Here is a 1110762-nt window from a genome sequence, read left to right as displayed (position 1 = left end):
TTTCTTGCATTTGAAATATAGAAAAAGTATTGTAATCACCATTAAAAAAAAAAAAATCGAACTCGAAATTTTGGTGAATCTTTGTTTTGGACCTTGAGCTCGAAAAACACATTTTTGGAATTATGCCTATCTGTTTATGAGCACGATAATTCCAAAAAGCTTTTAATTAAGCGGATGAAATTCAGAATTGGATTTTAAATCGAATTTGAGGGTTTTAATTAAACTTTAAACGAAACTCATTCGAGTAGTCACCCTGAGCAGATGCGAATGCTGCCGAGAGGCGAAGGATCTACAACCAGCATCTTTTCAAGGCAACAATCCCCGATGTAAACTGCCCTAGAAACCTTTCCTCTACAATAGCTAGGCTACGTACTGGACATTTTAAAGGCATGAAGATCTCACAAACCAATATAAAATCCTATCCCACCTGGAAGTACTGTCCCCATTCGCAACTAACTCCAGATCATGTTTTTGACTGCCAGGCCATTATCTGTTCCCTCTTTCAACTTGGAGCACCCCCAATCGAAATCCTCCATAGCCATCGGGCTCCAGAACTTGCAGATCTTGTCACCAAGGCTTTTGGAGGACTCTAATATTTTGCACTAGCACTGTATGCATAGACACGACAACAACAACAACAACGAAACTCATTCAGAGGAAATCTGTCTGTCTGGCTGTCCGAGTACAAGCGAATTCGACAACTATAAAACTTAAAGAGCTAGATAGATAAAATTTGATATACAGCTTTATCATTTAAAATGTTAATTTTTATCAAATTTATATCAAATCTATCAAAGGGCCGAGCGTCTATCTGTATTTTCAGATGTATATAAATGCAATAACTCAATAACTTAAATCAGTGAAATTCAGTATGTCATCCTTTGGCTACAACTGCAGTTCCGTGTCAAATTTTGATTACAGTTGGCCAAAAAAAAAAAAAAAACATTAGTTCAAAATACATATTTTCACTGCAGATTCAGTAAAAACTTTAGATGCAAGCCGGGAATCTATATTTCATAATTATTGTTCTCCAATCCCATGCAAGACAATGGGGCCTTACCCAAGGTTTACAATTTTATGTAGGCAATGAGGATAGGAGGATGATAAGACCTTGATTCGAAAATAAGCGATAAAGTTCGAAGAGATCACTGCAGCTGTTTTTATTAGATACATTGCTTCTGAAAAAAATTCGTAAAAGCATTGATCGAAATACTTTAAGCAAATAAGAATTTTAATTATGTTTATAAAATATTCATATTTTGCAGCTACATTTTTATTAATGTTTAATCATTTTTTCTATGATATTAATTCTGACTTCATTTCTTTATAATGTTATTTGTAGCATTTGAAACATCTATGATTCTGTCTTAACATTCTTATTAAAAAAACTCCCCTTTTCATTGCTAATGTATATTTTATTTATTTTTATATATTATCTAACATATAGAAACAATACATTATATTATTTAAAATATTTTCTTATTTTCTATTTTTTTTCTAATAAAATACATTTAGAAAAGCCTTCTTATTCTTTTTATTTTTTAAAAAATATTTCTTTTAATTTCTTTTTTTTTATTTATCTTCATTTTTGTATAAGTATAATAAAAAAGCTATATACGCATATGACGGAATACAAATTGAATTAAAAGTAATCCATTAATTGAAAATTGAGTTCTATGAACATAAAAAAATGTTTTAACACCTGAACACGTTATTGTACAAAATTTTAGAATTTTCGAATTCTTATTAAGAAAGGAATAGAAAATCGATTGTTAAATTCCATTTTTGCAAACATAAGCAATTCTAAATAAATGAAAGTATTCAAAAGGCGTTTGCGTATCTACTATAATTTTGAAGCAATTTAGAAAATTTTTATTATAATGTTTTGTATTTCTTGTGAAGTAATTTCATCGCTAAAAACGTTATTCTATGTTTTTTAGACCACATTTGAAGAAGGAAATTATCTTGTAACAGGTTTAAAACTGTGAAACCAGAACGAGCGTTATGAAAGACGGAACCAAAAAAAGACACTTCTAAATGGTTACATCCTGTGATAACAACGTCTGTTTATTATACACAAATATAAAACTACGGCGTAGAGGAAGTTGAATCTTGGTTTATTTTACTTGCGAAATATTGTTGGAATATTAAAAAAAAACAACATTCGGAAGCTACTGTTTTGAAAATATTTTTTTTAATCTTTTAACTTAAATCTTGAAACTTATTCTCACACTATCTAGGCGATGTTTTATAATTTAGCTATATTTTTTAATTAGAATAAATATTTTTAATATGAATTTTTAAATCTGAATACTTTTTCTTTTTCTTCATTAAATCTTATTTTTATGATTTGATTTTTTTTATATGCGATGGTACATAAAAGTATAATTTAAATTATATTGATATCTTCGTAATAATGTGACTCTTTTTTTTTTTTTTTTTTGTAGTTGAAGGTATTCAAAAAACACGAAGAGCGCATTTCCAATAACAAGCAATTGATATCAACTAAAGGCAGAAATTAAAAGTCTTTGATTATTAATTAAATTAATTAAGTTGTTTTAACTAATTAAAAATATTTTTACCTGTTTCTTGGATTTATTCTGAATCAAAACGTATCTAATGATTCAAAAAATAAATTTGAAAATATTGATGTTAAAATAATTCGATAAGTACAAATTGCACAAAACTTTTGCAAATGTAACTTTCAAAAATTGTGTTTCTATTGAAAAATGTGAATTAATTTGTGAATTTTAATGTTTTTTTGAATGTGATTTTTTTTATAAATGTGATTTTATATATTTATGCATTTTTGGGAATGTTATGAAACATTGTCAAAGAAAATAAAACTAAATTCTATTTCCATAATTATTTAACAACTTAGCATAGGTCGCTGTTGTCATAATTCTTTTTTTCAAGCCGCATTTAAATTCTGGTATAGTTATAAGAATTGCAAATAATAATAATAATAATAATTGAGTTATTATATATACATATAAGTAAACTGCAAGGTTTTGTTAAATGTGTATAAAATTATAGATAGTTTTAAAGAAGTTTTATTTTTTCAAACTTCCCAATGTTATTTTAAGTCAAGAGTTTTTAAACTATAAGTTAGAACGAGAACAATTCTATTGGAAAAACAGGAATTTCTAATGTGCTTCTTTCAGATTCTTGAACATTTATATGGAAAAAAGATTATTGAAATTTGCTTATATATATAAAAAACTACTTTAAATTATTTTTTTATTTATCGTCGATTAGTTCTTCTTTACTTTAACTTTTTGAAACCTCATAAATTTTTCCTGCCTAGTAAGAATCTGAAAACCGTAATCATAACCAATCTAACCGTAAACCTCATATAAATATTGAAAACATAATGCCGCTTTTCAGGCAAAATCTCCCTTCCACCCATTTCAAAAAAAAAAAAAAAAAAAAAAAAAGGATACACAAACATACGTGCACATTGCATTTTTATGCTCGCCGAGGTTATAAAACAATCGTACATTTATGAAGCATTTGATGTATTATAGAATCGAATTATTTTTAATAATATTATATTGCATTACATAGAACAAAAATATTGCAAACTTGTAAAAGCATATAAAGACTTTACATATACTTTTGGAAATATTTGACATATTTCACTTTCGTATTTCCGCAATATAACAGACAAATAATAATCCTTTAATTCATAAGAAAATAATATTATGTGAATTAAAAATGAAATAATTACCATATTTGCTATTTGTCCAAAATTGGTTGCATGAGAGAAATTTCTACATAGTTAAATCCTTTTGTAGTACATCAACTTCTTTTAGTGAAATTAAAAAAATAAAAATGATAACTTTATAAAAATTTTCTAATAATTTGAATATTTTGAAATATCCATGTATCTTATATTAATATGGCAAATGGCTGATTGAATTTTAATCAAATACTAGTTAGTATTGTATATTCATGATTTTATTGCCAATTTAAGCTCTCAACATCTGCCTATGTATTTGAAAAGAATTAGGTATATAAGGATGGTATTTGTTTTTTTTTGGGGGGGGGGCTATTACAGCTATAGAACATGAATAATTTTACTAATTGCACTGATGAAAAACTAGATAGATGTACAAAAACCGACCTAATGAATTCCGTATCTTCTTTAAAGTTAGAGAAAAAAACTATTGGAATCAGAAGTAGATTCCCTCTTTCATACTATTGAGTATCAGAGAGGAAATGCCGAAATGTTTTTTTGAGAAATAAGAAATTTTTCATAATATAATACAATTTGATTAATCGCTATTACTGTAACTAGAAACATAAGGACGAGACTCTTTAAAACTTCATTATGAGGTGGATAATAAATAACAGACGAGTTTCAGGAACAGTTATTTAATTATTTTCTAAGTTTCACATTTCACAACACGAACACGAAAATACACGACACTCTCTAGAATACAATCTAACAATGATCCCCAAGAAGGATCATTAGAAATATATCTTGATGTTAATAAGGTGACGGATGTAGCAGTTACATTAACTCTACTACCTTCTGTTTTGATACAACAAATGGCATTACCTTATTAACAAAGTACATTTCCAATGATCCTCTTGGGGGTCATTATTATATTGTATTCTAGTGAGTGTCGTGTATTTTCGTGTTCATGTTTATTTTGTCTTGTGAAATGTGGAGCTTAGAAAATAATGAAATAACTGTTCCTGAAACCTCATCAATTATTTTCATATACCTCATAATAAAATTATATAGAGTCCCGTCCCTGTACAAGTTCTAACAAATATATTAAATAGCTTTTCCGATGGCAACCGAAAATGCCTGGTCACAGAATGGGAGTGCACATTAAGCTGGCCCTCCATTCTTTTTTTCTTATTTTGGTGGATTGTGGTGCAATTGAAAAAAGTGCAAAGTAAATGGACATAACTGAATCTTCTATTAAAACTAGTATATTTTTCAAATGTGTGCATGAAATATTGAGTATTTATGTTACAATGTGTATAGTTTTTATTACTTAGAAAGCGTAAATACGCTTAAATCAAGTGAATAATGAAAAGTATGTTACATTTTAAAACTTTTTCAGCCATCAGTCAATATTGCGCCCACGTAAATATTTGCATCGTTTACTATTTTGAAATATTCTTTGCAAGAAACAGCAAATATATTAATGCAACTCTTTATCTTTTGGATTACTTAGATTTTTGAGACCGACTACAAGTGATTTTTAAGCTCAGTAAAAATAAATATCGCACTATCAACTTTTAAATATGTTTCTCAGACTCATTTATTAATTAACACAATTAATAGTGTTATGAATTAGTAATGTTGCCTCCAAGCACAGTAAATCTCCTGGTAAAGTAGACAGTTATATAGAAAGATCTGAGAGTAAAAGGTTCCAAACGGATGCTGGATCAATGATTTAGGCAACGAATTCAGCGACAAAATAGAAAATTCCAGAGTCTACAGGAATTTTGGTTGTAGGTTCATTCGGATATGAGTTATGAGAATCTTTCTAAAACCTTCTTTTCCTATCAAGGAAACTATAAAAAAACCGAGTGACAGAGTTGAAGTCAGTCAAGTATTGAGGCAGCATTGAGTCATGTACTGAGTAATCAATCAATGTCGAGTAGAGCATAGCATTGAGTCGTATGTTGAGTAATCAATCAGTGTTGAGTAGAACACTGCGTTAGTAGAGAGTAGGCAGTCAAATTCAACTCAAGCGCATAGACAGTGGAGATTAACATACACTGAAGTTGTAAGAAATAGTTGCGGAGATCTCTCTGAGCGCTTGTGGATTTAGATTGTTTACTACCGGTTTGCTTCTATTTATTGTAAGTACTGTTTTTTGTTTCGGCTTGTTACTTTGGCCGTGTTTTGTTGTTGGTGCATTTGCATCTTCGTAAATAAAACATCATTCTTTGTTATTGAGCCTATTATTTCACCGTACATTTACTACATAGGATCCTCGAATTTCCGGATTGAATTTTCCGTAACAGTAGAAACTGAAGTTTAGAAAAATTTTGTATTAAATGACTTCTTAATTATATAAGTGTGACTGTGAAATTTATTTATCTTAAATACTTAAAATAATACATCACTTTTGATTCCATTTGACTTTAGCTGCTATTATTCCTTTGTTTTGTTAAACTATATTTTTATCATAGATCGAGTCTACATCCAAAACTCCTTATTTCATTGTTAGTTTAAATTGGGCAGAAATACAATTATTTCTATTATCAGTTTGATAATGGAATGCAATAATACCTTTGGAAAACACTTCTTAGTTATTTATTTTTTAAAGAAGTACCTGTTTTCTAGAAAAGATTACAGAAAAGAATATTCAAATGTTCTACTTTTCTTAAGTTACTTATTGAATGTTAAGGCATCTGATATGCAACGTTTTGAAATTTTTTTAATTTTGCATAAAAATCAACAAAAAATTAGGTACATATAGTTTAGAAAATATGTATCCGTGTAGTGTTCATTAAGGAATATTTCAACTGCGTTTTATTTTATTTTAATGGCCCTTCAAAGTGCAACACTTTTGTCGATTGGAAATCAAAAATAAAACAGAAAGTTTAAATTCAACATAGTCATAAGTATTGAATTTAAGCCCCCCCCCCCCCCAACAAAAAAGTACGAATGTTATCGAGACGAAAAAGATAACTCATCCTACACATTTTTTTTACATGTCTATGAAGTTTTGAAATGCTAAATATACGCGTATATATGTGATAGTCGATTTTTTTTCCTTCCTAAAGGTACATAAAATTGTAAGTATTTGTCCTGTAATGATTCAGCTTCTTCCCTGCTTGACTATGGTGATGTTTCTTTTCCCACGCTCCATAATTAGCATCCAGGCAGCAGTATCAGCAATGACGACGCCCTACCGCAGTGTAAGTGCTTCCAGAAGTGCCAGGTGGTCAGCCCCTTTAAAGTAAGGATATCTGGGCAATTAGTGCGAGTCCAGATAAGGGACCCCACCTGCATTGTATTTGAAACAGATGTAAACCTGCATTCTTTACATTGTGGAGGGTGGCTCCCCAACGGATTCCCACTGTCGACGGTAGACAGGTGAAGTTGTTGCTAAACGACTATTGGATAACCGGGAAAATGGTCCGATGTGAATGAGGGTGGGAACAGGATAAAAGTGCGAGGGGATTGGAAGAGAGAGGAGAATTGTGGAGAAGGAGGCAGAGAGCGGATTGTCCGACGAGAATTCCACCCGAGAAGATTCAGTGGATCCCTGGAGCTACGGCCTGTTTGCGAGAACGCTAAAAAGTCGGCTAGCGGTTTCCTAGGGAGGTTTCTCTGAAAGAATTCGAGGAACTATCCTTGTTGTGTCGAATAAGAATCATTTAACCTAGAACTCATTTAACCTAGATGATGAACTGTAATTTTATGTAAATAAAGAATTTGATCATAACGCTACCTTTTATTGGATCGAGACTTTACAGTCCCACCGCTAATAACTAATAGTGACGTATTTAAAATAGGCATATTATCAGCCTTTCAAAGTGCACTAACAAATTTTTCTGAAAAAAAGCGTGGGATAAGTTATCGCACCGCCTCGATATCTTTTGTATTTCTAGAAGAATTACATTGAACATTTATAACTGTGTTGAATTTAAATTTTCGGTATATATTTTTTATTTTCTACTTTGTTTTATTTTCTTTTAATAATTCTTGAAGTAATGGATATTCCTTTACAAACACCCTGTGTATCCCTAAAAGAGGCTTTTTCCTAATTGCATAACTACATCTAATTAAAAACTATATTTGCTTAGATACTAAATTGTCTTTAAAGAAAATAAATCATATATATTTTAATTATTTATCGTCGCTCTGATGTCTATGTTTGAGATAGATGTTTGCTTTTCAGCCATTTTATATCGAATAATAGAAACCCGGTAAAAATAAAAGAGAATATAGAATTGTGGTAGTGAAGTTATGTTTGTCTCTACCAAATAAGTAAGTAAGTTTAATAATAATTTAGTAATCACAATCACAAATTGTTTACCCCGACTCGCCAGAAGGCACACGGAAAGACTTGAATGATCTGACCGCTGCAACAGCAACACTGGCGGGAACTGTGGTTAAGTCCTAAGGGCCATCACCGACCACGGTACAATCCATCCCTAAGGAAGTACGTCCCGTCATCGATGGGTTGAGCCAGACCTTTTCGTGTACCCACAAAGGTGGCGAGAACCAACCATCAAGTCGGAAGTTTCTCATCCTCAATTTCGAGCCCCCCCCCCCCACCCACCAGTGGGACTAATACGTTAAAAAGTAAATAATAATAATAATATGTAAGTTTTAAGTATTTCAATATAAAATTTCATATTTAGGGCAAGACAAATGGATGTAGTGTTTTGCAATAGTAGTAGAACAGACATAAGGAAGGATCTTCCTTCATGCCGTTCTTATATGTCCTTTGATTTTATTATAACCTGCTTTTGACAATGATGAGTAAGAATAGAGACACAAATCTTTAAAACAAAAAGTTTATTAAATTTTCTTACAAAAACAGCGTTAATACACAAAAAGTTATTGCTCATTTTGGGTTTAGTGACTCTATTGTAAACATAGTTTAAAATAAACAATTTGAAACGACTTTGAAAAATAAAAATAATGTACTCAGCACCTCTTACAGATCATAAGAACCAAAGCCATAATGACTAGAAAAGAAAGAAACGGTATGAAGAATAAAATATATAACTTTTATAGAGGAGGCCCAGCCATTCTGGAAAAAAAAAAAAAAAAAAAAAGTCAAAGGGAAGTCTTGAGCAAAGACAATATGGAACGTTTAAGAAAATTTAAAACGAAAATTCTTTGCACAAAATTGAGTAACAGGTTTAAAGAATTCATATATACTTTACATTAAAATAAATGGATTCTTATTTAAGATTATTCAATCAGTCTTCTTGAGTTCCATTGATATATTAAATTCAAATACAAATTTAAAAATTATTTGCTTGACTGTTCTCATAAGATGGTTTTATTCAATAAAATTATTTTTCGAAATTCATGATAAGTTTATTTTTGGAAAGATAAATATAGTCAAAAGAATTTGTTAAGCAATTATACAATATAAATTAACACAAAAATCTAAGGAAAAAAAAATTGGTTTATAAAAAAAGTATCGATTATTTCGAAAGTATTGGGAGAGAGCAGAAATATAACTGATTTTTAACTAAAGAATTATATCCATAACATGTTAAGCTGCAGGCATTTAATATTGAAAAACAAAGCATTAAATTTCTAAGTGAGCTACTTTGGGACATATAGTTTTGTAGGTTTATGATTAAAAATATTGCCTCGTACAAAAATAAACTCATTTTTGAAATGTGAGCACTTTCCATTTCTCTCGGCAATCTATTAAAAAATTATATATTTGCACAGCTAAGGAAATCCCGTGATGTTTTGAAACAGTCTCGAGAATACACCTGCAATTCCAACACAATGACGCACATGATTTTTTTGCTACGTGACTACTATTTATAAATAATACATTTTAAACATGCTTAAATGTCACGTTATTTAATATTGGCAGTGTCTGGAAATAAATTGCACTTATTAACGAAAGGAAATCGATACAAGAAATTTAACGTAAATATAAAAAAGAATGTAAATAAAATGGCAGTTTTAAGCTAATTAAAATTGAAGTCCATTACTTCTCACAATGTAATATACAAAGCTCAGGATTTTTGTTTTTTTAATTCGAGGAAAACTAATTAAATTTATTCAAAATTCTTTTCAGTTGAAACTATTATATTTAGACAAATAAAACAAAAACAATACAAAAGTTCCTGTTTCTTCTCGCAAAAATTATTGATGAACAGAATGTTAAAAACAAAATAAAAATAAATACAAAAATGCGAATGCAGAATGGATATAAAAACATTTTTGAATTATTAATTATATTTCTAGAATAAATATATGGATCTAAGAAATTTATTTAATTTATAATAATATTAAATAACGTTTGGGAAAAAGTTCTAACTAGCATTTTTAATAAAATTATCTTATTGCTTAGCTTATTTAAATTTAAATATCATTAATTTTCATGGAAATTTATATGAATCTATCAAAACATTTTTCATGAGATTTTTTAGCTTTGAAAATCACATTAAACGTGAAATTAATTAGATACCTGTCATTCATTTTGTAAACAGTGGATTTTTTAAAAAATAATTTTATACAATTTCTTAACTTATAAATAGTAAAAAAGGAGACCCCCCACCTTAATAAATACAAATTTCTCGTAAGTTTCATAATATACCATTTTAAAATATATTAAAACTTTTTCATTTAAAAATAGGGTATTATATACTAGAATCAGGTACCCCACTAAAATAATAGGTAAATTATTACCTATAGAATTGAGTAGATTTAACATGGTCAAAATTATTTAATATTTACTGATTTTATTTTAAGAATAACATGGGTAATCATTGAAAAAAATTACTGATGCTCATTAGACAGTCGACTCTAATTACTGAAGGGTAAGTAAAATTCAAACGAAACCAACAACCAGTAATCAATTCTAAAACGGTAAAAAATAAAAAATAAAAAAAAGACTGCAAGTAAAGCAATTTATGATGAAATTATGTTCATCAAAAGGAGCTGAAACTATTGAACATAAAGTTGTTTCAAATGTTTCTTGAAGAACTATGCATTACAATCAAAATAACAAACTGTATTAGTCAGCACAACCTGCACCATGTAGTCGTCCAACTTTGTATAACTTAGATAAAGAATACTTAATTGAACTCCCACACTTTTTATACCTTCCTATGCTATGACTAAACTGTCGATAAGATTCGTTGCATAGTAATATTGTTTTCATATTTTATTAAACATCCGAATGTTGCTTACGAAATTGTTAACGTACAGTTCAGAACACATAATAAACATTCAGAATACAACCAGAAATATACAAACAAGTTCGTTCTTTCAGTTAAAGAATAAATGGTGGTAAGAATCATTGTCTTTTTTCGCACTGAAGTTTCTTCCTGAGAATAATATTCTTTCATTGTCAACCGTACAACGAATGCTATCAAGAGAATATATAGTATAATGCCACTGTGCCAGCTGTGCTGTATGGAATTATTTTTAAAAGTTATAAATTGTATGATTTGTTGATAAATATGGTATCAAATAGTTATCGCCTGAACTTTAAATGCCTAATAATACGTAAAGCCATCTCTTTACTTAAAATATATTTTAGTTAAAATTATTTAGATTGCTCATAAACTGAGTTAAGAAATAATTTATCATTCAAAAATGCTTTAAGTTTTCATGCACAACTTTCTGAACTTTTTTCTGAGGAGCGTAAGAAAAATAAATTAATTGTTTAAAATAAAACATCTGAAATTTTTTCAACTGACATGCAAACATACATTTTCAAAAAATAAATATACAAGTTCGGCGATTAATTTTAAATTGTTAAATTAAAAAAAATATTGTTTAGAACTTTTCAAATTTTAATACATAATGATAGCTGTATTGCACAACTCATTTCAAAATTACATGAAAAAAGAAAAGATTTGTTTATCAAACATAAAAACAAATCGTATAAAAATATTGTACAGTAATTACATTTTAAAAATAAAAATTCTAAAATAGATTTGGACGAATTTTTCAAGGAAAAGATGTGATAAAAATTAATATTGTTCGATAAAAGTAGTGATGTGTTTTCAAATCGGAACTAATTTTTGATTGAAAAAATAGGTTCTCGCCTTGAAAGTGAATTCGTAAAAAATTTAACTTCTTGCATTTAATAACATTAAAAAACAATTTATACATAAGTGTTTTAGAAATTTAAGGTAATAAAAACATACAGTATATAACATAAAAAAATAAATAGTAAGAGAAAGAAGCAACAGCTGGCACTACTAAAACTTTAACCAGTGTTATTTTACAAGCTGTTATTTTCTTTCGAAGCATTAAATCGACAAATCGATCCTATGCAATGTGTTAGAAGTCTATATGTCATTTCGCTCATCTTTTCCAGTCCGCAACATCGGTTTCTGTAACAGATTTAATTTCTTCCCTCTCGCCAATACTAGAGGTTCTATCAATTGCTCTCACAATTGGAGAATCAATTATGACCTCAGAACGAGAAAATCTTCCCTTTTGGCGAAGTTCATGAACGACATTGTCCATTCGCCGTTCGGTGATCGATGAAACTTCTGTAGAAGATTGCCTTAAATCAGGCAAAGAGAGGGTTGGAACATCTTCGAAATATTCAGTCGAAGAACGTTCCAAGAATCGGGGTCTTGAAGGTTTCTGCGGACTGGTAATTGGTTGAAGGGGATCTCGCTGCAAGTAATCACCTTCACCAAACTCTCTGCTTGTCGAGTCTCTATGGTAAGAATCTTGTGATCGAACAAATTCAGCTGCTGATTGTTCTACGTAGTAGTGAGATTGTTGATGAACGCCTCTATATTGCGTGGGGCGTTCAGCTACAATGGTTGGCACATCTTCCAGGAACTCTGAAGTGGATCGTTCAGCAAGGCTTCTCGCAGTTTTGTATGTGTATCCCGTATCAACGCTCCAAAGAGATTCTCGATCAGCGTGAGCGAAGTCGACATCAACTTCCGTCATTGATCTGAGATCATAGTCTGGCATTGAACCAGATCTTGAAGTTCTCCTCGATCGAACGCTACCACTAATGGATGGAGGGGCGTCACGAGACAGAGAGAATTCTGTCACTGGAGGTAACGAGCTTCGCCGATTTCGGGGAGGTTCAACATCGTTCTTTTTCTTGTAACGTGGATTTCGGACATCTGGAGGTGGCTCCATTTGGGCTGGGGGATACCTGTCGTCAGGGGTGCTTAGCGCTCGAATAATGACGTTCCACGTTCGCGTATCGAACATTTTTTCGTATCGGGAATCTTTTGTTATTCGGATATATTCTTCAACAGTTGTAGCCTCTTGAACAAGATATCGGAATGTTTCATCTGTGGTAATGACAGTACGCCATTTCTCTTTAATTTCTTGAGTTAGCTGTTCTACTCCCTCTACTGGTGGTGGTTCTAAGACTTTGTAAATAATGCTGGTATATGTAGGGTGCGGAATAGTTTTTGTAACTCTATGTACGGTATTGTAAGGTGAACCTGAATATTTAGGAGTAGAGGCGGTGGAATGTTCGGATGGATGGCGGGGTCTGCGCTGAGCAGGTATTTCTGTTGTCGTACTCTCTGCATCACGGAATTTTTCACTGACTTCTGAATATGCATCCCATCTACGTTCCAAATATTTATCATCTGTCTCAAAGGTATCTGTTGGAGGCTGGTTTGGATAATGTCTGATTGTGACATCCCAATTTGATGGCGGAGTTCCTGTGGAAGATGGTGGTTCTGTTGACTGCGGAGGAGATTTTACGTGCTGCAGTATGGTATCTTTAGTTTTCTTTGTTACTGTTTCAGTTGCATGAACTTCTGTTGTAGTTGTCAGGAAAACATCATCAATATTTTGGACAATAATTTTCGGCTTCCTAGGAACTAAAGCCTTTGACACATATGTTTCGGATACTTCTGGCTCTGAATCATAAACAGGGGAAAGTGGTGGCGTTTTCGGTTTGTGCTGCAGTGTAGTAGTTTTCTTCAAATGCCTTATATCGTCTTCAATATCTGTTGTTTTTTGAGAACTCAAATAGTAATCGGTTACAGTTGCAGTTTCCCGTTTTGGTTTCCTTACGTAAGGCATTACAGCTACTTCACTTTCCAGTTCTGAATGCGACCAGATATCATTATCAGGGATGCTTCCTTTTAGAGATGGCGCGTATGACGAAGGCGGTTTATGCATTGCAACAGGGATATCTTCAAGGAATTCAGCCTGAGAGCGATTGTCATTGTCTGGAATGCTGCCGTACAGAGAAGGTGCATACGAAGATGGCGGCTTGGGAGGAGCTTCTCTTATGTATGTTTGAGTATAGTTTACTGGCGGATTGAGTTGGTGTGGAATGGAGCTAACTGCAGCATAGGATCTCTGCATAGCTTCTCGTTGCAGCATGGCATCTTCTCTTTCGGATATAGTAGTTAATACTTGTTCTCTGGCTACTTTTGTCTTCAATTTTTTCTTCGGTGGCTCAGGAGGTTTCATTATTTGAGTAACAGGAATGGATGAGACACTAGCAGCTTTCTCTTGGTCTTCTGGATATCCAGATACTATACTACTTGTCTCATCTGGAATGAAAGCTGTATTCTCGTATTTAAAGTGATCGCTTCTCATTGTAGATAAGTCATTTATCATCATTCTTCTTCCGCCTTCTATTTCTTCAACATCAGAATTCACTGAAGAAGGTGATTCGCTTGGATAATCTGATGGTATTGTATCGCTGTGATCTCCAGATCCGTTCTGAGAAGACAGAGAAGTAAGAAGAGCAGCTTCAGAACCTGATGTAGACTGAGCAATGGCTCTAGGTATGCGTATGGGATCAAACATAGAAAGTGTCCCCATAGTGGAGCCGCTGAGTTTCGTGATTTCAGAGCCAGGGCTCGAAGATATAGCTTTTTTCTTCTTAATAACTTTAATATTTCGCTTTTTGAGACAGTAGTAAGCAATTCCGATACCCAGTAGCAATAAAGTAAGAAACAGCAAAGCACATATTATGAGAAGAAGTTCGACTTCAGAAAGTTTAGGTGGTACAATAACTGGTACAGCAGCTGTCGGAGGAGGCCTGAAAAGTAAAGATAATTATTTTAATATATACAAGTATAATTAATAACAAGATTTCAAAAAACATGGTAATGTTCAAAAAGCAATTTAAAAATATTTGATTATTAAAAAGAAAAAAAACCCCTGCAAATTTTGAAATGAACTTTCATTATCTAATTTCTGACGAGTAAAATAAATCGTATTTCATATTTTATCATTCAAAATTAGTATATTAAAATGGGCATGTCTGTATAAAGAAATGAGACATAAATTGGAAGATTCAATTTATGATATAACTAGAAAAATGTGAGATGATTAACTAGGAAGATATGAAACATCAATAAGAAGAAAATATATTTAAAAATATCAGTTAGAACATTAAATTTGATTTACGAGATAATTTTATTAAAGATATGTAAACACTTTTTAAATCATAAAATTACAGAATTTTTATATACTGTATGTCCATTACAATTGTGATCTAATAGCTAATATTTAAATCAATAAAGAAACACAAACTTGTGCATGAGAACACGTTCTAAATGATATAAAGGATTGTATTTTATGTTGTTTGAATCAATAAATGAAATTCTGCAAAAATTACACAAACTAAATATTTATGCTGACCATGTTTTTTACAAGTGGCATTTGGCATAAAATATTCACGGCATAATAACATTTATAAAAAAAAATCACTTTTCTGCGGTGATTGATGCCTGTATTATGAAGCTTTTAATACAATCAGTTTAGGCCAATCAAAGGTCACCTTGAGAAAATTCCGTGCACTAATTTGTGGATCTTCATCGAAGTATCATTGAAATAGTTTAAAATTATCTAAAATATTAATATTCGCAGTTTCCTAATTCATCCAGTTTTGGTAACGGAAAAAGTGGAAGTTTTTTTTAAATGTTAACTTGTCAAGAATTTATTACTATTTATGATTATAAGCGGTGGTGGAGGTGCATATAAAAATTTAGATTTTTTAAATTCTTTCAGCAGTACACTCATTGAGTCATAAAACACGTAGAGAAGACATTACAAGAAAAACCCAATTAGAAGTAAATGACTGTCTCTAATGGCTTAGAAATTAGATATTGGCCATGATTAGAGATACTTTGTAAGCAGTAAAATTATTTCATGTGAATTTGTACTCTACATAAATACAATTAACTATTTCATTTTTTTAATAAGTTTAAGAGAATTTTTTGAATAGAAAATAATTATTGGTATAATATCTTGACAAACTGATTATAAATTTATATTACTAAAAATTATTAATTATTTTTCTAAAGTTCGTGGAAACATGTTAGTTTAATATGATATACATGATTTCCACTCTTATTATTGTCCAATGTCTAAAAATAGGCATATACGTTCAGACAGAAAATTGCTCAAAATGACATAAGAAATTATATTTTATACTGTTTGAATCAATGAATGTATTGCTGAAATAATTACGAAGTCTTTTTATGCAGTTACTCTGTTTTATTTGTAATATTTATCAAAATGTTCTTGAAGTATAAATATTGTTCGACCAAATTATGAAGCTTTGAATTTCGTTACTTTTGGCCAATCAGGGATTTTAATTAAATTATTACCATTAGGATGCGCTGCGTTTTGATTGGCGAATATCTTCGAAGAATTGGTGGATATTTTTCGAAGTTAATTAAAAGCGCTTAAAATGGTTATATGCAAAATTTCATAATTCAGGCAGTTTCAATAACAGAGGGTTTAATTTTTCTGTTTAAGATATATAAAGATAGATAATAAAATATTTTATTAAATTATGTTATTTTAATTTATTAAATATTATTTTACCTAATTAAATATTTATATTATTATTTATGACTAATAGGACAGAAGAATGTATGAATTGTAATTTTTTCAGCTGTGTATTTATTGTTCCAAACAACATATATAATTCTTTATTTCACTTAGTGCCTTTTTCCAAATTTGAAGCATGTGCTTGGTCTTCGCATTCAGTATTTTTTAACTTTAATTTATGAACAATCTATATATTGAATTTAATATGGATTGAATTGAATTGAATTGATTTATATTGAATTGGAATATAGATTGATATTATATACATTGATATTCTTCTATATCAGGCTGAATACTTACAGAACAATTGGTACTTGAGTCGGAGCCAATGGCGGAGGATAACGGCAAATAATGGTCTTTATTTCATCTTCTTCAAGTTCCAAGGAACGATGGAAGCGGACAATTATGTTATTGATAAATACTCGAGGTGCTTCCTGGAATAAGAAATTAATTTATTTAAAGTCCACAAAGGCATGAATTTTACTAGAATATTTTAAAAGGTTGAAATCAGCAAAATTAGTCATTTTATCCCATAATTATTTCCGTTGTGAAAATTATATGTGACAAAATAAGAAATCTTTTTCGCGGTTACAGGTGTAGAAAAGGCAAGCAAAACTGTTAAATTACTTGATTGATGATAAATACAAACAATTTTTTGTTCAGTGCATGTTTATTCGTAAAAGAAAATATTAAATTCTTCGAAATAAGATATAGAATTATATCTAAATTTTTTTTCCTTTTTTTGAAGAATTTGAAAGCAGCTTTCACGCCAATACCCCTATATATGAGTTATACCCCTATATTAAAGTTGATTATTGTTTAAATAATGATCCATTAACTATTATTAAGAGTTTAATGAAAATAATGAAACAATTTTTAAGAAAATCTTTTCAGTTAAAGAAACTGTATTGAAAAAATACATATAAAATGTTAAAAAAATGCTAAATCTTTATTAAAAACTTCAATATTTTTCAGATTTTAATTTGTTTTTATGACAAGGAAGAAGGGAAAAAACATATTTAATAAAGGAAGCAAAAAGGAACATAAAATAATTTGATTCGCGAAAAGTAATTTTAGAGTTGTTATAATGTAAATATTTTTTCTTTTTCATCTTCTAAAAAAATAACTTGCCATTATTTAATAAAAGAATATAAATTTGTCCATTCTTTAAATAGTGATGCATCAACTATCTATTAGAAGTTTAATAAAAAAATAATCTAAAAATCACTAGGAAAATCTTTTAAGTTTAAGAAACTGTCTTAAAAAATGCGTATAAAATGTTTAAAGTTTTTTTTTTTTTTTTAAAATTTCTACACGAAATCTTATTTTATTATAAAAAGTATCTATGAAAATACTAAGAAAAAATCTGTTTATGAAGATAAAAACTTCAGCTAGATTTCAAATGAATGTTTATTTCATAGAAGCGTTTCTTTATTGATCCATGCATTTTGAGACCTTCTTAATAAGGAAACGCTGCCAGGAATAAGGCACACCTAATTGAAAACGAAACCGATTAGATCTGCAACTCGATTCTCTTTTGAAAAAGATTATTTAATAGATAGATGAAAGGAACTTCCATCCTATGTGGATGCGCACACTAACAGAAGGAATTTGAAGATGCGAAGCTCGCATCAAAACAACACAAAGATGACATGCGTTCAATTTCATCAGTGAAAAGAGTGAAGGCGTTGGTTCTCGCGCTTTGACCTTGTTATTCAGCTGTTGAACCCGATCAGAGTTAAAAGGCGGAACCGGTTCAAAACCGGCGTGGGCGTCCAGTAACCGGCTCCACCTCCGTTGAAGCCACTCTTTCTTAAAAGGTATAAATTAGTAAGATGGTACAGAGAGGGAGGGAATGAAGGGTAAAATGAACTTGAAAGGTGGCTGATTTTTCTTAAAATTCCGGGCTATAGGACCACACGTGGGCTCAAACAGATGGGTGAGTGGCACTTAAACTTTTCAGTGCTACTGTTAAAGGCGATAAGACGTTTGGGTCTTCTTTTGGAGAAGGTGAGCAAAAAAGTGAGGAAGGGGGGGGGGAGAAGATATTTGGATGTCTAAGAGTAAATGAGCTGCGAATATCTTCCAAGCGAATGTGTTTTCAAGAGCGATGATGGATGACAGCTGGTCTTCAGGTGCTCTTGAAGTATGATAATGCGTAAACTTACTGTAAATCACCTGATGTCAAAAAAGAATTCGACCAAAAAGTCCTTAGAATTGGGGAGTGAGATTCTTTGAACTAGTCATCTGAGGAATTCTGCATCAAGTTTCTTCCGGTGTGGCCACATAACACCTATAAATCGTTTGCACTGATTTAGCCATTAGTTAGTTGTCAGAGTTTTTCGGTTTATTTATTTTTTTGTAAATGTTAGAGATCTAACTTTACAGATAAATTTTTACTGTACCTCAATGATTTTTGTAAATTTTGTTCCCTTCAATAAATTTACAGTTTTAAACAGTATCAGTCAAAATAAAGTATGTCCCAAAATTAATGAAAAATTTGAATGTGACACCATTTGTTCAGTAAAGTATTGGTAACCCTATTAAAAAATCGGACAGATGATAGTTTAGAGTTAGTAAAAATGGAGAGTTATACGATAGAAAACATGTTTATGCAAGATTTGAATTAAATGAGAAACTTAGTTTTTTTCTTTAATTTGTTATATTTTTATTGAATCGTAAAGTACATAGGATAGTTATGTATGGAGTAACACATAGGGCGAATAGCCTCCATGGGTTTGATGGCACATATACACTCTTTTGTCGAAATTTTACATGACCATTTTGCATAAATGTGACTGAATTTCGTTGATGAAATGTTTAATTTCCTCCTTTAAGGAACGCGTGTTTGTGGGCTTGTTGGCATAGACCTTTGACTTTAAATATCACCATAAAAAGAAATCCAATGATGTTAAATCATACAATCTAGGGAACTTGTTCTCGAATTTTCCAACTGTAGCCACCAGACTTCTATTATTTTTGAAATATTGTTCAACAATGAGAACACATTGTTCTATCGGCAATGCTCCATTTTTAGTAACTCTAAACTATAAGCTATCAAATGATTTTTAATAGGGTTGCCAACACTTTACTGCACGAATGGTGGTAAATTCAAATCTTGCGTTAATTTTGGGACACTCTTTTATCTATAACGTTGTTCGCATATATTCGTCATTTTAAGATTGGAAATTTGTATTGGTTTCTCTAAAAGAATGTGACTTTTCTGATTTTGGTTAAAATAATAAATGTCATTTATTGCTTGTTTTCGCCTCATTTATTGTTATTTTTCGCATCATTGGAGACATACTCATCGTTGTAAATCAATGTCCTATCCAATATTTTTATGCAAAAATTCTGTATATTCCAAAGCAAGCTATTACATAATAAATTATTTAAATATAAAAATACCACTTACTTGTTTAGTTCCACACCCTTTGAGAGGGATGCGAAGTTCATAATATCGACTTCCATCCCCATAAAATTTGCAGGGACTGGAGCGATCGTAATCTGTATAAGTGACTCCTCGAAAAGGTTCCGAGAAATTCAGTTTGATGACCATTTCACCAGAAGCACAGGAAAGGTATGCTATCAGAAATACATTGAATTATAATGATATATTCATTTTAATGTACAGTTTTAATTTAACACGTTTGATGATCACTTCACCAGAAGCACAAGAAAGGTATGCTGTCAAAAACATATTGAATTATAATGATAAAGTCATATTAATAAACAGTTTTGATTTAAAACATTTCAATAACCTATATATAATGATTTTTATTAGTAGTAAGCATTTGAATTATATCCAGAGAAAAGGAAATAAGTTATTGATTGAGAATGAACACCAGTTGAAAAAAAAAATTTCACTGATGTAAAAAAAATTAAATCCATGAGCTTATTAAAAAAAAAAAAAACCATTTCTAAATACAGAAAAACCAAGAAAAAACTTTCTGTATTTGAAGGCATCTATAGATAAAACTAACAAACGGAATAAAATCGAATTTCGCATAAATTGAAAAAGGCATATGGAGAGAAATTTTTCAATAAATAAATAAAATAAAATAATAAATAAATAAAATAAAATAATAAATAAATAAACAAATGAATAAAACAAAATAAAAAATAAACAAATAAAATAAAAATGAATAATAAATGAAATAAAAATAAATAAATAAATAAACCAAAACAAAAATAAATAAATAAACCAAAATAAAAAATAAATACATAAATAAACATAAATAAAAAGCAACAAAGGTGGGCATGATTCTGGCGATGTTGGAACACAATCGGCTTTACTAATTATATTGACCGTACAGAAAATGGATTATGTAGACATTCATTAATATTCAAGTAATAAAATAAAGCTCTAATAACATGAAACTCACAGAAAATAGTCTTTTATTTATCAGCATTTGGGTCCTCTGGCGAGCGCGCGCGTGCATTTTCAGTGTTCTAACTTTCCTTACCAACATAATACTACATCGGCACATTTGGGAATTTTTTATATTTGTAGAAATAATTTCCTATTGTTTTCCGCAGTTTATTCTATTCCTTTTATTAGTTTGAATTTCAGACGCCTTCACACAGGCAAGTTATTTTACAGCTCCATATAATATTTCAAACTCTATGTATATGTATACTACCCTTTTCAAATTAGCCTTTGATTACAAAAAGTTAAAATATGATAAAATAAAAACTAACCTATTTGTCTGAAAGCTTTAAAAAGTTCTTTTTTAATTGTAATATAATTTATGATTTCAAACCATCAAATTATACCTAGTGCCTCATAATCTATTTTTTCTCTCCTCATAAAAATAACATAAGATCCAGAAGTTAATATATTGAGATTAACAAAATCACATCTGTTAAACAAACTAGTTTCTTTTGGAAGCGAAATTAACTGGTGGCTATTTTTTTTCAAGAGACAAAATCAGGTTTTCCTAGCAATGTAATTATTACTATGCAATGTTTCTTAGTTTCTTTTGGAATTATAATTATATAAACATTATATTGAGTCGTTATACTAATGGAAAAAGTTATATTACTAATAGTTACTATTATAAAATGACATTTAACTGATGGATAACTTTTGATTAACTGATGGATTTGTATCCTTATTAAGTGTACACGATTTTGTACGATGTCAACAGAATATTGTTCGATAATGTTGGCTAATATCGTGAAAATTATATTGTATTTTCAAATTATGGTAACAATAATGTTGGACAATTTGTGTTAATTGGGATATTTCAGACCAAGTTATTAGAATATTTTTTGGTATTACTTAAAAAACTTTGCAGTAAAAAGTAAGCAAACATAAAACATTCTTTTTGAGAACATGCTTTTCTTTTCCATTTTTTAAAAAAGTGAATTATATAAGAAATTTTCATTTTCTTTTGACCTGAAAAGTATTAAAAAACATTTTTTATTTAAAACGTGAGAAACGTAAAGAATTTCATTGACTATTTTATCCATTGAATCTGGATAAAAATTGAATTTGCTTTGCTAGGACAATAAACATTGAACCACCCTGTTGTAAATTTGGTTGAATCAAATTTTCCAATAAAATTATTGCGTGAGTTAAATCAGGAGATTTAGTTATTTTCATAGACAGCAATTAAAGAAAATAATCAATATTATAAAATATTCATATCATACGATCAAAAAAAAAAAAAAAAAAAAAAACCCGAAAAGCATGAGAGAATATTCTTTTGTCAGTGAACGCATCATCAGATCCATATCTAAATATTTTCTTTTCTCATATATTTACTTACGAAATATTCGAAGTATATATGATTTATGATAAAAATTATGTGGAACAACGGTTGATGAAATTAAAAATATTATTTTGCATTTATAATATAAAATTAAATTTTGTAATTTCAACAGTTTTTTTAGAAATGAGATGAATTGTAAAGAATTACCAAGAATTTCGGATCGAAATGGTAATCCATGCAAGGATGATATATTTGTTATAGTTTGTTAGAAGTTATGAAATAAGATAAAAACATATTTTAGGGTGAATCATTATACTATTGATAGTTTGTGTAGAAACCAGTATTTTTTTTAAACAAATCATATTTAAAGGGTTTTGAGCTTTTTTGTTTTGTCTTGTATTTCGTCTTGACTTTGTCTAATGCTTACAAGTGATGCAAAATCAATTAGTTTTTAAGTATATATTTCTCACAATAAAAGAACAATTTAATTACTTTCTCTTATTTTATTTGTTGAACATGTCGAAATGCCAAACCTCGTTATTTGTGAAGGACGTCTGAAGAATTTTGTTTTAGTATCCCACGCAATTCTAGGTTTGACAACTTAGGAGTTAACTCCAAGGTTCTTGTTTTACCGCGACCTCATTTGTCCTGCAGGTATACAAAGGTGTTTCGCAAGTGTTTTTGATTACTCGCATTCTGGAGATTACTTCTGATTAAAAATCTTTCGCAGACAAAAAAAAAAGAAGTTTAGGGTTGTAACTTAGGCAGTTGTGCTTATATCACTCTGGATTGAAGACACTGTGATTATAGACCTTCTACGGAAAATAAGATTTTAATCATATATTAGGTGCTTGCTTGTATTTTAATCATTTTTTTTACTTTGAAAAGGCATTTATTGAGAAAATTTCACAATATATATATATATATCAATAAAATATTTTCCATAGTTTTCTATAACTTTTTCCCATTTTGTTCAATAAGATTTGCAATTTCTTGTCTTCGAATTTTTTTGGTCCTCCAGGCCGTTCTTTGTCATTGAAATCGAAATCTCCACTCTTAAATCGTTGGAACCAAAATCGACGGTTGGAATATGACAGAGCAGTTAGCAACATAAGTTTCTAAAAGTGTTTCATGGGCTTCGGCAGCAGATTTCTTCAAAATCAAACAAAAAAGCAATGAATGTCAAAAATGCATTTCGGAGCGTTTCATGATTGGGGTCTTTATACACTGAATAACTCAATAATAATAAATGGAAAACTTTCAAAATGATAACAATAAAGTAATAGTAAACAGGCAAAACTCAAAACCATTATCATTTATATAAATACTTCGCATGTTTATCAATAGATGTCGCTAATTAAAATACATGCAAGCACTTAATATAATAATTTTATTGAAATATGAAAACCTGCCAGTAATTTTCCAGTGTTATTTCTTAAGACTAATTTTACCATTTGTATTAAATATACGTGGATTCATAAGTAGACATTAGAAAAAAAAACTCCTGTGGTAAACCATATTTTTGGGCTATATAATAGGAAAAGTTTAATATCTCACCTCTTGTTCTGTTGGTAAGAATTTCACTGCTGAATTCATCTGCAACAGCTTGTCGAACCACATTTTCAACATGAGTATCGTCTCTCTTACCTTCCTGAGCAACAACATACCTCAGAAACTAAAAGGAAAAGTGGAAAATATTTATTAACGAAAAGAAATTATTACTGTCTACATAAAATCATCTAGCTCAGAACGAATTTTTTTCAGTAAAATCATGCTTATGTATAATATATACAGTACACTCCCGGGAATCCGGCATTATGTGGTCGAAGGACTGGCCAGATAACAAAAAAGCCGGATAGGACTGAGTTTTAAAAATTCATTTCTTTGCCCACAATACCAGAAGACAAAGTTTTTATACCAAAACTCACTGTTATATTACGTATTTTCTTTCTTCTTGTTGAGTACCAAGTCCTCCATTTATCTCAATGTGAACGCAGCTGCAGCCCGGTGAATCAAAGAAGTAGTTGTCGGTAGCGTGCCGAGTTAAAACAGAAAACTGTACTGGTAGTTTATATATGCTTATTTTCTGCACTGCATTAATTAGAGAAAAAGAGAGGTGATAAATCAGAGAAAAAGAAAGTTAAAGGATATAAACTGTTCACATTTTAACATAAATTCTGTAATGTCCAACTTAAATGCAGGAAACACAAACAAAACATTAACATAAATCGTAGGCCTGATTTTTAAGAAAATTGGCTCAAACTAATTTTATTTTTCACTGATAAATGATTACACAGATATGAAAAGGTAGCCCTAAGATAAAAGTCACAACTTACATTTTTTAGGTTTTGAAAAAGTCTTTAATAAATGACTTAATAGACGCATTGCCTTCCTCATTTAATTACGATAAAAGAAAATTAGGCCGGATACTACGCAAGCCGGATAGTCGCGAACAGGGTACTCGGAAGTGTACTGTATATCAAATACGGTTTCAGGACAACTAAAAGAATGGTAAAGATGATATTACATTCCCCAAAAAAGGCAATGTGTTCTTAAAAGACGTGCATGGTTATATTTGTCCTGCGACTATGACATCACATAAATCGACTTTATAAAATAAATTTTAAAAAACTCAGACATCATATAAAATCATTAAAAGCAATTCTTTTTTTATTATAAATAGAGTACCTATTTCATAAACATAATTTTTAATTTAATTTATTTATAGTTTAAAAAATCTTTACTGGTTTTTTAATCTATAAAGGAACGTCGAAGCATGAAATTTTACAACACATATAAAAAATGAATTTAATATTATCATAACACTCGCGTGTATAAATGCAGTAACTAAAACAATGAAAAGTATTGCAAAATATACTTAATATTAAAAAAATTTATTAAAATAGAAATTGAACAAAAATAAAGTTACAATTATGACATCACATGAGTTACATTCCCCAAAAAAGGCAATACTTTTCATTGTTTCAAAAAAGGCAAAACTAATTTTTTGAAGATAAAATGATTAATTTTGATTAATTTTTAATTAAAAATTTAGTAACAATTTCTGAAACACCTGTATAAGAAAAGGCTGTTCAATAGAGTGTTTGGAATAATTTTTGTGTTATGAATGTAAAATTATGTAATTTAGATACAGTACCGAGCCTATAAAACATTATGACTCTTTTATTATTTTGTAGTATTAATTAAGGCAGACCATTTCTATTAATTTATATATTGTGATTTATATTTTTACCAAATCCTAAGTCTCCACCCCTCTTTTCTACAGTGTGTTAAGAAATCTAGGAAAAAAAAAGAACTGTGAAACTGTAAGTCAAATAAAATTGATCTTTCATTGCATTAACAATAAACTTTGTTCTGTAACTTTTTATTTCATATAAACATAGGATACAAAATATATGAAGTATCAACCTTTAAAACTTTCAAAAATTGTAGGCTTGTATCTAGTTTATTAAACAAATTGTGGATAGATTTATTTATTTTTAAAAGTTAAAAATGAATTTCAGCTATCTGTATAATTTTTCATAAATATAGAACATTCATTGTATCACAATCATACCTGATGAATAGAACTTTTAAGTAGTGCATATTACAAAAAAAACTGAAATAACAATTAAAATTTAAAGGTCTTCACAATTTTTTGAAATAAAACTTATTTAGGCTATTCGAAAGTATTTTGCTTTTTTTTTCACATGTCAAAGTACAATATAGGCACGTGTATAATACAGTGACTAGAATACATAGTATCCTTGTTTTTAAACATTAAAAACTACTTTTCTGATTTCCTTTTCTCTAAAAAATACCAATTCTTCTACTCGTTTTTCATTTCCCTTTTATTTTAAATTTCTACATGAAGATTATTTGTTATTTTTTCGGAAAATTTATCTTTTCTAGACTGTAACAGGCGAGAGATATATTAAAAATATAAAATTCTAGAAAAATTGTAGAATATATTCTTTTTTTTTCAAAAACTATTTCACATTTTTCAATACATAAAAAGAAGCAAATTTTAAATCTAATTTACTTATTTTTCAAAAAGTAAATACTACAATACGGTGTCATTTGAGTTCAGTAAATGCATATTTTTTAAACATTTATTAAAATAAATGTTTCTTTTCTAAGTTAAAAATGTAATAAGTTGCAAGAATCGCTGCATGTTACAATGTAAACATTTATTAACATATGAATATAAAATATAAATAGCACAAATTTAAAAATACGCCATAAAGAATGATTTCACAATGAAAGAAAAATAAAACAGTTCATAACAATGGCTTAAGAATAAAATAAAGCTTTACAGCAAATAAGCATAACACTTTAATGCGTTATAGTTTTAGAACTTTACTTCAACTCGTAAAAGATTGAAGTGACACTGAAAAATAATGTTTAATAAGTCTAACTTACACAAAAAAAGTAAACAAGTAAAACCTGAAATGATAGCAAAAATCATCATAGAATTAAGAATAATTTTTCTATATATAAATTTTAAGAAGCGTTTTATACATATCATAATTTAAAATTCGTGATTCCAGAATTTTTAACCGGTTTCAGACAAAAAAATAAGTATCAAAAACAGCAGTAATATATAAACATGTAGTATATTTAACTTCAGTTCAATGTATTACTAAACCATTTCCAAATATCAATCTAAATTTTTTTTTGATGTATTGTTTATTATTTCCACACTTTATAAAATTTTAACTGTTAAAAATTTTTAATAAATAATTTGCAGTGAATTGGATGAATTTATCTTATATTGCAAAATATCTTTTGTTACCCATTATTATGTTGTAAATATGTATATACTATACACAATATGTACAAGTATATATAACGATTATTATTATGTGTATGCAATCAGGCAATATAAATGGAATTTAGCATACTCCAACTATTTTTGTAATCGTATTTTTTTTTTCTTCTTTTGCTTGTTAATTCTTTAAAAAGTCATTTTTTTACCAAACAAATTTTTGAGATCTATTCAAGAAAAAAAATTCTTTCAACTTACGAATTTTTTAAAATTGATTTATAAATTCAAAATGTGTTTTTAAAATTATTTTGAATTATAAAAATTAATTAACAGCTCAAGACGCTTATGAAACATTTAAATTTTTCTTCATTATAAAATTAAGCGATAATTTATGCCAATTATTTTTTTAAATGTTATGTATTCTCATAATACAATCGCAAAATGATATTTAATTGATAATTAATTATAAGCACATTTATTAATTATCTGAAATTATTAAGATACGGAACAGGGGTAGGCAGAATTTTCTAGGGTAGGGATACTTTTAATTTTTTCTAGGTGCTCTTCTCCATTCAGTGACATAAGTGAGATGAGATAAAGAAAAAGCTCTTCTATATTTATTATAACTTAATAATAAATGATGAAGTTATGTCCTTACCTACAAACATAATAATAATATCAAATGATGCATTTAATATCAAGCAATTCAAAAAATAAATCATTTTCATTTAAAGTTAGTTAGTTATAGCTAGAAAAAGACTTAGTCTGAATACTGCCTGTCAATATTGAATATCTCGGTATATAATTACTAACTGCTAATCTAGCACTGGATTCTAAGTGGTCGTTGTCTTAATTATATACATGACAACTAAGAGTTGACATGAGACAACTAAGTGTTGTCTTAATTATATACATCGTTGAAAATGCAGATTCACACAGGTAGGTACAGCCAAAGAACAATGTTAAATGATGCGCAACTTTTTTAAATTTAAGATACTTGACATCGTCCATTCGATTCCAAAAGTTATTCTTAGGTTCTGAACAACGTGCTTTTAAAATTATATTCTTTTGAAGAAGAAAAACTTCGTTTTCTTCAGGAGACAAAGAGAAAATACGTTTTATATTTTTCTGTTATTTCTTCCAAATCAACATTGACAAATGGGTAACACATGAATGTAACTATTGATTTCTTTTAGTATACGCGTCCTAGTAAAGGTGGTCAACCCAAAATTTCTTAGTGGTCCATCGGTCAAATTAACCCTTTAAAGGGCCATTTTTTTCTAGTCATATTATGTTAAAATATTTTTAGGCTTGAAATTAGAATAAGAAAAGGAATTCATTTAGCTTATTAGATAAATTTAATTTGAATACTTAATTAATTTGGTTAATTAATAATTAAGTGACAAACCAAGGCACATCATTTTGCTTGAGATAAAGAACTGAAGAAACTAAGTTTATGTTTTTCTAAAAAAATTGTGAGAAATTATGCCAACCTACATAATTTCATACAAAGATTGATAAATTTAGTAGGAAGCATACTTCCCATGGCCTTAGAAAGGGTTAATGCTCAATCCTGATATAGAAACTTTAATCAGTGTTATTAAAACGGCTTAAAAGAAATATTCTGATAAGCATGTTTCCCACGGCATTAGAAAGAGTTAGTTAAAATGATTTCAGTATACTTTAATAAGGAACATTCATCTAAAAAACACAGCAGTTACTAAAAATAATTCTGAAATACATCAAATTATATGATTTTTTTTGAAGCAATATTAATCACACCCATTTTCCGAATGAAAAGACCTTTCATTTTTACTGGAATGTTTCATTTTGTCGCATACTTTCTATCTATGCAATTCAAAGCACTAAATATTTGATGACGACGTACTGAAACATATAGCCCATGAGAAAAGGACGAAGAGAAGTGAAACCCACCCAGTCACGATCACTTTAATGCTCCCGGAAAAGCAAAAATTCTTCAGGAAATCACAAAAGCAAAAAGACCATAATATGAAGGGCGTGAAACCGCAGATGTTTCACTCAAGGCATTTCCTCTTTTCTAAAGTAGAAAAGGAAGCAATTCTGAAAGTGATCAGAAAAAAAAAGAAAAAAAAAAATCTGCAAAAGAAAGTTTTTAGTATTTTTTTTTCAGTCCGAAGCAATTTTTAAATCGAGTAGAAAAGTAGTATATTATGGCAACCTGTTATCATAGGCTACAGAATTTGTAACCGTACCGTTAAAATTCGTTAGGAATATAAAAAGATCTTTTTACTTTCTCGTATACGCAGTAAAGAGAAAGTATAGAAATCGTCAAAAAATTCGAACTTGAGAATCTCCTAGTTTTAGACTTTCCTGAGTTTGAAAAACATATTTTTAGAAAATGTCCATCCGTCTGTCTGTGACAAAGATAACTCAAAAACGCTTTGAGGTTGCAATTCGGTATACGGTCTTTATACCAAATTTGCAGTTTAGTTTAGTTATGTTAACGTCCCGTTGTAAAGCAACACTAGGGCTATTTTGGGACGGACCTCGTAATTTTGAACAGCGGTCAGATGACGAGGACGACACCTGAGCTGGCACCCCCTTCTCCACGCCACACCAGCGGGAGGACGTTTGGCATGACAGATTTAACATGCAACAGATCCCCTTATACGACGGTTCTTCAGTGGAATCGGGTCTCGAACCTGAAACCCTACGGCTCACAAGCTAAGACCTTACCACCAGGCTACCGCGGCCCCACCAAATTTGCAGATTTCTATCATATTTTAAATAAAAACTGATTAGAGGAAGTCTGTCTATCCAGCTATTCAAATATATAATATTCGATATCTACAACGTAGTGAGATAGATAGATAACATTTGGCACACAGATTTAATATCTATATTGTAGACGCCTAACAAATTTTGAGCCAAATCCAACAAGGAATTGACCATCTGTCAATCTGTACTTTCAGAGGCATGTAAACATGATAACTCAAAAACGTGATGATTTAAAATGTGTCAAATTTGGTACAGGATTTTGTGACTACAAGTGCAGTTTTGTGTCAAATTTTGGTTTCAATCGGCTGAGAAAAACGCGTCGAAAACGCAAATTTTGTTTTTGAATACTATTAACCGCATGTCAGGGATTAATCGCCAAAAAACCTCGCCAAGGATGACATGATAGATTCTGTCAAAATGCTAAGTTGACGCCAAAAGTTAATATTTCGTAACTATTGTCCTCCACTGTCATGTAAGGAGTTCTCAGAGATAAAATTTTTATGAAAGAGTATGCGGGAAAGTTTTGAGGTGATAAATTCCTTTTGTTGATGTAATTATTATTTTGTGAATGATTTATTAAAAGGGGGTTAAAGAGCTTTTACAAAATAAATTTACTATGCATCATTCATTTCGATTTCTAGAAAATAAAACTCGTTAAAATATTAACATAAAATTCAATGCTGGAATATTATAATTGAGGATAAAACCCTTTTTTTCTGTCGGTAACCTAACAGTATGAAAAATTCTATATCTCAGTTACATGTCATCGCAAGTTAGGAGCATAATTCTTATTAAAATAAGTCATTTTATTAAAAAAGAATGTTCTTAAAGCAAGAATTATTTACAGTATTTTGTTGTTTAAGAGATAATAAATTTTGGTACTTTTCCGTTAGCTGGGGGCAAACGAAAGATCGCCAAATAATGCAGAATTCTGCCAAATTTCTTACGCCAAATTCGCGTTTGGTCACGACCCCCGTTAGACAAGGCCGGAAAACTTACGTCACAGAAAGTAATGACGTCGCTCCGAGAGGTTACACGAGTGGGTGCGAATTGGGGGACCGAGGGAGGAATTTCACCCTCTTCAAGTTTACTGATAAGAAACGAACTCTTTTACTCCCACGCCATGTTTTAGCCAGTGGCCCTCCTGTGTTTGAGTAGACAGGAAGCGCCATTTCTTATTTGCAAGAAAAATCATTTGGATTACTAAAAATAAGGAATAGAAATGCCTTTGATCTGTTGTGTTCCAAACTGTAATGGAAATTACAGGAATGGCCCAAGAGTTAGTGTTTTTGCCTTTCCTAAAAATGAAGAGCTTAAAAAGAAATGGTTAAGTGCCATACATCGTGAAGGATTTTATCCGACGCAGCATAGTAGGGTAAGCTTATTTAATTATTTTAAACTAATGCTTAATGTTTCTAAATGAAAAATCATTTATTCTCACATTAGAAATTTAACAGCTCAGTAATATCCATTATTCGTGATTTTAATCAAGTGCATTATGAAAAGAATTATTTTATAAAATACTGTAATACAGGTAATAATGTTTGTAATTATTGTCAATAATAATTATAATATTTGCCGTAATTATGTTTACATGCTTTATTTACTATTATATCTATAATTACGTTTATATAGGTAAATTTTATTATATAACATAACGATAAAAGCATGAGAGTAAACAATAATAATTATATATTGTTTTATGTTGCATATTTGTTACTGTATTTAAATTAAACATTAAAGGAAGTCAATATTTACGAATAATTTCTTTTACTGTAGGTCTGTGAATTACATTTAAAAGAATGACATTGAAAGAGAAACTAGTCTATTTGATTCGAAGTCAGGAAAATTATTAAGCGCCCCTCTTAAATATCCGAGACTAGTGATTGGAGCAATTCCATATATTTATCATGTAATAACCTTTCATTTCGTGGAAACCATGAAAATAATAGAAAATTCTTATAATAGAAATTTTTGTATGTTTAATCGAATAATTCAGTAAATACAAACTGTGCTAATAAATCATATAAACAGAATTAAAAATTCGAGAATTAGAATTGGGCATCATTTAGCACTGCGATCAAATGAACAAAATATTCCTGCATTATGAAATGAAATCCTTAGCAAAATTAAAGTCTATTCAAAATCATCCAAGTACAGCAGTAACCAAATGGAATATAATCTTGATTTTTCCCCATTAAGAACAAACGCACTTCAGTCATTATTAGGTATGAAAATATTGAAGAGAAAAGATTAAATATAAACGCGTCGTTTATAGGGGTTATTAAAGTAATCATTGTGACTGGAGAAGGATTAGCAAAACCTCTGTTGAAAAGATTAAGTGAGCTGGATTTAAATATTATGAATTGTAGAGGATAGGCGTAAGGCAAAGATAGCAACACGAAACGGAAGTACAAAGTTTTGCAATTTAGAATAGTTGCTCTAAATCCACATGCAATTTATATGTCTTGCACATCATACTTTTTAAATTTATTAATTTGTGATACCATTCCCAGCAGTATATATTGTAATTTTTTTTTTTTTTTTTTTGGATATTACAACTTCTATATGCTTTTTTATATCCTTTTGGAAGCCAGAATGGATTCAGTTAAAGCAATGTATACACAGTTTGAAAAAATTTGTAATGTCCTAGAAGAATTTATTGAGGTAAATAGAGATAGTACAGAGGTATGCGAGGTAAAAATATTGGAATCAATAAAAGAAATGCCATTTATTTTATACTTAATAGTATAGTTTTCAATATTGCCCAAAATTAACACTACCAATGAGCTATTTCAACTAAAAACAGTTGTTTTTTATTCGGCTTTTAAATTGATCAGTAAAATTAAAACTGAAGTTCAAAATTTAAGTACAAAATTCAACACATTTTTAGATGAATCAAAAGTGATAGAATGCAATTTGAATAATTCAGAAAAATTTTCTTAAAACACGAATTTGAAAAAGAAAAAGATCATATTCCGAAATAAAAGAAGATGAAGTTAAAGAATTTGGGTATTAAAAATATCACAGCAATTGATACTGTTATTGTACAGAGAGAAGGTAGATTTAATAATGTGTCAATTTAATCACTAATATAAAAAATTTCAAATTAAATTCTGCAAATTAAAAGTAAGGAAGAAGTGCAGTTGGTCAAGGCGTGAAGAAGCTTACAAGAATTTGCTATACAAATCATCGAAAAAAAATGGTGATTTTTCTGAAGTAATTAAAAGCAAAAACAAATTCATTTAACAAATATACACGCAATAGCATTATATATAATGTTTGTAATTTTTTTTTTTTTTTTACTTTAAAAAAAATTGCGGCTCCAAATGGTTTCTTGCACCCAATCTCTTTTATATTTAAGGCCGGCTCTGATTATAATTCAGAACTTCTGTACCTTATGTGAATAAGAAATTTTGAAATTTTCTAATCAAAAATATTTCGCAACAGATATAATTTTTAATGATGTAGTGAATGAAGAAGAAGTACATCATTATGGCAAAGGCATTTCAGGACATAAACTGGAAAATGTTTATAGATTGGCAATCTGGTCTGCAGTCAATGCATTATTGAATAATTACATGATAGTTTGAAAAGCTCTTCTAAAACCGTAAAGGAAAGAAAATTTGATAAATTTAGTAAAGATATTTCTAACAAAGTAATGATAAAATATATAGTTAAATAAGAAAGCTCTTCTAATGTTTCAAAGATTTATTGGATATTTTTTTGAATAGAATACTGTTTCGTGAAATATTGTTTTTATTGCTTTCTTGGAGTTGACGCCACGGCAAATATTCATAAAACCATTATTGTATGGAATTGTTTTGAAATTAATCAACAAAAGCATTGCAAATGTATTTTTTATATTATAATTTAAAAATTTATGTACCATATATGAAGAAGAAATTTTGAAATTTTCTAATCAAAAATATTTTGCAACAGATATAATTTTTAATGATGTAGTGAATGAAGAAAATAGTTTTAAATCTAAGGGAGATACACCTACTGGGAAACCTGCCCTGCACTTAATGCAAAAAAGGTAATGCATACCAAGCACCGTACCTCCAGGGTGATGTGGAAAGCGGCTGCATTTTAATTATTAATGAATTCTACAATATATGTGTGTTGAATTGCATGATATGGAAGTATATGAAATGATATTAACAAGTGAAAAGTAATTTCTCTTCACTCTCTAGCGCACAGAGACTTGACGTTAAGGGAATGGAGTGTGCCGTCTCGTCGTGACGTCACGGAAACCCGCAGAGGCCTTGTCTATCGGGGGTTGTGGTTTGGTTCACAATTTGTTAGCTGGGCGCAAGCGAAAAATGGCCAAATAATGTAGAATTCCGCCAAATTTCTTACGCCAAATTCGCGTTTGGTTCACAATTCGCGGCATTTGCGCCCTGCTAACGGAAAAGTGCCTAACTTTTTATTAACATAGAATAACTGTTCATTTCAGTTGCACGAAATTTTGTTTAAAAAAACAACTTAAATCAGCGGGCGTGGTTTCCCCAGAAGTTTCTCGCATACTTTTTAATAAAGGTGTTATCCCAGAGCATATCTTGCACAGCACTGGTGTGCAATACTAACGTTTGGCGTGAATTTAGCATTTTTAATGAATCTATTGTGCAATTCTTGGCGATTAATCATTGACATGCGGTAAATAATATCTGAAAATCGAATTTGTGTTTGAGACAAATTTTTTCCAACTGATTGAAGCCAAACTTTGATGCAAAACTATACTTAAACTATACTATACTCACAAAATCCCATATCAAATTTGATCAATTTAAGTCACTGCGTTTTTGAGTTATCGTTTTTACATGTTTCTGAACGTACAGAGCGACAGACGATCAACCCCTTGTTGGATTTGGTTCAAAATATGACAGACGCCTACACTATAGATGTCTGTCAGCTATAGCTCTCTTTGTTTTGTAGTTATTATATTAACTTGTATTCGAACAGTCTGACAGACAGACTTCTTCTAAACGGATTTAATTCAAAATTTGATAGAGATATGTAAATTTGATTTAAAGACCATAAGTTATCTTTGTCACAGACAGACAGACGGACATCTTTCAAAAATATATTTTTCGAACTCCGAGAGGTCTAAAATGTGGAAATTCGTTGAAATCTCGAGTTCGATTTTTTTTTGACGATTACTAAACTTTCTCAATACTATGTTTACTAGAAAGTAAAAATGACACTAAAATCTAGAAATAGTGTTATAGTATATGAGTGTTAATTTTTAGAAAACACTGTGGAGATAATATTTTGCCCCTAATGTTTTAATTTATGACAAATTGCTTACATTTGCGTACTTAGAAAACTATTAAGAAAAATGATTTATGTTTCATTTTGAAGTCAGTTACTGTCATCCACAGAGCTAAAAGCCGTATTTTAAAATTCCATTTCTATGAAGTCCATTAGTGCGCAAGTATTCAAATCGCCAACGGGTGCCAAGTTTTCCAATGGCTGCAAAAAGAAACAATGCAATATCACAGTTAAAGATTGTTTTCTTAAAATTTAAACGAATTTCCATTTTTACCAACGAATTCAAGAATTCCCCCTCCCCCCTTCAAAATTTTATCTCGTTTAATCCATTTACCAAAGCATATATTTTAGCAGCTAATTTACTAGATGGCAGTGGCGATTTGGCGTCCGTTGGCGACATAAAGAGGTACTGCTTAGATTTCACAAGAATGAAATTTTAGGTATGATTTTTTTGCATTGCACAAAAAAATATGAATGTATTAAAGGGAAAAAAATGTCTGAAGATTGTCATTTTCTGATGATTTTAAATTGACCAAACGAAGAATTAAATCTATCTTATAAGATTAACAGAGCCATATAAGTTTTAGATTAAGAGATTTTTTTTTTTGTTTTTATACCTCTCCAATTTATTCTATTTCCTTTCGATCTAAATTTTTTTTAAAAATTTCTTTTCGATTTTTTTTGAAAAAAAAAATCGATATTTAAAAATTGCATGAAATTTCCCTATTACATATTTGATTACTTGTATAAAACAGAATTAGCTCAGATTTATTGCAATATTTATAAATTCTCGAAAAGCAATAATACAAATTATATATATTTTTAAAAAAACCTATATCACTTGTACCAAAGAGGAGTTGCAATACCAAGTAATTTCAAAGCAGCATGTTATAATAGAGATAATTTTATATAATGCACTAATCTTTATTTCAAGTCACTTTTAAAAAAACTATTTTTATAAGGGAGGAAAAGAAAAATAGATACCAATCAAAATTGTATAAAAAGTTATCATCGATAGATTCAAAGAAACACAGAAAGCGAATTCCATGCGAAAAAACGGTAATTACTCAAAGACACTATTGCGAAATATTTCTCAAAATAAAGTTAAAATCTTTCACAGCAGAGTCATTCAGCTCAGAAACTTCTCAACCCGATTACGGGTCATTGATTGAAGCCTAAAACACCAGGAAGCTACTGTGAACAAATTTGAGAAATTTGCAGATCGGCCAATGTCCTGACACCACTATAATTAAAAAAAAAACGTTAGTTCAAAAGATTCAACGAAACACATTCATTGTTTGTTCAGAAGGTGTGAAAAGATCAAAGTAAATACATAGCCAATGCTTTTTTTTGTGTTTTTTTTGCGTTTATTCGACCTTTTCATTGCGCTTCCTTGTTATTCATTCTATAATTTATCTCAGTTTTTTTTTCTCGACGAAAAGTTTTCAACAAAACTCGGAATCAACGGAATGATTCCTCGAATGTTTACCTTCTCCGGAATTGAAAAATTGGTTTTTATAATTGCATTCAATTAAAATTTCATTGAAAAAACGTGTATTTATTTTCAGAAGAACTTGCTAGCAGCTTCGAAAAATTCTACTTATTCGCAACAGTAGAATTTTTTCGAATTCGATGTTTTGAATTTTACAAAAATGTGGTTAGTTAAAAAAATATTCTTAAAGATAAACTTTCGATTTGAACGAACACTAGATAAGTTGCAGCCGCACAGAAACTAAAAATAGTACTTGTTATTCTTAGGTGTAGTTTTACGCAGTATATGCTTAATAAACCCAATAAATTTGGCATCAAATGCATGGCTTTGGCTTGCATCAGATGTCAACAGCAAATATATTTTGAATGGTTTTCATTATTTGTTGAAAGATGCACAACGACCATCGTCAACGCTTCTGAGTGAATACGTTGTTCTTACACTTGTCCAGCCATCTAAAGGATGTGGAAGAAATATTACGGCCGATAACTTTGTTTACTAGCATTCAGCTAGCGACAAAATTATTGGCTAAAAAACAATTCTAGTTAGAACTATTTGAGGAAACAAAAAGGAGCTATCAAAAGCAAACAAACAAAAGAAGGCTAACATGCCTTGTTTTTCAATTCTTTTATATAAATAAAAGAATTGTGTTCTTACAATATATAAAAGTAAACCAAATAAAAGAGTGGCTGTTCTAAGCTCAAAGCACAAATTTATGAAAATTGATAAAAGTAATAAACTTTTACCAGAATCTATCAAATTTTATAATAACTCAAAATGTTTAGTTGATATGGTGGAACAAATGGCCAGAAAATATACAGTAAAAACCAGTTCTCGCAGATGGCCCCCTACCAATATTTTTCAATGTTTTAGATTTGACTGTTATAAATGCTTAGATCCTTTACAAAGAAATGACAAAAATAAAAATACAATGAAAAGTGTTCTTGTTTAAATTAGCAGAACAGCTTTCCATCGAATATATAAATGCAAGACAGAAGATTTCACCAGACCCTGAAGATCACAAAGGTCAGCTACAGCATCATCAAATGCAAACCATCCTAACAGAAGCAGAATTTGTCAAGTACGACTTTGTCACAATAACAAATTAAAAAATATTTGTGAAAAATGTAAAAAGTGTGTGTGTGAAAAATGTATGCATGAAAGAATTTCCATTTTAATTTGTAAAAAATGTACGAATAATAATGCATAAAGCCCTTTTTTCTTGTTTTTCAAGTGCAGTAAATTTTCTTTATTATTTTTATTTAATAATAACATATCATATAACTTTAAATAATATAAAAAATAAATTTTAAATAATATATTTTACTCATTAGTTATTCTTTCACAAAGCAATCATTTTGACTGCTTTTGGGTAATGTATATTCTAACTTTCAGTGTTTCTAAATTGGTGTTAAGAAATCGGAGAATATATATTTTAAAGCAAGATATTGAGAATGTTTTCACTCCATTTAAAAGATTTAAGAGAAACTGCTTGTGTCATTTTATAAAAAAAAATAAAGCTCCATTATATTATTTAATTAGGCGCCGTTGCGTCGTCATCTGCTCAATCAGGAATATTGTGTGTATTCAATCTAAATCTCTTATGCATAATTATGACAATATTATGTGATTAGGTAAAATAAATATGATTACTTATTTTTTTAAAGTGATTTTACTATATACAAGCAATTTTGTTTCAAAAAATAATCAACTTTGAAGAATAGCAGATTCTCCCTAAGTTCAATGCTTTTTCAAGTAAAGAAATCATTCTAAATTTGAGAATAAATTGAGGTAATAAATCGACCGAATTTACTTTACAAGACATTTCAAGGGCTCAGAAACTATATTACGACATTAGATTACGCCCATAAGCTACTTTGAAAGATATTATCTAAAATAGAGTAAATCAGATTCGTAGTGTACACATTTGTCATCCATCTTGTGATTTAACTGAAGGAAACAAGAATGAATCATATGTAAAGAGGAAGCCAACCTGAACAAACTGTCCTTTCTCCTAAGGCCTTTACTGAGTAATACTTACTCTTTTATATTGTGATTTTGGCGAAACTAAATTTCTCAACACAAAGAGACACAAATAACTTTATTTATTGCTCTTACTTTCTGTAATATGATGTCTATATGCATACTGATTTAAAATGTCAGAAAGATTTAGAAATTTCTTGTTTCGTAAGATATTTGATAATAGATATTATTTACATGAATAGTATTAATCTTATTGACGTGTCAGATGTTGTTTAATCATTCAGATGACCATGAATATCTGTATCGGGGAAATAATATTTATTAATAGTAAAGTTTACAATTAAATTCACCAGGTGATTCTTCAGTTGATATAACAATGTGCTACTTAATACAAAACAGTAGTAAAAAAATGGCTTAATAATGCTCAATATGCTGTAGGATAGAGTAATTGGATAGTAGGATATAGTAATAATAGGAATGCTCAATACGGCTTAATAATGCTCAATATGTTGTAGGATATAGTAATTGGATAGTAGGATATAGTAATAAGAGTAATGCTCAATACGGTTTAATAATGATCAATATGCTGAAGGATACAGTAAATGGGAGGTAGGATATAGTAATAATAGTAATGCTCAATATGGCTTAATAATGTTCTATAGGAATTATTTAATAGAAAAGTAAAATTTATTAATAGCAAAGTTTACAGTTTAAATCACCAGATGATTCATTAGTTGGTACAGCAATGCGTTACTTAATACAAAACGATAGTTAAGAAATGGCTTAATAATATTTAGTACGCTATCCTTCATTGAAGAACATAGTTATTAGACAGCATACTTCTCTCAACATTAGGTTATATTTATAATCAGTGAAAGAGTTTTGACCCAGCAGAATAAGTAGCTACCTAGACCAACCGATCTGATGGAGGAAGAGAAGGCGGGCGCAGACAGGCGATTAAAAATTATTAGCCTATTTATCAAGTAAATATAAATGAATTATGTTAACACTTTGGAGAGTGTATATATGGATAATATTAACATTTTTGCCAAGTATAATTAGTCATGTTTCCATCTGTTTCACTATATTCCCTTATTTGTTACGTCTTTTAAAGGCTTAATCCCTGTTTGCGTGCAAACCAGAATGCCCCTCTATTCTGAGTCACAACATAAACAGAAAAAAAAAAATCAAAAAGTTAACAGTGTAAAGTAATTGAAATAAAATAAAATATTAACATGTTGATTAAAGTTTAAAATGTACTGAAATTTTAATTTACAATCTTACAGAAAAAGGACATCATAATTTTCTTTGTCTCTGACCGCAAAATGCCTAAACCACCACAGTTTGTAATTGTACGATAGGACATACTGAACAGGAATATTGAAAAACACGAAAGTTCAATTTCAAAAAAAGTTCTTATGCCGTGTAAGATTTGAGTTACGTTATTGTGTATAAAAAATCATCTATATTACTTACTTTCTTAAATAAAAAGTACATAGGAAACCAAGCTTCACTCGGCAGGATTATTTATTTATTTATTTTAGAAAATATTTAGGTAAAATCACATACTGATTACATATGAATATTTTTTCAATCTTAACTATTTATGAACTGGTCATTTAAATAAAAAAAAATCATGAACACACTTAGTTTAACATGTCATTCGAAACATCTACTTTATGCATTATTGCTATTGGATGTAAGTCATATCACTGACTCTCCGACCCGCCCGAAGGCACACGGATAAAGAATACTGAATGACCGGACCGCCGCAACAACAACATTGGCGGGAACTGTGGTTGGGTCCTAAGGGCCATCACCGGCCATGGTACAACTCTTTCCGAAGGAAGTATGTTCCACTATCAATGAGAGGAGCCAGATCTCCCACCTTTTATGTACCCACCAGGGTGGTGAGATCCAACCACCATGCCGGAAGCATCTCATCCTCATTTCGAGGTGCCCCCCCCGGGGGGTTTGCTATTGGATGTAAGCCGAACATAATCGTATTTGGATAATGTCATATAACGTCGTCTCACATCATTTTGAGGTATCAGTAGGTTATCATCCAATGGCAACAATGCAAGTACCACAAACATTTACGAGATGGCGCTATATGACGTCAATACGAGAGCAAATAAAAAAAGCTCTAATAGTTTTTTTTTTTTTTTTTTTTTTTTTTTTTTTTTTTTGTGCGTGTGTGTGTAAAATCGCGTTTCTTCCGGAAAAACTTAAATATAGATAAATTTAAAAAGCAAACCCTTATCAAAATATAAAATTTAATCCAAATCGCTAGAGTTGTTTCCGAGATACATGAAATATATTTATATATATACGAGATCTGCTAGTTTAAATTTAGAAGAAGTGGCATCTGCATAAAACATTGTTAAAATTATGATTATAGTAAAATTTATCTAATCTAAAAAGCTAATTGGCCATTAGATTGCATAAAATTCAATACAGTGATAATAGATTCATACTTTTACAGAATTTTATACCAGAATTGAAATATATTTTCCTTAGGATCACTGAAAAACATACCGAGAGTGAAGTAAAAAAAAAGCACTAATATAAAGAATACGCTATTTTCACTTTCAATTCCACACTTTAAATTACTTTAGCTGAGCATTAGAAATAGTAGTTCAATAAAAGGAACCATTAAATATAAAAACCACATAAAAGAGATAATGCATTATTATTGCGTTTGAAGCTAAATGTTTTGGACATTGACTCATGTTTCCTTTCAGCTGCAAGGCCAGTGTAGGCAAACAAAGGTGGGTGAACCGCACTATTCGGAAACGTAGGCAGCGCAGAGAAAATACTTTCGCTCTTCTGAACTTTTATGAACTTTCACGTCCCAGACTCGAAAGCTGTTACGACCCACAGCTAGCTGCCCACATAACGTTAGGGTTGGTCCCGGAAAGGAAGGGTACTTTCGGTTTCGAAATTCAAGTTAGTACACCTCCATTTTTACCGAGGGAAATCTTGTCTTGCCAAACATTTGGCGAATGTTACAAGATTTGCTTGAGAATCATACGACATACAGCTGATGAAATCGCAGAAATGTTTTTGTATCTTTCTTAATCTTTAGTATCGAAATTGAAATCAAAAGATCTCTATCTTATAAAACACCTTTTCTGCCGAAATCAGTAGAATATTATAAAAATATGATCAAAAACTAATTCGTTTATGAAGTATAATAATAAAAACGCATTTGAAATTTTCGTTGATTCTATCTTAGTTTTATTTAAGATGTAAACCATATTTTGAGAAAAGAATCATGTTTTATAATGCCTAATTTGACATATAATTCAAATTTTGACATGCAGTTCATGACTTCTTATTATTAGTGCCGAAGTTAAAATTTCATCTACATTTTTTACGTCAAAATTCATACTTTAAAAAGTCTAACCAGCCTGAAAAAACATTAAAGTTTATTATGAGAGAACAATTAAAGAGAAATCTATGGAATGATTCTACTTTATTCGATTTTGAAATTTAAGTCAGCATACTACAATTTTTTCTGAGGAAAGAATCTGATCCAAGGACATCGAAAGCTTAATCTAGATTTATAATTATTGGCATAGAATTATAAGATCAAAATGATTTTTATTACTTTAATCATTACAGTTCCAAATCAAGTAAGTATAACAATTTAGTATAGGTCAAGTCAGTAATATTCTTAATTCAGAAAATTTGAAAAATTTGAAAGACTGTTAATTTGCATTACGAGCTAAAAGATTAAAAAAATGGAATTGCCTCAGTCACTTTCTTACTTTTAATTTTGAAATTTTACCTCTAAAATTTATCATTTCTCTCCCCCCCCCCATCTTTTTTAAAAGAAGAGTCCTTCTGCTCTGAGAATGTGGATTCGTGTTTTTATGGAACTAAATGACAAGGGAGAGTTTGAATATTAATCAACTAGCATTTGGGTTAGCTTAAACCATTCAATCATCATTGGCAAATTGCCTCAGGATGATTGAGCTGTTTTTGGATTCCATGCGATTGCTGTATCAAATTAAAAGCTGATTAATGTTTTAATTTTGCGTATCAGACCAGAAATACTATAATTTGATTTGAGGGAAATATGAAACCCGAGCAAAACAAATGATGGGTTAAGATTTTTTTTTTAGATAAAAATTCTTCATTTATATTTTTTCGTAGATGAAATATACGAAAAGAAAGTATTGTAATGGTAAAAAAATTGGAACTCAAGATTTTGACGAATTTTAAAATTTCACCCCCCCCCCCTCCCCGGGCAGAAAACACATTTTGGAATTATATCTATCGATGAACATGAGAACTTAACGCTTTGAACAAGGTGGGTGAATTGGTATATGGTCTCTACTTCCAATTTATCGATTTCTACCAATTCAATTAGAGAATGTGCGTCTGTCCACCTGTCCGAATTTAAGTTAACACAAGAGTTAGAAAACGAAGAGAGTAAGATGAATAAAATTTGGAATACAGATTTATTATCTAAAATGCAGATCCTTAACAAATTTGGAACAAAATACGTCTGAGGGTTGACCATCTGTCTATCTGTTTTTACACATGTAAACGCAATAACTCAGGAAAGGCCATGATTAAATTATATAACATTTTTTACATGATTTTGCGATTACAATTGTATTTCTCTGTCAAATTTTGGTTTTAATCAGTCGGAAAAAATTTGCAAAATACAAATCCCCACAAAAATCTTTTTAAATTTTTAAAAGAAATTGGTTTTTATCATATTATTTAACATTTTATTATGTTACCACTTTTTATATCTTGTTTACTATGTTAAGATATATTGCCATGTAATTTTATCTATCAGTTTCTACTTTTACATAATTTTACATAAAAACACGGTCTTTATACTTTAATCGTATTTCTGGCGCAGAATGTCAGGTTTGGCTTTTGCGCCACTAAACCTCACAATCCGGTTTTCTGTATCTATCCATTATGCGTATTCCAATGATTAATGGTAAAAAAATTTAAAGCTGCACTCCAACAGGCACTTTCGTATCTATTATATGCCAATAACATACGATTAATAACATATAAATACAATTATTAGAGAATATGCAAGAAAGTTTCGAGGACACCACTGCTTCTGGTTTAGTTAAGAATTCTCTTATAAAATTTCGTTCGAATGTTTATTAAGAGATTTATATAAACATTTTATGGGATACAAGATCATACAAATGTTCTGTTCTATTTACTAAAAGCTTTCTATGTTAAGCAAATTGTCTTAAGATATTTTAAAATATGATTCAACAGTGCTATTATATTATTCATAGAAATACTTAAACATGTGGTCGATGACGAAGAAACATTTGATATATTTTATCTAGCAAAGTAGTTTTTATTTGGAAAAGTTCAAACTTTTAAAATATTTTCTATGAAAATTCTTATTTAAGAGAGATGGCATTAAAACAGATTTAAGTGAAAGAGTTTAGGATTTTAAAAATAAAAAAGAGAATTTAGAACGATGAACTGTTTTTAGACGCAATATAATCAATCAAATCTTTTAGTTATGATTTTGTTTCAAAAAGCGAGAACAAAATATTTTAGAAAAGATGAAAATTTCTCTTCCTTGTATAGAAAAGCCGTCATTTTTACTGTCAAATGTTTATTCTGAAACTATAATTTGAATCAAACCGATAAATTTCAATCGTACACATTGTATCTTAGCTTGAGAAAGAAAAGTTCAAAATAAGATGAATGATCCAGCAAAAGAGATTAGATAAATATTTAAGAAACTTGTATGTAATAAATAATAATTGCGAAAGACAAGCAGTTTAGTATGGGTTACTTCAAAGAGCAGCTAGCGATGAGTTAGAGCAATACAAAACAAGTTTAAACATTTTTTTTTTATTGACTCACTGGCAGTTTACAGTAAAAAAAGAAATTATTTTCTAAAATACATTTAAAATAGCCCAGAAAAACATTTTCATTTGAATTGAACGTATTATTAACAAAACGAATTTTTCAAATGTAAATATCTAAAAAATATATATTTATGTAAAACAAAATCAATTAAACATTATCAAAGTATGTTTATAAGAAAAATTAAAACATTATTTTTAGAAAAATGAAAAAAAATATATATATATATACTTTTAAAGATCTTTAGAAAAAGAAGGATTCCTACTTCTTTTTTTATATTTGATTTATATTTTTACAATGCTTATTTTATGCACATTTAAATGAAAAATTAATATAAAACGTTTCTAAAAATTCATTGTTTTATGTATTAAGAATAAGTTAAATAAAGAAATTGATTAAACAGCAATTTATATCGATTCAGAATGGTACATTAAGACATTTGTTTTGGGAAAAAAAACCTTTATTTATGGTAGATAAAACAAGAAAAAAAGAGGGGAAATAAATTTATTTTAATATATTGTCTGGTAATATATAAGAAGAAAGGTAAGGTTTGGTAAGAAAATATCTTTTTGTATTAAAATTTTTCAATTTATTTTAATTAATTTACCTTTTTATAATTGGCATTAATATTAAATATCGAGCAAACTATTTTTGGAAAGCATGGTTAAATATTAAATATTTTAAACTGCTATTTTTTAAGATTTATAAAGATTTTTTTTTAGTATATCGGATATTAAATACTTTTCATGAGGCTTGATTCGGAAACATTGTTTCGTACAATTTTGTAGTCAGAATTCTGAAAATGCCATGAAGCATATTCGTAACTAGAAAATTCAAACATTTCTAATTCTTTTAACTCAATTTTGCATTTACTTTGAAAGAAACAGTTTTCTTTTATATAAATATGATGTGCAACAAACAAACCTAAGACTAAATAAAGAAAAAGTATAGCGTATTCAATAATTTTTTAAAGAAAAGATAGAATAGTTTCATTTTTTTTTTTTAGAATTCATTTTTGCAAAACAAGAATTAACATTGATCTGTTTCATAGTAAAAAATATTTCTATATTTGAAAGCTAAATTTCAAAAAAGATACTTTAAATAAAAACGATGCCTTTGTTATTTATATAGTATATATATTTCCGTTGTAAAAAATTAGCAGATTAAATTTTGTTTTGCAAGTAAAATTACTTAAAAGTAATAATATACTATGTATATTTGTAAAGATAATACCCAAATGAAAATTATACATAGTACATGATGTAAGGGGTCTTACAAAATGCAATGTTTTTTTTCCCTAAAAAAGTATATTATAATTTTATTTCATTTTTTTAACGTTAATTATTTTTGGTAATTATTTTAGAAAATAAATTTCATTTTTGCAAATGAAAATTCAATGTTACTACACATAGGATTTTCCTTTGCATTTCGGTAATGCTAAGTGTTGAACAAAAAGAGATTTTGATTTAATAATCAAAATTAAAAAAAAAAGATTTGTTATGAAACAGGTTCAACTATACTTAAAAATATTAATAACTTGATAAATATTGGTTGTTATAACCATTTAAGAAACAATTATGTTTAATACTTACGGCTTCAGAGATGAATAACAATATTGGTAGCACCTTCATGGTCCACCTACATTAAAAAAAGAATATAAATAAGAATCGGTATAAATGGATAAATTTGGATATTTTTTTTCAAAAAATTATTAAAAGCTAGAAATAGAGACTAAAAGTTAATTATTTATAACTTATAAATATCAGTGAACTAAAATTCATTGCAACTAGGGCAGACTTTAAGCACATTCAGCATCTAATTATTAATCTTTTATACTAAGATTTTTCACTTTTTGTAGCAATCAGAGTTGTTTCATTATACAAGAAATTTTGAATCTTAACAACTTATTCTTTGCAACTATTAAAAAAAGGTACATGACAAGAAACAAAACTAATAAAATATAAATAATTATCATTCTAACTATTCAATGGAATTAATTTCTCTCTTCGTTTATTATAGGGTGCCTAATTTTACTTTCCTTTCCTATTATATTGGCCCAAGTGACATGTGACGCTAATCAATTGTCATGTGATCAATTGTCTTGTGTGATCATGTGACGCTAATTCAAGGGGCTGCGAATGAGACATGGAGCTTTGTTTGAGAATAATTTTTTTAAATAAAAGAAACTGCCTCTTCTGAAACTATGAAGCGTCGATTTCAACGTCAAATTCTTCATTAATACAAGTTATTGAATACACATGTTTGTAAAAAATGGAATTCCGACATCTATTTTTCATTCACTTTTTCGAGTGCAAGTTTTGGAATGTTGCACACATGGTATGCTCTCGGTAAGCTAATTTAATATTTTCAGCAACTTAATTATCAGGGATTGGATCAATTTAATAAGATTTTTGATACCATGCAAGTGACGCCAAAAATTGATTTCAAAATAAAAAGAATATAATAATAAAAAAATTATAGTTTTCCACACTAATATATAACGCAATGATATAACATTTCAACTGTTTTCACAGAAAACATGATACTTCATATAATTTCTTATCTAGACTCAAATTTCCTATCTAGACTATCAAGTATGAAACCTTTTTTTTTAAATTGAAGTTTAAAGAGAAGCTAAGATTTTATTTATTTTGAAAAAATTGCACATTCATTAAAAGATATAAATCTTCTAAATGTAAATATTTTTTTCTATAGGATTGAATAGTTGAAACGATTTAACGTTTGAACTCTTTTCGCAGAAAAACATGATAATTTCCATAATTTTCTATCTAGATTATCAAGTTTGAAACTTTTTAAAAAAATTAAAGTTTAAATTGAAGCTAAGATTTCATTTACTTCGAAAAAACAGTACATACATTGAAAAATATAAATCTTCCAAGGGTAAATAACTTTTATATATATAGCATTGAATAGTTGCAAATGATATAACGTCTGAACACTTTTCATAGAAAACATGACGCTTCAAATAATTTCCTATCTAGAATATCAAGTTTGAAACTTTATTTAAAAAATATGTTAAAGTTTAAATTAAAGCTAAGATTTTATTTACTTTATAAAACTTGAACATTCATTGAAAGATATAAATCTTCTAAGGGTAAATAATTTTTTTTCTCTATAGCATTGAATAGTTGCAAATGATATAACTTTTGAACTCTTTTCACAGAAAACATGACACTTCATATAATTTCCTATCTAGATTCCTTTGTTCGTAATAAGAGATCCTAAAAGAAGAATCATATTCAAAGAGGTTCCTGAATTATGGGCCGGACATTTTATATATTGCATTTATCATGATTACTCGACCCTAAAGGTTAAAGTCTCAGTTTGGAGCTTCTCCTAAACATTTTCTTGCTTTTTTGATCGTGGTCTTCAAACAAAGAGGTCTGTGACTTATTTATGAGGAATAAGAGTGAAAGTTATATTCTCATGGTGCAACCGGAAGAAAGTAAAAGGCATCTTTATGTGAGCGTGCATTCTTCGTCGTATCGTTTAAGAGAGAGTATCGTGGAAAATGTTCCAACATATATTTTCGTTAAGTGCTAACAATTGTGTCATGTTATTACTGATAAACAGTTCATTTTCCTGCACTTAAATTGCGTTTTTCTTTCAAAAATTTCATTATTGTAATTTAAAAAAGTATTAAGTATTATTTATTAAGTGTTTCATTTTTGTTTTTGAGTTAATTGATTTCATTTAAAAGTATCCTTTAAAATTTTCTAAAACGGCATTCTGGAATTTCAAAACTTGAAACGTTCTGAAGGAGATTTTATTAAAAAGAAATATTAAGTATTAAATTTCATTTTCGTTTTTGAATTCATTAACTTCATTTAAAAGTTATACTTTAAAATTTTAATAAAGAGATTTCATTAAGAGTAAAATGTATCGTTAATAAGAGTCGTTATATGAAATTTCAAAGAAAGTATTGATTAAACTAAATAAAATATCTATGACAAAAAATGGAACTAGATATAGGAAAGATTTTTGTTTCTTCAGTATTTACTTTTCTAATGTCCAGTATTTTAAACCAAAATGGCAAATTTTCTAGAAAATTTTTCACAAAGATACTCTACATTGTTTGATATTTATACCAAAATGGCAAATTTTCTAGAAAATATTTCACAAAGATTTTCCACATTTCTGATATGCTTACTAACTTTTCCATTTATTATAATTCGTTTATTCTTTTAATTGTTAAACAAATAATAAATAATTCGTTATTCATTTACGCTCGAATCATATTACTATCTGAGCCTATCAAACCTTCTCTAGTCCAAATTAGAACAGAAAAGCATAGAAAAGCATCTGTTCCCTTAATGCAAATGACATCACAAATCCGGAAAGTATCTTAAAATTTCTAAAATTGTGGATGGTAAAAGTTTTATGATAAAACTATCTTAGATTTAATACTTACTAGTTATTGCTCAGCTATTCAAAAGGCCTGCTAATAAATATTAAGGCATTTTCAGAATCCTCCAGCTTGTTTCTGTAACTAAAAAAGATTGAAATAAATTTATGTGTGGCATCTACAAATTCTCTTGTTTTAAAACTTGTACAAAAGCATAACATTGAAAATCGGGTAGCAATCTCAAAGATACATTTTTTTAAAAAAATTTCAGCAAAACTGATTGTAAAGATTGCTGATAATTCAAAAAGAATTAAGAATGTCTGTTTCATTTTTTATCTAAAGTTTAAATGCTAAACAAACAAACAAAATATCAGTACAAAGGTAACCATAGACTGACTACTCTGCTCCGCCCAAAGGCACACTGAAAAACTTGAATAACCGGACCTCCGCAACAGCAACACTGGAGGGAACTGGTTAAATCCTAAGGGTTATCACCGGCCACGGTACAACCCTTCCCTATGGAAATACGTCCTGTTATCGATGAGAGGTAGCCTACCGTCCCACCCTTTCGTATACCCACAAGGGGTACAAAAACCAACCATCATACCGGAAGCTTCTCATCCTCAATAACGAGGTGCCATCTTCCCCAAGGTGGAACTCAGTACACAGGGAAAAAAATGTTTATTCTGGAATTTAACTCATTTGACAGATTGCGTATTAATACCGTCTTCGTATTCTGTTTTAAATACAAAAACTTAACAAGAGAAACATTAATAAGGATAATTTATAGTTTAAAATATAATTTTTTAAATTTCATTTAGCTCAAAATTTTAGAATTTCTTTCTCAGTACATTTTTATATATTTTTATTTATTTTTTGCATAATTATATTTATTGGATCAATATAATTTCAATCTGTGTGATCATATAATGAAAAAAAAATATATGTAATATATATGACCATAATGTAAAATAATTCGCATATATTAGAATGTAAATTTCCTTGGCAATGATGTTTGATGATCTTTAATTATTGCAATTAATTGCATTTTGAAAACCGATACAGTTTTAGAATAAATCGGGTTCCACCTTATTCTCTTTGATATTTTATGTATCACTTATGAATGACTTTATCAATAATCTTCTGAAAAAGTTTAAATTATATTATTTTGATAATTTAAAATGCAAGTTAATTTAATGGATTTTTGTAGCTTCTGATTTTTGAAGACTTTTCAAACAGGATTATGTACAGTTACTGAATACACCTCTAACGGTACAAATGGATTATTTTGGTTTAAAACAAGGCTTTCTTTGTACCCAAACAATTTTCACATCAATTTTTTGTTTGAAAAAAATGTAATATTTTCCCAAAATAGGAAATAAAAGAAAAATCGAATCCATCCATTATTATTAAATGATTAAAAAAAACCTTGAGCCATTCAAGTTTTCGTGATTTTACTTAGATTTATGATCAATAGTTTTTAAGAGATCATGGCTTAAAGAAAGATTAAAAAGTTACTACAATTAAAGAAGAATAGAATTATAGCTCCTATCAACAATGATTTTTCTTTTATGCCATTTAATAGGTACAGTAAATTATGCAAATGGCAAATTTTAATTACTGGAGCACAGGTGTCAAAAAATGTGGTGGAACAGAATTCAGAGGAGGCACTGGCTCACCCTGGAGTGTCTAGACAAATATGATCATGATGATGAATTTATGCCAATCATACAAAAATATTTTAGGGATAATTACGAATTTTATTTTACTATAAATATAAAGTGCTTTTGAATTCTAATTCTCGTGTAATTGTTATATAACGCTGGAAGATTAATCAAATTCAGATTAATTAAGTTTAATCATAAAACTAAAACGTTAAGGTATGTGACTACGTTAGGGATGAAGTCTTTTCAAAAACGTCCGAAAGTAACTATATTTTTTAATATTTTCGTAAAAAAGAAAGAAAAAACATCTATAGAACCAAAATATACCAGTTAAGTGGTAAAAGTTTTTTAAAATTTGGAAAAAGAGCTTTTACGGTAAAAAGATGTATAAAGCAAAAATCATCTAGTTTAGAAGTTTATCAAATGAATTGCTTAAAATTTTGCAGATAGCTTAAAAATATATTATCTAGTTTCTGAACTAAAAAAAAGAAGCAGTATTTCTATTCATTCTTTTAATATTGGCGTCCGACTGATAAATAATAAGGAATTTTCGATTTTTTTTCCACATCTCAAAGCATTAAAATAAGCATAAAATATTTCTTAATGGATATATTACTTATTCTCTAATTCAGGAACTGCAGAACATATTGATAAATTATTACACCAAATTTAAACAAAAAAATATGCATTAGATTTTAATTTATGAGGCTTTTCGTAAGAAAATTCTCTCATATTTTAGATTTGAGAAAACAGCATCAAAAATGTAAAATAGCATTAAAAAGTATGTAAATACAAATATAAAAATCAACGTAACTTCACAAAAAATAGACTTAGAAACGAAATTCTAATGGTCTGATAAAGAAACCTGATCAAATATTTTATATATATATATATATATATATATATATATATATATATATATATATATATATATATATTACCTACCTTAATGACACTTTTTTCAGAAAATAAGAAGAATACGACTGGTGATAATAGAGAAATAAGCATATTAACGACTTAGCTCGTTAAAAAAATATCATTCATTAACTGGACAGAGTTTCGATTTGTTAAAAAGTTACCAAAACACTCCGACATACCAATTTTCTTTCACGTTTTGGCATAGCATCATTTTCTTGCTAAATTTAACTATCCTTTCATTTTACAATTTTACATATTTTATTATACTTATAAAATATATAAGTTGGTATTTCAATTTCATTGCCCTATCCTCATATTACCAAGAAACGTAATTCGATTTAAAAAGAAGTTTTGCAAAGATTCCTCGAAGACAATGACCGATATCGTTACGTATTTCTTCAATACGATTTAACAGGATTGTCAAGAACAATACGCATTGATTCACTAAAAGACTGCGGTGCAAATTTCATAGAAAAATGAGGACAGATAATAAGGATCTGAGCATTCCTGTCATGAAAACGCAAGTGAAAGTTCGCCTTTGAGCCACGATTGTAGTTGGGAAAGGTTGGGGACTATTTAATATCTCATTCCATTATACTTTCTGAGGATTATTGAAGTTTCACGCAATGTCCTTTTGTTTTGCTTATAGCTTTCCTTTTCGTGAACCTCATCAGCACTGCCCCTAACGGTATGGCGTGTAATGAGAGAGAAAAAAAAATGTAACTGTGCTGGTCCTTTCCCCTCATTTCGTTTCTCGGCGAAAAACGTGAGGACTAACTTTCTTTCTTTTATTGAGCTGACGGTCACAAGTGCAAAGGTCAAGAATCGTAAATTTTTTGCATTTAGTTTATTACATACCACCCGCAGAACTTCAGTTATACAGTAATGCAGTATTAAGAACTTGTGAAGAAAGTTCTGGTTGCTTCCAAGAATGAAATTCTCAGTGTGTAGTGGAATAAAAATCTTAAAAGATTTGACGAGTTTTTGAGTCTACAAGTAACATAATATTTCGCCAGAAATGGTACTATATTCTTAAAGTGTTAAGGTAATTTTATAATTAATTCTTGTATAATCACTTTCCACTCTAATCAAAACTATGCATACCATCTAACTGCATCTAAGTTTTTGCATTTAGTTTATTACAAACCACCCGCAGAACTTCAGTTATACAGTAATGCAGTATTAAGAATTTGTGAAGAATATTTTGTTTGTTTCCAAGAATGGAATTCTCAGTGTGTAGTAAAATAAAAATCTTGGTTTAAGTAGTTTTGCCAAGTTTTTGAGACTACAAGTAATATAATATGTGCGAGAAATGTTGCTTTATTCTTAAAGTGTTGCTGGAGCTATAGAATAATACTTAATTAATATTAATATTAATAAAGCCACTTTCCACGACAATCCAAATTATGCATATAACTGCATGTTATTTTACATTATAATATGATATGATAACTTCTTTTTTCTCTTGTAAAATGGAAAGTGTTTCTATTAATGCGATATATTTAGTTCGGTTCTTTGTAATATTTCACTTGAACGTGAATTTATTTTATTGCTAGCCGCATTTGACAACCGGCTGGTCGTTAAAACTTTCAATTAAATATTTTATATAATTTGATGTTAATGACTTCTTCAGCAAAGTATTTTTAAGCTTCAATTTTTGATTGATATATAATTTATATTATTTTAGAAACCTCACGCCGTTCTGTTTATTTTGCTATGCTTCTTTCTAATTTCCTTTCAACTTACCTAAAATTAATAATTTACCAATATTTAAAAAAAAAAAAAAAAAAAAAAAAACATGTGCAACTTTAATAGTAACTTTTATCTATAAATTTTAAGTTCTTGAAAAATTCTTATGCTTTTATATTATCGTTGGTGCTATGTTTCATATTCCTTTAGAATTCTTACGTATCTTTGCAATCTTGGAATATATGCTTCGATTTTTTTCAAAAAAGATCATTAAATATACGGCAAAAAAAATTAGTATCAATAAAATGATAATGTTTTGAATTTTTGAAATGATGTAAAAATCATATTTCTTTATTATGACATTTTCGGAAGTTATCGCGTTAAAACTCAAAATGTCGCCCAATTTTAATTTTAAATTAAATTCTAACTAAAACTTCAAAAAGAATCTCTCTAAGTAAGTAACTTTATTTCTCTTTCAAAGTATATATATACTTTAGTAGCGCTACATCAAACGGTCTAGCCAGCAGAGCACCAACACATGCGCGTATCTTTATTATAAGTAAAGATTAAGATTGTTTTAAAATATAGGATCTCCGAAACTGAGAAAGTTCGCTGATTTGAATATTAGTCCTCCCTCCAAATTCCCGAGATTTAATTTTTATCACCTTGAAAGGTTTAACCAAACGATTTTTTTCTCGAATGCGGATTATTTACAAATCTTTACTTTTATCCGTATTAACAAAATTGCAATTAAATATCCGCAATAACCAGTTGTGATACAATTGCAATTAAATATCTGCAATAACCAGTTGTGATACAATTGTAATTAAATATCTGCAATAATCAGTTGTGATACAATTGCAATTAAATATCTGCAGTAACCAGTTTTAACATATTTGCAATTAAACGTCTGCAATAATCAGTTATAAAATAATTACAACTGCAATTGCAATGAAATATTTGCTTTTATCAGTATGAACAAAATTGTAATGAAATATTTTCCCATTACCAAACTGACTTAAATGTTTCAAAGAGCACTAACTCGCCAATTATTCAAATTACTAAAACGGTTTTAGGGCATATCAGAACAAAATCAGACACATTTGGCATGATTGTGTAACGTTTCAAGCAAAAATATAAATTGCCGCAATTTTAATTTGAAACAAATACAGTCCACAAATACATCAGATCTAACAAATTCGATTTTTCTTCCTTTGCAAATTTTTGGGTCATATTTAAATAACAGCAGAAACATTCGCTTGAATATTAAAATATACATTCTATTATACGAACTAAATTTATGTCCAATTTGATTGAAAGTTTACCACGACATTTCATTTTAGAATTTTTGGCACATTTAGATTTTAAAAGATTCAGTTGTGAACAAATTTCAGATAAGAAAATAAAAAATCATTAAAATGAGTTTATAGGTTTTCCAATTAGTATGATGATGGTAATGATGGTTTGCAATTAGTAGGTTTTCCAATTCTCTTTACCATCAATTTGCTTGAGATGTTGGGAGATAAATCTTAAGTCCAATCAATACTAAATTTATGTGCTGGAATTGCAGGGCATCTGGATGCGACTTCTGTGCTACTAAATTACACGGCCTACGCGGAACCTTTTCTAAAGCAAAAATCAATTTAGTAAAGAAGACAAAATGATGACCAACAGTGGAAAAACATGACTATAATATGTCATCTGAATACTAATCAATTTCGGAAAAAGACAAGAAAATCATAATGACCACTTGAAAATGGTCCATCCTTCTCTATTATCTATTAAAGAGGTGTATTCTAGTGTAGGAATGCGTTGTTTTTTTTTTTTAACATATGAAGGAATTTATGACATTAATCATTTCAGATGACCATGACTACCATGGAATTTTCGCATCGAATTGTAATGTCACTGAATAATTGAATACAACGCATAAATATAACATTTATCAGTTTACATATACTGCAGTTCGATGCAGGTGTGACGCATATTAAATATGCTAAGTATTAACTTCGTATAGATTTTAATATTAGCGAATACTGAATTGGTATAGATAGTTATACGTAATTCTAACATAATTAGATTTTATCAATTTATTACTATCTAGAAATTCTTCATGCTTCAAAAATACAGACTAATAAAGTCAGATTATAATAGATTTGCATAAAAAAATAACATTTTATGCATACGTTATTTCGAAAACATATGCATATAGAATCCACCATTTGAAAATTGCATTTGTTGGCACGTGAGTTATCAAGTGAATTTGAATTATTTTAAGGTTATTATTAGAATCAAGAGATTTCCATTATTTTACATTGAAATAAGATATAAAGAAAACAAATATTAAATAAATAGTTATGGAAATTACTTATTTAAAAAGTGAGTTGAATTTTTTTTACATTTAAAAACTATGCAATAATACGCTACAATTTTCTTTCCTTGAATCTTTCATTAAATTCTTTTACTTATCTTTTATTTGCAGATCAAGCATGTCAAACTCATCGGCGTCCATAACAAATATTTTTGCAGTCCAGTTAACATAAAAAAGGTGTAACAAAATTTTTAATACAAATTTCCTAGCTTATTTTTTTAAAATTTCTAATTATATATAAATATTAATAATGAACCAAAAATTCGCTAGCAAATCGAACAAAAAGTTTCGAAAGTAAGAGTTTGAGAACATTTGCAATGACATGAATAAAATAGTAATTTTACAAGGGTGCCTATTCTTTTTAAATTTTAATGCATTCGAAATAAAACTACGTTTAAATAAAAATTTTAATTCTTTTTATTGGCTACATAAATTTAATTGTTTATTTTTTCTGTTGTATATAGCCTTTGGGTTCACCATGCATATCTTAAATATTCATCCGTCTTCCATCCAATGTCTCAAATTACGAGGTTTGACCCAAAATACACCCCCCCCCACCCCTGCTGCTTAAAAATGGGATGTTAGTATAATATCAATAAGCAAAACTAAACAAAGCTTACATATTAATCACGATCTTTGGTATTGAAAACTTTAAAAGTACACAAACGTCTCCCCATTCATTGCAAAATTCAATTGTATTTCAGACACATTTATGCGTAACACGTAAAAAAAAATAATCTAAAAATACTCGCAGAAGTAACGGGATACAATTTCTTCCCATTTTTTTTTCTAAAACATTCCGTTCCACAACTTTGACTTTACAGAAGGCTATTTCTGAGATTTTCCGCCGGATCAAATGATTGGTTTATTTCATTTAAGTTAACTTATTGGAAGAACAGTTTTCATCGAGGTATTTTTTTTTTGATGAACAGCAAACGTAAGGAGAAAAAAACGATTCGATGATTGCAAAGTGGGGGAAAAAAGCCATCAGTTAAAAAAGAAGCGAATGTAAATAAGTTAACTGAAGTTGGGAATTAATCAGAGCTCTAAGTAAGCGTCCAGAAAAAGAAAATATTTGAAGTGCATAAAAATAGCGAAAATAAATTATCTGAAACTTTGCAAACAAATTGGCAATATATGGTTGATGTATTACCAGTTGCTAAGAAAAAATAGACCTCAATTTTAAAAAGATAAAACTTGTTAAACTGGAAAATAATTATTTGTAAATATTAAATTATATTTAATATTAATTTAGTTATTATTTCTCATTTTGAAACATTCAATAGTAGAATTGTCAGATTGTAGTAAAATAGAAAGATTTATTATCTTCGAAAAACATAACATTTTTCAAAAATTGTTGAAATTCAAATGTTACGATAGTTATAAAAATAATATTATTTAGATTTTTGATAGATATTGTGTTAATAAATTAGCAAATTAAAGTTTAATTTTAATCAAATATAAATTTATGTTTCGATATAACAGAAATTTTTAGTTTATATTTATTATTATCTACAAAACAGGAAGCAAGTATGCATTTTTTGATTCAGTATTCAAGGAAACCGCAAATTTTAATAGCATTTCAATTATTGACCCTTAATTAATTACATGACAGTTAAACAAACAAACAGCAACAAAAAAAACCCAGGGTTTTTTTTTTGTTTAATCTCATACGATTTCTTAATTTTCTTATATAAAATTTTCTTATTTTTAATTATTATTATTATGCATTTCTTGCAAATATGCTTAAGTCGTTCGTTTCATGATGAAACAATTGTCAATTACATGCGACTGAATTATAATCTTTTTTAGCAAACCGTATGGATTAATATAAAAACATTAACAAATTCCGAAAGAATAACAAGTAATAAACTGAATTTGCAATAAGATAGAAAATATTGAAAATGATACAGATGCATTTCCTTCTTTTTTTTCCTTACATGTAGAAATTGCAGATTAATGATTAAAAATAAGACAGAAGAATTTTGTTTCCACCAACCTTTTAATCAATTGATTCGATTTCTTGCATCTCTGTACAGGCAGCAATATTTAAGTGATGACTTCTGAAAAAGAATTCAAAAATTTAATAGGTGAATTTTTTTAATGAAATTTATAAAAAAATAACAAAGGTTAAAGACAAAGTTTCCTTAGAATTTCTTTTATTTATACAGATTTTAATTTTTGATCAAACTTCTTTTCTATGCTCTTGTACATCATTCATCATATTATAGTGACTTAATTATTGAATCTGAACTATCACATGGAGTCTACTGTTTTTGTCTTAGTTAATTTGATTTATTATCTGTTAAAATTTAATCAATACAATTACTAACCTTCTACTCCCATTTAAAAAAAATAAATAAAAAGAAATTTTATCGATTCGTAATTTTATAATGGTTTTTAGCTTATTATAGTTTCGATCTAAATTTGCTACTACAAAATTTATTACATTTATTAGAAAAAATAATTCACGATTTTTTTTAAATAATGCTATTATAAACATGCAAAAAATATTATACATAATTTTAGAGTAAAAAAACTCATTTACTATTTTTCATATTCTGTTGTTGTTTTTTTTGCAACATTTTTCGATCATCAAAAAAAAAAAAAAAAAAAAAAATCTTATATATGATTTTAGACTAAAAAGATTCTTTTACTTTTTTTTTTATCAATAATATTAAAAGTGCAACTAATTGGTTAAACATATCTTTCCTTTAACGAATGTGAAGAGAACTGAAAAGATAACTTTTGAGATCGAAAATATCCATTAAAAATATAACAGTAAAAATCGCAACTGAAAAATAATGCAACTCAGAAACGTGATACATGATAAAACATAGAAACAGTAGAACTTATAAATTTTGGATGAAATGATAAAAATATTACCGATATTTATTTTGTAGTCTTATTTAAAACTGATTATTTTGGTTTTAATTTCATTTAAAGACAATTAGCATCTAATAATTAATAGTTAAAAATTAAAAAAATAATTAATTAACTCAGACCAATTTTGTAGATAGCTTATCTGCTAAAATCCGAGACCAAACTACGGGGAGTATCTATCTTGTTTGTTAACAGTTGAGCAATCTAAGAAAATATTCTGAATTTAAAAATGCTAACTGTATGCATTGCATCTCGAATAGCTTTATATGCTTAAAATAGATTATGTATAAAAATATAAATATGGGTATTTTTATCTTCTATTTTTAAAATTCTGTTTCAAAATTTCTCTTTGTTATAAACACAGGGAATCTATAACGTTCGATGCATACCACTGATAATACAATATCGATAGTACAAAAAGTTATCGATATTTTTATAAATATTTAATCAGCGCATGTCGGAAATCCATTTCAAATGCTGAATTTTGTGGCAAAAATGTCTTCAAAATATGCAAAATACGATCATAAAAAGGAAAACATGTAAGATATGTGACATTCAGTTATTAGCCCATCCAGGCTCTTTCCATTAAATAAGTATTAACTAATACATAGAAAAAATTACATTCTACTACAAATGTAAGTTCTACTAACTACTACTACTACTAAGTTCTACTAACTTAAGGCACGCCATGTGATCAATTTTTTATGTTCTTATAAGCATAAATTTTTTAGATAATAATGGAAATCCCTTCAGATATGCTATAGACATGTATTTGTATTTTTCTTTTATTAAATAAAATATATTTTATAATAGTAATAATTTAACAATAATTAAGATTATATTTAAAACAAATTTTTAATACAATAATTGATTTTAAAAAAAAGAGAAGGAGCGTAATCTTTCATTTCAAAAATAATAAATCATTTTTCGTTAAAGGTATATTTTTATTTAATGAATATATCTCACACATTATAAGAAAAATCTATGCAATTCTTTTACTTAAATTCTAATTAATTTTAAATATTTATTTAATAAATAATAATAGAATAATTTCATATATAAGATCAAGAAAAAAAAATTTGATATACTATTCTGTTTTGCGTTTCAAAAAAACGATGAACTTTTTTTTTGTGGATCAAACAAATTTTATTACAAATGTTGTAAAAACCATATTGGGCCGGGGATATCTAGATTAAAATTATAAGAATCGCATAAATTAGTGTTTTTTTTTTATACATTTAAAAAATTACAAAAAATTTCTTTTTATTTTTACAAAAGGAAATTTTTAGTTAAAAAAAGTTGTAATTGAATCATCAGAAATAAGTTTTTCTTACATTGAAAGATTGTTTAGAATGGTTCAGAAATGACGAATAATCTCTGGTAAGCATTTACAGCGATGTACATTTCACGACTTGTTGATTCTGGAGTAATTTTCCTAAATGTGGCTTTTGCATCCATTATAAATGGAAAGAAAGAAAAGCAACAAGAACATTTGTACTTGTGTAATTGTGTGATCTTTTGATATTCAATTTAAATCTACCGAAGTGGAAAATTTCCACGCTTTTTGATTTAACTGAAACCGTTACAATCACGGCAAGAATTTTTAAAACAATTTTAAATGATTTAAAATTATTCTGTTTGCAGTTACTCTACAAAAAGACAAAACACACCGTAGATGAATTACGATGAAATATCCAACGTTTCCATAGTTTTTCAAATTACACTAAATTGAAATTCTTTCAAGTATGTCATTAGATGTAAATAAGGAAAATTAGTACCAAATAATTTTTTAAAAATCAATCTTCAAAAAGCTTTTTTTTTGTGTTCTGTTTCAAAACAATTGAAACGAGTTTTTACAATAGTTCTGCTCGTTAATCAATGAAATTGATACAAAGAAAAAACCCGCAATGTTCTTTCGTTTTAAACTATTTCACCCGTTGCTGGATTCCTAATTTTTTAAAATTTTATTCTTAAAACTCTTATATCCTTGTGATTAAAATTGATAAATTTCAGTTTTTACCTCCATCTTACATTTTATTTAAATTTAGCAGAAAAATGGAAATTTGTAACTTTTTTTTACTGAATACGAATTTTAAACTTATTTCTTTATTAATTCTGTTCTTTATTAGCTCTTTATTAATTTATCATTAATTGTGTTCTTGATTAGTTCTTTAATAATTCTTTATCAATTCTGTTCTTTATTAGTTCTTTAATAATTCTTTATCAATTCTGATCTTTATTAGTTTTTTAATAATTCTTTATCAATTCTGTTCTTTATTAATTCTTTATCAATTCTGTTCTTTATTAATTCTATTATTAATTATGTTCTTTATTAATTCAGTTCTTAATTAATTCTTTATTAATTATGTTCTTTATTATTCTTAATTATTGTTATTTCAATACATATCTTTTTTTATATTGCTGATGTTTTTATATTAAGATGTTGTTTTAATTGAAGATTCTACTTATATATAAAAAATAATGAAATAACGACGCGAAATTTAAGAAAAGAGCAACAACTAGCACACATTAAAACTTATTGCAATTATGATTTAAGAAAGCAGCTTACAAAAGCGCATTTCCAAAGTAATAACAAAAAAAACTTATAGAAAAAAAATCACCTTTTCACTATTACTAATGCATTATAAGTCTATTGAGTCTTATGGTGTACGGATCGAAACGTAGTAAGTTCAACTATGCGTGACATGCTATGCACATTCAGATGCAACTGTGTTAGGAAAATCGAAATCTATAAAATAACGTTTATGTTCCGATCGCAGGATTTCCAATAACATAATCAATTCATTCTCAGCCAACAAGTAAATTTTCTAAAGATCTTTTCAATTTTTATGTGGCAAATTATCAATAATATTGAGGAAATCAATAACGAAAACTCTTATTAAAGCGACTACAAAACAAAAATAAAGATCTGACAAAAAATTATCAGTCATTCATAATATAATTCATCTTTATTATAGAATACGGAAGTAAAACAACAGTATCACACCCAAGTTATCCGAACAAAAAAGGCGGCAAAAGAACGGAAAAAACTACAGTACTTAACAGATCGTTTTTTACATTCTTTCCAGCAAATAATTCTGGTCTGAAACAACAACACGCGCTAGCTTTTAAGATACGGCATCGGTTCTGCTTACAACAGAGAGTTTAAATTGCTACTTGAGGATGATGTATGCTCAGATGCAGATCTGATAAGAGTAAAGCTTGAAAGTTAAACCTGGTCATTCCTTGATGGGCATAAGAGATGCTGTTGGTCAAAGTCATGGTTGAAAGATTTTAGCTGTCACGTCAGAGTTTATGGGGTTAGCCCTTTTCTTTACTAGAGATTTTGCTGCAGTTCTTATTAATTATTTACCATTGAATCTATCTTTTTTATTTGTAAATAATAAATATTTTTCTTATATGTGAAATATTGTATTCAGCTAATAATAAAATTATTTGCTATTACTACTATAATCGTCTAATTATTAAGAAGGTGAATACTTTTATAAGAAAAAAAGATTTCACAATATATAAATTGATTCAAACCCCTGAATTTTTACTATCCGGAAGAATATTTTTAAAGTTTTTATGAAGTTATTTTTTTTAATATCTCAAGAAAATATTTTAAAAATTGTAAATTTTTTCTTAAGTCTATGTGTATAAAAATAAACTTAACTAGTTGAAGTGGGGTGGAGTCATTAAATAAAAGTGGATAGCATAAAAAAAAATCTGTAGGAAAAGTTTCAAAATCTAGCTTTTTTTGATTTGGACAGGGTTAAATCCCAAATACATTTTTATTCCTAAATATTTTCTTTAAATAAATTAGTACACAATGTATACATTTAATACATTGTGTACTAATTATAAAATTATAAATTAATAAAAAAATCGTGTAATACAGAAAAGTGGGATGATCAATATGAATGTTTTCTCATATTTTTTTTTAACTGAAGGCTACATTTTAAGACCACAAGAATATATCTTGATTTAGTTTAGTTTTCTTTAATTTAACGAACATTATAAATATTATATAAAAAAATATTAAAACTCTCAATTTTCAAAAGTAAAAATAAATTAAAATTTATAAAAAATATACTGATAACAAAGACAAGGAAAAAATACTCCTTAAAATTGAATCGAATAATTTGCTTTAACTTCTTATTATTCATCATTCACACATATCAGAGACTTTTGAATACAAATTTTCTATTGCTTTATTTTTCTGTAGCAAATCTATTGTTCTATTGAAATGAAAGATTTTCAATAGAACAATATATTCAATGGAACAGATCGCCAAAGTATAGATGAGATTTCAACTGAGAATTTCATATAAATTTATTTATTAAACAGACAAGGATAATTCTAACAATAATTATTTCATTCAAAACAACTCTGCTGAAGAAACGAACATGATATATGATCTTATTTCTACATTATATGTGACAATTTACAAAGAGAAGCTTATCAGCTGATTTTAGATTTTTTTTCCATAAATGTTTAATAATCATTTATTTCAGGTTTACAACTCAACATTTTCTTTTTAATTAGAAAAAATCGAATTCTGCTATTCATATTAAGTTTAAGTAGGAAATTAAAAAATGAATTATTTTAAAGTTATATAAGATGACTAATAAACTATATATTAACTTGAAAGATCTTTTAATTTATTGTAATATCTTTATATTTTGCTTGAAATTTGTTAATTAAGATGAATAAATTAACTCAATATGTAGTTGCTTTGACAAAATTTGCTTTGTTGCCTGATAATATATTATTTATAATTCGGAAGCACAAATACTAAACATTTTACAGGTCTAATTTTTAAATTCAACCATATTGCATTATATTTCTGTTCAGGAATTATTTGCAAAATCACTTCTGTATGATTGATATTGCATTCCAATTTTTCAAAATTAAGAAAACATTTGAATTTAATAATATAACTGATGTCTCATATGAAATACAATTTATTTTTATACTTCATGAGAGTTAAAAATAATATATGTTATATATGCTATTGAATATATATAATGTTATTGAAATAAAAATGTTAGATGTTTATGGATAATTAACATTTTATTTCAAAGTACAACTTTTCAATTATTTTATTTTTACATACAGAAATCACAGTGATAATTTAAATTCTCTGATAAAATTTCGAGAACAAAAATGCCTTTCATTCATAAGATCAGATAAAAATCGTGATTTACACATCAATGAGTAAAATATATCATGATGACAGCGTAACACTAGATGCATGCAACCTCAATCATGAACCACAAAAAGAAAAAGTTCAAACCACAGGTACCGAAGGAAAAAAAAAATGAGTTTCAAAAAACTTATTGATGCGAAAACAAAAACAAAACACCGAGGAAAAACAAAGACTTCAACAAAGCCGAAAACGTCCATAGGTTCGGTCAATAATTAGGTCTACAACAATTCGATCTTTAATGATTTCTTCTATCCTTCATTTTCATCCATTTTGCTTGCATTCTTTCATATTTATCGGTTAATCTTCCGATACGAACATGATTTTTAATACCAAAAATCCTTTCACAGGTCATATTCGATAGCGTCACCTTTCAGTTTCCACCTGCCTTCATGCGAGAATCACAGCGTAATCTGTATTCAATGTTCAGGTCACTCGCTTATCTGATATGAGTGATGTTTTTTTTAGGTTGTTGTTTTAATATGAAGCTCCAAGCGTCTGAAATGCCTGGTGAAAGTATGAATTCGAGTAGCTTTCTCTTTGAAGCCTCGGGTCAAAAATCTTCCGTTAATGGACAGAGTGGATTTTATTATAAGCTGGATGCGAAGAAGGTTATGTAAATATGTGATATAATGTAAAATATTCCTTCTGAATCGTAGAGTTTGTCTTTGTTTAAGATTACTTTCGTCACTTTCGAAAAAGATAATTAAAATGAAAATACTGAAAGAAAAAAACAGCGCGGTAGTATTACAAATTTGAAAAAATTTGAATCGAAAGTTTATTTTTATAGGTATTCGAAACATACAATTTTAAAGCAATTTGGAATATTTGTTTATTTTCGTAAATCTCTTTTATTCGCATCAAATACTTCAACACATATCATTTAAAACTTCAAAGAAGGTAAATAACTTTAACACTGAAGGTGAGATTGAAGAATAAAAAAGAAAATAATAATATGGAATAAAAATACACAGAAAGATAAAATTGTTATAAAAAGTATATAAATTTAAAAAAAATCTAATTTGGATTTTGTTTTTAAGCTTTTAAATATCGTTTTCTTTATGAATAAATGTGGCTAATTAGTTACTTATATATACAGATTTTGTTTATTTAGAGTATTTAATTGTAAAAAAATAAAATTCACAAAATAATATTCATTTTTTACATTAAATGTTCATTTATTTACAATATTTTAAAATTAAGATCATTAATATTCATTATTATATGGATTTGACGAAAAAGAGGCAACTCATCGTCCGACAATATCTGAAGATGGTACATACTGATCCATAAATTATTAGTATGGAATACTAATAATATAATATATATAAAAAAGACCCGGATTGATCTAGTTCTTAACTTTTTTACCATCGGTATTTCTAATCATTTTGTAATTATGTATTACGAAATGTTCCATTTTATTTAATTTTTGCATTTGTAAGTAAATTAAAGGGGTAAACTGATGAAAAAATTATAACAAGGATCAAATTTTGAATAAATTTAGATATTAGATTTAAAACAAAAATTCATGCGATGAAGTTTCCGGATAGTTTTATAGAAGTTCATGATATATTTAGTAATATATATATATATACACATGAAAAATGTATACCGGTGAATTTTTAAAAACAACAGAAAAAAAACCTACATCAGATTTATGTACAGATCTGCAAAGTCTATTCTTTTTTTCTCTCTCGTCAGTATATGATGTTGAGAAAGATGCTTTTTATGCAGAATAATATGTCTGTGAAAATAACATTATCAAGCCACAGATCTATAAACACACATCATCAACAAAAACATGCAGACTCAAGGAAACAAATGCGAGAACATTTCGTCATTTTTATTCGAGATTCAAAAACAAATTATAAATATTCGGTGTTTTGAATTAGGCTACTGAACAATGAGTTCTGCATCCAATAATTTGTTGTTCTAAATGTCATCCATCTTTAACTTAAATACCAAAGTGCTATATAGTCCCTATTATGTTAGAATGTTTTATGTCACATATGCCAAAATATTTTATTGATTTAAAGCCCTCATACAACTTAGCTATGTTTGATCTCAAGATCTTTTAAATGATATGCAAATTTCGTATGTTGTATGTTACTAATAAAAACGTTTGTTGTTAATAAAAAAACTGTATTTTGATATAATGGCAATGATAATTATTTCAAATGTGCATCACGTAACAAATCCAAAATCACTTACAAAATCTATTATATCGAAACACGACGTTTATATCGAAAAATTCTAATTATATGTTTAGCTCATAATGCGTTAATATACAGTGAACCTCAGTTTCCTCCTCGCTAACCTCCTCCCAACCCCTGAAGGATTGTATAGCAATCTCCAAGCAAACGTTCATTTCGGTCTCTACAATGCGAATCTATCAGCAATCTCGTAGTAAAGTTATCATTAAATACAATTATGACTGAGTTTAATTCATTTTCTTCAAATTCAAATCAGAATTAAATAAATTATTTCGGCATTGAAAAAGATATTTTCTTGATTTTTGCCACCCGTTAGAAGGTGAATGAAATTACTGAAGAAAATTATGAAAGTGCAAAATAAAGGAGATAAGGATCTCAAGATTATTTAAAAATAACCTTAAAAATTTTCTTAGATTTAACAATAAGGAAATTGTTGCGTAATACCTTAGTACAATTATAAAAAAGACAATTTTGTGCATTAATAAAATTCCTAAATTGATTTCCTTTTGATATCTTCACCTTCATCAATACAGAATTAAAAAAAAAAAACTTAGCCTTGAAAAGAACTGTTTTTATTTAATGAAAGCATTATGGAGACAAATTCAATAGACAATTGGAATTGTCCAAGAAAATTACTAAAGTGTCAGAAAAGTGCATAGCTAATTTCCAGTGTAAGAACTTGCTTGCAGTTTCGCAAATGATCAGTACATTGGTTTCTTATAATTCTCTAAAATAGCTGATAAACATTTAAAAAATAGTAAAGTCATAGGTCAAAATATAAACTATATACTGAGCTATCTCACAAGGGTATGAGATAGCTCAGGTCGGAGAGTCTTTTTTTTTCTTTGGTCGGAAAATCCACTGTAAAATTTTCAAATCATCTGGCTCTAGACAAACCATATAAAGTTAGTCAAGTGCAAAACAGGCTTGTTTAACACTAAACACACTTTATCAAAGGTCTAACCTTGAAATTTATTTATGGTAATCGAAAATGCCAAGTGTACCAAGGATTGTTTCTTTTTAAATCTAAAAATCATATTATTTTCTGATGGGATGGGTGGTATTCTGATAATCAGGAATGTTTCTTTTGTACACGATTCTATCATTTCTGCTACAACAATGTTATGCTTTATATCCGCATAGTGTTGGTTTTACTGAAGTCAAATATATAAAGCCCTCCATATCCAAAATATGACTTAGTTTTGTTATATAAAGGTGAAATTTGGTGGTATATTTGACCATGAATTTTGAAGCAACAAGATCCGATTGGAATATTTATATTTATTTGCATAGATGCGAAGCCTAATACAGCATTGTATTTGCAAATATGTAGGATGGATTCAATTTAATGGATTCAGACGTTTCGAAATATCAGGACAGTCCAATAATGCCAGCAAACATATCGTGTAGTCATGGCAATATTTAGTATATTTATTTCATATTTACAAAATTAGACTCACAAAACTCATTAATTTCTGTTATTGTTCTAATAAAAATATCTTCAACACTAACACTCTGACTATCCATATATATGCAGGCATGCTGAATCTATTTGCCCTTTCTTCCTGAATGCCTTTCAAAACTTTCTTCTACTATTATTTTGCACGTTGAAAAAGTCCTTTTATTTCATTGTTTTGATAATATTCTATAATATGGCTGAGAATCATTTTTAAATAGTAAACAGTCAAAATAATGTCTAAATTGAAATGCAAATAACAGCAACAAAGAAATTCAATTCAGATGATTAAAAAGATCTGCAGATGAAATGGAAACCGAAAAGATTTCTAAAAAATAGTTAGTTTATTTTTTGAATAAACAGCTTTTGCATTCCAAAACAATTTTATTTCTCCAAAAAGAATTCTGAACTGAACTACAATTCTATCAGAATATATTTACATTTTTAAAATAATCGTTTGCGTTATGATAAGAAAAAATACACTAGGAAATAATACTTTTTTGGGAGTGGCATTAGAGAATTATTTACATAGATTATGGAAATAATTAAAAAAGATTTTGACTTTATCATAATTTTTCACTAATGATAAACAAAATAAAATTTTTATTAAAACACCTCACAAAGGGATTTAACATTCACACACACACACACACACAAAAAAAAACAAACAAAAAAAACGTCTAATAACTTATTTTTAACCTATCTCATATTATGATAGTCGATTCACTACTGTAATGATAAACGCTCTTTAAAGAACAAGTATTATTTTACCAATAAAATCAGAGTTCTTTTTTTTACTCTGAAAATAAATAATTGGGGTTGAGTTTTTGCCAGGCCTAGAACACATTTTCTCTTGAAATAAGAATGAAAGGCAAATAAATAATGAAAGGAATAAAAATGAAATGCACAAGTCCCTATCATACATTTTTTTCCCATGACTGCCAGTAGGAGGTTCTTCTTTACCAGTTTTTTTCACAATAATTTATTTGATAATACAGTTGCGGGTTGTTATTTTTTATTGTTTTTTTAATGTTCCCTTCTGTAGGGTCTTCTCTTGATCAAGCAAGGTTAATTATGTGGCAAATGGAATGCCACTATGAAATAACAATAAACTTTAAAATAACGCGTGCAACAGAAAAAACTTCGACGATACAAGTATAAAGAACGAAAAAGGATTTGATGTTCACGATGCTTAACGCCATACTGAGAAAAGAATTACAAATAATCAGAAGATACTGCAAAAACAGCGTATAATAATCAAAACAAAACGAAAAAGGGGAACATAACAGGGCTTGCTAAGTTGGCATTACTAGCTATACCCTAGAGGGGCGCCCGTTATTAACGATGTTTAGGCTTACATAAAAAAATCAAATGAAAGAAGGTGAGCTATAATAATAGCGTGTGTGCTACAATGCTATTAACTGAAGAGATGGCGGTGATTCAAGAAAAGAAAAGAAATGCAGAGGTTTTTGGGTTCATGTGAGCTAATACACGCTTCTGGAACTTTCTGATTGATAGTGAATTAAGTCAAAACATGGAATCTTTTCGTGGAATATAAAAATCTTGAAATAACAAGTAGACACCATTTTAGATTTCGAAGTATTTTTTTTAAAATTTTATAATATAGGTGGAAAGTATAACTTTTCTAAACTACTACTAATGATTGTTCATCATGTAAATATAGGTCTGGAAAATATATGGAAACTCCTGGAAATCTTATAAATATAAGCCATTACTAACAAGGAATCGCACAATTGTTAAGAGTCGATTACAAAATATAATTGCTTGCATATAATATATAACTCTCACTGCTGATGGGATTTGAAGATTCGATGTTTAGAGAGGACACCAACTCAGGTGTGATTACTTCATCAGATCATGGCTATAGTAGAATAGCTTTAGCATTGATTCAAGATTTGGAAGCTAATCTAAACATCCAACACACGTTTTTGTTCCTGATGTTTAATTTTTAGATTAACTTAATTTTAGCTTCTGATCAGCCATCCATAAAAGTTTAGACAAATAATATTATTATTAACAATTTATCGATTATACTTGTCATAGCCATGTATTGCTTGCTGCTGATATTTTTTGTAGGTCAAATTTAAAATGCGATTAATTAAATAATTGATGCATGAATAACCTTTAAAAGCTCCAAATTCAAAATCCTTTTTTAAGTAGCACACACAGTTATTTTTAAAAAATCAATGTTTTTTTTTTGTTGGAGTTTTTAATTTCAAATAAAGAGAAAAATATTGCAGAAACAATATTTTATTCTCTTCATAGTTAATAAATTCTTTTTCTCAGAAAAAGAATTTATTATTCATCAAAGCTTAAATAAATCTGTGGCAATAAGTATATTAAATTTAAATTAATTCAGGGTAATCATTAGTAAAATATCGATTAAAAGTTCTCATAAGTAGAAGAAAATTTTATTATGTCCGCGACTTAAGCCATTTTCTCTTTCACTGATTTGGGAAGGCTTGTTTATGTTTACAGATATAAAATCCAAAAAGGGAAGTTGATTTCTTAGAATTTCTGCATACATGCATATGCATACTGTTGTAAACAATGTTTTTAAAAACCTATTGCTTATTGTTTATGTCAACCATTTTTCGATGATTATTGCTGCAAGTTTTGACGAAATGCACTGCAATATCTTCCTACAAACTGATATAAAGAAAAAAAGTTTAGCAAAAAAATGATAAGAAATATAAATTTAGAATAATCTAAAAAATATAACTGTTGATTTGAAAATAGTGCCGATGTAACAGAAGATTTAACTCTTTTAAACTATGTTCTAGACATCGCCCCCAAAATATTAATAGAAGTTTGTAGAATTGTTTGAAAAATAGTAAATATATATTGTTTATTATGATTATGGCAATTGTTTTTATTCCATTTTAAATAATTTTGACTGACCAAATTATTTTTAAGGCACAAATCTAAATTTAAATGAAATAAGACTTCTTCAAATTTCTGTCAATTAATTCAGAATCCATGGGCTTTCATTGTTTGATCTGGATATTGGATTTATTGAAGAAACACTGTGACAGAAGTTTAAATAAAAAAAAAAAAGATCGCATTCTATATATAAATACATCCAAAAAAATTCTTCAGATAGCGAGCGACAATCAGGATGCGGTCGCGCCACTTTAGGACATAAATGGAGTCAATTCACGCCACAATCAAATGACAAATAAAATTCCGCATGTCGTTTAGCATTTAAAAGTACCTTTTCTTTTTTTTTTGTTACATTTAGTCACGTCTGTTTTTCTACCTAAAATTACGTAATGGATTCGAAAATAAAACTGGCTAGACGCATTTGACGCATCACTTGATAATGCCTTGAATCCATTTAAAAATGATATACGTTTTTAAAACTTAGTCATTAATGAAGAAATAAAAAAATACATTAATTGTATTAAGAATAGTGGATCATTATTGAAAATTAACAAATATATATAACACAAAAGTAAATTAAAATTAATTATTTAAAATTCCAATATTCATTGAAGAATGCATACAGGAGAGTGGATTCGTCAAAGCAGGAAGAAAGATGCCTGATACCTGATACTGAAATTTCGTTTCGAAATAATAAAAATTAGTTATTTACTTTTATAAACCGAATAAAACCTCAAAAATAAATCAATTTTCATTGCCAGATTATTCATTATTTTTTGCATTTTTTTTATTTTTTTCTTGAATATAATTGCGCATGTTTTGAAATACTCTCATGATCTTATATATATATATATATAAAGAGTCAATAAAATTTAAAAATACTTTACAAACTAAAAAAACAAAAATAAAAAAAGCAAATCGATCATCCAAAATGTAAGAAAAAAGTAGACCAAGTCATTCAAAATTATAATCAATAAACTTTTGTAAAGTTAATTCACAAAACAGTTATTCCATTTATAGTTTTTTTTACTTACGAATTTATTACATATCCTGGAAACCTAAAATACAATAGAATAATTCATTTGAATATCAGTGGTTTAAATCTAACTTTCAAATGTAATACCATCAATAAAAATGAAAAAAAATCCATACAGCAATTTATAACCTCAGACAGCTATTTAAAAATATTTTTTTTTAATTTTTGATTTTAAAAGTAGAGATAAACTGTACCGGAACCGTTTCTAGCCGAAAGTAATCGTTCTCTTTTAACTGTCAGTTAAATAAAGATGAGTTATAATGGTGAAGAACATGAAAACGATTACGCTATTTGGCAAGTCGTCGCATGAACTTGAATTCCAAATTGCTCTGTGATTAAACAAAGAAATCGCCATTACACATCGACAGGAGAAACAAAATACTCCACCATTTGCATACCAGTGTCTCGCAATTAGATATTTAAATAAAACCAATTTAGAAAGGAGCCAAGAAAGAAAAAAATAACAAAATCCCCTCGTAACAAATTACGAGGTATGAAATAACTCTGGAGAGTGCAGCAGCAGATAAAAAGGAAAAGGATCCAAGAAAGAGGACCTAACATTTTCGCTTCTTTTTCTGTAGCTTTCTCTAGTTGCTTTCGAAAGACGTTGGACCTGTTTTGATGCATGCAATTAGGTCTGCGAACATAACTCTCAAGGACATTCGTCGTCGGCTACCTGTTAAAGGGAGAGTGTTTTCTGTGTCAAAAAATTCTTGAGTCACTTATTTGGTTGAAATGGGTCAGCAAAGGATGTGGTTTTTAACAGGTGTGTAATAAAATTGTAACCATATACGGAAACAGCCACAAGTTTCGCGTTGAATAAAGAAGATTCGTAAAAAGGTAAATACGAAGTTGTAATGAAATGTGAAATAACAGGTAGACTACAAAATTATATAGAATTTTATCAGCAAATGGGAAACAGTATTTATTGTAAAATGAATCAGAAGTTATCTAATTAATTTTAACATTATTAATAATATTAAAACAAATTAAAATAATGTTAATATAAATTATTATTATTATTATTAATGTCAATATTAATAGTTTTAATACTTTTAATTTTAACATTAACAGAATTATTTTAATACAAAATAACATTAAGAAAAGTGGATAAAAGCAATACAAATCAAAAGTTTATATTGATGACTTTTATCGTAAATTCCATCGTCTTTTATCATAAGGGAGGGAAAAAACGAAACTGGTCTATTCTGCAATTGCTATACAGTGAGAATCGTTATATCAAGATTGTATGAAAGAGATTAATAAACAGTTGTAATAGCATGATTATATTACAGGATTTAATATACATATATTTATTGGGTTTAAAATATAATATTAAAAATTGATAAAGTAATTTAATAGATTAAATATATTTAATAAGATAAATATATTTATAAAGTTTAAGATTTTTAACAGAGAAAGAAAAGCAGGAAAAAATAATTTTGTGTAGTCCGAATTTTTATAGAGGTGTTTTTATTGACAAATATACTGTATTAATCGTAAATAAGTAAATTGCACATGCTGGTTTTTTTTCTATTTATCGTAAACAATAATTTGATGCCCGAATTGCTCCAAAATTAGCTGGCATGAGTACTTAAATTTGATATCAGTATTGATATGAGTGCTCTATTTTCTAAAGTTGATGAAAAAATACTTTAAATGAGTGCTCCATTTTCTAAAGTTGATGAAAAAATACTTTAAATGAGTGCTCCATTTTCTAAAGTTGATGAAAAAATACTTTAAATGAGTGCTCTATTTTCTAAAGTTGATGAAAAAATACTTTAAGTTGAATACAAGAATCATAGCAGGCTAAATTACAGATTACAATACAGAAGTCTGAAAATGCTTTTTAAAAGCATTTCTATTTATTGCAAACATGAGTGCCTTGAAAGATGTCACCCTGTTCTCAGCAGAAATATTGAAAAATTAAAAAGAAATTATCGGTCTTATGGTAGCTAGAAATAGACAATAAATATTTTAAACTGACGCTAATATGGAAAAAATAGTGATTAAAATGTTCTCAAAATATCCATTTATATGTCTATTTTTGTTAGTTTTAAAGCATTATAAGTCTAAGTATTAAAGTCTATTATTAAAGACGAAATCATTGACTCGTATCTTCCAATTTTGAATTGTAACATAGAATAAGTTTTCTAAATGATCAATCTGCTAAAATCATAATGCAAAAAGTCAGGTGAATCATTTGATAAATACTAATGAAAATGAAATAAACACTGATTTAACACAGTTCATGTCAACATGTTATAGAGCATTAATATGTTCTGCAACATTTTACAGTTTGAAAGACATATTCTGTAATACTAATAGTTCTTTCTATAATTCTGTAATAATAATAATCGTTCTTATTTATGTTTTCCAAATTCCCATAATTTTAAATAGAAAACGATACAATTAAGAAATAAAAAAAGATAAATGCATAAAAAAAGTTTTTAATTTCTCTAGTACTTCATACATTGTAACTCCAGTCAGTGTAACTACTACAACTTTATTTAATTTTTAAGAAAGCTTCTTTAAATTATTTGTCTTAAAAAACTATCCGACATTTTTTTGACGAATAAGAGTTTATTAAAATTAGCATTTTAGCATCCTCTTTTGTGCTTGTAAATATATTACTATGTTTCTCGTCTTTGTCTGGCTTGAAAGTAGAAAGTCTAGTATTAGGTTTCAAAGGGGTTAATTTATTGCCGGTTCTTTTATTCGAAGTAGCATTCGATTTCTTATATTGTTAGTAACCGTATGCTAACAAAATGTTTACACAAATATCGAAAATATAAAAAATGAAAATGGGCAAAAAGTTTAACCTGCATATTCTCTAATAAAAGTGTTAAACTCCCTTCCCCTGTTTAAAATTGTAGATCTTCGGTAAGTCCGAGAATGCCTTAAATGACATTGGCGACAAACAACTACAAAATATTGATTTTTGGCATGAATTTAGCAATTTTACTGAATCTATCGTGTTATCCTTGGCGATTTTTTGGTCGATTAACTCCTGGCATACGATTAATAGTAATTGAAAATCGATTTGTGCTTTAGGCATGTTGTTTCCAATCGATTTAAATCAAAACTTGAAGCAGAATGACAACTGTAATCACAAAATTGCATACTAAATTTCACATATTTAAGTTTTGAGTTACTTTTTTTGAGTTATCGCATTTATATGCTTGTGAAAGTAAAGACTATAAAAAGTCAGTACTTTGACGGATTTCGTTCCAAATCTGATCTGCCCTTGAGATGTTAAATCTGTATACCAAATTTGACTCATCTAGCTCTCTTCATTTATCGTGCTAATTTATATAAAGACAGCCGGGCACATAGATTTCCTCCGAATGGATTTTGCTCAAACTCTGACAGAAATCTACAGATTTGGTATTATAACCATATACCAAATTTCACCATGTGCTCAAAGCATTTTTGAGTTATCTTTGCCACCTATAGACGGATGGATAGACAGTCATAATGTCAAAAATGGGTTTATCGAACTCAAGGCTGTTTGAAATGTGAAAATTCGTCTAAATCTTAAAAACGAATTTTTTTGGACTATTACAATAATTTCTCTATATTCCTTATAAGAAAAAATAGTAAGAAAGTGAGCTTACAATACTGAGAAATTTATAAGGCAGATGAACCTTATATTTATGTTTTGAATAACGCTATAATTTTGTTATAATCTTCATTAGGAAGATTTATTTACATACTGAACAAAACATATATAAGTAAATTTAAAAAATAAGGCTTTAATGTCAGATAATTTGATGGAATCATGGGCATGAAGCTATATCCAAATGTTATAATTAAAATAAGATATAACTAATATCCCTGGAGAACCATATGGTCGTCAAAGGTGACTAGGTATTTAATAAAAGATTTAATTGAGGAAGAAGTCGACAATAGTACATTCGATTGCTATTGAAACTTCTAAAATCTCATTTTGTTTAAATACAGAAATAACTTCCAGTCGTTCAATGTGATAATTTGAAATTCTCATCTTGCGTTTATATTTCAGACATTAATTGAACAAAATATTGGTAATTAAAACAAGCAAATATTAGTCACTAAATAAAAAAGAAGAGCGAGAGATAGATAGATAGAGAGACAGAGAGAGAGAGAAAAGTCGTTCGTTACGTCTCTACTAATAAATCAAGTAAACACCTCGGAATACGAAATATTACATTAAAATGTCACCTTTTTCCCATTAGTAGTTTCTAGTTCATAGAACTGTAGAATTTACTGGATAAGTGCCAGAGATGTTTAATTGCAACAAGACATGCTGTGTATGTCAATTTATCACTTACTAAGTGTGTACTGAATAATAAGTTTTACTGCTTTTATGAATAAATAATAAGAATCACGTGTAAATTTCCATATTTCAATGAAATGAGTAAAATAATGTTAGGGCCATTATTTTCAGCATCTAATGTATTGCATTATTTTCAGCATCTAAGTCTATTTAAATGTATTGCATTTAAATAGACTTCTGAGATACTTTAAAATATATGAATTTATAAAACATTTGTTTTATTTCATTTATCGGTCGCAGTTTGCATAAATCGTGTAATTAATACTGACATCGATACTAAATAATTTTAAAAAAAACAATAATCACTTTTGTTTATTATATGGAACATTCCTTATGTCAGTAGGTTGAATGTTGACTATCTACGGCATTAAAAGTAAAACTAACTAACTACTAAATGGATGAACAGTAAATTTGTTAGATGCGGCTAGTGGTGGACGAGATATTTCGCAGTATTGACGAAATCTTTTCGTTAATTCATTTATAATCTTTAGAATTTATGCTTATTCATAGTATGCGATGTTAAAATGCAAGAAAAGAATTAAAGCAGTAACCTGTTCTACTAAATTTAATTTATTGTTTTAGTCTAATAATCTATTCATTTTTTAAAAATTTGAATAAGTTTTATGCAAAAGATAATTAACTTTCTATAAAGAATGTAATCCTTGAATTAAAAACACAAATCAAGCGAAAAGAAATAGGTTTAATGGCTAATTTGTTTGCCGACTGTTAAATTATCAAATGTAAATGGATTAGAAAAGAGTGATGTACATTGTTTAGATTAGAAATGATTTATTACTAGAATTTACTGATTATAAAGGACAGAATTTCATTTCTACATTAAAAAATAAATCTTTTTCTTATTGAGTTTTTAAATTAATCTACTTGCAATTTTATACTGCATTCATTCTAATCTGCATATCTTGTATTTGTTCTACATAATATATGACGAGTACAAAGAGAAAGCACTGTAATCGTCTACAAAATTCGACCTCGAAATCTTTTATAGTTTAGATTTTTACAATCCAGAATTTGTGCAGTTTAGATTTCTTTGCAAACGAATGCCATTTTTGTATTAAGTCTGTCCATCTGCCTGTCTGCGAAGAAAGTTTATGATAAACTGGTTAATAAACGTTAAGGGCAAGGCAGGTGAAATTTAATATATAGTTTTTAACATCAAATTCTGGGTTTGCAACAAAATTTAGACAAAATCTGGTAAGTTTTTTTTTGTTTAGTGTCCATAAGAATGCATCTTTACTTGACGGTTAACAAACGTAACAAGGGAAACAGATAAATGTTTCCAGATGATTGTATAACAGGAATTGTAGATTAATGTCAAATTCTGGACCAAATACATTGACTTTTTTTGTCATCTATGTATATGCGTCGGAGCGCGGCGACATAAAAACGCAGCAAACAGAAAAATAAAATTTGATGTTTGGATTTAAAGATAAATTTGTAAATCTATACCAAACATTGGATCCAATAGATCGAAAAGAACATTGGAACCAAACATTGGATCCCAAATACATACTTGATTTCTTCAGTATAAAATTTAAACCAAACACAAAATGTCCCATATAATAGAAGCATATGAGAAAGTGAATACTTCCTCTGGCTCTTCATGTCTTTGTCATTTTCATTCTACTAATTCACTTTCCCTTAAAGAAGGTTTGCTTAAGGCTCCAAGTAATAAATTCATGCTTATTATCTTAGTTTATTTTTCGCTGGTAATATTTTGGGAAATTTCCTTCCATGAATTCTCATTCCGCGTAGGAAACGAGATTTATTACTATTTAATGTAACGACTTCTGTAAAGAATAAAAATTTCGTAACAAATTTGTTGCATTTTCTATTCAAAAAGAATACACAGAATTACGTGTGTTATACTTCATTCGATACAGGTCTAGATTTCGCTTCCTAGTAGAGGCTTCTTTTAGTGAAAGTTCGTGTTATCCAAAATTAGGGCAGAGCGATTCTAGAATTTCAGACTTCTCCGGGAAGGAAAGATCTTTACCCTGAAGCACAGAGTTTCGTTATGTTCGGAAAGGTAAGTGCGGTCGTAAAAGGCGAAAGTTCCCCATGACAAGGAACATGAGTGGAAGATGAAAGATTTTATTCTTTCACTTAATAAAAGATTTGACACCTTTCTGTTTCTTTGGGATTGTTTAAAATAATTTATTTCACGAAGTCTCGAGAGAAAATCAAATTTTAACGTGAAAAGAATCTTGGTCTTTGCTTAATCTAAGCAAACCTTTTGTAGGTAAGGCGAATCGTTCATTTTTTCGATTTATTACATGTTTCATATATGGGCTTATTTCCTGCATATGGTAAAATGCCCAAACTTAAAGAATATTCTACTTAACTAATTTAGCGACATTTTACAGAAATGATTTTCAATCTATGCCATGTGGTTTTTTAGCGGGACGTGGAATAAATTAGTGGAAGTATTCGCTCTTTCTTATATATTAACACAGTATGGTGTTGTTTGCTTCAGATTCGTGGCACAGGCATGTATCCTAGAAGCATTTGCGCCTTTTCCATTAACCGATTTTATTCTAAAGTTGGAACAATTTTACAATTCTGATATCAAACCGAAATACCAAATCTTATTCATCTAGTTCATTGCTCATTTGAGTTATCGTGCTCATACACACTAGAAAAGACTGATTGACAGACAATGGTTTCTCAAGCGGATTTGGCTTGAAATTTGACAACAATTCTTTTTCAAAATATTACATTAAATCGTATTCATCTAATTCATTACGTTTTGAGGATTCTACTTACTAACCAAAAAACAGATTGAACATAGTTCCAATTTTTTTTTTTTTTCACTCAGAGGGGGCTAAAATTAGAAAATTTATCAGATCTCGAGATCCATTTTTTTTTTTTTTTTACGATGTATATTTCCTATAGAAGGAAGTTAAAAAGTATTGAGAAAATATATTGTTTTACTCTGAATTAAAAAAAACTTAGATTAAAAAATTCAAATTAAAAAAAAATTTAAAGACTATTTAGAAATGAATAAGTGTTTTTGATTAAGAACACTAAAAATTCAGAAAAATCGTTAAATTAAAAGCGTAAGACTTACTAATGAATTTTTTTTTAATTTGGGATTTTTAATAAATAAATTTATAGAATTAGAATAATTTTTTTTACACAACCTAGAATATTCATTTTATTTTTTTGTGAATAATATGATTAAAAGAATTATTCTGTTTGTTTCCTTTCGCTTGAGAAAAACCATTTTTCGCTTATGATTGTGTTATATTTAGCTTGAATTACATTTCTCAATGGGAAATTTAATTTTTTTTCGATGACTATGTAGAATAACTTTTATTTTATAAACATTAATAGAATAGCCGTGTTATAGAATTCCTCTACATTATACTATATGAATTATCTTCTTTAAAATATGATAATAAATTACTGTTATCGTTTAGCTGGAGGATAAATATTCTAAATATAAAACCAATAATATCTTTTGGAGCTACTTAGAAAAAATATTTAATTCATTCTAAATGCATTTATTATTTTACTTCTATTTATGTTTTCACATTTGATAACCCAGAAAAAACGCATTGAATTGATTGCAATAATAATTGAAAATGTTTTCGCCAAATGCTAAAACGGATCAAAATATTTTCGAATACTTTAAATAAAGGAATATATATTAAAATGACCTTTGCATTCAAAGAACTTCATTGTGTCAATTTATTTCATAAATAAAATTATGGGCTGAAATAAATGTTTTTTAAATTAAATACCTGTTAGACAATGGTAAATGAATAATTTATGTTATTTGTGATTTCTTATCCATAGATCAAAACCACGAGCATTTTGTTAACGAATTTCTAAATGATGAATTTAAAATGTGAAAAGGTTTTATTGTAAAAGAAAATGATTATGCAAAAAATCCAAGAATTACATTGCTTTTAAAATATAAAATAAATGCAAGAAAGTTATTGTCATGATAATTATTATAATCATATTGATTATTAAACGATTTGACTTTCTGAACTTTTGTTAACCTGATACTTTCTAAATATCAACAAAATTGAAAAAAAAAATCAATCAATTAAAAATGACATTGTATGCGTTTAAACTGCAATAATTATATCAATTGTAAACAATTTTTTATTTTACATTTTTCAAGAAATATGATTTTTTTATGTTAATTAATTAACACTTTAAACAAATTTCATACAAAGTTTAAAATAAACAAAATATTAAAATGAGCAATATATATGTAATAAATATTATTTAATACATTTTCATAATGTATGAGAATGATTACTCAATTTTTTTTTTATATATTAGATTTATTTTGCTCAGCAAGTCCTTTTGATGCAATGCTTTTAAAAACGATAAAATATCAATAATTTTTTTTAATCTGATCTACTATCTCTATATATTTTTTCGTTTTAATCATTTGTTATCTTAAAATTGCGAAAATCAGGGGGAAAAAAATGTTGATTCATTTGAAATTTTAAGATAAGGACAATTTAGGTTATCTTTTTTATCAAATTGGCGTTTATCTTATGATACAATGAAATCAAGTTTAAAATTAAATAAGTTTGAAAAAAAAATTTCAATAAATACAAAACGAAAGGTAAAAGGAGCATTAAAGTAACATTAAAATATTTCATGGAAAATAATAAATAAAATCGCACAATTTAAACCTTTTCTTTTAAACTGATATAAAAGAATAAAAAAAATTTAAATATAAGGTACATAAAAAATTATATTTTAATCTTAAATTTTTTTCTACTTTTCAATTATTATTTTTTTAAATAAATTCATTAAAAAATTATGAATATATTGGAAGTTGATTTATTTTAAATAATTAAAAAGATTTAAATTTAAATAATTATAAATAAAAGCAAATCAAATAATTTTCAGTGTTTAAAAAAATCAATGATGAAGTATACTTTTATTCAAAATTATTTGTATACACAAACAAAAAAAAAAGATTAATTTTACAACTATAAATTAAATTTTAAAAAATCAGCATAAAACATACCTTTTCAAAATAGAATTACAATTTGCGAAGTTCCATTTTAATTTTTTTTTTCCTTTTGAATTATTAGAATTAAATCCAAATGAGAAGTTTCATTCACTTACAGGTGTTGAGTAAAGCCTTCACTCGCGACAATGTTTGTTTGACCGGTTTCGTGGCTTTCACTGTGACCGAAACCTGTGGTCGCTCGCTCTCGACTACTGAAGTGAAAATAACTGAAGGAAAGTACCATCTGGTTTCGATCATGACGTCACACAGGTTGGAAGAACAAGTAAAAAGAAGCGTGGTCCCGAATAAGAAAATGAAATTTCAACTGGAAGGCGGGCATTTGCCACTTTCAGTTCATATGGCTTGTTTTCTTTAAGTGCCACCTTTTATTCTTTTAGCACTTCTTTTCATTCATTCTATTATAAAAGGAAGCAGGAATTTTGTGGCTAGCTGTTAAGATTTTAAATTGGATAAAAACTGATACAAAAATATACCGAATAGGAAAATGAAATTTCAGCTGGAAGGCAGCAATTTACCACTTTTAAATCGTATGGCTTATTTCTCTCAAGTGCCACTTTTCATTCTTTTGATACTTCTTTCCATTCATTTTTAAAATAAAACAAGATGAAAATATTTTTGATTTTCTACAAAAGAGTTAAAATTGGAAGAAAATTGATATAACCTTTTCCGGAAAAAGAAAATGGAATTTCATCTACAAGACTGGAATTTGCCGATTATTTTCCTTTATTCATTTAGAAAAGTTTTCATTCGCACTGCCATGCTTATATAAAAAGTAGCAAGCAATTTTTGATTTATTGTTCAGAATTAAAAATACCTGAAAATGCATACAAATATCAGAAGTAAGAAGAGAATAAAGTAATTTTATGAGTTATCAAATTATAGCTGAAGAACAAATTTATTTTTCAGCCAAGATCTTTATTTTGAAATTAACGTTTGGGAATTTTTCTGTTGTTTGATTTACTGAAAATAAAAGAAGTCGGTTTTATCAGTGAAAATATCAATTATAACAGAAAGCTAAGTTATGTGACGATTGAAAAAAAAAATAAATTCTTATCTGCTTTTTAAAAATATCACTCGAAAAAAAAATGATTTTCGTTTTAACCAAAATTGAGATATACACGGTTATATGAATCAAATATTTTAAAATGGAAATTTTGCAATTAAAGACAAAATTTTACTATACAAATACCGTCTCAAAACCAAATGAACTCATATTTCTCAGGATCCGGCGATCCAGCATCAATGTACGCGTGCAGTTTATTACCTAACAACAGAAAGAATTTTGAGGAAATTTAGTTAAAGAAGTAAAGTTTAGTAAAGTTAGAAATTTTAAAGTATACATGTAGCACAGTTCATTAATTATCTATAAAAGAAATTATTATAAAGTTACAATAGCTACACAGTTAAGGTTGATACTCTAAGAATGTACAGAAATGTAATGTCACTACGAATGATAGTGTTGTAAACTTGCTTGTAAAATATGTCTCCAATTAGGAAACACTATATTCCTTACAAACTTCTCTTATTTACCCAAACTCCCCTTCTTTACCTAAATTGCCTGTCCCACCAAGAGGCATCTAATATAAGAGAATAAAAAGCTTCCTGTGTGGTGGTTGGTTCCCACATCTTGATGTGTATAATACTAGTGTGAGTTTGACTATCCGTTGTCTATGACAGGGCATGTCTCCCACGGGAGGTACTGTATAGTGATAGGTGATGGCTCTTAAGCCGCGGTCCAACGGCCGGATGATCTTCACAGATGTGGTCATAAAACTGTCATCCTTCCTTCGTGGTGCCACCCCCGTCTGTGGCAGCAGACCCACGACCGGAGAAATCTTCAGACGGCACGCGTTCCCCTTTCGACCGCTCAAAACCCTCAGTTTCTTTGACCCCTCCCCCCCCATAGCGCAAACAAATTTTACGGCTTATTAGAACCGGAAAATTTGTTTGGGCTATGGGGGGGGGAAGGGAGTCAAAGAAACTGAGGGTTTTGAGCGGTCGAAAGGGGAACGCGTGCCGTCTGAAGATTTCTCCGGTCGTGGGTCTGCTGCCACAGACGGGGGTGGCACCACGAAGGAAGGGTGACAGTTTTATGACCACATCTGTGAAGATCCTCCGGTCGTGGGACCGCGGCTTTAGGATTCTATCATAGTTTTCACCAATATTGTCATGGCTTTCTGATCCTTCAGTTTTTCCATATGTCTTTGGGCGGGATGAGAGTAGCTAATTTGAGGTTAAACTGTCTCGCAACCCTCTCTTTTATTAGTTAATGAGTTGAAACTTGATATCTATATAATTGGTGTGTAGTCAGCTGGGATTATTGAACAATGCTAATGACATTGATAGACAGTTTTGAAGTTTTCGTTAGGTGTTTTGAACAGTTTATATATCAATTTAAACTATGTCAGTTCTAATAAATAAGAATCTGCTTAGTAACAATTTAATCTCTGAACATATTTTCAATAATTTGAAAGGTAATAATGCTAATATGAATTAATTTTATTTTAGATTACCAAATGTCCTGCTAATATATTATCGGAGCACTGCTGAAAGTGATCAAATCTATAGAAAAAGAAAAACCGATTAATGTGTTCTTGTCTTAAAATATAATCTTTGAGATAGAAAAAAAAATTGTGCACATCAATATATGATCAGTATATATTGTACGATACATTGATATATGTGAATTTTTATTATAGTGATAATATTTTTAAATAGCAAGAACTGTTCCTTTTTTAAAACGTTTTTCACTTTTAGTAATATACTGACTATACTTTATCGAGTAGATAGAAGCGCAAGTCTCTTTAGAGCGATTATATTAGATTAATCATATAAGAGATCAATCTATCAAGTGCCGAAAATGACATTAAGCTGAGTTATCATAGCGTTTAATAAGCAATTAGATGCAAATAATTATTAAATTGTAACAAAAAAAAATTCGAATTCAACCAAGACACAAAGCTCTGAAATTCGGATGAAGACGATTTTGAATTAACAAGCCCTAACAAAAAACCTTTTTCAGATTTTCAATTTCTTCTTCTTTTTTTTCTTGCTTTCCTATAAAGGGTTATTACACTATTTCTGTATAGTACTACATAATAATGATGGAAAAATTGGAAACGATTAGTAATTTTCAGAATACAGAGCAATTCATCAATCTGGGGAAAATTTTATTCAAATAAAACTACTGCATACGAAATTTAAAGGTACTATAAAATAAAACAAGACATCGCAATATTTTCTGGCACTGTCCTTAGTTATTCCGTGTGCAACAGCTGGAGTTCCTAAGCAAGATTTATCATCTATTGTGAGTATATAAATAAATGCCAAATTGCTGAAGATTCCTCCTTAGAAAGGTTTGTTGCTGAGTTATTTTCCTGTTTTCCACTGACGAAATTTTCACACGATTACGAGTTATTCCCAATTTGAGGTTGACATGAAATGCGTAGTATGTGACGTAAATATGAAATGACAAATAAGTAGCTGTGATTAGTTTTCCTAAAATTTCATGTTGTACGAATAGAAAGAAGTATAATTCATTTTTTACGAGCACAGAGTTTTGTAATAAAGTTGTAATAAATATAACCTATCTAAATTTTAATTTCAGACATTGTTGATGTTTTATTAATGGATTTGAAGATCCAAGTTTAATAATACGTCGCTTGCAGTTTATATCAGCTTGTGATGCTGTTAAGGTTTGATGCGACTTGAAAATATTAACAAATCGCGGAGTTTTTTCACGTATTACAATGTTATATTAATCCGCGTCTTGATAAATATTTGGTCTTAATCATAAAAACAATATCTTCAATAAGTTAATTTTAAAAGACAATTTACCCTGAGTTAAGTTAACAGAAACAACTTCAACATATTCATACTTAATTTAAGTCATGTAATTAAATAATATTCTCTGCCATTGAAATTTAGCTGAAGATACTTCTGAAATTCAGCTGAAGATTTCGCACCTGTATATCCTTGAATTTGTATGTTTAGTTCCGTGTTATATTGTAAATAATAGCTATTTTGAACCATTATGACAGTTGGCATATAGTAAATAAAATAGTAAACCTAAATTACAAAAGCTTTTTGAACCATTATGACAGTTGGCATATAGTAAATTAAATAATAAACCTAAATTAATGAAGTTTAATAGCTTTTTGAACCATTATGACAGTTGGCATATAGTAAATTAAATAGAAAAACTAAATTAACAAAGTTTTATAGTTCAAAGCTTACTACTTGGTTCAAACTGAAAAATCTGAAACATATTTAAAAAATATAATTGCAGAAGTTAGTAATTATCTCATCCTACAGAAGCTTGAATTCTGTAGGATGAGATAATTCAAATTTCAAAGAATTTTCCTTTATCAAAGGCGATTAGTCAATAATTTTTATCATCAAATAGAGAATATACCATATTAATTATTTGGAAATTGCGCCATATTAATTATTCTGTTTAAGGTGAACTCGTGTCATTTTTCAAGATACTTATTTTTGCTTATAATCAAATTAAGCAAAAGTGTTTTTTTTTTTTTTTTTTTTTAACTAAGCAGATATAAGAAGATTGTTATAATCTTCATGGTCAAAGAAGGAAGGTTCGTCCTTCATTTTCCTTCGAAAAGTTTCTAAAATATATATAAAAACAGTATTCATTTATCATATCACAGCTGTAAGTTAATGAAAAATGGGAGCTAAAAAATTAATTGCATATTGCTGCGAGTTCAGCAACCAAAACTGCATCTAGCCACAACCAAATTCCAGAAGCAAGGTATTATTAGTCTGTGGTTTAAGCTTTCAACTAAGACTTTCATGTAATAAATCAAACCGTTTCTTGGGATTTCGATTATTTCTGTCACTAAACAGACATTAATCTAACAAAACGAATCATTTCTTGAAATTTTAAATATTTTTAACTCGAAACCAATAAGGGAGTGAATTGCGTATTGAAAACAGCTGTCATCAATGTGTGTGATTCCGTGCATAAGAAAGCAAATCTCTTCCAAGGAAAATAGATTTAGCTCATGGAATTGATGAAAGTGTTTACTAAGTAGTTGCTTACATGTAATTTTCATCAATCTGCAGGGATACAGGAAACAAAAAACAACTTTTTAATCTACATGCTGTCTCCTGACTGACCTCAAACAACCCGCGGTTCAGTTATTTCACCTAACCCTCCCCCCACCGTGAATAAATAGAAATTCATCTTGAGCACCCCTGAAGTTCAGTAATATAGCATGCCTAATCAGACCTTCAGTGGCACCACCAACTGCGGGAAGAGACAACGGGATGTCTGAAACGCATAGGTTGGAATGCATGTCTGAAGATGTTCCTGTGTACGGTAAAAAAAAATTGCTGTCAACCGTCTATGTTAACAAGCGAATAAACGAATAAGGAAATGCGTTTTATCCAGTTCATGCGTTCGAGGTCAGCCAATTAATAACAGAATTGGATTAAACAAGTGACTGGTAATACATAAATTAAACACGGCGAGTCATAAGTTTTTAATGGATTTAATTAAAATCCGGGTGATTTTATAGACGTTTTAAACGTCATTTAAAGGATTATTGTGTTTATTACATTTACAGGTAGCATTTGAAAAATTTCTGCAAATCAGGTGATAAGTTCAAAACATTTCCTTTTTGACAATAATCAGTAAACATCAAATTAAATGCCCCGAACCTTAAGTTTTTAATGGATTTGATGAAAATCTGGGTGATTTTACAGAAGTTTTAAGCGTCATTTAGAGGATTGTTGTGTTTATTAATTTTTTTTTACAGGTAGTATTTGAAAAATTTCTGCAAATTAAGTGATAAGTTCAAAACATTTTCCTTTTGACGTTAATCAGTAAACAACATTGCCTTTTATAGTTTTAAATTTAGCTTTCATCCATTGGTTACTTTATTCTACTTACGCTAAAATAAAGAAAATTTGCAACAGTTTACAAAATATGTTCATAAACTAAAATTGCCGAAGGAAAAAAAAAAAAGCTTCCAAAATCATCACATTGAAAAAGAAAGTTGTTAAAATGAATTATACCATATCAATTTTCAATAAAATAAAATGTAAAAATAATTAAAAGATGATTATAAAACTTATTTGATGTAATAAAAAAGGAAACAAATTTCTAATGTTATAATTTAAAATCTAATTTATAATTTTGTATAATAATATAAAAAAAAACATCCGTTTACAACACATGACATTTAAAATTTTTCCTTTATCAGAAAATTTTATAAATCTTAAGTTTGTATGATATTATCGATTCCAATTTTTAAAATCATAAAAATGTTCGAAGAAAAATTTAAATTTCAAACAATAAACTAAAGTTGGAGGGGAATAAGTATTATAATTCGAAATCTTTTAGAATTAAATGACTGTAAATCATTAAATTTTTATTTTAAAATCTTTCTAAGGCAATAGCAATTTGTAGCTAGTGATTGTTTTGAGTGCAAGAAATTTTATTAAATACTCAATCATGATTTGAAATTGTTTCTTTTTGTTTAAATAGAAAGTTAATTGTTATCAAGATTATGAACCTGATACGAATCCAATTATTAGTATTTATCCATAGTAAAAAAAAAAAATCTATAAATAAAAGGTAAAAATTCATTTGCACCACCTATCCAGCATCTAAAACTGAGTTATAGATAAAATTAAAATTATTGGATTCTTGGTTTTAAAATAGTGACAAATGCCAATCTTTCAATGTAGAAGTTGTAATCCTTTACTTACAAAGAAAATAATTTTTACTTCTCTAATGATAAAAAAGAGTTTCTGACAAAAGAAAGTGATCTTAGTTTTTATCTTACTTCAATCTAATATACTTATTCGATCTATATTCTTACTTTTATCTAATATAATTCGAAGAACATATTAGATTTTATTTTTTTAATTCATATATTGTTTTGGAAACTTCTGAAAGGATCTGGAAAACTCCAGTTATTCGATAAGATAAAAAATGTTCTGAGAGATAAGTGTCGCTAATCGAGGACTATTAAAATTAATTTCAAAGCAGTCTTGATAAGAAAATATTCTTGAAATTCGGAAAGCAATTGGTAGATATTGCTAATTTTCGTATATTCACAAAATAACTAAATTAAATTTTTTAAATATAAAAAAAAATCTACAAATTTACTGACTGTTTGAAGAAAATAAAGAAATTAAAAATTAAGAATTTTCTTCGCACAGTTAGAGTTCCATATATCCATAATTCTGATAAAAAATACAAAAACTATTTTATGGAAAGAACTTTTTTTTAATTTCTGGAAATCATATCGCTTTAAACAATTACAGAAGTTTAATATAGGACTTTAGAACTTTACTAAAGACACTGTATAACGAATCCGTGTTAAAAAATCATTGTTTACGATTTCAGTTCAAGTAAACTTTGAGTGCCAAATGTATTAATAGCATAAGAAATCAATACATTCATGTTAATTCATTTATAATTCTAGAGATACATTAAAAAAAAGTGTTTGATGAGGTTGATTTATTTTTAAACCGCAAAAATGTGTTTATTGATTACTATTTTATGCAAAAGTGACAGCTGCTTGAAATATAACCTATTGTTTTTCTATCATAACAACTTTGTTATTGGAATATTTAGCTTCAAGTACATGAAATTTCAAAGAAAATAGCGAATATTGCGTTAAAAAAATAATGAATAAAAATTATTTATCTCAATTGTCAAATGTCGAAATATTGTTTTACTTATGTCGTAATGTAAAAGTTGAAATAAATCGAACATTTAATTATAAACACATCGCAGATAATTTAAATTTCCATTTATTTGAGCTGTTTTACATTTAAAAAGAGAACAAAGAGATCCAATAAATAGAATTCTAAACGATGCCATATTTAAAGTCAATCGGTAAAAACATTTTAGATAAAATTACGAGAAAAGTTTAATTTTCATCTTACATAATTTTCTGTATAATTGTGCACTATAAAAATATCTATAAAACGCATTTACTTTCAAAATCGTTGAAATTTTATGTTAAAAATAATTTAAATAAAATCAGTTATTTTGATTTTAAGTGTGGGTTTTGAATTTGAAAATGAAAGTCGTTTGAGTTTTAGTTGTATGTTTTTGAATTATTAAATTTTTTTTTCTTCCAGAAAAAGTAAAATAAATAAATTAGTTAACTTATTAAGTATTAGTTTATTTAATATAAACTTAAAAGCAAGACAAAAATGTAATCGATAGAAATTTTCAGCATTAAGCGGAGTAACGTTATTAAACTCTAAATTGTTCTTGTATGTGCTTAATTAATCCACTAGTATACAAAAAAATAACATTTTTCTTTTCATTCGCTTTAATTTTATGCATTAATGGGATATTCTTATTTTACTAAAGATTAGGATTATTAAATTTTAGTATTTCTGGATTATCTTCACTATACTAAAATATAATTTTTATTAAAATTTTCAGCTAACATGGTGTTAATTCAGAAGTTATTATTTTTCTAATTTTCTAAAATGAAATTTTTGTAACATCGTTGAATAAGAATACTGACTTGTTTTTATGTTAAATTAATTACAATTAACACGAAAATAATCCTCATATTTCCCCATAATCTGATAAACTAACCTTAAAATTTAAATATTCTAAATTCATTTGAATAATTTTAGATAAATTTATAAATAACATGCAATAAACAAGTGCAAAAACTTTCATTTTGCCATTCTTGGAATTTTCGAATTACCTTAGTGGTTTCGACAAGTAATAATAATAATAATAATGTATATATAATATATACAGAGATAAACATAAATTACTTAAATTAAATAAACAATTATTGTTGCTAAAATTATTTATTCTTTAATTATAATTTTGGCGTGATACATGGATAACATGAATGCGAAGAAATTTCTGTTGAATTTGCTGCTAAGTAAATAAGCATTTTTTAGTGCCCGAAAACGACAATGACTCAATTAAAAATCTATTTTTAAACTCTTAAATACAAATCAAATTTATAAAAAGAGTGAAGTAAAGAGTCATGCGTCATTAGCTAAAAAATTTGGCATCACTTCTCAGTGTCTGTCATGCAACAAATTGTTAGTCTTGGTACGTGACCTTCCGAATTTATTCGTTCCTCATCCCTATAACTGCGTAACAAAACACTTCACTCTCACCTCCTTACCGAAACCAAGGACGTTTACCGCCCTTTCTCAAAAAAATGCCAGAAATACAAAAAGCAAGAAAATATAAATACAAATATATATATATATATATATGTTTTGAAGTAACCGACTTGGAGTGTAAGCAACTTTCAGCGCAAAAGAAAACGGTTCCACTCATTCTTCAAGGACAATCACACCGGCCAACTCGCTGTAACCAAATTCCCACACAAAACGCCTCTTCCGTTATTGGAAATCTTACTTGCCCAACCCTTTTGCGGCCCACTCTTTCAAGTAGGTGGCTGTTTCTAGACAGACAATTGCCTTGTGTTGGTAGATGTTATTACTGAGTATGATCGGTAGTTGGACAGGTATAAAGAAGCAATGCTTGATCCCCAAAGTAATAACTAGTTCTAGATATGCAACGAGACCCATTCATAAAGAAATCAGTTTTAGTTTCTAATGCACTTTGAAATATAATTAAATAAAGAGTGTCCCAAAATTAACGCAAGATTTGAATTTGCCACCAATCGTGCAGTAAAATGTTGGCAACCCTATTAAAAAACATCTGACAGCTGTTAGTTTAGGGTTAGTAAAAACGGAGCGTTATACGATATGTTAACGCAAGATTTGAATAAAAAAAACAGTTTTTTTTTCTTTAAAATGTTTTAGTTTTATGGAATCGTAAAGTACATAGGATTAGGTTATATATGGAATAACACATAAGGCAATTGGCCTACATGGCTTTGCAGTACATACGCACCATTTGCCGAAATTTTCCATGACCGTTTAGCATAAATGTGGCTGAATTTCGTTGATTCAGAGTTGAATTTCTTAATTCATTCACGCGTTCTTATGATCTTGTTGGAATAGACCTTTGACTTCAAATAACCGAATTAAAAGAAATCCAGTGGTGTTCAATCGCACGCTCTAGGCGACCAATTTTCAAATTTTCGAACTGTAGCTGCCAAACTTTCATTATTTTTGAAATATTGTTCAACAATGAAAACACTTTGTTTTATCATGTAATGCTTCAATCTTACTAACCCTAAATTATCATCTGTCAAATGTTTTCTTTTCTTTTCTTTTTTTTCTTTTTTTTTTTTTGCCAAAATTTTACTGCACGAATGGAAGCAAATTCAAATCTTGCGTTAATTTTGGGACACCCTTTATATATTTGATCAAATAGACCAAAGAATCTAAAAGTGTTTAAAAATTCATCTATCGATCATACCACCGATTTTTATTTGTCACCCCATGCACATGTCAATTGATATTGGAAGTACAGGATTTTTCACAGTCCCATCCCCCAAAAAAATATCAAAATGTTCAAAATTCCTTCAAATGTTTCAAAATGTTCAAAATTCGAAAATGGTCTCGAATTAATTAATTGCCAACAATAATACGTTTTTTTGTTTTTTATTTAAGAATTAATTACTATTTTAACTTCTGTGAATGGGGGTATCAAAGAAGCACTCGAAACGATGAATAGATTAGAATGGTGAAAATTTAAATGAATATTTTCATGCTCTTATTTCATTAGTTGTAAAGATCTATTTGATAAATGAGTTTCACATGCGCCATTATTGCCTGACTACCACACTTTTCCAATTCTTTGAATTTCTAAGGCCTTTACACTTGTAAAAGAATGCTGGGGTTTCGATTTTTTTGAACTATATATGGTTCATTTTAAAATCAGTGAGGAAATTTTAAGAATAGGTCGGGCAAACAAAAGCATGTGAATTTTACAATAAAATATAAGGTAACAAATGCAACGACAAACAGCTACTTGGGTCCTTTGATAATGATTTAAGAACAAGAAATATATACAATATATTACGTTGCAACGTTTAAGGAAGTTCAGGTACACACAATTACAAAAATAACATCATTATAATGCTTCCTCAACTGACTGCGGATAAAGTGACTATTAGAATGCAATGACAGCAACAAACCTTTAGAGAACTTAAAATAAGTGCCCGAAATTAGCATGCATTGAATGTTCTTACTGATTCTTTTCAGTTTTATTGAAATTTTACATTTCGTTAAATATGTGTTGTGCATTTTATCTGGAGTGTCCTTTTCTTTTGCTTGCTTCATTTACAAACTACCCTTCTTTACGTTTGAGCTTCAATCTTTTATTATAAAAATGAATTGTATATGACTTATTTTTAAAATTTGCTCTATGATTTTAGAATTACTCTGTATTGTCTCCGAGATCTTGAATAAGGTACACACCAAATATGAAAATGAGAAATTTTCGGTTTGGTGATTGGTTCTCGTTTCACTGTTGAATAAAATAAGGAATAGAAATGAGTTCACGTCCTCTCTGATAGCGGGATAAACCACAGTTCTCGCCTCAGAGCTGTCATGATGATTATTACTAAATACCCAGTTGCTATGATAGGGCATGGGTGGCTTGCTTCTGCAATATTATCTCCTAAGTATAAATAATCTACAAATTCTATACACAATGCAGTCTTCAAATGCCATAGATAAATGAATTTAGCCTAATTTAATTCCAGATATTAATAGTTTTAGCGCTATTTGAGATTGGTATGATTTCCTTTTGTTGCACTTATCATATTATAATTAATTAGGATAAATATATTAAGAATGTAAAAAAAAAATGTCAATATTGCGTTCCTTGCAATATTGACAAATTTACCATGTAAAACATAAGTTAGAAACTATAAGTTTTAACCTTAAATAAATCATGGAATAATGTGCAGAATTTTCAAGATCTTCGATTAAACTATACACAACGAAAGAATAAACTTCACTTCATCTTTTGAAACATTTTGCCTCACCATATGCAGTTTATGTTGTAAAATGGAATACCGTTTTCGATAATATTTTTTTATCTATCGACGAATAAATAAATGTGTGGAGGATTTTTATGTCAATTAAAAAATAACACTTTTAAACGAAAATATAAATGCAAACATGTTTTTAACAGTTTTACAGTACTTGTACAATCTATGTTGTATAACGGAAATTCACTACCCAAATTTCTTTTCTTTTATCAGGTTATGAATTAATGTATCAAAATCCAAAACAAATGCAAAAAAGTATTTATTTGTTGAAAAAGGTTTAAACTTCCATAGCAGTTTTAAAGTCCCGAAAAAAAATATTTGTGGAAGCCATATTGTAAGATAGAAATTCCTTTACAAGTACATTTTTTTTATTACATGATGAATAAATGGATCTAAAGTCTGTAAACAATTGCAAAAAAGCATTTATTTATTGAAAGATATTTAAACTTTCTTAGTAGTTTTACAGACCCGAGGAAAAATATTTGTATAACCCATATTCTATGATAGAAATTCCTTTACAAGTACATTTTTTTTATTATATGATGAATAAATGGATCTAAAGTCTGTAAACAATTGCAAAAATAGCATTTTTTGTTTAAGAAAATTACATTTAAGCAAACAGTAGTTTTAAGGTCGAGAAGATTATATATATATATATATATATATATATATATATATATATATATATATATATATATATATATATATATATATATATATATATATATATATATATATATATATATATATATACATTGTATAAGTTTTCAAGGAAATTTTTTCAAGGCCAGCTGTTTTTTAATTACAAGATATATAAATAAATCGAAAATCTATAAAAAAAATGCAAAAACAGCATTTTTGAAAATGCCGAAAAAGGAAATTTAAACATGTTCTTAGAATTTCTATAGTCGTCAAGAGAAAGCATTTGTATTTTTGTTATAGGCTGTGATTATCTTGAAATTTCTCGTAAAATAAAGATAAGATTTTTATATACTCACTTTAAAATAATTTTAAAAAAAATTATGAATAGTTTTTGGAAATGTGTATATATATTTTTAATACTTTATTTATAGTTTAGAATAATTAACATATTTTGATAAATTTAATCGATTTCAGAAAATTTAAATATGTTATTTAGTAGATAACATAAAAAAATAATATAAACAAGAAAGCTATTAAATTAGAGAAAAACTTTTTATGACAGTAATATGAAAAACAAGAATACCTTCAAAACTTTTTATGATAGTAATATGAAAAACAAGAATACCTTCAAAACTTTTTATGATAGTAATATGAAAAATATATTAAAAGATATATTTATAATTATTAATGACTTCTTTAAAGTTTGCATTCTAAAAATCCTTATTAATTTACATTTTTCTCTCTGATAAACCAGAAATAAACATTTTATTGTTACTTTACTTAAAGTTTAATAATATGTTTATCAAATCAATTCGTTCCCAATTCTTTTTACCCTGTGTTTATTTCTTTTCTCCAATAATGTAAAATCTGCAATTCTGAACAAGGCATTTTTACATAAATAAGCGTTTTTACAGACTTAACATAAGTGTATTGTAAGTTAACACGTAAACATATACACATAAGGTACCATATATTACGCTTTAAAAGAAAAATTAAAGCAACTCAGACACCACAGATACCCAACTCCATTACAAATTTTACCTATATAAAGTACCTAACTTAAATTCACTTCTACTAAATTAACTAAATAATCCCAAGTAATAAGTAAATTATTCATATGGAGGGAAGTTAATGTTTAAAAGTTTTTCATGGTTCTTACTTATTGGTTTAGTTTTATTTACTTTCAAACTCCTTATGCAAAGCATTTAATCATGTTTATCATCTGGATGATTTTTTCAAATCTATTTTAAAAATTAATTTAAATATTTCTTTCTAATGTTGTAATCTCTTTTGACGTTACAGTTATTTTAACAATGCCAAACATTAAAATAATTCATAAAATTTTTAGTTCTATAGTACACCTGAATTGGTAAAAATTCCGTGAAAATTTTGCCACGTATATTCCAATCAAAAGAATATATTCATTATTAATATTAAATATTAGATCTATTATGCCATTTTAATCAATGAACCTTCCTTATGGGAATATTTCAGAATAATATTCATTTAAATGCTTTATTTAATTCTTTTGATTTAATTATTTCAAATTCAGGCGATGCGATAAAAGCAAATATTCTCAAACATTCTAAATATTACAAAAAAAAAAAAAAATCTTTCTGCATACGATTCTTTTGCACTATAAAAAAAAATTTGAAATCTTGTAATTTTAAAATTTAATTTTGTTTAAATCCTCTAATAAGATTTAAATATTTCAAAGTAATTCTATTCTATCGTATTCATTCACTGACAATTTTTTTGGATGTAAAGAAAATTCTTATTTCAAAGAACCTTCTCACATTCTACTGATTTTTTGTCTAATTTTTAATTTAATTTTGATATTATTTTAAAAATAAAAAAGGATGCGAAAATACATTGCTTCTTCCGAAAGTCGTTTATAAATTTCTTCTAGTTAATTTTTCTTAAATATTTTAGCCATGTTTTTCTTCTTTGGAATCTGCTCAATATGTATTGGGAGGTAATCGTGACTATAAAGAAAAAAAACGAAAGAATGGGTTAAATTGAGGTCGAACAAATTCCTTCAGAAAACTAGTTAATTCAAGAAAAAAAAAGAAGGGAATCCCACGAATATGCAGATTTTTAGCATGCTACTAACGAGGTCAAACTTTCGAAATTCTTGGTCATTTTTTAATAATTAATATTAAATATTTTTAATCAATATGATGATAATTGATTATAAAGTTAAATTATAATTCTGTGCAAAGCTTAATAATAAATTTCAGATTTACTTTTTAGACAGAGATTCATAAGAAAGTGAGAATATATTCACATTATTGGAATATCTTTGAGTAACAAAATGGTATAGTAAAAAATGAAGTACTGAGTTATAATAAAACCATCTGCTGCAAAGAAGCAGATCATGCAAATTAATGATATCAGATACGTGTTTATAAATTAATCTAGAAAATTTCAAACAGCAAGAATATAAACAAAAACTATGCTTGCTTATCATTAATTTGTACAATCACAGTAAAATAGCCAAAATTTATGAGAATTTTACCAAGGTATATATTGAAACAAATTATATATATATTTTAACTGTTTCATTTATTATTTTATATAGTGATAAGATGATATCATTAATTTCATTGATTTATGTCGAAAAGTTAAGTGAGGAATTCACAATTTATGAAAATCAGAATTACGAAGCAAATTTAAAATTAACTTTCCAAAAAAATAATTCAAATAAATAGTGTCGTAACATAAAAAAAAACAACAAAAAAATATCTAAAATCACGTCTTTCAATATAAATGATCAAATAAACAATCAAAAATTGATTTTGAAAATCTTTTTGCTTTTAGTTCTAATGTTGATAAATATCACCCCACCAATTGTAAACCTTGAAAACATTTCAACACTTAGATAAAAAAATTTTATCGATAGAGATAACCATTGTATCGACAAACTTGTTATATCAACCTCTTCATACTTTTATGTTTGTTTTGAAAGATATAAGCTCTAAGTTACGCAAAATAAATGCGAAATAACAACAAACCATGAAAAAAAAAGTGTTATAGACGATAATGCTTTTTTCAGTTCCTAACTCTTTCATGTGATTGAATATCTATGGCCGGAAAAATTGAACTTTGAACGGCGTGAATTGCTTATCAGTGTTGATATGCTTACATCACTTTTAAATTCAGATACAACATTTATTGTTATATTTTGTTATTCTTCCTCTAACAAATATATTGATTTGAAACAATTACAATTGAATAGAACAAATAAACTTTGACGCGTTTTGCAAAATTTTTAAAGATAAACAACAACTGCATTTATTTTGTTATAATCTCCATATCTATTAGCAAAAATAAAAGTGAATGTTTGTACGCTTGCGAACTATACGGCAGACTATCGACCACAGTTATAAGATTTGCCACAAATATAATTTGGGCAATGAAAATACGATCCTAGGAAAGATTTTTTTCGAAACTCGAATTAAAAAGTTAAGCTAATTAAAAATGAAACAAAATTCAGTATTTTTTATGATAAATTTTAAAAATATCTAGACCATTTTAAAATCTAATTTTTTTTTTCATTGATACCAGTTTATTGTCGTCACTTATTTCCATCACTTATTTATGTCGTATTCACTTATTTCCGTTATTCACTTCACTTTATTTCTTAATTTTAACCTTAAAAAATATTTGTCATGCAGTATTTGCAACATTACTTTTTGTAGTTAAAATTTGTTTAGTTAGTGTTTGTTGTTTAGTTTTGTTAGTTTTGTTTGTTTAATTTTGTTAATAGTTAAAAATAGTTTTGTAGTAATAAAATTCTAACAAATATTTAATATTTCATTAGATAATTTATTAAATATTCATTACAAATATTTAACCCCTTATTTTTGGAAATTAAAAGCTGGAGTATCTGTTCATAAATTTCTTATATCCTTCGTTAATGTCCTCATAATCTTTTACCTTTTAATTTATTGAACCTTTTTTTTTTTTTTTTTTTTTTTTTTTTTGTGGAATCTAATAACAAAGTTGTATAAGATATTAAGTAATGTATAGGACAGGCTACAAAATTTTAATTGGCTATATTAAAACTAAACTTAAATCTTCTTACTATGTTTTTGATTTTTCGTATAATATAACAATGACGTGCTATATAATTATAACTATAAAATCATTAAGTTTTATGAAACAGAATAAGTGAAACAGTTAAGTGAAAACAGAATAATCAAAGTTTACGAATAAAAATGAAGTTACTGCGTGAGACAACATGTGATTGGTTGTTAAATGATGCAAATAATTGTGTTTGAACGCAATTTTAATGATGTAGCTTAACTCCAATAGATTGTTTTTTAGAGAGACTACATTAGATTTCTTCACAATAAACAGAAAAAGTAAATCCATGGTTTAAATATCAGTCACAATTCGAGGCTATGCTGAAAGGTCGATTTTTTTTGTCAAAATTATCGAATATATATTTTTTATTCATTCCTAATTTTTGAACAGTGCTTTTTTAAAGAAAGTAAGAATTGTATCAATATGATTCTTTGTTCTCAACACTTCGGTTTTATATTTGCATAATTTGCTTTTTAATGTAACTTTACATTATTAAATGTTAAAGTTAATTTTTATTCAAGTTAAAACTAAAATTAAATATAATCAATATTCTTGGCAGTTAAAATGTCGCCAAAATCGGGCATCTAATCTACAAACATTCGGGAGTTGATTAATGATACAAAGAATAATATTGTGATTCAAGTCTTCAGCTGCAATTTTTTTAACATGTGTAAGGACATGTTTTGAGAGTTCACCGATATATTTAAAATAAATAAATAAAATAATAAATATAAATAAATTGAAAGATTCCATATTAGTTAGCTGTAATTGGAATATTTGAATATAAAAGTCGAATTAAGTTTTTCAATAATAGATTTAAAGATTTCAGAAAATTGGCTATATTACCATTAACCTTACTTAACCTTACAACTAGTTTAACTCAAAGAATCCTAACTAGGTTACTGAATTAAATTAATTCATCAACTGAAATTAATAAAATAATCTCCATTTCTCTATCGGAAAAATCTCTTTTCCAATTACGATTATTAAAGATAACTACTTCCCGATTATGTAAAGGAATGAATCACAAGATTCATCATTTTTTATAAAAAAAGAATCTTTAAGATTGGCCATCCAAGAAGATTAAATTTGATTATATTAAAAGATTGAGTTCAACTGATCGGTTTAAACTGTGAAGATTTGAAAACACTCTTTTTGATATGCATGTATTCCTTACATGGATAAATGAGTTATCAACTATTAAAAATGCCATGATGTTTAAGGAAATTAAAAAGGATATTTATCTTTCAAGATTCTATCATTTACTTTAATCCTTACACTTGAAGGCGATAAATATAATATATTTTGAAAATTTGTGATTAAAAAGAGGGTTATGCACAATCGTTTTTCATTATTAATGGTCACATAAAAAAAACTAATTTACATCATTAAAATTATTCTTGATTGACTTTTAAATAACTATAATTTGCTATTTTGCCAAAAAAATATTTACTGATAAAATTTTAATAAATTAAGCGATTAATTTGACAAATTTGGGACTAGGTATGAAATGAAGTAACAATTTCAATTATTTTGTGAAAGTTCGATTAAAATTTGCTTAATCATTTTGAGTCTAGCGATGCCCTATAATTGTTACTTCTCTGCTGCTGCTTTAAATAATGAACAAAGACCATCTGTTGCAATAATACTGAACAGACGTGTTTCTAAAAGACAACATAATCTAGTAACATTGAATAATGAAAGAATAACTTTAATTGATTAATCTGGATGGAATTAATTAATTATAATTTCAAACACGAAGTGTTTTAATCTGTTTTCAACATTTAAGTTTTTTTACTAACAATTCCTAATTTGGGTTGTAAAGAGTAAAGCTAATACTTGTTCCTGAAAAAGCTTTTAAATAAGTTAATGGCAAAATTATAGTTCATCTTCAGGTTTTTTTCCCCCCTAAATTGTTTATGTTATTTTTAAGATCGAATATTTTATATGGAAAAAAATTAACTGCATTTTCTTTTCAAAAAAGGATGGGTCTCTATAGAATTTTGCAATCTATTTCTACAACTCGATGCATGTAATAAAATTATTCAGGTTTGCAAAATAATTTCAAAACTAGAGCACACGCCATGTCGCAATTACTTTGATTATTTTGTATAAGCTCTTAGTATCTTTGGTTTCGCCAATAACCAATATCAGATAGGTATTTTTTACCAATATCTAAATTGTCTCGAGTGATTGTCTTCAGAAATTTCGGTCATTTTGGTTAATGCCAGTAAGTCGCGTAAAACCATAGAAAAATTCATAAATATTCTTCGCAAAAATTTTCCTCTATAGAATCCTCTCTATAGAAAAATATCCTCTAAAGAACTTCGACCTTTTAATTATTTTTATTTTTGTATCTTGAATAGGAATAAATGCAAATAAAAAACTATTGTTGAAAATTTAGAATTTTCTAAAAGAGAATAGTACTAACTTAATTAATTAATATTAATTTTTAATTTCCTATTAGTTCAAAATATTACAAGATACGAAATATATGTTTTAAGGCCAATTTTTAATTTAATAATTTGAAAAATACTTTATGTTTCTTAATTTTCCATTAAATTCTCCATCATTTTAGAATTACACCTTTTTGGATTGTTAAAATGAACAATGCAGAAAATATAGAGCAAAATATAATAAATAAACAATGCAGCATTCTTAAATTTAATGATATTCTTAAGGAAAGGCTATAAAAATAAACTACCTAATTATTATTTATATTGTTGTCATGACGACAGGGAATGATTCTGCTTCCGTAAAATCAAAATGACACATTTTCTGTTAATTTTAATTACCAAGAATGATTGCGTTATAATCTACGAGGTTGTCATTAGTATCTATGAGAATCAAATCTCTGTTTTTCCCTCACTGTGCATATGATTAAACAGTTTACAAAGAAATATATGCCGATGGCTAAAGACATTTTCAAAATTACTAGTAGTGCACTAGTTTATATAGAAATAAAAACACTTAGAAGATGTAATTTTGAAATCCAGGGATTTTAAGCTTCTAATAGTATAAATTGTAAAAAAGAATAATTAAAGAAGGGAAAGGTTTTTATTTATTCAAAAATTGAAATGTATTACGAGTGACCCTATATGAACTTCCATACATACACATACATGCACAAAATGACAAAAATTGTCTGACTATAAATCACAAACTTTAGCATGACATGCATAATGACTTTCATTTTGGAAGTAAAATTGATTGGTTTTCCTTTTTTCCTTTGAAAATAACAAAATAACAATAAAGAAAATAGTTTCGTACGAAATTGAAACATTTACATCACAAAATAATCATTCTAATTTCATTTCACCACAAAAGAATTTTATTTGTGGTTTTTCTTGCAGGACTGTTAAAACTGACGAAGGAATTACCATGGTCGGATATAAATAGGTAGTTAACAGTGGTATAACCAGTTCGTTGCGATAAAATAGTTTATTCGAACACTTGGTCATTAAGGGCTTGTCAGTTAAGTTAGGATTACCAGAGATTTAAAGAGAGCATCTATCAATATTTTTTGTGCTTTTTTGAAACCTTAAATGAGATTATTTTGTTTATCAGCTATGTTTGCCAGTTATTTATGGGATGTCTTTATGGTAATTACGGTAGAAAAATTGCTTGATTTAAATATTTGTTTTGAAGGGAAAGGAAACAATTTAATTTTGATTACCGATAGATGTTGAATTTACATAACTAAAAAAATTAATAAAAAAATGAAAGAAATTCTGTCTGATATAATAATTTAATACTTTATTATAAATACATTTTATAGTTACCAAATTTATTAATTGTATATATATCTTTAGTATAAATCTCTGTTCTTCTCTGTCCATAACTGATTTTGAACAATAAATACATGATGAAAGTATATGTTGATATTTCATATTATACAAACATTTTATCATACTTTTTATTAATTTACAAATGAGATCCATCTTATAAATTGTTTTGTGCTATTTTTCTGAACTCATGAAATCTTCAGTAACTTACGGATCTTAGATCCTACACTGAACCAGTTTTTCAGCTGAAGCAGTGCAAGGATTGCAAGAAATATAACTCAAAAATTTAAATTAAAACTAATTAAAAATTATAATTTTTGTTTTATAAAATTTATTTATTCAAGTATAAATGTAATAGAGAATTATTAATCAGATAATAATTAAATTTTTTAATGATGATTGAGAAAAACAAAAAATTGTAGAAATGCATATCATATACAATTTTAATAATATTCGAATACTATACGGTTTAATATTCGAAACTAGATCTCTTAAGATTTTTTCATCATCATAAAACTATGAGCTGGCTTTCTATATTATAATAATAAGATGGAATTTCCAAAGAATAATTTATTTAAAATAAATTTTGCATCTTCTATTGTGCTATTAGTAATAAATAAATATTGTGCTATTAGTAATTAAAGAAAACAAAAGCTTCCTAGCTTTATTTGATGTATATGTTAAATTATTTTTAAGATAAATGTAGTTCTTAATCTATACTTCTAATCGATTCTTATCAGCTATTTTCTGCCAAAATAATTCATTTCATGATTTCAATTATTAATAAATAAAATAAACATAAATAAGTGTTTTAAAATATTTCTCATTTTGTTAACTAACAAATCTGCCACTGAGTTATTAAATAAAAATTGTGATAAATTTCTCCTTTTCGCTCTTTTAGATTACGGCTTTGAATTGGATAAGATTTAGTTTATTTACGGTAACTTCTTGTTTTGAGCATGCAAGAGTTAAAATAGGATTCGTAGTTTTGAACTGTTTATAGATGATGATGAGGATATCTAGGTCGGCATTTTTTCGTCAAATTTGCGCATTTCACCAGCTTGAATATGTTTAATTGTCAACAGACTTAGCATGCACTAAACGCAGATAGCAAGCACTAGATTCTAGATTCCACGGAGGTTCTTCTGCGGAATTAGATTTTGAATCCATGACCTTTTGATCATGAAATCGAGTCTCTACAACAAAGTAGTAGACATTGGGGGACGAATTTATGATTGTTGGTGGAATAAAGTTTTCAAATTATGATATTTTTAGAGAAATCTCAATCTTTCTTTCTCATATGGTTGGAATATATCGGTTTCATTATATAACTGAATAAGCTCATCTGAAAAAAGATGAGTATAAAATGATCTCTCTCAAGTTCAAACAGTTGGCAAATTAAGCTGAGAAATGTATTTAAATTCCATTATTCCAGACAAAGATGGTCGTTTGAGTATTTACAAAAGTAATATTTTCTGGATAGAAAAATTAACATTTAATTGATTACACGACTTCAATATTTTTATTATTTTTTAATACCGCTTAATGACAATTTTATTATTACAACATATCAAATTCTTAGGGGAATTTGAGTCTTCTGTGTTGAATTCGGCTATAATAATAATGAAGCTTTATTATTACTGCAGCCGACAACAACAACAAAAAATCAAAAATTCGAAAGGAAATTCAAAATTACTTCAATTACTTCTAGTAAACAGTCTTAACCACAAATTAGTCTACCACTCCCCATAGTAAAGGTATTCTCGATAAAGCTATCATGCACTTTCATCGAAATACTTTTCATCAATGCCCATAAGAAAATAGTCTCTACTTAAACAACACTGAAAAATATAAATAATTGCTCGTGTGGAAATAAAAAATTATTATGTTTCCAAGTTTAAAAGAATTATAGTGCCTGAGGAACGTCCTTGAATCTTATGTCTGCAGCGATAACTACTTACTTATATTATTAATTTTTGATTGATTTTTCTTGCATACACAGTATACTTAGCATAAACTTTGTAATCGTCGAAAAGTTAACACAATATTTTAAGGAATATCGACGTTTCCGAATTTACTGTTTTAAGAAAAAAGTGAATTATTTATCTTTGTTTATCCAAGTTTTGTCTATCTTTTTGAATGTGGTTTTGTTTACTTAATAATTGCATAGCGAAAGAAACTAAAGAAATAAAATAGATCAAACTTCATCCCTCAAGCTTGTTTATTTTTCATTTATAGACCTTGAAATCAGAAGTGTAAAAAAAAAAAATATTTTTTCCAATGCTTTATGTTGATTTCCTAATTTTTCGATTATCTGATTATAGGAATATTATAGGAAATTTTATCCAAAGGAAACAGTTTTTACGACATATAAAAATTTATAAACTATCTATTTAATGATATCGATTTTATTGTCATGCTTTTTTCTAATTTCAACAGTCCTTCAAAGCATTTTTAATTATCGCCAAATGGCAGATATATTAATGAATACATTAACATTTTCAATGGACAACGTGTTAATAAGTATGCAAATATATATATATATATAAAAACCCAAAAGTTATGAGATATTTTCAAAGAAAATGATAGCGTGAATGTTAAAAATATCTTTGGAATTATTACTTTTAATCGCGCGGTTTTACGAAATAATAAAGAAAATCAGTAAAATGTATGGAAGAGCGTATAATTGGATCGAAATTTAGTATGGAGATTTCAATCATCTAATTCATTACATTACCAAATTACTTTCTCTACGCGTAGTTAGTTGAGAAAAAAAAAAAAAAAAAAAAAAAGTCGACTAAATGCTTGAAATGTATTATTTCAGAAATGAATGTTTATATCACGTTACGTTTATTATTTTCTGATTATATAAACTGAGAAATCAACCACTAGATGGCAGCACGAGCGCACATATTTGTGCCCTTTCTGCTTAAAAAGATGATACGAAGTATACAAACAAGGACAAGAAAAATTAAAACTAAAATTCATTAAAATATTAAAATAATAAAATTTATTAAGTAAATAAAAATCATTACAATATCATAAGAAAAAAGCTATAAAATTAAAAAAAAAAACAAAAAAAATATTATTCTCTTTTTGCAAAAGGAAGATGATCTGTCATCTTCATTTTCTTTCTTGTAGGTTCTTTTCTTTAAGATAAAATAAATGCAAAAAAAAAAAAAAAAAAGAAAAAAAATTGATTTTAAAAGTTACAAAATGAGGTTCCAAAAGCCAAAAATAAATCGATTATACTTAGTAATCAATACATCTGAAATTTTTCCGTTACGATTCTTTTTGTAAAAAATAATTAATGAAAATAAATCTTAGAATTTAAACAAATTCTTTCTAGCCAAAGATCTAAATATAAAATACATAAAAGCAAAACTTAAAACTTTGTCATTCTAATATTTTGAAAAAAGAAGTTATTATTGAGAAATAATCAATGGTCCAGAAGTAAAAGATTATCTATTTATTATGTAAAGTTTTTTTAAAAATGTAAAAACGTTTTATTCGCTTTGTGTTTGGTAGATAGCGAGTTACCTGACCCATAACATTTGAGATTTGTTTTGCCAATATTGTTTGAAATATTTAATGAAAATTATTATTATGTCATAACAGTTATTTATATTGCAGTTGGCGATGAAATGGTGATAAAAAAAAGGAAAAGTAAAGCTTTAATTATCATCAAAACAATAGCAAATTAGTTTAAAACAATTATATTTGTTAATTCTACTTTTGAACACATCGTTTGTGAAAAACTAATGACTAACTTTCAGGTTTTTTTACATTTCCGAGTAACGGAAATTTTCCGTCTCTCTGCTAGCAATAGTCTGAATACCTAAGCAATATAGGAATTAATTCTGCATTGTTATTTAAAATAGTAATGGGGCGTCCAACAATATCAGACGAAGAAAGAAAAATTTGAAAAATGAACGAGCGAGATTCCGGTAATTTGAAAAGAAAAACCGATCGTGAAGCTACTATTTTTTTTCATTGAAACATTTATAATACTCCCGTGCACCACAAAGTATCACACGGGGCTTACAGAAGTAAGTATGTAACACATTACAAAAAGAAAAAGAAGAAAATTTAGCAGTTATGAAGGATTACAGATTTCAACAATAAATTTACAGAAATTTTTAAAAGCACTTGTGGTGGGAATAAGTTGGTGCAAATCTGGAGACCAATTTATATTAATGCCCTTGAGAACCAGTCTTAGGATCTATCTTTCTTTGACAAATTTGGAACATAGAAGGAGCACATGTTCAACATTTTCCTCGCCATCAATATTACAATGGCAGGAAGATGACAGAAACAAATTAAATTTGTACAAATAACTTTTAAAGTTACCATGACCAGTGAGAAATTGGGTTACAAAGTTGGCGGCAAAATGTGAAAAATTGATTCAATATTTAGATACTGCAGATGTAAGCAAATAATGTTCTCATTGTAGGGCTTTGAGTTTTGAATCAGAAGTACAACAATAGGAAAATGTAACAAATAACAATAGGAATTGTTAATTTGTCTTGAATTGAATTCTGATATCAATTTTGAAGGAAACCCCCAAAAGTTATTTTATAAAATGTTTATTAAATGCTTCTGTGAGTGCAATGCTCCATTAGCAGTTCTGTCTCAAAGATCGAGAAGAGATAAAAGACAAAACAGTGAATATGTATTCTTAATTAAAACCTACAGGTAAAAAATATGCGTTCTTTATCAACCATTTGGAAATTTTCTTTATGTTTTCATCATTTTATTGAAGATTCAAATCCAACAGCAGTTAAAATATGAAGTGAAATGTTGATGTTTACTCCAGACACATGAAATTATATTGTTTTGTTCAAAAGGAAGATGAAGCAGAGTTATGCCTCATGTGGCAAATATCAAGACGTCTTATGTGGTAAGAGGAAATAATTTCTCTTTTGAATTTGTATTAAAGTTGATTAATGTAATGATGTAAACAAAATTAAATTTCCACAAGGTACATAAAATAACAATTTTCCGAAAAGTTTATAAGAGAAAAAAAAATCTCAAGAAGAAGGAAAAAAAAAAAAAAAAAAAAAGATACCGTAATGGATTCAAATTACGGTTGATTAGCGATCTCTTAAGCAAAAAGAAAGAAAGAAGACGGGAAAAAAAAAAGCTCTGCATCATATTATATCTTTTAAAGTTCTTGGGCATTAACAAATAAATACGTGCTAAGAATTTTGTACTAAATAGGCAGACAAATTAACTTGGACACTAGAACGATAAATTATCATTTCTGCCTTTAAACTGAGTATTTATATTAGTAGGCGGGGAATAATATGGCCAGACATATAATCATTTAAACAGTTCTTGCCATATTTAAAAAATAATGTATACATCTCCATTATACAAATTTTATTTCTTTTAGAAATAGTATTTAGTAAATAGTAAAATGATTATTTTAAAATATAAATAAATGAACAGAATAATTATAAACGAATATCCTTTGTATTTCCTTATCAATAATGTACACACATGCTCTTTCAATAATTTATCTTTGTTGCAATTTCAAGTATGAATGAATATTAAGAAAATAATTACTTTTCACATTTAATGAAATATTCTAGAACCTCTTAAAGTCTGTTATGGGCAATTAAGTTTTGATAATGACCAACCAGAATTCAAACTTAATTATCTAACATGATTTGAAAAATTGAATAATAAAATACAACGACAGAACTGCCTTGAGAAAAAGAAAACCAAAACCGGCATAAGAGAAACTCGTCCAGTTTGCTTGTTATATCCCTTTTTGTGTTATAGCTGACCAATAAAATTTGAGACCACAATTCCACCTTTGAAATCGAGGACAAGGATAGTAAGAAATCTTTGTGTTTTATAACGTCTGGTTCATGCAAAACGGTTTGTTTCATGTTGAAATCAGTTTTCATCCAGGAAAAGAACCGTTCTTAAAAAAAGTTTGTTAATATTTCCGTTCGAAATCTGAACAAGAAAACTAACTTCAGCCTTTTGAATTTAAATTCAAGGTTTGTTAGTTCCGCTTATACATTTCTGTTGAACACTTAGATATAAGAAGAAAAGTGTTTTGAATTAAGAATGAGTGAAAAATATTATTCTTTAACTGCTGATAAAAAATTAATTATAAATTAAAAATTTTCATAATTGTTTTTTTGCTACCGCTATTTCTCATTCTTTTCTAAAGTATTATTAAAATCGTTTTATTTATAACTAAATCTCGAGGAAAATCGCATTAGTATTACAGCATTTTGTATTATGATTAAAAAAATGAAATAAATGAACATATTCGTTACTATACGAATAATTTTTCAAGCATTATAAAATATGAAAATAATGCTCTTAAAAGAAAAATGCGCATACTAAAATTAAACAGATCAAAAGAATTTCAACATTGAATGTTAATTCAGTGTTCTTTTAGCTTTATTAAATGAATGATTTTCTAATGCTTTGTATATGCTTTTAAAATGCAAAAGAAAAAAAAAATGACTTTATGAAATACGTTTTTGTAAACAATAGTGCTTCAAGACAATAGATAAAGATAAGCAGTATTGGAGTTATGAAACATAATGTTAATTTCTAAAAATATAAAAATTTCTAAACATAATAGTTGATAAACTAACAATATAAAATATGATTTCATTACTTTTATTAAACTAAAAAGGTGGAAAATGAAATTAAATAAATAAAAACCGTAAAAATGAATTTAAAAAAATTTAGCACTTCAATGAACTGGAAGCTACATTTTAAACAAAATTTTTTAGATCAAAAGTCAAAAAATTAATACTATTTAAATAAAATATAAAGGAAAATAAAGCGGGAAAAAAAATGTATTTTTTCATTTATATGAAAAAAGAATCAAATAATTTTTACATTCAAATGCATATAACATCTTAGCATATGAAAGGAACTATAAATTTTAGAAATGCTTTTACGTAATTGAAGATATTTTAGTGCAAATTATTCGAAACTTAAATACGCTTCGGGATTAAAAACACAGAAAGCAGCAAAGATAATTAAATTCTTTAAATAAAAAAAAATGAAAATCAAAATAGTGAGAATAATTTAAAAAAACTCATTGAAAGTAATTCTTCTATATCTTTTCTAATGAAAGTGACAATAGGAGCTTTAATACAGTTAAATATATTCCATGATTACGAATTGTATATCATATACGATTAAAAGAAATTTTTTTATGTAGTATTTAGCAGTCACATGTCATGTAAATAACATTAGTACATATCCATCATTGTTTAATGTACCGTATTACATTAAAAGATCAGATTATGTTTAGTCAAAACTGACGCAGGGAGTTGAATAATTTTACATTTTAAGTACTTCACAATTAAGTCTGGAACGAGACAAGGAAAAAAAAACTTTAAATCTTATCAAGTGTGAAACAAATAATAAACACGAGTAATATTAAAGTAGATTTTGTATGATTATACCAAAAAATTTTTTTCTCAGACATTCATAATCAATGAAAAAGAAAGAAAAAAAATTAAAAGAAAGAAAGAAACAAAACGTCAAGTATTGTAATGAGAAAAAAAATAATAAAAATAGGTTTTGGGCAGAAATATATTGATAACAACAAACGATAATGCATGAAATGTATTTAAAATTCTTTCTTAGAATTTCCTTGTAAGATGATTTGATAATTTTTATGTAAGGTAAAATTAATTTATTCTATTTGACAAAGCAAAATAAAAGGGAAAAAATTCTATTTTACTATAAATATCAATAACGGTTTAACGCTAAGATTGATCAAAATGGCACATCGGGAATGTTATTATTCTTTAATAAAATTTTATGAAAAAATACATATAAATATTTTTGATCGAAGGATATTTTCTCGATGCAATCCAAGAACTGACTCCCCCCCCCGAACCAAAAATCTCAATCAAAATAAAATTCAAAAACTGAAAAAGTTTTCACAACTGAGAAAGTTAGCACTTACCTTAGATGGTGTTCTTCCTCTGCACACCGTCAAATAACCTTTTAGAGCCTAACATCAGAGCATCTTTTTTCAAGGTTAAGAGCTCTGTCCTCATACTTAAAACCACGTGACAAGGATGTGGGGAGGGGAGAAGTGAAAAAGAGGGAAGGAACCCACAACTAACTGTATGCATAACTTACAGATCTGTCAACATTGCCAAAGGGCGTGTCCATTGAAAACAAAACCACCTCTGCTTACGGAAGCGATAAGCCTTTAATGAAGTTAACCAATTTAACGGGACCCACAAGAGAAAATAGAAAACGGGAACGGGACAAAACCCCCGCTGAATTTTTATTTTAATGCTAAGGATCTTTTTGTAAAGTTCGATTTTGACCTACTTATAGCTTCTTTTCAACCTCAATTTTAATGCGTGGGTGGTACAAACGAGTTAAACTGAGTTTGAAAACGAGTTAAAGTTACCTCATTTAATTGCAAATGAAAATAGATTTGATAAAGGATTTGAAAATAAGTGATGGTAGGAATAAGAATTGCTTAGAATTGCACAAACAATTACTGAGGAACAAATCTGCTGCATTTTAATGAAAAGCAAAAAATTAAGGTTTTATGACATTTTCTTTCTTTCCAAATAGCAATTTCATGTAAAAGCAATCTGGTCTGCTCAAAACAATAGAAGAGATTCTAATATTGATACGAATATTTCGAATCAATATTGATATATTGATACGAATTTCTGAGTAATCAAGAAATTATTACATTTATTATGGCAAATTGATTCTTTTTTTTTACTATCACCTGTCAAATCAAAGATTATACAAAAAAGAACAAATACGAATTGAAATAAAAGTATATTTATTTTCTTGCTTTTTATTTTGAACAACTATTTTTAAAGCAATGATGATACATTTCTGCTACTGGCGGTGTAAATGATTTTATTTCAAAATATAATCTTAAATATTAAATTACCTAAACATTTAATCGCATCATTGAATAATGCGAGATTTTAAATGATTCGCAAAAGTGTAATTAAATTTTTAAATAATAATCTTTATAACAATACATTCGACAAGAAGAATAAGAATTATATTCCTCATTGAATAATAAAAATTAAAATGTATTCTGATTGCTGGAATGCGATAAATATATTCAAGACAAAGATAAAATAGAATTATGCGAAATTTTTTGTTTTTAAAAACATACCAAACACATAAATGTACTAATTTTATAATTAAAATTTATCATTAAAATTTGTCGCTATTCATATTTAATTAATTTTTTCTCGGTTACCTGAAAAGTTAAAATATTAATTTAAGAAGAGATGGAAAAAAAAAAAAAAACTTATTTTCACTAGTGAAATGATTTTGCCATTGATCGAATTTTAAGTGTTTTCTCAAATTCTTTTTCAATTTTATTAAAAATATATCAAATTAAATCATCTTTATATGAGAAACAACTGTCGCAGCATCATTATTATTTTTAATCACTCTTGGTAAATTATATTTTCACATCATTTATCTTCTCTCCCTCCTTCCTGTATTCTTCATGTAAAAACAATTACGACTTTTTTTGACAGGAAAAATTAATACTTTGCATGCATAAGGTCGGAAATCCACTGAAAAATCACCGATAATGGGTTTCCGGGATAAAAATCAATATCTTGCATGCAAAAACGCTGGAAATCCCTCCAAATTTATCGATTCGTGAAATTCACAATTTGTTGGCAACAATTTCGTGCTGTCTGAGCAGATGATTCCGAATTAGTTCTTGACCGTCGCGCATGCTCTAAAACATTCACGAACTTCATATTACCCACCTGTTAATCGTGATTTACTTGCAAAGAGGTTAAGTGCCCCATTTAGTTTTAGGGTTTAATGATCTTTTCAGTAAAGAGAGGATATACGAATTCCTGTGTATGTTTAAAGTGCCAGCCATGAAAGAAAGATTATTCTAAATTCGATATCATCAAAGTAACTAGTATGGCACCTTCACAACAGCTCATGCTTGATATCATCAAACAGGAAATGAAGAGAGCTCACAGAAGATAAGCAATATATGATATGTAATGAATGGTGGAAGAAGAGAATAGATGAAATTTCATGATATTTTTTATTCATGCCATATTGTGCTACAAACTAACACAAATTTAATAAATCTTACGTCAAAAAGTTTATTTCTCTCTACAAATCTCTGCATTATATTTTTCGTGTTTTGAGAAAGAAACATTTTATGCTAAAGATTTCTAAAGATGCTACAGAATTACTTTCTATTTCAAAGCTATTCAAATTAGCTAGTATTAAAAAGTATTCTGATTATATACAGTTTAAAAATTCAAAAATATATTTTTATATGTATCTTACATTTTTTAAAGAAATTATTAATTATTATACTAGTACGAACTTTTATGAGTTTATTTACCTTTTGTGAGATGTCTTATTGAAAACGTAAATTTAAGCATTTAATTATAGAAATTAAATTTTTCTCCTTTCCAAAAATTTAATAATTGATTTCACAAACAACTACAAATACAGGGTGTTTATAAAGTCCCAGACCCATTTTGATGTTTAATAACTCATAAAATAATGAAGATATAAACAAACTTATGGCATTTATTGATGGAATAACTCATATATTTTCCTTTTCAGGTTTGAATATTTTTACTTTTGTAAATATCGTCTGCGTGTGTGGTTAACTTCAGATAATTTCATTTTCCAGTCTAAATATCTGTACTTTTCTAAATTTCGTCTGCTTATTAATTGCATTTTTCTCTCTTTTGTTTTTGGCAACTATTGCAATGTTATGTTTACTTTTGATGTGTTTGTTCTATGTAGTACTTTTGTATGTGATGTTTTATTCGAGCGGATATTAAGGAGAATGCATAGACCATTTTCCAGGAAAATGGATTGGGCGAGGAGGTCCAATTCCTTGGCCACCCAGATCACCTGACATAACGCCGCTGGACTTTTTCCTTTGGGGGTTTGTAAAAGACAACGTTTTCAGTAGGAGACTGTCGAACATTGATGACCTAAAAGCCAGAATTACAACCGCAATAGGCTCTGTGGATGCCGACATGTTTGCCACTACCTGGCGTGAAATTGACTATCGACTTGATATTCTCCGTGCGACGAAGGGGGCACACGTGGAAGTTCATTGACAAGGGTCATGAAACTTTTTGAGTCTATTTAACCATTTATGTTATTAATTTAAATCTATCTTTATTATTTTATGAGTTATTAAACATCAAAATGGGTCCGGGACTAAATAAACACCCTGTATATTAGACTTGAAAAGAAGTTAGAAGTTATTTTAAACTGAAAGGAAAGATGGATGATTTTCAACATTACTGTCACAATTATGTTACTAATTATGCAACTGCTTAGTAAATTTTCAAATGAACAATTATTAATTTAGATGTAAAGATGGCAAATTACTAGACTTTAAATTTTTAAATTTAAATATTAATATTTTTATATCAATATTATTTTGATAAAACCATGTACCACAAAACACATAAACAGATCTCATTATAAAGCTATTAGGGAACCTATTTTTATATCTGTAACATTTTCTAAGAAATGAAAATTAATAAAAGAATTATATCGTTTGGCCTTTTTATAATTAAAAAAAATGTAAAGAATTAAAGTTTATACAGTATATAAAAGATATTGAAGTAATTTTTAAGCAACACCAATTCCTTCGCTTTCTACCATATTTATATAGCATTCTAAAAATATTTCCTAATACTTGTAATTAACAGCAACAATAATATATCTTAGATAAAAGCCTTAATACTAAATAAAAATTTTCAAATTCAGTATTTATTTATTTTAGTTTAAGTTCTTTAAAGAAAATCTCTTACTTTATTCATAGCCTCATTTTCATCACATTCTTTTATAATACTGACAGCTTCAGAACTATTCCAATACTCCTGAAATAAAAGTAAAAAAATTGCCGTTAAGAATTTCAGAATAAGCCAGATTGTATTTTAAAGATAACAGAGATATTACAAGCAGAATGTTTCTTTAAATATGGCGTTTATAATGACAAGCTTTATTACAAAAAAATTATTTTTTCCAATTCGTCGTACCGATTAAAAGATTTCATTTCACTTTAAATAAAAACAAGCCAATTAAACATTTTCCATTCTCAAAACAATGCTATTGTACAAATGGTATTTACTTCCATTATTTCGAATGTCACATTTTTTTTGTTGAAAATTTTAATATTGCAATAAAAGAAATGAATACCAGAGAAATTTATAATCCGATGCAATAATCATACATAAATCAAACCGTTTCAAATCATCTATGAATTAATGAGACTGCATTATTTTGATTTTCTTTTAACTGTAACTGTCATTGATTTCTTAATGTTGATCATAACAAATTGGAGACTACTGTTATACAGGAAACGGAAGAACAGGCGAAAATATGAAGAATGATGTCACCAAACCATCTGCTCAATTAGTTCCACCTGCTTGGTTATTTGCATTATTGCTTTTGACGGTAAGTTTGAGAAGAAGAAAAATATAACCATTGGTTGTTTGCAAATTGTCTAATTGAAAAGGTATTCAGAATTCATACAAATGAAGGAAAAAAAAATGTTAGCATGGAAGAGAAAAAGAGCGTGATATGGAATGTTAATTAAAATATTTTAATAAATACAGAGGAAATAAATCAAAAGGCTTATTAGTTGACATATATTAGACCAAGAAATGTAATTACATTAAATGAATTGAATTGGTTATCGAGCAAGTTTATTATTTTTAAATATTTTAATCAAAACTATTCAAATCAAAATTATTTAATCAAAACTATTTAATCAACTAATTCAAAACTATTCGATTGTTTACAAAATATTACATACATTAATTATTACGATATATTTATTAGTGAAATAATATATACGTTATGTGGCTGATTACGAAAAATTAACTTATGTTATTAAGTTATGCATACGCAATGCATCTTATTATTTCCTATTTTTGTACTAAAATTAATCAAAATTTTGCATTTTGAAATTTTATCCGTCGTCTTTTGTATCTTATGTAAACAATAGTGCTTACAATGTATCTACAAAAATTTATTTATCTCATCCTGATAAAACATCCGAGTATAGCATTTATATAAATAATATAAATATAGTATTTGTAATTAAATATTTGCTTTCAGGTATTTTTCAGTTATATTCGTCATAATATGTCACTGCTGTTAGTACATTAAATAGCAATTTGGAATGGGGGTAGTTTTATCAAATGGGTAATTATATACTGTTATGCCTTTAACACTTATCACTGCATATTAAAAGGTCATGTTATTTATTTTATAAGTTTTAACTAATAAATAGAAATGCTTTCTGATGATTTGATGCTGATAGTTGAACATTCGTTTAGAAAATATCCATTAAAGCAACTAAGTTTTGCTAATCTTTAAATGTAAATCTAATCTTAGAGATGTTTTAATTCGATTTGTCGACTCTAACAATAAAAGTTATAAAAAGTAGAGGCTGGCAAATACAAATAATTTACTGATAATAGCTGAATAATTGAATAGATTGAAATAATAGCTGATAGTTGAACATAAGTTTATAAAATATCCATTAAAGCAACTGTTTTGCTAATCTTTGAATGTAAATCTAATCTTAGAGATGTTTTAATTCGATTTGTCGACTCTAACATTAAAAGTTATAAAAAGTAGAGGCCTTCAAATACAAATAATTTACTGCATTTTATAATATCGTTAAATGCGCTCTTCCATATTAACAAATTTTTCACGATTTCCTCCTGAAATATCTTTTTAGAATACAATTACTTACATTATTACATCATCATAAAGAATATTCCCAATTAAAATAATCTTCAGTTCTTATGTAGGCGTTATTATAAAGTCTTTCTTTGTTAGGATTCAAATATACATTACATCATCAACGAAAATTTAAGCATGAATAATACCAAATAGTTGAAGTGTACCACTGAGAATAATTTTCTAAGTAGAAAACCAATGCAAACAAAAACGTGATTTTACATTTTAAAAAAAAATAAAATTAAAAAAAAACGATTTTGAAAGTGAGGTGCACGATTTTCTGAAATTTTCACTAATCAGATTTGGCAGAAATCTGGCATAAAGAATAACAAGAAAAATAATAATAAAAAAATAAATGAATAATAAGCAAAGTATTTCTAAGGAAAATTTGGTGAGTAATTTAAAAATTTTATAATCTAAAACTTTTAAATCTTCAACATCTTGATATAATAATAAGAAATAAAAAAATAAAACTGCTTTATTCAACATGTATTACATCATCATAACGATTAAAACTTTAAGCCGAATTTTCATTTCATCAAAAACGAAGTTTACTAAAATAGATATGTATTAATGCCGTTTTGTGTGCCATGCATTTTAGCTATTAAAATTCAGTCGTTTTTATTTTGAAGACGAAAATTTTTTTGAAAAAAGACATAAATATGCGTTAATGAAAGTATCAAGCACAATTAAGACTTATTAAAATTCTTGAATAAGCTTTTTTCTAAAGTTTCCTTTGAGATAAATTACTTTAAATAGAATAAACAACCAAACAGAAAACAGCTGAATTAATTAAATGTTTAGATTATTGATATTCCTAAGAGGAAACAAAAATGTAATACATTTTTAAAAATTTGATATGAAAACTAATTACCGTGCGAAAAAAATGAAAATTAAGAATACATTAAAAAAATAGAACAAAGAGAAAAAAAAAACTGGAAAAATAATTGGTCGACCTTTATTATTTAAACGTAATTATTTATTGCATTATTAAAATTGTTTATATAAATTTCTACAATCATTATTCGTTTTCACCAAAAAATGATAACTTTGATATTTGAATATATCGATAATCATATCACAAAATAATAAACTCAGTTTTCCCTAAATTGAATTCAAAATATTTATAAAAAAATTTTGTACAAATTACCGTTGGCAAATTACAATGCAAAATTACCATTTTCACTAACTTGTTATGTCGTATTAAATATTTTTAAACATCTTAATTGAAAATTATAATAAGTGAAGTAGCATATATAGGAACATAAAAATTCATTTTAAAATTAATTGTATATAAAATAAAATAATTTCCAAAAGAGCTTTAAAAAGTCTTTTATTCTCTAATAATAAATTTATATATATATATATATATATATATATATATATATATATATATATATATATATATATATATATATATATATATATATATATATATATATATATATATATATATATTATTTTATACAAAATTTGTATATATATTTTATACAAATACTTATATACATATTTCAAGAGCATAAAATACCTACAACTATTGTTTAAATATCTGAAAAATGGTTTTTTATTTAGTTTATTCTTCAAGTCAGAAGGAAATGAACAGATGATGCCTATATTAATTTTCGGTAGATAAAAATACTAAAATCTACGTTCTCGAAATATGCAAAGTGAAAAGCAGCACTACAGAAACCGTTCCCATTACCATTACAATTCAGCTCACTCACGGATGAACTTTAGTTTGTATCTACCAAAGAAATGCAAACACGGAAAGTAAAATTGTTCCGCGCTTTTAAAAGGAACCGAGCTTTAATTTCCTACTAAAATGTTCTAAAGAGCTGCACACTAAGCAACGTGAATTTGAATAGAATAAACGTTTGCGCAAATTATCGTGAGAAGTGCGTGCGGTATTTAAAGGAATATGGAATCGTGAAAGCGAAGGAGAGAACTCGATGATTAGGGGAGGTTGCTGACCCCATGAAGACGCTTTTTCGCCTGTCACGCACCAGATGGGGTCAAATAGGATGCTGCACTACCAGGGAAGATGCGCGCTTACCGCCTGCTTTTGTAATTTGATTTGGTTCGGAAAGCTAGCATCTGTGAATTGGGTTATAATTCTAATCTTCCTGTTTTAGAACATACCTTAGTGTTTCATATTTTAAAAATTACATTGGATTTATGTGGCTATTATTTTAGAATTAAGTTATTCGAAAACTTGTATTCTTTAATTGTTTGGTTAGAATTGGGATTAAAGAAGTTAAGCTGCAATCAACCATTTGTTTAAGAATACATCCTATTGTCTCGCATTTTTAAAATTTCTGTCTTATAAATGAATGTAAGCAAGCTAACTCAGAAATTATTAGATATTCGCAAATCGATTGTTTGAGATATTTATATAATAAATTTTATAACCAAGGTATAATTTATAGAGGAGATTTGTGTAATTTGATTTGGTTTGAAATCATTTAAAATTGTAGAAAACAACTGTATTCACAATATTCGATATCTTATGCTAGTTTCATAACGTATCTCATTATCAGTAATTTGAAAAAAAAGTCATTTTATTCACGGAAACTGAGTGACCATTTTTAAATTTATTGACGAAATTATATGATTATTTACACAATTTTTATAAAATACATAATTAAATTTAAAATCTCTAAAGCTAAGTTTCATTCTTAGAATCTATGAATAAGTTATAAATCAAACTTTCTTGTTTAAAAAAATGTACAATATTTTCGAATGTTTTAAATTTTTTATAAAGTTTACTTTCTTGTGAATTTTGTCATTTTTCAATCTGTCAATTTAGTGAATTCCTGTTTTTATAGATTTATTCTATAAATATGCTGGAATGTGAATAATCGAAACTAATTATATTAAGACTACTTATATTTCTAATTATTTTAAAAATGCATTCTTCTATCCTATAGCTTTAAAAGCATACGACTCATGCAGAAGTCGTGAGTTTTAATTTTAAAATAAATTTATTGGTCGAAATCATGAAATGATCGAATAGTATAAGTAGTTTGAATTATTCCAGATTTACTGACATTAAACCATACACTCAGCATTAGCTGATGTACTTAATAAACTACTTATTTATAATTATGATTAATTCTAATAAAATAACATAAATTTTCTATTCAATTAGTAGAAAGAATTTTTTTTTAAATTTTTGAAATATACAGGAGCAAATACTTTTAAATAATCAACAATGAAAGGTAGAATTTATTTAATTGAAAAAAAACATCCCACTTTTTTTAATCTTAAATAAGAAATAAAAATTCTAGGATTTTTATTTCTTTATTACTGCTATCCATTTATCATTAAGAAGCCAAAACTGGCATAACAATTTAAGAATTATTTCAAGAATTAATATTTAATGAATAAGAATTTGAAAGATTAGAATTAAGTAAAATAAATAAAAATAACGAACATAGCAGCTGTCTTAACTAACATATGCAGAGGAAAGAAATTCCAGCTTTGTTTACAATTCCTTGAATAAAAAATCGTTTTCAAAAATGTAAATAAAAAAAATGTATTAAAAAATTTTTCCAGTGTTTTGATGTCTTTGATAAGTAGACATTTTTAAAAATAAGGTGATAAGCCAAAGAAAGAATATTAAAACAAGTATTTATTTAAGTAAGGTGCAAAGCGAATGAATCCAGAATGAAAGATATTCGATTATGAAGGCCTATTCAAAACCAATCATTACAAACTCTGTGGTTAAAAGATATTGATTATGTATTTACAAAATTGATAAATCGATTATATACTTTATAATCGTTGAATTATAATGGTTAACAATTCTCTTTCGTTTGACGTTTGATAACGATTGACAAGACTTTTATCACCGTTATGGTCTGCGAATTTCGGATAATAACTATTATTAGTGTCAATGAAAAGACAATAACATTAATTTCTTTAGATTTGTTAGCAGTTTAACTATTTGAAACATATATTTCTCAATTTAGTTGATACTTTTAATTTGTCAATCAATTTGTTTCTGAGAAGTATTTCTATCACTGAAATTTAAATTAATATATTTAAAAGTGATAACGGATTCATAATATCCAAATAATTTTGTTAACTTTTCTATATATGTAAGAAGTGATTCTCTATTTTATGGCTTTTAAGTTAGCCAGTTTTTTAATTTATTCCCGAAGTTCTACTCATTTGATCATAAAAAAATTTATGAAGAGTAAAAAGAATTAAAAAATTCTTTTCCTTAATTTTCAGAATAGAGAAAAATGTTGAAAGATATTCATCAGGTGTAAAAATACCATATTTATTATTTTATATTTCAATAAAAATTGAAAATTTTTCCAATTTAAGGTGCAGTTTATACCTTTTTCATTGGCATACATCACTTTAATCTCTTCATCTAGTGTGAATACCTGTATCAAACCTATACCCTTCTTTCAGGCACTTCAAACTCCTTCCCCCCTCCCAACACCACCATTCATTTGCATTCATCGAGCGTTCATTTCAATTACTGTGCTGAAATGGAATCATCTAAATAAAGATGGGCTGAATATCCCATCGTTTATTCTATGCCACGCCAATTTTGAGAGGTTTTCACATTATTGATTTGGGTTTGAAACGATCATAAAATACCGACTTATCATTAAGAAAGTACCACATTATACGGATAATCATTATGCATTTATTAGTATTGTTGAAGACAATAAGTGCAAAATTCTGTTGGTTTCAAAATGAAAAATTTGTTAAAAATTTCCGGATTTATTAAATTTATGGCTATGTAAAAGAGGCATTAAAAAGTTGTGAATTAATGGATCTTTAATTATTCAAATCATTGACAAAAAGTAATTAGATCAGAGATGTGATAATTTACATAAAGCAAATTAAAATTGAAATTGGCACATTGAAATAACCATGATTAAATTTCACTTGAAACTGAGAAGGAAAAGATAAGGTGTGGTTTCGAGAAATCTTAGCTACATAACCTTGGTTCACAATAGATTCCTTATTCCTTTTTGTTGCTGGAAGTGGGAGGTTGACAATCATTTCTGCTTCACGTAGTCGTCACCTTCAACTTGTAATTACACCTTTCATTTCCTACTCATTATAACAAAAGAAGTTTCGAAATCTTCAACCGCTTGAAAACATGAAAATGAATTGAGTTAACGGATATAGCTGAGAAAAAAAAATTCATTCTATGTAGTAGGCATATGCTATTTTTTTTTATTTAAAGAACTACAGTGTTTTTTTTGTAACAGGTGATTAATATAATTACTGTTCTAGCTCATGATAATTCGTAACTTATTATTAAGAAAACTTTGTACATGTATTTTAGAACGCTTCAAACGGGATTATTATCAGCTATCATATAAGAAGAATTCCTAAGATCTCTTTGATGCTTAAAATGAACGAGAATGCATTATGTTGTTTCTATTGTCATTTTATGCAGGTAGTTTTGAATTTCGATATACCAACTATACCACGGTATTAAATACACAGGAAATGCTCAGAGCAGGTGGTATTGATTTAATATGTGCCAAAAGGAGATTTGGATGCATCATTTTGCTTATCTTTTTATTGATTGTGTCTCTACGGGATATTTGCATTTATATGGGAAGTAAATGAGATTCCAAAAATCGTAGTTAATAAATTAAGTCCAAATAAATCCTGTGTGATATTTTTTAATTAGATTAATAGACTTAAGATAAGGGGTGTCCCAAAATTAACGCAAGATTTTCCATCATTCGGGCAGTAAGTAATGCAATTTGACAGCTGATAGTTTAAGGTTAGTAAAAATGGAGAGTTACACTACAGAATAACGTATTTTCATTGTTGAACAATATATTAAAACACAGTTCGGAAGTGTGGCTGCACACAGTTGGAAAATTTGAGAAATGGCTCCGTAGATCGTGTGATTTAATACCATTGGAATTTTTTCAATGAGATTATTTGAAGTGAAAGGTCTATGCCAACAAACCTATAAGCACGCGTGCATTGAAGGAGCAAATTCAACTCTACATCAACGAAATTGAGCCACATTATGCAAAATGTTCATACAAAACTTCGACAAAAGAGTGCGTATATGCCAGCAAAGACGTGGAGGCCATTTGCCCTGTGTGTTATTCCATACATAATCCTATCCTGTATACTTTACGATTCAATAAAATATAACAATTTAAAGAATTTTTTTTTATTTAATCCAAATCTTGTATCAACAAGTTGTTCTATCGTGTAACGCTCGGTTTTTACTAATCCTAAACTATCTGCTATTAAATGGTTTTATTAAATAGGGTTGGCAACACTTTACTGTACAAATGGTGGCAAATTCAAATCTTGCATTAATTTTGGGACACCCTTTAGAATCAACAGTTTTGCAGTCATTTTGATTTCTGATAACAAAACTTTAAAAAAATAAACCTGCCTGTGTATATTTAATTCTTCAAGAGAGAGTCTAACTGCCCATGGTATGAACATAATAACCAGAAAACGCAAGGAGTTAAACAGATGAAATATGACTGTGGTTTTAGCTTTAAACTAAACTGTGACTTGGAATGAGATTTTGGATCAAATCCGGCAAATGCAAAAGGTCCTCTCTGTCCGTATATAATCGTATAGGAACAAGGTAAATTAATGATCAAAATGTAAAGTTTACAATAAAATTCAAGTTTTAATCTGATATTTTGACATGAAGAAGTATTTTTTAATAAAATATGCATTCAAACCTGCTTTTGTGTTGTAGATACGGACATCATAAAACAAATCATAAAAAATATCCGAAAATTTCATAAATATAAACACAAATAATTTTTTTACAACATATTAAAGAATAATATTTATATGCGGTGTAGAGGAGTCGTATTTAAAAAGACTCACTTAGAAAATCTGTAGATTTTCGAAATAATGATAAAAGCTTCTCAAACAAAATAATTAATTAAATTACACATGGAAATATTTTTTTTAAAATTAATTTCTAATTTTCAGCATGGAGAAATTTTTAAAATGGGCATAATTGAATACTAATCGTCGTAATCGCGCCTCTTTTTGTGATGAACGGGTTCAAAATTACTTTCATTATTGGAAGATATAAGAGTTCATTTATTTTTGGAATATATTATTAATTTTAATTAGGGACATTGGAATTAATTGACGTGATATGTACATACATTGCATACCATATACATACATTAATGTACATATGTACACTATTAGAAAACATTGTTGGAATTCATATACCACAGAAAAAAATCAGGTTTAACTGTACTGCATTTAATTTCACTGTACTGCGAAATTAAATACAAAGAGCACGATATTTGCAATACTTTTTAACATGCTCATTTTCATAGCGTACAAGGGAAGTCATAGAGGAATTTACATACTCAAGTTCTTGTGACAAAATTTCAATTGAATATTTTTTAATATTGTGAAAATTAGAAAAAACAACAACAACAGCATGGCGATCACATTAATTGAATAAAAAAATCTTGAATAAAGCAATTTTAATTTTCTCATGATTGTGCTACATACTGGTGACGGTAGTAATCAAATTTACGAAATAAAAAAAATAAAAATTGCAGATTGATATTGCAAAAGGTAATTCGGATGATATTAGAATATTTTTATAAATTTTAATAGAATTTTTATAATTAAATTAAATTAATTTAATAGAAACGAAGCGCGATTGAAAGAGAAAATTGAAAAAAAAAATTAATACGAAAAATGTTTTTTTCTGAAAAATAATAAATAAAACAAATAAATGTTTTTTTTAAAGTTTTTATTTTACTTGTTTATTGCTTCTTTAATTAAACTTTTAAACGAGATTTGTTACAGATAGCAATGAGAGTTTGTATCTGAACACAATTTTTGTGCACGTTGTATGTGTTTTGATTTGTTGATGCCCATTTTCTTCTTCAATTTACGGATTCAATTACTTTTGATTTTTGATCATACATGCGATTTTCTTCCTTGGGAAATATACGATAGCATCAAGAGGAACATTCACAATTTCTTTAAGTTAATATCTATTTGAATCCTTTAAATATTTGTTTTACTCTACAAAATATTGATTGCTCATTTCATTTTCTCACAATTACAAAGAAAAAAAATATCTTTCAGTGTTTAAAGATTACTAACAAAAACTGAATTTGAAATTCACATGAAATGGAGTAAATTTTGATTTGAAATCAAAGTTTTCCAAACCCTCTCAAAAACGTCAAGTGAAATTATTAAAAAGAAAAAGATTATTAATGGTTTTAAAAACTCACAACACATTTAGAAACCAGGATATATCTCCTATTTTATCGTTGAAGACTTCCGGCCCGTTGAAAAAAATTGTTAAAAAAATCCAGATCTTCAGAATTTTTTCCTTCAAACACCCTTTCCTTTAAAAATCGTTATTTATGTTTTGGGTACAGAGGCACTAGGTTACGAGCATTACACACTTTTCTGATACACGGTACTTTGAAATACAAACTTTGAAGTCAAATAATGTGTTTGTTTCCTTTGAAACATGCAATTTTAACTTTTTGGATAGTTATAAACACAATACGTTTCATGTGGCCTGTACGTAATTTTGTACCTCGAGGTACTTACTGACTGAGGATTATTATACGGCAATAAATCGCAGGGCATTTATTTCTCACCGTATGTATGTATAATTTTCTGAAGTGAAAAAAAAAAGGGAAAGTGCATATAAAAGTGCATAAAAAAAGAGTACATAAAAAAGTGGCACATGCATATCATTAGGGCACTATGTATAAGTTGTGAAAAAAAAAAAAAGAAATAAGGAAACCACCGGATGTCTCGAAGCTTTTTTTTTTTTTATTTTTTTTTTTTTAACAAAGATGAAAAAATAATGATTGTTCCCTTGTCAAATAACGGGTTAGAAATCTTGTTCCGTCTCAGATTTCTAGAATTTTAAGCATCGGTGATCTTCTTTCAGCTTTAAAAAAAAACAAAAAAACCCCGATTTTTAAGAAATTTTTATGCCCACCGTATTCGTAAAAAATAACTTGTATTTCATCAAAAAAGGTATAAGGCCTGAATTAAGTACGGAAGCATAATTCTAATTTTAATAAGCTGAGAATTCTGCAAAAAATCAATTTTATTCATTTTTATATTAAATTTATAAATATTTTCTTACAATTTAAATTTATGCGCAGTGTTATTTGCCGGTAAGGGAAGGATTTAATGAAGTATGTCTCATATTTGCTTTTAGTGGAAAGATTTAATCGAAGATGAATATTCATTACAAAACTTCCTGTATTATTATTTATAATTATTTCTTAAATTTCAAAGAATTCAACACTTTCCTTCATGGAATACATCTTTAATGTAAATCGCTGTTTGACAGCAATACTTTTTTATGCATATTTCCTTGTGACACTTTTGTCACAAGGAAATATACAAAAAAAAAAAAAAAAAACAAGATGGCGATTTAGATGAATATTCTAATATTTTCAAGTAACTACTCTAAATTTTTACTAACTTACTAACTACTTTTATTACTTTTACTAACTACTTTAAATACCAAACTCCGGCTACAGTTAAAAAAAATGAAAAGATATTTCAATGTTTTATCTATTCTTTCAACCTATATTAAATTAAATAATTAAATCAAAAACTGTGTGTTATTTTGTGGCACACATTTCATTGTTGAAGTTTGATCGACGAATGAATAAAATATTTGAATAATTAACTACGATAGAAGAAATAAAAACTTTCAAAAGGATAATAATGTAAACATTTACAGGTTTTTCTGCCTTTGAAACTTTATTTTTAAGGCATGGATTTATATTTAAGTAATTTCTATTTAAATAAAGAAGAAACTTAAAAAGATTAGAAATTTAAAATTTTTTTTCCTTATAAAATATTTTTTTTTCTTCATAATTTTTTTTGGAACAATTAGTTATAGAAATTATATAAGAAAAATATAAAATAAATGGCAACTAAACAGTTAGTGTGTTGAAGTCTGCCAATCATAATTAAGTAGCATATATTGTATATCCTGATTCATGCCAAATAATAGGATGATTCAAAATATAATTCCATTTTTCGCCATCAAAATTGTAAAAGACTAAATTTAAGACCAGAAATAATTAACTGAAGATTTGAACGTTTAAAATGGTACCTCCATCAGGTCAATTCCTTTGCTTCTTTTAAAATTTAGGTTTTATTTTCTCATCACAGAGCTTTAAAGCAAATTTTTTCGCCAATAGGTGAGTGTTTGCTCTAAGTTAATAACATGTTAGTAAGCAGATTACGTAAATTCATGAAATTTAAACAAAAGGGTTTTGTAAAAGGATCACAGACTGAAGTTTATTTTTTCCTTTTGTTAAATATTTACACTAAAACTATGACAAAACAAAGCAAATATTTGTTTTGTACTTCCGCATTTAAAAAAAATTGCAAAACTCTAACCTGACGGATAACAATACCTTTCCAGAACTAAGCGAACTCTTAAATTACTAATTTTGCACAAAACCCTAGACTTTTGCTTTCTGATTTATATTGGTCTGCGCTCAAACTGAATACTTCCCAATCCTCTTCCGGAACAAAAGTAAAATATGAGATTATTAGCATAAACCTTTCACACAATCTTTGTTCTACCACATTCCAAGTCTTATCTGTTCAAAAGCACAGCGGGAGATATTTCTGTGGAGTATTGCATTTTCTGACCTAACCCCTTTTTTGCACGAGTTCAACAAAGGGAAGTTTAGAAATGGATCTGCTGGGGAAGGGATGGACTGCAAGGTTAATGGACCCATTTTCTTTTCGAAAGCATTATTTTTTTTTTTCATATAGGGATCGAGGGTGGAGAGAAAAAAGACCATTAAAAATGGATGATGAACATTACCCTTTTATGCCAAGGTGTGAAGTCATTGAGTTTGCACAAGCGTAACCAGACGAAAGTACACAGCGGCATCGTAATCACCATCAACAGCTGTGAAAGGGTCTGTGTACAATCTTAAGCTAGTTTGTGATAGCATATAGAACAACAACAACAGCCGTAAGTTCAGGGCCGTTTTAAAAATTTGTACACCCTGGGTTAGAAAAAACTCAGGCACACAAAAACACAACTATGAATTATTTCAATGCCCATGGTCCCATGAAAATACATATTTAACAAAATAATTAAGACCATTCTCAAAAAAAAACCCACCTGTTTTCTGATTAACGTCTTGCAATTAAGTAAACAAGCTCATGTCCAAAATATAATAAAATAGTCAGCCTCGACAATCCCTGATCGTATATGATTGATATTAATGATTATATTATAAAAAAGTATTTTTTTATTTCACTCTATATATATATTTAATAAAAGAATTCTATAATGTATTCAATATTTAAATTAATGTAATAAAACATATATAAATCTTTGAGTTTTATTTAATATTTTTAAATATTTAAATGAAAAAAATTCAAAAATTCAAATAAATAATTTAAAAATAAAATAACTTTTAAACGCCCTTGAACTAGCCCAGTGCATAAGACGGTTCTATTTCTGTAAGAAAATTAATTTTTATTCTTGTAAATTCTTGTAAATTAAAGAACGATATACCTTATTATTTGCCATAACAGCAGACGATCGGCTACTTACATAGAAAATCATTTTTTATCATCTGAATACGAGATTTTCTTTGCATGATTATGCTGTATGAGTAAGTATAAAAGTAATAGAGCAAATAGTGTGCCTCAAATTTAAATTTTTGTATCCAAATCTTGGTATTTTTTATGCTTTGAATCCAATTTTCTAAAAACCAATTTTCTGAAAAAAAATTTGGCAATTCTATTTAATTTTTTAAAATCTACTTCATAATAATAAATGAAGCATTTCAGCATTGACTTAAGCCATTAAAAAGACTAAAAAATAGAAATATTATTCACTAAAATTTCAAGCTAAAAAATCAAGTAATGTGTTATAGAGAAACATCTTATTGCAAACTAAGCATGATTACCACCATGAATTTTTTATTGCAAACTAAACATGATTACCACCATGAATTTTTTATTGCAAACTAAGCATGATTACCACCATGAAATTTTTATTGCAAACTAAGCATGATTACCACCATGAATTTAAATATAACAAATAAAGCTACTTTCAGTTGTCTTGTTTGATGCACTAGTAAACATTTTGTATAGATTATCAGACAATATAGATTCCTTTCTCATCAAAATCTGTTAATTTTAAAAATGCAACTCTTCTCTCAAAAATTGCATACACTTCTAATAAAATATGAAAACAATGAAGCTAGCCATTGTAATTTACATTTTATTCATTAGTCTGTACATTTTATTCATTGTAATTTACATTTAATAATTTTAAAGGGAAGTTTCAAATTGCTATCAGTTCTTTTGCTAAAATTTCTATTTATTTTCTATTTTTTAATTATATCACAGAACAAATCCTTAATCTTATTAATAATGAAAAAACTTAGGTGATTTATGAAAAAAAAAACCTACTCGAAGTTTGTTATACATAATATCAATAGAATAAATGAAATATTGTGCTGTGTTTAATGAAGGGTTTCTATAAGAAATTACGTTGTATGTTATGTTTGAATTGACATGATTTTTCTTATACTTTTTTTTCATGTCATATCTATGTTCCATATATTTATAAGATAAATTTTCTCTCACCAAAGTGCTTAAGGCTTAAATAAAGTGCACTTACTATTCCTTTTTGGATTTGCAAGCATGAAATATGTTGTTGAAATAAGCATAAGTTGTCTAATATGGAGTTTGAAAGCCAACAATTAAAATTTGCATTTCTAAACCAAATTTTATTTTCTGGTTTTAAAATGTTAAATAATATTAATGTAACCAAGATGATTTGTATCTCTTCAATTGCAAAATTGTCATCTTTATATATACGCGCACTTGAACATTTCCCATAAAAAAATTTTAGGTTATTTTATTCACGAATTTAGATTATGTAACTGTATTTCTCTCACCAAAATAATTATAAATTTCATTGATGTACACAAGGTTTTGCATAATTCTCTTTCTTACACAAAAAATATTAAGAAAAAAGGCCAAATATATTTCATATTGACATTTATTATTTTGTTGATTAGAAACCGTGATAAAGATATTATTTAGTGAGTTCAATTCTTTAAATTTTTAAATTGCATTTTTTATTTTTAAAATTATAATCTTTCAAATACTTGCTTTAAACTTACAGTTCGTCAATAACTATTAAGTCGCCTGCTGATAAAGAAATAATAGTACCAAAATCACTGCAAGCTATTAAAAAAAACTATTTACAATTCAATTGAAATTCTTGATATAAATATTTTAACAAATTTACAGTTGTAGTTGACAAAACACTAAATCAATATACATTGTTTCAAATTCATAACAAGCTATGATTCAATGAATCAACAACAACAACAAAGAAAGACCATCAAATTCAACAACAACAAAGAAAAACCCATCAGAATTCATAACTTCACCAATTCATCCAAAGTCAGAGAAACAAATATCTTTATTTATGATAACGATAACTAAAATACATGATTACATGTCAATATAAATATAGATTTACAAACGATGCAAAGATAGTACTTTCATCCAAAATCACCAATTCATTCCATTAAGACAATGATGCTCCGATATAGAATCTATTATACATAGGTTAAACATAGAACACAGATGATTGATACGTTGGTTGTGGGAGATCTAGCAATGCGGAAACAATCGAATGTTACTCGCCTACGATGGTACTACTTTTGAAGAGAATTTGACGATCTCACCATAATATTAAGCTTTGTTTAGTATGAAAAGATCATTTATAGATGCCCTTTATAGATACATTCTTTTTCTTCTTCTGAGATGTTAACGGTAGATAAGCAAAAACAATTATTATAGATATGGTGACTGAAATTGAATGGCCGTCTCACATCGGTAAATCGTTTTGTTTTTATTTTTAACTTGAGATGGATCGTTTGGTTTTGTTTGAAGAGTGGAAAGGTGGTTGAAAAAGTGTTAAAAAGGTTGTTTGTTATGAAAGATAGAACTCAAAAGCTTTTCAACAATATTCTGATTTTTAAACAGATTGTCATGAAATGTTACACTTATAATCTTTTATTCCACAGTTAAAACCATTGCAGTAATTTTATTCTATAGTAATTTCCACCAGAAAACTAATATGAATCAGAAGGTGTAATTTATCAAAACGAAATTCTTAGATTGCCAAAATACTTTATTGTAATATGAGGAAAAATAATTACTTATCTATCCAGCGAAAGCTTTAAAACAATTTAAAGTATTGCACTTTTCTGTGACGTCAATATAACATCTGCAACAAAATAAGATCAACATTGGGTGTAGAAAGTATTTAGTGGATGCGCATATCTGATGTGTCTTGATTATTTCAAGTCACGGCATATAATTATCATGATAAATGGAACTATTTATGGCATTTGACGCTCAATTGCGAGTTGGTAAAAGCGTGGTGCTAACATTCTGCAAAACGTGATATTGTTTCAATATTAAAATAGAGCAGGGTAATTCGGGTGGCATCACAGAAGCGTGAATTGATACCATTAATTATAGAATTTGAAATTATCATTTCGTCTATTCATACGAACAAAAAATTGAAACTTCAAGATGCTATACAGATTTAATGAACATATAGCAATTACATAAATAAATGCCGGCTCCCTGGCATAGGGATAACGCGTCTTCCCCGTGATCTCGGCGTCCTGGGTTCGAGCCTCGTTTCGGGCATGGTTGTTCTTCATCTGTTCTATTTGTGAGATGCATGAATGTGCCCCTCTGTAAAAAGTGGTTGTGCAAGTGAATGTGATGCGTGAGTAGCTAAGACGTACTCTTGGCCCTAGTTGGCACTACTAAATCAAAAGACGCTCCCTTGGCTTAAAATCGCTGACTTCGTCAGCCATTAGAAACAACAATAACAATTAATAAGTGGACAAAGTATATTAATATATGATCTAAAGAAATGCAAAGTCACTTTCCAAAACATTTGCATATAAATATTATTAATTTAAGTATATTGAAATAAATTCGATAAATATATTTTTTCTTTATTGGTTTCGTTTTGAAAATATATTTAATATAAATTATTAGATAAAAATAACAGTTAAGAACGCTTAATGTGAACATAGTTTATATTATCATTCACTTTATATTCGAAATCCTTCAGTCCCTAGCTGACGTATTTAAATGTACATAAAAATAATATTCGTTTAGTGTGATCACTGCAGTTTAATATTATCAGATTTGAAATAAAAAATTGACCAATCCTTCATTTTTAACCAGCACTAACGATTGACATTCGAGAAATTTTTCGGTCCACTTGTAATTACGCATCTAGGAGTCATTTCTATTATGTTATAGGATTCACATTCGTTTTGTCTGAATTAGAACGACTTGGATTGGTTTAAAAAGACAGCTACGTTATCAAGTGTAGCTTAATATCTGTAGAATAACCATATACCACTATCAATTGCGATTAAATTACGAAAGCAAAATGGATAAAAAAAAGAGCTTATATGAGTCTAAAAGACAAAATTAAAATTCTTAACATATATAAAAGTTTACTTTATTGAGTAAACGCAACGCTGGGGGTGCAGTAGAAAATTTCACAACCTCTTCCGTGTACAATTTTGGAAAAACCTTTAGTTCTTTGGGAGCGAGACCAAGCAATAAAGGCTGGTGATTATGAAGGGGACAAAGGTTTTGAAGAAAACTCTCCAATGAATGCCGAAATGAGTCAAGTCTTCGATATCCAGAATCGCGGTATATAAATCATTCAACAAACTTTAACAAGCACGAACTGTTTAATGAATAATTCTCGACAAAAAATAATTAATAAATTTTTTAATTGTTATTATAGGTAATGCTGAGACAAATGTTTGTAATCCTTTCTATTGATGTATTAAATATATGGTTGATTTTACCCAATTCGGTTATTAATATTAATCGATTAATGTTATCAAAATTCGGTTCACCGAAGTAATCATACTAAGAGGCATCATACTAAGGTATTTTAAATTTTTAAAAATAGATCTAAAAAGCGTTATTTTATTATTTTACATTCTCTTGTATTCGACATTCTCTTATATTTAATTCAACAGTACAGAACAATCAAAAATGTGTATTTTTAAAGTATCAAAATTATTTCGAATAAAAATCGCATTTTTAAAAAATAATTCTGTTATGAAATAATACAGAAAAAAAAGCTGAAAGTTGTTTTCAATAATAATTTAATAGAGAATAAATGCGAAAAACAACATTCTTATAGAAATGAAAACTAGGAATTTGATTCAAAATAAAGAATAAATGAAATGTCTTCATTGCAAACGATTTAAACGAATTTATGAATCATTTTTAAATTTTATTGAAAACAATTCAAGCAAAAATAAAGAGTTAGGAACTTTCATTCGTTTCTTTAGAAGAAAATAATTCTTAAGCTGCTTTAATAATATGCATAAAGAAAAGAAAATCTCTTCTATTAAAGTTAAAGAAGAAACATTACTCATCTCAAATTGTAACAATAATGCGTTACTACTTATGTATGGTAGTTACTTATTATTTTTCTTTCGTATTAATCATTTTAATGGCTTCACAAGAACTCTGATTCAACATATATAAAAGTTAAAAGCGTTTAAGGGTTTACTTTCCATTCTTTAACACTGACAGATAGCTACTTTTTCCATGCCATTAAAGATTGCATTCATAAAAACGATTCTTTTAACTCTTTGTTCTATCGATTTTCAGGAAAAATGTGTGTATGGTTGGTGAAAGCAGAGGAAAGTCGTCAACAACAACATTGGTCACGTGAACACTATGATTGGAAGACGGGGATTAACCTTTTACATCCGGGACAAACTCCGTCAACTGAAGAGATTGCAAACTAAGTGTGGAAGATTCGACAAGGATTGACAACTACTGTGCATTTTTATCTAATTTGTTCCTCATAGAATGCGTGATTTGAAAATGAAGATGAAAAGATTTATTTATCTATTTGAAATTAATAATAGAGAACAGGAAATAAAGCTACTGTGTAGTAGAATTTTAGAATTCAGGATATATTTAAAATACACCACTGATTTTCAGAAATTTCTTGAAAAGATTGTGAAAATAGTTAATGATTTTTTAATGATAATCATATGAAAAAAATATCAGATAAAAACATCAGTATAAAATTGTGAACACAGAAAATTCATTATTATTTACAGATAGGGTATAGTTCATTAATACTATTAAAGAAAAAATTATATGGCGTATCTATCCATAACTATTTCACGAAGAATTGTTTATTAAATTAGAAACATATTATCTATCACATAGAAAAAAACTCCCGAATATTTTGCAGATTTTCTTGAGAATATATATTCATTTGATTATTTAAAAAATTAAAGATGATTTAAATATAAAGTTAAGTTCATTCAGAGAAAGGTTTAATGAAATAAGCCTGTTTGAAATATTACATACGAAAAAGTGTGTAACAAAACACTCTAAAAATAGGAGGGGAAACATTTTTAAAAAAATTCACTTACGTATTTCCTTATTCTCAATATTGCAGGTGAAAGAACTTATAGTATAAACAATATATATTAATGATACATAATAATTTTCACTGTTGATTTTTAATTGTAGAGTATTATTTATAAATAAAATGCTATATTTAAAATAAAAACATTTTTTTAAGTGGTTTGAATTATTTAGATTATAACAAGTTACATATTTTCAACATTTCTGAATTATAATTTTTTTCAATAACTTTTTCTTAATAATTACATATTAGTGAAATTAACAGTGGAATTTATGAACTTTTCAACTAACATTATACTTTTTTTTATTAAAGTGGTCAAATTTTTTAGTGATTATTAGGTCTTGTGAGAACTATTTCGGCAGGAATATCATAAGTTTGAACAGTTGGTATATGATTATTGTCTTAACCACAATCAAAGCTGTAATCACATTCTCTAAATCTGTGCATCACACAAGTACAGACTTAAGGAATGTCAAACCGAAAATCTTTTATATATATGGAATATTTTCGATTTGATTAGTTTTATTAACTCTTTGCACTCGGATGGTTCCTCTCAGGCACCATTCAAGACAATGCATCATTTTGATCATTTTTTAAAAATTATTTTTAAAATTTTGACTGTTAATAATACTTACAGAGTGGTAAGATGATTTAGATTAATTTTTTGGTGAAATTCACCAAGAAGCAATTATATATATTTATTTTTCGGGATAACAAACAAGTCCATGTATAATTATGCAATGAATTACATTTCCAAATGCAAAAGTTTAACGTCTATTTTGGATGTAACACAATACTATTTTGGGACAGATCTCGTGACTTTGAACCAAGGTCAAATGACGAGAACAATACCTGAGGTGGAAGATTTTCAGAGGAAACTTATCATATTCCAATCCGAAGCTAAACAAGAAGATATGAATGATTAATAAGATACAATTATTCGAATACATTTCTCACAGAATAAATTTTTTGCGCATAATATTTGAATATTAATTAATTATTTTTCGTAATAATAACCCGCATATCCGCTGTGGGTTGGCCAAGTTTCTTTATGTTTAGAAGCTTTCGTAATACAATCCGGAGCAATTTTTATAAGGAAATCATCGCATTTCAAAAGAAAAATCGCACAATGGATGCAAAAATAGGAAAGTCCTCATGGAGCTGCCAGCTTTCCGGATTATTTTGTCCTTCAATAATTTAGCCGATGCTCATAATTCACAAGATGAGAAATGTTTCAGTATTTTTGTAATCACTGAGTAATTTCATAATACATATGATTATGTCATCAGAAATATGATTATGTTTACCATATAATTTTCTGCATGAGAGAATATATATTTTTAACAAATGTGGAACATTAGAAATTTGCATGTGTAAATAAAATGTATAATATTATGATTGCATATATAATAAAATATTTGTAAACAGAAAATTGTAGAATATGAAGTGAATAAATTTTTCTCTAATGCTGCAATTGATACGTACTATTTTATGATAAAATAACAGAGTTAAGAATTGTTGTTACTTTCTTTAAAAAAGATTTAATTTTCACTAAAATAAATATAGATATCTGTACTTCAAAAATCTACATCAATATTTTTCATAAAAAATTTCAAAGTTGAAGCATTAAAGTTCTTCTATTGATGCAAAATTGTGTTTAAATGAACTAAGACATAACGAGTTAAATATATATAGGTTAAAACTTATATATATTTAAATTAAGGGTATTTGTTTAAGATAAAAGCTAAGTTTGGGTTAATAGTTAAAATAACCGCAGAATAATTTGGAGAATTTTGTTTTAGGAGATTTTTGATCAGTAAACATTGGAATTTCAAAATAGTTTCGTTAAAAACGACCGAATCTTACTTTAAATTTAACAATCGTTTGTTTACAAATAAAATTTATGCTTACTTAAGATGCAAACATGCACCTTAAGAGCAAAACTATTTAGTTGATGAAGTGAAAATGAGTTATTATTTATTAATAAACACGATAGAAAATTGCTCATAAATTTTATTTCAATCCATATATTATTTTTAAAAAAATCATTGATTTCTGGATAAGCATCTGAATATAATAATAATATTAAAAACTGAATCAAAAATACTTACAGACTTAATATTTAAGCAAATGTCAAATTTTACACCATGTAATATAATAACTGAAAAAAAAACTTTTAATATTCACATATTAAATTTGTTGATATTTTTTATTGCTTTAATTAAGAGTTTGAAAAATTTTCAGAAATGGAAACTTTTTTTTATGTATTTCTAAACATTTAACACGTTTGGCATCACAATGAAATTTCAAAAATAATAAGAAATCTCGTTATAAGTCAAAAGCAATAATTAATAAGGAAATGATAAATTAAGATAATATTAACTATTATTCTTTGAATGATTTGAAAGAATCTCTATAATATGTTAATAAAATTCATTATAAAATGATTAGCCCATTTTATAGATTTCACCCTTTATCAACCTAATACTTTTTTGTATATAGTATTTTTTTTACTATTTCGCTTTAACTATTCAATACTATTTAAATAGGGCACATTTACTATTATGATAAAACACGTCAAATCAATAGCCTTTCTGGAATAGAGTTGAATTTATTGGTACAGAATAGCTATGCAGATATTTAGCACATTTTTTTTCTCTTTCAGCTTAGAAGTTTCTACAACTGCTGTATTTCTAAGATATCAGAACACTATTTACATGCTTAGCTAATCAGTGCGGTTTCTTAATGAACCGGTAGGGAGATTCAATTTCATCTTCCATTGCACAGACCCATGTGTGAACACTAGTTTTGCAGTTACTAAGAGAAAAAAGGAATAGGAAACTTTAAAGTTGATTCGAAAAGGAAAGATTTTATCTTCAAACGTCTTAAACAAAAGGAAAATTACTTTCCTTTTTTTTATCGTTTTATCGTAGCATCTGAGATACAGACTTAGATTGTAATGTAGTTGATAATATATATAAAATTCAGTTATGTTCCATTAACATGGTGTCAATAGTCTAAAAGCTAAAATATTGCCGCACATCTTAAATATTATGCAAAACATTGCCGATAACGTAATATATTTAATTAAATGTAATAGACAAATATTGGTGAAAAACAGTGAGTTAATGCTGGTTTCAAGCAAAAATTATGAAGTCTAATGTCACACTTACGGAAAAATACCGAAAGTTATATATATATTTGATTTATGTATATAAATTAATATTGTGTTGTGACTTATGGCACTTAACAAGCCCGCTGACAGTTATCTGCCAGCGATTTAAGCCGAGTGAGCATCTCTTGTTTTTTCAGTAGCGTCAACTAGGGCCAAGAGTACGGCTTAGCTACTTCATGCGTAACATTCTCTTGCACAACCCCGTTTTACAGGGGGGCACATTCACACACCTCACAGATAGAACACCGAAGAAGAACAACCATCCCCGAACCGGAACTAGAACCCGGGACGCCCAGATCACGGGGAAGACGCGCTACCCCTATGTCAAGACACCGCCATGTATATAAATTAAAGCGGTATTACTTCTGAAAGAAGGGGTGGTATCCTAAACCGCCAATATATAAAATAACTAAAGGGAAATTTTTTTTTAAAGAATAAACACATAAAGAATAAGACACATAAACATATAAAGACACATAAAACACATAAAGAATAAGATATTCACACAATATAATACGAAATTCAAATGTACTATAACAAATGAACTAACAATAAAACATGCTCATTTTTAACAAAAACGGCGATAGTTCAACGGCGAGACACTTAAGAAAAACACGAAAGGAAATTATAGAAAAGGAAAGAAAGCGAAAAAAGTGATAATGTTCATCGTTTGTCACACGTTTGCGGTTTTGCTTTTAACTGTTCACATTCCAGCTTATTATCAGGATGTAGTTTCAACAGGAATTGGAAAGTGCAAGTTTGTAAGGGTCGTGGACCTGTTCATCAAAACACTAAGACGGATTCAGGAACTAGCTTTCAAAATACAATTTGCGCTCTCTCTCGTTAATGCTCTTCTATAAATAATGGCTATTTTCTGTCTCGATTATTGCCTAAAGCCGCTTTATTCATCGGCCTTTTATTTTAGAGCCATTTAGTTAATCAATTTTACGGAAGTATGCTAAACTTGTAAAATGCGCTTTATTGCAGTCTCAGTGGAGAAATGGAGATTTCGATGCAGGAAAACATCTTTTATAAAAATATGTTAAGGCAAATGTATCTTATATACTAAACTAATTGAGGTTAGTAAAAGATTTAAATTACAATTTTCATAATATTTGTGTATATAAGACAAAATCATTTTAATATCAATTATTTAAAATTTTAAGATACATTAAAAGTAGATAAAATATACATCAATAGAATAGTAATGCCACAAAAAGTGAAATTTTATTCATTGGCTAATTGGTGTGTGTGGGGGGGGGATAAGACTCCTCCCCACAAAATATGTTACAAGAAAAGTTTGCATAAATTTAGTCAGTCATCAGTCGTTTTTCAACAATTCCACTTTCATCTTTCATAGTTTTAAGTTATTACTTGGTTCCAAAGAGTATCTGTAAAGCTCTTGAAAATGCCCAACCTTATTATTTATTATCAGTTAAATTCCAAATTAAGAGTATGTCTTTTTTCAAAATGATAAAAAGGTTTTGTCTGTGATTTAATGATCTCTTTCTATGATCTATTCATCGTTATTGCGCACAACTTTGCACCCGAAATTCTCAAAGTGATCATAAAAATATTGAATTTAATACTTTTGAATGCTTAAATATCACACGAAGATTACAGTGAAATATTTAATAATAAAAGGAAAAGAACGTTAACATTTGTTACATCCATATGGACATCCAAGTGGAAGACAGTTACTGTCATACTTACCTGAAAAATTGTAATGCAACGCCAGTACCAGAAGGGAAATCCATTCACAAATAGATATATCGAATACATTTACGGAGAGAAATGAAATATTAGTGCAAAATATTGAATCAACAAAACCATACGAAGGAAATTAACCCATACGTATGCAAGTGTTAACTTGCGAAATGGAAACCTTGCAAATCTTTACCGTAGAAGGACTTTAACCTTCAGTTGCGGTAACACCATTTGCGCAAGATCAGATTATGACTACTACAGGAATTCGAATTAACTTTCATAACCATGGAACAGTGTTATGGAAGAAAAAAAAGGGCGGGGTTGCCGAAAAATTAGATGAGAATCACCAAACAAGACTTGGAGAAAGATAACTTCTGTGTAGACAAATATCGAAGTATTCAACAAGATCTTTATCGTTCTTCGGTTGAGTACTTAGTATAGCAAAATCCGGTTACACTTTGGATTCGTGAGAGTGCCTGATGATTATAATTAAAAGCTGCAAAGTTAGTCATTGTCAACTTAAGAGGAAACGTGACTCGATTAAACGCGTCGTTAATTCGTTAAGCATTCAATCTCCTATAGTGAAGCAATTTACAGTTCCTTTATTGCAGGCATTGTTCGTCGCTTTTTAAGATCTAAGTAGTGAAACGTGATAATCGAAGATGAAAACAAGTTGCTATCTTGAAAGGGTTATTATTCAAATGCAAGCTGATGGCTCTTAAATATCAAGACTTGTTTGGAGACCTAAACAATATAGTTTTTAAACGGTGTATAAATAACGTGAACAAATAAAGGTAAGTCGTAATAAATCGGAAAAGTTTGATTGTTCGTACTGTAATGAACAAATAATTAAATGTACTGAAGGAGATAACTCTGATCTACAATGTAAACATTCAGCAAATATTCAGGTATATTAAAGAAGATAAGCTTGATTGATGCAAGTAGACTATTGGGGGTGTCAGCTGCGTTAGGCCTGTATGGCGAGAGGAATTAAATTTTGTTTCATTTATTACAGACAGTACTTCAAATCCCATAATATTTCAGCTTTCTCATTTAAACTATGTTAAAAGCAAAGAGATATTCAATCAACACTATTTAGATGTTTCGCTATTTTCAGCAAAGAATAATATAAAAGACACGATACTCGGATTTGTTTCGCAGTTTTTTTCTTAAAATAGAACTTGAGAATATAAAATTCGAAGGCCAAATTCAAAATAATATACACATTTCCCTTTTCTCGTGTTACAGAAAAATAACAATTTGTAATCCCAAAATTGATGTGACCGTTATTTTCATGTAATATAAGTCACTGATTACGGGAACAGGTGTATTGAGAGGCGGATCAGGTTCACTTTGTTGTTATTTGAAGAGTAGGTGAATTAGATATTTTTCTTTTGTATCCCAAGATAGCAAATATCACGTCAGGACACGCTTCGGTGAGTGAATAGCGCAATTCTATTTAATTCCTGATTTTCGTTTTTGCTCTCGTTCGCGGGTAATCAGAATTCAAGGGAGAGACCACAAATTTAGATGCTTCTCACTTCTGTGAACTACTTTCACTAGGCTTGAGGGAAAATAAGAGAATAAAAAACAAATAAATAATTTTTTTACTTTTTATTTTTATTTTGTTAAAGCATTAAAATGAGTAATAATAATAATAATTAAAAAAAAAAGAGAAAAACTTTTACTTGCGGAAAATGGCGAAAATGATTTTGTTATTTATGAATATATGCCGATATTGCCATTCTTACATAAATTATTATACTAAAAAAAGGAAAAAAGGCAACTTGAATTCTAATCATTATCTTGCTAATATCATTTAAGTATTAAAGTGAAATTTTAAGCTTATTCATAAAATTAATAAATATAACTTGGTTATTGCTTTTTAGCCACATAAAGCCATCAACTTCTTTGTTCATAAAGCTAACAACTTCTTTGCTCATAAAACCAACAACTACATGACTGAGAATATTTGCAGTCGGATCGCATTATCAATTAAAAATTTACAGAATTATATTTTGAGTAATTCTTCATAAGATAAGATGTTGGACCCTTAAGAACAAGAAAATACCGATAAATCTTTCCTTTGCCTTAACTCAACGTTGTAATGAGATAAATTGTTATTTAATTGCTCTTAGAAAAAATAATTAATTTTAAAAAATAATTTTATCAACACACAATTCAATTTAAAAATTCTGCATAGAACTTTAAAAATTAGATTGCAAAATGCTAATAATTTGAGCAAAAGGTTATGGTTGCCGCATAAGTTATCTGCATTTTAAAAAAAGGCAGCATGACATGAGAAGTTGCCTTACCAGTATGGTGAGATATATTTTATTCTCTTTTTTAAGTCCCATTTCTCTGATAAATCGAATGTAAAAGAAGAGAATCACATACAAGGTTTATCGCCAAATCAGAAGTCTAGTTAACCTTCCATTGGGTGCAACTAATCTGTGAGATGAAGTCACATTAATTGAGTACTCATATATACTCAAATACTCATACTAAATATACTCAAATGTAAGTGAAAAGTTCTGTTTAATATGTTTTTTTAACATACATTCAAAAATTGCATTAATTGAGTACATTAATCTCTTAGATGAATTGCGCCCGATCGTGTTAGGATTTGCATTGCGCCCGACGGAAGGTTAAAGCTATCAAAACTAGCCAAATTATCTAATATAATAAAACAAATTAACACATATGGCGATTCATGGTCTTTAAAAACTTATAAATAGACATCATTTCGTCACCATATACTCAATTCTCCTGTATGACTAATCGATGTTATTACTGTTTTTGCAAATACATCATTCAACTACAATTTATTGTTGCTATACTGTAATAGTCTTAGAACAAGCCATTTTATACATCTTTGTATTAGGTTTTTTTATATTATTTAATCTTTTTATTAATTATGACTATACATTTCAATGTGAATTACAAAAGGTCCGTGAGTAACATGTAAGTCATATATATATGTAAACATTATTTTAGCTAACAGCTTTCTCTGCTTCTAATGTGCAAATGTATCTTGAGCGTCTTTCTTTCCGATCAATTGAAATCAAGATTTCACACCAAATTACATTTGAAATCACACGATCAAATAACGAATTTTATTGATTTAAATTATTGGGTTTAAAAGTTTTCGTATTAAATGAATGCCAAAGTTCAGATGCTACAGACGGTTCACTCTTTGAAACATACGATTAAAAACATGATAAAAAATCATCCAATTTTATTTAAAAAGCTCACATTGTTTTGAAGTTACAGAATTAACGTATTCGAATGGCCAGATAGTTTTCTTTTGTAAGAATTTCGTTCAAAATTTGATAGAAATCGATGAATTTGATCTAAAGTTCACATACAAAATTTCATCCGTTAAGACTCAAAGCATTTTTGAGTTACCATGCTCATAGGCAGATAGACAGATAGACACATAATTAAAAAAATGTGTTGTTCAGTCACAGAGAGATCTGAAGCGTAGAGATCAGTGAAAATTTCAGTCGAAAATTTTTAAAAGTTACAATAATTTCTTTATGCTTTACATATGACAAAGTAAAAAGTTGACTATGAAATATCTTAAGAATGAAGGTAAGATCAGAACATTAACCAATTAACTCTAATACTGATTAATAAAAGAATAATTTTTTGTGAGTTTTATATTTCAAGCCATTTATTTTTATATATGCGTTTATTTATTATTCGAAAATTAATTTCTAAAATCACTTTTTGTGAATTCGCTTAATTATTGATTGAAGAATTTGTTGGTGAATTTTTTACTATTGATTATTGGTGAATTTGTTGTAATCAATGGTTTACTGTTTTTGTTAAAAATTTTTTATCGCAATTTTTATGAATTTTTTTTTTATTTCATCTCTCCAAACCTTTGGCATTCAATATATGAAATTTCGTTTTATTCCGTACTTTAGGTTTAGCCGCAGATGCCTTTAAACACTGAAAATTATTTTATGTCCACCCTATACTAAAATATTTTATTATCAATTTCAAAATAAATAAGAGTACTATAGATAATGTTTGAAAATTTTTAAAAGATCCCCTATGTCTGTTTATAAAGCGATTTTAGGGAAAGAAAATATTTTGCGTTTATAAAAGCACTTTCACAGTTACAATTTTTGTCCGGTTGTGTGATCTCAAATACACTTTCATTTCAAATAAAGAAAGCTAAGAAGATAAATTTTGAATTGCTTTTCTTACTCGAGTTCTGTAAAAGCATGCGCAGTTTTCAAACTCTATAATGACTTCCGGTTAAGCAGTTGAAAGGGTGGTCAATGCTTACTTCGTTCCGCACGAAAGATTATTTTATAGGAAATTACAGTTGGGTGCGACCGCATAACGGCAAACATATATTTTTTTCTCGTTTCTGTTTTTCTTTTTCTGCTAGCCATTCTCCAGTTCTATCTCAGCGAAAGTTTTGGTTTCTGTTTCGAGAAGGCTTTTTGCAGTAGAAGTAAAGAAATTAAGTAAACTTATCAAGATAAGTAAATAGTTAGCTTATTTAAAAATAAATTGTTTTTTAATTTGTAAACTTCATAAGATTATAATTTATTTAAAATTGAACTTTAATAAAGCGGAAATCTTCTTGAATATAAATTCATATGGAAACCATAGTTTAAACGAATTGGTTTTGGATTTAAGAGCAATATTTAGAAATACCACCATAATTACAATACATGATAAAAACCTAGTAATGGCTTAGTTCCTCCCAAATGATTATTTAAAAAAATTAAAAACGTTTGATATATATAATAGTAGCGAGCCTTTTTCTCATCTATTCTCAAAATTAGCAGTACTTTTTTCCGTCAGATATAAGCTTGTTCAAGGTATAAAGCAATTCCTTAACGTTATTAAATATAGTATGTAGCTAACACAAATTTATTGAATTTAAAATTTAATTGTTATTTTAATTATATCATAAATTAATCAATAAATTTCTTAATGGAAATGAAAGTTCCATGATTTTATTCCTACGAAGAAAGTGTTTATTCATAAATCAGATTAATATATTTGTAATAATCTAAAATAATTATAATAATGAAACACAGGAAATTGGTAAATGCTAACTATGGTTCAAACAAAAGAATACTTTACACGAAACTTACAACTGGGTGAAATTGCATAATGACAAAAATGATTTCTCCTTTTCAGTATGAATGTTATACTATTATTTTTAGACAAGTGTATATCTTACAGAATAGAGTAATAAATCAAAATTTATAATTAGAGTGATTGATTTTTAATTAATAAGTAGGCAGTTATTTAATCTGAAAACTTTTTCGGATTCATTTATTTAAATAATTCATCTTTCATTAAAAAAATTCTTTGCTTAATCAATCCTTGTTTCTCAATTATATGCAGAATGATACTATTTGAATTAATGGAATAAATGGTTTGAATTTATAAATAATGTATATTTAAAAATACATTGTAACCTGAAATATTTCAGCGAATATATGACCAGCAAATGTTCACTTATAATTAATTACCTTACCGATTGATTGTTCTTTCTTCTCTTATTTGCTTATTTTACTATTGGTTGATTTCAGACAAAAACTTTATTTTCATGGATTAATTAACTTTATGACTTAATAGTTAGTAAAAACTAAATAAATTAAATAAGAACAAAACACATCAAAAAGATTGTAGCATTAAATTCAGAAAATTTCGAATGTTTTTACTATGCGCTTAATGTATGTGAATATAAATGCATATAAAGAGTGTGATTTAGTGCAAAGGATTTTGTTGTCTTAGTTCATAAAAATGTTTATATTCTATAAAACATACAATATAAATCTTAATTAAAAATGTGAGGTTAGAAACAATTGTTTCATTTAAATGTTAAAAAGATAATCAGCTTGTTGTGAAAATAACTTGAAAAGTCGTTTGGCAGAAAATTTGCTTCAGTATTACTCATCCTGCATGCTAAACTTTTTAAAAAATTTAAATACTCTTTGTATTTCCGCTTGATAAATAATGAAATTAATTCGAGCATATTCATCTATATTTTCATCTGGTGATGTTGAAAGTCATTATACGCAACATTCATGTCAAACACCCAACTATCTTACGGAGTTCACTTGCTTATTGAAATTCACAGATGCATCTATTTTATGTTCTTGGAGAAACTTTAAACATTTCATTAACAAATATCAGCTTCTTTAAATATTACTTTCCCATTATAATGTTATTTCAAATAGTCCTTAATGTAAAAAAAAAAAATCTTAATTTTATCAACGTGTCGCCAGAAGTAAATTGGATGGAAAATATGGCAGTTGCTCTTCTTATATTAAATAAAATGAAAACAATATCTAAAATGTAATTGACCAAAAGAAACATGAAAATTATGCTTCCGAAAAATAAAAATAAGAATAAAATAAAAATTAAAATTGCATTAAGAACAGAAACTACAGTTAAGGCCAAATATTTCAAAGTACTTGGTGTTAGACTTGATCTGGATAATAGAATTTCGGAATTGTAGGGCGACTGAAAGATGAAATTTGCTTATAACATATTAATTTACTGATTATAAAAACGATATTTATATTTTATATAGGAGGGACCTTTTTTTACAAAGGCCATAAAAAGTCAAGAGTAGGGAGCAAAACGAATTCATTATCAAAAATTAGGTATAAACATGACTATTTTTCGACGTAATGACCATGAAAATGTAAGGAAGAGATGGATCGTATTGATAGCCTAAGTTTTCGATCTTCTCTTCGAAGAATGTTGCCACCAGTAATGTAGGATGGTCTAAATGCTTCTTCGAGCTTCGCCTTAGTCAGGCTGTTTTTTCAGTTTTCTTTTAAAAAAAGAACATGGAACAAAAAAGTCTAAATATTCTACAATATTTAAACATTTACCCACAGCTGTAATTTTGACACGATGGTCAATACTGTATAAGAACGTTTGTTGCAATAAACTTGTAACCTTGCATCCTTTCATCAAGAATAGAATTTAAAGCCTAATGATTTACATATATCTATTTAAAACGAAGCAACATGTACGCAAGCGCGCACACTTATTCGCATGCCTACATATTGAAGTAGATAAACCAATTTTGTTTTCATAGTAAATGATAACCAATTTTAATGATAATAAGGAAATTATATAGAAAAAAATGGTATAAAAATGAATAGTTACCAAAATTTGAAAGATTTTAAAAAATGCTGTTTTGAAAGGAGTAAAAAAAAAGTGTTTCCCGTTCACGGCGTAAATGAAATTTGAGAATAAATAAAATAGCTATTAGTATTACAATGGAGTTTTGATGTACTTCCAATACCTTCATGTTACTCAACTAACCATGAAGGTAATACCACGTTACATTTTCCCCATTTTTCTATATTTGCATTTTGCTTTTATTTGCAGTTAGGCTTACGGAAAGGAAAAAAACTTTAAAAAAAAACTGTTAGCAATCATGGATTTGATTTAGAAATGAATTACAGGAGGGGTATTTTGATGATTATTTTAAATGGAATTAATTAAATTCAAGATCACAGAATTTTTGTAAAAAAAATGTGAAGAAAACTAATCACACATCTACGTAATTTTGTAAAAGTTACATTTATAAAATTTAAACGTTTGTAAAGTTTATGCACGCATTTTGTAAACGTTAAATATTATAAAGTTTTTATAAAATAAATCTAAAAACTACAAAAAAAGAAAAAAATTTACAACGTTCTATTGAAACTGAAGAACGATAAATTATTTGAAGTTACTTTATAGTAACATTTGAGCATTCAAACCGAATTAGTTTCTAAATACGAAATTTATAGTAAATATATTCTCCATGCGCTGTGACTTAATTTGAAATAAATTGTGCTTCAAATCTCTTTCAACAATTATTGATTTTTGTGTAAAATTAAAATTAAATTCTGAACTCAGTGACTGTCATTTCCTGAAAAAAAAATATATGTTTGTTGAAGAGCCATCACTCAATGAATTCATCCATATTCTGCAAATATTGCATAAAATTCATAATATCTAAAGACAGAAATCTACATCATTGAAATTTTTTCATGACAACAAATTGCTTACTCTGGAACCGATGTTTATGCTTTCTTAAAAGAGGAAATGGATAATAACAATAACAAAAAAGGTGCACACGTTCCATCAATGCTAAAAAGGTAAACTATCAGGCTTGTTTACAGTTTTGAGGTGTGTTTCAAATCTCAATATTTACTCGTGGGCTACGAAAGAAATCAATCGCAGCCTTAATCTCCCTAAAACATTACATTTACAAGAGTAATTAAATAAAAAAAATGCCAGAATAACAACAATAAAAAAATATTTAGAAATCCTACAAAAAAATTTTAATGTGATTTTTTTGTTGGAGTGGAAAATATCTAATACAATCCACGGACAATATAATATACATTTATTTAAAAACGATGTAAAAATAACTGCTACATATTCTTAATCACAGAAATAACGTTCATATTTTGAGTTCATTAACAAATATATTAGCTGTACGCAAGTGCAACTGGACTCAACTGGAACTACCTCAAGTTCAACAGGATATGGGTATTAAAAATAAGCAAGCGAAACGACAATGCCAAAAAGCTCTAGCTAAATTGACAAACTTTTATCTTTTGCCAATGCTAGCATGAAACAATTTTTCAGAATAACACATACAGTCTTACTCACAGATATCACGTTCATATTTCGGGAACATTAACAAATATATATTAACTATATTGAAGTGCATATTCAACTGGAACTGCTTCAAGTTCTACAAGGAAAAGGGAATTAAAAATAAGCAAGCGAAACGGCAATGCCAAAAAGTGAAAGCTAAATTAACAAACTTATCTGTTGGCACTACTTTCATAAAACCATTTTTCAGAATAATATTAATAGTCATATTGATATTCAATTTATAGTTGAAAAGATAATCAAATAATCCTAATCGATCAAGTTTTCATCGACTCAAAAGCATTCGAGACGGAACCTGAACTGTCGGCTCGAAAGCAAATTTCTTCATCCATGTAAAGATAAACAGACGTTTTTTTTTAATCAACCAAGCATTATAAGCTTTTCCTACATAGTTAAGGCTGAATAATTTGGGAGATGCTCATTTTACTTTCTTTTACTTGCATTATCTTATTGTTATATTTTTCAAATAATCATAAAATTCAAAATAGTGAACATTCAGTTTCCTTCAAAAATATATTCGTAGAAATTTAAGAAATATTTTATTTATTTAGAAATATTTAAACTTAGAAATTAATTTCTTAATATATTCCTTTGTTAGGTCATAAAGAAAATCGAATTAGTAGTGCTAATCTTTTGTTTTTTGGAAGAGAGAAAACTTTCGATACCAAACCAAATATTCGAAAGGAATTTTGGTTGCCAAGATTATATAAAGGTTTTAGGAAATTTTTTTATTTAATTCCGTGCAAGATTTCATGTCATGGCACAATAAAATGACCCGAATTAAAAGTATCCAAAGTTTTAAGAGTAATAAAAATATCTTGATGATAACGACATTTGTATGAATTCAATCAATCTTTATGAGAATATTTATCTCATGTTTTGCCCAGCCGTTTGATAAAACTAATCTTGATTTTAAACAAAACGCCGTTAAAAGAATAATTGAACTATAAATTCCACCAAACTCTCTTTCATAAACAAATGAATTTAAATATCCTTTTAAATTAATGATAAGGAAATGTACTGTTTTAAAGGGATATGCGTCCTTTGAAATTAACGATAACGATGCAAACAATAATGAAATGCAATGTTTTTATATTACAAAATCTGTTACATGTTTAAAAAAACTCTTTGATTAATGAATTTTATTAGATAATGCCCGAGGAACCTTTTGAAATCATTAAATTATAGGGTGTCGTTTCTAGAAAATTTACGTAATTACATGCAAAGTTCATACTTAACTCCGAATTCCATATGGTCAAGTAATCAGCATGAAAATATATTGTTACTAATGAATAATTTTCTGTTTATAATTATAAATAATTTTTTTATTTGTTCACTCCTTAAAGATTTACAATAACTTAATAATGTCTTTTGATTCCTACGTAACAAAAAATGTAAACAAGTTAATTCTAATTAGCATGCATAATAGGCCTTGTCTTTTATGCACTGCTCAAAGCCTTCAAAATAAATTGGCTCGCACTCACACTCATTAACCTTTTGATTTTTTCTTTGTGGTAAATATCCTCGCCTTTTAATTATTCACGAATGTCTGCTTCCGCCTTAGGGATAACGATTATACATCTCACGTTCATCGATGATCACTGCCACTAAAATCGTTTTTGGCGCTAACGTGGTTCCTGTTCGTTCTTGGTGAATTGTTGACGAAGTACTACAAGAAGACGCCATGGAGCGTGGTGAGGATTCGTTTCGCCAAGCTGATTTAAACGGACACGATTCATTGCATCGACGATTCCATCTGCCGACATTGATTCGTTGTTCCTCTTCTGAACTTTATCACTCTCTTGGAGAGGTTGGCAACAGTAATCAGGCAGTTTTGTACTGTGATTGATTTTTGATGCTGAAAATGTTTTCTTAGAACTAATAATGGCAGTTGCAATTTTTAAATAGCTAAGGGAGAAAAAACGAGGTGAAATGAAGTAAATTGTAATTCACATACTGTAAACCAATATGGAAACCAGAAATAAAAAAAATAGTTTATTTCTTTCTTAATGGCTTAATTTCAAGATCATCTATTTATTATGTTATTTGAAGCTAAAAATACACTTTCACTGCCTTGAAAGTCCACGGAATATGAATAGACATACTAAAATAATATTGCATTAGGTTATTTATTGATTATTAGAAATACATTAATCATTTACACAAAAATTTAATTAATAAAATTTCCGAAATCAATTATCCAAATATTTATGAACTTTAATACGTGAAAAATGCAAAGTGTAATATTTCATGTATTTTATAATATATGAAACGTCACACATAAAATTTTCACTTGTATATCAAAATGTCGTATTTCAAAATCTAAAAACAGCAAAACATAAGAAACTTTAATGTAACAGCCTGAACCACTCGGGATACATGGCATTTTATAACAACGATATAATCAAATATCACTTATAACAATTTTAGAAAAGCTAAGCTTGTAGCTAACCTATACAAGAGTTTTACATCCATAAAATGTTTTAGTAAATTATGATATTTTGATATAATAGTGACAATATGTATAATCATTTAGAATGCAGTGCCAGATATGTATATGCTATATGCTAGATAGGTGTATGACTTACGACTTTTTTTTATATTTTGATTAGCAAAATTAGAAATATTAGACTTTTTTATTTAGTCATTTTGCTTATATTTAATATATCAAATTAAGTTTTGCATTTATCTGGTTTGATAAATATGAAAAGAATAAAATAAAGAACTTTAACTGAAATATTAATAAATATTAAACTAAAACTATGAGACTGCAAAATTATTTTAATTCTAAGTAAAAACTTTTAGAAAATATAAAAGATATTTATTACATCTACACATTTAGTTAAAAGAAAAAAATGTAGGCATACGATTTAAGAAGATTTTATAGCTCATTTTAAATGTACTAACATTCAAAAAACAATGTAAACATTCCCTGAATTTAATATTTTGATTATTTCGAGTTTATCATTCGAAAATATAAAGAATAAAAAAAGAGAACAAAAACCTGGCATTCAAAAGAAAATGCCAATTTTTTCCCAAACGATTTGCTTTCTAATTTGCCATCTGCTCAGAAGGAGAAAAATAATGTACGATATTTACTTTGCTTCTTGTATTGACTTTTGCATTTTCTTTTTTCCAAAGAATAATATTAATCTACAAAATATCATCATCTGAAATTTTATTATTAATTCTGATCATTAAATATTTTAATCTAGATAATAATAACATTTTTATTATTTATTCCATACCGAATTATATAAGAATTTTTTCATTAATTTTCTCTATTTTGTACTTTGTTGTTTATTAAAGATCTTGAAAGTCAAAAGATAATAAAACTAAAATCTCTTTTCTATAACATACCGTGGTTTATGACCCAAAAATTTCAGAGACACTGACCTACAAAGATTTGATTGGGCAACGACGAGTTTTTCTTCTCTCTTAAACAAAGGGTAATGGCCTGTTTTCTTCAGTGGTTTAAGACACAAAAATTCCAAGGTCAGCGTAGCAAAGTTTGAATAATATTTCTCGGAATTCCAACTTGCTTTTGGTCTTTTTATAAACAAAAAAAAATTAAATGATAAATTTCATATTTGATTAGAAAGATTATAAGAAAAAGATCCCGTAATCCCGTATTATTTATTAAAAAAATGCATTTCGTTTTTGGAATTATGATGAACTAATTAAACATTTCATTTTCTTTCCCTTATTTATAGCATATTTTTTTTCTCTTGGATTCATTTGGAATAATTAAAATTACTGAAAGGAATGATTTATAATTTTAATTAAAATGTTTAGAAAATTCTTTACATGTAATCAAAAATTTATGAGAAAAATTTAGATAAGGTTATGTAGAATACGTGTTTGTAGTGTAGAAAAAATAACATATTCTTCAAAGACTTTTATGTGACAAAAGCGAGTCATTTTGTATGTAAAGGAAAATAATTTTTCAGTAAATTCAGGATTTTAGACTATAAACTTTTTCATATCTTTCAAAAAGTTTCATACAAAATACATTGAAACTCATGCATTTTCATTGTTTGATTCAAAATAGGCCGTAAATCATAATCCCAATGACAAAAACTTTAAATTCCAACAAATTTTTTTTTTATCTTGCTTTATTTACACATTAGGTGTTTTCCTTCTTTTACTTTCTCGCCAAAATTCTAGTTAAATCTTACATATTTAAGGATTTGAAAGGAAACGCCATATTTAAGGATTTGATGAAGGGAAAATTTTATTAGCCCTTTCTTAGTAAATTCTTTGCAAAGGAAAGATTGAAATTCATTCCATGTCACAAGACAAAGAATTGGTTTTAATATTCTTTTGAATGAGTTAATAAAGTGTCCGATGTTTTAATTGCCTTTATAGTATTTTGTGATACATGAAAATTGGTGTAATATTTAATAATATGTATTCATTAAAATTATATGAATTGAATTAGATATGATATAACATTTAAATTAAAGTAATAAGTGCTGAATTAAGTTTAGTTTTTTTAAATGAAAAATAGTACTTGAAAATGTCGTACATAGAATAAAATATTTTAATAAATTAAAAAATAAAAATTAAAAAAAGATTCTCGCTGAAAAGTATTTTTATATCCAAAAACAAAATGGCGAGATACAAATTTTCAGTATCTTAATCAATCAATAAATAAATCCCGAAAGTTATCGCCATATTAAATCAATCAATTTGCCTCGTATTTTGTATTTTCATTTGTAATTGGCCCAAAAATAATATTTATTATTAGATTTTAAAAAATATAGTTTAATTATGATGAGTTGGCAGATGGAACTTAAGAATTGAGTGATATCAAATGAATCTATATTGATTAGTGAGAAATTAAAGTTTCCAATCGAGAAATTAAAGTATGGTTATGTTTGTATCCTTTAGAATAAGCGATTAAAGACATAGCAATAGCAGAAATAGGAAAAAAAAAATGTATCAAGTTCAACACAATCATATTTAATTTATAATTTTCCCAAGGACAACTCACTTATTCCATTTCAAATTTTGCACAGGTCGAAGGTTATTCGACAATTCGTCAGAATCATGATTCTCTCTCTCTTTTTTACTATTCAAATGTATCAAAAATTTTATGACTGAAAATTCAAAACTATATTTTGTATATATGGTGATATAAGATATAGATAAGAAAGAAAATATGTTTATCAAACTAATATTTTATCTCGACAAACAGTAGAACAGAAATATATTAAGAAATGTTGATGAAACGAAACAGAAACATATGAAGAAAATGCTACAATGTAATTAAATGCATCCTAAAGAATTTGTTCATGCACTTTATTTCCCTTTGCTTCCGCGACAAGAGCCCAGAGAATTTACAAATGAAAATAAATACAAAATTCAAATAAAAACAAAATGAAACTACACAATAGATGGCAAACGATATTTTTTTCTGATCATAAGCGAAAAATAACTTAGAATAAAAGAGTTTGTGGATACGACAGTGATGGATAAATATATTTTTTAGCTTATTTAATTTTTCTTTGCTTTTTATAGGCTGTCTATTTATAAACCGAAATAGTTAACTTTAAATTCTTAATATTACTGAGGATTACTTTTAAGCATAAGACAGCTTAACAATAAAAATTACTTCATTTTCATTGATAAGCAGTTTCTTGACAATGAGTGAGTTAAGTTGATAAACCGTGTGGTCAGCTTAAACAATCATTATGCAAACTATGTGAATATTTTAAATCATAGAATTATGATTAAAAGAAAGATAACCGGAACACGAAGCAGTTGTTGAGGAGCTCACGGATGCGATTTTTTATAGATAAAATTAATCTGTTTTTAAAAGGATTAGGTAAAAGCACCAAACTAATTACGTCGATAGAACTGAATAACGAATTAGTTTCTTGCAAATAGCTATTTAACTTACAAGCGATGATATCCTAAGATAAAAATTATAGTTACAAGACATTAATTATCGTAATGTATACATTAAGGAAGTAGGTATTTTTCAACTAAATCATCAATCAAATAATCATTATTTATTAAAAATTAACATAATCCAATTACTTGCATTTTTACCATTAACATAATCCATTACTTGCATCTTCAGTCAAATTTATTGATCACATATTACTCGTAAAGAACATTTTATAAAAATCGTCTGTGTTTTTTAAATACTAAATATTTTTCAAAAATGAGGAGAAATACAATTTTTTCAAATATTTAGTTCCATGTGCTGAGCTAATTACAAGCTGTTATTATGTGAATGCAAAAATCAATAGGAATAAATTAATTTCACACACCTTGCACGCGCGATTTTAAGCTTTCATTTTTTAATTACATATACATAATGATGAATATTTGTTTTTATATCTTATACAAATCAAAAGTTTTGTCTAATTTAAAAGAAATTTTTATCATGCGTGTTCTTCAAAACACAAGATGGCCACTGTCAACTTTTCAAAATTCGGAAATTAATAAAAAATAAAACTTAATTAAAAAGTAAGAGGAAATTTGGTATTTTTCAGTCACATTTTCTGAAATTACTATTTCACAAAAATTATCTTGACGTTATTTCAAATCTTAATAATTTGCCAATTTAATGATATAAATTTCATTTCCACATAAAGTTTTCACAAATTTTAATACATTTTTGAAATTTTATTTGATATGGCATCTTTAACAATCTTTTTATTGTTATATTGAAATTCAAGCCAATTTCATTTTTCTAACAAACCATTCAATCACATTCTTTTCCGAATGTTAAAATCAAAATAAAAAAATACTTTCTTTGTGCTTTAAAATAAAAAAATAGATTTTCTCTTCTGTTTTTATCTCGGAGTATATGCACTTTTTAACTAACAATAATAAGGTGACAGTTTAAATAAATGCATCCTATATTCATAAACAGCCAAGAAAGCTAATATTTGCAGTGAAAAAAAACTAGTAATCAAAGGTGGCAGGTAAAGTAAAAAAAAAAAAAAAAATCTTAATGAATTTAGCCTAATGTTATTTCATTTCATACAAAATGCTTTAATTATCAGTTAAAATGTGCTATTAATGATTTATTTTATGAATGATGTGGAGTCTATATTTTATTTTTATTAAGATTAGCCGCCTTTAGCGACCAGCCGGTTCGCCAATCTTAATGCTCGTTAAAACTTTCATAATTAAATATTTTATGTAAGTCCTATTTTAATAGCTTCTTCATCAAAATATTTTAAAGCTTCAAATTTTGAGTCATATAATTCATTCATAATATTATAAAGGCCTTCAGCCGCAATGTAATATGTATTTCTCTTATTTTCTGTTAGCTTCCGTAGAATTTATGCTTTAAATTAAAGTGGAAATGGTTAAATTTCAATTAATATGATAGCATTTTTTACTGAAACGAAGCATTTTTTCTAATATGAGTACTGAAAACAGAGTCGCTGAGGATTTAAACCTTATGGGCACTAAAGAATATCTTTCTTAATTTATGTAATATCTAATATCTCAAGAAGTTTTCTACAAAATTTTCTCACATTCATTATGAACAAATCAATTATCTAACAATGTTTATTTTTAAATGAATCAAACTCTAAGAAAATAAACTGAATCGTTTGAAATAATCGGCCAAAAATATTTTAAGCCTATCCTCGTTAGCGTGGGAAAAAAACCGAAGCCTTACTCATTTGGCGGTGGGGAAATGAAAACATTTTTTTTGGCGGGAGAAAAAGTTTTTAATTAATAATTAAAGTTCTAATTAAAAATTCAAAAAAGGGACCCCAGGTGCACATTCCCGATCTCCAACGTATGCATGTGCCAAATTTGGTAGCTGTAGGTCGAATGATCTGGCCTGTAGAGCGCCAACACACACATACACACACAAATTGAGCTTTATGTAAGTATAGATTAGTTGTTAGAGATCCACTGGAAATAACAATGTTGGATAAAAAAAACAAGCATTTTCAGAAACTGGATTTATATATTTTTAAATAACTATCCGTAAATACTACTTTCAATATAAAAAAAGAAAACGTCTTTAAATGATAAACATTTTAGCTAGTTCAATTACTTTACTGGAGTTTTTATGATAATTTGTTTTAAAATATGGACTGAGGAATTAGAAATTAGGTATGTTTTATTACATATAAGAATATTCATTATGTTCAAATAACAATTTCGTTTATTTAAGTCGACAAGAGAAAAACATTAATTTTATGACTTTGCTACGTGCAGTCATTTTCATTTTTGTGTCTGGAAAATATGTTGTTAATGGCATTTTCAAAATATATACTTAATACTTTTTCAAAGCATTTCCGACAAAAAGAAAAAATATCACTTCAGAATTTTTAGAAGAAAAAGTAATCTGAATAAGTTTCTAATCAGTAGTTGCAATATTTTATTACATTTAATCTCGCAATAAATAATTACATGCTGCATCTTACGTAGCAATTTATGTACAATTTACATTTATAAATACAATAAAAAATAACTATAACTACACATACATATATATGAATGACAATGTTTAAATTCCAATTTTAATAATGAAATTAAAAGCATTTAATCCTGGGTTTGCAATACATTCGTATAGCGAGATTTCGATTAGGCATTCTTGAAGAAAATCAGTAGAATTTCCATTTACTTGGTACTAGAATATTTCAATTAAACACAATTAAATTAATATACACATGAAAGAGTAAGAAAATTTTAAAATTTTGCTGACTTGAAAACATGGCATTGTTTTCTTTTAATAATTTCTTTTCATGAAAAATTCTTGAACATAATTACATTAATTAATTTGTTGCAAATGGGCCGTAAATAAACGAGAGTTAAAAGATATAAGCTAAGCGATCGTGTAACTATCTACTTTTTATGGATACAACCACTGATTATTTTTAATAGGTACGCTTCTGAATAATTCTAAACACATTTACAATGAAAAGAATTACTAGTTAGATGGAATTTTATTATAGCATCTCTTACCAAATTGTATAAAATTGTATTTTTGTTGCCTCATATAAGTGGGCTAAAATAAGATAAAATTTGGAATTGAAATAATAATAGTTTTATAGACTAGAGGAGATGAAATAACGTGGAACTCAAATTTTTAGTATTTATTTGATCAAAAGAAGTAGGTGAAAATATTGAAAGAAGTTGAAAATAGGGAATGCAATTATGCAGTAAGGTTATAAACCAATGAAAAAGGAACAAAAATGTTTCCTCCCATTACTATTTATTTTTCTGAATATATCAAACAGATAATTTTGTTTAATATGGTAAATAAAAATAATCCATATTTACTTATTTAAAAATATAATTGTTTATATGGATTTATTAAATTAATAACATATTTAATGTAAAAATGGCAACTTCAAGAGCCCATGTACCGAAATCCAGGTTAATAAAATTTATGCACACAGATCTTATCCTTTTTCTTTGTGTTTCCTTCAACAAACTAAGAATTTTTTTTTAATTGCATTCATTTTGCCTAAGTATTGTTATGCATACCAAGTATAATCTAAGGATATGACAAGTTATAGTTTAATCAGACATGATGTTGCCAAATGTCATGAGATTTTATCATAACAATGCTACATGAGAATTATATTGTTTGATAACACTTTCCAAGTATGCATTGCGATGCACGCAATCTGTTTAAAAATGTAAAGAGATGTATGAGCATCATATATATAGAAAAGAATATGCATTGTAATCTTGTCTAATAATTATCTGTTTTTAAACAATAATTAAGGTTATTATCTGATTAAAAAATGTTCTGAATATAGATAATTTAGCGAAGTAGATATATATTACTTTCCACAAACCTTAATATAATTCTCAAGAAGGATTTTTTTTATTCTTATTCATTATAATAAGTCTTGATATGCGTATCAAGCATAAGATAAGGTTATGACAGTTTAGTCTAATCAAATATGATGCTTCCATATGTTGTGAGTTTAATTACAGCATTGTTATATTGTTTGATGGCAATTCTCATTTAATAATAGAGATGTAAATAACTGTATAAAAATATAAGGAATGCAAAAGTTCACATGTCTTTAAGGAAAGAAATATGCGTTGCATCATCTGTTAAAATTATCTGTTCTGGGAACATAATTTAGATTATTATCTGATTAAATAATGTTCTGAATGTAGACATTTTGTAGATACCATCATTTTCTCGATTTAACTTCTGGCTAAGATTAAGAAAGTCATTTAGATGAAATTTATGCTGCGGCGCGGAAACGTAACGCTTTTCAAATAAAATGTTTACTTTATTTGATAGTAGTTACATTTAAAAATATAAATTAAAATAAGTAAAACTAGAAATAGAATGCAGTCAAGTTTAGAATTGTAATAAAACTCAGCGATAGGTTTGAATGTTTGAGAACTGTCTCAATGCTAAAATTCTAACAATAGTCAGAACATTAAGTCAGACTTGTCTCGATTCAATACTCTTACTAATAGACTGAGAGACATTTGTCATTTGCTTCAATTAAAAAAATAAATAAATAAAAGCTTTGATTTGCATTTTTAAAATTTAAAAAATTGCTGTATTAAAAATTATTAAAAAAAAGAATAATTTTATTTAATTAAAAAAACATTATTTTTTAAAAAATCCACTTTCTTGACTTCATTAAGCAATGGATATACAAAATCTTTCGAGCGAACAATCAAAACTGTATATTAGAGTTCCTTAAATATTATTAGTAATTAGTTATTGAATTCATGCATTCAAATAAATCATGCCATTTGAGTAAATTATAAAAAATTATAAAGTGAAATCATTTTAGTTTTGTTATACAAAAGCCACGTTTGTTAGACCATGAGGTCTATTTGGGGACGCACCCCGTGGTTTTAAGAATGACAGTCAAAGAAGAAATTTATCCTCAAAAGTATTTCAGAAAAGAAATATATATATTATATTATATATATTCCCTTCGAATGAAAAGTGCAATTTCTTTATTTTATTTTAAAATTATCAGAATTATAAATTTTATCCCAGTGAATTTAAAATAATTATATACCGAGATATAATAGAAACTATATAATACTATTTTCCATCATTTTGCAATTTTCGATTCGTTGATGCAAAAATATCAATAGCCTATACATAAAACAGTCCATGGGAAATATCTACAGATAGCTTATTTTCAATATCAGCATGTTGTCTAGTTGCTGAAAACAGAAATCACAAATTATACTGATGTTGCGTAGTCATCAAAAGTCGTGCTGACTAAAAATATTTTGATAATTTTTCTTTCTATCAGAAACTTTAATAACATGAACGAAATAACATTTCCAGGGGATCTAAAGTTAACAACCTCCCATTCTGATGCTGGTAGATAAGAATATAATGCTTTCTAATTGTTGAATCACGAAACAGAAAACGAATTCCAAGTATGCAAATTTCGAGACTACCGCACATAAAAATCGACTTACAGGTTCAGAAGTATTAACTTATTAGTGAAGTGTTAATGTGAGAATGGGCAGTTTGGCACAAAGGAGGGGTTCTTCACGAAGTTTTCAAGGTCATCAGGTCAACAAGTCTTTCTTTCTGACTGGGAATGGGGGTTATTAAACTTCCCTGATTTTTAAAAGTAATCAACAAAATTCAAGGTGAAGCCAGAATCTTGCTACACTTCTAACTATTGCAGATGCATTCAAATTCCTCTCTCAGTTTTCCTTTTGTGCAATTAACATGTTGCTATGTATTTTAAGTTCTTATACGTCAAACGTTTTATAATACATATATATATATATATATTGCAAATGTCAGTTGATAATTGTATCATATAATATACAATTTATTTTAGTTAAATTATATTTATATCTTATTTCGAAACGAAATTAGGATTATTTTGAGAAGGATATATTATCATTTTAAGCTGTGGTTGAAAGACAAAGACAGAACCTGAATTGTTATACTTTTCAAAACATCCAAGCCAAATTAGAGGGATGATATTTGGATTTAGGTGCACCAATCTCTTTATACAAAGATTCTTTAATGAAATCGGATTTCGAACTGGCAACTCACCAGTCTCGCTATATAACAAACCAAAAATTATAAAAAGAATATTTCAATCGATAATAGTACAAATTATATCATGACATGGAAGATTTCCTGAATACTTCTACAGATTCGGAAGGATACAAGACAATAAATGTATATGTGGGGAAATAGACTCAGAACAGAATGTGTCAAACTCAAAGAAATTAGAGGAAGATTCATTATGAATAGTTATATTAACACAATATTACAATAACCTGAAAATTTAAAAATTAAAAAAAAGTGATGGAAAATATTTCTAGACTTTTACCAACAGTTTGCAGAATTCTTTGAACTTTTATTGACCTTTGTTTTCTTATGCAAAACTTTGGATAGTCAATGAGCATAACAGCCAGTCACAATAATCCCTGTGTATACGGCTTTGTTCTGTAGTAATAGGGTGACTGGCTGTAATTAAAAAAAAAAGGAAAATACTGAAAGACAACAAGAGTCAGCTGCATAATAAAGGTAAACAATGCTCGAGAAAAACAGCTTAATTCGCTCCTAGATGTTTGGTTTAAAAAAAAGACATTAATGCACAAAATATTTTGTAAAGGCACATTCTCCAAAATTTGTCTCAAGGGCATCGATAGGCCTCTTCACTTCTACCGCTCTATTCCTATACATTTTTTTTTTAAATCTCCACCTGGTGTTGAGGATTATAAGAAAACAAAAAGTTTTTCTAAGTACCTGAAATTTCAATTTTTTTCTCCTTATCTGTGAAATTGAATTTCTTTTTAAATCATGGTTTATAATCCTAATAACTTTATAATTGGTTATTGTAATTACATTATTCAAACATTCTCAGCATATCCTTGCCAAAGCATCTTTTGCTGTTAGATCTTTTTAAATGCCTCAACTTCATCTGCATTTGTTGAGTATCTTGTTCAGATTATTATGCATTATGCCAAAGATTGATCCTTTTCTTGCATATTACATTTTTAAAAATTGCAAGAAACAGGCTGCGTAATCAACAACTAGCCTCATCTTCTGGCTATATCATTGTGAAGCCATTCCCCAGGGTTTCGCAGGTAATGTAAATCTCGTAAATGCTAAGTCTATTTATTAAATTGTTATTTGGAAACTAATTACGTAAATTATATGATATACAAAACCTAAGGTTAATTAAGTAGGGTTAATTAAGCCTTATTAAGTCACATCTGCAATAAAATATAATTAAGGTTACTTTTGCTTTGCATTATGTTTTAGTCTTTAATGAAGGTTGATCCTTTAATTTATGCGATAGAAAGAGAAATAACTTAATTGATATATAGTATAACTATTCGCCTTTGCTGACCATTTGGTTCGTCAGGCACAATAGACTAATTTCAGTTAAATATAATAGATATACCTTCATATTTACGATTTTTGCAGATTATCAGACATTAAAGCCATGTTACTTTAATTATCTTATATATGTTCTGTTAATTGGTTATATCCCACATCCATGACATCATAGCGCCATAAAAAATGCCCGGTTCATCTATCTTCTAAATTTCTTGATATTGTAACTTCACTTTTTAATTCATCTTGTTTACTGTACAAATGTAAAATAAAATCCTACTTCCTTTGCTTTGAATAATGAAAAAAAAAACCCACACGATTAAATATTTAATGAAACAATGAAAACTATTTGAATTTGAATAACTTATTGGGCAAAAAATATTTTGACAGTTAGGCAAAAAATACTTTTAAAAATTGTTGAAAACCCTGGGAAAATTTTTTTATAATTATTAAATTGATATAATAAAAAAGGAGGCTTTTTTTATTTTAAGGTAGTGTAAAATTCATTCTTGAACAATATTTTTTGAGGAAGTTATAGAGGAAAGCCCTAATATTTAGTTTAATTCTTAATTAGGCAAAATTCTAATTAAAATCGCTCCGAGAAACATAGTTCCATCCTACGCACACGCATACACACCTTTATTATTAATAGAGATTATTATAGAGACATAATATTTTTATAGATTTATTTTAGTAATACATAATTGAAATATTTTAATAAATTTAAATTGTTACTATATTTGAAAATTTTAATTGGGTTAAATTGCCATTATGACATTGGAATGAAAGAGGTTTAAATTGGCGTCATAGTGTAAGAATGCTTTAGGGAGGCTTAAAATGGCATTTTATCATTAGAATAATCCCAATAATTTGAATAACCATTAAATAGGATTAAATGGGCATAATGGGCATAACTAAAGAAAGTAATAAATCACATTAATTAGCGAAATATATATTTAACGTAAAGCATCTATCCTCTTAAAATATGCACTATCTTCAATGGATTACATTCCAAAACCGCTCAAATTATTCGGAATGATGAAATTATATTTCATAATAATAATCATTGGAGCCATCGCTCTAGTTCAAAAAATGATAATAAACTTTCATCAATAGTATCCAATTTATTTCGAACTTGACAACCTACTCACTGCTTTTAAAGAGTAGGTCAAAGTTACTCTATGACTGTTAAAAAGCACGACAAAAAGACACTTTCAGACAGGCTGTAGGTATAAGATGGTCATTAAAAACTGATGATAGCTCTTAACAATGCATCCATATGCTCATGCAAGCCTGCAACCAGGGACAAATGCTCACCTGTTTCGCATTGAGATGAAATGTAGACTCGTCAGAAGTAGGACACAACCTCCCGACCTGGCAGGTCCGTTAAAAACTATCGAGGACAGCGAGTTTTTATTTAGTTTATTTGTTTTGGTTTCTTCACTAGCTGAGATACTACTGAACGAAGGATGTCCTACTTTTCCTTAAGAGCGAAATGAGTTTTGCTTCAGTTTCATTATTGGCGTTTTTATTTTTTTGTTCCAGAGGAATCTTTGATTTTTATCTGTGTCTGTAGGAGAGTTTCCCAGATTATTTTGATAACGAAGTCGAGTGTGAAAAATGAATTTTTTTTTGTGTGAAGTAGCAGCTTCATTGAAACTAGGCTTTTGGAATGTTAACAAATTTCATGGATGAGGGATGTTTGTTTCTATTTCTTCTTCTCCCATTCTCTTGTCGGTCAGTGAGTGGTTTGATGAAGGTTTGGGAGCGAAGAAGAGCTTTTCTAATTCTGGAAAGTAGGTTTTTCGGTTGCTATCAGGGTGGTAGGTGGTCAAACCCGCCCTTGATCATTTGTTATTGAATAGTTTTAACAAAAAGGCATCGATTGCTTAAAATAAGGACGATGAACTTCTAGAAGAGTAAGAAAAATTTAAGAAACAGCAGCATTAGAGCTGCAATTTAAGGATAAAATTTGCAACACAATGAAGTTGAACAAGCAATAAGCTCTTTAAATCACAAAATAAGGTTGTCCCATTTCTTTAGTTTTTAAAGTTGATGCGTAAAGTTTAGTTAGATTAAAGTCGCGTTTTAAAGCTAGATTATATCTATTTTAGGATAGAAAGAAGTTTTGAACCGTTTATAAATGTTGAAGTTAATATTTGAGCAAGCATACATCCACCACACTTCTACACCATACAGTCAATTCTTACCATTCTATACCAAATACACATATGCCACAATTTTATACCATATACCACATCTAGGTACTCTTTCTGTGGGTACTATCTGAATCTAGAAATGAGGGAAAAAACTTGAATTCGCCCCTTTTTAAGCATTGTTGCATTTTCTTCTAAAATAATTGGATGCATACAGATACTGATAGGAAATTATAGAATTACAAAATAACATTCATAATAAACAATAAATAATATAAGTTTTAGGTTTATAAAATTTTGAAGATTAAAATATTTTTATTCAGGATACCCTTAAGAGAAAAATGCACAAGATATTTAACTGAAATCTTTCCTAACTATTAATCTCGACGAACTATTAATACCTAAATTTCACAGATATTAAAAAAACCCTGTTAAAATTTAATAATCTCATTACAAAAAGTCCATATTTAAAAAATAAATTATTTGATGAAAAAGCTGATAATATATTTAAAATCAAAATTCATGAAATAAAGTAACAATATAATAAAATCAAAATGTATGAAATAAAGATTAATATGAAACAACGAATATCTTATAGGACTATGTTTTACTAGAAAGAGTGATAAATATAAATGAAAAAAATAATTTTCACTATTTTGACAGTTATTACAACATGCTAGCTACAGTTTAGTATTTATATGTATAATAATGTTCATAGACTAATATGCGCTGTGTAAATTGCGCTGTATGAGATACTTGTTCAAAATTTTCTGCAGGATAGGTGTTATACAGCCACCAAATTTGCAGAAGCTCACTAGAACCGGATTTTCAAAATTTATTGTATTTTTAATTAATTAATCGATTAATAAATTAATCGAAATTAGATAGTTTCCTGTTAATAATTTCAGATTTCCTTATTATCACAAAAATCTTTTTAACTAACTTTAAAATTCAAAAAATTAACTTTTCGAAAGATATCAGTTTTATTTTCTAGAAAGCTTCTCACAATTTTAATGGAATTTATAAAATTAGTTTTACCACAACTTTGTAGAATCACTTTATCTTTATACGATCATATGCAACAGAAAAGAAAGATTTTGATTAATTAAAGTGAATATTTTTATAGCTCTCAAAAGAAATAAGTATAAGATTTCCCTTTTTATTTATATTTCCTTTTTATTTATATTTATATTTCTTAATATAACTCCAAATATTGAAATTTTTCTTAAAACAACAATGCTTTTAAAGTGTCAGTTTTTCTATAAATTATGTGATGCAAAAATTATTACTGATATGATTTTGCAAACACAGATGAATTAATCCTAAAATAATATTATGCTCAGATATTTCAGATCAGAAGTTTTAATTTCTCTTTTTTATATTTTATATTGGAGTTAAATGAAAATGCGATTTTGAAATTTTCAACATTTCTATTAATAAATACAAAAGATATTTAATGCAAATTTCAGAAAATTTTCTTCAAATATTTTTTTATATAAATTCTTTTTTTACGAATATTTATACATTTCTGAATGTATTAAAGAAATAAGAGTAGCCAAGCATAAACAATTTATACCTTGTCCAATACTGTAATTTTCATAAAAATATACCAAAAACTGTCAGTAATAAAATTCAATATTAAACATTTTTTATATCTGTATATTTATCACAGCCAATGACACCAGGAAACAAATTAATAATGAAGACACTTTCTCACGTTACTTAATAGGCAAGAATGAAAAACTACACCTGAGTGATAAAAAATGGCTGTCTGCGGGCTAGAAAGAACTTATTAAGTGTCCAGTAATATCAGAGAAAATTAAGAAATCATTTTCTTTTTGATGATGGAAACACATAGAGAAGTTATTCCCCCCTGTTATTAAATACTGCACATTCCTTTCAAATGGCTTCAAGTAATTAAAGTGAAAAAACCTGTCGAATGTCTCAGAAGCTATTTGATGGAGATGGCAGTGTGAAAGGAGCCGCCTTAACTTTAAATGAAAGGCGAATTCAGTGCAGTTGAATAAAGAAGTCAGTATTTTTGATTCGTTATTATTGAAAATGATGTTTTGAGTTAAATGATGTTTACTTAGTGCCATGAAGCGTGCAATTATGTTGATATTAAGTAGCATTTCAAAAGTGATTCATCATTATTATTTGCGGACAATGAAGCAAACGATAAGTTTATTTAAACATCTGCGAAATATAAAAAACATCGCATGCATAGAAATAATTGCACAAAATTTTTACCAAAATATGTCAGAAAAATAATTTTAGTTTAAATTTTGGAAATACAAGCAGTATTTTGCTATTTGCAACTCGAATATAATTGCAGTATTTGCCATTAAATTTCGCATTTTTACCAATGTTAGATAATTTTGTTCCTAAATATAAATTTTATTTAAATATTATTTCATTTTAAGTATTTATTTAAATTTTAGAATTGATTGAATAAAATTAATAAAAAATTACTTTTGATTTTGAGCTAAATAAAGTTTAATTGAAAATAAACATATTATATTTTTAGAGCATTTTATTTAAATACATTTTAATATATTCATTATTTTTAGTATGATTTACTTAGATGTATATCCATAAAGGAAATACATTTAATTTTCCTATATTAAAGTTAATATGTTATATGTCCCATTGGAACTTCAGTGCAAAGGGGTATGGCAAAGTGAGAAGACCTAAAGATGTTTTTAAACCTTGTCATTAGGTAACCATATTACTGAAATACGTAAAACTATGTTATTAGAAAGTCGTTAGATTTTTAGAACATTCAATCTTATTATATTGAAATTTTAATTTTTTGCATTCTGTTGTATGAAATAAATCTATATTAATAAATATAGAATTTTTATGTATAAAAAAACTTATGGTGTTATACAGAAATTCCTATACTATTTAATAGATGTCTTTTATGGAATTTTTATGTATATGAAAAACATATGACGTTATATGAAAATTCCTATTTTTAAAAAGTATTGTATGGGAACTGAATTGTTAAAATTATTTATTGTATGTAAGTTACTTCAGTGTTTGTGTTGTGCTAACAGATTTATGTTTCGTACAAAAATTGATTGTATATATCCTTATATTTCTGAACTTTAAACTACAATATTTTACCAAAAAATTTGGATTTTCTCATAAATGATTTACGATCCTCTATGCACAGATTTTAATTTTTTTGTGTACTTGTAAAATATTCACACATACTTGTTTATATCACCCTGATAAGGAGAAAAAGAAAAATTGCTGTCACATTATTCATACCAACTTTCGTAAACACCAGATGTCTTAAATCACAAAGCATAGCATTCTATTGAAAGATTATGCAGAGCCAACTTTCTTCTCTCATTGTTTGCTGATCTCATAAACAAGAGAAAAACATGAAAGTGGAAGCTGGCTACAAGTTATTGACACAAATAAATTCGCTGACAGTTGATGAGTCTCATCTTTCTCTGTACTTGCCTCGGGACGTTCTTTGTTGTTCTTTTAGCTGCTAACGCAGCAAGGAAGACTTTATGATGTAATCCCCTGCCTTTGTGAATCAACAAGTAGTAGAGAAAGGAATCGAAAAAGGAGGTTAAAATCTGCTTTAGCTAAGCCACTTCCGACACAGAAGAAAAGGATTAATTTTTGCCTGAGTATTAAAAGAGTAGTAATGCAAATGAATGGGGCTATATAAAATGATTAAGTATTAAATAGAATATACAAGTATTTTATTTTTTAGAAGGTTTCTGTTTTTCTTTTTATCACTTTTTTAAGAAAAGCAAGAGACAAAAAAATCATAGACACAATCTTTTTATATTAACCGTCATTTAAATTCATATTCAATTATTTAAATTATATACTGATAATTATAAAATATTCATAAAGACGATTATACATTATATGCATTTAATATTATATATAGATGTCTATATTAGATGATATATAGACGTCTACGGAGTTTGCTAGTAGCAAAGAAATAAAATGTGTAGTTTTCTTTTTTCTCCAATTTTGTATACTCAATTTTGGCTGTAATGTGATGACATAACAGCTATTTAATATCAAAATAACACAAGTACAATTATATCTGAATTTAAATATTTAAAGAATCACCATGCTGTTGTGCGCAGTAATTGGTGCATACTGTTAATGTTTATAAAAACTTATTTCAACAATTTATGAATATCAATTTCAGCAGGTGAATGAGTTATTTCATAAAGAAAACTGACTGAAATTGATATCTACGATTTCAATTTTAAAACCAGTTTATAGTCATATATCATAAAGTTCTGAAGAATACAACAGTATTACATTAAAAATGGAAAACTGAAAAGAACGGTTCTAATCATATACAGACAGAAAGCTCAATATAATAGAAAACCGATTTCAGTTTATCTTTTTATATAAAGAGTGCATATGGTTTGAAATATTATTTATTTACTGGCATAAATAAATTGAATTCATTTAGACAAATGAGCATTTGTTAATTAACATGAAACAGTGTAACTACGAATTATTTATTACGGTACAACATGAGGGAGGTAAAACGAAGAGGAATTTGCAACTTAGAAATTTTCTTTTTAGTATAAAATTTGTTTATATTTTAAAAAGTACTACTTTTAGTATTATTTAAATCTCATATATTCAATAGTACTAAATTGCTCCACAATGAATTCTGATTTATTTATTCGTTAATTGCTTTCCTTTTAATTTAGCAACAAGAAAATACTATATTCTTAAACATAAATTAAAATTAATTACAAAATAATAATATATCTGAAGCGTTTTCTATTTATTTTAGTAGATTAAAAATAGTAAACTAGATTTTACAGCATCAGAAATACATAAATAAATATACTCTCATATAAGAAAAGAATTTAGAAAAAAATTCAAAAATTTGTGAAATAAAACAGAAAAGTATATTTAAGAAATCATATAACTTTCCTGTTCTTAAAACTATTTAAATAACTGGAAAAGTTCTATTCAGAAACCTGTTATGTCAGAATAAATGACAAAGAAAAATCTCCTTTTTTGATTGTGTTCAATTCAAACTTTATTCAAATGATTAATTTTTATTTACACGTCCCATTTCCTTCAGATTCTGACGGGAGATTAACAGCTATAAAAATTTTAATTAATCGTTCTTGTTCTCTCTTATTTGTTCTAAAGTTAATTCGCTTCAAAAAATTTGTCTAGTCATTGCACAACTTGTTGAGTCAACAATAGTTCCAAAAGTATCACGGCCGGAAAGCCGAATGATAAACATCCTGCTTGCAAGTTTGCTTAAAAAGAGTTTCAATTGTGCATTTGCAAGATCCGTACCAGTGTTAAGCCTGGCCTTGTTTTAATTGAAGAAAAAGAAAACGAAAAGAAACAGCTTTGTTCTAGTTTCTTGCAGGCAACTTTTGAATTTAACTTAAATTGTGAAAGTACTGAAACTGATTTCAATCTCTTATAGAACCATATGGTACAAGTGATAAAGAAATAAAAAGAGTTAGGAATAGGTGAGTTTTGCATAATGTAGATTTAGAATGTTTTGAATGGGCAAGGAAATTAAGGAAATTCGAAAATGCTATTCCAGTCAATTTTATAGCAAGAAATTGTTTCAAAAACATTGATCCTTTTTTCTCTTTCTGTGCACTTTTTCTACTAGTAAAAAGCAGGGATTTTTTACATTTTCTTCAATACTTTTTGTTAATAAATAAAAAAAATTAAATAGGTTATATTAGAAATAGGCGAATTTGTCATATTAGGAATTGAATTTTTTTAGGAATAGGCGAGTTTTGCACGATGTAGATTTAGAATGTTTTGAATGAACAAGGCAATTAAGGAAATTCGAAAATACAATTCCAGTTAATTTTATAGCAAGAAATTGCAAAATCATTGAACCTTTTTCCTCTTTCTGTGTATATTTTCAACTAGTAAAAAGGCGGGGTTTTAATAAATAAAATAAAATACTTAAGTAAGAATATTTCTAATCTTTCCTATATCTTTTAAGAATTTTTATTCCAATAATTGCTAGGAATATGATTTGGAAAATTCAGTATCAAAAGAAAGGTTACGAGTTTTAAAAAGCCTAAATAATTTAATCGATTAACATTTTTTAGAGTAAAAATTCTAACCATCTAAATATGTAAGGTATTTTTTTTCTATATTTTATTTTATTGCATGCTTTTCTTTATATTCAAACGAAACAAACTGTCTTCAAAAAGTATTTTGAAAATCTGTGAAGGCTGAAAAAGTAGAGATGGAAAACAAAACCAGAAACTTTTATACGAAATGAAGGTCACATATTTCAGTCGCATCCAGTGACAGGTGATAAAGTATTTTTATGTTCTAATAAATTCATCTGCTCGGTGAATTTCATTGTCCTGGTCTGTTCTCAAAGTCATGCAATTCCTGAGTTACCTTCGGTTCATTGAATTGTTTCAAAATATGCTGCAAATATAAAAACCTTCTTTTTACTACTGTCAGTATTATTAATTTTAGAAAGTATAACATATTTACATGCAGTGTATAAATCGCAATCAAAATAAACATCGCTGAAATTAATAAAACTTATCAATGAAAGATTCACTCAACCAAAATAAGTTTCCGCGACACACCAATTTTATGAGAACGTTTGGTAATAAGCTAGATCATTTATTGTTAATGAATCATAAAACCTAGGAGAGCTCATTAAAAGCAATAAAGCAATAATAAACTTTAATTCATTAAAGTAATAATATCTTTACGATCATTTATTAAACTGCTAATGGATCTTATATAATTATTCAAGATAATTCTAGTAATATCCATAATTCAAAATGATATCGCTAAGGCTCGAACATGTCATAATTTAGCTATGCTCTGAAAGACAAATTTCAACATGCAATGCTCGGTAGAATATATGTTTTTCACAGCAGAAAAAATCAGACAAAACTGACAGACACCATAATATAAGTTAAAGATTTCTTTTAAATTACATTGACAGACATCATAAATTAAGTTTTTTAAGGATTTCTTTTAATCTTTGGGAAAAGCATTATAGTACCGAAGTCCAAGTTTCAAATTTTTGCCTAATGGTACTATTTTTGCCTATGTAACATTTCAGCATTTAGTTCCATGTTTCATTTGGTTCATCGATTTAACTTCTTCTGAAACAGTAAGAAAAAAAAATCATTTTTTTTAAGAACAGTAATAACTTTAAATTTAAGAAGTTTCAAATCGCTTGAAGTTTTTCTACCATACACAAGTTCCAGTATAAAAAAAAAAAATGAAAGAATAAGATTAAGTAGATTATCAAATGTAAAAATTCTATTTAAAATAAGTAGGTTCAAAAATATTATTTAAAATGTTATATTATTAAATGTAAAACAAACAAACTCTTATAAATAAGAATTTTATTGAAAATAAATATATTATAATATATTATTTAGAATTTTAGAAGAGTTAGATTATTAGGTGTAAGAATATGTAAAAAAAAAATCAAACTTAAAAAATCACATTTAATATATTCTATGAAATATTAATTTTATTTTTAAATATTTAGAATTATAAGAATAAAATCAGATTTACAACTTAAGCTTTCAAATATAATTAAAATAGAGAACAAATGAATTAGAATTAATTTGGATATTAAAAAAGAAATAAGAATATTGAGCAGAAAGAAAATCGAACAAAGTCAAACTTTTGAAAGCCAAATCGAAGAAATGGAAGGAAACTTCTCGAATTTTCATCTAAAAATTAAAATCTTTGTTTTTGTTGTCGAATTTCTATCTGAGAAAAAAAATCAATATTTCGAAAGAAATTTTAATAATAGAATCGATAATCGAAAGACATTTTACCTGAAACAGATCTATTCATTAGACATAAAGGCAGATATTTCATACATAATCTGAAAGTCAATGACAGAAAAATAAAGCTGCTCCGGTAGGGAAAAAATACACAGTGAGGGCTAAAAAGGATATTATTTGGAATGTGTTCTTTTATTACTATTCTAATTTATATGTTACATGCCAGGTAATGCCTAGGCTTTCTATCCTGCATTCGATAGAAAGCCTAGGCATTACATATAACACTTAAAACTAGCCAGAAATGTATGAAATGATTCAGATTTTACACATTTCCTAGGCATTCTATAGAATACCAAATGAGAAACTGGCAAAGGACGAAAACCATCTCCGATTCGTTTCAAATATCACGTGGCTAAGCATCTGAGGTTTAATGCGCGCCTCAGGCTCATAATTTATCAGTTGCACTTTGCAATTTGTTCGGGAGTGTCAAAATGCCTAATTAAATTTAAATTTGTTCAATAAAAAATTAACTTTTTATTGTAATGCTTGAAAATGAAGGAGCAAGCTATATTGTTGGAGAAGGAATCATGGTCTATGGACATGGAACAATGATTCGACGATGAATTGTCCAAAATTCGAGGTAATGCTACAAAAGAATAATTTTTTTTCTTAATCTAAAATATTTATAAAAATGAGTAAATGATTAAAAAATGCCAAAATGACTATTCAGAAGGCACTCGGGGATTATTGTTTGCTGAATCGCTATGATGTGATGAATATGGAAAGCAAAAGCGAACTCATTTATCCTGTTAAAGAAGGCGTCAGTACTATACAGTATTACGTCCCGGACTCCGAGTTATTTCATGTACTTCACGGAGCTCATTTGGCTATTGGACACGGAGGACGTGATAGAATGTTGAAAAAACTTTCAACCAAATACAAAAACGTTACATGTCATGATATGAACTGTACATCCACCTTTGTGCCATCTTACCAGAATAAACAGAAAGCTATTAAAAAGGTTATTGTTGTGACACCCGCGATTTTTCCGAATTTAATTCCGGTTGTCAGGTAGATCTTATTGACTTTCAGTCTCAGTCAGACAGAGAATATAAATTTACTATAGTGTACCGCACCACAGGGGCATCTTGCAATTTAAGAATGAGAAGCTTCCGGCATGGTGGTTGGTTCCCGCTATCTCTGTGGGTATACGAAAAAGAGGGAGTCTGGCTCCCTCCCATCGATGACGGTACGTACTTCCTTAGGGAAGGTTTGTACCGCTGAGGGTGATGACTTTTAGGACTCAACTCAGGTCCGCCAATGTTGCAGTCGCGGCATTCCGGTCATTCAAGTTTTTTCATGTACTTTCGGGCGTGTCGTAGTTTTCAGTCTATGACTTTCTATGGTGTACCAAGATCATCTTACAAAATTTGTGATTCCCTAGTCTCTAATGTCAAAATAAGTTTTTGAGGAATGCACGTCATTTATATAATAGACTACTAAAAATTGTTTCAGGAGTCATCGTAACCAAAGGACCGTTTTCATACTTTGCCTATATAACATTTACTTTCTATTGATTGCCCAAGTATTATAATAAAATACCCAGGGAAAGTATGTAATAATTGTCATATTTCATAGTTTGCCTAAAAACGTTCGACATTATATGCAATGCTTAGGCATTCTATAGAATATCGACGTTTCATACTATGCCGGTAACATATACATCGTAAATGATTTTGTTATTTAAAATATATATCGTTTATGAAGGTCACGCTAAGAATTGTTTCAGGAGTCATCGTAACCAAAGATCGGTAATGGCACCTTATTAGAACTCACGGAAAATACTACGCATGTTGAGTATATAGATTTTTCGTGTGTACAAAACAAAAGCACAAAAATAATAAGTGCCTTTGGATCTGGCATCTGCTCTTGTCTTGCTCCTACCTGTCGCTGCTCTACACGCAATGCGCTGATTGAATCACTCGCCCAAAACGCGTGTCCGTGGCTGATGAAAGCACAAAAGAGTTCTTTGTAGAGCAAGCAAAGGGGCTTTAAGAAATCCGCGTGCAAAATCGACCAGACCACTCGACTTAGTAGAGCGAAGCGGTCACCAAGGCTTCTGATGCTTACAAAAGCCCATTTCCTAGACACGAAACATTGCATTTAGTGTATCAAGGATTTGGACTCACCCCGCCAGAATCTAAATGAAGTCGGGAACAACGCTTCCATAATAAGTAATTTTTTTTTAAACCGCAAAAAGTTTTCAATTTTTTTTTATTCATTCAAAGACATAAAAAATAACTAGAAAGAATATCATGAATTAAAGGAAGGGCACAAAATCAAATAATAAAGGGTCTGTTTGTTATTGCACTTTAAATAAAACTTAAATTATATGCTTATTTGTGACCAGCAACCAACCATTATTTTATGGATTTCATCCTTGCAGCTGCAATCCTTCTTACAACATTATTGATAAATTGCATAAACTTATATCGTAATAACCTTTTTGGTAAAAAAAAATGCAGCATTTATATTCTTCTGTAATGCTTCGTAAAAATGTGTTGTTTGAAGGTGATACCGAATTAAATAACTACGCTCAATTATAAAGCCGAGTCAAGACAAAGAACTTGATATTGCATCGTATAACATTTAGAAGCGTATAAAAATAGTAAACAATGGTTAATAATTGTGAGAATGGCGAAAAAAAAAAACCTTTACTCTTAATAAAGATGAATGTGCGTTTGTGCGTGTGCGTGTGTGTGTCTTCGCTCTACAGGTGAAACCGGTTGATTTAGAGCAACCAAACTCGACAGATATATACTTTGGAAATAAGCGTCTTAAAAGGGATGTTTTTAAAATTTTGTGTAGAATTTTAATTATTTAGAAACTAAGTGAAATGTTGCCATTTTTCAGTGATACCATCTCAAAATATTATAGTCAAAAATATTATCATTTAACAATTAAATTAAATCAAAAATCACTTTAAAATTCAAAACAAAATTACCTTTTTAATTATATCATTATTTAACACACGATATAAGTTTCAATTTTTAATAAATTAAAAAAACAACATTTTTAGCAATCTTTTCAATAGTTTATTTGACAAAATGAAAATAAAATTTAGTTTGCACTAGGGCGTTAAGTGTGCGTGGGAAAAGTAACTTTTATTAACGTGTTGCCATCACGTTCATAGAAGCTCAAATTAAGCGATTAAATTAACTTGTATTGCAAACAAAAAAAGAAAAGTATAATTTTCATTTAATGAAATATGAAATAAACATTAATTTTTCTAGAAAGATAAAGGCAACAATAAATTTCTAAATTTCTTTTAAAACTTTAAAAACAGCTATATTATTGATTCAATAATGTAGCATTTAAGACAAATATACATATATACGAGATATCTACTCTAATTGGATGAATTTAAAAATAAATATAATAATTCTAATAAAAGATATTAATATATGATGAATACGATAGCAAATGATAAAACAAATTTTGGATTCAGACAATATATTTTGATTGCAACATTTTCAAATTTCTCTTAAGGTAATGTAAAGGATATAAATACGATTAGGTAAGTGATTTTAAAGCATTCGTAGGAATATATTATTAGAAATTCTTCATAACATAAAGCAAAATTTAATATTTTTGTTCGTAAATGTCAGCGAAAATCAATTTCTTAGCATACATATAAAATTTTCTAAGTTGAAGCAACAACATAGCCTGAAACAAAATATTTTGAAATTTGCTTACCTAAAATATATCCCTATGAAATTTCCAATTATATTATTATTAACTCTTCAATTCAAACTTTGTTAAGTTAAAATTTTTTTTTAATAATTGGGAACTCGCACATGTGTCGAAATTCATTGTTTTGGATATTTGAAGCATCTAGTTATATTAATAATACAAGCTTATTTTTAAATACGTCAACTGACAGCTACGATAGAATTAGTTGCAATTAAAGTTCTTCAAAAAACCTTTGACAGTCAATAAGCAAAATTTAGAATAAAACGACTTCTTTAAGAATTTATTATATCTTTAAAATGAATCTGACACACCCTGTATTTAATACACAAAAGAAAACTTATTAGATTACTATTGAATAAAATTTCAAAATTTTAGGAAAAATTCTCAAGTAACGTAGATGACGAAATCCTTTTTTTCTAATTCATAATACGGTCCAACTATCTTAATTGTTTCAGCTAATTCTTATTCTTGAAATTCAAAATAGAATAACTTACGACAGCATACAATGCTTCATAGGCAAAGAAATCTATGCGAATGGAATTCTGATTTAAAAGTAATCTATCCTTATCAATATTCACTTGTTTTTCAAAAACAAAAACGATTCTTTTTGATAAGACTCAACAATGAAATATCGTTAACCTGAATAACAACGTCTTTGGGTAAAATTCGGAAATAAAGATCTATGAACACAGAATTGAAATTAGACAGACTAATAATAATACAGCATCATTGCATTCAATTCTCTGTAGAAAAAAAAAATATGGCACTCTGTTCATTGAAAAGAAATGCCGGCATTGTACGGGAAGTGAAGGCAGACAAAAGAATTCACGTGACTTTGTTCTTTAATGAGTAGTTTCAATGGGCGTTTCTGGGACAAGTGTTTAAAGTGTTACTCCAAATGCAAATGTTTAGTTTTGATCATCGAACCGAATCTACTGTTTTCACCGACCGAAAACATCGCTGCAGAGGTTTGTGTGATATTGTCGTTTTTGCCCGAAACGTTACCCATAAGAAAGAAACTTCAGGCCAAATTTTTGTGCCTTAAAAGAATGGACAAAACAGTTAAAAATTATACAACAGCTTAGAGTATTTTTCTAAAGGCTAAATTATATGAATCCGAATTCGATGAGAGTTTATTCTGAATGTTGACTGCATTTCATGCTATATTAGTTTTTCAGGTAAAGGTGAATTGGAAAAGATTTATCTGTCCTCATCGTATGTTACCAGCTATATTTGCCGTAAGGAAGAAAGAAAACTTCAGAGCATAGTAAAATATGTGCAAAGCAACACAGGTTTACATGAATTTTATCTAATAAGAAAATAGATCTTGCCTGAGTTCGACTTGAGTTAATCTTGAAAGTCACCTGCATTAGGTTACATTCATTTTAAAGGTGATATAAGTTGAAATTCACCTGACGATGCTATTTTTACCAGGAATAATTAACATAAATAACTAAGGGCAAACTGTTCTTACATCAAGTGGGCAGTTAAAAGAGTTAAGGATTACTTGAATATCTACATAGGAAAACAGTTGTTATCTAAGATTCTATTAAAGTTCATTTTGTACGTAAATTGCATTAAAAATATTTTGAAAATGATGGAATATTTATTTTTTCAGAGATTTTACATGCAGAAAAATACATAAAAATGAACTGATTTTTTTAATGTGACAGGATGCTATCTGAATTTGATTTGAGTTGATCTTGTTTATTACTTTATTGTATGATGCATTATTTCTAAGTCAAACTTGTTTTTTTTACATTATTTTTTAAACATAACGGAGTCGAATTTTGTGTGAATTAGTTATTTCTTTTACTTTCTTGGTTATTTTTAAATAAAAGCATTAAGTTTATTAAAATAATTAAAAGTTAGATCATTACTTTATAGAATAAATGATTAATTTTTAATCAGTTCCACATGATTCATATTAAATAATCTCAGAATCATATCAAAAAAAGATTTTGAAAGGAATACCACAAATCACTGCATTATATTCTACAAATGAAATATTAAAATATTGATTATAAAGGTCAAGTTTTTTTATAAGCAGCAATTTAATAACAGATTTGTAAAACCCATAAAGCAACATTTAGGAATAAATAGAAGACATATCCAATAAAAACTATATTTATCTCCTTTTTTTTCCAAAAGGCTGTAAACTTTCAATTGGTTTTTCGTTTAAAAATTTCAGCTTTGTTTATTGGATAGTTAAAACGTTATTGTAAGGAAGTAAACGACGTTTTTCAACTTTTGTGTTATTTTAGAAATTTTTTTATGTGATATAGCAGTGGCTCTTAACCTTTTTAAGCCGCTACCCAAATTTGAGAAATATGTTCATGTCGCGACCCAAAAAAAGTCAAAATTTTTTCATTGCTTTATTTTAGATCGTATTTTTAAAAAATCTTCAATCCTACGATGATGATTTTTTTTAACTTACAAATTTTTTATTTATTTTTTTAATAATAAAGATAAACAAAAGTACTTTTCGATCCAAGGAAAACTTAATTAATAATCAAGTGTTTTTAATAATTTTTATTGACCAAATTAAAATATATTTATAACTTTTTGAAAATAATTGACATTTTAACTTATTCCTAAAAAAAAGAAATATCAATGCATATGTTAAGTCTTTTAAATTTTAAATGCAAGTCATACAGTTTTAATGAGAACCTTGTACTTGAATACATTTTCAAAGATCTACAAACGTAGTTGAATGCTTGTCAAGGAGCACCTTATATCTATTTCAGGATTTAACTTGTTCCAGTAATTGTTTTTGATTACACTCAGAGCCGAAAAACCAGCCTCACACATATATGTTGTTGCAAAGGGCAATAATACTTTTAGGGCTTCTTTAACAATTATTGGCTTTTCGATTTTTAATTTTAACCAGAAAGCACTTTGTATTTCTATTAATTGTTCTTGAAATTGATTAATATTAACACATTCCTCATGCAAATCACTTACATCAAAATTAAATGGCATTCAAATATTTGGAGCGCTTCTCTTGTACGCCCTCGCCAGCTTTGTTCCATTTAGTTCTCACCGTTATTATCATCACACGTACTTTTTTTGCTCTCGCTTTTTTAATCAGCTGATATTTTTTGATCTTGTTAATCATATTCATTTTCGATTGTTGATATTTATTCAAGTCGTCATTTCTAAAATGTCTGAAATTTGGTGTATTACTAACTTTTTTGGTTTGACTCAGCGCGACCCAAGAAATATGCTTCGCGACCCATAGGTTAAGAACCGCTGTGATATAGTGATAAAATCTAGCACTTACAGAATATCGTAAAAAAAATACTTTTAAAATGGTCAAATAACAGAGATAAAAAAATAAAGTGCCTTATAAAATGTTTTAAAAGTAAATTTGATGCTTTGCTGTGATTCATATAAAATCAAGAATCAAATATCCATTTTGATTAAAATATTTTAATAAAATATTTCTGTTAAATTATTTTAGACTCTCTAAATACATCTTATTCTTGACAGTTAATTATCTTTCATCAAGATGATATTTACATATTTAATTTGTATACATGCTATTTAATCAATTTTTGAATTAAATTCCTTTACCAGAATAAGACATGCGTATAACTATTATGGTTATATTTCGCTACAAACCTAATTTGAAAAATAAAAACAGAATAATCAATCTTTGTTAAAAATATCCTATATTGGTATGATTAAAAAAAAACTGTAACTTTTCAGTTCAAATTTGAACACAGAAAAATAATTTAGAACGTTGTAGATATGTTTACATATCTATACTTTCTATCCAATTCCAGATGCCTGAAAATAACATCTAACGGCGTAGTTTAGATTCTCGAAGTACATTTTACTTTTGAAAAACTAAGAGAGATCTTACATCAAGATAATATTAGAATACCTAATTTAAATGCCAATTAATTTTCTAATTAAATTCTTTAACCAGAACAAAATATGCTCCTAACTATTATGGTTATATTTTGCATACAAATATAATTTGAAGAATGAAAAATAGAACAATCAAGCTTTGTTGTAAATATCTCATGCTGGTATGATTCCAGCAAACTATAGCTTCTCAGTACAAACTTGATCACATAAAAAACAATTCAGAGGAACACTATCTAGTGACATACATATCTATACTTTCATTCAATGACAGATGCCTGAAAATAACGTCTAATGGCACCGTTTAGATTTTCTAAATACATTTTACTTTTGAAAAATTAAGAGATATCTTGCACCAAGGTGATATTTGAATAGATAATTTTAATTTCCACTAATTTCCCGATTAAATTCTTTAACCATAACAAAACATGTTCCTAATTATTATATTTTGCATGCAAACCTAACTTGATGAATGAAAAATAGAACAATCAAGCTTTGTTGTAAATATCCCTAAACTATAGCTTTTCAGTACAAACCTCAACACAGAAAAAACAATTTAGAAGAACACTACCTAATCGCATACATATCAACATTTCCACTCAATGCCAGATGCCTGAAAATAACATCTAATAGCACATTTTAGATTATCTAAGTACATTTTACACTTGGATTGTCAATTACTTTTGAAAAATTAGAAGAGATTTTGCACCAAGATAATATTTGAATATACAGTTTAAATGCCGACTAATTTCTTAGTTAAATTCTTTAAGCAGAACAAAATATGCTCATAATTATTATAGTTATATTTCGCATAAAATATAACTTGACGAATGAAAAAAAAATAGAACAATCAAGCTTTGTTGAAAAATCCCATGCTGGTATGATTCCAGCAAACTATAGCTTTCCAGTACAAACCTGATCACAGAAAAAACAATTTGGAAGAACGCTATCTGGTCGCATACATATCTATACTTTTATTCAATGCCAGATGGCTAAAAATAACATCTAACGGAGCATATTCTATTATCATTGTGCATTTTCTTTTTCGCTGAAAGCATCGTGAATGAAAGGGTAAAGTGCATGGTAACGGAATTTCTATTCTCCACCCTGTTATTTGACACAACCTAACCACAGAGCTCCAGTCCATTTCGAGGATGTGCCAAGAAAAGATGATTATCTTAAACAAATGATTAGATCTTGCCGATTATGAATTGCAAGGGTGAACGCACTCATTTGTTACTGGATTCGAGCTGACCACTCTCTTCCTATTTCGCGCGCTGCTGGAATTAATAATTGAATTCGGATGTTTACAGGTAGATGAAAAGTGTAAGTTCTTAAATAGCAATATCATATAAATTTATGCTTTTGGAAATAACTAACAAATTCTCTTTTTTCTCACTTCCTTTTTTCAATTCAATTTTAAATCAAGTACCATTTATGATTCATTTTAGTAATAAGTATGGTTTCATGGTTTTTGGTTTTTGTATTACAAACAATATCCAATAAATTTATTCCACTTTTTACTTTTAAAAGACATATTTAGTTAAATATACTATTAATCACATATTATAATGAGAGATATAAAAAATATGCACCATTACTTCGATTTTCTTATATATTTTCAAATAAAAATATCTTTTAAATTGCTTAATCAAAAATAATTGCTCCTGTAAATAATACAATTTAATTTTTGCCATAGAATTCATAAAAGTCTTCTAAAAGCACATAAAACTGCCTCTTCCCAATGATAGATTTTTACAGCCTGTTGATGATTCTGTAATTTAATGTTTTTTGAAGTAACATTGGAACCTGTAACCAGAAATTAAAAATTCTTACACTATATTATGATTTAAAAAAATATGTCAATTCAATTATGTCAGTTGATATCAGAGTCAATTTTTGTATGATTTTCAAGAATTTTTAAAATTTATTTTTAATTATAGACATGGTAAAAGGTTTATAGACACTTACATTTTACATTTTTTATAACTGCAAGATGCAACGAGTTTTTAAACGATTTTTTTTTAACATATTCGAAATATTTTCGTTTAAAGCAAATGGCAATATTCATTTTAAAAAAAGGACCATATTTTATGGTCATTACTTGCACTTTTATCGTAAGAAGTGAAAAATTAAAAAAGAATATTTTCTGTTCGTTGAAGTTGGTAAGCAATTTGATAAAATTCTATAAGTTAGGTATAAGAATCACATATCAAATTTGATCTAATTAAATCATTTCGAGCTCTCTTGTCCAAATATATACCCATAGACGGGGAAATAATATAATTCCTTTTTTTTTAACTCTCGAAAGTTCAAAACGTGGAAAATCATTCAAATGTGGATATCAAAATTGACAATTCTTTCTCTATACATTTTACAGAATTTAGAAAATAAAAAGATCGATAAATATGATCATGCTTCCTTACTACTATATTTATTTTCTGCATAATTGTTTATATTTTCAAATTAAAAACTAGTTAAGTTCTACTTTTACAAATAGTTCTCAAATGCCGATCAACAAGAACTGAAACTTTTTGTTCTTGCTAATTTAGGGCTTTCTATGTTTTTGTTCTATCAATGTTTATCGGATTGATTGTTTTTTATAGATAAGCCAGAAAGTTAGTTCTGAAATTGGCACTCTTTCTAAAACAAAATTGCCTGTTTTTATTTATTCAGCTAATAATGTACTTTGATGCAGTTTTAAAAAGAAAAACAATTATTTGTATTCCCAGCACAATTTAAGACTCGTTTTAGCAATAATATTGGTTTTCTATTGCTATTGAAAATAATATCCAATAAACTTATAATTTCGTTCTTATTCCACTTCTTCTACAATTCATAAAATTGAAGACTAGATACCATCATTTTGTTTATTGCAATTAAATATTTCTGTGCTAAATATAAAAAGTATTGTGGATTTTATTTATAAATTATTCTAATTCTCTTAACTATCCCGTATGATAATACGGATATAATATATCGGTTCTCGAAATGATAATTTTATTTGAGAGAATCAATGATATATCTAGAAAGCATTAATAAACAACAATCAGCAATGGCTTTTGAAAAATACCGCTGTTTTTGAAATATTAAATCTAAAATTATATAATTTTAAATATTATATTTTCATTTGGAATGGTAATCATTATTTATTAGTAGAGTATAAAAACACAATGATTCATTTGAAATAAAATAATGATAATTATTATAATCATACGAACCATATTTATTACAATTATTCTTTAGAAAGATGGAAAAAATTGTATATCAATTTACATACAGTCTTAATTCTAAGTATCCTGTAATTATATTTAAATTTGATTATATAAAGCAATTTTGCGATTAGATAGGCACAAGTTATTACTGAAAATCGCAAAAAAGTTGGATATATATTGGATATATAATAAAAAATATATTTATATTTTTCCGGATTAATGACAAAAAAAATCTCCAAGTATACATATTCAGATAAATTAGAAATGATAATTCATAAATTTAGCATGTTATAGTAGTTAAAGAAGCTGTAATCCTGTGTATTCTGTGTAGTTGTCAAATCTCATATTCAGTCTGTAGACATTAAGAATTCTACAAGCGTCTACAAAATTACATATTTGATATCGTTATAGAAGTAACATCAAAGTGGATATTTATAGCTTGCAATATAAAAATATATAATTTATTTCACTTAGTAAATTATCTCGAAATATTTAGATTAAACATATTTTTTCCCACAGTAACAAAAATATTTATAGGATAATTTCAGAATAAAATTGAATAATGAAAACCTTGAGGTTACAAAAGGATCCCAGCGATGTAGAAGAAATTTATACTCTCCCCCTCTCAGGTATCTTCATATAAGTCTAAAGGCTGCTCCAGTAATTTGTCTGAACTTTATAAGTTATGTGTCAATAACTTTAAGATTATTGATGCAAATATTTTATGAAAATGTACTTGAACTTCAGAATTCTAATAGTTTCAGGAAATGCTAAAACCTTGCAACAATTCATGGAATATTGCAGATTCATAAATTTTAAACAGATTATTCCAATTCACATTAGTCTTACTTTATTATTTCCCTAAATATATAAGTGGTGTAACCTAACGGGTGATGAAAGATTTTTTTTCTTACTCATAGATCCACACGCACACTGAATGATAATGCATTTGTGCATCATTGTTTTTAGTCTTGGTTCATATCTTTTTTGAAATTTTCCTTCAAGCTTTAAAAAAATCGACGGACAATTTAAGAATATGTCACGTAAGCGATGTTAAAATGTAACCTCAGTTAATTTATTCGACTAATGCTCAACAAAAATGATAATGCAGAAATTGCTTGCTGGAAATAGCTTTCATGTAAGGCTACTGCTCGGTCAAGTAGCATACGAAAGATTTAATACGATAATGTCATTCGATTGCCTAAAGATAAATTTTCGGAACCGTTGAGTAACAAAACATTTCTTAGGAAATTGCAAAATCATTGTTATTCTACGAAAATCATGAATAATTTTGCAGTTTTTTAAAATTTAAATCCTGTTTTAAATAATCTTATCATTAACTGATGAACACGCTTAAAATACTTAGAGATAAGGCATTTATTTATGGACTAGGATAAGATTTGACTAACTTTTGAGGTGAAATACCTAATTCTAGCTATTCATAAATATTTAAAATAGAAAGTTCTAATTTATGTTTTTTTAAAATATTGAACCTTTTAAAAATATGATCACAAATAATAATATTAATTTATACAATGTTTGATAATTTTTTATTTTTTAAAACAAACAATACTAATTTAATTATTTTAGATCTTATTTCTCATTGAGATTTTAACTCAAAGTGGGCAAAATTGATGAGACTAAAATATTGCTTTGATTGGTTCTGCAGACAAAGATTCCACGAGAAAGTTATATATCTATCTTGTTAAAATCGTAATAATATTTAAAACGTCGTCCCGAAGTTCGCCTTAATAATGTGGATTTAATTCAAAAGCCAAATTACTAATGCATTTAGTAAAACTTATAACAGCTAGCGATTGCCTACATCAATATGAAGCCTTACAATACTTAAAACTTAAGACAAAATGATTTGAAATTTTTCAGAAAGCTAATAATAATTTTTTAAAAGGGACAACATTACATTTCATTAAAAAAATTTTAATTTAATTTCCGCACTAATTCATTTTATATTTAAATCATTCTTTTAAAAATATTATTTAACTATTAAAAACGAGATTTTTTAAACTATACTAGATATGTTTTAAAACTATACCAGGTTTCTTAAAATTATGATACGAAATTTTTTGAAAATGCATATTAAATTAAGAGAAAATTAAATTAATTTAGAAATAGACCATTTAAGGCTTAACTATTTTTAAAAGTTACTGCTAAATAAGAACCTTAATTCTTACATTTTCGCAAAAGTCAGCAATTGATCAGAAATCAAGATTTTTTTAAAAGTCAGAAACTTATCAGAGATCACTGTTCGAATGAACCATAAATATATTTTCGTAAATTGTGCTTTTAATAAATTAATCTTTTAGATATGAAAATAAATAAATAAAATCTATTATTTAAATATTACAAAAACAATAGATATGATAGCATTACAAAATATTTTCCGCTTCCAATTCTGCTAAATACGAACATTTAACAAGGTAAACATCTTTCTACATAATAGTTTAATGCCAGAGGAAAAGCAATTAGGAGATATCCAATCTTGTTAAATCTCAATGAAATTAATGTAAATGAACAAACTTTTCTTTGTGTTCAGTTTCCGTCTAATTAAAGACATTTGCTTTTATTTCTTACTGCCGAAGCAATTATTTAACATATGTTGAAATAAAATTTAATTGTATTGTATTTTTTGACGTGTAATTGCAGTGGAAATTAAATTTTCATTCCTTGAAGATAAATGCTTTGGGTTAAATTGAATATAAATGTATTAAAAAAAACGTAAGTGGAATTTTATGTCGATAAAAATATTTTCATTTCGTTCAAATCATTGTAGATATGAAATTTCAAAATGCAATTTGGATAATTTAATTTTTTGCTTTTCTGATGGAATATCTAATGTCAGAGAGTCACTGTTTAATTTTAATATTTCAAATTAATATTAACTGTACTTTATTTAAGATCAATACATACTATTTTTTATATTGAATAAATAATTTATTTATTCCTTTATTCAATATTATAGATAAAATAATTACGAAATTACTAATATATCGAATTACTTATACCTTGTTATATCATGGAATTATTTGCCGAATATTTTAAAAGACCATTTCGAAATAAATTAATAGTTCTAAGTAAAATAAACTTGATTAGATTTTTGTTGAGTTGCCAAAATCATAAGAAACTTCCAATTCAATGACTTTCTGATTATTTTCGATCACTTTAGCTATTTTGTTGACATTAGAAGAACTATGACATTTATATGATATGAATAGCATGCGAGGGTAAACATGTAATAAAAATATCTACAAGAAGATTTAATTATTCTGAGAATAGATTAAGTCAATAAAACTATAGAGAAATCAATTAAATTACAAATAAATGGATTGCATATTTGTACTGATAAATTATGAAATATATAAAAATTCTAATAAATTCTACAATGCCTAACTTTATATAGAATTCAATCGGCATAGCTTAATGGTGAAATTTCAATATTGAATAACAATTTCTGGAATATAGAGAATCAGTAGTAAAAAAGCCAAGTCAGCAGTCAATCAGCCAAATCCAACAAAGGATTGACCGTCTACCCGTCAGCACTTTCAGAAACATGTAAACATGATAACTCAAAGTCATAATGACTTAAATATATCAAATATATCGATATAACTACGATAAATATATTAAATATATCGATTTTATAACTACAAGTTTTGTTTTATATCAAACTTTTATATATTGGGTTGAGACAAACGCATTTAAAACACAAATTCAATTTTCGGATACTATTAATCGTATGCTAAGAATTAATCGCCAAATAACTTGCCAAGAATAACACGATAAGTGCAGTAAAAATGCTGAATTTACGTCGAAGGTTAATATTTCGTTACCATGTACGCCATTGCCATGCAAGGTTATCTCTGGTATAATACCTTTATTAGAGAGTATGCGAGAAAGTTTTGGGAAGACTATTCTCGATAGTTTAATTCAGTAAATCAAATAAATGAAAACTTTCAAACTGCATTGAAGCGATAATGAATAAGTGTAAGTCATTATTTATTCAGATAAATTTTATCGCTGGATTAATTTCTACTTTTCACAGAATTTGTTTATTTTTTCCAGCAAGGAAATCAAGTGATAGATAAATAAAGGCAGATGTTGAAAAAGATCGGGCGGAACCACACTTTAGTAGCTGAAGCGTGCACGAACAAGTTCAACAAATCCCCGACTGAGACATGATCGGCAGAGTATGGAAAAAACTTAGACAGAAACAGAAGGATTTATTTTCTCGCACGTAGAAAGAACCAGCGAACCTTAAAAACTTATTCTTTCAAAACTTACGAGTAAGCAATCGTAAATACGCGCAATAATTCTTAATGTTGTCATTAGGCCTAACTAAAATATTGCTGAATTCTGTGAATGTCCAGAAAAAGAAATAAACTCAGTAATACTAAGTTGTATAAGTGATGAATTAATTTATGTATAATTTTGTTGCAGATGATATAATGATTGATATAATTGTTGATTTAATTTTGTTTCAGAAATTAATTTTATAATTTATTTAGGATTTAAGGAGTAAAAAAAAATAAATTAATTAATAAAAGTTCTTAAAAATATTCAACTTGAAGTACAAGAAGAATTAGTTCCCTTTTTATAAATTTTCTCAATTATAAAAAGCAACTTGTTCCATGATAGAAAAAAAAACTATTCGAACTATGCTAAAAACCGTTTATTCCATTAGCAATAAAAATAAATTGCAGAAGTTTACAAATTTCTACATTAAAAGAAAGTAAAGTTTTCCTTGTTTCAAGGCAGATTTTCTATTGTTTAGGCAATTATTCTATTTGCGCCATTTGCTGTATGGCATATTGCTTCAGTTGTCCTTGATGTATCAGAGTTTTTAAGGTTTGATTTTAGCAAAATTTCAATGAAACTTTGTCAGGTTAAATTTAATAATAGCAATCTACAATGTGCTCTCCCCTTTTTATAATTTATAATTCACGATTATTTTTCAGATTTTTAAACATTAAATCTGCAAATCGCAAGATATTAGTATCGAATGAACATGATTAAAACAATAGAAATATATTTTAAATTATAATAAGGAAATTATATTGATTTAATATATGATATTGTGAGATTTAATGCAACATAACATTTATTAAAGCAAGATATTTGGTCAATGAAGTAAAAGGTTTGCATTTCCAAATATTTGAAAAATAATGAAGTGCCTTAAATAATAAATTAGACTGGTCATAGCAAAAATGCCTTTACCATGTCTTTTCAAAAATATATAAAAATTATTGCTTTATTTCCTGAAGTTTAACAAAAGATTTGTAGCGTGGAACTTGTGCAGTTTTTTGTAAAAGAATTCTTCTGAACATGTCAGAAATAAATGCAGTTGTTTGTTCAAGAAAAACAAAAAACTAAATAGCTTTTCTAATACAAAATAACAATATTAACAACATCACAAGAAATAAGAAATTATGTTTTAAATATGGTAAAGGCACACATTTTGATTTAAACACAAAAATATGAAACATAAAATTTGATTTTCACTGATAAAGTTAGGAATATTAGTTAAATGCGAATCTAAATGAAAATGATATCTTTTTCTAATTATAAAATATACAAAATTGTACTGGTGATCGAATTGATTTCTTTTATAATAATATTTTTTAAAAATTCGGTAAAAATTTTAGAAAGAATTTTAACCGGTAATAAGAAGAATTTTAAATATATTTTCAAAATATTCTTTTTTAATATTTTTACGGTAGTACAATTCTTTAGAGATGCTAAAATATATTTAGTGATTCAGTAATTAATATATTTATTAAAACCACATTTATTACAAAATAGGAGGAAGGAAATATCAACTGTAATTGACAAGCCGTCCTATTAGGCTCCTCAAGCGGTTACAGAGGAAATGCCTTTATGAATTGAGAAATGCATTGTAGGATTAGAGTAATTGTAGAATGAGGAATTCCGAAAAATTGCTTTTCTAATAACTTTTTACAGATATTTGCAACAATTATTAATAAGTATAAGAGATATACAATAATTATCAATAGGTATAAGAGATATATTAATAGGTATAAGAGAGGAAAATTAATTTTAAAGAGTTAAATTTGCAGGAATGGACAATTCAAATTCTTTGTTCTTTGTTTCTTTCACTAAAAACTGATATTAACTAAAATCACCATTTATGTAAATTTTTCGAATATAAAAACAGGTGAAATTACTTTTCACATCGAAAATCCCAAGTTGTATACTAAAAATACTCAATATCGATATATAAATTTGTGTATTCTCCCAATTCACAAATAATTTAGGCATTTTTTCAAACAGGCGATTTATCAACTGATCCTCAGGAATTAGGAATAATAAATAAACCTATATGAATTATATTTATTTGTTATAAAAGCAAACAATGCTATAAAAAGATAATATTAATTTTCATTTTCAATAACACACACTCATATATATAACATGATGAACCAACGACTTAATTATTAATTTTATTAAGTTTGATATACCTCTGGAATTAGCTTTATCAATAGAAAGGAGGAATTTCTATTAATAATTTCAATATACTTAAATTAACAAAACAAAATGTTCACTCAGATATATAAAACTGTAATTTATCAAGAAATTAAACATACCTTAAACAGCATCAGATTTTAATCCATTTTCGACTTGGCTTTTAAATCCAGTGCATTGACCAAAACTCCAGATTTTTCCAACAAAAAAGCCTGCAAAATCTCTGAAAAAATCCCAAATGTTTACCAAGTATCTTTCTTTTAATAAAGTCCACAATGTTTATAGCACGAATTCACAAACAGGCCACAAACAAAAACAACTTATCCAGAGAGACGGTTCACGATCTACCCCTTCCCACGCATTGAGAAGTGACTGAAAACCGAAGATCGAAGCAACAATCCCGCTTTCACCTGCTTCCGCGCATGCGCTGATAACTAGAGTATCGAAGAATAGGGATGGACACATGCGCGGGTTAAAGCGCGTTTTTTCAACCCTGGAGCACTAGAAGAAAGTTCTCGGGTATTTTCCCTTTCATCTCAACCGCTAATTGTTTTTTATGCAAAACAAGAAAACATTACACACTGGGCGCTCTACATTACAAAAGAGTTGAAAGAAATTCGAATGTTCTTCTCCAGAGAGCCGAGTGGGTCAGCTATAAATGTTTTTCATGAACTCACTCAATGTTCTATTAAGATGCGGTTCTTCATTGGTGTAATGGTACTTTCCCTTCAAAATTTTTCTTTGTTTGAGCATATGCAGTATTATAGAGTTAGTAGAGTAGAATTATAATAATAAAAAAAAATTGAGAACTAGTTCTTTCATTTTTAACAAGTTCCTTTTTCAAGTGTATTTCCTCTAATGACAGCGCATTTCTCATCGTAGAAAGTAATCTTATCGAAAAAAAAAAAAAAAAAAAAAAACAAATAAATAATAAATACATAAATGAAAATGAACAAAATATATAGAAAAGTTTTTTTTAAAAATGTCTGAAAACAGACACTCTCATTTTTTTAATTTTATTTACAGGCAGTCACCCCATTACCACAAAACTAAGTCGTATAAACAGGGATTAGTGTGACTGGCTGTTATGCTCAATTACTTTCCAAATTTTTGCATAAGAACACAACGACCAACAAAAGTTCAAAGAATCTTCAAACTGTTGGTAAAATGCTAGAAATCTCTTCCATCATTTCTTTTAATATTTTCAAATTTTCCTGGTATTGTGTTATTGTTTTAAAATTACTATCCATTACGAGTATTCCTCTAATTTCTATGAGTTCGACATGTTTTGTTATGTAATTCTAGACTGAGTCTATTTCCCCACGTATACATGTCTTGTCTTGCACCCTTACGATTCTGCAGAAGTATTCAGGAAATTTTCCCTTTCCCGATATAATTTGCACTATCAGCTGCTGAAATATTCTTTTTATAATTTTTGATTCCGGTATGAATTCATATGTTATGCGTCCTTTGCACGACATTATCCACCTATCCTGCCACTTCATAGTCATCACTCTTCTAATTTCGTTCTTTAGCATTTAGAATGATTTTGAGACTACAATATCTGTTTGGTCTTTGTTTGTAGCCATTTTGCATATTCATCTGCTTTCTCGTTTCTGCATATTCCGATGTGAGCCTTAATCTAAATTAGTCTAATTCATTTGAACTATTTCTCAAGTTTTCTTTAATTTTCCAGATTTTTTTTTTATTTTTGGTGTTTGCTGATTGTATTGCCTGAAGGACTGATATACAATCTGAGTATGCATGACACTCTAATTATATGGTTTTATTATATCATGGTGTAAAAGTAATAACAATCCTAACAACATGATTTCCATTTCACTTAATTCTACTTGGCAGAAAAAATGGGAACAACAAATTCGCAATAAATTGCATTCCCTAAAACTTTCCCTTGATGTCTGGTCTGCTCTTCTTATATGATAGCTAGGTATCAAATTGACTCGACTCCGTAAAAGGACATAAAGGTTTCATCCATAAGCATATCGTTTTTGGGGGAAGGGTCTCCCAATTGCCCCATGTGTCATATTGATTTTACTGTAAACCGCATTTTAATCGAGTGTCCTGATTCTATATCTAATCGTGTGCAATTTTTTAAATCATCGTCTCTAACCATGTAAGACTTGGTGGGTGAAAAATACTACCCAAATAATTTCACTTTCGTTAAAGTTATTCTTTTCTTCTCTTGTATCTGATTTTAGATTCTTATTATTTGCAATTCTTCTTTTTGTCATTTTTTAAAGCATTTATGAAAATTTACCTATTTTATTTTCCTTTTACTTATAAAAGTTACAGAGCTTTAACCATTTGTATACCTCTTCTTATACTCTTAACCGTAGCCATGACGTAGTTTAGTCAAGAATGATTCTTGCGCCAAATACACCATCCGTTTTCATATCCTGATAGACGGTCAAACCTTTGATGGATTCGGTACAAACTTTGATACAGACATATGTTTAAGATGCTAAAATGGTGTACCAAATTTCATCGATTTACTTCATTACATTTTGTAGTTTTCATGTTCGCTTTTATTCGTACAGCCAGACAAATGAGTTCCTGTGAATGAATTTCGTTCAATATTTGACAAAAATCAACAAACTTGGTGTAAAGACCACACACTAGATTTCATCCGTCTTTCTCAGAGTGCTTTTGTGCAATAGGCAGACATGTGTTTTCAGACTGAGGAAGATTTGAAAATTGGAGATTCATCAAATTCTTGAGATCGGATTTTCAATGACTTGTCTTTTTACTAGTGGCATATTTAAGCATTTTGCTGCCCTAGGCAGTACCCTCTCCTTTTTAATAAACTGTACAATTTATCTTTATATTTCAAAACATTTTTAATCTAATATTAAGCTAATAATTTATGTTAGGCATTTTTTTTTTATTTTAATAGTTTTGTAAAGGGAACCTGCTTGTAATTATTTATTATGACTGATGGATTGCGTTGTATTCACGTATGTACACAATATTATTTAAGAAAGCACCTGTTATTTATAAATAATTAAATAAATATAATGAAACTAATTGAATAGTAAACATAATTTAGCCACCCCGATTCAGTCGAAGATATATGTTTAATATTAATGATCGGAACATCGCGATAGCGTAAGCGGGAACTATGGTTGAATCCTAATGGCCATTACCAGTCACGATACAACTTCTTCTATAGGAAGCACGTCATTTGACCCATACCGTTACTACACTTTCCCGGATAGTGTGAACCAACCACCATAACGAGAACCTTCCATCTGTACTTTTTTTGGACCATCCGACGAGATCCAATAAGTATAGTATAGTATTGACAACTTTATCAAATACAGTTAGTCATATCCTTATGTTTATAAAATTTATAAATGTAAGGATAATATTAATTAATATTATTAATAATAATATAAAGTCTAATTTTATTATTAAGATAAATAAAAGGATAATATTAATTAATATACTAAAGAATATATTAATTAATTTTATTAATTAATAAAATTTATATTTTTATATATTTATTTCATAACAAAATTAACATCTTTGGAATCGAACTCCTTGTTTCCCTAGGCAGCTGCCTAGTTAGAGATCCGTCTCTGTTTTGTACACATAAGTACACGAGAAAATAAAAAGGTTTGAATGCACAAAATTAAGAGAAAGATGGCAAGTACCAACTTTAATAAGTTATACTTTGAGGAAATTGAAGGAAGGTGAGTTTAGATTTTCAGTTCATATAATATAAAATCTGATGTAATATGAATTATACGTCTAAGTAGTGTCAAAGAATGTCACAATATGAGTCATTAGTCTACAGCAAAGACTTTTCTCTGCTTTCCTTCTTAAAATGCCATTATTCTGTATCGTAATGGAGTTTTTTATAAATTTTTCAAAAATTGAATTTAGCTTCATTAAGTTGAAACCAGAAAAATAAGATCAGAAAATCTTGAAATAGGAATTTTTCATCGAATGGAATATCATAGAAATATTCCAGTATGAGTTCATGAATTATAAAAATTAATGTAATATGAAATACCCATCTCAGTAGTGTCATACAAATGTTACAGTATGAGTCGCGGTAGCTAGACAGCAAGTTTTTTTTAACTCACTTTCTTAAGATATCTTTCTTCTTTGGCAAAGTTTTTATGATTTTTTTAAAAATCCTAATTTAATTTTATTTTGTTGAATTAAGAAGAATAAGGTAAGAAGACCGTGTAATAGAACTTTTTCATAGAATGTCATAGTATAAATTGTAATGCTTCTAATAACATCAACTTCTTTTTTTCGAGTACTCTTAATTAAAATATCGTTCTTTTTTGTTGAAATAGTACTTTCATTGATTGTTGTATTCTCGTGTACAAAATATAGAAAAAGAATTGCAGTTATCAAGGAATTTCTTTAACGAATATTTACATTTCAGACCTACCTGAGTCCGAAACAACAACAACAAAATTGACTAGATAAATAAAATTCAATGCTTTTACTTTAGACTAAATTTGAAGATTTATATCAAACTTTGAAAGAAATCCATTCTGAGGAAGCCTGTCTGTTAGGCTAACCAAATATAATTTAAGACGATTATTATATAACATTATAATTATTATAAGACAGCCATATTTGGAAAATTTGGTGCACATACTTATCTGCTAACATATTTATATCAAGTATGAAATAAAATCCGTCAAGAGACTGACCGTTTATTTGTCTGTATTTTCATAAGCATGTAAACGTATAATGATTAAAATATGTTAAATTTGGTATGTGATTTTCTGACTACAAATGTAGCTCTGCTTCAAAATTTGGTGTCAATAGGCCTGCTATAAGGCATTCAAATTACATATTCGACAATAGATTCAGTAAAAATTCTAAATTCATCCCATAAGATCAATATTTCTTAAATTTGTTCGCAACGCCGTGAAAAGTAATCAAGCGTCGCGAATATTTTGCATGGCGGGTATGTAATTTTATGCAGAGGGGAAGGAAAGAACTTCATGGGAGTACAAACTAGAAAGTTTTGGGGAAAATACTCCCATTGCTTTTATTTAATTTTGGTTGCAGTTTGTTAGAACCAAAGTGGTATGATTTGAAAACTGTGGAATAAATATTTTTTTAAAAGCAACAACAATATGAATATACACAATGGAAAAACTATTATAATGAATAAATAAGCAGAAAAAAAGTATGCAATACAATAATTTGAAAAAAAAAATACAAATAAAATGTTACATTAAAATTACAAATATTAACTTCAATGATTTAGAAATTTGAAAATTTTTCGAAAACTGGGATAGGAGTTATACTTTGTACAGTGCTAGATGTCCAGAACTTTGTAATAGCCTCATCTAGATAAGTATTAAAACAACTTGATAAATCTAGTGTTTTATTTTGTTTCAGAAATTTTATTTTTAGAAATTAAACAAAAACAATTTATTTTTGAGATATATTCTTTGACTATGGCTTCACTGTATTTAACCGAATTAAAATCTAAAGGTTAAATACACTCTACAAGAAGGAATTAGGAAATTAATGTGCTAAGCATTTCATTTACAATTAAATGTTTTATAAATATTTTTTTTGATAAGGTTTAAATCGCTTTATATTATTACATTGCAAAGTTCCCAGGCAAAATTTTTCAAGAAAATGGTAAACGTGCTTTCGATAGGATACTAAGAGGAATACATAAGTATTTTGAATTTGGTTGATAAAATCAATAATGTGAATTTTCAGAACAAAATGACATTCTGATTAAAAATGTGAAAATTGTTACAGCCGCTTTATAATACGATGTTAAAGCATATTTTTTCACATATAATTATTTGAACAATGTTGATATTTCATCTCACATTCCATATTTTCGTACACCCTGAGTTGAATGCTCAGATTATGAAGAAAGTATTTCACTTTGATATAATTCTTTAAAAAAATGTGTGTGTGTGTGTTTTTAAATTTGGATCAAATTTAAAGCTGTGCATTTTTGGTCTGTCAAAGCTATCCGTTTGAAAATTTGCTTTCATTTTTAAATTGATTATTTTTCTCTTAAAAAGGGCGTAATATTGTTTCTTTATACTCTTACAAGTGCCCAAGGATCTCTAGGTGTGAATAGTACCAGGGATAAAAAAGTTAATTAAAAAAAACGAAATGTTTATTTTACAACTTTCTTAATAACTAAATACAACAATAATGATTATTGGCATTACTATTAGAAGTTTTGTCATTTAAAGAACCAGAAAAATATATATATATTTTTTTTTCCTGAAAAAAATTATTTAAAAAATGCCAGTAAAAAAAAGGAATAAATAAGAAAAGAGGAAATATAAAGAAAAGCGTTTAAAAATATAAATAAGCTGCATTTAGCTGATGTGTTTTAAAATCAATATCATTTCATACAATTTGATACATATTTTGAGATACAACAATTTGTTTGCCCCAATCGTATGTAATAACACTCTTTGAGATTGACTGCACAATAGTATTAACTTTATGTTTATATAAAACATATTTCAAAGTTAAAATTCACAAATTTACGTTAAACACAAACATTAATGAAAATATAAAAATTACGGCGATGATGATGGCACAATATTTATTTTTATTCAAAATATTTATTTAAAATCACGGCAAAATAATTTATTTATAACATAAAATTTACTGAATTGCTATCTAGTGGTTATATTAACAAACGCAAAATGGCAGTTGGTCTCGTAATGCACTAAATAATAGAAGAACGCAGTTCATGTCTAAGTACATTAGGAAGCTATGACTTACCAAAATTTTCACACTGCCTTAAGAGCTTCAAAAACTAAAACATTTTAAATTTGATCTTTATAAATGAAAATCAACATTTTTTTAAATAACTATTCCTCCATTTTTTATAATTGTTGATTAGACTTAAGTTTGCTCTAAAAATTCATCGCCAATCATGTCAAACTTTCGACAAATGTTCACCAAACGTTTGCTATCTTAGAAGTTTAACTTGGGAAGTATTCAATTTCCATTTTAAAGGATTAAAATTAAAATTTTTATTGCAGATCTCTCCAAAAAAGAAAGTTATTTTATGCCACATTGTATCTTACTAATAAGAAATTTTATTTCTCTTTCTTTGGATTTAAATTGCATAGCAATTTGTTTATAATTGCATTTCAATTTCTAGCATTATGTTCAGATTTTTATCCTTTTTGAAACAAGTATTTTAACTAAAAGAAAATTAGTATGAAATGTTCGCCTTGCATAGATTGTGATATGTTTTTACAATATTCACAAATTGTAAGACAATTTCCCTTCATATTTTTTCAAATTAATTTCATTTTGATTTTCTAGCAAGCTTCTGCAAATATTTAGTACCTATACATGGATATTTAAAAAAAAAAAAAATGCAATTATATGTTTTACGCTCGCTAAATTCCATTGTCTATTTAAAAGAATATGACGAAGAATTCATATAATAAGAAATTCATACAGAACACATCATATAAAAAGAAATTCGGATAGAATACATTTTATATTAAGAAATTCGGATAGAATACATTTTATATTAAGAAATTCGGATAGAATACATTTTATATTAAGAAATTCACATAGAATACATCATATAATAAAAAATTCATATAGAATAATTCATATAATTTTTTAATTAATAAGAAAAAATTAAACGTTGAACTGCTAACTAATATAGAATAATTCATATACTTTCTTAATTAAGAAGAAAAAATTAAAGCACTGAATTGCTAACTAAATAAATTTAATAGAAGCAAAAATCATATAATAAGAACAGTATAATATAATTATTTCAAAATAATCTTGAAAAAGAATTTAAACATATGAGATTTTTTATTCTTAAAAGAGAATAAAGGATCCGTTCGCCTATCTGAACTGAACAAGAATGAATTTCTATGAGCTCTAAGCCTATAGGTCATGAAGCTAGACAACGAAGTTCATGAGCTTAGATTCCAAAGCCGCGAAATTCGGCAAGCAAATGGAAAAAATTGCAGGGAGGAAACTTAGTGTTAACATTGCGCTCAAAAGCATAGTTTAATGAATTAAGTTAATTTTAGTCAACTGCATATATTAAACTGAGACAGATATGTATCCAATCCGCCGAACCAAGTCAAAGCGCTCATTTTTTTTTTTTTTTTTACTGATAACTATCACGAATTTAATTCTTTAAAAAATGACATTTCATTAAAATTAAACAATATTTTTTATTGAAATTTCTTAATTATGTAAAGTAATCACAACTCTAATCAAAATTTCAAAATGATGAAACCTGTAAATAGACTGAAAAGTTTTAAGAAAGAAATGTTAAAAACTTTTAGCACAAGAAAAGAAAATTTAACCCTTTTTTTGTAGTGTGACTATTTTAGGCCAAATTTTTGAGTAGTAGCTTCTGAGGGTAAAGACCCCTGAGCACCCGAGTGCAGAAGTCTGACTTCTAGCTCAAATGAAGATAGTACACACACACTCGCTTGCACAACCCCTTTTTTCAGGGGGGGTGTCATTCACGCACCTCACAGAGGGAACACAAGGAAGAGAACAACCATGCCCGAATCAGGACTCGAACCCGGAATGCCTAGATCACGGGGAAGACGCGCTACCCCTAGGACAGGACGCCGGCAAATTTAACCCTTTTCACTCGGAAAAGTAATTCGATGCATAATAATTCACATAATACAAATATTACTTCGAAGAATAAATATATATAATTGTTTTAAGTTGAATTAATTAATTTGCATGTTCTTACTACTCTTAAGGCATTTTTAACAATCAAAATTGAATAAATAAATAAATAAAACGTCAAAATGATGCACCGTCTTGAATGGTGAGTAATAATCACAATCCGAATGTAAAGAGTTAGATGTTTTAAACTGAATAATTTTTCATAAAAGTAAAAACTTTGATCTGCTTACAAAATAAAGTCAAGAAAGTTCTTCTTGTAAAGATATTTAAATAATTCAGCTGTTAAAATATGTATATTACCTAAATTCTTTTATACACACGTATATCTCTAAAATTGATCCTAATTCTAAAAACAACTATATAACGGTTAAGACATCATCTTCTTTCACTAGAAAATTTCTCCGTTACGGTCCGTCGGAAGAGTTTCCATTAGCACAAAGGACATTAAAAAAGGCATGAAGTGTAAAGTGGAAAAACAAACACTTCCTTTTTGGTAGAATAGAACAAAAACTCACATATTAGGAGAAGAAATAAAAAGAAAAAAATTAGAAAAGAAACTATTCTTTTTTTTCCTCTCAAAGAAAAAAAAAATCCAGAAACGGGTGAGATACTGATGTAATTTGTTAGTCTTTTTTTAGAAAAACATTAAAGGCCGAGAAATCGAATTGTGGTAGAAATGGCAAGCAATGAAAATTAGTTTCTTTAGTAAAGCTTTATAAATAATTGGATACAGCTTGATGCTTAGATAAACAGTTAATTAGATGGTTTATTCCATTTGTCGATTTAAATAAAAGTTTTCCCCATTTTTCAAATTTTTTTATTCATTTATAAAGCGCAATAAAACTTTTCTTAAAAAATACTCGAAAAAAATTCCTTTTCAATTATTCAGATTTTGAAGAAGAAAAATAAGGTTATACTATCACAGAGTTTAAAACTAAGTATAAAATAATTGATTTCTGATTCACAGTATAAAACTTTGGATGTAAAAGTTTACATTATCAAATTTTATTCTGAATCATTTTCACGATTTTTATTACAGAAAGAAGTAATTATTTGAAAGAAATCAAATGTTGTTATAATGGAAAAAAGTATAACAAAGTAGTTCCTTATTTCCTTTCTGGGTTAAAATGTTTATAGTTCTTTGTTAAAAATAGCAATAGTACTATTTTTAAGTTTTTAATATGTTTATAGTTCTTTATTAAAAAATAGCAATAGTACTATTTTTAAGTTTTTAATATGTTTATAGTTCTTTATTAAAAAAGCGTAGTCCTATTTTTAAGTTTCGTTTCACCGAATAAAAATTTGTTTTTATAATCAACTACAAAACCTTAGTTTTTATTGGTACTCATAAAAGTTGTGATGATTAGAAAAAGTTTTGGCTTGTGCTAGTTTGCATTACACAAATGTTTAATCACAGATAAAATGTATGTTATTCCAATCTGTGCAAAGCAAGTATTGAGTTTATTGGTCATTAAACTGGTTATTGCAGTTACTACAAGCAACTAGAAACCGTGAGACAAAGAATAAAAATAAGTTTGAAAAGGAAGTTTGGAAGAAAATGAGACAAGTACTGATATGCATATGCTTCAGATTGGCTGGTAGGTTTATAAATATAATTAAATACATAAAATTGAGGAATTACGGTTACAGTTTACCAAGAATTATTATAGCTACTAAAGTTATGAAAACTACTACTTTCTTCATCTAATAAAAATCGTTTAGCAAACACTTTTTAAATAAGGGAATTACGAAAATAGATTTTGAGAAACGTTTATACCCAGTGCATTAAAGCCAATAAACATTGAAAATATCTTTACATTATTTATTTTCTTTATCTTTGCATTCTTTTTATATTATATAAACTACATGCGTTTATTGTTTATTTTACTAATATTCATCTTGCGTTTTTTTTTTTTTTTTTCATTTTTAGACTTAAATTAGGTAATGGATGGTTTCAAGGAAATTTATAATATAACTCGTTAAAATGCATGTATTATAATTCTAAAATTATAGCCTTGTATTGTATCAGTTATTGCCCTGTTAGCGTATGAGTAAATCTCAGAATTATCGAACAGTAAATAGATGATTTCTCAAAAATTCTAAATGTTCCAAGAACACTATTTTTTTCTGTTTCGATTGACAGTGCAGACATAATAGCAATCCTGGTGAAAACCGTAAATACATACAAAGAAAGCTAGCAAAATGAAGGATCTATTTACTACATCATTAGGACAGCATCTGCACCTCATTTCACGGCTATTTTTGTGTCTAGCTAGAAAGCATTGTAATCTACAAATGGAAAACTGAAAAAAACCTGTTTCTTTACCATTAGTTGTAAAAGTAAAGAGTTAAGACAACCGCCAGTCACTCTTTCTGCATTCTAAAACCGTTACCTTTTTCTCATTATAAATATCTTTGCTATTTTTACTGAAAGTAGAAAGTAGCATTAACTCTAGTAGCACTGTTTCGCAGTTAACGGTGAGGCCGTGGTAATTGTAGCCCAGAAAAGCTATTATTTGTATTCCCATAAGTTTGACAATGGAAGGAAATAATTTTACTGGCTCAAATTTAACTGTTGATTGTGGACAGGATATTGTTACAGGATATTGTTTTTTCTAACAGAAGAGTTACATTTGCACTCGTCACTAAAGTAATGCCTTCAAAGAGAACGAACAGTTTGTGATTCCGTGAATACAGTACACTGCCGAGTACTCCGGCCTAATGTGACGGAAGGACTGACCGGATAACATAAAAGCCGGATAGGCCGGAGCTCTAAGAATTCCTTTCTTTGCTCACCAGAAGACAAAGTTTTTATACCAAAAACTCACTGTTATAATGCGTATTTTCCCACTTCTTAATGAGTATTTAGCCCTCCATTTATTTCACTGTTAACGTATCCGTGGCCCGGTAAATCATAGAAGCAGTTACCGGTAACGTGTAAAATAGAGTAGTTTTGAATCTAGATCTTGTTATTTCTATCTTTGCCTGACAAGTATGAGCTATTTTTGTGTACGTCTTCTGATTTATGACTATTGGATTTAAAGTTGAAATAATTCAGTGTATCTAAATATAAATTAAATAGTTGAATGCCATAAAATTGACAGTGATATGTTAATATGATTTTTTTTATAAATTATTCTTTCATGCGTCATCCTTAATATTAATTGGACGAATGTATTCTAAATTTTACATTTGCTAATGAATCCTTTAATAGATTGTTATCTGGAATAACTTTTCCATCCCTCTTTTTTTGGCAGTTTATCTGTTCCATAAATTATACAACTGTGAACAATATCTCTACAATGATGAAAGCCTGAAACATCAGGAAGATATTCAATTAAAACATAAATATAAATCAGTATTCTTAAGTTTTAATTGGATAGCAATAAGGAGAATAATTATTATGATGTATAAAAGAAAGATAGCGTTCTATTCCAAGCTTTCTATTCTAGCTTTCTATTTTCTATTCTATTTCTTTCAATTCTATTCTTTCTATTCTAGATTTCTATTCTATTTCATTCTAGCTTACTATTTTTTAAAATTAAAATGGCTGCAGTTTCACCGTTAGAAGAAGTAAAGGTTTAAAAAGTAAAATTAATTCTGTTCGAGGAATAATTTATAATTAATGTATTTATTAAGTTCATGTACAATTTAAAATTGTAACTTTATGAATATATGGGATAGAAAAAATCTGTATAAAGGATTAAAAAGCTAAATGTATCTATATTTATTATATCTTCAGAAATTTATTTATATAATTTCATATGAAAGCTTTTTCTTTTTCCAGAATCAATGCTAAACCACGGCTTTTCTAGAATTGAATGCACATATTGCATTTACTTTTTAAAAATATTTTTATTTATGCAAAAACATATTTCTTTCTTTTTTTTAACATTTTTTTTTCTATATTGATTGGTTTTATCCTTTATATTTTTAAAAAATTACATGGAATTTTTGTGTGGTACATCTGTTTTGTTCTGGGCTTTTCTTTAAATAAATAATTATCTTCTAAGGATTTTGTTCCTCCCTGCTACAAGGAATTTATTGTATCTTTCCTTCTAATAAATTTATAAATCAGAAATCCATTGAAAATAAACAATTTTAAAATTTTAAAAGATAAATATAGAGAGTAAGGAAAAACTATATTGACTAAGCTTTCTATTAATTTGTAGGAAGCCTTTCTATTCCATTTATATAGACAGCAGCAGCATTTTCATGGGATTTGAGAACTCTTGTATGTATGCAATAAGTTATAACTATACGCATTAATTAATTTTTTTATTCTTTCTTATTCTATTAATTCTTAATTAATTGATAACTTTTCATTTATTAAATTCAAAGATATAACAATTTTATACTACCTAAGAATCGGGCAGGCTTCTTGTTTTATCTCCACGGCAACTGAAATTTCTTAATTGTCAACCAATTGCTATACAGCATCTACAGTCTAGAACAATTCAGTGGTCTTTTTCAGGGATATTCCATTCCTGAAATATAAATGCTCTAAACCGCGTTATCCATAATCTTTTTCTTTGATCTTCGTAGCGTTTCCTAAGTATTGGATTGAATATCCTCAAATATATCTGAGATATCCTAATTTACATTAATTTTTCTTTCATTAAATACAGATGCGAAAACTCCAGAAATAAAATTTTTGGGATAATTATCTAAATGGCAACAAATCCTTCAAAATGCTTTTACACTTCTAGTATCGTTTCCTATGCTATTTATATGATAGTGAAAAAATTTTTAACGCCTTTTAATTTAGAAAGATATTTTTCGCTGTTAACAATAAAAAATATTTTTCTGCCTACAGATAATAAATAGTATCAGTCAAATGAATTTAGTTTAATTAAAAATAAATGCATAATAAGGAAATTTTCAATAAAATGCTTCATCTATTTTAGAAAAAAAAATGAATCAAAAAGCAGCTGAATTTTCGAAAACACATGTAAATATACTTCCAATTTATTTCCATTAATAGATCAAACAGTAAAGATCTGAAAACTTATCGTTTGATAAACAAAATCAATTTTTTTATTCAATTGCTAAGGTAGATATATAATTCTACCTACCGATATTTCTTTTTATTGTAAACGAAACGGAGAATCTAACGAAAGTAATCATTTACAAAAAAAAAAAAAAAAAAAAAAATTATGAATGATGAAATAAAAAGCACTGTTTTTATTTGAAATGATCGAAAAACCGAGTGGATAGATATTTTTAATTTTCTTTATCATTATTATTATATATATTTGAAACAAATTAAATTTAAAACTATCTAAAACGAAATCGATAGTTGATGTTTATACGAAATGATAGTCTAGCGATTATTACTAACAATGACTCAGTTATTACTGAATTTCTTTGTTGTCCAGAACTTATGGCTCAAAGCTATTCTCTCGAGCTAAGTAAATGATGTTTTGTTTTGTTACGCTTACGTTGATAAAATTCATTCAGTAAGTTAGATTATTCAAATCAATTCAGTCGGAAATATAATGCAGTTTATTCAGTTGCGAAAAGGTGGTAAGTGAACATGTATTCATAACATAGAAGATCTCCGAAAGGTAAAGTTACCTGTGCATGAAGCATGTCTGATGATACTAATCATTAATATTAAACACTCATATTCTCCGAATTGCCGACAGGAATTTATTTTTGTTTGGATATATTTATTTTATTTTTGGAAACTTCCGTATATCAAGGATTATAATCAAAGCATAACATAAAAGGATTAATGGTAACATTTAAATAGTGCTGTAAAAATTCATATACATTCGAATTCAGATGTTTTATTTTTAACAATCATTATTAGACTCAAGCTACTGCTCTACAAAGCAATTTTAAGACCAGTTTTAATGTATGGGTCTCAAATAGGGACGGGGGCACTTCAACTCAAGTCATTAAGAAGTTGCAAGTTTTCCAAAATAAATGTCTGATGAAGTTAATTGTTAATGCATCCTGATACATTAACCTTTTTTTGCATGATGATGGAAATTTTCATCATAATATTTAGTGAACAAAAAATTGTACTCAAAACAGGTGTACTGCAAATTTGTTGTTATTGACCATTTTTTTCACGACTATTGCATAGTAAAAAACGAGGCTGTCAAAAAAAAAAAAAAAATCAAAAGTCACAATCATTATAGCAGGTTTGAACTTGTCATTCCGCTATTTGTTGTGGTTGGAAGAAACGTACGATTTCTTGAATGTTTTTATAATTAATTTGAGATTTTATTCGCTAATAAAAGCGATAATGAGTGGTACAAAGGTTTGTTTTTTGTATTACTGTTATTTTCTGTGCAATTTATATCGTATACCCCAAATAATCTTCCCAAAACCATGTGAAAGAAATTCTAATGTATGAGGAAAATAATTTTTACTATATGTTTATTTTATGTTATTTTTTGGAGTGAAATTTAGAAGAGAGATGCATTGAAGATAGGACAAAAATAGATGGGTGACTCCGATGCAAATAACTTAAATGCAAAGGGAATTCTACAATCTCATGCATTAAATATGGAATTAATTTGTATCTAAATAAGAATAATAATTGTTTTTTAACTGTCACTTTGAATAAAAACGATACAAAGATATTTTTTATTTATATATTTTGTTCTTAGTTTAACATGTCAATTTGCATGATGATGTATATTTCCATCGTACTGTTTTTTTAAAATTATTTTATATTATATATTTATACTAGGATTTTTTAAAATATTTTTCCTTTAATCTAATTATATCACTCTGATTTCTTTCACAAAGAAATCATACAAAGAAAGTTTAGAAGGAGATTACTTCATAATGACCTCCAAATCGAACCTGCCTCGGAATTTATTGAAAAAACATCAATTAAGTTCTTCGAAAAATTACCCCAGATTGGCAACGAGTTACTACTACTGCCAGCATATGATTCAACTCTGCCCAGCTCTAGGAAAAGGCATAGAGCAACAATCTATAATATTTACTCAAACTTCCAGTCTGTAAAAAGACCTAGAATTTTTAACTTCGTTGCCAATCTGGAGGATTAAGTTTTTTTTCAAAATTATTTCTATTTTGGCTTTAGATAGCTACAATGAACTACACGTGTAAAATTTTTCTGGATTTTTTTTTAAAAATAATTAACCAAAATAGTTAATTAAATCAATCCTTATAGTAAGGCATGTGAAATATAAAGCGCCCCTCCATAAATAAACAAAATATTATTTCTTTTTTAATAATTCTATCATAACAGTTAAATAAATAATTATACCAAATTTCATGATATTAGAGCTTTATGCGCTCGTCTAAGCTAGTTAAATTAATTTTAATCCCTCTCTTAAACTTGCAAATTATAATTATTAGGCCAAATTCTGATGTGGAGGGGCTCGTGATCACTTTGTCACAACATGGAACTCCTAAGCATCACGACGTTGCCGTTTTAACAATAATTCCTTAAAGAAAATCTCATAATAATTATTTCTTGTGTATTAATTTGTAAAAATTTATATTATGAAATTGATGTTAGGAACGGAAAGCAAGATGGCCAAAGTCCGTTGTTAGATTTATGGCTATAAACCTTATATTAGACAGACAACTTGACATATAGAAAAAAATGCTACTAAATGATAGACTAAAACTTACATACTCTTGCATGTAATTTTAAAGATTGATTGAATAATCCAATTTCATCAGAGAAAACGGAACAATAGATTAAAATAAACATTTATTAAAAAGAATACATTTTCAGAACATATTTTCAGTCACAACATTTTCACCTTAGAGAGTAGACATTCGTTCTACTACGTCTATAGTAATAGAATCATATACAGTAATAGCAATCACATACAGTCTAGGAATACATAGTAATTAAAAACATATATTCTTTGCTAACATTCAATAAATTTACATATCAGCTTCGGTTGTTAAGTAGATAAAGTCATAAGAATCCTATTAAGTAAATTGGAATTTCGATGCCAAGTGATTATAGCTCTTAGCCGTGAATGCTAAACCTTACGCAAAAAATATTTCAACTCTTTTAGTAAAAAGTACGAGTGTGAGTCAGTATAAATTTAGAAATGAATGCAAGATATTTCATGACTTAAATGCAGAATTGCCTAATACAAAAGAATTCGTCGCCACAACTTCGATCAATCTTCGTTTTAGATTTCCCTGAGTTAGAAAAAGAACTATTTTTGAAGTTTTATCTTTTTCCCCCGATTAGCTGTGAAGGTGAAGATTCAAAAATACAATTAGGTAAAACCCTGAAGCTTTGTTCAGGGTTTTTACATGAAAACGAGAGATTTCTATCAAATTTTGAACGAAATACATCAGAGGAAATTCTGTTTGTTTGTTCATTTTAATGCTTATGACCACAATAACTCAAAAAAGCAACGAGCCATGGATAAAACATAACATACAGATTTATCACTAGGATAGTAGAAGACCCGAGGATTCCTTATCTGCGATATGTATTGTATGCATATTGTTACAAAGAAATGGAAATTTTAATTTCAACTCTTTCCACAACCTTCGATTTGCATGTCCTTTAAAAGAAATAGAAAAAAGAGAAATTTCAGGAAGTCAGAATTTTCTAAAAGAATACTTACTGTTATTGTGCAATGTACTTTCTGTAAGAGCAAAAAATAGTGTTCGAAACATACAATCAAAATTTGTCAATAGAAAAACTAGTAGCATGTTCTTCTGTAAATTCTAATTCCATCTATATTAGTAGCTGTTCATAAAAATATAATATATAATTAAAACGTGTTTTGTTTGGTCAGATGACTAAACAAAAGTGCGGCGGATTTCAAATCTGATGTGATCACAAGCCACGATGGTCAAGAAACAAGATCTAAGATTTAGTATTGGATCGTTCCAGATTCGAAATCGAAAATATATCAGAGAGATGAAATTAAATTAAACAGTGACCGCAAATGCGGTGCGATGCTACCCTGCATTGCTTAAGTGTTGCTTGTGTTATCATACAACAGTATATTACTAGGTGATAGCAAACTAATCTTTGTATTCCTTCAGAAAAATAAAAGACGTTAATATAATTAAATAAATTTGAAATTACTTTAATTCCAGGCAAATATAATGACATCTCTTAGTCTAATTTAAACCCTAATTAATTTCGTAATTTTTATCTCAATTTAGCCCATATTAACTTCATTATTTCCTGATCAAATTCCCACTTTTTATTTAATTAAATCTACAGGAGCTTTATAAAGATGGTGGTTTCAGCATTTTCTTATCATCCGAGTGAAGGAACTAAAATCTTTAATGTTCATAATATTCTTTTAAAGATATCTAAGATTCTCTTTCCTAAATCGACACCTTGCAAAGAAATCTCTAGCAAAATATCATATTAAAATCACTAAAGGTAATATTTCTGCCTCTTTTACACCTGTGTGACGATGTAGATTGACGCATTATTGAAAATTATGGTAAAATAAATCGAGGTTTTAAAATTTCAAAATTTTTTTCTTCTCTGCCAAGCAAGCACGCACGCATACACAAATATATATATATATATATATATATATATATATATATATATATATATATATATATATATAATGTCAGATCCATTTGCATTTCTTTCTTCTTATAAATGCGATTAAAAACATATCAATGTGAAACTCAAAAAATGCGTCGAAGGCAACCCAATCATGTTTAATACAACCCTATTTTTTTCCAAGAACCGCTTTCTGTTTTATAATAGAAAGTATAATAATAAATATAATTTTTCTCCATTAAGAAAATGACGTCACTTGTCTGAAGTAGGAAATTAGCGACTAATTTATCAGATGTGCACCCTTAATTACTATTGCAGATAAACCATAATAGAAATAAAAGAGATGCTATAAAAATTCAATGCAATAAAAAAAATAACAAAGTGAAATATGAAACCGAACTTAATTATGAGAAGTAAAGAGTACCTGTAAGGTAAAAGTATCTCCTATCACAGATATAACCATCAAATGTTCACCTTAATATTCACAAATTAAGGGTTGGATTCAGTATAATCTCTCGCTAATCTGAATTATGAGTCTGAGTGCCGGTTTTTCTCAGTATTATTTTCACAACTAATCTGAATTATAATTCGATAAGCATCGAAGAGGACGATTTGAGAGCTGTCACATCATAATCAATCATCTGTTTGAATCATGTTGACTTATCATAGGAATAATGAGATCGCGGTTTTGATTTCTCTTCTTTCAAGAGCCGACCTTTCCTTGGACGATTGGCAGTCACGGTTAAAGCAACGAGGAAATGTGATAAATTATTCTTTAGTTTTTAATCGAACTTAAAAATGAGATAAGGTAGAGAATAATTTTGTCAACATAACTCTGAAATTTCAGATTTTAAAATTCGAAATCTATTTACTCGTATATAATTAATAATTTTTAATTGTTGCTTTTAAACATTTTTCTTTTCCACTCCAACCGCCTTTGGGGACCAGTGGGCTCACCAGGAATTTTGGTTGTACCTACTTTCAATTAAATTTTTTATATATAATTTAATATTTATTATTTTCTTAAGAAAATATTCGTAAGTAGAACATTATGACAGAAATTTAATCCGTGTATCTTAATTAACTAACACCTATTCTGCTCAATGTATACACGAACCATACTAATAGAATGAATTCCCATGACATTATAAAACCTAAAAATGTTATTGTGCGGTTTATATATTTTCTAATTTTCAAGAGTACAGTAACTTCAGTTAAATTACATAGATATAAAATAAACAACTTCTTTAAATTTCAGCAACGGTAGCAATTCTCGCAATTTAATATTTTGTAACACAATGAAAAAATTTTGAATTTCAGAGCAGCAATATATTCTATCCAAAATTCTTGAAAGTTTATTCTTCTATATTGTAAATTCAAAATTAGACAAAACAATTCTTCTTAATTATCAAAATTAAGAAAAAAATGCACGATTATTAAATTGATCTTATTAAAAAATAATATTTTTTGATTTTTAGGATAATATGAAAATTATTTTCCTGCAGTAATATTTTTGGGAGTTATTGGGATAAAAGATTAAAATATCCCTTACTTTTAATTAATTAAATTATAATTATAATTTTGAAAAAATCGCTCTGAGGTGCCTATTATCAATCCCGAAAGAAAAATATCAGCAAAATGTGGTCACTCAAGGTCTAAATATCTGTTCTGTGAAGCACCAACACATATACAGACACTCATAGACATACATATACATTTTCCTTTACTAGTATTAGAAATTATTAATTTCTATTAGTTTATTACCAAGTAATCAAAATTTGTATAGTAAAAAATTAACTCGCGTATTTATTTGACTATTTAATTGTCAATTTATGCTATGCAAATTATCCGGCATATTCCAAATCTTTCTGCTTATATCAAGCGTTATAATTTGTTTTAATATGCTATTAATTTGATGTAATGTGAAGTTTCAGTTAAAAATATTAAAAATTCGAATTTTAAGTTAAAAGTAATGATAAATGCAGCTTTTTAATAACTTATCTAAATTTTGAGATTCTTATTTGTTCCTAAAGCTAATAAGATTTTTGACACATAGAGAGAAATCAAAATAAACCATTTCCTATGGTGTTAAGATTAAAGTATTATTTTTAAATTAATAATGTCAAGATAATTTTCATATAACTTCAAAAAGGGCTTTAATCGAATTAATAAATACAGTATATTGTTTCACAATATACTGATGATGAATTACTTATGAAAATAAATTCGAAAGTCCATTCGTACTTTAAAAATATCTGAATCTCACTTTCCCAAGTAAATTACATATAATTTAAACTATAACATATTATTTAAGAAACGAGCTATATGGCAACATTATTTTACAAAAAATATGATTGATGTTTTTGAAAAATATCACTCGTTTATTTCATATTTTTTCACATGGTTAGTTTCGCAAATTGAAATTCCTTTAAAAACTGGGAATGCTTTTAAAATCTATAATTTATGCTAATTTCATTCAATGATTGAGTGGTTTAAAATATGAACATGTTTTTAGAATGATAAAATATATATCTTTAAATAATGTAGAATTATTCTACTCATTAGAATAGAATAATTCTGGAATAGCAGAATTATTCTACTCATTAGATAAGAATAATTCTGGAATATTCGAGCTAATATTTCATGCTTAGATTGAGCACACGTGTGTTTTAGTGAATGCAAAATTTTTTAATATTCAACTTTATTAATGCTTAAGCATCAACAATATCAATTGCTGTGTAAATTTCTTTTGTTTGTATTATTTTTATGAATAATGTTTTAAAAGGGATGTAAATGTAAACAAGTCTGCATTTCTAACATTTATGCTTTTGTAGAGATGTGAAGAAAATCAATCCTTTCCATCATAGGGTTTGAAAAGCTTAAGATCGCATGTCAGAGTCTCAACATCGAGATCAGAGAGTCAGAGGTTCGAGTCCTAACGCCATTAACCATCGGATCAAGATGCTGCTATGATTGGTCTTTGTGATCTGGCAATGATTCAAAATGACGGGATCCCTCACCAAATAGCCTTTATAAGAATTTATATATTTCTTTTTTGCACAAGAGCTAATTTTGACTAAATTGTATAGAAAAAAAAATGAAATTCGAATACCATGGAAATAAATTGATATACTGAAATCTTTGGAATAAGTAAAACTTGATAACAAGAGATTCAAACAAAACTCTTCATTTAAATAAAAATAGCACAATAAAAAAATCAACTTAAAATAATTACATATATTTTAATAAAAAAATTAGTATTTAACTTAAGAAAATTAAATTTATTTAAAGTCAAAATTAAAGAATTTACGAATGCATTTGTTAATATGTTCCATCCATCACGTTTTGAAAAAGTAGAAACGATGGATTTAAAAACTTATCATGATGAAAATTAAAAGAAAGGAATTCTATCGAATAAAAATAAAATCAATGTGACACGTAGAACACATTGATGACAGTTAGCGAAAATAAATGCAATAAAGTGAGAATGTCAAATGAATGAATCTATGAAGTGAAAATGTCAAATGAATGAATCTATGAAGTGAGAATGTCAAATGAATGAATCTATGAAGTGATAATGCCAAAAGGGGCGTAAAATTGAAACTAGCCGGAACGTTCTAAACAATGATTTATAAAACTTGTAACTGTTAAATATAAAAATAAAATCTTCAAATTTATGCTTGTAACATAATTTAAAAACAAACCGAGCGTTTCAAACAAGAATAGGACTTTTAACATTAAATTACAGATTCACAAAACTGTACTCCTTTTTATACTTTTTTTAAACCTAAGCATCTTACATTTATTTATGTTGATGTTACTCTTTTATCTTTTTGTAAAAGCTGGTACTTGAACTTCAACAAGAACCCGACACTTGAAATAAGAGACGAAGCTTCTCTTTAGCATATTTATCGACGGAAATAAATATTTGTCAGAGAAATGTCTAATAAAATTTGTTAAGCCCACGCAGGTGGCTGCTTGAGGTAGTTGGCCTTGAGCATGGTGGACCTTGAAGCAGATATTTGCTCTCGCTGTTACCGAAACGAAACTAAAAATGAAAGAAAACGTCCTGGGTAGGCGTCAAGGCTAATCATTATCAACAATCAGCATTCTTATACTTTTAGAACACACCTTTTTTTATTAATTGCGAGAACTCGGTGAGACGATAGTCTTTCGCTTGAGTTGAGGATTGAAAGGGAAATAAATCAGTCCCATGATTCATCTTATACAGATTTGCATAGTTAGAACATGAAGATTCATTTGCTTGAGTTTAATTATGTGAACACCGATGACTTAATTTTTCTCTTAATCTTAATTTCATATGGATTTGAGAAAAAAAATTGCATAAATTATTATAAATAAATAGAAGCTTTAGAGTCATTAATATATGAGAAAGGAATTTTTAGCTTTAAAGATTCTTAATAATCTAAACTTGAAACATAAATTTGATAATTAAAATTGTAAAAAGTTTTTGATTTTGATGGTTTAAATTATTGCACAACTTTAGACTAAAATTAAGATTATAAAATATTTAGTTGATTGGACATCAAATTTCTATTTCCTGAAAAAAGTTTTTGTTTATTCCAATGAAAATGTTCATGTGGTTTGAAATTTTTTGTTGGCAGTTTTGTCCTTTGAATTTTCTGAAAGACTAAATTCTTATCTAAAGAGTTTAGCTTGCATTCAATCTATGAATTCAAAGTCCGGAGCCTTTTACAAACAAAGCGAATAAAACTTCAATCATTTTAAATTAATAAAATAAATGTATCTAAAAATGTTTTAAGTCTATTTTAATTAAAATTTTTTTAAAAAAATCGAAGAGCGTTTAATCTTGTTGTCGAGTTCTTTTAACGTTTTATCCATTTTATAGAATGTTCCTTAGTTTTTGTGAACTCTCCACAATAATTTTTTTTACATCGACAAATTATAAAACTCTCCATTATTTTTATAAACAACTTATTAAAAAAATTAAAGGAAAATATAAAGACTGTAGTAAAACAAATCAGTACTTTTTGAAAGTCTAACCTAAAAAATAAAAAAAGGGGAATTTATAAATTTGATGAATGTGGAAACAAATATGCAGAAACAGTTGATAGTAATTTTATTCGCAAATAATAGATGAAATAAATGTCAAACTTTATACAAAAACATACATACATGATTAAATAAAGATTATGTGCAATTTCTAACAACTGTATTTTAACAAGTACATCGGAATAAAAGCATCTAATAAAAATTTCATAAGCTTAAGTATACCTGTCTCCATATCTTTTTAAAAACTAAATAATTAACAACATTTTTATAATGTCTAACAATTTGATACGTAAATTTTTATGAAAATTTAAAGAAGTCGTGGGAAGATTAAAGAAGCGCTTTCAGAAGAGCAAAATTGTCAACAATTCTTCATATAAGTATAAAACCATTTGTAGAATTCTGCCCTTCAGGTTGGGATGTCAGTATTAATTTAATTTTTATCGTTTAGTTTTAGGAAACATTAGAAGATATTTGATGACAATACAAATACAAAGTGGAAACTATAAAGAAAGGTTTCTATAATGACTTTGTGAAATTTTACAAGTCAAGAAATTTTGAGTTTTTTTTAACTTTAATACTTTTCAAATCGTTATCTTGCTCAGTATTTTGGAAGATTTATTGGAATTATTTGGAATATTATAGACATAGAATGAGAGACACAAAAATATCTATTGAATTAAAGATAATTTTATTAATTCTACTTTCTTGATTTCAAACGATTTTTCTTAATATATTTTAAAATCATTTTTTTCTGCTTATATATAATAATTTCACAGAATATATTACGCATTCTCAAATTGCAAAATAGTTCCAGAAATCCTTAAATTCTTTCCAATCATTAAAAAATATAATAATTCTTAGTACTATGAAGTAACTTCAAGACTTTCAACTACGTGAAACAGAAAAAAGGCGTTTCAGTATGACAAAAAATTGGTGAACTGAAACCGCAAACTAATATAATTAATTCATTATGAAGGATAGAATTCTAAAAAGTAAAATTTGATACAAAATTCAAAAGAATTGGTCTTCTAATACATCACAAAATAATATTAATTTTATTGTCAGAACAAATATTTGAATGAATGTATCAAATTTGGACGAATATGAAGAGTCAAATAAAAATTCCCAAACTTGTAGATTTAAAGCGCTAACTTACTAAATAACTTTTAATTATCTGTTTAGATACAAAATACTTAAAAGTGCATTATGTTAATTTTGAATCAATTTCTGGTGACTTAATGCATTTTGTAATGTAATAAGGAAAATAAACTGCAGATTAAATAAATTTAACTCAGCATTTTCAGAGCATGCAGTATATATAAATTTTTTATAATGATAATAAATATTATATGGATCCAAGGTTTGCATTTTGAAAAAGTTAAACGCATTGTTATATTAATTACATACAGATAACTTTTTAATCACCTTAAAACTTAAATTCAAATACCTATTTGAAATCTCTACTACTAATAAAAGTGAATGTCTATGTGTGTGAAAGACTGTTTGTGTGTATTTGCATTGATGTTTTACTGTAAAGACTATTTGTTTCACAGTACGAAATTTGGACATATATACCATTGAGAGTGAGAATGCGCACCATGGGCTATTGTGTTGAAATTTAAAGTAGAATTTCAATTAAGTAAAAATTAAGTTGAATTTTAGCGTTTCCCTTGCATTTCCGAAATTATTATGATACAAAAATGAGTTTTTAACAATTTGAAAACTTTAAAAAAGTGTATTTTTTAATTTTAATTTTATTATTATTAATTTTTTAATTATAATAATTTAAAAGACTGTTCACGCTTGTGTGTTGACACTTTACAATCTAAACTGTCCTATAGTTCAAAATTTGGACACATATATCTTGGAAAGTGGGAATATGCTATTGTTTCAAAATTTTAATTAATCTCTTTTAAAATTTCACAACTTTAATGTTTGTCAATTCGATAGCATCATGCACAGGAAGTTATATCTAAACAATTTAATCCAACCAATATCCTCGGCGAATTCAGCTCCAAAGAGGCCTAGTAATGTAAATTATTTTCTTAGAGCTCGAATGTTTCAAATGTTATGAAAAATGTTTTGGTGGTATTATGAAGTATAACTGATCATAAAAGATTTATTTACTAAGTTTTGAACATTAACTTTCCGTAAGATGAATAGTAACTTTTTACAACATTATATTAATTGCAGAAAAGAAATACAAGATAAAAAAATTTATATCTATGCTTTCATATCCATTGTTTCGTAAGGGAAAATAAGAAGGATTAAAGCAGATATCTACATATTTTTGTATAAAAAACTGATTGAATATTTTCTCCAAAATTTCATAGTTCTTCATTTTAATCTCTAGATTTATGATAATAAATAATGAAAAAAATAAATCCTTTCGATAAAAATTACCATAAAGCTTGAAATATTCTTTTACTATTTCTATTGCAGAAATAACATATTCTTATCATTTGATTGCATCAAACACCCCGGAATGATTATAGACCGAAACAAAAGATAAATATTTTACGATGACATTGCTCTTTTAAATCCAACTTTACTAATGCATGTTTAGAAACTACCCAGGAAATACAAATCCATATACAATGTCCAATAATACCAGAAATAAATAAACTAAAATTTCGTCACACTGGGGATTTTTGCTTATTAATATACTAATAAATAAGCTTGAACATGGATTCATCGGAAATGCTCTCATGCAAATGTCGTCTGCTGTATTCGTGCTTGTGAATTTATTCAGACAAGAAACAACATACGTAAGTGCTGTACTTCTAAACATATTAAGCAGTTTTTTCAATAATGAGGGGCAGTGACCGTTAGCTTTATTTAGCAGCTTCGATTGGGAGCAGGGTTGCCATATAAGAATGGAAAAACATTGCCAAACTTCTGTAGGAATAAGGCTTAAAGCTGAGATAAATTTTCTTATCGATTCCTTCGTATAAAGCATAAGAATATAAAGTATGTTGAAAATTATAGCACATGTAACACTAATGTTACATTATATTTTATGGTATAATTTCCACACAAAATATTTAAATGAATGTTAAAGGGCGTCCGTTTTAACATATTGTTTTAATCGTTATAGTATAGCTTTTAGAATTATACATTAGGAAAAATAAGTAAGAGAAGAGTTATTATTAAATAATTGTTTTCACTCTCCACGTAACTAAGCAAAAAGATTTTTCATCAGATTTTGAAATCTTTATTTTTTCAAACTATGGATAGTATTAGACCAAAATATTCAGCAAAGTAAGAAAGAAAATTTCAAAAGGAGAATAAATAAAAATTATACTACTTTTAATATTTTTAATAAATAAAATTATTTTTTTATAAATAAAAATTTATTAGAAAGAATTCAGAGCTTATATAATTTCAAATGAAACGAAAGTTTCATGGTTTCGAAGTTTGAATTAGTTATACTCTTTCATTTAGACAGTATTAATCATTCAGAGGTTTATTTTATTTAAATAATATCCATATAAGAAGTCAAATTAGAAAGGAAGAAAAATATTATCTACTTATATTACACTTATATTTTTTACAGTGAATAAACTACAATACATGTCTAGATAATTTACATCTGTTCGAAAATGGAATGAATCACATATTTACAATTTTGATGGATGATCAATGTGCCAATTGTAAATGACAAATTTATTATTTTATTGCATACCAATGTGCCGATTATAAATCTCAGATTGTAAACCAAAATTGTAAATCAGAGATATTTACAACTTTGGTATAAGATTAATGTGTCAGAATTCATTAATTACATTTAAAATTATTTGCCCTCAAACACAGAGACTGTATATACACAAAACAATATCTTGAATTTCATTAAAAAAAAAATGAAATCCCATCTCTTCTAACAGATGAATTGTATTTACAAATACAGAGAAAAATTTAAATCAATGAAGGACATACGAAGAAACATTTTGCATGAATATAATTCGATTATAATCGTACAACAATTTCAGTAATAATCGTGTTGTAAATTAGAATGGACAGAGTGTAAATGTGAATTAAAAATAAACTAGAATGTACCGAAGTGAAATATGAGCTTTCAATTATCATTAACATAGAGACGTTACTTTTATATGTGTATATTAAGAGGAATAAAGAGTTTTAGAATAAAATAAGAGGTCATTTTTAAAAGATGATTTATTTATTTATTTTTGCGTTATTACCCTATGTATATTTTCGAACTTGGAGTTTCCTATGGGCATTGTTTAAATCTCAAAGATTTGAACAAGTCACCTTAATATTAATTTAATTACATTATATATAGAATTGCAGAGCTGCTGAACAATTAAAAAATAAATAAATAAAACCAATAGAATTGATTTAGAGAAATGTTCTAAATACTAGCAATCAAAATAAAAGCAAAAGGTCTAAATATAAATTTTGTTCAAAGAAAAATGTTAAAGCTTTTGAAAGAAATAAAATAAAATGAAAATAGAATCAAAATTTGGCCTTAAAAGAGCCAATATGGCAACCCTGAATCGGATTTCTAATTCGATTTACGAAAATTGAAGGTCAGATATAGTAAGTATTCGTTACAAATAGAAGAGATTTCGTGCCAAACAATAGATGATGCTCTACGTTTGTGTCGTATTTTTCACAAATTGGTCTAATTTTATGGAAATAAGTAACGTTGACGGGCGTGGGTTAACAATAAAACCGTTGTAGGCCTAACGAGTAACCACATTAAATGATACGAGTATGGTTCTTCCTGCTTCTATTCTCTTCAGTAACGAGATTTTTATTGTCCATCACTGCAGAAGCGTAAGTGATTTGATCAATCAATAAGAGACCAACAGCGCTTCCGGCTTTTAATATAATCGTTTCATCTTAGATGATACTTTCTGAAAAATGATTTTAATCGTAAATGGTAGGAATTTAACTATTGGTATCTGGTTATTCGATTGTTTTGAAGTATCGATACATGAGGTTCCTGATTGAAGTACTAGGAGTTGCTTGATCGCAGATGTTTGTCTAATCTTTCAAGATGCATTTTTCCTTGAGAACAGCATATGTGTTGAGGAATATAATTGTATGTAAATTTCTATCTGAAGAAGAGAGCCAAGCTGCAAGTAAGAAGGGAATTGAAAAGTAAAGGAAGTCAGTTATTTTATGCTTAACAAATGCATATTATCCATTAATCAATGATTTCCTGTCAGTCCTTTATCTATAAATCATATTATAACTTCTGATAAGACTACTTTAAAGTGGAATAAAAGATGAAAATTTCATGCTAAAATTTGAAACTTTGTATAAAGGCTATTTTTTGTGTGAAATTTAATTCTTCTTATTTAAAATTAAGAAATATAAATTTAATAGCAACATTCGATTATCTACTTTTCTCTAGAAATATTGACCATCCTCATTAGCGAATAATTAAAATGGAATGCATTTATTTAAAATTTCACTATAATTAGATAATATTGGACAATATGAATTTAATGGAGTAATATAATATAAATTACTGCATATGCGAACAAAAAAGTGTAAAAATTACGAGATAATAGCGAAAGTCTTGTTTTGGAGTTAAAGTCTAACGAAATAATTTTAATATCTTAATTTTTACATTACCAAATGCAAACAAACAAGTGGTTTGATAAGGCAATGAAATTAGTTTGAATTTCATCATTGCAATAATAACAAAAAACAATGTATAAAATAAATTTTTTTAAAAATTTTAAGTTTGCGAAAATGAAATTGGAATGAAAGGTACTTTTTCGAGTTCTTATCGCTGTATCAAAGTATTTTTTATGAGGTAATACTTCCGGGAACTATTACTAAAAAACACATAAGTCTTGCTTAACTTTTAAGTAAAGTTTGGTCTTTGAAAAGCTATAAGATAACCCTCTTAATTTAAAAAATAAACATGCCGAATTTTCCCAAGATACACAAAAAAATATAGATTTGTATAAAAGGTATACAAGGAAACATTCATTCTATACCTTTGAAATTTAATTTCAAATAACATTGAAATTTAATTTTAAATAACATTAAAATTTAATTTCAAATAACATTTTTAAATTAAATTTCAATCTTAATTTAGTTTATATTTACTTCATTCTAAAATGGTCCCTTATTTTCTGATCCAATTTCCACTTTTTATTTAATTGATTCAACACGCGCTCTATAAAACTGCTTACTTTAGCATTTCTCACCCTCCAAGTAAAGGAATAAAAATCTTTAATGTTTACAACAATCTTGTAAAGATACCTGAATTATCCTTTCCTAAATCTATACTTGTCAAACAAATTCCTATAAAAATCTCATAATAAAATCACAGAAGACAAATGTTTTGGTCTTTTTTTGCTTTTCTGTTCTTGTATCTCCATGTAAACGGACGTCAGTTTCACCATAGCTTTTTGTACATAATATGCTGCCTGGATGAAATAAACAAAAGTTTTTAAATTCTGAAAAGTTTCTTTTGTTCGGCCACACAACTGCTAATATATATATATATATATATATATATATATATATATATATATATATATATATATATATATATATGTATGTATAATCTTTCAAGTCGTCTTCTTCACAACTCAACTCAGGAGCGCTATTTTCTTTTTTTATTGCAGTTTTCTTTACTTTAGCCTCTCTCTCTGTATATATATGTATATGTGTTTGTGTGTCTTAAAGATATCTTTATCTAACTTATGAAATCTTAACGAATTTCCTAATTTTTCTCTTAAATTAGCCATGTTACTTCATTCCAAAATGTTTTTTCTATTTCCTAATCGAAATCACACTTTTTCAATTTAACTGTTTCTAACACGCACTCGGGAAAACTAATGATTATTGGAATTCCTCACTTTCCGAGAGAAGGAATAAAAATTCCTAACACCTATACATGCTTTTCAAAGATACCTAAGATTGTCTTTCCTAAATCCAGACATTTCAAAGAAATCCCAATCAGAATCTTTCAGTAAAATCACTTCTTTCACTTTGCCCTTGTGTCGCGATGCAAACTTATGCTTCTCTTTATATTCCTTATGAACAAAATATACCTCCCGTGATGAAATAAACTGACATTTCTTTCAAAAGTTTCTTCTTTTTGACCACGCATCTGAAAAATTATGTTTACATATATATTTGAAAATTTTCATTTCATGCCAATTAAATTTTAAAGAAAACTTGAGAAATTACTTTTGCAAGGACTTACAATAAAAGCAGAAAACAGCACCTTCTAGTCTTTAATTTATTATAAAGTTTTATGTTCCTTAATATCGTCTTTTCACTTCCTTTTATATTTTTTTGAAAATACGCTTGTTATTTAAACTTAAATTAGTGGTAGAACTATTGAATAATACTCAAAAATTGATGATTTATTTGCAAGATGGAAATCACCATATATAATATTTATTCTTTTATTTTCTCCGTGCTCTATATATGCAAAGAGAAATGATTATAATAGTCAAAATATTCGACATGAAAATTGGTCAGGGTCCCGAGGATTCTCTTTACACTGTCCTTCTCATCAGCGCTGCTTACTTTGAGTCATGGCATTTAACTTACCCATCCTGCAGGATAAAGTTTCCTGCATTGCTATGCTATATAAAGATGGACAGTTTAATCCCAAACACAGAAAATGAAATCCTCATTAGCTATTTTTCAATTAATCACGAACAATTATTCCATGCCGTGTAAATCCGATCGTTTAACGCCACACTGCCATGACTGGAAGAAGATAGTGTGTTTATATTATCTTCAAATTTCGCAATTGGAAATGGATTATCAATGAATTTGAGGGGTGGGCAACCTTGGATTGTTTGAAAGAACGGTTGTGGCCCACTCTTGAAAGATAGGATAATCTTTAACAAGCACTATAGTGTTTGTTAATGACAGTCACTATAGTGCTCTGACATATAGTTAATGACAATTTCTATAATGACTATAAGCTATGCTGGCCATTAACAAATACTGTATTGTACTATGTAGTACTATAGTATGTATAGATGAATATTAGTGCTTGTGTGCTTGTTAAAGACCAGCTTAATTGGGTAGGTTAAAATTTGCATTGATATTAGGATATCATGCCAATGGGGTGGAGCGGTATGATAGCAAATAAAAATTTATTTTGCGCTTGAACCCCTAACAGAGAAAGAAAGAATTCTTCTACTACAGCATTGCACTGCACTTATGAACAGAATCATTTTTTTTTTTTTTTCATCTATCATCTAGCATACAAACATGCTCAATAAGCAAAAGAAATATTAAAGTTTTTTTTTATTTAGCACAATTAATTGGCAAAATCTTAAGATTTTCTTTTATTTGAATATATTTATAAAATTATTTTTGTAGATTTTTTTTTTTATTTATAAAATTATTTTGTTAGTTGAAACAATCTGATTAGCCGGCGTCCTGGCATAGGGGTAGCGAGTCCAGTACCGGTTCGGACATGTTATTTTTCTTCTGTGTTCTGTCTGTGAGGTGTGTGAATGTATCCTCCTGTAAAAAGGGGCTGTGCAAATGAATGTGACGCATGGAATAGCTAAGGCGTACTCTTGGCCCTAGTTGGAGCTACTGAAAAAACAAGAGACGTTCACTCGGCTTAAGTCACCGACAGATAACTGTCTGAGGGCTTGTAAAGTGTCATAAGTCACAACAAAATCGAAAACAATTGCCGAAGTTATTAAGAACCGCAACTCCGCTACACGATACCATTCAGGTAGAACGGAATCCATGACCAATGGATTAACGAAGTTGGATTTTGTTCTTAAAAGAAATCAGACATTTAATTAAATTATCTCTGGGGTTTTTTTTTTTGTTTAAATTCACTCAAACTTAACGAAATAGCACGTGACATTCGAGTATATTTTCTTTACATCTAAATACATTGTGAAATTTTCGTATATATATTAACTTCCTTTTGTTAAACACTTCAATGCACAGAATGGCGTTTCTTCAGAGTCTGCAGAACTTCATCACACAAAAAGAAAATCTACAGTGCGTAATAACCTGGTCCATAGAACCATTCATCCAACAGATCTAAATCCCGTCTAAACTCCCCCCCCCCTTCTCGAATGCAGGAAGACGACGTAATCTGTCAAAAAGTCAGTCAGACGTTCGGTCAGTGTGTTCTTCCAACATAGGAGGAAACAGAAAATCTTTCCGAGATTCAACGAGACAGGGAAATCCCTGCCTCCCCCCTCCTACTCTTTGTTTTTTCCTACCCCCACCCCCGCCTTGATGGGTTTTATCGTTCATCTTTACGCCGCGTTATCCTTAGCAGAGCGTGGACACCCCTTGATCCGTCTTGCAATATCCTTTAATAGTGGTTGACGCTGCCTCTTTGAAATAACACACGGAATTCAACGCAGTTTTGTCATTTTAAATGGTAACCCGAGAGCTGCATGCTAATGTGGTGAATTTGGATAGAAGGACATATATGATGTATGCAGCAATGCGTGTTTTATTTTCTATATCAGATTGAAACTTTATGAAAGCATGACCTTCTTGTTGCTAAGGGTCCTTAATGGGGAAATCGAAATTATTAGTAGAATTGTAAAGTTTTTGTTTATTGGACAGTGTTTTCGCAGAATTAATTTCAAACTTTTGTAAAATTTCCTTTAGTAATGAAAATAAGTGGAAGAAAATTGTTATCTTTTAAAAATAAGAGTGAGGTTAAAATTGTTATCTTTTAAAAATAAGAGTGAGGTTAAAATTGAGAATGAGGCTGCTGTTACTATAGCTTAATAACTTTAGGCGGAATTTTCTACTCATGGTTATTAGCCAATTTTTGAAATCCGTTATGCAAATTTAAAAAAATGGCACAAAAATACAATGTTTTTTTACAAAAAGCATGAGATATTAACAAAAATGATTCGATAATATATTATTCATATTTTGTTAAATGGCTTTAGCCGAATTAAAGTTTTGTATATCTACGATGGCAAGAAAAAAAGTTCAATTTTGTACAGTTATTATAGTTTATTCAATTGTGTTAAAAAATTGCTAAATATGTCTCTATCAGGGTTTCACGAACATGCACCACTAAAGGTATATCATAACATTTTTAATATAATGGAAATCATAACATTTTTGGTATAATTTTTACAAAAATAAAAAGATTTAAATGAATGCTCACAACGAATGAAAAATGGTGCATCAGTCATCATTCTTAAAAATATTTACAATAAATCAAGTGCATTCGACGCAATAATTCTCATTAGTATTAATATTTGTTATCAAGTTATATTATCAATTATTTACTAAAATACATGATCTTTTTGTGTTTTATAGTAATATATGAGTTTCACTTATGAATACAATTTAATAATTTAAATTAAAAAACTCCTTTTGTATTATGAATATTCCATTTAAGATATATTATTTTCCATTCTGAAATTGCTTTTATAATGGCACATTTTTTAAAGATTATTTTTTTGTGAAATTTAAAAAGGTTGAGAAATCCTTTGCTATGCGCAATGAATGGTAACTATTAAATATTCAAAAAGGGCCTTCTTGAGATTGATAGTGCTGATTGAAATCTGACTATCCAACGTACGAAATAAAAGGTTTCAAAGCTCGCACGTGAAAAACAAAATTTTAAGATACATAATTTATATTTTTTTTTTCACAAATCTTAACTGGATTAAAAAGCCAGTTTGTCTACTGTTCTTTAATAGCAGAAGACCTTGGTTAAGAATAAGTTACTACTGGAAACAACTAACAATAAATACACATAAATTTCTGTCACTTTGTGTCAATTATTTAAACAGTGCGTGGAAGACAAATGTGATCTTCCTTGAAAAATCCTTTTAACAGCGGTGACTCGACCCTGAGTAAGGACTTTTGTTATTTTAAATAGGCGTCCATTGGAATTGCATATGAATGCGATCAATTTAAAATGGCAGGATTAAAAGATATGAATCGCATGTTGTTATATAAATCAGTTATGTTACGATAACTAGATAGCTTTTTTCTTTTATATAGACGATTCTCTAGATTATTTTAGGAAGCACATTTGATCATTTAAGGCTTGGAATAGATATTCATTTAAAATAATGATATCGCTTCTTTTGCGTTTGAAAAGATTGACATTTATGGCGGAGAAATTGTCAACTGATAATGATTAAAAGTCTGATGTATAAAAATGGGTAGTGATAAAAATATGTGTAGCATGCTTATATATGTACTTTAGAAGATGAACGCATTTGTTTAAAAATATCTTATCGCAGCTGTCTGCAAACATAGCAATAGGACAGAATATTAATGCGCTGGTTCTGAATTGAATAAAAAAAAGAACAAGTAAAAAAAAGCATATGATTAAAAGGCCATACCAAAATGAAAACAAAAAGTGGAATATATCATTGCTTAAATCCTTATCACGATGCTTAATATTACAATATTTAACATTGATTTTTGATTTATAACCAGAGAGATTTGTCTCCTTAAAACTTTCTCGCATTCTATCTAATAGAGCTCATTATGTCAGAGAACGCCTTGTATGGCACTGACATACAATAATGACAAAATATTAACTTTTGGTGTGAATTTAGCATTTTTACCGAACCTGTCATGTCATTCTTGTCGAATTATTTGGCGATTCATCCCTGGAATGTGTTAATAGCATACCAAAATCGAATTTGTGTTTTAGACATGTTTTTCTCAATATATAAAAGCAATAATTAGACACAAAACCTCTTGTAGTAAAAAAAAGATTTCTGTTTCAATACAATGTTTATGAAGTGTTGAATATACCATATAAATCTGCAGATCTGTATTTGCAAAAAGGATAAATTTTATTACAAGCTCTCTAGATTCTGTGCTGATGTACATAACATTTCTTTTTCTCCTCCCAAATATTAAAGGCGAAAACGAGTATTGATTGATTCATACATAAATTCAAATGATTCATAAATAATAATCCGATACTTATTTAATTCAAAGCATTTTTTTCTCATTGACGTTATCTGTACGAATTCGTACTTTATTAACGAATCTTTAACGTTCTCTGTATATTATTAAAATGATTCTTTAGATTTCATTTTTGTAAGCGAGGATGAGTTTTGATGGCGAGGATGAGGATTAGATTATTTTTATAAATAAGTGTCAATTTGTATTGATAGAATGATTTAAAATTCAAGAATTTTAAATCATTCATCTACATAATGCCCTTATTTCTACTAACTATATGAATATAACAAATAGTGAAATAACTGTTTCTCATAAATATCACAAAAAATTCTTTAATTTTCTTTTTGTCATTTACTTTATTTCCTTATTTATGTAATTTCGAATACTATTTTCAGTAACTTTACTCGACTTTGCTATTAATATAATTGATGGTGAAATAAATTATCTAATTTGGAGACATTTATCTACTTTCACTTTTCAAATATGCGAAGAAATTTTAATATTAGACGATGGTTAAGATATCAGGAATTTTCACAATTCTAAGAAAATGATATTTTAATTTAAAAACCTTTGAAAGATTTCTGTCTTTCTTTAAAAAGCAAAAATTCACTTTATTTTTAATGAATCAATATTCTTAATAACAAATTAAATTAATGAAAATTTTATTCTCTTCAGAGATTGCTAAACCAATTTTGCCCATGCAATAATAATTTATAAACCTGAAAAAAAAATAACAGTCCTTTCATTTCCTAATCTTTATATTTCCTGTCAAAATTAATGTTTGAAGAAGACGAATATTAGAAAAAAAAAGAAGAGGAAAAAGAACTCAAAATCCTCACACAGAGCGACGATTCAGATACTTCTTAACTAGAATTAGTTCCTCTTTCGGAACGCTACTGGAACACAAGACCAGTCATGTTTATAGTCCAGTGACTTCTCGATACCGATGGCTTCACCTGGTTGGCTGCATTTCGGTGATGTAACACTCAGCGGTCCCTTTTGATCTTGTGCAATTCATGGTTTAACTAGAGACAACAAAAATATCTTTTTCCAAACAGAATTAAATGTTTCCAATAATTCGTTCTTTTTGGTTTTAATAACGCAATCGTCTGGTACTTTTAAGGGCAGCTGACTCAGATGAAATTATACTTATTCATTTGCATACATGTGGTTAAAAAAGATATTTACACACAAAAAAAATTCAGTTGTTATTTAAATATAAAGTATAGTCTGTATTTTATAATGAAATAAATAAATGATGTATTTCAACTTCCGGTATATAATGAACTAAATGATAAGCCTGCATTGTGCTCAGTTGTTAGAAAGTTAAAGATCCTATTGCTTTCACTTGTAAAATATATATATATATATATATATACGTAATAGAAAAACAATTATTGATTGTTACTAGTTTTTTTTTTTTTTTTTTTTTTTTTTATTGTAGAGTTTATTTGAGACCGAACTGAACAAGTATTGTTCCAGTTGGATGTTTGAAATTTGATGAAGCTTATTGTGTAAATAAAATAATCGTTTGTTCAAATAAAATAATCGTTTGGTTAAAAAAAACAACTGAAAACTGCAACAAATTAGAGATATTTCATATTTAAAAATATTAATTTATTCCAGAATAATTAATTTAATCCATAGTAGTTAAATAAAATTATTCATGCATTATTCATTTGTGTCTAGATCATGTTGCCATTTAAGCCTTATTAAATCCTATCGAACAAATTTAACGTAGAAATGCGAACAAAATAATTATATATTTAACATAATTGTACCTCTAATATCAAATAGAATTACTGGCAAGAAAGAATTAAGAGCCATAAGTTTTTAAATACTAAGATTTATCTGTCGATTTCTCTGGAATTAATATTTAAAATATTTAAAAGGAATTTCAAGTAATCGTCTGTATTGTATTTTTATATTGCTTAAATCTTAATTTTGTATTAAGATTTAAAAAAGTATAGTCGATTATTTTGTTACTATGCCATTAACTCACTAATGAATATAATTCTAATATAAATTAATTTCAGATTGAGAAAAGAAATAATAATGCTCTACATAAAGAAATTTTACCCTATAATAAATGATTTGCTTAGTTAAAAAAATACGTGTAAATCTGCATATATAAATATAAACAATGCATTTTAAAATATTTTCGTAATTAATCTTTGAATTAAAAAAAATAAAATTGTTTATTTGATTAAAATTTCTTTATTAAAAATATTCCTTTCTTGAAATTAAAAATATATTAAGGACATAATTTAGTTTTTTTAACTTTAAATTAATTTTAAATCACAGAATTTTTAAATTAAATACAGTACAGTTTATTTTAACCCTCAGAAATGGAATCTCACCAATAAAGAGGGAATAAGAAATAGATGTTTCGAAGCTCTTTTCAAGAACTTCTATCGTCATGTTTTGCTATGTCATTTTTAAAAATTACAGCAAACCAATTTCTTGATCATGCTTTTCGATCGATTTAAACAATTAAAGAAAACAATATCCATAATCAAGCGATTATAGAGCATTAAAACCCAAATAAAAAAATGACTTATCTCACAATGAGCAGCTTATCTATGAGAGTTTAAGACTATTAAATAATGTAATATTTTAGTAAAATAAAAATAGTGATCATACTAGTCGCCTTTGTCTATTAACTTATTCGTAAGTTTATTGCTTAGGCTTAAATTTAATTAAAACTTCAATAAAATGCATAGATATATTTTCATGATTTCCTCAACAAAGTTTTTTAAATCATGAAATTGTGATAGAACTCTAAAGCCTTTGTACCTTTTCTGTCTATTATTTATATGAACTTTCCTGGTGGAGTCAAGTCCTATGTCGTCATAATGCTATTAAATGCTTAAAAGTTCAGTTATTTTCTAATTTCAAATTGTCCTTCGTGATACTATAATAAAAATCGGAATCTCGCACTGCCAATTCATTCAGGGAAAAGTGAATGCTCACGCCGATACGATAGCATAGTCAGCCATTGAGATGAACGCAAAATGGCTCCTATTACGATATAGCTCACGCGAAAACCACCTATGAAGAGGTACTACTCGGCATCTATATGAAGGTAATTCAATCCTATACTATTATTATTCTCACCGGGGAAGCAAGAACCTGCTTACTTATAAGGCAAATTTTCATCTCCATATCTAACAAAATTTTGGATTAAAGCATCTTTATTTTTTTATTCCTTAAGTAAATGCGTAGATAATAAATAGAATCTGTCTTGCTCACTTTTTAAGAATGGAACAAAATCACACAATTAAAATCGGTTTGAAGTTCATAACAACAATGAAATATATTGTTGAAAATTATGTAAAAAAATTTATCAAATGCTTGAAAATTAAATCGTATTATTAAAAAATAATAATTTTGCAATTTTAAAATCGAGTAAAAATATTTTTTATGGAACGATATTTTATGAAATTATTGTGAAAAAAACTTCTATTCATTTAAAATTAAGATAATTTAAAAGATGGCTCTGAAGGGCATATTCTTCCTTTGAAATTTACTGATTTTGGTAGCTCTAAATCAAAATAGATAGAAACTATTGTGCGTATACATATTCATCTCCATTATTAGTTCTTAATAAATATTCAGTTCTTCTTCCTTAATATAAAGATAAGTCGAGTTGAAAATTTCTTAATTTTTGATGTGAAGACATATAATTTTGACTATATGTTTACTTTCAAGTTTGTTAGTCGGAATTTTAAAAATTCAATTTTTATTCATTGAAATTACATAGACGAAAAATATACGCGAGCATCGATTAATATTGTTCGGTGAATCTTTTGAAAGTCCGCAATATTTTGTCAGTTTCCTTTCATGTAACATTCTTGATAACTGTATCACCTATCATTATTCTCACTCGGAATATTTTCTTTTCTTTTACTGATCAGATTCGATTATTCGGTTGTTATCTGGGAAACGTGACATGCAGGATAGAATTGCCTATATCCCAGTTCGCATCCCCTTTTCACATAATCTTAATTATTCTATTACTCAACAGACAATGAACAAGCAAAATATATATATTTTCATTTTATCTTTCTAAGGTAATCTTTGAAAGAAGTATTATTTTGAATTTGCCATTTAATTATGCTGTTTACAAGAGATTATACTGTACGCTTTTAATGTATTAATCTCATAGACAATGTTTGCTTTTTTTTATTTGCTACATTATTTATTTAATCTGGGTCATACATAAAAGAAGATGAACAATTGCAACTAAATTATACTAAATATCTTGAAAATAATGACCGTTTTAACTTTCCGTTTATATTCTAAGATATTTACAATAACTCAGAATATTACGGTATGAAATTTACAGTTCATTTATACAACACATTTTCAATGCTACTTATCATGTGAGAACATGATACTGTTTTGGTTATGAGGTTTTGAAGCTCGGAATCACGTAGGCAATGAATACTGAAGCTCGGAATCACGTAGGCAATGAATACTGAAGCTCGGAATCACGTAGGCAATGAAAAAAAAGCATAAATGACAATTTTCATCCTAATCTTTTAATCGTCTATACATTTTACCTGCTTTTACCAGTATTGCTTTATTATTAAGTATACTTTTTTTTGACAGCAAATGCTTTTTTAAAAGGAGATAGAGATAGAGATAGAGAGAGATAGAGATAGAGATAGAGATAGAGATAGAGATAGAGATAGAGATAGAGATAGAGATAGAGAGATAGAGAGAGAGATAGAGAGAGAGATAGAGAGAGAGATAGAGAGAGAGATAGAGAGAGAGATAGAGAGAGAGATAGAGAGAGAGATAGAGAGAGAGAGAGATAGAGAGAGAGAGAGAGAGATCTCGTGACTGTTTCAAACCGGTTAAAGACTTAAATTTATTAAGACAAATAAGGATTTAAAAATGTTCTAATGTTGTCACACAATAATGTTCTCACATGATAACTTGAACTTTGCAATCGTAGATTTCATTTCATTTTCTCTTTTCTTAAATATATATTTAAATTTTTATCCAGAAAATTATTTTTTTCGAAAGTGTTTACTAAGGACTTAATTCTTGAAGAGTATTCATTTTAATTTCCGTTATTGACGAGGAGATTCAAACAGAAAAACGATGATTCATAGAAAGTTAAGAATTCTTGTAAAATAAACAGATAATATTTTAACAATATTTAAAATATAACCCTATAGTTATGTTAACGATAAAGCTCAAAATGTTATTTTATTGAAAAGAATCACTCCTACTAATAAGAATGGATGTGTGTATGTTCTATGCAGGTTGCTGCTCTATAAATTATTTGACCCAGAACAACCAAACTTAGCAAATATATGTTTTAAAGAATGGGAAATTTCATATCTGAGCGATTGCTTGGAAATTTTAATAAGAAGTATTTTAATTAATTGAAATTAAACGATATCGTGTCTTTCTACGATAACTATCAAACATTTATAGCACGAAATAAATTTTTACATCTTCTTAAAATTCAGAAAAAAATTCGAGCATATCAATTTTTGCCATTTTTAAAAACAGTGTTGCTTTTTATTGTTATATAATTAGATATATAAAAATACAAAAGAATGTACGAAATGGAGAAGAGCTTCAGCTGCATGGCTATCAAATTTTGAAGTTAAAAATTCTTTAAAAATTTTAAAGATTATTAATTCTGGCGAACCAACTAACCTTAAATATATATAAAAAAACTGAATATGAATTATCTTTCTAATTTCAATCGTAAAGAAGTTATGAAGAAATGATATTTCCATTCCTATATTGTTTCCTTTTCCTTTAAATTGGACACCCATTTATGAATTGGGATGAGATTCTACCCCTCAGTATAGTACATTACTCGCCAAATCAAATCGAATCAAAATTACTCTAGCAATTGTGATCCAAGATAATGGGGATGGGTACAAATTATTCGAAAAGGTTCTCAAGTATTCACACTGAATTCTGATAAAATATTCTACGATGATTTAAGTTTGTCTAGTTGTGTTCTTACATTCTTAAAGCAAATACTAGAATTTTTGAGACATTCTGTCTTTATTCTAAAAAATTGAGAAAAATAATTAATGTACATTTTATATATCTGAAAAATCTAGACTTTTAAATGAAAAAGAATTTAAAATTTCAATTATATCCTAAACGCAATTATCTCTGAATAACATAGCAAAAATTCTTGATAGTAGTATTATACTTAGATAGTTAAATTAGAAATGAACTCTGAATTAGTAGATTATTTTTATTTTCATATTTTAAATGGTAAGAATATTAAAACCAGCACAATTAATTTTTTTGGACTAAAAAGTCAAATGAATCTGGAAAATTTACCTCTATAAAACCGACTACAGTAGAATAATAAAATCAAGCTAAAATAAAAAAAAAAAATAAAAACTTTTCCATTAGTTAAAAAAACTGTTGATTAAATTTCATACATCATTTCTTGACAATAGAACTCTATCATGATATTTCCATTTCAACTTAATGACAGCCTTACAAGCAGAAAAAAAAAAAAATAATTTTCAAGAAAAGTGTTGAAGCGGAATTAATTTCTGACAAGCTAATGTCAAACTGTCTCATTCTTACAGGGTAATGAGTAACGCTAGAAAAATAATAACAAGTGTAAAACAATTAACAATACAGCGCCATCTATCCAGAAAAAACACATTTAAAATTTTAGTTTTCAAGTAATGTGCATTTCTGATGTCACTATCGTTCTTTGTAATTATAAAGACTTCATAAAAAGGACAATACAAGCTTTATTTATTAGAACAAGATATTCAGCGATATCCCCAAGATGCTGTTTGTTGTTGTGAATGCCATACAATATTGTGAAGATGTAACAAAATTATAGGACATTTAATGCAATTAAAGTTGTTTCGATTTTTAGAATTTTTAAGCTGAAATTGTTTTTTAAAAAAATTCATGTGTCTAAATACTCATTACTCTTCTAAATTATTATTCAGTAATTTCTTTAAATACATTTTGTTTCAAGAGATTGCGAAAGTGAGAGAGAGAATGTACAAATAAAATTAATATTAGATTAATAATTTATAGTAGTATTGAGCTTCTCTGCCTTTTTTTTTTCTAAATTGGTAGAATACTTCAATTACACCGGTAAGAATTTAACATTTTAGATTTTTTAAGTTATCAAATTTTGAGAATATACGGGTTTCGTATAAATAATTTTTAATATAAATTTAAAAATTTACTTCAACTATTTTTATAATCTTATTCGAACAATTTGTCTTTAAAATATATAAGAGGGTAATTTTTTAAATGTATACCTAGTATTTTTTACAAGAAATAATTGAAACATACTTCAGTTCTTATTTATTAAGATAAAATATTTATTTCATAAAATTATTAAATGGCTATTTTTAAAAATGCAAAGTCAACAAGTCCAAAAAAGAAGTTTGCACATCAAAAGTGAATAAATGACATTTAAATTTTTAAAAATCTAAAAAATGAACTAATAGAAGTACTAAAAAATACTTCTTCTACTAAAGAAAAATTATTTCTTTAGCTTTTTTTTCTTTGTTGGAAATCACTTTTAAAACATGTACTATGAAATTGTGCTATTCTGAAAAAAAATTAAGATATTTTCGTAATATTTTAGAGAATTTAATTTTAGTGTTTTAAAATAACGAATTTATCAACATAGTTTGGATATTTAAATATTAAATATTAAAATTCCTTCAATAGCTTGACATTCCTATAAGTATATAATTTCATTTATGTTACTTGCATCGCATTACAAACTCAATTTTTATAATATAATAAAAATAAGTGTTGTTTAAGATTGATGATAAAAATAAGTGTATTTTTTATCATCTATCCTTAAAAAAAATTGTAGATTTAATATTCATGAATTTACAATTCGTGCGTTTCACTTTTATTTTTTACAGTGGCGAACCCACGCCATAAAAAGTAGAATAAAAATATTAAACATTTTAAAGCTACTTAAATTGCAATAAATAAATAAAAATGCATTTATTTCTTTTGTGTGGCGTCTAATAATTTATATTCCGAGCTAATCAACATGCCAGTATTTACTTTAATGATTAGCTCGTTTTATCATACTGTTATATTTATAATGTTTTTTGAATATGTGTCTATCCGATTGTCTCTTTTGAAATAGAATTTTTAAATTCAATTATTTAAGCATTCCTAAGTACCTAAATATTATCAATTTCGTCTCAATAATTCAAATAAATTGATAATTCATAAACCGGAATGCGTTCCAGCTTATAGAAGACAAATGATCATTTTACCTTTATATCTAACATTGTTTTTACGATTTTATCTTTAAAAAAATCCAATAATATTTAAAACAATTAATACCAAATATTTATCATTAATTGAAATAAAATAACGGTTTTCTAAAGCGAATAAAAGATGGAAAACATAACTTGAAGTTTATGAACTGAAGTAATGTCTGGTCTTGTTTTATTACTAAGCATTAATGAAACTGCATAACTATGTAACGACAATTAAGAGCACAATTTTGATTATTTTCTATAGTTTACTTAATTTTGAATCTGTTTGGAAAAGTCAAAAATTATATAATAAGAAGTTTATAAATAATTTCAATTCGAGCACATCAGTATGATTCTATATCGTGAAAGGTTTTTATGGAAAATGTAATTTTTAAATAATGCATTAAAAAGAAATATAGATTTTACAGCATTTTCATTTGACGACATGCTTTATTCTTTAAAATCATCTGTCTCGACTAATAATAAAGATGAATACATGAGAGCCATAAGTTAAATGGTTTTCCAACACTGAATTAATATGTTCTAAATTAATTTAATCTGAATTAAGCTTTTCTAATAAAGAACTTCATGATACAAAATCAATACCTAAATTTTTATTTTTCTGGCTACCGAATATCTCTTGTAATAAGTTTCTTAATCAGAAAAATGAAATAGTATTAAAGAGAACAATAATAGAATTTTAGTCACTAAAAAAAAAAAAAAAATTATATCTTATAAACATGCAGCTCTACATCAGTAACTGATTTCCAATGCTTTTTTAAAAAATATTTCTATCAATTAAAAATATTAAAAACTTGAAAGATTCCTGATAGTCACTTAAATTTCAAAATTATAAAAATGACGGATTACATTTGAAAACGTTTGAACGTTGAAACATTACATTTGAAACGTTGAAAATTGTTCATAATAATATCTTTTCATTCAATGCATATATTAATTCATAACAAATTTCAGATTTTTTAAAATTTATAATTAAATACTTTTTGATTATATTTAAAAATACGAAATAACACATTTCTGCATTTGTATTGAGCAAATGCAGAAATGAATTTAAAATACTACTAATTTATCACAGGATCAAAAGAAGCAGAGCATATAAATAATGATTATAATAAAAAAAAATCTAGCAATTTCAATTGAAGGAAAGGTTTCTATTTAATATTTTTATATAAAAACAGATGTAATCATTTTTTTGGATTATCTAAACTTGATTAAAACTTTTACTACTAGATGGCAGCCCATGCAATAAAAAAATTCAACTAAGTCATAAAAATTTTAAACATAACCTACAACTGTCTTTTAAACTAAAAATGCATAAAATTTTTTTTTTTTTGTATTAGCTTTTAAAGGAAAAAAAATCCTCTATCTTTCTTTAAAAAAAAAAAAAAAATTGAAAAATTAAGTTTAGTTACAATTACTACCACTGGAGGCCAGCACGTACCTTAGTGATTACAGCAGCACCTTGCTACACTAAACTATTTACGGTACAGAGTAAACGAACAATAATTACAAATGCTTTGGAATGAATAAGTTGAAATCATCGCATCATTCGATTTCCTTCGCTGATACTTTTCTAAGAACCCTTCGCTTTCAGATGCATAATTAATTATGCGCAAATATTAATTGGCCGCAGATAAATATTTTAAAAGAATCGTATGATTATTTTTGTTCCAGAAGAAAATGAAAACTTTCAAAATCGCTTGTAAACACAATTTTCGTTTCCTGCTAACACGAGATGTGTCACACTTTTGTAATAATATTCTCATAGTATCGTTTTACCTAGAGAAGTTTGGACAACTTTTAGAGATGATATCATTTGCTAAGAAGCTTGAGTTCAGTATCAAACATTGCGAAAATCTGAAATTCATTATACAACGAGGAAAATCCAAGTCCATTCTTGAAAGATTTCAATTTTCTTCATAGTTAAAAAAATTTAAAGATTAATCAATCATTTTTGAAAAGAATTTATATTTCTTGTAGAGGCTGAATAACAATCTTATTCGCAATTATTAATCACTTTCAAAATATTTCTTTCTCCGACTGCTCCGTGGCATTGATTGCCTCTTTCCTAAATTTTATGCCAAAAATATTGTTTTCTCCCATAAACAGTTATATTATTTAACAAAATCTAGAACAAGATTTTTAAATAACCTTGAAAAAAATTGGTATTTTTTACTGAAAAAACATTTAAAATAAAAGAAAACTCCAATTTAGTTTTTGAAAATCATTTCGATGTAGCTTTTTTTATTCTCATTAAAAAAACGATATTCGTTTATCCATAAAATAGTCATCAATATAGATATCGATCTTTCATTTAAGGAGTATTCTGTTGGACACTGATTGGACACTTTTAAAGTGAAAGCTTATTTCATCCTCTCCGATTGTAGGATATAAATGATTTTTGATCAAAGCTTTATATTTTTATGAAATTCATAGAAATTTTTACAAAAAATTCTTTTGCTACTTCTTACTAATTATAATAAATATTTTAATTTTATTGTGGAATTAAAATATTGCATTATTTTAAGTATATTTTTTCTTTCCATCTCCAACCTAATATTTGTAAGTAGAAATATTAGATTGGAGAGATTCTCCATCTCTAATATTTGTAAATTAGGATGGTATTCATACATTCTAACTTACAAATATTGAAATATATCGAATATACATTTTCATTATCATTATTATTTCAATCAACTAAATTTAATATACAAATAAAATTCATAGATCGCTTTACAAGCAAATTTACTTGCATCATTTTTGAAAATTTTAGGGAAAGAATTGGTTAAACATTCTGCGAAAAATTCCTTTAGATTTTTTTTAATTAAACAAAGCTGCATGCGCATATCAGATATGAAGAAGAATCAGAATTATTTGTTATTCATTGAGAAAAATTTCTTCTGTAAAAAATTTCAAGTTTGTCATAATAGTATTACTTGTCAAGCAACAATACAGCGAGTGGATTCAAATACGCATAATAAATGCCGAGTTTTCCAATTTCATTATTAATTGTTTCTAATATCTATTAGAAAAAGACGTTCTACGATATCTTCTAGGTGTTAATCGATTATTTGTATAGCGGACAATATCGCGAGGATATCGTAACAATGTTGGACATTTTGTTATCAGGGATATTATTTATGTGCATTATTTCTCAAGTAAATTTATAAACATATCTGAATTAAGCGTGATTAATAGAAATTTGTATGGTGGGAGGGGAGAAAAGAAACTGCAAGAAAGTTTCCTATTGTTTATTATATATAATATTTCATTAAAGACTTAAGTGCAATATTTTTTTCTTTAATCAAAGCTTTATATTAAAACAAAATTTACGATTTATTATTAAGTAAAGGTTCATAAAATTATTAAAATAATTCCTGCAATTCTGACTTTCTTTCGACTGGAACGTTTTTTTTTTTTTTTTTTTTTTTTTGCTTTCTTTCTCCCCTATCAATGAAATTATAAACAAATATTTTAATATTTGAATATATTTAACTTTTAAATATATTCAGAATAGAAATACCGGCGTATTGCCACATTGTAAGGAATGCAAACCTGATTGTGTGAAATTTATGTTCCATTATTCCAGCATAGATCAAAATGCATTTCGCACGATAACAATGATTTCTAAAGGAGAAAGTAACAACGGAAAATTACAAAAAATATCAAGGTCATATGGATAATAAGTCATAGTACTTCAAGGACACGATAGCAAAATGCACGCGAACATCTATTAGTTACAAAACGCCACAACTCCACAAATTATAAAACGAAATAGAACAGCGATCGTTTGGCATTTATTATTCACACCCTAATAATAGAAATCATATTCAACTAAAAAAGAATAAAACCCAACAAGTTCATACATTTATAAATAAGTTTAACATTTGTGTAAGACATTTCATAAGCAAAAACAAAATAAGAAATTAATCGTATTTTTTGCCGTTTTCTTGTGCTAAAATCTATTAAGAAATAGTTGTTTGACAGCGGCAAACGCAAAATAATTAATGCAAAATAACGATCCGAAGTTATAAATAATATTCTTTCAATTTATTAAAAGATTCTTAATTATTGTTCCATTAAAAAGATGCTATTTAAAGTCCACCAAACATATAATCTATGTATAGTGATCTTAAAAGTAATTCTGCATGGTGGTTGATGAAGAAAACACCCAAGATGGTACTCGTTTCTCCCAACTTCAACCAATGGCAAAAAATTTTTTTCTATTGATTTAACATACATTTTTCTATTTGCATAGCTGATCTTCAGAGATGTCGAGTCTAAAAACCAATAAGTACAGATTCGGCTTCTAAAGTAAACATTTGGAAAGAATTCCGTTTACCATGTCATTATTATATATTTACTGACCCCCCCCCCCCTAAAAAATGATGAAATAGTTTCGAAAAAATTCAAACAATACTTAAATATCCAATTCCTGCTTTGATTATAATTTTTACCACTATTACTATGCTTAGAGCCATCCAATCTAGCACTGATATCCTTTGGAAGATATGTACTTAGTACAAATTCTTTAAAAATTCTAACTAGAAATTTGATAAAAATTAAGGAAATTTTTGGCGTTTTTCTACAGAGATTCCGAAATCGGCACAAAAGCGATTTTTCACCAGCTGAAATTCCAAAAAATATTTTCGAGTGATGCCATGCAAAGATTTGATTCTCATAAAGATTTAAAAATTAGATGCGATTCTTTTCAGCATATGCTGCAAGATTTTCCTTGCGTACGATGAAAATTATTTGAGTTGCATTGCAAACATATTGCTCGAATTGCTGATCAAAATATGAAGATTTGGCTTATTTTCCGATAACTAGTTTATTTAATTTAAAGTACCATTTTAATTCGACTTACTATTGTACTTCGTAATTAGATGACACATCCTGTTGGGATATTATTTTAATTCCTATAACCAATATCCGAAATATCCTTGATATCCTTTTACCGATTGTCGCATTTTATACTACGTTTATTTAACAGAATCGAAACTCAGTAATTCGATGCACGTGTTAGATGCGTCATTGCATGTGAAAGATTTAATAATTTATTTTTAAATTTCGAAGTAATTGCCTTTTTAATAGTTTACTTCAGAAATAAGGTACGATGGAACATTTTCAACGTTCATCCATTTCGAAACACTTTTTTCCTACAATATTAGTTATATAAAATGCGTTGTCATTAAGCACGAAATTTCGATTTGCACTGAATTCCCTACTGAATCATAATTTTTAAAATATTCATTGTGGATATTAAACAAGTTGAGAAATATTTATAATAGACGAAATCTCAACACTCCGACTTTCGATCCTTTTAAAATTTTTGGACATGCTTCAAATCAAATAGACTTTATCAGCAAAGGCTATTGTACGATATCTCCAAGATGTTATTCCATATTCTGAATGCTGATCAATTTTTTCAAAGATATCGAAACGAAGTTATTGGGCTTTTTGTACTAATAAGGGAAAGTTAACGGTTTAGTTGCGATTTTAAAAGGGAAGAGACTTGTTCAAATTTTTAAGTGAAATGACAATAAGGAAGTACATAACATGAACATGATTATGTAATCTCCAAAATACTAGTTGGTTTATCAAAATTTGAATTTAAAAAATTTCTTGGGACGTTACGATTCTATAAATTTTCATTTACGTTGTTTTAACAATGAGACTGCTTTCTAAGTTGGATCTCCGCCATGCGGCCTTGATTACAAGAAATATTAATTTCACTTGGTTTTCGATACAAAAAGGAAAGACATAATCCCAGAAGGTTCTTATTTGTTTATTTTAATTGTAATGTTTATTTTAAATTTTAATTGAATTTCTTATTGGGGAATGAATACTATAATTCATTAGAACTCCTAGGAATCTATTTTATTACCCAATGAATCTTATTGATTTAAACAAATTTTCGAGATTAGAAAACATTTCAAATATTCACTTCTACTGTATCAATGTTTTTATTGGCTCGTATCGTAATCAATATCCAATATTCTGATATTTTATAAGTTACGTACTATGTTTCCAACAGAAAAATTTCCAAACTTTTTCGACACGAGGAATTTCGTGGAAATAAGGAGCCTTCCTCCCTTTCAAAATATTTGAAAGACGTCCATTACCCATATCCGTCTTATACAATAATGCTACATTTACTTTCAGCATATATGATGCAATAGAACAGAAAAGATCCCCCCACCGTACCTTGATATCTTACATTAGCAGCACACAGATCGTTAAACTACTTGGGTGCGATACTACAGTTATTATCCTATAAGAAAAATTAAATCTGTTTTTGCATCTGTACTTCCACGAAGGAAAAAGCTGAATAGTGAAAAATATTGCGTCTACCTTGTAAGTGCTAGTATAAATAAGGAACATTAAAAAATTAAAATACAACTAAGTTGCAAAATACAAGGAGATTTATTTACATGTTTGTTATACAGAGCTTAAAGTATGGTTCACAAGTTCATAATATCTTAAATAACAGACGATTGAAGCCTTACATTTCTATAAAAAATGGCAAAATGCATTTTGACAGTTTTACTTAAGAGTAACGTTCAAGAATTTCATAAAATAAATCAATCGCCTAAAACTGTTGGGAATTATTTAGTATTTGACAGATAATTTAATATTAAGTCATTCCTATAATTTAATGGCTCAGGCGTTTAAAAAGAAATGACTTAAGAAAACAAATTTTTAACAATTCAATAAAACACTTTTCTAGGAAAGCCTTTCTACAAATTCTAAACTTTAAGAAAAGCAACTAAGAAAAAATAAATTCAGTGTCATACTGGAAATGTAACAAAAACGAGAAATATCTTACATTTACACTATTAATAATTTGCTGTATCCATTTTCTGCATGAAATAAAATATCGACAACTTAATCATTAAAAAGGTTATTCGTATGCAATTTTTCCCGAAATTTTACTAGTGTAAATACATCACGTTTCTTTCCGATGCATACAGATCACCATGGTGATCAGGCATGGCGATCATATGCATTTGTTTTGCATTTCAAAAGGACTCCTGCTTGGCTGGGCGCCTCAGCCAACATTCATCCTTTACTGGAAATTAAGTTCAGAAAAGACTTTTTCCATTTTACGGCGTTAATTTCTTAAAACTAGAAATATTACTGAAAATTTATGACAAATTAAAGTATTTTGAGATAAAAAGTTTTTAAATGCAAGGGGTTTATCAAGGGATACAGCAAATATGGAAAGTTATTTATGCTGACTATCAGTAAAATGACTGAAAATTTTGAAATTAGAATTAATAAAATCACTTAAAATTATTTGAGGGAATAAATAAAATCGTATTAAACTGCAGATAAAAGCAGAACATAGTTAAAATTATTCTATTCTTTTGAGCTCAATTTTATCCAATTTTTAGAATTAACCACCATTTACTAAAATACCCATTATGATAGCTATTCAAGAGCAAAATTCACTTATTTTAAAAGAAACGTTAAATTTTAGAGAGAAGCTATTTAATGCATTTATATCACAAAAATGCAGGATATTTACAAGATTAAACATCATTAAAAATTTTAAAATGTAAATTTTTGATTAAAGCTTCGCAAACACCTTAATTTCATATAATTTCACTAATTGATAATCAAAATTACTTTCATTTTTTACAACAAATATTTGAAAAATAAATACATCAGTTTCATGCTTTTCTTAACAGCGAGTACATCTTTATACATAAAAACATCGTTTCCTGAACACTCATGAAACAAACAAGAATTAAACTTCATTTTATATATCTGAATTATAATCTAAATCTATATTGCAAATTTATCTTTCCAGAACTGGACTAGTAGAAACAATTCAGTCCAAAGCTGAGATTTTTAAGGCATAAAATGGGAAATCAAGGACCTTTCACTTACAATCTTAGTAATTAAAAGTGAAATTAGAACAAAATGGAACTATTATTTGACAGAAATGCACACCAATCATGAAATGCAGATATGAAGATTAATAAAGTAATGCAAAGCTTAGTTACCATTTTGTATTGATTGAATATTTAAGCCAATGATAAATTTTATATAAAATAGATTAAACTAAACAGATAAACGGATAATTGCAATCAATTACTTAAAATAACTGACAAATCACTTTCAGGATAAATACATTTCTTTTTATACTTTTCTCCTTATATTTTATAAGGAAATAAAAATATGGCAGATACAAGAACAAGTTCATGTTTTTTGCGTCTGTTAGAATTGGCAATTCTTGCTATCAGTTGGTTATTGGCAATCTGTTATAATTGCAATTTGATAAATTAGCTACTAGTAAGAAATTTAATATAATCATTCGTCATACTTTATAAAAACTGTGACTAAAGGTTAAATTGCTAATTTATTTTACTTAAAGTAGCGATGTCACTAAAAAGTATTCTTGGGAATTTCAGTTGAAGGTATAGACGAAAACTGGTAATTATCAGAATTTAAGATTGCCATTGAAGCCGTTTCAGTCGGATTTGAAAAATAATTTGTTAAATATTTAAATAGTATTTTGTTTCACTGAAAGTAAATTATATTTTTAACAAAAAAATATTTTAGGGTTTTTTAAATAGCATATTGATTTGGACGTACCAAACGCACCGTCAATACACGACAGGCAAAATATCCATTAGCTCACAAAACAAGCAATGTTACATTTCAATAAAAATTTTGTAATACTCTAAAAGTAAGGAATTTTACATTGAAAATATCAAATCTTTGAAAATACATACTACAAAACATTCTAAGTATATTTCAATGTGGAACTACAGTAAAAATGTTAACTTATTGACATAAGACATTTATACGGTATATAGAGAGATTTCTAACTATCGATTAATACTTAAACTAACAGCTTTATAACATATGATGCATATTCATTGATGTTAAAATTTCAGTCAACTTTTGATGGACGATTTTCATTAGTAATGTAAATGTCAGAAATTCACTCACCCTTCCAACAGCGGATTTTGCACTTCGGAAACCGAATATACATCAATAGAGCATCGTCATGATACGATAGGAAGAACTGCCATTGACGCAGACAATGTTTCAAAAGTCGATAAAATGACCACGATGAGAGTCGAAGTGGAAAGCAGTGTAATAAGCACTTGGGGAGTTGGTCACAACTGCATTGCGGAATACACGAGTCACCTCTTGGATTTTTTTTTTTTTATTCCACGTTGTCATAAGGGATTTTGGAAATCCAGTATCAAATGAAGAACTTGAACTCTGAACGTAAAAGTAGATGCACAATATCGGAATACGCTTTTCTCCAGCTGTATAACGGTGGCAATAATGAGTTCTTCGAGGAAAAAGAGTACTTTAGATTTCCTTGTGGGATGTAATTTGAGCATTCAGTGACGGCGTAGAAATTGTTGCATGATTGTTCGTGGCAGAGGGAACGTTCTTCTCGAAATCTTTTCCGTCGGAGGTGATATGGTTCTATATGATAATACGTGGTTCCAAGAAGTTCCATGATTAAACCTTCCAAGAAATGCTGGGCGATTTTGAAATCATTTCAGACTGCTTCGAATAAATTGGCCTCCTTCTAAACATTACATCTCCATTGAGCAATTAGAATCTGAAAGCAATTAGAAATAACTGAATTAATGATTTAAACACTGTAAACAGAAGATGAAAATATGATTATTGGTAATGCTGTTAAATTAACACTTTCATAAGCAAAAATAGCTTTTGCGCTTTAAGGGTGATGGAAATTAATGTAAAAATTTAGTATTCAATAAGGTCAAATCAGTAGGTAAATTAAGTTCAACGACTTTCGAAACTGAATTTCTTCATAATGAAATTCCTAAAATTTAGAATTAAATAATATTTCTAAATATGTTGATATCTCAACAAGTTCTCCCCAGAAACTTTTGTTGAAACATTAGTTTAGTTCTGAAAACGAATTTGAAGTTATTAAATGCGATAGATTTTTAAAAATTTTGAAGTGTGAAATGGCAATACAATTTTATTTACAAATGCATTTGTTATATTCTTTTCATTTCATACTGCTATCGAAATTTAGCAACTTATCAAGGTCTAATACTAGCAATTCAATTAATCTCAGAAGGCCATATGAACCGACCCAGGAGGCCTTGGAATGAAGATAGCACTCACCCCATCACATAATTCCCTCATATAATACATCAGAATGGACCGAGAGAACAGTTTCATCTTCGCAGAAATCTGCCATAATATCAGGAACTGAAAATGAATTAGAATATTTTTTAACGTAATGTTCAACTTCAAAAAGTTACTGGAATATAATCATTTCTACTTCATTTTAAAAATGAGACAACTTACCTGGCAAAGTTTCATGAAATTTGAACCATCACTAGTCTGTTGGATTACATTATATCAGGATTTTAATATAATCTTGAGTGAATGGAAAAGCACTCTATTTTGCACACCATTTCCAATGTTCACAATAATATCAGAAGTCAACTTTAACGGTTGAAGATAAAAGTCCATAATTAACCTCGGATATTCAAGTAGATGAAGTTTCCATAAAAGGTAAAATTAACTTTGAAAACTATACCAAATGCTACTATTATTACAATAGCCATTGTAATTTGAGTTTGAAGATTCGAGATTTTAATGTAGATTGTTATGCAATTTGATCAGCAAAATCTTGTTCCCGCAATTTTGAATACTCTCTTAAGATTTTTTATTAAAACGATTGCTTTCATTTATTCCCAAATCTAATTCAAGACAAATTTCCTAGATTCTCATTTCATCCTCAACATCTTGATTACTTCAAAAGATTTCACTTCAAAAATATAATACAGGATTTTACTGTCCATAGGAGTTAAATATTTAGCATGCAACTTGAAGTAAAGTTTAATTTTGAAGATGCAGTCTTTCTACGGATTAACATTTTACTTTTCATTACTCTTCTGTATGAATTGTTCGATTCCCGAATTTTGCTTTCTATCCGTTTAGAAAATAAGACAACGATTTTGGGAATAACTCCTATGAGGTTCTTGCAGTTAAAATTACAATCACAAAACTGAAAGTGGTGAAGATATGTTACGTCTGAAGAAAGTGGGAATTACTCAGTGAATAATCATCTAAAAGACTAAATCTGAAAGATTAATAATTGAATACATCTTTCATTGTAGAATCAATATACGGATGTGACAGTTAATGCAATGCATGGAACATACACATTTATATGTGAACAAGTCTTTCAATGCTAATCTCTTACATGCGAATGTAAGGTCATGATTGAGGAAGATATTACTTTTCAAAAGATTTTCCCATCAGCATCAAAAGAGTAGGTTCAGAAAAGGCAGAATATTTCGTAAAAATTACAGCTCAAGTAATTTATCTTCCAATTCCACAACAAATCAAACATGAACATACAATTAGAATTTTTTCAAAATTCATAACTTCTTCGACCTTCTTGCTCCGTCTTCGACGATGGCTCCGAGACGAATTTGTGGATGACCACTCCTCAATGTCATTGGAACATCAAGCACGACTTCATTTTGGAATCACGATACTCGGAATCGATTCTACGGAACTTAAGATACAACTTTTCCCGTCATTAAAATTAATCTAGAATAACCACGATTATAATCATTCTCAAGTCCTTTCTACATATTTGATATACTTTTACAGGTGAAAACCATGCTAATTTTCGAATGTGACGAATAATAAAATTCAATAGAAAAGTTTTAAAATGGATAAAAATCTGCTTAAATCTTATTCCTCACTACAAAATTTCAAAAATTTAAGGAGTCTAATTTGAAAACTGCTGTTAAATGATTTTATTGTACGTTTCTTATAGCTGTACTTATTGCTAACAATTTTAAAATTATTAGTGCACTAATGCTTTCATCCCTTTACAAAAGTTCTGATGTTTTTGCAGTTGGACATGCTTTTTACTTCTGCTTTTTATAGATCATTTTACACTTAAAAGAAAAACTAATTTAAATCTTTATATCCAATCCGAAATTTGTATTCGGTGAACATAGCAATCGCTTAAGCTAAATTAAGTTTAATATATATCTACATTAATCCTAAACTGAGAATAAATTATCCACTCCATTTTTTCAATAAAGCTATTAAGTAAGCAATTTCATAAATAATTCTTTAATGATTAAAATTAGGACTATTTTTGACTGAATATTAAACGGTATGTAGAACTTAGGAGGGCAGTGGATGCAATAATTATGACGCTAGGGAAATTTAAATATAACAATCATGACTGAAAGACGAAGCCAATTTCAAACTAATTTCCACATTCTAAATTGTAGAACAGATAATGAAAGAGCTCTAATTACTGCTAGATTCTTCAAAACAGTAAACATTAACAATATTTCATAAAAATTCTCAACAAGCAGAAATTTCAGGGCATAACAGAAATAAGGGCAAAAGGATTTAAAAACTCATTTCGAGACATTGTTGGAGAATTAACATTTAAAGTCAAATATGCAATTCGTTCATTTTTAAATTTTTTAACATCGCTATTGGTTCTGGATTGGAAATTTAGTAATTAGCAAAGAAATAATTCGAATTTTCCTAGTAGGTTAGAAAAGTTAAATTCGATACGTCCTGCAAAGCTAGACGAGACTTGACACAAAGACAAATTTCTGACAATTTTGATAAGTAATTAAGAACTTGAATTTTAAAAGCTGGTAAAAATACGGAAAATTTTAAGAACGTGCCATTTTTGATAATTTATATACATTATACTGTAAATTTGGAATATATTCAGATTTCTACAAAAATGACAATAATTTTTCCAATTTATATCATTTAGCCTTTCATTCGTAGTGATGGAATAGAGTATATCGATCCTAGTTGAAAATCTTCAAATATTAATTCCATTTTCTTTTTGAACGTTTCTTTTCGTGCGTGATAAACAGGTTGTGCATAGGAATAGGAAAAGAGTTATTCTTTATGCTCTGTAAATTTGAGAGGAAAGTCAATTTTTTTTAAAGACAATTCCTTAACATCTGTAAATTAAATCCTTAGATATTCGTTAATACAGTTTTTAATATATTCATTGTAATTTTGGCCTAAACCAACTATAATTTACTACATTTAAAGTTAAATATTTACTGCATCAGATAGTAAAGTTTACATTGTATTTTCTTTACATCATTTTCATTACCCTACAATTACTTAGATAAGATATTTATGAACTGAAAATCGAATTCCGAAACAATATGAATTTCCTGAAAGACTGATTCTGAAAGAAAATCATATGAAGTAATAAGAACAGAGTTATTCTACATTTTATATTAAGATTTTACATCTAGACTTTTGAATCGAAGAATTTCTAAACGAGATTTCTTTGATATGCAGTCTTTCGCAATTATAAGTCAAAGGATTTCTATATCTTAAAGTATTTCATAAAAGAAACAGGGTATCAATTAGGAAACGAATGGAGACGTCTTTAAGAGAATAAAAGTAGACCCTACAGTGAGATGCTTTACCTGCATAAATCTCGCGAGATCTTATTCCACTAAAACGATTACACTCTGAAATTATACGAGGTACAAAAACAAAACGGTACAAGTAATATTGCTTAGAGAATAGTTTCGCTCGTGATAAAATTTCTTTCCTTTAGTACCATTTGATTTTTACTCAGCAAGATTATCAGTTGTTTCACTATAACACAAATGCCACACTCCACACACATTCCGTCCAAACTCCAATGCCACACTCCACACACATTCCGTCCAAACTCCAATGCCACACTCCACACACATTCCGTCCAAACTCCAATGCCACACTCCACACACATTCCGTCCAAACTCCAATGCCACACTCCACACACATTCCGTCCAAACTCCAATGCCACACTCCACACACATTCCGTCCAAACTCCAATGCCACACTCCACACACATTCCGTCCAAACTCCAATGCCACACTCCACACACATTCCGTCCAAACTCCAATGCCACACTCCACACACATTCCGTCCAAACTCCAATGCCTAACCATTAATACGAAAAACACTAAAATTCGCACACGTCCACTCATTACCCATTCCAGCAAACCGACAGCCCGCACACGTCCACTCATTACCCATTCCGCCAAACCGACAGCCCGCACACGTCCACTCATTACCCATTCCGCCAAACCGACAGCCCGCACACGTCCACTCATTACCCATTCCGCCAAACCGACAGCCCGCACACGTCCACTCATTACCCATTCCGCCAAACCGACAGCCCGCACACGTCCACTCATTACCCATTCCGCCAAACCGACAGCCCGCACACGTCCACTCATTACCCATTCCGCCAAACCGACAGCCCGCACACGTCCACTCATTACCCATTCCGCCAAACCGACAGCCCGCACACGTCCACTCATTACCCATTCCGCCAAACCGACAGCCCGTACACCTCCACTCATTACCGATTCCGGTAAACCTATTAATTACAATATACTGCCAAGACTCAATTTTCCAACTGTACACTGGATAATTTCTTAGCACCATATTTTCAATAGTAAAACAATTCACTCCATGAATTGCCAACTAATCTAGCAGCAGTTTATCAGATTCACATTGCTACAAACTAAAATTAGTTTATATTGCCTATAGTAGTGCTATTTTCCCCCCTCAACCCATCCTTCATCTTTGACCCATATATAGCAATCAAGTTTGGGTTCAAGTTGGACAGTGCCAAAAGTGTTAATTAAGTATGGTACATTATACGGCGTAGACCAATATCCTAATAAGAATCAAAGTAAACAGAGATCCTTATTTTGAATATTGCAACCTTCTGTATCAACTTTCCATATTTTCGTGCAAAATGTTTGCTATAAATTTTGTAGTTCGATTTGAACAGTTAAAAAATTCTTTAACGCGAAGCGTATTAAATTTTCAAAAACCGCTAATAACTCGTTTTATTTCAATACATATTTTGCTTTGAAATTTTATTAGATACTTATAACATCAAAAATCGTATCGCAGCCTTATGGCCAAAGGAGATTTTGTATTAAGTATTTAGTTTTCATAACAAATGGTTGGAAAAAGTTAAGATCACCTCTGTCACTTTGAGTTCTAAAATAAATATAGCAAATCGCTGTCTGAACACCCAAGATGCACATATGACATTAAGATTGAAAATGATAGAATGAATATATCGCTGAGTTTGTTTCATAGATCTTAATGCAGGATTTAATTAAAATTTGGGATAAAGGCGAATTTTAAAGAGATTATGCTAAACTTCCGTCAATGTGCAACATTTATCATTGATTAAATGAAACGTCGAGATCTTAATCCAATTCACTTTGGAAAATTTTCCACTTGGAACAATTTAGTATATCTTGGAGATCAATGCAAATGAATTGAGTTTGATTTTTATGGCACAAAAGCCATCTTTGGCAAAGCTACGCCACATTCGTGAAATTAAAATATTTGTATCAATTTGTAATAAAACCAATGTCTATAAAATACAAAATGTTCAAAAGCGTAAAAATGTGAATCTATGCAAATGAAAGGGCTAGCTGATAGAAACGAGATAAATTATATCTATTTTTATAGAAATGTGATTCAACTTGCAACTTTTGACACTTCGAAGTTAATCAGTTTTAATCATCAACGGCGTAGTTCTTAAAATTTCCGAAATATTTACCAAACCCCCAAACTTAAAACTTTTTTCTGCAGGATTCTGTAAAGGAATCAATCTACCAGCGATGTAACGGGAAAATGGGCGATACGGTTAAGAAAGGATTTCTTGATATAGCAAGATATTCCAGCGAAGAATTTGGGTTCTCTTTCTTAAGTCGGGTGATAGAAGAACAAGTAAATTATATTTATACTAAGATGATATCTACAAACATTTACTATTATTTACGGGAAACTGGTATAGTTCTGGTATCTAAGAAATTATAGATTGATTTTTAAAGGAAATGCAGTAACAGAAAAGAAATTTCTTAGAAGCTCACTATTCTTTTAAACCTTTATTTCCACTTTAAGAACAAAAATTAACCTCTTCAGGTCGGGTTAGACTGCACAATTATTCCTATAATATCTACCGTTTCTGCATACCATACAAGATATAGTTTGACACAGCTCAACTTAATTATTGAAAAGATTAGTTTTAGATTTGATATTTAACTGCAGTTCAATGGAAAACAGACGCAAGTAGGTAAACCTGTCAAGAATAAATTGAAGCGCATCCATTTAATTTTTTCTATTGTGTTTATCATACCCGCTTAATACTCTTATATGTAAATGAAGCATTAACAATACATTTATTTAAATTCTATTACTTTTAAATTGGTATAGTTATATGATTTAACAAAAGCAAAGATAAAAAGCCAATTTTTTGCTGCTGCACGAACATCAGCTGTTGTATTCGGGATGAAACCATTTTTGGTTAAAATAAAACGATTAAACATAACGAACATCATTTTTAAAGGACATATTTAGTATTAACTTTATCAGTTTAAAAAATGATTTGCGATGATTACAAAAACAATTAAAAAGTATATTAACTTATCTGCAGTTTTCAAATCATTTTACCAAAATCTTAGAATAAATTTTGAATAAACTACAGCTTCAATCAATGGAGTTAACTTCTTCGATAGATATTTTTTAATCTAATACTGTTATCAAAATTCCTTTCCCCAAGTTAATCTTTCTTTCATTTTCCAAAAACTTGAAATCATTGGCGGTTTCCAAATTCATTGGGGTTTTATGATAGTCCAATTTAGAATGAAAATACCAATGTTTCGAAAAGCCGGCTCCGAGTATCGGAATTTCCAAAATGTCGCAGTTTACCTGATGTATCCATATGATTGAGTACTGACAGGATACTGAGAATGTCCTCGACATTGCTAATAAATGGTTAATGTAACAAGATCTGGCGAAGATGTAGATGTTTCACTTCATATAGTAAGATTTCAAATATGGAACCTGAAAAGGAAAAAATCTGATTGTTACTCCAAAGAAAACAAGCTTATTTTGAATATTCAGTTTCTTTTTAAATAAGTTATGAAATTCTACAAAACACTAATATAGCAAAGGATAATTAATTGTTGGTCGCTGCTAATTAATAGCCATAAAATGTATAGTAGTTATTTGAATTTAAGATATGTAGAAATTTAGAATTTATCATTTTTTCTGCTTAGAAGTTAGACGATGCATATACTATTTAATAAATCTACAAGACATTTTATGCTTATACGAATATCATTTTTGCAAAAATTCGCAATTGATAGATTTTTACAATTTCCAAGGCGTAATTTAGAGAATTTTTATTTATTGCTGCTGAGCTTTTTGCAGCTTTATCAACTTTCTCATGAAAAACATTCCATTTCCTTATTAAATAAAGAAAATTCTATATTCAGCACTAAAAGAGGGCCTGATGGAGAAACATTCTCAAGTGCTTCGATAGCATTTTGTAAACTTGTATATAACATTTCATAATTTAACCAAAGTTCTTTTAATCAAAGCCTGGCGTTAACTTCAGACATACCCACAGTATAATTAGTTTTGGATCTGTCAGTAAAAATAGGTTCAAAGTCCAAAAACTCGACTTTGAACACATAAGAATTGAAACAAAATTTAATGATGTTGACTTACTGCATTTTCCAGAAGTATCAATAAAATTTATAATTATAGTTTTCTATGAAGGGGATTCACGAGACTTATTAAGGATTGAAAAATAGATTATTTGCATCTAAGTTTGCGGATCCAAAAGTGGGAAGAATGATGGTTTCAATGATAATTCATAAACAGGGTTCACGGTTTTAATACAATAGATGGGAAACAACACATTTCAAAAACAAATTGAGTGTTAGTTTTTCTCAGCTAATTCCCAAAGGATAAAATAGGCTTAAAACCAGGAAGATTGAAATGCTCTAATTGAATACCATAGGTCCCTATTATGTGCTGAATCACAAGTCGCAACAGATTTCGCCGAAGACGTATAGCACTAACGTTATCTTGAGCATTATTATATTATGGCAATAACATTATCATATCGGATAAATTTTGCGTCTTGCTGCTTTCTTCCCTATTCAATGATCTAGAAAGTATTATTACGTTCAAGGAAAGCACACATTTTTAGATAATTTATGTGCGACTTGATGACAAACGGTTGAAGTTAAGATTAGTGTGCCCCCAAAGTTTGTCGCCAATATTGCTACCCAACGGAACGCTCTTCTAGCAACCCTAATACTGTTCTGTTTACTACTTTTTACAATGGTTGAGTTGTACATGAACTACAACTATTTATGAGAAATGTTAAAATAAATATCGATTAAAGATTTTAATTTTGTTCTTTATTATAAAAGTTTTTTACAATTAATAAGACACTCCAATTTTATTTTTAATGCGAATACGAACAGAAAATATTCTTTTGCAATTTTTAATTATCAGTATGCGCTTAAAAAAAATCGTCTGAATTCTTACTTCGCGAAATCGTTTGCATTCTTATTTTAAAAGTCAGCTGCAATGGAATTCGTCCGTTCTCGTAATTCTTTTGGTGCTCTAACGGTTGGTTCCCTTGATAATTTGTTATGTCGGCAATTGTGCAAGAATGGATGTCGGTAAATGGGATGGAAGATAGTATTTCGAACCTACAGAATGGACGAAGGGTGAGTGAAATTATGTATATATTTTAAGAGCTGATGAAGTTAGGAAAGGATGTTTTGTTTGTGTGTACTGTTCGTGTTACACACACAGTCCTAATGTTCAATGTGCTAGTGAAGCTACTAGGTTCAATCTAGGTTAGGAAGCTGCTTAGTTCAATAAGCGATTTCTTAAGAATATTATTTCCAAAAATTTATAGAAATGAACTTATGATATATGGTTTATTAATTGTAATGTTAGGGCATTGCTTCTTCATTTAGATGCATCTAAATTCTAATTGCATCTAGATTGAATTTAATGAAATAGCTTTTGCCTTTAGGAACTTGCTAAACTTGCTCTCATATCCCGACAGCTTTAAATGTTTTCTTTAATCCCTTACAGGGATGTTATTGTAAAATTCTTATTACCTCACGTTTTCTGACGTAATTCAAATAAATAAATCTTCAATCCATAAAATAAATGATTTAACGATAATCTCGTGTGAGGTTTTACGCTTATAGCTTACTCTTGTTTTGTAGGGTTCAATTTTTATATTTTAATTACATGGGAGTTTTATGGTATTTCAAAATGTATGAATTTTTAGCCAATTGGGTATATTAATGCGATTTTCTATTTACCTACAACTGAATTGTATCCCTCGCATATTATTAATATACAGATAGGAATGAACAAAATTGGATTCACATAAATTAAACATGAAATTTTTGTAAATGTTTGTAATAAATCTAGGGCTATTGATATTCACAGCGAAAAATTAATAAGTCTAATATATTTATATCCATTCGCCTTAATATTTATGTGCGTCTCTCTCGCTCAAATTGAATGAAATAACCGAGACGTGTTTGTCAATCCACAGACAGACTAATTATAATAATTAATACTTTTATAGGCAATATAATACAAACAAATAATTTGACAACCTTTACATTTTCTAAATCAATTGAAGTTTCCATAAACAAAACGTTTTTCCACCCGTAGTAACCCTAGTCTTATATTAAATAAAAATACCATTTTCATAACTGGAACTTCAATTTCAAGGAGACATAATACGAGTAATTAAGAAATCATTTATGTTTAATGGATCCTAGTTTAAAAAACTTTTCAGAATAGAGTAAATAAAAGCGAATTCATTATGCAAATTATCATAAAACTTACGACAACAAAACAAATAAGACAGCTTACCTCGTTTTTATCCGAAAGAAAGTATTTAGTATCAAAATAACATAAGACACTCGCCATAGAAACGTAGATAAAACTATCTTCAAATTTCTTTACTGAAATTAACAAACGTAAACTATTTTGAAATTGTTTTGCTTATTCTCATGCTGTATGAAACTTAAAAAAGATACCTAACTCAAGCAAAGAGTTTTTAAATAAAAACTAAAGGTTTCAGACTGTGCAGAGACATATCGAAGTATAGTCTTCTTCTTCTAAGTTTTTGAAATAGGAATCCCCCCCCCCCAGGCGGCACGAGAAAAAAAAAAGAGATAGTAATGTGATTAGATATTTGGGTTCAAATCTAGAAAATAAGTATGCTTAAATAATCATTATCAAGCATACACCTTTGTATATCTGTACAGAACTTGTAATTCATCACTTCTGCTTCCAATTTAATGATTTGTTAATGGATTCCTCCAACTTTTAGGTTCTTAATTTGAATTTGATAATGAGTATTCAATCTTTTATCGATTACTCATTTGAGGATATTTTACAGATACCGAATATGATATATCTAATGTTTTATTCTTCAAAATGACTGTCAGAATAATTTTATTTATCATTCATTTTGAAGGAATGTAATCTAAGAATTATTAGTTAAATTTCTTTTAGTTTAAATCTGAGTCACATTTTGCTAATTTTAATTAATTCCTTAAATAATCTGATAGATAAAAAATAAAAGCAATAAAGGGGGGGGGATATGACTATCATTTTGTATAGGAGAAAGATGCAGTTTGAACTCGGCTTTCAGAACAGTACATTGAGGTATTTGTCAATAGCGCCGGCGTTCTGGCATAGGGGTAGCGCGTCTTCCCCGTAATCTGGGCGTCCCGGGTTCGAGTCCCGGTTTGAGCATGATTGTTCTTTCTGTTCTATCTGTGAGATGTGGGAATGTGTCCTCCTGTAAAAAGGGGTTGTGCAAGCGAATGAGTGATGCGTGAGTAGGCAAGTCGTACTCTTGGCCCTAGTGTGCTCTACAATAAAAACAAGAGGTGCTCCCCCTTAGGCTAAAATCGGCTGTCTGACTTCGAACAGCGGGTTTGTTCGCGGCAAGTGCCATAAGTAACAACAACAATTTTTCAATAGCTTAAATCAGAGAGTTACTTTCTTATAAATTCGACTCGTTGTCAGTGCACAAATTAGAAAGATTTTAGAAGATAGTATGCCAAGAGATAATAAAAAAGGAATCATCCAGTTAGGTAGATTCTGTACCATTTGTGAAGCACGTACATGTCATGCTGCAGTAAGAGTGTTAATGTTTACTATAGCCAGAGACATGACAGATTTTTAGTGAAATTGGATCTCAGATCCATGATCCTTGGTTCCTGAATGTGAAGTTTTATAAAGGGACTTATCATACTTTAGATATAGAACTTAATCATAGAGAAGGCATCTGTTTTCTATCAACACTGACAAATACGAGAATTCATTTATTTTAACGAAAAGAAAAATGTAGATTTTGAAACCCAAGACATCTAAAACGCCATTGATACATTCATCACCACAAACGATTTATCCCATCTTAAATTTTTTACATGCTATTGTTATACATGAATATTTTTTACATTTGTTTCAAGCTAGAATTTGAACTTGCATACGAATTTGAATAAATTGGAGGCATTCTTAGATGCCTCCAGAATGTATTCCTTCTTTTTATATTTATCTTATAACTTTAAACTAGCAAATCTGGTATATATATAAATATATTTCGTGTATCTCGGAAGCGGCTCTAACGATTTGGATGAAATTTGATATTTAGATAAGGTTTTGCTTTTTAAGTTCATCTATAGAGGTGTCTTTCCTGAGAAAACACGATTTCACGCATAAAAACATTTTTATATGACTAAATATTGACATGTGGCTATATAAGAGCTGCATAAGCATATCAGAGATGGAACAGTAATTAGGGCTTCGGACTTTCATGCGTTTTTCTCTTGTTTGTTCCCGTGTTTGCAGTTCAATTAGATTTCGCTTATAACTTTAAACGAGCTATAGGGCAGGATTTTATTTTACATAAAAACAAAAATAAATTCCAAAAATAAGTTCCAAAAGTAGCTATTCGTCGCTTTCGGGCTTGAATATAATTCATATGTTATAAGCGATATAATAAAATAGCTAATTAAACATTGCAGATGAAAATGTAATGCCTGAAATATATATCAATAAATGGATGGAAACATTGATAAAGAAGTCAAAGGAAATTATTCAGGAAAATTGTCGCACAAAAGAAAATAGATGATTTCTATTCACATCGAGTATAAACTTCAAATAAAACTTCTTACAAATTCACAGTTTTCTGTAGGTAGAGAATTAATATCATAGTTGTTCGTACAGTAATTAAATTACGTAGAAATAGACATTTCCAAAATCAATGAAATTATACGAAGTGCTGCATTAGTGTATAAACAAATAACATCATGGTTTCATTGATGCGTGATTGTTACTGACTGAAATATTACGTGACTTGTATCCATCAAGATGAGAATGTTTGTGTTTGTTAGATGAGAATGTTTGTTTTACAGTCATTTAAGAAACGAGCCCAAACACACGCCATTGCGAGACTTAAGACAGTCAATGGAAGAATTTTTATTAAGATTATGTTCTAGAAAATTCGAATGAAAATGGTACAGGAAAAAGTTAAAAGAGCATATTCCTGCATAGATTTATTTGAAAAATAATTATTTGTTATAAGATACAAAAAGTTAGTAATGCAATTTTTTGGATTGAATTGTTATAAAACGTCTAATTTTGAAGCTACATGAGTGATGATCAAGGATATAAGAATTGCCAGATTATTAAAACAATGCACAGTTAGAAATCCCATCCTCAAGATGACAGTCCAGTCTCCAAATACTTTGCTTCATCAGGGAGTTGATGTTTGACCCAAAGTAATGGATTTGATATGCAACCAGCCTTAATATACAAAAATCATTGGACAGTATCGTGATCATTTTAATACCTTATTTGTTCCAGGCTGTGTAACGTATGGGCATCGAGTTAATGCTTTTTAAGCTTATTAGCTGAAATTAAATCATTCAAAAACGCTTCAATTCAATTTTAAAGAAACGTCCATAAATCAAGTATTTTATGGATTCTTAATTGAGGCAATAAGACAACACATTCTCAAAATGGAAAAAGTCATCTAATTAGATCAAAAAAGAAACAAAACAGTTAATAGCTTAGCTGTTAGATAGCTAACATAGGAAAAGCTGTTTTTGGTAATATCATAGGAAAAAAGTTATAAAATGCGTAAATGTATATTTTAAATAAATATTTTTCATACATAAAATTTATGGTACTTATAAAATTTTCGTGTTATTTTTATATTTGTCAGGAAAATATTTAAAGTACACGAATATCCTGTTCATACAATACTACAAAAATGCTTCAAACTAAAACTCAATAATTTTTGTTGCCATGCAAAGTAATTTCATCCTTTAGAGAAGAATGAGAACTTTGTATTCGTAATAATATAAATTTGTTATGTACCAATTTTTAACTATGTTTTATTTTGAAACACTATCCACTTTAAAATAAAGGTCCATAAGCCATATGGAGATACTATGCACAAATTCAGTGTAAATTTATATTTAAAGTAGATTATTTTTTCTGTTTTAACTATTATAATGCTTTGAAGTTATGTGCGCCATCTTTATGCATATTTTTTTAACTTCAATTCCTGAATTTTTCACATTAGCTTGATTTAAATGCATTTTTGTTTTCTAAATTCCGATGAAGAATTCTAAATCATATTATTTTACAATATTTTTTTGAAAAATCGACATTTCAAGTATTTGATCTTTTAAATAAAAGGTATAAACTATCAATCTATTAGCATTTTCACGTTAGTTTTTGTCGGATATTTGTATGTTTTTTTAATTTTCTTCTTTATCGACAATTTGCTACAAATTTCACATTTAAAATTTTTGTTCTTGTCTATATAATTTTAAATTTGCTATGTGTTTTGTACTAGTCAGTATTCAATTATTCATATTGAAATTTTATTTCATTTAGTAATACACAGTTCTCTTTCTTACAAAAAAGAAAAAGTAAATTACCATTACTTTAATATTAAAAAATTCATGAATATAAAATTGTTTTTCTCATTATTATTATTATTATTTTACAACTAATAAGTCTTCATTTTTTTTTATTCAATTTTATCCTCACTTCTAATTATTAATCTTTCTCCACAAGGACAATCACATATATACTTATCAATTATTAATTCATTTCTATACATATATATATATACCATTGTCTTTCTTCATGAATTTTTTTTATTAGCATGTTTATTTCTGTAAAATGTTGATCTTGAAATATTGGCTTATAATCATTGGTGCAACTCTGTAATTAGAAATATAAATTCATTTTTGTATTCATGTGTGTATGCTTATTTATGAATATGTTTTTAATTGCATATATATATATATATATATATATATATATATATATATATATATATATATATATAATATTAATCTGTATTTTGCTGTTTTTCATACATCTCTTTAATTATTTCTTTCTTTATCTTATATATATATATACAAATCATTAATCTGTATTTTACTGTTTTTCATTTGTCCCTTTAAATATTTCTTTGTCTTTTTAATATATAATTTAATTTATATTAAATTATTTAAATTATATTACATTTTAATTTTAAATTTGGTAAATTTACTTTTATCAGATACGTGTTGTACATGTGTGATATGCTAAAGTAGTTAATGTAGTAATATTAAATTTGTTTGTTATTACTATTATAATACTGATGATGAAGCCTTGCATAAAATTTTAGAATGTTGGCAAGTTTTATGTCATTATATGTATGTAACACACCAAAATTATATTGGCTCTAGTTCTATAAAAAAAACCGTTTTCTGCTCGATTAAAAAAAATAACTTCAAAGTCAGCTTTTAGGTGCAATTTGGATATATATGGGAGGTGAGGAAGAGCTGAATATAGATGTTCCCATATAATCATAAAATACGCCATTTATAAATGAGTTCATTTCACTTCCTGAAACAACATAAAATAAAACTACCATTATTACCATTTATTTTTGTTACGTTACTATTAAGGCACAACGCGATACTCTAAAATTGCATGAAAAAGCAAAATACAGAAATTAAAATAGGGGGAATTTTTTATAAGGGTCTACCTACGACAATTTTACTTCCATTAGAATATGTATGCTTGTTTAATGGGGCATTATTTGATTGTTGTTGTTGTTTTTGGCTCATGTTTTAGACAAGCCCGCAGACGAAGTCAGCGATTGTAAGCCGACTTTTAGCGTATCTTGTTTCAGTAGCGCCATCTAGAGTCAAGACTACGTATTATTTTGCGTTTTTAATTTGTTTGTATATATTTCTACAAGCATCATTTTCTGAAGGAAAAATATTTCATGTTTCGTTAGATTTTGCTTTTGTCATGCTTAATACTTTTCGTATGATAAAAGCTTTGCTATTAAATGATGTAATTCAGTTTAGCCTGAAAAGATGAATTGAAACATGTTTCAAAATATTAAAATAAAAATGCGACATTCAAATAAAAATTTTATTAACATCCAAGCTCAAAATGAATAAACATACAAAGGTTTAAAAGAAACACCATGTATATACAGCGAACATAGGTTCGAGAAAAAGCTAAAAATTGTAAGAAACATCATGCATTGCTCAATATTTTCAAAATCACATTAAAGAACAATATAAACACCTTTTTTTTGATATTGAAAACTTTCAACTATATTCAAATAATATATATTTTATTAAAAGAATGATTTATAAATAAATATGATATTCATTATGTATTTTCAACGTTTTTAAAATGATAACGAATAATACAAATATCTCCCTTTCAACATAATTATTTCGATAATCCTTAATGTAGAAAAAACACAATGATAATTACCAATAATAATACGCTTTCACTAAAGCAATATTTCATAAAAATTAGGAAACTAAAATGTACATGATATGAAAATGCTTAGGAAACAGACAATACATCGAAACAAGTTTTCAAAGTTAATAATGAAAAAAAAGGGGAAATTAAAAAAAAAAAAAAAAAAAAAAAAAAAAAAAAAAAAAAAAAAAGAAGGGAAAAAAAAAACTATTGGCTTCACAATTTTTTTTATCAACTAATTCAATATGTTTTCAGAACTAAATCTGTTAAAAGATTTATTTCATATAGCCTATTTACGGAATTTATATAATGATATAAGCAGAAAATAAATGATACAGAAGAACTACTTGAAAAAAATGTTTCGTCTTATATATGATAATTGATCGAAATCACATTTAATACTGATTGTAAATATGTTCATGCATTTAAAAATATTCCTCACTTTATCATTAATACTGTCACATTTTCTACCATCTAACATTTGAGAATTCTTTTTTCTAATTGTTTTAAACATTAACATGATTTATAAAATATATATAACTGTTAAAAGATAAGTTTGTTTTTTGTAAACATTTTTACTCTATTCTACCACTTTGAATTTAATCAATCAAAGCAACTGTATACTTAACAAATATTAAGAATGATTTTCCACGAAGAGTTATAGTCATATGTATATAGTGAGTTTCACACAGTTAAATTTACGAAAAGAACTGAAGCCTATAATTCAGCATTAAACATCCCTAGATGTCTTTCTCACTATGAATGTAATATCATAAAAATGTTAAAAATTCAAATCTGAGTTTTATAAAGATGTACAAAGTTGTAATATTTGCTCGCAAAGTTAAGTCAAGTCAATATATTTTAAGTTTCCTTTTTTTTTTGTGATCCAAATCTAATTTGTTTTCTTAAAGATTAGAGAGATATTAATTAATGATAAACAATGCTGAATTTTAAGAGTTTAATTATGGCGTTAATGTGTTTCTTTTAGATCGTGTTGATAGAATGGATAGAATCTTGGTTGGTAGAATCTTGTGTAAAAAAAATTATGTATTTAAATAATATGAACCTGTATAAAAATTTATAAAAAAATTAATGCAAATAATAAAGCTCATTTTTTTTCGTTTTCAATTTTAAGAAATATGGAAAATTAATAACCACAAATATTTGATTATAAAATAATTTCTTTCAGATTATTGCATTGATAATTATATACTAAAAATATCATGTTTCGTTCCTGAAAGAAAATATTTAAAATTGTAATAAAATGAAAATTTCATAACATCAGCGAAATGTAGATATCCAATTATCAAAGAAGCAAAACATATTTTGGTGTTTTAAAAAAATGAAAGAATCTAAGTACATTTTAAATTTAGAAAAAAAAAGTTAATAAAACTAAACATAATAAACATTGAACATATTTGAACTTGTTTAAAATAATATCTCCTCATTCAATGCATGTTTTAAATTCATAAAAAATACCCATTTTAATCTATAATTAAATACTTTTTGATTTAAAAATATGAAATAACACATTTGTATTGAGCAAATGTAAAAATTAATTTCAAATTTCACTAATTTATCACAGGATCATAAGAAGCAGAGCAAATAAATAATGATTATGATAAAAATAGTCTGTTAAATTTAATTGGAGGAAAAGTATCGTTTTAAGCATTATTTTTATAAAAAATACAGATGTTTAATCATTTTTGGATTATCTAAACTTGATTAAAATTTTTAATACTAATGCCAACACATACAATAAACATTTCAACTAAGTCGTAAAAACTTTAAACATAACTCAAAACTGCCTTTTAAATTAAAAATGCCTGAATTGTTTTTTTTTTGTATTGGTTTTTAATCCTTTATCTTTCTCTTAAAAATAAAAGAAAAATTGAACTGGAATTTAGTTAGAACTACTACCACTGGAGGCCAGCACGTACCTTAGTGATTACCGTAAATAGTTTACTACCCTAAACTATTTACGGTAGAAAGTAAATGAACAATATAATTACGAAGCTTTGGAATGAGTAAGTTGAAATCATCGCATCATTCGATTTCCTTTACTGATACTTTTCTAAGAAAATGCTTTCAGATGCATAATTTTCAATTTTATAAAGCTTTGTAATGCATTTGAGCACAGGAAATTGCAATTTTTTTGCCCAAGAAAATTTTTGACCAATGCTAATAATGATTTGAGGAACAAATGATGAGCACATCAGTGGAATTCCTTATTTATATTTCTTATTAATAATTCGCAAATATTAACTGGCCTTTGAAAAAATCTCTTAATTTTAAAAGAATAGACCGATTATTTTTGTTCAAGAAGAAAATCGAAAAATTTCAAAATCACTTGCAAACACAATCTTCGATTTTTACTAAGACGAGATACGCTACAATTTTATAATAGTATTCTCATAATATTGTATAGCCTAAAGAATATTGAATAACTTCGAGGAAAATTCAAGTCCGTTCTTGAAAGGTTTAACTTTTTAACTATGCAACAATTTAAAACATTGATTTATTCATTTTTTGAAAATAATTTACACTTCTTAAAGGTACTGAATTACAATCTTACTCCTAATTATTAATCACTTTTGTACCAGTTAATCTCAATGCATTTTTCACTGACTGCTTCCTGGCAACAATTGTTCCTCTTCCGAAATATTTAAGGCAAAAAAAAAAAAAAAAAAAAAAAAAAAAAATCCGCTCCTCATAAACCCCCAGTATAATAAAATATTCCATAACAAGACTGTTCAAATAATTTTCAAGTTTTTAATATGCTTTACTTAAAGTATTTGATAGAAAAGTATGCCCCAATTTCATTTTTGAAAACCATTTCGATGTAGCTTTCATTTGTATTCTACGGTTTAATATCGTTATCAATATAGATATCTTTCATTAAAGTAGCATTTTGTTGGCCATTGATTGGCCTTTTAAAGCGAAATTTTCTCATTGTTTCCGATTGTAGAAGAGAAATAATTTTTTATCTTTATGAAATTCATTAAAACTTTTGTCCGGAATTCTTGTTTTTTCTTTATTATAAAAAGAATTTTCTATAATTTTATTGCGGAACTAAAAATTCCCTATTTGAATTATATTCTCATTCAGAATCTTCATTCCAACTTATGGCATTCAATCATTCTAATTTACAAATATTGGAAGACATCGAAAATTTATATTTCCATTATCAATATTATCATCAATGAACCAAATTTAATAAAGTTCATAAATCGCTTAAAAACATTAGTTATCGAAAAGAATCGTCTAAATATTATATTTTGCAAAAAAATCATTCAGACTTTCTTCGCATCTGATACAACAAACCCGAATGCTCATGACAGATGTGAAAAGAAATCAAATATTAGTTATTGATTGAGAAAAATTCGTTTTTCTTTAATAAAATTAACAAATTTGTCGTAAGTAGAGTTGCTTGCTAAGCAACGATATAGCAATTTCATTCAAATATACATAATAAATGCCGAGTTTTTCTAATTAATTTCATTAATTGTTTCTAATACCTACTAGCACAAGATATTCTACGGTATCTCTTCGTTATTAGCCGGTTTTCTAAATACTGGACAATATCGTAAAGATAAAAAATGTTAGGCATTTTGTGCTACTAGAAATATTTATGTGTATTATTTCACAAGTAAATTTTATAAATATATCTGAATTGAGAGAGATTGGTAGAAATTTGTATGTTGGAAGGGAAGAGGAAATTGATAAGAAAAGCTCCCGTTAGCTATTATATATATAGTATTTTATTAAAGACTTAAGAGTAATATTTTCTTTCACCAAGATATGAAACATGTTACACTGAAACTAATTTAAGAATTAAGTAAAGGCTCATAAAATGATTAAAATAACTTCTGCAATTTTGACTTCCTTTCAATTGGAACGTTTTTTCTTCTCTACATCAATGAAATTATAAAAATATTTGAATCAATTTGGCTTTTAAATACATTCAGAATAGAAATTCAGCGTGTTGCTGTACCGTAAGGAAAGCAAACTTAATTGTGTGAAAATAATTTATTTTCCATTATTCAAGAATAGACCAAAGTGCATTTTGTACGGCAACAATGTCTGAACTTATGCCAACCTGCATAACTTATACAAGGTTTGATGAATGATGGGAAGCATTTTCCCATGGCCCTAGAAGGGGTTAATTTCTGTAACAAACTCTTCAATATCCCAAATTCTCCTTACCCGATTTTTGCATTTTATACTATTTTTACTTAATAGCTGAAACTCAAAAATTCTATGCACGTGTCAGACACATTGATGTGAAAGGTGTAGTAAAGTTTATTTTTAAATTTCTACGCAATTGCCTTTAAGGCTTTACTTCAGAAGTAAGGAACGATGAAAACATTTGTATCCTTTTTTTAAGTACTTCTATCCTACAACTTTAAATACATAAAATACGTTATTCTTTAAGCATGAAGCTTTGGTTGAAACTGAATTTCCTACTGAATGATAATATTTAAAATAATCCTCACAAATGCAACGCAAGCTGAGAAGTATCTATAATAAACAAAATTTCAACAATGCTTCTTTCGATCCTTTTAAAATTTTCGGGCATACTTTAAGTTAGTCGGAAAGTTATCGGATTGGTTTTAGCTTTGGTATGAAACTAGAAGAGACCGATGCTCAAATTTTAAGGTAAATGACCATAGGGAGGTACATAACATGAATATGATCGTTTCAAGTTTTCAAAATAATACAAGTTATTTTTAAAATTCAAATTTTGATCGACTATTTCTTAATCAATTAAGACTAAATTATATATAGAAAATCCAGTTGCAATTTCTCGCATTATAACAACAAAGTAAAGATCCAGTGGAACTTTGATAATATGGAAAGCTTGTTTTTCACTGATGTTTTACAAATTGTTCCCCAATAAGGCCTGTTGATGAAATTGGCCTTATGATTCTGTAAGCATTTTCATTTAAGTTGCTTTAACAAAGATTCCTTACATAAAAGTTTTTATGCCATGCGGTCTTGATTTTCCGATTTCAAACGTAACGAAATAACATTGATGTTAGAAGGTTCAATGTATTTAAATGCAATTTTTAAATTTAAATTACTTCACATTTTTAACGTGTGCTTCAAATGTTATTCAAATTTCTTGCTGGGGCACTAAATACTGCACTAGAACTAACAGGAATTTCATTAATTTAAACAAAAAATTTCGAGATATTAAAAAAAATATTCATTTCAAATATTCGCTTCTCTAAACGTTTTACGATTTGTTTCGCTAAAATCAATCATTAAAAATATCAGAAGAATATTAGACAAGTTATATCGTATAAAAGATGCAGAATTTCCAACCGCTTTCGAGACGAATTTTGAAAAAATAAAAGGCAGGAAGATGCTTTTCAAAATATTTAAAAGACAGTACCCCTATTCATGACTATTTAAACAATGCTACATCCATTTTCAGAATATATGATGCAACATAGAAAAGGAGTCCCCTACATTGATCTCCTAAATTAGCAGCACACGGACAGTTAAACTATTTAGTTGCTACTATATTACAGCTACTATCCCATAGAGAAAATAAAATCTGCCTCTGCATCCGTACATCCTGCAAGGAAAAGGTTGAATAATCAGAAAATTATGCGCTTTATACATTGCAGTTGCTAGTATAAATAAGGAACATTGATTAAAAAATTAAATGCAATGAAATTGCGGAATACAACATTTATTTGCATGTTCGTTATACAGAGTTTCAAAGATGATATACAAGTTCATGGCATCTTATAAAGTAACATGTTTTTGAAACATAACATTTCTATAAAGAGATAACAGACTAAACAAAATTCATTTTTGATGTTTTACATCATAAGAGTATGTTCAATAAGTTCATAAAATATATCAACCATCTTAAACAATAAGAAAAATCTTATTAAATACCAATAGTAAAACTAATTTTAAAATATTCCAATAATTTAATAGTACAAGGTTTTGAAAAGAAATTGCTTAAGAAAGCAGAAAATTAAGAATTCGTTCAACTGTTACAAAACTAAGAAAACTAGGGATTTTGTTAAACTAGGAAAACTTTTCTACAAAACTCCTCTTTTTTTAAATTAGCAACCAATGAAAAAATAAAGCTTCGTTTCATACTGGTAATAAAACGTTAATAAATTGAAATATTTTGCATCTAACGCATTTAATCATTTGCTGCATCCATGTTTTTGCACGAAATGAAATATTGACAACTTAATCATTAAAAAGGCCATTCGTATGCTTTTATTATTGTGAATACATCACGATTCTTTGATGCATATTGATCACCATGGTGATCAGGCATGGCGATCCTATACATTTATTTCATTTCAAAAGGACTCCTGCTTGGCTGGGCGCCTCAGCCAACATTCATCCTTTACTGAAAATTAAAGGATAAAAGTTTCCGGTTTTTTTTTGTCGTTAATTGTCTATAGCCGAACAAATTACACGATTAATGTTACATATCAAAAATAATTTAATTGAATTACAAACCAGGTTTATCCAACAAGAGATTTATAAATGGATGCAGTAAATAAAGGAAAAATGCTGAGTATATACAAGATAAATTGAGAAATTTTTGAAATTAAAATTAAGAAAATGATTTAATTTGAGGGAATAAAATGTTATTAAACTACATTGTTCAAATTATTCATTCTTTCCCTTTGAGCCTAAACTATCCAATTTTTAAAATTAACCATTTACTAAAATATCATTAAGATAGTTATTAAATAGCCAAGTGCATTCATTTTAGAAAGAATAAAGTTTTAGAGAAATGAAATAAATTTTTAATGCATTTATATCAACACTGCAAAATAATTTCTATATTATTTAAAATCACAAAAACGTTAAAATATAAAATTTCAGATTAAATTTTCGTTACAGTTTAATTTTAAAATTCTGCAAACAGATTATGATATTACTTTCATTTTGTTAAATGAAAATTTCATTTTGATAAATACTAGTGCATCCTTATGCATTATATATATATATATACAAAAACACCATTCTTTGAATAATTATGAAATAAGCACATAAATAAAATTAAACATTATAATCCAAACTTTTAAAATGTTAGCAGAAAAATTATCTTTCCCAAACTCGATTAGCTAATAGAAGCAAACAATTTGATCCAAAGTCGAGTTTAAGGCATAAAATCAAGGACCTTTCGCATACTGTTTTAGTTGTGAAAAGTGGAAAGATAACTTGATGGAAATACTGTTTGACAGAAGTGCACATCAATCAGAGCCGGATACCGAGATTAACAAGACAATGCACAGCTTAGTTTATTTTGTATTGAATGAATATTTAAGGATTTTATATCATATTTCTTAAATTAATCGGATGGCAGAAAAATAATTAAATTATACAATGGTAGTCAACTACTTAAAATAACTACGACAAATCACTTTTACAGAAAAGAGTATTAAACTTCTATTACAAGTACTTCTATTACAACAATGAATGATAATGAAGCTGTTTCACACTTTGATTTTAAAAGCAATTTTTTTAAATATTTAAACAACTATTCGGTTTCCATTGAAAATAAATGGTAATTTTACTCCAAAATATTTTAGTATTTTTAATGTACATTGATTCAGACGTATCAAATGCATCATCAATACCAGCAATCAAAATATCCATATTATCAATATATTCATAACGGTATGTTTTAAACGGTACGGCATAACCAAGCATACATTTTAATAAAAACTTAGCATCCTAAAACATTTTTAAAGAATTGTGCATTGAGAACATCTAAGAAAGTTTAGTCTCGGAAATTCTTAAAACTGTATGCAACAAAACCTTTGAATTACATTTCAATATGGAAACATAGTAAAAATGCTCCCTTCATGTATTTTGTTATATATAGCTTTATGGCTATCAAAGGATATTTAAACCAACAGTTTTATGGAAATAGATATCACAATGCATGTTCACTGATAAAAATTCATATTTTTTAAAAAATTGATATATTAATTGCATCAGTAATGTAAACGTCAGGATATCATTCAGCTTACCAAAAGAACTGAATATACATTAGGTTATAGGAGGAATTGCCATTGACGCAGACAATGTTTCAAAAGTCGTTAAAAGTCCATATTGAAAATCTAAGCAGAAAACAATCGTATGTCCACTGGGAGAATAAGTCGTCGCTTGAAGACATGAATTTTCTTTAATCCAAGTAATTGTCATAAGAATTTTGGAAATTCTTTATCAAATGAATATCCTGAAGTCTGACCATACCAATGTACACAGTATTAGAATATATTTTTCTACAGACGCATAATACCGAATTCCTCAGGAAAGATCGAGGACTTGGAACTTTCTTGTGCGATGTAATTCAAGCATTAAGTAACGGCATAGAAATATTTGCAAGGTGTTCGTGGTCAAAGGAGTGTTCTTCTCGAAACCTTTTCTGTCCGAGGAGATATGATTTTTACATAATACATAGTTCCATGATTAAACCCTCCAAGAAATACTTGGCGATTTAAAAAATTTCGGATTGTTTCATATACGTAGACCTCCATATAAATATTACGTCTCTATTGAGCAAGATCTGAAAGTAATGAGAAACAACTAAATTAAGGATTTATCCACAGTAAACTAATAAAATTATTGGTAATGCTGTAAAAATGACTTACGAATAATTAAAAATAACATTTGCAATTTAATAGTGATGGAAGAAACTGAAGAAAATTAATGTAAAAATTTAGTATTCAATAAGGTCAAATCAATAGGTAAATTAAGTCATCGAATTTCAAAATTGAATTTCTTTACAGTAAAAATTTAGATGTGCTATTAAATAACATTTCTAAACAAGTTGGGACATCCAAGTTTTCTTCATAAAGTTTTGCTGAATCATTAGTTCTTTTGTTCTGAAAACGAATTTGAAGTTATTAGATGCAATAGATTTTAAAACTGATATTTTGAAGTGTAGAATAGCAACACAATTTATACATACATTTGTTATATTCATTTCCTTCTAGATTATTATCGAAATTTAGGAACTTACCAAGGTCTAATACTAGCAATTCAATTAATCTTAGAAGGCAATATGAAAGGATAGCTCGTTCTGTTACAGGAGGCTTCGGAATGAAGTTGGCATTTACTTCAAATAATGTCATCGCATCAGAATGGATTCTAAGGGACAGCCATTTCCTCGTCGTTGCATTGTGCTAAAATGTCTGCAAATGAAAATGAATCAGCATACTTCTTGAATGTAATGTTCGTTAAAAAAACTACAAGAATACAATTGCTTCATTAAAAAAAAAAAAAAAAATGAAAAACTTACATGGCAAGTTTCTTGAGAAAATTTCTACCTTGCAGTAATCTATTGGATTATATTATCAATTCATTATCAGTTAAGAAAGAATCGAATTCTACTTTGTTGTATTCTACAAAGTGGCTGAATTCTACTTTCGTCGCTATTTCTGACGTTCACAATGATAATAGCATCTGAAGTCAATTTAACAATTGAAGATAAAATCCAAAGTTGATCTAGGGTATCCAAGTGCATGAAGGTTCCATTAGAGGTCTTCATTTTTAATGCAATCCCTGCAATTTAAATTTGACGATACCAGATTTTAATACATATTATTCATTTTGATCAGCAAGATCTTATTCCCGCATTTTGAATATTGTCTAGAGTTTTCGTATAATTAAAATTTTCCTTAATTCCCAAATCTAATTTAAGACACATTTCCTAGATTCTCATTTCACCCACAACATCTTGATTACTTCAATAATGTGATATCAGAATTTTTATTTTCCATTGGAGTATTAGGAATATTTAGCTTGTAACGTGAAATATTCCATTTTGCTGATGCATTATTTTTTTTTTCTGCGGATTAACATTACACTTTTCATTACTCTTCCATTTGAATTCTATTAGACTGAATTTGGTTCCTGTATAGTTAGAAAATGGGAATTCCCAATATCGTTGTCTTATGAAGTTCATTAATTCAGTTTTGCAATGGTAATTTTAACTGCAAGTGGAGAAGCTACTTCAGTTAGAAGAAAATGGGACCTACGTAATAAATAGTTAACTCAAACTAAATCCGAAAGATTGATAGTTTAAAATATATTTTTCATTGCAGAATCAATATACGAAGATGACAGTTAATGTAATGCGTGACACATTCATATATGAACAGTCTTTCAATGCAAACGAATATCTTTTCACACCTGAAATTCCTTTAGTTCTTGAATGAAAAAAAGTATTTTAAAAAAAATTTACATAATCAGAAGAATTAAGTTCAGAGTAGACGTAATATTTAGTAAAAACTGCAGTTCAAGGCATTTATCTTCCGATTCCATACGTTCAGCAATCAAACGTGATGGGTTCATTACGACTAGAATTTGTTAAATTTTTAACTTTCATTCTTCTTGCTCTGTCTTTGAAGATGGCTCTGGAAAAACTTGTGGATGACCTCTCCTCAATGTCATCGGAACATCAAGCACGACCTCACCATTTTGGAATAATGATACTCGGAATCCTTTCTACGAAATACAAGATACAACGTTTTCCTTCACCATTAAAATTAATATCCATTTACCGCAATTCTAACCATTCAGGTCCTTCCTATATGTTTAATACGCTTTGACAGATGAAATTATTTTCTAATATCACGAATAACAAAACTCAGTAGAAAAGTTAGTTTAAAGAAAATCTGCTTAATTCTTATTCCGAATTTCAAAATTTATTAACATTTTTCAAGAAAGGGGTCTAATTTGAAAACTAATGTTAAGTAATTTAATGGAGTATTTCTTATGGTTGTATTTAATTCAAACGGTTTTTTAAAAAAATTGGTAGCGCGAAATTGCTTTCATTCCTTTACAAAAGCTCAAATGTCTTTGCAGTTGGACATGATTTTTACTTCTGCTTTTGCTAGATAATTTTACACACTTATTTAAAAAGAAATTTAAATGCTTATATCCAATCTGAGTTTATTTTATAATATGTTTATATTAATACAACACAGAATAAGCTATTAACTTCGTTCTTTCAATAAAGCAATTAAGTAATCAAACTAATAATTCTTTAACGATTAAAATTAGGACTATGTTAAACCGAATATTTAATGGTATGCAGAAGATAGGAAGGTAGTGGATACAGAAAGTAAGACGCAAAGGAACTGTAAAAGAACTATGACTGAAGGAATGAAGCCAACTTCAAACTAATTCCCGCATTCGAAACTGAAGAAAAGGTTATGAAAGATTTCCAATTAATGCTAGACTCTAAAAAAGTAAAAAAAATGATAAAATTTCATTAAAATACCAGATGACTCAACAGAAACAAATACTAGTTAAAAACTCATTACAAGACATTGTCGGAAAATCAACATTTAAAGTCAAATATGTATTTCTTTCACTTTTAAATTTAATACCACTACCGGTCTGGATTGGAAATTTAACATTTAAAAAAATAATATTTGAGTTTTCCTAGTAGATTAGAAATTAAAACCGATACGTCTGGGAAAGCTTTACTGGATTTCACACAAATTATAAAACAATTCTGATAAGAAATTCAGAAGTTAAAAATTTTTAAGCTGATAAATTTTTAACTTAAAATTAATTAATTTAAATTTTAAAAATGCAATTTTTTGATAATTTATATATATTATGCTCAAATTAAATTCGGAATAAATTAATTCAGATTTCTATAAAAATGGCTAATTTATCTCATTTATATAATTTAAGCTTTTCATTCGTAGTGATCAACGAGAGCATATCGAGTTGATTCCAGATGAAAATCTTTGAAAATAAAATAGTATTAAGGCTTGCACGTTTCGTTTTATGTGATAAAGAGGCTCTGTATTGGAGTAGGAAAAAATTATTGATGCATTCAACATTTTACAGAAGGGTAAATTTTTAACTTCCGTAAGATCTATGAAGCAAATCCATAGGTATTCATTGCTACATTTTAGTATAAACCGCGCTATAGCAATTTTGGTGTAAACTCTGCAACTATGGTATGTTGTATTTAAAATTCAATATTTATTGTATCGTATTGTTTACAAATTATAGATGGAAGTTTGCATTGCATTAGATATTTCTTGATTAGATGCTTAGATATTTCGTTTAAGGTTTTCTAGAAAAAATACTTATGAATTGAAATACGTATTTCAAAATCGTAATTTCTTGAATGACTGACTCTGGAGAAAAATCACTTATGAAGTATTGAGAACCGAGTTATTCTACATTGCTTATTAAGCTTTCACTTCTGCTTTCACTTTAGAATTTCTTAATACACGGTGCTTTCGAAAATATTAGTATTATAAGTCAGGATTTCTACATTTTAATTAAATTTCATAAAAGAAACTAAATGTCAATTAGGAAAAGAAATGGAACCGTTTTAAAGAGAATAAAAGTAGATCCTACAGCGAATTGCTTTGCATGCAGGCATAAATCTCTTGAGATCATTTTCTCCTAAAATGATTACCATCTAAAATTATATGAAATACATAAACGAAACGGTTCGGATCCAGTATTGCCTAAAGAATAGTTGCTCTCGTGACAGAATATACTTGAATATATACATTTCTGAATAATACACAAGAAAGCGTATCAATTAGCGAAATATTTCATTACCAATATTATCCCAACGGCCCATTATCGGCCTCAATATTTATCAAATTCGTCATAACCATTTTAACTAATTGGAATTCTTAAAATATTACTAACAATTATTTCGATCGACTGTAAGCTGCTGGAGCACTTTTACCCTTAAATACTTCAAAACATGGAAAACGCATCCACACACATCCGAGATGAATCACATCGATGTAAATAGAATTAATACTTTTACACAATTTCGTTCGGTACCAATTTATTTTGAATATGCACGATCATCAGTTCTTCCATTTCTTGTACTACAACACAAATTACATACACTCCACACACCCATTCAGTCCAAACCCCAATGCCACACACACATTCAGTCAAAACCCCAATGACCAACCATTTATATGAAAAGCACCAAGATTCGCACACCTCCACGCATTACCCATACCGGCCAACCGACAGCCCGCACACCAACACACATTACCCATACCGGCCAACCGACAGCCCGCACACCAACACGCATTACCCATACCGGCCAACCGACAGCCCGCACACCAACACGCATTACCCATACCGGCCAACCGACAGCCCGCACACCAACACGCATTACCCATACCGGCCAACCGACAGCCCGCACACCAACACGCATTACCCATACCGGCCAACCGACAGCCCGCACACCAAAACACGCATTACCCATACTGGCCAACCGACAGCCCGCACACCAAAACACGCATTACCCATACTGGCCAACCGACAGCCCGCACACCAAAACACGCATTACCCATACTGGCCAACCGACAGCCCGCACACCAAAACACGCATTACCCATACTGGCCAACCGACAGCCCGCACACCAAAACACGCATTACCCATACTGGCCAACCGACAGCCCGCACACCAACACGCATTACCCATACTGGCCAACTAACACGCATTACCCATTCCGGCAAACCCATTAATTTCAATATATTGCTAAGACTCAATTCTCCAACTGCACACTGGATCATTGCTTATAGTCCCATTTTTTCATTGGTTCACTCCGTGAATTGTCAACTGATCTAGCAGCAGTTTATCAGACTGCCCATTGCTGCAAACCAAAATTCGCTCATATTGCCTATACTGCTATTTTTCTCACTTCATCCTTCATCTTTGACCCCATATATAGCAATCAAGATTGAATTCAAGTTATACAACGCATACCAAAAATATTTGTTAAGTCTGGTAAAAAAATAAGTATGGCGTAAACCAATATCCTATCCTTTAACAAGAAGCATATTTAGTTTTTGAAAACTACTAATAACTCTTCTTTTGTCGTATTTTAATATACTTGGCTTTGCAACTTATTAAATGTTTATAATATCAAAAATCTTATATTTTTCTTATGGAAAAAGATTTTGCATTAAGTATTTAGTTTTCATAAGAAATGGCTGGGAAAAGTTAAGATCACCTCTGTTACATTTTGAGTTCTAAATTATAACGAATTGCTGTGAGCATCTAGGATCCGTATATAAGATTAAGATTGATGAGAAGATATATCGCTGGGTTTGTATCATAGATATTAAGGAAGGGTTTAATTCAAATTTGAGATATGGATTTAATTAAAATTTGGAGATACAGATTTGAGATAAAAGTGAATTTAAAAGAGATTCTACTGAACTCCCGCCAATGTAAAACATTTATCATAGATTAAATGAACGCATAAAGATCTTAATCCAATTCACTTTCAAAAGTTTTCCTCCTATAACAATTTCGTACTTCTTATCGATCAATGCAAATGAAAGGGCTAACTGATGCAAACGAGATAAATAGCCATTTTTGTAGAAATGCGATTAAACTGACAACGTTTGACACTTCGAAGTTAATCAATTTTAATCATGTTTCGGTTTAACTATCAACAGCGTATTCTTGCAATTTCGAAAATTTTTGCCTACCTTACAAACTACTTCTAAAATCTTTCTGCAGTATTAAAATCGGTAGTCTACTAGAGATAAAAAAAGGGGGCGATTTGGTTATGAAAGGATTTCTTGATAAAGCGAGATATTCCAATGTTTAAGAATTTTAGTTCTCACTTTTTCTTGTCGATTGTTAGAAGATCATGTAAATGTGGTTTATACTTAGGTTATGCATACAAACATTTATTTGTAGTTATAGAAAATAAACCGGTTCAGCTGTAAGAAACAGTTGAAGATTGATTTAAGAAAATGCAATTAAAACATTCCTTATAAGCTCACCACTATTAAGTTTTTTAAACCTTAAACATTTTCTCTTCTAAAACGAAAATTAACCCTCTGAAGTCATATTAATTCATTCAACTATCCCTAATATCCCTGTTGTCATAAAACATTCTACAAACTAAACAAGATGTAGTTTGACAACCCCAATTATTGAAATTTTTTTTATGGATTTGATATTTAATTGCTTTTTTCAAAGAAAGAGGGACTCAAGTAGGTAAACCTATCAAAAGAATAAATTAAAGCTTATACAATTTATTTTCTATTACATTTATCATGTCCACTTATACTGAAATGCATTTGTTTAAATTAAATTAATATTAGCTTAGTGCATGACCTAACAAAAGCAGAACTAAAAAGCGAAAGTTTTTGCAGCTGCACGAACATTAGCCGTTGTATTCGGGATGAAATCATGTTTTGTCTAAAAACAATTAAGCATAACGAACATCATTTTTTAAAGGAAATATTTAGTATTAACATATCAGTTTAAAAAATGATTTACGATGATTACAAAAACATGTAAAAAGTACATTAACTTATCTGTAGTTTTCAAATCATTTTTACCCAAAACCTTAAAAATTTTGAAGTAAACAGGAGTTTAATAAGTTTTCATCTAATACTGTCTTCAATATTTCTTTCTTAGAATTAATCTTGCTTTCTTTTTCTAAAAATTTGAAGCTATTGGAGATTTTCTAAACTTAATGGAATTTTACAGTAGTCCAATTTAGTATGAAAAAATACCGATATTTCCAAAAGCAGGCTCCGAGTTTCAGATTCCAAAATGACGCAATTTTACCTGATGTATCCAAATGATTGAGTATAAACCAGAAACTAAGCATGTCTTTGACTTTGCTAAGAATGATTTTTCTAACAAGACTTCCAATTGCGAAGAAGATGCAAACATTTTTCACTCCATATAGTAAGATTGTTTCAGATATGGAATCTAGAAAGGAAAGAAAATCGGTTAGTTACTTCAAAGATTAAACATAACAGCTTATTTTGAGTATCCAGTTCGTTTTGTAATAAGTTGTAAAATTCTACAAAATACAATATTGCAATGTAGCAAAATATAATTGTTTACCGTTGCTAATTAATAGCCATAAAATGTATAATAATTTAAAACTAATTTTAAACTAGCGATATGCTGAAATTTTAAATGTGTAGTGCTTTCTGCTAACCATTTAATGGAATAATTAAATAATTAGGCGACATTACTATTCAATAAATCTATAGGATAGATTATGTTTATGCAATTCATATAATTTTTTTAAAACTTCATAATGGCTGTAGATGATTCGGTCTTTATTTTTACAGTTTGCCAAGCCTTATTTAGAAACAGTTTTTAGATATTGCTACCGAAATTTCTGTAGCTTTATCGACTTCCATAAATAAAAATTTCTTGGGCACTCGGTTTTTTTATTAAAGAAAATTCTATACGCTTCAACACTAAAGGGTGGCTTAATGGGGAAACTTTTACTGATATTTTTTTTTATCAAGGCCTGGCAACTAATATTTTTATAGGTAATACAATAGAAATCAAAAAATTTCATAATCTTTCCTTTTCTAGAACAAATAAAATTTCTGTAGAAAAGATTTTCTTCCAAAATAATCATAGTATGATACCAACGAAAAAAGTCATTCTTATAACTGGAGTTTCAATCTTAAAGGGACATAATATGAGCAATTAAGAAATGATGCATACTTAATGAATCCTAGCTTGAAAACCTTTTCAGAGTTATGGAATAAATAAAAGCGAATTCATTATGGAAATTATCATAAAATTTACGAGAAAATCACAAGTAATATGACTCAACTCGTTTTTATCTAAAATAAAATATTTAGACTCGAAATAACATTAGACACTCACCATAGTAACAGAGACAAAACTATCTTCAAATTTCCATACTGAAATTAACAAATGTAAACTATTTCGGAAATCGGTAATTTAATCTCAAGTTCTGTGAAAATTCAAAAAATATCTAACTCGACCAAAGAGTTATCAAATTAAAACTAATGGCTTCAAAATGTGGAAAAACATATCAAAGTAATCTATCGTCGCCTTCTTTTAAGTTTTTGAAGAAGGAAACCCCCAGACGGCATGAAAAATAATAATAATAAAAAAAAGAGATAGTAATGTGATTAGATATCCGGGTTCAAATTTAAAAAATGTGTATGTCTATATACTCATTACTGAGTATATGTATTTGTTTATCTATATCAAACTTGCACCTCACATTTCTGTTCGTGATTTAATGATTTGTTAATGATCGCCTTCAAATTTTCATCTCCTAATTTGAATTCGATAATGAGTATTCGGTTTTTTTTATCGATTGCTCATTTGAGGGAATTGTACATATACCGAATGTAATATATTTAATGCTTTATTCTTCAGAATGACTGTCAGAATAATTTTATTTGTCATTCTTTTTTAATGAAATATAATACAGAAATTATCGGTTCAATTTACTTTATGTAAAGCGAATTAAAATAATCTGATTCACAGTCTGCTTATTTTTATATAATCCTTTAAAGAATCTGATAAACCAAAAATATTTGTCTTGAAAAGGGTGAGGAGATATGGCTCATTTTGTACAGAAGTGAGATCCAGCTTTAACTTGGCTCACAGAACAGTACACTGATGGATTTGTCAATAGCTTGAATCGGCGTTACAATCTTATAAATTCGAATCGTTGTTAGTACATAAATTAGAAAGCTTTTAGATGATTAGTCAAGAGAAGACTTAGCAAAGAAAGAATTCATCTAGTTAAATAGATGGCTCGGTAGAATTATATAGTAGTTGTGAGGCATAGGCATATGAAATTGCTGTAACCGTATTTATGTGTACTATAGTTAGAAATATCATAGATCTTCAGTAAAATTGGATCTCGGATCTATGATCTCTGATTTCCGAAGGCGAAAATTTATAACCGAACTTTGAATACTTCTGATGTAGAATTTAATCACAGAGAAGGCATCAGTTTTCTACTAACACTAACAAATAAGAGAAGTAAATTTACTTCAAAGAAAAAAAAAGTGAATTTTCAAACCCAAGACATCTATGGCATCGTTGACACATTCATCACCATAAACGATATATCCCATTCTACAAGAATATTTGTTAGAAGCTAGAATGACTTGCATACCACTTTGAATAAATTGGATATGTATAGATGCCTCCAGAATGCCTCCCTTTCTTTGTATTTTTATTATTTAGAGTGAGCACAGAATTTATTTGTCTTTTGGAGCTTTATATAATTCATATATTACAGACAATATGATAAAGTAATTAAATAAGCACTATGGAAGAAAATATAATATATAAAATATATAACAATGTATGTATTGAAACATTGATTAAAGAAATAAAAAGAAGTTATACAGGAAATGCGTTGGATACAAGAAAATAAGTAATTTCCGTTTACATCAAATATAAACTTCAAATAAAGCTTCTGACAAATGCATAGTTTCTATAGGGTGAGAATTAACCACTTAATTGTTTTATTTTCTTTACTATCTAATAAGGTGACATTTTCCATTTCGGGAATATTTTCTTATTTTGATTCAAATGGAAATCCATTGAATACTTGACTTATCTATGAATTCGAAGTAATTTTAATATTGAATTATAATCGTTATGAATGGCTTATTTTTTGCTTACAACTATCAAAATTCGATAAATCGATGCACGTATGGCACTCGGGCAAAACAGTTAAGCGGTTAATATCATAATTGCTCGTACAGTAATTAAATTACGTAGAAATAGACATTTCCAAAATCAATGAAATTATGCGAAGCGCTGCATTAGTGTATTAACAAATAATATCATGTTTTCATTGTTGCGTGACTGTTACTGAGTGAAATATTGCGTAAGGGATGATGAGAATGTTTGTGTTTGTTAGATGAGAATATTTGTTTTACAGTCATTTAAGAAACGAGCCCAAACACACGCCATTGCGAGACTTAAGACAGTAAATGGAAGAATTTCTATCAAGATTATGTTCGAAAAAATTAGAATAAAAATGGTACAGGAAAAAATTTAAAAAGAAACATTTTTGCATGGATTTACTTGAAGAATAATTATTGATTACAAAATACAAATATTTGCTATAAAACTTTGGGGATTAATTTGTTAGGTAAACATCTACTTTTGTAGCTAAAAGAAGAAACTATATGAGTGAAGATCAAGGATCTAAGAATTTCATCATGAGACGATAAAAACAAAGAACAGTCAGATATTCGATCTGGAGAGTCTTAAAAGGGGATATTTTTGCATGAATTTACGTGAAGAATAGTTACTTGTTATAAGATGCAAAAAAAAAAAAAAATGCGACGTATATTGAAAGACAATGGCATATATACATATCAATTATTAATTCATATACACTCATGTCCAAAATTAAGGTCATAAACATAAAATCTGAGAAAAATGAAAAACTATTCACTGTGTTGCCACGAAATTTGGCACAGAGGTACATTACAATGGAAGAAACAATATAGACACATAACAACGTGGAAAATATTTTAATTGGGATTTAAGAACAAGATATATTAAAAAGTTGTTACATTATGAATCAGAGATAGAGCATTTATCTCGGGAAAAGTCTATCTAATATGGAGTATGACCACCGTGCATTGCTATACAAGCTTCACAATGAGCTTTCATACTGTTTATGAGGGTGTCCATAAATGCTTGGGGCAACAAAGCCCATTCTTCCAAAAACGCGGCTTTTAACTATTAGAGGGTATTAGGAGGAGGGTTACGCTGTGCAATGGCTCTTCCGAGACCATCCCAAACATGTTCAATAGGATTAAGATCCGGAGACCTCGAGGGCCAGTCCATAAGTCGAATATCCTCTTCCTCAAGAAAATCATCAACGATCTGGGCTTTGTGTGGACGCGCGTTTTCGTCCATAAATATGAAGTCTGGGCCAAAAGCACCCGGGAACAACCTTACATAGGCTTCAAGGATTTCATCCCTATAGCGATGTGCATTGACAGTACCCGCATCGAAGACGTGCAGTGGCGTACGTCTGCCCAACATTAAGCCACCCCAGACAAGGATTCCTCTGCCATCAAATCTGTCGATTTCTTTTACGTAGGAGGGATGATAGCGAGCTCCTTGCTCTCTCCAGATGAAGATTCGACGAGTGTCACTCTGTGTGATAAATTTCGACTCATCATTGAAAAGAACACGCCCCCATTCTTGCTGTGCCCAAGACTGCTGTGTTAGGCACCACAAGAACCGGGCTTTTCTCTTGGATGCAGTCAAAGGAACGCACTCAACTGGTCGCCGGGCATAAAGGGCACTCTCTGCTAGACATCTGTATACTGTTTGTCTGGAAATTCTTATTCCAGACGCAGCAGCAAGGCCAAGAGCAAGTTGAGGAGCCATTGTCAGCCTATGTCGTCGTGCGCTTAATGCCAAATAGGGATCCTGTGCAGGCGTCTTTGTTCTGTGACGGCCTTAGTCGGCCTTTCTGGTTACAGTACCACTTGTTTGGAATTGATTCCACAACCTGGATACCACTTTCGGTGCCACTTGTAATCATTGACGCACCTCCGCTTGAGACTGCCCAGCTTCAAGCCTGCCAACGGCTCTCCATCTCAATTAATCGTCTAAAGTTTTAATTCAATATTCACAAAATTGCAGACAAAAATCCCATATGCTTAAACGGTCTAATTTCAGTAATTCCTCAAAATCTAATGCTAAACAACATTTTTTCCCACAACAAAGGTTAATATCATGTTGCCGGTCCTTCACAATATATAAAATATTATTTGTTTAAATTTTACTGGTAGCTATTTAGAATTACTTTGAAAAACACTTTTGTGACCTTAATTTTGGACATGAGTGCATATATATATATATATATATATATATATATATATATATATATATATATATATATATATATATATATATATATATATATATATCTGTAAAACTTTGATTTTGAAATTTTGGCTTATAATCATTGGTGGAACTCTATAATTAGAAATATAAGTGCATTTTTGTATTCATGTGTGTACGCGTATTTATGTATATGTTTTTAATTGCATACTTGTCTGCATGTATATACATATACATAATATTAATCTGCATTTTGCTGTTTTTCATTTATCCCTTTAATTATTTCTTTCTTTATCTTTTTAATGAACCATTTAATTTACAATAAATTATTTATAAAAAATTATATTATTAAATTTTAATTTTAAATTTGGTAAATTTACTTTTGTCGGATAAGTGTTGTACATGTGTGATATGCTAAAGTAGTAAAATTATATTTGTTTGTTATTTCTAGTTATAATACTTATGATGAGACCTTGCACAAAATTTTAGAATTTTGGCAAATTTTATGTCTTTATATGGATAAAACATATTACAATTATATTGACTCTAGTTCTATAAAATTCCAATCCTCATTCATTCAAACGAATGCATCATAAACATTTTTATAAATTGTTTACAATTCTTTGTGCTCCATAAAAAAATTCTTCAAAATCAGCTTTAAGGTGCAATTTGCATATATATGGGAGGTGAGGAAGAGCAGAATATAGATGCTCCCACATAATCATGAAATACGCCAAGAAGATAAATTTATAAATGAGTTGATTTCACTTCCTGAAACAACATAAAATAAAACTTCCATTATTACTATTTATTTTTGCTACGTTACGCTTAAGGTGCTCCACAATACTCTAAAATTGCATAATTAAAGCAAAATACAGAAGTTAAAATAGAGGGAACTTTTTGATAAGGATCTAAATATAACAGTTTTACTTCAACTGGAATATGTATGTTTGTTTAATGGGGTATTATTTGTTTGTTGTTTTTGTTTACGGTACATGTTGTAGACAAGCCCGCAGACGAAGTCAGCGATTTTAAGCCGAGTTTTAGCCTCTCTAGATCCTGTAGCACCACCTAGAGTCAAGAGTACGTATTATTTGATTATAAAGGTAAAACGAGATTTTTTTTTATCTATCATAATATTATTGACGTTTTTAATTTGTTCTCATATATTTCTACAAGCATCATTTTCTGAAAGAAATATATTCAGTGTTTCGTTAAATTTTACTCCTATCATTCTTAATACTTTTCGCATTATAAAAAATTTGCTATTGAATGATGCAATTCAGTTTTGGCCAAAAATATGAAATGAAACATGTTTCAAAATATTAAAATAAAAATGCGTCATTCAAATAAAAATTTTATTAACATCCAAGCTCAAAATGAATAAACATACAAAGGTTTAAAAGAAACACCATGTGTATACAGCCAACATAATTTCGAGAAAAAGCCAAAAATTTATATAATTGTAAGAAACATCATGCATTATTCAATATTTTCAAAATCACATTAAAGAACACCTTTTCTGATATTGAAAACATTCAACTATATTCAAATAATATATATTTTATTAAAAGAATGATTTATAAATAAATATGAAATTAATTATATACTTGTATTTTTCAATGCTTTTAAAATGATAACGAATAATATATAAACATCTCTCTTCAACATTAAAATTATTTCGCTAATCAGTAATGTAGTAAAACACAATTATAATAGCCAATAATAATACGCTTTCACTAAAGCAATAATTCATAAAAATTAGGAAACTAAAATGTACAACATGATATAAAAATGAAAATGCATTGGAAACAGACAATACATCGAAGCAAGTTTTCAAGCAGAAGTTAATAAGTTAAAAAAACTATTGGCTTCACAATTTTTCCCCCAACTAATTCAATACGTTTTCACAACTAAATCAGTAAATTAATTTATTTCATATAATATTTTTAAGGAATTTATATAATTATTTAATAAGAAAATAAATTATAGAGAAGAAATACTTGAAAAAATGCATCGTCTTATATATGATATTTGATCGAAATCACATTTAATACTGATTGTAAATATGTACATGCATTTAAAAATATTTCTCACTTTATCATTAATACTGTCATATTTTCTACCATCTAATATTTGAGAAATCTAATTATTTTAAACATTAACATGATTTATAAAATATATGTAACTGTTAAAATATAAGTTTATTTTTTGTAAACAGTTTTTCACTATTCTACCACTTTGAATTAAATTAATCAAAGCAACTATATACCTAACAAATATTAAGAATGATTTTCCACGAAGAGTTATAGTCATATGTATATAGTGAGTTTCACACAGTTAAATTTACGAAAAGAACTGAAGCCTATAATTCAGCATTAAACATCCCTAGATGTCTTTCTCACTATGAATGTAATATTATAAAAATGTTAAAAATTCAAACCTGAGTTTTATAAAGATGTAGAAAGTTGTAATATTTGCTCGCAAAGTGAAGTCAATATATCTTAAATTTCCTTTTTTTGTATGTGTGTGTGATTCAAATCTGTTTTCTTAAAGACTATACAAATATTAAATAATGATAAACAATGTTGAATTTTAAGAGTTCAATTATTTCAGTAATGTGTTTTTTTTTATCGTGTTGATAGAATGGAATGAATTAACATTAATTCGCACAAGTTTAATTGAATAATTTTTCATAATAAGCAAATCTACTTTTTAATTTTTATCTTGCGTAAAAATATGTATTTTTATATATGAACCTGTATGAAAATTTATTACAAAATTTAAAATTATTTTCTGTTGAAGATTTTGTACAATTTTGGTATTAAAATGAAATAATTTTTATATCGTAATGCAAATAATTAAGCTCAATTTTTTTAAATTTTATTTTTCGATTTTAAAAATTTTGGAAAATTATAAATAATTTTTCTGCTTATTGCATTTGCGAAATTTAGAAAAAAAAAAAATGTTAATAAAACTAATAATACACATTGAAAATATTTGAACTTGTTTAAAATAATATCTCCTCAATCAATGCATATTTTAAATTCATAAAAATACCTGTATTTAATCTGTAATTAAATACTTTTGATTATATTAAAAAAGTACAAAATAAAACATTTGAATTGAGCAAATGTAAAAATGAATTTCAAATATTACTAATTTATTACAGGATCATAAGAAGCAGAGCATATAAATGATGATTATAATAAAAATAGTTTATTAAAGTTGATTGGAGGAAAGGTATCGTTTTAAGCATTATTTTTATAAAAAATACAGATGTCTAATCATTTTTGGATTATCTAAACTTGATTAAAATTTTTAATACTAATGGCAAAACATACAATAAAAATTTCAACTAAGTCGTAAAAATTTTAAACATAACCTAAAACTATGTTTTAAACTAAAAATGCTTAAATTATTTTTTTGTATTGGCCTTTTAAAGAAAAAAATCCTTTATCTTTTTCTTAAAAAAAAAAAAAAAAAATGAAAACTTAAGTTTAGTTACAATTACTACCACTGGAGGCCAGCACGTACCTTAGTGATTAAAGCAGGACCTTGCTGCCCTAAACTATTTACGGTAGAAAGTAAATGAACAATAATTACACGTTTTGGAATGAATAAGTTGAAATCATCGCATCATTCGATTTCCTTTACTGATACTTTTCTAAGAACCCTTCGCTTTCAGATACATAAATTTCAATTTTATAAAGTTTTGTAATGCAATGCAGGAAATTGCAATTTTTTTACCCAAGAAATTTTTTGACCGATGTTAAAAGGATTCGAAGAACAATTGATTACATCAGTGGAATTCCTTATTTATATTTCTTATTAATATTTCGCAAATATTAATTGGCCTTTGAGAAATCTCTTAATTTTAAAAGAATAGACTGATTATTTTTGTTCAAGAAAAAAAAAAAAAAAAAAATCGACAAATTTCAAAATCGCTTGTAAACACAATCTTCGCTTTTTACTAACACGCAATGCGCTACAATTTTCTAATAATATTCTGATAATATTGTATAGCCTAGAGAATATTGAATAATTTTTTGAAGATATCTTTTGTTAAGAAGCTTGAGTGCAGAATCAAAACTTTTGCAAGTCTGAAATTCATTATACAACGAGGAAAATTGAAGTCCTTTCTTGAAAGTTTAAACTTTTTAACTATGCAACAATTTAAAACATCGATTTATTAATTTTTTGAAAAGAATTTACACTTCTTGAAGGTACTGAATTACAATCTTACACCTAATTATTAATCAGTTTTGCACCAGTTAATCTCAATGTATTTTTTTTTCACTGTCTGCTTCTTGTCAGTAATTTTACTTCTTCCGAAACATTTAAGCTAAAAAAATTTTTCCTCTCCCCATAAAACCCAAGTATAATAAAATATTCTATTGCAAGATTCTTAAAATAATTTTCAAGTTTTTAATATGTTTTACTGGAAGTATTTGAAAGAAAAGTATGCCACAATTTCATTTTTGAAAACCATTTCGATGTAGCTTTCATTTGTTTTCTACGGTTTAATATCGTTATAATAATTAATAAATATCGTTATCAATATAGATATCTTTCATTAAAGTAGTATTTTGTTGGCCATTGATTGGCCTTTTAAAGCAAAATTTTATCTCATCGTTTCCGATTGTAGAAGAGAAATAATTTTTTATCTCTATGAAATTCCTTAAAACTTTTGTCCGGAATTCTTGTTTTTTCTTTATTATAAAAAGGATTTTTTTTATAATTTTATTGCGGAACTAAAAATTACTATTTGAATTATATTTTCATTCAGAACTTTCATTCCAATTTATGGCATTCAATCATTCTAATTTACAAATATTGGAAAACATCGGAAATTTATATTTTCATTATCACTATTATCATCAATGAACCAAATTTAATAAACAAATAAAGTTTATACACCGCTTAAAAAACATTAGTTATGGCATTTTTGCAAATTTTCGAAAAGAATTGACTAAATGTTGTATTTTGCAAAAATTCATTTAGTCTTTCTTAGCATCTAATACAACATAAAACCGTATGCTCATAACAGATGTGAAAAGAAATCAAATATTAGTTATTGATTGAGAAAAATTCGTTTTTCTTTTGTAAAAATTTCCAAATTTGTGGTAGGTAGAGTTGCTTGCTAAGCAATGATATAGTAACTGCATTCAAATATGCATAATAAATGCCGAGTTTTTCAATTAATTTCATTAATTGTTTCTAATACCTAATAGCACAAGATATTCTACGGTATCTCTTTGTTATTAGTCGATTTTCTGAATACTGGACAGTATCGTAAATATATAAAAAAATGTTGGGCATTTTGTGCTATTAGAAATATTTATGTGTATTATTTCAGAAGTAAATTTTATAAATATATCTGAATTAAGAGTGATTGGTAGAAATTTATTTGTTGGGAGGGGATAGGAAATTGCAAAGAAAAGCTCCCATTAGCTATTATATGTATTATTTTTTTAAAGACTTAACTCAAATGTAATATTTTCTTTCAACAAGATAGGAAACATGTTATAGTAAAACTAATTTAAGAATTAAATAGAGGCTCATAAAATTAAAATAATTTCTGTAATGCTGACTTCCTTTCGATTGGAAGGTTTTTTTTTTTTTTTTTTTTTGCTTTCTTTCTCCCCTATTAATGGAATTATCAACAAATATTTTTATATTTGAATATATTTGGCTTTTAAATATATACAGAATAGAAATTCAGGCGTATTGCTATATTGTAAGGAAAGCAAACCCGATTGTGTGAATGAGTTTTTTTCCCCCATTATTCCAACGTAGATCAAAATGCATTTCGCACGATAGCAATGATTTCTAAAGAAGTAACAACGGAAAATTACACAAAAAATATCAAGGTCGTATGGATAATAACGTCACACCAACACAATAGCAAAATGCATGCGTACATCTACTTGTTACAAAACGTTACAGCTCTACAAATTATAACAAGATATGGAACAGTGATCATTTGGCATTTATTATTCACTCAAATTTTTGTAATGGAAATTTTTAATCATATCCAGCCAAAAAAGAATAAAATCCAATAAGTTCATATTTTCATATATATGTAAATATGTTTAACATCTGTGCAAGACATTTATTACATATAAAAGGGAAAAGAATCTAATAATTTAGTTTTCTTGCACTAAATTCTCTAATAATGAATAACTGATAACGCAAAGTAATTGATGCAAATAGCATTTTGAATTTATATAAAATATTGTTTCAATTTCCTGATAGAAAATTCTTAACTGCTGTTTGATTAAAAAGATAATATTTCAAGTCCACCAAAAGTATAATGTAAATATAGTGATCTTAAAAAATAGCTGCACTGTGGTTGATGAAGACGACATACGAGACAGAACTCGCAACACCAAATCAATGGCACAGCATTTCTTCTTTTCTGATGTAACACACACTGCCCTACTTGTATAGCTGATCATCAGCGATATCGGGTCTAGATCACAATAACTGTAAATTCGGTTCTTAAAGAAAACTTTTGGGGAGAATCCCATTTGCCATGTCATTATCATAAATTGACTGACCCTCCAAAAGAATGACGAAATATTTTCGAAAAGTTCGTAAACAATGCTTAGAAAATATCAAATCCCTGCTTTGATTGTAATTTTTACTTCTATTAATAAAAGGGAATCATATGCTTAGAGCTATCCAATCCGGCACCAATATACTTTGAAGGATGTGCATTTGGACAAATTTAAAAATTATCTAGAAATTAAATTAAAAATTGAGGAAAATTTGTTTTTTTTTTCTACACAGCTTCCGAAATTTACAAAACGATTTTTTTCCAGCTTTGATTGCAAAAAGTTAGTTTCTAGTTATATCACGAACTAATTCGAATTCCACCAAAATTTAAATTAGATGGCCTTTTTTCAGTATAATATGCAAAATCTTATCGCAATGAAATTCAAATTATTTTCATCGAATTCAAACATTCTTCTTGAATTTCTGATAATCAAAATATGAAGATTTGACTTATTTCCACATAATAGGCTTAGTTATGAGTATAATTTTACCCCTTAACCAATGAATTTACCACTCTAAATAATAGAAATACAAAGAAAGGGATGCATTCTACAGGCATCCCTCTCTATATATATATCCAATTTATTCAAAGTGGTATGCAAGTCCTTCTAGCTTGTAACAAATGTTCTTGTAGAATGGGATTTATCGTTTATGGTGATGAATGTGTCAATAATGCCATAGATGTCTTGGGTTTCAAAATTCACATTCTCTTTTTCTTTGAAGTAAATTACTTTCTCTTATTTGTTAGTGTTGGTAGAAAACATATGTCTTCTCTGTGATTAAATTCTACATCTGAAGTATTCAAAGTTCGGTTATAAATTTTCGCCTTCAGAAGTCAAGGATCATGGGTCCGAGATCCAATTTTACTGAAGAACTATCATGTTTCTAGTTATAGTACACATATGTATGCACGCACTTCACATGCATGTGCATGCCAAATACTATATAATTCTACCGAGCCATCTATTTAACTAGATGAATCCTTTCTTTGCTAAAGCTTTTCTTGACTAATCATCTAAAGGCTTTCTAATTTGTGTACAAACAACGATTCGAATTTATAAGATCGTAACGCCGATTCAAGCTATTGACAAATCCTCCTGTGTACTGTTTTGAGAGCCAAGTTCAAACTGGGTCTCCCTCCTATACAAAATGAGCCATATCTCCTAACCCTTTTTAAGACTAATATTTTTATTCTATCAGATTCTTTAAGGGATTATCTACAAATAAGCAGAATGTAAAGCAGATTATTTTAATTCGCTTAATAATAAAATAAACTAATAATTTCTGGATTTTATTTCATTAAAAAAGAATGATAAATAAAATTATTCCGACAGTCATTCTCAAGAATAAAGCATTAGATATATTATATTCAGTATATGTACAATACCCTCAAATGAGCAATCAATGATAAAAAAAAACCGAATACTCATTATCGAATTCAAATTAGGAGATGAAAATTTGAAGGCGATCATTAACAAATCATTAAATCACGAACAGAAATGTGAGGTGCAAGTTTGATATAGATAAACAAATATGTATACTCAGTAATGAGTATATAGACATACTCATTTTTTAAATTTGAACCCGGATATCTAATCGCATTACTATCTCTCTTTTTTTTTTTTTATTCTTCATGCCGTCTGGGGGTTTCCTACTTCAAAAACTAAGAAGAAGACGACGATAGATTACTTCGATATGTCTTTCCACATTTTGAAGCCATTAGTTTTAATTTGATATCTAGCTCAAGCAAAGAGTTTGAATGAGATATTTTTGAATTTTCACAGAACTTGAGATTAAATTACCGATTTTCGAAATAGTTTACATTTGTTAATTTCAGTATGAAAATTTGGAGATAGTTTTGTCTCTGTTACTATGGTGAGTGTCTAATGTTATATTCTAAATATTTATTTTAGATAAAAACGAGGTAAGCTATCTTGCTTGTTTTTTTTCCCTAAATTTTATAATTTCTATAATGAATTCGCTTTTATTTATTCCATAACTCTGAAATGGTTTCAAACTAGAATTCATTAAGTATGCATCATTTCTTAATTGCTTGTATTATGTCCTTTTAAGACAAACTCCAGCTATAAGAATGGCGTTTTCCTTTGATATCGTGCTATGATTATTTTGGAAGAAAAGTGTTCCTATAGAAATTTTTATTACTTTAGAAAATGTAAAGTTTATCAAATGTTTTGATTGTATTATATTACCTATAAAAATATGAGTTGCCAGGTCTTGATAAATAACTGCAGAGAAAGTTTATAAAAAATTTTAATTAGATTTAAAAAAACGCTATCGAAGCATTTGGGAATGTTTCCCCATTAAGCCACCCTTTTGTGCTGAAGCGTATAGAATTTTCTTTAATAAAGAAGAAAAACTGAGTATCCAAGAAATTTTTATTTATGAAAGTCGATAAAGATACGTGAATTTCAGTAGCAATAACTGAAGACTGTTTCCAAGTAAGGCTTGGCGAACTGTAAAAAAAGATCGTATCATCTACATCTATTATGAATTTTTACAAATATATGTATTGTATAAACATAATCTATCCTATAGATTTATTAAACAGTAATGTTTTCTAATTATTTAATTCAATTAGATGGTTAGCAGAAAGAACTATACATTCAAAATTTCAGCATAGCGGTAGTTTAAAATAAGTTTAGTTTTAAATAACTACTATCAATTTTATGGCTATTAATTAGCAACGGTAAACAACTATATTTTGCTACATTGCAATATTGTATTTTGTAGAATTTTACAACTTATTTAAAAATGAACTGAATACTCAAAATAAGTGCTTATGTGTAATCTTTGGAGTAACTAACCGATTTTCTTTTCTAGATTCCGTATCTGAAACAATCCTACTATATTGAGTGAAAAACGTTTCCATTTTCGCCGGAATTGGAAGTCTTGTTAGAAAAATCATTCTTAACAAAGTCAAAAACGTCCTCAATTTCTGGTCTATACTCAATTTGGATACATCAGGTAAAACGGAGTCATTTTGGAATCTGATACTCGGAGCCTACTTTTGGAAGTACTGGTATTTTTTCAAACTAAATTGGAACTATTGTAAAATCCCAATAAATCTTAAAATCTCCAATAGTTTCAAATTTTTAGAAAAAGAAAGCAAGATTAATTCTAAGAAAGAAATATTGAAGACAGTATTAGATGAAAACTTGTTAAGCTCGAGTTAACTTCAAAATTTATTCTAAGGTTTTGGGTAAAATGATTTGAAAACTGCAGATTAGTTAATATATTTTTTACTTGATTTTGTAATCATCGTAAATCAGTTTTCTAAACTGATATGTTAATACTAAATATGTTCTTTAAAAATGATGTTCGTTATGCTTAATCGTTTAGACAAAACATGATTTCATCTCGAAAACAGCTGATGTTAGTGCAGCTGCAAAAACCATTGGCTTTTTAGATTTGCATTTGTTAGGTCATGTACTAATACAAAAATAAAGTTAATTTAAATATATTTGATAAGGGCTCATTCCCATTTCGGTATACTATAAGTGGATAGGATAATTGTACTAGAAAAAATTAAACTAATTATAAGCTTTAATTTATTCTTTTGATAGGTTTACCCGAGTCCCTCTTTCTTTGAACAAAGCAATTAAATATCAAATCCATAAACAAACTTTTTCAATAATTAATTGGGTTGTCAAACTACATCTTGTATAGTTTGTAGAATATGTTATGACAACAGGGATATTAATGATAGTTGAACGAATTAATCTGATTTCAGGGGGTAAATTTTCGTTTTTAAAGAGAATAAAAGTTTTAGGTTCAACTTAATAATGGTGAGCTTATAAGGAATGTTTTAATTGCATTTTCTTAAATCAATCTAGAACCGTTTCTTACAGCTGAACCGGTTTATTTCGTATAACTACTAGTAAATGTTTGTATACATAACCTAAGTATTAACCGGTGATGGTCTTCTAACAATCGACAAGAAAAAGCGAGAACTAAAATTCTTAAACACTGGAATATCTCGCTTTATCAAGAAATCCTTTCATAAACATACCGCCCATTTTTTTTAATCTCTTTCTAACAGATTTTAATTCTGCAGAAAGATTTTAGAAGTGAAGTTTATGGGGTTGGTAAAAATTTTCGAAATTTCAAGAATACGCTGTTGTTGATAGTTAAACGTAAATATGATTACAATTGATTGCTTACTTCGAAGTGCCAAACGTTGTCAGTTTAATCACATTTCTACAAAAAAAGCTATTTATTTCGTTTGCATCGGTTAACCCTTTCATTTGCATTGATCGACAAGAGGTACGAAATTGTTCTCGGTGAAAAATTTTTGAAAGTGAATTGGATTAAGAACTTCATGCGTTCATTTAATATATAATAAATGTTATACATTGGCGAGAGTTCAGCAGAATCTCTTTAAAATTCACCTTTATCTCAAATCCATCTCAAATTTTAATTAAATCCATATCTCAAATTTTAATTAAATCCATATCTCAAATTTTAATTAAATCCATATCTCAAATTTTAATTAAATCCATATCTCAAATTTTAATTAAATCCATATCTCAAATTTTAATTAAATCCATATCTCAAATTTTAATTAAATCCATATCTCAAATTTTAATTAAATCCATATCTCAAATTTTAATTAAATCCATATCTCAAATTTTAATTAAATCCATATCTCAAATTTTAATTAAATCCATATCTCAAATTTTAATTATATCCATATCTCAAATTTTAATTATATCCATATCTCAAATTTTAATTATATCCATATCTCAAATTTTAATTATATCCATATCTCAAATTTTAATTATATCCATATCTCAAATTTTAATTATATCCATATCTCAAATTTTAATTATATCCATATCTCAAATTTTAATTATATCCATATCTCAAATTTTAATTATATCCATATCTCAAATTTTAATTATATCCATATCTCAAATTTTAATTATATCCATATCTCAAATTTTAATTATATCCATATCTCAAATTTTAATTATATCCATATCTCAAATTTTAATTATATCCATATCTCAAATTTTAATTAAACCCTGCCTTAATATCTATGAAACTAACTCAGCGATATTCATCTTGTCATCTTCAAACTTAATTAATCTCATACACGGAATGCTCACAGCAATTTGTTATATTTTATAACTCAAAATGTGACAGAGGGTATCTTAACTTTTCCCAGCCATTTCTTATGAAAACTAAATACTTAATGCAAAATCTTTCCCCATAAGATAGAGATAAAATTTTTGGTATAAAATTTAGTAAGTTGCAAAATAAAGTAGATTGAAATACAACACGAGTTATTAGTAGTTTTCGAAAATTTAATATGCTTCGTGTTAAAAGATAAGATATTGGTTTACGCCTTACTTATTGGTTTACCATGCTTAACAAATATTTTTGGCATGCGCTGTGTAACTTGAATTCAATCTTGATTGCTGTATATGGGGTCAAAGATGAAGGATGAAGCGAGAAAAATAGCAGAATAGGCAATATGAGCGAATTTTGGTTTGCAGTAATGGGTAGTCAATAAACTGTCGCTAGATCAGTTCAATTCATAGTGAACCAATGAAAAATGGGGCTATAAGAAATGAGCCAGTGTTCAGTTGGAAAATTGAGTCTTGGCAATATATTGAAATTAATGAGGTGGCCGGAATGGGTAATGCATGGAGGTGTGTGAACTGTCGGGTGGCCGGAATGGGTAATGCATGGAGGTGTGTGAACTGTCGGGTGGCCGGAATGGGTAATGCATGGAGGTGTGTGGACTGTCGGGTGGCCGGAATGGGTAATGCGTGGAGGTGTGTGGACTGTCGGGTGGCCGGAATGGGTAATGCGTGGAGGTGTGTGGACTGTCGGGTGGCCGGAATGGGTAATGCGTGGAGGTGTGTGGACTGTCGGGTGGCCGGAATGGGTAATGCGTGTTAGTTTGCGGTTGTCCGTGGAGTTTGGACGGAATGTGTGTGGAGTGTGGCATTGGGGTTTGGACGGAATGTGTGTGGAGTGTGGCATTGGGGTTTGGACGGAATGTGTGTGGAGTGTGGCATTGGGGTTTGGACGGAATGTGTGTGGAGTGTGGCATTGGGGTTTGGACGGAATGTGTGTGGAGTGTGGCATTGGGGTTTGGACGGAATGTGTGTGGAGTGTGGCATTGGGGTTTGGACGGAATGTGTGTGGAGTGTGGCATTGGGGTTTGGACGGAATGTGTGTGGAGTGTGGCATTGGGGTTTGGACGGAATGTGTGTGGAGTGTGGCATTGGGGTTTGGACGGAATGTGTGTGGAGTGTGGCATTGGGGTTTGGACGGAATGTGTGTGGAGTGTGGCATTGGGGTTTGGACGGAATGTGTGTGGAGTGTGGCATTGGGGTTTGGACGGAATGTGTGTGGAGTGTGGCATTGGGGTTTGGACGGAATGTGTGTGGAGTGTGTGTAATTTGTGTTGTAGTGCAAGAAATGATAATCATGCAGAGTGAAAATCAAGTGGTACCGAAGGAAAGTAAAGTGCTCAGGCAGCTTACAGTCGATCAAAATTTTTCCTACAACTTAAAGAATTCCAAATAGTTGAAATGGTTATGACGAATATGATAAATATTGATGCAGATAATGGGCAGTTGGGATGACATTGGTAATTTTGCTAATTGAGAAGCTTTCTTGATTGTATTCGGAAATGTGTATATTCAGGTGTATTCTATCACAAGAACTATTTTTTTTTTAGGCTATACTGCACCTGAACAGTTTTGCTTTGGTATTTAATATAATTTTCGATTGTAATCATTTCAGTAGAATGATCAAGAGATTTATGTATGTAAAGAAACGCACTGTAGGATCACTTTTCTCTTAAAGAGGGTTCTATTTCGTGTCCTAATTGACACCTATTCTTTTATGAAATTTAATTAAGATATAGAAATCCTTTAACTTGTTATAATTGTATTTTCTAAAGCACCGTTAATTAAAGAAATTTTAATTTTTAGGAATTCTTCGATTCAGAAGTAGATGTGTAAGCTTAATATACAATGGGGAATAACTCGGTTCTTAATGCTTCACAAGTGATTTTTCTCGAGTCAGTCAAGAAATTACGATTTTGAAATTCGTATTTCAATTCAAAAATGTTTATTTCTAAAAAAACCTTAAACGAAATGCATCTAAATGTCAAGAAAAATGCAATGCAATGCAAACTTGTATGTATAATTTGTAAATATTCCGATATAATAAATATTGAATTATAAATACACCATATCAGTAGCAGAGTTTACGCTAAAATTACTATAACTACGATTTATACTAAAATGTAGTAAAGAATACCTAATGGATTTGCTTCAGATTTTAAGGAATTTATTTAAAAATTTATCTTTTAAATGTTTAATGCATAAAGAATAATTTTCCCTATTAAAATACAGAGCCTCTTTATCACATAAAACGAAACGTTCAAACATTAATTCCATTTTGTTTTCGAAGATTTTTTATCTGGAATCAACTCGATATGCTCTCGTTGATTACTACGAATGAAAGGCCTAAATGATATAAATGGGATAAATTAGTCATTTTTATAGAAATCTGAATTAATTTATTCCGAATTTAATTTGAGCATAATATATATAAATTATCAAAAAATTGCATTTTTAAAATTTAAATTAATTTTAAGTTAAAAATTTATCAGCTTAAAAATTTTTAACTTCTGAATTTCTTATCAGAATTGTTTTATAATTTGTGTGAAATCCAGTAAAGCTTTCCCAGACGTATCGGTTTTAATTTCTAATCTACTAGGAAAACTCAAATATTATTTTTTTAAATGTTAAATTTCCAATCCAGACCGGTAGTGGTATTAAATTTAAAAGTGAAAGAAATACATATTTGACATTAAATGTTGATTTTCCGACAATGTCTTGTAATGAGTTTTTAACTAGTATTTGTTTCTGTTAAGTCATAGAATTTCTACTTATTTGAAATTCTAATGATTTTTTTTACTGTTTTGAAGAGTCTAGCAGTAATTAGGTCTTTCATAATCTGTTCTTCAGTTTAGAATAGAATGCGGAAATTAGTTTGAAGTTTAACTTCATTCTTTCAGTCATGATTGTTATTTTACGATTCCTTAATTTCTGCATGCACTGCCCTTCTAGGTTCTGCATACCGTTTAATATTCAGTTAGAAATAGTCCTAAATTGAATCATTGAAGAATTATTTAGTTTGCTTACTTAATTGCTTTATTGAAAGAATGAAGTGAATAACTTATTCTACGCTTAAGATTAAGACATATATTAAACTTAATTTAGCTTAAGCGTTGCTACGTTCGCCGAATACAAAAATCGGATTGTATATAAGCATTTAAATTAGTTTTTTAAGTATGTAAAATGATCTATCAAAAGCAGAAATAAAAAGCATATCCAACTGCAAAAACATTTGAGCTTTTGTAAAAGAATGAAAGCAATAGAGCATTACCAATTTTAAAACAAACCCTTTTGTGATAAATAAAACAATAAGAAATACACTATTAAATTAACAGCAGTTTTCAAATTAATTCTATCCCTTTCTTGAAAAATGTTTTTAATAAATTTTGTAATTAGGAATAAGAACTAAGCGGATTTTCTTTGAAACCAACTTTTCTACTGAGTTTTGTTATTCGTGATATTCGAAAATATAATTTCATCTGTCAAAGTATATTAAACATATAGGAAGGACCTGAATGGTTAGAATTGCGGTTAATAGATATTAATTTTAATGGTGAAGGAAAACGTTGTATCTTGTATTTCGTAGAAAGGATTCCGAGTATCGTTATTCCAAAAGGGGCGAGGTCGTGCTTGATGTTCCAATGACATTGAGGAGGGGTCATCCACAAGTTTTTCCAGAGCCATCTTCGAAGACGGAGCAAGAATGAAAATTATAAATTTATAACAAATTTTAGTCGTAACTAAGCCATCACGTTTGATTGCTGAATGTATGGAATCGGAAGATAAATGAATTGAACTGCAGTTTTTACTAAATATTACGTCTACTCTGAACTTAATTCTTCTGATGATGGAAATTTTTTTTAAAATACTTTTTTTCATTCAAGAACTAAAGGAATTTCAGGTGTGAAAAGATATTCGTTTGCATTGAAAGACTGTTCATATATGAATATGTGTCACGCATTACATTAACTGTCGTCTTCGTATATTGATTCTGCAATGAAAAATATATTTTAAACTATCAATCTTTCGGATTTAGTTTGAGTTAACTATTTATTACGTAGGTCCCATTTTCTTCTAACTGAAGTAGCTTCTCCACTTGCAGTTGAAATTACCATTACAAAACTGAATTAATGAACTTCATAAGACAACGATATTAGGAATTCCCATTTTCTAACTATACAGGAACCACATTCAGTCTAATAGAATTCAAATGGAAGAGGAATGAAAAGTGCAATGTTAATCCGCAGAAAAAAATGATGCATCTGCAAAATGGAATATTATTTCAAGTTGCAAGCTAAAGATTCATAATACTCCAATAGACAATAAAATTCTATGATATCACATTATTGAAGTAATCATGATGTTGTGGATGAAATCAGAATCTGGGAAATGTGTCTTCAGTTAGATTTTGAAATAAGGAAAGTTAACTTTATACGAAAACTCTGGACAATATTCAAAATGCGGGAATAAGACCTTGCTGAACAAAATGAATAGCATATATTTAAATCTCGAATCGTCAAATTTAAATTGCAGGGATTGCATTCAAAATTCCTTCATGCACTTGGATACTCTAGATCAACTTTGAATTTTATCTTCAATTGTTAAAGAATTGACTTCAGATGCCATCATCATTGTGAACTTTAGAAATAGCGCCCAAAGTAGAATTTAGCCGCTTTTTAGAATGCAGCAAAGTAGAATTCTATTCTTAATTCATAATGAATTGTTGATAATATAATCCAATAGATTACTGCAAGGTAGAAATTTCCTGAAGAAACTTGCCAGGTAAGTTTTTTGAAAATGTAGTAAAAATTATTGTATTCTTTTTTTTTTTTTTTTTTTTTTTTTTTTTTTTTTTTTTTTTAAAAAGGAACATTTCGTTAAAAAAATGTTGATTTATTTTCAGTTTCTTAGTAGAATGCTACGAAGAGGAAATGGCTGTCCCTCAGAATCCATTCTGATGCGATGACATTATTTTAAGTGAATGCCATCTTCATTCCAAAGCCTCCTGTAACAGAAGCAGCTATCCTAAGGTCATATTGCTTTCTGGAATTGAATTGTTAGTATTAGACCTTGGTAAGTTCTTAAATTTCGATAGTAATCTGGAAGGAAATGAAGATAACAAATACATGAAGAATTGCAACGCAATTTAATTTATACGTCACAATGTTTTAAAATCTATTGCATCTAATAACTTCAAATTCGTTTTCAGAACCAAAGAACTAAAGATTCTGCAAAAATTTGAAAACTTGGATGTACCAACTTGTTTAGAAATGTTATTTTATAGTACATTTTAAATTTTTAATGAGGAAGCTCAATTTTGAAAGTCGTTGTATTGAATTTAAATATTGATTTGACTTAATTTAGTATTCAATATTTACATTAATTTTCTTCAGTTTCTTCCATCACTAATAAAACGCAAATGTTATTTTTAATTATTCGTAAGTCATTTTTACAGCATTATCAATAATTTTATTTTTCTTTATTGTGGATAAATCATTAATTCAATTATTTCGCATTGCTTTCAGATCTTGCTCAATTGAGACGTAATATTTAGATGAAGGTCTACCTGTATGAAACAACTCGATATTTTTTTTAAATCGCCAAGCATTTTTTGGAGGGTTTAATCGTGGAACTATGTATTATGTAAAAATCATATCTCCTCTGACAAAAAAGGTTTCGAGAAGAACACTCCTTTGACCACGAACACCTTGCAAATATTTGTATGCCGTTACTTAATGCTTGAATTACATCGCACAAGAAAGTTCCAAGTCCTCGATCCTTCCTGAGGAATTCGGTATTATGCAGCTGTAGAAAAATGTATTCTAATACTGTACATCTATTGGTATGGTCAGACTTCAGAATATTCATTTGATAAAGAATTTCCAAAATTCTTATGACTTGGATTAAAGAAAATTCATGTCTACAAGCGGCGACTTATTCTCCCAGTGGACATACGATTGTTTTCTGCTTAGATTTTCAATATGGCCTCTTAAAATATTGTCTGCGTCAATGGCCATTCCTCCTATGCTGATGTATATTCAGTTCTTTTAGTAAGTTGAATAATATCCTGACATTTAAATTACTGATGAAATTAATTTATCAATTTTTTTAAAAATATGAATGAAATTTTAATATCGGTGAATATACACCATGATATATATTTCCATAAAACTGTTGGTTTAAATATCCTTTGACAGCCAGAAAGCTATATATAACAAAATACATGAAGGGAGCATTTTTACTATGTTTCCATATTGAAATATGCTTCGAAGGTTTTGTTGCATACAGTTTTAAGAATTTCCGAGACTAAACTTTCTCGGATGTTCTCAATGCTAAATTCTTTAAAAATGTTTTAGGATACTAAGTTTTTATTAAAATGTATGCTTGGTTATGCCGTACCGTATAAAACATACCGTTATGAATATATTGATAATATGGATATTTTGATTGCTGGTATTGATGATGTATTTGATACGTCTGAATCAATGTACATTAAAAATACTAAAATATTTTTGGAGTAAAATTACCATTTTCAATGGAAACAGAATAGTTGTTTAAATATTTAAAAAAATTGCTTTTAAAATCAAAGTGTGAAACAGCTTCATTATCATTCATTGTTGTAATAGAAGTACTTGTAATAGAAGTTTAATACTCTTTTCTGTAAAAGTGATTTGTCGTAGTTATTTTAAGTAGATGACTACCATTGTATAATTATTTTTCTGCCATCTGATTAATTTAAGAAATATGATATAAAATCCTTAAATATTCATTCAATACAAAATAGAAACTAAGCTGTGCATTGTCTTGTTAATCTCGGTATCCGGCTCTGATTGATGTGCACTTCTGTCAAACAGTATTTCCATCAAGTTATCTTTCCACTTTTCACAACTAAAACAGTATGCGAAAGGTCCTTGATTTTATGCCTTAAACTCGGCTTTGGATCAAATTGTTTGCTTCTATTAGCTAATCGAGTTTGGGAAAGATGAATGTTCTGTTAACTTTATTTTAAAAGTTTAGATTATGTTTATTTTTATTTCTGTGCTTATTTCATTATTCAAAGAATGGTGCTTTTGTATATAAAATGCATAAGGATGCACTAGTATTAATCAAAGTACGAAATTTTGATGTAACAAAATGAAAGTAATCGGATAATTTGTTTGTAGAATTTTGAAAAATTAGCTGGTTACGAAAATTTAATCTGAAATTTTATCTTAACTTTTTTGATTAAAATAATATAGTAAATATTTTGCAGTGTTAATATAAATGCATTAAAAACTTGTTTCATTTCTCTAAAACATTCTTCCTAAAATGAGTGCACTTGGCTATTTAATAAGTAACTTAATGATATTTTAATAAGTGGTTAATTTTAAAAATTAGATAGTTTGTTCAAATTATTCACTCTTTCCTTTTGAGCCTAATGTTCCTTTTTATCTGTAGTTTAATAACATTTTATTCCCTCAAATTATTTTCTTAATATTCAGAAAATTGAAATTAAAATTATCTTGGATATGCTCAGCATAAATTTTTCCCTATTTGCTGCATCTATTTATAAATCTCTTGAATTAAAAACCAGATTTATCCAACAATTAAATTATTTTTGATATGTAACCTTTAACTTCGTGTAAATATTTGTTCGGCTATAAACAATTAAAGACGAAAAATAAACGAAAGCTTTTATCCCTTAATTTCCAGTAAAGGATGAATGTTGGCTGAGGCGCCCAGCCTAGCAGGAGTCCTTTTGAAATGCGAAATAAATGTATATGATCGCCATGCCTAATCACCATGGTGATCAATATACATCAGAAGGAAACGTGATGTATTCAAACTAAAAAAAATCGGAAAAAAATGTATACGAATGGCCTTTTTAATGATTAAGTTGTCAATATTTCATTTCGTGCAGAAACATAGATGCAGCAAATGATTAATTGCGTTAGATGCAAAATATTTTAATTTATTAACGTTTTATTACCAGTATGAAACGAAGCTTTATTTTTCCATTGGTTGCTAATTTTAAAAAAGAGGAGTTTTGTAGAAAAGTTTTAATAGTTTAACAAAGCCCTTAGTTTTGTAACAGTTGAACGAATTCTTAATTTTCTGCTTTCTTAAGCAATTTCTTTTCAAAACCTTGTACTATTAAATTATTGGAATAACTTAAAATTAGTTTTAGTATTGGTATTAATAAGATTTTCTTTATTGTTAAAGACGGTGGATATATTTTATGAACTTATTGAACATTACTCTATGTAAAGCATCAAAAATGCATTGTTTAGTCTGCTATTTCTTTATAGAAATGTTTCAAATGCATTATAAGATGCCATGAACTTGTATATCAGCCTTGAAACTCTGTATAACGAACATGTAAATAAATGTTGTATTCCGCAATTTCGTTGCATTTAATTTTTTAATCAGTGTTCCTTATTTATACTATCATTTGCAATGTATAAACGCATAATTTTCATAATTCAACCTTTTCCTTGAAGGAAGTACGGATGCAAAAGCAGATTTTAATTTCCCTATGGGATAGTAGTTGTAATATAATAACAACTAAATAGTTTAACTGTCGGCGTGCTGCTAACTTAGGAGATCAATGTAGGTGACTCCTTTTCTATGTTGTTGCATCATATATTCTGAAAATAGATGTAGCATTATTGTATAAATAGTCATGAATAAGGGTAGCGTCTTTCAAATATTTTGAAAGGAAGGAAGATGCTTTTTATTTCTTCAAAATTCTTCGTCTCGAAAGAAGTTAGAAATTCTGAATCTTTATACGATATAACTTGTCTAATATTTTTGATATTTTTTAATGATTGATTTTAACGAAACAAATCGTAAAACTTTAGAAAAGCGAATATTTGAAATGAATATTTTTTTAATATGTCGAATTTTTTTGTTTTAAATTAATAAATCATTAAATAAAATTCCTGTTAGTTCTAGTGCAGCATTTAGTGCCCCAGAAAGGAATTTGAATAAAATTTTAAGCACACATTAAAAATGTGAAGTAATTTAAATTTAAAAATTGCATTTAAATACATTGAACCTTCTAACATCAATGTTATTTCGTTACGTTTGAAATCGGAAAATCAAGACCGCATGGCATAAATGCTTTTATGTAAGGAATCTTTGTTAAAGCAGCTTAAGTGAAAATATTTAGTCATAAGGCCAATTTTATCAATGGGCCTTATTGGGGAACAATTTGTAAAGCATCAATGAAAAACAAGCTTTCCATATTATCAAAGTTCCACAGGATCTTTACTTTGTTGTTATAATGCGAGAAATTGCAACTGGATTTTTTATATATAATTTAATCTTAATTGCCTAAGAAATAGTCTATCAAAATTTGAATTTTAAGAATAACTTGTATTATTTTGAAAACTTTAACGATATTCATGTTATGTACCTCCCTATGGTTATTTACCTTAAAATTTGGGCATCAGTCTGTTCTAGTTTCAAATCAAAGCTAAAACCAATCCGATAACGTTCCGACTAACTTAAAGCATGCCCGAAAATTTTAAAAGGATCGAAAGTAGCATTGTTGAAATTTTGTTTATTATAGATACTTCTGAAAAGCATTGCATTTAGGATTATTTTAAATAGTTTCATTCAGTAGAGAATTCAGTTTCAACCAAAGCTTCATGCTTAAAAAATGACAACGCATTTTATGTATCTAATTTTGTAGAATAGAGGTGCTTAAAAAAGAATGAACTTTAAGATTTTTTTCATCGTTCCTCATTTCTGAATTAAACCTTAAAGTCAATTTCTTGGAAATTTAAAAATAAACTATACTTTACCTTTCACATGCAATGTGTCTCACACGTGCATCGAATTTTTGAGTTTTAACTATTAAGTAAACATGAGATGCAAAAATCAATTAAGGGAAATTTGGGATATTGAGTTTGCTATAGGAATTAACCCCTTCTAGGGCCATGGGGAATATGGTTCCCACCATTCATCAATCTTTATGTAAGTTATGCAGGTTGGCATAAATTCAAAAAATTCTAAATAAAACAAATTTAGAGGCTTCAGCTCTTTTTCGCGCACAAAATGTACCTTGATTTATTACTTAATCAATTAACTTGATTAATTAATAAAGTAAATTTATCTAATAAACAATCTTTTCTTGAGCCAATTGCAATTACAAAAATATTTTAATATACCATGACTAGAAATAAAGGACCCTTTGAAGGTTTAAAATAGAAATATTTCAAACGGGTTGTCGTTTAATTATGAGACTAAGTAAAATCATTGGTTAAGGGGTTAAAATTATAATCATAACTAAACCTATTATGTGGAAATAAATCAAATCTTCATATTTTGATTATCAGCAATTCAAGAAGAATGTTTGAATTCGATGAAAATAATTTGAATTTCATTGCGATAAGATTTTGCATTTTATACTGAAAAAAGGCCAGCTAATTTAAATTTTGGTGGAATTCGAATCATTTCGTGATATAACGAGAAACTTTTTGCAATCAAAGCTGGAAAAAAATCGTTTTGTAAATTTCGAAAGCTGTGTAGAAAAAAAAAAAAAACAAATTTTCCTCGATTTTTAATTTAATTTCTAGATAATTTTTAAATTTGTCCAAATGCACATCCTTCAAAGTATATTGGTGCCGGATTGGATTGCTCTAAGCATATGATCCATTTTATTAATAGAAGTAAAAATTACAATCAAAGCAGGAATTTGATATTTTCTAAGCACTGTTTACAGACTTTTCGAAAATATTTCGTCATCCTTTTGGAGGGTCAGTCAATTTATGATAATGACATGGCAAACGGGATTCTCCCCAAAAGTTTTCTTTAAGAACCGAATTTACAGTTATTGTGATCTAGACCCGATATCGCTGATGATCAGCTATACAAGTAGGGCAGTGTGTGTTACATGAGAAAAGAAGAAATGCTGTGCCATTGATTTGGTGTTGCGAGTTCTGTCTCGTATGTCGTCTTCATCAACCACAGTGCAGCTATTTTTTAAGATCACTATATTTACATTATACTTTTGGTGGACTTGAAATAACATCTTTTTAATGAAACAGCAGTTAAGAATTTTCTATCGGCAAATTGAAACAGAAGATTTTAGAAGAAACTAGATTTTTTTAAAAATTTTAACTTCAAAAATCCAGTTTTTTCACAATAGCTCATTTAAACTTATTTCAGTGAGAAAAAAACCATATTACACTAATTATTAATTAATTAAATATTTAATGAGCTGATTAGCATATTTTTAACATGATATCTTAAATTCTAATTTGTATAGACACACAATTATAGTTGGAAATTATGCCTAATATTAGTCTTCATGTTGTCTGCCTCAATCAAGTTATAAAATATATAGTTTTTTAACAATTTTTTCATTAACAATGAATATCAAAAGCTAGATTTTTTCTGTAATTTTAACATTTAAATAGCTGTTAAAAACTTATTTCTATAAATATAACTTTGATTGAGCCACAAAACATCCGCGGTTTCATACAGATTATTTGGATATATAAATAAATGTATTTGGTTAATTTCTTGTTGAGTTTTGATTGTTTAAATGAAGCAACATAGTGGAGAGATATCATTCTTCATACAATGAGTTTTTAAAAAACCACAATTAGTTCTTAATGAAAGCACCTCAAGAAAAATAATTATAACTCGAGAAATATTTCGAATATTGACAACATATTGGTATATTTTTAAAGCTAAAGGACCAGAGAACATTATTAATAAAAAAAATATTCGATATTGTGAACGATTTTCGAAGTTTCAAGTGTGTACATACACCTTAAGAAATAAAAAGAAGCTATACAAGAAATTGGTTCGATGCAAGAAAATAGGTGATTTCCGTTCATATCAAATACAAACTTCAAATAAAGCTTCTGAAAAATGCATAGTTTCTATAGGTTGAGAATTAACTACTTAATTGTTTTATTTTCTTTATCTAATAAGGTGACGCCTTCAATTTTTGGAATATTTTCTTATTTTGATTAAAATTCAAATCCATTGAATACTTGACTTATCTATGAATTGGAAGTAATTTTAATATTGAATTATAATCGCTATGAATGGTTTATTTTTTGCTTACAACTATCAAAATTCGATAAATCGATGCACATATGGCACTCGGGCAACACAGTTAAGCGGTCAATATCATAATTGCTCGTACAGTAATTAAATTATGTAGAAATAGACATTTCCAAAATCAATGAAATTATATGAAGCGCCTCATTAGTGTATAAACAAATAATATCATGGTTTCATTGATGCGTGACTATTACTGAATGAAATATTATGTGACTTGTATCCATCCAGAGAATGTTTGTGTTTGTTACAATCATTTAAGAAACGAGCCTAAACACACGCCATTGCGAGATTTAAGACAGTCAATGGAAGAATATCTATCAAGATTATGTTCTACAAAATTCGAATGAAATTAGTACAGGAATAAACTTTAAAAGGGACATTTTTGCATGGATCTACTTGAAGAATAATTATTTATTATAAAATGCAAATATTAGCTATGTAACTTTGGGGATTGATTTGTTAGGTAAACATCTACTTTTGTAGCTACAAGAAGCTATATGAGTGAAGATCAGGGATTTAAGAATTTCATCACGAGACGATGAAAACAAAACAGTCAGAAATTCTATCTGGAGAGTCTTAAAAGGGGATATTTTTGCATGAATTTAAGTGAAGAATAACTACTTGTTATAAGATGCAAAAAAAAAAAAAAAATAATGCGACGTATATTGAAAGACAATGGCATATATACATATCAATTATTAATTCATAAATATATATGCCATAGTCTTTATTCATAATTTTTTTTTTCTTTATAAGCATGTTTATTTCTGTAAAACTTTGATTTTGAAATTTTGGCATATAATCATTGGTGGAACTCTATAATTAGAAATGTAAGTGCATTTTTGCATTCATGTGTGTACGCGTATTTATGTATGTTTTTAATTGCATATATGTTTGCATGTATATACATAATATTAATCTGCATTTCGCTGTTTTTTATTTATCCTTTTAATTATTTCTTTCTTTGTCTTTTTAATGAATCATTTAATTTACAATAAATTATTTGTAAAAATTATATTATTAAATTTTAATTTTAAATTTGGTAAATTTACTTTTGTCGGATAAGTGTTGTACATGTGTGATATGCTAAAGTAGTTAATGTAGTAAAATTAAATTTGTTTGTTATTTCTAGTTATAATACTGATGATGAGACCTTGCATAAAATTTTAGAATTTTGGCAAATTTTATGTCTTTATATGGATAAAACATATTACAATTATATTGACTCTAGTTCTATAAAATTCCAATCTTCATTCATTTAAACGAATGCATCATAAACATTTTTCTAAATGGTTTACAATTTTTTGTGCTGCATAAAAAAATTCTTCAAATCAGCTTTAAGTTGCAATTTGCATATATATGGGAATTGAGGAAGAGCAGAATATAGATGTTCCTACATAATCATGAAATACGCCAGGAAGACAAATTTATAAATGAGTTGATTTCCCTTTCTGAAACAACATAAAATAAAACTACCATTATAACCATTTATTTTTACTACGTTACAATTAAGGTGCTCCACGATACTCTAAAATTGTATAAAAAAAATACAGAAGTTAAAATAGGGAGAACTTTTCCATAAGGATCTACATATGACAGTTTTACTTTCACTGGAATATGTATGTTTGTTTAATAAGGTATAATTTGATTGTTGTTGTTTATGGCACATGTTATAGACAAGCTCTCAGACGAAGTCAGCGATTTTAAGCCGAGTTTTAGCGTCTCTTGTTTCAGTTGCGCCATCTAGAGTCAAGAGTACGTATTATTTGATTATAAAGGTAAAACGAGATTTTTTTATCTATCATAATATTATTGACGTTTTTAATTTGTTCGCATATATTTCTACAAGTATCATTTTCTGAAGGAAATAAATTCAGCGTTTCTTTAGATTTTGCTTATATCTTAATACTTTTCGTATTATAAAAACTTTGCTATTAAATATTATAATTCAGTTAAGGCCGAAAAGATGAATTGAAACATGTTTCAAAATATTAAAATAAAAATGCGACATTCAAATAAAAATTTTATTAACATCCAAGCTCAAAATGAATAAACATACAAAGGTTTAAAAGAAACATCGTGTGTATACAGCGAACATGGGTTCGAGAAAAAGCCAAAAATTGTAAGAAACATCATGCATTGTTCAATATTTTCAAAATCGCATTAAAGAACAATATAAACACCTTTTTTCTGATATTGAAAACTTTCAACTATATTCAAATAATATATATTTTATTAAAAGAATGATTTATAAATAAGTATGAAATTAATTATATACTTGTATTTTTCAGTGCTTTTAAAATGATAACGAATAATATAAACATCTCTCTTTAAATTATTTGCTAGTCATTAATGTAGTAAAACATGATGATAACTACCAATAACAATGCGCTTTCACTAAAGCAATAATTCATAAAAAATAGGAAACTAAAATGTACAACATCATATAAAAATGAAAATGTATTGGAAACAGACAATACATCAAAACAGAAGTTAATAATGAGTTAAAAATGAAAGAAAAATCTATTGGTTTCACAATTTTTTTTCCAACTAATTCAATATGTTTTCACAACTAAATCAGTAAAAATAATTTCTTTCATATAACTTTTTAACGAATTTATAAAATAATATACACAGAAAATAAATTATACAGAAGAACTACTTGAAAAAAAAATGCTTCGTCTTATATATGATAATTGATCGAAATCACATTTAATACTGATTGTAAATATGTACATGCATTTAAAAATATTTCTCACTTTATCATTAATACTGTCACATTTTCTACCATCTAACATTTGAGAATTCTTCTTTCTAATTATTTTAAACATTAACATGATTTATAAAATATCTGCAACTGTTAAAAGATAATTTTATTTTTTGTAAACAGGTTTACACTATTCTACCACTTTGAATTTAATCAATCAAAGCAACTGTATACTTAACAAATATTAAGAATGATTTTTACGAAGAGTTATAGTCATATATATGTATAGAGTTTCACACAGTTAAATTTACGAAAAGCAACTGAAGCCTCTAATTCAGCATTAAACATCCCTAGATGTCTTTCTCACTATGAGTGTAATATCATAAAAATGTTAAAAATTGAAACCTGAGTTTTACAAAGATGTAAAAAATTGTAATATTTGTTCGCAAAGTTAAGTCAATATTTTTTTTTTTTTTTAGTGTGTGATCCAAATCTAATTGGTTCACTTAAAAGTAACCAAATATTAAACAGTGAAAAACTGTCTTCAATTTTAAGAGTTCAATTATTTTGATAATTTGATTTTTATAGATTGTGTTAATAGAATGGAATGAATTCAAATTAAGTCGCACAGATATAACGAAAGTATTTTTTATAATAAGCAAAACGTCTTATTAATTTTTCATCTTGATCTCATATAAAAGATTATGTATTTAAATAATATAAACATGTATGAAAATTTATTAAAATATTGAATATCATTTTCCGTTGAAGAAGATTTTGTACAATTTTTGTATTAAAATGAAATGATTTTCATAATGCAATTGCAAATAATTAAGCTCAGCTTTAAAATTTTTGATTTTTAAAATTATGGAATATTAATAATCACAAATATTTGAATCTAAAATATTTCTGTCAGGTTATTGTATCTGACAGTAAATTATATATTTAATTGTATATATACTGAATTGTAATTATATACTTAATTGTAAATTATATACTTAAAATATCCTGTGTCTTTTCCGATAGAAATAAAATATTTAAAATTGTAATAAAATGAAAATTTCAAATATCAGCGAAATGCAGATATCAGCGAAACAAAAGATAATTTGGCGTTTTATAAAAACAAAAGAATGCAAGCATAGGTAAAAATTTAGAAAAAATTAATAAAACTGAAATTTTTTAAAATAATTATCTCAAATTGATAAAATTTATATAAATGCCAACAAATGATATATAAAATACACCATAAATTATATTTGCCAGATATATCATAAATATACCATAAATTATGTCAGAAAAATATAGAAAATAAACATATATATTAAAAATTTTTTCGCGAATATTAAAAATTTTGAACTAAAATATTACAAGAAATTTTATAACTATTAAAACAAAACAAACAAACAAAAAAAAATGTGAAAAAAATGGTTATTAACATATAGGATAATTCTTGAGAGAATTTTGTAAAAATAATCAAAGTAAAATTGTCGATGAATATGAGTATGGAATATATAAAATACATGTAAATCAAATATACATATAAAAGTTTTTGAAAATATAACGAATAACACGAATTCCTAAATATTTTTGCTACTTAAAGAATAAATAATGATTATTTAATAAATTTATGTTGTTCATTCTATGTAAATAGCTGTTTTAGGGATTTGTAGATTGCTCAACAATCTACAGTTACAATAAACAAATGATGCCTTGATAAAGACAAGCTGTCCTTTGAAATAATTATAATATATATAAATTTTAATGTCTTATTTTTTTGATTAAAATGCAGTTCTTGTAAATATTTCCTTGGTTATATCGGGAAAAAAATAATTTTCAACAGGCCAAACTTATTAAAATGCTAAGTTTCTAAAAATATTCTGTAGGTTAACATCTTTTTTTAATTACGAAATAAATCAAATAAAGTTGTTTTTTACTTTTTAATAAGCATTATTTTATTCCATTGTTAGAATTAATGTATTCTCACTTTCTATATTTCTTTTCTAGAGCTTTTATTAAACATATGCTTTGATTCTTTTCAATGAATTATTTAGTATGAAGAATTGCTGCACTATGTGTTTTTGAATAACAAAACAGACAAATATTTGTTTGCTAGAATTTTAAGTTTTTAAAAATGAAAATAAATACCTCATAATAATATTAAAATGAAAAATATGAATATACGAAAATAATCTATCTTAAAACATTTCCTTCAGTTGTTATTATTGGCTTTCATATTAAATTGTAATTAATTAAAGCAGAAATGTTTAGAAAACGTCCTAAAATTAAGAATTTTAATGCCAAAACTGTCATTTAAAATTTATCATTGGCAAAAAAGAAACGAATCTTAATAAAATTCCACTCAACTTTTGAAGAAAACAATTCCATTAAACAGTTAAGATGCATTTGAAGCTACCAAATTTTGTTTTTCACTTAAATGTATTTATATAAAAAAATCGACTGACTTTTCCGATGACTGCAAAATGTTTTCACGTATTTCTAAAAGGTAATTTTGAAATCTCAGAGTCAATCATGTAAATACAGGTTTCTGTTCTTCATTCTTCGTTACGGAGAATATGCTTATGAAAAACTTTATCTTATTGAGAATATTTAGTTTCAGACGATGGAGTAAATATTGGGTCCCTGGAAACAACTGGGGGAGGGGGGGGGCGCATGCTAATCATTTACTTATCAAAAAAGCGAAATCAAACCACAATAAATTAAACTGCAGAAAACTGCAGTTTCTAACATTTGATCAGTTTGATTAACTTTTTGGCTTTCAATTTAGTGATACCTCTTCAACTATAATTCCGCCCCTGTTCTTGTTTTTATTTGATTTTATTAATAGAAACTATTTTATAAAAGAACGCAACTTTGATATTAATTTTATGTAGGCCTTATTTTTTAATAAGCTAATATATATTTTATTTGTTTGATGAATTTCCAGTTGCGTCTAGTTTGATTAATATTGAATTTTTACTATAATTATGATTATGAATAATTTTAGGCGGATTATCAAAACTGCCAGTCCTTCACTTATTTATCCGAACAATAAAAGCATGCAGCACCAATTTATGAAATATTGAATCTTGTTAAGGGAAGTTGTGATGAATAAACGCCGATCAGAATCAAATGAAATATTAGCTGAGCTTGTGCGACACTTAGGCTAACGGAAAGAAACGAGGGTTTTAGTCGGATGCGGCCTGCAGCCTGGATGGCAGGAACTGGCTGAGGAAATCTATGGGCAGGGGGAAAATAATGGTCGAATTCTTCTCCGCCGAGATGGTGTTCAAGGTCTGGAGATAACGCAGCTGAAGAGCAGCTGGGGACTGGGCAATCACTTCAGCAGCTTCTTTCAAGGCTCGAGAAGCTTTCTGCTCACCTTCTGCGGCAATAACCTGCGGAAGAAATGATTTATTAGTATTTTTTCCACGTCTATGATATAAATGCAATAAGGCTTTTGCTTTCTTTTATTAGTTCAGTCGAATGATTGTTAAAACCCTTTCAGGTCGTGAGGCCTCTATCCTAGAAGCATTCACGGGATGGAGCATACGCGATAGGAATCTTTCCCACAAGAAGGGGGTTTTGCGTTGCTAAGCCTAATTTTGTAAAAAAATCACAAAAATAAAGTTTAAACGCTAACGTTGTTATTTTTGCTACTTTTTTTGATTATTAATTCATTCATAATACGAGTACATTCTTCCTCTGACAAGTAGCGTTTTCTTGCCGTAATAAACCGAAAACAAAGCTTTCCATAATAAAAAGAGAAGTCCATAAAATTCCGGAATAAAAAGAGAATGTATTTGAAAGTTACGCAAAATATAACAAAACTGACGGTAAAATCCAAAAAGACTCAGTAATAACAAAAAAAAAAAAAAAAAAAAAAAAAAAAAAGGATGGAGACTAGAAACACGAATGATTCTATCAGGTGGTGGAAAGTTACACAGACCAGCTCTGTTTATTTGCATTACTTTCACCCCTCCCGCAACAGCTGATGAGAAAAATACCAAACACAGGCTGAATATGAGCAAACTGAAAGTCAGGTTACCAAAACAATATTTATTTCAAAAGTAATAGACACAGGGAGCCATCTAGTGGTATTTAAAAATTGTTCCAGCTTAAAATGCACATATGAATCGTCCTACCATGAGTTCCATTTCCAGAAATGCACGGATGGTACGCCCGGCTGTGAGAGACGTTCGTAAGTGATACATATATGACACACCCGTCGTGAAAGGGTTAAAAGTATCAAAATGTTGAAAAAATACAGGAAAAATATTAAATATTTTTTTTAATTCGTTGGACTGGAAATTTAAAACATGCCATTTTATCACACAGCCGGATATCGAACTACATAAGAGAATTAGCATGAGTGGTCTCCCTAAAACTTTTTCGCATTTCTCTAATACACTTGTCAAGCCAGAGAACGCCTTGCATGACATTGGTGTACAATAATTACGAAATATGATGTTAACTTTGGAATGAATTTAGCATTTTTACTAAATCTATCATGTCATCCTTGGTGAGTTTTTTGTTTTGGCCATTAATCCCTGATAAGCAGTTAATAGTATTCTAAAGTCGAATTTGTGTATTATACACTTTTTTTTTTCAAGCGATTGAAACAAAAATTTGAGACTGAAATCGATTGAAACAAAAAAAGAGGGATTTTGTCAGTTATCACAAAATCTCATACCTAATTTTTAACTCATTGCGTTTTTTTGAGTTTGCCCCCATCCGTATATCGAGTTTTTAGATGTTTCTGAAAGTTCAGACCGACAGACAATCAACCCGTTGTTGGTTTTGGCACATACCTTGACAGGTATTTACACTATAGATGTTAAATTTGTGTACAGAATCTTATCAATTAAACTTTCCTCGTTTTGCACTTATTGTGTTAACTTATATTCAAACAGCTGGATAGACGGACTTCCTCAGAAGGAAAACACAAAATTTGACAAAAAAAAACTGCAAATTTGGTGTAATGACCGTATATCAAATTTCGACCATTTCTCTCAAAGAGTTTCTGAGTTATCTTTGTCACAGACAGATAGACATTTTTCAAAAATGTTTTTCGAATTCAGAAAGGTCAAAAAAGAAAAAAATCGAAAAAATTTCGAGTTCGAATTTTTTTTACGGTTACTATATTTTCTCTATACTATGTGTACGAGAAAGTAAAAATGGGAAGGAAAGGTAATACGCCAGGTTTTTATATTTAGATAAGGAAATACTAAATTGAGAAGGAAAGTTCAAATAAAAATATTATAAGTATAAAAAAAACCCTACAAAATAATTCATTAAAAATTAAGATAGCTTAATTAAATTTTAAAAAAATATTAAATTACAAAAACTTTTATTTAAAAAAATCAGAGGAATTTTTGAAATTTTATTTAATAAATGCTATTCAAGACATAATATTAGATAAAAATCTATATTATTTTTCGAAAAATTTGAGATTGTGGGGGAAAAAGTCGTCGTAAAATGCCCAAAGATTTTTTTTTCTGTTTGTTTGAATTTCTGGAGCGAAAACATCCTATTCTAGAAATGTTGTTCTACAATTTCAAACGGTTGTCATGCTGCCTTTAATTGAAAAAAAAGTGGAGAAAATTGAACTTGAAGTTAACATTTTCCTTAATCATTATGCCTGAAAGCGTTTTCCACTCATACATCGAAAAAGATATCATATAATTGAGAAAAAAATGTTAATAACATTTATATACGCTACTCTTAACTGCTCTTCTATCTGGTTGCGTGATATAATGACATGTTTTTTGAAGGTAAACACAAGAGCTCAAAGCAATAGAAAAAAATTATGTAGTTTTTCCAAGTAAAAATAAAATTCGACTGGATTATATACGTGAATTACTTGTTACCATCATAAAATGCAATCTCGGGACTTTGGAAAAATGTCTGTATTTTATTTCTCTGCAAATATTTTTTTAGAGTTAATGATATCTTTCTGAAAACACTCTAAAGCAGGACAATTTTGAATTTGATTTTAGGGCATTTTGGCGCAAGAACCATTCTTAGCTAAAAGGCACCATGCATGTAGTTAAAAGTAAATTTGTGATGTTAATAGAAAGCTTAAAGCTCAATAAAATCTGTTGAAGCAAGTAAAATTGCAAATTAAAAAAAAAACTGTTAAGTTAGCAAAAAAAAAAAAAAAAAATGCTGAAATAAAGCAACAAAAACTAAATGAAACAAACGGAGAAAGGTAAAATACCACGGATAATGAGAAAAACTCTTAAGAAATTGAAAAGATTTAGGTGAAGATTGATAGGTGAAAATTTTTTTATACTTCACCTATCACATCTAACAAGGTAATAGATCAGGAATTCTGATTATTAATTCTGATATTAATAAAAATATTAATATTCATCAACAAGCAAGTAAAATTACAAATAAAAAAAACTTTGATAAGTTGGCAAAAAAAAAAAAAATACTAATAGGAAGGAAATAAGAAGGAAAATAATCTTAAAACAAAATGAGAAACGTCAACAAAAGGAGGAAAGCGAAAAACTCTTATTGAAAAGATTTAGATGGTATATTTCACCTATCATATTTTGCAAGGTAATAGATCAGGAATTAAAAATTTTCTGATGATAGGAATTAAGAGATGTATATTCCATCAGAATGTGATTAACTGTAAAATTAGTATGACAAGTGAGATATATGGGTGCAAATTCTCCAAAGATAAGATGCTATAAGTAAAATGCGCATGTCTTATAGGAAGGTAAGTCAATTTGACATTGAACTGGGCCACAAACCAGTGGAAAGTTTGACAAAATGAAATTTATTGTTTATACAGATCCCATATCTCCTCCCAAGTCGAAAAACAAAGGTGGCTAATTAATTGCTTCATTCTAATAAGGATGTACTGAAGACCTAGGGACAAAGAGAAGAAACGGATTTTGCAGCATAGTCGTCCGTTTCATTATCGCAAATTCAAGAACAAAACAAAGAACAAATATTAAACTCATTATTCTGAAAAAAGGGCTTTCTGGATGCATTTGATTGAAATAATGGAATAGTATATCCAAAATTCTCAGTTTGCAATAAAATGGCACTGAAGGAAGGCGAAATTTCTTGAAAATAAGAAAAAGACACAATTTTACGAAGAACATGACAAAGCTAAACCTTTCAATGCATTTATTTAAGTTTTTAAAGTCTGTAAAGACAGCTAAAAGAGGTCTCTATGTCGTTTTAATTTGGATAATTTTAATAACAGATTTTACAGCATAGTAGTGGGGTTCATTATCGCAAATTCTCTAGCAAAACAAAGCCGGCGTCCTGGCCTAGGGGTATAGCGTCTTCTCCGTGTTCTAGGCGTCAACGGTTCGAATCTTGGTTCGGGCATGATTGTTCTCTACTCTATGTTCTATCTGTGAGGTGCGTGAATGACACCCCCCCCCCAGCTCCTGTGAAAAGGGGTTGTGCAAGCGAGTGTGTGCGTGTTTCTTCTTCATACGAACTAGAAATCAGATTTCCACCCTCGGGTGCTCAGAGTCTTTACCCACAGAAAGCTACTGCGCAAAAACTTGGTTTAAAATAGTCACACGACAAAAAAAAAAAAAAAAAAAAGCAGAGAAGAAATATTAAATTGATTTTTCTGAAAAGAGCATTCTGGATGCATTTGATTGCCATAATGGAATAACAATTCTAAAGTACTCACTGTGCAATAAAACAGCACTGAAGGAAGGTTACATTTCTCGAAACTAAGAAAAAGACACAATTTTACGAAGAACATGACAAAGCTAACCTTTCAATGCATTTATTTAATTTTTTTAAGTCTGCAAAGACAACTAAAAGAGGTCTCAATGTCGTTTTCATTCGTAAGCCACTAGATCTGAAACATTTGAAAGCATGCTCATAATAGCGAGTTTGATTCTGTAAGGGTGCTGCGCTTTAACATCTTATAAACTCGAGAAATGTTATAGGGATTTATAGTTCTATTTGGACAAAAACATGTCACTAGTTGTGACATTGTTACATATCTGAACAGAACTTTTAAAAAGTCATGATCAAAAAGATGATTCTGTCACAAAAAAAAAAAAAAAAACAAAAACGGACGGTAAAAGATGGAGAGTTAAATTATTATTTTTTGAATATATATGTGCTGTTTTAAAAGAAAATTACTTTTTTATTATTTTCTAGTATATGCAATATGAAGTGTAGTAATCATCAAAACATTCGAACTCGAGATTTTGACGAATCTCCTCGTTTCAGATTACCCTGAGTTCAAAAAAAGAAGGGGAAAAAAAAAAAACATTTTTGGAAAATGCCCATTTGTCTGTCTGTGGGAAAGACAACTCAAAAATACTTTGAGCTAGACGGTTGAAATTTGGTATGCGATCTTTACACCAAGTTTATAGATTTCTATCAATTTTTGAGTAAAATCCGTTCCCCGAAATTATACCCGTTCGGTTGTTCGAATATAATTTAATGCAATAGCTACAAAAGGAAGAGATCAAGATGAATAAAATTCTGTACATATATTTAACACCTAAAGCGCAGACATTTATCGAATTCGGAGCCAAATTTGTCAGCCTGTCGAACTAAACTACACTTTCAAAATATGTAAATGCAATAATTCAAAAGTGCAATGGCTTAAATGTATCAAATTTAATGTGGTATTTTGTGGCTAAAAGTGTCATTTCGTGTCATTTTTTTCAATCGGTGGGAAAAACGCATCTGAAGGACATCTGATACTATTAATGCTTGCCAGAGATTAATCACCAAAAAAATAACTCGCCAAGGATCACTCGATATATTCTCTAAAAATGCTAAATTCATGCCAAAAGTTAATATTTCGCAACTTTTGTACGCCAAGACCATGTAAGGCGTTCTTTGGCACAACCAGTTTATTATAGAGTATGCGACAAAGTTTTAGGGATATTACTCCTGTTGGCGTGTGTATACTATTTTAGTTTTTATATTTTGTAAATAAGATATAAAAAAGTGCTACTTGAAAATATACCTTTGCTCTAGCCTCTCGAGCTGCTTCTGCTTCTGCTGCCATTGCTCGTTGCAACTGAACGGGCAGGCGAACGTCTTTGCTGGAATTTTCAAAATTTGTTATAAATTGTATGCATATGAAAATGATTTAAAAGTTCCTTATATGAAATTGGCAATAGAAAGAGAAAATATTATAAAATTACATCAATTTATATAAACAAAGATAAAATGATGAATCACAAATTAAAAATATTTTGGCAAAAGTTGTTAATTTCTGATTTTCAGAATTATAGAGATAACTCCTAAATTATTAAAAAATGTAATTAGAGTTGTTTTCATTTTTTTTTTAAATTTCATTTCACTTTTTATTCTGAAAATTCAATATATTTTTTTAAATATTTTTTTCTCAATATTTTTTATTGGTTTAACTATTGGACATATAGACACAATACTGAATTCATAATTTTTGTGTTCAGGATTTTTTTGAGATATAATCAAGAATATATTTTTAAATATAATATTAAATTAGGCAAATTAAGCTTAAAACATTAATTATCATGTTATGATGTTTCGGATGAGATATTCAAATTCTCTTCAAATATTCCTTTATTGAAATTTATTATTATTCTCATAGTTGTTTGAAGTTCTAGACACATTTTAAGAAATTCTAATTATAAATTTCTACATTATATATTCATATTCATAACATTTTATTTATTAATATTAATTTATTATTTTTAGTACAATCCTTATAAAAGTTAATTCGATATGAAGGAAACTTACATTTCAACTCGTTCCACTTTAATCCCCCAGCGGTCTGTAGCTTCATCTAAACAATTCTGAAATAAACGAAAAATATGAAAATATAATTTTTATATTTGCATTCGTTTTTCTGTAAATTAGTTGTAGTCTTCATGAAAACTAATGATAATTTCATGTTAAAGTACTAATTCATTGAAGTTATGAATAATTGTGATTAAGATAATGGCTCTTTCTGCATAAATAATGTCACATTTCCAAACCCATTAATATGCATGGTTGCATTCAATTAACTTGAATATAGTTCGCAAATGTCATGGAATTTTCATACTAACATATCATTTTTCATAATTTAGCACAAACCGTAAAGATGTTTAGTGCATTCCGTCATAAAATCTTATGATTATATAGTTTTTCAGCATAAGTGATAGAAATAAAAAAAAATCTAAATATTTATCTTAAAATTGTTTCCATTTGATAAAAGTTAAAAAAAAAGGATAATTTTATAAATATAATCTAAAAATTGTTTTTCTTTCCTTTCTTTGTAGTCAGAAAAATGTAAATTTTGTAAGATATTTTTAGTGCTAACAGTTAGTATATTTATATATAATAAAATTATTGGACAACATTTTTAAATATACTAAGATAAATTTTAAATGTGGCGCGAAATGACAAAAAAAAAAAAAAAAAAAAATTGGCTAATGTGAATGAAAAATATTTTTTTTCGGGAAATATTAATACTTCTTTAAACACATTCAATTTGAAAATTAGCTTCTACCTTACTAAATCAGATGCGCTGATCGTCGTAAATATTTCAGGTTAAATGCTCCAGTTTAAACATAAATCCCCTCCTGTATATTTATATTATATATTCCGTATAAATTTGTGGGAAAAGTAATTAGCATTAGCTAGTACTATTTTTTTTATTAAGTTAATTTCCTTATCGTATAATGCATTTAATCAGAGATCAGCGAAAGTAGTTTGACTATTTTTAATTGAAAGACAGCAAAGTAGACCTTAAAAAAAATTTAAATTGGGATTTATTTTGTCTTTCTTGCTTCTTTCAGTGATAATGTGATGATGTTTTTTTTTAAAACTCTCTAAAGTAAAGTTTAATTGAAAGAAATCAAGATATATTTATTTCAAAATTTGAAACAAACAAACAGAATAATATTCTTAAGGAGAAATTTTGCTAAAAAGTTATCTGCTTTTTAACTAAAAAAAGAATTTTTTTTAAAAAATTCAAAAATGTTTGACATTAAAAAAATTAAATTCAAAGTTTCTCTAACTTTTTAATTTGTTCTATATAACAATGAATGAAAAATATAAGTAATGCCATGAAAATAATTTGAGGTTAAAAATCAATCCCTCTTAAATGAAATATTTATAATCAAGGAATAAAATGTATTAAAATTTACATTATTCAGTTATATTCATAAATTAAATTTTAGTTTTATAATAATAATAATTATATATATATATATATATATATATATATATATATATATATATATATATATATATATATATATATATATATATATATATATATATATATATATATATATATATATATGTATATATATATATATAATTTGTAATATCTCTAAATGATGGATAATAATACACAATACAAAAAATTAAGAATCATTATTGATGAGAAATAATACTTCATTGCTAATTCATTTTCTTTAAGCTCAAGAATTATATTATATTCATTTTAATAATTCATTTATTATTTTATGAAAAAAATTGCACCAGTCAAAATAATTACCATGTACCATTAATGGTACTTACGCTATAAATAAAGTAGTCTTGTAATAAACATTTTAAGTATGCGGAAATAGTTTAATTAAAAGTTGAAAATAAAATTATTTTCATAAATTAGAGCAGAATTTGTAAAAAAGAATATAGGAATTAATTACAATGATTTCATAAGCTTTAAACTTTTAAGAAAAAGAGTCAAATTAACAAAAATTTTAAATTCACAGAATTTTGTATTGTCTCACGATCATTTGTTTTGAATTGTGTTGCTATGATATAATTCAAAGTTTGTTCGATTTTATTAGTTGTACATCAATGTTTGAGCCCAAACAAATAGACCAAATTGACCTTGAAGCATGATATGATATCCGCATTTCTGTTAATTTCTTCATTTTTTTATTGATAATTGAAGTTGAAAACATTGATTTAGAATCTTTCCGATGATTTTTACTTCTATTCGCATTTTTTAATGGTTTTTTCAGTAAATATTTCTTGTTTATGGAAATTCGGTGGCTTTATATTCAAAATCAAATATTCTGCAATAATTTTCCTACTAGGCATTAAGGCAAACATTAGGCAATTCCTCTCATTTGTTTGAATTTAGCAAGAAAAATAGAAATTTACCATAACGTTTTTGAATCTCTAATTCTTTGCCTTTGCAACGTTAAAATTGGGAATTCTTGGCATTAAGATGAAGTTAAAAAACAAATTGATTTAAATTTACTCTTTAATATTAATTTAAATTTCAACAAGCATGGTTTGAGGAAAAATATGCTTCCCTATAACACTGATGCCATCTAATGGGGGATACAATGCATCCACCATAATATTATATATTATCAAATAAAATATATTATATTATCAATATTATCAAATAAAATATATTATATTATCAATATTATCAAATATTATAGATTATCAATCAAATAATCTAATAAAATATTATCAAAAGGAAGTTGCTCTTGGATGTTATTAGATAGTTAGAAATTGCTTTTAATTATATATTGTTTACTGTTTTATAAAAAAATTCATGAACTATCTGATGATAAAATGTAGTAAAATTTCTGTTTATCCCCTCTTTTAAATAAAAAACATGCACTTATGAATTGAATCTCTCGCTGAACTTTTCTGGCTACTATAAGGAGCTAAAATATAAATCCTCTTTTTCATATGTTGGTATGTGGCAATTATGGGTTTATTATTACCACTACTTATAAAAATGAACATGCATGTATGTGTATCTGCTTGTATTATATGTGAGTTTAAGGAGATTTTTCTGGCCTTGTTGTCGGATCTAGAGAGCTTTTCTTGCAAAATGGAACATCAGTGATATTGAAGCTCAATTGTGTTTGAAACGTCATGTATATAATTTGTTCAAACATGTGTTTATCAATGAGAAAGCTTTTCTTCGTTTTTTTAAGTGTTCATTTTAGGTGAAACAAAAGCCTTAATACTAAAGTAAATAAAATTCAGAAAAAAGAATATTTATTTTTTATATATTATATATATTTTTATTAATATTTTAATTTTTTCATAAATAAGAATATTTTCCGATATTTCATTAAAGCTGTTGGGTACAATAATAATGTAATAATTCATATAAAATTTTACGATGTAAGTAAGTTACATTTAATTTACAAATAAACCAAGATAATTTATTCTCTTGAGATGGTTAAATGTATTTTCACTTTTGAATTAAGAATGAATTTATTATATGTTGTTAAATTTATAATCTATCTTCATATTAAAAAAAAATTAACAAGTTTTTTGAAGATATTAATACTTTTAATATGTTCTTTTATCCTTACAAGATTAAGAGTTCTAAAATTTAAAATGTTTAGATGTATTTTTATTAAGATTTATTACTTTTAGATTTACCTTATGTCTTCTGGTAATTTAAATTTAATAGAAGTAAATTGATGGCCATTTTTTTTGTCTTGGAACTCTTTAATTTCTGCAAAGTACATTTTATTTAAATAAATATGTAAACATATCAGTAGAATTTTAAGTTAGTTACCACAATGCCACATATGATTGATAATTATGATTTTTTATGTAAAAATTCTATAAGGATATATATATATATATATATAAACTACATGCAAAAAAATGCCTATACCCATTTAATGATACGTTTCAACAAAAAACGTTATTTTAAAAATCTATCTAATTTTACTTATCAAATTCAATTGAATTACCAACCTTAGATACAATTTTATTTAAAAATCCTTTAATGAATCCTTATCAGGAAAAAAAAATTAGAATAAAAGATATGAAAGTTATTTGCTAAAGATGCTACTGCCTATTAAAATATTGACATTTCAGACCATTTAGATCGCCGTATTTAAAACCCCTCACCTGCATTGTATTGGAAATAGTTTCCCTGTCAGCGAGGATCTCGTGCAGATTATGAGTTCCGAGCATGTTGCGCAGAGTGGTTTGGGCCAGCAGTCGAGTACTGTGATGCGCATTCTCCACATTAGCAACTGATACAGTGGCGTTGTGAACGCGATAGTACACAACAGCATCCACTGACACTGTCACAGAATCTTTAGTAAGAACCTATGAAACAGGAAATTAAAATATTTAGGATTTTAAAGAAATAGTTTTAAAATATGTTAAAAATATCAATAGCCTTATGATAAAGCTGAAAATAAGGTTTCATAAGTATTTGTCTTTTCTTCGTGTTCAATTAATGAATTAATAAATTAGAAATAACAAAATGAAAAGAACAATTAAATTTAAGTTTGTCCAATGATTTTAATGATATATAAAGACAATTTATTTGCAAGAAATATTACAAGATTATGAGATTCTACCTAATCTGACAGCGATAGGATAAAGTTTGATTTTAATAAAAAAAAAATTCTTAGAATAAATTTTACAATATTTTGATTTTTTTAATTTGTTTGCTCATTATTACCGTAAATAAAAAAAGCGTCCTTGTCACTTCTGTCGGACTTTAAGTTTTTTTAATTAAAAAAAAATAATATTCGGAATAAAGTTTATTTTTTTCAAACAATCAATAAGTTTTTTTCAAGCAAATATTTAGTTAAACTTTTGCAGATCATTTATATTTAATAAAAGATTAATTTTAACCGAATAGTGACAGATTATTAATGAAGTAAATGTATATCATAATTTTCCAATAAAAGTTAAATGTCTTTTGACAAGATGTATTAAAGAATTAAAAAGATTATGGCTTTTAAAAATATTTAAATGTCATTGAATATTTGATATTGTAATAAATGGAAATAGCAGAATATTTTCTTTTCTTTTCTTTCTTTCTTTCTTTCTTTCATTTTTTTTAATATTTCGAAACAAAATTGTTTTCACAATCGAAATGTTATGAATCGATTTAAAATTTTTGTACTATTGTAAAGGGTTCTTGAAAGCAAAGTTAAACCACTTTTTCAATTTCAGTGAAATAGAAAGAGAAAAACAAATTTCTTACCTCTTGTGGAGGCACATCAAATGTTAAAGTTCTGAGATCAACTTTAGTATAATTCTCAATGCATGGCAAGATGAAAAAGATTCCTGTAAATTGGGAAAAATTATTGCAAATTAGTTTTAAAAAGTAGGGAGAAAATTCAAATTGTAACTGTTTCAACTTATTTTTATAATTTTATATATTAGAAAACATTTTCACGTTCCTTTTATTTCAAGTATTGATTTGTATTTCTGGCTTTTGACTTTTAACTGAAATATTTTAGTTTCATATGCATTTTTATCAATCTGTTTCATAAGTCATTGCTTGCATTTTTTCATGAGATTTCATTATGAAGTAGACCAGACAAAAAGACTTTGGAAATTATAAGATATATCATGTTTACGTGATTTTTGAACAAATTTGAAACCAGTAAAAATGAGCAATATTTTTCCAATAGAAAACGAATTCGATTAGATTAAATTTTGGCAATATTATAATGGTTTGTATATATTTAGTGTGTCAGGCAACTTAAATGGCTGAGCAAAGGTGGTGAACAAAAGATATTGAACATACTCGTGATAAGTCCAGAATTTTTTTAAGAAATTCAGCAAATAAAGATTCTTAATCACATGGATTCTGTTGTAGCAGTTAAAAACAGTTTGGAATTATTTTTTTGGCAGGAAGCACATATTATATTATAAACCTGTTTCAAAGTAATATTTGTGCTAATTCCTTTTTTATTTGTCTTAAATAATCATCGATTGCACATGACATTGCTGCTTATGTGACCTCTATGCAAAATATTTAATATGAATATCTGGCCTTTTTTTACGAATTTTCAAATTATGTGCTTATAAAATCAGTCCATTTTATTTTACTTTTTTATTTTTATTTTTAAGCAAGTTTATCTTTTAATATTATATCTAATCTTTAATGAGGTTTTTAAAAAGTCTTTTTTATCTTTTAATATATTAATATTAAAGCTATAGTTTTTAATATCATATATCTTAATATTAATCATAATTATTTTTAAATGAAATTTTGAAAGCAACTAGGTGATATTATTGTAAAATACGAAAACATTATATTGAAAACATAAATTTAAAAGACAGAAATATATTTATAAACATAACAAATCTCCTAAGTGATTGAATAAAAAATATCTCGGTCATTATTAATTTTAAATTTAATTATTAGCTCGATTAATATTAAATTTTATTGAGTTCTTTGTTAAATATCAAACAAAATTAGCTATTAATTAGTAAAAAATTACAAATTTAAAAATTTTAAATTTATGTAATATTTCTTAAATTATTTTTATACTGAAGAAATAATTTTAAATAAGTCTTCGATCCTATGTGCAAAAAGTTAAAATTAAAATTTAAAATTCTTCCTTTATTTTATTTGTTAAAAATGAAGAATTTAAGCAGACAAATTTAATTTGACTTATAAAATTCTGGAAGCGAATAATTAGGAAACATTTACCTGGTCCTTTAGACCCTCCATGTAACAAACGACCAAGACGGAATATAACAGCTCTTTCATATTCCTGGACGACCTAGAATTTAAAACCGTATTTAAGATGAAACTGATGCATGTAAGCTTTAAGAACTGAAACTTGAGAACAAAAGAAACTGACTCAAAATTTTATGACAATTAACAAATCACGTACAAATTTTCTATTGTTCGAAATTACCACTGTATATCATACCACTAAGATGAAAACGTTTTATTTTCTTTTGTATCATAATGTTGTCTGGAAATTTGGTCCCTGCGATCTAATTGATTTCTCGTCTGAATAAATAGGGGATGTCTTTGCAAGATTTAATCCTTCAAAAAAAGCAGAAAGTTTATCATTAAATAGCATTTTTTCAAAGATATGCGTAATTCGATCGGACTCTCCACTGTTTGTATCAGATCTCTCAGATACACTAATTTGTACTTTTGAAACAAGACAACTATGTATGTACGAATCAACATCTCCCATTTGCTATACCTTGGATATCCTAGGTTAGTTGCAAACCTTGATCTGCCTTTACTGAATCAAATAGAAATCTTTGCTGTAATAGTTTTTTCTCAAAGATACCAATGAACATTACTTAAATAAAATATTTAGATTTTTGATATTATGTTTTATTTCTGTTGTTTCTGTAACGTTTATTTACTTTTATCAATGAAATGTATCCGTTATATTCTTAGTTGTATTGCACACAGTTGTTTTGAATTATTTTTCAAAAGTGTAAAACAACGGCTACATGTAACACAGCAAACGAGAGTATTCGAAAGTAAATTTTATGCATTATAAATGATATATATATATATATATATATATATATATATATATATATATATATATATCATTGTGTAATTGCCAGCAATGATTGTTGTCACTTAAATAAAAAAAACGAATTTTACTTCCCTTCTTTTTTTATATTAATTTTACTGTTTGAAAAAAATGAAGGTATTTTGGGTTTATTACGTATCTGTTCAGTTATAGGATATTCGTATTCTTAGAGTACTTCTTAATTCTCATTAAATCAATATCCTAATGATATCTCACCTGTTCTGTATGCCAGTTTTTGTTTTTATAAACTAAACAACATACAAATCTTTTCGGCAATAAAGCAATGCAATTGAGAACCTCTAATCTTTTTACACATTTTTTTGTTTGTTGTTGTCAAACATGACTCTTGCTTTATAATATGTTATGAGTCTTCTCCCTACGACATCATCAATCCCTCTATCAAATTTGATTCATGGTGGCTGTTAGATCGGACGACACGTGGTACAAACGAAGATTCGTACAATTTCAGTACTTCTTTCTACATTTAAGTCAGCACACGTGTGTTGCTTTCACAATGATAATTTGATGCAGTGTTTTTTAATGTGCATGTTATCGATGGCCGGGTGGGAGGATCCCCTACTTTATTAAAGAAAACTTATTCATGCAGTAGTGTAATGATGGGGTGCAAAAGATTTTTATGGCAGTCTTGTAACTTGTTATTACACGTGGGTGTTATTTGTCTTGGCACTGTGTTATTGCAAGAAATTGTTGAGATGTTTGTTTACCTTTTAAAATCTATATTGGTGATGGAGAGAAAAACTGATGTCCTAGATGACATTTATTTTTGTTGCGTTTCTGTTGTCATGGGAAATCGAGGTGATTTATTAATAGCCCTTTTCATGTTTACATCATGTATTATCTTGAATATTTTGAAAGACAATTAGAAATGACACCATGAGTTACAGATACCATTAAGTTGATGTAAATAGTTCTTGGTATAATCCTGTGTCATTTTAAGAAATAGACGATACAGTAAATTTGAGAATATTAATGCATATAACAGAGATTTTTGCAATAGAAAATAAAAAGCTTACAGATATATGTCGATATGGACAGAAGAAGGCGTTCCGGCCTAGGGGTAGAGCGTCTTCCCCCCTGATCTGGGGGAAGACGCTCGACTCGAACCGGGTTCGAGTCATGGTTCGGGCATGGTTGTTCTTCACTTTGTGTTCTATCTGTGTGAAGGAGCCCCCTCCCTCCATGTAAAAAGGGGATATGCAAGGCAGTGTGTGAGTGTCATGTTCATATGAGATAGAAATCAAACTTCTGATCTCGGGTGCTGAGGGATCTTTACTCTCAGAAGCACCTGTACCCCCCTTTCCGTGGTAACTTGGACACATCACCATCATCATCATCATCGACAGAAGAAATAAACTAAATTAATATTTTTCAAAATACTTTTTCGTTGAATGTTGTTTGAATATAAAACATCCATAAAAATCACATGAAACGGCACTTTCCGATTTTTGTGTTAAAAATGTTTCGATCATTTAAATCACAGTATCAATAACTTCCTTTCATTCATTACTTTAATTTGAAATTAAGTTAAATTATTAACAATTAATATATCTTTTAGTTCTTATACTTTTGCTGGCACAAATCCGTGAATAAATTATTTTTGCAAATTTTATAAAAAGCTAAAAAAATTTTTTTTGTGATAATCAATAGCTCTGACTTTGATTTTTATATTTATTTTCCATATTTAAAAAAAATACAGGACACACTGTTTGATATTTACGTATATGGTACGAGTTTATGCATAAATAATTATGTGAGTTCATTTGCTTAATATTTTAAATTTGAAGATGCTTTATTGCTATTCTTGATCAGACTTTATCAAGAACGCCAAATCAAGCCCCGTATAAAGTACTAGCATGTGGAGCCCTTAAATATTCAATAGCCTCTCATCCTCTTATTTCTAAGCCAGCTAACCTTAAACCAAGATTTTGGAATTTTTCTTTCCTTTCGGAGAGTTAAGGCGTTATAATGGTATCAGAAAACGAAAAAGGCTCTTAATCTGGCATTTTTTTTTAGATTTACAAGACACGATTTTGGGATAATATTTGATTTTTAAAGACTTAGCATGCGCTAAGTCCTCGTTATAATCAAACTGGCGAAATTGTATCTCAACAGGGATCGAAATCAGGTAGGCCAGTTAACTGTTGGCGACCAAGTCAGCAAATAAATCTGAAAAATATTCATTTAATGACTGAAGTTATATTAAAATCCAATGGCAGTGGTCTCCTGAAATCCTTCTTGCATACTCTTTAATAAACTTATCATGGCAGAGAACGCTTGCTTGGAAATGGCTTACGATAATTCGAATTATTAACTTTTGGACGTGAATTAGTGTTTTATACTGAATCTCTCATATTACCTTGGCGAGTTATTTGGCGATTAAACCCTGTCATGCATTAATAATATTCAAAAATAGAATTTATATTTTAGACACGTTTGTCTCAACCAATTGAAAGAAAGAATTGACACAAAATTGCACTCGTTGTCATAAAATTCCATATCAAATTTGATATATTTAAGTTATTGCTTACTTTCAATTATCGTGTTTACATGTTTCTAAAAGAACAGACAAATTAGTCAGTCAACCCATAGTTGGATTTGGCTCAAATTTTGACAGGTGTCTGTACTATAGATGTTAAATCTGTGTACCGAATTTAATCCATCTATCTTGCTTTATTTTATAATTAATGTGTTATATTTGAACAGCCGGACAAATGAATTTCCTCTAAGCTGATTTTACTCAAAATTTATTATCTGCAAATTCGATGGAAAACCATATGCCAAATTTAACGCGATTTTGAGTTATCTTTGTCGAAGACAGACAGATGAACTTATTTTTAAAAAAAACATTTATTTTTCGAATACAGGTAGGTATAAAACGTGAAGATTTGTTAAAATCTCGAGTTCGAATTTTTTTTGACGATTACTATACTTCTTCTATGCTACGTTTACGAGAAAATAAAATGGATATGGTCTAGCCACCAGCAAAGAAGACGGAAGACTGAAAATATAACCCAACAATAATTCTCATCCTTAGATAGTATAATTTTTCTATTTAACAGTAATTCCATCGAATTAGTTCTAGAATAAGTTCAGACTGTGTCATTTCATTCAGTCCACTGCTTAGATTATGTAAATTGTTTTAAGATAAATGTTTAAAAATATTTGTCACGAAGGTTTACAAAATCTCATTTCCAACGCCATAAATATTATAATGTTAACGATCTGTGTCAACGTGATGCAAGAGGCGTGCTTCCTGCTTTCAACTTCATACAAAAAGGCATCAATTACCAAAGGAATAATGCCTCCTTTTCTTGTTTACTAACCAATAGCATTAAGGAATCGATTCGTTCCGTGTCTGCAGACTTAATTGTGTTTAGAGGTGCAATTCGTAGGAACTGCACAAAATCGATCAAAATCACCTAAACAAAAGGTCGTTCTGTTGTTATGAGTTCGGGCAATTTCTGTGAGTTTATATATCGCGTATGTACCTTTTAACTGGCAAATGCTGGAGAAGATGTCAAAATTTCCCTGGTTAGAATTTATTTTTTATTGATGAGATAATATGATATATTGTTTCGTTGAAGAATTTTTAAATTTAGAACAACGGTTTTCCGATAAATGGTCAGAATTTTTATAATTTTCTTAGATATACAAATCCACTCGATTTTGATAAGGCAGTGATACAAAGCATTGCAATAAGAAGTGAAATGCTGAGTCAATTTTAGTAAAATAGGTAATTTTATTACATTGTGATTTATTTTTTGATACTTTTAGTGGAGAAAAGAAAATCTTCTAAATCATAAATCGATTTTCAGGACACTTTAATTTTGGATAAGCGTCGTTATTTGCTGATCTTAGATAATTTTATTTAAAAAAATCTAGTTCTGTAAAGATATCAAGAATAGGACCTCTTTCGTGAAAATATGATTTTTTTGTAATAAACCACAGTTATTTTCAACTGTTATCTTCTCTTATTTTAATTCTTTTATATTTTCTTTCATTTTATACTTAACGTTTATAAAGCAAACAAGTAAATATAGAAAAAGTACAAATAGTTGTAAACAAATAGTCAATGGCTAATTTACCATGCGTATCAATAGTTGACACATATATATAGTGATTCATAATGTGAATAATTTAAAGACTTTATCCAAATGTATAATATTTGTCTAGCTTTAATATTTTTCAGAATGAAAATTTCTTTTCAGCAATGTGTTTAAACATTCAATTCCGAGTAGCTATAAATCAATGTAAACAATTATTCAAAAGTTTCATCAAAATCGATTTCTACTTCACCATTTAATCTTTCGATGAGGATTAAAATTTTGTGATTATTACTTCCACTGTTAAATCACTTTTACTTTGGAATATCCGAATGAGGGACAGGTTTAAAATTATTTGAATTAATACCTGTTTTTAATTAAAGAACTGACATTATAAACTGAGATTCTTAATTCCAACGTTCAACGTTTCAACGTCGTGTAAAATTCACAGTTAAATCTATTCTTTTAAATTACAATCTCTTCTTGTTAATATGTGAAAATTCGTTATTGAAATTGTCTAGTATTAAGAGAGCTCCAACAGTTTTCCTATTTTGAGAGGGTTAAAAGAGTTGATATTTTTTTTAATTTAACGATTTGGTTTGATGGCTACTACAAATCAACCATTATTATCGGCTACAAGCAATAAAAATTTCACTGAGAAAAAGTTTCTTCTGTGACAGAGTATCCTAAACATTAAATAAGATAAACATTACCAAAAATATATTTCATGAAATTATGCAATTCATAAAGAAATCATCTCGTTTTGGATGATTGAATATACGAATAACAATATGAATACTACTGTCAACTACAAAATAGCTTCCATTAACCCATACGCTTTCATTACTGATTATTTTACCATCACTTCTGCATCTTTTGTGTGTTTTCTCATTCATGTAATTGTTGTGGTCGAATAAAAATGAACATATAATTAGAACATAACATATAAATTATTGATATTTTTAACTGTCTTATATGTTCTAATTCATTGGTTAGATTGTCAATGAAAGTTGGCGATTTCTTGGAAGAGTGTGAAATTTTGGCATCCTTGCCATATCCTTACATTAAAAAATCGAATATATCTATTTGGTATTTGGTTGTTTCAATAATTTCAAATTCTTGGCTCAATTTCCTGATACAGAGGGCAAGGGTTACTTTCAGGTGATTGGTAAACTATGCATGAAGTCTTGATAATCCTAGTAGCAAAGATATATTGTATAATATTGTATGTTATTAAACAATATTTACAATATTTTATAATATTGTTGAGTATTAAATATAATATAATATCACATAATATTGTATAATATTGCGCAATCAGATGTACTAGCTGAGAATGGCATAAATTATGGAAAGTGTTGCCAATACAATGGGTAAATCAGCAAACCGCTTTATTTCTGCTAATTATTCTCTTTAGAAATAATAGGATATGGAATAACCCCGCATTTCAATTTTAAAATATTCGCTTTGATTCTAATTGTTTTAATTATATCAATTAAATAAAAATAATAAAATTTAAGTTAATTTACATACCTTAATGCAGAAGAAGATTGATAAAGGAAATGTTGCAACTGCTATCACCATAGACAAAGCAGTGAGAATCCAACCACATATCCCGATCCCAGTGTCAGAGGAATCAGCTAAAACGAAAGTATTTTAATAAAAATCACATGATTTAACTATGACTAATCGTATTGAGCATCTTTGAATTGTAAAATTAAGAGTGATTTTTATTAAAATAACATTTATATAAAATGCCTTTGATACTTAAGAAGTAAACATTTTGCTGACTTAACATTATCCAACATGTTCATTAGCCACCACCTTTGGATATAAATATAAAAAAAAATCCTTGTTCAACCCTCTTAGATATTTCTTTTCTTAATATTTAGTTGAAAAGTTGATAATTCATATTCACTTGCAGATTTTAAAAAAAATAGACCAATATTATATTAATTAAAGGGATTATGTTTCCTTATTTATAAAGTAAATATCTAATTTAAGAACTTATTCCTCCATTTCTGCATCTGACATGATAAAATTCACAATATTCATATGATATTTATGAGTCAATCGAATGCCCTAAACATTAAAGCTATGTCAATAAAATATCTGTTAGCCAAATTGACGTGTGGATTATGTTTCATATAATTTTACAAACATCATGCTGTGTTATATCTTGGTGAAATATTTTCTGGTGTTGACTGTCTGGTACACTATGCCAGGAAAAATGACGGTCTTTTATCTTTTATTACGTTACTCCAAATGAAAAAAAAAAAAAAATCCACATTCTCACAGTTTAAAAATAACATATTCGTTTATTTTATTCACATACGAAATGAATATGACAAACAAAATGGAGGGAAGATACGTTAAGACACAGATTATTTTCGTTTTTTTTTTTTGTTTAAATGTTAAATTTGTTAAAAATGTTAAATTTCCAGAAAAAGCATTTTAATAATAAAAGAAAACGTATGAGTGCATGTTGTGCTGTTGTACATTATTTGAAAGACAGTTTCATCTATGGCGACCAAATTTGACACATATATATTATGAAAAATGGGAATGTATGTCTCGCAGCTATTTTTTTAAAAACTTAAGCGATGTATTTTAGCTTTCCTTCGCAATAATTTCGAAAATATTATTGAACAAACTTAGCATTTAAAAAAATCTATTTTTACTGATTCCAATTTAGTTGTTGGACAAAGCTTTCCTGAATTTAAAAAAAAAAAAAAAAAAAAAAAAAAAAGCAAGCTTTTTTCTGCATTATATTTATCAATAGATTTTATCTTTTCAATAAAAGTTCTACTGCTTTCATAGTTTCATGAAACATTTAATCACGTGATTTTCTTCTGATGTTAAAAGTTTGTGGTACTGTAACCAAAAGTTACAGTGCCACAAATTTATTTCTTAACAAATAGGACAATTCGAATCAATGGGACACTTATTTTGAATATGAGAAACAACCCAGAAATTAACTATAATCAGTAACGGTTCTTATAAATCGCATGTGGAGCTAGGCAAAGTAGGAAGAAAAAAAAAAAAGAAAATTAAAGCAAGATATCGAATGTTCGTTCAAAAAGAGCAAAAACTAACGCTGCCAGGTTTTGCATCATATGTGACGAAACAAAGGAAAATGAAGGATATAAAATATCATATTTGGACAAATACAGTATTTGCTTTGTGAATTCGAGTATAATTTGCTTTAAACTGGTGCTGAATTCGCGAAAATAGTTTTCTTAATAATATTGCTGCCATTTCTTTGCACTTTTTTTTTTTTACTTTAAAGCTTATTTTTTAAAATGTAAATATAAAAAAGTTCAATATTTTTTTAATTACTCTCCTTCACTATACATTAAAAAAACTATTGTATTCTCAAATTCAAAAACCTACTTATGTTATTGAAAAGAATAAGAACGAGAGGAGAATTTTATATGTTAGTAGATGGTTGTATTGAAATATTATTTTAAACGTGAAATAATTTAGGAAAAATATTTCGATTGATTTAACATTAAAAAAATACATTTATACATACTATGTTTTATTTTTGAATTAATAAAGAAACAGAAGATAAGCAGTCAGTTTACATTTCAGTTTCTTTTTTTTTTTCTTTTTTTGCTTCGTCAAAACAAACAAAAGAAAGATTTAAATTTCATAAATAATGAATGGTAAGAATAGAATATTATAAGAGAGCATAAGGGGCGGGGTAGCATGGCTGGCAGGGCGTTGGATTCGCATCCCTTGGATTGTGAGCTCGAACTCCGCCTGTCGAAGATTCACGGTGTGTGTGGTGGCTGGTGCACGCATACATCTGTCTTGGCCACAAAATCCTCCAAACCGAGACAATACCACTGGGGGCACTTTATCAGAGGTGATCGTTCTCTGATTCAGGTCTAGATTACGATCTGTGGATGAGTGAATTAGACGTATGAATGAACTCCGCCCCGTAAAAAGGGTTGTGACGCGTGAGTAGCTAAATCACACTTTTGGCTCTAGATGGCGCTGATGATACAAGAGACGCTCTCCCGACTTCGTCAGTGGGCTTGTCTACGACAAGTCCCATAAGAATTATATACTGAAGATTTCAGAAAAAGTTGGCTGTGTGAATTTACATGTAAAAGATTCAAGATTTAACTTCTTTGTGCTATGCGACAGGCTATATCATATCTAAAATGGCAAGAAAATGTTCTCCAGATATAGCATCGCTCTCTTATATTTCTCAAAAAAAAAGTGCAACAACTGCCAATTTTAAACAGGTCTTAAATGGAATTTCATCTCTTACAAAACTATTTTTGGTTATAGAAAATTATAACATATGCCTGTAATGCTTTATTTTCAGTAATATTAAAAATTTTAATCATCAATTTATCAATATTTAAAATAGTAGCATTTCTTTAATATCAGTTTGCAAATTCAAATTTCATATTAATTGCCTATTATATATTTTACTACGATTATACTATTGAGAAATTAATGTAATAATTAAAATATAAATGTTTGAAGAAACCAAAAAGTTCCTAGAAATAAGAATGTTTCTTATATTTAAATTTTGGTGTTTTTCTATATCAGAACTTATCTACCCTCATATCCGATATGGATTGGTCGTATTTCCTTATCTTGGATTTCAGAACTTATTAATGCACTTATTAATAACTAAGGAAATTTATGTACAATCTCTGAAACGTAAAATATAACTGTTTCTTTCATTTTAAACTTTTTAATTTCAGAAAAGAAGTTGATGATTATATAACTAAATGAGGGTTAATATAAAAATAAAAGAACTTTAACTACTTTATACATATTCATTTATATATAATTTGCTCATTCCAATTATTTCTTAATAGCATTTCTAAACCATTAGCAACAGACATATATTTCCAATTTGAGAAATACTTTAAATAGCATTAAAAAATATTTTATGTTGCTTCAATGCCTAAATATATATTGTACGCAAAGAAGAATCATATTTAAGGCTTCAATTCAAGAAAATGTTGTTGATTTTTTTATATTTTTATGCTAGCCTCCGTGCTATATATTGTAATATTTTTCTATATATTGCTATATATTGTAATATTTTTCTATATATTGCTATATATTTTCTGTGCTTTATATTGTAATATATAGCACAATATTCTTAGCACAGTAACATTTTAAACAAAAAGTCCCCTTCTTTTGCGTCAAATCTGACCAATAGATAATAATAAAATTTTGAATTTCATTATTTTAGACCAATCAACGGTTATATCGAGGAAATGGAATCCATTGATCGAATCCTCTTTCTTTACATAGTCTTTAAAATGGACTAAAATCATATTAAACAGCGATATTCAGAGCAGTCAATTTAATTCTTAAAAAGTAATTTTTTAGTTTAAAATGTTAACGCCCTTAATATGATTAATAGAATGGCAAATTGCATAATTTAAAAATGTATTGTATAAAAATTCAATAAAAATTTCAATAATGAATCCATTAATTGAAAAATCATGAAATATTTATTCATGGCACTTAAGAAATTAGAACTAACATTTATCTCCAATGTTCAGAAATTATCTACTGAATTAGAATGGACAGTAAAAAAAAATTAATTTAATATACTTCTGTATATTTTAACATATTAAAACAAAATTTCTTGCACAAAAGCAAATGCTTTGGCGATTAAAAAATATATATATATGTGCCCGACCATATGTGCATGTCTAATTAACTCCGTTCATGTCGAGTGTTGAAATCTCTTTAATCAAATCACCACGACAGACATTAAACATTAACAGCATATTCCATTATTTCTTAATAGAACGCGAATTCATTATTTATTAAAACGAAGCGAATTTATTGAAGTGTCAAGCTTCAGAGATAATTTTATCGCTGTAAATGTTAATGTAGATTCTTTTTATGCGTAAAAGTGCTTTTATAGCCATTTGAAAGAAGCACTTTCGAAGAGTTTGGGCTTCATTATGAAAATTTATTATCGAAGTTTTCACATTTTATGGTCTTTTGATATTTATGTTCGAAAATATAAATTGAATGCATTCTCTATTTTTTTTCATTTCATAGAACCAAGGCTGCTTGCTCAATGATGTGATCACTTTTTTCACTTCATAAGAAATTTGCTATTAAAGTTCAACTATTTCAATGATTGTTTAGGAACTTTGATATAAAGTAGTTTAACTCGACTTCAAAATATTTTTCTAGATATCTCGGGAAAGTAAATTTTTCAATATGAATCCTTGATAACAAACAATTTCGTAACTGAATTATCTTCCTTTAAAAGGTATATTTTTATGATTATATATGGATTACATTGCTTTTTTAATCTAATATTTTAATTTCTTCCCTTTTATTCCAAACAAAATAGAATTTAAGCACATTCTATCATTTTCAAATGTTATTGTAAAGGTATTCTAGTTCAGCTTCAAAATATTTTTTTATATAATATGATATGGCAAATTTTTCAACGATAATCTTTGATGGCAAATAGTTTGGTAATTAAATTATCTTCGTTTAAAACACATAGGTTTTCTTTTATTATATATAAATAATTCTGCCTACTTTATCCACTTTTCTCCGATTTATTTCTCACAAATAGAGAGTCTAAGCACATTGTGTCATTTCCAAAATGCAAGTGGAAAAGCAGTTTATTAATTTTTAAAATATTTTTCTATGTAATGCGACATTGTAAATTCTTCAATAATAATATTTGGTAACAAATAACTTTGTAAATGAATTATCTTTTTTTAAAGAACATGGGTTTTATAACTATATGGATAGTCCTTAAATTTATTCAAAAAAAAGAGCAAAATCTAAATAATGAAGGATTCAGAATAAGCTAACCATCATAAATTTCAAAAATTACTAAAGTATTTTTCATTTTTTATACATATATGAGCTCGTTATTTATTGATCATTCTATCATAATATATTTCACAAGATATTTTTCAGTCATTAAAATTCTTACTAAAGATTCAAAATGAGCTCTTGAGATATAAATTCAAATACCTCATTTCTTCTTGAGTTAATACTCTTTTATCCTCTTGAAAAGTTATTCAGAATAATTTATTGCTTTCAACATCAAATATGCTTTGGAGAGTAGGATTATGCACGCAGGAACTATTATTTTGAAATTTTAATTAATTAAAAAATAAAAAATACTTGACTTTTTTCCACTACATTTTTGAAAATATTATAGCATAAAAATGATATTTACACCATTTTAAAATCCAAACAAAACTATCTTTTCAATGATAATAATTCAGTTGCAATTTTTTTTATCTATTTTAATGATAGTTTAAAGAAAGTTTCATAACATTACATTTCATTGTTGTAAAAAACTTCAATTGTTTTTACTGTTACTATATCAATTTGGAATTTTCTAACTTTGTTTTTAACCAAATCAGAAGATTAAATCCATTTTTTTTTGTATATTTTTTTGTATATTTCTGTATCGCATTTTTTGTACATTTTATTCATTATAGCTTAATCTTAAAGTAGGCCACTAATAAAATTTATGTAATTTTTTTTTGTCTTCATCATGTTTGTAGATTTGACAGAAAATTAAAAAAAGACATATAACAGGATGAACAGAATGGTATAAACTTTTTAATGGTCTATAATTTTTAATGCCTCTAATAAAATTTATCATATTCTTTTATCTTCATCATGATAGTAGATTTGACTGAAAATTAAAAATGACGTATAACTCGATGAACAGAATGATATAAATTTTTTAATGGCTTGAGTTGCATGCATTAAAACTTGAAATACAAAAATTCTTTGTTGAAGGAACTATTAAGAATAATTTACGTTTAAAGATTTTTTCAAATTTTTAGCAATTATTAACCAAATAAAGCCAGCTGGTTGCGAGAGACAGCTAGAATAAAAGAATAATTGTAAAAAATAAATGATATTTCGTATATAATTGATTGACATCGACTTACCTTTTGCATACATTTATACAATCATGCATCACACTCGAAAGTGCCCAGTAACGATTTTCACTTCATGTTCCCCTTTCCTTCCTTCCACTTTGAGTTCATGGAGGCAATGGACAATTTTGTTTGTAATAAGTAAATAACTTCGAAAAGTGATATTGACAACGATCCATCCTCACGTGATCAGTAACCATGGCAACCGTTCTAGGCTCCGCCTGTGCAACAGTGTTTATGCCATCATGTCCCTTTTAACATGTCATTTCGGTTCTAATGAGGTATGCTTGTATTAAATGTTTGCCTTGCAATTCGAATGTCCCTTTTTCTTTCTTTCTTTTTCTTCCTTAAGATTCACTACCCATCTCGCGACCAAATTGTCGCAGAAAGAAAATAAAAGGTCAATCGCAAAACGTTTTTCCGACTTATGTAACTTATGAAATATAGCAAAAGTTACTTAGGAAATGGGAAAGCTATTTTCTTTGAAAGGCAGTTTCAGCTGTAATTTACGAAGATGTTTTTTTAGATATTGTGAAGTTAATTAGTAGTTCATAAAAATACTACTGTACTATGTTCTAATATCCTAGTTATTAAGCTAGCTAGCCTAGCGACTGTAGCATAACTACTGGATATTCATTTAATTTCTTTAAGAGAACATGATTTGAAAAAATTTGGAATATCTCACTCAGACATAATAGTAATTTTTTTAATGAAATCATGCTTTCTATTTCATTGGTAATTTTAAGATATATAACTTTTCCTTAATTTAATAGTTATTTAAATATATATTAATATATTTTTATTTAAAAGTTCATTTGATGACTTTATATTCTTTAAATGCTTGCCATTTAACGATGTACTTCTATAAAATATTACTTAATTTTTTTCACATTTATTTTTATAAAGGAAATATCTATTATTTTAGACCAATGCAGTTCATAGTTATAGTTTCTTATGTACTTGCATGGTTGGCTTCAATTCAGTTCTATTAAAATTCTATTTTGAAAAAACACAAAAAAATATTTTAAGGCAGATTTCATAGTAAAATGCAACTATGGTTAGACGATTCTGTGCCGTAATTTCTAACTTCCACTGTACAACAGCTTGCATAAATACATAATTTAACAAAAGTTTTTGGTATAATTATCAGACTTTAAGTTTATATTTGTAAATGGAAAGTGCGCTTTTTTAGTCAAACTTTTGCTTATAAGGAAAAAAAATAAAGAAGAGGGATACGAAGAACATGCTGGCATTTATTTGTACTGAAACATTAATGCCATCTTATTGGTTGAGATTTTCAGAAATAACCAGGAATTTGAACTGAATTTTTCTGAGAAATTTATTCAACACTTTTTCAATTCTCTGAAATTAAACCGTAATTGAAAGATTATGAAGACACAGCTGAATTAATTTAGAAGGAGTCTGATATAATAATACATGACCTTCAGATAGTGTAATCTAACGTGTAAATAAAAGGTTTTACAATAACAATTGGCATGAAATATACTTATGATGCAAGTTTGATACAAATATATCACTTTTACGTATAATCACAAAATTGACTGAGATATTAATCATATTTTTTAATTATAACCAGTCACCCCATTAACATAGAATTAAACCTTATAAATAGAGTTATTGTGATTGACTGTTATGCTCATTTACTATCCCGATTTCGCATAAAAGAAGATCGGCCAACAAAAGTTCAAAGAATCTTCAAACTGTTGGAAAAAGGCTAAAAATCTATGGCTGAGTTATTAATCAAACTGCTAGAAAAACTTGCTAATCATCATATGTTAGGAATCATTTCCTCTCTCATTTAATCACTGATTGGCATTTGAGTTGACATTATATTATGAAGATTACTTTGTTTTTAACAAATGATTCTTCATTTATGGAAGAAAAATCAAAAGGCATATTAGAGCATAAGAGGATAATCATATCATCCTGTTAAATTTTGCATCAACTTTTGAGTTTGATAGCTGACATTGCCATGCAGAGTGAAGACAACATCATTCAATACGTCCTCTCGTTACATGTTCACTATGTTCATATTCTAACGATTTGAACAGTGTGTTTCATATGCAAGAATATTCTTAACTAGTCAGAAGCATATTATATTTTGCACATCAATAACAGAAGAATTTTCAATGACTCTCGATACTCCAATTGATATAATTTCTTTTAAGTTTTATGAACATTGCTAATAAGTACACTGGCACAGTAAATACTATTAGTTAATTCCCAGAGAGCGAAAAATTTACTCTCTAATAATTTGGTTCAGAACTTTACATTTAAATTTTTTACAAACCAACTTTCATACATTGATGAACACACAATAGATTTTGAGTGATAGATAGATAGGAAACTATCTAACATGAGTCTCCAACCATTATTTGACAAACGACTATCAAGGGCAAAAAATAGCTTAACAGTTATATTCCAAATAAATATTCTTAGTCTAATGTTAAAAAATGAATGCCAGAATTTTTAATAATCGATATCACAAAATCACCTAGTCTTAAAAATTTCTATTTTCATGAAATGATTGGTTTGTCCTGGGATAGCCTGGTTGGCAGGGCGTTGGATTCGCATCCCTTGGGATGTGAGTTCGAACCCGCCAGCCGAAGACTCTCCGTCTGTGGTGGTGGCTGGCGCACGTATAAATCTGTCGTGGTCGCAAAGTCCTCCATGTCGAGAGTAATTCCACTGGGGGTACTGGATCAGAGATGATCATTCTCTAGTTCAGGTCTAAATTACGATCTGTGGTTGAATGAATGAAATGCATGAATAAGGCTGCCCCGTAAAAAGTGTTGTGATGAGTGAGTAGCTAAGTCTTGTACTCTTGGACCTAGATGGCGCTACTGAAAACAAGAGATTTCGGCTTAAATTCGCTAACTTAGTCTGCTGGCTTGTCTATGACATGTGCCATCAGAAACAATAACATAATTGGTTTTCCAGCAATTCCTGTGTAATTTTCTATCGAATTTCGTACATCTATGAACATATGACAGAAACCAAACAAACTGTAAGCTCAAGATGAACAGGAGCTTTATCTTTTGACTTTATTCGTAAAACCAGCAGGAGTAGTCAGCCCAAAAATTTCTCGATAGTTATGAACTATTAATTTTTGGTATGAATTTAACATTTTTACTGAATCTATTGTGTTATCCTTGGCGAGTTATTTGATGATTAATCTCTGGCATGCATTAATTGTATCCAAAAATCAAAATTGTGTTTTATATACGATTTTCTCAACCGAATGGAACAAAATTTTGACACAAAACTGTACTTGTATTCGCAAAATCCCATATCAAATCTGATATCTTTTAGTCATTTAGTTTTTGAATGATCGATTTTACATGTTTCGGAAACAGACCGACAGATGGTGAATCCCTGGTTGGATTTTGGCTCAAAAGTTGGCAGGTGTCTACAATATAGATGTTAAATCTGTGTACCGAATTCTATCTATCTAGTTCTTTTCGTTTTGTAATTATCGTGTTAACTTATTTTCGAACAGCTGACTTCCCCTGAACAGATTTTATTCAAAATTTGATAAAAATCTGCAAATTTGGTGTAAAGACCTTATTCCAACTCTTAACCGTCTAGCTCAAAGCATTGAGTTACTTTTTACAGACAGACATTTTCTAAAAATGTTTTTTTTTCTTCTATTTAACTCAGAGAAGTCAAAACCTGAAGATTCATCAAAATCTCGAGTTCGAATTTTTTAACAATTTATTATACTTACTCTATACTATGTATATGTGAAAGTAAAAAAAACTATCAAGGACAGCGGACAACTTAGCTTTTGTGTTAGAAATTAATATTTTTGGCCAAAAATTAAAAAATAATTAATTTTAGAATTTGTAGTAATCGATATCCCAAAAATCTTTTAACTTTAAAAATTAAACTTTTATAGAAGAAAAACAATACATGATTCATAAACATTACAACAATCTATTTTATTATTTAGTGTCTGCAATGTTTGCATATTTTTTATTTCTTTCGCTCAGTTTTTTACATACATTTAAAATTTTAACCATGTAACTGTTTTTGACGAGTATACTCATAATGGAAAAAGTACAACATTTTACGTTATGACGAGTTTATTTAATGACAATTATTATATTTATATAATGATTGTTTAATAATTATATTTAAACTTAATTATGGGCCGGGATAGCCTGGTTGGTAGAGCGTTGGATTCACGCCCTATAGGTTGCGAGCTCGAACCCCGGCGGCCGAAGATTCCCTGCATACTTGGTGGCTGACGCGCGTATAAATCTGTCGTGGGCACAAAGTCCTCCATGTCGAAAGTAATACCACTAGGGGTACTGGACCTGGGCTGATCGTTCTCTAATTCGGGTCTAAATTGCGATCTGTAGATGAATGAATGTAGTCCGCCCCGTAAAAAAGTTTGTGACGTGTGTGTAGTTAAGTCGTTCTCTTGGCCCTAGATGGCGCTGCTATAAAAACCAGAGATGTCCTCCACCGGCATACAATCGTTGCCATGGACAGTGGGCTTGTCCATGGCAAGTGCCATAAGAAACAACAAAATTAATTATTTATAATATTTATATAATATATATATTTTATAATAAGATACGAGTTTTCCGAAGAAGTCGAAACAGTTAACTGATTAAAGAAAATATTTTTCGAGACTTTTTCGTTAACAGGCTCCTAAACTTCTGCGATTCACTCATTATCAGAAATTGCTTCAAGATAATAAATGATGGAATATGAAATAAAAATGCTGATGAAGAATTTCATATTCCATGGTGTATTCATTATTGTTGTGGAAACCTGGTACATACCAGTTATATGATGAGAATACTGCCCTCTTTCTCTAAGAATAATCCATCATAGCGAACAGTTTCTTTTCTTTCCCATGCCGAGATGTATTAGAATGTGCTTCAGTCTTACAAGGCACATAATATGTAATAACTTACGAAGCATCTGAAGAAATTGGGAGAAGATAGGAAAGAAAAAAGACAAAAACTAATAAATATATTCGCTCCCATGGTAATGCAATCTATTTTGATTGATTATTTATTAAGATAGTATGGTGTCACATTTAATAAAACCCGAGAATAAATTTAGGTGACTAGCTAAACTAATAATTCCAGCACATATCTAATATTCTGGTTGCCAGAAAATTCCAGAAGAATTTGTAGCACCTGAGCTGCTCCTATTAAAACATCGTGTGTTATCTTAACACTTTTTTCTTCTTCTCATAATATAAAAGTTTTGAAAGATTTAAAAAAAAAATTTATTATCTTAATGCCTTTTTTTCATAAATTTTGAAGTTGTGCCCTGCAATTAACTGTGACCAACTCAAAAAAATAGAAATGGAAGTAATCGGAAAGTAGATGCCTTCCAATTTTCTTTTCTTCTCTCACTCTCTTGAACTGTGTTGACATTCAAAGAATTGAAAACTCCTGTAACATGTATTTAGAATGAATATGAAAGTAATATAACCCTTAAGCGGAAATTTTTAAATTGGTAAAACTTTCCCTATAATAACAGACCTCTATGCTGATTTTGCGCATATTAATTAAGCTGGGTAACTTTGATGAATAACGATGTTACAATATGATATAAAATAAGAAATATTTATTTCATCTCTAGTTATTACATTCTGGTATCTGAAGTATTGAGAAGTTATTGTAATCATTCAAGAATTCGAATTCGAAACTTTGATGAACTTATGTGTTTCAAATCTCCCTGAAAAGCAACAAAACATATGTTTGACATTGTGTCTGTCTGTCTGCGAACGTGATAATTCAAAACTATTTTGAGCTAGAAGGATGAAATTTGGTATATTTAGATCAAATGTTTAGATTTCTCTCAAATTTTGAGCGAATTCCGTTTAGAAGAAGTGTCTATATAGCTGTTCGAGGGAAAATAAACTTCATAATTACAAAAGAGTTAGATAGCTGAGATTTGATAAAAAAATTTAGTCTCTATCCTTCTTAAATTTTGAAAAGAATCAGTCAAAATATCGACTATTTATCCGTTTGTACATTCACATGCATGAAGTGACTCATGAACGCAATGATTTAAATCAATGAAATTCGGGACGTTGTCTGGTAACTACAACTGTAGCTCTCTGCCAAATTTTGATTTCTATTTGTTGGAAAAAGGCGACCAAAATACATATTCGCATCATTTAATAAAAATGTTAGATACACCCCAAAGATGTATATTTCATAACTATTGTCCACCATAGCATTCATGGCTATACCCATGAATGCTTATTCATGTTTACAATTGTAATACATGGGCTACGATCCTTATTAGATAGCGAATGCATGAAAGACTTGGGGGGAACATTGATTATTGAATAAAAAAATATTGAAAAAAAAAATACCTGTTGTGTAAGCAAACTTTTTAAACGAAAATCATTAGGACTTCTTTTATCGATTTTAAAAGCAACTTTTAGAAAGTTGATTTTCCATTTGAATTTCATGCAGAGGAATAGAAAAATTTGTTTTAAGAGGTAACTACTTTCAAAAGTCGATATTTTTGCTAAAATATGATTTTTTTAATTTAATATTTTTAATGTTTGAATAGCTTGCTTTATAAAACCATTTGAATTTTGTTTCGAAACCTATTTTTTGGGAAGTTATGTTGATTTTTATATTTTCAATGATATGCGTTTTAAATGCTATTTTCTCAAATTCTAATCTTTGGTTTCTAAAGAAAAACCCCACAAACAAAACTCTAATGCATATTTTTTGTTCAGATTTTGATATAATGTTTTTCAAAGTGCTCTGCAGTTCCTGAATTATAGAATAAGCAATCTATTCAGTTAGAAATATTCAATTCTTGCTGTAATGTTTCATAATATGATAAAAAAATGTAAAAATTACAATGTTATTTTTCAGTCGGATCCCAAAATTTTTAAGGAATTTATAGGAATGCAGCTTATTTTTTAGTTTAGAAACTAATATAATATAATATATTAATATTATTTTATAATGTAATATATTTTTCAAGCCATATGCAAAATTTTAAGCTAATCATTTGATAAAACTCTGTAATAAAAGATTTTTTTGCTTTATACCTCTTTTTAGCATAAGAACAACTTTTTTTCCGATTTTTAAAAAGCCTTCAGTATTTAACTTGTATGTTTATTTTCATAAATGTTATTTTTTCAATCTTTTTAGGCAAAAATAAACGCACACACACACACACACATACACATATAAATATTTGAGAGCATTTTGCAAAACTTTCATCTCAAACGTAGTCATTTACTTTAAATTTATTCATTTACTTTGAATACCTTATGCAGATTTAATTGAAATTAAGCATTTTCGTAAAATCCTTAAATTCTATCTAATTTCACCAATCTGCGAAAAGGATTTTTTTAAATTTTTATTTTAAAAATAACAAGAATATTTAGAGTAACAGATTTTTTTTTTGAAAAGAGATAATAGAAAAATAATTTATTAAAAATGCTTCACTAGATTAAGATAAACTTTTTCTCAATTGTTTAGGTTTAATTCTTCAGAAACAAAATTTTAAAACTTTTTCATGTGAATTTTATGTATATAAGTATACAGAAGACTGTTATCAAGAAATTGTGAAAATGTCTTTTTAAAGTTCCTTTATTTACGTTAAACGCCTTATACAGATTTGATTTAAACTAATCTTTCTTATAAAAGTGATTAACGCTCTCCAGTGTCAGCAAGCATAAAAATAATTTATATCTTTCTTTTTAAAATAAAATGTTTGTAGCTAAATATACTTTTTAAAGCCATTAGAGGAAAAAAATAATTTATTATAAATGCTTCACTTGGTTCAGATAAATTTATTTTTAGTTCTTTTTGCAATGTTTTTTTTAATTTTATTTTTGTTATTTATTTTTTATAATCAGTTGTAGCAACTATATTTGTCTTCTAATAATGGCTGAAAAATAACAGAATTTTATAATTTTTTTCAAAGGATTTGCGAATGGATTTTAATAAATTAAGATTGCTTTTTTAAACGAATTAAGGTGCATTCTGATATTTTTTACAAAATTAATAATTTTATCTCAATAATACTTGTTAAAACGAAAGTAGAAAGTTTTAAATACAGCGAATATTTAATTTTTTTATTAAAAGAAACATTCGAGATTATCTAATATTTTTAAAATATTAATTCTATTTACTTTAAAATTATTTTTATCTATGAATAATTCTATTTTATTTTTAAACATGAATTTATTTTTAAAATATGAATATATTATACAAAGTTATTTTACTTTTACATTCATATTTCTATAAAATATGAATAAATATTTAATTTTCGTGAAACTATTAATATGGATTTAATTTTTCATAAACTTATAAATAATATAGTATATATGAATATGTAATTTTTCATAAGTATTTCCCTTTACATTTATTCTGCAAATTTCACAAAATTATTATTTATAAATGTTGTTGTTTTATATTCAGGAATTCAACATGAGTACTTCGGTTTTATTATAACTGCTTACAGTTATATTGAAAAACTTACAAATTCTAACAGTAGTTAAGAATTGCTCCAGATAAATGTATTATCTTAATTGACATTGTTTTTTTCTTGATAGCTTCGAATATGTAAGATATTACATTTGAATTTCGATGAAAGATTTGTTTTGAAATGACAAATAACGTATTTATTCGATTGAATGTAAGTTCATAATTCTTGAAAATTATTCCATGCAAAACTTTACTCATTTACTCGATTCAAACACAAACAAAAGTGATTAGAATGATTATTTTTTTAATAAACTTTTTTTTTTACAGGAAATTTTAAAGTTCATTCTGGCCAGTAAGGCACGTTATACGCGTTGTCTTCCTAAAGGACAAAATTAAAGAAGTTTGATCAATATTGAAATTGGTATTTAAATTTTGTTATTTTTTAAAAGTATGTGTTTTATAACTTTACTCGTGAGATTTTGTTCCCGAACTTTAAAATCTGTTTAACAACAAACAAATTTAAATTGTTAAGTAATGTACTTTTTTCTTAATTTGTTTTCAGTTTTTTTTACTGTACAGTAAAATATTTTTATATAAATTATGATTCTAATCTAATACATTTGGCAATGAACGTTATCCTAAATTTGTTTCCAGTTTTTTCACGCTACAATAGTTGCACATTGAATAATTTTAAATTATGAATCAATATTATTTATTTAATGTATTAACGTATTTTAAATTTGTATTTTGTTGCTATGGAAATCATGCTTGGATCTTTTTAAGTTGTGAGTTAAACGTGATTGTTTTTAGTGATAAATATTTCATTCTAAGCTTTTTAACCTTTTTTTCATGTTACAAAAGTCGTCACTAAATTTTTTTAGAATGTGAGTGCATTATCTCTATGAAAAGTTCTGGAAGAATGGCTCATTAAAATTGTTTAATATTTTTAATTTTTTTTTTAATTTTCAATTTGTTTTTCATAAAAAAGGCTTTTAGCACCTAGAAGTAAACAAACTCTTTGGAATAAATAAAACAACATTCAACTGTAAAAATTTCTAAAGCTTAATAATTCTTAAATTATGCCTGTGATCTGCAAGCAGTTTAGTTCGCTTAAAAATGTATGTCATTATTATTTATCTTAAATATATATAATTATAGTTTGATTATTCAATAATTATTTAATTCTTAAAATCGTTGAATAATATATAATTCCTGACATATTATACCAAAATTCTTAGAATCAAAAATCAAGATAAAAAAGACAAGAGAAGAATGAACTATTGAAATTATAAATAAATGCATATTAATACTTAATAATTCATTATTGGCCATTTTGGATAAAATTACAAAAACAAATTTTATTAAAGTGAAAGCTTACCTATAATTTTTATACCTTATTTAGCAAAAAACACAATCCCTTATAGTTTATTTGTTATAGACACTTAAATGTCCGATAATAAATACTTCATCAATAGGCTTGAATATAATTGTATATAGTTGCGAGTTGGATTCAAATCTTCTGAAACCAGCAGGTTTTTTTTAGTCTCTAAATCTAATTTCTAGTGGCTTTACATTTAAACTGAGTTTATAGTTTTGTCTAATATTTTTGTATTAATTATATCTAGAATATATTATCTCGCCAAATAGATGGAAATTCGTTACAGATGGAATCCAACTTAGGTAATAAAATTTCCTTTCTGTATAATTTGATTTCATATGCTATATATGCTTTAATAATATGTTCTTAAACTTTAAGTAAAATAATGAATACATAATTCTCTGAATAAGGGATTCTCAGAAATTTCTACTTACGTAAATATAGTGGTATTGCGTGTTAGTTTAAACCACTTACTGGGAAATATTAATTTAAATGATTTTATTACTATTACAAAATTTGGCTTTGAAATAATTTACCATTCATCTTTAATGAAAGGACTCGTCGAATTTAATGAGTTTGTGAATAGATTTGAACAGGCAGTAAATATACATCACGAAAGACTAACTCCTAAATAGATGTTGAAATAATTCAATTTGAATAATGTTTTGACGTCATAACATGCAAGACACATTTTTACAAAACTGCGTAGTACAGAGAATTGTGTTTTAATAAGTACCTGGTACTTGAGGAGCGACAATTCAAAAATAAATTGCACCATCTTCGCAGAGATTTATTTCTTTAATGTCAGAGGTCACCAAGATTTTTTGTTTGGTACCTAGAGTTGTTTTAACCATTTTTGACTATATTGAAAATTTCGAAAATAAAAACAGGTGTATTTTCTATCAATGCCACTTTTTGAAATTTATGAGGTACTTTAAAAAAAAGAAGATTACAAGTTATTAAATTAGATTAATAACTCATGTTTTTTTTTCCTTTAGTGTTTAGAATTTTTTAAGGTGTACGTACACACTAGAAGATTTTTTTTAAAAAATTTTAACTTTAAAAATCTTGTTTTTTCCCAGTAGGTCATTAATATATGTTTAAACTCATTTCAGTGAGAAAAAACCATATTACACTAATTATTAATTAATTAAATAATATTTAATGAGCTAATTAGCATATTTTTTGAAACATGATATCTTACATTCTACTTTGTACAGACACACAATTCTAGTTGGAAATTATGCCTAATAGTAGTCTTCATGTTGTCTGCCTCAATCAAGTTAAAAAAATATATAGTTTTTTTTAACAATTTTTTCATTAACAATGAATAGAAAAAGCGAGATTTTTTCAGTAATTTTGACTTTTAAATAGCTATTAAACATTTATTTCTATGAATATAACTTTGATTGAGGCACAAAACATCCGCTATTTCATACAGATTATTTGGATGTATAAATAGTTGTATTTGGTTCATTTCTTGTTGAGTTATGATTATTTCAATGGAGCAACATAGTGGGAAAATATCATTATTCATAAAATGAGTTTTAAACAAACCGTAACTAGAGTTTTTAATGAAAGTACCTCAAGAAAAATAATTCTAACTCGAGAAATATTTCGAATATTGACAACATCTTGATATCGTTTGAAAGCTAAAGGATCAGAGAACATTATTGAGCAATAAAAAAATATTCGATATTTTGAACGATTTTCGAAGTTTCAAGTGTGTACATACACCTTAACGGATTTTGTTTGATATTGCCATTTATAGTTAATGTTCAAGGTTTTTTAGTTAGCTTCAGCAGTTTTTTTTTTTTTATTACATGAAATTTTTAAGATTCTGTGTAGTTATATTATGGAACAGTTAAAATTTTAAAGATCAAGTAATTCCATGAATATATGACTCAGACAAACAAAATTAGAATATTAGCACAATAAATCATGTAACAAATGGAGGAAAAATATGATACTATTATGGTCATGGTCATATAGAAGGTAAACATTCATAAACATGAATAATAAATAGGTATGAAGAAAATGGTAAACTTTTGTTTTGGTCAACTAGGGACATACAAAATATACTTGCTTTTTATACTTATAATGTAGCAGAGCCGAACAATATCATTAGATAAGAAATGTGTGGCCAATAATAGAGAGTAATAATTATAGAAAAAATAGCTATCATTCAAGAACTTTAGTAAGACAAAATCATCTTACCTTCACTTCCCATAAATTTAAGCTAATGAAACCATTCATCAAAATTCTAAATAAAAATATATATTGTTTGCATGTATAAATCAAAACATAATCTCAAAAAAACTTCTGCAAAACAAACAAAATCTGCAATTTTTTAAGATCCACAAACTGAATAGCTCTTAAACTATCCACATTTCCTTAATCCTGTGAATAAAACACAACGAAAGCTTTGGATTATTTTTATTCTAGTGAAGAAAATATTGAGAAACAAAAATTCTGAAAACTATGTTGCACACATTAATTAACAGTTTCTGAGATTTTGATTGCAATATGAGCGCAAACGTTCATTACTTGCAAAAATTTTAGAACATTTCCCTCAAATTCTTGAAGACGTTATTGACGATCAAGTTTAAGGAGTTCATCAGAACGTAAAGAAAGTGGAGGAAAATAACAGGGCAAATGAAGTACTCACATGATAGCAGTTTATGATTGAATCTGCAAAGAAATTGTATAAGTAAATTTCGTTCGAAAATGCTGAACGAAGATTTTGGAATTGAACAAAACAACTTAATCTTTTAGTATTTTCTTATTTTTGTCACTTCTAATTTTTAGTTAAACTGTTGTAGGCATAAAAGAGTGTTGGCATATTTTTGAAGTAAATAAAATGCTTATCAAAATTCATTTAGAATTTTTTTTATTTAACATCAGATTCCTAAGTCTAATTTAATGTGCTAATTGTAAACAACGCTACTGCCATTTCTTAAAACAGAAGGCGATGAATGAAGGCTGAATCCCCGTTTGTTTTTAAGAGATGACAACTCATAAATGCAGAATATGCACTGGGAACAATTCGATGTTTTAAACAGTTCTTTCATTTTCTACTTTTGCATATAGTTCGTGGATTATTCAAATAAAATACCAGTTATAAAGTATTGAAATATATTTTAGACGCTATAGAATTATCTGAGAGCTCATTAAAAGCTTTCATATCATCTGATATATATTAGAGAATTACATATATGTAAATTTTTATAAAAAATAGTTTATTATAAAAAGCATTTTATTTCTAGCATATAAAAAATTTGACTTATAATCAGAATATATCAAACGTTGCCAAATTCTAATTACTGCTGGAATTTTCAAATTTTATTCCATGCATCAAGATAAAATAAAGGTAGTTTCGCCGATAAGAAGATATCGTTATTCAAGTGAAATATCATTAATGCTTATAGCATGTTTTATCACATGGTAGTTTGTAGGTATAATAGAAACTAATTTACACAAACTTTTTTTAAATCTGCTCCGTTTATTTAAAAAGAATTTGCGTCAGGTATCGATTTTAAACTAGTGGCACGACAGCCCATGTGAGCCAAGGCCTACAGTACGCATATCTGCTTTCTTGACCGAGGGCCCTGGGGTGCAAGGCATATGTCCCTGTTATGTGGTCAGCCTAACGTGGAACCCCTAATGTTTAGTTTCCAAGCATGCTAGATATCGATATTAATGGCACATAAATCATTTTTTGATCGTGCATTGTTTGTATTTGTACAGATTTAAAATAGTCAAGATTAACTCCAACAATACTAAAAGTCCACGAACGTTCACTTAGAAAGATTTTGGTATACGCAAAGATGCCTGGATGTCACTTCAAAATTTTTCTTTCCATTATGTTAAGTGTGATTTATTGAATGCCCAAGGCTTGTGCTTTGTTCAATAAAGAGGCTTTCCCTGGGGGGGGGGGGGCACAGGAAGGATGTCTGAGAATTCTTAATAAATTCCGAGTATACGTTTGCATAGTAATTATCGGCTAAGCGGGATAATTTTTTATATATCGATCGCTTAAAAACACAAGTGTCTACAATTTTTCAAGAAAAGTTAAGAATTTTTCTTATCTTTCAAAAAGAAATTCAGTCATTTCAATATTCTGAAGTATCTGAATTAAAATGATCTTAGAAAGTAAAGTTTAAAGAGTCAACATAGAATTTTTGTCCTTTGTACCTAATTTCTGAAGTTGAATAGATTATTAAAAGTTCATATCTGTAGTAAAAAAGCCTTTAAAATGAATGAAATAGGTTTATAGAAAATTTTCATAATTGCTTAAATTGTTGTGAACATTTTATATGAAATTAAAGCTTTCCTATAAAATGTCTTCATTTTTAGAAAACAAGTTCATTTCTATATTAGCAAATATCTGTGCTAATATTGAAACCAATTTTGAATGTTTTATTCAATTATTTTTCTTATAAATAAAACTACTTAAGACTATAGTATTAACAGCACAGGCATATTGTATAATATAGTTTAATAATAAATAATTTTATATAGTTTCATACAATATTGTGCAATAGACTGAGCTACCTGGGAGATATAACTATAGATAAATATTTCTCTAAAGAAACTATCCATGCTGTTCTCATGCAAACACTAAAAAAATATTATTTGATAAAATAATAAAACTTCATAATTGCATAGTGTGCTAGAAAGGTTTAGAGAATAAATGTATCAAAATTATGAAGCTAAGTGTTAAACATTATTTAGGAACAAATGTGCTGAAAAATGGAAGATTTTTACAGTATTTTGGGGTTAAAAAATACTGAGTTATTGTGACGAAAAACTAAATGACGATTTTGTTTTTGCATTACTGTGTTAGATTTTCCCCTCGACTAGATTTTCATTTAAAATATAATTGAATTACATTGAAGAATAACATTTTTTTTCTAGTATGATTAAACGGCGATAAATATAGGACAAAAATTATTGATACAGTGAATACTATAATTCATTTAGTTAAAAATTTGATACTATAAATAAAATAAGAATCAATAGATACTTTGCTAAAGATATTTATTTCATTCTCAAAATAATTCCTATTCAGAATTTTACCTTAGAAAAGTGTCGTAAAACGTAAAAACATTTACAAAATCTGCAAGTTTTTGCTGAAGTTATAGCAAATACTTAATGAATTTTAATTTCCATTTCCATTTGTATTCAGGATTTTTAGAAAGGGGGCAAAAAAAGGATGACATAACTTATATTTGGGGATTTCAAATTATTTGTATAATTTAAATTTAATTAGAGCTGGTATTTTTTTAATGTTTTTTCCAGAATATCATGAATGAATTTTTTTCTACTGTATAAAATATACCATAAAAATAAAAGTTATATGCTCTGAAATTAAAATGATTTCAATAACAGTCTTGCGTATTAAAATAAAAATGATCTTCTAAATAAAAGTATTATATATTAAATATTTAGCTATTAATAAATTTAAGACAAACTTAAATAATAATGAAATATTTTCACTAAAGTTTTACAATCTCTAAACTTCTTCTTTGCATTAAATTTTGATTTGAACCTCGTTAAAGTGTTTTAAATATGAAGAAAGTTTTGTAAGTTTTGTTTTTAAAAAGAAATGTGAACACTTTTTGTTAAATCCTATTTTAATTTAACAAATTAAGAGGGTAATAATGCAAGTTTTTATAAAAATTTAAGTTCCAGACAGAAAGATTTTAATACGAGCCTGAGAGAAATTTCAGGTTTAATTCAATAGTTTGTTTATTAATGAGTTAAATTCTCATTTTCTGGAAACCAATTTTAGTTATAAAAAACAAGTGCAGTACAGAAATGCAGTTGGATACAAAAGAAAAGAAAAGAACAGTGAAATATGAACAGAATATACGTTCTATTTGCTCCAAAACTGACTTTATTCTTAATTAGTGCTGTTTCACAAATGGTGCATGCTTGGAATAAAATAAGGAAATAACGTGACATTTGGTAAGAAATCAGATTAACAAATTTTCTAGGGAAGAACTTTCATTCTAGGGGTTAAAGAATTTTATACATACTCGGGACGAAGGAGATTCTCTCTGTTGAATTCCGCGTCACCATTTCTACAGGAATGCGGATACGGTCGTATTCTAATGGACAATAAATCAAAATTTAGAATAGAATTAGCTTAAATTCTAAACAAAATTCTAAATAATTTCAAATATTTTAAAGTAGAAAATTTATACTTATTAATAGTAAAAGCTTATTAAAAAAGTAGATTAATTACTTGCTGATATTATAAGCTAATATCAGCAAGTAAGTAAACTTATGAATCAAATAAAATGAAGAATAATTTTCTTATTTTCTAATTAATCTAGATTGATTCAATTTCAACTTTAACAAAAAATAAATTCTAAATTTATTTTAGGTATATTTAGTATATTTTTTTTCATAAAGTTATATTTCTTTTAAAAATATTCGTCCAAACGATATTTTATAATGTAGAAAACATACTTTGGATTTTATATCATGAAAATCGTAATTTTTTACTTAAGAGGAAATAACGTTTATTATAGCTGTGGTTTCTTTTAATACGAAACGTTCTTTTTGTAAGCGCTATTAGATTATTTATTACTGAGTTTTCATTTAGTACATTCGCTTACAAAAGTCATTTGTTAACAAAATCATTTTACAACAATTTACAGATACAACTTCCTATCTAAACAATCAGAAACGCCATTCTGTGAAACATTTAAAGAATATAGTCAAGTTTCTTTTTAATAAATATTCTATTGTTTTTAGAAAACAAAAAGAACAAGTATATTTGTAGATTATATTATAGGATGTCATTTTCCCTAGTTTGAATTTATGATTAGTCACATTTCTTTGTTTTTCTTTCATTGCAAAATTTTTTCCAATTTTTCCAGAAAAAAATTTGATTTCTAACTATTTATATTTTTAGTTTGCTTTTTTTAAAAACATTTTCTGTGTGATAATTCTACATTTTAAGGGTTATAATAGATTGCGGAGAAGAATGGGCGAAAACATGAAATTTTATTGTTCCCATTTCATTACCGAAATGTATATTTATACTTAACTAAAATAATATTATAAAATGTAATGTTCAATAAAATGAATATTTAATGGATCTATAGAAAGAAAAGTGAATTTTAATGACTTCTCAAAATGCTACTGTAATTAGCTTTAAATATATTTTAATTGTCCCAGTGTCTTAATTTTTGAAGAACTTAAATAGAATTGATAATAAAAATTTCAGTTAAACATTAAAAGAAAATAAGATATACATTTTAAGAATCGAGTGTGCATTTAAATATTTCTAAAAAAATTACCATTTAGTTTGAATTACGAAATCTTTCAAAGTTTATTTCCAAATAAATATATATTCTGTAATAAGGAAAGAATAATAGAAAAGTTTAAAAATTAAATCGCCTGGATTATTTTGAATTTTTTTTTTTTTTTAAATTAGGTACCTTTCAATTTTTAAAAAATAATATATTGTGTCTTAAAAAAATGTGTTTTTTAAAGTGACTTATTGATATTTTAATACATATGCATAAAACATTTCAGAATCCTAAGTGAATAGTTTGCAAAATTAGTCACATATAGACCACTAGTGACTAATAGTTAGAGACCACTGGCTCTTTAACCAAGTTTAAGAATAGAAGCGAAGAATTTATACTTTTTTCGAAAATGTTAGCACTTCAATAATAAATATTTCAATAATAATTTTTATTATTATTATTGTTTAAATTCATAGCTTATATTTATTTTTCTAAAAAAATATTGATATTACATGATCAAAAATAGAGTTTTAGAATTTGTTAATATTTTTCTGTTATGAAAATGAATAATTTTTTCCCCAATAATATGACATTTGTAAGTTTGTAGAAATATATATTCAATTTTTTAATGAAAAGTAATATTTTTTTGTACTGCCAAACTACAATAATTTGACACTTTTGGCAATACAAAGAACCAAAATTATGTCTTCTCATAATGGACATCTAAGTAAGCAAATAATTGCATCTTCTTAAATGACAAAAGACTTGGTGATTAAGAGATAATGCCTTTTGAAGGGTTGCAAAAATCTTTCAGAAAGAATAAAAGAAATGGCCTCAGGATACTCATAAAATGAAACTCAAGAAACCTTAATACAACTATAACCTTGCCCAAAGGAGCTATTTTATGTCTAAACATTCATTACATACACCAACATTTTAAGTGTCTGTAGTTAATAATGCAGCGAAGTTTATACTTGCAGATTTTTTCAACAGTTTCATTTAGGAAATAATGAAATTTAGTTAAATATATAATACTTTTAATGCATAAAAAAAGTCGAAAAATGATATATTCTTATTACTTTTATTTTAATTCTTAAAGACCTTAATTTATAACAGAGGGTAAGGACATGTTTAGAAATGAGAAAAAAATGTCTAAGTATTGCAGAAAATCTATACTTTAACAAATATATATATAAAAAAAGTCTTTTACTCCTTTCATCTAAGTATTGTTATTTTAAAGGTGAATATTATTTCTTTCACAATATCTTATTCTTTTCTTAGAGCTAAAAAGTGTGTGTGTTTCGAAACTTGTTCTAAAGAAATCATTTTCGAAAATTTACAAAAGCAGATCTTTGACTTAAATCAAATATTTGTATTATTTTACAGAAAATCGCAGTTATTTTTTATATTTCTTAAAGAAATAAATTGAAATATTTTCGAAATAATTAATAAAAATTATTTTTTAGAATTAATTTACAATAAGAAACAGTAATTAAATATTTGCGAGTAAAATATCTCATCTTTCTTCTAGAAAATTGTTCCCAATAAAATCGTTGTTAAAGCCTAGAAATAGGTTTCCTTACTGATCAGATATTTTTTTTAAATTTTTAGCTGATTTAATTAACCGCTTAAAAATCAAAATCATTCTACTTCAAAAGAAATTTTTCGACAAAATTTCAATTATAGGTAAGAGTAAGAATCTCTCTTAAGAGTTACAAATTTAAAAACAATTATGTTAAAGTTGAATCCAAAGCAAGAACTCTAACGAAAGGCTACATTTTTTTAGTCAGTTAAGCCTTGTATATAATTTGGTTAAAGTTAATTTATATACTAAATAAACTTCACGCTGCTTTTCAATTGATTTTTTTTAAAATTTTATTATTACTAATTAATGATCATTGATAAGCAACAGATGATATTTCAAAACAAATCCTCAGTAACTACGAAATGAGATAGAAGTTTGAATCACTTATTGTGATATTTTGAATCAGTTATCAATGAATTACTAAATATTTTAACATGAAAATTTAGAATTTAAAAAATAAGATTTTTTCAAAACACTTTATTTTCATATGAATGGACATTGATAATAAATAACTTACTGTGAAATTGAGAAGTGAAATTTCTATTCACTTTGAGTATTCTACGTAGAATAGAAATATTAACAATAAGGAGTAAAAATATGAATTTCTTTTAATTTTATAATATTTTATCCAATACTATTCACTTTTTTGATTACTGGATGTTGAAAAACCGTTTTAAAGCAATTTAAGAACTATAAATAATAATTATAAAATTTAATCTATCCCCAAAACGACCTTCTTGTTATTTCAAAACTTGAATGATGTACAGTTTCAGTAGCTATATTAGATATATCAATTTGAAACTAATTTCAGTGTTATAGAAATTTATTTCAGTTTTAGAGCTTCAGTGCTTTAATAATTCTTCTTAGAAAGTAGTTTCAGTATCTTAATATATAATTCTATTTTAAAATTACTTCAGTACATGAATGTACAATTCTATTTTAAAATTTATTCAGTACTTGAATTTGCAATTCTATTTTGAAACTAATTCAGTACTTGAATGTGCAATTCTATTTTGAAACTAATTCAGTGCTTGAATGTGCTATTATATTTTGCAAGTAATTTCAGTATTTTAAATATATGCAATTTCCATTAAAGATATACTTAATAGATTATTAAACAGAATATACTTAAACCGATATCTAGCAATATTGTTAAACATGTCTTGAAAAAACTACTATTGAATTAATAATAAAATTAGATTTTTATTTTAAATAATAAAAATTGTATGTTTAAGAATATATAAAACACCATTTACTTACAATAAAGCACTTAATTCTTCTATTTCTCAAATTAAAGTTTTTAAGAAATAATCCTTTTCAGCGAACTGAGTTTTTAAATTTATTCACAATGGTTTAGGTTTTTATGAATATTGTCCTAAATGAATATTTAGGATCTTTTATTAAATTCAAATAAAATAATTAATATTGAAATTTTTTTGCAACTTTCAAGACAAATGTTTAAAGTTTATATATTTGTAAACTTTGCGCAAAAGAACTGTGTTTTCTGAATAAATATCCAACCCTTTGATGCATTCAAGATATCATACAATAAAAAGGCTACTGAGCTACGTAGAGGATAATAGTGGATATTCTCTTAAAATTAAAAGAGATAAGTGAACCCAAAGAAAATAAAACAAGAGCAACGTGGTTTTATTTGCAACAAAAAATATTTCACTACATTCTTATAAATAAAAAGTAATTATTTCCTAAAAATAAACAAAAGTATTATTTCTTTTCAAAAACATTTTCATTTTATATTTGGAAAAAATTTTGTGCACATTTTTACATTTAACTTATATCCATTCATATATGAAATAATTATTTTATTATATTGGAATTATTTATTAAAAAAATTCCTATTTTAAAATTTCAAGATACTATGGACATTTAAACAAGAATTGCTTTATAAATTCTCAAAGGTGATAATTGTAGGAATAATTATTTTATATTATAAAGTAAATTTCAAGGAGTTAATACAATTTACATGTCAACAATTTTCTGTAAATGCGAATGACCATATAAGTAAATAAATATTTTTTCTAATATTCAATATAGAAATTCTTTTTTGTAATACTAAGCAAGAAACCCTATTGTAATTAAGGAATAAGGTCATTAAATTCAATAACTGTAATACACTAAGATATTTTGTCGATATTGGATTTGTAATTTATCAAAAACTAAACTCTGTTACACATAATGACTAAAACGGAAACTATTTGATTTCAGCTTGCTTCAAATAATATGCATTGAAATACTTAGTTTTGAATCGATGAACTGTTTCGTGCTTTGAACAGCTCATCGATTTTATAATAATTGTTTTCCTTTGACACTTCAAATAAATAATCGAAATAAAGCACAAATTCTATGTTTATCTGTAAAATCTTGACAACTTTTGACACGATTGTATAATTTTCCTAATTATTTCTAAATATCAATTTATAGCGAATTTAAAAGTTCTCTTTGAGTGTTTTAGAATTTATTACGAAAAAATGTGCAATAATAATCAATAAGTAGTGTGCAATTATTTAAATGGTGATAAACTGGCAATAATTCACATTGCTATCTATGTCTATTTCAAACAAAACCTGAGGGATAAAAATAGGATTTTGTGTATTTTACAGAATCATCGTGCTCTAATGTAATATTTGCATTAGGCAAGAAGAATCAATACTTACACATGGATGAAACTTAAATTCGTATACAAATGAATGCTAAGTGCCATCTCCTGGTGTTTTCCGGAAGGATGCGTCACGGTTGCCATGACAACTCATGATCAATGTTTCACCACCAACAATGACGTCATTTCTGGCCTTGTTGCCATTATAATTTGTTTAATGTAAGTTAATAAAAGTAATCTTGTTTGAATTTCTCATTAAATATAGTTTGCTTCATTTGATATTCATGATTAATAATTTCATTTTTTTAAAAATAAGCAATATAAATAGAAGTGACATTTCCATTTTAGCATTCTTTGAATAGCTAATAAATTCGTACATGTTTATCTTCCTTTCTATGAATAGGAAAGCGCTGTTCTATAAAATTGATTGTTTTATAAAATGAATTCATTTCTGGCGTTTTCAATTTTCTATTCGGATGACATTTTGTTATTATTTTTATACTTCAATCTGAAGCGTCTTCTAAATATATCAGATAGAATTTATAAAAAATTTCAAGATGAATGAAAACCAAATTTATGCTACAGTTTTGTAAATATTTTTTCTATTGTATTCAATAAGATTGTAAAATGTTTTTGCTTCGGAAATATGTTCGAAACAATTTAGGTTTCTGAAAAGAAAAATCTGTATTTCATCAGAAGAAACTTCATCAAAAAGCAAATATTTTTTTTTTTTTTTGTGCATTATACGTTTTTGTTTTGTTTCATTTTACAAACTTTTAGCAAAAAAAACTTAAAATATTTCTTTAGCTTTATTAGTTTTTATGACAAATAAATTTGCTTTGCTATGAAACAGAATTATTTTCAGATAAAAGATGACAAAAGATTTAATAGCATGGAATTTTCATTAAAGTAAACTTATAAATTGTATATTAAGCATTCCATATTATACTTTATCTGTTATTTGTATCTTTTTTAATTACATTTTTAAAATGTGGAACTAAGGTTTTCTGGTATTGTAAATACTTTCTGATTTAATCTGTTTAATTCAGACAAATAATTAATTAATTTTTCGAAATATATGAAAAACAAGAATTATTATTTAAAATTATTTATTCATGTTTTAAGAATTATTATTTTCAAATATATTTATTTGACTTTTTCAAAGAATATTAAAGATTATTCATCTTGGATCTATCATTAAATAATAAAATAAATGAAAAATATCTATTTGTTAAAAGTTTTTAAAAATTAGAAAAAGTGTTCAATTAGCCTTTGGAAAAAGTCTTTCAGTGATGGAATTTTAATTCGTACTAAATAATAATGAATCATTGTATATAACAAAACAATAACCTATTCAGATTCTAAAATAGGTTTCTTCAAATTTCAGTTTCATATAAAGTACATGATCATTTTAACCAGAAATATGTACATAAATAAAACTCACAGTTTATCAGAAATTCAAGAGAAACTGAAAACAGGTGATAGAAACTAACACGACTCCCAAATATATTCTACAAGTTTAAGTATTCATTTGAAAATGAATCGTCTATCAGTGAAAATGTGACATTCCACATCATCCGCTAATCACTTCGAGTTGAAATCATTTCAATAATGCAGAATTTTCATAATTTCCATTTCACTGAAGTTTACGTGAATATTTATACCTGCAAATCACGAGTGAAAGACAGTCCCATTAATTCCAAATTCTAACAATTTATTTCATGCTCAAATGGCTGAACTTGACACTTTGTGACATGAATACTTGATACATATGCTTTAAAATGGTAATAATGTATCAATGCAAGTTTAATTTAAATACCTCAACGTTCCATTTTGAAGCAATACAAGGATTATTTAGAAATGGGTTTCGTAACTTTGAACTGTAGGGAAAAGATGAGAAAAATACTTAAGTCGACATCGCGCAAGTGACCTTTGACCTTCGATGTTTCAGATATTTCGTTTTAATATACATCAGACCCAGATATTTAACAGATCTTTGAAAGAACCGGGTCTCGACCATGGAACTTTCTGGTACCAAGATGTTACACTCTATGCTTTCACGGCTTTTTTGGAACTATATAGAAATGAAAAATATATCTAAATGAATGTCATAAAAAGTTAATTTTTAAAAGTTTAACCACAATGTATAAGGTGAAATAGCTATAAATATACAATTAGAAAAGCTATAACAATTTTTATAAGTTTCAAGGTCATTACAGTTAGCAACATTAAAGTATTCGGATTAAAGAAATTGAGCACCTTCTACCTGTCGTATAAAAAGTACTTATAATGGTTAAAAAAAAAGAATGTAAACGTTCGAAATTGTGGCGGATTGATATGAGCGATTATAGAACCTGGAACCTTGCGGTTCGCACTCCAGTAACATGACCATGATACAAAGGCAATTACTCGGTTAGCATAGTTATTAACTGGCTTATAAGCTTTCACCACAAAATAAACATTGTTATCAATTTTTATAATGTTTTGTAAAATCAGTAGTATACAAAATAGGATTATAGGACACTCCTGCTCTATCATCAATATACAGTCATATTGTGAAGCAGTGTTCTCGATCTTCTACGTTTGTTAAATTTATTTACTTTAATTATCTTGGGAAGTCCATTTTTCAGCTTGTAAACTACCTCGTGTATTAATTATAGAAATACCTGAACTTTTCATTTTAGATTTTTTTTAAATGGTGTGCTTTACTGTTTGATTTTATTATTAGATTATAGATAAGTCAACCTACTGACTCGCAGACACGCCACGAAGGCACACGGATTAAAACCATAAAGCTGAATGACAGGACTGCCGCAAAAGCAACACTGGTGGGGACTGTGGTTGAGTCCTAAGGGCCATCACCGGCCACGGTACAACCCTCCCCGAAGGAAATACATCCCGTCAACTATGGGAGGAGTCAGATCCCCCCCCCTATTTGTGTACCCTCCAGGGTGGCGAGATCCAACCACCATGCCGGAAGCATCTCATCCTCATTTCGAAGTGCCCCCCGGGGGTTAGCAAGAATAGATGAAAGAAAAATGCATTATTAGTTAAAATGTTATAATTGAAATAATATTTTTCTTATATTTAATCGCAAATTAATATTATTTCCTTAATCAACAATAAACATTAAATGAAATATTGTAAAATCAATAAACATTGCAAAATACAATGCGGAGAATGCATTCAATGCAGAAAAAAAAATGTCTTCCCCGATATTTATAAAACATAATTTGATTAGGAATAATCTTCAGATTGTTAAAAATGTAAATGTCAGATGATGCTTCAAATATACACGCATGAGACTCATTTTTACATGAAATTGTTACATATATCCATATTTTAGTCTAAGCGACATTTAGCTGACAATTTTTAGACAACGTGTCTTTTTAAGTTACATGCCATTTTCACACGTACGCATATGTCGAAGTTTTTATTATTAAATAAAATTGTTTTAAAATATACGATGGTCATCCAGAAAATAAATATCGTTAGTTAGACAAAATGAAAAACACGATATTTATTTTTAAAAATTCTGTTACATACCTGAAATTTCCTTCACTTCTCTATATAATCAATTTCTACATTTAAAGATTTATTGCATCTATCATCACTTTCAAACATTTATCGTCCAGAAGTTCTTTCAGCTGAGGGAAAAGATGGAAATCGCTAGGAGCAAACTCCGGGATATGATGGATCATCAAAAATTTGTCATCCAAATTGATGCAGTAATTCTTTTGTTTGAATGCATTGACCACATGGCTTTATGAAATAATAGCAGAAAAGTATAACATGGAAATTCTGAACCTCGTGACAAAATACGACAAATGTTTAATGAAACTTTAGGGATCCAACAGGATTTGTTTCAGGTTCGTATGGCGCTTTTCATTTTGTTTGATTAAACGCTCTTTATTTTCAAAGTAACTCTCATAATTTAGTAACAACGTGAGAATCTCTTATAATAGAAGAGAAGAATGTAATGCTCATTTCTGTGAATTCTCTAAGGGACACCTGGTGGATCTGCTATAAATAAGTTTTGAAGTGTGGAGAAATGCACACAAGTACATGTTTTTGAGATTTTTATTAGAATTTTATTTAATTAAAAATTAAGAGAGATTTTGAATTTTTTCCACAAAAATAAATCCAAAATTATTTTTATACCCTTGTACTGATCTAAAGTTAGTTGTTATGCAAATTTTTTGAAATTTTGGCAATTTTTTTTGTAGAATTTTTAACATTTAGCAGTTGAAATGAAGTTAAAAACGTTTTCATTATTTTATTTAACATTTCATCCTATAATTCTTTTCCATTATTGAAAGTGAAAGTTTCTGTTTATTATCCGTTATTATTCTGTTTACTGGAAAAGAATCTGAAGAAAGTAAAGATGCAGTATTGCAAAAGTTAACGTGCAATTGCAAGATGGATTAATCTAACAATTGTGTTTTTAATGACTCTATACTATCTTTGGAATCGAACTCATTTAAAAAGGTTCATTTGCGTATTAAAAAGAGAAGGTGTGAGATTAGTAAAATAAGATAGTTTTAATGTCTCTTATAATCTCAGTATTAAAGATATTTTATGAGGCAGTTATGAACATCAGATTATATATTAGACCATTTTTTCAAATTCATGACAATCAATTCTCCCGGCGAACCAGTTGGTCACTAAAGGTAGCTAATAGTACATATCAACCGATTCATGGGGAGGGAAGTGCAGCTTCTGTGAGTCAAAAGACTGGAGCACCAGGAGGTAGAAGACTGTCTTAGCTCCTTCGCCTGCAGATTTTAGCTGGGCATAGTGGAATCGGATGGTTCCCCCTACTCATGATTGGTATAGAGCCAATAAGCCGGTACAGTCTTTAATTCTTCCTTGTGATAGAAAAACCAACACTTGCCTGTCGCGCCTTGCCAGTGGCCACCTTAAATGTCTTTTCTTTTCTCAGGGTGAAAAATTTTAACCTCTTTGCCCGAAATGCTGCCAACATCAGGCTTCTGCTGAACATATTCTAGACTGTTTAGGACTTCATTGGGGAGAAATTTATTCTTCTCCCTTTCTCGTTTTTGGCTTTCATTTTGTCAACGGATTTTTGGATTTGGTCTGACTAAGTCAGACCATGGTGATTAGCAACAACAACAACAATAGTACGTATGTCATAACTGATAGAAATCCTTACCTGAAAGGTGCTTAATACATAAATACATGAAATTGAATACGATTCAAGTTTGAAGGCTAAATCCTGAGACGGTTGAATGCCAAAATCTTACAAATATTTAATAGCCACATTTAGAAGCATTTGAAAATTTATTTCTCGATTAGACATGTTTTTTAGAAATAGTTGTTTTTGATAAAATAATCTTTTATATTTAAAAAAATATATAAAGATTTTAAGTTTTTATATAAGTTCAAAACAATTAAATAGCATCCAGCTAAACACTCATTTGATTAAGTTTCAAGTCAAGTAATTTATAGTTGAATATCATAACCAATCATATAATGAAAATTCCAAATTCTTGGTATTTTCATACTTTTTATTAAGTGGCAGGACGATTAAAGGTTCTTTTATCCTTCTAAGATTACTAATTACTTGATATCTGAAGTTTTTTTCATTCAGAATTCAAACATGAAAACTCGCACTTTACGCTCCAAAGTGCTGAATCAAGCCGATTTTTCCTCATCGGCAAATATTTATTTTTCTGCTGAGTAGAACAGCGATTAAATATTATGTCATTCCCTGTCATCCATCCGAGATTCTTAATTATTTGCAATTTGAAACACTCTTCATCTAGAGATGAAAAAAGACCATTCTACTTATGAAAATGCTGGTTCAAACTATGTTACTGTCATCTTTATACATTCCCACTTTTTGAAATTAAAAATCTGAATTTGAGCAATCTCAAGTGATGCGCAGTTAAAAATAACAAGAAGAGTTTAGTATCAAGTGCTGAATACTGAAAAATTCTATTAAAAAACTTTTTTGATATTTAAAAGTTACTAAGATTCATTTAAAATGAAATTAGGTAAGAAAATTCCATTAAAACTTTGTGATATTTGCTTATGAAAAATTGAATTATTCTTATTAGCACAAGATGTACTTTTATGACATTTAAAAGTTGCTAAGATTCATTTAAAATGAAACTAGGTCAGAAAATTCCATTAAAACTTTGTGATATTTGTTTATGAATAATTAAATTATTCCTATTAGCACAAGATGTACTTTTATGACATTTAAAAGTTACTAAGATTCATTTAAAATGAAATTAAGTAAGAAAATTCCATTAAAACTACTTTGTGATATTTGTTTATGAATAATTAAATTATTCTTATTAGCACAAGATGTACTTTTATGACATTTAAAAGTTACTAAGATTCATTTAAAATGAAATTAGGTACGAAAATTCTATTAAAACTTTGTGATATTTGTTTATGAATAATTAAATTATTCTTATTAGCACAAGATGTACTTTTATAACATTTAAAAGTTACTAAGATTCACTTAAAATGAAATTATGTCGGAGAATTCCATTAAAACTTTGTAATGTTTGTTTATGAATAATTAAATTATTCTTTTTTGCACAAGATGCATAACAATACCGATAAGAATTTGCCATGCATTATAATAAATTTAAAATGCTTCACGGCATTCTAAATATCGTATACATTCTACTGATATCGTTATAATGTGTCTTAACTATAACTGCTGTAAATATTTCAGCTGAGAAATATTCGATTTTTATAATCTAACTATTTAGTAGAAAACTTTCAAAAAGTTATTTTTATCGTATTGTTAATTCATATCCAATAAATAAATTTAACATAATTGAGAACATAAAATCTAAGTTCAGGAAATACAAAATTATGTTATTATCCTCTCTCTCTCTTTCGACTTATATAAGCCATGGGATCTTTTACGGTTCTAAGAATTTCTTACGCAAGATTTTAAACACAAAAAACTGAAGTTTATTTTTTTCTTTATTTGAAATAAAAATTTTTATGATCAATTATTTTTTTTTATTTTCAAAATAATTTGAATAACTTCAAATAGATTGTCTATCACTTGTTTTTATATTCAGGAAATCTTTTTATACATTAGTTTCGCTTGCAACCTTAACCTTTAAAAAAACAAATAAATCGATCTATTTCTCTGCAGGATAACTGTCAGCTAATGATTGGCCCCGGACGCCAAAAGGATAATTGGAGATACTTAAGGAAAAGGCGTGAACTTTTCTTTTCTTGTATAGAAGGCAATACAACAACGGATTCTATCGATTCGTTTATTGGTCAGAAAACAGAAGTATCGATTGTTTGCGAAGGTCCTTGAGTTAAATGCTTGGCAAGTAAATCCTTCCTTATTTCTTTATAAAAATAAACAAACATATTTATATTTTTAACAGACATAAAGAATAAACTTATAGTTTACTTACATTTATTCTGGGAAATTAATAATTGTATTTATAAATGTTAACTGTATTTATAAATGATGAATGTTTATTCGCTTTTTACTGTGAAATTAATAATCAATTTTCACGGTAGTTCGAGTATTCGAATTCAATTTAAAATCTTCGGGCCTTATTATTTACATGGGATTTGAATTTAAATTAACGTAAAAATTTGTAATGCAACTTATGCGTGTTTTTAAATGCATACCTCATATATGAATTGTTCTCTAGCGTAACGTTTTCGTGAGAATTACAAATAGTTCTTATAGATTCTTGAAAAATTAGAAAAAGAAACCTTGAGAAAGAAAATATTGTCAAATTCTTTTTTGTTTCTAAAAAATAACATTATAGGTTTTTTTTTTTTTTTTTTTTTGCTAGAAAATCATTAAACTTTATTTTATTAATCCATTTAATTAATATTATTTTAATTTGATCATTAAAGTTAAATAAAAAAATAAACTTTTTGCTCGCTTCTACTTTTTTTATATTTACTTTTTATTAAAACTATTATTATTATTTATTATTACTATTTATTTCGTATTTTATTAAAAGGGGAGGATTGGAAAATCAAGGTATTGAAACTGAACAGAAACTCAAGTTAATTAGGCTAATAATTTCTCTTTGAATATGTATTAAAATCTATGACATTTAAAATCTAATGAAATGAGGTATAGAAGACTTTTATAAAATTCTTGCCGTCAACTTAAAAAAGATAAAAGAAATGGATGTGAAATATATTTGATTCTCTCTTGGAAACGAATTTCGAATTTCACTGTATAATCTTAAAACAACAGAATATTTGCAAATATGAAAATATAACAGAATTCCCGTTATTCGGGGTAGCTTTAAAGGAATAAAAAGTAAGAAAGGAGTCTTCAAACAAAATTCTTCTCCGAGTGAAAACGAGTATAAGCAGCGAAAGAATAAAACCCAGTTTGAACATCGATACGTTCAAACTGTTTTTGTTTAATGAAAGTTAATCAGTTTTTTAATGCAAAAAGTTAACAACAATGTTTTGGTAATTATAAATAAATACTGCGTTTTTACATTAAGAAATTACCTTTCAATTTGTCAGTTATACAATCAATTGACATTCGATTATTCGAATTGAATTTTGTCCTATTAATATGAATATTTCAATTTCTAGAGCGTAGAACAACGTCTCATATTTATAATCATTATGACTATTGAAAAATTATCAAAGCGTCACCATTATTAAAGATTACAAAGAATACTTTTTTGCCCATTATACTGTTTAAGAAATATAAACGAAAAGAAAAATAAATATATGTATTGATGAAAGGGATTGCTCTGGTACGATACCAAAATCTAAGACTTAAATGAGAAAAGGTCATGGAATAATAGCACTGTAAAGCATGAGATTTTTTACGGATTTCCTCTAAAAAAAGAATGATTAACTTAAAAATAAGAAATTGGATATTACATTAAAGATCTAAATAAAGAAAAATTATAATGGAAGAAAAAATATAGAAAGCAATAAAAATAATTGAGGAAAAAATACATATATTTCCATTGTATAGTAGTCCTTTATTAGCATGCAAACACGATAATCATATTTCATTATTTCTCACAGTTTCAAAAGTTCTGACTAACAAAATCATATAAATAGTGAGATATAAGATTTTATAAACTACTTTATAGACTCTCTAACAGAACTGAAATAATATTGAAACCAGTTAAGAATAGAGAAATGTAGAAAAAGATGGTCGAATCTCTCAAGTGAATTTCCTTTTCATATATTGCTGCTCTCAGACGGAAGAAAACTAGAATCGGATCTTATAAGGTCCGATATTACACAGCATACATAAAGAAATATACCTCTGACCTTTCAAAATAAGACGCAAGAAAATTCCATTTCGATTTACTTCCATAAGTTCACTAGACGAACAATCTTAAAAATACATGGCATATCATTCCAAATTATTCAGCATTTTCTGTAAAGAAATAGGCCAAGACCGATCTAAACACACACACACACACACACACACACAAAAAAAAAAAAAAGAAAAGAAAAAAGAAAGGACAGGCGAAAGGGAAAACGGAAAATTTAATTTTTAATGTAATTTTTTCCCCTTTATCTTATAATTAAAATGTTATTATAAAAAGAATATAAATTTTTAAAAATATTTAATATGTGTTAACATTCCATGATAAATGTGAAGATCTATAGATTTATGGAATTTATTGAATTGCTTTTATTTCTTGAAAAAAAATTAATAGGATCTTTAGCATTTGAAATACAATTTTAGCATTCTAATTTTGCTGAAGAAGCATAATGGATCGCCAATGGTGCTGAAAAAGTATTTTAAATATTTGCTTTTATATATATTATAATAACTATTTTTTATGCAGAGTCAGTAGCATCTAAAAAACAAATAAAGAAACTATCCTAAAGAAACAAATGCTCTAGAAAAGCGGTAATCCCCTTTTATTTAATAATTTCTTAAATAAATTGATTTTTTTTTTCATTAATCTTGCTTAGTGAAGAAATTTTGTTGAAAGGAACTATTTTTTTGAAATTCATTTAGCAAACGTTTTTCCTTGAGGAAGTTTTATGTTGACAGTAGATGCTTAGTTATCAATGCTAATTTCAATTCAATCGTTTTGATTGCAACGATTGTATCTGAAGTTTCAAATTATAAATGATTTAGAAATTTATATCATGTGCGTTCAAAATAAATTCATTAAATTTATAATAAAAGTATATGTCACAAAATATTCATGAGAACATAACAATCATTTCGATTACTTGAAATTTGCTACTACCAGTTTAAAATGTTATTATTTAAATAAGAAACAGCACCTGGGAAAACTAATTTTATCGGGTTTAATTATTTTTAGAGGCTTATTCAAACGATATGAAATAGAAGAAAATGATGAAAAATATTCAAAGTGTGAATCTTTATACTTATAACAGAGAAAGACACATTCTGGTAGAGCAGAAGCAAAATATAATATTTAAAATTCGGTGTAAATATGTTAAATTATTTATACTATAAAATATAGAAAAAAAATGTTAATTATAATTCGTTCATATAAGATGCGTCAATAATAGTTTGAATGATTGCGGAATCTGATTCAATTTGCCATTATAATTACATCCATGAAGAATCATTATTGCCCATTTGGCCATGAAACATCATTATTGCTCAGAATAATGATGCTTTATTATCTATACAATAAGTATTTTATTTTTGCTGATTTCAGGTAAAAATATTTAGACAATTAACAATTCTTTCATTTATAACAGAATCATCTATTATCAGATCTTTCATTTATAACTTTTTTTTAATTTCGCGAAATAAAAAAAATTGCGTGCTAATATTGATTATCTAAAATTTATGGAATGGAGGCGAGATTAAAGTTGGTTTAGAACATTAGATTCAAAATGTAAAAGAAACTTAACGCTCTCATTTGTTGTCTTTATTTTTAGGGGAAAGGTTTTGTCAGAAAAACTTCATTTTGTTATATATCACGTACCAAAATAAGTGCTGTTCTTTTCCGCTCAATCATACGAAAATAAAACTTTTTTTTTTTTTTGCTTCTTAACACAGCTAAATAAAATATAGCTCTGAAAATGTGTATCTTCGACATTTAGTAAAAACGGATCAATACTCCACCCACATTTATTATAGAAGAAAAATAGAGAAAATTACTTTTTCAACTAATCAGAAGAAATAACGTCTGCAAATTCGATACTCATCTTGGAGAAGTTTTCAATATTTTTTTTTTCAAATCTATCTATCCATAATGTTTTTTGTTTCTTCGTTTGTTTCTACATAACTTGCGTTGATGACGGAAATGAATTCAATTTTCTAGTGAAAATCATTATAACTATATTATCAATTACCCTTTGCTCTTTATTATACTTTTAAGAACCATTATTTCCTTCTTCATTTCTCATATAATTTTCTTTTGAGAACTTTATAGAGCCTGAGCACGTGTTATTGAAATAGAAGCGGGGACAAAATTACTCATCGTGAAAATAACTGTAAAATTTAATACCCTTTGCTCTTTATAAAAATATGCGAAGCACTATTTTGAAGTTCATTGCTCATCTCATTTTCTCCTTAGAAACTTATATATTTAACAGACTACAAGTATGTCATGAAATAAGAAAACAACATGACACAATGTAATGGGAAAAATACTTGAAATGAAGCTTTAAGTGAGATTAGAAAGTACTTTATATAATCTTAAATCATAAAAATACAGGATGTTCATTAAAGTTACAACCCACATTAGTGCGAGATCGGCGACAATGTCATTTATGGATATAGTAAAATGACTTCGTGTTATACTGTGATATCAGTTCTAATGCGGCTGACGGCAAACAGTGGAGTTAGTATTCCTATTACAAAGTCGGTATATAATACGGGAGGAAAGTTAGTTACAAAATTGTAGCACTTTTTCGATTTAGTACGAATGCAGTTTGAACGAGATAATGTTAAGAGTAAAATGTATAAAACGGGCATTTGTTTGAGCGCTATTTTTCAAACTTGTGACATACAACTCACGACAACAGGTGAAAAAAATGATAAACATCGATCCGATGGTATATTCGTTTGCACTGTTATCTGATAATTAATTGTATTACTTTATTTTTCTAATGCTTTCTAGTGTAAGAGAGTTAAAATTGTGTCCAAACAAACGCACATTTCACGTGTTTTTCGCTTAGTATTATTTTATTTAAGATGTCACATTTTAAATAGATGTCACTTTATAATTTCTAAGTGGACTTCTTCGCGGACCTTGCACCACTTTCGAGATAAAAACCTTCATTCCGTTGTTTGCTTCCAGGTGGCGTAGTAACTTCACATTGTAGCTTTGCTGATCTATACACCAAGTTTGTGGTAATAGTCATTGGCGTTCTGAAGCTCATGTGGGATAGAATGATTTTAATTCAACTCTTTATATATTTCGATTTTTATATATGTAATATCTCTTTAAAATAAAAGTTCAAATGTTTTTTATTCATAATAAAAATATATTATCTTCATTCAGCGTTTGGAAACTCCTGCGTGGTAGATGTCATTATTATATTGGAGTTCAAAATTATAATAATCCGAGATGTAAGCAAAAAATATCCATTTTAAAATTTAAATCGAATTGACATGAGTTAAAGAATTGAGGCGAAATTTCTTCTTGAATTCTGTCATATATTCTATTTAAATATTCGAGTATCTAATAAAATCTAATCACTGAGAATACAATTTACATCAAAATAATGTCAGATAAAAATATTTAACGGGAATGCTAATCTTTGTAAATGTGGCGATTAGATGTGAAAATATATTTCAGATTTTAAAATCTCATTTTAAAGGGGTTATTAATAGAGAGTCTTCTCTAGACATAAAACAAAATAATATGATTTATCTCGAGTTAAAGTAGTTAATAATTGTCAAGATTTCCAAGAAGTTTTATTACAAGTGGATAATCTATTTCCGAGTCTTACATACTGTTATATATAAATGAAAAGAATTATAATGAAATAATTGAATTCTAGCTTTTGGCATCTCTTTCAAGGTATAAAAACATAAATCTAATGTAAATAGCAACTCAGTGATCTTTTCAACAATTTCGGTGGCTGTACATTGAATTCCTTGCTTTACTTTGAGAGCGAATGCAGGACTGTGCCTATTGTTCGGCACATGCGCTATGTAATATAAATTATTTAAGTATTCTTTTATGCTGGTTTAGTTTTATTTATTTTAAATAAATGAGAAACGAACTTGTCAGCTGCATTTATCAAGACTAAAGAATAAACATTAATTGTTTATTCACGTGACTTATTACATTGAATTCATCGATTACACATTTACATCGATTACACATTAACACGTTTCGCTTTATTTTCATTTCATTAAATTCCTAACTCAAAAAGATTTAATCTGAATAGATTATATTCTATAATCAAATAAAGGAATAGGGATTTGCAATAGTAAGTCTAAAATGTCATGTCCTTTTCAAATATCACTTTCGAATAGATACTAATTTAATTACTTGATTTGTTTTCTGTATCATTAATTTAGCCAATTTTATATTGGTGTTTTTAAGGAATATATAACTGTCATGTAATAGAAAGATTTTCGAAAAACATTCTGCTGGAGGTTTTTTTTTTTTTTTTTTCTTTTTGTCAAACTGAATTTTCTCATTTTAAAGAACTGACAAACAATTTTAAAATTTAAAATATTTGAAAATGTTTTAATTTTAATATAAAATTGTTATTTATAAATAAATTGAGCATTTAATCTTAAACATTTTCAAGAAACACAAAACATGGTTAATTTATAAATTAAGTGCACAAAAATCAGAGAATAAGATTTTTTTGCATATACAGCACTAGACTGCAAAGAAGAATATAAGAAGAAAAAATTACCCAGGATCCTTTGCTGCGTGTTTGTCTTTTATAATTCTATCCCAGGAACAGCAAAAGAATATTTTATATTTAAATTCTTATCTTTATATTGTAAATTTACATATAGTATAAGGTTATAAAAAGCTTTTTTATTGCTTTATTTTTAAAAGTTTTATGAATTTTTAAAAATAATTATATATATATATATATATATATATATATATATATATATATATATATATATATATATATATATATATATATATATATATATATATTGGTTATGTAAAACAAATAAAACTTGTTTCGTTTTGCATGGATATTTTCGAATAAAATCATACAAATCCTTTAAAATTTTGAATAAAATATAATTAAATGTTAACTTGATTAAATTTGTACAAAAACGTGTTAGCTATTTTACTCTTTTAGATACACATTTTATTTGAATACAACCTCGCAAAGGATTTTTAAGCGATAGTCAGAAGATCTATCCCTACATTTTACTTCTAAAACTAACCATCAGGAAGATTTAAATTTGAAATAAATATTGTTAATAAAATTAAATATTCTAAATATTTTTTTACGTCTAAGACAAAATATCTTGGAGGCATGCCAAATAAAATAATTCTCAGTGAATCCCAAAAAATAAAATTTGATTTGGACAGAAGATTGAATTGAAATTAATTACTTCATATGAAAATAATGAATTGATAAAATGATTTGACAAGTATGTTGAAACAATAAATGCTTAATTCTTTGTTTGTAAGGTATAATTTTTAATCCTTCTTTTATTCTTTTAAACAAATAACTTTCCAGATAAATATTATGATTTACTGACAAATACTGCGATGTAAAGAATTATATTAAAATTATTAATAAGAAAAATATATTTTTGCTCAAAATACTGACTAGCACATTGAATTATTGATGTCATTCATACATTTTTCATCACACTCTTGCATAAAAAAAATAATAAAATAGACGCTATTGCCTTTATTTCATAAAGAAAATATAATAAAGGAAATAGTCTCTGAAGTTTTGAATGTAATAATAATAAGATAGAAATCTAATACTAAAATTATAAAGACTATTTGTTTTAGAAATGAGCTTTTAACTAAGTGAAAAAATATAGATGGTTTCTTAGCTACAGGACATGGAAATTAACTACATAAAAACTTTCAACTGTAAATAATTAATTAATAGTAAACAGCAAAGTAGAGACAGGAGATTATATCATAATTTCAAAACAACAAGAAACAATTAGGAAATCAATAAAAATCAATATTTTTACAATTTTAAAGGGCAGATAACTAATTATTTTGGACTTTGACCATTGATTATATAATTGAATTAGTGCTAAATCCTTTTCATTATAAAGTTTATAATTTATACATTTTTATAAAATTTATTATTTATAATTTTTTCCCGCTGATTTTAACACTGAATTTATATTTTAATGTTGTTTATTTTATATCATGCAGGTATTCGTAACGAAATAATTATTTGAAATAGAATTCTGGCTACAAATAAGTTATATCTGGCTGTTAGAATAAGCTACCAAAGAAACTAGAACAGTTTCATATTTGTTTACAAAATATATAAACTATAAAATAACTAATCTTTAATAATGCTTTTGATTAATAAAGAATTGATATTTCGTAACTACTAAAGAAAATTTAGAATTTTTATTTATTCTGTTACGTTCTCAACTTTACGAATAATATGTTTAATGTAAGAAGAATATTGCAATAAAAATGAATAATATAGTAAGAAAGAATAATGTAATAAGAAAGACATATTATTATTATTCTATTTTTATCTAAACTATAGCAATGACGAAAAAGTAGTAAAAGTTATTATTTTTTATTTTAAATGAAATTCACTCATTAATGCTGTAACTGTACTTAAGTCAAGAAAATTTGAGTTCCGCTTTTAATGTAATTTCTTATAAAATTAAGTATTAAAATAATACAAATTTCCCTTTCAATAAACAACTATTTGAATTTCATATGTTATGCATTTCTCAGTTTGCATTGTTTTACATTGCAGAAATGATTCTATTTCATTAATTATATTTACTTTTTATGGTGAAAATTAATAAATTTTAAGTTTCTACTACATTAAAAAGAATTAAAAACAATTTTTTTCTTCCTAAAAATCGATAAACTTCTAATAACTCGTCTACTAAATTTTAAGTTAGCGCGAAGTTTTAAATCAATACTACATTTAGACAAGTAAAGAATCTGTACTGCAAATTTACGTATAAACGAAAACAATATTCGTCAAACAAATTATAATGATAAAATATAAAAATATTTACTTCTGGTTTGCACTCTAACAAAAAAGAAACTAAAAATTTGACATGTTTATTACAAAAATAAATATGAAACAATAAATAGTTGACTAAGTCATTAATGGCGAATAGAAAACAAAAAACTGTTATTAAATCTTTTTATATCTTTTAAACAATTGCGGTTGATTTTTCTGATTTAAATATAAATTAAACAGATGACATTTTAGAAACAATATATTTTCCTGTTAAACTTTAGATCTTTATAATTGTATAATTGATTACTTAATAGACAATAAATTATGGGATATTTACATTTTTTACACATCCAGAATTTCATCTAATAAAACAAATTATTGGGAATATAATCAAATGATTCATCTATTTTTACAAAAATTCATTTCTAAACATTTCATTATAATTTTATAAAAGTGATACAATTTTATGGAAGCACGAATTCAGTAATGAATTTATTTGTAAAGACAATTAAAAGCTTCATTTCATTTAAGGAAATATTTAAAGAAGTATATATTATATTATAAAAACCCACCTCCAAAATGCCTTAACTCATTATTAGTTGTCTTTTCCTGCGCCATACTATCTTCTTCTTCAGGCTCTGGTGAAACTTGAGTTGGCATGCAGATTGAAGATAATAAAAAATCAGGCTTATTTTGAATGTTACGGAAACGTCAGGCTTCTCTGCTTTCAAAACAATTGATTTTATTTCAAGGAAATGCGAATTCCTCCTCACGCAAACTGGGACAACTTGTATCTAATGATATATGTCAAAAACAAAATCAATCTCCTATAATTACTAAGTTATTTAGAGTTGTTTTGACATTTATAAGGACCATCAAATATGGTCCCGTGACGAGTAAAATGGTTGTGTCTTAGCTGACTAGCCCAGCATTTTCCATTGATTATATTCGGCTGTAGCTTATGTCTAAAAGATCCACCATCGTGGTCTGGGCTTGCGTTGCTGAATCCGGGTTGCCAGGAAACGGAACTTCGCCAGGCAGCGCTATTCCGGCGAATTTTAGCTTATTTCGAATCTAAAAGAAAAACGAAAAAAACGGAAAAACGTTGCTTTATAAACACTTTGAAACATTCTTGTATAACTTTAATTAGAATATCGATAACTATATTTAGCATAACCTACAGAAAACGCTTAACTTACTTTTTCAAAAACAAATCTTTATTTTTGTTTTAATTATATTTACTTCCCATTTTGAAACGACACGTGTGCTTTATTGATTTCTTATTTTGAGAGGTGGTCAAAGGATGAGGATGAAAATGTCACCTAAATTGGCATCTTTCTCTCCTAACTTTTGTTCCATTCTAATGCATTGGCCTTTCTCCCAATGGATTTAACGAGCACTAGGTTCTTACACTGCAGCTATTCTTTTAAAACTAGTGTTGGGTGAAGTACTTCGGTCGCGGAGCTGAAACTTTACTTCTAGGCCTGTCCTTTCAACAAATCTATCACCTAATAAACAGAAATTTTTTGAAATACATGAAAATTTTAAAAGTCCAATTAAATATAAATCTAGACAAATCAGCTAAATCTTTCTTTAAATTATCAAAAAAATCAAACTATTAAAATCATATTCGTTATCAAAAATTATTTACAATTGCAAAAGATAATTGTATTTTTCCAAAAGCTAAGAATGTCTTCTTATTCTTACACCTACTTAGATATTACATATATTTCAAGAAATTAATCGCGAATTTAGGCGAAAAGAATGTGACATTCATTTTTTTTTAATCTCATCATCATATTTTACTTAAAAAAATTATATAAAGGCAATAATGTTTCCATGGCCTGGCGTCCCTAAGATGAACTTCCTGCACTTTTATCCCACTGTTGTCCCTCCTCAAGTCGTCGCAATACTGAATTTCATAGCAATATTTTTTTCAAAATAAATAAATAAAAGAATATCTTCCGTGTCATCTGCAGGTGAAAATTGTATTTATGACATTATCCACATTTAACTATTGTGGATTAACAAATAATTTTTTTTTCGTTATTCAGAATGCTATAGGCTTTAAACTGCTTTAATATTTTAAATCCAGTCACATAAGAATTAGCATAAAATTATTCATTTTTATTAATAATAAAGATACACGTGTAAGCATCCATGCGTATATGTGAATTGTATAAAACTAAGAAACAAAAATTACATTTATTATCTCGGCATTTTACAAAAGGAATCAGAAAAATATATATATATTAAGCAAAAGTCATCTTCTAATTTGTAAATCGATAACATATACAAATTAGAAGTTGACTTTCGCTTTTCATGCTTGACTATGTTTTTAATAATAATAGAACTCCATTAAGGAGAGCTTTTTTTTTTTTTTGCATGAATAATAATAAAACAGAGACAAACATATGGAAATAATATTTATCAAAAATTCGATTATTTCATATAGTTAATTTATATAGAAGATATTTAATTGAAATTAAATATAATAAATACTTTTTATGGACCAGTTGGTCACCAAAAATGATTAATTAGAGATAACAATATCATCCAATAAACTGCTAATTTATTTCATACTAGCCGCCTTTGGCGACCAGCCGGATCGCCATTCTTAATGTTCGTTAAAATTTTAATAATTAAATATTTTACGCAATTCCTACTTTATTAACTTCTTCATCAAAATATTTTAAAACTTCACATTTTGATTGTCATATAATTCATTCATAATATTATAAAGACCTTCAGTTATAACGTAATATGTATCTCTCTAATTTTCTGTTAGCACCCGTAGAATTTATGCTTTAAATTAAAGTGGAAAGAATTAATCTGCAATTAATATAATAATACTTTTTACTGAAACAAAGCATTTTTTTTATAATCTGATTACTGAAAATAGAGTCACTCAGCGTTTAAACTTTATGGGCACTAAAGAATATCTTTTTTAATTTATGTAATATTTCAAGAATTTGTCAACAAAATTTTCTTAGATTCATCATGAACAGATCGATTCATTAACAATGTTTAATTTTAAATGCATCAGACACTAAGAAAATAAAACGAATCGTTTAAAATAAATGGTTGAAAACAGGTTTTAAAAAAACTACTTAAAAAACGATGTACTTAAAACTATAAGCATATACAAAAAATATGTAACTAACATAAATACATTTTAATTACAAAAGCATACAATGAACCTAAAAATAATTTAAATCCAGTCCGCATCTGTTGATAATAATTGTCAACACAATGCAGAATTCAGAACACAATGCGCATGCGTGAATTTTCAACTTCAGTTACGTAACGCAAATACGTGATTTTCTCTACGCCAGTTGGGGTAACGCTATGCGGATTAGAAATTTTTAATTTCCTTTATTCTGTTTTATTTTAATTCAAAAGTACTTCAGAATGAATCTGAAAGATCGATTAATTAACAATGTTTAATTTTAAATGCATCAAACATTAAGAAAATAAACAAAATCGTTTGAAATAATCCGCCGAAAAATATTAACCCTAGCCTCATTACTGTTGGGAGAAAAAAAAACTGAAGCCTTACTCATTTGGCGGTGGGGAAAATGGAAGATTTTTTTGGCGGGAAAGTTAGTTTTTAATTAATAATTAAAATTCTAATTAAAAATTCGAAAAAGGAACCCCAGGTGCACATTCCCAACCTCCAAGGTATACATGTACCAAATTTGGTAGCTGTAGGTCAAACGGTCTGGCCTGAAGAGCGCCAACGCACACACACATACACACAACACACACACACACACACACACACACACATGGAGCTTTATTATAAATATAGATTACAATTTTTTTCTTTCTGGTTTAACAATGAAGAAAATAGGTTACATATATTTCATCAATGCGAAATATTAACAAATTTTAAAATGAATTTATTTAGAAATGTCAGCATGAACAAATTTTTGTTATATATTATGTTTATAAAACATAAATAAATTTATGAATACTCATATATAACTATTGAGGGTAAAACCATTGAATAAAAAAAATTGTTTCTACATATCATAAATGTGTTGCCATGGAATGAATGATACGATCTGTAATGCTTTCAAACTGAAAGGTCTGACATTTTCATAATTCAATTATCGCTGAAAGGTGCAATGATTATTATTTCGCCACATAATTGAAATGCATTAGAAGCAAACAAAATAAATTAATTACTTTGTTATCTCTTTTCGTTGCGTGCTAGTTATTAATATAAATGTATTAGATCCAACAATTCCCTAAATTAATGTATACATAGAATATTAACAATTATCGAGGGCATTCATAATATTGTTTTAGGAATGAAATTGATGGCGGGCGTCAATGTAAAAGAAAATCCTTGTTGACATCTACATTCGATAAAAATAATTTTATTTGGACACCTACTCCTGCAGAATTGTTTACATATTGTCACCAGAATTTGACTTTTACATTTATATCAACATTTTCCTTAATAGTGAAAATAATGCCTCTTAATTTTGTGAATAAACATTTTGAAATAATAATATATTAGACGAAAAAAAAAAAGAATATCATTCCATGTGTCTTGCTCGTTTCTTTATTTTACCATTTTCACTATTCACTTATGCATGCGGAGAAGTCAGCGATCCTATCCACTATGCATAATCTTCTTTTCTGCCTTTTCTTTGCACCAAAAAAAAAATACTCTTATTCTTCCTAAATATATCTAGTTCTTACCACATCATAAAAGAAAAGAATCATAAATATGGTTAAATTCATAATAGATAATGAAAAACTGCTTCTATTAAAATTAGCATACCGGTCTTCTGATAATAGGTTTAATGCTGCCACTTAATTGGGTTTTTTATAGGTTCCTTAACCTTTCTACGATATACAATACACTCACTAGTATACGGTTCGCGACTATCCGGCTTTCTCACTATTCTGCCTAGTTTTCCTTTATCATAATTAAATGAGGAAGGCAAGGCGTTGCAAAAGCAGTCATCTATTAAGGGCTTTTTTTGAAAAAAAAAATGTAAGTTCTGACTCTTATCTTAGGGCTACATTTTCATATCTGTGCAATCATTTATCAGTGAAAAATAAAATCAGTTTGAGTCAATTTTCTTAAGAACCAGGCCAACGATTTACTTTAGAGTTTTGTTTATGCTTCCTACATTTAAGTTAGGCATTACAGAATTATGTTAAAATTGGAACAGTCTATATCCTTTAACTTACTTTTTTTCTAATAAATCCTTGAAACGTGCAGTGAAGTATATAAACATATATAAACTACCATTAGAGAGTCTTCTATTTTAACTCGACACCTTACCGATAACTGTTTCTAAGATTCAGCGGTCCGAAGCCGTGTTCTGATTATACAAGGCTTGAGATAAATGGAGAGCTTATTACTCAATAAGAAGTGAGAAAATATGTATTATAACAGTGAGTTTTGGTATAAAAACTCGGTTCTCTGGTATTGATGGGCAAAGAAAGGAGTTTATAGAACTCCAGCCTATCTGGCTTTTTTGTTATCCGGTCTGCCCCCCCCCCACATTAGGCCGATACTCGGGAGTGTACTGTAACAATTTTATTGAATTCCTTTCTATTAAGATTTTGAATTCTATACAACATAAAAAATCTCATTTTTACTTCCTAAAAGAGATTATACAATGCCCCTCGATTTTATTTATTAAGAATCAATTCATTCATTCAGTATTCTTTTTTTTTAATGTAGCCCAGTTTTCCTTTTCATCATTGTTTCGAATTTTTTGTACAAACATATTTTTTGCTATTTGCATATATTTATATTTTTTAATAATATTAAAAATATTATTAATTTATAATTATATAATATTTTTTTATAAAAATTTACCTACATTTACTTCTAAACGATAGAAGCCACATAAATTGTAAAGACGGTGGTGTGATATATTGTTAAGATGTTTTAGTTTATATTTCCTTAGACACGAATAGAAATGAAAAAAAAAACTCTTTTTATATCCTACGCCACTGGTTGGAACAACATTTGACACTAGTTTACAATTTCGATGTTCAAACCCCTTATTAATTAGCACTCGTACAATCTGATCCATTTTTGACATGTCTTGTTAACTTATACACTGATAAACAAATAGAAAGATAACTAGATTCTTTCTTTTTTTTTTACATTTTTAGAGTTATATTAAAAAAAAATAGACAAACAGACTAGCATAGTTCTGAAAATGTTATTTTATTTTAATCAAGAAACTCTAGTGTAAAATAATCTCGATCAATTTTTCTGTTAATTACAATGTTTGTCTAATTCGTAAATGACGAAAAATGTTGCCAAAACGCTTTTGTCTTATTTCTCCAAATAAAAAATTTGCCAAAACGCTTTTGTCTTATTTTGCCAAATATTTCCAGATGAAGTAGTCAAATAAAAATAATAATAAATAAATAAAAATAAAAAATTAACTCTTCTTGTTTGATTGAGAATGTTTGATCAAAAATTTCGTATATTACAGACTTTTTATTATTTAGAGTTTACTTCTTTGTCAATAACAAAATAGGCCTTCTTTTCTAGAAAGCAAGAAAATTAATTTGTTTCAGGGAAAAAATGAATTCTTTGAACAGATTCTTCAAACTATTAATTTAAGATGAAAGTGGCGCAGGTCAATGCACTGCGTGACTTATTGTTATTTCCACAATATCGATTTGCAATCGTTTTTGTAAGACGTTGGCAACATTACTAAAATATTCACAAAATAGCAGGTGGTTCTTTGAATCCAAAGAAGAGAAAGTAAATTGTTTTTGGTGCAGATTATGGTAATGATATTTTAAATGTTGAAATCGTTTTGTAAGAAAATAGTTTTAAAAGAATTGCTGATTTTATGGCTTTTGATATTTCTTGCTTAGCATACAAAGACAATTAAATAAAAAGTAAAAACATTTTTATAATGCTTTTTTTGAATATCTGGGAAAATAAGCGATTCATTATTCAGTTTTGAAGTGAAAAATTGATTTATTGAAAAAAAAAATTGGATTGAAGCTGAAATATTTATGTTATGAAGGTGAAAAATTTATATTCACTTGTAAATATCCAAGTCCCGGGATGGATTCATCATTTTCGAATCTCTGTCTGTAGAAATTTCAAAACCATGCCTTGATAAACATTTTCTTTTGAATTTATTTCAAAAAATCTATTATTAGTAGAAAATTTTCAGAATTTCTACGTGTGATTTCTACAATGCATATCACCTCCTTAAAAAAGACAGCATTTTTTAGATATATCTGTATATTTTGCAAGATTGCAAGATTTTGTAGATGCATTATTCGTGAATATATTAACAAAAATAACAACCGATTAACTAATATAATGTTTCCAAATTCCATTCTTCGCTATTTTGAAGAATTTTTATTTATTTCCAATCAAAAATTTTGTTATGAAACCTGCTTCCAATTACGTTTTCGAACATCTTTAATGCTCAATAAATAGTGCAGTTGCATGATTATATTTCGATATTCAGTTCATTTAGATATTTTATAAATCAGAAACAAAATACGTTAATAAATATTCATATACAACCACCATTATTTTGATGAGGATATAAAAACTAGGTACATACTGTAGATGATGGCGTATATGCTGTACTCTCTTCAAATTAGCTCGTCTTTAGACGGAACTTATTGTGCATATGCAGACTCTATATCCTATATTAATACGTTTGTGCTTCACGGAGTGTCTGTTTTATTTCAAAGTTATAAATAATCTGTGCCAAGAGAATTTTTTTAATTCTTGATTAATATGTGGCTTTTTCTCTCCATTTCTATTATGCATCGTTATATTGACAAAAAAAAATGTGAATGTTAATATGCAAAAATCCAACGTTTGAGTGTTTTAAAATGTCATTATTGGTAGGATATTAATTTCTTTTTGCATTATTATTTACATTAAGTCTCATTAGTATCCTAATATTTTAGATTATTTTAAATTCGAAATATAATTATATAGCAAGCATCAAAATGATTCAAATTAATATGATCTATGATCTATGCATTAAGTATTTTGGCATGTAATAACTGTAGCTTTTAAGTGTTGTAAATATCTGTTGAATTTTTAAATTATTTGTAAATCGAATGATCAGCCTTAGTGTGATGCGAAGTGATGATATTAAAAATATGAATAAACATCATTTTTGTAAAGCTGATTAAATATTTGTTTAATTTTTTAGCAAAAATAAACATTATTCTAATAATTGCCAGTTCCAAATTTTATTACACATATTTTATAGATTTTGGATTTCAGATTCATGTTTTTCTATTGATATTTTTATAAATTATCTAATTTTCTGCCAAACATTTATTTTGTAGAAAGTTGGTTAGAAGTACATTATAAGAAGTATATTATAAAGATTAAAATTAATAAATTACACCATAAAAATATTAATGTTATTTTATGAATTTTACTTCCTTTAGAAAAAATATTCCCAAAGATTATTTCTAATTTTTAATGAAATGGATGTATTCACTTCGTTTTACACTCCAAATGAAATGACTGGTATAATATGTGGAAGAAATAGTTAAAAATTTCACATGTATATTGAAAAAACACCATATAATCATGCCTTTTATGGCATACATATGTATAAAATTTATTTATTAACGAATGACATTTATTTTTTTATCTTAAATCATTATACATCTATAGGATGAAAATGTTTCTCCACATTCAACTAAAACATCTGGAAGGCTTTTCGGTATATTCAATTTTAGATGCCAGTATTTGGAAAGTGCCGCCAGAAATCGAGAGCTGAGAGGGCGTTTCTCAAAACATGGCAACCATGTTAGATCACCTCTCTCGTCATCTTCGTTGCCATAGCAACTGGGCTCTGTTCGGCAACTCAGAGCTCCAAATTCATCTTCTGCAAACATTTTCATCAACCTATGTTTCCCTTATGCTAATTGAAGTGAATCGCCTTGAAGCACAGCTTGTGTCGGCTTCATTTGTTTCAACTATGAACGTCGGTCCTAGCTTAGTTGATGAATGGGTTATTGCATACTATGAAAACATTGTGTTATTATTAATGATAGTGTAAATAAGGGATAAATAAGAAGCCGTTATAAAAATCCTTTTCTGTTGTAATTTTCGGTTCAGAGCAAAAAGGAACTATTTGTAATAAAATATTTGTCACTTTATAAATCATCGGTTAAAATATCATGAAATTAAAATAAATCTTAATTAAACATAGATAGTAATAAATAAAATGCGTTTGCTTTTCGATATGATATATTTATTTTTGAAAATAAAGGAGATGTAAATATATATATATATATATATATATATATATATTTCATAAAATGAAAATTTTACCTACGTACCCATAATATTTTTATTTTTAATAATAATGGTAATAGTAATAGTATTTTCAATAGTAATGAAGATAATACTTTTAAAATGTTTATTTTTCGTTGAGTTCTTAAGCACAAAAAGCGAAAGCCATATTTATAACATCAAAAAAGGAAAAATTATATGTGCATGGAATTTATTTGATATTTAGCCGTAGAAATCGACAAAAATCACCGTTGCGATACATTGTACATGCTATTTGTTTAGCTTGTAAAGGAAATTGACGTTCGAGACATCAACTCTATGCTCAATATATTTGAAGAATAAAGAGAAAAATTTGGAAACTTAATTTTTCATATTGGATAGACTGCATTTGTATTGACGATGTCTGCAAAGAAAGAATTATATTTTACTAAACAGTTTTTCAATTTACCCTTATTAATTTTCCAAGAAACAGTTTTCCCTACTGATTTATAATCCTTAAATTAAAGTTCATTTATAATTAAATATATTTTAATTTTGAAATATAATTATATTTCAACATCAAATGATTAAAACTAATATTAAACAAATGTAAAAAAGCAATATAAATTGTATCCAAAATTATATACTGTTCTTTTTTAATAGTAACAATGTTAATCTAATTTTTACTGTTGTAAATTTGTAGTAAAATTGTTAATATATTTTTAATAAAAAGGAATGCTATAAAAAAGAAAGGCAATATGAAATATCTACAAAAATAAAAAGCATGTGCTTTTATAAAATGATATAATGTGCAGATATAATAATTGACTTCAATATAGAGACAGGACTATTTATAATTTAATTTCTTTATTTTCGTTCGCAATACATTTATTTCGTAAACATAGAAAGAACTTCTTACAAAAACTAAAATAAGGAAAGAAAAATGCATTTCCATCAGTTTTAAGCTATTTTGCGATAAGATTTATAGTCTGTTTCGATAAATTCTAATGTTATTGTTTTTGATTTTTTAATTTCCTTTATTTTTAAATCATTCTAAGATAATATTTATAATCTATTTCAATTTCATGTATAGTTACTACTCTTATTTACATAGGTTATCAAAAAATGTCTCTAATCATATTTCTGGGTATACAATAAAGAAGGAAATTAAAAGTATTTGCAAGCTATTTGAAAAAAATACATACCAATTTCATGAGATAATTCTTCAACATTCGATCGTAATATTGTTGTACCAGTTCTCTTAAGAGTAAATGTATCTGCTGAAGCAATATCTTTACCACTCGTCAGGAAAAAATATGTAAATGTATGTAACTATATTAGACAAAGAGATTTTTGAATGATCAAGAATCAGTTATTAAATGTTAAAGAAAACGATAAAAAATATTAAGAAAACTTGATTTTTATTTCAGAAATTTTACGTTCTTTAGTATTTTACAATTTAAACAACTAAATGATAGAAATCATGAAATCTAGAAGACTTCAACAATCATTTTCTGAATAACGAAAATGAGTTTTGTAGATTAAAAATTTTACATTTTCTAAAAAAATTTTTTTTTTGAATCAGTGTTTTAAATATTTAAGCATATGTAATTTTATACTACGTATTGTGTTTTTTTAATATCAATCTTGGGTTTCCCGAATACATACATAATATTTTGAGTTTTATGTTTATGTAACATTTGGTGCTAGGAATAGAATTGTCTACACATTCGAACTCCTTAGCATTTAACCACCAAACTCTTCCAAAATTCCACACAGATCTCCAAATGTGGTGTCAAGAGCCACATATAATATTTCATGTATCATACATGTTGCAATTTTAGGTCATCTTATAGGAAAGGGCAGACAATAAAACATAATACAGCAGCATTCTCAGATTTTTTTTTATTTCATTTTGCTTCATATTAATAAGAATACATGCACCATCAAGTATATCAAAAGTATGTCGATATACTAAATAATCACCATATATGTACCATAAAACAAAACGTTTAAAGCCAAGGTTTTACAATCATTCGAATCTTTTACGTAAAAACTGTACCATTCAAAAAAATGCAATTTAATGTGGTTTAAAACACCATGGTCTATACATTGACAGATTTAATCCCTGGAGTAGATGGACTAAATCCATCAATTTGAAAATTCATCAATAATCCAACAATTATGGGACAAAAATAGTAAACTAAAATTGACATCTTTACTATTTTGTACTTTTGCGTTATCAAGTACACATACACTTTGATAGAACTCTGATTGTCTAACATAAATCCATTCATGAATTTGATGAAAAACTGATATCTTTTTATTTTTATACTCTAAGATGAGTTGTACAAACCAAAATAAATTTTATATTTTAATATTTATTTATTAACGATAGACTTGACGGGTCTAATTTTAAATACTGTTCGCTTTTGATATTAAATATAAACAGTAACAGCGATGATCGACTGGTTCACTGGTGTTACTGTTTATATTGTATGTTATTTAAGTAGTTTAAATATAACTTCATGTCCATAATTGTCATGCTTTCAGACATTAAAACTCTATTATTTTAATTGTCTTCCTTAACTTCTATTTATTACGTACATGAATCTAATGGAGAATAATTCCCTAATATCATTTTTGCATGCTTTCTAGAAAACTACCCGTTTTCTTAAGCTTCAAACTATAGCTTGTTGAGCATCTTAAATTCTTAAAACTAAAATAATACTCCAAGCAATTTAGAATTCCATACGCTTGTTTATTCTTTCAACTTAACAGCGTATCTTACAAACATTGCCAGATTCCAGAAGGTTTACAATTGATCATCAGCTATTATACAAAAAATAAACGAAATAATATTAACAAAATATGTTTCTCAAAGAAAAAATCGTTTGCTTTTACTTTTTAATAATATTTTAACAAAATAAAAATGGTAGCAGTTATAAAATGTCTGAAAAGGAATCGTCTGTTAAATGTCTATTAACAGATTTAGATTATGATATTTACCGAACAATCATAGTGCTATTAAAAATATAGATGTCGGGTTCATCTATTTTTTAAATTTCATGTAATATAATTTCGCCTTTTATTCGTCTTGTAAACTATGGAAATATTAAGCACAATTATTATTCTTTAGCTTTTAGCATTCGAAGATAATTGTTCAATTTAATATTTATTGAAACAATGAAAGCAGTCTGAATTTCAGGACAAAAATATAACCTAGTGTTTAAAATTAGATAAAATAATATTTTTGAAAAGTTTCAAAAATGCGTATGATTATTAAATCATCATTAAAAATATTTTTCATTAAAAAGATAAATTTTTAAATTTTGAAACGAGGTGAAATTATCTTTTGTGTTCTAATATCTTCTGAAGTTACCACAGTAACGCGCCAAAAATTAGCTAAATTTTAAATTAATTATTTTTTTAAAAAAAATTGCTTCAGTTTGCACATAGCCACTTTCCAAAACTTGTATGTGCTATATTTGGAATTTGTAGACCAAACAATCTGGCATGTAGAGTGCTAACGCAGAGACAGACACACACACATCCATTTTTATTAGTAGTAAAGACATATATTCAATAATTCATTATTCAAAACGGAATGATAAATTGATTTCACAATTACATCAAGAAACAAACCTATTTGCGGATTCAAATAACATTTGATTTGTGAAAATGAAAAGATGTAAATCGTCAAAAGTGTATTCACCTCAAAACAATTTTTTTTTTTATGTTCGAAGTTTCCCACAATATGAAAAGCATTCCACTTTTAGGATACATTATAAAGAGAGGGACACGCGCATTAGTTTCTAAAAATTTTCTCTTTCTCCTTTTGGGAGGCTGCCAGAGATGTGTCGACGACAAGATATTAAAAGGAAATCCATTAGTTTGTTCTATTTTTGGAAAACTTCTATGGGTGCAAATTTTTAAAAACACCCCATTAGAGCGCTTAACGATGGAATAAATCATCCTGTTTTCAGATTTTTTCCGAACGTGCGTTTGTCGTCTTTATTGGTTTTATTTTGCAAGAAATAGAAAATATTAATTTTAATAAACAATTTGTAGGAAAGTTTTGCTATTGCTGAAAATGCTTCAGAAGTTTTAAGCGACTCTTTTATAAGCTAATCTGTAATGTCTTTTTATTGTTTGTTTATATGAGACTTTATTGGGTTTATTTGTGGATGACTTTTTATTTATATTTGTTAGAGTATTTTTTAATGAAATTTTGGTAAATGCGATAAAAAATTCCCCATTAACGGAAAGGTGTAAAATGAAATTTAAAAATCAAACAAGGGATAGTTTTTCTCATTTTTTTTTTTTTTTTTTGTATATTTTTACAATATTGTACATTTTACCTAATCTTAATATAGTAAAGAGAATCAATTATACAATTTCAACATTTTTCTTTTGATTAATAAGTTTAAAAAACTTGATATAGACGTTTAATTTTGTTGTAAAATATATATTTGATACATATTTGAAATAATTATGAAAACCACGGAATGAGTATCCTAATCCGAATCACTCGCTCAATTCGACAATTTTTGGTTGTATATGAAAGCATATGATAACTTGTTATAAATTCAATTACCCTCTGTTCTCCACTATCCTAAATTTTTGAGAAAATCTCAAAACCATTATTTCATTATATATTCTCTACAATGAAAAAACACCATAGCACAATTCCTTGGCAATCACTGTTCCTATTTCGCTAATTTTTGTTTCATATAAAAATGCATGATCCCACATATATCCTCAAAGATAACCAGCCCTGCTTCACTCTTTCTATTTTCAAGATCTGGCGCACAATAAAACTTTATCACAACATTCTGCTTCAGCAACTAGAACGATTTCCAAATGTTTATTTGATAATTAATTTCGTCATTTTAAATGTACAGCTAACTTACCAAGATGATTCCTGTTTATTATGCTAGTGTAATTTAAGGAAGCATTTTCATGAAGTGTGTTAAATTGATTCAACCAAACTTGGTTGACATTACAAATTATCACTAAAATTGTGAAGGAAATGCTGGTCGCTAAAGGCGGCTAGATAAAATTTAAATGTGAAATTACTCAAATTAATAAGGACATTTTTCCAAATTCAAAATTTTCTATAGTGTTTGGATCTTATTATAATTACCATCTTTAACTCAGATTATGAAATGTAGTCATGTAAGGCTCATTATGTTTTCAATCTGATGTACATTTTGAAGAAGAAAAGTAAGTTCAATTTAATTCCATAGGACATGCGGGCTTATATCTATCATAGGATTATTATTCTATTATTAATGAAATGCATTTTTAAGCTTTTATACAATAGATTACGAAATCGAGGGTAATTTTAAATGTGAACATCTCTACATTCTTCTCGTCATGTTAAAATAAGAATGTTGATAAATTTATCATTAATATCATATTTTTAGGTAGATTCCTATAGAAAAATTACCTGTTGCAATGGTTCTCATGACAAGACTTCGGGAAAATGTCTTCAGTTCTTCATCGTTCATGGTCCCGACCTAAACCATCCTTCATTCAAAAATTTATATAAACTTTTCGATAACTTATAACTTATCTTGAAGCTTTCGATAACTGCAATATCTTAGAAGTTAGGGATTGAAAATTCATTTTCAAACCCTAATATTGACTTTTTCTGACATTAAAAATTTATGTCGCAGATTGTAACTTAGATGTAAAGGAATCTACCTTTGCCTTCCGGCTTGCAGAGAGGAATTTTTAAAAAGAAATGGAATAAGAAATGCTCCCTTGCATTTTCTTCTCTTTTTCTTGGAATCATTTTGAAGTTTCTTTTTTTTCTTTATTCGAAAAATACTGTATTTAAATAGTATGAAAAATATGTGCAATTCACTTTTCAATTTATGATTAAATTTAACTGAAGTACTAATTTGTAATAACTAAAAATCATCCTATTAATTAATTTAAATTTTATTTGCTCTTTTTATTATATATACTGTCTAAAAATACATACCTAACTCATTCTCATTATACCTAAATTTAATTCCCAGAAGTACAATAATGAAATTTAAAAACTGATCGAAAAACATTATAATAAACGACTATAACTTTTATAAAAATGTAAGTTTAAATCAAAATTATTTTAATTAAATCTGGATCAATATAATGTCTTTGTTTAAATTCTTAAATTAATTCTTATTATTATTCGCTTATGTCTAAAAATAACTCTTGGAATTCCTTGGAGTAGGAAAAAAACATTACATTGAAAAGAAACAAAGTAAATATTTCTGCATGGCTGCTTAAAATTAATAAGATTTCATTGTTAATTTTGACGTTGATTTGGTGGCCCCCTAGAGTATAGAAAGATTAATTGCATCCTTATTCTATTTTGATTTTATTAAAACAAAATGCTATAGAAGATATTTGAAGAGAACGGTAGCTTTCTTCATTACATTAATTGAAACAGACACCATCATTATTTCCCATTTTTACTGTACCCTTCAGTTAACTAATTAAAGCAGACGCCATCATTATTTTCCAGTTTCCCTTTAGTTAAAAAAAGGTATCATAATAACTAAGTTAATTAAAGTCTCTGATATTACTAAATTAATTTATCTTTATCTGATATGCAATAAAGAGTATTGGAGTAATATATTTTGAGTAACGAATAGTTTTATTTTTATTAAGAGAATTGCAGTAATGATACTAAATTAAATGCGTCCAAATTATCTGTTCAGTTTATAATAGAAATTAATCATTTATTTAAGATTCTTATTTTATTCTTAAGGGATTGAATTATTCTTAATTGCATTTCCATAGACAACTATTTATTAATAATGTAATAAAACATAGTAATAATTAATTGATTGGTTCATCATACAGATTATTTTACACTATATTTTGATGCTTTATAGCATGACGCACTTTTTTTCCTATCAAAAGGTGTATCAGGAATTCGAAAATTAAAGTGTTGAGAATCGACTTAGTTGAATGAAAATTCATTTTATTCGAAATGTAAATTACCTAACAAATAACAAAATGGTTTTATTCTCATGTTAAAGATAATTTTTATAGAAATAATTATAAAATAAAGCAAAAAGCAGCATATAGAATTATCAAATATCTCAGAAATTATTGACTGATGTTTAGCTTAAAGATGTTAATATTCAAACAGCATCTCATTAGCTATTAATTATTCGAATTAATTATTAATTTGTTTTGTCTGAAATATAAACTGCCTAAAAGTTATAAAATCATTTTACTCGCATGTTAAAAATAATATTTATACAACTAATAATAAAACAATGCCAAAAAAGCATAAAAATTATCAAATATCTTCGAGATCATTGACTTATATCATGATCTCTAAGATCATTGATTAATGTTTGGCTGAAGGATGTTGATATTCGAATAATATCTCATTTGTTATTATTCATTATTCGAATTAATTATTAATTCGTTTTGTTCGAAATGTAAATAGCCTAACAAGCTATTAAATGATTTTACTCACATGTTAAAGATAATCTTTATACAAATAATAAAACAATGCTTAAAGCAGCATATAAAATTAACAAATATATTGGATATCATTGACCAATGTTTGGGTGAAAGATGTTGATATTCATACAGTATCTCATTAGTTATACTGAATCTGCATTCTTTTTCTAGATAAAAATGCAATTATACAAGATGAATTTTAAAAATGATAAATCAACTGAGAAGAGCTGAAATTATATACTAAAAAAAGTAAGCTCCGCAATAGTTTTGTAGGTCTCAGATTGAAACTGCAAGTGATAGAGGGCATATAATATTAATTTTTATAATGTGATTGAAATTATAAAAGTAACACATAAGTAATAAATTCCTATTTATTAGGCCATATTTATTACAGGAAAAGCTTTATAGCTACTCTCACAATAAGTGTATAACAGCGGAGATGGAAGAATTGATGATCTATCACGAATACATTAGATTTCAGTCGTGGTCATAATTCCTCAAATGGTATTTTCTTTATATTTCGCCATAATGTTATCTTGAAGATTCAGGAGGTAAATCAAGAATACAAAAAAAACGAATAATTAATGTCTAAAAATTATTGGGTGTATAAATATGACTCCATTTTTTTTTGTTGTTGTTGTTGTTTTTTTCAAGTTAAAACTCTCTGACTGCGTAATTTTTAAAAATCACTATTTAGATGCGATGTTTGCAAATAAGTGCAAATATTTTTCAAACTTAGTGAACTGATACTATATGTTACATGATCATAATATGATGTAATAAAAATCTGTAATCGTAAAATTAAAACTCTAAGCTGCGAAAAACGCTGGATGCAATAGAAAATGGACTGATTGCTAACTCGCGGAAATCGCAGGATAAACAGCTGTTTAAAAAAAGATACTTGTTACAAATATTAAAGATAGATCTATATAAAATATTTTTCCTCGGAAAGAATATTTTCCTAACATACCAGTAATAAATTAATTCCGAGGAGAAAATAAGCTGGTTGTTTACATACAATACAATTATTAAGCAATTTTTTGATATCCATGAGAATATTACCCTTCTCCAGAAATGTAAAATTCTCTAAGGAACTAAACAAATGTAGATGTCTCTAAGGAATAAAGCAAATAGTAGTATGAAAGAGCAAAATCTGATAAATACGGCAGGTGGAACATGTCTAGCTAAAGAGATTTTAAAGTTTCTTCCCTGATTTGACAATAGTGGACATACAATGCCATGCTGGAAAATAACTTTTCATGTTTTTCACCATATTTTCAGAATGTTTCTCCCTCAATGCTTCGATCAAACTGGTCAACTTTTGCTTGTATTGTTTACCATTGATCGTTCCATCTAGCAATGTTTCCGAAGCAGCATCGTTGATTTTTTTTTTTTGTAGACTTTGTCCTGTGCATTGAAATTATTATTTTTAAATCGTCAAGACTACTCTTTGCACATTATATTCGTTGGGGCATGTTAAACATAAATGACCAACAGCAATCTATTTGTTCCTGTTGTAGTTTTCCTTGCAAAGAAATAATGCAACATAACTGTAAAACCTTTCAAATGCAACTTTTCTGTATGTATTTGCAAATAAGCAGTGCCACCAACGCCCTCTAATTAAAAATGGGTGGAATCATATTTATACGCCTAATATTTCAAACTTTATATGGTATAAGTGTACTATCGCCTCTTCACTTTTGTGCTACATTTTTTAATTAGCATTTTTTAATTTTTAATTATTTTTACCTGTTATTTCTAATATCCATGCTGCATATAAGATATTGCGAACAATTCAGCGAGTGCGAACTTTTAACACCTTATATCAAGATGCAGAATCTCTCTTTATTTTAAAACAGATACTTCCTATGAATAATTTATAAAATTTATAAACTTATATCATCAATTTATTTATAAAATAAATATTTAAGTTTATATCTTTAATATCTAATATTCATCGATTTACATTTTGAAGTAAATTAATTTCATCAATTCATTAAACTGTGTTGAATACCGTTTTACATTTGTCATTTCACCATATTATTAATATGCTTTTACATTGATATGATTTTAACCTTTTTGCTTTTGTGCTTAAACATGGTCAATTTCATAGTTCTTGTATGTGCCATAAAAACCCAAAATCAAATGAAATTTGTGAGCTGATTTTCTTTTGCAGTTAAATTTATGTATTCATTTTGTTTTAATCCTACTACATAAATGTGAATAGAGGAATGTATATATATTCGAACAGCCATACTGTGTTTCTTACATTATTTCTATTCACAGAGTAAAAAATCTAAATCTCTAGTCTAGATTAATCTAAAAGTATTCTAAGCTATTTTAAACCTAGTAGACAATAATTTTTTTGAAAGAAATTATTTACTTTTTATTATCATCAACTCATAAAAAGTTAATTGCCGCAATGAATTTAGTATTTGCCATTCTAATGTATTCATATTATATATATCCCATTTACTTCATAGAAGCTGTCTGTTGTACAAACATCTTCAGGAACACTGTCTACCGATAATAAAGATGAATGTGTATGTGTGTGTTAGTACTCTATTGGCCGGACAATTTGATCCACAACTATCACAATAACACATATAAACCTTGGAGAATGGGAATGCACACATCGGATAGAATAAAAAATATTTAATTTCAATTTTAACTCATCAGGAATTAAATTGAATGTTGTTATTTTTCCACCATAACTTCGAAAATATTATTGCACAAAAATAAATCGTGCTCCATTCCAAAGATTAAAGAATGATATTAATTAAATAGTTAAGAAAATTTTCTGAATTTTGGCAAATATTTTTTGCTTTATTTCCAACAATAGATTACATTGTAGGCATCAGATTTAAACCTTTATTATCGCTTCATCAAATATTTACTGGAGTGATTTTTTCCCCATAGTCGGAAGCTGAAGAAGAAGGATTATGTTTAATATCTCTATCATTTATAAAACGAGTAAAAAAATGAGGGTGCAATACCGTGAAATTTAAAAGATAAATAAACCAGGCTTTTATGCTTTTAATAGAGTTGTGATGTTATGGACTGATTGTAGTTAGAAGGGTTCATATATACAATATGCAAGACATATGTAAGGTGATTAAAATAAAAGTAAAATAACTTTGTCTTTGCATCTTAACTGAATCTGAAATTAAATATAACCAATATTCCCGCTGAACCAGCTGGTCGCTAAAGGCGACTAGTAATAAATAATTTATTTTTTTGCAAGCAGAACTATTGACTCCCAGCTTACAGGACGCCGAACGATTTAAACGAACATACTAAAAGAAATCAAAGTTGCCATATCCGATTGTTAATACGCATTTTATAAATTTGCTATACTTTTGTTAAATTCTAAAATAGTAATAATAATTTTAATGCATTTTTAATGGTCACGATTAATTGTGATTCTTATACAAATCTCAAACAAAACCCGTTTCATAAATACAAGAGCTCCAAGATGAAGCTTATTCAACTCGAACATTCCGATTAATTCAAAATTAGCTTTATTCGTGACAATGATAAAAAAGCTATTAAAGACATTTATCTGACAAAAAAATACAATGGCACCAAGATCTAATGCAAAATATAAAGGAAAAGATTAAACAAAAGATAAAATACAAAACAAAAGATTAAACAAAAGATAAAATACAAAACAAAAGATTAAACAAAAGATAAAATACAAAACAAAAGATTAAATATTCCTCATTTAAACATGATGATCTGATATTTCGGGAAAGCAGGTTTTCGAGTTCGAGACAATTAATATTTTTTATATAACTTGATAAGCTGCTATATGAAATAATTCGAAGCCCTCATAAAATTCAAAATTATTTGTTCAATGATATAAGTTTCCTTACCTTTTTTCTATAATGTTCATAATTCTCCTTTTTTTAAAAAATGATTTCAGTTACGATAACTTGCAAGCAAATAAGTGCATTTAATATATTCTTTAGTTAAAAAATTGACAATGCACGTAGAAATAAAGAAAATGGTTAAAAGTACATGTCATTTTTTTTAACATAAAGGACAACAGGCATAGTAAAAATATCTTTGTAAATATAACGCTTCAAATTTTTAATTTCAAAGCTCAGTGAAGGAATGGAATATGAATTTTAGAAAATGGCTTCTTGTCATTGAAGGGCATGAAAATTAAATGTACAGAGAAAAAGAAACACATAAAATATATTTATTTTGTAATTTTTGACATGTTTTTTTATAACGAACCTTTGCTGTTTAGATTAGAAAAATATAAGTGTTAGAAAAGTGCTTTTTACTTCTTTATTCGCGAAGTCAGAATTTTTTATTAGTGTACATATGTGCGTGCATGCGTGCGTGCGCGCGCATGTGTGTGAGGTCAGCAATTTTGATATTGCTTTCCTTTTGTGAGCGTGTCTGTACCTCCCCCCTCCCTTTAGCACTTTTTTTTTCTAGATTCACAAGCTTTATTTTTAAAATAAGTCTTTCATTTAGTTATAAATCCTTTATTCAAAGTGAGAGACAAACTTATCTACAGCTGTAAATTCATCGACTGCAAGCATTTTAAATAGGTTGTTTGAAATTAATCCCTTTTATTTTCTTGGGCATTAGTATGCTTTCTTAGCAAAAAGGAAAAAAAAAAAAAAAAAAAAAGACCTTAATAAATTTTCACAAGAAATTAAAGCTTTTTGCTGTATAGCACCATTGTTTTATTTGTTTTGAACCTAATTTTTTATTTCTCTTTTGGTTTCATTTTCATTAATGTCTGCGAGAGCACATAATAGATGAATAATATATTTTCCTATTTCTTTGGTGTAGAAGTTCAAATAGGTTCTAGCTCTTGTTATCTGATTATTGTTCAAGATTCATTCCAAATTAGAATTCATATGGTGTGAAACCTGATCGTTAATATAATTAGACTATAATTAATAAATAAACCATACAAAAATGAATCTGAAAAGCAAATAACTTTTTTAGAAGTTATTGAATTGTAAGACATTAGACAAAGTGGATTTTCTTAATTTAATTATTTTAAAATTGGTTTATTTTTAAATTATTTTTTCTTTGTTAACCTTCACGAAAATAATTAGTTAATGAATTTTATGAGTTCGAAAGGGAATGTGACACTTCACAAATTGTTGCGCTGTAGCTAGGGATTGCAATACCGGAACAAAAGTTCAATACCGGTATTCGGTATTTTTTAAATCTTAATACCGGGATACCGGTTTTAATACCGGTATTAGAAATTTTAGAAAAAGAAAGAAAACACAGGTGTTTCTTTGTTTTATTTGCCAGTTTTGTTAGAGAGTGTAAATATCACAAAAAATAATTTGTAACTTATAAATTATAACAGTATATAATCACAAAAAAGTAAAGAAACATCTTATTTATTTAAATCACAAAAAAGTGTAAATATCACTATTCAGTCTGGGATACTATTACAACTTTTTGAAATGTGATCTTAAAAAACATAATGCATCAATTGTACTGTCATTAAGCCTGAAAAGTAGTTTTGTGTAAAAATTACCAGCTGTCGGAAACGCTCTTTCGGCATCAACGCTAGTTTGTGGTACTGTCAGCAATGCGCGATATACGTTTTCCATGTATTTATCTCTAAATCCCTCATCTTCAAATAAATCGATTTCTCATCGGATGGTTTTGGATATGGCTGATTTTTGGTTCGTTGAAATTTTTTTATTCATCGCTAATTCTAATTTTTGTTCAAGAGACAATTCCTTTTCACTATCGACAGTAATGACATCATATCTTCGATAATTAAACCGAATTCTTCTGAATGTGGATAGGGCTGTGGGTAAAAAATTTTAAGAAATTTACTATAAACTTAATCAGATTTGAACTGGTTATTTTCTTTACTTCTTTTTCATTTTCATTTTTAAAACCATTATAATTATATAAATACCGTAAGACATTTTCTTTTTCGGTATGCCTTTCTTCTGTGCTATTTTTCAATGTAATATATAATTCTTCAGATAGTGATGTGTGCTGTTCTTTCAGTGACTGCAACATGAAATTTATTGTTGCATTAGCTGTTAATAAATTAGAATCTCTCCGACACATTGCCTCAATAGTCAGTTTTATTGGAAGTAGAGCTGATGTAATTCTGGATATTAAGTCGAATTCACTATCTGAAAAATTAATTTACAGGTTCAAGTCGATTGCTTTTTGGATTGGACTTCTCAGTTTCAAAAATCGTTCCATCATTAGGAGTAAACTATTCCAACGTCTTTTAGAATCTAATATTAACACATATTCTGTTTTATTTTCAGTCAGTATATATTTTAGTAAAATATCCTTTTTATAGGGGAACGTTTAAATATCTTAACAATTTTTCGAACTTTATAAATTATAGGAAGCAATTCTTGATAGGTTAATATTTCATCCTCATTAGCAATATCTTCTTCGACAATTACATTGTCATTATCTTCATTGTCAATATCACTCTCACTCTTACTCTTTTCAAAGTTGGAATCCGAAATTTCTATATCCACAGTATTTAGATACTACTGTTCTTTATTTTTTTGGTATAATACATCTATTACTCCTAATTGAATTCCATGTGCATAGCACAACTGCTGATTTGCACTAATCAACTTTCCAACTTTTTTCATAATTGTTGCTCCATCAGTCGTTATGGATACAATATTTTCTTTCAGGGATAATCCATGTTTCACTAATTTAGGTTTAAGCAATTAATTAAGCCATTAATTAGCTAATTAATTTCGCCCTCTAGGGAGACATAAAAACAAAAATGTATACCATATTGCTATGTTCGCGATACCTGAACATATAGTGGAGACAATTTTAAAAATTTCTAGTAAATACCGAAAAACCGGTATTTAAACTTGTGAATACCGGTATTACAAAATTGTACAAATGGCTCAAAATACCGGTATTCGGTATCCCGGTATACCGGTATTGCAATCCCTAGCTGTACCTGATAAAAAATAATTGTTTTTATTTTTTGTTGTTTTCGTCATTAACCGAACCATGTAACAGCTGAGTTGTAAATCCTACAACGGGTTCAAGGCTTTGGTGGAGCATGGTTTGAATTATTTAGATTAATTTGCATAATGAAGTAACAATTAATTATCTAAATTGAAAAAAAAGATAGTGCATACAAAACAGTCTGCTGAGCTTACGCTTCGAAAGATGAAAATTAAGCTATTTAGATATAAAGGAAACATGGAACATTATTTTTCTTATAATGTTATCAGCTCAATAGCCATTTGCGTTTTAATATAGGAAAATCGATCAAGAAACTATCTTTTAAAAAAATGTGTATGTGTGTGTGTTAAATTATCCTTGAATATTTAAAATTAATTACCTACTCAATTTAATATTAAGTTTTGCCAAAAATATATATAATGCAATAAAAAGAAATTCTATTTTTTCTATTTTTATCTTGAATTTTAAAATTTTCAATACTAAATGGGTATATTATACTTCTGGCGATTTTATGTCATTGCTTTCATGAGTATTGAAGAAATACTTTTAAAATTCCAATTTTTAAAAAACTTTTCCCAATTATGTTCTTTTTTATTTTCGGCAAAAATAAATTGTTTATTAAATGGTTATTATAAATGATTAAATATTTTACAGATTTTTACATTATATTTGATGAGAGTGAAATTTTCATCATTGGAACACGAATAAAAATTATGTGGTCGGATCCAAAATAGCTTTAGCGCTGTTTCAAAATCATACATTAATATTACTAAGCTAAATGTAAATAAAGCACTGAATTGTAAAAATCTTTGCTTTTGTTTTAAATTAAAGTTATTAATGAATCTAAAAATTCATTGGAGTGTAATTGAATAGACTTTATGCTAATATAATATTATTTATATTCTTTATATTATATTATATTATATATAAATATAAATATATATATATATATATATATATATATATATATGTATATATTATTATTATGTTTATTCATATTTTATTATTTATTTGTTATTTGCATTTTCACTGATACGCATAAATCGAATAGCTATCTTTTTTAAATAAGACTTGGATATTTATTTTTTTTCCGATAAAGTCAAAATGATTTATTATCAATTATTATTATTTTTTTTTCTTAGAACTAATACAGAAATATCGCTATTAAATCAACATAAAAGATATATATAGGGTGTTGCCGCATTCGACCGACAAATTCAGAGGGGTGATAGTAATCATCAAGAGAATAAAGAATCACCATACAACAGGGAGTCCCAAACGACGTTTAGTAGATGAAAATCGCAAAAATATATGGAGCCGGAGAACTGTTGAAAACCGTAAAAAATTAATAAAAAATTAACAAATGCTGTTTCAACTATGAATTTTTTTAAGTAAAAGCATATTCTTCACAAAAAATATTTTCATGCTGGTAACATGCGGATTTTATAATTTAGGGGATCGTAATTTACTGAAAACGAAAAAGTAATTTAGAACCCATATTTGAAAAAAATTTTAAAATTTGAAGAAAAATAAAAGTTTGAAAATGTAAGGAATTTTATATTCTATCATTTGATATAAGCGTGTAGTGTGAGAATTGAGAATTGGGGAGTTTTAAAGAATTTCAAGAAAATAAAAATGGGAACCAGAAAACATCGCTGCAACATCTGTACCGATGTTCTGAGAGAGTGTTGTCAAATTCGAAAGACAAATTCAGAGCAAGGATAAGAGGCATTAATGAGATGAAAAATTACCATAAAATATAGGGTCGCAGGTGACATTTATTTGCTGAAAATCGTAAAAACAGACATCTAGAAATCAGCGAGCCTTGTGAAGAGAAAGACTCTATAAATGCGAGGATTAGGAACAAAGTAATCGAGCAGAAGCCTTCTCGTATGTAAATTTTACATACGTTCGAGAAAAATAAAAGCAGGGAGCAAGTATTCATTTAAACCCTCTCATTTCCAGCCGGGTGGTTTGAGGCGCTTTGGAAATTTTCCTATAACCTCAAAATGGGTCGGTTTCAGGCCCCACTTGCATTTTAGGGGAGACAGGTATTAAAAGCGATTAGTGTGTTAAGCACTCCAGGAGGTCCATGTTATCTCTGACGATCATAGCCTTTTCACAGAAGATTCCCCTGTGCCTTAAGGCGGTAGGGTTGGGGAAGGATTCACAAAATACGTTGTTTGGGCATATTTTGTGTTTTGAAAGAGAAAGTTTCTATTTCCACGTATTGTTAGCTCAAAAGCTGAAAGATTTTATGGGTATTTATAAAAGAAATTTTCCACTGAAGTTCTCTGATAACGATGAATGATATATAAGGATACCGGCACATTGTTTATATTTCGGATAGGCATCAGAAGCTCGGTTCAATATTAATACTATTGTAAAGATATAAAGGCAAATTACTGCATTTACTTTGCTGCCTATTCACATTGCAATTTTCTCACAAAATGGGTAGCGACCATATGTTACTGTGGAGGGAAGTCGCTTTATGTTTCTAGCGTCTCATTCTGTTATCAAAGGATTTTTGATGCCAAGTACAAACTACGGATTTCAAATAGCATTGAATGATCCCAAAAATATTGGCAGTTTTCCTTTTTCCCTCCTTCATAGAGTGAATTAAGTTATATAAATGACGTGTTCTTTGCACGTGTGCCATTCTGCAAATTTTTCTTCAGTTGTGAATTTCTACTCTTTATTTTACTTATTTTGAATCGTTCTTCTTCTTATTATTATTATCAGAGTATTTTTTTTTATTTAAATGCTTATTATTTCTTCATTATGAGTAAAAATAAAATTGAATTCACTGATGAAGAAACTAAAACAATTTTACCTGCTACTGATGATAGCGACAGTGATCTGTCAAGCAAAGATTATGATTGGTCAAGAAGTGATATTTTAGCTGATCGTTTGAAACATTTTCTCTAATTTCATTTATTTTTCTTATTTCATTGTAAAATGAAGTTTTAAAATCATCCCGTCTATTTTCTGAATTATTTTGATGTACTGAAACATTCCCCGTTTCCCAGTACTGATAAGAGATTTACAGCCAGCTGTGTCGACGCTATTAAATACTAAACTCCTCGAGATTGGAAGATGGTGGATCTTTTCCCCTGGGTGGTCTCGCATCTGTTCATTAGCGACTGCAGTGAAAGGCTACATGTGGAATTCCTCGTCCAAGAGGTATTGATAGTACCTCCAAAGAGAAAGGGGTGTCCAAATATCTGGATTAGGGATTGCAATACCGGACCAAAATTTCAATACCGGTATTCGGTATTTGATAGATCTGAATACCGGGATACCGGTTTTAATACCGGTATTAGAAATTTTAGAAAAATAAAGAAAACACAGGTGTTTCTTTGTTTTATTTGCCAGTTTTATTAGAAAGGGTAAATATCACAACAAATAATTTGTAACTTATATATTATAACAGTATATAAAGAATTACAAAAAAAGTAAAGGAACAACTTATTTATTTAAATCACAAAAAATTGTAAATATTACTATTTAGTCTGTGGTACTAAAACAAATTTTTGAAAAGTGATCTTAAAAAACATAATGCATCAATTGTACTGTCATTAAGTCTGAAAAGTAATTTTGTGCAAAAATTACTAGCTGTCAAAAACGCTCTTTCGGCATCTACGATAGTTAGTGGTACTGTTAGCAATGCGCGATATACTTTTCCCAAGTATTTACCTCTAAATCCCTCATCTTCAAATAAATCGATTTCTTATCGGATGGTTTTGGATATAGCTGATTTCTGTATTGTATTTTGGTTCGTTGAAATTTTCTTATTTATCGCAAATTCTAATTTTTGTTCAAGAGACAATTCCTTTTCAATATCGACATTAGTGTCATCATAATCTTCGATAACTGAATCGAATTCTTTTGAATGTGGTTGGGTTTGTGGGTAAAATATTTTAAGAAAATTTACTATAAATTTAATCAGGTTTGAATTGGTTATTTTCTTTTCTTCTTTTTCATTTTTAAAATCATTGTAATTATGTAAATACCATAAGACATTTTCTATTTCGATATGCCTTTCTTCTGTGCGATTTTTCAATGCAATATATAATCTTCAGACAGTGATGTATGCTGTTCTAGTATAATGTGTGCTGTTAGGAGTAAACGGTTCCAACGTGTTTTAAAATCTAGTATTAACATATATTCTGTTTTATTTTCAGTTAGTATGTATTTTCATAATATGTCATCTTTTATAAGGGAACGTTTAAATATCTTAACAATTTTTCGAACTTTATAAATTATAGGAAGCAATTCTTGATGGGTTAATATTTCATCCTCATTAGCCATATCTTCTTCAACAAATACATTGTCATAATCTTCATTGTCAATATCACTCTCACTCTTACTCTCTTCAAAGTTGGAATCCGAAGTGTCTATATCCACAGTATTTGGATTCTTCTGTTCTTTATTTTTTTTGAATAATACATCTATTATTCCTAACTGAATTCCATGAGCATAGCACAACTGCTGATTTGCACCAATCAACTTTCCAACTTTTTTCATAACTGTTGCTCCATCAGTTGTTATGGATACAACTTCTTCTTTCAGGGATAATCCATGTTTCGCTAATTTAGATTTAAGCAATTAATTAAGCCATTAATTAGTTAATTAATTTCGCTCGTTAGGGAGACATAAAAACAAAAAAATATACTATTTTGCTATGTTGGCGATCTCTGAACATATAGTGGAGACCATTTTAAAAATTTCTAGTAAATACCGAAAAACCAGTATTTAAACTTGCGAATACCGGTATTACAAAATTGTACAAATGGCTCAAAATACCGGTATTCGGTATCCCGGTATACCGGTATTGCAATCCCTAATCTGGATGCTAGATGTTTCTCTTTGTGAAAGGACCTTCATACGACCCACTGGCTCCGCTAATAGAGCGCATATTGCTGAACCCCGATTAGCCGAAAGAGAGCTCAAATGATGAATGTAAATTAAGAGGCGGAGATTGTCGCAGAAATAAAGTGCAGAGATTTTTTTTAGAGAGAGAGAGAGAAGAAACTAATTGTAGGCAGACTGTTGGACTACGCCCAAGAGTTCGGAGTCCAACTGAGTTTCAAAACAACCCTTCGACTTTGACTGTTGTATCTCCTACTACAGGTGTTAATAACTATTTATTTAACCAAGATTAGAACAAGTTGCTCTTTGTATATATAGGGCTGTAAAATAAAGAATTATCTGGAAATTCTGCTTCGTTATTTGATCAGTCTAGATCAGGACATTACAGTACAAAAAAAATTAATCAGTAATATATGGCATATTATCTACGATTGACAAACAATTGTTTCAATAACATTTTTAAAGTTTGATAAGGATAAGATGAAAAATAAGGAATTTTTTTGAGTAGGTATTTGTTCCAACTTTTATTTCAATGATCGAAAAGCGATTTACTAAAAAGTGCAGAGCTTTTTTTAGAGAGAGAGAGAGAACAAACTAATTGTAGGCAGACTGTTGGACTACGCCCAAGAGTTCGGAGTCCAACTGAGTTTCAAAACAACCCTTCGACTTTGACTGTTGTATCTCCTACTACAGGTGTAAATAACTTTTTATTTAACCAAGATTAGAACAAGTTGCTCTTTGTATATATAGGGCTGTAAAATAAAGAATTATCTGGAAATTCTGCTTCGTTATTTGATCAGTCTAGATCAGGACATTACAGTACAAAAAAAATTAATCAGTAATATATGGCATATTATCTACGATTGACAAACAATTGTTTCAATAACATTTTTAAAGTTTGATAAGGATAAGATGAAAAATAAGGAATTTTTTTGAGTGGATATTTGTTCCAACTTTTATTTCAATGATCGAAAAGCGATTTACTAAAAATTACGCGGGGTTCGCTCATGCGTAAATTTATGGAAACTTATTATAGAACTTTCTTTTGAAAATTCATTTTATATCATTGTAATAAGATCTTGTCTTAACAATACTATAGAAAACTTAAAATAGCATTTTAAAATCAAAATTCAGCTTGAAACATTTAGCATGACCGTTTATGATAAAAAGTAATATTTATGATGAACTGAATTAAAATGTTCAGGCTGAAAATTCAAGGAATGCATTTACGAAATATATTTCGCAGAGTAATTTTTTTCTGATTTTATTGAACAATTTTTTTGTATGTCAATATTAAATGAAGTTTTAAAAGCATGTTATCTCATTTATCGAATTGTTTTGATAGATGAGATATATAACGTTTGACATAATGTAGTCTCTTGATTGAGAAATTTTTTTTAAAAGATTAGTAAAAAGGAGTTTCAAAATAAAGATTTTTTTTGGAATGTATGTATATTTATCTCACATTCTTTTTCGATGATTTAAGCAAAAACAAGAATGTGTAAGTTTTTGGAAGCAAAATGTGAAAACTTTTTAAAGAAATGTAATCAAAAGTCTAAAAAAATCTCTTTGCATTGCGATCGAAAATTCAAAATAATATTTTATATTTAAAAATTTAATGAGCATAACAGTTTATATTAAAGAAATGTAATACTTAAGATAATAAATAAAAGAATTCTTAGCTGAGTGTTAAAAGAACGTATTATTTTCAAGTCTTTCAAAAGGTGCTGTTTTCAAAATTATTTTTATTCAATGGATGTTTTTATTTCAGTATTAAATGAAGATTTAAAGCATTATCTCGTCTATTACTGAATTGTATTGACATCTATACCATGTAAAAAATATCTTAAATGCATTCATATATACACTATTTAAGTCATATATTACTAATATAAGTCATATAAAAGAAATTACATTCTAATATATGACATATTATTTAATTTTGCCAAAAAAAATTGAATTAATATTCTAAAAGCATATCGAAAATTAGATTTAAAAAAAATAAAGATGTTTTTGAAATTGATATTAATGCCTATTTTTATTTCAATTATTTAAATAGTTGGGAAATCTAAAATTAAAATTTTTAAAAAACTATATTCTAAATTATATTATAGAATAAATATCAAATATTTGGCGATGAAAAAAATTCCCCAATAGGTCAATGAACGAAACGCTTCACGATAAAAAGTGTCAATACATTAGAATGAAACTCTTCGTCCGGTAGAAAAGGCAACTCGTTATCGGAAAATCGCAAAGCAATTGCTCAAAGTAAAACGATGACAGGTTTATTACTCCCGACCCCAAGAAGTAACTGCCCCTCAGCTTGGAAAAGTCCATGTCTTTCAGAGACACGCCGAGAAAATTTTGGATGCCGCTTGAAAAGTGCTTGATTGTTAAAGAATTAATGAGCATTGCAGAATTGATGGTCGTTAAACTTCATTCGCAAACAACAAATCAGATTTCTGGAATGCAACTAAAATGTGCTGGCACTTCCTCATGCATCAACTAAATGTTCTGGCATACAATTGTCGGTGTTCCCTACTGTAAATCCGGAGGAACGTGCACGAAAAAAAAACCAAATACTTTGTGCCGCTGAGGCATTCGGGCAGAAGATACTGTCTAAATAGATGACACTGTCCAGATGTTAATATCAAATGTGTTGTACCTTTGACGAGATAGAGACGTGGGGATTTTCGAATAATTAAATATTCGCATTGTGCATGTTAAAGACACCTTTTCTTGTAAAGCACGCTTCATCTGAGAATAAAACTAGCAGAAAAGTGTGCATCTTCTTCTGTGGCATCAAGCATAAAGCTTGCGAACACCACCCATTTGCGATTTTCATTGAAAAATGTTACCTGCGAACCTATTTTTTCTGGTAATTTTTCATCTACTTAATGCCTACTATCCTTTCTCTAAATTTATATTTCGAATTTGACAATGCTCTCTGAGAACATCGGTCTGATGTTGCAGTGATGTTTTCTGGTTCCCATTTTAGCTTTTCTTAAATATCTTTAAAACTCCCCAGTTCTCACACTATACGCTTATATCAAATTATAGTATGTAAAATTCCTTACATTTTAAAGCTTTTTTTTTCCTTCAAAATTTAATATTTTTGCAAATATGGGTTCTACACTACTTATTTGTTTTCAGTAATTTATGACCCCCTAAATCATAAAATCCGCATGTTGCTAGCATGAAAATTTTTTTGTTAAGAATGTGCTTTTACTTTAAAAAATTCATAGTTGAAACAGTATTTTTAATTTTTTTAATTAATTTTTTAGACTCCAACAGTTCTCTGACTCCATATATTTTTACGATTTTCACCTACTAAACGTCGTTTGGTACCCCATGTTGTATGGTGATTCTTTATCCTCTTGTGCCTAGTATCGCTCCTCTGAATTTGTCGGTCGAATTCGGCAACACCCTGTATATATAAAGAACAGTAGTGATGAAATCCATAGCGAAATAATTTTCCCAATGTTAATTAATGTGCAGCATCTAATTTACTTTTGATTTTCTTTTGTGTTATTTCAGAGTGTAACTGAAATTGCAGCTGTTTTGGGATTATTAATGTATTTATTAACAAATAATATATCATTAATGCTATAGCCATCATTTTTGAAGAGGGATGTCAATTGATTTGTATCAACAGAGATAAATAATAAATTACTGACTTTGAAATGAAGATTTAAAAAAAAATGAATTTTTAAAGAATATTATACTCAGAAACCACATTTTCATTTAAATCATAACAGTCAACGTTTACTTTTAATTATATATATATATATATATATATATATATATATATAATTAATCTTCAAATTTTGATTGTCATACAAAACTTATACTGTTGTTTAGATCGTTTCGTTCAATTTACTATATATATTTTGCTACTTTGTTGTCATTTCCGGTAAAACTTCAACTTTAATTTAAAGTGGAAAGGCTGAAATTGTAATTAATATAAAGATATTTTTTATTGAAACCAAGCGTTTTATTTTATTTATCATTTTTGTTGTTATTTATTTATTATTATTATTATTGAATATGAGTACTGCAAACAGAATCGTTTGGTATTTAAGTCTTATGTGAACTACAAAATATTTTTCATAATTTGTGTAATATATCAAAGAATAATTCAACAAAAATTTCTCAGATTCAACATAAAATTCAGTTTTTAGTTTTGCTTTCAAATGGATTGAAATGAAATCAATAATAATATTTTGTTCCGGCCTATAAATATATTTCAAAAATTATGAAGTCTAAATTTTATGCAGTAAGGTATCATTTTCTGAGAAATATTCTGGACCTACCAAATTTTAAATAAATGAATGAATGTTTCTATTTTCCACGATTAACTAAGACTGATTTATGAAGTTTTGAATGTTAAAAATTTAGAAAAACTCAACATTTTCATAATCTTAGGCCAATGGGGTCAATTCATGTGACGTAAAAGTCACATGTCATGTACCTCTTGCGCATGGCATTTAAGTTTCCTCCGCGCCGCTCTCGTCGATCAGTCTGCCATTAACGTTCTCCGCCAAGTATGAAGCGGATTTTTTGTTTATATTTGAAGTTATAATTTTTGAGTCATTTTCTTTCCTCTTATTATGTGTTAACAGAGGAAATACTGGTGTGCTGATGGATGCATGCTTTAATGCGAAATACAAGTGACTGTCATGATAAAATGTTTTTTTTATTTTCCTTTCAACAAACCTGACTTGGGTTGATAGCTTTGGTATAGATTTTTTCAAGCCTTCGAAGTCAATGATATGCTCCGATCATTTTGAAGAATTCCTTCAGTTTGTGTCCATTTATTAAATATAGCTGTTCCAGTAATTTGTTAGAAAAACTCTTCGAAGAAAAAGAAATCGGTAAGCAATTTGCCACCAAAAACAATCAAACAAAATCATGAGTGCATTTCTAATTTACTTCAATCACATTTGATGAAATTTCTGATAATTTTGAATATGCTTAGAAGGTTTTAAAATGTTTACATGAGTATTACATTGCATTTTTTTTACAAAATCTTATCTAAATTTAATTACCGTAAGTAAACAAACTCCTATTGCAAAAATAACAACTGCTATAATGCTAAACTTAGGTGGAAGTGAATATTACTAGCTTTCTAATTACATTTGCAGATTTGTGATGGATTCAAAGTGAATTTATATCAAACATCTTTTCTATTGTTCAAAATGAAATGTCAATAGTTTATTGTATTTAAACTGAAATTCACTGTTATCATAATATCCTGTTATAACACTGTGCACCTCAGTGATTTCTGTTTTAATAAATAAAGGTCTTTTCATTGAAAATCAATTTCCATATCAGCGTTTATTATATAATTTTTATTCCCAACTTCATTGCTACATGCATGTTTCACTTTTTTTTTTTTTTTTTTTTTCTATTTCTTTAACATATCAATTTTGAATTATAAAATTCTGTGAAAGCATAAAAGTGTTTCTTTCAACTCCTCTTTATATCCTATTTAACTTCTCTCTCTATATATATGTATGTATATCATGACCTTATTGTTGTTTATTAAATTTACTCTATTATATGTTTTTGTTTTATTTTATGATATTCATTAAATTTAATTTTTATCAATGTAACTTTAGCATTTAAAAAAATTTCATAAATGTTCTGCTTTAAAAGTATACTGTTCAACATTATGTTTTTATTAGTGATAAAAAAAACTGTTCTTTAGTATCTAGGATGTTTCTGTTGAATAAAATTGATTTCATCATTTACATTGACATTCTTGTCATACTGTGTTTATATTATTTCTAAGTGTCTAGAAAAATAAATGTTGATAAATAGTTAATAGTTTGTTTTTTTTTTAGTTTTTTGTATTAGTGAGTACATTGAAACATACATTGGATCATATTTTTTCAAATAATTATCACATATATTTTATATATCTCTCTCTCTTTCTATATATATATATATATTTGTAATGTGTAAATAAAAATTATGAAAGCGTGATTTTGTTTGTTTTCCTTTAATGATTTCTACAAATTAAAATGAAATTATTTATTCATAAGTTGCATAGATTTAAAAAAAGGTATCCATACCTTTTATATTTCATAATTTGAAATTGTAAACATAATTTATTCAATATATACTAATTTGAGTTTCATGTTCTTTCTTTTAAGCAAACTGAAAACATCAAATAACTAACTCTCAATATTTATAAAAGTAATTACATAAGAAAAAAAAATACAATAATTTCATTAGTAAGCTTTAAAATATTAACTTATCTAAGAGTAATAATTATTTTTAAAAAGAACTAACTGGGGGAACTATATTCATAAAATTCATCATTGAATACTATTTAAATAATATGTAAAAAAGAACATATGTAATTTTTCAAAAACACTGCCATAGTCATTTGTCAAAATGTATCCTTCGGATGAAAAAATGGAGGTGGGGGGGATATGGGAAAGGAAAAAATAAAGCGGCACCAGACGAATTAAAAAGCGATGTTAGTTAATTTTGCATAAACAATAATTCTATTGAAAATATTAATTAAAATTTTAATATAAGAAATAAAAATATATAACTAAGAAAATTTAGAGAAAATAATTCAAAATAATATCTAAAAAAAAAAATCAGAAGGATTTAATAATTGATCGGCTAGCTTAATATTTACTAAACAATGTAAACAGTGTCAACGTTATCGGCAGACATCACGACATGCGCAGAACGGTTGAAAATTGAACAGAAGCGGTTTGTTTGGTACCTGACACGTGACCGTGAATTGACCCCATTAATCTTGAGAAACCTGAGCGCTGATTGGCGTATTCTCTTTAAAACAATCGATGGAAAATCTAAAATTATCCTTTTTTTTTTTTTTTTTTTTTTTTTTTGAATAGTGATATTTAAATTTTCATTTCAGTCAGTTTAAGGGATTGATTTAGTTGATTGGAAATTAATTCTTTATTTAAAATATCAGTGCTTCAAGAACATTTTGTTAAACGTGATTTCCACAGCAGAAGCTTTACGTAAAATCAAAAATTCGTTATATATTAGAGTATTTATTGGATCAAGTTACATACAATATAATCATTTTCCATTTAGACCATTTTAGAAGATCTGTGTCTATTACTAAATGTTTACAAATTAGCTGTGTTGCCCTGATTTGAATAGATATCCTGTTCATATTAAACAAAACTTGCCTTAAAATAAAACTGATTTATTGGATTAATAATATAGATAGTGTAAAAGATCATAAAATAATTTTTCTTGAATTTATTTTTTAGAAAAACAATAATATTTCATATTTGTTTCATTTCCTACAGACACGTGACGAAAACCCTATTTTTGCAGATTTCATTTCCAAAAAGATTTAATTTATTTTTAAATGGAGCTTTAATCAATGTGATGGCAACACTTTGAAAAAAGCTAATTTTTCCCCATGAATGCGAAACATGCTCGTGCAGCTTAAATTTTATTTTTATTTTGTACGAAAAAAATTGTTGAAAAATATAGTTAAAATATTTATTTAAAAATTAATTAAAGATAGAAATTTAATTTTAAGGTTAAAAAATTGGTATCATTTAAAAGATAAATTTTTGATCTTTAACTTGATGTAAAAATCTTTTTTGTGTGGTAATATTTTCGGAAGTTATAGCAGAAACACGCTAAAATTTCGCTTATTTTTTAAATAAATAGAATTCTAATTAAAAATTCGAAAAAATAACCCCGAGGTGCACATTCCCGTCCTCCAAGGTATACACTTGCCAAATTTCGTAGCTGTTGGTCGAACGGTCTGGCCTGTAGAGCGCCAACACACACACACACATTGAGCTTTATTATAAGTATATATATATATATATATATATATATATATATATATATATATATATATATATATATATATATATATATATATATATATATATATATATATATATATATATATATATATATATATATAAATCAAATCAAATCAAAATAGGAACACTTACTAATCGAGAAGGGGGAAGAAGAAAAAGAATAATAAAAAATGTTTGCAATAATGTATAACGATGCTTTTGAGTATATGAGAACAAAGAATGAAAACGTAAAACCGGATGTTATACCTAATTTATTGAAAAATATTATAGACGATGTGACCTATGACAGTCTTAACCAAGTTCAGGTCCTCATGGTCATCCACATAGTTCAGGTCCTCATGGTCATCCACATAGTTCAGGTCCTCATGGTCATCCACATAGTTCAGGTCCTCATGGTCATCCACATAGTTCAGGTCCCACTTGGTTTCCTTGGAAAGCTGCAGAAACCAAGATCATTTGTAAATTTCTCACTTTTCCAAATAAAAACAGAATTAAATTCTGGCAAAATTAAATTTAACTATTTTATTCATACCGTAGTAGTATACAAATATTGTACAATATTGTATGACATTGATCAATATTCACAATATTGTATAATATTGTGAAATATTGATAAATATCATATAATATCGCACAGTATTGTACAATATTGTGAAAGATGTTGTGCTTCCAGAGTAAGAAGCCCATCAACACAGTAGCATTTTAAAAGATAATATTTTGATTGTTTTTCGCAAAATATATGTTAAGTTTTTTTGTACCATTTTGGTAAATTTGAATTAAAAAATAACTACCCCACAGTCATGGTTTCTAATGCAAGAATCGTAGGAAGATGTTTGTGGGTTCTATCATTTGTCTATGTTTTTTGTCAATAATGCTAAGTTTTGTTGATGACGACAGTTTTAAGTTGTGGGTTTTTTCTGGAAAATCCATAATGAAAAGTCTCTTTACTCTCATACATCATGATTTATGTAGTCTTTTACGGTTAAGTAATAAAGTTATTTATGGTCATTTTTTAGCAAATAATGTATATTTTCTCTTTATCAGCTCCTTATTTTTGGTTCATAGATTTCGTATATATGCTTAAAGGATTAAAATACTTATAACTTAGAAGCAATATCCATTCTATATAATGGAAACGGTTAATTAACAATACATGGATTCAGATACGTAAAATTGTCTTATGTATTCGACTTTTTAAATACAACATTTTTGTTACAACTAGATAATTAATCATTTAAATATTATCTTACTTATCCAGTAGTACACAAATATTTTTTAATTGCATAATATTAGATAACATTTTAAATATCAGAGAATACCGAATACTATTCTAAAACATTGTAAAACATGTAACAATATTTCCAAGATTCTTAATTTTAAAAAATATAAAAAGTTAAGTTTATTATAAAATTATTAATTTTATTTCAAGATATCATGTAATCTGGGTATTATGATTGAAAAGTCCACCAAAACAATTATTCGCGATGATACTGAATGTTATGTCGTACTATACCATACTATCAAAACTAGATTATCAATTCTATATCTATCATCAGTCTCTGTTTATACCGATCTACATCGAGAAATGGCTGAATTATAGTATTGCCAATATTGGATTTTACTCTAAGATATACTGCTATCTATCAGTGGCATGAATTAGTAGTTCATTTTTAAAGAGATCTTTTCTTTCTGATATCGAAAAGTTTTTTCTTTTTCTTTAAATACATAGAAAAGTGAAATAATTTTTAAAAGTTGATTTTGATTTTTACAGCAGTAAAAATATTTTAAATAGAAACGTTTGCAGTGCATTGAAGGTGTTAAAAAATTGAACGCCTCAAGTCATTCTATTATTTAATTCAAAAATTGTTAAAACATTACAATTTTTTTTACGCACATATGATAAGTAATCCGTGTTTTACATATTGTGGTGAATAGCATATAAGCCAGTTAAAAACTACGCTGCACGGGCAATTGCTTTTGCATAATGGTTATGTTATTGGACTGCGAACCACAAGGTCCCAGGTTCTCTCCTCGCGCATCACATATCGCCTCAATATAACTGTTTTAACTTTTTATTAATGTTGAAATGTCGTTTATAAAAATAAATCAAATTCAAAAAACTGTATTTGGTTTCGAAAAAAAGAGTATTTTAAAGCAATTACTCCTACACGTATTTCCTTAATTTTCCCGATAGCAAATACATGGTTTCGAGCGAGAAATCTTTTTAAATTTTAAATTACATTACCATCCAGATGTTATAAAAGGATTAATTTAACTAAAACATTGCGTGCTACTTCATATGAAATAGAACTCTTTAAATGATATTCTGTTATCGTGATTCCCCAACACAATATGTTAGTCCAGTGTATATGACAACTAACAGCAATTCGATAGACACAGTTTCGAGCGCACGGTAAGTTGAGAATGATTGAAACGTCTTATTAAAATAAGAGCAGCGATTGAATTAATGCGAAATACTTACGTAAATGATCAGAGTTTAAATAGATTTTGCTTGCTCTAATAAATAAATTTTAGATTCTCAGAATTGTATAATATTATGCAATGCAACATAATATTACTTAATTATTATTTAACACTGTATAATAATATACAATGCTTCATTATTTTATTCAATAATTATAATATTATATTGTATTATATAGCATTGCTCCATATCATGAAACATATTCTGTAATGTTACAAAATTCTTACATTTTGCACTGTTTCAATATTGAAAAAATATCATATAATATTACTTTTGCAAATATTTTGATATTATATGATACTATTTTCTGCTTGGGTAAAAATCCTTTCAAAACTCTTATATTGCCTTTGCAATAATTATGTCTCTTTTGCATTGGAAAATCGTTTTAGCATTATTTTCATATTTTCATATTATTTTTTAAGTTTTTTTTAAAAAAATTCTTTTTTGCAGTTTTCAGATAGGAGGAAAGCTTTTATATTTTCGGAGCTCATTCATCACGTGATATGCATAACTATTTTTCAGCTTACTGACAGCCAATTTTGATTATATTTTGTTTTATCTAATATACTTTATACAAACATTTACCAAAATTACATGAATAATTTTGATAAAAGAGCATTAAAATACAATTTCTAGTATTTTTTAAAAAGAAAATATGTTTAATTAATAAATTAGTTTTTATTAATCGTGTTTGGCAATGACTTTGATTGACTTTACTATCCTATCATAGCGTTCCTACTGCTAGTTTTTCTGCTAGGGTGTTTCAGTTTTCATTTCTTAAAATTGTAGTAGTAATGTTTTGACTATTATTTCCTTAATTTCGTTTTATAGTATTCACGATGCCTGGATTTGTGACGTGCGGACCAAATGAAGCTTTGGTTGTATCAGGTAATTCTAATTTATGTAATTAGATGGAGAAGTTATTTGGAAATTAACTCCATGTTTTTACAAATTGATGTTTGTGTTTTACGATGTTATCGGCACATCATTCCGACATGTATACTTATTTAAAATTTTATTCTGTCAGTTAATTCAAAATAATGTATTTCCTAGAACTGTCCCTTGTTTAATCTAAAATAGTATGCAGAATTTGTTTTAAAATTCTTTTTAATATGATCAATATGTTTGAGTTTTTTGACAATTATTTTGTACCTTGCAAAATTTGAGAAAGACGTTCGATCTTATTTGATGTTTTCATCGTACATGGATAGTGAAATATATTTTCCTTTTCTTTTATTTGATGAAATGTTGCGTCATAAGTTTTTGTAGTCATAGAAATTACTTTAAAATTTTCCATATCGATATATATTAGTAAAAAATATGTTCTGGTTGTTTGCTAATATTGAATTGATTATTAAAAATTTGCACTTAAAATTTTCATTTTTCATAAAAATTGCTGTGTAAGATTGCAATGAAAAAATTTCTGTTAAAATTTGTTATTTTATTTAAGAATGTTGAATTTTGTAATTTCCCGCCTTGTTTATAAATCTTTCATATGGGTACAGAATCTAAAAAAAAAATTTCTTAGATAGCAATAAGGGCGTTAAGAGAAAGTTCGCTAAGATTTTTTTAATACCACTCTGCAATATTTTATAATTGCTGTGTATGCAGATTTATTATTGCTGGGATTGCATTAAATGTCGAAATATTACATTTCAAGGTCAGATAGCAAGGAAAAGAAAAATTTGAAAGATGAGTTGCACAGATATTTGAAATGTACTCAGTTAGGAAATTCCAGTTTCCTAGTTGTTAAATTTATTATGAGAGCAATAGAATAGCTTTGTTTCCTGTAAATTTATATTTTAAAATTTCATGAAAAAGTGAAATTTAAATTCAATTTCTTAATTGAAATTAAATTTTGTTTTATTAGAGAAGTTAGTTATTAAAAATATATATAAATTATTATGCAGTTTTTTTATAAAGATCTTACAGTAATTATTGCATCATGACTTGAAATACGCCAGGGGAAAAAAAAAAAAAAAAAAAAACTAACTAGAAATTTCATAATGTTTTGAAATTAAGATTCTTTTAATTATGCATGTAATCTTTTTATTCTTTAATATAATAATCATCTAAAGGAAAAAATGAAGACAAAGAAAGTTTAAAATAAGATTTTAAATGTATTCTTATATATTAGAATTATTTCAGATCCATGATATATTTTTTCTTTGCCTGTTAGTTTTAAAATATTATGTCAGAGCATTAATGTAAATATATTATCTGCATTCCCGTCTTGTTCTTTTACATGATTAATGTTCATAATTCAACAACTGTTCTCCTTGAGCAGAAATGAAAAGAATTATTTTAATATTGAATGTTTTGATTATGAAAAAATTCCATCATTCTTAATTATGAAAATTTTCAATTTTTTAGTTTTATGGGCCAGATGAATTTTAAATAAATGAAACACCTTTTTTAACATGATATATGCAGATAAATACAAAACATTACATTTTTATAAATGCAATTTTTTTTTAACATTCATACTATATAAATTAATTCAGCCATTACTTTTTAATTTTGAAATATAATATCTAGATTAAAAACTTATTTTTTTGTAGATATATTGCTTTCTTAGAAATAAAGGTTAATTGTAAATGAAATTGATATGGACTCTATTAAATTTAATAAGAAACTCTGAATAATCAAATTAGAGAAAGTTTTTAATTCAAGTAATGAAAAAAAAAAAAAAATGTGTACTGTTTTGTTAGCAGAACTTGCAACTTATTACTATTTCATTAGCACCAGTAGCTTTCACTAAGGTTTGGTAAGGAAAATTTTTCATTAAATTTGATAAATTTTTGTGTAGGATCTTATTTATGGAATAGAATGAAAATTCATCTGGTAGTAACACTAATAAAAATTGAAGTAAGAATTTAAAATAATTATGCTATTTGAAATTAGAATTTGAAAATTTTGAAATATAGTCTAATATTTTAGATGCTAATAATTTTATGAAATTCTTTGTTCCGAGAAAAATTTAAGAAAACAAATTTTTATTGATATTTTTTTTCTTTGTTTTTCTAACAATTTCTCAGGGTTCCTCTTTTAAGTATGCTGAAGGGGGGGGGGTGAGGGACTTGTCATATTTTCAGTGGTAAATGGTAAGCAATCCGACTTTTAGGTAGTTAAATTCAGTTTCATTTAGGAGGGGGGAAAAAAAAAAACAGGACGACTTACTACAGAATTAATAACAAATGTTTTATGTTTTTTTTGTATATTTCAAATTATTTGTAAATGTACAAAATTTGCAATTATTTTTAAATATACAATTTTTTTTGAAAAACTAAAAATATTGAACACAATAAATATCAGAAGCAAGTTTTGTATTATGCATGTTATCTTTAAACAGAAATATATATGCTTCAAAAACTCCTACTCCTGGTATAACTTCTTTTTTTTTATACATTTTGTTCAGCCTTTTATTATGCAACTATAACCTATATTATTTTTAAAAATGAACACTTTATTTTCTGATGCAAATTGTTAGTTTGGGGATACTTATTCGAATAAAAAGAGAAAAGAAAAAAAATATTTGAGGTAAAATTTGAAATTGATACATGAAGAACTTTTTGTATAGTATTAAACATAAATAATTTGGGTGGTTATAGTTGCATAAATAAAGGGCTGAACAAAATGTATAAAAAAGTTATACCAGGAGTAGGAGTTTTTGAAGAATATAAAGATAGATTTTTTTTTTCTTTTTAAAGATAAAACGCATAATACAAAAACTTGCTTCTGATAATTGTGTTTAATATTTTTAGTTTTTCAAAATTAGCCATTAAAAATAAAAATATATATGAAATTTATGTATCTTAATCTGATATGCTTTCTTACATATTTATTTAAGGATGTTGTCATACGAATCCTTTGATGGTTCCTGGTGGAAGAGTATTTGTTTGGCCATGGATACAAAGAGTACAAAGGTTTGCATAAATGTTTAATATAAATTTTTGTGGTTGAAAAGTAATTCAGGATGAACTGAAAAAATTAGAATGTGTAAGATTTACATTATAAATATAATGTTTTTAATAAATTATTTGTTTTTCAGAATTACTCTAAATACAATGACATTGACCATTGAAAGCCCCAAGGTATACACTCAGCAAGGAGTTCCCATTTCTGTTACTGGGATTGCACAGGTAATTTAAAATCATGATGATTTGTTTTGTAAAGTATTTATGAAGATTTTTAACTCTATTTTTGTTATCTAGATTCTCTTTTGTTTTGAATTCAGATTTTATGTGTATTCTTAAATAAGAATTTCTTTATTTCATCTTAAATTACTTTGTTGTAGTCATTTTAACACATCGCATTCAATGTTGAATGTATCATTTTATTGAATTAATAGTTTCCCATCTTTTTATATATAATGAATTATACATTATATATTATTATTCATTATATACATTATTTTGAAATTGATATTGAATGGAATAAGCTAATAATTTTTTTTTTTTTGTATATACATGTACATGTGTAAATACATAAGGAAGTACATGATTGCATAGTCAAAATTAAATTGATATAACAGTTGTAACAACCTTGAAGTTTAATTTAAAATGTTAGTACCAAGTTTTTCTTTAAATGAATAATTTAAAAGTAATAGTTTATGATATGAAACGTCTATTTACTTTATGCTATTCCTACTTTATTTAACAATTTGATCTACAGTTTTCTGAGGTTAAACTTCTTTAAATATAGAAAAATTTAGGATCTAAGCTATTTATTATACAGAATTGAACCATATTTTTGAAGAATATAATTTGAGTATCTGTTACGTTAAATTTATCTAACTTTAATATCTGTTTTAAAAATTCTTAATTTCTATTCTTCTCTATATTCAGAAACAAGAACTTTTAGGATCATTTGTTATATTCTATTGGTTTTTTTTTGTATTCTTTTCATTGATTTAAGCTTATACAATTTACCAAGTACATTATTAGTTATGCAATATCAATTTAAATTTCTCATACGAATAGTTTTAATCTTGGATAAATTTATAGAATGTGTAAGAGTTGCATTATAAATGAATATTTTGCAGAAAGAGGTAAATAGTTTGAGAAATGCAAGTCTATTTTGTAAACATTATAATTTTTATAGAAAATTGATCATATAAAATGTAGCAGTATTACAATTGAAATAATTCTATGATAACCAGAAAAGATTACTCAAAATTGGGATGATCTTAAAAAAAGTTTGAGTAAAAGACATATTTATAAAAATCTATAAATTTCTTATTGAAACAAAATTTATTTTTAATGTATATTAAATAGCTATTTCATTTAAAAATTATTAATCATTAAAAAGATAAATTATTAATCTTTATACAAGACAAAGTTCAACAAAAATTTGATTATTTGTTTAAACAAAACTTCAAATTATTTTTCACTATTTGATGTACAAAAATCAATGATTTTATAAATTTTTGTAATGAATTTAGTTGCAAGTGAAAACCTTTGATTTAAAAGAGTTTGGTTGGTCAAATCAGCAATTAATTTACTTTAAAGCAGTGCAGAATGAGAAAATTAAAAAAAAGAATTACTTTCCAGCACTTAATTTCTAAGCTGCAGCTGTTGAAAAAATTTTTAGTACTGAAGCTGTTCATTTAAATGCTTTAATCCAATTTTATTTTTCTATCTTCAATTTTAAGGAAGCTATAAGGAAATGAAAATTTTACTCTCCTTATAATCCCCCCCCCCTCCCCCTTTAAATTTGATGGTCCATATATAAAGTCACCCGAGTCTTTTACATTTCTTACAACATAACCTAAATTGGTTAAAATTCAATCAAAATGAATATAGTTATTATGTTAATAAGTAACATAGGCAAAGTGTTATACTTACACATACACTTTTGAACAAAGGATATTTTTGGGTTCTAGGGACTATGATTGGTGAAGATCTGTAGAAATTTCTTCAAAATTTATCTTGAGAAAGACTTGCAATAATTAATCTTCCTATAAGGAATCTATCTAAAATGTGTGAATTTACTGAACAGATCTATCCAACAATGCATAAATACTACCTGGAATGGATTTCATTCTTTCTTTGTTATTGAAACAATCAAATTTACCTATTTGTGTTCTTGATTACTAGTTCTTGAAGTATAATTTTTATCTTATATTGATGCTAATTTAAAAGCTTTTTAATTTTCTTAAATAACAATTAGAAATAGCTAGAATGAATATTTGTGTAGTTATAAACAATTGTTTTAAGTAATAAATAGCAGTATCAGTATGAACATACAAAATGAATTAGTGTGGTTTATTTAGCAATTATAAATTAATTAAAATCTTACACAGTTCAAATTGATATTTTCATCATTTTAAGAGTAAAATGTGAAAAATTATTAATAAAATTATCCAAGTAAAATTAATTAAAATGTCAACATGCATATATTTCTATTTTTATAAAACGATTTATATATACTGACTATGTAGTAAATTCTTATGAATTTCTTACTTTTCGCCTTTTGATTCTTTTTAAGTAAAATTGTTTTAGAATATTATTTCCGGAAAAAAAAATATATATATATAATTTTTTTTGATATCCATTGAAGAGAATTTATTTTTGAAGCATGTTGGGCTTTAACTAAGTTTATAATTTTGTCTCCCCCCTCCTCACAATTTGCTTTGAAATACAATTTATATTGAAATTCATGTAAGTGTATGCTTTGTATTAAAGTTGTTTCTGAATAATAGGTAAAAATACAAGGACAAAATTCTGAGATGTTACGTGCTGCTTGTGAACAATTTCTTGGGAAAAGAGAATCAGAAATTATGCATATTGCCAGAGAAACCTTAGAAGGACACCAGAGAGCTATTATGGGCACCATGTCTGTTGAGGTATAGTGAAAATATTTACTTGACTTGCATAAAAGTTTGGAAATTTGTATGTAAATAAATTATCACAAAAGAAATTCAAAATATACATGATCTTGTTTTCTCTCAATTGACTGTTGTTTTGAAAAAATTTATAAATTTTTACTTGATATTGAATTTGTATAATGTGCTACTATAATAAATAGAATTTTAATATTTTTTTCACTTGTTTATTTTAGGAAATATATAAAGACAGAAAAAAGTTTTCTAAGCAAGTATTTGAGGTGGCATCTTCTGATTTAGTTAACATGGGAATCACTGTTGTATCTTATACCATTAAAGATATTAGTGATGAAGAGGTAATTTCTTTTTACATAAATTTTAGGTATAAAACTGAAAAGATTTTACCTGTGTATTTAAATTATGCAATTGAAAATATCTTAATCAGTTTTCTCAGCTGTTTACTTGTATTATAAAACAAAAATTAAATATGAAATTGTGATCCCCCCCCCATGAATTTCAAAAATTTGTTTGCTTTGAATATTTCTTAAGATCTCATTCATAATTTGTTACTTTCCATTTGAATGTTAACAGTTATGAAAAACTCAGCTTTATGTCGAAATTTACCAAATTTTTATGCCATTTTTTAAAGGGAATTTTGAAGTTACGTGAATAATTTGTCAAAATTTAAGGTAATAGTTTATGTATGTTTTCATTGCTTTGAAGCAATGTTGGGGCTGTTCTGCTAACACTCGCCAACTCTCCAGAGGATTGTTAAGCAAATAATTAAAATGGCAAGCAAAAGAACATCAATTGCAATGTTTTTAAATAGAATTTTTAAAACAAATTATTTAAATTTATTATTGAAAAAATTGTATACCATCTTTATGTAATTATTATTTAAAACAAGACAATTACATGGATTAACAAAAATACTAAATTGATATCCTTTTGGCATCTTTAATTGATGTAGAATTAAATTTTGTTCATCTTGAAAAGCACCCTTTTTTTATAATGAAGGCTTTTTGAAGAAATATACAACAATGAAAAAATAAATAAAATAGTGAAATTAAAAATAATAATAATAATACTGAATTTAACTGCAAACTGCAAACAACATGTTTGCAGTTAACACATTCATTTGTCTGAGAATTTTGTTAACTCTACTGTTCTGTTTGAGTCACTTGACCAAATTGTTTATAATTTGCTGATGATGAATGATAGTTATTTTATAGATATTTCATGACGTTGCTAGTGACGATACAGTGTTAGTTCCACGAAAATAATTTATATTTTGTATTGTTCATGTCAATGTGACTCAATATTGTTTTCTCTTAAAATCTTGCACTATGTATTACTAATTTAACTAGAAAGGATAAAATTTATTTCCTGCAGTATATTTGCTTTGATAATCAACTTCCTGTTTGAAAATTGGGGAGGGGGAGGAAATGAAAATATTGCAGTAGATAAGAAATTAGTTCTTGTTTTGACTGGATAACAAAAGATGCCAAACGAATAATCTTATCATGTAACTGACATATTGTCTTGATATGATAGTAAAACATTTTCTTTAAAGGCATATATTTAATTTCTAAAAAAACTCAGAACAAAACTTGAAAAATTATTAAAGTATGCAAGCTGAATTATCTGTTCTATGAGCTAAAGGCATAATTGTATATGTGATAACTTGAATTGCTACAAACTGAGTCAAGTTTTCTTCATATGAAATATTTCTGTACATAGTATTAGAAGGGGAGGGGGGAAACCCAAAATTTCTTGATCACATGACAAAGCAACACCTAGCTCAAACTTTCACTTTACAAATTACATTACTATTTATTACATTCTAAATTATTCCAAAAAAAGTACAAAAGTGCCAGTCTTATGAGCACAATGTATCCTGGTAAATCAAATAATTACAGACTGTACAAAAACTTTGAATTTATATTATACAGTTCCACTAAAGGAGCCATGAATACTCTTGATTAATTTTTGAATATATTCTCTTGCAAAAGAAAAACAAAATACTTTCCTAGATTATATTTTATAATAGTATTTCTAGCAGTTTTGCCAGAGTACTAAAATAAACTGTATTAATGCGAGTATAAATTAAATTATAATTTGTAAAATAGTTATTATGTAGAAATCATTGAATGTTAAATGGATCAAAAGCAAATTAAACAAAAGGCTTTTTTTTTTTTTGTAGAATTAGGCAATCAAATTGCTATCTATATTTAGGCGAGTCAGTATTGGCTCAGTAATAGTTATGTAGTATAGTTGAAAAATTACAAGTTGAAGACAAAAAACGATTTATCAGTTTCCAGAATTTAATTTAAGATTTATTAATAAATGTGCATGATTCTGTTTATGAAACTGATAATGAAATAAATTGTGTAATAATTATAAAAAAAAATATTTACAAGCTCCATGTTGCATATTTTTGTCCAAATAGAAAATATAAATGAAAATATATATAAAGGTAATTTTTTTTTAAAGAAATATGATAAAATTTTTTTTTAGCTAAATAAGTTTTATATTTAAATATCTACTATGTTGTTTTCCAATTATATCAGATTTATTCTTTTAAAGCAATTCATATTCATTTCTAAACATTTTTCTAAAAAAAAAAGCACTACAAATAGAAATTTCTGAAGTGAATATTTAATTTTTGGGTAAAATTAATTGAAACTTAATTTATATAGTAAATGCAAACAAATCAGCTTTGCTCAATAATAAAAATGTATTAAGAATGGTTAATCCAGTCATAATTCAAATTCTAATTTGCATACTGGGCTAATTCATTAGAGCTATATTCATATTTGCTGGCTTAAGTATGCAATTATACATGCAACTGAGTATCTTAAGCAAAATAATTTCTTTTTCTTGAATTATTTTTTAGGATTTTCTTTGATTGCTTATTTTACACAATGAATTTTTTTCCATTTATTGAATAATAATTAACACATTGCTCACAAATTTCCTCATGTTTTGTGTGCCATCTGTTAAATACCACTTATGATAGTTCAAATTTTAGTTTAGTTTTAGTTTCATTTCGTAAAGTGTATTATGATCTGTTATGATTTAAATAACGATCATTTGACCCAAAAATGTGTGGTTCCCCTAGCATATGTCTTAGAGATTCCTATATGATATTCAAGATGTTAAAAGAATGGCTGAAATTCATATATAATTCATTAGTTAAAATATAAATTAAACATAACATAATAGTTAATTTGCATTTGGAAAATGAAATCATATGATTCTTGCTTATATTTCCAAATCTTGTAATTAAATATAACATTTTTCTGGCCCAAAGAAATGTTTATATATATATATATATATGCATAGCTTTGGTTTAAATTTGTTATACCAAAAATTAATTTGATGTTCTTATAACAACAAAATTTATCATAACTGCTTCTTTTAAGTTAATTGCTTAGTATTATAATAGCATATAAATTAATTGCCATGCATTTTTTTTATTTTTGTGGTATTTATTACAAGAATTTTTTATTTTTCAGGGATATTTGAAAGCTCTTGGTATGGCTAGAACTGCTGAAGTAAAACGAGATGCACGCATGGGTGAAGCAGAAGCTCGTCGTGATTCCCAAATAAAGGTTTCTTTGTGTTTTTAGTTATTTTTATAAAGTAATGATTCTCTTTAGAGATAAATTAATGTGTATGGAAAATGGGACATTTACCTAGTTCAGTTATGCCTTGTTAGTTTTATTAAATATATTTTAACTCATTTTTTTCAGTTTATTTATATGTTTTATTTAAGTTCAATTTGAAATAAAGAAAGCCCTATAACATTTTGAGATTAAAAAAAAATGATATTTTTAATAATTTATTTTTCAAATTTTTTTTCATACCTTTGCATTACAGTTCTATAGTATGTAAATTTTGTTTTCTGAATATTCTGTTTGGTATGAATGTTATCATCTTATTAAATCGGAGATAAGTGTTGATTAAGTTTTTTTACTTTTCTCATGTTTTTTTTTTTATTGTTTTGAAGTTATGGAACTAATCCTACATTTTTTTTTTTTTACCTGGGAAATAAGTATATAAAATCATTTTTATTATACCTTTCAAATTAAAACTACTTTTTTATTCTCTTCAGCCTTGTGAGCTTTCTTCTTCGAAAATGCTTATCTAACTACTATTACATATCTGCTGCATTCTAAATTATTTTTCTTTACTGAAACCTCCTATCTTTAATTTGAAACTGCTATGATTTTGCATTCACAGATAATCCATGTTGCTTCACACATAACATTTAAAGATTATTTTGAATTGGAATAATATCTAAATGTTTTTACTTAAAAACTTTTAATATACATTTTGATTCGTATCACCAAATGAAGATCATAATAAAAAAACATGTTCAAGGTTCATGCTAAAAATCTCTAAACTTATTGTATATCTTTTCTTCTTATATATATGTATTACTTAAATGCTTAACACTAACAGCTTTGTTTAAGGAAAATGCTGCCTAAGTCTTTTATCTGTTTTTTCTAAACTTAGGTAACTGAATGAAAAAAATTGATAATAGACAATATGGGATATTGTCTTTGAATTGTAATATATTTCAACAGGATAAATAGTGTAAATAAATTCTGCAAACACACTTCTACACTTCAACAAAAGAAAACAAACAATAGTTTCATTAAGATACTATTAGAAATAAAATATTATCTGGCCCTGCAAAATAAAAATTCCATAAGCTTTGAGTAATTTTTTTATACATTTTTTTTTATTTAAAGCATTAATTCATGTTTGTTAGAATTATGTAAGCAGTTTTTCTTTCTTCCTGTATTTTTGAAAATATTACTATATTTTAAAATTTTTAGGGATTAATTAACACCATTAACACCCAGCAACATTTAGGACAATTACATTTAACAATTATTACCTTATTTTATTGCTTCTTTTTTGCTTTGTCATGTAAACTAGTATCTTTTTTCAAACTGATAAACAATTTTCCATTGAACATATACAAGCCATAATCCAGATTTTTGAAATCAAAATGTTATTTTGAAACATTGAAACATAAAATTAATCCAAGAATAATTTTAATTTATTTTATATTTTAAATCTTTTAATATGTATTAATAAAAATGTTTCTTCAAATGGCATTTCACTTTGTACAAATTGTAAAAAAAATGGAACAGCAAAATTTTATTTTATGTTTGATTTTTTTTGTAATCATAATTTAAATGAAATGTATTAATACCTATATCTGAAGTAAAGTTGAACATTAATGAGCCAATTGTTTAAAAAAAAATTAATTCAGCTTTTACTTAATAGCATTTAAAATCTTACAATTTAAACAAATCTTTTACGATTAAATAATTTATTAGATCAATTACTGCAGTGCCCATAAGATATTATATTATTCTTTTCAGCATTGAAACTAGTTACATGAGGACATAGGGACATTTACACATTTTTATTGCTCATTTACTTTATTGATTTATGCATCTGCTTTAAATGAAAGAAAGGGTTTTTTTTTTAGAATTTAATTTTTAATAAAAATTATATACTTTTATAATTTTGAATATAACTTTTAATAATTTGAAAAATTTAGGCAGTAGATATGTAAAGTTAAAATTTTTTTTTCTTGTTTTAAATAGATTTATGCATTGCACTTAATTTGCAGGGATGAATTTTAATTTTCAATAGATAAAAAGAAAAGATTTATCCATTTTTTATGAATTTCTTTATTTATATAAATTGTTAACAAATACTGGAAAAGGTCGCACAGTATTGTATATTTACAATCATTGATTTTAGGAAGCTATTGCTGAAGAAGAAAAAATGGCTGCCAGATATCTTAATGATACTGAGATTGCGAAAGCCCAGAGAGATTTTGAATTAAAGAAAGCTGCTTATGACATGGAAGTGAATACAAAAGTAAGTTTACTATAAATGTTTCATAATGTTTAAAATGAAGAAATGGCTATAAAGGTAATTTTGTTCCTATTTTTGTTTAAAGAAAGCAGAATCTGATCTTGCTTACAACCTGCAAGCTGCTAAAACTCGTCAACGAATAAAAGAAGAGCAAATGCAGGTGAAAGTTATCGAACGAACGCAGGATATTCAAGTTCAAGAACAAGAAATCCTTCGAAAAGAGCGAGAATTGGAAGCTACTGTAAGGCGACCAGCTGAAGCAGAAAAATACAGACTTGAGAAATTGGCTGAAGCCAATAGGTATTTGTTTATAAATAAAATTGTTTCATATCTGTAATAAAATCTTTTCTAACTACAATTCTTTACTTTAAAAAATCTGGTAAATGTATGATTTTGACTAACAATGAAATTTAAGAAATTCTTCAGTTTTGATAAGATTTGCATTAATATAATTCATTTTCTACATTTAAGATTCTTATTTGTTAAATTAAGTAATGTAATTTTCTAATAAAAATTATGAAAGCTTACTTTCTAATCTATTGTTTTACTAATGTTAATTCATAATTAAAATTTATCTATCAAGTTTTATTTTAACTAATTTATTTTTAGTCTTCAAGTTGAGAATCCACTATTTCTTTTATTTTTAAGCAGTTAATTTTTTTTATCATACATGTTATTTACTTTTAATCATATTTATTTATTTACTAACACTATAATTTATTATGAAGTATTAATAAAATTATGTTTTATGTTAAAGCTAGTCCATTAATTCTGAGAGGTTAAATGTTAATATATTGCATTGTTCAGAATATTTCTATATTGTTTGATAGTTAAAATTAAGTAGATATTGCACTTAAGTGAACAGCTAATAAGAACAAATATAATTTTTATAAGAAGTAGGTATAAGAATAGCATGTATCTAAAACTATTTTGTGCTTGCATGTTAAGATTGAAATTTTATTATTTTAGGAATCGTGTTATCATGGAAGCTGAGGCTGAAGCTGAAGCCATTAGGGTAAATTATTGATTTTATTGGCTTAATTATCTGATAGAATTGATGTAAAGAAATTTCTTTTAGTCATGTATATTTTTAAAATTTGGTCTAAGTAATATTTTTAAAAATAAAATGACTATGAATTTTGTTGATGAAATCAGTTATCTGAAATATTTCATTATGTATATTCTATTCTCATGATCTTCAAAATCATTGTCAACTCCTTGAGTTTTATTTTGCTGTATTTTGATCCTGGAAAAGTGCTTGATTTTTCATTGGGCTTTTGAAAAATTGTTGAAATGTATACCCATTCATTTTTGGGATCAAAAAGAAAACTAATTAATGATTGGGTTTCTCATTGAATATTCCAGCAGTGGAAAGGTGTTCAGAGCTGGTCTTAAGATGAGTTGTGCCCAATTAAAGGGACTAGAAAGTTAAAAAAATTAATTTTTGTTCTAAGAATTTAAACATTTGGAACTAAAAAAAAAAAGTGTTCTTCCTTTGACTTTCTGTTTCATTTGCATGATGTAACATGCTATATGCTTTGTAGTATAGAGAAGACCACTATGTCAATTGCTCTTTTCTCTCTTTAGAAAATAAAATTTTATACAAAACTAGAACTTTGGTGACTTAAACATTACAAATTCATTTATATAAAATGTAACTTTATCTGTTATAATTTTTATATACCAATGAACAAACAAACAAACTGACTAATAATGGATTTGGTTCAAAATGTGATATAGATCAACAATTATGATAAAATCATATGCTAATTTTCATCTTTCTCAATCTTTTCATTTTTGAGTTATCATGCCTATATTCCAGACAAGCTGACAGGCAGGTTTCTTATATATAGATTTAATTTTAAATTTGATTGATTTATGCAGTTTTGGTGCTATAACTACAAAATAAATTTTGCATTTGAATTATAGTATTAGATGGATTTAATTCAAAAAAATTATCTTTTCCACATGAGGGCTAGATCTAAGGCAGGGTGATTAAATTGAATTTATTGAGTGCTGCAGTATTATTTGTGTCTTTTATATGCTACAAAAGAAGAGAAAAAAAAAAAAAAGATCTTTACAATTTTTGAAACTTTATTTTCTTTGAAAATACATGTAGGGTATTTACCTTGCTGAATCCAATAATATCACTGAACTGAGTCAACAATTTTGTGTCGGATGTGAGGTCCTATCGGAAGCAATTGATCTATTTGAGGGTTTTGATATTGGAACACTATCGGTTATTAGTGTCTCTCTGTAGTTGGAAGGGGGGGAAAGTAAGATTATCACCATAATTGTTAAAAATCTTTAACTGATACAACAACTAAAGATAATACTTTTACACCATTTCTTTTGTCTTCACAATGTTTATTTATATAACTGGAGTGATTTTTGAATTGTATGCAAGTTATTCTTGTAATTTGAAAGATTTCGAATTTTTTTCGGGAATTACTGCAAAATGGCAAAACTGTTGAAAGATTCCACTGGAGAACTTAAAGTGCTTTTACATAATTTCATATGAATATTGCTGCATACATAAAGATATTTTATGTTAATGCCTGACTGATTTTCAAGGTGCAATCTAAATTTTGATGAAATACTCAAGCCTTTGCTAACAAAACAAATGTGTTTACATATTTGATTTTGGATTAAAAACAGTGAGGTTATTAAAATCAGAATATAACTTCAACTTTCATGGATCATTAGACAACTAAAGATATTTTATGGGAATCTAATTATTCTGTAAAAAAGTAGGTTTTGAGAAAGGTTTTTATCCATTTGATGAATGGGCTATGTGTAAATTGGAAGTTTTTGACTGATTGAATGATGAAATATAAAGAATTTTCAATATTATTAATAAATATTGGTAGATGAAGTCAGCAATTTATTAAAACATGATGAAATGATATCCAGATAGGATATTGATTCTTATTTATCTATTATGTTTTATTTATTCAAATCATCTGAGTGAAAGGCAAAGGCTACAATTTTTAGAGTTTGAGAAATTTCCCTAAAATTTTTGCAAGAACCATATGTTAAAAGTGTATCGTTTGCAGAATAATCTATTAAAATGGATTTTATATGTTGAGAACATTAAAAAGAGCATATTTCCTATACAAAAGTCTAAATCATATTTATTGAAACATGGAGCAAATATCCAACCCTAACTTTTTCGCCAATTCTTTTCTTGGTTTTACAAAAAGTGTACAACCATTTTTAACATTCTAAAAGACTGTCTACTTTTGCTATTTTTTGTAAGAAAAATGATCTCTTGCTGTTTGAAAACTTTCATCAATATAAAAATATTTTTAGAGGTCTATCAATTGTAAAAACTATTTTCATGTTTGATTTTTTTTAAAGACATATATAAATAAAATTAATGGCAAAGATATTATGAAATTCATTTGGGGTAGAATGCTAGAAACAACTAGAAGATTTGAAACATGAATATCAGGACTCCTTACATTCTTTCATTTATTGAAGTTTGGATAAATCTTTGATCATATGTTGCCAGGAGTATACATTACTTTAATTCAAGAAGAATCAAAATAAGCTTATTCCTTTTATTACAAAGTGAAAATCATTCTGTTTTTTTGATTGAAAGTAACTAAGCAATAATAATAATAATTTTATTTTGTTAGAATTTTAATATTTTTGTAAAATGTTGCTTTCCAGTTTGGTAGAATTTGGGATTTAAAATATCCAAGAATCAATAGATAAATTTTTATTGGAACATTTAGAAGGTCAAAGATCATATGAAGAATTGTGGAATGTAATTAAGATTCTGATGGCACTATCTCATAGCCTGGTATTGAGATAAAGAAATTTCCTTAGTGAAAATATTGAGATTGAAATTTTTATTGAAGAACATAGAAGTCAAGAATTTGTCACTAAAAAAACTTAAGTACATGTAAAAAAATGTTCACAAATATAGCAAAACTCTTAATAACCAAATATAATATTCCCAAAATGATGAAAGGAATTGAGAAAAGGAAAATGCATCGAAAATAAAATAAATGATCTTAAATAAAACGAGTAAAACTTGAAAACAATTTTTACCCTGCAATCTGTGAACAAATTAATTGAATGAAATAATTTGTTTGAGCATTATAAAGTTTGTTGATTTATGTCTCTTACATTCTCTTTGCCTACTTTCTTTCTATCAAATGATGTTTAAAGTAAAGTTAGAAATTCTTTTGGGATTATTATTACTTAATGACTTTTTTTTTTTTTTTTTTACAGTTAAAATGTGGATGCATTGGTTAAATGAACAAACTCTGTAGTAGCTTTTGTGCAGTTTGCATCTAATAGTAGCTACACTGTTGTTAATTGTATTGTTATCCCAAAAAACTGTAAATTTTGACTAATTTATTTCTAGATGATCATAACAGATGGTTTTAGTGCTTTTTACTTTAGCTACTAGAAGCAATAAACAAGAAAATAATGGTGTATTTTGATGTTAATGGTGAAAATATTTTATTTGAATTTATCATTTGCATTTTATAATCCTTGAATTTTCTTTAAGCCTTTGACTTTTTTTAAAAAAATTGTGTGAGAATCCTTTTACTTTAAATAATGATCTGTATTATATTGGATCCTTACAAAACTCATCTTTTGAAATACCAGTTGCAGCTTAAAATATATCTTGCAAAAGAGTGATAATCCATTATTACTATTTGTTATTATGGTTTTGCTCATATTAAAATATTCTTATATTATTTAATTGAAAAAAAAAAGATTTTTGTGACTAAATTAACTACTACTTTTTCGTAAAGAAATTGTATGTTAATGTTAATTTCCTGGAGTTTTGACACTTTTTTTAAAATTTGGATACTTTGTATCATACATAAAATATTATAATATGAAGAATATTAAATATCAAGTAATTCATATATTAAAAGTGTTTGATTGCAATTTATGGTAGTAAATTAATAATTCAGATTCACAAATTGCATTCACTTGTGAATTTAGTAAAATTCACAAAGTAATTTAATAATTCTTAATAATATTTGTATTAATAAATAGTATTGTTTGCTATTAAAATTTTCATTTAGTGGTTAATTAACGATTGATTGTTGAATTTTGTTCCTTTCAGTTTTTTGTAAGGATTAATTTAGTTTCATTATCTCTATTCTAGTTTAATATATCCCACTTTTCTTTCAATTTTTAATTGATTCAGAATTTTCATCTAATTTCTAAAACAAGAGATTTTATTGTTTTAATTATTTAATGAAATACTAGTACTACCTTAAAATATCATAATTATGTTATAAATTTACTAAAATAAAAATGAACCTCTGATTTTTTTTTTTAATTTCTTAAAACTCTTTCTTACCTATTGCTTGTATGTTTAATTTGTTTCTTTTTGTTGATTGCAGCTTAAGGGAGAAGCAGAAGCATTTGCTATTGAAGCCAAAGCTAAGGCTGAAGCAGAACAAATGGCTAAAAAAGCTGATGCATTCAGAGAATATAAAGATGCTGCAATGGTTGATATGTTTTTAGAAACACTACCTAAAGTAAGAATTAGAATATTGCAGAAAACTCTGCTTTAGTTTGATTTTTAATAGTTTTTTCACTTTTAAACATTTGTAGTCCTTTAAAGCCTAATTTTTATATGATAAAGTTTATCTTTTCCAAATATTAATATTACAAACTGAGCTGTCATTCATGGTCACATTTTAATTTTAAAATAAAATCTTAACTTTTAGATCATTCTTTGAAACTGTAAGATTTTTTTTATGAAAGATATTAGTGTTAGAATTACTTGATACTTTTGACTGCAATATAAAATTATTTGATTTAAAAAATTGAATTAACTATCAGCTGAAGTCAAAATTTCCATTTTATGCTTATGTATGGAAATGTCCTTCTCTTAATAGAAATTTTAAAAGAAAAAAATTGTTACTAAACAGTATTTATATCAAATAATATAAATAAATCAAAAAGAATTCTTCAGTTTAAATTTTCTTTCCATTTATTGTATAAAAATCTTTATTCATATATTGGTTTAGTCAGTGAAACTGAATTATAAAAGAAATTCAGACCCGATCATTATCTCATTTGTACTATTTAAAAGGGAACATTCTATACTATTTCAATCCATTAAAAAAAAACGAAAAAAAACTGTTCAGTTTATCATGTGTCTGCACTTTATCTTTCAAATCAAACAGTGAGTCATACTATTGGTTATGTCAATCAAATCAAAATATATTACCAAGAACTTATTATTACTTGGTTATTACCAAGAAAATATCTAAACACTTATAGTAATGAAGAATAGATTATGGAATAGAATATAAAAATATGCTAGTAAAAAGTTTGAAAAAAAACTTTCATATTTTTATATTATGCATTTGAATTATATCTTTATAATGCAATAAAATATATTTAGATAACTGTAGAACTTAAGGTTTTTAGCTGTTGTAAACCAAGTAGGAATGAATGTGTGAATTTAGATTTATGCATCCATTTTAAAATTTCGTTTTTATATTAAATACTATGCAACTGTATAAAAATGTTGGGAATTAGATTTCACTATATCTATTTATTTAATGTTAATTTCATTATAAAACTCAAACTTTTAAATTTCAGTTGTATTAGAAAGCAGTTATTTGCATCATTTGATTTGGGTTTTTAAACTTCCTTATTGATTTTATATTTCTTAAAATAATACTGTATGATTGAAACTTAATTCTGAAATTTTATTGAAATAGTCTTTTCATTTTGTTTGTATTGGTCTGAAGGTGAACAATACAAAAATCTCAGAAATCAAAGTGACATCTTAAGAAACCGTGGTTTGCATTTTTAAGCAAGCAATTTACATTTTGACCAGCTGTGTGATTACTAAAATTAAATTTTGAATGACAAAGTATTGACTGTGTTGCAAGTTATCTCAACAGTATGCAAGAATTAAAATACATAATGAAGTGCTTCTGTTTGCTTATAGAATACTCAGCATATTTGTTATCAAGAAACAGCATGTAAGAATTAAAATAAACACCAATTCTTTTCAAGACACACTAGGTTGAAAGTCAATTCATTTAAAATATAGTTTATCCTTAAGTCTTTATCAGTAAAAATAATTTTTGGAATATTTTCAGTAATTTTTCTAAATTTTTTTTGTATTTGTATTCAAAGTTTATGTTGATTTAGTAGTATAAGTTGAAATAAATCCTGTATTTACATTTCTGACTGCTTCATCACATTTTCATTATATAACACTGGCTAATATAAATATTTCTACTATGGGGCTAAATAGAGATATGAAATGATTGTTTTTTGTGAGGCTTTTATTTAATTAATAGTAACTAGTATATTACATTGAATTTCTTAAAATGCGATGTTATTTAAACCATCCTAAAATCATAACTATTCATGCTTATATCACTCCTTAACTTAATTCTTACTTGATCTATACCCAATATCTCTCGGATCACATGACAATTGCATTAGCAATGATCATGTGAGCAACTGATCATCTACATGTATAACATTTAAAAAATGTCCCACACAAATTAAGAATAGATAATATATGTATAAAAATTTAGAAAAGCTGATAGAAAAGTTTAAATTGGCAGATAAAATAATCTGTAAGTTATAGTGTATTCATTGAAAAGAAAAGTTTAAATAGGTCGTAAAATAATCTGCAAGTTATAGTGCATTCATTGAAACTATTTTAATTAATGTCATGGTATTATATAGTTTTTGTATTAATTTTTTCAGTTAAAATTTCAAGCAAACATATTTAAAAAAACTACAAATTTCAGAATTAGATTTTTTCTGTATTCTTTAAAACTTTAAATATTTATTTGTAGGTGCTTAACATGACTTTATTTTTATTTTAGCTTGCAGCTGAAATTTCAGCACCTCTTTCTCAGTGCAAGAAGGTAACTATGGTGTCTTCTGGCAAAAATGAGATGGGAGCAAGTAAGCTGACTGGGGAAGTAATGGATATTATTTCAAAAGTACCACATGTTGTTAGCAAACTGACAGGTGTTGATATTACACATGTAAGTATATTGCCTTATTATCTATCTTGTATATTACTTATTTATGGTGATTTTGCATTGATTTTTTTTTTGTTCCTAAATCTCCCCCCCCCCCTTTTGGATGAATAAGGAAATTATTGGGATGTTAATTTATTGTAGAATAAACAGTTTGAGGGGCATTGATGTTTTGAAAAGCACATTTATAATTAATTGTATGTTTCTATTTATTGAACTGTCTTCAATGACATACCATTACTTGATTTAACAATGTTGCAAGCATTTAAAATGCTTGAAGTCTTTTGAAGATTTTTTGAAGCCTTATTCTTGTTATCTTTTCTGCTTATTCCATTTTGTTTCACTTATTTAATTCATTTCATTTTAAGCATGTTAATATTATTGTTTTATGGTTGCTTCCACTTGTGACAAAGCATTTAATAGAGATCGAGTTCTTTGTGAGAAATCTGACAATTGTATACATCTCAAGCATTGCTTCAACCTGTACTTGAAGTAAATGATGAGTATATTGTAATCTTTATTTATCAAATAATGATCTTCTGAGGAGTTGAATGATTTTCTTTTGTAATAAAATAGCATATATTCCTGTTGATGAATAGGATTTTTTATTATTTTTTTCATCTTTGATAATTTTCATTCACTGAAGAAATTTCGTGAATGATTTTTAATACATGTTTTATTATTTGAAAATGTATTTGAACTTTAAAATCTATGTGTGACATCTTAATGCAGAAAGTCATGCTAGAAATACTTTGCATGATTGGTTCCTCTTGAAAATGTAACAAATTATTGTAATGGTGAAATTTTCTGCTACTTCTGAATCAGTTAACAAAAAAGGATAGAAGGGTCATATGACCTTACTGTTTCTACAGAATTCCAAATTTCTCACTTGTTTTTTAGAATTTTAATTAATCAGGCATGAGAAAAGGTTTATTTTTTGTCATGAAATTGAAGAATCAGTCATTGAATTGTCTGTAGTATATCTTAAAAAACTTACATTAATGTAACTTTGGAATCCCATGTTCAACTTACGTTTGTCAGATTTTGGTTTTCTTTTTGGATAAAATATTTGAATATTGATTTAAGGTATTAGGCATCATTGCCTATTTATTTAAATGTTAACCATTTAGTTATACCTTTTATCTATTTAATTTAAACCTTACATTAAACTTGAAGTATTTCATAATTTTTTATAAAGTATTTAATAAAAGCATAAATGCTTAATCCAAAACTCCTATTCATTAATATTGTACCATTTATATTTTGTTTGGCTGTTTTGATGATTAAAATATTTGATTTCCTGAAGCATGTTAAAAAATTAATGTAAGGGAAATCACTCTCCTGTAAATTCCTTGATTTACTTATAACTAAACTTCATGCTCCATAATTTTTTTGATGAATCTTTAAAAAAATTTTGAAAAATAGATGATATGTATATTAGAGAAAACAAAGGATGTACATTGGGAGAGAACCGAACTTATTATTTGGCTTTACCTTAAGAATTCCATTAAGGAAGTTATTTTGATATATGGACATTATCAATCGCCAGTCTTTTCTCTCTGTTTAATTTCGAGGGAATAGCAAGACTATTATCATAACTATAAAAACTTATTCTAAAAAATTGGCTACTGTAGGTAGTTTTATTACTTCATTTGTTGTGTCTTTACAATGCTTACATAAAAAATTCAAATAGTTTTTTTTTTTTTTTGCCTGTGTAGAATTTTTTGTGCAGGCCTAACAGTTCCTAACATATTTAAATGTTTGAAAAAGAAAAACATTCAACAAACATTTGCCAATTGATTTACACATTGAATTTTGGAATTGATACTAAGCTTACTGCCAGTAGTCAAATGATCATTATCCAATGACAGTTCCCATGTATCGGTGTAATGCTGGTAAGTTCAGTATTGAAAAAACAACAACATAGAGATTGAAACTAGAAGCATAACCACAGCTTTCATGGACCATAGCTGAAGCTATTTTATGAGACCTTTATAATATTATTGAAGAATTGGATTTGAGAAAAGTTTTATCTGTTTTAAGGTGTATGTACACACTTGAAACTTCGGAAATCGTTCAAAATATCGAATATTTTTTTATTGCTTAATAATGTTCTCTGATCCTTTAGCTTTAAAAATATACCAAGATGTTGTCCATATTCGAAATATTTCTCCAGTTATAATTATTTTTCTTGGGGCGCTTTCATTATAAACTCTAGTTGTGGTTTTTTAAAAACTTATTTTATGAAGAATGATATTTTTCTTCTATGTTGATTCATTCAAACAATCATAACTCAACAAGAAATTAATCAAATACAATTATTTATATATCAAAATAATCTGTATGATATAGCGGATGTTTTGTGCCTCAATCAAAATTATATTCATAGAAATAAATTTTTAATAGCTATTTAAATTTTAAAATTACAGAAAAAATCACGCCTTTTCTATTCACCATTGATGAAAAAAATTGTTAAAAAAAAAAAAAACTATATATTTTTATAACTTGATTGAGGCAGACAACATGAAGACTAATATTAGGCATAATTTCCAACTAGAATTGTGTGTCTGTACAAATTAGAATTTAAGATATCATGTTTCAAAAAATATGCTAATTAGCTCATTAAATATAATTTAATTAATTAATAATTAGTATAATATGGTTTTTTCTCACTGAAATGAGTTTAAACATATATTAATGACCTACTGTGAAAAAACTGGATTTTTAAAGTTAAAATTAAAAAAAAAATCTTCTAGTATGTAAGTACACCTTAATGGATTATCTATTCATAAAGTAGATTTAAAAAAAAAAAAATTCAATACTGAATTTTTTTTAATTATATTACATTATTTTTAGTTATTTGGCATAATTGTTGTCTGTCTGCTGCAAACAATTCATTTAGACTTGGCAAAATAAATCCGCATGAGATTTTGATTCTTTTACTTAATTTATATTACTCATTTGAAGGTTCACTTATAAAAAAAGGGGGGGGGGGAATTATATTGAAATTTGTAGGCAGTGGGAAACTTCCCATTCCTTTTTGTAGAACCAAATGTTTAAAGAGTATATATGCTGCTAAATGAGCAATTAAAAAGTGGCACAGCTTGATGTTATATGTCAAGAATGCTGTAAAAAGCTAATTTTCTATACTAAAATCTAAATTTTCTGAATTTGTTACATACAGTTGTAAAGATTCTACCCTATCTGTCAAACTAAAGTTTGTCTTGACCACAAGTATTCAACCATTTTTAACTGTCCACTTTTGCTATTTTTAACTTAAGCAATGAAAATATTTATTGGCCGTTTGAAAATTTTCACTGTCATGAAAAACTGGTTTTGAAGGGCTGACTATTGTAAACTAGTCTGTTATGAAATAGCAGACTCTGCTTTTTCAAACATATATCTGCATGTCAATATTAAAATGAGATACTTTGAGATTTGTTAATATGAGATACTTTGGAAACAGAATGTTAAAATGCCTTACTAATCAGGGGGGAAAAAAAATCTGTTAAAACAGTTAAGCGATTTGAAACATTTGCGTAAGATTTGTGTATATATCAGGGAATTTTGAATAAATTCCCTCTATATTGTATGTTTGTTAGAAATGCAAATTTTTTTCTTCTGCTGGATACAACCAAATATGCCTGCCATAGCCATTCTGAAAGCTACTTTTTTCTATTCTGAAGAATTACAACGGACTTGCAAGAAAAAAACCCACTATATTTTAATGAAATTTTACAATGTTTTGAATAATATGGCTTGCAGTTCATCAGAATTTATAGAGTTTGAAGTATTCAATATTCATAATTATAAGTATATCAAAATATTTAAACAATCGTAAGTCTTATAAGAAATTATGGGAAGTAATTAAGATTTTGATGATACTATTTCTCATCCAGACCATAATTGAAAGGATATTTTCTTAAAATAATAATATCATGGTTGAAAACTTTGAAGTATAAATATACATTAGCTTTTTATGATTTGAAAAAAATGTGATGGAGTTGATAATTTTCAATCTGCAAAATAACATGGATTATATGTAAAAAATGTCTACTTTTAATTATGTCAGAAACATGGACAAAAAAAAAGATTACAATTTCGAAATGATAAAATATAAGAAAAAGAAGCACACTGTAGACAAACTAAATGATTTTGAATAAAAATAAAAATTGAAGAGCTGGTTTCTACATTGTAGAAATTTAATTGAAAAAGTAAAGATAAATGGATTTTTGATGCATAGGAGAATCATATAATTAGTTTTAGGATTTGAGACTTTAATAGAGGAATTTAAAATATAAATATAAAATAACTTTAAGACATTTGTTTAAATGTGAATAAGAATAGGTTTATTTGTATTGTCCTTTTCATTCTACTGAGTATTGATCAAAAGAAAAATTGGAGATTCCTAGGGACCTTTTCTTTTTTTTAAAGTGAATTTTGCTTTATTAAAGTATGATTTATTTTTAAAGTAAGCACTCAGTAGTAGTTTGTATGAAATTAGAATTATAACTGTGTGATGATAAATATTAAAAGTGCTTATGTTTTGATTTTGAAATTCACTTAGAATGATAAGATTCAGATTATTTATTGCAAGATGACCATAAGAAGAATCCTTAGTTGTCTTTATTTAAGTACCTAAAAGCAGTAAGCAAGAAAGTAATAACACATTTATTAGTGTTATTATTCATAACATTTGATTTAAATTATCACTATCATTTTTCTAATTTTTTTTTATTTTAAAAAATGTGAATCCTTGAAAAGTCTGATCCCCCCCCCCCCCAATAAGTGCAAAAAACCTGTAAAATGCTCTAATATTAATGCCATGAAATGGATTACTAGTTTTCATTTTTTAAAAAATGTATCCTTTGAAAATTTTAATGCTTGTGTTATGTAATATATTATTACACAGTTCAAAGTGTATAGATGCCTTTATTTATTATTGGAAAACTAGTTATGTATAATAGATAGTTGGGTTTTGGTTAGTATTTTGAAATTGAACACTACATTTTACAGATGTAAAAAATATTTTAAAATATTAGGTGTAGCATTGTTTTTCTTGAAAACTCCATTGTAATTATTATTGTAATAGTTTGAAGGAAATATAAACTATGAGATACTATATTACTGTTAGAAATTGAAACATTCAGTATGACTTTAAAGTTTTGGTAAAATTTAATTTGTGTATTGAAGTATTGATTTTCTACAAAAATATGGATTTGATAACTAAACTTAAATGAAATCTTTTATTGTTTCTTTTTAGTCAATGAAGCTTGCCCAGGCTGCTATGTAAATCAACTTTAATGTGATGTTTCTCTGCGATTCAACATACACATTACATTTATTTTTGCTTCTTTGTAAAACTGTGTGCAGTACATATATACAGTGTTTTTTTGTAAATAATTTTTGAAGTGTGGGTTGTAAAGCTTTTGTATCTGCAGCTAACAATCTTCTGCTGAATTGCTCAGTATCATTTTTTAAGCTGAGGAATTCTTTTTCTGAGAAATTGATTCTTTTGATTTGTGCCTTTCTCATGCTTTTTTAATGCACTCCATTCTATTTCACACTTCATATAAATACATGTTATCAGCTTTTCCATTTACACATTTTAATAAAACTCCAGAACACTTGTAAAATTTTTAATTGAATATATTTTGTAATTCTTTACTACATATATTTATACCACACATATTAAGTCACATCTTTTTAATGCATTTGTTTACCAAAGTAAAACTACTGTTGATGTTTTCGGGAATTTTCATCTATCAATTAGATTTGCATGTGACTTACTTATTTCAAACCAAAGAAAAGTACAAAAAAGTAAAATATAATTTGAATTTTTATTTGTTATTTGTTACACTTAATAAAATGTTTTATTTTTCTGTTTTATTTTTATTTTTTAAGATTTATGTTTGTAGCAGATTTTTCTGTAACAATTCTTTGATGCCATGATAAATATAATGCAATGCACATGGTGCTGATATAAACATCTCACAGAATTGATTTTTCCATTACTATCCATTTTATGTATATATTCAATCTATGAAACATGTCTTTGTATTATATTTTTATATTTAGTTGTTCATGTGTCTATTATGATGCAAATTTTTTAGAGCTCAACTGAAATTGCCAGTAGTTTTACCTTTTCATTTCTTGATATGGCCCAAATAAATGTATATAAATGAATATTTTTAAGAACTAATTGTTTTAAAAATTCTCTTAGTTCTTAGTTGACATTAAATCTAGTCTTAATCAGTATTTGTGAAGAAAAAAGACTTCTATAAAGAAATGCACTTGAACTTAAGTATTTTAAAAATACAATTTTGTTTAAATATGCATTATATTTTGTTATATTTTTATTAATATATTTTGAGATGTGATTTTTAAAAAAAATTAATATTTTAATGCTATGTTTCTTTTAATACAATTTTCTTGTGTCCTCAGTATGTCACTGAGAATGAGTAAGTCAAAATGAGAAGAAAAACAAGCTGAATGTTCTTGTTTCAAAATGTTCTTTAGTAACAATTGCAAAATCATGTATATCTATGTATATATGATTGGTGTGATCATTTTTTTTTTCTGTTTCAGAAACAGCATTTCAAAATAACAAGAACATATTAATTTCCTTTTTTCTTTTAAAATATGAGAGCATAGACTTCATTTATTTTTTAGTGATTCATTTATTTTTTGAATGAAAATGTTTGAGTCATTTTGTACAAATTTATACATTTATTGTTTATCTAAGTGATACTGTAGCTAGTTATCTTTTCAAATTGTATTCATATTCAAATATACCATTCATAGTAATGATAAGAAACATTCTAAATAAGTAAACCAAAGTTTACTGAACTTTTGGGCAGCTTTCAAAACATTTTTTTGACAAACAAATTGAGTGTTTTTGCTGATTGCTCTGTGCTTTCTGATGGTATTTTAAATTTTAAGTTGAGAAATTGTAGTGCACGTGTTAACTTCTATATGGTGCATTTGCTAACTTTAATGTGTCTACTTATTACATTTCTGATAATAGCTTTGAGATTATTGTGTGACGTACAAAGAAATGTGATTTCAAATATTTTATAAAAATAGTTTTGAAAAAGTGTATCGTAGCAATAGCATTGTATAGATAAGAAATAGATGTAGTGCCAAGCTGTTACTTTGATTTAAAAAAGTATCTTTTTGAAATAAAGGCTTACTTCTTTATTTGGTATCCTTTCTTAAATATATTGTATTTTAAATTAGTCTTTGAAATGAAATACCTATTAATGTTCATTTTAATAGGTAGAACTTTTGAAGTATAATGACATAGAATGTTTAAACCTATCATCAAATTATCCCTTAAGTGCTAAAGAAGCCTGTGAAACCTGATCAGTTAAGTACAGATTTTTAAACTATTAAGCATTTTGGTTTCAGGATCCAAGCACTGTAAGTTAGAGATCTGATTCTAATGAATATTTACTATGTTGGGTCTATTAATCTTCAATTGTAGGTCAAATATCTTGCATTGGCAGCTGAGAGAGAGATGTCTACTCAAATCCATTTTGCATACAATATTTTCTTATAATATATTTGCTATTCTTAAATTGTATCCTCCCCCTCCCCCCCAGAAAAATATGAATATAAATTTTTGTGTAATTATATACTTTTTTTTTAAAGTCTAATAGTAGATAAAAGTTAAGATTTATATTATAGGATTTCAGTTAATAGAAATAATATTTTGGAACTTTATATGTTCTATTGACTTGCTTATTGTGTTTTTCTCTGTCACATTCTATTATTGAGTTGGTGTTTTAATCATTTTTTTTTTTTTTTTTTGGCTAGTGGCTAATTTTTTACGAACTTTTATTATGTTCAGTTTTAATTAAAACTATTATGCATAACTTAAAGATTATTATTCCTTCAAAAAATTATTTTTAAGCATAAAGTTGGGACAAATGTTTAAGTTGTGTTATTTTAATAGCCTTCTACCAGTTCTATTCATTAAGTATATGAAATATTCTAATGGAATCAAGTCGTAATAATGTTGAAAACATGTGTCTGATACATTTCTTTTCTGACTTTCATGATATTTTTATAATCCCTTCTTTGACTCGTGTAAAACAGTCTTTCTTTCTTAATTGTTAATGATGAAATTAAATCCTTAAATTAAATGCTTTGAATTTCATTGCAATGATTAAATCAATTTTTAAGAAGTAGGCAAAAGTTATTAAAATTTAAAAAGAAAGTTTTGGCTAACTGTTATTAAAAAGGAAAATTTTTAAAATGATGAAAAGTTATATAAAATTTAGAATTTGCAATGTTCCAAATTGTCATTGAAAAGTGTCAGAATTTTGATTATATTCCGAGTAATTAAAATTCCTAAAAAATATCGCATTGAAATTAACATTACTTAGGAGTATGAAAATGTTCATGTCATATTTGTTTTCTCAAATTATGTCTTAAAGAGTATTAGAACACAAACTTTTTATTATTATTAAATTATGATTTGTATATTTAAAAAAAATATTTGACATTGGCCATAAATCAAAATTTGTTTTCTTATGTTCACAATTAGATCTTCAAAACTATATACATTCTTTTACTTCCTTGTCAGTTTTTTTTTTTTTAAATGAAATTTGAATCTCTAATCTATAACATCGACATATAATCTGACACATAATTATGATATTTTTAAATATGTATTTAGTATCATCACAATACCTTAATGCATAAATATTTGAATTAAAGTTATTGAAAAATATCTTATTAAAATTAACTTAGTCATTCATTTCATCAATTTTAAAATAATTAAGCAGTTCTTGATAGATATTCTCAACAGTTTGAGATAAAGGTGCTCAAGAGTTTGTAGAAAAGATCCTTTTTGAAATGCTGGAATTTGCTTTCATTTCTGTATGACAGATTGAAAATAATTCAGAATAAAAAGTGGTGAAAATGCTATTGGTGAATTTGTAATTGACTGAAATGTTATAAAACAACAATAATCATGATCTTTTTGCCATCACCTGTGGTTGTAGAGGAAGAACGTGTTTTGGAAGTGGATAAATAGCATCTTTTATATATATATATATATATTGAAATATTTCTAAACTGAATATTTTTCTTGTAAGAATTTTAAAATTTTGGGGTAAAGAGAATTTTTTTCTTTGAAAATGAGCATGCAGAATGAAAGAAATTATGACTTCTAAAAGAATATAAATATCTATTAGGATCAATGTTTGAACTACCTTAGATATATTATTCAGGAGGCAGAAGCAGCTTCTGAAAAATAAACTAATATCGCTAGTAACTCACATATATTGTGCAGTATTTTATAATATGAAACAGTATTTACAATATTATGTAATAGTGTTGAGTAATGAATAATTGTGTATTATTGTACAATAGGCTTTGTTACCCGAGCTATATATCATAATGCTATTAACATTTATGTGATTTGGATTTGTTTTAATACGTTTGAGCTATGTTTTTGTAATATAACATCCAGTTAGGTTATTAATCTTTTATATATTATTGTTACTAAAAAAATAAAGGAGCAAAGCACTATGAAGTATTATTTGTAGATATGAAAAAGGAGGAAATGCCAGGGGAACAAAAAAAGGTAAAATATGAGCTAAATGGAGTGGTTTTTATTATTTTATATATATATATTGCATTTAATATCTGAGGGAAATAAAGAATTTAATTTGAATTAATGATTTGTTACAGCAAACATTTTAATAAATTTTATGTATACTTTACATAAACATCTTCAAAAATTTATTTTGTGGTATGATTTGAGAAATATTTTTTTCATCTCTGTTTTGTTGAGTATAAATATTTTTCAATTTAACTCATAAGTAGTTTCTTAGTTTTCAATTATACTTCCATTCTGTTTTTTTAGTTTTTCCACTTGTAAAATTATAAATATATTCAACTATAAATTTTATTAGGAGCTTAACATTAGATTGGTACATTATAACTGTACCAATTCCTAAATGAGACCATGAAAATGTATTGAAAAATTGCCCATTTTAGTAGACTTAATAATATTGTATTAATACTAAATTTGCCAACTTTCAGCAACCTGCTATTCATTCATCATATTAATTGCCATCATTAATTTAATCAACCAATTTTGATAAATAGCATTTTGTTATACCAAATGCAAGTATTGTTATAAATTATATTTGCATAGTAAATATTGAGCATACTGGTTGTTGTGCACATAAAGAGACAAAATTAACTGGCGAATAAAATTGGCAACATTGATCGAACTATTGAGCTGGGACTTATATCAAATTTTATTTTGGATATTTATCATGATGTACTAATAATCTATAGATATGAGCTCTGAAATTAAATAAATACATAATTAAACATTGTTAAAATTGTTGAATTGTTGCAGAGTATGAGGCTGGGGAACTCGTCATAATTTTTTCCTTATAAAAAATTTACATTGAAATGAGCGAGAATTCTCTTTAAAATGAAACTACAATGGGGATTAGATGAATATTGATGGTATATCTTGGGTTCAAGAGCTTTCATGTAATGCAAGCACTGGTGAAATTGAATGAATGGTTTGTGCTGGGGGACTGGTTCTTTGATTTTCCTATCTATATTAAATTTATAGGTGCCCTGTTTTCACACTGAGACTAATACTTAAAATTTGCAAATAATATAATTTAGATATATTTTAGATGAGAATCTAAAGAAATGAGCAAATTACATTTTATTGTGTAATATATATTAGTCTTAAAAAAGGAATGTCTTTTACTCTGATTTGCAATTGAAGCAAAGATATTCAACTAGATGAAGTTTATTCTCACTTTTTGAAAACACAAACGATTTGTAGATTATGCATTGTTTCATGGTAATATATACATCTGATCACAAATAAATTTTTATATACACTACAGTGCCAGCACCTTCTCAAGTAATGCATATTCTTTGTCCATCATATTGTTCAAAGATTTGGAATTTTTCACCTGAAAAATAAAATGTGAAACAGTTATTAATAATTAGATATGAAAATAATTCATGCGCATTTAAATATTGCAAAACTATATATAACACATTTCATTGGACACAATTGGCGTAAAATATTTGATAGTTGGTCTAAAAGTTCATAACGTAATATCAACAAATATTTAGAATTGACAGTTTTTTTTTTTTTTTTTTTTTTTGCACAGTACTTAATTGGAAAAATAGAAGTTTAGGACATTATTTTTTTTATATGTAATAAGATATATTCTCATATATAAGATATATTCTCATCTAGGTCTTTTTTTATAAACCCTAGTAGCACACATTTATTATACAATATTTGTGATATTTCATAATATTGTATTTTATTAAAGGGTATAATACAATATTGAACAATAATGTATAATATTATGCAACATGATATGCTACCTAGTAATGCATCATAGTGAGTTTTCAACAATACAGAGCTTGTGTATATATGTTCAACGTGGAAAGAAAGAAAAGAAAAAAGAACAGTATTTATTGTACTTGGATCTAATCAAAATGTTGCTACTGAGAATGTAGTTCCTAGAATATGCATTGTCTTCTGTTGCTTATATTTTAAACAATTGAAACATACATTTGAAAGAATTTGATTTTGCAGCATTTAATTATCTACATTATTAACAAAACACAAATTACATTAGATTAGATTTAAAAATGTTTCATAAATACCTGATAAATAGAAGCATCTGTAAATAAGCTAGCTGGTTAACATATGTTTGCTGAACGTAAACGAATTAAGTTTTGCTTATTTACCACAAGCATTTCTTTTATGATAATTTTTATTTGCTGAATATGAGGAGCCGAATTAATCAAACCGCTGCTGTACCAGCTCTTGATTAACACTATATTAATTTCTGAGTGTTTTCAATAATAATAAAAAAAATGCAAGAGATTTTTAATCTTTTTAATACCTTGTAGTGAATGCCTATCATATATATCTATCATAAATCATATCAAATATCTGTAAACTACAGGCCCCGTCGAGGCTGTGAGTGACGTAATTGGCGCGCCTCGGTGAAGCTTCTAAAAAAGCTATTCTCTTCGGAACGCTCTCGCGCGTACTGCCTCGGTGAAACTCGTAGTAAAATTTAAATGTTTAATTTCTTTAGTGAAATTGTAAATAAAATTATTTTTCTAAATGTTTCAATAATTGGAGTCACAACAAATGCACACAACCCTAATTACGGCATAGTGATCTGCGGACGTTAAAAATTTTATCATCTGTCATTTTATTAAGCATACTTACGTTTGCTTATGCTTAAGAATCTGCAATGAAGATACCCCCATTTAATTATGCTCATCTGCAAATTTTTTTTTATTTATTATTATTATTATGGTTGAAGCTACATTTGAATTAGCAGTGCCAATGCCTACAACTGCAAGCAAAACCAAATTCAACTACTGTGTTGCGCATATTCCACCTGAAGCTGCATCGATAGTTCGTGACATCATAATTAACCCTGATGAAAAGAATCCTTACTAGCAATTGAAATCGGAGGTAATAAAAAGATGCGGAGAGTTGAAATCTCAAAAAATCCAAAGTCTTCTCACCGGCGAGCAATTAGGGGATCGGAAACCCAGCGAGCTACTTCGTGTTATGCAGAGGCGTGCGGAAAATCACATTTCTGATGTTCTACTATTAGAACACTTTTTTCAACAAATGCCAAGTAACGCGCAGTCTATTCTAATTGCTATCACTCCTCTCAACGCCACTAAAGCTGCAGAAATGGCTGACAGAATTTTGGAAATGACACTACCGAGGTAAGCAAACTTTCAAGTCCTGATTCTAGTGCAATTTTAATTAGAGCTAATTCTCACTCAGATTTTATTGAGGAAATTAGAGCACTTCGAAAAGAAGTTGCGTCTTTGCTCAAATCAAGAAATGTCTTGGCAACGCAATGACTTTCAAAGTTCTTCTTCGTCCAAGGACATCTGTTAGTATCATGAAAAGTTCCAAAACAACGCCAAGAAGTGTGTTAAGCCGTTCTTCTTCTAGGGAAATTTCAACAGACAGACTTAGAGGTGACGACTAACCTGCTGCCCGCTGAAACATCATAACATTCGCCTATCCATATTTGATAGAAAACAAACTTTCTTTCCTTATAGATACATGAAGTGACTATTGTATTTTCTCGGCAAATAAAAATTAAAGGAAAAGAGAACCCATTCAAATTTTTCATGCTGCAAATGGCTCACCAATAGATGTTTATGGATTGTTACCTTTAGATTTAGGACTTCCTAAAAAATTTATATTTCCATTTTATATTTGTAATGTTTCTAGAGCAATAATTGGTGCTGGTTTTTTTTATATCATCTCAACTTAAAAACTGATCTAAGAAAACGTTGTTTGTATGATAACGATACTAAATTCAAATGTAATTCTGTATGTAAAAATGCTAATGTTGTATCTGTAAAAACTATATGTGGCAATGATCAGTATACTAAGCTATTAAGTGACTTTCCTAACTTAACTAAACCGCTTTGCATGGACCAAACTGTTCAGCATAATGTAATGCATCATATACAAACATTTGGTGCACCTGTATTTGCCAAAGCTCGACGTCTGGCACCTGACAGACTCAAAATTGCCAAAATGGAATTCCAACACATGCTTAATTTAGACCACATATGCCTGTCAAGCAGTAGCTATTCATCTCCATTATATATGGTTCCGAAAAAGAAATAATTACATTGGCAACCGTTTGGCGATTATCGCTCCTTAAATGCCTAAAAGGTCAAAAATAAATATTCAATCCCATATATAGTTGATTTTACTAGTGAATTACATGGTAATAAAAATTTTTCACATATCGATGTCATAAAAGTATTTCGCCAAATTCCTATAGCTCCCGAGGATATTCATAAAACAGCAATAATTACTCCTTTCGGCCTTTTTGAAAACACAAGAATGCAATTTGGTCTATGCAATGTTTCTGCCACTTTCCATAGGTTTATAGATGAAGTAACTAGAGACTTGGAGGTTGTATATGCCTTTATTGATATTTTCATAGCTTCAAAAACTCATCAGGAGCATATGCACCATCTGAGAGTTCTTTTTACTAAATTGTCTAATTATGGATTGACAATTAATCATTCAAAATGTAAATTTGGTGCATCTAGTTTAGAATTTCTAGCATATTAAATTTCAGAAAATGGTTTAGAACTATTACCTGATCACGTTGAAGATATTTAAAAGTTTCCCAGACCTCAAACTTTAACTCAGTTGCGTGGAATTTTGGGAATGCATAATTTTTATAGAATATTTATTCCTTAAGCTGCTCAGATTTTAGACCCGTTGAATAAATTCTTAGAAGGTTACAAAAATAAAAATAAATTCTCTCGCCCTTCTAAAAAGCCAGAAAACCACTTCAATAGTCTGATGAAGTTGATAAAGTGTTTACTTTGTCCAAGCAGGCACTTGTTAATGCTACCTTACTAAAATACCCCATTCCTGGTGCTGAATTAAGTCTTTGGTCGGATGCATCAGATGTAGCAATTAGAAGTTCTTTGGTGCAATGATAAATGGGAATCGCCTTTTGTCAATGGAGCTCAATAAAAGTCAGAGAAACTGATTCACATTTGATCGGGAATTGTATGCTATTTATGCATCAATAAAAAAAAAAAAAAAAAAAAAAAAATCCGTCATATGCTTGAGGGTAGAAATTTCTCAATTTACACCGATCAGAACCCCCTAATTTTTGCATTCAAACAAAAACCTAAAAAATGTACGCCATGTCAGCTCAGACATTTAGATTACATATCAGAATTTTCAACTGATATTCGCCATATTAACGGAAGAGATAACATAATTGCTGATATCATAATTTCGCGAATAGATACAATCACAATTCCGTCAAAATTGGACTATAAAAAATTGCTCAAGAGCAATTGAATAACCCTGAGTTGCAGTAATTATTACAGTCAAAAACATCTTTAAAATTGCACAAACTTTATTTTCCCCTGGAAGATATCCATCTAATTTGTGATATGTCTCAATCCCAACTCAGTCCTTTCATTCTAAAGGCATTTCGACAAATAATTCTTTAAAATGTCCATTTGTTTATCTCATCCTGGTACATCAGTTATCTCAAATTTAATTTCCAAATGATTCATATGGGCAAAAATGGAATCAGATATCAGAGATCGAGTTCGTTCATGAGTCAAATACCAACGTGCTAAGGTGTTTCAGCATACCAAAGCTTCCCTTAGCACCTTTATCGAACCGGATGATAGATTCTCTTACATTCATTTTGATTTCATAGGACCCCTTCCCATTTCTGAAGGCTATCAGTATTGTCTCACGATTATAAATAGATTCACTAGATGATCTGAGGTGATTCCAACAATTAATATGGGAACCGAGACCACTGAACGAGCGCTTGTGCATGGTTGGATATCTAGATTTGGAACACCAATAACAATCACTACAGACCAAGGTCGAAATTTTGAATCCACATTTTTTCGTGAACTCACTAATATTTTAGGTAGCCACAAAATATATTCAGCTTCGTACCATCTACAATCAAATGGTATCATAGAAAGATTAAACAGACATTTTAAAGGTTATCTTATAGCTCACGAAAATATAAAGTGGACAGAAACTGCTTATAATTTTGCTATGTTTGCGTGCTGCTATTAAAAAAGATTTCAATGCTACTAGTTCTCAAATCGTATATGGTACTACATTTCGTCTACCATCTGATCTTTTGAGTGATGATTATATCGTGAAAATGCAACTGTAACACCCCCTTATGTGACAAATTTAGTTTCGATAATGAAAACACTAAATCCAACAAATCCTATTCTTCATGGAAATTCTAAATTTTTCGTAAATCCATCCTTAACTTCATGTAGTCACATATTCCTTAGAAACGATAGAGTTCGACCACCATTGACTCCTCTTTATTCTGGATCTCACTTCGTCAAATTTCGGACAGAAAAAAATTTTGTAATAGAAATAATTGATAAAAAGGTAACTGTCACCATAGATAGATGCAAACTTGTCTATGAAATTTCGGAAACTTCACCACAAATAGCTTTGCCAAATGGTAAATTGCAACAAAATCGTAATTTTAAAAATAGAAAAATAATCAGATATGACAGAATTGTTCGCTTTCCTAAGCGACTGAGCTAGGAAATTTAAAACATTTTCATATTTTAAAATTCTTGTTTAATATATTGTTATTCATTTTCCTATCATATTGTAATTACTTTGTTCTTATGATAGCATTCACTTTCAAGTAATTTTCGTTCCCTTCGTCACTGGGGGGATACTTTGTATTGAATGCCTGTCATAAATCATATATACCTATCATAGATCATATATGCCTATCATAAATCATATATGTATCTATCATAAATCATATCAAATATCTGTAAACTAAAGGCTCCGTCGAGGCTATGTGTGACGTAATTGTCACGCCGCTCAACATCCGGGTAGTCAACCATCTAACTCTCCGACCCGCCCGAAGGCACACGGATTTAAACCATAAAACTGAATGACCGGACCGCCGCAACAGCAACATTGGCGGGAACTGTGGTTGAGCCCTAAGGGTCGTCGCCGGCCACGGTACAACCCTCCCCGAAGGAAGTACGTCCCGTCATCGATGGTAGGAGCCAGATCCCCCACCTATTAGTGTACCCTCCAGGGTGGCGAGATCCAACTACCATGCCGGAAGCATCTCATCCTCATTTCGAGGTGCCCCCCGGGGGGGTTCAACATCCGGGTATGACGCGCGAAGCTTCTAAAAAAGCTATTCTCTCCTCCTCTTTGGAAGCTCTCGCGCGCACTACCTTGGTGAAGTTCGTAGTAAACATCAAATGTTTAATTTCTTAAGTTAAATTGTAAATAAAATTATTTTTCTAAAACGTTGCAATAATTGGAGTCACAATAAATACACGCACCCTAATTACGACAACCTTAAAGGAAATCCATGAGAAAAAGTTTGAATAACCATCTTCATATCAGTTTCAATATTTTGAGTGCCATCTGTTACAGATGATTTATTTACATCAATCAATCAATCATGTGCGTGATCATAAGCATAATCTGAATTCTGTGAATGGGTACTTTGGGTGCACAAATGCTGATGAGTGAAGGACTAATATTGCGTACCGAAATTCGATTCATCCTTCTACAAATTTAGATAAATTTTACAAGAAATTCAAAAAAAGAAAAAGAAAAGAAAACTATTTATATGTATTCGCTTGAAAAATGCTGGAATTAAGAAATAATTTTCTGGAAATGTATTAACGTTTTAATGTTGAAAAATGTAAATTTTTTATAAGATTATAGCGTTATTTATATTAATTCGAATTTGCGAATAAAAAGAGACAAAACTAGTCTTACTAGATTTAAACTTCATTACAATTTTAATTAACACTTAACGTCAATTTCTTAACCATATATTTCCAACAATTGAAATGTAAATTCTGATATTCTAATAGTGACAGAGCAATAGATATGCGGACCCAGCAAATGCGGGAATTTAAGAAAATGAGCCGCCACACTATCGCTGCTATTTAATATTATTATTTCCATTTTTGAGACTTTTAACCACGCAGTTCGATAAGGGATCCAAGAAGCTCATATAATTTTGAAGGAGTAGATAAATTCAGTCCTGCGAAATAAGATAGTTCAGATGTCTATATTTGTCTAACATGTCGAACCGTATACTCACTCCCCTAAGACTGTAGGTCCTTGAAATTTTTTCAGTTCCGTCATTCTATAGTTCCATCACTGAACGAAAATCGTTGAAGTCAAGTGATACAGTTTTTACATCATAATTTCATGGTTCTATTCCAGCAAATATTCCTCATATATTTGTGTTTGGTATGCTTTAAATCTAATCCCACCGTGAAGGAATATGGTGATTTATAGTGATCCTTATTAGCACAAGATATTGTACGACATCTCCACGATGTTGTTCGATATTTTGAGCTCTGGCCAATATCGTAAAGATATTGCAACAATATTGGTGAGTATTTTGTGCTAATAGGAGTGTTGTAGGGAATTTTGAAAAGCAGATGATGTTTCAAAATCACTTCTTCATGTCACCCTCCTCAAAATTAACTGGTTCATCTTAAAATTTCTCTCACATATTTTCAAAACAGTACATTAATCTAGCTAATCAAATCAAACTAGAATGCTATATCCACTATAGTATATAACAATACATGGGTACCTTAGTAGCACATATATATTGTAGAATATTGTATGAATATTAAATAATATTCACAATATTGTATAATATTGTAGAACATTGATTCATAATATTGTATAATATTGTAGAATATTGATTCACAATATTGTATAATATTGTAGAATATTGATTCACAATATTGTAGAATATTGTAGAATATTAAATGATAAAATATGATATCACAAAATATTGTACAATATTATGGATCAAGCTGTGCTACTTGAGTGTTGTATAAGAATAACAATCAATCAAAATGAGAATATATCTCAAAAGTCGAGAAGATAACTATTTAAATATTATTTTCTTAAATCATGCAAAATTTCATTCTTATCCTGTTAATTACATAAAACAAAATCTTACTTTTTTCGCAGAACTCACGCAGGTCTCTGTCACACTCCGCTTCTGACATCTCGTGCGTTTCCAAATAAGAAGCTGGCACCTCCCTGTTGAATATATATGTAGTTTCACTTTCGCTTTCATCACCTGAATGGCTTAAGAATGACACTCGTCAGAAAATAATTCACATACAACTACAGTAAAATTTTGTCACTCAACTTAATTCGGAGTTCTTCGTTCGTTTGAGATACGATTTGTAATTTTGAGCGAATGAAGGATGTAAAGTTGTTTAATTTCTCTGTAATGATTGCTTAATAGGAAATACTTAATTTTGCTTAAATTTTTATCTTAATGCAGAGGAATTATAATGCCATTCCACCATTTTATTCATTTCAAAATATTTAAGAATAATAAATAAATCGTATTTTATCTTCTGCAAAATTATCCAGTATTTTGCTTTTAAATTTTATTCTTTCTTTCAGTACACAGTAGACAAAAGTGAATGTGCTAGAATTCTTTATATTAACATCTTGAGGTGAAAATTTTTTCTAGTATGTTTTCTCACAAGTTGTTTTGAATATATACAGGTATGTTTAAGCTTTTAGATAGCCAATATTGTAGACTGATAGTTAGATATTAATGAAATCGTTGAGATAGAATCTATATGGGATTTCAAAGAAAATATTTTGAATGCTACAAAACTATTCAGATTAAAAAAAAAAAAAAAAATCAATATTTTTCAGCACTTGAAAACATTCGAATTTATTGTTAAAGGAAATAGCGTGTTATCGCCGTGAAATATCGGATAGAACATCATAAAAGCTGTTAAATTTATTTTTATTTTATTGCATTATCATGAATTAAAGATAAGCAAACATACGAAATAATGTATTGTATTTTTAGCTTTTAATCTTCTATAAAATTGTAATATTCTTTGCTTTCTTGGTTTGTAAGATTCATATGAATAAGAATATTTTTATTCTTTAAATGGATTTCTTTGATATGTAGCTGGAATCTAAAGCATTCTTTTCCAAAACAGCATGGATTGAAGGAAATAAAGAACCTAACGGCCAGAAGACGAGGTATCTGCACATAGGAAAAAGAATAAAGTGGGAAGTTCGATTGAGAAGATTCGAATTCTTCGAAGAGGAATCGAACGAAAGAGAGTAATAGACGAAAGTACCTACCATAAACATAATCCAATTGTACAATATTATTTTATTGTGTATAATAAATTAGGTTAATATATAAAATAAAGTAGTTTATAACATAAAAAAGCAGATGTAGTATGTTATAAAATATTTTCGTAATAATAAAATAAAAAAGTAAATATAATTTTAAATTTTATATAAATTATGGAATATAAAAGTAAAATATATAAAGTAGATTGAACGTGTATGCTATATAATATAACTACGCATTGTGGAACAATTCAATGATAAGTATGAAAGATATTAGTTAAAAATTTTAAATATGTTTAGATGCTATAGATGCAAACAATTTTCATAGAAACTCAAAAGTAAAATGCTCGAAAATAAAAATAAAAATTATTATTTATATCTAATAATTTTTTCAGGTATTTCCTTTTGTAATAATCCTCATTTTGTATTTTCCATTTTCCCGCGTTTTGAATTGCACCTTATTAACTTTAATAAGCCTATAACGACTGAGTGTTTCCTTAAAATATTCTGAATTCTAACCAAGAAATATTTATAATTCCATAGGTTATACCATAAATATATTTTACTAGTCAATAATAGTCTATATATTTATACTATCGCCAGCAAAACTAATTTATATTAACTTTATGATGGATAGGTGTCAAATATTGCTATTTGATCCTATTGTATTCAGCTTCAAGTTAAAATAGAATGCAGTTTTATTTTCCTTTTGAATGCGATAAAAGAAAAAAATAGCTGTACGTCACATCAAATAAGGAATGTTTGAGAATGTGATTTGATAAAATCATGTATTGAGCATTGTAAGCACAGTGCAAGAAATGGGGAAAGGATTCTACAAAACTTGAATATCGTAATCGAACCGGAATTTTGCTTCATAATTTGAATACTTTCTTTCTTAGAATTTAAATACCAAAACATATGGGGTCTTTATAAGATGAGCTGAAACTTCGTTTAATGTACGGGAAATATGCTTGTTAAAAAGAGCTTAGTTCGAAATCTCATTACTTTGTTCATTATTTTGGTATTTATTACATAAGCTTATTTTAAACTTTTACGAATATATCAAATGTATTGAATGGTACAGGCACCATTAACTAAGATTTTCTAATACACATAAAGCAATGCACCCAGACTGATATGGTTCAAGAAATTCGAATTAAATAGGTTTATATTTTTCAAAAAATTACCACTTAAAATTCCAATATATCTTAATATCGAAATCTTTCAAAAATATATTTTCCATCAACAAATTAATTTGATATAATGCACAAGTTAAGAAATATTTCAATTTTACATCCAGAAAGAATATTTTTAACTTTGCCTCTGGTTTAAATACAATAAAACCTTTTAAAAATGAATTCATATTTTTAAATTAAAAATTTGCTATAATTTCTTAAAATATGATGATGGTGTTCAGTAAATAATTATACTATACGAAATATTCTATTTCATATAATTGTGCTACATTATTTAAGATATAAATGATTAATTCTTTTCAAATTTTTAATATTTATTTTTAAACAATACTACCCAATTTTTAATTTTAAAGAGTCCAGAAGCATTATGGTGCAAATGGCAAGAAAATTTAAATAGCGGGAAAACATCTACTTAGGCAAAATATTTAAAATAAAGGAAGTAAAATTTCTCAAACTGACATTATGAATATTATAAGATAATTCGTTCTCATTTTTAATGTTATTAGTAATTTTTCTTTCCTGCACAGTTGGTTTCCGGGTAAAAAAGATAATATTATAGATAACTCTAACAGATGCTGAATGAATATCAAATCATTGACCCCGACCTTGGCGGCAACTTGGCGAAAAAAAAAAAAGTGAAATTCAGAATATTCGAGAATCTTGGCAATAATTTTATTAGGAATCAAATTACAACGTTTGTTCTAGATAATTTGTTGCTCAGTAACGGAAGTTATATAACCCCGAAAGGCGGAGACAATAGTAGAGAAATTGAGAAGTTAAGCGAAGTCTCCCTTGGAGTGTTGCTATCCGGCAAATTCTCTCGGAATGTTTTGCAATATTACTGCTGTTTGTTACTAAACTGTTGCTTGTGTGCTTCACTTTACTGCAATTGTTATTTTGTGTATGCTTCGCCTGTGCTTTGTTATCTGCGTTACGTGTTTTTGTATAGAACATTGCATCATTTCCCCTTATTGAGCCTGTTGAACCTTTCACTGTACACCCATCGTAATTATTTGGTCTTTTTTTATACCGATATTAATTTTAGATGAACAACCGGTGTAAATTAATTATAAATGAACTCATTCATTGTAATTCTATTCATTCATTATCTAAGAGAAGGGCAATTAAAATATTGTGTTATACATTCTTTGATTTTGTTATCTTTCATAACATGAGGGCGAATTTTCAAAGTAACTTTTGCATCTTAATAATAATTATTGAACTTAAATACTAATAAACATTTATTTTAGATGCCAAAAAAGCAGCTTCCTACTAAAATATGTATTCCAAAAAGAGAGAGAAAAAAAAAGAACTTTATTTTTGTAGCTTTCATTTTTATGCTCTATATTTAGACTATAAGGCCTGTGAGTAAGGTCTGTGTCCGAAATCTGATTCTACCGAAGAAATGTCTAGAAAGAGGTTTTGGGACATCAAGGACAAACGTCTATTATTTGGTATGACGTGGAAATTTGGAGAAAGTATGTTAGCTTAGATGCCAATCTGACATCTGATCACGGTTCAAAATTATGAGATCCATTTCAAAATAGCCTTCACGTTTCTTCTAAAAAGTATGTAAATAAAACCAAACTGTGTAATATATTTGACTTTCAAGATCATAAAAATTATCGACATTATTTTCACTTGCCCTACTAATGATATCATCGTTAGTTGAAGTGATTCTGGTTTTTTACTACCGGTACAATTTTACTTCGTTTTTTTCACTGCTGAAACAGCTTGGAGGGATGAAAATGGCGGAAAATATAACATTTCTGAAACGTGGAGATTTAAATACGTATGGACTTAAAAAAATATGAAGGGATTAAAAGAACTTGCTGTAAGATCAAGGAAATGGTAGGAAAGGGCCGAATATTAATATATTCTTATTTTTGTGCTTTTTTAAAATAGACTTTTCTCAAAATATAAATGGAGAAAATATAATATCGTAATTAATAGCCCTCGATATATGATTATTGCAATCACAATACTTTTTTTAATTGCTGTAACCAAAGATAATTTAATTTCTTTAAGTTAGATTCTATTTAAATCTACAAATTTGAATTTTTTCTAAAAAAAGATTTCCTTTTCAATAATGATTATTAAAAGTCATTGTGACAAATTAATAATTTTGGATAAATTAAACAAAAATATTTTAAAGATAATTTAAAATGTCCTTATAAAATAACCAAGTTGGAAAGCATACATTTACCTCTAAAATTTGTCATGTTAATAATTAAGTAATGCTTTTTTGTTTCGCCATAACAGAAAAAATAGTTTTAAATTTACAAATACCTAAATGACTTCTCGGAATTATCATAACATTAATTTCAAAAATATTTATGAATGATCAAATTTTAAAAATTTATTTTAAAAGAGAATATTTTATTTAAAAAAATTCCTGTTATATTTAAATCTTTACATCATACACAAAAAATAAGCAATGTATTGGAAATTTAGAAAACAAAACTGAAAGACTTCTGTTAGTGAAATACCTTTTTAACCGTATACCGCGGTAAGTCAATTTGAATCAATGATATTTGCTACAAAATATAAGATCTTTTGATCTCGGAGTTTTCAATGGTTTTCGGGTCAAAATCTATTTCATTTTCCGTTTCTCAAAACTACTAGTTCCATCAAAATCTATTTTAACGTACTGTATATCATTGAAAGGTATGGACGTAATACCAACTTGTTTGAAATGTCAATTGCAAATCGATTATGGAGCATTTTGAGCCGAAAAAAAGTAAGAGTTGGAAAAATAGTTTTCATTTTGTTGTGGCCACGATCGATTTTTATGAAACATTCGGTTATGCTAGAAAATATAAACTATGTGCCACAAGACATTTTATTTCTGAATTTTTTTATCATACGAGAACATGATGTTTTTGTTAGGGGGTTTTGAAGCTCGAAATCGTGTAGGCAATGAGTATTGAAGCTCGCGGAGGCAATGAATAAAGCATAAATGGCAATTTTCATCATCATCTTTTAATTGTATATATATTTTTTACCTGCTTTTACCAGTATTGCATTATTATTGTATGCGATTCTTTGACAGCAGATGCGTTTTCAAAAGGTTGATGTAGAATTGTGACATCATAGCTATTATTTCATCTCCAAATCTGCCGAGCTCAAAAAATTTTTTTTACCGGCTAGAAAAACTGAAAATGAAAGTTTAAAAAAATTATCATTATATATATAGAGAGAGAGGGATAAATAGTCGATAGAGAAGTATCGTGATTGTTTCAAACCGATTTAAACTAATTAATGAATTAATTAAGACAAATAATGACTCAAAATAATGATGCTCTCACTTGATAATTCGGAATTTGCGATTGTAGATTTCAATTTAATTTTTCTCCAGTTTTATTACATTTTATTTAAAAATTACTTTAAAAAATATTATGAAATGGTAATAAATATATGTGAATAAAATATCTAAATTTTGAAAAAAACAACAAAAACAAACAAACAAATTTATATAATTTGAAATTTATAAAGTTAGTTAACTATCGTGATACTAATAAGAATTATATTTGATTAAAATAAACGACAAATTTTTGTATTATATATTTAAAACCAAGCGTCAAATTGCGTCTAACAGAATCCTTAGATGTACAAAGGACAAGATTTTTATTTTTCAAAGAAAGATGTACCATGGAATACTTAAAATGGCCAAATAATCATTTATAGAAAAGATAGTACTGGTTATTTCAGGATACTACCCCTTTTGCTTGATTTTACCCCGAAACAAGGTAATATGCTGTAAGCATTTTCTTAATACTTTGTTGAGTTGTAACCTTCGTCCAACTAAATGTATTTTCTTTCAGCTGCTTTTTCCACCTGCCATCTTGAACCTCAATATTTTATTTTATTTCGAAAATTGTTTATTTATTTTCAATCGGTTATTAATTCAATAATGCGGATTTTCCGAGAATGCTACGCCACTTAATTACACTGATAATCCAGGCCTATTGTGTTTCTAAATAAAATGCAAACCCTTCTTTCATTTCATCTTTATTTGTGAAGCCAATCCTTCGGGAGCTTTTTCAAAACCTAGCGAACTTTCGTATCTGAGAATAGAGAGTAATTGGAGCAACTGAAGATATAAATTTCAGGATTTAATGTTCTTTAGGAGAAAGAAAGAATGAATGTTTTATGCAATATTGAGGAATTTGCACAAAGGACTAAATGCCATCTCGATGTGCTTAAAAGCTAAATATTGGTGCCAAAAATAAAAGTGTAAAATGAATAGATTGAACCGTGGTTGCAAATTGATCAATGTCAGTCCTCATGGAATGATAAAATGTGTATTTTTTTAAATGAAGAAATAGATAAAGCTTTTGAAGTCCAATGCAAATGTGTTTCTGTCGGATAAATTATTAAAAAATTTAAATTTATATAATATGAAAAACAAAAGTTCTTGAATCTTAAAATGAAAGCAGTTGCTACTTCAATGACTAGCCATCCATGGCGGCATTCTAATTTTTACGGAGAACCATATCTAGAACTCTTTTTCTCACAAATTTAAGATTAACAAAGTTTGTTATCATATTATAAATCTCGTTTATGTTTTAAAGTAAAATAAATAAGACAAAGGTATCAGGCTTGCTTTTAAGTAATGTAAAATGTAAAAGTAATGTAAGTAATGTAAAATAATGTTGCTTTTAAGTAATGTAAAATATAAAAAAAATCTTAATCTTATTACATTTTGAAGAATTTTGTATTCTTCCGCCATATTTTCTTCTTTTTTTAAAAATAATTTAAGATTTAAAATTTTTATTCACTCGTTCGATTGTCAGTATTTTAACTGACAATAGAAGAAAATTAATATTTATGATATTTACTTTCAATTGAATTAATTAATATTTAATTCAATTGAAAGTTAATGATTTTACTATGCATTTATTAATTTTATAGCTTTTTCAAATCATGAGTTTACTATTTTCATGGCCTAGCGATTTTTAAATCATTTAATTAATTCAAATCTAGATTATTTCATGAAATTTATTGCGTGAGAACCATACTTGTAAATGTCATTTAGCATCTAACCTAGGGTTGTTTTACGTCATGCAGTGACATCACATTCGTTTTCCTCTAAAAGAAAGTACAGTGAACACAAAGATTGAATTGACTTGTTTCACCTATCGTTTTTCTATAAGTACAAGATATTGCAATCCCCACGTCTTTATCCAACATTCTGATTGCTGGCCAACGTCATGTGGATATCGTCACAAATGCTTTTGGGCATTTTAAACTAATAGGCTGGCATTAAACCATATTTAAAAATTTTCTTCAGTTGGATATTAGTTTAAAAGTAACAAAGGAATGAGAAATCATATTTCTAAAATTGTTTGACTACTAGATAGTATTTTTCTTCCGGTTCGATCTGCTAGTATTTCTTCAATGCACTTCACATTCATGCACTTACAAACGCAAAATAGTTTTCACGATATCCAGGAGTACAGTCGAGTCATAATGAGCCTGGAAGTTCTGTCCGATTCTGAGAAACCCTATGACAGACGGAAGAAAAACGACTATCCTGTAGGAGAAGAAAGAGGCACGATTTAGGTATAATTTCGAATTATACCTGTCTTTTTTTCTATATAAATTTAACTTCAAAATTTGCTGATAAACTAACATGGCTTCCTTCTTATTGTTTGGATTAAAAGTTTGATTAGAAAAGTTTGTTTATAATGTGTAATTTGATTCCGGGTTTTGTGTGATCATAAAATATGCTAAATGATATCGGATATGAGTTAATTTAATAAATTAAATTTTATCTGATTTTATTCATATGTGTTTTCACACATGGCTTCTAAACATTATACAGGATACCATTGTATATTAATTTTTTATACAAAAAATACACATTATTAACTTTATTCTCTTGATTGAAAATTTCATTATTTATTGGTTTCAAAATGCTTAATTATTGGTTTAATTGCTATTAAATTTTTAACAAGAAGTCATTTCATATCAGTTTCTATTAACATATGAACGCTGGAAAACTTCACCAGGGAAATTTTAATGAAATTCTTCATGAGTTAACTGACCAATTAAGTAAGAGGCAGTGTTTTTGTATGAAGAGAAGTATCTACAGTCACATGGAACTCTATGATATATTGTATCCTATTGTTCATCCTTATGTTGATATAATCTATAACACATTTATTTTGCAAGTAAATAATACCTCCTTCGCCCTGTTCTTACGCAAACGCTACTTTCGCAAAGAAGAAACTATTTTACAAATGGAATGGCCCCCATACTCTCCTGCCCTTAATCCCACTCAGCATGTATAGGATGTTTCGTTCACTTACTGATTCCCAACATCCTCTCTAAATCCTACTAGGGCTTAGAACCATTTTAGATGATCAGTGGGTGCTGTTATCAATGGGACTCATTGATAATATCATGGGTAACATGAGAAATTGTTGAGATATCTCCTTGAGTGTAATTTGAGGTGATTTTCTTCACTAATGAGAAATTGCTTTCCATTTGATTTATATGCCCGAGTTCAGGACATTTTATGTTCTATTTGGCATCTTAAAAAGTAACTGCTATGTTTAACATTTGTGTTTTTAACATACGATAAATATTATTACCAAGTTTCGCCCGTTTTCTTGGATACTTTGAGTTATCATCCGTTTTTAATTTGTTATTTAACTCTTGCAAATCAAATTTATTACGATTTTATTTATTTAGTATTATTGTTCAAATAATTTTACATGCAATAATACAGAACATACAAAAATGTTTTGAATAAAAACAAATATTGTTTAAAAGTTTCAGGATCTCAACAGACTATTTTTTACAATACAATTCAATATTAAATTTTATATTTTTCATTTCGATTAAAGGCAAGTTAATTGACTGATGTGATGTGTGAAATAAAATTTATCTGATCAAATGAATTTATTAATAATTATAATATTTTGTTATATTATTAGCCTTCTTTAAAAGAATAATGCAAATATGAAATTCATTTTGACTATCTTTATTCGTTTCTTGTTATTATTCGTGATAGAAAACCGTTCCTGCAGTGATATTATTAATAATTGTTGATTTATTTTGAAATTGTTTAGGGGCTTAACTTATATTAAAAACTATTAAAATTTGGCTGGATATTATTCTGGTCATTAAATAATATTGATACGTTCTGAAACCGTATTCTATAGAATAAGTTTTAATTATATTAAGATAAAACATATGCAATATCAATTTTTTTGCTAATTTTTTACGTTTTTTTTTGAAATTTTTTTAATTTGATAAAACATATTTAAATTCTCCAAATATCTCATGGAATTGTAGCTTTGAAGCCACTTAAAGCAAATATTTAGAGCTTTTATTCACGTATCCCATATTCTTAGTTAATAAATTAATAAATAAATAATAAAATTTCCAAAGAGAAAGTGAAAAATTGACAGCAATTCTTTTATTGGTCATGGGTTAAATGAAACTAATACTTCCTTTTTTACATACCTTCAAAACTACAATAAAAACCCCTTATTTTAACTATTAACTTTTGAGAATGATTTTTGAAGTAATGAATGATATTATCGATATCACTTTGCAAAGCAAAATTTTATGACCACACTCCACTGATTTTTTTATTAGTTTGCAAATATACATGTCTAAAAAATACCTTATATTTAAGAAATACAGGGTTGTATAATTTATTGGATAAAAAACCATAGAATGCTGGCATCTTACTCACCCGTCAGAAGCCATACTTGACACTTTATAGCTGAGCCTGTGAGAGTTTCTGCTTTTGCTTGACCTTCGTTCCCTATGAGTTGGAGTACTGGTTCTAACTGCATGTACTGGGATGACACCTACAATTTGAAAGATTGATATGAATTCATCTATTAAAATTTATTAAATCTTTTAATAAAAAAGTTTGAAATTATGAATGTACATCAAAATGCTTCTTCTCTGACTCGGCTATGCAACAAAAAATCACATCTGAGATCTGTTTTTGCAGCGTTGACAAAACTAAATCTTTATAAGGATTGTGTCACATTTTGTGTATGTTAAAATGGGTTCTAATTATTGTGGAGCTTTTGACACAATTTTAATGTGAAATTGTGTTCTCAATATAATACATAGTGAGATTATATACTTTGTGCTTGCCTAATATTAACTAAAGCGAGATGTAGCATGTTACTTCCCATTCTTTTTTTTCCGAGCCTAAAACTCATTGCCTCTTCCAAGCACAAACCTGCGCTGTAATTTGTTAGTGTTATATAGAACTATTGCAAAAGGTTTTTGATATATGTTGTATTTGATTATCTCATGTAGCCTTTATCACATTTCATCTAGCTTTCTGCAGATTTATTACAAATAACATTTATCTTATGTTCAATGGTATTTTTTATATGATTTCAAGTTTTACAAGTGGATAACAAGTAATTTTGATATTTAATATTCATTCATTTTTTCAATTTAGTAATTAAATGTTTTAGCATATTTCTATAAGTTGAAAGGAAAATGTTATTTTAGAAATTCGAAAATAGAAGAGGTCACAAATTTTTCTTTTGGGCTTGGGAAGTTAAAGAAAACAGCTTTTTCTTCAAGTGTTATTGTTTATTTGTACAAAGTAACTACGGAATGGATGTATTTAGTAAAAGTAAAGAAAAAAATAGCCAGAATTCATATTTTACTTTTTTTCGCATGATAAATTTTCTTAGAAATTAATAAGCGGCTAATAATATAACCGATGTGATTAATATATGTAATATTTTTACAAATTTTTTTTTATTAAGAAATGGTAAATAATCGCAAATAAAACTCATGAAAATAAAATTTTTACGATTGGGCAAATTATTTTAAACATATGGTGAATTTATCAGAAATCTAATTATGAATCAAGAGTTCACAAACGAGTGAGTTATTTTTATATTATAAAATAATCATATACTTCATAGCAAAAACTGATATTATATTTACAAATTTCGAATGATAGTTTCGCTGTTCAGTTAATGCCATAGTGAAGAAGAGAGACTTACACATATATTACTCCAGATCAATGATCCATGATCTCGGCGAATATTTGCAACTTGACAACGGATTTAAGTTTTTGTAACAAAAAAAAATGATAGTACTGGAAAATGTTAAATGTGCTATATTTATTAGAAACTTATATTTGGATATTCTACTAGAAATATATTTGTATGTTCCTCAATATACTGTATAAATGGAGGTAACACTCTCAAGCGTCACTTTTTCTATGAAGTATTGTAGCTTTTTAACGGTTTTGTGAGTGCTCTTTAGCTGTTGCAGTTATTAAATTTTGATTTCTCCTGATATGTAATTTATTTCGCCAAATGTTGCTTTTGTAAACCGTTATGTTTTGCTACGCGTTTCATGCTTTCTGGCGTATAAAGCGTAGTTAACGATTGTTGAGTTTTTCTCCGGATGTTCAACGGGCGATTCTCTCAACAATATTGTTACGAAATTTTCGGGGTTCTTTTGGATAGGGGAAGTGATATGGTGTGGAGAACACTCAGTCAGCAGGCGACAGTAGAAAATAAAACAACGACGTTTATTTACACGAAGACACACAGGACAGCACAAAGACGACAACTATATACAGCACAGAAGACGATTTTCAGCCGAGACATGCAGCATACAACAGTATACACAGCAGCTCTACTCCGTCGCTGCACCGCTAGTCCCTGGAAGACGAGTTCTTCACCGTCGCTTCCGACTACTCTTCGACTCCACTGGTCCACGACTCAATTCACCGTCGGTCCACACCACCCCTCGGCAGCGGCAGGACTGCTTCCTTTTATAAGTCTTAGGAGGCGGGACTAGAAGCCTCTCAACCAATCAGGAACGTTCGTGACGTATCTCCTTTCCTACTGGACGGATCGGGAAAATTCTCGATGTTTCGAGTATAATCTATTTTTGCGCCAAAGTCGCCAAATTCGTCACCAAGCCGCCAAATGGTCGCCAAGTTTGTCGTTAAGCTCTGGAACCTCCTATGAAACCGATTATGCTCGGAAGCCGCCTCACAGGTTCGTAACAATATGATGGTTTCACTTAATAACGGTAGCAAAATAAAATGAGTGAAACTTCATTCCGAATTTGAAGCGTTTTTCTATTATACAGATTACATACTATAATAATTGAAATTAAAGTGAAATCTGAAAAAATGTTATTTTTAGTAATCTAAGCATACTCTCGTATCCTTAATTCAGGATTTTCAACGAAATGCCCTTTAGTGCTATAAAACAGACTATCTTAATTCCGTTACATTTTAAAGAAAAGTAACCCAATGATTTTCTTAGAAAATATGTAATTAGCGAAGGGAATAAAATTTCAGACTTTGTGGTGAATTTTCATTGAAGGAACTTTAAGAACAGTGGACTTTAAGTAAGGCAAAAGAATATTAATTTCGAAACATTTAAAAATTTAAACTGAAGGAAACGCGAAGAATAATAAAAATGTGTTGATAAGAATTAATTTACAAGGAATGAATATTATCCTTTGAAGTTTTGAAGATTAATTAATTTTTAGCAATGAAGGAAAAGGAATTTCCAAGCTTGACTCGAGAGAATGAAGTCACTAGAGGAATATTTTAAAACAAAAGGATTATTTTAATAAAGCCTGACGCAATAACTCATGTAAATAAAATTAAAACAGAGAAAATAAAAATAAGAAAACACTCTTTTCATCAGCAGTTATTTCAAAATATGGCATAGCTTTCACTTAACATCTAAATTTAAAAAGATGATATATTTAGGATAGAGAATAATTAGGATTTTTGAAAAAGCATGTGTCTTCATTTTATCATATTTAAATTGCATTTCCTGAAAAAGTATTTGAAAACGTATGTTGAAGATATTTTTGAAATTCATATTTTGAATTCTACGTTCTCAAGAGATTTAATTTAAATATTGAATTTAAATTTTGGGATTAAAGTTTTATATTTTTTATAATAAGCTAAAGTTTTAGTAAATTTTAAGGTTTTTTTTATAAGCGAATTTTTAAGATGTTTAGCAATATGGTTGACAAATGTATTTTATTGATTTCCACCAGTATGGAAAAGCTCCTAATTTATAAAAAAAATTTACATTTCATTCAATATTGTATCGTATTATGAATTTGAAATCAGTATGAACTAATATATAAATTAATATTTTGACTGCAATATAACTAAATCGACAATTCTATGAAATTAAATTCAATCTGCAATTAAAATTCAATCAAAATTAAATTCAATCTGCAATTCTATGAAACTAAATTATTGTAATAATTAATTTTTTTATCTCACTAAATATTAGAAATAATTGTATTATTTTATTTCTATTAGAAATACATATATTTATTTATATATTATAAGTAAAAAATGTAGTTGTAATAATATTACATTTTGTAGATTTTTAACATCAAAAGGGTTTTAGCAATCTGCATAAAATCTTTCGCCCGAAATCAAAATTAGTCTTTTGAGCTAAGCATTTCAATTGGTGATAGCAATCAAAATTATATGATAGAAGCCAAACCAATTTTATTTAAGTAACTTCCATACAGTTATTTAAAAAAAATTTCTAATATATTTTAATGATAAAATTACATCAAACGTTATTTTTAAGATTGATGCGATTTTATTTTGATGTTCTGCATATTTATGAATGTTATGTATATATAAAATTTTTCTAAAGATCATTTTCAATTGTAATTACATATTTCCAATAATAAAAATGGTTAAACGTATCAAATTATACAGTTAAAAATCCTTTACTTGAACACATGTTATAATGTCGATTGAAAGAAGAATTATGTCATTTATTTCAATTTGACAATTTTTTAGCTCCTTAGTTAACAAGTGTAAAGTTCGTATTCCAGCTTGATGTATCTTTATGTTCAATAGCAAGTTTTACAGTTATCATTATTGGTATCTAAATACAGTTTTATTTTGAAAACCCGAGTGTAAAATCGAAATGTGTGCATCTTGATTTCACCAGCGAATCAAGCTTAGTTAGAAATATAAAGATTAGTTAAGTGAGCCAACCTGATTTAGAAATATATAAGTACTGGTATAAAATTTGTCTTTTTTTCGGAAATCCAACTATTTTAAAAATATTGAAAAATAAAAATAGAAAAGTTATATTATATATAGTCTTTCCCGTATGCCTCAGAACATCAATGTGTGTAAGTTTCTTTTAATTTTGAAGTTTCATTTGTATTATATGATAATGTTAGTGCTTTTTTTCATCTTCAAATTTTTATAATTTTTATTTCATGAATCTTCGAAATATTTAAAATTGCTGGTTCAGTTGAATTTATTTGGATTAAATGACGACTAGTCTTACTCTTTTTTTACACTTTGGGCTTGCTGGTGTCAATACAGTTTATTTGAATTTTTATTAATATAACTGATTAATATTTGAATATCATTAATCGATGGTTGGGAAACATTTTAACGAATTCAATCGATTTAACATTCTAACAATACTTCTAACAATTCTACAATATTTTACAAGTGAGTGTTTAAAATTCAATAGACCGAGAGAGAGGGAGTTTCGGAAGTAAACAAGAGTCCAAATAATTAACTTTTATTGAAATGTAAGCAATCATTATATTCTTAGTTGGAAACTACAGTCGTACACTTTCACAATGAAAATGAAACATGATTTGAAATTTTACGTGTTAGAGTTATTATTTTTTTAAAGGTTCTTAGCATAGCTATATTTAAGTGCATATTTTTATAAATATTAGATGGATTGAAATATTTCTGGTTAAACTATTCAATCTTATTTAATTAGAATTTGTAAATTATTTAGACATTTTAAAATTATTAAAAAAACATTACTTATTCTCTAATTAAAAATTGATTAGAACTTTATTTTTATCTAGATTTTTTAATAGCTTCTAGTACTTTTGTTCTAAGATTGTCTTTTATTTGTTGTCAAAGTCGAGGCAATATAATTCCATCACTTAAATAAGTATTTATTTATTATTTTTTCTAATCTTCCAATCTTTTGTGTTGTGTTAATATTTAATCAATGGCAAGCCCATTATGTGCATTGTTTGTAGTTCAAATTTCGTGTCACTAAAATTAAGAGGATGATCTTCACAAGTCTCCGAATTTGTGAAGCATGCTTTGAATTACCCTATATACCATTAGCTATTGTAAAGATACTTAAATAATAAAATACTTTGATTTTCTTAAAAATACTAATTTTCCTTTTGATCGGAATGAAACAAATATTGACTTTTTTAATAGCTTCTAGTACTTTTGTCCTAAGATTGTCTTTTATTTGTTGTCAAAGTCGAGGTAATATAATTCCATCACTTAAATAAGTACTTATTTATTATTTTTTCTAATCTTCTAATCTTTTGTGTTGTGTTAATATTTAATCAATGGCAAGCCCATTATGTGCATTATTTGTAGTTCAAATTTCGTGTCACTAAAATTAAAAGGATGATCTTCACAAGTCTCCGAATTTGTGAAGCATGCTTTGAATTACCCTATATACCATTAGCTATTGTAAAGATACTTAAATAATAATAATAATAAAAAATACTTTGATTTTCCTAAAAATACTAGTTTTCCTTTTGATCGGAATGAAACAAATATTGACTTTTATTTATGGTATGATCAATCGTAACACCTGTATTTTTTTATTTTAGCAGCAAATACCTACTCTCATAATTCGTTTTTCGAAACATGAGTAACTATGATTATACCAACCTGTGTTTCGAAAACTGCAACTGAATGGAGCTTAAATTACCATTTGTTTACGGTACTATATGACTTCACTGCAAAAAGATTACCTTAAAGCCCCTCTGCAAAATCAATCTTACAAGAAGGCTCAGAAACTTACGTGGTGCCTGATAGATGTTTGTACTTGAATGTAGTGGCATGTTAGAATTCTCCATTATGTGGGAATATGTGTCTTCATCATCATGCTGGAAAATAAGATTTATAAATTTATGAGGCTATCACAATATTTTTAATAAAATGTCAAGTGCATATTACTTAGTATTAACTTTATAAATCAAATGAAAAAAAATTAGTAAAAAGATACGAAAATTTAAAAAAATTAATTTTTAACGTGTTTTATAAGACAAATATTTTTATAATTAAAGGCTAGCAAATTGAAAAGTGAAGTAATAAGTTTTATGGATAATATGAAAAAAGTAATATTTAAATTTATTGCTGATTAGATTCTTGATGCATGTTCGATTTGTTAAAAATATTTGAGTAATTTTTTTCATAAAATAGAATAGTTAGAAGAGTATTAAAATAGCACATTATTGTGTAAAAAAAATCTCTAAAAAAGTTTGTAAACAAAATATTGAATACAAATAAAAAAAAATTATTTACTTCTTTTTTGAAAATTTCAAAGGAAATATTTTTATTTCCTTTATAAATAAAAAGCAAAAATGTTACAAAAATGAAAGATATTTCATCTCTGTGAATTATTTTTCTCATACTTTTGATTTATTAACATAATTTTTTAGATGTATTAATTGATATAATTTATAATTAATACAACTCCTAAAAAAATACGACATCTAAAGAAATATCTCTGGATTTTTAAATATATACTGAGAATTAATCGATGAAGTAGAAAAAGATGAAGTAGAAATGTGTATGAAAGAAAAATTAAATGAACATTCAAGGGCGCTCTGAATGTTTTGATAAGCATTAATTCTTTTTACCTTGCAATTTGGAGATAGGAATATTTCAAGAAAGTAAATATTTAAAGTAGAATATAAAAAAAATTTTTTTCATTAGATTTTCGAACGATTGTTTTGAAATAGAAGATTTCAATGAATTTCAATGAGAAGGTTTATTTTTGTATTTTGTGATACATCTTCAACGAATTTTTTTAAAGACTTTCCGCTTGTACAGGCATATTGCAATATCAAGAATTATATATTTGAAATTTCTATGGTCTTTGTTGCTTGACGAGAAACAAATTCGTTTTTTTTATTAAAATATGATAAGATGTGATTAATTCATACTTCAATTTTAAAACTAAGATAAATTTCTTATTTGTATGAATAATCTAGTAATTTCTTTTAATGACAAAAATTTAGGCAACGAAATAGTTTTTACAACCAAAATATGAGAATTGTAGTATGCGAGTTTTGAAAATCTTATTTGACAGATATGAAAGAAAAGATATGGTTTAGAAAAATAAAATACCTAATCTTATTTGATTTTTAGATTTTAGACCCCTGCAAAACTTTGGAATTGTCGTTTTTATATGCAAATTTTATTTCAAATATTTGAATATTGGATTTTGTATCTTAGTCAACGAATGTTAAAAATTTCTGAAGTAATTTAATTCCATTTCTTTTAAAAAAATTATTTTCATCTATCTTGAGAAAGAAAAATATCATTAGATACTAAAATTTCAGAAATATTTCTTTCTTAAATTTATGAAATTTCTGCAATTTCTTTTAATGAGATATTTTAGCAATATGTAGATTTTTATTCTAAAAATTCTTTTATTTCTTTTAGGAATAAATATCTTATACTAAACAAGTACGAAAATGAATATATTTTTTCTCAAAATTATGGAGTCCTACTAGGAAAAATACTGACAAGAAAATATTGCTTAAAAAGAAAAAAAAGAAATCCTCAATTTCCAAAAAATGCTGCCAATAAATGGTCCATGAGATTAAATGTCAACTCAAATTTGTATTTACCTTTGAAAAAAAAATGACTAAGTCATTTTGAAAATGATGAAATAGAAGAACTTTCGGTTGGAAAATCTTTTGCAAGCCCAGTTTGTTTCTGCTTTTTATCAAGACAGAAAACAAACATATTTTAAAGAAAATGGAATTTTTATCAAAGAGCTTCAGTTTCATAAATATTATTTATACACTGGATGCTTGCATATTTAAAAATACTCTAGATTTCTATGAATTTTTAAGATGCACTTACCGTTTGCCGACGAAATTATTTTATTTTCAGATTTGTTAAGGAAACTTTGAAAGAATTTTAGTACCCTTTATTAATATTCAAAAGCATACGAAAAATCCTTTTACTTGCTTCGAATTTCATGCTTTATAAAGATTAATAATAAAACGTCTTTCACTAGAAAAATAAAACTCCAAGTTTAAAATAATATATATTAATCATAAAACAGAATAATGCTTTTAAAATATATTACAATAAAGCATTCATTCTATAAAAGTTTCATTCTTTCGTTATCCTCTGAAAAGCAAAATTCTTAGAAGATTTTTAATATCGAATTCAGGAATTCGACAAATAATTTTATGCTGAAGTGTTCTTAACTTCAATAATTTGAGAGACTGATTAATCAAAAATTTTAAAATAATTTGATTCATAAAAATTAATTTCGTTATTGAAAGATAATGTGCTTTTACACGTAATGATAAATTTTGAAAAATGAAGAAAAATATTTGAAAGATTTGTAACCTTTCATTAGACAAACTTTTTTATTATTATTACATATATCACTTTATATGGTACATAATTACGCTTTCAATTCCCTGCTGCAATAATGATGGAATTGTTTTTTTACTAAATTAAAATTACGTATTACAGTAGGATATACAATTCTAAATCGAATGTATTCGCAACATTATATTTATTTCACTCTTACAAGTTGCATGTTCAAATCACGTCCGGGTCATCAATGAGGAAATGGGGTTGGGCAGGATCCAAATCGCAATGTTGGGGTTTGTAGCCGAGTAACAAGACCACTAGACAAAAGTGTACACTTTGATCCGGAAGTTGTTATCTGGCTTATAAGCTTCACCACACAAGCATGAAAGATGAAATTGCTTGTTGAAAGAAAATCATGCGCTGTATGCTGTTTTATATCGAATATAAGAGTAGTCGATTTTAATAATGACGACCATATAATTACCATTATAAGTTGATTTTGAAAATTACCTGTCTTTTTTTACATCTTCCTTTTTTTTTAGTTGATCTACCAAGAAAATAAAACAATTTCCGTACTTTTATTCTATTTTGAATTTTTCAATCATAATTTGATCATTTGATGATTATGAAACAGCTAATTTCTATTTTGAATTTCTTATTGTATGAAAATGTTGATTTTATCACTTGCATTATTTTATTTGAATATCTCAATTCACTTTATAAAAAAAAGTTTATGTATACTTTATAAATGCATATTATTGGAATATGAAATACAATATGTTGACCATCGAGAAATATTTCTGCAAGAAAAGAGTGATATATTATGAGATTTTCCTTTGTTTGCAAACGTGACATCTAAAATTGCAGAAAAAGTTTATTGATTAGACTATTTTTCTTTTGTGCAAAAGCAGTATTTTGTCTCATTCAAATTACTTTCTGTAATGCTAGACAGCTGAATCTTTTCATTTTACGTGAATATAAATTTATGGTGGAAAATATAGGACAAAAAAATCAGGATGCAATTTATCTTTTTAAGGTAAATAATAAAAATAAAGAAATGTTTTTTAACTCTAAATTGAAATAAAAGAAGTAAATATACATTTTAACCCTGAATTGAAGTAAAAGAGGAAAAAAGATTTTTATATTCTTTCACTCAATTTCACTTCTTTCATGTTTGTGAAAATAGAATTTTCGCACCGTTTTGCCCCTATTTTCTAATTTACAAGAATTTTGAATTTTTGGGAACTTATGTGTACTTGATTACAATATGCTGTTTTGTTTAAGCAGAACTTCAAAGTTAAGTAAGCGATTAAGCAACTTACATTTTGATTCTGCACCAGTGGCATCCACTAGATGGGAATTTGTGAAAAAATTATTTAAAAATTCCGTTATGTTTTAAAAATAAAAAAAAATTAAACTCTAATAAATCTAAACAAACATAATCAAAGAGACAAGAAAAATCAAAATAAGATGCCTTATGCTTCACAAGAAAGCAAAATTGTTTTTATTAAATTCATTTCCATATCTATGGCATGCATTTATTGCTTTTTTGCCTTATTTGTCATTATTAAAGGCATGATTTGTCTTTTCGTGATGTGATGACATAAACGTTTATATTCAATCCGTGATGTGATGGCATAAAATTTTAAATTTAATCTTTCCATGCATTTTTGATCTTTAAAAAAATATAGAAAAATGGTTTTAAAAAAATCTATGACAGATTAAGTTTATTAGCAGACACTTCATGCAATTTCTCATATTTTGGAAGCATTAACCCATTTCATTCATGAATCGATTATTTGTTAAACATACGGAGTACATTTTGCTTCAATTCGTATGCAATGTTCAAGAAAATATTCTGTGAAATAAAACAGGAGACTTTGCAAAAAATTTTGCTTTAAAACTGAAAACAGAAAAAAAAAATGAATGATTTAATTATTATCTTAACATGTTAATATTTTCTATTTTTACTAACAGCACTTTTCATAATGTTTTCCAGAGAATTAAAACGATTTCTATGATATTTCATATTTTGAATGACATTATTTCAAGACTTGGAAAATTTTGGAAAGTATAATTGTATATATAATTTATTTTATTTCCGATAGTTCTTCAATATATCACATCACTTCACATAAAAATAATATTAATTATTCTTTAGCTTATTGAAAGAAACTTCGCACTTTTTTTTAGTTTGACAATTATTCTCATCGTTCTTGTAATTGCTTAATGTATGTGTTTTTTTTTTTTTTTTGGCACAAAACAGTTGATAGCATTAGAAGTGGATTCAGCTATTTCTATAATGATTTCTAGAATTTTTTACCTTTAAGCAATTCAAACTTGGATGGTGATCCAGTTTCTTCTATTTATACGTAGTTCTAGTGTTTCAGGGGGAAATTTGTGGGATTTCCCACTCTCGCATACACACACAAAATTTTTTAAAAATAAACTTTTCATGCAATTCGGATCGTTTAAATATTAATAATTGAATAAAAGTCTATATTAAATTTGCACGCACGCACGCACGCACGCACGCACGCACACACACACACACACACACACACACACACACACACACACACACACACACACACACACACACACACACACACACACACACACACACACACACACACACACACACACACACACACACACACAACCCGTGGTGGCCTCTGTGTTCCTGAATCCATGTTTTATCCCAAAACGCGACTTTCTTCTGTTTGTTTGAATTTAATTTGAAATTTGTAAAAGCTGTTTTAGAGCATCCAATGTAACGACGTTATGTACTTAGAATATCCATATAAGTATATTGGAATACAGTAAAACGCGAATGCAAATGCTTTAAAATATGAGGTGATTGGCACACTAATTAACACTAATAAGTTTAATGTGAATATGATAATATGAATGCAGCTTTGAAAATAGAAATTGCATTACGACGCATGTTATTGAACATTTCGGCCGTATATATTCATAAATTTCACAGACATGTATATAAAGGTTTATTAATTTGCGTAATAATTTTATTAGTAAATTTATCTAAGTGATTGAAATTTCATAGAGTAAAACAACTTAGATTAAAAGCTATACTAGGGCATCTAGGATAATCATAACTACATACTGACAATTGGAAATCTAATTTTACATTGTCTTATGCTGTAATGTAATATCTTTTTTCCTCCAATAAAAAGGACTAATGTAGTAGTGTATTCCGCGCAGAACGTAGGAAAATGATTTAATTTCATTAAAAATCTTTTTCTTTCGCCTCTAAATTCGGCGGGAATTCCAAAAATTGCGTTAGTGTGGCCTTCTTCTGTATCGGTATTAAATCTTTCCTAATTAGTTCTATTTACTTGCCGTTAGCTATTCAATAATTTAATAGCATTGATACATAGAATCAAAGAGAGGCAAATAATTTGTAGTTTAAAGTTTAAAACATTTTAAGATAAATATGTTGCATTTAAAGGGAATTAAACATCTAAATCTATTTACAAAATTTCGTATCAGTTCTGAATGACAAGAGTTAGAGACCAATTTGTGTATAATGGCTTTTGGAAAAGATTTTGGATCATTAAACTCTCATTCAAGCTAGAATGAAAGCAATCAAGTAAGGAATTGTCCATCGAATGGTAAGCCTTATCTAATGTTACGTACTAGCATTAGATTAGGTTAAAGACCTAAATCTAATCTAATGTTTTAAAATTGTTGGTGATAATGGATCGTATGTGAGAAAAAGCTTACAAACAAGCAACGTGACAGATGAACAATAAGATTCTAGAAAAATTCTATCAATATTCTATGCAGTGGTTTATATTTGCACTAATAAAATTTCAAGCTTCAATTAATTTTGAATTGTTTAGTAATTCACCAATAAAATTGTTTACTTTCTACAGTTTTGAATCTGAGGTAAAAGATATTGCAGTAATTTTTTTTTCTGTGAGAGTAAATACTTCCATTTAATTATTTTAAATAAAACTTATATTTAAATAGTTTTTAAAAATAAATTTTCTTCTATTGCATTTTCTGTATAAATTTTCTTCTATTGCATTTTCTGTATAAATTTTCTTCTATTGCATTTTCTGTATAAATTTTCTTATATACATTAATAAAAATTTACATCGCTTTTATCTAAAAACAAAACAAAATCTTCCAGGGTTAAAAATGGGAACAACCGTTTTTGTATATTTCTAAAGTTTGTTCGCTGTTTTAAAAATACCGAATGAATAGCTTTCTGGTAAATGAACAGTCAAAAATAGTATCAAGCAGGCTTATAATGTTTATATCAATGAAAATAAAATTAAAAGAAAAGAAAAAATAATGAGGTCTTTGTTCAATTTTCTTAAAATAAATGAATTCAAATTTCTCTATCGAAAACTTTTTAAAATACATAATATAAATAGAAATGAATTTTAAAAGAAGCAAAAATGAATAAATTTAATATAAAGAATCATTTTAGTACGATGTTCAATAAAAATATATTCAAAAAGTGCAATGTTTAATAATGAAAGTGAATGTCTGTCTCTCTGTGTGTACTCTATAAAGCTTTGTAGAACAGACCGTTATATTTAATCAAAAATATACTCATATAAATTTTGGCGTATGAGATTCCGCACATCAGAGTGTTTTTTAGAATTTTAATTTATCAAAATTTAAACACAATTCCCGCATTATTTGTGGATTATATCTAAAAATATTAACAAACAAAAAAGATTTTTTCATTGATTTAAATTTTAAAAAATTAACTTTTAAATAATTTCAATTTAGCGGCTCTCCATTTTTTCTTATTTTTAATGATTTTCTAAAATATTATATTCAGAATTTACTACAACACTTTTCTTTGTTGTGATGAAAATTAAATTAAAAACCATTAACCATTGAAAATTAAACCATTTTCTTTCTTTCATGCAAACACTTAATTTTGTATTTCTCTCCCAGCTTGAAAGTTAAGATTATGTCGTAATAAATTTTACATTCTATTCATTTTTTTTTTATGAAAATGTCAAACAAAGTACTTTAAAATAGTTTTCAAATAGAGGAATATATATTCATTGTGGTAAAAGATTATTGTTCACAATTTCTGTTTTTCATAGACATGTTTTAATGTAACTAATATACTGCTAGACATAAAATGTACCGAGCCTTTTTAATGTCTGTTATTAATGTTATGTCTAATGATGTTATTATCCATTATTATTTAAATTATGTCTTCATTAAACGCACTTATGTAATTAATGAATGTGAAAAACTACTAAAAAACACAAGCTTAACTGTCTATCACAATTTGAAATTTAAAATTACTCTATTATAATTATTACATTATGCAAAAAAAAAAAAAAAAAAATCCTTTGAAACTGAACAAACTAAGCTTCGATGAACGAGCTGATCGCCGAAGGCGGTTAATGCAAAACAAATATCTAAGCAAAAATTTTTATTTTCTATTATTTATCCTAATAAATTAATTAAAATGAAAATATATTACATAATTTTATTGATATATAAAATTTAATACTCATTTTGAAATTATGACTTTTCCTTTTTCAGAATATTTCATTTCCATATATGACTAAAATTTTATATATATTTTATTTTTTGAAGATTTAAATAAAATTCTCTGGTAAGTTAAAATTCCTTATTGCAACAAAAACAAATAAGTGTATGCAAGTTAAAAATTCTGGCTTTTGCTTTTTATAAAATGTCAACGTTAAATTAATAAATCAGCTGAGAAGCAAAATATTTTTCAGTTGTTTCCAAAATTGTATTTTCAAAAATAACAAAGCTGAACTATAAAAATGAATTTTAAATTTTGTTTTTTGAATTACTAATGTGCCTCTACACTTCTAAGTCCATAAATGGTTATACTATAAATTATTACAAACTAAAACCGGTTTTCTTAAAGCTGAATATTCCCTGTGAAATAGCTCAAAGACTGCAAAGAAAAATTACCTCTCCACTTTAGTTAAACAAAATAATCTCAAAGACAAATATATTTTTTGATGAAGCAAACTTGAAATTGTTATTGTTTTAACAAAGCAAATGTTTACTCGTTTCTTCGTTATTCAACTAGATTTTCCTCGAGATATAATATTACGTGTTTTGTTGTAAAAACAGAATTTTACAATTTATCTGCTTGTGTTAAAAGAAGAAAGCACATGCCAATAAAGGCATTCAAGATCTAAAGAATACAACTGATAATAACGAGGTATTGTCGATTTAGATTGAATAATACAGTAAATGGAAATGAAAAAAAGAGAGAGAAAAAGTATTTTCTATAGTTCGATAAATTCATATTTATTTATTTAATATTTGTAAAAGCATATTATTTTAAGAATAGATAGATCAATTAAAAATATCATTTCGCATATGCGAATAAGGAGCAGCTATGAAAGAAATAATTTCTTTGAATGAAGTTGAATAAAGTAAATTATTGATGTAATTGTTTAAATTTCGAAATATAAGCATTCAAAATTCATATCGAAAATATTTCTAAGGCATGTATATTAATAAAAAGGACGTATCATTAATTCAAAAGAGCGTATTATAATATAAAAGTTTAAAAGTAAGCACAATTTTTCTATAACATTAATTGTTTTAAAAAGTGTTTGAATTTCTAAATAAAACCTTTCAAGATTCATATCGAAAACATTTCTAAGGGAGATATATTAATAAAAAAGGAATTAAATTAAAAAGAACGTATTCCAATATATAAATTTAAAAAGTAAGTACAGTTTTTCTGTAATATTAATTATTTTTAAATATTAATTAAAATTAAATATTTAATGAAGAATTAATTCAAATATTAAATAAAATTAAATATTTAATAAATGATTAATTTAAATATTAATTAAATATATTCATTATTCTGTAATTACAAACAGATTTTTTTCTAATTAGAGTGAAATAAATAATTAAACAAAAATTTGTATAGCTATGATGAAATTAATTTCTTAAAAATCTTAGACGTTGAAAATGAGAAAATACAGATAAAAGTGAGTCATAAATAGATACATCGTGGCCGAAATTTATATCATTTCTTCGAAACTGAAAAGTTCATAACTATATCTGAAAGAACTATGAGCATACATAATAAGAAAATTTGCATCTCCGAAGTTGAAAATTTTATAGTTCAGAATGTTTGAATCGAAAGATGACTCGATTTTTGTTTAGTTGTTTTAACATCTTATTTTAAAACAACACTACGGTTATTTTGGGACGGACCTCGTATTTTTGGACAGCGGTCAGATGACGAGTACGATACCTGAACAGGCATTCACTTCTCCAAACTTCCACATCCGTGGGAGGACGTTTGGCTCTGAAGGATTTAACGCACATCAGAACCTCTTATACGACAGATTTTCGGTGGAATTAGGTATCGTATCTGAAGCCCTCCGGTTCCGACTGCGAGACCTTACTACCAAGCCACAGCGTCCCACTTGTCATACCTCGAACGGCACCCATAGTGACATTTTAGCTATCACAACATTTAATTCTTATGTACTTCAGACTAGATAAAAAAGAACCAAATTTTGCTATTTGTTTTCATTTACTTTAAAACTAAAATAATAATAAAACAGTTTCAAATAATTCCGCGGAACATGACTTAATGGAAAAGTCATCTGTTTGAAGATATTTTAAATTATATCACCTTTAGTGATTAGCTTACTTCTCCGAAATACTCTGTTAAATTATTGATATGTAATTCTAAGTAATTAATATTAATTCAAATTTTCACTTTCCTATTTGATACGTTTGAAAACTTAATAGAATCTACCACAAACTACGGCGCGGGAAAATTAAAGCATCTATTTTATGAAGTAGCCGGGAAAATGAAAGTTATTTCACCACTGGAGTCATACGTTATACAAAGCGATTAGCGATGCTTCAGTTTACATCGTGACACAAGTGCAAAAGAGAGTGAAATTTCCCCTTTCAATGATTTATACTATGAGATTTAGATAGAGATTTCTTTGACACGTGTTGATTTAGGAAAGGGAAATTTAGGTATCTTTTAAAGATTAAGCATTATTATCCCTTCACTTGGAGCATGGGAAAATGTTGAAATGAGCAGTTTTAATGAGAGTGTGTAAATTTAATTAAAAATGTGGGAATTAAATCAATAAATAAGAGAACAATTTAGAATGAATTAATAGGGTTAAATTAAGATAAAAGTTAGGGAATTAGTTAAGATTTAAATTAGATTTTAAAGTATTATATATATTAGTCGCCTTTGGCGATCAGCCGGTTCGCCAATCTTAATCTTAGTCAAAATTTTAATAATTAAATATTTTATGTAATTTCTACTTTAATAGCTTCTTCATCAAAATATTTTAAAACTTCAAATTTTGATAGTCATATAATTCACTCATAATATATAAAAGCCTTCAGCCATAACGTAATATATCTCTCTCTAATTTTCTGTTAGCTCCTGTAGAATTTATGCTTTGAATTAAAGTGGAAATGATTAATCTGCAATTAATATAATAATATTTTTTACTAAAACAAAGTTTTTTTTTAATAATATGATTACTGAAAACAGAGTCACTGAGCATTAAAAACTTATGGATACTAAAGAATATCTTTCTTAATTTATGTAATATCTCAAGAATTTGTCAACAAAATTTTCTCAGATTCATCATGAGCAGATCGATTAATTAACAATGTTTAATTTTAAATGCATCAAATATTCAGAAAATAAACATAATCGTTTAAAATAATCGGTCGAAAACAGATTAAAAAAACTACTTATAAACCGATGAACTTAAAACTATAAGCATATACAATATATATATACAATATATATATATATATATATATATATATATATATATATATATATATATATATATATATATATATATATATATATATATATATAACTAACATAACATACAATTTAATTAAAAAAGCACACAACTAACTTAAAAATAATTTAAATCACGTCAACATCCGTTAAAATTTTTTGTCAACAATCAGAACACAATGCGCATGCGTGAATTTTCAACGCCAGTTACGGTAACGCAAATGCGTGAATTTTTCTACGCCAGTTGGGGTAACGCTATGCAGATTAGAAATTTTTAATTTCCTTTATTCTGTTTTATTTTAATTCAAAAGTACTTCAGAATGAATCTGAAAGATCGATTAATTAACAATGTTTAATTTTAAATGCATCAAACATTAAGAAAATAAACAGAATCGTTTGAAATAATCGGCCGAAAAATGTTAAACCTAGCCTCATTACTGTTGGGAAAAAAACTGTAGCCTTACTCATTTGGCGTTGGGGAAAATGAAAAGATTTCTTGGCGGGAAAGTTAGTTTTTAATTAATAATTAAAATTCTAATTAAAAATTTAAAAAAAGGGATCCCAGGTGCGCATTCGCGACCTCCAAGGTATGCATGTACCAAATTTGGTAGCTGTAGATCAAACGGTCTGGCCTGTAGAGCGCCAACACACACACACACACACACACACACACACACACACACACACACACACACACACACACACACACACACACACACACACACACACACACACACACACACACACACACACACACACACACACACACACACACACACACACACACTTAGCTTTATATAAGTATAGATATAGTAAAGAAGATATATTTTATCAATTTTGTACGTAAATCTCGTAGTTCAAGATTACAGTATCGATCCACTTTATAACTGAATTTCAAAACAGGATGATCTCTTAGTAAAATGAATGAATCCAACAAAACAAGTGGAAGGGAAACATCTAGCTCGTCCCTCTCTTTCATGTATTGAAATCATCGTTAAAGCAGTACATCTATTTAGATACATGTATTATTCCAGTTGAGTAACATTTCTGACATAAACACTGTCATTTACGTGCTTCAAAAGCAGAGTAATGCAGGAATCGACCATGAGTGTTTTGTAAACAAGTATTAGTTTATAAATTATTTAAGCATATTCTACTCTTACCCTTTTATGTGTCTCATATCTGCATATTATCTTATTCAACTATGTTATACTTTTGCAATTTGAATAACTAGAGATAATAACAAATATAAAATATTTTACATCCCGCTATAATCCAGTTTTAATGAGATTTTCAAATAAGTCTTGTCTAAGAATGTGACTTTAAACTTCTGTATGGAGTACTTGCTTATTGATCAAAAAGTAATATATGGGTTTGGAAAATATTTACTAAAGTTCCTAATTTGCTGTTTGCTATGTATTTGTTAGCTTATTTCAAAGAGGATCAAAATTATTAGTAAGATATATGTAGTAAATTAAAATGTTTTGGTATCAATATTTTAAATCCATGAAAATGATGTGATCTTTGTTTTGTTAAAATGTCTAATTACTTCTTATATTTTGATGTTTGAAGTTTTGAGTAGCTTTATGGAACATAATAAGGTTTCTTAAATCAGTATGAAAAATAATGAATAATATTTGTTGGAATTTTAACTAAACTGGCCAATATATGTTAATTTGTAGTAAAACTAAAAAAAAAAAATGAATTCGTATAAAAAATACTTTTAAAATAATTTCCATTAATACATCTTACACTAAAAGGTTTCAGTAACAAAAAATAAAGCATACTACTTTTAACATGTTCAGCACTTATGTGAGAAAATATTTTTTAAACAATAAAGTGGAAAAAGTTAATTATGTCCGAAAGATTTCTGTTATTCCTTTAAATATACATAATAAAACTAATTTTATTTTGTTATTTTTATGAAACATCATTTCAGTAAGTATTCTGATATTATTAACTTTTAATTAAATTTAAATATTAGAAATTAAGTGTTTCTATTTTTAAGACAGTTTAATGTTCTGGAGATATTTGAGGAGTGTCTCAAGGAAGGCCACACAAATTTAAGCCGTGGTCAGATGAAGACGAGTGCTGAGCCAGAATCTTCTTTTCCAATATTCCATATTATGCAAACAAAGAAATTTAACTCTCAACAAAATCAACGATAAACTTCAAACTATATATTGCAAATCAGTTGTAAAAAGTATCAAAATAAAGACACCAAGGGATCAAAATCGTGGCCTTCCGATCTCAAAGCCAAGACTTTGTTAGGATATTTGCTGTCACAGTGAACTTAGTAGCATTTTTAGATTTTATACTTTTTAGTTTGATAATAAAGCGAGTTTAAAAAAATAATTTTTTAATGTTTTCTTTTTAGTTGATGAGAAATAATCGAACGATTTTTAAAAAAAAAAAACAATTAAATTTATTTTACTATTTCTTACTTTTTATATATTTTAATTCCTTATATCATTTTTTTTATAATTTTGGTTTTTAAATTTTTCCTATTAATAATTATCAGATAGAAGTTCTTATGTGATGAAAAAAAGTTAGTTAAAATTAATCAATTCTCAGATGACCAAATTTCTAAAATTTTTTACTATTATTATGAAAATTTTCAAATATGACACTTTGAGAATACACAATTCCAAGAAATTTCAGAAAGAAAGTAAAAAAGGAAGTTTTTGGAAAATGGATTATAAAATTACATATCTTTACAAACGTAAAAAGAATCTAAATAATAAAGCCCAAAAATTAAACTTCCAAAGCTTTTCTGGTTCTTTTTCAATTTTCTATGAAAGAATTTCAGTGGGAAAAGAGAAATTATGTCTTTTCTTGACAAAATTTCATGATATAAAATGCACTTTCGTTAAAATATTCAAAAAATCGTCGAGTTGAAACGCCATCCATGACCTTTACAATGCAATATAATCCTCTTCCCTGTAAAGCTCTATCTGCGTTGCTCAAACAACTGCCCTTCGGATTATATAATATCCATTAGTCCCTAATCGTTATTGTCCCATCAAATATCCAGTGATTTCTCCTTAGACCTTAATTGTATGTCTGGGATAACAGGAAACTCACCCACTTTGGTGGATAAGGTACATCATATATATGTTCGTGCCTGCCGAATTCTCTCCTGAGGCTTTGGCTGCAATCGGATTCTGGCGATCCCTGCTTCTGGAACATGGGGATGTGGCTCATGGCATACGGGGATGGGTAGTACAGTTGGTCCTTGATGGGACTTCCGCTTTCCGCACTCCCTTGCTTCCGTTCCATCACGGACATACTCATACCCTCGCCAGATTTGTCGTCACGGAATCTGGAATCTAAATATAATAAATAGTATAGTAATATATTTTCTTAGTTATAATTCTGCATCTTGGTTGAATAGGCGCCAACTTACTATGCAATTTAAATTTAAATTTTATATTTAAACTTTTGATTCCTATGACATTAAAACTGTGAAAAGAATAAGGAAAACAAAGGATCGGAAAGTTTTTTGCTTAACAGATTTCATGCATGATATCCAGGAGATTTAGTTTTATTTAAAAAAACCCAAGTCATATTTATTTTAAACTTTTACTTCGATTTCCAATTTATGCCTTTGAGATTCAAATTTTAAATTAAACTTTTGAATCTTATAACATTGTAACTTATGACATTAATCTTGTTATATTTAATCTTATGACATTAACCTTTGAATCCTATGACATTAAAACTGGGAAAAGAATGAAGAAATTAAAGTAAAGTAAAGGAAAGAAATGTTTTTTGCTTAACATATTTCATGTAAGATATCCAATAGATTTAATTTTATTTTAAAGAAATCACGTGTTTTTTTTTAAAGTTTTGCTCCAATTTCCCATAAATTGGAAACTTTATAACCAAGAGGCAGAAGTATTTTATAGAATGATTTTATACACACTTGGATAATTTTATAACACATATAACTAAGGAAAAGTAGGAGAGAATGCAGAAATGTTTCCTAATTTTTGAATGTTTGTCCAATTTACTTTTGTTTTTGGAGGCAATTTTATGACAATTTTTTAAATCTTATCATTTAAAAAAAATCAAAACAGTATAGATATTTTTGTTAAAACTTGTATGAAAAACATTATCCAGGATGTAATATTTAGGCAAGAAATCATTAAAAAAAGAATTTTCGGAAGAGAAAGCAGACAGATTAATGGCGGCAACTTTCTGTTCGATGCATTTAAAATTCAAATTTTACAATTGCATTTTTGAATCCTATGATTATAAAACTGTGAAAAGAATGAAGAAAAGAAAGGGAAGGAAAGTCTTTTGCTTAATAGATTTGGTGCATGATATCCAAATAAACTTAATCTTTTTTTTAAAAAAATGTTGTTTTACGTTTGACTCGATTTCCCATAAATTGGAAATTCTTTAACGAAGATGCATAGATATTTTACAGAGTGATTTGAATATTTTAGAATACACTTGGATAATTTTAGTTACAAAATTTACTTAGGAAAAGTGGGGTCAGAATACAATGAAACTTTTTAATTTTTAAATGCTTGTACAATTTACATTTGTTTTTGAAGCCAATATTAAGGCTAGTTTCAATGTATCATTTAAAAATATTCAAGATAGTATTGGTATTTTTGTTAAAATTTGTTTGAAAACTTTATACAGGATCTAATATTTGGCCAGTCGAATAATCAAGAAAAAGAAATTCCGAAAGAGCAACCTTAAAGACTTGAAAGAAATTAATGTCAAGGAAGGAAATATAAAAAAAGATGTTATAATAATTTAGGAAATAAGAATTCATAATAGATGTTATAATAATTGCTTATTCAATTGCATTGAAGATGAAATAAAATAACAATACAATAGAAATTAAGGAAACGAAGAGAATGACTTGGTTATTTTTTCTAAAATTTTAGGAACATAGATCTACACATGTGTATTCAGGAAAAAAAAAATACATTTTCATGCAGAATGCGATTATCAGATATTTTATAATAAATGAAAAACAAACACAAAATGAAATGAATTATTTAACAAACTAATGAATTATTCAACAAAATAAAATGAATTATTTAACAAACTCGTAATGATTGCATAATTTCTCTTGAGATCAATGTTTGATATTTTTCTTGAAGAAAATCTTTCCCTTTAGGTTTTATAATAACAGTTTTAACTATTACTAGATGTTTTTAACAGAAGTTTCATGAAAGAAATGTAAGTATTTTTGAAATGAATTTTAATAACAACTTTATAATCTCTTGAAGATTAGTTTAGTCATATTAATATCAAGTTTTGATATAACAAGATAGCTATTTTGTGGAATTTTGATTTGTGATCATATTGCAAGAACTACACTGAAACCCCAAACTTCTAGACCACACCAAAAGGTGGGTAACTGATTTTTGATATCAGATTCAATTTTTCGACGATCCTAAAAAGGGTTCTATGATGAAATGAATCGTGTTGGTAAAATATCTTGCAAGCAGTTTATCTTATTGCTTGCTTAATTAAAAAAGTATCGTTTTTCTTGAAAGGTTGTACTTACAAATATTTTAAGTATATTGATTAAAGAAAAAAAAATACCTCGTCGGTTCGGGTTATCCACTTGTCGCCGCTTTTTGACTACCACACAAGCTACAATGACTATGACTACAAGAACCACAACAGCGCACGCAGTAGGGACCATGATGCTGAGGCTTCTGTAGAAAAGTGGCCTTCTTTCATCTATACTTAACGGTGGTGGAACCGTTGCTGAAATAAAATATTGTATATGTTTTAAAAAATTGACTACAATTAATTTTTTTAAAAAACATTGTATTTTATATTAGATTAAAGTATGTTCTTAAAATTCTTAATTCGAATTTTTTAAAACTTTTTTTAAAAATCTTTTTTAAAGTTTATAAAGCTTGTTTTATTTTAATTCTACGATACAGAAAGACAATTAGATATATCAAAGTTGTACTTATTATTAGAAGATGAAAAAGTAAATTATCGAAAAGGAAACAATTTTGATGGTTTTTGTTTAAGTATATCAATATTTTAAATTCATTGTTAATTTTCTTTGACTGATTAAAGATAACAATTTTGAATTATTTTAATTATTAATCTATATTATTTGTAGCATTTTGTACAAATTTATGAAGCAATTATTATTGTATGTTGATTTCTACTTGTTTCAATAATAACTGATAAAAAACGCTTCTTTTTTTCTTAATCTAGATAGGTACATCTGTGTCAGCTAGCATGTATATTTAGGTTAGTTAATTGAAGTATTCAAATTAGTCAATGCCAATTGTATAGAATACTGTAAATCATTCATTAAGAAGCGAAAGAATAAATTCTGGTTAGAAAAATTAGAAAATCGAATTATAGTGTTATGAAGAAGGAAATAATTTACAAAAAAAATCTAGCTGTTGCAGATAAACAATTATTTCAGACTATATACTAAAAACAAAAATAACTTCCCTTTTTCTTGTAATGTGGATTTTTAACAATTTTTTTTATTTTTTAAATACTTTACCTAAAATTCTTGAAATAAAATTAGACATACCTGTTATTTATGATACTTTACTGAGTGAACTAAAATATTTGCATAATAATAGCACATTATTAAATTTGGCAGTTTTTGAAGCAGAAAGGGAGATCGAAATGCCCCCCCAAAAAACAACATCAGCAGCAATAAAAAATAACTGAATTTACATAATGTTAAACGGCTTCGTGATTATTATAAACTTTTAGTTTAGTAATTATGTAATACTTATACAAAAAGTATATATATGTATATATATATGCAAACGGAAAAATATAGAACATTCTGTTATATTAATTTTGATAGAAATTGGAAATATTTCAAACAGAAAAAGATTCTAAGCTTTTCTATTTTTTAAGAAAATGCCATTTAATTTTTTACACTAGATTAAGCTATAGATTTCTACATAAACTACTTTAAAGCATATGGATATTGCTTCAAATTAAATTTTTAAAAACTAAATTACGTCATCTAGTTTTATGGCTTGATACATTTGCAAATGTCTGACTCGAGGAGATAAAGAAATATTTTTGTTACTTCTCCTTCATTGCTTTGTTTCCTTTCTAAGCGTCATCAATATTTGTAAAAAAGTCATGACATTAGGTAAATCTAACCCTTTATTATACATTTAAAATGTTAGTTTTTATTTGATGTATATTATTTCAAATTAGTGTAATAGGATATATTGTGAGATTTAAAAAAGTCTTATGCATTTTTGCTCTAATTGGAATATCTGATGACATCAATTATCAGAAAATTTCTAATAACATTTTTGCAACTTCATTAATTAACTAAACGTTAAATTAGTGCAACTGTAAAAACATATTTTTACTTCCTTGCATACATAGGGTAGAGAAACTCGGAATTTTGACGAATCACCACATTTTAGACTTTCCTGAGTTAAAAAAACAACAACACATTTTTGAAAAATATCAGTCTGTCTGTCTGTGAGAAAGACAACTCAAAAACGCTTTGAATAAGAAGTTGGAATTTGGGATACTGTCCTTACTACATCAAAATTGCAGATTTCTATCAAATTTTGACTAAAATCTATTCAGAGGAAATCCGTCAGTATGAGTGTTTGAATATAAGTTCACATAATAACTACAAAACCGAGTGAGCTAGAACGATGAGATTCAATGCATACATTTAACATCTCTAATCCAGACATCCGTCAAATGTTGAGTCAAATCAATCTACGCGTTGATCGTCCGTCGATGTTTACTTTCAGAAAATTTAAATACAATAATTCAAAAACTCAATGACTTAAATATATCGAATTAAGTATGAGATTTTGAGACTACAAGTTCAATTTGGTGTCAAAACTTTGTTTCAATCGATTGAGAAAAATTAGTCTGAAGCACAAATTCGATTTTCAGATATTGTTACTCGCAGGCTAGAGATGAATCACCAAAAAACTCGCCAAAGTTAGCACGATAGATTCAGTAAAAATGCTTAATTCACTTTAAAAGTTAATATTTCCTAACTATTGTACTCCAGTGCCACGCAAGGAGTCTTCTTTATGAAAAGTTTATTAGAACGTATCCGAGAAAGATAATGTGAGACCACTCCTGCTGGTTTTACATTTGATTATTGCTATTCAATATCAAGTAATAAAGCGATTTCGCTGCCATATACATTAGTGTTTTTATATTTGGATATTGTATACTAAATCATATTGTTTTCTTGCTTATGAAGTTAATTTCTTACTATCAAAGAAACCATAAGTAAATATTACATCAAACTTTAAGCTTCAAATTATAAAAAAAAATATAAAATATTTCTGTTTTCTTAAGTGATCTTAGTATTTTTTGGGGAATTTATATAATCATGTTGAAATAATTTGTTTATCATTGTGCTGAATACTAAGGATTGAACAGATTAAGACAATGAATGTATTTAAAGAAAGAAAATAAACAGCCATGCACTTAAAAAAAACTAAACGGAATTCTTATTTTTAAGAGGTAATTAAGAAAGTTTTATTTTAGCTCAGTAAATGAGCTGTATTGTGCTGCATAATTAAAGGGGCCAATCATGAAATAAAAGCATATAATAATATTTAAAACAAAATTTTAAGAAGAATGTTATTTTTCTGTAGTAATTACAAAATCATTTACAATGCCATCTAACTGGGCAATTATTGAGAAAGAAAAAGACTTCAAAATAAAAAAAAAATATTTAAACAATTTAAAATGAGTATATTTGTCTTTTTTTTTCAAGTCCTTTAAAATACGAGCAGTCTGTTTTTTTTCACTGTAAAGATGTTCTTTAAATAGTGACTTTTTTAATCAAGAAAAGATAATTATTCTCTATGCATCTCAATGTTGTTAGTAAAATCAAAACACAATTCATATCTTCAAAAGACAATTAGGAATTTTTAAAAGACGATTCTTTTTCGAGTGATTACTTTTTTTGAAGGACTGTTTCACTTAATTTCGTCTGTTCCGTGCTCAAAAGTCATTTATCTTTTTCCGAAGCTAAGCATTATTTTTTTTCACTCTAAAAGAAATTGCGGGGAAAGCTAAGAAAAAGTTACTAATAATTCTAGTCAGTACAATTTAACAAAATATTTATAGCGAAAAACGAAGTTTCATTTAAGTAATTTTATTCATTTCTTAAAGAAAAATAATAAATCAGAATTTTTTCTGCATAGTGATCTGAGTAATTATTTAACATAAAAGGCATTTAAGTAGCTGGAAAAAATTTTAAAAGGATTTCAGATTTCCTTATTCATTTGTTTCCTGATTTTATTCTGCCTGAAAATTTTAGCTTAATATGATATTTTTAGAGAATTGTATATCGAGAAACCAGGTACTTTTTGCTTCATTTTAATTTTGGACTTATTTTAATCAAAACTTAATGGACATATGTAAATGATTATTACTTTTTGGAAAGTTATAAATTACTGAATAATTGTTACATTCGCATAACTTTTTCCTATGTTGCTTCAGGCAGAATGTTAAAAATCCATGCCATAGATACCTTTTCCTATCCAGGATAGCTTACATCTAGTTACCACCTTTTCATTTGGCCATAATAATTGGTCTTGATCAATACACAACTTATACTTTTTACCTAATTTTGACATTGACTAAGTTTAAGTCATGAATAATTCGAATGCATTTCCTAATCCGAATCTGTTCCATTGGACAGCAAGGTAACTCAACTAATGATGTTCTATTATTAATACTAGAAATGAGTCAAAAATTTTGCATTTCAACTTTGATAATGATGTTCTACTAAATTAATGATGTTCAATTATTGATACCAGAAATCAGTCCAAAACTTTTGCATATTCAACCTTTTCACTTCTCTTCCCCACTAGGAGGTAGCACGAGGATGCGAATGAAAAGTCAGGCAGCCCGTTGTTACCTTGTTGGGTATGCAATATTTAAGGATCGAGCTTCTAGTAATGAGTCTCGTATGGGATGAGTTGGGTCAATGTTGGGGAAAGCTCTTAAGACTTTAATTCTTGGCTCAGTGGGGCAGAGACGAATGTCATTCAATGAAACCGGATGTCTAAGCATAATGGTTTAGTTCTCATGTGGCTATTCTCGCCTCAAATGAAATCGTCCATTTCTGGGTTGTAGAATTAAGAAAATTTTTGATCATTATAATAGTTTAAATTCAATATTTGATGTCAAAATGTAATTTTATTCAATTATTTTTTTGTTTCTCATTTTCAATAATGGTGCAAAATTATAATTGGACTTATTGCATTTTGAAAAGATTACATATAGCTGTCCTTATTATAAATAGAAAATATTGCTTTCCTTACATGTAATTGCTCTCACATGTGGCTTTCTTTTTATACAGCTGATTTTATATACAGACACAGCCTCTGGCAAATGTAATTTATTCTTTGATACATTTGTCACTGAAATGCGCTGATGTAAAGGCAGGTTTCATTGAAAACTGTCTTCTGATCGTTATGAAAGGTTAGTTTGGATCAGATGAGGTAAGGTTAATTCTTAATATATCAATAGCTTTCGGATAATCAATTAGTTGAAAAGCGGTAGAATGTTTATAGAGTTGTATGATGATTATTGTTCCCTAATTGACTAAGTCTTATATAGCATGCAAATTTCTGATCAACAAGTACGGAATTTTTTTCAAAAAAATAACTAATGTGCGTTTAATTTATAGAATTTAAGCTATTTAAATTTCTTACATTTGGTGGTAAACTCCCCCCCCCTCGGATTAAAAAAAATATCTATTAATTTTGCAGTCTCCTTTTTATAATGTTTTTCACTATCTGTTACTTGATTTTTATACAATCTTTCTTTTTCGGATATAATACATTTAAACAATACGCCAAAGTTGTTGGTATTTTGGTGCAATCTAATTGGCACCTTTACATTAATTTAATTTTTATTCTGACAAAATTTAGCTAAAAAATTTGTCTTAACGTAATTGAATATGATATGTAAAAAATTATTTGTAAGAAATCCTATCCATGATATATTACTGTGCACTATGTATTGTTAAAGATAAAGGATTTTCATTAAAAAATAGTACTAACGTTACAAATGATGTAGGAGAGTCATCCAAAAAATAAATTTCTAAAGCACAATAATAAGAAACAAAATAAAAATACCGCGAACGATTTGTATAGCAATACTTCAGCTACTTTTCAACGTAATAATTATAGGAAATTAACATATGTCATACTGTGGGATAGTCCCGTATCACAATTGTCTGGACGTTGTCTACAGGAAAATGATGTCTGAATAGAAGTTTCTTTAAATTCAAGAACAGATGGAAGTCTCTGGTATCAAGATCGGGGTTATAGGGTTTATGGACAAATAGCTCCCAGCGAAAGTTTTGCAGCATCTTTTTATTTTGGGGAATTCTGCTTATACAAGAAAGTGTTGTTGACGCTGCCGATAGAACTCGACTGGTGCTATCTTCTGTAGGCTTAAAAACTTTATTATTGAGCTAATCTTGTAATCAGCATGAGAAAAAATGACAGTGGGCGTCTTCACATACAATAATGGCCTTAACCTAGGTGATTGGAAAATTAAAATTACCACATGTGATAAGCACATCCGCTATCTACCAAGCCTATATTCTCCCTTTTCAGGTCTTTTGCAGCGCCATCTTTTGACGATTTGGGAAGCTTATTTTCTGGATAAGCCTCGCATATGCAACGAATGTACAATTATGACATATTCTCTATTTACTTTTGAACATGGTACGTAAGAAGATAATAACGCCTTATTGAATGTCAGAAATGGTTTTATTAATAAATCCGATAAACGAAAAAAGTATTTACAATTATTTATATATAAGCGTAGACAAAACATAGAGAGGTTTTGGACATCGTCTACATGTTTTTTTACAATAAGAATTATTATTAATCGCTGAATGATTGAGTAATTCATGAAACAGATTAATTTTCTGCCACAGAAGTTACATAATTTGTATTGGAGACAGATAATTATAATTTTGAGCTAATCAAGATACCAGTATGAAGTTAGAGACAGCGCTGTCCCTCAAAATATACTTGCAATAGAGTATTTATCTTTCAAAATATATAATATGCACCAATATTAATTGTGATAGATCAATACGGAGCATCGAATAATTTAGTTCTGAAGAAGATACTCTCCCATAAGGTTGCCTGTGTCTAGAGCATTCACAAAATTACATGCTACAGTTGTAATAATTGTTTACTTCACTATTGTGTTCTTTCTGTAACTAGAAATACCACAAATAGATATTAATGTTTAAAAATAGATTAATATGATATTAAACCTGTTTGATATATTTATGATATTATTGTATTATTTTGTGATATGATAAAATAATATTATAAATTGAAATTAGTTAATTAAAGTATTGCATAATTTTTGCTTGTTTATACAATATTGAATATAAAATCTAGTTTATATTTATAATTTATCGAAATAGGTGGAAATATACTTTAACAATAGCTTGAAGTTTCAGTTTATTTTTGGTATTTTAAGTCGTATGTAGTTAAAAATTTTTAAAGAATATTTAATTTAAAAAAATATAATCTGCTGAAAGAAGCACACTATCAGAATGCATTACACAATCGCAATGCGCACTGCAAAAAACAATTGACAGCATTGAATTACAAAAATATTAAAAACTTATTAAGAACTTAATTTGCTAGTATATTTAATCTAAAAACATTGTAAAGATATATTAAGAACTGAAACGTAGAGAACCCTTAAAAACAGTAGAAAACTTACAAAATATTTAAAATCACGATTGTATCCAATATAAAAAATTATTAAAATTATATTAGGTTTTCAATATTTTAATGTAAAGAATCTTAAGAACATTAAAAATTATACTAGAAATTCATAAAACATAATAAAGTAAATCTTACAGGAATAAAAAACGCTTAGAGAATTTAAACATTGAATACATTCAACCCTAAAAGCTTTCAACCAAGCACAACACAATAAAAAGATTGCATTGGGAATTAAAATGTTTTACATATGAAACAAACAATACAAAAATATGCACTAAAAATATAAATAACTAGCCGCTTTCGATGACTAATCGGCTCGAATTGTTTAGACCAAAAAGTATTAAGAATTGTGAAAATTTTCAAATAAACTTCTTTTGCAACTTGGCCTTAATGGCTTAGATTGTAAAGATTTTGATAGACTATAACTTATGTATTTTTTAGATGCCTTACAACATTCTGATTTATTATACTATTCATTTCTCTAATTTTCTGACTATATTTTAATGTATACAATTACGTTACATTCAACAGCAGCAGCGCTTAAAAATCGGAATATTGAATTTTTTTTCTAACGCTTGATTCCATAATGAATTTTAAATAAAATTACAACAAAATTTCTGAAATTTTATTGAAAACATGCCTCATACTAAAATCTACAAAGCATGGGCAAATAAATCGAATCTTCAAGTCTTGATCATCAGTAATGGAAAAACTGCTTGCATGAAATGTAAGTAATTATTACGAATGAAAAGGGATTTCAGTTTCACTTCAACAATGAAATACTTTGAAGTAAAATAAGCTAAAAATATATTTAAACGAATTAAGAAAAATTAAAAAAAGGCATGCTGTAAAAAATCTGTTGTAATTGAAAACTTTTTTTGAATTTTAAGAGGATGTAAAAGCAATCTCTGTTCTGTAATATTTTCTTAAGCTATCACGGAAAAAATACGATATTTCTTTTCATTTTTAACTAAGAAAAATACGAATTAAAAGTAGTGAAAAAAGGAACAAAATACGAGTGAAAAAGTCGCCCTAAGCAACACATTTATATCTTCCAAACATTGGAAGCTGTAAGTCAGTTTGTCTAAACATACACACATACTAGCGCGCTCTGTTTTATTATTAGAAAATGATTATGATTATATTTAATAGAATTTAGATTTCATGAGAATTTTCTTGAATTCATTTAAAAATATACAAAATAAAATATAAAACAAAAATATACAAAATAAAAAAACACTCTTTTATTCGTTCAAAATAATAAACGTTTTCAAAAATATTTGAGCATTATTTGATTCAGGTACTGATTTCTTTCATCCAAAAATATAGAAATTTAATCACTATATTTTCAATCTTATCTAAGTAAAATTTCCTTTTTCTTGATTTCAATCAATTTTAGGATTTTTTCGTTTCCATTTCTACGTTTTAGGGTCTCATATTAAAATATCAGAAGATAAGTAAGCAATTGGATTTATAATGTACTGATTTTTTTTTCTGTACTAAGTTGAACAAATCAAAATTTAATATAATACCATCTTGATTATTTAGAGTTTTTTTTATTTATTTAGAATTTTTTTTTTGAAAAAACGTTTTTATAAACTGTCTGAAATTATTAATAAAAAGTATTTCTGAATGATTAAAACTCAAAACACGGAAAATTTTAGTTATCTTTCCTTGAATTCGTAAATGTATGTGAAAGTATAATATTATCCTAAGTTATAAAATAAAGAATAAATTTGTCTGGAATATTATTTTGTCAGTGAAAAGTATTGGAAATTTAAATTATAGTAATGTTTTGTTATCATTAATGCATTTTAGAGGCATGTTTGACATGTAGATTTAATTATTAAATTACAGACCTCTAAAATAAATAATAATTAATGAATATTAAAATTATTTAATAATAATTCTTTTTTTGTATATATTTTTAAAAATTAATTTGGTAACTCTCTTACAGAAAACAAAAATTTAAAGAATTGAATTATATCCAGGAAATTGAATTGAGATTGAAAAGAGATTGAGTCTCAGATCTAGGAACATTTAAACAATAAATGAGAGAAAGTAATTATTTTAAGAAAAGAAGATTATTCTATTTACGAATTTATTACCTTTTATTTTATTAGAGAAGAAAATAAATCATACTTTTCAATTTTTGAAGAAAGTTTTGGTATTCTATTTCCAGCGGTAAATGTTTGGCAGTCAGTTATAAGATAAATTTATTTTAATAATTTATAAAGGCTAATGAACTTTTATTAGATTTATAGTTTTAATTTTTCTTGAAAACAAAATAATTCAATTTATGCTTAGAATTTATTTATGTGTAATGAACTGTATAGAATTTATATATGCATTGAATTTTTAATTGATTATTTGCATTTATTACAACTACACAAATAAATATAAAAGGTACATGAGATTTATGCGACCCCTTTTATTTATCTTAAAACTGCGATGGTTGTGGTAATTGTAGAAGAAGCAAGTATCGATCAATCCTCTTACGAATTACAAATTATAAGCGTCATTCCTCTTTGCGTTATTTCCTTTTTTTCAAAAATTGATTTCCCCTTCCAAATTAAAAAACGACAATAATAACAACAGAAAATATCTCTTTGAAAATAAAGTGATCAACAAAATAGTTCAACCATTTTACCATGTCATTTCGCTATGAAAAGAATTTAATGTATTCGTATTGAAAATGTAAAATAAAAATTTAAAAAAATTATAATAATCTCAAAATGCCTTCAAAAATTCAAATAGCCGAAAATTCCAAAATGATCTCTAAAAAAGGAAAAAGGTTAGAATAAAATAATAATGAAAAAAAAAAACTTTTTAATTTTGAGAGAATTGAAACTGCACCATTTGACAGATATGTCTACCTATTATAGATAAATTATAAGTCTTTATCTTTTTTTATTTGGTGTAAAAAATTAGATTGCAATATGATATTTATTTATGTGTAAAGAAATTTGTGGGTTGGGCTATTCTGACTTTCTGCTCCTCAATTTCATTGTAATCAAAACAGAGTTGCTTCCTTTTTATATTGACACTCGAGAGTCAACTAAACGACAATTTTCATGGCATCAACATAGGAACTGATGATGGGATACAAAGGAGATATGTCCCGATTATTCTCAAAGAAATTATGTCTTATTTAAAGAGAAGAAGCAACTCAACCTCACACCGTATTAAACAATCAAAGAAGCGAGAACTGGCTTATTTATTTGGAGGCATTTCATCCTCATATCCGGGATTTCTTCCGCAAAGGAGTGATATAGGCGTGTATCATAATATTTAGCAAGTTAATATATTAAGCCGTCTAACCTACATATAAATGGACAGATACTAAAGCACAATTTGGAAACAAGGGTTTAGATTAAGGAACGTTTTGAAGAAAGAAATATACCTGAATCTTTAAATAAAGTGTTCTGAATCGCAATATTTACGCTTTGTATGCACTCCGTTTACAGTAAAGTAAAAATAATATCTCCATTTTCTGAGAAAAAGATTCCGAAATCGCCTACCAGAGTCCACACTTAATTTCCTATTAAGTGTTTTTTATGAATCATCAATCATTACACTCTATTAGCCAGAATAGAACTGATCGTTATTTTTATTTGTATTCAGTTTTCACACAATTTGTTTTTGCAAAGTCAACGCAGTTTTAGTTTGCCTGATCTTTTAAGCATTGTTGCAGAAATCCTAACGGATGAGCTTAGAAAAGTGTTAGGTAAGCAGCGATGCGAAAATTTCATGAGCTGGAAAAAAAAAATTGTTTCCTTCGACCAAATGAGGCGTGACAGTCAAATCTTCCTCCTTTGTCGAATACTTTTTGAATGAAGTCATCAAAGTGTTTTTGCCCCTCTCTGGTGATTTATGTTGAACTACGGCGCTGTACAATTTTTGAGCTTCATTTGAATTTTATGTACATCGAAGTCATTGAACAGTTGAATACAAGATTCTGCATGAGTTATGCGTTTCCTCTTTTATGGAAGTTTCATTTGTATTGTTGAAAATGTAGTAAGCACGTATCCCATGGAATTTTATTTTTGAAACTTGGAACACGGCATTGATAAACTATTCTTTATCTAGTTCCCATTGAAATTTGAAATACTATTTTACCTGATAAATTTACAATTTATTGACATAAAATATATTGGTTAGATATTTATGTAAACGCCTTCAAGATTTCAAAGACATAAATCTCTATTTAATCTGTGGATTACTTGATTTGCTTTTTGTGTACATGATAGTTTATTTTTTAAACATGTATTTAGAATAGCTTAAATTCATAAATAAAACTTTGCTTCGTCAGTAATCGAAATATTTAATTATTTTCTATTATTATACCAAATTAATCAATAAATAAATATTTTATTATGTATTCAACTATCAATATATATATATATATATATATATATATATATATATATATATATATATATATATATATATATATATATATATATATATATATATATATATATATATATACACTACTCATTTACGGATTCAAAATCTCTCCGCGCTTTTGCGCATGCGTCAGGTTGCGTTTATTTAGTCAAAAGAGGAGTGAGATAAAAGATTAAAAGATGCGATGCTTACATTTAGAAATAAAAAAACTCGTATTAATGTGTTAATTCATAATGACATTTAGAATTTTTTTCAAATTCCATGAATACATCAATTTATAATGGTTTAAAAATCATTATTAGAGTGGACACTTTTATATAATAAGATATCTTTGGCAACAACCTGGCTCTTCAGAAATATTGTTTGCAGTTTAAATTTTAATTAAATTTCTTGATGATGCATAACTTGATTATTATTTCATCAAAATAGTTTTTTTAAGCATCACATTGTAGGAGATATTAAAATTATATCATTTTAATAGCTTTGCTGTTTATTATGTAGAGATTTCTTTGCAATATAAGCATTATAGCGTCATTAAAAAAATTAAATTTGTGATTTATCTATCTCACATTGAATGCTGTCGTTTGTTTAAAAGTAATTTCTATTTCTAACTCCTGATGTAAACTGTGCAGATAATTTGCTGACTCTCTTTTTTTGAGGTTTCAACAATCGAAGTGATTCATGAGATTAAATATTTGATGGGATAAAGAAAATAGTTTGAATTTCATTGCAACAATAGAATATATTGCTAAAAAATTGTGCAAAAAGATTTTTTTAAAGTCAAAACTGAGAGACAACACATTAAAATTAAATTAGTGTCATTAAAAGGACAAATAGTTAAATTTTTAATTAAATTATTGGCTTGGTATAATATTATCAAGAAATGGTTAGAAAATATTGCCAAATTTTTAATTCATAAAAACTGAAATATACATGTAATCGTTACTCAATATACATCTGTTAAATGTTATAGGTCTAAGTCAAGCAGTGTGCCTTCAGAAGCCCCCCCCCCCCACACACACATTCAGGCTTCCATATTTTTTTATAAAAACTTGGGTAAATTTAGTGCAGTTGCCTCTAGAATTTAGTAAGCATAATTGGGATATTAAAATAATGTAACGCCCATATTGAAATGTATACAATAGAAACTTAAAATCTGATGTTCAGGTTTGAAAAAAAATTTTTTTAATTAAATAGAAATGATTATTACAGTTTTTTAATTCCACCTGTCTATACGTTTGAAGAGCAGAAGCGTGTTAAAATGTTTGAAAATTTAGAAATTAAATATCTTTCTTGTGTGTTACTGAGGACAAAGAAAGCATTTATTTTTGTGATACATCTTTTAATTGGAAATAAAGTAGGAAGCGAAACTGCAACTGAGCCAATGACTTAGAATTTTGAATATTCTTTATTCTTAGATAATACACACAATTTATTTAGTTTTATTAGAATAAGCATAGTGCTAGCATATTGAGTGTATATAATGCGTCTTTAATTAGAATTACTTTTCGTAAATAGACGATATAAAGGCGCTTACGCTTTATTTATTTGCTTCTTTTATAAGTATAGCTGAGATACACGTACATAAGCCCACAAATGAGGCTGCTAGAAATCTAAAAATTAAAAGGAAGCGAAAAAGAATTAACTCCATAATATATGTTAAAAAGTAATTTTCTATAATCTAAGAAACGCTGTTTATAGCGAGTTTAGAAAGGATTAAATCTCAGAACAAGCTTAAACAGAAATTGGTGTTTTTTGGTTATTAATTATCTTTTATAGCCTAACTTCAGAGAATTACTGTTGATTGCTGTAATTGGAGATTACGATTGTCTGTAAAAATATTTTCTTGGAATAGATTTCTGAAACCTAATAAGATATTTATTTTAAAATAAGAGTCTGGTTCCTTAAATTCTAATTTTATTGCTTTTAAACCCTTCACAGGTTTTCGGAGTTTTGCTTCAAGTGAGCTACAAACAATCTTTTCCCATCAAGCTATCATGCGTAAGGAAAGAAAAAAATGGATAAAAATTAATACTTTTGAGAATTTTTATAGATAACAATGACTAATGTAATTTGTACGAGTTTTTTTTTTTTGCTCTTACTTGTTTTATTTATTTACTACGAAATAAAGGACAAAAAAGGAATAAAATCAATAATTTTGGAAACTTGCAAAGAAAATAATTTTTAAAATTGGTTTAAAATTAATGATTATGAGAATTTGTATACATAACAATGATGAATAAAAGTTTTGAGATCACTAAGCGAAAATTGCACTTATGTATTGCGAAATAAGGTGTAAAATTGTCATAAAATCGATAATTTTGAAACTTATAAAGAGAATAAGGATACATTTAAGCCACGTGAATAAAAAGTTTCGGTTATTAGAGAAACATCGTAATTTTGCACCATGGAATCTTCTATGACTCCGATTTGATTTACTTTAGTTTGGTTTGTATAAATCGAAGTTCTTTTAGGAAAATATACTTATTTTGGAAAATATATCTTTTTTATTATATTGACAGCATGACCATTGTTAGATGAAGAGGACGATATTTGAGGTCCACCTCTATATAGGAACTTCTGAGTCGCATCAGCAATATGAATTTGACACTACTAATTTAAATAACTTCAGCTTTATGTGACTGATTATTGCAAAATCAGATGGCAAACTTAAACCTTACAATACCATGATATAGTCCATCATGACTGAATTATCAATAGCGAAAACTATGCCATTTGATATAAGTGAGCGATTATAATAAAGAAATGCACATTTGCTTTAGTCTTGATTCAAATGCTGATTTCTAAATTTTAAAGATAGGTATATACTTTTACTTTGAAAAATATGTTACATGTTGCACAAAATTTATTTTTATATTATTTACATTCTATGTACTTAGGAATGCCATTGGGATATGTCATATCTTAATTTTTAAACAGTTCTCAAGTCCCAGTAATCATATTTATTTAAATATTTTTGAAATATTGAAATTTGAAACAAAATTTTTTTTATTCTCTTACCCAAACTAAACAAGTTACGTATCTCTGAATTTTCTTATTTTAGGACAATCACCGATTGACAAGAAGAAACGACATGTGCTGATTGGTGAATCTAAAATATTTTGAAATAGCAATATGAGATACTTCATAACTGAATTGGTTTTAGTTGCAGAAACTGGAAATTTTTGGTATAAAATATTCGAATAATCAAAACATTATAATTATATTCGAATAATTCAATCGGAATAAATAATAATTTTTTTAATAATTATATTCGAGTAATCATCGAGTTTTTTGTATAAAAAATTGCATCTTTGAAAATCTTTTTATCAAATTCATTGATTTAAACAAGAAAAAAAAAAACTGTATGTCATTGAGAATTTTTCCAAGTATATGTCTATTCTATAGCCAAACACTTAAAAATTAGCTATTGATCCACGATTAGAATGAGTATTCTATATTTGAGAAGTATTTAAGAGTGTAAGTTCAAGAATTTAAAATTATTATAAGATTAATCGCAATCTCAGAGTATTTAAAATCAAGAAAATTAATAATCATTGATATTTGGATGTTTACAATGTTATAAACCTGACGTTTTAATGCATACATATCTTAACAAAAAAGGGAATAAATTTGGGAATACATAAATAAAGTAAAGGGAATAGATAAATAAATTATTTTCGATTTTGATATATAACATTAAAAAGTACAAAATAATTCAGAAATCTTATTCTGATTTAAAACAAAAATTATGTAACATTAAAATAAACTTTTCATTTGGGTGGTAATAAAAATAATTTGTCCAAAGCTTCTTTTGTGCTATTTTGATATTAGAGTGAATATGAAGGTGATGTAAGATATAAACTTAGGTACAATTTTGACTTGGGAGATCTATTTTCGAAATATTTATTTTTTTATAGCAAAGCAAGTTTATGAGCAGATTTCTGTAGAATCTTAATGATTATGAACTGAGGGAAAGATAAATTTCTTGTCCTGAATCTATCATTCTCAAGATGATAGGAAATTGAAATTTTGATAATAGGTAAAGATATAATTTATCATCTACTACATCTTCCAGCAAAAATGAAATGACTCGTATACCTTGCTACTGATTTAAGAAATATTTTCAACCTTTGAGGAATGTCTGTTTTCCATATCTTTTGAGATTTTAGGTTAATCAAGTTTCTCTTTAATATATTGACTCCCAATATTAGATAAATGTTTTGTAATGAATTTTACAATTTTTGTACCTGATAAGGTTTTTTAAATAAGAATATAATTCAAAAAATAATTGAATGAAGAGAACTGCTACTACATTGTTTAAAACCAAACAGATTTTTCTGAAATATATGAATTATATTTTAAAAGATAAATTTTGTCTGCCAATTTATAAAAAAAAATTCAATTTGTTGAATTTTCAAATTAAATTTAAGGAAAATATGGAGGAACATATAAATACTAGAAAATTTCGAAATGTGAAAAATACTGATGTATATAAGAAATAGTGAAATGAATAAGTTTTGAATATAAAGGATGGAATAAATTATTTTCTTTTAATTTCAAGAAATCTTTGATAATTTATTTTTGGCCTGTGTCTTTTCAGGACAAAATTTTAATTTTTCCGCGCATCTTAAATAAGACGAAGGACAAAATTTCGTTTCATCACCGCTGAGATTCATTTTCATCGTTATTGTAAGCAATTACTGATATTTCAACATAAAATAATTTTAATTAAGAGTTTTCCAGACATTTCTGAGAAATGAGTTGAAAGATTCAGACGATTAAATACTCAATATATTTCCCTTTTTCATACAGTCCATGAATTAGTAGATAAAGGCTCCTTTTCTAAAATGTGATGTCACTGGATATGTTTGTTAGTAAATTTGAAACTTCTAATACATTCATTACGAAATTCTAAAATCATAAATCACGTGAGTAAAGATTTTGAATAATAAAAAATGATTTTCACTGAAAAAAACAATTTCTTAATCTCTATTTAAATAATCGCTAATTAAAATCAGCAATTCAATTATTTTCATAATCTCTATTTAAAATCAGTGGGAGGGGTCGTCCAAAACTTTCTCGTATATTTTCTAATAAACTTTTCATACCAAAGAACTCTTTACATGGCATTGGCAAACAAAAGTTAGAAATATTAACTTTTGGCGTGAATTCAGTATTTTACTGAATCTGTCGTGTGAACCTTGGCGAATTTTTTGGCGATTAATCCTATCCGTTAATAGTGTTTTAAACACGTTTTCTCAAATGATTGAAACTAAAATTTGACAAAAAATATACATATCCCATACAAAAATCCCATACCAAATTTCATATAATTAAATCATGCGTTTTTGAATTATTGCCTCTACATGATTCTAAAATTACAGACCGACGGACAGTGAACCCGCAGTAGGTTTTAGCTTTAAATATGGCAGATGTCTACACATTTTTGTTAAATCTGTGTACCGAATTTTATCCATCTAGCTCTCTTCGCTTTGTAATTATTGCGTTAACGTTTAATGGAGCAGCCGGGCGGACGGGCTACTCTGAACAGAATTTACTCAAAATTTGATAGAAATCTGCTAATTTGGAGAAAAGACAGCATACCAAATTTCAACCGTCTAGCTTAAAGTGTTTTTGAGTTATCTTTTTGACACAGAAAGATAGATGGACATTTTCTAAAAATATGTTTTCAAACTCAGAGAGGTCTAAAAACGTAGAGACTTTTCAAAATCTCGAGTTCGAATTTTTTGACGATTACTGTACGTTCTCTATACTATGTATACGAAAAAGTAAACAATAGAGAAGAAATAAAAGAAACAGAGCTTTGACTTTTTTTTCAGCGAGGTTTCCTGTGGATGATGACTGTTAGGACGGCCAAAGGATAGGCAACTACTTCAACGAATATTAAACAGTCCCGTATTTTAGGAGGGCAATAATAATAATAGCAAACTAATTTTTTTCCAACCAGAATTGATTATATAATATTAATAATCTTATCATTATAATACATTTGTTTTTAAAATGGCTATAAGATATGAAGTTTGCAAGAGCAATATTGAATCCAGAAACTTCACACTTATGAAACCGAACTATTATCAGTGGGCAAAAGATTGTGAGGGAATATAGGTAAATAATTCATTTATATTATATATAATAAAAAGAATAAAAATGTGTCTGAAATTTGTAAGATTAATTTTCTCTTCTTGAAAGATGTATTGCAAACCTATTTTAAATTTATGGTGGTGGATTTCGAGGAAACTTAAGATGTTGCCTACATAGGCGATGAAAATGGATGGAAGTGTTAAGGATCATGAATAGAGCCCTTAGATATGTATGCAATTAGATCGAAGTGTTTAGGATCGTGAATAGAGCCCCTAGATATGTATGCATTTAGATCGAAGTGTTAAGGATCGTGAATAGAGCCCCTAAATATGTATGCAATTAGATAGAAATGTCGAATCGATCGTGAATAGAGCCCCTAGATATGTATGCGATTAGATCGAAGTGTTTAGATATGTATGCAATTAGATCGAAGTGTTTAGGATCATGAATAGAGCCCCTAGATATGTATGCAATTATATCGAAGTGTTTAGGATCGTGAATAGAGCCCCTAGATATGTATGCAATTATATCGAAGTGTTTAGGATCGTGAATAGAGCCCCTAGATATATATGCAATTAGATCGAAGTGTTGAGGATCGTGAATAGAGCCCCTAGATATGAATGCAAATAGAAATCACGATAAAATTTTGAAATCAGTTTCTTCAATGAATATTATACATGTATTTGAGAAGTATAGCGAATCTAGATGTAATTTTATGTAAATTGTCCGGATTGCAATGTGTATTACAATTCTTATAATAGTGCTTTATTTTGCTTTCTAGAAAGAAATTTTTAAGTTCAAAAAATATCACTTCATTCAAAATAAAGATATATTTTAAAAACAAATTTTTTAATCTTTGATTAAACTTGCCGAAGTAGTATCCTCAAAATTCTCTCGCATACACTCTAATAAAGGTGATGTCCCAGAGAATGACTGGCACGATACTAGCGTACAATAGTCACGAAATATTAACCATTGGCGTTAATTTGGCATTTTTACTGAATCTCATGTGAACCTTGACTAGTTATTTGGCGATTAAGAAGATTTGGCCGAAAATAAAATTTGTGTTTTAGATGTGTTTTTCGCAATAGCCTGAAACAAAAACTGTTCCCAAATCTACACTTTTTGTCACAAAATCCCATACTAAATTTGATATACTTCAGTCTGCATTTTTGAGTTATCACGTTTTCATGGGTCTAAAATTACAGACGGACAGACTGTCAATCCTTTGTTGGATTTAACTCAAAATTTGATAGATGTCTGGACTATAGATGTTAATTCTGTGCATCAAATTTTATCTATTTAGCTATCTTCGTTTCTTAGGTGTCGTGTTTATTTACATTCGAAAAGCTGGTCAGACAGACTTCCCCTGCATGGATTTTGTTCAAAATCTGATAAAAAAAATTTTGCTCAAAATTTCAGTTTTTACAATACACATTTAATGTTAAAGACTGTATGTGGTGACGCTTTATAAGCCAGATAACAGCTACGAGGCATGAGAAATTTCTTTTGTCTTGTGGTCATGTTACTCGGCTACGAACCCAGAGGTTGCGAGTTCGGTCCTTGCCTATCGCTAATAGCAACATTGGTGACCCGGACGTGATACACAACCTTCATACAACTGTTGTGGCTCCCTCTACCAGAAATAAATAAAATCAATAAGCTGATAAAAAAATCTGCCAATAAATTAAAAAATGAAGCTGATAAATAATCAGCCAAAAAAAATGAAGCTGATAAATAATCAGACAAAAAAATGAAGCTGATAAATAATCAGCCAATAAATAAATGAAGTTGATAAATTATCAGCTAATTAAAAAGATGGATAAGGCGCAACAGCCAATATCACCAATAATAACAGCAAAAACAGGACAACATATCGTTCGTCTCACCTCCGACGCACTAGAGTGGGAGTAATGTGGTGACGCTTTATAAGCCAGATAACAGCTACAAGACATGAGAAATTTTATTTGTCTTGTGATCATGTTACTCGGCTACGAACCTAGAGGTTGCGAGTTCGGTCCTCGCCCATCTCTAATAGCAACATGTATACCAAATTTTATCGGTCTATTTCAAAGCGTTTTTGAGTTATGTTTGTTGTATACAAACAGACAGATTGACGAACATTTTCCAAAATGTGTTTTTCGAACTACAAATATGGAGATACCTCAAAATCTCGAGTTCGATTTTTTTTAATGATTACTATATTTTTACTATACTATATATACGGGAAATATGCAGTAAATAATAAAATAATTTTAGCTTTTGAAAACTATCTTTTAGAAAAATTGTAATAAAAAAAATATTGTTTCCTTCAAAATTTAGCTTATATATTTTGTAGATGAAAATATCAAAGCAAGAGGTATAATTAAAAATTATATAATAACCTTTGACAAAAGAAAATTAGAGATTCAAGTATCATGAAACTAAGTATCCGCGAAGGCTCTCAAGAGAGTCTTCAAACATCACTTAAGATTGCAGTGCTTCACATTTAGTAAAATGATATATTATACCCGGTTGTGTGATAAAGTATAGGGCGTGAGAAAATCAAGGAGGATAATTGAAGAATTTGAGTGAAATAACAAGGTGAAAATTGCCACGCAAAAGACACCTGGGAGTTTTACAAGCATGTTCTTCCCTTTTCATTGTTTGAAATTACATTCAGTCGTATTTATGGTTTTTAATCTTACTATATGCATTTTATTACTTGTAAAGCAATTTAGTAATTTATTTAAAAAGGACTCACAATATATATTTGTTTATAATGCAAAAGTATTAGAAACAATATTTTCCAAACAATTTTTCCGTTGAGTATTTATTTTTGAGCAGCATTCAAGATACGGTCGGATAAAATTGATATACAAAGCATGATTCAGAATATATTGGAGAATTTTCTTCTTTCAAGTGGTTAATGATCCTAATGATGGTTGTTTATTGCATTGTTATATTTCTATAAGTTTTCCTTTTATTTTTTTCTCTTTCTTTTAACTTTTATTTGATTATTATTTTATTTCGTATTGCTTTAACTTTATTTTTCTTGCTATAGTTAACTTCATATTTTATGTGCATTTATGTTGTAATTATTTATTGTTATATTTCGTTTTTTTAATGTGCAGCATTAATGTTCTTAATTTTTAAAATTTTATGACAAAAACAAAACTGATAACTTTGGAACCAATAATGAATATAAAGGATGTTTTCAAACATGGAATGAATGTGGGGCAATATATCTGTTTAAGATGTGAAAAAACTATCATATTTGCTATTTGTGATAAATTTTCCTTTTATACAGTTAAGATAAATGTCATAGTTTATTAATCATGACAATATGCTATAAAACGAGGTATTTCTTACATGTATTGTGTTGAAATATATTTTCATGAGTAATTTCGCATTCATAGATGGAAAAGAATTTCCATTTATGTGTATGTTTAGATTTTATATCCGGTTTTTCAAATAGAGATAAAATTTGTAGCTTCCTTTATATTATTGAAATTCTTTCAATCGGTTTTGCACTGTCGGCTGCGTTATTTGAGTAGTCGGATCTGAATATAAAATTCAGATCGATTTTATAGAACGGTGTCAGCTTTTGTAATGAAATGATTTTTTTTTTTAATCTATATGTTTGCAAATTGTGAAAATTTGCTCAATATATTGTTACGAAATTCATCAGTAGATATATTAATCGGATTAATTTTAATCATAATAAATTAAATACATAAGTTTATAAAATTAATAATTTGTCGATTATATATTGAAAAACATTTTAACTGGAATTTCATGAAAAAGGAAGAACAAATAAAAATATATGACTTATTATTGAATAAATTTTTCTTCTTTATATAAAAGAACCCGATCGAATAAATTATATCTTCATTTTTTTAATGACATGACGATAAAAGTTGAACTAAGTTATAATAAAGACTAGAATGCCCAGATGTTCAGTAAGAAAATGAATCTAAAGTGAAAGAAGATTATAAATATTTGACTGTGAAAAATAATTTATAGAAAATGAGTTTCAAAAGTAATTTGCTCATTTTTGGGAAATGGCAGTTTAATTTGGTTATCATATTTTCTTATTTATTCGTACGATGGTTTCGATTTGTTATTAATTTTCTTTGTTAATCATTTTCCATATCATTTATTATTTTCATCATTTTCAAAAGTAAAGTAAAATTCTATTCTTTATGAATTTTAAATATTTTTTGTGAATACATTTTTTATAAATATCTTAAAACATATTACATATATTTAAAATAATCAATTTAAAGTTTAATCCATTTGTTTGATTAATTAATTATGTTAAATATACAATAATTTTAAAGTTATACTTCTTGCTATATGTTCTTTTTAATCCCAGAGCTAAGCACTTTGCATTGTTCGACTCTCTCATTTCTAAGATAATTAGAATTCAGAATTTTAGAATCATTGGAATTCAGAATATTGGAATGAATGAATTTCTGTTTCAAAGATTAGGCATATTCCTCATCTTCCTCAAAATACAGCAATGACACATCGGGTGTTAGATATACAAAAGAGAGCCTTCACACAGATTGTGGTATCAAAAAAGGGCATTTTCGGGCATCTTTTGAGTCACTGGAAAGTTCCCTTGTCACCCAAATCCATCCGAGTTACTGTCTCTAATGAACAAAGCACACGGCTCGGATATTCAAATAATCACACTTAACGAAAGAAGTTGGAAATTTGCAGTGATATGCTCGTGTCTTAGGAGCCCGCCGTTGTCTCATTGAACTGGCGTTTGGAGCATTTCTATACTTATAGAACTTAGTTAAGAAAAATGTTCAGTCAAAAGGAGATTAGTGAGAATTAATCATGTTGTAGAAATTGTCATCAATTTTTCATTGTCAAACTATATGATACGTAGTGTATAAAATTCTTACCTCCAAACGCCGTCAGTGTTGCAAAGACATATTCAGCTTCTGTAGGTCCTGCTTCACTATGAGCTGTCATAAGTATCGTGTACCAAGTACCAGGCATAAGGTCCGTAATCGTTAGGAGCTTTTGTTCCGGCACTATGTTGTTAGATACCAGAATCCATTCTCTGTTTGTGTTTGCCTTGTACTGGACAATAAAAAAGTTAGGTGGGCAAGCCCCTCCTAACCACGTGTTTAAATGCAAAGAAACAGCTGTTGAATTGATGCTCAAAAGTGCTTCTCGCTTTGGAGGATTGGGAGCTATTGAAAAAAAGTAGGGTTAAACATATTATTTAGTCTAAATCTGAGTAATTTTATATATTATTTGAAAGTAGTTAACTTTTATTGTTTTAAAATACAATATTGGATATTACAGATAAAAATTTATGATAAGGATATTACAATACTTTTTCTCTTTGTTTAGAGACATTAAATTTGAGAATTAAAAGTGAAAACGATTTTGAGTGAAATATATTTGATTTAAATTAAATTTCAATTTCTGAAACATAACAAAAACTTTTGATACAGATTTTCTCCAAATCTTAGATATTTTTATTAGTAACTTTAGATATTGTTTGATTTCATTAAAAATGAACTGAATATTTAATGATTGTAGGTTCTTGAATTTTTCATTTGTTTTTTAATAAAACAAATGGATACTAATTTAGTTATAAAAGATTGCCTATATTTTTATGTAACCCTTCATGCAGTTATCCCTTCAGATGCAAAACGGGGTTCAAAATTTCGTTAAATATTTATTTTCAATTCCTACGAATAAATTACTTTCTTTGTAAAATTAATGCCTGCACATTATTTAATTTGCCCCAAAATCAGCAATGAATATGGTTACTAGATATAATTACTAGTGAACATTCTATGATATTTTCACTTTGAATGCTGAGTTGTAAGTATGTATGTGCAAGTTCCAGTTTCGATTAAATTCATAAATGTACAGAACCCTCTTAATTTCATCAATTAAGTATTTGAATAACAAAATTTAGATATTTTCTTGTTTTATAAGAACAATTTACTATAATAAAATCTGTAAAAGATTTGTTTGAGCTATGACTTAAAGAGTTACGTAAAATGACTAAAAATGGGATATGTTAAATCGCCTCTATGCAAATAATATGTTTTTCTCAATAATAGATAACATCAATTTCACATTTCACATAATTGAAAGAAATTCAAACTTAAAAATTCTAATAATTATAACGAAGACTCCGCATGAGTACTAAACAAGAATTTACAATTTAGCGGTTAAAATCGTCTAAAAAAATTATTTTAAAAATTGATGATTTGATCAGTTTTATTTGTAGAAGAGTGGAGCTTTTATTGTTTAAAGTGTTAATATGCCTATAATATTTTACTAAATTACATTAATAGATCGGAAAATGTTATGAAAATTTAGATTTGGATTTTTTTAATAGATTTTGAAAGTTTATTGACTCAAACAACGTACAATATAATTTTATATATCATTTAAGTCTTTTTGCAGTTTGAAGTATATATAGATTTCTAATTTGTTAGAAATTAGTTCTTTCTCGACGATTTGAGTGTTGCATATCCTTGCATATCTTTCATTAATATCGTTTTTTCTGTAATTGAATAAAGAAATTTTTTACAGTTTTGATATTAAAGGAAATATATTGGTACAACTCTTTCCATCTAAAATGTTAAACATTTTTTTATTCTTAATACAATATACAACTATTTAAATCTGAATTTCATTCGATATTTTAAAATAGAATATTTAAAAAAAATATGGAAGATATTCAATAAAATAAAACAAAATTTATATTAAAAAATCATTGGCATACTGATAAATTTAACACTTAGATCAAATGGTTAAAAACAAATTTCTAAATCTCGTTTAATTTCGCTGAATAAAGTTACTGTTTCTTTATCAAATTGGTGTAGTATTTAATAATTAATTCTTTGGATCGATTTTTCACTACACACACACCTTCATTTCAACAAACACGAATCTTATTTGATTATCCGCGGTTAACAAGTTTGAAATACTCACGGTTGTAGAAAATACAAGACGTAACAGCTTGTCCAGCAAGCTTACTACGTTGCTTTCCTTTTGACAAATCTTCAAAGGAAAGCGCCAAAGACAAGATAAATCAATTACGGCGGAAAACTGTTTAATTAAGCAAGTCACGTCTTCTAAACAGGAATCGATTCTGTTGACTCAATCCGATTCCGCAAATCTCACGTGAAGAATTTTTTTGCTCTTGATAGAAAGTCGATTTCTTATGATATGGTGACATTTTTTGTTGTTGTTGATTCTCAAATTAGTTATAATAAATGTCAAGCCTTCTGGTTGGACATTTGATATTTTGTGTGTACACAGTATTTCGTAACAACTTTTTGATTCATTATTATGATTGAATTTTTATATTCCAAAATCTTTCAAAAGGTAAAAAAAAAGTTTTTATAAACGTCAAACATTTATTAAAAATAGTTTTAACAAATGTTTGATTGTACATTTGGAATTTTGTGTGTACACTATATTTCATGACAATTTTTTGATTAATTATTATTGATTTGAAATTAAATACGCTTTTAATATTCCAAAATATTTCAAAAAGTTAAACAAAATCATAATAAATGTCATGCCTTTTGATTGGACAATTGATATATTGTGCATACAGGATATTTTATAACAATTTTTTGATTAATTACTTTGATTTGAAGTTAAATACATTTTTGATATTCCAAAATATTTCAAAAAGTAAAAAAGAAAATGTCAAACTTTTTGATTGGACATTTAATATTTTTGTGTACATAATAATCAATCAAAAAGTTGCTATGAAATATTATGATTTGAAGTTAAATACGTTTTTGATATTCTAAAATCTTTCAAAAAATAAAAATTAGTTATAATAAATGTCAGTTAGTTTAATTTAATATTTAGTATAATAATACCAAATAACATTTAACAATACATATATTAATACTAATTTAATATAATATTTACTTTTGGAAATTAGTACGGATATTTTACGAAAATGGATAAACAGTTTTGTCACAAATTGAGACTGCATCCTTGTTTGGAAAGGTAGCGCTCAATTAATAAAAAGGATTTAAAATAAAATTCGCGATTTGATAAAAAAAAAGTTAATGGATTACGAAGTAACGCAATTTTAAATAATAATAAATATTTATAAACTATTTTCAAATAATTATTAATTAAGTATTAATAAAGTATTTTCAGATACCTGAACCGGATGTCTTTCCTGCAACTACTTCACTTGGTTTGCCTTTTCCTACAGCATTGTAGGCAACAATATAAAACTGGTAGTGAGATCCGCAATACAGATCTTGAAAGACGTAACTTGTTTGATGCCCAGGAACTTGTCTCTCTTCCCATGTTTCATATTCTTTCTTGAAATACAAGTAATATCCTGGGGAAGTAAAGTGTTTGAAATTGATTGATTAAGGTAAATATTTTACTTTCAGCAATTCTTATAAAGAATTTTAAGAAATATTTTATTTTTATCTATTCCTTCAGTCATGGATGTTGCCTAACATCCATGACTGAAATACATTATAATGACAGTTAAAAAAATCTACTAAAGTTTTAAACTTCTAGTCTCAAATACCGTAGCAAGATAATAAAGATTTAAGCTTGATTCGTTTTTCTTGTCTTCAGCTAGTTTGATTGTATCAATCAACATTTTGTGCGTGACGATTTTAACATCACGCAAGACACAGAAAATCCAGCTCGAAATTGTTATCATTTTTATAAAAACAAAAATGAAAGCTGTATTATCGAAATCCTTTCTGTATGAACAAAGAAAGAATATATTTTTCATAATACATTTGGCAGATATATAAAAGTGGATGATTTAAAAAAAAAAAACACAGTGTTTTTATTTTCGATTTCTTTACGATAATGAAAGTGAATTATAAATAATTTATAATTAATTTTGAGTTGAGCGGAAATAAGTGATATAGCAAAAGAAAAAATAAATTTAAAACAAGAAAAAAGATTTTGCTTCATAGTATGCTCAGATATTATTAAAGAAAACACATTAAATTAATTATTACACACAGTAATTATTTTTAAAAAAAAATAAATTCTAAATTCTGAAGAGTTTTCTTAATAGCCTATCAAATGCTGTATGTATTACGATGCTTTTTTGCTTTATTAATGTTTCAGTATTTGGGTAGTGTTCTATGAATTTGTAATTCTTTAAGAATATAACTAGGAAATCCGTATTTTTTAGTAATCCTTGATGAAAGAGACGTTTTAGTGCTCCTTCAATCATTTAATAGACAAAATAGTCCAGGTTACGAGGATATGAGGCATCCCTCTAATACCTACGAAATAGCTACGTTCCAAATTTTAGTAGGATAACAACTTTCCAAAATTCTCCAAATTTTCCACTTGGTAGTTTTGATTAGGTAAACTCATTCTTCAAAGAGTTTTGCATGATTTTCCCTGACAGAAGTAAATCATGCAGGTAACATATCGCTATTTACAAATAGTACGCCAATCTGTAATCTTTATTTGTGTATGTATATTTTGTGTAAGTTAATGTCTTAGAGATTAATAATTTAATTCTATTTTTCTATCCCTGAAGTATATTGAACTTACATTAAGCGACCACGTATACCGCCAATTAATTATAACCAATAAGATTAAAAACATACAACTTTACTGAAATTTTCAAATTCATTGCATACATTATAATTTTAAATAAAAAGTTAAATATGTACCTTTACCTGTTATTGGATTGCTATCTTTTTCTGGAGGTGGCCATTTCAGCTGTATAGAAGAGGTAGTAGCAGATACTATAGTTAAACTTGGTGATGCAGGGGGATCTAAAAGTAAACACGATTAAAAAAATTAAATTTTAGCGTGTTATAGTATTATAGAGTAATATAAATCATGCAATTTATAAATTATTGCATGTAAATAATTTGTCAAAGAATATGATCAGGATAAAAATTTACACCTAATAAAATATTAAAAAAAAGTTTTAAATACTAATTATTCTTTTGAAATATAACAGCACATACGTAAAAATAAATTAATTTAACGTAAAAATACAAATATAGAAAGAGCGCTTTCCCTTTAGATAATCCAGCATCTTATCAGTTCTCATTTTGTTATGCTCTTCATTTTCTAGATTCATAACGTGGTTGAAGTAATTTAGGCAAAAGAAGAGAGAAATCCTCGACGGTCAAGAGAGCCAGTCAAACATGAATTGGCCCCTTCCTGACTTATGCCTGTATGGATGCAATGTGGCATGTTTTGCTCTTAATAATATTATAAAGAAAACTAAGTACGCACTGTTATAGAAAAATTAAATTCCGTCCAATTTGTGTACTAGCGAAAAAAAAAATCGAACAAGGACAATAAAGGATAACAACTCTTTATTCTATATAAACCATGAACACACAACATAGCCAAAGCATACAGAAAAAACAGCAGTTGCAGTAAAGAGCAACAGATAAGCGATAATCACTACTGAACAACCACAACAACATAAAGCGCACGGAAAATTAGCATGGTGATAACACTCCAAAGAGAAACATCGTTCATTACTACTGACCAACTTCTCTCTACTCGACTCCAAATTTTTTGTGAGCATCGAATAGATACATCGCTAAGACACATCCAATGCTCTAGAGCAAATGCTGGAACTCAAGTTCCAATGGAGTCATCTTCGCGATTTTCGAATATTCTTGGTCCTTCATTTTTGTGACGAAAATTGTCAATATTACAGAATTCATTGATACGTTGCCAAATGATCACCAAGTTTCTCGCCAAGGCTGGAACTCATTAACCGGACAATCATTAACCAGTCATTCCTATATTCATAAACTATCTTCTTTACCAGAAAACTAACTGTACAGGGTAGCTTTCAGTAAAAATTAGTAACAATATTTTAGGTGCCTTTTAGTCATATTTTGGCTTCACTCGTTCGTCAAAAAGTCGTTCTAAATGCCTCTTTGCACAATTGATTCAGTAAAATGTCAGATTATCGCCAAATATCTATATTTAGTAGTTATTGCTCGCCAATGCTATGCAAGACATTTGAGGCTCTACCGAAGGTACATAATTTTTATGAAGGTTCGGTGGGAGATAAAAGTAATTGTAGAGCATATGAGAAAGTGTCGGGGCCACCTACTGACCGGTTTTCTCTAAATTATCAACATAACAGAATTTCTGAGCGATTATGATGAATTGCTTTTCCATCTTAATCGATTTTATCAATATTTGTTTACATAACATTTTGGAAAACATTTCTTTATGGAGAACATTACAAAAAAAAAACTTTCTTAAATTAAATGAACGTTGACTTTCTTTAAATGAAATGATGAATTCAAAGGAATTGAGAATGCAATATTCTACTTCAATGAATTTTTATGATAATACCTTAAGCTAAAGTTATTCTGAATGCATTTCAATGTTCTTCTAAAATTAATTAATTTTATTCAAGAAAAATATTTTTTTTTAAAGAATATTCAATTCTTTCTAATTGATATCGGATTCCGAGAAAGGAGTTTACATCTAGTTCTATTATTTTGTTAATTGAAATCTTAATTTATCGATTCAAAATTGTATGCTATCTGAAATATTCTCTCAGAATAAAAAAATAATTAGAATGATAACAACTTTTTTTTATATAATATTTTTAGATTTGAATCATTTCTATTCAAAATAGCTTTCTAAAAGAATAAATTTTATTTTCATACGTCAAATGCTTTTGCATTTAAATTGGCTATTTTTCTCTTCCTTTATTTTGCTTTGAAGAATAAAATTTGTTAGCAGAAAATTCTTTGAACTTCTATGCATACAACTTTTTATTTCTTAATTTTCTATGAATATTAAAATTCCGTTTTTCTTGAAATTTTCCTTTTATCTGTTTATTAGTAAGTTTATTTTTAATTAGCATTTATTTTACTTCTTACATAAACTAAATTATTATTATTTTATTTTAGAAATATCTATAAAGGATTCACACAAATATTAATTCATAGTTCATTCACGGAATACAGACTCGATCTGCAAAAACTAATTATTGATGTAAACATTACAATTTCCTTTAGATATATATATGAAATGCAAGTAAAATGTTTTTATAACTAAATTTATAATAATAATAAGGTCGTGGATCGCAGAGTATTTTGTTCGATTCACTTTACTTTTGTAAAACATAATACAATCATAATTAGCTGTTTAAAAACTTGAGTAATCTGATTGACCATCGTCACAACGACTTAGAAACGAGAACATGCGGTTGAGTTCTAAGGGACAATATTGGTTATGTTAAACACCTTTCTCAGAAAGTAATTCCTTTCAGTGGAGTAGAGGTAATTCGACTCATTAACATTACTTATTTTTAAATGTCCTGTTACGGCATTTGGCAATCTATTTTCCATGTAATGGTGATGCCTCCATTGGGAATTTTACTAAGCATAAATACAACATTAATAAAAAATGCCCTGCTCTATAAATTGCATTAAATATTTATAAATCATTCATGATATTTTCATATAATTATACTTTTATATTGATTATAAATACTTCAAATAATGGGGAGCAAAGACATTAATTGCCTTCTACATGAAATTTGGAAACACTGTATTATTTCAGACAATAAATTCAAGAATGCTATGTATTTAGGCAGAAAAATTATCAGACAATCATTTATCTCAGAGAGCAACTAAAACAGATTACTTTACTCAACCAAATATATTTTTGCAAAAATTTGGCTTCAATAAATAATTTTTTTAGAAAAATCCTCCAAGAGTAATCGTTTAGAGTATAATTTTTTTTGATTGCCAATCACGTGTTCGTATTGCTGGTGGTGGTGTGGAATTATATAATTAGTAATAAATAAAAATGGTGATTAATAATGAGTACTATTATCATTAATCATATTTAGCTTTTACCAATTACTATTACAACTATAAATCATAAATGAGTTACTCTCGTCCTGCTAACGCATCAGAGCTAATCTAGAAGGCCTTTAAGAGTGGAAATTGAGGATGGAGTCCCAACGGCAATAAAGAGCTTTGGGCCAGCCCCTGTATAGAATTTAATTCAATTCGGTGCTAATGCGAAACTCCCCAGACAAGCGAGAACGTGCTTACATATTTGGCGACTTCTTATTACTATTTACGGACTACTGTTTGAATAATAAATACTATTATTGTCATCTTTAATCATATTTAATTTTTACCAATTATTGTTACAGCTATAAATCGCAAATGAATTATCCCCGTCCTGCTAACACATCCGAGGTAATCTAGAAAGTCTTAGACACTCAGATTGGAGTCCCTACTGTCATAATGGGCTTTCACTCATTCTCTTGAATTACCTCCTATATCGGAATACGACCCGGCGCTACTGCTAAAATCAACAACAAGCGAGAACGCGCTTGGAGACTTCTTATCCATAATTATGATCCAACGCATCCAGAACGAATCCATAATTATGTACAGTGGCCTTAATGAGCCTACAATTACTGCTAATTCTAATTTTAATGTCAAATGAAATCTTTTCACAAGATGTCCTAAGTACAAAATGAACTGTTCTTGCCATCTAAACGTAAAGAAACGAATGCAATTGCGAATGCGATCTACTTCGAATTGTGTACAGTGTCATTCTTTTCTTCCGACAAACTGTATAGTGTACTTTAAACCAAATTAGGCTAACTGTAATAGATGTGTTATAAATTTGATAATTTTTCTGCATCGATACTTGTGCTATAAATTAAATCCAAACAACCTTATTTGAAAATATTTATTATCTTTCACTAACAGTCTATAAATGTGTGTTAAATAGAACGAATGACAAAATTGTCAATATTTTCCTCCCCAAGTTTATTGCTTGGGAAAACAAAACTTTAGGAACAAAATTGATTAGGGATCCTAAAACAATTTGAAATGTCCTAAGCAGTGTTTAGAATGCCAATTGTCCTCGAACTCGTGTACTTCTTCAGAAAATAATTAGATGAAGCTATGTACCTAACTGTTAGTAGAAAGTTAAAGAGAGCTCACTGGAGATTTAATTATAAGAAAACAGCCTGCGAAAAAAACATTTTATTGTTTTTCGCCTTGTGGTCACAGCTGGCATCTTGTGTGAGATTACTGTTGAAGCCTTAGGTGATGATCATGATACCATTTAAGGGAAAAAAATGGAGTCATTTAATATCAGTGAAGAAATTTATTTTTCATTCTGTTCTCACTCTTTTCTGGAGGTAAGAGAAATGAAGTCTTAAATGTAACTGCCGAATGGTTGGAACAAACTGCTTTAGGATTCGGATTCACTGTTTGTTATTATAAAAATGTTAATTCCAACTCATTGTGGAATATGTATTTCATTTACAAAACAGGTTGTTAATGTTTGCGATAGTTACACTGAGAATGTATAAAAGGCTGTCCCAAAGTTAACGCATGACTTGAATTTGCCACCATTCATGTAATAAAGTATTTGCAACCCTATTAAAAACCATTTGACAGCTGATAGTTTAAGGTTAGTAAAAATGGAACGTTGCATGATAGAGCAATGTGTTAATGCAAAATTTGAATTAAAAAAAAACACAATTTGTTTTATTTAAATTGTTATATTTTTATCGAATCGTGAAGTACACAGGATAGAATTATGTATGGAATAACACATAGGGCAAATGGTCTCAAGGACGTTGGTGGCACATACACGCGCTTTTGTCGAAATTTTCAATGACCATTTTGCATAAATGTGGTTGAATTTCGTTGACACAGTATTGAATTTCCTCCTTCAACGTATACGTACTTGTGGGCTTGTTGGCACTGACCTTTGACTTCAAGTAACTCCATAAAAAGAAACCCAATGGTATTACACAATCTAATGATCCAATTACACAATCTAATGAGCCAATTCTCCAATTTTTGAACTATGAACGCCAGCCTTTCATTATTTTTTAAACTTATAATGAAAACAGATTGAAACGTTGCTCTATTGTGTAACGTTCCATTTTTAGCAACCTTACACTATCAGCAGTCAAATTTTCTTTTAAATAGTGTTGTCAACACTTTACTGCACGAATGATGGCAAATTCAAATCTTACATTAATTTTGGGACTCTCTTTAGAAATTATTTGATAGGCATTGTTAAATTAACATTTCATTTTGAAATTAAATACAAGTGAAAACTCTGGTATACGCATGAATTTTGGAACTGGAATTGTAATGATATAATTTGGATTTCATCGAGTTATACATTTAGTTTGCCGAACTTCCGCCTTCATTAAAGGGAAGATTTATAAGTTGCATAAGATTCATTCTGAGCTTAGAAATAAAAGAGAATTTAGATGCTAGACTGAAGAAAACTAGTACCAATTTTAAACTTTAATTTTGCGAATGGCCTTTTACCCATAAATTTCTATTTATTCAAATTTAAAAGTTATCAATAAAAAGTGTTTCAAAGCCTAAGAAATCCTCTTTTAATTATTTTGGATTTGTCTTTCTGTCCCAGAAAGAAAACAAATCGAAAAAGGGTTCTTTTAACAAACAAATGCATATCTAATTTTAGTCCATATGTATGAACGAGAAGATAATTGATTCGGAAATAATACACGGTTTTTGTTATAGAATATATATAGAATAAGGGTACTTAGAGGTTTTAAGAAAAAATCACGAATGTTATCATTCGATTTCTTTTATACAGAAAGAGGATTAGAAAGTAGTTTCAAGATATATTGATATTTTTCTTCAAGTTGACTTCAGTTTGACCTGAATATTACTAAGCAATATTTCTTTACATATCGGCAAACAAAATAACGATACATTCTAAGAAAAGCAATTATAGCAATTTTATTTTTAGCTAACGAGAAATTGCTTTCACAAGAATGGATATTATACGTTAAATTTTTATAATTTAAAATTAAAAAGAAACTTGAACTCAAAATTTTCATTAAAAATTCTTCGTTCAATGTCTTATCCTTTTATAGAAATGATGTCGACTTTGTTTTTATGCCTAAAATGTATATAAAAATTTGAAACATAATTCAAAAGAATAAATTAGGAATAATATATTGTCTAATTTTGTCTTTAAATTGTTGTTTGAATCACAATTTGCTTTCCTTTTTAATATTTCATTTCAAATGCTTAAATTTTTAAGTTATGCTTTCATTTAAGAAAAATTATATGCATTTTTTTATACCCCAGTATATAATATACATGTTTTTACCCCCCGTATATAATATACATTTTTTTACCCCAGTATATAATATACATTTTTTTACCCCCCGTATATAATATACATTTTTTTACCCCAGTATATAATATACATTTTTTTACCCCAGTATATAATATACATTTTTTATACGCTAATATATATTTTTTATATCCTAATATATAATATATATTTTTTATATCCCAATATATAATATATATTTTTTATATCCCAATATATAATATATATTTTTTATATCCCAATATATAATATATATTTTTTATACCCCAATATATAATATATATTTTTTTTATACCCCAATATATAATATATATTTTTTTTATACCCCAATATATAATATATATTTTTTTATACCCCAATATATAATATATATTTTTTTTATACCCCAATATATAATATATATTTTTTTTATACCCCAATATATAATATATATTTTTTTTATACCCCAATATATAATTGATACACATTTTTTATATAACAATATATTTATACGCACTCTTAAAAATTCTATTTTTTTGAAAAATAAGCCTTTTAAACCTTGATAAATAGGTAATAAATGAATAAATAATAAGAGCTATTGACGAATAAAAAAATTTGAAAATTACCGCTTTGTAAAGTATCCACAATAAGTTCTTCACATGGTGGTCCAGAGCCTTTTGAGTTGAAAGCCTGCACAATGATGCTATATTTTGTCGCTCTGTGGAGGTTAGTCAAAATAATTTCTTCTTTAAAGTCGCCCTGGACTTCAACTGTCTGGTAAACATAATTATCAGAGCCGCCGTATGGTTTGTATCCGACATAATATCCTTTCACAATGCCATGCTGTAAATCCTTTTTTGGTGGCTGCAGAGTAAGAAGTTAATGTCAGAAAAGTATTTTATTAACACATAAACAGTATTAAATGAAAATAACTGGGTGTGAAAGATTCCGAAAGCAAAAAGTAAATTTACGTACCTGCCAAGACACATGAATTGTATTAGATGAGGAAGCCACTGCATGAACAGCTGTTGGCGCTCCTTCGGGGGCTAAACAAAAGGAAAAGAGAAATTCATTTAATGTCCATGTAAAATTGAAATAAGAGTCTGAGGTAACTGCATTAATGTATAAAAAGACAAAAATATATAAAGCCTGTTGATACTTTTTATATTAACATTCAAGAAAGCTGATCCTGTTGCACAATATTGTACCAAATTGCATTATATTAAATATAAACTAGCATTATACAATAGTGAGGATATTGTTTAATATCATAGGATATGTATATGTTAATTATGTATGTGATATTTCAAGAAATTCGAGCATTGGAATGCAAAAAATACTTTATAGAAATGTTTCGCATTATTATTCATGATAAGTAATATAATAATGAATTCAACATAATTTTATTAAAACAGTTGAAGAAAAAAGCGACTATCCTATAAAACAAATCAATTTAATACAACTAAATACAATAATTCAATCTAATGCGATATGATTATCTAATTTATTCTGGAATAAGGTTGATTAAAGTAATATTAGAGCCATCCGAAAGATAATTTGAAAAGATGAATAAAATATAACTTCTTTAATGCAAGCGCTATGTATTTCTTGATTCACTCCTGTAAAATAGTAGATTTATTAAAATATATGCAATATTATTTTCACCTTCATTCCTTTTGCTGCTATGGATTTATTTGATAAATTATTCTAAAATATTTTGAAGATATATTCAACAAAAAGAATTTGAAAGAGGATTATTTGTAAGAGCTTCTTTGAAACCGAACCAATATTTAATGATTAAAGATTGCCCGTAAATAATTTTATTTTAAATTAACATTAAAATTAAATTATAATCTCTGAAAATAAGATACAATAAAATAAATTTAATTAAAGCAATTTCTTTTTTAAAAAAATGTGTTTTTAGTTCAGACTAAAAAGAAAGTTTTAAAAATTTAAATACTTTTTTTTATTTCTTAAGTTTTAATTATAATTATAAGTAGTGTGGTATTTCAAAAATAATGCTTTCGAAAATTCAGCGCAAAGTGGCGACACTGAATAAAAGGAAGATTTAATTAGATTAAACGATTAACCGATGATTAAAAATTGCAATGTATTATTATAGATATTAAATTAGTGCAATGACTTTGTAAGTACATAAATGTGTCAAATTTAAAAGCATGAAGTCTGAATATCAATATGATTAGCACATGAAGAAATGAATGTAAAAAATTCACGATGAACTTCCATCTGTACTAACATGAAACAAATCAATATCAATAAATATGCATAAAAAGAGAAAGGTGAATGAAAAATGAAGCACAGCTAAATGAAAAAAAAGTATTTTAATTCCTGTAATGAAGTTCTGATCTTACAAAGCATACTGATTTCATATTACGGTAGAATTAGTTCATAATTAAAATGCTTTTACTATTTTATTGAAAATATCCAAAAGCTGGTTCATTAGCCGGATATATATACATAAAATTAATTAACAAACTATATTAAGTTCTTGATGCCTTGTGATTTTGTTAGATTACAATGACAAAACGATTGAACCTAACTGACGCGTAATAATAACAGTAACAATTTCAAGACATCCATATTTATAGGAAACAATTCTATATTTTAATCTACAATGTCATATTTTCGTAGTATATGTTACGGAATTAATTTTTACAAAATAGTTGTTTCTCAAATGCTAAATTATATTTCCTACTATTTCTAGCTTATATCGTATCCCAAAAAGTAACCACTGATTCTGTTTGATATTTTTAAAAGTACTTTAAATAAGCAGAAGTGAAGGCCTAGTGAAATATGGCTCCACAATTTCATTCTTCAAATGTTTGTTTAGAAACATTATTCAAAATTGTTAAATATCTAAAAAAGGGAACATATTTTATGAAATATTTTTGAAATTGATTAATTAATTATAATTTTCGAAGCATAGAATAATATCGCGAAATTAGCATAGAATGTTGCAGAGTATCGTTTATTATTTGAGGTGCATTTTAATATCATAAAAACAATGGTGGCTCATCTATTGTAATGGCTGAAAGGTTTGTAATTGTTTAAAAATTTGTTTATTCTATTTTTGTGATGATTGTAGAGTTTCCATATCGAAATTTTAGTTATTACATATAATTAAAGATCAGCCATTTTTACAAATAACATTTTTTAAGGATATTTTAGCTGTTAAATATTATTTTACCAAAGTCTCAAATGAAAGAGGGAGTCAAATTGCAACTTTAAATATTCATTATCTACGTTCAGCAACTAGGTAATTCTTTGGGAATACTAATTACACTTAATTTCAGTTAATTCATTTATATATAACTTCATGTCTAGGATTCTATGAAATTTTCAGACATTGAAGCCATGTTATTTTAATTAATTTAAATATTTTGTGTTTATTGTGTATACGAATCATTCTAATGGAGAATAGTCACATGACATCAGAATGCTATCAAAAATGTACATATCCGGTTCATCAATTTTCTAATTTTTGCAATATTGTGTGTTTTTTTTTTCATTTTCATTTGTCTTGTAAACTACACAGATCCACAGATCTTAAACAGAATCTTTCTTCTTTAGCTTTCAGCAGTGGAGGAAAATTGTAAAATTAGACTTTTGATTAAAAAATGAAAGCGTTTGAATTTCATGACAGCAATGAAATCAACTGCCGCAAATTAGGCAATTTTTTTTAAAAAAATGCCAAAAAATCAGGATTTGCAATTATTAAACTGGTGTCACTAAAAAGATTCCTTTTTGAATATTATGATAATGTAAAAATCATTTTTGCAATAATATGCTAAGAAGTTATTATTGAAAAACGTTTTATTCAGATTAGGGAAAAATCCAATTAAAATTTCAATAAATTGCCCCAAGATACACATTCTCATTCATCAAGTTATATATTTATGACAAGTTTATTAACTATTGGTCAGACAGTCTGGCGCGTAGAATGCCTCCCCCATTCATATAGAAAGGAACACACACACCATACATATTTATCTTTATTATTAGTAGAGATAACGAAATAATGTACTAATATAAGGAAACATCATAATCTTGTTGCTAAGGGACAACAAAACTCAAAGCTCATTTCTATTCATAGGAAATATAAGAAATTTCTCTTCCAATTTCTTTCTTTTTACTTTCCCCAAATCCCTAGGAGGTCGTAGCTTATTTTTAATCATTTCACTTCAGTAACCACTCAAAAAAAATTATTCTTGCTTATTATGTATTATTGAAATTTTATGTCTCGTGTAAGCTTTTTCTTTAAACAATGATAATTATTTTTCTTTAAAAGATAAGAATACTTTAATATACGTTTTAAAATAGATAATCTTAATTAGTTAGGAAAGAATCAGATCAAAGCGATAATAAGTTTTTCTCATTTATTGACTAATGTACTTTTGGTTTAATAAAGATCTAGTAATTATATCAATATGGATTTTGATCTTAAAGAAAAGGGATGAACTACCTTGATAATATTACTAGTGTGTAGCAGAAACCTATTATTGCTTACTATTCTGGTTTTATGTATTACTTTTATGTATTATGTATCAGCTACTTACTATTCTGGTATAGCTGTGAAATTGTTTTTGCTATGTGAAAAGCAATCTCACAACTGGCAACAACAAATCACATACACGCCACAAATACATCTTGTATTATGGATCATTCATTTGATCACTCCAATATTTTTTCAGGTTATAATATCATGCTTTTTGAGTGAGATATTAAATGCTAGAAAAATATTAATTCTGAAATTATAAAATAAGCAATTAAATCTGTGAATGGTGAAGAATCAGAAAATTTCACTTAGAAATGTAAACAATTTAACAGTAAATTTGCAACATTAATCGGGTTTTTGATGTATTTTAAGATGTCTATCAAAGAGGGGTTTAATACGATTATTTAAGAGAAAACTTTGTCTAGATCAGTATATAAACAAAGTGGCACAGATGAACTATGGATTAAAGAAATAAGGAGTCCGGAACCTGATCTGGAAATTTACAGAGGCCATAAATAAAATTTCTCTGAAGGAGGATTTAAATTTTGGAACAGATAATCTGAGTTAATTATGAAAGTTCAGATTAAATTGTTGTTACATTTTCCCCATTTAATGTGTATGACTATTGTACCTTCGACATTGCAAGTATCTAACTCTTGTGTTGATATGAGCTGTCATCTTGTAGCAAGACGTTGAACTACTTCAAGCAATATCTCTAATATTTATTAGAAATATGTTAATGCTTATAATTTAGGGAGAAGAAAGATATAGCTGAGACTATTATTGATATAACCATTTGAAAAACTATCCAACAGAAACTCAGAAAAACAAGTTGATAAATAGCAGCTTTCAACTGCTTTCAACAACTTTTTAAAATTAAAACATTGAGGATGCACAGTTGAGATTAAATTGTCGTTTTCCTATTCGTCACATTTGGAGTTAAGATAAAGTAAAACTAACTTTAGTGCCAAGAAAATATGATTCAAATTATAAAAAGTTGTGATTCAAATAAGAAACAGCCATGAATCAAGATCACTTAGTATATAATTGTAATCTTTCATTAAACTTCTTTATCTTATTACTGACAAATACTGAAACTAAAGTAAACTTAAGTAGATGGTAAAGAAAATATTAATCATAACTGAAATAAAAAAAAAATGCTAGTTTTATTTGCATAACGAAATGTGTTCCAACGTATTACAGTCGCGTTGCTGGTAATAATGTGAACATTTGGCATCTTTTATTGAAGGCAAGATGTTTAGTTTAAAGAGCACTTTTAAAAAATGTTTTTTTTTCTTTCCAGTACTTCTTTTTAAATGGACGATATACCTCTGTGAACCATCTAAAATTCTAAAAAAATACCTCATCCAAAACTTAAAGTGTATTTTTTTTTCAGTGCCAATGCTTCTTTCAAAATGAAACTGCCAAAAAGGAACCTTACCATCTTCTGCTGTCGTTATGTGAACAGCCTGGCTTGGTTCACTCCAGCCGATGCCATTCTTCGCCATCAGCCTCACATGGTAACTTGTAACAGGTTTCAGGCCTCGTATGACTGCGGAAGTCTCCCTCTCCGAAACAGTGGTCGTTCTTTCTCCATTACCCCAGGTTTCTGCAGTAAAGAATAGACGTGCAGTTCTTATTTTATGTGAGAATTGGGAATTCTTCGATCTTTAATGAAAGGCATCAAGTGCACTGAAAGATACAAGATTAAAAATTTACCTGAAGAAAGTTTGTGTTGGATTTTATAGGACACGATAGGACTGTTGCCAGTATACGGTTGCGTCCAACGAACGGTGATGGTTCGACTTCCTATTTCAGTGGCTAGGATGTTTCCTGGGCTGTCTGGAGGCTCTGTAATGGGACAAATATCGTCAGTTTGGAGTTATTCCACAGGGGAAAAAATATGAGAATTTAGTTTTTTACATATGAGGCAATTTTTAATAATATGTAATGTAACAAAGTAATGTGATTCTTTTGAATGCACACAGAAGATTTTTTTTGTCATTAATACAGATTATTTAATTAAAGATAGATTACCAGATAGCACATAAGGTTGCGCAATATTGTATAATATTGTAAGATTTTATATTATTTAATATTCAACATTATTATAAAATATTGAGAATATTGCTTAATATAATATAACATGTACAACACTGTGCGTTATCTCCGTAGCACATCTTCTCTCACAATATTATACAATATTGTGTGATATTATGCCATTTAATATTCAACAATATTGTACAATATTGCGAATATTGTTCAATATCATACAATATTGAAAAATATATGTGTGCTAGAAATATAATATTATGTGCTAGAAAAAAATATATATGTCCCATACTCTAGTATGGGAGTTACAGATTAAGCCTAAATATATCTTAGAGAGTAAAAAAAGGTTAGTAATTTATTATTTAGACATTATTTTCAATCACATATTCTATCTACACATATATTTGAGTAAAATATATGATCATAAAAGTATAAAATTTATATGGTAGTAAATTGTCCTTATTATCTGGAAACTTTGAATTTCTAAAAGAATTATTGAATTTGGAGTCATTTAGTATTATGAAATGGAAGAAAATGATTTACGAAATTATTTATTTACATTACCTTATTATATTTCGTTGGCATATAAAAATATGGAATTATAAAACTAAATAAAAATAGAATGTTTTCTTATCATTATAGCATCTAGATTTTAATAGACTTTCAAAAATTTTATTAAATGATTTTTACCTATAGTTTTATTAGGGAAATTTTTGATCTTAAATAAATTAATGCAATCATCAAAAATTGTCTTGTTCTTTATTTTTTGTACATTTATGTTAGCGCGTATATAAATGTTTCTAAATGTATTGAATTTAAAATCCCTTAAACCTGCTGCTTTTTTAATTTAAAATATGTTTTATTCATGAAGAAAATACTAGCTTTCTTTTCATTAATTTCCGTAACAGTTTTATAAATGCTCTTATAATGTAAGTATATAAGAATCAGAGTATAACAGTAATAATACTAAAGAAAAGCTTATTTTTAATAATCGCCTTCGGCAACCAGCTGGTTCATCAAAAATAAAAAGTTCGTTAAATTTTCAATTAAATATTCCATGTAATCGTGGTCCTATAATAAATTCTTGAGCAAAATATCTTTAAGCTTCAAATTTTGATAGTTATATAGCTTATACTATTGTAGAAGCCTTAAGCTGCTCTATTCATTATACTATGTATTTATAAAATTTTCTGTTAGCTTCCATAAAATTTGAACTTTAAATTAAAGTGGGTGTGATAAAATTTTTTTTTTTTTTAAATATCTGTACAGAAAACAATATTGTTCGGCATTGAAGTTTTACGTGCACGGTAGACTAATTTTTATAATTTATGCAATATTTGAAAGAATTATTCAATTAAAACGCCTCCGATTCACCATGAAATTCTGTTTTTTTTTTCACTTTTAAAATGATTTAAATAACATAATTAACAAAAGTTTATTTTTTTGTTTCAACAAATAAATATATTTATGAAACCTAAATTTTATATGATTCTTTGGTCCTAAAGAATCATATTCTGTAAAATATTCTTCTCCAATAGAAAAAAACGTTTCTACTTTTTGCAATCAGATCTGAATGAAATTAGAAGTTTGAATATTACAATTTTAGTATAATCATTTTCACAATCTTAGGTTAATCAGCTTTGGAAAAATTCTGGGCTCTGATTAGCATATTTTTTGAGACTGTCGGTGGAATGGTCTAAAACCAAGTGTTTTTATGACATACATTCAAATTTTCATCGTTCACTCAGATTTAGCCACAATACAGTGCCTTTTCTTTTTATTTAAAAATATCCGCTTTTGACGACCAACTAGTTCGCTGTAAATATTTGTTATATTTAATTTTCTTTAAACCCTGTCGATATAACTTCATGTCCATGATTAAATTAAATTATCAGATATTATAGGTTTGTTATTTTAATTGTCTCTTACATATGTTCTGTTTATTGTGTACACAATTCGTTTTGAACAGAGATTAATTCCGTGACAACATGACACTATTTAAAGCGTAAATATCCGTTTCATCTATTTTTGAAATTCCGTGATGTTGTAATTGAATTTTTTATACTTCTGGGTAATTACACAGATATTAAATAGAAACCTTTTTCTTTAGCTTTGAACAATGAAAAAAAAAACACACGTGAAGATAGTTGATAAAACAATGGAAATGGTTTGAATTTCAGGTAATAATGTAATCTAATGTTGGATATCAGATAAAAATATTAAAAAAAAAATTGCCAAAATTTAGCAAACATTTCACAAATTAACTTGGTATGCTTAAAATACAATTTTTTGAATTTAAAAATGGTGGAAATTTAATAGTATTTGATAATACTTTCAGAATACTATTGCGAGTAAATGCCAAAAATTCGGCTTAATATTTAATTAATTAAAATAAATAATTTCTAGGTGCACATACCCGACCTTCAAATTTGGTAGATGTAGATCAAATCGTCTGGCTTGCACCAACATACAAACACATTCATCTTTATTATTAGTACAAATAGATACAACAATTAATTGTTATTCAACATATTCATTTTTAACTGCATTACATATTACAATTTAATTATCATTCTCAGAATATTTCAAAATTTTGGAAATTCTGTCTAGACATATATATGTTTTTGAAATAAAGTGAAATCCTTTAGAAATTTTGAACAGCAGTATGCATTTTCTGAGAAGCAAAACTAAAATTTTAAAATTAGTTAAATTCTTTATAGAGATGAAAGCATTATCATGATTTTGGCGAAATTATAAAGCAGAATATGTTAAGTAAGAGAACAGTTGGTTTCAACATTTAAAATTATTCCATTCCTTTATTTTTCCATTTTTACTATTTTCACTTCCTTTCTAATAGAATTAATAATGCGTAATGTCGAAATCAGAAAATTACTTGAATTAAATTTATTGTATTAACTAAAAAAATATCAAACATGCATTTTCCTACCATGTAACAGACTGTTTTGACTTTCGAACTTCTTGATATCTTTTGTCAGAGAGAGCTTGTGATTCTTTCGGGACTTTGTATTGTTTTTCTATTAACTTTCACTGCCTCAAGTGAAATTCGTCGTTTCCTTTAAGTATTCCTTGTCCAAACAGAATTCAATGATAATTAAACACGCACGCAGGTGGAATAGAATGAGAGTAACTTGTTATACCATCAACTGAACAAAGTACTTGTATTTAAACTTGTAACAACAAACTGTTTCTAATTAAAAGCAGATACTTGTTTATCAAATGTTAGGAAAAGTTTTTAAGAAAAGTTAATTCCAAGAGCTCATTAATTAGGAATTAATAATTGGTGCCAAATTAATTGAAAATAATTGATTTTTAAATAATAATTTTGAATAAATAAAGTATCATTTGCCACTTGCATTCTAGGAATTTCTAAATTAAATGCTATATTTTGCATAGACAGTTCAATTCTTTTCCAAACAAGATTTAGGGAATTTTTAATTAAATATATAAAATAATCTTGACAGAATGTAGGTAAAATAATTACATTACGTAGAGTTTTGCTATTTTTTTATTCTTTTTAGGAAATTAACTTTTAACAATATGAAAAAGTCGTATTAGAAAAAAAAATCATTTAAATTACTTTCAACAGCTTTGATATAAATTCATTCCACTTTTATTGGATATGCGATTAACTAAGGAATAATTTATTGTAATGTTATTTAATTACATGAGCTTCTCGTTAAAGTTGAACTTCCTTTTCATAGGGTGGTTATATTTCTCTTCCGTGAATAAATTGGACACATTCTATTGTATTCCGTTTCTTTCTTTCTTTTTACTTTGCCAACGAAATCCATGTTCTTTTCTGAATCCTTAAAGAATTTGGGATCATTCCTTGACATATATCACCAAGTAGTCAAATTTTTTAAATTAAAACAGGAGACAGAAGATAGAAATTGTGGCCAGGGTGTGCAAGGCAACTGAATATTTGAGATGAACATAAATCAACGAAAAGCTTTTCATCAAAAATTATCAGGTATGAATTCAAACATCCGCAGTGTATTATCTTTCCAAGAAATGATTGATTACACCATGCCTAGAAACGACAAAAATAAAATTATGATGTACAAATTGATACAATTTGTCAGAGGAATCGTTGTCACATTATTCCACTCAATAACATATTTAAGTTTGAAAAATACCACCAAAAGCGTATCATGTTTAATATCTCTGTCCTACTCTTAATCATAAAGTAGTTTTCTTGATGTGATCAGACAGTTTTTTTGGCCGATTTCATTATATCCAGATGTTCAAACAGTGTTTCTTGATGAATGGAATGTGTACCAAGATGATAATGCTTCCCTTCATATCGTTGTATTTGTTCTTGATGAATAGAATGTGTACTAAGATGATAATGCTCCCTTTCATATCGCTGTATTTGTTTTGTTATATTGACGTCCTATTTTAAAGTAACACTAGGGCTATTTTGGGACTGACCTTGTAATTTTAAACTAGAGTGAGATGACTAGGACGACACCTGAGAAGGTACCTCCTCTCCAAACTTTCATACCACACCAATGTTCACACCGCTGGTTATAGTCCAAGGCAGATTTAATGAATACAATGATAGTGTGCAACTTTTTCTATGACTCCCGCATTTTTTGAATATAAATGAGGCCTTGTGAATTATTTTGAAGGTCAATCAGCTCAGAAGAATAACTATCACCACTGCATCACCAAAGAAACTTTCTACATTAGTGATACTTTTTAAATAGGAGATGGTACTTATCCGTGCCTTGTATATTTTTAATTTATTAATATAATATATTCAAATTACAATTTATACATAATACGATTTATTAATATATTCAAAAGAAAGATATAAACATTTAAAAAATAATTTGCCTATTTTAACAACTCATTGTTCTTTTTTTTGTCGAGAGTCTATTTTTCAGCCAAATTTTTGCGTAGTTGCTTCGGAGGGTAAAGACTCCTGAGCACCCGAGGGCAGAAGTCTGACTTCTAGCTCAAATGAAGATAGCACACACACACTCGCTTGCACAACCCCTTTTTACAGGGGGGCTCATTCACGCACCTCACAGAGAGAACACAAAGAAGAGAACAACCATGCCCGAAACAGGACTCGAACCCGGAACGCCTAGATCATGGAGAAGACGCGCTACACCTAGGCCAGGAGGCCGGTCCAAACTCATTATTTTGTTCAATCCTTACACTATTAAATAACATCAAAATTATTTACGAAGATTTCAAAACCATTTGAACGAAAAATGAAAGATGTTTAAATAAATTCCTCACTATGAATACAACACATTTATAATAAAAGATCAAATGCCTTTAAATAACCAATTACTACAAAACAGGTTAAGTTTTTAGAGCAAACATTATAAAATGGTAAAAAAAATGAAACAATTTGAGTAGCAGGTTATTGAGCAGCCTCCTGTCTTTTATTTACAAATGAACTTTCAATTCATTAAAGAACAGAGCACGCTTTTCGAAATAGACGAAGAAACCGACATTAATTTGAAGATAACTTTCATTCACGAAGTTTTGATTAATGAAGTCTATGTTTTAAAGAATCAAGAGAAGCCCTAAATTCACTGCAAGATTAAAATATTTATAGCCACTTGCTGACTTAATCAACAAATAAATCATCTTTTATGATGGAAGATTAATGAATTCTAGAATAAATCATGTTTAAGTAGTTTATCTGAAAATGGATAGTGTTCATACAAGAATTAAATGACAATTTATCAGTAACCGTGATGGATTAAGTATTTTCCTTTTGTGTTATTCAATGTTAGAAAATATTTAGTTGAGCGTTAGTAATATTTCGGACGAAGGTTACAAATCATTTACATGACCTTTTCAAAACGTTTTATATTACAGTATTGTATATATCATTTAATTTATGAATGAAACATTGATGAAATTGCTACGATTTTTGTAGTCTGACTATTATCGTATAGTAAGAAAGAAAAAGATGAATGGTATGGAGAAATTTTTTTTATGAAAATCACTTGTATTATGTCGAATGATTTTAAACTTAATTCCTATTAATTATACTAAGAAAATATTAATTATACTAAAATATAAAGAAAAAGCATTCAATGCAGAACATATATAATTTTTATAAGCATAATTTCTTTGCTGTAATATTATATGACTTTTTATATTTATCTTGAATTCAGAAATGGTCGGTTTTATCAAGTAAGAGATAAAAATTCCAAATTGGATTGATATTTATGAAAGTTATGAACTAGCTGTAAATATTTTTACAACTTAATTTAAATCTTTAAATTAATTTTAAATCGTTGAGAAAACCTATTAATAAAATTAAAGAATTCTAAAATGAGTCATACTTAGCCTTGCAAAACAATTCATTTTAAAATTTCAAAAAGTTTATTGTTCACAATTTCTGAGAAGATTTCAAAATCAGACCGGAAAAAAAAATCACTCTAGTAAATACGATTTAAAAAGGTAAATACATATTATTATACATTTATTAAATAAAACAATTATGCTTAAAAGCATATTGCAAACGTTGCCTATTCAAAAGCATGAGATAGTAAACTAGAGAGTCATTTACTAAATCTGATATACGCTCTGTGACTACGAAATACAGATTCAGGGTCTCGTTTAAATTAAGACTTTTATGTCTTTTTTGAATTTCAAATGATTATTGCAAACAAGCTAGATCTTAGTTTAGTTTATTATACTAAATATATTAATTGCGCTAAATTCTGAAGTCTTTAACGTTCCTTCTTAAGCAACATGAGTTATTTTGAGACGTTCTTTAATTTTTATCCGCGGTCGGATGATAGGCAGTATCGTCTAAGCTTCTGTATCACTCCAATGGGAGTGGTTTGATTATTGATTGAGTTGTTGAACATCAGTCTAGTGAACAAAAACCTGACGGATATTTGAGGGAATTTGGTTTGGAACATAGAATCCTCCGGTCCCCAAACCAAGGCCCCAGGCCATTCGGGTTTCAAATAGCAGGGAAGCTAATTTCATCCTCATATTGATATGGATTTATAATATTACTTCTCCTAAACTATCTCCTAAGTCTTTTGGTTAGGAAGACAGTTTTCTAGATATAGTAACGACTGCTGCATAGATATTGAATCAATGAATTCCTTGGGCAAAAAGTGATTTTAGTGAGAAAATTGCTGGATACTGAATATTTGAAAATCTTGGCTATAACTCCATAAGGACTCGAGTTCCAGCGTTCATTATAGAACATGCTCTATCAGGGAAACTATAAAGAGCGGAGGCGCACAAATGAGAGCAGTCAGAGATGGGTTTAGTCGAATCCACGCAGTAGTTGAGCGAAGTCTGCCTGTGGTGTAATTATCTCTCTCTAAGAAGTTCTCTCTGAATGCTTTGTACTGCTATGATTGATTAGTGGCAAGTTGATGCTATTTACAACGAGTTCTGTTCTTGTGTATATTTTGTTTTAGTTATATATTAGTCTTTTCGTATAGAATGAAGCAAAGTTATCCATTACTGAATCTTTTGGACTTTTTTTCGCACCAACACCGAAGAAAGATGTTTTTGTTTTTGGAACAGCATACAATCAATGATTGATGCGTATTATAACATTTACGTTGCAGAAAAAGTGCACTATTTTAAACTAGCTCAAAGGAAGGCGACTACAATGAACAGTAAAGAATTTGTGAATTTATGAATTCTTTTAAATTTAATATTCTTAATATTTGAACTAGTTTCTTTATAAAACTGTTGGGATTTTATTTCTATGTCTATTTTTTTGAGGATTTAAAGCTCATTTTTATATTTGGATTGACATACGTGTTAATGCTTTTTTACATTTTTAGATGTTATTTTCTCAAATTCTAATCTATGATCGAATTTTCTTACGAAAAACTCAAATTAAAATCTAATGCATATTTTTTGTCCAAATGTAGTATGATAATTTCTCAATATATTCTGTTATTCCTGAACTAGAGAAAAAGTAATCTATTCATTTAGAAATATTTTACTGTTGTTTTAGAGTTTCAAAAAGTGAAAAAAAAATTGAAAATTTCATGTTATTCATCAGTCGAATTCCGACATTTAAAGAATGTTTAGAAAGACACCTTTTTTTTAGTTCAGGAATTGGATAATATATTTCTTGATAAACCACTTAACTAGAAAGTCTTTGCTTTATAAATTTTTAACCAAAAAAAAAAAAGCAATTTTTTTCTAATTAAAAGAATTTTTGCTATTCAATTAGCATAATGGTGTTTTCCCAATCTTTTTTATGCAAATATTCAAAAATACAACTATTTTTGAATGTTTTTCAAAACATTCATCTCAACTTTATTCTCATGCATTAATGAATTCTACAATTGCTAGCCATGAAAGACTATTCACCTACTTATTTCACCATTTAGATCGATTTAGCCATCTAATTAGGTATATTTAGCCATCTATTTAGCCACCATTAGATCTATTTATAACACGTAATTCATTTGTTTTTCGAAATGTTAATCAGCACGTTTTTGTTGCTATAAAAGTAACGTTGTTTTTTATTTTTTTCATTCTTAAAATGGTTCGTTGAGTATTTCAGCCAACTTTTCAGTATTTCAGCAGACACTATTAATTCTGCGCATTGAGCTTCTGCAAAACTTTTACAAGTTTGAAAATATGAATTTATTGTAAGCATTATTAATTTTATTTCAATTTCTTTGCAGTTTTGCAAGATTTCAAGCATTTACAGACAAACAGAAAAAGCAAACAAGTATTTCTATAAAAACACATCCTTTGAAAAATCAATAAATGTCCAAAATAGCCCCAACACATTCAATAAAAAATAAATTCTTTAGAAAGTGGAAGTACCAAATCCTCTATTTCAATTCTGAAAACATCGGAATTTCTTATACGGTTTGGAGAATTACATGAGATTACGAAAGCGAAAGCTTTGTAGAGAAAAACATATTACATCTAACAAAAGATAAAAGAATTAAATATGAAAAGTCGTCATGGAAATAATGAATAATTCGATATTACTTCAAAACAATTACTTTTTCTGTTCTTCATAGATTGAAGTAAAATAATGAGAAAAAATATTAAAATTATTATTTCTAAATAATTAATTTCAGAATCAAAATAAATGAAATTATTATAGACATCAAACACATTTCACCATTTTGAATTGAAAAAATGAAGACTCATCGATTTATTTTGAAAATTATTTTTCAATTCCTACTATTAGTTCACACTCCCCCCCCCCCCACGATATAAATTTATATATCCTGTTCAAATTTTCACTCGTTAATAAAATGCTTTTTATTCATCCACTCAAGTGCAAATACATTTTTTAAACTTGTAGTGCATGCCACTTGATGTTAATACAGTTTTTTCAAATTCATTAATTAAATTAAATTAATTAATTTTTGTTTTATATGGGAGAAAAAATTTCTCTTATATAAGATATTTAGCAGAATATAAATTTAGGAATAAATACCGTCAAATCGCCGGAAAAAAATTTCTTTTTCAGATTCTTTTTTCATTCTGGGTTCTAGTCTGAGTCAAGGAGGAAAAAAAATGGAAAATGAAACATGTGAATATATTATTGAGATATCATGGGTATCAGCAGTACATAAGATGCAAGATAGAACTGTAGATTATTCAGTAATATATCTAGGACGAAAACTCTTCGCAGCAGGTTAAGCATATGTCACCTTGAGTCGTGTGAAATCATTAGATGGACTATTAATTGAAGAAATGGACTGCTCGAAACTCACTTGGAGAGAAATTATGGACCATCATCAGCTTCATAAATTAGAAACGAAAACAAATAGAAAATGAATAAATAGTAACAAACAAAAATAATAGTCCAACACCATATATAGAAAGGAAAATGGACAATTGCAAGGAAATTCGCTTTCTCTTTTGCCCCTTAATGTTGTGATTCTGTCATATGTATAAACATATTTATATTAATTATAATTATTTAATAAAAAGTAACTAAAACAAAATTTTTCTTTATTGACTTAAGTAGGAATTGACTTAAATTTTTTTTTATACTACTTGTTATACAAGATTTATTAATTTTTTTTCTAAATAAGTTGATTTTTCCTGCAGCTTTTTTTTTCTTTTTTTCAATCGTTGATTCAGATAGAAGGTTAAGCATAATATACATATAGGACGGGCTTTTCATTAATTTTGTTACCAGAGCTGCATCGAATGAATTGTTAATTAAAAATCCGAATTATTGAAAAATTACTTGGACACTTCTCGGCTAGTTTGCTTAAACTTTTACTTTTATCGCATTTCTTTAATTTTGAAAATTTGAAATTAAACAATAATTTGCAAATCGTATTGATTTTAATTTATAAAAGCTCCATGTTGCTTTACAACATTACTTGGCACTTGCGCCGATAAAGAAAAACAAAAACAAGCAACACCAAGAAAACAAAACATTATTTTACCGATCATAAGCTTATAAAAGCTTTTTATTTTCTATAATATTAGCATTACTTTAGCAACACACTAATATAAGAGATAAGATTAACTATTTTAGTATATCAGGATGATTGATCAATATTAGAAGGGATTAAGAGAATTAAAAATAATTTAATTAATTTCTGAACGTTAAAATTATTTGATAACCTAATATCCATAACCACGAAGATTACTGACGTAACAAATTTTTTCTATATAAGGCCTTTTAAAATAATTAATGCTTTCTCCAAGACATGCCTTCTTTAAATTTCCAGTGATCATTCCAAACAAAATAGATTTTAGTTTAGTTTAGTTTAGCTCAGTTTAGTTTATTATACTAATTATATTAATTACACTAGCTTTTGAATCACATAAGAGTTATTTTGGAGTGATTCTTATAATTTTAATCTGGTTTCGAATGGTAGCATCAATATTTCTACTGACTTAGGTTTTTGAAATCTTAGTGCTTTCTGCCATTTTTATTATAAATTGCCTTGTTTTAGCTATACGTCTTAATAAAAGCTTAAAATGGTATTTAAGTCTTAGAAAATGAATCAAATTTTTTTATTGCATATAGAGACATGTCTGGATGAAATCAGCAATTTTCAGTAGAATATGCTGATTCGTAATTCTTTGAAAAAAATGAATTCCAATGACCCAAGCTTATTTTAAATACAATTTTGATTACCAAGATATCATTAAAAATTCAAATTAAATGAGTTAAATTATGTCTTTAACCATCTAGAATGTCTAGTAAATCTACCTGAGATCCAAATTGGAAGCCTATTTGGCTTTTATGTTATCAAATCTCCTAATTTAGACGTCTAGACTTCACCACCATAAAAATAGTCAGTTAGAAATTATTACTATTGAAAAATTATTATTACGTAGTTAAACAGCAATAATTTTGGGTAAATATTTTAAGATGTTTTTTTATATTAATTTAAAAGAAAACAGATTATATTTAATCAATATTGCACGCACTTGATGATATTCTTGAATTTGATTCTTTTATATTAAATTTCCAATTTTCAAAATCCGATTTATTTTTTCTATTAACATCATGTATTTTTTTAACATGAATGTGAGGAACAGATAAAAGGAAACATTTTTTGAAAATTCTTTAGCAGCATTGAAAATAATTTGGCAGAAAATGTCTAATGAAAGCAAACAAAGTTATAAAGAAGCCGAAGTAGCTAATCTGAGCTAAAACAAGGCAATAAAGTTGCCAAGGAAAGACGTTACATACACCAAATGATTTAATATAAATTAAAATTTATGCCAAATCTTCCATCTTCCAAAAGAACATATATTAAAATTGGAACTGAAAGTAAAAGCTTACATCATTTTTAATATTAATTTCAGACTAAATAAAATTATTATTCTCGGATGCCCTATTTTGAAGTTATCAAAACTTTCGATTGGGAATTTTAGCTTTGAACGATGATTACTCAACTTAGAAATAATATCCGTTTATCAAGGCTGATTTCTTGTGGTAATTTGTGTGACAGTTTTTACTACCAACCTAAAATGATTTTATTACTTTCTCGTATACGTAGTATAGAGAAAATATAGTAGTCATCAACAATTTCAAATTCGAGATTTTGACGATTCTTCACGTTTAAGACCTCCCTAAAACGCATTTTTGGAAATGGCTGTTTATCTGTCTGTGGCAAAGACAACTCAAAAATTCCTTGAGCTAGACGGTTGAAATTTGGTATATGGTTATTACACCAAATTTGTAGATTTCTGTCAAATTTTGAGCAAAATCCATTCAATGGAAGTCTGTCTATCTGGTTTTTTGGATATAAGTTACTACGGTAACTACAAATTTAAGAAAGCAGCAAATTTGCAAATTTCTATCAATTTTGAGTAAAATCAGCTCAAAGGCAGTCCGTCTGTCTTGTTGTCCGAATAACTCGTAATAGTTAACTCGATAATTACTAAACGAAAAGAACTAAGTAGATAAAATTCGGTACACAATTTATCATCCATAGAGTAGACACCTGTGAAATTTTGAGCGAAATCCATTTAAAGGTTGACTGTCTGTCTGTCTGTACTTTCAGAAACTCGTAAACGCGATCGTTAAAAAACGCAGCGACTTAAATATATCATATTTGGTAAAGAATTTTGTGATTATAAGTGCAGTTTTGTCTCAAATTTTTGTTTCAATCGGTTGAGAAAAATGCGTCTGAAACACAAATTTGATTTTTGGATATTATCAATGCATTCCAGGGATTATTCGCCAAATAACTCGCCAATGATTCAATGAAATTGATGGTTTTAAGCCAAAAGTTAATATTTCGTAACTATTGTATGCTAATGGCATGCAAGGTGATCTCTGACATGACAATTTTATCAGACTGTATGCGAGAAAGTTTTGGGAAGACCTTTGGTTACACTTCTTGTATCTGACGTATTTAATTGTGTTTATTCCAAATTTTGATTTCTAACTTATCTACTTTATGCCACGTACATAGTATGTATGTGTTAAAAATGAAGTTAGAATTCGCGTACTTTCAAAAGCCACCGATTTAACATGAGAAAAGGGAGTGTCACTGTAAGAATAATACCAAGACTAATTTTGAAATGCCAGATAATACTAAAGTCATTATAATAAATTAAACAAGAGAATTCTAGTTTGGTGCCTTCCTGCGAGAAGTTTAGTTTTCCAGTTGATTTGAGAATTCATTTTTTGACAGAGATTTTAATAAAAGGACAAAGAAATCTTTTCATCTGTTTATTACAAGCCATCTAAAGGTAAGGAAATGTTCACTTTGTATCAGTAGAAATGGTTACATGCATTATACATGGCACATTACAAATGAATAAGGGAAGATGCGTTTTCATTTGCTAGGCACAAACATTTGCATGCCAATGGCTGACGCCAATATTTGGCTATTATTTATTCTATACTGAACCAAATATTAGACATTGCTGTTAATATTAGGTGACAACATACTGCATGTGAATAACTGGTGACAATGTCGACGAATGGTTCCGTGCTTTCCCAGCAATGAAGTAAAATGTAGAGCTAATATTTAGTTACTATTTATGCTACACTGTTGCCAATGCTTAACGTACTTGGTGACAATTGATGGATCGAATATATTAGACCATAAAGGGATATAAATTTTTGTAAGCTGCTAACACAACATATGCACTTGTCTGTAAACAAAAATTAATTCATTTGTACAATATGTGTATACATCTGCAAGGGAAATGTGATTTGTTTAAAAATGATATTGCCAAAGTTATACTTTTTTGGCGAATTCACGTTTAATGAGTTTAATTCTAATAATTTTTATTGCAACAATAAAGAGCATTAGTTGTTATATTCAAGTAAGACAAACTTTTGGCGAATTTTTGGACAGATAATATGATTTTATAAAACTGGACATTAAGTCTTACCTGAAAAATCTATAGAAACTCAGCATATTTCAATCTGAATTATATCATCTTTCAGGTTGACTCAATTATTCCCTACAGATTTAATTTCAAAAAATATATTAGAATATATTAGAATTAGTGCCCGAATTCTCGACAAGCCTAACAAAATGGTTCCAATCATTTAAAGACACACCCAAAATCCACTATTTTGGATGTCTATAAAAACGGCAACAAATGGCTTCTACAGTTGTAATAAAAATTAACAGGATTACATTCAATGAGAAATTTCCACGAAATATTTCAATTTTATATACCAAATATTAGTATTAAGTTTTGACAGATACATTACACAAAATATTTAAATTAAAATTGCATTTTATGTTTATAATTTGAATTTCTCAACCATCAAGATGTTTAACTCAGAATTCCACGCCCTTACATAAAAAAGACATGCAAAACTGTTCAAAGTTCGACTACAAAAGCAATTTTTTCGTTGCTATACTCATTATCGGATGAATTGATAAGTTCTAGAGAGGGTGCCAATGCTTGATTTAATACAAATGAAAGATAATTATTTAAATTTTAAGTAATAATCAATTAACGGTGAAGGATTGGGTAAAAGTGAATTTTAGTGTGCACCCAGCTGCGTCAACAATGCCAAGTCGCCAATAAAGATGGCCGACAAAATAAACAAATACTTCCACGGAACAGGCACGGTTACCATTTCCCGCCATCTAATTAGAACTTTTTTATTGATAAGTATTGTTTTTTTTCCATACTGCTCGGTGCCTTCGGCATCTGTAGAAGACACCGGACAGAATTTTTTAACTTAAAAAAATACATCCTGCGGCTTTGCTGGCAGCGGGAGCCTAGTAGCTTCGCTAGTACATTGATCATAAGGACTATGTGGATAACATGAACTGTACATAATCAATTGAACCGTTAGAACACCAAAAGAATTACGAGAACTGCCTAGAATTCCATTGCAGCTATCTTTTAAAGTGAGAATGAAGACGATTTTTTTTAAAGCTCATACTGACAATTAAAAATTGCAAAAGAATAAATATTTTCTGTTCGTATTCACATTAAAAAAAGAAAGCAGAAAATAACTTTTAATTATAAGCTTAACTTTCTTTATTTAATAAATTTTAGTTATAATAAAGAACAAAATTAAAATATTTACTCGATATTTTTTATTATTTTTAATTTAACATTTTTCATAATATAGTTGTAGTTTATGTACAACTCAACCACTGCAAAAAGTAGTAAACAAAACAGCATTAGGGTTGCTGGAATATTGGCGACAAACTCGGGTGCACACTAATCTTCACTTAACCCAAGGATTGGCTATAATTTCATTAGCAGAAAGAAATTACACCCAAAGAAAATGTTAATTTGGTTCGGTTGTTTGTTATCAACCCTATCACAAGTCTATGAGATCTCTATAACTTTTATAACAACACTATGACCACTCAATGCTTATTTATAGGGTAGCAATGCCACTTTGCTTTAGTGCTACATTTGGCGAGTTTTGGCTCTTTGACTGTTAATAAATACCATTTTATTATTTATAAAAATGTAATAATAAACTATAAACTTTTTATTTAATTAAATAATATCCCATGATAATTTAAAAACACCACTGTCTTTTGGTGAACTATTTTATTTTTTCTTCAGTCATCAAAAATCAGGTATATTATTTATTTATCAGGTTGAAAAATATCAAGGAATACTATCATAATTGATTTTACCATTTTTTTTTTCATTTATCCGATATTTTTATTTTCAGTTCGATGAATTATTTCTTGAGTTCTTCAAAAAATCTACTTCATTTATAGTTATAAACCCACTCTTTGGAACTATACCCAAAACAAAGTGCTTTACTAAATCCTGATCTTTCCTTAAGGCGATGTTTATGTGATGAGGCTGGATTCGACGCAACCCGAGCGCTCGTGTGGCATCCAAAGAAAGTTCTAGAATTTCTGCACACAAATATTCTAAGACTGCAGCCAAGTACACTGCTGCACCATCTGTGATACGATCTGTAATTTTTTGAGCTTTCAGCATTGTTTTGACTCTAGCGACAGGAAAAATCAATCCACATTTTTCAGATTTTGATATTCGTTGTTTTGGCATGGTGAATAGAAATATGATTTACATTTAAAAATACCTTTGAAAATATAGCTTCCTCGAATACTTAGAATTTTCAAATTTCTGAGGATATTGTGAAGCTTGATGTTTGCAGATGAGAAACGTTTCAATTCTCTAGCATAAATTTGCAAATTAAAATTGAAAAGTGCATATAATAAAAGCAGAAATTGAGTTTAGTTGTTTCTAACACGCTATTATCCAAACTCATGGAGGTAAAATTTAAAATTTTAACAACCAACAATATTAAGCCACAAAGCAAAAATATTGCTATTATTGAAAAAAGTTTCTATTTTGTGATTCTCATATATATTTTTTTTACATCAGGAATCAAAAATGAATTTTACTTTTTTTTTATTTCAAGTGCAATTTATGCTTTTTCTTTATGGGAAAAATGATTTATTTCCTCGTGTCTAAGATTACCAAATAAAATGCATATTCGTCAAAAAGAGTAGCATTTATTTGTGACAGCATTATTAGAGACCAGCTTGTTTCTTATATTATTGACGTTTTAGTTTAATAAATAATTAGTATGGGATGCATTTGTTAAAAAATTTCACCATGTAATATCATACGACTGACTGAAAATATATAAATTTAACTTAATCATTACTGAACAAACATTTTGAAAGACGTATGTACAATGAAATAAGGAAAATCTTACTTCCAGATTATGGATAAAAAAAGGCAATTTTTAATCTTAATCTTAACATTGGTATAAACACGCTATTGAATGTTTTGATGAATGAGATCTGAGTTTCATGATAACATTAAAAATGTTGTTATAGATTGTGCATCAATTCAAATGACAAAAATTAATTTAAAAAATTGTAAATTAATGAAATTGATATCATTAAAAAGGTTAAATTGGTTATTTTAAGATATTGTGAAAATACTTATGTGAGAAAATGGTTTTTCGAAGACATGAACATCATTTCCCATAGACAAACCATTGCAATTTCCCATCTAGAAAACTGTAAAGCCTATTTCCACGCTTTGGTAAACTTTGTTCATCACTCTTGTAACATCTATTTTTATCATCTGGCTTTGGAGTTCTGGAGTATTTGGTGACACGTCGGGTCCTTTTCTGAGCATTTTGCATCTGCTTCATAAATTGGCTAATCGAATTAATGAAATTGTAAAAATACTCTATGAAACAATCTCAAATGTTTCTATAGAGGTTTGTTTAGTTTTAATTATTGCTATTTAGCAATAAGTAATAAAAGTGATTTATGTACTATGTACGACAGCGGATTTTACTTTTTTATTTATTATATTTTGTATGTAGTGGTTTTTTATAGTATATTTATTTTTTTTATACACATAATCAACTTCTACTAAAATGATTAATCTGTTCCTTCGTTTTTTTAAAAATATTTTATGGTGATTACCTGTTTACTACTGATAATAGGTTAAGAAGATAATTTGAAAATTTTGATGGGTTATAGAATAGTGCATTAATTGTTATAAATTCAAGCAAAAACTCTGAATGTAACGGATCAATTTATATTATATCGTGGAGTAGATGATAGCACATTCATTTGAATTTATGGTGTTATACATATATATGGTGTTGAATTTACGGTGTTATATTTATGGTGTTCATTTGAATTTATGGTGTTATAATGTGTATGTAATGTAATATGTAATGTAATGTAATATGTAATGTAATATGTAATGTGTATATAATGTAATAGTTACCTTCCTTATTCTTTAAAAAGTGAATAATATTTCAACCAAAGGGGTGGTCTACCCACCAAAACATTCTCGCATACTATCTCAAAGTTATAAAGCTCGAAAATATCCCAGTTCGTATCAACTGGTTAACTTTTGGCGTAAATTTAGATTTTTACTGAATCTATCGTGTTATCCTTGGCGTGTGTTTTGGCAATTAATCGCATGCGGACAAAAGTATCCAAAACACGTTCAGCAGATTATATAGTTTACTTTTGATGCTATTTTCATTTATATGTATTTTATCGATATAAATTGTCTTGCTGCCACTCTCAAAAAAATAAATGTCAATAAAAATGAATTTATTGGGAGAAGGCGACTGTTTCACAGCATATTTAATTCAATATTTTTTTTTTATTATTTCTCGATTTCGATTATTTATGATATCAAAATACTATATTGTATTTCCTATTGTTTGGAGAGTTTCAGTTTTTTATGACAGCTTCAGTCTTATTTGGAAATATGTGGTTTTATATAAAAGGGGAAAAAACAGTGGGTGTGGTCTCCTTCAAACTTTCTAGCATTTTCTAATAAACTAGTGCCTGAAAAGGAACATGCCAGAGAACGCTTTGCTTGAGAATTGGCGTATAATTACTAAATATTAAGTTTTGGAGTGAATTTGTCATGATATCCTTGGAAAATTTATTGGCGATTAATTCTTGACATGTCGTTAATAGTACGTGAAAATCGAATGTGAACTTTTTACACATTTTTCTCAGTTGATTGAAACAAAGATTTAACACAAAACTGCAGTTGTATCCATAAAAACCTATACAAAAATGCTTATCAATAGACAGTCAATCCATTGTTAGATCTAATTCAAAATTTGATACTTTTATACATTATTCGTATATCGAATTTTATTTATTTGCCTCTCTTTGTGTTGTAGTTATTGCATTAATTTATATTAGAATTGCCGGACACAGAGGCTCCTTTTGAACAGACTTGGTTCAAAATCCGATAGAAACCTGCAACTGTGGTGTAAAGGCAGTATACCAAATTTCAATCGTCTAGCTCAAAGCGTTTTTGAGTTATCTTTGTCACAGACAGATGGACATTTCCAAAACGGACATTTTCCAAAAATGTGTTTCTTTGTGTGTTTGGGGGAAGTATAAAACGTGGAGATCCTTCAAAATCTCGAGTTCGAATTTTCTAGCGATTTCTATATTTTCTCTAAACTACATATACGAGAAAATAAAAAAGTGGTTTTGGACATTTCCCTTCAATAGCGAATCAAAAATATTCGAATACATCATAACGTATTTCAAAAATGACCTGAATACGCCATTTGCTCTGAAAGTCATATCTGAAAGACAAAGATAAGTTCTGTAGATTTTCGAATTTTTCAAAATGATTTTATCATTAATATTTGTTAAAAATAAATACAAATGAGGAAACAGCTTTCAAAATTTCTGAAATGTTTTCCATTGGTAATTCTTATTATTTAAATTATTAATCCAGTAAAAAATTATTACTAGTACATACAATATTCTTATAATGGAAAAATTTCAATTAATTCATGCGAAATTTGATTATTAAGTAGCTAAAATTAAAAAAATCTTATCATTATATTAAGTAAAATTTTCAAATTTTATCATTGTTGAAAATTGGATTAAAATCTTTAATCTTTAATTAGAATCAGTAACTTACAATCATAACAGCATCTTCAATATAATAGTATTGGCGTGTTTAGTATAAAAAAGTATACTTATTTTCAAAAAAATATTTTTTTTATAAATTCATAGAAATAGAAATCTTTTTTTACTAACTGATCTTTTCTTGAAATGCGCCTAAAATATATTTCTTGTGTTTCATAGCAAATGGAATTTTCTCCTTTTTTTTTCCATTTGAAAATTCCTTTCGAAGAATTTGCGTTTATACAAGAAATTTGTTTCAAATACTCGGTGCGAAATGCGTTGTTACACAATTTTTTTCTTGCAAACATATTGCGGGGATCTCGTTTTTCTGCTATACCTATTTTTGCACTCATGCTTTTTCCATCAGTGGAAACAAAATGTTTCTTTGGTAACATTTACATCTGGAACTTCTGTGCAGTGTTTTGAAATATCTCTGTAGCTGTTATATTGAAAGATATTCAGATCTTGCAAGGTATACGAAGTGGCATTTTTGAATGCTATTTGCTTAGCATTTGGCAAATTCGAAGTAAAAAACTTTACTTTATCGCAAAAATAATAGCAGCGGAATAATAAAGCTTTAAAAAAATGAACACCATTTGAATCTTTAAAAAATAGGTGTGGCTTTCATTGATTTTTTTGTTGCTCGATTTTTTTTATCAAAAAGTAAATATATCACTTTCAAACTGAAAATGAATGCAGGAAACAAAAAGGATAACTAGTAGTAACAATACAAAAAATAACACCCTTTTAGCTTTCTAAAATTTGGTTATTTATTAAAAACATTTTTGAATGAAAAATTCTTTTTTATTTTTTAAATATTTTATAATAGGATTTGGAATTTCTCTCCACAATATAAAAAAATATTTATATCTGGGATATGGTTTCACGAATATACTTAGAAACTGAAAATTATTATTTTTTTTATCGATAACGTGCATGCTTAATTTTACTTATATACTTAGGCCCCATGAATACAATTATTTAAGAAAAATTATGACTTGTAAAAGAAACAATGAAATTTAAAACTTTTTTTAAACTCATTTTTTTGAAAAAATACCAAACTTCTACATATCGACTCTTGATAAAAAAAAATTCTCTGTGCGGAAATTTTGAGTTATATAATTATAAATTATAAGATTTTCTAATTAAAATCTGTCAAATTGTAAATTGTAAATTATCAAAGAAATATACTTAAAAATATACAAATATATATATAATTTATAATTTTGGCAAAATTATTTGTTCTTATGCTAAAATAGAGTTAATTTTTTATCTATTTTGCTGGGATATCAAAAATAATAGTATTACTATATCTTTTCAAACTTAATATTTTATCAAAGTTGTTTCAAAATAACGTCCACTTTCATTAAAAATTTAAATAGTTCTTTAGAAGATAAACAAGTTTGAAAATTTAAATTTCCTCTAACTTAGAATAGGGATTCTCTTTCTCTCAAATAAGAATAACGTATAAGGGCCGGGGCACCTTTTCTGCTTCTTTTCATTCACGCTCCGCCAAATTTGAAATCTCCTTTGACTTCCATCAGATCAGTATATTTTTACCCTTCGGATTGTATTACAGTTTCAGTAGATTACAGGCAGCTGCATTTCTTACCACAGAAACTGCTTCGCAAAATTTCAGTAACAACATGCGACTCCCATGTTTGTGTTTAAAGATTTTTCTCAAGCTGATTTTGATTTGTTATGGATTTCTGTGGATCAGTGAAAAAATTATTTCTTAATAAATTTGTATTCCTTATCATAAGCAAAACTCCTTGATTTATATTGATAACAACTTAATGAATAATTTTTCTTATGACGAAAAATCTAATTCGATGCAGAAGAATTGTTTTCCAAATGAAAACCAACGATTATTAAAAATAGGTCGATGTATAGAGATATACTGTAAGTAAGGCTCTTATTGCATTTTTGATAAAAGAAGTGCATAAAACGAATTTCATTGGAAACACTGAAAAATTAAATAATTATTTCATTAATTGGATTTGTATCGATTGTTGTGCAATTTTTTTTTCCTTTAAAAAATTTGAAAATGTGAAATTCTTAATTTAAGGCCTTGATAGGAGAAATACAAAAATGCAAGTTAATCAATGAGGACGTTTTTAAAGAATATGAGGGTTTTTTGTTTTTTTTTTAAATTATTATTGTCGTACTTAAATATTCTAAAAAGTTTTAATCTTGATATCTATATGTAGGACTTTCAAATCTTCCTCGTGAAACGATAGGTTAAAATCATGTCGACAACAGCAATTCTGATAAGCCAGAAATCCTATAGGGTCGAAACTCTTAGTGCCTAAAATTCCAACATGGATATTTTAAGACAAAGTTTGTTAGTCCATTACTCGGACCCAAGAATTTTTTTTGTTTTTCTTCTTTTGCTATTCATACGAATGTACAGAGATAATAGAAGTGAAGGGAGGAAAGAGAAAGGTCTCTAAGCAGAAAGGAAGATCAATTCCATGCTGAAGGTTAACAAACAACATAGGGCCATGAAGAGAGGGAACTCAAAAGAAAATATAAACGTCGTTTAATGAATTCTGTTGAATGACTGAATTATTCTTCGATCATGCTGGGATTTTGGAGAGTGAGTTTATTAGCGGTACATTCGTAGCTTAAGCATTGCATGCATGCTCTGATATGTATCTGGATTTGGGATAAAGAGTTTATCAGTAGTACATTTGAAGCTTAAACATTGCCGGCATGCTCTAACTTAAATGATATTTTTTGTTGTTGTTGTGGGTTAGGGGGAGTGATGATAAGGGACAGAAAGGAGGGAATGATAAGGAAAAGTAAAGAATTTTTACAATAAAATAGTTTTTTACATTTAAAAATGTGTTTTTATTAAATCTATATTTTCAAATCGTGAAATAATACGATAAAAATAATGAAATAATGCATATTAAGTAGTTATGATCTTCAATTTTATTTTTGGTCAGATATTAATATAATAGGCTGTATAGTTAAAAATGAAAATTTTAATATTTTGTAAAATTTATATTAAATTATATTGAAATGAGAATTTGACAGATTCTTTGCGCATAGTTATCAATTGAATTCTGTCCATTTAATTCAGAAAGACGAATGTTGTTGCTGAGAAGGTTAAAAGAACAAAACAGAAAGAAAAAAACATCAGAAATTAATGGGGCAGTAAGTAATAGACAATGCTGAATTTGATGCATTTTATTTCTTCCTACTTTCCTCAGAGTAAGTATTATGGGCAAATTTGGTATATGGAAAAATAGAAATGGAACCAGACCTATAAACTTTATCCATCCATGTCTCCTAATCACACAAAATGGATTCATCTAATATAGCATAATTCACATGTCATACCCACGAGCTCGTCAGAGCCACATTTAATTTAGAAAATGTGAAGACTTAGAATCAAAATACATTCTAAAATTTTTTATTTCAATTGTTTTAATCCCTTTATTTCCAAATGGTTGTTTTATTAATTACAAATGAAAATTATAATGTCCAGGATATAAATACCACAAATTTCCACCTGGAGACTACTAGGAAAATTCCTACAATGATTTTATTATCTGTTTCTAATAAAATAGTATCTGGAACAGCATTTTGATTCTATTACACGCTTGGGGGTTATATTCTGATATCCAAACCATATTTACCATCCAGTTTTCTTTATAAAGCAATTAATATCTGAAATGATTATTGTTGGGAAACTATTTTTCATCTTTAAATTATCAAAGTTTGGCATAAAATGCAAGTGCATTCTACGGCATTTACGATATAAATATAAATTTGTTTTTACCTTGAACTATTAATTGTATATTTGTGTCGTCTTGTCCGTAAGCGTTCGTAGCAACACATGTAAATAAAGCAGAATCCCTTCTATCAACAGCATGAATTGAAACTTTTGAAGTGACACTGTCTGTTCTGCTTTCAGTGGTGATTTCATAACTGTAAAGCACAAAAGAAATTCAAGATTAATAAAAGAAATTAATACAAAAATTAATTAAAATTCAAATAATTTTTCCAAAGAATTCTTGCACATCAATATCAATTCATGACAGTGATAGAGTTCATTTTCTTTATAAATAATAATTTAAAAAAATTTCAATCGTTTCAATAGTTAATTTCTAAATCTATGGAAATAGGCTATTATACTTCAAATGGACAATTTTCTAAATAGTGTTATATTGAGTTAATATTTGCAATTCTGAAAAAAAGTTATATGTCAAGTTTTTATACAATACATCGATCCTATTAATTATATTTAGTACGATAATGAAAACAATATTTTAAACGAAAAAGCCACATTTCTACAATCAAAAGTTACCGAGTTATGAAACTTTGAACATCACTATTTCAGATTATTTTAATGGTTGCCTCAAGGAAACTCCTCCATTAAGTTCCCTCAAGGTAATCACTGATTGGTGTAAAATAATGAAATGCAAAGCTTCATTACTAGTTCAGACTTAGTCGTGGAGGAGAGCAACGCTTTTTTTTTTACTAAACAAAAGAGTAAGTGCTGGAAATAGTTTACTAAATATTTAACGATGGACTGTATAAAAGGAAGACTTAGAGTACTTTTTCCATATGAAAGTATATGCGTTTATTTGAGGGTAAAGATTTATTTATTTATTCTGCCAAAAATAGAGTGGATACTTAATGTGTTATAACGGCATATACAAATTATAAAAGATAGGTAATATTTATTATATAATGTTATGATATGTAATACAATATTTATTCTTTCTATTAAATAATATATTCTTTTAATTCATCAAAATTATCAAATATTGAAAAAATCATTGAATTCAAATGTTAAAATAGTTTTTTTCTCTATCATATCATTAATCAAAAAAAAAAATTTTTTTCTAGTAAAAGAAAAAATTTCAAATAATTACACATTCAAAAAAATCTCAAAGATTTAACTCGTACAATGCTTTGAAGAAATTAAAAGGAGCTTTTGTTTATATTAACACAAGTAATATTACTTTAAAATTCACTAATCTTAAAAAGTCTTTGAATTTATTTTCAATTTAATGATAAAATAAGTAAAGTCGTTTGCAGTTAAATTTATTCGTAAATCTTTTAATAATTACCATTCACTGCAAACTTATGGAATATCTTAGACACATACAAAAAATATTTATATTAGGAAAATTTTAAAAAGAATATTTTAGAATTATCTAACTACATAAAAATGCTTTTTCTCAATTTAAAAAAGATAGAAAAAATAAATAAGTTAATTTAAATTTGATTAATTTAAATTAAAAAGTTAAGTTAAATTTGATCATAAATCTATTTATGATTATTTATATAAATATTATCCATAAATTTTATTATGATTATTATGATACATTAATGTTATAAAGTAACATTTATTTAATTGATGCTATTTTGAACAAATATATATAAATTAATATCAAACTACCGTCGTCTAATTATAAATGTTTTCCTTTTCCTTCCCAAATAGATGAAAACATGCTTTTAGAAAAGTTAAAATTTAGTATAAAATAAATGCTTTTGCGTTGGAAAATAATTTATTTTTAGAGAACCACTTTTTGATTTCTTTTAATTATTTCTTTATCTGAGAAAAATAAGTAGTTTTGCTTTAAAAAAAATTCCCATTTCTCTGCAGAAATATGTTTACTGAATTATATTTCTCACAATGACCTCCAAATAAGGTTTCATTCTTTTGATAATTAAGAAAATATTTTGACTTAAAGACAATCTCATTATTATTAATAGTTGCAAAAAATAAAAATGAAACTTCAAAGAAAACATTTTTAATTATTTCCGCAATGCCTCGAAAAAAAATGGCTTATACAGTAATATAAGAAAGCCACAATGAATACTAAAATTATGAATGTTGCATTCTACCATTTTTCACTTTTAAAAGTTGATTTCTTTAGTATTCAAATCTCAGAAATTAAAAATACAAAAGTTTTTCAGGATGTGGAAGTCGGACAACAGTTAAAATTTATTTTTCTATTTTCTAGTTCCAAAATTTTCTTTTCAAAACTTTGGCGTATGTATTGTCCAAAAAGCACTTCATTAGTGGATTTTAATGGTTCTGAAGTGAGTTTATTTATGGCACAATCCATTTCAGTATACATCAAAATGATTAATATTTTGGAAGCCTTTTCATAATGTATAAAAAAATCATAACAATAAAAAAACTACAACAATTATTTTTTTTTCCTCCTTATCTTTGTATTAGGTTTTGCTTGTTATTTGGAAATATTTTAGTTCAGATTATGCAATATAGTTTTGACAACCAATTACTCACACTTTAAAACCCGTAGGAATAATCTCCCCAGATCTTTCTCTCTTATTTTCTAATAAAAGTATTATCCGAGAAAATGTCTTGCTGGAATTAGTGTTTAATATTTACGAAATATCAACTTTTGGCTTGAATTTAGCATTTTTACTTAATGTATCATTGAATCCTTGGCGAACTTTTTAGCGATCAATCCCTGGTATACGATTATTAGAATCTAAGAATCAAAATTGTGTTTTAAATGCTTTTTCTAAACCGATTGAAATCAAAATTTGATACTTAATTACATTTATAATCGCAAAATGACATACCAAATTTGATATATTTAAGTCATTGTGATTTTGAGTTATTGCGTTTACAAAGTTTTGAGGATAAAAACTGATAGACAATGAACTCCTTCTTGAGATGGGCATATAATTTTGTTGGTGTCTATATCAGAAATTTTTGAGGATAAAAACTGATAGACAATGAACTTCTTCTTGAGATGGGCATATAATTTTGTTGGTGTCTATGTCAGAAGTTTTTGAGGATAAAAACTGATAGACAATGAACTTCTTCTTGAGATGGGCATATAATTTTGTTGGTGTCTATATCAGAAATTTTTGAGGATAAAAACTGATAGACAGTGAACTCCTTCTTGAGATGAGTATATAATTTTGTTGGTGTCTATATCAGAAGTTTTTGAGGATAAAAACTGATAGACAATGAACTCCTTCTTGAGATGGGCATATAATTTTGTTGGTGTCTATATCAGAAATTTTTGAGGATAAAAACTGATAGACAGTGAACTCCTTCTTGAGATGAGCATATAATTTTGTTGGTGTCTATATCAGAAGTTTTTGAGGATAAAAACTGATAGACAGTGAACTCCTTCTTGAGATGAGCATATAATTTTGTTGGTGTCTATATCAGAAATTTTTGAGGATAAAAACTGATAGACAATGAACTCCTTCTTGAGATGGGCATATAATTTTGTTGGTGTCTATATCAGAAGTTTTTGAGGATAAAAACTGATAGACAATGAACTTCTTCTTGAGATGAGCATATAATTTTGTTGGTGTCTATATCAGAAATTTTTGAGGATAAAAACTGATAGACAATGAACTCCTTCTTGAGATGGGCATGTAATTTTGTTGGTGTCTGTATCAGAAATTTTTGAGGATAAAAACTGATAGACAGTGAACTCCTTCTTGAGATGGGCATGTAATTTTGTTGGTGTCTGTATCAGAAATTTTTGAGGATAAAAACTGATAGACAGTGAACTCCTTCTTGAGATGGGCATGTAATTTTGTTGGTGTCTATATCAGAAATTTGTGAGGATAAAAACTGATAGACAGTGAACTATTTCTTGAGATGGGCATATAATTTTGTTGGTGTCTGTATCAGAAATTTTTGAGGATAAAAACTGATAGACAGTGAACTATTTCTTGAGATGGGCATATAATTTTGTTGGTGTCTGTATCAGAAATTTTTGAGGATAAAAACTGATAGACAGTGAACTATTTCTTGAGATGGGCATATAATTTTGTTGGTGTCTGTATCAGAAATTTTTGAGGATAAAAACTGATAGACAGTGAACTCCTTCTTGAGATGGGCATGTAATTTTGTTGGTGTCTATATCAGAAATTTTTGAGGATAAAAACTGATAGACAATGAACTCCTTCTTGAGATGAGCATATAATTTTGTTGGTGTCTATATCAGAAGTTTTTGAGGATAAAAACTGATAGACAATGAACTCCTTCTTGAGATGGGCATATAATTTTGTTGGTGTCTGTATCAAAAATTTTTGAGGATAAAAACTGATAGACAGTGAACTCCTTGAGATGAGCATATAATTTTGTTGGTGTCTATATCAAAGATTTTAAATCTGTGTAAAGAATTTTATTTATCCAACTCTCTTCGTTTCGTAGTTATGTTAACTTATATATGAATAACCGGACAGACAGACTTCCATTGAGTGTATTTTGGTCAAAATTTGATAGAAATCCACAGATTTAGTGTAATAAAACCATATACTAAGTTTCATCCGTCAAGCTCAAAGAGTTCTTGAATTATTTTTGTCACAGACAGACGATTTTTTTTGTTGCCAAAATGTGTTTTTCGAACTCGGAGAGGTCCAAATCGTGGAGATTTGTCAAAATCTCACGTTCGAATTTTTTGACGATTACTAAATTTTCTCTATACTATATGTATGAGAAAGTAAAAGATTATGAAGGGCATAAAGAATTATGATTTACATTGTTCGAATATAATGCATTTATGAAGATATTAAAGAGTCTAAATTTTTGTGTAATAGTTCCATTCTATCAATCATATTTAGTGAAAGAATTTTTAATGAATTATGAAACTTCGAATGTCATTGTATTAGAACAACCACGGACATTTCGTGAAAGTGCCGCGTCTTTATTTAGTTTATTCCTGGAAGCGGCAATTACAATTTAAGTTACAACTGTTTTTATTTTTCCGATTTATTTTGTTTTATAAATAAAATATTATATCTGAATAAAGAAAAGCTCTTTGAATTATAAGCAGAGGAATTTTATACAATTAAATAATGATCAAATCTTAGCTATAATGCTTAATCAAATCTTAAAGAAATATGATAAGCCTACGAAGAATCTTCAAAAATATTTCGCAATTTATGATGTCGATTAAAATTGTAATACTTGACTCGATAAAATATTTTTATTTGAATTCTTGTTATCCTTAATTTCTAAAAAGGAACGGATTTAATTTCATTATAAATAATTTTAACCATGATTGTAATCTTTGCTGATGAAATGCAAGTATTATAAGATAAATACAAATTTTTATTTTAATGCATAATTTTCAACATATTCAGTACTAAAATTTCCTTCATTAATTTACTCTTTGCATGGATAACTATTAACAGCCTTAATGAACAATTAAGAAGTGTTTTACGGACAGTAAATTAGTTTCTATAATGAATTGACATTAGCAATAAGAACAGTGTACATTAAAAATATTTTTTTCTATGAATGGAATTACTACAACGCTTTGAAGCGTAAATAGCTAAATGAGCTTTTATCAGGTTAATCTACATGAATAAAATTCCGAAAGAAGTGATTAGATGTTAATTCAATTTTCCACCTCAGAATTTTCAATCGTTTCTTTTACAGAACAAACTGATGAAAACATGTATAGTCTTTGAAAGCAATTTATGTTCTATCAGGGCATTGATTGGGATTTAACAATGGTTCGGCATTAAAAGTTTTCATCTTCGTTTTCATAACAGCGTTTTCTTGATATTCATTCTGAAGTTCAAATAAGCGGATATATATTATTTGATAGATTGAAAGTGGAATAGCATAAGTTATACCTTTTAATTGTCAAAATATAACAAAATAAATTCAAATATTGAGAAGTTTGAGTTCACATGAAATTAGTTTGAGTAACACAAATTATTTTGCTTTTTAAGCATCATTAATGTAAACATAATCATTCTTCTGCTGTTATACCTTTTTATTGTCAAAATAAAACTAAAATCTAACTATTCAGAATTTTGTAATCCAAATAAAATTAATTTGAGCAACATAAATTATCCCTCTATTTTTTTAAAACATTATTTGAACGTAGTTATTCCTTTGCTATTTGTCGAAAATAATTCATCTTTATTTTTATTGACTATTTCATATGCCTTTCGATTTCGTTTTAAATCCAATAATTAATAGGTTGCAATTAAAATTTCAGAAAACAAGCATGCTATTTTTTGAGAAATAATTTATCTCCAAACACAGCAAAAATAATTTCTTTGAAAATTTCTTTCTATATACTGAACTGTATATACAAATAATAAAGCACCATTAAAAAAGTATCAATTCTCCAAATTAAAAACAGATTTACCTAAGCTGATTTAAGAGAAACATTTTTAATTTTTAAGTTAACAATTTTGTATTATATTATACTGAAATCAATTAAATTTTGAAATTAAACATTTACTATAAAGTTGAGATTATAAATTTCTTATTTAATATTCTTTATGCACATGCAGATAAGTGTTTAAATAAAAAAAAATCTGTATTAGTCCTATGACTCGCTGATTGTCTGTATACATTAAGTATTGCATTTTGAGTTGAATTAATATTAGGGTATGTTTCTTCATTGTTATTTTGATATATGTTCAAAAGATTAGTGACAATTACCTTCATGACAAAATATGTTTATTCTATTTGGTGGTGTCCATTGCTTCTTTAAAGGGAAATAGTATAATTTGTTAACATTCTTTATAATCTTTAAAATTATCATCAAAATATTAATCTTCTATAAATTCACCAATTGTGAGTAATTTCAAACTCATAATATTAATTGTGCTCTTTAATAGGAACAGATAAATAATGATTGAAATAGGAAATTTGAGAATTGGGAAAACGGAATAAATGATGGATAACTCGAAATCGCATCTCTTATAAACGAAACATTTCATCATTATAATTGTGGCGATCGAATCAGGGATATAAATGATTGATATATTAATGAGAAACGGATAAGCAGTGTTTCATCTATTTACCGATTCTGAAATGAAGTAAATGATAACTGAAAAAGAGATAGAAACAGATTTTAAACTTAAATTACCAGAAGATGTTAAGAATATTATATATATACAGGGTGGTCAAAAAAAAACTTCCCCTATATATGAAACCCTAGCGGCCTATCCGCTCAACCAATCGAACCAAAATTTCAGGTTTGGTTTGGTTTGGTTTGGTTATATTAACGTCCCGTTTTGAAGCAACACTAGGGCTATTTTGGGACAACCAAAATTTCAGACATGGTTGTTTGAAGGTATGTGCTGGAGATTGTGATGATTATAAACAACGCAGAGCTCACGGTTACGGTTACAGTGAGAGAATTTCGAAATTTTCGAATGGCAATATCCACTTTTCCCTTCTGCAAATTGATCAGCGTATTGAAAAACCACAAATGGCGTTAGAACGATTAGCTTGTGACGAAAATTGCTGCCGTAAAGCATTTGCAAAGAAGAGCATTATAAAGGACTCATGACAACACAGAGAGGAAAGAGAAAAAAAGCTTTTATTGGAATGGAAAGTTATAATTACAGGTTTTCAACGTGTTCACTTTCGCAGGCGACAACGCATTGCATTCGTTAGATTGTGGACAACAATGCCGAACGTAACCTGAAAGGAGGAATCTGTATAACTTCACGTGTTATGACATTTTGCAATTCTGACACAGTTGCAGAATTCCGTTATTCCTGAATTGCAGCAACGAAATGTCATTAGGGCCATTGTATGGATGCAAAATGGGGCTCCTCCACACGTCGCCCAATGTGTTCGACCAGTGCTGCAACAACACTTTGGTGATAGAGTCATCTCTAGTAACTTTGCAGTTTCGTGGCCACCGCGATTCCCCGACTAATTCCTATTGATTTCTGGTTCTGGGGTTATCTGAAATCTAAGGTGTACACGCCTGGTCCCCGAGATGTGTCAGAATTGCAAGATGCCATAACACGTGAAGTTATGCAGATTCCTCCTTTCATGTTACGTTCGGCATTGTTGTCAACAATCTCCCGAATGCAATGCGTTGTCGCCTGCGAAAGTGAACACGTTAAAACCTGTAATTATAACTTTCCATTCCAATAAAAGCTTTTTTTCTCTTTTCTCTCTGTGTTGTCATTAGTCCTTTATAATGCTCTTCTTTGCAAATGCTTTACGGCAGCAATTTTCGTCACAAGCTAATCGTTCCAATGCCATTTGTGGTTTTTCAATACGCTGCTCAATTTGCAGAAGGAAAAGTGGGTGTTGCCATTCGAAAATTTCGAAATTCTCACACTGTTACCGTAACCGTGAGCTTTGCGTTGTTTGTAATCATCACAATCTCCAGCGAATACCCTCAAACAACCATGTCTGAAATTTTGGTTCGATTGGTTGAGCGGATAGGCCGCTAGGGTTTCATATATAGGGGAAGTTTTTTTTTTTGACCACCCTGTATATATATAGGTATTGCATAAAGGTTTCGATTCGACTAAATCAGTGTCTATGTAAAATATATATATAAAAAAAAAATATGAATTTTCCGTATGTGTAGAAGAGCAGTAATATCATTTGTAAAAGCAATTGTCTTGCCCATAATGAACTGAACAATTATAGACATCATTATTCCAAATAAGGATTTAACGAAATAGTGGTGAAGATGTACTGCATTATTGAAACGACGACTTTCGTTTAATGTATAGAAAGCAGAAGGATTAAATAAGCAATAATGGATTGATACTAAGGAAGATATCTAAGCACGCGCATAGCCCAAAAGGTTTTTACTTGTTTTGACTGTATATTTTGTGAAACTTGCATTTTTGTGATTAAGATTTATTATAGTTATGAGCCATTATAATTTCATATCGTAAGTTTAAATAGTTCATAGTAGAGCAAGCGTATATTGGAAATCTTTCACGACATATACTCATCGCTGCTTTTCAGTTCTAGTAGCTTACATGTAATCAAAAATACATTTATGCAAAACTCTATGCTACTAATAATTTAGATGAATTGCTCTTTCCATGGAAGAAATACAAAACAGCAATTTTCTTGATTTAAGTTATTAATTGGCTATCCAAAGAAGTTTCTAACTTTCAAAATATGCAGTACATTAGTGTCAGACATTTTAATGTAGGTTTTTTGCGTTTAAATAAAAAAAAATATTAATTTCAGAGAAAAGCTTTTAAAGGTTGCTGTTGAAAAACATTAAATATATGTACAAAAATTATATGGTCTATGAAAAGTTTAAATAAATTTAAGCAAGCCAAAATTTAATAAAATAAGTCAAGAAAAACAAGTTATAGCTTAATCAGATGAGGAATACATTTAAAAAGATATTTTCAATATTAAATATCATTCCATATTTACTATATTAATCATTACCATTATTCCATACTTAATCTATTAAATTTTTACTATAATAAAAAGGTAATATGGTTTTGCTATATAGTACATTTGTTGGTTGTTATGGTCCTGTTGATAAACATTAAACATTAAAAATATTTAACTGTTTAGAAATATGAGTTGAATGTTGTGTTACAAATCCAACGCTATTCTCTTACTTCTCAATTTGATTAAAGAAGATTAATATCCGTTTTTTCATCAAGCGTAACCAAATTGTACAAGCCTTTCAAACATTTGCCGAAAAACCCGCCATTTCGGATAGCAACGACATATGTTCGCAAAAGGCTTTTAAAGTTGTCATAAAAATTGTCAAGATTACTTTAATGAAAAATTAGTTGAAAATAATGAAATTCTGGCGAAAGAACATTCTTAATGATGATGATCCTTACATTGGTCTCAAATTAAAATTTCAAAAACGAAACTGCGCACCATGGCCCATTTTAACCCTCCAAAGGAAATCTGAGTCAACTTTAGTATGTTTGGCCAAACGGTCTATTCTGTAGGGGATAATACGCATATATTCTTTATTATCAGCAGAGAGATGAGAGAGAAAAAAATGATTTCAAAAGTGAATATTAATTCATTTGGCAAAAAACTTAATTTTAGTGAGAAGCGTAACCTGTATTAATTATGCCCATTTTTTTTCCTACCCTTTAAAATGTCTTATTTTATGTTTTCAGTTCCAAAGTTCATTTTTTTTTCTGCGTGTTTATAAATAAATCTTTGGTACACGTTTTTTCTCTTAATCTAAGATTCCATTAAGTAAATCCTCTCCTTTATAGTCTTTTTTTTTCAGCTTCTTATAAATGTAGAAAACAAAATCCCATTCAGAAATTGGAATAAACGCGTCTCTTGAGGAATCTGATTTTTGTTTTTTCCCCCTATTCCATCTGCGAAGAAGACTCGCAAAATCCAAACTTCATTTCAAAGAATGGATCATAACTTTCCATTATCCTTTAAAAAGAAAACTCATAAAACCATATATAAAAGGGTTAGAAAAAGCACAAACACATGTTACGCATAAGATACAAGTTAGAAAATAAAATTTATATTATTACTTTCGTCGAAATTTCATTTATTTAATTTTATCTTTATATGATCTCATTATTCTCCAAATTTTATTTCTCTTAATCTTTCTTATCATATAATACTCTTTTAGTGTTTATTTCTGCAGTGCGTTTCCGATAATCTTCTTTTAAGAAATATTATTTTTATTGGATTAAAGGGAATGGCTTGGGGAGTTAATAAATATGGAAAGGTTATACACGCTAGAGATTATAATAGACTAAATAAAATCCTCCAAGAAAACTTCAAAGGAGCTTTTAAGGTAACTTGGAGATATATTTGATCGTACAAAATACATTGAGCGAATTCGAAAGTCTTTATTATCTATTCTCAAATCTTTATTCTTCGTGTGGAATAAATAATAAAAATTTAAAATTATAAGCCTCATTCTCGTTAGATTTCTTTATAAGCTGCTTTTAGACATTTGAAAAATATGAAAGTTATTTTGAAAATCTTAAAAATTCAGCCTATTGAAGTTTTTATTCAAAAGACTAAGATTGAAAGTCTGACATAATTAAGTTGCTTAAGGGTATCGGGTATCTTTGATAATTAGGCCGTAACCTTGATTTATAATTAATTTTGGAGATTAAGTTCCTCATGATTAAAAATAACCATTTTCTTAAAGATTTCCTTCATGAAACATTTTTATGATATTTTCTTTTTTTTAAGGGGGCAGGGCAGAGTTAACCATTATTATGTTTATGCCAAAACGTTTATTTTAAATACTCAAGATATATTTGTAAAAATAGATGCAAATTTTTTTGTTTCAGATTTCTTGATTACAAAAATTTTATTTTTTTAATAATTTCTCGAATATGGGGAAATTAACAATTTCTCCATATAAGCAGTTAAAAAGTTAACTTGTTAAATAGTTAGTGATTTCTCCAATAATAGCGATTATCTAATATGAACGTAATATATTCTTTCTCTTTTAGGCTGATGCTTTTATTATTATATAATAGAACTATTTTTTTAACTCGTAAGAAAGTGCAAGGTCAAGCAGTTCACAAAAATTATGCCAGTAAAAAAATTCATCATTATTGCTAAAAATCTTTAATGATTTTCCCCTGGATAATAAGAATAACCAAAAACTGGAAATTTAAATCATTTATATTATTTAATTAATTTATGGAAAAATAAATTCAATATAGTTTAATCTTATGGTCACCATCTAACTAGTTAATCTGGAGCCTGATTATTTTCATTTATCCTGTTCCAATTTTTATATATCGTGCAAATTACATCTTTTGCTAGTTTGATTAAATTGTATACAATGATCTTCCTTTGTAGAAATGTTGGCTAATATACCAGAACTATAGCATTAAATAATTGGTCCAAGACCAAATTTTTTTTCTTCAAAACTGCACATTAACGCTACTGGCGATGCCAAATTTATAAACAAAATCTCCGTTAGAACTACCTTCTTCTAATACCCGCAATATTTTCATGTATAAAATAAGTGAAAAGTGTTCTTTTATTATTATGATCATAAGCTATGTCAAAAGAAACCAGAGGCAGTGGTTTTCACAAAACTTTTTCCCATATACTCTAATAACGATGTTATTCCACAGAACGTCATTGGTGTACAATAATTACGAAATCTTAACTTTTGATCTGAATTTAGCATTTTTACTGAATCTATCATTTCATTCAACCGGACAGATTTCCTCTGAATGGATTTTGTTCAAAATGTGATAGACATCTACAAATTTGGTATAAGGACCATATATCAAATTTCGTATGTCTAGATCAAAGGAAATTTTTGAATTATCTTTTTCATACAGACAAATGTGTTTTTATGAATTCAGGAAGATCTAACACGTTGAGATTCGTCAAAATCTCGAGATCGAATTTAATTGACGATTACTATAGTCTATCTATACTAAATATACGGGAAAGTAATAAATTTATGTGTGTAATACTGTATAATATCTTTTGTCTCTATTCCACTTTGACTTATTTGCCTGTCACGTTGTACAATTATTTGCATATTTCTCAATCAAACAATAAAAGCTATTTCCCATATCTGGCAATTACGTCTAATAACTGTTCTTTGCAGTTTATTTTGGAGTATGAAAACTAACATCTTGCTTTTCGTTTTTAATGAATGGATACCTTTATACATTTTATATTACACAAGCAAAGCTGTAACGTTCCGAATAAGAATTTTTATGGTTCATTTATTCAAGATTTTATGAAAATCCCTTATAAATCTTTTAAAAATCATTTTGGAAATTTTTAAAGGATTTTTTGGTAATATAAAATTCCTCTCTGCAAGTTGGAAGGAAAGATATTCATTTATATCTAAATTACTATTTGGCAACATAAATTTTTTACCTTAGAAACAGTCTAAATCACCAATTAAAAGTCAGAATTTAGAAAGAAAGTTATAGCGAAATGAAAATCGCCCCCACCACCACTATGTTCTTCCTCTTTGAGCCAGATGGGCCATTTACAAGCTCATCCGAGATTTTTAAATTTCTAACAACATTTTCAGAGCCAGTTAAAATTCAAACAAAATAACCCTAGTTATCCTATTCGCAAAATGAAATGGGCTAAAAAAATTTTGTCAAAAAGATAGAAAAAAAATTCTGTATAGGGACATCCTAATTACCTAGTGTTATGAAATATACTTTACGACCTATTCTCACACCTACCATATGCACACAAAAAATTTCATAAAAATTGGTTGAGTCGTTTCGGAGGAGTATGAACACAAACACCGTGACACCAGATTTTTTATGTATATAAAATTTTGAACAAAGCGTGGTTTTGGGTTTTAAGGACCATGATTGGTGAAGAACTGAAGAAAGTTTCCCGCAGTCTTGTCATGAGAACCATTGCGTAATTAGTCCTCCTATAGGGATCTACCAAAAAATTCTACACAAAAATATCAGAATACTTATTCTAACCACTTTCTGTTCTTCAATATTGTAGATTTTTCAAAGGCAGTGAAATAATCGTAAACAGGTATCCCATTTTAAGCAAAATCATTACTATTGCAACAGACAAATAGAATTTAAAATAATTGCATTGAGATTAAAGCGGCATTTGTCGAATGAATGATTCAACTGGCTGAAGACCAGACAATTCATTCATTTATTCATTTTATCGACTTTGAAAGGAGGAGTTCGTGCGTTGAGTGCTCACTAACCACTTAAAAATTGCTGAGCTGAGGGAAAGTTGAGTGCTGACGTTTCCTGGATTCTTCAAACGTGATGCAATAACTAATTCAAAACGGTTCCTTTTCTTCGTTTATAGTATCATTTAATTCTTTTATTTTATTCTCACAGTGAACTTTATTTCTAGAACTTTGAGAAAAATAATAGGAAATTCAACAAGTGCCGGAATAATTTTTGGAAACGTAAGGAAAATAAAAATTCTCGTTGAAATAGGTGCCTGCTAATTATCTCTAATATTTATATTCTAAAATAAATTCTGATTTTTTTTCCGATTTTTATTGAATCAAATCATTATTATGTTTTTTAAGACTACAGAATTAATATTTTTAAATGAGATATCCTATAAACAGATATATAAATAATTTAAATATTTGAATTCAATACAATTTTTCTTATGGAGTCTGTTGATCACAGATGAAATCTGAAACATTTTAGGAATACAATTTGGAAAACTGTAGATACATTAAATTTTAATTTAAATATCCAAAATTCATTCATGATTTGATATACTATGATACTCTAAAACTTATAGCTTGTCTGATTTTTCCGCTTTTCCTTTTTTTATTTCTATCGGTATAATATGTTTACACATGGTAAAGATTTTAACGTATTTATTCTGAAATTATTTGTAATTTACTGCGAGTATTTCTATATTTCAAAATTTTACTTTAGGTCAAAAATTATTTTAATATTTTTATTCCTTAAAATCCAAATACCAAAAGGAAGCTTCATAAAAATACTAATACAAGCTCTGAATATTGTTGAATATTAGTTAGTAGCATATTAGCTTCTTTTAAGCTAATTAGAAGAATTTATGTTTTCAGTGCTAACATAAACCTTTAAAAACGATTGCAGTTTCTGAAAAATTAAACGACACTGTTCAACCTTTAAGAAAATGCTATAAACATACGCTCTAAGGAGTTTACCAATTCCAAAAAGAATGGGAAACGTTCATGCTTCCATCAGTTCAGATTGACGAAACTTAAATTCTGTACTACTGTTCTGAACTTAACTTCATACTCACTTTCTATTGTCAAATTATCATCGACGTATGTCATAAAGAAACAGAAGTTGGTAAACTAACTGATTGAAAAGTGAGCATGATGGTTAATAGTTGAATTTTGCTAGTTTTACAGGTCCAAAAAATATGCCGTCCTGATTTGATCCCTCTATTATTTGATTTATAAACTGTCCCTTGGTAATTGATGTGAAGGTTTTATTTTTTATGAGTTCCATGGTTAACAGTTCATCCAATGTTGACTTTATTTTAATGTCCTTTGTTTTGCTCTGAGTAAAAATTCATCAATAATCAGTTGATGAATTTAGAGCTCCATTCCAATAAAACTTATTGAATTTGATTCAAAAACATAATTTGAAGTGTTTTCATTTAATGGCATCGGTAACTTTAATTTATAAAACTTTTGGAGGTCCAGGATCTATATTTGAACAAAATAATACTTGAAAATATGGTTAGATCGAAGTAATCGAAGATAGCGATAACCTTCTCTTTTCCGAAATTCGAAGACTTATTCAGCAGTAAATTATGACAGTCATGCGATTATTTAGTTGGAGGATATGTATCAAGTATTAAAGATTCAAAGTTTCCAATTTTTTTCTATTTCGGGAATATAGTTTGTAGTAGCCATGGATTTAAAGTGCCGGATCTTACAATGCTATCTATATAATTCATAGATTAAAATTTGGATATCCTTATGTTGGCCATTGGAGACACCTTCGCTTATGATTATGGGTTTCAAACTGTAAGAGGATCACTGCCTCCAATTTCGCCTACCACAGTTCAGAGCACAATAAAGCACTTTTAAATACTTTCAAATCAAAGAATTATAGATGAATTATTTATATAGAGGAAATAATCATCCTTTTGCAAAGTTTGATTCTTTTCATTTGCGGAATTGGCTTCATATGGACGCATTCGTGATTTCTTCAAAGTATTTTTAAGCATTAGCTCGATAGATATTAAGCAGTGTAGCTATATAGGGCTTATTGTCTATAGGAATATTTCTAGTTATATTGGTGCGAAATAAAATTCACTTAAATAGCATAAGAAGCAATGACAACGTTTACAAAATGCGTTGCCTTAAGCAAAGTATTATCTGAAAAAAATAGCAAAATAAGAATTTCAATGTTGATACTTTTTCTTGCAAATAAATCTTGTAAATAAATTGTAATCTTATTAAATTGTCTCCTTTTCTTTTTTTTACATTTGTTTTTCACTTTGTGCTAAGACATCAAGACATCTAAGACATAAACAAGTTTGGTATTCAATAGAAGTTATATCGAATAAAACGTAATGCTTCTAAAAACATAACTGCCCAGGGATACTATTATATGTGGTACTGGAACTTCATTTTCTGCTTCTGCATTTAAGTTTTTCTAACAAAATACATAGTCTGTCTCTTGTATCTTTAATAACTGAAGCAAATCATGCAATTCAGGCTATAACATAACAATCAAAACGGGTTGAATTCCATTGCAATAATGAAATGCATTATCGAAAATTAATCAAGAATATTTAAAAAATTATCAAAATTCAGAGAAAAATTGAATCATAATGAAATTTATATTATTAAAAAGAGACTTTTTCTTTTATAATTAAAAAAGCTTTAAAACTGGTTTCTAAATTATTTTTGTGCAATAATATTGGAGCATTTATTTCCAAAATTATTAAGAATAAAGTTATAACTTAGAATTAATATTTATCAAAAATTAAACTAATTAATATTTTAAGAAACTCTCCGAGACACTGATTCACAGCTTCAAATGTTTATGGCAAATTTGTAACTAGTTCAAATTGTCTGGTTTGTTGTACACATTAACACACATTCACACATATACACACTGACATGCACACACATTCATCTTTATTATTATTAAATATATTCACTCTTTTTTAAAAGAAAAGATTTTCGATGAAATTTAATTGCTGTTATCATTTATTTTTTATTTTTTACAGAAAAATTGAACTTAGTTATTTTATTTCTAATCTCTATTTTATAAAAAAAGATTTTTTACCTGTTCTTTAGAAAAAAAATTAAATCTTACTTTTTAAGAAATATCTTCTTCCGGCTTCTGAAATATATATTATATTGAATAAAAGATATATAGCAAATGCCTTACCGTGGATCGGTGGCGGGGTCAAACGGCTGTCTGTCTTTACTCCAGAGAATCGTGATGGGAATTTCGCCAAAGGCCTCGCAATAAAGATTGGCACTTTCTCCTTTCTTCAGAGTCTGGGCAATAAATTTTCCTTTGAAATAGGCAGCCACTAAAATTTGAAAGAAACTAATTACTACATGTCGTCTGTTGAAAATGGAAGCAATTAATTATTTTGAAAATATTAATTACATTTTTTAAAAAAAAAAAAAAACTTTTTTAAAATTAATCATAAAGGTAACATTAATTCAATCATTTTATTTTTATTCCATGGGATAAAAAATAAATTAATAGAAAAAAGAATATATTTTTCATTTATTACATAAAAATTAATTAGCTATGTACAATATTTATTATTTTCTATGTTCCTTGTTATGAATTAAATATGGATAAAAAGTATTATTTGTTGTGTAACATTTAGTTGATTTATTATCACAACGTAAATATTTTAATTATGATTTACATGAGCATGATTATTTCGATTTAAATATAATCATCTGCTTCTTTATTGTTCAAAAATTAAATAGAAAATGCTATTCCTTTATATTCAAACTTATATGTCAAATAAAATTCACCATTATTTATTTTGGAATATTCTATTTTATTTCTTGCAGAAGACTGAGAATTCAAGTATTTACTATCAAATTAGACTAATGCGCTGAATTGAAATTACACGACAACAGGTTTGGAATGGACCTCTTAATATCGAAACTAGGCTCATATGATGAAGACAATTCTCTCCTAACTTTCACATGAACTCATGGGAAAATATTTGATTCAGATAGATTTACAATGTTTCAAGCCCTACAGGACTTGTGGGATTTGGGGCTAGATCCCTAAGGTCGGGACTAACAGCAGGCCAATAAGATCAATAATCTTCTAATAAATTAATTGAATTCTTGTCGGTACAATACTTTAATGAATTCAAAGGACAATTTACATTTTGGCACCAATGATTCTTTTCAATTTGCTTTATACATATTTCATGTGCTGAAAAAAAAAGCATGATATTAGATTTTGTTCATCAGCTCTTGTTTATAAGATGTGAGATTTTTGCAACATAAGGTATTATTTAAATTAAAATATTAAATTAAGCTTAGGCTACTGGCAGCAAATAAAATTCTTTTTCTTAATAAGTTATGTAAAACAATTTAATTGAGAATAAAACAAAATACAATAAGAATTTTGTAACTCTACAATAGTTTAATTGAAAATTAGAAATATGAAGACAGCTGTCAAATGAAAAAAAAATGTTCGACTTAAAATCTGCATCCTTTTTTTTTTTTTTGACAATTAGGAATAAATTTTATTTAACTCTCGTTGTAAATTTAAGTAGCAATTTTTCATCATAAGAGTATCAATCTTGGTATTAGTTTTGTATTACATTTATGTCTTGATGAAATCATTTATTTTCCTGTTCTCACGATCGCTCATCAGCATTGCGAAGATCTTCAGAAAACTTTTTAAATGGCAGAGGCAAGAGTGAATATACAAATGTTTATAAAATTCTTATATTGGCTGTTAATTAAATTAGTCATCCATTTCCTAGAAAAGATTTAACAAAAAGGTCAAATGGAACCACGTATCAAGCTTTGTATTATTCGCAGGAGTGATAAATGTTTGAGTTGTCGGATTCATTCATTTTTTTTATGTACTTCAGATACTTTTGGTCCTGCATATGCAAATAAAGGTTGTTATATTCAAGAACATTTATAATTTTTTTTATTAACTCATATTTTATTTACTTATTAAAACATATTTTCTGAAAAGGATTCTGTTTAATCCAGCACATAAGAAATTTGATGAAGATAAACTATATTTAACTATAAATGTGCTCGGAATGTGGCTCATAAATTCGCAGCCGACAGTAATAAAATAGATTTATCGAGTGAAACAATGAAAACACAGCTGGCGAAGAATATTTGAGATTATTTATGAGGAGCACATTATAAAATTATGTACTCCATTACAAGGGTTAAAGATTTCCATTCTACCAATGTTGACACCGATATTAAAAGCATGGAAGATTCAGAGTTGAGATTACGTCTTTTCAATTCTTGTATCTGGAATCCGGACCCTAAAACGGACTATCAACAATATGATTCATAGAACAAGAGGATGTGATGTACAAGTATAAGGCCGTTTTATGCCATGGATGACTTTGCATGTTTGAATTTAATTCTTATTTAAAAATAAGCTTCCTTATTTTAATGTTAACATTTCGTGAAAGCTAAAGTTCATACTTAGATTTAAAAAATATAAATTGATAAGATCTGTAGATTTAAACAAAATATAAATTGACAAGATCTTTAGACTTAAAAAATATAAATTGATAAGATCTGTAGATTTAAAAAAAATATAAATTGCTAAGATTCCTAGTTTTAAAAAAATATATAAATTGAAGATATTCATAGATTTAAAAAACATATATTGATAAAATTTCTAGATTAAAAAAAATATAAATTGATAAGATCCCTAGATTAAAAAAATATAAATTGATAAGATCCCTAGATTAAAAAAAATATAAATTGATAAAATCCCTAGATTAAAAAAAATATAAACTGATAAAATCCCTAGATTAAAAAAAAAATATAAATTGATAAAATCCCTAGATTAAAAAAAAATATATAAATTGATAAGACACTTAGATTATCTTTTTTTTTTATTTGTGCGATACCTTTTTTTAACACAATAATAATAAAAAAAAATTGTCTCCTCAAGTTAAAAATAAAAGACATCAAAATTCCTGAGAATACAATATAAAATGCTTTTTGCAGAAAAAAGAAATGCAGTATTTGATACGAGCCTATCTTCTTGAAATATAACATAACAAATCTTTTGAAAGAAAAAAGTTATATAACATAGAAATCCATTTCAATTTAATATTTAAAGAACTCATTCTTTTTTAATAAGCGATTGAAATCTGAAGTGGAAACTTAAGAACTATCCAAGCAATTTAAATATTCATCCCATTGGCAAATTCTTATACTGCAGTATAATTGTATGGGAAAAGCACTTTGATTGTTGCCGTTTGCTATCAAAGCCCCAGAACTCACCATGCACCGTCAACTCCACAACTTTGCTCAGCCCTGATCCGATGCCATTTGTAGCCTGACAGAGATAGTATCCAGCATCATTCTGTTCAGCTTCCCGGACCATTAGAGATCCGTTTTCCAATGCGTGGATGTGAGAATTACTAATGATTGTTTTGTAGTCCCTCGGTCCGCTCTCTGGAATAGAGTTAGAAATTGAGTTTACTAATGAGACATAAACTCTGTATAAGGTGATCAAGTCAATGAATTGTTAAATTGCCAGTGAGTGGGAAAAGTTTCGGAAAATCAATCTGCTTAAGCGCTGTTGTATCATGTACATTAGTCTATATGTGAAATAAAAAATAAAAAAAGATGTCAGTATGATCTTTGTTTCCATAAGTTTGTGGTGAGAATTATGCTAAAAAATTTGTCATCGTTTGTAGAGCTTATTTTATATCGAAAACAATTACTTAGAAAATTTGGTACATGGCTCCTTTTATTGTTTCGCTGTAGATTTTATTATTTCTTATCTCCTTTATACATATTGCTTTTTTTAAAATAAAGAAGAATTTTGCTTGTCATCAATTATTTATTACGTAATATTTATTGCATGAATAACATTACATACTTTAAAAGGATTTTTTTAAACAGAAATGTTAAAAACACTATGTGAATGCACAGCATAATTTTTTTTGAATACAAATATACAATTCGTGTTCGATTATGATTAAATTCGGCGCATATGCAATGCACTATTCGAATATACTCTATATTATCAGGAAGATGTAAAGAATTACGTCGTTAGTTTAAATAAACAATTAGATTGATTAGAACGAATCAACTCACAACTGCACGAGACTTAGAACTTACCCATCACTGATGAAACTCAGCTTTTGTTCACTTATGGAGTGTTCGAGAACAATCCAATTGGAATATTTAAGACATATATAGAACCTTCCAGATCTTAGATGAATAAAATATAACAATTTAATTTAAATAAATGAATTCCAGTCTTTGGATAAAACATAGTGGTTGAGATTCAATCCACACACCAACTAATTTTAAACGACATGCCGACTGAAGCACGGCGATTGCTAGTTATTCTGATTTATACGGTAATATTATATATTGCTGCAATATACTATATGTATTGTAGAAGTAAATTGCAATATACTATGATTATGTCAAAATTAATTAAAATGTTGGTGTTTATGAGCTTAGGTGTTCAAAAATACTCTGAAAAAATAGTTTCTATTCAATTTCAAAATGCATTTAAAAAAACTTTCATTTTAGTATAATTATTATTTTAATGTATTTTAAAGATTTTATTTGATACATTATCTGTAGCATCTTTATTATTCTGATAAAGTTAAAACTAATTATATTGCTACTTCAAAGCATTCAATCTATCGCGTACCCTTGACAGCATTAAAATTAAGTTAAAAATTGCTTTGTTTTGGATATTAATTTTGAAATAGGATTTTGATTTGCATTTTGATTGAGTAGTATATAAATGTTCAATATGAACTCAGTAGTGCATATTGAACTTTTAGTAGATTTATTCCATTAAATTAATCTTTTTCATTCTTTTCGAAAAACAAGGTAAACTTTTAAGTAAATGCATTCTGTATTAATATAGTTTAACAGCCAGGAAATTCTATACTCAGATCGAAGAAGCTGGTCCCTAAAAGAGTCTAGTTTTAATATATTAATGAGAAAGCCTAAATAAAAGCCTTTTGAAATAATCTTTTTCCCTTCAGGAAATCAGTGATATGACAGTATTATTTCACTATACAATCACGCTTCATGGAAAGTGAAGTAAATAGAATGGCTTCCTGATTGTAACATATAGAGATTAACAACTCAGATGGAATAACTTATCCCTGTCATGCGAATTTTAACTAAATTTGAAAAGCGACTGTTATTTCAAATGCTTTTAACATCAGTATCAATAAATGTGATCTCTCCAGTTGCTTCTTTTTAAATGAGATTTATCTACTTGTTAATGCACCGCTAATGTACATAATTTGTTTTTAGATTTTAAATAAATTTATTTCGCTCTTATAGATATATCTTTTACACTGGGAAAGAGTTATGCTGCAATTCTCCAAATATATAATATAATTTGCATTTAAATTATCCTTACTACATAATTTGAATTACCATATAATGTTTAAAACAATTCGATAATGTTCAATTTAAATGTTAGTGTCATTTATTGTATAATGTATATGCTTGTAGAACAATATTTTAACTACAAGAATAAAAGCAAATGAAAAAAAAATTCTAAAGAAAACATAATTTAAATATGTTTTCATGAATTATTATCTTTCAATGTTTTTCCAATTATGTTTTAAAAATTTGTCAAGTAATGTGTTTCTATTCCTTTATGCAGTCTGATAAATAAATTCGATTCAGTTTTAAAAATTTAGTGTTGAAAATGAATGAAATTCATATATTCGATTTCACAAAGCATTTCATAACAATTTGAGTCAAAACTAAATTTTATTTGATTTTTTATTTATTAAGTGAACTAATTAATAAGATTCGAAAAATACTCAATGTATAAAAAATTACTAAGAGACGCGGATTATTGCATTAAGAATTTACTAGATGGGACCATATTTTGATATACCAGAAACTTTTAAAACTATTAATAAAATGGATTTTTGAAAAAAAAAATCCTGTTGAAAATCAATTGAATCTTAATAATCTTCAAAGTATGTTCAAATTGATTGCATAAAAATAGTTCCTATGTCTCTGATTTTATTTTAAAGTAACAGATTCAATATTTTATTGATCAAAATATCTTGAAAAATTGTAAATATCTCTTCGTGTCTTTTGGGTTGAAGTACGAGAAAGCTATACACTGTTCAAAGTAAGAAGAGAAAAAAAATATCGATTCCACTTTTTCATTCCATTTCTTTTCTTTCTTTCTTTTTGTTACGGTTTGAAATATATAGACTAGAAATGTTTTTACGAAAACGTTCTAAAACTGACCGATTGCGTTTTCAAAATGATCTGAATCGAAATAGAATTTTTCATCTCTTCGAATATATCGGAGAAAAAAAAATTAGAACTGAAGTTATTCTTTTCAAATGATATTCCGATTTTTTTATGTTTATATTTATATACTTTCATTTTTTCTGATAAGTGAACTTTCTAGAGAAAGAAATTCAGTTTATCCATAAGGATGCATTTTGTATCATTTTCGGAAATTGGACAATCTAACGGAGGAAAAATCATAAGAATATTCTTTGAGTTTGGTAATGTAAAATTTCATTTTTTGTATACAAAATAAGCAGACATGAAATCTCAATGGTTTGATTGAAATGAATCGAAAAAGAGACAAAACCATTTGGGTTTAGTGAAGTTTTTTTCTCATGTTAGTTTTATATTTATGGAAGCGCTTTTACAGCATTTTATCAAGCGAATCCGTTATCTTTATACAACGAAATTACTCAAATTTAAATATAGATATTTGAAAGAACTGATGATGAATAATAAAATGGCCAGAAATCACATCATATATTTCCTAGTCATAAAAGTAAGTTTAAAATCTTAATTCTAAAACTATAATGGTTTAATAGAAGAATTTCGATTATAAAATCGCCGAGGAGCCCTAATATAGAAAAATATGACTAGCTATATACACCAAAAACTTAATCAAAAACACAAATTCCTAATATCAATTTGGAAATGCTAGAAAACGAATAAAAATACGTGATATATTCAGTGATTATGATTTGCACTAATTTAATAAAAATATCGTGCAGCAATATCATAATAAGAACAAGGAAAGCAAAAAACATTTGTGAGTTATTTGATACCAATAATAATAGTAATATTTACACGAAGTGGCCATTGTTAACGTTATTTTATGGCTTCAAATCAAGTTGTTTGTGCATGCAGAGAAATCTGTAATGATACAGGTCTAACCCTTTATATCTGACTTTCTTCATTGTCATATGTTTTGACATAGGATCTTTAATTTATCATCAAAAAGTGATACGATTCCTCTAAGATAGTGTATAAACTCTTAACTATGAATGCACATTAATTACACATTCTTAGCTTCCTCGATTTAAAAATTAATTTATAGTTTACAGTATGGATGTAGTTTCTGTATAATGCTGCAACATTAAAATTTAATAACACTTGCTCATTTATGAGAAGGAAAAAAAAACGATGTTTGCCTATTTAATAAAATTAAGCCGATGCCATTTAATGATGAATCTTTACTGATCTTTATTAAGTACATATTTATTAAGAATGTTGTAAGAGTAACTATAACTGTTATCAAAATGTCTTATTTAGTTTTAGATAATGAACGATATATTTTTTTTTGCTTCCAATTATCAATATTCTTGTTTATATTCCAATGAATTGATGGCTGTCATAATTATAAACTGTGAGTTTGTGCACCACGGTTGAAAATCCATTAAAATTTTGCCTATGAATTTTTTTAAATTAAAAAATTAAGAAGCTAATTAATGAATATAATGTTTAATACTATTTATACGGAGATTATCAGAACATTGTTCCTAAATTCTTAGGTAAAAAAAAAATTAATGTATTATTTTTTCAATAGAACATGGGATAGTAAAGGAAAATGGCGAACTCTGTAGAGAGTTGAATGTCAATGAATGATGTAAGAAAGTAGAATATATTAAACTAAGGTTTAAAGCTCATGCTTAGAGGAATATAAATTCACAATAGCCGGAACTTATTTCCCTTTTACGCAGTCTTATTCTGCGTGCCAGTGAACTTAGTATCAACAGCAAACGTCTGAAGTACTTAAAAAATTGTTACAAGACTTTATCGACCGAAGCTATACGCATTTTTATGTCGTTATTCTTGCAATTATGTTTTTCTGCTATTGTAAATTTACATGGAATTTTCTGCATTTTTTTCTGGTGTACTCTTTCTTTTTACATAGACAAGAGCATCTGTAGTGATTGTCTTTTGAGAATGCGACCTCATATTCTATTTTAAAAAATGGTTTGTTTGATTTACTTTGAAAATTCATAAATGATCTTTTAGGATACCGTGTATATTATGCCATGGAACTGCACGCGTATTGCAAGCAGAAATTACAGGAATGGCAATGACGAGGAGGCTCTTTGGATGCATCTAGACGCTGAGATCTTTCATTTAAATGGAATGAATGGATTAGTAGCAAAACAATATATGTTGAGCCGATTTTTTTTAAAAAATTAGCCATTTATAATTGGATGAATTACATTTAATTAAAAATCAATTACTATCCAATTTAATAATAAAGGAAAATAGAAAAGAAGCATTAAGAAAGAAAATTTATTCCTAATTTATTGCTTATCTTTATTCGAAAATAAAATTACAGAAATAAGATCACTCAGACGAATAACTAATCAGAATGCGTTATATTATTTTCTTAATAATCAGATTTTGGATTTTACACAGATTAGACGAATAACTAATCAGAATGCGCTATATTCTTTTCTTAATAATCATATTTTGGATTTTACACAGATTAGACGAATAACTAATCAGAATGCGCTATATTCTTTTCTTAATAATCATATTTTGGATTTTACACAGATTAGACGAATAACTAATCAGAATGCGCTATATTCTTTTTTTAATAATCATATTTTGGATTTTACACAGATTAGACGAATAACTAATCAGAATGCGCTATATTCTTTTCTTAATAATCATATTTTGGATTTTACACAGATTAGACGAATAACTAATCAGAATGCGCTATATTCTTTTCTTAATAATCATATTTTGGATTTTACACAGATTAGACGAATAACTAATCAGAATGCGCTATATTCTTTTCTTAATAATCATATTTTGGATTTTACACAGATTAGACGAATAACTAATCAGAATGCGCTATATTCTTTTCTTAATAATCATATTTTGGATTTTACACAGATTAGACGAATAACTAATCAGAATGCGCTATATTCTTTTCTTAATAATCATATTTTGGATTTTACACAGATTAGACGAATAACTAATCAGAATGCGCTATATTCTTTTCTTAATAATCATATTTTGGATTTTACACAGATTAGACGAATAACTAATCAGAATGCGCTATATTCTTTTCTTAATAATCATATTTTGGATTTTACACAGATTAGACGAATAACTAATCAGAATGCGCTATATTCTTTTCTTAATAATCATATTTTGGATTTTACACAGATTAGACGAATAACTAATCAGAATGCGCTATATTCTTTTCTTAATAATCATATTTTGGATTTTACACAGATTAGACGAATAACTAATCAGAATGCGCTATATTCTTTTCTTAATAATCATATTTTGGATTTTATACAGATTAGACGAATAACTAATCAGAATGCGCTATATTCTTTTCTTAATAATCATATTTTGGATTTTACACAGATTAGACGAATAACTAATCAGAATGCGCTATATTCTTTTCTTAATAATCATATTTTGGATTTTACACAGATTAGACGAATAACTAATCAGAATGCGCTATATTCTTTTCTTAATAATCATATTTTGGATTTTACACAGATCCTTTGATTAATATATTGTATTAAAAAAAGTAACAAAATGAAAAATAGTTATATTCGACTTGTTAAAAAATAGTTATATTCGACTTGTTAAAAAAGAGTTATATTCGACTTGTTAAAAAAGAGTTATATTTAATGACAAAAAGGGTTTTCAAAATTAATTTTATCTGTATTCCGTTTTATCTTGATTCACAATTTGTACTAAATATTAGATTCTCTAAATTAGAATTATTGTTTTAATGGGAATCACAGCTATAAACGTCGTCGAGCCGAAGAATTAAATTAATCTCACAGATGTAGAATGAAAACGATTTCCGATTTTATTCTCAATAATTCAATGTTATTTCATTTAACTGAGAGAATCAGATTCTTCGAGTGATAAAAGATTAGATCAAGTGAGAAATGAAAATGGAATTTGCTATCATTTTTCTTAGAAATTCCACATAGACTCAAGAATTCACACAAACTGTCCAATAAAGAGTTCATTAATAACTTTGATTGATTGTTATTGCTTAAAACGTCCGAGTTCTGAATCTTGGTGTCATTGTAAATTTTAGAGGCTGCCATTTTTGAAGCGGAATTTTAAATAATTTGTTATTCCCCGAATTTTGAAATCTCTATGCATTGATCATTGCTAAAATGTAACTAAAAATGTATTAACTAAAAGGTTTATATGATTGTTGATTATATTTAGGCACACATCATTACAGCGAAATAAATAAAAAAAGTATACAATGTTTTTTCATGTGCCATAATTAAGAATTATATAGTATTATAAGATCATTCCAAATTATAATAAAAAAATAGTTTTAAGTAACGAAGAATAAATTACTAAATTCAAACTTTGCGTGCGAAATCATTTCCATGTTTTTTTTATAAATACGTTTTTCTTTTGGTTTAATTATATTAAAGTCCCGTTTCAAAGGTACATATCTCGTAATTTTGAGCCGCGGTCAGATGACGAGGACGACACCTGAGCTGATCATCCCATCTCTAAGTTTCCGAAACACACAGCGAGAGGACGTATGAGCTGAAGGCTATAGCATAAACCAGACCCACTTACACAACGATTCTTCGGTGGAATCGGGTCTCGAACCTGAAACCCTCCGATTACGAAGCCAGGAACTTACAACCAGGTCACCGCGGCCCTATGTTTCACTATTACGTGTTACAATAATCAAAGATTTCAGCGCAGCAGTGCAGCACGAGAAGCAACCGGTTCATTATACGATTTATTTCTTAGTAGTAATAAATGAAAATAGAGAACAGAACATGTGTACTCTCTCCAAGCCCTTCAGCATATTGAGCTCTAAAACTACTAAACTATACTCAGTGAAACGACAGCCTATGTGGACCAAGGCTTACAGTGCCCATATATGCTTTCTTGACCAACGGCCCTTGGGTCCAAGGCAAATGTCCCGGTTAGGTGTCAGCCTAACTCCCAATGTTTAGTTCCTAAACACGCTTGGTTCTCAGTTTATCGACCCATTGAAGGGATGAAAGGCCGAGTCGACCTTGTCCAGCCCAAGGATCGAACCTTGAACCTGTGGTTGGGTGCGCGAATTTGGCTCCAAAAAATTATGTACAATTTTAACGCTTTTCTTCAGAGCGACTCAAATACTAGTGCCTGGGACGTAAACAGTCCCCCACCCTCTGCTCCGAAACTATACCCCAAATTCAACATCATTATATGGCAATGACTTTTTATTTAAAAATTATTTTAAATTCAGAACTTAACAAAAGCATTAAATATTCAATAGATATTTTTTAATTATTTAGACTATTTCAAAAGTTAGGAATTGCTGAAATTTTTTTGAAAGGATACATTTTTATTTTATGTAAAGTGAAATTCGTCTTATAACTGAATAGTGAATTTTTGTTGATGTATTTCTAATTGCTGGATTTTTTTTCGATATTTGACCTAATTGAAATTTTACATATGAATACAGTAAATAGATTAATGAAAACTGTAGAAACATGTTACAGATAATATAAAAATAATAGTTTTCAGAAATTTTAGCTTATTCTAGTGATATTTAATAGAATCAATACTGATAACGAAATAAAACGAATACAAAGATGAATGTAAAATAATGCTCTACTAAGATGAACTAATAGTTAAAACTTTGTATTGGCATTATTGTAGATGAATGAGAACTATGTTATATTCATTACATCATATTGTTCTAGTGTAAATTGAATTTCATCATTTTAGGCCGTTTAAAGACAATTTCGAAAAGGAGCCGTGCATTGATTAATGTATCTTCCACGAGGTTACCAAAATGGTCTGAAAAACAATGATATTCACTTCTAAATCATTTAGTAGCAAAAATGTGGGACTTTGTGTTTAAAACGTTAAAAATTAAAAAAATATTTTAATAATAAGACTAGAAAATTACATATGAATTTAGAATTCATATTTCTTTTAATGACATATTTATTATTTCAAATAATATAAATTATAAATATTTACATCATTTAAAACATTTTCTTAGCTTATATGCTTATCTATAGCGACTTAGAAATCAGCTAGTGAACAACTATTAGAATGAATATTATGTATATATGTTTTTCTTTGGTTATTTTGAATTTATGCGTCTTAATATTGGATATATATTTGCCTTCTTTGCAATTTTTATACGCTTCCTTGGGAAGAAATCCGATATTAGGGAGTTATACAAAATTTATCGAGTTTTTGTTTCAAATAAAAAATAATAAGGATGTCTATTTAAAGAAAAAAATAGAGAATATGCTCATTGTCGCCTTATTCCTCGAATTTTTAGAGTTTTGAATTTAAAAACCTGTCTTCAAACTGAATGAACCAATATTAATTTAGAGATAAAACTTTGAAAATTAGGGTTGAAAATTTAAAAATATGATGAATTTCGAACCAACCTTCTGATTTTTCCCACCAAATTCTTGGTTGTGGAAAACCGTCAGCTTGGCAATCAATAATGACATTCTGGCCTACCACAACAGATTTGTCAGAAGGCTGTATTTTCCATTGAGGTGGAACTGGAAAAGAAGGAAATCTATATAGAAAAATTAAGTAGAGATGAGATTACTTATCTCTTTCTTTTTTACATCTTTTTAATCTATTTTTACATGATACTTTTATCACATGATGTTTTGTTAGAGGTTTTTGAAGTCACAAAATGCAAGGACAGAAAATTGGCTATTTATCGTCTTTGAGGTCTCAGTTTTTCGCTTTTAGGGTAATTAAAAATGATTAAGATTTAGAAAGTAATAAAAAATGATGAAGATTGTCACATGCGGCTACCTATTGCCAACAAAAAGTCACAACTTGGCATGAATGTCCTCCATGTACCCGATTCTCCTGTCTGGTCAATAAATACTAGGGCCGTAAGAAGTTATTACCCGAAGAAAATGGGAATAAACACAAGGGAAAGCACCAAAAGTTATAATTTTTTTTTAATTTTCAATTTTTCTAACCTGCAAAATAAGTTTTGGAATTGGAACGATTTTGAGATGGGAAAAAAAAAATCCTTTTTTAAAGTTGACGACTGTGCAATACTATAGTCTCATGATCTTTCCAAACCAGTTTAAGCTTTATTTTTGCTTTAAAAAAGTTCTGGCCTCGAGATAAAGTTTTGGAGTTCAAACGATTTTGAGATGGGGAAAAAAAACATTGTTTTCTAAATATTGACGCATGGGTAATCTGATAGTCACGTGAGTGTTGATATCACGTGATTTAAATAGTAATAATTTCACATAACTTGAAATTTTCGATAGTAAATTTCCTTTTTTTAAAAAATTGTTTATTATGAAAGGAGGGTACCAATTTATTGATATTAATGCTTACCTACTTACCGATGAATGAATTAATTAGTCTTCTTTGTTAAGTGTATGGGAATGTAAAAGAAAAGTAGTCTTAAAATTTAGGAAACAATACATATAATATTATTGATCTGCGTTTTAAACTTATCTTAGAAAAGCTATTATAAAACAAAAGAATACTGAGTTCTATTCATTTTGTGGGTACCTGTACAAAATACGTATAACTTGATCATATAATGAAAAAAAAAAAATGCTAATTCACTTCATTGGATTTGATGAAAATTTATATAAATCTGTGGTATTTATTTGAAAATCCATTAACTCGAAAGCTTTACAGAAAGTAGGCGGAGTGTTGTGGTGATTTAACATCCGCGGTATAAATTGCATAATTCTGGCATTTAATTAGAGATTTGATAATAGATTTAGGAAGTAGGGAATTTTGGTTAAGAATTTTACCTAATTTGACATTGCGAATTCTTAATTTAAAGACAAAACTAACAACAGATGTTGGTTGGAACGATTTTTATATAAAGGGTGTCCCAAAATTAATTCAAAATTTGAATTTACAACCCTTTGTGCAGTCAAGTATTGACAACCCTTTTAAAAACCATTTCATAGCTGATAGTTTACGATTAGTAAAAATGGAACGTTATACATTAAAACAACGTGTTTTCATTGTTGAACAATATTTCGAAACTAACGAAAGTCTTGCGGCCACAGTTCCAAAATTTGGGAATTGGCCCCCTAAATCGTGTGATTTATCACCATTGGATTTTATTTCATGGAGTTATTTGAAGTCAAAGGTCTATGCCAACAAGTCCATAAGCACTAGTTCATTGAAGGAGGCAATTCAATGCTGCATCTATGAAATCCAGCCACATTTATGAAAACTGGTCTTGGGAAAATGTCGACAAAAATTGCGTATGTGCCAGCAAAGCCGTGGAGGCCATTTGACCTATGTGTTATTACATACATAACCCTATTATGTGCACTTTACGATTCAATAAAAATCTAATAATTTATTGGAAAAAAAAACTGTCAAATCTTGCGTTAACACGTTGTTCTATCGTGCAACTCTCCAGTTTTTTAGTAATCTTAAACTGTCAGTTATCAAATGGTTTTTTAATAGGGTTGTCAACACTTCACTACACAAATAGTGGCAAATCCAAATCTTGCGAAAAATTTTGGACACTCTTTATTACGCGTCACTAAAATTATTACCTCTGAGTTCAGTTTATTTCCCTCCTTTTGTTTATTATTTATATATTAAACTAATTATTAGCATTAGTATTCAAGACTCATATTATGCCGTAATCAGTATGAAATCATAAGTTTTTTTTATAAATATCATTTTAATGTCTGAAAAATTTTGTCTTACAGAGAGATATTTTGAAATTGTTTATAAATAATCTTAAGATGAATACGAATATGAAATCATTCGTATTCCTATTCTATTTATTTAGATATATTTTATTCAATTTAGGTATATCTCTTCCAAGAAATTCACATTTCACAGATATTATTAAAAAAAATCTCCAAACAGAAATACACATTTGCTGAAACAGATTGCTATATTTAATCAAAATCAAAAAACATTTGTCCTTATCTTTAAGATTTTTCAAAATTATTTTGAAAAAAAAAACCCTGATACTTATCAAAAGTTATATATTTAAATCCAATCCATGTTAAATCCCATTAAAAATGTTTTGAAACATTTTCCAAAAAATAATTTGTTACATTTTTGATGATTAATGTCAAATATATTTTTCAAAAAGTCTTTTTGCTAAAATTGAAATGAACAGTTTTTGAATGAAAAAGGCATTTTTTTTGTGTGTGAAATAAGATCAAATGGAAAGAAATAAAGAAAACTAAAAACTGAATTTTCGGAAATGCAATATTCTTTGAAGTTCGTTCGATCAATTGAAATGAAATAGTTTATCAAAAGATGTAGCGCAGTTCAAGAATATAAATTATATTTCCTTTTCCCCATTGAATTCATATCAATCCAATATAAAGACAAGAATTCCATTTTGATTCGATACAGAAAAATCCTTTTTTTCATCATTTAATAAAAATACTTAAGTGGAAAAGGTCTTTGCTGCTAAAGATTATCTGACGAAGCAAAAATTCAAAGAAATTCAGCGAAATCATAAATATATGAAAGTTTAGAAATCGATTTTGAAATATTACAATTAAACATAAAAGGTTTACATTTTATTCATTTGTTTGGAAATGTCTGAGGTGATACTTAAAACATTTCTTAACTGAAATACTTTTCAGGCGAACAAAGAAAGAAGGTGAATTATTTATTTTTGTCATAAGAAAATATTAAATAAATTTTTTTTTTGTAAATCTCTGTAATAGTAAATTTTATAAAAAAATATAATTTGTATAATTTTTCTTGTTTTTTAAAAATTAATCAATGTCAGTTTAAATTTTAAACTTTTCTCAGACATATTTCGTTCAAAATTTTAAAGATATTAACTATCTCGATGTGAATAGAGACATACAAATCCCACCCATCTAGTTTAAGGTATGACACATAAAATAAAAATTTAGTAATTAGGGAATAAAATAACGAATTTCTTATTAAATAATAAATTTTTAAACCATATACTTTCTAATTATGTGGGGTTTGAAATATTTTGTACTGATTTGTACTTGATAAAAATATAATATTATAATATTAACAGACCTTAAATATCTATTAATTTTAATTAAATTTTGATTTTATACACATAAAACCAACTATTTGTGGATTTTTAAAAAGTAATTAGAATTAATTCTTACTTCTAAAAATTTTGAAAAAAAAATTTTGTGCTTTATGATACCATAACACAAATGTTTTTTAAGAATATTTTATAAAATTTATTCTTATTTTATTTTATCGCAACACCATACCACTGTTTCTAAAGTCCATATATGCTAGACGTGTATTCGATTATTAAATTCATTTGCTTATCGTCTTCAAATCATTTTTGATTAATTTTTTTTTCTGAAGCAAAGTTTAGTTGAGTCTTTAATAAATCGCAAATTATTTTTTGAATGAAAAAAAAAATTAATGCATCATTTGATTTGTACGAGTATCCAATTAAAATTTATGAGTTAATTGCATAAAAAAGTTATCAATTAATTTTCATTTATAAATGAAAACTAATTTATAGGATTTCTTAAGTTTTTTAATCTAAATTAATTATATTATGATATGCTGTGGATAAAATATATATTCAAACTTAAGATTTCAAAACATAACTATGTTATTCAAAAAATGAGGATATATGCAATAAAAATCATATTCCTATAACAAATCCAAAAACATTTTTTTTCTTGTTGTGCAGTCCACTAAATTTAGTGTTTCTTTTCATTTTCAAAATAAATTCTTAATTTACAATGCCAATTTTAAAATAAATTGTTACGAGTTACACACAAAAATTTACTTTTTGATTTGTTTCAACCACTAAATTATATTTATTCTTTCAACCGATAAACTTATATTAGAAAACAAACAAAATAAATAATCTTTTTCTTTCTTATTTTACGTACTATTTTTACTTCTCGTGATGCTAACGTTACAGCCCTTACAGATGAAAGAATACAAATAATTGGACATGCAATATCCATTTCTTACCATTCACTACCATAGGAGCAGTGTAATTTACGATATCCGCCCTGTTGGATGCCACGCACGTGTAGTTTCCATTATTCTCGTAGGTGACTCGTTTCATGTAAAGTGTGGACATGAACTCGTTGGAGGAATCGACGATTATGTTGGCGTTGTCCATCAATGGATGATTATCCTTGTACCAGCTTAAACTGATGGGTGGATCTCCGTCCATCACAGAGCACGTAATGATGACTCGATTGCCTTCCTTCAGGTTCGGGGGGAAGTGGAATGGATTGATCACAGGTGCAACTGAAAGAAAATCATTTTTTGATGAGATGGATTCACTGACATTGCGGCAACTCTTTTCTCGAGGTCTGTGGGCACTTTTCTCAATGTATTACGATATGTTCAAGAAAGACTAACCACAAAAGGTAATATTAAGATAGATACCAAAAAAAGACATTTATTCCGTGTTCAATAGGCAAAATATTTTCACAATGTCAATGATATATTAGGGCTATTTCTTTCGTATAAACGTTATTTCGAATTGTTTACTAGTCATGCTGAATTTATTCATTACTTATTTTAAAGTACTTTTGAATGAAAATTTGCGAAAGCCTGACAAAAAAATATCCAGTTCGAAATTAATAAATTTTAATTTTCCTTTTTACGTGACTGGTCAAATAGGCAGATACCTATAAATTCTTAAGATACAGATTATAAATATAAAATCTGCTATAGGTTTAAACTTACATAATGTTCCTATATCGTAATATTAAAATATAGATAAAATTATTTGATAAAGTAAAATTTTAAATTCAAATCTTTTTAATATTTGTGATATTTGAATTCAAAATTATTTTCCTATTATATAATCCACTATATAATTTTAAGTGTTTCCTTGAATTCTAATGATACATGTCATAAATCCTTTTTGAATGGGGCAATTCTTTAATATTTCGTATAAAAATTTCTTTGCAAATCTTTAATTAAAAAGCAAGAAACGAAAAATTATTTTTTTTTGAAAAATTAAATCTTATGAAAAATGCATTTTACTAATACAAATATAGCAAAATATATTAAAATTTATATTTAAATTTGTGAAAGGTTTGCAATTTTTTTGATCCATTAGGCTCCTTTTTCTTGAATACAGGAGTGAAATCTATATCTCGGAACTAAAAGCAAATAATGTTTTTCGGATTCACGTTATTTGTTTTTTTGTAAAAGGTATAAATATAATGCCAGCAGATTTTTTTTCTAACCTTTCGATTTCAGCTACTTATTTTTCATCTTAAACTAAAAAAGGATTCCATTTTAACATTGACATCCTTTATATTATACATACAAGTATATAGTTAATACTCTCAAAACCTGACTTAGAAAAATTGTTTGAAACTTTATATGCATCTTTGCCTTTACCTACTAAACATGATATCTGTTACAGTATTTTCTATCCCATATTTATATATTCTATAACATCTATCATAACTTTTATCCTTTTAAAATCGTTAATATGTAGAAACGAGAATATTTATTTCGACGAAGCTATTTTTCAATATTAGTACATCAGTTATTTTTAAAAATGAACGAGCAGAAAGAATTTTATGGCATTAAATTTAGAAGAAGTGCCTTAAGCAGAAAATATCTTCAATTTGAAAACTAGATTATATTACAGTCTTTCAGTTGTAGGAAATGATATTTTCATGTTATGGATAAATACAGTCTCTTTTAAATGAAGCCATTTTAAATTGACTCTCTATCATCTGCTCCAGAATCTTGAAATCCCCTTCTAGATGGTATCAAGCATTTTAGAATAAACTGTCTGATATTGAACAGAGTTGTCAAGTTTGTAATTCCGTTTTACAAAATTCAATTAACAGTTAATTATGCAACAAACTATTTATTATGAAATAAATAGTTCTTCAAAAGCCTGGCGGTAAAATTTTAAATTGATAATAAAGCAAGATCTCATTTATTATTAGATATAATATTATTTATATTTTACGTTCATTAGATATTCATTTGGAGGTAATCTTCATGATTGTGCTGTCAGAAATCTTTGATGACTCAATCTGAAGAATTAACTTGCACCTTCTTTTAATCCCAATGTCTCTGTAACCATCTTTGCTGTTTGCTACATATTTATGAAATCACTTATATTTCCTTATCAGATCACAATTAGAGCTATAATAAACACTAAGGTCTAACTACTAGTGTCTGCGTAGAGTTCCTAATTAATTGACATATGAGATAAATTTAGAAAAACCTTTTTTAATTCCTCATAATTCATCTTATTAATTCTGTGAATACAGTTTTAAGATTTTGCGACATTTTTGTTGATCATCAAGTATGATGAATAATACCGGTGTATCCTTTTTGAAATAACAAAAATTATTATTATTATTTCATTCCTTATTTTTCAACTTTACTGCCCCTACTGGAATAACCATAAATACATTTATTTGAGACGTAATTTTTGTTAATTTAAATAATGATTTCTTAATCAATAATTTGCCATAATACTTTTACTTAGTTATTTAATTATATTGATAATCAATTATTTTTCGACATTAATTAAAAATTTGCCATTATACTTTTTCATACTTATTTAAATATATTTATAAGCAATTAGTTTTTGACATTCAAGTCATCAGCACAGCCGAGCTGAAACTATAGACTCCAGAGTAACATTTCCAAATGTTATGTCTTTACTATCAAATATTTCGAAAGAGATTTTATGATTGAAATCAAAAGTGTTTCTGTAGTAAAATAAGAGACAGATAAATAGATCTGATATTTCCCGATTGACATATACAATATTTTCTATTCTATGTAAATGATTTTTCCTTTTATATTAGTATTTATGTATTAGCACCCACTCATATTAAGAAATTGCTTATGTTCCTTTAGCAGTTCACAACTAGAGCTATAATAAATACTAAGGTCTAACTACTAGTGTATTTTGAGATTGTCTAACTAATTGACAAGCGAGATTAAACTTAAATTCCTCATAATTCATATTATTAATTCTGTGAATACAATTTCAAGATTTCAGCGGCATTTTTGGACTCTAGTTGATCATCAAACATGACGAACAGCACCGAATGTTTCTTTTTAGAAAAAAAAAAAAATATTTTTTTGTTATTTTTCATTTCTAATACCCAATCAAATAGTCATAACTACATTTATTCGAGGCGAATTTTTGTTGATTTAAATAATGATTTTCTTAAATTAAGAATTTGTCATATTACTTTATTTACTTAAATATATAGATATGCAATTATTTTTCGACATTAAGAATTTGTCATAATATTTATACTTATTTAAATATGTCTAGAATCAATTATTTACATACATTCAAATTAGCACAACTGAGCTAGAATTAGAGATCTCGGAACAGTATTTTTAAATTTTATATTTCGACTACTGAATATTTCAAAATAATTTTGTGATAAATTCGAAAGAGTTTTTGAGGTATAATAATTGATATGATAAACAATATTTTCAATTTTATATTTCGACTACTGAATATTTCAAAATAATTTTGTGATAAATTCGAAAGAGTTTTTGCGGTATAATAATTGATATGATATACAATATTTTCAATTTTATATAAATGATAATTTATTCTTTTACAAACGTGGCATTTATTCCTTGTTTCAGAAAATATATTACGAAATAACTATTCTACTTTGTATATGAAAAAATATTATTTTTCAAATTTTTTTTTTATGTTTATAGAAATTTTTATTCTATCAAGCAAAATCATGTCTGGAAATATAATTATCTTTTCCGAATTGCATTCATGTATTATTCCATTTCAACTGGTCCGATTCATTTGTCTTTCTACCCTGAGTAAATTCTCATCTCTTTCTAATTAAGCCGCCTTTAACGTTCCCACGCATTCCGTTTGTGATACGACATAATTCAGCATCCTCTATTAAGATTAGTCTTTGTCCTCAAACAAAATAACAAGAAAATCGATGCTTAATTACACTAAAAAGAATCGATGGTTTAGCAAATAAAGGGAAGAAGGCAATTTTCCATTCCCTCGATTTCGTTATCTCCCAAGAAGGAGGACTGTTTATAGGCGGTTGTGGGTTGAAGTCCTTCCTGATTGAAAAATCGACTCACCCATGACTTTGACTCCGACGTCCCTGAAGGCACTTTCGCCCTCTTTGTTCTCTGCTATACATCTGTAGCTGCCTTCGTCGCCGCTGCGATCCACGTTATTGATGATCAATGTACCGTTCCCAAAAACCTGCTGTCTCCGGTTCTGGGGAAGTTTGCTTTCGCCTGTAGGGAAGAGAGAACGAAACAAAGAAACTATACACGGCTGCTACAGAAAAGTTTGTCTTTTAGCTTTTTGTTCCCCTTCCACATCAAATTTGACTAAGAGAAACCTATTATGTTCTTGAACAATGGTATTGTTTGTTCGCGTTGCCTTGTGGTAGTTTTTGGTTGTCCTCTAACTTCCTCTGACACGCGAAGGGAGGATTATTATTGCTATAGTGTTGTGTTTTTTTAATATTGACTTGAGTCTGTGTTTGCTAAACGTTGACAAAGGGAAGACGCATGGAAGCAATTCATTTTGACAATTAGTTAAAAGTTTTTAATTGCTCTTATTTACAGCATTGCTGAAATCTGGGTTAATTGCATGGAAGCAGTTATTTAAGTTTTTAAGTAAGATTTCCAATAGAATGTTGACATAAGTCTACTACTTTGAATAAAATAATGATTAGTTAAGAATCCGTGAAAAATTGGTAATAAAAAGAATATGGAATTAAAGAGCAAGTGTTCTAGGAAGATTATAATATTTAAATTTATTTTAGCTACAGTTTCCAATTTCACTATAACTTTTCGTATGGATCCTTTAGAAAGCTTTATTTTAACTGCATATATAATTGTGAACCTTAACATGCGATCTGGGCTTTTAGTGATACGAGATAGTATAAAATTTATCTCAAAGAAAGGAAATACAAATAAATTACGGATTATTCCTTCACTCTCCTAATACAACTGTACAGTTCAATGTTTTTAGTAATTAACATTGGAATATAGCTCACAAAATGGGGTATGTCATTTTGAGAATCATTTTTGTTGAGCAATCGGAATATTTACTCAAAATTGATAGTAAGACTAGGTATCAATTTGCTAATACTTAGTTAGTTGTAATTTTAAATTATCGTATTCAAATGTATATGGAATAACAAAAACATAATAACTGGCAATGGACATCTTGACTCAAAAATGAGAAACAAGCATTGAGTTTTGATTCATACAATGAATTACTCTAATAAAACTCCTTGTGTGTTTTGAGTTATGCTTTTGATATTCAATATGATGTTACACAAGAACAGACAGAAAGGCTTCCTTTATTTATTCCATTATGAGGAAGTTCTCATAAAGCTTCCTTATAAGGAAGAAATGTATGATAAAATAACAAATACCGTTTTGATATAAATTATTCAAAATTACAAAGCTTATCCGAATTGATGATTATTATTTTGAAATTTATAATGATTAAAAATAATTACTGCGAATAAAACTAATAAAAAATTTGTTTTTTGCTCAATTAAAAATGTTAGATTCTTTGAATTATAATAAAAAGAAGTAATGACCTCTTATAATATCTATATTGTATTGTTGCTTATGGCACTTGCCATAGACAGGCAAACCGATTCAGAGATTTTTAAGCCAAGATTTAGTTTCTCTTGTTCAGTAGTGCCATCTAGGACCAAGAATACGTCTTAGCTACTCGTGTGTCACAGCCATTTTCACGGGGCTGACTTCAATCATACATTTCATTCACTGATCCACAAATCGTAATTTAGATTTGAATCAGAAAGATCACCACTGATCCAGTGCCCCCAGTGATATTCTCTCGACTTGGAGGACTTTATGGCTATGACAGATTTATACGTGTACTAGCCACCACGTACACGGAGAATCTTCCAAAGCCCTACCAACCTGCTTATCCCGGCCTTCATATTTATATATTATATGGAAGCAAAAAGAAAAAGAATGTTATAGAAATTATTTAAAATTTGAAAATTGATTTTAGAAGTCTAGTATAATACTGATGTAAATTTGAATATTAAACTAAACTCATAACAATTGGAAATTCTATTTATATAATATTAATATATAAAGACGACATAAATAATATTTTTAAATAAGTTACTTAGAGTTCCAAAATTAATTTTATTAAGGTTAATTAATAGTGATAAAGTTAATCTCGTATGCTTTTAAGAACGGAAACATCTGTTTCACATCTAAAGGAAGTGTCATTTTCTATTCATATCCCAATTTCCGGTTGAAATTCTATTTATAGTAAGCTGTAGTTATATTTACTTGGAATATAATGTTCGTCTTCAAGTAATTAATTCACTTTGTATTGATATTAGTTCCTGTTAAGAATATTTTATCTGATGTTTGAATGCTAATGTTTATTTCAGTTGAATTATTAAGATTTAATTGAAAGATTCTTGGATAAAAAGAAGATTGTCACTTAATATATTTGCTCGTGCTTGCTAATTATAAAGAATTAATTACGATTTAAATTTCTAAATGAAAGCATTAAATTTGGAAATGCTTAAATGAAGTTAATTACGTGAAGCGAGCAAAGGATTTCGTTTCATATATTTGGGAATATTAATGTTTAATACTAAACATTTGAAGGAAATGTTCATCAGTTACATGAATTAAATCCCATATGTTGATTGCCTTAATTTTATAATCTGTTAGCATGTTAATATGATAAATTTTTATTTTATTAGTTATATATGTGAATTTTAATGCACATGAACAAAATAAATGAGAAAACAGCATTTCAGGTAGTTCTTGGAATTCGCCACTCAAATGATTTTCATTATAATAAAAGTATTTTTCAATGGGAAAAATGTAATTTTTATTGAATAAAAATGAATGACCATTAGAATTAAAAGATGGACATTCAACTGCAATAAATTTCAAACTAAAAAAAAAAAATCAATGCACTACATTACTTTAAGATAAGCGAGTGCATACAATACGCTGACAAGTAAATTTGTATTCAGCCTCTCTTATAGATAGAATATGCCACAGACCATGGGTTTGTTGGAATGTAATAGATAGAAACATTGAAATTGCATATCCTCTTATAGATATGCTATTTTCATGTTTCTTGCCAAGTAAAATGAAGGTAGCTGATAAAGGACTTTCAATAGCATACAATGATCCTTTTTATAAGTTTTTTGTATCATGCTTTATAAATAAATGTATGATACAAATAAGTGACTTATTCTTTTATATCAGTGAACGATCTACAGGGATATAATTTGTATATAATCTCCAGAATCACTAACTGCGCGGCCATCCAAGGTTATGAGACCATGCGAGACTGATGGTCTATGAATAGAGAGAAACAATGAAATATGTAGGTAATAGTGGTCACATAATTTTTTTTTTTAATTTAGGATTTTCCATTCATTGAGAAGAGTAAACAAAACAGAGAAGATTGATATTGGTTAAAACAAAACAATCGCATAAAAAGATAAATAAAATTTAAACTAATTACTACTAAAAATATTAACAAATAATAAAAACAATATTCCCTAACACAGCTGTTTAATCAACACGCTATCCTAGGAATCATTAACTGCGCAGTTTTTCAGGATTCATTTATCAGTCTGATTCTGATGCTCCTTCAAATAACGAAACACCTGGCAACTTAACAATAAAAATTAAGATAACAGAAATAAATAGCACTCGTATTTACTATCGCGTATTAATTTAACTACTACTTATTTAAGCGTCACTGATTTAATATTGATAATCAGACTCTTTATAAAGATAATTAAAATTTTCGGAAACTAAGTTAGTCAGTTGGGACATTAATAAACATGATTGCTCTAATAAAATATGTTATATTTTGATTTGAAATATTGAAATGTTAGAGGAATCCATCATGTTGTAGAATGAAATGTCCAACAAGCTCTATATTGTATAAGGATGCTTTATCGCACAGGTAACAAAATAAAGTGGAAGGGTATATAAAAACAGTGCTTTCAAAAATTAGTAATACATGCGCAAGCCACAAGTCGTTGATTACAGAAGTAGCTTGGTAAAACGCTTATAATGTGATACCATTCCGAAGAATGAATTTATTTGATTGCCCGATTATAACTCTTTCTTGCTTTTTTATAGCTCCAGAACAGGATATCGAATTCTCGAAATGGAGTTTTGTCTTCCTTCTTTATAGTAATATCTTCATAAATTTTCCTTACTCTAAAAACCTTCGTTTTTGCCCCCAAAGTCATCAAATTGCTACCAAGACTTTTATTAGGCCAGGCTTTACAGACCTATTTCAGCATCCCTTAAAATATCTGTAAAAGTCATATCTTTGTTATGAGATTAACCGGGAAAGGAAACAATATTACATATTCTTTACAACATATTTACATTAACGGTAATTAATATCTTTTAAATTAAACTGAATTATTATGAAATAAAAAGTAAGTTGGTGCTAAAATTAAATAAATGTTAAATGATGTTGTAGATTTTTATCACTAGTTTTTGAATATTATCCTTAAAATGATGGTTAATTCGCTGAAATGAAACATCATAATAGTAGAATGATTGTTATACCATCGGGAAACAATAGTTGCTTTGAATGAATAATTCATATAAAGATTTTCTGTATGGGAAAATGTAATCAATATATTCTCTTTAGTTAATTTTGTTGTATGGCTCCAAAAAGTGATATTTTTTAAAACTGATAGGAAATGATATCTGCTTGGAATGAATATTTTATACAAAAAAAACTGAAATAATTAATGAAAATTATTGTTTCTTGCTGTCAACGCTTGATTCAGTGGTGAAAAAAGGGAAAAAAGTCAATAAATAGACTCATTTTTATTGTATAACGCAGAATATTTTATACAACTTACCTTTCTCCCAGACAATTTTTTCAATTGGGTATCCAGACACTGGGCAACGAATAACCAATGTTCCTCCTGCCAGGACAGATATATTTCGCATAGGTTTCACAAATGGTGGACCATAAACATTTAGTCTTGCTGAATGGGCAACTGTGGCAATATCGTTTGATCCTAAGCATTCATAGGTGCCACCGTCTTCCGGTTGAAGTCTCGTAATGTTGACGAAACTGTTTACAAATCCATCACTGGTCACGAAATCGCCAACGCGAGTTCTCAGACCTTCGGTGACTGGTAAACCATCCAAAGACCATGTTATTTGCGGTAGTGGTGTGCCAGTAGCTGTACACTTCAACGACAAGAAAGTTCCTGGTTCCAAAGTTTGTTCAGGAAAGGTGTAAGCAAGTACTGGTGGGTCATCTGAAACAAAATATTACTATGCATATCGAAGACAATATTTTGGGCAGTTTTAATAAAACAGTGTAAATATAATCTTATAATTTTAAACCAGCAATTCTTGCTCGTATAAAAATTTATTTTGTGTATTTCGGAAACGGCTCTATCGATTTTGATCGAATTTTATATTCAAAAATGTTTTGCTTTTTTTATGTGGTTACGAGGTTTGTTTTTTACCTGGTATGTTAATGTCTCTTGAAAAAAAACCGATTTTACACGCACAAAAAAAACCTTTTTTTATAACTAACTATTAGAGCCTTTTTCTATCTGCTTTCATGTTGACTATGCCATATAGTTACTTCTCATAGAATTTTGTAATACTTGCATTGTTGCCATAGAATAATATACTGGTACTTCAAACTTTTGTGAGGTGTTACTATAATACATTATACGAATACTTTGGGCTCACATCCCGTAGCAAGAATGCAATTATTGTGTTAACCAATTCGAATGACATTAATTTAAGTTCATTCATCATTTTTTTTTATTCAAATGATCTGTTTATATTTAGGTAAGATTGAAAAATTTGTAATCAATATGTGATTCGTATCTAAATATTTTCTCTGAAAAACACAATTTTACAAAAAAACGGCAGAGCGAAGCTCGGTCTTCCAGATATTCAAGAAATAAACGATCAAATTGAAATTGAAAAAAACGTTTAAACGAAGATTTACTAAATATATTTACGTGATTGGAGTAGTAAATATCAATAAGAGATTGAAAGTGCTAATCAGGTGCAGGCATTTCTTAACACCAAAAATATTTAAACTCGGATTTTTCTTTTCCTTTTGTAGGAACTGGAAAAGTTTATAAATTCACCTTTTTAAACATTATCTCCAAAAATAAGAAGCATTCCAATGATTACGAAATTATATAAGTTGCTATTTTTTAGAAGTTGAAGGATCAAATACTACTTTTTACAATGTAATTTGCAGTTACTTTATGGTAGGAAGTTAAAATATTTTGCCTTTAGGCAAATGAGAGAAAAAATATTTCGAAAAAATATAATGCATATGTCAGACAATACATTAAATATTGAAAACATTTTTATTTTAATTATTAAAAAATTAAAATGAATTAATATGATTGGTGTTCACTAGATTTTATGAATATATATTCATTTATTACGTTTATTCTTAATTAGTATTATCCAGAGTTCTTATTCTTGCTTACTTTTCGCAATCAATTACGGCGGAGAATTAGCTGTTCATAAGAGGCAGCTTGTAAACAATAGTTTGAAAAGTATTTACACTAATTTTAAAAGTTTGAGTCTAAAACCCGATTTCAAAAATTCTGCAGTTGAATCATTTTGATCCAAAAATTTTGCCATCATTTATTAAACTACTAGCTTTAATAAAATTTATTTTTAGTTAATGTTTAGATGTTAAAATTCTGTACCAAATTTTATCTATCTCTTCGCTTTTGTGGTTATCGAGAGCAGCATGTACTCGAACGGCCAGATAGACTTCCTTAATTGGATTTCATTAAAAATATATAGAAATCTACTAATTTAGTTCAAAGACGGTATGACAAATTTCATACATTTAGTTAAAAATTGTTTTGAAAAATAGTGTTCACAGACAGATATAATACCAAAAAATGTGCATTTAGGACTCGAAGAGTTCTGATACGCAGAAATTCATTAAAATATCGAATTTGATTTTTTTGGTGATTGCAATACTTTCTATATACTTCTTGTATGAGGATGCAAAAACAAATACCCTACACTTGCTAAATTTTTATTTAACGTATGTTTAATTAAGTTTAGGATACTGAAAATTGATAGGGACTTTCTCATTTCTGGGTGGACTCAAAAATCAAATTTCTTCACATTAGGAGAAGGAAAATCTAAATTTGTAGAAAATATGAAAACAAGCATCCTTTTCACATAAGGATTGTATCATAAAATTAAAGTTATCATATGTCACTTACATTTGCTGAATTTATGTTTTATGTTATAGATTACCTTACATTTATTTTTGAGCTCTTAATTCTAATGAAATGAATAGATTCATCTGCATCTGCGTAAACAAACATCATGTAAGCTTCTATTCAACGCAATAAAGTTTAGAACATTTCAATATATTCATTAGTGCTCTGAAATTGTTTAGATACATACGATGATAGCAATATCCTGATTTGATTTCTAACCCTTTCAGTTTTGATGTAGATGTATATAAGAGTCAATATTCCTTCAAAGGTATTTGAGCACTCACAACTGAGAAATTCTCTAGAAACTACTGGAACGAATATGTACTCACTCTATATTATGCTTCAATAGATTTGTTTAGCAGAGATTCGGAATTAGTGAGGTTTATTAGCTTCAGAAGCTATGTAATATTTGATTACCATTAACTAGGAGGATGCAGTTATCTAAGGATATGAAGCTGTAAGGGAATATCTAATGAAGATCATTTTGTAACATTTTAAGAACTGTTTTGTTTAGTTTTTTTTTTGTGTGTTTATTGTATGTAATTTTGCTATTAATGTAAGTGTTTGATTCTTTTGAAAAAAGATTCGATTTTAATATTAAGATGAAAGAAGAAGAAAAAAAAAAATGAATACATTTGTTCCAGAATTTTAATTCTTTGAATTTGTTCAGAATTTTAATTCTTTGAATTTGTTCAGAACTTTAATTCTTTGAATTTGTTCAGAACTTTAATTCTTTGAATTTGTTCAGAATTTTAATTCTTTGAATTTGTTCAGAATTTTAATTCTTTGAATTTGTTCAGAACTTTAATTCTTTGAATTTGTTCAGAATTTTAATTCTTTGAATTTGTTCAGAATTTTAATTCTTTGAATTTGTTCAGAATTTTAATTCTTTGAATTTGTTCAGAATTTTAATTCTTTGAATTTGTTCAGAATTTTAATTCTTTGAATTTGTTCAGAATTTTAATTCTTTGAATTTGTTCAGAATTTTAATTCTTTGAATTTGTTCAGAATTTTAATTCTTTGAATTTGTTCAGAATTTTAATTCTTTGAATTTGTTCAGAATTTTAATTCTTTGAATTTGTTCAGAATTTTAATTCTTTGAATTTGTTCAGAATTTTAATTCTTTGAATTTGTAAGTGTTTGATTCTTTTGAAAAAAGATTCGATGTTAATTTTAAGATGAAAGAAGAAGAAGAAGAAAAAAAAAAAAATGAATACATTTTTTCCAGAATTTTAACTCGTTGAATTCGTTCCGAATTTTAACTCGTTGAATTCGTTCAGAATTTTAACTCGTTGAATTCGTTCAGAATTTTAACTCGTTGAATTCGTTCAGAATTTTAACTCGTTGAATTCGTTCAGAATTTTAACTCGTTGAATTCGTTCAGAATTTTAACTCGTTGAATTCGTTCAGAATTTTAACTCGTTGAATTCGTTCAGAATTTTAACTCGTTGAATTCGTTCAGAATTTTAACTCGTTGAATTCGTTCAGAATTTTAACTCGTTGAATTCGTTCAGAATTTTAACTCGTTGAATTTGTTCAGAATTTTAACTCGTTGAATTTGTTCAGAATTTTAACTCGTTGAATTTGTTCAGAATTTTAACTCGTTGAATTTGTTCAGAATTTTAACTCGTTGAATTTGTTCAGAATTTTAACTCTTTGAATTTGTTCAGAATTTTAACTCTTTGAATTTGTTCAGAATTTTAACTCTTTGAATTTGTTCAGAATTTTAACTCTTTGAATTTGTTCAGAATTTTAACTCTTTGAATTTGTTCAGAATTTTAACTCTTTGAATTTGTTCAGAATTTTAACTCTTTGAATTTGTTCAGAATTTTAACTCTTTGAATTTGTTCAGAATTTTAACTCTTTGAATTTGTTCAGAATTTTAACTCTTTGAATTTGTTCAGAATTTTAACTCTTTGAATTTGTTCAGAATTTTAATTCTTTTGAAAAAAGATTCAATGTTAATTTTAAGATGAAAAAATGAAAAAAAAAAAATGAATATATATGTTTCAGAATGAAAGTGCAATGCAATGAAACATTTGATAAGGGATACTTAATTTCTAACTTAGCTAAATTTTATGAGGCAGAATTTTTATTTTGTAGAATGCTTTATATAATATCTAGCTCGTTAAAATAATATTTTCAACGTAAGGTATAATTTGTTGGAAATTATTAATTCAATTCTTTCCTTTCCTTTCCTTTAAATTAAAAAGGGAATAAGCTTTTTTAAACATTTAATATCGGTTTCCGGTGGATTTTGTTTTATTATTAAGCTGGATGGAAAATTAAACCTTGATCAAAATTCAAACTAAAAATAAAAGCAGGAAAATTGTAATTTGGTTCATAAACATTGTTGTGTTTATTTATATTGAGAAAAAATATTTTATTTCTGACTGAGCAAAATAATTCTACCAACATCAGCGTATTTCTTAAAAATTTGTTATAATGCAAATTGCTAAAAATCAAATTGTTATTCCCAAAACAATTTTAACTATGTACTTTTATTTTTTGAAATATATCTCTTCCGTTTATTATAAACATTTTTTTAAAATTTTGTTTAAAAATAAGATTTTTTTTTTCATTTAAAAAACATTATGTAAACACCACAAAATAAGTTTTGAAGGAAGAAAAATGAATATTGGCGGAATCTAAAATTTTGAATAGAACTTTAAAAGACAATATTACACTCACAGATTTTAAAATGTTATTGAACAATGTCCTTCATTTTCCGATAGGTGTGGTTGATTTGTCAGATCATTTTGGTATATTTAATATTTGTCCTTGCAATATGTCATTAAATTTTTCAAGCCCTTTTAGTTATCTTCATTGACCTTGAAGATGTTGAAATTTATCAAGTTTGGTGGAAGTTAATCATTGTCAAACCGGAAAGCACAACTACAATTTGTCAAATCAATAGTCATCTGGTTGTACTTTCTGCTTCTTAATAATGTTATCTACTTTTTATTTACATATTTAAAATTATATACTGCTATAATTGTTTAATACAAAAATACAAAATTTATTTTAATTTGGAGAGAATTCCTGCCGTAAAAGACAAAATAGATATAATTTAAGCTCTGAAGTAAGTCCAAAAGTTGTCTTTTTTAAAGCAAATTACGTATTATAGGCAGACAAGCCTTCTGAATGTTATGCCAGGCAGTGTTTAAACTGGTCTTATTTAACAAGGTAAGAATAGAAATTAATCGAAGAAAATGTATATTCAAAGAGTTAAAGCATTGCTGAATACCTTTGGGATAATCAGATTACATTTTCTAGCAGTAAAAATAGAATTAAAAGTTCAAATATTTTTTTCTAGTAGATAATTTATTGCTGATAGAATATAGAAATATATCGGAACTAAGATATAAACATTTTTTTATACACTTTATTATTTTCCATCACATAAAGATAAAATAATTTCCTAAAAGTGACTGTCCCTCATATTCATTTGAGAACATACTTATCGAACAGTTTAACAATGTTGCGAAAACTTCAAAAATAGAAAACAGACGATATTTTTTTTGTATTGTCTGCAATGTTTATTTTTATTCCTAAAAAAATATAAATGAAAACTTGATTGCCAAAATATGGTTACTTCTAAAAACGATGATATTTAATATACCAATTTCGTTCCATATTCATTTCTATAAATTTAGATGGTTAATACATATACTCAAGTGCATTTTACGTCAAAGTCAATTATCTTTAATTTGTAATTATTTTAGAACTATGCAATGTATTTGTAAATTTAAAAAGCTTTAATAAAATCGTCTTTATTTTCTTTGAGATTTGTTTTTATAGATTAATTCTTTCAGTAACATAAATCAATCATAGTAATATGAATCATATTCGAAAATAAATGCATTTCAAACATTTAATTATAAAAAAAAATTGTCTGTGAATTTATAATGAAAGTTATGAACGTGCGATCTGAGAAACTGTTGCATCTGATGGAGAGTTAAATTAAAAGTTTGAATGAAGAAATGCGAAAAATCGCTTATAATTTGCCAATATTAATCTGATGATAACAAATAAATGAAATAAAATCACTTAATATGGTTATGATATCCTAAATTTATAAAGATATTCAGTTCCAGTAGATTTCTATTTAAGTATTGAATTTTCATTGAATAAGATTACAGTTGCTTTGTTCTCCTTTAGTTTTGAAACAGATGGCTTTTATAAATTTATCTGAAATGCTGAAAGCCTTATCTCCAAAGTTTTTCCATGGTAATTATACCTCTTAAGTGCGTCAAGAGGAAAGTTAAGCAGATAAGTAAAAATACGTTTTCTGCACTACGAAACAAAATATTAGTTTCCGGATCTACTTTCATGTAGAAGAAAGTAAACTGTTTTTAGAAATCAAAAGGTATTCAATTTTCACACAAAAACCGAATTGCAAATAATATTTTTTATTGGCATTTAAATGAACAGAATTCTGACAAAATTTCTCTTAAATAACATAGTTCTTGCGAATATGATAGGATTAGTTTTCAAGTATGCATTTAAAACTTGAATACATAACTTAAGCATGTGGCAACAGCTCCTTTATTTACATAATTTATTAACATTCTGCTTATAGTGTTTCGAACATGTTAATGATATAATGTTAATTAGTTATTAGGATAGCATGAGACAGCTAATTAAGTGTGTAATAATATAATTTATTATAATTTTCAAACTTATAATAATGCGTAATACAAAGAATAGAGGTTTGTACAAATATAAGTTCAAGGAAAATGGATATTTTAATCATGTTGCAAACAAATAACTTAAAAAACGCAGAATGAATTACTTCTATTTGGAATTAATCTAACTTGGAATATGCTTTTAACCTTTTAACTGATAAATTTCTACGCTTTTCTGTTGTTTGAACATGTACTACTTTAGTTGTCAAAATGATAGATATTTCGGTCGGAAAGTTTAATACTGACGGACTGAAAGTTATTCTAAAAATGCCCTAAACTAACGATGGCTGAACCTGCATTCAGGAGAAGTAATGAATATGAATTCCAAAGCCTTTGAATTTGAGAATTCATAGTTATAATGGAGAATGATAAATACTTCAAACCATTATTATATAAATTGAATATCATCATTGGTATACATCTTTACACTTATACAATGAAAAAATTTCTGTATTTGATTAGAAATATCATTTAAAAAACCGTTCCTTATCTTCAATAAAATATGCTAAAAAGAATTAAATGATTAAAAAGAAATTATGAAGTGGAACAAGTTGATGTTATAATTTTAAAATTTAATTAAAATATAATTAATTTTACAGGTTTTTATCTCATTACTTTTTAAAAATTACTGAGAAGTAAATTAGAAATATATTTTCTTCAAAACTATATCTTTGATTAATTTTCTTATTTTAAAAATTGTATCTCAAGATTTTATTGGCAGAATGTTTTGAGATATTAAGAATATTAAATGAGAATTATTCTCTAAGAGATTTAAAAATGTGGAAAAAGTTATGTTTTTCTGAAAAATATTGCTTGCAACAAATTCAAGAAAGGAAGTAATATTAAAAGATATATTTTGTTTTTGAAGTGTTTTTATATTCAGATTAAGCATTTATTAATTCTGTTACACTATTAATTAAGGATTTCTTTCATTTTCACACTGATACAAAGTAATATCACTATATATGTTTTTACTCTTTCTTATTTTAAATTTCTTATATTATTTTTATACTTCCAGTTTACAGTTTTACATATGTTAATAAAATTATTACGAGTATGGGAGGTGCTATACGTTGGCGTCTATCGGACCCAAAATTCTAAAAGTTGAAAATACTTATTGGCGGTTAATTATCAGGTGAATAATTTATATTCAGGTCAGAAATTAATAAACAGGGAAAATGTTTAAAGCATCAAAACTCTTTTATAAAAGTATCTGCATAAAAAAAAGTTGCTTTAATGAGCGAAAGTCCGTTTAAATTTAAAGTTATAAGCCACTAAAGCAAATAAGCATAAATATATTATGGTATACCTCATGCCAAATAATTCTAAAATTCCAAGATAAATCAAAACCGGACGAAAGAGAATTTCTAGACAAAAATTAGCTTAAGAATAAGTATACTTACCACCCAAACTTAATTCTGCTGTACCTTGAGCCATACCGAAATCATTTGTGACAAAGCACTGATACATGCCTTTGTCTTCTCGAACGATGGGGGCCACTTGAAGAAGATCTCTCGACAGATACCTTATTCTGCTGTTTGCAACTACTGGATTCAAGTTCTTGACCCATGTCACCGAGTGTATTGGATGGCCTTTAATAGAACAGTTGAATATCACAGATTCTCCTTCTTCCGCCTTCACTTGTTTTGGACTGATATTTGCTCTCAGCGGAGCTGTAAAATTGAAAGTTAAAATTAAGTATATTGGACATAACTTCATTTCATTTCCTTGATTAAATGTCATATCTTATGCGAGGCATATGCTCTTATTTCCTTCTATATAAAATCATAAAATAATCTGATATATTTAAGATATAATCTGATATATATGTTTCGTCAATAGATTTTTGTCTTTTTGATTAATTACTTATTGACTTTCAGAATTTAAACTTCAGAAGTATTAACATTGAGTTTAGTTTAGTTACATTGACGTCCCGTTTTAAATCAACACTAGAACTATTTTGGGATTGACCTCGTAATTTTGAACCGCAGTCGGTCAGATAACGAGGACGACACCTGAATGGCACTCCTTCTCTAAAACTTTCTTATCACACCAGAGGGAGGACGTTTGGCTCCAAAGGAATTTAACGTGCACCAGACCCGCTTATACAATGGGTCTTCGGTGGAATCGGATCTTGAGACTGAAACCCTCCAGTTACGAAGCCGAGACCTAATCACCAGGCTTCCGCAGCCCAGTATTAAAATTGAATGTATGAGCCAGGAATGTGATTTGATGTAACAGAGGAGATGAAGTAACATTCTTGATATCATTTTCTGTTACAATGTTCGTTAGAAAATTCGTATAAATATTAATTCCTTAACGAACATTAAGTTACTGTGCAATTTATTCATAAGAAGATAATTGCAAAATGTATGATGTTGCAGGCGTAAACTATTTAAAAACAAACTCTTACATCCACGCACTCAAACAAGCGCTCTATAATGCCATCTCATTTTTCAAGCTAAAATCTGTTACATTACCATGGAACACATTATACTTAGTTTATTTAAAGCCTATACGCATGTCTATGAGTTTTGTACTGTTCAGGATTCAATTAAAATTCAATATTTTATTGCATTTTCAAATATTAAACTGAATTTAGCAAACATAAAATTTAGTAATATCTGCGCTTTGCCTTTAGAGATGTTAAAACAATTTAAGAGATAAGTTATTTTAAACTAAATTTTGTTGATTATATATGAATTCATTGTTATGTTCTATTTTAATTTTTATTTCCATTTAAGATGGCTTCTGACTAATTGTTTTTAGACATATCAAAAAAGAAAATTGATTTTAGATTTATCAAATATAAGCAAAAGACATATCAATAAAGAAAATTGATTTTAGATTTATCAAACAATAGCAAAAAGTTGCATGCTGCAGTTATTAATTTGATTTATTGTTTAGCTTTTTTTATTTAGTCGATATCAAACGAAGAGTAGAAACTATGGAATATAACTATTGTGAAATGAAAATTACCAAGATTATTTATTATATATATATAAGACGAATATGAAATATAGATATTATATCTTTTTCAGAGATAAAAGTTCAGTAGATATAACTTAATAATAAATGCAAGTTCACATTTTCAAGAAAATATGACTCCAGATATCGAATGTAAAATGATAAAATGCGAAAAGAACCGAATGTCGATTTCAGAACTCCTCTAAGTCATTATTCACTTCCGGAGTCATTCGTCAAACTGACTGGAATGCTTTCAATACTTTTTGTACTTAGTAAATCCAGTTTGGGGTCGTAAAGCTAGATTTTTTGGTCTAAAAAAAGGCAGAGGGAGTTCTTGAATTTTTTAAATCAAAACTTATGTTTATACTTGACGAGGTTGCCTTCAGATTTTGTGGAATCTGTCTCGGAATAAAAAAAAACTGGGGAAGTTAGTATGAGAGATGTATTTTATTCAGTGTTAAATTACGGTAAATGATAATAAATCTAAACAATTCAATTCCTGATTATGAAACATTTAAAGGAAGGACATTTTGCTTCAGCTAAATAGAATTTTTTTTAAACAAAAAAATAAAGTATACATTTAATTGCATGCCTACGAATTACAAAGAGATTTAAGAATGTTGGAAGCTATTGAGATTTATGTAGAAAATGTGTACGGCGTATTTTGCTTAGTGATATTAATGAAGAAATGACAAACATTGGCATTCGTGTAAAAAAATAGAAAAAAAAAATAAAACGGAATGTTGATAGCATTTCTACTTATTTAAGTATACAGATAACGGCAAACACTTTATAATAATCAATTATAAAACATGATTTAGTAGCCTTTATTGGCGTGTCTTATAATTCAAAATCTTAAAAAATACATGAGAATGGTAAATCTTTCGGTGCAGATATATATTCCCAATATCTATTCATTGTTTTATTGGACTTTTAAAAAAATTAAGGAGTTAAAATAATTTTTTCCGCTCAAATAAGAAATTAATTTCATAAAACACTTGTGAATACATTTTTTATTGAAATTGTAGCATTTAAAGGCCCGTCCTATCTATTTGTTTAAGAGTAATCAATACAATTTATTACTGGGAACAGTATATATGCTATAGGAGTTACCGTATTGTCTTTTCCCAAAAGTGCAAAAGCAGCAATTTAGAAAAATATTTTTAATAATAATAAAACTTCTATTTTGAAAGATGAGTTCAATAGTTACTTAGAGAAAAAACAAATAAGCCAAGAAGCTGAAAGCATTATTAAATAATTATTGCAAATTTGCTCGTGAAACAAAAATAGCTGATAAAATTTCAGAATTTAACATTTTTTATTTTTATTTCAAGGACTTTCTTTATTATTAGCTACTAAGCTGAATAGCAATCAAAATCGCATATGGGTTTTCAGATATTTTTGGGTCATATGAGACCCTAGCAGTTAATTTGGATAAACTATGTTTAAAAGTCGTTCGGTTGTCATCACTTGTTTATGCAATTGTTGGATTCTGCATAATTTATAAACCATCTGGGATATGCATACAGCTTCAACAAAAGCATTTCCGAAAAATTTCAAATTACTTTATCTCTACACTCATATTTGTTTTATTTAATAAAATAATTTTGATACATTCAATTTTAATTAAAAAATATTCCACTTTTTAGCAATTAAAACTGAACCTTGATATTTCTGACTTAAGAGAACTTTTTGAGGAATTATATGTTATGATATTCAAACAAAATTCTCCTGAAATGAATAGAGAACAGATTTGTTACATCGAATTTTCATGACACCAACACTATTATATATTAAGCAAAAAGAGCTGTTTTGCAAGTTTAAAATGAGCCTGTTTTAGCAAATATTTTTTATATAACAATCTGTACTTTTAAAAAAATTTATTTATAGAGCAAGAAAACTACTGAAACTTTGCAGACATTTCAATTAAAACATATTAGCACATTTAAGAAAGAATCTTAAAATTAATATCGGAAGGAAAATAGGAAAGTTATGGTGATAAGTAAAATCTCTTTTTACTTACTACCCCCTTTGTCATGTAAAATCATTCAAAAGTGATAGGCACGAGTTTCTAAAACTAGCAATACCTGTTTTAAGCATTGTGATACATTTTTGAATGAATAAAAACATTTTCAGTTTAGTGAAGTATTTTATCCTTCAGTAAGATAATTTTATCTCGAAATACATTCGTAACGCAACTCTACGTTTTTTTTTAACAAAAAAAAAAAAAAAAAAAAAAAAAACCCTGTTTTAATTTTAATTTTAAGACCGTTTTTAAGAATTTAGAAACTAAAAATTCTCCAATGTTTGTTGTGGGTGCTCAGTATGTATTAATATATATTTATTTGTTTCGAAAATTTCAGATAGTTATCAAAACCAGAAATTAAAATTATTTTCAATATTTTATTTTTTTATTTTTTTAAGGATTTTATTTTTTTATTTTTTTAAGGATTTTATTTTTTTTTTTTCAATATAATACTTGACTTTTACTAAGAATGCTCGTTATGTAAGTCAGAAGGGGCTATAAAGTTTTAAAAGCTCCTTTTTAATATTCTGGTTATATAAAATGATTCCTCACTATATTTCCATTTTTCCTTATTTCAAGGAAAACAACTGTTCTCTGCATCTGTTTAGCATTTAATTTAAACTAATTGCTGTTCTCTTGACTTCGAAAACCCTTAAATCTCATCATTAATTTTTTTAATTATGTTCTTCCACTAATTAATCTCTTTGTTTTGCAAAAATAGATATTTTTTGTCTTTGTTAACGGGCCGTGGATTAACATTTGTTCCTGTGTACATTGAATACATATCTTCGATTAATTTATCCTCAAGCATTTTCCTTTTCAGTTACTTTCTAATAAGAGTATTGTTGCTAGAAAAATTAATAAAATATTTACATAATCATTGATTTTCTTTATTGAAAAATATTGAGAAAATTGAGTAATATACTTCTCAATATTTTTTGAAAAGCGCAATGTATAATTATTTTATGCTATTATGGGATAAATGTATATAAAAGATGACTTGGGAAAAATGATTAAAATGATAGTTTTGAATAGAATCGTTTAGAATTCTTAATCACCAAATATCGGATTTTTTTACTATGTTCATAAACCGAGTCAAATTATACAAATCCACAAAAAAAGCATGCTGCTTATAATTTATTGTTTTTTAATAAGTTTTCATCAACGTGGAGGGTAAGTTTTGTAAAATGGCACTTAATACTAAAAATGCAGCAATTTCTAGATGAAACATTGTTGAGAGGCAGATAGATTGACGAAAAAGTGTTGTGTATCCACCAAGATCTCCCGATCTAATATCATTAGATTTCTTTTTAGGAGAAACTATAAAAAGCACTAACTTCCTTATCACGTAATTTCAATACGTAATGCGTACCATAAGACCGCGCGCACTGGATAACATGAAAAGTGTAACTGCGATCGTTATGAATCCATTGCTCTGAAAACAATATCACCTGTTTATCAATTTGTTTTGCAGACGATGTTTTGCTGCCAGTTTCTGTTTTATAAGTCATGTATGAGTTATTTATGGGACAAAGAAATCCTGCCCCTTTATCTTTTCAGTATTGTAAATAGACCATGAATTCTAAGACGAAATTATTTAAAATGTTTTGTGATTCATTAATTCATACAGATATGATTCTGTTTTAAAAAATTGTGTAATTTTATCATGCACTTAATAAAATGGTTACAAAACTTGTTACTCAGAACTGGATTAATATAATAAATGTTTGTTCATTTAATTAAATTAAATTGCTATTAAATGGAATTTCAATTTATAGCTGAAAATATATATTCTCATTGTGAAATGAATTTTTTATTTTACAAAAGTTTCGGATAATTTTTATTATATTGCTGTAAAATCTGAATACTTTTCTCAGTTCCCCTCAGATAATTTTGGATCAACGACTTTTAAAAATACTAATATATTGGATGCAGCGTTTAAAATTATTTAGAATCAAATAAATTATCAGCTTAGAACACCTTAGAATCCATCAGCTTAGAACACTGAAATTCTAGCAGACAGCTTTCATCGTTCATTTGTTTATAACCCTGAAAACAAGGAAGCTGCTTTTGAAATAATTGAATTATTCTTTGATTCAGGTGAAAATTCTGAAATTAGTAAGGAAATATCTCATTAGTGCATTGTGTTCACAAAATGGAATTCCTTTATGAAATAATATAGTTAGGAAAAGGAATTAGTGTATACTTCTCTCAATTAGGCGGATAACATTTTTTTCTGAAAATATTTCACACTGAAGACATGTTTAATTACATCATAATGTTGATCTAAGTAGTTCTAGAACATTATCTACACACAGCTAAAACTATTATCATGATTAGCTAAAAGGAACTAATGTAACTGTATAAGATTTATTATAAAACAAATGCAAATGATTCTATAATGAGACATTTGAGAATGGCCATAAGATTATTAACTACACTCTACTGCTATACATGATTTATTCATTTAGAAAGTGATTGATCAGTATTATAATAATGAATAAATCTATTATTATTTATTAACTCATAATAACACAGGACATTAGATAATTACAATGTTTTTAAATGACATTTCTTGTAATAAACTATTGCTTTCATTTGTTTTATTCAAATGAATTATTTTGATTCACATCCGAATAATTTCTTTTATAAATTATTATTTACGCAAAATAAATACTGAAATATTTTTATAATGTATATGTAATATTTAAAAATTTCTCTAAAATTATTTTCCTTGGGGAGTTCATTCTAAAATTTACATTTTTGTATGAATTACTCATTTCATACATAAATGTATGATTCATTCATTTACAAATTGAGTGATGATTAGTACAATGAACGAATCTATTACGTATAACTAACGCACAATAGCACGGTATTGAATAATTACAAATAATATTACATGAAATTTCTTGCGATAAAAATTATACCTTTCATTTTTTAATTAAAGGAAATATTTCAATTCTCACCCGAAGAGTTTCCTTGAGAAATTATTATTTACGTAAAATAAATATTTGAAATGATTCTATAATTATATGCAATATTTAAAAATTGTTCTAAAATTATTTTTCTTGGGATTTTCATTCTAAATTTACATTTATGCATGATTTACTCATTTTATACACATTATTATTACACATTTACAAAGTGAATAATAATTAGTATAATAAGGAATACATATATATCATAACACACAGCATTAGATAATTACAGTTTATATTACATGATATTTCTTGTGATAAACTATTATTTTCATTTAAATGATTCAAATAAATATTTCTATTCGCATCCAAAAAGTTTCTTTTAGAATTTTTTTGTTTACGTAAGACACTGAAACACTTTTATAATGCATATGCAACATTTAAAAATTGCTCTAATTTCCTTAAATTTAAAATTAAGGAAATGCAAAGTATATATTACAAATTAGAATTTTTCAAGATGAAAATTCAGTAAAGGCCCATAAAAAAATTATATTACATTTAATTAACTACTATTTACCAGAAAAATATTACATAATTTATAGCGTTTTAAATATATTTATTTAAAACGCTATAAATAATCGCTTTTATTTTTTGAAATGATCCTAAAAAGGAATTCTCATACAGGGTAGAGGAAAAAAGAATATTCATTCAGGAAATCCAGATATGGTTTGAAAGCTTCGCATGAAAACAAACGATTTCATTTTGGCATCTGTATTTTTTTTAATCTGGTATTTTATTTCCATATTTCCTTCACTGAAACTGTTTGTGCAATATTTTTCAAGAAAATACTCCTACGTATTGATTTTCATTCTGCTCGAAATTTCCCATTTCAATTGTTTATTGTTTACCAAACCCATTGTTTATTTTTGTCTCTATTTTCTTCGATAAGGATTATATTTCTTTTCTCTAAAATATAGAATGAATCATTGTTTTAGGGAAAAAAGTCAGATCCTTTATAATCCAGAATTGTTGTTGAAACTGAAAAAGTAATAAACGTGAAGTCGAAGGGAGTGAGCATTCTTATTTCAGGTTTGAAGATAAACGTCAATAAATGTTATTTTTGGATTTGTTGTTGCTTGCAATGTTATGCTAACCATCCGATTAATAATCAATATCTATTTTCTGACAAATGATGATCATCAAATACACTGAATCATAATTTGTCTCAGTAAATGATCTATATATGGATATATAGCAAAACAATCTGAAAACACCAGAATAATTTTTCCGATATAGTCTGAGCATTCTGTTCCGAGTTGAAAACAATAACTGATGAAAGAATGCAGTAATTTAGTATGATTTTTAATAAATTATCAATATGAATTTAAATATTATATAATAAACTGCAAAAAATAAAGTTAAAGCTATATTATATTAACTATATATATATATATATATATATATATATATATATATATATATTAATGAAATCAAATTATGAAATAAATATTTCCTTAATCAAAATGTTTATAAAAAAGATTAAGAGCACGCAAATGCTGCTTCATCTAAAAACAAAAATGAATTAACAAAATTATAAAAAAAAAATATTAGCCATTTGCACTAATATTAGCCATTTGCACTTGGAAAAGTAATTCGATGCATAATTATTAACTTAATACGAAGACATGTTTATTGCTCTCAAAAATAAATACATATAATTGCTTTAAGTTGAATTCTCCCGTTTAATTTGCATCATCTTACTAATCTGTAGGCATTTTAATTTATCAATATTCAATAAATAAAACGTGTAAATGAGGTACCATCTTAAATGGTGAATGAGAGTCGCCATCCGACTGCAAAGAGTTAAGTTTAAATTGTAAAAAAAAAAAAAAAAAGAAAAAAAATGAGGAATTTGACTTGAAGACTTTATTAAGGGTCAACCTCAGGCAGGGTTTCAAACTAGAAATGTTTTCTGTGAGGGGTACCGACTTTCGTCCAAGTACAGACCCCTCGGAGCCCTATAATCCCCAAAAATGGTGCATATTGGGGACAAGAATTAATATAGACAAAGCGATGACATTAAAATCAGATAATAAAAAACAAAAAATACTAATTTAGTAAACAAATTATTTCAAAATTCAAATCCGAGCAAAACTTCATCAAAATCAAACTACTATTAGATAATTATCCAAAAAACAACAAAAAGATTGAAACCGAATATAAAAGCAAAGAAGATACCAGTTGAATGTAAATATTCCATAAAACTTTTCGCGTGAAATTTTGAAGTAAGAAAATTAAACTTACTTCTCCAGATATTTGTACCTAATTTCAACTTTCGCGTGCTTAAAAATGAAAACGCCTACAAAGCTTTACCAAGTACCTCGTCATCATATGTAATAAATTGAACGATCTCAGCGCCATCTATTGAGTTTAAATAAAAACGAAAGAAAATAAACTAGAAAGCATATCTTCAATTGCGAAAAATATAAGAATATAGACAAAACCTTCCTTATAAAAATTTCCATAATGCAATAGTTTTTAAGAAAAATCATTAAAAGGTAAGTTTTAATAAGATGATTTGTTACTTCAATAAACAAAATTTTATTTTTACAATTTTTTTTTTAATCCTGTTAAATTGTGAGCAGTCAAGTTTTTGAAAATCTTGAGTTTAAATTAGAATGGTAATTACTTTGAAGTCAAATTCATCCTTTTTATCGCAAATACCTTCCAAAGATTTTCCATTAGAAATATCTATTTTAAATCCGAATAAGTAGTTTTGTATTGATTTTCATTCGTTTAAGTTAAATTTAACTCTTTTGGATAACGATTAGTATCAACATCTGGCATTATCTATGTTTAATAAAAGTATGTCATCAATATATCTAAAAGCATTAATTAAATTGTATATAATTATTTTTTCTGGTACTAATATTGCAAAATCTTAACTAAAGCTCTTGAAAAAGCTGTTCCCATAAGAATTCTTGTTAATTAAAATTCCCCTTCACCTGTTAATTAAAATTAATCCTGTTAAAATGATATATGTGAAATATTAAATTCATATAATTCAAGCTAGTTAGTTTTTTTTAAATAAAATCACTGTTTAGATATTCGTCATTTATAATAAAATAAACATCTATTAATTTTTAATGTGGTAGGCTTTATACTAGCAAACTCAGTGAAATGAGGACCAGAAAGTTCGTCAATCATTACAATAACACTTTAGCAATTTTTATCATCGAGTTATGAGTATTTAATCAAACACACTTAACGCAAAAGAGACGCCATGTCATAGTGATATTCAGGTGTATCAGACATCCACCGAAGTTTCTTTAAACTGGCGTTTCGGATCTTTTTGTATTGATAATCATTTGTTTAAGCAAATGGTAATTGTTTTAAGACTCAACAGTAATTGTCTCATAACAATGATGACAAAAATGTTATTAAACTAATTAATAGTTCATAGTGGATCTTTTCCGTCATTTTCTTATCATATTTTGTTCATCTATATGAAGCTTGTGATCACAATTTCCAGTGTGAGACCTCGTTGTTTCGCTATTTTTTTTCCTGTATGAGATTGGAAAGATAAGTTCAGAATTGGCTTTTATATATTTTAAATAAAGGTTGTACCTTTGGTTCAAAGAGTCGATCGTACGACTTTGGCCTTTCTATAGACTGAAAAAGTTTCATTAACGAACTTTCACAGTAGCATTGTATAATTCTTTTTAACTGTATTAATGTTGAAATGCCCCAGATGTCCTAGAATGCCTTAGAAACGAAATTATGGCAGGCGCCCGTACGAAACTGCGAAATTCTTTCTTCTAGCATTGAATGTGAATGATTGAATACCAGAGGCCTGTACTTTATTCATTAGAGATTCTCACCCAAATGTGAGAATAATCAGCATCCGTTTGAACTATCTGTGAAACTTTTTTTTCTCATGATGTACTTATCTGCACAAGTTAAAAAAAATTACAATTCTTCGTAAGAGTATGGTAGAACAAAAGTTATTAAAAATATTTTTTTAAAAAAAAGCTTTGAATATTCCATTTTTTTTCTACTAACGACGAACTAGTTCACCGGGAATAAATTAAATCTCAATAATTTCTCTCAAGTAAAACTTCATATTCCTAATTCTGCCGTCAAAGTAATTTTAAGCACCAAAGTCTAACAGAATTTAAAGTCGTATTATTTTAATAGCCTTACGCTTATTATATTCTGTGTTATAATCCTTCCTTATGAAGACAAATCCCATGTTATTACGCAGACATTAAAAACCTCTTACATCTGATTACATGCTGTTAAGCCATTATTGAAGCTTCATTCCCTTATTAATTATTAACAGCCTTTGGCAATGATTCGATTCACAAGAATTAAGAGTTGTTAAGAATTTCAATAAAACAGTTTTGAAATTTGTAAACTTCTAGCAAAACGTTTTTAAACTTACAGTTTCGATAGAAATATATTTTCCATTATAATAGAAGATTTACATAGTTCTGTTTATTATTCTATGTATTTCCCTAATTTTATATCTATACTTTTATACATTAAATTATATCACAGGAAAAACAGAAATTTTTAAAATTACTAACCTGAAAATTTTTCACCATAGGTAGATTATAATGTTAAACCTACACACACAAGTTTTAAAATTTTCTGAACCGCAAGTTCTATTGAAAGTTTCCCAACATTAAGGAAAAGCCAAACTTTCATAATTTGATCATTAATAATAGAAAAAAAACCAGTTTAAAATATGAGTAACAGCAATCAAATGTATTAGCGGAAAATATTTAAAAAAATTGATTAAATATTCAAAAATTATTGGGCACAAAGTTGGTGGTATTGAAAAGATAATCTTTTGAATTTAATTCGATTGATTATTACTTATTTAAGATGTTAATTTCACTTTTTTGTTCTAGTATTCATAGAAGGTATAGTTAGGAAATCCCAAAATTGTGTTTAATATTTAATTAATTAATATTCTAATTAAATTTGCGTCAAAAAATCTCCCCGAGGTCATTCCCGTCCTTTAAGTATATACTTTCAAATTTTTTTTTAACTTCAGGTCTGACAGTCAGTTCCTTAAAGTGCTAATGCACACAAAACTGTCCAGGCACACACGTACACATAATTTAATTTTTAGTTCAACGAACAATTTTTTAAATTACATTTAAAAAATTGTCAACATTAATTAATATATTACATGCCAAATAAATTAAATCTGGGAGATATTGTTTTTCATTCTTAAAACAGTACAAAAAATTTTTTTCGTAATATATTTGGAAGTTATTCAAGAATAAACTAAAATTTTCCTTAGTTTTCAGATAATTAATATTTTAGTATTTAAAAAAAATGCAAATAAAAACTGGTCTGAAGAGCAATTAACTTTCTATCTACCAAACGTGATAACACTGGTTCCAACGGTTTATTCTATAAAAAGCAACAGCATTTTTTTCTCTTTTGTTTTTAGTAGAGAATTTATAACCTCCAGTTCCCGAATATTTTTTTCTTTGTTAGTCCATGCCTTCATAATATTTAAATATCATCATGAATTAATGATAAGCTCGAGGGAAAATCTGATAATCAAAAAGAAACCCATCAACCTCACAATCGAAGCTATCAAAAGACCGCATTAATCATTTGTGATTGATCATTTCCTTTGAATACAAGTTTCTGTAATTCTTTTGTTTTCCCTTCCGTATATCATTGACACAAAAAGAATGTGGTTAGAAGGAGAGCTGCTCTTAAGAATGTATATGATATAATAACACTCTTATTATCGATATCATTATAGCAAACAATTGAAATTCCGTGGGAAACAGTTTCGCTTTTACAGTATTTAACTGCCACAAACTATGAACGGATATGCAATATAATTAATTACCTTAATAATAGTATGATTATTTATCTTTATTTAAAGTCACTGACTCTCCGACCCGCCTGAAGGCACACGGATAAAGAAAACTGAATGATCGGACCGCCGCAACAGCAACACTGGCGGGAACTGTGGTTGAGTCCTAAGTGCCATCACCGGCCACGGTACAACCCTTCCCGAAGGAAGTACGTCCAGTCATCAATGGGAGGAGCCAGATCCTGCAATTTTTGTATACCCACCAAGGTGGTGAGATCCAACCACCATAACGGAAGCATCTCATCCGCTTTTCGAGGTGCCTCCCGAGGGATTTATCTTTATTTAAAAATACATTTAAAATTACAGTGTGAAGTGTACTTCTGAATGATCTCAAAGGGTTAATATGGGATTCGAATTGATTGAAAATTTGTGGCAATATGTTTTAGAATGCATTTTTCTGCAAACATTATAATTTTCTGCCGTTTAAATTCATTACATTGGATTATATCATACTATTAGAGCGTTATCTATATAAAGAATGTGTTTCTTCTCAAAAGCATATGGATTCATTTGCAAACGTTGAATCCAAAGAGCCTTTCAAAATAAGATTGGAAAATTAAACGATCTCTTTTAGAGAAACTGTATAATATAAATCTTCTTAAATTTTCAATTTACCATAAACGAAGCAAGCAAGAAAAAACTATTGTAATCGTCTAAATATTATAACCCTAGAAATTGATGATTTTTCATGTTTTCAAACCTCCTTGAATCCCGAAGACATATTTTTGGTGATTCTATTTGTATTTGAACATGATAACTCTAAAATATTTTGTGCAAGAAGGATAAAATTTGGTGTATGATATTTACATTAGATTTGCCAATTTCTATCAAATTTTGATCGAAATTCCTCCAGAGAAAGTCTGTTCGGAATTCCGCGTGAACGATAACTCCAAATTTATCAATATCAGCTATCGATGGCTTGGGCTTATCGATCAACTATCGATAAGCACAAGTGATAGCTATAAAACATAGCCATTGGGAGTAAACTCTTAAAATTCTCAATACTATTCTTTAATAAAAGCGTTTTCTCTCACCTCTGTCTAAAATTATTGACCTTGGAATATCTAGAATAGCATTGGCGAACATTAATTACGAAAAATCATCATTGATATGAATTTAACATATTTTATAATCTATAGTATAATTTTTTTGCGATTCATCCCTGGCATTTAGTAACAGGTATTTAAGACTAGATTTGTATTTTAGACTCAAAGCCTTTAGTGTTGTAATTGTTTTCATTGTATTAAAAACGAAACGGTACAAAATTATAACTTTAAACACAAAATCAGTATTCATATATTTAAGTTATTTCATTTTTAAGTTATTGTAATTTTATTCCTGTGAAAGTACAGATTTTCAAAAAGTCAACCTCTTGACGGATGTGGTTCGAAATTTGATACGTATCTACACTTTAGATTCTAAATTTGAGCACCAAATTTAATCTATCTGGCTCTTTTCATTTTGTAATTAGCGTGTTAACTTATACCTGAAAAACTTACGGACAGAGTTTCTTTGAATGGGTTTCGCACAAATTTAATAGAAATATACAAATTTGGTGAAAGGAACCTATAACAAAGTTCGTCTAGGTCAAATTGTTTAGTAGTTATCCTTGGCACAGACAAATTGATGGATAGATAGACATATATATTGACAAAAATTCGTTTTTCGAACACTGGGCAATCTAAAACATGTAAATTTGTCAAAATCTTGAGTGTGAAGTTTTTTGAAGATTACAATACTTTCTCTGTATTTATAAAATTTCTTTCTCTGTATAAATAAAATTTAGTTCACAGGTGAATTTAGAACTAATTTCATTTTTGGTTTTGATCTTCTGTCAGTCTGCAGATTTTCTTATGTGTGTAAAATGCGATAATTCAAAAACGCACAGAGATGAAATGAAATTTGATATATCATCTTGTGACTGTAACTGTACTGCTATATAAAATTTTGGTTTCAATCGATTTAAAAAAAAGAGTCCAATAGAGTCTATTCGACGTTTGGTATTTGCGTATTACCAACCTGTTAGTGATTAATCACTGAAAAAGACCGTTAAATATCGTGAACTAGATTCAATAAAAAAATTTTAGATTTACAGCAAAGACCTATCTTTTTTTATTATTGCTTGCCAATGGTGTACAGTCATTATTTAAGTACCAATTTTCTTTTTTCTACTACAGAGCATACAATTATCATGTATGAAAATAAAAATGTAAATAATTGTTTGCTCATAGCTTTTCACAAGGTCCTCAAGAAGGGGAATAGCACGTTTATTAAATAGTATGCAGAAAAAATTTTGAGGCAATTACTCCTGCTGATTTTTGATGCATACTATGCTATGAGGATGCAAATGTAATACTATGACGATTGAAAAATTGCTTAGGATGTTTGTTAAAATTATATTACATCCAATACATTTAAAAAAGACAAAATCTAAACTTATTAGGGATTTATAACTTTTTAAATATTGCATGTTAATAGAAATTTAATACTACATATTGCATATTAGTTAAAATTAAAGTATGGGAAGAATTATTAATTAAATAATAAAATTTAAACCCATAAATTAAACACACATCATTAAGTTAAGATATCTTTATTTAATGTATATATTAAACTTAAGCAGAGATATAAATATGGGAAATAAATTCCATGATATCATGTTCTAACAAGAATTATGAAGGAAATTTTAATTGGAAATGAAATAGATAATTAAGTTCTGAATATCCATTAAATAGTATCCAAGTTTTAAAATCTTACTTCTTATTTAATTTGGTAATTATGTTTTAATTTATCTAACTTGGTTAATCGTTAATGAAATCTATAATTGACTAAAATAGAACTTTTATATTTTAATTAATCAGTCGAAGATTTAACGAGAAACGGATTTAAAAATTTTTTGTAGCCTCAGGTAACGCAATTATGAGGCCATGCTTTTAATAACTAATCCCTTTAAATTTACATTTAAAAACTATTTTTATTTTAATAAATTTTTAAAATATATATGATTTATTAATTTTTTTAATATGCTTATTGCGAGAAAAGTACAAAACTAATAACATTTTAGGAACATATAGAATAACTACTTATAAATGACTTGCTTATTTATAATTAAAAACATCTAATTTATATGCCCGATTACATGGAAATAATAATTTTCAAACAAATACAGCATTAGAAATTATTATTTTATGATTAACAATTAATATTAATAATAATATTCTGAATATCCATTAGATAATATTAATTTTTTTTAAATCTTACTTTTTATTTAACTTGATAGTTGTTTCAACTTATCTAACTTGATTGATTGTTAATGAAATCAATAATTGACTAAAATAGAAATCTTATGTTCTACTTTAATCAATTATACGTAGATTTAACATGAGACGGATTAAAAAATTTTGAGGCCTAATGTAATGTATTTATGAGGTCGCATTTTTAATACATGAAAACATTACATTACAAATTATTTTTAGTTAAATTAGCATGTTAAAAAAGCTTTTAAGATAAATATTTTATTTCTGTACATTTTACAAAACATTTATGCTTTTTTGATCTTTAATATGCTTATTGTGAAAAAAAGCTATTTATAATGCAAAAAAAATAACATTTTAGCAATAATATACAGTAATTATTTGTTAATTATTTGCTTATTTACAATTAAAAACGTTTAATTACTATGTCATATTAATAGGAAACAAGGGACTTCGAACAAGTGCAACATTAGAAATTATTATTTTACAGAATCTGTTAAGTGGAATATAATATAATAAGTTAACGAAATAACTAACTTTCTAATATTGTATTAATTTCAAAATAGTTTACATTTTTTTTTTACAAATTTGATAAATAAAGAAAATCAATATTCCCTTGGCAGCTAGTAATCTTGTCTGAAATCTATTACTGTATTTAACGTTTAATTTAAATTATACATTTCCATATATATTTATAAATTTATTCTATAGTTAAATGTTTAACCAATCACAGATTGAAACAAATGTATAATTAAAAGAAAATAATTTAAAATTGCTTTTTACATCATCTATTTTTATTAATTCTAAAAATTTTCTTCATTATTAGTTTTTATACCTTTCACATTAAAAAGACACATTTCACTAATTATATCGGTAGGTGGCACTTCCCCCAGACGCTGATAGCTCAAGATGCATTGGATGTTATTATTGCCAAAGTTACTTTGTTCACTAGTAACATTATTTTGACACATTCAAAATAAATAAGCATTATTTTCTTATAAAATTCTTCTTAGGAATATCAAGAAAATCATATATTCTACCTAAACAACATTGGAAAAACTTTTTAGATTCGTAAGCCAATATGTGAAAATATATTTTTTACAACTCTATTTCTGATAGGGTTATTTGTTGTTTATCGGAATGCTCTAGAAAACATGTTTTCAACTTGCTTATTGACTTCAAAGAATAGTCAGAGGCTTCATAAGCAATCTGAATCCATACCGCCAAGAGTTACAAATATTCGTAAAGCTTATAGCAAAAAAGAATTCTTCCGTTTCAAAAATAACGAGTCAGTTCTTCAAAACAAGCCCAAACACACGATATGAGAAGTCTCCAGAGTAAGGTTCAATTCGAGAACTAGAGTGATACGACCTTTTTTATTCAAAATATTTTATTCTAAGCACTGTCTTTTACCCTAAGAGGAATTTCGAAACAAGACGCTTCTTCTCGAAATTGACTTTACGAATACTGTTACTGTTAGGACATTCAATTTTATGTCTTTTGGCTTTAGGTAAGCAGTGTTAGTGTTTTTCACACTAAAATTTTCTAAACGCTGAGAAATATTTTTGGAAGAAAAGACGTCTGTGACAACATATATTGAAAACTACTTTAAGGTGGGTTAGTTAAGGAAGTAGTTTTTACCTTATTGAGTAACTTATGGAATTTATAAAGTCTATATTGTTTGATATTTGAGATGTTGTGTAATAATATTTGTCTGAAGGGATTATTACATTGTGTGAGATATATCAATAATATGTTGCGAAAACCTTCTTCTTATGAGGACTAGGCATCCTGAGAATTTCGGAAAATCGATTCAAATATCGATTTTCTAATTTTAAGTGAAAAAGGATCCTTAAACTTTTGACTTATTTATCTGAAAATTTCAAAACAATCGGACAAGTATTTAGTGACGTATGGAGCTATATTGTGAAACGCGATATCAGGTGCCACGCCCACTTCCAGTGTTTGCATCAAACATATTTCATGTGCAAAATGTTAAAAGTCAATCACATTTTATTATAATTTCAAGAAATTTTTTCTGCTCACTCTTAAATGCATGTTTAATAGATTGTTGATGGATTTATAAAAATTTTGATTAGAATTTTTGAAAAAAATGTTCAAACTGAAAAAACTTTGATCTTTTCCAAAAAATTTCAGCAACACATTTTTTTCAAAAACTTACACAAATATCAAAAATCAGTTCCCTAATTCTATTAAATATATTGTTAGGTCTGTTTAAAAATTTGGGGAAAAATATTGAAAATTGTGAAAAAAGAAAATTTTTAAAAAATTTAAAATATTTAAATTTGTAACTTAACAAATTACATTTTTTACTAAAATTTATTTTATTGCCCAGATTCACTTCCAAATGTTAAAATAATGAGATTCTTATATCTTCACTGATTTTTCTTTTATATTCCAATTTAAAATTTAGAAAAAAAAAAAACTTATAAAAGTACAAAAGTTTTAAGTAGTAATATTTTTCGCTCCAATTTTGTACTTGAAATCAGTGGAAACAATTAAATTAATATGAAAATGAGAATAAATTATAAATTACCAAGCAGATGAAATGTAGAAGGAAATTTATCGTTATCTTAATCGAAATGGAAAAAATTGGTATTTCAAAAAGGGAAATATTAATTTCTTCACTAGAATTACTTTTCTTCCTTTTACAATTTTTTAAGAAAACATAATTCTGCTTATGATTGAATGGTGTGTATACTTTTTTTTTTTTTTTTTTTAGAATTTGGTATAATAAGCTACCAAATTAAAATTTTCGACCGTTTATTGGGTACTCACTTTCGCATTAGAAAACAAAATTATATGATATTCAGCAATTTTCGCAATATTTTATAATGTTGCTTAATATTGAATAGTATAATCTATCGCACAATTTTAATCAACATCTGGTGGTACTTGGGAATCATGGCCCATTTGTTAATTTATAAACTTTTATTAACTAACAAATAATAGGCATGTAGTTCTAACTTGAAAAATAATTTAAAAGCCATAAGAATTTATAATTTAAGTTATTTTTCAGATCAACTTTAGATCACTAAACCTACTGCTAAAAATTTACAAAATCTAAATTTTCATACAATTTAATGTCCTATCATATTTAACCATTTAAAAATCTATTCATGGTACTCAAATATTACACGCCAAAAAATACAATCCTCTTCAATAAACTGACATATTTCTGACGCTATGTAAATCATTATATTAGATAATTTAAAAAGCTACTTCAGGAGTGTCCTCTCCGAAGCTTTCTTACACGCTCTCCAATGAAGTTCTTATCTCCCTTTCCCCTCATAAATATGGACCATGGGTAAGATCGCTAAAGTTGCATGTCATTGGCAAACTATAGTTACGAAACTGATATTTTTGGTTTGAATCTAGCACTTTTATTGAATTTTTGTTCGAATATGCATTATGAGCATCTTTTTCCAGATCGACTGAAGTCAGAATTTGATGCGGAGTCCTAAACTTAAGTACCAAAGAAAACCAGTATTATAATGAAATGACAACATTAAGTACGTAATTTCATTAATTTAAGTCAATGAGTTTATGAATCATTGCGTTTACATATATGCTAAAATACGGACCAAAAGATGATCAATCCCTTAGCGGATTTGGTTCCAAATTTGGTATAAGACTACTCTTTGGATGATAAATCTATCTCTCAAATATTATGCATCTGCATTCCCCTTGTACTCGAATACTGAATAAGCCATATATCCACTCAATTGATTTCGTTCAAAATTTAATATTTGAACGAAATCTTATATCTGAATGAAAGATGTGCATCTTTAAGTTATCATGTTTGCAGATAAAAGCATTTAATTATTTTACTTTTATCTACAGACAGATATAATAATAAAAATGTGTTCATGGAATCAGGGGGAGGGGGATTGAAAATTAGGGATTTTGAAAATCTTGATTTCTAATTTTTTTGATGATGAGAGAACTTTTTCAATATGTTGTATAGAAGAAAACAGATTCCGTCTCCTGGATGTGAGTATTAATTGGTCTTCAACAATGAGAATCAAATCTTCATTCTTCAGATTTGCACTGATCACAGAAAATAGCATTCCAAAATAAAAAAATTTCACATGAATAATAGGACAAGGGGTTGTAAAAAAAGCTTTTTAATCCATACTTTTTCAATATTATATTTATTGACTGAAATATAAATTACAGAGTCCTTACATCTTTTGAAGCAATTAGAATTCTAATAAATACTATTCCTATTTTAATTTAAGATATATGCTTATCTCTAGAGATTTAGATTTTAATCATTTGGCTGCCTTTGAACCCCGCTTGTTACTTTCTGTAATTTATGTGATATTTTATTGATATTTTTTAGCTCATATTTAAAGAGCAATTTACACCATGACTGCCTTGAGGGAAAAAAATGGTGCCATATTGAGTTATATACTCATCTTAATGAATCTGTAAAATTGAGTTTCTACCATCAAGAAAGAAATTGCCATTTTTCAGTTAAAGAGGAAAAAGTCGGTCGTTTCTTACTCCTATTTCTAGATTTTTAGCTTAAGACAAGATTGAAATTTCAGATATATTTTCTCATTTCAGATGGTTCGTGTTCAGAAAATGAGTTTGCAAACAATATTTTCCAGTATGAGGAACATTCGATTAAGAATTTCCTGTTTCCTCTATTATTTTCCTATTTTACGTATCAGATTAAAAAAAATGAGTTTACAAAAGTAGCTGCTCGTTATATGAGACATTCATTTAAAAAAGAACGCTCATCCTTATTTTTATATTATTTATTTATTCAATAAATCATGTTAAGCAAATATTCCAAATCCTTTTTTCACCTCTTTAAATAGAATATTTGGAAAAAAACATAATTTATTATTAGGTTAATTGATAAAGTAATGAAAATTTTGTTATTTTATCAACGAATGAAAGACAACTGAACAAATCACAGTTTGATGTTTCTTTGATAATTTTAATATCGATATCAGAAGACATATACACATGTGTAAAAGCAATGCTTCATGATATAATGACGTATTTATTTTGTTATTAATGAATATATCTGATTTAAACAATCAAATTTTCTTTTCGTATGTATTTAGCATAGTGGAAAAGTAAAATTTTCTATAAGATAGAATGATTAATATCATATTATAGAGTCATTTTGACATATAACTCCATTAAAAAATATTTAACTTCAAAATGGGATACCCAATTCAGCAAACAAAATTTCACTTATATAAGATATAAATGTATTGGAATTTTTATCACATTATATTCCAGTTTATTTATTTAATCCTCGTCTGATTGAACTATCTAAAAGGGATATTTTATGAATCATGAATGTTAAATAGACATGTGTTAAACAACGTTAATAGACATGTTTTTTTTTCTGTATTAAAAATCTAGTTTAAGTGCAATTACAGATAAGAACTGCAAATGTAGATATAAGAATAACAAAAAGGAAACTATTTGCTGTGTTAAGTATTTATAAAATTTAAGAAAAAATGAATAATTATTCTAATAATATTTGAAAAATCAATTACTTGTAATAAAATTTAAGTTAAATTATGGCATTTTCATATTTTTTTCAATGAAAATCTTTTCAAATTATTTTTATAAGTCTCAGCAGATTGAAACATATTTTAGAGCAACTTCTTTAAACAGTGCTACAATAATCGGTAACATCAATAAGATATTTTGGCAGTCTTAAGAAATATTTAAAAGGGATTAAGATATAACTCACTGGTTAATTCTTTCCATTATTTATTCTATGACCATGGTAACATATTCCAAACACTGAATTTTTAGGAGTGACCAGAACTGAAATTCTGAAGTAGGATATTAAGATGTAAGCCAATAATAGAACAGAAAACGAAGGTTAACAAATGAGGCACTAAAGTCAGTCTTACGAGAGCTATATTTCTGAGACATTTTATTTATAATTCAAAATTGTAAAACAATCATTTAAAAAAAGTCTACTTGTTAAAATTTGAAAAATTTATTTAAAATCAAAGTTCTACAAGGTGCAGTAGAAATTAAATATCAAAGGTTTGCCGATTTTCTAAAGAAAAAATGTCATGAATATAAACAGCGAGTTAAAGATTTAAAAAAATAAGTAATAAGTTTTATTTAAAATTATTATATAAAAGAATTCATGCAACAGTGAATTAATAAAATTCAAGAAATTATATATAAAAAATTTCTGTTTCTAAGAAGAATATTGGTTACTTTTGAAATTTAATTTTTCTGTATGAATGAACGCCTCGGATAGTGAACCATTGGGACAGCATTTTTCTACAAAATTGTTTCATACTTACAATAAAATCTTCTTTGGATAAAAATAAAAAAAAAATATGGTAAGAAATAGTAAAAGGTTAATAACCTGTGAGTTGTCATCAATTATTACCATCATTAACCATCATTTTACCATTACCCTCATTAACCATCATTTTACCATTACCCTCATTAACCATCATTTTACCATTACCCTCATTAACCATCATTTTATCATTACCCTCATTAACCATCATTTTATCATTGCCCTCATTAACCATCATTTTACCATTGCCCTCATTAACCATCATTTTACCATTACCCTCATTAACCATCATTTTACCATCAAGTTGTAGTGATTGAAGTGGTATTTATTATAAAATTATAATAATATAATTTACATTGTATGATTAGATTACAAAATAACACTTTGTAAAATTAAAAAAAAAAGAATATAAAAATAATTTATATAGTATAGAATATTTTAGGAAAAAAATAAGGAAATATTTGGAGCATTACATTTCAACAATTGCAAGTTCCCTGCAAGTAATTTAGAATTCAGGTCTGACTATCTGATTGTTCTGATCTGACTGTTCTGTAAAAATATGGAGAAGAGAGAAATCAGAATTGTAATGACCATAATTAGAGACTTGGTCTCCTTACAACAAATGCAGATGTCTCACGCGATGCGTTCGATATGCATCATACTAGAGCTTTGTCATATTATTAATTAATCAATGCCCCAATCTTGACAACTTTGATATTGAATAGAATAGAGATATCGGAAAATTTTATACTACTAGAAGATGCACCATCTATCCGTATATTTCTATTTATAATATACATGAAAATTAAAAAAAAAAATATTACTAAAACTAATTTGAAACGTGATCCACTAAGAGAGAAATCAGGTATGACATAGGCTAGAAGTCAAAAAGCTGAAATTTATGAAATAGTGAATTCTACCAAGCATAAATAGGATTAAATTAATAATAAAATGAATAAATTTATTTAAAAGTATTTGTAATATTACAACTATTATAGAAATATATAAAAGAGAATTAATCGGTCTTAAAAATGTGAAATTTCGATTTCGAAAACGTTGAAATCCGCGTTTCTCAGAAAATACAACGGCGAAAATAAAATTAAAAATGTTAAAAAAAATATTAATAGGCTTCATCTCATTAACTTTGCTGCAATCCAGCCTCAAAAAGCTAAATAAAACCTTGTAATAAGTTGTAATCTTTTAGTTACGTAACGCTTAGGAATACTTACATTAAAATTGATCATTAAAATCAGATTAAAACCAATAGGGATATAAAAACAAAACCAAAATACCCAATTACAAAATAAAAAATTGCTAGAAATAGAAAAATAACTCATTGCTATCCATATGCGTGTTCATAAACACTTCCAATTTCCAAATGGAAACTTACATAATAAAAACTAATTATTATCTACAGTCAAATTAATAATTTTTTCGTATAAAAAATGACAAAGCAGAAATTGGTTGGATGTCAAAGAAGCGGTATTGCATTCAGTAGGGAACTCTTATAATAGTGAATATTAAGCATATGATTTAACGTTTGGGCTCAAAACACATTTCATATGATATATTGTTGTATTTATATAAATGGTAACTTAATTGGATGTGTCTTAATACAGACCGCCAGTTAAACAATTACTCAAATAAGGACACTCAATAAGGTAATATATTTCCAGTTGCCTTTTTATTTACGTAATGCCTTCGAATTTCTATATTGCTAGATTCTTCTACAATTACAATTAAAATAATCATAGAAATGATTACTGATAAAAGCCCATTCCTCTGAAATAGTTTATATTCAGGGAATTAAAAAAAATCTTTTGCTTTTTGGGTTTCTGTCTGTTTAACTTAGTAAGGCTACAAAAGATCGTAATCAGAATATTTCAGAGCACTGCTCATAAAAAGAAGTCCGAAAGATTTATTTTTACTGTATTTTGTAAGATTCAGAAATTTAATATTCCAAAAATGACAAAATCATCTTTAGTGTAGATTTTTCAAAGATGTTAAACTTTCAAACTCATTTTGCACTGGCTTCAAGACATCGAGTAAGTAAATATGAAGACTTCTATTCTCTTTCCAAAACTTCTTGAACTCGCATATGCCATTTCAGTCTTTGCAGGTTTTGATGAGAAGAGCGTAAAAGCATTTAATATTTAGCGACGCTTTAACAACGAGTATTTCATTAATTTTGTTAAATTTCTAATCTCTTTATATTTAACATTTACGCATGAGCCCAACAATTTTTACAACGAAGGGAAATACATTTATGAAAAAAGAGTAGGAAAGCAAAATCTCATGACATAATATTGATATGACTCATAAGATTTCTGAGAACATGAGTTTATTTTAACAATATTAACGCCTTTTTTAATAGTTTAAAAACGTTAGAGACATATCATTTTTTATATTTTTTTTTAGTTTTGCTAAGAGCGTCCAGTAGTAAATTTTTCCAATGAAAATTAACGTCACCTAATAATAAAAAAACTCCAACATTTATTTTTCTTTTAATTTGGCAGAATTCGTGACATCTTAAGAAAAATTTAGGATTCTATAATCTGGAGGTTTAGGGGTAAGACGACTGGAATTATAGAAAGATGGACAATTGGAAAGACGATTGGACAACGTGATCTTATAAAGCAAACAAAGGATACGATCCTTCGGAAAGAATTTCCAACTGTCAAGAAATAAGAGGGCAGCAGTGACCAATAAATAATCCGAGGGTTTGCCATTTTATATACTAAACGTTCTTGCAATATTTAAAGAATGATACACTACGCAAAACGATGACATGATTATGCATTTTTCTCATAAAACGATCAGATATGCCTTCTTTTTAATAATATTATTAGACCAGTTTTAAATTATAATATCATATTCATTAAAAATGAAAGGGGCGGACTTTTTCATTGTATACTACTCTAGATATACTATTCTAGATATACTATACAGAATGAGAGTAAGTGTAAATTATTACGTGTAATAGAGCCCAAATTATAAAATGTAATAGATTGTAAATTAATTATGATATCCTTTAAATTTAGAAAAACGGAAAAAAATGTATAAATAAAAATGAAAAAAAAATTATTATAATATAATTATTTTCTTATTTATTCTAAATTATAATATCTTTTAAAATTAACCAATAATATAATATATTGTGATAAAACTTCTAAGAAATGAGGCATTTTTAAAATTAATTATAATAATAAGTTAAAATATTGAGGGCTGAGACTAAACTTTTATCATGTATCCCATTCTACCAATTTCATCACTGATTTTACTAATTCTACCAAATCTATAGAGATACAATGTGTGGAAAAGACATACCTGAAACTAAAAGCTCTGTGTCCACCCTTTCATCTGATACACTGTTGTTAACGTAGCAGATATATTTGCCACTATCTTCTGGCTCGGCTCTTCTGATGATAAGTGTGCCACCTAATTCTACGAAACGTTGGTTTTTGGACAGTCTCACTGCTTGGCTCTTCTCCAATTTCAGCCAATGGATCTGAGGAATTGGATATCCTTCTGCTGCACAAGGTAACTTGACCGTGCTGCCTTCCTTCACGATAAGATTGGCTCTCCTGTCGATGACCCGAGGAGGGAATGTGCTGTGAGGCTCTGCAAAAGGAGTTACATATTAACTTGACAAATCAAATTCAAATTTTAAAATTTAGAACATTTTAAAGTAGAAAATATTTGGCGTTTCTCTGTCCTTGATTTACGAAGCTTTTCCTGTTTATTTTTATAATACAGCGGGAAAAATATTCGAAAACATAGTTGGCAGATTTGATTTATTGTTTGATACAAATGTGTAATTTTTCACAAATTGAAGTTTGAAATAATTTTGTTTCTTTGATAAAAAATTTTGATAGAATATTTTGATTTTGCAACTTCGTGAAATTTGGTTTAATATTTTTATTTATCTTCTTTTACTCATTTGACGTTTTTGGCGGAATTGGTCAAACATTTTGATTTAGTCTCACTAAAAAAATTGTTTTAACCTTTTAATTAGATTTCTTTAAAAGATTTTACTTAAAGTTTTAATTTAAACGAACTGAGTCTGACAATTTGATTTAGTTTCTTCCATAAATTTAGTGTCTTGTTTTAGTTTGGTCTTTTTGATTAATGTTTGATGAAAGATTGATGGATATTTCTTTGTAAGAACACAACTCAACAGTTCATTCGCCTAATTATTGTCTTGAGTCATATACAAAAACAGACATTTGGCAGACTTTCAAGAATATTTTTAACTTACAAAATTTTAACCTCAGCATACTCTCCAAAATCTCGAAGATTTTTTGATGACTATAGAAATTTCTCTGCAAAGATTTAGTATATGTTTAAAAGAGGATAGATATGGACTGATTCGTAATATTTATACTGTTGGAATAAGTTTATGGAAGACCAAGAAACATATGCTAGCTTATACTTTCTAAAGTGAGCCAGAATCATTTTTTTTTTATTTTAGGATACAATGCAATTTTATTTAGCTTGATTTGCTTCACGTTTGTTAAAATGGAGTTCCATGAAATATTTTTTTCCCTTTCTTTTGCAGCAGGATTATATCTCGCACAATATTTTTTCTCTATGTAATAAACTAATTTAATAAATGCAAAACTTAATTATCATTTAATAGATTAATTTAAACTGAATTGTTTTTCCATATACGTTTAGTGTTATCAGTTCGTGAACTTGAGAAAAATTATTAAAAATATACTAATATATATATAATGACTTATTAAATCTAACGTACAAAACTTTAAAAAAATAAACGAAAGATTTTTACATCTCAGATTTCATTTTATCATTAAAAAGTAGGAAATAATAAAAAAAATAACCGAATGAACTATTAATGAATAAAAATAAAGTAATGATAATAATGAAATCAAAGATTAATTTATGAAACATTTTAAGTGTCCGAACAAAAATATAAATACATAAGGTGCAGGAAACTTTATCTTAAAGAAATTAAGCTGCAGTGAATATCAGAGAAAAGAAAATATTTTAATTATTCATTAAAAATTTGAATTTTTAATATATAAAAATTCTAATATATTTTTGGAGTATTATTAATAGTGTCCCCATCTATTACATTATTTTTTTCCTACTCCAGGCTTTTCATTAAAAAAAACTTTCTTTTTTGTACACTAACAACGAATACCTTGAAAAAATTGTCTTTATACTTATATTAGAATGAAACAGTTTGACAGAGAGTTATGATAACTTTAGGAAGTTATTCTTGGAAATTAAAATCTGAATGAAAGAATAATTGTATTCACAATAAATGTCTGATTTCGAGCAAACATTTTTTTTTTCTATTCATGATCAGTGTAGGTAGGTATACAATATATTGTTACTTCTAACTAAGCAGTTATATTCATGAATATTTTAAATCATTGTTTTATTTTTCACTTGTTTAAAACACATTTTCCATTTTTCTATTACACGTATAAAGCATGATTAAATATTTTACAGATTTCCTTATTAAATATTAATGAGGGAATCGACTTCTTTTATTAATTCTTTAATTCAATTTATTTTTGACGCCATTTATTACTTATTTTGGTTAATAAGTAATAAACAAATATTAAGTAATAAAGATAATGAACAAATAATAAGTAATAAAGAATAATATTAAAAAATAAGAAAAAATACTGCTTATATCTACAGTTTTTTCCCCAATAAATTTAAGTAACACACGAATTAAGAAACCAATAAATTCAATATATAATATAATGTATTATTCTAGAATATGAAATGTCTCCTCTGTTTTTTAAAAACTAAGTTCATTATCCATTCCACTAATATAATTCATTCTCACTAGTGAAATAATAATTTAAAATAAAAAGATTTTTCATTGTGTGATAAAACAAGATAATTCATTTAATACTACTTTTGAAATTGTTAATTTCATTCGTCAATTGACTTCATAATGTAAGGATTTCTAAATTCTGATAATGAAGATAAAAAGAATGTTGACTATTTTTAGTATCTCAATTTCATTCTGATGTTACTAAAGTATTTCTTCATTTTTAATGTTGCTGTGCTGAACTCCAAAAACGGTTTAAAGCCAAACTCAGATTAAAAATAAATACACATTAGTTAAGTATTATTATATCATTCACGAAATAAAAGAGAAATATAAAACATAAAACATAATTTATGGTTCTTAAAAGTGAACAGGAAAGATGTAATTCCTAACAATAATTTTCAATATTAAATACAAAGATATAAATTTGAGCAATAAATTTTTGAGTGAATCTTAAAGAATATTTTTTTAAATAATTTACAATATTTCAAGACAATACTTTATTAAATGCTTTATAATATCTATATAAGTAAAATCGAAGCACCAACTTCTTAATTTTCTATAGAAGCCCAGATTAATAGATTTTCTTCAAATTTTGCTTTCAAATGCTGAGAATCACAAGGAAGGTTAAAAATAATGCTTTTACAATAATTACTTAAATATTTAAGTTTTGCTGTTAAAATACTATATACTTTGCACATGCGCAATGTTGCGACTCAAATAAAGAAAATGGCGTAAACTAAGATTTATTTAATAATCGAAATTCGAACTATCTAAAAAAGGAAAAAAGAGATTTAAATAGGAATTCATTACCCTGTATTGATACTGAAAAACTACTTCTTTAGCGTCAAAATTGTTTTAAATTTCTTTTTATTCAAAAGTTGATACAAAGCAGGATTACTCTCTTTTATCATTCGGTGGAAATTACATACAATGTTGAAAATTATATCCTATTACATGAATAAATCGTTCACATTGCATGAAGAAAGCCATTATTTATGCTGGTACTCTCTAAATCATATATTTATGTTGTCACTTTCTAAAAAAAAAATTTCATGATTCTTTCATAAATTATGGGGAAAATCAGCTTTATGCTGTTTTTAAAATTCTTTTGAAACAAAATGTAACTTTTTTGTGATTAAAGACTATAAAAGGAACAAAATAAAATTGCAAACGATAAAGTGATTCTGTGTATTATAAAATTTAATATGAAATTATGTTTTCCTTTAAAAATATTACTGTTCGGATTCTTTCGGATGGTAATATTTTGTTTATTTTTGTTTTATCACATGTGATGCTTACAGCAAAACAACTTTCAACATTTCGATATTTGATAGCTTTAACTTTTTCTATAAATAAGTGAAACAAATATTTAACATTCTACACACAAATACTGAAACAAAAAATAAAATTTTTAGCTATGATGAATGATGTACTTAATTTTTCACTAGTAACAAGAAACATAAAATCACCACAAATATTGATGTATGTGTTATCTAGTATTAAATACTTTTCAAAAAAAGTGCGTGCCATGCAATGAAGTTCAGAATTTTTTTGAAAAAACCTTTGTTCTTGAATTGTTAAGTATTTATTGAAATGTCATATGAAAAATATAAGCAACGACAGTTATAAAGGAATTCGAAAATATAACCAAAGAAAGCGATTAAGTAAATGTTCAAATAATGATTAGATAAATAAAAAAAATGTAAATGGTGTTATGATACATTTTCTCCAAAATATATCAGCAATAATTTTTAATCATCAAAAAATATTATATATTTTTTAAAAATTATCATAAGGATGAGGAAATTAAGACATGATCTAATTATTAAAGTTAAAGAATTTAGTAAAATCCTAAAAGGCTTCACAATATTAATCTGAAAAAAATGACAATATTTCCCCATTACTTTTTGACTAAATACTGAAACATAGTTTATTTTGTATACAAAATTAAATACAATATGGCATCAGCTGTATAAAATTTTCCAATATAGAATATAAAATATCAGATTTTCTCTTTTGACTATGTGTTGAAATGTTCCTTACAACATAACTCCGATGAGCCGATCGCAGTTATGAATATTATCCATTGTCCAAATAATGTTTTTATTCAAATCAAAGAAAGTGGTCTCCCGAACACTCCTCGTATATTTTCTTACGTAACTTTCTTCTATTCTTTTATTTACCGTACGCCATTGGCGAACATCAGATAGAACAAAAATTAATAGCGTGCCAACTTTGTGATTTCTGGATGAGCAATTATATATATTACTGTTAATAAACAAATACCAGAAAACCGGAAGTGAATTTCGAGTACCTTTTTTCCAACCGATTAAAATTAAATATTGACACAGAACCACAATTTTAATCATAAAATTACATACCGAATTTAAAACATTTACGTTTTGGAATAATGGATTACATGATTGTGATGGTACAGATCGATAAAGGATTAAACCCTTGATGAATTTGGTTTCAAGTTTGATACATTTCTATAATTATCAAATATGTATACCAAATTTTATTTATATATATATATGTCTCTTTTGTGTATAGTTAATGTTTTAATTAACTTATATTCAGAAAACGGGATGGACATATTTCCTCCGAAAGGATTTCCTAAAAATGGATAGAAATCTACATGTACCAAATTCTAAAAATTTGCTGAAAGCATTTTACAGCTATCGTCTTCACAGAAAAACGGATAGACAAATATTATTCTAAAAACGTGATTTTTGGAACCAGGAAAGTGTAAAAATGTGTAAATTCTTCAAAATTTCGAGTTAAAATATTTTGAAATTAACATACATTTATATACATTTTTTAATATTTCTTTATAAAGAAAAAAAAAAGGAAGTCTCAAATAAAGATTTTTTTAGCGAAAATAAGTAACAGAAAAGTGGAACATAAGATTTTGAAATATATATTCAACCATGTATATTTTAACATCAAATATTAATCAGAAATAATTACAGAAAATATATAAAAAAACAATATTTTTATAGTGATTAAATTAATGTATTACGGGCCATTTTCAACATTTTTTGAGAAATGACATTTTTTCGTGACATTTATCCAATCACCGCAATATTCGATTATCGAGAAAAAGTTTATAAAATCAGGACGATTAGAATTCTGTTACATTTATATATATATATATATATAATCAACATGCAATAAATTTTTCCTTCATTATAATTGCTAAATATAAATAAAAACATCCTTAAAAATTCTAGAATTTTTAAATGTTCGAATGTTCTATTTGGATTATACTCATCCCTTGCACCACTTATTTTCTGAGTGCGTCACCAGCCCTCTTGTTGTCGAGAGATTGACATTGAATGTAATTTCTGAGGCTGTATTGACTTTCCCTTGACGTTCGAGAACCCTTCCAATCACGTCTAATTGAAGTCCGATGCAACGGGCGAGATGGAAAAGCACTGCTCCAGGGTCAGAAGTAAATATGACAAGGCTAAAAGAGGCCCGGACGTCATGAAAGTGAAGCTGGATTCATTGATCAGAGGCCATTTCATCGCAACTGTTTGCGAAATGAAGTTGTAGAAAAGTTGGAAACAGTTTCAAAGGCAAAGTTGCAAAACTGCGGTGGTGAATAATTTAATAAGAGCATTTGTTAAAAGGGAGCATTGTGCTTAAAGGAACGTTTAAGGGAGTTTTAAATATTTAAGAAATGAATTATTTGAAGAAAAATATCGTCTTAGCATTCAGGAGTTAGAAAGGGAAATGTTACTAGTATATTAATTGCTATATTTTTAAAATTTATTTTGGAAAATTTGCATAAACTCTCACTTTATATTAATATTGTAGCCAGAGCGCGAAAGAAAAGGAAATGTATTTTATTGATTTTACTTCATAATATGCAACAAAAATAAAATTCTAATCAGTTTATAATATTCTGAAGTGTTTAATCGAGTCTTTGAAAGGATTGATTTGATTTAAATAACTGGATATATATTTTGTATGCTTTTATTCTTAGAAATTATTGTGGAAAGAAAATTTTAGAACTATGGTTAGATGCAGAGAAATATGATTAATTTACTTTAAATCTTAAATTTTCCCGTTAAAGATTTTTTAAAAGGAAAGAAAAGGAATTTTATTGATTTTAGTATATGATATCCAACAAAATTTAAGTGTTTAACCTAGTCCTTGAAACAATGGATTTGATTGGAATACTTGAATAGATATTTTATATTTATTCTTAAACATCTTCTTGAATAAAGCATTTTTAAAATTTGACAATTACGATCAAATGCAGAGGAATGCGTTAGTTTACTTTAAATGTTGATTTTTCTTTTAATGTCTTTTAAAAAAATGAATTTTAATAATTTTAGTTTATAGTATACAACAAAAAGAAAATGCTAAAATGTTTATAATATTATGAAGTCTTTAACCGAGTTCTCTAAATGGTGAATTTTATTGAAATAACTGAATATATATTTTGTATATTTATATTTATTCTTAGACACTCTTTGCTAAAGTATTCTCAAAATTTAACTACTTTGATTAGATGCAGAGAAATGTGATTAATTTTTGCTTTAAATGCTAATTTTTTTCTTTTAATATCTTTTTAAAAAAGAAAAAAAAATAATTTTATTAAGTTTATAATATATAATAAAATATTCAATAATTAATAATATAATAATTATAATATTATTATAATATAACTATTGTGGATTTGATTATGACGACTGGATATACATTTTGTATTTATATTTATTCTTATATACCCTTGATAAATTTTCTGTTAATGTCTCCCTTAAAATGACAAAAAAAGAATTTTATAGATTTTATTTTATAATATAAAAAAATGTCAAATAAATTGCTTGAATGATTCCTCTAAATTGTGGATTTGATTGCAATAACTGAATATATATTTTATATTTATCATTTGGCATCCCTGGTCCTAAAATTTCATAACTATGATTAGATGCAAAAAAAAACAAAAAAAAAAAAAACAATTTACTTTAAAAGGAATTTTTTTTATTCTAAACGCAATAAAATATTTATAGTACATTATTATCTTGAATATTAACAATGCAAAATATCTTTTAGAATCGGGTTATCTGATAAAAGATAGCTATCTTTCAAATATAAGTTTTGATTTATAAGATAAGACAATTTTTTTTTGTCTTTGGAATTACTGTAATTTACTATCTCTTTCGAATGTTATTTATATCTTCCTATTTGAGAAAAAAACTTTAGTCATATACATTGGGTAATAAAATAGGATCAAATTATCAAGATAATATTTGTGAGAGGAAGATTAGCATCAGGATAGAGTAAAGTCCTGATACAATATATGTAACAGAAAATTTTTATGTTATCAAGTTTTTAAGAAAATAACTGATATTTATTGATTGATCTAAATATTTTAATCGTATATCGTATTAAATAATAATATTCATCAAAATATCTTATTACCAAAGAAAAATAATATTTTTGGATGTTAACTTTTATGTATATCCTTCATAAGCTTCCTTTTCATAAAATAATAAATTAATTTTTTAAATTTAATTAATTAAATTAAACTTAATTTTAATTAATTTCGCAATAATGAAAAAACAAACAATACTTTTATCAATTATTTAATGGCTTCTTGCTCCATTCCCTAAAAAAAGAAGATAATCCTACTTTTCATTATAAATGTCCTGCAATTTTCATTAAAATATCATATTTGGAATTAAAAAATTTTGAGATAAATTGAAAAAAGTTCAACGAACTCATTTAAAATATTTTTTATACATGTAACAAAAATATAAGAGCATCGAACATGCACATTAAATAAAACTTGCTGAACTAAATAAATAAAATATAGGAAACTGATTTTTGCTATGTTAAAAAATTATCTCTATTTCATAAAACAAGATATTGTTTAAAGGTCATACATATTCATATATATAATTCACTGTTTCTTACATTCTATTTTGCAACAGATCGTGGCACAATGAATAATCTTGATAAAAATTTACACATGTCATCAATGGATTGTATCTCCTTTAGGCCTTCATTGATTGTTTCTTTTTAAAACAATCTGTCTAATATAAATAGTATGTTATATGGAAAAAATTTAAATAGAGTTTAATTAATTTTAAATATCAATTAAGAGTTTTTCTTTTACAAAAAAATTCAGAAATTATTGATTTGCCTGAGAACGGAAAAAAATTATTTTGAATTAAGGAAGCTCCAAATTAATGAGTTTTATATGTTACCAAATGAGAAATAGGTACAAACAGACTAAAAATTGTTTTATAGATAATTACTAATTATATTTTAGTTAGATATTTTTTAAAAAGTAATATAAAAAGTTTTAAATCTGTTTACTTTCAGGAATAGTATGTAATGGGAATGATTCTTATGCCAAAAACCACAAGAAAATTTCTGAAGATGTTCACCAGTCGTAAATTTTAGAAAACAAAACCATTCTATTTTCAGAAGAGAACATATTTATATAAACATATAATTAAGGCAAATCTAATAACTTTGAATCGTGAAGAGACTGATAAGACCAGGCATGTTCAACACCCCTTCTCTTAATTTCCGCTCCAAACTAACGTGAGGCTTCGCCCAATTTGGTGTGAACCGGACCCTTTCAGACGGATGTTCAATTTTATTGAGTTTCAAGTCAGGGAGAAAGACCTTGACCTCGAAGTAAAATGTTTATCACCATGCCACGTTGGTCTTGCATTAATTTGAAAAAAAAATGAAAAATGAATTTGAACCCTTAGTTTCAACTGCTTACGACTTGTAAAATACATTTAATACAATTTTATTGATTCGCTTCCTATTCTGCCTATTTGGCTGTCAGACACAAATTTTGCAATCGACGCTAAACGAACTTCCCAATGAGCTAGAGACTTGAAATTTTAATATAGTTCAGAACGATATGACTATGAAATATTATTTCACTTCCTAGCCTATCTATTTATTTATCTAGTCGGTAAAGATTTTGAAATCTATTAAAAACCGTTTCTGCCGAAAGATGGCGCCATGTCAATTCTGTTGCTCATAAAAAATTTATTTAAAATTCATCATAATTTTATAAACACAAGACAAAAAAGAAATATTGGGAATTTACAATCACAATTTTTCTGGACACTTTATAAAAGGTTATAAGTTTAAGTTTGTATGGGGTTAGAAGGATTATTTTATGCTTTTTAGAAGGTTTTAAAATTGTGATTATATTATTTTTTTTTATTTCAATAATTTTTTTTTTATCTCAATCACACATTATTTTGTTGAGAAGGTCTCATCAGTTGCAATCTCTCCTATTTATTTTAATTATGTATTCCATTTTCATGAAAGGCGAAACTATCGGAATTCTCTTTTTCTTATACATGGGCCTAAATGGAATTTAACTTCGCCTTTCTAATTCATATAGAACTTTCTTAGTATCAAATACATATCATTTGCTTTATATGAGCAGATTACTAATTGCTTTCGGAAGCAATTCAAAATCCTTTTGCTTATCGCAGAAATATTAATCTTTATAAAAATCGAAAACATTCCAAATTATTTTTCATTTATTATCTACGTATAATCTATTCCTCCCTTTAAGAAAATGCAAAACTTTGAAACTCAAAAAGAAGAAACGCGAGTGGAGAGAGTAAAAAATAAATAGATTAAAAGAATGAATGAGCTAAGATTAAATCTCTGACTTCATTTTCGTATTATAAATTTATTAAATAATTTCGTTTGGATAAGCGCTTTTAGTGCCGACTGATTTTAATTTAGTCTTTTCAGAAGAAAGGACGAGGATTCGAATAAATGGATTTTAAAAATGGAAAAGCGAAGTCACGAAAGCTTTTCCCTAAATCTTTGATAATCCCTGCTGGAATTTGGGAATACATATAATTATAAGAAAATGTCAGAAAATGAAAATTCATTGTGACGATGCTTGTTTTGTTTTACAAGATGAATCTTTATTTATTTAAGAAACAATAGAATATTGAGCGATAGTAGAAGATAATACATCGGAGAGTTTTGAAAGGCAAAACATTAAGGCTTTGTAAGTCATTAATTTAAATAAATTACTGCCAGTATATTTTGAATACTTTTCCACGATACGCCTCTTTCGACTTCGTAAATGCCTTTCTTTAAAATTCAGAGAGTTGAACATGGTTTTAAATTACTTTAACGAGGCCTTTGTTGTCGAATATTCCACGCTTTAAAAGGGAAAGTCAATAATTTATTAAATAGCAAATGAAATGAAAAAAAAAAGAGTAATGAAATATTTTTGATAGAAAAAAAAACCCTTAAATAAATGAAAAAGAAATTTTTTCTTGATAATTAAAGTAAGATAAAAAAATGCGCAAAATATTAATATTGTGTTTTTTTAAACATCATTTTTCTTTTGAGATTTTATTTTGATAATATTTTTTTTAATAATGTTCGTTTTTAATAAACGACACTAATTGAGGTAAATTTTCATTGCTTTTGAAGTGACTTTTCATTGAAAGAGTTAATGTTACATAGTACTTTCGAAATGTTTAATTAAACGTAAAATTTAATTTAGGGTTTCTGGAATGTCTTTAATAAAATGTTGACCATTATAAATGAATTATTATAGCAAAACGGCTCTTCATTGAATAAAAGTTCCACTTCTGATCTAGGCTCTGTTATTCATGTTTTTATGTAAAAAGAACTAGTAGTGAATTAAATAGATGCCAATGTAAGAAGAAAAGCAGAATTTTTTGCTATTTTTTTAAGATAAATAATTTTTTTTACTGTAATAAATTGAAATTTCATTGCCTACACAAATTAGTTCTCAAGTAATTTAATACGCTTTAAATGTAACCTACTAAATTCAATTAATTTTAGCGCAAAAATGCTCATAAACTGATATGCGTCGTCCATGATAAAAATAATTCTCAAACTGCTCTACAGAGCCTAATTGGTACTGCAATTACCAAATTTGGTATATGGTTATTTCTTGAATAGTATACGTTCGCATAAAAAGAATTTTTTTAAGATTACAATTATATTTTAAATCAAGAATCTAAATGTCAAGTTTCTCATCAATAACTTGGAATACTATTTTTGGTCAGATATTACTTTTACACCATTTCAGTATTCAAAACCGAGCTTCTCGGTTTCATTACTGTACAAATAATTTACAATTTATATTGGTGTTAACAATTTATTTCATAAAAATTCCTTCAATCGTTTTAGCTACTAAATTTTTACACGCATCAGTTGTGACAATACTATATATAATTTTTTGAATGCAAGTTGTTATTACTATAATTTACTTATACAGTCTAAGACATAAAATCAGATTTAAGACATTTTCATGCTGCTATGTTTGGTCCTATACTTGAATGTACTTAATTTTTTTTATACATGGTAAAGACTTTAAGTTAATACTTAGTTTTGTACCTTGCGTTATATAAAGATCGTTACACGTGGTAGGTAACTGATGCTATCACTCCAGATGAAACTATCACTCCAGAGGGATCCAAATTAAAACTGACGAATCCAAATTAAAACATTATTACATCATAACTTTTTTTTAAACTATAGAATTTCCATTAAGTTTTATTTTACTTGTGAAAGGATGAAGAAAGGGCATATCACATATTATTCAATAATTTGATCAAATTCGTTGAAAACATTTTTATTTTTAAAAATGTTTGTTTCTAAAGTTTTTAAGTAGATCACTAAAATTGAAGTAAATTGTATTAAAATTGAACAATTGATTGCATAAGAATCAGAAGCTCCGTTTGTTAATATCATCCAATGAAAAAAACACATAGGTATCGGATATATTTAAGAAAAAACAAATAAAAAAAGTAGTATTGGGAATATTTTTAAGAATTTTCATCCACGATTATCTCGATTTCTTTTGTTTAGTTAATTATTTGAAATATTTCTTCAAACATTATGCATAACCCGTTGATTCAACGAAAATGATCTAAATCATCCACGCCAATTTATATGATGACATTTTATGTTTATCTATATTTTAAGAAACGATTTGTTTCCGTTTTACTGAAATGTCCCATTTCTCCATTATTTGGAACTTCGTGTAAGTATACATATATTTCAAATAGGAAAAGAAGGATGCAGAAGTGTATCCGGTTGCCCTTGTTCCAGTTGACTGGATATGTAAGGACGGTGAAAAGGTGTCATTGCAGTTTTTATGCTATTTTTGACGAAAGGAAAGACTTTTAAATGGGAGAATAAATAATCTTATGCGAGGAAAAGATCTCCAATCGAAATATATAAACTGGATGAAAAATAAAGAAATAAATATAAGTAAGTTCTCATGCCAAGAGAAGAGAGAAGAACGATTCCTCCCATATATTGTGTTGATCGTCAAGGAATACCTAGAAGCTGATTCAAAGATTTAGACGTTTTGAAAATTACATTTATGATCATAGCAAGAACTTCATTTTGCACTGAACCATGTTTTTTTAAAGAGTAGTTCGAAAAATAAATAAATGTTTAATTTAATATACCCAATGCGACAAATTTCTCATTACTCATTTAAATTACCATCATGTTACAATTTCTCTGATATGTAATCAACGTGTTGACTTCGATATTAAATGAAATAAACTATTTTAGTAAAAAAAAAATATTATTACTGAAATGGCATATTCCATTGAATGTCGAATAACATAATATTACTATACAATGTCATAGATTTATCACTACATCTTAGATACTAAAAGCTTCGGTTACTTTTTTATTTGGTTTAAGAAAGCAATATAACAAAATATATGAGATATAACAGGTCCATATATAGTTTATTAGCAAAATAAGCAAAGAAATGGATCAAGTTCGGATGTGTTTTTTAACCTTTAAAATGCCATTTTTTTCTAATCATTATGTAAAAATCTTTCGAGGCTTGAATTTAGAATAAGAAAAGGGATTCAATTTACTTATTAGATAAATTTAATTTGATTAATTAATTTGGTTAATTAATAATTAAGTAACAAATCAAAACACATCATTTTGATTGAGATAAAGAACTGAAGCATTTAAATTTCGGTCTTTCTAAAAAAGTTTGTCAGAAATGTCAACCTACAAAATTCCATACAAAGATTGATAAATTTGGTGGGAAGCATACTTCCCACGGCCGTAGAAAGGATTGAATTATGCATATCCGCTACGTTACAATGCTTTCCTTCATTGCTCACTGTTTAATCATTTTATTCTTATGCATTTTACTGAAAAAAAATAATTTAATGAACATGGGAAGTGCGATGATATTATGGCAAAAAGAAAATTATAGAAATCTTTTTATTATGGCTATCCTCTTTCTTTTTTGTATACCTCTCAAATGTTTTTCCATTAAAAATATAAACGTTCTTTCTTCTTAGAAAAGAGAAAATATATCATTTCAAAAAGTTCTGAAAGCTTCAAGGTATGAAATATTTCTCTTATTTTGCTATTTCTTCAACTTTCAATTTTGGACTGATTTACGTTTGTAAGCCATATGATATACGTGTTTGCACACATCGAGTTAATACCTTAAGACTAAAAAAAATTCTGAAAACCATAAATTAATTATTTGATGATTCCATTAATTTCATATTTTTCCTTCATACCAAATAAAATAAATTTAAATAGATGCATTTCGTATTAATAATTTAGTAGCCTGAAGGACCAATATTCCTGAAAAAAGGGTCAATATACAAGAAACTGGTTTCCAAAGGCAGTAAGCATTTTGTTTTTCATTCAATAAAATTGTCGCTTTATACAATACTAGTATATATAAGATTTTTCAATAATTGATTTAATAAGTGGTGTAATGAAAATTTACTGAAAAATATAAACTCACCAGTAATGATCAATCTTCCAGAAGAACTGCTTTGCTTAATAGCACCGCTGATACGATGCTTTGTTTGACAATAATATTTTCTCATTCCATCGGTCAAAGGGTCAGCCATCCTAATGTAAAGTTCACCAGTCGGAAAAACAGTGTAGCGACCACCTGATAAAAATAAATTTATTTTACAACCAAGTAAACAAAGAATTATAGAACAAAGTGAAAAGTATTTCAACTAAGTAAATTAAAACCCCCTATTAGTTCTTAGGATGATGATGTGGTTGGAAAATAATGGAAGTTGGCATAATCTTTGTAAACTGCCTTGGATTCCTTCTGTTGGATAGGTAAATGGACGAATGGGACTCAGAGAGGGCTTTTTAAATTTAGAAAATAGATAAAATAATAAATAAGATAATAAATTTAGATAACTTAAACAATCTTTATTTGTTGTTGGATATAAAATTTTTCGGATTCAAGTTTTGCTGTGTCCTTGTGTATTTTTACAATCTCGTTCCAAGATCTCAAATGCATTATTCGAACCCGATCGTTGCTAAGTTATGTCTCTCGTGGTTGGCATCACTAAAGATGTGTTCATTGTGTATCAAAAGTGATCATATTAGACTATCAAGTCTTATCTCCGATAGCGCTCTCGGTGGGTGCGCTTGAACCCTGTTTTGCTTGATGGAGCTTTGGCTACGATCGGGTTAAGATGGTAAACTGATTTTTGTGAAATGCACCTATTTTTAACATTTAAAAAATATTTTCTTGCTCAAAGTGGAGAGCTTTTTGTTTATGAAGAAATGAATTGTTTTTATGGAAGCTGTTGTTATCATTTAAATCCTGCTGCACAAATATCCACTGTGTACCCTGCTTTAGGATTAATGAATATCCTTCCTGCCTAACAGTTGGACGATTGGAACACGGATATGTCTTTTTAAATTTAAATAATAGATAAAGTAATAAATAAGATAATAAATTTATATAATTTAAACATTGGAATCTTGATTTATTAAAAATCAAATAAACTTTGTTTTTACAATAATTTCTGAAAATATTGCAGCACTGAAAGGATTTTAGAACCATTTTAAAATTTTAAAACTAGTTTCTAAAATTAATTTTAAAGAATATTGGAATTAATAAATAAAAATCCAGACAGTTTTCTTGTACCGTTAAAATGCTCTTACATATTGTTTTCCTTTATTTAAGTAATAACATATAAAATAGTGGTTGTTGCTACTTTAATATGAAAAGAGCAAGATCGTTAAACATTTTTTAGAAATTTCTCCTAATTTTTTTATATTACTATTCTTTTCTGTGATATTAATTAATTTACATAATTTGTATTATTTAGAATTACCTAAGCTGAGAGGGAAAATGAAACGACTGATGCAATCAAGCCTAAAACAAACTAATTCAGCTTTAAATATTAATTATTTTACTATAATTCAGTATTGTTTTGTTTTTATGTTTAAGTGGTACTATTACTGTATCAAAATAATTTTATCTTTGTGTACTATTTTATAGATACTGCAACTTTAAGATGGTAGTTTTCCTCAATTCTTTGGGAAAAATAGTCTTTCTTCCAATTAATGGGATTAAAATTTTTCTCCCCATTTCTTTTACAGGATTCTGTTTGCGTTACAATGATTTAAAGCTGACGATGAAAGATTGAAACTATTTCTGTAGTTTAAAGAAAGAAAAAAAAACTTCTATTTCAATTTTTCGAACAGGAAGGAAGATTGTATGTTTCTTTTTTTAAAACTCCGGTTTCAAGCAGGTATTTCAAAATCTACCTCATTTCTTGATATAAAAGTTAAGATTGATGTAATCATCATTGCTTTGAATAGAACCTCATAATTATTTTCTTTTGAATATAATCATAATCAAACAAAAATATATCGATAATATAAAAATGAATATATTAGTGTAATATATTTTATGCCATTAAATGTTAGAAGAACAATTTACTATTTTTGTGTGGACTAATGGTTTAAGTATTAAGTAATGTTAAAAGTAAGTTTGAATTTTTTCTGCTTCTCCATATATTTCAGTCTGAGGAAGCGGAAAAATTTTCGAATTTAAGAAAATAAGTCGCATGCTCTATTTATCATGCAAAAGAATGATGGAAATTGAACATGGTAAAAATAGATCAATGATAGCAATAAAATTAATGTTATGGAAATCCAAAATATGTTCATATGGAAATTCAGTTCAGGAATTTAAGAAAATCATATGATTTATATATTTCAATAAATAAGATATGACATTGAGAATTTTTTAGTATGAGAAAGTGCGTCATTTATTCATCAAAATGAATAGCGAAATATTTATCAAATGAAAACTTTATGACATATGTGAAAGGATCGTGGTATTATTTTAAGAAACTTTTTATTGTAATAAAATCTCAATTACATTTGAATTTATTATTTTAAATTTATAGTATGTAGTATATAATCTGTACCTATGTACTATATAATGCCTACTTCTAAATTGTTTGATTTATACGTAGAATGAAAAGGAGATGAATGATTCTTATTTTCGAAAATATAGTTGTATTTAGAGAAGTTAATTTTTCTCATATTCTATTTTTTCATTTTAACGTAGTTTTTATAAGAGTACAACTAAAAAATTTAAATATGTGAATTGCTGAACAAGATTTGAAATATTGAGGAAAAAGATAAAAACTTTTAGTTTTTCCAATTCAAAATGGATTTTTAAAATCAGTTTTGGCTTGATAATTTGTGTTTTGTTTTTAATGATAGCTGATGAATACGATATGGAATGAATAAATTTAAGTATCAGATTATTTATTATGAGCTTATAAAGTTTATAACGCTAACTTAATTTCTACTTTAAACATTGAATTAAGTCACTTTTTTTCTAATTAAATTGCATTTTTTCATAACATGGATTTTTTTTATAAGAGTGCAACTTAAAACTTAACTGATTGCTGATAAAGTTTTGAAATATTAACGTAAAAGAGAAAAATATTTATATTTACAACTCAAAGAGGAGATTTAAAAATTAGTTTTGGATTGATGGTTTTCTTTTTCGTTTTTAACGATAGCTGATGAACAGCTGACGAACTCCAATAACAAGAAAACAAAATAACTGCCCAGGAGATTTTTAAAGAAGTAGTTGTTTAATCCATATCATCAATAGAGCTGACACCACTCTGTATTATCCACATCACAACTACTGCCCTGAATCATCAACAGAGCTGATCTTGCTCTGAATCATCAACAAAACACTGACACTAGTCTAAATTATTCAAACCACAAGCACTGCTCTGAATCATCAACATAACTGATTTTGCTTTGAATCATCAATAATGCTGTCACCACTCTAAATTATCTACATCAAAAGTACTGCCCTGAATCATCAACAAGTCTGACACCGTTCTGAATTATCTATAACAGAAGTACTGTCTGAAACAACAAAACTGGTCTTTTTCTGAATCGCCAACAAAGCTTGTATTGCTTTAGGTATTCTATAACTAAAGCGATACTGGTAACAAATTGACATAATAATGGTGACAACGCTGAAGTATTATACTTGTTTTTATGTTAATTCTACTAATGGATAGATGATATTCAGTTTCCAACCCTCTTTCAACTTTAATTTTATGTTCTTCATTCTTTTATTGATAACGTGATTTTAAATATTAAATTGAAATCTCCTATCTCAAATTTCAAGTTATCATGTGAGAGCGCAATTCTTTTTTTAAGTCATTCTTTTGTCATAATTATTTTGTCATTAACCAGGGTGAAACAATCACGTGTTTATCATAGTCGCCAAATGTGACAACCTTCTTTATCATTTTCTGGTAACCTTAAAAGTGAGTAATTGATGCCTCAAAAGTGATAAATAGCTAATTTTCTGCCCGTGCATTTTGCAGCTTCAAAAACCTCAAGCCAGAATAATATCAACGAAAATTTATTATTTTTATGAACGTAATTAAAAAATAAATATTATTAACGTAATTTTAAAAATGCATTTAGTTTGATGCTTACCTGCAGCACTCTCCGCATGTATAATACTTCCATCGTCTCTCATCCATGCCATCACAGACACATATTCTTTTACGAAGCTCGGGATGTGGCATTTGAGAACAGCTGTGTTACCTTTAGTAACGAAGACGTCGTACACTTGAGTTTCGTAGTATTGGTTGATTGCTTCAAAGAAAATGAAAAAAAAAAAAAAATCATAAATTACTATGTTTCGGGAGCAATTTATGAATTTAAAATAACAAAAACAAATATAATATACAGTAGTAAAGACTGCTATTCATATGAAAATCAATATATAGCAATCTGAATTATTCTTGTGGAGTAGAACAATTATTTTATATCTAAATAATAATCACAATATCTAAAAAAGAGAGGCATTTTTTTTCTATTAAGTTAAATGCTTTCACTATTCTTAAATTATAAAGATATTTTTGAAATTTAGTAAACATTTTGCGATTTATAAAATTCTAAAATTAGGATAACAAAGTGAAGAAAACATATATCTGCTTTTATTTCGCAATGACGTTTGTTAAATAACACATGGTTTTTATCAATGAAGAGAAAAAGAATTATGCTGCTCTAAATGTGCCTTATTTATTCGCAAAAAGTTGGTTCATTTAAATCATAAATTAGAGAAAGCATTTGTTACAATTCTGAGAATGACATCCAATACGGTTGGATAGCTTTTAAAACGGGAATGATTAATTACTTTTTCGGTGATATCTACTCCCATGATATGCGTGGCTTATCAACTGAGGAAAATGCAAATGAGGATAAAAAATATTTATATACAGAAACTCAGGAATTATCTTACTAAGTTTACTAATATAATACCCTGTTGGGATTTCGAATTTCAAAATATATATAATTTTGTTATTACGAATGTTTTATTTATAATATTCGTTTACATAATACCTCACACATCAAATTACTGGTACCTCAGTCATTACGTGCATAGCAATTTTTTCAGAATGAGATAATATAAACAGATATATATTATCTTTTAAACCTTTATCAAATAAATTGCTTTCTATTTAAAGAAATTCCTCGATAGCAGAATAAAATTTCCAACTCTTTAAAAATGAGAAAGTTTTCAAATATAGACAAAACAGTTCTTTTTTCATAAAATAAGAACAAGTATTTGCTTATTAAAAGCAATCAATAAGTTTCGAATGTCATGTAATAGTGCTGGGCGTAAAACATTTGATTGAAAAATTGCTATATATCGGGCTTTGTGTAGCCGAAAAATTAAAGAAGATTTGAAACATTATTGTATGTTCATATATTTGGAGTCATCTTTCTGTTATTTTAAAAATGCATTCAAAATTAGAGAAACAATAGTTTAAAATACATATGTATATAAAACAGTTACTTAAGCAATGATAATTATTGTTATAAAATACGCTTTAAAATATATTGGAAAATACTTAAATTTGAGAAAAACCTAATATATGAAAATAATAATATCACTCCTTATTTTTTGAATTATAAAGAGATACAAAAAAATTTTGTGCAATAAAAATAATTGTAAGTAAAGATAGAAAACAATTTGGTTTTAATTATTTTTTAAATTAAAAATGCAATTCAAACTTTGAAGATACATTTTTAGTGAGTATTTATATTTGCTGAAATGTAACATTTAACCACATAGCTATTTTCGTAGTTCTAAACAGCTAACTCTACTTATGAAATTTGATAGAACAATCTGTCCAGTGAAATGTTTTGCATGACTTCAAGGCTATATAGCTGTGTTTGATATACGCTACACTCTAAACATTATCAAGTAAAAATTACTTTATCCGATATCCGATGAGCTAATTTAATGGAAATTCTTCTGGATTTAAAAATATCTACAGACATTTTTAATTGCTAAAATCTATTGGATACCACATTAAATGTTTCTGTTAGATACCACAAATTTATTTTGTCCAATTTTATGTGGTATATCTGAAATAAAATGCAAAATAATTTTGTTTGGTAAATGTATTAATTTTTTAAGGGAGCAAAAATTTTATATAGTTCATAAAAATGAATTCCTAAAGAGAATAAAAGCAAAACTCTTGAAAAATCTATCAATTCTCCAAAAGAAATTAAAATATTATATTGGCGACTATTATATCATTTTACTAACATTCAACATTCATTAATAAACCGGAAAATACTTCATATACGTTTTCCTTCCAAATGCTTTGTTTACAGTACCCATAATTCTAATTCTGAAATAATGAGACTTTTCGCGCAGCGTAATCTACGAGCCATTATTCATTTTCCGAATTCTCCCAGACAGAGGAAATAAAATCTCGTATTTCCTATGAGAGGAAATTCATTTGCGGGCCTGACAGGCTGAGAACATAAGTGCACGACAAATCGATTTCTCATGTCCCAGATTCTTTCTGTAACTTGATCGAACCGCCACAGATGATCTTGACAGGACTATATCTTAGTGGCATGTTAGGTGATAACGGCTCTAGTACGTGTTAATAATCTCTTCAGTACCGAGAATGTAACATGCTACCTTAAATGTCATGGGAATAATCTGACAATCCATAAGTCTCAATTGGTGAGGTGACACTGTCAGACTCCAGACATTAGAAGAATATTATCATCTACTAGAACAAATAGTAAGACTCTATGCTCTTAATCCCCTTTAAACTGAATATTATAGTATATTATATAATACGACATTGCATTTTTAAAAATGAAACAAAATATTTTTCACGATTCTATAGATTAATATGTCGGCATATCTTATTTTGAAGTAAAATGTGAAAAATATTATTATGTCTTCTAATATAAAACAGACTGAAATAGAGATGTATGCGTTCCTAACTCGATTTTAAAAACTTTCTTTTAACATATAATTTCACATCTAGATACATGTGTTTGAGCTATTTTTAACATATAATACAAATGTCATCTAGCTGATACTTGTATTATAGGTTCAAAAATAATTTCGTTTATGAATTATGCATCCAAATATTTCAATTATCATAAGTAAAATATCATTTGAAACTTTTCAAAAAGGCCAATTTACTCGATGTTTTATCTGTCCAATTTTTGATTTCTCAATTTTGATATTTTTTGAAGAGAAATTGGGGAATACTTTTATCAATAAATATTTTAAAAAAAATCTCTATACAATGATTATGATTTAATTGCCATATTGTTTTTTATATGCATTGGAAATAAATAAATTTTTTTAAAGAATAATTTCAAAGGCAAGTACCGAAATAATTATAAATAAGATTTTACTAGAATGTGAGCAACATTCAAATAAATATTCATATATTTTATTTTGTATAGCTATAAATAAAATTCTTTTTCTTAAAAGTATACAAAATAATGTCTAACTTACAATGTCTATATCATAGTATAGTAAAATATTTTGCCTTTCGGTGTTTAAAAATTCGAAAATATGACGAAATATATTTATATTAATAGTTTTATAAGATCATATTTATACAGCTACAATAAATTAAGTATACTAAATTCTGTGACATTTCAAACATTCTGTAGAATATAGTTACATAATGTGGAGCTTCCATGCACTTTCGTAATCGTTAAAAAGCTAAATGAAGTAAATGGATAAATTATTATATGAATATGTCTATACAGCTACATAAAATCTGGCATGCTACATTCTGAAACCTCTCAAACATTCTGTAGAGCATATATAATGTGAAGCTTGCATGCACTTTCAATAATGGTGAAAAAACTAAATGAAGTTAAGGAATTAATTATTAACAAACAATTCCTGTACTTCGGTTACATTTACCTTTTCTTCAATTTGAGCCTTGTTTTATCATTTTTATTTGCTTAAATTTTTCTTTATTCTTATATGTTGCCATTAGTAATTGAAAGATTCTCTGTAATATAAGCTTTGTATTGAAAATAAAATAAGCAGAAATATTGCTACAGTACCGGAATGAAATCGAATTAGTTCCTTTTTATTGAAAGGAGTTCATTTAATTACATAGATTCTAAAGATCTGAAAGACTTTTTTATAGCTAGAAACTACTTTTTGATATTTAATTATCGCATTTCTGTTTTAAAAGGAATTTCAAACATTTTTAGCTCTTCAACTATTGATTATTTTTTCAGTTAAAGGAGTCTGAAAAGACTTCTGAAATAATTCAATAGTGTTCATAATTAAAATCACTCGCTATTATTAAAGTGTTAATTAATTGTAGCTTTTTCAATTTATTAGCACATATTTTAGTACATATAAGAATTTTTTTTACTGTTATTTAGTTAAAAATCTTTATTTGAAACAAATTATAGAAAGAAAAGCACAATTTTTATAAACTATGGAAGAAAATAAATCTGAATCAATTTTTTTAACAATTAGTTTTTGTGATGAAGAAAGTTTATTTTTGAGAAAAAAAAATACTACAATTCATAATCAATTTAATATTAATATAATATTTATAATTATAATATTACCCTAAATCGTTTGTTTTTTCATTTCTTATTTTTCAAATTCTTCTTTCATTAATTTAAACTTTTATTTTGAAAGGCATTTATATCTTCTAATTGATAATGCATTTAATTAGTATCAGGAAAGTTAAGATTGAAAAACCATTTTATATTCAACGGAAATTTGTTCCCTGCAAGGAAGATAAAAATTATATTTGCTCTTGGAAATTAAATGACGATGTCAGTTTGAATATAAAGCCCAGGCTTTACAGTAAAATGAAAATTCAGTAATTAAGTATTACAACTTAAGAACTTTCATCGTAAAGTATGGAATTTAAACATTCTTACATAAATCAGTTCGGCAACTGCAGCACATTACTTTGGCTCTAATGTTTCATTTTATATTTCAAGATTCAAAAATTGAGGATTTAATCTTCTTTAATACTGGAATTTATAACAAAATTTCTTTAATTGCAAATGCTTAAATTTTTATTTAATTAATTAGTACATAATCTTCTTGATTAGTATAGTAAAAGGTTTTGAAATTTTCAATTATGTATAATAGTTTTAGATGATAGAATTGGTCCTGTTATATACTAAAGTTAAATAGAATGACTACATTTTTTAAAAAGAGATTATCTAACTCATTTCTTTCTGTGTCTATTGTTCTTGATAATATTATGAATTTAAAACAATTATGAATCAAATATAGATTTAAAAGGGTAATAACAAAAGAAAAAACTTACGCAATTAATGAAAGTACACCTACATTATTATTATTTTTATTCTTCAATTAGGAAAAAAAACAATGGTATGGAGAGAAGAGCCTTAGTTTGAAAAATGAGGAATGTTGTTTCTTATGGCACTTGCCACGGACAAGCTCACTGTTACGAATTCAGCGATTTAAGCCGGAGGGGGAGCGTCTCTTGTTTGTTTAGTAGTGCCAACTAGGGCCAAGAGTACGACTTAGTTACTCATGCATCACTCATTCGCTTGCACAACCCATTTTTACAGGAGGGCACATTCCCACATCTCACAGATAGAACAACGGAAGAACAACCATGCCCAAACCGGGACTCGAACCCGGAACGCCCAGATCACGGGGTAGACACGCTACCCCTATGCCAGGACGCCGGCAAAACGGGGAATTATAAGCTGACAGTCAAAAAATATTTATCTTGGGAAAAGGTCTGAAGATGTAGGTATTAAAATATTAATATTATTGTCCCTCACATCAAAAATCACTACTTTATTCACTATTGTTAAATGGGTCACAGTATCCTGACGTCACAAATCCCCGATTTCCAACTATTTTCTAAATATGGGGAACTTAGGGATATTATATCATTGTTGTCGTCGCAAATCACCGATCAAACATTGTTAAACTTGCTTCAATATATAGTACATGGAAATCTGTTGAAGGTATCTTTCAAACTTCATTTCATGGTTTTAAGCAGTCTCAATAGTTCTCATCTAATTTCAAAACAAGGCTGAAATCTGAATAACGTAAATTGTTCTCTGTAACAAAAAGACTTCACGTTAATTAATTGTGCAATAGTTATTACTTAACAATAATCGAAAAAATTTCTAGAAAAAAAAGTTTGAAAATGTATGAATTAATATATAAATATTATTGTCCCTTGCATTAAAAATCCCTATTTTATTCACTATTGTAAAATGGGTCACAGTGTCCTGACAATGTCATCGCAAATCCGTGATTTCCAATGATTCGCTTTGTGTGAGGACCTAAAGGATATTATATTCGTCTAGTCAAACATTGTTAAGCTGGCTTCATTATGTGGTGCTTAGAAGCTTGTTGTGGTTATCAAATTTCATTTCACGATTCTAAGCAGCGATGTCTATCTCAAAATAGAACTCGTCTAACTTCAAATCTGAATAAATTAAACTGCCCTCAGCATCAAAAAGAATTCACATTAATTAATTGTTTATTAGCTATCATTTACTAATAATCGAAAGTTTTCTGGGAGAAATATTTATATTTAAAAACAGGGGCATTTGATTCAAATAGAGAGAGCAAGTAATTGTATTAACTGCATCAAATAAAGAAAAGGCTACGAGTTTTCTTTTTTTTTATTTAACGAAAGTTTTATATGAAAACTCGGTGAAAACATAATAATCAACATTAATATTTTATAAAGTAAAAGTCATCGCGTGCTTAAAAAATTACGTGCTTATTTCAATTTGGGAAGTTATGGAACGTGTAACTGAACAGGCTGCTAAAATGCTAATAAAAAACTCATTAGTCAAACATACAGAACTACGTTTTCACCTACAGAGCGCCAGAGGGCAATGGTACGTCACGAATTACATGCCAGTGCTGAAAGTAATGTTTTAATGTCATTTCAATTGCGTTCCTTCTTTCAAGCACGCACACGAAAATTCAAGTAATCAGTGACCACATTTACCCGCGATAATTTTCTTTGGCCATTTTATTTGGTGATATAACGAAAGACAACGCCCAAGTCGAATTTTCTCCAATTTTAATGAAATAGAAGGCCTCGCATTACTTGGGCACTGATTGAGTCACTGGAGAGTAATATTGTGATAATACTAGATTCTGTTTCAAATACAACAATCGCATTGGTTCAGATTTTACCAGAAAATATAAAAGAAATGATGAGGTTTATGTTTCATTAGTTTCGTAAAATTGTCTGATGTAGTTGCTTGAAGCTATTATTGAAATGAAAATACTTGAATGTCAGTGATTTGGGAAAACTAAATCATCACTTATTTAAAAATATCTTTAACGCTTGCGGTTGGTAAATGTCTTATTTTCTGATATGTATATTTCCCCAATTATGTGATCAATATTTCACCAGTTATAGAGCTGCTTTGAAAAGCATTGCAAAATGAATGGAAAACAAGCTACCCATTTGTGTACATTACTACTTACTTCGGAGAAAATATCAAATGGTATTGTTAGATTTTTCTGAAGTCTTTTAAAACTTTATTATTTATAATAGCTTATAGATATGTAGCTAAAAAGATATCACACAAAATAATTAAACTGGTCTTAATAGTTAGTATTTGATTAATAATATATTCAAATTTACGTATCAAATTTAAGCTTTATCGAAGGATAATTGGTTTCAAAATAAATAGTAGCATGCTATATTGTGTAGGGATATTATGATATAAATAATAATTATAACAAAATATAAATGGCACGCATTTATAGAATAAAGAATATTTTTTTCTTTGATACAATAATATAAAAACAATCAAAACGTTTAATGGCAATGACCTGTACAAGCAGATTAGAATGAAAAATGTGTATTAAATATGAATTATTCAATGCTTAAATTATGATAAAATATTTCGAACATTTTTTGAACAATTTTTTTCTCATTACTACAACTCCATCTTTTAAAATGATACATTGAAAACTTTAAAGTTGTCTCTCTCTGAATTCTAGAAAATGACAAGTGTTTATCTCGTAACTTAATAAACTGATAGGGAGTCCAAGTTACTTTATTCAGATTAAGAAAAATCGAAATTATCTATTGAAAATATCAGGATGTATCTTTATTATGTGGACAAAAAGCGGCGTCTATCAGTATTTAAAATTTTGTTCATTCTGGGGTTAAATTAATAGGATAAAATATTTCTTGAATAATGAACCTTTCAACGATGACAGAACATACCTCCTGAGGAAGAAATTCGTACAAAAACTGCGATTTATTTGTAAATTTTTTTTCTATAAATTTAATTGTTCAGGGAGCGGTTTTCATGCAAGATATGTGATGACTGTGGTTCCTTTCTTCTCGATTTTACTTTACGAATCCACAGGGTTTGATTGATTGATTGGATTTTAATGCCACAAAAGCCAGATATGGCAAGCGAATCCACAGGGAGCCACACACTTCCGAGTTTGGAAAGATTTGTGAGCTACAATGAGCATGTCTTATATCTGAAGGAAGTTGTTTTATAGATAACCCTACCTATATTATTGTTTGCAGTCATGTTCATTTAGTATTCCTGGGAATTCAACAGTATGTGGTTATATCAGGGTATCCCAAAAGTTTCTTTCTCATCCGTTTTTAAAGAGGCTTGTCACTGGAGATGAAGCTTGGATTTTATATGAAAATGTACATAGAAAACGCGGTGTAAGGACAATAAGACTTCAACTGTCGTAAGGCCAAAACAACACCCCCAAAATTTCTTTTGTCCATTTGGTGGGAGTTGAAAGGCGTAATTTTCTTCGATCTTTTTCCTCAAGGTAAAAAAATAAATTCTACGAAATATTGTAATCAATTGAAATTTGCCATAGCAAAAGAACGGCCATAATTAATGAACAGAGGCGTTGTTTTTCATCACGACAAAGCGAGACCACATATTGCATTAGTCGCTGAGAGAGAAGCTCTTACAGTTTGATTGGGATGTTTTACGGCATACTGCATACTCTCCTGCATACAGCATCCAGATCTCATTCCATCTGATTATTACTTATTTTTGTCCTTAAAACATTGCCTTCTCCATAAGCGCTTTAAAAACACCAGCGAAATAAAATCGCATCTCAAGAATTGATTCTTGTCCAAAACAATCCAAACGAATTTTGGAAAGAAGGAATAATGAGGTTTCCTAAGAGATGGAAGAAGGTAATATAGAAAAAGGGTTCTTATTTAACAATATAAATAATGTCTTAAACAGTTATTATCGTGTATTCATTTCATAATAGAAATAGGAAAGAAACTTATGGGACACCCTAATATATATGATTATTTTTCTTATGATTTCCTATTTACGAAGAATGTGAGAAATTTATATTTATTTCTTTATTCTATATAGTTCATTCTTACGTACAAAGAATTGGAGAAATGTATAATTATTTCTTTATTCCACATTCTTCATTGCATGTAAGAAAAAACATTGCTTCCTTAACATTGCATTTTTATGTGTAATTTAATAAAGGTCTATACTACTTCCAAACTTTTCTGAAAAGTTAAAGAATAATATTTGTTTCCCATGTTGCAATTAATCCGAACTAAAAAAGAATTAATTATTTCATATTTTAATTCTCTGGAAGAAGAATATTTTTTCAAAAACATGAAGTAGATATTCGTGTCTCTATAATAATTGCATCCAGTGCAAGCAAATAGCAATAAAGTTCTGAAAGTTATGTGTTTAAACTTAATTAACTAGCTCAAACGGAAATTGAATTTGCAACAATCTACTAAAGAATTCAAGAGACTACGAAGCTTTTAAACATAATAAATGATATCCAAAACGGAAATGGTTAAATGGCTATGAAGTGAATTTTTCCACAGGAACTTTAGATTGTAGAAGCACAGAAGCATATTTAGTATTTAAGCACTTATCTTTATATAAATATTTAATTATAAATATATCAGCCACTGTTATACTAAACAACCCGATGTCTAGGGATTTAAGTATTGTATATAACATATATTTTCATGGTGAAAGGTTTTGGTATAATCCTTATATAAATATTTAATTTTAATCCTTGTATACTGATGTATATATCCTTATAGAACTAAAAAAAATTATGTAATTATCAATCTTCAAAAAAAGGAATAAAGACACTTTGAGTAATGGTAAAATTATAAAATGTTTGAAAATCTGTAATAAAAATGTCATCAATATGATCTTTCCCAAAGAAAGTAAAACAGATCAATTCAAATATGAATTAACAAAAATAAATTTCATTTAAAATTGCCTCTGTTAAAATTGATTAGATATTTTACTATGTTAAACATTTAATTATTCAATAATAATTAATTTAAATTTGTTTATATATAAACAAATTAATATCATTCTTGAATATCAAGACCATTCTAGAAGAAAGTGACAAAAATCTATTTACATAATTGAAAAATTAATTATCTTATAGAAATGTTTAACAATAAATATGTGCATTCATAAACGATTTATTTTTGTTATCTTTTAAAAATATTTTTTTAAATATTTAGATATTTTTTCGTTTTTCTTTCACCGTCCGAATTACTAATCTTTTCTTAAACCAAATTATTATTGGCAAAATAGATTTCAGAACAGCAAAAGATTTTTTTTTAACTTAAATCAGAGAAGTAATAGTAAAAGATTTAAATTTGTATTTTAAAATAAAATTAACATTAAGGAAAAAAAGGCAAAAGTTAAATTATTTTAGTTTAGAAATCAGGTTACATTGTTAAATAACATCCATTTTTTAACGGATTTTTGGAGAGCTGACAGAATGTGAGAAAAATGAATAATAAAAAGAACAGGGCTACTTAAAGTCTCTAAGAATGAATTCTATATCTATTAAAATTTGGAGCTTAAATTATCTTGCTGAAGAAGCCATTAAGACTAAAATGCACAAATTATTTGATTGAATCATGGTATTTTGTATTCATTAATCTCGCCGAATCATTTCATCACCGAATAAAGCTAACTTTAACCAAAACTTTAGTTGTAATGCATTAATTTCTTGTATCCTTCCTTTTTCTTCAAACATACATATCAAGAAAATTATAAATATTATTATTACTAGTATTAATAATAGCTATTATTATTAATAATAATAATTTTATCAGTATAATTAAAACTATTACTATACTTATTAATAATTCGCAAAATAAATAAATAAATCGCATTCTAAAATGTTCTTATTTAATTCTTACCCTTTATTCCTCCTTATGAATAAAAAAATTCAATAAAGCATCAAAAAATTTAAGATCAAACTGTGAAAATAAATAATTTTGAATGAAAATAACCATTAGCTACTTCCTTAAAGTTTTTAAAAAAATCTAATCTTAGTTGAAATTTTAAAATATTTCGCGCGATTGTTTATAAAAAGTAAACAAAAAACCCTTCAAAAATTGAAAGATTCATTTTGATTTTAAAATTAATTTTAAACATTATCTATTTAATTTAATTTATTCCCTTCATTAATAGTACTAATAATCTTCTTTAATAACGCAAATTCCAATTCCCGTTTCTCAATAAATTTAAATTATCATAAATTTTTCTTCTGTAGTATTTTATTTTTAATTCGGAGAATGAGTCTACTTGCATAATATCAACGGATTTGTCAAATTTCTAGAAATAATCAAGTAGGAAGCCAAATGCTTATATCATTGGTTCATTTGCTATAAACATTCGATTAACGTTAACAAATAATCAGCCCCGTTCAGGCGCTGTTTACTATTTATACTGTAACATTATTGGGAAAAATAGCTAAATATTTCATCAATCGGCCATCAATTGATAACCAATTGATGGAATCCATATTGTATTAAGACATAACAATTCTAAGAATTTAAATAAAATCATAATGTCAGTGAAAGAAAATAAAGTTACAATTTTTATTTTTGTTAATTTATTATTTAGAGGTAATAAACAGTAAGAAGGACCTCGTAAAAATTTATTTTCACACACTCTTTAATTCTGTACATCTCGTATTTCCATTTAAAGTTTTTTCTTTCTTCTGGATATATGGTGGTTACCTCTTCCCTCATACTGAAGTCTTAAATATTTAAACTAAATGAGTCATAATAATTTTTGTTAGAGTGTTACAAATTTAAATAAATTAATACTTTGCAAAATATGGATAAATATGTTATTTGGATAATTGGATTTATTTTCAGTGGTAAAAGTAAAGTAAAATATCGAATTAAAAAAAACACATACCTGCTAATATTTTTGACATTAAAAGGTATTTTTAGTTCAGATTTTTTTAAATTCATAAGTTGTATGTGGTGCATTTTAAATTGAGAGAAATGGAAATGAGTTATATTCTCTAAACAATATAAATTATAAAGGAAATAAGAATTCAAAACTGTTTTATAATATTTTCAAGTCATTTAAACATCAGTACTTCTTGAAAAATTAATAAAATATCAATGCTTAAGTGAATTCAGAGCAAATACAATTTATCTAATAATTCGTTAAGAATGTTCATATAAGGGGATTTTTTTTTTACTTCAAGAAAATAGGCTAATTTTTTCTAATATTATAAGTTTGACATAGCAATTGCTGAAAGTCATTTCAGACATGAACGTAGAAATCAAAATCGACTGAAAAAAAATTAAAAACTTTTAATGAGTACTGAAAATAGATGAAGTATTTTGGTGCGCATTACATTCTGAATTTTTTATTTTAGATAGTTCTTCAAAATGCTCTAATTCAATATATTTTTTTATTTTCTTATCCAGAAGATATGTTTCAAGGAGATTAAAGACTAATAGTTTAATACATAAGTAGAAATTTAAAATTTCTAATAAGTTCTCTTCTTTCAAAATTAAATTCTTTATCTTTTATTATAAAAATTGATTTTTTATCAACATGTACTAAAACAGAAATAGCTCCATACACTAAAAAGTTTTTTTTAAAATATTGCTTTATTAAAATAGCTCGAAATTAATAAATTTCATTATTGTAATATCTAAGTAGAATATAACATTTTCTGTAGCTAATTTGATTAGATAATGGTTACGAAATTGCGGCATAGGTCCATTCCTTTTAGTAGAAAAATAAAGAAAAGTCAATTTTAATCATTTATTTATACAAATTTGAAACCTGTTTCAAAAATATTTTCATTTACTTTTGTTATCTTAAGGAAATTAAATAATTTTTCGATAATTATCATTTATAAATGGATTATTTTTTATTCAATATTTTTTTTCCAAATTAGTTTGAATTATAATTTTTTATCATTAAATCTCAACAATAATAAGCTCTCCGATGAGCTTATATCACGCTTATAAAAAAAGGTTACAATTAACAAATGTAAATTTGTCTTTTTTATTAAAAAAGTTGGTATTAAAACAATAATGCTATAACATTTAACGTTTGTGCTGATGTTTACTCATTCGCTTTTTAAAATTGTATTTATCTACCTTCAATCGATTGTATAACGATTTCGCTGACAAAACACGAAATGTACTAAAATACCACTCTTGTCTGTATTTTAATGTTGGAATTACCTTTGAGTGTTAGATAATTTGTAACAAAATGTACTGCTATATTTGTAAAAGGACATAACGAGAAATGGTTATTGCTGAGGCGTTTTAGAAAGTACAAAGTGCTTTTTAAAGAGCACCATAAAATTCTCTCAAATAAACACGAAGCACAGATTCGTCTCATAATAATGTCAGAATCGCTGTCATAAAGTATAAAAATAATAGAAGCAATTTAAAATTATTAGAGTTTAAATAACTTGTTAGTGGGACATTTGGCACCTTGTTTCATGTATATTTTTATTTAGATTTTCCTCTCTAGCGATATTGTTAGTTTCTAAATCGTTAGATCTAAGCATATAGTTGTAATCGGGAAAATTTTATAAATGATGCAAAGAATTATATTTCGTGTTTTTAAATGTTAACATTAAAAAAAATCTAAATTTTTTATACTTTATTAGATATCATTTGTAGAGTAGTTTTGGGACACCTGTGGTTTATAATAAAAAGTTCCACATTTTTGCTACCAAAATTCATTCCGATTTCATTGTTTTAGGCCAATCAAAGGTCATCTCAAAGACATTCAATCAAGTATGGTTCTTGCGCCAAAAAACCCTAACGAACCAACCAACCAACCAACCTCAAGGACATTCAGGGAGTTCACTGCAAATTGACAAACCTTTTTCATATCGATCACTCAAATGATCTAAAGTAGAGATATTCAAAACCTTATAAATGGAATTTTTTTAAAATTTAAAATATGAATCAATCTGTGCCAATAGAAGGTCATTTCAAGGACAAACTGTGAGTTGATTGCAAATTTGCAAAAATTTTTCGTATTGATCACTCAAATGATTTAAATTAGCGATATTCAAAGCACTACAAATGGGAAATGTTTTAAATTTAAAATATGTTAAATATAACTATGTAATAAAAATTTTATGGGGGACTATATAGGACTAAATTTAAAATATGTTAAATATGACTAGTAGGGAAAATGCTTAAAAAAGTCTTTAAAACAACTGCAATAATTCAAACAACATAAAATATTACGTCAATTAGAATATTTTTCTAATCGGAAGTCAATATAATGATTTAATAAATAGCTATAATCACGATTAGAATCGATTCTATGAAGTAAGAAAAAAAATCTTACTTTTACAGCTCACCATTTTAATGATGGAATCTCGGAACAGCTTATTATATAATAATAAAATAAATTTCTTAATTCTATAGAACGAAATATAAAGCACTGCTTAAATGTTATAAATTGGGTATTACGACTCATTGTTTCTTTAAAGATACAAAGATAATTCAATGCTAGGTTTGACTTTTACTTTTGCTTTTAATTCAGAATTCTAGATAACAGCTCCTAAAAGTTGAAAAATAAAACAAAATTTATAATTGTCTCTTGCTAAGTTTAACATTATCGATCTTTTTTTTGTTAAAGTACCATTTATCAAACAACTGAATGTTTTTTTCCCTTTTAATTGCTTTGAAGTTTCAATTTTAAAGCTATTTCTGGTTAGACTAGGAAAAAAAAACTAATCATAGAGAAGAGTAATTCCTTTTCAAGGAACTGCATTAAAATTAAAACAAGAAAAGAGCTTTATGCTTATACGAAATTAAATTAGTAAAGAAAAACGTTTTTCCAAAGAATGAAAAGATTTAATTGAAAGCAGTAATTTCCCCAAATTAACTTTCCCTTCTTTTTCTTGAAATAATGTCTAGAAACGCTTTTCTGTGCTTTATGCATATTTCTTAGAAATTATATTTTTATTTTATTTTATTCAGAGAAGACAATTTTCGGATTTAGAACCAAAGCATTTCAGAGGAATTATTTAATAACAATTTAAATTAACGAATTTTTGCTGAACCATTTATTAATAATTGTTAAGATCTGATCTTATAAATTTTATAAAAAAATTCATAATTCTCATTTTAACAAAATAGCAGAAGCAATGAATGACATAGATTTGAAAATAAGTGCACAAATTTTTATTTTGCTTATTATTGAAAACAACTAAAACTGATGAAAATCGGAAAAACATTAACCAACATGCAATATACTTGAACTCAGCATTTAAATATTTATTTATTCTTCATGGAAATTTCTATATTAATAATAATACTTCAGATAAAATCTTGATATAATTATTGTATAATTCTACTATTTTATTGTAAAGAATTTCTGTAATTAACGATTAAAAATTTAAAAAATATATGTTTTTGTTACACATAAAGATTTTTAATAAATTAAAATAAACGTAGTATATTAAAGAGACAAGTTAATAATAGAAATGAAATGGATTAAATTTGAGTGGAACCGGAAACCTGATTGGATTAATTAATGTTTTGTATTTAAATTTTCTAAAATGTTTATCGATATTTGAAAATTATTATAATAAACATTTATTTTCTGTACTTTATTGCTTTACCGCAGTTTTGAAACAGAACTTGAAAGAATTTTTATTTTATTTTTAGAGTTTCCTTTCTTCTTTTAATTTGTTCAATCATATTATTACCATTTCTATTACTGTGCAGAAAGGTACTTTTTAAACTATTGACTTAAAATCAAGCTCTTATTTCAAGAACTAGGATTAAAATTATTCTTTGATTTAATTTGTTTACTACAATTAATTTTGCACACAATAAATAAAATTTTTTGAACTAATTTGACATTACCTTTTCCATTAAGTTAAATTTTGAACTTCAATGCTATGTTCAAGATATGTGTATTTTTATCGTGAAATTATTTTCAATATTTAGGAATTTAACTACTGCCTTTTAAAATTGTGCATATAAGTACCATAATATAGAGCAGAGATATTTTAATTCCCATTGAATTAGAAAATTCTAATTTCAGTTATAACAGAAAATGAGGTAATTCTCGATTCAAATTTTATATTCTGTTACGGTTTGAAATCCATTTTATTGCAAATGATTTCAAAGTTTAATCAAAGCAAATAATTATATAGCACAAATTTCGTTTTCTAATTCTAATATGTTTATATTGAAATGAGTTTAACTCAAATACGCTTTTATAACATTGTTTAACTCTAAACTATTCATTAGTATAATTAAAAGCATTTAAGATAGTGGAGTTTATTTTTATTCTTATTTTTTTAAATTAGTTTCTAAATCAAATAATGTTTATAATTTGAAAATATAAACATTAAAGGATTTAAATAACATTTTAAAATTCTTCTGAGATGCATTAAAAATAAAAATTCTAAAGTGAAGGTTAATTAAAGGAATTTTTTGAGAGGCACTGCAAAATTGACAGTGATTATGAATTACATGATAAATTATCAAAAAATATATTACTCAAATACTATTATTTATATTTTATTTATTATTTACTATTGCAATATTATCTATATTTAACTGATAGATTGGCATGCTTCCTATTTGCATAAGTATCAGCAATCAAATACATATAATTAAAGAAATATTCTTTGGTAAAAATAGATGTAAATTAAATGACTATTGAAATGGAGTTTGACTTTAAATGCATAGTTAACTTCATTGATGTTTAATGCCACAAACGTAATAAAATAAAACTAGTAGGAGACATAAAAACTATTTATTCTTACCATTCAAATACAATAAGTCTTTGATTTTGGCGATTTCAGACTGAAAGAAAAAATCCTTCATCTTGAGACGAATTGAAAGAAATAAAAATGGAAATCATAAAAAAAAAAGTTTGTTTTTCTGTTTAGAATCTTTAAAAATAAAACCCATTAAAATTGATTTTATACTGAAATTGTGCTTTATTGGTATAAAAAAGAAGAAAAAACGCACAAGTAGCGTGTGGCAATAATTGCTAATTAAGTGTGAATACTATGAAAGGTAGAAATTTCTAGTGCTAAATTATAAAACTTCTGCTTTAGAATGTTTTTCCGAACAACAAATCGCTCTTTTTTAGAAATGAGTGGTCGTATCTCAGTTTAAAATCAGTTCAAGTTTTGAACTAAAAGTCATATTTTTCAAAATAATATTGAATAAATAAATAAAAATAAAATTTGGTTTGAACAAATAAATTGATAAATTAAGTCATGATATAATAGACAAAATATTCGAAATATTTTAATATTACACAGAAATATTTAATGAATTAAATTTGAAGACAGCTGAAAGAAAACTGACAAATAGTAAATTATTTTGTCTGCTTGTGAGCAAAGAAATAAATAAACGGAATAAATTTCTGATATATTTATATTATTAGGATAAAGCAAAGTTTATATTTATTATTCTCTTACAGTTTTCGTTCATGAAACTGAAGATCAAAAATGACTTGTTGGTTTTTAATTTCAATTAAAAGTTAACATTAAAAGCCCAATTAAAAAACAAAAATATATTTATTACATAAAGTTGGCAATAATTAGCGTTTTGCATTATTTTCTTATTATTATATTTACTATTAAAGCTGGAAGATGTCATATCGAAAAATGTAGCTATACAATTGAAATTTTCTGTTATTTTGTAAATTATTTTGCAGAAAAGGGAAATTACAATATATTTTCTTTTAATTTTGAAAGAAATCAAATTAATAATATTATCCAATAGATATATTCACTCTTTCTAGGGCTGTGGGAAGCATGCTTTCCACCAAATTTATCAATCTTTGTATGAAATTATGTAGGTTGACGTAAGTTCTGACAAATCGTTTTTGTAAGTCAGAAACTTAGATGCTTCAATTCTTCATCTCAGACAAAATGATGTGTCTTGATTTGTTACTTAATTATTAATTAACTTTTCAAAGAACGTTTCAGCTATTAAAAAGAATACGGATTTTCAATCCTTCCCGCATTCGTTTTTCATAGAAAATAATGTGAATAATAAATAATTTTTTTGTGTATTGCGATCGATTTACCAAAAACATTGCAAGTTAAATCGTTAAATGCCTAAAGGCTGTCAACTAAAATAGATATACAAATAAATATTTAGAGCCAACGCCCATATACGTGACTTTTGTAGTATATCATCGTTTGCATACATTTTTAATAGTTGATTAGGACTATTTTTTGTTTGAAATCCATTCTTGTAAATAAAAAAGAAAAAAAAAATACTTACACAATTTTCATAATGGGACAAAAAATTATTTATAAAAACTCGTTCAACTGAAAGAGAATGTCTTGTGAATTAGCCATTGAGCATGCTTTAGGAATAATCATGACCTTTTCTGAAATTGCTTCTATTTAATTCATAATCAGAGTTTGACTGGTTTATTATGGATGGCGCGTGCAAACGAAAAATTTGTTCTATAATAACAACCTTGTTATCACTGGCTGACTTACTCTGATATATGCTTTAAATACTCCAGTGGAATGTTAATCCAAGTTTATGAAACCGAAATACATTTCAATAATAGAGAAATATGTAAGAACTAAATTCGGAAAATTGCAAATGCAGCCAACGAAAAGGGGAGATTTTGTATACCGATTAAAAGGCTAAGCTTGTTTCGTGCAAAATTGCACGACTTAATGGCTGAAATAGTACTCACTGCTTGCTTCATCTTAATGGTATCAAACGAATTAACATGCGCAATCACTTTATTTACTGTGACATTCTTTTAACACAAGAGAATCCATAATTATTTTTAAGACGTTTGTTTCAAATTAATTTTAAGATTCTCAAGAATATTTTATGTTGTAAATTCATAGATAATTCATGATGTAGCTCTGAAACTACCTATGACAGATTATGAGAAATCTCTTGGTGTTTGAATAATAGAGTTTTGTGCTTTAAATGCAAGGATATTTTAAATTGCAATTTCTTGAAAGAATAACTTCAAATTATTTCCTACTAGAGCTTGAAATAAATTATTTAATAAATTTAGAGCCACACTGTTGATTAATAATTCAGAATGTCATATTAAGTCAATGTATGTAAGCGTATATATATATATAATGTGTGTGTGTGTGTGTGTGTGTGCTTGCCTGGGTGGAAAGTGTAATAGTTGATGCATTCTTTTATTAATGTGGGAATTAAAATTTAAAAATAATAACAAAAATTATTTATAGGCAAGAAATAGAATATGTGTTTAAATAAATGTAGTCTTTAAATACATTTATGATTTTTGTCCATTACTTTAAAAAAATGCCCAACAATTATATTTTCTCATGTACAAAGTATAAAGAAAATATTGTTAGTCTCAAAAAAATTGAATATTCGGGAGTCAGGGGGATACCAACGTTTCATAAATCCGAAAATCGCATTTTTTTTTTAACATTATGTCTGTCTGTCTGTGAGCAAGATAACAATAAAAAAAACTATTTTAAATTACATGATTGCATTTTGATATATAGCAATTCATACATAATTTTCAGATTTCCGTCATATACTAAATACAATTCATTTACAGAAAGTCTATCTTTCTGTCTATTTGATTATAAGTAAACAAGAAACAAGATAACCAATCGCAAAACACAAAGAGTTAGAAATCTAAAATTTTGTACTAAATTTTAGCATCTAACACATACATACTTTTCAAGTTCAAATCAAATCCTTGAAAAAGTTGCCCATTTGCTGGTCTGTATATTCACTTGGATATAAACAAACTAAATGTAATGACTTAAATTAATGAAATTCAGTATATTTTCTTATGACTGTAATTGATGTCATATAGTCTTATGTTAAATTTTGATGCCAAAATTGGTGAATGGAAAAAGTGTATCCAAAATATATATTTTCTAAACATATAAAAAAAAACACTAGATTGACGCCAAAAATATACCGGGTGTCCCATAAATTTGTAAATACTTTAAAAATTCATAAAAATTGAAGGACTGGGTATATTTGAATGCGGTTTGCAAAACTATTATTCTCATGAAGGGGAATTTTTTTTTGATACAGAAAGAAAATTCAAAAATTTGTCAATAGAGGGCGCTGCACACAAGCAAATCAGTGGAAATATGCAAATTAAAGTTTTATGAAAGGCAGAGTGAGCGATTGACACATCATTACTAAAGGTTTGCATAAGGCTTGTATTAAGATGTTGACACTGGTGGATAAAGCACTATTGGTAAAGTTGTTTTATGTCAGCAACGAATCGGCGACTGAAGCCTTACGAAAGTTTAGGACCCAGAAAAGATCGAAGAAGGTCCGATCACTCCTGCTGGACTTGTTTCCATAGTACGCCGTTTTGAAGAAACTGGAAATTTGTATCATCATCCACGCAGTGGTGCACCTCGTTTAACAACAGTCCGTTCCCCCGATGTCTCTTCGCAAATGGACAGCTAAGGGAACAGTCTACAAGTGCAGTCAGAAGCCACGAGAAGTGGCACGAATAACTGGTATACCAAAGACTTCGGTGTATCGTATCCTTCATGGTGTATTGCAATTGTACCCATACAAATTGCAATCGCTACATCAGCTCTTACCAAATGATACAGCTAAGAGACTGGAATTCTCAAATTGGGCTTTGGCGAAAATTGAAGATGATCCGCGATGGCTGCTGAAAATATTGTGGATAGATAAGGCTCATTTTTCTTTGCATGGAGCAGTTAATACCCATAACTGTAGAATATGGGCACATGAGAATCCACTTGCTTACACTCTGAAGCCCCTGCATTCACCACGGGTTACTGTTTGGTGTGGTTTCACTGCATCCATTATTGTAGGCCTTTTTTTCTTTGAAAAGCCCTGCAAAAAAGCAGGATGGAAGACAAGTTTAGTTAATGGAACAAGTTACTTGGAAATACTACAGAAGGAAGTGATACCGTCCTTATTGGAATACGATGTCCTTGACACAGTGACATTCATGCAAGACGGGGCACCTCCTCACATCGACACCGAAGTGAAGGCATTTTTGAGAAGAACTTTTACTGAAGAACGGATAATCAGCCGTCACTTTACACATGAATGGCCCCCACGCTCACCAGATTTAACACCCCTTGATTTTTGTCTATGGGTTTACCTTAAGTCTCGGGTGTACCGCCATAGGCCAACTTCGTTAGTGCAGCTAAAGGAAACCCATTCGCCACGAAATCTCATGCATTCATCCGGATATGCTGTATCATACAGTTACCAGTGTTGTCTCCCGCTTCCAAACTGTTATTTGTGGTGATGGCGGACACATAGAACAAGTACTGTAGTACTGGTGTGATACGCATGTAAACAATTGCTTGCATGCAAATAAAATTATTTTTCCCTTAGAATTGTATGTTTTGCTTGTGTTTAGCACACTCTATCGACAAATTTTGGAACTATTTCATTTTTTTTTGTATGAAAAAGAAATCCCCCTTCATGAGAATAACAGTTTCGCAAACCGCATTAAAATATACTCATTCCTTCAATTTTTATGATTTTTTAAAGTATTTACAAATTTATGGGACACCCGGTATATTTCGTACCTATCGTTCACCAAGGCCCTGCTAGTCAACATAGAATAACACAGAATAATTAGAAAAAAACATAAGATATTTATTGGAGAGTATGCAAGAAATTTACGAGAACTTTTTCGTAAGTATGATAAAATTAATTAACGTTAGTCGAACAGTTTCTTTACCTTGTTATTGCAAATAAGGAAACGATCAATATTCAAAGTAAACTAAATTTGATATAATTTTAAATTAACTCAGATCTTTGATGTTTTTGGTAATTTTTTTCATCCATAACTTCTGAAGGAATCCTTGTAGAGAAAGAATTTTGCATCATCTCAAAATGCTTCTTCTTCGGTTTTTCACATGGGCAGTTAATTATATATGACTGCTTAAGAGTCGGTACAGCAAGTCATGTTTCGAATCGTGCTTGCCATCTAGAGTGTAGACTAAACACAATTATTTACAGTCACTTCATTACTCTTGTACGTCCATATAGATTGGTCATTCATTAACGCTCTTTGTCAGCGTCTTTCAAATTCCTCGGTGAAACCTAGGTTGTATACAGCAATCACATCCCTCCCTCTGTGTATCCCCTCTCCTTACCATTTGTATTCATTGAGTACGTACCCCTTCCAAATGGAAGTAAGAATGAGTTGAATTTCCAACGACCCTTCCTTCATGTCATGCGAATTCTGGCCTTCTTTTCGCATTCCGAAAGATTTAGAAGTGGAATCACTCTATTGGAATAACATATAATTATTGTGAATACTCATTTAAAGATTTTAAAAAGAAAAAAAAAGGTTTTATGAAGTATTGTCAGGTTCTTCAATAAATTCAAGAAAGCAATCATACAGTAAATTCAAGAAAGTTATGATACAGTAAATTCACGACAGAGATTTCTTATCATGCTTCATCATAATAATATAAAACAACGATTTCCTGTGTGTAAGGAAGATAGAGTTTAATTTAAAAAAAATTAGAATAATCATTATATTTTTAAATATATTTGCGATTTTATGATATAACTATTTGTTTTTACAGATTAATTATTCATCAATTATATACATATAAAACATTCAATAACTTTGTTGATTTTAGCAGCAGAAACACTTTTTCAAATTTCGTCGACTGTTAAAACTATCAAGTTAGTTGATAATGGTGAAATTTGTAACAGATGGATATGGTGTAAGTTGTAACAGACGTGGGCAAGGTGTAATAATAAAAATGAAAATATTTAAAATCACTTTTACCATTCTTTTATTAATTAAAATACGCAGGCATTTGATAATTACTTAGCATACTTGTAGTAAATGATATCAAGTGGTTTAGTATAAAACAAATGAAAAATTATTTATCCAGTTAACTTTGAAGTTAGGCTGCATCAGAATGACAGTGAATGCAAGCAAATAGTCAATTACTTTTCATCGTATGCAATTTGTACCCACATATTTCAAATTAAGCATTGAACGCATTTTTCTTCATTAGAATAGAGGAAGCCTTGGTGGCCTGTTTGTAATGACTTGGATTCCAGACTTGAAAACGGATTTAATGTAAGCAAATTCTAACGGAGCTGATTGCCTTTTTCCTTATGTGGAGCGGAAGAGGGAGATGATCCTTACCATATGAATGTGGATCAACGCTATACTTATCATGCAGTTGTTGTTCAATATTACATGATCTCTCCCAAAATAATCCTATTATTGTTTCAAAATGGGATTCTAATGAAATATACTACGGGACGCTAATAATATATATCATCGAGGTTCCTGTGCTCATTTCCCAAAACTAGAGAAAACTCATTCTTCTTTTTTTAAATCTGTACATTAGTTCAAAATCATCTTCTTCCTTATTTACTCTTTCGTATTCTTTTATTCTTATTTTTCTTCCTTTCTTTTATTGTTTCTTCTTGTTTCATTTTCGTATTAATTATGTAATAATTTTCTATCTCCCCTTTCTGTTTATTAAGCAGATGAGTGAGAAATTTTTAATATATATATTTTTTTAAATTTTGAGTCTCTGTTAAATATTTTTAAAGGTGGATCCTTAGTGAGAAATATTTGATCTTTGAGGACGCATGATAATATTTAAAGTATAAAATTAATGTACATAAATCAAACACGAAGGAAGACAAATGTCACAAGTCTTTATCTATTACAACTTGGCCAATCACATATTTTTGTTGATTTATAAATAATTGTGGGAATTAGGAAGATAATTCAAACAGTTTTTTGAAACCTAATAGGTAAACAAAATAAATAATTAAAGGTATTTTTAAAAACAATAAATTAATTTACCTTAAATAAAAATTTACAAAATATTTTCCGCCATTTTCTAGCTAAAACAAATACCTTAGTCACCATTTCTCACTACCGTCTCAGCTGGGTACTGATTATGTTGACGCAGTAGATACCCCCACAAGAATCATATTTAAAGAAAATTCTGATTGAAATTTTTAGAACCATGGTGTAATGCGAGTGTTACAATTTACCTCCATTACCCTAGCTCTAGCCTCCAACTTATGTTTGATTGAAGATTGAAAATCAAAATTGAAAAAAAAAAACTATTCTGAAGGCGCTATTCCCTGTAATGTGACTTCAAAAGTTGAACTGATTCATCTGCAGATAAAAATTAGATTTTTTTCCCTGATTGTATATGGATATTTATATATATGTATTATTTAATAGTTACTTCCGACTTTGTCATTTCAAGGATATTGATGACTTTGAAACCATTCAACATTTCTTTTGGTTTGCTTTACCTTTTTACTTGGCTTAGATTACTCACTTCCATAAATCATAAGTTCAATCTTGTTTCTCAGAAGAAAAATGATTTATTTGGTAGTAAGTTCAATTTGAAACTATTTCATTGGATGGTTTTATTCAAAATGACTTAAGTCAACTATTTGAATAACTTAATATTAAATGAATTCTTAGAGAATTTGATTGGTAGAGCAAAACACTTAGTAGTCTATGGCAGATAGTAATAGGATGTTTTTTAAGCATCTTAATTTCTTGTATTTCTTAGATGAATATTTTAATTATTATGCTTTTTGGAAGCTCCAATAATACTCTAAATTTCTGCTGATTTATTTTTCATTGGATGGTTTTATTCAAAATGACTTAAGTCAACTATTTGAAGCAACGCAATGTTGAATGAATTCTTATATCATTTGGGTGGTAGGTCAAACCACTTTATAGTCTATGGCAGTTAGTAATAGGATAATTAAGCACTTTAATTTTTTGTATAGCTTAGATGAGTATTTCAATTATTATGTTTTTCGAATTTAATAATAATAATAATATATATATCAGAGAAAGGAAGATATAAATGGAATAGAGAAATAGACTTCAAACAAAAAATGTAATCGAGCGCAAAAATAGGCTTAACTATCTCGCGATTATCAATCCTGGTAAGGTTTCAGATTAATTAATGGTTTCTCGACAAGCACATCAAAATTGAGCCAATCGATCAAATACTATCTTAAAAACTGCTATTATGGATATATACCAGAAATGGTTTTCAGAGATTGCCGAAAATAATTGATGACAAATTGAATAAAACAAAATTCAGTTTTGATGACCATACATTTATTTTAAGTGTAGCCGTATCGTTATGATTTCCCTACGGAAATTAATATTCATATTTTCTAAAATAATTATCTTATAAAAAATTAACTTTGTATTATCCTCAGACTCAAAACTATTTTTTTAATGATATAAATTTTATTTCTGCAGAATTTCCTCTCTAAAAGAAATAATATTTATAATTCAATTTGATACACTATCCTAAAATAGTTTTAAATGCTATGAAGGAATTCAAACTATAAATCGAAACTTTCAATCGTGTGTTTTTACTACTCCTTAATTCAGCAGTACGTATCAAATAACAAATCAATCATTTAACAAAATAAAACGTCGATAAATTGGGTGAACGAACTGGTCTCCAAAGGTACGAAAGGTGTGAAAATGCTAGTACTTTAAATTTTTGCTGATTTATAACAATACAAATTCCTCCTTCTTATTTTGATGATAATTTTAAATTTTATTGCACTGTCTTGAGCATTTATCTGAAAAAAATAATTTGCTAATAATTCAAAAGTTAAAGTTTCGTGAATGTGCTTCGATTTAATTCATAATTAAAGTTCGATTACTTTATTTATGCTTGATAAATTCATGGGAAAAATTTACTCAAAGGTAACAAACCTGTTATCAGGTGCAAATAATCCTGGCATGTTATTTAAATGCTTCAATGAAAGGTTAATGTTAGTTTATTAAACTAAAACGCATTTCTGCTACAACAATTATCTGAGAATTAAATTCTAAACGCATCCATCTAGGAGAGAAGGTATACAATACCGATTAAGTCCTCTTCACATAATGCTGTTTTCATGTAAAATTATAAGATCTAACAGCTGCAATGTCGGTAATATTTTTAATTTCCTTAATTGTATCAAGAGATTTTAAATATTGAGTTCGCTATCTTCGTGGTGACATTTCTTGTTAGATAGAATCCAGAATCAGTTTAATTGAAACGTGTTTTCTTACATGATGATATTGGTTTTGTAAATAATTAAAATAATATTGCTTATTTTTATTTTATTAAACATTTGTTGCTAACTAATAGATGAATGCAAATATCATTTTAAGAAGTGATATTATAGAAAGCATGGAATCTTTAGCATCCGAGATAATTTAATTTGAAAGGCTTTTATTCATAATGATGTATAACTCATTGTTTATTTCAAATGTAATTTGGTTAAAAAAGTTAAAATAGCATTATATAATTTCGATTTTATCAATGAAAAAAACTAATTTTCTCCCAAAATATTTTCTCTAAACTTATATAAAGCCACTATTTAAGAAATTGTTTTTTTTTGGGGGGGGATTTTTTTTTATTTTAATTGCTTGTATTAAGACATTTTTCAAATCAATTTTTGCTTAAATATAAATAATGACTTAAACATTTTCTCTGTTTCTAATAAATACTGTTTCTTTTAGAAAAATAAGTATTTATATTTTCGTTATCTACATTATTGTAGTGCGATACATTCTAAGAATGAATGATATATTCTCACTTTACATTTATTATTTTTCAGATTAGAATTCTTTCTTTACTGATTGTAATTGCAGCTTCATGTCTGCACTTATAAAAAATAGCTACACAAGAGATTAGAAAAAAAGATCGTATCTCAAAATACAAAAGATTACAAAAGAGTAATATTTTTTCAAAGATATCGAAATACAAATATAGAATTAATATATTGACTAACTTAAAATGCTGTAGCAGTGGAGAAGAAAATCATAAAAAAATGTGTTTGATAGGAAAAGTAAATAATGTTTTTAGGGAAAAAAAATTTTTTTTTGAAACAAATCGCACTATAGACTCAACAAATATTGCTGTTTACTTTCAAAAAATCACTCAGGCTTTCATAACCTGGTTTTTTTTCTAGAAATTATTATAACATAAAAATCTAAATATTGATAATTCATATAATTATACATAGCTGTTGTCTACTGTCTCGCATAACAATTCTATGGAATTCATGTGTGTATCGCTAAAGAATTGCCAATATTGGAATTTTTAATAATAAAAGTTGTAGAACTCTTTTAACTGTATCTTTCAATGTGCACAAATATTATATTTTTCATGCGTCATAGTCACATGGAACATTCAGTTACAATAATGCATTCAGTTCTATATATAATAGACAAATATTCTAGATAAAAGACATAAATAATTCGGTTATAGATAGATAATTTAGATAATCGAAATAAGGACATAACAAGAAAGATCGGTAACTTTTCAAGAATTAAAAGGATTTAAAGTTGATTGAAAGTAATTTATCTATATAAGTGGCTAGTTATTGAGAAGTTTGACGTTTTCCATAAAGTCACCTTAGAAAACTAGAGACACGATGGTTAAAAATGGCGAGCAATCCACTTTCAATACTTTACTTATAGATTAGTCATAATTTATAAGCTGGAATCACGTTTAGGAATGTTAAATGCGACCACAAAAATTGAGCACTTTTACTCAATCACAAGAAGATTTATCCTGAACATATATCACACTCAATTTTGAATTCCCAGATGTTGATTCCAGAAAATATTAAGCCGTAAAATAAATAAGTCATTTTTTATACCTTAGTCAAAAATACGTCACTTATTTCCAAACTTTAAGATTTCTTTACTCGTCCATGCCTTGAAACAAGATTTGAGATTTATTTTTGTCAATTATAATTTTAAATGAATGGGAATATTTGAACTGGTGTTGAGGAAAGGAAGGAATAAAAAATAAAAAAGTGATGGAAATGCAAATATGTCAGAAGTGAGATCAGATCATTAGGGTTCCTCGGGATTGTAAAACTCGTCATCACTAAAGAAGACAAACTTTTGAAGTCTTCAGTTGTCATAGAATAGAAAAAATATATATTAAATTCGTTTTGTTTGCACTGAAATTATTGGAAAAACTTATAAATTTAGATATGCAATATTAAAGTCTGAATAAACTTATTTTAGAAATTTTGCTCTGCATCTTAAAATTTCCGAAACATATCAATTATATATTTATGAACATGCTTACCTTAGATTTATCATTAAAATCCGGTTGTTTGGGTATTAATCATATAAAAACATGTTTTTCAATTCCCATAAATAATAAAAGTTTCCAATGATAATTATTTTATATAATGTTTGAGTAGATTTCATTAGAAATTTAAAATATTTTTTTTTTTGGAAATAGACTTTACATTTAAAGACCAATTTTTACATTTTCAAAAATACAGTCTTTATTTTAATTTTTTTTTGTTAAAAAGGTATAAAAAACACTCTTTAATTAAAATAAGATAATGCATTAAATAGGGAAAGAAATTACATCCATTAGTTCAATTTCTGCAATTAAAAGTTTTAATATTAACTGCAGAATCTGTAGATTTTATATAATAAAATAAGATGCTGGTATGGCTACACTAATCCGTATTTTTTTTTAATTCTCCGGATTTTTTCCTCTGAAAGTGCAGTAAAATCCACAAGACTCTCTTCAAACAAGTCTCTTTTAAGTTTTTTTTTTGTCTCTGATTAAAAAGTAGGGACGTTTCCCATAAGACTATAAATCTCTCTCAATGCTCCTAAAAGCGAAAATCACTTTCGTGTACGTCTGAGTTGTCTTTTTTCCTTATCACACTGGTTCTCTAATCAGTTTTCGCTTTTTTTTTTCACACACACACACACACGTTCTGTTTACTTTAGCTGCTTGGTTTCACGGTCGATCATTTCCCACCAGAATCGTCTAGATTAAAAAAATAAATAGAAAAAAAAAGATTCTGAGGGAAATATGCGACCGAGATAAATCAGGTTTCACTTGAACTGTAATCCCTTCGGTCGAAGTCTAAGGAAAATAGAGTGGGTTCCATCATAGCAAGGATAGGAAGCTTTCCTTCGGCTTAAGCATTAAAAACGGCGATCCGAATAGAGAGAAAAAGTGGAGAGAGTAATTTATATTGGGTTATTCATCTTTTTTCCTTTTCTCACCAAGCCAACCAGGAGTGGAAATTCTGCAGACAGGGCGACGTTCAGAAGCGGTTATTAAGCTCCCTAGAGGTGGTAAACTTAGACCCTTTAGGGTCAGCTATCAATCACTAGGGCCATTTTCATTGTGCCACCGTCGTGGAAAGGGTGCCAATACACTGCCACGGGTTATAGTGCCGCTAGATCTTGTTTTCTTTACTGCAACAGGAAGGATGTGTGAAAAGGTTGATTTGGAATATAAATTTTAATAAGTGCTTCATAGTCTGCAGTAATGGACATAATATGGCGGAAGTTTGTAAATTATGCAGTCATGGTTTTTTTTAAAGAAGTTTCAGTATACAAATGAAAATAATTATAACTCTTGTTTTATATCATGTGAATAGGTACATTTAAACAAATTAAGTTTTAAAATGGTTATAACTAGAAACTTTATCGACGATCCCAATTTAAAATTTTATCTACAGTTTAAACAGGGTTTATCAAAGATTAGTTTAAACAGGGATGCCAAAGTCAATATGAAAACATAAGAGCAGTGTGATCTTAATGAAATTTTAAACTTAGTGCGCACTTTCATTTATTATGACGTTAATTATTTAGTAAGACTTATTAGTTTAGAATTCTTTAATTCTTTTTTTAGTTTTTAAATGTAAATTTTGCATTTTAAAGAAAATTAAACTTAATTTTAATTTATCTGATTTTAATTTGAACTTAATTAAAAATGCAGTCACAAGAATTTATTAAAGTGTTAAATGAATATGAATTTTCTTTGCATATTCTGTTATAATTAATAATTGTCAATTTGATTTTTATATATCAACGCATGAGAAGATAGTTCTAATTTCCCTTTAACTATTTTTTTTTGTTTCTTGAAAAAAAATCAATATGCTTTCTAAAACTAGAAGTAGAAGTCAAAGCATGAAAAGTTTTTGTATTCAATTAATGTAAAAGTATTCACTATGTGATATCACCATGTCACAGTATTTTTAATGCAGTATAAAAAATATTATAATGCAAAATGCGTTTTTAAAATGTGGTTGGCTTATATAATATCTTAATTACTCTTATATATTTATTTTTCTATATTGAATGATGCTTTAACATTTTGCATCATTTTGATATCAAAGTCATTTGTTTATAATTCTCTAAATCAAATAAAAAATATTTGAAGCATTTTTCAAATCACATCAAAGGGTAATTAAAATGATGAACAATGTTTGGACATGAAATTATTTCTTTCAAACTTTTAGTGAGTGTAACATCATCAATAGCCTTGGGTCCTTCTGTTTATATCTCAGTGTTTCGAAAATTCACGATTCAACGAATCTTTATCAGATGAAATAGTTGAGTTTTTTTAAAAAAGAATAACAATTATTTGAGTTAGCCCATCATGCTAAATCTTAAGAGATTTTGATCCCTATCTGATAGTTCAAATGAATTGCTTGAACATGTATTGGACTGAGATTTGACGCTATGGTGGTAGAAAACTTGTACGTTAAAGAGGTTTTGATATGTAAAAGAAATTTTCTGTGCGACTCAGTGGCGAGTTTTTTTTTGTCGGTAATTAGATTAGGGTTCTATATGCGGTTGGCTTAGCTTATGGACTATTTATCTAATACTGAACCTCCAGGTTTTTATGACAGAAAAAAAAGAGTGAGTGTTTTTATAAAGATTGAAATTAATTCTAATAATTCTTTTAAAAATATTTTGTGATGAAAGTGAAAATAGAAAGTAGTCGCAACAATTTAAATTATTGTCTTTAAAAGCTCAAAGTATTTCCTATTATCAATGATATTTGATTTTTTAATTATTGATATAAAAGTAATGCATCTATCTAGTTGGTTTCTATAAATATTGAATCCAAAAAGCAATGTCTATATCTGGTTTCATTTTAATTAATTTAAAGAACAATGTGATTGAACAATTATCGTTTTCTACTTATTAAAGAACAATTGTATTTTTAATTTTTAATTTAAAGATTAATAAGACATTCATTTATACAATATACTTTATACAATATAAATCTATTAAACTTAATTATTTGTCTATTATGCTTATTATCTATGTAGTATCAAAACCCGATATTTTTCAATATAGACATGAATATAGTTGAAACTTTTTGCATCTTTTTATTCGGGATCACTTAAAGCTTTCAATAATAGCTAAATTATAATTTAAATATTCTTTTTATTAACAGAATATTTAAACAGACAGAAAGTTATATGCTACATCTAGAACATTTATTTAACAGTAAGTGTAAATTATCATTTAATTTAATTTATATTATGAAGCTGAAATATTTAAATTATTAAATCTATTTTTAAAATTTTTGCTTTTTTTATTTTTAGTAGTATAAAGATATTTCAAATAACAAATGTATTCATGAAGATTACCTTTCAATTATTCTTTGAATCATAGTTTTTTAAAATGTTCTAATGACAAAATTCCTAACTTATTTTCTTCATTTTGAGGTACTTTACATATTGTAAGTGTATATACAATCATTTTGCGAAATAATCAATTTTGCTATGATAATATAATTTCAATTCATATCTTGACAGTTATATTTGTCATTTCATTTCTATGAATTCTGCTACCGAAGAATAATCGTGCTACAGATAAAATTTGCTATTATTAGATGCCTATTGTTATTTCAACTATCAATTTTGTTTCCATTATATCTTTTGCGAATGATACAGTTATCTATTATTCGTTCCTCGTAGCACTACTCTTATGTCGACATTATTTATGATCCTGCGTTCCAATTTCTATATGATGTTACTTCAGTAATCCATCTCCTAATATACTAAACATTTATCATTACACGATACTTAGCCAGATTAGTAACGTATCCTGTGTACTTAAGACATGCATTTACTTATTGGGATGTCAGAATATTTATTTTGCCAAATGGATTTATTTCTGCTTTTTTTATTTTCGACAAATGTTGATTAATTTATAAAGAAATAAATTGATATTTCAATAGAATGAAATATATTTGACTTTTAATTTATAAATAAGAATGGCGAATCATTCCTAATATTGGGCTGTCATGCGATATTTATAAAGGTTTGAAACAAACCTAATACTTTAATTTTGCTAATAAATCAGATTATTTAATTAGTTTTAAACAGACATATCAAACACATTTTAAATGGCAGATAAATTTATAAAAAAATATATTTCACTCTTCTTTTAGAAATGTACAATCAAGTTTAAAACAACATAACTCCAATATGGTTATTATTCATCAAAAAAGTATAGATATTTAGATCTGATGTAATAAATATATTTTCTTAAAGAAGTAGATTGAAGTGATATAATAAGACACTATATTTTCTGTTTTTCAGAAAAAGTTTTTTTTTTTTTTTCATGAAAACATTCAGAAGAGTTTTTATAATTTTTTTTTTTAAATTTGATGAAAGGCTAGTTACTTTTAATCATCAGATATTTCTAGTTACGAAGGCTATGAAATTTGTTGAATGAAAAAGGCAACCGTTTGATTTTGCAGATAATGAAAAAGCACTCAATTTTAGGAGATAATACTTTAGAAAGATATAACTGTAAAACATACAAACATATACTCGATTTTTAATTAAATTATATTTTAATTTAGTTTCTGAATTTAAAATTTAAATATGTGATCCTCCACTTATCTTGAAAACTGAATGAACCCAATTTCATCAAGAACATACAGAAGAAGGCCCCCTGCCTCCCTCCCTCTCTCTCTCTCACATATATAATATTATATATAATATATATATAATATATATATATAATATAATATAATATTATATAAATCATATATAAAATAGTGGAATGTCCCGAAATTTACACATCATAATTTTTTTTTTAAAACTAAATATAAATACTCTCTGCATTTTAAACTATTTTTATGGAAAATAAAATTGATGAATGATATTTTTCTTTAAGTTATATTAATGTAATTTAAATGTTAAAGCAATGGGTTATAATATTCTGGCAGTAAGTGTAAGAACGATTGAAATTTACAATCATGATGGTATTAAATGAAATTAATTCTGAAAAAATATATCTATATAAATTTTATTTATTTGCTATTTTATGATCTTTAAATGTAATTTCCAATTAAAGTCTTTCGTATATTCACTTTCCATATACATCCAGTAATTTTTATAATTTCATTTAGTAATACTTTTTTGTGGTAATTTTAGGTTTAGAATTTCTGTAGACTTGTATATTTCTTTTATAATTTTAATGATTTGGAATTGAAAATTAGATTAGCGAAAATCATTACAGTTTAAAATAACCAAATCATTGTACAAATATTTGATAAAAAGTAAAGTCTTATAAAAATTATTTTTTGATTCACAATTCAGAAAAGTATTTGCCCAATCTTTATTTTTGCAAACTGAACTTAATTTCACTATGTTTATACTTAAATTTATCGTTAATTAAAAATTTTTGTACGTTTATTTATTAGTTTCATGTTGAACTAAATTGAATATCTATGTCTATATCTACAATTGAATACTTTTTTGTAAGTTAAGCCAAAAAATTATCATCAAATATTTGATAAAAAGTAAAGTCTTATAATTTTTTTTTTTTTTTTTTTTTTTTTTTTTTTTTTTTTACAATTCAGAAAAGTATTTGCCAAATCTTTATTTTTGCAAACTGAACTTAATTTCACTATGTTTATACTTAAATTTATCGTTAATTAAAATTTTTTGTACGTTTATTTATTAGTTTCATGTTGAACTAAATTGAATATCTATGTCTATATCTATAATTGAATACTTTTTTGTGAGTTAAGCCAAAAAATTATCATCAATGAAATATTATAAAAAAGTGAATTATTTTTTCTAGTATTTATTTAATAAAAGAATTTGAAGAGATTCGACATGAAATAATTCATCAAAAATAAAGATCAAAAGCCCTTTAAAATCAAATGGTCCATTAAAATTTCAGAAACTTTTCTAATTTTTGCAAGTAATAAATAATCATACTGTACAAAATAAAAATATTTTAAATAAATAATATACATTTTTGCACATATATTAAAAATAAATATATTTTGTCTCTTTCTGTAAGAATACTTTTTAACTTTCATGAAAGGATATTTTTTCTTTCAAAAATCACTATCTAAAAAGAAGGAGCTCTGTTCTGTTTCTTAATGAATAATTCTACTCTTTTCATTTTGAAAGCTGAATGATATTTTTAATGATACTATAAATCTCGTGCATCAAATTTCTTTTAATGTAGCATCAAGAAAATAAAAGAATACGTTACATTTCTTTAAATTTTCGTTTCTATAATGAAGAAAAAGACGAAATAAACTAACTACAAAGACCTTTCTTAGAAGAAAAGCGAATTTCGGGGAACTTATATTCGAGAATATAATACTATTTGATAGAAATACACAACTACAGAGAATTTCTGCCGTTTTCTAAAAATTCTAAAGCATTCATGTTACAAAACCCATTTTGCATTGAAATTTTTTTAAGTATTCTTTTGAAAGCATTCGGGAATTATTTCTAAAAATACCCTTTAGAAGAATAAAATCATCAAACTTCTGGTGAAAATGCATAGCGAAAGGAGATTGGATACTCTTAAACGTAATAGCAGAGAAATACGAAATCTGATTTCACGTCATTATATCTTTGTTCCAATAATAAGGAAGGAGAACGGAACAAACAAATACCCGAGATTCAGATTTGAGATGCATGGCTTAAAGAAATGAATAAGGTATGAAATAAACGAGGAAGACCGTTTTCAAATCATTCACAGATGTCGAATTCGTTTTCCAAAATTAATACGTCATAAGAAGTTCCTTTTTCTTCTGCTTACAGCGAATTCATTTCACTATATTCCTGTGCTAAGAACTTTTACAAAAATTTCATTTCTATGATGATCCGTTAATCGAAAGTTATTTGTAGACATATCTTCTCTTTTAGTGTAGGATTTTAAGACGCAATATTCAGGCATGACAATGCTATGAAAAATGCACAGATATATGAAAAACAAACAACCTTTGTGGCAAATTATAAAGAATTTTATCCTTTTTCTAACTGATTTGAAAAGTTGAATTTTCGATCAAAATGATTAGAGGAGTAATAAAATATGAACTCGTACAACAACAAAATATATCATCATCAAGCATAATTTAGGAATAATCTAAACAAATGCCAAGAAGTGTATTAAAAAGTAAAGTTTTCAATACACTCTCCTGATAAATAAAGCACCCAGGTAGAAATTGTTAGGTTGATGTTTTTTTGCAGCTTTCTCACGTGCTTGGCAATATTTTCAAAATCGCATTTCTTGCCACTTTTGAATAATAGAGTTTTGAGAAATGCAAATACTATACTGTCGTCATATTAGCTCACCATTAGCAGAGTGCGATGGACTGAAAAATGATTCACCTCTTTGGATTGAATCCCTAAATACATGATTCATCCTCTACTTATTTCAAAATACACCTAATCAATTAAAAAAATATTCCTTATTTTCAGCGCATTTTAGAAATTGAGGATAATTGAAATTCAGGATTCTTTTATTTTGGTTGGCAAAGTTAATTTCAAAAAACATTTTCCAAAAATGTCTAATGTCTGAACCATTATTCAAAATGGGCTAAACTCAACCATAGTTAATGGTACACATTTGACATAATTCACATTCAGATATTTTATGATTTTCACGCACACATATCTTGTAAATTTTGGCATTATACTTGTACATTTTGGCACTACTATATTAAAAAAATGGAAAGTCTTAGATACTGAAGAATAATCTTCTCCTTAAACTTTCTTGAACTTTTCATAAATTAATACATATGCTGGTTTCAAGAAAAATAAAATAGTCACAAATACCATCAAGTCTTTCACAAAACTTAATGCAGATACTCTGTTTCACTTTTTCTGCCATAAAAGAATGCAATAATAGCATAGCACAAACATTTGCGAAAGGTTCTATTACACAGATTTAGTCCAATTGTGACAACTTGTTACTTTTCGTTCTTGCGACGGATGATTCAAGTGCAATATCTGCCCATACAGTCTTGTTCTGAGAATAGGGAATATATAATTTCTCCTTTTTGTTTACTTGCCTAAGTTAAGATACAAAACAAAGAAGAGACTGCACATCATGGATTTTAGCTTAAATTTCACAAAATTATTTTGGAAAAATTGCATCCATCTACAAAATGGCCAAGTTCATGTTACCATGACAAAACCAATGTACGCATAACGGAGTGCCCATATGTCTATTATCTAACAGCTTATTATAATCTATTACCATAATAATTTTTTTACATTTTGTATATTCTTGAGTAGAAAAAAAAAATGTTATATTATTCATATTATTGCTTCTGTAATGGGAAAGATAATATTACCCATCTGCCTCGGTCCCATTTGAAAATTTTTATCCACAAAATCATAAAGAGACAATTAATGTTTTCTTATGTCATCCGCCTTCAGAGACATCCCTACCATGTTGTTCACTTTTCGCAACATCATTACTATTAAAGACATAAAACGGAAAGTTTGATAGAAAGTTGTTATGGACTGTGTTCTTCCAGAATTTAGGTGGTAAGTATACATAAAAGATGATAAAGAGAACATAATAATATTTTAAGCAAATTCAAATAAATATTACTACGAATTTGTAATATTGTTTTCCTGTGAATTTGGGTTTATGATAAGGAGACAGTTTTGCAGACAGTGCTAAAGGATGCTGAATGTATGTAGAGCCAATGGCAACTAGGTCATGGCGACAAACTTAAAGACAATTTGGGCAAAAATGGAATATCCAGAAATGACTGGAATTTTGATGACATCTCAATTAGGAACGAAAATACGATAACCTTCTAAAAGCTTCTTTTTCTTTTTATGATAATAAAAAGTTGATATACATAGTTGAATTCAGATGAGTAATCAATTGAAGTGAGAGTAATAAATAGAATACAGCTTAAGCGAGTAATCGGCATTAATAGTAGAGTGAAGAGATGACACTCGGTGTTTTGTGCTATGTGAATTGTTAACTAGTGTTCTACTTCTTAAAGTTATGTTCATATGCACGTTGCAGCTGTATTCGTATTTCCGTATGTAATTTAAAGTGACGTTATCATTTACAGAGCCTGCTGGAATTTCCACCGTACACCTACCTACCAAACGGATTTTTTAGATTTTCCTGTAACAGTATATAATTAGTTTTGAAAATTATGAATACATTTACATAAGATTATCTTCAAGTTCCTTCAAGTCCCTTTATATTAGAACTAATCATGTTGATAAACATGATTAGTTCTAATATAAAGGGAAAAAGATAATGAATAAATTATGGAAGTTTTAAGAATCGGCTTGTAAATTCAAACAACATTATTAAAAGTATAATGTTAGAATTATGGATTGAGAAATGAATTTGAATTTCGAATCGTCAATTTTAATTTTACATTTATTATGTAAGAATGAACTTCCCTCCTTAGATAATTTATTATTTCTTTAATCCTTACTAAAGTGCATAAATATTGGACGAAAATGGATGGATTGTGCATCATCGCAGCTCTTATTCAAATCCACTGTAGAATGTCACCTTCAGACGCAACGGCAGCGCTCCTTTATGCAACAGTATACAATTCCATGATTGTAAATCTAAGGGTGTATTAGATGAATAACCCTAGATCGTTTGTCACTGAGATTTAACACCATTCATGGTAACTGAAGTCTCAATTACAGGCTGGTTTATAATCAGAAATATTAGTCTACAATAGAAATAATTCGGTAATTTAAACAGATAAAGAAATATGTATTAATATTTTGTATATTTATTTTATTTATTATTTCTTAAAAACTTTTTTTTCTGGCTGCTTTTATTCTATAGTTTTGAACCCAGATAGGTTTTAAAAAATAAGTTACATTTGATATCTTTTTCAAGTTTTTTCATAATGATTTCATTTCAATATTCTCGAAAAATTTTCTTTTCCTATTACAAATTATTTATATTGTTTTACTTTATTTTTAATTACAAGATTCATAGATAATGACAGTTGTTTTTTAGAGAGGAAAATAAAAATGCTTTATGGTACATTTTTAGGTAGATGTCCCAATTTCAATTGAAAGTGGAAAAGATTTATAGGATATTAAATTATATTCACTTAATGACGAATAAATAATTTTAGAAAATATACTATAGTTACTATAATACTTATATTGATCGTACTGTACTGTTTTGATTTGTTTAGCCACCTATGAGTCTTACAAACAGCAAAATAATAACAATGATAAAGGTTCGTGAATTTTGTTGGCATATAATGACTACCTAGCATAGATAATTGATTAGAAATATGAATATTTAATGAAAATATTTGTTCAGCGGTAAAAAAGATTTTAGTTTCAGGGAAATTAAAGATAATAACTATTTTGATATTACAGCTAAATAATCCATTTCGTTAATAAACAAATACTTGTAATTCATAATTGAATCATTGGCTACAATATTTAAAATATTCCTTATCTAACAGGAAACATAAAACATAATATGCTTTCTTAACACTATCTCCAAGAAAATTTCTTTATTCTTATCTTTACATAATAATAAGAAAAGGAAAAGGATAACTATTATGAAATCAAGCAGAGCCTTAACGAGAAAATTTTTAAAACTATCGGTATGTGAATTCAATCTTACATGCCTTGTAAGCTAACAAGCCTTTCTATTCAAAAGGTATCCATTCTTGAGTTAAAAGGCTTTTTGTATTGAAAACTTCCAAACATTCTTTGATATCCATGTTAAAACATTTTTCTAGAGAGCCACAACTAAATAATTTCTTCCCTTGAGCAAACCAAGACATCAAACTCCTTGTTGAGCCATCAACTGGTAACCTTGTTCAGCTGAGCAGAATTAACTAAGCAGTTAATTTTGTTAAAAACATTATTTTTTTCCTTCCCTTCCAGCCTCAGGATAATTTATCGGCAAAGCGATTTCTTTCGCGACACCGGCTAAGCCATTTTTTGCTTTCCTTTCGAGTCCTTAAGTTAATTAATTAATGAAATTAATGCTCTCGCTTGCACGCAAGATTCATAGCACCACCTGCGGTAAACAGGAGATTTAACGCATACCTCTCCAGACCGTTTTTCTACCTTCAAGTAAGAATTAGGGAAGCCTGTAAATTGATTTACGCGGTCCAGATAACAAGAGGACAGATAAACCATGCTCTTCAGCTCTCTGTTCCGTAATTTGGTCAGAAGTTTACCGTGTTTACGTTGTGTTTGAAGAAAAATAATGACGGTTCCGTGATTAGTAAAAAGAGTTTTCGTATGATATGGTTTCGCAAAAATCGAATTACTGACAAGAAAGATATGATATGGATGTGTAAGGAATGAAGAAAAATAGAATTCGGAGATGTGAGTGTCTATAATGTCTATTGAATTTCTATTGGTATTTTTCAGAATTCTAGTAATAAAAAAAAATCATTTTCCTTTTTATTCAGACGTATGTTTTTACCTTCTAGAATTGGTCTAGTATCCATCTAGTGTAGATGATTTGGATTTCTGTGTTACAACGAAATAAAAAAACATTTTGCAAATATATATAATTATAATAAAAATTTAAGAAAATTTGACTCAACTAGAGTGGATTCACTAAACGATATTTTATAAATTATAATATTATGGGATTTGTATAAATCTTGAGTTCAAATTTTTTGATCATTACAGTATTTTTTCTGCACCATGCATGTGAGAAATTAATAAAATGCATAAGTTAAGGCAGACTTCATTTTTAGGAGATAAAAAAATAGATTTGCAAACCATTTAAAATTTTTCAAATAGATTTAATTTCACTTTAACTCTTTTTTTATAAATTGTCTTTAATGTAATGCATTTTCAACTATGTACACATATTTACATTTCATATTTTAAAGACACGTGTTTAAAAAAAAAAAGATAAAATGTAAACATGTGTAATGAAATGTAAATGAGATAGAAAAAATAAAGGAAATATATTTCATTTCATGAGATAGCGATCAAGAGAGATTTTGTTTTATTTAGAGATAGATTGACAGGTGTGCAGTGTATGTTCTTTATTTTAATTACAGTCTGCTTTCTTATTTCAAGAAACTCAATGTTTATTTTTTTAATGTAGTCTTAACTTAGCTCACAAAATTCAAAGAGAACTATTGCTTTTATTTTTCAAATATAAAGATTGTAGCCTTAGTTACGATTTAAAGTATTTCTGTGAGAAAGCTTTTCACTTAAAATCATTTACATAAATTTTTATCCATTTTCGTTAATAGAATGCATTTTTTAACTACCTAGACATGTTTACACATTTCGTTTTTTACGGCATATTGTCTCATTTATATGCATTTCATCTGACGGCGATCAGGAGAAATTTTCTTTTAAGTACAGAAATATTGGCAGATGTAAAGTAAATATACTTCATTTTATTTACTATATATTTTCTCTTTACGATAAATTTTTTGTAAGAATGTAATTTAGTCTGACTTTTCCCCATCAAGCTTCCAGAACTTTTATTAACTAAAAAATAGTCGAACAGGAATTCTTGTTTGCTTTTTTCTTATCACTTACTGAAGACTGACAGCCCCCTTAAGGAAAAGGAAATGTTAAAAAAAATTACACTTTATGCCTTTTTAATTATCTAGAAATGCGAATAAATTAAACTGAAAACTTTTCGTTAGATTTAAAAAGAAAACTTTGATTAAATTTGTGTACATAAATAAATACATTTCAAAAATTCTTTGATAATTTGTTTTGAATGAATCTTTTAATTTTCATAAGAAATTTATGCAATGATGAAGTTCAATTAATTTAAAATATGTGTTTGCAAAGTTTTGTTATATAATATGCGTACAAAAAATGCTAAAGCACGTGGGCCAGAAATTGCTCTTATAACAATTAAATGTAAACCAATCATTATACGAACGTTAGCCTGCTTCATTAAACGATTTTACATTTGCACTTACGGCGAGCTTTTGCCGAAGTTAAAATGAATATTTAAAAAAAAAAAGCTTTCATTCGACATCAGTTTCAAAGTAGTATTTTCATTTCCGATTTTATTTTTTAATATATATACATTTTAATTCGCTCACGTTATAATTTGATTCGATTTTTTTCCTTTTAAACTCATGCTTTTCTTTGTTATCTAAGAAAGATCATCCCACAATCTGATTTTTAATAATTTTTTTAAAAAATATTTTAGTTGATTTCATTTTTAACCATTATTTCATTATTCAAGATAGTAAGAAACTATAAATTACACTTTATTTAAAAATCTTTAAATAAGCATAGATAAAGTGAATCGAACATAAACATTTATGAATTAATGCCTTTTTCCATGTTGTCCAGATTAAGAAAAATCACAGCATTGTTGTTTATCGGAAGTATAATATCTAAAATATATAATGGCAGGAATTATTTTCAAATTCATAAATTTTGTAAATTAAGAGATAATAACTAGATTGCATGCAATTAAATTATTTGTAATTGTATGCGGAATTGACTTTTTAATAATAAATATCCAAAAAAGGCTAGCTAAGAAAATAAGACATAAAAAAAATTCTCTTTGGATTGTAGATAATTTGTTATAACTTGTGTGAAAGTGTTTATTCATTCTTTAATTTAAAATACTTTAATAAAAAAAACAAAGCCCCTTCAGCCGAAACATGGATTTAATTTTGAAATTTGGATATTAATTACTATTAATTGAGGAAATGCATAAGTTCAGATTTGTGACCGAAATTGAAATTTAAATATTTATTGCCTTATTTATATTACCAAATTATTCTTCAGTTTTTATATATGCTAAATAAGAAATGAGGCACACAACCAATTATGAAAAGAAAGTCATTTTAAAACATATCGATCATCTTTTGCCCAGATCAACAAAATAAGAAAATTAGCTAAAGCAGATGATTAAAATTTTGAGATTAAACTTTACATGTAATATAGTCTGGAGATACAAGGATTATTTAAATGAATCCTTATTAATCAAATTCCTCAGAATAGAATATTTGATTAAACCTTATAATTTGAAGTTAGATTATTAGTTTACTTGAACAATTCCCTAACAAGATACACTGGTAAAACTAATTCCCGGACAAATAATTTTATCCAATTCTTGATTAAAAAAACAGTTCAAACTATAGAAACATTAAAAAATTCTAGTGCCTGTGAAGTTATTTTCATGTCATAGTTTGTTTCTATGCTTAATGAATATTTTATTTATCTAATATTGGATTTTTAAAATTCTTTTAGTATTACGCATTCAATTGTGCATTTTCATTTTCAGTTTTCTTAGATTACATAAGGATTATATTGATCAGTATTTACATTTTATTATAGCATTTGATGTGATGTTCGGATAGGTTCTAAGGAATAATTCGTTCTCTATTTTGAAACAAAGCTAATTGACTGTGCAATGAATTTGTCTTATAAGTAAATGGCTTTCAATAAAGAGAAATTAAAATTTTAGTTCATTAAAATAGGCATTGCATATGAAGCTATTTTATACAATTGCATGCTGTATTTACACAGATGATGGATGTTTAAAAATGCATTTGTTTTATGCTTTCTATAAAATGTTTAAATTTTGAATAATTTCCAAAAACAATTTCGACAAGAAGTAGAAAGACGATTATATTTTAATAATACTGAGACTTAAATTAAATCATAACATCTTTTAATATGCAATTATCTAGTAACAAATATTAATTAATAACTTATAACTCTTAAAATTATTTCCCTTCAGAATGGTTAATCTAATAACAAAAAGGATTCAATAATACAAATTTTTTAAAATTAATTTCTTGCAGAATATAATGGAATATGTATAACCATATGTAATATGTATATAATCGAAGAATTAAATTAAAAATTTCCAAAGTTTACGTTATACACAAAAAAAATCAAAGAGTTGTTTAAATAAATTAAGACATTTGAAAAGTGTATTATTATTTTTGACATGGGATAGGAAAAAAAAAATCATTTGCCACATTTTTCAATATAAAGTAAACGCTATAGTGAACTTTTCCGTAATCCATTGCTTACTCATGGGTGCAAACTTTTTTCTTCAATTCTTATAAAAACAATAATGCGATAAAGGCCATTATTTTAAAATCAATAAAATATTTATCCTATATGTCTATTGTTATTTTCTATTTTCATAAATAATATAATGCTTTGTTCTTCAAACGCATTTAAAACTGAGACTGAATCTGAAATCTAAGATTAAAAAAAATATGTGATTGAAAAACCCAAGAACCAAATTTGGAAAGAGCATGGGAATTAAGAAAATAAGTTTTATGAAATAATTGTGTGAATATTTCACGTGCACGACAAAGAAAACTCAATTATGTGGTAAATATTTCTAGCTTTGGGATCTTCATATTACTTTTTAAAAGCAGATTATAAAATGTCAGTTAGAAATAAAATTGTTTTGTTTAAGATGTTTTGGCATCTTGAAAACATCATTGTTTCTAATGTAAATTAATTTGTGGAATTTAAAAATACAAACGATTTATTTTTAATTACCAGAAGCTTTTATACCACGGAATATTTTTTTAGTACTGCGTTTCCGGAATCAATAATTCTCCCAATGATATAATAAAACAAAATTTACTATACATTTTTTAAAAAAAATATTGATAATAATACAAAAAAATTATTGATAATATATAACTAAAAAATAATATTTGAAAGTACTCTCAGTTTAGAATTAGAAAAAAAAATATTTATGTGTATTTAAAATTATAGTGAAAGAATCTAGTGATGAATGCAGCATAAACGTCATAAAGTAATGGCAGATATTTGGTAGTGAATTGTGTTAGATAATAATTAAATATGCCAAAAAAGAGTGAAAAGTATTCCATTAATTTCTATTATATATGTAGAAATGTTACTTTAAAAATGAACACTTAATTATGACTCCTGTGAATAAGATAGCACCTGGAAACTTTCTCTTAAGTTTTCTAATGAAGGTGCTATTCCTCCTTCACCTGTAAGTCATGGAGATACCATGGGCATGAAAGCCTCGAATGGTTAGATTTCTTATGCATGAAATCTGAGCACTTCGAAGCATAATAAAGAAAAAATGATACCTGTATACTATTATGGAAGACCGATCATTGTCGTGAATAGAGCGTTTCTACTGAATCTAACAAATGATCTTTGGCGAATTAATCCCATAAACCAAAATTTGACACAGAAGAACAGCTTTAATGGCAAGTCTTTGAAGTTTTGAGTTTCAACATTTACATACATGAGAAAATACAGACTGGCAGACGGTCAGACCCCTCGATGGATTTAATTACAAATTTAATTTAGATCTATATTCCAATATTAAACCTGTGCACCAAAGATTTTTTTAAATCACTGTTTACGTTTTTTGGTTATCTCGTTCACTTAGACATAGACAGTCAGACACACTTCCTTTGAATGGATTTTGTTCTGAATTTAGTACAAAACAATCTGTGAGTACAGACTATGTATCAATTTTTATGTTTCTAGCTTAAAGCCGTTTTGAGTTGTCATATTCACAAACAAATAAATTCCAAAAGAGTGCTTTCCAGATTCAAAGAGTCTGAAAAGGGAAATTCGATGAAGTCACGAATTCGAAATTTTTGACACACATATTTTCTCTTTATTTACGTTATGTACGAGAAAGTAAGAATATTACGAACTATGCGCTTGCTGCTGAATGGGAGACAAAATAGTAAAATTGATCTCTCCTTAAAACTTTACATGTTAGCAATCTCAATGATTTTTTAATGTTTTCTTGTTATATAAATTTTGCTATTCAGATGGCGCAGCACGAATCATAAAATCCTTCATCAAGACAAAAATGATAATTAAAGGTAGAAATTGTAAATATAAAGATAATAAACCATATTCGCCACCGGATTAGAAGCCTATATTTATTATTAAAAAAATATCAGAACTTTTCTGATAATTGTACAGCTGGTTGTTGTAAACTTATGGCCATTTACAAGTTCGCTGACAGTTATCTGCCAGCGATTTAAACCGAGTGAACGTCTCTTGTTTTTTCAGTATCGCCAACTAGGGCCAAGAGTACGACTTAGCTACTTCATGCGTCGCATTCGCTTGTACAACTCCCTTTTTACAGGGGGAAGGGGCACATTAACACACCTCACAGATAGAACACAGAATAAGAGCAACCATGCCCCAACCGGGACTCGAACTCGGATGCCCAGATCACGGGAAAGTCAAGCTATCCCTATGCCAGGACGCCGGCGCGATTGGTTGTAGAAAATGCATCAGAAAGTGGTATAGAAAGGAAATGAAAAGCTCAATGCTCCTATTTTCATAGAAATATCTCACCGTATTAACCTCATTTACACACAATATGATATAAATAACCTCGTACGAGATTTATGATTATTGAAAATAAAAGATGAATTTTCATACAATAGATTGAGAAGTTTGGATCTCTTTTAGAATATTAATTAAGTATTTTCTGTAGAATTTTAAGGCTTTTAAAAATAAAATAACTTAATTTATTATAAAAATCTTATTGGTGAGGTTGAATGTCCAAGATCATGAATATAAATCAACAAAATAAGGGATAGGGGGTATTTAAATTCAACCAAAAATTATGCTTTTGATCAAAGGCAATAAATTTCAGTCTGCGCCGATAGCTTATACAACTACCTGAAAGAAACGTATGAAATTTCAGTTAGCAAATGTTCAGTTTATATTTTCGGACTAATGTTTAGACTATGAATCCACTGCATTGCTAATACGATTGTAATTCTAAATTTTTTTGTGCGAATAACACAACAAAGGCAATAAAAATCACTTTAATAAGAAAAAAGGGTCAACGTATGAATAATTTATACCTGGAGTGAAAAAAAATGTTGAATATTTTTGATTCATCGACTATGGCAAGATTCTTCTTCTTTTTATATAAATAATGACCTTTGTTAAGGCAATATATAAAAATAGGGCTGGATCTCATCATTTGAAGGAAAATTCCTTCTCTAAACACAGACAACACCAAATGCAATCTTTGATTGAAGATGAAGATATATTAAATCAGTTTAGAAAACAATGAGAAAAATTAAAAATTCCTTAGGAAACTATGAATCATCGAACACTCATGTGATAATGGATTATAAATATATGATTTGTTATAGATGCTTCAAGGTACTCTTCTTAGACTTTCATTTGGATTTTTTTCTCTAGATCCTGTTAGTGGGACTTATTAGGTGAGAAAAATCATTTTCATCAAGAGATCTTTACGAACGAACAGAAGTAACAGGAACAACGGAGTAGTAGTATTTTAGTGGTTACCGTTGTGAATTGAAAATGGATGTTATAAATACAAAGCGATTAGCGAAAATCAACATTTTAACCATTTAAGATAAAATGAATAATGTGACAAACATAGATAAATATGTATATATCATTCCCATTCCTATTAGCTTGTTCTAAATTTCGGTAGTCACTAAGATAAATTACATACTTTAAATCCGGTATGAATTCTATTATAATCATATATTTATACAAAATACAATTGTTTTTTATTGTTTCCAATGCTACACAATTCGCGAATTGCGTATTGCTATTTCATTCCTTAAATCATTTTTTTGTCTGCAAATATGAGAGATGTTTTTCTTCTTCTCTCTGATTTCATGTTTTTAAAATATTCTTATTTTAACTCTTTAAAAAAGTTATAAATAGATACTATGACTGAAATATTAATAATTTAAATTTAGTAAATTAAATAATTTTAAATTCACTGCTTCCTTTTCAATTTAAAAGAAATAAATCTATATTTACCTATAAATTAACAAACAAATAAATAAACTCAGGCAAAAAAGAAAAAAATAACCATCCCTAAATATAAAAAAAAAGTAAATTTTAGTTACGTTTCATATTTCTCTTTGTGTATCAATTTGATGTTTTTTGCGATAAATTTTATTGTTTGGTAATTTTTTTGTCAGCAAGTCCCCCTTATCAATAAGTAATCAGCATCTGGATCATCCATTCATTCATACTTGGAGTCAAAAAGCATATTAATATTTCTAGTGATAATATAGCACTGCTCAGTACTTTAATTTACTCTTTATTAAAAAAAAAATTTAAAAATAGAAGAGTGAATTTCATAATTAATCGCTTTTATGATAATTTATGTTTAATACATTGAATATAATGTTGTATAAGTGATAAATAAAAAAAAATATAAAGAATTTATTTATTACATATTTTTTTGCACTTGTACATTAATTATGAAAACTGTTCCCTTGATATTATCAAGCTACTTAAGCATATACAAGTGTATCATATAGTAAGTTCAATAACGAATTTAATTTATCTTATCAAAAGATTAATTAATTTCCTACCCATTAAATTTCAACTTCAAAACCACTTCTGAGTCAAGCGAGTTTTCCACTTCTTTTGAAATCTAATAGCTATATACTGACTCTCTTAAGTTGCTTTTGAAGAAATTCTTTACTTCTATCTCCAGTTTCCCTTACGAAACGAAGAACCCTTTTCTGGGCAATTTCAAGGTAGCCAACGACCTCTTAAGCGCTCTTTCTATTATTTTGAATGGCTCAACTTCGTATCATTTTATTCTGATTATGATGGAGCTGGCTCTCTCCAGATAATATCAGAAAACTGCATTGAAGATTTATCTTCGCTTTCTCGTGTTTTAAAGTATATTGATTTTGCAGTAATTAAAGGTTTATTTTTCTTCAAGATTCTACAGCAAAATACATTTAATATTTTTTTTATACTTAACCATACAACTATATCATAACATTTTGCAATAAATTCTCGCCAATATAACTTCGAAAAATATATAAGAAAGATAAGAATAAGAAATATAATATATAAAGCCATATGAATTCTTACATTCTTCATGCCTTATACCTTCCCAATTTAAGACACAGTGTAATAACAGAACATGTTCATATATTTCAGAAATAATCACATACTTTATTTGATGAAATGTTTGAAATCCCACGACATATATAATCTAAAAATAACATTACTTTCACCATGAGGTGGCAATATTGAAAATTTCTTCCAAGTTCGAGCTCGTAATGTTTTGTCCAAATATTAGGAAGCAATAATAAAACCTCACATACCATTTCCCTGGTGTCCCAATTCACTGTTATCAACCGGCATCTCATTCCTTTGTACCACATTGAATCCCTTGATACGACTGGAACACATAAAAAAGACGTTAACTTCATAAGAGGAGATTGTTCTGTTATTTTCCCGTTAGTGCAATTTGTTTCTTTTCTTTACTCCGCTCCATTTTTCCACTACAGTCATTTTACGGCTGTCAGACAGGGAGTAATTACAGACATTTTTTGTCTTAATGTCCAGGGTCGCAGTCAGGAGTAACGGGACATCAGAATTTATATCTACTCCTAGGCGATTTCTTTTAATAAATTGTTCTGTTTATCAGATTGTCCTCGAGAGATACACAGTGTATGGATATATCCCGCACAGGCTACAGTTGAGTGAAATGGATTGTATGTCCGTAGTTTTCCCTGATAATAATTTGTAAATAGCTTTCTATTTTTCGTGTTCTACTGGGAAACATTGTATATTCTCACAACATACTTTATATGGATCACATCTTGACAGTATTTTTTTGTATTTGAAATCTGTCAAGCATAATTCTTCAGTTAGGAAGTATTTTAAGCTCCTGCAAATTTATGTTTATAATGCTATTTCAAGAGCACTAAGAGATGCTTTCTTTCAATTCCGCAAAAACGATGCTTCATTGAGAATGCATGTTAGAGGACAATATTCGATTATATACAAATTTTCAAAAAGATTTATTTAGAAAAACTGCAGAAATAATCCATTTGTGAAATAAAATGTATTTCAGTATGTATAATCAATTATCAATAATTTGAGTAATTATTTAAATTATTGATATTAATTGAATCAATATGAATAATAAATTATTAATAATTTGAGGAAATATTGAAATCATTTATATGTATTTAATTATCATGCATAATGAATTACCAATAACCTTCAATAATTTGAGGAGTTATTGGAATCATTGATATGCATTTAATTAGAAAGCTTAATCAATTATCAATAATTTGAGGAATTATTGAAATTATTATAATGCATTTAATGAATATGGATAATCAATTATCAATAATTTAAGGAATTTTAACAAATAATTTCTTTTTTTATATAAGGTTGGGGCAGAATGCATAGAATTATATCTATTTTTCACGAAACGTGAAACACAGCTCAAATCTTGTTAAGAACAACTCATATTTTGTTAAAGAATCGTGTGTGTGTGTGCGTGTGTGCGTGTGTGTGTGTGTGTGCATGTGTACGCGTTCATTTGTGCGTGTGTGTGCGTGTGTGCGCGTTCATTTGTGTGTGTATCTATATATGCTTGCATGTGTGTGTGTGTGTTCATTTGTGTGTGTATCTGTGTATACTTGCATGTGTGTATGTGGATATACTTGATGTCATCATGACATGCGAATGAATAATATGATTGTCCTTTTTCCATCAATGTAAAGAATTAACAGATACTAAACGTTAAACTAGCAATGCAAAAGGCTTTCATTGCATAGTTCATCGTTCTTGATGATTTCATTGGCGACATATTTTCATCTATAAAATTTAGTAGACATGCAATATGTGTTGTGATAAAAGCTTTTAGCTTATTTCTTGCAATGAGTCTTCCAAATTTTCTGTCATCCGATCTAAATTAGAATCTGGAATTAGAGCTTTATTTCTGACAATGAGGTTATTTGAATTTCAATTAATATAGAAACTTTATGGTGAAACAAAGTATTTTTTATTTAAAATAAGAACCGAGAGAAGAATTGTTCGGCATTAAAATTTTATGTATACTACAGAATATTTTTCATTATTTGTGTAATAACTTTAAAGATTAATCAATAAAAATGTATATGCTTATTTATATATACATCATTATATAACATTTATGTAATTATATAATAATATATACTTGCATTATTATTTAATTAACGTGTATATATATGCAGTATTATATAACTACATTATTATATGAATTATTATAATCACTGAAAAACTATATAAAAATTAGAAAATTGGAGCTTTATTTTAGAAAATGGGAAATTCAACAAATACGAGAACTTCCTGGTGAAATTAAGCATTTTGATTTAAAATAAGAACTGAAAGGAGAATCGTTCAGCTTTGAAGTTTTAGATATACTCTAATATTTTTTAAAATTATTATTTGTATAATAACTTAGAAGATTAACCAATAAAAAATTATATGGTTCATCAAAACACTCAGCGAACTAAAATAAGAATCTTCAAGTGGCAAGAAGGATAAACTAATTTTATTCATCTAATTATATCACATTAAAGAGCAGCAGTGTTTAAAGATGGACGCACTTTAATAGATGTTTTAATGGCGTAATTTTCTTTGAAGTGAAATATTATTTGTAAGAGTAAAAACATTCAAAACATGTATTAAAAGCATTATTTAAATAAAAACCTACGCATTCTTGAAAATTAATCTTAACTCCATACTTTCATTGTCAGCAAAGAAAAAAAAACTAGGAAAAAATATTTGTAGGAACAATGACAATTATTTGAGTTTTAGTTAACAATGAAATTCAAATATTTTTAAATTATTATCAAAAGTAGAAAAACAATTTCAGAGAAGAACAATCCTAATATCGAAAAAAATAATATTTGAATTTTAAAATGATGATACTGTTTTTGTGCTATAATATTTAGGGCAATTATGATTAAAAACCAGAAAATTCCGATTAATTTTAAATTTATTAAAATTCTTATTAAAATTTCAATCTTACCTTCCACAGAATATCTGTATCAGAAATGGTGACTAAAGATCTAAGGCTTGTTAGCTCCACACACGCACAAGTACACACAAACACTTATAATCATTTACAGAAGATACATACATATGTGTCTATATAAATTTTTCATATCCAATTACTTTCAAACTCTTAAAGAGACTTAAAGATTAGAAAACATTCAGTGTTAAATTAGCATTTCAAAATTTCTTTAAAAGTTATATATATATATATATATATATATATATATATATATATATATATATATATATATATATATATAAACATTTTTATTTAAAATTTTCAAATTTTGTTAGAAAAAGAAACACAGAAAAAGTAGAATACAAGTAAGGTAAATCGAATTATAGATAAGGTTAAAAAATGTAGAATACATGTTCTACAAGAATTAGGACACAATTCTGCAAGAATCAGAACACAATTCGACAATTCTGCAAGAATTAGAACACAAATCTAAATACAAATTAAGAAACAGAACTTAGTCTATAATGAATCGTTTGTTTTCTTCGAAAATATTTATCAAACCTATAAAGCTGAGTATAAACAAATTAACAAATATCATTTTACAAATATTAAATATCATTTTAACAGATATTAAACAAATATCATTTTACGAGCGAAAAATTTCCACCTCGGTACTTAACAAGCTTATTAGGAAACGCATAGGATCCGAATCACACAATAAATTCTAACAATGATGTGGAAGGGTTCAATTAAACATTTTGATTCAGAATAGTATTTGAAATTTTGAGACTAAAAGGAAAACGGTAATCATAATAAAAATAATATGTTAAATATGCACATTGAAAGAACGTTTTATATTTGCAAAAAAAATAATTACAATTATGAGAATATGAAAAATGCCAATCTATTTTTAGAAGAGTTGAAAAATGAAATAAAGTTAATGTATTCAACACCTAATTTAATCTGAAAACAGATCCAAATAGCAGAAAATTGACTTGAAATTATAATGTTGTCATCATTATCTTCCCAATAAATGCATCTAACTGATAAAGATGAATTTATACAATATGCATTAAAAGCGTAATATTCTACAAGCAACAAATTTCCTCTGGATGCTTAGTCATTTTATTAGGCAACGCACACTATGCGAATCCTTCAATAAAGTCTTAAAGAGACCTAAACGAGGCAAGATAAACATTCCCTGCTCAAATAGTATCTTGTGCCTGCTAGCTTGTTTTCCATTATGGACACCATTTTCATTCTGCCCTTTTATAGCACGGCCTGGCTAATCTCAGTTACGGTTATTAGATCTTTTATCGCATTCATCCGGCCTAAAGGAGAACTTGATTATTTCGGATATGTGCTGCAATGTAAAGGGATGTTTATGTTTAGGGAAACTAGATGTGCCTGGAAGACTGTGATTTTGCGGGTTATTTTGTAGTAGGAGCATAACTGGATTATAAATTAGATCTTTCACGACGTAACATTTCTCTAACTAAAATAGATTCTGGGATATTACATTAGAATATTTTGGATGGAGTTCACAATTTTATGCTCAACAAAACTATTGTAATATAATTTGGGTACTTTTTAAATGTTGAAATAAATTTTATTGCTTGAAAGAGAATCTCAAAGTAAATTAGAATGTAGGGATTATTTTATTTTATATTAGAAAGGAATTTTGATGGAATTAAAATAATTAACAAAAGTATTTTCATAGAATGTTTCATTTAAACTTATGATTTTAGTAGAAAATGAATTTTTTTTTATAAAATATGAATTTTTTTTGATAATTTAATTAAATAAATGAAAAACACATAATTATAAATAAGCAAATAATACAATCTATTCTTTTGTTATTCTAATATTTTCTACATGTTATTAGGTAGCGGTAATCTGATGGTAAGGTTCCAACCGGAGAGTTTCAGGTTCGAGACCCGATTCCAAAAGAAGACTTGTCGTACAAGTCGATGCGGTTCACGTTTAATCCTTCGGGGCCAGTCGTCCTACCGCTGGTTAGGTGCTAAAGTTTAGAGAGGGTGTGCGAGGTCAGGTCATCATCCATCATCTTACAGGTATAAAATTATGAAGCCCTTTCCAGAATATCCTTAGTGTTGTTTAAAAACGGGACGTTAACTGAACATCTATATTCTATTATATTTTGAGAATACAGATTTCACATTCCTTACAAAACATATTTATTTCTTCTAATTGAGAATAGAGAAATAAATTGTTTGATAATTAGCAGTGCTTTATTTTTACACTAGTTTTTCTCTTCGAAAAAGATCTCTTAAAAATATCCTCTAAAAAATCTTTATATTCTTGTAGATTCATTTCATGTGTGAAAGGTCATTGGAAAAATTACGTTATTTCAAAAAATATTTTTTCATAATTTTACAAATATATATTTTGTGTCAAAAAGATATGTTTATCTCCATCTTTAGCCATTTATACAATTAAAATTTGAAAAAGTTAAACTAATATTCACATTGTTTTTAAACAATGGTGTTGAAAATAATCAGCATCATATTATGAAGATCACTAAAAACTCAGTTTTTTTTAAATAAAGTTTTTGATGCTCAAGTTTTCTTTTCTTAAAAGTTCATTTAATAAACTGGTAAACTTTTATCAAATATTGAAACACAATTTTCAGTATACAATATGTATTATTTATATAATGTATATTTTATTTATTTATTTGGGGATTGTGCAAGTTGTCATATGAGAGAATTTACAAAAATCTTATACATGGCTTATGAATTTATGTTTCAATTAATAAATAATAATTTTCGGTATGCGAGTGAAATATTTTAACACTTTAATATTTAATGTATCAAAGTTATATTTGTTAAGTTGTAGAGAAAGTTTTTATGGCTGTAAATTTTTCGACTTTTCTACTTTCAAGTCACTATAGAGGATTGTTTTATCGTCTTACAAAATATATCTCAATACTTTGAATCTTGCAACGTCATTATGCTCTTAAATATGATACATTGGTTGGGATTTGTAATAGAAAATTTATCAGTGCCTTCCATATTGGTAGTTTAGCAGCCATAAAACTAAAATTCTGGACCATCAATTTATTTGCCAAATGAATTTATTAGTATTACAAAATTAAAACATATAGTAAGAAAATACTATCAACTGATAGGGCAATCTTTCAGAAATTATTTCCTATCATTATATTATAGCCTAGAATTTTGTGGCTGTTAAATTTTTCGACTTTTCAACTTTCAAGTCACTACAGATGATTGTGTTATCGTCTTACAAAATATATCTCAATACTTTGAATCTTGCAACGTCATTATGCTCTTAAATATGAAACATTGGTTGGGATTTGTAATAGAAAATTTATCAGTGCCTTCCATATTGGTAGTTTAGCAGCCATAAAACTAATATTCTGGACGATCGATTTATTTGCCAAATGAATTTATTAGTATTACAAAATTAAAACATATAGTAAGAAAATACCATCAACTGATAATGCGATCTTTCGGAAATTTTTTCCTATCATTATAGCCTGGAATTGGATATAACTCAGTCATTAAATTTAATGTGACTTCTATTTATAAGTATAGAAGAAACTATTTCTTTTTAATTCATATGAAACTATAATTTAAAAACATAATAGTCGCTAAAGGGAAAGATAATTGAGGTTTAATGCCCATTTTACCTTTTACCCACCATAGACGGTGTACTTTTGGTCTATAAGTCTTTTGTTATCAAATTTCTTTTTTCTTGTGCGGTAAAGATACGACAAAGTACAGGTTGGCTGAGATACCATTTTAGTATAATTATTGATCAAAATTACGCAGCCTGTCAATAAAAATATTTCTTTAGATTAAAATTTGATTGTAAATCTTACTAAGCCAAAGTAAATCTTTTATCGTATTAAAACCTGTATTCCAGAAGTTAGAAAGAGAAAATGTTTTATATATTTTCTTTGTTAGTTTGAAACAAGAGAAAAACGACAAAACAACAAGAAGTAACAAATGTATATGGAAAAGTCAACAGGTTTTTAAAATTAAATCCCAGGCGAATTTTTCAATGAAATTAAAAAAATAAATTATTTAAGCTAATTTGTTTGAAATGAAGATTGAAGAATTTTTCAAACAAATAATGTGTAATTTGCAAAGATAATATTCTTGCAGATATTAGAAATGCTAGATAATATTCATTTTTAACTGTTACGAAAATTTCATGTTTTATTTCGTCGAATTATTTTATATGATGAACATAAATATTCTGAAAAATATAACAAAAACAAGTTACAGCTGAGAAATATTTTGAGAATAGTTATTTATCCATTTTGTTGATCTAAAAATTTATTTTTAAAATTTAGGTTGACATAAAGCAGTTAATTTATTTGCAAGTTTAATACATTAGGTCTGATGATGAAAAAATTAAAAAAAAATCATTTTATGTATTTATTACTAATGACAGAATTGATAATTTAAAGCCATTTAGAATTACTTGAATTTTAATTGCATGCTTTTGATAAAAATGAAACACATATATGAAAACTATTAAAAAAATACCATCATAATTTTGCATTTATAAAGCTATAAAAAATATTGAGTCAATTATTAATTGAAAAATACATTGTGATGATCTATTTAAAATTAATTTATTTGAGAGCATAGAATGCTAATTCTGAGAGTAAAACAAACTGTAAACAACAAGTTGAAAGAAACAAACTGTAAACAAACAGTTTGTTTCTTTCTATAAACTGCTCGAAACAAACTGTTATTTCATTTTACAAAACTATTTTCAATAACTAAAGTGTCAATTTGAAGCGATTTACTATTACCGAGGTTTTAATTCTAACTTTTTATTAAAGAGAGGAACAAGATATTGCTTTGTGAAAATTATGAAAACATATCCCAATTTTACGTTTATGAGGTTGTAAAAGAAGATTTATTTCAGAAAATCGTTATGGCTGTCTATGAAGTCGACTTGAAAACCGATATAGAATTACCTACAGTTAAAGCTTATCCGAAATCTTATTCAATATACTACAACAGCTGGGAGTTTTCGATCTGTACCTGATGGAGGATTTTATTAATCTCCCACCTCACCAGGGTGCTTAAAATTAGTTCATCAATAACCATGGACTAATGATGGATATTAATATAATTGATTTACAGTTCATTGATTGACTTCAGCGAGGTCGCTAATTAATTTCTGCATACCATACATAGTCAATCATTTCAAAGCTTCGAATCTTATAAACTGCTCGAAAGATTGGACTGTCCGAAATAGTTTCTTGCTTTGCTCTGTTGAATTATTATTCTAAAAAAACATATTTGATATCACTTCTTTTAATAAGTTTTATTAAATTTATTTGAAGTATTGATCAGCATTAATTAAAATAAAAAATTTTTGGGAATGATGATGAGTATCAGAATTTTTTGAAAATATTGAAGTGTATAACAGAAATTTTGAAAAATGATGAAGAGTATGAGAAATTTTTGAAAATGATTTAAAAGAATAAAAATAATCCAAATAATAAATAGAAAATTCCTGTTACTCGTTTTATTAATTATTAACATTTTTATTAGTAATAGCTGCAAATGGTTGTTAAAGGCATTTTACTTAATATTGATCATCATATTTTTTTTTTACATTTTTCTTTAAGTTATTTTGATTGATTAATCAAAATTGTTAGATGCTGTAACATGCTGAAGAAGAAAGAAAAGTTCTTTTTATCTTGTTGAAACAGGAATTTCACTTGGTAAGACATTACCTACAAAGCTTAAAAATTATATAATTTCGTTATGTGTAGGGAATCTTCCTTTAACAAAAGTGTTAACCCTATGTTTTTAACTATTTTAACTATTAACTATTGCACTGACCAAAGTTGCTTAAGTCTTCTATCATTACTATGAAAGAATTTCCAGACAAACAAAAGAAAATAATTTATAAATGTGTTACAATCAAAACCTTCAACAGCTAAATTAGAAATGAATAAAAGAAGTTCGAAAACGCCAGTAAGGAAAACAAAAGGAAATGCCTTTTTGAAGATTATTGATGTTTACTACGTTTGCGTATTCATCAAAATTATTTATTTTAAGAAAAAATTCAAAAAATGCTTATTTACAAGAAAATAAAAGGTTTTAATATAGAAAATAGATTAACGTATGATACTATTTAATAGGTGATTCTGAATTTCGATCATTAAAGATGTGAAATTGTCAAGAATAGTGAATGGAAAATCAAACAATCACAATAGTTCGAAAGATTACTTAAGAAAATAAAAGTAAATGTGGGAATTTTTTATAAATACCAAATAATTCAAGTAAGTGCATTACAAATGCCTAATTATATAAATTATTAAAATAATTTAAAGAATAATCATGAAATGATCTATAATTAATCATTTCAAGAATTTAACAAACCCCAAAGAACAAACTTCAATAATCTACTGCATATTAATGAGTTTTAAAGGCTATCATCATCCTTTTCCACTATAATGAATACAAGATCTTTTTCATGCCCTTGAAGAATTATTTTTAAATATCATTTGAAACTTCAGCCATCTCCCATGCTCATAAACAAAAATTTAGTTGTTGAAAGAAACTCTTGACGGCAGCTGAGAGGAATCCAATTTTAATCAAGGAGTATCATATCCCCATGCTTTAAGTACTCTTGCCGTTCTTTAAAATCCCGTGCTCTAGAACTTTTCGAGACGCTATATTACCTTACCACCCGGGGTTCTGCCAAAAGCTCTGGTCGTTCCTTAATGCTACTGCTCGTGGAAGATTCGGATACATTCTGATCGGCAAAAGAAATATATATATATATATCTATAAAGGACGAAGTGAAAATAAAAATAATAAAAGAAATTTTTATTATCTCCAAAAGCCAAAAAGGCATAAAAAAAGGGGAAGAATCCAGAGTTCCTGAGGAAAGAGCAAGAAAATAAAAGCAGAATTTTGTGAAGGGATTCACCCCAAAAATTGAAAAAGATTTCGCATTGCGTTTTTTGGAATAATATTTAGCGCACAAGAGCAGCTGGAAATCATTAAATTGATAAATGTTCTTCGGATTTGGACGGTAAATGTTTGTTTCCAGCAGAAGGTTGTTATGTTTGAAACTCTTCCTTCATGGTACTGAATCTCCAAAACCATAAAGAAAAGTTCAAACTGTGTTTTAAAATAAAACAAATAAGAATATTTTTTTGTTATAGAAAGTATTTCTGCCTCTACTGTTTAGGAAAAAAATAAATAAATAACACGATATGATTCCTAGCTCTTATTCTGAAGTAACATATAATTGGAAATATGAGTAGCTCCTATTAATTGTTCATAATTACAAATTTCAGAGAATGGACATTCGTAAGAATCTTAAAAATAAATGTAATGAAATAATAAATAGATCCGATGCTTTGAAGCAACATTTTCCTTATATATAATGTAATTACCCACAGTTTCTGCATCATCATAATCTTTCAGAAGATTTCCGGTTTTTTAAGTCTAAATATTGCTTTTAAATTTCTGAATTTAAACTCAATAGATTTCGAATTTTCCATTTAAGTTTAACTATAAATAAAATATTTTGTTTCTCTGATGAATAGGATGTTATAGCATGAATATGGAAAACGTATTTTGACATTAAGTTATAACGCTCAATTTTTCTTCAAAGAAATATTAATCAATTTATGTTAAACAATATCTGACCTTATTTCATTTTTATATTTCTTTCACTAAATGCAAATGCATTTAAATGAATTTACCTATAAATATTTCCTAAAAAACTAATCAAATGCGTGAACTGAATATTTAAATACCTAATAATTACTTTTCATAATGATATTTGAACCCGGATCATGATTACAACAAATATTATATTAAAAAGTATTCTAAAATTATCAAATTCTGTCATTAAAAAATACTAAAACTCATTTACAAGTTTCAATTTACTTAATTTAAAATAGTTGTAATCCGAAATTTATATGTAGGGGAAAATGTTTTCTGATTGTTTATATAAGAGTATATTTTAATATATTTTGAACATTTGGAATAAAATTTTTTGTCAATTTTTTTCGAACTTATCTCGATAATGCTCTGTAGATTTTATCCCTGCACAATTAATAGTTTAAATTATTTATCTGTTTAAAAGTTGAAGTATATATGTAACGATATTGAGTGGATTTTTTATTATTCTTTGAGTTCCAAAATTATTAAAACTGTAACAAAGAAAATGCGCATGCGCTAACTATTTCCTGTATTAAGTAAATAATGTAGTATGTAAGAAATAGTAAAGTTTTGTTAATATTTGAGACTTTAATAAAACCCATTTTTTACAATAAAATCATCACTTGTCATTTACTTAATCAAAATAATTAGTATTTTAGATACATATATATTAGTATTTCGCATGTTTCAAGAATCAAAATTAATGTCAACAAATATATTCTTTAAAAGTTTACAAATGCATATTAATGATTTTCTTTTTTCAAGTTTTTAAATAAGAATAGTCAATTTATACAATAAGAAGCTAACACACATAATGGAAAATATAAAAATATTTTAATATTGTGGTATTTTAATACATTAATCTCACGCTATCTTATAGTCAATTTATTTTTACTCAAATATTTATAATTAAACCCTTTTCAAATAAAAATGGAATTTGAATCGATCATTCATGTAAAATAGATTTTTCTTGTTTAAATCTATTTATTGGAATAAAGATATTTTCATATTCTCAATTAACATTATATTTTTTATTAACATTATATTATATTTATTTGACATTATATATATTGACATTATGTTATATTTTTTATATATTATATATTATACATTATATTTATTCATGAATGTCATTAAATGACACATAAGGAACAACATAAATGACTTTCAAAAAGAAATAAGGCAATATTATGCTTATACCACAAAATCCGGGCTATATTTACTCATTTGCAATTGTGCTATATCCCCTAGCTTTCGATGGTGGTCGGGATATGCGGCAAACTCACAGATGCAGTCATAGAGCCCATGATCCAGTATCAGATATGGCATCCCATGACCAGCGCAGATTGGATGGCACGCTATTCTATCCTCTCTGAATCCCTTCCCGCTCTTGCGCCTCAATCCGCATACCTTTTTTTTTTTTTTTCATTCTCTCTTTCGTGCCTTTTCAGCATCATTACAGCATTTTACGGCTGCGAGGTGGTGTTAAAGTTTGACCTCAGTCAATAAGAGAGGATGAGCAGAGCACAACATGTTCCAGTCGGAGAAAAGAAATCACAGATCATGGTTGTTCTTGTGGTTTGTCTCCTCTGGAGATATCGTTAGGGACTGAGGTAAAGGAAACAGAAAAGAAATAAATACAAAGCTAGAGTTAGATTTCCATATGCTAGCTTTCTTCTATGCCATTTCCATATGTTATCTTTCTAACCTGCTATTCCGTATATTGGAAATGGTATAAAAATATTTCTTGATTTTTGATGGAGTCAAAGAATAGACGAAATCCTTCCAATGAGTAGCGAGAATAGTGTAATAGATCTTAGAGATAATTATTATAAAAATCAGATGCTCCTTTAATTATCTTTCAGAAATAGGTAGTTTATTTAAATAATTTTTAAATTGTATCAATAATAAAAGTCAATCGGCAATAAGAAAATTGGCGATGGCATCTTTGCATATTAAAAATCCAGCACAACAAAAAAATATGTCACTATATACACTGTCAAAAACAATGCTTAGCAGGTCTAATTCTTTCAAATAAGTGATGAAAATAGTGCCCTAGATCTTAAAGATAATTATTATAAAAATCAGATGCTCATTAAATTATCGTTCAAATTAAAATAAATAATTTCTTAAAATTAAATAATTTTTAATAAAATAATTTCTAAATTAAATAATTTCTAAATTTTAATGATTTAAATAATTTATAAATTGTTTCGATCACAAAAGTAGAAGACATTTTTCAGCAAAAAGAAAGTTTTCGAAGGTGTCAATTGTAAATTAAAATTCCAGCATAATAGAAAAATTATGTCAGTATATTCATTGTCAAAAATAATGCTTTGCAGGTCAAATGCTTTCTAATCAGTGGGGAAATAATGTACTAGGTCTTAAAAATAATTATTATAAAAATCAAATGCTCATTAAATTATCTTTAAAAAACTGTAGTTTATTTAAATGATTACTGAATTACATGAATTAAAAATGTCAGTAGAAAGTTTTCGTCAGTAAGAAAACTGGCGAAGGTGTCATTTGCTTATTCAGAATCCACCATAACAAAAAAATATGTCACTATAAACATTGTAAAAAATAGAGAAGAATGAATAAGTAAATACAGAAATTATTTAGAATAAATTTATACAAATTAATTATTGCTAATGGAATTACTATTCTGCAAGAAAATGATTAACATTTTTTAAATCACTTACATTATCTAATTAACTTCCATTAAATAAAAGAACAATACGCGAATAAATAGTAACAAACAAACATAAAATCACCCTCATTAATAATATATATATATGTCCTTTCTTTTTGTTGGAATATTTGACTATTTTGTTTTATTTATCTGTAATATTCTATTCAAAAATAAATGCATTGCAAATAGTAATAATTAGTAAGATCAGATAATGCATCGCTAAATGCTTTGTTCCATTCACTGAGAGCAGATAATGGCCTTATTGTTGATTAACCGTAAGAAACGTTTGCCATTCACTTTAAAAAAAATTACTATGAGTGAATTTTATTCTTTAACTCTATGGATTTTTATTTAAAAAATAAAATTTTTAATAAGATTTCAAATTATATACAAGAGACAAAGATTTGATTGCATATACTTGCATATGCAAATAATCTCCTAGTTTCCTTAAAAAAAATTTCTAAATACAAATGAATATTATCCAAATTTAAAGGAAAAAATAATTTTTATGTATCTTTTGTTTTAATTTTTAAGTATTTTTCGAGTTCCTATTAAACTTCTTATTCTTGTAAGGAAATACAATTCCTAAAACAAATAAAATATAATAAAGAAATGAAACATAATACGTCAAACAATTTTTAAAAATCATATCTTTCTATGAATCAATTATTGAGTTAATTATTTTACCAAGCCTTCTACAGTGTAATTCAAAATATAAACTTACTTTTATTTCAAAATCATCCTGTATTTTTCCAGAATAATAATAAAAAAAATGTTTTCGTTCCCTTTGTTTTTAAATCCAATCTCCTGTTAGAGTTTGTAACAAGTATCAAAACAATTTTTTTAGGAAAACAGAAAAAACAAATAGAGCAAACATTTTTCTGGAGAAGAATAGCTTTAAAATTTATTTTAAATGAAAAAAAAAAGTATAAAAAGAGGAAAAAAAATTTTTTATTGGTACTTTGTCTCAGAAAATGCTTTTTTACTACGTAGTTTCGGTTTTTCACAATCAGCCTTTGCAATTGATATTTTAAACTTTTTCTGTTGCAAATATTTTTCAAATAAACACGTATTCTAAATAAGAAACTGGCAGAACTAAAAGGTTTCTTTCTGAAATAAAATATTAGAAGAAATATCTTGAGACCGATTTTATAACTTTATTAATTTAAAAATAACCTGTATTTCCAAGTTTGCAAAAGATTTGGGTAAATTTCTCAAGGACTTAATGATAATTCAAACATTCTGGTGTATTAATACCACATTAGATTTTTTATTTTGTTAGTAAATAATAAATAAATCACAATAAAGAACAGACATATTTCACGAAATAAAATCAAATTTATTTAATATTTCTAATGTGAGTTATATAATATATAAGAATATTATATATCTTTAGTTGACAAGTTATCATCGCAGTAGGATCTCTTGTATTATCTTAGTCTAGAGAATTAAATTTAATTTGAAAATATTTTAACCCGGATTGTATTATCTTATTATTTTTTTACTCTGAAAACGAAACTAGAGAATTTAAAATTACTATAGCTTGTATATTAACATGAAAAAGTAAATCCTCCAAAAATAAGTCAATGGCTTAAAAAGTGTGTATTAGCTCATTATTAAATGTTAGTTAAAAATAAAATATTATTATTATTGAAGAGTTTTATTCACAGTCAAACATTCTTTTTCTAATAGGCAATCTTAAAAGTTATCTATATCGCGAATATTCACTCTGTACTGAAGTTTCAAGAAGTTCCATACGATCAAATGCATTACCTTTCAACAGCGAGAAAGTTACTTTTATTTTTAAGTTCTGTAGTATATCGTTAAACATAAGAACGTTACATCTCTTTATTTGCCAAGCTATCAGCGTAGTAGGAACTTCTAAATAATATTGGATTAGGAAATCAGATTTATCAGAATTGAAAATACTTTAACCCAGATTTTGTTATGTCGCTACTGTTTACTTTGAAAATGAAATTTGAGAATTTTAAATCCTTATAACATGAAAATTAGCATAAAAAATAAATATTCCAAAAAAATATGTCTATGGCTTAAAAATGCATATGAGTTCATTATTAATAGTTAAAAACAAAATATTATTCTGAATATTATTTAAGGGTTACATTCAAGGTCAAACATTCTTTTTCTAAAAGGCATTCTTAAAAGTGATTTGCGTGGCGAATACTCATTCTTTATTGAAGTTTCGAGAAGTTCCAAGATATTTAGTATTTTTCAATGGCAAAGAAAGTTAGTTTCATTCTTAAATATTGTTTTATATCATTAAGTATAAAAAACAAATTTTGATTAGAGATATACAATAAAAAATCTTTTACCTTACACTACGTAAGAGAGCATACTTTTTTTATTATGATGATTTTTTTATTATATTTTATATTTTAATTAAAAAAAGAAATCTTAAATTAACATAACATTATAAACATATATAAAATTATATAAAAAAATTCTTAAATATCTTCTAGGTTATTTTATGTTACGACATGCAAAAGGTGGTATATAGAAACATATCATAATTTGTGTTTGTTTTGCATTTTAATTTTAAATAATTTTCATAATGTCAATAATGCCAACGGAGAAGTGATGGTTGCAATGTCCTGTGATACCAAAATCCATGGAATTATTTTTCCGTAAAAGCTGATGGCTTTTTGTGGTGCCAAAAATTAATACCATCAGAGTCAAGAGATTTTAGAAGGTATTATCTTCTTGTAACTTTTACACAAAAGTAAATATTTGAAAGAGCTCCAGTACAATAATAGTACTCAATTCCATTAATACGAAAAATGCGCATGTAAATAAAACGAAGACAAACGTCAAGAAATGTATCACTTTCTGTCTAATATTCAGTTTAGGAAAGATATATATTCCGAATGACCTTTGATTAAAATCAAAGTCACTTTGTGAAAAAAATATGTAAAATGTCAAATATTTAAATTTTTAATATGAATTATTCAAAATACATTTAAGTTTAAATAAGTAGTCTGTTTACACACGTTCTAGCTCATAATTCTAAATTTGCCCATTTTTTCTCTAATTATTAAACAAAATTATTTTTATTCTTAAACCTTTCAAAATATCTTATTTTTTAAGAAATTATATATATTTATATGCTATTAAAATATATTTTTAAAAATGAAATTAAAAATATTCTAATCATTTTATATTTTTAAAAATAAACTATATGAATGAAATAAAAGGAAATGAATGAAGTTTATTTTAAGAAATAAATTGATTAGAATATATCAAATTTCTTTTTAAAAAATAAGATTAATAGAATATAAACATATATAATTTCTTAAAAAAATAAGATTAATAGAATATAAACATATATAATTTCTTAAAAAAATAAGATTAATAGAATATAAACATATATAATTTCTTAAAAAAATAAGATTTTTTAAAGATTTAAGGATAAAATATTTTTTTTTATTTCTTAGAGAAAAGATAGATCAATTTTGAATTATGTGCCGGAATATGTGTAAATATACTACTCAAATAACTTCATTTAAAAATCCCTTTAAAATATAAAAATGATAATATAATTAACCATAGAAAAAAACAATCTCATTATACCATCAAAAATCAATCAGAAAGGAAACAGCTATCACACTTCCACAAAGAACAACACACATCCATAAAAAAGGGTACTTCTTCTCTCACAGAAAGTCAGATATCGAGCCATATACTATGCCTAATTCTCATTCTAAGCATGGTTCTAAGCCCAGCGATACTTTCTAAATGGTACGACCAGCTGTGCCGTTTTTATGGCACATAGTCTTTATTCCCTCGTTTCCCTTCGAAGTTCGGCTTTTTGGTCGGTGCTCGTAAATTCGAATTTTTTTTATCTTCTTGTTCGCAAAGCACAAAAGAGACGAAGTAGCCCTCTAAATTCGATAGCAACGATGTATTTTCATCTGAGAGACCGGAAGGGTTAAAATGAAATATATATTGAAGTGCAAAGTTTATATGTATGGGATAAAAAAAGCAGTCACGTGCCATTTTGTGAACAGAGGACGAAAAAAAAAAAAGTAAAATATTTGAGTGAATAAAAGCACCGAACACGGCGCTTGTCCACAAATGGTGGAGTCGTAAAGAATGCTGTGAACAGTACATGTTTTATTATTTGAAATACCAGCTTAGCAAATAGTTGTACATGTTTGAATAAACTTTCAGTGTATCGGAGGATAAGACCGAAAAAAAACTTACGACTAAAAAAATCGTAAATTTCAGTCTTTCAGCATCCACAAAGGCATAGCTTTAAAACCGATAGTTTAATGTAACTTTCATACTTTTATTGCTTGCTAGGCTTGTAAATTGCTTGGCATTTACATTCCATAATAGAACTGCGCTATAAATGTTCGATCAAATGAAAAGACTTTATTATTGGAATATAATACATCAACCTTTATAGGAATCAAATGCAAATATATTATTCGATTTAACTCTTATTTGTAAATAAATGTATGTGTTAAAAAATTTCTAAAGATCTATCTACAAGTTGAATAAGTTTTAATCATATTCATATCATTATAAATAATTAAAATGCTGCGAAGATATAAACCCAGTTATTTTTTAGAATGTAAAAATTGCATAGAGTTGAACATGCAATGATGAACTAAGGCAAAATATATATTAAAAAAACATTTTAATAGAAGAATGCTTTATTATGATAGCTCATCTTCATTTAAAAAATATACGTAAGGTAACAAGATGTAGCAATTTCAAATCTTTTAAAAGAATTTTTTCGAATGGCCCAACAATTTTGTCACAATAAATGTTAAATGCTCAGATCAAATGAAAAGATTTTATTATTGGAATTTAATACATCAACCTTTATAGGAATCGTATGCAAATACATTATCTGATTAAACTCTTGTTTACAAATTGATATATGTGTTACAAAATTTCTAAAATTCTATTTACAAGAAGAAATAAGTTACATACATTTTCGAATCCTTATAAATAATTAAGATCCTGCGAGGATATTCAATATTTTTTAGAATGTACAAATCGCGTAGAGTTGAACATGCAACGAGGAATTAAAGCATAAAGAATTTGTTTAAAAGAACTTTATTGTAATAACTGAACTTAATTTAAAGAGAATAGTCATGGTAAAAAATACAAAATGTATCACTTTCAAATATTTACAAAGAATTGCTTAGAATGGCTCAACTATATTACAACAATAAAACAAACATCGATAAATTAAATGTGTATGCTATGTTAAAGTGGAAAAAGCACGAGATATATGTTTTCCCTTTCTATAGAGAAATATAATTATGCGTTCCGATATTTGATAGAAACATCTTATGTAAAATAAATTTGTATCGTTTTATTATTTCTTTTCAAAATGGCATTTTCTTTTTCCTTAAAGTAAAATTTTAAGTATTTTGCAGGAGAAACTCTTGCACTTTAAATCATTTTTCTACTTAAAACTAACAAATCATATTTTTTTTCTTAGTTATAGGTAACCTATTTTATATTACATGTATTAAATATTAGTTTTTACTATCTATAAACTGTATGACAAGGAAAATTTATTTAAAAAATCACATGTCAAGTGATTCATTGTACAGAATCCCTCTTGTATCTTAAACCATTTTTTCGCCAAACAGTCGCCAAATCCGTGGGTGATGAACTTGGCTCCCATTCAGCAGCCATTACTATATTTGCAAAACTATCTTTCTTATCAGGAGGCTTATCGCATTATTCGTAAGAATAATGATGCGAGTAATGCTTGTCATTATAAAGGCTTACTACAAGAGCATTTGTTAGTAAAATAAAATTGCTCTTTAAAATTTAAATATTTTTTATTCTTATGAATTAATTTAAATACCAAGAAAATACAAACCATACGTCAACATTTTCCATTTAAATTTAATTCCATAATATAGCATTAAGGATAAAACTTTTGAATCACGACTTTATATGAAGAAGAAAAATTTATAAGTTTCCGGAACATTAATCCGATAGACGTGTCATTTGAAATGCACAGTGGATTTTACATAGGACTCGAAAGAAACGATTACCAGATGGAAAATAAACATATTATTTTTACTTTTCAATAAATCTGTAAACATCTATTGCGTTTAAACAATGCATATATTGTTTTTAATGTAAATATAAAATAGAAAAGACAGTCTCGGATTTCATTACTGCAAAAAATTGATTTAAAGTGAAAATAAATTATTTACTCGTGAGCGGTAGTTAAATTGGAACAAAAGTTCAAATAAGCACATTTAATTGAAATTGAAATTATAGAATAAATATTAGAAAAAAAGATTATAAATCTTCCAATTGATTAAATGATCCCCGATAAGCGAATTGATTTTCTTCTCAAAAGTGAATGATTTATTATAGAAATTACCATTATTCTATCTAAATTGCAAAGGAAAGACAACACAGTACAGAACAAAGAAAAAATATGGAATTCATAAGTTTATTCCTTGTTAAAGGCTGCAATATAGTGAAAATATAATAAAAAGTTAACTTTTATATCAGCTTTTAATTTATTTGTATTACTGCAGCGGCAAACGTGTTCCAATAGTGACCACATAAGGGAATTTTTGAAAGCGGAAATTTCTGTAGGACTTCATCTCTTTATTCTTTATGTCCAAATTATATTTTAATTTGTTTTATGTTTATGCCGGCAAATAGAAAATGTTTGTTATTTGAAAACAATTATCATTAGTCGATAAAAATGGAACACTGAAAGGGTGACAAAATTGAATAGTATATTTATAATTAACGATACATATCAAATGGTATAGGTAAATATTATACATATTTATAATCTTTCGAAGCTTTCGTTATATTGTAGCTGAAAATTATGGTAGAACTTTTATCCGAAAATAATGCCCTGAACTTTAAAACAAATTTTTATAACAGAATTCCTGAAAAAATAGAGTTTATAGAGGAATCATAAGCGAAATTAATCCGCTCATAGATGGTTAATCTTTTAAATCTGACACATTGACACCCCTGAAATAAAAACCATAGTTGCTAAAGCACTTTGTAACGAAATCTTTCATGATGACATCAAAGGGGAAAAGTGAGCACAATGTTCATGAGGAGACGAAAGTAATAATTATTCCAGTGGAAGTTTCATATGCACCTTTTTGTAAAAAATAACCAGCGTTCTTTGTCCATATTTTGCTGACTACGACTTAGATATAATAATTTTTCATCGTAAATTATTGCCAACTGAGCGCATTATATTATAATGCTTTTTTAGTTTTTTAAATAAAACATTTCATTACAATTTTCCCCGTTTTCATCCACTTTTATTATTAACCTTTAAACATTCAATATTTATCCGCCATTTAGATATTTAGAATTTTTACACTAAAAAAGAATTTTCAAATATTTTTGATATCCTCGAAGAAAATTGAATAGTTTATTGAACACTTTAGCATTGAAACATTTCAAATATGAAAAAAATGTAAACGGTATTCCATATTTGTTTTATTTCTTCTACAAACCTTATTAAACTTTTTATTTTAGGATGTCAAAATGAATACACTGTTTGTCAAATAAGCAAACTTTCAAACCCTATTTGACGCGAAATATATTAAAATAAATTTCATTTAAAAAAATACAGAATTGCTTCGAAAACACAATAAAAAGAGAGCCAGTTAAAGTTGACAATTATTTTCTAATGGCATCTCTTCTATTCCACCATTATTTACTATTCTTAGAATATTTTATTCGGAGTGCTTGACTTCAAAATTGTTATCAGATGAAAATCAATATTCTTTCATTTTACTAGGAAAATTGTTTTCTTTCATTGAAGAAAATAATTACTTGTGCTGATTAATAACTCCAAGCATGAAAAAAATTTCACTTGTCGATTTTCGAATATTTTTAAAAGGATATGGCAAATATTTCTGATATTAAAGCGTCTCAGTTTCTTTTAACTTTACTTTCAATTTTGGACCGCATTAGTTCTCAACGGTTTCTTTCTACTTATGGTTAGATATTGCACCAAATTAGTTTCTTCTATGTAAATAAAATGCTATACCAAAGTAAAATTTCTTCCAATTGATTATTAACAAATTCTCTATTTTTTATTATTAACTTGCACAATAAGTAATTTTACAAATAAAATATGAAATCTTTACTATAAATGGGACCACATTCTGTTATGTTTTTTAGATTCAAACATACTAATTATGAACTGTGTGTGACCCACGGGAAACTCAACTGTTCTTCTTAATGTAGAGTAACAATTTTAATATTTTTAAATTATGATGTTTTCAGATTTTTTTCGATTATTTCAGTCAAAGTTTTTCATTCCAAAATTTTGTATTAGTACATATTTTTGTATTTCTATTGCATTTTTAGAATGTAATCTTCAATACAAAAACTGCAGAAATTATTTTGATAACCCTTTCACAACTACTCCGGCCCAACAGGCCGTGCACATTTTATAACGGCTTGTCAATTTCTTTTCAAATTATAGATACAGGATATAATGAGAAGGCATCTATGATGATAACTTATTTTAAATCGTGCATCCCTCGTTTGAAACAGAAACCGGACTGACAATATAGAATTTGAGCAGCCGGCTCGGCCAGTTCTATAGTGAAAGAAACATTTGCTTGATTAAATTGTTATTATTTTGAAATAGGAAATAATTCGCGAATTTATGTGAGATGATTATGCGTTTTCTTTTTTACTGTAAAAATACAAAATAGAATTGTAAATAAAACTTCCTAACCCTTATTGTATCAGCTTAATTATTATTTATATGTATATAATTAAAGAGATATTTTTGTCATAAAGAAAGATCTTATTAAGTATATCATCGCACATATTTACCACCACTTTCTTATTTAGAATTTCCATTTCATGAGAAAAAATTCCTACAAAAATAAAAAAGAAATACCTGAAGAAAAATATAAAAAGAAAATTCTGGAATATCTTAAAAACATTCTCATTCAAGAAAAACAAACAAACAGAAAAACAGAATTTCGAGTTTTACTTTCAAATTTCTCTTCAAAAATATTGATTTCAGAATTTAATTTGCAACTTATTGTTGTTGACACAAGAACTGGTTGAATCAGGTAGACATCGGCATCTTCTGTGTAATATGCGAGAAGCGTCTGACATTAAAATGCATTTAATTTAATGCAAATCTAAAACGAATGCATTATTCTGTCAGTTTTGATTTTTGATAAAGGTTTTCTGAATTTGTTCTTTCCTCGAAAGTGTCACTTTCTTAAAGAAACAAATCCTTGATTTGGGTATTAGAAAATTTTCAACATTTTAAGAAATATAATTTGATATAACTTTAGAGAAATAAAATAAGAAAGAACCATGGCATTAAATGTGATTTTCTATTAAATCGTATAACATTTCATTGTATTTTGATGCTGGGGATGCTCTTTGATTGAAATAATGTAGCCTGATGGGACAATAAATTTAAACATTTTAAACTTGTTCTTATTTTTTTTCTTTCGAAAGCAATGTTATAGTTGATAGTTAAAATAAATTATAGCTTCAATTTATTTACCATTCTTATGTTATAAATAATGGTATTTTCGTATAGTTAAATGCTCTTTCAAGGAAAATTTATGAACTAAATCTGCTTTCTCAAAATAAAATAATTTGATCTGTCATTAATAATTAACTTTTATATTTGTTATCAAATATAAATCGTTACATATATCATGTTATAGAACATAGAATGTGATTTCCTTCATTCCTTTTAATGTTTATCCCACAAAGTTGATAAATTTTTCCTACCTATGAAATTAATTTTTCCTGCCATCTTTTCAATGAAATTTGATTTCTCTTTTTATGTAGAAACGATTATATGAATGTGAAAGCATCAAATATCAGTTAATAAAATGAGATGCTGTAACAAAGGAAACATAAAATTTTTCTACACTCCAATACATAGTCATATTTAGTGATAATAATATATATACAACAGAATCTATGTTACTCAATATTGAAACTCTGTATATTGTAAACAAGATAATAAGTATTTCGAAATGTTTGATTTAAATATTTAACAATATTAAAAATTCTTACATTTAACACTGTTTCAAAAGTATATCAAATTTTACAGGATTTTGTTTTTAATCTTACAATATTAGGCAATGCAATATTCTTTTTGTTCAAGAAAAACAAAAGCTGTCTAATAATTTGTAAATTCATACTTTATTTTCAACATCTAAATGCTTAAATTGTAAATAACATAAAACTAATGTTCATTTACTAAAGATTCTCTAATATTAAATTTCTTGTTTATTTTCGAAGTGAGCTAAATATTTTTCCTTTCAAAAACATTTTTTTTCTAAATTTTTAAATGTTTTTCCCAAACTTCCTTCCAAATGTTCCAAAATATTTTTATAATGATTTGACAATTTTCAAATATAAGTATATTTCGGATTTCGATTGGAATATTTTTTTATGGATAGCTTTTCATGATTTTATTTATGATGCCAATTATAATAATATAGTACCATAGGCAGATATTAGAAAGTTTACGCATTTTAGTTTGACAATCCAATAATATAATGATTCAAATCTTATCTTGCTTATAATAGTTTGAAAATCTTCATTATTAAACCACCATAATGGACACATTATGAATTTTAAATATACATTTTTGCAGCTCTAATGACAATGTATCTGCGAAATTCCGTGGTGGAAGTGCATTTATTTCATTCACCAGTGTAATGTGGGAATTTGTAATTGAATTGAATTTATTGTATTAATTGCTTATCGCATGTAAACCAAATATACCAGAAAATTCCATTACAATAGAAGTTGCCTTAGCGTTTTTATATTGTGTCTCTGTTGATGCATTTAAAGATAAATATGTTATATATTTAAATGTACCTCTCATTACTACAATATTGTTGTTTGTTGCATCCCAACCTTATATTTTTCTTTTTCATATAGATTTTCTCAGTTTGAATTTGTCAATACGCTGCGTTTCTCGTAGTGACTGTTTTCCCTTAAACATATGTAACATGCTGTATACCGAAAGTTAATATATATATATATATATATATATATATATATATATATATATATATATATATACTTTAAAACGTGTCCTTATGACCAGGTTTTTGATTGTTGCCTAATTCCCCATTGTTTTTTTTTTCATTAAGAATAACTAATCTTCACTCACTAATCATTATGCATGTATTATTTTAGATGTATTTTAGTTATTATTTTAGATGTATTTTAGTATGCATGTATTAAGTTAGATGTATTTTTTCGTAAATTAATATAAACAACCAAATCAATTTAATTATGTTTAATTTTAAATTGTGGAAGCCCATGAATTACTCTGAAAGTTTTCATAAGCATTTATTTTAATATTTTAATTATAGTAAACTTCATATCAGTCATTACGCAAATCTTTTACTTGCAGCATTGTTGAAGGTACATTTAATTTATGTTATTTATATACGAGTCATTTAAAACATTTATTTCATACTTATAAAAACATTCATTTCAAAGTAAGAGTGAAAGAATAACTTTCGATACTCATTCATTACGAGATTGGACCTCAAAGAAGATAAAAAAAATATAATAATAAACCTCTAAATACTGAGTTTGCCCGTAAGTATTTTATTAAAGAGAAATTTTTGGTAATAAAACAGGTTGGAGATAATAAATATCTCACTCGGCGAATGAGTATGAGAATAACATTCTTAGAGAAGCATAAAAGCTCCCTTAAAAGAAAAGGATTTTGAACATTAAATTTTATAACTTTCACAAAGAATATTAAGATCTTAGCGCACAAACTGCTGTTACAATGCTTCCCCTAAAAATAAAACGGACAAAGTTCGGTTAAAACATTTTAGTCTTTCTTATAACAGTATTAGGGCTTATTTAATGGCCCCCGACGAAAATCGAAATTCAGAAGACCTTGTAATAATGCCGTAAATCGAAATTCAGAAGACCTTGTAATAATGCCGTAAATTCAACATTAATGCTCTGAGGTGAATAATCCTTTTTAAGTGGGTATTGAGAAATTCCGCAGCTAGGAAAAAATAAAATATATAGATTTTTTTTACTATGAATCGAAAAGAAATATGAGAAAATATATTCAGCTTTTGCAAATTTTATTGCTTTTACTATTCGTAGGAAGCATATGCTTTTTAAAGAGAACCTACTTAGAGTTGTAATATTAAATAATTCATAATTGACTTTCTGATCATAATTCAAGGCTTCATTTGGGTTTATTTTGAATAATGATGCCGGTAAACAAAGTTCGGTTAAAACATTTTAATATTTTTTTATAACAGTATTAGGGCTTATTTAATTACCCCCGACGAAAAATCGAAATTTAGAATAAATTGTAATAATGCCGTAAATTCAACATTAATGCTCTGAGGTGAATAATCCTTTTTAAGCGGGTGCTGTGAAATTCCGCAGCTAGGAAAAATAAAATATATAGATTTTTTCCCCCATGAACTAAAAAGAATTATGAGAAAATATATTGAACTTTGGCAAATTTTATTGCTTTTCCTATTCGTAGGAAGCATGTGCATTTTAAAGAGAACATACTTCGAATGGTAATATTAAATAATTCATAACTGATTTTCTGATTATAATTTAAGGCTTCATTTCGGTTTATTGTAACTAATGATGGTGCAGATATCATAAAAGATTTCTGTTAATATTTTTTACTTAAAATATAGAATAACCAGGCTAAAAGAATTTAAAAGTAATATTTTATTTTCAGGGCATCGAGCATATTATTAAAACAACAAAGCAGGCGCCTTCTAAAAAAATATTTAACATTTTGAGAGCATTGCACATATTATTAAAATAACAAAGCAGGCGCCTTCTAGAAATTTATTTTAATTTTTTTTAAAACTAAAATTTCTACCAACGTTCACACCAACATCTGTTTTAGATTTATTTTTGTAGCTTATGCACAGTGTCTGCAAGTTAACCTTTGGAAGTTACTGGCATTTATCTTAGACTTCCCAATTTATATTAATTATTTTTTCTTGCTCGGAACTTCATTGAAATTTCCAGCAGAAGGTTTAGTTCATAAGAAATTTGAAAATGTATCAATCGCAGATTCAGTAGCACCAAAATGATATTAAAGAAAATATAAGAAATTGATTAACATTTGAAAAAAAGTTCGCATATCTATGTATCATTACAGTAAATTTGTTGTTGAGATTAGAAATAAAAGCAGAAATAGAATAAATAAGAATGAGAATATCGTTTGATTAATGCTCAGAAAGATCCAAACATAAAATAATTTTTGAAAAGTTGAATTCAACTGTTTAAAGGGCAACTATTATCTCAATGAAATCTTAGCAGGACATAGAATTTTGAAAACAATCCTGTCTTTTTGAAAAAGACGACAGATGACAGCTCTAAAATAGAATGGAACGGTTGGTTACCTAAAGAATGTGACTTTGACAAAACAAAAGAAATAAAAAAGCGATAATCTGGGAAAATCATGAAATTAAAGATTTATTGAAGCTTTCAGCAATCGTCATCTCTCTAGTTAAAGAAATCATGTCTACACTTATTTTCTTGGAACTTGATAAATAACTTTGCACTTGTCCAATCTAAGAAAATAAAAGATTAATTTCCTTAAATATATAACGAAAATCTTACTTTTCAAGTACTGCAAATGGAGCTGAGAACCAGCTGGTGAGTGAATATATCAAAGTAGATTTCCTTGAAGTGGTTCTTCATTCAAGTAATGATCCGGAAAAGGTAGGATTAGATTGATTGTTCCCGATTTATCATTTTGATTACCTAGAAGTATTATTGTACTATGGTACTGTGTAAGATTGCTTGGTCGTAGCCTACATTGAAGTCCACATGGTTTCGTATCGGATGGATAAAGTTTCTGCGCTCATTATGTATTCTCTAAAAGTCACTCTCTAACATGCAGTTGAAATTTATAACTAATCATACACCGAATCTTTCGAAGAAAAGAATTCTTTTGGTTAAAGATGTACCAAATACCTTATGCTTTGAAAATAATTAAGTTTGAGTCTTCAAGAAGGAAATAACCACCTTAAAGTTCTAGTTCCACGTAAAATAACCACGTTATAATCTGCAGTCCTAGAACCGTGTTCTTAGAAGTAAATTCAGAATTGAATTTATAGAAAATCTGATTCTTTAATGAACGCAACCAATATGACAATATAGGAATCCGCATTTTTCTAAAATATTATTATCTCTTTGCTGCAAATATGCTAAGAACATGGCCATTTCCTTTTGTGCTTTTAAGTATTTGTTTGGCCCAGTTATAATCTTTACTGTCATGAGATCATGTCTCATATAAAGTGAAAAATTCTATCAAATTAAATATTTATATATAAATGTATAAAACTTTTAAAAATTAATTTATATCTTAATAAGTAAGGTCATAAGTATATTGCTTATTATATATGGAAAATTAGATTAAAAAAACAGTGGATAAATTCATGCTAATATCTTATAAAATGACCATAGTGTTCATTGATGCTTATTTTTTCAATTATTTAAAAAATATTTCGAAACTTTAAAAAAAAAAATCGGCAAATTATAGAAAACATATAAGCCCATAAGTGAAACAGAATGATATAACAATTTTGTATAAGTGAAAGTTTTATTTTTTGGAAGATTTGAATTAATTTAAACTTAGTAAATTAAATTGCAAACAATTCATTACTTATTGATATTTTTTAAAGCTTTATTGATAATAGTTTCAATATTATCTTAACATTATTTACTAATAAATTTTATTGTAGACATAATATTTTGTACAACCATCGTAAAAAATGAGCAATATATTTTGCACTCTTTATGTAGAGGGAAATAATAGAAAAGAATTTGAAATAGCTTTTTTAGGGATTAGAAAAAAAATCGGGAATGTTTTAGCATTTCTGGAAATTGAAAAAAAAATGTTTTAAGAATAGAATCTACAGCTTTTATAAATTATTTTTTTAACTCTAAAAGTGGTTTTATAGATTTTTTAGTTTAACTTAAATAAAGAACCAAATAATAAAAACTGAAGGATTTTAGATTTTTTAGAAAGTTAATATTTTTATTCTTGAAGTAGAAAATAAATAATTTTATAAAGGATCTTCCTTTATACAGATTTTACTTATCTCTATATTTCTTATTTTTTGAAAATAGAAACTTAAAAAAATAAAAAAATAAACATTTTTTGTTAAATATTTTTGGTAGTTCTCTGGTTTGAATAATTTAATTCCTTTAAGAATTCAAAACAATATATCTAAGGCATCAAAACAAAAAAGTGCAGACAGATAATTTAAAATGATTATATAACCTGTTTTATTAATTTTTATATGTGAAATTTTTAATTCAAAATAATTTTTCTTAGACAATAAATAAAAATAACTCAAGAAATGGCAATTATGATCCGTTTTAATATTTATAGATGAAAATAAATTCTCATTTAAGCACTTAAATATTTTTAAAATGCTTAATCCAAAAAATATGGAAGAGTATTTGAAAATTAGATAAAAAGACAAGGAACAAATTTAAAAAATACTGACTTATCTTTCAAAAGCCCGGGGGCATTAATAAAGTTGACAAGTAAGTAGATACGTGAAAAAGAATTTATATTTTAAGCTGATAATAGTTCAGTACCCAATTGTTCTATTAGACAGCCTCGTAATCCTTTGAAGTAAAAGAAGTATAAATTCAATAACAGAGCTTGCAACCAGAGTCTAGGCAATAAAGAACACTTTTTCTATCCTTTGTTCGGCTTTTAGCTTTCATTCCCTTTTTCCTTTGATTCCAGGAATTAGAAAAATAACCCGGTGCTTTATCTTTCTAATAGAACTTTCTTCAAGAAACTATAAATATCAAGTTTCTAAATCCTTTTCTTTCGTAAGCGTATGCCAGAAAATTAAATAACCTAATATCTTTTATCTCTTTCTAGCAGAAAATCTCTTCTTTTTTCCACCTCTGTTTTGTTTATTTGAGGAGTTATTTATAATGAAGCGATTTTCTTCATTGTTTAAAATTATGAATAAAAAAATCTATTAGTAATAAGTCATAAGTAAAAAAAAATAATTAAAGTTATTTTTAATTTCAATAAGAAGTTTTTTCATAATGTCTTTGAAATAAATAATTTAACGCACACACACACGGCTTCTTTAATTGATTGAAGTTATTTTTTCTTTTAACTCACAACTAAAACTAAAACATTTAAAGAAAGTTATTTTTAACTTAAATATTTTCTTTTTCATAATGTCTTTGAATCACTCACTCACTCACACACACATAATGTCTTTGAATCACTCACTCACAACACATAATGTCTTTGAATCACTCACTCACTCACTCACTCACTCACTCACTCACACACACACACACACACACACACACACACACACACACACACACACACACACACACACACACACACACACACACACACACACACACACACACACACACACACACACACATGCACTCACGTACACGAACAAGCACACGCTCGCACACACAACCCATTTAGTTGATTGAAATTATTTTTTCTTTATTCACTACTTGCAAGCGAAAATTGAAAGTTGCTAGCGTTTTATTTTTGTTGTTTTTAGCGTTTCTCTAAGGTGCATCGAATTTTGTATATAATTTAATGTAAAAATTCACATATTTTTCGGTATATTTTTGAAAATAAGTATTGCTCAGTGGTTAAGGCAATCTTTTTGAAAGACACACAGGGGATTTTTATGGTTTTGAATATTAATACCTTGAACATTATTCTGAAAGGAAAGCATTGTATATCAGTATAGTTATGAAATCGGGGTTCTTACGATTTTTTAGCCGATGAAGAAGCCGTCTTTTAGTAACGAACGACGAATTTTATTAACACGAAAACAAGAATAATTAGAGAAGAAAGGCACAGCCAAGGTGTAGATAAGAAACACACAGCAGCATACTACAACGAACAGCAGCCCACAAATAGTAATCGATAGTTATAACAACCTCAGTATACAAAGCGGTTAGACTGAATTCAGCAGGAGGAGGGAATCTACATAGCTACATTGCTGCCTCTATAATAAACATCAAGATTCGGCAAACAGCTCAATTCGGCAAATGCCTGAGTTTCACACAACTCTAGCGCTTCGCCGTTGACTCGCTATGCGAATCTAAAGTTTTTGGCGTCTCTTTCCACGATTGTCTTCAGCTTAGACTGACGTCTTTTTTCAGTTCCCGGAGCCGGGCAGAGAAGGTTCTGAAACAATCAGGCATATCTCGGTTCCTATTGGCTCTATCGCCAAAATTCTGGAAAATGCCAGTACTATCTATTTTGTATCTTAAGTCGTCAAATTCTTCTCCAAATCGCCAAATGGTCGCCAAGTTTATTGTGAAGCTCTGGGATCACTGATTCGGCACCCGCTCAGTATTCAACAGAGCAGATCGTGAAAAGGTTCCTTCCAGTGATTGAACTAACCGTGCTGGGAAGCAGCAATGCAGATTTGTAACAGTATGATATTTCACCACCTGATTATCAATATATTTTGAAAATCTTTCTACTTTTGTTTCTGTTTTTACTTTCTCGTCTAAGAAGCATACACAAAGAAAACTTTGTAAATGTCAATAAAATTCGTCGTTGATATTTTAACAAATATCCATGTTTCATGGTTAGAAAAACTTATTTTGATTTTATGGCTTTCTAGAATGATAACTCAAAACTGCTTTAAGATAAAAAGATAAATTTTGATCTTTGCACCAAATTTATAGATTTCTATCAAACTTTAAAAGTTATGCATGTTGGGAAAGTTGATCTGTACACCTACCAAATGTAAGTTAGCACAGATAGAATTTAATGCATACTAATATCGTTCCAAATGTTGATTTTTGTCAAATTTAGAACGAAATCTGCAAAAGGTTTGGCCAGATGGCCGACGGTCTGTCGGGTTTTATTTTAATTAGCATGCCAACGAGGTACCACAACATTGCAATGACATCAATAAATGAAATTTGATATGTGATTTTCTGGTTATAAGTGTAGTTCCTTCTACAATTTGGGTTTCCATCGATTGGTTAAAAGGCATACATGATACATTAGATATTCTGTGATTTTGAATTAATCATATACCAGGAATAAATCGCCAAAAATCGCATGCTTTCTTCAGTGCCATGCGAGTAATAATATACAATGCTTAGAAAATATACAATAAAATTTCAGGGAGACCAGTGCCAGTGGTTTATTTGGTATATCATTTTATGGGTTTTTTTTAGTATTTTTTCATGCCTTTTATTCATGTGTATTTTATGTTATGTGGATTGCTCATATGTATTTTATGTCGTGTGGATTGCTCATGTGTATTTTATGTCAGGTGTATTTTTATAAATTATCATACATGATTTTGATGATGGATTATTATAACTATCATGATATGCCGTTTAAGATTTAAATCATTGCTTGAATTGAACTGTGAGTTCCTCAATTACATGCTTTCATGGCATCATTTATGCAAACGGTAAAATGTGTTTAAACACAGGTGATTTTAGTTCAAGAAAACTCAGTAATCTCCTGAAAAAATTCTTATTACTGTTCTTTCGAGATTCACAAATTATTGCCCACACTACTTTCTTCATGGAAAGGGAAAAATAGAAATTAAGCTCATAAATAATGCTGAATCAGCAGAATAACGGGAAGATATAAGAATTCTGTATAACAGAATTCTTGAATGAGCTAATGAGCTTTCAGAGATGCATGATGGGATACTATTTCGATTCGCAATGGTTTCTCCTGCAAGACAATACAAAATACCACATAGTTGATGCAATGCAAGAAAAATAATAGAAACTCTCTTGGAAAACACTCGAAGATTCTCTCTATAATTCAGATTTATCATCTTTGGAAATATTATTTGTTTGGCATTTTCAAAGAATCGTTAAATAGGGAAATACTTTATTGGTTGAAAAAGAAGAATTTTGGCAATTTTTCAAATTTACAGACACTTAGCTTATTATATAGAGGCGATCAAACACCTAATATTCTATAAAAGGAATGATGTAGAGTAAAATAACATTAATGTTATGCTTATAAATAATATTTTAGAAAATACATTTTAAAAAGTTTCATTTAAACTTGATGTTTCCTGTTTTAGAGTTAATGCAATAAAATCCACCTTTCGTCTTTTGAATTGATTGAATTTTAAATATTTTTAAAATGTCCACAAATGATACAAATTTTAACGATTATTTTTAAAGACCTTATTTAATATTCAAGAATATTTTATTATTTCTTTTCTAATTATTTTACTTTCAATTTTTTTATTTTCATACGATGGATTTCGCAATTTCTCTCGATTTACAGTATCTAAAAAAAGGGATTTGATGCATTTCAACAATAATTTTAAATACTGTTCAGTTTGTAACAATTTAAATATAAAAATGACTAAGAATTGAATTTCAGTTTTCAGAAACTTCCATTGTAGACAATAATGGCATATGTTATTTTCAAGATACAAGCCTATTATTTTAAAACTATATGCATCAAAAGTGCATTATTTTCGAATAAATTCGAGCAGTTAGAATACTACCTATGCATTTTAAGATATTCAGAAAATTAGAAGGGCCTTTGTAACGATTGTTTGAAAGGAAATAACATTTCGATTAAACTACGTATTTTTTTCGGAATTGATTTCTATGAACAAATATTTAAATGCAGTTGCTTTGAAAATTAAATGGCGTTCTTTTTATTCTCCTTAAATTCCATTTGGGGATTAATTTAGACCATTTAATTGCAATATATTTAAAATATCAAGAATTATTGGACAATGTTTCTGATACTTACAATAGTTTGAGATTCGTTAAAAAAATATTACAGTGATTTAAACAATTCTTACTCCTTTGAGCATTTTGTGTATGGTTTGAATGGAGTAGCTTCAACATATTGAATTAATTCATTTAAGATGGCCGGGGAAGATTTATGTCAGAGTCCTTTGCTTTCAAATCGAAATTGCTTGGCATTTGCCATCACTGAAGATCTGACTTGAATGTGGCCTCTGGTGAAAATTAAATATTTTGTGAACCAAATATTCACATCTTTGCGAGAAATTTCGACCGACCCTATTGTTGTCCTTATTATTATAAACTAAGAAATTAGATGACTCTGATTTAAAATTAAGAAATTTGACTTAAAAATGAGGTTGTGTGGTTGAAAATCGAAATTAATCTACAAGACAAACATGCGTGTTTTTTTGTGATTTCGTGCATGGTTCTTTCATAGAAAGAATTATATGGCTTATGAACTGATAAGTTATATAAATATTAATTGAAATGGCGTAGTTAAATCCGTTAGAAGAAAAATAAGAAAGGATAATTAATACTTTTTATAAATTATTATAATCATACACATTTAAAATATGATAGAAATAGATTGCTTGCTACACAGTCAAAAATTATATGGAAAGAGGCAATGAAATTAAATGATAAAAGTCTTTTATTAATCGAAATGAACTATTTAGAAAAAGCATTTAAAAATCAGCGTGATTTCAGCCGATTCATAACTTCTTAATTTGGTAGAAATATTATTTTAAAAATTACCCTTTAATGTTGGTCTTTGTTTCCAAACATGCAGCAAGTGTATTTCATTTTTTAATTTTGCAATATAATAATTATGTTTATATGCATATTTGATAAAGACATGATTTTGCCTTGCTAGTGAAGTGCATGGTGCATTTTTAATGCATTATCTTCACGTCAGTACATAAAATATACCTGGAATTTTGCAAGTGCACACGCATCATAAATGTTTAATCAAGATGATATAAATTGTATATTATTAAGTATAAAATGTTTTTCTCTGAAAATCATGCAAAATATCATCATTTTCCTTTTTCTCATTATTTAGCTTTAGCTATTTTTCTCTCTTCTCTCTGACATGTAAATATTTAGAAAACATAAGTGATAAACGTGTTCTAAAAATTTCAGGTGGAAATAATATTGTGTGTCAGCATTTATTTACTTCATTTTGTTAAAATGTAAGAAATTTCTATTGCGTTTTTCTGTTGATGAAATCGTTTCTTTTTAGAAAAGAAAGAGGTTTCCAAGCAAAGATTTGAGTTTTTAATTTCTAAGAATGTAAATTAAAATTATAAATATGTCAAAGAATAGGATTTTATGTTTGATTTGATGTATTAATGAGTGTAGAGTCATTCTGATGATTAAAGATATACCAGAATATAATATTTATTAGAAAATTATCGACAAAAGATAGTAGAATAATTTAAATTATATTTATGAAATTTATCACTTTCGACATCCAGCTTGCTCGCCAAAAATACAAGCTGTATTTTAAATCAATTACATAATCTTGCTTTAATTTTCGTATTTAAGTGAATATCGTTAAAATGCACTATTAATTGAAGATAATAAAGAGTCTAAATTACAAAAAAAGAAAGAAAAAAATAATAAACACGGAAAATTCTGATTGATTTCATAAACGTACGAAGTGGCGAAATAATTTTTTCAGGTATCTGTTCATGTTGGAAATTATGTTAAAAATTTATTTTCTGGCATTGAAAATGTAGGACTGTATGAGGCAGGCGACTGCTAAAACCAAACATAGGAGGTTATAATTTTTCATATTAAATAGAATTTGGCAAAAATGGTGGGGAACTAAGTGGGTTTCTTGGATATGATTAAAGAATTAGGTTTTGATTTTGCTAAGTATTTATTATGTTGCTAACAGTGGTATTATTCATTTACTTTTAACCTAAAGCGAAATTGTGAATTTTTTTTGTAATAGCATAAATTGATCTTAATTGAAGTATGGAATAATGATTTATTTTTCTGTTGCGTAGATTTAATTTAAAACCGCTATGTTTTCAACAAAACAATAATTTTTATTTGGTTGCAGTAAATTTAAATCTTATATTTTATGGTCGGAATTCTATTTTTCTATTCACCAAGTGATTTTGTTATGAATATGCAGTATTAATTATCAATTCACATATTCATGTAACATGATTACAAAATGCCTTGATAGAATATCTAAATAGTGTCATTTAATTAATTGCTATCGATATATAACAATGTTTCTCACAAAAAGTATCCTTTTTTTTTGCGGTTACAGACGAAGTCTCTACTAGAATGATGCTCTCACTCTCCATTTAGGAATATATATTTACAACAATTTCTAAACATTTTATAATCATATTAATGCAATAAAAACAATAAAACAACTCAATAATATCTTCTAGCATACTTTTAAAAACGAAGGATCTAAGTCTTTTATGCAATATTAATAAAGCATAAATAATATCTGTCTTAATAGAAACTTGACTAAGAATTTTTCATAATAACCCGAGAAAATATATAATTAAAATTAGAGCGTATCTAGATAGAAAACTATTTTTTTATTACATTCTAACTACTTTCGGTAGCCAGCTGCTCCACCAGCGTGCGATATTAAACTAAGCTGGAATTCAATTAAATCTCTTACTTCATCTGCATAACCTGATTTTCGTGATAAACAAAACAGAGTTTTTCTTTAAATATCAAGGTTATAAATATTAAAAATATGCTATTTAAAAAGTCATTATTGTTTCTATTTATTGCTTATATGAATATATCTTATAAAGTCAACTCTCAGGGCTACAATCATTAGATGTCCTGTATAATCTATTTTCTAACTGTACGTAGCATTCCACTGTACTATGATTCCTAATTCTAATTACGCATATATGGATAGAAGAAAAAACTTTAAGATTTTAACAAGGGAATAAAATAAATCATCAAAACTAGTTGTAATTTCATTGCAACAACGAAAATTATTGCTAAAAATTATGTAAAAGTATTTTTATGATAAATGTAAATTAAATTTTTGTTTAAATATAATGTAAATTTTTATGACAAATGAAAATTTTGTAAAAAATATTTTTAGATAAAATCAAACACTTGCTTTCATCCTTATTATTTATTAAGATTGTACTTTTCTGTAATGAATGGGCATTGATTGCAGATAATAAAAGTTTTAAACTAGATCATAGAACAAAAGCAACATGAGCAGAAAATCACATATAGTATTAAAAGAAAATCTTCATATCATTAAATCTTCATATACTAAAAGGTTTTGTGAAATCTAGATCTTAATATTTTTAACAGATTATGATAAAAAAATTACTTTTCTAATTATAAAAAGTTAATTGATATTGCTTTTAGTTATTATAAAACTAGGTGTTTTAATACTAATAATAAATGATAACTTACAACAATGGATTAATGAATAAGCTTTATTAAAATTTACTCTTAAAGAAATATGTTTTTAGTTGCTTTCATTATCAGCGACAAAAGATTCGATTATAAATTTTTTGAAACGAGAAAGTAATCATCAAAGAATGTAAGAAAATCTCATTCTTTTAATAAAAATAGTTTAACAATGCAGATAGATTTGTGAAGTTTGCAATCATAAAAAGTAATTTATTTCCTTTCTAAATGAAATATAAATTAATTTCTTTTCATGTTTTTGCATGTTAGTTGTGTTTTCAAGATTGTTTGCTGTTATGTATAATTTTAATAACTTCTTCAGAAATATAATTATAAAAAATATGAATTTAATATAAGTATCACAGACAGAGATATTTTATAATTTGGTATATTCATAGAGTTTATTTACTTCAATACAATAGAAAACTGAAAACTAATGGTTTACCTTGTAATGAAATAAAAAAGGAAATTAATTTTGTTGAAGGTATTCTCTGTATTATCACATTTGTTTTATTACTGTAGTTCTAAATGCCTCCGAACATGGAGGTGTCTAAAATCGAAATTAACAAGATTCGGATATTACTAATTAAATTTAATAAAAAATTCACTTTTCTAAATATTATTATATTGTACAATTATTGTTTTGCCACTCTGTGTATATTATTATATATTCTACAAGAGTGCATTTTAATTTTCATCGATTATTAATTTTATACTTAATTTCAAATTAAAAAGTCTCACTAAAATGTTCAGAGATGAAATCTTCATTTCTTATAACATTAAATTCCTGACAAAATGTTTACTGCGTTGCTTTAAAATGAGACAGTAGGTTAAAAAGTCAATAAAAGTAAGAGATAAGATGCCCACTTCATAGGAAATATTCCAGAAATATTGTACTTTCTTATGAAATAATTAAATAGTGATAATGCCAGAATTGTAAAAAAATTAAAGCTATAGTTATAAGCAAAAATCTGCAAACCTTAAAATGCATGTATTTGAAATAAACTCTTGATTTGTAAAGATATTTAGATACATTAATTTCTTATTTCATCTGACTACTTTTTTATGAAATAAATGTTACGTATAAATTTATACATACTAAATAGAAGTAAAATCCATAAATTATTTGTTACCGTGGATCTAAAATAATCAATAGGATTTCATAAAGTTAGGAACATAATTGCATTGAAATAAAAAAGAAATGTTTAGGAGGATAGGAATAAATGTTCTTGAAAATAATCAAGTAGTTAATACTCCATTAATTAGATCCTATGTTTCCATGTAGAGCAAAAGTATTTTTTTCATTTTTTCATTGCTATATCAGTCTTCATTGCTATATCATATCAATGAAAATATAAATATTTTATATTTATTTATCTTTGCCACTTAGAATGTTTAATAAAATTTAATTCTTTCAGCATTTTAAAGATTTATGGTAAGATATCTTTAGGTAATTTTCAAATATTGTATCTTATGCAGACGAACTGTTTGAAAATTTATTAAACTTTTTAAAGTTTTTTTTATCTTAAAATATTAGACTGTAAATTCTTAAAACCAAGAATTTAATTCAATTGCATTAAAATGTTTATAAAATAAACATTTTTATAAGATGCAGTGAAAATTTCAAAGTGAATATACGCATTTTATTAACGTAAATTTTAATAATAATTTTTTTTAAATCAAAAGATGAATATCAGATCAAAATCTTAAATCAAAATGTCAATGAAAATTTTCAATGCAAACAAGAATTTTAATCATATTTGGATTATATTTTTATTTTCCTGAATGTTTTGGAATTTTATTTATAATATTATTTATGGTGTCATAAAAATGAATATAAAATATAATTTTCTCAACTTCGAAAAAAATAAATTAATGATAATATGGAAAAATAAAAATCCTTTTCATTTTCAAACTAAATCGAAGTGCTTCTATCAATTTAAGGAAAAAACATACTCTATTTAATTCAATTAAATCGTAAAATGATATCCATCTTAGAATACCTATGGAAGCTGTTTTCTTAAATATCAAGATAAAAATTTTCAAATACATAGTTGCCTTTTTCAATCAACTTTTTTCAAAATTTTCTATTTTCAATTAGATTGAATCAAAACTTCTATTGTCATGCAAATAAACTCAAATAATATCATTTTTATAAAAAAAAATATTTTCTTTGTCAAAATATGATTAAATATTTTATAATAATTTTTATTATACTATTTTATATGATTTAATATTTATTTAATATTAATATTTTTATATTTAATTTAATATTTATTAAATAATATTTATTTATATTTATATTTTTTATTATAAAATTTTTATTATAATTTTTTATTTTATTTTTAAATATATAAATTAAATTTAAGGACTATGTTTCGTAACAGGTATTTTTTTCGATTCTTTATAAACTATTCTAAATATAAAATTTTAATAAAAAAATTTTAATAAAAATTTCCTATAGGTTCGCTTGAAAACATATATACCGTGAATATTTGCATTCCAATATTCAATATGATAAATCCAGTGGCATATTTAAAATGCCGTTCACGTGATTAAAAATATGGGTAACAAAACTATATTATTCCTATAATTCTTAAGAAGGTAAGAAAAATATATATAGCTTAATTTTAAAAAGTTTAAATGTTCGACAGAAATTACAGGAATGTATGTGAATGACATACGAAAAAAAAAAAAAAAGAAAAAGAGAACTGCCGTTCTTTTATTTTTAAAAATTTATTATAATTTGTTTAATATAATAAATTTTTAAATTGCCTAATTTGCTTTAACTGATATTCTTATTTCAATAATTAAAAAAATTGCTGATGATAATAGTGTTTTGAGTATTAAATGTTAAAAACAAAAGTAGTTATATATATATATATATATATATTTTTAAAAAAATGCAATCTTTCTATCAACGAGCAATGCTTCAATTATTCAGCTAATATTCGAGCTGTATGGAGAGTGCTGTTCTTCTTTAGATGCATTTATAGTAATAATAAATGCATTAAAATAAATAACTAAAGCTGTTTTACAAAAAAATATTATATTTATTTAAAATAACAAAGATGCAGATCTTTATACCACGAGTAATGCTATATTCGCTATTATTCGAATAAAACTTATGAAAAATAATATTCGAATAATACTTATGGAGAATAACGAAGAGTGCTGGTCTTCTTCCTAAGCATTTATAGTAATAATAAATGCTGTAGAATAAATAAACAGAAGCAGCTTTACAAGAAAAAAAATATTTATTTAAAAAAAAGAAAGATGCAGATCTTTTCACCACGAGCAATGTTATATACATTCATCTAATATTCGAAAAAAAAAACTGTGTGGAGGGTGCTGTTATTCTTTTGAAGCATTTATAGTAATAATACATGCTCCAAAAGAATAACGGCACTCTGAACACAATTTCTTTGAAAACTATTTGAATGAATTTCATTTATGTAAAGCAAGAAATAACTAAAAACTTCTGTAAAATCTTCTTCTCAATAATAGCTTTCTCCAACGCATCCTCACTTGCCGCGCTTTAATTTGCTGGTAAAGTCGCTTTTACAATTTTTATACTAAAGCACCATTTGGCACCTTATCTTATTTTAGATAAAAAAAAAAAGAGAAAAAAGAATTTCTTCTTTTGGAGAATATCATGTAACACAGAAGGGAGCAAAAAAACAACAAGAAACATAAAAAGAGCAAACTTCTTACATCAAAGGCAAAGAAACTTTGAAGACAGGATTTCTCGAAAAGAGAGTAAAAAGAAGACGAAAGAAAACTTGTGCCTCAGAATGGTTTCTTGCCTGTTAGCAAGTGTATGGGGCGATGCTCATTAAATGCGAGGAAAAAAAGGGTTGTTTGAAGCTTCCTAGATTTTGCGGGTAAGGAATCGGTTCCTTTATTATCATTCCTTTGAAAATGAAAGGCAAGATTACAACTTCCTTAAGCGCCTGTTACGGACTGAAAATAACATGGTTTCTTCGTCAACGTCTTATTGAGGATTTCACTTCTTTTCATGATGTTTTAATCAGATATACTTGTATAGGTGGGTTTTCATGAATTGAAACCATCTTTTAGTAAAGAAATGGTGCCATAAATTGGTTGGATTTACTTTCTATGGATGTTGAAATAGAATAAGATGCATTTACACATTGGCGAAATAGTTTCTTTCCTTTTGTATTTCTGAATGTAATAGCTTCAGTGCAACCTTTTGAATTTGTGTTTTGTACATGAGATTAAATAACGACCTTCTTTCGACACAAAAATATGTGCACTAATATATTTTCATGAATTTCTAAAGAAAATCCATTTTTTTTAAATTCACAAATCGGAATTCTATGCTTCAGTTATGTACTTATAGAATCAGATGTTTGCAAATATTTTTTTCCATAAAAATACTAGCATGAAAGGATTCATAAATAAACTTTTGTTGGTTTTTATAATTGGATAGAAATATGTAAAGCAATGCTTTGGGGGTCGCTTTACTTCATTTGATTTGATTGAGTTGTATAAATAAGTAATTTTAAAGATGTAGTAAAGTTAATTTCTAGTGGATCATGAAATTTTGAAACATATTTCAATCACAAAAATGAATTCCCAAACGGCACACTCCACTTCAAATTCGTGAACCTTATTAGCAATAAGATATTTCCCTTTCAAATGACAAATTCTATGCGGCAGATATTTGAGTAAATAGAATTACTATCTTTGTAACCTTATATTCTAAGAACCAAGAATTCTATTTGATAAATCGAAAATATTTAAGAAAAGAAAACATTTTTTATGAAGTTTAGTAAAAATTCTTAAATAAAACAAAATAAATATTAGGTTTTTTTATACACGCTTTATTAATGCAACTATTAAAAATAAGGAATTTTTAAATAAAAAAATGAATATAAGAACAAAATGTTAGAAATGAAGAGTTAGCAAAAGGTTTCTTAGCAAAAAGGACTTATAAACATATTTTTAATACATTTTTATTTTCTTGAATGTTTCGGGATTTTTTATTCAAATAATATACATTGTGCCATATGAATGCACTTCACAATCATGAAAATCATAAATGAGTGTGCGCAAACAAGCATTCCTTTTTCAAATTGAATTGAAATAGTTCTTCTTAGGGAAAATCATATCTACTTAATTCAATTAAATCATATGATGATACCCATCTCATAGAATCTATGAAAATTATTTTCGTAAACTTCACTAGAAAAATTTGCTTATAAGTTTTTACATACATAGTTCACATATTTTCAATTAGGTTTCAATTTTTTTTTTCTATTTTGAATCAGTTTGAATCAGAAATTCTATTGTCATGTAAATATATTCATAGAATATTTTCCCTATACATACCTGATTAAACATTGTGATCAGGGTTTTTAAAGTCTATAAATGGAATTTAAGTATTATGCTTCATGGTCTAGGAATATTTTACGAAATGATTTTAAAATAATTCTAAAGAATTGTCACTTTTTTCTTTTATGCTCATTAAATATTATGTAGAATTCGTTTTTTTTCAGTTTGATAAATCTAGTTTCGTATTTAAAGTATTGTCCATGTGATCAAAACTATATCTACCAAAGTTATATCATTGTAATAATTCTTAAGAATTTCTGAAAAAATTTCGTTTAATTTTTGAATGTTTAAATGTTTGAGAAAATTTATAGTAATGTATATATTGAATACTATATATAAAGAAGCTATCGTGCTTTATTTTTTAAAAAAAAATGTATTCTTATAAATGAAAACACATTGGTTTTAAACACTTAGATATTTTAGTTTTAATTGTGGAAGTTCCTATATGAAACTTTATTTCTTTTAAAGTAACTAAACAAAAGATAATTTTCATTACTATTAGGTATTTGTAGTGATAATACTACTGATATTAAAGAAGAAGCGAAAATAAGCTATAAGTTACTTATGTTTTGCGCACATAAGCAAGGCATTTCATTTAAGGCATTGTAATTTGTTTGACTTTTATTAAATGTTTAATTAATTAAACGCAGCAATTTTTACCTGAGGTTTTCTCAGCTTTTTAAGTACATATTCACATATGTTTATATTCAAATACATATTATACATATACATATTTAATATACATTCATATAGTATACGTATGTTTATATTCAAATCGGTTACATCTAGTAATTATAAGTTTTTTTCATTGAAGCAGATTCTTTTTTTTTGTCTTAGAAAGTAGTAGCAACAAGTTCATGTTATTACTTGATTTCTGTAATAATAAGATGATAACAGAAAATAAAGTGAAAAATAGTGTTATTTCAGAAGAGAAAATAAAGCTATGCTTCTGCAAAACTCTGCAAAAAATAATAATACTTCATGTAGTTTGAAAATTAAAAAAAATAAAAATGTTCGTAACTGCTGTTTATATAGACTGGGTTGCTGACACTAAATTTAATTAATTAAATAAATTATGGAGGGCTCTAGAAGTATAAGTTAAATGCAATAGTTAAAAAAGCACAAAAAAAATAAAAAGAAGCGAAGAAGAAGTATAACAATAAGAATTATCTTTTGAGAATAACCTTCATCACTTAAAAATCTCATAACTTGGTCAGATTTAAGCCAAGAAAAGTGAATCAATTTTCTATTTAGAATGTTAATATACCAAGATTATTTCACTGGCTATGACTAGTAAGAGAATAAGTAGAGCTATTGAGATAAATACAAAAGTTTAACCTTTATAATTTTTCAATGGTACATTTATTGATTCAATTAATTCGAAATGTAATTCTTTATTCGTTTAAAACATTTTTTGTATTGGTAATAAATCTCCATCCTTAATGCTTTAAATAAAAGCCATTGGGGCACGATTAGAATGAACATCCTGTATCGAATTGCAGTTGGTTATAATATATTAAGATAAACTATTTCATCATATTCTCTAAATTCCTATTTATATTTTTCAAAAATAAATATTTATAAACATATATAATTTTTGAAGAATAAATTTTTGCTTATTTGAGAATATTTATTCTGTGCTTTTTTATATTATTATCATTATTTTTTACCTTTTAGAAATGCATATAGGTATTCATTTGCAAAATAGATAAAACAAATTAGGTTAGCATCCACATATCATTAACTTATTAAGAAAATTGATGTAAGAGATTTATATGTCTGTAGTGATAATAGCAAAAATACATTTTACATTAGAGAGGCATAGACAAAATTAGTATATTTCCTTTTTGTAGAAATTTTGTGAATATAAAATGTTTGATTTTAATTAGATTAATAGTTTCTAGATTAAATAATCATTAAGTTTATGTCATTGGTTTATAACAAATTTATGCCAGATCTTACAAAATGTACAAAGGAACATTAATTTCTTGTTTTCATTATAACTGAATAATATTCTATTAAATTCTTTTATATAAGAATAAAGAGTTTTTTTTTTAAATTTTTCTTTTCTGCAGTTACTGATTAAGTCAAAAGAAGAAAAAAACTATCTTCATAAAGGAAGATAAATGCGTCATCATTCAAAGGCAATTCTGTCTCGTCATTTTTACACTTGGATAATCCTGAAAAGGATTTTCATTAAAGCTCCTGGGAGTCAAATTGAAAAGAATTTTTATTCGCTTTCTCTTCATAAATTATTTTAATTATCTTCGAAGAAAATTGGATTCGAAGCTGCAGAGCGTGAAATCTTTATCTGGTCTATTGCTTTAAAACAACTTTGAAATTTTTACCTGAAAGCGAGGCTGAAAAACTATTCAGTGTTTTGTTTATGTCTTTTGATAGTTAATTGATTTTAGCGAAATTTTTATGCCATTTTATAATTTAAAGTAAAATATAATAAATTATAAAAAAGAGTTAATTTCATTAAAATGTGAATAAAATGACTAGAAATTTCCAAATTAATCTTGATATATTTTCGTTTCATACAAATTCCTTCTTCTTTTGATGCTAACAAATACTTTGGCTGAATGCATTTATTTTTGCCGTGCTATGGAAGAGTACCATGAATTTAAAAATATTTAAAATTATCTGCAACATATGAAGACATTTTTCTATTGCGAGATTTTGTGTAATATCCTTTTAGGTTTTTTTGGAAGAATTCCAGTCATATGTCATATAGAAAATGTCATTCACCATTCATTCATTGTGTGTATGTGTGTTTTGTTTAACAGTGCTACAATTTAGTGTTACAATTTTAGATATTTTTGATAAATTAATTTTTAAATTTCAATTTATTAATGAATTAAATAATTTTAAAACATTGTAATTATATGTTTTATAAATATTATTTAAATACGTGACTTTGAAAGCAAAAAACCATGCTTTGCATCTTTCTATATGAATAAAAATGGAAATGAGTTATTTAATCACTTATGATTAATTGCTCTCTAAATGAAAATATTCTTACCTCTATTAAGGTGATATCTAGATAAGATTTATATTTTTCCCGCAAAAAAAAACAGAGCATATTATTTTTTTATTATCAGTAAGTGTTATAAACGTTCAGTGCTTGCTTTAGAGAAGTGAAGCAATTCTTTTCTCTGATTAATAAAGGAATTTCCTATCGCAATTTGTAAATATGAAATAAATGTCATTTTTAATAAACTTTAAGTTATATTTTATTAGGAAAGAAGAACTTTGTTTTGTATTTTCTAAATATTGCATGAATGTTTACAAGTAAATATTATGATGCCTATTATTGAATGTGAAAATTTTTAGAAAATCCACAATGTATTTCAGTACTAATTAATTTTCCCTGAATAATGTATGTACAAAAATAAGTTTTCTTTAGTGCGTATGGACGTTACAAACATATCTAGAAATGTTATTAATACCATATTTTATATTCTATAACTCCATTTTATCTTAAACATATATATATATATATATATATTTCTTTTATGTTAAGAATGAGATGAAATAACTAAAGTAGCTCTGATTTCTTTTATCTTATATGCCATTTCTGGGTAATGTTCTATATTTTAATGAATTATATATCAGTGCCAAGAAAGTGGATAAAATTAATATTTTATTCAGAGAATTAATAACTATCTAATATAAAACATGTAAAGTTAATTTTCAGTGTTTGCTAACAATGATATTCATTTTATAAGAAGATTCAGGAAGGGATTATTCTATTTAGTAGTAGAATTTAATTCCAATCGTCAGTAATTTCAAATGAAACTTCCATCCAAACTGGGTAAATTAAAATGAAGAAAAATTTACTTTATTTTCATATGTAAAGAAAATATATACAATATTTTTACATATATTGCAAATGGAATCATATTCTCCTATTATACACACCTTATATGCTTTAAATCTATTGAAAAAGATGCCCAATTGCAGTTATTATTTATAACAGCTTAAAACACGAATCGACCAATGATGTATCTGATCACCAGGTGATTGAAATTTTGAGAAATTAAGCTTTTATAAATCAAATAATATTCTTGATTGAATACTTTATTCAAATTTTAAACAATAACTGTATTACAAAAGAAATAATATATCTTGGTCATGATTCTTGTATTAAAATTTGATTTAAAGAATTGATATTAAATTTGATTTTTACAAACGATTTTTCTCAAGTTATATTTTTACGAATTGCTATAATCTTTATGGACATAATAGTTTATGAAAATTCTTGGAAGATTAGACTTTAAAAATATTAATTCGAATCCATATGGAATATTAAAATGCGATTAATTGGAATATTTGTAGTTTAATTTACATGGCATATTAAAAAATGTAATAATATAAAGAAAATAACTAAAACGAATTAATAATAATAAGACGTTTTTGTCTTTATTTTATTGACATAATTAATCTTTTATACTATAAATTAAATGCTAACTATCATTTGAAACATCTGCCTATATGAATTTAATTCAAATCTGTTTTATTATAATATTAATGAAATATTTTGTAATCAATTAAATGAATACACTGAAGGCTTGGTGAGTTGCATTTTATCTCTAAATTCTGCACTCAGTTCACTCTTTTCAATCAATAGGATTATAAAAGACAGCGAATTGATGAAGTGTTTTGTTACTGCATGGTGAAAATTGAAAACTTTAAAACTATCGTAACTATGCTTCAAAATGATTAATAAAAGTTTTCAATATATATATATATATATATATATATATATATATATATATTTAGTTCTTTGAGTCTTATCTAAAATTATTTTTAAAAAGATGAATGATTTGTCATTCAATCGTAATTTAAATGCCTTGATAGGAAGAAACTCTACATATTGTCGTATATGTAATAAAACACATATTTCTTGTCTAGATCACATTTTCTTTGAGAGCATTTCAACAACAACAAAAAATTCCAATAAAGAAAAGCACAAGAAACTTAATATTTGAATAAACAGAAGCCATTTTGAAAGCTTTGCATCTTCCAACCCTTTGAGATATCTGTATCAGGATATCGATAACTTTAAAAAGAGGACTTTGAAAGAAAATACGATAAAGTAAAGCTTTAATGTCAGCTTACATTAGAGTGCATCCGCAGTTTTTCTTCATGAAAAATGCAAGATGTCGAACTAAAGGTAGCCACCATATTCAACACATTTGTTTACATACTGAAATTTTTCCCTTAGGAAACCTTTCAAGACAGATAGTGAAACAGCTGTAGGCTCTCAGCTGTAGTAAAATTTCGAGGTAGATTGCATAAATTATTGAAGCATTACTCTTTATATGAAAGCTAAACATTCTTTATAGAATACATGGATAAATATTCTGTATTCTCCTTTTATCAAAATGTTGTTCTTATTAGATTATTTTAATAAATTATACAGTAGAAATATGCAATCTAAAATAAACAATCCGTGAGTGAATACTTTCGGTCTTCTTATAGTTTTTAATTACAAAATGATAAATGAAATTATTCGAGATGATCAGTGGATTATATAACAATATTTATTATGATCATAAGGGTATTTTGTATGATTCAGTATCAGTGGTATGATTTGAAGCAATGAATTTAAAAATGCATAAAATCCAAATTTATGAATGGAGAAAAAAAAATAAAGAATATTTAGATATTTTAGAAAATAAATGATAAAAAAAATTAAAGCATGAACTTTGAATTTCTTTTCAGCAAATCTTCAAATTTTATGAGAAAATATAAACATACTTCCTTTTACATTAAAATGAAGAATACCTCTATATCCAAAGAGGAAATATTGAAAAGAAAACTATGCACGATGCTGTAAACGTTGCTTATTCGTTCTTAAAAACTAATTTCTAAACATTTAGGTATATACATATATTTTCGGTTAGATAAATGCTAGAAAGGACGTAATGAATTAAATTTCATATTGTTTGCATTCATTAATTTATCACTGTAACAAAAATTTATTATTTATTCTAAATTTTTAGAAATTCGCTTGTTACTCAGAGCAACATTTAATTGAATATTCTAGAAAAATGAACATTTAAACAAAATAGCTACTCTGATCTCTTACTAATATTGATACAGATATAAGGCTTCGAATATTAGACTTTCTCTATTAGACAAGGATAATTCATCGATCATCAATTTATTAAGGCATCAGTTCGATGCAAAATAATAACATTCAAAATTTCATAATTTTTTTTTTTTTTTTTGTAGCAGTGGCAAAAGACTGAAATCCTATGAGTATCATTTTTTTTCATAAATGATTAGAAGTTTTAAATTTTTTTTAAATATGACAGGGGCATTTTTTAAAACTTAAGCGATGTTAATACTTTCAGTAACGCATTTACTTCGTTCAAACAATGTGAAATATAATTATTTACATTAATTAAAAAAATTATCCAAAAAGAAAAATTTATTTATCCTAATGATTTAGAAAGCAGCCGTTTGATCATGATATAGATTAGAAAACATTCATTAATAAAACACATTCTGCTTTAAAAGGAAATGTATTACAGTGAATATTTTTATCAATTTTAAATATCTATTTTTAATTTAATATTAAATAATAGTATGGTGATTGTTATTAAATAAGTATTAGGGACCATAGATTCTATCTTTAATAAAAATGTGAAGGTTTATTTGGTAAAAGTATTGATATATAAATACGATTTATGAAACCACTGATATATATCCGACCGCCAGAATAATTTGACAGTTTTTTTTTGTCGATGCTTTAAAGTAATATGTATAAGAAAATATATAAAAGTGCTGTAAAGTAAAAGAAAATGAATTATTTCTTTAAAGATTGAAATAAAAATAAAAATATGTCAATGACTACTTGCACATTAGTTTTATTTCTAAATTTTACTTTTGCAATAGTAAGAAAATTAGCACCGGAGGCAAAACAAAATTTATTTTTAATTTAAATTGGCTTTTATCCAATATGTTAATAACAAGGAATAAAAGTTAAAAAAAACCCGTGATGAAACGAAATTTCTCATTAGTTACAGCTTTTAGGACCACATATTCAATTATCTGTGAAATTTAAATGGAATATAACAAAAATAATTTTCAAAACATCACTATCATGGTATCCGCTCTTCACAGTTCCTTTAAAACAATATCTCCGAACTCAGTACAACTTTTGGACATATCAACTTCTTGATGTAGAGTAAGATTTATCGGTCTTATAGCTAGTGCTGCTTATCTTCAACAAATTTTATAACAGAGGATGAATGATGATATACTAGTAATGCAAATACTATAAAAACATCGATACTATCGATTTTTTTAAAAAAAATATTGAACGGAGTATCCTGCCACTAATACAGTATAATGAATTGTTACTTTATGAAAAGTCTTTGTATCTATCACAAATTTTATACAAGTTTTACATATATTTTGCATATTCTGATTTATCTCTCTATGTTTGATATTCATCAAAACTGCAAATTAACTAAAATAATCCTTAATTTATGACATGAAAACATACTTTTGTTACAACTTTTACAATCTGAAGCAATAATTTATGAAAATCAAAAGTTTTACATGACTTAAAAGCAATTTATCACAGAAAATAGTTAACACAATTACAAGTATCGTAAATTAAAACGGGGTTTCTAATAAGAAGTTGTCATACACTGCTAAAAATTCGAGATACATATTTCCGTTAGATTTAATCTCAACTCTGAACGCAACTCGTTATTCAAGAAAAGAGAAGTTATTAAAGTGTTTCGTAATAAACAAATAATTTCAAAGGAAAATGAATCATGTTCCATCTACTGAAAATGAAGTCAAGAACTTTTTTCTACTTATTTTTAGAATTTTGAGATTAAACTTGGTAAAACAGGAGAGAAATGAATGCAGACATTAATTAAGAATTTTGACATCCGTTGACATGTGTTTTCGGGACTTTAATAATAGAAAAGATATGAACCATTTTCTCATTAGTATTCTAAGCACGAATGAACGCAGAATATTTTTGCCTGTTGGCAGAGAGGAAGTCCTTTTGAAATAAAAGAATAAGGAAGTACTTCTGTAAATGTTTGAGGCAATTTTAAAATAAATGATCTTGAAAATATCCATTTATTTACGAATCATGTTTTCTAGAAAAATTATTTAACTCTAACATTTAAATGGAGAATGCATAAGCAAGTTATTTTTATATGATATAGTATTCAAGTTATTAATAAGTGAGAATATAGATATATTAATAATTGTATTTAAATGTAATAAATATATTGTATTTTGTCTAAAAATTAAATATTTATTAAATTTTTAGAATATTACAACAGATTATTTCTATTTTAAATGCTGGTTTAAATTTCGGCTTTTTTGAAAATGCTAAACATTTCTGAAAAATAATGCTAACATTCTTATTAAATGCACTTTGCTATATGAAAAAGCGCATAGATAATTTAAACAAGTGCTATTTAATATATTGAAGAACTTTTTATATTTTCAATTATTTTTAATTCTTGCATGTGGATTCGTGAAGAATATCTTGAAACATGATTATAAAATTATGGCAAGTAATTATGTACTTTTTAGAATATTTATGAAATGATATATAATATAAACAAACATATTTCATGTTTATCAGTTATGTTCAAAGAATCATTAAATGGTTGAAATAGTTTATTTTCAGAGAGGAAATGATAAATTAAAGTGAAATTGTTCATGGTTTTTCAGCCAAATGTAATTTTGTCATTTTAACTATTTCAAATACAGTGTATCAATATATTTTCATTAATTTTTAAAATAAAATATAGATTATGCTTATAAACAAGAAATTATCTTGAGGTATATTTAGAGGAACAGGAATCAATGAGTACAAAATTTTAAAATATGTAAAGAGTGCCTAAAGATTAAGATTTTTTTTGCATAATAATGAATAAAGTGGAATCCTTGATCTTTCATCAGATATGCGAAATCCATAAGTAGAATTATCAATATGCTAGAAACATTATATAATTTTTTTTAAAAAAATCAAACAAATCAAAGTACAATGGTTTTAAATAAAGAGAAGTATGTTTTTGCTAAAAAGACTAATGAATCGATATTAATTCAAATGTTTCTTTACTTTCAACTTTACTTAATCAAAAACCATTCCAGGAAATCTAGCTGGTAATTTAAAAACTATTTTTAGATGACTTTTTCTATAAAAATAATTTCCCCATTGAATTTCTGAGAACACAGACGGATTTGTAAGAAAAAACGTATTTAAAAGTTCCAAAATTCGTTAAAAGGCATAAAAATGAAACAAAAATTAGAATTGGGTGGAAAGGGACGCAAGCTTCAAGCTCTTAAAAAAATTTAAGTACCAATAAAATCCCAAACATCAAGCAATTTGCATTCTTTTTTTTACAAAAAAAAATTAATATTAGTAGAATTAAATATTTTATCTTAATTTCTCTGTAAGGAATTAATTCAAAAAGTAAATTGCGCTATGGTGCTTTACTATATAGATATTGACTTAATTGCAGTAATGCTGGCATAAATACAATAAACCAAACATTTATTTATAATTTCTAAGTTTGTGTATTATTTCTCTATCTAAACTGATTGTAAAGATATAAAGCAAAAAAGCAGGATTTATTTACCTGAGACACGACTTGACATTCTTATCTTTTAAGCAATGGGGTTTTTCTAAGCAAAGCAAAAAAAAGTGGGGGGGGGGGGGTTAAGAAACAGGACAAACATCGTCAAAACGGTACGCTGTAGTCTATACATTTTTGTGACATCCTCCTACTGTGTCATGTCATAAACAGGCCACAAGTTCTTAGGGGAATTGAAAGAAGCAAATAACTCGTCAAAGTGTCTCATCTTTTGCCCTCCGCATTCAGCTCGTTTTCGATGTTCTTATGCTCTTTGGCGAAAAAGAAAATAAACGATTCTCAATAAGAAACGAGATTTCGATGCAATAAATCGAGTCTTACATCAATAAAAATAGAAGAAGGCACTTTTATGGAAAATCTGTAATGGTTATAGGACTTCTGAGATTAAGCTAAAAAAAATGCTGTAAGAATGTTCTTGGATCACTGCCTCTCGTAAAACAGTGATGTTTTCATTGAAACTGGGTGATACATATATCCTCCATTTGTATTTATTTCATGATTTTTAGCTTCAAAAGTGGTGTATTTGAGTATAAAAGTATATATATGTATATTCAATAGTGCCATACTTTTTATTTGAAGATTTTAATTTGTGTTGACAGAACATTGATATTATCTGAGAAAAACAAATGGCTTACATGGGAAAGTTATGTCCATTAATACGTACGGTCAAATAATTGAAGTTATTTTCAACAAATCATTAAATTTTCGTTGTTTAGAGTCGCTTGCTAATATATAATACTACAAAATTTTCTGGTGATTTTGTGGAAAATCCATTTTTATTTTTTGATTTCCTAATATTAACTGTTATTAAAATAAGAAAATGTGTTATTATGCTGAAAATTATATTCAGTTATAATAATTTTATTAAAAGTGTAAAAGGTTTTTAAAGTCGTAAAATAATTTGCCCCCAAATAAGTCTAAGATCAATTTAAAGTTATTTTTTAAATACACAGATTGTTTAAAAATAATTTTGTTCTATAATATTCTTCAAAATAAATGAGAAAAAAACACAGAATAATTTAAAAAAAAAGTTTATTTAAATTTAAAATTCAAGAATAAATTTTATGTTTCGTTAATTTATTAGTTTCGGTAAATTAATTTAGTTTGTGAATAAAATTATATATATATATATATATATATATATATATATATATATATATATATGAGAGAGAGAGAATACAATGAAAGAAGATGGTGAAACTTCAATATCATTTGAATATGAAATTTTAAAGAGCAATACTTAATGTTCAAGTCTGTAATTAATACAAATGTAAATCCATCCGGAGATATAAAGCAACATGAGTGCCTTGAAATCCAATCAGTAATAGTACAGATTTTGAGAAAATACACCATTTACTCTCATTAGCCCTTCTGAGATGCCATTTTACTGGAAATGCCCTATTACCTACAGAGGAACATGTACTCGCAATATTAGATCGGCATCTCATTAGAGGTTTCGGATAGTATGAGTGACAGTAACTGGGGTTCCCAAATGAATGAAGTGTCGTGTTTGTGTGGTAGTTGTATCTTGGGAATTTCATGAAAACTAACTGAAGATCCCAGAACGAATTAATACAATATCTTGCTGTTTCACGTGCTCTTACAACATGGTTTAATCTTATTTCAATGTATATAATATTTTTGCAAAAACTGTGTTAGTTAGCAAATGATGATTTCTTGATGTAACACGTTAAAAATTGTGATGCTCACGCATGGCAAATTCAGGCAGTCTGCAGCCCAAGGTGACTCGCATTATGAAATCCATCATTTAATGAGACGATTAAATTAATTTCACATTTTAGTACATTTTTTAACTTTTTAAGGATTTATCTTAAGTTAATATTTTTTCATTGGTTTTCTTAACTCTGTGAAAGTGTTTTTTTTTATTTATTTATCTTTTGTGCCTTTTGAATCCATGACATCCATGTTATTACACAATAGAAAAACATGGATTATATTTGGAAATTTGATGGAATATATATGTTCAATTTTATAAATATTCTAACTACTAAGTAAATTTAATGAAAAAATAAGTGCAATACCAAATATATTTGATAAAGTGTTTCTATTTATCCTAAAATGGCTAACATATTTTGGGATTTTTACAAAATTATATACCTGGCAAATAGAAAAATAAAATTTTTTAGTTCCCTATATAATAGCCTCTTCTTAGGTTAGTGGTCCTGGAAAAATACTTATTGGCTTAGTTGGAAATCCACCACCGGGACCAAATAGCCTCAAATATCATATTTTAGCTGGATTCAGAACAATGACATATGAATACCACATGCAGATTTTATCTATTTTATTTCTCTGTAAGTTTCATCTATTCTACTGCTTTGAGAATTTCCTCTATTCTACTACTTTTCAAATTTCATCTATTCTACTACTTTGCAAATTTCATTCATTCTAATATTTTGCAAAATTCATCTATTCTTCTACTTTGCAAATGTTATTTATTCAAGTTTCCTCCATTTCTACCTAGAAAATTTTATTTCTCAGAGAATTAAGACACTTTATATTCCTTTGACGAAGCAAATGCGAATAAATAATAGGTGAAAATAATCTTTTAAAACTGAATGAAAATAACCTATGGGATAGCTAGACTTATTAATCACATTATAATAATTAAATTATTAAAATTGAATTATTTTCCAAATTAAAAACTAATTTTAAATGGAATCTACCTGCTTTAGGAGAAGAAATTATTTTTTAAATATTATCCGATCAATTTGAACTTGCATTGAATGCGCAAAATCACATTAACCAAAAAGAAGTTTCGTGTAGTTGTAACCATTGCTTTCTCCTTCATTTTCTGGAAGCCCAAAGTTATGAAACATTATAATTATTGAACGTAGAGAAAATGGCAACTTACCTCACAAACCCTCAGTAATTTTTTCGGCTTTATAATTAAATTTGTGTCTAAAATAACGCGGACCGAAACAAAATACGATGCTAGAAAACATCGAAATTCTTTTTCAAATCTTTTATGTATAGTCAGATTTATAAATAAACGGAATAATTACACAGCTTAGGATAATTATAATACATTAGGCTCGAGCTTGTGATAAAAAAAAAAAGAAATCCCTCGGCACGTAAAATAACACGAAAGCAGATCTGAAAGTTAATGGTTTTTAAAAATGCAAACCGTTATCTTTTTTAATCTCACATTTCTACGCGTTCGCTTGCAGCTGGGACGCAGTAATTGCGTTCCACCTGAATTTGAAACATTAATCATTTTTCTCCTGAAACGGAACACTTAAAATGAGAACGAAATTATTATTATTAACAATTATGTTTCTGAAAGATTTTTAAATGAAGGCAGGCGCGTTTTAGTGCAATGATTGTTTGCTGCCGCTGTATTATTTTTGATCTTGTTCGAGAGTTTTGGAGAAGAAAATACTCCTTTGATTAAAGCAGAGCTTTCAGCTCTGATATTAAGAAGCGTGTTTTAATCGAATTAGTAAAGTGCTAATTTGTAAGAAACAAGCGTAAATCTAATTAAAGATTATTAGCATTTTGTTAAGAGATTTTTATGGTTATTTTGTACGACTGTGCTAATATTTGATTGTTTCATTCATTGTTTTAAGTAATTAAAAATCTTTTTTATTTGCTTCCACAATTATGTCGTCATTTTTAATCTGTTGGTAACAATGAATAATTTCAATCAAACGTTTCAGTAATAAGTTCTTTTAATAAGTAGAAAACATATTTATTACATAACCATGTTTTGCTAGATTTTTCTCTTTATAGCTACTTTTTTATATTTTTCTTTCTAAACAACTTTTTTTAAATTTAGAATTGGACTTTTTCAAAAGTGATTTTACTTTCGTATTTTTATAAAACATTAAGCAAGGACAATCGTTAGAAAAATCATGTTTCAAGTACCTAAACTGATAATCTGCATCAATATAAAACAAAAGATACATAAAAATGATTAAAATAAGATAAAATTAAAATAAGTCTTTGATAAGAATACTAAACATTAGGAAACATTTTTACTAAAATTGTGGACTTAGAAAACAGATGGACCATTTATAAAAATTCTAAGAATGCAAGATCTGGAAGTAAATTTCTAACTATACGAATTTGAGTACCATCTAGTTAACGAACTAGGGAACGAATGCTGTGTTTAAGTTCCACTAAATCTCTTATGCATAACTTTAATGTTTAAGATTCTCTTAAAAAAGAATATTTAAGAATTAAATTCTAATAAATATTCAAATAGTGTTATTTTAGTACTCTTACAACTTTTTGACATATAAAGTAAATAAAACTTCCTAATATTGTCAAATGTTAGAAAACAAAATACTATAATGAAATATGTAATATACTGTGATGAAATAAAACCAGCAGATTAAATATGGTTTTTTTTAAATGATTAAATTTCTTCGATGCGTTAAAAAATAATGTTTAAAGAAAATGCAAAATATAAACTTTCAAATTGCAGACGAAACATTTTACAAGTAAATTAGTATTATTATAAAAACAATAATGTTAATTTGAAACGATGTAAAAAAAAGTTTGAATAATGGCACTTTTAGAAGCTTTCACTGCTAAGAAGAAGAAGCTTTAGAAGCTTTCACGTTGAAAATTATATCATTTTTCTGTTAATTAAATTTCTAATTAAAATTTCACTAAAATCGTTTCGAAATGCAATGTTAGGTTGAAACAATCTCATTTGCAAATACCCAACACATACAAACGCCTTTTCATGATGCGATGTTTCCTAAATATTGAATTGGAAGAATTAAAGAGAAAAACAAATCACTGAATACATTTGTGATAACTTTGGAGCTATGTAAACAACACTCTTGACTTGCATTTTGCAGTACTTATTACATATTAGATGCCTTTGGTAATCAACATGTTGGCAGAATTATTGGAATAGGGTTAAGATTCTTTAAAATGTCTCACATATAACTCATGATTCTCTTAAAAAGGCATTCTTAAACTTCTGAATGGAATACACATTAGAACCTTGTTTTTTTAATACACTTGTTTTGTTTATTACGAAAACGAATCTTCTTAAAGGAGTTAAGTTCCATGACATCACAGTTGTAGTAAAAATATAACAGATATATTCATGGAACACTGAACTGTAACCTCACTTTTTCATTCGTTCTGTAAACTAAACATGTGTTAAACAATTAATAATTAAATAATTATTCTACCTTTGCTTTTTACAATGAAGGAAACTTACATGATAAAATGTTTGATGAAACAATGAAAATAATTTATATTTCCCTGAAACAATGAAGCATATTTTTTTGGAAATTACAAAAGGAAAAAACATCCAAATTTTTGAAAAATCACAAACAAACATTTCCGACATTAATGCGTGTGTTAGTAAAAATGTTGTTATTTAAATTATTAAATGGTGTAAAAATGGTATTTGTGCAAGGGTAATTTTGTAAATTAATGTAAAAGTATTCCAAGTTTGTCTAATTTTATAACTAATTAAAATTTTAAAAAATCGCATGAAGGTTCATATTCCCATTTTCCAAAGTATATTTTTTACTCAGTATTGTAACTATAGATCATATGATCTGGTAAGGTTGAGTTCTAACATATACACAGACAAACAATTAAATTATCTTCTATAATTAATAGATATAATTTTTTTAACGATTTTGTTCGTTTTATATTATTTTGTCCAATAATCATTGGGTTTCTAGTAAATGATTGTTAACTATTTAAAAACAAAATGTCTTTCCTTGTCTTTAAATCATAAATATGGGATAGTACGTAATTGCCTAAACACTCAATATAAGATTGCAATTGTTTTTATGTAAAATTTATTTAACATTTTTTTATGTTAAAATTTAACATAAATAAAATATCAACATAAAATTTATTTATTGTATTTTAATAAAATTTATTTAAGTAAACATTAACTAAAGTTTATGTAATTTTATTTATGTTAAAATTTGATGAACCTTTTAAGGTTATTCAAACCTTACGAGAAGAATTAATAAATAAAAATTATAATTCATTAGAACTTGCAACATAAAGTATTACGTTTAACTTTTATTCAAAAAGTCTTTTTTTAGCTGTATTATATAAGACAGAGAACGTTGAATAAATATGCAATTTTGATACTTTTCGATAGCATATAGGAAAAAAATATTCTTGAAGAATTTATCACAAGATGTAATAAATTTGGACATACAGCGCTATTTCTGATACTTTGAAATGATATATATTGGCGTTAATGCACTTTTTCGCCTGTAGCACAGAAAAAAAATTTAGCGCATTCGCAAAGTGCATTTCCGTTGCTCTTTTATTATCATGGTTTTTCATAAGAAGTGATAGAAATTTTCTGTGATGAAAAGAAAAGAATTCTTTTACATTCGATATGCATAAAAGTTGTCTATTAGGATATAAAGCAAAGCACTGCTGTTGAGAAATTGCCAATAAATTATCACTAATTTTCTTCGGCATTTGATACTGGAACCATATATATTTAAAAATTAAATTTTCTTTCATCCGATAATATGATTTCATATTTTAATAATGATAAGAATTGAATTACCAAAAAAAGAAAGGAACTTAATTTAAATGCCAAATGGTACCTTTAACAATATATTCATATTTTATGCTCCTAAATTTCACGAAAATAAGATTGAATCCCTAGACCTGTAGTTGCTAACAAGATATATATTGGACCTATCATTAAATCCATTTAAATTTGCACATCATAAGTATGATAAAAGAATAAATATACCATTATTGTTCCTTTTGAAAATGCTGTTTTTGTTTCCTTTACATTACAGCATTATCATATTTTATTCAATTAAAAGTCTCTATTTTAAAAGTAAATAATCTATTTATACTTATATCTGCTTGCAATTAAAATCCAGCACTGCCTGTTAGCAAAACGTTGCTTCTTGAGAGCAAATCGTATTTTAAAAAGATTGTATAATTTTCAAAGCATTTTTGTCAATCATTTGTACAAGTAATATCAATCAAAAACCTTTTTAAATCAATTTTTATAAAAAAATCATTTAATGAAAATAATTTTAAAAATTCATTCGCACATATGGTGATAATATATCACCATAGTTCTAAATTTTTTATATCGTTATCGTCGTCATATAACTATCTTTTTTTATATCGTTATAGTCGTCATATAACTATCTTTTTTTATATCGTGATCGTCATCATTTTATTAAGAAATGCAAAGTGTGATCTTTTTGGTTCTATAATGATAAAATTTTAATCAATTTGACTTTTTTTATATGTTTGTAATTTCACAACTGATTTTTCATTCATATCATGTTGTTTTGCCTTTTTCATATCATATTTGCTATTGGTTTCTTTTGGCACTACTCTGTTTTGATATTTTAACACTTATTTATTAATTAATCAATTAATTTAAATAAGAGTTTCATAAATATGGAGCTTTCCAGAAATTAATAGAAATGAGAATGATTAATATTTGGTTTGAGGCGTCGTTGTATTTATAACAAAAAATAAAAGTACAAATAAAAAGATCGAAAAATTGTCTTAAAATGATATAAAATACTTATATTTAATATATTATTCAAAGTTTATATTGAAAATAGTTTTATATTTTTTGTGAAAATTTTGTACTAAAAAATAAAATTTCATGCTTTTTTAGATCTACATTTTCATGAAGCTTGAATGTTAAGTATGAGAGCTAACTGGATTCAATATTTAAAAAATGTGCAACGATTCAAACTATAAATGGAAAGATAAAGATTTTCAGCCTTTAAACTAACCACTATCATGAATTTTTACATGTATTAAGATGTAAGTTAAAATTTTATACATTAGCTATTTATGTACGAACGCAAAACTCAATTTTGCAAATATATGAGTTTAATTCATTCGGTGAAAAAAAAGCCATATTTGTAAAGTAAGCAAGGTAAGAAAATAATTAACATTTTATCAAGAGCACTATAAGGTTTAAAAATGACTTATATTAAAGAATCTTTTACCTTTTTCAACTCTCTTTTTATGGTCTCCGAAAAAAAAATATATATTGCTATAAATTTTCTTTCTGAAGATGTGCTCTATGCTTAAAAACTGTGATGTAAATGAGAAAAGTAAGCATTTGCTGGCGAGATCAAGTAAGTTTCAATTTTTTTTTAAAAAAATATTCAGAAAATTTTAAAACATTTTGAGGCTTTGTGAGTTGCGGAACAATTTATGCATGCAAGTATTGTATGCTTAAATGAATTTTCTGAGAATAGACTGAGTCTCTAAATGTGATTGCATCTGATTTTAGCGATGAAATTGTATTTGGCTCATGGTGGATATAAAATCATGGGTAAAATGTTATATGATGTAGTAATTTAAAATGTTGAATTTTTTCCTTGCTATACCGAAGCAACAAGACGTATCGGATCTTGATTGAGATATTAGAATCCATTTTTTAATCAAATAATTTGAGCTGCAGAAATAAGTATTTCTATTACATGAAGTAGAAATTTGTTTATTCAATTTAAATTTCAGTACGTTTTTGAAAGAACAAATAAGCGCAGAAGAAATTTCCATTATTGATTCCTCAATAATAGCACTGTCTAATTAAAATTTAAAAACTGAGTTATGTAAAATGATTCTTTACAAAATGATTTGTTCCTGTTGATCATTTATCTATACAAACGAATGGCTTGCATTGGATGTTCAAGATTTCTTTTGTCTGAAGTATAAGAAATTAAAACTGTCAGAAGTCTTCAAAAACGAAAGTTTGACGCTAACATTGAAAGTTGGTAGGACAAGTTTTCACCAAACGATTCTACAAAGTATCAATTGTCTAAAGTCGGAAAATGTTGTCAGTATCGAGTATCAAAGGCTTTATTTGATTTATACTTCCAAATAAAAAGCCTTAAACAATTTAGAAATATATTTTATATTCCCGAATTCAACTTTAAAATGCGATTTATCAATAACAGATCAAGGAACCCATTAAAATTCACGAGGGACAATTAAAAATTGATGTATATTTTAGTATGTGGGATTTCATAATTGAAAAAAAAAGTTCATAAGTAACTTTATCCTTGAAAAATGATGAGTTTAAAAGAATAAAATCAGATAACTTCTAGAAATTGATGTAAGAAATGAGCTGTGAAACAAATAGCATATGTTTTGTAACAAATCTTTCTAAAACTCAGAGAATATCTTATTATGATATCTCAGATAATATCTTAATAAGGAATAAGATTAATATTTATTCATTTTCACATTTTTTTTCCTAAACATACAGTGGGAATTATCTTTTTGAAAATTTTCTTACCGAAATGAAAAAAAGAAAGCAATTCTTGAAATATCGCTGAGAATTTTTCAAGCGTGTGAACAGTATTTAACAACAAAAAAATGTTTAGTTGTGGACATTCTTAATCATAATTTTAATGGTCTGAACTGACACAAAAACATTTTTAGAAAATCAAATTGTAATAGATAATTCTTATTGAAAATATTTTGACCTCATTTCTTATATAGTAATTATTATTTCTATATTTAAAAAAAATCAAAAAATTTTTTCGGTAAAACTTTTGAAACCCTAATATTTTTTTCCAGCTTAAATTGATTTCGCTACTAATTTGTATTCCTTTCCCCATAACACTATCCTATATATCATTGCAAATCATTATTCTCATTTTACCTGGGATTTTGACGCATTTAAGTAACACCCCCTCCCCCCAACCTGGGCAATAATTCGCAGCAATATGTCTATTTATAAGAAACTCATTGTACTTTTCATTTTTTATTATAATTTCATATTAGCAATAATGCATTGTTGGGCCTGAGCTGAATATTAATTCTTTTCAATATAGAAATATATATCGCAATTTTCTATTCAATTCTATTCACAAACTCAATATATTCCTACATGACGGAGATAATAACTATCCGGTTTGGGAATTACCACAGGGAATACAACTGCCTGGTGATACTATGTACAAAATAGACGATCTTTCCTACATTTTAATAAGCGCATCACTAAAATATCGATTCATCTTTTAATGCCCTTTCAAATATAATTCGGTCTGTTTTAATTCATGATCTTCATCAGTTTTAAATACTTACGGAAAAGTGTTTTCAAAACAGTGACAATAATTTAATACATTTATACGAATAAAAAAGGAAAATGTGCGTGTCTATTGGCATTCTATGGAACAGAAAATCTTACTTTATTTACGGTAACTAGTCTATTCACATAAGCTATATGAAACCTTACCTTATTTTGTTTCCTAAGATATTGTTTGTCATGACCGAAATAATATTTTATTTCTCCTTTCTCGGCGTCGTAAATTTTAATTTAACTCCATTTCCAAACTCAATCGATTTCAATATCACTGTATAGTAACTATTTTGTTTGAAGATTATCATTGGGATTTCAACTGTCTCATTTAAAGTTTAAGCAATATGTTTTTTATCTTGAGGAGAGTTTTACCAATATATCGAAACACCATTGACTATTGTTGCAAACATAACTTTATTTATGGTCTTCAGCTTATTGGAAATTATTTTGAAAACGAAGACAATCATTTACTATTTCTCTGCTAAAAATAAGGTATAATCTGTGCATATCTTTTGTTGATATTCAACCGGACAGAAAATGTATCTTTATTTAGCACAAATAAGCTTTGAAACATAGAAAAGTACACTTAGGTGTTATTTCTAAAAATTAAATAACACTTTTAATTAATTAATAAATAATTGAGATCTTGGTATTTAATCGAAGACAAATGTCTAACATTTTATTGCAGAAAAAAAATTTTCACAAAATTTTAAAAAGGATCTTTTTAATGACATTATTATCTTATCGTGCAAAATTTTCTAGAATGTTGGTGATTATTTTGAAAAAAAAAATCATACAATTCAACTATGCATTTTATTTTTGAAATAAAATTCTAATAATTTTCATTATTCATTCAAATATTTATTTATAACTTTTTTTTTTCTATTTTTGGCAATTGAGGAAGAAAGATTCTGCTCATTATCAATGCAGTTTGCACGTAGACTCTGAGAGTGAAATCCAAATATCGTTAAAGATTTTTTGAAATTAGAATTAAGTTTAGATGAGCCTTTTTAACTCTTTAGCTCCAAAGATCCTTCGAGTCAGATATCTCATAATGCTGGAACGTCCGAATTTCTCTTTCAATGAAAATTTCCTGTCCATTTTAATGATAACCATGGAAATTTATATTTTTAAAGATTTGATATATAAAAGCAGGTTTCATTTAGTTAATGGCTTGATGTACGTTCGGACATCCTTTGAAATTTCTCGGAAAACCTTTTTGACCCTCAAACCTATCTAGCTGAATATCTCCAAAGAAAAAAGTGTACATTTCGGGTATTCAATCAATCACATTTAACAAAAGAGAGAGGAAATTTCGCTCTGATATGCAAACACCTCGGGCACTCGCTATAGTTTCATTGAATGAGCGTTTGGGGCTTTTCAGTATTGATAGAGTTCATTGCAATATGTATCCATTGAATTGAACTTTAATATTTCAATGGATTCATAAGTATAACTTACATAATAAACCGAGTTGGTATAAGAGGACTATTAAGATAACATGGCTTTTTATCTATTTCAGTTGATTATTTACATATACTTCATTGAGTACATCCTAAACATCAAATTAATTATTAAAATTTTAATTGAAGCCAACCATAACAATATTTATAATGTAGCTATTTTTAGCAAAAAATGATTTGCATTAAATTGATAAAGAAAATATTTAATTTTCGTATATTTGGAAGTTTTTTCATTGGAAATCTTGACACCAACACAATTCTATCCTTGGGTATACCCGCGTGTGTTGCGCGATCTGAAGTTCAGCCGCTTTTAATGTGTTTTTTTTGTTTCAAATATAGGTTTTAACCATTATCTTTTCCTCATCAAGGCATGATTTGGTCCTTTGTTCGATTTAAGTATAATATATCTTTCAGTCTACTTTCTCACTTGTGTTTAAATTGAAACTGTGTCGCAGAGTTGCGAAATCCTCATATGTATTACCATACCTTCATGCATAGAACATCATATACATTAATAGCATTCTGCAAACTTCCGAGCACATTAGAGTCATCACATTCTAAATTCATACATAAATCTCATATATCCTACCAATCTCTCTACCCACTTATAAGTAAGTTGGTCTGACAATCCCCAATTTAGAACACCTTATGCATATTAGTTTTATATATCCTACTATCCTCAAAGGCAATTTACTAGTAAAATGGACTCTCGATCCACAGTTTAAAAAAATTATATTAACTTACTCACTTGCATGTAAATAGAGCAACGATTCATAATTTGAAAAATTATTATATCTAAACATACCCACTTTCAAGTAAATTGAGTATCGAGTCGCATTTCACAAAATTCTTTAAACAAATTGATTTTGTATACCTTATCAACCTCCTGATCAATTTGCAATTTCATTGGCTCATGATTCACAACTTAAATAACACTTATATCTATTATAAGATTATTTATCTACTTGCAGGGAAATTGGGATCTTCACCCGCAATTTTAAAAGCTCTTATATCAGCTTACTAACCACTTTGAGATAAATTGGGATTATTCTTGACAATTTGAAAAGCCCTTATGTGTACTATAACCGTGCTTGCGGATAAATTGATATCACTTCACACAATTTTAAAAATTCCCATAAAAGCCAAAGATGAATTATTGCTTCGAAATACATTGCGTGCTTTCATTTCGCCAGAAAAAGAAGATATAGATTTAAAACAATGTAAAGAAATATTTATTTCTTTTAGCAGAAGTTCCTTTTATCTTAAACAGTTCAATAATCACATGAAACATAAGAAACCTCTGTATGGACAAAATACGATGTGTAATGAAGCGTTTCTCGAAAATGTCTTGGTAGAAAATAAATAAAATTCAAAGAGAGTGGTGTAAGTAATATCGTCTTGCACTTTTACAGACGTCAGCGCAGAATAAAAGGAAAAGACGTTCAGATTCGAAGATTTTCAGAGGCGTAGTAAATTTAGCGGAAAATAAAGTTAGGCGTAAGAAATCGGGACGTTTTGATCAAGTCCTGGATTGTGCAGCATGACAAATATACTGACTGACATGTATTAAAGGATAAAAAGGAAAGGATCAGCTGAGTTGAAATTATCCACAGACATGGGCGAAATTCCATTTTAACCAGAATTATGTGACAAGAATAGAAAGGCCCTGGGTGGATACGTTTCAAAATAAGAAACGACGATCTTCTACTTTATAGAACAATGCATATATCTTGATTTTCATTGTTTTTGATTTTGATTGTTATTTGCGTGCATGTGAAATGAGTTCTTATACCATCACAATTTGTTATTACATGTGTAATCGCACTGTATATTAAATATTGTATTTCTTTTTATAAAAGGAATTTCTTGTATTTCAAGCTATTGTTTTAGATGAAGTATCAACATAAAAGTAAATAAATGAATATTTCTAAAATAATCTTAACAACATAACTTACTGGTGACATGTTGTAGGTATATTGAATGCTTGTATTTTGTATCTTAAACTACTTTCAAATTAGCCATGGAATTTGAATTCGTTATAAAAGATTTGTGACAATTTAAAATAGTTAATGAATTATTTTACATGTCATCATTCATTTATAACCCAAATGCCAGGATGTAGGACAAAAAAATGACATTTCTTTGATACCATCTGTAATATTTATAAATTGACATTTCAAAATCAACATGATTTCCTTTGTCTTAAATGCTATGTATTTGGTCGATTAAATTTGTCGATCTGTCCTTATGGGCATAATAACATTTGCGAATTGATATATTTGCAAACAAAAATTCATCGTATTCTTTAAAGCCATAACTAAACTTTTGCAAATAAATTTCAAGCAGTATTTTGAAAGTAAAGTTTTTGTAAAATATTCTATATTTTTATTGTTTTGTTAGTTATTTGTATGAAATTTCTATTAACAAATTTTTATAATAGCTAAAAAGAATAACGCGCTGTATGGATAATAAATTCAAAAATAACTTCAAACTAAGATTTTACAGGCACAAGTGTTTCTTAAAACATTGAAGGGAAACTTGGAATTCTATATTATTTGGCAATTAATTATTAAGAAGTAAAAAAGTAGAAATTAATTTTGCACATGAAGTTACATAATTAATTTTATTCTCAAATTACTCAATTATGTTGGTTCCAAATACATAAAATAATAATTCGTCTCCTATTTCACCATTTCTTCGATTTAAACATCTTTAAAATTATTTCTTCAATATTCCATATGAAATAAGTTCAGAATTAAAAATTGACGAACCTATTTGAATTCTTTCTAGTTATCTGAATTATAAGCAAGATTATTTTCTTTATGCTCTAAACATATTTTCCTTAATGTAAGAACAAATACAAAAGTTTTACATTCGCCGCCTTTTATAAAATAATGCTATTTTAAGAAACTGTTGCAGAGACAGTAAAAGCTTAGGATGCCGAGTTTAAAGAAACGCAATCTCCATAAAAGCAAATGCACCCATGAGGAAAAGTCCGACTTTCAGCTGGATTTTGCATTATCTTATTTACTAAATGCTCTCATGCAAGCAACGATACCAAGCCGTGCTATGCAAAATATCAAGAGAGAAACTTAGAACAATCAAACTAATGTATCTGAAACATTAAAAAGACACCTTTTGTGCGAAAATAACTTTAATAAATTCGCATCCCTGGATATTTAGCGTTAGTTAGAACACTTTTGTAATATAATAATTGAATCTTTAAGTTATGAAAACTTCAATGCTAAAACAAATTACAGAAATAGTAATATTTTTTTTCAAACTTTAAAAGAGAAAGTCATTAAAAAATGTTTCTGAGCTTTGAACAAGATGAAAATAATTTTATTAATTTTAAGTATAGTAAAAGTACATTTAAAGAAAATAATTGTCAGTCGAAGGCGAACATGTCATGCGTTTGCGATAGAGTGGCCAGAAATGAATAGTGTAATACAGAATAGTGTAAAAATAGTGTATAACAGTTATTTCAGTTAAAAACGTGTCGAAAGTAAGTTTGAGTTGTAAGTGTATCTTAATACGTTAGACGTATGGTGTGTATTGAATACCTAATGGATCAAAAGAGATATTTTGGTATCTCGATACATTTTCGAAAAGACACTTGCGCAGTCATGAAATGTTAATATGATTACTTTGAAAAAAACACCTCGACTTAACAATATTGTCAATAATGCGAGTTGATAAATAATCATTTATATCTTTAAGCATTTATAATTTAGAAGACAATGAAATAAAGGAGTACTATTAAATTCTGAAATTATTTCACAGAGTTTGCCACTGTAGTAAGAAATGAAATAAAGGATTTCTGTAGGAATATAAGTTTTTAAGAATAAAAGATAATATTGTGCAATTTGTCTATTAGCCGTCTCAAGGTCTTAACAGTATAGGCAAAAAATTATAATTTTTAGAATAAATAATTTTTGGCGAATATGAATTTACGAATTGTTTTTTACAATTTAATTTAGAATTCAAAATAATTAAAAAAAGTGAAATGGTGGTATTTTTCGAAGAAATATATAAAAGCATAATATTAATTTTTGTATCATTTTTTACTATAAAACAAATATTCTTTTTAAACCAATATAGCCAATGTGTAAATTTTCTACTGAATTATGACATTTTTAAAAATTATTCTCATGAAATGTTCTCCTAAAAATTCCAATTGTTTTAAAGAAATTCTAACTATTTTTATGGCTTCATTAATTATTTAGTCGTGTGATTTTCTTTCCACTTATGAATGTTAAGCAAAAGCGATTATTTTTATTAGTGCGAAGTAGGATTTGGAAGCAAAGAACAGAAATTACATTCCCAAGAAAGACAATGCGCAATTATAGAAATTATCCACTGAATTAGATTTTTTGCTGACAATATGAATTCATGTGATTTGATTCCATTAAAAAATTCTTATACTTAATAATAAGAATAAGAATATGGCTGTTTGAAAATACGATATTAATGCAACTCCTAAATCCATTCTTTAAAATACTTAGTTCAGGAAATTAGGTCTCACATTTTTATGTTTGCTGACACAAACATGATGGCATTGACAAATTGATATTTATTTACCGGTGACTTCAATTTGATACTATGGATAAGTCGCAACCAAATATTTGTGATTCACATCAAATGAGGAAAACAAACTTTATGTATAAATCTTGCTAAGTTGAGTTACATTTAGGAAACTGTTTTGCTATCTGTCATCTAAAAGAGAAATACTAAATGAAAGCAAAATTCTGTTAAAATGAAGTTATTTAATCTTAAAAAAATATAAATAATGTATGAAATTAAAAAATATATATATTTGAAAAGGTTTATCAGTAACCTCTGTAAATATATTACAGTCAAATGAATAAAATGGATAAATTTTACATCACATTTATTAAAAGGAATCTTTTCATAAAAAGCAGCTAAATTTATTATATTGTAATGAATTTTTGAACTTTATTTTTGTACAATTTAATGGATAACGTTATAAAATGTACTGACAACAGAGAAAAGATTTTCGTGAAAGTGCTTGTGTTTCTGTAAGAAAATTTAATGGAATTAAAAAAAGTAGTGAACACATTACAAATCCTAACCACATACCAATTTATCAGATTAATTTATGACAAATACTTATTTTCTGTTTACAAGGATCACTTTCAAGAAATATGTTATCATATTTACACCCCTAACGAAAATTCGGTAACATATCTATAGATTATCACCAAGTCATCCCAAGTTGATCTAAAATAACATTCCCAAATAAATACTTTATCCCTATTCTCTGGATATAAATGGCAGAAATATTATTATAATCAAATTACTTATGTTAATACAGATTGATTATGGTGTGATCCTTCATTCGAAGTTATCATACAGTGATGGAGATAATTTAAAAGAAATAAAATAATAAATTAAAAATATATTTAAGTATTTATCAATAACCACTATGTATTCATTACAAATAAATAAATAATATCAAAAATTTATCTCACATTTATTTACAGGCATTATTTCATAAAAAATCAACTACGTTTATTATATTGTCATGAATTTTTATACTTTATATTTGTACAATTTCATAAATAATTTTGCAAAACCTTCTGGCAACAGAGAAGAAATTTTAGTGATTTGAAAGTGAATGTGTTAATATTTCTATTAGATAAATTAAGGTAATTAAAACTGTAGCTAGTGAAGTTATAAATTCGATGTGCTTAGGATATTTAATAAGATTTTTTTTGACAAATACTTATTTTCTTTTTGTAAGACTCACCTTCAAGCAAGATATTATTACAAAAACATTCTCCAAATACCAAATTCGATAAGAGTATCAGCAATTCCTCCCAAGTTGATCTAAAATAACATTCCCAAATAAATACGTTAACCCCCTTCTCCGGATATAAATCGCAGAAATATTATTATAATCAAATTACTTATGTTAATACAGATTGATTAACGCTGTGCTCCTCCATCCGAACTTATCATACAGCGGTGGAGATAATAATCATCTTCCAACTTTAATTACTTTCTGCGTCAGTACCAGTTTTGAGGCTGCTCGGTAAAATATGAATGACATTTAGTTAGAGGAAATTTATGCCCCACGAGCAGTTGTAGAATTCTGGGAAGCATACATCAATGGTCCCGCCTCTGAGTGTGCACCGAATTCTCCTCTGGTTGGATAATCATAGCATGTCTGTAATAGATCAGTCTCTGAATTCTCGGAGCAAATTCTGAATCTCAGTTCGTCTGTAAAGTTAGTGATTATGGTTAAATCGTGAGTGATTTCCGGGAAGTCTCTGCGTTCGGTTCCCTTAGCCGTCTTAATTTCATTGCGAAGAACTTTGCATGGATCTCAGCGTCATTCTATAGCTAATGAAATAGAGTGGTTTTGTGGTATTAAATCTGATATCAACGATCGCATAAACTCTAAATACTGATCTAAGAATATTATAATTCCTTAGAAATATATTTTTCATTTTAGAAGAAGACCAAAATTTTCAAATGTAAATTTGGAAATCAATGCAACAAAAAAGAATTTGTAATAAATTTAATATAATCATAATAGCAATCATAATTATTTGTAATAAATTTAATATAATCATGATAGCAATAATAATTATTTGTGATAAATTCAAGTTTTAGTTTAGTTTGGTTTAGTTATATTAGAGTCCCGTTTAAAGCAATACTAGAGCTATTTTGGGACGAACCTCGTAATTTTGAACCGTGTTCAGATGACGAGGACGACATCTGAGCTGGCACCCCCCTCTCCACACCACACCAACGGGAGGACGTTTGGCCTTGACGGATTTATCGTGCAACAGACCCTCTTACACTGCGGTTCTTCGGTGGAATGGGATCTCGAAACTGAAAACCTACGGCTCAAGCCGAGACCTTACCACGAGGCCACCACGGCCCAATAAATTCAATATAATCATAATAGTAATAATCAGATTCTTAATAAATTTAATATAATCTTAAATTTATTACAAATACTTATTATTACTATTAACATAATCTTAATAATAATAAGTATTTGTAATAAATTGAATATAGTCATAATAATAATAATAATAAGTATTTGTAATAAATTTAGTATAATCATAATAGTAATAATAAAAATTCGTAATAAATTTAAAATAATCATCATAATGATAATAAGCATTTGTAATAAAAATTTATAATAATCATATTTATTTTAATCATTTAATAGTATTCTAAGAAGAAGAATTTATTTTTATTCTAAGAACTACCCGCCTTCGGGATCCAGCTGGTTTCGTTGGAAATAATTGTTTTTGAAAATGGCAATTAAATTTTTTGTGTAAATTGTTCTTAGTAAGTTTATTAACTAAATATCTTTGAACTTCAAATTTCGAAAGACGTATTCGGATTTTAGAAGCATTGCACCATTTTATTCAATAGACTTTGCATTTCCTTGGTTTCTTGTTCATAAGTTTATACATCCAATTATATCGCAAAATAGAGTAGATGGTTTTAAAAATTGACATTTTAAAAAAATACAATCTTTTAATTCTGAAAATTAACTATTACTGCAATACAATTTAAAAAATGCTATTAGATTCATGCTTTATACTAAGACTACTCAAAATGGAAAAATAAACCTATCTTCGTATATTGATCTTAGACAATGGAAAAATTACAAACTGAAAATGTTAGCGCCAATCATGAAAGCGGTTTAAATTACACTTTCATAATGATTTATATCTTAAAATGTACTTAAATATTTTAGAAAAAATAACAGAGAATAGAAACATTATACAGAAAAATGTGACTTATTTTTAGGGATTGTATTTTTTTTTTATTCGGCAAAATTTGCAGAATATAACTCAGATAAATGTTTTTTCTCAATCTTTAATTGATCGAAATTCTAATTAAAATTAAAAAAAAGCATTATAAGGTACACTTTTTATCCATTAAATATATGCGTAAAAATATTAAAATATTAATTACTATTTTTATTAATCAAAACTTTAATTAAAATTTTTAAAAGGAAATAAGGGGCACATTCCTATTTATTAAATATATGTAATAAGTTTCCTTAGTTATGGTCTGTAGAACTTCAACCCATACAATTTTATTCAACATTAAATTTTGTTATTAATTGGGATATTCAGTTTTTTTAGTCGTTAATTCGAAATTTATTATTAAACACGTTATGATATCAGTTTTTTGCTAAATTCACTTCAAAATCAGTGCTCTCCGAATCAAATGTAAATTTAATTATTCGATTATTTTATAATTAAGCTAAAGAAATACTAAATAGTTTCGCTATTCAAAGTTCATGTATTTTTATCACCTTCTCTTAAAAAATTTGTAAAATCTAGTATATTGAAAAGAGGTTACAATATTCTACGATCCCAATCAGGAAGCAAGACAAAGCAAATTAAAGTACGTGATGATTCATTGGAAATTTGCTAGATAATTACTTTTATCTTTTGATTGTTTTCAAACCTAAACATAAAATTATTTACATTTCAGAGTGTTTATTTAATCACGGTGTTGGAGATTTATAAAATGAATTGTGTCCACTGTACAGCTTTCTTATATTTTTCTTTATATAGATACTTAAGACAAGTATAATTATATAGTTTTTTTATGCAGTTTACTTTATATAAATATATTTTCTTTATACATACTTTATATAGATATAATTTCCTTTATTGCACTTCATATCTGTTATGATTTTCAAGTCTTTTCTGGCTTGGAATATCAGATTTAGCTCTACTAAATTAAAAAGTCCGATTTTGTTTCAACGTTTGTGAAAAGTATCGGGTCTAGATTAATTATGAAAATGAAATTAAAAAATAAATAAATTAAAAATAAAATTTACTTCAACATATCTTGTTAGACGTATAAAATTTCTTGATTTTTTTTTTTAAAGAATTCTTTTATGTCATACATTTTAAATTACACATCAACTTATTTGACACTTATATTCTTGGTATATTAGTAGTTATTGGTATAAATTGACATTTATGTTCTTGCTAGCATCTGTTTTTTTCATTTTCGGATTGCAGTTACAATAGTTAAAAAAAAAATGAATAAGTGTCAGTAAATTTTAATTCACGCTTCAACTTTCATCATTGCAATCTCACAGCAGCAAAGATGTCAATCTACGCTGATCTAAAAACTGAACAATAAAATAACAACAACGATAGCATAATGGAAAGGTATTAATTTTCTTCCATAAAAATGTTGTAATTCTTATGGCACTTGTCATAGACAAGCCCACTGAAGAAATCACCGATTTTAAGCAAAATTTGTGCAGTAACTTCTGAGGGTAAAGGTCCCTGAACGCCCGAGGGCAGAAGTCTGACTTCTAGCTCACTCATATGAAGATAACACTCAAACACTCGCGTGCACAACCCCTTTTTACAGAGGTGCTCTTTCACACTCCTCACAGATAGAGCACATAGTAAAGGACAACTATGCCCGAGACAGGACTCGAGCCCGCAAAACTCAGATCACGGTGAAGAATGAGCTACCTATAGGCCAGGGCGCGGGCTGAAAATGTTGTTATGTTGCTATAATAACATTTTAAGAACATCTAAAAAATAGCATTTATTACGAACTTTATATATGACTTCTTTTTCATTAGATATCCCCATTATCAAGTACATATTTTTATATTTAACGCTTCTTTTATTATATACCTAATAAGCAATTGTTAATACCTATACTATTTTTTATGCTTTTTACCTTTCAAGCATCTTCAATTATAATTATCAAAATCTTCAAATAAATTATTCTATCGAAATTTTTGATGCATATTTCAGCTAATTTTAGACATGCAAAATGTACTTTTCATAATTAAAACCCGATAATACATTAAAATTATATCACAGGTAATAACACTGTTTGCATGGATACAAAGATTGGAAATCAAAATATATTCAGAAATTTTAAATATATAAATAAAAGCAAAAATTTTTGAAAAAAATATTTTTTTTAAAAATGTATTGTAGTTCTTATCGTGTTAATTAAATATTATTTTTTATGATAAAATGAGTATAATTTCATTTTATTTATTTATATAATAATTATTAATTTTATTAAATATAGCATTGATGAAATTCAACTCAGTTAATTTTAACGACAAATTTCAAGATAAGCACTCCGTAAAATGATATATAAAAATAAGTATTTCATATAATTTTGGAGAAAAAATGCCATTTTAAAAATTTTTATGTATTTGCATTAAAAAATAAATAAACTTTAATTTGAAACAGCGGCGACTTGTTAAATATAATTTCTTTTATATAAAATAAATTGTATTTCATCATCCTGAAAAATAATCCATCCATTTTTCTCGCATGAGTGCAATTTTAAAACCTTCCATTAAATCTATTTTGTTAGTATATTATTAAAAAATGCAATACACGTTGAGAAGAAAAGATTGAATACTATTATTATTCGAACACCCACCATTCTTAAACAAAATCGCTTTTTAAAAAGAAGCGGGAAAAGAAGTTCGAACAGAAAATATTTTTTTGAAAGACAATGGACCCTTTGAGTTTTTCCATTAATTTTATCCGATAATTCGAAGTTACTTGCCTTTCCCCCACCCCTCTCTTTCCGACGCGAAGTGAAGAAACAAAAGAACAACCTTTGCTTCAAAGGAATCCACAATATGATTCCACAGACGATAAGGCGGGAAAGAATTCTCCTGAATTCTAATCAAGGAAGAAGCCGGCGCGGTTAAAATTCCCAGATAATTCCATTCCTATTTGAGGCAACTCCTGATTTCCTGTGGCCACAACAAAAGATCTATTTCATGCACAAATGATCAGAGATGGTGACAAAGGACTTTTTCGTTTCATTGTTAGAGGAAATATCCGTCTTCCTTTATTGACTAAAACACGTTATAATGGACTGTTTGTAACTAAAAAAGATTTTTATGTGTCTTAGCGGCTGTAGTAATTGATTTGTATTCTGTTCCGCCTTTTGTCACAGCGAACAAGGGTTTTACCTTATGAACGTCCCAGCTTTGCTTTTGTTACTGCATCTTTACTTCATTATGTTGTCGAATGGAACTTATTAATTTTGGCAAATAGTTTTATAGAAATTTAAAAGATTTTTCCTGTCGAAATAAATGCAGAATATTAGAAATTGTATTAACCTGTTTCGAAATGAAACCATAATAATTTATTCATGATGCAATCAATAATATTTCGGAATATTTTGATTGTATATAATGAAGGAATAAGTGTTGACTAAATAATGAGAGATAAATGTTTCTAATTGTAAAGAAAACTGACTTCCATTTTGTGCAGTACAAAATTAATATCGACACAATTAATTCTAAGTTTTGATTAAAAATAATGAATTTATATTCAAGATGATTTATAAATTCCGTTGAAGATATCAAATTAATGCTTTTTTTTAATTACAGTCAGTCGTCACGTTACCACAGAACTAAGGCATATAAACAGAAATTATTGTGACTGGCTGTTAAGATCATTAACTATTCCAATTTTTTCATAAGAAAACCACGGCCAACTAAAGTTCAAAGAATCTTTCAACTACTGGTAAAAATCTAGAAATATTTTCCCATAATTTCTTTTAATATTTTTAAATTTCCAGGGTATTGTAATATTGAGTTAAAATTACTAACCATAATGATTTTTCCTCTAATTTCTTTGAATTCGACACATTCTGTTATGTAGTGATAGACTGAGTCTATTTCTCCACATATGCATGTGTTGCCTTGCATCTTTCCGAATCTATAGGAGTATTCAGGGAATCTTCCACATCCCGATATAATTTGCACTATCCGTATGCATAATCCTCTCTCTTCTAATTTCCTTCTGTAACATTTGGGATAATTTTTGGACTACAATATTTATTTGGTGTTTCTGTGCAGTCCTTTTTGCATATTCATCTACTCTCTCGTTTTTGTATTTTACGATATGAGCCTTGAACCCAATCCATTACAATTGCATTCAATCCATTACAGTTGAATCCAATCCATTTATTCTCTGTAAGTCAAATTAGTGCTATCAGAAAAATCAAAGATTTAGAGGACTCATTAATACACAAATATTTGCAACGAAAGCTTTAATGCATAAATAAGGATGAACGACATATAATTATATTTTAGAAGTAATTTGAAATTTCAAAGCATTAACAAATGTTTAGAAGTTTTTAGCTAATTTTAAATGTTACAATTCATTCAAAAACTCCTCCAAAATTGTAGGGGACTCCTCTTTGCTATCTAAATGATAATCTTGCATGGATAAAATTTTAAACTAAAATATAAATCTTATTCTTTTAAACATATTCACTATGCAAACTATTCAAACGGAAATAAATTGTTTCCAAAAGGAAGAATATATATACAAATTCTCACAAATGTCATTTTTACTTGCATGAGAAATTCATCTAACTTAAAATTTCTTTAAGAAGATTAAAGTCTTAAAGGTAGCAAGATAAAAGTCTTTGGATCTGGCGTTACTTTAGAAGAAATCAATTGGATTGCTAACAATAAAACAAAGAATTCCATTTCACCTTAAAACGAATGCGGAACAAAGGCACGCAACTCAGAACCATATGGTAGATTCTGCTTCAGAACAAAATTGATTGTAGGGGCTTTGCCAAACCATCGATCATTTTCCCATGTAGAAGCTCGAAGATTACAAAACTGAGAATGATAGTAGGGACTTACTATTCGGAAGCCTCTTTTAAGTTCTTCGGGCTTAAGAATTCTAATTAATTGTAAGCGAATAATTCTTGTGGGAATGCATAATTTTGACTTTTAATTGACGATGCTAATCAAACGCCGGATGGCAGAATTTGCTTGATGGTATTTTGATGGATAATTCCAAAATTGTTTTTTTTTCGAAGATGCCAAGAAAATGACTTCGTATTGGATAACAATTTGCTTGTGATTTTGAAGTACCAAGCTATATTTCTGTGCAATTTCTACTGAGATTTAAGGTGGTTTAAAAAAAAGTTTGCTGAAATGAACACATACATAATTTGCGGAAAGAAATTTAACACTTACATTACGATGATTACAACAATTAACAATTACATTACGATGATTTAGCATGTTTAAAGAAAGTATGCGCATAAAGATTTATCTGAATTATTTTCAAGAGATATTCTAGTGATGAAAGTGCCATTTTTTGGCAAGGTATTATTATTTTGCAAATCTTTAATTTAATGGAAATACGAATGAATCTTTTGTGTTAAATGTTCGAATTCAGGAAAAAGAACGACCGTTTTTTAAACCTAGCAAAATTTTCCTTTAAAAGCAATTTCTGTTGATAATTCAAGAAATGCGAAAATTCCTGTTCATACATTTAAGAACCTAAAATTGCTAAGGGTTACTAACTTTAATCTATCTGTACGAAAAATACAGCAGAGTGTGTGACTTTATGTCAATTGACACTCTACAAAATAAATCGTAAGATGTTGAGCTACCATATATTGCATAACTATACTGTGGAAAACGGGACATAATTTCTTAACATTTTAATTAATTAAAACCTAAGCCTGTTTTTGGCATTTCTTACTCTATTTCAACAATTCTTATTATTGTTTCCAAACAAATATGATTTATCTATTATATGAAAAATATTAATTTACTGTATTAAAAATTTGAATTATGAAGAGAGAGAAAATAAATTAATAAGTTAAATATTTTATTTAACTTAAATTTAAGCAGGATTTTGTAATTTCTCCTCCCATTTTAATAATTCCCATAATTATTTTTACACAGATATGATTTATCTATTGTATGAAAAATATGAATGAATCTATTGTATTAAAGGTTTGAATTAAGAAAAGAAAAGAAGGATTATTTTTAAAACCCAGCGATTTTTTCTTACAGCAATTTCTAGTGATGATTAAAGAAAAGTTATAATATATATTTATTCCTTTAAGAACCTAAAATTGTATTATTGCTAAGGATTACTCATTTCAATATATCTCTACTAAAAATCAAGCAGAATTTGTGACTTCATGTCAACTGGCGCCCTGCAAAATAAGTCGTATGGCATTGAGCTATCATATATCGCACAATTATATCTTGCATGACGGATCAGAAATTTTTTTTAGTATTTCAGTTAATTAAAAATTAGGCTTGGTTTTTTTATCTCAATAATTATCATAATTATTTTCACAAATATGGTTTATTCATTGTATGGAAAATATGATTTATCAATTGTATAAAAAGTTTAAATGGATCTATTGTATTAAAGATTTGAATTAAGAAAAAAAGAACTAAAAATTTTTTTTTTCATAAGCAGTTTCTGGTGATAATTAAAGAATAGGGAAAATGCATATTTATCCATTTAAAAACCTAAATTTTTATTATTGATATGAATTACTATTTTCAATCATGTCTATCTCTACTAAAAATACAGCAGAACGTGCTACTTTATGGCATTTGACAATTTATAAAACAGACCGTATGACATTGAACCACCAATATGTCGCACAATTATATTTTGGAGGATAATACTGAATATTTCTTAATATTTTAAGTAATTAAAATTTAATTAATTTAAACTTAAGCATTATTTTGTTATTTCTCAGCGTATTTCAATAATTCTCATAATTATTTAAAAAAATATAATTCATCTATTGTATGAAAAATATGAATGAATCTATTGTATTAAAGGATTGAATTTAGTAAAAAAAGAACGATTATTTTCCAAATCTAGCGAATTTTTTAAAGCGATTTCTAGTGATAATTAAAGAAAAGTGATAGCGTATATCCATTTTTTTAAGAACTTAAAATTTTATTATTGCTAATGATTACTTACTACAATCATCACTATCACTACTAAGAATAGAGAAAAATGCGTGACTCTGCGTCAGTTGATACTCTACAAAAATAGACTAATGACATTGAGTTACCATATATCAAACTATAAGGCTTTGACGAATGGGTTAAAACATTTTTTTATATTTTAATTAGTTAAAATTTAAGCATAGCTTTGAAATCTCAGCTTATTTCAATAATCCCCATAATTATTTTTAGAAAAATACAATTTTTACATAATTGTAAAATATAATAAATATATCTTTTAAATTATATTAATATATTTTTTTTTGTAAATTTAGATAAGGTTTAACATTTTTTGAATAATTTCGAGCAGATTTTCCATTATTGGAATGAAATTAGAATTCTTTTCATTATTCCATTAAATATTTAATTCCATAATTTTCTTCTATTGTTAAAAATTCATGGAGAATTTTTTTTTATTATCTGCTAGCTCATATACTGAATATAAAAAAGGAATTCTTAGTAATGCAAAATGTAACTAGAAATTAATAATACGATAACTTGGAGAATTAAACTTTTAATGGAAATGATGTTTTTTGTGACTTGACTTCATAAGGAAGATTCGAACTCAATAAGTAGAATTGGTGTAAGATGATTAAAATAACATAGCTCAATTGTCTTTCAGAATTTGACTAAGGGAATCCTGGTCCTCAAATTTATATCTAAAAAAATAATTGAAATTGTATACAACATATATTTTAGTAAATTACTTTGTTGTTAAAAGAAGCTAGTTATCGAATAAAGAACGATCTTCAAAATATCTAAATCATTTTATAATTGATTTTATGACTTTCCAAAAAAATTCAAAATATAATTTCCCCAATTTGTTTCCTTAAGTTTTGCTTTAATTTATGTTAAAGACATTCAAAAGCATCAAGAGGGATTGAATAGCTACCAGAAGTTTAAAAAAGTATTGAAATTCTAAAGTAATTTTAATATTGGGAAGATTTTTTTTCATAAAATAAGCAATGATTTGGAATCAAAGCAAAGGTGACCAACTTTATTTAATGTCTAGAATACAATTTAAAAATGTATTTACGTATTTTAAATTGTGTCTCTCTGCTACAAGCCTTAATATAAATATGCAATAATCTTTTGTTTCCAAAGAAGAAAAAAATATGTACATATATTCTCTTTCCTTCATATTTTTTTAATAAATTGCATGAAATAAATCTTAACATTTTTAAATATCTATAATATAAGTTCGTTACTGCATTAGAACTGATAATCCTTTTTTCATTAAAAAAAAAAGTATTGCCTTTCCTCAATTTCTGATTTATGAAAATGCGTAAAAAATGTCAAGTAGCTTAATGTAAAAAGAAAGAAAACACAATTTATAAAAATTATGGTAAAATGTTTCTTTTTTTTTATTGTAATTTTTTTCTTCATTTCTTCGTAGCCTCTAACCATAATCTTCAACGCTTCATCTAAAATCAATTTGAAAATCCACCTACTGTAGTAAATACTTAATTAAATGACTTAAGCGGTTATAAACTTCTCTTCACTTTTTTATGAAATGAGAATTAAGTAGAAGATTGCTGTTAAGTTATTTTTTCATTCAATAATTAAAAAAAGAAGCATTATCACGGCAGATTAAGATTAAAAAAAAGTGTGGAACTTTTTTAATTTCTTAAGAGGTTCAAACGTTTGCTAAAGATATTATTATTATTTTTTTTTCCTTGATCTACATGCTAGAATGCTAAAATAATTATTTAATCTTTAACGTTGTGCATCAACGTAAAGAAATTCTATATTTTTCTGATTAAATTTAAAGGCAGATTACACATTCTAATATTATTTTATTTTATTTTTATTTTTCCCATCATGTATATAGATAAATTCATATCATGGCCATTTATATAATTAAAGCTCCATTGCATTCGAATCTAATAGAATGTATCGCTGTTTTATTCGTTTTCTTTAAGGAGGTGTTATATTTTCCACTAATTTGTTAATTATTTGTAGGATTTTATAAAACGCTATTGGATATTTGTATTTTAACTTTAGAACTTGTTTTATTATTTGTGCTTTTATTGCTAAGTAATAAAATATTCTGATTTTGACATTAATAAGTATGATTTTTAGAATTTTGCATGTGAATTAAAATTAAATATTCCATTTTCCTGATATCAAAGACAAAAATGTTTAATAGAAACTTGCAGTAATAAAAATATCTAATAGTGAAAGAACAGAAAGGTTTAGTAGCTAAAAATTTAGTTTCCCTTATCACGAGAGAAGACAAAAAAAAAGTAGATGCGCTAAAATTTCAATTTTAATTTCACATATAGTCAGAAATATATATTTAATCCATATACATATAAATATACTATATATAATCTATATTTTTCGACAAAAATTTTTAAGTATACCATCAAATTATAAAATAATTTAAGCATTTATATTTTGTAAATTTCAGGAAATTCCTTTTAAATATTTATGATGAAAACACCAAAATTAAGATTACTAATTAAATTAAAATTTCAAACATATGAAATTTACATGATTTTTATTTAATTTTTTTTAACAAAAATTATCTTAACAATTTAATAAGATTAGATTTTCAAGTCCTGCTTAATCATTAATCTGGTCATTAACATTTTATTTAAAGTTTAATTACTAAATTATTTTGAAAATTTACTAAATTATGAAACATTATTTTTTTTATTCCATGGATTATCTCGATTTTATTTCTCAATTGTTTTTCGAAATGACGGCATTTTGGGATGAAATGAGAGATTAAAATTTTTAAGATGTTTGAAAAACATATTGGCTTTTTAGAATAAACTAAAAAAAGAAACAATGTACTTTCCTGTAAGTAAGAAGCTACACGTTAATGGGTTTATCCATTAGCTGAAACTACAACAATATTTTCCTAGATTATTTTTTTCAAATAGAAAAATCAACAAAATCATTAAAATCCTTATCTTTCGACCTCAAACCAAACAGGTTTGTCACACTGAAAGAGCAATCCTCAAAAATTTGTAAGTTCGTTTTTTTTTAGTCTGTAATATTTTTATCAAATAATTCGCAGCCTGCAATAAAATCTTTGCCGTCTTTTTTCTGAAATCCTTCCTTAAAATGATCTGCTGGAGTAAGTGTTTAGATAAAATATACAAGCTTTTACAAATTCTCTTTAATCAGGTTTAAAAACATATTACTGTAGTTGCAAAAGGTTCTGCCTTAATTGTGGAGCAATATTTATTTTAAACTATTGGAAACGTAAATTTAATTCTAATTCGTAAAGTGTTTAAACTGATACAATGATTTATATTTTTTTCTATTTTATTTAATAAAGATACTTCTTAAATAATTACGAATTCTTAGTTTTAATATGGTGTCCACGCCCAATATTTCATATTCAATAATATATTTATGACCAATTTAACACTTTAAAGAGAAAATATTTAACTTTTCTCTGATTAAAACTTATCGAGTTATGAAATTTTAGTCACCCCTCAGTAACTAAAGCTTACTTCTCATTCATTAGTGTATTTTCTTCCAGAAAGTAATTGAAAATGATACAATAATTCTATAATGGTACTCGAAGGGGTTCCGAAAAAATATTGATATTCAATTTTTCTTAACTCTGCCAGTTTTAATCGTTCAAAGTAGAACTGTATTAATTGAAACGGGATAATATATAGAAACAATCAGACAGTTTTTTCGGAATTCCATTTATTCACTCAAAAAACACAAAACCTAATTTCTTTTTGTCATTTAAACCATTTTTCATAACAGAAAAGCATCTGTTCCCTCTAACGGCAGAGAAATTGATTATTCGGCTGATTAGATTGGGTATTTTATTCATTTTCTATATTTTATTTCATTTCTTCCTTTAATGTTTAAACAATAAAGTTATACATTTTTTTCTTCTTATAAGAATTATTTCCAAGAAACATTTTTCAGGCATGAATTACGAACATCATAAGCGAAACGCCAAATAATCATCCCAACTATCGAACTAGGCGCAATACATATAATAGTTTTGCTATCAACCCAACCAGAAACATAAAAGAAACAGCTGTCCATAAGGGAACTATCGATTAATACCTCCAATGATTTAGACGAGATAAACATTTCCGAAACTATTCAGGACCATGATAACAACAACAAAGGAAGTGGAATAGATAAGGTTAATAGCCAAACTGCAACAACATATCGGGGCAGCTAATTCCTCCGACGCTAAAACAAGACTTAGAAGACGAAGTAACGTCTTTTTCAGATAGGTATCTCGACGTCCATTCCGCTTCGGTGGACGACGTAAAAGAGTAATCTCAGCTCCCCGATTCCTGATAACCAAGTGTCGAGCGATTCTCGAACCAGTGAGCAGCTTATCAAGCATGAGGCACAAATCTTCATCCGTCGAATTTCATCTTGACCAACCGCTTCTTGACTTGCAGTGTTGGCTTATTCCTCTTGTTCCCCGAACCAAGAGTCTTAGAGTTGTGGCATAATTATCTGTGGATCAATAGTTGCAAGGAAAGAATGAGTTGTATAAATTCGATTGCCAGGAATCTAATCAAAGGTTGGCAGCAGGATTCTAAGTTTATGGTCTTCGTTTAATGTCTAACTCAAAAAATAAAAAGAAGGGATATAATGATAGGTTGGAGTTATTGAAAAGACAATGCAAATTTGAAATGATATTTTTGGACACTCGAGAATTAACTCAATGTAAAATTTCGTAAATTTTTCTTCCGGGCATCACTCATTTATTAGTTGGAGAAAAATGTCAAGAACCCTTGTTCTTCAAACAGTATTATTTGATAGATGTTGTTGTTGCTAAGAATTTATAAGAAAGAGAAATATGCATAATTAGTGAATGATTGTTCAAAATAAAAATGTAAAAATTATTTATTATTTTTAATAAAATCCATTATGTTAATAAACCTTTCTCTTATCAGTTTTAGATTAAAAAGGTTTAAGAATCTGACAAAAGACAGTTTATGAATGTTTCCAAGATTCTTATATTTTTGAATCAGAAGTTTGTCACTCGAAAATCAATTCAATGTAAAGTTTCGTAAATTTTTTAGCCTAGCATACAACATTTATCGATTGAAAAAAATGTCCACTTCCCCTAACCCTTAGAAAAATGTTTTCAGAAATAGGTTTTTGTTGCCAGGAATATAAAAAAAATATTTATTTAGTGAATATTTACTCAAAATATGAATGAAAAGATTAAATATTGTTTTTAATAAAATATTTTATATCAAAAAAATTTTCGATTATATCTGACAAAAGACAAACTGTGAAATTTTCCAAGATTCTAGCATTTTCCGCGCAACCTTATGTAATGTTTCAATACACAATTTTTAGTGATTTTCTCCAAGATATATATAAGCACAATGATACTGAAACGAAAACTGCTAAAAGGGGATAGATTTGAAGTACATATAACAAACTAAATTATGATACCTTATTGCTAATTTTTTTAAGGAAAATTTCTATTCTGAATAAATTATCTTAAAAATGATATGGAAATACAATTTCTTCAATTATATTTATAAATTTGTTTTGAATTTATCTGTATTTAATTGTATCTAAAGGTATTTTTATTTTTTTCCTTTTTTTATTTTTTATTATAATAATTTTTACTATAGTTTTTTTTTATTACTGCAAAATAATTTAGAAGCCTGCACTCTATTGTTTGGAATCTCTCACAAAACCCTTATGGGTGGCTGCTTTTCTTAGTAGGGTGATACGTTTTGAGTGAAAAATTCATATTTCTAGATTTTGTATTTAGTTTAGTTTTATATTTCGTATTTAGTTTTTGTTTACTAAATTTCGTCGATTTATAGATTTAACGCATATCGCTCAGTTTTCTTTTAACATCTTATATTTTCTTTCAAGATTTCTACTTTGAATCGTACATTTAAAAAAAAAATTGATTCGAAATCTGATGATATTCGATACATAGCTGAACAAAAAATAAATATATTTCTTTTGTCTTTAATATGTTTCCTATTATAATAAAATCAATTCCAGTAGGCGCATGCCCAAAACCGATAAGGATCTTCTTATCTGAGAAAAAAGAATAATATAACGCTTTCTTCATTTCTAAACCTTCATCTCTCAATAAGGATGCGGTTTTTTTGCAAAATATAATTATGTTGTGCATTCAAGAAACTGTAAATTACGTTAGCAGATAGTATTTTAATATTTGAAAATTTTACGTCCGTTTTTTTCTAAATAATGAGATATCATAAAAGAGTTTAATGAGCTTATATGATTATCTTGGCTAGATTTTTTTTTCCAAATTTCATTGCAAAACATGCTTTTGATTAAAAAAAAATAATTTTTTTAATTAAATTTTTTTTTTTGCCTTATTTGAAATAGCCAGATGAATAATGAAAATTAACTGAGCTAACACAATTTTTTAAAGAATTCTTCAAATATAAAATTTGTCTTTTGCACGAAAAATGGGAACAAATTCAAATACCTTATGAACCGTTGACATTCTAAAATAGTTTTTCATAAATTTGCACATTTTATCATTCATATTATCTTAAATTTTTATTAATGTAATCTTTTTAATATATATTGGAGGTCATATTTAGTATGGAAAGTAATTTTCAGCATTTAAATAAGTATTTATTGAAATTCATTGTAAGATTTGGAACATTTTGTATTTTAATGCTAAACTGCTTAAAGACAATTCATAAAATATAGCTTAAAATACAACATACATATTAAATATTTATTTGAATGAAAGAATAATTTTTCTTAAAGCTAATTGTTTAATCGAAAAGAATAATATTTTTTTATACAGAAATACTTGAAATAATACGAAATCATTAATAGATGAAAGGAATATATCACATTTAGGATCTCTCTTTTTTAAATCTTCTTTCACGTCACTATAAAGTGATTGTCAATATTATTTAAAAATTACAGAAAATAACTATACGATCGCTCTCATATTTTGTTTATAAACCCCTCCAGCACATAACAACCGCTTACAAAGTAAATTTTTGATGATTCATGAAATTAAAGCTTGTAATTGAAATCTAATTCTATTAGTACAACGGAGCCCACAGAATCGCATTTAACCTGATTAATTTAACATAATTTAGTGTCTTCCCATTCTGCACAGTTTTAGATTTAATAGAATGCAGCTTTTCTCAAAGGAAGTATATTGAGTATCATTGCCAAGTATTTGCAATCCATTAAAGCTGTCCTCGAACGATGCTTATGCCTTAGCTCTTAGATAATGAAATATTATATGAATACGAAACGAATTTGTGGATAGCATAAGGATCCAAGATTGCTGTTTAATTCAGCACATTCATCGGGTATTGTAAAGGCTGCCATTAAGGCACATTTGGAAACTTCAATAATCTCAGACTGTTAAAGTTTAATGCTTTACTTAAGCTATTTCCTCTTCATCAAACTTGTTATACGTGGTCTGATTTCTAAAGGATGATTATTTTGTTTTCATCGAAGATAAATCTTTCTGTATCGATAAAATTCTGTTATTCCGATATACTTTAAATTTGACAATACTTGACTATAGGCCCTCATAGGCAAAACTCTTGACTATTTCTCTTATTTAAATGTGCATTTTTCGAAATAATGAGATTAACTGCTAATAATTTTGTTGTTTTTATGTTGCTTTAATGCCCAGAAATATCTGAAATAAGCATATAAATCTTTCGAGTGAATTATAGGTTCGTATTCGTTTGCATTCCCTTGATAAATATCTTAATTTTCCTTTATATGTATATATTTATTTGATATTTTAAAAAATAATTAAAATCTTGATTAATTTCAAAATTTTATCTTAATTTAGCCCATAAAAACTTCATTCTAAACTGTTTTCTTATTTACTGATCCAATTTCGCCATTTTTTTATTGAATTAATGCTACACCGGCTTTATAAAACTACTAACTCAGCATTTTCTCTTGCTCCAAGTGAAGAGATAAAATTCCTTAGTGCTTTCAAAACTCTTTTAAAGATATTTAAATGTACCTGTTATAAATCTACAAATATCAAAGAAATCCCTATCAAAATCGCATTAATCACAGAGGGGAAAATTTCTGTCTCTATTTCTTCCTCTTCTGTTCTTGTATCTTGATGTGAATCATCGCTTCTTGTACATAATATGTTTGTCCTAATGAATAATGAAATAAAAATTTAAAACCTTTCTTCTCTTCGAGCACACGAAAATATATTCACACACACACACACACACACACACACACACACACACACACACACACACACACACACACACACACACACACACACACACACACACACACACACACACACACACACACACACACACACACATTTAAAAAAATTATTCCGATCTATCTCAGATTTATTCAGTATTTTTTATTGCGCCTTGTGTACAAAAAAAAAAAAAAATGCTGTCATTCGAATTCTATTTATATATATTATTTTCAGGAAGAATTTGATAAATAAGCTTTGATAAAAAATATACTTGAAGAATCTCAATGGAGAACTAATTACATATATTAAAAATTTCTCGGTAAGTAAAATTAACCATGAAACTTGCATTTACATAGTCTATTTCGCTTTATCTTACAAAATGTCCTGAAATTTTATTTTCAGTAGTATTGTTATCTATATATATAAAATGGAGGTTCTAACTCTATATTCATTCTTTAAATAAATCTACAGTTTTCATCCAATGTTAATGTAATTTCGCAGATATGTTCCTCAAAACGACCGAGAGACCACTGTGAACATTTCGAAGTTCAAATGCTAATTACAATATCAATTTATAAATTAAGTTCTGGAAATGAATTTTTATAAATTTACAATTGTGCCAGTTAAAAATTCAAATTTTTTTTCAAAGATAACAATTTTATAAATGTGTTTTTTTTTGTCTAATTTTACTAATTTTTTAAAATAATTTGATATGCTGTTTGTAAAATATCTCTTATGATTATAATAATTTAATTTTTTTTTATTTCATCAAATGAATCAAACTGGTCTGTCTAGTAATGTTTATATTTTAATAAAAGAACTTTTTAGCACTTGATTTGTTTGGATATTTACACAAAATTAATAGTTTCATTTCCACTTTTGATCCTTAGTTTATGACTTTTTCAAAATTAGAGATGATCTAAATTATCTTTTAAACACATCTACATAGATTTGTTGAAATATACACTGCTGTTTGGGTTAATAATCACAGATTAAATATTATTTTTTTTTAGTTTCTGACGGATCCATCTGGTGAATCAAACTTTTTTCGTAATATAACAGTTTCATTTCAGTTTTTCAATAAGCATGATATCCATTTATTTTCAACAGACATTTCTTATTTGTTTTTCATTTAAACTACAGAATTTAAACTTTTTCTAGTTTCCTAGTATCTATAATTCAGGTAGTTTTCTTCTATTAATAATTCAACCAAAGTTTGTAATGCCATTTTTGTTTTTTAATGGCAGGTTTTTTTTCTGTTTATAAAAATCAAAATAATAAAATGTTGATAATATTTCAATTTAAAATAACGACATTAAGATTTAAATTAAGATGTGAGGAATAATAAGATGGAATTACAAAGCTTTACCAAGTCTAAACTTTGAAATTTTCTTCCTTTCATACGAATTTGTACACTAATTTTTTTTATAGCTCAAGCATCTTCACATTTCCTTTTCCTATTATATTTATTTGGATAATTAAAGGATGGAAAGTATATAGTAACGAATTATTGCAATGCTCTTTTGAGCGAAATTCAACTTGTGATTATGTGTTTCTATTTCACCTTTTTTTGTTTCTTATTTAAGGTTCAATTTTTTGAAATATTGAATAATTCGTTTGATGAAGATTATTGACTAAAATACCATTTGAAATAAAATTTCAAACAGTGCCAAACACATGGCGAGAGTTGATCGTATTTTAAAAGTTTGTTTCAAGGTCTTGTCTAGGACTGTAAAGCATGAAGAAAATTAGTCACAAGGTAAAATAAAGCTGTAAAAATAAATTAAAAAAAGCAGATCAAATAGTACGGAGGGTTATTAAATTGAGGGTATTCTATTAAAATGTAAAGAACGCCATGAGATGTTGACATACAGTATTTCGGGGGAAGGTTCCCCCAACAGCAAATGCTTGTGTTTGAACCATGTGACGCCAACTCTTTATCTCATAAGAATTGTGTTATGTTTTCTAATAAGTAAAACATTGATTGAACTAAAAATAATTATAAAAATCAGTATTTTAATACTATGAATTTTAATATAATTCACTAACTCTAAAATCATTTTTATTCATAATTTTATATTTTTTTACTCTTAGCCAATATAACCGCACCACATACCCCAAAATTTCAGAAGGGCACCTCCAGAAATATTTTACTAATAGCATTTGAAATAGCCAGTTCAATTTTCCTTTTCCTAATGAAAAAACTCAAGCCAGTAAACAAAAACACTGTTGACCTGTAGAATATATGTATAATAATCAGAAGCACATAACAGAAACTGATGACCATGCAAGAAGGTCAATTACCATATGATTTTTCATTATGAAAATTGTAGCAATTTAACACCGTCTTTAAAATTCAAACAAATCGTTCCGTTTTTAAAGTAAACATATGCGATGCTTCTCCCTACCAAGTTAATTGCATAGGACAGACGTTGGTTCGGTAAGACAGAAAATGCTGCCTCGTAACTAGGGGACATTTGTTGCTAAAGAGTTAACGATGCTTTAAATAATCGTCAGTTTCCATCTAAATAAGTGACAGAATAGTGGATAAGTGTCTTCCTGTTGAATCAAAAATATTTTTCCTGAGTATGTTGGAAATGATAGTAAAAATACATTGAAAAGTCACCCGTTAATACTAAAAAAATAATAAAAAATAAAATAAAAAAATAAAATTGTAGATTATTTTTTTTCGTTTCGCTGCATTAATTTCGAACACCTGAGCGCAGATACTTATTCTCATACGACAGACTTAAGCATGTAACACTTATTCATATAGTGCCTCCCACCGCAGAGTATCTTATAAGAGGCTGAGAAGTTCCCAGCATTGTGGTTGATTCTCCCCACCCAATTTTTCTCAGAAATGGTGGGGGTCGACTTCCTCCTTTAGATGAAATGACGTGCTTCCCACGGGAAGGATGGTACCGTGGCCGGTGCTGACACTTAAGATTTAACCTTAGTTCCAATGCTGTCGTAGTGGTCCGGTCAATCAAATTTAATCCGAATGCCTTTCATAAGACGGAGTGGAGTATCATATGTAGTTATTCATATCGGACGATAATACATTATTTTATCACTACTAACATTATGCAATTATTAAAGTAAATTTAAAGGAAAAGCAGATAAGCATTTGAAAAGCAATGAGGAGATCTATAATGCACTCTTTGGATAACTCTGTCTGAGAATGCGGTTTTATAATAACTCGGCAAGAAAAATCCATCACTTCACTTTTTCAAATGCAGTTCTATTTTTCTTTCTCTTAAGTCTTCACCCCAATACCATTTCACAATATCACACTTTTCATGCCGGATATATTTTCTCGGATTTCACATATTCCTCATCTCAAAAGAACAATCGAAAGTAACTTCTTTCGGGAGAATATCTGTCACGGCGAGACCGGGGATTCATTACGCATTCGGTCCGCAGAGTTAGATCTGGAGAAACCGTAGTTCTTCATCTTTCGGGACCTGACATTTCTATATCAGCTTTTTTTATATTATTGAACATTGGTTATTGGGTTACCACTATCGGTTGGCGAGGGAAGAATTCGCCAATTACTTTCGATGGTATTTGATTTGCAAATGGAATATCGATATCTAGATACTCTGGCGGAGTGATAAGTTTCTTTTTCAACAAATCTCGTCAAAAAATACAGGAACAAAGGTTAATCATCTGAAATTTATCTTCTTTTAGAATAAAAAAAAATTAAAAAAAAAAAAAACTTCAAAGAAGTTGGAGAAGAATTGCGAATCATTTCTTTTGAAATTACTTTTATGAGCACTTTCCAATTAAAATATAATCTTAATTCATCGTTTATACTCTTATCAGAAATAAAATCTTCAAAAGAAATAAGAAATCATAATAGAAAAGATACCGCCTTTTTCTCAGAATAAATTTATGCAGCCTTTAATTCAATTATATTTAGAAAATATATATGCTAATATAAACTGCAGAATAAATGAGTTATTGAATTGAAAGATTATGCAAAATAAATATAGAAATTATATCTGAATAAAATAATCCAATTAATACATAAAGCATTTAATCCGTTTATTGAAAGTGTGATAAATTTGCAGTTCATGTATTACCCCAACAAAATACATTCACAATCTAAATTAACAATTTTAATATTTAAATATTCAAATATATTTATTAAATATTATATAGAAACAAAATATTTTATTGATTTGAAAAATGGGTTAACATGTAGTATTTAATTTCCATTCATATTTTAAATACTTTTTGGAATAAAATAGTATGCAATGCTACTTATTCTCACTCATAAAATATTATACTTAAATTTATGCGCCGTGCCGTAATTCATTATTTTTTTTTTCTATGGAAATAATTTTTATTTCTGGGGAAAAAACTAAATTAGACTTAGCATTAATTTACTAGCTTTCCTATTATATTAAATGAGAATACAATCAAATTTAATATAATGAAATTTTGTCATATAAAATTTTAAAAAATATATACAACTTCGGAATAAGTAAGTAATATTTAATTATATTGGGTTTTAATGCATAAAAAAGGCATTTAAAATGTCCTGAATTTAATCACCGAAACACATTTTACTGAATATAATAATTTCGGATATTTTACTAGCAAAATATAATCTTAATTTATGAAAGATAATTGTGCAGATAGTTTTTAACTATTTTCTGCACATTTGTTAAATACTATTTCAGCTAATTCATTCCCGTTTTTTTAAGTTATGTTTCCTTTTTCAGAGCAAGAGATGACCGATTATCTTCGTTTAACTTTTTTTATTTGTGTTTAATCTTTAGTCATGTTATTTAAGACAGTAAATAAGCTTTTATCACAAAAATAAAGTTTATACTTTCAGTGGAATAATATTTATTTCATAATTCATTAAAATGATATTAACTCTAGGTATATTTAAATTAATAAAATGCAATTACTTCATCTTATTATTTTTATTATAAAATATAGAGATCAGTGAATAAATATTAGTTATAAATATTATCTACTACATATGGGGAAATCCACCACGATTTATGAATCTATCACTAAGAAAAAATGATCTCATCATAATATACAGGTTTGTGATAATAAAATGGAGGAGATTATTACATTGTATTCAAGAATAATAGAAATAAATCTTGAATTCTGCTTTTATTATATATATATATATTTGTAAATTGCTGTTTACTTGTTATTTCATTATATTAATTACTTTTTGAATATTTACAAAAACAAATCCAAATTAACGTTTTTTATTAAAGTATAACGAAAATTACAATGTATTTTGTTAATCAAAATTATCAACTTCAATTTGTACGGAATTTGATTTTTTTAAAGAAATAAATTCGCATCGCTTTCAAGACAAAAAAAATAAATAAATTAAATAAAATAAAAAAAAAAATGTGTCAAGTCAAAAGAGGTGACGGCGATGACTCGTCAATCCCAAACTACAAATAAAAGAGAAAAATGAAAATTTCATTAAATTATAGAGACAATACAAAGTAATTCGTCGATTGTAATCAATAACCTTAACTTCGATTTGAAAGAAAGTTGATTGTTTGAAAGAAATTAGCTCGTTTAAAGATGAAAAATGTGTTAACTCAAAAGATACGACGGCGATGACTCGCCAATCCTGTACCACGAGTAAAAGAGAAATTAAAATTTCATTAAATTATAGAGAAAATACAAAGTAATTCATCTATTATAAACAGTAACCTTAACTTCGATTTGTACGGAATTCTGTTTTTGGAAAGAAATTAACTCACTTCAAGACAAAAAAAATTGTCAACCCAAAAGATGACTCGCCAATCCTGAACCACGAGTAAAAGAGAAAAATTACACTCTATTTTAATTATAAAGAAAATACAAAGTAATTTATCTGTAATAATTAGAAACCATAACTTTGATTTGTACAAAATTCAATTTTTTTTGAAAGAAATTAACTCACATGAAGACAAAAAAATGTGTCAACTCAAAAGATGCGACGGCGATGACTCGCCAATCCTGAACCACGAGTAAAAGAGAAAAATTACTTTTTCCTTGAAAGAAGGCAAGAGTGAGCTTTGGAACATCCATCTTATTCGAGGGTAGAAATTGCTGCAGCTTTCAAAAGGAAAAGACACCTTTGGAATCTCGAATAACGTTGCTCGTAAATGTTCCATTTCCTCGATTTTTTTTCCTCCTCTCATCACAAAGACACTTTTTTGTTGGTTTATTGCGTCTGAGACACGATTTCTGGAAAAATGCGGTGAAGTCTGCAACATCCCCTGTCTCATTCATCCAATTTATTTTTTACGAAGTTAACTTTCTGCTCATCTATTGACAGTTATTCGTTGGATTGGCCAGTTGGTAGCAAGAGATTTGGTCTTGCGTTGAATTCCGAAACAATTTTAGATATGAAATGTTTGTAGGAATTGAGTTTGGTGGGGATTTACGTACATGGCGGCAAACAACACTGTAATGGGAAACTATTTCAAAAATTCTTGATTCTTTGAGCTGAAATTTTACAATTTATTTTCAAACGGCGATACGGCTTAATGCTTTTATTCAAACACATCATATCAAGAAAAGACATTTCTATAATAACAAACCGCTTTTCTTGGTTGTTAAATTATTATTGTGGGAAATATTTAAAATTCCATTTTGTGTTTTCATATGGGTGAAAATATGTGGATTGATTTACTACAAATTGCAACGCTTACAAATAGAAAAGAGTGTATAAGCTATGAAATAAAAGTGGAAGAGAAAAACTTACATCTGAGTTAAAGTACGAAATAAAGTAATTTTTAATTTAAATTTATTATTGGCAAAAGAAAGATATTTTTTATATCGAAAAGTGTAATTAGTTAAATATCATCAGAACAATAAAAATATTGTTACTGATTGTGCATTAAAATTTCAAAAATTTATTAAAATTAAAAATAATATAGACACGAAGTTATTATCATTAGAAAAATGGCTTTTTGAATTCTATGTTAAAGATATTGAACTGTTTTATCGAATTTGAATTACATTAAAAATTATTAATACAGATTCTGAATCAAATTAAATTTTATAAATTTATTAAAAACTGAAAAAAATGAAAGAAACAAGATTAATATAATTAAAAAAGCTTTTCAAATTTTACTATATTACAAAAATCTCATTTGTGAAATTATACTTTCGGGAGATAGCTTAAAAAAACTAAAAGCCTGTTAAAATATTATTTAATTTATATTTTAATTCATTTTTGTACTTTAATTTCTACAATATTGATAGTGACTGATTATATTAATTAATATACATGATTGTATATGCATTAAGTTGTGACAATAAAGTGAGGCGGGCATCATGCTTTTGAGTTGTTTAAAGTTATGAGTTATTTACATTAATTTTTAATTCTTAGCGACTTTTCTTCAAAAATGTTCTTAACGAAATATAAAAAACTAAAAATCATTTTTTAAATTTAGTTTTCCGTAGTACAGATATAATTACTAAAAAAAGGGAGTTAATAAAAAAGTAAAAATGCAAGAAGAATTGTTTTACTTCTTACTATCAGTTTTAGAGTCGCGTATCATAGAATACGGAACTGTAATGGGATATTCTACTTAATATACATTAAAAATAAATAACTTGTTTTGATATGATTGCTTAAAATTACTAATCGGATAATGTATTTGATTCTTTAATTTACATTTACAATATGTAAATTTCAGAATATATTTTAAATGAAAGTTTTCTATTATTTTAAATAAAACTGAAAAAAACTAAAGGAATTGTTTGAAATTCTCATTTTAAATTTTCACTGCAAATTTCAAGAACTATTGCATGTTTATCTTTTAAAAAACACAAATAATAAGTTAGTGCCTATTTACCAATGATATGAATGTGAAAAATATAATTTCTTAGTTGCATTGTTATAAGTAGAATGTTCAGATTTATTTAATTAAAGATATTTTGAAATAGTTTCCTATACGTTTCAGCAACTGTTTAAAACTGCAAGAATTGTAATGCCGATAAGATAAAATGTAAAAGAAAATCTCTTGAAATAATAAGTAATCAAATTATTTAGAATCACAACCAAATTATCAAGAATCGTAATAAAATTATTAAGAAAGGAAAGAAGAACTTTACTATTACTAAGTAAATTAGTAAAGAACTTTACTTTACTAATTTACTTACTATTTACTTCGCTACGTAAGTAAAAGATATTGGATAGAAGATGCATATTATATATATATATATATATATATATATATATATATATATATATATATATATATATATATAAGATATTTACATATTTGAATATTATAAAACATGCAAATTATCATAATGCATTTATTTTCTGATTTAAAAGTTCTAAATAAATACTTATTTTTTTAATAATATCTGAATGCCTGAAATTTTGAAAATATTGTTTGCAAATAAACAGGAAACCACCATTTTTGAAATGGAACATGGAATTTAAAATGCAGAGAAAAATCCTTTACAAGAGATTTTTTATCAATTAATTAAGTAAAAATAAAGAATATATGAGATAAAATATAAAAATCAAATATAATTAATACGAATATATATCATTACTCAGCAATCCAGTAACATTAAAAGCAGTAATAAAAGTCATACAAAGCATGACAGAAACAATAATGGCATTTGGAATAGTGCTAATAATAACAAATGTTTGCAGTATTTATATTACAAGTTCAAAGGAACACTCGTCTGAGTCGATATATGAATCGCAAGTCATCATTTATTTAATTATGTTGTTTCATATTTGTATTATATTAAATCTCTATTTTATTAATTTTATTTAATTTATATTTTATTTCATTCAATTTCTCTCTAAGAATCCTCTAAGATCTTCCTCTTTTAATGTTTCTGGTTTTATGTTCTATTGCAAAAACTACTTATTATTGCATGCCCGAAAATCTTAAAACTTATTAAACAATCCTTTGAGGACACTGTATTATGAGTCATTAATCTGAGAGCCAAAAGAACACTTTTGTCATTTATAATTGTAAAGTTATATCAGTAACAAAAGCAAAAAAATCAATGATACTAATGGTAGAAAGTAATATTAGTAGATTATGTAATTCAATATACCAATGTGCAAATGATTTCATTATCTGTTTAAGTAAAACTTAATGTAACAAAAATTTAAACATTCCTTTGTTCTCCAACCCTTATGTACTTCTGTTTTGGCCATCCTTTATTAACATTCCGAACAATATTAAGATTACTTTCTGAAAAATGTAGAAAGTATAAAAGTTTTCTGCAGTAATCATAGAATTGTTTCTTTTTTACAAACTTAATTTAAAATTGCTGTCATGACGATGAGAACTTCCCACGTGTCTTTTTATGTCTTATTTTTTCAACATAAATCTTTACCCAATTGTCTCATAGAAAATCCTGCAATGAAATGTTTCTGTAGAAAGAAGATTCCATCTTAATTGCGCTTCGTTTGCTTGATATAGAGAATTCAGTCTCAAATAGTTTTTAAATTACTTTTTAACTTCAGAGAATGTCACTCAATTTGGAAACGGAGAGCAATTAAGAAACAATTTTGACACCGGAAGATGTTGCTATGGTTACTTTCATTACATTTCCTGAACTCGAAACGAATCCCTTCAGTTTCAACCACTGATGAAGAAAAATAAATGTCTCTACAGTTTATTTTGTGATCTCCAACTCTTTCAGCTTGAAGTAAATGGCGTGGAAGGTGGAGAAAATTAAATATTTCATAATTAGTTTCAAGCAAAAAGTGAAAAATCAATATATTTTTACGACTTGTAAGGGAATACTGGACATACATTTTAGTTTCTAATATTATTTTTCTCCAAAATACTTACTTAGTTTTTAGAAGTACTTAGTCTTAATAATACATTTTTAAATTTAAATTCTTACTTATCTTGATGAAAATTCTTAATTTTATGATTTAATAATGATTCTAGTTAAACAATTTCATTTTTTTATATTAATTTTGCAAAAAATTCTTTTCTAAATTTTTATCTCTATGTTAGTAGTTTTATTTATCCCAAAATTAATTGTAATTATTTTCATTGATTAATATTAATAAGACTTTGACAATGAATTGTATAAAAAGTGAAAACGGAGGAATTGTATAAAAAAACGTTAAGCTAGATGAAGCAAACAGTGAATTCCTAGAACTAATTACTTTCAGATAAAAAAAAAATTAGAATTTAACATACCTCATACAATCATTTTATTTTTCATTTTAAATGAAAGAATATTAAAATATTTCGCTAAATGTAAATAATCTCCTTATACTGAATAATATTTAATATTTTAAAATGTAACTTGAAAGTTTTCAGTTACAGTTGAGAATTTATTCCATCAGCCCTTAAAGTCAATGCAATGTGAAAGTTATTTTCAGTATTCTTACTTAAATATATTTAAAATACTTTTAAAGTACATATAAAATGAAACTCAAATACGAATTTGAAATTTAATACTAGAATATAATCCTTTCTAAGTTTCTCGTCTGTTAAATTCAGAAACTGATACAAAAATATGATTTTATTTAAAATGTTAATGTAACAGGAATACCAGACTAAAATATTTATAAAAATGAGAAACTCCTTTGATTTCATGCTACTAAACAATGGAAAGAAGAAACATTATGCTCGATAGTATTTCTTTTATTTAATTATCGTATTAATGCAATACCTTTCAATGTTGTATTTAATTAATATTCAGAGAGCATTCTTGAAACAACTATCAATTATTGTTATGTTTTGTATAAGTAAACCAAGAGTATAATTTATTTAATAAATATATCAATTCAAGATTTTGTAAATTGTCGTATCCATATAATATTTCAGATGCCTTTTACTTTTAAGAACACATCTTAGAATTTTGAATTTTGTAAATAATGCTTCTCGTCATTTCGATAAATATTCACAATTTCTGTTTTATTCAAATTACTTACAGTAGTTTGCTGTACAATATTTGCATACTGCAGAGTTTTACGCAAAAGACAAACGATACCTGACAGAATATTAAAGATGATAAATCTTTGTGCAATTTTTTCATGCTGAATATATTTTACAAGGCTCTTAGTAATATAATCATTCCAAAAGGAAGATATCTTTTCATAAAGACTTCATTCATCGTAATAGCTGACTCCATGTAAAATACCTTTACTTACATATTTAAAAGATATATCTTTAATTATACATTATTTTATGATTTATTTATTTTACTTGTGCTTTTTAAAATATTTCGTGCCTTGTTTAATGTTTTAGAATATTCCAATCTGAAATTATTCCCATTCTTTAAATATTTATTTCTTTGTTCCATCGCAGTATTTCATATAAATAATGCTTTCTATACTTGAAGAAAATTTATTTCTCAGCTGCTAAAATAAATTGAAATCAATCATTGCGTTTCACTTTCATAAATAAACTCCCGCTTGAGATAAATCCATCTACGGAATCACGAAATGTGATTTCCCTGTACAGATTTTGGTTTTATTTATCATGGTATCTAGAAAAATTTCGGCATTTTTTTGTTTAAGGATTCTAATTTCATATCCCAACTTATTTAAAAAAACAAATAGATAAACACTCATTTTTGCATGGCCCATATTTCACGAAAAATATCCAGCCAAAGCTATCTCCTGAATATATTAAGAATTAATGGCACCCCCAAAAATTTAGGTATGTGCATGACTTAGGGAAATAATAAATTGCTTCCGCGTTCGATATAGCTTAATTTATGCGTTTGAATGCAAATGTGAATCCGGATGGAAGGGGCAAAAGCAAAAATTCACAGAATTCCTAAATTCACTTTGACGATCTATTCATGCAAAACAGCGAGTGAGCGTGTGCATTTCTGTTTTCTAACGATTTAATAAAGCCCACTTTTCAGAGTAGAAAGAATTGAATTCCAGCGTCTGGTTTCCAGTGGTGCTTTAATTTTCAAAAATGAGTCCACGGGAAAGTTTTGGTTCATTTTTCGTTTCTTTGTTTAGTATTATTCAACGTTCACTTTTTTCCGATAATTCTGAAAAAAATTAATTAAAAAATATTTGCTTCAGTTTCATTTAGAGTTTTTTTTTTCACCCGTTTTAAGTATTCAATAACCAGAATTTCATTATGGTTTCTGCTTTTGACATACCCCACTTGGTATCTCTCAAAGTTTCATATGAGACTGGTGTTTATAAAAAGACTTCAAACAAAAGAAGGATATATATATATATATATATATTAATGTTCTGAAGTAAATTGTAATAAATAAATTTTGGACAGCGAGGGTAATTATTAACCAAAGAACCAAAGTTTAAAAATTACTTAATTACTTGTATTCTATTTTTACTTCTAATAAATATTATATATTAATATATTATATATAAATATTAATAAATATTATATATATATATATATATATATATATATATATATATATATATATATATATATGTTCATATATTGCAATCATTTTATTTTTGTAAATTCTCGTCGATTTAATATCATTCGGATATTACAGATATGATTTTTCAGTTTCCTTTATCTACATTTCATGATTATAAAGCAAAACAATTAAAAAGCAGATATTTAATATCTGCTTTATAATGTTTGTTTTACGGAATAGAGTTAATAACTCTTGAAAGAATTTGTTAAATTTAATTGTGCATCGTCTTCCCGATTCTCTATATGCAATAATTTATAAAATCTTTTTTTTTTACTAGATCCTGAAAAAAAAATATTAAATCTTTCGGATTATTTTTTAGCTGCATTGCTGATTTCTTTCGATACCTTTGCTTTTTTGTTTTAATTTCCTTCCCATGTGACCAGCAACTATCCTGTCATAGTATATAGCATAGTGAATCAAAAGATTTCTTTTGATCAAAATTACTATATTTTTTACATGCACTGCGAAATATTTATAAAAATATTTTTTTTTAATATTTATACATAATTTTATCTATAAATAAAATTTAAAAGTACTGCTTAGTAAAAAATGGCTTATAAGCGATAGATCTAATTTAATACATACATGCATTTTTAATATAATTATTTAACAGTTTAAATAAAATATTCTGAAAGAAATTCGAAAGAAAAATCATTTCTGAAACGACCATATTATTCATTAATGAAGAATTATTTCCGACATTTTTTAAAATACATCGAGTTTGTTACTTGCATTAGAGATTTTTTCAATTCAGAGAAATTTGACTGAAGGTCACGCATAAACATATCACTGACTTCTTATCTGATGGAATTAATATTCATTAATTATATATCATTACATATCTCATTCCGAAATGTTTCATCCAAATCTACGTAGTTTATCATAAGAAATTAATAATGCGTTGCTTAACAGACTCCTGTCAATGCTGCAATAAAATTATATAATTGTTTTAAAGCATGGAAATATTAATACAAAAATATAACGCATCAGACCTTATCTATCACATTGAACTGAAACATCTATATGTCATAATATGTACTTCTTTTGTGTTTTTTATGAACTCGATAAATTTTCTTAAGGAATTCTCTTTTTATTTAGTGGGGCATTTTAGCCTCTTATGTAGTAAACAGAATTGGATCTAACTGATCATATATTATTTGAAGTTATTTATAAAGCATATGCTGCCAGATAAAAACTTGCTACGAAAATTGCAATTATAAAACAAAAATATGTATTGTAAAACGGTAAAAATGACAGTAAAAAAATTTTGAAATACAGGTGTTGAGATGATTAATGCTCTTAAATAAAAACATATTGAATTCTTCAAATTTTCCACGATTTTCATTAAAAATCTGATACATTAATTTCTTTTCTATTGGAAATGGTGTCTATTTTTTATTTTAATTTTCTTCTTATGATTTATTCGCTATTAATAAATGTTTTGTGCTTATATATAAGCATATACATTAAATGAATTTAAATTTGTTTGCTAAGATGGAATTTTGTAATCTCTAATAAACCAAATATTTTAAAATTCGAATACTTTCTCAATCTCGATAACCATATGTTTTTTAAAAAAAATATTATCAAAACCTAATTAATTTATTTAATAATTAATAAAATAAATTTCGATACTGAGATGATGACTCTATCTGACACAGAATTTAAGAAACAATGGATTCCAAATTAAGAATTAAAAAAAATAATTACAAAATAATTTATTCTGTTTTAATACACTGAAGAAAAATACGTTTATCATTTTTTGGATAAATTTACTGATGGTTACAATTTAGATTGATCCAAGTCATTCCATATTTTCATTCTTTGGCGTTTGATGATTGTATACAATTTTTTCCAACAAATTACTATATATACATATTTAAATGTGCATAACATTTCAAGGGTAATATTAAGGAATGAATAAAGAGTGAATTGAATCTATGCTTTTAATACTTCAGCTAAAGTATTATCACACATGCGTTTATAAATTCAAATGTTTTAATGACATTTTTGCGTTTCCTCTCTCAAATATTTCAGATTTGGGCATGGAACTATTTGGAGTTATTAATTATTAATTCCCTTTTCTTAAAAATTATGCTTAATAATATATCGCAAAAGAATATAAAAGGCTATAAAAACAAAACAGCTTTGTTTATGGATACTCATTTGTCTTTAAATTCCTTGAAAAAGTATCCAATAAATCTGACGGACATTGAATGATTTCTCTGCATTTTTCTTCGATTTGTTTTGAAACACATTTTGATAGTTCCCGAAGAATAAAACGTTTTCGAAATGTAATGAAATATGAACCTTGATTAATCGGTGGGGAATTTGGCGCTTTTTATGCACACTATTTCCGTCTTTTAATAAGAACTTCCAGTCGAAAAGAAAGAAAATCACAATAAATAATAAAAAAAGAAAATAACTTCCAGAAATTGAAGTGGGAAGTGCAAGCCTCGGAAAATAAAACGAAGAAAGAAATAAAAACATTGCATTTCTAATTTTCCATCTTCGATAATATATAGGACCATTTTGAGCTGTTAACAGAGCAAAGAAATTATTTCTGCAGAATTACGTACTTAGTTTCTTTTTTTGGCGATATTTTTCATCTTTTGGCTGCTTTGCATTCTTGTGAGTACTTCTGCGTGCCACACGGAATGGTGTCATTTGTCAAACCAGGAGTAAATGGAAATTATCCAAGCTCGCCAAACAGCGATTTAAAATCGCACCTTTTTATTTTTCATCATTTCAGTACTCTACATCATATTACTTAAAATAAAATCGAATGCGTAACCATTTTTTACTCTTTATATATATTTCGATTCTTTAATTTTTTTTTTATGTATTCATACACTTTACAGCACTTAAGTGAGACAGAGAGAGTGCAAGTTATCATGTGTAAGGTAGGATAGTATTACAATTTATTTCCCTGAAAGGCGAGTAACTCTAATCTTGAACTCAATATGCTGAGAGAATTTTTAAGTGTTAAAAATAGTTCTGTAGATTTATCGTTGGAACATGAAACTTTACTTATTTAAATTATTCATTATGGAAACGAATATGCGATGAAAAATGCTTGGAAAATTTAAGATTTGTTAGAAAAATAAAAATGCTTCACATAAAATAGCGAATGAAAATAATAGAGTTGTTTTCACTTTTCTTTTAACTCCATTGTATTACCATTTAAAGATGTGCAATAATAGAATAATAACAATGAACCAATAATAAATTTATAATGAGCAATTTACAGTAATCAATTTATAATGAGGAATTCATTGGAAATTATGTGTTTATGTGGAGTATTATAGAATAATAATTAGTAAAACATCTTAATGGATTCACCAAGTATAATTATATCAGCATATTAATATAAAAACTATTAACATTTTCTTCTCCGCTGAAATATTTTAGTTTATATAACATGAAGTATTTCCATTAAGAATCTTAGTATAAATTAATTTTTTATCAAGAATAAACTCAATTAAAAATAAATATGAATGGTATACTGATATTGTCAGATGTTGCTGAAACGATTGCAAAATATTTTACGAATGATCATGATGAACTAATTATTTCATGTGAAATTATCTTTCTTTTTTATTATAAGAATGAATTCAAGCATTCAGATTCGTATTTTATTTTGATGAATCACACACATTTTTGCAAATAAGCAGGATTTGTATTCTAGTAGTAGCTTTTATTTCAGTCCTTGAATAACATGTGCTTGTTTAACACTAGCTTAGAACAAAACATTAAAATATTTAAATATTAGTAACAAGCATAAAGGAATTTACTGGACTGTAAAAATGTAGTTAATCAACAGAAATGTATCCAGTTCCTTGCAAATGTTTCATTATATTATCCGAAAAACAATGCAAATATCGTTCTCCTGTCTGATGCAAACAACTAACTATGTTCTAAAGTATATTGTTAGAGGTTAAAAAGAAATTAAAAAATAATCTTTTTTAAATGATTGAATAACTTTTTTGTATTTTCACTAAGTAAATATACACTTTTTTACTGACCAGTCAGTCAGTTATCTGTTATAGCTCAGACATTATCATTGAAAATTCTTTGTTTTTAATCATTCAAAATTCATTTCTTCATCATTCAGAATTCATTTTTTAATCATTCCAAATTCATTTCTTCATCATTCAGTATTCATTTTTTAATTATTCAAAATTCATTTCTTCATCATTCAGAATTCATTTTTTAATCATTCCAAATTCATTTCTTCATCATTCAGTATTGATTTTTTAATTATTCAAAATTCATTTCTTCATCATTCAGTATTCATTTTTTAATCATTCCAAATTCATTTCTTCATCATTCAGTATTCATTTTTTAACCATTCCAAATTCATTTCTTCATCATTCAGTATTCATTTTTTAATTATTCAAAATTCATTTCTTCATCATTCAGAATTCATTTTTTAATTATTCAAAATTCATTTCTTCATCATTCAGAATTCATTTTTTAATCATTCAAAATTAATTTCTTCATCATTCAGAATTCATTTTTTAATCATTCAAAATTAACTTCTAACTATTAAAAATTCCCTTGTTATATAATTATATCTGAAGGTTCTGATAAATTTTTATTTTTACACTTATTTTTTATTTTTACATTTATTTTTTAATGAAAATTCATTTGATACTTTATATTTCTACGGAAAAAGTGTAGAAATCGAATTAATAAAAAAATTATAATAGTTTTCATTTTGAGTAAATGCTTATTAGGCCAAATACAGGTATTCATCTATAAAATAAGAAAATGGTACTATATTTAAAGCAAAACTTTTTATCGTATTAAAATCACTATACATAAAATATTTCCAAAGGGATTTAATTAAGAAAAAAATTTATCTGATGCAAGTCATAATTTTATGTTTAGGAGTAATCAAGCAAGAATAACAATTAAATACGCTATTTCTGGACAAAATTAACGAAAAAATATTATGCTCCTTTTTTTTTTTATCAAAACAGTTTTATTTGAGAAAATAGGAAAAAATTCCACTTTTATTACAATACGAGTTGTGTCACCATAGTCATTGTAAAATAATTCCTTGAAAAATAATACTTAAAAGCGGCGAGAGCTTTATTTAATACATCCAAATTTACATGAAGTGGGCATTTCACTAACACTTTTATCCAAAGAGAATGTTTCCTCTGCCATTTTCTTTATCCGAAACTAGTTAGTAGACAGAAATTTATGAATGCGAAAGTGCATTGTCAAAAGAATATTCTCTTAGAAATTCGAAAATATACGAAAGTTTAAGGCGCTAAAAGCTTGCCATATATTCTTAAAAGGACCATAAAAATCAGTTAAATATATCAAATATGCAAATACTTTATTATTTATTTGTCAGAAATAGAAACGAGAGCATTTGTCGTTTGAAGGTTTGTTTTTAAAAAAGATAAATTGTGTTCAGAAGATAGACACACAAGTTTTATTCAGACTTTTCAGTTATTTTCAATATATTTTACATAGTTGAAACATATATTCCCTCATTCCTTTGATAAAGGTTGATATTAAAATTATTTATTCATATTCGTATATAACTCTTGCAATTAATTTAATTTTAAATTAAGAAAGAAGTTGAACTTTTCTCCATGAATAAGAATAAAAAATTTCAAACAGCTAACTGTTACTTCTGAGTGATATATTTTCTATTCGGTTCATTAAAAATTTGTCATTGTTTATAAACTTAATATCCCAACATTCATAGAAATTGTGATAAATAATACATAAAATCTGAGCCAAGTGCTATCTCAATGTAATATTAGCCTTGCGATTGTTTTTTTTATAATTCAAAAAGTTTTCCGAAGAGAAAGATAAACAATGATAAGATGGGGCGATAGTTGTAATTAGTTATGGTTATAATATCACTGCTGAATAGAACTGAAGGAGCTTTTAGAAGTAATTAAAATTGTGCATGATCTTCATTTTCTATAGATGAAATGATTCTAAGTGTTTTACCTATTCATTACATTATTTTTATTTTCTCGTATACAAGGTTGTAAGAACGTATCGTAATAGTCAAAAATATATATAAATAAAGTAGTGATAGTAATCAAAAGCTGAAGCGGTTCAACTTTAAATGTATTTAGTACAGGATAAGTATGAAAAATCTTTTTCTTGTTTGGAGGAATTTATAACTAAAATTAGTGAGCTAAATGTAAACAAATTTCATATATCAAATATGGATGGCATGAGCAGAATAGAATACATGAAAAATGTTATCGGTAGTAGGAACCTTGGTACCATCGGTAGAAAATGTTTTACAACCAAAGCAAGGAAGATCGATTGTGAAAAATGTTATTGATTCTGTAGTATTAAAAAATGCGCATACTGAAATAGAACATTCAACATAGAATAATTTTAGTAACAGAGGTAACAGTAATATTTCCAGTAAACTATACCGTGCTACTCTAAATAAGTTAGTAAACTGGCAAATAGTTTTCACCTTTTCATCATTTATACAACCTGCCTATGAAATGGTTTTCTTCCTGTTTATCCCACTAGATTTAGACTCAATTGTTTTTAGATAAAGATACAATTCCAAAGATTTTTTATGGCCCCCTTGTATTTCTTTAATAAAATTTAATGGCTCAATTCTAACTGTAGTTATTAGTAGTCGCGAAGACAGAAAATCCTATTGAACATATATATTTCACTAAAAAGTCGTTTTATTTCAACACATGATAGTTTTACTACAGAAACATAATTAATTGAATATACTAATATATATTATATATATATATAAACATATATATATATATATATATATATATAAACATATATATATATATATATATATATATATATATATATATATATATATATATATAATATATATATATATATATATATATATATATATATATATATATATATATATATATATATATATATATATATATATATATATATATATATATATATATATTATAAATTCATTCTGGACATTGAATGTGAAATATTATCAATATTTATGTCGAAATTTCGAATTTATGTCGAATGCATGAAATGAAAAAAATTTTGAAACCTAATACAATGTATAATATTCTTGTTCTAAAAATAACAGAACTTGTTTAATACTTTTTTTTTTATTTTTTCATATTTTGGAACCGAGATTATGAATGGTTTATTCATTTATAAAATATGTAATCCTGATATATTACAACAAACTTGAGTTAAATCTGAAGCACATAAGCGCTCACTCTATTCCGTGGCTTTTAAAGAGGAGAATGAAACGATCATTCCATGTCCTATCAATGAATTTCCCGACTGAAAGCATTCCAGAGATGGTGATTTGTGATAATGGCTTTTCCAAGCGCGCCATGCAAGCCAGTAACAATTCCAATCAACTGTAAAAGAGCTTCTGGCTGTAGGGAAATTCACCATTATTTCCAGAGTCATTGAATGCCAAATAATTGAAAAGAGGGATATTGAAAATTTTGCTGGACAACTTATAGTTTTAAGGATAAATAGAAAAAATTATATTGTTTTGTGTATACAGGGCACTTATTGGTATTATTACTATATTCATTAAATATAGTAATAATACCAATAATCTAATAATTTAGAAGATTATTGGTTATCCCATATCTGTATCCTATACTTATCCTATAACAGCAAAATGCAAAGTATTTAAAGTAAAATGCAAAGTATTACGTTTTTTGTATTGACGCATTACAACGATAAATGCAGTGCATTGAAATGAAGCAACAAAACTCGATATAATCTTTACTCATTGAAATTTAAAAAAAAGAACTTCGAAAAATGTTAAATATTTCAGACTTAATTCTAGATTTATATATGACTAAATTATTTATTATTTAACTATTCGGAAGTGCGGTGTACTTTGTATGTGCTTATTCTTCTTTATTAGAATAATATTGTTATTTAAAAAAATACTTTTTGAAGATTTCTCTCATAATTCAGAAAAAAAGTGCCAAATATCGCATGAGCACACATCAATTGCAAAATTATACATGAGTATACATAATAATTAATGCCATACAAGCTGAACTTTTAAATTAACAAAATTATATTATATGGATATAATTGCACTATTAAAATATCATCAATTGATAATACTAATTTCTAAAAATTTCATTTATTAACTGAATTGTATTTGTACTATCGAATATAATGAAACTACTTTACAAAATACATTTTGTATTCCTTCATTGTCAATGTTTCAATTTTATAATTATTTTTAGTAAAAATGCTTTTATATATAAAAAAATATTTTAACATATATAATAAATATTACAAGGAATTAAATATAATCGCCAAGGAAAATACATATTATTTACATTACTTATTACAATGCGCAAAAGTTTAACCATCAAGAATCAGATTTCAAGATGTGAGTTTGCTTTTTTTCTCAAAATATTATTTAAAAATTCAGATATTAAGTGAAATGATCGTTTTGATGATGCTATTCGAAAAATATTTTTCGCTACAGTACTTAAAAAGTTTGAAATTGACTGAAATAGCTTTATTAAAATTAATTATAATAATGGGCAACACTAAGGATCCTTGCAAATAATATAATTTCAGTATGATAAAAATTTTATGAAGACATATTTATTCGTATTTTTTTCCTTGGTTTTATTTTTAAATTAACAAAGAATTCAAGAAACTTTTTCAAATGTCTTAGATATTTACCTGAGATATTTCTAATGTCTTAGCTAAAAAAAAAGCATTTTATTTTTATAGTTTTCTTTAAAATATTCATGAATCATTCCAAATACAGAACATTTTATACTATTTTCACATCATTCTTATTTTCTTTTTAGCACTTATTGCTTCTTAATACTTTTTTTTCTGTTTTTGTAAAAATGAAATATCATTATTTTACTTTCAACGATATTGTTTCAGAATTTAATAATTGTTCCTCATTAAGTGCGATTTTATTATCGACAAGAAACATTGACATTTTTAATAATCACAGAATTTATTACGCATTATATGATGACTTTATTATTACTATTGTTAAAAAGTAAATTCAATTTTTTTTTTGTATTTTCTTTAAATTAAAAGAAAATATACGATGTGGCATTCTCTGAAAAAGATACATTGATAAAAATTAAAGTAATCTAAAATGGTAATTTTGAATAATAATGAAATATTTTTCCAATATAAAATACAGTTAACAAATATTTAACAGTTAAGCATTTTACTAATCGGACCATAATTATAGATAGCAGATTCACTCAAACAAGTTTTATAAAAACTCATATCTCTGCATTTCACTTCATTTTTAAAGCATAAACTACTCTTCATATCTTCTGTTTTTTTGCAATTAAGACCTCGCGTGCTTGAAATAGAATAAAAAGAGGGAACTGATAAAAGTCCACAGTTATAAGAACACTTTTACGCTATAATGGAAAGAACTGTTTCCATAGGAGACTGGGGTAATTAGAACGTTTCCACTGAATGCGAAAGTTATATTGGAATCAGGAACACATTCGTCATTTTGACAACTTTATTGACAAAACGATCTGAAAGGTATCGATTTTAAAATAAAAATGCAAATTCCAGAAACGAGAGGGAAAAGTTTGGTGAAAACGATAAAAATGCCACTGGAGCCTGACACATAGAACCCCTTCATTTCAGACCATTTCAGATTATAATGAGAACCAAGCGATTAAGAATTTTCGATAACGCTCTTATCGTTTTGAATGTGGTATCCATTTCTGTGAGTGTCATTAAAGCAGAGATTAAAATTTTTGCGGTTTGGAATCCTTAAGCATCTACAGCACGGAAATATATTCCGAAGTTGAATTTCGAAAGTTTTTAAAAAGTCTCTTGAGGGCAAAGAAATGTCATTACAATAAAAAAACCCGACTTCGATATTTATTCTAATCTATGAAGAAAAAAAAATACCAATGCTTAAACTTCAAGACAAATTTTATTATATTTGTCTAAAAGATGGTTCATTAATACGCCAAATTCACTGCATTATTTCTTAGTGAAATTTTATTTATTCTACATGTTTTTGTTTGGAATCTATATATTTATTATTCTACATGTTTATTATTTTTTGGAATATGCATATTTATTATTCTACATGTTTATTATTTTTTGGAATATACATATTTATTATTCTGCATATTTATTATTTTTTGGAATATACATATTTATTATTTTTTGGAATATACATATTTATTATTCTACATATTTATTATTTTTTTGGAATCTACAAATTTATTATTCTACATATTTATTATTTTTTTGGAATCTACAAATTTATTATTCTACATATTTATTATTTTTTTGGAATCTACACATTTATTATTCTACATATTTATTATTTTATAATTCGAAATCTAACAAATTTAGAAATTTCAGACATTTTAAATATTTAAGATACAATATAAGATTCCTTTGCATACATTTTACAATTTTTCATTCTTAAATTATACAAAATAAGAGGCATTATAATTAATAAGTAGAAAATATAGTTTCTAAACATTCAAATTTTAACATTTACTAATTTCAATTTAATCCTTATGCAGATTTAAATTTTAAGTTTAAGTGCAATAAAAATAGAATGTCAAAATTATTGTATTTCTTGTAAGTATTATTATAATAAGCATTATTTTGAACAAACAGAAAAGAACTTTTTTTTAATTCCATTAACACTATCAATACTGAAAGACCCCGATGTCGTTCAACGAACTGCGGAGTGTGTCCGAGAACGTCTATGTATTCCTGCTAAATTTTTTTACCATTCATTAAGCGTTATTGATTGAATACCGAGGTCATGCATTTTTAAGTACGTTCGCCGTATGAAAAGGGAATATTTTCCGAAAACTCTTGAATATGCCGACGCATACATTTTTCTTAGCTACCAGCAACTACTAAGTGAAGTCCTCTTTATGCATATCAACAACATAAGAACATGGATTGTCAGTATAGACTTCTGATAAGGTAGGGGAAATTTTCTTATAATTGAAAGAAAAATTCCCTATCTTTTCAAGAGTCAGTGGATTTCTGTATTTTGAAGCACCAGAACTCGAATGATTTTGGAATGAGAATGTTTAATTTAGAATTTTCATAAATCAAATCCGCTTTTCTGGTATATTGATTATAAAATATAACAACTTAGCTTTAAAATTTTTCAATTGGGAAATTAGATTTGTATTAAGGACGTTTATAATGGAACTGCATTGTTTCTTACATAAAAAATGTTCAAATCCTGTTGAATGTACAACCAATTTGTTTAAAAAATTTATATAAAGAATTAAGATTGAATTTGGTGTATATTTTTATGTTATTCATTTTTACTGTGTATAATATCTATATTTAAAATAATCCATTTAATATACTTTTATATTTATATATACAATTTGCAATTGCTTGTTAACATAAAATTTTAACTCTTACATTTATTCTACGTTAAATGAAACGAGTATTTTCTTTATGAAAAAATGAGATGTTTTCCAAATAACAGTGACATTTAGGTCAAAATTAGGTAGGTGAAAATTAGTCCAAAATTTTCTTGATTTCTGTGAATTGTAAATGTTTTTAATTTCTTAGTAATAAGAGGAGGTGTTTATTAAATCATTTCAAAGAGAAAGTATCTATACATTTTCTACCATTCAGCAAAGCTTAATTAACTGATAGTTTTAACATTATGTAATATCTAAAAGTGTGATGAGCAAATTCCATTTGAAACTCAAAATTGATAACTCAATGTAGCTTACTTTCTTAATTTAATAACTCCTTGCTAAGGTTCAGAACTGCGATATCATTTAATTGCATAGTTAAACAATGTCATTTTATCTTAGTTACAATGGAAATTAATAGCCTCTGGCATGACAGAAATTATAAATCGTTTTTGTCTGCATTTCGTGGGCTGCAGAAATGATGTGGAGTGATAAATACTAGCTGATATGGAGACAGAAATTTCGCAAGTGATTTTATTAAAAAAGGGATTTTGTAAAAATTTGTCAAAGGAAATTTGAGCTATCAGAATGGATGCATAAGGATTATAAAACATATTTTGTTGTTGTTGTTGTTATTTCCAAAAGTAATTTATTTTCTGTATGAAGATGATAAAAATAATATATAGTTTTTCGTAGTTTATGTAATGTTGTTTTTAAATTGTTATGAATTAAATATAAATGCGAATTTACAATGGCGAAATTATGTTTATTTTTGATAATTTAAGTCTTTTTCGCTCTTTATAAGCATTTTTCTGAACCATATTCAATCTTAAATAAAATATTTCAGATTCATTTTTTCTGGATAGTGATCTTATTTCAATATATGTTTCTCGATATAATTGATTAAAAAAGTGTTTATTCTATTCAAAATGAAGATGATTTTAATAAGGACTGTATATATAAAATCTACTTATATATACTCTGTATACCACTTGCAATAAAATATAATATCTATCACTTGTAATTTATAAAAGTATACCATTTATATTACATACACTTGTAGAAACATATATTGTTTTCTGATGCTTCGAGAAAATTTTTTCAATATTTATTTTTTTTAGTTCAAAGAAATTGTCATCAATGTAACTTATAATAAATACTCTTACTTAATAAAAATCTTACCTTAAAAAATATAAGCTGCTTTCTGAACCTTCGATTTTTTTAAAAACTTTTATAAATAACTTTTTTTTATTAATAATAAGTTAATCCTTGTGCACCACAAAGTACAGCACAAGGCTTACAGAGGTAAGTTGAAACAACTACATACATAGAAAAAAAAATATGTACATATGAAAATAAGGATAAAAACAACAGGAAAAATAAACAACAAAACTAATTAAAAATTGAATCAGCAAAGGCAATAAATTTACAGAATGAGAAAAAAGCCATTTTGTGATCGACCAAAACATGAAGCGGAGGTGGAAACTTAATATTACAGGCATCTAGATCCACAATAAACTATCTTCTCCCTTCAGTAAGTTTGGAGCAATGGAAAAGCAAGTGTTCGACATTTTGAACTCCACCCACGCTGCAAGAGCACAGATCAGTGTTCGATAATCCAAATTTCTTGAGATAGCAATTGAAATGACCGTGTCCAGTAAGAAATTTTGCTAAGTGAAAATCACTGAAAAAATGCTTGTTATTCAACCTTTGAGAAATTGTGGGGAAAAATAATTTGGTTAAAGAGGCAGTTGACGAATTTTGGTACAGCTCGTTCCATAAGAGAATGGTCTTTTTGTGATTCTCATTACGAATGTGAGATTTGGGAATGCTCATAGGATCAATGCTGTTTAGTTTTGCAGCTTGCTTTGCAAGCCAATCGGCTCTTTCATTCCCTAAAATGCCAGAATGACCTCGGACATGAGAAAAACAGACGCTAATTCCACTTGCTTTAAGCTCGTAAAGAGTGATGTGAAAATTCACTACAATTTTGTTGTAGGAAGAAACATTACTAAGCAAAAATAAGGATGAGAGAGAATCAGTACAAATAAGGAACCTGGATGACAGAGCACAGTGGTTTACGATCCATTTGAGCGAGTTACTGAGGCACAGCAATTCTGCTTGGAACACACTACACTCATCGGGAATTCTAAACATAAAGTGTTCCATTTCAACTGCGTCTTGAAACACAACAAAAGCAAGTCCAACACGATGGTTGAGTTTACTGCCATCAGTAAAACACACTACAGGAAAATTGCTAAGAACATTGTCCTTATAATCGATAATTTCGATAGGAACACGTTCAGCAGGATGTGGAAGATTGGAAAAAGACACTTTGGAATCTTGGGTAATTTTTATAACGTTATCTATGAAATCTTTATTTTGAAGGACGGAAAGGTCAATTGGGGGAAACCCCGCAATGACAAAGCAGGCTTCGTAGCTTACAGTTCTGTAGCCACGTATAACTTTAAGTAAAATTCTTCTTTGAATTCTACGAAGATTTCGACAAATTTATATTACAAATACAAAAGCAATACACAAATTGGAAATGAACAGAAGATAACTTATCTTCCTTTTCTAGGTAAAAATTATTTATGCAATTGGAAATCAATTTTTGTTGAAAATTAAAATAATTTTAGTGTAAGTCTAATATTTATGAAATATCTATATCTAGTAATATTTGATACTTTATTAAAAATCTGTTTTTTTCTGAAACTTATATAATTATTAAAAAAAATAATTATATTCAACAAATTTCGTGAACGTTCTTTTCATTTTGTAAAACACATCAATCTAAAACATACATATTACCATTTATCTTCGTTTTCTTTCATATTTTTGAAAAAAAAAATTTCTTTTAATCCATTAAATAAATTATACTTTATATTTCAACTCCAGACAGTGTTTTTAATATGTATCAGGACCATAAAATTTTACATGAAACTTAAAGCCTCACATTATATTCTAAAATTCAATTAAGTGACTTTTTTGAAGTTTAAATCACTTCCCACTATGACTCCAACAGTAATATCATTTAAGCTACACAATAATACACTTTCACCTCTTCTTGGTTTCAATTAGAATGAAAGACCTTTCACAGAATGGAAACTTTAAGTCCTTTGTGTCTCGCTCAGTAGGTGGCAGAAATGGAACCCATATCCAGCTCTGACTTTGCGCCTGACACCCTCAGAGCGTTTGCAAGAAAGAGATTTTCTTGAAAAGAAATGTGAAAATTTTGTCAAAGGAAATTTGAGTTGCGGAAAAGAAGGTAGGCGGATCTAATAAGTAAGATTTTTCTATACTTACCGTCACAAGTAATTTATTTTCCCCATGATGGATGAAGTTGAAGGTGTCGGTGCCTAGTACACTCTTCTTTTTTTCCTTATGCGAAAACCGAGACGTTGAATTAACGCATTTATCAAACCGGAATAAAGTCTCTTTGACGATATTCCACTTTATTTCAAAGGAGAGTAATTTTGCGGTATCCGAGAAAGGGCCTTTTTTTTCTTCTGTTCCTTCTACTACGAAAAACAATTTTTTTTCCTTCACTGTTTTCCCCTTTCACTTGTTTATATTTAGAGTGAAAAACGGATAAATTTACTCATGTTTTTTTTTTTTTCTCGTAAACAATGCATCAAGAAAATTTAAAGAGGGAAAGATTTTCAATATGCACTTATTGTTAATGAATGCAATAAAGAATTATTTTCGCGACATAATATACTATTTCATAAATATGTCATGTATATTAAAAGTAATAAACATATTTTAAGGAGAAATATGATTTATAATAGTAGTATCAATCAAAATCATGTCAGCACTTCATATTATAAAATCCATATAATCAACAATGACATGAAATATTGCTAGTCTGTTATAATAAGTAGCGTAGATTACTCTGGCTCACTATTTTAAATTAAATATACACCCTTTTTGGGTCATATAAATTGTTTTTGACATTCTGTCTTTATTTAATTTTCCTTAATCAAAAATCCAAGATATTTTAATACGTAAATAGATAAACATAATTAAATAAAATCCATGTTTTCAGTTTTCGAAGCAAGAAAAATATATCAAACTTTAATTGCATATTATGGTTAAATTATTTTAAGAATTAAAAATACTTATTTACTATTATTTTGTTTATTAATCGGTATTATTTATATGTAATATCATTGAATTACATATAAATTAATCCAGATGCATATTTTGAAAGATTTACTGCATTTTTTGTCACATTTAATTTAAAATCTGCATTTGAATTTTTGAAACATAAAATGTTAAGTAAATTTTGCTCATTTATAATATAACCTAATATATAATATAACCTAGCTCATCATAAAATAACCTAAAAATATAATCTGAATTTTTTAAAAACGTCTATAAGTATTTTAAACATTCTTTCAACGGAATGAAAAATCAATTAATAAACAATTATAGTCTCAAACCTGAAAATTTCTACATATGGCATTGATTAATGTTTAATCCAGAAAAATCTAAATAATAATGAATTAAAATATCACATTATGATTATATAAAATATTCGATGATTTGATAGCCTCTAAAATAACTAATATTGCTTTATTTGAAACCTGATACTAGTATTATTTAATTTTAATGCTTGATAAATTTTTAGACAGTAGTCTGAATTTGAGCCATCAAAATAATACCGAAATAATTTATAGGAAATAAATTTTAATGAAGTCTTAAAGCTTTTTATAGTAAACTGACAATATGCGGCTATGAATTACATTTTGCCGCACAAAACTACATGAATCAACTAGATATAAAATGAAAAAAATTATCTCAAACAAGAAACTGCAGGAATCTGATGAAAAATTTATATTTTACATTTTAAACATGCATTTTTTATTGAAAAGATAAATGAAACTTGATGAACATTTTTTCTTCAATAACTTTGTTGATAAGCATGTCATCAATTTTAACTTTTAAAATATAAACATTAACCTTATAAAATTGTTGACGTGTTTGCTTTATCATTAAAAATATCCCGTAGAAAAGATTAAAAAAATCATTTGCACATTTCCACATCATACACATAAGAAAATATTTTTTATATCAAATTTCTGAAAATAATATCTAATAATCCCAAATAAATTCCGAAGTTTACTAGTAGCATATAAATTATAAATGATTTTTTTTTTTGACTAAAGCCAAAGACTTCCTAAATTAAAGAATTACTAACTGATGTGAAACATGAAACAATGTAACTAAAATAAAATAACACGAAAAGCATACTAAGACTAAGCAAAAAAATCCATTTTGCATAAGTGCGCATAAAGTATTATAGCCCCTTAAAGTCTTATCCCTTAATGTCTTGATTAATTTAAAGCATTTATTTCATTAAATTTAAGTTATCTATGAAGTAAAATTTAAGAAAAAAAATAAAAATATTTGCTTTAATCTTTTTTTTTTTATAAAGAAGCTTTATACAATCGGTAAAATTTTATTAAATAAAAAATTTTCAGATGTGTATTAAAATACTCTTTAAAAATAACAAAATAACCAAATAAAGCTTAATATTGATTTATTTCTAATATCATGACAATAAATCAAATTTAAAGCAAAATGCTCATAATAACAGTACTTTGAAGTATAAACCGATTGAAAACTCAGGACTTTTGTGAAATATATTGGAAATTTAGCCTAATAAACAATAAAATGAATGTGTTGGGTTTAACCAATGAAATGAAAAGTAGTTGTATTATAAAGAATTTAATATTAAAGCTGATATCTTTACATTTTTATGCAAGCACAATATATACGAAATCAGAAAAAATCAATATTATTTCATCAACAATTTACACAAATTTAAAGATCGGTGAAATTTTTAATTAAAACCTTTTCAATGTGAGTCGAGGTTCACAGAATGTGTTGTATGCTTTATTGGAATATAGTTGGTGGAACATTATATTCCAACAAAATATGCAAATAATATTTGCATCAAAATATACTAAAATATAATTTTTTGTATATTTTCTAGGAATCTTCTTTTGCGTATTATGGTTAATATGGTGTGTAAAGAAAGCTTTAATTTTTAATCTTCATTCAAAATTAAGAAAAGTGTGAAGTTACTTCTATACACAACTTATACACATTATATATATCATTACTAAAAATAATGCTCCAATTTTTTTCTCCATTAAATAAATCACTAAATTAAATATCAAGAGTTCAAACATAATTTAATGAAGCTCAAAACAATAAAATATTTATATTAAATTCTACAATACATCAACGTAATATACATTGTATAAGTAGGTAAAGATGACCAATAAAAAATAATGATGTATTTTGATATTAAATCACGAATGAGGCAAAGTTACTTCAGAATAGAAAATAAAGATGCTCTGCCTAGGTCCTCAGAATTTTAAAAATTCAGTCAAATATTGAAGAAAACGCGTATAAAAGTTTCAAAATGAAAGTTAATTTTTAATGTATAAATCTTTCCATTTCAGAAAATATCTTTTCATCAGTTTGTTATAAAGACTTCCAAAAAATTTCTGAATATTTAAAAAGATCTAAACTAATTTAATGTAGCACAGAATAATGAATTATTGTCCTCGCACCCTACAACCCACAAGGTTTTGTTTTATATTATATCATAAATAAAGTACTAACTTAATAACATGAGAGGGCAGAACAATGGGAGCTGAAAGTATGAAAATTTAAAATTTTTATTAGTGCCGGGATTATGTATTATCGCAGGAATACCGACAGCGAAGAGAATGTAATCCCGCGAACTATCCCTTGGAATATATTACGCTTTGCTATCACCAATAGGAATATTTTCCATTTTCTCTTGGGGAAAAGCAGTTTAGTTTTAATCTAGATTCAACGCACGAATTCCAGAGCTCGAAGGATTTAATAACGTTACTCGAATATATTGAAATACTTTAAAGTTTTTATGCTACTTTTACTTTTAGAATAAGTAACGGTGTAAAAAATCAAACCATTTACATTCATTTGTTCCTAGGTTCGTCAATAATCGGAAGAAGGAAAAAGAGAATGCAGAGAGAAGCTTAAGAAAATCAATTTTTATGAGAAAATCATAAATATTAATAAGAGAGCTTGAATTGACTGCAGGGTATACTCCTATTTAAACGGAGTTTTTTTTCCAGGCCTTCTTAAGCACTTACGGTGTGGATTGTAAAGCATTGTTTTCGAAAGTACTTTTTTTGAATTAAAATTTTCAAGTATGGATCCAGTGAAGTTTTTTCCTCGATTTTGCTCCTGAGTGGAAATTGTTTAGAAAATTATTTTTTGTAAAGTGGGGGAAAAAAGTTTGAAGTGTTTAACAATTGTTTCCATGTTGCGGTCTAGTTAAAAATATGCTTTATAAAATCTTTAGTACATTTTTTAAATTCCAGTTTCTTTTATTGCAAGAACTTATCCAAAAATAAAAGTATTGCACTTAATTTACCTCATACTTAAATGGTATCTTCCTTATATTAAATCTTTAAATTCCTATAGTCTTGAATATGTGACATGTTTTTTTTTCTCTTTTGGAAGACTAGTCACCTTTGGTGACCAGCTGGTTCACGGAATAATCGTCATTCCAGTTAATCCATTCACTGCCAGTGAAATTTATAAACGCTTAATTGTAGCTCTATTTCCAATGAAATATCTCGTAAATGTCAGTGAATAGGTTCAACTCGTAAATGACAGTAAATAGGTTTAGATGTAACGTCATATTCATTAAAACTAGAATTGCCAAATATTCAACATTTGTTACTTTCATTTTTTTTCATACATTTCTTACATCGCATATATGAAATTTTCAAATAAAGACCAGCCTCACCGTTACGCTGGAGCTTATCATGACGCTATTAAAAATGTAAATATGCGGCTCATTTCTGTTATAAATTTTGTACATCAAAAACAATAACCTTATCCAATTTTCGAGGAAATAAACAATCATTTACTAAAAGATTTCATTTGAAATAAAATTTATTTTTTTAAAAAATTCATTGTATTTAATTTTTATAAACTAATTTGAAATAAGGCTCTTTTCACTGTTTATGTTTTGTTTCAGTGGACACACGCTAGAACTCATCCTTTTTTCGCATATTCTTGTAAAATAAAGAAATAAAAATTGGCTATACTTCAAACTGCATAAAGTTTACAAAATGGAATATTTTGATTCATAATGTTTTGAGTTTTTTTACATAGAATTTACATCTGATGCTGAGATTTCAATTTCTTTATCTGATAAAAATGCCATATTTTTGCCTATAATGAGAAACTAATAATTCCTAATTTCTTTTCAAATTTGCCATTTTGTATGAAACTATTGAAGGAAAAAAAAAACACTTAACATCCCTACTAAAAGGTTTTAAAACATAAATGCCAATAATAATTTGAAATATAATACTAATGTGCTTAAAGTTGATAAACAATAGTAATAAATCGCGTATTAATTTATCCAAATGTTTGAAATAGCGCATTTCTTATGCTCTATTTGAAAGAATTAAATCTAAACTAATTGATTCTGTATCATTATTTAAGTATGAATTAGAGAAAATTATCACTAATATGTGGTTGTATTCATAATAATTTAATAACTAGGTTTATTCTTATTAAATCAAATATGTTCAACAAATATTTACCTTCAAGAATATGATGTGTGAATGTATTTGTATTAAAAATCCTGTATAAAAACAAATAATGTTTAATTAAACTTGGATTTCATTCTGATAACAAAATTATAATTTTTATTTATTAGGTCTCATATTTAATTATTTTGAAAATGGCATTGTACGAATTAAATTGTAATTTATTTAAAAATTTGAAAGCGATGACTATTTGAATCAATATTATCAGTCTTAAACAAGTACATAAAGGTTTTCAAAGTAGTGTTAATATGATTTTAAATTATTTAATTGTTTATCGTGATACCACATAGAAAAAAATGCAAATTATTAATCGTTTTAAAGCGAATTAACTGTCTTGAGAAAATTTCGAAGAACAGCTCTAAATAAAAGATTTAAGTGATTTTCCGAAAAAAAAATGCTATCTTCTTGTTTATCAGACCGTTTTCAACACTGAACTAACTAATGCAATTTACAGACGATGAGAGATGTCTTTAATCCTGAAAAAATACAATTAAAGCTCAAAATGACTTATCGTCCTTATACAGTTAGAAAGGTTGTGGTCGATTTTATCTTCTGTAAGAAAGATGAAGAAGGATTGAGCAAGTGATTAATGGTTTGTTCACCTTCCGTGCTATGTAATCACAATTTATCACTCTCAGTCATGATAAAGAAAATGAAGAAGAAAATTAACAATATTTTATTGTTCTAAAATAACAAGATTCTCTAAAAGCTAATTTTGACTAGAAAAAGAGCATTTCGAACGTTTCAGTGTTCCATGTGGATTAGAAATGTTTTCAATGTTCATTAGAAATGAATGTTTCAGTATTGAAACTTTCATTTCTAATTTCACAGAAGAAACATTCATTTTTTCCGTTATATGTAATCACAGTTTATCGCTCTCGGTCATTATAAAGAAAATGAAGAAGTAAATTAACAATATTTTATTGATTAGAATTTTTTAGAATCTTGATAATAAAAAGAACATTTAGAATGTTTCAGCGTTACCATCATAATTATTGTCTTGCAAATAAATACTAATAGTTCAATAATGTGAAATTTTATTTTATTGGTTCGAGCGTGCCAAGTTTGTAACTCCAAATTCTTCCTAGGATATTTAAATTATATTGTCAAAAATATTTATAATTTTTGTTTTATTTTGTTATATATTATGCAATTTTTTTTTATTCTAATATTCATGGATTTTTCAAAACAATATAATAAATATTTGGGAAATATAAATATTTTTATCATTTATTTCTTCAGTAACCTGAGCTTTCAAATATAGTTTATTATAATTCGTGTAAAATTGTGATTGCAGTGTACGGACTCAGAGTCCAAAATCTTCCCTTCAAATTTTAGAAGGATTAAGACAATCGGCATAATTAAATTTCATAATCTAAACATGACTACAGGCAAAGAATTAATAACCTTCAAGTTAATCATGTATCATTATATGTATAAACAATAAGGATAATCTTATTTATTCACAGAAACAGATTCGGATTAAAAAATCAAATCTGGAAAATGAATAATATACATTAAGAAATTGGAATTCCAAAAAGTTTATATAAAAATCAGAAATCAAATTAATGCAAATTTTAAACAGTACTTATCTAAATTTTACTCTCAGTTCAATTATAAAAACAGTAAGTCATTTAAGTTATTAGAATTTTAAGAAAATTTCGAAAACGAAATTTTTATCTGCATTTGATTTTCAAAGGATTTTTAATAGTTCAAAACAAATTTCATTCGTTATTCTTGAAAATTTAAAACTTTCTTTTAAAAATGACATAGTGTGATAAATGATAACTTTCTGGTTATTTAAAAAAATGATAAAATTTAAAAGAATCATAAAATAGCGTATTAGTTATGATAATGTACATTTAAATATTACATTTTTTTAAAAAACAATTATTTTTTTTTAAAATTATTGTTATTTAAAATGATTCATTTTAGAATATGCTATAAAAACTTTTTACCTCTTTTAATGTGTGGGAGATAATATTTTAAGTTGCTGAGTTAAAAATCTAATTTTTGCCTTTAAATAAGTAAAATAGTATTGAGTGAATGCTTTATTATTTTTAAAACTTTGTTTTTATACTTTTATTATTAATATATAGGCATTAAATGACAAAAAATAAAATAAGTACTCCCTTCCTTTTACTCATTTTCAAAAATAAATTGCGTTAAAATCTTAAAAGATTTTCTAATTTAATGACAATGGATATGCGAAGAATTATAGGAAGAATTAACGAATACGAAATAGTTCAGCAAAAATTAAGACTTGAATTTCAGATGAAAAAGTATTTCTTATTGCTCACTCTATTCATTCCATTTATTTTAATGAGTTAATTTTACACAAAAAATATTCCTTAAGTACTTCAGAAAATGAAATTAAGAAAAAAACGAGATTCTTTATCTTTATTGTAAATCTAATTGCGTCTTTAATTATCCTTTTAGTCTTAGAAGAAATTTTAATTTTGACGATTTTTTCTCTTCTATTTGAAAAGAAAGGTTTAATCTATTTCGACTTCAGAGATATAAAGTAGAGAATGTTTTTATATTTATGAATTTTCTTATGGTACTCATTTTTAAGTAGTATTTCAATTATTTTTAATAAAAAAATCTGATTATTATCCAATGCAGTAAATATGCGATCTAATAAAGAGAAAATAAATTGCAAACATATATATGCATGAAAAACAGAATTACTTTGTTAGACAAGAACATCGAGAAACTGCTAAATCGAATAATTATAATTAGTTCAATTAACAAAAGAATTATTTCTTCTTTTTAAATATCTGCTGAATTAAATTTCTTTTTGTTAAAAATGTATTTTATTTTATTTTCTTGAGAAAAGAAACAATACACAGAACTAAATAATTCGGAAATGAAAGAGAATGGCAAGTGAAAACACATATGATATTGAAAATGATTTTTTCTGGATAATGACTATTATTTGAATTATAACGTACTTGACATATTAAGTAATCTTAATACGATAAGTATTGCATGCAGTATTTAAAAGAATTTTTAAAGAACTCCTTTAAAAAATATTCCATTCATCACAGTTACTAAATAATAGTACACAAATGCTTTAAGAAAATTATTCTCCATAAGTAAGAATCTAATGATAATGGGATACTTTGTCTTAAATACGAACAATTGACAATAAGATAAAAGTCATTCCAGGTAATTTCATTATTATTATTTTATATTTTTTTAAAAATTGAAATGATACAAATTTTCTATCACAAACAAATTTATGAAGCGGTACAAAAAAGTCATTTTTAAATTAGTCTTTTGATAATAATGATTAAAACATTAGCATTTTTCACCTGCATTTATTTCTTGTTTGAATGAAAGTATACCATTTAAATTTAATTTGTGGAAATAACTTTGAACAATTATTTTTTCTTCCTTACACTGTCAAATTAATAATTAAACCTAAACAATATGCATTTTACAAAATAAAGAAAAAGAAACACTATAATGAATAGGATTTTAAGGATCTATCTAAGATTTTATCATTCAAATACAGAAAAAATTTCTAATTGAATCTGCATAGCTGAAATGTTTCTTAATTACGATATTATTGAAGTTTAATTTGTAATATAATATCTTCTCTTACATCGAGCTAAATGTAATTTCCAGTATCTTCTTTTCAAATATTTGTTAATTCATTCAGAGTAACTCAAACATCTTATTTAATAATAATAATTAATAAGCACATATAGATTAGCTTTTTATAGATAAAATTCTGAATGCGAAACTTAAATGATAATAATCAATAAGTACATTTAGATGAGTTTTTTATAGATATAATTACAAAATTGGAAACTTTAATAACCATTAATCATTTAGAAATCTAATTTAAGCGGATTAGTGATAAGCTATATTATATCTTAAATCAGTTGTTACATATATCTAATTTAATTTGTTTTGAGTGTTTCCCATAGCCAAATAAATGATTAAAGACATTGAAGTGTCCTACTGTCGTTGTAACTAGCGTGATTCATTTTATTTCAATTTTCTTGATTTATTACCAGTGGGACACAATTTGAGAAAAGGCATGCGATGCCAACAGTTATTTTTTAACAAATCGAAAGTAATCGATACTTTCTTTAGATGAATAGGAAAATAAGATTTAGAGTCAAATTCTAAGCTATACTCTCCTATTCTGATCTATTTCGTTCAAGACCACGTCGGGAAGAGATTTTTACACACGATATCATGACGGACAAAATCATTTCTTACGATAAAACTAAACTTACAAAAAACAGTTTCTCCAATTATTCATGTTGTGATTACCTATAGGGCAAATCTCAGAACTTTCCTGGCACTTGAAACAGATGAGTGAAACTAGTCTATTAATAATGGTAAGTGCATTCTTCCCAATCAGTGCAAAATTCCCAATAACATAATTACCATATCTGCACATTATTGGCCAGTATTTAGAGTACTGAGCAAACCCATAAAGATATCACAACAATGCCTTTTGCTGATAGGGTTTAAAGGAGAATTTTCTTCAAAGTTATTATTTTCTAGGTTTTTTTTCTTTTGCCATAGCAGAGATAAAATAAAAATACTTTGTAATAATATAATTAATATTGTATTTATTATATTTTATTATATTATTTCGTTCTGGGTTAAGCCGGGAATAGATTTTAACCGGGGCCCGACTTAGCCTAATTGGGGCCCGGGGCAAAATTTTCTTTGAGGTACTTTCATAAAATTAAATACCACTATAAAATTCGATTCTTCAGTAATGAAAAACCGAATTTTTTGGAGGTATTTAAATTATTCTCCTCATTATAGATATATAACAGGGAAATTGACTAGAACCTAAAATAGTTATAAAGCCCCATCTCCTCCAATGGTCAGACCAAATATATCCCCGTCCATTTTATTGATTTTCTGACAATTATATGCCCATCATTAAAAGGATGTAGTACATCTAAAACGCCAAAATTTGACAAAAATGCTATTTCAATTTATAATTAGAAAATGTAAAGACTTTTTAAGCAATTTGAATCAATTAACGAAATATTCTTTACTGTTACAGAACATTATATGAAAAATGAGACTAGGGGAATTAGGTCGGAATTCAGCTAAATTTTCGCAATCACGATGGCTTAATAAAACCAATCAGGGGCCCGTACTTTTGTAAACACATTGCATTTTGCGATGTGAAAATATACAGGCTTTTGACTGGCCCAAATTTGTCCATCGTAATTGCAAAACTTTAGCTGAATTCTATCCTAGAAAGCCATGAAATTACGAAATATAAACTTTTTTTGTGTTCATTCGATAGCTTAATGAAGATAATAACATAAAACTGACATATTTTATGCACTGATATTTTGTCTTAAAAAAGTTCATTAAAGAAGGAATGGTAAAACAAACTTTCTATTCAATTTGGTGCCCCCCCCCCCTTTACTGATGTAGGAGCCCAGTACAGCTGCCCCGTATACACCTGCCTTAGTCAGGCTCTGATTTTAACGCACTGTATTATGACGGGCAAAATCCTTTCTTAAAATAAAACAGAACTCAAGAAAAATGGTTTTTAAATTGCTCTTGTTCATATTGCCTTTGTGCAAAAATCTGAGCATTTCATATGACTTGAAGGAAATGTTTGGACTTAATCTATTAGTCATGGTAATTGCATTCTTCCCAATCACTATAAAATTCCCAACAACATTGTGGGAATACCTTCACAATATTGGGCAAAAATATATATATATGTTAAATATATATATATATATATATATATATATATATATATATATATATATATATATATATATATATATATATATTAATAAATATTCTTTGAGATTATTAATTACTTGACAGATACAGTTAAGATTATTTATTACTTGATTTTTTAAGTGTTTTACACCATGTTTATCGAAAATTACCTTTTAGTTTTCATAATTATTTTTATATTTTCTCACTGATTAAGTACATTCCCTTTATCTATGTTGTAAATTCTGAGTCATTAAAAATTTTATGCCCATATTTCAAACCTGTCTTTTGCATTGCGATACAGAATGAACGAGAATGAAAAGAAAAATGAAGAATACTTCTCAGCTCTTCCGAGCAATCTTATCATTTTACTTTGTTCTTTTGTGATTAGAAGCAAGCAATTTTTAGATTTAAACAGATAGGCATAGACACGAAAATTCTTAATGGCCGAGGATACGATGGCGAAGCAACGCTTTCAAACAAATGACTTTCTTGACAACTTGAGAGGCATAAATCAGCATTTAATTATACTGTCGGAGGCGAACGAATGTTGTGGAAGGCAAATTAATCGGCCCTGTCGAGAGATAAGCTCGCTTCTATCATGTTTAGTTTTCGGAAAAAAAAAAAGAAACTATATGGAGCTCGTGTCGACACTATTTTAAATCCAAGTTTCGATACAGCTTTTCTAAGACCTAATTAAGCCACATATACCTTCTAAGGAAAGCGGGAAAAAAAACCAAACTGTGATTAAAGTCGCCTCTGAATTGCCAGGAAATGATTTTTATCGCTAAAAGTTTTATTTACACCAAATGAACTCTCCAAATAGAAAGATGTTTTGAGAAAGATTGGAAAGTAGGATCTAAAAATATATATATAGTGATATTGTAATTTTCTTGTCATTAGTTTTAAAATGTGCTGTTTAAATTTTTTCCTGATAGTATTTGTTCTATTTTTTAGCAACCATTACTTGAAATGCGACAACATTTACCATCCTAACATTAACGTCATCATGTTGTCAGATATTTCATTATTGTTTTTGAGTTAAAGTTAGAATGTTAAGAATGTTCGTCCCTGTTTGAGGAAAATAGGAAAAAAGTTAATTAAATATAAGATAGTTGTAAAACTATTTAATCACGTTTATAATCTTTGAAATATTATGTATGTTTTGAAGAAAAGTTTTTCCTGGGAATGTTTTATTGCTTTTGTCATATTTATTTTTTAATTCATTTTGGGCTTTCAGTTATAAATAAATCAAATTAAAATCAAATTACTGGAAAAAATGAAAATAAGTAGAAATGTGAAGTAATATAATTTTTATATTAAATTTACCCAATGTTAATCGTTGTCAAATAAAGTATCTGAATTTTATGACTAAATCATTTCAAACAACTATTTAATCACTCATAATCTCTGATGTATTATGTAAGTTTTGAAAAGAATTTTTCCTGAAAATATTTTATTGCTTTTTTTCATAATTATATTTTATTTCACTCTGGACTTTCAATCATAAATGAATCATGTCAAATTAAAATAACTGGGGAAAAAAATGAAAATTAGTAGAAATGTGAAATAATATTATTCTTGTTATAAATTTATCTAATGTGAATCATTATCAAATAACGTATATGAAATTAATGAATAAAATTATTTAAATAAAAAAAATAGCTTTAAATAATTTTTGGCACTTTCAAATTAAATCTGGCAATTTATTTTATTTTCGTATTTTTTAAGATTTGTAAGTCCACATTTATAAAGCTACAAATACAAAATAGTTGTAGGCAAAGATTATAAACAAAATTCATATAAACTACTCTTGATATATTTATAATTTATTTTAAGTTATTCGATTTCTGTTCAGGATGCATGTTCTGAATTTCATTAATTTTTTTTAATTAAGAGATTATGAAAAGAAATAAATACATTTTAAAGCTGAAATTTCCTTTGCAGATAAAAAAACCCTGCTGATTATAAATGCAAAAGAAGGAAATAAACAAACAAAATAGTTTTTCCTCTTGAAATGGAAACTTTGATTCCTTTTGATGTATGAAAAACGTGTTTCATATATGCAGTGTATACACGTACTCAATAATTCTTTTTTTGAAATTTCTCTTTGAGGTTTAGAAAACTAAAATCATATCTGAACAAAATCATTTAGCTCCTTTGAAGCGTAATCATTTCAATAGCTGGAAATTTCAAAAACATTATTATATATTTATGCTAATTTTTTATTTTTTTAAATAGATGGCTTTGTCCTGTTTGAAGACTTTCCTTCATGATTTACTCTCAGCCTTAAATAAAACCTAGTTTCATAACAAAAATTACTGTTTTAGAGGAGCTATTCAGAAATATATGTTTTTTAAAAAAATATTTTATTTTAATGCACTTAATTACTTAAAAATGAAACTTTTTTCAGTAAAGTTATTGATTAGGATTGCTACAAAATGGATATAAGTGTCCTAGATTTTTTTTATTCTCGCAGAATCCACATAATTGAAGATCGATTAGAATTAATTATCTTATATTTATAATATTTAAAACTAAATTTCAAAAATGCATCATTTAATGCATGCTGTTTTTTTATTATTTTATTTAAATCTCAGTATTAACTGCTTTCTAATATTTGAGATTTATATTTACATTTTTTTTTCAAAAATTATTATTGAAACTAGAATGCATTATTTCCTTTTCGTACTTTTGCATTGATATAATAAATGGTGTTTTGATTTAAATTTTTATACTTTATTTGATTTACATCATCAAAACAAATATTTTATTAAATAAAAGTTAACAAGTAACATGGAATAAAATACTGGAATAAGAATACATGTAAAATATGTTTCCATATTATTGTAAGACAATTAAGATTGATTCCTTTCAGAATGATTTAATTGCCAAAGTGCAGTTAGTTTAAGTACGCTTTTCCCTTTAAATATCATGTATGGATTCAAAATAAATGCAAATCGGAAAAAATAATTAAAATATGATATTTCATTTCTAAAAAAAAAAATTGGAAGAACATTTTTTATAAGGAATGACTAAAAATTAAAGAATGGAAGGATTCACATTTTCAAATTATTTATTAAGCCTTTAATTAACTATTGAGTAATTGATTTTGATTATTGATTTGCAAAGCCTATATTTTTTGTTTTCATTTTATTTATTCAGGAACAAATTTAATTTAAATAATGAAATGTTTAATTATTTGTGTAATTTTAAAATATATACTTATATTCTAATTTGCTTCATTCTTTTTAATAGAAGTGATTATCAAAAAAAGATTCGTCTTCGAAATGTTTCATTTCTACCTAAAGATAATTTTTTTTATCGGTGTCTCGAATCTCCACAAAACAATTCTATCGCCAGACAAAATATGAAAACAGTAAACATTGGAGGAAACCCTTCAAAACAGAGTTTCCAATTATAATCACTTTAAAAACTCCTTCGTCGTCGCTGCTGCTGGGCTTTTCTAAACGCGGAGGAAACAAAAGCCTCGAAAGGAAATCCCTTTCCAATCTAAGGATACGATAACTCCTGGAAAGAAAGTTTTATTGCATTCCTCACCTAGAAAAGGGCCGAGAGACGTCAGGAATTGAAGCCCTTCCCCCTCCTCCCTCGGCCAACCAAGTAATCTACTTCCTACCAACAAAAATGAAGAAGGAACGGTGAAAGACTTTTAAAGAAAAATCGTGCAGAACAACGTTCCCTGCTGTCAATTTCGGAACGGAAAGACTATTGGAAGAGGCGATAAAACCCGACTTTAATCCCCCAGCCACAGTTCGAATGAAAGGGGCGGGGGTGTTACAACAACGGCGAGTTCATCATTTACTACAACAGAAAATTCGACTATTGTTTCACTCGCTCTATCCCTTACGTTCGTTTTGTTCGAATCAAAACGGTGTTACGAGTAAACAGATTCATTGAACTGCCTTATTGACTAGGGTTTTATTGTGGACCAAGTGCTTGGAGGGATCTCATTTCAGTGATGGGTTTTTTTTCAGCCATTGTGAAGATAAATAAGTCTGAAGATGAAAACTATTTGATTGTATCTACTTTCTTTCCAATGATTCGATGATAAGAAACATCATTATGAAGATTTATGAAGTATTAGTTAACATGAATATGTAAAACTACAGTTTTTGTAGTGCTGATTGTAGTTTGTGTAGTGATGCATATAAAAAATTAAGTTTGTGTAGTGTTATAGTTTATGCAGTAGTGTGTGGGCTGATTATAGGCAATTAATTAAACTTTATAATTAATGCACAATACCAAGAAAATAACAATTAGTTTCTCATTCGTTTCGGGAAAATTACAGGAGAGGAAAAGGAAGCTTACAACCGTTTTCTGAATAGCAAGCGGTAGTAGTCTTTTCAACACTTTTTTCTAATTCGTTTCGGGAAAATTACAGGAAAGGAAAAGGAACCTTACAATCGTTTTATTTTTTTTTTACAATTGTTAGCATTCGGTAGTAGTCTCTTCAATACCTTTTCGCACACCCTCTAGTAAATCGTCTCGTTCTATAAAACTGGGGAACTTGAGTATTGCTGTGAATATTTTGCAGGGTACTGGCGAAAAATGACAAAAAATGGAATAAAACTAAAATTTTTAGCAAATGTATCTTAATATATGTATCTATCTTAATCTATTAATAATTCTATATATCTTATAGTTTCAGAGAGATTGAAATTAAAATTTGGTACGAAACTACACACTATTATTCCCAAGATCACAACTTCCACATAGTTCTAAGGCTAGATTTCACTGATTTAATTTATGCATTTCTTTTTTGCTTGCATTTGTTTGCATTAGAAAGCACAGGTCAAAATGAGGTTCACTCTTTCACTGATTTGGTTCAAAATTTGAAACGTTTCAACATTTTAGATGTTAAACGAGCATGCCAAATTTTATCTAACAAATATTTATGTTTTGTAGCTATCTTTTTCACTTGTAAACAGACAGGCAGGTTTCAAATTACATATATTTTGTTCAAAATTTGATAAAAAGCTAAAAATTAGATCATATCCCAATTTTATTCGTTTAGCTCAAATAGTTTGAGAGTCATTGAGTTCACAAACAAGACAGACAAATATAATACTGAAAATATGTTTTTTGAAATCAGGAAGTTCTTAAACACGGAACAGTTTTTGACGATTACAATTCTTTCTCATTACTTCGTATACGAGAAAAAGAAAAGGAGATTATTTTATAACAATCATGAAATTATTATTTTGCTATATATATTAATGGTATAATAGACTCTAGCAAGAGAAAATACGAATATAAAGATAAGAGATATCCGGATATATAAACAGTTTCTCGCTTCTAGTCTAGAAGCAGAGTAATTGTTTAGGATTTAAATTACCTTCTATCCCATAGTATAACATATAAGCGATTGGATAATGGTTATTTGCTTAAAATTATCTAATACTGAAAACTAATTGATTACGATAAATAAAAGTCGTTATTCTGAAAAAGAAAAAAAAATGATGCCTTTCTCTGGAGTTAGAAAAAAGGTGGAAAATAATAATCAACTTCTAACAAAAATAACAAATAACATCATATATTTGTAAATAGTAAACATATTCCATTCAAAATTATAACTTATTTTTCAAATTTATAGATCATCGCAATTTTGCAAGTAAAATTTCAAATTTATGTAAGAAATTGTTTTTGTTGCTATATATTATATTACAAATTATTTGTTGATGCAGCAATGAAAACACATAGTTTTTATACATTTTCTCTTTGTATATTAAAACAAAATGCAAATGTTTCCTGCATTAAACAGATATTTACTGCCTTTTAAAATAACTTAAAACAAGATTTCTTCAAATTCGCTTATAAAATCCTCTACTGGGAACAAAAACTAAATTAAATTATTCGATTAACCGATAAATAAGTTCTGAAAAATTAATATATTGGCAGTAAGGAAATACAAATAAAGGAATTTTAAAACTTGACCCCATCATAAAACGGCTGAAAAAAACTATTACAAAATTCTGTAACGTAAAACTTATTATGTTGAATTGAATTTTTTGAAAGATTCGGTTAGCATAAATTCTGCAAAAACTTATTAACATAATAATTGCAAAATAACTTTCCTTGCTTTCCCAGAGCAAAACAAAATCACAACAAAAAATGTGTAATAAAATGGATATTTTTTATTGAAGTTTATAACGCATATTTCATGCTTAAAGTTTTTAATCTCTATTTAGCGCGGATAGGCAGTTTTTCACAAAAAAATCATTTTGTAAGTTTAAAATTCCATTAAAAAAATCTAATATTTTATATGCTTATTTTTATATCATGAAGTTCAGGCATTTTACTAATTTTATCAGAAATCATCAAGTTCATAATAGATATATTGGACAAGATTTAACAATATATTGAATGCAGAATTTCTGAAAATAAGTCAATCCTCGTAGATACATGATCAAGTTTAAGCTTTTCAAATTTGTAGATTTGTATTTCATTTAGAGAAACATTCGGATGGGATTAAAATAAAACATGAAAGAATCATGCGAGATTTTAGGATACATAAAAATGAACTCAAATACAAATGAAAAATTGGATATGATCCCGAATGAAACGTAACAGCATTAGATCGAAGTATTAAAATTTTGAACTATTCTTAAATTAGATTTATCAGGGTATAACACATTCTTTTGAAAAGAATATGCATTCTTTTTTTTTTCGCTCGATTATACGTTTCTAAAATAATAAGGTGTTTTGTTGTCATGTGAAAAATCTCTTTGCTTTATCATGCGCATATCATATCACAAGCGAGACTGACTCCGTATTTATATTTCAATATAAACCTAATAAACGCAAATGGATTATAAACAGTATACGTCAAAATGGCATTATAATGGCAAATATAAAAAACAAATATCTTAACTTTGTATCGTATTATAGAAAATCAAAATGCCTGGAAACGATAAAATAACAATCGGAAATATTTCCTTTAGTTTGGTTATTTGGTTCAAAATAAAAATTTAAGAAAGATTGAACATAAGCGATTTCTGCGAAGCAAAATATATAGCATTATATTTCGTTTGGAATTCAAACTAATATTATTGATATATTCTGCTTAAAATTTCTGTAATAGAAAAAGAATACGCACGATAAAATAAAGAAGCATATGTCGAAGAGTTGCAAACAAGAAAAAGCATAAACACAAAAAAATATAGTATAACAATAAAAAAATTTGTAATATGTGTTTGGTGACTTAAAACAAAACTATTGAATGAAAAATTCTGAAATTCGATACAAAATATTTCTATAATTATTCAGGATCTAGAAAAAGTTATGTAAAAAGAATGGATTCATTTGAGAAATTGAATTAACCATTTTTTTCTATGGAATCATGAAGCAGTTTTTGAAAATGAATTTAATAGCATTTTAAAAATAAGAGATTAACTTCTCAAACATCCTGGTTGCTTTTTTGAGAATAAATAAGAAAAATGAAAGTGGTGTGAATTTAATATTTATAAAAAATTAAATAAAATATTTATAACAAATTTTATAGCTGAAGTATAAACGCTAAGGGATTTTTTTGCTTGGCCATTGACTTACAAATAGTCTTTCTTGCATGTAACTTTGCAACAGTTTATTTCTTTCTTGCTATACATTATACATAAGAGAAATAAAACTAGAAAGTTTATATTTTGAAGTTTGGAAAACTGCCAGATACTTAGTATTTCGTCTTTTTACTAATTTTATTTGTTCACATCATAGATTCATTTTTCAAGAAAATCTTTTGTTTCCACTTTTTTTTTTTGTTGTTTAGTTAGTTTATATAGATCAATGTAAAAAAAAATAATGTTCATTTCAGTTAGAGAGTTAAATTAAAAAATAATTTATTTAGTTAAATATATTAATAAGAAACAAGTTAAGTAAGTTTCAGAAAAGGAGTTGACTTTCTAGTTCATCAAATAGAAAAAAAGAAGTGCGATTTCTTTTTTTTTTTTTGATTCTATCGATTATAGTACTTTTAAGCAACTCAGTTAACTCATTTACATCGTAAAATGTAGAAACCTGTTAGTTATTACTTAGATTTTTAATTTTTTCCTATTTTTTTTATTCAATACAAATCAGAATTTTAGGTGAAGCGCAAGGTGAATAATTCAGCGATAACCAAAATGATATTTCAGAGTGTTGCGAACTCGTGTATTTTTTGTCTTGTTAAAATAATTAGATTACATATTACGATTTTTTCTCTCACAAGGTATATAAAAAAAATTATTTATTAGAAATATTCGATAATTCATAAAACAACATGAGTTTTTTAGCAAAAAATTAATATTAATTATTTTCTTCTTATGAAATAAGGAATTTGAAAAACTGCAACATAAACTAGCTAAATGCGTATCTAATTAAGAAACAACATGAACATAAGCTGTGTATTAAAAATTAAATTTTTTAAGAGTTTAAAATAATAAATAAAATATGTCAAAAATGATGTGGTATCAAATAACAAATATAATAGTGAAACATAATCGCGATTTATAAAATATAAATCAAATATCATTATCTTCTTCAAATTATGTTGTATGTTTTTATCATAATTGTCTATAAATCAATGCATTTTTATGTCAATTAATTCCTTTAATTTCTTTGTATATGAAAATAAGCTATTCGTCTATTCAATTTATTCAAAAACTCAAAACAATAGGTCAATAGTGTATATTTATATATATATATATATATATATATATATATATATATATATATATATATATATATATATATATATATATATATATATATATATATATATATACTTGAGTAATAGAAAAAATATTCACAGTTTCAAGTTCAAAATGCATAAACCATATAATTGTTTTAAGGAACATTCTTATTTTCTTTTTATTATCATTTAACAGAAAAGATATTTTCGCTGCTTGATAGATAATTTGATGGAAAAGATAGTTTTCGCAATTAAAAAAAAAGAGGGGTATTGATAAAAATTAAATATATTAACTGCCTGAATTAAAACACTTAAATTGTAATAATTTTGAATGAATACATGAATTCTCTTTCTTGCTCCTGAAATAATACAAGCAAAAGATATGATTTATTAAATAGAGAACACAGAAAGTCATAAATATTCAAAGTAAAATAAATCTCTTGACAAAAGATAATCTATTTAAATTTAAATCTAAATTAAATAAGAAATTCTAAATTTAAATTTTAAACTAATTCATATTTGACAATCGTTGAATATTTTTAATTGCTACTTTAATATGTGATTTAAAATAAAATACAATTAATGTTTGAATCTATTAATTTTACTTTACTTTTATTTTGTTTTGATAAAAGAATAAAATAAAAAATGGAAACATAAATAATAAAGAAAAAATGTCCATCGGTTTTTATTAATATAATAGGTCCCGTACGCATGATTAGACATTTTTTAAATGCTCGTCACAACATTTTTATTCCATTCACGTCAAAGAAGGGAAATTTAAGGCAATAATTACCATTATTAACTTTCGTATTTTCAGAAGTTATTGGAAAAAGCCTTTTTTCGCTGAGTTTTCTGTTTTTTTTTTCCTTTCGCTAGTTACTTCTTTCCTCGAGATTGTCATGAAGATTTTCCAATCTGATAAGAGAGATTTAGTTATAAATGTGGTAATGAAGAATCGACTAAAGTCAGTTTTTTTCATTTCTAGGTTCATTAATGAACCAACTTCCTCTTTTTTTCGTCGTTTTTAATGATAGCTAATTGCAAGACGAATAAATCAAATATATGTGAGTCCAAAGCAAACAGAAAATCAGGACACAAGAATTAAAAAAAGTATATGTCATTTCTTTTCATGGCAAGAATGATTTAGCAAAAATAAGAATGTTTTCGTCTTCAATTTTCATCATTACAAAAATGTTGTGGGGTTACTAAATCAACTATTATTATAATTTTTTCTTGTGTTTTTGCTATTGTTTTTATCTTGAAATCGATTAATGTCCGATATATATCATACTGCGTTACTTCTTCCATCTTCCATGTTACCATCTTCAGCGATACGCTTGTTGGTGCTAGTATTTGAGTTTCAATTGAATTGAATTTGACAGTGCATTATTTGATATGCGCGACTGTTTCAAAATTAAATTTTTAAGCATCAATTTTTGATAGGCATTTAAATATATATTAAATTATTAGTTTTGTAAATGCCAATAATGACGTCAAGTCACATCAAGTAACTGTCCGAGGCACAGACATCAAATTATGGTTAAATTTATTGAGTTTTATTTCATTTGGATTTTGGTGCATAAATCGATTCGTATAAATCACTCAATAATATATTTTTAACCTATAACTTCATTGTTATTTTTACTTTTTGTCTTTAGTTAACAGCATTGTGATTTATTTTGAAAACACAATGCATTCTGAAAAGGGTGTAATTACCAATAATATTAAAAATTTTAAAAGTTATAATTAGGGATTGCAATACCGGGATACCGAATACCGGTATTTTGAGCCATTTGTACAATTTTGTAATACCGGTATTCGCAAGTTTAAATACCGGTTTTTTCGGTATTTACTAGAAATTTTTAAAATGGTCTCCACTATATGTTCAGGTATCGCGAACATAGCAATATAGTATACGATTTGTTTTTATGTCTCCCTAACGGGGGAAATTAATTAGCTAATGAATGGCTTAATTAATTGCTTAAATCTAAATTAGCGAAACATGGATTATCCCTGAAAGAAAATATTGTATCCATAACGACTGATGGAGCAACAATTATGAAAAAAGTTGGAAAGTTGATTGGTGCAAATCAGCAGTTGTGGTATGCACATGGAATTCAATTAGGAGTAATAGATGTATTATACCAAAAATATAAAGAACAGAAGAATCCAAATACTGAGGATATAGAAACTACGGATTCCAACTTTGAAAAGAGTAGGAGTGAGATTGATATTGACAATGAAGATAATGACAATGTAATTGTTGAAGAAGATATTGCTAATGAGGATGAAATATTAACCTATCAAGAATTGCTTCCTATAATTTATAAAGTTCAAAAAATTGTTAAAATATTTAAACATTCCCCTATAAAAAGGATATATTACTAAAATATATACTAACTGAAAATAAAACAGAATATATGTTAATATTAGATTCTAAAACACGTTGGAACAGTTTACTTCTAATGATGGAACGATTTTTGAAACTGAGAAATCCAATCCAAAAAGCAAAAATCGACTTAAACCTGTAAATTAATTTTTCAGATAGTGAATTCGACTTAATATCCAGAACTATATCAGCTCTACTTCCAATAAAACTGACTATTGAGGCATTATGTCGGAGAAATTCTAATTTATTAACAGCTAATGCAACAATAAATTTCATGTTGCAGTCACTGAAAGAACAGCACACATTAGTATCTGAAGAATTATATATTACATTCAAAAATCGCATAAAAGAAAGGCATACCGAAACAGAAAATGTCTTATGGTATTTACATAATTCTAATGATTTTAAAAATGAAAAGAAGAAAAGAAAATAACCAATTCAAATATGATTAAGTTAGAGTAAAGTTTCTTAAATTTTTTTCCCACAAACCTATCCACATTCAGAATTTGGTTCAATTATCGAATATTATGATGTCACTACTGTCGATAGTGAAAAGGAATTGTCTCTTGAACAAAAATTAGAATTAGCGATAAATAAAAAGATTTCAACGAACCAAAATACAATACAGAAATCAGCTATATCCAAAACCATCCGACGAGAAATCGATTTATTTGAAGATGAGAAATTTAGAGGTAAATACTTGGAAAAAGTATATCGCGCATTGCTAACAGTACCACCAACTAGCGTAGAGATACCGAAAGAGCGTTTTCGATAGCTGGTCATTTTTATACAAAATTACTTTTCAGGCTTAATGACAGTACAATGGATGCATTATGTTTTTTTAGATCGCATTTCAAAAATTTGTAATAGTACCACAAACTGAATAGTGATATTTACACTTTTTTTGTGATTTAAATGAATAAGATGCTTCTTTACTTTTTTATATTCTGTTATAATGTATAAGTTACAAATTATTTTTTGTGATATTTACACTCTCTAACAAAACTGGCAAATAAAAAAAAAAGAAACACCTGTGTTTTCTTTCTTTTCCCAAAATTTCTAATACCGGTATTAAAACCGGTATCCCGATATTAAGATTTTAAAAATACCGAATACCGGTATTGAAATTTTGGTCCGGTATTTCAATCCCTAGTTATAATATTAAATATTAGAAAGATGTTATTATAAAAACCTAAACAATCATTTAATGAGTATTTATTTCGTTGAGATATTACGGAATTACACTAATGTTAATAACTGTTAGAGTTTAACAAACAAAATTGAAGAATAAAATATTTTAAAATATTATTTTAAGAATATGTCTTTGTTCTTTTTGCATTATTCAAATTTAAAGAAATTCCAAAGATGTGAAGTCCATGATTCCCTAAATAGTAACAAAAACTTTGAAAAAGAATACGCACGTGTACATACTTAGACAGTTGCCAATATATTGCTGAAAGAAAAAACTTGAAAGTACTGAGGGGATGATTTTATTCAAGGACAAAATACCTCGTGATAATCAGAGCTAATTAACAACTCAGAATCATTTTGATTCCCGTCTCCAGTTATGCTTTAAATTTGAAACTGCATAATGTTTTAAAGTGTGCTTTTATTTTAGCTTTTCAACTATTATATCAATTGAGTAAATGAATGTCAATATTAATTTCAAGATACATTAAGTAATTAGGTTCTGTATTTGATGCTTGAGTATACATTATCAACATAAAGTTCATTTTCCAATTCCTCAAGAAAAACATGGAATTGACCAAAGTGCAATGCCTTGCATTTTATATTAGCAAAATTAAAATAGGTAAAAAGCATAATTAAAGCATTTTAAAAATAATTTTCAAAACATGTTTCTTAACTTTCTTGATATTTAAGAGGGCATTATTTTAAGGTTCCAACAAAAATTAAAGATTTAAAATTAGAAAATATAGTGTATTATGATATTATCAAAGAATAAAAGAATGAACTGAATTGTCTACATTTCTTTGATTTACAGAATGGAAAAGAGTCAAGAAATTAAATATTTTTACAATAAATAAATATTTAAATACAACATCAAAATGTGTTTTTCAAAAAATTTGTAAACATCCTTTAAAATGTGTCGAAATTAACGAAACATATTGTAATTAAATTCCTATCAATAAAAGGAAAATTCTTCACATTTTAAGACGTAGCAAGAGTAATTTTTGCATATGTGATATTTTCAAAGGGGTCCTCAAATGAGATTAAATTCGTACTTAATTTTTAATAATTAAATAACCGCACATTCTCATCCTCCAAATTTATTTGTGCTAAATTTGATAATTCTAGTCCAAATGAACTCTCCTTTTGAGAGTCAAAGGACTAACACAATCACCAAATGCACGTAAGTTTGCACATTCATTTTTATTATTAGCAGATATTTTATCAAACTTATATAAAATAAATGGTGATATTTCTTAAAATTTTAATTACCACTAAAAATACCATTTTCCACTTTTTTATTTTTATTTATGATCAATTTATTTAAATTTAAAGTCTTTATATCAGAGATATTTTTGTTGAAAAATTATACGGCGAATTCGAAATTGAATAAATTTACATTCAGAAATGCTCTAAAAAGTAAATATATAACAATATTTCTTTTAAATTCAGTTTTTAATATTTTAAAAATGACTTTTTCAAGAAATATTCTATAAAAGGATTTAATTTAATCTTTGATATCACTATTTTTTAAAAACCATTCTTTTCCTATTTCAAACATAATGGGAAATAGATAGATTCAAAATAAAATGTATATCCGACAAATTAACTTGTTTATACACTTGATTTTCAAACCTCGTAATTTTTAAACCTCAATGAAATCAAGAAAAAAGTATCCTTTTTATTCCTATTATAAATATGTCTAGAAAGATAGTTTCATTGGAGTATTTTTCCATTTTATGAATTATGTTTATTAATTAAAAATGTTTTTAATTAGAAATAATTAGAGAAAGCAAGTATGAAAGAATATTTCCTATAAACTAAATTTCTAAAATTATAAGAAAACTGAGCAATTTTTTCGAAGGAAATCACGGGGAATGAGTTGTTTTGAAATGTCAAAATGATATCTTTGAAAAAAAAATATACTTTTTGAGCTACACACAAGATGATAAGACGGATTCCAGAATGAAAGTTACAAGTATAGTACACAGAAACCCGGTTTCTAGTTAAACACAGTAGTTTAATGCATTATTTAGAATATTGATTGAAAACAAGAGCTTATGCGCATTTCACACTTTTCTACTTTCAGATTAACTCCGGGTTACTTTTATAATTAACTTTTTTTTTCTATGCTTCAAATAGCTCTTCCATTAACGCAATTTTTCAGAAGTAATTTAAAAGTTTCTTGCTAGCGAAGAAAAAATCTCATGAGACCTCATTCTAACATAATTATCTTCTTGTTAACATTACCTACATAGAAAGGTAATTTGCTCTTAGATGTTGCTGTTAATCATCAAAATATTGACTGAAAATATGTTGGTTTAAAAGCTGTTCCTTTCCTAATCTTCCCCTACATGAGAAATAATTTAGCAGTTTCTTACGTAACTTATTCATTTTTAAAAAAAGCGATTTTAAATATTTAATTACGCTATATTAAATATTTTTTACAAAAAAAATTAGGATTTAAAAATTATGTTTATAAACTGAGAAACCATCATGAAACATAATGCACAAGAATATTTAATGCGTTTTTGACAAGAATTTCCACTCAAAGTGAAGTGATGAAGGGGTTTTTTTTCTGTTATTTTAAAGGATTTTTGTATTATTATGAGCGCCAAAATATCACATTTTTGATGTTTAAAAATCAGAATTACCGTCAAATATTTTTTAGAGATATTAAATATTCTTTTCAATTTCTAATTTATAAAGGAATTATGTATTTATAAGGATAAAAAAGTTAAGATCAATTATTATTTTTAGCATTTGTTTAAAATTATTTTTAAGACTATTTTTATTCATAGAGAAATAAAATGTTTTAAATAATTTAAAATAAAATACTTTATACAAATTATATAAAGTGAGTTAAAATCTCCAATGTATTAGAAACACTTATTACAACACGAAATATATCAATCACTTATCCAAATTTGAATGTTGAAAGAGCATTACAAATTTTGTTTGCTAAATAAGCTTAATTTAATAATATTTTGTAAAAAATTGGAAAGTAAATAAATATTATTTTATACAAAGAAGGATTTTTTTCTATTTTTTACTCTTAATAATTTAATTACAAGTTTTTCATTTCAGCAAAAAATATATTACAAAGTGTCGACTCAGACAATATATAACAACAGTGGATTCTTGAATGCTATGCAAAACCCATATTTTGAACTGCTATTATGAAACTCTTTCTCAATATTGTTTTTCTAGAGAAAGAGTGAAAGATTCGATGTTTATTTGTTTACAATACATTGCAAAGACGCATGCATAAAATCTACTTTTCATAATTGAAAATATAGTCCAGAAGGAAAAATAGAGCTTTAATATAAAATCCTTCAAACAAAGATTTGTTATTTTCACAAAAAAAATAGAGCGAGCTATATTTCCTGAGGAGTTTCCTTCAAAGTTCCACTGTCAGAATCCACAAATATATATATAAAAAAAATTTAAATATACATCCATCTTTGTATACTAGTAACAAAACAGGCCCAGCTCTATTTTAAGCGGCGTTTTTATAAAAGCGAATAAATAAAAAAATATACCATTCGTGAGACATTTTTGTTTGTAGACACACAAAAATATATCAACAAACATAAAATCCAACGCAGCTTAAAATGTCATTTTACAATAGGTATCCAAAATACCAATATCTCGCAAATGTTCAGCTCGTTTTTTCATTTCTTTCATTCAACAAAAAAGAAGCACACACACACACAGAGAGAGAGAGAGAGAAAGAAATTCCCAACAAAAAAGTAACATAGAAGAAAACCAATAGAACTGGCTTGAAGCTACATCTGAGAATTCAATAGCTTCTAGCAGTTTCAACGTGAAACTTGTACGTGACTAGACTTGTATCAATCCACTATGTCACAAACGTTTTCGGCGAAAAACGCATAAAAACAGAGAATCACGTATACGTTGAACGGTGAGACGAGTAGACGGAACTTAAATGTGCCTTCAAACCCGGTGGAACAAACTAACCATTCTGCCTCTTTTCGTCTAACATTACGTTTGTAAACTGGCTGTCTACGTTTCCGAATTGTCTGAAGACTCCTTATTTGTTTTGAGCTGTAGATAGAACTGAGAAACGTCAGTCCTTTTTATCTTTATTTTGTTTTTCAGACTCCTCATCCATAGCTATTTTTATTTGACGCCGAATTTCTCTCCTTTCCGGGGCTGGGGAGAGGTAGGTCAAACGACAAGGTAAGATAAAGTGTGGTTCTTTGGGAGGTAGTTACTAGCAAATAGGCGTATTTGTTTTATCCAATGGACTTCTGAGGGGAACCAATAAGCAAAGGAAAAGAAACGGATGTTTTTTTATTTACCAAGAAAAATACAAAATATCTTTTTGAGATGTACCACATTTTCTTAATCCTATTTGTGTATATGCAATATCCATTTTTCTCAAGGATATATAGAGATTATTAAAGTGAAAAAGTTATCTTAAAATGCAAACGATTCAATAATTTAAAGCAAAAGTAGTCTTAAGAATTAGTTGTAAAATTAATCTGATTTTTCTGGTGATCATTTATTTCTTTAATGTTTGCTACAAATTCAGGAAAGGAAAACTAATCTAAAATGCGATATTTCAAAGTTGATTTATTTACCTGTTGAATATATTCCTTCAAACAGAGTTTTAATTAAATAAGATAAAATAAATTCCATGTTCAAAGAAGGTTTTAAAGTATATAAAGTAATCAGATTTATTTGTCATTAAAAAAGAACAGAAGCATTAAAAATGAATCACTTGATTCATTTATAAATTAACTTAATGTCACTGTCATCCAAAGAAGGCACATATATCGTATAAATAAATATTTATTTACAATAGAAGATATAAAGAATTTAGCATTTTTAAAAACAAATCTAAAATGGCATTTTAAAGTTGCTTTATTTACCTGTTGAATACGTTCCTTCAAACAGTTTTAACTAAATAATATAAAATAAATGTCATGTTCAAAGGAGGTTTTAAGGTATTTAAATAAAATATATTTATTTTTCATTAAAAAACAGTATTAAAAATGAGTCACTTTATTCATTTACGAATTAATATAATGTCTCTATTATTCATAAAAGGCGTAGATCACGTATATATGAATATTTATTTACAAAATAAAATATAATTTCTTTAGTTTTTGAAAAAAAAAACTATAAAGAGTTTTTTTTGATAAAAAGTAATTAATTTCTTAAATTTAAATTGATTTTTTTGCATAATACAAAATTCAAATATTTAACTGCTATTAAAATCTATTTTACATGATAGATCAGAATATAAAATGATTTATTTTGGTACCGAATTTAATTTCACCTTTATTTGCCTTTATGTATATATATTTAAAATATATCATTGCTATTATATTTCTGTTCAGTTTTTTTATTTTAATCGTTTTAAGATTTCATTTTGAAAAAATAATCTATTTAGAATGGCGTATTTCAGATAAATAAATCAATTTAATGAAATAATTAATAAATGTTTGCATTTGAATTTCGAAACTGTATCACTGTGATTGAATTGATAACTCTGAATTTTAAATAACTACTAACCATAATTCAGATATTTCTTTTTATTATTAATTATAGTTTCAAACTTCGGGTCATCCTTCTCCAGTTTCAAATAACAAATGAGTAAATTTAAAATTTGTGCCCATCACATTTGCGCTAATTTTATTTTATTTTTAACATTAATTATGAATGTAATAAATATTATTATTTTTAACATTATTGAATTTACGGCTGAAACAAAGCAGTGTTTTTATTCATAGAAATATAGAAATAATGGTATTAAAATAGGAGCTAAAAATCTATACAAGAAAATATATATTTTATAGGTTCAGATCAGATTTTACAAAATCCGTTTCTATTTCCTGCTATGTTTACAACGTTCTAGTTAAAAAATTTCTTCTATAAAATTTGATTTTATGTTATAAAGTATAAAAGTTGAAAATAACATCAATCCTATTTGAATACACTATTTTTCCCCAAAAAATATAAAATATATCATGCCTTTTAAATTGTCACCTTTCAGTATCAACTATCAGAAGGAATACTCGGAATTTATTTGAAAGCAGAAGGTACTGTAATACAAAAAAGCATAAATGCATTGAGATTGATATTACTTTTTATCTTACAATGACTTCTTCTTGCGAGGTAAAAATTTTCCATTATGAGATGTCATACAGAAAAATACAGCCTAAAATTACTTTTTTTACAATGACTTTTTCAGAAGGGTATTTGACTGATGAAATGAAAATACTTTCCTACAAAAGAAATTTGGATAAAATTCTTATGATTAAAGTCTTTCAAATTTTTATACATGTAACTGAAAACATAGATATTTATTTTACATTAAATGTATCAAAATAAAATTATTTGTTTGTTATACTCTAGTATTTTATTTCTATGTCTTCCCAAAACTAAATGTTATTGAATAAAATATATAAGTTTTTACTTGGTTTTGAATAATATATTCAGTTTCTTAACATGATGCACTTCAAAAATGCAGGTTTTTTATTTCCGTTATTCAAATACAAACCGTATTTCTAAAGTTAAAGCAATAATATACATTGTTAAAATTTCTCTTATAACTATCTACATATCTGCATATTGTTCGATTTACTATAAATTAACTAATACTCACTTTTAAGGAAAAATTTTGTAATAAGGTATCTCAGACAGTGAAACCATTGATAAAAATTGAGAATATTGCAAACGAACTATATTTAGAATGAAAGTAAAAGATTATTGGCTAAATGAAAAAATTATGTAAATTTATAGAATAATCCCATACTACTTATTTCAGATTAAAATTTAAATTATGTGAACTTATTATGTTTTCAAGATTTTTAAATCCAACGTTAGAAGAAGAAAAAAATCATTAAGGTGAAAGATTCAAATTAGAATTGTGTAACTAGTCAAATTTTATTAAATTTAAGTAAAAAACAATAATTAAAAGATAAAAAGTAAAACTTTCTAAAATTTTTACAATTCTTTCAGACTGAAGTTATGTTATTTTTATACATTAAATTACTTCTATTTGTTTATTTAGTTAAATATATTACTTAAGATTAAGTATGAATAAAAATATATTAAAAATAAATTTGATTATATTTTTTCTACAATTTATTATGAAGAAAGTGGAAATTTAAAATTATATATCTTTAATTGTTGCATATAAAGTATTTAAATTGATGAACGCTTACAAATGGAAATATACCATGCAGAAAAATGATGAATAAATAAAATTGTTTAAATTGTTGTCCACAATAGGAATTACTCTGAATAATTTTTTAAACATAACATTATTTAATAAAACTAGAAACTGAAAAAAATATATATTCGTCATATTCATATATATTCGTCATTCGTTTATTAAAAATGGAACTTTAATTAAAAAAATTATTAAAATATTTTGCATAATAAATTAAAATTTCATCACAAGGACAAGAGAAATGAAATACCCTTATAAAAAATGATAAATATTTAATAAAACCCCTTCATATCCTATGTGTAGGCGTTTGATTATCTAGCATTTAAGGAGACATATATTTGAAGTCACAAAATTTAAAAAAAATCATATCTTTTAAATCCAGAATATTTTAAATAATGAATGAATTAATCAAATGTTCTTTTATTAAATATATCCTAGAAAAGAAATGGTCATATCAATGATTATTTGGAAGCAAACAATTTTAATTTTTTAATAAAAGAATCACAGAATCAGTAATGGAAATAAGACAATTTATGATTTTTTATTAAATAAATAAATTAATAAAAATATTTTCTTAAATTTTTATTAGTTGTGTTAAACAATGATTTGCTTATTTTAATTACTTTTTTTATTTTTAATCTTGAAATCTACTTTTCATCTGTTTATTAAAAATGAAACTTTAACTAAAAAATAAGCGATAATTACATTTAGAAATGTTAAAGTAAGATATTGACATCTATAATACATAAGTATTGAAATTTTCAAATGTTTCACACATCTGGAAGTAAATAAAAATTCTATTATAAACTTCCGTTACAAAATTGCATCATAACAAACATATAAAAAGACAAAAAAAAAAACACGGACTAAAAATATCTAAATCCAAACTGACACTATAGCAGGAATCTGAAATACGTTTAGAATCAATATATGTATTAAATTGGAAGACTTTTAATACATGTACAAAATACAGGCTGCAAAATATGATATTGTTTTAATAGTGAATATACAAAATTTATATTGTTTTTATATTTCAAACTTATTTACTGTATTTTTATGTTCCCAATATTAACAGTTCTTGTTTTATTTATAAATAAAATTTAGACTATACTCTCAAATTCATAAAATATTCAAATGTTATTTTTAAAGAAATAATTATATCTAAGATATATCTATATTCTGTATGTTTTATATATATTTAAAAAAATCATTTTTATCTCAAGCCTTGAGATAAAAATGCTCAAATACTTCTTGAAATTATATTGAAGACAAAACACATCGGAAAGAAAATAACTATCTATTTCACGAAGCAACAAAATATCTTAATATTCATTTATTTCTTCCAAAAACAAGCCTACGTCTTTTAAAATCCATTTTGAAATTTTTATGGCGTATTTCGTTAAGACAGCCGCAAAAATCCTTTAACTTATTTAGTTTCTTTGCCATCCAGAAAAGATAAAAAAAAAGAACAAATAACAGGGGTATGAAAAGAAAGCCCACACTAATGGGATATTAACCTCTACAAACGCATTTCAATTCTCTAACAACAAAACATATCACAGGCCATTTGCTCACAACGCCATCAAAAACCCATATAAATTTCGGGGCACGTGGTTGTTGGAGTTAATTTGGATTGAAGTCACGTCTGCTCCTCCGTTAACTGCAAAGGAGAATGCCGTCTCTCTGAGTAGCAAAAGAAAAAATCTAGAAAACTCAATTTTACGCGTAACAAACTCATTTTGTACCTCGTACCCATCCTCGTAAGACACAGCTTTAGATGTTCACTTCCTTTTCAAAGTAAAGAAATTACGTAACACTGAATGTTGATTGTGGTACTCGCTGTTGATAGAGAATACGGAAACTTGAGAACTTGATGGTCGGAAAGAAATGCTGCTGGGTGGGAAGATTGGACTTACGAGGCTCTGAAATATTTGATATGAATAAATGTCTTAGAGGATGAATGATTTTTCTATAAATCAAAAAAAAAATTACCAAAAAAATTATACTGATTATGGATCTTCAAAAAACGTTGATTCTGCAGATGCAATATATATAATATATAGTATATATATATATATATATAAATAAAATCGGAGGCGAGAAGGAAAGGGATATAAACATATATAAAGTGTACATGTATAAAACATAGGCGAAAGAAAAATACCAAAAGTTGCTGCAATTCAAGGAACGTTTTAGATATGAATAATAAGTTAGCAATAAAAGGGGTTAATGAAATGTATAACAGAATGTGAAACAAGGCGAACAACGCATTAATTGCTTGTCAGGGGATGAAATAAATGTGAAACTTCATATAATGAAAGTTGAATAATAGACCAGTGTATATCAACTATGGAAACATACTGATAATATGAGCCCTATGGTCCTGAAAGAAATTTATATCCGAATTCAAATGTATCTGGGGATTTGTTTACAATGGATGACTGTATGGACTTTCTTGTCCTTTTCCTTCGTTAAGAGACATAGAAAAGCAATAGGTATCACTAATGGACTGATAACAAATACGGTTCAGAATTTTCATATCCAGAATCATCAGGTGCTTATATACCTCATATGGTAAAAGATGTAAAAAGGGAGAGTATGATGATATTCCGAGTTTCATTTGTGTCTCGCTGAATAGTCACTAACAAGAAAGAATATGCCTCTTTTTAATTCATAAGATGGCAAAATCTTCAAAGCCACATTGATTATCTCTCTTGATGAGTAATTAATTCGCTTAACTCCTTGTTCTAACTTCTGTTTCCCATTTATCTCCACATTTATTATTATCATTTTTATTTATATCAAGTACGTTCATTAAACTGGTGCAGATTTTGGCACATTAGTTTCGTCTGAATTTTATATATTTCTTCTTCACTTTTAAATATTTTAAGCACTTTTCAACTCACTTTGTTTCATTTATATTCGTATTTCATCTTAAAATTTATGTATTTTTCTCTCTCTCTCTAAATATATCATTTCACAAATAGTATATTTATTTGTAAAATCTAATTGATATAAAACAATGTCAGTGATGTCAAGATTCTAATAACAGGAAACACAGTTCGAATATTTCAAAAATAGAAAAGAAAAAAAAGAAAACGTATTACTGATATTTAAAAAAATAGATTTTGATTATTACTGATTTATTGCTAAGAATGCAAATTTATTGAAAAGTGACAATGTTAAAGTTTTCAAAGACAATAATACTGAAAAAATAGGTATGGTTGGAAATTATAAATTTATATTATAATGATAAAACCATATTTTTATTGCATATCTGGAGAAAAGATGTATATTTATTAAATGATATATGTGATTTATGTGCATATTGATTAGTATTCTTAGAGAAACATCTCTAATCGCCGTCTGGTGTGTTGATTGTCTATGATTTTTAAATGGATTAATTGAATTAAGACAAGTAAATTTTTCCCCAGTGTTTTGATGATTAAAAGATAAATGAAGTAACTTCTTCAAATTCTTCTTTAATGACGTATTAATTAGAACGGGATAATTTATCTTCTGTTAATTCATCAATTGTTAATATTTCCGAAGTCATAATGTCTTTATCAAAATTCATATATTCCTCGGAAACTATCTTTGCTATCTGGAGATTACAAAATTCTTCATCAGCGGAAGCCAAATATAACTCAAGATTCGCATTTTCTGCATCATATAAAAGAAATGAAGATTTAGACGATGTATAATAACGCACCAGAAACTGTTAAACATTGCTTTATTGTATATTATATATATATTTTTCATTTTGCAAACGGTAGACATCCTTTATGTCTATGATCATCATTATAAAACAAGGTCTGTCATATCTATTTTTCAATCAAGGTAAAAATAAAGTACGAATTAAATAATAATGTTTCAGAATTTACAGGAATTAAAACACCTAGCGATTATTTGAATTTTGTAGGAACTTACAATTTGAATATTATATGATTTTAGCATTTATGTATGAATCATTTTTCCTTTAATTGATTTTCTATAGGAAGCGGTCATTCAATTTCAAAAAATTTCCTAAATGATAAAGTTTTGAGTCAAAAATAAAAATTTATTTAAAGTAGAAGGGAAAAAATAATAGTATCCGAGTCTGGTGCACTTTTACATATCTATATATTTCAAACTATTTAAATTATATAATACTAATAAAATGAGAAATGGGCGTCAAAATACGTCTGAAATGTATATAATGAATTAGAAATTGCAATAAAATTTGAGCTTATTAAATAATATTTGTATTTTGGATACCATTAATTGAAGTCATAAATTGATGTTTGAATTCCTTTTTTAACATAACCTTTCAAAAACTCACTATTTATATATTTGCATCAAAATTTCAACAGATACATCAAATTATATTTTTGTATAATGACATCAACTGTTATAGACAGTTATTATTCTACCGCATCCACTCTCAATAAATATTATAAAACTTATGTTTTAATTTGTTTTGTTTCAATTCTAGTGTTTGGAGAGCATATATGTAACTAAGAAATGGCATAATAAATGAAGGGAAAAAATGCATCCGACTCTAAGTCATTTAAAAAAAATAATTAATGAGCATTAAATATCAAATCCTTTTTTCTAGGATTTTCCTTCAATGTATAATAATAAATTTATCTCTATATTCTTGAAATATATTTACTTTTTATTTCTATCAACTAACATTGAAATACTTTTTTTTAGTAGACTAGACACTCGCATTTTCTTAGAATTAAAAAAGATTTTTTTAAGCATTTGAAAAAGCATTCATAGAAAGACTATGAAATATATTTCACTCAATATAATATTCTGCTTTTCAGTATAATCCATTCTTCATGTTAGTTTCTTTTGTCATTTTTTTCTTGTTAGTTTTTAATTGCATAGTCATAAGTTAATCTTAAAAAATAAGCTTCTATGGAAGGATTGTTACATACATAAGAATACTTTTATACTTTATTTGATTTTAGTTAAAAATCTTCGTAAAAATGCCTTTGAGAAAAACTTCAACATTTAAAAAAATATATATATTTATATTTTCCTGTGGTTTATTTTAAAACCAGTTTGGATTATAATTGAGGCTCTGACTGAAGTTTTAAAAGAAATATAAATATTAATTTGAATAAAATAACACTTTTATTTCCCGATATTATGCACAAATAAATTTCAACAATTTTCTAAACTCAGCTTTAAAGTTACTGCACAATTAAAGTTCATTTAACTACACTGCCTGTGGCGCTAACCGTCTATGTCGAACGATTAGATGGTTCTCCAAGTTTATTGATTTTTTAGATTTTCAATCTATCAATATTGAATGTATTTGTTTTGTATATTTCTTTTTATTACTTAAAATAACTGAAAATTAAAAACTCATTTAACTACACTGCTTATGGCGCTAACCGTCTATGTCGAACGATTAGATGGGTTCTCCATGTTTATTGACTTTTTAGATTTTCAATCTATCAATATTGAATGTATTTGTTTTGCAGATTTCTTTTTATTACTTGATAAAACTGAAATAAAGCATGAATGACATTGAATCATTCTGTTACAATATATTGTGGTGCAATTGGAAAACTGCGTATACTACAAAATAAAAAGGGAAATGAAAATCCTACTTGCAATGCATTAAGGAACCCAGAGAGAAGAAGAATTATTTTATTTTAACATGGCAGAAGCACGCAATTGAATGTTTTGATATATGAATTTGAGTTTTAAAAAAATATTGAAAACAAAGGACGAAAATTTTCTTAAAGGAATTTTTATTATCAAAAAAGATTATGTTTTTCAATATTATAATAATGAAAAATAATTTTTGTGAGATAGGAATTTTAGAAGATAAAAACATCAATTTACAAAAGAAGCTGTAGTGATTATTTATTTAGCGAGAGTAAAAGATTTCTCTGCCTCGTCTCACCTCTAATATTCAGATCATATATCTAATTAGATGACCCTCTTCTTGAACTAAAATAGAGAAGGGGGTCATAAATTAGATAGGAGATTTGATCTACAATTTAATTGCACGGCTGATAATATCTAGATCCTATTTGCGCCTCCGTTTGAAACTTATTTCTTGCGTTTGTAATTTTTTGTTTTTAATATTTTCCCTCTGAATGAATGAAAGTTTCTGAGAGCCCTTTTCTCTCTCAAAATATTATTTCGCAGTTTCATCTATTAGCTACGAGAAGTGCCGAATTAAGTAAAACTACATAAATATTCAACAAAAAGTAGGAAATGATCATACGGCATTTGTTTAGATTTGAATGCTGCCAAGTGGTAATAAATAATAAGAAGAATTTCTGTGCCATGCACTTTAACATTACATATATATTTTATATAAGAGGCATTAATTTCTAGAATAATGTGTTTATTTAAATCTTTAGTATGGCATTGTGCGACGACTGAAAATTTTATAAGACAACATTTCAAATAAGTAAAAAAATAAAATGCTGAGACAAATATTGGGACCGAGAAAAGAAGGCTGAGACTGTATTATGTGAAATATTTTATCTAATATTTCTACCGATTTGAAAACTAAAAATAAAACATCTTTCATAGTCCACTCATTTCTAATTTCATTTTAAAATTAATTGCATTCTTACAAAAATTAAAAGTAATTTCAACTTCACGTTTTGAATCATATACACATATATGACTCATATCTTGTAGATTATTTCAAACGATGTTTTTACTGAAATATTTTAATTTATTTTAAAGCTCCTATAAAGAAAAAAACATTAGATCATAAGAAATATTAATTAATTTAAAAAATCAAATAAAATTAAACTAATTTTAATATTATATTTTGTATCAAAATTTTCAATTCAAAAAGGTTTCATATTTAATCCTTCTCTAAAATTGTCCAAATTCTGGGATTTTTTAAAATCTGTTTCCAACTTTTTGAAGAATTGAGATGAGAAAAATATCGTTCAACGAAAGTATAAAAAAGTGATATTAATATTAATTATATTATTACTTCCAAAATATTCAAATAGATAGATAAAATATTTTGATTTCTTTTCTTTTTTTTCAATATTTTTTTTTATTTTAAATCTTTACGGAAGCATTACATTAGATGAGAAAAATATCGATCGATCGTAGATAATATGATAGAATTATGAAAAAAAATGTGTATCGACCTTTCCTTTGAGGAAGATAAACAAATTATTATAAATAAATGCTTTGCAAATAATGTTGATATCTAGGGAAATTTATAAAATATTTTAAGCTGCCTAAGTAATTGCACGTCATTTATTTGATGAATAGATAGCATCTAACACCTTTCAGAAATAATTAAAATTAGCGATGATGTAAAACAGTTAAGGCTACATATTATAAATGGTTTACGGTACAATCTTCTTTCTATAATTTGACCCTCCATTAATTTTGCAAAATTGTCTATGACACCCTTGCCTGATTTCGGCGAAGATCTTGTATCCCGCTTTAGCTAATTAGAGTTCAAAACCTCGGACTTTGCTCAAGGAAATTAATGAGTGAAAAAAATGTATTGCAGACAGTGTGTAAAATATGTTCTCCTCACTTCTCGAATAAAGTTAATTTATATACTTGAGTAGATAATTAAGTTGATTTAAATTATTATTTATTAAGAAAAGTTTCATACACGTAACCTGAATTTGGAGCACTTTCAAATATTTCTAAAAAAATGAGCAATTCCCTTAATTATATATAAATATTAATTTTAATAAATGCAAGGAATTCAGAGAAGCATATTATGTGTAACACACAAATAAATAAATATAAAATCCTGTTACTGATATATTATAATTCAACACTATAAATGTATAATGTTAAGAATATTGTATCGAATCTAGTATTACAGTAACTAAATGAAAATTAAAAAGCATAAATAAATAAATAAATAATTTAATATATTTTAGTATTGCATTAAATTAAAATTTTTGTTTGAGATCTTTGGTTGTTTATATAGTTTATATTTTATACTCAGTTAAATTTCTATCCACGTCTTAGTATATAACACACACCAAATAAGTTTTAAAACATTTTTGATCAATATATATTATTGAGATATAAGAAACATGGGAGGTAAATAATATAAATAAGTTTAGGCAGCAATACTTCAATCAAAATAAAAGCGAAGAAAGAAAATTATAAAGGAAGTAGGCCAGCAAAAATATTACCTAAAAACCTCTATTTATTTATTAAATTCGTGTTGTATAAAGTGCTTTTATTTATATAAAATTTGCTGTAAACTAATTAAATTTTTCCACTTTTAATAATATTGGCACTGAATATGGTCGAAAAACTTAATTCTTGAAACTTAATTCTATGTTTCTGAAATAGAAGGTATTAAAGTGGTGTGCGAGAGTAAATAAAATTTTATTATTTTTTTTTAATAAAGTACAAGAATGATTTAATTAAAGTTTATTAAATGTTTCCTATTAAATAGGGAAAATGATAAATCTAATTTCTCTCTCTCTCTCTCTGTATATATAATATAATTTATATAATTAGATATAAACAAATGTATATAGATAAATTTGTTTATAAAAATGTGGAGATTAACTTAAGAAATTCATTAGCTTATCAGAATAAATTAATTAATAGTTATTTAAAAAAAGACACTTCATTACACTTTGAGAGAGATATGTAATTGAAATATCAGTGAATTATTGTTTCATCGGAAAAGTAATATTTCGATCTTGATTTTGACAATAATACCCAAAAATCTTATTTTGATAATAGCAAGATTTAATGGTTATGGCTAATTGTTTATTATGTTTTAAGGCTAAGATGTTGGTATATGTCAGCTTACCTTATGATTTATATTAAGTGTATTAATATTTCAGCGTTTTGTTTTCATTACATTACATGTGCTCCCAACTGGCAATATGATTAAATTTATACTAAAAGAGAATACTAATATCACATGTGATGTTAAAGGGAACTCGCAAAGCAAAACGTAGTACTCCTGAAAATAAGAAAAATTTTTACTGTACAAAATTTAAACAAAACTTTTATCGATATATAGGTCATATATTGATATATCGCGTAGAAGATGCATTACATCCAACTGTTTAATCTGGAATAAGCATACTAATAACCAGAAAAGATGCAAAGCTAAAAATGAGAGAATGTTCCATGACGAGAGATATATACCTTTTCAGTATGTTAAAAGTTTGAATTTCATGTCAAAAATTTTTCGTGTAGGCTACACAAACATGACCAAAATTCTTCAAAAAACTATATTTTATTTTTGAAACTACTTCGCTAAAGTTTATGGTAATTAGACGTATTGAAGAAAGGTATTCTTTGAAATGATAATTCATATTTTTTTATTTGATAATAATGAAATGTTATATTTAAGGGAAGAAAGCGCACGTTGTGCTCGTATACTTATATATTTTAAATATTTTTTTAATATTTATGTACAATTTTTTTAATATCTCCAACACAACTTATAATTTGTGTTATTTCCTTCATAAAAAATTTTTTTCTAGAAAGTTTCTGTAATTTGATGTTTTGACATTTATGACCTTATGTGAAGCCCTGGATAGCCTGGATGGTAGGGAGTTGGATTTGCACCGTTTGGGTTGTAAGTTCGAACCCGGCCAGCCGAAGACTCTTCTTTTGTGTGGTGGCTGGCCCACGTGTAAATCTGTTGTGGTCACAAAGTCATCTGTATTGAGAGTAATACCACTGGGGGTACGGGTTCAGATATGAACGTTCTCTGATTCAGGTCGAAAATTCGATCTGTGAATGAGTGAATTAATTGCTTGAATATAGTCCGCCCCGTACGAAAGGTTGCGATGTGTGAGTAACTAAGACGCACTCTTGGCCCTAGATGGCGCTACTGAAAAACAAGAAGCGCATTCTCTGCTTAAATTCGCTGACTTATTCAGTGTTCTTGTATTTAACAAGTGAGATAAGAAACAACAACATGTCCACATGTATTTAATTATTCCTGAATTATAATTGTTATATTTCGATTCGATAAATATGAAAATCGTTTCCAGATCGTTTTTGATTCGAATTTATATTCAAAAGTTATAAAAAAGGAGTTGATTATAATTTTCCAACAATATTTCAAATAACTGTTATTGTAGATTAAATTATTAAAGTTTTTTCTAATTATGTGTGTTAATGATGGTTTCGAACTTCAAATTTGCATGTGATTAAGTTTTAATTAAGGTAATGAATAAATTTCCATCAGTTTCATAATGCAGGGCTAAATATATCATGGATGAGTAGATTTTACTTTCTTTGATATTTTTCATTTCATTCTTTAAGTATTTCGATTTATTTCTTTTAATAATTTTTATTATAATATGTAAAACACTTACCTGCTCTTACATTGACGTCTTTGCTGGCAACGACACCAACGACGTTTCTTGCGACACATCGATAAATCGCTGAGTGGACATCTTGTCTGTATTCCTCAGCTCTAAATGGCTGGAAGACTAATGTTCCATCGGGTCGAACATGTCTTAGACCGGTAACATCAGATACTGGAGTCCCATCTTTTTTGATCCAGGTGATTTGCGGGGAAGGATTGCCTTGACTTGAGCAAGCAATGGCTGCTCCACTCGAGTTCATGAATTCAACATGAGATTCTGGTTCTACAGTGAAAAAAGGACCTCTTCTTTCCGAACTGGAAGCTGCCATTGCTGAAAAAGTAAAATGATTTCAATATAGGAAAAACCATTTTTATAATAAATTTTAACATCATTTTTAAACGATATTTGGAGGCTATAAATTTATACGTTAGCAGATTGTTAAATGCAAATATTTTATCTCGAAATTACCTAAGCTTGAAAAGATATAAAGTCCTAAGTGGAATATTTAGCTTAAAACAATCTCCAATTTTTCTGCCTTTAAACAAATAATAACGCCGTATAGACGCTGAAGAAATATACGCTTTGAAACATATTTTGAAAGTAATGAAGAAATCCAGATTATTTTCAATTATACATTGTTAATAATGTTAAGGTATATGACTGCGTTTTGGATAAAGTTTTTTTTTCTACATTTTTCTATAAGAAAGATTGAAAAAAAACATCTGTGAAACCAAACATGCCAATGGCGTAACAAAAGGTTTAAAAAAAGATGGTAAAAGGGCATGTTTGATTAAAAAGAGAGGTATAAAGCAAAACTACATTAATTTAGATGCTTATTAATTCATGTACCTAATATTTCGCAGACAGCTTAAGAAACATATAACTTCGTTCGTCATCTAAAAATAAGTTGTAATTCTATCCAATTTTTGAATATTGAGGTTCAACTGGCAAATAACATAAAATATTCAAATTTTTTTCTCATTGTAAGACTTTGAAACTTCTATAATTTTTCTAAACGATTAGATTATTTTATCTGAAGTTAAGGATCTGTAGAACATACTGAGATGTTAGTATGCAAATTTTTATAAAAATATGCATCATATTTTAATTTGTGAGATATCTGGTAAGAACATTCTATTGAACATTAGAATCTGAGAAAATAGATTAAAACATATATAAATGTAAATACAAAAATAAGTATAGCTTAATGAAAAGTGGACTTAGAAATTAATTCAAGCAATTTTATAAAGAAAATACTCAAATATTACAAATATCAAATTACAAAATTTATATTTTTGCAAAAAATCGACTTTTTATAGCAGTCATCTCCTGCGTTAAAAATTAAGGTTATAATTTTTAGCGACTGCTATGTTTCACGGAATGCATTCTAATGTTTTGATTGCAATTGCATTTTTCGTAGAATCTGAAAGTGACACTAATATATTTTGAATCGAAAAATACCGAAGATAGTTTCAATATAAATTATTCAGTTCAATTGTTTCATTTAAATATTTTGTAAGTCTGCAATTACTTGTTGTAAAATAAGGAATTAGATTTTACAGAACTAAATATATACACATAGATACACATAAATATATCAAATATTTTAATTAATACAATTTATTATTTTATTGAAAGATTAAGAAGTCATATTTATATTTAGTTAGCTCAACTAGTTCGAAAATGTAAAATTCTATTTATGATTTTTTTTTGTAAATTTCTATCATTTCTCTTTGGCAATTTTGTATTGATTTACTTTAATAACAACATAAGTTTAATTTAATGAGAAAACTTGTTTTAAAACTATATATCAATGAATACAAACTAGGAACAGATAATTTAAAAAAGGCCCTACTTTTTATTACTTAAATAAATCAAAAGCATTAATTGTAAGTAAAACAAATATATGATAATTATTTTTACATGATTTAAGAGAAAATGTTTTTATGGTTTTTAAAAGTATGTATATTTTCTGCTAACATCTATTGTACATTTATAAAGTATGTACCAGTATGTTTGGTATAATTATATGTATGTACCCATTGGCAATAATGATGTTAATTTGTACGTATAAAAGTACACTGAAATGTATCAACCGGCATCTCTTAATTTTTCTTAAAGAAAACAAACTAACTTCAAAACAAGTGCTGCCAAATGGACAACTAAATAGGTAATCTCGTTCCCAAAAAAATGTAGAGAGTTTTGTATGAAATTCATTTGATTGTAGATAAAATCATCTCTTTATAAATGATATTGTCACTTCAAGTGTTTACAAACATTTTGAAATATTACACGGAAAACAGTTTCAATTATTCAATAAATCTTAAAATCAAAGGAAAAATCATAAAAAGAAATCAAAGACTGGTAATTTCAAATTTAGCATGCCTCTATTTATAGCAAAAAAGAAAACTTGTCCTGTTTTATGAAGTTTTCAAAAAATATTTTGCTTGTCTAAAGGGGAGAATTTCTTTAAAAATCCAACGGATTATCATTGCGGAATTAAGGCCCACATATTAACAAAACGATTAATAAACTTTTGCAAAATAACAAAAACTGAAATCAAAACCCAACTAAAGTCATATTAAAATGAGCTCTGAATTTCAAAGCTTTGCCAACACCAGAATTTCTTTTTTTAAAGAAATGCATTAATGTTTACATATTTAACGCAAAATAATATTGAATTCTTCGAAATGAAAAGAATAAAAACCTTCTATTTGCAGCTTTTCTAAGTGCTTAATACTACAACATTTCGTGTTTCGAATTTCCATTAAGATCTTAGAGCCAGTGAAGCAAAGAATGGAAGTAATCTGAGAACGTCATTTTCCTGCCCCGTTCGTCTTTTCTTTTCTTAAAAAAGTGTATTTTCAATCTTTAAATTCCAACTCACCCGATTAAAATGAAAAATACAAACAAAAGATTAAACTAAGAATAGAATAAGTAAAAAAAAAAAAAAAAAAATCTAAAGAGTTCGAAGAGGGGGAAAAAAACTCTGCTTCGCCTTACCTTTACAAACGAAAAAAAAAAATGTCGATAAAACGTATTAAAGCAATGGTCGATACAACAATGAAGTAAAATAAACTGAGAAGTAACAAAATTCACATTGTACTTTTTATGCTTCAGAGGGCAGAATTCCCACAAATAACCTCAACTGCGACAGGCTTCCGTCCGAGTTGTTTGTTTTGCTCTTGTTAAGACGTTTACAAATAGAAAAAAAAAAGGAAGCAAAAATAGATAAATCCCACTAGCTGCCGGTGTCTGCATTTTCCCATAACCCATCTTCCATTTTACAGATAGGGTTTGTTTTCTTTCCCAAGTTGTTAGCTAGAAGTCAAAGTGCATGGCGTTTTTTGAATATTTTGTCACCAGAACTTTGATTTTTACTTTAAGGGAAAAGTCTTGTGGGTACTTATTTTGAGAAAACTGATACGAGAAAAAAATATCGATTTGGAGGTTCAAAGAAAGAGAACTGTAATGACAAGGCTTGGAAAAGAAGAATTTTGAAGAAAAAAAATCCCATTCCTTTGCAGTAAAGCATGAGTTTTTAACTGCGTCCAGAACAGGAAAATTATCACAAAAGAAGTCTGATATTTATACATTTTTTTAAATATTAGGAAGATGAATGACACACATTTAGATGTAAATTTCACAATTTTGTTTAACAGGAATTAAAAATAAAATAACTTCATATAACATAATTTTATCTCGTAAAACAATGTAATGTTCACATTTTTCTATAAATTTTGAACTATTTTGTTTCGATTAAGAAAATTATTTTCCTTCGTTTTATTATTCATTCAGGGCCGTGGTTTTTGAAGTAAGAAAATATTATTGAAATAGCTTGAATATTTTTTTAAAAAATATTTCTAATTAATTAGTTTCTACCTCAAAATGAGCTTTAAGATTTTTATTTTTATTTTGCCTACATACCTTAGAATCAGTTATATTTATTTATATCTCCAGATGAAAAATAGAAAATATGTAACATAAGATTAAAATTATTTTTCCAAAATAAGAATAAATTAATTTTTATATGTATTTATAAAGAAAGCTTAAAACTTCCAAAGAACCAAATAATTAGTAATAATACCGAATTCAAAAAGGTTTTCTAGAACATTTTACAGATTTGCCCAATTGTTTGATTATAGTCTCTTTGGGTTTTATTCGAATTATATCATAACGCATAGTGATTTAATTTTTCTTTAATGAAAACATGCTTACATACAAGAAATTTGACTTCTTCAGATTTTTTAGTTTTATTATATCAAAATTATTTGTCTTAAGAAGCATGTATAGCATTTTATAATTATCTATGGTATAATATCTTCACATGTTATCAGAAAAATATGTTAAACTAGATTTACCAAGATTTGCAATGGTTTTCTTTAGAATTTGTTCTTAAATATTAATTAACTCTATCAAAACAGAAAAGTATCAAATACCCATTATCAAAATTAAGGAAAATGACCTGAGATGATACAGATTTTACAGAGAAATGTCATCTTCTTTCCGTTAATTATGATTGACGGAACCAGTGGAGCGCGCTTTGTTCGTTAGAACCTCTCGTCCAAATGGGCTTGAGAGCCAAGGAAGAACACTCACAGAATATCCGAGTATATATTTGCTTAATAACCTTCAGCAAAGAAGAATCGTCTTTTGTATATAAATTCTGAAAGAACAAGGACCGTCATTGGCTGCCAAGGATTTTTTTGAGGGGAAGGTGATTTTTCTTACTTTTGAAAGAAATCGGCTATTCCAGTATTTTGAGAAACTTGAACTCGACTGATTTTAGGAATAAAATAATTAGGAATAAAAGAATTAATACAATTTCATGAAGTAAATTAACTATTTTCACGTATTTGCGGAATGATAAATAAGATAAATATTCTTATTAATTACTAAATATCTAAAATATTTACTAACTATCCCTTTTTTCATATCACTTTTATTTTCATCAATATATCATACAACCAGTCTTAAATATATTAATCAAACATATTGCACAATTAAACATTCATCAAATATGTATATTAAGAAAGAATTAATTGGCTACTTTAACTCTGCTCTGTTTGGTTTCATTTGACATGAAATAGTTTTGAATTCCTCATGGAAAACGACGATGTCAATTTTATAAATATCTTTTTGACTTTGTTAGTGAATGTGTTATGCAGCTTTCCAGAAAAACAATATATTTGATTTATATATTTCCATAATTTTTTTAAATTGTGTTAGTGAGTCGTTCAGTTCAATATCATCTGGAATTGTGCTCTCTAAACTGAACTTAAAACCTTATATTATATATTATTTTTAGAAAGATATTAAAAAATATGCAAAGTATTTGCTTCGATAATTAATCATCAATTCACAGCTAGGAACTTTGAGAAAAATTCATCAAAATCTGTTTTATTTTTTTGTAGTTAGTGGACAATATTTGTCAAATAAGTTATCTAAATATCAAATTAAAGCATATTAGATCTTATTATATCTTTATTGCTAATAACAATTCATTTGTTCTAAAAGCACAAATTTATATTGGAATAGAAATAGAGTAAAATTATTAAAAATAAAAATCAAGAGATGAAAAATCTAACAACTGCAAACAGTAAGTAACGCAGCTGTAAATGTAAAACTTAGAGGGGACAAAAGTACAAGTGAAAAATTTATTGTATATAATAACGGTCAACATCTTCTAAAGCGGAGTATTGCTATATTTGGTATTATGAGAACAGAAAGTCAGGACTTCTTGATCAAGCTTTTATTTTACAAAGTATGCAACCTGCGAATTGCTTTCTAAAACTTGCGAGAATATCATTCTTAAGAACGCAATGCATTATCATAAATCTATAAAAATAAATGATACAAAACTCCAGAGAGATTAGATTACAATTCCAGAAAAGGGTGTGTGGATACTTTTGATCGACTTTGATTTATCTTTATAAAATAAAGATAAATCACTATATTAAATAAATTTAATAACTATTTTACTCGTTATTTTGTTTGAAATATATTTATTTTCTGGATATCAGGAAATAACAAATGGACTAAAAATAAATTGACTAAAAGAAGATTGTTCTTTTAGAACTATGAGACAAATAAGAAAAATCAGATTAAAACCCCAGATATGAAGAATGTCGTAATATAACCTGAAAATGCAAAATGATTTATTATCAATCTCTGCATTTTATTTGCAACTGACTCAGAAAAGTGATGAAATGATTCATTATCAATATATACATTTTACTTGCAACTGACTCAGAAAAGTGATGAAATGATTCATTATCAATATATACATTTTACTTGCAACTGACTCAAAAAAGTGATGAAATGATTCATTATCAATATATGCATTTTACTTGCAACTGACTCAAAAAAGTGATGAAATGATTCATTATCAATATATGCATTTTACTTGAAACTGACTCAAAAAAGTGATGAAATTATTTATTATCAATATATGCATTTTACTTGAAACTGACTCAGAAAAGTGATGAAATGTTTCATTATCAATATATGCATTTTATTTGCAACTGACTCAGAAAAGTGCACAATTCTGGTGATGTCCATCAAACTGTGATAATAAATGAAAGAGACATATTTGTTTGTCTAAATAAACAATAGAAAGGAAGTAAGATTTAAAAAATGCTAGAATTATTTTTCATTTTATATATTTATTTGCATTTTATATTTCAATATTTGATATGTTATTTTTCAATCATATCATAGTTAATACATTAAAACAATTGCTATTTAATTTCTAAATATACGCTGTTCTTAAAACTGGAAGGTAATAGTTCCCTGAAGTTATTGTTCGGATTACAATGACCGAAGTATTAAAGCCACATAATACATGCGAACAGAACAGCAGAGGTGAAAATAAAATATAATAAATTCTTAATGAAAAAAAAGTACTTTTGTGAAAATTGTTAATAGAAATCAATCTCAAATTGTGAACTTTGAAAATATTCTTCAATTATTTAGTAGTAGGAAAATACATATTGAATTATTGTTTACCAGAACAGTTTGGTACTTAGGATTTTTTAGTATGTTTTATCTCTCCTGTAGCATGATTTATTCGATCAATGTTAATATCAAAACCGTTAAGTGAAATTGAAGTAAAAAATTAATTCTATATGACGAATGAATTTGTGCTAAGTAAGGAATATAAAAATTTGCTAAATCTTGCAGATAAAAAAAATCATATGGTCATGTCTTTAAAAAGAGAGTCACTCAATTTTTCATGCATCGTATCTCAATTATAAAAATGCAATCCCATGACTACATTTTGTTAAGTTCCATTCCAACAACTGAATTGCAGTAATATAAGTAGGTAGTTTCTTCGGAAAAAAATAAACATATATAATAAAATAAATATATATTATCTTCTGAAAAGACTACATTTTAGTATAGCGAAACCACTTCGGTTAAATACCAAAACTAGCAAATATACAAGTAACTAATTAGTGCATATTAGAGTATTTAATATCAGTTAAAATCCTTATTTCGCCGGCATCCAGTAACAGTTACAACAGCTGCAGCTGTTATGGTCCTATGCCTAATAAGCAACTCTAACTAGTTTCACCCTTCTGGACTTTAATCCAAAACATTCTAATTCTAAATAAACCACGTCCGTGCTTCTGTTCGCCCGCACAAACCGGTGAAATCCGGAGTAATTAAAGCACTGGTGTTGATTGCCCCGAGTTGTTCAGGCCATAGAAATTTCAGCAAGGTTCGCTGACTATCCGTAGATCGATAGAGTGTCTACGCTGGAGCTGATTGGAATGATTATGGTGATGATGATAGCCAAAGTTACGGCTTTTCGGTCAACCTGACATACCGGACGGTGCTTGGCTAGATCAAAGCATTTGAATCGCTGGGTTGACTTGTGAATGGATAAGTCATAACCAAACCGTCACAATGAGATTTGGTGTCATGCTTTTGTCAGGACTGAAACGAGAATATGATGGTGGTTAAGCTGGAAATTCTGTAATATTCAAGCATAGATTTTGTATACGACATTTTACAAACAATACAATTCATGTAGTGTATATTATTATAAACGATTCTGAAAATATTGTTAGCAGTTTCGGGAAATTAAAAAAATCCGAATAAAAATTTGTTGTAAATTTTATATTGAATTAGAGACTTGCTGTGAAAAAGGAAGAAAATCAGTTTGGTTGCTAGCATTAAAAATTATATCCATTATTAACTTTTCCCACAATAGCATTTATAGCTAACTCAAATTAATTACAATAATAATTAGAGTAACAATATTTAACATTTTTAATAAGTTGTCAAGCATATTTTGAAAAGATACAATTAATAGAGTATTACACGTTAACACTCTGAATCGTGTTAATAGAGAAAAACACTATATGATATTATAGTCTAATCAACCACAACAACAGAAAATTAATTGCAAAGGATAACAAAGAGTAAAAATCACTAAGCTTCAATTCTTCTGAGGAAACTGTAATATATGATTTTCATTCAAAACTTGAACGATTACACATGATTAAAAATATAAATGAAACATTTAGTTGACAATTAATTTAAAATATTTCGAAAATTGTTTATATTTCACATCAATCAGTATGAATAAATAATAATAAAATTATGAAAATATGTTATTTTTTAAACTATGGAAGAAAATTAAGATGTAAGAATATATAGCGTGTCACGTTATATTTTGGAAACCTAATTGATAATTTTGGAGGAAATATAAATACAGTAATAACACGGGAAACTAACGCTTCCTGTTGGTTACGGAGCAAGGCAAACGAATCAAATGTTGATTGTTGCACCTTTCGGTGTAAGGTAAGTCATTTAAATTTTTAATGGACAATGTTGTGTGAAAGTAAATAAAAATAACATGTTTATTACCCATTTTAAATCTAAATATGATTCATACCAAATAAATTAAATTTACCATAAGGTTGTGATTTTTAATCCGCTATTCTATATTTCCATTTTAAAATCAACTATACTTATGCATTTTTACAAAGAAAAGTTTAAGCAAATAACTTAGAATTTATCAATGCTCTTTGACAACAAAGATGAAAATATTTTGCACCGTTGACGAAGATATAACTCAAAACATTCATAAATTTTAAAATATTTCCCATCGCAAAATATATATTAAAATATTTGCCCCAAGTAATACAGAATAATCTTAAAATTACGAAAGATCAACACTATATAAAGGAAAATATTCGAAGATATTTATTAAAATGCTCTGGAATATAAATTGACATTATGCAAAGGTCCAAGAAGTTGATTTAGAGCATTGAATTGAAGACAAAGTACCGTCTTTCTAAAAGAAGCTACAAAGGAATTCCATATACCCAATCTATTTTAAACCTTGAATGATCTCAAGAAGGCATCTTGAAACTCATTACCTGCCTTCCCGAACAACGCACCATGAGATTCCTAAGGAGGCCCTTCTAAGCGAGTTCATACATCTTCGAACTCTAGATGCCGTTATTTCGGATAAAATAATAATTTTCATTTCCTGGGGCAAATGAGGAAGCAGTTGGGAGTCTGTTTCAAAGATTGGATCTCCATGGAAACAAACAAAGCGGGGCGTTAGGAATCTTTTACAGAAGAATGCGCTGGAGCCTTTATGAGTAACCCTATTCTTTATTCTTCCTTATAATTTCTAGTTCTAGAGTGATAAATACTATTTGGGTGGAGTAAATGTATGCTTAGGAGTTCTATTAATATATCAGGAGATGGTTTTACTGATAGTTTTTCATACATATTTTTTTCTGAATTTTAACTAGAACTACTTATTAAAATCGAAAAATTGCAACGCTAAAAATTTGAGAATTATTATATTATTAAGAGTCTTGGATGTATAAGGAAAAATTAATTCATTTATGGAAAGATGCCGAAATCATATGGGAAATTGTTTTAAAAATTGAAGTAATTTATTATTTCAGAAAACAAAAACGCTTTTATATAAAAAATTGCTAAAAGTGATCTAAATTGAAATGCGGATGTATTTTTACTAAAAATGCATTGATCCATACATAGTATAATTTGATGAAATTCATCTTTAAAATTATATACATTTTCCAGCTAATTTATGAATCATTTTGTTCTTCACTATACGTATTACTTCAGATTCTGTTACTTAAATATACATTTTTACTAAAAGCTCTATATTCAATATACTTCAGAAAGTGTTTATATTTGCTACTACTATGCAAAAAGCAGCATTGACCAATGAATTAAAAAAAAAGAACTTTAACTTTAGAAAGAAACTGTGAGCCATGTTTGTACAAAGACTCAGTTGAAATACATTAATAAGTAAAAGGACATCGATATATGCTTAGCATCCTGAAATAATTTTCAAAAAAAAATTAAGTATTGATAGAATTATTTCATCAACAGTTTTCATTGTATTTTTAAAAACATACAATAAAAGTTCACAAAATACTAATTTTACAATACTATTGCTTCCTTTCCGGATGGATTTTAATACCATTATTCTGCGATTATTAAATATTCCTTTTTTTAGATTTAAAACACAGAAAAAGAAAACAGCAAAATTCAAAAGAAAAATAATTCTGGCACTGAGAATTATTTTCATGGTCGATAAATCAAGTAAAATTTTCTTATTCAAACCACATCGGATTTAATGCTCAAATCGCTTTGAATTTTCAGTCAATAAAACCACTTTGAAAAGTCAGTTACAATGCTTTAAACCGACTTATGTGAAAATAAGGTTTAAGTGTTTATAATAAAATATTTAATAATAAATTATTTTCTAAATGTGCATATGATATTAGGGTAACTTGTTATTAAATTTATGAAAAATTAAGTTTTGTATTTATACAATCAGTAATTAGCATGTGGATTTAAATTATGCGGGGAATGAGGCGGAATATGTAGCTTTAAAGTTCTGTCAGTTAATTAGCACGACATATGTGCTGGCATCTCTTCTAAAAGTAAACAATAAAAATCACATATACTGTAAAGATATGAAATAGCTTGAAAATTCATAAATATTAAAGGATATTGACTCCACAAACTTCTGCAAATATGTCCACGTATTTCTCCAAATGATATAATTAGACAAACAAAACATATGAATAGAAGGTCGAATAAATAGATAACGTATGCTCTGTTTTTTAATGAAATTTTGAATGCACTTTTCATGCAAAAGAAAAAAAAAATATCTTTCTTATATGTTCGGTAGAAATTTCTCATTTGATATAACTCACTGGGAAGTTAGTTTAAAATTGATTGCGATATTTCACAGCCATAAGATTCAAAATATAGAAAGTAAATATTTTAATGGAACCTTTTTTAATAAATCACATTTTTAAAACAAACAAAAAAAAATGTAAAATAGTTTCTCTCAGCTTCATGCAGATTTTCCACAAATCTTTAGAACAATCAGTATGGGGCCTGCAGAAATTATTTTACACCTTCTAAATTGTTTTAGAAATATGACATTATTTTTTATTTAAACGATTTTACCCCCTCGAAGAAATTTCTAATGGCATTCATTTTAATGAATTTTCTTAAAACTGATAATGTATGATTTATATAATATAAATGAATATCTTGCAAATAACAGATGTAGCAATATCAGATTAAAATATGTTTTTGAATTGCTATTATATTTTTATGAAACATAAATATTTAAAATCTAAATATTGCGTTACATATAACAGAGAGTAATATTCAAAAACGTAACTCGACAGTTCAATGAAAATATAATTACATTTATACCGCATTTAAGTTAAACTTTCTAAAATTCTAAAAATATGTTCATCATATTTTAATATAACCCGCGTCTTTTTAAAGCTCTAATAATATAAATAAGAACAGAAGAAGGCATATCATATGGTTCTTGTAGCGAAATTTTAATATGAAAAAATTATTACCCGCAAAATAAAATGAAATAACTCGTAGATTAATAATAGAAAGTTGCTCTCATTTTCTTTTTGGAAAATTTATCAAATTTAAGTTCGGAGAATGCAACAACCTATAAAGATGGATTTTGTTTTGTTATTGGGAGCATAACATTTAATCTTTTATCAACCGAATCGAACGAGACATATGATATAATTCTATTCTTATTATCCTTTGCAATAGAAGATAAAAATCATTGTGCTTCCCAAAAATCAAAGTTTTTCTAAGAATTATCTACACATTTGATTCGACTAATATTCAAAAACAATAAAAAAAATCTTTAGTGTGTTCGTATCTTTTTAAAAGTAAATAATATTGTAAATAAAATATTGATAATATATAGATAAACATTAGAAAGTTTCTAATGTAGATAATTTACTGATAATCAACTGTTTGTTATAATTTTAATATGAAAATGTTATTTTTAATTGTGCTTTTATTTTAGTATTTTAGCTTATCAGTTCTAAAACAAATAAATATACAGTAAAACATATTACAGTATTTGAATATTTAAATTATATTATAACTATCCGATGGAAATATTATATTAATTTATATATTATCATATTATATTATGCTATAATATATTATGTAAATTTATATTATATCATATCATATAAGTATGAAGTATTTATAAAATCAAGCAAGCATAATTTTTGATATTGAAGTATAGAAAAAATAAAAACAATGAAGAAACAAATAGTGAAAATGTCATAAATTTACTTCTCAGTGGACAAAATATATTAGAAAATATATTGCATAGTGTTTTTGTCATGCTAGAACATTGCACAATCTCATATCGTAATATTCTGTTGTTCCTCTTTTAATAAAGATTTATTTTCCAAAATTCTGAAAGAAATTCAAAATACAATGATCATAAAGAAGATATTAAAAGCTTATATTAACTTATGTGTGACAGTCCATTAACAGAAAGCATTGTTGTTAGAACTGAATAAGAAATAATATTTTCAGAGTAATGGGAAAATATAAATAAAACACATTATGAGGAAATATTGAGTAATTTCACATAATTTCAAATATACTCTCTTCGAAAGGACTTGTTTGTAAGGAAGCATAAGAAAAAATATGCGTTTTCAATCTCATTATAGTCAATGGGTAATAGGAGACAAACGCACTAAGGTAATTTTGGAATTTCTTGTAAACGAGTCGGTTTTATTTATAAATTACTTTGAAAAAAGAGGCATTTATTAATGAGTCCTGCGGAACAAAATTTAGCACTCTCTAAAATTATAGATTTATTGTCCACCATATACAATCAATTTAACTGAAAAAGAAATTGATAAAACCATTATTGATTAAAGATATCATTAAAACACGAAATGATAATTATAAAGATATATAATTGATAATAATGATGATGCCGAAGTATTTTGGAATTACCTGAATTGTTCTTACAATGAATTAATTACATTAATCGAAATTCATAAAAAGACATTAATAACTGTAAAAAAATTCCATAGCAAAAATATGAACAGTTTTAAAGATGAAAAATTAATAACAAACGAGTAACAAAAAACGAATTTGCCATTTTTCTATAAAATAAATAAAAATAATACAGAAAGTAAGAGGTCATTAGAACTCGAACCTCCTTATCTTCTTGCTATAAATTATTTTGACATTTCATAAAACATGGAGATATTTTTTATACTCCAGTGCGATAAATTGTCACTTATACTTAATTGCACGAAAAGAAAATCAGTATAACAAAAGGATTTAATCACATCTAAGAAATATTTCCAACTTTCGTGACCAGAGATCATGTGATTTTGAAACAATCAATTTTTCTCATGAAGAACACGCAAAAATGTCTTTTAAAGCAGTCAGTCGAACTCCCTAGATGTCATAAATAGGTCACTCCAGCTATTTCGGTACAGTTATTATTTTTACGGATGGATGATCCAGACATTTATGGATGTGCATGTAAAATATTTCTTGGTATAAGTTACAGTTGTAAGGGCTATTTTAAATATAAAATACTTTGGAGAGGGTAGGAAAAAACAGAGCAGTAATAACGAATTTGGACGCTCTCAACCAGAACAGAGAACAGTTATCATAAATTTTTCTTTCCTAATTTCATTTCGTTAATATATAAAAGATACTCGAGTTGGAATAAGATATTACTATCATTACCTGTCTCTTTCGGAAAAGTTCTGATTCATTGAGTGCTTTTTTGGAAAGTAGATAGTGGTAGTAATATTTTTTTATTGTTCATTGAGGAGCCCGTAAGTTGTAGATTTATAAACCTTTTGCTGTTAAATTTACTGGGAAATATAAAATAGGAATGTATTAAAAGTTTTAAATAATGTTTAGCGAGAATATCAGATATGGTAATAGTTTATTAAAATATGAAGTAAGGATAGAAAAATAAAATATTATAAATGAATATATTTTTTTAAAATCTTCAATCCAAATTTCCCATTTCTAGAGACTTAAAAAAAACTTATTTTTATTTAAATGCCTCAGAATTGCCTGTTTAAAAAGAAACTATGCTATATATTTTTATGCTTTTTAAAAAGGATATTTACTGCTCATTTTAAATACATATTACATATTTATAATTTTTAACATTTTTTTCATTAATATAATTTCTAAATAAATTTTACTTATTCTGAATCTTTCATTGTTCTGTATGCGCAATTTATTTTTTAATTCAAAATTGACAAAAATGATCTTTGATATTCAAATAATTGACTAATATCTGTTCATTATCTTCTCACCTTTGCATGGTTTTCTTCTTTTTTTTTATATTTTTCTGTTTGTTAATTTCAAAATATATGGTCACATTTCCAAATGAAGAAAGAGAAAAAAAAAATCCCCATAAGTAAAACATTATAAATTTTTATCTTTTTCGTGTACAAATATATATTTCACTCTTCTAATATGAACTGAAAAAAAGAAGAAATTTCAAGATCTAATCTGAAACTATATAGTATGAAGATCGCTTTATGTTTGAAACTTTATATACTTTGTGATCTGAGATCTTTTCTAAGTTAACTTAATAAATTTACATTAAAAATTTAAAAAGTTTAAATTCAAGTTTCAAGTCATTTCCATTAAATCTGGAAAAAAATACGCAAACAAATGATAAAAATTAAATGTTTTCAAAAGTGCAAAGTTAAGAATTGTTTAAACCCAATTCTATGATTTAATTCTACAAACCACTTTAATAATAAATAATTCTTAAACTCAGTAATATCAATCAATGGCTGCTTAAGAAGTGTTCAAATATTTGCTGAAACTAAATTAACATTTTAATATCACCTGAGAAGTTAATTTCTTGAAATTTTAATGTCATCAAAACATTAAAATTGTGCTCTAATATGTTTCGAAGTCATTATAAATTTTAAAAAAGTTTTAATACTAAATTAATTAGTAATCTAATTAAAATTTTGAAAAATTCTTCATCATCCAACATCTTAACAGCCGTGTGATACGCCAAATCAGACGGGCTGCCCTATATAAAGTTACGAATTATTTTTTAAATTCTACAATTTACAAAGAATATGCTAGCCTGAGAATATTATTTTACTAATATTGCGCCAAGATGAAAAGAAGTTAACTGTTATTGCATTTATTCTGAAAATTATAAATTTTTCTATACAAAGAAGATATGTTGTATATATTACTGCATAAATATGTTAATATAAGTGTAATCATCTTGAATAAAGAATGTAGCATAAATTTTATTTTTATCGTGGTGCTTAGGTTCATTAGTATTTCGAGGAAACTAGAAAGTTCGACAAACAATGCGAAAAGATAACATACATTATCTTTCAAAATACTCCTCCGTTTTTTGAGTCGAATCCTTATCTTTAGAGGTCGGAGACTTTTTAAAGTTATAATCTTAAGGTTAGCTACTAAACAATAAAGGGTTAAAAATATTACTCCCTAAAGAATTATCAGGAATGACGTATGTATGGGTAAAATGTCTGGCCACTCATTTACTCAGAAGTAGGACTGGGTTTCTGATGTTCATAATGTATATTCAGTACAAGATATATATGCAGTATATTTACTATATCCAGCATATATATATATGCTGCACGTACACAAAATGCATATTTTATATGTTTGCGCCATACACTTTTAAATTATTAGCAACGCGGTGGGGGGAGCCAGCTGCCTCAGGTTACTCCAATTATGGGAAATTGAGCAAATCGAGTTCAACTACACAACTCTTGAATTATTTATGCATCCGATCTAGAAATTTCCTATAGTATTCCCTACATGTACTACTCGCGATATGGATAAAGTTTGTTTTTGCTCAATTGTCTGCATATTAAAGATGGTTGAATTCTGAAGATCATGAACCCTGGCTCATGGGAGGTCTTCGACATAAAAAAGAATGCCTTTTTATCTCAATGTGCGTCTTCGCGTCCAATTCATACCAGATCTTTGAAAGGAAATTGCTCCTCATATTCACTGCGATGTCGTATTAATATCAGAGGACAGAATTACACTTCAAATAATCAATCCTTCCCCCAGGTATTAGTACTTAATCCAGTTATCTTACTCGAGTTGAATATGCATAATGATTCACTAATTGCTGTTTTTTGTGATTTAATTAAGCAATACTTTGTTATGTAATATGATATTTGCCGCAAAAATGATTCGAGATTCTATCTTGTGCAACTTTATATTTTCTATTCCATTATGCATAATAAATCATTTCAGGGAATATATAAATCATGCACAAATATGATGTAAAGGTCATTGTTTAAATTGCACTCTGAACCTGGGCCCAGAAGAATTCACTCTACAATAATATACAGTAATTTAATAAGATACACATGATAATATCAGATATGAATGCATACACTAACATTGTTTATCAGACGAAATCGTCTCACTTTGTACATTATTCTTTTAAATATTCAGAATAAAGGCCCACAGCTCAAAGCACAGTTTTAGTAATGAATGTTTATTAGTCTTTCATAAAATTGATTAAATTGTTAATAATAAAATCCTAAAAAAATTATTTTTATTCAAATTAAGGAAAAAGAGTTTCAGTGAGTATTCAATGTATGGAAAAAATTGCACCGATTATGATTTTGAAAAAACTTGAAGACATTTTTTTACAAAATGTAAAGGACATTCAGGCATATACAATAATAATAACAATGTTTTGCATAGATTAATTTTTTTAGATTAAATATATAATAGTTTCTTAAGACTATATTAGCCATGAAAATATTGCTAAAAAATCGAATAAATAATATGTAATGGCAAATTCGATTTACTGTTATGATATTATATTGTAGTGGAAATATTCAGCAATTGTAAATGAAGAACATGAAGTATTATTTTAAGAGGAATTATAATATAAAATTTCTGTCATATTTGAATAAATTCCATTAGAAATTTTTCAAAGTGTACGATTTACGATAATATTTTTATTGAATTAATTATGATTAACATATTTTAAACCTAAATGACAGTTCAAATGATCCAAAATAAAACCTGAATAGTTTGTAAGAAAATATTTAATCAATAAAAAAGTAACTATTAGTTATTATCTCTCACTCATAAAAACACACATTCGTTCATACACTTTTTAAACATACTTTCCAGAATGTTACAATTTTCCCTCTTTTAACCGCATCCTATAGTAACATTCATTTAACCGCATGCTCATGCTTTTAGTAATCTAATGTTTTAATTTTTAACAAAAATAATCTCAGTTCAGAATGGAAACATTCATTCAAGAACTCAGTTATCCAGAATGAAGAAATTACTATATGCAATATAGTATAATAATAATATGTTCTATGTTAGATCAAAGTATAGCTAAGTTTATATAGTATTGCATCATTCATCAGTTTCATCATTCATATATAGTATTGCATCATTCATCAGTTTCATCATTCATATATAGTATTGCATCATTCATCAGTTTTATCATTCATATATAGTATTGCATCATTCATAAAATGGATTCAAATCACAAAAAATATCGCATTTAACTTTACTAGTATTATAACTAAAAATTAATTGTTTCAAAAACGAAACGTCTATAAAAAATACATCAGATACACAACAAAAATATCTGTAAAAATCCCCATCATTATTTTTTTTAATAATGAAAACAAAAATCTACTTTTTTTTTACAATGCATTTTTACTTTTGCTCTCAGATCAAAAATTACATGTTATAGCCTTTTTAAAGTACTTTTTGCAAAGATGCAAGTTCAATTCACGCTGTAACGATTTCAAACTTTTGTTTTTAATCTTTTTATCCTTAAACTCACACAGAAGATTCTAAGTAATTGCACATACCCTTGTTAACACAAAAGATTTCATTACGTAATAGCTCGTTACGCTCCAAGCATCCAAGCTATCACTATACGTGATCCCTTTTCAGGGAAAGCCTGTAATTGAGCAATCTTTCATTCTTCTGTCAGTTTCATCGCTAGCTTTTTATCTAGTAGGTAGTAGCATTTTTATTATGATATTGATGGGAAAGAGGTGCCCACAAAATGAGTGCCTTCAAGGGAATGGACTCTTTTCATGTACTGAGAAAAATTGTATTTTCTAAACTGAGCAAGAGACCTGCGAAAGCACGGAAAATTGATGGCAGCTTCATTTTTTGGAAAGTGTTTATATTTAATAGTAAAATTGCTTTCTATTCGGACGTTTCATTTCCCTTTTATTCTCAAAAAAAATATTATTTTATGAAAATTTGCCTTTTTTAACTGAAATGTAAATTATTAGAAATTATTAAAAGTTTCTAATGTGTTATTATTCGGTAATGATTACGAACCAATAACAGGAAACTGTATTTCAAATTATAAAATTATTTTCAAACTATAGAACACATTCCATTTGATTAAGTTTATAAAAAGACACCATTTTTTTAATTAATTTTAAAATGAGACGATACATCGCAATATGTTTGCAGAAATTAGCAAACATGAGATTGTGCCTTTAAAATTAAAAAAAAAGATTAAAAAACTCGAATATTTATTAACAAAACTTATAATTTTATATTATTATTAAAACTGTTAAAACTGTAATTGTAATTTAGAAAGAGAAATCAATAAAATTATAATTTTATTAAAAATTATATAAAAATCATTTAATAAAAAAATTATTGATGGTACTTTAAAATGAGCGATAATGTAGTAAATATCTAATTTAATAGTAAATATATACGTTTATATTGTCGATTTTTAATGTTAAGAATAAATTCTAAATTTCTGAAGGAAGTACTACGGCCTCAATTAATATTCATGGGGATTCATTGTGAATTCAACGCTATCTTCTCTTTTATGTAGATATTGTGATCAAAACAATTGATTACAAAGATTTCATAAATATTTGATTACTAAGAGTATAAATTTGAGTTATTATTAACAACAATAATTTTCCTTAAAAATAAACACAATAATCAGTCAATTAGGCATATTATTAATATTCCGGATTATAATATGAATAATATATAATAATTATTCATTCTATTCAAATTTAATAGTCACATAAGCATCATTAGCTTTAGATAATTTTAATAAAAAAATTCTTTTCGAAGTTGTAGCCTCTCTCTGTTTCGCAAAACAGTGATGTCATTTAACAAAAACAGTGTATTTATTCAGATGCTATAAAATTTTTATCATCATTTATCTGCTTTTATGTGTTTTAGCATATTTGTAGAGACTTATTTCAACTTATAAACTATGTATGTTTACATATTTTTGATAATAGCAATAATATACTAAATTGTTTCATTCATTATCTTAATTCAGTTTTAATTTCTGAAACTATAGCACAAAAAGTTTGATATATAGAATCAATAGCAAAATATTGTGCTGAGATATATCATATATAAGTAATTCTATACTTAACAAAAACTCATACTTAAAAAAAAGCTATAATTTTTTTGTAAAATTTGCCAAGATTTCTAACATTAAACCGGTATTATGTTTCTGCTTTTCTCTTTTAATAGTCATTATTTCATAACAATATTCTATTATATGATATGTCATACAATTTTGAATCAAGCACTGGCTTCGTAAATATATATTTGAAGTCTGCAAAATATTCACAATATACAAACCTCTAACAATGAACACTGGATATTTTATGGATATCCACTCCGACATATATCCATAAAATATGGCGGAACTAAATGCAGTAACTTTCAATATTCGTATCGAAATTCTTTTTTCATCATTTTAATTTGCATTCAGTTTTAATTTTAGAGAGTTTATATATTTAAAAGATTAAGACTTTGTATATATTGTAATTAGTAGTTGTATAGATTTTTTGTTTATTTCTTACTAATGGAATCTAGTTGCATATTTTTTACTATAGTCCTAAAAAATTATCTATTGCATTTTAATTAAAACCCTAATTTTGTAAAATTCCATCTCTAAAGTTTTGTATTAAAAGTATAAGAATTAAGACCAAATTTATTTTTGTCTTTAATATTATACTCTAAGTCGCAAAATGTTCAGTCACAATCTATAACATATATTTTCCTTTTTTTTTATCATAGAAATGTATTTTCATATCTATCAGCATATTTAATTATGAGCAAATATAGCAATGAGATACCATATTATAGTTTTTTTAAAGGCTAATAAACGTAATAATAAAACACATCTGTTGCCTCTACGTAAGCCAAATGTGGATGCATGATTCTAATATGGATGAATAGGTAATTTATATATTTTCTAAATTTTTCAAAATTCCATGAAGAAAAATTTACTGAATAATGATGAAATCCATAATTTTTACTGAGTATTGAATAATCCAGTGAATTACTTCCCCAGCTTAATAAAGAATAACAAAATATTTTAGACGAATTCAAATTATTTCATTGCAAGTAAGATTTCTTCATATATATCATAATCGGTTAACATTTTTCAAGTTTATTATGCTATGGAAAGCATAGATGAAACAAATGCTTAACAATCGGATATAAAGGCTTGCATATTTCTCTTTGTTCTATGAAGCAAGCATAAATTTATGAAAATGGAAATGTCACAAGACAATAAACCCCTCTATTTATTTTTTGAAATTCTGCATCGGGAGTCTGGGTAAGGATGAAAAAACATTGCGTGCCAGATTTGCGTGCTGAATTCTGTCTGTTTAGCATAAAACTTCATTTTAAAATAAAATACGTTTTCATTCTAAATGGAAAAATGACCCATGTTTTGAGGCGGCTGGTGTACCTCAACTCGGGGTTTACCAAAAAGTATATTCTTCATCTTTAACGAGATTCTTTTAAACTGTCATTATTATTCCATTTCTGCTTGTTGAACATGTTGCAAAGATACGTTTTGAAGATGTTTGTAATCAATTATATGTCTATTATTCATTTGCTTTTGTGAATGTTTAAAATATAGGTTCATTTTAATGTTTTAACACGTTTTTGGGAATTCCATGCTGATGGTGTTTAAAATGATGCATATTTGAAATTAAGTGGTAAGGAGAATATTAAATAGTTATGACAAATGTATTGAATATCAAATTTCAATTTCATTTAATGTTTTAAATCTGATTGAATTTCTATTCTAGCAAGTGAAATAATTTAAATTTTCATGTTGTTTGAAACAATACAAATTTGAAATTAAGAATGCATATTTAAAATTAAGTGATAAGGGGAATATTAAATTGCTATGAAGAAGGCATTGAATGTAAAATTGCAATTTCATTAAATGTTTTAAATTTGAATGCATTTATATTATAGCAAGTAAAAGAACTTACATGTTAATGCAATGTTTGAAACAATGCAAAATCAAAATTAAGAATGCATATTTGAAATTGATACGGGCAGTATTAAATCGTTATGAAGAATATGTTGAATATAAAACTTCCATTTAATTCAATGTTTTAAATCTGAATGCATTTATATTTCAACAGGTAAAGGAATTTAAATGTTAATGTTTTTGAAACAATGCAAAATCTAAACTAAAAGAACGAAAAAAATGCGGAACTATCATTAAGAATATACTAAATATAATTTCATTTTTATGAAATGTTTTAAAATCGTTTATATTATAACACGTATCAGAAATCATCAGCTTTTAAACTATATTTCAAACTCTAAAATAAAAAAAAAATTATAATCCTTGAAAATATAATTTATAAAATTTTTCATTTTGATAAATGTTTCAAAATTGAATATATTCTAATGAGTGGCATGATTTCTATTCTAATGATAACTGAAATAATATGTACGGAATATATAATGGGATCTGGAAAAACGGAATGCGATATCAACAAGATATATTATCATGTATTAAAACAATATATGATGCAATTATTAAGAATATATAGAATATTATCTTTCATTTCGACTAAATGTCATAAATTTAAATATGATTTGAATTTTCACATTTAATCATATCAAGGAATCCCGGTAAATTTTAGATTAATAATGTATCCAACGTGTGCCAGGATTCCCATGCTGATGATTTTTGAAATAATGCGGGTTCTATACTAACAAATGAGCAAAATGCGGCACCATCTTTATGACTATGTTGAATATTAATTTTATTTCCTTCAAATATTTTAAATTTTAATGCAACAATTTTCTAATGGGCGCCAAACATTCCCGGCTGATGATGTTTAAAAATAAAGCAAGTTCTAAATTAAGGAATTAAAAAAGCATTTTAACATCATTGAATATTAATTTTCATTTTTATGAAATGTTTAAAATTTGAATGCATATGTTATTATAGGTGCCAGAATCTCCAGAGCAAGGATTTTTCAAAACAAAAATGCAGATACAAAACAAAGACAGTATATGGAATCATCATTAAAAATGTATTGAATTACTTTCATTTTTAGTAAATGTTTTAAAAATAAATTCATTAATATGCCAATAAAAGAACTTAACATATAAATTTAGAAAAGAACTTAACATATAAATTTAGAATGAAAGAGAATTTTTCAAAACTGAATTCTAGTGAATTATAAGATAAATTAGCTTGACAGATAATCTTTCAACTAAATATTATTTTATGCAAAACTGAAATTTTAAATGTATATTCAAGAACAGGAAATGAATTTTAGAAATCTTTAAAGTAAATATATTCTTGTAGGATTATTTTTAAATACTTTTAAGATTGATATATTTAAAAATGAATTTCCATAGACTGGTATTATTTTAATATAGTAAGTAAGTCTGATAATTACTGACATTATGAAAAAAAATAAAAAATAATATTTTTGCTAGATTGGTAACCATTAGAGGAAAATAAAATGGCTTGAAATTTTATATACAGAAAAAGAAACGTCTTGAAAGGAACTATACTATACTTCACGTTTTCACTCATATTGCTCATTAATCATTCATTCCATATTCTCATATTTCAGATATTGTTCAGCTTAATTTTTATGACTGTATAAATTTTATACGCAATCTTATTTTTAATATTTGTAGGTCTTTTTTTTTCAATAGATAGCGCTATTTTTTTAATCTTTTATAATAAATTCCACCAACCTCTGTAGAAACCGGAACGAGACTACATGAGCTCTAGGAATGAAAGTGGGTGTTAAAATGTTAAAATATTGCACCACCCTCATCATGAGATTACTCGGCATATTATTATTTTTAATATTATGTTTCTGAATCTATAATTGAATATGTTTATGTAATTTTCTACTTATAACGTGAATAGAAAAAATAAGATCTGAGGCATATTAAATAATAAATATTACTTTTTGAACTAATATATCTGACTGTAGAACATCCTTTCATTTTTCGACATGCAATCTCCAAGCAAATGTATCAGTATTAATTTATTTGATAGGGAGGATCAAAATAATAAGAGTTGCTATTTCTGGAAAAATTTGCAAATGATTATTTCGAAAAATAAATCTATGAAAGCGAAGAAACTGCATATATTCTCAATAAAGTATTCAAGTTCTCATTCAAGAATTCCCAATTATGCCTCCCTGAATAGAAGATTTTTTTTCCGTATTTGGAATAACAGACTTTATTTCATGCTTGTTAGACAAAATATACAGAAGTTTGTTACCTAATGAAAGGGCTGAAACAGCTTTCGAAACTCTGTTTGAATGCCTTTATGAAATCCTTTTAAATTTGCCATACACTTTAAAAAAAAAGATGAAAAATATTTCGATTATGAGAAATAGAAGACTTTCCTGAAATGAAAACGTATATTTTATTGAAAAATATTTTTAATGAAAGTAATTTCTTTTTAAAAAGAAGTAAAAGCTACGAATATTTTTTTCGCAAAAATGAGGAATTGCGATAAAATAAATGATGGAGTTTCTTAGATTTCTTCATGTTTTCGTAATAAATATTTATATTCATAAAATGTATCCATTAAAGGGCCACCATTTTCAGAAAATAATTATTAAAGAAGAAAAATATCGCCAATTTGTAAAGGCCAGGGAAAAATAGGTTTTTAATTATTATTTGATAAGAACATTGAGATATACATTATTTAATAACGATTTAACTAAAGTAACTATTTAAGAAAGATAAGTTTAATTTTATTTACTCCTGTAAATAAATTAGTAATTATCATTTAAATTGTCAAATATTGTTTTTCTAAATATTTGAAAGTCAATCTCGATATCTTTATAATAGATCAATTAACACTTCGACCCGTCAAAGAGGAGGCAAAAGAAACCTTACCACTACTTGTAAAAATTTAATACCAAAAATGTAAAACTGTCTTTAAGTGTAGGGAGATATTAACATTGAAAAAAATATGAGTAAAATATGAGCTTTATCCTAAAAAAAGTTTTAGGTTTTTTTTTTACTTTTTATGTTTGAAAGTAAGATGTTTTTATATTTTTTTTTTTTCATCTCTTTTGAATTCATATCTTAAATATTGCTTTTCTTCATTCCTTTTTGCATTTGGTTTCTTTTTATAATTTTTCTCAAACATAATTTTTATATATTTCCAACTCATAATGATAACGGGGCAATAGTTTTGAATACTCATTTGTACTTGTGTACAAAAATTTAAAGAAATACTACATTAGATCATATTAAATTAATATAATATAATTAAATTTCCACCATTAATTACCTGAATATTTATCAGTTACTCACGTAATTCTTTTACACGTTATCTCTTCAGATAAATTTCAATTAGGCCTACATATTACATGGCTTATTATCGAAATATAAAATTTAGATATATCATAACATAGATGCACAATGGATATATTAATATTGAATGTAAGATATTTAATTACAAAATTGTTTTTTTTTTTTTAATTTTAACATTGTGACATTATCTCAAACTCCTACTTTATCTTTTTTTTCACCTTCCAACCATTTGATAATATATAATGCTATAGTTTTCATAGATCAAAATATGAAGGATAAAGTTGCTATTGTAAATAGTATGATCTCTGCACCTTCCAGAGCATATTACATCACTAAGTAATTGCAATTTTAAAATTTCCACACAGTCTACAAACTTCTGATTCATAAGTAAATATATTTGATAATTTCATGCATTATCAATGCCAAACTGCGATCTAATGAATATCTCAAAATATGCCATCAATTTTTGAAGATAATATTCTAACCATTTTCTAATCAAAGCAATATTATTTAGAATGAGCAAAAAATCACGTTCTCATAAATAAATTTTAGTGTAAAATAATTAAGGAAGAAAATAATACTAAATTATCATATTTGTATAGACCCTTCTTAAGTGGAATTTTTTAATATCATTCAGTCCCTCTTTTTTTAATGATAAAAACAATTTATATATATCAAAGAAAAATAAATTTTTATTTTTATTCAGGAGCAAAAGCTCATTTTTTTAAGTTTAAAAAAGCTACAAATTATTTTCAAAGCGACCTTAGTCTTTGCTATCTATATTTGTCTACCTTTTTTAGTGATAATCACACTTGGAAGCTAGCGCAACAAGTTATATGCCAAATGTTGCATATCAAATGTTCGTCAAGCAATTATGAGAATATAAAATTAACAAGAAATTAAATATAATAATTCTTGCACAATACATTTTTCTAATCTTGACAAGATTTCATATTAATCATGTCTAATAATAAAAAAATAAATGTATTATAATAAAAGAGCATTCCCTTTGAAAATGCATAGATTTCTTGTAAATCAAATTTTACATAATAATAAAAATATATTTGTTCTATGTTTGATGATATTTTAAATATAATTAAAATGATTCATAACTTATTTGATACAATTTGGGTATTCTGTTTGATATATATCTTGCTCATTGACGAAGATATTTATTAATTAGAATGCGTTTCGCTCATTTTCAGTTTTAAAGAAAATGAAATTTGAAATAAGGAAAAAGTGGACGAAAACATGAAATTTTATTTTTATCATTTCATCACCGCAATCTATGCTTATTTTCATCTAAAATAATATTATAAAATGTGTTGTTTAATGAAAAAAAGTGGCTTAGAGAAAAAAAAATTAAGGAATTTTCTCAAAATGATGTTGCTATTGGATTTAAATAGCTTTCAAATGTTGAAGATGTCTTAATTTTCAAAGAAATTAAATATAATTGATAATCAAGATTTCGGTAGAACATTAAAAGAAAATAGGGTATGCATTTTATATTTCGAGTTTCTTTAGATATTTAAAAGTCAATATTAGTTAAAAAAACATAAAATTTCTATGAAAATTCTGCAAGTGTGAATAAAAATATTTCTGAAAAAGTTAACACTAAATTGGAATTACAAAATCATACATAGTTCGTTCCAAATATTTTTCTACTGCATAAAAATGTAAACAAAAAAAAATTGTTTGGAATATTTTAAAATTTTTAAAAATTATACATATTTTAATTTTTTAAAAAATCACTTTGTTTTAAAAAGTTTTTAAAGAAATTTAATGTATTTATATTTTAACGCATATTCATAAAATATTTCATAATTCTAAATGAATAATTACCAAAAGTGCCTTACAGAGTACACCGTCTCCTTAATAATTATTTAAAGTGAAACACAGATGATTTACAGAACATAATAGCCTTGGACATTCCTGTATCATCAGGAAGAGATGAAGTATCAATAAGTGAAAGCGCGATTTGAATGCAGAATCCTGAATCTGAGCCATTTCTGAATAATACATCTGGCCCGCTCCTGTCGCGTACAAAGACTTTGAGATGTCAAGCCTAGAAGGTATAAAATGAGAAAAGTAATATGGAAATAGATGTAGTTGAAACCTTGTGGATTTCCTACACCCCATTACAAATAACTATGGTCCTAAGATCCCAAAGGAGAAAATAGAAAATATGAGTTGCATAAGAAGACCTCGCAAGTTAGTTCTGCAGTGGTGGAAGTCCCGTCCCTGGAACTCGCTATCGAAGAATAATATTGAATTTAGAAAATGTGGTTGCGTTGTGAATTTATTTATAGAAATATAAAATTTCATTTCATTATCTTATGCTTCATCCAACATTATTATTCCATTGAATTCAATAGTACCATAAAATATAAAATTCCATATAATGAAATTCACAGACGATAGTTTTTCTCCATATTGGCTTCAATGTTATATAAAAAAAAGAATGACATGTTTTGATCTACTAAATTTATTTTAAGTAGAATGATAAAAAGATAAATAAATGAAAGGAATAAAAATGTGCCAAACAATGAGTTTTATATAATTCTGGTGCATTTAAATACATAAAATGTTTTACGAAACACAATTGAAACAAAATATAATGCATTTAATAGAAATACAACAAACCAGTTGTGTTTCATAAGAGTAGTACAGATGTACAGATTCATTTTGAATATAGTTAAGTTCTATTTATATTAATTTTTATTTTTAATCGTGATATGTGGATGTTATCATACTGATCGTATTAAATATTTTCCCATTTAATATTGCATAGAAACTAAAGAACATTTTCGAAAAAAAGTAATTTTTTACTCTTAACTAAATGAGAAGTAACGCTATCGCTATCTTTAAATACGCAGATACAAGAAATATTTAAAATATTTTGTAAATAATCATAAGTCTAAGAAGATATTTAATCACTGAATAGAAATTTAATACCAATGAGCTTTTGTTTTAGAATTGATTTTTTTTCACCGGTATGCCTTTTAAAAATCATTTGCAAACATCATTCAAGTTGACACATGTAATTATGCGAAATATTATTATATACTGTTGCAAAAAGAGGAATATACTTTGATTGCTAAATAAAGGGTTGTGTAACAAAAAATCCATTCATCAAATTTAATATATATAATTATAGTTACCTTATCTGAACAAATAAGAAGCATTTCCTAATGTTTTTTGAATGTGTTAAATTATTTTACATTTACATTCTCTTGCTCAGATGGAATTAAATGATGAATATCAGTTAAATACTGAGCAAAAAATTATCTAGTAATATCACAAATAAATTCAAACAAACGATACATCAAAATTTTCCAGACATTTCTCATAAACTAATTAAATCGTTAAGGAATATTTCAATAAGAATTTTGGATAATCTATGAATTTTAATCTTATCTTAACTCCATCTTTAACTTATATCTTTTTGCTTCGGAATAAGAAACTACTCTTTCCCGGCGAAAACCATTCGCTTTTGGCGCAAGAATTTGTCATTTCACTCTTGCAGTGATAGGAAAGGGTTTTATTTTTACGAAATCCCCAACTTGTTTGACTTGTTTGCAAATGTATTCAAAAAGGAACCTTGAAGAATTCAAGTGATATTGTAAAAGCGATCTTATCTCTGAGAAACAAATTATGTTCCTTTTTCACTTCAAAAACTTGTGAATGTCATAACAAACTTTGAAATTTTCTTGAATTTTTATTTAAAATCTTGAGATACATTTACAAAATAAAATGTGTCTGAAACAAATTCCAGTAACTTGTGTTTGCTTAAAACGCAACTGAATATTTTTTCTACAGTTATATTCTAAAATTAAATATATCTTTTCTTCCTTTTTGACAGAATAAGTCAAATTCCAGCTTTTTGATTTAATTGATTCTACAAAGGGCATTAAAGGATATCTTGTATTTATCAATTATTTCATAGAATTTTTTTTATATTTTAAAAATAACTTAATTTTTCATCTAATAAATTTTATTATATTTCAGCAATTAACCAAATGTTGTAGCTCAGAATATTTATTAATTCAAATGGAAGGGATCTTTATTATTTTCAATTATTCCAGACAATATATCATCAAATTAAGTAAAGAAAAAAATGTGTCCATAAAGTACAACTTTTATAAACGTTTAATAAACGGAATGTTTCATGAACTTTTATAAACGGAATGTTTAATTTTGTTTATAACTGAATTTTCAACCATAATCGATAAATTCTCGAATGGGGAGGGCATTTAAAGATAAAAATGTAGCAAAACGTTGTATAACATCAATCTAGCATAGAAAATGTGACAAATTATTACAATTTAAATTTCTGCTATAGAAATGTCAGAACAAAAATGTAGGAAATAATTAAAAAAAAAAACGTTTAATGATGAAATTAAAATTTGCTAATTAAAGAAATAAACAAGTTATTTTTTTTTTATTTTACAGCTTTCAATTCAAAATAATCTGTTTATAAAATCCGTTTAACTATACAATTTTGTATGTTATTTTAATGATATTTATATTTTATAAACGTTAGAACAAAAATATGTTACTTTATAACTAGCAAAAAGTATGTTTCTAGCGAAGATTCTAGATTTTTTTTTCGCACAGAATATTTTGATTCTAAGACAATATGAAGAAAATATTTCGAAGCTTTTGAAGCATTTAAAATTTTTACATTGAATGATCATATTTTATTTTTGTAAACATGATTGAAAATTTAATAAAAACAGGTGTTGCTGGATTAGCAGCAAATTTTATGAGAATATGGATTTTTTTTTCCTTCATAAGTGCTAGATTAATTTGTCAAGTGATATTCAGTTATAGAAATATTAGTACTTATTTACATTTTTCTCTTAATATCTTTAGTTATGAGAAATTTTGCCGGCGCCCTGGCATATGGGTAGCGCATCTTCCCCGTGATCTGGCAGTCCCGGGTTCGAATCCCGGTTTGGGCATGGTTGTTCTTCATCTGTGTTCTATCTTTTAAGTGTGTGAATGTTCCCCCCTGTAAAAAGGGGTTCTGCAAGCGAATGTGTGTGAGTTTCATCTTCATAGGAGCTAGAAGTCAGACTTCTGCCCTTGGGTGCTCAGGGGTCTTTACCCTCAGAAACTACTTCACCCCCTTTCCGTGGTAACGCGGACACGACATCATCATCATGAGAAATTTTCATAAATTTGATTAGATATAAAATTTATTTATCGGTTCAGTATCTTGAATACCATAGTTTTGTAATTTAATAATATTAATATTTAAAACAAAAAGTTCATATGCAATTTTTAAAGATTTTTAGTAATTAATTATAACAACTATAAAGGAATATTTATTGATTATACAGCAATTCATACATTATTTAATTGATCCTACTATCACTTACTTTTTTTCTCTTAAAATAATCAATGGAAAAATGTATTTCAGAAAGCTATTAAGCACATAAAATATAGAATTATCCACAATTCGATTTTTTTAAAAAAAGGAAATTCCTGATAAAATTTAAACTAGTTTTATTTTCCTATACAGATAATAAGATATGTTAAAAGTTCTATTCATTTTTTAAAATTCTTTGGTTAAAAATAATACTTTTAAGTGTCTTAATGGATGGAAAAATGACATCTATTAAAATAATCCCAAAGTAATTAAATATCTGAATAAAAGCAATGAAAATATACATTTCATTAGTTTTCCTTAAAAAAAAACAATTTTAAAACTTTTTTTTTCTTCAAAATACGAACCAGGTATTTTCTAGAAGTGACACTCATACAAATTTTGAAAAATTCCCAAGCATTCGAATGAATACACAATCTTTTATTTATTATAACCCGAGTGCTTTCTCCAGAGGAGTCTCAAGAACCTGATGGACACTTATATTTTCAGCCCTTCCTTCACAACCTTCACGTTGAGCGTCTTTAATTACTCTTCTGAATGTCTGCCGTTTATTATAATTGGCAGGCTATTCGGGTAAAAGGAATTCGGTTGAAGAGCACCAATTCGGCACGTTCCTGTCTTCGGCACGCGGTTCCGAATTATTCTGCTTAATGAGGCAACAAAGTTGGTGCTCACTGGGGGAGGGCGGCAAAGGAGAATTCGTTCTGGAAGAATGAGCCTTTGTGTGCATCAGAGTCTGATGCTTATATCACTTTAATTTCTATGATTTTAATTGGACATCCCTTGAAGATTCTTGGAATTCCCAATCGATTTGGGTAGCGTTTGTATGTAGGTAATCAGATACCGAAGATGGTTAACTGTAGTTTGGGGACGTCACCTCACATCAGTTTGCGTGTTCATGAGAATTTGTTAATTTAAAATGGAATCTTTGCTAGAATTAGGAAGTAAAATGACAATCATTTAGCATAATTGAATTGGAAAATTATAGGTTATCAATTATGTACTTCCACGGAACGAATTTCCTCGTTAGAAATATTTCTTGGCTTTATACATTGGCAAATACAAAATGACTTAAGATAGGAAATTTTGATTAATCTATGTGGTAAAATTTGAGGTTAATTCAGTAAAGAATTACTGCTTCATATTCGAGAAAATATATCAGCTTTATTTGTTGCCAAATGAGAATAAATCTTTACAAAATTGCATTTGCTTCTATAAAGGATATTTAAATCTTTGAAAGAAGTGATCTTAAAATAAAAAAAAAAAAAAAAAATTAAAAAAAATGCTGGAACGGTATGATTTTTTAAAAGCACAGTGTTGACACATAAATTATTATTATTATTATTTTTAATATTATTAGAAAAAATAAATTTATTTAATATATATTTTTATATAGTTTATACGGGCCACGGTGACTTTGTGGTAAGGTCTCAGGGTGACGAACCGGAAGGTTTCAGATTACATCAGCATTAATGTATTTTTAAAAGAAATCTCAAAATCTGTCAGAATTTGCTGATAATGATATTCAATTATCATTTTAGATCATTATATTATTGTTTCAAAACCTGCAGAAATATATAGAACTTCTTAGCGCCTTCTTGTCTGCGTATCAAGCTAAGAATTTCAATGACCTATAATAAAAACTCCAATAGTAGGAATTTAATTTGTGCAATTGTTTTTGCAGAAAATAATTTTTGCTCCAGATAAGAATTTATGATTAAATAACAAGTATTTTTCACATAATTTATAAATGGGAAGCAGTTTATCCATCACTGGTACATAAGGTAAACATTCCAAAGACGATCTATATTTAATGTCTCTGCATTCAGGAATTTAATTTGTGTAATTGTTTTCACAAAAAAACAACATTTTTTCTCTCATGATAAGAATAAATGATTAATTAACAAGCATGAGATAGATCATCAATTTATGTTTCACTCTTTTGAAATTTCATTCATTTCATTTAATATGAGAGAAAAGATAAACAAAATTATCTGTAGCGTACCATAGATATCTTTATTCATTATCAACACATAGATACGTTTCTAAAGCGAAGAAAATTTAATTTAGATTAGATTAGATTAAACTAAGGTGATAATTTGAAATCAACTCTAGTTTTTAATAAGGGCATTTAATTTTCATTGAAGTCATTTTTTAAAATTATTTTCAGACTCTATTTCTCTTTGAATAAGGAAAGAATAATTTTTTTTAAAGATCAGTACAGATGAAATGACTAAAAGGCTCTTCTTTTTTTCAACCATTGCAATTCATTTTCTATTCAAAGCAATTTTTATAATTTTAATTAAAATATTGCTGAATGTCTTTTTGTAAGTTTAAGAGGTTTAGTCTAAATAATATAATGTTATTTCAGAAGAATTTGTTTTTATTTTTCTATGTTACTGAAGAATTACTCAGTGTGAAATCTATTAATACATAATAATTTTATAAGTGTTAACTGCATTTCATAATTTTATCATTTTAAAAACACTTAACACCATCTACTTATATAAAATCCTTTCAACAAAAATAACATATCTTTCAAATTTTTAATGGAAAACACGCCAAAGTGGTATAAACTAAATTAAATTAGAGATTCAAATATTTAATCGTACAATATAAAATATTTAGCTATAAAAATGCTACACATCTATTTATTCAATTTTGATTCTATTATATGAATGAATCATCAATTTATGTGATAAGGAAAACAGCAATTTTCTTTTCTTTATTTTAAAATATGAGTTTATGCTTCTTTACATTAAGCTGTAGTTAATGAAATATATAAATTCACTTTCATTTTGAGCAAATTCATGTCATAAATCATGCTCTGTGTAGTTATTTAGTTGCCATTCGGGAATGAAATAATGCGTATTTGAATTGGAATTTAATAACATCTTCTTAGAAAGATTTATAACTCATTAGCATATATTGGAAGAGAGACGCTTTTGCTCAATTTTGAAAATGGCATAAAATGGTATTTTAATTTGTTTCCATTATATATCTCTAACGATAGGCGTGATTTATTATAATCAAGACATGGAATTTGTTCGTTATTGAATATTTTTTTTTTTATTTATACAGCATTTTGGATAAAATAAACGTTAACTTAGTTTCTGATATATTATTAATTTAAACCATAAGTGCACATTTTAAATAAAAATAAAGGGAATAATCTGAATATTTTATTCGCAATTAACTAATTAAACTTCTTATTAATAATGTGTAAAAATTTCTGCACACTGTTTTAACAAAGCAATTTTATTGATGGTTTTTATTCATTGACTTGAAATTATTTTTGTCCATCGCTTAGAACTTTCAAAATCGTTTTTCAGCAACCAGTTTAATTTAACAATAATATTTTTTTAACAATGCTCAAAGAATTCGATCAGTATCTGTACACTTTATTGAAAGGACACATTTATATTTTTTCGTTTGTATTCATCGATTTTTTTTAAAAAAACAGAAACAAATAGGAAGTTTTAAATCAGTTTTAAGCCTTTGCATTCTTTTTTCGAAGAAAAAGTGCTGCATCTTTGATTAATTGCAAAAGGATAAGAAATAAATAAATGAAAAATATTCATCGAAGAAAAATAATAAAAGGAAAAATAACGAGAATTCGCCGCGAATGAAATATGTAGTTTTAAAAACTTTTTCAAACCGATACATATTTCCCCTTTCTACTTAATACCAATGTCTGCCTCTTCTTTCGAATGCCAATCAAAAGTAATCTGGCTGCTAGATTACACATTGATTTTTTCATTTCCGCTGTTATTATCTTCTGTTTGGTGTCTTTTCTCATTGTTTTCTCTTTCTTTCCTTTCACCAAAGAAAAACAACATTTATTTGCAATATTTATTTTTCTCTCTCTCTGTCAGGAACACATGGTTCTCCACTTCCTTGATTCACAGCCGCACACAACAGTTATAGCCGTGATTTCTGCTGCTGAGATTCTTTATTATTTTTCCCCCATTCGTTTCGTGAAAGAATAAGAATAATAATAAAAAGAATATATGACGTTTTTAAAGCTCCTGGAATGAAGGGTAAGGAATTATTTTTGTGACCTTATCTCACTTCTCGACACCGAAGTTGTAAATTTTGAAATGTATTCTTGATGTCAAAACTTTTCGAAGGCTCTTTTATTTCAAATATAGGTTGTAGTATTTCGTTTTGATAGCAATGAAAATAAGGATAAGTTGAAATACATGATTCGCTAAAAAAAAGTTAAATAAAAGTTTGGCGTTTAAGAGAAATTGATGTAGACTTCAAAAGAATATCCCTCTGCCTGAATTCAGCTGTCAGATTATCCACTCCATGTCAAATTATAAAAAATATGAAGACAGATAATTCAAAAGTGGTTTAAAATAACTAGTCATAAAGGTTTTAAAACATGTTTTCTATTTAAGGAATTAGACCAGTATATATTTACAAATGTTACATTTGCAAATGATTATAAATGCAGTAAAATAAAAATAAAACAATGAAAATTAATGGTTTAATTTCATCATTAACTGCTTCTTTCAAAATATTTCGTCTCAAAAAGTAGTTTATAAAAATAGCAGCAATGTGAAAATAATTTTGATATGTATACTTCTTGCCAAAAACATAACGTTTCATTGGTGTATAAAATCTTAAAGTATGGTGTTATTATACAAATCTTGAGATTAGATTTATGCAAATGCTAAAACTTTGAAATATATAAAATATGAATTTTTTAATTTTTTTTCAGAAATTTATATATAAACTGTGAACAAAAAAATTACAAAAATAACTTCTAAAATAAAAGTATTAAAATTATTTATAAATATATTCCTAAACATCTGTTAACTTGACTGCTTTCTTTTCCACACTTATTTTTAAACGAATTGTTAATTTTTATTTCATTTTTTCATAAAGAAAACCTCCTTTAAAAGAAGTTTTGCGAAAATTTATTCATGTTTATAATTTATTATTTTAATTCTATATTAAATTAGTATTTCAATATTTAACACTAAAATTTCATGTCCAATTTTATGAGAACTTCAAATTTTAAATCTATTTCCATGAAAAGAACTAATGAATTATTTTTAAATTTAAAAGCATAAATTCTCAATTATGGATTAAAAAAGTAATAAGTTTTACGAATTTTAATTAATGCGAATCGATTTGGAACTGAAAATTGCTTTGGAACTTACTCATACGATCGTTTTGAATTTTATGAACTCCATATTAACTTTGTGCAACAATAATTTTATATATTATAATACATTGTAACAATAATTTTATATTTTATTATATTTATTGCATTACAGCACTTTCAAAAAGAAGTAATAAAGGGTGGAAAACTTATGTGTTCAACATCTAATGGCATGTATTAGAATTAAAAATCTTGCGACTAAATAATAATAAAAATTTGACTTTTGCAACTTCAAAAAGTGTTACAGCTTACTGTTGAAATGCAGTATTCTCTAGTCATTCAATAATTTTTAGGTAAAGTTTAAAAAATATTTCAAAAATTTAATTTGCTTAATGTTGGATTTCGCTCTTACAAAGTATTTTATATGTAGAATAAGTTCTGTATTAAATATATCCTTATAAAAATTCTGAAAAATTGGTGATTCTGATTAAATAGATTGCAAAAAAAAGGGATAAAAGTGCTAACTTTTAAAATCCGTTTATTTAAACAAACCATTTACCTACGCAAAAATTTGAGAAAATTATTTTGAAAGATAACTGTAATAGAAAATTATATCGCATTCTTAGAGTTTATTAGAGTATAGATTAAAATAGATTTTTTTTTACATATCTTCTATTTTCCTATTTTACAAATTATTTTTTTCTAGGAATAATTTTTGTAGTTTCATTTGTTTACAGAAAGAAAAAGGCGAAAATAAGATTTTATAGGGATTATTTTGCTTTCCCTTGATACAGAAACAGAATATATATATTTAAAATAATGTGTAATTTTTTTATATACACATTTTTAAACTCATTGAAACAAAATAATAACTTTTCTTGCAAACTTTAAGATTTAATAAGGGCATAAGCGAATAATTATTTCATGTCAATAATTTTAAGTTCCAAGTAATATACTTTTCAAGCAAGCAAAGAAGTGTTTTTTTTAAGTGATGGAAACCTAGTGCCCAGGAATATTTTGTCGTTAATTTCTTGAAGGAGTTACACCAATAAGTATATGTTAAGAACTTTAGAGTTAAACAACAAACAAATCCCTAAATTTTAAAAACTCAACACAAGTTGTGTTTCTAATCATTTATCGATTGATTTTTTTAAATCACTGACTATTATTTTCTAGAGAATTAAAAATACTAGAAGGAAAAAAAGTTGATTTTGCCTGTTTAAGCCGATTTATTAAAAATATTTTCTTTTAGAAAATCTGATTATTTCAGATTATTTGGATTTCTGATTTCGAATTTATGGATAAATGGATATATAAATCTAGATACTCTTAGTTTGAATTGGAATAATATAGAAATGAACTACATGAAGAGTAAAATTCTTTGTTGATTTCGTAAATTGATTTCACAATGATTTCAGCTCAAATTTTGCTAAATATATATTTCTCAATAGCTATTTAATGACTGAAAGTAGTACATTAACTCATATAAGATGAATTGCGCCTTATCACTGAGATCAACAACTTTTGTTGAAAAGTTTAATTAGCTAAGAAATTAAAGATTGAAAACAACGATTATTAGTTTTTCTCATTTACTTAACTTAATTGCTCTGCACCCTAAACTTGTGACTCTGTTGCATCATCGTCATTTCCATTTTTTTTTATTTTCATTTCCTTTCATTTTGTGAACACAAATCTTATAAAAGTAGAGGAAAAAATTACAGAGTTATTTTCGATATATTCGTAAAATCTGATTATACCTTAATATCATTCAGGAAAACTGAATATTTAACTTCACATCTTACTGATTGAGGCTGTTTTCCATAAAAATACATTATTTTTTGCCATGCCTAAATTTTATTAATTTACTGCATTATCCATTGTTTGGAGATAAAATTTCAAATTATTTAAAAAATAGTTTAATTTAAATTGATTTTATATAGGATACTGTTTGGTCTATATATTTTATAGTAAAAGTAAAGACTAAAAAAAATCTATATATTTTCTGCTGATTTCATATTTGTTTGACTTTTCTTAATAAATGCAATATATCACATATGCTTAACATGCACTCATCGAAAAAAATAAAAGCATCTTGTGAAATCGCTGTTTTGGTTCAATAATCATAATTTTAATAATCAAAATCTCAATCAAACTTCATAGAAAATGCTACATCTAAAAGTAATCTTTTTAATAAAGCATGTAGAAATACGCTTCAATTGGATAGCAAAACTTATCTTTGACTTTCATTCCAAAGTTATATTAAAATTTAAACTCAAATTGAAACCCATCTTTCTGTACTAGGTGCTTCAAAAATTGGAAATTTTGAAATCTTCTTTCTGTAATATATAAGAGCTTCGCAAACTTTTATAAAGTTCTCAAATGTGTTTTTCAAACCTTTTAACCAAAAGGTAAAATAACAGTTTTTCAAAGAAATAATTTTTATGAAAAACATAAATAATAATGAAAAAAATAATTGACATGTAAAAATTTGTGCCGACTCAGTTAAGGTTGATTCTGAGAAATGGTTTTCTTCATAGAATGAACCATTTTGCTATTTTATATTTTGTAGAAATATGTCTTGTATATACGGTACTATCTGATATTTATGCATTAAAAAAAGTAAAGATTTCTTCGATATGAAACCATACAGTTCGTTGCAACATTTTCTGCTATATATGAAACCATACATTCGCAAGGAAGTCTTTTTAGTATTCAGTAAAAATGGTAGTTTTTCTACCTTAAAGAAGAAAAAAATGGCGTCTACTTTTATTTTTTTAATTTTTAAACATTCGTCTGCAGATTTTCTTGATGGATATCAGATGTAATCTAATGTCTCAGTAATGATGCATTATTACAATTAATGATGTATTATTACAATATACTTGAATTATATTTATGCACCAAAAGAGAGGTACAGATAATTATATTTTTGATAGTTATATATTTATATTGTAATTCCAGGAATGCATATTGCATCATTATTATAAAATGAGAGGATATTTATCTTATTGGTATGTAATTTCGCGATATCGTAATCCATTTCAGTTTATGAATTTGACGTCAATGCGGTCTATTAAATATCATTAAAACTGTATCAATTTATAGCATGCTGAATTCTGATGTTTAATCAGTCATTGATAGCAAACAGGTCATTAAATTTTCATCAATTTAGGGTATGATGTATTACATGGGGTAATCTGTCATGGGATGAAAACACGTTACTGATATTTCGAATCAAACATTATCTGAATTATAGGGAATTTGAACAAAATCGGTGTTCATGTATCTGGAAAAAATGTCTCGTATGGTACTTTATCATTATATACTAATGAGTACTGTTTAAAAAATTGTAAGAAAATAACATTATTTTTTAATGTATTATAAAAACAGTATTAAACAGTAAACAAAATAAGACGATAAAAATAAGTCTTTAAAATACTTATTTTAAGACAGAAAACCTGAAATGACATTTTGAAAGTTTCAAAAAATAATAAATATCTAAATTTCCTTTTCCAGATAATAAAATGAATGATGTTTTTCAATCATCTATAAAATTAAAATAAAAAGTTTTGATGTATAAATGTATTAGAGAATTTTCATTTTTAAAAATAATATTTCATGTTGCTTAGCTGAATAAGCAACTAATAAAAGTCAAAGTATTTAAGTGGAAACATATACTCCTGATATAGCTGTACTGTCATTGAAATTTCTAATTTTGATGTCATAATGATGTTAGGTTTTTTCACAATTTAATTTGTGTGTTATTTATAAACGTCTATTTATGATGTTTTGTTTAATCGGTAATTATTCTTGAATGAATATTGTAATTTTTAACCATGTTATGGTCAGATAAACACCGAAACCGTTACTCCACCTATAAAATCCCTACGTCACACCATCGTAAATCTTATTCATCTAACTGAGCAGAGTTCAAAAATATTACTCCTAAATGCACTGTGCATTGTCATTGCTATTCTGCGTTTAAAAATTAATATAATGACACCAAAACAAATGTAAAAATGCAGGTCTTGTAAAGCAAGAATTATCCATGCACTTTTATTTTATGATTATAATTATGACAGTTCATCCATTGAAAGTAATCTCAAAAAATGATTTAAAATACAAAAAAAAAAAAAAAAATATTTTACTACTAAGCAGATAAATTTTTTGAGCAATCATTCATCATTATTATTTTCAAAATCAATAGAATTTTTTATTTTGTTTCAAAATTTTCAGTTTATAATCTTTAATCCCACTAAATGAAAATGAGATAGAAATAAAGTTTATGAGATGTAAAATATTTTTTGAATCTATACAGCTATATAAAAATAAATAATAGAAATATTTGGCTACAACATTTTTAATATAACAGAATTATTATATTAACAAAATATGTAATAGAAGATTTTACTTTGTCATCAAGTAAATAATAGAAATAAAATTTAATATTCAAATAGAAATATTTGGATTAAAATAAATTATATTCTGAGCTAAGGAAGAAGATATTTTTAAAGCCTGTAAGATATCAAGGATATTATTTCCATATGTTTTAAAGACATATCTTTTATATAGTTGGATTTAGTGTTATTACTAAGCTCAATAAATTTATAAGAAGTCTAGACAGAAAGATTCGAGGCCCTCCACCAGTGAAGAAATACCAACAGATAAGGGAAAAAATATTTTCAATAGAACAAAAAAAAAGACTTGTAAAGAATGTCTGTTCGATTTAACAAGTGTTGTAGATAATAAAAAACTTCAACGCAAGATGAAATGATTCATCCAACACCAAAAAGTAAAACAAAATGCTGATCTGAGTCTGTTATTTTTGTTAACAATATGTACAAAGATATATTCTTAAGAATCACGGGTGGAAAATGAGGAACTCTCCAGATTTTATTGATTTGTTTCAATATTCAAGTTGTATTCTTCAAATAAACTACTTCCAACAAAATTTTTAAGTTTGCGTGAATTGATTATCTTTGTATATTTGCATTGTATATGTCCCCGGAAAATGCTACGAATTGTTCTACACTTATGAAGTCAGAAAAAAGTTCAGAATATATAAATGATCTCATATATTTATTTTATTTGTTTATATTAGAAATCTAAAGCATGAAAGTTAGGTACGTGTGAGGGCAACTTGAGCTCTAAAAATTCTAAAGATTTGCTTTCAACAATTTTATTTTTGCATTTCAGTAAAATTTCTATAATTTTTTAAAACATTTGTAAATCTGATTTTTTTTTCTCCAATAAAAGCTAAGACAGAAAAAAAAATATTTTTGTCGAAGTCTTATGAATGGTATTTAAACAACGTTTCCTTAGAAAACCACATTTCACTCCAATTTATTACCAATAATTATCTATTTAATTAAAAATAATTCTTAAATCATCAACTTATTTTTCTTGTATTGTCATAAAAGTACAAATTTTTCCCAAAAATTTCTAAATTTCGTAATCTTATATATATTCTCTTTCTGAACTTTACACAATGACATCCCTTTATCTTATTTAATAAGAACAATTTGCTCAGTAAAGGAATTATTAAATATAATTCCTTTACCTCCTAATTCCTTAAAGGAATTATTAAATATAATTCCTTTACTGAGCAAATCGATCCTTTTATATTTTTCTACTTTTCTGAGCAAGCATTTCAAAATTGATTCTCATCATTTTCATCCAAACAAAATTACAAAAATACTATCCATATTTATTGCAAATCGTCCTATTTGCAAACACTGAGTTTTAAGTGGTCATCTTAATACCAGAAAAAAGTATTAAAACTAGTTAACGAATTTTCTCAGTTATTCACAAATTCTATAACTGTTTTAGTTATCAATTCAAATTTATCATGAGTTAAATTGTTACAATTTCAAATTAATTAAAATGAAAAAAATGAGATGAGATAGAAATAAAATGTGCAGCTTTAGGCATACTATCTGAGAGACTGGAAGAATAGTTTTAAATTTATCCTGATGGATAGCAAAAAATGAAACTTCGCACATTCTTACTTCTCAATGATTTATGAAGTCATTTAAAGCCTCGAGAAATACCTGCCAACTGATTTCTAAAAGAAACGCAAAATTAATTCAGCAGTCCGAAAGATAGTCCGCGCCTACAGAACTGCTAACTTTAGAGAATGTTACACTTTTTGGAAACAGAATAAAAATCGAAGTAAAACATTCTGAAAGAACAAGATTTCACGTGAAACAGAAGAAAACGGCAAAGCAACATGGAAAGAAACTGGTTTTCAAAAGATTCTAATCCTATTTCCGTGTTTCCAAAGACTTTACAAAATATAACTGGATTTTTATCTATGAAAATATGTTATATCAAAGCAATTTTTCAGCAAAATTAGTATTTTTATAATTCATTTAACAAAACTTGTTTCATGAATCTTGGCATAATTTTAACTGTGTATTAATAAAAACAGCATTTAAATGATAAGAGTTGTAACTGCAGCTGAGACAGTGCAGCAAGTTATGAAACCATGTAAAATAACCAGAGAAAATAGATACACAAACAGTTGGATATTATAAAAAATACACTTATGTAATGAGCGATATAATCAGGATATAGAGAATGGTAATTGGCTATTGAATGTAAAAGGAAGTAGAAATAAGAGAATAAATAACATAAATTGTCGTATTTTATAAATAATATGCCTCCCTGATGATTAATATAGCTAGTAGTTTAGAAAATGTTATTAGAAATCAGCCAGAGAAGAGAACTGCACAAATCATGGTTTATAAGAAAAATATTAAGCCTTTTAATTAGATTTTTCTATTTTAAATTTCGAAAAATAACATATTAGGTTGAATAATTATCTTATCTCTTATCGTTAATTTGAAAGGTAATCTGTTGGCTAACCAATGTTTTGATAATAATGATCATGATGGAAATTTAATTTAAAATAATTTGATTATCATCAGCCACGAAGCTTACTAATAAGCAATTATGGCCTTTATGTTTCTCTTTTTAAATATGTATTTATATATTTTTTTAATTCTTCATTAATTTATGAAGGATTGCAAGTAAATTTTTGTTATGCACTATAGATTAACTTTTGCATTTAAAGTTTGAAAATTCCGAATAATTATCTTGTTCTGTATCATGAACGGAAGCAACTGCTTATTTTTATGTCCTGGAGTACAATCATGTAAAATTTTTATTTCATACCTTTTGTATGTTAGTACAAACTTTGAAAACCATTTTATATTTTACAAAAAAAAAAAAAAAACATAATTTCCGATTGGGATATTTTAATCCGATGTATAATCTTAATGCTTCTGTATCATATTTAATAATTTTCTTAACATTTGGTTTTTTGCTAAAACTGAATTAAGTGCAAAAATATTGAGTAATCGTATATATTTGAGTAATCGCAATATTGAGTAATCGTAAATATTTTTTTTTTATTTGAGCTATATATACACCAGTTAATATCAAAACAAATAGTCTCTTTTATGCTTCAAATTTTAGAGAATTTAATCATCAAAACAACGAAATTTTTTAACGTATTAGTTTTAATTTTCAAACAAACAAGGTTCTATTCAGTTCTTAATTCGCATAGATTTAAGACAAATTTAAAAATCTAAATGTTTGAGGATAATGATTAATGTGTATTTATTCAGCATTGATGGCATTATAGGACTGCAAAGTCAACATCTTCCCACCTCATCGTCTTCGGAAAGTAATTAGCAGATTTTCGACACTTCATTTTGACCGCCCATTAATTGAACATCGACCAAAGAGAGTTAATTTCAACAACTCTCGGGCGTGAAAAACTCAGAAGACATTAATCTGCCTTCATCGGACCAAAAAGGTAACGGTAATTAAGGAAGGGAATTCTTCAAAAGAAAGTGGTCCATGTCACTTGCATCTTCACTAGTTTAGATGAATGTTGACGGATTTTTATATTAAGAGAGGTAATGTTCCTTAATGTGTTTTCTGGGCACACGTATAAAAAATAAATTCAATAAAAGTACTTATTTTTTTAAATGTTCACCTATGTTTCAAAAAGTTTTATTAGGTTTATTCCCTACTCTTTGGCATTTAATTTATAATCCAATATATGAATACTTAAGATAAGCAAAGGAAAAAAATGAATCTTATGCTCAATGTTTTATAAATTTACTAGATGGCACCCCGCAGACAAATAAAAAAATGTGAAAAAATTAATCGATAATAGATGAATGAAAGAAACAATTAACAAAAGAGCATTTTCTCATCAGGATGTCAAGATTCAAATTTTTAGTTGTTAGCCTACTATAGGCTAATAGCCAATAGCTAAAGCCTACTTATATTATATATATATATATATATATATATATATATATATATATATATATATATATATATATATATATATATATATATATATATATATATATTGTTTAAATTATTTAGCTGACTTTATCTCTTGAGAAGCTGATGAATGCAGATTATAGTTTTATTTACAAAAATAAACTAAATGTAGAAGAATCAAACTAAAATGCATAGGTCAGAAAGACTATGTGGGATGTTGAAAAAAATGTCTTATTCTAAAATACAAAGAATGAATATAAATTCTTTATCAGTTAATAGATATGAAGCTAAAGTATTGAAGTAGCATTGTATTGATGGAGATAGTGAGATTCAATGTTTTATTAAATTATTGAGAAACTTTTGAGTTATTAAATTTTTGAAATAACATAAAAATAAAAACATTTTATACCAAAGGCTGAACATTATATTTGATTTCATTGACATTTAATTATAAATTTGTAAAAAATGTCATTTGAATTTGTAGAGCACTTAGAATCAGTAAAGTGTGACAATGGTTTGTACAAAGATTCTCCATTTTATACAGCTAGCTAATTCCTATAATTTTAACAATAATGCTATACTTCTAGTTGAAAAATTAATTCAAATTATGGGAACGATTATATTTTGCATTATTTTAGGAATTAAATAGAAACTTGAGAGAAATTATGAACCTTAAAATTTCAAACGGTCCTCTGTAATACTTCTATTAAGTAAAAAAAAAAAATAGCAAACTAATATTTTAAACAAAAAAGCCTGCATCCATGATAAAAAATTACTTAATAATTAAACTCTAAGATAATATATACTAACATCACAACATTAGATGATTTAAAATCATTTCAGTAACTACTTCCATGATTATACACCAACCAACGGATATTGCTTGTCTTGAAATGCTTTACTTGACTTTGAATAATAAATTAAAAGATTCATAATTTGCTCAGTTACATGCATTTAGATATATGGTTGTCTCTAAAGGTTTGGAAATGAAATTTTCATCCACGATTGAAATGAAACTCCAGTATAAATCTAAATACACACAATAAAGAATCCAAGAAATAAGAAAAGGCATTAAACAGTTTTTAATTTCAAGTTAATTTTTATATAACAATAACTTAATGGTTAAATTCCTTTATATCAATTTTTTATTCATTAAAATTATTTGTAAAAGCCACTGTTGTTTCAATAAACGTACACAGACATTCGGAAAATTTTAATAAATAATATAAATAATAATTTATATTTCAATGAAGAGAAAATAATAATTACAATTCAGTTAAAGATCATCCACAGATATATAATCTTTCGAATTTCAAAATATTTGTGATATTTTTAACATCACCTTCAACAATTAATATAAACAATTGATAGATATCGATATATTTTCTTCAATAATATTGAAGAAAGTAATAATTATCATGAACCACTCAAGAAAAAAATATTTGTGGAAAAAATATATAAGTTTACTACAATTTTCGTAAAAATATTAATAAATTCCTCTTATTTTTTTTCATTTTTAAGTGCATTTATAGAGGTCTGTATGGGGAACACAGGGGCAAATAGATGATTATAATACTCTCACCTTTTGAAAATATGTCAGTCTCAAACGAAATGCAAATACATAAAAAGGAGAAACAAAAACAAGAAGCTTGGGATAGCAAAATAAAGAATTTTTTATCAAGAAACCAAAATTTGTTTTTTGACATACATGACATCAGCTGAACCAACCTGAGAAAGTGGCCTGCAGACTACGAGACCTATTTTAACCTTCTCTCAGGAAACTGAGATAGAACGTTGCAAAAATTGCACACGATGGAACAAGGAATTCTCAAAAATAGGCATGGTACTGTGTTCAATTTTTGATAGTAAAAAAAGACACTCTATAAATTCAGAAACATACATAACAATGAATAATAAATAAATGTACTATCTAATATCTCACAATAATATAAATTGCAATTAAATTTCATTAAAAGTTTTATTTTGCCCTGTACAATAACACGACGATATCTTTACATTATCATTTTAAAACAGCAAAGTAATATTGATTGCGTTAAAATAAAAATTAAAAAAAGAAAACTTCCGATTGGATAAATGCAATTATATTATATATATATATATATATATATTAATTATATATGCAAAAGAAAGCAATTTTCCACAAAAATTAAATACATTAAAAATAATTAACTTTTAAAATCATTATCTTGTATCGATCGTCTCCATTTTCTTAATGCTATTTAAGTATCATATATTTATAGATATTCAATATTTAATTTTCCGAATTAAAAATTAAAATAGTTTAAAAATAAATTTATACATATTTCTAATTTCATGCAGTAATTGTAGAAAAGATAATATAAATCCTCTGTTATACCAATTAAAAAAACAAAAAGGGAACAAAGAAAAATTTAAAAAAAGGTTTATAGGATTTCAAAAAAGATAATGAAATATAATTGTTTGAAATACCATCAAAATTATTCTGAAATGAGCTGAAAGTCTTAAATTTAAATTAATTATTTATAATCTCTTTATATAATGCTTCTTCTGACACTGGATCATATCCTTTTAAAAGAAAAAGGAAATGCATTAAAAGTGATTTTTCGAAAGGGAGATTATGTCTGACTAAATTAAGTATTAAAGAGAAATAATTTATTTTTATGGTTTCATTTTCGCAAAATATTTATTTCAAGCTGAAGTTTATTTTTTTATATTTATTTGAATTTTTACAAAACCACATCGGATGAAAATTGTCTCATTTTATTTTAATTTTTACCAAAACATATCAAAGATCATAAACAGAGTTTTAGCAAAAATGATCTTAATTTTCTTATTAACACTTACTTATTTGCATTTCTATTATTTTTGAAGAATCATAGTATCACTATCCGTATTTTAATACGTTTTCATATTAAAATTGAATAAAATGCGTTCTGAAAAAGCTGATAGGATTAAAATTTGCTTTTTTTATAATTTTAATTACATTTCTGTTTCAAAAAATAAACATAACTGTTACCTATCTGAAGTTTTGCTAAATAACTTATGAAATATAGTTTTTCTGAAATGTCATTATATACACAATAAAATGCTGAAATAAAACCTAATATTTATAACTAAAAAGAAAACTATTAGTGAGCAAATATTTGAATAAGGGGAATTTATTTCAAAGTTAAACAATTTTTAAATTTATTTATTAAATTCTTCATATTTTTAAAAATATTGAGTTACTTATAAAATATAATTACTAGAACCTCATATGGTGAAAACTAGATTTAATATTTTAATATGTTTTCATTAAAAATTTGCTATTAAGTCAACTTAATCAAGTGCAGTTATCACTTAATTTTATAGTCGTCATTTTAATAGCTCTAATCTTTCATCTTTTATTGAATTTTTAATTTTTTTTCAAACAACGATGACATAGTTCTGAATTATTATCTTTATTATACTCTATACTTTTATAAATAACTTATTTCAGCTATTACAGATATCCTTTATGTTGAAACAAAGGTGTCAGTTTAAAATGACACAAAACAGGAACGATCCAAATTTTGATTTCAATTATGTTTCTATATGTTAGTAAATTTCATATAAAGCTTAATGCAAATGTAACGAACAATTTTATTTTACTTGGAAGATATAAAAAATATTTTATAATAATCGTATATTTCCTTTGAAGCATCTTTATATTGTTGACGTTCTTACATCCGTGCAACGAAGTTTCTTTCTTGTAGTCAAACAAGTTTAAAAATTTCTAGTTTACTTTTAATAACGCCCCATATGAAAGTAACACTATTTTGAAACGGCCTTACACATTTTGAACACCTGTCAGATGACGAGGAGAATGTCTGATCTGACGACCCTCTCTCCAATTTTCCTCGATGTGCCTGGTGCATGAACGACCTTCATATTCGGCAGATATTCTGTGGAGTTGGTTTCAAATTTCAAGCCTTCTGGTTGTGTCTTGCCACTAGATCACCGCAACCCGCCTTAGGTTGAAATTTGGTTGTTTAGCATTTTGTTATTAAATGTAGTAAACAGTCAAAAAATATTCAAATTCAAGGTACTCATTTCTTTTCGATGCCAAATAAGAAAGTTCGAATCCATAGGAGCAAATAAAAATTTTGGTTTTTATAAGAATACTTTTATCGAAAAGAGTTTCATAACTTTAATTAACAATCCAGTTTATCTAGTAATCCTGCATAATTACTCCATTTACCAACTACATCCAAGAAAGGAGCATGGCATTTCTTTTTAAGGCATCTGTTCTAGACAAAATCTTTAAACAGAATCTCACAGCCTTAACATGCGTCACGTTTCCCCGAAATACGACTTCTTCACCTGGTTAATTAACGAAGTTAATCCCAGTTGGCTTAGAAGGCCCACGCGTGGTGGGACTTAGCTTATTTAGTTGCCTTAACATCAACAGAGCTCCGGATTAAAGCTCAAGAAGTTAGAGTAGGGCAAGAACGGCAGATGGGTGCAATGTTTCCTCGATGATATTTTTGCATATTTAATTACTTCGGATGCAAAAGCGAAACAGAAATTTCACCAGATTTTCATTCCTTTGCTCGTTAGCAAGGGTAAGTTATGTTGAGCAGCTTTGATGAACGCAGTCTAAATTTAGTGAAGAACTCGTTAGCTAATTTTTCGCCTTTAGCATAATTAGCCCCAGTAATCCTCTAGAATATTTTGATTTTGTTTATGAGAGTAATTTAGTAGATATTTTTTAGTCAGCAGTTTAATTTATCAGAAATTACACTGCTAATTTGTATTGGTATTAAATGTGTAGAGTAGCTGCTAGTGAAAAATCTCCAATTAAATTTTTATTAATATATTATTGGAAATTTAAATTTAATTAATATTGCTGAAAGAAAGTTCATATTAATTTAACTGGAGAGCTTGCCTGAGCTATTGTTTTACTTTCTTGTAAACCAAGTAGTACAAAGTTTCTTGTAAACCAAGTAATACAAAGTTACTTTCTTGTAAACCAGGTAATAGAAAGGTAAATTATTATAGCATCAAAAAATTCAAAATCGAAATTTTGACGAATTTTCCTGTTTTTGATCTCCCTGAGGCCTAACTACACATATTTGGTTTTGCGCCTATCTGTCTGTTTATGAGCATGATAAATGAAGATCACTTTGAGCTAGAGAGATGAAATTCGGTACGAGGTCTTCGCATCATATTTGTAGATTTCTATCAAATATCTGATTGAACGAGAATCTAGTATTGAACGAGATCCATTCTCAGTAAGTAATACAATTTAATAAGATAAATACAAAATGAAAAAAAAGAAAGCAAGATACATAAAATGTGGTGCACAATCTTGTTATCTATGGTGGGAATACGTATCAAACTGTGATAAAAATTCGTAAAATATGTTAATCATCTGTGAGTCAGCATCTCTGCATTTCAGAAACTCAATGACTGAGATAAAGGAAATTTAGTATGTGATATTGTTATTATAATTGTAATTTTCAATCGCTTGAATTAAGAGTCTAAAATACGTATAGGGTTCCCCCCCCCTCAAACTATGAAATAGAAATGTTATAGCATCATACATTTATTGCGAAATGTTGTGGGATATTACACTTTTATCAAATTAATATCAACTATTATTCAACTAATATCGAGTTGAATAATATTATTGAATATTAAATAATAAAATAGAATATAATATATCACAATATTGCACAATATTGAGTAACAGGTCATGATAATGTTTTTTTCTGTTTTGCACTAATTTGAAAATGAGAAACTGGGAAATAGTGTCATTCAGCGCCTCTTCATATTTTTGATTTATTTTTGTGGGGGAAGGGGAAATCTCTATTAAGAAAATAGAATAATTTTATGAGACCCTTCCTCTAATTGCTACTTCGTCATCCTTGAAATGATCGCGTTAACATCATGTATAAGATAAGACACTATGTGAAATAGGCTTTTTCATCAGCTGCTACACCTTTTATTTTGACAATTGAATTACCTATAATGCATTAAATATTTTTAAATTTTTTGTAATTAAATTGTTCATCAAATATTTTTATATTTAATATGTTTTAAATTAAAATTTGAAATGGGAGATTTTTTTTTTTTTTGCAATGTATCATTTTTTGAATGCTATCTTTTGCGTAAGTGATTCTCTGCATCACCATAAATATTAAATTTCATGCCTTTTTTTATTTATTTTTTATTTGTAAGTCGGAGAAAAAAATTTATCTTTCTGCACTTAGCAAAGTCGATATATTATTTTAATTGCGCTAACATTTTAATACAATGATAATTAATTACTCAAAAACTACAATTCATTTTTGCTATAATAAATGTGTAAATTTGTGATAAAAATTAATTAAATATTATTAATTTAAAGCAAAGAACATGTTTTTATGAGAATATGTTTTTAAATTGTCAAAATCATCACAAAACCAAGTTAGTAGCTGAAGTATTGAGTACTTATTTTCAAACTCAAGTAAAGTAGTCTGAATTTATTTTTATCTTTTAAATTTTAATACAAATTTCTTTTGCGGTGTGATAAAGAAGAACTCAGAATTGAAATAACGCTATCTAAAATTTGATACAAGATGTCTAAGCATAGAGTCAAACATTTTTAAATCATCAATATTTGAAGCATAATATAAAAATGATATTTTCTAGAAGAACCATTTATTTTTGTAGTAACTGAGGTTTATTTTAGAAAACTATACAATAAATGTCAATTAATTTAATGTCAAATAAGCAAATCTAAAACATATGATAAAATATCTGTAAGATTTAATCATTAGGGATCGTTCTTTGTGCGCATACCAACTCCATATAAAAGTCGATTTTTTTTAGAAAAATGTACTTTAAAATACTTATATTTCATCTGAAACGGGATTTTACTTTTCTGATTTGAAAAGAACATCATTAAATTAAATAATTTTTGATAGCTTACAACATCAAGTTAAAAAAGTTATTATACAAAGTGATCACTTATATGCATTTTCTGCTATGCATTAAGGTTTCAAAATATAATTATTGCAACAAGCATTTTTACGATAGTTAAAATAATATTGTTTAATAATTTTGGAACTATGAATGCGAGTTTCATAATTTCAAATTTTAATGATAATTTCATCATGCATTTGCATCAAAGGATAAATGTATTTAAACATCCCTCTTCGAAAAATCCCATTTTTTTTTTTTTTATCATTTACATTGAAGCGATTTCCAATGACTTAAAAAGAGAAAATAAGTCATTTGGGAAGACCCATAAAAGTGAGTTTAATCACTAGGTTATGTTTGTTTTTCGTAGTGAAAATAAAGTACGTTCACCATTTGAAATTTCATTTTAAGGATTAGTTTATTTTCTTTTAAAAGGAATATAAAAATATGCTTCTATCCAATAATATTTTAGATTTATCTTGAGTGTCTCAAGATAAATCACAGATACATTAATTCATATAGTTTTAATATGTAAGGGAATCTAATTTCACATTTCTTTTATATATTTTAAATAAAAGCATTTATGCCTTTTAAAGATAAGGCAATCCTTTTATTCCGTTGCTGATGTACTGAAAAGACACTTCAAGGTTGTACAAAAAAAACAAGGGTGTATTTAAAAAATGATGATGATTATTTCGTTTGCCCATACTTATTGTGAAAGCAGAGCGTCATGCAGCTGCTAAAGACAGAGGTTTATGGTTAATTAACAGAATGATTATCGAAATAAAGGAAAAAAATACCTTGTTATTTAAATCACTGAAAAACTCCTCACATAGAATGAATACCCAAATTATCGTTATATTCCTTTAAGGAGAATAGCAATTGCTACCATTAGCCATGAATCTATTGCTAAGGAAACTATCCTAGCCGTTGCCTAGTAATTATATTATGCCCTATAAGGAAATTATGTAGTATTACGAGGGGCTTTAAGTTAAAGTATTATGCTTAAAATAGGCAGTACCGTCTTCATATTTGGAACGTATACATATTAGATGATTGAAAATTGGTTGATGCTGAGAATTAGTTCAGAATAAGATCACTAGGCAGAAAGAGAGCTTTGAAATTAATTTAAGGTATGGAAAATGTAAGACGACATTACTAATAGATAGGAAAAATAGGTAATTAACTTTATTTTTACATGTTTTTCACGCAAACTCTCTTTTTCAAAAATGTCGATTTCAGGCCAAATGAAAGTCATAGCATATAAGAGTTTCAGAAATGGTTTTCAATTTCTCCACCTTTCATCAGAGCCAACTAGTGAAATCAAATTACAGCAGGATCCAGCGCAGCGAGTAATTATCGGGACTAATGTTATTTAATGCAAAATTAGCATTCTACAACGCTTCTAGATATCATGCCTTTAATCTGAACACTTTTTAAAATAACCTCACATTCAGAAGCCACTCGGATATAAGAAAGTGATCGTAAAGACCTGTTTGCTAGAAATGTTCCACTGACGATGTTATCCTCCGAAAACTGACATATGCTGCAATTGTTGAATTTCATGTCCATTGTGAGGCAGTACACTACCTTGCTGGAATGCTGTTGAAGCGAGGTATCCGAGAAAATGTTCTGGAATGACTACATCTTGCAACATGTCCTGATAACGTATTGCAGTTACGAATCGAGTATGGTATTGTCAGGTAATTTCCTCAAAGTAAAAGGGCCCAATCAAAAATATAGCGATGAAGTTGATGCATACAATGACGCATGAAAAATGCTGGAATATTTATTGGATTCTGGTGAGGATTCAGAATGGATCAGATAGGCAATTTGACTGTTCACTGCTCCGCACATGTAAAAATGAGCCTCCACAGGAGGAGTTCATGTGATGTTCCACAGCCACTTCAACCCCTCCATCCATGCCAAGTATGTCAAAATGAACGCTTCTTGTAAATCATTTATGATAGATTTTAACACCCATAAGGGACATAAATTATATGGATAGATTTGTGTTATCTGCAAACCCCTCCATAACATAGTATATAGCACTGTACCTGTTGCTTTGATATTGAGAACACTAGATGTTCCTACTACTTGGCCTGTTTTTGAAAGCGGCTGAGACATCATGCATCACTTGCGGTTTCCTCTCTTTTATCGCCTTCTGCCTGTTTGAATTTAAAACTGCCAATTTCCAAGATACCTTTGATCATTCGTTGCTTAGAAAATAGTATTACTGGATCCAAAGCAAAACCTCTGTCCTCGGTACAGACAAGGCACTTTGGTATGTTTACACCGAATTAATTGAAAAGATTTAGCAACAAATCCCCCTCCTAGAAAGGGAGAAAAATGTGACTGTTTAAAAATATTTAGAACATATTCGTCCTCCTGTTTATCTGTTACTACGATGTTTTAGTCTGTTTCTAATGTAAAATCTGTTTTCCGGCATTACGAACATAATATTCAAATTCACTCCTAGTTAACACAGTTTATGTGAAAAGTAATCTAATAACAAAGTTAACTACTGATACATCGTATTATTTTCTTTATCAGCTATGTCACGTTACATTTTCTTAATCTAAATAGATCGCAGATTAATATTTTCACCTAGAGGCTTTCGTTCGAACTAATGTCTTTTTTTTTAACCAATCAAATTATTTGGTCTGATATGTTTACTCTCCAAAATAAAGGTATTACATCGTCTGATTTTCTTACCAGAGGGTCCCAAAAATATATTAATCTATATATTTAGTTGAAATATTCAAAAGAACTTATACATAAGTTATTTGCAATTAAGTCTTCTTTACAATTAAGACATTTTGTTACTGTTCTTAGCAAGACTTCATGCCTTAAAGAATGATAATTGTTTAGACTTAATCTTAAACTCCACAACCTTTCCGAGTTAAATTATAGCAAGAAGGTTAACAGCAGTTTCGTAACTGAATTATTTTTTAGTCCATTCACTAAGATATAATGTGCAAATATTTTGTTAATAAATTAATATTACCCTTGTAGAAAGGTGGTTTCAATAATCGCAGAACATTTAAGGCTGAAACCAGCCCTTTGATTCTAAAGATGATAATAATTTACAATCTTAGATCTGATAAAGATGTAGTAATTATACATATGGATCAATATTAGAATATTGGCATTTACGGTATTTATGAAAAACTTGAAAGGCTTACTATTAATATCAAAAATTGATTTATGTAAATAAAAGGCTATTTGACGCATAATCATTGATATATTGTCCATCAAAATAAGGATAGAAATATTGTATTCTAAGAAACTGCTTGCTGTTTGAAGAGAATAGGGAATATTAGATGTTTTCTCTTAAAGTTAGGAGTTTAAATTTAGCTCATTCAATTTTTCATTTGAAATTACGGAAAATCAATTTGACTGATATATGTGCTGATGTCTTTATATATGTCTTTAAATATTCTTGGAAGTAAAATGCTTGATAGATATAGGTTGGCAATAAGTTATAATTAAGCTCTCAGAAACACATTTCCACCATCAATCATTCTTATTATTCTTGCTTTTGTTTTAATAATGATTCAATCAGTTAGCATAAGGATTTTTAAATATTCTGCATAATACAATGCAGCTCAAGTATATTTTTGAGTTTTAAATACAATTATTGTTTTTTATTGCAAAAACAATATAATGAAACTAATTTGACACGTGTCAATCAAATAGTGAATTAAAGTGAAAAGAAATAAGTAAATAAACCAAGCGTTGCGTGTCTTTGCCAAAAAGAATAGACAATACAGTGAATTACTTAAAACGCAGCAATAAAAGGGCTAAATTGATCCGTGTAATGACAATTCTGATAAGCCAGGTATTTAAGCGAACGGAAGTAAGATCCATTTTGCTCTTGGCTAAAATCTGAAACCATGGAAGATTTGATAGAATGGGAACTCAAATATAAACTATACAGCCAACTCTAACGACATGAAAGTTGTAAGCTCGGAAATTGGATAGATTAGTGCTACCACGCGCTAAGAGCACTAGTCACGTTTCTGTGTGATATGCCCTTTTTGGACTTTGTGTTTTTTCCTCCTTTACCAATCAAGTATTATACCATTCTTATGATGTATTAGTTTTTGCTTTTTTTTTGTTCCATCTTATTTCCTGCGTGTAGATATAACATAGAAAGAATTGCATTAAATAAATAAATAAAAGTTCCTTTTTTCGAGACACGAAGACATATATGTTGGTAAAATGGGGACAATTTGCGGATTGCAATATCGGAGCCGTCTGCAAATTGAGAAATGATATAATATTTCATGTATAGCACAATTATTGGCAATAGGTAGTTCATGTAGTTTTCTTATAAAATATTTGGACAGCTTTATTTATTGTGAAATATTTGAACAACTGCTACTAAATGCTTTCCCTATATTTGAGATAGTTACACAATAAGGCTTTAAACCCAGAAATAGGGATATGCGGTAATGCTGATTTCGGGAAACATCATTAAGAATTAAAATGCGGCATTTTCCCAAAATGTCATCTAAATTCATAGCTCTTATAATCTAATGGATATTAGTTATATTTCTGATGCTATGACATTTTCATCCTTAAATAAAAAGAAAGATATTTTCTTCCTAATTTCATAAATTCGCTGATATATTGTACAGTTCTTTTCAAAAACCCTTAGTTCTGGAAAACAAAATAAAATAAAAATGAAATACCTTATATATGACTATAAAAAAGACGGAAATAAAAAATATAAAATGACGGTGTCACTCTGCCCTATATGCAACTCTAGAACTGACATATAACAGTTATGGTTGATTATATTTCATGGAATCACTTTGAGATCCACTATCCTTTGACGAGGGATCCTTTTATTAACAATTCAGTGTGAAAGTCATGATTTCAGTATTTGCATTGCCATCTATACAAATAAAAAAAAATCCTTAAGAATGCAACTATTGCATAGTGAGATTTTATCAGATTTATATTAAATGTTTTTAGTTATAAATGTTTGCAACCAAGAAAAGAATTTATTATCACATTGTATGTAATGTTGAATGTTTAAAAGCGTATTCATTTATTAATAAAATATTTGGTGTGCTGCTCTAGAAAGGCAGGCACTAAAATTTAACTTATAATTTGTTATTCTTAATAAATTCTTCCTCGTGTCATATAGACTAGAATATGATAGTTACTTTTAATATCCCACTATACGATAATTCTAGTTTTTATCCTTAATTGACAAAGATATTACACAATATTTTAGAGTGCCTTTCTATTGTTTAATGTAATTTGTAGTGTTTAATATTTAACAAAATGTTCATTGTTAAAAGAGTTTTATAATAATGTAAAATATCTTATGCTTTTTGAATTCTTTTTACTATGACTTCCGACTGAAAAATACTAAAAAACGCTGGATAATAATTGCTAAGTAATAGCATAAATGTAACGACAAATAATACATTGTAAAAATTTAAGGTAAGTACTTATTTGCAGATATTTAAAAGACTTTCGAGTAGTTATTAAATTCTTATTATATTGATCTGAAATTATTAAATAAATTCTGTTTCAACAATGCTTACATATAAGAATAGTTTTTAAATCTGCTTTAATAATTGGAAAATGTTATTTTGTAGCAGGCATAATTTGATATATTATAATAAGTGAACGACGAATTTTCACTGAGATCTCTGAAAATGTTTTTTTCCGAGGAAATGTCATTTAATGTCAGCTAAACGCTTGTCTAGAGATAAAAAAAAATACAAAAAGTAAAATTTATTTAAAAATGCTTGCCTTAAAACTATTAAGAAAACGGAATGGATTTACGATACATCATTTCCAAAAGTTCCAACTTTATGTCGTTAAGTTAAAGAGAAATTATTAAACCAATAAATATTTTTTGTAGAGGGCTTTAAGAGTATTTGTCGATATTGAAAGTTAAAAGCTTTTTAAAAGAAAAGAAGTGACATATTTAAATGTTATGGAAAAATTGTTAATATTTCGTTTTTAATCTTTGTAACTATTTTATTCTTAAAATGTTTCTAAAATTTATTTCTAGATATCAGAATTAAATTTTGAACAAAATATTTTTTAAACATTGATATCGCCATTTGTTAACATTTTAAGCAAAGCACATTCCTTTAATTAAAAAAAATACATTTCTCATTATTAATTTCTATTGATTCTTTTTTAAAAATTTTTTGGTACGTAGTATGAAAAAATATGTTGTTTATAAGTTTATTCCTTATTTAAATAATATTCTGTTCTTTTCAATTTTATAATATCTTTATATAAGATATAATTTTTTAGAAATGTCGTCAAAATTATATATTACATTAATTATATGTATGAAATGTAATGATGTGGATACCTATAAAGTATACGATATTTATTTATTTTAATTTAGTATATTTTGTAAATAATTCATTTATGTAGATGTATAATCTGTCACTAAATTTGAAGTAACTGGAGAAACGAATAGTAGATACATAAGGTGAGATACCAAAACTTCTTCAACATACAAAATTGTTTAGATACTACAAGTTAATGGACAATCGGTTATAATTTTCCATAGAAGTGACGATTTTTCATTTCTACGTTTGCATAATTGATTGAGAAATGTTGATTTTATTATCTACATATTTTTTTTCCGCTAATGACCTTTGAAACATAAATTCTATGATTTAACTGACAACCGATTTAATTTTTTTAATTTTAGACTTCTTTTTATATTTTAGACTTATTTTTTAGCAGCAATAATTGATTTCAGAACAAAAACATGAACTGCAGTAATAGGAAAATATGTTATTCATTTAATAACTTGCCTTCAATTTTGGTTCAAAAATTAATATCAAAGGCATTATTATAGCACAATCTTGATATACAAAATGCAACCCAAAAATTAAGCATTAATTATGCATAAAAGAGAAAGTGCAAACATAATATCTGAAATCCACAAAGCAATCTTTATTCGGCAGTTTCAACGTTATAAATTAAAAATTGTATTACAAAGTGCCTAATAATCGAATATCGGAAGTAATATCCCATCGTTGCCTCATATAGTTATAATATTTTGGCATCAGAATATTATATGCAAAACAATAAGCATTTTTCTTAAATAAATGGGCACACAATTTCACAAAAATAATCAATTTTGACTGTAAGACTACAAATCCAAAATTATTTATTTTATTTCGTAATATTTTAATCGCTTCCACAGACAAGCAAACATACAAACCAATAACAGCACACTCTTTGATGGTATTGGTCTACATTTGATATACATGTATTATTCTAATGCAAGTTGTGGATATCAAATTTTGCTAATGCATCTCTTAGATATTCAATTACTGTGTTCACATGCTTAAGTTCAGACAAAGATTTTTCCTACCGATTTTCCCTAAATTTTCAGACTTCCAGAAATTGATGTGAAGGATACCTATCAACTTTCGCAGTTCTAGATAATAGAACTTTCGAACTATCTTCTTAACGGACAGTCATAACTCCAAAAATGTGTTTTAAAGACTCTGGGAGGTATGAAACGAGGGAATTCATAAAACATAAACAATGAATCAATCCAATACTTTTTCTTTATATATACGTGGAAGTACAAAAATGAAAAAAAAGTATCAGATAATTGACGAAATGTTTACTTAAATCAATCGAAATATTCCTCGTGTCGTTTTTGTGAATATTAATAGCTGTTTTACACCATATCATTAACTCTATCGATACTGAAACACCCCAAATTCCCATTTGACGGAACACTAACGGTGCCCGAAATTGAACTCACTGCAAATTTTCCTCTTCCTTTCACTAATAGTGGTTGATTAAATACATGTGGTAATTTTTTTTTTGTTTATTACTGATGCTTGCCAAGATGTGTATAAGGGATAGAGTGTTTTATAAAAAACTGTCATTGCTCCATCAAATGGCCATTGGATTTATTTTTTAATTATTTATTTATATATTTCATTACTTTTTAAGGTTTTGAAAATAAACTAAGGTATTCCACTGTTCTAAGGTACCTGGGCTAGAGTGATCTTAAGAATGAGAGAAATAAGTAACTAAGAAACAACGCTTTGTAAATAACTATAGGCTAGGAAACGCACAATGCGGAATAATATTAATATTGATAAAGATAATAGGCATAATGTACTGAAAAATACAAGCGTTGCTTTCCTTTAAATTGTAGCATAGTTAACTAGTAATCAGAAGCTCAAAAATGTCTAATAATGAAAAATAAATTTAATATTTTATAATTTTTTGTTAATAATCTCTATAGGAAACCAAAATGATTTCATTATTACCGATGAATAATTTAATTTTTTGATATTCTAATTCATGTAAAATATAACAAGTAAATTTATGTAAAATATTACACTTTTTTTCTTTATTTTCTAAAACAAATTTTTCCGGGAAATCCCATTAGAAATTTCAGTGTTTATTAGTTCTTGTGCTTTCAGAATTTCATATTTTATTGACAATCACTGAAAAAAATTGAAGAATTATTTTTTTTTATTCATCACTTATTGGAATTATTTTTCTTTTTTAATTTCATTTTTGTTATGGATATAGAAACGCTAAAAACTGATATTGGTACTTATTTTTCGTCTTGTCCGAGAATAAAGTGGACTTTAAAAACCGATCATGGTCATGGATGGTTGCCACAAAGGAGAAAAAAATTGTTCTTAGATAAAAAATACTTGAATCTTTCAATTTTATTTTCTACACTCAGTATTATTTTGTGCTTTAGAACATATGTGTTAGATATTGATATTTTTTAGAATTTCAACACAGGTAGTATTTATTTCCAGCTTTACTAGAAGAATTTAAACAATCGATACTGACAGATGCAATATTATTTTTTATAAAAGAAATGAGTTCCATGTATTTGCAATAAAATGCATTTTTAAATATTCTTAAATTTTGTATTTGTCTCGAATTTAAAATTTTGTCAATCACACTTGAAATGCAAATCGAAATTTAGCATTTGGAATATATAAGCATTTTCTACTGTTTCTATGGCATAGACCATTATATACTGCAAGACTTACCCGTAGAGGGATTGGAAGCGTTAGATTATAATGCAAATCTGCTATAATTACTTTCGCAAAAATTAGACATATTAATTTAGAATTAAGAAATAAAAACATTTCCAAGCAAATACATCTCATAAATTTGTCCATACAATGTAAATAGTATACCAAAATATAAAATACAAGAGGTGTTTTTATAAAACATTGATGTTATACGAATACTTATACATAAAATCCCGTATATAACATATATATATATAATAATGAAAATAAAAGTTCGTGTGTTGGCGCTATAAAATTGATCCTTTGACTATCGCATTTGACACATGTAAACCTTTATGCGTGGGATTGTGCATTTTTGAGCCAATTTTTGGAAATTTTAATTATAATTTATTTAATTAAAAGTTAAACTGAATTGCGGAGTTTTCCCACTAACTTCACAAAATATCATCACTCAAAAATTAATTTTACACCTTTCAAAAATTTAAAAAAAATATCTTTTAAATAATAACAATTTAACATCCATGTAAGTTTTTACTGAATTTTGGCGATAAAAATTTGATTTTACATAATTTCTCACATTAGATTTCACATAATTTCTCACATTAGTTTCCCTAAAGTTCAAACCACTTTCACTGTATCATCAACTGTCTGATTGTTTGAATTTTTTTCATTATTGGAAGATAAAGAACTAATTTTTGTTTAATACCTTTGTAAATCACGTGGCGTATAAAAATTGAAGTAATAATAACTCAAATTTAAAAGTTATATGAATCAGACACCTATATTTTTTAGGGATTTTTAGGGATAGTAGTTTAATATAATAATTACAATTAAAATAATGGCTTTAATATCTGATAATTTTGCAGAGTCATAAACATGAAGTTATACCTATACGATTGAAAGAAAATTAAATTTAACCTGTAATAGACACTCTTTTTTCGATTTAAGTTTTTCTCCCAACCAATGGTTAAATATATTTGGTCAAAAAGTTAAGCTACCAGTTGTTGTTTTGAGCATTCATTTGTATAGCATGATTAGTTGTATTATCTGCGTGCTTTCCCAATGTCCTTAGTATTTGTTTCTATTAATTTTTTTAAATTTAAACTTTTATTTTTATTTAACTTGTTAAGTTCTGATATACATGTTAAATCATTGGTGATGAGAGGAAAAAACTCGGTTTAGATTGAATGAAGAAACTGAACAAAATATAAAAAATGCAAATTCCTGTATGCCCCAATTTCAGTGAAATTTTTGAAGTTGAAATGAGTGATAAAATGTAATATTAATATTTCCCAGTTTCTTAACTTATCCAGAAAAGATGGAGATTTTAATATAAAAATCGAAAATTTATTTTTAAATAATAAATTTGTAAGTTCATCTTATTTTTTCTTAACTATTTTTTTTAATTTATCACTTGAATAAAAGCTGTGGTTGGTAGATTTAGTTTATTCTTAGATATCTAATTTATTTATGGTTAAGAATAATTTGTTGCTAGATTTTCGATTTCGTCTTGTTTAACGTATCTTCTAATTAGCGAAGCAAATATTTTAATTATTCAGTAATGAAATAATTTTAATTTCTAACAGAATACGAACATATAATAATTCCTAGACAAGAGCATAAAAGCTTCTAGTAAGTATGATCGTTAAATGTTCCAAAGGATTATAATAATATTTATTTAATTAATATGGAATTATCCATTTTATTAGATCATATTTTTAGAAAGCAAGAGTTTGATATATTTAAGAACTGACAAATTCTAGGAGAAAAATGAATAAAAGGATACAACATTTGTATTTAATTTAAACTTAGTAGAGATTCTATGAAAATATGCCTTGATTTATCAATTAAGTAAAAATTAAACCAATTTCGAAATAAATAAAAGTCGAAGTTTAGGAATATTAAAGAATTTTGATCTATTGATAATTTGGAAATTCTTCTCCGTTGAACTAAAAACTGAATTTAAACACATAATTCTATTATTATTATTATATAGCACATTGTCGAAATTGTAAGTCTAAAGAAACTGGTAGGCATTTGTTTGGTAGTCCATGCGACTGATAACAGAAAGAAAAATTTTAAATTTCATGAGTTTAAGTAAATTTCGATTATTATGATTTTAGTAAGATTAAAAAAAGTTGAAAACATCATACACATTAATAAAGGATATTTGAATTTAAATAATTTCCTCAAAAGCATGTGAATACTTTTGTAAGAGATTGTCTATTAGGACACTAATTATTACTTTGAGCAGTGTTAATTAAACAGTTAAGGAAATCGTTGACAGGAAAGAAAATGGTATATATATTTTCACGCAATCATTAAACCAAAGACTTAAGAAAAAAGTTTAATTGTCAGGATAAATCAAATAATATAGTTTAATTTTTAATCATTAATAATTGCAATAGGAATAGCTAATATTTACTTTTTAAAATTTCGTACAACGGGGAAATGATACTTTTAAACTATTTTTAAATAAATATCAAGCATTAATTCGATAAAAATAAATTTTTCCCAAATCCCTAGATTTAAAAATTTATATTAATATTTTTTATATTAAAAAAAGTTCTTACAACTTTTTTGGAAAACATAATCTTAAGAGCAGATTATATGATATCACATCATCAATGACATATATTTCTTTTTGTATTTTGTAAATTTTCATAAAATTTTTAAAGGAAAATAAATACATTCATATGAAATTTTATTTAAATAGATTTTTGTGAGCGAAACAGAAAGTATTAGTTCCTACTTTATATCAAATTTCCATTATGAATGTTTTAAAATAAATAATGCGAAGACTGAAAAATGTATATTAATACCGAAATATTAAATCATCATTTTCTTTCCTCCCCTATTATTTAACTTTTCCTGCAGTGAAAGTCAGATTTTTCGAGATATACGACTCCGAAATAATGTAACTTGAGCACAGATATCTGTAAAACATATTTTTCGAACATTTCTTTATCTTGGAAGTTGTCCAACTTTCCCAACAGCGTGAAATTCCTTGCATGCAATTTGACCTCGTAAAATTCTTTGGACGAAAACTATTCCTGACTTACTAGTCCTGTCCCATAAACGAAGTCTTCACAAAGGCATTCAAGGTGTAATAAATAAGTCCATAAAATATACTAGATTTCGTTTATGTGTATAGATATTAGGGATAAAATATTCCATATGTCTAAAGCTTTTTACTTATCACCTAAAATAACTCCCCACTTCTTCATAGATATTTGTAAGAAAACATTCCAGTGGTAAGAACAGTGACATACAGAAGCAGATATTAGCTGATTCTTAATGACCTTCCAAAAATTTGAAACATTATTTTTTTTTTTACTCAAGCCCTTGTAATAACCATATATTCATATTGATGAAACATCAGTGGATTCTAAAATAAAAATAATTTTGGAATTCTTTAAAAATAATTAACAAATTTTAAATCCAAAAATAAAATTAATTTCATTTTTAGATTGTTTATGGTTTTATAAGATTTTTTACTATTAATAAAATTTATTTGACAATTTGCATCTTGTTAATAAATATTGATTATTTACTAATTTTAATACTACTAGCTAATAAATATTGATTACTAAGAGTCTTTTCATTTGAATTTTTTTACCACCCAAGAGTTTTATTAGAAAGTTAAAACAAAACTTCTTATCATATTTCAAATAATACTTTAGTTTTTAAGCACACATTGTATTATTCATGTAATGACATTACATGGTTAAAATCCATTCATACATTTGTATGCGTTTCATCATTTAATGAATTCGTGGAATATTGATTTTATAATTAACTGTAAATTGAATAATAAAATCAAATATGTAATAGTAAAATAGATAAATTCAAATGTTTATTTTCTAAAATTCATAAATTGAGTTTGAATATCAATATCACAAATAACAGATGGGAATCCAGCTAAATTTAATTTGTACACATCAGAATGGATTGGATAAAAAGATATTTTCGAACTTGATGTCAAACGTGATAAATTAAGATTTTACTCAATGGATCAGAAATATAGCTTCACCAATAGCTAACTACACATAAAATATGATTATGATAAAATAGAATTGACAAGACAAGGATAGAAATTTCAGCAGCAGCTATGCTTGATTCCAAACGATATTTTACCTGAATAAATAAAAACAAACAGCATTAAAAATAACTTAACAATTAAAATTAAAAAAGAAAACGCATCAAACATCTGTTTATAACGTTATCAACGGTCAATTCGATACTAAGCGAGAATATGAGTACGTAAAAATAATATTGATTGAATTGAGAAAAAAAAATAAGAACATCAATAAGTAATTTGATGCCAAGTGAGATATAATAACAAATTCCGAGAAGTAGAAGAACAATTAATTCTGATATCTTAGACGATCGAAGTCAAATGAAATCGATTGAAACGAAAATGATATTTGAGAGAAGGCAACAGAATTACAAAATGAAATGAAAGAACAAAATAAAACAATTCGTTTATAGTGCTAAAAGTCATAAAACGAAAACAAAATAATCATAATAAGTAAGAAAGGTATCTGTAAATGCAAATAAAAAAACAATTACACGTAAGGTTAGTGGATTACTAAAAAAACATAGCCGAAGAATAATAAATAGACACAGAAAAGTAAATCGCTATTTAACGAAGAAAACCTGGAAGGAAAACATAAACAGAACTTGATGTCAAAGAAAAAAAGTAAAAGCGGAAACTCTGTGCAATCTTGGAAAATTAATAATTCTTAAAAGTCAGGAAAGTAAATAAAATAACATTATTCCATTCCTTAAAAATAGAAAATAGGAATTCCCCTTTTTAAAGTTCGAAAGAATCGGTGTCAGAATGTTTCTTTTATCTTTAAAAGAAAAAAGGAAAATTACTAGATTAGAAACAAAATCAAGAAGATATATTTGTCTACTTATTTTTGTTTATGCTATTGAAATAGGAAACTTTCAATTTTTTTACTATAATTATTTTAAAAGTTAATATGGTGAGAAAGTGGGGAACGTTATAACTTCTTATAATAATTATTATATTCTAACTAATAATTTCGGCTTTTTCAGTGAATTTTTGAAATGGTTATTCTACCTAGTTTATAAAAAAAATATGTAATTTGTTTTAATTAAATGTTATTTTATTTATTAACCTTGTTAATTTTTAATTAAGTGCTTCGGAGTTAATTAAAAAATTAAATATTCTGATTTTAAAACAACTGGTGATTTTCAACAAAAATATATTTAAAAAAATCAGCGTAATTTCAAAATAAATTTTTAAAAAAATCAATTTTATAATCTCTTGAACAATATTCGGCAAATATGTGATTGTCATAGTTAGATATTTGATATTCTTGAGGCATCATGAATGATACAATTGATAGACATTTTTATAGGATAAATATATGATCCTGAATATTCAACTTTATGCAAAATAAGATTAAATTCTTTTGTATTTTAACATTTTAAGAACATTCAGTTTATTTCTACCAAAATGAAACGAATATCCTTGTTGGTTCTTTTATACACAATAGTAAAATTCATTGAATTGTATCAAAATGTAAATCGATGCATATAAAATGTCATCTGGTTAATATTTGCTAAAAGTTCATTTTTTAAAACTGAAATTGTATTTATATTTTATTTTCAACTATTTCATAAGACATCATGAGGCAACTGATGTAATTTTGAAGGTCATCAAAATGTGCAGAAAGCACAGTGAGTAGTTATTCGTAATTATGTCAATAATTACGAATAACTACTCACTGTGCTTTCACTGTGCTACTCACTGTGCTACTCACTGTGCTTAACAACAATGTAAAGCTAATGATATTTCGAGATCGATCGCTTGTTTATAGCAGAACTACAGCCATTTCCTACAGATTAACCACGTTTTTAAAATTCAAAATTACCACAGAAACTGTGTGCAATATGGTTATAAGAGATCTAAAATTCGAATAATGATTGATCAAATACTATTTCATATAGTAGGTAGAATATTTATGAAACAGGAAAACAAAAATTAATCGAACAATATAAAAAGTATTTCGATTCCAATAGCGAATTGTGAACCGATTTCCACAGGACCGATTTCCTATAACAACAAAAGAGGTGAAAAAGTATTTGAATAGATATTAACCTATAGTAGTAATCATTATGAAAGGGGAAATGAAATGATTTATGTAACAAATCAATCAACAAAAACTTTAGAAAGAAATCACACTTACCCACAGACTTCCTCGTTCACTCCTTTATACAAGAAATTCATTTTGGAAGTTCTTTATTTAATATCATTTGCAATTAGAAACTTTTCACATCATAAATATCGGAAAACGTAATGGTTGCCCGCAGTCATTCTATTGTCTTAAAACATCCTAATACAATCAGTCATTTTCTGTCTTTCATGGATTAACTCAGACAGAGCGAATACAGTTGTGACATTTTGAGTTTGGAAGCCTAATCAAGTGTCTCATGACATCCAAGGATTCAAATTAAAATTATTACGTTTGTTTGCAATTAAGTTATACGAAACCGAAACATACCCCAAAAGCTACCGAGGGAAGAACAGGAAACATTAATTCCGCTAACGATTTTATATGAGTAATCACTGACGCACACGCACATACTCAAATACATTACTAAAAATCGTGTTTATAGGGGAGGCGGCGCAGCGCCCTCTTTTAGAAAAGGAATAATTCTTAACATTGGTCCCGATGACGAATGTCATCAAAAGATCAGAACACTTATAATTAAAGACATTACTAAAATGAATTGAATATACATTAAAATATTTTAAAATTCAAAAAATACACAATAATGAATCAAGTAATGTCAATAGGAAGTTTGACGAGTTTATGGATGGGTCTATTTAACTCTCCATTAGCAGTTTTTACATTAACTACTCTAACGGAGTTATCAGTTCCCTCAAAGGTCTCCAAGACTCTTGCCATTTTCCACTTTATTGGTGGTAAATTGTCGTCTGTTATAAACACCAAATCGTTGACCTATAAATTTGCACAGGGAGTTTTTCATGTTTCTCACTTGCAGCTGGGTAAAATAATTTTTGGACCAGGATCTCCAAAGGAATAGTGAAATCTGATTTATGAATTTCAGCCTATCGTGAATCTAGATCTTTTGATCCGTTAGATCAGGCTCCGGGTTTTTCTGTAATTCTGACCCTATAAAGAAATGACCAGGCATAATCACTGAAAAATCATCGGGATCATCCGATGCAGCAAACAATGGTCTGGAGTTTAGAACTGCTCGGTCTCCACTAGAACTTTTGAAAACTCCTCATTAGTCAGGATTTGACATCCTATTAATCGTTTCAAATGATTTTCATCGATTTCAACGAAATTGCACCTAGAACCGCTGAATATCTCGGCGGGTTTTCCTCTGCATCCAACGAAGCGCTTGAAAGATGCAAGAAACGAATCAGTACTCAGGTCACTGACGAGCTCCAGGTGAATTGCTTTTGTGATGAAAAAAACGAAGATGCAGACGTACATCTTCCCTGATCACACACTTCTTTTACGACGAGGAGTGACCAGAAATGGTCCACAAACATCTGTACCGGCTGGCAGGAACGCTCTACCTGGTATGACGAGGGACGAAGGCAAATCTGCCATTATTTGCCTTGGGAATTCTGTACGAAACCGCGCTCAGATGACACAGTTTCTTACTATTTTTCTTAAGGATGATGTGGCTCCCAAAATCCAATAGACCTGTCTAATTGCAGAATGAACTTATTGAACTTCTTCATGAATATAGATTAGATGGTACAGTTTTATAATCATAGTTGTTATTGGATGCTATTTTGACAATTTCAAAGTAGCTTTATACTCGCTGGCAAACTGGAGTTTCCAATTCCCCCCCCCCGCAACCATGAGAAGTCATTTACTAGCCAAAAATGTATTAATCTGAATCAATTTACCTGCACTCAACACATTTCCTTTCTCTAGTACGGAAATTTCGTTCTAAAATGGAACCCTCTTAACCAAATGTATAATCCTATCATGCAGCTCTTTCAACTCCAAACATTCCAAATACGGTACCGAATCCCTATTTCCTCTACTATTTCCCACGAATATGAAACACCAAGTAACCACACTTTGCAATATACTCCAAATTGAAATTTTATTCCAAAGCTCCTCGATAACTTCCACCTTAACTACAAAACAAACAACCGAATCTCTCTTTTTCTCCATCAATATTTCCGAAGTACCCACATCGTGCGATTGCTTGACTGATTTTTCCGGCCAATAATTACAATTCTGCAACAACTACTTGGGCCCATACCACAATTTTTGACTAGATAACAAATCTTCAACAGAAACTCTTCTAGTGAGCAAATCTGCTGGGTTATTTGCCGATGGACAACAAAACCAATTATTCGGGTTCGACTTTTCCTGCACCTCTACAACACGATTAGCCACAAACTGCTTCTACATCTTGGCATTTCCTCTAATCCAATACAATACTATCTGAGAATCTGTCAAAAGCATGAATTTCCGAACAATTTGTAATAAACACCCTCTAGAAATTTCGCCATTCTAACCCATATCACAAAAGCCATCAATTCCAACCTAGGTAACGTTATTGTTTTAAGTGGGGCTACTCTACTTTTTGACATGAAAAAGGACACTCTACGTTTTCGAGTTTTATCAACATAGCTTATATAGGATGTTGCCCCGTAGGCCCTGAGAGATGCATCGCAAAATATATGAATTACCGCTAATCCTTTCCCACAATCCTGTAAAAAATTCTTATGAATAACTATTTCCTTCACGCCCTAATTTCGCTACACCATGTAATCCACTTAAGTCGTAAATCCTGTGGTAAATCATCATCCCAGTCCATATCTCTTTCCCAGATCTTTTATAACAGACACTTAATTTTTACTATAAAGGTGGAAATCAATCCCACAGGATCGAAAATTCTCGCTGCAGTCTGTAGAACATAATGCTTTGTATGGTCCAATTCTCCCAAACTATCCACCAACCCTTTCACTTCCAACGGCAAAACATCTTTGTCGGGGTTACAACTTAGTCCCAGCAGTTTAACTCAACGCCTTCTTCTTCACTCTGAAAAAATCCGTATTTCACCCACAAAGCTCTCCAGTCACTATTTTTGGACCTTAATTTTCTCAACTTAAACCACCACTTCTTAAAATAGTCGCAGCATCTGATGATAACGCAGACGCTTCCATCACACTATCCGCACCAAAATACAAATCATCTACCTACAAACCAGAATTTATCATTGAAACTGAATCAGGTCTTTCGGCTTCGAATCTTGCAATGTGATGTTTAATTACAGAAAATAAAAGGAGAAATTTTACATCCAAAGTGTAATCTAGTCATCTGCATAATCCTATAATCCTCATGATCGCTACCTCCATTGTAAAGAAATTTCAAAAATTCACGATCTTTAGGAGCCATTCCTATCATTAAAAATGCCTTTTCTACGTCTCCATGAAATGTAACCTTAAATCTCTAAATTTCATTATTACGTCAAGAATTCTAGGATTCAAATTCGGACCAGTCTCTAAGCAATCGTTCGAGTGTTCTTAATCGAGTATTTTCAATGGTGTAAAAAATCTATGAAATAATAAAATTAATCGAAGTATTGATAGTTTTGGAATTATTAAAATAAAGCATTTAAATCGAAAAAATTATTAGTTATATTTTTCAATTATTAAAATAAAGCATTTTAATCGATCAATACAAGTGAGCAATCTTTCAAAACTCTGGTGTATAAGAAAATGAGAAAAGAAAAATACGATTACAAAATTATGTTAATGAAAAAAATTGAATCAAGTCTTTTTAATGCGAATGTATGCATTTCGGAAAAAATGACATTTCCTCTTGACCCTTATACTGATTATACTGATTGCGCGGGCGTCTTGGCATGGGGGTAGTGCGTCTTCCTGGGTTCGAGTCCCGGTTCGGGCATGACTGGTCTTCATCTGTTCTATCTGTGAGATGTATGAATGTACCCCCCCCCCCCTGTAAAAAGGGGTTGGGCAGGCGAGCGAATATGATGCGTGAGTAGCTAAAATGTACTATTGGCCCTAGTTGGCGCTACTAAAATAAGAGACGCTCCCTTGCTTCGTCATCGAGCTTGCTCATGGCGCCATTAGAAACAGCAACAACATAATTATTGCAAATACTGTCTTTTTAAAATTAACAGAACTTCAGAGGAATATTTCCTATGTCTAGTTTAAAAAAAAAAAAAAAAAAAAAAAAAAAAAAAACGTGTACTTTTTCTAGACTAGAATTTTTTCCGAGCCCGAACATTCAACTGTACTGTTTGTTACAATGCTACAATAATAAGCCAAATTTTAATCAAGAAATCAATTATTAAATGGAGTAAATGTGTCTCTACTTTTAGATTTATCAATTTATGACACTTTTTTATATATCGTCATAGGAATTTCTTTATGGTTTGGAAAGTGTTGAATTATATCTACTAGCGAGTAAATTATAGTAGTAAACAGCATCATTCAGTTAATGATTGGTGAAATAATAATCATTAGCGAAATAAAAACAACTTAACACTCAAGACTGAGAAAGATTTGACCCAAAGATTTCATACAGAAAAATAATTTTTATCATTTTGTTTTTCTAACCAGCACATATATATCCCTAATTTTTGGTCAAACCCGTTGGTCGTTTTAATATAATATATAAAATTCCACATGAAATGTAAGAATAAGTTATAGAAGATCGTGGCATACTAGATGACCTTCAGTTAAATTTGACAGAAATATCTTTTTCAGACTAAATTAATTGAAAAGAGAAATAATCCAGTGGATCTTTGTTACATTTTTCCAGGTAGACTTTATTACGTTTTTTAAACAGCTGATATCTAATTTTTACTTCATCAAGACTAGAATAGCATTCCGTTTATTCATTTCAAGAATTATTTGATACATGGTGATTTATCTTTTCTAATGTATTTTTAAATAATAACTAAAACTGTTTCCAGATGAAAAACTTAATTCTGAGTTTCTGCTGATCAGCAATGTGTTTAACAAATGTTGTCTTTAACATTAACTAATAATTTAATATATGTTATTAATTATATTAAAAGTTTATATTATAAATATTATAAAATAAATTTATATAATATATTTAATTGTGTTAATATAAGCTGTATTAAATATAATTAATTAAATTTTCTACTTATTATTTACTACAAAGTGTAATGCAAATTTTTTATTGAGTCCTCAAAATAATTTTTGGTATAATTTATTTGATTCAATAAAATGTCTCATTTAGCAATAAATGCACTTATTTGTTGGTTTTTAAGAAATAAAAAATATATAATGTTATTATTATATTTATAACAAATATTACTCCCTGTCACAATGCTTTCCAATATTCAGAACAATGGATATTAATGCGAAGATATGATCTGAGATTATATGTAACTTTCATGCCAATATGGATACTTTAAAATTTTATGAAAAAGCCGAAGAAACTTGTTTCACATTTTGCTTTAGATTTAACGTCAAATAATTAACATTTCAAACTTCCAATATAAACTTCAAGCTTACACTTCTTAACACCAGTCGCTGGCATTTTAGCATGCGTTGTACTAATGCATAATTTAAGGATTCAACTCGCAGTAGCTTTCTCAAAGTAAATTTGGTTAACATTCAACTACCGCGTTAACGAATGTATCCAGCCACACATCACGGCATACCTCAAAAGTTTGCATCAGTACATGCATCGCATTTCAAAAGCTTCAAAGTGTTTCTGCGGGTAAACAGTAAACCTCTATTAGAGCCCTATATATAATGCTTAACGCATTCAACAGATATTCTATCTCACAATTGTTAAGAACTTTAATTACATCATTTATTATCGTAAAAGGAATCTAATTTTACAACTAAATTCCTAGAGAGCGCTGCATAAAAAAATTTAATAAATAGAACAGAAAATACTCGATGGTATTTGGAATTTAAATGAATTTATTCGGGAATTAATCTGTAATGAAATATAAGGTGTTAAATATTGAAATTTAGTTAAATAAAGTTTCTACATTTATTTATAATTCCCCAGGTAACAAATCCTGTTGCACAATAATTATACAATATTGTTCGATATTATATGATATTTATCAATATTCCAAAAATATTATACAATATTGTTCGATATTATATGATATTTATCAATATTCCAAAAATATTATACAATATTGTTCGATATTATATGATATTAATAAATATTCCAAAAATATTGTACAATATTGTTAGATATTATATGATATTAATCAATATTCCATAATATTATACAATATTGCGAATATTGATCAATATCATACATTACTGTTCAATATTTGTGTGCTACTAGAGTGGAGAGTTAAATTATCAAAACGATGACCTAAAACAAAAAATTGAGGCTTAAAAATGTATATTTCAAATTGCGAATATTTAAATATTTCCAGTGCAATGATAAAACCTGTTACAAATTCAAAACATTTTTAAAAATCTGCTAACTATTTGCAAAATTATTTTTTCCTTAATGTGATGACGCAGTGGAAACTGTAATTTTTCCATTATATTTCCAGGAATTCAATATGCTTGTTTATATAAATTTATGAGGCAAAGAGATACATAGTATCGAATACCCTTTAAACTTGTAGAAAATTTATGAAAATTCGCTGTTGGGGAAGTGGCTTGCATATTTAATGAATTCATAAAAGAAACATTTATATTTATATAATGCATAAAGCAAAAACCGAGAATTCTCAAGAGAGTACCAATACAACAGCATTCCAAATGAGTCAGAAGTTGTTTAAAGTAGTCTTATAAAAATATTTAGAAAGGCTATTTTATTTATTTTTAATCTATTTTTTTAAACTTTTCAATAGAGGCTTATCGAAATATTTTAAAATACATAAAGTGACGTCATTCTCAAGCGCATTATCATTTTCTGATTTAATAAACTCGTTTATCGGCTTTTTATTATTTTGGTCAGATGAAGGCAATTCATGTTGGAATTTCAGGTAATATAAAAACGGGAATGACAAAAATATTTTCGACCATTTCAATCAGAATTACTATCATTGTGAATGATTTAAAAAAAATTGCTCCTGATTGCAGGATGATCATAATGCTTTACAAAATTACTCCTGATTGCAGGAGGATTTACAAAATTACTCTTGATTGCAGAATAATCATGAAGTCTTTCCCTGATTGCAAAACTATTAATAAATATCTATTGCATATACTATTGTAACTATAATGGGATAGTTTTGTTCTTTATTTTTGTCTAACAGATAGTGCAACGAAGACAGAGATAGTGATTTTAAGTTGGATTTTTATTGAAACGACACCACCGAGAGAAAGAGGATAAAATTCTTTCCTTCTATTTGAATCATACATTAACCATTCAGTGATAATTGATCTTCTAAATGCCAAGACTGCTCACAATAGAATATACTGATGTAAATACTTTTATTTAAAACATTATAAATGTCTTTACAATATATCGAAACAATCATATGCCAAATTATACTGTTTTAAGATAATTTTTATAACCAACGAAAGACGTTGTGATCACCTTGTACTATTACTCCAAATTGCATATTTAGTGTATTCTTGAGAGCAAAAATAATCCTGAAGCAATCTGATATTGATAAAATGCCACATTCTGACCATTTTGCATTTTAATGTTCCCAAATCTCTAAAAGCTATTTTATCAAATTTTAAGAATTCCTTTAATCTTGTAGAGCATATTTTTATTTTTGAAAAACTGTCACAGATTTATCCCTTTAGAATGATATAATTTGATTATTTATTTGGTGAAATATAATCATCTTCATGATTCCGAATAAAAATATACTCCTGAGCATAAAAATTTGAAAACTAAATAAACTATAAAAAATTTAAATAATTAAAATGTTATTTAAAACTAACTGAAGCACACTTAAAATTACTATGCTAACTGGGACTGTTTAAAATATCATAATTATGGATTAAAAGACTAGGAACTAAAAAATATAAATATATTTCTTAGTTCCCATCTCGGTTAAAGAAATAGCATTTTCAATTGCTTTAATCTCTTTCATTTATATGTTTAGGTTTTAGTAGAAGTTCCGTTCTGTCGTCTGTTGTAACATAAGTTTAGCAAAGATTTACCTAAGGGTAATTTTAAAATGACAATGAATTTTTCGGTAGATGAGGGAATATGACTAATTAAGATTTCAACTTTTAATAAAAATATGATATATATTTCTCTATTATCCTTTTTGGTATTAATGCAGAGAATGTTTCATGATTTAATGAAACCTTCCGAGAATAATTTTGGCCTATCATTTCATTGTTTCGCAAAGTAAACGCATATGAATTCTCTCAAAGAAGTAAAAAATTAATAATCTTAGAAATATCAATGCGGTGTATAAATATCAATTCTCATTATTGGAGAACCAATAATTTTAAATTTTTACTCATTTCGATTGGAAACTCTTTCTTTTGCATCCATTTAATAAATCAAATTATTGATAATACAAATACATTGCTAAATATAAGTGGGAAAATGTGTATATCAGAGAGACACAAAATTTAGGTCTTTAATGTTAACAAGATAAATAAAAATTATAAATGCAAGTTATTATATTATAAATTAATAAATATTTTGAGTGATGATTTCTTAAGTAAATAAAGATACATAAAATCCATATTTGTTTAATGCGAAGGATGGTAAAGTATGAATATGGATATGAATTGTGTCGATATCATTTCGGAAAAGGTATTCGTTTCAGAATTCTTTAAAAACATCGCAAATAATGTTTTAGCAATTTACTTAACTCTGAATGATAGTTTCTGTCTTGTGAATTTTAAGTGTATCAATTAAGTGCATCAAATTTAAGTGTATCGGTGCATTTTTTTAAATATATTAAATATATAAACTTCGTCCAATGTTTTTTTTTTGCTCATAATTTTTTCCTGTTAACAAATGCCAAGAGTGACATTTAGTTAATAGCCCCATTATTCAAGAGTTCTGCTACGCACTAGCATGAGCAACTTCCCAAATTAAAGACATATTTTCATCAGTTCTATTGTAATATTCGACGTAATTATATATCAGTCTCCAAATCTGATAAGAATCCTATATTCAGCTTGAAACCACGGGTGTGTTGTTTTTTATTTGATTTCTAATTACTGTACGTTATCAAATACCCACAAGAATAATTATTTGTACATTCCAAAACAAATATTTTTTCGTCAAATTTCTATACTATAAGAAACAAAGATGTTAAAAATGTGACATACATATGTTGACTTACTTATATTATGAAAATGTCACCCGATGGCCTGGTGTGGAAGGTTGAGGATAGAGTTCCAAATCAGGTGTTGTTCTCGTCGTTTGACCGATGCTCAAAATTACGAGGTCTGCCCCAAAATAGCCCTAATGTTTCTTTAAAACGGGACCTTAATACAACTAAACTAAACTATATGAAAATAGTTAACTTCTGACTAATGTGAAATGCCATAAAAATAAGCTTGCAAAATTACATTGTTACATTTCGGAAAGCAAACTAAATTGACAAATAAGTGGAGTTAGATTCTTTAACAAAATAATCTGTTAAATTATTTTGAATGCGATACTTTATATAAAATCCTGTGTATTGAAGCGAAACTCCAGACAAGTCTACGAAATTCATTAAGAAGCATATCAAAGCCAGACTAATTCTAGAGAACAATTGGTCTGTAATGTGATGGCAATTAAATGTTAAATCAATTAAATGTTAAATCATTCATTATTACTGAAATAGTTCATCATGGTATTTACTGCTTAATGGAGAATAGTAAGTCTAGTTACCATTTACTATCTGTTGTAATAGAACATTTAGCACTTAATACGTATTTGTACTGATTTTTTTTTAAAGTTGTATCTTAAGAATGCCGTCATGACGATTAATTCCACTTCTTGTTAAGTTATCTTTAGAGAGATTTGTTGTTTAAGATAATAGTGTCATTTAAATATTACCGAGATTCTACTTACGAAATATATTTAGAAAATAAGAATAAATATTTGTAACTTAAATGTATTACAATGTATGATATTCTTATAATACTTTTTTTAATTTCATAATTCTAATTTCATTTGCCATCCTTTCTATGTACTTAATACCTATTAAGTTTCTTCATAGTTATCTGTTGATTTGATAATTAATTTTAATATTAATTAATCGGATTTTATAAATATTCTTATTTATTTTGAATGATTCTGTATATATTGCTATTAACAGAAGATGAGTTAATAACGAGTTCTAGAACAAAATATGAAGTATCATATAAATTCAAAATAAGAATAAATTTTAAATGTGTCAATGAATTCTTTGAATTATATTTTTGATCAAAATTAAAGGAAAATTCCCAGACTGCGCTTTTGAAGTTTAATATCATAACATATCATTTTGGAGGATAATAAGTGGTTTGTTTAAAATACCATAATAACAGTTATAAACAAGGCAACTGGATCAAAATTGAGATATGGAAAATATCTTAATAATACAAGTAGGTAAAATTTTATGTAAATTATTATACTAGAACAGCTTTACAGGACTTAAAAGATGTTCATTTTATTTCTGCATAGTTTGTAAACATCCTCAACTTTAAAATTAAATTTAAATTACACATTTACTTAATTTTTACAGTAATATTCTCGAAATATATAAGAAATACGTAGAGAAAAATTCTACTTTATTTTTTATTTTATCTAGAATTTTTATAATATGCATTTTGACATATATCGTAGTAAATAGTAAATTTAAAATCATTTTATGCTTGTAAAATCATCTTAAATTTAGCAACTTCTCATTGACATTGACGGGAAATTATAACTCTTTTTTAATGATTCTATAAGCAACATCATGAGAGAGAACATTATAGACAAGATTAAATTGCATTTAAGCTAAATAAAGTTCCATTAAATGGCTGTTTATGAATGAAAAGTTTATTTGATCCGTTCAAAATGTTTTACTTGTTGTGATGAGTTATGTTATGAGCTTATTCTTTACTCATTTTACGAATAAAATATTACTTTTTTCAGAATTTAATTACAAATCCAATTACGAACGTTACATGTAGAAGGCTTTAGTTTGCATTCAAATATACCATATATGTGTTTTTGAATATCTGTCTTTCATACAAAGAAAAAAATTTATGCTATCGCCTTTGATATTACTATGCAACTATACAATAAAAAATGTTATAATTTCATTACAAGTGCATTACAATTTCATTACAACTACATTAAAAATTTACATATTCCCTGATTATTATTCATTTTTGTTGTATTATAGTGATCTGGTCCTACAGAAGTGATTTCATGGTTGGAAGACTGCTGAGTTAGTTCTAGATGTGCAACATCCGGGTCTTGCATGATGCAACATCCGAATATGTCGACCTGGTTTAATTCTGCCTTACTCTAAATGTTGCCAACAAGTGCGGGTGTTCATTTTAGTGAGTGGCCTAGAGGATCAACCGTTGCCTTCGGCACCGGAAAATGATCCGCAAATCCAAGTTTCTACCTTAGAGAGCAACTTTACTTGAAAAGATTATAACCCCGGCTTAGAAATTCTACGTCAGTAAACTCTCATTTATTCTTTATTACCTTGCCACTAGAAATTTTTTCCTACTTCTACAAAATATATTTTTTTAAGAAATTGGATTTCTTCATGACGCCTCAAAATTTAGAAATTCCAGATTTTCTTTCCTTCAACAAAAATGAATTTCACATTATAAGCATTATGTTACAACTGATTCTGGACTACAAGTTAGCATTTACATTATTTCTTTAATTTTGATACATATAACGAATTCATTATATTCCACAGGGAAAAAGAAAAGATCCGGTACTTGAAATTAAATGCTCAAATCAATAAAACATGTAGTAAAACATATCAGTAGTTAAAACGCTAAAATATATAGTGGATATTGCTTTCATATAAACTCGTACCCAATTTGTAACAATAAAAGGAATGAACTATTACTATTTATCTAATCAAACCATTCTTCATTTTTCCAATTTTTGAATAAATTACATATAAGCTGTATATAACTGAGTAAACTTTTATGAAATAAAACTTTATTAAATTGGATTTCTAATGATGCATAATTATACGGTATATCACAAAAAATAGATAAATGCTACGATTTATAAAACTCAATATTTTTTCTCGAAATAACTGAGAATTTCAACCATCGGAGACTATTTAAACCCATCTTTCTTTATTCCTCCTTTTACTCTAAAGAGAATAAATAATTTCTTTAAGAAAAAGATAATATTCATATTTTGTTTTCGACACCTATGGCAAATTGGTGATTTTGGAGTACAAAATTTACTTTGAGTTTTCTTTCAAATTTAATATATATATATATATATATATATATAATACCATTAATATGGTAAACATATTCTTATTGTAATATATTGTTATGTAAAACATTAACAAAGAAAATAATGAAAATTTATCATTTGTTATTTAAGTTTGAAAATCTATCTACCAAGTGAAAATTATAAATTCTCCCCATTCTCCTCAATACTCTGCAGTTATTAGTTAAAGTGATGATCAATTTATATTAGAAGAGTTAAAACTTATATTCCTTACGATAAAGTGAAAATTCTGCTCATCGAATGTAGTTATAAAATATGCAATGTTCAATTTACCGTTCCATATAAATTTTATTTAACGAACTCGGCACAGATATAACACTAGGCAACTTTAAGTACAGATGCAATGGTCTTTACATCTAATATTACAAGTCATATCAATAAAATATATCAACGACATAGAATTTATCCATTTCATTACTATGACATGTAAATATATTTCCAAAAGTCGAGGAATAACCAGATTTCAGATGAAATTTAATACGCTTTCTATTCTTTTTCACTATTTTGAATATAATTTTCCATAGATTCATTCATTAAGAAATGAATGAATTTCAGATGTTTGTGGCCAAAACAACATGATGTCTTAGGAAAGAATTGAAACCCGATTTTATTGAAGTACCCTTGTGTAGACAAATCTGGTGAAAGATTGTTCTAGTGAGGCTCGAATACTTTGACAGGGCACTTGGTTATTACGGAGTTTTCCTTGCTATGCAATTCTCTCACCTGAGGTCACCTTAGAATGGGGTTGAGAAGTTTCCTAAACGATAGTCACAACCATATTAATGACTGCCTTTTAATTTCCTCGGATACTTCGGCAGGAAGGAGATGATTCACTTTTGAGATTATAGCCTAAACACGAATAAGAATTATGAATCCCCCCCAAAAATATCCTCATATTGCTTCAAAACAACAAAAGAAATATAATTAAACAAAGTAGAATTTGATAAAAATGTATAAGTAACTCCGCACACAAATTGCACTTTTTTCACTGCAACAATATTAAATGTATAATGCGCAAAGATCGAATTAATTGAAAAGTTGCAGTCAAATTAAGAGGATTATTTATTAGAATATATATATATATATAATAATATATATAATAATATATATATATATATATATATATATATATATATATATATATATATATATATATATATATATATATATATATATATATATATATATATATATATATATATATATATATATATATATATATATATATATATATATATATATTACGGTGAAATAAGGTATCCGAATTATATATTTTATATTTGGAATAGAAGTTTTTTTATTTGTTTCCATTAGCATCTCAATAAGATTAGTTTCAACGCCTTTTAAGTTTTGCATTGGATTCCCTTTCAATTAAATTACTCATAAAATGATTAAAATCTCTTTCAAATATTCTAAAACATACTTAATATAAAAGTTACTTTAAAATTATTCATAATATAATATTAGATACATTACAGAAAATAATTTTATATAATGGAGCCACATAGAATAAATTTGAAAGTAGAATGTATACGCATAAATAAAGTAATGAATAAAGTAAAGATATAATAGAGTAACGAATCTGAGGAAATATTTTTGTGAAATACCTTTAATATTATTATATTGCTTTACATGTAGATATGATTAAATATTTAGGAATATTCAATAAATGTAAATAAATATAAAATTTTAAATTTAGATTTAAATTTTAATTTTAAAGAAAATATATAAAACTAATTTTTAATATAATTTTTTAAAAAAATTAATGAGTTTCATTAAAATTATGCAATTTTCTCGTGGTAAATCAGCGTTTTCTTCACTGAAATTGGGAGAAAAAAAACTTGTTACATAATAGAAAGTTAGTAAACCAATCGTGTTTTGATATAATTGGCTTTTTCACATTAAGGGCATGTGTACTCAATATTTCAATTTTCAATTTCAAAAGTAGTAACATTCCCCATAAACAAGTACAAAATATCACCACGTTATTTTATAAAAGTTTAAACTCCCTTTTGTCTTTCAAACAAGATAAAATGAATAATCTTTTCAAATTATTTATAACGAGAAAATCAGATGAATGCTTTAATACTACCATTTTATGCCAGTAAAGATAAATCACTTGTATCAATTAAAAATTACTTTAAACGCATTCAGAGCAATTATCTTTTACAGAAAGCGAATAATGCTAGGATATACCACAAAAGACCTAGGTAGTAGTGGAGGCATTACAACGATTTCAATCATTAATTAGTCTTTTAAATACCATTCGTCCTTTTGTATTTTCCCTCTCAGTTTAGAGGCATTCATTCTGAGATTGCAATTGACTACTTAAACTAATCAAGTCGATGATCGATTTTGCATTGAAAACGAATGACACAATTTCTCTCTGCTCTCAAAAAATGAGCAATTGCCAATACTCGAGTCGAAATTTGAGTTATACCACTTCTCCGCCATCTGTCAAAGCTGTATAGCTTTATGAAAACTCCCATTCGCTATTGATCCAGATATCTGTTCGCTTAACTATTCCCATCAAGTGCTAGACCGACAGACAGAGATGATGTAGGAGGTTTAGGGCTTAGATTGTTCGATCTAATGCATCACGTTCGAGATATTTCGTTTTACGAGGAAAATCATTTTGGAACTTTCCTCGGAATGATTGGGGAAGAGGGGGGGAAAGAAGACATCTTTATCAGATGGAGATAGGTGACGTCAAAGGACCATGCCCCTATAATGCACACTTACTTTTATGGCGTTGTTATTGATTAGGATGATCATATATTAATGACATTTCTTTTTTTTTCTAGCTATTGGGATTGCTTTTTCTACCAATATAATGGTAGCTGGTACATAAAATTTCACTTGGAAGGAGTAGCATGGAATTGGCATAGTTTGAAGTCTCTCTTTTTGGCAATTTTTAGAGGTTGAAATCCAAGAAAGTTGAATGATCTTTGGAAAAAAATATATTTGATTCCGTACTTTGCAGATATTACTCCTTTAAAAATTGAAAAGCAAAACTTTTAATTAAAAATAAAATAATAAATAAAGCATGCAAAATAATATTCTTTGTTAATATTACGCAAACTAATATGAATGGACCAAACTCCGCAAGAAGACCAGATTCTACTTCAGATTTGTCCCGAAAATAGATTTTGTGCATATATATTTCAAAACTGTAGATGATTCAGCATTCATAATATTGTGAAAATTTGGAAATCAGCAATCGGAAATCTTTCATATTCTTCTTCGATATTTTGCAATTAAATAGCGGAATCTTCTCTTCAATTAATAATAACTGAGAGTTACGAGAATCTTCACATTTTATGCAGGTAATATTAACAGAGATTTCTGAAATAAATAAGAATATTATAAAATAATTTCTGCCATGAAATAACTATGGTTTAATGCTTGTGTGAGACAATAGGATTAGTAACAGAATTTATAAAACATTTCAGTGTGTTTTACAAATTTAAATAACAGATTAAGAAATCTAGGTTATTGGAAAACTATGGAATTAAGCAGAAAACCATGCATTTCTTATAATTACTAATGGTAATATTTTGTCATAGAGTTCCAGAACTAAATTCTGTCAAGCTCATTTTCACATACGATAGTTTCTGCTGTTTGCCTCCTGTCTTAAACTAACGTATCATGTTAAGAAGGTGTCTTTAATAATAGAAAAGAGTATAACTGCTTTTTGACTGAAAAAATATTGAAAAACAAAAATAAATGAGATAAAAATATTAAATTGTAAATTAAAAAATATAGAGAAATAAATCAAACAAGAAAAAAAGTTTGTGACCTTAAAAATCTTACGACTTGCTTGTTAACTTTAGAAAAAAAATGAAGATTTATAAGATGATAATTATTTATGATACAAATTCCAAGTATTCGGCAAATGGAAACAAACCCATTCGTTATACAAAACTTTGAACTTTCTTAGGAGGATGAAAATTATTTTTAATACGAACTGCAAGTACTCGGCGAGTGAAAACAAAATCTATTCGGCATACAAATATACGTTTGTTTTTGGACGATGAAAATTATTCTTGATACAAAATACAAGTTTTTGGTAAATGAAAATCAAATCCATTCATCATTATCCATAAAAAATACTCTCTGACTAATTTAAAATGAAATAAAACTTTTTTACATATGTAATGGATCATAACATCTTGGTTTTTAAATAAGTAATCAGACTGGATACTTATCTATGAGCTGTAATGATAAGCAAATTAACACGTGTATGCAAATTTTAAATATGTTTTCTTTCTTTCTAAAGAACAATGTTGAATAGGAAGAAAAGAATAAAATTTTGTTAAAATTTACTTTTAACTGCACAAAGGTTTTATGCCGTATGCTCTATAATGCGAACTAAATACTTCTTTCCATTGAAGATTTATAAATTTAAAAATTAAGTAAAATGTTAAAAATTATTTTTTCATTTTTTATAATTCATTTTTAATTATCAAGGGAAAGTTACCTAATCGTTGTAAATGAGAAATAATACCAACATTAAAATAATCATAATTTATTTAATAAACATATTAATAATGCCTTTCCATTATGCGATTTTTTCTTTTAAAAAAAGTAAATATTTTAAAGAATATATTTTTATATGCCTTCACCAACTTAATTATTCCCAACTAAAAGCTCGTTGAAAGAGGCATTCATAAAATCCTCAGTTGCAATAATAGCATTTGAAGAAATTTACTTATTTTTAAGATCATTGTTACCTTGAATAAAATGTGGAAACTCATAGTATTTAAGAGAAAGTTCGAATTCAGAAACATGCAATAGCTGAAATGTTTTTTACTGGAAAAACAGTAATTTAAATGTGATTTTTTTTATTGTGATACATTATTTACAAAATAAAAATGTATGTAGAATTTCCATAAAACTTTTCTTTCATTGCCAATAATAATCTAACTGGGCAAACAATTAATATTTTAATGAATACTAAAACCATGAGGGAATATTTATACAAAAGAAAGCAAATATCTATTTTGCAAACTGCTTTTAAGATAGAAAAAGCATTTACATACTTGAATTTCTATACTGGCATATAAATCTACGAAATGTTTCCTTTTCTTCACATGGCTTTAAATCTATTTTGCAGAAAGCGGTGAAACTAAACTACGTGGAAGAAACTTTTATTCTGTAGCTACTGTGTGGAAATTAGATTTTGATGCAAAATCATATTTGATGCCTAAGGGAGAGGAAGGTGTTAAGCTTCAGATGAGACTTTACTTTTATTTCAAAAAACAAGAACTCAGACAGCTCATGTTTAATTCAGAAGGAGGTGAATTATTTAGAAGTTTAAAGTGAATTCTTCAACGAACTTGTATTTACTGTTGTAAACAACTGAATAGCAAATGAAACTTTATCCTGTGTTCTCTTCAAATATTAATACTTTTGTTGTTGATGTAATGTGAACCATTTCATAAGAAACAATTATATTTAACGCATATAGTTATTATTTTTCATTTTAAAATTTTCATGACAGAATATTAGTTATGGGGCTGTTGTTTAAATTTAAAATAAGGTAAACGTTGCATGGTTTTCAAAAAATACTTAAGTGATTTTAATTTACTTTTGTTAGCCTTTTTTAAAGAAGTTTTAAGAAGAAAGTTTAAAGGAGTTTTTAGATTTATTAAAATTATTAACAGTATTTTACTCATTTTCTTTAAAAAAAAACTACAACAATTATTTTTAAAAACATTTATGCATAAATGTTTTAAATATATATAGTTTTTGAAATGGTTATAGAATATAATTTTTGAATATAAAAATGAAACATTTATTTCATTTTTTTATTCAGTATAAAATACTGATTCATTATTTTAAAATTTTGATGATTTGAAAAGATTTTACATAAATTGTAATTTTAATTGAGTGATTTTGATATATGAATAGTTTGGAATTACTATAAATTTATTTGAATTACCGATCGTTTCAAATAATTTTATATATTTGAAATATATTGAAAATTGAAATTATTAGAATTTTACATATTTCAATAAATTTTATTTATTTGATTCAATGTTTGAATTTGAATATATATATATATATATATATATATATATATATATATATATATATATATATATATATATATATATATATATATATATAAAATTTTAATTGGTAATAGTTTTTTGTCATTAGTTTTATTAAAATATATATATCAATTCAGGATTTCACTGAATTTAAAAATAAGTACTTTCGTAAAATCATTGAACAAAAGATATGACTAAGGTTTTACTCTTACAATCAAGCTATGAATTTAAAAAAAAAATGTGGAGTAAATGCATTCATAAGATTAAAAGATTCATTGAACATTCTTGACATTTTCTTTTATTTTGATAAATAATGTGGTATACTTAGTAAAAAGAAGTGCATTAAGAGCAGGATTTTTGCGAATTATATTTTGCGGAGCCCCGAGCGATTTTCTCAGCAGGAGGAATTGTTCGAAATGGTCACCGAAAAGGCCACTGAAGTGAAGTGAAATGTATTAATTTCATAACCTGCAGTGCAAGGAAACCCTTCTCTTTCATTTTTCCTGCTGTTTTTCTTGGAGCTGTCACGTGATATAATAAGTGCAGGCAAGAGACGAGTCACATATATATATAAATAAACTTATCATAGTCTCTGAGAGAATAAATGGTTTTTGTCAAATCATTAATCTTTCAATGCAGGATGCAATTCCCTAGAGTCAATTGCAATTTAACTTTCAGCAATAGATTCCAATAATTCAATATGACAAAAAGAATATATTACATCAAAATGTTTCTCAAAAATATTGTTATTGTTTATATTCTCTAATTAAAATGGGTAATACATATTTAATTATTTTATGTTTAATCAATAAGAGATCATTTAATTAATTTTACTGAAAATTTCCATTTTTTAAAAATTATTAATCAGCATGGTAGACATTTTATTTTTTATTCGTAAGTAATTATTTTTTGTAAGTCGATACGTTTCCACGAATTTCTGTTTGGGAGATAAGCATAACTTATTTTAATTTGAGATGCACTATGATTTTTAATTATTTCCGAAGCAGCTGATGATGAACATTATTAATAAAATATTGAGTCAACATTAGATTAAGAATTATAAAATATAAATATGATATTCATAGAAATGGCTTAAAAAACAAAAAGATTTCATCGCTGCTTGATTACAGTTAAATTCAATTTTAAGATCAAATTTTTGGATAAATTGCTACGGAGAAATAATTAAAAGTGTTTATTAATATATTTTAAACTCATAAAACCCTTAAAAGTAATTTAAAAGATACATTTCTTTTACTGTTTACTTTCTGTTGAGTAGGTAATCATTTTTCAATATATACATATATATGGATTATATATGTATACATAATAATGCCATTATATATATATATAGTATATATTATAATTACCAGTTTATTGAACTTACTGTAATACCCATACACAGATGTTTATATTACAAAAATGCTTTGATTTGCTCCAGTCCGAGGAGAAACGAAAACAAATTCAGAGATTTTAGTCACTTCTATGACGAATTGCTTATGACATCAAATTCTATTCCAATAAGTTATAAGATCATTTCTGATTATGCTTATAACATCGTTTTTGCAATAAGCTTCAAGATACTATTAATAAAACTAAAGGTTATTGCTTTCCTTCTTTGTTCCAAATGAAAAAGAAAGTTATTCATCAAATCGCATTAATAATATTAACTTAATAGCAATTTTAAAATTTCTGCAGTGGTGCAACAATTATTTAGACCTTAGTGATATGTTGATTACTTTTCATAAATTGTTATCTGACAAAGTTTATATAATATTTATAATTTCATTATTATAGTGTTTATGTTAATATAAAGAAGTTTTCAAATTGATTTTGAATGCTCCAATCGAGACCCTCTTTCGCCTGCTTATGTAACTTTTATTTCTTTATCAATAACTTGCATTTCCAAATCTAGATTCTATGAAAATAAATTTCACTTTAATCATGAAACAGTTTTTAACAAAGTACTTTAATAATGAAGCAGGAATAATTTTTTAATCGGGTTCAAAATGATATTACTCAAGAAAATCATCATTCACTTTGTAACAGAAATTGAAACATGTTGAGGTAGATTGATCTCTCTCAGAGAAATATGCTCAGAGATTTTAAAATTTGGCTATTAGTTTTGATACTATTATTTAAATGTTTAAAAAAGTTAAGATGATTTGAAAATTATATAGTTTAAAATATAACAATAATAATTATTTAAGCTGAATTTTAAGTTGAATATGTAAAATAAGGTCGAAATCTGTTATTAAGGTAAATAATGCTTATATTTCTACAATGCAATTTCTAATTCTAATTTTCTAAATTTCTAATTACAGTTGGGAGCTCTACAATAGTTAGTCTAGAGTCGTATTGAATAATTTAAAACGGACATAAAACAGACAAAAATTAAATTTGCTTTGATAATCAGTATTCTTTAACAATTATTATACAAAAAGTTTTGTACTTCTTTATGATTTAAACTTAAAAATTGGTATTTTAAAATAAAATATATAAAGATGTTCCACTATTTGTATTTGTATTTATTTTTGGAAGACTTATATTATTCAGCACTGATATTATTTATCTTAATAATAACTTTCAATTTAAAAGTGCTATTCTTAAGCTAAATTTGTGCTATTCGCTTTCTTTTTTTTCATCAAGCAAATTTTATTTTATTTGAAGCGTACGAGAAAAAAAAAACAATTTAAAAAATTATGTTGTTTGAAACAGAAAAATAGATTGTATGTAAAAGTAACTTTACACCATTCAATGTACTAGGATTATAAATATTAAATAATGAGAAATATTTATTTATTAAGCGGTTTAGTTTGAGTAAAATCACATCATTCTATCAAAATCAACAGCAGAATATATTGGGTTTATTTTTCTAAGCACCAAATAATTTTTTTCTAAGAATTTTACAACACAATTTAATTCTTTACTTACTTTTTAAAATACATTTAATTCTTTTCCTGATAAAAATCATAATTTCTGAATGGTTTCGAAAAAAGAAATCACCTTATCGGATTTTAAAAAAAATCTTAGATCACAAAAAAAGTAATTATCTTTCTTTCTAAAATGACTGCATCCAAACAACACGGGGCTCACCAATTACCAATCCGACGCAGATTCCCCCTTCAATGAGTGAACGGAATTCTTCCATAGGAAATGCAAGCAACGTCATTAATTTAGTCACACTTCCGCCTTTAGTGAGACCAACTTTTGTTTCGTTGCCTTTATTTACAACCCGGTTTCCAGATGGGCGGAGGGACATAAATTTCACTTTTACGACTGGCAAACGGTTCCTAGCCGAAAGACAAAACACAAAAGAACGACGCGAACCGCTTTTAATTAACTTTAATGACGCTATTAAAAGCTGAATTGATAAAACAGTGACCTTAACGTCGCATTTGCGTTGCATTTGTACGGTCGGAGCAAACTTAAGTAGATGGATTCCTTGGTTTATCTATCAAGTTGACTGCGCATACCTACAGGAGAAATGCTCTTTTCTGAGATAATTGTTAATGGAGTACTCAGCAAGATGCACTAGACTATAAAATATTTCAAAAATATAATTTTTGTGCATTTAGTTTTTTTGTCCTTGTCGATATGTGTCTTTTTGTAATTTAGGCAGAGAATAAAGATCTTTATGCGATGTTCATGTTTTGTTGTTGTTGAAAGTGCTTTAGAGTAGTTATCGTTTTAAAAAAACAAGAAGTTACTGAGATAATCATTTATTATATACCCTCAATCGTTACTCAATATTCAATAAATAAAATTTGCTATTGTTTACTAAGTAATGGTTATATTTAACATTTCATATAATTGATGAAAATCTCTATAATTGTTACTATTGGAGAAAAATATGAGGTTATATATATATATATAGCCATTGTTTAATCATTTATCTTAGAAATACACAAGCTTTATTAAGCCCTTGCCATAGAAATATGCCCATGCCATGATGAATGAATGAACTGAAAATGCCTGGAAAACGCTTTGGCAATGTGTAACAATGAATCTTGGATTTCTTTCCTTTATCATGAACATTTTCATGTCCCTTTTTGGAAATTCGCACTCACCGCTTTACTATCGAAAAACTCATCACTTCCTGTCCGTCAAATTCACGAATTTATCTGTGAATTTCAATTGCATTTTTTTTCCAGTATTAAGAAAGTGTATGACGTAACTTGCAGGCAGAGGGATATTCAATGTTTAATTGTTTTTAATGCAGCTAATACAATACTTAAGAATATAAAAATGACTTCTATTGTTTGCTAATGATTCAACAAAGGGCACGTGTATGTGTGAAATTATTCATGTATGATAGTCACCCAGGTTAAAATTTAAAAAAATGAACTCAGTTTCTAGATTCTTTTCACACACACACACACGCACGCACGCACGCACCCACACATATATTATTACTGCAATCTCTCCCATTCTGGACTTGTTGATTAGTATAGCATTTTTAGAGTATACTTTTAAGGCAAGAAACATCATATAAACATATAAAGAAATATATGTTATGAAAAAGCAAAACTGTTGTTTGATAAAAAAAAAAAAATGCTGTTTTTTTTTTAACAAGATTTATCTTCATATTGAAGTATTAAATTTTGACTAATTGTTGTATTGATTGATGATCGAAATATATGAATTTTGATTGATATCCTGAAAATATACTAATAATTCAAGTTTTAATTTTTAATACTTTTTAATGATGATGAATAATTAATCTATATTGCCTAAATTCATACAATAAAATATAGTTAATTCTTTATGATATTAAAATAACGCATAAACCTACAAACAGATATAAAACAATTAATCTTGTTAGAAAATAATAATTTAGTAGCAAATATAAATGTCTGTAAAATTTATATTGAATATATAAAAACTTATATTATGGAAAGTTAAAAAAGGATTAAGTATAAATTTAGAAAGTCTTTATTTATATAAAGTGAATAATATCAGAATCAATGTTTTTTTTGTATTTAAATATACTTATCTTTTATAATAAGGATTAAATATCCTTTAATAACATATTTAATCTGTAATAATACCCATTCATTTTTATTTTCTTAAAATATCTGTATTAGGAATCCGAATATTCTGCAATGGATCTGGAAAGGCCTTGACAGCTGTTACCCACACGGTGATGTTAATGAGAAAAATGGACATTGGGGAAGACCAGGCATTTTGTCACACTCCAGCAGCCACGACATGACCACCGCGGCTGCAGTGCGTTCATCCATAAACCACGATAGCTACGCTGTATGGTAAATTTCGAGAGAAGATGAATCCAGATCATAAATATGACACTATATCTGCAAGCCAAAACCCCATGACACTCTTCATACAAAAGGCTTTATTCGAAATATTCTCTTTTGGACAGAAAGGTTGGAATTGCCTTTGTTATGGCTATGAAACCTCTCTGTCATTTTTAGTTGTTCTTGTCGATATCTTCTATTCGACAAGAACAACTAACTTACATATCTTCTATTGATATGGAACATTTATATTAATATTTCATTGATTGTTATTATTAATTTTATTGATTTCGTTGATTATTATTGTAAGATCTCATATACAAAAGTAAGGGTATTATAATCAACAAGACAGGAGACATAAATGTTTCCAGATCAATAGATAGCTGACATCATTGCAAAAACAACAACAGAACAGGATGTATGAGTTAAGAGATTAGATAAGCTTTTCTAAAGATAAGATTTAGATAAATATTTTGGCAAGCTGCACGATTGCTTGTAAAAGTGAACGGCGTTTGGTATATAAAGTATTCTAATATCCGAGATCCCGAGAATTTAAAATTCATGCAATTATGAATTTAAAAAAAGATGCAAAATATATTTATTGAATCAGACATAAATAATATCATATTTATTACATCGAACAGGAAAAAAAACGTTTTGTTAGTATTATCGGAAATGCTGGGAGATTAAATACATTTAAATATATTTTAATATAATTTGTAATGAAATTTATCAGTAGAAAATTCGCAATATGTCTTGTATGCAGTTTATCGAAAATAAATATTCGTAATATATCTTGTTTTCTTTTTTTTTATATATGTAAATCATAGTACTGCATTGTATTGACAATTCGTTTTCAACAGAGATATAAGTTTGACTCCATAGGATTAATATGATTTTAGATAAATTTTCAAATTTTTCAAACGGAACGCATAGAAAAGTAATTTTGTAGAAAAATCTATCTACTTTTAGAATGTATAAAAACAGGTTTAGTTTACTATTTTAGCTGTGCATGCATAATTTAAATGCAATAAACGAAACTAACACATCATCGGTTGACAATTCGAATTCATTTGGCTACGATATTTTAAAATATTATTCTAGAAATGATTTGAAGAAAGATCATTTCTGCACGTATATATAAACAGGAGAGGTGCAAATTATTGACCATAATATGTAATTGAAGAATGGAGATTATTGTGAGACAAAACTAATACTATGTTGCGAAAGTGACCGCATAACTTATGAATCAGTCATATTTCGTTATTAATGAATGTATTTAGATATGAAATAACAAATATGTGGCAAACATGAAATCTCGAAGGCATTTCTAACTGATTTCAGTCAAAGACACTATGTTAATAAACTTCCCCACTAGATGGCACAGTCGATATTGCAGGGAAAGTGTTATTGAGTAATGAATATCCCAGCAAAATTCTAGCATGTCTGGATAATCACTTCATAAGCTGTTTGTCCCGATAACAACGATTCATTTGTGAAGCATGAAGTTCACTCTGTCCTGATTTGGTCTTCCATAGCGTCATTCATGCTCTTAATAACTTACAATAGTGAATAGAGGAAAATTGCAGAAAGGCATGGAGCCATTTTAGTTAGATGTATCTCATAGTACGAGCATTGTTTCCTTCGTACGTTGTTCCAGCATGAAATTCATCCAGTCTATGCTACTAGGTCTATTGTGGTGTGCTTCAAGTTCAAGTCGATTTCTCTAATAATGGATATAGTAGTACCTTGATCTCTATAATATTTAGTAACCGTGGTTTATTTAGAAGAATAGAGATAGCGAAATATATCTATCTCTTCATTTCTATGTGTTTTGGGGTTTTTTCTTCTTCTTGTGAACTGACTATATTTTGTTAAATCTCTGCATAATTTAATATAATTTTATTTCAAGGGTCATTCAATTTGTATTTCATTCATTTGGGTGATCATAAATATTAGTTATTTTACTTAAAATCAATTATATGATATAATTATGTTATCTTAATAAAACAAAATATTATAAAAATTTAATATCGCTTATCCTTATCTCTTATAATTACAATTGTATTGACCAATGCAATTAATTAATTTAATTTGCAATCACAGTATTTAATATTTATAATTTATGTAATTAATAATATTAAAATATTCAGAGATTTAAAAATTGCTCAGAAAGGGCGAAGCAATCACATTTAAAATGAAAGTTTTATGTACAAGGTGGTTATAATTAAACTTCCGCTATAAACAGAATCATACAATACAAACGGTGAACGGATTGCAACGAAATTTGGTACATAGACTATATACGAGATGCGCTCACAGAATTTCGAAAAAAAAAAGTTCAAAATGTCCACCAGAGGGCGCGCTTGCCGAAAAAATATTAATTTTAACACACTAAACGAACAAAGCGAAATGCAGAAACAATATTAACATTTATTGACTATTTTCTGATCACCTTGTCATCGAACCACATTAAGTAAAGTTAGGTTAAGTAAAGGAAAAAATAAAAGTATGCTGGTTGAGGGAAAAAAAACAGTTGAGTTTGCTGAAACAACAATAGATTAGGACGAAATTGCACAAGATGAGCAATTATTTACCGTGTCTAGGACGATGTAGGGAAAGATGCTCCATGTGACCAACCTCATTCACCTACAAAATTTCAATGGTGGACATAAAACATGACAGCAACTGGAAACGTTTCTTGCCGTAACTTGTTTTGTATAAAGCTTCCTCTTCTTCGCAAGTATGTAAATCTCGACATTTTTTTCCTAGAACTGACAGCTTTTCCCCTTTTTACATTTTATTACTCATAATTCTTGTTCTGGTTTGTTAATATTGTTTCTGTATTCTGTTTTGGGTCATTTATTGGGATAAATTTAATGTTTTTCCGGAAAAAGCATCGACTGGTGGACATTTTGGAACTTTTTTTTTTCGAAATTTCTGGACCGCATCTCGTGTATGGTCTATATACCAAATTTCCTTGCAATCCGTTTACCCGTTTTCGTTGAAGGATTAGGTTTATAGGGGAAGTTTAATTATAACCACCCTGTATATTCAGGACATTATCAGCCAATTTTTAGAATAATAACATTATTATAGATATTTTATTAAAATGAATTGATAATTTTATTCAAAGTTTAAAATTTATAAAAAAAATATATATATTTCATTTGCAATGTTGCAGGGCAATTTTACGATCCTCTGTTTAAAATATCCACATAAATTTCGTGAAACTTTACTTGGTTTGAAATGATAATTCAATGCAATTCCTGATTTATTCCTAAGAGACTCTGCTTCTATGTAAAAATTCCATTCTTATGAATATAATTTTTACATAAAATAATACATGGAACGCCATGCATATCGCCATATTTTCCTATTTAAATATCTACGAAGAAGGAAATTTGTACATTTTTGGTAATATTTGTTTATAGAATAATGAAAGAAATATGGAAAGGCATAAACTATTTTCAAAGACATTCAATTTTAGTTTTTGAAGTTGAGACATGCAATTGTAACGCTTACCCCGTTGTAGGGGAAACATATATTTTTCTTGTTTCTTAGTGCAAGATTATTTATTATCACATATATTTATAGTTGGTTTATTGCTTGGTTTTTATTATTTTATTTATTATTATGTAACTATGAAATAAGTTCAAAGACTTAAATAATGTTTTAGAAAAAACAACCAAGTTATTTAATTTTGTTTAAAATTAATTATTTCAATGGATTAAGTATAATTAATTTAACTGAACTGATTTTCGAACCTCTTGAAGGTCAAAATATCGAATTAATTTCAAAACATCATTATTCCAAATTCTTATGAAAATGATATTTACTTCAATTCTAATGGGAAAAAGTATTGATATATACTAATTTAAAGCTCTTGTAAATCAGTTCATCGAATTAGAATTTCTAGTGGACATTTTAAAAATCTTAATTAGTGCACACAGTGTACATTTTAAACATTTATTAGTGCCTGCTAAGAATTTTTTTATTTGTCTAAAGAAATTTCCATTTGCATGGCTTTTAAACCCAGTCGGCGACATCTGGATCGGCCTCAAGATAATGAACTGGATTTTGATGACTAATCACAAATTAATCTTACACATTAAGTCAAAAAGTAGTTGATTCTTAAGAGACTAAAATATTTATCTCATGCAAACCACAACATGCAGTGTTTTCTACAGATTCTCACTTAAAATTTTCAATCCACCAATCCTGAATATTTACCACAACGTCAAATTAAAGCTAGTAATATTTCAAACGCATTGCAATAGGATATTTTCTGAACAGTATTTAGAATTTTCCCTCATAGAATTCGAAAATAATTTTAGAATATTTTCTAAACACAGTTTGTCTGCATGTGTTTACAAATAAAGATCAGATTCAATCAAAGTAGCTAAGGAATTACCAATATTTGCATATTATAGATATTTCATTATTACTATTGTGTATTGTCATTCAACAAACATCACTGTTTACCAGTAGGTTCCAAAGCATATTATATTCAATTTATGTAGAATAATCCCTCGACAACACGAGAGTCTCGATAATACGGATAATTTTCTAGTCTCTGATTTGTCTGGATGACAATGGATGCAGGATCAGATAATCCGCTCTTCACCTAGACAATAATGACGCTGTAATACGATAATAGAATATTATGTATTATCACTACTACTTTGACATCTATAAAGCTCATTATTCTCACAAAATATTTATCTGAAAATTGAAGATTAACTTAACATTGATTATAATCGAAAAATTACGGAAATGAAACAAATACTTTTATTCTGGAAAAGCTGTATTTATATGAATATTTTATTCCAACTTTACCCCACCTTGCAAAAAAAGTGGTTTTCTCAAAACTTTCTTTCATAGTCTCTAAAAACCTTGTCATGTCACATAATGCCTTATATAGCATTGGCTTATAATAATTACGAAATATTAACTTTTGGCGATAATTCAGCATTTTCGTGCCATCCTTGGTGATTAATTCACGATAGGTCTTAATAGTGTAGAAAAACCAATCTTGTGCATTATACATGCTTTTCTCAAGCGATTGAAACAACAATTTGACACATAACTGCAGTTGTAGTCACAAATTTGCAATATTTATGTCACTGTGTTTTTAAATTTCACGTTTACATGTTTCTGAAAGTAAAGACCGATAGACAACAAATCCATCATTGGATTTGTTTCAAAATTTGATAGGTTTCTACACTATTGATGTTAAATATGTGTATCGGATATTGAATATTTAGGTTTCTTCATTTTGTTATAATCGTGTTAAATTATATTCGAACAGTCAGACAGACGGATTTCCTCTGAATATATTTTACTCAAAATTTGATAGAAATCTGTATAATTGGTGTAAAAATGTAACAAATTTGAACTCTCCAATTCAAAGCGTTTTTCAACTATTTTTGTCAGGGACAAACAGACTGACGGACATTTTCTGAAAATTGTGTTTTTCGAACTCATGAAGGTCTAAAACATGGATATTCGTCAAAATCTGGAATTGGAATGTTTTTGATGATTACTATACTTTATCTATGCACGTATAAGAGAACGTAAAAAAAACAATAATTATATCCACTAATGTCTGATAAAAATTTCGTGCTGTATTTGTATTCATGAAAGGAGAAAACTGTTTTGCTATGCTGGAAGTCAAATCTTCGCTAAATTGGGAATTTCACAAATTTATCTCTGAAATAATATTTCGTTTATACAAAATTTAAATATGTAATGCTCATTACGAATATATTCTCCAGAAATCTTTGATTTGAAACAAAATCTATAAATTCTAGCTTTTAAATGCACATTTCTAAAGGGAAAAGAATGGAATAATGATAATCGAAGAGTGCAATGACATTCTCCCATTTACAAAAGTTTTAACCTTTCATGATTTAATGATCATTTCATAAAATGAAGCATTTTGAATTTTACCTATGATTACCTTACTTTACCTATGATTACATTTTGAATTTTAACTAATTTTACTTATGAATTTACCTCGATTGCCTGACCTAGCAAGAATGTTTTATTAGAACTTCACTCCTTCCTGCGAAAAGAAGCACGATTATAATTTTTGACGTTTGATGAAAATTAACATTACAAAATTAAGTCTTTCGCAGATTTACCTCTGAAGAATTATTTCGTTTTCAGAAAATTTAAATATATAATGATCATAATAAATATAGGCTCCAGAAATCTTCAATTCAAAGCGAAATGTATAAATTCTGGCTTTCAAATGCACATTAGGAGTGAGAAAAGAATGGAATAATGATAATCGAACAGCACAGCGACATTCTTTCATTTACAAAAGTTTCAAACTTTACATGGCTTATAAAATGAAGTATTTTGAATTTCACCGATGTAAAAATAAACCTTGACAAGTGAAATCATGCGAATAACTACTTTCTTTCGGCAATAACACGATAATAATAGTAAGCTTATTTTAATGCCATCTAGCGAACAACAACGAAGGCGAGGGCCGCATTTTTAATTTGCTTCACTTCCCGCTCCATCCCCTGCCAGTGTCTTTCTAAGAGAAAATTTAGTTCACGAACCGCTTCATCTTTTAATTTAACACAGTTCCTGATTAAATTTCACGCTACATCGAATCAACTCGGACTAAAACTATTTTCTGGCATGAATTTTTACGCCAGCTTTGACTCAATGTCAGAGACAGCTTCGTTTTATTTCGTCTATCGCTTATAAGACTGGTTGGGTAGGTTTCTTAATTTTAGCATACAGCTTTTCCTTTAAACTTTTGGTTTTGTGAAGGGGGGTAGCGCCAGATTTTCTCTATGGAGGATCAAGCTATTCAGTATCTGAGATACCCCTTTCTTTCCCCGACGACCTGCTTTGCATTTCTAATGCAAAGAAAGGTCTCTTTCATATTACAGCTGGCGATGATTGCCGTTTTATTTTATTTATGACTATTCTTGTGGTTCAAGTTTTAATGAATGCGGCGAGAGGATTTGCGTGAATATTTTAAAAAGGGGCCAGCTTTTGTTCGTTTTGACAAATGGCTTCAGAGGATTCTGAAAGTGGACAACTCTATCTACAAAATGGTTCAAGAGATATGCGAGAGAATTAACCGATTTTTAAAGCTCCGGTGCAAGGATTCAGATTTAATATGCTGTCGGTGTTCTTTTTTTTCTTTCCTAGAAGATTAAGTAAAGAACGTCTCCAGTTGTTTTCACAAGATTTAAAATTTTGTTCAAACTTTTTCTCAACTAAATTTTTTTATGTTCATAAATTTGTTATGGAAAATAAAGAAATATGCCAAAAATCAAAATCTTACAAAAGCATTCTTTGGCACTTTCAGAATAAATTTCACTTTCTGGAATGTAGCGGGTCACATTTCCTTTATTTCTTGTTGAATGAATTTAAAATATAAATCACTTTTAAAATTCAATTAATCGATAAAATTATTTCTATTAATACGATCAACCAATAACATTTTTATATTGTAATCTGTATACAATCAAACTTATTATTACATACTTTTTTTCCTGTTTTTTAGCATTCTTTTACCGCATTTTTTAAAAATTAATTTATTGAAATTCTTTTATGATCCAGAAGTCTGTTAAATTTGTAATTACTGAAAATGTTAACAAAAAGCAAATATAATTAAATTTTAATGTCTTTTCAGATAAATGAATCTAAAATACCGGGTGTCCCATAAATTTGTAAGTACTTTAAAATTCTTAAAAATTGAAGGACTGGGTATATTTGAATGCGGTTTGCGAAATATTATTCTCTTGAAGGGATTTTTTTTTTTTTTGATACAGAAAAAAAAATTCAAAAATTTGTCAATAGAAGGCGCTGCACACAAGCAAATCAGTGGAAATATGCAAATTTAAGTCTTATGAAAGGCAGAGTGAGCGATTGGCACATCATTTCTAAAGGTTTGCATAAGGTTTGTATTAAGATGTTGACACTGGTGGATAAAGCACTATTGGTAAAGTTGTTTTATGTCAGCAACGAATCGGCGGCTGGAGCCTTACGAAAGTTTAGGACCCAGAAAAGATTGAAGAAAGGTTCAGGTCCGATCACTCCTGGTGGACTTGTTTCCCTAGTACGTCGTTTCGAAGAAACTGGAAGTTTGTGTCATCGGCCACGCAGTGGTGCACCTCGTTTAACAACACTCCGTACCCCCGATGTCTCTTCGCAAATGGACACGCTAAGGGAACAGTCTACAAGTGCAGTTAGTAGCGCACGAGAAGTGGCACGAATAACTGGTATACCAAAGACTTCGGTGTACCGTATCCTTCATGGTGTATTGCAATTGTACCCATACAAATTGCAATCGCTACATCGGCTCTTACCAAATGATACAGCTAAGAGATTGGAATTCTCAAATTGGTCTTTGGCAAAAATTGAAGATGATCCGCGATGGCTGCTGAAAATATTGTGGACAGATGAGGCTCATTTTGCTTTGCATGGAGCAGTTAATACCCATAACTGTAGAATATGGGCACATGAGAATCCACATGCTTACACTGAGAAGCCCCTGCATTCTCCACAGGTTACTGTTTGGTGTGGTTTCACTGCATCCATTATTGCAGGCCCTTTTTTTCTTTGAAAAGCCCTGTAAAAAAGCAGGATGGAAAACATGTTCAGTTAATGGAACAAGTTACTTGGGAATGTTACAGAAGGAAGTGATACCGTCCTTATTGGAACACGATGTTCTTGACACAGTGACATTCATGCAAGACGGGCACCTCCTCACATCGACACCGAAGTGAAGGCATTTTTGAGAAGAACTTTTACTGAAGAACGCATAATAAGCCGTCACTTTACAAATGAATGGCCCCCACGCTCACCAGATTTAACACCCCTTGATTTTTGGCTATGGGATTACCTTAAGTCTCGGGTGTACCGCCATAGGTCAACTTCGTTAGTGCAGCTATAGCAAGCCATTCGCCACGAAATCTCATGCATTCATCCGGATATGCTGTATGATGCAGTTACCAGTGTTGTTTCTCGCTCCCAAACTGTTATTTGTGGTGATGGCGGACACATAGAACAAGTACTGTAGTACTGGTGTGCTCCGCATGTAAACAATTGCTTGCATGCAAATAAAAGTATTTTTCACGTAGAATTGTATGTTTTGCTTGTGTTTAGCGCCCTGTATCGACAAATTTTTGAACTATTTTTTTTTTTTTTTTTTTTGTATGGAAACAAATCTCCCTTCATGAGAATAACAGTTTCGCAAACCGCAATAAAATATACTCATTCCTTCAATCTTTATGAATTTTTAAAGTATTTACAAATTTATGGGACACCCGGTACTTACGGTTATTTAAATCAATTTATTTATCAACGGATCAGATAATAATTGAAAACGTTTCGTGATGTTACTACTTCATTTAGGAATTTTGTTTTCATAAAATTGCGAATATTTCTGAAATACATGTCTACATTAAAATGCTGTGGATATAAAAAAAATGAGAAACAACTAAAAAAAAAATCTTTGACATATAATTCTTTGAGTAATGTGATAATGATTTCGTCATACCGAATAGAATCGATTTAAATCACTGCATTTAATAGTTACTGAGTTGAAATGCTTGCTAAAGTTCTGAATCTCAATGCGTTGACAAATTTGGTTCGAAATTGGAAAAGAATATCGACATTTTTGATACTAAACATGTGTGCCAAATTATATTTATCTAGCTTATTATGCTTTAAAATTATCCCATTGTATTTGAACAGACAAATATATTTCTGTGGAATAAATTTCATTCAAAATTTAACATGTATTCTCAAATTTGGTCTTAAGTCGATATATCAAATTTCATATGTCCAGCACAAAACGTTTTAGAGTTTTCTTGTTTACAGAGATATATAATCATAAAAATGCGTTTTTGAATTCAAGTAGATTTGTAAAGAAGATATCCATCAAAATCTCGAGTTCGAATTTGTTGACGATTACAAAACTTTCTCTACACTTCGTGCAAGAGAAAGTAAAAAGTAGTGCCTGCATTTGGATCTGAAACAAGACAAATAATATGCCCATTACTAAGGTATTTTCTACCTTCTTATCTCAGCGGAAATCTATGTGAAGAAGAATATTATACAGGAGGAAGATCCAGGGCTTTGGGTTGCAGATATAGTGTCATGTTTATGGTCTGATTTCGGCTTCTCTAGAGATCTACCATAAAACGGAACTATCGTGGTTAACGGATGAGTGCGCTGTAACCGCGGAATACCCGGAGGTCTTGTCACGGCTACTGGAGTGTGACAAAGTGTCTAGTCTTCCCCAATGTCCACCCTACTCATTAACATCAGCGCGAGGGTAACAGCTGTCAAGACATTCCCAGAACCATTTCAAGACATTTGGATTTATTCCTTATCAGTTCACTTTTACGGAATCACAGTGATTCGAGGATCATATAGATATAATGTAACAGCTTAAAATGTTCTATTTTCGATAAGATTTTATATTACATGTCGTTTTTAAAAGCATTCACAATTTTTTTTTTTAATTTTTTTAAAAATTTATATTTTGTATTTAAAATGCAACTTATATATTAAAAATAATAAATTTTTTTGCGTTAATTTCGTTTTAAGCAATTTGAAAGTGCAACATAATTTTTATGGAAAATATTGTTCAAAATAGAATAAAACATTAGCATAATATTTAAAAAAATTCTGGGAATACAAAATTTTGTTAAATATTGAGTAATCATTGGTATAAAAATTAGTCCGTTTTAAGTATTATCAATATATTTAAAAAAAAAACTCAAATAAAGAAACTTTTTGCAATGATTTTATAGTACACTTAGTATTTAGTTCATACTGAACGACATTCTCCTCTATTCCCTTTTAGCACTGAAAATAAAAAGTTTCATTTCTTTTGTTTTTGTAATATATATATATATATATATATATATATATATATATATATATATATATATATATATATATATATATATATATATATATATATATTTAGAAATATATGATATTTTTTTGCATTATATATAATACTATAAAATTCATCAGCACATTTTATTACTTTAAAAATAATTGTTCAGGAAATAATTAAAATAAAAATGAAGATTTTCGATTATTCTAATATACATTTAAAAAAATAGGCATAGATCAGTCAGTTTTAAAAAAAAATTTCAAATTCTTAAGAATTTCGGTTTTGCAATAAAAATAATTATTTCCAAATTTTTCTATTATTAGATAAAATGACAGCTAAAATATTTCTAATGTCTTAAGAAATTTCCAGGAGCTTTACATTATAGCAAAGAGTCCAAGCATTTTTTTCTAACGCCTTATTTTGATATTTCATTGTAATAGGAATCAAATATTGAGGATTTTACATCTATCAAAAAATATTTGTGAATAATGAAGTATTCTGAAATCCCTTATAAAAGTATTTTATCTTTCAAGTTTTCCACTCCACCAAAACTATATCTGAGATTTAACGATTACTATGAAGGGACTTCAAGTACTTCCAAGTTAAAAATAAATAAAAGAAACTCTTTATCGTATCAAAAAGTTCAAAAGACAGTTTTTATGGACCACATCTGAGGTATCCTCTCAGGAATCAGTGCTTCTATTCCTCTTCAAGACATTTTTTTCTGATAATGTAGTTCATTCGAGTTTAAAAAAAATACAAAATATATCGTTCAGTATTGCTTAATAGGTCAACTATACTTCAGCTCGAAGACTTTTATTCAGTTACTGCATTAATAAAGCAAGAATGAAAGAAAAATAACAAGAATTCTTAACTGTGAAAAGATATGTTTGGCTGCGGTTCAGTAATAATAGATTGTTGCGTTATTTTTTTTAAGTTTTAGAAAAGGTATAGAATTAAATATTTTTGTTTGTATTTTTCTATTATTATAAAGATGTTGTCAGCTATTAGTACATATTTTTAAAAAGTAGAAAGTTCGTGGCAACGAATAAATTCTAGAAAAATTTTTAAGTGAAGGAATTCTTTCCAACTTCTGTTTGATAAAAAATGTTGATAATTTTATATGGAAATGACAAAAAATGAATTAGAATATCGAAATATATTAATTTTCTTTTAACAATTCCTTTGTATGCAATTGTAAATATTTTACTACTTAAACTATACAAAGATATACTTGAAATTTTCCACATTGTTTTCTTGCAGAAAAAAAATGTTTGGTTGCGAATAAACAATAATAGAGTGTTAAGTTCTTGTTTTTAAGTTTTAGAAGTGGCATAGAATAAATGATTTTGTTCGTATTATTAATACACAGGTATAATATTATTATGTTGCCAACTATTAGTACATATTTGTAAAATAAAATATTTATTAAACGTAGCTATTTTCATACAATGAATAAATTCGGGAAAGAATTTTGGGTGCCAGAATTTTTTTCAATGCTTGATAGTAAATTTTGGTATTTTTATATGGAAAACGATGAAAAATTAAGCATGATATCAAAATACATTAATCGATTTTTAACATTTGATCAATATACAATAATAAATATTTTATAACTTAAATTAAATAAATATATATTTTAAATTTTCCAATTTTTTTTTTACAGAGAGGCATGTTGATTACGATTATGTAATACACATAATCGTATTTAAGTTGAATAATAAAGTTAATAATAAGTTGAATAAAGTTAAGTTGAATAATAAGTTGAATAATTAAGTTGAATTGTAAAGATAATCTGTTATATTATCTTTACAATGATAGTATAACAGATTTTTAAGTTGGTTTCTAAATTTTAAAAGTTGTATAGAATTACAGATGTTTTTGCGTTGTTATACTATCATTGTAAAGATAATTCAGTTTTTAGTACATATACATAAAAAAAAATGTTTATTAAAAGCATCGAGATTACGATTACGAATAAAATCTGGAAAAGTTTTTGTATGAAGGAATTCTTTCCAAGTTTTATAGTAAATTTTGATGGTTTTTTTTTATGGAAATGATAAAAAATGAAGCGTGATATCGAAATGCATAAATTATGTTTTGACAATTCTTCTATACGTAATTATAAATATTTTTCTACTTAAAATGAACAAAAATATATATGAACTTTTCAAAATTGTTTTTGAAAAGATATGCCTACACCAAAGAACTCTTTGATTTTCTTACTTTGTGAACACGGTGACTAATATATAATTGATTGATTCTGAACTGGCAAAGAATATATCCTTGAAGAGATGATATTCTTGATAGAGTTCATAAATTATTCATTTAGTTCATTGTGAACGGGATTTTATATCTCCTCTTAGCTCTCTTACTATTATATATAGAAAATGATATAAAATAGATATACTAATGCATCATACAAAAAAACAAGTTTTGAATTAAGAGCTTTTTTTATAATTTTCAACTTTTAAACTCCATCTTAAGATGGATTTTCAAGATTTTTCCGTGCCCCTACCTAAGCTTGTGAGTCATCAATGGAAAACACACTTTCTTCCCTTTAAACTTTTAAGAATTCAGAGGTAGAAATGAAGATGATGGGATATTTGGGGATGATGAAATTTTTCTACCTGCTTCTTCCTTGCAATAGAAAATGGAAAGATGATTGCTACATCGTTCTAACCCATTTTTATTCTAAGAGATTTCTCAAATTCTCACTTCTTGTAAGTTTGAATCTTTTTCCATCCAACAGACTTCGATTTTTTAATGCCTTTGTATAAAGACACATAATGTTGCCACTAGTTTTTAGTTAAACTTTGCAGGTAACATGCAGTTTGACTAAACTTAGACAATAAAGAATCTGCATTCACCAATTTTATTCAATATATATATATATATATATATATATATATATATATATATATATATATATATATATATATATATATATATATATATATATATATATATATATATATATCATTTTATAATGTTAGTTTCTGTTGAATTTAGGCAATGTCATGTAATAAAGTATATATATAAGAATATAGAATTTAAAAATTAAAGACCAATAAATATCATAAAATATTCAACTTGATAATAAATGTTATGGCTACTTACTGCATTCTTAAACCAGTCACTATATTTGTTTATTACATAAACCCAAAAAAAAATAGGCAAAGATTTATATTTGCAATAATTTACCTCATTTTGAAAAAAAAAGTCCAATTTACTTGGATCATGGTACAAAGTTTGTTTTGGCTACTTAATTTTTTTAAAAATGTTTTTAATAACCACAAATTAAAAGAAATAAATTCAAGTTTTGAATGTGATAAATTATTTATACATTATTATTTAAATTAAGAGTGTTTGTACAATTTAAATATCGATGAAAATTATAGAAAAAATAACAATAAATTCTTGCAAAATTTTATTTATGGGCTAGCAGTGAAACTTGAAAACCTAACAAACCTAACAGTGATGTTTAAAATATTAAATATGAAAAAAAAAAAAAAAAACGGAACAAACACAATTGGAAAAAATGCAAGTTACAGAACAGACAACCAAGAAATAAACCAAAACCTTACCTAATTAGTGAAATATAAAGTTTTGTCTTAATTTAAATTTCTTCTACTTAAAAGGGTATATTTGTCTCTCGCAATCGAACACAAATTGTTTACCTATAAAACTACGTTAAGCATTTTTTAACAACATGCAGTGTACATACACTAATGATGCTCAGGCATTTACAATGCAAATTGACTCTTATTCTTTTAACCAGTTCAGTTATATTTTTCTTTTTGAGATCATTGTTTACAATAGTAAATAAGAGAGCATGGTAAAACAAAGAGTTGTTTCTAGAGAAACAAATACTTTTTTGCCCTGATAATAAATTGAAGTAAAGCTAAATAAAAGTAAAAATAATAATAACAGATTACAATAACAAACGGACGAATCCTCGTTTCTAGTTTAATAAAAGATAAAACAAACGTCTTACAACCTTAAATCCTAATACTTTTTTACATAATACATTGCACTGAGTTTTATAGAAAGCACATTGAAAAAATCGAAAAAAGAATTTCTGCTGGTTTGGTAGAAATAAGTTTTTTTCATTGTTCAAATAATGGAAAAAACATGTAATCGGGAAAAAATTCTTGAGCTGTGTAAGATTATTTTATTTCATGTGATGTTTCTGTCTGTAATGCCTCAGATAGAAGTTTGGTAAGAAACCCTAATAAAATTTTAAATAAATTAATATACTTTCATAGTATTAGAATATTTTCTTTAAACATAAAAGCATATGAAATCATTCAATGATATTTGATCGAATAATATTTAATGGAATTTTGAAAATAATAATATATGTTTCTAATATATTATTTATTGATTTTTCTTAAACTTTACTATTAATACTCATTAAAAAGTATTTACTTAATTACTATTGCTTAATTAACAAATTATTTATTGTCAGTATAGTGTATTTTAATTTACAGAGACATATCTGTTAAATAATCAATGAATATATCATAAGAATAAATGGTAAAAAAATTTTGTCACAATTAATTTTAAATCATAAAAAGACAAATTATATTAAAAATTGTAATTCTAAGTTGCTTTCACTACGGAAAAGGGCACTATCTATTTTTATAATAATGAATTCTTTCAATTTCAGAAACAGATGAATGCAAAAGATCGTTAAAAAATATAAAACAGGTATGACAATGAATTGATATTCCATATATTTAATTAAAAATATATGGAATTAAAAAAAAGGTAAATATATTAATATTTTATATGTTTAATTGGAATGTATAAAAATAATAATCTAGAATTTTTAGCAAAAATATAATGAATATGAACATGTCAAATTAAATAGTTTATTTAAATATGTCTGAAATATTATTTCCCATTTTTTTGTATATACGTAATACCAATAATAATTAATACAATTTTTATTGAACGTTTTTTACGGAATAATAATGAATATACATTATTATTTTTCATATGGGACATTTCAATTAAAGTTCAAGCATTAATAAGATTCATATCAACAGTTTTGCATTTCCTAAATGCAATTTTAAACTATTAAAATAAAATACGGTTTTAAACCCTGGAAATGTATTTGCAGTATATTCTGTCATGTATTAAAATAATATAAATCATACCAAACACGATTTTATTTTAATATTTACAATCACATAAATAAAACAAAAATTCTACTTACATGCAAATTCATAAATATTTTTTAAACATTTAAACTATTACAATCAATTAATTCATACATCATTTATCCAAAAAGTATAAAATAATATAATTTGGAAATATACATTTTTAGAAATATACTTTATGTTGTTTTAGGATCTCATTTGCCTTTTCATGTTTCCTATCTTCGTGATATTAAAATATATATACATAATAGAAAATAGAAAAAAAGTAACATAGAAGAAATATTTAAATTATTGTTCTTCATATAAGTGTAAATTTATCATTTAAATCGAATTTTCTTTAAGATATAATGTCGAGTATTTAAAATGAATACGTTATTAAATTAATGATTAGTTTTTATGAGTTATACATGTAATCTTCTAACTTAAAAATTCTGATAAAAATTATTAAATTTATGTTGAAATTCAGTTAAAATATATTTAATCAGAACTATTGAATAATTTAATAATTCATTATGAAATTATTTAATTCTTCATTAATTATTTAACAATGTAATTGCTTTGATTAAATTATTTAATCAAAATTAAGTTTGCAATAATTCTAATTAAAAAAACTTAAAATTCTTGATATTTAGATATATGTTGCAATTTTTATAACCCTGCTATTAAATAAATTTATAATCTCTATTAAACTTATAAATTAATTTTTTCGAATCATGAGATAATCTTTTCAAAATTATATTGAATTTTATTGAATGCACGACATGGAATGGTTATTAAAAACAGTTCTATATGTAGAACTTTTTCATAATCTTGTATACGATTTTAAACAATGTGGAATTCTTAGCCTTTAGAATATGATCAACATAGTCTTTATGTTATATCCGATTTTTTTTTCATTTTCACTTTATTTTTTTTCAGAAAATAATGGTGAATAAATGAAGTTCTATAGTATGTTCGCAGATTTTTTTCTTTCCCTTAAGATTATTTTTAGACAAATAAAAAACAATCTTTAAAATTCTAGGACTTAGAAAAATGAAAGTCATATTATAATATATTGTAATATGACTCTCAAAATACGAAACCCAGATAGAATTTTAAAAAGTCGGAAAAAATTGAGGCCCGATAAAAATGATCAATGAAGCTTATGTTAGTTAAAATAATTTAGGAATATTTAGTTCTCTACTTTGATCTTAACTAATTATTAAGAAAAATAGTAAACTTTCAACGAAAAAATAAGTTTTTCGTTGAAATTTAAAACTTGTTGAAATGAAATTGGATACCTATAAAATATTGAAGAAGAAAAGAAGTTTGTGTTAAGTGGCATAAGAAGTTTGTGTTACATTCTTTCTAATTTAAGATACAAAGGCAATATTATTTCTTTATGAAAAAAATGAGATCTCGATATTTCTATCAGTTAACTTTTGATCACATCAATTTTTTGGAAATTAGCAAAAATTGTTTTCGATGTTTTGTTTATGTATACTATATAGTGACAAACTTCTAATCCTTAAAAATGCATAATATTAACTTCGTTTTTACTTAATTTAATTATTGGATTCATATCAAATTATGGATCATATATTTCAGCGTATAATCTGTTTGCGTCCCATGAGTATGTTAAAAGTATCATACAAATTCCCAAAGACCTGGGCAAGTGAAATTTATCATGTGCATTTATATAAAATCAACTTAGTTATCGTTTTAGAATTTAATCTGTCATTTTATAACATATCATTTAAAAAAAAATGCGTTGCCGCAATCTTTAATATATTTTGTATTTAATACTTTTTATTATTATATAAAAGAAATTCATATTTTATTAACATGTTTCCAATTTTAATGCAAGATTTAATATCTGATATAGTTATTTTAAAATATATATATATATTTAAATGCACACACTTATAAGAGCATTTAGGTAAGTAAAATCTGCTTTGAAACTGAATGGCAAACATTGCATGATTCCACTTTTGATTCCATGTCTAGAGATCTCTTGAAGAATAAAAAAACGACCAAACTTTTATTTACTGTATTGACTTACTATATTGAAAACAGGAAAATGTTAATATCGTTATTATATAACCTTAGAGTTATAAAAACAAATATGACTTACAAACATAAATCGATAACAATTACAAAAGAACAGATCAGTTAATTTGCAAAAGCCGCATATTAAGAAAGGGAAAAACAAAAACATCTAACGATTAAAAATTATCAAAATTTTTAAATATATGAAACAAATAGTCAATATTATATATAAAACTTCTAAACGCTTTTAAGGATTTCCTATCTACGAGTTGATGAATTGTTGACATGGTGGATGATTTAAAAATCGATTTTATATTAAAAAATGTTTTTTTAATATAACTGTGATGTTTAATATATTAATTAAAAGGCAGTCTAAATAAAATTTGGAATAAAATGCTTATATATTTTCATTCATTATTTGAAGTAAGTTTGCATGCTTGGTGCTAAACAGATATACGAAAACTGTTAAAGTTAGTATAATATTAGTATTTAAATATACAGGAAATAAAGAAAATTGATTTTTATATACTTATATTAATCACTATTAAAGTTATTTAACTAAATAATTTTCAGTAAAAAGAAAGCTTTGCATTATTTTGAACAATTTTCTCATGTCACTATCTTAAAATTTATATTCACCTGCTCACAAGAATTGTTTAAAAGGTGCGAGCAAAGAAAAGAAACTCCATCATATGTCCTTGATTGTGAAAGAGCGAACAAATGATTCTAGAAGCGGACCGTTAATGGTAGAGTGTCACTGCAGAAATCAGAATCTATCATTTTCATTCATTCTTAAGGTTTCGGAAAATTTCCCCGCTTCCATTCGTATTTCATTTGACACTCGGAGCTGATCTCCTTTTTTTATTTATTTTTCTACTTTTTCTTTCTCCTCTGGTACTTTAAACTAAGTCTTTTGACACACAATCGTTATTGGCTTCATTCAAGTTGAAAAGTGGTTTGAATAAGACCTGGTCTTTAGTGAGAGAAGATTACTGTGGATGATTTTTCACTTTTCTTTGAAGAGTAGCTTTGAGGTATAAAAGTATTGGAAGTCTTTATTTTGGAATAAATCGATTCGAACTTTTTATGCTTGATAAAAGTATTAATTGATAAGAGTGTCGTTTCTGAATGAAAAATTAAAAAGTTCAGTTGTGAATATAAATGAAATGAAATTTATTTTGTTTTATTAACACACCATAGATTTAAAAAGTTCACGAGGTAACTTAATTCTTATTTTAATACATTAAGTATATACTTTGTAACAAAAGTGCAATTATGTTGAATGAGAGCTTTTTTGAGTATATTAGAGTTCTTTGTACTTTGACTATTTATTTGAAAATGACAATGGCTTTAATCGTAAATGGAAATTCTTTGTAGATATTATCTTTTTTCTATTAGACATGAATGAGTTCGTGAAATATATGGCTTGATTAAAGAATTATACTGTGCACATAAAATGCAGATAGAGAGAAATAAATATTTTATAATATTAAAGCTAATATTTTTGGTTTCTAAGTTAAGAGTTAATTAATTTTAAGTTATTGCCAATGCAATTAATTGATTACTTATGATACTAACCATCAAATCACATTTTATATCTATATTGATTAAAGGTTGTTGTAATTTAAATAAATAAGATGAAAATAATACATATTACTTAGAAAATAACCTCTATAAATTATTTTGAGCTTAAAAATATTCATTTAAAGTTATTTGAAAGCGGTAATTGTATCATTATTTCAATACTGCTCTACGATATTTTACAATTTTAAAATGTGATATTGCAAATAAAAATAATAATATAATTATAAATAAATATATAATATATACAACGATATAAATATATTATATATACAACGATACATTATTTTATTTAAATAGATTTACATGATTATTTTTGAAGAAGACGCTTAAATAATATTTATTCATTGTTAAAAATCTTTAAAAAAATTAAGTGTTGGTCGATTACTGTACAGATTGGGACTCAGTTTTGTGTTTCACTTTTAAATGAATCAGCTTTTTCATGGAACATGTTCAAATTTGCATCCTTCCTTAACATATTTCGAATATTTTAAGTGATGTAATTGCAGAGTCTATTTTTAAGAATAAAATTGATTTTTATATTTAAAAAAATTGCATTTCTTCTTGTTTTGTTTATTAGCTGGTATTTTTATTTTTAATTTTCTATTTTCTTCCTTCTTTGGAAAAGTTTCATAACATGTTAGACTCATTCTATACAGGGTGTTGCCAAATTCCACTGACAAATTCCGAGAGATGATTGTAAGCATAAAAGGCATAATAAATCAACATACAACATAGGGTCCCAAATGACGTTTAGTAGGTAATAATTGTCAAAATATAAGGATTCCGAAAATTGTGGGAAACTGTAAAAAATTAATAAAAAAAAAATAACAAATGATGTTTTAATTATTTTTTTAAGTGGAAGCACATTCTTATAAGATTTTTTCCCATGCTGGTAACATGCGGATTTGATGATCAAGGGGGTCATATATTACTGAAAACGAAAAAGTAATTTAGAACCTATATTTGCAAAAATATTAAAACATGAAGAAAAATAAAAGTTGTATATATATATATATATATATATATATATATATATATATGCATTTGGAAATATTTTCCTAAATATAAGTTTCCATCTTTGGAAGGATCGAAAGATAACCCAAAAAAGGTTATATTAGTGTGAAAACTAATTAGTAACAATAAAACTTATTCCCTTCTCGTTATTCGGATAACTTAGAAATGCGTGAGAAATATTTGTAAATAAATCGTATATCTAAAATATGTTTTTCTTTCATTTCGATAGTCCACAAAAAATGAAATCGAATTCAAAGCTCTCGGGACAACAAAATGCTGGAAATTTGAAATCGCATTAAAAAATATCATTATTTACTCATTTGATTTTTATTTTATCTGTTATTAAATGTTTCTGCAAAACTAAATCATGAATTAATCCGTTTCAAAAATAAAAATCTCTTTGAAAAAGCAATTTGGAGAAAGTTTCAAACAACTTTTCTTCCTTCTCTTAAATAAGGAATAATTCCGTGACACATATTTTAAATTTTTATGAATGATATATTTTAATTTCTAAGACTCTGGGGTTTGGAAATGTGAAACAATGTATTGATTTAAAAAGAGTTTACGAAAAAAGAAACCGATGAAACTAATGGGAAAATCGAATCTTCAACTGAAATAATTCTTGCACACTTATTTTTAATGACTGGCATGCGTACATTTCCTAATTAGACTAAATCTAAATGTTTTTTAATTATAATATATTTATATCCTGAAACGTTTGACTTAAAATATATATGGAAGCGTTTTTTATTCAACATGTATAACAGATAAATATATATTTTATTCATATCTTAAGAGAGATATTCCATAACAAATGAAACAATCTAATATTTTAGATCTATATTTAAAATAATTGATTGCTTGTAAAATAATTGATTACATGAATAAAATTTAATGAATATGAAGATTTTAAATAGCATTGTACGCTGGTTTGCACATACATGTATAAGGAAATAAATAATTACTAGAGCCAGTTCTAATATTTTCCCTCTTTTAATAACATTACTTTAATCCTTAGTTGTAAAAAAAAAACGTTAAATAGAAAAACAAAATGTAAAATTAGAAAAATATTAATTTTTAATATAAAATTACATCTTCATATATGTTAAATAATGATTTTAATTTAAAAGAAGTATTTAACTAAAAAAAATTATGTTCTTTTAATGACAGAGCAAGTAATTCTCTTTTACAAATGTAACATCAATAGATCGAGAAATTAGAAACTTATGAAAAGTTAAAATAGCTTTTATATTAGAAAGCTCACGTTGTAGAAATTGAAAAAAATGTACAAGATCTGTCTTTCAAATGTTTTGCAATAGCGGGACCTTTAATTTTTTCCTACATTCCAACTTTTGTTATATAGAAAATATTGATTTTTGAAGCTTATTATTTCTTTGGAATAAAAAGAAGAAATCCGGAAATTCAATTCTAAACGAAAGACCAAATGTAAAATTCAAATCCTGAAATCACAATGAAAGCATAATTGAAATAAAATCAAAAATTCATATCTAAATGAAAATCTAAATGAAGAAGGCGAAATTTTGCAAGTGAATATCTTACAAATTTTGATTCTAAGATCTAAAATATTTCTAAAACTTTTTCAAATCAATTTAAAAATATTTCCAGATTTTTTATAAAAATATGTAGGTTTTCTTATATTAAACTTGGTGGTATTCATACATATTTAGAGTTACTAATTTGTATAATAAACAATAATAAATGTTTGACAGCAAATATTTAATTCTCTGATAACAAATATTTGTTTCCTATTGACAAGGAACAAAGCTGATATTTTCTCTCAATTTACCACTGCGTTACTCACTGGAATAGTTTGTTTAGCGTTATACATAAAGTAAAACATGTATATTTACAATTAATTATATAAGTACTTTTTACTGACTGTCATGTAAATGAAACATTTATGTACAAATCCAAAGGAAATATTTAATTTAGATTTCACAAAATGAATGATAATTGTTTCTCTCTAACACAATATTTTAATTCGGTTTATCTAAACCTTATTTAGATAGATAATTCATAAGAAAAATTATCTATTCAATAAATCTTTACACAATTAATTAAATTTCTATAGAATGCTAAAATAAACGGAATAATTGCTGGTAACATAGACATTCTAATTTATTAAAAGTTGCATAGTATTTAAAAGAATATCCAGAATGAAAAAGATACCTATTTTAATAAAACAATACATAGAAAATTACTTTTAAATAAGGGAATAATACTCTCTAAATAAACAAATTCAATAAAGCATTAGGCATAATTTATTATTTATTAGCTTTACAAATGTAAAAGATTATGAAATATTTTAAAATGAAGTTAGAAGTACTGTTTTATTTTTAAGCAAAAATCTAAAAACAATTGCGCGAAATTAAATTAATTTGCAGTTCTAAAAGTAAAAAAAATACCATCTCAAAAAGTATTGTTGTTTAGAAGAGGTTATTTCGTTAAATTAACTATCTCAAAAATTATATTAACTTCAAATATATATCAGAGAATATTTTATGTAATAAGCTGAGTTGAAATTTATATCTTTATTTACTAGATATTTTATTTAATGCAAATAGTTTACAACAAATTTCTAACTCAAATTTTCTTCAAGAAGAAATGGTAATTTTTTTGCGGCCATGATTTGGCAACATTTCATCAGAATAAATTATTAATTTCTACCATCTTTAAATATATTGAAGCGCTTTATGCTCAAGGGAAAAGTTATATTTGATTTACTACATGTGTTTTGTTATTTTATTTTAATAATGTGTTATTTATTATATAATAAAATAGTAATGTATGTTTAAAATTTATATTTATATTCAAGAATGCTCTAATTATTTTATGAAAAATTTTATGTATATGCTAATCAAATTGTCAAAATTTACAACTAAAACACAAAATCCATTTGCGATTATTATTAGTACAATTAAATGAAAAACAGTGTTAGTTATTCACCAAAATTTAACAACTAAAAATGAACTTTATTACTAAAAATATTCAAAACAATTTCTGTAATAATTTAATAACATTAATAAAATTGCTCAAAAACTAGATAGTTTCACTTCTTTTATTAGGATTTTAAATATGCTTTAATAAGATGTTAAATGCTATTATTCTTGTTTAAAGAATTATTATTTTCATAGGATTCGACATTCAACATATGTTTTCCGAAATGAGTTAAACCGTAAATTATTTATATTGCTTTAAGTACACTTAAAAATAAATAAAATGTGAATCTGAAATATTAAATATATATTAATTTTAATTTTGTTTACTGAGATATTTATCAATTAAGGAAGGAAATCGGAAGAAGTTATTTTTGAGACCTTTTTTTACTGTAATGTGCTTTATTGTTTAAATAATAATTTATTTTGCTTTTTTTAGAATAACATTTCGGAAGTTTTTTTTTAGATCTTTTTACTGCAATGTGCTTTAATGTTGAAATAATAACTTATTTTCCTTTTTTTCTAATAGCATTTCATAAAACAAAGGTGTTTGAATAAATGTTAAATGAAGCAATAATGAATGTTAATTCTTAAAAAGTCTAATCTGGATAAAAGACTTTCATAATGTGGAGAAAACTATTTAAATTCATATGGTTGTTTGAAAACATTCGAACATTTTTTTTTATCTATGAAATGCAAATTCCATGTTTAAAAAAAATTTATCTTAGGAAATGTGGAGGTTCAGGGAAATCTAATGGCACAATTTTTTCTTTGGATGGTCACATATTCCAGACCCGAATGTATGATACATAGTTTGAACTCTTGTACATTTACTTTATCTTGAGCCAAACATTTTCAGGCATGCATGGAATGGCACTTTATAGAGTGCTGATTCATTTCATCCATATAAATGATCTATCTGACAATAAGTCCAAGATATATAACTCCAAATAATCACCTGTTAACCGTAGAATGGAAAATAATATAACTAAAAACATTTTTTAGAGTAACTTACGAAAGCAATTTGATAAAAAGAAATATTAGATAAGTGGCAATATTATCTTAGCAAGAAGATTCTTTAGAACTAATTTGTATGGAATTGAAAATTGATATTAGAAAATTTCATAAAACATTTTTGAAAAATGAAATCTTGTGATTTATTATCTCAGAGGCATTTTAATAAAGTTATCAGAAGATAAATATGCACTGCATTGGAAGTAATTAATTCAGAGTGATTCGTGATTTTTAAAAATCATTCAATGTATTTTTTTACTTCATTTCAGTTATTTGCCAAATCCCATTTATCTAGAAGATCTCACTTAACAAAACAAAAATCAATAATTTAATTAATTCTCTGATAAAAAATAAATTAAATTAAAAATTTTAAAAAAAATACGAGAAAGTATTTTAAAATTTAGGTTAATTAACATTTATCATTATAGTTCTGGTCATTATAGTTAATCAATAATTGATAATATATTTCTAAGTTAATTTTTGATACTCTGAAAGTGTCTCTATTTGTAAGATTTGATTTATAACATTAATTTGATATTGCTTTCAACTAACTGCTTCTTTCTACGAAAAGAAAACTTCACTTCTCTATCTCCGGGTCTATTCAAAATATACGAAACACTTTTAAGTTATGTATATTTTAGAAGCAATTCTGAAGTTAACTGAAGTATATTCACATTGAATTCAGTGCTACAAACTTTCCGAAATACGGAAAGTTTGTAGTATTGAAGCACTTTCGAAATAAAATGCATCAGCAAACGTGAGCTGAATATTAAATATTCCTGAATATTTTTGAAAAGAGTATTAAGTAATATAAATTTAAATTTCTGAATAATCAATATCTGAATTTTGAAATTCCGAAAAAGTTTCTTGTATTATGGAAATTAATTTTGTTAAAAATAAATGAATTAAATTATTTAAAATTTTATTATACTAATCGGAATAATATGGGCAATATACAGATTGTAGTTATATGAAATGTTGTTTTCATTTTCAAATAAAATAAGCAACATGTTTTGCTTTTCTAGCCCTGATTCTTTAAATTAATAAATTAAAAAGTTGTTGGGGTATTGATTTAAATTTGGCATTCTCATAAAAGAAATTTAATTAAAAATTTCAATGCAGAGATGTGGATTTATATTATTAATGTAAAAAAGTAACGATTTTAATCTTATAAATATTATCTAAAAAAGTTATAATAGATGAGAAATGCAATTATAACATTTTACAAGCTGAAGCAATTTATGCAGTAAAATATTTATCATTTAATAAACATTAATATACTTTATTTTATGTTTCAAACATGCAACGTCTTTAAAACAATTTGTTACCAAGCAAAGTCTTCATTCTGGAAAATAAAGATTTTGATAATTTCATTAAATACCAATATTACTTAAATGAAGGTGAATTCTTTCAACTGATGGTAATTTATTTCAGTCTTAATGTTAATTTATTTCAGGCTTTAATTAATTACATTAATTGCTGACATTATTTATTTCATGTTTAATGAATTAAATTCTAATATTTATTTTAGACTATGAATTTATTTAAATATCATTTTTACTAGATAAAAGTAAGCACTTTCTTAATTCTTTATACCATATAGTTTAGCCATTTAGTCGTTTTTAATTTTATATTATACATTTTAAATTACCTCGAAATTTACAGAGCAGTCATTGATCTCAACGTACTCATATTTCGTTCTTTTGAAGTTTACCGGAATTGTATGAGAATTATAGAATTATTTTTTTTTAATTACAAAGAGTTCGTGGTGAAAGTTTGTTCTATAATTTTTTTGATGAAGGACAATGTGACTAATAAAAAAATCAAGTTAAGGGAATAAGATTGTTTCGGTTTTTAATGTTTATGCTTGTTATTTTCTGTTAACTCTCTTCTTTTTGATGTCCTTAAGAAATTGCATGTCGGAAATCTAGATTTAAAAGGTATATAAGTGTAGCATATAAAATATATCTATTTATATAAAATTTAAGGACTATTTGTATATATATTTTTTTGATATATTTACGAATTTCGTCCGATCTTGAAATGTGAGAAATGTTCTTTTCAAGATAATTCGAAGGTGGTCATTGTTAACGTTTCTCATTTCAAAGTTTATTAAAATTCGAGTTACTTTGTGTGTGTATATATATATACTTTTTAACCTGCCGATTGATAAATTTTCTAAAATTTTATGATGAAATTTAAGCTATGTCCTATCTCCATCAAAACCATTCAGTTACCTGATCTTGCAAAAATTACGATTAAAAAATGAGATTTTTGGGCATTAATTGCGAAAAAGAATTTACTTTATTTTAATTTTTGTTTCGCAAGCACACTTTATCATTTGAATAGCAATAATTTATAATAGATTTATTCCATGTAATTCATATTTTTCAATATTATGAAATAACAAAAGGAACTTTCTCATAAATATGCCCCATATGCATTGTTTAACAGTAAGAAAAGATATACTTTGTTTAACTTAATTTTGTGAACTTCTTGTTACTTAAGAATTGTATGGCATCTAATTATTTTTTTTCCAAATTAGGAAATTCACTCATGGTTTCGAGTACTTTCATTTAGGACATAGTTAGAATCCCTGCAAATGACCATTTTATTATATGTTGGTAAAAGGGGGGAAACACTAATTATTTTAACTTCAGACTCGAGACCTATCTCAAACTATGCCCATTTGGAAAAATAAAAATGATTTTACTCCTGCATCAAAAATAAATTATAATGGATTGTATAATTCAGATATGATTGATATTCATCTTCTATAAATTATTTGCGTTTCTAGAATGTAAGGTACCAGAATGTTATATTTTTTTGCATCTTCAGTGTTAGTCCACCCGTAAGGTTGGATAAGAAAATTTTACAAAATACAAAAAAAAAAGGAAAAAACATAATCTTTTTCTGAAACAGTCAATTAAAATTTTTGCTATATGTAGAATATGAGTGCAATCAATGTGAAAATTTTCAGCGGTATTATAGATGGACAGTTAAAAATTGAATTCCTATATTATTTAGTCACTAGTTTTATTAACCATTCGTTAAATTGTGTTGTTAATTTAAGAAAACAAGAGTTGATGAAATTAAAAAAAAACATGTATTTTGTTATGTAATTTTACTAAAAAGATTCAAAGATATACAATACAGAAATCTTATTCCAGTTTTCTCGTATATTATTTACCACAAATTCACTAAGAAACATACTTGAACAATACTAGAAAATGAAACTTACCTGATAGCATAGAGCAGAGTGCAAATAGGTACCAATTCATCATAGTGTAAGATATGATCAGTTTCTTGATATGAATAATTTGTATATATTAAACCATAAATCATCCAATTTTCAAAAATGTTTCTTTTTTGCAAAATTTATATGATATGATATTTTAGAATAAACAAATATTCAAGTTTTTAGAGTTTGTCTTAATTTAAATCTGAAACTAGCTGCATTTTATTTCAAAAAAATGCAAAACACATTTATTTTAAATATTCCCTATTGCTAATAATAAATTGATTGTTAAATTGCAAATGTTTTCATCGGAAACTCATTTCCAAAATCCACAGTTAAAAAGTAATAAATATCATACACAACTTCGCAAAAATTCTTACTTAAAACGCACACCACAACTAAGCCATCCAGAAAAGTTTCCCTATCTTCCTCCACAACCACCGAGTTTGCCGAAACTTTTCAAAACTCCGCTGCGAAACTTCTTCCACACGTGGCGGAAACTTCCATTCTCGTGACTTCAACCAGTAAATTTTCACTGCAAATTTCTGAGAAGTCGGTCCTCCACTTCAGCAACTAACTCTCTTTCTTCACGGTCACTTAGCAAAGAACGGCATGGTCGAAAAGTTTCGATTCGCCGGACACTACGAAACTACCTGCATCACCAACCACAGCTTGTTTCTATCTAACGGAACCGGGTAGTGGAACACGCGGGCCTGTTCCCCTTTCTGTCCCTTTCTCTCCATCGCTCGCTCCCCGCATCAATATTAGCAGTCACCATAGTTACGCCCCTAGCGGCGAAGGACTGTCGACTTGCCTCCTAGGCGATTATTAACACATGTCAGTCACACAGTTTCTGGGCCTTTCGCAACTCTTAGAGGGCAGGCCTTAAAGGGAAGTTTTTTAACTTGGAGTAGAGGCGAGGAAGAATTATAGAAAAAGGAAACAACGCAGTGATTCGTGAAGATATATTGGATACTGAATTTTCGTTTATTTAATATCAGATTTTTAATTTGTTTGTTCCGTGCTGTATTTGAAACTTCTTTAAAAAGCTATATATATAGATAAAAATTGCCACACAAATAAATAATGTTGATGGCATTTTCTGTCTCAGGATTTATATAGCGAGACTATTTGTTCTAAAAGTAAAGATTGCATTTGTAAGAAATTTATTATTTTTTTTATTATTATTTCATAAGTTTAGATAATCGTTACTTATGAATTTTTCTTTTTACTTTTTAATTCCAATAAGTTTTATTCATTCATTTGAATTATGTTGATTTTTTAAAGTATCTGAATTTCCTGTAGTTTAACATCTTTTTTAATTTTATAAAAAAATATATACACTTAATTCTTGTTGAATGGAACTTTTTCTGCTAAATAGTCCGAACTCAACCAAATATATTTTAGGAAGAAGATCTGAAATAATACTTGGCGTATAATTGGGGATAGTATATACAATGAACAAGGGGATATTGATGTCTTGGGCCCTGGTGGATGGTGCAATGAACACGAAATCTTAACCGGAAAGGGGCCAAATGAGCTCTAGAAATGGAGGTGTGGTGTGGTGTTAAGTGTTAAACTTTAGGGGATATTAAGATTAATTGTAAGAAATAATCTTAATCTTTAGGAGATGTAACGCATTAAGGCTTTAGGCGCTTCACTTTCTAAAACTAAGCCTATACTCAAGAGAGAAACTCCACACTGTTGTCGATAATTATATTTATTTAACCACTGGCGAAGATGGAAGCAAAAAAAATTTTACCATACATTTTACACCACTAGATATTTAATTGTTTAAATTATTGTTTTATTATTGTTTATTTAGAGTATTTGATTTGGAAATAAAAGATCCATTGCTGTTTACCCTGAATAATATTTAATCATTTTCGCTATTCAATTACATAAAATTAGCAAACATTTTCGAACGTAACAATTACAATTATATATTATTTTAGAAATACAATTAAATCAAATATTATTTTAAATACAATTTTACATTATTTTACATACAACTACAATTAAACAATCTATAATCTCTAATGTTTGGGAAGGAAATCCAATATGCCAACTATTTGCATTCTCATTTATATGAAAAAAAATGTTAATATTATTGTATTAAAATTAATAAAGTCCAAATAAAATCTCATTTAATTTCATTCATTCGTTTTTTATAGACATATGATAAGGTTATTTGATTAATTGAAAGATTTTATTCTATATATGAGCTGAAATATATGATATATGATTAATTCACTAGAATGTCTATCCTTGCTCTTGAATTAATTGATATGTCTTCTCAGAAACATCTAGATAATTTCCATACATTCTCCTTACTTATTACCTTATATCTGATGGATTAATTTATTGCAAATAAACAAAGACAATAACAGGGTTTTCAAAGGTGGGGATCCAAACACTAGCCTTTTTTTATTTAAATTCCTTTTTTCATAAATATATAGGTTGTTTCCGAATTCGACGGACAAATTCAGAGAAGTGATAGTAGGCATCAAGAGCATAAAGAATCACCCTACAACATGGGGTCCCAAACGACGTTTAGTAGGTAAAAATCGCAAAAATATAGGGAGTCGGAGAACTGTTGTAAACTGTAAAAAATTAATTAAAAAAACAACAAATGATGTTTGAACCATGTTTTTTTTAAGTGAAAGTACATTCTTAAAAGTTTTTTTTTCATGCTGGTAACATGCGGATTTAAAGATCTAGAAGGTCGTATATTACTGAAAACGAAAAAGTAGTTTATAACCCATATTTAAAAATAAAACATTAAATCTTTAAAAAAATAAAAGCTTGAAAGTGTCAGGAATTTTATATTCTATAATTTGATATAAGCGTGTAGTATGAGAACTGCACAGTTTTAAAGATATTCAAGAAAAACTGAAACTAAAATGGGAACTAGAATACATCGCTGCAACATCAGTACCTATATTCGCAGATAACGTTATCAAATTCAAAAGATAAATTCAGAACAAGGATAATAGGCATCAATAAGATGAAAAATTATCGGAAACCATAGTGTCGTAGGTAATGTTTATTCAATGAAAATCGCAAAGCAGACGTCGAAAAGACAATGAGTTTAGCGAAGAGAATGACCCTATGAATGCGTGAAGTCGGGACAAAGTAATCGAGAAGAAGTCTTCTGGTATGTAAATTGTTCATGCGTTCGAGAAAAATAAAAGCAGTGAGCAAGTATTCATTAATGAGTATTGCAGATTCGATGGTCATTAAACTTCATTCGCAAACAACAAATCCAATTTAACGATTGCAAGTAACTAAAATGTGCTGGTGTTCCATCATGCATTAACCAAATGTTCTGGAGCACAACTGTCCGTGTTCCTTGAAGCAACTCCGGAGGAACGTGCTGGAAGAAAACAAGGTATTCTGTGCTTCTGAGGCTTCAGAGCAGAAGATAAGGTCCAAATAGATAACTCTGCCTAGTTGACGCATAAATTCGCATTATGCGTGTTAAAGACACCTTCTCTCATAAAGCAGGCTTCATCTGAGAGTAAAATTCTTGCAGAAAAGTATGCATTTTTCTCAGTGGCATCAAACATCCAGCATGCGAACTCCACCCAATTTGTGATTTTCATTGAATAAACGTTACCTGCGATCCTATGTTTTCTGGTAATTTTTCTTTACTTAATGCATATTATCCTTGCTCTAAATTTTTCTTTTGAATTTGACAACGCTCTCTGCGAACATCGGTAATGATGTTGCAGCGATGTTTTCTGAGTCCCATTTTAGTTTTTCTTGAATATCTTTAAAACTCCCCATTTCTCACACTACATGCTAATATCAAATAATAGAATATATAATTCCTTACATATCCAAGCTTTTATTTTTCTTCAAGTTTTAATATTTTTTCAAATTTGATTTCTAAACCTCCTTTCGTTTTCTGTAATTTAAGACAGCCCAGATCATCAAATATGCATGTTATCAGCATGGAAAAAAAACTTTTCAGAATGTGCTTTCACTTTAAAAAAATCATAGTTAAAGCAGCATTTGTTATTTTTTTTATTAATTTTTTTACGGTGTCCAACAGTTTACCGACTCTCTATATTTTTGCGATTTTCACCTACTAAACGTCGTTTGGGACCACATGTTGTATGGCGATTCTTTATCCTCTTGATGCCTAATATCACCCCTCTGAATTTGTCGGTCGAATTCGGCAACACCTTGTATATCATAGTCAAAGAAGAAGGTTACATCCGTATTGGCAAGCCCTCTTTAAACTTCCTCGCCATAACACTGGGAGAATAGTTGTCTTGAGGAGTTGTATTTACTTTATATATGCTCATATATAAAGTAAATAAGTTCGGTAATGAAATTCAGTTTTAAACCTAGAACACTGGTCCTGAAGCCCTCTTAAAGATAGTACAAATCACTTAAAAGATAAAACATTTTCTTTTTTATTTCCTTCATTGGAATGATATTTTTAAAATTACATTTTTTATTAATAAATAATAAATAATAATAATTTTGATCTATTCAATAAATAGCGATCAATTTTATTTAATAGTCTTATTAAAGCCATAAGAAAGATATTCCAATTTTTCAGAAATTTACTAAGCGAACTATGCATTAAATGAATACTGTGATTTTCTAACTATTGTGAAATATCATACTTTATTTCTATTCAAAAAACTGGGCAGACGATAAAATAAAATATTTATAAAATATGAAAAGTAAAATCTCACGAAACTGAAAAATTTTAATCTTATTTTCAACAAGGTTTAAATAAGATAACCTTTCAAAGATTTTAAAACAAAGTTAAGAAGAAAAATTGAGAAATTTTCGTATTAAGAAAATAATCTATTCTTTTAAAAATATAATTTAAAAGGAATGCTATTTTGCACAAGAAAGATTTTTTTCCTCTTAAAACGGGAAGCATTTATTTTCCTCCATGAAGAAATTATTCTAATTAGTCTCTAATCAATGCTGCATTTCCATCAACGTTCCGAAAAAAATTCTTTCAACTCTTTTCTATTTTTTAGGAATGCTCATTAGAATTTAGAAATGAGATCCAAACTTTAACCTACCTAAAAAATTAAATTCAAATAATCATTGTTCAAATAAAAATATGGAGAAGGAGATACTTTTTAAAACAATAGCTAAAATACATATTTTACGTCTTACTAATGATGATGCCGGATTCATACAAAAAACTTTTGCCAAGAACATTGTAAATTGCTTTTATATATGAATGACTAAAAAATTCTTTTCGTAATGAGCTGATACATATATTAAACCAACAAACCATTGTATATTATTTTATTTTTTATCCACAATAATCTGCCACAATTCTAATGATCTTTTGGCTGATTTTATCATCCATAACTTTTTCAATGTTTATGAACTAAATACGAATTATAGAAGATTACAATAAATGATTCAATAGCGATTTATTTACGTCATATAATATTTCTGCTCCATATTGAAGCAGAATAATTGCTATGTTGTGATGGACCTCGTAATTTTCAATAGAGGTCTGATGTCGAGAACAACACCTCAGAAGGAATTCTCTTCTTCAAATTTCCTCATTACAATGTCGCATTCAGCGTTATAAGTGTGTGACTAATTCAGCTTTCAGACTTGATACATCAGTATGGTCTTGCACATGAAATGACTGCATTAGACTAGAAATCACAGCACTGTGATTTTTAGTCAATTGCATATAAGACTAATGAAGTATAGAAGATTGCCAAGAAAGTAGAGAAAAGATACATTTGGTTTATATGTAAATATCCAAATATATCCAAATCTGCATCTTATAAAATACATGCATTTTTAATGCCCGCGAAGTGATCTAGAAATTTTAAGCTGTGTATTTTTATCAAGCCTAAATGACAGCAAACAAACGGCAAATGTATATTTTACCACACCATCCGTAAGTTGGCAGTATTCAAATTTTATTTTTTCAAAGTTTCTAATGAAGGCCAGTATAATTTAGAGCTGGAGAAAGATGGACTGATTCTGTTGCCACAACATTTCCAGTATCGTTTCCACGTAGCCCTACATGAAATTGAACCCTATAAAAGTAAAACATTGAGCAATGGCATTAAAATGACCCTTCAGTTAAATAAAAATAAATTTCAAAAGCAATTTTAAAATTTAAATTTTTATCAGCAATTTTAAAATTTATGTTATAATTAGCAAATGTAAAAATTTCAAACTTGCTTGGAACATATGCGTTTGTGCGTATATTCCAAGAAAGATTAAAGTATGCATCCAAAACTTCAAAAAAAAAAGTCCCTATATACAAAATATCTTTAAAAAATAATTTTTACACATTATAGGGCTCTAATTTTTATTTTATTACTTTCGACCAATTTTTTCTTTTTTTCTTAAAAAAAGTCCCAATTTTTTTAAAACTAAACATGATGAAACAAATATTGAAGTATCACGTCTTTTATATTCATTTGAATCATAAAATGTTTTATTAAAATTGTGAAAATAAAAAAGTATAAAAATAACTATAATCATATTCTAAATGATTATCTTTAAAAATGATAATTTGAACTGAATATATTTATTTAATTAATTTAAAATGAGACTTTTGCTCATTTCCAAGTAATAGTTTAAATGTGAAGTAATAGTTATGACCAGTAATAGTTCTAAGACAAATAATAGTTAAAATGCTTATTTTTCAGATATGAAGCTTTCAGTTTTAACGTATTTGAAAACAAATTTTAAGCTGCATCATTATGAATTTACTTTTAAATTCAAGAGAATTCTCAAAATACGTTAATGTGGATTTTATAGACAATGATTTCCTAATTGTGCGATATATTTATAACGCATTATAAACTGAATATCTTTTTTTGGAATTTATATAATTGATGTTATAGCTCCAAGCAATTAAAAAAAATAGCGCATTTATAAAAGTTATTTTTAAGGGACTTGCAAATTTATGTTTTTCGGCAATTAAATTTTAATTAACATGAGTCTGATACTTTCAGAATCATTTTTGATTTATAAACCTCTAAATACACCTTATTTTTAAATTTAATGGTCTGGTCTTAAACTTAATGGCTTGATTTAGTGAACAAAATATACATTAAAATAGTTTTAGTTAATTTTATGACAATTATTCTCTTTAGTTTATGTTTCAGAAGGATTAATGAAATATAGTTATCATTCTTTTCCTTTTTTTATTTTCTTTCAAAAGTGTATAAAAAATATGATGAAGAAAAAATTCTTGAAATTAATTTTTTTAACGTTCTAATCTGAACAACATAAACAGAACTCTATGTTAGAATGCTGAAAAATTAGCTGTAACGTTATTAGAAGAGAAGAAATGTTTATTTTCCTCAAGTTAATAAAAACCTCTAACAATTAAATACAATTCTGATATTAAGTAAACATTGTTACTCTAATTTTTTTGCACACATTTTAGGGAAAAAATTTTGTACTTTCATTTCATTATTTAAATCCTTATGATTAGCCTTTTTATAATGCCAAAGCTGCCTTTTAGATTATATGAGTTATATTATATTCAGTTGTGTTTAGTCTTGAATGTTTTTAGGGAAACTTTTTTTTTTTTTTTTTTTACAAATTATGAAAAAAGTCAAAACGAAATAATTTTTTTCAAAATTTTATCATTTTTAATAAAGAAAAGGAGGAAAGAAAAGAAAGAAAGAAAGAAAAAAAAAACATTCTTTGAAGGGAAGAAAAAAATATAACTTGAAGTATGTCTTAAATTTCGGCAGTTGATGTTGAATCATTTACGGAACGAAAATGTCATTAATAATTTAATTATAAACATGATTAGAATAGCAAGAAGAATTTAAATGTTTACTAATGAAAACTAGCAATTTTCTTTTAATTTCTTTACAAAAAGCAATATAATAATTATATAACTCATACATATAAAATAACTTATGTGTGATATAAAAAGTATGCTTAATTTTATTATAATTATTCTATTTAGTTTAGGTTTTGCAATGATTAAAAACATGTAATTAATATTATTTATTTTTAATTTTGTTATAAAAAGTTTATGAAAAATATGCGAAATAATGTATTTTAGAATTTATATTTTTTAACGTTTCAGTCTAAACAACACAAATCCAACTCTAAGCTACAACGTGAGAAAATCTTCCGTAATTTTATTAGAAGAAAAGTAATGTTTATTTTCCTTCAGTTAATAAAATAATGGAACAATTGGAAACATTTCCGATACTGAGCAAACATTTTTGCTCTAATTTTTTGCACACCTTTTAGGGAAGAAATTTTGTTTCTTTTCATTATTTTGCTTATTTAAATCCCTATGATTCGGCCTTTTACAATGTCAAAGTAGCATAACAGATTTTATGATGCATTTGCATTCAATTTCATTTATTGGAACTTAAGGTTTTTTTTCCAAGTCATGGTAAAAATAAAAAAAATATATATATAAAAAAAAACTGATATTGTTTTTTCAAACTTCTATCTCCTTTAACTAAGAAAAGAAGAAATAAAAGGGGAAAAAAGGATTGTTCTTTCATGTGCCGTAATAATGTAGCTTTATGCATGCCTTAAATATCGCTAGTTGATGTTGAATTATTTATGGGATAAAAACGCCATTAAGAATTTAATTATAAACATAATTAGAATTCTCGTAAGGAATTAAAATGTTTACTAATGAAATATATCAATTTTCTTCTAAGATTTTTTTTTTCCAAATAGCAACATAATATATAGCTTAGACAAATAATATAACTTCTATGACGATAAATGTGTCGACTATTTCCATAACTTCGAGTTCAGGGAGATCCAAAACCTGGAAATTCGTCAAAATCTCTGAAGATTACTGTAATTTCAATATACTATGTACAAGTAAAAGTAAAAATAATTAGTTCCGAATTGAAATATAAGAAGACATAATGAAAGGCAATTCTTATTTTTCTTGCATATTCTTTTTACGGTATGCAATTGTTTTCAAAAATATAAAATTATTCGTTGGAAATGCGTTTTTTGAGAAACTCGCTAAAGTTTCTCATATGCAAAATGTGTCAAATAATTTATGACAAATTATATCTTTCTCGCCATTTTCAGTTTGATATTTTTTTTTATTCTAAAAAAAAACTGTAAAAAACAAAACTACTTACAAATTTCAAAGCAATAAAATAATATATAGAGAAACTATGAAAGTTGGCTTTAACCTAAGGAGAGAAATAAAACTGATATCTGCAGTTATAACAGAAATGATCTCTTTTCAAATAGAGGATGATAAAATCTTCAAATTTGTATGCTGCAGCAAGTTCCTCATCAATGCTTGTAAGTCTTACAGCAATTATTACATTACGTCAAAAACAATTTCCTGTGTGCCACAGAAATTGGATGACGGATGTCAAAATAATGAACCTTCTAAGGGATTTTTTTAATTTTATTCATCTTCCCATCTATTTATTAAGCTATCCAAAGTGTTGAACACTTTATAATAAATGTGCTACAACTATAGACAGTTCTATATAGGAAAAATTTACTTTCCTATATAAAGCATTATTTTTATCAAATCATTTTTTTTTTCAAATTTCGTTTCTCTATATGAAAAAATAAAATATAAGAATTTTCGTCTTATCATAATTTTCTCAAAATTATCTAAACAAGAATTTATCTTAGAATAATATGAAGTGTCTTGTAGTCGCTATAGCAGTCGTAAAACATCAATGGTAATAAAAGATTTATCGAAAAGAAATGCTTGCTTTAGAGTTATTAATTATAAATGTTAATATGTATTTATAATAAAGACGAATGCATGTTTGTAATTTGCCTGTGTGTGCGTGTTGTTATTCTATATATCAGACCATCTGATTTAAAGCTGGAAAACGTGGCACACACGTACTTTGAATCGTAGGAATGTGTAGCCACGCAACGAATTTTTTAAAATGTGCATTGGAATTTTAATTCATTAATAATTAATCCAAAATTTAATACTAATAATTGGAGTAATTAATTAATAATTAATCCAAAATTTGTTGTTTTCTGAGGCATTTCTCGACAGTATTACAATACCAAATGATTTTTACTTCATCCTGAAATTCAAAAAGCTGTCTTTTCAAAGAATAATATATATGTATAATTATATAAGGAATAATTTACATATTTAATGAACATATAAATTAAATTCCTAATTTTAACCAATTTTCAAAGAATAATTTAAGCATATTTTCCATCAATTCATTTCGCACGGAAAAAAAAATTAAAATTAACTTTCACAAGCACTTTATGCGTGCATGGGAAAAGTTTTATCACCATGTTGCTAATTTTATCGGCATGTTACGAAACGTTGACAAAATCTAAAATTAAAAGTTTAAGTTAAATTTTACTGCAAATTAATCTTTGAAAAATATTATTTTCAAGTAGTGTCTGTATAAAATAAAATAAAAAAGAAACAGGAAAATTTCTAAAAAAATAATTGCAAGAAATTCTTTTCGATAATATGTTGATAAATATATCAATAAAATATACAAATTATTAATTCTATAATTCTATTTTATTTAAGGCAAACATGGTTTAATATTTATATGACATCTACTCTAATCAGAGCGTAGCAGCTAATTTCTAAAAACTAAACATCTTAACAGCTGAAGGCATATACATCTAATAAAAAAATGGGATTGAAGTAAGTAATTATACTCTAAGTAATTTGTAAAGTTCGTAAATGTGAAGTTCGGATGAATTACAAGTTCTAGATTTTCATACAAACCATCCGTTTTGTAGTCATATTTAATAAAATATTCTTGGGATATTACTATTTTAAAGAGAAAAAAATCAACAATTTTCCATTAAAGTTGATTGAATTATGGAAATTTAAATATCCCTTTTCTATTTAAATTTGCGATTTTAGATGTCTCTATGGACCGTTTTAAAGAAAATACACCAAATTTCCAATATTGGCTTAAAATAATAAAATTGCTGATTTCCAAAGAAAGATCGAACTGTGCAAGATTAAGAGTTCATAATTTTTTTCAGAAGTATATTTCTTGATTAAAATAAAATAAAATACATCATAAAATAAATACTACTTAGGTTATTTAAATCCATTTGAAAGTAAAACTATGTTTTTCCACGTATCAGCGATATTTTTATTTCATAAGCCTTTGAGATATTGCACAAATCATAAAAAAATATTTTATAATACATATAAAATTTCAATGGTGAATGATTCGATTTTCAGCAGAAATAATTAAAAAAAAACATGTTTGGAAAATTACTTTTGTATAAAATGAAGTTTTATCATTTCCACTTCAAGTAATATTTCAAATTTTATTCGAACTGACAGAATGTTAGAGAGACGCATAATGCAATAGAGTGGACGATATAGGATTGCAATAATAATAATAATAGCTGTTAAAGTTCGAAAATTGGAAATGTTTACTGAAGAAGCTATTAAGAGTTCAAGTGACATAAAATATTTAATGGAAACTTTTCACGAATATTTATTCCGACGAACCAGCTGGTTTTCAAAAGTGGCTAATATTATATAGATTTATTTAAAATTATCTTTTCAGAAAATACTTAATCATTGTGGAAAATTTTTATTGCAAATAACATTCGCGAAATTACTATTACGGCAGTAACTGCAATTCATCCAGGAAACGGATTCCAGGATTATTACAAATTTCATTAAATAATAGAAACTTGCTTTGTTTAATCTGTGGCAAAAAAAATGAAAATATTCCAAACGATTATTTGCCAATAATTAATAGCAAATCATCTGAATAAATCAAAGTATTTTTGCTTAATATCAGATTTTATTCATTGAAATTATGGCAACAACTAATATGTTTTCACAACTCTTTTTCCTGTAGTATAAATACTTCTATATCTGTATGAGAAGAAGGTAAGTACCCATTAAAGTGACAAACTTTTATGGAAAATAGAGTAAAAGAAAAAAGATTTTACTGTTGGCAATAAGGTTAATTTTGTCTCTTGATTTCTGAGATATAGTCAAATTTTAGACTACTATTACTTATTTATCCTACTCAAATACACGTTTTTGTAAATCTTATGTGTTAGAACAATTTCTGACAATATTATTTTAAATGTTAAAATAATTCATAGTTTGAAAAAATGTTTGCAAGTCTCTATAATCATTAGAGTATAATGTAATGGAGTAAAAATCTGATGCCACGCTCTGGATTAAACGTCGAAAATGTTATCGTATAAAAATGGATTTCACATCATTTAAAAATACAAAGAATTATACTTTTAACGATGCCAATTTGGTAATTGTGTAATTGTTTGCTGAATTTTAGTAATGTTTAAAAAAAATATTTTCTGCCTGATTTACAACAATAAATTAAATTATTGCTCTGGTATTCAATATTTTCATTATTTCTGTTTTTCTTCCATTGTTGAAACTTTAAAAAAAGATTCTGTTTAATGTATGTGTAGTTTACAAAACAAATAAAACTACACTGACAAAACAAATAAAACTAAACAACAAAATAGTTAAGTTAGAATGCCGCGAAATTTATAAAATAACAGAGACGGTAATTTATATTTTTAATAGCGCTATGGTATTATGGTACTACCTCTATTAGAAAAGTTCAGGTACACAATAATCAGAATTTGTCAGAAAAATTTGACGAAAAGATGTATTTATGTAAAACTATTTATTTGGAATCAAATGTAGTTTATAATGCTGGCAAACCAGCTGGTCGCCTGAGCTGACTAGTTAAAATTATAGATAAAGAAGAAACTTTCATACTCCATTTTCTGTTAAAAGAATATTAAAATTAGATATCAAAAAGCACATTTTTATATTTTTCCAAATTATTTATTTCAAATTCGGGCAATGTGCCCATCTACGTAACTCAACTTTCTGTTTACCCACATATATGAATTGCCAAACTGAATTTTTTGCCAACATTCTTTACTAATTTTTTTATATATTCCTAAAAACTATACTAAAATATGTATTTCGGTAACTGCCTCAGTGGATATCAAAATATCTAGAAACATGTAATATAAAATCTTCGAAATAATTCTGCTTTACGTACACATTCATTGTTTTATAAACAGACAGCAAAAAATCGTAAGTAATCATCTAAATTGATTTGGAAACTGTCCAATTGTCACGTAGAAATATTTATTTGAAAAACAAACTTGTTTTATTTGATTATTTCGTCACACTTAAGTTGGTTTGACCAAAAACAAGAGCAAGTTCATTATTCTTTGATGAAGATAATGCTTTTTTAATTATAGTAAAAATAAAAATAAAATATTTTCTGAATTAATATATTTGAAACGTAAGATAATCTGCGTTTAAAGGCATTTAATAAATTATAAAATATAATCGCCTTTTCTTATTATAAAATAATTTTATAATATAAAATACCGCTCGCTGAATTCATTACATATCATTAATATTGTTACAAACCGGTAATGTTGTTTCCAGTACTAATAGTTTCATCGTAAGAAAGGCCATTTTACGGTGAGTCCTGTTGGGTGCTGATCGGGCACGGGGTCAGTAGTCTCAGAATTTGTCGACAAATTTGACGACAAAAAGATATTGCTGGAAACTTCGAGAATTTTAACGATCCATCCAATAGGAACTGAGTTACTCCGGATTGGTCCAGAAGGTTCTCGTTCCACCACCTGGAAACTATAAAAGTCCGGGAGTCATCAACGGAATCCTGAATCAGATTTGGAATCGTAGTCAAGTAACGAGTCGTTGAGAGGATAACGAAGCAACGGCGGAATACTCCGGCGAAGTGGCAAGCTATTGTTGAATTGAGCTGTATGCCGGGTCCTGGTGTTTATTATGGAAACGGTATCGAGTCCTGTGAGGAGTAGCCAGTCGTGTAGTAGTGTTTCGGCAGCTAGATACAGCTAAAGCGAGAAGACAGTGGATAATTGCAGCCTTTTGGAGAGACCGTGGAGTGAAGCTGCGAAGATTCTATCACTTGCTGAATTCTATCTGGCAACTTTGTGTGTTCTGGCTGTTATTACTACAGATTGCGACTTGTGGGCTACTGTGTGTTCGTTTCGGCTGTATTTATTTGCCGTCTCTTTGTATTCGTCTCCTCATGTGTAGTAAAAGCCGTTACCTTTAGTTACTAAAGGACTGTTTATTTCTGCATCGATCACCAAATCTTGAAAGAACCCTAGAAGGAGGAAGAAATTCGTAACAATACAATCATATTATAAGGTGATCATAAAAATTATTTCAGATTCCGAAAATATATAAACTTAATACCAAAAATCCTATCCTATTTAGACACTTACATTAGTCTCTTTAAGAACTCATAAATATTTTAATGTCATTAATTAGAATAATGAAAATTCAAAGTGTAATTCACATTTTATACGAAACACATTGGAACATTAAAAAAATCTTTGACTACACCTTTTTGAATGTTTTTTTAAAGATTGCTCAAATTTTTGAGTAATAGAATCATATAGGTGGATATCTTTTAGCCCTTCAAAGTCACAAATGTTCAAGCTCGATTTCTGTTACTCGTTCTATAACGTCCCTAATATGGATGGGACATAGAATGATTTATTCTTTGATCACAAAAATCTGATTTTTAGAAATTTTTATGTCATTTCAGAGTGTATTTGTGAAACTAAACATATATGACCGTTCATTTAATGTGCAGGCAGTTTTACACTTCTGATCACATCTGTTTCCTTGACAAAGAGTGAATAGCCCTTACAGTATCGTTGTAGTTTTACTTTCGAAAACACAATTAATAATTCATGAATGAAAAATATGGAAATATTTTACATTATCACAGTTTTGGCTTAAATCGTTCAACAAAATCTTAATTTCAAGATATTTTGCTACATAGGATAATTTTTGGTTTCCTTGTAGATATGTCTTTCTGTAAATCTCTTCAAATAAAAACTCATGTCTTGTTAACACCATTTTATTTTCGTGCACATTTTGTGCCACTTCTTCAAGTTGATTATCGCAGATTAGGACACCAGTCTCAATACTAGCATTGGGTACCACGTCTCGAACACAGAATACCATTCTTCAAGTGAACGTTAAGATACAAAATGAATGACCAAAAATTTCTCAAGCGACAGAAGCACCATCTATGAGCGTGAAGTTAAAACACTTTCATTTCATAGTCGAATTAAAGAAACACTTAAGGTTTCTTCCTATTTATCATTAGAAACTATTTGTTCAAGAGTTCTATTTATCATTATCTATTTTCTAAAATCTTAGCCTACACGAAAAGTTTTTCTGCCAATTTTGATATAAAAATAAAAAGAAACTTATTGTTTGAAAGAATTACTATGAATATATATTTTTTAGTAATTTTTACTTCATTATAGGAAAGTAAATTACGAAATACTGGTTATAATTAATTTTATCTCCACGAGAGCCCTGACCCATAATTCCATCAATACGTCAATGACGTAAATTATGGATGAATAAAAATAGTATTATCTATGAATATAGAAATGGTAATGTTGGTTAACGGGTTCATTGTTAAAGGCGAGAAATATTTGATTTCGGAAAGTATTATTCATAGATCTCTTATCATAGAAAGAAATTGTGTACTCGAATTATTTTCTGCGACGCGCGGTTATTCAAAAACTTTAGATAACCGTAGTTCTAAAGTGTCGGCCGCAACATTAAGCTATTAAAGCAAAATTATGTATATTTATAAAGATTTAATAAAGTTTAAATAAATTGCTGGGGAAAGATATTAAAGTGGAAATCTACTTTTAACAGGCATTTAAAATAATTTAAATCTGCTTATTTTATAACATATCTATTTTAGAAAAATATAAGTTTTTTTAGCTGTTTTATTCTCAATACGTGATTTTTCTTTTTCTTTATTTGTTGTTGTAAACCACTGAAACTTAAGACGTTTCAATGATTAGAAGTATAGTAGCTATTACTTTTATATACCAAACGAATTTTATCGATGTAATTAACAAAAATATAAAGAAAACAGCTTCATTCTTGCTTTCTACTTTAAGCAAAAATGCTTTTTCTTGTAGTTAACAAAACTTTACAGATACAAGTTTTATTTTTTTAAATCTATTTTGAAAATGCGTCTTGACTTTTAATATGGCTATAGCTTAAATGAATCTAGAAGCTACATTGTTTGAAAGAAGTAAGTTGCTTAAAGAATTATTACAGCATTCTTCATTGAAAAATTGTGATAGAATTTCTGTGAGAATTGTCATGGATAATGTTACTATTGTTATCCTCAAAAAAGTCTCAAAGCTTCAGAATTATATAATGTTGTATAAAACTAATTATTTTCTGTCCAGAATAAGATTTAACGAATTATAGAAGGGCCATAAGAAATACAAATTCCAAAAATAAACAATATCTGGGCCTTTATTTTTTTTTTTCGCAATACAAAGAACATATCTCTTTTTAGAGTATGATGACCTGGATTTTGAGAAACAAAAAAATATCAAATGTTCTATTTAATCCTATAAGTCTGCTTATTTCAAATTCACATGCCTTGCCTTCTTTTTTCTATTTTGGTCCATGCTCTTTATCAGAATAAATGTGTGTTTTCAGAACTAATAAATTTTTATATCATAAAGGATAATATATTTTTATTTACTGCTTTACTTACATATATTAATTTACATTACTTACATATATTTAATTTCATGCCTTGCTTACGTATACAGTTTAAATATTTGCATTTAAATATATAAAATTTCCCCATGGATAAAAATAACTTGCTTTATTCCGAGCCATTTCCCTCAAATTTTGCTAAGAAGAGCAAATATGTGAGTCTTCTTCCTTGAAAATCTGATTTATTATTAAAACCAAATTCTTTCAAAAATTTTGTTGTTGTTATTGTTGAATAAGAAATATATCCTCTAAGTTTTTAAGTACAGATAAAAGGAAAGAACATAGTGCCATATCGCTCCAGACGGTATGTTAATATAGATATGAAATAGGATATATATATATATATATAGGAGATAAAATTATAAAACAGCTTTTCTTGGCTTCAGGAAAAAAAAAAAGTCTTTTTTTTTAAAGAGGTGGAAGAATTTGTTAAAAAATAATTTGTTTAAATCAATTACTTCCAAAATAAAAAAAATAATAATAAATAAAAAACCCAAGAATAATGAACTATTTCTTTGTTCAATAAAATCAAATCCATTTTCGAAAAATGGTTCTTTAATAAAATCCAGTTTTCAAAAAAAACAAAATAGAATTCAAAAGAATTAGCATTAGAATTTATTGAATCTGAATAAAACTCAAAAAAATTCGCAAATCTCACTTTTTTATGTGTATCTTTAAGAATTTAAATACATATAATTTCTAATTAATATATGACTTAATAAATAATTTCTTAATCCCTCAGTCTCCGGTTTCACTTAAACTCTCTGAGGTGAGAAAGCAATCATTTTTCCCAATTAACCAAAACTCCATTATTGTAAATCCCTTTCTAAAATTCTACAAGTCCAAATACATTCTAAATTTCTCTTTTTCTACTTCCCGCCTTCCTAGTAGGACTGCCGCTCTGATGTCGTCTTGATACTAGCAAAATCATCATGGCAAAAGATAAAATATATCTATTGCAAACAGCACTTCTTTTATCAGGTGGTTTAAGTTATATCTTACCTTTTAGGGTGATCGTATAAATAAAAATCGAAATAATAATGAATAATATATTCTAAGCAACTGAACTATCGTTCTTCTTAAACGCATTTAATGTGACCCTAAAACAAACTCTACCTAAACATTATAAAGCACTCATTTCTAAAGTTTTTAAGTAATTTAAGCGGGTTTCAAATTACACTCCCGAATCACAGACGACCGTAGTTATTTGAAAAGTCTATTCACTTAATGGTAGTGAATTCTGTAAATTCTTAATGACCACATGCAGCCCAGCAATTACTAACAGATGTTACTCACATACATCAAAGATGAGAAGCTCACAAGTCTCTACTGTTAAGCGATGCATCTTTTATGGTTATATATATTACTAACGGCAGTAATTCTGATGCAAGGTACATATATTAAATGGACAAAAAATTAAAGCGACTTCATATTTTCAGAAATAGGGCATTCTAGGACAAACCAATGTCTAGCATTTGTTTTTTATAAAGAAATTTTACTTATTTAATGAATGTTGAAATTTTTTGCATTGAATTTTAAGATTATATTTACCTTAGCATTTTTAGCTCAATAAAAATCAGAATTTTAAGTTGATCATTTAAAAATCTAACTTCATTGAACTAAAAGTAATTATTAATGAGAAGTATTATATTCAAAGTGTCAGTAATGCGAGTGCATCAAAAAGTTAGGGAGGATTTGGACCTTTAATTCAAAACATCACTTCAGAGTGATGTTTATAGATTTGATTCATTATTCAGTAGATTATACTTAAAATCCTTTAACAAATAATGCACAGATACAATTTAAATTTAATATTATCGTAATGAGTATGTGCATGAATGCGGTAATGGAAACAATGAAAATGCCAAATAAATTAAAAACCATTTCGAAATCTTCGTAAAAATTAGAGAAGAAACTTTACCTGGTAATTGGTACCATTTAAAACAATTATTTGAATTTAAATGGTGAAAAAATTATTTTTGTTCTGTATTACGTTCCAAAATTATTGATGGAAGTATTTAAAATTAATTCTTAAAATTAATTAATATTGTAAATAAAATTTTGGAAATAATTTTCTTGAACATTAAAAAGCATCTGCAACAAAATTTGGTAACTACCGCTCCCTCTGATCTGCCTATAAAATGTTGTAAATGACATATAATCATGCAACTAACTTCATGCACGTTGTATGATGCAATTTGCAGATGCAGCATTGTGCAAAATTTAAGCACCAATGAAACTTTTTATCATAAAACTTGTTGAAAACCCCTGATTACGATTATTACACAAGAAAGGTATCATTTGCAAATATCAGTATCATGACATTACATATAACTCGTGAAAGCCTGTATGAGCGAAAGCAATTCAAATCAATTGAAAAGAAAGAGGAATTGGCATTTTAGACATTTGATAAAATTGAATTATCTCGTTTGATCAAAACGTCAACAAGAAACCATCAAGATGCCTTTACATGAGGTGGAATCATTGAAAGACTTAATGGCACAGCTTACAACAGCTTAATGAGAGCAAAGATTGCACATTTCTTCAATGAGTCATACCATCTCCACTCATAATAGTTATTTTAATCTCACAAACGATTTCCGAAGCCAGTTGATATAGAGGAAGATAGGGCACATTTCCATCTTACTAATATCAAGGAATGAGACCGTTGGAGGAGAGGGGGTCCTAATGTACTTTATATAAGTATGTATAATGATGAATATTAGAATAAAGCAGCGCATTCTTGGTAGAGGTTTAGTGGAAAGAGTTCGTTAATGTAATAAAATTATCTTCCCTAATTTCCTTCTGTTGTGAGGTACCATATATCCATACTTCACATATATGAGCAATAACGAACACCACAGAGAATTATTGCTGTTCAGGATTTGTTGTGATGGTATGCCTCAAATGAAATGGACAGCATTCTCTTTTAATTTAATACCAATTGAATAAATTTGCGATGCTTTGAAAAGATGCCAAATGCACTGTCCTAATCTCTGAAAACCAAAAGCTAACTTATACTTATTGAGGAATGAGGGTCTTGCCTCAAGAATTGCTAGATATTATTATTTTGAGTATGGACAGTTGGTTCGATGCAAAGAATGAAGTCAGAGGAGATCATATCCTTTACCTAGAGACACCTGTTTGCTGTTCTTCTTCTCTTCCATACATTGGTTTTCGTCACTGCTAGTCTCTCAAGCATCCTGATTTCTGTTCGTTCTCTAAGATAAGAGCCTTATCCATCTTTATCCAGTTCTGCAGTGAATCTTTTTAGTACGAATTTTATGTTTTATAACTTACTTTTTGCAAATTTAGAACAAAAGCAGGAACATTTCTTCAGTTTTACTATCTAGCATAGTATACTTTCTATAAATATAGCTATTCTAATGTAAATTATATTAGTCAAGAGACTAAGATGCCTAAGATGTAATCAGCAATAATCAAAACAATGGAATGTAAGATATTTTATTATTGGAAGCTTTAATAATAATATTACTAATTATAATATTAACACTGCGTCGGACTCATGGATTTCTAAGCCTAGCGAAACATGACTCGCAAGCAATGTGTAAAGCGACCAGCAAGTTTTTAAACAAGATTAATTCCATGCGCACTTAAAACTATAGAAAATTCTTTTGAAGAAGGAATAAAACAATACTCTTCTTCATTGCTAAATTTATTTTTGGTCCAATAGGTATTTGCGCACGTCCAGCTATAGTTTATAGATTTGATGTTCTGTTCGACGATGATGTTGATTTGGTCATTTCGCAATAGTGAGTGAATAATTTGTTTATTTGTTTCTCGAATCTCTCTTGCACGCTGTACCTGTGACATACTCAACGGGAGCTTTAGAAAAGAAAACATTCCCTTATGATAAAATAAGCTTTAATACTTATTCTAAAGTGATCTGCATACATTAAATAAAGAAAAAACCTTTATAATTTTACATTATGATCAAAGATTGATTGTAGTGCACGTTAAAAGATTACGTAATATAAGCGATTATATTGGAACTTGAGACAATGAAGCAGGATCTAAGATTGTAAATAAAATCCATTTCATGACTATTAAAAATATTTTCTTCTCAATGCAATTCTTATTATCTTATCTTTCTACATTCACATTGTTCGCTGAAATGTTTATAGATGTTTTTTTAACTTTAACTGCAAATTAAAACATCGGTGTTGATTTGGTCATTTCGCATGAGTTTTCGCGTCTGTTTACTTGTTTCTTAAATAAACTGTTGCAAGCTGTACATGTGACATAAACATGCTCTGGTATCATATATATATATATATATATATATATATATATATGATACATAAAACAATCAAAATAAATTTTAGATTTTAAGTTTCGATGTTATTTGGAGAAAACGGAATTGTTTTCAAAAATGCAATTGAATAAAACATAAATTTAGAAATATTGAACGAAATTTTCAGTTACATTTTCTTCAACTATCATAAGAGCATTTACTTCAGATAGTGCTATTGATAATATAAGTATCAAAAATGAATTAATTGTACGAAAAAGAGCTTAATTAAATATTCATCATGTTTTGCATTCATAAAGTTTCATATTACATGAAATAATTTAGTAAATAATTTTGAAATAATTTTTAATTTGTTAGTATATGAAATCTTACAAATATTATAGTGAATACAGATATTTAAAACTTTCTTTTTTTATATTCTCAAAGATATAAAATGAATTTAGAATTCCCCATTTGGATAACCTTAGATGCATAAGCTTACTTCTGGATCTTGGTAAATGCTTAGAGAAACTTTTTGTTAACAGGATATGCTGGCACCTGCGCCGTGGAGACTTTCTTTCTTGTGATCAGTATGGTTTTACCCCTCAAAAAAGTACTGAAGACGCTCTTCTACGTTTGAATGAGATTGTTCAGAGAGGTGAAAAGAAACATTTACACTCAATCTTGGTTTCTCTTGATATAAAAGGTGCTTTTGACAATGCATGGTGGCCTTGCATTTTGAATCTCCGTAAAAAAGCGGATATTCCGATTAACATTTTTTCACTTGTTGCTGAATTTTAAATGACAGAATGGCCAAAATGCAACTGGGTTCAACTTCAGCAATCCGTCGTTTTGAAAGGGGTTGCCCTCAGGTATCAGTATCTGGACCTATGTTTTTGGAATATCATTATCAATGATCTCCTATCTAAACTTAAAAATCTGGCCTGCTGTGACATCATAGCTTTTGCTGATGATATCCTAATTTGTTTCCAAGGTAAGGATCTTCCAGCGACTATCCTACACGCACAGGAAACTTTGAACCTCGCTTCCGAATGGTCAAAAGGTTTTAAATTATAATTTAATCCTGAAAAAACCAGAGTCATGGCTATTGAAAAACGAAACGTTTGCTATGATGCATTTCAGCTTTATCTCGACGGAGCTCTCTTGATTATGGTAAAGTAAATGAAATATCTTGGGGTTCTTCTTGATAGTAAATTTTCGTGGAAGCAACACTTAATCTACGTATCAGAGAAATGTGACAAATTGCAGCTTGGATTAAATCGGATTGCAGGCAACACATTTGGTATTAATTCCAACTTACATTCGCTCATTTATAAACAATGAATCGAACCTTTCATAATATGGTTCTAGAGTTTGGGGTGCAGCTCTTAAAAGGAAGGTGAATTCTAAATATCTGCGACGCATACAAAGAAGGATACTTTTGCGAGTCATACGCGGATATCGTATCATTAGTTACGAGTCTGTTTATGCAATTTCTGGCTTCCCTCCAATTGATATTGTTATTCTTCATAATATTGCATATAAGGAAAATATCTTTGCTTCTTACATCTCTAATTATGATTATATTCTGTCCCCATCTTTTCTCCCTCATCCCTCAGAGAGAACCTCTATCAATATTATTCAATTTAGTGATAAAACCAAGGATGTTTTTCCTGTTATTTGCTACACTGATGACAGTAAAATTGATGGTAGAGTTGGTTTCGCATTTGTTGTTTTCAGGGGTGGTATTGAATCCGAGTACTTTCAATTCAGAATTCGTGATAAATGCACAGTTTTTGTAGCTGAACTCTTATGCTTAAACTTCGCCATCAAATGGATTGCTGAACAAAATAGTGTAATCTCAGGCTATCTTATCTGTACCGATTCTCTATCATCCTTGGATTCTCTGAAGTGTATTTCTTCGTCTAACAACATAATCGTTGAAATCCAAAAGCAAATTAAAAACCTGAAAGATAAAATTATCTCAATAGTTTTTGCATTTGTTCGTGGACACACGGGCATTTATGGAAATGAGCGGGCCGATTGGCTTGCAAAAGCTGCCACTAAGCGCAAAATCGACGTTGACGTTAATATTCCTAAATCCTTTTACAAGAAGATTACGAGAGAAAAAATGGTGGAGTCTTGGAATCAAGAATACCTCCTTTCAAATAAAGGGAGCTTAACAAAGACATTTTTTCCATCCATTAATAAGAGACTGTCATGCCATCATTTTTATACTAATTACAAAATAACCCAATTTCTAACTGGTCATGGTAACTTTAAAAGTTACTTGTGCAAATTTAATTTGGTTCCGTCATCTTCCTGCGATTGTGATATTGGTGGGGAGGAAAATGTTTAACAAGTGCTCCTTCTATGTTCCATGTTTGCCAAAGAAAAACAGATCCTAAGACTAGCTCTCAAGCACATGAATTTAAATTGGCCTACAGAGTTTCACCAACTTATTTCCATTAGAAGTGCTTTTGAAAATTTCTGTAAATATATTGTTGGCATCTGTAGTCCTTCATAACTGTTAAAGTTTCTTCTTTTTCTTTTGTAATGTGTTACATACTTACTTCTGTAAGCCCCGTGTGACACTTTGTGGTGCACGGGGGATTTACAAATGTTCAATTAAAAAAAAGATATAAAACTTCCACATAAATCATAAATTAATTCACAACCATTAATAGATAACTTTAAAAATATTTTACACATTCAAATTCGAAAGTCCGATATAAGAAATTCAGAGAATAAAAGAAAATTATTTTTCAAAAACTATATTTACACATCAGAAATTTGTCCAACTGTTTATTAAAATTTGTCCTGTTTCAATAGAAATAAGATTAAAGGAATTTCTGTAAAAAATTACGGTTGACTGAAGCGCTGTTTCCCTTTACATTACTTACATTCTAAATATTTGAAATCTGCTCAAAATATATGAAGATAGATGGAAAAATATTATTTAGAAAATATTTTCGACATCTGAACAGTTGCTTGCATTTTAAATAAAATGAAAACGAGTAATTTTTTACAACCTATACATTTTTATATTTTAAAATTACTTAAATATAATTTGAAAAATTCGAAAATACGTTTTAGGTTTGTAAAGATTTCCCCAAACTGAAAATTTTATTCTGTTTTAGAAATTAATTAATGGTAAAATCTATTTTTAAATTCCTTTCAATAATAATATTTTTTTTTGATGAATAAAAAATATTTTAAGCGAATGCTTTGTTGCTCCTACTCTTTTTTATTTTAAACAAAATTTCTAAAATAATACAGGTTACAAAAAACAAACTTTTATAATAATAGCTTACTAAATTATTTGGTATCATTTTATTATATTTTTTTTTCATTTATATAGGCACGAATAGTTTTTATATATTTAATTAGGTTTATTATAAATTATTAAATTATTTTTATTTATCTTGTTTATTATCATTTGATACATTCAGCTCAAGATAAATTCCCTTTCAAGACCATTGTTAATAATAATAATAATAATAATAATAAACATTATATTTACCAAAAAATATTTGCTTGATTGCTATAAAATAAAATTATTTATTTTTTTAATATTTTTTTTATTAAATTCTTTCTTAAACTTCAGTACGTGAGCGAAATTTGAAGTATTCATAGCAGAATAGTCCTAATAAAAAAAATCAAATGGCATAGTTCTGAAATATGAAATTATTTGTAAAGTTTAAAATGGGATGAAACAATTAATTATTTTTAAATTTATTTGTAAAATGAGAAATAAATAGCTTTTTAATTTTTCCCTCCAGTATAATATATTTAAGAAAAGCTTGAATGAGTTTTATATTCGACAAAGGATATAGCTTTAGGATATTTTGTAAATGCTTGTAGACTCTTCACAAACAAAAAGATTCTGTATATTTTACAATAGTGAAAAAAAATCAAAAATTCGTCTAAACCTACATTGGAGTATAACTCTGATAAGGGAATTTTAACACAAGTTAAATTGCATTTTCCCCCAAAATAATCAATTGAACATGAACATGGAACTTGCAGTACATCCAAAGAAAATCAATGTGGTTTTTATAACAGGATTTCAAGTCTAAAAGTTTTGAAAGATTTCTAACAGATGAATTTAAGATATTTAAAAGATGTTTATTGAAAACCTTTACTGTGTTTTAAAGCAGGTCAAATTATAACGTTAAATTTGAAAACTTGAATACAAGGGAAAATACTTGGTCTTTACGTGCTCTTTCTCTCAAATTCCTGATGCATTCGAGGTTAAATTTCCAATAACTCAGGATTGGTTAAAATACTTATCGAACAAATTTCCATTATTAAAAAAGATGCAGTTATATTCTATTGTTGAAACTTTGTAAATCATGTAATACACATACTGTCAACACTATTTCATAATATTGGAAGGAATATCAGAACAAATACTTTTTTTTACATCATTAGGATTTTAAAAAAAAGAAAATACCACGGAATAAACATATCATTCATAAATAGCCTGAATGACACTACGAAGCGTCAATCGTTCAAATTAGTTAATTTTAAAAAATAGACAATTGCATTAAAGAACATTATAAAGCATGCCAATGCTCGCCTGTGAATATAGAAAAAAAAAGAAATAGAATGAAAATATAAAATTTGATCATTCAGTCTATTATAAAAATATCGATTTTGAAAATTGACTAATTGAGAGCTTCTAATCCATTTAGATATATGGAAAACGCCGCATTTCTAATGTTAAAAATGTATTGTTTGTTTGAAACAAAAATCACTTGTTTATGGCAAAGCTTTAAATACATTAATATATTTTCTGATATTAGGGCAATGCATTAAAAAAATCTGATTAGTGAAAAAATAATTTAAATTATATTTTCATTTAAGGCATGAAAAATATTTGAGTCAGAGTAAAATAAATTTAAATCCAAAGTTGTTTAACAAAACTTTTGTTCTTTTTCCTCAATTGATATCCTGCAATTTTTGTTCTGATAACTTTTTAAAAGAATTGCATTGTTTAAAAAAAATTACATCAAACGAGTAAAGAAATATTTAGACTTGTATTATATAAAATATGATGGAAAGAGTTAAGAATTATATTTCAAAGTCTTCTGTTTAAAACACATTTTTAAGTTTGGTTTGGTTTAGATTTTATTGGCGCAAAAGCCAGCCTCAGCTAAACCGAGCCAGAAAACATTTGAAGAAGACAGTAATTACAAAAAAACAATTTTTCCTTGAAGCGGTTTCAAAACGATATTTAGGATCCATTCACGAAAAAGTTGTTTACTGACGTCTTTTGAGTATTATATCTGACAGAATCGCTTTTTCTACTTTTTGGGATTCTGCGATTACATGTTTGTATTTTATTTTAAGACTATCAAAGATGAAGTCTTAGAACTTGCCGGTATGTTGAGATTTTCTTCCAAACTTTGAAAATTCCTGTAACTATGAAAAATACTTTCAAGCCTATCTTTTTTTATGAAGTCTCATTTTTGAATTTGAGATAAAATTTATTGCTTCAAAAATGCTCTTGGGAGGCTTTGTTGTAAAGACTATCGCATTGATTCCTAAAAAACAGGGATTTCTTCCTAGATTCATAGTCTTAAAGGCTTTATATTGCTGCAAAAAGGAAATGCAATACAATATGTGTCATTTTTTCTTTGTATTTTCTTAAATTTGACATTCCTGTTTGTATGCATACTACGCAGTTAACAGTTATCATGTCCAATAATTTATAGTATTTTATAAAGTAATATGGATATTTTTCAGTATAATATATTTTGAGATAGTGTATTACCTTTAAATAATTTTTTAAATTCCTGTGTTTTTACGGAAAATATATTACTTAAATCTATTTCAAGTGCTAATTTCAAACGATTACAAAGATTTAAAAAAATATTCCTCAGATTTTTTCACGAATTTCACGAAGAAAATATCCATGAAACTTCTTGATTTTCTAGAATTATATAAACAGATTATTTTAGACGTGCAACAAAAAGTAAATGCCATTTTCAATTACATTTATGATAATCATATCTTATTGCTACCTAAAAACAATCATGTGTTTTCGAGGGAAAAATGACTTTTCAATTTTTATTACAAGTCTTTACAATCAATTTCATATCCTTAAAATCCAATTTTACAGAAAAGAATATAGCTTCATTTTGTTTGGCTCGAAGTATAAATTAATAGTCAAACAAATTGTGATTTTAAGGAATCTCCTAGTTTTAGACATGCTTGTTTCCAAAGAAATACATTTTTGGAAATCAAAATGGCTTTGAGGCCAAATGATTCAGATTTGGTATATGCAATTATGGAAAAATTCTAAACAAAATCAATTCACAGGATATTTTTTGTCTAACTGAGTACAAGCGAATAAAGTCTATTTGAACCATGTGAACTTAAAACGGACCTCTGCTGGTCTGTACTTCCGCGTGAGTGCAAATTCAATATCTATTTGAATATCTGAAATCTGGTATATTATTTTCTGACTACAACTTTAGTTCTGTGTAAAATTTTGATATTAATCTTCTATGCTTCTAAAACCCATCATTCAATTCTTCTATCAAATACTTCTAAAATTCATATTTTCGCGATAGATTCAGTAAAAGTTCAGATTCATACAAAAGTTCTATATTTCGCAACTAGCGTTCGTTTCATACATTTTAGTTATTCTTGGATTCAACCAAGAATTAATTTTATGCTGATGAAAACAGTTCAGATCTTAATTAGAGTGCCAGAATATTTCGGTTTGACCATTCCCAATGATTTGATGACATTACTGTAATTACATAAATTGAAATTAAAAACTGATCTTAATAATAAGCTGAAGGAAAAATAAAAATTGATTTTTAGACGAATAATGTAAATTACTCGTTTCAAAATACAAATAAATAATATTGAAATAATTTTACTTTTAAATACCAATATTATCGTTAAGAGAAATAAGTCTTAAAAGTTTTAAGCATGAATAATATGTTTCATATTTTAACACGTTTCTGTTCTAAAAAAATGTATGTTTTCATATGGGAAGATTTATAATTTTTTATTATTTCAATATTAAATCAACTCATTCCATATGGTATAAGAAATTCATTCTAAAAAAAGTCCAACATTTAATTATCGAGTATATGGGTTTAAATATATAAAAAAGTCATGTTTAGAAATCTGTTTTTACTGTGTATATAAAGGAGGGCATGATTTGTTTTCAGTTCTTATCAATTAGATATTTTACATAAAAATGCAAACCATGTGCATATTACAATCTAAATGTTTTCGATTCAGTAATATTAATAGCCTTTGATTGCCAACTTATTTTCGAAATATAATTCCTAGTTAGTAGAAATACTTCTGCAGGCACATTAGCTCTATCTCAGTTATTTTAATGACAATCCCAAATGATTTACATTAGGGAGTTAAAACTATATATATATATATATATATATATATTCATTTATTCTCATTTGCAAATTCTTATAAATCTAATTTATTCCGCTTCTTAGAATTCTAATAAACAATATGAAAATAAATTACGACACTATTGAAATTTTTCATGACAAATAATCTCAATCTCTGAAGGAAAATAATCAAATTTAAAATTAGTATGTATAGTAATATCGAAAATAAATTCAATAGTATATTTGAAGTGATAAAAACGACTTCAAATCAAAATTTCTTGAAAAAATTAGGGTTTTAAGTAATATCCTAACGAGATACAATTTTTTTAAAATTATATATATTAAAGACAAAATTTCTCAAAAAAATGTGAAATATATCAAATATTCTTGAAGAAATATTTGTTATAGATTGAGGTGATAAAATTCATGGGATACCAATATACAAATATACAAGTTGCAATAGTATCGCATATAAAATATGTAAATGGACAGTGCATTGGAAGGGTTTTTATTTGTATTCAATTGATTTATGTGCATATGTTCCTGACTTGATTATGGCAGAGAAACGAGAATTAAAAGGCTTTCTGAATTCATACATAACCTCCCACCATGGACTACACAGTGATAGAGAGCCTGCGTTTAATGACCTAGATCAGCGATGTATGCGTAGAGTTGTCAGTATTAATAAACAAGAAACACCACGAGAAATTACCACATGGACCAATGTGGGATCAACTATGGAGATGTCCATTAGGGCACTAAAACGAAACTTGGCAGTAATGGGCTACGGCAGCATTGAGCGACTCGAGTACTTTATTAACCTTCAGTGACTCTCTTAGACTCGTGACCATGCCTGTTTGACCCTAGACGACGAGAAAATCATGGTTGGGTCAGATTAGTCACGATTTTTGATGGTAGGATTCGAATGTGACGCCGACTCCAAGAAGTCAAGAATCCAAGTTTTCAACAAGGCACTGTCCAAGATCTTTGTAGCTCAATAATGTTGATGATTACTTTTAAATGGAATAAATTGGATTTTCTGGTTCATCTGAACCAGTAAGTGACTGAAATCGGTTATGTTCAGCTATTTAGAGACTTTCAGCCGTTCATGGATTTCATGTACTATTGATTCATGGATGGATTTCATGTACCGAAACAAGGATGGAATTTTTAACGATGGCAATACATCCTGTTTTCGGGCCACAGCAATTCGCGAATGATTGGAAGGGCATTTCGGAAGAACATTTGATCATCAAGACCTAGACTCCCATTAATCCCATCGAATATTTATTTAACGTAATCGAGAGGTCTATTCGTGCTCAAAATCGAGCAATAACGTCACATTTCCAGTTATGGACATCTATAAATGCAGCATGGCTCAATACTTTTGCAGGGAACTTGCAATGATTTGTTGACTCCGTGCCACTTCGAAATGCTACATTTAAACCGTCAAATGGTGGTCATACACGTTAATAAAAGCTAACCAATTACATCTATCACCTCATTATAATATCTATGTATTATATGGTATATTCTTTTTTATATATTTATTTCCCGTAATGATTTCAGAATTTAATAATTTTTTTTTTATTTTTTCCCTTTATAATTTTAACAGCGAAAATTTTTCATACTAAATTTTTGGTTAAAAATTTACAAAATTATACCAATAAATAATATTATTAATTTTTGAAATGATTTATAATTGTACGAATATATACTGGTGAGCAAAATTAAAGCAACATGTGATTTTTTTGCCATAATTTTACGAGAAATCATCTGGGGGACATGAAATTCAGAAATGTGAGAAAGCATTTTGTATTTAAACAATGACGAAAGCATAGTTGCGGAAAAATGAATACAATGCATATAGTATGGAATCAAACAAAAAAAAAAAAGGTTTTATTAAACTCAGTATCGCTATACCTGATTGTCTGTCCAGGAGTAAGAACAACAAACAGATGTTTCTTAGTATGGATATGCCCACCCCTTAGTGTAATGGTTGCTTCGCATTGTCTCTCCCTACTCAGCACCTGATTATCCAACAGTTCTTGAGGAAAGAGTACCCATTCCTCTATCAACATCTGTTTCAGTTGTTGGGTGTTCCTCTAAGGAAGCAATCGTGCCCCAAGGCGTCTCCCCTAAGCCTCCCACAAATGTTCTATGGGATTTAAATCAGTAGAGAATGCTGGTCAATCCATTCGAGGGATATCTTTACTTTCTAGTAGCTTCTGAACATCAGCAATCCACTGTGACCATGCATTGTCATCCATATAAACGAAGTCTGGTCCAATAGCATCTCGAAACAGATGCACATGAGGAAGGATCACCTCCTTACAATAGCAATCTTCAGTTACAGAGCATCTGTTGAAAACGTGGAGCTCAATCCACCAGTTCAGCATAGTGCCTCGCAGGCGACAACTCCAGGACCATAGTAGCCGTCTCTTTGTTACTGGGATGAAACTTTTTCCCGCCTCTATCAAATCAACTGGCTTTAAGAATCACCTGTGGCGCTGAAAAGACTCTCATCTGTAATGCGATGTCAAGTTTTTGTGCTCCTTACACCACTCTAAACGGTGCCACCGATGGATCAAATGATGCAGCGTTCAGGAAGGTGGATGAATAGGCCACCTTTGTGAAAGCGTCTAGCCACAGTAAACCACGGCCCTTGTCGCCCTGTTGCTGAGCAGTCGCACTTGCTGACTGGTATTGGGATATTTTTGCCTGCAGGAGGATATATTGGTCATGCACTGCAGTTGTTTTCCTAGGGTGGCTGCCACCAACCTTTCTAACAACTGTATCTATGGATTGGAAGGCATTCCAAGAGCGCAAAACGACACTTTTGTTGATTCCGAATTTTTCAGTTACACTGGTGAAACTGCACCCCTCCTCCAGCTTTCCGATCATTCTTTTATGTGTGAATTCGTCCAGGTAATTTCGTGTAGCCATAATTCACGAAACCATTCACTTGTACTTGCAGAGAATGTCTTTAATTGAAGAATGTCTTCCTTTCTTCCTTTCCATGTAGTCTTGAGCTGCGCGAGCCGACTGTACGTATTTTGCGTATACTCACATACTCACATCGCCTATGTTGTTTTGTTCCGGACATTTGCATAAGCGTCACCTTTCTACTGAATTGAGTGCTCATTGTACTGCTCGAAATAACCCCTTTTCTACAATTTCATGACTACCTGCTTAAAAATTACATTGTAGCTTAAGTTTTGTACAATAGTGTAATTCATGTCTGAAATTACATTTACATTTTCTTAAAATCAAAAACAACTTTTAAAAGAAGTTCCGTTTATTCAATATATATTATGAGAATAGTACACTTTGCAGATTATATATATATATATATATATATATATTGTACTGGTGTAAGAAATTAAGAGAATTTGCAAATTTTTTCGAACTGCATGAAAAGAACTGAACTGAAGGAAAAACCACTGCTTGTAGATAAAAATGCAAATGTTGTACAGCTAATAAGGAAGCGTACACGTGCATGTAGGTGGAGCCAGCACAAAAACAGGCTTTATAAGCGCGTGGAGGGTACGACGAATTTCGTTTGCTAGCACATATCGGCGAATTTCTTGGTGTTATCGTGCAGCAATCAGTGAAATTCACAGTGGGACAGTAAAAATGAGGAGCCACCAACATTTAGATGATAAGATGAGGTGGCTAATTATGAGCAGGTTAGAAGCAGTTCAAGCGAGAGTCCAGATAGGCAGAGAGTTTCATTTAACACCCAGAGTCATGTGTAACCTATGGAAACAGTTCCAGGATACTGGATCCATTGAGAGAAAGCCTGGGCAAGGTCGTCAAATATCCACGACGGCCAGAGAAGACTGATATTTGTCCATTTTAGCTAGGCGTAACAGAGGGGCTACAGCTTCTCAGCTCTGTCGGGACCTGTATGCAGCCACAGGAACCAGTGTATCAAAGGTGACTTGTTCCAAGAGACTGAATGAGAGAGGATTGTTTGCCAAAAGACCGGCTGTATGCGTCCCGCTCACGTGTATGAACAGGAGAGTTCGATTAGCATGGTGCAGGCAACATGAGTGATTGGTGTATGGAGCAATGGGCAACCTTCCTGTTCACGGGCGAGTCCCGTTTTAGCCTAAACACCCATTCTCGCCTATCTTTCATATGGAGAGAGCCAGGGACCCACTACCTACCCTCCAGCATCCGTGAAATCGGCAATTATGGCGGTGGCGGTGTAATGGTCTGGGCAGGAATTATGTTAGATGGCCGTTCACCTCTCCACGTCTTTGACAGAGGCTCTGTGACTGGTGTGAAGTATAGCGATAAGGTCTTGGAGCCCTATGTTCGCCTTTTACAGGGTGCAGTGGGCCCCGAGTTCATCTTATTGGACGATAACATGAGGCCACATAGAGCTCTTCTGGTCGACGGATTTCTCGAGAGTGAGGATATTCGCCGGATCGATTGACCAGCCAGCTCTCCAGACTTCAACCCAATAAAGCATGTCTGGGACGCTCTGGGGATGGCAATTGCAACTCGCAACCTCCCTCCTAGAACCATCCAGGAACTGAAAACAGCGTTGGTGAATGAGTGGAACCAATTGCCACATGCACTGATAAACTGCCTATGTCCAGTATGACATAACGTTTCAAGGCGTGCATAGCTGTAAGAGGACACCATACCCCTATTGACCCATTTCTTTTGTGTATTCTGCAACCGCCATTTCAGACCTTCAGACTTCCATCAGTGTTATATATATATATATATATATATATATATATATATATATATATATATATATATATATATATATATATATATATATATATATATATATATATATATATATATATATATATATATATATATATATATATATATATATATAAATTAGTTAATGTATGTTTTCAGTTGTATCAGATATCGAATATGCATGATAATATATAAAATACTTACATCAAAGTAATTTGAATTAAAGAATATAATTTCTATTCACGTTTAACTGGTAATAAAATTGTTAATTTCTAATTCATTCAATTTCAATTTATTCGCCAATATTCTATAATTCATTACAATTCTTCTCTTTATTTGCAGTTTTAAAATTCTTTGATTTGTTATTCTTTGCTTTTTTTTAAATTCATTTATGTGATGTAATTAAAAATTTTGGACTAGGATTTTAAATAACTTCTATTAAATCTGGAAAGGAATCAGATTACTGAGATGCCAAATTGCCCAGTTCTAGCTTCAAAAAAAAAAGACTAATCCATATAAATCCATTTTTTCTTTAGGAATTTATTGAAACAATAAATTCCAATTTTCTTAAACTTAATTAAATAATTCTAAAAATAATGTAAATATAATTTTTAATTTTTATATTGTACAAATAATTCCTCTTATAATTTGAAACTGTTTCTTAAATTCTATGCAGTGGGCAATATGTTTTCATCCCTTATTTGGAAAAAAAAAAAAACATTAACAAATGAAGGTGCAAATATTTGCAGAGAACAATGCAGTTTAAATTTCATATAATTTTTAATATTCTGATTATATTCATATTGCATATATATAACAGAGAGCAAACTATTTACAAGAGATATTATTATAACAAATTTATCTGTAAAATGCACAATCATTTTGAATAACTGAAACATTTCTGAATACTTTTATAAAATAGAAATCTTATGAATATATGTGTGTTATTACTTTATAATTTCACATTATTGTATTTTTCTTTATTAGGTCTGTAGCACATTAACTTTACAAATATATTCATAAGCATAAATACAATAAGTACATTTGTAAATTTTATAATTGAAGAATGTTACACGATCTAATAAAACAATGAAATGATGGAAACTTTTTTATCTTTAAACATCTTCAAAATAAGGAATTTTATATTTTCCTCCCTCGCACTTAGAATATAAATTATTACATATGTTCGATAATGATATAGTTAATGATGTCATTGCAATTTATGATACTATTGTAATAATGGTGTAATATATAAATATCTATTAAATAAATGTCGGAATAATGAATACATATATATATATATATATATATATATATATATATATATATATATATATATATATATATATATATATATATATATATATATATTGTAAAAATTGTCTAAGCAATTTCCAAAATATTGAATATCATTTATTTATATTAAGTACATTTATCCAATGTTCCTCAAAACATAATGCAATGTCTTAAAAATCAATATCGCATTCAACTTAGTCAATAAATTTGTTTCTAATTCCAGGAAATTACTAAAAAAATATTGAATACTTGCATCTTAAATCAAAATAAAACTTCCAGCATGTAAATAAACCTTATTAAAATTCTAAAGATTCTTAAAATTCTTTAAAATTTGCATATACATTTCGGTTTTTTCTCCCTATCTTAATACCCAAAAGCATAAGAAAAAATAAAATGTAATTTTTTTTGTCCGAATACAAATTTGAAGCAGATATTCCGTTCCATTTCACGGCTTAACATTCTTGAACTGTCCTCTTTTTTCATTGATATTAAATCCTTCCCATAGTTACATCCTTCACTTTTCGTTGGAGAATTTATTACTACCTCCCTATTGTCTACCACTCAAGTTCAAACTTCTTTTTATTACTTTTAAGTTCTTCATCCGACTGACTCCCCTCACACCTCACTGTCCCCATCTGTATGTCAGGGAGGAGATCAAAGGACAGGATGGACTGCCCAGTCCCAAGTGACATCCCGTTCTCCCTACCACCCATCCAATTGACGGTTGAATCTTTTCTTGACACATGGGGTTTCGGCTTGACTTCTTTAAGCCTTGATAGTTGAAGAAAATTAAACCCATTCAGTCGCATTTCTAATCAAACATTTCACTATGGCAAATCTTTCAATAGCAATCGCAGTCAAATTTGCTTTTTATTTTTGAATGGACCGTACTACATAAGGTTTTTTTTTTTTTTTTTGCTTATTATAGCATTACTTTTTCCGATTAAGGATAAATGAAAAAGCGAGAGACATACCTCTGTCGATTCATTTTTTATTACATTTTCTGTATCTTCATTCATTTTTTTTTTTTGCATAAAATAACGGAACTGTATTTGGATCAGCTTACTCATGAGGAAGAATATTGAATTTTCTTCTTAGATGGGATAATTAAATACAACCTTCAGGCTACCGATCATTCTTTTTTCGATATAGAGAGCAGGATTAATATGCGCAGGTTTAATTAACATATAAATGTCAAAAGTTTTGATACTGATTTTCATTTTGTGGATATCAAATCTCAGTTGTCATCTCATTCTTTTATTATTTTCTTTGCAAATTATTCTGTTAATATTTATTTTGGACTTGATTCGATTTATACCTCGTTACTAATAATTGCCGTATATTTTATATTTAGATTTACTATCTTCTTAATATATTTGTATATTCCTCTGCAATTAATGACGTTTTTCAAAACTATTAAAATCATTTGTTCCCTTTTCATGCTCAAAACCTGAATGGTGCATTTAAATTGTAGGAGAATGCATATATGCTGAATAATTTTAAAACATCAGATTAAAACAAAATGCTCATCTTCATTGCAATATTTTTTAACATAAATATTTGAATAGTATTTCCTCAGAAAACTCTTTTACCTTAAATTATCTTTAATGATTTTCTGTATTTTTTTTTAACATTTTCTGGTATTATTTTCTGAGCATTCGATTATAATCTTAATTGCTTAAAGTTAATTTCTGCAAATATCTCAAGAAATTATTAGTCAAATAATTAAATAAAAAATTGGGATGCAATTGAGCAAATCCATCACCAATTTATGAAAACTGAAACATTTCGAAAGGAAAATTAAATCATATTTTCTACCAAATTTAAATATGTTTATGAGAAATATTATAATGACATTTCCTTAAGAAAAAACATGTATAAAATTATTTATGAAGTAAGCAACATATTCACACAGAGTCAAAGTCGTTTCAGAATATCTGTTATTTTCTATTAGAGTCACTTCTGAAATAATTTTAGTATAAATTTTTAGAAACATTTTAGGAATCATGCATTACTTTAAAAATCCTGAGATTATATTTACTTGAAAGTTGAATATATTTCTTAAAAGATAGACACATTTTTGATATATTAGTCCTAGAGTTATTACTCTTAACCGTATACTAGATAATGATTTATTCTTTCATCTAAAGATTGACATAATTCATTAGAATGAAAATATTCTTATAATTAATACTTTTATTCTCGTAGTTTTAAAATACCCAATTTTTAACATTTTTGCTGAGCAATTTCCGTAATTTTGTTTTCGCTGTTTCAAAACAATTTACTCTCTTTTTTGGCAAAATGAATGGGCGTATAAACTTAATCAAAATCTTAATAATAAATTTAAATATATTTATGTTTTTGTATATGTGTTTTTCGAATCTCCACGGGACATAGCGTTTAATTTAGAGTTAGCAAGTCAAATCCTGCATAAACATGTTTTTGTGAATAAAAAGGTGAATCTTGGAGTGAATTTATAATTTTTTAATTAATTAAAGGTTATGTGAAATGTATTTTTAATGCTTCTTGTAATTTATAAATTTAAAATGCAAATGAAGTAACCGCTTTTCTTTACCCGCAAAATTCCAAACACACTTTAAATGAAACTTGAAATAAAGTTATAAGACAACTTTATGAAACTTTTTTAATGGAGAAAAAATTAGCTCTTATTTAAATAGAATTTATAGAAAAAACACTTGAAAAACTGAATACATTTTTTTTCATAAGGAACATGTTTTTTTTAAATTTATTATTATTATTATTATTTTAGCATTTAAGTAGTGTTCTATTTCTGAGTATATATTTTGATTATAAGTTGGAGTTTCATATGATTAAATATCGTATTGAAGCTTCAGTTATCACAGAAATATTATAGCTTTGCTAATATTAAACTACTGTTCTTTAACATAAATTAGCGTAATTATGAAAAATCGTGCTTTTTTATTATTATGAAAATATTGTTATTGTTTTCTAATTAACTAAATTGCGATAGGCAATTAGATATATGTAAATCTGTAGAACTTTTATTACTTGCAGCATAAGTAAGTGCGAAATCTTTCTTATTTTTTTAATACAAAAAAAAAGATTCTCATTGTAATCATGGTCCAATAATTAATTTCAAAATTGTAAAATTGTCAATTCTTTTAAAAGAAAAAAAATTTAGTAAGAAAAAAATATATATATATTTTATGTTTTCTGAGTCAATGAATGTACTGATGAGAAAAATATGAAATCCAACTTTATATACAGTCATCAGGTTCTATTGGACATTTTCAATTAAATCTTTTGGTTACAGGAATATTTCAAAGAAAAAAAAAATAAAACTTTTTTCGTTTAAAATTGATTGAGCAATGTCAACATCAGTTTCATATTTTCATATTTTCTTAGTTTAATCAAAACTCGACTTAAGGAGTTGCATGTGCTGATTGTCAAAGCTTCTATGAAATGAGTGCTGAAGTTCTTAGTTCTTGTGACACTAAAATACTCAGAGCAAGTTTGTTTTAAATGGTTACTATATCAAAATATTTTATTAAATATGATTAATACTACCAGAATTGTACACAAAGTAGAGTTCAAAGAATTTACAAGCGATATTTATTGACCTAAGTAAAAAAATCATTCTTTAACAATTTAGAGGATTTTTTTTTTTTTTTTTGCATTTAGAAATGCATGTATAAGGCTAATTCGTTAAAAAGGATTTTTAAGACCATGACTATTTTCTACATACCGCAAAGTAAGTATAACAGTAAAGACTCTCCCACTTCTTGATTAATTATATATTTAATATTTTCTATTATGTCTTTTTTACTTTTAAAATTATATATATATATATATATATATATATATATATATATATCAAATTAAGTTAATACAAATTAATTAAATTAATAGAAGCAATAATAATTGATGAATACGGCCTGAAGACTTTCTCAAGGGTTACCCTCAGTCAAGGATTCAAACACCGGATTTTTTCTGCGAGGAGTCTGACTTTTGTCGAAATCGTCTGAAATTCGAAAATCCTCTGAAAATTGACGCGTTAGAGATAAACTAGTTTCACAGAAATAAAACAATGAATTATAACTTCCAAATCCAAGCTAAATTACAATAATACAACAGAAACTACAAAAGATCACTCACAAACGGAAAATATCATTAAAATAAAAAAAAACGGAAAGAAACCATTAGCATGTAAAACTCCTGACTACTCTACAAAAAAAAAGGCAACACCCGAAATTATATTGAATCCTTCCGCGTCCATATATATATATAATGAATTTTATTTTACATACGTTTTTTTATAGAATATAATTTCGTGTTATCTAGAAATAATATAATTTAATTTCCACGATATTTATGTTTTTCACTTGTAAACGATTAGCTTCATTCTGAAGTGACATGCATTCATTATACATAAAAAACTTCTCAAAATTTTGCATTGTGATCAAGCATTAATTGTAGTTTTTGTTTCAAGACTGCGTAATATAAGCGACTATATAGAAACTTGAGATAATCAAGCAGGATCTGAAATCGTAAATAAATTCCTGTATTAAAAATATTTTACCTCTTTATGCATTTTTTATTAGTAGTATATTTCTATATTGTGTCTGTTCACTGCATTTTTTTTTTTTACTTTAACTGCAAAATAACACTTATAACCTTCAGCACGTAGAAACAAAGTCATTTGCCCTTAAAAACTTTTTAAGAAAAGTGGAAGAAGCTTTTCTCTCTTTAAATATTATATTTAGACATATAGTACGTATTGCAAAGTTTTAATAAATAAAGTTTACAATCATATCATTTCTGTGGAATTTGATAACAAAATATTTTATATTATCCCACCGTACGGCAAAAGCGTTATTAATTTAAATGTCTTATTACTGTCACCAATGTACTTAAAAAGCTTTCCGTTTTCATCTACAAAATGTGCAGAGTATACTTTATTACAAATTTAGATAGACTTGTTTATTTCATGAATGCAAATTATTAGGTACATAAAACTGCCGTAATAAAGTAATAAAAATCTATTAATATATCTAATAAATCTATTAGTAACCTCATTTATTGATCATGATTTAAAAATAATTTATTAATTACGTATAATGCAATTCACTATGCGTAATTAGCAAATTATGCAATCTAAATTATTGATAAGCAATGCTATGCAAATTCGAATTTATAAGAAAGATCATTAAAACCTGAGGTATTGAGCGTACAAGATATTTCAGATAAATAAAGGAATATCGAACAAGTAAATAAAATTATTTGCTCTCACTTGCATGCATCAACAAAGCTTACTAAAAAAAGGACATATTTCAGTAACTATGATAATTTGATATGATATATGAAATCGTAATTCTGACTTAATGGCAAAAGAAAACCAATTTTGCTTTTTTTTTCGGGGAATTTATTTTTCGAAATCGTGGTGTTTTTCTGGAAGGAATACTTATGGAGCGGCTTAGCAATTACAATCTACAAAATTCTTAATTCCCGATGGATGATTAGATGCTATACGGGTGATACAGAAATTGACATTTTGACTTATATTTCAAGTTATCCTTATGCTACGAATATTCATTTCAGAACTCAACATTTTTAAATGAGAGTGCAGAGAACACTTCAATGTAATAACCAATATCCTTTCAGCTGTCTTAGGCAATGTGGACAGTTATAATCAGATTATGACTAAATTCATATAGAATCAAATCTGTCTTTCTTGAGAAATTTAACTTGGTTGGACAGATGTCATTTTAATAGAGACGGAAGCGTTGATTCCCAAAATGATCACTTTTGGAATCATGAAGTCCAATAGAAAGCTCATCAACATTTGCAGTTTTCTATTAATGATTGGTGTAGTATTTTCAGAAATATCTTATTATTTAACATCAAGACAATGAATGGTGAACGATATATCAGATAGTTTGGAATCGTTTAGTTTTCGTGTTTTATGTGTAACCAATGTTGTAGATCATTGCTCATAAATTCAAGAAGTCTGATTTAATGATAAAAGCAATGGGTTGAATCGTGTATACGCAGTTGTTACTAATAAAAAAACAGCATGTTTATAGGTGCAAAAATACTCCTTTCGAATACATTTTGGAAATACATAAATTGTCTATTAAAAAATGTATATTAAGAGTTAGTAAATGCATCATGATTTTTTGGCTCCACTGTTTTAATAACTTATTGTGATATGTATATTGTCGCAGAAATATACATTGAAAAACTCATTCAAACATCAATCGGAGATCTGAAAAAGGGGTCCAAATCATTGAAATTATATTTCGATATCTAACCAAAATTTAAATAGAAACTTTGGGGTTTCATTGCTTATAAGATGAAAATAGGAGAAAAATTTTATAGCTTAAATTTTGCGTCTAAGAAGACTATATAAAATTTAATAACTTTTTACTATCAATCTCACCAGTGCAAAAAAAATTGTATACAATAATCTATCTTATTTGACAAAGCAGTGCATAACTGAAAGCATATAAGTAATTTACAGTATTTAAAAAATTTAACGATTCTTCCACTTTTTGGGATAATTTATATATACATTTAATCAAAAAAATGTTATTGAAGAAAATAATGCAATTAGAAGAATATAAACTATTATCTATTATATCTTGAAAAAAAAATCATGGATTAAAATAAATATTTATGTTTAAAGTAAAAAAAAAATGAGTTATTATAATGTTTTTCATATATCAAATTCTAATATTGTGTATTTCAAATTCCAAATTTAATTTTAACAAAAATTACAAAATTTTAAATTACAATAAAGTGACTTCAATTTATCAAACAGATAAATATTCCACATCAAATTTAATATGAAATTTATTCAGAGAAATTACGCAAAATGTGTAATTCTTTGATAAAAATTAACATTCTGAATTATATTTTAAATTTTTAACCCATTCTTATATCCATGATTCCAAAATTTAAGCAACTTTTAAAATTCACACAAACATGCACGTAATGTATAATTTTAGCAGTTAAAGACTAGCTCATGAGATTTTGATTCAAAGTTCGTTTTACTTAAGAAATATTGCCTGAAAACTCGACTTACCATCCTGTGGAGTCTATCTATATAGGATGTTAACTAAATTATTCTTCTAAGCATACATTAATTAATTAATTTCTTCTTCTTAAATTCAGTTATATAATATTTGTTATAGTTAAATTTTTGTTTTATATTTAACTATAAAATATTGTTAAAATAATTTTTCTAAGTTTCTATTTAAATTTTATGGAAAAATGGGAATTAAAATGCTTTTCCTTCTAAATCATGTTACTCTCTTTTTTTTCTTCTTGCGTTACCTACCACAAGCCTTTAAAAATGTCTGTAATCTTATGAAACGACAAACGTTTATTTTCTTTTGAGGCGGTATAAAATTTAAGAAATGAAAACACAACCAGACATTGAGTAAACATCGTTTCTTTGAATATTTTTGCATGTCTCATAGGTATGGATTTTTCAAAAAAAAAAATTTCATATTATTTTTTTTAAATCCTTATTATATGTTTTTCATTGATATATATGCTGTCAGGCATGTTTTATAACACAACTACAATTAATTTGAAATTTTTTTCGTTCAATAAAAAAAAAAACGAATTAAATTTGCACCATAGTATGCATATATATATATATATATATATATATATATATATATATATTATTGCTCTCTATGATGGTCATATGTGGAACTAATTTCTTCATTGTTCTTTACATCCTAAATCAGCCTAAAAGTTTACAAGTTTTTAATAAAAGATTAAGTTGGTGAGAAATTCTGAATAGAATTTTAATCATGCGCTTTCTGTTATCTACTTTAAAAGACACAACGATAGTTTTTATATAATTTTTTTTTCACTTAAATAGTAAAAAAAAATATGAAAAGCCCTTAAAGTGTAAGCTATATAGGATTCTTTAATTCCGTGCGACATTATTGACCAACATTTGACTGAAGCATATTACGAGAGACTTTATTGTTAATACAAATAGATTTGAAATGTGGTTTATCTAAAAAAAATTGTTTGTTATATAAAAAATTTCATTAAATATGCTGATTTTGAAACCATCGTTTAAAATATTTAAGGTGCGAAACAATACTGTGGGTATAAATGAAAACTTTATTCAAAGTATGCACCATAGGCCTCATCCTATTGTTTAACGATCCGAAATATTCCTTGTTCTCAGAATTCCTGTGGCTGTGACGAGACTCAGTCCTTCACAGCGTCCTTGAGTTCGCCATCCGAGTTGAAGCACCTCTCTTTCAGATGTTTTTTCTAGGGATCAAACCCATGGAAATAAAATGTTTGGGCTGTAGGGCGTCTAGTCGAACTGCTCCCACTTAAACTTGGTCAGTTCTGCGTGTGTGGCATTGGAGACGTGTGGACGCGCGTTATCATGGAGTAGAACCACACCCTTCGTGAGTAACCCCGGTCTTCTGTTCTTGATGGACTTCCGTAGTCTTGTCTTCACATGCACTGCGACGTCAATTGAATTTATAAGAGCCTTTTTATAAGAGTCTCCGATCTCTCCTATGCATGCGGGTGCCCAAGCATGATCCGATCTACGCCAGAAACTCCAATCGTGTCTCGCTATTTTTACCATAGTGGCATAGGCAAATATGTTAACGGTTACGTTGTTATGATATTTCGTACCTTTTCATTTGAAGACCCCTTGTAAATCGTTACGAGTTAATAATATTGCTATCCGGTGCATTTAGTTAAATCTTAAGAAAGACAGTTTAACGATAGCTTCGATTATTGCTATACGAATGAGGTATGACTAACCCCAAAGCTTGGACAAAAACATGACGACCATTTAGGGAGTTTGGTAACAAAATGATAGATCCATGAATTTGAACGGATTTTGGCGATAAGTCCATTAGGATTCAATTTAAATAATGTCCATTAGGATGGAAATAATGCAATGCCTTCTACGACCTTCTTTTCCTTGTCTCGAAAGCTGTAAAAGGCAGAAAGATCGAGATATTAGTTTGTTGGATCAATTGAACGAAGCGCGAGTGACGAATCAGCTAAGAAATGGACCGTGTGCGGAGGTTTGAAGTCGAGTATTGAAGCAGCATTGTGTGCTGGGTATTCAGTTGTATAGTCGAGTCAGTATTGTGTATAGATATAGCATGGAGGGTTGGTAAATAGTAAATTGTTTGAGGACCTTAAATAGTTGTATGAATTATCTCTATCTGTTGAGATCTGTTTGGCTGCTTATTGTTGCTGCGATTGTTTAGTATGTTTTGTATGTGTTATTCTTGTGTGCGTCTTAGCTGTGTTTTTATCGTTTGTGATTTTTTGTTGAATAAACGTAGTCATTTGTTATTGAGCCTATTAGACTATTTCACCATACACCCCCATATATCGAACTCACTGATTATCAAGGATTTTTCCCCATTTATGAAAAGAATTTTTCGTAACGCTATAATACATTGATAATAAATTTTATTCATTAATTTTCTGCACTAGTTTGAAGTACATCTATCGGGATTCCAGAATAAGTTTAATTCTTAACTATATACGAATTTTACTGCTATTGTGTGGTGATAAAGAAAAACCATTGATTACAAAATGAAACCTTTAGAAAAATAATAATTTACATTTAATGCTAATAAATCCTTTAAACAGAAATATGTTTTTCAGTTTCTTTCTTTCTTTCTTTCTTTTTTTTCTTTCAAAATTTTGTTCTTCTTGTGCATAAGAAGTGTTGAAGTAATTTCGAAAGAAAGGCAAACAATTATTAAATATCCTATTTTTAGGAAAGAGAATCTACCATCTTAGTTATAAGGTTACATTTTTCTCTCTAATTTCCTAAATATATCAAGTTTCATTACAATATTACTTATTTATGTTGTTTTCTTTATATAGTACAAGTGATAAAGAGAATTTCTGTATGGAGTTTTAGATACCTTCTTAACTTGAAAAATATTTCTATGGTTGGTTTATTATTTAATCTATTAAATCTTCCTGAATTATATTTAAAATGTTAACATGTCTCCATACTTTATTTATCATTGCAGAAAGATCTTCAAAATTAGATATTTAGTATCAACATTTTATTTTGTTCCTACTGAATTTTTTGAAATATATATTCGGCATTTCGCCAAAATTTCGGAATTCTTTCTATCGATCACTATATATGGATTGGAAAAGTGAATTTATTGCTTAACATTTTTCCTTATTCCCACTGGAAGGATACTAAAATATACATCTCATTAAACTTCTCAGAAAATTTCAAAATATCTAGAAACATGCAGTATAAAACCTTTGAAATAATTCTGGTTTCCAAACGTATTCACGGTTATAAAAACTTACACCAAAACAGCATAAGCAATCTTCTAAATTGATTTGGCAACGGTCCAATTGTCACGTAGAAACTTTTTTGAAAAAAAAAAATGATTATTTTGCAAAACTTAAAGTGTAATACAGAGTGAGTACAATGCCCGGTTTTATTTTCAGCAAAGTTTAACTTTAAGTGTAAAATTTTAATACCAAGGGAACAATCCTATTCAAACTTTCTCGCTAGCTGCATAAACTAATAACACTTCTGGAGCTGTTGGTTTGAAATATTAGCAATGGATATGCAATAACTTGTTAAGTCTGAAACTCTGAGATGACATTCCAGCTCCAATTACTCCTCTGTTGAACGTATTTGACGCGGTGATGGTGACAGCTGCACTAATAAGTATCTGAAGATTATATAGATTTGTAGGTAATAGATTAAATAGATAGGTATTATAAATAAAAGGAATTATCCGGCATATATATCTTTCTATAAAGTTCTGAAAGACAAAGAGTTGACACGAATATGGTTTTCTTTGGCCATAAATACATCATGACTTTACAATTTATTTGAGATCTCAAATCAACTATTTACATAAGAAAAACAATACTGGCATAATTAATTGTATGAGTATATTCACAGCACGGTTCACAATTGTTTCATTGCTGTTAAATTACTGTCACTATGTAATGCCACCATGCTGTAGAAATTTCAATTAAAGATCCAGGAAGGAAAACAAACTACGGAAATGTTTTGCATTAATGGAGTTATGGATACAAAACATAACAAAACACAAAATCAACTTTTAATTTCACAATGTTTGAAATTTGGGAGCGTTCCTTGTGTTTCGATCCAGAAAGGAACCTTAGTTTTAATCTGTAGATTTAGAAATATTCACCAATCCTAGATATGTCAATAATGTTTGTGTACCTGAAAAGTACGAAATTATTCTTTAAAGTGCATTTGCAGCCATTGCCAATTTCTTGTCCATATAGGGTGAAGACCGAGCATGCTACTCTATACTGCAAATCATTTCAGATATCACGATTTGATCCTTTATGTCCTAAGCATGAGTTTCCCAGATATATCGCTATATCGTTTAGATAGGTCATAAAAAAAAGAATTTTCTTGTAGTCAGAATATGTCAGTGTGTTTCAACACTTTTGCTCTGAAAACATGCACAACAATTACGAATAAAAATATTGTAACATGACAAAAGATTGCTGTTCACTTTTTCAAAAAAGAAGTATTTCAAAAGTAGTATAATGGAAATCTGTCTTAATAACAAATCACAGAATCCACATCTTCGCACCAACTATCAGTGCAACAGTACTTAACTTATATTTCAAAAGAAAAAAGTTGTTATTAGAATGAAACACATATATAGATATGAAGTACAAACCACTGCTTCCATTAGTTTGAAGTGTACCAAATAATAGCTATATACTTAGGAAAACAGAATTTTCTTTTAATGTAATGAGCTATCAATTATAAATTTAGAAGACATTATTTTTAGAAAAAAATGAAAACGAAATTATGTAGATTAAGGTGTCATAATATTGAGGAATTCAATTTTTCGTATATTCCTATCGTTTTCTTGAATTACTTTCTTTAAAATGACCAATGGTATTAAGTGAATTGATACTCTCATGATACTTTTCAGGTTTTAATCTTTCCTTTAAATAAAATATTTTACTTAATTATAAATGATACCAATACTGACAGTTGTTAGGATTTAAAAGAATATAAAATGAGTTATTTTACCCGATGTTTCTTTCTTGCTGAACAAATTTGAAATTTTACTGAAAAGCAATTGCTGTTTTATTAGAAGTATGCAAAATATTTTTCGAGTTTATTTCAAAGAATTATAATGGTATTTTTTTAAAGAAAGTAACTGAATGGTTAATGTTCGGAGTAAAGCATTTTTTTAAATGTTAAAACTTTTAATTAAGCGCATGTTTCTAGAAATCTGTGTTGAAATAAATTTTTAAATTCATACGATATAATATTGAAATATTGAACAGAAATAATCACGAAATAGATCCTCTGTATAATATTTTACAGACATGAAAAGGCAGAATATGTCATTTTCAAGATTATTTTAAGTTTACAACAGAAAACTTACAGCAACCTGAGAATCTGCCTCCTAGAAATAATTCAAAGGAATTGAAATAAAATTTAGTTTGTTCAAATCCTTTACTTTTACTTAAATAGTTTTCGAAATATGCATCTGTTTTAAGTTTCTATTTTTATATTAAATTGTTATTTATGCACAGTTCAACACATAAATAAAAACAATTATTTAAATGATGCGTTCTATAACTTTATGAATTTAATTATAAATTTTAATGTTGAACAAAAATGTATTCTATTTATTTAATATATACCAATTTTAAAGGAACAGAAATAAAATAAATCTTATTTGAAAATCCACTACTTTCATTAAACATGCACAGTATAAATTTATTTAACTGTTATGAAAACGCGACCCGTTGTAAGTTACTTAAAATAAATAAAAGTTGCTTAAAATTTATAGTAAATTCAAGTGTCTGTTAAAGCAAGGACACTTACCTTTTTATAATAGACAACTCTTAAAATTAGATAAATTCATTCGAATACTCAGTGTGTTAATGAGATAGGTTTATGCACATATTAATCAATAATTCAGTGAAGTTTTCTAAATGCTTGCTGCCTTCCATTGTCTTTGTACCCTCTTTACGAAAGTGCTTCATACCATATATTAAAGAATAACTGTATAAACTCTCATGAAAATAATGATTAATTAAACATTTAGATAAACTGACAGATCTTTTTTCAACAAAGAATTACTTCCTTATACAAGTCTTTAATGTGACCCTAAAACAAGCACTGTTTGTTTTTTTAAATTTCACATAAGGATTTGTATTATAAAATTCTTCACTTTGAAGTTGGGAGTAATTAAAGTGGCCTTTAAATTACATCGCAAGTCTCCAACTATAGATGGCCACTCTTTCTCGACCAGTCTATTCACTTAATGATGGTGAATTCTGAAAGACCTTAATGGCCACTTGCAGCTCAGCATTACTAACAGATGTTACTCACATACATCAGAGCTTAGAAGCCTGCAAGTCTCTATGGTTTAACTGATGCATCTTTCATGGTTATATCACTAATTACAGCAATTTTGATGTAAGGTATTGTATTAATTGGACGAAGAATAAGGCTTCTTACTATGTCAACAAAGACTGACAAGTTTTAGCATAATATAATAACGTGCCTTTCTCTTACTACTCGCTTAGTGAAAAAAAAAAAAAAATGTTGGTAGTTAAATATAGAGGATATCAATGTAAAACGTTTTTATTTAATTAAAGATACCTAAATTTTAATCTAATCATGCTATTGCAATATTTCTTTAATAAGATAATATTAATTTCTATTAAAAGTAGTACTATTAAACGCAGCGATATTATATATAAGAATGCGGCTTCGTCTTTAATTCAAAGCACTGGGGCATGATAATATTTAAGGGTTTATTCATCTAACTAACATTACTTTAAAAATATACATAAATTAATATTTATGCTGAAAAATAATATTATCTCAATGCGTATGTGCTTTAACTCTTAAGTACTTAACTTTTAAGTAGTTAAAACAACGAAATGTTTTGTAAAAAATTTTGAAATCCATACTATTAAATGTTTAGAAAAATTAGTATCAATAAAACCTTATCTCTTTGAACTTTAAATTGATATAAAAATATTCAATTTGTAAAAAAGTGTCGATAGTTATTGATGGAAAGCATCCAAATTTAGATAATTAAATTTTATTTATCATTTAATTATTCATTTTTATAATTATTATTTTCTTATAAATATATAATTTCTTATTTTTATAATTATTATTATTTAATATTTTTTATTTTTATAATTATTATTATTTAATATTTTTTATTTTTATAATTATTATTATTTAATATTTTTTATTTTTTCATTATTATTATTTTATATTTTTATTTGTCATTTAAATAATAAATGCAAATTTAGATGACAAAAATCATTAAATTGTTTTAATTATAAAATTTTTTAACAGTTTTTTACACATTTTAAATGAAATATTTGCCAAATCAGGTGGTTCCTATCCCATTTATAAGCTCTTTAGATCCTTGTTTCGATAGTTAAACAAACATTTCACATCACACATGTTGTAGGATAACAATCAGCAGATATTATATCAGATAATAGAAATAATCCTATTGAAAAATAAAGATTATGTCCCAATAGGATATAAAACTATTTATACTTGTTCAGTTAAATCAGAGCAGTACTTCATTATCATAAGCATTAATCATCATTGTCACTAAAATGCATGATATTCGATAAGCCTACATGCACAAAACATACGTTTTATGCATTATTCTTAATTTAAATTTTTTTCTGTTTATTACAATTATTGTATTCAGAATGTTGTTTAATGATGCATCACATAATTTTTCTTCTTAACACCATTGATAGAATATTCTTACATTCTTGAATAAACTGAATTTCCTCGTGATAAATATTCTTGTCTATAACTATTTAATCTCTCAATATTTGTTAGCTATTGGAAATGGAATCAAATGAAATTCGATAATAAGGTTTGTATTGTCATTTAGTAGTGGTGAGATAAGGATTTATTTATTCTTTTCTCGAATCAGTTTCGCTAAATGAACTGATCAGTTTACAACGAATCATTTTTCGTGTATGAAATTGTATCAACATACTGAGATATAATATGTAACATTTATTAAAAATGGAATGGACTTTATAACAATTTTTAAACCTGTTTTAGTAAAAGATATAAAAATAATAGGTAGTAAATTCAAAGATGCAAAAAATTAATTTTTGATTTTATTTAAAAAAATATGTTCTTTTGCAGATACTGAAATGCATAGCGTAAATAGTCTACTATACAAAAACAGGTATTCAGTTCAAGTACCTTTACAAATAATGGTCGTTAAATATAAATAATAATTACCTAAAATTATATACATGCAGTCAATGCAACATTCTAATTTATGTTCTCATTAAACCAAGCTTTTGTATTGTTAACATTATACACCGAAACATCATCTAACTGAAATTTCCATTGAAGGTCTTTTAGAATCTCAGCAAATGGCAATAAATTGCCATTCAACATTTTAATACAATTTTGTGATCTGTAGGAGAAACTAACAAAATGCAGAGACACTTGTCAATTATAGCTTGTTTTTTGCAAAATCAAACACCAAATCCTTTGCACAAGTCATATCAATATAATGCCCAGAAATCTGAATCCTTCAGAATCCTTCAGATATTTCTTCGCATTCAGTTATATTGATATATTTTAGTAATATTTCATCGCCAAATATCACTAACTGATATTTCAGTCCATTTGACATACGTCTTCAAGCTCACGACATTGATTTGGAATTATAATGTCACTTCAAGAGTAAGTTCCCTTTTCATTTAGCAAATGAATCTTTGTTCAAGTTTCTGAAATTTTTCTACGATTTGTTTCCTTTGATATTGAGAATTAAGATCACTTTTCACGAACAGTAATTAGTACTCGCTAGATTTTGGATCCGAATTTCAGAGGCCTCATGAGGCTTATGAAATTTGTGTTTTGATTTAGACATGCATACATTAGCTAAAACTCTACAAATATATTTCCCTTTTCCATTAATCATAACTGAATTGTCTGTAATTAACTTACCTTTAGTTTTAATATAAGCATATATTTAATGTAAGTACTCGATAGAGTAAAGTGTATATGTGTGTGTATGCGTAATTTGACGTACAAACTTCTTTTAAATAATAAGTTGCATAAATATTTCCTGATTTATTCACAAACATTAGTATTAGAAGATTCACCTTGCCTCCTGAAACATTATGTTTAATTAAAATCAAATATTAGTTACACAAAGGGATGTTTCGAAATCTTAACTATTTACATATTATAAAATGTGACAAATAATTTTAAAATTATCTCCAAGAGCAAATATTTTTTAATTTTTTAAGTAATAATACAAGATTTTATTAGCATTGATGATATTAATGTGTCAAACAAATGGAACGACTAAAACATCTAAGACATTTGCACTCAGTTATAATTAGAAATCATGTGATATTATAATATTTTCAAAGAATTAGATCACTCTTTTAAATTAATATATTTCTACTAAAATGTTCCTTTTCTCTCCTTACTTACGTTTCATTTACCACTTCTCTTATATTAATACATGAATTATGATTGATCTAAAGATTAAATATTTAGAAATGATAGTAGTACAGCTGAAATATTTTTGTAAAGGCAGTTTTGTTCTTGCACTTTCTAAACAAATCTCACACCATACATTAGCAAAATGGTGCTCTATGCTGAAATTTAAAAATAGATAAAAAAATTAACTAACATATTATGTATTTGCTATTTGTTGATAAAACGTATTTGTAAAATGTTGATAAATTAAACATTTAAATAAATTTGTGTGAAGATGTAAAAATATATTGCATTTTGATAAATCTTAAAAATAAAATCTTAAGTTTATTATCGAAATTTGTATACATTATATGTTTATGTGAAAATGGGCAATTTTTTGTTTTAAAATATTTGAAATTATGCCGATATTTTTCCATCTCATGCAGTTCACACAATTTTATGCTGTCACAACTTACCGTGTATTATTAAATGAAGGGAAAATTTATAAAAGATGTTAATTTCTAAACTTTATCTATATCATATTGTATTTTGAAATATAAATATAGTTATTTAAATTAAATAAAAAAATTAAAGATAAAATATAAAATTGATCTGAAAATAATCATTTTTCTTATTAAAAAATTGAAATTCAAAACATTAAAATCATGGGACTTTAAAATAACAGATGACGTAACTAAATGAAAAAAATAAATGTATTTGCAGCAAAGAATTAAAGTTCATAATATAGACAAGTAGAGAAAAATGAAATTAACACAAGAATGCTGCAATAAATTAAAAAAACAAATTGTTTTAATCTGAATGAAAATAACGTTAGCTAAAAATTTTCCATTAACGATATTTATTTATCATTGCTTTATATTATATTCAAATCCATAGACCAAATGAATAAAAAGAAATATTTTCCTGAAATATAAGATCATAGAAATAGACAATATTTGGTGAGAGTATTTTGTTCAAGTCATGAATTTTTCATTTATTATGGGAATCTTGATCTCTTATTTTCTTAAAGTGTTTGTTATTGTTAAACTTTTGAAATTTGTCAAAGAGAAGGATTGAAATTAATAGATCTATTATGGTTTGGATTAGGGTGTTTTTTTTTTAATTTTATTTTCCGAATTGAAACTGATATGGTATTTGAAAACTGAATTTTACTTTTCATATTTTTCAATTTCCATTATTATCGACATACCTGTTTCGAGGTAAGTGCTTTCAAAATATATAATAATCAAATTTCTGTATAATTAATATATTTTTGTATATTAATAACCACTGTACCATTATATTAAAAAATATTATGGGACAACGTTCCATACTATTAAACTTTTCCAAAAATTTGATATAGAAAATATGCTCTTACAGATTAAGAATTATTTTGGAAATTAATTTATTTCATGGTAAATGATTTGATAATGTTTTTCATACTTTGTTATTGTTAAAAAAATTAATTCATCTTTGAAATTGAATTTTTAAATCAATAAATAAATATTTAATATAATCAAGAATTTAATAAATAAAACAAAAAATCTGAAATAATAAACTTAAAAATTGCTGATATCTTGTTGGAGCCATAGAAAATATTTTAAACATAATACGAATAAATATAAAAACAAAACACTCGAACATGGAAAATTAATTTTCTTCATTTACTAAGAATATCCGAGTTTTGCTGAAATCTTTTAAAGTATATTGAGGAAGGTATTAAATATGTGTAAAATAGGACGTACTTGGAAGAGTTATGCTATTTTTTTAAGCAACGAATTTACAATGTGCAAATTTCTATAACTTTTATTTTTGAGATACAGTAATTGACAAAAACAATTTGTTACTTCGAGCAATTTTAGAATGACAATGGATGTCTATACACGAAAGCGTTGTTTACAGACGCCTTTAAATATACTACCTTCCAGAATCGATTTTTCGAATTTTTATAATCAGTTGTTCCAATTTTACTACAAATGCGTAAAGAAGGAGATTCTAAATTTTGTCGATAACTGCGAATTTCTCTTAAATCCTCTAAAAGCATTGCAGTAAAATTTACAATTTTATTTTTTATGAAGTCTCACTTTTAAATATGAGAGAGAAATTATTGTTTCAAAAACTCTCCTTGAGTGCTCAATTGTAAGGATTATCACATTAATTTTTCAAAAAGTGATTGTCTCGAGTTTTCGTAACAGTGGCAAATTTATCAAAAGTAAATGTAGAAAAAATGACTGATTTCCATTATTTATAATGAAATTCAGTAATCATATTTATATGTATATTGCGTAATTCAGGTTTAACCGACGCTTTGTTAAATATTAAATAATATATAAATTAATGTAGATATGTGTTAATATTGAATATTAATTTTTGATACAGGGTTTTATGCAAAACACTTTTCAACGCTTTTGAATTTATGCAGAATGCATAGCATGCAAAGTTTTATTAATGTAATAGGTTTATTTTGTTACAATAGAAAAAATTTGCAAATCTGTAATTACGGAACAGGATTTCTTACCCGGGGGTGGGGGGGGGCTTTTTAAGGATTTTCAACACTCTTCAAAAAAGAAAAGGCCCAAAATGGGGATAATTTGGGGAAACCACACCAAACAGTCACATGCAGTGAATGTAGTAGTTTGATCGTTTACTCATGAGGATTTGATGTCGCCTAAATACGACTATTTTGGGTATTTGTGCGATGCAAAATGGATTTCATCTGTCCACATATTGTCCAGCAACCATAGTGGTAACGTTCCATTTGTGCAAATGCCTATATAGCAAAGGCTTGTCTATCATCGGAATTTTCTGGTAATAATTGGTGAAGTTACTGTATCTTGTATTTTGTAAATTTCTCGATTCTGTACAAAAAAATATATTTTATAGGCCTTTAAACTGCATGGAGCTGTAATATATACACTCATGTCCAAAGTTAAGGTCACAAAAATGTTTTTCAAAGTTTTTCTAAATGGCTACCAGTAAAATTTAAACAAATTATATTTTATATATTTTGAAGGACCGCTGACACGATATTAACCTTTTGTTGTGAGAAAAATTACTGTTTAGCATAGGTTTTTAGGGAACAACTGAAATTAGGCCGTTTAGGCGTCTGCGATCTTTGCCTGCAATTTTGTGAATATTGCATTAAAACAAAAAATTTAACCTGTTTTCAGTGAGAATGAGTTCTCATATTCGTTTAGACGATGCCTTGAGATGGAAAACCGTTGGTAGGCTTGAAGCTGGGCAGTCTCAAGCGGAGGTGGCTCGATGGTTACAAGTGGCATCGAAAGTGGTATCCAGGTTGTGGAATCAATTCCAAACAAGTGGTACTGTAACCATGAAGGCCGTCACAGAGCAAAGACGCCTGCACAGGACCGCTATTTGGTATTAAGCGCACGACGGCATAGGCTGACAATGGCTCCTCAACTTGCTCGTGACCTTGCTGCTGCGTCTGGAGTAAGAATTTCTAGTAAAAAGTATACAGACGTCTAGCAGAGAGGGCTCTTTATGCCCGGCCACCAGTTTAGTGCGTTCCTTTGAATGCATCCAACAGAAAAGCCCGGCTGTTGTAGTGCCTAACATATCAGTTTTGGGCACAGCAAGAATTGGGGCGCGCTCTTTTCAGTGATGAGTCGAGATTTACCACAGAGAGTGACTCTTGTCGAATCTTCATCTGGAGAGAGCGAGGATCTCACTATCATCCCTCCTACGTAAAAGAAATCGGCAGATTTGGTGGCAGAGGAATCCTGATCTGGGGTGGCATAATGTTGGGCAGTCGTACACCACTGCACGTCTTCGATGCGGGTACTGTCAATGCACATCGCTATAGGGATGAGATCCTTGAAGCCTATGTGAGGTTGTTCCGGCGTGCGTTTGGTGCAGACTTCATGTTTATGGATGAAAACGCTCTTCCACACAGAGCCCAGATCGTTGATGATTTTCTTGAGGAAGAGGATATTCGACGTATGGACTGGACCTCGAGGACTCCGGGTCACAATCCTATTGAACATGTTTGGGATGCTCTCGGAAGAGCCATTGAACAGCGTACCCCCCTCCTAATACCCCCCAAGAATTAAAAAGCGCGCTTTTGGAAAAATGGGCTTTGTTGCTCCAAACATTTATTGACACCCTCATAAACAGTATGAAAGCTCGTTCTGAAGCCAGTGTAGCAGTGCACGGTGGTCACATTCCATATTAGACAGGCTTTTCCTGAGATAAATGCTTTATATCTGATTCATAATGTAACACTTTTTGATATATCTGGTTTCTTAATTCCCAATTAAAATATTTTCCATGTTGTTATGAGTCTATGTTCTTTCTTCTATTGTAGTGTACCTCTGTGCCAAATTTCGTGGCAACACAGTGAATAGTTTTTCATTTTTCGCAGATTTTATGTTTGTGACCTTAATTTTGAACATGAGTGTACTTTCTGTATAGGAAATCAATATAAAATCCTAACATTTTTTTTTTACTATTCTTAATAAAATATTCCATATAAATTACCGAGATTTAAATAGGAAATTATATATTCTGTGGAATTATCTACATCATTTACATGAGAAGGATGCGTTATAATAATATTATCATAAATGAAATCTTTCCATGGGGATCTCGGAAATTTCTAGAAATATATTTCGTGCAAACATGGCGAGGTGCAACAAAACATGAAGAATCCAAATAAACTTTTCAAAGATACGGACGAACATATTTACACACTTATTTTACTTCAGTTTCTATCACAACAAACGGCATTTTAAACATATATAACTTTTCTTTTTGAAGTCCAAATATCATTTTTAAATACTTCTTAAAAGAAATCATATCATCCGATTTGTAATTCATTCGAGAACTGTTCCCCACTTTTATTGATATAAAACTCCTTTTTATAGTGATATCCTTTACTTTTCCATTGAAAAATTTATTGCTTTCTCTCTATTGTATACCACTCAAGTTCAAGCTCTTTTCCTCCTATTTAGTCTCTTCATCCGGTGGTTTCCCTTCACACATCATTTCCCCCTCTCCCTACATGTCAGGAAGAAGATCAAGAGACAGGATGCACCTCCCCAGTCTAAAGAGTCTCCCCATTCTGCTCTTCAACAATCCCATTGCTCGGCCATCTTTTGTTGATGATCATATTTTTCTTGATGCAAGATTTTCTATTTTGACTTTTTAAAGCATAGGTTACTGAAGAAAATTAAATGCATTTAGTTATTTTCTAATCAGAGTTTTGTTTATTATAGAAAATAATAAATACACACACCTTCTAAACCTCCCTTTTTTGATATAACGGTTGTAATACGTATTTATCTAAATTTCCTGTTATTTTTTATTGCATGACCTTCTTCTAAGACAAACTTTATTTCGGATTATATTTCCTTTCGTTTTTTTCTCATATTTCCATCTCGTTCTAACATACAAAAGAATGTGATTTGGTTTGGAACACATTACTCTTGTGGAAAAATATCTAATTTTCTTCTTTGCTGACTTTATTGAACATGACTTTCAGGAAACAGCTTATTCTTGTTAGCTAGGGAAGGCCGGATTAATTTAGAGAAGAAAAAAATTAATTAATATCTAAATATCATATTTTGCTCATTGCTTTTCATTTTGCGGCCATCGAATCTCAGGTATATTTTAATTAGAAAATGATTCCGATGATATTTATTTTGAAACGAAATGAAATTAAACCTGGTTGCTATTAAAAAGGGAACATTTAATCTTGGAACTTATTTATTTCTTCAACTTTCTGATGAAGATTTTTTTCCATTATTTACCGAACTCAACTTAATATTAAATTTATTTACCCAACTTTCAGACTTAGATATTAGGAAGAATGCAGAAACTGCAGAAAAACTCAACCTGTTGAAGATCTTGCTTCTCGTATTTTAAAGATAAAAAAATAATAAAAAAAGTCGTCATTTCAATATTCTTTTGATAGAAATATCTGAGTAATATTTTTTTTTGAAAACTATTTTCTGAAATCAAATTCCATTACAATTTCTAAATTTCTGTTATACATTTTTTTAACATTTCACCAGCTTTGGACTTTTATTTTAATTGCTACAATTAATCTTAAAATGTGTGGATTAAATGATTTACAAATAGAATATATATATATATATATATATATATATATATATACCAAATTTTCGTAAGTATAGAAACTTGCCGCAAAAAAGAAATGTTTGTTTTATTCCAAAAATTAATGATGACAAATTTTGCAATGTGCAAAACTTAAAGAACATTCATAAAATCATTTATGATTTGCAGGGAAGAAAATATCACAGAAAGTATAAAATAAATCAAAGAAATGATTCACACACTGAGTCAAAACTGTTTCTTTGTGTATGTTATTAATGTTTATTTTCATAGTTTCAGGAAATTTTAGGAAATTTGACTTCTTTTAAGAAGCATTTATTAACAACAGAACATTGATGATTTCTGATCAGTGTGTTCAATAATTTTTATTTAGCAAAGTGAATTCTTTGAGAGGTGCCTTACTGTATTTTCCGGTTTAATGGGTATAAGAATTGTGAGGGATTTATTTTTTTCTTTAAAGATTATTAAACATTTTAAATCATAATAATATTTTATCATTTTAGTTTCAACAATCTAATATTTAAATTTTTAAAATTCATGCATATTTGTTTCTTATCAATGTACTGGTTTAATTAACTTAATTTATTGTTGTTTCTAAGTAAGAAATTATATATGCAAACGCAATCAAACCTCGCTTAAAGAATTCCTCTCAAAATGCGCGTAATAAACAAAACGAAATATAAAAATGTGACTCTATTCAGAGCGATGTTTTGAAGAACAAATGGCTTGAAGACAATTTGGCGCCACATACTAGATTCACATACATCTATCTGAATTGACCATTTGTTTGAAGATAACTCTTATATCTAGATGGAAGAAATCTTGAACGCATAAACCAAGCTCGACTCCAAAGGGTTTGAGTTCTGTGGAGCCTTAATCGACGAGATCGTGACTCTGACCAAGATTATGGATCTAGAGATAGATAAGAACGGCATCGATGGGTTGATGAGAGAATATAATTAGAATGGCTGAATTATTTACTGAGCTGCATTCTGTACAACAGGAAAATACTTCTGTAAAGATTTGGTCAGAAAAGCAGGAACAATAGATTCAACAAAGCAATAACCTTCTAGTGAAATAAAAGAGAGGCTTAAAGCATAGGAACTTATTGGATTTTGCTTTGAGAAGCATCATCCCAGTAAAGAAGTATCAAATTCCTTAACGAAAGCGTCGAAAATGTTTATATATATATATATATAAACAGTAAATTACATAATTATAAATTAATCTGTGTGTTTTTATCGCATTGGAACGCATTTTCCAATTTTACATGGACACTTTTTTTTTCACTTTACGAATATTCCGTACTACTTGATGATGAACAATTAGAACTTCTAAATTTCAGCTACCAAATTTGGAATAAAGATGTTTAGATTGATGGAAATATGATTATTCAAAGTATTTCTTTTTGAGCATATTAATTAATTAATTAAGTAAAATATCACTGTATTTCAAAAATAATTTTCTGATTTTTTGCTATTGTGTTTACTAAGAAGTGGATAGTCGATTCATAGATTTTTTCTAGTTTCATTCATAAATAAGTTACTTAGATTTCATATCAATAATTTCCATATATTTAAATAATCTATTTAATTTATGGCAAATTAAAATATAAAATGATCAAAAAGTAATTCAAATAAATTGGAAATAACAAGAAAAAATGTTTGAAAGAAATTTTTAAAACTTTTATTGCTAATCATTTTTTACTCCTGAATTGTACAAAAAAATAAAAATGAATAGCATTGTGCAAGATCTTACCAAGAATTAATAACACTCAAAATGTAAAAATGGATGGTTTTTCTCCAGAAGGAAAACCAAGCAATAACTAATAACATTTATTTAAATTCTGGTTAAATTGTTTCAATTTAATTTCCAATTAATACCAAATTTACACATATTCCCTGTCTTTTCATTATCTCTTTAATTTGAGGGTTCTATTTGTTATGTTTAGTATTTGAAATTCCAAGTAAAACTTCTAAGGCTAACTTCTAAGAAAAATTTTTAGCAAATAAAGAATTGACTTTAGGAAAATTACACACTTACCAGTTAGTATCAGGGCAAAATATTTTAATCTAAATATTATGACTGAAGATACATTTTTGTCACGAATACCTATGTATTACATTTCCAAAGTTGATTGAATGAAATCCGTCAGATATAATGAATGAATTAATCAAATACTTATATCTCTATTTCTACTGATGTGTCGTACTGAACTTTATTTTATTCAATATTATTTATTTAGAGAACTTCAAAATTATTTTTAATAGCTTATATTGATTTTTAATATGCATAATACAAATATAAATTTGCCCTTCTTATTCTCCTTTTTTTCGATGCCGTAATACTCTTAAATTGAAGCATTTTAAGAATTTTTTTTTCTAATTTCATTTTTAAATCCCCTAAACGAAATCATTCTGATACGAAAAATAACTGGTTATATTTATTACATCCAACAGTATTTTTTATATTAAATAATATTCATTTTTTTAAATCATTCCAAATTATCAACGAATCGAATTGCTGACAGTCAAATGTTCTATAATTTATTTGCAGGGTATCATATTAATACATTTTTTTCTTCATGTTCTGAAGTTTCGTATTCATTCCTCTTCCACCTGAAACTCATCAAGTAGCTCAGGTTCACCTTTTAGGACTTGTCTTTTCTTCTTCAACAATTTGGACCATATCAAAGTACGAAATGTGATGCCCAAGGGACCTGCAAAAGGAGACCCGAGAGAGAAAAAATCTTGTCAATCTTTTCTTGATCGACCAGAGTTCTGAGAGTTTTGTTGCATCTGATCGCTGACATAGGAGAAAGAGTCCCTTTTCTAAGACTAATTGGGATGAAGAAAAGCATAAAAAGTTCTGGTTTCCTCAATTGCGGCCATATGCTGTTAAATACTAAAAAATATATTGAGAACTATCTAGAATATTTACTTTCAGTGTTGACAAGTATTTATTGCAAAAAAGAAAAACAAATAGTTGTAGAATTCGTTTTTATTATGACCCTTTTTGAAAATATAATCTAGTGTTCGAGTTGGAAATAAAAGATTATTAATGTTTCTTAACAGGAACAAAAAATAGCCCTCTTTATACTTACTTTTAAAGCATTTTTTTCAATCATTTATTTTCGATGTATTTAATGTATTCCCTTAATGAGTATTTAAAATCTAATATTTCTATAAGAATACACATCAGTTGAATTTTGCTTATATTGTTTTCTCATACAAATGCATTTTCATAATACTTACTAAAAGAAAAAGAATCTGAAGATCATATAAATGTTTTAAAATTAGTAGCTTAAATTTTTAATTAAAAATCGGCCAGTAATTACATTTTTAAATTATTTATATTCACAGAAAATGCCAAAAATATCTGGAAGAATTTTAATTTCATACTGTAATAGCCTCTTTTGCAGTGATAATGATTTGATGTAAATATTGGTTGTGTTTAGTTTCACGCATTTCCCTTGTAAAGAGTTATATATTCATTTTCACTCTAATTTCAGTAAAAATTGCATGCCATTTTAAATTGCTTCGTTAAAAAGATATTATTTTGAGTTTAAATATTTTTATATAATATTTAATATAATTATTAACATCAAATTAACGCTTAATTTTTATTCAATTTAAATTTTAGCTAAATTTTTAAAATAAATTTACAAATTGCATACATTTGTCAGTATAATTAGACAGGCATATATTCTTCTTGATTATTATTAAATATTTATATTCAATAAGTAATGTTTATTTATATAAGCACGAGTTTTCTTTTCAAATATTTTTTGAGACCTGAATTGTTTGAAAATTAATAAACTTATTTTATCTGTGTATACAAATCTCTTTATAAATGAGTCTTCCATAGCTAGAGAAAACACTCTTTTGGCATATAGTTCACTTTTATTTTAAAATCTGTTTTTTGTCAATACTGAAAATGAATACAAACATGTATATAATGAGTTTTCTAACGTAAGTTCATATCTTTTTATTCATCATGTGCAAATTCAAACCCAGGACGTGCTTATGAATGTGCACTTGAATGGCTCTGATATATTTCTTTCTTTCTTCTATTCAGAGTTTATACTTTGATATATAGCAATGCAGTGCATCCTGTTGCTAGATCATCAATTAATTCAATCTGATTTTTATGGTTGGTCTTAATTGCAATGATCCTGAACTTTATGTAGCTATGAGATGGAAAACTTCACATTTTATATACATATTTTTATGATGGATTGTAGTAAAATTTAATGAACTGAGTGATACTAATATTTTCTTTCAAATATCATTTTGTATTTAACATCCTATTTCCGCCGAAACGGGGATTTCAGCGTTTGCAGTCTCACATTTTATCATTTTTGAAATCAGTTGATTTTTTTATGTAATAATTTCACAATATTTTCAATATTTTAAGCATTTTTTACATAAATTTATTTATTTTATTGTTACTTTAATCATACGTATTTTAATAATGAATATTTATGTTTGAAAGAATTTATTATTTTTTGTTTTGTTTTTTTCTAAGTTTATGTCTGATATTTTTTCGTGTTAGTGGATCACTATTGGTTTAAAATCGAATTTTAATATTTATATTTGCTTTGACTGGTGTTGAATATTACAGATAGAGAAATTCCCACTGTCAGGAAATAAATCTTTTAATGCTTCTGTGTATTATGAAGTATACTGTAAATATTTCTCATTTATTAAATACGTTGCCAAAGTGTTTTACTACAACTTTCGTTAGATAATATGAGACAATTATTTCTAAGAAATAGCTAATAGGATAATAATCCGTCCACACTGACACATCTTCTAAAATGTATTATCAAAAACAAATGAGATTTTACAAAATTAATAAGATTTTATTATCTTAATGTTTACATTATATCAAATGCTAAGCATTATAAAGTTCCATTTATATTTTTGCTTCAGTTTTAGAGGACGAAAATTTAATTTTAGGTTCATTTAAACTTTTTTCTAATAATGTTCGGTATATTTTGTAAGTAATTCACTGACTTCTATGATATTTGATATATTATATATTACTTTTTCAATAAGTTATAAATATGTAATTTCAAGAGAACTTAATATGAAATAATTAATATAGAAGACGTAGACATTTGATAAGTTATCAGAATTATTATAAAAATGACCATATGTAATAATTATAATGTGCATAAGTTTACAATTCCGATTATGCATAAAATGCCACAAATGTATTCCTTCCTTTAAGCAATTTCTATTTAAACTAAATACATATAAAACATCTTCAATCATAACTCATAAAATATTTTTATTACACAAGTGGGGATAAGATTTTGTTTAATATGGTTATTGAAAATCATAGACCTTTAAAATAAAATTTTTTTGCTTAGACCTTAATCAGAACTGAAGCATATTTCAAAGGTATAGTGCAAAGAACTTTAATTTCAATTCTATTTTAAGATTTCTAGACTGCAAAATAAATAAATATATCTTGAAAATATTTCGTAATACTGAGATAAGTTATTATTTTGAAGCATATTAATATAAAAGCTGGATTTCATGAAAAGTGCACCTCATTTATTTCCCTATTAGTATAATATTCTCTTCAATGTATTTTTTTTACTTTCCAAATAATCAAAGAAAAACACTTAAATTGCACAAAAAAAAATTGTCAAAGTATGCACACAGATAATCTGATATTTTAATATTTTTCTTACAAGACGAGTTAGAAGTTTTCGCTACAGCATGTTTTTATTCTATTCGTAAATCAAAACCTTATTTCCAAGCCATTAATAATAGGCCAATATTTCCATTAACAAAATGCATTAAATTTTCTATGAAATTATATACCAAGTTATTTGAGTGAATAAATGATTTTCTGAAAAAAACTGGAAACTAAATTTTTATAAAATCGCTTTTCTATTAATTATATTTAATAAAATTATTTTGAAACACAAATTTTAAACTAATTTCCAAAACTGTGACCAAAATTAGACAATTTTAGGATTTTTGTATTTCACTCTTTTCAGCCAATTAAATATCTCCTCGACAAAGGCACAGCTATTAAGTAGAAGATCTTCCAGAAGGCAGCAAAGAAATTATATAAAATTTGCTAAAGTACATTATAAAGTATTTTGTAAAGAATAAAGTATTGATATTCTAAAGTATTGATTCAATATGGTTTCAACGCAGACGAGAGTAATATTTTTGCTTTAAACTCTAATAAATCAAATATATTTTACAGGAATGCGACTAATGAGATGAAACTGTCTAAACATATAGACGTAATTTTTAAATCAGTACTTTCATTAATTCAAGGGAAAAGTCTAACGCAGCTTCTTAGTCATTTACAACACTTTTCGAAATGGATATATCTGCATATTTTTAATCATTTAGAAACAGGCTATTCAGCAACTTTTAAAAATGATATCTGTATATGTTTACATCTTTGTAAAGGCAAAATGTTTCAACAATGATTTATTTTTTCCGATTGAAAGCGCAAACATTTTTAGAGCAGTATACATATCCTAAAAGCCTTTCCTGTGCCTTATTAAATTGATTATTTTAATGGATATTAACTAGGCTATAACTGGACTGTAAATAAAAATCTAAAAAAAAAAAAAAATACTGACACATTCTAACATACATTAGTAAATTATAGTATATTATAAAAATAAAAGCAGACGTATTTTTTTTAATTCTTTATATGTCATAAGATTTTTAGAATTTAAATAAATTCTAAAAATCTTATGACATATAAAGAATTAAAAAAAAAACATCTGCTTTTATTTTTATATATCTTCTTTTTTGCTTTCTTATAACATTTCGAGATTTGAATCTTAAAATTATATATTTTTGTTCTCTTTTTCTGATCATTCATTGCAATTGGAATATATATCAATCAAAAATTTTTTCATACCCACTTTAAACTCAATTAATTATGAAGGATAAGGATATTTCCAGAATCAAAAAAACCAAGATATCATTGAAGTAATTTTATAATGAATTCAGAAATTTATTTAAGATCTAAATGTCTCTTGTATTGAATTCTTTCAAGAACACATGTTTTTAATGAATTTTGGAATTAATAATATTTACATACAAATGACAATTAAAACACTTCTATGGCTGTTTCCTTTTATTTTCTCCATTCTAGTCTTACTGATATTTTAGAAAGCATTTTTCTTTCCTTTTAAAGTAACATCCTCTATACATCAAACTTTTAAGTGTATTCAAATTTTATTTTGTTTGATATCCGTAATAATCCCTACGTCATTAGTCTCTTAGAAAGGAAAAGTGATTTACAGATATTTTAATGGAGTTTAGATCAATGATCCCCTATATAGGTGATCATCTGGTGATTTGAACTAACATTTGACGAATTTGTCAAAAAAATGTGAAAAATACAAGAATTATAGCAATATCATTTTAAGAACCAAGGACCTTTCTTTCTATATGAAGCTATATAAACACATACGCAAATATTTCTTTAGGTCCACTTTGATTGTTACTGCTGATATTTATCTGCTTATGTTATGAGATATCGCATGCGATGCCCTTTGCTTAACCCTCATCTATGTTTTTTGCTGTTTGTGTTTGTTTTATTTTGTAGACGAAGCTTCATCATCCGATATACAATTTATTGGATATTTTTGGACAATCATATACCGTACCATTTCCGTTATGATATGCGATCTATCGATTAGTATTAATGATTATTACGATTATGATTATTATTATTATCAATCAATTATTATTTCCTTAATGCAATCAATCGATAATTATTAATATTATTCGCTGATTATTATTAATATTAAAGACTGTCATTATTAATTACTCGTCAATAGAAGATTTCATTCATTAAATCAAATTTTATACATAATATATGGTCCAAAGACTTTTAAAAAATTCTGCACTTACCTTACAGAATATCTCTAATAATCCCCATCGCAAAAATTATGCATAATTATAAATTGTAAACGTTTTATTCAGTAGCTGAAAATACAGTGAATGATTATGCATTTGTTAATTTGAAAATTTAAACTATGTACTGAATAATGTTTGACAATGTATTTGATTCTTAATTAGAACAATTCTTTTTGATTTCATGAAGAGAATCAAATATTGCATCATATATATCCTGCAGTATTAAGTATATCTTCACAGTTTCCGAACCATGGAAAAATTAACAATTTTAATGGGGTTTTCATTATCGATGTCAGCTACACAGTCCGTTATGACATGTGAAACATGGCACGTGACATTGTTAAAGTTCATAACAGGTTTTTCTTCCTCCTATATGATTTTTTCCGACAGGTCAAATAGAAAATTGACTTCTGTATCATTTTCATCATTTTCCTTTTATATATCGGGAAATCTCGCTTTCTGAAATAATTTTTCAATTTCTTTTCTTAGAAGATTTATCCCAGGAATGCTTTACAAAATACAGAGCATTCAAACCATTGGCTTTGCATCCTTTCTTCGCATTTTTGTCCAATGATGCACTAATTTTACTCATAAGCAACTTCTTGTAACTACGTTTTACAGAACTAATGACACAAAATCTAATGGCGGAAGCACATTTGTGTGATTTGTAGAGAAAAACATGATATTGATGTTGTTTTAAATTGCAAATTGCAGAACATTGAAGAATTATTAATAGGATTTTTCTCTTTTGTATTTACAAAGACATCTAAATACGTCAAAAACTCTGTAGAAAGGGAAGGAGTAATCCAGGATACTTCTTTTCAGTTTGTTGCTTATCTTAATGGTACGTTCTCCTTTTTAAAATATCGCTTGTTTATCGTCCTTCCAATCAAAATTCACTTCAACTTGTGAGTTCCATTAGCATTTACCGCATTCAAAACCGTAATCTTCATTTTGATATTGTACTCCCAAAGCGTTTTTCACTTCTACAGCAAATCGTTTGATAGGGTCGTAAGTCACAAATAATTTCTGTTTCATCTGTATTGAAAATGTTGAAGAACTTTTCCTTCCAATCTTTTACAACATTTTCATTTACATTTGCCTTTTACCCGCACTGCTTCTTTTCGACCAAATATATTTCCTTAAAACGATCGATTCAATCTTTGGATAAGAAAGGTCTTTCACTTTTTACTTTAGGGCAGGATGAAAGGCTTTTTCTTTGATCAAAAGTCTACTATATCTTATTTTCTTAGCACAAAATATACTAAACTATTCAACTAGGTTAGATATAAGATCAGAAAGAGAAGATTATTTTAATGATTTTCCTTATTCTCGATTATCTTTAAACACATTATGCAGGTTCTTTTTCAATCTCTGCTTGTTGTTTAAAAAAGGTTGCTAATGTCGAGGTGAAGATTTCAAGGCACTCCGTGCAAGCGTTTTTGTCGAATTCGCGGAAAATGGGAAAAATGGTAAGTGTCTCTCTCAAGAGAAAGCGTTTTTCATTTCAAACAATTTTACATGCTTTACGATGTTCCAAAAATCAAATGTTCTGCAAAATTGAGCGTCAATTCCATTTCAATTTTCCTTTGTGGAGTGGGAAGCAATAAGAAAGGGAATTCCTATCATATTCATGAAAACTCCCTTGATATATCCATCCTGACTTATTGATGACTCATCTGTACAGGACAAGATGGATACCGAAATCATTTGACAATAATTCGTGTTCAATATTTTCAAACCCAAACTAACAATAGCAAAAAATAACCCTTTTCCGTTATTTAAATAATTTATTTCAGGGTTTAATATTTGTTAAACAGCAGTTTGCTTTCTTTTTAGCTTTTGAAGAAGAAAAATTTGACAAATTCGTGAAATTCTGTAAATGGGATTTAGTTGAATATATAGTGATAAATAAAGAACTCTTATTCGTCCGTGTATATATATATATATATATATATATATACATGAATGTGTGAATAAGAATAGAAAATTATGAATACATTAAGGAGAAGCCATAATAATAAATTAGGACTATATTCTATTTGAAGAATTGATTCAATGATTCACGAAAAATCCACTTCCAAAACATAGTACATAAAATAATTCATTTCTTAAAGATTAATGGATGTTATTATTCTATTAAGATATTTTAAACTTCTAAATTATATCAAAATGTAAAAGTATGAAAATTAGGGCATTACAATTTAAATAAAATCGAAGTTCTGATTTTTTTTTTTAAATTTATGAATTCAAAATTCACAAAATATATATTTAATTACTTTTTTGATAAATTAAAATATTTTACAGAAGTAGTCAGTTCTTATACCATCAGTAACTAAAATAAGAGGTACACAATCATCAATGACCAGAAATATTATCTGATATATTTTAATATTCGAATTTAAAAATGTATTTGTTGCTTGAATCTTTACGAATGCAAATTACATGTTTTTTTCTCAGAGAAAGTATTAAACAGAAGTTTGTAAATTATTCGTTATTCGTAACAATTACTTTCTAAAAATCTCTCATTAAATTACAATTGCGGTATACATCAAGCAAATATGTTTTCACATGGTATGATACTTTTTGTACCAATTTCTCATTAATGATTCAGTTTCCATTCTGAAAAACATGATTCAAAATTATTGTTCCATGAATATTTGTATTTGTAATGCAATGCAATACGATCATTTTATATTATAAGTTATAAATCTTTAAAATATGTAATTTTTATCTTCGTGTTAATTAAAACGGATTTAGAGGATCAAATTTCGATTACTTTACTGTTGAAACCTTACCAAGAGTTAGAATTTCATTGAAGAGGGAGAATTGCACTGAAGCCAATATCTGCAGTACATCGAACGTCTTCATGGTTAATTAAATTTGATCTGTCTAGTACGGAATTCTGCTTTTTTCTTTGTTGTGGAATAATTCGTTGACACTATCTCTGCTTCCGAGCAATCACTCTATGAAAGGGTTTCTCAAACATAGTTGTTGGCGAAAAATGGACAATCTTATCTCTTAAAAGTTACCATCCGAAAAAGGAAGCAAGGAGGAAATGATGTGTGCCATCAACAGCGGCTTGTTTTACAAACGTTTCTTAAACTTCACTCATAATGGAAGAAAATGTATTTAAATCTATATAAACCGAAGATGAACAATTATTTGGGAGAGCTTTGAAGTGAAAGCAAAATAGTCATCACGTAATTGTATGTTTATTTATACATTTAATATGTTAATAAATACTTTTATTTAATAAATTAATTTGTTTATTTAAGCAACTACCATTGTTTAAAATTTGTGATTTGAATATATTAACGGCATTCTGCTCACAAATAGCAGAAAATGGATTGCAAATAACTATAGATGCATAGCTATTTAAAATATGTGGGTAGAAAACGAGTGAAATGTACAAACAAATTGTATGTAAAATTGTATTGTCCAATTGTACAAAATGTTTGTACAATTACGAAAATGTACAAACCTATTTTTATTCGCTACACATGTGTTAAAAATCTATGTAGAATTTATAATACAAAAAAAAATCAAAGCAGCACTTTTGCTCTAAGTTATATGTCATAGGGCAAATTTGCAATAATTCCATATATATATTAACAATTAAAAACCATCAAGATTGTTTTGTCTGTCTTTTCTAAACAAGAAACACAGCCTGTAAGTCGATACTAAGGGAAAAAAGAAACAGACGAAAGGTTTACCAAAATAGAAATGTCTTTACCATGAACATCATATTTTACATGATATCAATGAAAATGAACCCAGATCTGGACATCCTGTGTTCGAATACCGGTTCGGGCAGGATTGTTCTTCTATCTGTGAGGTGTGTGAATGTGCCACCTTTAAAAATGGGCTGTACAAACGAATATGACGAATGAAGTAGCTAAGTCGTACTCTTGGCCCTATTTGGCGCTACTGAAAAAATCAAGAGATCCTCACTCAGTTTAAATCGCTGACAGATCTGCCAGTGGGGTTGTAAAATGGCATAAGTAACAACACTAGCAACATAACAATTAACCCAATCTCTTGAATCAGAAAAAAAAAACACTATGGTTTTTTTTCTATGGCTAACAACTTTTCTATATGCATTCTGCTGAAGAAAGAGACTTATTTCTTGTTAAGTAGTAACATAAATTAGAAATATTATGCATCTCATATAACGAAGTTTCTTGATGGGAAAGTAACAGCGTGTTGATGTACAACAAGTACTTTCGCTTTCGACATACTTTTAAATAAGTAATTTCGAAAGTTTACAAACATATTCAATCTTGACTAATTGTAACAATAATTATAATATTATTATGATATAACGATAACAATACTCACCAATTTCTTATTTTTAAATAGGATAGCAAAATATTAAACCTAGATGAACCATCCAAAATGTTAGGTTTACTATCAAAAAATTCTACTCAATAGTTTGGTAACTGAGGTGTCTACCATCATTTCATTTTTCTGTGGCCTTCAAGCTTCAAGACTATAAGAATATCTGAAGATCTAAAGTGCTGTCTTTAATTTTTTTTCTTCTCCATGTATTTCAAGTTTTATTTCTTGTTGTTGTAAATACCGTTTCGCCACAACAATTTTAGTTCTTCATAATGCAGATCGTATTCTTTTAAAATAAGTCTGAAATACTGCTTAATATTTTCGAATTGTTGTCACTGAAATGCAGCTGTGAGAAATTAATTATTTTTTCTCTTATCATATCAGAAAGCATACTATAATATGTCTGCTTAGAAAATATATTTGTTTTTCCTGAGTAATATGAACATTAAAAACTCATATATCAACTAAGTAATTCTTTGGAATCACTCTTATATGTGTTGCCTTGATACAGGAAATTCATTGTTTTAGCTCGTATTATGATATAATCTCATGCTGAATTATGGGCGCAATTAATGTAAAGAATCTTTTCAAGCCTTCAGTAAAATTCCAAGTGAAAATTAAAATATTTTCCTTTTTTGACAAATATATATTTTCTAAAGATCAATATTTTAGGATGAAAAGGATGAATATGATTTCTACAAAGGTTTAGTGATATTTAGAAATTTAGTTATCATTATTAATTTAAAATGATTAAAAAAATATCACAAAATTTATGAAAATAAAATAATAAGTTACTTAATAAGAAAATATTAAGATAATGCTTATTTTTATAACACATAATTTATTACCAATATTCAGAGACTATTATAATAGGTGATTCTCATGCTTAATCACATTTATTGGTAAATTATATTGGAAATATATTTTCTAAATTATGTTATCAATTAATTTGGCACATATAATTTTCTTTTAATTTAATTTAGGCTACCTTATTAAAATCGATAACATATACAAATTTGTAGCAAATGAAAGAAAATAATTCATTTGCGATATCTTATTATAAAAAAGAAAAAAAAATAATAATGTAATGATTTTGGTTACCTCATTACTTTTAAAGAAGTAATTAATACTACTTTAAACTTATTTTTTTTATAATTTAAAATAAAACCTTTCTTAATATGTATTTTATTATTAATTTATGTATTCAGAAAATATTCCATTATCATCTGATAAAATATATATTAGTATAATTTAATATAATTAATGAGAATCATAAAATATTTCTATAGTTCTTTTATTAAATATATGTTGTTATCATTAATATCAAACTTTAATAGTGTTGCCCTAAAGACATTTTGATAAAATAAAAATATACCAGACGCCATTAGTCATTTTTTTTTTATTTTATGATACCTGTACAATAATTATGGTAATTTTCCAAGATGAAACATAATTATTTTTTTCCATCCCTATAATGAAGTTTGATAATTAAAAATTATATCATTATTCAAATCAGCCATGATCTCTTTAACATTTTAAAAATATGAGAGAGGTATGCAATTTTATGTTTCAATCAAAAAATTTTAGATCGGTGTTATTCCGCTAAGGATGCATATGCATGTTATAGAGAATATATCCCTTTTATAACATGTTTTTTCTTTCCCATATAAAAATTGAAGAGGATATTTAATTTTTCAGTCTTCTTTTTTTCAGATCTTTCATTTGTTTCAGAAAATTATTTTTCAGCTTCTTTCTTTCGGAATTCAGATACTCAGAGATCAAGGAACCCAATTTCAAAGAAATTTAATTAAGAGGATGAATATAATTCTGAGGTATCATTCCATTTCTTAATGAAAAATTGCTGTCTTCTACGATATTTTCTTCAAATAGTATTAATATGATTCTGAGCGTAAATATTAATAGCTTCGCATTATATTATTCAGAGAGTAAATGTTAATAGAATTTCATTATATGATCAAGAAAGAAAATACTAATAACTTTGCGTTATATAACTATCGCAATATTGTAATAACATGCAAGAATTTATTTTATCGCGGTACTGATATTTATTTTCAACAGAAAAGTAATTTTCTCTTCCTCGCTTCACCATTTAGTAATGAATGAAGTTGTTTCCTTTTAATATACATACTCCGGTGAAAGTAAAGAAAATTCTCATTTATTTTAGAGAAACTAGAAACGCTCTATCTACAGTAGTAGAAGAAGGAAAATAAATAAATCTTGCTTCTCGATAAATATTATTTTACAAAAGAATATGCTTCTATTAAACTGGATTTTGAAATTATTAATATTCCTAAACATGTTTCTTTTCCTTTATTCTGTGTTTTACGTATTTTATATAAGAACATTGTTTTATTACATATATATTTGAAGAAGCTTTCATTAAAGATAATAATTATAGCAATGCATTTTTAATGGAAGTGCATATGTAAATTCCTTCGTTAATTATACATAATTAACAAAATTTTCGTTATGTGATTTTGTATAAATGTTTTAAAAAGAACGACTTATTTGTACATTTGATTTCACTTAAATTTAAATTTTCTAGTTAGATACTTGTGTCCAAAAGTATGTTACAAGATAAAAATAACTTGGCTTTATGAATTAGTAAAAAAAATATAATATATTTAAAGTTTTTACACATAAATAACAATAATTAAATGTATCAAAATAAAAATAAAAAATGTAGAATTCTACAGCATTATTATTTTTTTTTCGTTTCTATATCGTTTATGTGCTTGTGTATTTTCTTCTTGAAACTTTCTTTCAGTTTGACTGGTTCTCTTTTCGCTATTATTTCTTTGCTATTATTATTTAAAGTATTTTATTAAACACTAAGCCATCAGACAATTTGTTCTCTATATTTTAATAAATAAAATGAATTAGTTTTAGTTCAAATTCATTTCTTTTTATGATAACGATATTGTATTTATTATTTGTTATTTTTCTTTTATTTATGAATTGTTAAAATTATCTTATATACCTACTAAATCCCCATATTTACCAATAATGAGATTTTGCTATCTCTGCGTAAAGCGTATTTAAGTGAATATTATTTTAAACAAAAAGAAATCAAGTGGATGTATTTTAGTGATATCTAATAACAAAATAATACCCCCCCCCCAAAAAAAAAACAGAATCTTGATTGAGTTCTTATTTTATTGCCAAGCGTTTAACCTAATTTTTCTGTTTATGCTTAGGTTCATAGGGGTATAAATTTTAAAAAATAACATTCTGGTAATGGATAATATTAGATGTATCGAATAATACTTAAATATTTATAAAACAAATAGCAGCATCTTGAAAGCATAATTAACCTTTTACGAAATATTAATTTTTTTAAATTTTATTCTCAAAGCACGACTATTGAAATATGAATTTTGTCTAAATGCAATTTAGAATAATCTCATGCATGAAATATTAAATACTTTGAAATAATATTATTTTTTACTTTGAAGTAATACCATTTTTCCAAAATATTAATATATATATGAAATAAAAAAAATTAACAAGTATTCATCTGGAATAATATTAATAATCTAAACAAAATTTAGTAGCAATCTGAATGTCACCTAAAAATCATTTTCTTTATTATACTTCAGATTTTTAAGGCAAAAATGATAATAAAGTTCATATTTCCTTGTCAAACAAATTTTATGTTTTATTCATTTTACAGAATGCATATATATTCGATTTTTGGAAAATTATTTCTTTGAATGAGAATATTTTAATTAACATATAATGCAATAATGTATGAAACGCTTATTACTATATAAACATAAAAAATATAATAAAATAATATTATATGTTTATATAGTATTCATAATTTAATTATAATATAATGCAATGAATTATAATATAACGCATGAAACGTAATAAATACATATTATGAAAGAAGATAATACTTTTCCGTAATTTTATGCTTCATTAACTTCTAAATTTAATTATTGAATTGTTCCTATCTCACTGTCTCCCTCTGTATGTATATATATATATATGTATATATATATATATATATATATATATATATATATATATATATATATATATATATATATATATATATATATATATATATATATATATATATATATATATACTTCCGTTAATTAAAATTATTTGACAAATACTAGTTCAATACCTATGTTTGCAGTAATTATTAAAAAAAATCTTCATCCTATTAATTAAGCGTTAAAAGAAATAATTGTATCAGCGAAATTTCGAAATAAAAGTAGCAACGAATTATTTTCCAGTTGTAGAAGTGTCTTTACAAATGGAATTATAAATAATTTATTTCTTTACTTCAAAATGTTTGAAAACAAGCCTTATCAACTAACTGGGAAATAACTCGACCGATAAAGTAAATTTGTAACAATTTTTACAAGATTAATTAAGGTATGGCATTTGCATTTCTATTCCACTTTTCAGCTTATATATCAAAATAAATCTTTTTTGTAAGTACAATAAATTAACAATTGTTTCGTTAAAATATATTTTGAACATGAGCTTTCAACATGGAAAGGTAAGCGACATCTTCATAATTTTATCAACAGCCATAGAAGGAAAATCAGGAATAAATATTTTTCGCAGAAATTAAAAGAATTTGAATTTCTAATCAACAATGAAATATATTCTATTTCTAAAATAAACACATAAAAAATTATTAAAACATTCTTAAAAAAATTAACAAAAATACCTTTAAATTTTAAAGTGGTCATTGATTCCTATTTTGTTATGATATTTTGGGCATTTCTGGGGAATAAATATAAAGATTTTCTTTAATTGTGAATTAAATCAAATTCGAATTAAAATTTAAAACAACCACAGAAGTTTAAAGTCTTACACTTTAAAATATATATTCTAGCAAAATTCGATAGCTTTCGATTTTACAATAACTTTTGCAGAACAACAATAACGTCAGTACAACACATAAACACACACACACACACACAAACATTCCTTTATTATTAATAAAGACAGAAAAATTGGTTACTAGTGACCTTCATATAAAAAATTTAAATTTTACTTGCAATTTTTCAGAAAATGTTTATATATTATAAAAAGATTAAAGAAATCATAATATGTAACACATTATCCGATACTTATATATTACTAAGCAGACACAAAATTCTAATTTATAAAGTACTGATTTCACTTTGATAAATATTTAAGCTTGAATGTGATTTTTTTCGAATGAAGTGAATGTGGTGAAGATTGTGATATTTTTCTCAATAAAAGTATAGTCTCAAATAAAAGTATAAGCAGCCATTTTTTTTTCTTTTTACAGAAATAATGTTTTATTTATAGCTGCTGTGTGGACAGTCATATTAATTCTCCGACCTGCGAGAAAGCACAGGATAAAATAACTGAATTATCGGACCGCCACTACAGCAACGCTGATAGGAACTGTGGTTGATTGCTAAGGGCCATCACCGACAACGGTACAACCCTTCCCTAAGGAAATACGTCGCGTCATCGATTGAGGAGAGCAGAACCCCCCATCTTTCCCTGTACACTCCAGGATGGCGAGAACCAACCATCATGCCGGATACTTCTTATCCCCTCAATCGAGGTGACCCCCAGGGGGATTGCTAAGTGTATAAATAGCTAAATGCTAACCATACAGTATAAAATCATAGCGCGCGGAATTTAAATGCACTGCTGCATGAAATGACACTGCAACCATCCCACGGAGCACTGCACAATTTAGGAGAAAATTCCAGACACGATATGCATAAACTTCAAAGAATCAGCGCACCTAGCCTCTTGGAGGGGGTGCTAAATCTACTCCACTACAAGAACTTACAACACCCTGAGAAGATCTTTTGCTGATGTAACTGGGAAAAACATCGAAACTTTTACGGAAAGCAAGAGCCTGGAGCCCGACCAGATTCACTGAGAAGCTAAGATTCCAACGAAGCCTTCTCTTAACTTAGAAGAAACTTCCCCAATGGATACAACAGAATTCATAGATCAATGGATACAGCAAAATTCAACTTTCTCCTACCCCCATGCTTTTGGACTCTTCTACCGGTCTCAGCCTCATTCCACTCATGTCTGCTCATAGTTCAGGGAAGATAAGATTCAAGGTTTTTTATGTCATCAGAAACATGGAGATAGCCTTACTACGCAAGGCGGGTGCTCCGTTTGAACATCTCAGTAACCGCACAGTATAATGCTTCAAGACAATGCATGAAGTACTTTTCTTTGAGATGGTAGCAAATTCAGCTTTGCTACGGCTACAATGTTAATTAATGCGGTGTCTCAATCTTTCCAATCTTTCAAATCACCAACAGAATGTATATAGAATTCAAAATTTTGCACTTTCAGAGTATATAATTAGATTTTATATTGGATAAACTGGATTTAAGTTCACGATCACCATTTATGAAATGGGATAACTGATCAATTACCCCAAAAATTCAAGATTGAAGGGAAATTTGACAATATACAAATATTAAGGTTACTAGTAAAATAACTTAATGCAGCTGTCTATAAAATTCTGGTGAATAGAGTTGGAAAATAACCACCCATTTGTTATATTTACCCAATGTAGCACTGAGTTCTGTCCAGTATGAAAATTTATCGCAACAGCTTCATTTTTTAGCTAACATTTGGATTATTTTACTCGAACAACCATACATACCTTTCTTATCATTCAAAGGTCTTTCAAAAATTCGTAAAATATTGTGATGTTGAAACTCATTGATATACATATGAAATAATTCTACCTTGTTTCAAATTCCCAAATTAGAAGAAGGCAGAATTTTCTAAAGTTGTTCGTATAATCCAATGAGCATCCGCTTAAATGTTGGAATCTCAATTGGTCATCATCATCCAATTGCAAACTGGTAATCAGAATTATGGAAAAAAGTGTTAAACAAACATACTTTTATGATTACGTAAGAAACTGTCTAGTTTAACTTTATTCCATGATTTTATCACCAAAAAATTCCGGGTAAATAGAAGAAATATTATTGCGATTTATAGATAGCTAAATGCATAAATGTCATGCATATTTTATAAGTTAATGCACTGTTCAAAGTTGTTGCACTTGAAATTTTTCTTAGTTAGTTATTTTTGATAACAAAAAAAAATCTTAAATGAATTCGTTCCCATCACTTCTGAAAAGGCCAGATACTCAATAGAAATTAAAAATAAGTTTATAATCTACGCAACTACTTTTCTAACATTCTATTCTAGTAAACGAGTTATATTTATAGAAAAGTACTTTAATATAAATCGGTTTCTTCCAAAACTTCAAAAATATCTGTTCAAGATTTAAAAATAAAAATAAAACATATGCAACACAATTTTATTGCGAAAGCATTTTTAAAGCTTAAATTCATGTTTACTTTTCAAAGGAAATGAAAATAGCCTTTAATTTGTGATCACCAATGACATATTTTTTTTATCATTTATCTAAAATATTTCGTATTTTAGAACTTACTCTTAATACCTAATAATTCTGATTTACTTAGTTTGATTCAGTCAAGCGTCAAATAAAGACTTCAAAAGCCAATCTTAATCTGAAATTCTAAATAATAAAATAAAATTCTAAATAATCCGTTTAGAATAATTAATAAAATGCGCTGCTTGAAAATTAATTCCGTTTTATTCAAACCATATTAGTTATGTGCAATTTTCAGTGAAGTAAAAATGTTTTTCGAAATAATACAGGGTGTTTATAAAGTCCCGGACCCATTTTGATGTTTAATAACTCATAAAATAATAAAGATATAAACACACTTATGACATTTATTGATGGAATAACTCGTATATTTTCCTTTTCAGGTTTGAATATTTTTACTTTTGTAAATATCGTCTGCGCGTGTGGTTAATTTCAGATAATTTCGTTTCCAGTCTAAATATCTGTACTTTTCTAAATATTGTCCGCTTATTAATTGCATTTTTCTCTCTTTTGTTGTTGTCAACTATTGCAATGTTATGTTTACTTTTGATGTGTTTGTTCTATGTAGTACTTTTGTATGTGATGTTTTATTCGAGCGGATATTAAGGAGAATGCATACACCACAAGAGAAAGCACAGATTTTATGGTGGTTCATAGAAATGAAATCGATAGTGCAAGCACAGAGAAATTTCAGAAGAATTTACCAAAAAGATCCTCCATCAAAAAACAGCATCTTGCGGTGGAAAAAGAATTTTCTAGAAATCGGAAGTATCGAAGATAAGAAACGTTCCAGACGTCCTTGCACAAGTGATTTTGATGTTGAGCGTGTCAGAGAGACATTTTTACACAATCCTAGAATATCTGTGAGATCAGCGGCAACAGAATTGGATATGCCAATTTCGATGGTGTACAAGGTTATTAAGAAAAAATTAAGACTGCATGCATACAAAGTTCAAATTGTTCAAGTTTTGGAACCGAACGATAGACCTAGGAGGATGGCCTTTGCAACAGATATGCTAAGGAGGATAGAAGATGCTGCTGATTTTCTGAAGAGCATAATGTTCTCCGATGAAGCATCCTTTCATGTTTCTGGCATTGTTAATCGCCATAAAGTGTGCAAATGGCTCTGTGGATGCCGACATGCTTGTCGCTACCTCGCGTGAAATTGACTATCGACTTGATATTCTCCGTGCGACGAAGGGGGCACACGTGGAAGTTCATTGACAAGGGTCATGAAACTTTTTGAGTCTATTTAACCATTTATGTTATTAATTTAAATCTATCTTTATTATTTTATGAGTTATTAAACATCAAAATGGGTCCGGGACTTTATAAACACCCTGTATATTGTCGTTTTCCTTGTCATCCTTGGAAAGCATGGATCTAAAACAAGACTGATTAGATAGGAAAAGATAAAGAACATATTCTCAAAAATCAGCGTATTGGATTTCATCATTGTAAAATATTTTATACGAAAGTATAATTAATATTATTGCAATTTTTTTTATAAAAATATAGATAATGTATTATATATAAAGAAGTTGTATTATAAAACTTTTTGTTTGATGATGAATATTGTATGCAGTGCGAGTTATAATTAATATAAAATTAATGAAAATCAAACTATCTAAGAGTTGTTTAGGAAAATAATTATATTCATTTACTTATTTATAATTTATTTAATTTACTTCTTCAATTTATTTAAATTATTTGTTAAATCATGCAATAAAAATACATGGAAGATATTTTCAAAATTGTTGTATCTTTTATTTTCACCATTTATATCACTTGTTTTTATTGAATTATTATCAATTGTAATACAATATTTAAAAATTCATTCATTCAATAATAATATTTTTTTTCAAATTCATATTTTGTTCAAATTCATTCATTCAATAATGTTTTTTTTTTATGTTGGAAGATCAGTTGCAAATATTTTCACTAATACTTTTCAAAAAATGGAGCATATCAAAATTTTGGAAAAAAAGATTTTGCTTTAAGGGGATGGTGAACTCCATTAAGCATTTTTGTGAATTATTTACTTAGAGTTATGAAATATCTTCATGCATATGTATTAAAATATAAGTAAGTCAAATTTCTTTAAAAACTTCTGAAAACGAAATATTATTTTTAAAAAATAAAAGACATTTAAATTTTTAAAATATTCCTTTAATTTTTAATGCTTTTATTAGTTTCGTTAATTAACAAATATAAATTGATTTGGAGCAAAACTATGTATAATTTTATAATTCCAATTAAATGCTATAATGCTATTTTATAAATATTTTTATGGCACTTACTGAATTTTCATAAGAATATTATGTTTTTCGGAACAAAAATTCACTTTTAATTATTTAAAGAAACTCGAAACATAAAATTCATACCCCATTTTCTGTTAAGTTTTAACTGCAACCTGTTATATCAATTGTATTTAACTTCTTCTAAACTTATGACATCTGGGACATTTCGAAAGTATTAAACCAATTATAATATCAGTTTGAGGAAAGTCATTAAAATGTGTTTTTTCTCTAAAACCTTCAAATATTCATTTTATCGACTAATGCATCTTATAACATTATTTTTATTGAATATAAGCATACGATTTTGTGGAGAAACAATAAAAATACAATTTCATATTCCCGTTCATTTTTGCTTATTATTTCACAATCATTTGTCCTCTTACGCAAGCATATAAATTAGTCTGAAAAAATTATGTTCTCATAAGTTAAAATTCGTTTGGATCTTACCGAGCTTTTAAAGATTTTTTGTTTTAATTGAACTATTATCTCTTAAGTCGTTTGAATAAAAATAAAAGTATATCAACTGAAACGAATTTGTCCCTTTCCTTCGGAAAATTAAATATACTGCAATTAGAATTTGTTTCTAAAAACCGTTGATAAATAAATCATGTAAACTTTTTTTTTTTCTATTTGTCCGAAAGAGAAAGATGAAAAAAGAGTATTTGTCATTTCTTGTATTTGTCTGCGTACCTTTATGCCTGTGTGCACATTCTAGAAAATAAATAATTAAACCTAGAATTACAAAATTTGGCAATTTCTTGTACTTGAGAAGAAGTAAATATGTATTTCTGAATATATATATTTTTTAATTTTGATCAATTAAAAACTAAGCGAAATTTCGAATTTCTCCTTTAATATTTACGGAAATATAAAAACAGTATGTTACAAATATTCGAAGAGATTTTTACATCATTTGAAGCTCAAAAAATAGTTCTTTGAATGACACCAATTTAGTTGCAGTCAATTTTTAATTAATTTAAAAAAAAATGTTTTAAGTGTATTTTAAAAGTGTATTATTTCTTTTTTGTAATAGATTCACATCACTTTCATTGTTGTTATTAAATATTTAATCTTGGGAATTTCTTCCATTGCTGATGATTAATGTATTTAAATTTAAATACTTATCTTTATTTAATCTTAGCTGATTTCCCTTGTCTACCAAACACGATGTAAGTTACTTGCTGAAATGGGAAGATTCAACTTATTTGTCCTTGTTGAGAAGATTTTCTTTTAAAGCAATTATTCAAAAGTGTATTTTTTTTTTTAATATTGTTTTCGAAAGGGTTTTTTTTTTTTTTTTTTTTTTTTTTAAATATTGTTTTGTTTTAAATTTAAGTTTAGTTTTGAAATAAGCCATGACAGAAATGTTTTAAAATTCTTTCATTTCTAAAAACTGCTGGTCTTTTGCTAAATATAACTGAGTATGTAAAATTATATTACTGATCTTTTAACTCCAAGATTAGCTTTCTCATAATATTTCTTTTTAATAATTTCTTTTAATATTTCTTACTTTTATAATTATATGTCATTTCTATATTTTTACTATGTTGTTATTTATACTGAATAATAATTTTATTGAAATTCCTTATATGATGTCATATGATTGAGTTCATTGAATTTAGTCAGTGCATTTTTTGTTGAGTAAAATAGTAACGATGAATGAATCAAATTTCTGTTCTTATTTTCCTTTATAGATAGTTTCTGCTCCAAAAGCCTATTATTACGTTAATTCATTTATACTTTCCATTTAAATTAATGCTCATATTTTAAGTGAAATAACAGTAACTGAGAAACGCATTTAGCTTTTTTTTAAACATTTAAAATGTTATGAGTAGGATGCCTGTCGGAATTTGAATTCATTTTTTTTTCTTATCAAGCCATTGAGCATAAAATACATATAATATACCCAATTGCAATTTCTCCGCAATAAATATTACAACGAATCATATTGTCACCAAAGACGGTTTAAATTAAATCCAAAAATAAATAAATTATTATTCTTTTTAAAAATTTTTTATTCCAAAAAAATATATTGCATTCAAATTCAGCAATACTTATGAAAAATGTTTACTACATTTATTTTGAAAAACATTTATTCATTGTTCTAATCTACTCTGAGCAATTAAATGAGAAAAAAAAATGTATGTTGAAAATATAAGCAAGATTTTATACACTAAATAGATTTATTTGATGACAATATTATTTATAAAATACCTGGAAGCAAACATATATTTTTATTTGACCTTTTAAAAAAGCAATAAAAATGTACAAGCAATAAAAAAGTACATTAAAATAAAATATTTCAAAATTTGAAGGGGAAAAAACCTCTGCGAAAGAAATGAATGATTTAATGACACATGCATATGAAATGGAATGTTAAATTATTTCGATCAGAAAAAGAAAAAAAAATCAGATTGTTTAAGTCTAAATTAGAACATTGTTTCTACTAATGTATTAAAAATTGTATTTTGATCATTAAATTCTTTCATTTAGAATCATCTTAAATCCAATTTTGCTGGAATTTAGACATATACAAACACCATCATGAAGTAAAAGACCAATGAAATACATTTAAAATCAGAAAAATAGCAACATATATTTTCTTGCAATCTTTTTACACAGCTTTAAATATTTATTTTTTTTTAATTTTCCCCTTCATTTTAATATTTCATCATAATTTATAAGTAAGTAATTTATGAGAAAAAAAGTAAGTTATTAGCTGAAAATATTATTATTACGAAATATTATTATTAAGAAAAGTATTATTAAGAACTGACATAAAAATTGGTCTCTATACTGAAAACATTGAACTTACAATTTGCACTTTTTCTTTCCTTTCGTTTTTGTGTACATTTTCGAAAACTTAGTTCTTCTTTGAAATGTGTTATGTTTTAAAGAGTAAAAATATATACAATGTTTTTTATTTTTATTTTTAATACGGCTTTTCTTTTACTAAATAACAATTTTCAAATGTTTCTTTGCATTTTTCATTATTGAAAAGTTCAAACGATTCGGAAAAAAAATCTATTAAATTTTTGAAAGACATTGATGAATAAACTATCCATTGAATTAATTTATCGTTGATAAAGTATGCTTAACTTATTTCGTAAAAAACACAGATTTCCTGAAATTCAAATGTTTAACTGACATTTGCTGACAATACAAACTTTATTAAAGATTACAAAAATTCAACAATGTTTGAAATATTCAAATAACACAGAACTTCACTGATATAAAAAAAGACGATACATAAGAGATATTTTACTAAAATACAAATGAATAAGAATTTAAAATATTTTAATATGAAACATTAGCTGTCACTGAATTTGGATTTCTCTAATATTTCTGTCATAAAATGCCTTTGTTTTTGATGGATTTTAAATTAATTAAAGCTTTTGAAAAAAGGTCAAAATATGTCCCTGAAAAAATGTCTAAACTTAATAACTGAGACCTCGTCTATTTTATACAAACTTTCATGAAAAGAAATTAGCATATCTTTCATAAATACCTTAGGCATATTTACACATTTTTTTGGAAAGCTGTGAGTGGGAAAAAAAATCTGTATTTTATTCCAAACTGTTCTCATATCTGAGAGATTTTTTCAAATGATTCACACATCTTTAAAGTATAAATACTTGCAAAAAATAGATTTTAAGGATTCTAAGATCATAAGTTCGAATTTTGCAAGAAATCTGTCAGAGAAGGAACTTAAAAACTTGCTGATATGGTAAAATTTCCTCCTAATATAGCAAAAAAAAATTTCCAAAATTACCTTTCGTTTTTTACCAGAGTCGCATTCTTTTTATACCTGAGTAAAAAGCTATAGCTTGATAAATGGTGTATAAAGTATTTAATGTAAACCAACCATAGAGATTCATTAAAAATATGTAAATTTATCTTGTGATTTCAGAGACATGAAAGTTTTATGCAAAAATATAATAAAAAAGCTTATTAGAAGAACAATTTTGAAAATTTATGATCATATTTAATTACATTAATAGGTGCGTAATATTTTAGAATTCAGTTCATCAAATTTCTATTTTTTACGAAATATAATAATTAATTAAAATCAATGAAATTCATTTTTTTCCCACCAAATCTGCATTTAAAATAATGTAATAAAACTCTCGATTATTTAAATAAATATCTACTAGATCTTTTTTTTACTGATTTATATTATAAGTTTTTAATTCTGAGCTCATTAAAATAATGTCGTTCTAAAGAACGAATTATAGAAAATATGAAAAGTAATTTAAAAAATGTGGAATAAAAAAACATATGACGTATATTTATATTCCCTGCAATTACAGACTTCCTAGACTCTTAGAAATGCAAAATATGGGTAAAAAAAAAGGTCAGAATTATTTTTGAAATTTCATTTTTTGGTAATTTAAATTAATTTCTGCATAAAACTATATATATATACAAATTTACTGAGGTTTTATAAGAAATTTGAATAATGAAATATGAATTCTCTTAAGAAGAATGAAATTTATCTGAAAAAAATTGTCGTTAACTATGTCCTTATTAGTATAAATATTTTTATAATTAGTTAGAAGAAATAATTAGACAAAATACTTATAGTTTGTACTAGTTTATTTTATATAAAAAGAGCAGCATCTATTGATTTTTGCAAGAGGCAAATTTCTTGTGATTTTTATGGAAATTAATTACGCTTAAAACCATTTCAAGAATATATTAAGAATTTGTTATGCAAATTTTTTTAGTTTATGCAAAAACTGAAATATATATTAATAAAATATAAGTTTTGTTAAAGAAATATGTAAAAATTTATAAATAATATTATTTAGCTGGCATATACCTAGATTTTCTAAATGTCTCTTTATATATATATATATATATATATATATATATATATATATATATATATACAAAAGTATTAGAATCAAGTTAATAGGAAAAACAAAAATCAAAAAAATTATATATATATATATATATATATGGAAAAATATCCCATGCTCATTGAGACAATTAGTATTACTTGCTTATATGTTTTTTAGTTCGTAAGACCTGAAGTGCTCAATTATTTATTTTTAAATTTTGTAGTTTTTTATTGATTAATTGGAAAAGACAATGTGGTGATCAAGGCTTTCTCCAATACTTTTTTATCAATATTTAAAAAGGTAATAAAATAAGGATTTCTGATATTTATAATCTTAATACTAATATCCTAATGTGGTATACACTATACTGCGAAAATTTTGGAATACAGTATATAGGTAATATGATTAAAATTTGAATAAAATTAACTAGGAAAACTTATTTAATACAATGATCCATTATTTTATCAGCATAAACAGTATTTTTTGCAACTTCTTGCTAATTAATATGTAACTAAGTGTGACTTTTGAAAGTTATATACATAAGTTAATATCCCAATGACATTAATTTATTTATAAAGAATACATTTATCTATCATTATTTCAGCCATAATACAATTTAATTAATTTATTTATCATGATAGAATTCAAAGAATTTTTATGTAATTCTTATAAAATATTATAGTTTATCTAATCTTTGAGACTTCATACATAAAACATGAAGTTAAAAAAAAGAATTTTAAAACCAAAACGTCTAAGCATGTTAATTCAATTAAGGTTAATAATACCTAAAAAATAGGAATAATTTGAAACGTCTCTCTAAAAGCGTGAACATTATTTTTAAATTGTCCATCAATAACTGCTGTCACTTTCTTCAGTGTTTAACATCTTTTAAGACTCTCCTTCAATTTTTAGGCTTAAGACCTCTTACTATATTTTCGTCTTTAACTTTTCTTTCGAAGAATCTATTACTCTTTCCCTGTTGTTTATCATTCAAGTTGAAGTTCATTTTCTTCCGTTTAAGCTCTTCATCCAGATCCCTCACCTCACTCTCCACATACCAACCTAGAGTTGAAAGGAGAAATGGACCAACCCCAGTCCCAAGTGGTTCACCTTTTCGCTCATCACCCGTCCAATTGCTCGGCAGATTGTTAGTGACGGCTGAATCTTTTCTTGAAGGAAGGATTTTTGTTTCCACTTTTTTTTAAACATTGGTAACCCAAGAGTTAAACCGAAGAAACTTAGCTTCATTCATTTTTCTAATCAGAACTTAGACATTGATTGAAAAGAAAGAAAGTACCATAGTATCCAGTGCAACTTTTTTTTTCACAGGTTCCATAACTCAATCCAATTCTAAATCTTCCTTTTCATCGCATTACTTTTTTTGACCGCCTTGACAAAATGAGATAACCCGAGATAAAATTTTCTCTTTCATATTTTTTTTCTTCTGTTCTCTGTGTTTTCTTCGAACGCTTTCGCATAATGAAATGAAATTTGGTTCGGATCATATTGCTGGTGGAAAAAAATTAATTTTCTTTTTGTTGGGATTATTAAATACAGCCTTTGGGCAATGGATTGTTTCTTTTAGCTTCGGAAGGTAGGCTTAGTTTGCAAAGGAAAATACTTAATTACTATTTAAATGCCGTTTTTTGTGTTTTTTTTTAACATTTAATTTCATTTTGTTAGCAATAAATATGAGATTTTTTCTGAGCAAATTGTTTTGATGATATTTATTTTAGATATTATTAGAATTCAGTAATTAATATATATTTCATTTTTATTATAAGTATAATTTTTTTCTAATTTTGGATAAACTCTAGTAAATCTCCAAAAATGATTTTTCATGGTTTCAAATGTGTGTATTGTGTACAAATCAACGAAGTACACATTATTTCATAGATTAAACTTGCTGTATATAATAACAGAAAATACCACATATTTATTATCTATGTTCTTTAATAAAGGTTTCATAAAAAAAATAATAATATATTTTTATTTTAAATTTTATATCACAGTATAACAAACCTTCTGTCATTTTAGGTTTGCTTATTTCAGATTAATTAAATTATTTTAAATGATTAAAGTTTTAATCGCTTTCTAGTTTAATGTTTATTTTGTGTATGTGTATATATATATATATATATATATATATATATATATATATATACACAGGGATACAGGGTATTTCAGTGAACCGTTTCAGAACTTCTAAGAGGGGTAGGGTACATCCTGGCAACTCGAAATCATATAGAAATGTGGTGTCGGAAATGCTTTCCTGGAGCGGTGTTGTACACAAAAGCACAATAAAGAAAAGAGACCGTAAATGAGAAATCGTTTTAATAATACATGAAAAGAAGCAAAAGGTACACGGATTAAAGTAAGTGTTTGAAGTTTCTTCCACGGGCTACAATGCACGCCTCACATCACCGACGCATGGACATCCGAGCATTCTGGAATACTCTAGGCATATCTCGAATCTCTCCGGCAGCTACTGCGATTCTTGCAACGAGCTCCTCAGCAGTGTCAACAGGGGTGTCATAAACTAGCGATTTCATATGACCCCAGAAATAAAAATCAAGACATGATAAGTCAGGTGACCGAGCAGGCCAACGCACGGGGCCCCACGCCCGATCCACCGTTGACCAAATGTGACATCCAGGTAGTTACGAACATCTCCGCTATAATGGGCAGGGGCTCCATCATGTTGGAACCACATTGTCTGTAGCACATTTTCCCATTTACCACTGAGCGAAAGCAATACGAGGTACATAATACTCCAGTTTCTGTGTCTGGACACGCTGCACGTGAAACGGATGCATGTCTTCTGCTCAGAGAATCCTCCAGACGTTGCAATGGGAAACCCCGACTGTGTTTGTTACACTTCGTGTACGCGTTCTTGGATTCCCCTGCACATGCTGCAGCACATTCTGTTCGGCGTCTGCAGTCCGTGTTGTTCTTACCCTGTCCCTGTGAGCTCTTTCTAATGAACCTGTCTCAGCTAACCTCTGAGGCAGTCTTGCAAAGAAGTTATGACTGGGAATACGCCTCGTCGGATATCGTTCAGCGTACAAACGCTGTGCGGCTGGCCCACTACATTTTGCAGCCCCGTACGCCAAATGCATATCGGCTAACTCTGCGATCGTGTAATCATCCATCCTACTAACTTGGCGCTCTTGTGCGAAATGAATATTCCCTGAATAAAGCTTGGACTTTTCGCACAAAGCCATCTACCACGTCAGGAAAGCATTTCTGACTGCCATGTGTATATGATTTAGGTTCGTCAGGATGTACCCTACCCTTCTTAGAAGTTCAGAAACGGTTCACTGAAACACCCTGTATATATATACAAGTGGTAAACAAAATAATGGAAACACTTGTGAATAAAAATAACATTTTTGAATGCGCTTCGTAACCATCAAAATGTAATAATAGTCACCAGTATTTTTTTTAAATATATAACAATGTATATAGTCTGGTTTAGAGTTTAGTTATATTAACATCCCGTTTTAAAGCAACACTAGGCCAATTTTGGGACGGACCTCGTAATTTTGAACCACGGTCAGATGACAAGGATTACACCTTAGCTGGCACCCTCCTCTCCACACCACGCCACATCAGTGGGAGAACGTTTGGCCAGGTCGTTTAGCTTACACGAAGGTTCTTCAGTGGAAGCCGAGACCTTACTACCAGGTCACCCAAAATTGGCGGCCCATGTATATAGTTTGGTAGTATGTGTTAGCTTTATTAAAGTTCCGTAATTTCTATACTTTTTTTCAAAAGCGCAAAAATATCGGGTCTCTCCGATTTTCAAAAAGGTCGAATTATAGGAGCCTGTCTAGCTGGAGCAAGTGTGACCGAAAACTCCCAACTGTTAGCCGTTTCTAAAGATATGGAGTCTAAAGTCATGGTAGCATACACACAGCACTGCAAAGAGAAATAGTGGGCGGTAAGAGAAGTTCAGTGAAAGAGACCGACGGGTATTGAAGCAGATCGTACTATCTAAAAAGCGAATAACTGCACCAAAAGTGTCCAAAGAGCTCAGTATCCATTTGGATTATCCAGTGTCAGAGATTACAGTTAGAAAGCACCTTCATAAACAAAACAGTTATGGCAGAGCAGCAACTCCCAAGCCACTTTTCACATATGTTAATGGTAAACGGCGTCCACAATGGTGTCACACTCACAAAATCTTGTCGATTAATAAGTGAAAGAAAGTTATATGGTCTGACGAATCTTGTTTCACACTTTTCCTTACAACGTTTCCTTTACATTTGGAGGACACCTGAAAAAGTTTGATCGTGATTCTGTCCTTCCAACTATCAAACATGGAGGTGGATCTGGCATGATGGATAGCCATGTCATGGGTTTCTGCTGGACCAATCATAACCCTGAAAGGACGGATCAATGGTAAAAAGTATGAATAAATTTTAGCTGATCAGATCCATCATATGATGCAAACTTTGTTTCCTGCAAGAGAGGGAATTTTCCAGGATTATAATGCACCTATCCATGCAGCCAGACTTGTACAATCATGGTTTGATGAAGACGATGTTAAACATCACCCACTTCAATATAATTGAACAAGTATTATGAATATTCAACAAGAAGTATGAATAATCAACAAGTATTTGTTAGAGTAATAAAAAAAATTACTTCATTGCAGGTACTTTTTTTCAATCTTGGTTAAAAAAATAACAATACAGATTTCATTTCAATCGTTGTTCTTTGTATGTAATATTATACCGAAACTGGATTCAATATCTGCATTTGAACGACACATCAAGAACTTGAACTTTTGTTATTCTCTAAAAGTTGCTTAGATTGAAAGGGCATTTCACATCTCTTGGCAAAATGTATTCCCATGCAGCATTTGTGCGATACCCGCTTCTGTGGTTCTTCTAAGTTTTTCGACAGAGTAAGCGTGTGTCTTTTTCAGGCTAAGTATTATCAGAAATGATAGAATCAATAGAGTGGGCATATATCTTTGCGTTCAAGGATTGAATTTCAATTGCTGCAGCATTATTTATTAAAATTACTTTTACATTCTTTAAATAAAAATAATTATGCATTTTAATATTGTTTAATTAATCGGAAAAATAAAATAAATGCTAGATTTTAATTTAACCTTTGCTTAAATTTTGCTTTCTTTACAAATTTTTTTCACTCGCCCTTCTTTTATTAAAATTTCTATATTGCATTAGTTTCTGGGAAATTCATTAGTAGTTAAGTTTTGAATCAGAAAATTTTTTGCTTCAATGCAGGAAATTTTGTTTTTACAAACTCTTTTAATCCTATTAAATTGTTAAAAAATTAAATTTTGGAAAATTTTGGAGTTTAGATTAGAACGATAATTACTGAGTTTAATAATTTTAAAGTTGAATTCATCCCTTTTATCGTAGATATCAATTAATGTTTTGCCATTAGAAATTTCGATTTTTAAATCCAGATAGGTAGCTTCAAGTTGATTTTTTTTTCAGTTAGAATTAAATCTTTTGGATAAAAATTAATAACAATATTAGTATTATCTAAGTTTATCAAAAGTAAGTCACCAATATATATCCAACCGTTTATAAAAGTATGTTTAATTATTTTTTTTCTCATAGTAATATAGGAAAATATTGGCTAAAGGACTTGAGAAAGCTGTTCCCGTTGGAATGCCCGTGACTTGTTTATAAAAATGAATTCCAATAAAAACGTAATTTTCTCTAACATTAAAGTTACATAATTCTAGCTTTCTTCTTATTTTAGGATTCTTATTTTATTTTTGTTTGCACTATTTCTATTGCTTTTTATTTTTACTAATTTGGTTATATATATATATATATATATATATATATATATATATATATATATATATATATATATATATATATATATATATATATGGGGAAAGGTAACGACCAGCATTAATACGAAAATATATTTATTATAATTAAAGGACAAAACAATACTATACTAACATAAAACATATAAAGATACATGAGCGTCAGCTGTACGTATTACAGGCTCACTACCCAACTCTCATCTGCCAATAATGGCGAGAAAGCATCAGGTGATTAATGACGTGACGCAACATGGCCAACATGGCGCCATACAGGATACGGGATCTGTCAGCACTTCCCACATATATATGGCCATAATTCGTAAATATGGTCATTACAGTAAATAAATTTTACGAATAAGAATAAAAATAGAAAAAAAAATAATAGATTTAATCTCAAATATAGAAATAATACAAATATCTTAAAATAAAGCTTTTACTTCCCTGCAGACACATGAATGAGATAATCTTTTATTTTAATTTTCGTTCTCTTATAAGAATCTAAATATTTAACAATGTCCCTAACTGCTGAATTCTGTTATGAAAAGATTAGGGGCAAGGATTAAAAACGTTTCACGTAAGAGCAAAGTCTGGTAATTTGATGCAAAGGAAATTTTCGAATAAGATTTTCTTCAGAGGGATATATATCAATATGTGAAGAATATTTATGATGTAAGTGGATGAATAAATGCTGGAGACATCTATCCGTTTGCAATATTTATCTGTCAATTCTATTTCAATTAAGTAATCCTGAAATATCTATGAAGAAAGAATCAGCGGTCTAAAGGACTTTTTATTTACCTTCTGAATAATTCAGCTAAAAAGTAAATATAGCAATTTCCACTTAAAATTAAATTAGTATTAAAGCTTGAATGTAAGAAAAGAATAATTGAAAACCTTATCTTGATACTCTCAAATAAAAATTCTGGAAAATAAAGTTGTACATTTTTTTTTATAAAATAACTTTTATTGTGAAAAATTAAAAAGAAAACGTTTGTTATCAATTTTATCCTCATAATTTTTGTTTGTCAATTTTATTTTGATCTCAGTAAAATAGGAAAAGATAAAAGTGCTTTGCTGAAAAGGCATTTTGCAATGAAAAGATTATTTTCCTCCCCAATCAATTTCTACTTTTTTTTTCCCAATTTTTTGTTTTTAAGTATTTTTTTTAAAGTTTCATTGCTAACGTTCCGGCTCATTGACAGTAGATTACTCATAAATGGATTAAATACCCTCTGAATTGATGAATCCAAAAGGAATTTCATTCTGCCATGCTCATCAAAAAATAATCCGGAGACTCAGATTCAGCTTTAGGTTTATTCTTTTCTTCTTTAACCATTTGGGAGATGCCAGATCTTGAAAAGTGATTCCAAAGGACAAAGTCATCCTGCAAAAGGACACTTTTGAAGGAAGAAATCTTGTCAATCTTCTACTGTTCCACTTCAGTTCTTTTCTTCGGCTTTTACATGTCTGATCACTGACATCCGAGGGCTTTTGAAGTGTAATTGGGCTGACAATTTAGATCTGTTTTTTCCTATTTGATTCTCTGTATATAAAGTTCAAAAAATCCTTTTTAGTGAACCTCTGCTTTTGATGAATTATCATTTTTTAGCATAAAAAAACAGAGATAATATATATATATTTTTTGCATTTTTCCAGATTTTCATATTTTGAATTATTTACTCATTTTAAATCTTTTAATTGTATTATAATTACTTTGTGTGTTTTAAATATTTATATAAACATTTTAATTGTATCTCAATAAAATAGTAAAGTGTAAATCAAAAATTTAATTTAAACTTGTCAATTTTAATCTAATAGCAATCCGAAAAAATAATCATTTAATTTTATATATATATATATATATATATATATATATATGATTTTTATGTGATTTGTATTCATGCTAAGACACTACATTCAGATTTTTCGGTTTAAAACTCTTTTTGTTTAATCCAATAAGAACTAAAAGTTTTCACTATTACAGCCGAGTCTAATCTTGAAAATAATGCATAGTGAATAATTAAGAAAATATTATTTAAATATTTGGATGTTGTTCTATAAAAGACTTACAGTACAACATTTATCAAAAAACTTAATAATTGGGGATTGATTTTTTTATATCTGTATAAAATATAAATTTTCGTATAATGTGTCTCAGATTCAAAAGAAATAATTTCAATCTACCATTTTTAAATTGTTTCTTTATTAATGTTTTGCTTATTTTATAATCAGAATACTAATTTCTCTCTTATGAACTACATAATGCAAAATTCGGGAATACATTTTCAAGATTTTCTTTCAGAAGAACATTGTATAGAACAGATTATTTAGTTAGAATAAAGTTTTGACAAGGTTTCCACAAACACATAACTAAGTACCCAGTTTATCACTGGAATGTGCATAAGCCTACAAACATACCATATATGATAGTCCACCATAATTTATTACTTCATTTAAGTAATCCATTTTCCATTCAGATGCAGTTAAAACAGTTTCGTTCTCTGAAGACACTTTTAATAAAATACATTCATTAGTAAACTCGCGTTTGAGCATTTTGTTTACATATAAACATGGCTCGTAAATATTTAAGTTTACGTTCTGTTTGTTTGACGGTGTGATTAATATTAAATCTTACTTCAAAAACAGAAATTAAAATTAGAAAATATGGTTTAAACTATCCTTTGGATGTAAAATTCAGAAAAGTAAGATTATTTAGAAATACTTCCTTTTATCATACTCACAATTTGTTATGATACGAGGTTTTATTTGACGAGTTTATTTTCCAATCAGATTTAAAGCAACATAATATTTATTTATTTCATTTAGTTACCTATTTTGATCATCCTGTCCAAAATATGTTCATCTTTTCACTGATAATATTTTTGTTTCTAATGTATCAGGATTATTAAAATTTTTCACATTAATTTTTCGGTTGATGATTATTAGCCTGCATATTGTACTGTATAAAAGTTTATAATTTTATATCCTTTGTTCAATTCCATTTTTAATCAAATTATTTTCAAAAAAAGATGAGGATTAGCAAAAAAAAACAAAAAAACACCTGAAATATATATATATATATATATATATATATATATATATATATATATATATATATATATATATATATATATATATATATATATATATATATATATATATATATATATATATATATATATATATATATATATATATATATTTGGATCGGAAACAAATGTAATAAATCGGAAGAATAATATTACATTTGTTTATGTATAATGTATATTTATACAGATATACAGATTAGTATGTGAGTGTGTGTGTGCCTATGTTTTTTGCGTGCGTGTGTATGTCTGTGTGTGTTTCCGTTTGGAAATCTTGAGGCTACTACTTGATGCTCTATTGTTCTATTTTTTATTCTACTATTTGATTTTGATCAAAAGAAAAGCCATCACAGATATACTTATAAAAATGTTAAAGTTCATCGAAAATTGATTTTTGAAAAATTTACTATTAAGTTAATTTCTCTTTTGTCACATTCTGACATTTAAATTAGCGAACATTTTGTTAAATCAATATCTTCAATACAGCAAATGTCTTCAGAGTTAATTAAACTCTTTCTCTATCTTTCAAAAGCTATTTCACCGTTTACAGGAAATCAGTCTTTCAAAAGATTCTACCAGGTGAGAAAATGAGGAAAATGGCAAAATCTTATGGTTTAAATTACCATTTTTAAAAGAAAGGTTGACTCAGTTAAATACAATTATAATACACTGATTATGACCCAAGTCTCAAAAATGGTTTCTGTCTTTATTATTATTTAGTGTGTAAGTAACAATTATGAAATGTGCAATTTCGAGCCAAAAATGTGGATAAGGATTATTTGTAATAAGTTTTTAAATATTGCTAAAATAAAAGTCACGGGGTTTTAATTTCTATTCAGAACAAAATAGGATGATTCAGTTATGCTGTTGCCTTGTGCTGCTTTTGAAAATCATGAGAATATAATAAGTAAGCATATTATTTATACTTAAGTTTTAATATTAGCTTAAAACAACACATATAATGATAATTCGAATATTAAAAAAATATGTAATTGGATAATATATTAAGGAAATTAATATTGTTAATACTATATCTTGAAACGTTTAAGATAACAAATTTTATCTTTTGTTTATAAATAAAAGTAAATTGATATTTAAACTATTTTTAAAGAGGAAATGAATAATCTATTATACGAATACTTTTAAATGATGTTAAGCAGCTTTTATCTTATTAGATATAGAATGCTTGTTTATTTTTATAAAAATATCTATAAATTGCAAATGAAAAATATTTATTAATCTCTTAAAATTATATCGTAACTAGAGACAGGGTCAAATGATTCCGCATTGTTAATTAGCTCTAAATATCCCCTGGTATTTTGCTATTGAATACAATCATTTCCTCAGTACCTCTAAGTTGTTCTTTTAGCAGTATGATGGCAAAAGTCTAGATATGAACAAGTGCGTATTACCGAGTTATTCTTTTTCACGTTTTTGATACTATTTATGGAGTCATTGACACCTTGTCTTTGAAACTGCTTTTAATTTAGATAATGCAAAAGACAAAATAATAATAATTAATCTTACAATATTTTTTTTAAATATTTTATTTTTCATTTTAGTTTGTTAAATTCTAACAGCTATTAACCGCAGTCTAATTCCGAAATATCTAAACGAAGCAAACAATCATTAAAAGATTATCCAGGGTTTTCTTATAACTTCTTTCCAACATTTAATAACATAACATTTAATTTTTTTTTAATATTAATATTTTTGATAACCACAAGATTTCCAGAATGCATTGTGCTCCCAAAACAAAATCCAATGCTGTTTACCAAAGACAAACAAAGAAAAATAACAATGGAGTCATTTTGATTCCATATCACTCTATTCCATAGAAAATATTCGGTCATTAAAAAAACAAAACAAAAAAAAACAAAAAAAAAAAAACAAGAATTATTTCGAATGACGTTATACTTACTTTGTTTACGACTAATTAAACTCAATTTATTTAATCTGGATCTCTGATCTTTATTCCTCTAAGCAGACGTCTGACGGCACTATCTCCTTTTTCCAGTCAATCATTCTTTATAAGGCTTCCTACAAAAAGGAGACAATCCTAAATCTTTATTGCTACCATTAAAAGAAGGAAGGTTGAGGGAATGTGGAACATCAGAATTAGTACCGACCATTTTAAATAGAGTTCGTCAATACTTGACAAGGATAGTTCTAAACCCTTATATAATGCAAAAAATTTGAGTAAACATTTAAGTGATCGAAGAAAAATTATTATTGAAGAAAAATATACAGCATGCTCACATCTCCTGTGAGATTATTATATTCGAGTGGAATTTTTTAAATGAGTAATTTAACTATTACTCTAAACTATTCCACATAGATTAAATGATTGCTTTAGCATTATTATGATAAAAATCTACTGATTGAAAATTGAATATGATTAAATTTAAATCAAATTACATAAATTCCTAAAAGGAGTGAATAGTTTAGAAAATTTATGTTGTGAATTTAAAATTCATTTTTGAAAGCATAATTAAACCTGTTTATGCCATTGTATTTTGGAAATCCAAATTCTAAAAACGTATTTGGGAAAGGGATTAAATAAGTATTACATTAAATAGGTCTACTTTGAATAATCTTTTCGTTTAATATCAGAAATTTCGTTGATATATTTTTGTTGTTTTTTATATGAATATGGATAAAACTTCAAATAGGAATTTTCTGTTTATCTTGACTCAGAATTTAATCATATACCTGTTTCGAAAAGAGTAATTAGTACCAAAATTTTCTTTCACTTGTTTCTAATAGGTAGTTACAGATAAACATATTTTTCTCCTCACAAGTTTTTCCAAGAGTTATTAATTTCTTATTATTTTTATACATTGAAAAAAATGCCCATGTTTATAACGCAATAACTTAGAAATGCAAAAGCTTAAATCAATGGTATTTGGCATATTACCGTGTGATTAAAGCTGCGTTTTGTGTCAAATTTTGGTGTCAATCAACCTACAAGAAGGCATCGAAAATATGCCAAAGACTTATGTTTCGTAACCATCGATCACGAATGCCTGGCAATGTACTCACGACTTTACCTAAGGTTCACAGTTTTATGTGAAGTAAGATAGATAAGACTAATAGGAGAGCATATTAGAAAATCTCAGAGAAATAACTCCCGCTAGTTATGATTGTATTTTTTATATTCTAGATCATACATTTCTTTTCTAAATTAATTATCTTATTTCAGAAAATTACATTGCAATTTTTAAATATGTAACATTTAAGGAATCGTAATTGTACAAGGTCGTAGATATACAGTTTTGTATATCTACGTGTTACCAATTCACATTTCACATTTACTACGTGCATTCACATTTTTCGCAAATCATTACTTATCAATTGAAATAAATTTTCTTTTCTATTTACCATTAGCTGCATTAAAGTAAATAGCATATACTGCTATAAATAGCTTGGTTCAAATTAAATAGGATGGTTCAGATTTATTCCGTATCAATTCTATCGTTTGAATCACAGTCAAATGTTGTACATTTAATTTCAGTAGTATGTAATTTCGCTTTCTGAAGAAGCGACAATCTAAAACTTCTTTTTTGGGATAGAGCAGAAAATGAGATAATAAGACTTTTGGAAAAAATACTTCAATGATTTTTTCTTTTGATTTGCTATTAGAATGTACTTGCATTGTTCAATATTTTTAATACTAATTTCTCAGTATATCCCATTTGATTTTTCACTTTTAAAGTCTTAAGCAATTCAGGTCTTAATAATAAAAGAATTTTGTTCTTAGTGGTCAATATATACCTGAAAGAAAATTGTTATTTCCAATTCAGAATCTGAATTTCATTTCTGTACAGATAGCTTTCTGATTTTTATTCAATCTTTTGGACAACTTTTTACACTGAGGTAAGAGGTTCTAAAACATTTATAGAGGTGGAATTCAAAAATTCAAAATATGTACGATATAAAATAATCATGAATTTTGTTTCATAATATGTATATATAACTAGAACAAAGAAACACTGGCAGAAACACGAGTTTCAATTTTAGCTGCTAATATGATTAGAAATCATATAAATTTTGTCTTCATCCTACAGTCATCCATTCATTTTCAGCAGATATTCCCAAATATCTTCTTTATCTCCAAATCATTTATAAATATATTAAGACTACATGTTATATCAGATTCACTAAATGATCCATTTTCATTTCCTTTGCATTGCTGTGTTGGCAGATCCAAATATCTGCTTTCCTTTTTACAATATTCAAACAGTTTCATTCTATTTCTTATAGCTTGTGCCAATGCAATGTTTCTAAATTCTTGCACTTATCACTGTAAAAGTAATGAATAGAGGTTTACAGTCGTGACAGCAAGATTTCTTTGAAAAAAAAATTGGGAAAATATCCTTCACCACGCTCTTGGAAATGTCCTCACAGAAAATTAAAATGATATTGCAGAATTTTGATGACGATAATTCATCCACATTTAATATGCTTTACATCGGCTTAGAATCAAAACACAGCATAACCTCATGCGTCATAATCAAGTTAATATGCGTCAGACAGATTTCTACCCTTGAAACTTCAATGCAAAATTGCATAATCTATAGTACAATTTTTATGCTCTTATTTAAACTAATTTATCATTGAATGACAGAAATAATGCATCTCCTTATCAAAATATATTGCGACGGCAAGCAAATGTCTTATAAAATTTAATCCTCACATAAACATATTACCAGAAGACAGTAGCAAAAACAAAAATCAATACATACATGTATGTTGACAAATGTAGGGAAAACGTTATACAAAAAATTGAGAGGAGATTACTATTTTCATTGCATGTGTTTTTCTTTAAATTAAAAAAAAATGAATTCTTACGTTTAAATTAAATTATTTTTGCTATTAGTTACATAAGAAATGGAAAAGATACCAAAAGGGGTAACTAATTCAACAAACAGTGTATTATTTGAATGCCTTGTTTTTCTTTGTTTGCCAACACATACATGTTTTGTCTTTCATTTTATATAAGATTCATATTAATTGTTTTGTTCTAATAAAATGAAGTGTTTTAATTTTCTTTTCAATTGCATTACTATGTTAAATAAAAGCTCATAATGAAAAAAAATCGCTTAATGTACAAATTGTGCATTTATTCTTCGCTTTATCATTAAATTATCCTTTGCTTTAATAATTAGCAGACATCCATTTTGTAAATTTCAGTTAAAATTTTACTCTACTTTTCGAATTTAAAAGAATACATTTTTCATATGAGAAGTTTTTTTTTCAGTTTTTTTTATTCAAATATCAATATTTCGTTAAATATATAAATTTTTAACTACTTTAATCCAACATTTATATAAAATTACAATGAGTTGCAAAATTTTAATAAGTGAAATTTAAAAATTCTTTGTTTGAGAAGGCTTTAAAACTACAAACAACCTGGTAATATATTAGCAGAAACGGTTTAGATATTCATTCTGAAATTCATTGTGAAAGTATACACATATTTATGATTGACATTTGAAAGACTTTAAAAATTATTTTATTTCAAATAGTTCTGATATCTGAAAAATATTTTTAAACGTTTATCGGATTTTTTTTTTAGTTTAATCGTTGCGGAAATTGATTCTTTTACTTTTCAGATGCGAGAATTTTACCTCGTTGCCATCAGCATAAGGAACCGTAAAACTTGCCGATATCATGAAATTTTTCTATAAGTCCTTCAAAAATACAGAAAAAAATGCTTCTGAAAGCATATTTTTCTCCCCTAAGATCTTATTTTTATATTTGAGTAGTTATAGATTGAAAAATGCTCCTTGGAGGCTTTTTATAAAGACTACTATATCGAATTTTTTTTAAAGTTATATTTTATCTGATTTATCATAGCCATGGCATTTTTATATAGAACTGTTATAAAAAAAGCGATAAAAAAAGGTGAAGCTACAACTCTCATATTCAGCATTTATTTACCTAAATTATTATTACATAGTACTTGTTTAATCGATTTTTGGTTATTACATAGTATTGGATTAATTATTCTATTTTGCCTAACAATAATAATCTAAAAATTTTTTAGTCTAATCTTCATACAAAGTAATATAATAACAATCGTAATCAAAAACATATGTAATGAAAAAAGTTTCAAATTGTTCTCATCATAATTTCAAATTTTAAAAAATTGTAGAAATTCATTAAAATCGGAAAGAAGTCAAAATCATTTTTAAAATTTACTTTTTGCACTATTGAGGCAAATGAAAAGTAAAAGGAAATATATTTAGGAATGTACTTAAATATTATAAAAAAGAATATCTGAATACAAAAACATGCGTTTTAGAACAACAATGGATATCACTTGAACAAAATGTAGACAAATAATTAGTTAAATTAATTTATTCAAAATATTATGTTATGTAATATCTTAAATGAAATTAAATTAATGCTCTTGTCAGCCTTCATGGAAATTTCATTTTTATTTAGTAAAATTATTACTTAAACAGTTTCTCTCTTCTGCATCTATTTCATTCAATTTTATTCATTTGATTCCCGTTAGAAATATTATTCTAAATTGCATTCTTTAGAAAAATGTACGTTGACTATTAAAGATATAAATTATATTTAAAATAAATATATAATTAAAGACGTTATTAAGTATTAACATGCAAAAAATTGAATATGAATATTTCACTCTAATGAAAATGTAATTGAAATATCACAACCTATTTATGTTTAAATTCAAGAATACATTTGAAATGATTTTACTCTAATTCTATTAGTCAAGATATATCAAAAGTAATTTGATGTATTCCAGTATTTTTTAATATTAAGAAATGTATTTAAAATTATTTTAATGGTAAAAATATTGTTTTTGTCTAATGTATTAGTACTAAATGAAAATAAAAAATGAAAATAAAATAAAAAAATATACAAGGGCGCCATATATATTTATATATATGTGGCGCTCCTATTGTAACACACACACACACACACACACACATATATATATATATATATATATATATGTATGTATGTATGTATGTATGTATGTATGTGTGTGTGTGTGTGTGTATTATATGTGATTTCGAGCCCAGAATGTAGATAATGATTATTTGTAATCAGTTTCAAAGTTGTCTAAAATAAAAGGGGTTGAAATTTTACTTCCTTTCCATGACACAATAGAATGGTAAGGCTCTTAAAAGACATTTCCTGACTCTGAAAGATATGAGAGTGTATTGAATAAGAATATCACTTTTATTTAGTTTTCAACATTTTTGCCGAGCTTAAAACAATACATATAATAATAATTCAAATATTAAAAAAAAAATATGTAATTGGGAATAAAATTAAAGAAATCAAATCATTATTGTTTATACTAGATATCGAAATATTTGAGGCAAGAATATTATTTTTTATCTATAAATAAATATTATATGATATTTGCTTAGTTTTTTTCAGGAAAGGAATTTTTTGATAATTCGTTTCAGGAAGGGAATGAATAATCTATTTTCCTGATACAGTTCACTTCCAAGTTTTCGGCCAAATGTGGGGGCGGGGAGGCAGACCGGATAACTAAAAAGCCAGACAGGTCGGAGTTCTATGAACTCATTTTTTTTGCCCACCAATACCAGAAGATGCACGTTTTTATACCAAATTCGCTGTTATAATACGTGTTTTCTCATTTCTTATTGAGTACTAAACCCTCCATTTATCTCAAGCCATGTAGAATGTGAACATGACCGCTGCTAGGTGAATCATAGAAGCAGTTGCCGTAACCTCGAGTTAAAACAGAAAGCTCTGCATTGGTAGTTTATATATGTTTATATGCTGCACTCCACGCTTCAAGAATTTATTGGAGAAAAAGTAAGTTAAAGAATATAAACTTGTCTTATTTTAACATAAATTCTGCAATTCTTAACTGAAATGTAGGAAACCAAAACAAAACATTAAAGTAAGTCATAGGCCTAATCCTTAAGAAAATTGGCTTAAACCGATTTTATTTTCTCCTAATAAATCATTGCACATATATGAAAATGTAACACTAAGATAAGAGTCAAAATTTACAGTTTTTAGTTTTTTAAAAACTCCTTAATAAATTTCCGTTGCACTATAACGAAACAATGAAAAACGGACAGAACGCTGGCCTTTCCCTGTCACAACTTGTATTTTGCACAAGACACGTATAAGGATTGTAGCAGGCACCCGTTTCCAATTCCTTGACAATGTTGCTAATGCAACGCCTCGCCCTCTTCATTTAATTACGATAAAAGAAAACTTGACCAGATAATACGGAAGCCGGATAATCGCGTACCAAATACTCGGAAGTGTATTGTATCTTTAAATAATGTTTAGCATATTTTATCTTATTACATGGATGTGAAATGTTTATTTATTTTAAAAAAAGATTATTAAATTTCAAATAAAATATAGAGCTTATTATACATTAATAAAATTATGTGCCCCATAAGAGCCATTTGGTCATTAGAAAAAGCAAGAATTATTTTGATTGGCGATAAATTTTGTTCATAGAATGTCGTTACGGCTAATTAAACTCAATTTATTTAATCTGGATCCCTGATCTCTTCTCCTTTAATTCAGACGTCTGACGACACTATCTCCTTTTTCCGGGCAATCACTCTTTGTAAGGCTTCCTGCAAGACATGGACAATCCTATCTTTTTATTGCTACCATCCGAAGAAGAAAGGTTGATAGAATGTGGAACATCAGAATTAGTACGAACCATTTTTAATGAAGTTTGTCAATACTCGACAAGGACAATTCTAAATCCTTATAAAATGCAATAAATTTGAGTAAGCGTTTAAGTGAAAAGTTTAATTATGGGAGAAAAATAAGCATCATGCATAAATACAACTAGTGTGAGATTACTATATCCGAGCGAAATATTTTCAATGAGTAATTTAACTATTACTGTAAACTATTTTGCGTGAATTAAATGATTGCTTCAGCATTATTGTGATAAAAATCTGCTGATTGAAAATTGAAGGTGATTAAATTTAAATTAAATTACAGGAATTTGTATAAGCAGTGAATAGTTTAGAAAATCTATGTTGTGAATTAAAAATTCATTTCTGAAAGCATAAACTTTTAATTAAACCTGTTTATACAATTGTAATTGGGAATCCAAATTCTAAAGACGTATTTGGAAAAGGGATTAAATAAGTATTATATTAAATAGGTATACTTTGAATAATCTTTTCGTTTAATATGAAAAGTTTCATTTATAGATTTATTTACCTTTTTATATGAATATGTATAAAACTTTAAATAGCAATTTTCTGTTTAACTTGACACTGATTTTAACCATACACCTGTTTCGGAAAGGATAACTGATACCAAAATTTTCTTTTACTTGTCTTTAATGGGTAGTCTGAGATAAACACATTTTTCTCCCCACAATTTTTCCCAAGATCTATTAAATATTGATTATTTCTATGTGCATTACGTGTATTATTTCTATTATTTCATGTATGGGTTATTGCATGTAAAAAGTCAATGTCTAAAGTCAATGCAATTCGGTATATTATCATGTGACTACAACATTGGTTTTGTGTCAAAGTATTATGTCAATCGACCAACAAAAAAATATCTAAAATATACATTATAGCGAAGGAACAAGTGAAAGTCTCAGATTCAAGCCAAAGATCTATATTTTGTAATTATCCTTCACCAATGCCTGACATAGCACTTGCGAGCTTACCCAAGGCCATGACTTTATGCGGATGATGAGAATTAAGGACTTTAATAGTAGAATATGAAAAAAAGTCTTGGAAAGGCCTTTCTCGACGATTATAATTATAGTTTTGGCTATTCTAAATGATGTGTCCCTTCTCTCATGCAATTGTCTTATTTCAGAAAAAAAATATATTATAATTTTTAAATGTGTAACATTAATAAATCGTAATTGCACAAACTCGTGGATATACAATTTTGTATATATGTAGCCAAAAGTTGCCATTCACATTTTCCTCAAACCCTAACATCAATTGAAATAAATTTACTTTTTTTATCATTAGTTGCATCAAAGTACTTTTTAACTAGCGTATAATGTTTCAAAACAGCTTTATTCAAATTAAACTGTGTGGCTTAGACTTATTCTGCATCAATACTATAGGTTGAATCACAGTAAAATTTTGCACATGTAATTTCTGTAGTATATTACCTCACTTTCTGAAGTAGAATCTGAAGCCTGGATTCTTTTAGGCGAGGGTGGAAAATGAGCAACTTTGCAAAATAAATTTTTTTGGAAAAAAATACTTCAACAAATTTTTATGATTGTCTATTATACTGCACTTGCTTTGTTCAATATTTCGAATCACAATTCGATACATTCTTTTTGATTTTTCAATATAAAAATCTTAATTAATTATCTTAATAGTAAGATGATCTTGGTCTTAACAGTCAACATATTACAGGTGTGGCAGAAATATTGTTATTACCTTGGTTTAGAAGTTTGATTGAAACATTTGATCTGGTAAAATAAGTACCTTAGTTATTGAAAATAAAGATAAATAAAAAAAAATCCCTGATTTCATTATATAAACTGAAGCATTTCATATTCTTTTTACTGTATTTAAATTATTTATTTCGCAATAATTTTACTCAGAATGACCAAATTACGAACTACTATTTCTCATCAGAAATTCATACCAAAAACTCAAAAGACTATGTTTACAGAATTAGTCAAAGATCCAGCCTATATTTTTTGTACGAATTGCTTAAGTATTTAATGATAGATTTATATCACAATGTATCCGATTTTTAACTTATTAACATATTATATCTTAGTGATTCATTTAAAATTCATTTTAAGCAATTTTATTAAATTTTCATTTAAAAAAAATATAACACCTTTTTCTCTTAATGTACATTTTTTGTGAACACTTTATACATATTATTATGTAATATCAATGAAGTAACTACTCGCTTTTTTTAACTCGCTCTTTTTTTAAAAAAATATCATAAAAAGGACGCGGTGTATAAGAATTTGAACAATATACAACTGAAATGAACTAATATTCTCGATTCTGCCAAAATTGGAAATTGCTTAAACATTAGTGAAAGTACTAAGGAAAATTTAACTTTATTTTATAACTCCATTGATATGTAAACAGATATAAGTACATTTATTTTTGAAAATATTCACTATTTTTTCCCCATGCAATTCTGCCGACGTGAGATAATTTTACTATCTTTAATATTTTGTCATACTATAATAGTAAATATAAATATGTTGGGAGTATAAATTATTTAATTATCTGTATATATGAAGATGAATGTTCTTATTTGCATTTGTTTATTTACTTGCATGCTAGTTTGAATTTTCTGCAATTTTACGCTCCCTTGCAAAAATAAATAAAATTTTTATATATGTATTTTAAAATTGGGGATGATTAATTGCGTTATTAAAAACCTTTTTGCAACTCACCAAAGTATTTGAAATAATGATGGAATTGTTTTATGCTTTCCTAAATAACTTTGGATCGTATCGTTGAACAAACATTAGTTTTACAATTATTTTGAAATTTTAAAATTATCTTTTTAATGATCTGAATTTCATTTCTGTACAAATATTTATTTGTCTGGTGTTGTTTTTTAGTGTTTTAGCAACTATTCAAATTAACATTTAGGGATATAAAATATTTTAAGGGGTTGAATTTAAGAATTCAAAAACTAAAAGATGTAACAGATCTTTCCTAAAATATTATTTATCTCCAAATCATTTATAAATATATCAATACCAGATGAGATGATGAACAAATGTTTATTTGTCGCTGTCCTGGTATTGCGCTGTTGGCAGTTCCAATTACTTGCTATGATTCAAACAGTTTTCACAAGCTCCTTTTTAAATTCTATTGTCTGTATCAGTGCAAAGCTTCTAATATTTCATACTTATCATTATGAAAGTAATGAATAAACGTATATAGACATGAATAGACAGAATTGCATTATTCAATATTTCCAATCACAATTCTCCGATACATTTCATTTAATTTACATTGCATTTAATTTATTTAAAATAGATGTGACGGCAAGATTTCTTTGAAAAATTTATTTGAAAAAATGTCATTCTTCCGCTCTTGGAAATATCCTCACAAAACATTAAAATGGTATTGCAAAAAAATCATGACGATAATTCATCCACATCTAATAAGCATTGCATCAGCCCAGAATCAAATCTCTACATAAGCTCATGCGTCATAATCAAGCTAATATGCGTCAGGCAGATTTCGGCATTTGAAGCTTCAATGCGAAATTGCATAATCTATACTACAGTTTATTCTCTTATCGAATGTAATTTATCATTGAATCACAGAAGTACTGCATCCCCTTATCACAAAAAAATATTTAGACGATAAACAATTAATAAAAAATCTTACATAAAATTTAATCCTCATATAAACATATTATCGCATGAAGAGAGCAAGCACAAAATATAATATATACATATTTGTTGACAATTGTAGGTAATGTGTTATGTAAAACTAAGTGGAGATTAATATTTCCATTGCATGTTTTTTGTTTGTTTGTTTTTAATTTAAAAACGAAATTCTGAGGTTTGAATGAAATTATTTTCATTATTAGTTACATAAAAAATTGAAAAGATATAAAAAGCTGTAATTGCTTCAACAAACATTGAATGCATTGTTTTTCTTTGTTTGCAAACACAGGCATTTTTCAGTTTATATATGATTCATATTGATTATTTTGTTCTTATAAAATGAAGTGCTTTAATTTTCTTTCCAGTTGTTACTATGTTAAATGAAAATTAGATATGAAAAACATTAAATGTATAAAAGATACATTTATTTAGAAAGTTTGTTATATTTATTAAAAAAAAGAACATTACTCTTTATTTTAATTACTAGAAGACATTCATTTTGCAAATTTTAATTAAAATTTAACTCCAGTTCCGTATTTAAAAGGAGGAATTTTTACTATCAAATGTTTAATTTTCAGTTTTTTGTTCAAATATCAATATTTACGTAAAATTTATAACTAACGAGATCGAAATTTTATCTCTTCCTTGGATATATTTGTTTATTTAATATTAATACAAGCTATATTATTTTAATAATTGGAATTTAAAAATACTTTGCTTGAGATCCCTTACATATTAAAAATTTATTTGTAGAAAGGGTTTTGATAATATTCTTTATGAAATTCATAGTAAAAGTCTTTATATATTTATAAGTGCTATTTGAAAGACTGTTTAAAAATTATTTTAATTCAAATAGTTTTGATATCTGAGAAATCTTTTTAAATGTTTATCGGATCTTTTAAGTATAATCGCTGCGGAAATTGTTTCTTTAACTTTCCGAATTCAGGAATATTACTTTGTTGCCAACAGCAGAAGGAACCGTAAAACTTGTCGATATCGTGTGATTTTTCTATAAATCCAAATATTGCGAAAAAATGCTTCTGAATATATCTTTTTTTTTTTTTAATTTCCTTTTTATATTTGAGTAGCTATAGATTGAAAAATGTTCCTTGAGGGCTCTTTGTAAAGACTATGATATTGATTTCTGATAAATAAAGTTAGATTTCTTGTGGTTTATCACAGCTATGGCAGTTTTATATAGGACTGTTATGACAAAGAGTAATAAAAAAAGATGCTAAAACGCTCCTGTTCAGTATTTGTGCACCTAAATTATTATCACATAGTACGCATTTAATTAATTATTATAACATAGTACTTATTTAATTGATTGTTATTACGTAATATTAGATTAATTGTGCTGCTTTGACCAAAAATAATAATTTTTTTTTAAATCTTTATACAAGCAATGCAATAATATTCTTATTCAAAAAATATGTCATGAAAAAACTTCAAATTGCTCTCATCCTAATTTCAGATTTTGCAAAATTGTAGAAATTCATTAAAAGTAGAAAGAAAGCAAAAATCATTCTTAAAATTTAATTTTTACACAATTGAAGGTAAACTGTACACGAAGGAAAACCAATTTAGAAATAATCCTTATAAAAATAATATCTGAATACTAAAACATGTTATTAGAGCAGCAATGTATAATAATTGAATAAAGTGTAGGCAAATAAGTGGCTAAAATATGTTATTCTAAATATGAAATTATCTAAAAATGGAATGCAATTTATCTTTTTGTACTCATTTATTTTGAATTAATTTACTATTCACACAGTTGCTAGTTTTGTACATTTATTTCATTATATTTTATTCATTTGGATGATTAATGAGTTTTATTTGTGTGATGAATATTATTTTTCATTACTTCTTTAGAAAACCATACATTAACTCTTAAAGATATAAACGCTATTTAACAGAAAGATGTAAATATTAAAGACATTATAAAGTATTAAAATGATAATAATAAATTGAAACATTTAACACACATGAAAATTTAACTGAAATATTACAAAGCTATTTACATTTAAATTCAAAATTATATATGAAATGATTTTGCTCTAGGTGTATTAGTTAAAATATATCAAAAGAAATTTGACATATTTCATTAATTTTATAATATGAAATATTTTCGTATTTTTTTAAAGGTAATTATATTACTTTTTATTTAAAATATAAAATAAAAAATGAAAATAAAATACAATAAGATAAGTGTGTTATTATTTAAAAAATGAAATAGGAAAAAAAAGAAGTTTATAATGATTAATTACAAGTTTATTTCAGATTATTTTTTTACTTTTGTAGTTTCTCCCTCTCTCTGTCTCTCTCTCTCACACACTCTTTATATATATATAAATATATAATGTATATATATATATATATATATAATGAAATATATATATAATGAAAAGTATAGGCGGAAAAAAACAAGAAATGGTGAGGAATGGACAGCCCGCATCTAGTTTCAAGATATTAAATTAATCACTCTCGCAAAGCCGGCCATATTGTAGGTCTATTGTAGAAGTGGTTATTGTGCTGTGTTAATGCCTCTTTCCTATTACAAATCGCAACTCCATATTTAAAATTCATACTCGATAAAATTGTTTCGAAGACCATTTGATAATTTCAAAAAGATATAAATCTCAATATCTATTCAATATATTTCTATCCGAAAAATCTTATAAAAATAAAATAATAAAATACTAAATTTAGCTGTGTTAAAAATTAGCTTAAAAAGTAACTACTTTCAAATCTAATATATAACAATTTGAAATTTATTACATTTATTTCCAAATATATGTTTCTTCTTAAAATGTTGTGTGTGTGTGTTTTTTCTTATAATTCTTGAGACGCAATATTTTAATTAGAAAATATATATATAAAAAAATAATTAATGTTGCATCAAAAATGACTATAATAAATTAACTTTTTGAATAGATCTTTTTAGCAAGAACATGTAGATTTCTGCCTTTTTGTTGGCTCTTCTTTAATAGAGTTTCTTTTTACTGTTTTATACAAAACTTGGAAGTAACAGGAAATACTTTTCTCATTTTGTATAAATAATAAGGTCTTCCTTTTTTACGTCTGATGAGAAGATTATTAAGTTTCCATTAATGGAAACTAGTAGATGTGTATTAATGCTGAAAAATATGATATGGGATGGAAAAATGTGATTTCAAAAAGTTTGGAAATTTTATATAAGTTTAAAATTTTCAGCTACCATGAAAATCATTTAGTCAAGAAAATTCATAAGAAAAACAATACTTCTGTAGCAGTTTATTAAAGGAATACATTTAAAATTTATATAGATATACGATATTATCACATTAATGTGAAATGTCTGTATAATGAAATACTTTGTGAGTAATATATATTAATTTACAGTATATCCCCTCTCGCTGCGATTCCATTTTCTAATTTTTATATCGTCAAATATTTTTGAACTTTAATCTTGAAAATGATCAAAGTGAAGGAAAAGAAAATATTTTTTATGTTGCTTGGGTAAATAAATGCACTACAGAAAATATTCAGAAGTATAAATTTCTATATAACCCACCACATAACTTTTAATAGTGTTCAGAATAATTTTTTCTACATTTTCAATAAATTCCCATAATTCTGACATGGAACATAATTGAACATAGAAATTTAACATAATTTTCATGAATTCCAATAATTTTGACATGGAACAATAGCGTCCCTCTATTTTGATATTAAAATACCCAAAAATATTTTCCCAATATTGCTCATCATCATATTTGGCTAGATGGCCCAGAGTGGGCCAGTGCCTTCCTCTGATTTCTGTTCCACCTCATTCTACTTTTGACACTTGTGCGCCAGTTTCTATTCTGTTTTGTCAGGAAGTCTATCTCCACCGACTCTTTCCATCTCATTTGGGTCTACCCCTTTTCTTACTTGTTAGAGGTTTATGTAAAATAATTTATTTTAATATGGGATCATAATCCCGTCTAAATATATGAGCTGCCCAGTTCATCCGACATTTTTTGATGAATTTTATAACATCTGGCTATCTATAGATTTTCTATAGCTCAAATTATATCTTCTTCTCCAAGCATTGTTGATTTCTTCCCCACCAAGAATGGCTCGCAGAATTTTTCTTTTGAAAATGGCCCTTTTATTTTCCCGAACTTTGGTCAGGGTCCAGTTCTCTGAGCCATAGGTAAGTATTGGTCTAATTACGGTTTCATATAGTAATAATTTTATATTTCTTGATAGTAATGAGGATTTAAAAAAATAGTTTTAGTCCGTAAAAGGCTCTATTAGCATTCATTAGACGATCTTGAATCTCCTTGACTATGCTATTGTCATCAGTAAATATAGAACCAAGATAAGTAAAACTTTGGGCAACCTGGAATTTGTGACAACAAATTTCTAGATGGGATTCATGGAAAGTTCCATTGCTTAGTACAGGCATATATTTGGTCTTTCAGCTGTTTATGATGTCCTATGCTATTAGCATCATGCTCTAAAGAAAGAAAAGCTTTTAATGCAGAAACAGTTGTTGAAATGATGGCAATATCGTTCGCATAGGCCAACATTTGTGTTGATTTTCAGAATATATTGCCTCTGATGTTAATTCCTGAATCTATTATGACTTTCTCTAAAGCAAAGTTAAAAAGAAGACAGGATAAAGAATCACCCTGCCTGACTCCATTATGTCTTCTGTTAAAATTAAACAGATACCACTTCAGGATCTTTCAGACCATTCAAGTCTGCAATATTTGTAACTACAAGTCTAATTAGTTTAGGCGGTATTTGAAATTCAGCCTGAGGTTCATACAAGTGATTTCTATTAATGCTATCAAAACCTTCTTTGAACTCTACGAAAATATCATATGTAGTAAAACCAAATTCTCCAACGGTCGCTATTTTTTTTTATCACAGAAGAGCAAATATGTTTTTCTGCAAATATTATTAAGATAAGAAAATGCAACTAGATACAAAAAAATAATAAAGCCAAGCAAATGTACTAAATTTAGACTCATAAATATTTCAACAGTGCATTTATCGATTTTAGAAAATAAATATTATTAAGTAATTGCTTATTTTTACAGATCACTTCATAAATTATCGAACAATGTAAACCAACGCCATTCTTGTGATTGGCTATTCGGTGTTGGCAATCTGACCAATTCTGAGAATTTCGAATAAACTCATTTGCTTGCTGTTCATGGCGATTTTGATGTAATCTAAAAACTCAAAATATCCAGGAATTAAATCAATGAATAGAAATTTTGGCATCTAATAAAAATATAGCTTTGTGATTTAGGATTAATCTGAAGATTCCCAATTAAATTCATTATTTCGGTATTTTTTGGCATCAAATGAAAATAATTAAGGTAATCCGGGCTATAAAAGTTAACAAATGCCTATAATTTAGTGCCATATAGAGCAATTTTCGATTAGAAGTATTTGTTCCAAGTTTAAAGAATATATTCTGAACACCATTAGAAAGGCAATTCTATATCATTTTCAATATGTTACGAAACAAACCCAGTAGGAGAAGACCTAATTAGTATATTATAATTATATAATAAATGAAAAGTTATATGCAAAAACAAGTATATGTACATCATACATTCATCTCCATTCTTTAAATGGTAATATAAATTAAATAATTTCATCATTTTCAGTGTTATTAAAAGGCGAAAGTTTTTTATATATAATACTAGAAACCTACTACAAGAATATTTGATACAAAATTGTGAAAAAACATTGAAATAGAAATGTTTGGTTATTTTATTATTTTTGATATCATCAGGGAAGTTGCTGGGAAAGATGAAATTGATGTCTGAATGTTCGAACATTAGTTTGAAATTATTCATAAATATTCCTATCCACATAATAGTTTAACATCCTCTAACAATCCTTTTTTTTATGTATAAAATTCCTCCTTAAGTTTATACCCTTCACTTTTTTTGTTGAAGTCTATTATTCCGTCCCTACTGTCTACCACTTAAATTCATTTTTTTTCTTAACGTTTAAGCTCATTCGTATACTCTTCATGCCCTTACATAATAAACAGAGACTTAGGGTGGGAAGGGAGGTGGACCTTCCCAATAACAAGTTGTTCACTTTTTCGCTCATCGCCTGTCCAATTGCTCGGCAGATTTTTTGTCTTGGCTGGATCTTTTTTTGACTCAAGACTTTTCATTTTGACTTTTTTTTTTGAGCGCAGGTAACACAAGAGTTAAGTTGAAGAAATTTATCCTCACTCGTTTTTCTAATCAAAACATCATCATTAATTGTAAAACCAAAAAAGCAGAATCTTTATTTAGTGTGTGTGTGGGGGGGGGGGTTATCCGGTTATCTCCAGTTATCATAGATTCTCTAATCTAATTTTATGTTTTTTATCGAATTATTTTTTTCCTGCTTTGACAAAATAGAATAGTTAGAGATAAACTTCTCTCAGCCGTACCTTTTTCTTCCTTTTTTTCATTTTTCTATAGTTTTCGCGAATGCTTTTGCGTAATGGTCTGAAATTTGATCATATTTCTTATGTTAAAAAAAAAAATTATTATTTTCCTTTTCATATGGAAAATTAAATACAACGTAAGGGCAACAAATAATTTATCTTACCAAGCCCTACATATCAGCAGGGCTTGACATTTAATGGAAAAGATTTGACTAATAGTTAAATAGCATTTTTTTTTTTTTTTTTTTTTTGCAGTTGGATTTCTGTTTCTTGATATGAGGTAATATGAGGTAAGGGCTTTCGGAGAAATTGTTTAGATAATATTAATTTTTTTGATGATATTGTATTTTAATTACTGTTATAGATTTCATTCTTTCATTCATTTATTTAATTTTTGACAAATTCTATTTAATCTGTTTTTTTTAGTTCTAGATGTAGGCATCATATATCGAAAGAATTACAAAACTAGACTAACGATTAATAACGATATATATATTAAAAAAGGAATCCCACATTCATTATCTTTACCCATTAATAGAAATATTTAGATACATATCTTTAACTTAAAATTTTAATTGAAATCACATGCCATGCTTTAGCAAACATTGTACTGTTTTCTGTTTAAAAAGTTTTTCAAATGGCAAAAATAGGTGATTTCATTTAAAGAAAAAAATTCAAATAATATTTCTTTAATTGAGAGCTGTGTTCAAATATGAAGAATTAATTACAATGTGCAGATTTTGGAAACGTCAGACTAAGCTAAAATCTATTTCTTTGAGTCATACGCAAACATTAACGCAATTATCCATTTCTGAAGAATATGGGACATTAAATAGTTTCCAGTTGAAAATGTTTTATACCTTCTCAACAATTAAGATAAAAAGTATGTGATATGGCTTGTGAATGATTCGTGGAATTAAGTAAGTATTAAATTTATGAACATAAGAAAAAAAAGGGGGGTTAAAGAAACAGAACCCGCTAAAAATTCTAGAAAAAAAAAAGATTAAAACTGGAAAAAATTAAAAGAAAGCTCTCCAATAGAAGATAATTCAGACTAAGACATAAAAAGAAGAAAAAAATAAGAATTTGTATATGTAACTGAGTTTTGAAACGAGTTAAATAAGAACAGGTAACTGTGTTTTGTGGAAAAGGATTTTTGTAAACGCAGATTTATCAGCACATTGAATAATTATTTATTTCTGTCACATCAGTCTCTATTTTTAAAGTTTCTCTTTAAGTTTTTTACAGGTTTTCTACACACTTTCAAACATGGAGACACTTAATTACATACATTTAGGCTTATGTCAATTTGAACCAAACGCATTGGCGGTCTGTTCATTTTTTGTAGAGAATATTCCAGAGGTTCAGGTTTTCCTTTAGGTTTGGCCCTTTCTAGTATTATTACTGGAGCGATCTAAGATTTTGAAAAGTGATTCCCAAAGGACTTGCAAAAAAGAAGCCTTGAGAGTGGAATCTTCTATAGGTTCTGCTTTACGACAGCAGTTCTATAAAATTTCTTCTGCTTTTACATTTCTGATCGCTGACATCTGAGATAGAAATGTTTCCGAAATGTAATTGGATTGATAGTTTGAGTGTGAAATTACTTTTCTTCTTTGTCTGCTTTCCTTTATAATTACTTTCCTTTTTTTATTATATGGAGCTTAATAATAATTGTTTTTAGTGAATTTTTGGTTCCTAGAGATCAATTACTTTCTAAGAAAGGCAAATTAGGCTTTATATGTTGCTCAAATTTATCGTGATTTTTTCAGACTTAAATTGAACATTATTTCGTAACAGTTTTCTGAGTATTAATTTAAAAATAATGATACTATTTTGCATATTTCCTTTTAAATTTAGAATAGCTAATTTTACAGAAAAGAAATATATTTATATATTTCTTTTTATTATTTATAGAAACAGACAAAATGTACAGAAAAGAAATATATTTACTAAATTTTTCAAATATTTTAATTAATTTTTATCATAGAATCAAGTTTATTATCTACCATGCAATTACCCTTTATAAGAATTTACTTTACTTTTCTTTACTAGTTATTTATTATTATTTCAATATAGGTATTTATTTCAAAACTCAAATTATACACACAGTTTACGTCTAACAGAATGTTTGCTGAATTAAAACATGATAACTTTAACAATTAAAAAATGACACACGTGTGTGTGCTTATCTGATACAGTTGATAACATTTTTTTCTCCTTTTTTTATATTTTACAGTAGCTTGTTTACAAATATCACAAAAAGATCTATGAGAAAAAGTAAAACTCTTTATAATAATAATATTGTATATCTCTATCTTTATTTATTACTAGCCGCCTTTGGCGACCAGCAGGTTCGCCAATATTAATGCCCGTTAAAATTTTAATAATTAAATATTTTATGTAATTCCTACTTTAATAGCTTCTTCATTAAAATGTTTTAAAACTTCAAATTTCAATTCACTCATAATATTATAAAGACCTTCAGTCATAAAGTAATCTCTATCTCTCTAATTTTCTGTTAGCTCCCGTAGAATTTATGCTTTAAATTAAAGTGGAAATGATTAATCTGCAATTAATCTAATAATATTTTTTACTGAAACAAATATTTCTTTTTTCTTTTTTGTAATATGATTACTGAAAACAGAGTCACTGAGAATTTAAACCTTCTCTTATTGTTTTAATTTGAGTTATGGTTGAAGATTAAATGAGATTTGATTTGACATTTTTCTGTGACAACTTCTAAAATATTATTGAAAAAAATGATTTTTTCTTCGTTTTATAAATTTATTTATATATGTATATTTATATATATATATATATATATATATATATATATATATATATATATATATATATAATACTAATTGTTTTCCCTTAAGTTTTCCTATAGCATTTTTATTAAAAGTTTTTTTATATAATTTTCAACAATGTACATCAATGTTGCAATGAAATTTACCACATTTTCATTATTTCATAAAATGCATAAATGAATTTTTAAATTATTTTCCACAATTTTCCTTAATTTTTGGAAGCCTATAAAGAAAAATTGTGTATTTTATCTGCTTTATTTATATAAAGAAATTATGTTATATTAACACAAAAGTTTGTATCTCGTTAGAAAAAAACAATATTTGGTCGTCTAAATTTCTAGTTTAATTATGACGTCATTAAATCTGAACTTGAAGAAGCACATAATATATAGAATAAACACAAATCTATTAAAATAACACGTCTTTAATATTTTCCACAATTTGATGAAAATAAGAAGGCACGATACATTTTTTGTGAATTAAACCTATAAGTTAGGCTTCAGAAATTTAATCAAATTCGAAGACAGTGAATAATTTTTACTAACTGATTGGTGCAAAACGCAGTTATTGTGAAACTTGAAATTTCAATGTGAGATGAAATAGGTACTTAACTATTTGTATTAACAATGAAAGTGATTTTGAATTACGTCGTAATTATGAAAGATATATTTGCAAATTATGCACACTTTTTTCATGATTTTTTAAATAAATAGAAAATTGAGTTAAAATAGCTCATATCATTTAAATTTTATCATAAAAATGTTTCAGCTTTAGTTTCGATTAATTAACTAACATTTTAATTAAAATTTTGGATAAATTTCTGTGATATGCAATTTTATATATTATGAACTATGTTTATGTTAACATTTATGACTTTTGGAAAACAATCTGTAACACTAAAAGTCTAGGTGCAAACACACATTCGAATGAATAAATATTAAATATTTGTTTTATTGAAGATACAAACCTGAATTATCTAAAATTTTAACAAACCTATTATAATTAATCACTGATTAAAATTACATGTGCTTTTCACTTTTCCAACGAATTTGTGTCATTTTGCTTTCTCACCAAAAAAAAAAAAAAAATCTAAAACCTCGCATTCATTTTTTGAGTGACTGTCTTCTTCAAGCAAATGGATGATGCCAGAGTGTAAAATGTGGCACACATACGGCTGTAAAATAGATACCTGCGTGAAAAAAAATAACAAGCTTTTTTTTCTCAGAGTAATTCTGGAACATTGTTCGGAATTTTATCTAATAAATGATTAATAATAGGAATTCCTATAAAAGACTTATAGTATAGAGTTCTCAGTACCATTATGTATAATAAAATATTAAAAATTGCATACAAATTTAATTGCATAATTATAAATATGCATATACAATATACATAATTTTAAATATACATAATAAATATACAAATACAGTATATATAACATAAAAAAAAATATTTATAGCTTCAAATAAGGTACTGCATTCATGTTCTTCAGATATTTGCATTTTTTGTTTTATAAAATTACCCCGCATTAGTTACAAAAACATTATTATTATTACTTCCGAACCATGTGTATTGAAATTATTAATATTTTAAAAATAAATAAAGTAGTTAATTTGATAAGAGAGCAGAAAAATTTTAATGCAACAATCATCAAAAATTTAAATATTGTTTTTCACTGATATGAAACTAATTTTTTAAAATATAATAATAGCAATTGAAATCGAATAAATTAAAATAAAAATAATCGAATTTTTATTTTATGTGATATATAACATATAATTTCTTTGCAAATAATTTCTTATTATTGGACCGCAGAAAATCATTGTTTAAAATATATTATTGGGACAGCATTAAATTTTGTTAAATTTTCCGGGCGCACGTAAAAAAGAGAATAATATATAACTCAAATATGAAAGATCTTTCAAATTTAATTTAACATATTAAAATTCATTCATTCACTTAATTAATCAGCTTTTCATTCAGATGCATTTAAATAAAATGGGTTCCTGGAAGGTATGCTTAAAAAATTTAATCATTAGTTAACTCATGTTTGAGCCATTTTTTTTTTTTTTTTTTTTTGCTCATAATCATATCTAATCATGAATCTTTCTGTGGATGGTTTTATTTATATACATCGTTATTAAATCATATTTAAAAGGGAAGATTCGGCAATTTATTTCATTATTTTTATTCGAAATTCAGAAAAGAAAGGTTATTTTTTAAACCTATATTTTATCAATTTGTAAGTTAATACTTATAACAAATCGGATTTCATATAACACGCTATTTATCCACTGTTCTCTATTACCTATATTTATCTGAAGCTTTTCTTTTTCTTGTTGTTCAAAATCATATAGAATTTTTCTTAAAACATTTTCCTAGATAATGCATATCAAATTAATTAATTTGTTAATTGAACACTTTATTCACGTTACAAAAACTATTTCGCCATTTTGCTAAAATCAGCCTTTGAAACCATTCTTCCTAGAAAGGAAAGGAGTAAAATGAAAATGAGTAATCTTATCCTTTAAATTATCATATAGAAAATAAAAGATAATCCAGTTAAGCTTTACCAGAATAGATAGGCCATAGTATCAGTTTCGAGAATAATTTGTTTCATAAATTTTGTAGTTGGGTTTTAGTTATCGTTATGAGAACTGCTCTTAAAAATTATCAGGTATAAGAATAGACCTATTCGAAGAAGGCTTCAAATCTGCCAAAATAAAAATAATTAATTTCTGTTTCTTACTTACTTTCATGCAATGGGACGCACTGTTTTTTTTTTCAGTTATTGAAGTAATAAATATGTAAGTAAGATAATAATTTCAGATTTAGAATTTTTGCGTTACCTAAAATAGCGTATGTGATAAAAAAATTATAGAAATTTAATGTAGCATTATAAAATATTATCATAATTTCAGATAAGTTTATATTGAAACCGAATGTAAATGATAAAAAAATTGTAATTTGCTTAATAATAAAATTCATAGCTTATTATTAATCAGAATATCATTTGCTTATTATTAAAGATGCTTGTGTTATTTTTTCAAGAAAGTCATTCTTCGATTATTTTACAACTTTTTAAATGTCTTCAATCTTTAATCTTAAAAGATTCAAAATATATATTTGATTTTGTAACCAAAATTATTAAATAACAGGTTTAAAAACCAGATCTTACAATATATTAATGAAATGTAGAAGTTCACAGAAGCCATTTCATTTCTTGAAAAAGTAGGGTCACCCTGAATGCCCATATCTTTCCCACATAGAACATCTTTACGGTTAATTAGACTCGATTTGTCCATTCTGTATTTCGATGCTTTTCTCCTTTCCTCAGAAGTCTGACGACACTATCTTTATTTCCGGGTAATCACGCTTTCAAAGGCTTCATTCAAGACAGAAAATAGAGAGATCGAACATTCTTATATTTTTAAAGTTCCGTCCGAAGAAGAAAGGGTGGAATTAGGTGAGACATCAGCTTTGGAGATTTTTAATTTAGTTTATTTGTACTGGAGGAGAATGCGTATAATAAAGGCACAATTCAACTAATTGAAATAAATATTTAAATGAAAAGCTTAGTTGTTGTCAAAAATTGTCAACATGCATACTTAAATCTAGTATATGATTATTAAGTTCGAATGAAATATTTTCAATGCATAATTTGAATATTTCACTTTATTTCAGCATTACTGTGACTGAAATCATATTAATAGAAATCAGAATGAATTTAACTCAAAAATTAATTACATAAATTCTAAAAAGTAGAAATTGATTTAATAAATGAATGACATGAATGGGGAATGATGCATTTCAGAAAGAACAAATATCTAATTAAGCTTGTTTATGCACAAAATGGAAACTAAACTTTATAGAAGTCATAGCACCAAGCAATTATTTCATTGCGTAATTTAAATATTTCACTTAAATATGAAATATATCGTTGAAGGGGGATCTAACTTATTTTAAAAGTGTTATTATTTATTAATCCGAGTATGTATGATAATTCAATTTTGTTAATATTAATACCCAACTTAAAAATCATATAAGTTTGATAATAATACAATTTGAACTTAAACTTATTTTTCAATGTTTCACAATGGATATTTCGGGATAAGCCTATTCTTCTCGCTTCAAATCTTTTCAATATATAATAAGAATTTGTTTCTACATGATGAGATTAATTTCGGAATTTTTCAACGAATTCGGAAGTTCTGCAGCTGAACAAAGGCAGCATTTTGTGAAATGAAGGTACCTTTCTTTCTAAATATAAGTTTTTCAGCAAAGGATAAACCCAAGTTTTCTTGCTACGTATTAACGGAAATATTATATGTTTTTTTATCGCTCACGTACAATCATAAGATTATGTTATTTTGAAGAAAAAAATATTTACTGATATTTATTAATGAAATGAAATAATCTTAAAAAATTTAAAAGAATACCTTGCAATTTACAAAATATTAATAGAGGTTCATGTTATGATATTATATCAAAACTTTTAAATAATTATCTATAAGAGCAAAATGTTTTCAATTAACAAATAATGTAAACATACTTTAAAAATTCAAATAAAACTACATATCATTTATAATTGCTTATGATTGTATTATTGAACAGTCGAAATAATACATTATATTTTAATTACTGATGAATATATTCTTAAAATATGTTACTTTGTATTTCGTAATTTTACAAGATCGTGTGTATGTATTTATTTATATAAACAAGTATGTTCTTGACTAACTTTAACATTTTATTTGGCATTAGTAGCTTTGAATTCTTTTAGTAATCACTTCCCATTATATATAATTTGAACAAAATTGAAAAAAAAAAAAATATTTAGACATTTCCATGCACATACATTTCAAAGAATTTGATAAAATCAATTTTAAATTAAAACTTGAAAATTATTTTTTGCCAGAAATTTAAATAAATAAGAAGCCTCAAGAATCTAAGAAATTCTTTAAAATCAAATTTTTAAAACAATTAATGGAAGTTTTGTATAACACATTTATAAAATGTCCAAGTTGTACTAAAAATACAAGATTTCAATGGTGCATCATGAAGATAATATAAAAGTATTTTAAATAAATTGGAAATGAATAATATTTTAAAATATATTAGTAAGAAAAATAGTTATTTTTTCATTTATTTTTAATTTCAAATACTTTTGTTCATTAGATATCAGTATTACACATTTTTAAATTATAAAATAATTCTACAAAGCTTTTGAAGAAAAGTAAGATTTCAGAAGAATGAATAAACTAAGAATTCACCATATATAATGAAAAATATGTGGTGAATTTATTTCTAATATTCTTTGCATATAATGTTTTTTATATATATTTATAATTTTTACTTTAAGGACGAGAATTGCAAAAGATTCTTTCTTTTTTTAAAAAATTGGTTGCCAAGTCTGAGAAATCTTTTAAAATAATTATCCTGTGTTTTCAATATAATTCTTTCTAAATATAATTTTTTAAACTTTTGATTTCTATGGTCAGCTGCTCAATTTTTTCTAAAAAGCCATCAGATATGGAAACATAAAACTTGTAATTTTATTGTAAATCCACCTAATTCCTCTAAAAATATTGCAAAAAGAATTTACAATCTTTTCCTGAAGCTCTATTTTTAAATTTATGAAAGTAACTATAGATGAAAAAATTTTCCTTAGAGGCCCTGTATTGGAGTATACCATACTGAGTTCTGAAGAAAATACAAGCTTTCTGTCGTAATTCCTAACAAAAACAGATTTATATGGAATTGTTATAGAAATGTGTAGTAAAAGAAAAAAAAATAGATATATTTTCGCTATTCACAAGAAGGTTTTATTCATCAAATGTAATTTGTATAATTCTAAGTAAATCAACTTTATTACATTTTAATGTGATAATTATTTTTTATAAACAAAAACTGATATATTTTATTTTTCATGGTATATTTGCAATCAGAATCAAGTAAAATTATTTCTGATTTCATTAGATAAATATTATGTATATCTTTACGAGAAGGATAATTTTCAAATATTGCAGATCACTATATTTATAATCCTTTCTCAGGAGCTGCATATAGAAATATATGATATGCATTAAAAAATATTGATAAAAAAATGGTTATAATTATCTGAAATTCTATAAATACAATGTACGTCCAAAAAAAATCAAAATTATTTTTCACACACATTTTTTTTTTTTTTTTTGCAATTTTAATTAAACTCGGATTAGATAAGGCATAAAAGTTGAGAAAAATAAATAAATAATATTTTAATTTTAAATGCTACTAAAAGACTACATTTTTGTGGAAAAAAAATTCATATATTTTTAAAATTAAATTTTCAAATTGCACTTGAATTCGATCTCAATAATCATTTTTTTTTACAATGGTTGAATAATTATATCAATAAAAACTAAAATAAAGTAATATGAAACCAGAGTCAAAAAAATAATTTCATTGTTTGAAATATTGTCATGTGACGACATTAGATGGATGTCACAGTGTTTGTATAGCTCTTGATTGATATAAATTATTTTTATTTTTTCGCATGACAAATAAATAAAAGAAGAAAGATTTTTTTTCAATTTATTAAAGCATTAATGATTTTTCCAAATTCTTTAACTGAAGAAGAAATGTTTATTTTAGAATTATTAGAACCATTAATTACAATCTGCTCAAACCTATATTTATAATAAATTAAATTCCATTAAAAAAATAAAGATTTTGTAGCATATATCTTTAAAAAAAAGCAGAAAACTGTTTCAATTTTTCTACTGCTTATTGTATAACCGAACTGCAAGAATAAATTGCTTACATTTTCTATGATAATATTCCAAAAATTGGTTTACATATTTTTAAAAATATAAAAATTCCTCATAATCATTCATAAACTTAAAACAGAAAATGATATAATTTAGCAAAATTTGATTTTAAAATCAAATTAACCTCACATTTTTGTGGGTATAATTTTATTTGATTAATGTGAATTGTGCATATGATGCTAATGCATTATAACTTTCCGATGTTTCACAGATTGTAAAAAGTAGTAGAGCAGTCATTTTCCATAAATTATGTTTTATATTTTTATACTGTCTCATGCAGATTTCTTTAAACGACGTTTTCTTTAATTTCACCTGAAAATAAAATGCTTATGAATGACATTCAGTAAAAAACTTGAACACACTATTATTTATGTTGTGTAGAAATAGTAACGTCTGCTAAATTCTGTATTAGTTGAGTGTGTACATAAGAATAACAATAGAGATTCTGTAGTGGATTTTGTCTAGAAAAGCTTATTTTGTTCGAAACTGCGTTATTTATTTTTTTATAAAATGACTAAGGACTACTCTTAAATAATTTTTATGAAAACAAATTTTTGAATATAAAAGTGATAATAAAGTGGTTATAAAATACACTGCACTGAGTCCCACTACGGTTTCTAACTTCATCGGAAAATCTGTTAGAAATGGAATGAAAAAAAAAATGGCGTGGGGTGAAGAGTTAACGCTTTTCGATGAAAGAAAATTTGGTCACCAGCTCAAAAAGAGCAATGGAAGTGGTGCCAAAACTTTGAAATCAAGCAGGAATCACTTATGTGTTAAGGCAATTTTTTTACAACTACATTAAAAGATCCAAAAAATCCATTTTGAAAGGCCAGAAGCATCTTTTAAAATGGAATCAAAGAAATATTGATAATTGTTTATTTTATATGGAACACATCAGATGGACCATAGAATGGACTTCTATGATATTTTCAGATCAAAAGAAATTCAATTTAGATGGTCCAGATGGGTATTTATATTACTGGCATTGTCCGAAAGAAAAAAAAAGAATTTTACTCAATTGGACAGAAAAAGTTTAATGGTCTGGTTAGGAGCTGGATATGGAGGAAGGACATGCCTGGTCATTTTGAATGGTATACAGAAGCCTACATATATTTAAATGTTAAATTCTGAGCTTCTATTTTATGGCTCCGAATTACGAGGTGAAAAGTGGTGGTATTCAATTCGGCAGTGAAATTAAAAATTGATTCGTTGCAAATAAGGAGCCTATCTTAATATAATGAAAAACGTCGAGTTTATCGAGTATGTGTTGGTGAAAAGCATTTAAAATATTTCAATGAATTTCTATTATAGATAGTAAAGATCATGAAACATTTTTGTCAAATAGGAAGCCCAATTTTGTATGATTCACTGCCAAGCAGAATATTTGAAGTCAAAAAGACTAATGAGAAGAAGAGGCTTTGATAAAGCAACTTGTATTTTATTCACCGCAATATTATTTTTATATTTTATAAAGAGTTTGAAGAGGTAGAAATAATTTCTGTCGTCATTAGATTTTATTTTTGAATATCTTGATAACGATATATATATATATATATATATATATATATATATATAATTGATCTGTAAAATGTTGCTCCTAAAAAGAATTAGCAAAAATAAACTATTCATATTTTTTTCTTTAAAAAATCTAGTGCATTTCTACATTTTTTACGCATTGCATAGTATAGGTCGTCCTCTTTAAAGCGTATCCTTATCATTGCTTAGACATGTACGTATATTTAAAAACATAAATGTCCCATATTAAGCAAAAAATTGAGCATTTCAATATTTTCTGTATAAATAAATGTACTTATAGAAAAATTAGGAAATTTAAATTTTTATATATTTTTTCCCTATTACCAACTTTTAATAATAAATTTTTGGCACATCAAAATTTTACTTAAAATCCTACCACTATTATGCGTCTGAAACTAATCCAGTTATGAAAACCTTAAACATCACTATTTTAGGCAATTTTAAGAAACTTCAATGAAACATAGATGGAAAATTTGGCAATAAACAAACATCCGTTCTTCGAGAAGGCCACTGATTTCTTTACAGCAATAAAGTCCCAAATTCTACAACTCGATCAGTCTTGGCCACAAAAGATTTGATTTTTATTTACTGAAATTATTGGTAGTGTGCCAAAATATGTAGCTAAAGAGAAGGAACTGTATTGAATTTAGACTTAGTATTTTTTCTATATAAAACATGTATCACTTCAATGAAAGTAAATAAAATTTTCTACAATTTAAACATTTGGGACCAACATTAGAGCTGTGTAATTATTATACGAATGCTGTAAAATATTTCCTCTCGAAAGCTAACAGTTTAAATATTAAACTTATACAGTTGATAAATCACTCAAATAAACCGATTTAACTTATTCCTAATTCAAAAGAAGTTAATTGCTAACTATCAGCCACCTTTGACGACCAGCGTGTTGCACCAGATTATAGACATTTTAGGTTGTTAAAAAATAAATATGGTATTTTTTTTTAAATTGCACCTTGAAATTTAATAAAAACGAATCAATCTGCTACGAGTTTTTGAGGATAAATTTAAAAAAAGTGTGTACTTCGAAATCAAATTGAAAGTGAAAATCCTATTTCGATGTTGAAGTCCACAGAAAGATATTTTTATCTTAATTTTAAAACTGGAAAAAGCACGGGATTAAGAATGTTTTAATCTAATCATGGTATTAAAAACATTATAACTGATTGTGCATTAATTGAAAAGATTGTATATGAAAGAACAGATATCACTAAAAAGGCCATTCTTTGAGTTTTAAAATAATGTTAAAAAGAACTAATTTTTATCAGATAATTGCTTTATAAGATACAGTATTCGATTTCTAAAGTTACACATCTGCCGACGATTCAAACTATTTTGGCGCTAAATTAAACTTTCCGTGTCAACCAAATTTTGATTTCTTTTATAACTTGTTTACTTTGAACAGGCGCTACAAGAACGTGGCTAGCACTCTCCAAAGTATTTCTGATAATATTTTGAAGTTTTATTAATTAGTGAAAAATTGAATTAAGGGCAGCAGTAAAAAATAAAAGAAACTGAATTTTGTGAAACGATTTGTTTACATTTGACAATTTCCATTCGTCAATAAGTAATAAAGCGATTATATATATATGTATTCTAAATCTAGTTTGGAAAAGTTATTCTACACGGGGTAAAACTAGTGGAGCACTATCTCGCGAAAACAAGGGAGAGAAAAGATATTCCAACAAACTGAGTCTAAAGGTCCAAAGCTTATATTACTAATTAGTTAACACATGGTGAGCACTGTCGTGTTAGAAAATTATTATGGCTTTTTTCTTATTGTGGACGTTTCTGCCTCAATGCTTTTTTAACTTGATCAAATGTTGTTTGTATATTTCAAGTAAAGATTTCAAATCAGCGTATTGGGCCAGCATTTGGTGACTTACCTATTTGTCATGTGTAGTATAATCCTTTTTATATTTATTAATTTAATTTTAAACCACTCTTTTCATGCTGTAATCAGTGAGGAATACCCATCATAAATATCCAACAACAAGCAATGGGCTTCTTTGGGAATTTTTCTCGGATATGGAATAATGTATCCAATATACTTTCCACATATAAATAGTGTATATTTGGCTAAAAACTCGACTTGTTTTCAAAGCTAAAATATTTTAATATTTTAAACATTAAAGAAAGACCTGAAGTTTTTAAAGATTTTTGTCAAATCTTTCAAATTTAGTTTTTGCAGACAATATTATTAATTTTTCTATAAATAAGGGCGTTCTTTCTATAGCATAACTTAATTTATATTATTATCATTTGTCTTATTATCAGTGAATGAGTTTCTGAGTAATATTGAATAAAAATACATTAAACGAATATCTAATATATATTTGTAGTAGAATAAAAAATCTGAAAAAGAATTGTAAATAAGTCATTTTTGAATTCAAATCTTTAAATGTGTGTTTTCCATTCTGAAAAACAGAACTAAAGCATCTTTTTAAAATTACTAATATCAATTTTAAATTACTTCGTAAAGCACTGGTATTAACCACAGCACATTTTAGCGTGCTTGGAATACGTTTTTCTTTTCTAGATATAAAATTGCTTCCTACACTTATATCAACCCTTTCAAGGTAAGGAATCTATTACACAGTCCCTATTGTCTACCCCTCAAGTTCAAGCTTTTCTTCCATTTAAGCTCTTCATTCGATTCTTCCTCCTTCCCTTTACATCCCACAGAGGAATTGGTAGAGGGGAAAGACTGACTTCCCTATTCCCATGTGGTTCATCTTTTCACTCATCACACGCCCAACTGCTCGGCAGATAGTTAAGGAAAGCTGAATCTTTTCTTGACACAAGGATTTATGTATTGACATTTTTTAAGCTTAGGTAACAGAAGAGTTAAACTGAAAAAACTTGGCCTCATTCATTTTTCTAATCAGAACCTCGACATTGATTGAATTTTTTTTCTTCTTTTAAGCGAGGACCATACCAAACTTTTTTTTTCTTATTTTGCTAAAGTTATTCTCTATTCTTCAGTCCAATTCAAAATCATTCTTTTCGTCTTATTATTTTTACCCTCCTAAACATAATGAAATAGCTTGAGATAAACTTCTATCGTTCCTTTTTTTCTTTTTTTCTTTGTATTTCGCATATTGGAATGAATTTTGGTTCGGATCATATTGGTCGTGGAAAAAAAAGAAATAATTTTCCTTTTTTGTGGGATTATTAGATCCTACCTAAGGAGAACATATTATTTTTTTTTAAGTTTCAGAATACTGGCTAAATTTCTGAAGGAGAAAAAAAAATCTAAATAATATATAAATGTCATTTTTTCTGCTACTGTTTTTTATTCCATTGTAATAAATCTAAGATAAATTTCTTTTAATAAAATTGTATGTGTAATATTTTTAGACGCTACTGGAATTCAGTAATCGATATAAATTTCATTTCCTAATTATCACATTTTTTTTTTCTTATTTTAACGAGCTATTATTTATTTTAAAAAAAGATTTATCTTAATTTCAAATGCGTTCATCGAATATCGGTATAAAAACGATATGAATTAAGATATAGAAAGTTTTGAATTTAATAATAGGAAAAACTGCGAACTTATTATCGTCATTTCTCAATAAAAATAAATTAAAATCATTTTCTAAATGTAAATTTTTAATGAATATTGTACATAACGGTTTTATTAAATTTTTTTTCTTGTTTTCTCTCCGTTTTCAGCTAAATTAGATTATTTTTTATCAATTAAAAAAAATGTTAGTTTTGCCTTTTAATTCCTTTTATACAAAATATTAAAAATATTAAATAATTCATTATTTTTATGTAATAAAATCAAGCATTAATTAGTTTAAGAAAGTGTAGCAATTTATATTTTATTACATTTATGCTCGGTTCCTCTGCGTCATGGTGACTTGCTGCTTATTGGTTGCAAACAAACTCAGATTTCAGCTATAGACAATGACCAAGTCAGATCTTAAAAATATAGCAGGAAATAATTCTAGATCCCTAACTAAATTGTGTTGCAAATGTCTACTTCAGCCACAGAGAATCTTTTATCTATTTACATTGCATTCGCAATCCCAGACACGTATGCTATATTGGCTGGTTTGTTTATGTCTGCTTTTTCTTTAAACCATTCCAGTAAGATTTAATAATGAAAAATTGTGCATAAAATAACATTTTTAATTTTAATTTAAGAAAACTTAGTTTATTTTATAATTCTTGCATATTGTTAGTTAAAATTATATTATTGATATGGTGATAATTGAATTCGTAAGTTCATATTTAATAAATAAATAATAATAATAAAAACTAAATTCTGTGGCACGACAGTTCTATGTAGGCCAAGGCCGATAATGCTCATATCTGCTTTCTTGACCGAGGGCCTTCGGGTGCGAGGCATATGTCCCGATTAGGTGGTCAGCCTAACTCAGAATCCCCAGTGTTTAGTTCCCAAGCATGCTTGGTCCTCAGTATATCGACCAACAGAAGGAATGAAAGGCTGAGTCGACCTTGCCCAGTCCGAGAATCAAACCTCACATTTAATATTTCTTTAAATATCTCTAATGACCCCAGATTAGCCTTCAGTTTTCGTGCTTACGTCAGCCACTCTCATATATATATATATATATATATATATATATATATATATATATATATATATATATATATATATATATATATATATATATATATATATATATATTAAGTATAGAGCACTTTCTCACTATTTTTTTTCAAATTCATTCTTCTTATGATGTTGTGTCAACGACACCAGAGCATTCACTAAAATCACTTATTAGTCATTAAGAGCGTTTTCGTCTTTATGGGATTTCGCCTTTATTTCACTATCATTAGTTCCATTACCTGTATTACCTGTATCAGGTAAATGTATGCTTATTTCGTCTGATTTTTCTGAATTCCTATAATCTCCTTGATTTTCATAGTCTACATTACTCTTACTCAGTATGGGATTTATTTCTTAACATGTTTTTCTTTTAGTAATATCAATGTTCATATTAAATGTTTAAAAGAATGAAATTCACTGACCAAAAACAATTTGGCTTCTACCAGGGCAATCTAACGTAAGCAATATACGATAGCGATCTATGATATCAACAAAAATAATAAATGTGCTGCCGGATTTAATACACTTGACATTTTTAACCGAATTTATTATTTTTTTCAACAGTAACTTCATTCTCATGACGAGTTATACTCGTCATTTTACCGGAAGGGTTTAAGGTTTTAAAAATGCTTCCAATGTCTTCAAAACTCACACTTGAGTATGACCTTTCACATCTCCTAACCAGTTTGTAGATGATGCAACTTCCAAATTCAATTTAACTTGATGCATGTGAGGAGAATCAAGATAACTAATAGATGCATCAGATTTGAAAGAATATTCTATTTCAATTTAAAAAAATATTTTATTTTAAATTTTACCAGTTACTTGCTCAGAAAGAAAGAATTTTATATTCAATTTTGGATAGGAGAGGATATCGGAAATATAAATTTATGTTTTGGTTCTGATGAAGTCGTGTATTCTAGAAGAATCTCTTTTGATTCGTAATTTCAGCAGCAAATACAACAAAAGAATACATTTGTATTTGGAATCAAAATCATTTTTCATTTCGGTTAAAAGGAACAGACTCCCTTTTGATCCAATTTTTTTTCATGTTTATACATTTTTCAGAATATGAGAGAAATGGTAAGGATGCATCGTCATTGCCCCAATTTTCATTTAATGATAAATACTCAACATTTTGCTATGGATCTTAGGAATTATGTGTATATTTGTATGGAAGATCCGTTTAGTAGAAGAGAAATAGATTATAATTAGAATAATTATTTGATTTTTATGTCAAATTTTATAAGTTTTATAAATAAAATTTATTTCACGCTTACAATTAAGTAGTCACTATTAAATTTTCTAAAATTTTAACACAATTCCGATTTTATTTTTTTATCTAGTAGTATAATCTTATAACCAACTTTAAAAAAATTGAATTCAAGAATATATAACATCATAAATTTTAAATAAAAAAAACTGAACTTAAAAACCTAATTTGAGTACACTACTATAAATTTGTTTTAAAAAGCTGTTTATGTTTAATTTATTTTAAATCTGCATTTTAATATGCTTTTCAAGCTTTCTTTCCGTTATCAGTATTTTATCATTTTCAATCAGATTGGCAGGAAACTGAAATATTATTAAATCTTAGAAAGTAAATTGTATGTAGAAAATTGAATTTTTATAAATATTCTGTGCTTATTAAATCAATGATATTTCACTTGATAGAAATATTAATTGAAAGTTTTGATTAAATTCTTTCTTCTATATATACAAATGAAAATATTAAGAAAAATATGTATTGAAAAGGTTTAAATGGGAAATTAGTGAAATATTAATACTTAGAATAAAATAATAATAGCGAAAAAATAAGTTTTGGGTAAAAAAAATGAGCTCAAACAAAATAAGAAATCTCTCTCTCTCTCTCTCTCTCTCTCTCTATATATATATATATATATATATATATAATAACGTAAAAAATATTTGATATTTTGTGAAAAAACAGAAAATAAAAGAGAAATACATTTGTTTATATTAACAGAAAATAAACACAGATAACAGTTGTTTCATACTTCATTTTTAAAATTTCAATGAAAATGAAGCAAATTTATTTTACCCATAAAATGTTATTAAATTCTTTCCAGTTGGTATTATAAAATTTGACTATTCTAAATTCCATCTAAAACCTGACTATTGCTGAAAATAATTTATCCAAACTTTCTACATTGATTTGCATTATGAAAGTATTTATTTCCTCATAAACACATTATTTTTATTAATAAATATTATAAATAGGCATTTAGATATCTAGCTGTTTCCTAACTTTTTGAATAAAATCAAAATTGTACAATCTTATAATGAATAACAATTATAAGTTCAAAGTATTTCGCACAAATAAAGTAGCTGCTAATAATAATTGGAAATATTTAATAGAAAAAATGACATAATATAAAATAAATAAAATATATTACGTATTTTATCAGTATATAAAATACGTTAAACCCTATAATGCGATAAGAATATTAATATTAAATATTCGGTACGTATGATGAGATAAGAGATTCTTTACTAAATTGATGCAAAAAAAACGAATGTTTGCAACCATATCACATTTATTACAGACATAAAATGATCTTCACTATTCTCATTTTGATCCCATCTAAAGTTTTTTTTTTTCCTTTTCAAACATTTTAATAACTATTTTATTACATTTTTCTCCTGTTAGAATTACATCAAAAAATTTCATGTAAAATATTTTTTTTTTCCAATTTTGATGTAAACTAATTAGAAAATGAAAAGTTCTTTCTTCGATTTGCACTATTTTACTACTGCAAGTAAATTTATACCTTATTTCTAAAAATAGGAATCTGAATAAAACTTGATTTCAATCACATGTCTTCAATTTGAAATTTTAGAGAACGTGCTAATTTTTTTTAAATATTTATAAAATTGTTTTAATTTTCAAGCATAAATTTAAAAAGTCATATACTACGAAATTTATAAAAATAATATATTTTTTAGATTATAATAATTTTTTATTTAACAGAAATGCGAGCATAAATAATATTTCATGCATGATTTAATGTTTAAAAATTATTTTCAGAATTTTAACCAAAATCATTACTTTAGAATTAATCAGAAATTCCAAACTAATATATGCTATAAACCATTATTTTTTCATGATACATACATGAACAAAATTAGAATTTTATTTGCAAGTTATTGATTAATGAGGATTTATATAACGATTGTTATAAAATATGCGTAACATAATTATGATAACATCATTAAGTTAAATTAAACTCAAACTGAAATATTTAAGAACTCAGGGCACATATAAATATTGATCTTAGGTTAATTAAAAATTATGGAATTATATAATTTTTGTATTCTAAATTAATATAAAAAATACATTCATTTAAACAAGAATTACCAGATAGAATGTTCTTATGCTAATGGATACAATGAGAAACTTTGTGCTTAGAAGAAATGTTTTTAGAAGTGTGGTCCTATTGATATGTATAGCGATAATACCGGAATTTAAAAAGATATACTTTTTAAGGAGTACAATTTTCTAGCAAGGACGTTGACTTGTAAGAAGCAACACGTACGAAATAATTTTTGTAATATTTTTCAACTTCTTAATATAAACCAACTATTTAATAAATCACAATTTATGGAATTCTATCATGAAAGGATTAGATATTGTGGTAGAAAAGGCTTATCTTAAACTACAATGCTAATGGATTTAATACAAAGGTTGCTTTCAAATAGGACTTCCTTAAGAGACAACTATGTCTGAATTTTAAAATTAATTATAGTGTAAACGGATGGATGAATATGCAGATGCTGGAAACATCAAGTTTGTTATTTGTGTCATAATTTGATAACTGCTATTCTGTTCCTGAAATAACTTAAGAAGACAGGGCATCTTTCAGAGGATACTTAATTTTTAGCTTCTCAATAATTAAGTTGAAAATTAACTTTATGGTTAGTAATTGAGATTTGAAATTGAGCTAATATTAAAGTTTGAAGTAAAGAAAAAGAAACTGAAATTTTCTAATCTATTATTTTCCTTTAAAAATATATATACATTTGTAAAATAAATTTTTAATTAATATAATTAAAACACGTTTATAAGCAAAGGATATTTATAATTATAAATAGCCATGCATTTATAATAGGATGTATAAGTAAAATTTAATTCCCATCGCAATAAAATATAAACGGTAAAAATTAATTTTAAAAAATTATTTTTGAAGGGGGAAAATATTTGTTTGAAGAAATATTGATTTTATCTTTCACAATCTATTTCGATTTTTTTTAAAATTTTATCTTGCAATTTTTCTCCATTTTTCTTAACACTTTCTGACTTGTAGATATTCTGGATTAGAAATAACCAGTTAAATAAAGAAGATGAACTGAAAAATGTCCAACATTGGTGCCTTCTACACTTCCAGCAGAAAATAATTTACTGTCCGACCTTTAAGTTCCTCTTTTTCTTCAGCGAATCCTTGGGCTACTTGAAATCTCGAAAATTGATTCCAAAGGTCTTACAAAAGTACACCTTTGAGAGAAAAGATTTGGTTAGTCTTCTATTATTCGACACTAGTTCTAAAACTATTCTTCAGTTTTTTACACATTTGGTCGCTGACATTTGAGAAAAAAATCCTTCAAAAGACTAAAGAATAAAGACTAGGTGTAAAATTATTTCTAGGTATAAAATTTCTTATTTTGCTGTGTTATATGAAGCTTAATAAAATATTTTAACTTAAATTAAACATTTACTTATGGTGAATAATTAATAAGTTTTATTAATATAATTATTAATAAAACTAAGCTAAAATTAATCCATGTTTTGCAAAATTGTATTCCAAAATATAGCTAGAAAAATTTTCTACTTTTTAAACTTTCAAAAGTAATGTTTTTCTTCTCTGCAATTTTACTTTTGATTATAAATATATATAAAGATACACAATAGGCGGTATAGGCGGCCAAATGCTGTTTATATATATATATATATATATATATATATATATATATATATATATATATATATATATATATATATATATATATATATATATATATATATATATATATATATATATATATATATATATGTGTATGTGTGTGTGTGTGTGTGTGTGTGTGTGTGTGTGTGTGTGTGTGTGTGTGTGTGTGTGTGTGTGTGTGTGCGTGCGTGTGTATTTATATCATCACACGCAATTAAACTTCAAAAATAACCTGAAAAGTTTTTGTTGTTTCGTTTCATTAAAGTTAAATATCCCGCAATCAAAAGAATAAAATTGTAAAAAAAAAAAAATTAAAAATATACTGTTTTCCAAAGGAATTGGAAATGGCAAAAAAATTGTTGTAATAAAGGAAAAATTCCTTTATATCAATAAATTTAATTGATTTTTATGAGTTTCTTTATTATTTGATTTAAAATTGCATCGAAATAAGCATATTTTATTGTGAATGCGTTTTAACGAAGACAATAATTAGAGCAAGTATATTTTAAATGCGACTTTGTATTATTGTCTTTTTGCCGAGTTTTTAGGCTGTTGCTTCTTTTTGTTTAATAGAAATATTATGTGAGAAAAAACACACACAATACAGTGGAGCGATTTCATTATTTAAATACTAGTTTTCGCAGAATATAAAACTATACGTAATGAATAATTCAAATACAAATGAAATTTAAATAATTTAATATAAAGGATAAGTTTATAATGAAGTTTATAAAAACAATTATGATTGGATTCTTAATATTAGTGATTAATTTTCTACATTTTTTTGCAATTATTTACTTTTTATCCTTTATATGTTTATAATTCAAAACATAGTGAATATAAAGTGAAAGCGAATATTACATACGTTCTTCAAATATTGCTTATTACTATTTTGTATATCCCATCACTAAAAAAAGTGATTTTCCCCTTATTAGATGTAGAATACAAAAATCACTTTATGAATAAATTTCAACGACTTCATTTCAGATAGACTTTATTTCGAAAAGATTATTCAGTCAACATGATATTTTGTTGAAATTCCGAAATCACTAGACTAAGAACCTAGTTTATCACTGAAATGTACATAATCCTGCATACTGATTTCCGCTTAGAGACCATAACTTCATTTACGCAATCCTCTTTTCAGTCAAACGCATTTAATTCTACTTGCTTCAGGGAAGAAGTGCATAATAAAATACATTCGTTAATAAATTTACATTTAGCATTTTGCTTGCACATAAATCAGTCATGAATCTTTAAGTAGACATTTTGTTTGTATGTATTTCAATTAAAGATCAAATTCAAATTCAAATTGAAAATCAGGCACTCTGGTATCTATGTTAAATTTCAAATTTAAAAAAGATGTGACATTTCTTGCTTTATTACTTTTAAAAAATGTTTGGTAGATTCAAATTTAATAGATATGAAATATGTTTTTATTTTTATAACAATGATTGTTTGATAACATTTTTTAAAAGAATAGAACTTAATATGCATTAGTTAAATGAATTATTATTGTTTTCAAAAGGCTCATAATCACTCTAAGGACAATGTACTTATTACAGTGAATGCCGTGACGACTAATTGAACTCGATTTATCTCTTCTGGGATTCCAATTTCTTTTTATCTTTGTGCAGAAACCTGACGAAACTGTTTCCGTTTCCGAGCAACAACTCTGCAAAAGGATTCCTGTATGATAGAAAATAAAAAGAATCAAACAATGTTGTCTCTTAAAAGCTACTGTATGAAGAAGAAAATATGGAAATGGTGTGAAACAACAGCATCAGCAAGTTCCAGCCATGAACAATTAAGTTCATTAATTGATGAAGACTTTTCTAATCAGATATAGAATTGAATGAGTTTGAATAAACATTTAATTGATAAATTTTATTATTGAAGATAAATAATTGGCACGCTTAATCAAGTCTATATGTGATTATTATAATCGATTGAAATATATTCATTGAGTAATTTAATTCCTTCAGTTTACTTCAGTACTATGGTGAATAAAACCACGCTGTTACAAAGCAGGACTTAATATAAATCAAATTTAATTACAAAATTCTTAAACACATTTATTGATTTATTCAATACATATTGTAATATAAAATGCGATTCTTATTTAAATGAAGCTGTTTATGTCATAACATGTAGAAAACATGACTTTAGAATATTCTTAGAAAATAGAGCCCTTGTTAAACAAACAGCCTTTCATTATCCAACAGTTGTTCTTAATAATTTTTAACATTATGAATCATTATTTTTTCTACAATATATATCATCATGTTAAAGATTAATTATTTATCATTTTGCTCTAAAATTTATAATCTTTCTGCTACTGCTCACCTTGAAGGAGCGCAAATTTGGAACACCCTATAAATTTATTTTGTAAGCCTTTTATTTACTTAGATGAAATGCTGATTTTGTAAAAAAATATACGCTTCATATTCTTTCGGTAGAGTATCCCACGTTTGAGGATCATGTTGTATGGTTAGCACAAATTAATAAAAAATCAAATATTTGTAGTAAATTCTTTATATATATAAAAGTGTATGCAAAAATTATTCCCTTCAATTTTTGAATTGTTGTTACATAGCAAATAACATCGTAGCAGTTTACACTTTGTGCATACATATTGCAGATTTATATTAAACCTGATTCATATTACCACAATTTTATGATGTAAGAAGGTATTTGAAACTTTAAAACTTTTCAAGTTTCCAAATAACATAATCCAAGATCTTCTATTCTTCTTACCGAAACCAACCAAGCCATTTTCACTATTATTTCAAAATAAAGGGATAGTATTTGATGGAGATCAAAAGTTCTGTGGTTGTTTGAGACGTGTAGATTTTAGGAGATGAAAGCATTTTCTTTTTTAACTATAATCGTTCACTCAAAAATAAATGATATATTTCTCCTAATTTTAGCGGAATTATCTGATAATTCTGTTATTGCTTAAATATAATTCTTAAATCATTGCATGTTTTTTAAAAGGTACATAAATATTTTTTTTCTTTTAACGCAATTACCAATAAGAAATTAGAGTAATGCCTAGCAATCTACCCAGGAAAATTCTATGGATTGCCTTTATATCAAAATTTTTAAATTATTAACAATAGCTGTAATTTTTCAATAAACAAACAAATAAAGTAAGTTTTTGTTTAAAACAAATTATAAAGAAATCATTACATGCCTTTTTTTTGTCATTGAAGTTTTAATCAGAATAGTTGAAGGGGACACTTGTTTAAAATAAAACTGCTAATTTTATTAAAATTGGTGAAAATGTCTTAATTCAAAATATGATATGTTTATGCTTCTGAATTCTACAGGATTATGGGTATATATTTAAGATTATTTTGATAATAATAAATATATTTCTCCAAACCGTCCTACTTTATTCTAATCTCTCAGCTCACAATTTCCGGAAAACAAATTTTTTTCGAGAGATGTAGATTTGCTTATTACTAGGGTTTTACGTTTCCTAAGACATTATTAATTTTAAATTTTTCATTAGTATACACCGCTGATTACAGAATGTTTTAAATCAAAACTGCTATAATTAGACACCTCACGTACAAACACTGCATGGCAAATCATTATCAAATTATATGCGCACATTCTCTAGTGATCTGATTAAGTAAATGTCATAGTTATCAAAGTTACAGCGTGTGAAAAATTGCTTCCTGCCTTCATAGTTTAACAAAAGGATACAAAAAACTATGCAATTTAAGCAAATTATTGGATTATTACTATGGTTGTGCCTGTTACGGTGAGCCTGTGACAAATTTTCTAGGCTCTAATTCAACTCGCATTATATATATATATATATACACACACAAAAGTATTAAAATCAAGTTAATAGGAAAATCAAAAATAAATAAATAAACCAAAAAAAAAAATATAAAAAAGAATCCGGCCTAAAGACTTTTTCAAGGGTCACCCTCAGGCAGGAATTCAAAGAAAGGGATTTTTCTGTGAAGGAAATGCAGACATTTGTCTAATAATGATTCCTCGTGACCCGAAAATCCCCTGAAATTAGGCCCAAGAGATATACCATTTTAAAAGGAAGGAAAATACAAAGCAACAAATTAGAAGAAAATAACCACTACTAAGTAAAAATACAATAACAAAAATAACAATAAAAACAAAAAATACCATAATATAGCACTGAAGGAAAAACTAAAAGGCAAGCACATACCATATGCAGTCAAGAAAATTTTAAGCCATCGATTGTGATTCCCGCATTTTAAAAACACTAACGGTAAAAAAGCTAACGGTAAATAAGGTAAAAAATTGTAGGCTCCCAGCGCCATCTATTGAGTGATCTAATATGCAAGGAAAGTTCTATTTTTATTTAAGCCAAAGGATTAATCCCAAACCATACCTTGTTTAATTAAAAAATTGACATTACAGTAAATTCTAGGAAATTCATTTTAATTAAATTTTTAATAAAGTTGTTGGATGTTTCAATATAGGAATTTTTATTATTGCAAACCCTTTTAATCCTGTTAACTTGTGAGAAAATTAGATTTTTGAACATTAGATTGGAATGGTAGTTACATAGTTTTGTTATTTTAAAGTTGAATTCATCCCTTTTATCGTATATATCATTGTTTTATCATTAGCAATTTCAATTTTTAAATCCAGAAAGGTAGCCTCAAGTTGATTTTTATTTGTTTCTGTTAGAATTAAATCTTTTGGATAGCAATTAGTAACAATATTAGTATTGTCGAAGTTCATCAAAAGTAGGTCATAAATATATCTCCACCCGTTTATTAAATAATATTTAGTTATTTTTTTCTCATAGTAATGTATGAAAATATTAGCTAAAGCACTTGAGAAAGCTGTTCCCATTGGAATGCCCCTGACTTGTTTATAAAAATTAATACCATTAAAAACGTAATTTTCAGTAATATTAAAATTACATAACTCAAGCCAGTTATTTTTAGTAATGATATTTTCATTTAAATATTCGTCATACATAAAAGTGCAGACCTTTATTAATTTTTCATGAGGTAGATTATTGTATAAATTTTCGAAATCAAAAGTATTAAGTTTATTAATGTTGTTATCTTTAAGAATATCCGGTACATCTTTGTTACTAGAAATAATACAGTTGTCTTCATTTTTTATTTTGTCCAGGATAATTTTTAAGTATTTAAAGAAATTTTTACCTGTATAGTAATTATAACTGCCAGTGCTATAGGTCACGAATCTGAATTTTAATGGATTTTTATGAAATTTAACTGTTGGGAATAAATAAGGATAGTTAAGAGAGCAAGTCTTAGTTCTGGGTTTTTTTTGCGAAAGCTAGCATTCTTTTATCTAATTCCTTTTTCCCGATGTCCTTTAACATAAAAGTTGCATTAGAGTTATATTCATTAATTAAAAGTTCTTTATAATAATATTTACAAATTAAACATAAATTATTTGCTGATTTATCTATTACTGTAATAACAAATTTTTCTTTTAAATTTATTATTTCGTTTTTTAATATTTACTAAAATAAATCCCACGTTCTTTAGATCTGTCAAAATCAGTATTCATTTTTATTTTTATTTCCTTTAAAATTCTCACTTTCCATTCCCCGAAACCTTCCTCAGGTCAATGGTATTTTCTAGATAATTTAGCAATAAAAACATCCAAATCATTACCAATAGACCATGCCCGAACCGGGACTCGAATCCGGGACGCACAGATTACGGGGAAGAAGCTCTACATCTATGCCAGGACGCCGGAGAAGAGGTAAGTATCAAGTATTACTGATTCGTAACATAAATATAACTCGTTTCTTTGTAAAGTTGGTGTTATCGCACGAGAGAGACTTACAGTTTGTTACAAAATATTGAGTCCATCAGGGAATTATTTTCCTTTAATACCCATAAAATATATCTTTAACCAATGGGCTAATATTAAGAAGATCTTAGAGCAAAAAAAAAATCACTTTTCTTTCTTTGGAATTGGTGATCGGAGCGAACAGGGAATATAGGCTTCAATTTGTTATTTATTTTAAAATATTGCTCGGCGTAACGCAACTTCCTGATGGATTTGAAATTCACGAGATAATTTTTTTTTCTTAAGTTCTTTCAAAAAATTCTACAATTTAATTCTAATTGTTAGTCCAAATATTTTATGTAAAATATAACAAAGTGCAAACAAAATTATAAACTAATTTATAAAATAAAATTTAAATTATATATGACAATAAAAACTGTCTCGCATATATTTCGTTCTGCCGCTTTAATTTTTTCCTATTTATGATCCAAAGTGGAGTTACTGTTCCTTAACCAGCAAAGTTTCATTGAAGAGTGAATTGGTTGATAATTTCTTAATGCAACTCATGTTCATTTAAAAAATCCTTCGAGCTCTCTCTCTCTCTCTGTGTGCGTCATAATTTTTGTAAATTTATGTAAATAAATTGTAATTATTCTTTTAATTTAGAAATATATTTTTATTGGATATTTTCATAAAATCTATTTTATTTAAAATAAAATATTTTGTGAATTACAAAGGCTTAATAACAACCACAGGCAATTATGTGAAATACATTACACAGCATTTGGAAAACAATGCATATAGCTTTGTAGAATATGTTTCTGAAATGGAATAATACCTTCAGTTATTCCTTCGTTTAAAACATATAAAACATTCAACCAAAGGGTCTAGAATAAAGTGTATTCTATATAAAGCAGAATAATTAAATTCCTTTGGTAGATGTATCTATGAGAATATTCCAATGATGAAAACGTGTGCTATTATACGCCTAAGTGCCTTTTTGTACGTGCAAATCTGCCTTTAAGAGGAATTCTTAATTTTTTGGGGGGAGATAGTAAATCTGAAAAGAGACTTTAAAGATTTTTATGAATATTAGTATTAATACAAATTATTTTATTTTATCTTTACAAGTGGCTACACGTTTGTAAGTGATCTTCCCAAAACTTTTTTATTATCTGAGAATAATTTATAAAATATCACAATATCTGATGCAAATTCAAAATATCTTCAAAAGAATCTTTTTTGTCTCGAGTCGTCTCATTAGAATCCATTTTCTAGATTTTATCTCTCATTAATCAAACTGAATCACCGGGTTTTTTTCATGATCTAAGGACTTTTTAATGTAATACTTTTATCAGCAGAAATCATTAATAGGTGATGTACAGACAGAGATAACCGTGTCTTTTCTCAGACTTTATAAAAAACATATTTACACTCTCTCCCTCTCTCTCTTACACACATAATATTTGGAATGTGTTGCAATTGTTAATTTGGGGCGCGTCCATTCGTTTTCTTGATGTGGAAAAACTGGAACAGTAAATGCGCTAAAATCTTTCAGACATTTCTTTTCGTAAGTAAAAAAAAAAAAAAAAAAATAGGGTACAACATTCATGATAAGTAGTTAGAGATTTATAGAAAAAATGGCGGCTTCAAATCTACATCAATTTAGAAATATTTACTAAGCGCTACATATATTATAAGAATGTAATTTGTTTGAGCACAATCAAAATTGTTTTTATGTGATGTTATTGATTTGCTTTTATCTAATAAGACTTGCACTAACCAAGTATCAAACCTCGAGTTTATCTGCTCATTTTGAAGATGTATGTTATTAAAACTAATGTAATCCAATGTAAACTTGCATCACGAATGGAAGTTACTAATTTCTGATTCCAACTGACTATTATACAACTGTGAGAATAATTATTTGCTTAATCAAAGTATGTGTTTTGATTGTCTGTAAATGGGAACACATCTCACTTTAAACATTATTTCACATTCATATACAACATAGTGTGAATGAATCCACTACACAGTGAAACATATTTACATTTGTACATAAATGTGAGGCAAATTTCGATAAGAAAATATGTACGCATTGTCATTTTAGTCGCATGAGTTTTTTCTAAAATGAAGAATTGATTGGTTTGTATGTAACAACTTTTAAATCTTGTTGCATAGTCAATAAAAAAATGGAAAAGTGCATTAGTTGTCACAATATGCGATAATGAATATTGTCCTACATTTATAAATATATACAAATGTTTTTCGGGTTATATAAATTCTGGTAAAAGATAAAAAAAAATGTCAAAAAATTTTATTAGAAATCCTCTTAATGGAAAGATCGATAGCTTCCTTACCCTTTAATGGTTTTTTATTTTACAGCTACACCTACATAATTGAAGAATATTACGGAAGATAGTAACTTCTCTTTTCTTCCAACTTGATAAAAAGTGTGTGAATTAAAAAGAGAAACTAATGTAAAGTAACCAAGTAATGTAAAGTAATGTTTTTCACATTTTAGACAAAATTGAATTCTTATTCAGTTTTATATTTGAAGTACATTTTTGTTTATTTAAACAATTTTATTTGAATCCCTCACACTGTAAATACACTCTGATAGGCCTCATGAAGCAGCAAGTCTATTTCGGAATCTTTATTACAAAGTTAGATTACCCCTTTTTTTCTAGAAAGGAACAGAAAGAAACCTTAGAAACAAATGGTTAAAATGTAAATCAGAAGCTGTGAATTGATTTACAATTGTTTTTTATTCATTCTTCTTGGTAAAAATATATATGCGTTGAGCTTTATGTTGTTAGCACTGAATTATCAAAAAAGATATATATATATATATATACAAAAGTATTAGAATCAAGTTAATAGGAAAAACAAAAATCAAATAAAAATTAAACCAAAAAAATTATTAAAAAATATTAAAAAAGAATCCGGAAGAATTTTAATATTTTTTTAATAATTTTTTTGGTTTAATTTTTATTTGATTTTTGTTTTTCCTATTAACTTGATTCTAATACTTTTGTATCAATTCATCTGTGTTTTAGAAGTAGCTGCAATTGCGCTCTCTAAATACTATGAAGTTCCTTTTTGGTTTTAGTTTAAATAGGTAATAAATTTTAGTTGCGATTTCGAAACTGTTTTGTTTCGTTTTCATTTTAGTTTCGTTTTCAAACTTTTTCTTACTTTAGATTGGTTTTATATATATATATACAAAAGTATTAGAATCAAGTTAATAGGAAAAACAAAAATCAAATAAAAATTAAACCAAAAAAATTATTAAAAAATATTAAAAAAGAATCCGGCCTGAAGACTTTTTCAAGGGTCACCCTCAGGCAGGGATTCAAATAAAGGGATTTTTTCTGTGAGGACATACAGACATTAAGTCTAATAATGATTCCTTGTGACCCGAAAATCCCCCGAAATTATGCTCAAGAGATATACCATTTTAACAGAAAGGAAATACAAAATAACAAATTAGAAAAAACCACAAAGTAAAAATACAATAAAAACAATAACAATAAAAACAAAAACAGCATTAAAATTAAAATTAAAATTAAAAACGAAAAGGCCAGAACATACCATCCAACAGTGAATGAAACTTTAAACAATCGATTGTGATTTCCTGTTTTTGAAAGTTAACGGTAAATTATGTAAACAGAGGTAGGCACCCAGCGCCATCTATTGAGTGATCCAATATGCAAGTAAATTTCTATTTTATCTATTTCTATTTTTTTAATTATTTTATATTTTTCTATCTTATATATATATATATATATATATATATATATATATATATATATATATATATATATATATATATATATATATATATATATATATATATATATATATATATATATATATATATATATATATATATATATATATATAATATATATCCACAGGAATTTATTTATAAGCGAGATAAAAACTCTTGGGTATCATTTAACTACTTTTTTAATGAAATAACTTGATTTTCTATTCTTATTTTAGATAAAATTATATTACATAGTTTTGATTTACATAGCCGTTTTTTATGATATGTATAATCATATTAAGTGAGAACGGAGTTTCAAATTGTTTTTCATTTTGCTTCGCAATTCCGTAATAAGTGAGAGAGAGTATTTTCCTTTCTAATATTCTGCCTCTGGAGAAATATTCAGATAAGATGTAATTTATTTCAGCGCGATATGATAAGGTTTGCAACATTATTAATAGACCAAACTTGCAAAACTTGTTTCGTAGTAAATGATGCACTTCAAGACAACTTCAATTACTACCATGGATGTATGAATATTATATACAAGTTTAAATTCCTCTTCTCTGTAGTTCAAGAATTTATATCTAGGACTATACTGCATTAGGCATTGATTAGAATATATTTTCATGAATTATGCTATCATTACATACCTTTAAATTCTCTACCGGTAATCTAGGGCCTTTTGTTTATTTTTATAAAAATGAAATGCGCTTGAAATTGCTCATAGAATAAAAATTGATAAAGCAAATATTTTGCTTATAATTTTAACAAATCCTTAAAAAAATAGAAATGTTTCTGAGAATCATGTAATACTGTTTCGAACTGTCTATTTTGCATTGGTATGTAATTATGATTTATTAAGTTATCAGTGACTCACTTTATTGTAAAATAAATGAACACCTTTTTAGGAAATGTAGAGAAACGACAATAGTATATATTTTAAAATAAAATTTTATTCTATGTGCTTGAATATATTTATCTGAAATTATCTACTTTTTAAATGTCACCTGTCCAAAATTCTCCTTTTTCTATCCTTTACCTTTCATCCTCTGTGATTGCGTGTTTTAAGGGAGAGTCCCGGAGTGAACTGAAGTTTCTTAACCTTGAATATAATCTATATTAATAGATGAATATAGGTAAACGCATGCCAACGAGATGACTTAAGTGTTCATCTACTGTGGTGTTTGATGGAGTTATTTTATTCTATGTTTTGCGGTGTTTACCAGATGTTCTAATATTCAACGGACAAACTCAGAGGATTGGCAGATGCTACCATGAGGAACAAAAATTACAGTGGCAACTTTTTATCATAAATTACGTTAAGAAGGTGAAAATCGCGAAAAAAAGCAATAATAATTTCAAAAATATTTATTACAAGAGTGTTGGAAGAGCTGATATTACTGCACAGTTTACAACGGTTTAAAAAGGAATACCGGACAACCCCGAAGAGGTCAGTCGGCTCTTTATATCTGCCGCTGCAAGGGCCATCTGCATTATGAGGTTCTATTAGGGCAGATATGCCTCGTTGTAGCGTATTCAGTGCATTTTGCAATATTTTCAGGAAGTCATGTTCAAGAAAACAATGATTTGCTTTAAAGACTTTCGACAAGTGCAACTCAGATAACCATCAATGACTTCAGCCCATGTATTGATACTAAACTTTTGTTGAGATCTTTCTAGCACTCTGGATGGGGAGTTTGTATAATGATATATTTTATTTGTCGATACTATTTTTGGACATCCCGTTTATTATTTTCAAAATCTACCCAAAATCCTTAAGAAATACACATTGAATCAGTGAGTGTGACTACAGATGCTCCAAGCATACAAAGAAAATATTTCTCATCACTACAAAAACTGATTTATTTGAAATTTTGCAATTTTAGAAATAAAAGGCAACGTTTGCATTGTAAATAGCAACCGACGGAATTACGTAAGTTTTTTACATTAAAATATACCTGTGCTCTTGGACGCCTGAAATCTAAACCATTATGGGGATAGTACTCACAGTAAAAGTTGTTTCCATAATTACAGAATCAATAAATGAATCAAAAACATTATGTAGAAGAAAAACCAATATATTAACTCTGTGTGTCTTCTTTTAAGTCTTAATTAAGATACAAGTCGTTCGTAATGTATTGCAAAAACGTAATTGCATTGATTAAAACTTTAAAATATTAAACAAATAAGCGAATAGAATTTTCAGAAAATAAGTTATGCTTTCATAAAATATAATATTATTTTTTAAGAGTTAATAAAATATTTACTTTCAGGTTATTATAAATATGAATATAAGAAATAAATATTCTGCTTTCCATTGATGGATTATTTGAAAGTTTTGCAAGAGACTTCAGTAAATAATTCTGCGTGATTTGAAAATTCTCAAGAGTTAAAATATTACGAAATTTGATTTAATCAGGCTCATAAATTCTTTCACCTTAATTTAGAAATGTATTGGCAATTTAGTCTTTCATTTGCTTTAGTATTTTGCTAAAAATCAATTATTTGCAAAATCAGAAATTAACATATCATTTGAAGTTTAAATTATAGTATCCATTAATTTTTTCAATAAATATGCTCATAAATTAAAATACATTTAATTCAAAACTTTTATTTGTATTCGCAATTGTCGGCATTTAATGAAGTTATTTGAATTGAAAATAACAATAACTCGTTTAATAATAAAAAGTCTCACTTCTTATTTAATATTAGTTCAAACCAGAATTTTTTTCTTTATTACATAACACGATTAGGGAGAACATTAACTAATATATCTTTTCTGCATTATTGTAAAAAAAATTTTTTAAAAATTGTACTTAAACGGTTTGTTTTATTCTTATTTAACATTTTTAGATTATTAAATTTTTAGATTCCGAACCCAAGATTATGTAAACCTGATTTTTAACTAATAATATTTTTTTTAGTTATATATTTCTGTTTTTTTATGGTACAGCCCATTATTTAGATCAAAAAATCAATAATTAAGAGATTCCGGGTAAAATTTTAATCGGCGACATACAACCGAAAGTTTATTATTATTTTATTCAGATTTTTTTCAGCTGTTTGCTTAGCTTTTATTTTAAATATTTAAATTTCAGAAATACAAATTAATTTCGCAATTCTTTCTAATGTAGAAGTACACAAACATCACTTTTTCGTTTTGTTTTGAAAATATAATCTCATATAAGAGGATTAAATTAAATGTAAGCTTTTTTAAATTTTACAATAAGCTTTTTTAAATGTTACAATAAGCTTTTTTAAATGTTACAATAAACTAATACAAATACTTCGAAATATTTTATCAGAATTCTAGCTAATATGCTATTTTTCATATTAGCCATTTTCGGAAACAGTAATAATTAATAATTAAAGGTTCAAAATTAATAAATATAATATTTTGCATCATGATTTTAATGCTTTTCAGATTCCTCTAGTATTATTCATAGAGATCTATAATTTACTTAAAAGTCTATATGACTTCAGATATTACAGTATAATTTCACAATGAAATAATTTTAATTAATTCCAAGAGAAGTTAATTTCAGAATAATCAGGAATTATATTTTTTTAAGTAATTTGTTAGGACATATTTGAAAGACGCACTTCTTACTTATAAATTCAAGTAATTTTTTTAGTTTGAAGTTCTTTTTAGTAAATAGTTCAAGCAATTAATCTAGCATTCAAGTTTCACCTAAAATATCTATCCATAGACAGCAACTCTTTCCATCAATATCTATTCATTGAATGGCAGCGAATTCTAAAAGACCTTAATGACTACTTTCAGTTTAGCAATTACTAACACATGTTACTCACGTATATCGGAGTCAGCTTGTGAGTTTTTACAATTAAACTGATGTATCTTTCATGGTTATGTCGTTAATAATTGCAGTTCTGATCCAAGGTATATATTAGATGAGTAAAGAAACGATCTTCCTTTCCTTAACAATGGTGAGGAAACTGTAGGGCAAAATAATCACTTATTTTAGATGTTTTGTAAAGAAACTACTGCTGACACTGCGATAGTTAAAAATTGTATACTTTAACATTTTTATGATAAATTATTTCAATCAGGGCATTAAAATAAAGTATATCAAATGAATTTAAAAAAAACACTTAATAAATTAAAGTTAGGATTTTTTTTAATTATTTTTTTTAATCTAATTAGGCCTATTCTTTTCCAAGGATAATTATTTTTCATTCAAAAGAATTCCATTCAAATTATATATACATATGTGCTTCAAATATTAAATATTATGTATTTGAAATCTTTTACTACGTTTACCATGGGGAAATTTTGACTCCTCTGAGAAAACTTTTCATTAATTCTATTCAAGAAAATTATTGTCGTATTTTAAGAGAATATTTTAATTGATTTTCATTTACATTTATAAGATATATAATCGTAATTATTATCTTTCTCTCTTGGAGGAATGTATATAGTATACCTATTTTTAGGGAAGGGGTCATTTTGACCATTCTAATAATTTTGTTCAGAAATAATAATCTGTATAATAATAATCTGTAATAAATATGTAAATAATCTGTCATAATCATAAATCATAATTACATTAATCTGTTTTAATCATAAATCTGTATTTAAATATGTAACGGCTCTATAGTGGCGCACATAGATATTGGTATAAATATCGAAATAAGTATAAGTTAGTAAAGTGTGTGTATATAAGAAGCAAGAAGACGAAACCGAAAGTCAGTCTGATAGAATCTATTATAGGTTGTTAGTAAGAAGACGTGTGAGTCAATATTTTGGTAGAAGATGATAATAGAAAAATAGACAGTCTTAAGGACATAAATAAGAAAATAAACAATTTTTTTTTTGTAAATAAACACAGAGGAACTGCCTTGTAATCACACAACACCTCAACAAATATATTGAAAACATAAAAGTTTTTTTTAAACTTCATAATAGATTTCAGGAAGTAGGAAGGACAATTTATATTTTTTTTCTAATTAAATAACGAAAGGGGTCCTTTTCAAACCTTTGATAGAAATTGGCATATGGCAAATCATGCTAAACCTAGTATTAAACTTTAATTTTTTAAAAAAAATGACCATTAAAAATAATCATTTTTTTATTAATTTTATTAATTCAATTTTCATATATATATACAGTAAATGGATTCACAATGAAACTTCGCTGATAATGCATAACAAATATTTTGCTTTCATGAAAACGACTTCGGAATAATTTTGTTCTAAAACGTTTAGTTAGTAGGCACATATTGAGTTTACATGCATATATCAGCAATTTTAATGCTATATTAAATAAAATTCTCAGATCAAATACCCTTGATGCACGGATAATTAGGAGCGAGATATCGAAATTTGTAAAAAAAAATATGGAACATTAATTTAAAAAATATTAAATACAACCATATACATATAATTAATTGAATAATTAATAATAATTTTACTGAAATTTAGAAATTAACGCATTTTAAAGAGGTTATTAAACTATGTGTAATTTAATTCTTTAAAAATTATTCTAAATTCTAAAGTTACTTTCATTTTAAAAATTTTAAATCATTTACCAAAAAATAATGACGATGAACGAATACTTTTAAAAAGCAACTGAAACGTTTAAATACCTTTTATTATCTTAATGAAGCGAAATTATGTTAATTACTTTGATTAATGGATTAAAAAGGCTTATATTTCGCTTTCCAAATTTCAATCTTTTCTGTTTGGAATTCCAATGAACCTTTTTAAAATTACATTTTATAAGGATTTTTATACGCTCATTACATTAATGTTCTATTTAAATTTTGGCACTTAAAGCTACCTAAAGTATATAGTTTCACGATAATATATTTTTTTTATCTGATTAATAAACTATGGAGTTTCAATAATTATACTTTTCTAGTTCACTTTTATGGATGTTATATATATTTTTCATATAATAAAATATATTTTTAAGAATAATATTTTTCCTATTCTATAATATTGATTAAAATAAAATTTAGAAATGATTTAATGGTCATTAAGAATGAAATTTTATCTGAAAAACAATATTTGGATATTTTAAAGTTGTCATATTCGAAATTTGTAATTGCTTGAATATACCAAGCATACTGTTTTGTATGAATAATCAGTGTTACCTACTTAAGCAAATATGTAGAAAATGCTTATACAGCAAATTAATAAATATACTCCAGTATTAGGAAGGCGTTATCACTGTAATTTCCCCATTTAATAAAATACTTTCAGAATATGTGTTAGAAATGTATAATTTTAAACAGGTTTAATTCATAATTTTCATAAAGACAATGGCTTAAATCATTCAAATAAAATTTTTAGGAATTTCTTTTGTAGTTGATCTTTTATACTGAATGTTCTTTTCCTTCATATCCCTGGTTGCTTTTATTAAAATTAGAAACCATACTAACAATTTATGAATACACTTATCACGAAAGTTTTTGATTTTTCACTTAAGTTATATGTATGAAGTAATATTTTTAAAAAAAATTTGAAACATGAAACATGAGAAAAACTTCGTTTAGGTTCCCTATTTATATAAATACATAACAAATCTCATTAATGATTCATTTTACGCCGGGATTCATTGATTTAAGTGCACATTCAGAAAAATGTAAAAAACAGCATTTCCTAAACAAAATTCTCCCTAAGAAAAAATTAATCTAAATTTATTTTCCCTCGTCAAATCTTGAAAAGTTAAACCCTAAATGAATCAAAACACAAAAATTTAGAATGATATTTAAAACTAAACTTTTATTCATTAATAAAATGTACATTTCGATATATTTTTATTTCTATCAAAGTTAGAAATAAATGAATATGATCGACATTAAATTAATATTTTGGTTTATCTAAGATTCTACTAAATGTTTAAGTTTTATCAATATTTCTCATATTCGATGCAATCATTTTGGTGCATATCTGCCATATATTATTTCGATACAATAATCAGATGAAATAAAAAAAAATAGATAGGTTGGTATAAATTTTAAATTTGCATAAGAGGAAGACTTCTCTGATGAAACTTAAACTTAGCAAAATAAAACATAATATACTAACATTTAAAGCATAATACTAATATTTAAAGCATTTATTTCTTCAGAAATAATGTGAAGGCATAATTTTAAGAAAGTAATTCACTTCATTTTTTTAATATAATTCTATTCAAGATATATTCATGATTTCTTTGATTATTTTTCTACTGTATTATTTCAAACCTCCAAAGGTATTAATTTTTAGACGAAGTCTTTTAAGGAAACTGAATGTGCATATTTTTTCAGCAATGATATCCGGATTTCCTACTCGAGTTATTATTATATTGAATATGTTACTCTATTTCTTTCTGAATACATATATTATTATAGTACTAACTTGAGTTTTTAGAAGTAAAAGTAATTTAAAATTAAAATAAACCTTCATATTATCAAATTGAAACAAGTTTTTCGAAGCATTTCAAATTTTTCTCATATACGGAGCTTACAAAGAGAATATATTTTAATCATCCGAAAATTTGAGCTTAATTTTTTTTTTTTTTTTTATGAATTTCCACATTTTTTTAAGACCTGAATTTGAAAGAAAAAGTTATTTTCTTCTTTTTCTTCTTTGTCTGATTGTCTCTAAAAAATTCCAGTGAGAGGAAGAACGAGTATATATTTATTTGTACAAATATATATGAAAATTATAAATTAGAAACCTATACGAATATCGAAATTAAATTTGTTGCTAAAAATATTGATCAAAATTTAGGCCGAATCCTTCAGAAATTGTCATTATTGCAATTGCCTTTATATATGCAGAATCTGACTGTGATTTGAAAACTGAAATGTAATTCCTTCTTTGTTTTGTGATTATAAATACAGATTTTTATCAAAATTTAGATGGGTTTAAAGAAAAGCTTCAACATTTTATTTTTGCTTTTCTTCATTATATGATAAAACAAAAAGCATAGTGCATTAAATTGTTATATTCGGAAAGAAAGAATCCACCTACTCCTGCAATAAATTCAAGAGATGCAGATTTTTACAAGAACCAAAAAGATTGTACTATAACCATGTAGCATGACCTGTACAACAATATTGTACAATACGATATTATATTGTACTATTTAACAATATTATTCAATATTGCGAATATAATATTTTTTATCATCGTATAATACTACGCAATGTATGTGTGTCCCAAAAACTTATTCAAAGTTGAGGAAAAATTGATATAAAAATATTTTCACTGATTTTGCTTGGAAACGCATAATATAATAAATTATAAGTAAATTTCGTTTTAGCCTTGTAAAATAGTGAACTTAGAGAGTATGTCTTTGAAATAAGAATTCAGTTTTGAAAAATACATTCAAAACCATATATATTAATCAGGAATTGATATCATTAATCAAATAATGAAACATTTATAGAATAACATGTGAATTTAAAAATTGATTGCACTGTTATATTAAATTTTGTAGATACGTAAGAGATACTTAAAGTATTTGGGATTATTTGCGAATAGGATCCGCATAGATACTACCATAACTATTTTCTTATTGTTTTGTAATGAAAGTGTTCATATAACATTTTCCTGTATGAAAATTTTTAATTCTTTTCTGGATATAACAGTAAATGTTCAGGATTTTTAATCAAATCCATTTAATAATAAAGTTTTCTAGTAAACCAAACACGTGAGAATTAAAAAAAGATTAAAATGTGCATTATGTAAAATATGTAAATTATGTAAAATATCGTGAATAAAAGTTTTCTTATCATTCTCAAATGCATATTATTTGGTTGTATTGATTTTTTTTCTTCTCAATAATTACAGAAATTACTTTTTAATCATTTCTAAATAATATGTTAGTTTTGTAAGTGAGAAAATGGTTTCAGATACGTTTTAAATATGATCCTTACTAGAATCGATTTTTCTACAACCTTTCGAATTCTAAGATCAAATATTAGTTTTTTTTTATTTCAAAGCCATCAAAAATTGAGTCGTAGAATTTGCTGATATGCTAAAACTTTTCTCTAAATCTTTTTTGAAATATTGCGAAATACGTTTCGATAGTTATCTTTTTTCTGAAGTCTCATTTTTAAATTCGAGTCAGAAACCATTGCTTGGAAAATATATCTGGAGGCGCAGTTGCAAAGTCTAATACATAACTTCTCAAAAACGTAGATTTCCTCTGATAATCCATAGTCAAGACATTTTGATAGAATAATTTAAAAAGTTAATCATGAAAGAAAGTGGCATATTTACTCCACTATGCCCAAACCATGAATTTATTTATGAGAATGGGTATACAGCAGAGGTTTCTGAAAATGTTTCATAATACTCATTTCTATTTTATATAACATATAACATATTATGTGGTATAGTAATGATTTATAATATTTTGTATAATATAATGGCTATAATATTTATTATATAGAATATTTAATACTCTATAAAAATATTAAATTCTATATTTTCATGATATCTTCTACTTCAGGATAATTTACTACTATTAGCAGTTTTACGGATGATTTGTAAAAATTGTAACTCATTTATTTATTTTATTATTAATTTCACACATTCATAATTAAAAATGCTCTACACAGGTTCAAAACCTTTCAATATGTAGTTTATAAGATATATGTTCTCAAAATTAGATAAAATAAAACAAAAAAAATATTTTTAAAATTGCATTTATTGCAATCGCATAGATTCTGAAAATCTCTAAAATTAACTCTTCGGTACTTCTAGATAAAGAAATGAAAACAAAAACTATTTTGTTAAAAAGTGATTCGGTCGTGAATAAGAATTCTCCAAGTAACTAAAAGGCAATAAGGAGATATCGAAATATTTGCTAACGAGGAGATTTAACCCAACTTGATATATTTCAAAGCATGGGGAGTGAGAGTGGTGTATCAAAATGAGGAACTTACACTGCAAAAAAAAAAAAAAAATGACTGGAAAATCATAAAATTAAGGTACGGAAGAGAAAAAAAAATTAAATTTTATTTAGCGCAATTACAGGATTTCTTTTCAATTTATATGTTTAGCTATTTATGTTTACATAGATCAGAACAAAAACAAAGATTTTTTTCATTTATTACAATCCACCGAGCAATCGGACAAAGAATGAGAAGACGAGAAAATACTTAGAAGTGAGGAGATTCATTCCTACCTCATCGACTGTATGCCATAAAGAATGAGAGGGGTAGATCAGAAGGAAGAGATAAATGGAAGAAGGGGAGATTGAAATTTATCGATTGAGAATAGTGATCAAATGATACATTTTTCTACTTAAAAAATCAAATATACATGTGTAAATAGAGCATTTATGTATAAAAATTCAAGAATAAGTCGAATATGTTATCAAGTAATTCAAGTTGTAATATAAAATGTATATAATTATATTCACACTCAGAATATAATATAATTACTTTTGATATTTAATTTTTGCATCATTAAGCAAATTTTAAAATAGAACGTGCTTTTGGATACTGAATATATTGTTTTAAAATTTTCGAACATATATATATATATATATATATATATATATATATATATATATATATATATATATATATATATATATATATATATATATATATATATATATATATATATATATAGGCCAGTATGTATGTATACTTCTTTTTGATGTTGAAATATTTCTGATTTCTTTATGAAAAAACATAAATTTTATCTTTAATTTAGTCGTGGTTTGCTGTAAATGAAATCAAATAACAATAGCATACTATTTTTGAATATATAAATAATGTGTGTAAGTATATACATTCTTTATAGTGTATATAGAATTTCTTTTTGGAAAACTACTAGCTCTTAAGCTTATTTTGAGTTTTCTATAGTTATATTTTGTATACGAAACAAATAATGCTCAGTTATTACCAATCAATATCAAAATGTAAGTAATGCCACCCAATTTCAAATTCTTGTTCTGAAACATTAGTGCATCATAGGCATATTATTTCTAATGATACAAAAATGCTAGATATGAAATATTGATTTCTAGTTGAATTTTGTTTAATATGATACATAATAATAGCCTTTTAGATTTCCGTTGTTAGTTAAAATACATACATTTTCAAATAAAAGCGAATATTTGTGCTGTATTATATGAAATCAAACTTTAATAAATAAACATGAATGTATGTAAAATGTGGCAGTCA

At 27.2% G+C, this 1110762-nt stretch overlaps 4 protein-coding genes and 2 long non-coding RNA genes across 18 annotated transcripts; 1 reads left to right on the top strand and 5 right to left on the bottom strand.

The window, feature by feature from the left end:
* Positions 1 to 11632: 11632 nt before the first annotated feature.
* Positions 11633 to 238748, bottom strand: LOC129981530 (uncharacterized). Of its 7 annotated transcripts, none has more exons than XM_056092394.1 (9): positions 238560 to 238748; positions 112664 to 112732; positions 57356 to 57419; positions 48781 to 48858; positions 45941 to 45986; positions 23761 to 23878; positions 19902 to 20071; positions 16787 to 16920; positions 11633 to 14684 (listed from the first exon to the last, which is right to left on the bottom strand). In XM_056092394.1, exons 5-9 carry the CDS (start codon positions 45977 to 45979, stop codon positions 12002 to 12004), a joined length of 3144 nt encoding a protein of 1047 aa, XP_055948369.1. In that variant the 5' UTR covers positions 45980 to 45986; positions 48781 to 48858; positions 57356 to 57419; positions 112664 to 112732; positions 238560 to 238748; the 3' UTR covers positions 11633 to 12001. The 7 variants fall into 7 exon arrangements, with proteins under 7 accessions (XP_055948369.1, XP_055948368.1, XP_055948371.1 ...); XM_056092393.1 differs by lacking the exon at positions 238560 to 238748 and adding an exon at positions 186344 to 186564; XM_056092396.1 differs by lacking the exon at positions 238560 to 238748 and adding an exon at positions 136994 to 137011.
* Positions 238749 to 238842: 94 nt separating this feature from the next.
* On the bottom strand, positions 238843 to 240663 carry LOC129981529 (uncharacterized). Its single transcript, XR_008785319.1, has 3 exons — positions 239916 to 240663; positions 239730 to 239816; positions 238843 to 239190 (listed from the first exon to the last, which is right to left on the bottom strand). It is a non-coding gene; the product is annotated as an uncharacterized LOC129981529 (long non-coding RNA).
* Positions 240664 to 263309: 22646 nt separating this feature from the next.
* LOC129981690 (uncharacterized) lies at positions 263310 to 272092 on the bottom strand. The gene is made up of 4 exons (XR_008785348.1): positions 271971 to 272092; positions 270900 to 271046; positions 264319 to 264490; positions 263310 to 263862 (listed from the first exon to the last, which is right to left on the bottom strand). It is a non-coding gene; the product is annotated as an uncharacterized LOC129981690 (long non-coding RNA).
* A 31852-nt stretch (positions 272093 to 303944) lies between these two features.
* Positions 303945 to 370382, bottom strand: LOC129981023 (stomatin-2-like). 4 transcript variants are annotated; one of them, XM_056091619.1, is made up of 10 exons: positions 370263 to 370372; positions 369636 to 370137; positions 347555 to 347626; positions 325294 to 325400; positions 318838 to 318910; positions 317377 to 317459; positions 316281 to 316484; positions 312183 to 312238; positions 311422 to 311500; positions 303945 to 305845 (listed from the first exon to the last, which is right to left on the bottom strand). In XM_056091619.1, the coding sequence occupies exons 2-10, from the start codon at positions 369721 to 369723 to the stop codon at positions 305636 to 305638; spliced, it is 972 nt and encodes a 323-aa protein (XP_055947594.1). In that variant the 5' UTR covers positions 369724 to 370137; positions 370263 to 370372; the 3' UTR covers positions 303945 to 305635. The 4 variants fall into 4 exon arrangements, with proteins under 4 accessions (XP_055947594.1, XP_055947595.1, XP_055947596.1 ...); XM_056091620.1 differs by lacking the exon at positions 347555 to 347626 and having other exon boundaries at positions 370263 to 370382; XM_056091621.1 differs by lacking the exons at positions 369636 to 370137; positions 370263 to 370372 and adding an exon at positions 353039 to 353059.
* A 38302-nt stretch (positions 370383 to 408684) lies between these two features.
* Positions 408685 to 435898, top strand: LOC129981097 (flotillin-1-like). Its single transcript, XM_056091759.1, has 12 exons — positions 408685 to 408850; positions 411813 to 411888; positions 412014 to 412104; positions 414666 to 414809; positions 415025 to 415144; positions 418307 to 418402; positions 420579 to 420698; positions 420781 to 420995; positions 421665 to 421710; positions 426074 to 426211; positions 428540 to 428704; positions 433962 to 435898. Exons 1-12 carry the CDS (start codon positions 408802 to 408804, stop codon positions 433989 to 433991), a joined length of 1290 nt encoding a protein of 429 aa, XP_055947734.1. The 5' UTR covers positions 408685 to 408801; the 3' UTR covers positions 433992 to 435898.
* Positions 435899 to 439276: 3378 nt separating this feature from the next.
* LOC129981768 (cell adhesion molecule Dscam2-like) lies at positions 439277 to 958702 on the bottom strand. 4 transcript variants are annotated; one of them, XM_056092759.1, is made up of 27 exons: positions 957991 to 958702; positions 840657 to 840980; positions 638645 to 638806; positions 634644 to 634796; positions 620356 to 620649; positions 595034 to 595303; positions 586567 to 586974; positions 581771 to 581932; positions 577661 to 577945; positions 573130 to 573249; positions 563714 to 563887; positions 560622 to 560769; positions 543844 to 543992; positions 520390 to 520521; positions 520112 to 520279; positions 515130 to 515200; positions 514781 to 515018; positions 507704 to 507808; positions 506200 to 506385; positions 502940 to 503233; positions 480358 to 480525; positions 477871 to 478115; positions 463444 to 463528; positions 457329 to 457446; positions 455043 to 455153; positions 447265 to 447347; positions 439277 to 439659 (listed from the first exon to the last, which is right to left on the bottom strand). In XM_056092759.1, the coding sequence occupies exons 1-27, from the start codon at positions 958031 to 958033 to the stop codon at positions 439604 to 439606; spliced, it is 4752 nt and encodes a 1583-aa protein (XP_055948734.1). In that variant the 5' UTR covers positions 958034 to 958702; the 3' UTR covers positions 439277 to 439603. The 4 variants fall into 4 exon arrangements, with proteins under 4 accessions (XP_055948734.1, XP_055948733.1, XP_055948735.1 ...); XM_056092758.1 differs by having other exon boundaries at positions 447265 to 447395; positions 507710 to 507808; positions 957991 to 958701; XM_056092760.1 differs by lacking the exon at positions 455043 to 455153 and having other exon boundaries at positions 447265 to 447395; positions 957991 to 958701.
* Positions 958703 to 1110762: the final 152060 nt, after the last annotated feature.

Source organism: Argiope bruennichi, chromosome 8 (genome assembly GCF_947563725.1).
Source record: "Argiope bruennichi chromosome 8, qqArgBrue1.1, whole genome shotgun sequence".
NCBI classification, from domain to species: Eukaryota; Metazoa; Arthropoda; class Arachnida; order Araneae; family Araneidae; genus Argiope; species Argiope bruennichi.
The sequence above is the reverse complement of the archived record's forward strand: the minus strand, read 5'-3'. Positions and strand labels throughout refer to the sequence as shown.

What these genes read in the sequence shown, in the direction of transcription:
- LOC129981023 (XM_056091619.1), bottom strand. Translation starts at nt 369,723, where the DNA reads ATGCCAACTCAAGTTTCACCAGAGCCTGAAGAAGAAGATAGTATGGCG. An exon ending in TGAGTTAAGGCATTTTGGAG is followed by an intron (nt 347,627 to 369,635) that starts GTGGGTTTTTAT and finishes ATTGTCCATTAG; the next exon opens with AATACGACCGTATCCGCATT. An exon ending in TTGATGTGCCTCCACAAGAG is followed by an intron (nt 316,485 to 317,376) that starts GTAAGAAATTTG and finishes CCTGTTTCATAG; the next exon opens with GTTCTTACTAAAGATTCTGT.
- LOC129981097 (XM_056091759.1), top strand. Translation starts at nt 408,802, where the DNA reads ATGCCTGGATTTGTGACGTGCGGACCAAATGAAGCTTTGGTTGTATCA. An exon ending in TGGATACAAAGAGTACAAAG is followed by an intron (nt 411,889 to 412,013) that starts GTTTGCATAAAT and finishes TTTGTTTTTCAG; the next exon opens with AATTACTCTAAATACAATGA. An exon ending in CTGAAGCTGAAGCCATTAGG is followed by an intron (nt 421,711 to 426,073) that starts GTAAATTATTGA and finishes TGTTGATTGCAG; the next exon opens with CTTAAGGGAGAAGCAGAAGC.
- LOC129981530 (XM_056092394.1), bottom strand. Translation starts at nt 45,979, where the DNA reads ATGAAGGTGCTACCAATATTGTTATTCATCTCTGAAGCC. An exon ending in TCTTACCAACAGAACAAGAG is followed by an intron (nt 20,072 to 23,760) that starts GTGAGATATTAA and finishes TATTTCTGATAG; the next exon opens with CATACCTTTCCTGTGCTTCT. An exon ending in AAGGGTGTGGAACTAAACAA is followed by an intron (nt 16,921 to 19,901) that starts GTAAGTGGTATT and finishes TTCTTATTCCAG; the next exon opens with GAAGCACCTCGAGTATTTAT.
- LOC129981768 (XM_056092758.1), bottom strand. Translation starts at nt 958,033, where the DNA reads ATGATGAATTGGTACCTATTTGCACTCTGCTCTATGCTATCAG. An exon ending in CACAGAGCTTTTAGTTTCAG is followed by an intron (nt 595,304 to 620,355) that starts GTATGTCTTTTC and finishes TCAATTTTACAG; the next exon opens with CTCCGCTGAGAGCAAATATC. An exon ending in AACACTGACGGCGTTTGGAG is followed by an intron (nt 480,526 to 502,939) that starts GTAAGAATTTTA and finishes ATTTTATTTCAG; the next exon opens with CAACGGTTCCACCACCGTTA.